At 42.8% G+C, this 1,117,220-nt stretch overlaps 16 protein-coding genes, 1 long non-coding RNA gene, 2 other non-coding genes and 4 pseudogenes across 50 annotated transcripts; 11 read left to right on the top strand and 12 right to left on the bottom strand.

Moving 5' to 3' along the window:
- Positions 1-9,419: 9,419 nt before the first annotated feature.
- GRK1 (G protein-coupled receptor kinase 1) lies at positions 9,420-21,446 on the bottom strand. Its single transcript, XM_090258442.1, has 7 exons — positions 20,748-21,446; positions 18,755-18,882; positions 18,322-18,479; positions 17,402-17,485; positions 13,011-13,135; positions 11,026-11,227; positions 9,420-9,718 (listed from the first exon to the last, which is right to left on the bottom strand). Exons 1-7 carry the CDS (start codon positions 21,444-21,446, stop codon positions 9,420-9,422), a joined length of 1,695 nt encoding a protein of 564 aa, XP_090114568.1.
- Positions 21,447-33,952: 12,506 nt separating this feature from the next.
- ATP4B (ATPase H+/K+ transporting subunit beta) lies at positions 33,953-41,531 on the top strand. 2 transcript variants are annotated; one of them, XM_090258381.1, is made up of 7 exons: positions 33,953-34,064; positions 34,550-34,678; positions 37,393-37,506; positions 37,646-37,845; positions 38,982-39,038; positions 40,260-40,361; positions 40,875-41,531. In XM_090258381.1, the coding sequence occupies exons 1-7, from the start codon at positions 33,953-33,955 to the stop codon at positions 41,034-41,036; spliced, it is 876 nt and encodes a 291-aa protein (XP_090114507.1). In that variant the 3' UTR covers positions 41,037-41,531. The 2 variants fall into 2 exon arrangements, with proteins under 2 accessions (XP_090114507.1, XP_090114506.1); XM_090258380.1 differs by having other exon boundaries at positions 38,982-39,044; positions 40,242-40,361.
- A 2,828-nt stretch (positions 41,532-44,359) lies between these two features.
- On the bottom strand, positions 44,360-86,647 carry TFDP1 (transcription factor Dp-1). Its single transcript, XM_090258006.1, has 12 exons — positions 86,499-86,647; positions 85,552-85,627; positions 69,525-69,591; positions 57,832-57,935; positions 54,116-54,237; positions 52,780-52,945; positions 52,198-52,341; positions 51,678-51,746; positions 49,532-49,683; positions 48,876-49,042; positions 47,704-47,782; positions 44,360-44,556 (listed from the first exon to the last, which is right to left on the bottom strand). The coding sequence occupies exons 2-12, from the start codon at positions 85,561-85,563 to the stop codon at positions 44,418-44,420; spliced, it is 1,221 nt and encodes a 406-aa protein (XP_090114132.1). The 5' UTR covers positions 85,564-85,627; positions 86,499-86,647; the 3' UTR covers positions 44,360-44,417.
- A 14,544-nt stretch (positions 86,648-101,191) lies between these two features.
- Positions 101,192-147,023, bottom strand: SLC9D1 (solute carrier family 9 member D1). 4 transcript variants are annotated; one of them, XM_090258437.1, is made up of 14 exons: positions 146,798-147,023; positions 145,070-145,159; positions 140,268-140,791; positions 139,209-139,388; positions 137,361-137,552; positions 135,792-135,920; positions 132,076-132,168; positions 124,907-125,093; positions 119,665-119,785; positions 111,737-111,932; positions 108,860-109,010; positions 105,259-105,338; positions 104,141-104,290; positions 101,192-102,185 (listed from the first exon to the last, which is right to left on the bottom strand). In XM_090258437.1, the coding sequence occupies exons 3-14, from the start codon at positions 140,709-140,711 to the stop codon at positions 102,072-102,074; spliced, it is 2,037 nt and encodes a 678-aa protein (XP_090114563.1). In that variant the 5' UTR covers positions 140,712-140,791; positions 145,070-145,159; positions 146,798-147,023; the 3' UTR covers positions 101,192-102,071. The 4 variants fall into 4 exon arrangements, with proteins under 4 accessions (XP_090114563.1, XP_090114567.1, XP_090114564.1 ...); XM_090258441.1 differs by having other exon boundaries at positions 119,665-119,782; XM_090258438.1 differs by lacking the exon at positions 146,798-147,023 and adding an exon at positions 146,557-146,606.
- A 221-nt stretch (positions 147,024-147,244) lies between these two features.
- DCUN1D2 (defective in cullin neddylation 1 domain containing 2) lies at positions 147,245-186,456 on the top strand. 5 transcript variants are annotated; one of them, XM_090258489.1, is made up of 8 exons: positions 147,245-147,408; positions 153,326-153,728; positions 156,655-156,823; positions 163,163-163,293; positions 182,509-182,591; positions 183,346-183,442; positions 184,800-184,856; positions 184,974-186,456. In XM_090258489.1, the coding sequence occupies exons 2-8, from the start codon at positions 153,554-153,556 to the stop codon at positions 185,018-185,020; spliced, it is 759 nt and encodes a 252-aa protein (XP_090114615.1). In that variant the 5' UTR covers positions 147,245-147,408; positions 153,326-153,553; the 3' UTR covers positions 185,021-186,456. The 5 variants fall into 5 exon arrangements, with proteins under 5 accessions (XP_090114615.1, XP_090114614.1, XP_090114617.1 ...); XM_090258488.1 differs by having other exon boundaries at positions 153,304-153,728; XM_090258487.1 differs by lacking the exon at positions 147,245-147,408 and adding an exon at positions 152,230-152,296 and having other exon boundaries at positions 153,304-153,728.
- Positions 186,457-188,852: 2,396 nt separating this feature from the next.
- ADPRHL1 (ADP-ribosylhydrolase like 1) lies at positions 188,853-229,156 on the top strand. Its single transcript, XM_090258286.1, has 8 exons — positions 188,853-189,241; positions 194,316-194,480; positions 201,327-201,452; positions 201,983-202,123; positions 207,814-207,941; positions 208,809-208,941; positions 210,294-210,447; positions 222,925-229,156. The coding sequence occupies exons 1-8, from the start codon at positions 189,028-189,030 to the stop codon at positions 226,760-226,762; spliced, it is 4,899 nt and encodes a 1,632-aa protein (XP_090114412.1). The 5' UTR covers positions 188,853-189,027; the 3' UTR covers positions 226,763-229,156.
- An 11,991-nt stretch (positions 229,157-241,147) lies between these two features.
- GRTP1 (growth hormone regulated TBC protein 1) lies at positions 241,148-285,487 on the top strand. Of its 7 annotated transcripts, none has more exons than XR_016507409.1 (9): positions 255,771-255,932; positions 256,327-256,478; positions 265,647-265,805; positions 270,125-270,249; positions 272,901-272,997; positions 281,407-281,579; positions 281,661-281,846; positions 282,424-282,513; positions 285,330-285,394. XR_016507409.1 is itself a non-coding variant. In XM_090258157.1 (8 exons), the coding sequence occupies exons 1-8, from the start codon at positions 255,886-255,888 to the stop codon at positions 285,417-285,419; spliced, it is 1,029 nt and encodes a 342-aa protein (XP_090114283.1). In that variant the 5' UTR covers positions 255,772-255,885; the 3' UTR covers positions 285,420-285,487. The 7 variants fall into 7 exon arrangements, 5 of the variants coding, with proteins under 5 accessions (XP_090114285.1, XP_090114284.1, XP_090114283.1 ...); XR_016507410.1 differs by having other exon boundaries at positions 282,421-282,513; XM_090258157.1 differs by lacking the exon at positions 282,424-282,513 and having other exon boundaries at positions 255,772-255,932; positions 285,330-285,487.
- A 1,836-nt stretch (positions 285,488-287,323) lies between these two features.
- On the bottom strand, positions 287,324-305,752 carry LAMP1 (lysosome associated membrane protein 1). The gene is made up of 9 exons (XM_090258250.1): positions 305,418-305,752; positions 300,438-300,559; positions 298,369-298,585; positions 298,095-298,253; positions 290,831-291,048; positions 290,001-290,126; positions 289,061-289,127; positions 288,822-288,992; positions 287,324-288,307 (listed from the first exon to the last, which is right to left on the bottom strand). Exons 1-9 carry the CDS (start codon positions 305,467-305,469, stop codon positions 288,168-288,170), a joined length of 1,272 nt encoding a protein of 423 aa, XP_090114376.1. The 5' UTR covers positions 305,470-305,752; the 3' UTR covers positions 287,324-288,167.
- Positions 305,753-324,309: 18,557 nt separating this feature from the next.
- On the bottom strand, positions 324,310-395,559 carry CUL4A (cullin 4A). The gene is made up of 20 exons (XM_090258096.1): positions 394,898-395,559; positions 393,731-393,846; positions 378,908-379,011; positions 373,058-373,127; positions 371,272-371,345; positions 367,791-367,953; positions 367,138-367,227; positions 365,290-365,372; positions 356,557-356,624; positions 354,311-354,429; positions 351,220-351,412; positions 344,872-344,976; positions 344,198-344,308; positions 344,006-344,091; positions 343,471-343,578; positions 336,411-336,524; positions 329,985-330,090; positions 329,629-329,801; positions 327,581-327,733; positions 324,310-325,926 (listed from the first exon to the last, which is right to left on the bottom strand). The coding sequence occupies exons 1-20, from the start codon at positions 395,049-395,051 to the stop codon at positions 325,831-325,833; spliced, it is 2,286 nt and encodes a 761-aa protein (XP_090114222.1). The 5' UTR covers positions 395,052-395,559; the 3' UTR covers positions 324,310-325,830.
- On the top strand, positions 357,460-359,866 carry LOC149996355 (chromobox protein homolog 1 pseudogene; annotated as a pseudogene).
- LOC149996354 (U6 spliceosomal RNA) lies at positions 363,374-363,480 on the top strand. The gene has a single exon (XR_016507575.1). It is a non-coding gene; the product is annotated as a U6 spliceosomal RNA (small nuclear RNA).
- A 47-nt stretch (positions 395,560-395,606) lies between the features above and the next one.
- PCID2 (PCI domain containing 2) lies at positions 395,607-418,215 on the top strand. Of its 2 annotated transcripts, XM_090258095.1 has the most exons (14): positions 395,607-395,690; positions 401,201-401,290; positions 402,372-402,445; positions 403,645-403,710; positions 404,655-404,696; positions 405,678-405,732; positions 408,772-408,875; positions 412,436-412,511; positions 413,226-413,367; positions 415,030-415,130; positions 416,104-416,177; positions 416,328-416,453; positions 417,272-417,395; positions 417,749-418,215. In XM_090258095.1, the coding sequence occupies exons 1-14, from the start codon at positions 395,622-395,624 to the stop codon at positions 417,836-417,838; spliced, it is 1,233 nt and encodes a 410-aa protein (XP_090114221.1). In that variant the 5' UTR covers positions 395,607-395,621; the 3' UTR covers positions 417,839-418,215. The 2 variants fall into 2 exon arrangements, with proteins under 2 accessions (XP_090114221.1, XP_090114220.1); XM_090258094.1 differs by lacking the exons at positions 395,607-395,690; positions 401,201-401,290; positions 402,372-402,445; positions 403,645-403,710; positions 404,655-404,696 and adding an exon at positions 405,055-405,536.
- Positions 397,924-398,304, bottom strand: LOC149996352 (protein LLP homolog pseudogene; annotated as a pseudogene).
- Positions 418,216-419,715: 1,500 nt separating the features above from the next.
- On the bottom strand, positions 419,716-429,819 carry PROZ (protein Z, vitamin K dependent plasma glycoprotein). Of its 3 annotated transcripts, none has more exons than XM_090258090.1 (8): positions 429,622-429,819; positions 429,081-429,244; positions 426,969-427,119; positions 426,362-426,475; positions 425,211-425,342; positions 424,755-424,840; positions 421,571-421,688; positions 419,716-420,755 (listed from the first exon to the last, which is right to left on the bottom strand). In XM_090258090.1, exons 1-8 carry the CDS (start codon positions 429,680-429,682, stop codon positions 420,241-420,243), a joined length of 1,341 nt encoding a protein of 446 aa, XP_090114216.1. In that variant the 5' UTR covers positions 429,683-429,819; the 3' UTR covers positions 419,716-420,240. The 3 variants fall into 3 exon arrangements, with proteins under 3 accessions (XP_090114216.1, XP_090114217.1, XP_090114218.1); XM_090258091.1 differs by having other exon boundaries at positions 427,095-427,119; positions 429,622-429,817; XM_090258092.1 differs by lacking the exon at positions 426,362-426,475 and having other exon boundaries at positions 427,095-427,119; positions 429,622-429,817.
- Positions 426,191-429,910, top strand: LOC149996349 (uncharacterized). Of its 2 annotated transcripts, XR_016507402.1 has the most exons (3): positions 426,191-426,582; positions 428,107-428,175; positions 429,009-429,910. It is a non-coding gene; the product is annotated as an uncharacterized LOC149996349 (long non-coding RNA). The 2 variants fall into 2 exon arrangements; XR_016507401.1 differs by lacking the exon at positions 426,191-426,582 and having other exon boundaries at positions 427,851-428,175.
- Positions 429,911-432,251: 2,341 nt separating this feature from the next.
- F10 (coagulation factor X) lies at positions 432,252-452,555 on the bottom strand. Its single transcript, XM_090258409.1, has 8 exons — positions 452,417-452,555; positions 447,568-447,728; positions 442,887-442,911; positions 441,844-441,957; positions 440,859-440,990; positions 438,609-438,859; positions 435,501-435,618; positions 432,252-434,346 (listed from the first exon to the last, which is right to left on the bottom strand). The coding sequence occupies exons 1-8, from the start codon at positions 452,484-452,486 to the stop codon at positions 433,751-433,753; spliced, it is 1,467 nt and encodes a 488-aa protein (XP_090114535.1). The 5' UTR covers positions 452,487-452,555; the 3' UTR covers positions 432,252-433,750.
- On the bottom strand, positions 444,942-446,281 carry LOC149996348 (lysine--tRNA ligase-like; annotated as a pseudogene).
- Positions 452,556-455,990: 3,435 nt separating the features above from the next.
- F7 (coagulation factor VII) lies at positions 455,991-470,962 on the bottom strand. Its single transcript, XM_090258588.1, has 8 exons — positions 470,851-470,962; positions 464,766-464,926; positions 463,385-463,409; positions 463,193-463,306; positions 461,460-461,600; positions 460,446-460,555; positions 457,864-457,987; positions 455,991-457,238 (listed from the first exon to the last, which is right to left on the bottom strand). The coding sequence occupies exons 1-8, from the start codon at positions 470,930-470,932 to the stop codon at positions 456,658-456,660; spliced, it is 1,338 nt and encodes a 445-aa protein (XP_090114714.1). The 5' UTR covers positions 470,933-470,962; the 3' UTR covers positions 455,991-456,657.
- Positions 470,963-472,666: 1,704 nt separating this feature from the next.
- MCF2L (MCF.2 cell line derived transforming sequence like) lies at positions 472,667-656,619 on the bottom strand. Of its 12 annotated transcripts, none has more exons than XM_090258627.1 (33): positions 656,232-656,619; positions 649,939-650,105; positions 533,817-533,900; positions 530,441-530,555; positions 513,014-513,104; positions 503,805-503,924; positions 501,796-501,912; positions 501,137-501,286; positions 500,066-500,190; positions 498,614-498,728; positions 495,409-495,528; positions 494,925-495,116; positions 494,241-494,432; positions 493,440-493,599; positions 492,489-492,562; positions 492,125-492,201; positions 490,528-490,594; positions 489,564-489,679; positions 488,003-488,072; positions 486,929-487,021; positions 486,735-486,827; positions 485,634-485,759; positions 484,416-484,637; positions 484,112-484,204; positions 482,853-482,931; positions 482,608-482,674; positions 481,643-481,761; positions 481,239-481,331; positions 480,138-480,212; positions 476,522-476,643; positions 474,867-474,979; positions 474,682-474,785; positions 472,667-474,549 (listed from the first exon to the last, which is right to left on the bottom strand). In XM_090258627.1, exons 2-33 carry the CDS (start codon positions 650,099-650,101, stop codon positions 474,464-474,466), a joined length of 3,633 nt encoding a protein of 1,210 aa, XP_090114753.1. In that variant the 5' UTR covers positions 650,102-650,105; positions 656,232-656,619; the 3' UTR covers positions 472,667-474,463. The 12 variants fall into 12 exon arrangements, with proteins under 12 accessions (XP_090114753.1, XP_090114755.1, XP_090114758.1 ...); XM_090258629.1 differs by having other exon boundaries at positions 472,667-474,391; XM_090258632.1 differs by lacking the exon at positions 481,239-481,331.
- An 8,784-nt stretch (positions 656,620-665,403) lies between these two features.
- Positions 665,404-821,752, bottom strand: ATP11A (ATPase phospholipid transporting 11A). Of its 3 annotated transcripts, none has more exons than XM_090258541.1 (30): positions 821,643-821,752; positions 741,771-741,893; positions 732,543-732,632; positions 731,668-731,748; positions 729,406-729,513; positions 721,631-721,759; positions 719,028-719,131; positions 718,464-718,514; positions 715,476-715,540; positions 714,737-714,818; positions 713,330-713,480; positions 712,017-712,214; positions 709,000-709,173; positions 707,590-707,753; positions 705,787-705,858; positions 703,533-703,606; positions 698,503-698,606; positions 695,963-696,144; positions 693,382-693,633; positions 691,448-691,622; positions 689,123-689,225; positions 688,721-688,866; positions 688,127-688,186; positions 687,236-687,363; positions 686,285-686,420; positions 678,744-678,809; positions 677,569-677,672; positions 675,161-675,326; positions 673,580-673,666; positions 669,788-669,849 (listed from the first exon to the last, which is right to left on the bottom strand). In XM_090258541.1, the coding sequence occupies exons 1-29, from the start codon at positions 821,679-821,681 to the stop codon at positions 673,589-673,591; spliced, it is 3,405 nt and encodes a 1,134-aa protein (XP_090114667.1). In that variant the 5' UTR covers positions 821,682-821,752; the 3' UTR covers positions 669,788-669,849; positions 673,580-673,588. The 3 variants fall into 3 exon arrangements, with proteins under 3 accessions (XP_090114665.1, XP_090114667.1, XP_090114666.1); XM_090258540.1 differs by lacking the exon at positions 673,580-673,666 and adding an exon at positions 670,953-671,056 and having other exon boundaries at positions 669,789-669,849; XM_090258539.1 differs by lacking the exon at positions 673,580-673,666 and having other exon boundaries at positions 665,404-669,849.
- LOC149996344 (cell division control protein 42 homolog pseudogene) lies at positions 726,949-727,702 on the top strand (annotated as a pseudogene).
- Positions 821,753-920,225: 98,473 nt separating the features above from the next.
- On the top strand, positions 920,226-1,038,975 carry TUBGCP3 (tubulin gamma complex component 3). The gene is made up of 22 exons (XM_090258319.1): positions 920,226-920,499; positions 941,085-941,192; positions 944,735-944,802; positions 951,385-951,462; positions 952,332-952,546; positions 959,339-959,511; positions 961,604-961,722; positions 964,466-964,591; positions 967,895-967,963; positions 968,335-968,467; positions 970,124-970,290; positions 996,637-996,747; positions 997,080-997,188; positions 1,001,209-1,001,398; positions 1,002,934-1,003,069; positions 1,003,940-1,004,008; positions 1,010,618-1,010,753; positions 1,023,152-1,023,240; positions 1,023,373-1,023,504; positions 1,028,182-1,028,322; positions 1,035,279-1,035,395; positions 1,037,814-1,038,975. Exons 1-22 carry the CDS (start codon positions 920,424-920,426, stop codon positions 1,037,970-1,037,972), a joined length of 2,721 nt encoding a protein of 906 aa, XP_090114445.1. The 5' UTR covers positions 920,226-920,423; the 3' UTR covers positions 1,037,973-1,038,975.
- Positions 1,038,976-1,085,278: 46,303 nt separating this feature from the next.
- On the top strand, positions 1,085,279-1,085,385 carry LOC149996341 (U6 spliceosomal RNA). Its single transcript, XR_016507579.1, has one exon. It is a non-coding gene; the product is annotated as a U6 spliceosomal RNA (small nuclear RNA).
- Positions 1,085,386-1,117,220: the final 31,835 nt, after the last annotated feature.

Genomic DNA, 1,117,220 nt, shown 5'->3' with positions numbered 1-1,117,220 from the left:
CAGACATGCTCTTTAAGAACTTCATAGTAAAAAGTGAGAAATAGGGGGAAATATAACGTACTATGGGTTGGCTAAAAAATTCATTTGGTTTTTTCCATAAGATGGCTCCTGTAGCACTTAGTTGTCTTTAACTTCATTCTAAACAATTTTGTTAGATTGTATTGTGACCGCTGTCATATCAGCATGCATTTTTTAAAAACTTATCAAAATTGGTGAATTTGGTGGCTGCCATTTTAATATTGAAGATGGAAGAAAACAAGCAACATTTTCAGCATATTATGCTTTATTATTTCAAGAAAGGTAAAATCACAATTGAAATAAAAAAAAAAAGACTTGTGCACTGTATGGAGAAGGTGCTGTGACTGAAGGAACATGTCAAAAGTGGTCTGCAAAGTTTCGTGCTGGAGAATTCTCAATGGACAGTGTGCCATGGTCGGGTGGGCCAGTTGAAGTTAATAGCAATCAAATTGAGATATTAATTGGCAACAATCAATGTTATACCATGTGGGAGAGAACTGACTTACTCAAAATATCTAAATCAATAAAGTTATTGGTGAAAATGAGAAATGTGTCTTTTATATTAGGAAGCAATAGTCTGGGATCGGGTCATCTTTAAAATGTAATATAATTTAGCTCCTTATAGTATTGGCCAACCCAATAACATAAAGCAGATGGTGATAATAGCATCGATGAGTACAATTACCTTGCAAGAAAGTTACCAGGATCTCCATGGACATGGCCCTGCACGTGCAGAGATCAAGGTCTGTCTGAGGACCAGCACAGTGACTCTCAAACTTGCCTCCCACTGAACCCCCAGTGCTTAGGACACTTCAATCAGAGCCTCTGGACATAGGAGAGCATTTGAGGTTCCCGAGTGGGTCCATGAACATCCAGGACTGGGAACCACTGCTTTCAGGACAAGTAGGGTGCTAAGGGAGAGACGTGGAGGATGAGTGGTTCCAGGAAGAGGTTATGTTTGCATCAGGCCTGGAGGATGGAGCTGGGTGGGGCAGAGTTCCAGAGGCTCGGGAGCAAAGCCAAGTCAGAGGCTTGGGAAATCACTGTTAAGTCTCACCATTCTGGGCAATGGCAACACTTCCTGTCGGTCTCCCTGCATACTGCGCACACCTGGTCACAGACCTTTCCCAGCATGAGGGCCAGCTTGTCCCCCTACTGTCCCTCGATACCCATCCAGCATGGAAGAGTTGACCCAAGAGGCTGGCCCCACCCCCAAATATCAGGAACAGAGACTAATCTTCCCCATTCCTGATCAGCCCATTGTCTTTGCGGGCCCCACACAATCATGTCAGCACACACACACATGCACACACACATGCACACACACACCAGGTTGGCCCCAAGTTTCAGTGTAGATAGTGTTATGTCTCAGCGTCAGATGAGGGTGGGGTGGGAAGGAGGTACATCTGGCCATTAGTCCTTACCAATTGCCCGCTTGTCTGCCACTAAGACCAGGTGACTGTGGCCAGTATGCCTCTGCCTCTTCCCTGCCAGGTGAGATGGTGGGGTCTGAGTGACTGTGGGCCCACCGCCCAGTCCTACTGCACAGCCTGGCCTGGGAAACAGGGCATAGGCTCGCCGCTCTGGAAACTGATCAACCTCTCCCCTCAGCTACCTGGGTGTAGGCTTTGGAGAAGCCAAAGATGGAAAGACTTGCAGGAATTTTTGCCCATCCACTGTGCCACAGGCTTCCCTCCCTGAAGCCATGAACATCACAGGCTTCAGCTTGAAGAAGAGAGAGGAAATACAAGAGAATTTAGAATGTAGTATATTAAATTATTATCAGGATTATTTAAAAATACAGGATCAGGCTGCCCAAGAAGGGGACACACAGAGACCCCCTCTCGTTGCCTCCAGTCATGGCAGAGGCAGAACTGGCCAGAGCAGCTGACAGGGAGATCCCGGCAAGGGCCTTCCCAGGGACTGTGCAAACCAAAAGCTTTGTCTCTTTCAGATAAAAGCAGGTGTGGGGGGGGGGGGTATGATGGTCGCTACACTTATTCAGTTCTATTATGAAAATAAACTCACGGAGGACAAGAACCTCTGCCCTTTTGTCCCTTGCTTAAAATCCTGTCTAGCTCATGGCAGGCACTCAATAAAAACACATTGAAGGAAGACTGAATCAACATAATTCCCAAACACCACTTAGCACCTGCTCCCTGCTGGGTCAGGGCACGTGCTGGGCTCCCCAACCCTCTCCTAACTGCAACCTCACCTTCTTGGCCCCACCAGCTGGAGAACTTGTTGGAAGACCTGTCACTTCAGTCTGACTGATGGGAAAACCAGTTTATATGAGCCGATACAGGTGAATAGGTGCTTACAACAAGGACATGAGCTCTACCAACTTTAAAAAGAGAGGAATTAAAAGAACTACAAAGTCACCTTTGTCAACCATAGGCATAGTTTGGTTCCTCCAGTCTGTTCCAGAACCACAGGCCACTTAGTCCCTGAGCAGGTGAAAATCATCACAGGAACATTGTGTTTACACAGTCTGGCTCTCGGCTCTCAAGGGTTAGTGGAGTGCAGGCAGCAAAACATGACTCCTTCCTGTAACCAAATAACCCTGAAATGACGCTCAGAGAATGAATAATGTAGACAAGCAACCAGGGAAATGACAGGTGGCCCCTGCCTGTCTGTCCACACAGATGAGGTGGATGAGGCAGCAGAGACAAGACAGGAGATCTTCTCAGAGACATGAATTTTTAAAATTAAAACACTCTCAGGGTTTTGCTAGAAGGCCTTGTAACCATGATCTCCCAGATCCAGATCGCTCTAATGAACCCAAGCAGAAAGGTTTGACTGTCCTAGACGTCTCACGTTTCAAGGTTCTTTTGCTCCCATATCTCCCATGATTCCTCAGAGCAAGAGTGCCTTCCTGGCCTTGGATTTGCAACCACGGACTTGTCCAATGTCTCCTGTTTTAGCTAAACAACCTGCAATGTGCATGTCTCAGCAGCTTGCTGGTTGCCCTATTGAAAGGAGAGAACCATGCCCCTTGAAGACCTGTCCCCCTTGCCTACAGTGCATATTAAATATTGACATGCCAGGGAAAGGCAGCAGCCTCCAAGCTTCCCTAGAAGCAAAGGAACAAGACAAGGAACCAGGACAATGAGCATTCACCCGGACCCTGGGTGGGTTGAAAGCCAGGTTGTAGTGCTCCACATGCATTTCCATAAAACCCACACAATGCATTAGCCCTTAATAACCTTGATCCCTCAGACCATTTATCTTACAGGTAAGAAAGTTGAACTTGGAAGAACATTTTTCTACTGTAACTAGCAAACTGAGGTTTGATTTTTATTTTAAAAATGATTTTGAATTTAAAATCTTCATTTTAAATTGCTTGGGTATTACCTAAGTGTCTATCTTATTCATTTTATAATTTGATGTTTTCAAACTGAGGTATATCTTTCAAAACTGTTCTCCTATCAGCTGACATAATGCCTGTTTTGTTTTCATTTGAGGCCCACTGTGTGTCTGAGCCCTCCCCGGAGGGGATGGACCCCGTTATGAAATAAAAGGAGGTGTGCTCAGTCTTTCTAAGGCTCATTCTGGCTGAGCTCATGTGAGGTAATTATATAGTTAGCAAATCTACAAAGACTATAGACAAGAAGAAAAGTCAACTGGCTATGAGAATATAATAAATAACCCAGATCCAGATCCAATAAAGGAATAAATGAGAAGTTTTGAGCATGTAACCCATATTCGGGTGATAAGACTGGACCCCAAGTGCCCAATGAGCAGTCTCTCCGGTCACCCTGGTTGGACCCTGGGGAGCACAAGTTTGGGCCTTACGTGGGGTTTCCCCACAGCGTCCCTGAGGACCAACCAGGAAGGGGACAGTGCAGACTTTGGGGGAGAGCTGAACATGTCTCCTACATTTCTTGCCAGGACACTCAGACAGCCATGGACTAGCCCCTCCCACTCAAACCCTGCTTGTACTCACATGGCGCTGCCTCTTTTCTGAGATTCTTCATTTTTATTTCCTTCAGACTTTTTGTAATTCCTCGTTGGAACATTTTTTAGTATATTCTATTGATTATATTATTACAGTTGTCCCACTTTTTCCCCGTTTGCTCCCTTCCGCCCAGTACCCACCTACCTTCGAGCAATCCCCTTCCCATAGTCCATGTCCATGGATCATGCATATAAGTTCTTTGGCTTCTCCATTTCCTGTTATTCTTAACATCGCTGTGCCTATTTTGTTCCTAGCAATTATGCTTTTTAATCCCTGCACCATTTCCCCCTCTTCCCTCTCCCAGCTGATAACGCTCCAAATGACCTCCATATCCATGATTCTGTTCCTGTTTGGGTTGTTTGCTTAGTTTGTTTGTTTTGTCTTGTTTAGATTCAGTTGTTGATGATTGTGAATGTGTTGCCTTTCTACTGTTCATAGTTTTAATCTTCTTTTTCTTAAGTAAGTCCTTTTAACATTTCATATAATAATGGCTCTGTGGTGATGAACTCCTTTTAGCTTTACCTTGTCTGGGAAGCACTTGATCTGCCCTTCCATTCTAAATAATAGCTTTGCTGGATAGAGGAATCTTGGTTGTAAGTCCTTGCTTTTCATCACTTTGAATACTTCTTGCCAGTCCCTTGTTGCCTGCAAAGTTTATTTTGATAAATCAGCTGATAGTCTTATGGGAACTCCTTTGTAGGTAACTCTCTTCTTTTCTCTTGCTACTTTTAAGATTCTCTCTTTATCTTTAACCTCTGGCATTTTAATTATGTGTCTTGGTGTGGTCCTCTTTGAGTCCAACTTGTTCTGGACTCCGTGCTTCGAGGACTTAATATGTCCATTTCCTTCGCCAAATTAGAGAACTTTTCTTTCATTATTTTTTCAAATAAATTTTCAACTTCTTGCTCTTTATCTTCTCCTTCTGACATCCCTATGATTCAGATGTTGGCATGTTTGGAGATGTCCCAGAGCATTCTTATACTATCTTCATTTTTTTTGAATTCTTGCTTCTTCTTTCTGTTCTGGTTAAATGTTTATTTCTTCCTTATGTTTTAAATGATTGATTTGAATCCCAGCTTCCTTCTCTTCACTGTTGGTTCCCTATAGATTTTTCTTTATTTCACTTTGTATAATCTTCACTTCTTCCTTTATTTTGTAGCTGTACTCAATCATTTCTCTGAGAATCCTGATCACCAGTGTTTTGAACTCTGTATCTCTATTTTACTATCTCCATTTTATTTAGTTATTTTTCTGAGGTTTTGTTCTGTTCTTTCCTTTGGGCTCTATTTCTTTGCCTCCCTAATTTGGCATCCTCCTTGTGTTTGTTTCTATGTATTAGGTAGAGCTGCTTTGACTCCCTGTAAAAGGCACCCATCTGGATGAACATGGCTTCTTTAAATCCTTGGTTGTTGGACTTCCATACAGTTCATTTTCTGAGAGTTCTGTGTGTTATTTGTTTTGAATTTAGTTGTAATTCCTTTTTGTGATTGTAGGAGGAGGCAAAGTGTGTCTACCTATGCCTCCACCTTGACTGGACTTGTTGAAGCATTTTTATAATGGCCTCTTTAAAACCCTGGTCAGAGAATCCCAACATCTGCATCGTTCTGGCACTGTTGGTTGTGTCTTCTCATTCCCATGAAGGTTTTCCTGGCTCTTGGCATGATGAGTGACTGTCCATCATGTCCTGGACACTTGGGGTATTATATTATAGACTCTGGCTCCTGTTGGAGTTGTCTGTGTTAGCAGCCCTCCTCAGGCACAGCGCCACATGGATGGACAGGTGGGTGGGGAAGAACATAAAAGAGACTTAATCTAATTTACAACAAATGCCAAGTCAGTCAAGGTTTTAAAGGAAATATCTGCTCCCTCAATTGGGCAGGCAGTTATTGAGCACCTGGCACAGATGTGGGCACAGCAGGATGTGAGAGAAGCCCAGGACAGGTCTCTCTTCTGGAGGAGCTTACAGTTCAACTGAGGAAGCCAGAAGATAAACAGAAAAACAGTGAGACCCAGCACATCTATGTTTCTTCATTAGCATCTCATGTAATACTTGGCACCTGGAGACTTTCAGTTATTGCACATTAACTACAACCTCCCCTGGGTTTTTGTTAGCCTTTGTGTTGATCAGATATCACCCCATATTGTACTAGATTCATCCTAATAAACCCCCTGGGCCTGCCTCAATGGATGGGGGTGGCCTCTTTCTAAGAGGGCGCTGTCTCTCACAGCCATGACTCTACTCAAATATGCAGAATCTCAAACAAGTGCATGACTCAGGCTTGGGAAAAGGGGATTTATATGTATAAACAGTAGGGACTGACTAGCTCCTGTGAATAGCAGAATAACATAACACAAGACTTGTCATGACAAGGAACAAAGTAAAAGTGTATAAATCTAGATGCACTGGAATTCAAAGTTTGATGAGCAGAGGCTTCGAGAACAATTTAAAAAACCTGGTAGGCATAAAGAGATGAGAATGAAGGCAAAGTGTGTGTGAGCATGCACACACATGTGTATGTATGCGCACATATGTGTGAGTTTGTGTTTGCACATGCATCACACGTGCATTGCGCAAGCATATACATGTGTGTGTGCATGTGTGTGTGAGTGTGTGGGTGTGCATATGAGTATATGTGATTTCAAAGGGAAGAATGCAAGTAGTGTTCATATCACAATCTAGAGTTCATCCCTCTTTTTAAACTTTCATTACCCTTTTCCACTTGAATAGAAATTGCATCTTTTTGGTTTTACAAACAAAAGTCTCTCTGAAACTGTTTTGACTGAAGCATCTCTAGGTTTCTCACCACCCTGACCATCCTTCCAGGGATTAGGTTACTAAGGAAATACCATGGTGACACTTTTAACACAATTATATGGGATGTTTCTTATCAGGTTTTCAGCCAAGACATACAGACAACCAGGATCAGATGCCCAAGCGCTTAAGATCAGCCATCATGTAGGAATTTTGAAACTTGTTTCTAAGGATCCTTGGCCACCTCACAATGTGGCACATAAAATGGGTCAGAGGCAAAGGCTTCTCTGTAGAAAACCCCACCTCAGGCCTTCTGGAGCCCCCGAGATGTGTCTTGTGGAAGGATACAAAGCTCAGACAGGCCAGCAGTACCAGAGCAGAGCAAGGCAAGTTGCTGCTGTGTTGGGGCAACAGGCAGTCCCGTAGCCCAAAAAGGACAGCAGATCTGCTGGGCCCAGGTAAGCAGGGGGAGATAGCTGGAGTGAGGACCATCATGTACTGCTGGACAGCAAGACCCCTTGGAGTGTGCCTGGTCAGTGGGACTATACCTGAGAGATGCCTACAGTGAAGGTCCCCAAAGACACATCAAGAAGCCCCATAATGAAGAGTGGCCGTAAGCACCTGCCTGGCAGTTCAGAACTTCCCTGTCCATCTTCCTCCCTCCTCAGCCTCACTCCCAGAAGCCAGAAGCTGAGGTTGACTAGGGAGGGCAAAGAGCTCAGTGGGGAAAGTGGAAATGTCCTTTCAGGGCAACTGGGAAGGAGTTTGAAGTGACTAGAGTCCAGATAATCACATGGATGGATGAGACCGCTGTTACTTAAAGTGGCTGCAGGTGGATACATGGTCACCTCTGGGTAGGGGAGCAGCAGGGTGGAGACATGGGGCTGGTGGGATGCCAGCAGCATCCTGTTTCTTATACCAGTGTGGTCATTGACTGAGCATCCATGATTCATGTTCTCTGTGTAAAATTTTACGTTTTAAGTTTTTAAAAAATAAAGTGACTACAGGACTCTCAATTGCCTATGTGTGAATACATGGGGTCAACCTGGGTTTGGAGGTGGGGAATAGGAAAAGACTCTGAGAGACAGCTGAAGTCACACATAAATTGTGTTGTGATTCTGTCCCAACAAACCTGCAAATTCAGTGAAATAACTACTTGTTCATAGGTAAAGACACCAGCATGCTATATTTAGGCAAAAAACAATGAACAATGTTTTAGTGTATGTCTTTGGCGATATTTGAGACATATACTAAAAAAATTATTTGTTGTTTATCTGAAGTTCAAGTGAAACCGACTCTCCTGTGTTTTATCTGGCTATCTAACCATAAGATAAAGGCAAGAAGGTCCTAGCTGGTGAATCTGGTGTAACAAAAAAGGGGCCTCTGCCATCGGGCACCAGCTAGGCCCATGGTAATGGTGGCCAGTGGTGGGGGGGTGGGGAGATGGGGCAAGGGCCAGACCTTCACTCACATAGCTGAGGCTGCTTAAATGATCCTTCAAGGCCATGGGGACCTGGTGGAGAGTAAATGGCTATAGAAAAACCAGAAACAGGTCTTTCTTGCACCAGAATGTAGTGAAATGAAATTTATAGCCATTACCCCATCTAGAAGACAAAATCTGACTTAAGGAAGAGTACAGAAATTTGTCCTGCCAATAGTTTGGTGTCCTTCAGCCCCTGGATCCCTCATCTTGGGCCTGCCCAAAGAGATGTACCGGGTGGTGGTTTCTAATCCCAGACCAAAAAGTTCTAGGTGCCTCTCTAAGGCCCTTCCAGAGCACTGTATGGCTTTACAATACCACATACACAGCCAGGAGAGAAGGATCATTTGGGTAGGGTTTATTTCACCAGTCCAAGGGTGCTTTAAGGTAAAGTCTTCATGTGCATAAGGTAACTACAGAACACACTGGAAATATCTCCACAAAACTAGAGAATCTACACCTAACAATCATCTATCTGTACTATACACAATGCTTAGGGGACAGGTCATCTTTCCTATATAAGCTCGAGAGCAAATAGTTTTTGGCCAGCAACCCTCTGAAGCCACTGATTGTCAAGATCCACTTTCTCCTGAGGGTGCAGGGGGAGCTGATGGCATGTCCCCAGGGTCCTGACAGTGACCAGGTGGCAGGAGGAACAGGAACCGGATGTGAAGAGGGACCAGGTCAAGGTCTGCAGTACAGGCCTCGCTCACAGTGCCCAGGAAGAGTGAGGACTGTGGTTTGCTAACCCCTGGACCAACCAAGAGAAGGCCTCCACCTAGGACAGGGCTCTTGGAAGTTGCAGTTAAGGTGCCAGGAAACGCAAACTGAGTGTCCTCTCATCAGAGCAGCCATCTGCCCTGGCTGCCCAACACCATTGCCAACTTGCATGTTCGCATGAGAGCCTGGACAGCTATGCGCTGTTGGTGCATTCTGTCCGGGAACCACTGTTGTGTCTTTTTTTTTTTTTTTTTTAGTGAAATGGGGCAGAAGAAGTAGACTATTTACAAGCTGGAGCTCCTGACCCCCAGGGTTGGGAAGCCTATTGGCTCTGGGCCCTCTTTCTCCTGACTGCGCTGTGAGCAGCTCAGTCATGCCAGCAGCCTGGCCCGGGGAGCTGCCTGTCACTGCTGGGCAGGGGGCGCTCCCCTGACTCACAAAGGCCTCTTCATTCCTGCCAGCTGCAGAGGCAGGTCTCTTTGCCTGCATACCTAGGAAACCAGACACATTCCTGACTTGGAGGAGGGAGCAGCCTCCTCCACGGTGATCCCCTTCATGTCATCAGGCATCTGTCCATCTGCACGCCACACGTTCAGCTCTCCAAAGACGCCTGTCTCAATCATCTCCTCCTGCCAGGGGATGGAGCAGTTGCCAGTGGCAAATTCCTGGAAGAACTCCGTATCCACTTTTTCAAAGACCACACCTTTGACAGTGGAAAAGGCCCCTACATCCTGAATGTTCTTTGCATAGACAGTTCTGGAGTCTGGGATGAAGGGGGGTATCAGCATCCCTGTCAGAGGACAGAAAACATAGATGTGAAATGACACTCAACGGAAGAAAAAGGCCACCTGCCAAGGAATCTTCCCCACTCAGTGAGCAGGGCCCCGGCCTTGCACTGCCCACCCTGGAGGGCTGCTAACAAAGAAATCAGCACACCTGAGAGGGTCTCCGGCCTCTCCCACAGGGCCCTGACATGAAGGATGGTGTGCGCTTGTCCCACATCGTCTCCTGGCCTCACACTGCCACATCCACCTTCAGTGCAGACCCTAGACACACACTTTCAGGCCAGCCTCTGCCAGGGAAGCGCCATCTGCCTATCAGACACCTGAAACCCAACATGCTCGGAGCTGAACTCATCTTCTTTCCAAAGCCAACTTTTCTCTCTGTCCTGCTCAGAGGTCATGATTCTCCAGTTGCCAGATACAGAGCTTCGGTTACCCAGGACCCCCACCTAGATTGATCCTTCCTCCCTCTCACCCCTCACCCCTATCCCTCCTCTCAGCTCATGGTCCCTGGCTGACCAGACCATTGCAGTGACTCAGGACTAACTTCCTGGCTCCAGCTTCTCCTGGTTCTGATCTCTCAGAGCTGTGTGACCTCACCCCATCCTGGGCTGGTCTTGACAACTCTCCTGGTGGATGGAGCCTATCGTCAGATCATCCTGGAGCTGCCTCTGCTCTGACCCTTCCCTGCAAAAGTAACTTCTCTTACTGAGGCACCTGCTACTCACTGTTGTTCTGGGGTTCCTACCATCTAATCACATGTTTATATATCCTGGCTCGAAGTTCTGGGCATGTGGCTATGTCCTACCCTTCTTTCACAGACACACGCACACAAGCAAGTGCGCGCATGCACATACACACACACACGATCTTGCACACGATACTTGACAATAAATGCTGGTGGAATGAATGAATTTCTCCCAAGGAGACAGCTTGATCAATCCTGCCATAACATGGATCATGGACTCCATGAAAGAAGAAGGTGTGGAAACGCAAAACAGCAGATTTGGATCAAAAGTAAGCCAGCATATTCCCTACCTATTATATCCAACCTTTTCTGGCCTCTGGCAGGTTTCCCAAAGAGCCTAACTCATTAACATGCAGTCTTGGGCTGCGTGGGGAATAAACAGAGTACTGGAGGGTGGTGACTTTACCAGGGGGCAAGAGGATAGCTATCAGAAGAGTATCAACCAGGTGTTCCTACTCTGCTGACATTGAGCTAAGCCTAGACAATGCTAGCAGATCATGTAGGGCAAGAGTCACCTAACAGACCCACGCCCTGCGCCCCCCAGATCCAAAGGGATGTCGACAGTACCAGCCTCGAGCTGTCTCCAGTTAATGTCTTTAAAGAGGGGGTTGACACGGAGCCCATCACAAGTCCCATCCCTAAACCCCAGGCGCTTTTCCGGGTCCTTCTCCAGTAGCGCCTCACAGAAGTCCTTGCTGGCCTGGCTGAACTTGTCTGTATACTTGACCGCCTCCGAGAGGATCCTCTGCTTGAGCTCTTTGTTCTCCACCTGCACAGTGAGACACACATCATGTTAAACCCTTGCCAAACCCACCACCATCACCAGAGCTGGCACCTCTGGCTCTAGGAGATGGAACAGCCCATGTTGGTCCTAGGCTGGATAGAACCCCCCTCAGAAAGAAGCCGGGCCCTCATTCACACTAAGGCAGAGGGGACGGAAATCTGAGTGTGCTCCCCTTCCCAGCATAGCATCAATTAAAGGACTGAACAGCTCAAGTGAGAGGAGTGAAACCCTAAATGTATTGGACAAAGTTGGGGTGCAGTATAGCTTAGGGGACTCTGGTTGACAACATGGCACATTATATATAACCATTCCTTAGCTACTGGAGTAAAAAAGAATAACAAGAAATAAAAAGTCAACTTTATAGACCTGAGCTGGTAGAGAGAGACCTCTGCCAGACCTAACTGGATGGAAGAAATCTGGGTACATCTATTTCACCTTGTTTTGAATCAGCTTTATGGAATATAATTGACATGCCACAACCTCCATCTTCAGTGACCCGAGTGAAGGGTTTTGATCAATCTCCAGAGGTCCCCCCCAACATTACCCTAAAGTCCCCTGTGCCCTGTTGCAGCCCAGCTCCACCTCCACCTCAGGCCAACACTGACCTGTTTCCTCTCACAATAGATTTGGTATGCCTTTCCTAAAATTTCCTAGAAATGAAATCATCCAGAGTTGCCCTTCCATGTCTGGCTTCTTTTATGTAATATAACAAGTTTGAGGCCTGTTCATGTCGTGCGCATGTTGTTGTTCCCTCCTCCCTGTCATTATGGAGTCAGGTTCCATACCGATGGACCATGGTTGGTTCACCTTGGGCATCTCATAGAAGCATATGTACATCTTGTCATGCTTATATACACGCAGAAAATAGGCATTCTGGTTGGGGCTGTGGGGTCAGCGAGAGCACTGAGGTGGGAGCTGGGAGCTGGGAGCTCCTATCGTGGCCCTCACCAATTTGTCTCATTTTGCTCTTCTGAGCTGTTGGAAGTCAGGAGGGAGAATTGGCTACTAGAGTTCAAGGTGGAGTTGCAAAGACACAGAGTGACTTGGGGTGTTAGTCATGTTAGGACTCTCCTCTTAGAAGACTGAGGACTTAGTTTGTTCCCACAACTGTTGTAGGGGGACACGACTGGGGACTGAGGTGGACACACTAGGACATCCAGGCAGAAGGAAGTGATGGGCATGACATCCATACAGACGGAGGTTGGGGGGCGGGGGGTGCCGTGTCTAAAGACTGCAGTTCTGTCCCTGGAGGTACCTCCTTTCTCACCTAGCGTCCTCATTCCCAGTGTCTGGAGGCGCCCAGGGCAGATAGCACAGGAAAAGAATGAGGACTGTGGGCGGCCAGGGGTCAGGGCACAGCACGGGATGCTAACTTTCCTCCAGGGCATTCGAAAAAGCTGCTGTGCCAAAAGTGGGGCCTGTGGCATCTTAGCATCATGGGAGAAGGTTCTTAGTATTTGTCTGCTGTCAAGAGCGCGAAGGCCATCAAAAGAACCAGGGTGGCTCAATGTGGCAGCGGGAGGAGTGCTGAGCGCTGCTTATGGGGGTGCGTTTGAGAAGGCTCAGGCATCTCTTGTCCTGAAATGCTCCTCAGTGTCAGGAGCTACATGAGATGAAGTCACTGTGTCCCCTTTCTTCTGCCCATGAAGGACCTACCATGAGAAGCCTAGTGCTCAAGATTTAAGCTGCAGCAACACCTGCTCCTACGATACCCCACCCAACAAGAAGAGTCAACCACAGGACAGCTGCAGGAGGCCACTCCTCCTACCTTCTCTCCCCGGGCTCGGAAGGGTCCTCTGGCCTCGATCATCTCATACAGTGTGACCCCCAAGGCAAAGTAATCCACAGAAAAGTTGTACTCCTCACCCCGCAAGAGCTCAGGGGCCATGAAACCTGCCAGGCAAGAGCACAGTGAGGACTCAGAGATGCAGCGGCATCATGGTGAGCACAGAACTGATGCTTCCATGTGCACATGGTGCAGGGTCCTCACACTATGACATTTGGGGCAGAAAATCCTATGTGATGGGGCTGCAGCATCCCTGGCATCCACCCACTAATTAGTATCCACATCACCCCCCACCTCAGTTGTGACAACCAAAAATGTTTCTAGACATCTTCAAATATCTCCTAGGAGTAAATTGCCTCTGGCTGAGAACCACTTCTCTGTACATATGGTGTGAAGCCTCATTTACCCTTAGGTACACCATGACAGACAGAACGCTGGTTCTTGCTTGCTTCTCAGGTGTGAGTGCGACCTGTGTGCTCATGGAGGTTGCAGAGACAGGCACTACAAGATGCTTATTGAAAGGGCATGAAAGGACATATTTAAGCCAAGACATTTCAAAGAGGGAGCGGGGAGAGGTGTCCCAGGAACCACACTTGAGGGTGAAGGTGAAGGGTGCTCACCAAGGCTAAGCTCTCAGCCCTCAAGGAGGCCTTGTTCTCAACTGATATGAATCCGTACATCAGCATCCTTTAGTAGCACTTATTCTAGCTGACCCCCATTCCGTTCTTACTGTGTGGCAGGTGAAAGTGCAAAGTGATCTCATTTAATCCTCTTAACACCAAAAAGTGCCATTTCTTTTCCCTTTTATTAGGAAACTAACTTGTTCATAATAACATAGATAGTAGGTAACAGAGAATGATCCAACCCAGGCATCTGAGTTTTGAACCACTACGTTATCCTTTGGTATGGCAGTTAAACACACTATTACTCCACCTAATGGTTTTTCTATAACTTAGTTTTCTTTTGTATCATAATTATTAAGGCACATAAAGAATTAGCTAGTTCTACAGGACCTGTCTCCTCCTCTACCTCATCCTCATCTCAGAATCCCTTTAGCTGGTTATTTTGGAATCAATATCCATACCTCTAAGTAACATGCTTATATTGTTGGTTTTGCAGTTCCCATGAGGGCCGCTTCAGTTGACTCCTCATTCTGGAAGTTGAGGGTCTGTTTCTCTTTTCTCCACCACCATGAACACACTTGTCCCTTTTCCCTCTTCTGATACAGCATCTGGTTGGTTGGCACTCAACTTCTACTATTTCCCACTGAACCAAAAACTAAACCCCAGTTAGATTTCCTTTCTGACATGTTTTTATAGATTTTCCCAGATTACCTTATCTTTTCTTTCATTTGCTTTGTTCTCTGTGTTCATATTCTCAATTTGACCCTAAATTCTCTGACTACTCTGTAATACTTTCTTGTTCTGATTATTGAATATTTTATCAATTTCATCCTCATCAGATGGTCTTCTGGAACCTTCTAACATGCTCTAATATGGATTCTAGTGTGCAGCAAACAGCCTAGAAGCTTCCTGCCATCCTGAAACCTTTGTCTCTCTTCGTTACCTTCTTCCTAGATATTCTACTTTTTGGTTGAGTCCCTTATTTTGACCAAATAGCTTTCTGAGGAAGGGTGGTGAAGTAAGTCTTTGAGAACTTTTGTATCTGAAAATGCCTTTATTGTGCCTTAACACTTAACTGATAGTTTGGCTGGATATAAAATTCTAGGTGGGAAATCATTTTCTCTCTTATTTTTAAGACATTTTTTCCATTGTCTTCTCACTTACAATATTACCCATGGGGGATAATTATAACTCTTTTATGGGTGAGAAAGTGTGCAAAACTTCTCCAGGGTCACAGAAAAAGATGGTCTTGGAGTCTGGAGTCCACCTATGAGCCCAGTGTTGGTTTTGTATGCCTAAATACCATGCTGTCTGACTCTTACATGTTCCTAATCACACACTTTATGCTGCTGTCTTAGATAGAGGATGTCATGCTCAGCAAAGCAAATAAGAACTTGTCAGCTGTCTGGGTCTGTCTGATTTCAACTTCTAGAAGCAAGTCAGATGCCCACCATTACCTCATCTGTTTCCATGCCAGGTCTGTGCCATATTTAAGGTACAGTATTCCCTGACTTATCATGGGTATTAAGTTCTAGACCCAATAAGTGAAAGTCCATGAAGTAGGAACCTTACATTTATTTTAGTATTTACATATATTTTAAGACTTTATAAACCCTTCCCACACACTTATAAATCATTCCCAGTCTCTTATTAACCTTTCCCACTCCCTTATTAACCTTTTCCACACTTTTATAAACACTACTTATATTCTTAAACATATTCTAGACTCTTAAATGTATGTAACTTTCACAACATATGTATACAGTACTGCAAAATCCCGCAATATAGCAAAAAATCTGCGATAACTAAATATAATATTTTTTTAAATCCCGCGATACAGCAAGGCCGCAATAAGTGAACCGCAATATAGAGAGGGACTACTGTATTGGGGCCATGTGCTGAGCTCCACATGTTGAAGGTCAGCAAAATTTAGGCCTCCGTTTCCTAACTGCCCTTGTGTAGAGGCCAGACCAGCATGTGGGAAGGGTAGACAGGCCAGTTTCTGGGACCACTCCCTGGGACCAGAAGCAGGTGTTACGAGCTGGAATGGGCTTCTGTGTTTGGATGACTTTAGACATTCTGAGGTAAGCAAAGCTAATTCTGTCCATTTATTTCTGATTCATCTTGGTCCTTTACTATACCTGTTCTCACAGTAAGTTTCCAAGAGGAAGGAGATGTGTTTGAAAACACTGGTCAAATTGATGTGACTGCAAATCATCCCCCCCACCACCCCAAAGAGGTTACAGGAGTCAAATTCCAAAGAACCTCCTGGTCCTGAATGTACCATTGTAAGTTCTGCTTTTCAGGGAATTACATTATTGCCCAGACTGTTCCGACTCCTTGAAAAAGATATGTTTAACTAACCACAACTTCTAGATTAAAATGGGGCCCAAGAAACAGGCCAATCAGACCACAAGGATGCAATCATCTCCTGTGACAAATAACTCAGTGGCACCTCTAGTCTGTCCCACCCAAATGATGCATCTTTTTGTATCCTTGGGGTCTTACGTGGCCCCTGGGGCAAAGCAAGAACAAACAACAAATATTTGTTGCTTGAATAAATAAATGAATGAATCAATAAGTACTATCTCAATTTAGTTACTAATTCTTCCACATATTGACTCATTGCCCCTCCTGGCTGGAAACTCACTGGGGCAGAGAGCGTGCCTATGTCTCTTATGCATGTCCCACTGGGCTGGCACAGCACTAGCCAAGGTGAGTCCCCTGTTTATGACCAATTGCAGAGGCTCATAGGCTCCTGCTCTAGGTGGGACCTAGGGCTGGTATGGTGTAGAGGGGCTGAATAAGGATCCAGAAGGCAGCCCCCTGTAGCTCTGCTGGATGCCCCAGCCTTCAAAGTTACTCTAACTTCAGCATCTGCTGCAGCTGTTTGAGAGTCACACAATGCACCTGAGCCCAAATGCTTAGAGCCACACCTGCATGCACCCATCAGGAGAACCACCCACCTGGAAAGCTTTGTTCAAAGTAAAGCTGTGCCTCCGCTCAATGGCCACGGGAAAGCCTATGGGGCCCTCTGGTGGCTGGCGGGGCCCTCTGTTGGCTTGCAGGGCCCTCGCACTCAGCGTGAACAATGTCAGGTTATATCTTGAAGTCAAACTACTTCAAATCCTGGCTTTGGAGTTTTCTGGGGTTTTCTGCTAATGATCTGAATCACCCTGAAATACGTGAGTGGTGTTTTCCCTCACATACTCATGCCAGGAGTGCAACTTCTTAGATTTTGGCTGAGGATCTAGAAAATTCAAGATTGGACCTTTCCCTAAATAAAGCCACAGGCGAGGACAGACAGTGTGGTGACAGGTACAAATCCCCCCAAATGCCAAAGCCAAAGGATCGAGAGGAGTCCATGACACTAAACAAGAAAACCATTAAAAGAGTTCGTAAGAGAAGGTGCAGCATGTTAACACATTGCATATGGGTGGTGAGAATTCTCGTCATTTCTAAAAGGCATTTAAATTCCCCGGTACGCAATGTGTTAAAACCAACAGTGATCTTTCAGGTGGGGTTGGGCCATACCTGCAGCGGGCAGGCTCCTGCTGCAGCTGTGCAAGCCTACTAGCCAGTCCTTCCTGTTTTCTTATTTGCTCTAGGGATGAGGGAGCCGCTTCCCTATGAACCCCCAACCCTCATCATGCCACCCTCCCCAGGTCATGGGGATCCCTCAGAACCTCTGAGGCCTCACTCCTGCCCCTAAGAAAGACTACTCCCATCCTTGTTCTCAGGAACCCCTACCTGGGGTCCCTGCGTAGCCCTTGGTCTTGGTCTGCCCTTCTTTCAGCTCCACGGCCAGCCCAAGGTCAGAAATTCGGATATTGCCTGAAAAGCAAACATGAGCTGAGGTCATATGTGGCTCCACAGAACAGAGGCGCCTGGTGTTTATGGATCCCACAGGAGCCAAGATCCAGCCTCTGCACACATGCACACACAGGTGTATGCACAAAAGCACAGGAACATGTGCACACATGCACGCACACAAATGCCTGTGCACATGCACACACACACATGCTCATGAACACTCACATGCACACTCTTGGAGGGGGTGAGGCCTCAGCCCCCAGGTGCCTCTTCTTCCCAGACCACAAAGGGACTGAGGGGTCCCATCAGCACCTGCAACCTGCATTTGGAGCATAATCCACCCAAGCTCAGTTTTTTCCTCTGCTTTCTCTTCCCCACGTTCTGCAGCAACAGCCTTTGATAATGCCTATTCATTTATGTCACTTGGTGACAGAAAGGGAGGAAAATCTAAAGGGATATAAAGGAAGCCAAAATCTCTTGTTTATTTCCTGGTAAGAATCCCAATTTGACTTCACATAGTGGGCAGGAAGAAAAGAGTGACAGAGTGAGAATTTGGCCCAATAGTTACAGACACTATAGACATCCTGGATTAACTCCTTATATCTCTAGGTACCTCATTATGTACCAAATATCATCAAAGTCCAGCCAAAAATCTCCATTTGGAGATAATACCATTTTGTTGTGAAATGGTTAAGGGAACAATAAACAAACTTAAGAATTGTTCTGGCACCACTTAAAGCTTTGACAAGCATTTGTCAAAACTAGCCCATCCCCCTTCAGATGACCCAAGGGGCCACAAAGTCCAGCTGGGCAAGGGGAGGCCAGGAGGGGAACCTAGAGAGGCAAGGCCACCTCACCTTCATCATCCAGGAGCACGTTCTCAGGCTTGAGGTCCCGGTAGACGATGTCCCTCTGGTGCAGGTGCTCCAGGCCACTGATGATCTGGGCGGTGTAGAAGATGGCACGTGGCTCCTGGAAGCCAGGGTTCTCCTCATCCACATTGTAGATGTGGTACCTGAAGGCAGACTATGCAGAGGCCTGTGCTTTTCTGACACAATTACAAGAGCATGACTGTGGCTTGGATGGAAGCACAATCCCGGGAAAACATGAAGGGCCTAAGAATCCCGTGTTCTGTCAGTCAAGTGTCTAGTCATTTGGGCACCTCATTGTTTAGCATGAAGAGCCTGCAGCCATGTCAAGACCCATCTGGCCCCAGAGATCCCCTTCCTAAATGACTTGAGCCCTCCTGGTCCCAGATCCCATGTAGAAGAGGAGAGGAACCCTGTTTACCTTAAGTCACCTCCATTCATGATGGTCATCACCAGACAGAGGTCAGTTTTGGTTTCAAATGCATAGGCCAGAGAGACTATAAATCTGCTGTGTACTTTTGTTAGAATCTTCTTCTCTACCATAGCACCCTGAAAAGCAAGATGTCAAAAAAGGTTTAGGCAGAGACGTGACATTTTCATAGAAGACCAAGTTCCACAAACCAGAAAACATTCTGATAAACTAGAAATAGATTTGCAAACACATTTTAAAAGTGGTTTGCACCATGACTGGTGTGGCTCAGTTGACTAGGCGTCATCCGGCAAAGCAAAGGTCACCAGTTCGATTCCTAGTCAGGGCACAGGCTTGGGCTGTGGGTTCGGTCCCCTGATGGGGCACCTACAAGAGGCAGCTGATCAATGTTTCTCTCTCATATTGATGTATCTCTCCCTCTCTTTCTCCCTCCCGTCCCCTCTCTCTAAAAATAAACAAATAAAATATTTTTTAAAGTGGTTTGCACAAAGCAATTGCAAATAACTTAAACAAAATCAGACATGCAAATTAGTCATGTACAGGGGACTTCAGGTTTCCTGGAGCCTCCGGCAAGGGGACTCCAGCCAACCAGCCTTCAAAATGTCAGGTGAGGGCCCCAGCACAGTCAGCCCCTAGCTGCCGGTTCAGTGCTGGCTTTCCTTCTATCCTTCCTTACACCTCATCAATCATCCTGCCAAAATCTCAGCCCCTGTCCTCCTGGCCAGGCCTCTCAACAGAGGACAGTTGAGATCCCAAACCACCCTGCATCTCTGTTCATTTTCTATCTTTATTTTAAAACCTCATGATATTCATTTAATTTGTTTGTAAAAGTGTGTTTGGGTAAGAAAAGTAGAATTCCTTTCTGAAGGAGGAATTCTTGATGTTGGAAGAGGCCTCTTTCTATCCACACTGCAAGGAAAGATTTGGGGTTGATTTTACTTTGTATTAAGTTCAAGGAGGGTCCTGAACGCAGGAGAGAAGAGACGGTAGTACTCTAACTGTTGGGTTAAAATTACAGGCAGACAGCTGAGAGGGAGGGATAACTACCTCCCCACAAAACCCCATAGAGACAGCACCATCCAGGAGCCCTGGGAGGGGTGCTCGGTGGTGGCTGATGTGTGCCCCAAAAAGCTGTGTTTGCCCCCAGCATAATCTGCAGTGTGCAGCAGGAAAGGGACAAAGAAGCATGCAGGACAGAACGTGTGCCTGGGAGACACTCCTAAGACACTAAGCAGCTTCCGCTGATCCTGCCTAAATGGGGTCTAACTTCAGTTAAAGAGCAGACCCCACTCTGAGCGACCTGTCTGTGCCTCCATTCACTCCCTGACCCTGGAAAAACGGGTGTGCTCAGTGAACAGCCTACACCCAGCACCAAGGACAGGCTTGGCCTCACACAAGAGACCAGCACCAGCCCTGGCTAGATTCCCTGTGCACTCTCCATCACAGCAAAAAACAGGGCTTGGAAAGTTCCAGAAACTCAGAGAACAATCCCCTGATAGCCTCCCCCAACGCTGCTACTATGTTTTGTGGTGCTGGTGAAAACCAAGGGTGACAGAATGTGGAGTGTCATCCACACCAACAAATACAAAGGCTGCTTTCCAAGGAAGGACTTCAGCACACCCGTTTGTGTGCAGAGCGTGAGACCGAGAGTTAAGAGCAGCCGGACAAACTGCACGACAGGCTGGGAGGACCGCGGGGGCCACGCACTGCCTCCTTTACCACTCTGCTCCGGGCCAGGCACACAGCTGCTGTGCACATATGGGACTAGCTCATGTCAATGAGACGCACACAGACTAGAAACCAGCCTACGGCTGCATGGCAGGAGGGGCTCTGTGTCCAAATGGTAAGGCGAGCCAGCCAGCCAGCTGAGGGGTGCTGTGCGGGGCTGCAAGGAGCACCTGAGAACCATCCCAGCCCGCTGATCCCACCGCCCATCTGCCAGATCTAAGAGCATGCCCTCCACTGTGCACAGCACACTGCCCACCTGGTACCCCTTCCTTTTCTTCAGCCTCTTCTTGTTCAGCTTTTTACATGCGTACATCTTGCCAGTGGCCTTCATCTGGCAGGCCGACACCTCCCCAAAGCCACCTTTCCCCAGCACCCTGAAGTCCAGGAACCAGTCCTCCCCTGTGGGCTGGGCCTCCAGCCACTTCCACTGCAAGAACCTCTGGAAGTGCAGGCTGCCCAGATACTCTTGGAATGGGGCCTGGCTCAGGTGGGCCAGGGTGGCCTGCAGGAGGGGCTGGAAGAGCCCGTCCCCACTTGCCATGGGCCCCTCTTGGACCTTCACCGCAGTCCCTTCGTCCAGGAAGCTGCAGAAAAGCTTGGCCTGAGGGTCCAGGTACTCAGCCAGAATGGCCCGGGCCTTCTGTGGCCGGAGGTCATTGTCGGCTGTGTTATAATCCTCAATGTCCTTCCAGAGCTCCAGGGCCGGCACGTGCCTATCGTCAGCTTTCAAGAACTGCTGGAAAAGCCGCTTGCCAATGGGCTGCTCCAAGCACACACTCTGGAACTCCAGGTCCAGGCTGCTGCAGAGGGCCTCACACTTGGAAAGTGGGGGCAGCTTGAGCTTGGCCCGGTACTTCTTGTCCCGGGAGGACGGGGCACTGCTCCCATCAAAGCTGCCCCGGGCGGCAATGAAGGCAGAGTTGGCCACCACAGTCTCCAAGGACCCAAAATCCATCTCGTCACCCCCTCCCACTGCTCAGGCTCTATGGGCCATGGGCTAGCTCTCGAAGCCGATGTCCAGAGTGGGCCTGACCCACTGCCCTTGGCCTGTGCCTGTTCCTAGCGCTAGGGACAGGAAGCGTCCGGGCCAGTACAAGGATGACTGGGGGCCACACTGGGAGCCCCCGGGGAGCCCAGCTGACACAGCTCAGGCTAAATCCCAGCCCAAGGTTATGGAGGGATACACTAGGAGTGGGCGTGGCAAACAGGTGCCAGAAAAAGACAATCCCCTAAGCTGCTCCCAGAAGGATTAGATGGCTTGTCGGCTGGGCTCTTCCTCTGAAACCATCTCTGTCTTGACAAACCCCAGGACCACCCCCCGCCAGGGGCCCTCTCTGGAACCCCAGAGATTTAGAGTCTTTCTGAGCTGCGCTGTCCAGCCCTCAGGCCTCAGCAGCTGGGCAGACCACCAAGTTATTTCCTTGAAGGCACATGAGGCCGAATGGAAGGGAGAGGGGGGCTCCAGGAGAAATGTTAATTTATGAGGATGCCTGGTTTCTTTCCCCAGTATATTTCATTTTTATCGTGAAGAAAACAGCAAGTGCAAAGAAAACCTGCTGTACTAGGGACTTAGAGAGAAATGCAATGAACAGATCCCTGGGGAGTCTGCCAATGAGACCGTTGGCTCTGAGGGACCAGTCAGTGGGTGAGGACTGACACTGGGGCAGACCTGACACTGGCAGAAGCTGTGCTCCCGCACTGTGCTGCTGGCTCTGAGGACCTAAGCTAACCCGCACCTGCTGAGAGGTCAGCTCTGTATCAGTGCCTTCCCCTCACCTGGGGTTTGCTGGCAAATCCAAAATGCCAAGTGAAGCATTCAGGTGAGATTGGGACAGGGGAGCAGGAGACGCCCCCCCCCCCAAGCTACACCCAGTGCTGAGGCCCCACACAGGAGTGAAAGGGGGATGAAGAGACCAGGGACACACCAGGGGCACACCTAAGACACACTAGGAGCACAGCTGGAACACACCTGAGGGACACCTAGGACACACCCAGGACTCACCTGGGGCACATCTGGAGTATACCTGGGGCTACCTGTGGCACAAGTGAGAGACACGTGAGGCACATCAGGAACATACCTGTAACATACCTGGAACACATCTAGGGTACACATAGGGATGCCAGGACCAACAGAAATGTCAGCTTCATAACATCATAGCCTTGTCTATTCACTCTAGCACACACTAGGCACTTAGCAAATGTCTGGGAAAGAATGCCAAGGAAGTAAGTAGGAGGTTGGTTATGGTTTAAGAGGGGAGTAAATGAAGGATTTCAGAAACAAAAAAATGCCTGAGCCAGAAGAGGCCAGGGGACCTCCCAACCCATCCGTCTGCTCCGTGGTGAGAAAAGGAGTGTCTAGGAAGGCGGTGGGATTCTGCCAGTGGGCACAGGACAGGTGGGATCTTCTGTGGCAACTGGGCAGATGCAAATGAGAACCTGCTGGCAATGCAGCCACTGTCCCCCTGCCTCACAGGCAAGGGGGTTGGTGGGTTCAGCCAGCCATTTAATAGCAGGTAGCTTGGGTCAATGGCTTTAACCTCATTCTGACTACCCAACCAAGTTTCAAATGGGACAGCGGTGTCTGAGGAGTGCTGTAGAACAGAGCACCCCCGGCTAGCACTTTCCACAGTGTGTCCTGGGTCAGAGCTTTCCCATGGTACCAGGCAGACAGATTGCCTGGATGCCTTGCTGACATAAATATTCTGCTTCAGTGGCCTGTGGCAGGTCTTCTACACGCTCCCAGCTCATGTTCACATTGTAAGATGCCCGCTCTGAGGAAGACAACTCCCACTGCGTTAACACCCAGCTGCATTCTGGGAAGGATGAGTATTTGGTAAGCAAAGCTAAAGATGTTTCCTATCACAGGACTTATTTAGAAATTTTAGAGTGAACTTGGCTTTCTAGGAGGAGTAAAATATGCACTTTTCCCCAAACTCATAGCATTATTTCAACTTAAAAATAACCACATCAAAAGTTTATTTAAATTAAACTTTTTACTTGGGAATAATTGTAGATTCACATGCAGTTGTAAGAAATGATCCAGAGAGGTCCCATGTACGCTTCACTCAGTTCCTCCTAATGACATCTTCCCAATATCCCACCCAGGATATTGACCCTGCCCCAGTCCACACACGGGACATTCCATTAACATAATGATCTTATCTGAAGACACACCCACTTCCTTCCCACCCCCACCACTAATCTGTTCTCCATTTTTATAATTTTTTCTTTTTAATATTCTATAAATGGAATCATATAGTTGGGATTGGGTGTTTATACTCAGCGTAATTCTCTGGAGATTCATCCAGGTTGTTGTGTGTACCAATAGTTTTATGGCTAAGTAGCAGTTTATGGTGTGGGCAGGTCACGGTTGGTTTAACCATTCATTTGTTGAAGGACATCTGTATTGTTTCCAGTTTGGGGCTATCATGAACAAAGCAACTTAACATTCATATACAGATTTTCATGTAAATATAAAATTTTATTTCTCTGAGATTAATGCCCACAAGAATAACTGCTAACATGTAACTAACTGCATGTTTAGTTTAAGAAACTGACAAACTGTTTTCCAGAATGGCTGTGCCATGTCACATTCCTATGAACAACAGATTCCCAGCATCCTCCCCAGCATTTGGTGGTGTCACTATTTTTTAACTGATAGGTGTGCAGCGGTGTCCCACTGTGGTTTTAACTTGCATTCCCCTGATGGCTAGTGGTGTTGAACATCTCTCCCTGTGTTTCTTTGCCATCTGAAATGTCTCTTCATGGCTCCTGATGATGTTCTAACTGGATTGTTTGCCTTTTTTGCTGTTGAGTTTTGAGTGTTATTTATCTATCTTAGATACTAATCCTTTGTTGCATTTGTGGTTTTCAAATACTTCCACCTGTAGCTTGTCTTTTCATCCACTCAACATGGGCTTTCGCAGAGCAAAAACATTTTCGTTTGGTCAAAGTCCAATTTATCAACTTTTCCTTTTATGAATTGTGCTGTTGGTGTAAGTCTAAAGCTCTTTGCTTAGCCCCAGACATTGTTTTTGTGTTTACAACATGTGAGCCTTAGGTCAAGGTTCATTTCATTTTCTAATAGATGTTAAATTGCTCCAGCAAAGCTACCTTTGCTTCATTAAATTGTTTTTGTACCTTTATCAAAAATCCGTTGGGCATATTAGTGTGGGCCTGTTTCTGGGTTTTCTATTCTGTTTCATTGGTCACTGTATCTGTCTCTCCACCAATACCACACTGTCTTGATTGCTGTAGCTATTTTTGTCTATATTTGTGAGGAATATTGGTCTATAGTTTTCTTTTTTTGTATTGTCTTATCTGATTTTGGCATGAGGGTAATACTGGTTTTATAAACTCATCTGGGAAATGTTTCTTCTTGTCTATTTTCTAGAAGGTATAGTATATAATTTGTAATTCTTCATTAAATGTTTGAAGGAACTCTCCAGTGACACCACCCAGGCCTGGAGGTTTCTTTGTTGAGAGATTTTTAATTGTGAAATAAATTTCCTTAATAGTTACAGAGCTACTCAAATTATCTATTTCAAATTGGATGAGTTGAGTTTTTGAGGAAGTGGTCTATTTCATCTAACTTTCAAGTTTATATAGAGTTGTGTGTGTATAGTACTCCCTTATTATCTTTTTGATGTCTGCAGGGTCTATAGCGATAACTCATTTCATTTCTGATATTGGTTATTTGTGTCTTTTCTCTTGCAATAAGTTTGCCAATTTTATTGGTCTTTCCAAATAACCCGTTCTTTCTTGTTTTACTGACTTTTCCTTTTGTTTTAATTTCACTGGTTTCTGCTCTTCTCTTTTATTTCTTCCTTCTGTTTGCTTTCTCCTCTTCTTTTTCTAGGTTTTTGATGTGAAAACTCAGATTATTGATGAGACTTCTCCTTTTTTCAAATATATTAATTTAGTGTTATAAATTTTTCTGTTAACACTGTTTTAGCTATGTCCCACAATTTTTTATATTCAGTTCCATTTATTTTAAAATTTTTTCCTTGAGATTTCCTTTTTGACTCTTACATTATTTAGGAAGTGTATTGTTTAACTTTCACAGGTTTGGAAACTTTACTGTTATCTTTCTAGTTTTTTTACATTGTGGCTGTAGAACACTTTCTGTATGACTTCAATTTCTTTTTTCAAATTGGTTGAGCTTTACTCTATGGCTCAGGACATGGTCTATTTTAATGAATGTTCCATGAACACTTGAAAAGAAAGTGAATTCTGCCATGGTTGGGTGGACTATTCTGCCAATGTCAGTGACATTCTGTTGGTTGATGATGTTGAGTTCTATACCTGTATTGATTTTCTACTGAGCTGTTCTATCAATTGTTGAGAGAGGAATATTGAATTCTCTAACTAATATTGTAGATTTGTCTATTTTGCCCTTTAGTTCTATCAGCTTGCTTTACATATTTTTTTTTTTAGTTCTCTTGCTTGGTGCATATACATTTAGGATGGCTCTCTCTTCTTGGTGGATTTACCATTTATTATTATACAGCATCTATCTCTGGAAATTTGCTCTGTCTCCATTATATGATATTAATATAGCCACTCTTATTTTACATGATTATTTTTTGAATTATATATCCTTTTTCATCTTTCCCATTCAACTTGACTATATCATTCTATTTGAAGTGAGTTTTTTGTAGATAGCATATAATTGAATCATTTTTTAATCCACTCTGTCTTTTAATTGGTGTACTTAGACTATTTACACTTAATGTAATTATTGCTTTGTTAGGGCTCAAGTCTGCCATTTTTTCTGTATATTTCTGTCCTTCTGTTTTCCAATTGTTTTTGTTTTTGTTTTTGTTTTTCTGTGGGTTATTTGAACATGTTTTAGAATTTAATTTTGATTTATCTATAGTATTGTTTAGTATATATCTTTTTTCCTTTTTTCTTTTTAATATGCTTTACTGATTATGCTGTTACAGTTGTCCCAATTTCTTTTCCCTTTGTTCCCCTCCACCCAGTGGCCCACCTACCTCCAGTTCTTCCCCCACCCCTTAGTCCCTGCCCATTGGTTGTGTATATAGTTCTTCTCAACATATTCCTATCTACTTCACTTTCTCCTACTATGCTTCTTAATTCCAATACCATCTCCTTCCCTTTGCCCCCTTCCCTCTCCCCGCTGACCTCCCCCTAAAATGTTTCCCATACCTATAATTCTTTTCCCACTCTCATTGCCTACTTAGTTTGCCGTTTTTTTGATTCCCTAGCTTCTGTTGTTGGTTGTTGTGATACAGTTTTCATTTTAATGGTCATGGTTTTGATCCTCTTTCTCCTAAACAAGTCCCTTTAACATTTTATATAACAGTGGTTTGGATCTGATGAACTCCTTCAGTTTTACTTTGTCCTGGAAGCACTTTCTCTGCCTTTCTATTCTGAATGACAGCTTCGCTGGACAGAGTAATAGTGGTTGTAGGTTTTTGCTTTTCATACTTTGAATATTTCTTGCCAGTCCCTTCTTGCCTGCAGAGTTCCTTTTGAGAAATCAGCTGATAGTCTTATTGGGACCCCTTTGTATGTAATTCTCTTCCTCTCTCTTGCTACTTTAAAGATTCTCTCTTTATCCTTAATTTTTGACATTTTGATTATAATGTGTCTTGGTGTGGTTCTCCCTGGGTCTACTTTTTTTTTTTGGAATTCTGTGTGTTTTCTGGACCTGTACATCTATTTCCTTCCCCAAGTTAGGGAAATTCTGCTTCATTTTCACATAATTTTTAATTTTCTAGTTCTTCTTCACCTTCTGGCAACCCTATGATTTAGATGTTGACCCGCTTATAGCTCTCCTATAGGCTCTTGAGCCTCTCCTCATTTTCCTCATTTTTCGTTTCTTCTTTCTGCACTGGTTGACTATTTGTGCCTTCCCTATGTTACGATTTGTTGATTTGATCCCTGGTTTTCTTTCCCTCACCACTAGTTTCATATGTGTTTTTGTTCATTTCAGCAGGACTAGACTTCATTCCTTCTCTGTCTTGATTAAGATCTGCTGCTAGGTCTGTAGGCATTCTTATAACCAAAACTCTAAACTGTGCCTCAGAAAGATTTCCTATCTGCTGAGCTGTTAGATTAGATATTTGCTAGCTGGTCAGCTGCATCACCGGGATCTCTATCATGATCTGTACCATCTGTACCATCCTGACAGTTTTGTGTTTACCTTTGCTTCCTGGGCGGGGCTGTCACACCTCCTACGCTATTGGGGGTGGAGCCCCATGCACTCGTCACTACTGGGCGACCCTTCTCACCACGCTGTGGTGCTTTGTTTGGGGGGCAGAGGTCCAAGATGGATTCCTGCCGTTCACTGTCTGCTGAGAGACTGGTAGCCTCCTCCTCCGTCCCCACCCCTTCTGGCCCTCACAGTCCGAGGCAATGGGAGTCTGCCTTTCCTGGCATTGGAATTGTAAGCTGACGGGTTTAGTCTGCAGCTGGGGGGTGCTTCCCAGGCACTTCTTGCCTACCCTTAAATACAGGTGTCTGTGCTCACCGCTGTCCCGCTGCCATCACCACAGCTGCGCCACCAGTGCAGCTTGACCTCTCTGTCCCGGCTTTGCCCCCCCTACCCGTCTGGATGAGTACCACTTCTTTATAACTTCATACGTGGACTTACATGTAGCTTTTTCTGGAACTTCTGGTTATTTCTGGCTTTGCAGTAGTTGTATCCCTTCTTAGTTGTGGAGGAAGATGGAGCGTGTCAGTCTAGGCCTACATCTTGGCTGGAAGTCCCTAGTATATCTCTTTATATAGTTTTTATTGGTTACCATAGGCATTACATCGTATATACATAATTTTTCACAATTTATTGTTGTCATTTTATCAGCTTGAGTAAAGAACTCACTTATTTTATCCTCCTGTGTTTATAATTGCCTTGGTTATTTCATCTATGTACATTTAAAATAATATTAAGCAATACTATAACTTTTGCTTCAACCACAAAACATATTAGGACTTCCAGCAAAGATGGAGGCCTAGATAGACATGCTACATCTCCCTCCACAACTAAGAAGGAATACAACTACCTCAAAACTAGAGACAACCAGAAGTTCCAGAAAATCGAGTTACATGCAAATCGAACAAACAAAGATATAAAGAAGAAATACTCATCCAAACAGGTAGGAGGTGCAGAGCTGGGGCAGAGAGGACATGGTGTGGTAGTGGCAGCAGCAGTGACAGTGGTAGGCCGGCAAAAAGCACAAACATTTTTAAAAGTCAAGAGGGACACCTGGGGAGCTCTCCCAGCACAAGATAAGACCTCACAGCTCACGATTCCAGCACCGGGGAAAATAAAGCCTTATTGCTTCTCACTGTGCAAACCAGTGGGGATTGGGATGGAGGCAGAAACTGCCGATCTCTCAGCAGAGCCCATTTGCTTAAAGGGTCCCATGATCCTAGAACGTCTGCAAACCCAACCACTCTGGGAACAACAGCCATGGCAGCAGCTAGAGAGGCGCCAGTCCCATATGGAAGTGGGAGAAGGGCCTGGAAAAGGGGCAAGTGCTGAGTAAGAGGCATTGTTCCCTCTCAGACCCCTCCCCCACATACAGTGCCACAACGTGGTAAAATGGGTCACCCTGTACTGATGAATACCTAAGGCTCTGCCCCTTATAATGTAACAGGTGCAAGAGCTCTACTTGAGACAGAGAGGCAAACAAACACAGGAACTTGTCAAGATGAGGAGATAGAGAAGTGTGGCCCAAAAGAGGGAATGGATCAAAATTCCAGTGGGAGAACTAAGCAACGAGGAGATAGCCAACTTCACAGATAAGGAGATAGCCAACTTAACAGATGTAGAGTTCAAAACACTGCTGGCAAAGATGCTCACAGACTTGACAGATATGCTTAAGTATGGCAAACGCATAAGGGAAGAAGTGAAGGCTATGCTAAATGAAATGGAGGAAAATCCACACAAAACCAATGGTGAAGGGAAGGAAGCCAGGGTTCAAATAAATGGTTTGGAACATAAAGAAGAAAAAAACAGTCAACCAGTACAGAATGAGGAAACAAGAATTGAAAAAGATGAGGAGAGGCTTAGAAACTTCTGGGACAACTTTAAACATGCTAACATCAGAATCATAGGGGTGCCAGAAGGAGAAGAGAAAGAGCAAGAAGTCAAAAGCTTATGTGAAAAAAATGAAGAAAAATTTCCCAAATTTGGTGAAGAAAATAGACATACAAGTCTAGGAAGCACAGAGAGTCCCAAACAAGCTAGACCCAAAGAGGACCACACCAAGACACATCATAATTAATATGCCAAAGGTTAAAGATAGAGAGAATCTTAAAAGCAGCAAGAGAAAAGTGGTTAGTTATCTACAAAGGGGTGCCTGTAAGACTATCAGCTGATTTCTCAAAAGAAACTTTGCAAGCAAGAAGAGACTGGCAAGAAGTATTCAAAGTGGTGAAAAGCAAGGACATATAACTAAGATTACTCTATCCAGCAAAGCTAGCATTTAGAATGGAAGGGCAGATAAAGTGCTCCCCAGACAAGGTAAAGCTAAAGGAGTTCATCATCATCAAGACATTATTATGTAAAATGTTAAAGGGACTTATTTAAGAAAACGAAGATCAGAAGTATGAACATTAAAATGACAACAAACTCACAACTGTCAACAACTGAATCTAAAAAATAAAAACAAAATCTAACTAAGCAAACCAGAATAGGAACAGAAACATAGGTATGGAGATCATTTGGAGGGTTATCAGCTGGGAGGGGGAAGAAGGAGAAATGGGGAAATGGTGCATGGATTAAGAAGCATAATTTGTTTGTACAAAATAGACAGGGGCAAGTTAAGAATAATATCGGAAATGGTGAAGCCAAAGAACTTATATGCATGACCCATGGACATGAACTAAAGAGGTTGGGATTGCTGGAGGGAAGGGGGGTATTGGGAAGAGGGGAGCAAAGGGAAAAGAAATTGGGACAACTGTAACAACATAATTAATAAAACATACTTAAAAAAAATAATTAGGAAAACTGAAGAATAAAAGTAAAGCCTAGCCCTGACTGACATAGCTCAGTTGGTTGAGCATCATCCTGCAAATAGAAAGGTCACTGGTTCAATTCCCAGTCAGGACACATGCCTGAGTTGCGGGTTGGTCCCTGGTTCTGGTGTGTACAAGATGTTTCTTTCACACGTCAACATTTCTCTCCTTCTCTCCCTCCCTTCCTTTCTCTCTAAAAATAAATAAAATCCTAAAAAAAGAAAAGAAAAAGAATAGGAAAGAAATGTTTATAGTATTTATTCAGATTTAGCTTACTATTATTTTTTTCCTTTCTGATGTTCCAAAATTTCTTTAACATGTCTTTCTGTTTTGAGAGTTCCCGTTAGCTATTCTTCAGGGTAAGTTTGCTGGTGAAAAATCATCTTCTTTTTTATTTGAGAATGCCTTGATTCTGTCTTCATTCTTGAAGTATATTTTTACTAGACTTGTGATTCTAGGCTGACAGTCCTTTTCTTTCAGCATTTAAAAAATATTGCATAACTTCCTTCTGGCCTCTGGTTTCTGATGAGAAATCAGCTGTCATTCAAATGATTTTTCTCTGGCTGCTGCCTAGATTTTGTGTGTGTCTTTAATTCTGAAAAGTTTAATTATAATGCATCTTGGTGTGGATTGGGGGGGCATGGTTATCCTGTTCGGGGTTCACTCTGTTTATTCCTTGAGTAGTTCTTAGCCTTGGCCTCTCACTTCTCTCCTTCCAGGACTCTGATGACACAAATGTTAGATTTTTTATTCCAGTCACTGGGATTCCTGAGGCTCTGTAAATTTTTTTTTCCAAGTTTACTTTCTCTCTATTGTTCAGATTAGGTTGTTTCTATTGTTTTTTTCTTCTACATCAGTGGTTCTTTCCCCTGTCCCCTCCCTTCTGCTGTTGAACCCATTCTTTGAGCTTTTCATTCTGGTTTTTGTAGTTTTTAATCTAAAATTTCCATTTGATTCTTCTTTATATCTTCTATTTCTTTCCTTAAATGTTCTATTTCTTTGCTGAGGCTTTCTAGTTTTTCATTTGTTTCAAGCATGTTCATAATTGCTCATTGAAGCAATTTTATTAGGGCTGCTTAAAAAACCTGTCAGGTAACTCCAACATTTCTATCACCTTGACATTGGCATTCGTTGACTTTCTTGTTTTAATTCATTTTGAAATCTTCCTGGTTCTTGGTATAATGAGTAATTATCAACTGAAATGTAACATTTTCCTGTTATTTAATCCTTCAGTTTTAGCTGGCTATTTCTGACTCCACTCAAACAGGGGAAAGGATTTGGACTCTACTTCATTACTGCCAGGTTGGGATAGAAGTCTAAGCTTCCCAGCTGGGACCTGCCATTGTGCGCCTCACTTTGTTTGGAGCTCACTCTTTATGGGGCATTTGTCCTATGTGTTCAGCGCATGACATGGGGAAGCTGCCCTCTACCAGCATCCCCCCGCCTGCCTCTCCTGCCTATAGGCACATGTCCAGAAAAGGTCATTTTGATAATGTATGTGCAGTTCAGTACATGCTTTCATGCTTTGGGGAATTCAGAGACTATGAGGAAGATTCAGTTCAAAAACTTCCAAGAAAGAGTTCATTATTTTTCTCATTTCAAGAGCATCTTACCCTGGCTGGTGTGACTCCGTGGACTGAGTGCTGGCCTGTAAACCAAAAGGTCACCAGTTCGATTCCCAGTCAAGGCACATGCCTGGGTTGTGGGCAAGGTCTCCAGTTGGGAGTGTGTGAGAGGCAGCAGATTGATGTTTCTCTCCCTCTCTTTCTCCTTCCCTTCCCCTCTCTCTAAAAGTAAATAAATAAATAAATAATCTTAAAAACAAAAGAGCATCTCTATGCTCTTCACAGACAAAGGCAGCATTTATTCTGTGGTCAGCAGTTGCTACACTGATCTTAAGGCCCCAGCAGTGAGAGTCCCAGACCCCACAGGTGTGGGCAAGTAGACTGAAACCTGACACCACACTCCGCTTCTATTGCCCTAAAGTTCCAAAGTTGTGAATGGGAACAGTGTTAAGGAAAATACATAGAATTGGTCCAGTAGAAAAGTAGGTGTCCTACTAAAATAGTTCAATTCCATCTGAATTTTAGGGTGCTCATTCTGCTGAAAAAACTCTGCATAATCTTAAAGAAAATAGGCAGAATAATAGCTAAAGGGTTTTGTTATTCTTCTTATTTGGCTACATGGGTCCCTTAGAGGGAAAACCTAGATGTGAAAATAAATAAAATTCCAGATTTTTGTGTATAATACCCATTATTTTAATTGGATTTTGATGAAAATGTTTGTGGAGAGGACTCTGTGGCACATTATATTTGCCTGGCATTGCCCTTTCAACTGCAGAGATCATTCCCCAGCTATGTCTCTAACCACCAAGGCCTCAGGGCCAGTGACTCTGATCATACATCAAGATTAATTGGGGGGTGGGCGTGGCTTGTAGCTCTCTGGAAGCTCAGATCACCTGGCTACTTGGCTCACCCACTAATTCGGGGGTGAGACAAGCGTCAAGAGTTTTTGAGGTACTCCAGGTGACTCCAATGGTCCTCCAGGCCAAGTGTCCCCACCTGGACATTGCTGCAGTTCTGAAGCCACAAGTATGGCCAATTGGGTCCCCCTAAGTCAGAATCTACATTTCAGTTAGATGCCTGGGGTGTGGTGTGCATTCAATTTTGAGAATAACTCTAGACTGTATAGCTGTGAATTCCCCCATAAATGTAAAAATGTCCTAAAAGGCCCCAGCCCCCCCAACAACAGATCTCAGGGCACATTATTCTCATTGCTGAAACAGCATCAGGAGCAACTGGAGGTGAAGGGACCTGGGAACCCTCTGAACCCTCTCCTCTGTAACAAAACTTCTAGCCCCTTTAAGAGTCCAGCCCTGTTTCCACGATGTGAGATGTATTCTCTCCAGTGAGTTATAAATACTAGGAATGACAGCATCTGGAGCCGCTCGTAGAGCCCCAGCAATAGCAATATCATGATGTCGGTCACCTGTTCCCCACCATCTCAGACCAGGAAATGTCTGAGCAGCCGGTGAGCGTCTGGGTCCAGGCTTGTCCTCTTGCTGACCTTGTCTTTGCTCCTGGAGGAAGTGAGAGAAAGGGGCAGAGCTGAACAGGTGGCTGTTTATGCAAAAAAGTATTTCTCCTTAGTCATTATCTTAACAAAGTTACAGGCCAAGGGCATTCCCAAAGGAGGACGTGTTAAAAAGAGGTGACCAGCCCTGATTTGCCCAGGGGAGGAGGCGGAGGGCACCTGATAGCAGAAGGACCAGCAGAGCTCAAGGAGCCCCCGCACCGGTGTTTGGATAGCCAGGGTCTGATAACAACGCTGTGGGGCTTTCCCTGGAACTCTCCCCACGGTGCCTTTGACCTCTGAAGGAGACTATAAAACCCAGAGGAGAAATTCTCTCTTCTCAGTCTGGATGTGGGGAGCACTCCTGTTCTGCAGGAGGGGCCCCCAGAAGCAGGGACGATGGCAGCGTTGCAGGAGAAGAAGTCATGCGGCCAGCGGATGGAGGAGTTCCAGCGCTACTGCTGGAACCCAGACACCGGGCAGTTGTTGGGCCGAACCCTGTCCCGGTGGGGTACGTCCTGGCAAGGAAGGGAAGGAAGGGCAGTTCTGAGAGGGGAGGCAGAGGACCACCTACCAGCAGGCTCCCAGGACCCAGGTCCTTCCCAGGCTTCTGGCCAGGGCTTACTTCCCTCACCAGGTGACCCCAAAGGCCCATTTCAGCTCTAATACCCCCTGGCACCAGGCACTCACAAGGTGAGAACATCTGAGGATTGGCCCCAAAGTTCCAGGCTTAGATTTGAGAATAGCAGTTTATTGCTATGTTCCTAAAATCTTTAATTTTTTTAAAAAGACTTTAAGCCAGGGGGTATGAAGTTTCTTTGGAGTGATGAGAATGTTCTGGAACTAGAGAGGTCATGATTGCATAACGTTGTATGTGCATATATTAAACACCACTGAGTTTTCCCTTTAAGATGGTTGAAATGGTGGGTTTTCCATTGTGTATCCTACTGCAATGAAGAAGGGTGTCAGTTGCATCTGACCGGCCTCTCCCTGCAGTGTGGATCAGCCTCTACTACGTGGCCTTCTATGTGGTGGTGACCGGACTCTTTGCTCTGAGCATCTATTCACTGATGTGTACGCTCGACCCATATACGCCTGACTACCAAGACCGGCTCAAGTCACCAGGTAACGGGGGAGACACTTCAGCCCCAGCCTCTATGTGGGTGGGGGCAATACTCAGTCCCTGAGCTGTTCAATCAGATCATAAACCCTCCAGGAGCAAAGCCCCGGGGGCACCCAGCAGGCCTAGAGGGGCCTCTGTCACCACCACCAGCGGCCGCAGAGCTTTGGGGGATACACCCAGGTGTGGATGGCCCCTTGGCTTCTTTTATAGGGAAGATGACTCCAGATTATAAAATCTGACTTTGGCTTTAGCTGCAATTATTGAAACAGTTTTTTTGTAATGGAGTCTTTTTATCACTGTCTTTGTATGCGTATATACGCACAAAAGACACTTCTGGGTATATATAAAAACTGTTCCTACTGAGATTAGGAATGAAGGGTTGGGAGGTGGGAAAGAGCTTCTGTTTTCCCCTCATGTCCACCAGCACTGAGGCGTTACTTCCATAACAGCAAATTCAATTCAGAGCACCCAGACTCCTATTCTCGGTGCAGTTACTCTGCTGTTCTGAGGGATCGAGGTGGCTCGGATGGTGGGCTGAGCCTCGGCTCTCTGCTCCTGAGTTGGCACCTCGTGAGTCATTCCTGACAAGACTCTGGGGCCTGACATAGTGAGGCCTTGCCTCCACAGTCCTGGCGAAGGTGATTGGAACTAAGACTTCCACACCCAGCTCATTAAGCAAAGGTGCCTACAAACAAACAAACGAACAGCAACAATAACAACAACAACAACAAAAATAGGAGGAAGGGTAGAGAAAGGAATGAAGAAACAGAGGAAGAAAAGGCATTTTCCTGAACAGTTATACAGAACGTTCATCACCCATGCATCATTAATATTTTCCAAGGAAAATAATAGCCCCAGAAACATCCAACAGCAACATAAAGGAAAAGAAAATTCAAATGTTTTTAAGAGAAGCCGCCTCAGACGTTCTCTAGCAGGTGAGCTTAGAGAGGGTCCAGCCATTCTGCTGGGATCTTCAGTGAATCCATTTATAAATAATAACACCAAAATGCTTTATTTATTGGGTGTCAGCTTTTAGAATCAACCAACAGGTAAAACATGGAGGATTTCATTCTCATTTCAGAACAGAATGTAATATATTACAAACTTGGAAACATAACCATAATACAACCTGCTCAAACCCCGAGGGTGGAAGGCGGGGCGAGGCGTGTTCCCTTGGTCACGGGAGGAGGCAGCGGAACAGGCGACAGTTGCTACCTAAAGCTGATGAGCAAGTTGTATGGGAACCCGAGGTCATCCTGAGAGTGAATCGTTGAGAGGAAGGAGTGAAAAGCTTTCTTTTTCTTTCTTTTTTTTTCATTTAGACCTTTCTGAAGGTTTTATTTTAAACCAGGTACAGCTGTTACTTTCACAACATCCATAAAACAGCCCTATCTTACTTACTTAAAAAGTAACCTGCATCTCTGGCTGGTTTGGCTCAGTGGATTGAGCGTCGGCCTGCGAGCTAAGTATCGCTGGTTCGATCTTCCAGTCAGGGCACATCAGAGAAGGAAAACTCTGACTCCAAAAAACCTCCGCTGCCTTGCGGCATACCTCTTCAGGGGAAAGGCTAAGGGAGTAAACCCCGACAGAAAATCCGGAGCCGGAGTCCCTAAGGCGGTTTGACGTTGTAGTCAACACCGGCAACTCCTGCGGCGCACCTGAAGCCAAGCTGTATTGACTCCGTCTTTCCCTTGGACCCTTCAGCTGCGAAGAGAGGGGGGGTCTGCTGCATGGGCAACAGCAGACCCTCCATATCACCCCGCCCAGGCTCTGTAGCTTCAGCTTCACTGGAGAGGACACTCCAGCGTCATCGCAAGATGTCGATTCAACACGGGAGGAGACAGATACCGTGTCACTCCCGAGTCGGACTGCACAGCCATTCTCGGCGGTGCAGATAGACTCTTAAGAAGCTACACCATCATCTCTCAAGACGGACGGCTGCCGACGAACCTGCATCAATCAGGGAACTGGCTAAATAAGTCATAAAACATTCACACAACAAAACACGATGTGGTATTCATGGAAAGAAAGAGGTGAGTTGATATGAAATGCCAGGGCAAGTTGATTACAACGGGCACATGGAGTATGGAAAGTGTGCTCCCACTTACATGAAGAAGCATGTGATATCCACACACCTGTCTACGTCTTCGTGTTCATAGAAACAAGTTTCCTAAGGATGCGCAGTAGACTTGAGATCAGGAAAACTGAGGCTGTCACTTCTACTTCCTGTACTTGTACACTTTCTTTTAACAATTAATAGGCTGTTAGCATCCATTTGTACTTAATCAAAACCAGTGAAGATTTTTCAAATATGCATTCATATACAAATTTACTTGGAAACCCAGCTGGCCCTGGATGAGCTGTCACCTGCAACAAGTGTGGCCACCCGCGTAGCATTGGTTCAGGCCTCGAGCGCAGGAAGAGCCCTCCTTACCTTCAGTCAAGCACCGTACCCTGAGCCCAGAGAGGCTTCGTTCTGACCACACAGCTCCCAGGCCGGAGGGCAGGGCCCTCACTGAGCTGCTGGGACGGAGCACGTCTGGCCACAGGCTCCTCACCTGGCAGCCCTTGAAGACCTGGGCCCAGCTGGTACCGCAGCAGCCCACTTGGCCTCCACCAGCCAGGACAGCTCTGATGCAACTAACCAACTCTACAGCAAACAGATTGGACATGAAGAACATCTGAGGAAAACTAGTAAGTGTCATGCTCTTTCCAGGGGTGACCTTGAGGCCAGATGTATATGGGGAGGAAGGTCTGGACATTTCCTACAATGTCTCTGATAACAGGACCTGGACGGACCTAGTGCACACCCTCCACGACTTCCTGGCAGGTAAGGTGTAAAACTCTTCCACACGCTTTATTTTCCCTTTTCTAAGAAAACTTTCCGAGGGCATGGGCTTTGCGGCCCTCTAAGAGCTCTGGGGCGGTGCAGTTGGAAGAAGGGGCCCATAGGTGTGTCTGTGCCACAGGCTACTCGCCAGTGGCCCAGGAGGACAACATCAACTGCACCTCCGAGAAGGTCTTCATCCAGGAAAGCTTCAGTGCCCCTAACCACACCAAGTTCTCCTGCAAGTTCACCACAGACATGCTGCAGAACTGCTCGGGCCTGGTGGACCCCAACTTTGGCTTTGAGGAAGGAAAGCCGTGTTTTATTATTAAAATGAACAGGGTGAGTATAAAGGGATTGGAGGTCAGAGATCCAGCTTGAGGTTCCTTTGGAGATGCCGGTGGGATGGAGGGTCAGGGTGTTTAGACCTCCTGTGACCACTCACACCCTCCTGTCCAGGGTTCCAGAGGTGGCAGGTCAGACTCCCACCTTGCTCTGCACCCATTAGATTGGCTCATAAAGCTGATTACTTCACTCAAATACAAATGAAAACCACCCATTCAGACATGGTATCTACTTGATGCTCTGCAGGACCTGGACATTGAGCAGCAGAGCACAGGGCTATTCAGTGCCTAGGACAGCTGTGTGTGCACAACACCTAGAAAGAAGCCATGTACGAGTGCTGGGAGGACACCTGGGAACCGCCCAGAGCAGAGGTTCCCAACCTGAGTCAGGGATCCACTGATGGGCCCAGGGCCAGGCACAGAGGGAGGCAGACCATGAGTACAGAGTCAATGCAAACAAACCACAGGAGGGCCAGTCCATCTAGACTGGGCGTGTGCAGAGACCTGAGGAGGGGTGGGATCTGGATGGGTGAGGGGGTGAGGGGACACAGCTCCCTGATCGCCAGCAGGTGAGGTCTGAGGCTGGGGATTCTAATAAGCCTAGAGGGAGCCACCCATTTGTGCGCTGTGCACATCCCTGCTGGGGCCTCGTCAGAGTTGCCTGGCAGGTGTGATGGCAGCTCACACTGATCCAGCATAGGAGGGCTGTGCACACAGGGGCAGGTGTAGGGAGGGGGAGGCAGGTGCTATACCAGGCCCTGGGCACAAGTGGGCACACACAAGTGCCAGGGCTTCGTGGGGCTGAGAAAGGCATGGACTGGGAGCAGCCCAGGTGGGCTGTGTGGGGAGCTGCTGCACAGGAGGCAGACGCTGTGCCCTAGTTCAGTGCACTGTGGAGGGCCTGGAAGTGGCAGCCACAGCTTAGACCCTCCTGTCCGGGTCTGCCACCTGCCTGCGGCCAAGACCACAGCCCTGCGGCAAGGCTCCTGGCTTTGAAGGAGTTGGTAATACCCACTTATTAGAATAAGAAGCATTCCCCCTGCCCCATCCCCAGACCCTCTCAGTGCCCAGCTCAGACAGGACCCTCCATGCTCAGACGAGCAGGAGAGGCCACATGGATACCTTCCCTTCCAGATCGTCAGGTTTCTTCCCAGCAACAAAACGGCCCCCAGGGTGGACTGTGCCTTCATGGTGAGTGTGACCATTGGCAGCCATCTTGTTATTGCTAGAAAGCCAACGGGAATAACTTCACTGGTTTCCCCTAAGAACATCTCAACGGTCAGCCTAACAAACCAGATACACAAATCGCATGAACCACTGCTGAAAATAGTTTTATTACAGGTGATAAACACCTAGTAAAAAAAAAAATTATTTTGCTTCAAAAAGCATCTGGGACAGTGTATTAATTACTAACACACTTCAAAGTATTTGCTGGCAATTGGAAGAAACCAAGACACTCCTACTGTTGTTTTCTTTTTTATTCATTTATTTACAAAAACATACCAGGTTACCAATAGCTATAGTTGTTTAATAAAGTGTATGTATATAGCTGCAAACAGTTGGCATTCATTTATGCCAGTTTTCCTCAAAACTAGTTTTTAAGTACAACATGGGAAAAACTATGTAAATTTGTCTTCACTATTTTCCAAAGCTTGTTTTCACCATTGTGCCTTTAGCCAAAGGCTCTGTTATTAGCAATAGGCAACCTACTTCAGTATTCCACAGAAACACCACACTCAAAGCCTGTTACCCCTCTCCATGGGGCGTGGGGTTGTCTTGTTTTGTTTTTCCTTTTTTAGCTATTTCAACCACATCTGTGTAGCTGACTTGAGATTTTAACAGACACCAAAGCAGCCATCATCTGCTCTTTGAGAAGCTCAAGCTATCCATCAGGCAATCCGCTGGCCCCGAAAGCAGATCCTGATCCCAGAAAGCCATTCCAACATCGCGTTGGCTCTGGCAAACCAGCCCATACAGCCTTATCGGCTTGGCCTTCATTCCCATGTGCAACTAAACAAGCATTCTTGGTTCTATTCATCTTTATTATCCTACAAGGACTTAAAATGGTGAAAAATACAAGTTTGATAAGTCACCAGTGGTTGTACAACTAACAAATTATACCCCTAACAGGACCTCAGTACGGATTATAAAGATTAGACCTAGCTTATGCTAATCACACAAAGCATTTGTGTGTCACTTACACAGTGCATACACGTGCACGCACACAACACACACAATGCACACATGCAGATACACACATGCACACAGATTTAGGAACATGCATTGACAGCGATGCACACACACGGTGCATGCATGCACACATACAAAAAGGCACTCAGACATGCAGACACACACACAGCAACCATACCCCCAGATGCTGCCTTACTCAGACAGTGGCCTCTCCTCCCCCAGGACCAACACCACAAGGACATGCAGCCTCTGCAGGTGGAATACTACCCACCCAACGGCACCTTCAGTCTGCACTATTTCCCTTACTATGGGAAGAAAGCACAGGTAGGTGTTCCGCTTTTCTCCTGACAACAGCTACTGAATCATCCCAAATTGAACAATGATTAAAAAGGAAAACCATAAATATATTTCACCTATAAAAATGAAACAAAGCATTACTTAACCTATCCTGACCATTTTAATGCCCTGGCTGTTTCCCAACCCCCTGTTATCCTAACTACCGGAAAGCATATTGTTCTCACACAAAATATAAATATTAAATCTAATTGTTTTAGTTTTCAACAGCCTCCCAAATCCTGTTAGATAACTATGTCCATTTTAAAGCATTTCCTCTAAATCTCTTGCTTTTCCTGTTTTAGTTTTAATTTTCATCAAATATAATTTGATACTGAATTTGTATTGTCTGTCCCCTCCAGACCAGTTCTTAAGTGGGTAGACAGTTACCCAGTGAATCCCAGGGCAGAGCCCACGTGAGCTGGTGCACAGATCACTGCGGGTCTTACGAACAGAGAGCACAAGCTTTCTGACACATCTCCTCTTTCTGCACTTCTGTTTCAGCCCCACTACAGCAACCCTTTAGTGGCCGCAAAGCTCCTCAACATCCCCAGGAACACGGAAGTTGACATCGTGTGCAAGATCCTGGCAGAACACGTGACCTTTGACAATCCCCATGATCCCTTTGAAGGGAAAGTGGAATTCAAGCTTAAAATTCAGAAGTAAAGGACCAAGAAGGCTGGCCTTAACCTGCACGGTAACTTATAAACCTCCACCCTCCAAAGGAGCTATCTGCCGGCTCTGTACCACACCAGCTCTCAAACATTCTGAAAAGCCACCACTAAGTCAGTAACTCCAGACAAGCTCTTGTGCATCAAGCACTTAGTGTTAGAATCAGCTATTTCTTATTGAGCCTTTATTATGTTTTAGATAGAATCTATAGCTATGATAAAAATGTCGAGTTAACATGGTAACCCTAAGGCAGAAGCCATCCAACTAACAAGACCCTAAAATGGCCCCGGTGGTGTGGTTCAGTGGATTGAGCACCGGCCTGCAAACCAAAGGGTTGCTGGTTCGATTCCCAGTCAGGGCACATGCCTGGGTTGTGGGCCAGGTCTCCAGTTGGAGGCGCATGAGAGGCAACCTTACCTTGATGTTTCTCTCCCTCTCCCTCCCTTCCCCTCTTTCTAAAATAAAATATTTTAAAAATTCTGTTTAAAACAAAAGACCCTAAAATGATTAATCTCTTTCTATACAGACATCACTTTTAACTTATTTTCTATACGTCACTGAACCACTACCCATGTTAATATAAATACTATTAATGCACTGGTATGGCACATGACTTATGATAATGTACACTTTGAATGCTTCCTTTAAAAAATGCAATTCCTAAATTGTAAAAATAAACACATTAAAGCCACTCTTATTCTACATCAAACAGTCATGCCTTTCCTGAAAGGTGGGGGTGGGGGCGGTGGCAGGAGGAAATCAACAAAAAAACCCCAAACAGCTCTTTAAAAATCTCCTTTTTAAAGTTTCCAGAGCAAGTCTGGGAAATTACAAACAATGTTGGAGTGGGGCTGTCACCTAAGAAAGAGCAGGTGCAGTTCCAGGACATAAGCAGGTAAGACACAAGGGTGTCACCAATGTGATAAAATTTATAAACTAGAGGTGATTACAAACAGTTGTTAATCTTCCTTTCACTGAGCACAAGTCCCTCCTCCAACACCCAGGAACTCATGTGGAGTCTGAAACATTCTGTTGAATAAACTCTCACCAAGTATCACCCACTTTTCATCCAAAAACCACAGCTCAAGGCCTGGTGCCCTCCTCCCACTTGAGTACCAGACGCAATGTCCCCACCAGCAGAGCGACCCAGAAAGCCCCACACAGCTGCTGGACAGGAAAACCTGCCCACCTGAAACCCAGTTATAAACACTGTTTGAGGAATGAAAACCCTGCAAAGCCTTGGCCAGGTGGCTCAGTGGGTTGGGCGTCGTCCTGCAAAGAGAAAAGTCACCTGTACAATTCCCGGTCAGGGCGCATGCCTGGGTTATAGGTTGTCCCTGGTCAGGGTGCATGTGAGAGGCAGCCAATTGATGTTTCTCTCTCACAGAAATGTTTCCCTCCCTCTTTCTCCCATCCTTCCCCTCTCTCTAAAAATAAATACTTTAAAAATAAAAAGGTTTCGCATTTCATCCCCAGTCAGGGCACAAGTCCAGGTTGTGGGCTCAATCCCCAGCATGGGTACGGAAGGGAGGCAACCGATCGATGTTTCTCTCACCTCTCACCTCTCTCTCTCTCTCTCTCTCCGCCCCACTCCCTCTTCCTCTCTAAGCATATCCTTGTGTGAGGATTAAAAAAAAAAAAACACCCTGTAAATACTACAAGGCCAATTAAAACCTGTATTTATTATGCACCTCTACTACATAAGACACTAGCAAGTGTTCTTCATTGCTGATACTATCAGTAAAAACTTTTGGAGCCACCTCAAAAATGTCATGTCATATGTCAGAGGTCAGGTCACCTCAGATATGTCATGATAAATAACGTTGGAGGTCAGAGGTCAGGTCTCCTTTCTCACTGTATGATCTTTGTTTTCTGAAAGTTAAAGCCAAAAAATCAGTATCAACTTTGAGGATTCAGGAGAAAGGCAAGAAACAAACTCTCTCCCCACCACTGGCCACAGGAAAGAAGGCATCACTTTGGTCTGTGTCCACTGTGACATCTTCCTTTGGCCCCTGATGTCCCTTGGGAAGCTGCTGGACAAGGTTGGGTCCCAACCCACCACTCCTGGGCCTGGCTACCTACCTCTTCTCACTCCAGCGCAAAGCAAGACTAATAGGATAAAATAACTTCTAGACAGTAATCCCGAAATAGAGAAACACTAGAGCTTGTTTAAAATGCCCATGCACGTTTTATTAATAAAAACTAACAGTGCCAAGTTAAACAAGTCGAACAATTAAAGTTTCTTTCATTATTCCATAAAATATTACAGAAAAGTTTATTTGTGTTTCAATAAAAAGACTATTGTTGTAGAACAGGCAGCTAACAGCAACTGTGCAGTTAATGGTTCTTTGTGAATAAATTTTAAAAGAAGCTACTGCCTGTCCTGAAATTCCTTTTTCTTTTTATAAAAAAAGAACTATTAAAAATGATTGACAAATTTTGAGTTAAAAAACTGTTAAAACATTCTCTATATTTAATTTCAACTTTATAATAGATTACAGGAAGATGCTTACGAAACAAATACAACATTTGTTTCAGTACATTTCTTTAAATGATAGACTTATAAGTATGTAAACAACTATATAATAAAATGTTTCCAAATGCTGCCTGTAAGAAATCAGGCAAATTTTACCATAAGCAATATACCATTCCAAGCCTTCCAGACAGTTTTCATAGCTGCATCAGCATGGCAGTAAACTTACTAAACAAAACAAAAACAAACACAAAAAAAGAACTTTGGAATATGCTGCAACATAGACCAAAAAAAAAAGGAAGAGAGAAAAAGTATGAACTTTATGGAATCACACAGTCAACATAATTTAAGGGAAAATAAATTCATGAGATTTATGGTGCTTAATGTTGAAAAGCAGAGCTTTGCCATTTGCTCGGTTCTGTGGACGCCACATAATTGAACAAATCACACTGGTCCTGGAGCCTCCCATTCCGCCAGCAGGTGGCGCCATTCACAGCACACTGCAAATAAATGGCATTCGGGGTGGTCTCCACAGGATATTTTCGTTGATGTAGATGGAGTACAACTTCTTCAGCAAACTCATCAAAAAGTGTTAAGGGGCAAAAGGAACTTTAAATGTGAAAAAAAAAAACAAATAAAAACACACAATCCTAAAAAGTAAATCAAAGCCCTGCGTCAGCACTCTGGAATCAACACACACCGCAGGCCATCTTCAAAGACCCTACGGAAAACAACCCTTGCTTGCTTATCAGAGGTGCATGTCAAATTCATTAGCTTACCAATATCTTCTTGGGAAGAGAACAAAAAGAAACAGAAAAGCCCACATTAAAAAAGTTTCTCTTCCCTAAATATGTTTTCCTGAAGCTGAACTTGAGGGGGAGCAGTGCCCGTGAATGGAAACATCAGTCTTCGTCATCGTACTCCTCATCTTCATCATCATCCTCCCCAACGTAGGACACGGGAGTCTCCACCCTGGACCCGCTGTACTGTGACCCACTGGAGCTTGTGGCCAGCATCCCGTCCGCACCGTTGGTCAAGTCACTGCAAGGGTAGGAAGTGACACGAGGGGGTCAGTGGTGCAACTCTACAGCCACGCCAGACAGGCCAGCGTTTCAGGGAGCCACGGGTAGCTTCAATGATACAAACAAAATGGAAAGTTTCGCACATCTACGATACAGAGTCCCAACACTGCTATTAGTTTCACCCTTTTCATGTCCTCTTCCAGCTTTGTCCTCTTGAACATGACAAGTAAAACGAGGGAAAAACTATCAAGGCTACAATATTTAGTCTTTCCTCCCATTTATTACTACATCAGAAACAAAGTCCCAAAGTGCACAAACTGGAAAACCATTACATCCTTCTTTCTAGTCCTTTTAACTTATGAATTTCTTGATCTTGAGGAAGGAGGCAGAAATGATTAGGAAAAAGGAGCCCAAGAATTACATGGGACCCTTCAAAGCAATGCTCCCTGGACAGCAGGGTGTGGGAGGGCACACAACAAATTGTGTATGGGTACAGGTGTGTGTATATGTGTGCACATGTGCGTACATGTCCATGTGGTGTGCATGTTATTGTGCTGTATGTACCTGTGCAATGGTGTGTGCATGTATTTATGCATATACAGCATGTGTGCATGAATACATATGTAAATAATGTCCTTAGGTCCTCCCTCAGTTCCTCTGGGGTCTGCAGAGTGCCCAGGAAGCTGAGCTGTGACAGGTGACTCTCTCACAGATGCTCTCTCTGGAACCTATATTTCTAGGAAAGTTCCATGGACCCTACCGCCTTCTACAGTTCCGTGAAACAGCATTTGCTAAAAATCAGTGGGATGACCTTGGGCAGGGCCCACAGGCCCAAAGGAGCAGGGTAGAGCTGCAGGGCTGGGCTGCACAGCACTAAACACCAGTCCTTGGGTGGATGTCTGCATTATGCTCCCAGGAATCCCAACCAGGAACATGTGAAAATCTTTGGTTGTCACAACTAAGGGGGTGGGTACTGGCATCAGAAGCCGAAGGTGCTACCAAATAGCCCACAAGGCAGAGGACAGTGCCCATGACAGAGTTGTCTGGCCCAAAATGCGGATAGTGCCACAGGCAAGACCCTGGCCTAAAACAGTGAGAGGTTTTAAGAGCTGGGATCCTGGTGAGACCCCTGGGTTCAGCCACCACCCAGAATCCCAGCACAAAGTGAATCAGACACAAAGAGTAAATTATCGTCCCAGGGCACCAATAGGTGATGGCCTATGCAACCACATGGAGGAGGGACAAGTGCGCCTTTCCACTGTGAGTTATAACTTGCTCGAGTTATGATCAAATGTAATTTCAATTTCTTAAGATTTGAGTTGAACAGCAAGAAAATGTAGTTTCTTTAAGAAACATCAAGTATGGAAGGGATGCCAACCTAGAATTTAAAATTCGATAGAGAGCATCCAGCTTCTGGACTCTGAGAATACCTCCTGTAACTACATGGAGGCTTGGAGTCATCCCAAGAGAAGTGTCACACAGTAAATCCATTTAAAGGTAACAGAAGTGAGAGGGTCAGAACTACATTGGAGATGTGATCACTGAACACTTGAAAAAGAGGGCGTTTAGGGCGCACAAAATGATTGGGTAACAAGTATTGTTCTACTTTAACAATACGGATCAAGGACCTAAAAAGTTTACAGCAGCACAGAAACCTACCCCAAGCCAGAGCTGCAATATATTCCAACATTAAGAAATATTTTTATGAACATAAAACCATATGCATATTATTTTAATACCTTTTACTGGTATTTATTAACCCTGTTCAATAAAAACTATTAAATATTGTATTCTTTGACAAAGTAATTCCACGTCTGGAGAATCCAGCCTAACGGAACAAGTCAGGATGCTCACTGCAGCTCTCCTTACAACTGGGAATCACCTAAATGTCCAACAACAGAAGGTCGTTCAGTAATTATCATGCCTTCATAAAATACCACCCCGTGCCACCATTAACGTTGGCTTTTCTTCTGAAATGGTAATGGCTTTGCGTCCCTCATTATAAAACCTGACACGAGTCTCTGAAAATGTAATCAATAAGATGAAATGTCACTAAGGTGAAATTTAGAAAATACCCAAATTCCACCTCTTGGAATAACTGATGTTTGGTATTTTATAGACTGACCTCTACAAACACACAGAGCAGGAGGGTTAGAAGTAAAAATTGAGCTGACCTCTGTCAAGACCTGACCTCGTGCCAGACACCCTACAAGGACGTGACTGCTTCACAAAGCCCTGCAGCAGCAGCAGATCAATGACTAACCCATCACCAGGCCTATCTGCCGGGAGCCGCCAGGCTGCAGAGCCTGGGTCCTCCCCCACAGCTGACTCCAGGCTACCACACCTACACTGCCCAAGCACGGCTTCCTCAGGGCCACACTATGGCCTCGTCTGCGTCACACAGAAACCCAGAGCACCCTGTTCAATGGCCACAGAACACTGCATCAGAGGTGTGTGCACAATGTCAGTTATTAGATCGACTCCATTTTGTTGGACCTCCAGGCTGCTAATTCATCATATTTTAAGAAATTAAACATTTATTAATACTTAGGATTAATAAAGTCATAAGTATAACATGATATAAAAAGTTAATAAAACCATTGTTCTGTCAATACTTCATGCTGAAATTATCTTCTATTTATCTTTAAAAACTAAGAGAAGGACTTAGGGATGACGTAATTCTCTGTGGGATCACTAGTCAAAGGTCTAATACCCAATGATCTAAACAATAAAGCTTCAGTAACAGAAAAAATACATACAATGACAAGTAAAGAGAAAAAAGCAGGGAACAAAATTATATATGTAATTTTAACCTCAAGTGTGTTAAAAGAAACAAACAAAAAAAAAGATTGAGAAATACTGTCAGGCTGTCAGCAGTGGGGTTTGGGGGCAGGGTGTTGGCCCCATTTTTCACTGCATGTGACTTTAAAAAATAAAGCCCATTTATTCCTTTCAATTTCTAGGGTGAAGAAACCAATAAGAAAGCTCCTTTCTATACACGCGACAAACTCTGGGTGTGTGAAATGTCCTCAGGTCAGGGAGAGAGGGGGTCCCACTGTCTGAACAGTGGAATCCAAGTCGTTTATATGAAAGCTGGGGGGGCTTCCTGTTGCCACGTGACAAGGTGGCCCCCTGCCCACCCACCCCAGCCCAGAACTGCAGTCACCTGGCAGAAAGCCTTGTGCCATTAGAGGTCGAAACCGATGAGGTGATGAATACACTGCTGAGTGATCCCTGAGCCATTTCTGAAAAGAGAAAGAAGATAAAGCAAATGTCACGGAGCAGAGACCACAAGACACAGAAGCACTCGTGCAGAAGCAAGAGGGCCAGGGGCCTGGACACCTCTGATCTGCACCAGGCCACCTGCCAAAAAGCAGCCTGCTCATCCAGCGCATGGCCACAGGGCCAGTCCTTGGTAGGAAGGCACAGAGTCCTTAATTTACATGTAGTCACCAATGACAACAAAGCTGGGCCACTGAAACTTAATGCCGTCGGAAAGCAGAAAGCAGGAACGGAGAGGGAGGAAAGACCAATGTCTGCTCCGTCCTGGACGCAGCAGTCTGCACCAAGAACAGGGTGAAAGGCGGAGGACTTCAGTGATGCGTCGGCGCGGGTGTCCCGGCAGGCCGGCTGCTGCAGTCTGGAGGGCAGGAAGGAGCCAGTTTCACTGGACGATCTAAGGTCAGACGCCCGCTTGTTCCGGACAGCTCGGCAGCCCTGGGTCCAATCCAACGCTACGGCTAGTGGGGAACAAATCCACACCACAACGTGGGGCAGCGATGGCAGCTTTTTCTCCCCACAGAGCCCCTTTCCATCTGTGGGCAGGATCTTTCCTAGCAAAGAAGTCACCAGAACGAAAGACAGAGAACCTGAGCAAGAGCTCACCAAGCAAATGCTTCCATGCTCTGGCTGTCAGTAACTGGCACAGAACATCAATATTCTTGGTTAACTTTACTGCAGTGACCAATCAACTATCTCAGGGGAAATGTCCACACCTATTAGACCCCTCAAAGAATTTCCATCTCTTCTTTTTGGGGGCTCTACCTGGAAGGTGAAATCATGATTTAACACCCTTATCATCTAAGGTGCATGGGCAAACCCACAAAATGCCACTTATGAGCTCCACTGACCACACATCCCAGTGGGTGAGGGCCCCGCCAGATGGACATCCTGCCTACAGAACCCTGTGGTCCCCAAACCACCTCACTCCCCGCTGGACCTTGCTCTTGGTGCTGCACACTTGAGCCAACCTCAGCAGAAGAGGGCCAGATGCCTGGGGGTAGGGGAACTGTCCTCACTCTAGCCACTCAGCCACCAGAGTCACCAGGGCTGACTGACCTGTCACATAGGGTTCCAGTGCTTTTGGCACCAAACTCCTTGCCATTTTCAGGTCTTCAGCAGAGCAGCTTCCGGATTCCAGCCCGTAGGCCATACCCATGCGCTTGAGCACTTCTATGTCATCATGGATTTCAAACGTGTTGTCAAAATTGAACAGATATTCGAATCTGGAGGAGAAAGTCCCTGTTAGAAAAGTGCTGTCTTCAAGACGGAGACAGTGTGCTTGGTTCAGGAGTCCAGGCCCTTCCTCCGGTGCCCGCTCATCTCTGGTATCTGCAGAATTCATCAACTCAGGAACAATGACCCAAGAGACATGGGCAGCATCGCTAATCAGAGTCTACACTCTGTGGGCACCTCCCTGGCACACAGGCTGGTCCACCTGCCCCACAGGTAGCCTGAACCCCATAAACTAGCTGCACTATGTTGAAACAACTATCCTAACAACAATCCTAACAGTGTAATTTATTTTCCTTTTAAAAGAGAGATGCATAAAATTAGGAAAAGGAGAGGTAAATTTCTAAATTAATTATGCCAAGAGATTGTATTAATAACTACAGATACTTATGTAAGTTAACCAGCCATTAATAGCACTATGGCATTCTTCATTCCTGACTTGAGTCATAGCTGAGGCCAAGGGGCCAATGCCTGCTACCTACTTATCATTAGAAATGCTGCAGTCGATGACGGTCTTCTTGCTGGTGTTCACGATGATGAAAGGCAGGTGGATGACAGAGTTGGGCGGGGGTGGCCGGTTGGCCTGCTCCTCTGCCTGGCGGTTTCTCTGCACCAGATTCTTGAAGGCAATTTGCTAAAAAAGATGAGCAATCAGCACACCATTCATACCAGTTGCCGCCAAACCTAACACCTTCTTCTAACCCCGCAAGACAGCAAGAGGGTGTGGGCCCTCTCTTGGAGAGCAGAGAAAACAGCTGAGGGGCTGAAGGCCCCAGTGAGCCGTCAGCCAAGGGAACACATCCTGAAAAACCTGCAGAGAACTGAGACTGCAGATATGTGGGCACTCAAGCCATTTAGACAGAAACATCCCTGCAGAGAAGAATGAAGGGAAACTCATCGATGCTTAAGGTTACGGGTGAGTGCCCACACCTGTCCCATCCATGCCTCATGGCCTTAGAAGACAGACGTTGAGTTGTGGACCTGTAGCTTCCCGGGAAAGCAGAAATGTTTGATGGCCCTGCTGGTAAACGGTGTCTCCTCTGGGGATATGGGTCCTCAGGCCTAACACCTGAAAGCCAGGGCCTTGGGCCCTGAAATGACATTTACCTTTGAAATGATTTTCTTGCTACTAATGTAAAGGCAGAGGATTCCCTTCCTCACCAGCCAGCCTTCTGCCAAGCTGCCTAGTGCTGGGACCCAGGAGCTCAAGGCTTAGTGGGAGAGTGGCAGCAACTTGTGTTTGTTTGTTTTTTTTAAGTAGTCACCACGTGCTATAAATGCAGAAAAAGGGAACAATTTACTCTAAAGCAGGGAACTGAGCATAAGAACTTGGAAGTCGGGAGGGGCCACAGGCCAAAGCAACCTCCCCTCCCAGCAAGGGACCATTTACTTGCCCTTCCATTTCCCAAGTCCCCTCTGCCCACCTTGGCTCTGTGACCACTTCGCTCCCTGCCAAAGCACCCCCTCAGCTGGTCACCCACGGAGAAGGTCCTAGACGCCTTTTTTAAGGGCAATAGAGTAACCGAACCTAGGGTAAGGCACCCCCATGCTGAGCATACCTGGCTTGGGCAAGACACACAACCTTTGCATTGGTCCCCAAGCTCCAGTGGATGCTGGGGCAGATGTCCCAAGCCCCACAGTGACCCCTCCTGGCTTCTTCCCATGTTTTGAGATCTCCTAACCTCAGCAGCTAGGCCTGTCCTCAGACCCCTACACTTCCTCCCAAGGGTTCCACTTGCTGTCACAGCTTCTAACACCCCCGACAGTCTGGTTTTTGGATACATGTTCCCAGGGCTCCCCAATAGCCTCCAACCTGACCACAGGGCCCATGGCCTTGCTGCCCTTGGGGTCCACAAACATCTCAATAATTTGCTGCTAAGCCAACCTTCCCTTTCCTGACCAACCACCATTTCTGCTGGCAGCTGGCCCCCAAACCCCATGCGGTGACCCCAGCATGGTGCTCCTCTGTCCAGGGACCAGCCAGTCCCCCTCCACCAAGATCCTTACACATGCGTTTGGGTATTTACTTCTTTCCCAGAACATTCAGCCCCAGATCCCTACCGGGGTGAGGCTGATGCCCAGGGATATCTCTGCAGGCCCAGGGGATGGCAACATAGCTCAGTATCCACATGTGTCCGAGAGGACAGGGAATGGGTGCACTGCCACGTGTTCTCTGACTATGCGTGCCGACCTCTGACCAGGCACTGCAAAGACCCAGCTCAGGCTCACTCTGTGTCTCGCACCCGAGTCTGGGGTCTGGTACTCAGCACACTCTTACACACCACAGAGGACTTTCACATGTTCCTGCCTAAAGGGACATCCCTCCTGCCATTTAGACACTGTGATAAGGGATGCACATGCTGACATGGTCACACTCACACAGGCATGCTCATATACTCTCTCTCTATGACCACAAGGCCCATGTCCACGAGAGTTCATGTCAATAACATATGCACAGAATGAGCCCAGTGAATATTTATAATAGTTGCATCCAAAATCTCAAAGTAGAGATTTTGCTGACCATGTAGGAATAGAATGAACTGCAAGATATTGCTATTGAAAAAAAACTCAATAGAGAATTAGAAGATATTAAAACTACCTTGCCTCCAAATATAAGTAATTCATTACCTGTAGAATAAGTTCTTGAAGTTGAGACTGTTTCTGTTTTATTCTTTCAATTCTTCTTTGTCTCTCTACCTTCAAAAAGAAACCATCAATACAAGAAGTCATCACAATTTATTTAATAGAGCAAAGTTTAAAAACCCATATCAATACAATGTCATCTAAGTAGGCTCTTGCAGAAAATGTTTTCCCTGAATCTAATGGTGGGGAAACAGGCCAATCTAGTCCATAGCATGTGCGACAAGACACAGGCCAGTCTTCCTTTGATCCCAAATCTATATATACTTCTCCTGTCTTCTCTCATTTTCTGCATATGGCTATTTAGTTTAAAAATCCCACAAGCTCAGAATCAGGTGGGAAAGGACGGACCTGATCAGAGACTCGGATATAGGACAAACCTGTCCACCTGGTCAGACCAGGCACAGACAGCACAAGACCCCTAGCAGGCACCCATGCTGCAAACAGAAACATCTGTTCCGGGGCAACTCTACATGGACACATGGAACACAGAAGGTTAGCAGTGTACCTCTAAATTCTGACATTCCTGAGCTGAGTTGGTGGGCAGACCGATCCATTTAATTTCCTTCTTCTCCTTGGAGATGATGTTCATGGCCATTAGCACATTTAAGGCATCATAGACTCGCCGTCTTATGTTCTTCTGGTCATAAGCCTGGGGAAGATGAAGCGGGAGATTTCCAAACAATCCAGGATGGCTCTCAGATCAATGTTAAACATTAGATCCTGAACATACTCAAGAAAGTGCACCGTCAACTTGCCTCATGCAGTATAAACCCATGGCAGCAGCTGCTGGCATCACACCTAACACATCCCCAATGAACCGGCCGGTGCTAATCAGGCAGCCGAGCCAGGCCAGAGGGCAGTTCTGTAAGGGAAGTTGCCCAACAGGCAGAGCCAGAGTGCATGCACAAAAATATTTAGGGATGATGGGCATCATATGCACAAAAGGATCAGGGAAGATTCCTCTGTACTGTTCTCGGAACTTGTCTGTATGTTTGATGCTGTTTCAAATAAAAACAGAGTGGGCTGTGCAGTGCTGGTGTGTTCCGCTACTCCTGGTCTCTCCCAGGCCCGTGCCGTACACACTTACGGATTCATTTGGTAAGATGTGATTATCAGCAGCACTGAACTCTGCAACCAGCTCGTCAGCCACCTCGTTATATGACGTGGTTCCCTTCCTCTGCACCTTCTCACAGACCTTCATGGAGAAGTGCCTGAGGCCCTTACCGTTCTTCTCTCCTTTCCTGTTGCGTTTCCTTCAAAAATACAAAGGAAAAGTAACCGCTTTAGCACTCTGAGAGCCAGCCCTGAATTAAGACATACGTTTACCTAGGAGGGCTACCAAACGACACAAGGGCCCCGAGTCCCGCGGGTGCTGGAGCTCATGCAAACAGTCTACAGGGGAACCTGTAGAGTACACTCAGCACCATCCATGGGTGTCCACTGTTCCCTTTCTTTAAAGGCCAGAACTCACATTAGTATCTTCAACTCCCAGAAAAAAACTGGGCATACACCCAAAGGGATAGGACCCAGTACGTATCTGATGGGTATCGATACACTGAACACTGCTTCTTAAACAGATGCTGACCGACGTCAGGAATTATGAAAGTTTTACTACAAACCTAGGACTTTCTTGGGCAAATAAATATGAGTGGCTAACAGACAAAGTGAGGCGAAGACCTTGACAGCAGACTGTGCTTCAGATAGGGGTGAACCCAAATGCCTGAACTTTTCAAGTCACCACATCCAGGAAAGGGTCGTTCTGAGCTTCTAACTGGATGAAATTTGGGGACTGATGATTTTTGCTTGAGAACCAATACAGACATGATTCTACAGCTTTGTTTTCGTTAGTTTTTAAAGAAAGTCACACAGCTGACCTTCAAGTAAAATCATTTTCAAATCGGCTCACTTTAGTGGAAGGAAGGATCAAAGAAACGGTGGTGGGGGCCACCCAATGGGAACACCACCATGAAATGGCGAAGTTACATTTAGGTGCAGTGGGTGAAGCTGCTGTGAGAGCCATCACATTTGTACATTATTTCCTAAAAGCTACTTTCCGGTGCAGACAATGGACCAAGTTGCCACTGTGCTAAAAAGCCAGCTCCCTCCTCTTCTTCCGCCAAGAGCTGACCACATCTTACAGTGCAGCGTATCCATCATCCCAACTACAGGGGGGCAGCTCTCCCGCCCGTCGCAGTATAACCATCACCGCCCAGAACTACAGGGGGCAGCTCTCCTGCCCTTCAGAGTGTAGCCATCACTCCGAAACTACGCCCCCACAGCCTGACCTCCTTTACGAGGAAAAGCATGCCTCCGCGACACCTCTCTTATGGGCACACGTTGGACATTTTCAGTCAACTCGCAGGACGACCAGCCCCGATGACCACAGAGAGCTAGGGGGTTACAATTCTAGGCAATGTGCTCACCCGGCAGACCAAGGTGAGGGGTCTGAAGGCTGGTTCTGTGAGACAAAGTGAGTGTTAGGGGTGTGTGGGCTTCCTACCACGATAGTGTTTGGCGCTGCAGGTCTCTGAGGCGTACCAATTACCTACAGTCAAAAAAGACAATTCAGAACACAATCAGAAATCTCCCACATATGACACTGCCATTTTATCATTTCTCATTATCTACAGCCACTGTTGAATTTTATTAACTGCAAATATCAGAAAAAACAATGACAATGTGAGTAACCCAACAGCTGACCCTTTGAACTATGGACAATATGGCCACACCTATTCTGAACATGTCTTTTATGTCCCTTCATCAACCTCAGGCATCTTCTCCAGTTAAACGAAAGCAGCAGGAAACATCAGACAACACACATGAGCCCAAGAGAACAGCGCGCACGTCCAGGGAGCATGTGAGCCTCGGTGAGTCATGTTTACTTATGGGACATGTAGATCGCATGTCCCAGGTACAGAATTCTGTGAAGGACTCAGCACATTTCTGTTTTTCCTCTTGCCCTTTTTGCTTCCCTTTTAATGATATAGAGGAGGATAAAAATCTGTCCTTCAGTGGTGCTAAAATGAGGCCAGTAAACAAACAGAAAACAGCGCTCAGAACAAACGGAGCACAGGGTGAGACTCCAGTGCCCCCATCAGCTTGTCCATGTGCGGGAAGCCCATCCCAATGGTGGTTTCGTGGGGGGAAACCCAGGCACCCCAAACAGCACAGGGTAGAGGAAAGAGGAGGTTAGCACTGGGAGCAAAGGCAAGGGGACTCACTGCCCACAGGACAGCCCAGGACCAGCACAGCTCTTAGAGTGGCAAGGCTGACATGCCCCTCGTTGGCTATCTGAGCATCTAACATCCGTCTCTTCACCAAAGGAAGGGAAACCATACTTTGTCTCTTGACAACAAGCACTTAGAACTTTGGCCCCATCGATTAATATTCAAATATTAACATCGGGTGTGACACAAAGACACTGCCTTGCACAGCAAATAAAATTCCAACTTCTCTGGCAAATTCTGTATGATCTCGCTTATATGTGAAATCTAAAAGAATAAATAAACAAACAAAATAGAACAAAAAAACACCCAAGCTCAGAGGTAGAGGGTGGGCAAAATGGGTGAAGGGGGTCACAAGGTACAAACTTCCAGCCATAAAATTAGGAAGTCACGGGGATGTAATATACAGCACAGTGACTATAGTTAATAATAATGTATTGCATATTTGAAAGTTGCTAACAGTAAATCTTAAGAGCTCTCATCACAAGAATAAATTTTCTAACCATGTATGGTGACAGATGTTAACTAGACTTATTCTAGTGATCACTTCACAGTGTATACAAATATCGCATCATTATGTTGTACACCTGAAATTAATATAATGTTGTATGTCAATTGTAGCTCTATAAAAAGTAACATAAAATTTCAATTTTCCAAGATCTTGCTGTGTGACTCTCTCTACACTGATTAAACTGACCCAGGAAATTATTCAGAAACACTATTTCTCAGTTACTACACAGCAAAGTGCCTCAGTGACCTCAGGTCATCGAACATGTTAACATCAGGCAACCAAACACTAGGCCGGTCTCACCTGAGGGCACTGGGCAAACTACGGCCTTAGGGACTTGCTGTGGCCTCCACATAGCTATTTTAAGCTGGACACTCCCTCTGGTCCCCTTCTTAGTGGGATAAGTGTGTTACCTGCCACGGCCCTAGGACAGCTGACCTGGCACTTTGTAAATTATCCCTAAGCCCAGGTCACCTGTCAAAGTTAATGATCCACAAACCATGGAAAGAAAAATAGCTCAACTGAATTTCATTCTTTTAATTCATATTTCCAATGATAAGAGCTTCTTCACAGTGTTTTCCAAACTATAGATCACCTTCATTTGAAACCCAGGAAATCAAATCAGCAAATTTTCTGAAATATGAAACAGGATAGAAGAGAGAACAAAACCTCCCAGAAGGGAGGACTGCCTTGTGAAACTTTTGTTTTTGTTAGGTGCATGCGTACGTTTCCCATTTACGGGGCGCTGGGTAACGATGGCGAATGCGCACCTGCTGAGGCTCATGGTCCAGTTTGGGAAACACAGAGACCAGTCACTCACAGCACTCACCCAGCACATTTCCTTGGGCCCGGCCGGTTACCGTCTCAGGACAGCAGATTTAGGACGCCAGCACGCCCCACGGGGTGGGCACCGTGAGACTCACCCCTGTGCTGCAGCTCTGCTCAGCAGAGGGCTCCCTAACTCCGGGGTCAGCGTCCCAATGGATACTCGGTCTGGGCCCTAAGCCAAGTGCCCTCTCTACCATCCTCTCCCTAAGCTGAGCCTCTTCCTTAGTTCAGTGGTTCTGCAATGAGAACAGAAAGCCAGAGAGCCAGGCACACAGCAAGTGCTCAATAACTGTTCACTGTGAGAACAGCCCTCCTAGACGACAGGACAGGTAAGCAAGGAGGGCTCCTTGCATCCACTCGCCATCACCCACACACTCGTGGAAGAGTGGGGGCCACCAACACCTGCGGGCTTGCTCTTTGCTTTTTTATTTTCACTATTTTACACAGAAATTTTGCCCTGTGAGCAATGTCTCCTGCTGCGAGCTGAATACCCAGGCCACAGATTAGGGGAAGTGGGAAGACCTCACAAGCCCCAGGTGAGATTTTCACTCACATAAGAAGCAGCTCCATCTCTCATATCAGAAGCAGCCAATCCTCTAATTTCTAATCCTTTCATATGTAAAGTTTTAAAAGACATTTGCAATGTGTAAGCTTTCATTCACAGTACTAGGATTTTGCAAAGAATGAATTACCATTACTAGCTCCACCCAAAATAGCTTGATTCAAATCAGTGAGTTAACTTTCAGACTGACAAAGTTAAGGTGCACCAACAGAAAAATCTCCCCATAATTTTCCTCCCATCTATTTATGCTTCAAAGAAAAATAGAACTGTTCCTATAATTAATGAAGTAGTCCCAAGCTAAATTCTGCTATAATACACAGTACCTATAAAATATGAAGTATAAATTAAAACATAAAATGAAATATGTAGCTTGTATCAAAAAGATATTTATTGAAAAACTATGATGGAACAAATGTGGTCTGCACACTGTCGCTCTGGAAAAAACCACAACTCAGGAAGAGGTCTGCTAAACATGGGGTGAGGGGAGCCACAAGGTCCGAGAGTGCAGACCCACCTCTGGCCCCATCCTGTAGAACTGGTAAGGTCAAGGACACACCTGTCATGCAGCATCCTGACAGCCTGCAGAACCCTAACCCCACGTGACCGGCCCATGAACACCACCCTCATCTCCCAGCAGGTAATGTGGCCCCAAGCAGCATCAAAGCCAAGGCGTGGCCAGCCCCCATACGACTCCATGCTGCCCCACTGGAGCTCTCCATGACACACGTCAGAAACCTGTCAGGGCAGATTCAGGACAGGGGAAGCTGCCTGGCCTGGGCTGAGTCCCACTGTCCACCTGCACGGAGGGGAAGGTCCAACAAGGGGCAGAACACAGAAGCACTGGGAGACCACCTGCACTCTAACCACAATGCTCCTAGTCTCTGAGGAAGGTGACTGTCCCAACACTGCAAGCATTCAACAGGGCACTGCGGAAGTAAACCTCACACTCAAACTGCAGGCCAGAACCTAAGCATCACTGTCCCCAACCCACAGGCCCACCTCCCCAGGGCCCCTTACCACTTGCTGTGCAATGTTGACATTGGACTGTCCGAATGTTTTTGGCAAGAGCTGCTTCCCAAGTGTGTTTACTGTGGGGTGAACAGCTACTAAGGACACAACGCCTGCAACACAAGAAAACAAGAGGTTAGTTTTCTGCTGAATTAAGGTTCACAGTGGTTTCAGGACAATGATGCTTCTACCTAGAAGGTCTTACTTTCCTCACTTTTACCATTTTAGATCTATGGGTCAATAACACACACCCCTCACAAGCTTAATTCGGAATTTAAGGAGGCTGCATGGACATGACTGCGTGCTCTCCTGTACAATTAGCCCCTGTCTGGGGTCGGGGGCTCAGGTGCCGCCAGGTGTTATCACCAACCTGCCCCAAAGCCCTGTCTATCCATCTACAGAATGTTCTGATGGGACTACAGGCCCTAGAAATAACTGTTAAAGGCTACACAGCGGTGCCTCGGTACTCTTTGTTAATTCGTTCCAGAATTCGTGACAAGTACAGAAACCGATGAGTACCAATCAAATTTTCAAGCAACAAGTGATGAAGCATTTTCTCTTGCGGGGCGGTATCATAACTCATTCAAGTTCTAGCAAATGTGACAAGTGCCAAGCAAGTGCTAAAACATTTTTTTACTGTCAAAATGCGATGAGTACAGGGTTTGAAGAGTTCTGAAGCTGACAAGTACCGAGGTATGACTGTAATTCTGACATTACAGGATAGAATACCTTCAGGTGAGCACTATGTTGACTTCTGGGCGATTACCACATGAGAAAAGGAGAAACCCCTGTCTGGTCATGCCTCTCTAAGCCCTCCTGGTTTCCCTAAAGCAGACCAGCCATGGGCGAGCTGGGAGCCAGGTCTGCCCTCTTGGGGTTTGGAAGTGGTGGTTCCGCGGCCAGGGCCTCAAACAGGGCTAACATCAGGATGCAATTTTCCTTAACTTCCACCCAGTTCAGCATCACGATGACCTGGTCTAAGGTTTCATTTTTGAACCTTTTACAATCCATGCATTTTAAAGAACAGGCTTCTTCAACAACCAATGAATTTTGCTGCTACATACAAACACAATTTCTCTTTAATAACCTAAATTGACCAAGACAAATACTCATCCTTCAAGTGACTAAATATGAGTATTTAACCAATTATTTTCTGTAAAAAAGTTTATTTTCTTTGAACTCTTTATTGTCCTCTAAAAAAAAGAGATCTACAGGGTGCAGCAAAAGTGGTTTTATAGCCCTGGCGGAGTAGCTCAGTTGTTTGGAGCATCAAACCAATATGCCAACGTTGTGGGTTTGATCCCCACACGTACACGCACACGCACACGCGTGTTAAGTATATAGCTTTTTAAGGTCGACAAACCCCCTTACCCCCGTTTGATCCCCAGTCAGGGCACATACAAGAATGAACTAATGGATGCATGACTAAGTGGAAAAACAAATTGATGTTTCCTCCTCTCTCTCTCTCTCAAAAAAAAAAAGTCGGTTTACAGTTGTGAATATGTGAAACAGAGTTTATTCTTTTATTATTATATATTAAGTATTGTATTATTTTCCATATAAACAACTGTAAACCTACTTTTGCTCCACCTGTGTATCTTAACAGAAGCAAATATTCTGAAAATTATTTTAGGTATGTTAAAGATATTTCAAAAGACAAAAATAAAGTTATTCTATTTTACACTGAGATTTAAATTATAGACAATATATTACTTTTCAGATTCAAATATACTTAGTAAATAATAAGTTTCCAGGAATACTGAACTGATTCATAAAAAAGGAACTTATTTTTTAATTTGCAAGTGATTCTCTAATTTTCAATGAATTTGAAGAAAGAAAACGGACCTTCTTTGAGCTCAGAGCTTACAGAGCCTGTCAACATTAGCAGTTCAGGCAGTTCTTATGACATATTGTAAAGCTTATTTTGTACATCAAATCTGGGGAAGTCAACATATCCACAGACAGGATCAGGTGGTTATCCTCTATGGCTAGACCTGCAGGTCCAACCACAATACCTGCCCGCTACATGGGATAACACAAACCAACCAGAACCACGGCTACTGTCTTTCTATAAAACATGCTCAGAGCCCCAATCTAGGGCTCCCACTTTATACTCCAGTTGGGGAAACAAGCAGCACTCTGGGGACTTGGGGGCAGCAGCAGAGCTTTGAGGCAGAAGTGGACTGGGGCCAGGGGCCCCTTTCTTCCATCTGTTCCCTGACACCACCTGTCATTCCCACTAGGGTTTCTCCCTTGAGTTTTTATTGAGTAAGAAATTCTTCAAATGTAAAGAATTGTTTTTGCAAACAGTCTTACTCCAGTACACCTAGAATTAACTATTATTATCATTTTGTTATATTTGCTAGAGAGACTTGAGCAGTAGAGTTGAGCTTACAGCCCCAGACAGGGCCCCGCCTGCAACTCTTACTGCTTAACGGATGAATTCAGTCCATTTTTCATACTTTCCATGCATGAATCCAAGAACAGTCTAAGTCCTGTCTGTGTGGACCTCTCAAAGTTAGAAAATGATATATGTTGAACAAATTCTGCAACTTTGTTTACACTGGTTTTGAGACTTATCCATAGAGAGATCTACTTGATTTCCTTCAATGCTGTAATGCTATTCCATTATAATATTAATACATGGATATTATACTAAAATACTCTCAGTATGTTACTACTAAAATGCTGCAGTTATGTTGGGGGGGCCTCCTACAACTGAGTATGGGTTCCTCCCACGCGTTTTCTCTCATGCAGATACACCAAAGGGAGCCTGGGTCCCAGATGACCTTCTATTTTATAGGATTCACTACAGTACCTCCCCGGGGCTGTTCTGAATGCACACACACACACACACACACACACCAGAAATACGTACACGCAAATACACACACCACATATATACACCCAAGCTGTTGACTCAGTAAGACCTGTCAATCTCAAGAATAAAGTAGTATTTCATTTTTTTGTTTAATCTACCCATAGAAATTAGAATGCTTAACACATGTTTCTGATAAAGACTGCAACATGCAATCTATTTATTGGGAGGAGGGGGACTAACATTTCAGTTACAAGATGGGTAAAATTATAACACAGCCTGGGAATCTAGTCACTAGAAATATAGTTTCAACTGTAAAATGCACTACACAGCCTTTTTAAAAAGAATTCCATAACAAAATGTTTTCAAATACTATATTATAAAATGGAGAATTCCTGTGTAGATAAGAAAGAGTTAAGAATATGTATGGTCTTCCCTGGCTGGTGTGGCTCAGTGGATTGAGTGTCAGCCTGCAAATCAAAGGGTTACCAGCTCAATTCCAAGTCAAGGCACATGCCTGTATTGTGGTTCATGTCCCCAGTTGGGGGCACACAAGAGGCAACCACACATTCACGTTTCTCTCCCCCTCTTTCTCCCTCCTTTCCCCCTCTTCCTAAAAAAAATAAATAAATATTTAAAAATATATATACATGGTCTGAATTGCTATAAGTATTAAAAAAAATTCTAAAAATATTATAAGCATATTTTTATAATTAGTAATCATATTCTATTAATATATAGGTTTTAAGATATCTTAAATTATAAAAGCATAAGGTTTAGTGTTTCCTTGAAAATAATTTTAACCAAACAATTAAAAGTTTTCAGAACCTACCTTTTTAAGAGTTACTCTTTTGCCCACCATGCTACAAATATTTTCTTTGTTAATATGGCCAAAAAGGTCACTAGAACATAGACCCCTTCCTGGTTCTGGCATGAATGAGAGCAGGTGTTGCCCACAAGGGGCATCAGTGGGCACCGGGACACCCCAAAAGAGCTTTCTGCTCACTTCTCAAGCACCGAGAGAAGCAGCTTCCTTTCTGGACCCTCACAGCAGCCACACCTGACCCACACTCACACACTGCTCATCAGTCAGCCATGTAAACTGGGGAGAAGCGGACTCCGAGGGGAACTCCTCCGTGCTCCAGGCTGAGGTGCGCCATAGCCCAAAGCCTGCCCTTGGGCAGTATGTGCTGGGTAGCGGGTCAGCCCAGCTGACTTCCACACCACTCTCCTCCATATAGCAGACCTTCTGCTCCTTGCTCAGCATTTAATTGAAGAACAGTCATTGCCTTGTGCCCAGGAGCAAGGTTTCTGGGGCAGGATGTCACTACCATGCTGTTAACAATCTTTTGGTTAAAATCCCTGGGAGGACAGCCATCGGAGGGGGCTAACCAAAAGCTCTGCCACTTCCTCCTACAACTGGGCTCCCCTCCTAACCACTGCAGAAAGACCAGTTTGAATTTACTCACAGTGTGTGTGTATGTATGGGTGCATTTGGGAGGCCACAGTTATCACATCTCAACAATGACATAACGCTCAACTTTTGGCCACACATCCCTGCTAAATTTCCACCTTCCCACCTTAGAACTCTACAGCTGAAAGACAATATTGAAGCAGATGGAAAATGACATGCGTCGCAGGAGAATGCCCCCTTACCGGTTAGACAAAGACACGGTGCAGGAAGTAATGTTCTAGGTTAAAGCAAGAGCACGTGGAGATGGGCCCTGCCCCCCAGGAGCTGAAGACAGTGACCTCCACATACCTAGCCCATGGGCCTTGGAGCTCTCCAGGAAAAAGGCAGCTTTATGTCAGTAGTCAATCAACAGGTATTAAAGCTCTCCATCAAAAAGGTGCCAGGTAATAAAAGGTGGTATTGGAAACTGACAGGAATGGCCTGGCTACAAAAAGCTGAAGTTCTACAACTGCATAGAGAGGATTACACGTCTCAAAGTGGTACATGCACGGGCACCGGTGTAGAAAAGTGTTCCACAAAGGGTATGCATACACTCAAACAGATACAGTCGGGGGGTTTTCAGTGAGTATATATTATTTGTGTGATAAATAAGAACTTTTCAATTAGAAAAGACAGGAAGCATGATAAAGTGCAGGCAGAGACATAAGAGTACAGAAAAAAGGGCACCCTTGAGTTGCGGTCCAAGGTCAGGTCTGCGCAGGCAATGGGCTGGGAGCAGGCCATTAAGAAAAGCTGTGTGGCGATCAGACAAGAAAAAGAAATAAAAGGCATCCAAATTGGAAAGGAGGAAGTAAAACTGTCATTATTTGCAGACAACATGAGAGTGTACATAGAAAACCCTATAGTCTCCACCAAAAAACTACTTGACCTAATAAGTGAATTTGGCAAAATGGCAGGGTACAAAGTCAATATTCAGAAATCAAAGACATTTCTGTACACCAACAATGAAATATCAGAGATAAAAACTAGAAAAAATCCCATTTACCATAGCAACTGGAAAAATAAAGTACTTAGGAATAAACTTAACCAAGGAGGTAAATGACTTGTACTTGGAAAACTACAGAGCACTGAAGAAAGAAATCAAGGAAGATACAAATAAATGGAAGCATATACCATGTTCATGGATGGGAAGAATCAACATCATTAAAATGTCCATACTACCCAAAGCAATTTATAAAGTCAACATAATTCCTATTAAAATACCAATGACATATTTCACAGACCTAGAACAAATACTTCAAAAGTTTATATGAAACCAAAAATGACCCCAAATAGCCTCAGCAATCTTAAGAAAAAAGAAAAAGTAGGAGGAATCACAACACCTGATATCAAACTATACTACAAGGCCACTGTAATCAAAACAGTCTGGTACAGACACTTAGATCAATGGATCAGAATAGAGAGCCCAGAAATAAACCCAGGTCTCTATGGTCAACTAATATTTGACAAAGGGAGAAGGAGCATGAAATGGAGTGAAAATAGCCTCTTCAACAAATTATGTTGGGAGAACTGGACAGGGACATGCAAAAAAATGAAACTAGACTACCAACTTACACCATACATCAGAATAAATGCAAGATGGATAAAAGACTTAAATGTAAGATGTGACACCATAAAAGTCCTAGAGGAAAACATAGGCAGGAAAATTTCAGATATCCCATGTAGCAATATTTTTGCCAATATATCTCCTAGGGCAAGAGAAGTAAAAGAAAGAATAAATCAATGGGACTACATCAAACTAAAGAGTTTCTGCTCTGCTAAAGAAAACATCAGCAAGATGAAAAGGGAACCAACCATACGGGAAAACATATTTGCAAATGATACCTCGGACAAGGTTTGATTTCCAAAACATATAAAGAACTTATACAACTCAACACCAAGAAGAGAGACAATCTAATTTCAAAATGGACAAAGGACCTGAACAAACACTTCTCCAAGGAGGACATATAGAGGGGCCATAGGCATATGAAAGAATGCTCAACATCAGTAGCCATCAGAGAGATGCAAAGAAAAACCACAATGAGATACCACCTCACACCAGTCAGAATGGCCATCATCAACAAATCAACAAACAACAAGTGCTGGCGAGGATGTGGAGAAAAGGGAGCACCCATGTAATGTTGGTGGGGATGCAGACTGGTGCAGCCACTATGGAAAACAGTATGGAATTTCCTCAAAAAACTAAAAACAGAACTGTCTTTTGATCTTGCGATTCCACTGCTAGGATTATACCTGAAGAATCCTGAAACACCAATTCAAAAGAACCAATGCACTCCTATGTTCATAGCAGCACTATTTACAATAGCCAACTGCTAGAAACAGCCTAAGTGCCCATCTGTAGATGAGTGGATCAAAAAACTGTGGTACATTTACATAATGGAATACTATGCAGCAGAGAGAAAGAAGGAACCTCTGCCTTTTGTAACAACATGGATGGAACTGGAGAGTATTATGCTTAGTGAAATAAGCAAAAGACAAATACCTTATGATCTCATCTAATACAGGAACCTAATGAACAAAACAAATGAGCACCACAGAACCAGAGGCATGTAAACAAGGATCAGACTGACAGTGACCAGAGGGGAGGAGGGTCAGGGAGAAGGGGGGGAAAGAAGGCGAAGGGTCTAGTCAAGGAATTAATGTAAATGACCCACTGACATGGACAACAGGGTGGGGACTGACTGTGGGAGGGGGGAGGGGGGTGGGGCAGGGGAAAGCAATGAGGGAAAGATGGACAACTGTAATAAAACAACAATAAAAGAATATAAAAACATTAAATTTAATTTTAAAAAAAAAAGAAAAAATGGAAAGAAAAAGAAAAAAACCTGATAGACTCAGACAACAGTGTGGTGATTACCAGAGGCAAACAGGGTTGCAGGGACGTAGAAAAGGGTAAAGAGGGGATAAATGGTGATGGAAGGAGACTTGACTTGGGGTAGAGAACACACAATGCAAAATACAGATGATACATATAAAATTGTATACCTGGATATATACCTATATAATTTAATTAACTCATGTCATCTCAATAAATTCAATAAACATTAAGATAAAAGAAAAAAAAGAGAGAAAGAAGGGCTGTGTGGGCACCTGGTGGTGTGTGGGCTGCCAGAGCCCCATCACCATTTGGCTGGAAGAAAAGACCCAAGTAAGAATCATGAAAAACAAAGGAGGGAAGATTGGCCAGGCCAGGAACTCATCCAAGCTGAGGTGCAGGGGAGGGGAAGGGCCTTCAGTGATGGGCGCAGCACTCTGGACAGACTCCCTCCAGCAGTGTGAGGCCACAGGAGAGAAGGGAGTAAAAGGGAAGACGGATGAGGCCACATGAAGTTGAAAACACTGACGGCACCAAACACTGGTGAGGAAATGGAGTCACTGGATGCAAAACGATGCAGCCGTGCACATCTGCCCTGTGACCTAGTTTCTAATCCTAAGCATCTGCCCAGAGCACCAAAACATGTGTGCATGCGAAGGCTCGTACAGTGTTACAGCCATGAGCAGACAATCGGAAGCAACCCAGATGGCTGTCACAACTCAAATTGCACAGAATTTACTGTCTGAAACTGCATCGGGACTCTTGTTTTTGGGGCCTGCAAATGCAAAGGCTGTGAGTTCAGTGCATTTTTCCAGGGGACATAGAGCTTTTTGAGTCTCAAGGGTATGATGGTCAACTTTATGTGTCAGTTTGTCAAAGCACTTACGAGGTCCAAGTTGTCCAATCTAACACCAGCCCAGGGGCTGCTCTGGAAGCTCTTAGTGAGCATCGGCCATTACAGACATTAATTAAGGAGAACACCTGGGTAAACCATGTAACCAGCTAAGGCCTGGAGAACAAAACCTGAGGTTTCCCTGAGAAGGAATTCTGCCTCAAGACTGCAGCCCCAGCCCCTTCCTGTTTCCAGCCCCTGCAGATTTCAGACCTGCTAGTCCCACATCACACAGGCTGATTCCCTGAAACAAACCTCTTTCATGTACATTACATGCTTCCCACCAGCTCTGCCTCTCTGGAGAACTCTGGTGGATACAGGGGTCTGGAAATACAGCAGCAAGAAAGGAAGTGATGTAAGCAGCCAGGAACACGGCGGTGCAGGGAGGCAGGGCCTGGGAACGCACTGAGGATGAGAACCCCAACCGTACAAGAGTGGCAGGGCCCATAGGAGAAGCGCCGCAGGACCGAGGTGCAAGGAAAGGAGTCAAAGCCAGACTCCAGGTCGAGCAGATGAGGAAGGAGCTAGATGCCGGGTCTGGCCTTTCAGGATGTCACAGGTTCTCAGCTGAGAGCAGCATGGTTCCCAAGCAGTGGCAATACTCAAGTGCTGGCCTGCTGCTCCTGAACTCCCAGTAGGTGTGCCTGGGAGCAATGGTGAACTAGCCCTGCAGGTACAGGTACAGGGTGCAGGGTGCAGGGCAGAAGCAAGGCCAGTCCCTGCCGCTGATGCCCCAGCCTCCATCCTGGCCTGGACCCCAGTCTCCTCTGCAGAACCACCCTATCCTTACTACCCAAACCTCCACAGCGAGAGCCAGCTCCTGCTGGTCCCTCACAGTCACTCCAGAGACTGACTCTCCAGGACATGCTGGGCTCCCGGACGAGCTGTGTGGGAGGGTCTGGGCTTACTCGCTGTGACCCCAAGCCTTTGCCAACTGCCCCTAAGGACGTACCCACAGTGACCACTGAATCACATGACATTTCAGTGTGCTGCTCACGGGGCTCCTCAACCTAATGAAATACTAATACACAACCCAAAGTGAACAGCTTGCGTTAGTACAACACTGCTTAAAACTAGCCTAAAACTCGTGAACCAGAAGCACAAGGAAGCTGCTGCTGAAAATCCGTCTGTCAGTGCACAAGGGCAGGGGCCAGACGGGCCGGTCCTGCTCTCTCCATGGCCAAACCCCCGCTGGCTGGAACAGTGGGAATGGACAAATGGCTCCACTTGTTAAACACTAATCCTCTGAAAGGAGCGGAAGAAACGTGGCGGCACTAGCCTTGTGGGCATGGTGAGAGCTCGCCATGTGGCCGTGAGCTGTCTCACACCCAGGACCCTGCGGCAGGGCCTCAGGAGAAGGAAGGGAGGCCACACAGGTCCCAGAGTGCTGAAGTGGAGGCAGAGGCCCAAAAGCCACGCAGGGGCAGCTCTGGAGTCCTCCCTACATGAGGCCACCAGCAGAAGCCTGGCAGAAGGATGAGCGAGGTCTGGCACACGGTCCGGGGCCTCCCAATATCAAAGCTCTGGGGAGCAGTGCAGCCAAGGCGGGCGGGACGAGGAAGACTAAAAAACGGAGCTGACACACACCGAGTAAGATGAGGGGCTGCAGAGAAGCCAGACCACAGCCAGGAGTATTTTAAACAGTGCAGGGAGCTAACACCAAAATATTTCAGTCAAGTTAAGAAACTATTCTTTTCTGATCCTCCCAATGCAATTCCTTGGCACACAAGCTTCGTAGGAAAGGAGGAGACAGCCAGTGTGTGGTCATAAATAAGCTTACTTGGAGAGAAATTTAAACACCTGAATGAAAGACTTCCATCATTTCCAAGAAAGCAAAGTTTGTGGATTTTTCCATTATTTCTGCTTCATCACTTTAATAGAAAATGTCATACCCTGGCCAGGGGGCTCAGTTGGTTGGAGTGTCGTCCCATTCACCAAAGGGTTGTGGGTACGATCTCTGGTCAGCGCACATATGAGAGGCAACCAACTGATGTTTCTCTCTCTCTCTCTCAAAATCAATAAACATATCAAGTGAGGATTTAAAAAAAAAAAAAAAAAAAAGTCATGCCTCAAATTTCTGAAAATTTTAAATGTCCAATTACTTACACTGAATTTTTCACTGAAGCAATCTGTGAGTGCCAAAAATTAGCATTCACAACAGATCAAGATGTAAAGTGTGTAAACACTGAATCCCTCAGTGGGCTCTCCAGCCTTGGACAGAGGGAAAAGAAGAAGACATCCAAAAAAAAGCAGGGCCACGCCATGACATTCCAGAACCAGTGAAACCAGGAGAGCAGGCATGGGCCTGAGGCCTGGAGCGCGAGGTGGAGGAGATGAGCCAAGCCCTGGATGCAATGCAGGCCAAGGGCACAGGCAGCCAGCACGTGGCCATGTGCGTGAGGCTCTGTAGAGTGAACAGAGCCTCCATGGGCATCTGAAGGGAAGTCCCAAAGCTGCAGAGGGGACGGGGTATGAGCCCACCTGCCCATGACATGCCAGACTCACTCAGTCACATGGGACCTGGCTCCGTTGGGGAGGGGTATGGATGGGGCAGGAGACGCCGGGTTTCTGTCCAGTGCTCACAGTGATAGACGAACAGGTGTGATGGGGCAGCAGAAAGACCAAGTGAAGCCCCCACACCAGTTTCGAATTCCCCCATGGTTATAATAGGCATCAGGAGATCACTTATTAGGGCCTCATTTTTAAAGTAAAAAGCTAATTTCATGTATAACAATTATTAGAAAAACCAGACATAAGTAATCCTTCAACAGAGACTAAGCTCTAACACTACACAAAGCCTCTGGGCCTCCAGCCAGGCTGACACAGATCAAGCGGACGTGACAGCTGGAACCAAGCACGTGGACTTCACCCATCCCTATAAGCAAAATCTCCTTGAGATAAACCAGGCTCGCCCCTGCAGGTCTTCCCTAAGCAGTATTATAACAAGCTGCACCAAGATGGGCTTGCTCAAACTTGCTATCAAAGCTCCACACCAACGCAGCTTTGCAATCAGCCAAGCAGCCCACGTCAACACTTTGAAGGTACATATCTTTTTGATCCAGCAATTCCACCCCTATGACTTTACCAGAGGAAGTAGCCAGCACACTCAGGTACACATTCTCAGATGTTTGTCACGTGTCACTTTGAGGAGCGAAACTGGAAACTGTGGTACCCCTGGGAAGAAGTGGCTTTAACGGATCCCCCTGAATTCCAGATATGCAGAAAAATATTGATCCCCAGAGATCAGAGATACACATGCAGATGTGGAGACTCTCCACGTCTCCCACACTGAGGTGTGCACCGCACCGTGAGCTCTAAGAGTGGAGTCTGTCCCCATCTGTTTTGTTGTGGCTGGCCACAGAGCAAACGCCTGGAGAGCACACACCCCCCCCCAGCCCCCAGCCATGACGTGGATGGGGATACAAGTGACCTGCATTTTCTCCTTTACACTTTTCTACATTTTCTCAAGTTCTGCAGATAAAATGAGACTTATAAATTAAACTCAGCCACTGATGGTTACGTGCAGGTGGTATGTCTGAATGCTACTTCTCCCCAGTCCATCGGGGGGGGGGGGGGGGGCTCCCAGGCAGGAGAGCTCTTAAAGTGCGGTTTCCACAGTTGACAAGGGGCTTTCATATCAGAGAAATTCATAACTACACCAAACTTAACACATTTATCGCATTTCCAAACCAGGCACCCTTACCTTTTCCAGGACTAAGGTTCTGGTCTATGAAGACCTTTAGTTCCCCGTTGGCTTCAATTAGACCAGCCTACAAAAAACAGCAACAGCCATAATAAATACAACAGCTAACAGAGCAAGAAAGCTAGTTGTTACTGCACCATCCTTGTCCGAGGGTGGTATAAAATAACACATTAAAAACACAAAACAGTCACTGTTATGCAAACAACTACAGAAAGCCACGGAGGGAAACGCCCTGGTCCTTGGGTTGGTGCCGCCTTAGCCCATGAATCATTTATTTGTCAGCATCAAAAAGGTCATTTAAAGATTTTAGCCTTCGAAGCTTAGCCTCTGAAATATTAATGAAATACTGTTTTTATTTATTAAATTGACACATGTATGTTAAATGGTAATGCATGAGGCTGGCAAAGGTATACTACAGATGAATATAAAAATTCATTTGACTGTCTTGAAAGCAAACTGGTAATTTGGCCTGGGAATAGAGTAAGGATCTTTGGGTGGGCCAGAGCCCTGCCACCCCCAACCCCCCTCCACACACAAAACACTGCTTCTTTTCATTAACAGAGTAGTCACTGAATGTATTTTTGAAGCAAACCTTAACAGCTGCATGAAGCTTTGGTCAAATTTCTTAATGTACTATGACTGACTGCAAACTGTCAAAGACAAATGATCACGATCAAAATAATTTATTTAGGTTGCCTGATCTTAGACAAATTTTATAAGTCCGTTACAGAAAAAGCAAGAACCTTGAGAATATATGAATTACACTGTCATCTGATCAGCCAGGTAGCAAGTTCGTTTTCAACAACTGAGCAGTTAATGATCTTAAGAGACTGCCACACCGACCAGGGCTAAACCAGTTTTGATACCAGTTCATTCCATTCTTCCATGTTCAGATATACAGCACAACAGACCTTTCCAAATAAAACCAAGCCTCCCCCCTCCCTCCTGGCCATAAATATATTCCTTCGAATTCTGCTCTCTGTAAAAGTGACAGAAATCATCTGTGGGCTTGAAGACCAACCCAGACGAGACACACACTGCCTGCTCCATGTCATGTTCGTGTGGGGAACAGAAGGCATCTTCAGACATTCTTGTCTCCACCCCACCTGAAGGTGCACAACGCCCCCTTGGGACCACTCTGCTCTCGAACAGTGCTGGTGCGGGGGAGACCCCCTGGCAATAATATCACGGGCAAAGCCCCGTCTCAGCCCTTTAAGAACACACTAGAACCACGCATGACAACGTGGAATTAGGAGAAAGCTGGCCTGTCTCAAGCCCACACAAGCTAATTCAGGTGGACATGGAAAGGCTATCAGCATCATCATCCCTAACCCACCCAGAATCACAGCTTCAGCCTTCTCATAATGGTGCTTCATGGAGCATAAGCACCAAAGGACAACTGAAAAATCTAATAAATACCTCACTGGTTGACAATGGTGAGGTGTGGCGAGAATCAATTAAGTGTAACAGGAAATTACTGTCATCTTTCTTGAAAGAAAATCTCACTATTAACTTGATTCGTGCGTGGTCAGCGATAAGACACCCCACCAAGTCCTGACACCTGGCTGGTCACCTGTAGAGAGGACTGCCCACTCCCCACATCTTCTCTGCTTCATTCCCTGGGTAAGTTTAAAGTCCCAGCCTCCATCGCTGCCACCCGTCGACAAGGGACAGCGTCCCCCACCCCACCTCCCTCACAGCCTCTACAGGAGTTGCAGCATGATATCCAAACCTTTAAACATCCACACATGGGTGACCAATCCTGCTGGCTGCCCAGGACTAAGGAAGCTCTGAGGGCTCCTGGGGCGCTGGACTGCCAGTGCTCAAAGCAGGTCGGGCCCAGGCCAGCAGCGACGTGGTCTCTGTGAGTCGTTCAGTAGCTTCTCCGAAGGTCTGTCCACGGATGACAGTGCTGGTGTAAACAAGGTTTATGAGTGGCGCAGACCCAGCACCCGTGCCCCATGTGCCGCGGCAAACCCGTCCTGGCTTCTGAGTCGCCGGTCTCCGTAGCACAGGGCCAGCACACCCGGGCAGCACTCTGACCTGCTCAGCTTCTCCAGAACCTGAGGACCACAGGGCCGTGAAGGCTGTGGGTGGCAAACGAGGCTCCAGCCTCTTTCATCTCCACTAGCTCTTCAGACAGCAGGACCGCCCAAGGCCATGCCGCATATCACACCATCGGGAACACAGTGGTCAGCAGGAGGATGTACTAAAATGAGCCCCACTGCAGCCCTCCTTGGGACTTTCCAACATGAATTCACTCTGACAGGTTTAGGGCACAAGACTTAAATCACACAACCACAATTACTGAATTAAAACAAATATTACAGGGTGTTACACCACGAGTTTCTTCCTTACACCTTGCAGCCCGGAGGCTATAATCTGTGGGCAGTTCCTTGATAACAAGCATCAAAACACAAGGTATCTTTTATTTTTTAAAGGGCATTACTGAAATTGCAATTAATTTTAAGACAACTGTACTGGACTTATTTTTCCTACAAAATCTTTCTACTTAAGATGCAAACCTACCTTCCTATAAGGAAACATCAAACTGCTAAATATATTAACATATAAACCAATAGCAAAGGCATTCATTTCCCATAAGTAACCTTTACTTTTCTTAGAAGAACTATACTTAGTCTTTTATGCTCATATTTAATGAAAATAAAAGTTGTCTTATATTAGCTAAAACTATCCTGTTAATGGTAGTAATAACAGTAAAACATGTTCCCAAAACACATAATGCTGCTAGAAAAAGATGAACCAATGAAAAATGAAAACTAAAAAATTGAATACGATTATTTTACTTAATTTAGAACAAAGCTTCCTCAATAACGGACAGCAGGGCAGAGCTCAGGGTGAGGAGGTGAAGGACGGTGTCTGAGTTGGCTGTTTATACAGGAAGAGCCCCTGTGGGAAGGGGTGGGGGCAGCTGCTGGAGAGACCAGCAGGGCTGACATAACCCAAAACCAAATGCCCCCTCTCAGCAACCCCAGTCTCACCACCCTCCTCCAGGTGTGGCCCCCATGCTTCCTGCCACCTCCTGATTCTAGTTCTCACCAAGCACTTTCTAATTTAGTACCCAAGTGACTAATTCATCTTCTATTGCCTCTGTCTTTCCACTAGACTATAAAACCTGTGAGAGCATGGGAAGAAAACCACTGCAGCAAGGACCCCGAAACCCAGACTGAAGAGGTCCACAGCCCAGGAGAGGCTGGCCTCTTGAAAGACCTTACAGTAAGCATTTTAGGTGGAGTGTCAGCAGGTGACTGAATCTGCAAAGGCCAGGCTAGGTCTCGAGGGACCGAGACTTCTGTCTTGTTGGCTTCTCTCTCTCCCTGTCGATCTCTCTCTGTGTGTCCCATCTCTCCACATCTCTCTCTGTCTCTCCCTCTCCCTGGTTCACTCGCTCTGATAACGTGAATGGCCCCATGGAGGGGCCATGTGCCTGGAAACAGAGGGTGACCTCCAAACAACCCTCAGGGGATGGAATCATAGCTCAGACGCAGTTCCTCCCCCAGGACCTCAGGGTACAACACCTTCGGGTGTGGAGCTGGAAGCCCAGGGTACCTCAGCCAGACTCCTGACCCACGGAAATCACCCACGGTAACAGTGCTGTAGTTCCAGGCCACTATATTTTGAGTAACCGTTACAGAACTGACATGGGAGTGTGGTCAAGATGCTAGAGACCACACAGCTATCGCTCTCGAACTCTGTTCACACACCAGCCTATTTTCTATGTTAGCCACGTGCCGTGGGTTTGTCTTTGCCATGGAAAGAGCACCACAGTGGCATTACAAAACAATGAGATATGGAGTACTATGCAAAAAATTTTGAATTAGAGCTAAGGTTCATTATATAAAATATAGATTCCAAGTGGATAAAAGAATAAAGTGGAAAACAATAAAGCTAGGAATGCTGTATCTGGCAGCAACCAAACAGGAGCTTCAGATCAAGGCTCCTGCTGAAAGCAATACAAAATAAATTAACATAAATATCTGTATTTAAAGCTGTGTGACAAGATCAGAGCACTTCTAAGACAGGTAAGAGAGGCGCAGGCAACCAAAAATCAATACCTGAGTCAGCAACATGACCCAGAAGATGCCACTGTGAGAGCCCACGCTGCATGCATATTTAGCCCAGTTCTGCTCACCACAAAGGCAAGCTCCTGGACACAACCTAAATGCCCATCAGCAGGATCAAATACATGAGCGCACATCCAAACGAATACCATGTTAGATCTTGATGCAAACGCAGCTTACAAATTTTGAGACAAATGAGGAAATCAAAACAGTAGCTGTCTGGCAATACTAATGAATTGCTGTTTTTTGTCCTGGGGATGCGTTAGGAGTTCTTATCTTTGAGATACATATTGGAATATTTAATGAAGTGGCACCATGTCTGTAATTGGCTTCACAGTCACCCAGCACTGGAAGAGGCATGGACGAACAAGATGGCCGTGAACTGAGCTGGTGACAGGGATGTGGGGTCACCAGCACACTCTCTCTACTCCTGTGTATGTTTGAAATGTCCGATACAAGTTTTTTAAAAATTATCTATGTTTATATTTACCAACATGAAAAAGTCCATGGTAAATTGTGGAGTAAAATAGCAGGGAATAGAATATATGTGTTCATTCATGTAAAGCCGTATAACACACATGCACATTTACACACACACATCCAGGGAGTTAGCCCCCAAAATAATCACCAAAATGCAATAATAGTCACTCTGGACTATGATTTTCTGTTACCATTTGACTTTTTAAATAAGCCCTATATAGCAGGCCCTTGAATAATGACGTTTCATTCAATGTTGTTTTGTTGCAACATTGGTGAGGTGCCACAGGAACCTAACTCTTGTGCATATCAATCCACCTTTGGTAAAAATGGTTTCATTCTATGTCATTTCACTTAAAGCTGCAGAACTTACTGACAACATTAAGTGAGGGCTTAGTGTATTTTTGTAATTAAATAAAGCATAAGACTATTGTCATTTTCTAACAAAGGATAAAGAGTCACAAGGACAAGATCTAAGAACGAGGAGGGAGAGATGAAGATGGAGGCTGAAAGCCATCGATCAGAGGTCAGGACCCCTTGGGGCATCCATGGCAAAGAAACCAAGACAGCAGAAGAGCCAGTGGAGGAGAGGCCCGCAAACAGAGAGGACAGAGTGGAACCGAAGCTCCAGAGCCAAAAAGAAACCAAGATGACAGCAAGAGCTCATGGAGCACGGGTCCACGGTCGCAGAAAGTGGACAGAGAAGGACAGAAGGTCACAGCTGGCCCTGAGGCACATGCAGGGCAGAATCGGCTGGGGGGCAGAAAAGCAACAGGGTGGAGAAGAAACAACCAGGCCAATGCCAATCCCTTCCCCACAAGAAATCCACATCCTCAGGAGAAAATCTCAAGTCCATCTGTGAAGGGAAGTGGAAGAGGTAGCAGTTACATTTACAAATCCCAGCAGACTCAGAGGAAAGGAAGAGGAACAGGTGTGGCAGACTGGGGGGTGGAGTTGTGGGGGTGGTATTTGCTTTTGGTGCCAACACAGGGATGAAACTACCAGGATTTCTGAAATTCAGGTGAGACCAAGTTCTCTGACAGGGGGCTGACATCAGCAATTAACACAAGTTATAGCTGTTCTTCTTCTTCTCCATGATGAGCAACAATGGGGCTCAAATGAACAGCCTAGGTTAACTTTTTTTCTTTAGTTGGATTTGGAGATCTCGAGTCTCCCCCAGCTCTGAAATGCCAACTCTTCATTTCCTCTGCAGTAGCACCTCCTTTGGCCTCCTGCCTCCACCATCAGAACCCACCTCTTCCAAGTGAAGTATCAGTGAGCTTTTCCATCCACCTCCTGCCCGCCAAACTGGACCTGAAGGTCAGTCAAATGCTGAATCACTTAAACTTTCATCCTCCACCCCTCTCCAAAGGGCACAGTGCAGGCACTGCCTCCTGCTCGTGCCAGAACGTGAGGCTCTGCGTTTCTCGCTGAATTCAGTCCCTCTCACCCACAATTACAATCCTTCCTAGAAAGAAGCGGACTGAGCCACAGCATCTGCTCTTCTAATCCATAATCTGTCCCTCAGCCATCATCTTCACTCTCACTTTTCTGCCAGAAAAGAGATTAAATTTATTCCAGAACAGGCACAAATGCAAAACTGCGTTGGGAGAAAAACACAGCATGGTTCCAAAACCATTTTTAACTATTTGCATATGCCCCACTTTCTGGCGTTCTTGTGGCAGGTCTGCAGTAGGTTAGCTCTGCACAGTACGTACTGCATTCTCTCACCTGCTGTGCAGTGGAGACTGTTCTCCGGGACCTGAAGGGGACACATAACAGCAGGCTAGCACCTGACTTCTCAGGAAGTCGCTCCTCAATGGAACGTTACTTCTTGTTCTTTATGACAAAGGCTGAACCCATAAGACGGCTGCACGGAGTGCTTCTCTCTGAACAAAGCCCCCCATAGTGTTTACTGGCCCCACATGCCCGCGCCACAGCCCGAGAGGAAGCCGTGGGGGAGAGGTGCCATCCACCCGAGCCCATCCCAGCAGGCCCTGCTCTGGGGCAAGCCCCAGTGGCACATCACCCACGGGGTTTCCCTGAATTCTAACCAGGGCAAGCTGGAGGTGAAATGGGCAGAGGCCTCTCTACAGATAAGACTGTAACAGAAGCAAGCCGCAGGGCTGAAACAGGCCACATGGTCCCGACTACTCAATGGTGAAGCAGCTTCTTCTTCATGGCCTGTGGCTCCCTGAACCCAATCTTTGGTGGCCAGCCTACATCACTCGAGTTCAGGCCCTAACAAGGAGCCAATCCCCTCGATCATATGAGGACTGGGGTCTACGCCCAGAGCTCGGATCAGACCAACTACTCACAGCCAAGAAGCGTATCTCAGAGGCCCACACCTGTGATGACCTCCAAATTGTTTTTACTCTTTAGAACCTATCCAAGAGTTGCCAGGGCCTGGCCAAGCGTGTGATGCATTTGGTCCTTTAATCTTTGCTTCCCTGAGACACAAGTACGCTTGTTACCTTTTTATAGATGAGTTGCCAAGCCCTGCGAAGATTCTGCCTGAGGTCACACCACCAGGAAGTGGCAGGGCTGGGACTCAGAGCCAGGCAGTACAGGTCCACTCGGAATCACTGCCTTTGTCCTGAAGTAGAAAGCGTCCAGAACACCCATGGTGCGGTGGCTCCGCAGGCACAAGGACACACCCCACCGCTCCACAGAGGGTGGAGGAGTCCAGGCCTGTGGTTTCTCCTGAGAGTAACACAAGAGGTGGAGACATTTTTTGCTCATCTAGTATATTTATTTTATTGGCTAATTTTAAAAATAACAATATACTAACCTGATTTCTGTCCTGGAAAAGCTATTGCAGTAGAATTTTTTACCTTTTACAAAGAAATCTAACTCTCTTTTTAACAAAAACTAAGTCATCCAAGGCCAGGAGCTTAAACAAGGACCATGGCTCCTCCACAACCCTCAGGGAAGGCTCCTAAAGCCCACGGGGCCCAGAATCTGAAGGCTGCAGGAGTGTATGTGGGCACATGGCAGGGGACAGACCGCTGTGACAAGAATATCATCACATCCTGCCACCATTGGCCTTTTCCCTTCCCAGGGGAAGGAGTGCTCAAAAATATAGATTAGCCCTCCCTGGTATGGCTCAATGGATTGAGCACTGGCCTACGGACCAAAAGGTCACTGGTTCAGTTCCCAGTTGGGATACATGCCTGGGTTGCAGGCCAGGTCCCCGGTCAGGGCATGTGCGAGGCCACTGATAGATGTTCCTCTCCCTCTCTTTCTCTCTCCTATACCCTCTCTAAAAATAAATGAAATAAAAAGAAATGACATAAAATAAAATAAAATTACAGATTAGACAGGATAGACAGGATTTCTAAGACCATAGTCCACACCTGTCAATACCTCACTCCAACAAAGGCAGACGCAGCCACCATCATTGCGTGAGAGGTTGAGGCCTACAATCATCAAAGGAACCCACCCCGACACCAACCAACTCCTTATCCTTTCCATCCCCAAAGCAAGATCTGGTTGTGCAGCTCCCACAGAGCCACTTTACAGTTTGTTAAGAGAAGAAGGGGTTACATCTGGGGGAGAAAGGCGTCTCTGGTAGTCTCCACTTCCGGCCTGGAAGTGCTCTGCAACACCTAAGTCTGCAGACTGGATTTCAAAGCTCTCCGGAGTTACAAAACCCCACGAGATTGTTTAATTTTGTGACTTCCCTCCTACCCAAGCTGCATGTGTGTGTGTTGGGGGAGGGGCACATCACAGAGGATGAAACACCTAAGTATTCCACAGCCATCTTAACTCAAGCGGTACTTCTCTGGACGATATTTAGGCATATATCTTTTATGTTGTACATCATTCCAAACAAGGTACCTGAATTTTAAAAAATGACAGACTTTCAAAATAACTGCTAAAGTTATAATATCCTTCAAGAATAAATAACTTTTTTATCTGGATTAATATAAAAGTACACCAGATCAAAGATAAGTGTGGCTTTATAACTTATCTCCAAATTCAGCCATGAGACAAAGTCAGAAGTTGAACTCTACATAAGTATATCCCTTTTCATCTCTCTTCCTTGCAAAATAAGATTTAGCTTCTATCAATACAGGCGGCATAAAATATTTTCGCTCAAACTCTGATTTTTTCTGGAAAGCAAATTAAACAACAGAAAAGACAGATCCTTACTAGGTACTCCAAGTCATTAATACTTTTAAACAACGGAAGTAAGATATTATGCAATAGGTAAAAAGATCTGATGGGTTATACTTACGCTGTGCTGTAATCATTTACCCATGAAGCTACAAGAATACAGACCACTAAAGTGAACTTGGGCCTCAAAAAGTCTGATGATCACAGTGAATAAAGATGAACAAATAAATATGTACTATCACTCAAGTGAAGGAAAAAGTTAAACTATTATACTTAAATACTATATGTATTTAATGTTAAACTCCAAGGTGTGTTCTCTGCAGGTTTATACTGAAGTGATTGTATATTTACAACTCTTGCTGTATGACAAAAGCAAACTAATGTTAACATTTTGCTGTGAAATAATGAACAAAGGTTTAATATCCTTAATTTATAAAGAATGGATGCAAATCAACATCACAGGAGGGTATGTTCAACCATTCATAGTGAAACACTGTTTTAAAAGGAAAGTATTCAACTTCTAAATCGAAAAATGCAAACTAGCCCTGGCCGGTGTGGCTCAGTGGTTCAGATGGTTGGACATCGTCCTGTAAACTGAAAGGTCACAGTTTGATTCCCAGTCAGGGCACACGACTAGGTTGCAAGTTCGATCCCTGGTTGGGGAACGTAGGAGAGTCAGTCAATCAATGATTCTCTCACATCAATGTTTCACTCCCTCTCTTTCTCCCTCTCTTCCCCTCTCTCTAAAAAAAAAAAGCAAACTAAAACAAAATGTGATTTAAAACTTCACCTATCAAATGAAACAAGTCTGTGGGTTTTTAAATGATTCTCATCAAACTCAATGTTGAAAAGGGAATGTACAATCAGATGGAAATAAGTAAAATCTGGCACAATCATTTTGGAAAGTAATCTAATAATCTCTCAAAGCTATAGTACATCTATGTGCTACAATCACACATGTGCTCGCACACCCATATATATCCAGGCACACTCATGTATATCCGGGCACAGCCACACACATACAAGGCAGATCCATGCATAGCCACTCAGAATTACACTTTCAAAAATTTGTCCTATGATATCATCATGGATTTGTACAAATTCAAGAAAACTGAACTGAAAACCACGCGCATCCCCAATGCTGGGGACTGGGGACTTAAGGTACATCCAGCATGGAATAAGGGTTTGTTAAATTAATTCTCCACTGTCTTATAAGATGCTGATGGCTTTCAGGACTCTCTCAGATAACCTGCAAAGCTGTGTGCCAGGAAGTGCAGCAGCATGCTATCCAACACTCAGCTGTGTTCATCTCTAAAAATCTACTTACGCCAGTTGTATTCGTAATTAAAAGCCTGGGAAAAGTTGCAAACAATCTAGAAGGTTGCATCAGTGTCTTTAAATGTCTTTTATGTTCTCCATCTATTTCACAGAAGTCAAAACTGGATACCATGGGTCCTGTTTATGCAAGAGACTCAAATAAGTGGACCTGTTCACCAAGAAAGGGTTTTCACTCTATAGCCACAGGATTGGGGACTGAATATACATCTGTATGAATTTAAAATGATGTGTTAAGGTATCTATCATTGTTATTATTTCCCATTTTAACTCACTTTTTCCATAACTGACCATCTACAATTTCCCAAGATGTCAAACAAACATACAGCTACTAAAAATGTGGTTAAAAAAAAGAGACGGATTTAGGGAAATACTGACAATACATTAAAGAGAAAAGGAAGATTAAAAATGGAACATACAGTACATTTACATCTTTGTAAAACACACCTTTATTATATACAGCTAAATAAAAATTGAACAGGAATACACTACAAAATCCCAACAATTCATCTCAGATACCGGCTGATATTTTTTTTCTTCTTTTTACTTTCCTGGAATTCTAACTTTTGTACAATCAATATAACTTATAAACAGAAGAAATATTACTTGAACTTTTTCAGTACTTCAAACTTTTTACTCGTGGAAATTCTGCTAAATGGATAATCCAATGACTGTGACAGAAAAGCTTGTTGATTTGACAGGACTGTCATTTGTTAGACAAAACTCACAGTTTATGTTGAGAATAGACTGCAGTCACAAAGAACAAGCTGGGAATGATGAATCCTCTGCAGGATGAGCCATGAAGGAGGCCTGCGCACCTGTCACATGTTACCTGGGCAGGGGAGGCACAGGGCAGAGCTGAGCTAGGGGGGCTGTGGAGACATCGGGCTCTGAAACTGTCTGGTTTTCTGACTTACAGGCGTAATTACCTTCTCGGTTATTGCCTAGCGGAGATGGTCACTGTCTCCTTGTGTGAAGCCCTCAGTGATGTGATGTTATATAAGGGGACAACAGGGTGCATAGTTCAAGCACGCATTAAGAGGTGCTGCATTTTAGAACCTGAGGATGCAGAGCGATTTCATTCCATCAAACAAGCATTCCCTTTCCAACTGGACCATGTAAGAACAGGACCGTGATGAGCAGGGTCCTAAGTTCAAACAACAGACTGAGAGGAAGAGGGAAACACAGCTCTTCATTCTGGAGTCTCCAGATCAGCTGCAGTAGATGTGAACAGCATCCGTGAGCTGTGTAACAACCACCTGCCTGAAAATGCAAGTCCTTACGCAGAGTTGGGTCTGCGGGAGGCGCAGCCAGTTGGCAAACAGACACTGATGGCCACCTCCTTTCCAGGCCCGATGACACGCAGACACAGCATCCGTACTATTTACGGCCAATAACCTAATAATGATAATCATTTGAATCAGAAGGTGCCTGGGGGTGAGTCCCGCCTCTAGTGCAGCCAATGCCGGCACCCCACATCCCAGAGAGCAGACATCCCAAAGGTCTCCTGCCCTTGGCAAGGACCCACAGTGTTGTGACAGGTGCAGACCACGTGCCGTCTCTTACCCATCCTTGCTTGCTCTTCCCTAGAAATCCAGCTCCCCTAAAATAGTATGGAGCTTGCAGGAAAGAGAAGCCAGATACCAATTACAAATGAGAATTTTCTAGTTGGTCTACACTGAAAAATAATGTAATTTATTAAACATGAAGAAAGAAGAGCTCTCTGAAAAGTTAATCATCTGAGGAAAATGTCATCTAGAAGTCACAATGCAGATCAGGCTGAGCATCAGCACCACAGGCAAATTTCCTAACTGTTTCACAACCAACTCAGAAGATCATTTTTTTACACAGCTAAAGAGTTGATAATAGGAGAGGAGAGATCCTTTTTCTCTTTTGAATTTTATACCAAGTGCTTGTAGAATACTTCTTTTCAGGCAAGATGTTTCAGGGCAACACTTTTAATCAAGCTGTAACTTTCTGCTTTCTAATGCCATCTCCAAGTTCTCCATTCTCATTCCACGTAGAAAAAAATTAATTCTGAAACATGAAAAGCCTGGTGCACAAACAAGTATACCATTTCTCCTCTATTTAAACCTGAGTGATGTGGGCTAAATTTACTACCCTCTTAATCTCAAATGTGAAGTTTCTCTATGAGGGAAGACAAAAGAAAAGGCTGTACTAAATGTATAAATTAGTGTCTGTTCCCAGAACTCACTTCATCAGAGACTGGAGGAAACAGCAGGTTATTGCTCTACCAGGTTTATTTCTTCAGCCCTGTGTTTCATCATTGAGGTCTAGGTCTGTAAAATGATACTCAGGACATGTATTTTTAGATAAGCTCATTAGTCTCCTATTGGTATTAAACCAGGCCTCATTATAACATCCCTCAAAAGCTTAGATAGGATGCACTTTTCTTTGGTCTCCAGCTCTCAATAATACATTTTAGGAATTTTCCCAGAACACAGGTGGGCTCACAGAGCAGCTTTCAAAACTGAGGCCCAGGAACTCCCAATAAAAACTTACACGGCCAACCTCTCTGCTGGGAGCGGTCGCAGCGCTGCCCCCCACCCCCACCCCAAGATAATGCTGGGATTTAAAGTATCTTCCTCGCCCAGGACATGCTCTGGCCAAGCGCATGGGACTAGTGGCCCTGGGTCTGGGTCAGGACTCACTGGCTGCACCAGGCTGTCCCTCTGCTCTTACACCTGAAGTGCAGAGGGGCCCAGCCCAGGAATACCCACCACAGTCTCAACCGCCACTCCACACCTCTGGCAAGAGCACCCCTGTCACTTTAAAAATCAACTATCTAGCCCACTGTTCTTTATAAACCTTTACGATATGGGACAAGGACAAGAACACGATCTTCCCAGTGGGGATGGAGGCAATGTTGTGCCCCACCATCTCCTTCCCTGGGCCATGAGGAACTTCTGAGACTGACCAGAGGAAAACCAGACAAGCAGGAGGACAGACAGGGACTCACCCTGAGGACGCCTCAGGCAGCCTACTCATTCCTGCCATTTTAAATGCACGTCCTAGCACAACTCCTGCTGAAGAGACAAGCTTTTGAAATGAAATGTTAACTACTAATCACCAAGGAATCAGGCTTATTTTCATATATTGCTTGAAAATGTGGGTTCTTTTTTATAAACAAAGATATTAAGTGTTTTGACTAGATATCTTTTTAAAAAATACACACATATTTAATTTGCGTTCTAAAAACAGAAGACATAAGGTTTACAGTTGGTGCCAGAGCACACACATGGGAGCTCCAGTTCCATGCTCTTCCCCGATCCCCACACACCACCTTGGCTCTCTTCTTCATCCTGATTTCAGTGAAACTGGCAGTGCTTCCTGGAGGGGCCCCCGAGCTCTGGCCCCGCTACTCGTCAGCTGTATCCCATGAACTGCAAGCTTCACGAGAAGCGGACAGTTGGACACAGACACCCCACAACTAGCAACAACGGATGCGTGAACAAAGGAGTGCGGGTTATCATGATTTCAGGCGCTTCCGCCTCTATCCCAGCCCCACGAACCGAGGCAGATGAAATTCTCACCAGGAACCAGCGGGCCTGGCTCATGCGGAATTCTAATGAGATGTTTCTACAACAGGACAGGAGGAAAGCTCCAAGTCTTTCCAGAAGACTAGATGACATGGGCCCCTTAGACCAAAGACACTGTCCAGCGGGTGAGCCTGCAACAGTCGTCTGTGCCTGGTGGCCTTGGTGTAGTCCAGCTCGCCTGTCAGGAGGACAGTCATCGCTGCCCCTGACCTGCTGCCCCACCCCAGCCCACCTCCTTTCCCCCTCAAGGGTGGCTCCTGCCCTTTAAAACCGACCCATATCCACTGCCCTTTCACCCCCAGTCAACGGGCTCTGCCCAGCCATTTCCCTGGCTCCACCCCTGAAACCTGCCGGTCACCCTGGACCTCCACTAGAGGTAGAAGCCTCCACACCATTTTCCCTCACCCTCCTCACCAAAATCGGCCAGGCTGACACCTCATTGGTCCCCTAAGTTTGGCCTCCACTGTGACCCCCAAGACCTAACTCCAGCCCCCTCCAGTCTCTGAACCCCAGCAGCCTCCCAGGAGGCCCCCAGAGCTCTGCAAAGTTGGGCTCCCAGCCCATCGCCTCCCCTCCAACCAAAGTGGCTCGGCTCCCACCCGCACTTACAAGCTTTGATCTAACACCTAAGTAAAACTGATGCGCCACTGCTTAAGTTAACTACTTCTATGCCCCACCCCCAACACTGGCTGCCAGGGTCATCTTTTCAGACTCAAATGTTACTCCCCTACCTTAAAAAAATAAGGTCACTAGAGAAAAGGCCAATGTCAAGTCAATGCCCTTCCTTGGCCACACGTCCATTTCCAGCCTGGTCCACCAGCCCAGGGGGAACCTGGTTCCAGTCACTCCTGACAGCGCCCAGCCCTCGGGACAGGGGGGCCACCTCACCTCTGCTTCTCCTCACACGGTGTCTCAGCCTGAACCACCTACCTCATTATCCTCCCAGCGCCCATGAACAAACATCAGCTCCTGGGGAACCACCCCACCACCTAGCCACTGGGCAGCCCTCAGCTGCCCTGCACTTTGCAGGGGCTGCTTCTCCAAACATGAACATCCTGGAACCAGACGGCAGGGACCATGACTATCTCTTTACAGCCCCCGGAGGCCAACAAGGAATCAGAGAGCCTCTTAAACAAGGAGTCTCCCCCTCTCATTGGTTAATAATAATTTTTAAAAAGGGCAAATAAACTCAGCTCTCTGAGACACACCACCCAGAACTGTACCCTGACAGAGGCACTGGGCCCGGCAGTGCCCTCTTAAAGATACAATACCCCATTAATCTGTTACTGACCACATACTAACTTGCATCTCCTCTTTGGGGACTATATTGACAAATGTGATTAGAGGTGATAAAAATCAACCCAAAGTGATACACGGATTATGACTTTTAACTTAAAACACACCACACAGGATGCCACTGTGGGTTCATACACACCCTCTACACCAAATCAAACCCAGTGCTAGAAGACAGGAGCCGAAAGTGAGTGTGTGCCCAAGAGCAGGCGAGAACAGGGGGCTCTCTCAGTCTGACTTTTTAGGCTATTAAAACTTCGAAATGATGAAAATGCCTAATGATTAAAATTCAGAATGCCTATCATTTGGTTCCCTAGATATGGATGCATTTTTACTTCCTCTAGTTCTGTTTCAGGTAGATGCCATTTATCTGAGCTGTATCTCCAACTGTGTATAATAAATAAGTAAATAAACAGCCTCTTCTCATGAATGTTTAAAGAACAATGCATTCTGAGAAACACTTAAGGGTAGAACTAGGGTTTCACTGACTTTAACTGACATTACAAATGCAGTAAGAACTACCTAAGTAATAAAATAAGACTATTTTAGGCCTAAATACCATTTCTTTGAACAAGTTAAAAAAAATTATTCAGTATATGCTATTGTTTCATGATAAATACCAAAAAAGCTAGAGGACTTTTTTACGACATTTCATTAATCACCAAGTTTCATTTTTCTAAGGAAAAAAAGTGGCCAAAACAAGTGCTGAGCACTTGGTTGATCCAGGCTGAATTAACTTCCTACATTCTCCAACAAACAGGTGCTCGGAGTCTTTCTGCACATGACCAGTCGCCACCCCTGGTCCCAGCCCCCCATCTTGCTGAGTTCAGGGTGGCTTTCCGCAAAGGTATTCAGAATTTTAAGTTAATACAATCTGAAAAGATGAAGAAAAAGTCAGTGGCATCATTTTAGCTTCATGTAACATCTGTCATTGGTGTTCAACACTGCAAAATCCAGGTGTACGAGCAAATCACACACATCTCTCTAAAAGGTATTAGATTTCTTTCACTTTTTTCACCTTTATACTGTGCCATTTGCTTTAAAAGTCTAGGAATACACAGTACTATGGTTTGCGTTGTCATTCTGAAATAAAGTGGGAGAACTACAAAGAATGTAGTGCTGGGCAAACATCTGTCCGTAAAACCAAGCAAATATACTTACATCTTTTGCCATGTTACCAGATCCGTGAAATCAATGCTATAAATGTTCACCCTCCAGAGAAGAAAAATGATTTTTTCTGGTAAAAGAGAAGAAAAACAAGAAATAAGTAAGAATGAAAAAAGAAGTTAATAAAATATCAACATTTCCCCCATTCTGACTGCCCCTCCAGGTAGCAGGGACTTTCCTTTCTAAACCCACATTCTATCCTCAAAGCGCAGCTGGCAAAAAACCACACACCAGGGATTTTAAAAGTCATGTCAGAGAATGGAAATGCATCCAACACTAGGATGCCCACTCTGCTCTCTGCAGACCCCCATCCTCCCCGATGCCCACACAAAGACTCAGCACCTGGTCGGGCCTGGCACCCAGCCTGCGCCCGCGCACCCAGGGCGCAGATGGGGACCCCTGGCTACCGCCTGGATGAAGCCCCGCTGTCTCTGCGCAAAAGCGCACCGCAAAGAGTGTCCGGGTCCCGCTGGCTCGCTCCGCTCGCCCACTCGGCCAGCCAGTAACTCTGACAGGTGGGCTTCCGGGGTCCGGCCTCCGGCCTGTCACTAGGCCGCGGCCGCCTAGCCAAGCGCGCCTCCCGCGCGCCGGAACCGGCAGTCAGGCAGGCCAAGTCGAGGTCAGCACCGCCCCCACGCACCGCAGACCCCCGGACCTCACGCGCTCGGGCCGACCCTGATCGCCGCCGGGTGCAGACGACGGCGCTGCTGCTCCGCCGTAAGGCCACCTGCAGGCCCCGCCAGGGACCCGGGACCCCCGACTCCACGGCTGGGTCACCTGGGAACCTCCGACGGCGGCGCCCAGGACCGAAGGTGGGAGGCCAGAGAGCCTGGAGAAGAGCGCACACGCCGCGGAGAAGGGGGACGGGGTATCGGTGGACGCCCCGCGTGTCCGCGCCCCACCCGGGACCCCGGCCCTCGCCAGCCCCCTGCCCGCCGCACCTGGCTGGCAGTCGGCGCGCGGACACGCGGGGACGGACACGAGGGCGCGGACACGGACACGCGGGCTCGGACACGAGGGCGCGGAGACGCGGGCGGTCCGGGCGCGCACTCCGGCCCGGGGTCCTGCCCTGCAAGGCGCCGGGCGCGGGGCTCACCCTGCCGAGCGGGCGTCGGGCGGCGTGACGTGCACGGCGCGGTGACGTGAGCGGCGACCCGGCTCCCGCAGCGCGCCTGCGCGCGTTTTCGCGCCTTCGGCTCCCTCCTCCTCCTCCCGCCGGGCTGCCCGCGCTTGGCTCCGAGGGGGATGGGCTACGCGTGCGCGCGCACCCGGCATGGATGTAGAACCAAGGACTGGCGTCGGGATGCGGAGTTGCGCTCGCTGGGGAGAGAAGCCAATAGGGGTGTGCACATGCGCGCACATGGAGTACAGAGGCTCTGGGTATGTGTGCACGTGTGCTTACAAAAAAAGAGGGGCCTGGTGTGTGCACCTGTGAGTATGCACACACGGATTAGAGTGGGAGGCTGTGTGTGCACATGTGTATGTGCACAGAGGAAAGAGAGCCCGCTGTGTGCATGTTCACATGGGTGTATTTGCAGGAATGTGCGCACACAGATGTTAGAAGGGCTGATTTTGTAGGCACGGGTGTTTATGTGTACACACAGAGCAAGAGAACTGGTGTGTGCACCTGCTGGTGTGCACACATGGCGGAGCAAAGGAGGCTGGGTGTGTGAACGTGTGGAGGAGAGGAGGTCAGATGTGTGCATGCCGGAGTGTATCTGTACTCCAGGAGAAGGGCAGGCTGGGATGTGCACATGGGCATGTTTGGTTTGGTTCCCGTGTATGTGCGGAAGAAGGAGAGGAGGACGCACATGAGTGTGCAGGTGCACAGGGGAGACTGGTTGGTGCGCATGCTACGTGGAAGGCCCTGTCCATCTGTTGCTCTTTTCTCCCTGACTGACCCTCAACCTCCACACCTACCTACGAGTTCTGTGGAGGTTCCAAGTGTCCTCTATGCATAAAGTTGCTCTGGAGGGAAACCAGGCAGCCAGTTTGCTCCTTATGTGTGAAACTGATGGGCAGTAAGCCCAGCGACTTGTGCCCCCTGCAATCCATTACCCATCCTACAACCCATCCGCAGGAAGGCTGGAGACACAGCAGAGAGCGGGCTGGGCCTGGGAGTCCAAAGTTCAAGGATGCGTCAGGTGTGTGTGCAGTGATCTCAGGTATAATTCAAGTCTCAGAGGACTTAAGCACAGAGCAAAGGCCTTTCTGCACTATATGGGCAACATATTACTGCATTACAGCTCATGTAGCAGGGTTTCACAATTTAACCACTTTTATGCTCATCACACCCACTCCTGCTTCTCTGCTAATGCACCACTTAAGTTTTTAACACCTTAATTAGCATTGGTTTCTTCTTGAAGACAGCGAAAATCTTCACATTCTGCTGATTAGCGCACAATGGACACTTAGAAAAACATGGGTGGTAGAGTGACATAGGGGTGAATAAAGGCTTACAGAGGGAGAAGCCTGCACATCTTGCAGGCAGACACCTTATTTCTCTGCTGGTGAAATGTATGCAGCTCTTCACCCATTAGGAGGGCTCCATGAGAGCTGAACCTACATTCCTCCATTTTGTTCCTCAAGTGGTCGTATAGTCCTAGTTCCATTTTTCTTTTTCTTTTCTTTTTTACTGTATTTGAATATTCACCCCCAGATATCAGCCAGAAGCCCCCCTTCCAGCCCTTGGACCCAAATGTACAGGGCAGCAAGCTGGGGGCTCAGAGTTAGGGAGAAATGGAAGATCAGACAGGGACCGAAACCACAACCCAGGCATGTTCCCTGACCAGGAACTGAACCAGGCGACCTTTGGCTTTTCAGGGCAACGCCCAACCAACTGAGCCACACCAGTCAGGGCTCTCTAAAATATTTAATTGAAGATCCACGTATTTTTAGTCACTGCCTTGCCTTGAAATCTCTATAATGGATTGCAGTGATGCAACTTTCTTGAATAATAGTCCCCAAACTCCCTGTATTCATTTAATCCTTGCATTTCCAATCTATATTTGGGGACAGGTTATTCAGGAAGCATAACAGTGATGCTTTCATCTGGGTGTTGATTGAGCCACTTCCCAGTAAGTGGCATCCAGCCCTGTATCATTGTCCAGGATACCACGTGTTCTACTAGAAGAACGTAATCATTGGGTCCTTCCCAGGAAAGGTCCTCGTCTCCCAAGAGCTTCCTCTTCCTTTGTGTGTCTGCTCTGCCGAGTCTCAGAGCTGATCCAAATCCCTACCCCCTAACCCCATTAAACTGTCCTTTAAAGAGAGAAAGAAAATTTTCTAATTCCTTGAAAATTTTTACTCTAAATCTATTTGTTAACTACCCAATTTGTCTTTGGTTCCCTCCTCAGTAACATTGGTCTCTTCTCCAGCCATTTCCTGTTTTCCACCTTCTTGGGTCACCAGGGCCATGATGACATTAAGAGATAGGAAGAAATGTAGGGGGCACAAGTACACGTGGAACTTACAGAAGGGGAGGGGTGTTCCTGGATATGGACAGGTGACATTTACTCCTTCTTTGGTAAAATATAAATAAAAGTATCTTTATAAAACTTTGTGTGTATCATAAATTATAAGCAAATCTGTACTTGCTGACCCTTAAGATAAATCCCCTGGTCCTGTCCCCTCAAAAGCTCACCACTTCTGCCCTGGCCAGTGTGGTTCAGTTGCTTGGAGCATCCTCCTGTAGCCAAGAGGCTGCGGGTTTGATTCCCGGTCAGGGCACGTACCCAGGTTTGGGGCCGGATACCCGGTCTCACATATACGATCCCCAGTCTGGGAGCAAGGGATCGATGTTTCTCTCCTTTCCTCTCTCTCTAAAAGTAATGAAAAAAATAAAAAAAACACCTCAGGTGAGGATTAAAACAAAATATCACTGCTTCAAAGCCCCATCTACAGACAAAGTCTGCAGCCCCCCACATCACCACCTAGACCCGGGAAGACATCATTATTTCTCTCTTACTCTTCCTTACATCATGAGTCCTTTTGAAAATTTCTGGTCAAATCCAAAGCCCTCCTCTTGGAAGAATGGCCAGTCCCTGACCCTCTTGCATTATTATGCTCTTAATATAATGTATTAAAGACTTACACAATCATTTATAGTCTGAAGCCACAGTTCTTCAAGCAGTACCCCTTGGATCCAACAAATTATATATCATAGCATCCAATTTTACTCAAAATTTATTTTACAAGTCTTGTTTACTACTTAGACACTTCAGGTTTGCTTTTCATCTGAAATGTTCTCTGGCTTTTGCAAGGAAAGAAATTCCTTTCATTCCTTTTCCATTTAACTCCACAATTCTTCTAAAGTGTTCCTTCTGTGTGATTTCACATTGTTCTAGCTAAAATGATACCAAGATTATTTTCTGTGGAATCCTATAATGTAAGGTTGAAAAATCCCTATTTTCCTTATATCATTTCCTTCCTCAATCGAATTCATTAATCATCAGCCAGGAGTGAAAAGCAATACCAGAGAGCCTACAGCACAGTGTTAAGAAACTTGACTTTATGTACAACTGACTGCCATTGGTCATTTCTCTGCTACCAGTCCACTTATTTTATAGATTCAGAGAAGGACCTTAAAGCTCACCTGAAGCTGAGATGAAGGAAAGCCAAATGACTTTGGATAAGTAATCTCAGCCTCTCTGATGCTCAAATTCCCTTAGGGTTTTGTTTGTGAAATAACTAGATAAAAAATAGTTCTTCGATAAGATAAACCACAATTTCAAAAATTTTATCTTTCCTGCATTCCTTACCGGGGAGACATTTTTGAGCTCCAAATGCATGCCAGATAGTAGGGAGACAAGACTGTTCATTACTGGGAAAGGGAATTATGGAAGCACATAAACAGGAACAATTATTTTCCCCTGCAGACAGAGAAACTTACTTCTCACAGTTCTAGAAACTGGAAGTGCAAGAACAGGGTCAGGTTCCAGTAAGGACCCTCTTCCAGACTTGCAGATGGCCACCTTCTCAATTTACCCTCACATGGCAGGGAGAACAAGCTAGTTCTCTGGCCTCTTTTTTAAATTTATTGATTGATTTTTCTTTATTTGATTTTAGAGAGAGAGGAAGGGACAGAAAGAGAAACATCGATTTATTGTTCCACTTGTTTATACATTGGTTGATTCTTGTATGTGCCCTGATCAGGATTCAAACCTGCAACCTTGGCATATCAGGACAGTGCCCTAACCAACTGAGCTCCCATCCAGGGCTCTCAGACCTCTTATACAGGCACTAATTCCATTCACAGGGCTCCACCTTCATGGCCTGATTTCCTCCAAATACCACCTGTAGGAGAGGAAAAATAATTTTCACTCTATTCTAAGTTCTTAGCTGGGGTCCCTGTAACAAAAGACAGATTAACCAGAGACAAACAGAAGTTTAACATGTGCACCTCATGTATACATGGGCGAAAACGAGTAATTCTCAGAGGTGGCTTAGAATCAGGCTTAAATATCATCTTCAGCTAACAAGGAAAAAAAATGTGGGGGAGGCCAATTATGGAGAGGTGACCACGAAAAGTAGATAAACAAGAGTAAGGTTTGTTACACAGATTTGAGTGCCTGCCTTACCACTGATAAAGGTTTCTTGGTTTAATCATCTATCTCTGTCTGGTACAGAGAGGGAGACACCCTGACAAATGGAGATTTCCTTTATAAACATAAATTTTCTTAACAAAAGGGAGTAGCTTCAACTCTTTTCAGAACTTCTCCTGCCTCTTAAAATAATTGTGTGCCGAAGAGGCATGTTCTGGGGTGGCATGTTCTGCCATCCTTCACACCACAATGCGGATTAGATTTCAATATATGAATTTTGAGGGGTCGCAAACATTCAGACCATAAGGGTCCCATTGGCCTAACCAGGAGCCACACCTGGCTGTAAGGGATGCTAGAAAGGCAGTCATTATCTGGGGCCTTATAGCTAACTAAGTATTTGAAGGTCTATAAAAGAAAGGGGTGGAGAGCAGATAGTGGGGAACAATTAGCAGTTTGTTCCAAATGATAAAGGTTTGTGTTTGAGAGAAATAAGCCTCATGGAGGTAGGGAGAAGAGATTGGAGAAAGACATGATCTGAGACAGGACATCAGTTAGCAGGTGAGGAGTCAGGAGACCTGGTGCAAACTACAGGGATGGGCCCTGGCCAACACAAACTGAGAAGGGGCCATGGGACCAGAGCTGATTGAGGTCTGGGCTCAGAAACAATGCCAACAGGTGCTGAGGAAGCCAGGCTACCCAACCGCAAGCTGGCCGGGGCCGCAGCACTAAAGCACAGATGGAGGCTGGTAAGGTTCTAAATGGGGCCTGACTGGAGTTACTGTTCCTGAGTCCAAGTTGTGCCAGGGAAGCTCAGAATGGGTGGGTTTCCTCCTATTCTTTAGCTTCTGGTGGTGGTATCTTTTGGTCTTCCGGGGTGGGAGGTGGCACATGCCTCCTATCAATATTTAATGAGGGCAAATTTCCTAAATATAGAGAGTTGCTTCAGATACCAACAGTGTCCAAAATGCAAGTTTTTACTACAGAGAACTTTGCTAGGAGTTCAGAGGGTCTGTAAGGTATTGTGATAGGGAAGCACAGGGTCATACCTAAGATCCCAAACCCACAGGAGTTGGAATGGATGGTCCTAGATCAGGAGTTGAAATGGATGGTCCTGAGCTAGGACAAAGAAGAGTCGGGTGTGGGCAGGCTGAGCAGCTAGGGCAGAGAGGACAGACAGGACAGGGGTAGCTTGGGGAAAGCATTGCTGACAGTTGAGTTCACGGTTAGGGAGGAATATGAAAGTGAGACACCAGACTGTTCAAAGTGCAAGACTGATGCTCAGGCAAGCTCGGGGTTAAAGGTGCACCTGTGGCATTGGCAGTGGGAGTCATAGGAGAGAGCGCAGAGAGGAAAGTGTTGAAGACTGAAGACAGCTCCACAGCTCAGCACTCTGTTCTAAGAGGAAGACAGAGAATGTGTTCCCAAGAAAGAACACTGTAATAGTATTCTGGTTTCTGCCCATCCCATGCACTGTCTGTATGGCTCTGCCCTTACCTGCACCCTGTCCCCGACCTCCAGGGACTGCATCCCTCTCCCATGCTGTCCACTTGGGTTTAGCCAATCAGAGTTATCAGAAGGAGAGAGAGGCAGGAGGAGGGAGAGGCTGGGGGTATATTACCCTCTTCCTGCCTGGCCGCAACTGAGCGATGGTTGCATCCCTCTCTGTCCACAGCTCCTGTCAGCCTCCCCCCACTGCCTTCCACAACTCTAACTCTCCTTAGGCCTCTAGGCTGTGCTTCCTGCCTATGCCCCTGCCGGCTTGGGGTGAGTAAAGGCTTCCTGGAGCTACAGCTCACCCTCCTACCGGAGTCATTAACCCCAGCCACACCTCTACACTGGTGTCCCCACCACTCCCTATCCACAAAGCCTTTGACCGCCATCTAGTCCTGCCAGGACCGTGGCTGTTTCAAACTCTAAACATAAAAAGTGGTCGCTAATGAGATGGATCAGTTGATTTACAGAACCAAGAAAGAATATGTTTCAAATAAGAGGGAGCGATCAATAGCGTCAAATGTGTTATGCGAATCAAGATGAATGAAAGGGGAAGACAGGTCATTCAATTTGGCAATGAGATCATTGCTGATGTTTAGAAGAGCAGTTTCAGTAGCACAGAGGGGCGAAGAGCAGGAAGCACCTGCTGAAGGAGGCACGGGGGTCTGAGGACAGGGAAGGTGAGGTAGTGAGCAGGTCTGGCAGGAAAGGCGTGGGGTTTGGGCTTCAGGAAGAAGCAGTGAGCAGGTGAAGGGTTTGGGGAAGATGAAGAGCCTGGGAGTTTTGTAAGCTGAGAAGAAGGCACTCAGGAGAAAGAAATGGAAGAAGAAGCAGAAAGAAGATATGACTGATGGGACTAGGATGCAGGGGAGACAGACAGGATGTAGAGGCTAAATTGAAAAAGTGAAAAAGAGACAAGTACTCTGACATCAGTGGGAATGATAAGGGCAAGTATAATATAATTGTTTTCTTTCCTATAACCTATGAAAGTTCCCTAAAGTTGCCATATACACCATTGTACACGACCTTCTCATTCCTTCTTTTCTCTCTACACTCTCCAAAGCCTCCAACACTAAAGATACTTTATTTTTCTCCAAAGCTAGGTGTGCCATTCTATGACTAGAACACAAATTCCTTTGGGGAATACCATTTAAAATCTTGGTTTCATGGACACCCTCCTATGCCACCGGTGGCAGTATGAATTAGTACAATTCAGTAAAGCAATTGGGCAATGTAATTAATCCTTGAACTTTCATTTGATACAACTGATCATGAGCTCATGACTCCTCTGCCAAACCAACTGCTCTCCCTGGTATCCTCTAACTCAGGAAATGAACTATGTTCACCCAGCTATTCATACTAGAAATTATATAAAAGTCAAAAACCTCACTTGTCCTCACTAACTAAAATCAATCAAATATCTTGAGTTCCTCCATTTTTCCCCCATCTCCTCTGCCATCACCCTGGCCAAGCTATCATCCTCTTCATTGAGGGTTATAAAAATAATTCCTCTCTTTCCTCTCTTCCTCCAATCTTGTCCCACTCTAATATCTCATGTACTCAGCAGCCAGCATGATGTTTTAAAAAAGGAAATTAGATCATTCTACCTCCTGCTTAAAATTCTTCAATGGACTGACCTGCTTCTGGGTTGATGAGAAACTAGGGGGTACTGAAATAGACTCCAAGACGTATTCTTTAATGCATTGCTATCTCAGAGTGTAGGCAATGTTTCCAAGGACCTAATTCTGGAGAATGTTCCATGGTGCACTTGAGAAAACTGTGTATTCTGCTGATGGGTGTGGGGGGTGGGGTGGGATGTTCTGTATATATCAGTTAGGTTCAATTTGTCTATAATGTGCAAGTCCTCTGTATTCTTTACTTAAAGTGGGATATTGAAATCTCTTACATTATCGTAGAGCTGCTTATTTCTTCCATCAATTCTGTCAATGTTTGCTTCATTTATTTAGAAGCTCTGATGTTTAATTTAGTGTATACAGTTGACCCTTGAACAATGGGGGGGTTCGGGGTGCTGACCACATTCAGTAAAAAATCTGCATATAACTTAAGTCAAACCTGTACAGTATATGAAGATTCCCAACGATAGAGTCGAGCCTTGAACAACATGAGTTTGAAGTGTGGAGGTCAACTGAACTGCACAGTAAAGCAAATAAATAAATAAATAAATAAATAATCCACAAATAAGTGGATTATCATTCTATAATGTCCTTGTTTGCCTCTTGTAACAGATTTTTCTTTTTTAACTTAAAGTCTGTTTTGTCTGATATTAGTATAGCCACCTTCCTCTCTTTTAGTTAGTAATTGCATGTAAAATCTTTTTTCATTCTTTTACTTTCAACTTCTGTGTGTACTCAAATTAAAAGTGAGTCTTTTGTAGATAGCATATAGTTGGATCCTGCTTTTTATCCATTCTGCCAATCTATGTTTTTTGACAGGGAGTTTAATACATTTGCTTACACATTATTTGCTCAATAACATTTGTCTTTCAAGTCATGTAGGAAATAAAAAGTGGAGTTATGAACCAAACACACAATGACTGTGTTTACATTGACACATCACTATTGCCCAAAGCCCATAGTTTACTTTAGGGTTCACTCTTGGTGTTGCACATTCTCTGGTTTTGACAAATATATAATGACATACATTCACCATCAAACAGAACAGTTTTACCACCCTAAAAATCCCGTGTACTCCATCCCTTCCTCCTCCCTTCCCATGAATTTCTAACAGCTGCTGATCTTTTTATGGTCTTTATGGTTTTTGCCTTTTCCAGAATGTCATAGACTTGGAATCATATAGCAAGTAGTTTTTTCAGATTGGCTTCTCTCACACAGTAATATGCATTTAAGGTTCTCCCACATCTTTTCATGGCTTGATAGCTCATTTCTTTTTTTGCAGTGAGTAACATTCAATTGTCTTGAGGTACAACAGTTCATTTTCATTTATCCATTCATCTACTGAAGGACATCTTAGTTGCTTCCAAGTTTTGACAATTACAAACAAAACTGCTATAAACATCCATGTTCAGGTCTTTGTGTGGACATAAGTTTTCAACTCATCTGTGTAAAATATCAAAGAGCATGATCACTGGGTCATATGGTAAGAGTATGCTTAGCTTTATCAGCTACTGCCAGTTTCCCAAAGTGGCTGTAGCATTATTCATTCCCACCAACAATGGATGAGAGTTCCTCCTATTGATCCACATCTTCACCAGCATTTTGGATTTCCACCATTCTAATAGGAGTGTAGTAGTATCTCATTGTTTTAATTTCAATTCCCTAATGGCATATAGTGTGGAGCATCTTTTCATGTGCTTATTTATTATCTGCATATCTTCTTTAGTGAAGTTGGTGAAGTATCTATACAGTTCTTTTGCCCATTTTTAAATTGCATTATTGTCTATTATCTTGTTAAGCTTTAAGAATTCTTTGCATATTTTAGATAATAGTCCTTCACCAGATATGTCTTTTGCAAATATTTTCTCCCAGCATTTATTTGCCTTGTTTTCTGATTCTCTCAACAATGTCTTTCACAGAGCAGTTTTGAATTTAATGAAGTCCAGATTACCAATTATTTCTTTCATGGATTGTGCCTTTGGTGGTGTATCTAAACACAAGGTCATCTAGATTTTACTGTGATCTTCTAGGAGTTTTATAGTTTTGCACTTTACTTTTAAGTCTATAATCATTTGAGTTAATTTTTGTGAAAAGTGTAAGGGCTACATCTAGATTCATCTTTTTGCATGTGGATATCCAATTGTTCCAACACCATTTCTTGAAAACACTATCTTTTCTCCATTGTACTGCCTTTGCTCCTTTGTCAAAGGTTAGCTTCATTGATAAGTTCTCTATTCTGTTCCATTGACCTATTTGCCTGTTCTCTTTCCAATACCATATGGTCTTGATTACTGTAGATCTTGAAATTGAATAATATCAGTCCCCTGACTCTGTTCTTCTTTAATATTGTATTGGCTATTCTGTGTCTTTTGTCTCTTTATATAAACCCTAGAATTAACTTGTTAATATCTGCACAATATTTTGCTGGAATTTTGACTGGGATTGCACTAATCTACAGATCAAATTGAAAAGAACTGTCATCTTGACATGATGCATGAGGCTTCCTATTCACAAATATGGACTATCTCTTCATTTATTTTTTCTTTGATACCTTTCATCACAGCTTTGTAGTTTTCCTCATGTAGATCTTGAACATATTTTGTTGGGTTTCTATTTAAGTATATCATGTTAGGGGTACTAATGTAAATGGTATTATGTTTTTAATTTCAAATTGTAGTTGTTAATTCTGATATAGAGGTAAGCGACTGACTAAAAAAAATTTTTCCCTCACCCAAGGGTAGGTTTTTTTTTTTTTTTTTCATTGCTTTTAAAGAAAGAGAAGAAGGGAGAGAGAAACATCAATTAATTGCCTCCTATAGGCACCCAGACCAGGGATCAAACAGGCAACCTGAGCCACACCGGCCAGAGCAACTGACTTTGGTATATTAACCTTGTTACTGTATCCTGAAACCTTGCTATAATCATCAGTTCCAGGGTTTTGTTTTGGGCAATTCTTTTGGATTTTCTACATGGGCAATAATTTCATCTGCAAACAAACAATGATAATTTTATTCCCTTCTTTCCAATTTTGTACCTTTAACTTCCTTTTTTTGTCTTATTGCATTAGCTATGACTTCCAGTATAATTTTTAAAAGGAGTGGTGAGAGAGGACGTTCTTCCCTTGTTCCTGATCTTAACAAGAAAGCCCTGAGTTTTTCACCATTAAGTATGATGGTAGCTGTATGTTTCTGTAGTTGTTCATTATTAAGTCGAGGAAATTCTCTCCTATTGCTAGATTGCTGAGTTTTTTTTAAATCATGAATGTTGAATTCTGTAAAATGTTTTTTCTGTGTCTATTGATATGGTAATGTGATTTTTCTTCTTTAGCCTGTTGTAGCTTTTATTATTTAAAGTTCAGTAGAATTCACCAGTGAATCCATATGAACTTTGTGCTTTCCATTTTGCAAGGTTATTTATTATTGATTCAACTTCTTTAATACATAAAGGCCTATTCAGATCTATTTCTTCTTGTATGAGTTTTGACAGATTGTGTATATGTCACCCTCAGCCTATGATAGTGAAGCTCTCAGTTAGGAATGCCTGAGGCACTTTTCTAAGCCCATGTTACTCATAATAAGCCCCCACAAACATTTCTCCCACCAGGACCAATGTTGTGGCTGGAGTGGCCCTTATGGTCTTATTATGGTCACAGAATGCAGTTCAACAAAAAGTTATTTTATTTCTTAAAATTCCTGGAGTGTGCCTGGCATTCCCAAAGGCCACACAGCAAGGTCACACAGGTAGAGAGAGTGTGGAACGGGGCTCTGCCTTTACTAGGTTCCAAAGGTGGGGTATCAACCCAAGCATCAGAGGCGACAACCATGTTGTTTGGCAGGGCAACGGGGTATGCTGTATGAACATTTCAGAAGCATTTTGACATTTGTGCTGCCAGCCAAGGGCTGAACATCAAAGTGATATCCAAGGAGCTCCAGGGAGCAGGATGTCCAAAGTCCAAGATACCAGAGCAGTCACCCGTCCTGCGGAACCTGTTCCCTTTGCCTCGCCCCTTCGTCAACTTCACCTGCATGCTTCCAAAATACCTGCCGCTGCTTGTCTTCTTGAAGAACCATCTGCATGTGCCCTGGGGGGTCTCAGCCTCACCTGAGGCTACACCCCCAATGAGCTCACACCTGGCTCCTGGCACCAAGGCCTCCCACACTCATCCCTGTAGGTGGGCCTGAGTCTGTGCCTCACCTCTGTCTTTTCAGTGCAGGAAATGTGTCCAAAGCAGATGTAGTTGTCATCACCATGCTCAGTCTCTGAAGAATCCTCACCCGCTTGTCCTCCTTGACTAGGATTGGCCTATACTATCCATCCCACCATGCATTAGCGCCCTGGGGAAGACTCGACTCCAGTGGCTCCCGAGGGCCCTCTACTCTGTTCATTCCTGTTACCTGTCACCCTGACACAGCTGAGCCGCACCCCTGCAGGGCCATGGTTTTTCTCAGGTGGGCAGGGGGGTGGTGGTGGGGGTTGTCAGGAATGCCCTTCCTGCACACTTCTACAGTGACCTCTAACCACCTGCAAGTCCAGCCCATATGCCTCTCCCAGGAGGCCTTCCAGACCACAGTCAGCATTTAACTCCTGCCTGCTCCCTGGCTCTCCTCACCTACCCTGTTCTGCCTTCTGAGTCCCTTCTGCGCCATTCATGTGTTTATCTGCTACACCAGACTGTGGGTTCCTAGAGGCAGGCAGTAACCATCTTCTTCACTTCTACACACACCTCACCCCTGCTTTGCATATCATTGATGATGAATTAATGTTTGATTTTATATCTGTTACTTAAACTGAGGCAAGTTTCTCTTCTAACTGACCTCCCATGAAAGATTTGCTGCAATAGCTATTACTCACATCTTAGTTTTCTGTGTAATTATGTAGCTATCTAGTATTTGACAGTCTCCTTTTGGATTCCTTTAGGCTTGAATGAAATTCCCTAACACATTTATCGTTATGCTTCAAGCTGTGTGAGCGGAGGGAGCTGGTTTACTGCCAGCCTGCTCTCTGCACCCTCAGCAAAGTTTTCAGACACCAAGGAAGAGGACGGCCCTGCCTGTCAGAAATTTAGGAGATAGGATTCACAGACCCATGAAACAAGGACCACATGTGGGTGCCAGCAGGTTGAAGCACATGTGGCACATGTGGGGCGGGGTATGTGGTAGTTGTGGAAGTTTCAGGTTAGAGCTCCAGGTGTGACACCTGACCACCCGGGTGAAGTGCTGGGGGGACACTTGACATAAGGCACTCACAGTCAGCCAGTATTGTTCAGGTTTTTGTTGTTGCTGAGAGGTTCAACACATCCTTCACCCAATCTATCCTTAGAATTCCCAGGATTGGAAGCTCAATTCTCCAAGCAGGTCCAACTTGTAGGAATGGGCTCAAACCTTTAGACACCAATTTTTAACCCTCTGAGTGCCAACATCACTATGAGCGATGCTGACAAATTTTCCCAAAAGTGCCAGCATCGCTCCCACTCTTTTTTCCGATGGCTATAAATGTAACTAACAACGGAATAATTCATATTTTATGTTTTGTTCTCTTTTTTTGTACCTCAAGTTATATATTGATATAATTTTTTTCTCATTTATCCAAATTTTGAATTATGCATGGCACTCAAAGGGTTAAATTCAAGACGATAGTGTCACTACTGGGCTGGTCAGCAAGCACGTTTTTCCTCTGGCAGACATATCTATAATAGGATTCGCCCTGCACATTCTAGCCACACACTCATACAACACACGGCAAGGAGGAAATGCTGACAGGAGGCACACCTGTGGGGGGTGGGGGAGACAGTTTGAACAGATTCAACGCTGGTACCTGGGAAGCAGGTGGTCTGCAGCAGGCAGATGCAGGGGTTTGCAGGGATAGAGATGGCTGCTGTGAGCCTCCTGCAAGTCTGGACAAGGCGGGGAGAAGGGGAACAGGGCTGAAAGGACTTTGTGACTTCAGTATGCGGCAGACTGGAGCAAGTTTACAGATGCGTAAGACAGAGAGGTGCAGATGAAGACACAAGTGAGTGACAGGTGACGAGGCGGAGTCCTGGGGCTGGAGGAGGGTGGGCCTAGGTGGGTGAATAAGGGAGGGTGGCCTCAGGTAGCAATTGAGGAGGGAGGGTGGGACCTGGTGGGAATGAAGGGGGAAGGGTGGGCACAGGGGGGAGAAAGTGGAGCTATCCATTGCTTCAAGGTGTCCTGATAATCTTGGACTCTCCAAGGAGCAGTCTCCATAGGTGGAGGCCTTCTAAGGGTATTTCCTCTTGTCATTAAGTGCATCGCTTCAGTTACTAGATTCTCAGAGTGATACGAACTCCATGTTTTGTTGAAAACTTCATGTCAGCGCATGAAATAGATTTTATTCAGTTCAGCAATATGGAATGAGCTTCTGGCTCTTTTGTGGGTGCTGGAGACACAAAACAAAATAAAATGTATCCCAGAGGCCATCAGTGTATTGTTATAGGTGGGACAGCATCCTCAGAGGAGGGGGCCAAGTCCAGGATGCCTAGCACTCTGCTGTGTGTCTACACCCAATGATTTGAAGGGAATGGCACCAGACCATCTGTATAATTTAGAAATAAATAAAACCAATATTATTTTCTAAAAATAAACACATATCGTTTTTCCATCGACTTACTTCAGACTAGATGTAATTTACTTCATTTTAAAGTGTTTTCATTTATATTACTGCAATCCATAATTTATATCTGCAACACATAATTACATCTAACATGTCAGTCCAAGTGTTTTAATCAAATTTTTAGGCTCTTAAAGCCAATATTTATAGGAAAACTCTGACTTAAAGTACCTCTTAGGGAAATCTTTATAAGGAACAGACCTTCATCTGTGTGGTTTTCTAAAATGGAACACATAATCACAAAAATACAATTTTAAAACTAAAAAGTTAAAACGTAGGCTTTGCAAATGGTACTGCATTAATTTGGTCTCTTGGAGGACAGTAAGTTAGTAAAAATTAGTAAAACAAAAATCTATTTAAAATATTTTTTGCCTTGGCCAGGTGGCTCAGTTAGTTGGAGCGTTGTCCCATACACCAAAGGCTGCGGGTTTGAGCCCCAGTCGGGGTGTGTATGGGAAGTAACTGATCAATGTTTCTCTCTCACATAGATCTTTCTTTTTTTCTCTCTCTCTTTCTCCTCTCTCTCTAAAACATATCCACAGGTGAGGATTAAAAAACATAATTTTTTTCAATAAGTTTCAGTTATATTCTTATCATAAAGAATCTTTATTAAAAAATATGAAAACCAAATATTTTAAGAGAATTATTTACCTAATAAAATTGACATGGAAGTATTTTATTTAAAATTGTTATAATAAAAAACAAATAGACATTTAGAAGATATTTATCTCATTTTAGAAAACATAGGCTTTAAGGATTAAAATTAATTTTCCAAACTCATTGCAAGAATTAAAATTTCATATCACAGAAAAATGTTTAATAACAAATATCGACCAACAGATTACAACACTAAAGTTGTACAATAAATAAAAAAGCTTTATAATTATTTTTGCTAAAGAATCATGAATTGATGAAATAACCATAGAAAGTTAATATTAATTTCAGAAAAAAAGGCACATCCAGGCAAAATAGTCAAGGCGATTTGTAAAATGCAGCGTTATGTTTATACTTTGCATGATTAACTGAATACAATAAACTATTCTGGAAGATTCTAAAATATGGCAATAATAGTCTGTAAAGATGGAGAATTAAGACGTGACACCGCCCCCCTGCTTAACAGTGTATTTTGTTCCCCAAAGTGCAGTTACAGAACTGTCTGAAATGTCTGCTTTCCTACACATAGGTTTTGCTTTGCAAAGTAGTTATCCCCTTGGTGCCTTTAGAGACTTGACCGTCTGTCTGGTCGTGGCACACACTTCGTAATTGCAGCTCTCCACAGCACTGGGGCCAGTAAAAGACTGAGTGTCGTCACACTCAGGATTAGGAGGTACACCTGCAACAGGTAAAACTAAGTGTCATCTCAGGATTGGGAGGTGCACCTGCAACAAGTAAGACTGGGATTACTATGTCCACTTCAAACCAGAGGTACACTCTTCAGTATACCCCATACAGACACAGGTACCTCGACATTTGTATGTAAGGTAGACTGAGATTTGACCATTATTGGAAACTGTCATCAGGCTGCATCACTGGTTCAAACAGTGGAGTCTGTGCAATCCAGGGTCACCCCTTGGGCTCACTAGGCAGTCAGACTGACCCCTTGGGGGTCACTCACAGCAAGGGTACAGTCTCAAGGCAGTCCTGGAGTTCTGCAAGAATTCCACTCTTCAGCAGTTGTTTTAGGTACTCTTTAATATTAAGACTTACCTTCCTCACACTTATGGATACAAGGAGACAACCATTTAATTTTGAATGCTTACCGGCACTTCACATGTACCAATAACTTTTATATTCATTCAATCCACATTTACTGGGGAGTAGGTGTGCAGAACCTAATATTGGAAGGGTGGACTTTATTGACAACATCACAACTTAGGGAGGGATGCTTTAAGGTGAGACAGTCAGGAGGCCCTCCCACTGTGGTCCCTGGCATGTGGAAGGGAATCAGAACAGGGGCAACCACTGCTCCGGCTTCAGGGATCAGGCCCAGAAGCTCAACTGTGCTTACACAGACATTAAAAGGGGCAAGAAGCAAAACATAGATAGCAGAAGAGGGCTACAGGGTCAAAAATAATTTTAAATAGAAGTTACTATTCAGGAACTCGTGCGTCTACAAATCCATGATTTAAAAACTTCCTGAAGTTAATTGTTTCTACGCTAGGAAATACACAAACAGCTGATTTCCACAGCTTAGTCTACAAAGAACACACAGTTTTCTAACCCTGGCACATACACTATTTCTCAATGAACCAAAAGTTCAAAAGCAGGGAGTTCAGATTTCTATACTATTACCCAACATTTTATACACCTAACAAAAAAGCTGCCTTTAATCCTGTTTTCACTGAAACAGTAATGCTCTAATTTTAGTTATCAAATGCTTTTCTTAGTTACAGCATCAATTCGCCTTTAGATCATTCAGAGCTAATACTCAACTCAGTTATCTGGTCCTGGAAGAATATTCAGGTTTTAAATATTGAACTTTTAACACTGGGGAGCGACACACTGTGGCATATTTACCCTTGGGGTTGGGAGTCCTTTTTTTTCCACTTTAAACCCACACCCCACATCCCACAGCCAAGCACAAAACCCCCTCCCTTATCAAATTTATTGGCAGTCATGTATCATCAAATGATACTCATTAAGTTCTAGTTCACAGCCAGTTTAAAAAGGGAAAACTTTTTAAAAGAAGTAGAAATGGGCAAAACTACAGAAGAAAGCTATAAGTGCAAAATGGAAGGTGGACACACATTCAACTGTGCACCCTCCACTGCACAACCTCCACTGTACACACACAAATGTACACCCTCCACTGCACATCCTCCACTGCACACACACAACTGTACACCCTCTACTGCACACCCTCCACTGCACATCCTCCACTGCACACACACAACTGTACACCCTCTACTGCACACCCTCCACTGCACACACACAACTGTACACCCTCCACGGCACACACACAACTGTACACCCTCTACTGTACACCTTCCACTGCACACACACAACTGTACACCCTCCACTGCACACCCTCCACTGCACACATACAAATGTACACCCTCCACTGCACACCCTCCACTGCACACCTTCCACTGCACATCCTCCACTGCACACACACAAATGTACACCCTCCACTGCACTCACACAACTGTACACCCTCCACTGCACACCCTCCACTGCACACACACAACTGCACATGATGCTCAACCATCAGCAAGAGGAGTATGAAGCAGGACAGTGATAAAGCACCTGCCTGATGGGAACACTCCCAGGAAGTGGGTAGAGACTCACCTCTCGAGAAATAATGCCTGCTCTGCGTGCTCTGCTCCCCAGGACAAAAGAGAACTCGCTGACCTGGGCCAGCCCTGCGGCCACGATCCACTTGATGTACTGGCTGGTTTTCGGCAAGAGGAGTGACAAGACCAGTGCTGCCAGAACAAACTGCAAGAGGGACCCATGTTACTGCTTAACCAGAGCCCCAGCAGTCAAGCATACAGTGAACAGAGAGGACAAACAAATGCTGGGACAGCCCTCAAGTAACACACAGAGGGAACATACAGAGAGGCACTTCTATGCAGAAGTCACCAAATAAACACAAAATGCCTGAAACAAAACCACACAGAACACCAAGGCAAAATCAAGGGCTTAAGTTTACCTGCAGAAAACAGGGCTTTCCCCCTCAAACTAAATTAACAGCATTAAATGTTATATAGCGTTCAAATGAAAATTTTATCTTTAATAATAAATTTTATCATATAAACGGTGTCCAGAGGGATCAGCAGTCTGGAGCTGGTGAGGCAGCTAAACAATCATCAGGGATTCTGGCTCCTTCGCATGGACATATTTTAGGTCAATTTTTATAATCCACAAAGCCAGATAGCTATAGAACAGGTTAAGACATTAAAAGTTAACACAGGCACCTCCATAATTTGCAGTCATAGAAAACAGGTAACTGGAGAATGGCAAAATAATTCTCAGTGACCATGAACATGTATATCTGCAGGCATCACAAGAATGAGGTTCTATGGTTCTTTAGACTAATTGAGGATTAAAGTCAAATTATAGTGAAAGGACGTCACTGGAGGATCCAGAAAGCTGTTTCTCCCATTCTACCTTTTTAACTCCCAGTTTTAAACATACTCGACTCTGAGACAAGCAAAGGAAAACAAACCCAAACCACCCCTATCCTAACCCAGACCTGTCCCCAGACAGTGCCGGGGGCCAGGGGAGCAGGGCACCATGTCACAGACTGGTGTTCCAAGTAAATGGCATTGCTTGGGGCTCACAGACTCAGTAGAGCTCTGGGTGGGAAGTGCAGCCCAGAAGGGAGTAATGTGCACTGTGTGGCATGTAAAACCAAAAATTACATGAATTTTACCAGTCACGAATCACTGAAAAAGGACCGATACCTTCATGATCACCACCGACAAAGTGAGGACCATCAGCACGGTGAGCTCGTACACCACAAAGGTGGGAAACACGTGAAGGCCTGTCAGGAAGAGGACAGAATGGTCATTCTCTCAGGATCACACAGTTTGTCTCCCAACAAGTCATGCCTGTTTCTCACAGAAAAGTCTATTCACTCGCAAGCTCCTCACACTTGTTTCAACAGAAGGATGAAGTTCTTATAAGCAAGATCCTGCTGTGCCATTCACTTAAGTGCTTGTCCAAGCGTTTGCTGTGGGGGGCTCCTGAGCCAGCTGCTCCAGGGAAAGCTGCCCAGGCTCTGGGCTACGGGCTCCTGGCTCCCCGGGCCTGGGTGCCCAGCATGATCCGCCTGCAGGCTTCACCCCCAGGACACAGCAAAGCATGACAGCAACCAGCTGTTAAATCTGATGTTCCTTTATGGATATATTCTGACCGAGATGCAAATGACTCATGGACTCTGAAGACAAGAAGTGTGACCACAGGAGAGGAAGGCTGTCCACACCTCAAGGCTGAGAAGCCCAGGAGCCCGTTGACTCCAGTCTAGCCGGGTCTCTCCAACAGGCTCTCGTGTCCTGTATGAACAGCACCATTGAGTGGACGTGATCACTCAGTCCCTCATCGCCACAGCCAGTGCCTGGCCCAGGACTACTGGTGGGATACTCAGCACACAGGCCAGATGACAGAGGCTTTCTGCTCTGAGGGTGGAGAATGTTCACTCACATGCCTTCTGGCACTGAGTCGGGCACTGTGCGGACAGCAATGATGACACCAAACTGACTGGAACCAGTACTTAGTGACATCAACAAAACGGAGATAAATCCATGATACAATCAATGTCTCTGCCATATACAACTTTGACAGGAGGGCAAACCATCTATGTTATTATATTTCTTCTACTTCAAGCCATTCATTCTTGCAAGAAATACCAAATGTGTATTTGGGATAGCACAATAGTAAATAGGATAGGTTCTGGGCTAAAACCCGGGCTACCACTAACTGAGTGTGGATGCTGGCATGCCTCTTAACCTCTCCCTGCCTCAGTTTCCCCATCTGTAGTTGTGGGTTTGGGCGGTGAGTGAACACAACATAACACGCTAAGCAGGGACCTGGCCCAGGCAGCACCTGTGTTAACAGACGCTTGCTCTCATGGTCACTGTGCGCACTCACTGGCCACAGGTATAAAGTTGAGCGAGGATGCAGGGCAGCAAGGTTCTAGGTAACACCGTCAGCATGGAAAGTCCTCCTTCACCCTGGGCCTGAAAATTACCCTTTGCTGTGATGTTCAAAGGTAGCCTCTCCTCAAGAGCACAGCCTGAATCCCTCGGCGCCCCCACTTGTTGGTGGCGGTGACCCCAGGACCCATTCTTCTCACCCAGAACCAACTGTGACTAATGGACCCTGGATGCAGCAGCTGGTCCAGGTCAGCTTTGTGGTTCTGACAGGGTCTAGCACAGAGCAGAAGGTCAATGAATTTTTTTGAAAACAGGGACCCCACCACTTATTTACACATCACTGAAGTCTAAATACACAGAAAAGGAAAGATGTTTTCTTAAACAGATGCCATTAACCTGTTGCTTAGAAATCTGGGACAAAAAAGCTGTACCATCCCTGACCAGTTAAGAGATAAAAACCTAATTGTATACACGTTCTCAGTTGGCAGGGAAATTAACTTGAATTCCCTTTGAAATGCTGACTGTAAATAACCAAAGCAAAAACATGTACAAGTGTTGTTAGAAAGCATGGTTCTTAATAAATCAAGAATCCTAATTTGAGAAATATTAAAGCAATTATGTCTGTTTTAAATAAGGCATTTATGGAATTTTAGTTTTTTAAGAAGTAAACATTCCATGAAGCCCTAGCAGGCAGTATGCGGAGTGACACACACACCAGTCAGGGTGACCTGGGGGTCTCAGGAATGGAACTCAGGACTGGAATGTGGTAAGAATAGGGTTACAATTTAATCAATTTTATTAGAACTTATCTGGAAAAGAACTGACAGAAAAGACGTGAATCATCAACCAAGAATGAAAGTTCAAGAAATCAGAATTGGCAGAGCTTATTTAGCATTTTGAGGAGGGGTTACCAGTAGTGAAGGTGGAGATGGAGGGGAAGGAGGGGCAGAAGAGGGGGTCTGGGAGAGAGGGTGAGGGGAGGAGTGGGGACAGAGACACACACACACACAGGTGTGGGGAAAGACAGTATGAGGGGAGAAGGGACCAAGAGGAAGAGGCGAGTATCTGTCAACAGGGGCTCTGTCACGGACACAAGACATCGAATTACTAAAGCTGCATGTGAATGATCTTATTTTACTTCAAGTATGACCTTCCCATTTTGTGGTTCTTTTTGAGAACTGCCTTGGCTACCCAGGGCCTTTCACGTTTCCATTTAAATTTTAGAATCTGCTTTTCCATGTCCTCAAAGTCTTGCAGGGCTCACACAGAACCTGCTGGCCAGTGCAGAGTGCATGGGCTTTCCAGGCAGTGAGGAAGGCATGAACAAGGAGGTGCCAAGGGGACGTGCTGTAATAGACGGGGCCTGTGATTCTGCTGAACTGGCCACGCAAGATACCCTGACAAAGAGAAATCACCAGAGCAGCATGCAATGTAGTCAGTTTACCTTTTTTGTATCAAAATCAGTATTTCCTTCCAAACTTCCCATTTTGATGTACTGATGTTAAACTGCTAACCTTTTGAGCACCAGAGCCTTTCCCTCTGGAGTCTAAGTGAGAGTCGTCCTCCCCTGAGGGTGTCTGAGCCTTTTTAATGCCCACCTATGTGTGCATCTTAGCAGTGACAGAGCATGACAACAATTGACAAATTCATGTCCCTTAGTTCAAACTTTCCCTTTTTATTTTTTATATACTTATGTATTCTTTAATCCTTACCCGAGGACATACTTATTAATTTTAGGGAGAGGGGGCAAGGAGTGAGGGGGAAGGAAAGAGAAAGAGTAAGAGAGAGTGAGAGAGTGAGAGGAAGAGAAGTGAGAGAGAGAAACATCAATGTGAGAGAGAAACATGTAGATCGGTTGCCTCCCATATCTGCCCCAATCAGGAGATCAAACCCACAACCTAGATGTGTGCCCTGGCCAAGGATCAAACCCGCAACCTTTTGGTGTATGGGACGATGCTCCAACCAACTGACCCACCCATCCATGTCAAAAATTTCCCTATTTTAGCCCTGGCTGCTGTGGCTCGGTGGATTGAGAGTTGGCCTGCAAACCAAGTGTTGCTGGTTCAATTCCCAGTCAGGGCACATGACTAGGTAGCACATCAGGTCCCCAGTTAGGGATGCATGAGAGGCAACCGCACAGTGATGTTTCTCTCCCTCTCTTTCTTCTTTCTCCTCTCTCTAAAAACAGATAAATAAAATAAAAAATAAAATAAAGTAACCTTATTAAAAAGAAAAGAATTAAAATTTCCCTATTTTTAAATAAGATTTCTCCTCAGATTCTAATTTTTATGAGAACTGTTTTCACTGTAAAGTCTATAAATAAAAATATGTATATAAAGAGATTATAGGAATAATCTGCAAGTGCTTAACAAACACAGTTCAAACATTATGATATAAAGAAGAAAGTTACCTATGGATGCGAAGAAAATGATAGCCAGGAAATCACGAATAGGCTCGATGTAAGACACAATCTCCTCGGTGACCATGTGGCCTTGGGAAGAGATGAGCGCTCCGGCCAGGAAGCAGCCCAACTCCATGGAGACGTCTAACAGCTCTGTGACCTGGGGAAGGGAAAGGAGCACACGTTGCACACACACAGTGCCATTGGTTACCCACGGCTTCTGCCTAAGTAGGATTCACACCAAAGACCGCCTGTTAGATCTGGCAGAACCATCATGATAAAACTGTGAAAATCAAACCTCACTGTACATTTGTGATGCCTCTGGGCGGGGGTGGGGGGGTGGGGGGGAGCTCTGTGGGGATGTCCTGAGAGACAGCACGTGGAAGCTAAGATTAGGTGAACTAACCATATCGGGGAAAAAATTAATTTAAAATATTTGAAACAATAATTCATGCAGACTGCTATGCAATTTCCGAATGACAGTATTTTCCAAATTTTATTTTAAATATTTGTGATACATTTTCTTTATCTTCAAACAACAGCCTGTAGCTTAAAAAATATATTACTTAAAAAAATTACAGTATTCCCATTGCTAACTGAAATCACTCAGAGAAAGCAGACACAGCTGATGAGCAATTACCTGGAGATGGCAGGAAGCCAGAGGGAAGGACCAACAAATCTGGAAGTGACTAGATTCAATAATGCCAGATTCAGATAGAGTAGTTATGGTTTATTAGGTTTCTAGCTATACACTTCTGTTAAATGCAAAGCTTCAGACTTCTTGATGCAACATTACTGACACAAAATAACTGGAAAGATTTTTTAAATTTGAGACAGTAAAACTAGAGACAAAAGCAGCAACAGACAAATAGAAAAAAATGAACTTTTGAAGAAATACCATTTGTAATAGCATCAAAACTCATTGAACACCTAGGAATAAGTAACAAAAGAAGCGCAGGACCTTTGCACCAAACACTACAAAATACTGCTGAGAAGCATGAATGAGGACCTCAGAGCGGAGGGTGCAGACGCCGCCCAGGGAGGGAGGCCTGGAGTCATGAAGACACCAGCTTCCCTTCAACTGGCCTACAGATTCACTGGAATTGCAACAAAACTGTCTTGTGTGTGAAAATTGACAAGTTGAACCTAAAAACTTAACATGGACACTGGGAAGACCACAAATATAGCCAAGACGACCAGCCCTGACCGAGAAGGAAGCTGGGCACTGCACTGCCAGATGTAAGGGCAGTGAGCTGGCCAAGGGAACAGAGTGGCGGGTCAGAGTCACAGGCCCTCACAGAAGCACTAACGTGGCCTCTTGGTTCCTGACAAGGTGACCCTGAACAACAGTGGGAGACGGGTCTCTCAGCACATGGTGCAGGGAAAAGCATGTGAAAAAACGAATTCTGTCCACTCCCTTACATCATGTGCTCTACACACATCCAGATGGACTGTAGATCTAAGCAAGGAAAGTAAAACAGTAACATTTCTAGAGGACCTCTGGGAGCATCTCCATGATCCAGGGGTAAGCAGAGGTCTTTTACGCAGAATATAAGAAGTGCTAACCATAAAAAATTAATAACTTCACTACATTAAAGTTAAGAACTGCTGTTCATTAAAAATGCCATTGAGCAAGTGAAAACTCAAGTCACAAACTGGAAGATATTAGTAAAAATATATCTGACACAGAATATTATTCAGCCATAAAATGGAACAAAGTACTAAAACCTACTACAGCATGGATGAACCTCTGAAACACGCAGAGTAAAAGAAGCCAGACACAAAAGGCCACATATTATATGATCAGTTTTATGTAAGATGTCCAGAGGAGGCAAATCTGTAGGAACAGAAAGTAGACTACTGGCTACCAGGGGATGAGGGACTGACAGAACTGGGAGATAAGGGGGTTCTTTTGGGGTGAGAGAAATTGTTTCTGAAAGCGGACAGTGGTGATGGCTATACAGCAGTGTGAACATGCTGAAAACCACTGACTTGTACCCTTTAATTTAGTAAAAAAAAAAAAAAAGAAAAACTGACAAAAACATTTGCCAGAACATATAAAAGGAGTCCTGCAAATGAGTAGGAAAACAACCAGCCCAATAGAAAAACAACCTCAAATCTTCAACAAGCATGTCCCTACAGAGGATGTGCACCTGGCTAAGAAGCACACAGCAGGCACTCACACTATCAATCATCAAGGAAATAAAATCAAAACACTGATGAGAAACTACTACCACCCAGGAGAATGGCTAAAATTACAAAGACTGACAATACAAGTGTTGATGGGGACACAAGAAACTGAACCCTTACAAAACACTGGTAAGGGTCTAAACCAGTACAACTACTTGGGGAAAATCAGCGTGGAAAATTACTGAAGTTAAACACATGCACACCCTATGGCCCGGCGAACTCACTCCTGGGTATATACTCATCAAAAATGAAATCACATATCCATCAAAGAACACATATGAGAACGTGTTTAGCAGCTTTATTTATAACAGCCCTAGATGGAAGTAAACCCTAATGGCTAACAATAGAAAGGATCAATTGTGAAATGTACAATGGAATGTCACACAGTTGTTTGAAAGTTTAAGACATTAACGTGGCTTGACACTAGTAGCATTTCATTTTCACATTAGATTTGTTTTTTAATGCAGCACAAGTACCATTTTAGCAAAGTACTTTAGAGTATGAGTTAAAAAGTTAAACAGGTTTAACACATATTAATATTGATGGGTAGCATAATTGTGCATAAGATAAAAAATACTAATAAGTGTTTAAATACTTTAGCTATTATTAAAATAAAAAGAAAAGGAACTGATGACAAGCTTTCAGTTAACAGATTAAAAATCAGGTTATATAAATAAAAGATATTTTGAGAATTACCGTTAACATTAAAAAGATGAAAGCAGAGATTCCTAAGATAAGGATTTCTTTGTTCCCTTTGCTTTCCAAATGCAGTTTTCGATAATATGGTCCTATGAGATAAGTCTTTATAACAAGACATAACAGAAAAACAGCAGCTAGCGAAAAAAGAATCTGGCCAATCAAAGCCAGTATTCGTAGTATTTCCATGAAAATGCTAGGGAAGAAAAAAGAAAGACATGTTATTTCACCTCCAAACATAATTCTCTAAAACCCAATAAAATGATCTTCCACTATTTTTTTTGTTTAACATGTTGCAAAATAAATGACCCAATTCACATATATTTTATTTACAAATATTAACATAAAGCCTATCGATCATATTAATCTCAGAAATTTTTTACTTGAATCAAATATAGAAGCTAGATTACTTTGCAATCAATACTTTGGAGTAAATACATTTTATAGGAAGTAATGACTCTTGACTGACAACTTGTATATTTTAGTCAATAACATAATAAAAGTCCTTCTCAGAAATTAACCCCCATTTGAAATATTACACTGTAGGCTCATCACCAGAAATATGACTAAAGAATTCCAGCGACTTTCAGCAAAATATTTCCTTATCCCAAGCCAGAACTCTGAATTTTATGTCTATTATTTAGTCATAAAGAAAAGGATTCTGTACTAAGCTCTTTTTACAATATGCTATTCCAGCAATTTTCAACCTTTTTCATCTCATGGCACAGATAAACTAATTACTAAAATTCTGCATCACACCAAAAGTAATATATATATTTGCCAATCTGACAAAAAAAGTGGATATAATTTTGATTAATTCATATTGGATGGCTGTTGTCGTATTTTTATTTGACCTTCTAAGGGAAAAGAGGTCAGTGCCTCTCACTAAAGTCAGTATTGCATGTTTCAAAAATTCTTGCAACATACCAGTTGAAATTCATTGTGCTATTCAGATCTCGAATATATTATTAAGATTTCAGACTAAAGACTTTCACAAGAAAGGCACTATTACATATTTGTAGTATTTACAATAATACCCATATTTTCTTAAACTTAGCACTTACAATAATACACATATTTTCTTAAACTTAGCACTCCACTACATTTAACAAACCATTCAGTACAAAATTCTGATTTAAAAGTTCTCAATAAAATAACACAAATCTGATTTTGGACTCCGCTCCAATCTGTGGTTTCATTTTACCTGTTTTGGTTACCCATGGTCAACGATGGACCAAAAATATTACATGGAAAATTCCAAGAAAAACCAATTCATATGTTTTAAACTGCACACTGTTCTGAGTAGAATGATGAAATCTCGCACTGTCCTGCTCTGTCCCACACGGTACGTGAATCACCCCTTTGTCCAGTGTATCCGCACTGTGTATGATGCCTGTCTGTTAATCACTTAGTAGCTACCCTGGTTATCAGCTTCACTGTGTCAGTATTACAGCGCTTGTTTCAAATAACCCCTATTTTACTTAATCATGGTCCCAAAGCACAAGAGTAGTGATGCTGGCAATTCAGATATGCTAAAGAGAAGCCATAAAGTGCTTCCATTAAGTAAAAAAATATATATGTATAGGAAAATATATAGGATACATAGGGTTAGGTACTATCTGTGTTCTCTGACATCCACTAAGGGTCTTGGAATGCATCCCCAACAGATAAGGGGGACTACTGTATTAAGAGATAATTCATCACTGCAGTCAAACTTAAAATAGTAGCACAGGACACAAATCTCAAGTTGCGCGTGATTACTTAGGGGAATTAGAACAGAGCTGGGCTTGCAGTAAAGAAGCAAAGTCACTGTGAATGACTCCACATAGGTTAATGAGGTTGGGTTTCCAGTGTGACAAATCAGGGTCTGCAGCTCTGGCAGGAATAGAAATGTGCTCATTGCAACAAAATAAAGTAGGTTGGGTCTATCTCAAATTCCAGACCAGCCTTCCACAGCCCGGTAGCAGACCACTGAACTAACTGCTCACCCCACACATCAACGCATCACAAGAAAGTGCCATACCAGCCAGCCTGTGACATTCAGATGAGCCCAATCTTCTTCACTCAACTGCACCTTCCACTCTCCCTCACCTGCAAAGCGGCCTGCACCAGCCTTTGCACCCTGACAGGCCATACTCTCTCCTGCTATAAGGCCAGTGCACGCCACCCCCACCGCTGAGTGCTCAGCTGTGTCCTTCACAGTTCAGCCTCAAAGCCAAGTACTCAGAGGCCTTGCAAATCTTAAGTGGTCGTCTGTTGTTCACTGCCTCATCACACCATTATAATTTTCTAAATAGCACTTACCTATACTAGGCATTTTCTTGTTGTTCATTCCCTTATTCATCATCCATTCATTATCTTTCCCATACACCATGGCAACTCCATGAGAGTGGGGCATCTTCCCCTGTGTACAGCATGTTACGAGTGTTCTAGTCTCAGTCCACTTTGATTTGGCTGATAAAGAGATTGCAGCCACTTAAGACTTGCATTTCTCATGACAGAGCAGCCCTACCAGACAACTGCTGTCACCATCCCCATCTTAAGGACAAGAAAGTGGAGGCAAAGGCCAAGCCATCATTCCAGAACACATGCTAGGCATGTGGCTCTAGGGCCTGGGCGCCTAGTTGCTGCACATGCTCTGTAATCACCATGCCCAGAGCTTGCATTTAGGTCCACCTTCCAATTGTCTATTAAATGCACTGTGGTGAGGATAAAATAGTCAAAGAGCTCAGAAAGGTATAATTCTGCCTCTTTATTTCCCTATTTACCATATTTTGGCAGTTTCCACGTCAACACAAGCCTCAGTCATTTCAACAGATGAGTAAGCATTCCATCATGTGTCTGTGCCATCATTTTCTCTGCCAGACACTTGGACCATCCTAGGTGCTTGATGTGCTGGATGACGAGCTTCTGTGAGCACACTCGTGTGCAGCAGTCTGCCCTTGACACACTGCCAAAGGGGTGCCGGGAGGGTGCTCCAATTCCCACCCCCAACCAAGATCCCAGAGTGACATTCTCCAACCCTGGCTATCACCCTACTTTTAAAGGTCTGTAATCAGACAGGAAAAGCCATTGCTTTTCCATTGTGAGAGGGGGAACATCTTCCATTTACTCATTTCTACATTAGCTGCTTATATTGCTCATCTACGTTTTAGTTGGATTATTCAAATATTAATCTGTAGGAAATTTTGATAAAATAAGAAATCTCTCTTTCTTTAATATGTGTACAAACATCTTTTTCCCTTTGTCTTTGGCCTGCTCACCAAATGAGTACAGACACATATTTCTGTATATATGTATGTGTACATGTATGTGTGTTATTTATTTACTTATCTTTAAAAGTAGAATTCTTCATTTTCTTTATTTTTTAATACAGATTTTATTTATTTTTTAGAGAGAGGGGAAGGGAGGGAAAAAGAGAGAGAGAAGCATCAATGTGCAAGAGAAACATTGATCAGTTGCCTCTCACATGCACCCAACCAGGGGCCTGGCCCACAACCCAGGCATGTGCTCTGACCAGAAATTGAACTGGCAACAAAGCCCAACCCAGTGATCCACACCAGTCAGGGCTGTATATGCTTGTATTTAAACATTCAAAGTATGAAACTTTAATGCAGTAATACTTATCACTTTTCTTGTCCTTTATGACTTCTAGAATTTGTTTTACTTGAAGTAGAAAGGCCCTCCCATATTCAATATTTTAAATTCATTCATATTTTCTTCTAGAAATTTCATGGTTTTGCAAGATTTTAATTCTATTAATTCAAATCACTTTATTTAAAAAAAAAGTATTCTTTATCATAGTCTCTGTGTTCTGCTCATTACCTGTGAAATATTTGGGGGGAAGAAATTAATTCTTTCCTTTAGGAAAGATCAAGATTAATTCTGAAAAAAGCTTACCAAAGAGGCTAAGTTTATATTAACATTACAACTAATTTGACTTAACTTTTTTACTATAAATTTTTTCTAGTTAACAAAATTGGAAAAGAGGCTTTCCCAAATTATACAAAAATGTATAGTAGACAATAAAAGTACCGTAATCTATTACCCTACTCATAGATATCATTAATATCTTGTAATACACCTGTTATACATATATACAGAAGTAGGCAAAAGTAGGTTTACAGTTGTGCTTATTTTTGGATTATCTATTAGTAATAATCATAACCTACATGTCTTTTTCAATACAAACAAATGTTAATTGACTTTTTTCCACCCCTGTATACATATATTTCCAGTGTCTTCATTCTCTTTCTTCTTCATGTAGTTGAAACAATATTGTATATGATTTTAATAGCTTTGAGATATAATTCCCATTTCATACACTTCAGCCATTTAAAGTATACAATTCAGTGGTTTTCTAGTATATTCGCAAAGTTGTGCAACCACCACCACAATCAATTTTAGAACATATTTACCACCTCAAAAAAGAAACTATCCATTAGCACTCACTGCCCATTCCCCTCTCTCCCAGTGCTGGGCAACCATTGATGTCCTTTCTGTCCCTATGGATTTGCCTATTCTGGACATTCATATAAATGGAATCACACAATATGTAGCCTTAGGTGACAGGCTTCTTTCACTTAGCATAACGTCTTCAAGATTTATCCATGTTGTTGCATGTGGAAGTACTTCATTTCTTTTTAGGACTGAATAATATGCAATTGTGTGATTACAGCACATTTTATTTATCTATTCATTCAGCTAATGGACATTTGAGTTGCTTCCACTTTTTAGCTATTATGACTAATGCTGCCATGAACAGTCATACACAAGTTTTTATTGCAGTAAAATACTCAAAACATAAAATTTACCACTTAAAGTATATAACTCATGGCATTAAAGACATGCTACCATCACTCCCTACACAGGTTTTTATGTTGAATAGCTGAGCCATATGGTAACTCTGTTTAACATTTTGAGAAATAGTGTGTATGATTTTGACTCTTTTTTACTGCTTAACAAAATATAGAGCATTCTTCCATGTCATTAAAACACTTAATAAACATGACATTTCATGACTAAATTGGAACAATATCAATGGGACTAACAACTATACCAAACAAATGTTTTTAATACGAGATATTTTTTTAAAGCTTCTGAAGTTTTATGATTGAGATAATGTCATATAGCAACAGTTTTCTCTATCTGTAACTGACAGGAAGTTTGGTAACAGGAATGTCATGTTTGTGCATTGTAAGTGTTCTGGGACTCTTTGTCCAGGTTCTACTTCCTGTTTGTTAAGAAGACTTTGAACTTTACAGGTAATAATTTATTGCATACTTCTTGAATGAAACTCAAATTATTTTCAGCTAAAGTTACGAATCTTCCCTTTGCTGTCCAAAGTTTTGTTCAATTACTTATCTTGAAAATCTGTAGTGCCCTGAATGGCATGGCTCAATGGGTTAAGCATCATCCCACAAACCAATAGGCCACCAGTTTGACTCCCAGTCAGGGAACATGCCTGGGCTGTGCGCCAGGTCCCTGGTTGGGAGTATGTGAGAGGCAACCAACATGATGTTTCTCTCCCTTTCCTCCCCTCTCTCTAAAAATGAATATATAAAATCTTTTTTAAAAAAAGAAAATCTGTAGCCAAATGAATAAGAACTGACTCTGATTAAGGTTATGACTAATAGACTTGCTGTTCTGATAGTTAAATAATTTGGATCAAGGGAAAATGACCTTGATAAATTACCTTTAACAGTTATACATACCAGGAACTGGCCTAACTGCTATATGTGATCCTCTTCTGCAATCCTCACACCGTGCATAAGGTAGGCCCTATTTCCATATTGTCCCCATTTTATAGGTAAGAAAACTAAAGGCCAGAGAGGCTCAGTAAGTTTGCCAGAGCTGGCAAATGGCTGAGCTGGAGTTCCAGGGAGGCCTTGCTCCAGGACCTGAGCCTTAATCTCTGAAAATCTGTTAAGAAGGCATTCATTTTTAACATAGCTGAGTTATCTGAGAGCAGAGATCTTAATCATTCTGGAATTGCTGAAACTTAATATAACATCTGGCAAAAGTAGATACTAAAAAAATTCAAAATATCTCCACCCCACCCATCTGCAATGAGGTAGGTTTGTCAGTGTTCCACTTGGGTGGGGCCTTAGCAGGGTGATGAACACACACACACACACACGCAGTCACACACATCTTAACGAAGGGGCTGCTTGTTTTAAAAAAATATGATTAATAGAATGTAGACACTCGTAATATATGAAGTGTCTAGGACACAAGTGAAAGTCACTTATCATACCAACAATCAAGGAAAAACCACAACTTGAATGAGAAAAGACAATAAACAGACTCCAACATCAAGACAAAGAGTTTAAAGTAGCCATCATAGAGATGATTCACAGCAATTAAAAATTCTCTTCAAACAAATGAAAAAAAACAAAAATCTCAGAAAAGAAATAGAAATTATAAAAAGAAAAGCTAAATGGAAATTATACAACTAAACAATAGAAGAACCCAAATAAAAATCTTGCTGGATAAGCTAAATAGTAGAGTGAAGATGACAAAGGATGGAATCAGTGGACTTGAGGACAGGTCAAAAAAATTTATACCCTGAACGCATGGTTCAGTTGGTTGGGCATCATCCTGCAAAACAAAAGGTTGCTGGTTGGATTCCTGGTCAGGGCACATGCCTGAGTTGTGGGGTGAGTCCCTGGTCGGAGAGTGTACAAGAGGCAACCAACTGATGTTTCTATCTTGCATCAAGGTTTCTCTCCCTCTCTTTCCTCCTCCCTCCCGTTCTCTCTAAAAATAAATAAAATCTTTTAAAAAATTCATTCAGTTGAAACAGAGAAAAAATAGACTGAAAAGTAAAAGGAAAGAAAAGTCTCAGAGACCTGTGGGACAATAACAAAGGATATTTGTATCACTGGCATCCCAGAAGGAGGGAGCAAACGGGACTGAAAAATTATGAGGAAATAATGGCTGGAATTCCTAGATTAAGCAAGACACATAAATCTACAAATTCAAGCAGTTTAGCAAACACCAAATATGACAAACGCAAAGAGTATTACAGACTGAATGTTTGTGTCCCTCCAAATTCATATGCTGAACCCCAATGTGACAGTATTTGGAGGGGGGCCTTTGGGAGGAAGTGATACAAATTAGAACAGAAAAAATAACTAAATGAGACAGATCTTAGCATTTCAAAATGGTTCCAAAAGAAATTTTAAAGTCTACTCATTTTTTACCAATAATATCATTAGTATAAGAGAGAGGAAAAATGTATCTTTTGGAAATATTTAAAGCACAATATTTATATGCATATATCTGCTTTAAACAAATTCAAGTTCATAATCCTTACCCATGTGAGATATACCTTTAAATTTTATAGGGCACCCTATATTTTGGCAAGTGTACTTATTTTCTGGTGGGTATTCTTGTAACATATTGTATATGCAATCCAACCTACAACTTCTGGTAAATTTATTTTACCCATTTGGCTTTTCTTACCATATGAACCTAAGCAAGTGCAATTTAAGTTCTGGCATTATTTTGTTAGGAGAATGGAAAAAAGAATCATGGAAAATGGTAAGGATGATGACATTGACCATGATAATCACCAATAATAGTGTATGCATATACATACACACACACACAAGCACTATGTTATAGGCATTTTATCTTAACTCATTTAATCCTAACTACTCTATTAGATAAGTACTGATATTACGCCCTCTGTATAGATGACAAAACTGAGGAAGAGTGAGGTTAAGTAACTTGTCCAGAAAAGATCCACAAAGGTAGAGTTTGAGCCTAGATGATGTTACTCCAGAGCCTGTCTGTGTTCTTAAGCCTGTGCTATATGAGTTCTGAATGTATCTTTGGAAAAAGGTATCAAATAGTATTTTTATAAACAAATGATATGAAACTAGAAAAACAAACAGTGAAATAAAGTAAAATAAAACATTTACCTTGTGTATGTACTAGGTCCTGCTTGGATAAGAGTTGGCATGACAGCTATGAACAGCCCCAGCTGTACGTCCTGCATCACTAGCATTCCAAGCAACACAGCACTATAGTCAAGGTCGCCTGCTTACGAAAAAAAAATTATTGAAAAGAAATATTTACAGTATTTTAAAGTGTCCCAAGTCAAAATAAAGTCATCATGTATATTTCTAAAATAATTCAAATAATTTCGTTACTCTAAATGAGAATACAGACTTAACCCTTTGAGTGCCATGCGTAATTTGAAATTTGGATCAACATGAGAAAAAGTTATATCAATATAAAACCTGAGGTACAAAAAAAGAGAACAAAACATAAAATACAAATTATTCCATTGTTATTTACATTTATAGCCATCGAAAAAAGAGTCACTGGAGCGATGCTGGCACTTTTGGGAAAATCTGTCAGTGTCACTCACAGCGATGTTGGCACTCAAAGGGTTAAAATTTCTTTGAGAGCAAACATTGTAACATTTTAAAGGTTAAAAACTTTTTGCAAAGAAAGTCTCCCAAAAATGTCCACTAGTTACTTGTTACTTACAGAAAAATAACATGATGACAAGATGGCACTGCTAACAATATGACGGCCTGGATACATCAATCTCACTGTGTCCCAGAAACACATGAAGCAGCACTCTCCACCACCAATCTTGATTTCTCCCCTAAGAGAGACCTGCCACACCTGGCCACATCTGCTGGGCAGAGCCTGGCTGCACGGGCCACTTTCCCTCAAACCCGCCACCACCACCACACTGAAGATCATTTCCCTTAGAGACAAAAGTAGATTTGATATAGAAATACTGACTCATAAGGACAGAATAGAAAAGCAGTGGCCAGCACTGCTTGAAGGGACTACACAACTTCTCCAGAAAGAAGAAAATGAGACATTTTTTGTGAACTCAGTACTTCACATAGGTCTCCAAATGTCTCCATTTTCAACCAACAGCTCTTGGCTTTAGAACTTCTAAATGTGCTTCTAAACACTAAGTTGTCAGGTCTTCTCCTCCTACTCCCAGCCCTATTTCCCTAATAATCTTTTGTTTCTTAAAAAAAAAAAAATGCTGTTATTGACAGTAACATATATTTAAAGACCAATCTGATAATCTTATTTATGTAAAAGCAGAATAACAAAGCCAAACAAAATCAAAATCCCTCATCATCAGCAAAAATCACACTTTGATTAGAAGTTCAGGTAATCCTTTTAGAAGTCTTGTTTTACTGTACAGAGTTAAATTTTTGGTGAATGAAATATCTTGGGCTGGTGTATCTCTCCATACCATGCCCCTCTCCTTTCTTGGAGAGTAAATAAAAACTTCATTCTCTACAAAAAACAAAAAATCTTGGCTTAGAATTTTAAAACATTTTAAACGCATATCACATCAGGTTGTTGTTAGAGCTTTGTATCTTTGAGGGTTTACAATTTAATAGGGAGTGAAAAATAACTTTCTCATAAGAAATACTGAATATTTTAGACACTACAAAAATCTACTATTTTCAACATACACCCCTATGGGCTCATGATAACTGCCTCTTTCGATCTTGGGAAATTTGCTAAGTAGTAAGCTCACAATTACACCATGGCCATCCTTCCCCACGCCTTACACCAAATTAATATATTTCAGACTACCATTACTGTGGCTCTTATTGATATAGAGGAAATATAAAATCTCTAATTGCATCTTGCTTTTTAGAAATAGCATTTGATATACTGACAGCATTTTGTAAATGCTTTAAAATTTTTGTTCTAATCTTTTGTACCTAATTGTAGTCAACTGTTTTAATTCAGTAGGTATTCAATTATCCACCACCAGACCGCAGACACCACGGAGCAGAGCCCAGGTGTCCTAACTGCAGGCCCAGGTGCAGGACCCACACCATTCTCACGAAGCATCAGCTTGTGAGCAAAGTCGCTGCCGCTGGAGGAGAAAGGCAAACACTTAATAGTTGTGATAAGCATAAAATATAAACAGTGCAGTCAAGACAAAGGTGAAAATAATTATTTATATTAAATTATTAAAATTAGAGATACTACTTTTAATATTTTTCACCTGTGTGCATTTCATACTATTTAATTTTTGTGCTTATCACTACTATAAGCATTTTATTTTTTCTGTTTTTCATTTCTTTTATTAAGTACTTTAAATGCATAGAAAATAAAGAATATAACAAACACCCACACGTCCACTACTGACTTTTGCTAAATCTTAAACTTTTGATACACTGGCTTCAGATTTCTGGGAAGAAGATACTGCAGGTACTATTACTGATCCCTCAACCATCTGCTGCTGCACCCACTCTCTCCTGCCACACCCCCAATCACTGCCTGATTTTTAACATTTATTATCCCTTTGAATGTTCTTCTACTCTAACATAATATCTATGTGTTTGGGAACAACACTGAGCTTATTACTTTGTAATTTTCAATTTTATATATAATCAATATTTCTGCAACTTGCTCATTCTGCTCACCATTATGTCTGAATTATCCATGTTGATACACAAAGCTATGATTCATTTTTTAACTTGCTGGAGAATACACCACAATTACCCATTCCCCAGCGGATGGTACTTGGGCCTTCAAATTTTCCACTATCACAAACATACTGTAATGAACATTCCAGAACATTAACTAGAAACAAGCCCTTCCCTTGAGTGTGTTTTCGTAAGGTTTCCCCCAACTACTCCTGGCCTTATGACCTACCCTGCCTACACAACTCCCACAGAGATCAGGGTGCTCCATCTGGGCTTGGATAGTAGCCCCTTGCGCTGTAAGGGGAGTAAGCAGTGATCCAGTTGAGGTTATGGGGTGAGGTCTCCTGCAGGCCTGAGTTTCCCAGGGCAAGCCCCCAGGGGAGGTCTCCAGGGGCCCATGCTGCATGGAGCTCATGGCAAGTCTCATTCCGGGCTTAGGTATCAGAAGCTCATGGTTGCCATATCTTCCCCAGCTTCTATCACAATCAAGCTGCTACTAGTGATCTCCAGCTGCTTGACCACTTTGTTATCATCCTATGGGTTCTGAGCACAGGCATGGAAGAATGGAGTTAGCTGTTGGCCAGCTTTGTGGGTTTGGACCACAATATCTGAGATACTGGCTGGAGACATTGAAAAATAGAAAAGGAACAGAATATGGACAATAATAACAACTAACAGAAACCAAAACATGAAGAATTATAAAGACATTATTCTTTGGCATCACTTCATGCTTCAGTGTACAAGTTTATGGGTATATAGCTTTGCATGATGTCAAACTTTATGAAGATATGTCAGATCAGATGTCTTCTGTATCTTGTACTTTCCCCTCCATACTGCAAGATTAATTCATTTTTACTTCCATAGTATTTCGGTATATGAATACACCATAATTTCATTATCGGTTGTATTACTGAATACTCAGATTAGTTATAATTTTTTGCTATTAAAATAATTGTTTTGAATATTCTTTCACATTCGCAAATTTTCTAGGCTATGGCTCTAGAAATGGAAATTTCTGTTTGCAAGATTGTTCTCTAATGTAGCTAAACCAATTCACATTCCCACTGACAATGCCTAAGAGTTCGTGGCCTCTATTCTTACCAATACATGGCATATCCGTTTAAAAATCTCTGCCAGTTCACTAATGTGACATGACATCTTAGTGGTCTTCACCTGCTTTCCCCTAATTAGAAGTGAGGTTTGGCAACTTTTCACATTTATTGGTCATTCAGGTTTCCTCTTTTTTAAGTTTCCATTAGGATGTATTGCCTATTTTTCAATTAAGTTTCCTTTTGTTTTGACTTATTGAGGTTCTCAATGTGTTCTAAATATTACTCTCTTGCAATTGCATATATATATATATTGCAAATGTGTTCTCCCAGTCTGTGACTTATAAAAATACCTTTTAATAAAAGTTACAAAGCTTGTGTTCAAATTTATCAATATTTTCTCTTGGATTTTGTTTTATGTCTTAAGAAATTCTCTTTATACTAAGATCAGAAGGCTATTTTCCCATATTTTCCTCTAACAGCTCTAAAGTTTTGCTCTTCACAGTTAGGTGTTTAATCCATAGAGAACTTATTTTTGTGTATTGTTCAAGGTAGGGCTCTCAACTTTTCTCCATATGAGTAACACACTGCTGTGGTGTTCTCTCCATGTTTCCCTTTCACTATCATGTTGGTGCAGGGTGAAAACCAGTGTGAAGGTACGATGACATTTTAACCCTGTTTTTTACTGACTTGTACAAAGTAAGAGCAGAACAGTGAAAATTACCATAATGAATAAACATGGTATAAAAAATGGCAATGCTGCCAAAGTTTAACTGTACAAAAGACAGTGCCACCAAGCAACATCTAAGAATGTTCACTCCTAAGCGTCTGATCAAGTCTGATTTCACTACACACAATAATGATTTAGAGATGCCAGTGTTTCACACACATGGATTAAACTAATATCAAAGTCTAAGAGGTGAAAATACCTTTAATCACCAAAGTATCTCATATATTTTATAGAAGGTATCAAAAGTATGCCAATTTCCAATACTTGTGAGAATCAAAACAGTGTGCACTAACTTTTTTTTTTTTTAGGTTGTATATAACACCACCAGTTGACAGCAGTGTAAGCAATAAACATTTAATTATCTTCCATAACTAGAATTCTGGACTGGGAAGTTTCAGGTTTGGTGCAGCACAATAATCTCTTAAACCCACCAATTCCATTGTACATTTTTCTTTTTTTATAATCCTCACCAAAGAACATTTTTTCTTTGCTTCTAGAGAGAGGGGAAGGGAGAAAGAGAAACATTGACGTGAGAGAGAAGCACTAATTGGTTTGCCTCTCATATGCACCCAGACCAGAGATCGTATGTGTCTGGATCAGGAATCGAACCTGCATCCTAGGTTTGTCCTCTGATCAGGAATCAAATGCGCAACGTTTCGGTTACAGGATAATGCTCCAACCAACTGAGCCACACTGGCCAGGGCTCCATAGTATACTTTTCGATGTAGACTCATTTCTTTTAAACATGATCCTCAAACTATTTTAAATTTATAAGCATATAAAAAGGTATCTTTCTCTATCAAGTGGAGGTTTGGAGAAGCTGAACTTACAGAGACATCAGTTCCTAAGGGAATAGCAACACTTGTTAGAAGCCCCAAGGAGGAAGTAGAGTTGCAATTTTTCTAGTCATTTAAATAGGTAATATTTCAACAGGTATTTAGAAGATGTCATCACCTACCTTCTTTTTCACCTCGGGCACTGCCCACAAGGAATCTGGACACTAAGGGTGTGCTTGATAAGGACAAGCAAGTAGAAATAAAAACACTCTGAGTGGGTCTGATCTGTAAAAGGTGTCCCCATAATAAGCCAAATGCAATCATTAGTAGTGTCATATAACACGGTCCCTGTAAGGATATCTTCCACACCTTAAAGAGAACACATTTATTTACATACATCTTAGTGACAATAGACCATCTCTTGACTAGCATTATCCAGAGCACATACATATACATTGTCCAGTAATGGGTCAGGCCTAAATCTTTTAGGAACATACACAACACATTGTGTATATTCAGGAAGAACTTCCGCATCAACACAACATCCAGAGTTGTAATCTTAACACAATAGAAGCAGTAAACACTAACATAAGGCTTACCGAGTTGTAGTGCTGCTGTAGGGACTAAACACATATGTCTCTGTGTATACACATATCTGTGTGCTTATAATTTAATCCTCAGAACATATCTTGGAGGTAGATACTACTGTCTCCCCCATTTCTAGATGAAAACATTAAAGACCACAGAGGTTGGGTGACTTGACCAGGGTCCCATGAAAGTCAATGTCAGGACATAAACCCAGGCAGCATGGCTTGATAATCAAGCAAATATTGATTAGACACCTTGGTATGCACTTAACAATGAACTAAACATGATGAAAAATGTGAAAGAAATCAGGTTTGATCCTAACCTTCTGGGGTTTTCTTTCTTTTTTTTAATTTAATTTTATTGTTTTTGTATTACAGTTGTCTCATTTTTTCCCCCACCCAGCCCACCCCTTCTCCCACAGTCATTCCCCACCCCATTGTCCATGTCCATGGGTTATTTATACTAGTTCCTTTACTAGACCCTTCCCCTATTAACCCCTTCTCTTCCCCACCCCCTTAGAACTCTTTTTCTGTCCCTTGTTCAGTTTTGTTCATTTGTTTGTGTTGTTCCTTAGTCTCCCATATTGGGTGATATCATTGTCTGGCTTATTTTGCTCAGCATAATTCTCTCTAGTTCCATCCATGTTGTCACAAATGGTAGGAGTTCCTTCTTTCTTTCTGCTGCATAGTATTCCATTGTGTAAATGTACCAGTTTTTTAATCCACTCATCTACAGATGGGCACCTAGGCTGTTTCCAGCACTTGGCAGCTGTTTCCAGCACTTGGCTGGGGTTTTCAATCTAGTTGAATAGTCAACATAATAAACACTGTTTGATATTTACACAAATATGAGTATCACGTATTAACAAAAGAAATTAATCTCAAACTCATCCTAGTCTATGTTAAAGCACTTGTTCTTTTTCTTCTCCTCACTGCACCCTCCCAATCAAAACTGATACCCTAATCCAGGGCCTCTAATAAAAGAGCTCGTGGGGGCCCAGAAGAAGGGGGAAGGAGATGGAGAAGTCAGTACAACTCAGGAACAGTGAAGTCAAAGGCAAACGTTCAGAGGCCCCACAAGCTGGCCAGCCTTGTCTGTGTCTCAACACACTTACTCACCTTTGGGTGCCCTAGAGGGTGAGAGCTTTTCCCTCTCCTGCTCTGATTCTGTGAAAAGCAATACTTATTGAAAAACCAATGACATTTTCTTTGGGAATCAGGACAGCTGGGAGGTTCTTCCTAAATCTCGTACTGATTTCCCACAGTGGCAAAAGCAGAGGCATGCCCTGACCCTCCCTACAGCCATGACCGGCTGCCAGCCTGCTGGTCTACCACAGAATTTTCTAACTTCAGGAAATGAATTACAGGAGCCGCCAATGCCATAAAGTTCCAATTGGTGGGAGACTAAAAGGGGTAACTGAACTGAGTACTTAAGCCTCAGTTCAGAGCCAAATCTATCTTCTGCCATGTGATTCCAGCCAACCCAAGCCCCACACTCTGCTTCCAGAAGGACAGATGTTAGTCCCCAATGGCTGCTCCTCAAAAGTTCAGATTTCATGTTCTCATCTTCATATACTTGGCAGTGATATTATCAGGAAGCAAATCTCTTCCTAATCATTCTTCCTCTTCCTGTATATATGAGCTAACAAGTGATGAAGGACCAGAGCAGACCCACACAGCCAGTTGCAACTAAGGAGGCCGAGCATGTCAGATTTTAGGGTTCTCAGGTATTAGGTAGTCCCTTCTATAAGTAGTGTTAGCTCTCAAATACAGTATTCCTACCTACAATGGACACCTGGAATTTAGGTTTAAACTACCTGGCTGTGCACCTTGGGTGGGTACCAATCTCTCTTTAGTTTCTACATCTGTAGAGAAAGGTGAGACTAAAAGGACTTTTGAGGTCATTACAAGAGTGAACCTTTGACTTGATTATCTGGTGTTTTGCTAAACCTTGGTCTGTAGGACTGGAATCCATTGAACCTGAGAAGCAAGGTGTGGAGAGGATGACAGAAAAGACCCCAGGGAGCATCCTTTAGAAACTTCCTATTCACTGGGGGACCCTGGACCAGAGCATCTGCACCACCTGCCCTCATAGAAATGCAGGCCCCCAGGTTGCCCACATCAGTAGCTCCAGTTCAGTAGGAGCCCCAGGCCATTCCTCAGTTATCAGAGTCTAGGAAGCACTACTGGAGAATCCCCTCAGCCAAGGCCCTGTCCCCCTGTGCATTTCAACTGTATACTCAGATGCACACACATGCACATGCACACCCTCTTGAGCTTTATTCTCCTCTTTCTTTTCCTAGGACTTCCATTCACAACTCCCACACATCCTTCTAAAATCCCAAAATATAAGCCCCAAAAGGACAGGGACCATGTTGACTGCATACATTGCCTTATACTCAGAAGCTACCAAGCGTGTCTGGAACATCATACTCAACAAGTGTTTGTTGAGAGAGCAAATAAAGAATAAAAGAGAAGAAAATACAACTCTCCACTTTATAATCTATTTAGAGACAAAAACTGATGAACTACTATGATATAAAACTAAAAGAACAGTTTGAGTGAAGCTAGAAGAATGAAGTCAGACAGTAGATGATGACTTACAACTAAATGACTTAGACTATCAATGGTACCAGTGGGCAGAACAGAAAGACCACAACTTTCCTCAGTGTCAAGGAAGAAGTTGTTTTTAGACTTCAGTATTTTTTAATAGTTTCTAGTCAGACATTTAGGATATTTCAGAGAAGACCTAAGAGAGGCCTTCCAGCAATTATTAATATTTTAAAAGCCCCCTTCAATAATTTTCTACTATGACAGGAACACATGGGTAATCAACCTATAGAGCAGGAGAACAATTACACTAGTCACTTCAGGTGCTCTATAGTTTTGCCAGTTACTTACATCTGAGAAAATTTTTTAAATGTGTTAGTTGATTAGGAAGATATAAATCTTCTGCAATCGGAGCCCATGGGCCTAGAAGAGGATAGGATGCATTCTTGGCCCATGCCAAGTTTCAGGGCTGCCACATGGGGGCAGCAGCCACGGCTCCCTGGCCCTTTCAGAGCTGAACGGACATTACAGACCCCAGGTTACCCTACACAAGACATAAAGAACACTGTCCAAAGTTACTGAGTATGTGCCCTTTCCACTTATCAGACAGCATTACACTCACTAGGCTTACTCACACAATAGAAACCTTCCTTCTTCAGTCCTCCTGGAGGCTATACAAAGCAAGTGCAAACTGATAAAGGTATACAGATTTTATGCTGAAAATTATGTTAATGTTACATTGTATATCATTATTTTCCTGTTTAACGTTGAATACTATAGGGGAGAAAATATAAATTACAAAAATCTAGAGCTGGAAGAAATTTTAGTTTCTAAATCCCTCACTGGTGTCCAAGATGTGAGGCACCTTGCTGAGACAGTGATACTAGTTGATGGAGAACCAGAACTCTGCCCCTCTTTGCTCCAAACCACAAATCCAGATGAGCCTATGCTGTGCTACCACACAGAGGCCCTATACTTTCACAGAGCCATACCAAGATGATTTTCCTGCTTGGGCTCTCCGGTCCTTTGGAGACTTTGGAGGTCCTCATAATCCAAACTGGTTTTCTTCTGCCCCATCCATCATACACCTCAATAGAATTAATATGAAGAATGTGGCCACTTTTCTTCAGGATCCAGGAAAGTGGCCAATTTTCTTTAGACTTTGGACTCAGAAATTAGTATATGAGGTTATCATGCCAGGACCATTTTCAAAAGATACAAAAGTACCAAGAAAAAATGCTAAAGTAATTCAGGATGCTTTATGAAAAGGTATGGCTAGAGAAACCGACCTGGAACTTCTGGCCAAGATGGAGGTCTAGACAGACATGCTGTACCTCCCTCCACAACTAAGAAGAAATACAGCTACCTAAAAACTAGAGAAAACAAGAAGTTCCAGAATATCGAGCTGCATGGAAGTCCAACAAACAAAGATATAAAGAAGAAATACTCATCCAGACAAGTGTGACAACTCTACCTAAGACACAGAGGCAAACAAACACAGGAGCCTGTCAAGATGAGGAGACAGAGAAGTATGACCCAAAAGAGTGAATGGATCAAGGTTCTAGTGGGAGAACTAAGCGATGAGAAGATAGCTAACCTAACAGATGCAGAGTTCAAAACACTGGTGATAAAGATGCTCACAGGCCTGACAGATATACTTAAGTATGGCAAACACGTAAGGGAAGAATTGAAGGCTATGCTAAATGAAACAAAGGAAAATCCACACAAAACCAATGGTGAAGGGAAGGAAGTCAGGGTTCAAACCAATGATTTGGAACATAAGGAAGGAAAAAAGTCAATCGGTACAGAATGAAGAAACAATAACTGAAAAAGATGAGGAGAGGCTTAGGAACAGCTGAGACAGCTTTAAATGTGCCAACATCTGAATCATAGGGGTGCCAGAAGGAGAAGAGGAAGAGCAAAAAATTGAAAGCTTATGTGAAAAAATAATGAAGGAAAACTCCCTAAATTTGTTGAAGGAAATAGACATACAAGTCCAGGAAGCAGAGAGACCCAAACAAGCTAGACCCAAAGAGGACCACACCAAGACATATCATCATTAAAATGCCAAAGGTTAAAGATAAAGAGAGAATCTTAAAAGCAGCAAGAGAGTTACCTACAAAGGGGTGCCTATTAAGACTATCAGCTGATTTCTCAAAAGAAACTTTGTAGGCAAGAAGAGACTGGCAAGAAGTATTCAAAGTGATAAAAAGCAAGGACCTACAACCAAGATTACTTTGTCCAGCAAAGCTATCATTAAGAATGGAAAGGCAGATGAAGTGCTTCCCAGACAAGGTAAAGCTAAAGGAGTTCATCATCAACAAGCCATTATTATATGAAATGTTAAAGGGACTTATTTAAGAAAAAGAAGATCAAAACTATGAACATTAAAATGACAACAGACTCACAACTATCAACAACTGAATTTAAAAAACAAAAACAAAATCCAACTAAGCAAACCAGAATAGGAATAGAATCATAGGTATGGGGATCATTTGGAGGGTTATCAGCTGGGAGGGAGGAGGGGGAGAAATGGGGAAATGGTGCAGGGATTAAGAAGCATAATTGGTTGGTACAAAATAGACAGGGGGACGTTAAGAATAATATAGGAAAGGGTGAAGCCAAAGAACTTATATGCACAACCCATGGACGTGAACTAAGGGGGGTGGGATTGCTGGAGGGAAGGGGGGTACTGGAAAGAGGGAGCAAAGAGAAAAGAAATTGGGACAACTGTAACAACATAATCAATAAAATATACTTTTAAAAAAAGGCATGACTGAAGAAGTATTTAAAGGAAGTTAGAGTACACAGTAGATGGACAAATGGAGCTTTCAACAGAAAAAAATGAGGCCAAAGAAAACAAGGTCAATGAATAACAGGATGAACTAAGGAGACAACTGGGAAAGAGGTCAGCAAAATTATAGCAGTTACTCCTTAAAAGCAAATACAAGACTTTAAGTGAAAAGCTTATTTTTCCTTATTATAAAAGTATATATTGATTATCATAGAAAATTTGCAAAATGTGGAAAAGGAATGAGGATGCCATCACGGTTGTCTGGTACACTATTTCCTGTTGCTTTTTCCTACGCATGTGGGCTCCTTTGGGATTGCCATGGTCATGGTATATGCTCATTTTTTTCTTTTTAAGTTAAGTATTTTAACATATTTTTCTTTGTGACTACATATTCTTATATTTTTAATGGCTACATAATATTCCATCAAGTAGTTACATCATAGTTTAACTATGAGGTACTCAGGTTGCTTCTAGTCTTTTATAAAAATGCTACAATGAGGAGTTGAAAACCTTTTGTTAGTGAATTAAAAAACAAAAAAACCTATATTTGATTCTTTCCTTTGGATAGAATCAAACAAATTAAGGCTCTTAAGTCAAATGGCTAGACTGCTCTCCAAAAAGCATGTTCCAGTTGTAACTTTCATTAGTTTGGTTCAAGAATGTGTATTTTATTACCTCTCATAGTAATTGAAAAACCCTTTGCTCACTCGATATTAGCATTCTAGCAAATACTGATAGGCAACTAGTACTTGGTTTTAATTGACATTTTTTTGTAACCAGTAGTGGTCCTTTTATTTCCCTCTCCTTCCCACCAGCTTATTAATCAGCTATTTCGCTCTTCTGTGATGTGTTTTTTCCAACTCAACTCAATTTCCATTCTGGAATACTTCAGCATTCAAAGTAATGATTCTAAAAGCATACAAAATTAGAAGGTAACTGTTGCTGCCATTATTTTAACATCTAATTCATACATATGGTCCTATTATTAATCTTTCAAATATTCTCATTTAACAATGACAGACAATAAAATAAAAATTTGCCACTTATTTAGAAATTAGGATTAGTAAACTTTTTTTTTTAGAGTAACACACTGAATATTCAATCCCCATATTTCAGCCTCTAAAAATTTTGAACCTTCTTGGAGGGACCCATATACTAAAGTATAAGCATATTACTTCTCAGATCTTTTCTGGAATTAGCCATGAGAAAGCTAATTTCATTTATTCAATGAATTTTCACTTTTTCTAATATTTTTAATCTTTTAAAATTTACGTTCCAAAAGTAATATCAAACTAAAACATCATATTCTATTCTAAAAATATTTACTGTGATAGCCAAGTCATGAACAAGTGTTAAAAGTAAATAAACCAAAATCATATTATGTTAACTCAGGGGCAGTAACACAGATTGATGTCCTTACCTTTCTCAGCTTTTCTGGGGAAAATTCTAAGCCAACAAGAAAAAGAGTAAAGAACACACCAAATTCTCCTAATGTCTCCACTTGTACAATAGACTGAAAAACAAGAAAATTATAAAACCATATGCTTAACATATTAAGTGTACTTAACAGAACAATCTTGGACTAACATACTCAGTGGGACTATCCCCCAAAAAGCACAGTATATTTTTAAAACAACCAATTCTTCGAATTTCCTCTTTATCTGAGATAATCTGGACTTCCTGCTTATAGTGTTTTTTTCCCCCCCTTTTTTCTTTTTATTAGCTGGAGATATAGTTTTATTTTATTTCCTAAGAACTAGCTCATGAATTCACCTGTTTTCAAGTTCACTAATCTTCATTAGTTCCTTTTATAGCTTTCTTTGGGAAATGGGGAGGCATTAAACCTGGGTTTAATGATGAACTAATTTAGTGGGGGTCATTCTCACTTGGGTTTCAGTATGACTAAGTGTATGAACTTTCTCCTGAGTACTACATTTGGTCATATTCCACAGATTTTGATACACAAGGTTCTTGTGTTCTGTATTTGCTTTGGTCCTCCACTTGCTATTTCTTTATTTTTTGTTTGTTAGTTTATTTTGTTCATTAGATTCCATATATAAGTGAATTCATATGGTGTTTGTCTTTCTCTAACTGGCTCATTTCACTTAGCATACATAATACTCTCTGCAGGTCCATCCACACCTTCACAGCTTTTTTATCCACTCATCTACTCAGCAATTGGGCTGCTTCCAAATCTTTACTACTGTAAATAATGCTATGAACAAAGGGGTGCATATACTCTTTTGAATTAGTGTTTCGGGTTTCTTCAGATAAATTCCCAGAGGTGGAATGACTGGATCATAAGACGGTTCCATTTTTAGTTTTTTGAGGTGTCTCCATACTGCTTTCCACAGTGCTGCACCAGTCTGCATTCCCACAGTGCATAAGGGTCCCCTTTTCTCCACATCCTCGCCAGCACTTGTTGTTTGTTGATTGATTGATTTTTATTATCCGATTTTTTAATATGCTTTACTGATTATGCTTGTTTGTTGATTTATTGACGATGGCCATTCTGATAGGAGTGAAGTGATATCTCAATATGGCATTTGCTATTTATTTTTAATGTTACTACACTATAGTAGAGAATTTTGTTAATACTATTGTATTTGGTATCATGTTGTTTACACTTGAGGTTTTGATTTTGGCCACTAACTGTTCTTTTTTTTTTTTAATATTCCCTGAACATTTGAAAATGAAATACAAGCTCTTGGGTATCTGTGTGCTGTTCTGACCCCAGCACATGTACTCAGTTTGTCAGCTATTAACAATGAACCCTGCCCTCTTTTTATTGGCATTCTTTCTCCTTTCACTTTCAACCTTTCTTAGTTGCTTTATTTTTACTTAACCGTTATGACACCCTTCCCCATACCATCTGCAAACCTGTATCAGTTAACAGAAAAGTTTATTACACTCACATTTATTGTTATAAGAGATACTTGTTCTTCTTTTATTTTATGTCTTCTAGTATTTATGCTTCCTTACTGCTACTTTTATTTTTCTTCCATTTTAAAAATCAGGCTGTAGTCTATGACTTCAAAGTAACACACTTAAATCTATGCTTCTCAACCTAACAAATGAAAGCCTATCAACTTTCTCCTAGGAAAAGGTAAATATTTTGGTACAATTATACTTCCTCCATTACCCCTTCCCATTTTTGGCTAGTGTGCTCTTGCATTTTTATCTTGATCTACTGTAATTACATTACTTTTCCATGGTATAGCTGATTTATTGAGAATTATAATCTTTAGCCTAGGCCAGTGTGGCTCAGTTGGATAGAGCATCGTCCTGTGAACCAAAAGGTTGTGGGTTCAATCCCCAGTCAGGGTACATACCTGGGTTGTGGGTTCAGCACATGCAAGAAGCAACCAATCAATGTTTCTCTCCCTCTCTTTCTCCCTCCCTTCCCCTCTCTCTAAAACCAACAGGCGCCTGGCTGGTGTGGCTCAGTGGATTGAGCATCAGCCTGTGAACCAATGTGTCACAGACTTCATTCCCAGTCACGGCACATGCCTGGGTTGTGGGCCATGTCCTCAGTTGGGGGCATGTGAGAGGCAACCACACATTGATGTTTCTCTCTCTCTTTTTCTCCCTCCGTTCCCCTCTCTCTAAAAATAAATAAAATACTTAAAAAACAAATAAATAAAATCAACAGGCATGTCCTTGGGTGAGGACTTAAAAAAAAGAATTATAATATTTATAGTATCCCACTGCACTACTATCTAGCTATTTAGCCTAATTATTTGCTTGTGAACTATTTTTGCTGTTAAGAGAAAAGAAAAATGAGAAAACATCTGTATTTGTTATTGCTTGCAAATACTCTGGAAAGGGAGGGATGGGACATGAATAGGAAGAGATTTTGAACTTACAGCTTTTTATTGTTTTTTATCATGTGAACATTACCTGTTCAAAAATTAAATAAACACCATTCTTCCCACAGGCCTCCCTGCTAAGCTGAGCCCCATCCATGAAGGCACTCCCACACTGGTTAGCTCTTCTACCACTCACTAAGGCTCCAGGCTTTTAGCCTGAGGCAGCTGAGCACAACTTCTCACCTGGCTAATCTTTACCTACCTGCTGTTTTCCAGTGTGGGGAAATCTTGGAGGCTCTCCTGAACTGGTACAGGTGTGTTAATCAGCAGTAAGAAAACGAGGCTGCAAGTGGTGCGTTCCACAACTCTCCCGTTTGCCTTCTCTCATTCTATCCAAGTGCAAACCATCAGTGAGGTTTGCAAATTCTGTTGCTTATTTTCCATCATCCTATACTGTTCCTCCTGTGTGGGCTCATGATGGTTATTCTTGGTATTCTTTTTCTATTTGGTCCAAATTGTGTATATTTAAATGAGAAATTCTGAAGCCCAAAAAATGTTGGGAACCCTTCCTTTCCTTACGGACAAAAAGTCTGTCAATGTAAAATGAAGCTCACTTCAATTTGTTCAGGAAACAGCCTTCAGACAAAGCACCTATTGTCTTCCGGGGTTCTCATAATACCCTACATTTAGGCTTGATAATCCCTCACTACTTTATCAGTTTTTCAATGTATTAAGAATTTTTTTCAAATTTTTCAAAAAGATTTTATTTATTCATTTTCAGAGAGAGGGGAAGAGAAGGAGGATGGGAGGGAGAAAAACATCAATGTGTGAGAGAAACATCATATCGGTTGCCTCTCACGTGCCCCCAATTGGGGGACCTGGCCCACAACCCAGGCTTGTGCCCTGACCAGGAATTGGACCAGTGACCTTTTGGTTTGCAGGCTGGTGCTCAATCCACTGAGCCACACCAGCAGGGCTGTATTAAGAACTAAAAAAAAAGAAGACATCTAATTCAGTGTTTTTAGTGGCTTTCAGTCTCTGAATAATCTAGTCCATCATATTACTGGAACTAAGCTCTTTAAAACTAATATAATTTAAAGACAATGATCAGGGTTATTTTATCTAGTCAAGTTACTTATTCATTAATGAATAAACTGACTTTCTTATAATTTAGAGATTTCTTACGAAACTCTAAAGGGCATCTTCTTTAATATGGTTTATAAGAAATTGTTATCTTCATTAATTCAAGTTAAAATTTTTTTGTCTTCATGAATATTTCTTTTGTATTCTGGTAACAGATAATAAAACAGTTACATTTTGTTCTCACCTTAATACTGTTTAGTCCTGAAGGTCCCAGAAGTACACCACAAATAATATAACCAAACATTGTAGGCAGTCCTATAGTTGTGCAGAGCCAGCCACAAGGTAAAGACAACATTCCTATGGTGACAATGTCCTAATGTAAAAAAAAACAAGAAACAAAAAATTTAAGATAATAGTTGGCAAGAAAGGGCTGGTTGATGGAAAAAGCAGGATAGGATAGTATCCTGATTTCACTAAATGGGAATAAAGAACAAACAATGAAACTAAGGGAGAGAATTTTTACTACTACTGTGTACCATGAGAAGCTAGAAACATTCAGAATGTATCCTGGAGTAGATGAAGTTAGCTCCTAATGGTCTAACAATTTTAGCAAAATTTGTATCTTTTGCATACGCCCCGTAACAGTAGTCTAAGAATTCTGTGCACTGGGACTCCATTTAACCTTTTAATCTGGGAAATCTTTAGAGGGGTTGTCCTAGTTTAACCTCTAACCTTCTACATTGGTTTTCCCACCACACAAAGTCTACATAACCATCACAGTCATAACTGATTCAGGCAAGAATCATCAATATATTTCCCCATGAATTATGTATTAATTAAAGGTAAAAAAAAAAAAAAAAGTAACTTACAGTGGAGACCCCACCCATTTAGAGGGCACTAATGGGTCCATTTTGCGATCTCAGCCCCTCCCAATTGCAATTCCAGCCATAACTAAGGAAGGCAATTCATCTGCTGAGTTTTGTCTATTGATTCAAGAATATTGATATGGGGATCAGCCCCCTTACAGTAGCCCTTGGGGATCATTTATCTTCCTCTCAGCCTGTCTGTGGTGGCACCATCTCTAAGAGTAGGCTATTTGCCTGAGTTTCTTTTTCTGTACAAATTCCAGTGTCGGGGAGCTCTGTTAGAGACCTGACAATTTATCTAGAATACGCCAGCCTTCCCTGAGCAGGCTGAACCCTGTCACTCATAATCTATTCCTCATTTCCGTCCAAATCCAAACAGTGACCTTGAACCATAATACCATCAACTTCAAGTCTTTAAATAATTTTATATCCTCTAACTAGAATGGTTTCCTTTGAGTTCACAGATCTGTATCCAACTCAGTCTGGAACACCAGTCACCAGTGCGGGGGGAGAGTTCTAGCACTGTACGCTGCCCATGTCAAAATAAAGCTGTATGGGACACCTCAGCCAAAACTTCTCTACCTCATAAGAATGTTTTATTTTAGTGAAAATAGTTTTTAGATAGCTGAAGCTTTAATCCTATCATATAACTCAAAAAGTCTTCCAAATTCTGAAAAGCAAAATTCATTTTCATTTTAAACAGTAAAATGCTTTATTTTTATAGAGAAAAGAGTAAAAATTAAGAGAAAATGTTTTAAGTCACAGAAAGCATAGGAAATTCTAGTAGAATCTTTCTGTTGGGAGGAAGGTTGTATACCCTAATACAACGTTCAAAAAATAAAGCTCGATCTTACTTGACATGTACACCAGAAGATGGGAAGGGGAGTTAGTGGGAATTAAGCCCAGCACACGATTTTGACAGGAGAGCAAGCGGACAGACAGACTACCTTTATGAAGTGGTGATCTGCCCGTGGGATTGTTGCGTCTCTGGGCTTGGTCAAAATATACTGGTTGTTCTGAGAGTCAATCAGCATGCTGAGACCTAAGTCGTCCTCCACTTCTCGTTTTGTGAGATTTTGCTTGGAATTGGCCTCTTCTTCCTCCACCCTCAGAACTGCCTCAAAATTGACTCCTTTGACCTGTAACAATAACCAACATTATGTAATTAAGACCAATCAAATGTTCTCAAGTTCAATTTTTAGGGAGTAAATTCTATACAGAAGAAAGATGAAAATGTTTTTAGTATTCTGGCAAGTGTGAGGAAAGATCAATAAATGTCTGTTAGCATGAACTTGAAAAAATTTTCAATTAAAAAAGTGATTTTAAGGAAGAAATTGTTTAAAATTTCTATTACTTCTAAATACCTACTTTACCTAATTCAGGTGTGAGAGTCCTGTATAATAATAAACATATATTTGATCTTCACCCCCATTTCTGGCTCACACTCCCAAAACCCATGTAATTTCCTAAGTGATAATGGGCAATGGGAACATCTTTTGTTATATTTGGTCTTTTGTCCTTGGTTCCTGAAATAGCTCTGGAGTGAAAGAGGTAAAAGAAGTATCTTGTTATTAATAACAAGCCCTTAGTAACAGCACCTGAGTTTACGTTTGTGAGGTGATTTTTGGAAAACCCTTAGATAACCGCAGAACTGGACTGGCCATCAGAGGAACCAAGTATGTTATGAGAGGGCTGACCGTTCAGCCCTCCGCAGGCCTCTAGGAGAGGAAAGGGGATGCAGACTGAGTTAATCACAAGCCTACATAATGAAGCTTCCACGGAAGTCCTTCAAGTATGGGGTTCATAGAGGGCATGCGAGCTCACACCTTGCCCCATGCACCTCTTCCACCTGGCTCTTCCTGAGCTGTATTCTTTAACTGGTCATCTAGAACATAAACTGCTTTCCTGAGTTCTGTGAACTGCTCTAGCAAATTATGGAGCCCAAGGAGTGGGGTGGTGGCATCCTCCAAGCCTGGGACTTGGGATTGGTGCCTTACATGGAGGGGATGGTCTTGGACAGAGCCCTTACCTGTGGGGTCTGTGCTAACCCCAGGTAGATTCAGAACCGCACTGAACCGCAGGATACCCTGCTAGTGGCACAGAGCACTAAAGACTGAAACCCTGATGCCCTAGGAGTGCTCAGGGAGCAATGAATAAAGGGCACGACTGTCTTATTTTCAAGGGCATATTCTTCCAAAAATTCATAGCCCTTAAAATACTTATGAGCCCTCTTCCATCCCATAATTAGAAAGTTTTAAAAACACCCCATTCTTTTCAATTTTCATTCTCCCTCCTTTCTTATCTGATCTCGCTCTAATTTGTTTTTATTACCTAACCCATTTCCGAGTCCATTCCAAGACTCACAATAGTCAGCACGAATCTCATTTCTCCCCCAAAGACTCCTAATCATGGAACAGTGAGCAGTCTGAAATCCTGCGTCAGATATGAAGATTGTTTCCTATAAGGAGTTTATTGCTCCCCTGGCCGATCAGCATTGAAACCCAACTGTCCAGGTCAAGCCTTCTTGAAACCAGAGTCCCAATCCTCCTGAGGGCAGGACTGGGAATGAAGGTTGAGCCACTAATGGGGGACAACAAAACATGAGGGGAAAATAAAGGATAACTAGTATACTTCTGCAAGACCAAACCAAATTGTTTTTATGACACAGAAGTGTTTTAGTTTTATCTTTGTTTTCAAACTACTCTAAAAACATACATGCAATCAATTTCAACACCACATTCTTTCAATAAGTGGCTCAGCAGGTGAAGAGGGTCTTGTTCTGGAAGGCTACTTACTGACTTATTATCATCAAATGCGTGCTCTTCTATTTCCTCCTCTAAACGATCAGCTGCCTTTCTTACATCTTCGAGAATTTCATCAAGCATGGATAAACTTTTGTTTTGATGTTGCATATTTTTAAGGGCTTCAACTTGATGTTTTTCTGCTGCCAGAAGTTCCACATATTCTGTCTCTTCCTATTCATTTGTAAGAAATAAAGAGTGGGGTTTATTAAAAAATAAACCAAACTATCACTTCCATTCAGGTACCTGGCCCAACCACACCAACAAACACACTCTATCAAATACTCCTGCTCATAAATGTATAATTCTAGCTCCAGTCAATTAGGAAAAGTCAAAGACCATCATTATATATTCAGTCCATCACTGGCTAGAATGTTTTGTGTGGCGTATGACTATTTCTACCCCAAATGCCATACTTTGGTAAAGAAAGTTTTAAAAGTTTGTATCTTCTCTACTTTTTAAGCTATGTAATACTACCATTGCCCTTCTATGAAAATGAAGTTACATTTTATATATTTAAAGTGCCTGGCTAAAATGATAGCTTAAAAATTATATCAATAGTATCACATCTAATACAGTAATAGTTTCTTCTCATTTTAAAAGTATACTTCATCAAAACCCTTAACTCAAACGCAAACATACACTTGTCTAAAACCCATTTAATATTTTTGTTTTCAGTATATGGAAACATTCACAGAGAAAAGAACTCTTGTTACAAACTCAAAATGTTCACAGAAGTTACAAATATATTTATTTCTACATCAGTTTATTGGGATAGCTTTGGTAATTATTTTAATAACCCAGGTACTTCACAATACAGAAAAGCATTAGAAAATGACTTCTAGAAGCGATCAAATGTAACTACGCTAAGGTATTATGCAAAGGAAAGGATTTTCCTATGCATTAGAGATTATGTGTTTGACTATTATGAATAGATGCCCGAATGGACCACACCTGCTGAAGCATCAGCATCACCTGCATTTTCCCTTTTCATCTACTTTCTAGCTCAGAGTGTGGATGGCTTTTCTGGTAAATGAGTGTGAGATGACTAACCTTTATGGCAGCTTCCCTCAAGGCCTCCAGGCGCTGCCTGCTGCTCTCTTTCATGTTCACCACGTCTTTGTAATCTCCCTGTAGGGCTCTTTGGAGTCCATAGATAGCCTGGAAGACTGAATTTTCACTTTCATTCAGCTCTTTTTGGAAAATTTCGAACGTGTGCACCTGGAACAGCTTCTCTTCATCTGACAGGCCAACATCTTTTTCCACTGCTCTGATTGCATTTTTCAATTTGTTAAGAACCACAGTCTTTTGGCGAAGAAGGCCAGAGAGCTTTCTGCAGCTATCTAGGACCCACTGTTTCTTCTGCGTGATAGCTGCCCCTTTGCCTCGGTGTAACTTGATGGCATGTTTCGCTACCTCTTCATGTTCTGCAGCATTCACTATCAAATGAAGCAATGGAAGCAACATCCAGAAGTAATTCTTTTCCAATACCTTCATGATCCAATTTTAGAGGACAGGGCAAGCCAGTCCGAAGATTTCTGGTAAGGTGAGCTTGCATTTTAGATAAACATTTTCAGCTGGAAAAAAGGTTTATTGTCACATGAATGATGATTTATTACTACTGAAATCAGAGTTAAAGTATTAAAGTTACATCCAGAAAACTATCACTGTTCTGAAGAAAATTAACATCTGAACCATTTATTACACTTACGTTAAAATCAAATACTGAATGTTAAAGTATGTGCCTGGTAAGACTTGAGACTAAAGGTTATGTCTGAATTTAAGGGAAATATTTTTAAAGAAAAACTCAGCCTCATGCATCTACTAAATCTATCAAGTACAAAAGACAAAATCAATTCTATTTAACAGGTTCCATGTATCAAAGGCCAGAAAATTAACAGCTCAGTGAACCACCTGCTCCAAATCATTCCAGAAATGATTTCTTTTGAGGTACTATTAGCTTGTTTGCCATATCATTTGCTTTCCAAAATCATCTGGAATTTTGCTAAATTTCCAAAGTCAGTCTACAGTTCAGTGCCAATGAGATAGCAAGGATAGAAAAAAATCTCCAAAGATAATCACATCTGGATCTCTAGGGCTTTAAAACCATTCAAACATTTTCAATCATCCAAAGCAAGGCTCCATCTCTTTCTCTCGTTGGGAAGGCCTCAAGCAATATGTATGAACTTGTCCTGGCCACTGAAGCACAGACACAACCCTGGACAAGACAGGCTGGAGGTCTCAGTCCAGGCAGCAGTGGGAGCTGCAGCTGTGGCATCCAGATTATTACAAGCAGGGGGCAGGGCTGCGTCCCTCAGGGGAAGCATTATCAAGGAGCAGGAGGCAGCTGTGGAAGCAACATCACTAGGAAAGAAGGACACGAGAGGCAGTAAAATAGACTACAGAAGGAAGCAGTAATAAATGCAAGAGAGGTCAGTAAGATGCACCCTAAAACATATGCACAGAACCTGGCAGCTAGGAGCTCACTGGGCACAAGCAGTTAGGCCAAAAAAGAAAACACAATTTTCCACAGGACTTACAGTTTAGAGGAAACAAAACATTCATATACACCACCTAATCATTCTTAATAGCAGAATGCAATGGATTATCATGTCAAGGATTCTTACTCAACTGTCAAATATACCAATATTTCCCCAACCTGGGGATCTGTTTACTAAAATATTTATCTATACTTTAATTTCACTGATAATCCCAATTCAAATCAATTTAATCTGGTATCCTAAATCTGGTATCCTAAACAAAGCAGATCAGATACAGCAAAAATAAAAAGTATAGCATTTCTAGAGATAGAATTCTGACCAAACCAAGAAAGGGCAGCCAATAGACAATGGAGACAAAACTGAGCTTATGAAAAAGAAATACAACAAGTCACCAAAGACTAGTAACCTTGGTTCACCGGGGAGGGTTGAACTGTTCCATGCACTTCAGATCCTAAAAACACTACTTTGGAGGCCAGATGAGCCACCAATGTTGAGAATGACAATCAAAGGACACCAAGAAAAGACCACATTCTGGTTAAAAAGTCAGGAAACTGTTCAATTTCAATACATTTGAAATTTATAGGTACTTTGACTTCTAATGTTACAAGAATTTATTTACCTAGAATAGTTCAATTCTTAATAAGGTAGGAGATATGAAAACTTGTTGTTTGTTAGAGTTTTAATACAACTTTAAGTAAATGTTCCCACCTCAAAAATAAATAAACGATGAACCAATCACAGTAATACCTAGCAATGTAGTTTTGTTATTTTAATGACTCATTTAATTGCTAAGCTACTATTGATCCAAGACAGAAAGAATTGAATTTGTACTTCAGAAGTGCAGACTTTTAGTACATTTCAGAACCAGGTCAGAAATTTCAGATGGTTCATTAATGCCTCCCTTTCCCCCCAACACACACATACAAAGTGATTCTTTTATGAATTTCAAACTTCAGAAAAATAACCTACTGCACAGTTTGTGTGTGCATAATGACTCTTTGTTCATTTCTGGTTCCTTCCTCCAACAAGTCCCTGAAATTAAGTAGCTATCTCTCTCAACCATAATACCCAAGGAAGCTATTAATATTTATGAGAAATCTTTGAGAATTGTAGTTGTAGTCAAACTAATATTTCCATTGAAATAAGCTTATATCAACATAAGCTGAAATTATCTATAGACTCTTAAAATATGAACCACTCTTTTTTCATAAACTCATTTCATTTTACCTTCATACTTGGCTACCAAATCCTGTAGTTCTTTTGTTATTGTTATAAATCATTATAAAGAAACACTTTGGATTGTTGTGTTTTTATAATGAATATATCTTGAATTACTGATACATACAGCCTGAAGTAGATCTCAAGGCTGAGTGAGGAGAGCCTATCACCCACACTGTGTGATTCCATTTCCACAGCGTTCTTGAAATGACACACTGTAGAGTTGGAGAGCAGATCGCAGGTCAGGGAAGGACGAGGAGGTGGCTTTGACTAAAACAAGGTAGCAGAAGGGACCCTGTGGGACAGAAATGTTCTGTGTCTTGACTGTGTGGCCACACAAATCTACACGTGCAATAGAATGATATAGATTGTCACACATGTGCACACACACACACACACACAAACACGAATGCAGGTAATACTGGTGCAGTCTGAATAAGGGGGGTGGATTCTATCAATGTAATTTCCTGCTTATACTATAGTTTCATAAGAACTACCACTGGGGAAAACTGGACAAAGTGTCTATAGGATTCTCTGCATTATTTCTTACAACTGTATGTGAATCTATAATCATCTCAAAATAAAGTTTTAAAAATTATATATACATGTTTGTTGTTTCCCACTAAATCCTTATTACATGTAATGACCACCATTTACATTGAAGAGCGGTGACATTTTTTATATTAAAAACAAAACAAAGCAAAACTAGAGCATCCTCCCAATATGCCAAGGTTGCGGGTTAGATCCCCGGACACATTCAAGAAGCAACCAATGAATGCATAAATAAGTGGAAGAACAAATAGATGTTTCTCTTTCTCATTTGTGAGGGCTCTCTCTCTAAAATCAATAAATTTTTTAAAAATTAAAAAAAAATGCCCTAAATCAGAGCCAAAGGTTTTCAGGCTGGCCCAGCTACAGTAAAACCCAAGGTTACTTTTCACTTAGAGCAATAGCAAAATCAATACTTTGAGCACAACCTCTCCCCCAAAGTTTCTACTTGAAAAAGTTTCTATTCCAACATTAATTAAAACATATCTCCCCAACTTATCAAATTTCAAATGGGTTTTTATAAATGCAGAACAGGAATCTCAAAACTTATTTTAAAATTGATGAGAGCATTTGATTAAGAAGAAAAATATTTGTAATATATGTCTTAAATGATTTATAATAAAAGGGCAAATGGGTCCACCATTAAGCCTATTCAAAGAAACTTCTGATACTTTAAATATATATATATACTTTTTTTTTAGAGAGAGAGAGAAGAGAGAAGAAGGGAGAAAGAGAGGGAGAGAAACATCAATGTGTCGTTGCCTCTCCCGCGCCCCCAACTGGGGACCTGGCCTGTAACCTAGGCATGTGCCCTGACCGTGAATTGAACCAGCAACCCTCTGGCTCTCAGGCCAGCACTCAATCCACTGAGCCACACCAGTCAAAAAATCACATTACTCTTACTCTATAGAGAATTTTTAGCCATTCACAAACATCACATATCATTTATTGGACAAAAAGCTCAAAAGCAAGGCATAATAATGTAGTCTCGGATCATACTTTTTCAGAACAAAGTCACTGAAGTTAAAGATGTCTTCCATACACCTCTAACTGGGAGCTCAGTCACGACTACAGGGCACGTGAGGAAAAACTATCTCCTTACACACCTGCTGTTTTGACCCACCGAGTCCAGAGCCCTAGGGTTATAGAGTCTCTTCAGGGAAAGGAAAGGTCGATGGAGGAGAACTGAAGCAGCTGCTCTGTTTTCAGGCAGCCACAGGACCCGCCTTCATCTCTCTTCCTCAGGACCCTCCAGACCCACTGTGTCATATTTACCAGATCAAACTGCTGAGGAAGAATCCACAATAGTTTATTCACTGCACTAGTGCAGCAGCCACTGTCCGCATGGCAGGGGCCACCTGGGCTGGGCTCTGAGTTTATTGGTAAGCAGTTAAACACCTGGCTGGGTTTTCAGACCTTCAGCCAGGCTGCATTCTAACTTAGGTGTCAAGGTCTTGTTGCTGTAGCCAATCTAATGAACAGGGTCCTACAGAAGACTGAACGCCTTCTGCCGCCAGGCAGCCCGAGCCAGGGTGCTAGCCCCATTCACCCAGCTGAACCTGGGCCCCAGGTGTGGGGGGTACTGACCTGGTGCCTGGGCCTGTGCAGGAAACTCCGGAGGAAGCAGTGTGGGTGTGGCAAGAACAGGGGAGGCCACTACCAGTTATTTAGCGTCCTCTGAAAAATGAAAATATAAGGATTATTTCTATTTAATGGTTTAAAATTAGAATTTCTTTGCAATACCAACACTTCCAGGTTCAGCAAAAAAACAATAATTTAACAGGCAACAAAAGAGGAGCTTGTGGAATTGTGTAGTGAGGAAACTCCCCAACACAAATAATCTTCCTCACTCTAACTTGTGGAGGATTTAACTTAACAAGCATATTTTAAATTTTAACAAATTGAATGATGTAAAGTATATTTATTAAAAAATAGGCCCTGGCTGTTCTGGCTCAGTGGGTTGAGCGTCGGCCTGCAAGCCAAGTGTCGCTGGTTTGATTCCCAGTCAGGGCACATTACTAGGTTGCACGTCAGGTCCCCAGTTGGGTGCATGAGTGAGAGGCAACCACACAGTGATGTTTCTCTCCCTCTCTTTCTCCTTTCCCCTCTCTCTAAAAATTAAAAAATAAACAAATAAATAAATAAATTATTTATTAATAAATAAATAAAGCACTACCTTGTAAATACAATTTACTCTATTCATATCTAATTAGTAAAAGAATTGGAGAAAGAGTTAAGAAAAAGAGAGGGGAAGGAAAGAAAGAAAAGTCTTATGGACGTTAAAAATATTTAAGGCATATAATTGTTAATTAAATTCTACAAAAAAATTCCATTGAATAATCTAATCATTGAGACACTACCTCTTCAAAAGTCAGTATTACAAGAGAAATCTATAACCAGTAAGATGTTCTGATCCAAAGAACCATCAGGAAAATGTATAAATATGAAAAGGCTGAGCTACCTTATACCCAGATCATTATGCGCTCTAAGGATATGTGAACGTCAGAGTTTGTGTTCCAAAGGGGTGTTTGAAACAGCCATTACATTTACTCAGGTGCTATCAGGTGAGATCCAAAAAGAATTGAGACACGGGGCCTACCAAGGTTGGAGGTCAGCAACCTGCATTTGTTCTTTCTTTAAAGCAGGAAAATGTACGTGGGGGAGGAAGGGAACTGCAAAGAGTCCTTTTGGGGAAGAAGTAAGGGATCCACACTGGCACCTCTGGGTTTACGGTGCCTGTGAAGATTAGCTGGGACTCTCTGGTCGTTCCTGGGAGATGGCCCAGAACAGACAGTCGGCAGAAGGCGTCAGGTCTTCTGTGGGATCCTGTTTATTTGATTGGCTACAGCAACAAGACCCTGACACCTAAGTTAGAATGCATCCTGGCTGAAGGTCTGTTAAGACCACCCCGCTGGTTAACCGCTGACTCGGACGGCTTCCCTAGCTTTACCAATAAAGACTGCACTTCTCAACCCTGCCCCATCACACCTCCTGAACACAATCCCGGGGTCCACTGCCAGGTTCATCAGTCTACGAGAGGCTGTGAGGAAGGCTGAAGCATCATCCTCACATACCTCAGGGCCAGAGGCGAAGGAGGAGGGATGAAGAGCGGAGCTCTGGGAGCCCAAGGGCCCGGCTCTGAGAGACCCTCGGAGAGAAGGGAGACCCCGGAAGGGGGAGACCCCCACCCAGAAGAAAGCCCTGAGAAGGTAAGACTCCAGGGAGGAGAGACCCAGGGAGGGAACCCCGAAGGTCCGAACTTTGGGCAGAACCGGAGGCTCCGCTCAGCTAGCCTGATCCCCGAACAGCGCTCACCGGGATGTTCCAGACACCGCACGTCCTGGGTCCGGCTGTCCGGCGCCCGGAGGCCAAGGGAGAACAGGTAAGCGGCTTTCACGCATCCCTTCGCAGGCGGCGGGACCGCCCTTGGGGCAGGGACAGGGACCAGGTCGGTACGGAGATGCCCGAGCCGCCCGACCCCTTCTCCCGATCGCCGTCTCGGCAGACGGGGCCAAGGGGGAGTAGCTGCCCCTTTAAAAGGGTGGGCATGGGATCATTGGTTCTCGGGTGGCGCGGTGCTCATTGGGATTTGTAGGAAAAACTGAGACCTGGGTACACTGGGCGTTGGGTGGCACAGTGTACGTCAGTAGGAGGCTGGGGCGGGGCTGGAAAGACGCGCGGGTCCCGCCAGCCCCACAGCGCGCTGGGGCATCGAAGCCGAGGAGGGGCGGGGCCTGGGCCTGGTACGCTCCCAGGAGGATCGGGCACGCCGGGAGTTGGAGTTCTGTCGACAGAACCTGTCCCCGCCTCCTCTGCGCCCCTCCCCGGGCTGGTGTCCCGGGAGCCAAGTAAGAGGAGCGGGAGGTAGCTGGGGCTCCTGCGCAGACTGCCGGGCTGGTGAGAAGCGAGGAGCGCCGGGGAGAATGGTAGGTGGCCCGCGGTTTTGCCTTTCACCCGGCCCCTCCTGCGCACCCGGAGCTGGGGGAGCTCCGCGGTCGGGGGGCCGGGGCCGGAGCCGGGGAGCGCCGGGCGCGAAGGTCACCAGAGCGGCAGGATCGCGGCCCGTCCTACTTCGCCGCGGGTGCCGCTGGAGGTGGGAGGCACGCAGGTGGGAACCTGCACGGCCCAGAGCGAGACCTACGCGGTGACCTAAGTGCAGCGCTACGGTTTGATGGGATGGAGGCACAGCACACGTGAGCCTGGGGACTCCGACCGGTGCTTCGCCGAAGCAGCAGCTGGCGGGTGAACTAGAAGGGAGGGACGTTTTGGGCAGACGCAGCATCCTGGCAGAGGTGAAATGGACAAGATAGTGCCTTTTAGCATTGCCAGTACTTCAGTGTAGCTGGAACGTTGGAGTTCAGGGTCCACAATGGCAGGACTACACAAGCAGGGCCTTGAATTAGATGCTGAATGTGGAGTTTATCTAGGAGATAACGGGAGCCATAGAAGGTTTTTAAAAAGTGGGGTTGAGTGTGAGTTAATCACGTTTGTATTTTATTAAAAAGCTTTTTGCAGAGGGAATAGGAATTGAATCGGAAGGGGTCGGGATTGCAGGGAGATCAGCTAGGAAACTGTTGTAATACTTTAGGGAAGAAGAGGTGAGGACTTGAGCCAAAGATTGTCTGCTAGGAATAAGGGGGATGAGAGGAGGGAGGGGTGAGGACTTTCACAGAACTATTCAGAAAGGGAGACTAAAAGAAAGAACTCAGCAGTTTCTGGCTTGGACATCTGAGCAGACGGTGATGTTATTGACCAAAATGGGGACTATAGAGGGAAGAGCAGCTTTGTACGGGAAGACAAAGTAATGAGGGGGAAATACAGGGGTCATATAGTTGGTAGGAGATGTAGATCTGGAGCTCAGAAAAGACGTTTCAGGAAATGTACAATTACTTTGAAATGTAATGGAAACCAATGGGTTTCATCATTCAGTAAATTCAGGTGTTTCTCTGTGAAAGGAAGGTAGTGTACAAGATGCTGGGGGTTTGATGGTGAGCAAGACAGGCGTGGATTTGGTATTCATGGAGCTGATGTCCTAGCAGGACAGACAAGATCTAAACACACAACTATTTTATTACAGTTAGGATAAGTGCTAGGGAGTGGCGCAGGTTCCAAGAACCCAGGTCGAGGGGTGGGTGAGTGGTGTCAGATGCCGAGGCAGTGAAGGCTTAGCCAAAGTAATACGCGTGAGCTGAACTCTTGAGAATGAGTGGGGTGGGGGTGCAGCCAGGTGAGCGCAGTATGCCGGGTGGAAAGAACAGAATAGGTGGTAGGAGATGGCATGTCCCAGGAATCAGAAAATCTGTCTTTCTGCAAGACAGAGAGCCAGGGAAAAGTGACACAGTAGGAAGCTTGTAAGGGGACTGGAACCAGATTGTGCAGTCTTCTAGGGCACAGGAAGAAAATGTTAGTCTTTCTCCTAATGGTACTGCGAGGCCAGAGAGAGGGTCCAGCAGGAGTGGGTAGGGGATAGAGTAGAGGCCTGAGGACAGAACGTCATGGTGGGAAGATGTGCCAAGAAGGAGATGAAGCAGGGCATGTCTGAGAAACAGGAATATTAGAGTGGTGGTGGAAACCAGCAGTGCAGCCAGAAGCACTTGATGACTTAGTGGAGCAGCTGCACTGCCCAGGCAGGATGTGCCCACCTCAGCAGGCAGAGGCCACTCTCTCCAGCTCTTATGGGGAAGGCGCTGGGTGGGCAGGAGCTTAACTTGCAGAAGAGGATGGTGAAACCACTGCAGAGGATGAAGATCCAAGAGTGTGAAAGGAAACACTTGAATTTAACACCAACCTCCCCCGCCCCCCGAAATTGAGTCAAAGTGACCAAGTTTATGTAATTAATTTGGTAATTATAGTTGCCCTGGCAGCCACTAGTAAGTTGCTCCTAAGAGAAGGTTTATTGTATTAAGTGGAAGAGCATTGTAAGAATAACTTTTTTTTTTTTTCATTTTATGCATGGTCAGCCTTGGTGCTCAGATTATGTAAGCAATTGTCACAAGGTCACCGTTAAAATATTTGACTTTTTCTATAGGTTAGAGATTTTATTTTATCTTTCTCCTGGATTGTCCAGGTTTTTATTTCAATAACTTTGTACCTTAGAATAAAACAATGAAACATAGAAAATGCCCCCCCCTTAAAAGCTACCATTAATAATTTAATTATATTGACATGGTAAGTCTCAGTGAAGTCCATCAGAGCTTGAGGGGTAGGCCCTGGTCCTGCCAACTTATGGACCTTTATTAGTTTTACATGGATTTAGTCCTATCTAAACAGACTGGAGCTTTCTTCTTTCCTCTATAATATTTTCATTTATTAGGCTTTTTCTTCTAGACAGCTTTATGCCCCATTCCCTTTCTTATAAATTGCAACTTGCAGTTCGCAAATATAACATAGTCTTTAGACTTAGCTTAATGATGATTGTTTTAGTTGCTATTATCTTATGGAGAAACTTGTAATTGGTAACATCAAATAGTTGCAACTTTAATAATAGTTTCCTTCCTTTTCATTCTAGCCAGAGACTTGTTATGGGCTAACTAACCTTAGACCCATAGCTACTCTTGCTCATTCAGAACCAGCACTTATAGGTTCAAGGTTGTAGGAACTGTCTTATGACCTATCAGGCACTTGGAATAGATAAAAGAGGGATCTATTTATTTCTCTGTCCTCAGATCTACCCATTTTGTAGCTTAACATAGTAACAATTCAGATCACTTTGTGTGGCCTGCATGGATATACTCCTGCACCTCCTCTTCTAGAGTTTTCACAAAGCATTGCCCTTCACATTGTTGATAGAACTTTTTGTCACATATTAGGAAAGGCTTGAAGAGGTTATTATCAAGAAAGTTGCCTTGAGATCAGGCATCATCATATCTCCCAGCTATCTATCAATGTTTACTTGTTGTGGATCTATTAACTGTATAAAGCTGGTTGAATAATTAAGTTACCTGACAGTTTGTTACTCTGTTGGTTAATTTTGGAGGTTCCAAGGGTGCTACATTGGATTCCTTTTGAGGTGGAATCTATATAACATAAAATTAGCTATTAAAAAGTGTGCCGTTCAGTTGCATTTAGTACTGTTTAGTACTTTCACAACATTGTGCTACCACCACCTCTACCCAAACATTTTCATCATCCCCAAGAAAGCCTCACACCCATTAGCACTCACTCCCCATTCCTCCCTCCCCCCAGCCCCTGCCAACCACCAGTCTGCTTCAGTCTCTATGGATTTGCCTTTTCTGGATATTTCATAAAAATGGGATTATACAATATATGACCTTTTAAGACTGACTTCTTTCACTTATCATGTTTGTAGCATCAGTACTTTATTCCTTTTTACTGAATGACTGGATTTCATGGAATGTAAATACCAAATATTGTTTTACAACCATGACAAAATTTTAAAATCTAGCGTTGATGGTGATTTCCATAATAAATATACCATGGCTATTTTTAATAATGTACCATTTTGAGGTTGAACATCTGTTTCTATCTTAAGCTTTCTGAGGTAACCCTTGACTTTGCCCACCCTCCCTTGGGGAGGCTATCAACTTCATAAAAATATAGCTTTATTTTTGTCGGCTTACCATCAAAACTTATGGGATCTGCCCTAATTTAGCTAAATTTGATCTTACCAGAGAATATTCCTTGAACTCTTTCTCTAGTTCTTTTCAAAGACTCAATTTCAGGGAATAATGTATAGAATATATACGAGTATTCCATGCATTCCCCTAGAATGTAGATCAGGATTGTAAACTACAGACCACAGGCTAGCTGCCTATGTTTGTAAATAAAGTTTTATTGATGCACAACATGCCCACTCACTTGCATGTTGTCTTTGGCTGCTTTCACTGCAGTGGCAGCATTTGGTCGCCACAACAGAGACCAGTGGCCCCAGGTCTAGCTCATCAGTTCTTAACCGTAGTTCCACCTTCCACTCTCCTCTGAGGAACTAATACATGGGCTTAAACACTCTGTGAAAAGCCTGAAATTTTATGCAGAACCACGTGTACATCTGTATACCATATGTTTTCCTGGAGAGAGGATCTGTGACATTTATCCGATTACAAAAGGGACCCAAGACCCCAAATGACCAACTTTGTTCTGAGTAGCCAAAATGTTAATTTTCTGTGTTATTCTAGATCAGCAGTTCTCACATTTCTTTAGTCCCAATTCCCATATACACTCTAAAAAAATTACTAGGGCCCCAAAGGGCTTTTGTTTATGTGGATAGTAGCCATTGGTATGTACCACATTAGAAATTAAAACAGAAAGTTTAAAATTTTTTATATACTTAAATAATAATAAATCCATAACATGTTTACATTAATTATACATTACATTTTTGCAAATATCTTTAATGTCTAGCTTAATAAAAGATAGGTTCTCAAATGTTCTGCGTTCAGTCTGTTGTGATAGCACAAGTTCTGTAGCCTCTGGAAGCCTCTACTGTACGTGCGTGAGAATGAGAAAGGCAGAGAGTGGCTTGGAATCATTACGAAGATAGTTTTGTCATCATAGACCCCCTGAAAGGTCTCAGGCCCCTGGAGTGCGCAGACCATACTTGGAGAGCAGTGTATTTGGACTGCATTATCTGTGCTCCTGCTGAAATATACTATGCTATTTTGGTATCAGCATGCATGGAGGGATGCCTTGAGAAAAAGCTCCGGGAGCCTTCCTCTCCTGCTTGTTGTTGGCATTTGGGAGAGCAGTTGGTCTGGTACGAGGGGACATTGCACATTGCCCTTTCATGAGCAGCCGGAGGAGACGCTTCCTTCGGGTTTGAGTGCCAGGAGGAGCTGGGCCACTTCTGGGCCACTGGTAGGTTTTAAAATTTTATAAAAACAAACTTTCCAAACTAGTCCTATTTTCCTCCCTGCTTTGGCAACTGGGAAGCTCGGAGCCTAATTTTCAGCTAACTTTCAGCTCTCGTATATGGTATGCATAACTGTATCTTATCCCTGGCTGGCTTATTTTCCTTTCTCCCTCCTCTCAATTTTTTCATCTATATCTTGTTTTCCATTCTCATATTTTTTTTTGTAAATTATGTTTTATTTTGGGTTTTTGGAAATTGTCTCATTTTTTAACAAGATTAAGTATAAATTCTTTTAAGTAAAACTCCCCTTTTATTATGTGTGAAGCCTTAGCACCTAGTAGATTGAGTCCACTTTGATTTACAGAAATTAGTGAATCACTTTTATTTCTGGTGTCATTTTCATCAAGTTACCTTAGACAAATGGAAACTTTACAACCCTGTGTCTGGAAGCTAAGATGTATTTTGTTTCATTATATACTATATATAGTGCAGTTACTTGGTGGTGTTGTTATTTACTGCCTCCCCACAGCCTCTGCCCTATTTTTTAATTTTATTTCTGTCTCATGTACACAGATACTCTTGCTATTAGTGTCATATTCATTTAGTCAGAAGAGGCTTTTTGTGCTGGCTTTTGGAACTTTTGTAAATTATTTTTAACAGTATGTTTAATTATGTGTGTATGTTTTCCTCAGTGTGGTTCCGCTGATTTAAAATTGGGAAAAACTTTAAAAGATGTTCTCAAACTGGGAAGCCTTCCTCCTGTTCATTAGAGCCCAAAATTAATTGAATCCAAAAGACCCCTACAGATGGGCAGTGGTGATATGGTCAGACCTTGGGTCACATACCCGGCCTTATTTCATCAGGGGGCATATTTAGAGGGATTTTACTGAGTCTTAGGAAAAAATAGGCGTCATGCAAATTGAACTGGGTAGAGATCAAAATGTATTTTGTGTAAAATATTGATTTTAATAAATTTTTGAAGATTAGCCTTTGCATATTTGTTGCTATATAGATGCTGTCGTTTCGATTTTCAGAAGACTGTGCAGTCTTTTTAACTGATGAAGAACAAGCCTTTGTCTTCCTGTAATTCTGCAGTGAAGTTGAGTCACCCAACAAGAAAAACACTAAGTCCAGTTAAAATATAGGCATTAGTAATAGAATGCTGAAACAAACCTCTGGATTGGCTTCATTGGCTTTCCTGCTTCTTTTGCATCCCAAAGCATAAGCTTAAATCATCTCAGAAGGACAAGGTCCGCCAGTTTATGGCATTTACTCAGGCTGGCGAAAGAACTGCCATCTACTGCTTAACACAGAATGAGTGGAAACTAGACGTGGCCACTGACAACTTCTTCCAAAACCCAGATTCGTTCCACAAGGAATCCATGAGAAACACAGTGGACAAGAAGAAGCTGGAGCAGCTGTATAACAGGTACAAAGGTAAGGGTGACAGTGACAAGGGCAGGCACTAGAAAACTCGCTTCCATCTCTGTGGAACAAAATGAATGTTATGTTTCTTGAATTTCTGATGCCATGGTCAAAAGACCTCTCTTCCCACTCTTCCTGATATTCGGCCACAAAATCCTATCAGTTTAAATGGAACCATGACTATTAATTGGTATATATTAGGGGTGGGATGAGAAGAGAGGAGTCTAAAGATTGACTGGCAGTCAGCTCTCCTCACTGGGACCACCAGTGGCAGGGGAGCCATCAGTGGTATAGTGTCGTGGCCACGTGGCTGCACCTGTGAATACAGTGTTTTTTTCCTAAGCAGTTCCATTGAGGCTGTGATACTGGTAGTGAGAAAGTTGTTTAAAAATAGTACCAAATCATAGAAATTAATTCTGACATGTCAGTAAAAGTCATCCTTCTCTTATGACAGCATCATAGCATTGTAACACTGAAACAACTTGAGTTATTGCATGAGCTTTGGGAAAAGCTCTCACTAAAGAAAACATTCTGTCAGAGATTGGGAATAGTTGTTATTTTTATCGAAATCACCTAGAATGGAGCTTTCTATATTAAAATATGGTCCACATTGCAAAAATAAATCTGTATGATGAAGGTGTACAGATTCAAATCCCTCAGCAAGCTTACACATTTCATATCAAATGTCAAATCTGTACTGTAATGAGAGAGGCAGGAAGATTTAAGAGTTGATTAATTTTTTTCTAAAATTTTCTAAGGCTAATCTTTATATTTTCAAAACTTAAAAAAATACTGATTTAAACAACTATTAACTCAAACATAATAACTCCCTTGGCTTTAAATTCTTGTTTATTGTTTTGCATGCACATTGTGGTATTTTTTTTTTGTATGTTTTATTGATTATGTTGTTACAGTAGTTCCAAATTTTCCCTGTTTGCTCCCTTCCGCCAAGTACCCCTCTTCCCCCAGCAATCCCACCCCACTTAGTTCATGTCCATGGGTTGTGCATACAAGTTCTTTGGCTTCACCCTTTTCTCTGTTCTTCTTTTTTTAGAAATTAATTTTTTATAACAATAAAAAATAACAATTCCCCCCTCTCAGACTTAAGACCCTTTTTAATCTTATAAAGGGCAATGGTTGAAGGTCTTGTGCTCTAGCTGCTTCAAGCTGGACATGGTCGTTGTCCTACCTACTCTTGGGTCCAGAAATCCCTAATAAGAGTAGGGGTGTGGAGAGGAGGGTGGCCTTCCCACATGGGGAAGGATCTTGCAGACTCCAGATCAGTTGGCTGTCCCTGGACCATGGCATGCTTGTTTATTATTTTCATGTTTTACTTTTTTAATCTGCCTTTTTAGATCTGAAAATAAATTGAAAATTGCATTCTTTTTTTTTTTTTAATCTTGGTTTAGAAATATATTCTATGGTTAGAAAAAGATTGGTACTTTTAGTTCTTGAAAAAGTGAGCATTATTTTTAATTAAGCTTACGGTGCTTTAAATTTTTTTTGCTAAGTCAATTTTTGAGCTAATTTTGTAAGTCAGATGCTATGCAGATTTTTAAAATTATTCAAATATGTGCAGCTGCCTTTGAAAAAATACTTTTATGTAAGTGAAAATTGTCTTTTTTGTTGTTGTTTAAACTTTATCCCTTTGTTATTTAATATTATCTGTGAAATTCTAGTTACTTAAAGTAGATATATTGTACAATCATTTTGGGTTCTAACAATAAATATATAGTTCAAAGACTATTCGCAAATATAATGTTGGTTATTACATTAATGTATACAAATGAATGCTTCCAAAATTACTTTAAAATAATTAATATTATTATATATGAAATGTATCAAGATCTTTTGTTAGGCGAGAGCATTTAGACCAATTTTTTAATTTTTCTAAAAGTCTGTGATGTTAGGGGCATAGAATTGAATAGAAAGGCAAGTGAGTGTTTTACAGAACCCCTGTCCTGTTTGCCCATGACTGCAGTTATCTCACTGATACTTTGGAAATAGTATTAGTAGAATAGAGTGGAAGGATAATTATGGTTTCATTAATTTAATCATCAATCTTTCTTTGATTTATATATACTATATATGTTTATACAGTATATAATACATATTTTGAGTTATATATATAAGTGTATATGAAGTTACATGCATATAGCTTAAAAGACCAAAATTAAAATTTGTATGACAGAAGAAAAGTTTATCACTTTTAATCTTTATTTAAGCAAAGGAGCTACCAGTTTTCTGTTTGCACCTCTAAACTAACAGAATTAAAACATATGTTATGATAATATATTATGATGCACACAATCTGTCTGAAATTACTAGACCTAGTCTGGTGAGGTCTTGCTGGGATTCTTCTTTTAATAGATTTTACTATTTGATTTTCTGATGGGGAAATGCCAAGTTTCTTAATTTTATTTATAAACCGGAAATTTCTAAGCTGTTAAACATGGATGCATAAACTGAAATGATTTTGAAAGTTAATGTTGTACAGTAGCATTAGAACTATAGTAAATGAAATCTCTTTTAAAAGAGAATCATCAATCTTTTAGTGGGGGTGTGATAAAAACTTAAAATACTTTACCAATGCAGTATTTTTGTAACAATTTGCCTTTGGGCAAACTAAAATTTCGTAAACTTAAATTTTATTTTACTTTAGGAACATCAAATTTTTCTTGATGAAGTCTTCACAAAGAAGTTTCAATTATTTTTATCCACTAAAGTCTAGAAACATATACTTTAAAAATAGGAGTACTTTCTGGATAAATTATTATTGTACCTGTCTTTCACATGTAGTAGAAAATTCCAGTGTGTTGACCGATGTATTTGAAACACTCTTGCTAGAACTATGTAATAGATGTATGATTCTAACAACACATTTTAGTAATACTTTTAAAAATAGTATAACTTCTCTTTTCCTTCATTTTAACTATAGACCCACAAGATGAAAATAAAATTGGAATTGATGGGATTCAACAGTTTTGTGATGATTTAAGCCTAGATCCTGCCAGTATCAGCGTTTTGGTTATAGCATGGAAGTTCAGGGCTGCAACTCAATGTGAATTTAGCAAAAAGGAATTTGTAGATGGCATGACAGAGCTGGGGTAAGTAAATTGCTCTCAGTTTAAATTTTTTTCAAAAAGAAAGATACTTTCAACATTAATTCTTTTTTAGCCTGTAAATACTAATTTTGTATCAATTTATTTTCTTTGTGTATCTTGTAAGCTTTTTATGCATCTACACTATAGTAAGCCTTTGATTTCCCTTTAAATTCCTATTTAAGTTTTATTTAATAGTTTTTATTCAGATTATCCCTTACGTAACTTATTTTCTACTCAAAAAATTTTTAAGTATATTTTATTGATTATGTTGTTACAGTTGTCCCAATTTCTTTTCTCTTTGCTCCCTCTGCCCATATCCCATCCCTCCAGCAATCCCCCACCTTAGTTCATGTCCATGGGTCATGCATATAAGTTCTATGCCTTCTCCATTTCCTTTACTAGTCTTAACTTCCCCCTGTCTATTTTGTACCTACGAATTATGTTTCTTAATCCCTGTATCTTTTCCACTATTCTCCCCCTTTGCCCTCCCCACTGATAACCCTTCATATGGTCTCCATATCTATGATTCTGTTCCTGTTCTGGTTGTTTGCTTAGTATGTTTGTGTTTTTGTTTTTTAGATTCAGTTGTTGATAGTTGTGAGTTTGTTGTCATTTTACTGTTCTTAGTTTTGATCTTTTAAATAAGTTCCTTTAACATTTCATATAATAAAGCCTCTGACGATGAACTTCTTTAGCTTTACCTTGTCTGGGAAGCACTTTATCTGCCCTTCCGTTCTAAATGATAGCCCTGCTGGATAAACTAATCTTGGTTGTAGCTCCTTGCTTTTCATCACTTTGAATACTTCTTGTCAACCCCTTCTTGCTTGCAAATTTTATTTTGAGAAATTAGCTGATAATCTTTTGGGAACTTCTTTGTAGGTAATTCTCTGCTTTTCTCTTGCTGCTTTTAAGATTCTGTCTTTATCTTTAACCTTTGGCATTCTAATTATGATGTTTCTTGGTGTGGGCCTCTTTGGGTCCAACTTGTTTGGGACTCTCTGTGCTTCCTGGACTTACATGCCTATTTCCTTTAAATTAGGGAAGTTTTCTTTCATTATTTTTTCACATAAGTTTTCAATTTTTTGCTTTTCCCCTTCTTCTGGCACCCCTATGAATTGGATGTTGGCACTTTTGGAGATGTCCCAGAGTCATCTTCTGTCCTTGTTTTTTTGAATTCTTATCTCTTCTGTTCTGGTTGAATGTTTATTTCTTCCCTATGTTCCAAATTGTTAATTTGACCCCAGCTTCCTTCCCTTCACTATTAGTTTCCTGTGGATTTTTCTTTATTTCACTTAGTGTAGCTTCATTTCTTCCCTTATACATTTGTCATGCTCAGTGAGTTCTCTGAGCATCCTTATCACCAGTGTTTTAAACTCTGCATCTGATAGGTTGGCTGTTTCCATTTCACTTAGTTCTTTTTCTGGAGTTTTGATCTGTTCTTTTGTTTGGGCCTATTTCTTTGCCTCCTCAATTTGGCATCCTCCCTTTGTTTATTTCTGTGTATTAGGTAGAGCTGCTTTGACTCCCTATCTGGGTGCACCTGTTACATTGTAAGGGGCAGAGCCTTAGGTTTGTCAGTTGGGGCAACCAGTTTCACTGCTTTGTGGCACCGTATGTAGGGGGAGGGGTTGGAGAGGGAAAAGTGCCGCTTGCTCAGCACTTGTCCCGTTTCCAGTCACTTCACCCACTTCCCTACGCAACTGGTACCCCACTAGCTGTTCCCCTGGTGGTGGTTCCCAGAGTGGGTGGGTTTGCGTGTGCTCTAGGACTGTGAGGGCCTCTGTAAACAGACTCTCCTGAGAGATGGCAGTTCCTTCCGCTGCCCCAACCATCACTGGTTTTCACAGCCAGAAGCTATGAGACTTTATTTTTTTGGTTCTGGAACCCTGGACTGCGCAGTCTATCCTGAGGCTGGGTTGCTTCCCAGGCATCCCTCCCGGCTTTTATCCACCAGTTGTGAATGTGAGCCTGCCTGTTTCGCTGGCTGCTGCCGCTGCCTTGCTGCCACCACCAACACATCATGTTCTCTCCACTCCGGTTCCTCCTCTTCTTTAAATCTTTGTCAGACTTTCATGCAGTTTGATTTTCTGGCAGTTCTGGTTGCTTTTTGTTTTATGATTAGTTTTGATCCTTCTCAAGATTGTGCAAGGAGGTGAAGCATATCTGTCTATGCTTCCATCTTGGCTGGAAGCCCCCTTAATTATTTTTTTCATTTTAAATTGACAGTAAACATCAGGCTGTTTTTGTTTGTTTTCAGCTATTTAGCTTATTTTATAAACCGTATACTAAATATGTCATTTAGCATGTTGTATATTAAACATTAATAAAATGTCATTTTCATTTTTGCTTGTAATATTTCTCTGTTCTACTTATAGGATTGGGATAAAAGCTCCATTAATAACTTAAGATGTTTCACACTTGTCAGATACATCAAAGAAGTAAATGAAAGCATATAACATATATGACTTTTAATCATTAAGCTTATTGAACTATTTCATGAGGTTGTGTAAAAGCCAACTTCGTGACTTACTGATATTCTGATAGTTCAGTATTGACAACTTAAACTAGATTTTTTTAGTGCTTAAGGAGCTTGAAAGCCTAAGGTAAACATGTTCTTAAGGCATGTGCTTATAGTATTCCAGGAGGGAAAAATAGAGCATTTGTTGTTTCCATATTTATATAAATATATCAGCCTTGTCTGTTTAGAGGATAAACTCTACAAGACTTTCATTTCTAGTGTTATCTTACCATATCCCTTGTGGTTTTATAAAACCAACCAAACAAAAGAGAACATTATGACAATGGTGTGATAGCATATTTCTTCATGTTCTTTGTACTAGGAAAGCCTAGATGAGTTACCAGTAGTTTTAGAATGAAAAACAACCTATTAAAAGAAGTATTACTTGCACATGATACTATATATTCTTCCATCTGTTAAAATCTCCCCAAAATGAGATTAAAAAACACACTTTAAAGATTTTGAGTGTGAATCTCTGCGAAATGTGTTAGATAATTCCATGCCCTTTCTTATGGAGTATACAGAATGTAATTTAAAATTAAGTTAATTGTTGTTAGTGGTACTGCTCTCCACATCTCATAGGGCAATTAAAGGTTAAAGCCTTTTGTAAATATTGACCTGCTCTATACTAAGAGAAAGTATTATTCATGTGTTATAAAGTATATTGTAAAGACACTCTCAGTGCTTTTAGGGATGCAAAAAACTGTTGGCTTCTAGCATAAATAGCACTAAGCTTTAAAATATACTTTGGCTCTTGTGTCTGTTCTATTATTTTTTTACACTTTTTTTACTGGCTGTTAATTGTTGACTTTGGCTAGAGTACTTGCCTTTAATAGTTTACCTTACATCCTTTCATGGGGGCTTGAGGATTTTTAAGTAGACTGAGTAAACTTTATGAAATACTTTGACATCTTGGTAAAAACAAAAAGTTGATTGTATGCGTTGCTCTGTTTTTGGGTTCTCTGTTGTATTCTATAGGTCTGTTTATCTGTCCTCACACTTTTAGTTTAACTAGACTGCAGGACACAAGGTCAGCAAACAAAAATTGATGTTATTTCAAAACATGGAATGCAACAGTGCAACAAAACAAAGTGAATTTTAAATATACGTCATTTCCAGTAGCATCAAAAATACAGCCTTGGCTGGTGTGGCTCAGTGGATTGGCCCTGGCCTATGAACCAAAGGGTCACTGGCTCATTTCCCAGTCAGGGTACATGCTGGGGTGCAGGCCAGGTCCCCATTTGGGGGTGCATGAGAGGCAACCACACACTGATGTTTCTCTCCGTCTCTTTTTCCTTCCCTTCCCCTCTCTCTAAGAATAAATAAATAAAATATTTTTTTAAAAAATACAAAACATCTAGGATAAATCTAATTAAGTATGTGTGCTACCTCCATAGAGAAAACAACTCACTGAAAGACAGGAAACCTGGATAAATGGAGAAATATAACTCCTTTTTAGGTAGGAATACTTTGTGTTTGATCCCCAATTTTTCTATATGTTTGATCTTATCTCAACCAAAACCCTAGTAAGAAGTAGGTAGTAGGAATGTGTAATTTAACAAGCTGATTTTAAATATATACAATGAAGAATAGCCAACAGTTCTTAAAGAAAAGGAGAATGAGGTGAGAAGATTTGCTTTACTAGATAATCAGGACTTTTCAAACTGTAGTAACTAAGACTATATTGAGCATCAGAATAGGTAAATAGAGCAGTGGAACAGAACGGAGCGTCCAGAAACAAACCCTTGTATGCAGGTGCACTTGATCTATGGCCCAGGCAGCACTTTAGGAAAGTGGAGGAAGGACATATTTTTGGTAAATGATCCTGGAAGAATTGTCACATGGAAAAAAATTCATCTTGACCCCTACCTTACACCATACAGAAAAAATCAGTTCCAAGTGGATTATAGATCTCCATGTGAAAAGCTAAAGGCAGAAGCCTCTAGAAAATAATGTAGGAAAATACTGTTATGATCGTGCAATAGGAAAAGGTTTGAAACATTACCAAGGAAACACTATAAAGAATATCGATAGAGTATACTGTGCTAAAAATAAGAGATCATCAAGAAACACCATCAAGGAAGTGAAAAGGCAACTCATATTCTGAAGTACTTTAAAAATACTTAACTGACGAAGGCATGTATCCCTAAGATATTAAAAATTCTTATAAAACAATAAGGAAAAGATAACCTAGTTGAAAATGGGCAAGAGACTTGAACAGGCACTTCACAAAAGAGAATTTCTAAATGGCGAAAATATAAGAATGTGCTTAATCTCATTTATTGGGGAAGTACAAATTAAAACGATAATGAAATAGAACCTCACCACCCACTCTCTAGAATGGGTAAATAAGACATGGTCACAAATGTTAGTGAGATGTGAAGCAACAGGAACTCCCGTGTACTGCTGGTGGGAGTGTGAAGTGGGTCAATCACATTGGAAGACCATTTAACGTTACTTAGTAAACTGAAGGTGCTCAGACCCTGTGACCCAGCTGTTCTACTCTTGGGTATGCCTAACATAACACAGGCATGTGTGTGCCAGGATACATGTGCAGAAACATTTTTAACAACATTCTTTATAACCAGAAAACTAGAAACAGCCAAAATACTTATCATTAATAGAATACATAAGTTATAAAAAATGGATATAATGGAATGCTATATGGCAGTGAAAATGAACCAACCACACACGTCAACATAAAAGAACCTCACAGACATAACGTTGGTACAGAAAGTCTACATACCATGAATTCCCATTTAAAAAGTTCAGGAGCAGGAGTAACTAACTCATACTGTCAAATAGTGTTCCTTAGAGTGAGGGAAGTATAAAGAAGAGCAAGGAAGTGACCATCTGGAAGAAAGAGGTTGTGATGGGCCAGGGCACACGGCCACTCCCCAGGTGCTTCTACCAGCCGGTTCTTGATGTGGGTGGGCTGCACTCAGGAGCACCAATGATGGTCCTTGAAGCTGAGCATTTGTGCTTCTGAGAGTGTTTGTGGACCTGCTGGTCTGTGGATGGTTCTGGCCACTCCAGGACTTTCTCCATTGTCTGTCCTCAGCCCGGCTTTTCTTGGGTGCCTGGATAAATGAAGTGGTGTTTTTGTTCTCTTCCTTGCTGTGCAGTCAAAATAAAAATGACAAATTTTATATTTTGCTCTTCTAGATTCTGCTTTAAAGGCATTTTAATATTCTTAAAAGTTATTGACTTTGGAGAGCAATTCAATTTTTAAAACAATCGTTTTTTTATTATACTTGGATGTTTTAAATCTAATCCACTATATGAAAAAACCCTTAGATACAGTAGCTTAAGGCTACAGGATTATTTTGCTGTTGCAGGACAGTACAAGGGTAGCAGTGGTATGGCTGGTAGAGTACTTCAGTTCTACGAGGTCACTGAGGCAACGGGGTCTTGTCACTCTGTCATCTCAGGTCGTTGGCCTCTGTGCCGTTGAGCTGCAGAGTTAAACCATGTTCATATTCCAATTCACAGAGGAGAACAAAGTTTCGGGTTTTTTTTAACTTTTTCTTTTAATGGCAGCTTTATTAAGATATAATGCACATGCCATGCAATTCACCCATTCACAGTGTAAAAGTTAGTGGTTTCACTGTATTCACAGAGCTATGCAGCCATCACCACAATCAGTTTTAGAGCATTTTGAGGCTATTTAGCTAGAGAAAGCGGCCCATGAGAATTCATCCTACCCACCCCGCTTCACCCAAGCCTCAGGGTGCACCAAGTCGTAGTGATGCTAAGGACTGCTCAGATTTGGGGAGGCCTGTCTGCAACTCATAACAAAGCACTGTCTCTGTCTCTTGTCACAGGTGTGACAGCACAGAAAAGCTGAAAGCTCTTCTGCCAAGACTGGAGCAAGAGCTCAAGGACACAATGAAGTTTAAGGATTTCTATCAGTTTACTTTTACCTTTGCTAAGAACCCTGGGCAAAAAGGTTTAGGTGAGTATAAAACACAAACTTGCAAGAAGCCACATCTTATCACCCTGTAAGTGGGCATCATCAACAAGATTTCAGTCCTGCCTACCATTATTATCCCTCTTTGCGCTGCTTTTTCTTTCCACTGATGTGCTCCTCATGCAGGAGACCAGTTTGTAGTACCGTATACTTGAACACCTCAACCAATGTCACTCTCAAGTTCTGGATTTAAATATGTAAGTGAATTTGCAAATACTCTGTGTGCTCTCATATTGATATTTAATTGACTATTGAGTTAGAGAGGTCAGCAATTAATGTTGACAGTCGGCATACTTTTACTGGCTAGGTGTGTGATCCCGCTGATGGTGTTACTAAGATTGCCAGGTGACTTAGTCTTGTGCCGAGCTGGAGGTTTAAAGTTAAATTACTTGAAACCAATTCTGATGTGCGTTGGATTACTTTAGTACAGGCATACCTCGTTTTATTGTGCTTCTCAGATACTGTGTTTTCAGCAACATTGAGGCAAGACCCTCTACCAGCAAAAAGATTACAACTTGCTGAAGGCTCAGGTGATAGTTAGCATTTTTTAGTAATAAAGTATTTTTAAATTAAAAGTATGTACTTTTTTTTTAGACATAATGATATTGCGCACTTAATAGACTATAGCATAGTGTGAACATAAATTGTATATGCACTGGAAAACCAAAAATTTGTGTGACTCATTTCATTGTGATATGTGCTTTATTGTGGTGGTCTGGAACCGAGCCCACAGTATGTCTGAGGTGTGCCTGAACGTCTTTCAGAGTTGTATGATTTTGTTAAACATAACTTGTGTTTTACTGTGTATGATACATTTGGAAAATTTTTAACTTAAACTTTTAGTTTGAATTTTTGGTTTATATGAGGGTTTTATTCTGCTTTATTTCATTCGTTTTGCCCCTAAGTACTATATAGTTTATTTTTGTCCTATCTCTTTGTAAAAATAAATCAGTTTTTGACCTACATTTTGTTGCCCAGTATAACAGACTTATTTATGTTTAGTTCATTAACATCTCTTACAAGTTTGGAGGAATGAGTTACACGGTCTTTTTTATAGAGATTAAACAGGTATATTAGAAAGTACATTTTGAAGAAGGGTTCTTTTAAATAAAAGCAATATTATAAGATGACCAAAATTAGATAGGAAACCCAAAAAGGGCTTGAAAATTCATAGATAGAAAAACGCACTGCAAGTATTTGGTTTCAGATCCTGATTTCACTCGTGTGTGTTTGCAGGTGTGTGTGTGTAGTAGACATTCTCCTGCCTCTGACTTCCTTTCTTTCCTTCTCCTAGCAACAGATCAAATGCAGGTACAGATTGAGGCAGCAGGCACTTCTGTCCTTACATCAGGGAGGTGAGGAGTAGGCACTTCTGCCTCAGGTCAGGAAAGTGGCAGCAGACTCTTCTGTCTCAGATCAGGAAGACAGGCAACTGTCTATTCCTAAGCGCTGTTACCTAGTTCCCATGGCAGAGATTGTTTCCCTCTTTTTATTTGTTTTCCTCCAGTGTTGTGGGTTGTTCATTTTTACTCTTGGTGCATATCACTGTGATGAGTCTCTCGTCACATTCCCTCTCTCCATGCTGGCCCACCGTGTGAATGGGTTTCTCGCCCTGCATGCCACCTCACAGATCATGCACTTGCCACCTTAGGAACTGAAAAAGGCCTCTACCACAAGGCACCTGTTCAGGAACTAACTTGAATGTATCTGCTTAAAACTTCAGAAGGTGGAGATGGGAGAGTCACTGGGAAAATAGGAATGTAGTTTTCCCTATTCAAGGAAGTGGATGAGCAAATGGAGGCTGTCAGTCGTACAAAGGTGCAGCAGCAACGTGTTGCAGACGTCACCGGGCTTTGCACATTCCTCACTTTGTCATTAGAGAGCCAATGTCAGGGAAAGTATTTGTGGGACCCCTGGGAGGAGATGGTCCTGACACATTGGTTTATGAAGAAAAAGATCGACCTCCTATTTTGCCTGATATCAGTGAAGGATCTGTTTTTGGAACCAAGTGCACAGAGTGAAAGGAAAGAATAGTCCACGGCAGCACCAGGGTGATGGCCAAGCATGAGCAGTGAGAAGCAGCAGAAGCTGGGTTTTGTCTGTTCTCACTCTATCATGGAGACTGACACCTGGTCAACCACTGCCTGAGATAAGGGGGCCTAGGAATCACTGCAGATAGGAGCCCTGATTTGCCCCTGGGCTCTCTGTGACTCAGCTGGGTATCACCTGAAGAAGAGCTTGCCAGACACTTTCAGAATCGCAAGGAGGCAAGACTCTGAGGCATTGGTAGCAGGGACCTGGTTAGATTAGAATTCCACATAATTCCAGTTATATTACTGCAGAGTGGAGAGTTGGACTCATGGTCTTATGCTCTTGGGAAAATTAAAATACTTGGCATACTTTACAAAGAAATAAGTCATACAGTGAGGGTAAAATTGGAGTGGAATGATAGCACGTCACCCCAGCGGTGCTGCCTCAGCCCTGGACACACTGGTCTCCCTCTGTGTCTTCTCTGCCACCCAGATGTCCAAATCCAAGACTCACAGTCAATGTGGTTTTTGTTTGTAGGTGGCAGCTTTTACCTTTTATCTTGTCACTGGAAAGAAAGGTGGGATTAGCATTTATGAAGCACATATGATGTGGCAGCCAGGTGCCTTCATTCGATTCACATGTGGCCTTGTCCCCATTTTATAAACAGGGACACTGAGACTAAGGCATGGAAGGACCTGTTGGAGGAACGAGCATGGGCTGTGACAGCAGGGCTTGGAGCCCACGCTCACCAGTCTTGTGTGTTCACGCCTCCCCGATGGGCTGCCTGACGTGGGCCGAGAGCAGGAGCCAGGGCCTGGGTGCGTGGGAGTCTGCAGGTGCAGGGAGGCAGCGGCACAGCCCTGGTCACACAGCCCCACTCTCGGGCCTTGTAGGGAAGGGTTGGATGATCAAAGCAGGATCAGGTCTGTCGTGGACCATCCATCCCCTTCTTGTCAGTCTGCCTGCCTCAGCACTGCCTTCCCGCTCGGGCTTCCTCCTCCAAGCTGGTCTGGCCCTTTGTCCGACCAGGCCCCTCACGTTCTCATATCACTCCAGTCTCTGTGCTGAGGTAGTTCCCATTCTACCTACATCTTCCACTTTATATTATTTGGTTTGAATTTACTTGTTTTATACTATGCATATAATATAAGCAAAATATATTACAAATTTTTTAAAGTATATTTTATTGATTATATTGTTACAATAGTTCCAATTTTTTCCCCTTTGCTCCCCTCTGCCCAGCACCATCCCTCCCCCAGCAATCTCCTCCCGCCCCCCAGTCCATGCCCATGGGTTGTACATATAAGTTCTCTGGCTTCACCCTTTCCTATATTATTCTTTTTTAAAAAAATTTAATTAATTAATTATTTATTTTTAACAATAAAAAATAACAATCCCTCCCTCTCAGACTTAAGACCCTTTATAATCTTATAAAGGACAATGGGCAAAGGTCTTGAACTCCTCTAGCTGCTTCAAGCTGGACATGGTTGTCATCCTACCTACCCTTGGGTCCAGAAATCCCTAATAAGAGTGAGGGTGTGGAGGGGAGGGTGGCCTTCCCACATGGGGAAGGATTGTGCAGACTCCAGGTCAGTTGGCTGTCCCTGGGCAACGGCGTGCTTGGTTTAACAGGCTGGCATCCTTGTTGTATTCTGGAGGCAACAGATTTGGCAACAGGGTTAAAGAACATCATTCAATCCATAACCACTAGATGACAAAGGGCAGAGATTAATTTTTCAATGTCCCACATTAGGGAAAAAAAAGGGCTTCTTTGGAGGAACGTGTGCCAGGCACATCTCACCTGTCCAAAACCCTTTTGCCCACTATACTTAGTTTGGATGAGGGAAATAGTTTAGGTTTCCCCTTCTCATACTCTGGGCCCTTTCTGTCCAAGCCATTAGGATAGAAAAGAGAAACCAGTTTTAAAGTGAAGCCCACAGACCACCCCATTCTTCACCAACACAGCCATTTAGTTCAGCCAAACCATTGAGTCTCAGGAGGCAGCGATGGAGAAAGGATTAAGTGAGGCCTTTATGTACAGACAATCACTCAGGTAATGAGATCATAGGCTTATGCCCTTTGAAAACAGAAAACAGATGTTAATTTATGCAACATTACCCACAAACAAGTCTCTAAATGTGTAAGACTGTCTTATCGGAAAGACATCCAGTTGCAAGGCATTTGACATTCTTCTTGCCTGTAAATTAAACATCTTTGATGATGCCACAGACATGGTTTAACTTTCAAATGAAAACAAACTTTAAATGGAAAGAAACTTTAAAGACAGTTAACTGCACTACTTTATAGTCTACCACTGAGCATTGTGATTTTCCTTGAATCACAATTTTTCTCCTTAAGATTACCCTCCTTGTCATTAAAGGGACTGCATTAAGTCCAGTTTTAATTTATCCTGTTCATTTGCATAAACACAACAAGAGCAGCAAATGATCACTTATGACCTTTAGTTCTGCTTTGCTGGAATTTACACAAGGAACCTTTAGGGTGACCTTCAGTCTGCCTTTCAGGGCACAGAAGCTGAGTCACATACCTGCCATTCAGCCTTGCCTGTAAACACATGTCTTTTCCAAGTCCTTCAGGTTTTCCATTGTGCCTTAAGGTCCCTTCTAGCCGTCTTTCAGGAAAACAACCTTCATTCCTTTTCTGGAGTTCCTTGTAGTTTCCCTGGAGTTCTTTGTAGTTTTCCTTGAGCTTGCTGAGCTCATTGAGCTTCCCCATAACCCATCTTTTTAATTTGCTTCCCTCTATTTCATTTAGCACTCTTTCTGGGGATTCTTCCTTTCCTTTCAATGGGGAGTTGTTTCTCTGTCTCCCCATTTTTGTGACTCTTATTGTTTGTTGCTGCTTCTTAGATTGATCGGCACTTCCTGGATCTGCCCCTGGTGGCGTCAGATTGTGTACCAGTCTGGGCGTAGGCAGCCTGTTGGAGACTTCCAGGGATCTACTGCCTTTGTCTCCTTTAGTTGTTAATCTATTCAATCTGTTATTAGCCCTCAGGCTTAAGGACCCAGGATGTGGCAGCTTAATTCCCTAGGCAGGGCTTTTGCTTCCCCTCAGGCTGACGCCACTCAGAGGGGAATGGTCTGCCGGTCATGTTTTGATGTAGCGGCCATTTCGGTCTCTCCGTGATTATAAGACTTCTCTCCAGCTGTGTTCAATTGGTTATTCCAGATGATTTCTCCACAATAAAGGTGTAAATCCAGACTGGTCCTGGGAGGAGGTTAGTGTAGCTTCCATTTACTCCTCCGCCATCTTGGATTTCCTAATATATTACAATTTTAAAACTCCTAATTGTTCACAGTTCTGTTTTAGTACAAATGACTTCACCTCAGTTTTTAGAGCAACAAACGTTGTCAGAAAAGCATAGTGATCTCCTGTAGTGTTGCTTCATCTGGTTATGTCAAAGTTGGAGCCCTTTAGAAGTGATGTACTTCATCATTCACTCCTGTGTGTGGACAGAAAGAGCTTTCATACTCTCTCAGAAAGCTACTGCAGTGTGTCCTGTCTGAGTACACATCACCTGGCGTGTGAGCCGCAACATGTCCTGACTGAGGACATGTCACCTGGTGGGTGAGCCACAGCATGTCCTGGCTGAGAACATATCATCTGGTGTGTGAACCACAGCGTGTCATGACTGAGGACACATCACCTGGCATGTGAGCTCCAGAATGTCCTGACTGAGGACATGTCACCTGGTGGGTGAGCCACAGCGTGTCCTGACTAGCACACATTACCTCGTGGTCAGACCCAGTGGTAAGCCAGATTACAAGGCTTAAGTGTCAGTCTAGTTAGGAGGTAGAGTGTGTGACTTTGATCAAGGTAGCTAGAGCAGTCCATTGTTAAGAGCCTCGTCTTGCCTTGTGTGTAGTTCTGTTATGAAGGTATCAGCCTATGAACTATGTTCTCATGGGGACAAAATAGATAATCAGACCAGGTGCCAAGTTCAACTCCTGACTTCCCTGCTTTGCCCCCACCTGAAAATAACTCCCTTTACACTCTGAGGCCCAGATACCTGATGACATTTTTTTTTAAGTATATTTTATTGATTATGTTGTTACAGTAGTTCCAATTTTATTTTTCCCCTTTGCTCCCCTCTGCCCAGTACCCACCTTCCCTCCAGCAATCCCACCCCCCTTAGTTCATGTCCATGGGTCGTGCATATAGGTTCTTTGGCTTCACCCTTTCCTATATTATTCTTAACTTCCCCCTGTCTATTTTGTACCAACCAATTATGCTTCTTAGTCCCTGCACCATATCCCCATTTCTCCTCCTCCCCCCTCCCAGCTGACAACCCTCCAAATGATCCTCATACCTATGATTCTGTTCCTATTCTTAGTTTGTTTTCATTTTTATTTTCTAGATTCTGTTGTTGATAGTTGTGAGTTTGTTGTCATTTTAGTGTTCATAGTTTTGATCTTCTTTTTCTTTAGTAATTTCCTTTGACATTTCATATAATAATGGCTTGTTGATGATGAACTCCATTAGTTTCACCTTGTCTGGGAAGCACTTCACCTGCCCTTCCATTCTAAGTGATAGCTTTGGTGGATAGAGAAATTCTGGTTGCCTTTCATCACATTGAATACTGCTTGCCAGTTCCTTCCTGCCTGCAAAGTGTCCTCTGAGAAATCAGCTGATAGTCCTATAGGCACTCCCCTCTAGGCAACTCTCTGCCTCTCTCTTGCTTCCCCCAGGACCCTCTCTTTATCTTTTACTTTTGACATCTCAATCATGATGCGTCCTGGTGTGGTCCCCTCTGGGTCCAGCTCGCCCGGGACCCTCCAAGCTTCCCGGACCTGTATGTCTATCTCCTTCACAAAATTTGGGAAGTTTTCCTCCATTATTTCTTCACACAAGTTTTCAATTTCTTGCTCTTCCTCTTCTCCTTCTGTGCCCCCCCGCCCCAGCCCCGTGACTCAGATGTTGGCATGTTTAAACTTGTCCCAGAGGTTCCCAAGCCCCTCCTTATTTTTTTCAATTCTTGTTTCCTCATTCTGTACTGGTTTACTTTTTTTCTTCCTTATGTTCCAAATCATTGATTTGAAACCCGGTTTCCTTCCCTTCACCATTGGTTTTGTGTGGATTTTCCTTCGTTTCACTTAGCATAGCCCTCACTTCTTCTCTTATGCGTTTGCCATACTCAAGCATATCTGTCAAGCCTGTGAGCATCTTTACCACCAGTGTTTTGAATTCTGCATCTGTTAGGTTGGCTATCTCCTTGTTGCTTAGTTCTCCCACTGGAACCTTGATCCATTCCCCCTTTTGGGCCATACTTCTCTCTCTCCTCATCCTAACAGGCTCCAGTGTTTGTTTTTTGCCTCTGAGTCCCAGGAAGAGCTGTCACTCCTGTTACGTTGTAAGGGGCGGAGCCTTGGGGATTCGTCAGTACAGGGTGACCTGTTTCACCACGTTGTGGCACTGTATGTGGGGAGGGGTGTGAGAGGGAACAATGCCGCCTTCCCAGCACTCGCCCCTTTTCTAGGCACCTCTCCCACTTCCGCACCAGACTGGCACCCCTCTAGCTGCTGTCCTGGCCATCGTTCCCAGAGTGGGTGGGTCTGCAGACGTTCTAGGACCGTGGGGGCCCTTTAAACATGCGGACTCTGTTGAGATACTGGCAGTTTCTGCCTCCACCCCAACCCCCACTAGTCTGAACAGTCAGAAGCAATGAGGCTTGATTTTCCCCGGTGCTGGGACCATGAACTGTGAGGTCCGGTGAGGAGCTGAGAACGCTTCCCAGGTGTCCCTCCTGACTTTTTAAAATGTGTGACTGTGCTTTCTGCCGGCCTGCCACTGCTGCCGCCACCACACTAGTTCCTCTCTGCTCTGGCTCCGCCCCTCCTACCTGTCTTGGTGAGTATTTATTCTTTATAACTTTGTTTGCTAGACTTCCATGCAGTTTGATTTTCTGGAACTTCTGGTTGTTTCTAGTTTTGAGATAGTTGTATTCCTTCTTAGTTGTGGAGGAAGACACAGTGTGTCTGTCTATGCCTCCACCTTGGCCGGAAGTCCTGATGACACTTTCAATCTCAGCTTTTTAAAAAAATTTTGATTTATTGTAACTCAGTTTTTTTCAACTGCAAAGATTATTTTCTCTTCAGGAATCTTAGAAATGCCTGGAGGAACCGTACCTTAAATGTCATTTCCCTACAGCAAGGATTTAGTAGCTGCCATTGAAGCAGATTGGCATTCAAGGTGTGCAGTGAACCTCTGGGGAGGAGGGGGGGACTCCCTGAAAGAGGATAAGGACACATGGGAAGCATAGGGAGTGGCAGAAACTTAGCCTTGCCCTAGGCTGCGCTGTGGTACCTTCTGTCTTGAGTTAGTAGCTCTTAGGTTGCCAGTCCCTGGTTTAGTTTGCAGTGTAAGAAGTGTTTTCTATTTTAATTATGTAGGGATGACAAAGAACAATGTATAAAATGTCATTAGCTCTGTGCTGATGGACAGAGTGGTTGAAGGACTGTTCACGTGGAGGGGAAGAGCCACGCATCGTGCTATGTTACTTGGGGGTGACAGTTGGCGTTGAGTCCCAGGAGCTGAGTCCAGCCAGTCGGTTGCTTTCTTTCAAACCCTTTTCATCTCCACTTTGTTTTCTATTAAAAACTGTCCTCTTTTTTTCACCCCTCTTTCTCCTAAGCCATTGTCTGTTGAGCTTATTTGCTCTTGCATTTCTTTTAGTTTAGGTATTTCTGAGATGATTTTTTTCATTTTTCATTCTTGAGTTTTGTGCCCTCCTTTCTGAGTTTTTCTAATTCTGATATATGTTCTTTCATGTTTTGTGTCATTTCTTTATGTCTCTTAGCTTGTTTTGAAACGGGACGTCACAATTTTGATGTGGATTGGCATGTTTCCTGGCGTGCATTCATTTTCTAGAGACAATATTCTGTTTATATTATCTTTTTTGTTCAGATAGTGTAAGGGATTTGAGCTCAGTGCTTTTCTCTTGCTCACATCCATGTGAAATAGATTTCCTGGACTTTTAGAAAGAGGATTGTTCAGGGCATCATTCTAATTTCATAGAGCTACCTCCTCTGGGGCGTGTGTGTGCGTGTGCACAAGTGTGCGTGAAATGCTGCATGTGTGCGTGTCCACATGCATATGTGCCTGTGTTTATGCATGTGTTTGTGTCTGTGTGCATGTATGCATGTGTGTATGCATGTGCGTGTCATGTACAATAATGTAAAGTTTGCTTTCTAAGATTTTCTGGCTCTATCCCTCTCACCCGCTTTTATCTCTTTTCTTGTCTCTGCTGTTCTTTCCTATTTAACTTGAGCACTCCCAGCCACCTTGCCACAGTGACACCCTGTCTAGAAGATGCCATGGGTAGGTCAGCTCTGAGGTTCATGGGAACCAGGTTGCCTCAGCCCCTGCAGCCCTTGTGGCAGGTCCCTGTACCCACCTCCCATTGGTCCCAGCAAGGTCCCAATGCAGTTTCTGGCCTCACCTCATCCTGGCCAGACTTTGCAGTGAACGCCTGCTGGCCACTTGGAGGTGCCCTGTGGTCATACCCATCAGAGACCCTGTGCCACCTGGCTCGCCCTCCTTCACATTACGTAGGCCTTGTGACTTCCAGTGGTCCATCCTCTCCTACCCATATTTTTGGTTCATGATGATGCTTTCTCACCTTACTTTATTGTTACTCTTGCCTTTGAGTTTTGGACTTGCTATCTAGTTGCTTTATTCGTTTTTATGTGAAGATTCAGAGAAATTTAAAAGTTAAGCTGCTGCTTCTACCACCTTTCTAGAACCCTTCCATGTGCATTTGAGTGTTAAGTAACTTTTTCATCAATTGCTTGTCAAAGGATAGGAAGGACGGGCTGAGGCATGTAACTGCTTGTTCTTAAAACATCAAGTTAGGGGTCCTTGGGGTTTCTTTTCCCCAAGACTGTTCATAAGTTCTTTTTTTTTTCTTTTTACCATTTTAACTGTTTTTAAGTGTACATTGCTGTCCAACCATCACCATCATCATTCTCTAGAACTTTTTCATCTTGCCAGACTAAAACTTTGCCCCCATTAAATAATGACTCCCTGTTTTCCCTCCCACCAGCCCTTGGCAACCAGCATTCTACTACTGTCTCACTGAATTTGACTGCTCTAGTTAACTCATATCAGTGAAATCATACAGCATTTGTGCTTTTGTTACTCATTATTTCATTTAGCATAATGTCCTCAAGCTTCATTCATGCTGTAGCATGTGTCAGAATTTTCTTCCTTTTTAAGGCTGAATAATATTCTGCTGTATATATTTCCACACTTTGCTTATCCATCCATCAATGGACAGTTGGGTTGTTTCCACCTTTTGTCTATGGTGAATAATGCTGCTATGAACATGGGTGTACAGATATCTGCTTGAGTCCCAGCTTTTTGGTTCTTTTCAGTAAGTACCCAGAAATGGAATTACTGGATCGTATGGTAATTCTGTGTTTAATTTTTCTTTTTTTTGAGAAACCACCATATTATTTTCTACAGCAGTGATGTCATTTTACATTTCCACCAGCAGGGAATGTAAATTACACAGAGTTCCAATTTCTCCACAATCTCACCAACACTTGTTTTTTCTGTTTGTTTTTTTAAATAATAGCCATCCTAATAAGTATGCTGAAAAATGTTCTTTTATCAGCTGATTTTTAACTTTTGGAACAAAAACTTTTGCCTCTTCTCTCTTCCATTCTATCCCTTTCTAAGAGGCTGAATTAAAATAGTCATTAAAAATTAAAGCCTACTTCAGTTTGGACCTTGATTACCCAGTAACAATCACCAGTGTTCTAGGAACTAACAAACAAATACAACAGAATAACAGTACTGAAGGAGATTTGGGTTGGGCTCATTCAGCATTCTTGGGGTATCTGTAATAAGACTTGCCCATTTGGCAAGGACGAGTGCCGTGTTCCCAACAGGTGGTCCTTTCTGCCCTGGATATTATTTCTTACGGTTCCTCAAAAAAAATTTTTTTCCTCTCCATTTCCTGATTTTTCCTAAGTAATACTCACCTGAACAAGAAGTATTACGTTCTATACTTTTCTAAAATTTGGCTAATTCGTGTCTGAGTGTAATTATTATTATACTACAAAAGGAAAATTTAGGTAATACTTTACTTTTGAGCAGTTTAATTCTTAGAGCCTTATTTAGCTTCATTTTTCAAAGGGATAATTAGCCAGATGCAAATTTTAAAATAACAGCAGTTATTCTTTATTGTTATTAAATGGTTACCAGGAAAGGGAATCCAGAAATGTCAGTAAATGAGAACATAATATTCTTTCTGACTGTTTATTCTGTAACTTTAATATCTTCAGTATAATATAGGAGATTAAACTTCTGTTAGAAATAATTTTTTATACTTATTAATATATTTTGCAAACTATGGGATTCCTTCCCTTTAATGTTGAAATAAAAATGTTCAAAAAGGATTAGCATTGTATTTAACTTTGATGTCTAAATATTGTTTTTAAGAATTTTTATCTTATAATGCTAAGTTAACTTGCCAGAACTGGAAAAGTGTTAAAGAGCTTTTATTTTAAGCTATGGTTTACCATAGGTCCTTGCAAAGCGAGGTCTGCAGACCAGCACACCTGCATCACCTGGGAATTTGCCTGAATTGCAGATTCTCAGGTTGCACCCCAGACCCACTGTTTTGGTTACTAGTTGCTGCATAACAAAGTCACTAAAAACTTAGTGGCTTCAAACAACAATCATTGTGTTATAGCTCATGATCTTTTGGGTCAGGAATTCAGGCAGGGCTCAATAGGGTAGCTCTTCTGTTCCACATAGTGTCAACTCAAACACTCAGTAGTTTTTCAGCTGTCAGCTGGATGAGGTTGAAATGCCCAGCAAGGGATTCATGAGAGAGTCTGATGCCTCAGTGCCCCTCCACATGGCTCCCTTAGGCTTCCTTACAGCATGGTCGCCTCAGTCTGGAAGGGCTGCTGATGTGGAGGCTGCATATTTCATGGGTAGGATAGGTAGGAGCTGCATATCTCCTAAAGCCCAGCCCTGGAAATCCTACAGTATCAGTTCCATTTGAAGTTGCCACATTTGACATACATTAAGAATTCCTTAGTAATTTATAAGAAGTTATAAATTAGAGTCTAACTTAATTACCTTATTTAAAATTTAAAAATGTATTTTCTTTCTCCATGAATATTTCAGAGAAATTCAGTAAGGCAGTAAAGAGTATTTTGAAACATTTTTACAATACAGAGCCTAATATGTTTAGCCTTTATTTAAGTAGATTTTCCTTAGGATTGAGTAGCAAAAAAAATGTGAAATTTATCCTGTAATTTCTTTATCTTTGTATTTATTTTATGTCTCTGGCACTTAAATGAAATTTACCATAATCACCCACTAGAGAATTAGAACAGTTACTGATTTTGTTTCTTTGGTTTAAGAGAGTAATTAAGAGAATTTCATATTGTATTTCATGTTGAATATGAAATTGTATTAAAGAAAATAATAACCTCTTCAGGAAGTGATTAGATTATTCAAACACTTCAAATACATTACATTCTCTATTTTAGAAGGTTTTTTTTTTTTTTAAGAAATCAAGGCAAAAAATTATACGACTACACATCTAAAATAGAACAATGATTTACAAAGTATATTACATACTCTGTGTTCTGAAAGATTAAGTATAAATTAAGGAGATTGATTCAAGTCTTCCTATAGTTTCTAGAAAAAGTATGGACATCATTAGCCCAGGCTCAGTGGACTAAGCACCTGCCCACAAAAAGCAGGGACATCAGTGGAAAAGAGTTTATTCTTCATTTCCTCCATGTTCATGTGTCTGCTTATGTGTGTGTGTTAAGATTATGTGTACTGTATTGTTTTATGTATATGATTATTCTTTAGCCTTTACTCAACTGATGATCAACCTAATAAAGAAGATAATTAAAACTAGTTGACTCTTTGTATTAATGTAAGAACCTTAGCATAATTTCATACTGGCTAGATTATGGAATTGGTTGCTTTGAGAAATATTTATTTTTGAAGAAATAGTCTCATGATTAGCTAATTTTTATATCTACTCAAAGATCTTTTTTGAGAGAAGGGATATTTTCATTATCTAATTCTAAATGAGCATCACAAACATAGATTTTAAATAGTAATACCTTCTTCTAAACATTTTCTTACTCAGGAGATAAGACTTTGTAGAGGTTATTGGAAAGAAAATAGCTGCTTTAAAGATTCCTTTTATAGCCACTAGAATAGTTATTGTTCTTGATTTCAGCTCTCAGGTTTTGCCATTTTGAGTTTTGTTGTTATTTTACAAATGGCTAGGTCCATTAGGATAGTATTAAACATTTTTACAAATATTGAAATAGCATACATTTACTTTTGGTCATGTGGTTTACAAACATACAAAGCAGAAGATCCAAGATGGTGGTGGAATAGATGGAAACTACACTAATCTCCTTGCAGACCAAACTGGAATTACAACTAATTAATAGAAAAGTCATCCTGAATAACAAACAGAACATTAACTGGAAAGGAGCCTTACAACCAAGGACTTATAGAAGAAACCACATCACCACAATGAGACTGGCCCAGAAGAGGGAGCCACAAGCTGTGGATCACTGATAGTTCCAAACAGGTTGCACAAGGCCAGTCACAGGCAGCAGCTGACATAGGTCTACACCAGAGTCTTTGCAAATCTATGTAATACATAGAAACAAACACAAAGAGGCAGCCAAAATGAGAAGACAAACCGGCTCCAAATGAAAGAACAAGAGAATTCTCCAGAAAGGACCTAAATGAAATGGAAGAAAGCAATTTATCAGATACAGAGATTAAAGTTATGACTATAGGGATGTGCAACAGCATGAAAAAAGGCATAGAAACAATAAAAAAGAACCATCAGAATAAAGAGTACAATATCTGAAATAAATAGTACCCTGGAAGGAATAAAGAGTAGGTTAGATGAAGCAGAGGATCAAATCAGCGATTTGGAGGACAAAGTAGGAAAAAACACCCAAGCAGAGCAGCAAAAAGGAGAAAGGATTTTTTTAAATGAGAGTTTAAGGGACCTTTAAGACAACATGAAACATAACAACAACCGCATCATGAGAATATCAGAAGGTGAAGAGAGTGAGCAAAGGATTGAAAACCTATTTGAAGAAATAATGATTGAAAACTTCCTTAACCTAGTGAAAAAAAAAAAGACACACAAGTTCAGGAAGTACAGAGAATCCCAAACGAAATGTACCCAAAGAGGCCTACACCAAGACATATCATAATTAAAATGGAAAAGCTTAAAGCCAAGGAGAAAATCTTAAAATCTTCAAGAGAAAAATAGTTAGTTACCTACAAGGGAGTTCCAATAAGACTATCACCTGATTTCTCAACAGAAACATTTCAGGCCAGAAGGAATTTGCATGAAATAGTCAAGGTGATGAAAAGCAAGGACCTACAACCAAGGCTACTTTACACAGCAAGGCTATCATTTAAAATTGAAGGAGAAATAAAGCTTTCTAGATAAGAAAAAATTAAAGGAATTTATTACCACCAAACCAGAATTACAACAAATGTTAAAGGGCTTGCTTTAAGAAGGAGAAGAAGAAAAAGAGGAAAACAATTTAAAAATAAAATGACAATAAATACATATCTATCAATAATCACTTTAAATTTAAATAGCTTAAATGCTCGAATCAAAAGACTTAGGGTATATGAATGGATAGGAAAACAAGACACCTATATATATGCTGCCTCCAAGAGACCCGCCTGGGAACAGAAGATACACACAGACTAAAAGTAAAGGGATGGAAAAAGATATTTCATGCAAATGGAAAGGAAACAAAGTTGGGATAGCAATACTTATATCCAACAAAATAGACTTTAAACCAAGGCTATAGTAAGAGACAAAGAAGGATGCTACATAATGATAAACAATTCAACAAGAGGATATAGCCCTAGTAAACATTTACTCACCCAACATAGGAGCACCTAAATATGTAAAGCAAATCTTAATGGACATAAAAGGAGAGGTTGACAGAAATACAGTCATAGTAGGGGATTTTAACACCTCATTGACTTCAATGGATAGATCTTCCAGACAGAAAATCAACAAGGAAACAGCAGCTTTAAATGACATACTAGATCAAGTGGACTTAATTAATATCATCAGAGCATTTCACCTGAAAGCAGCAGAATATATCTTCTTTACAAGTGCACGTGGAATGTTTTCTAGGATAGACCACATGTTAGGACACAAACAAATCTCAATAAATTTCAAAAGGTTGAAATCATATCAAGCATCTTCTCTGGCCACAATGCTATGAAACTAGAAATCAATCACAAGAAGAAAACTGAAAAATACACAAAGGTGTGGAAGCTAAGTAACATGCAATTAAACAATGAATGGGTCAACAACGAGATCAAGGAAGAAATCAAAAGATACCTTGAAACAAATGAAAATTAGAACACAAATACCCCAGATTTGTGGGATATAGTAAAAGCAGTCCTAAGAGGGAAATTCATAGAATTACAGGCCTCCCTCAAGAAACAAGAAAAAGCTCAAATAAGCAATTTGAATTTACACTTAAAGGAACTCTAAAAAGAACAACAAACAAAACCCAAAGTGAATAGAAGGAAGGATATAATAAAGATCAGAGCAGAGATAAATGGAATATAGTTAAAAAAAATACAAAAGATCGACAAATTCAAGAGCTGGTTCTCTGGTAAGATAAACAAGATTGACAGACCTTTCACCAGACTCATTAAGAAAAAGAGAGAGGACCCAAATAAAATCAGAAATGAAAGAAGGAAAAGAACAGCTGTATGCCAACAAATTGGACAACCTGGATGAAATGGATAAATTTTGAGAAAATAAATAAAGAAGAACCAGAGAATCTTAATAGACACATTACACCTAGTGAAATTGAAGCAGTAATTTAAAAACTCCCAACAAACAAAATCCCTGGGCCAGGTGGCTTCACAGGTGAATTTTACCAAACATTAGAGAAGAACTAACACCTCTCCTCAAACAATTCCAAAAAATGCAAGAGGAGGGAAGACTCTCAAGCTCATTTATGAGGCCAGCATTATCTTGATCCCAAAACCAGTTAAAGACACTACAAAAAAAGAAAATTTTAGGCCAGTATGCCTGATGAACATAGATTTTAAAATCTTCAACAAAGTATTAGCAAACCAAACAGCAATACATCAAAAAGGTCATACTCCATGATCAAGTGGAATTTATTCTGGCAATGCAAGTTCAGTACAACATTTGGAAATCAATAAATGTGATTCACCACATAAACAAAATAAAGGATAAAAACAACACAATCATATTAATAGATGCAGAACAAGCATTTGATAAAATTCAGCACCCATTTATTATAAAAATTCTCAGCAAAGTGGGAACATACCTCAACATAATAAAGGCCATATGTGACAAACCCATTGCCAGAACATACTCAATGGGAAAAAGCTACTAGTGTTCCCCTTACGATAGGGAACTAGACAGGGATGTCCATTTGTACCTCTTATTCAACATAATATTGGAAATTTTAGCCACAGCAATCAGACAAGAAGAAAAAACAAATGGCATCCAAATTGAGAGGGAAGAAGTAAAAGTGTCATTATTTGCTGATGTCCATGATACTGTACATAGAGAACCCTAAAGATTCCACCCAGAAACCACTAGAAATAATAAATAAATTCAGTAAAGTAGCAGGATACAAAATTAATATCCAGAAATTAGTTGCATTTGTATATGCCAATAATGAACTATCAGAAAGGGAAATTAAGAAAACAATTCCATCTGCAATTGCTTCAAAAAGAATAAAATGCCACTCAGAAAATTATAAAACACTCAAGAAAGAAATTGAAGAAGATAAAAGTAAGTGTAAGCACCTACAGTACTCATGGATAGAAAGAATTAACATTTTTTAAATGTCCATACTACCCAAAGCAATCTATAGGGGAACACTTTTGTACTGTTGGTGGGAATGCAGATTGATACAACCACTATGGAAGGCAGTATGGAGATACTTCAAAAAATTAAAAATGGAACTGCCTTATGACCCAACAATTTTACTTCTGGGAATTTATCTGAAGGAACCCAAAACACGAATTCGAAGCAGCCCAAGTGTCCATCAGTAGATGAGTGCTTAAAACAACTATGGGACATTTACACAATAGAATACTACTCAGCTGTAAAACAAAAGGGAATTTTACCCTTTGCAACAGCGTTGATGGACCTGGAGAACATTATGCTAAGTGAAATAAGCTAATCAGAGAAAGATACCATATGATTTTACTCATAAGTGGAATCTAATGAACAAACTGAACTAACTGGCAAAATAGAAACAGAATCAGAGAGAGCAGGCTGACAGTTCTGGGGGCAGGAGGCTTTGGCAGGGGTAGAGGGATCAAGCAAAAAAGAAAAAGGACTCATGGACAACGGTGTGGTGATTGTGGGGGAGAGGGGGTGGGTGGAGGTAGCAGAAGGTATAAGAGGGATAAATGGTAATTGAAAAATTACAATTTAAAAAAGCATACGAATCCGGAACTTTATAGGAGTTTTCTAGGACCAAACTAATCCAAAAGTAACTAGATTAAATATCTGCCATAAAACTATTTTTCTTTCCTTCCCAGGTTTACCTCCATTTCTCAGTGTGAGACTTTTCATCATTAAGATGAGTTGAGTATAGATTTCAATTAACGTTCTTCCTAAGTGATAAGGATGTAGACTTAGCAGGACAAGACTAATCATCTTAGCATTATACTGCGGGTCCCATAGGTAAGGTTCAGCAAGCCTTTCCATATTATTGGTTCCTTGAAACTTTCTGACCGTTTATTTCTTCTGATTAAGACTCCAGGATATTTAAGGCTGAGAAAGTTTATAATGGACTTTAAACACATAGGGAACATAGACATTTTATTTAAAGTTGGCTGCTATTCATACATCTCTTTTGATTACGCACTTTTAATAATGATCGACCCTGGAAATCTCAAGTTAGAACTATAACTTTAATAATTTTTGTCCAAGTGGGACCAAACAAGATTTAGATGAAAATCTTTTAATATTTTGCATTGAAAATAATCTGTTAGCTTAATTTACTATCTAAAAGTGGTAAGCACTATTCACCATTAAAGGTTGTCCATCTTAAAAAGTAAACTTCTCGGCCTCTTTATATACCTTATATGTCAAGCACATAAAAAGAAATATGTATTAAACTTCTGGTGAGCAGAGAACGAATCTCAGTATTCCAAAAATTATCAGTTGGGGATAATATTCTAACACAGCCCTATAACTCCGCATTTATATTACATTAAGACACCATCTTAAGACTGAACCCGACAGTATAGGTTTGTCAAGGAGTAGTGAAATAATCACTACCTTCCAGTCAGGGGGAAAAAGAGGACATTGACTTAGATTAATAACCATCTATATTTTTAACTATCTTTACAGCAATGCGTATGCCTTGAGAAATTCGAAGTCCTTACAAAGCTTGTATTATTTACTCTGGAATCAGATTTTGTTTTAGTTTTTACAACACAAGGCAAGTCTATTTGGAGGAGACTATGTCACTCCCTTTCTAAACAAGTTGTTTAACTTGTAGTTCATCACTTAGAAAGGACATTGGCCTACTTTTCAAAAAATAAATTATGTGCATTAAGAATACCCAGGTTGGTTCAGGTTTAAAGAAAGCCCAATACATATATAAATGAGTCTTCAAAAATTATTAATTAAAGGATAATTATTTACATATTTGAAAAACATAATACACAAACCCTTATTTTGAGGACATTTGCCCAAAGTTATAAAATTAGATTATACATAGCCCTGGCTGGTGTGGGTCAGTAGATTGACTGCCGGCCTGCAAACCTAAAGGTCCCTGGTTCGATTCCCAGTCAGGGTACATGCCTGGGTTGTGGGCCAGGTCCCCAGTTGGGCGCATGCGAGAGGCAACCACTCGATCTTTCTCTCCCTCTCTTACTCTCTCCCTTCCCCTCTCTAAAAGTAAACAGATAAGAAAATCTTTTTAAAAATTAGGTTACACATAATTTTACAAACATTTCTGTAAGGTTTAAGCCTCATAATACTCTTAGGTGAAAGTGTTGAATTTTATTAATTGAATACCAGGGTGCTAAGAAGTGATCTTTTCTTGTACAGAAATTGGGGTTTATTAACTGCACTTTCTCTCTTTTCACCAGATTTAGAAATGGCCGTTGCATATTGGAATTTAGTATTATCTGGAAGGTTTAAGTTTTTAGATCTTTGGAATACCTTTTTATTGGTAAGTATCCTCCTGCTTATTGTCATGTGTGCCAGGGTGAAGGGGGTCAGCAGGTTATGTGACTACATTTTGCCTAACCAAAGCATTTCTCGTGGGCATTGTGGTAAATGGAAGTCCTGTGCAGAGATTACCAGGTAGCCGACAAGCTGCCACCCAGTTTTGCCACCTAGAGCACAGCAGCCTCCAGGTTTCAGGCAGGGCTGCTCCAAGGCTGACTTCCAAAGTGGCTCCTTCTAGGCTGAGGTTTCAGATGATGGGCCGTATCGTGGTCCAGGAGAGCCCTGCCACTGCATATAGGTTCATATTCTGATACCATTTTAAAGTGTATTTTATGATGTTTTGTTTTAAATAGATTTACTTTCTATATTTGTACATTGGCATTAGGCAGCAAAAACTACCTAGTATATAGAAAAATTAATATATCAAAATACAACTTGCCTATTGCCCTGCATTGTTTCCTGCCTGGTTTGGGGTTAAGTAGAGATTAAAAATGCTGCCCTTGTATTTGACTGAAACAGGAGTTTATAATTTTTGTATTTTACATGTTTTGTTTTTAAATAGATTTACTTTCTGTATTTGTACATAGGCATTATGTAGCTTTCAACATTACCCAAGGCACTGTTTTTAACTTTTAACAATTTTCTTATGATATTTATTCCTCATCAAATTAGGTACTGAGATAACTAGATCTCTAGAACACCTGCGAGTTACGTCTCTTATCTTAAATCTGGTGGTTTTTTCTCTTACGCATTAGGAACATCACAAAAGATCAATCCCGAGGGACACGTGGAACCTTCTGCTAGATTTTGGAAATATGATTGCAGATGACATGTCTAACTATGATGAAGAAGGTACGAGAAGTTGAAATTGTAGTACTTCAGATGAGCAACAGAAATGCTGATACGGATGCTAACTTTTCCTGCCCCTGGAGCCCAGGACAGTGATAATGACACAGACACTAGGTCAAATGGGCCTAGAACGCAGGACAGTGATGATGACACAGAGACTGGAGTCAGATGGGACCCAGCTGACTCCTGGCTTTACCCCATTGGTGAAACGGAAGTGATGACGATAATAATAGTATCCACCTCATTATGTCTTATGAATCACACAAAAGAAAAATAGTGCTTCATATTTATTTAACTCAAGAAGACAATTGTCTAAACAAAAGGATTTTTAAAATGGATGTGCAGAAAACCTCATAGCAGAACCATAGAACTAGACAGGAGTTTGGGAAAGGCCGCTGCAGGGGCCTGATCCCCTTTGACGGCTCAGGTCACTGGGCTGTTTAAGCTTATTTGATGATTCCAACTTGCATTTACGTACATGAACATGATTGCACGTTTAGTGGCCTCTACAGTCAAATATTTCAGGATGCTCATTCAGAGGACACTTGAACGCCTGCTGTGCAATGGGTGCTTTGCTACGTTTGGAAAGGAACACTCACTCTCCAGACCCGCACCCACTGTCTGCCTCCTCGGTGCCCCGCCAGGAGGTGACTTCTTCTGGGGCATCCTCCTCATCACTCCTCTTTGTTCTAGAAAGTGAAAGGTCTTCAGCACCAGCACTCACCACCCTGGTGGTAATGGGCAGTGTGTGTGTCTCCGTCTCTGTTCTCAACACTCCACACCCTCCCCGGCACAGAGTTGGCAGCTGGTTGGTGTGCTGAATGAGTGGGTGAAGAGCTGACCTCAGACAGAGCCCAGTGTTGCTTAAGTTCAGGAGCTTTAGCTACGCTGGGTGAGACAAGGCACGATTACATAATGAGGAGCTAAAGTGTAAAGGAGTCAGTATATGGCTGGCCGCTGGGGGCTGTCTGAGTATCATGGGCACTTAGGGGGCCATGTGGTTTGGGTGAGAGTGGACCAGCTTGGGGAAGGGATGCTGTTCAGGGAGAAAACAGCACCCCTAGTGGAGGTGAGTGGCTGCATCTCTCCCCTGAGGGCAAAGGGTCCTCTCCCTGGGTCCTGACTGCCTGGGGCAGCGCTGAGGGCCATGCCCACACACACACCAATATCTGCTGGCCCTTGTCCGGCTCAAGCAGAAGAAATGGGTAACTTCAGCAGCTAAGTGAAGCACAGGCTGTAGAAACTAAAAATCATTTGAATTTTTGAACTCTTTAAGTGTTGGATTATGAAAAAAAGTGCTTCGATTCAAAAAAATATTGCTCTAAAACATAATTTTTTTAATGTTTTTTTTTTCCTTTAGGAGCATGGCCTGTTCTTATAGATGATTTCGTGGAATATGCCCGCCCAGTAGTCACAGGTAGTAAACACAGCCCTTTCTAGGCAGAAAATGGAAATAGATTAGGATTATGAAGTGAACTGTAACCTGCAAGGAGACATTTTGGTCAATTTCTGTGCACACATGTCATGATTTCAGAAGTCATCCTTGACCAGTCATCTCTGCGTAAAGAAAATGGTGGCTGAATTTGGACACCGTAAGGAGCTCCTCGGAAGATAGCTGCTTCGGGATGTCTGGAGATGGGTCACATGCCTGTTGCTTTAGGAGATTTCTGCATGATTTTTACATTTCTGAAAAAGTACTAGAGCCTGTTTGCAGGACTGCAGAGCATGCTGTTCATTCATGATTGCAGGTGAACACCAGCAGTTACCACACTCCACTAAATTATATTGTAATTACACTTTTAAAAAAAGTATTTGTGTCCTTGGTAGGATGTTATATTTTTATAAAAATCAAAGCTGTTTAAAATGTGCCCAAAAGAAAATGATCTTGTTGTGGATTCTAACATTTTTTTAAACTTGGTGACAGGAATTCAAGATTTATATTTTTTGAATTATCGAATATCTAGATTTACCAGATCTATTTTTGTTTTAATTTTCTCTAGATGTTCATCTGAAAATCATTCTATAGTTTTTAATAGCCATTACAGTTTCCACAGCGATGGCACATGTAGTATGTGATAATTCCAGGAAAGTTTTATTTTAAACTGTTTACAAGTCAGCAGGTCTATTTTACTTCTAATAATGTCATTTGAACTTCCTAAGAAGTTTCGTAAAGTATGTTTTTTTAAAAAATGTATTTTATTACACTTAAAAAGACATTTTCCATAAAAAATATTTCTTTTATGAATGATGAATTATAGAGTTAAAAATTAAATGAGTTGATTCCTTTTAACTATCTGTAATATTCACAGTGTCCACTATCCAGCCCTTTGTATAGTTGTACGCATTTGGAAGCTAAAACTAAAATACACATCATTGTCCAAAACAAAATGCCAAATCAGAAACCTTCATCTCATTAGCAAGCTGAAGTCTGTCTTTGCATCATGTTTCCATCTGATTTTTCTGGTGTTTGCCTTGTCAAAGAGGACCGTCTAGGGCGGCACAGGGAGAGGTGGACTGCGTGTCCAGAGGAGATGCACCTGCTCTACTTTTTGGAAAAGCTCTGTGTGGAGTTTTGAAAAAATCACTGTGTGGACCCTACCTCATATTGAAAAGATCTTCCCGTCACAAGTGTGCCTGCTGTCCTGCCTGTAACCTGGTTTATGAGACAAATAAATTGGGTTATTTTGGGACAGAGGAAATTCACTTCCGATTTCCTATAAACAGAAAGTGTGCCTAAAATGTGTCGTTTTGATTTGACTTCCAAAAATGTGATTCACTCAGTGTTTTAGGAAGCACCCATGCACAACGTGAAGTTTGCGTATACTTGCTATATGTGAATTATTTATACTTTGAATAGAAATCTTGCAAAGAGGGCAGCAGGCCGTGGAGGATTGGAAAGGGGGCTGAGGCCTGGAGACCACAGGCTAGGCTGGGTCATCGGGCCCAGGAAAGTCACGTAACCTATCCCAGTCCTCCACTTCCATGTCTACACACACACCAAAAAAAAAAAAAGAAAATCAAGGCCATCTCTGTAAGTCTGTGATTCTAAGACATTTATTTTATATAATAAAAGCTAGCTTTAATTTTTTAAAAAACAACAACAAATTTAAAGCATCCTTCAAGGCTTCATGTGTTCTTGACATGTAAATGTTTTGCTCAGAGAAGGTTATAGAACTTGGATAATCCTATATAAATTATAAAGGTCTGCAACACTTATTCTTAAGATTTAAAGTTATATGAGGAAAAAAATGTCCTATGGACTTGTTTATCAATAGATATCAAAACATTAGTAATTGGACAAAGGCTCTTCAAAAATTGTGCGTTTCTTTTTCTTCTATTATATACATTTAAGTCCTGCATGCTATGAAAGTGCTAAGAACTTTGGAAACATTAAAATAAATTATTTTCTCTGGTGTTGTGGTATACTTTTAATTCTATGCTTGGTTGCTCCAATACTCACCACTAGATGTCAGTGTTTTGATCTCGTCGTGGGGCTGACAGGAAAGCCACCCCTACAGCACAGTGACACATGGGACATTCCCACCTGTACCCAGCGTGCCGCCCTAGTTTAATGATCATGTCCCAAAACTGACAGCTTCAGTCATTTATTTTTCTTTTTAAGTGTCCCATAGTGTGCTAAATGTTTTTGTATGAAAAATTATGGATCTCGTAATACACAGCCCTTGAATTGATAGGAATTATATTACCAAAATACACTAAAATGCAAGCTATAAATATACTGAAAATACACAAATAAACCAGACATAATAGGTTTAATAAATATATATTGTGCCTTCGTAGAGTACCTGCCAAGAATTTCTGGAATAGATATTGTTTATCACTTTTTAACTGGTGATGTAATACATTTCATTGTGTTACTTTACCTCAGTAAAGTTGAACCATAATATTATATATATATCTCAGACTTCAGGCTCCATGGAAGGAGGGTAGTTTTTTTTTTTTCTGTGAATTGCTCTATCACAATTGGTAGCACACAAACGGGGCTCAGTAAGTGCTGAACAAACAAATTAGTGAACACATCTCATTTCTTCCTATTTGCTGACATAGGGCAGATAGAATGGAATTGCTTCTAGCATCTTCAATAAAGATTTCTACTGCCTCAGTATTAGCAAATGAAACTAGCCCTGGACTGTACCTCGGCCCTCAATAATAAATATTTTTGCCAAATGGCCTACCTGCAGTGGGAATTGTCTAAATATAGGGCTGCTGCTGTTGTCTGTCTTGTCCTGTTGGATAAGAAACCCACATATCCAGCAACCCAGAACTGTCTGTACTGGTCTTGAAGTACTATTTGCTTCAGAATCTCTCAGGACCGTGCTAACTAGAATAACATTCCAGAACCTCATTTTTAACAAGGGCCGTTATAATACTCGGTGTTCATTTAAATGCATCTTAGCATCTTGTTATTATGGAAAGAAATTCTATTTTAAATCCAGGTGTGACACCCTCCCACTTCTGGTATGATGCGTGACCAGATCCTGGGGGACAAGGGGGAAGCATGGTCCCATGGGGACCCTGTCACTCTCCAGGGCATGGGGGACAGTGAGAGGGACTGCTTTCCTAACTCCTTGTTTCAATCAAAATTCCTGGTGTACATATTCCACCTCCCCCCAGCCTCTTCATGTCTTTGAAGTTCCCATCTCATTGTGAATCAATGGGAGGCTTTGCGCTCTGCTCACACTTTGCGATCTAAAGTCTGGTAGTTTGGTTGGACAGCCTTTGGTTGAACACTGGACTGTGAGAACACGTCATAGTCTTACACTGGAGCTAGATGTGCTCTGTTCCTTTACACTCTTATTTTCTCAGTTTTCTCTCATAAACACATTTTTATAATCTAAAAAAAAGTTTTCCAAAAAATAAAACCATGATGGGTGAATCTCCACGTTATGCTAAATAAAAGAAGCCAGACACAAAAGGCCACATAATGCATTATTCCATTTATTTAAAATTCTAGAAAATGCAGTATAGGGACAGAAAGCAGATGAGTGGTTTGCCTGGGGTTGCAGTGGGGGGAACAGGGAGCAGATGGGCAAAGGGGACTTGAGGTGACCAGAGTGTTCTGAAACAGGTCTATGGTGAAAGTTGCACAGCAGCCTACCTTCACACAAGATCACCAGATTATGCACTGAGCCTGGGTGAACTTCGGGGTGTGTAAAGTACACCTGAAAGCTTTCGAAATGCGTGCATTTCTTTAAGAATACTGTGAAAAGATTCACTACTTAAAAGTTGCTGCTTTGTGAGAGCGTATCTGGGGTTGTTCTGGGTGCTGCCCAGATGTTCGGATAAGCTGGCAGGCTCCTCTGTTGAACAGCTCGTGTCTGTGCAGACGCTTAAGGAAGCTGACACTTCCACGTGGTTCTTCAGAATGCTCTGTGAGCTGCGGAGTCCAGAAAGGTTTTCTCATTGGTGCCACCTGCAGACAGAAAAGTAGTGCCTGGCCATTTGAGGAGGCTCTTGACAGCGACACAATGACCAGAACAGAGGTCAGCACGGTGGACTGAAGGCAGCCACTGCCACAAAGGCTGGGCGTGCTCATCGGCTGTGAGGGCTGAGGAGCTGCCTTCACGATGGAAAAATTTCAGGCTGCGATGTTGCTAGGGAGCTTGGGAGATGCTCTAGGTTACAGAAATGCCCGCAAGGAGAACTGTGCTTCAGGCACACAGATCCAGGAGGAGCTACAAAAACTCGGGGGGCTGGACCACCTCGTACTTTCATCAGAGAAATGGCCTGTGAGTGACAACACCATTATGCACATGACGACGGCCGGGGCTCTCACCACAGGTAAGGCTCGGCCACTGTGCCCCAGTGTGTCAGGTGAACCGGAGTTCTTGCCATCGGCACTGGAGTTTTGAAGGCAATGTGCCCTTTCAGCCATGGTGTCACCCAATGCCAATGCTAAAAGTGACAATTTAATATACCCCAGTGACCCTCAGCAAATCGGACATGCCACAGTTCATGTTTCTCATGTAGTCTTTCTGGATGGCAATATTATTTTCCTCTGCTTATCTGCAGAGTCAGTTTCTTAAACAGTGACTTTTCATTTGTCAGTAAAATGTTCACTAAGCTGAGCCCTCTGTCTCTGTATTTAAATTCAATTAAATCTCTCACTTTGGGGCTGTTTTGGGTGACGGCTCAAGTTTTCTCTGCAGGTAGTAAGCCTTTGTCTGAATTTATTTCAAAAGAACATAAAGTAATATGCCAATTTTGAAATGTGGACAAATTAAGATAATACTGTTTGGGAATTACTTCTAAATTCCAATGAATTAGAGTTAAAATGCCAGCTACCAAAATATGATTTAGCTTGGAGAATTGCTTATACATAAATATGGCCTAAGAAAATGGTATAAAATTGGTTGAATTTGGGAATGGGGAAACAAAGTTTCTTGAAATATTCTTTAAATAGCAAGTTGGTTTTAGGATCAACAACTTTTTACATGGATTTCAAAGAAACAGATGTATAAATATGTAGCACAATTTTCCTATAAGTTACTTGCTTTTTAAAAATCTGTGCTAATAGTATGTTGCTGCAAAATTAAAATCTGAGAGCAGCTCTCAAGTCAATGAAATCTCACTTATGAGCTTACCTTGCCATTCCAAGTGTCTGCTATGCACGCACTCAGTTTGGTTCTGTGGTCATTGTACAAGAATGTCATCTACTTCGTGACCGGTTCCTAAATAGGGACAGAGCTAAAGCACCATAGATAAGATAAATTGTCACGGCGTGTTGAAAATGTTGAAGCGTCTTCCTGAGTCTACACAGCTATGACATCCAAATATTTCCTGCCTGATGTTTCCAGGAAGATTCTCATGGGTTTTGTGTTCGGCAGTACTAAGTAGCCTCCCAGCAGCCCAAAGCAGTAATGCCTACACCCAAGAACCTGCTGGAGAGAGAGTGTGGCTTCCAAAACAAAACCATGGCTTGTTTTAGCTGCGCACAGCTGGTCCTGACTCTTAAAACTTTGCTTCCTTTATGTGTTTGATTGATGTCATGTGCACACAGTCACCACAGTCCGCACGTCCTCTCTGTGTTTGCCCTCACCTCCATGAGCATATTAGTAAGTTTTTGTGAATGGCAGAATCCACGATGTGTCTCTGTCCTCTGTGATTACCCCTCAGTACCTGGCACAGGTTGGGGCTCTCCTGACCATAACAGGCTCTCTGAGGTTAGATGGAGTCAAGTCCTCTTAGCAGAAATAGGACCTAATCTACCCTCAACGTGAACTGTATGCATTTAAGAGAATTGTGAGTGTTTGGGGCGTTGTTTTTAAGGAGGAAGGTGAGTTCCCTCTACATGACCACAGCCATTAGCTGTGCCAAGTATGTAATTGCTATACATGGCAGCACCCTCTGGCTTGTGAGTCCTGAGAGGGAACTCTAGAAGACTACTGCCTTGCCCTGGCTGGGGAGCTCAGTTAGTTAAAGCATCACTTTGATATGCCAAGGTTGCGGCTTTGATCTCCGGTCAGGGCACATACAAGAATCAACCAGTGAATGCATAAATAAGTGAAGCAACAAAAAGGTAATAGGTATTTCTCTCTGTCTGTCCTCTCTCTTCCGCTCTCTCTCTCAAATCAGAAAATTTTAAAATTAAAATAAAGAAGAATGCTGCTGCCTTGAATCATACTCCTCCAAAAACTCAAGCAAGCTTTCCTTTTTTCAATTCATAAAAATCTAAGTTGAAATTTAATTTGGGTTTAGTTTTTCAAATAGTCTGTTTTTTTCTTTAAGTAACAAATTCTAGCCTATAGACGGGGCCTCTGAGCTACCTCTGATGTGGCACCAATTACGTGCCAGGCATTGTTCTAACTTCACATCACCGTCACCTATTCTTCATATCACCCCAAATGCCGACCTCAGTATTATAGTCTTCCAGATAAGGGAACCGATACACAGGCAAGTGAAATAACTTGCACAACACTACACAGCCTGTGAGTGTCAGAATAGGGACAGGAACCCAAACAAACTAGCCCCGATGCCCATGTTCTTAAGTCCCGTCCCGACCACCTGAGGTCACTGGACATGCAAATATTTCAAGGATCCCAATGAATAGTGATTTTCCACATATTTACCAGAGAGGCAAATTTTCACAAAGTGGAACTACATCTTGGCATACTTAAGCAAGTTTCACTAATAAGGGCCTTAAGCTGATAAACCATGTAGCTGTGTGGTCTGGTTGAACTACTGTTCTGCTATAGAGTGAGTGTCATGAGCAAGGTCAGGTTCTGCCTGTGTGACGTCCTACTTTTGGATGTGTCCCTGAAAAGGGCAGAGTTAAATGAAAGCAGATATTGATTGGATATAGGAAGTGGCTAATACCCCACATATAGGTGGGTAATCCAGTGTACACAGCTTATGAGCAAAGAGCTCACTCGACATGCATTTACCAAAGGCTCCCTTGTGTGTGTGGTCCTGTGCCTGCCACCCAAAGATGGGGGGCTTCCCTTTAGGGACTCTAGAGCATGACACTCCTAGTTCTCCACCACTTCTCACCAGAAAACCACTTTCCCTCTCTGAGCCTTACTTCAGGGTGATAATTCCTCATCATAGGGTTATGTGAAGATTAAATGGGACCGCATAAGTTATTATGAGAAGGTGGCTCATGGCAATACAGTTAATGTCGGTCTCTTTACAATGTCTTATGCATCTGAGAGTCTGTAGCTCCAACTGTTGTGGCCAAGCAAAGTAGCCCTACTGCTGTTGCTGTGGGAGAGGAATGAGGGAGAGGGAGTATTAGGTCACGGGAGACAGCAGCAAATGCCACTCGTGTGTCCATGACCTGCAAGGGAACATGGGGCCTGATCCAAGTATGAGCAGACAAGTCCTGTCGAGACTCAGCTCTTTATTTCTCTTTCTCTGTTAATGTCTCCCTAATAGCACCATTTTGAAAAGATATTTTTCTTACAAAGTAACTTGATATTGGTATTGTGACACTTCTTTATGATGAGATTAGTTGGGAGACTTACAGGTGATTTTACAAGCTGATTTGTCTTTTCAAGACTGGGTAGGTAAGATAGAAAAGAAATGAGTTAAGTAACTGTTATACAATGTAGAGAAATTCAGGCAAGAGGGTCCAAGGCTCTGCAGCTTTGAAAAATCTGTTTCTACTTTAAATTCGAACCTGAAACCAATACAAGGTTTGGAGTTGCCATAAGGAGTATTTTTTCCTTATAAAAGGATGTGATTCCAGAATAAAAGGAATTATTTTCAGAGGCTCTGGAAGGGTCAGGCTTATTAAACCTGGATTGGGTCACGAAAGGCTGTAACTGATAGTGCTGGTGACAGAGCCTGGACAGATCCCAGTGGCTCACACCTCCCCGCTAGAGGTTAATCATATTCCAGCAGGGTTACCCATGGAACATCCCTCCATGTGACCAGCAAAACTCATTCCTCTCCTACCAAGGTCTTGCACATCCTCTCTGTCCCCCTCAGAACTGGGGCAATGCAGAGTACATACAGTACAAGAGCAGTAGGCTGGGCCTTATGGGATTCCCCTTGCTGTTATGAGGTCAAAGAACGGGACAAAAGGACTTAGAGCCACTCTTTCACCAGGTCCTGTCTCCAAAGGGCCACAACCCTAGGATATGAGGGTGCCACCTGTTAGAACCACTGCCAGGACTGAGGCTTTCACCCTGAAGCAGGGAGGGGTTTGCCCAGGGTACTGCTGATCCTTCTCACTCCTCTGTGTTGGGACTCTGGCTCTGAGGTAGCCTAATGACGGCTGTGGTCAGGCCATAGGAAGGTTGGTGGGTTTTGATGCCAACAGTGCTCCACTGCCTTCTCTGAGCCCAGGGTGGCCAACAGTGGTCTCTCAGCCCTCTCCTACACTCCCCACCCCCACCCCCACCCAAAGATGGGGAATCCACTACCAAAGAGAGGAGAGGCAGTAGCTGGCTCCTGGTGTGAGCCCAAATGCCTGAAATGCAGTATTTAGCACAGATGAGCTGTTGGGGGCTGTAAGCTATACCGACACAGGTACCCCGTGCCTGCCTGCCTCACCTGGCACGGCAGCCCCTCCACTGTTCCAGTCCTGCTCGCCCATGTGGCCCAGCACCTCAAATGCCAATTTTGGACGGTGTGTGGCCTGTACCCACCATGCTGTGGATTAACTTAGTGGCAGAAATTCTCAGGCTCTGCAATCAAAACCCATCTACAAGCTCTGGCCTTGGGCAAGTCATATAACCTCACTGCACTTTATCTGGAAAAATAACAGTATGACAACTAAGACCCTCACAATGTCGTGAGAAGATTTCATGAGATCATCCAAGGTGTCACGCCGAGCAGTAGGCAGGTTGCCTGTGCACATTGCCCCTTCTGTCCTCTGTACCCTGGGATCTTCAAGGGACTTGACACCACACATGTGCCCAGAACACCCTCACACAGTGGGGAATGCAGCTTGTTTTGGGACAATGCCCAGGAAGCATTGGCTGCTTCAATGATGTGAGAAGAAGGGAATAGCAGATGGAAGAGACTTGTCTTCCTGTGCCTTATACGTGGGTCCTTAAAAGCCCAAGGAACAGGCAGATTGCAGTTCAGTTTGTCCTCACACAGACGAAACTGCTGGCAACTTATGAGCATTGTGGGTTTTCTTTCTAGATTATTGTATGTAACGAGAGTAGGAAGCACAACAATGAACTATGTCTGAAATGTAGGTGCAATCTAAGCAAATTATTTGTCTGCAAGTTCAATTTCTCTAGGTAGCCGGGCTGTGGGAGGTGGGTCACCAAAATCCTCGTCATCTCTCACCGACTGGGAAACGTAATGCTTGCTGTCACTTTTGTTGTCACTTCTGTGTTTGGGTTTAGGAGGCAGACACCCCTTCTGTTCCCTCTGACCCTGCTTCCCCTTCCTTCCCCAGACTACTGGTGCCTGGATGACCTGTACCGGGAGATGGTGAAGCGCTATGTGGAAGTCCTTGAGAAGCTTGCAGAACATCGAGCAGACCCAGCTACCATTGAAGGCTGTTTGCAGCTGAAACCAGATAACTACCTCCTTGCCTGGCACACGCCTTTCAACGAGAAGGGTGAGAGAAGGCTTGCTTTTCTCTCTAAAATCGCATGCTAGGGAACTGCCACAGGGCACTAACCAACGTGTCTCCCCACTGACGGGCCACCTTGCAGATTTGTGTGAGTTGAGAGGGTTTTGCCAGGATTTGTAGGGTACTGTGCTTCTTGGGGAGCCACCTCACATCATGGGAGTCTATTTAGAGGACGCCAGCTTCCCTGGCAGTTTTGTCACTGATCCCTGGTTTATTTTAGGAAATATTTTCCACTGCTTTCCCTTTAAGTTTGTAGAAATTTTTTTTTTCCGAAACATCAAGGAAAACATACACCACCTGCATAAATGTCAGTCTTCATGATAATTTCATGGGTTTATAGGTGATGTATTTAGATAGCAAGAGTTTCTGCCTCCAGGGTCTCAGCTCCTGGGGTTCCGGACCTGCCCCTCTGGGTTTATACTGAAGGTAGAACCTGCCCGCTCTGGGTTTATACTGAAGGTGGCATTCAATCAAATAAAGTCAATAATAAAAGGAAAAGTAAATAAATCAAAGTTGATTAAACATAACAGTCATTAGAATGACCAGACAAGGATATAAAATAGTATATATTCTAAATTTCAAAGAGTTAGGTAGAGCCCTGGCTGGTGTGGCTCAATGGACTGGGCACTGGCCTGCAAACAAAAGTGTTACTGGTTTGACTCCCAGTCGGGGCACATGCCTAGGTTGCGAGCCAGGTCCCTAGGTTGCATGTGAGAGGCAACCACACATGGATATTTCTCTCTCTCTCTCTCTTCCTCCTTTCCCCTCTCTCAAAAAATAAATAAAACCTTTTAAATAAATAAATAAATAAAATAAAAAATACTTTGGAAAAAAGTTAGGTAGAGACATGGAGGTATACAAAAGACCTAAATTACATTTTTAGAGAGAAACACTACAATGTCTGAGTTTAAAAACACACTGGCTGAGATTTGAATAGTTTAGACATTTCAGAAGAAAAGATTAGTGAGTTTGAAAGGACAGCAAAAAAAAACTATCCAAAATGGGACACACAGAGAAAAAATAATCCAAAAATATGAAAAGAACACTAGTGAGCCATGGGACAACTTAAAATAACCTAATATACCTGTAATTGGAATCCTTAACAGAGACACAGGAAACAAAGAAAAAAAAATGATTTCAAGAAATAGGAGCCAAATATTTTCAAATTTGATGAAAACTGTAAAGTGACAGGCCCAAGAAACTCAATAATAGTCCAAACCAACAAGAAAAAAAATGCAAAGAAAACTATACCAAGGCATATAGCAGTCAAATTACTCAAAACTAATGCTCACGTCCTATACAGACAGTCAAGGTAAGAAAAATAGCAGATATCTTGTCAGAAGCAACATAAAGAAGACACAGCAAGCAACGTTATTCCAGTGTGGAAAGGAGTAACATCAACCTAGATTCCTACACCCAGAAAAAAATATCTTTCAGAGACAAGACCTAGTGGTAGCCTTTTTCAGGTGAACAATAACTGAAGAATTCATCACCAGCAGTCACGTCACCAGAAATGCTAATGGAAGTCACTTGGGCAGAAGGGGGAAAGGCAGCAAATGGAAATAGGAACCTACACAAGGAAGGGCACGGGCACTAATGGAAGTGGTAACTACATAAGATTATTTAACTCATTATTGAAATACCTTTAAAAGAAAATGGACTTTAATAAATAACTGTGTATGGCAAGGTTTATAGCTTACATCTAAGCAAATGTGTGACACAATAGGACAAAGGCTGGGAGGGCTGAGACAGAGGTGTACAATCGTAAGGTTCTTAAATGAGGTGTGAAGTGGTACAAAATCACATGAAGACAGACTGTACTAGGTTAATGATCTGTGCTAGAAGCCCAAAGCAACTGCTAAAATAACAAAATAGTTATAACTAGTAAGCAAACAAAAGATTTGAAATGGGATCATTTTAACAATATTTGCTGGGGAAGCAGCCATCATGAGAACTGTGCCCCTCAGCCTACCCAATCAGTGCTCCTGAACTGGAGCATTTCCCTCTGCGGAGACCAGGTGTAGAGCTAGCACTCGACCCCAGATTTTTCTCCTGAATAAGAGAAGTCATCCCCTGTTCTGGGTTCTCTGTGAACTTCCCATACTGCTTAAGCGTGAGCATCCTATGGCCCTATGGCACGCAACCAGCCCCACTATTGCATCTGCTCTGTGGGGATAGAACCTGCAGCATGAGGAAACACGCTGTCCACCACCCTACCCTGGCTTCAGGAGGCACCCTCCAGCCCTGGAAGGCCAGAGCATACTACCAACTTGGATATTGCTGTGTGTCTTCTCCTTTCTGTGAGGGAAGACTTGTTCCAACCCAAGCCCCTGTGTTCAGAGTCATCCTTGAAGACTGAACCTGTAGAAGGTGCAGTGGGAGGAGATTGGTAAGACCCTCCTTCTGGTGGTGGCATTGTTATGATCTTTGCCATCATCCACACAGTGGAAATCTTTACCTGGGATTGATAGCTGAATCTTCTTGCTTGATAATATTCAATACAAAAAAAAAATGCAGAAAAGATAAAAAGGGCTACAAATAACAGATGGAACAAAGAGAAAAATAAAAAGCAAGATGATAGACTTAAAGTCAACCAAATTACTAATCACATCAAATGTAAATAGTCTAAAGATCCCAAATAAAAGGCAGAGATTCAGAGGGGATAAAGAAGCATGTCACAACTATATGATGCTTATAAGAAATGCACTTTAAATATAAAGACACAAGTAGGTTACATGGAAAAAGATTTACCATGTAACATTAACCAAAGGAAACCTGGACAGACTCTATTAATAAATTTTGGAGGGAAAAAGAAGGCGATTTCATCATATAAATGCATCCACTCATCAGAAAGACATAACAAACCTAAATGTTTATATATCTAATAATAAATCTTCAAAATATATAGAGAGTTGCATGGAGAAACAGACAAACCCACAATTATAGGCAGAGATTTTAATATTGAGGTATCAAACGAATGACTTACATTTTCACCTTAAGAAACTAGGAAAAGAAGAGCAAAATAAATCCAAAGAAAACAGAAGGAAGGAAATAATTAAGATCAGGGTAAAAATCAATAATATTAAAATAAAAATAAAAAAACAATAGAGAGTATGTCCTGGACTTCCAGCCAGGATAGAGGCATAGGTAGACACGATGTGTCTCCCTCCACAACTAAGAAGGAATACAACTACCTCAAAACCAGAGAAAACCAGAAGTTCCAGAAAATTGAGCTGCATGAAAACCCAACAGACAGAGATATAAAGAAGAAGTACTCATCCAGACAAGTAGGAGGGGCAGAGCTGGGGTGAAGAGGAAGTGGTATGGTGCCAGCAGTGGTGTGGCAGCAGCAGTGGCAGGCCAGTGGAAAGCACAGTCACACAGTAAAATACATAAGGAGGGACAGCTGGGGAGTGCTCCCAGAACCAGACCAGACCACACAGCTCATGGTTCCAGCGCTTCTGACTGTGAACACCAGTGGGGGTTAGGGCAGAGGAAGAAACCGCCAGTCTCTCAGCAGAGTGTGCTCATTTAGAGGCCCCCACAGCTCTAGAGCATCTGCAAACCCACCCACTCTGGGAACCACAACCAGGGCAATGGCTGGAGGGGTGCCAGTCCCATATGAAAAGTGAGAGAAGTGCCTGGAAAAGGAGCAAGTGCTGAGCAAATGATTTTGTTTCCTCACAGACTCCTCCCCACATACACCACCACAATGTGGTGAAATGAGTACCCCATACTGACAAATACCCAAAGCTCCACGCCTTATAACGTAAAGGTGCAACAGCTCTACCTGAGACACAGAGGTGAACATGGGAGGTGGTCAAGTTGAGAAAACAGAGAAGTATGGCCCAAATGAGGGAGCAGATCAAGGTACCAGTGGGAGAACTAAGTGACGAGGAGATAGCCAACCTAACAGACAAGAAGATATCCCACCTAACAGACACAGCGTTCAAAACACTGGTGCTTACAGACTTGACATATATGCTTGAGTATGGCAAATGCATAAGGGAAAAAGTGAAGGCTAAGCTAAGTGAAACGAAGGAAAATCCACATGAGACCAATGGTGAAGGGAAGGAAGCTGGGGTTCAAATTAATGATTTGGAAGATAAGGAAGAAATAAATAGTCAACCAGTACAGAATGAGGAAACAATAATTGAAAAAATGAGAAGAGGCTTAGGAACTTCTGGGACAACTTTAAATGTGCTAACATCCAAATTATAGGGGTGCCAGAAGGAGAAGAGAAAGAGTAAGAAATTGAAAACTTATGCAAAAAAATAATGATGGAAAACTTCCCAAATTTGGAGAAGGAAATAGACATACAAGTCCAAGAAGCACAGAGAGTCCCAAACAAGTTGGACCCAAAGAAGACTACACCAAGAAACAAACATAATAAAAATGCCAAAGGTAAAAGATAAAGAGAGAATCTTAAAAGCAGCAAGAGAAAAGAAGAGAGTTATCTACAGAGGGGTTCCTATAAGACTATCAGCCGATTTCTCAAAAGAAACTTTGTAAGTAAGAAGAGACTGGCAAGAAGTATTCAACGTGATGAAAAACAAGGACTTACAACCAAGACTACTCTATCCAGCAAAACTATCATTTAGAATGGAGGGCAGATAAAGTGCTTACGGGACAAGCTAAAGCTAAAGGAGTTCATCATCACCAAGCCATTATTATATGAAATATTAAAGGGACTTATTAAATAAAAAGGTCAAAAGTATGAACATTAAAATGACAATAAACTCACAACTATCAACAACAGAATCTAAAAAATAAAAACAAAAACAAATGAAGAAAACAACCAGAATAAGAACAGAATCATAAGTATGGGGATCATTTGGAGAGTTATCAGCTGGGAAGGCAAATGGGGAAGAAATGGGGAAATGGTGCAGGTATTGAGAAGCATAACTGGTAGGTACAAAATAGACAGGGGAAAGTTAAGAATAATATAGCAAAGGGTGTAGACAAAGAACTTATATGCATGACCCATGGACATGAACTAAGAGGAGTGGGATTGCTGGAGGGAGGGGGATACTGGGTGAAGGGGAGCAAAAGGAAAAGAAATTGGGACAACTGTAACAGCATAATTAATAAAATATACTTAAAAAAAGAAAAACAATAGAGAAACTCAACAAAACCAAAAGTTGGCTCTTTAAGATAAAAAAATAAAAAAACAAACAAACAAAAAAAAGTATAGTTCTCCAGCTAGATAATCAGGAAGAAAGAGGACAACACAAATTACCAGTATCAATAATGAAAGAAGTGGCATCACTGCAGATTTTACATAAATTAAAGGAAAATTTTTATGCTAATAGATTTAACAACCTAGATGAAATGGACAAATTCCTTGAAAAATGCAAACTACCAAAGGGCACCCAAGAGTAAATGGATCACCTAAATAGCATTCTACCTATAAAAGAAATTACAAAGAAAGCTCCAGATCCAGATGGCCTCACTGAGGAATTTTACCAAACAGCTAAAAAAGAAATACCATTGTACACAATTCTTCCAGAAAATTGAAGAAGACAAATACTTCCCAAATTCATTCTTCTGCTCTCCAGAATACTCTGTTAAAAGAATGAAAAGGCAAGCCACATATTAGGAGAAAAAATTTGCAAAACAGATATCTGAAAAAGGATTTGAATCTAGAGTGTACGAAGAACCCTTAAAACTTAATAAGAAGAAAAGAAGCAACCCAATACAAAAAATGGAGAATTATTTAAATCAACACTTCACCAGAGAAGGTGTATGAATGGAAAATAAGTGGTTGAAAACATGCTCAATATCATCAGTCATTACAAAAGTGCAAATTAAAACTGCAATGAGATAACACTACACACCAAAGACAATGGCTGAAATTAAAAAGATTGACCATAGCAAATGTGGTCAAGGATGTGGAGGAGCTGCTGCTGGGATGTAGAATGGTACATTCACTTTGGAAACCCATTTGTCAGTTCTTAAAAAGTTAAACATTCCTCCACTCTGAGGTAATCACACAAGAGGAAAGAAAGCATACGCCCACACAAAGATTTGGTTATGAATATTCATAGCATCTCATTGTGATTGCTCCAAACTGGAAACAAGCCAAATGTTCATCAGCAGGAAAATGGATAATCAGTTGTGGTACATTCATACCAGAGATCTATTCAGAAAAAAAGAAAAAAAAAAAGGAGTCAGCTATTGATATACAACTACGGCATATCTCACAATACTTACGCTGAGTGAAAGAAGTCAGGAAAAAGAGTACATTCTGTGTGATTCCATTTATATAAATGTATAGAAAATGCGAACTAATTTGTTGTGCCAGATCAGTGGTTAGTGGACACTGCAGTAGAGGCCTGGGAAAACTTTTGGGAGTGATGGATATGTTCACTATTTTTAGGTACTCGTTTCATGGGTATATCATGTGTCAGAACTTATCAACTTGCATACTTCAAATATGGGCAGGCTGATTATGTTCATAACTCAACGAAGCTGTTTTAAAAAGAGAAAATATATATGATTGAAAGCATATTGTGTGTACAATTGTGTCTTCTACATTTTTCACGGTAGAAGCGTATTATGAGCACTTACTCATGTTATCAAAAATTCTTTTTTTAATGACTACATACCATTCCAACATATGGATCCTTTACAATGTAATGTATTTAATCTCTTTCCTTTGTCAGGCATATGGACAGTTTGCCTATTTTCCATTCACTTAAATGACACTATAATAAACATGTTATTTACACAATTTTTAATACATTTTTGGATTATTCATGAAAACCAGGTTCCCAGAATTGGAATTATTGGAGCAAAAGACTAAAATCAGGTATTTCATGTTTCACATAGGTTCAGGATTTGGAGCTGCCACCAAAGCGATGTGCATCGGCATGCGGTACTGGAAGCCCGAGCGGCTGGAGACCCTTATTGAAGTCAGCATCGAGTGCGGCAGGATGACACACAACCACCCCACAGGTAACACTGGCATCAGCACAGTACCTGTTGTGTGGGTCTCTGCCCAACAGACTAGACTGGAATCTTATGTGATCACATTCCCTGTTTGGTTTGCTACTTGTTGGCAGACTTGGGTTTTTAAATCTTCAGTTCTGCTTAAATTCTGTTTTCAAGTTAAAAATGGGACTGGTTGAAAACTAGTCACTTATCCCCTGCCTTTGAAATGATCCATAACTGAGACTTCAAGGAGTAGCCAAAAAGCCACCAAGAGTGTCTCAGCGAGATGACAGCGCCTTTTCTCCGGTGAGCACAGTCTCTGCATGGCCATTACTGGGAGCCAGCCTGGAAAGCACTCATCTGTGGTTAGAATCATTGTCCCCACAACAGCCCTTGCAACATGGGTATAGTACTTCCTTTTGCAGAGAGGGAAGAAGGTCAAAATGCATGAAGCAACTGCCCAGAGTCCTACATCTGTAACATTCATCCAGCAACCCAGAGCAGGGGTGTGGCACGGGTGCCATTGTTGTCCCTCTCTCCCCACCACCCTCCAGGCTTCCTCGGGTCCCTATGCACAGCCCTGTTTGCATCTTACGCCATACAAGGAAAGCCACTGGAACAGTGGGGGAGAGACATGATGAAGACGGTCCCACTGGCTGAAGAATATTGTAAGAAGACCATTCGACACCTGGCAGGTGAGCCTGGACGCCTTTCCTGTCACACTCACACTGGCACCTAGAAAGAGTTTGGTCTCAATTCACCTCAGAGAAAATCTAGACAGACCCCACTCCTGAAGAGGTCAAGGTCATTTGCCTCACGGTGAAACCAAGAACATCCCCATAGGGTCTGTGTGAGCAGGAGGACCCTACAAGGAAGGCCTGAAGCATTGCCTGGCCAGAGTATAACACCTGCTCAGGGGGGCCCTGGGTGTGCATAGGGATCGACAGTGGTGCTAGAAAGAGAGAGTGCATACGACAGATTCTTCAGTTCTGTGTTTCATTCAATGTCATTTCGCTGATGAGATGCTGTTAGGAACTTAACTCATTTATATCAATTAGCCTGTGGTAGAATTGGTTTCCTTATACATCATTTTGCTTAAAGTCACAGAACCTTTTGAAGATGTTAATTGGGGACTTACTCTACTTAGATTTAATTTTCCAAATTGTCCTTAAGTAACCCCTTTTTCAGAGAGCAATGAGGGATGGTGACACTGCTCTGGGGACCTAATGGACAGCTGTACCTAACCCAGGAGACTTAAGTCTCCCACACAAAGGCCAGACAGAGAGGTCCGTGCTCACTGATGATATTAACTCCCAGGAAGCTCTGTCTGTCCCATTTGGCCCAAAACCCATTATCAAATGATTCACTCTTCTTGGCCGAGAGTGAGGCCAACCCAGCCAAAAGCAGCCAATCCAGCAAAGGCTGTAGGGAATCACTTGGCTGACCAGTGGAGAGGCCACTGAACTCCTCTCAGCCTGCACTTCTTTCCCCATGGGATCCCTGAGCGAGAGCAAGTGCAGGACTGGGAAATCCATGGCTTTGTCCTCAGGCAGCTGACCCAGAGAGGGACCCGGCTACATGAGGAATGCAGACATCTTCATGCGGCCTTTGATAGTCTTAAATTGTGAAGGAGAATTTATAGAATAAATTATCCAATTTGTCCTGGAGGGGAGGGAGTTGAAGGCCTTGAATATAGGAGCAGGGTTGTTGATTTCTCAGAAAGCCTGAGGTTGAAGTCTTGAAACACAAAAGCAACAAATCTCTTTACTGTTACCCTCCAAGCTGCAGATACTATATTCTAAGATGCCTTTCACAAAGCTTCTAGACTAACTTTTAAAAGATATTATTTATTTTTAGAGAGGGGAAGGGAGGAAGAAAGAGAGGGAAAGAAACAGCATGTGTGGTTGCCTCTCATACGCCCCTAAGTGGGGATTTGGGCCCCAACCCAGATGTGTGCCCTGACTGGGAATCAAATCAGGCATTCAATTCACTGACCCACACCAGCCAGGGCTAAATTATGTTTTTAAGGAGACTTTTGCATTTATATCTGCCTGGACCTAGTGCTGAAAAACACTTCTTCACAAGGTCTCTGTTCCAATGAGAAATGAGACACCTTCATGTTCACAGCAAACTTAAGGCGTCCCTAAGTAGTTATTCCTCTATAAAGTTAATTATAGAGCTTGAGTGACAGCACCACACTACTCTCATTGGTTTAAGTCATTGTTATCCAAGTTGTCTCCAGCCAACTGGAGGTTGGCTGTGGTCACTAGGTGAGTCATCTCCCTCACCCAGTAGGCTCACCTTAATCTGAAAGAGACAGGTAAATATCATTAGTGTATGAAACTGCACAGTTACTGCTTGTTCACATTATGTTAATAAATATTTCCCCAGAACTACAGTATCAAAATGGTTTTCCCATTTCATTTTCTAAGAAAAAATAGTCAAAATGTTTCATGAACAAAGAACAGGGAGGAGAGTCATTGGTCAGATAATTTTGAGACTTTGTTCTTTCTCTTTAATTTTACATTTTTTTAACCCAGAGTTTTTTTAAACCTCTGTGGCAGAACCTTTTTTTAATTTTATTTTTTACTATTTTTAAGTTCTGGTTTTGTAAATATATTTTATTGATTATGCTATTACAGTTGTCCCAATTTTCCCCCTTTGCCCCTTCTGCTTGATATTCCCATTCCCTCCAGCAATACCCCCTTATTTCACATCCATGGGTCATGTGTATAAGTTCCTTGGCTTCTCCATTTCCTATACTATTCTTAATAGCTCCCTGTCTATTTTGTACTTACCAATTTGTATTTCTTAATCCCTGCACCTTTTCCATCATTCTCTCCCTTTGCTTTCCCTGCTGATAACCCTCCAAATGATCTCCATATCTATGATTCTGTTCTTCTGTTTGCTTGCTTAGTTTGTTTTTAGATTTAGTTGGTAATAGTTGTGAATTTGTTGCCATTTTAACGTTCATACTTTTGATTTTCTTTTTCTTATATAGTTCCCTTTAACATTTCATGTAATAATGGCTTGGTGCTGATAAACTCCTTTAGTCTTGTCTGGGAAGCACTTCATCTGCCCTTCCATTCTCAATGATAGCTTTGCTGAATAGAGGGATCTTGGTTGTAGGCCCTTGCTTTTCATCACTTTGAATACTTCTTGCCAGTCTCTTCTTGCCTGCAAAGTTTCTTTTGAGAAATCAGCTGACAGTCTTATGGGAATTCCTTTGTAGGTAACTCTCTGCTTTTCTCTTGCTGCTTTTAAGATTCTCTCTTTATCATTAACCTTTGGCATTCTAATTATGATGCTTCTTGGTGTGGTCCTCTTTGGGTCTTGCTTGTTTGGGACTCTCTGTGCTTCTTGGACTTATATGTCTGTTTTCTTCACCAAATTAGGACAGTTTTCTTTCATTATTTTTTCAAATAAGTTTCCAATTTCTTGCTCTTCCTCTTATTTTGGCATGCCTATGATTTGGATGTTGGTATGTTTGGAGATGTCCCAGAGGCTCCTTATTCTATTCTCGTCTTTTAAATTCTTTTTTCTTCTTGCTGTTCTGATTGAACGCTTTTTTCTTCCTTGTTGGTTTCCTATAGATTGTTCTTTATTTCACTGAATGCATCCTTCATTTCTGCCTGGGTCTTTTTTATGCTGTTGCAAAACCCAATGATTTCCTTGAGCATTCTTATAACCAGTGTTTTGAACTCTTCATATGATAGGTTGCTCACCTCAATTTCATTTAGTTCTTTTCCTGGAGTTTTGTTTTGTTCTTTCATTCGGGCCATATTTCTTTGTATCCTCAATTTGACAGCCTCCTTATGTTTGTTTCTGTGTATTAGGTGGACTACTTTGACTCCATGTCTTAGTAGCATGGCCTATTGTAGAAGAGGCACCTGTAAAATGTGTGGGGTGGGCTTTAGGTGATTGCCAGGGTGGGGCAACCCATTTCACCGCTCTGTGGCTCTGTGTTAAAAAGGGGACATTACTGCTTTCTGGCCTCTGGAGTTTGCTGGGGAGGAAGCTGTGTCTCAGCACTTGCCCTGTTGCCAGTTACCTCACTTTCTTCCCTTATCCCTGTCTGCCACTTGTGCCCTTCCAGCTGTTGCCTTGGTGCTTAATCCCAGAGGGTGTGGGTTTGCATGAGTCCTGAGTCCATTGTATGCCATTTAAGAGAATTGTCTTGAGAATCCTGCAGTTTCTTCTGCTGCCCCAAACCCCACTGGTTTTTGCAGCCAGAAGCTATGGGGACTTATCTACCTGGCACTGGAACTCTGGGCTGGATAGTCTGGTCTGGTGCTGGGATCACTTGCTCCCAAGGTATCCCTCCCAGTTTTACCCACCCTACATGAATGTGGAACCACCCATTTCACTGCTTCTCTGCCCCTCTCTGCCTCTCTCTGTGTCTCCACTCCTAGTACCTGTCTGGATGATGTGGCTTCTTTAAATCCTTGGTTGTCAGACTTTGACACAGCTCAATTTTCTAGCAAATCTGGTTGATATTTGTTTTGTAGTCTATTTGTAATTCTTGCTGTAGTTGTGCATGGAGGCAAAGTGTGTTTACCTACACCTTCATATTGACTGGAAGTTAATTTTTTATTTTTAATTACAGTTGACATTCAATATTATTTGATATTAGTTTCAGGTATACAGCATAGTGGTTAGATATCTATATAATTTAAGAAGAGGTCCCCCAAGAGGTCTAGTCCACACCTGGTACCATACATAGTTATTACAATATTACTGACTATATTTCCTATACTGTACTTTACATCTCTGTGTTTGTTCTATAACTACCCATTCATACTTCTTCCTTTTCCCCATTTGTACTTCTTAATCCCTTTTTAACAAATACCTAAAGTCATCCAGAAAAATAATGTTCTGTAGAACACCCCCAGGAAATAGTCTTCTGAGGCCTTCTGATTAGTCTATGACAACATTGGCAGTCAGGACAACTGGCAAATTAGTTTCACGTTTTTGTGTTTGAACATCTACTTCCAAAGTTGACTGGTCATTTGCCTGGGAAAGAGGCTATGTCCTGGTTTGCACTCACACCCAGCATGAGCTCTCTGTTAGAACTGCAGGTCTCTGCAGGACTAATAGGATCTGTGACTTCTAGTCCCTGCCCTGTCGCCTCTTTTACTTTTAATCTTATTGCACTAAAACAGACCTTAAATGGACCTACTCTTTGGTTTTGTAAAACAGAGTCACTACCCTGATTGATGTGGCTCAGTAGGTTGGGTGTCATCCACAAACCAAAAGGTCACCAGTTCAATTTCTGGTCAGGGCCCATGCCTAGGTTGTGAGCCAGGCCCCCTATTGAGGGCATGCAAGAGGCAACCAACTGATGTTTTTCTCACACACTGATGTTTCTCTCCCTCTCTTTCTCCCTCCCTTCCCTTATTTCAAAAAATAAATAAATAAAATCTTAAGAAAAAAAAAAGAAAAACAGAGTCATGTCACTATTTCTGAGGGCCTGTGATTCTCTCAGCAACCTGGAATGTCATCCCAGGCACTTGCTGCTGTCCCTATGATTAAAAGGGCTTCCCTCTGCAACCAGTGACCACCCACCCCTCTCGGGTCCCTGCTCCATTCCCTAGCTCTCCAACCACAAAGGGATACCTCAAAATCTGTGGTTCCTCTTGAGTAAGTTGGTTCCTCTTGAGTTTGTTGGTTCCTCTTGAGTTAATTGATTCCCACTGGCCACTTAACTATTCTACTCAGTTGGCATCCTGGGCGACAAATGGAACTGGGGTCTTGTTGCTATCAAGGAGGACAAGGTCAAGGACCCCACCAGGGTGAGGAACAATGAAGCCCTTGTGACCTCTTGGGTGCTCTAAGACTCAGAGCACCATCTCCTATCCTCTGCCAGCAAGTGTAGCTTCTGCTCCAGACTCATCTCTGAGTCAACATCCTCTTCACTAAATGATGGCAGAAAATTTGTTTCAGTACCTCTTGTCTCTTGATGTCCAGCTGGTAAATAAGAATAGTAAGATGTCTTCTCTCCCTGCCTTGAAGACAGTGTTGAATTAATAAAAATATACAGGTTCAGAATTTCCTAAAAATGCACTTAAAAATATTGTAATTGCTACCTTAGTTCAGAATATAGTTAAGCAATTCTTTGAATTGCTTCCTCCACCCATCTCCATCTTCCTTGCAATTGTTTCAAAGTAGCTACACATACAAGCATTTTTGAATTTCTAGAGCAATCACTAAGGTCAGGTGCCAGGATCTCCTCCCGTCCCCATGTTGGATAAAAGGTGGTGCCCTCTATGTTCTGTTCCCTCCTGTTCACTGCCCACAATGTTCTTGAGCCCGGCCCCACTTCCCCCAGCCCCCACATGCCAGCTGATGGCCATCACATCCTGCCCACCCTGTTCTCTACATTTAGAGTATCAGGAGCACTGGTTTTACTTTGAAGCAAAATGGCAGTTTTACTTGGAGGAGAGAAAAATTAGTGAAGACACTGAAAGTAAAGCCTTCTTTCCTGACCATTATGATGCAGAGGAGAGGGACAAGGTAAGCTTTATTGTGGCAGCAAGAGACCAGGAGTTTTCAGGGTCCCACTACCAATGGGGGTCCACGTCCAGAAGCCACCCTGCCCCTGGATGGTGTTATTGCCTTCCAAGCCCTGTGCCTAGTAGAGTTGGGCTGAGGGAGCAGCTGCATGTGGGAGGGACCATGGAAGACCTCACTGTCCCTTTGTCATACTCAGACCAAATGTCACCTGGATGTGGTATCATAACAGCCCTGTCACAGGACTCACAATCCCTTTGCATGCTCTATATCTTCTCATAGACCTGATGGGTATTGACATGCTGTCATCTGCTTGTTTGTCTAAGGCAGCGGTTCTCAAGCTGTGGGTCGTGACCCCTTTGGGGGTCGAACGACCCTTTCACAGGGGTCGCCTAAGACCATTGGAAAACACATATATAATTACATATTGTTTTTGTGATTAATCACTATGCTTTAATTAAGTTCAATTTGTAACAATGAAAATACATCCTGCATATCAGATATTTACATTACGATTCATAACAGTGGCAAAATTACAGTTATGAAGTAGCAACAAAAATAATTTTATGGTTGGGGGTCACCACAACATGAGGAACTATATTAAAGGGTCACGGCATTAGGAAGGTTGAGAACCACTGGTCTAAGGAATGTCTGTCTCTGAATGGCTGGAGCGTAAGAGCCACGAGAAGTGAGCTTTCCTGCTCATGTCCATCCCAGCCCTGGGGCAGAGCCTGCACACAGGTGGTCTTCCATAAGTGCACAGCGAGTAAATGAACAATCCCCTGATGGGCCCGGGGAGCTCAGGCTCTAACACAAACTGACACGGTCCTACTTTTGGCCCATGCCTCTGACCCATGGCTCTTTCTTCAGACCTACAGGAAATGGAGCTCAGAAGGTCGAGGGGGACGACGGGGCCATGATGCCCCCATGATTGCCTACGATGCTCTCTTAGGAGCCAGGAATAACTGGACAGAGCTCTGCCACCGGGCCATGTTTCACAGAGGTGAGATTTCCTTCTGTAATGGCTTTGGGCTTCCAGGAGGCCAACACCCCCTTCTTATCCCAAAGCACTCTGTCAGGATGTCCAAGGCTTCAGGCATGAGGGTTCCCAGAATGTAGGTCCTTCTGTAGGTGGGACACAGGCCCCAGTGTACTCATGCATGGATATTCCAGGCTGCAGGCAGGTCACGGTGCTGCTTTAGGTGGCGCTGTGACTCTGAGCTCGGAGACAATGTGGTGTTTGGGGTCACTGGGGTGGGGGGGTCTCCTCGCCCCCATGGCTGCTGGTTGATAAGTCTGCAGATTCCACTGGTGCTGGCCATGCGGAGTTCTGATCTCTGCAATCATCATCACCTTGTCCGTCACCTCTGCAGACCCTGCAGTCACAGAGAGGTTGCACTTTAGAATCAGGAGGTCCTGGGTTCAAATCCAGTTCCAGGCCTGTCTCTCTGTGAAAGAAGAGGGTAAGACCCAACTCACAGGGCTGTTGAGGCAGTCCAGTCCGTGGTGCCAGGACTTTCCCCTGTGCTGTTGAATAGCAGCACACTTTGCTACAGGGCTGGGGAAGCATGCCTCCCTCCTGGTGCCCGTTCTCTCCCGCGAGTATAAAGAAGATGTCATGTGTATGTTACCTCCCAGTGGGCATAGAGTTCACCAATATTAGAGTGACTATGGTCAGAGCAGAGTGCTATTCCTGGTGCTGGGATGGTTGAGATGTTAGTGCTTCCTGGGGGCCTACAGGGAGGCTTCTTCGAGAGTGTGGAGAACCCACTGGGGGAAGAGAAGCCCCGGAGAGAGCAATGGGGAGCCAAGGGCAGCAGGGTGGCCATATGCATGGGGGAGGGGGGCTTCAGCAGGGCACAGTGATGCACACAGCCCAGCACCCTTAGCTGAGAGCAGGAGGGAGGGCATGAGGAGATCTTCGTGAGGTGCTATGAGGGACCCTGGCATGAGTCTGGCCACTCTGGAGAGCCTGGAGGGGAGGACTTTCAGGAATGCTGTTTCAACGGGAGGTGGTTTCCCTGAGCACCCAGTCCCTGGGATGACAAAGGCATCTGCACATTGTGTGCTGTCAGAGTGTTTGGGGAAGAAGGAAGGGAAAGCACCTGTCTTCTTAACTGGGGACTGCAAAAGCCACCCAAGGCCCATGTGGCACTGCCCAGAGCACTGGATGTGGCGTGACGGAGGGACAGGAGGCTGAGAGAGCACCAGCACTGCCTGCTTCAGAGCAATCAGCCCAGTAGAGTCTCTAAGACAGGCCCTTGGCAAGGAGTCCTGATTAGTGCCAAGTTCATGGTGATGCACCCCTTTCCACTCTGCTCCTGGGATCCCTGAGGACCTGAATTTCCATTTCAGGTGAGAGTGGGGCCACAGGGACCATCGCAGGCTGCTTGTTTGGATTGCTCTATGGCCTGGATGCTGTCCCCAAAGGCCTGTACCAGGAGCTGGAGCACAAGGAGGAGCTGGTGCACCTGGGCGAAGCTCTTCACCGCCTTTCCACAGAGGAGAAGTAAAGCCATTTCCCTTTCCAGGGAGCCCATTCCAGCTCTGGGTGCCCCAGGGCAGTCCACACGCAGCTCACTAGACTCTTAGTTCGCTGAGAATCCATGCCTAATTGACCAAGCTTATAAAATACATTGTTTGTCCTATAAGAATATTTTTCCTATCCTGACCCAAATTTAGTGCATTATTGAGGTCACACTGGGTTTGCTACTCTCAAACCTCCACGTACAGTGGTTGCAAATAGTCTCTTGGACAATTGGTGTATTTTATTGTTGCATAACTAATACTATTTGCTCATTCACTTCAACTAACCACAGGGCTCTGCTCAGAAGGGCCTCCTCCATCTGTAGAAACTTTCGTCACCCTCTGTTTCTAGCTCTTAGACACGCATTTATTTCAGCTACTGCCACCATCCCCTCGGCCATGCCCGCCCCTCCTGGGCGCACGCTTTCTCACTGCCGTGTGTCCCATCAGAAGAACAGTCAGTATTGGTGCCTTCAGGATGCAGCCAAAAGCACTGCGTTTAACCTGCCAGCCTACGTTTTTAATCACACTAGATCTTTAAAATCAACCTTTGGAACACCTCAATGAGGAAAACAGGCAACAAAGGGCTCTCATGCCAGCACCACATCTTTCTTCCCTGTGGTCTCCAGCTGTCACACTCATGTGGGTCAGAAGCACATTGCAGCAAGGGCCTGGGGCCCACTCCTCTCGGGGGTCGCTGATATGGAAACAGAGCTGTTCCCTGTGGCCAATGTTTCTCTCTCTGAGACTCTTGAAAAAGAGAACACTTGCTCTTGTTAAAAATAACCTTGGACACTATCTTTTCGAAGTAGCATCTGGTGTGAATAAAACAGCAGTTGGTGACTGATGTTTAACATGGCATTTTGGCAGCTTAGCTCGGCTTATTTTGTTGATGGTAGCATTCTTTTCATTGAAAGCTTGCTCTGAGCACAGCCAGGCATGGTCCCCAGAGCCCTCGGGACGCCAGTACTCTGGGAAGTTTGCTCCTGCTCGCAAACACTCAGGTGTTGAGGCTTCCTGGTATCACCTGGTCCCCCCAAAGCACCCTCATTCTTCTTCCCGGTCACCGCTGGTGTTATGCGCTGTGGGAGCATGACAAGATATGTTTTCAATAGAATACATCATGTTCCATTTCTTAGGAAAGTGTAAAGGCTTCCACCTTTGTTGATGAAAGAACCTGGGCCATTGCATACTAAGCATATTGCACCAAAGTGTTTTTCATACCAGGTTTCTGAATAACTGAACTAACATTCGCTGCTACTGATGCTTTTCAATCAGAAGAGGCAGAAAGAGAGACAGAGTGGATGAAGGGTTCTCACATCACTCACCTCCACCACCCAGGGTCCAAACCAGGGCTAGTGGGTATAGAGAAATTAACTGAGCATTATCTTCCAGGAAAAGAAACCCAGTTAAGGTAAGTTGACACTTTTCCTAGATGTACAAAACACAATGGCTTACTGTTTTGAAGTGATAATCCTGTTTCACCAGCTTACCCTAAAAGTAGCCCTTCCAACTCTGCCCTGCAAAAGAGAAGTGGGTCTCACGTGAGCAAAGAGCAAATGGATTAGAAGCTATCTTATTGACAGTTTAGGACAATTTAATACATCCTTAAGAATCAGGGAGTGGGCCTATTTACAGATTGATTATAAATTAAAACATAAAGAAAAATTTATAAACATCATAAAAAATGAGTGAAACTGTTTCCCCATTTCATTTTCCTATTATAGGGAGGTACAAAAGTTGAAAAGAAAAACAAAATCATAAAAAGTAATGAAGCAAATACTACACCTACTTGAATTTGTAGAAGTTTAATGCTTGCTGATTTCATTTTTATTAGAAAAGTAACACATGCACGCAGCTTCACAAAGTCAAATGCCATACATGGTGCATGTGGAAAGCAAGATTCTTCCAATCTCTCAACCAGATTCACATTACCAGGCCCCAGAGACAGCCATAGGTCATGATGCCTTATGCCTCCTTCCAGAAGTTTCCTCTACACAGTCAGGAGTTTGTGTATGTTGCATACTTGCATTTGTGTGTTGTATGCATACACACAATTTCTCTCCACAAATAAGAATTATAATATTCACAACGGTATCCTTTTGACATTTTTCACTTAACTGAGTTTTTAAATATTTTTAATATCAATGCATATATATATATATCTGTCTTTTTAACTGTTGCTTTATATTCTATTTACACATGTGCCATAATACGTATAATCACACCTCTACTGATGTCATTCTTAAGTTTCCATGACTAGCAAAGTATTGATTCATCTTACAATCAATGCCACATTAGATGCAAGAATGCTAATATTAAACACCATGTAAAACAGAGCCCCTGAAAAACATCAGGCATGGGGTATTATTACCTCTTACTCCCAGGTGACCAGTAAGGGATGATTCAGCGTCAGGCCTAGGTCCTGGGATGTGACCCTGTTTCCCTCCCACATCTATAGCCCATAACCCTTTATTCACAGTCCCATTGCTGGCTCAGGAAGTGGGAATGTGAGGCCTGAATCTGGGACTCTGGATGGGTTGTGACCACGGCTAGGAGATATCATGGCCGTAAGGAAGGGTTTGCACTCTGGCGGCCACCTGTGTCCCCAGGTGCAAGCACACGTCTCCCACAGCTCCTACAGCTCCACTGTTAGAACAGATTCACTGCGTGGCTCAGAAGTTTTCAGACTTCAGGCTGATTTCAGTTTTGCATTTAGACTTCAAATAATTTCTTCCAACACTTTCGTATCTGGAAGCCACACATGAGGTGGTGGGTTTAGCAGATATTGTCACTTCTCTCCAACAGCTGGAGAAACCCATGTAGGGCTCAATCACTTGACAAGAAAGGAAGAGCCCACTCAGAAAGTCCAATGACCATAGTGCAATGCAGAGTTTCCTCAGCACCCAGTTCTCTGATGTCACCCACCATTACTAGGTGTGTATCCCCTAAATCTGCATCTTCCTTGTAGGAGGTACAGAGGTGGATACTATTACTACCCCTGTTCTGTAGAGATTCAGGGGGTTGGAGCCATTAGTGAAAAATGTGGGAATTTAAACCCAGCCTGTCTGACAACCCAGTTTCTACCTCTTAACCTCCAGTCGGCCTAATTCAGTGAGACTGGACCACAGCCCTGAGTCTCCCAGGGACATCCCCCACTGAATTATGAAACCCAGCACCCCAAGCAGACAGGACTGGAAAATAGATCAAATGTCAACTGGTGAAACTGGAAATGCCCAAATTAATATTCCCTCCAAACACCTAGTCTTTAAAAACTCCATCATTGAAATTCATCCCAAAGCTCCTCTAAATGAGAATAACTTTTAAGTAACAGTGCAGGCACTGTAATACTTGGGTCAAAATACTCACGCATTGACTTCTTTCTTGTTATCAAGTAGAAATAAGGTGTAAGCACCTTCCAAACATTATAGGGAAAAATCAACATGGGAAGGAAAATGGGCCTCCTGGTGAGTTCCTTGTGCTCCAGTCACCAAACAGAGACAGTGAGCCAGCAAGTGGGAGCTTAAATGTGTACAACAGAAAGAGCAGCAGCTCTGGCACAAGTGGTTGGCCATGACTTCATCTAGGTGGGCACAGCAGGCACCATGACAGTGCCCAATTTATAAAAAAAGGATCATGCTGGCCTCACAGCCCATCACATGACCCATAGGCAGCATCTCTGCCTCATCAACCACCCCAACCACTACCCCTTAACCATGGGGACATCACACAAAGAAGGAGACCCAAGGAACACAGGGCCTTCTCTAAGCCCAAAGATCACCTGCTGTAGACAGCTTCATGCTGTCCCGCACACCTGAGAAGACCCAGAGTACCCATGTCCTCCGCCTGGCGCCAGTTAGCACACTGCCGGGTCCCAAATGCCACCGCCGACTGAGGGCTTATCTGTGTTTTCAGGGTCCTCGAATGCACTTGTCACCCCATTGTTTTTCTTCCTTCCTGTTCCATCCTAATTGTTTGTTTTCAAGTACATCAACATGAAAAAGTTTGCAAAAATAGCTCAAAGAATTCCCATATTCACTTCGCACAGCTTCACCAACTGTTAACACTGGGCTATGGTTGCTTTATCATTTTCTCTCCCTCTCACTACACACACACAGATACACACATGCAGATACATGCAGAGAGGTACACACTTACACACAGACACAAAACAGAGAGTTGTGCACACACTGATACACACAGAGGTGTACACATATAAATACATACACAGACACACAGAGGTCCACACATACACACAGACACATGCACACAGAGGTATATACAGCAATGCACACATACACACACCACATAACACACACACAGACACAACAGTACTTGGAATTAGGTGTGAGAGAAGTGTTTCAAGAATGCTCTGCTTACTTATTAAATCTCAGGGTCTGGAATACTCAGGGGGCCTCAGTCAGCTTGGCTTGGACAGATGCCGCTTTATCCACCGTAGCCAGGGCCATGTCTGGGAGCTATAGGTGCATGACCATGGGTTACCCCAGCCCAGACGTCCACCACCAGTTTTTAACCAGATTTGTTTCCAAGAAAATTTAGAGTTTCAGGTTCTCTGATTGATTCATTAGCACAGTTTAAACTGTTAGCTACTTAGTCACCAACAAAAAATATGGGATAGGTAACAAACATTTGTTACTGTGCTTTACTGGAAAAATAGTTACTGTTAAAGTGATGTTTACAAATTATGATTTATAGTCGATGTTAGAATTGACCTTGTGAGCTCAGTGTTGTAATAGCCATAAGGGCTGGCTCACAGCCTCCCTCCCCAGGCTGCTGTCTGGTCCCTGATGAGTGACATAAGTGCCCCAAAAAGGGACCACAGAGCCTGTGGGAGAATTTGCCTCCCACATACACATGCTCTGATTCACTGATGTTGGGGATTCTGAGGTCCATATTTTTACCCCCATAGGGGCTACTGAAAGGCCTGCCTGGGACCAGCGGTGAGGGGCTGGCACAGCTGGGCCACTGGAACAGTCTCCACTGAGCAAGGGCATCTGAACTAGAATATGAAGGATGAATAGGAAGGGGCTCGTCAGGAGAGCGGCTATTCCAGACCAGAGGGCTCAGCACGGGCGAAGCGTGAAACTGGGAAAGAGCCCACATGGCCACAAAACAAAAGTTCAGGAGGCCGGAGCTCCAGGGAAATGGAGTAAGGCGGGGGTGAGAGCCTGGAGGAAGGTACCAGGGAGTGGGGTGGGGGCGAGGGGGTGGGGGACCAGCAGTACCTGCATGCAGCAGGGAGAGGCGCTGCTCCAAGCTTCAGGCACACAGACCTGCAACCCCTCACCCCAGACATGACTGCAGGGTGAACTGAGGACTCTAAACAAGGCCCTTCCATAGGCATTTGCTGAGTGCCCACTCTAGCCAGACCTTACTGACAGCCCTGGGGGAAAGTGGAGAACAAAATGAGTTTGCTGCCCATGTGGAGCCTACATTCTAGTGGGGGAGTTAGACAAACACATACATGATGTGTTTGAAACTGCACTTGAATCTCAGAGAGTTATAAATGCTCCAGTGACAGTTATCCCAGGTGCTGTGCTGAGAGCACTGTGGGTTGTGTGCTCAGGGGGTGACCTCAGGAGGAGACATGGGAAGCACTAAGCAGAGGAAATAGTTAAAGCAAAGGCCCTGGGGCAGGAATGAACTGGGAACATTCAATGGCCAGTGCAGCTGGAGCATACTACAAGGTGGGGTCAGAAGACTAGACAGGCCAAGCTCATGGGCCTGAAGAGCAGGAGAGGGTGTCCCAGCAGGAAAAGCAGGGGCCCGGCTCAGTAGTGACAGTGGACATGGCTGAGGGTTATTGTGACATGGCCGTTGTGAACATACACTGCTCAACTGTGCTGCAAACAATTCAATGTCTAACTTTGGGCAGAAGTGGCCCAAGGGGATTAGCAGGAGAGCAGACGCAGTCATAGGAGCAAAGCAGGCTGACTTCGAGGAGGAGTGTTCAGTTCATGAGTGTTGTTAAACACAAATGACTTATTGAAAGAGGTCATACCATGTTCCTTCTCTTATCACAGTCCCAGGATATCGTCCTGCATCTCATACACTTCAAACTGCCACCAGCTCATGGACAAGGCCACCTTGGCAAGGCAGGGCTCACCTCAAAAAAGAACTTTATGGTCCGCTTAATCTCCTTTTCCTCAGCCTATGAATCTTAGAAAAGCATCCTGACCTTCTCTGGGAATGCAAACATTTCTTAGGTGATTAGGAAAGCATTTTGGAATGTTTTGAAACTCTACCCATGGCCTGGTAGATAAAAGCCTGTTGTAATATATACTTGGGGCTCTCCTAGGCAGCTTGGAGCATCTCTGTGACATTGAGTTTTCAGTGGCTGCTAGCTTAGTTAATGCAGTCAACTTCATAACTGGCTCACAAACTTACATGTGGTATGGAAGCACTGATCTGGCTGTAACAGCTAACCTGATGTAGGATAAGTCTTGTCTCCAATATGTACCATAAGAAGGACACATGGCCCCTTTTGTATCACTGTTATCATGATGGTGCACCACTGCATTTTCCAGAACAGACAGATGTTCAGCATCAAAATCATGACTTGGAGTATGTGGAAAGTGGCGTCTGGTTACTGAGATGTACCATGGATGGATCGTAGAATAATGGATAAAATCAACACTGAACTTCATGTACTCTCTCCAACTCTTCCAAATTCACCTCCTCTCCACACAGGAGGCTTACAGGAATTTGATGTTAGCTCCATTCTTCACCTTTCTATTTAGACTGTGGAACTCAGAACCTGTTGGCAAAGTACATGAAGTGGCGGATGAGCTCATACATGACTGATCCTCATGGCCTTTATTCAGACATCTTAATGTCCCCAAAGCACATTATTAGTATAACTATTCCAGTCATCTGAATGACTCAACCTGCGAAGTCATAAAGATGATTGAAATGACCAAGTGAGCAAATGACTCCAAGCTGGGTGTCTGTCCGGCAATGTGACCAGGCAGGTCTGGAAGCTTTTTCTTGCCTGAAACCAAGCAAGGCTGCTCCCAGGCCCCTCTTGGAAACTGAGGTCCTAGACCCCAAAGGCTCTCAGGTTACAAGAAGACAGCAGACTGTACTCTGATGCTGAATTCACCGTCTCTGCTGCTGTAGCCCATTTATTTAGCTGTGCTCTCTGCACATAACAATCATGTGAGAGGCTTGTTGATAAAAGTACATGATGATGCAGGAGGCTCTGAGAACATCGCTTAGTCACAGGTGTGTAATTCAGTCCCCAAATGCTTTCTGAGGACCTGTTGTGTGCCAGCCACTGAGCTATGTGTTCTCATCCTGCGTGAAAAGGCTCACAAAATATAGCAGAGATAGATATGAAGTAATTAGGTCAAGAATTCAGTATGACTGTGATCAGTGTTGCAAAAGAAATGTTCTGAGGACAACAGGGCTTACTCCAGGAAGGGACCAGGAAGAATCACCTTGAGCAGTGGCATTTATGCCAAGACCTAAGCAAGGAGGATGAAGGAAAGTGGGGGTAGAGTTACAGAAAGAAAAAAGAGCACTTGGGAGAAAGGAAGAATTAACGTTATTAAAATGTCCACACTACCCGAAGCAATCTATAGATTCAATGGGTTTCCCATCAAGATACCAATGACATATTTTACAGAACTAGAACAATATTTCAAAAATTTATATGGAACCACAAAAGGCCCCAAATAGCAACAGCAATCTTGACAAAGAAGAACAAAGTTAGAAGAATCACACTACCTGATATTAAACTATATTGTAAGGCCATAATAATCCATATAGCATGGTACTGGCATAAAAACAGACACATAGATCAATGGAACAGAATAGGTAGTCCAGAAATAAACCCACACCTTTATAGCCAATTAATACATGACATGCGAAACAAGCACATACAATGGGCTCATGGTAGTTTATTCAATAAATGGTGTTGGGAAAATTGAACAGACACATGGAAAAAATGAAACTAGATCACCTTCTTATGCCACACACAAGAATAAATTCAAAATAGATCAAAGACTTAAATGTTAGACCCCAAACCATAAAAATCCTAGAAGAAAACATGGCCAGTAAAATCTTGGACATAGCTCATAGCAATATTTTATCAGATATATATCCCCAGGCAAGGAAACAAAAGAAAAAAAAAATGGGACCACATCAAACTAAAAAGTTTTTGCACAACAAAGAAAACCATCAACAAAACAAAAACATAATGCACAGAATTAGAGAATGTATTCACCAATACATCTGTTAAGAGGTTAATATCCAAAATTTATAAAGAACTTATAAAACTCAACACTAAAAACAAAAACAAACAATCCAATTAAAAAATGGGCAAAGGGCCTGAGTACACACTTCTCCAAAGAGGACATACAGATGGCCAATAGACATATGAAAAGCTACTCAATGTCACTAATCATCAGAGAAATGCAAATTAAAACCACAATGACATATCACCTTACACCTGTCAGAATGGATATCATCAGTAGTTCAACAAACAACAAGTACATGCGAGGATGTGGAGCTAAGGAAACCCTTTTGCACTGTTGGTGGGAATGCAGACTGGTGCAACCACTGTGGAAAGCAGTATGGAGATATGTGAAAAAATTAAAAATGAATCTGCCTTATTACCCAGTGATTTCACTTCTGGGAATTTATCCAAAGCAACCCAAAACACGAATTCAAAAGAACATAAATACCCCTATGTTTATCACAGTGCTATTTACAATCACCAAGATATGGAAGCAGCCCAAGTGTCCATCAGTAGATGAGTGGATAAAACAACTACAAGACATTTATGCAATGGAATACTACCCAGCTACAAAATAGAAGAAAATTTTACCCTTTGCGACAGTATGGATGGACCTGGAGCACATTATGCTGAGTGAAATAAGCCAGCCAGAGAAACACAAGTACCATACTATTGTGGAATCTAATGAACAAGCTGAACTAACAAGCAAAATAGAGACAGACTCATAGATGGATAGCAGGATGACAGCTGTGGGGGTGGGGGGCAGGGTTAGGGGGTGAAGGTACCGAGCAAAAAAGAAAAAGGAATCATGGGCGTGGACAAAAATGTGGTCATTTAAGGGTGGGGAGAGGTTATCAGGGGGATAAATGGTAATGGAAAAATACAAGAAAAAAGAAAAAGAAGAAGAGCACTTGGGAGAGGGCAGGATGGAGCAGCTCAGACACAGTAAATGAGAAGTTGGCACAAAGTGAGGCTTGGGTCCTGCAGGTCTCACTGGCAGAAGTTCACGCTCAATTCTAAAACCAGTGGAAGCTACTGAGTGAACACAACCTTCACTGGTGTGATGCAGAGTAAGTAGCAGCCAAGAGCAAAGTGGAAGCAAGTAGAGGAGGTTTCTGTGTCATTGGTGAGGGTGGCAGAAACGGATTCCTCTCATCCTCAGGCCATAGGATGGCAGGTGCCTTTTGCCAAGACAGGGAAACAGGAGGAGGGATTTAGGGAGTGGGGAGGTAAGTCCAGCCATGTGTGATGTGCCTGTGAGACCCCAGATGTCTGGTCAGTAACAGACCTGGGCAGTACCCAGGGGCGAGCCCCACAATGTTCCATGAAGCTGGACACTGACATATCCTGGTTCTGCACTTAGCCCTGTGATCTCCAGCCAGTCACTAAGTGTCTCCATGGTTAGATATCTCAGGTGTGGAAGGCGTAACAACCATACCCAAGAGATAACCAGATACGATGAGATAAGCCAGGGTGAGAGCAGGAGAGCTCACCAGCAGGCACTAGACAAGCGCCCAGAGAAGTTAATGCTGGAGTATTGTGATGAATTCCATTGAGGCCACCCAGAGATGCCCACTCTCTGCCTCTGGGAAATAAAAGATGTCACCAGCCAGTCAAGCTACCCACAAGGCCATAATGTCACCGATCACAACACTCATCTTATTTCAGAGATGAGACACATGAGAACTCTCAGATCATGGAGCACCTGCGCTGAACAGTGCTTCCTCCTGACATCCCCGCATTTGGCCACAGGGACCAGCCCCCACTTCCTCACCATCCCTATGGGGTCTGGGGCCAGGTCTTTCAGGCTGCTTTTGAAAGTTTGGGAGAAGTACATTGAGGCCCCTGGAAGAAGCCCCATGAAAGACTTTGACCAGGACTACTGAGTCCCCAGTGTTGGCTGCCGACAACCTGCCTTCTCTGGTAACCTGATGCAGCCTTGCTTAGGGACCTAATCCTAAGAGAGAGAGGCCATCCCTGTACACTACATGGGGGTTCAGGGAAAACAGGCAGTTTGGCAATGATGCAGGTACCACAGATGGGTGAGGTGTGATGCCAACCTTCTCAAACAGAGCACAGGGCACCAAAGGCTGGTACAACATGGAAATCCACCTGCCCATCCATCTCCCCTAATCCCCGATACTGGTCCAGAACCTGTATATGTCCTGGGTGAGCTTACCAGTTTCAAGGACACAGGCTGGCACCTTCCCAGGTGGGCTTGCCCCTCCTGCCAGTTCTCAGTGAACAGCTAGCCTCTCAGCCTTGTTGGTGCTGGAGGGGCACCTATGCCCTCCGGGAGTTCTTGGCAGTTTTTTATTCCAGGTCATGCTGGCTCATACCATGTCATGGCTTAGGAGTGGGTTCAGATATTGGTTTTGTGGTGGGAGGCTAATCCATCTCTCGGTTCTCCAAATCCACAGTTGTCTGATGCTGGGCAGCAGCATTGGCCACTCGGGGAACTTATTTGAAATACAAGTTCTTGGCCCCTCAAAGACACACTGTGTCAGAAACTGGGTTTCAACCAGTCCTCTCTGTGTTCTCATGTCCTCTGGTGTCCGAGAAAAGCAAAGCAGTCCCTTTCTGTGGGAATTCACTGCATGGAGGTGAATTTCAAGTTCTCATGGAGCCAAAGAAGGCAGAACTCCAAGGTTACTTTCGCTGCCCTTTCAAAATTCTCTGTTCTGAGACCCGTTCCCAGGCACTGAGTGACTGTGCAGACTCACCCAGTGGGCAGGATCTGATCGCCATGGGAGAAATTATCTGTCCTGTGGGTGGGCCATCAAGGGGCGCTGCTGGCGCATCCCCATCACACTAGCATACAAGTGACCTTAACAGCTTCTTAAAAGGGTATTTGTATGTGACTTTTAAAAGAACTCTTTTTTGGAAAAATACATAGAAGTACAAAAAGAAAATTATGTTTTTATATTTCCTTCCAGTCTGTTTTCAGTCTGTGTGTGTCTGTCTGCACAATTTCTTAAAACGCAGCTGGGCCAAAGTCCACATACATCTCTGCAGCTTCTTGCACTTCTAACTTTATGTCACGAACACTTTCTTGTACCAGATTATTTTCCCATAAATACGGATGTGTTGTTATTTAAGCAGGTTTTAGACATTTAGGGTATTTCCAAAGTTTTAATATCGTAAACAGCACTGTGAGGACTTTCTATGCAGTGTATAGTCTTTGCTCCACATCCTGATCATCTCCTTGGAAAGAATAACTAGAATGTGTAATGCCTAGGCTATAATTCTGGGTGCAACTTTACAAAACTACCACCTGGAGAGGTGGGAGATGGTTCTGCCCCACCGGGAGGGACACTCTGGCTTTGACAGTGTAGTTGACAGACTCAGTGCCAGGCCACTCAATAGAGGGCCTCTCAGCCTGGATGCTAAGCTGAGAAACTTCACCATATATCAGAGACCCCACCCCCAGAGAGCTGCGAGGCCATGACCTGTGGGCAGCTGGACTGGGGTAAAGGAATAAGGGTCTCAACGAGATAGAGTGGCTTCAGCTGCTGGCTCAGGCCTTCCTCAGCCTTCAGGGTGTTTCTGGGAGGGTTTTCAAAGGGATTCAAGAAGGCAGGTCCCAGCGGTGTCCCAGTTCTCTTCCCATCCACTCAGTAGCAAAACCCACTTCTTCCTGCTCTGGGGTTCACCACCCACTTACTGCCCAGGTGTTCTACCCCAGAGAGCCCCACCCCAAAGCTGAGTGCCCTCCTACCCACCCAGGGCCAGCGGTCTTACTGATTCTTCTCAGAGGCTTCATTTGGGATTGAGTCAGGATATAACTGCAACATCCACTTCACTTCTCGTACTTAAACTGAGAGATATGCACAGATCCATGCAGAGAATGTAAATTCTTTATGCTTGCTTTTGTCCCTCCTTGTATACAAGTATAATATCATCCATTATAAAAACATTAAATACCTTTCACATGCAAAGTAGTTTTCCAAACTGCTTTCAGAAAACTATTTAATGTCAACTATCCAAAGCCCTTAGGGATATATTCAGTCAGAAATTATTGCTATTTAAGAGACAAAGGAACAGTGACCCAGAGAGGCAATGGGAGTCCCTGACATCTCCGAGTTATCGTGGAGATGCATCAATCTTATTTAAAATGAGATTGTTTCATAAGAAATGTCCTGGAGCCACCTTAGAAAAAATGAAAACAATATCTGTGACAATTGTTTCTTTTTTCTACAGCCCCAGGAGTGTCCAGGTTTGCAGCAATAAGACACCTGTTGATGCCCAAGCTCTGAAAAAGAAGGTCAGCAAGGCGACCTGTGACCCGGCTGTCCGTGCCATCCTCAGCAGCCTGTTGCTCTATATCATCAACCATAAAGACAGTCCCCAGGGGCCACTTCCCACTAAAAGGGGAGAGGGTGTGGACAGCCAGGTGAGCCAAAAGCCTGAGCCCCAAGACGCCAACCCGCGGCGGCCCACACGTTTCCAGCTCCTGCAGGCCAAGTTCATGGGCGCTGGCCGGGATCCCTGCCTCAAGAAGACCCGGGAGGTGGGAAGGCTGATCATCAAGGACAAGCAAGGTCCAGGCAGGAGCCTGGTGACTGCCACCATCAACAAGCTCCTGGAGAAGACCAGGGAAGGGGCTGGCAGTATGGCACGGGGCCAGGAGCCCCTCTGTGGTGATAAGCCTCGGTGGAGCCTCCCCACTGGGAAAAACACTGTGAAAAACATTCTGAAGAAGTTCTTGGCTGCAGAGGAGAAGGGGGCTGAGGAGAAGAGGCTTCGTGAGAGGCCTCCTGCTGAGCGGCCCAAAGCCGCTAAGGGCCTTTTGCCCAAGATCATGGGCAAGAAGAGCTCGGTCCTATCCAAACTGCGGGAGAAGTTTGAACAGAGTGGCTGTCTTTGCTCAGAGGCCAGCGTGCTGCTGATCCACACAGAAGAGCGGAAGAAAAAGAACCTGCAAAGGAAGAAGATGCACCGGCTTGAGGCCCGTGTGCTCTGCACGGCCACCATGGCCAGCACCTGCATCAGGATGCCACCAGCCCACTTTCTGGCCTGCTCAGCGGAGCCAATGCCAGCCTTCAGCATCGCCACCGTTGTCTGCAGTCCCCAGAGCTGGCTGTCCCTCTGTGCCAAAATCAGACACTCGGACCTGGGCCGCTTGCCCCCAAAAGAAACAGGCAGGCCCCCCGATGTGGTGGAGATGGTGCCTGGTGGGAATAAAACACCAGGGAAGGAGCTGCTTAATAGGGGTCCCGCACAGCCCTTGATACTGCAGGCTATGCCTCCCAGCCTGAAAGCAGTGTCCCCAAGAGCCGGGCCTGAGTGCGTTCCCGAGCCAGCCATCCCTCCTGCCTCCCAAAGGGGTGAAACCCTTCCTGACCCAGAACCCAAGTTACCCTCACTTGGACCAGCCAGCCCAGGGCACCTTGGGGTATCAGGAGGTGACAGGATGAGGGACCCCCAGGCAGGGAGCACCATAGATGGTACCCAGGGGGCAAAGGAGGTGAGAGCAGACCCCCATCCTGAGCCCACAGGTGAGGGAGCAGAGGAAGCCCCTCAAGTAGACCTGATGGTGTGCAGTTCGGAGGATGAAATAGAAAGAGTGATTTCAGACTCAGAGCAAGAGCCTCACTTTGCTGTCCAGAAGAGTCTCCCAGAACAGAAAGTTCCAGGACACATCCCACCACTCAACCTGCCCACAGCCCAGGCTGCCCAGCGCACGCAGTTGGCCTTCGAGCCTCCACAGGTAACTGTCAGACTTCCAGTTGTCCATGAAATGCCACTCCTTCCTGTCATGCTGCAAAAGACCTCAGGTAGTGAAGGCCAACGGTCTCACGCGCCAGGAGGAGAAAGCAGGGTTGAAAATGCACAAGCGCTACTTCCCACTGAGACAGAGAGTAAAAGCACCAACGTACCCATGATGGGAGTGAGCAAGTCTGCGGAGACGCCCGGGGCACTCAACACCCCTTCTCTGCCTGACGCCTGGGCAGACGTCAGCCTTACACCTCCAAGGGGTGCTGCCAGCATTGACTGTGACATTCCAGTGGCAGCCCCAGTGCTGAAACCACAGAGAAGTCCCACAGGAGGAAAGGAAGACCAAGGCACCTTTGAGGATTCAAACAAACTCAAGACTCGTGAGAACATTTCAGGAGAGGATGTTCCTGAGCTCAGTTATGAGAAGAACCATCTGCCAGAACCAGAGGAAATGCCCATCCATGACGAAGGAACCCCATCCCCGTATTCCATGGCTTCGGAAAACCATCTGAGAGGAAACAACTGTTCTGCCCGTGGCCGTCAGCAAGTGCCATCTTCCACTGAGGGAAACTCAGCAGGTGTGCTAACACTGTTGGCAGCACCGGCCGAGGAATGGACAAGGTCTGAGCATGTGGCCACAGTGGCTAAGAACATCCTGCGTGAGCAAGAAGAACACAGGGGGCTACCACTCCCTGAGTCCGCCCAGCCCCTCCTGGTGGCTGAAGGGAGTGCCAGCCATGGTCTTGGTGAGGACAGACCAACCTCCTCAAATGAAGCCCCCAAACCAAGAATGAAAGCCCCTGAATGGGGGATGGCAACAGAGGTCACCAAGAGTCACACAACACCAGCACCGGGTTATGCCGTGGACCCCGAAAACAGTACTCCTGAGAAGTGGGACACTTTGCACAAGGGAGAATTCAGCTCCTCACCAACAGGTCACAGTCTTGTAGCAGAGGATCTTAGTCATGAACCCACTGGCTACCTCCTCTTGTCACCAGATGGACTCTTGAAGCATCCCAGCAGCAAAGCGGCAGAGGACCCTGTCTGCAAAAACATGGGGCGGCACCTGCCTGTGACCTTAGAATCATTGACCACTCTCCCACAAGAAGCCGCTGGGCCCCCACTCATGCCTGACGAACCCAGCTCAGGGCTTTCAAATAAGCTGGCAGCAAACAAAGGGAATGCCACCATCGGAAGCAGAAATACTGCGGCGCCACAAGCAGGTCCCTGGGGGAATAACACGAAGCTCCCAGTTCCAACCTCAAATCACCCCACACCACAAGGAAGCAGTGTAGAGGGACCTCCATGCCACAATTCGGAGAAGCCGCCATCATCTTCTGAGAAGCAACAGGCCAAAGATGAGAAGCATGTTGTGTCTGAAAAGCCACTTCCTCTTGGTGCTGGGGTTTCCCATCAGTTTCCCTCAGTGCAATTGAGGGTAGCAGAAGAGCAGCAGGTTGTCAGAGCATCCCCAAAGTGTCCTGGCCTCCAGGCTCCCCTGCTGCCTACATCCTGCACACAGGCAGGTGTCCTGGAAGAAGTAGAGGTCGGGGAGAGGTCATGGCCACAGGCAGGCCTGGGAGGTGGTGAGGAGAGGATCTCAGGCACTGTGGGGCGAAAGGGTCCTGGACAGAAGGAAGCACCTTCTTCAAGCCAGAAGACCTTGTTGTGTGGCTCTGAAGAGGCTCAGACACAGTCCCAGGATGACATGGTTGCCGGTGACATGGTGATCACTGCTGTGGAGACTCCCTGCCGACATGCTGAGAAAGGTCCAGAGCATCCCCCAAAGCAGTGGGTGTGGGCTGCAGAGGACCCTTCAAAGCAACACGGTGTCCACGCTGAAGAGAGCCAAGCACCCTCCTGCCCAGAGAGGTTGGAGTGCCCGTCCCAGGCCCAGTCTGGAAGGATGGCACCCCATAACTTGGGGCAGCCCACGGGCAACTCAGCAGCAGTGGCAAGTGGGAAGTCCCAAAGGCCAGACCCCAGGGGTGGCCAGCAGGCACCTACTGTGCCACAGAAGGAGGGAGAACACCATTGTGAGGTGGCCAGGAGCCAGATGTCCTCCCACCCTGACCCAGCACAAGGTTCTGCAGTGCCCACACCCGAGCCTGGGGGCTGCCAGATGCCCAGTGCCCCAGCCCAGGTAGAGCCCACAGACATATCTGGGTCAGGAAGAGGCGCACTGGGTCTCGAACATCAGAGAAGGTCAGCACATTTTGCAAAGTACAAAGCCCAAAGCTTCAAAGACCAGAGGTCCTTTGATTTGTCCTTTAGAACAAAAATTATCAGGAGCAATGACACATTCAAACTTCCAAAGTGAAGCTCCCCAGCTTCTGAACCACTGGCATGTCTAAAGCCTCAGTTTCTGCTCCTCTTGTTTCCTGACCTCCCAAGGAGCACAGCTTTGAACAGGCCCCTTGCTTAGTCCTTTCCTTTCACTCCTCCAGTGCCTGGCCCTGGAGGACCAAGTCCCATAACTAAGGGCACTGCTGTTTACACGTTGTGGAGCTCTGTGGTGCTCTCTCGGTGCACATGGGGCTTCTCCTTGGGAGATCTGAACAGTGAGGATGAGGAGTGTACCAGGCATACCAGGCCTCTGTCGCCCATGAATCTGTTCTTCATTTTATTGGAGGCATCAATACTTGGAGTTCGTTCAAGCACACACTTCTACCTTTTTGCAGAGCAGTGGTGCTTTTAGCACTCAAGGTTTGGTGCTGAACTTTGCATGTGCCTGTCCTGTCTCCTCTTGGGGGACTCAGCCAGCTTCAGTCTTGGTGAGTACTTCTCTCCTTGTGGGTCATCGGCAGGCATGGATGTGGCCGGCCTCGGACTGTGGGCCCTGCCTCACTCAGACACAGCCAGAGAGGCCCCCTCGACATGACTTGGGCAGGTGAGTTACCCACAGAGTGCCTCGAGTCAGGGCCCATGACACAAATGTAGACATCTGACCCCAGTAGCCCTGACATATTCTGGGATGAGGGCTAAGAGCTTCAGTTTGCTGGATCGACTCCCAAGGGGATGGCCTGAGCCCATGAGCTCTACCTGGCCATGACGATGGTCAAGAAGGCGGAGTTAGGACATTGGGATCTGGGCTCTGGCATATCCTGTTCCTGCTTAGGAAGGCCTGCACCTGGGGCCAACTGGGTCAGAGCAGAACAGACCATGGGAAACTCCTGGATCAATTACAGAGAAAGGAGAGGACGCAGAGTGATCAAAAGGACTTTACACCCCGTGTTTCCAGGTGCGCAAGTCCAAGGAAACTTTTGTTTAGAAATTGGTGTGGTGAGGAAAATACCTGCACAGGGTCTCCAAGTCCTGCCAAGATGCTGGATGGCATTGTAGGTTAATGACCTGACCACGATGCTTTCTGTACTGCTACTACTCTCCTGAAAAGCACATGAGTGTTTTCTACCATTGCCTAGGACATTATATTATTTAAATTTATTTGTAGTCACTAAGATAATGCCTTTTCAGTCTAGAATACTTGAATATTGTATAGTAGTATAGGGAAGGAAATAAAAATCACCAATAATCACATTACCTCAGGATAATTTTTGTTACTACCTGGGACTGTTTTGTCTCCAAACTTTCCCATCAGCTATTTTTTCTACAGCACAGACACACTTGGTGTCACGTCTTGTGTGCAGTTTTACAATCTTAATGTTACAGCACATGCATTTTCAGAGGTCAGGAAGTGATCGTGGAAAACCTAACGTGTGTGTGTCTCAATCACTCTGCGAACACACCTGGGCTTCGGGGTTTCAGAAGAAGCTGATGTTGTGACTCCCTGCTGCCCAGCACACTCTGCTTTCAATGATATCCTCTTACAGAAGATGCATTTGTGTTTTTTGAAGGCTTTTTGATGTTTGCTACCTTTTCAGCTGAGCAATTTTCTAGAAAATCTCTATTCGTCTTGGAATAACTTCCTTAATGTGTGTTGTCATCTCCTTTATTTTCTGATTTGAATGTTCATTTCAAGGAGGGGTTGTTTTCTTAAATTCAAGCTTTGATTGGGTGCTTAGTAAGACCGTTTGTCAGTTTTCACCCTACGCAGGGTGAGGTCCAGGCTTCTGTGCTGTCTCCTCTGAGGACAGTCGGCCACATGTGACAAACATGCATAGTGACCAATGCAGCACTGAGCTTCAAGAGCGAGACAACGCAGACAGCGCGAGGCCCCTGCTGTGCTGTGCCCAGGGCAGGGTTCATTACCTGCCATCCTCCTCTATCCAATCAGGCAATTAATTTATCATCTGAGAGGCTGGAAACTTCTCAACTGCAATGTCAGGTGAGTCTGAGAGCCCCATGGGAGCCCAGAGTGTGCTGATCCTGGATGGAGGCGCTGGGTCTCCCTAGTCACCTCTCAGAGAGCACCTTGGGGTGCTCCTGTGTAGAGTAGGGGCAGTTCTCCTCTGAGGGTATCTGCCTGGCTTGCTAGTTGTTAGCAGGGGCCAGTGTGAGGGGCAGTTGCCCACATGGACAGCGCTGCTCCATGTCTAGTATTCAGGCACCTGGATGAGGATCCTGACTTCTGGGTGGGGGAGCACTGGGGACCTGCCTCACTCACTGCCTTTTGCTCTTACTTGGAGTGGAGGGCTGGCCATGGATAGGACCGAGGCCACTGGATCTGGCGCCATTCCACCTCCGCTGGGAGGTTGCGGGCCCAGGGTGTCCCTATTCCAGGGGGAAGGTCGCATCTAGACTTAGGATTGGCTTCTCAGAGACAAATACTCAGGGTCTCAGCAAAGGCCCACTGACAGCAGGGCTGTTTTGGTTCCATTGCTAACACCTGCTCACACCCAGGACTGTCTTTGCTGGGGCTGGGAAGGTGACTGCCCGCTACGGCACCTGGTGAGGCGCCATCTTTCTTATTTATTTGTTTGTTTGTTTGATTGTTTGTTTTTATGCTTTGTTCACAAAGGCTTTGAAGCACTGTTTGGCAAAGAACTTGATGGCCAACAGAGGAGATGAAATATAATATTTACTGGGTGTTCCCTTTTTAAAATAAGAAGCAGTTATTGCTATTTTTAAACACACCAGAAAGTCCATTGGAGAATTCACTGAGCGTATTACTTTAAGTGGTGGAAAAAATGATCAGAATCTTCTTCAGATTGCGGCTTCAGAGAAGGCGTACACAAAGTTCCTGTCGACATCTGGCAGGGGCAGGGCAGGTCGGCTGCCCCGCCAGCAGGCCACCTGCTCCACTGGAGGGGCCTTGCTCTGGTTTCATTAAATACAGTTGCAGGTTACACTGCCCTCCCAGCCAATGCTGGAGCAACTCCAAAGAAAGAATTGAGTGTGATTTTTCGTGAGGACTCAACAGTGGTCCTTGTGCATTCACAATACACTTGAAGTAAGAATTTACACTGCAGACATAATGGACATTTCTATTAAAGAAAGACCCATGAGGCTTCTTGGGTTGAAATTATTATTGCAGAAGGGTTTTGGGCATTTAAAAATAAAACGCACAGTAAACATTTGTCATCTTATAGTTGACATACTTGATTTTGCACATCTGAGTAGCTTATTGACTTACACCTCACTTCAGGTTTTTACAGCCCCTTCTACTGTTTACAGACTCTGAGAGCCGAGCATTTGGCATGTATGCTGCAGGGGAAAGGGTGGCTCACGGAGGAAATGCCTACGATAAAGAATCGGGAGCGAGCGCACTTTTATTTCAGATGTTCCATCAGGAATGTCACTGTTCAGAACTTTACAAATTCAGGACCATTTCCTTATTTTTTTTTTAAACCGAGGGCATCCTTGCTGTTTAAATTATGATTTTTTTTCTTTAAAGATTTTACTTATTTATTTTTAGAGAGATAGGAAGGGAGGGAGAAAGAGAGGGGGAGAAACATCAATGTGTGGTTGCCTCTCGCGCGCCCCTAACTGGGGACCTGGCCTGCAGCTCAGGCATGTGCCCTGATTGGGAATTGAACCAGCGACCTTTGGTTCGCAGGCTGGCACTCAATGCATTGAGCCACACCAGGCAGGGCAAGTTATTATTTTTTTAAATAATTGAATTATGTATTGACCAACAAGGTCAATGTTCCTTGTTTTAGTCTCCTTTGTATACAAACTCTAAAATGATTCATTAGAAGAAAATTTACTACTTTATTGTATTTTTCTTAATTTTTACTAACTTTATTCAGCTAGAAATAATTTCAATAAAAGAAAATAAAATGGATTGCCCATTCCAAATCTCTTCCTTGCTTCCTTGAGGAGGGGCTGCATGAAGGAGGTAGAAATTCCATGTTGCAAAGTAGCTATGGGGCCAGGAACAAGCACGGTGAGTGGCTGAGACCCAGGCCACGGTGTGGGGAGGTTCAGTCAGCAAAGGAGAGGAGGGGCGCTCCTCCAGCCTCCAATCTGGGAGGCCCTGGGCATGGGAAGGAAAATAACAGGGCTTCCCAGGAAACTACCTAGGCCTCGGGAGAGGATGAGTAAGCCTATTCCCCAGGCCACACCAGGTGGAGGCAGAGCATGGGCCAGCAAAGACACCCCTGGGAGATGCCCAGGACAGACTGTACGGGAGAGGAGCATGGAAGGCCAAGGTCAGGATACAGGAGTTTGATGTCCACTTCCCTTCAGCACATTCAGAAAAGCTGCTGTGCCCTGAGCAAGGCCTGTAAGCTTTTAGCACCATGGGAGAGAGAGAACTGCTTTGTCTGCAGTGAAGGGCACAAAGGTTGTCAAAGGGGATGAGTCTGTGCTCCTGCCCTCTCCAGGAGGCTTGGGCCAAGGGGTGCTGAGCGCTGCTCCTGGAAGAGAGCATGGTGCGGTCCAGGCACCTCTCATCCTCCTGCCTAGGGGGCATTTCTGATAAGGATCTGCATAACTATCCAAAAGTCCACAGCTAACTCATTTCTCTGATGATGAAGAACTAGCTTGGCTGGGGTCCATAGCCCCTGGGTGGCGCTGCAGCATGTACTTCAAGGTTAGGAAGCTACTGGAAACTCAATTTGTGGATCTGTAACAGAACCCACAGGATGTTCAATTATGAGGGGCCTGACTGCCCGCCACCAGAAACATAACTCTCAATACCAGAGTTTAGTGAATAGAAAAAGAATTGTTTATTTAAAGGTTATACAGATTTAGATTATTTGCAGATTTCTGCCATTCAGTCTTATTTTCTTTAAAACACCCACAAACACGGTTTTGCCTCCCCCTATCAAACCAAGCTAGTTTTAGAAGAGTCAGAGATACAGTTTTCCTACTTTCCAGACACAGTTTAGCTTTACCAGCAGCTCCCAATCATTCGAGCCTGATTGGGGAGGTTTTGCCTGTGTTGTGGTGCCCTCCCACTTTTAATGCAGAACCGCGTGGAGTTCCCAGCCTCCTTGTAAAGGGCATGGAGTTCTCCCTTTTCTTTCCAAAACTGCAAAGGTGTTCCCCCTTTCCTTTCAAAGCCACATGGTATTCTCCCCCTAAAGTGTCTGCCCCTTATTTTTAAATCCCTGACTGCGTCCTTTGATGCAGTGGGCATGGTAACCAGTTCTGGCCATTCGCAGAAGCTTACACAGGCTGTGTGCTCTTTCCGTACCATTCTATGGCCCAAAATCCCTCCCATCTTCTTGGGGCCTTGGAAGAACCAAAGCTATTTGCGCAACAAAGACACCAGACGCTAGTCACAGGGATGCGAAGGCATCTTAAAAGCTGTTTCCTTTCCCCATCCCCCAATCCACAGGCTCTGGGGATTTTTGGAGACCCCCATTCTGTAACAGATCTGTTACAGCGCAAATGGGGGTTCTTTCACATGGTGCCTTGGTGTAAAACCCAACAACTAGTGTTGAGGAAAACAGGTCTTTATTTACAATATTCCAGCTTGGGGAGGGCAGTGAGCACTTCAGCTCAGAACCCTGTTCTCCCACGGGACCCAGCACTTCCCTTGCTCCCCAGAAAGCTAGAAGCCAAAATCGTGCCCAGAAGTTCCCCATCCTTTATCTGTTAGCCATCTCCTTCAGGCTCTGGGGTACAATGTCATCAGCCTCTGTTTAACAGTCCAGGAAAACATGTGCCATGTTATACTGGATCATGCATGGTTCTCTTTTCCCTTTCAAAGCCGCATGGTATTCTCCCTTTCAAAGCAGCATGGAGTTCTCTTCCTAAATGTCTGCCACCTATTTTTAAATCCCTGACTGCGTCCTCTGATGCAGTGGATGTGGTAACCAGTTCTGACCATTCACAGAGCCTTGTGCAGGCTCTGTATGCTCTTTCCATACCATTCCATGGTCAAAACCCCTCCCATCTTCTTGGGCCCTTGGAAGAACCAAAGCTATTTGCATAACTGAGACACTAGCTACTAGCCATAGTCATGCAAAGGCACCTTAAAAGCTGTTCCTTTCTCCCCATCACCCAACCCACAGGCTCTGGGGATTTGGGGGGACCCCACTCTGTAACAGATCTACCCTAAACCTGTGAAAGTGTGGGGGTATTTTCCCTACAAGAACAAAGGGGCCTAGAAGAAAGCTGTTTTTGATACTCAAGACATTTCTGACACCAAATGTTTGGGTTTTCCCACACTATCCAATTCTCCAGTTCTCTGTGGCACCAGCTGGGTGTCCTATTCAATTCATATTCAATTCAATCTGACACCATCTACAGGGGGTCAGTGCACACCCCACAGGCGAAGGGCTCAGCCCCACAGAACTGCTTCCACTTGGGAAGCCAATTGCAGTATCGGGACCCCAGGTTTCCACACTTCTCTCCAACTTGGCTACAGATCAGGGGTTCCCATGAGCCACTCCTCAGGTTTGATAACTTGCTATAAAACAGCTCACAGAACTCAGAGAAACACGGTTTGTTATGAAGGTTACAATAAAGTTACAAATAAACACACAGATGAAGAGGTCCGTAGGACCAGCTAGGTATGAGTCCTGAGTGCAGGAGCTTCTGTCTCCATGGAGTTGGGGGGCACCACCTTCCACCTGTGAATGTGTTCACTACAGAAGCTCTCCAGTCCCTGTAGTTTAGGGTTTTTATGGGAAGTCCCACTACACAGGCATGACTGATTAAATCACTGACCATTGGCAATGAACTCAATCTCCAGCACCCCGCCCCCCTCCCTTTGACCAGATCTGATAAGGGGCTGTAAATTCCAGTCCTCTAATTATAGGGTCGGTCCCCGGGGCAACCAGCCCCACCCCCTCAGGATAACCTGGTTAGCATAAAATCAGGTACGGTTATGGATAACAAAAGATGCTCCCCTTGAAACCAGAAAAGCCGGCCTCCGTGCTGCCTGCCATCTACCAGACCCAATAAGCAGAGACAGGGATTGAATCTTTATGGGCGCTTTATTCAGATGGTCAGCGATCTGAGAAGACAGTGGATTTGTACCCTAACAAACTGTCTTAAGTTCCATTATAAACAGGCCCTTTTTATAAGGGAAGAAAACTGTAGGTAAGGGGTTTGGAATTCGAGGAAAATGTTAATCAGATAAAAGCTTCAGCGTTCTTTCATCTGTGTCCTGGGCGGTGTGTCGCTGTGCCCTGGGCCATGTGTCCCTGTGCCCTGGGTGGTGGTCTTTGCATCCTGGGTGGTGGTCATCTAACCCTGGAGCACAATGGCTCAGATACCGTCTTGATTGCTTGCAGTCCTCCAGAGGCACAAAGGTGGAACTGCTTATGGTCCCCTGGAGTCAAGGTGGGTCACACCTCCAGTTCCTGAAACAATAGCTTTTTACATACATTGATTTCTAAACTTCTTAGCTGTTACCTGAAACTAAAATTTTTCAACATTTGAGTCCCTCATCACTCTCACTATCACTCAGGAAATTCCCAGTGTTTTAAAAACTCTGTGCCAGGAATTGGGGACAAAAACAAATGCGTATATCTCATTAATCTTGTGGGGGAGGAAAAATTATCCTCCAACTTTAAAGGTTCTTCTGGTTGGACAAATAATCAAATTAACATGGGACAGATGAGCAGAAAAACACACATACCTCCTGTATTTATGGGAGAGGCACCCAGGAAAACAATAACTTGCCAACATTGGCATCAGCAATCACCTTAAATACCACCTGCAACTAAAGACAAAAGATATTGAGGGTGCAGGGTCAGTAATCATAGGTAACCAGGAAAAGGGCAGTAAACAGGGTAAGGTTGTTATGCAAATTGAAAAGTCCAAGCCTTCTCCTTTGACAGTGAAGGTAGGCCTAGTACAGATGGAGATTCCTGTATACGTGTAAAAGTCCTTTACAAAGGGGACCTGCTACTTGGTTTCTGTTAGGTTTGTGCCCGGAAGAAGGGAGGAGTTGGATGGACCAGTTCAAAGCCTTTACTGAACCATGTTCAAGCAGGTGGGTTGAGTCCAAGCAGACAACAACAGCAAGGGAAGGGTTAGAAGATGCAGAGCAGACCTCCAGGGCAATGAGTCACCCTGCTGGTCAGCTCCAGAGTCCAGTATGTAGGTGAAATAACTATGCCCTCTGGTTAGGGATGGTTGCTGTGGGAACAGAAAGTCCAGGAGACTTATGGTCCTTGCTTCTGGGAAATGCTCAAGGGGAGAGAAACCAGGTCTCAGCAGGATGCTGGCAGCTATGCCTCAGTTGCCTCTGACAATAGGGAACTTCGTGATCAGGCACATGGCCGGTGATGGATACCCTCACAGGTGTTGGTTCAGGTGTTGTGAGACTGAAGGCCATGGTTCCCAAGAACACAGTGACCACTAACCATGTTACAGAGTGGGGGTGTCCAAAAATCCCCAGAGCCTGCGGGTTGGGGGATGGGGAAAAAGGAACAGCTTTTAAGATGCCTTTGCATGACTATGGCTATAAGCTTAGTGTCTCAGTAATGCAAATGGCTTTGGTTCTTCCAAGGGCCCAAGAAGATGGGAGGGGTTTTGGACCAAGGAATGGAAAGAGCACACAGGGCCTGCATAAGGTTCTGTGAATAGTCAGAACTGGTTACCACACCCACTGCGTCAGAGGATGCAGTCGGGGGTTTAAATATAGGCAGCAGACATTTTAACTAGGTTCTACATGCGGTTTTGAGAAGGGAGAATACCATACAGTTTTAAAAAGGGCAAAGGGGGAACCATGTGTGATCCAGTGCAACATGTCACGTGTTTTCCTGGACTGTTATATGGAGGCTGATGACATCATACCCCAGAGCCTGAGGGAGACAGTTAACAGATAAGGGATGGGGAACTTCTGGGCATGTCTTCAGCTTCTAGTTTTTGGGGGAGCAAGGGAAATGCTGGGTCCTGTTGGAGAACAGGGCTTTTGAGCAGAAGCGCTCATTGTCCTCCCCAGGTTGGAATATTGTAAGTAAAGACCTGTTTTCCTCAACACTAGTTGTTGGGTTTTACACCAAGGCACCACATGAAAAAAACCCCTTTCTCTCTGTAACAGTTTTGGCCACCCAAATGGGACTAACAGAACCTGTAGACAGGTTCGCTCTGTAACAACCATAGCCTGATTTGCAAGTCCTGACACAGGGGGCAATTTTCAGGTTGGGCAACATGGGGTCTCTGGTTTCCAGAGCGTCTCCCTCATCTGCTTGTTCTTAAAATTAACCAGCCTAAAATAATCAATATCCCAAAGAGGCATATTTGGTGGTGGTAAATTCTGCTACCCTTCAATCACAGTATCACAGGGCCACAGGTAATGTTGTACTGATGTATAGAGAGAGAACTACCTTATTGTTTTCCTACATTTCCCAGTGTTAGGGATAAAGAAGCAAGCCCAGTGACTCTCAAACCAGTAGGAGATTAATGACAGATGAATCATGGAAAAGGGGCAAGGAAATGACATTCTGCAGCTGTTACAGAACCCCTGGGCTGCTCCAACTGAAAACAAACCCACAGGCTCTTTAGTTAGGGGTCCCATTGCCCGCCACCAGAATTACAACTCTTAATACTTTAGTTGAGTGAAAAGAAAATTGTTTATTTAACAGTTACACATATTCTTGCCTCCCCCCTACCAAACCTAGCCAGTTTTAGGAAGGTCAGAGACACCGTTTCCCTACTTCCCAAATGCAGTTCAGCTTTACCAGCAGCTGTCAATCATTCAATCTGATTGGGGAGGTCCTTTCTGTGTTGTGGTGCCCTTCAGCTCTCAATACAAAATCCCCAGGATTCTCAGCCTCCTTGCAAACTGTCTTCTTTCTGTAAGCCGCGTGGACCTCCTCTCCTTCGCCAGAGCACCCCTGCGAACACCCGCCAGTGAGGGAGACAGCCCCAGAGCGCACCGTCCCCCTAAAGTGTTCGCAGCTGCCTATATATCCCTGACTGCGTCCTCTGACGCAGTGTGTGTTGCCAACAGTACTGACCATTCACAGAACCCCATGTAGGCTCTGTGTTCTTTCCATACCGTTCCCTGGTTCAAGACTCCTCCCATCCACCTGAGGCCTTGGAAGCATCCAAGCAATTTTGCATAATGAAAGACACCAGCCACCAGCCTCAGGCCTGTGGAGGCATTCTGAAAGCTGCTTCCTTCTCCCCATCCCCCAGCCGCAAACTCCGGGGATTTTTGGACTCCCTTGTTTCTGTAACACAGCTCCTCACACATATCTCTGGGATCAAAAGGAGGAAGGTTGTCATCACCAAACACAGAAATGGGAAGATAACTAGATAACTTTGCAAATAAGTTGGAGATAGACCTATAACTAGATTACCCTTACTTAATCCCACCCTGAGTTATGTAGTTAATCATGTTAGATTGTGAACACGGATTAACCAGTAATGGAGAAATGGAGAAGGAGAGGGGAGAGGGAGCTAATCGTGTTAGGGAGGGGGAGCTGATCTCATTAGTATAAAACCAGTTTACTTTGTCTACTTCACACACACATGCTCCTGGCTGGATGTGCACCTGACTCTGCAGACTCGTGAATAAATGCCTCGCTTTGCTGCTGAAGTCCTGTGTCCCCATGTTTTACTGTGAGCATTTCTCACACCAGTTCCCCACAGGCAAATCCTGGCTCCTTTGCACAGAAGCTGGAACTCATGAACCCCCCACCCCTGGTGGGTCACAGGCATCCTTTTACTCCCACCAACAAGCCTTTAGGCTACTGGACACCACTTGCTACACCCCTCTATGCTGACATTTGCTGGGGCAGATTCACTCCCATAGCCAAGAACCAGGCACAGTGCCGCAGCAACACCCAACAGAACACAGGTGCAGACAGTGCCTAAATCAGGATTAACTGATCTGTCTGAGTATGCAAGAGTGTAGCAGACACAGGGCTATCACACCGGCAAAGCTCCCTCTCTATCCCTGCCAATTTATTTTAAGGAAACATTAACACTCATTACTTTTGAGACTGTGCTGAAACGGGCATTTCTTTTTTTTTTTTCCCTGCCCCCACTGAAACGGGCATTTCTAATGGGCCCAAAATTGGTGCCTCCCTTTGTAAAACAAGTGGTAATTGAAAGGATAAAGCCAGCGCCATTTGCTATAGTGGTGCCATTTTCTGAGCAGGCCTATGACCTTGTTAAACATGACTGTCATTTTACTCATCTTGTTACAGGTGGGGGGGGGTCTCCAAAAATCCCCAGAGCCTGCGGTTGGGGGATGGGGAAAGGGAATAGCTTTTAAGGTGCCTTTGCATGACTATGGCTAGTAGCTAGTGTCTTAGTTATGCAAATGGTTTGGTTCTTCTAAGGCCCCAAGGAGATGGGAGGGAATTTGACTATGAACTAGTGAGGAAAGAGCATACAGAGCCTGGCAAGTTTCTGTGAATGGTCTGAACCAGATACCACGCCCACTGTGTCACAGGATGTAGTGAGGTATTTAAAAATAGGTGGCAGATATTTTAGAGGGAAGAAGAGAGGAGAACCACGCAGTTTGCAAGGAGGGCAGAGGAGAACTCCATGCGACTTTGAAAGGGAGAATACCATGTGGTTTTGAAAGGGCAAAGCACATGTTTTCCCAGACTGTTATACAGAGGCTGATGATATGGTACCCCAGAACCACGTGAAAGAACCGTGTGAAAGAACCCCCTTTCTCTCTGGAACAGTTTTGGCGACCCCAGATGGGACCCCTGGAACCTGTAGCCAGGTTAACTCTGTAACATTCTGAACTATGTCCCCAGGACTGGAAAACAGAGAAAATTAATAAGTGACTAACAGCTCCCACCCCCAACAGCCGCAGGCAAAAGATAACACTGGTGCAAACTGCGGATTATGCAAAACCACCCAAAAGAAACCTGTGTTACAACACCCCTAACAGCCCGGGGGCCACATAACAGCAATCCCCCACCCTTTTACAATCCAATAAAAGCCCAAAGCCCCCGACCCTTCAACGCTAGTGATCTCTCCACACCTTGCCCCTCTTCTCTCTTAGTGAATAAAAATCTTTACTCTGCACCCTGGTTGGTGTGGCTCAGTGGATTGAGTGCCAACCTGTAAACCAAAGGGTCATTGGTCTGATTCCCAGTCAGGGCACAAGCCTGGGTTGCAGGCCAGGTTCCTAGTTGGGGACGCGCAAGAGGCAACCACACATTGATGTTTCTCTCCTTCTCTTTCTCCCTCCCTTTTGTAAGAAACAAGGAAATAATGACTCCAACCCAGTAGAAAATCATTATTAACAAAGGGCAAATGTAACTAGAGGGTCTCTGAGAAGGAAGTTGACAGTATTAGCATATTTACAAATCACAAAAGGGGCATTTAGATAATTGTGTCAGATTATAACTCCGGAGTAACCAGTAATGGAGAAACGGGAAGAAGGTGAGGAGAGGGGGAGCTAATCGCATTACTATAAAACCAGTTTTCTTTGTTTACTTGGTGCGCACATTCTCCTGGCTGAGGGTGCACCCAACTCTGCAGACTCATAAATAAACGCCTCGCTTTGCTGCTCAAGTCCTGTGTACCAGTTTTTATTGTGAGCATTTCTCACACTTACCCTCTTAAAAACTGCTCTGCACTTTCTTTTCTTTGTGAATTCTTTCACAGCCTGCATCACTGACCACCGTAACAGTAATTAGTACCAAGAACCTTTAGAAAGTGTGGGTCCTTGGTCCAGTAACTTTACTTTTGGGTGGATCACATTAAGGACATATTCCTTTTTCTCATAAAAATGTAAAAAACAATCTGTTGAATGATATTACTCAAGACTGACATACATGACATAAATGTCTGTCCCCCTCCCCAATAGAGATAGATTAAATAAATTATTATGTGAAAGGAAAGGGGCCACACACAAAAGAAAAGAAAAGAAAGAATAAGGGCCACATATTAGCCTGACAAGCTCAGGGGAGGCCTGTGTACTGGCCTTACACACTAAGAGACCTGAAGTAATTATGTAGGATGGTCTGAAATAAAAATTTATTAACTAAAAGTGCTTCATGGTGTGAGAAACGCTCACAATAAAACACCAGGACACAGGACTTGAGCAGCAAAGCGAGGCATTTATTAACAAGTCTGCAGAGTTGGGCACACAGCCAGCCAGCGATGTGCACGCCCAAAGTAGACAAAGAAAACCGATTCTATACTAACGCGATTAGCTCCCTCTCCTCTCTCCTTCTCCCCTGTTTCTCCATTACTGGTTAATCCAGGTTCACAATCTAATGTTATTAACTACTTAACTCAGGGTGTGATTAAGTAAGGGTAATCTAGTTATAGGTCTCGTCGGCAGCCGTCCGTCTCCAGAGACGATGGTGTAGCTTCTTAAGAGTCTATCTGCACCGCCGAGAATGGCTGTGCAGTCCGACTCGGGAGTGACACGGTATCTGTCTCCTCCCATGTTGAATCGACATCTTGCGATGACGCTGGAGTGTCCTCTCCAGTGAAGCTGAAGCTACAGAGCCTGGGCGGGGTGATATGGAGGGTCTGCTGTTGCCCATGCAGCAGACCCCCCCTCTCTTCGCAGCTGAAGGGCCCAAGGGAAAGACGGAGTCAATACAGCTTGGCTTCAGGTGCGCCGCACGAGTTGCCGGTGTTGACTACAACGTCAAACCGCCTTAGGGACTGTGGCTCCGGATTTTCTGTCGGGGTTTACTCCCTTAGCCTTTCCCCTGAAGAGGTATGCCGCAAGGCAGCGGAGGTTTTTTGGAGTCAGAGTTTTCCTTCTCTGATGTACCCTGACTGGAAGATCGAACCAGCGACACTTAGCTCGCAGGCCGACGCTCAATCCACTGAGCCAAACCAGCCAGGGACAGTTATAGGTCTATCTCCAACTTATTTGCAAAGTTATCTAGCCATTTCTCTGTGTTTGGTGACAACAATCTTCCTCCTTTTGATCCCAGAGATATGTGTGAGGAGCTGCGGAGTGGCATTTCCTCGCCCCTTTTCCATGATTCATTTGTTAATTATCTCCTACAAGTTTGAGAGTCACTGGCTTCTTTACCTCTTACACTATCTCTTAGTTGGGACGTAACCAGTCAGGTTTGGTCACTGAACCCAGGGCTTGTGAGGTGTCTGTGATGGAGTCAGGGTAGCAAGAGGGCACTTTCCTGAAGGCACCTTAGACAGAAGGCGAATCCAGCTTGACGTTCCCGCCCTATCCTGGCCGACTCTACTGAGGAGTGTCCTGTGCCCTCACGCATCCTCTGTGCTCACTCTTCTAGGCGCGGCATGGGGGCCGCTGAGGGACAGGACTTGTATGGATATCATCGTCCACAGGCCCCTCAGCCAGGGCCTCCCCAGAAATCTTAGTTCTGGAAGTGAGAGAGCCACACCGTCACTATGCCACCAGAGGGCGCTGTGAGCTCAGGATGAGCCTGGCCCTGAGATCTGTACCCCCCGGGGTTTGCCAGACCCAGAATAGAAATGAGTGAGTGCACGGGCGTCAGAGCCCTGAAGGCCTACGCCACTTTGGTGATCACTGCTTTCACCTGTGCAGCCCGGAGAGGGCTCTGTCCTGTGGCTCGGCCCGAGCACACAGGTTCCTCCAAGCCTTCCTGGAGCTGACCCTGCACTACCAGCGGCCGAGCTTCAGGGGGTTCTTCTCTCCCTTCAGGGTTCCAGGGAGCTGCTGCGGCCTTGGGACCAGGTAGGAACCCTGTAGTCCCGCCTTGCCACAAACCAGCGGACTACACGGCGTCGGGAAAGTTTCTTGTGTGTACATATGTGCGTACGTGTGTGGGGGATGTCTGGGAGTGGAGGTGGAGAGCCTCGTGTGCAAGTGTGCAGGCGTGCTCCTCAGCGCCCCCTACCGGAGATGAGAATCATAGCACCTCTCTTGTGGGGCTGTGTGAACACCAAGTTCGTCAGGGAGCATTCAGCAGCACTCAGCACTACCTGGCCCTGCAGGCTGTATTATTATCCTCACAGCGGAGTGTGGGGCCTCCCACTTTCTGGCCAGTAGTTGTCATGTGGCAGGTGCCAGTCCAGTCTCAGCACTTCCTCTCTGTGGGGAATGGAAACTTCTGGCACTGGCCTGACACACCTGAGCTGACTGATTGGACCCTCTGTGGTCCCTCCTGTCCCTGGCAGGTGTCAGTTACAGGGAGTTGGCTGTGCCAGACAGGATGTAAACCCACCTCCTTTGTCCTGTGCTCTTACCTGTGAGCCCATCATAGGCACCACATTATTCAGTTAGCATCCCTGAGCCTCACATAACCAAGGTCATGTGATAGGAGACATAGCCGAGGTCAGGGGCACATAGACAGGCCACACAGTGGCTTTCCACCAGGAGCACAATTGCCATCGATGCTCTTTGCTGGGGACGAACTCATAAATCCTACCCCTTGTGTTTACCAGCTGTGAAGGCAGCTCTTCACATGTCCCATTCATTCTCATGGAAACCTTAGCACCGTGGAGCTGCTACTCTTCCTGAATTCTATTAGCTCTAACTTTTGACCAAATTAATATTTTTTCTCCATAGCTTTTCTGAGAAAAATAGGCCCTGTGAGAGAGTAACCCACTGTAAGTCTCAGGTTTGTTCCCAGGGAAAATTCAACAGGTTTTATGCTGATACATTGTTTTCAATGGCTTTGGCAAAAGGAGGTTAAAAGGATTCATTTTGGGATACTCTAATGGAGCCCTTTGCTTTCTGACTCCCACCAAGATTGGAGAGGGCCCTCTTAGAGTTCTATGACCCTCACTATTTCCTTCTCCATGCAGAGATTTCTTCTCACTATACACTGACCCACCCAGTCAGAAACATGTCCATCATGCTCAAAGAGGAATACAGAGTCAACTGAAATTATGTATTGAGTACCTCCCAGCAACAGAAAGCTTATGTGGGCTACAAAACCCTTTGAAACCTCCCTGCATTGCATCGTAGATGGACCTTTGAGGAGGTTATGTTCACAGAAGCAAGCCAGACACAAAAGGATAAATACTGTGTGATTCCACTCATATGAGTTCCCTGAAGTAGTCAAACCTGTAGAAGCAGAAAGTAGAATGGTGGCTGTCATGGGCTGGGGGCGGGGGGAAATGGGAAATAGCACTCACGGGTGTAGAGTGCCAGCTTGGGAAGAGGAGAGTTTGGAAATGTATAGTCGTGGTGGCACAACAGTGTGAATATGCTTAATGACACTAAACAGTACACTTAAACACAGCTATAGCAGTAAATGTTATGTGATGGGACCTGGCACTGATGGACAGGCGGGGATGAGTCCAGGTTGGAAGGCTGAAGGGGTAGCACCTGGCAGGGGGAGAGGAGAGGAGGCCACCAGCAGGCCCCTTTTCTGTGCTTGCTCTTGGGAACAGCCAGGAGCCCGCAGCCCCCATGTGTAAGATGAGGGATTGCAGCTGCCCAGCCTGGAGGTGGTTGTTGGGAAATGTCAGCAAGTCTCTAAAAATAAACACCCTCCTGAAGTTCCGCCACTCTAGACTGCTATTTCAACTATTTTCTCTCCAAGCAGTGCCTCCAAACAAATTCTGGGAGAATAAGCATAGTTATTATTTATTGATTTGATTTTGGGGGGATCATTGTGAACAATTCGCTTGACTCTTTACTTGAAGAAACGGAAAGTGGACAAAATTAGTTTTATACTTATTTGTTCCTGAGGCCTTTTGTCACAGTTTCAACCTATGCAAAACCCTCCAAGAGATCTGAGAAAATCTTTAGGATGTTTTGTAGAAAGCTTTAAAAACAAACAAACAAACACACACACAAAGCAAGTTTCTCATCTTGTGTGGTTGAACTTTTTATGACCCCTTTATTCCAAGGATTATGCAGATAATTTTCTTTCATTTTCTAAGAAAAAGCTCAATGGGTGAAAAATAAATGCACTATTGATATTGAAGCTGAAGTTCACAAAGACCAAACATCAGATGCAGAATATCTTGTAAATCCTAAACTAAAAATATCCCAACTCTGAGTGATTCCACTTCCCATGAGACATACATTTTTGGCTACGGGAAACCATGCAATTGGCAGAGGTGGAGCCTTTAGAAAGAAATTGCCACCAAATACTCTTGATGTAAACACCATAGTGGAAGATGGAAACTATAGTAATGACACATATGGCACCAATAGAGTCAAGCCCTGTACTGACCCTGTTTCTAACATGGATCACTTGGCGCTGACATTATAAGGCACGTTCAAGGATACTCACATGGAGGCAAAACATCATAAAATAAGACAAGTTCTCTCTTATGTAGTGGAGCAGGTAAATCCTTCCAGGACAGCAGTAAGGCCCTCACTCCTGGCTGCAGGCTTCCTCGGGGCCTGGCTGTGGTCTGAGCTGTTTTGAATGCTGTGGGGGAGATGGTGACTCTGCACCCAGGATTACCACTCGTCCCACAGTGTGACATTGTTGCTGGAAGCAGCTGCTCAGCAAGGGCCATCTCATTAGTCCCCTTTGCTTCCAGGCCCTGTAACACCTGCTCCCAAGTAAGACATGAGCAGAAGTCATACATGACACAGTAGGATGACATGGTTAGGAAGCAGGTGTGCACTTTCCTCATGCACCACCCAAAAGCTTCAGGGAACAGGAGAGCCACAGAGGGAAGACTGTCCACCAGACACTCACACTGGATTATTATGTGAGCAAGACAGAGCCATTTGCTATGTGAAATTACATAGAAGATCCTTTATTATGGAAGCTGGATTTTAATTGATATAAGTGGTTTTCTGATCATAAATATTTGTTGATGATCCATTCACGGCAACCAAAGAAATAGATGCACTGTCCTGATAGATGATGAAGTTTTCCCTTCTTCAAAAAGAAGCTCACGCTGGCTGGTGTGGCTCAGTGGATTGAGTGCCAGCCTGCAAACAGAAAGGTCACCAGTTTGATTCCCAGTCAGGGCATATGCCTGGGTTGCAGGCCAGGTCATTGGTTGGGGGCGAGCAGGAGGCAGCTCATTAATGTGTCTCTCGTGCATCGATGTTTCTCTCCTCTGTCTCTGCCTCCCTTCCTCTAAATAAATAAATAAACAAACAAATAAATAAATATTTTTTTAAAAGAAGAATAAGCTCTTGTCCTGAGGCTCCAGAGAAAGCTACCATGCTCCAAAATACACATAACTGTGCAACCAACTTGATCAAGAGAAATCAACTGGCCGGCTCGGTGCTGAACACTCAGAAAACAGTTTCTTTCTCTCTCTCATAACCAGTTGTCCCAGCACTTTCTTTCCCCACCAATCTTCACTTTCTGTCATCAATAAAGTTTTCATATATTCTTGGGTCTGTTCCTGGGATCTCTCTTTGGCTCCGTGGGTGTACTGAATTGAATAGAGTCCCAGTAATTTATGTCCACCTGGAACCTCATACTGTGACATTATTTGGAAATAAGATCTTTGCAGATCTAATGAGTTAAGATGAAGTCATACTGGATTAGAGTAGGCCCAAATACCCAAGGACTGGTGTCCTTATAAGAAGAGACATCCAAAAGGAAGAAGTCTGTGTGGCTACAGAGGAAGAGATTGTAGTGATGGGTCCACAAGCCAAGGAATTCCAAGGACTGCCAACGGTCACCAGAGGCAGGCAGAGGCAGGGCAAGCCTTCCCCTATGGGTTTCAGAAGGAGCACAGCGCTGCTAGCACCTTGATTTTAGACTTCAAGCTTCCAGAACTGTGAGAAAATGGATTTCTGTTGTTTAAGCCACCAAGTCTGTGGTGCTTGGTTAGAGCAGCCACAGGAAACAAATCCAATTGGTCAGTCTGTCTATCCTAATGGAAATACCACACTGCCTGAATTTTTATAACTAATTATTACAAGTCTTCATATCTGACTGGGATACTGTCTTTTATTTGGCTCTTCTTCAATATTATGCTAGCTCTGCTTGGCCCCCTTTTTTTTAATTTTTAGATTTTTATTAATTTATTCTTAGAGAGAGGGGAAGGGAGGAAGAAAGAGAGGGAGAGAAACATTAATGAGTGAGAGATACATCAACTTGTTGCCTCTTGCACACCCCCAACTGGGGACCTGGCTTGCAGCCCAGGCATGTGTCCTGGTCGGGAATTGAACTGGCAACTTTTCGGTTCATGAGTTGGCACTCAATCCAATGAGCCACACCAGCCAGGGCTTGACCTCTTATTCTTCTACATAGATTCAGGTCTACTGATAAAGCACTGCAGTTTATATTTTCACATTTAAAAAACCTGAAGTAAAATTTATGTGCAGTGAAATGCATAGATTTCAAGTGTACAATTTAATGAGTTTTGACACACATAACACATTGAGCTCAGCACATTTCCCTTGCACCAGGAAGTTTCCCCTGTTCCTTTTCACATCAGTCTCTAACCTCTTGGCAGCTGCTGCTCCTATTTCAATCACTAGGAATTTGGATTCCTTATTCTTAATTGTCATACAAATGAACTATACCCTATGTACTTTTCTGAGTTGGGCTCTATAACTTAGCACAATATAATCAGTTTTAACTTTTAATCTGGGTACATTGAATAGAATTCATCCAACATTTATTCTTGGTCGTAGAGGTGGTAGAGAGGATAGGACTTGGTTACTGAGTGAATATGGGTTGAGGATTCAAGAATGGTTCCAATGTTATGTAGAATGAGAGCCCATTAAAAAGAGTACATGTTTGTGTACATGTGCATGTGTCTGCATGCACATGTGTGTCTGCCTTTATGCATATGTGTACATGCGTGTGCTGTTCTATTCCCTGCAAAGATAGAAAGTCTGGAAGAAAACATACACAAAGAGACCCCTGGAAAATGGGACTAAAAGAGAGTGATGAGGATTGCCTTTTCTTTTTGCCTCAATTCTGCATGATTTCAATGCCTTTCAGCAAGCATTTATACCTTCCTAACAATGTATTTTTGAGGAGTGACTACCAGGATTCTGGCTTGGGCAGATAGTCACTGTTGGTCCCAAAAAGTCAGTTAGGAGCCAAAAGAGGAGCACAATGTTTGTGGGGAGATGAGCTCATTTATCTGTTGAGTTGGAGGCACCCTCTTAGCATCTTAGTGGATGTCTCCATTCGGTTGTTGAAAACACAGGACTAGAGCTCAGAAAAGGGGTAGAAGCTGGAGGTAAAGGTCTGCGAATCAGCACTTTCTTCAGAAAAGAAGTGGACTCAGCACTTTCAGAAGATCTCAGCAGAAGCCTTGCTCCCCCCAGGGATGGTGTGAGTCGGTGCTTCCCAGCGTGGCTGTCCGCAGGGGTAACTTCAGAGAAGTTTACAAAATCCCAAGCCTGTACCTCAGCCTAATAACAAAAGTAACAACCAGACCTCCTGGTCCAGGAAACCTCTCCACAGAGGTGGAAGAGAAAGAAACAGTTGAATGATGAAACGAGCACAAAGGCAGAACGCAATGCTCATCACAGACAGACAGCGCGCTGAGAGGGCAAGGACAGAAAGAATCCCCACCCTTTTGTGCAGTCCGGCAGATGTCGCCCACAACATCCATGGCAGTTGACTTCATTCAAAAGAGAAATGAAACGCCTGTCTTTTCAACAAGAGGAAGTTCATTGTGTATACAAGCTCCTGGGTTAAGGTCCCCCAGACAGGGACTCTCTTCCATGTTCACATTTCAAAGACAGATCTGCATGCCCAGGAAAACATCCTGAGATGCACACCTGACTGACTACAGGCTGCTTCAGCTTTTAGAAAGTTTTACATGCATCTCAAAAAGGGAGAGAGCATGGACGGTGTTGAATTTTCTCTAGAAACTGTTGATGAGGAGGTGGGAATTATTGCTTCCTCTTGGCACTAGGAAACTTTTTAAATTAGTATTTATTGTTTAGATTTGCATTTACCCTGACGGTAATCACAGTGGCCTTGATTCAATGTGTCTGACCGACTGATTGAACACAGAAATCCCTTAGAAGTTTGTGCTCTTGTTTAAATACAATTCTGGCATGACCCTAATTGCAGCTTCAAATATTTATTTAAAAATTAACGTTCTAAGCCCTGGCTGGTGTGGCTCAGTAGACTGAGTGCTGGTCTGTGAACCAAAGGATTTCTGGTTCAATCCCCAAGCAGGGCGCATACCTGAGCTGCAGGCCAGGACCCCAGTTGGGGACAAGTGAGAGGCAACCACACACTGAGGTTTCTTTCCCTCTATTTCTCCCTCTTTTCCCCTCTACTAAAAGTAAATAAATAAAATCTTTATTTAAAAAATTAAATTAAATTAATATTCTAAAGATTATGTTCCTAGTCTAGATTGTTGATATTACCTTTGTGTATTCAAAACATTCCCAAACTGGCCTCAAAGAGCCCTGTCCCTCACTGCTTCCTAACCTAATAAGTCCCAATCCCTCTTTACCTGAAATCCAGGTTTAAGCCACAGAGTGAGACCTCCTTTGCCTCCAAGGAGAAAGGTGCTGTCAACTTTTCCAGGGTGACAGAGAGATAGGCCAGTGCTCAGATTGTTAGAAAATGTCAAAAGAAAAAAGCCGAGAAACAGAGGATATTATCGTGTTTCCTGACAAAGGGTCTCTTAAAGAAAAATCCTCTAAGAAAAAATATCTCCTTATTCTTATTTAAAGAAACCTAGGTCGGCATGTTTTGTATGTCTTTAGGAAAGAAATACCAGATAAAATAGAGAATGCCAGTCTAATCTGAAGTGCAGATGCACACGACTACTTTGCTAGTACAAGTATGTCCCAGGCTGGCTGCCCTGTATGTGTAATTTTATTTGCTAAATCTGTCAGCCCTATTTTAGGTATAAGTGAAGTGGGTTTCTGTGGGTGTGTAACTTCCATGTCATGAATCTGAGACATTTTTTTAAAGGTTTTATTTTTATTCTTTTAGAGAGAGGGGAATGGAGGGAGAAAGAGAGAGAGAGAGAGATCAATGTGTGAGAGAAATAGTGACTGGTTGCCTCTCGCACGTCCCCAACTGGGGACCTGGCCTGCAACTGAGGCATGTGCCCTGACTGGGAATCAAACCAGTGATCTTCCGGTTTTCAGGCTGACACTGGGCCACATCAGCTAGGGCTGAGACATTTTTTTCTTTATATTTAAGTTCCAAAGTTAAGAGCATTGTTATTTTTCAACAGTAGAAATATTTTTTAATGTGACTGCATTTGGTGATAGGGTCTTTCAAGGGGTGATTAAGTTAAAATGAGGTCATTAGGTAGGTCCTAATCCCATATGACTGGTGCCCTTATAAGAAAAGGAGATTAGGACAGAGACATGCACAGAAAAAAGACCACGTGAGGACACAGGGAGAAGCTGGTTGTCTTGTAAGCCGAGGACAGAGGCCTCAGGAGAAATCAACCCTGTCAACACCTTGATTTTGGACTTCTAGTCCCTAGGACTGTGAGAAAATAAGTGCCTGTTGTCCAAGCCACCCAGGCTGTGGCACCTTGTTATAGTAGCCTGAGCTGAATAATACAACGCCAAAACCTGGGGCTTCTATTATGAAAGGAAGAAGAGGAGAAAGGGTGGTGGGGACCACCCCAGTGTCTGCAGAGTGCGATATCTGTCCTTGCCTGGTGTCCCTCTGCCTTTGACAAGGACTAGTCTGACAGGGGCGCAGTGGAGATAGAAGCCTACTTCCCAGGTCTCTGCAGTGGATACTCTCATGGTCCATCAAGACTTGACGTACAACACTTCCTGGGTGGGGCTTCCTTCACCTGCCCTGAGAGAAGTACCTGTAGTACCGGATCCCTCTTTGGAATCGTAGCATCTCGTACAAAACTTTAATAAGGTTGTTACATAATATCATGCATCACAATATTTTTCTTTAAAATGTTCATTTTATTGTACTGACCAGTGTAGCTCAATTGGTTGGGCATCATCCCACAAAGTGCGAAGTCACAAGTTTGATTCCTGGTCAGGACACATGCCCCAGTTGCAGGTTTGGTCCCAGGTCAGGGCACATGTGAGAGGCAGCCGATCAATATCTCTCTCTCACATCAGTGTTTTTCTCCCTCTCTTTTTCCCTCCCTACCCCTCTCTCTAAAAATAAATAAATAAAATATTTTAAATGCTCATTTTATCTTATTATCATATAAAAATAAACCTTGCTTCTGAGTGGTACTCTTATAAATTGTCTCAGGAATCAAATTATAAGCTTCCTGTAATGCTCAGAGCCTACAAAATACCTTACATTGAAAGAACAAGGATCAAGGAACTAGTATAAATGACCCATGGACATGGACAACGGGGTAATGTGATGGGGATGGACTGTGGGAGAAGGGGTGGGTGGAGGGGGGTAGCAATGGGGGAAAAAGTGGGACAACTGTAATAGAAAAAAATAAATAAATAAAAAATTTAAATATATGTATATTTTGTCGATCTGACAGAAAGAAAGAAAGAAAGAAAGAAAGAAAGAAAGAAAGAAAGAAAGAAAGAAAGAAAGAAAGAAAGAAAGAAAGAAAGAAAGGAAGAAAGAGAAAGAAAGAAAGACCAAGGGAGGCAAAACAAACGGTAAGAGTCTGGTTTATAAACTATACTCAAAATCCATCCCCTTGCTTTATAATCATGCCTCTTGTTTGCACGAGGTAAATTACCTAGGCAGAGCAGACAGCAGGAAGACTTTGGACCTGCCATCTCCCTAAACCTGTTTTTCTTCTTTAAAGATCTTCATGGAAGACTCGAAGGTGATTTCCTGCTGACCACATGGAGTATGGGGGCCTTCTGAGCCAGGAATCTTCTCTCAGATAAAAATATACATGAAGCACCTGAGTTTGGAGGATCCAGAACAGGAACAACAAAATACCAAGCACTCATTGAGCACGTTGCACACACCAGATCCTGCTGAATCCTGTACATGCACAAGGTGCCATGACTCAACCAGGGTCACACGCCCAGAAGCAATGAGCTGAGACTTGAACCTACACCATCTCCAGGACCCAAATTTTTACTCTCTGCAGCCTTGAAGAGGCCCATGTAGGGTGATCTTGTGGCCTGGTGTTCCTTGGACAGTTCTGGTTGTTGCCTGGGGTCCTAGCACAATTATTTCACTCAGTTGTTCTGGCCTGGACCTCACCTATAGGGTAGAGAAAAGGGCAGGAGGGACAGAAGGGACATTTGCCCTTAGAACAAAGCCTCCTGCTCAAGGCAAGTGTCCAGCTCCCACCTGAAGATGTGGACATTTTGTGGGGTCATTGGAAACCTCATAATCTCCCCACATTGGTCATTTTTATGTCCCCCACCCCAGTTCCTTTGGCTGGGGGTCAAAGTCAAGGCTCGGACTCAAAACAAGAGGGTCAACTCCAAGAACCTCTAGTTGCCTGCTGCCTCCTTTTGCCCCCAGGAGAAGGCGTCCCTCCTTTACTGGTTAAATAAATTATGGAATTTTCAAATACACACAAAGATCCCTTCATGTACTCAATATCCATCTTCAATGATTTTACCTTTTTTTCCCCATCTACCCTCTTCTTTTCTTCCCCTTGCTGGAGTATATTTAAATCCACCTCTAGACCTCATATCATTTCACCCATAAATACTCTTATTTGTCAAAGAAAAATAAATTTGGATGTAGTACCTTAGTCAGAAGGGATGACTGCAAGTGTGTGGGGCACTATTGCCATAGTGAGGACACTGACCATTAGGTCTGGAATCTTCTAAGAGCTGTACTAAGAAGGTGTCTTTTTAATTATTATTTTTTAAATAGAAAGGCGTAAACCAGGTGAGAAAGAGGAGTGTGGAGCCTGAGCTGAGACAGCAGACGGAGCAGATTCCCAGGAGCTGTTCTTGGGAGGAGCCTCCACTGGCTCAGGTGAAGGTGGCAGGGGAGGAGGGAAGCTGTCCCAGCTGCTCAGTGGGGATGACAGTCTAGCTCAGCACCAGTGGGGCAAAGGAGGGAGTGCAGAGTGGTCGTGTTTGGCTAGATGAACAGAGAACACCCAAAGTCTCATCTAAGTCACATGGGACAGGGGGTTCTCAGCAGCGAGCCATTTTCCAGAACACAAAGTGGGGGGCTGTTTTTTAACTTTTAATGTTTTCCAAGGTCATGAGGTTTGAAAAATTCAACAGTCAAGTTTCCATTTAAAAATCATACACACACAAACATTACCCGTATATCAAATCAGGGCTTGAGAACATCATCTTAATATCATTAACACACTCCATATCATTAATATATAGTTCCTGAATCTCACTTACTATCCAGCCCATATTAAATTCACTCACAGTGGCCAGCAAGACCTTCACTCTTGGTTTCTTAGCCACACGTTGCATCTTGTCACCCCTCTGAAACCTCTTTTCATCCGTAACAGTCTCCCCATCCAGCTCTCTGTTGAACATCAGGTTACATTGTTGTATAGACCGTGGCTCATGGACCAGCACTGGGAGCTCGTGAGAAATGCAGTCTCAGACTACTCTCTGCCCCCCGCCCCCAGCCCTGCCACATCGGGACTCACATCTCACTGAGCTCCCCGGTGAGCTGCATCCCTCAGTCAGTGTCTGAGCAGCGCTGCTGTAATTTGGGTAAGACATCCTTCTCTGCTACCTATGACTCCTGGAACCCAGCAACATGTGCAGAAGCTCTATTGGCCTCAGGGCTAATGACATCACAAGGAGACCCATGGCAGCGTTGGGTACCCTTTGCTACACATTGGGAAGCACTCAGTTCTGGTGGGCCACTGGAGTGACCTGCAATGGATCAGCAAGGGTTAGATGTCACCTTTGTCCCTCCATCACCTGCAGGTCTTATGACTGTCACTTAGATGTTCTGTTAGTCTTAGGGGGATAGGCACTCCTAGCAGCTCTTAAAATCAAGCAATGAGAACAGGAATTTCTGCAGGAAGAGGGACATCCATTGTGTGGTGACTCCAGAGAGGGCTGCAAGTGGCCCTTGAGCCCCCCAGGCCCGCTCAGTGCAGCCTTCCCAGAGAAACTGGTCTCACACTGTAAACTGACCAGCCCCCTGGTGCCTAGAGGATTTAGTGCAGCAAAGTGGGTTCACCACATAGCTTTACCAGGACCACCAGGAAGGGGTGCGCTGGGGAGACCAGGAGCTGGCTGCCCTTTGCACAGGGTGCACCCTCACTTCGGGGGTGTGGGTACAGTTTGGTTTCCTTACTACAGCGTGATCTGTCCATCGTGGATCATCACAGCTGCCAGCTTTGAGGAAAGGAAGCCTGGCCAGAAAGGTGCCCAGGACACTCAAAGCACAGGGCACAGGAAGGCAGTAGAGGTGCACTAAGGACACAGGAGTCTCTACTCCTACATGGGGAGCTGGGACAGAAGCTGGGAAGATGAGGGCACGTTGTTAGGGTTCCAGAAGCCCTTAGACCTCCGGGAGGCCTTTCTAGCTTCACTGCCCTTTGGCTGCTGACCATCCTTGCTGGCTCTTGCCACCGGTCCTCTCTCTCTCTGTATCTTTCCTTCCACTCTTCCTGGAGGGCAGCCCTGCACTTATCTAATTTACTCCTGACATAGAACGCTCACACTCTAGTTTTATCTGGCTCCAAAATACACGAGGTCTCGGGTACTGCCATCACTCAAACTTAAGGCACGTATCCCGTGGTCTGTGTTTCCTGTTGGGGCACGGGACATTGAAGCAACAGGACCAAGGCGGCTGTGAATGAGTGGGTAGGAGGGGAGTGAGGCTTCAGGAGAAGGGGATAATTATGGAAAAGAGGGGCCTTGAGGGAGCAAGAAGTGTGCACCAGGAACTCCAGGTGGGATGGAAGTAGTAGAGCTGTGCCAGCAGGGCTGGAAGCTGGGCAGTTTGGAGGCATAAGATGCTGAGTACAAGAGAAGAGTTAGACATGCTGGCAGAAACAGCGACAAGAAGCAGGAAATGGGGTTCAGGCCCCATAGAGAGGTCAGTGAGAGAGGGGCGTTCAGAGAGTCATTCCAAGGAAGGGATCAGGATGGGGGCCGGGGGAGGTCGCTATGTACTTGTTCTGTTTTGTAAGATCCAGCAGAGGTAAAGTAGTGTGTAAGAATGTGTTACCCTCTCTGTGGATTTGGTTGGGCCTGCAGAAAAAAGGACCCTTGTGGGGAATGTGTTAAGGAGGTCAGAGCATGGATTCGGGGTCCTTGAAAGAAGCAATGTTGTCTTTCAAAAGCAAAATGTCGTGAACTGAGCTGAAAGCTTAAAGAATTTTCCAGAACAGCACACTAGGAAGGCTGGCAGAACTGGCATTTGGGGTTCTGCTTGCTGAAGCACTAAATTTCCTATAGTCTTTCAGGGTTTGGAGAGACACAAAAATGGACAGACCGATGTCCCCAGTTGAGGGGGCAGGTGTGGTCCACAAATTCCTTTCCAGGTTCCTTGTGTAGCCCCCTGATGGACCATTCCTGAAAAACCAATGTTAAGTGCCCAGCCTAGTTCACAAAAGCCCTGGCACACTTACAGTGGGATGCGGGGAACATTTCTACCACACAGCAGTGGCTTATGGGTACTTTTCTGGAGAAAGAGCATTTGGAGCCCCAGAAGGACTTTTCCTCAAAGGCGGGCTGAAGTGGGTTCCTGGGCACAGAAGGTGGTCACGTGACATTTGCAGAGTTGTCTTTCTGATTTGCGGGATTGTTTACTGTTCTGAGACCATTCTTTTCACTAGGGATGTGAAGGGCTAAGGTCACAAAAGTACCTCTTTTATCTCACCACAGTTCCGATGCAAAATTCAGAACACACAATTTAGGGAAATTTTCAATGGCCTCTCAAATGCAAAAAGCACTTTCGGCACAGCTTGCATGCAATAATAGTGAAATCTCTGTGATATGAGCAGGGACCAAAGGAGATACAATTCAAAAGCAGGGCACCCCTGGAGTATCAAGGGAGGAATGGCTGCCACGCTGCTTTTGTTCGGTGGTGCTTTCCCTCAGAAGTACAAGGCAGATGAAGCTGTGCGATCATATTGCTGTTCATTTGCAGGCAGTACTGGGAGTTGACTCATGCTCCCAAGATTCTGGGCACAAGCCTTAGGGAAGCCGCAGCCAGAGGAGGTAGCCCTCACTTCTGCCGTTGGGGGACTGGTGCAGATGCCTGAGCTGTTAACCCCAAGTCACCCCGGGTGGCAATCCTACAGGGCGCAGCACAGCCATCCTCTGCTGCGGTGTGACAGCCGCAGCCAGCCGGGTCTTCTGACGCCGTGGCTCTTGGCGGTGGCAGTTTTTCTAGGCCCAGGTCCCTGCAGTTCGGGTTAGAAGGAGAGGCAAGGCAGGAGGGTCTGGAACCTCCTCCTCCTCCTCCATGAGTCCAGTTTGGGGAGGCGGGAAGAGACAGGCTAGGGTCTCAGGTCTAGAACTGTAGGCTGAAGGATAGCAAATAAAAAATAAGACCTGTTTTTTCTGCATAAAGCAAATATAAAAGAAGTCACAAGTCAGAACTCTGGCCTTTGGACCTTCTGAGCACTGAGGTTTGAAGGAATCTCAGAAGAATCCAAACTGGATCTACCTCCTCCAACCTTTACTTGAGGCCTAAGAGGCCTGGCAGTTGAGAGGACACGCTGCAGTCGGTCCAGCCGGCTCTTCTGGGCCCTGGGCCCCCGGTATCCCCGCCCCCCCATATACCTCATCCCGGACCCCAGAGGCGTCCGCCCTCTCCCCGCCGCGCCCATCATCCCGCCCCTGAGTTCCCCATCCTGCCCCGCGCCCCACCCCGCCATCACGTACCCCAGGTCTCCCCCATCCCCTCAGCCTGTTCCTTGGATACCCCATTCCGCCCCCGCGCCTCAATCTTGTCCCCCGTGGTCCCCAACCGCCCCCCCCCCGTTTCCACACCACATCCTCCCACCCAGCACCAGGTCCCCCCATTCCCTAGCTCCCACCGCCTCCTTGCTTCAGGCCTGGGGAAGGACTGGAGGGCAGGGCTACCACCGCTCCCAGTCTCCCGGCTCCAGCAGCCTCCGACTACGCCCTCGCCCTCGGTAGGCGCCCCGGGAGCAGGTGCAGGCCCCAACCGCCCCTCCCTCCCCCCGCCCCAGCGCCTGAGGATTCCGACACCGCTCACCACCACCCCCACCCACTTCCATAGCTCTGCCTCCCTCCCCTTCTCCGTTTCCAGCACCGCCCTCCCCCACTCCCCGCGCCCTCCCCGCGCCCTCCCCGCCGCCTCTTTCTGCCCCGGCCCGCCCCTCCCCCCACTCCAGCCCCTCCCTCCTTCCTCCCCCCACCCCATCCCAGCACCGCCTCCTGGAGCCCGAGGCAGTGGAAGAACTAGCTGCCCCGAGTCCCGGGAGGCGGACTTGGCACCGCCACTGCGCCGAGCTCTGGGCAGCTCTGGGCGGTCACCCACCCCCCTTCTCCGCATGGAGCCCGCGGAGCGCGGGCAGGCGGCGCGGGACCGAGTCCCCAGGTGGGCGCGCAGGGGCCGGGACGCCCCTCGCCCAGCCTGGGCGTGCGGGGTGGTGGTGTGGAATTCGGAGATGCAGGAATGGGACGGTGAGAGATTTGGGGGTGCGAGAAGTAGGACGGTGTGGTGGTGGGGGTGCAGACGCTTGCGCGTCCCTGGGCAGGTGTGCGCCCCCACTGCACTCGGCCCGCAGTCCCCTCCTGCGCCCTGGGAGGGTCCAGGGCTCGCGCTCCGCTGGTCGGTCACGTTTCCCGACCGGCCCCGGCCCCTCCAGGCGGGTACCCATAGGACCCCGAGGACGGGACCCTAGGCAGGGCCTGGCCACTCTGTGCCACAGGTCGCACCTGCGTGTGGAACTGTATTCTGGGGCTATAGGGTTTTTCTTTTTGTATCGTAGGGTTGATCCATATGGGTTTGAAAGGCCTGAAGATTTTGATTATGCAGCTTATGAAGAATTTTTTTCCACCTATCTGGTGATACTCACTAGAAGAGCAATAAAATGGTCTAAACTTCTAAAGGGAAGTAATAGTGTCCAGAAAAGTATGACAGGTGAGTTTGGAGCTTGGTCCATCCAGCACTCAACAAACAGGTGACTGGCTAACAAATGCTTCTGAAAGGAGGGTTCAGGATTCCTTAGACCCCTAACCCACGGAGGCTGCCTTGAACTGGAACCCTTACTAGGGATCCAGAGATGGGGAAGTTGCAAGGCAGGTGCGTGTCCTAAGTAGGCTCAAAGCTGAGGCTCAGAGCATTGAATTCAGCTATAACTTGCATTTTTAAGGTACAGGGATGTCCTTTCTTTTCTTTGAGGTGGGCTTGCTTGCTTTCCAGAAGAAAATTGATTTCCTGCTTCTCAAAATGAGATTGCCCAGGGCTCTCCATGTCTCAAGCCTGTGACAAAGTTCTCCCTTCTTCCGTTACTGGACCTCCCCTCACCTGTTCTCCTGCCGCAGCCCCTTCCCTCCCGCACTCTAGGCCTGGCGCTTCCTCCCTCAGCCTTCCCTCTGTTCCTCCAGCACACGCCTGTCTTGCACCTCACCTGCCTCTCGTTCAGGTTCTTCCCCTGCCCCTCCAACCTCCCTACCTGTGCCTCATCTTTTTCAGGTGTTAACTGGAATGCGACTCCCATGAGGCCTTCCTGAGCTCCTGTCTGGAATGGCACTCCCCAGCCACACTATTTGTCCACAAACTTTTTAACCCCTTCCCTACTTATTTTCTCCTTTCTGACTAACATGGTGCAGATTTTTTTTTTTTTTTTTTTTTTTTTTTTTTATCATTTGTTTCCCCTCCTGGAATCAAAGATCCCTCTCTGCTGCAGGGACTGGCCAGGATAATTGCTTCAGTATTTGTTATATGAGTGAATGAAATGTTTAGTCTGTACCTGCTGGGCGGTGGAAGGGTGTAGGTAGGAGTGTGCCCCTTGGTGGGAGTTAAGGGAATGCAGATAAATGGCACAGAGGGGTTTCCTGAAATGAGACATTAATGACAATTGAGGGGTGAGGACGGGGTCAGCTGCAAGGAACAGAGCTGTGTGACCAGAGTATTAGAGATGTGCTTAGAAGGGGCCAGAGATGGAACCAGGGGACCCTGCATGGGAGCCAGGAGACCCTGCATGGGACCACGTGAAGACACATATCACATGGAAAAGGATTTATGAGCAAGGGGGTGAAGAGATCAATTTTCGCTTATAAAGCTGTTAGCGAGTAGCGCCCAAAGTGGTCCCAGCACACAGTAGGTTCTTGAGAAATATTTATGGGGTTGACTGAGAGGGCTGGGTGTGTAGGCAGGTGGATCTGGAAACTTGCTGTCTGGTAGGGCAGGGGTCAGGAGGCTGTCCCAAGACACTGAACAGCCCTCCCTTCTCAAGGCACTACTGATGGGGCTTCCTAGTGAAAATCTTGGTAAATTAGCATTTCATAAAACCAACTGGAAAGGACCTTAAAGGTTGGTCCCTTATCGCTTTATAGACCCTTGAGGCTAATATCCTGTGTGCCATCCTACATAAATCGTATACTGAGGTCTGTCCCTGCGTAGCCTGTGTGTTAACGTGTTTCCAGCAGCACATCAGCCTTTAATTTTTCCTTTTGATTTATTCTTAAAAGTTGACCGGTCTTTTTGTTTTAAAACATTACATATAGGAATATAAAAATAAACAATTTATGTACATGGTAAAATGTCTTAATTGTACTAAAGGATGTCAAGTGATATTAAGTTTCTCTCCTACCCCAGGCCCCAGTCTCCTATAGAGGTGACCGCTGGTGATTGTCCTTACATCTCCCCATAGGAACAGGGTACACACACATGATCATGTGCATGCACACAAGTGTACAAATGCAGCAACTACACCCACGGGACTTCAGTTAGCTGTCCAACGTGGGCAACTCTGGATTACTGATCCAGAGGTCAGTTAAAGCAGAGGATCACTATAAGATGCACTTAGGTGAATAAACTTTTTGTTTTAATATAAAGCACAAACTCATGTTCATTCTGCTATCTTTTTTTTTTTTTTTTTTTTTTTTAAGAGAGATGGGAAGTGAAAGGGAAAGAGAGGGAAAGAAACATTAATGTGTGGTTGCCCCAACTGGGGAACCTGGCCTGCAACCCAGGCATGTGCCCTGACTGGGAATTGAACTGGCGACTTTTTGGTTCACAGGCCAGCACTCAATCCACTGAGCCACAGCAGCCAGGGCTCATTCTGCCATCTTTGATTTTGTCATTTGATTCTATCTTGTTATCTCCTGTCCTTTGAATAGGTGGGTCCACTGATTTAAATTTTGTATCTTTCCTACAGAAACCACACTGTCAATTCATTGTCTTTATTTTCCAGTATTGGGTTTTTTCCAAGTAGAGAGCAGGAATAAAAGCATTCTGAATACAGACTCTTGCCAAGTGTTTATTCTTTCCTCCATCTTGCAGTTATCCTACACCTGATGCAGAGATTCTGTTTTGGTTTTGGTTTTGCTTTCAACTCTTTCAAAAATGACAGCTTGGTTTTTATTTAAATAACAATTCTTTCTTTTTTGCTTTAACATTTCTTTGATTTATGTAACGTTAGTTAAACTGTGTGATTATGGCAACAAATATCATTGGATAACAAGTTTAGGAGCAAATATATTTGGTTCCTGGTTAGCCTTTAGCCTGGGAGATGGATTCAGTGTCGAGGTGGACTGGAGAGCCTAATGGCCTGATGTTGTTTCAGGAAATGAGGACACAGCTCAGCGAGGGCGTGTGGTGTGCCTTCACATGGTTCTGTGACCCAGGGTGTCACCACCGGAGCTTGGTGTAGTTTGTTTCTGGGTGTGACGATCCGGGAACCAGTTAGAGAGCCGCCTATCAGGCATAAACATGACTGGACAAGTTATTCCAGATATGGGGATCCAGTTTTTTTCTGTCATGTATTCTAGGCTGACGGTAGTGTGTCAGGTATGTGACATCCTGGGGAAGAAATGACATAGTAAAGGATTTTGGTCCTGCAGTGTGGACACTTATAGCCAAAGGAACTCAGTCTCGGAACCCCATCCTTGGATATCAGCAAACACATCTTGAAATCCCCTTTTGATCCTGTTTTTTCACCTTATCTTGCCTTTTTTATGGCCCTACTGTGTTTTTTTCTCTTTTGGGAGGATTTTCATCTGTATTGCCTATCTTAATGAATCCAGAAACACAAGTGTCTACAAATCTTGACATTCAGCATATGTTCAGATAACTTATGTTGCTTGATTATGCTATTTGTGGATATGATGAGTATTTTCATTTTTCTTTGTCTATAGCCAATATCCAACAGAAGCCCTTCAGACAGCTTGCTCTTCCCCCATCAACCTTGAAGACCAAGTTCAACAAATTGTCCTACCTTGGCCTACCTGCTATTCTTATCCATGTTCATTTCCTATCTTGGGGTGAAGGGAATCCACAGGGGAAAAGCCTCATAGCCATTTGCTTCTCCTAGATCTCCTTCCTAGTGACTTAGAAAATCAGAACCATCTAAATTAGAAATGAATTACCAAAACATATTTTTAAAGACAAATACCAAAAATACCGAAGATTTGCTTTTGGGGGCAGATGTTTGGAGGTTAATTCTCTTGGGCCCAACTTCTTTTTTAAAAACTTTCCCCACTGGTATTTAAAAAATATTTTATTCTTGTGCAAATGTCAGCAATGACCTGTGGCTGAGCCCTACCCTTGGGAGTGTCAGTCTCGGAGGCCAAGAAAACCATTTCCATTCTTTTTTCTTAAGAAACATTGTCAATTCAGGTAACAAACATCAAAAAGTAGCAAACGCATTTGTTCTTCAACTTCTGGGTATTGTTACCACCATTAAGATTCATTGAGCTCTGACTGTATTTCAGGTACTAGGCTGAGTGCTATATTTCTATTTTATAGATGAGAAAACTGAGAACTGTTCAGGGTTTGGGGCTAGGAAGTCACAGTTGAGCCAATGTCTGATTCCATAGTGAGGGATTTAACCATTTTGCACTTTCCCTCCTTTTACCTTCTTTTAAACAAATTTTTTTTTGGAATTTATAGTGAAATTCACTCTTATTGTTATATAGTTCTATGAGTTTAGACAAATGTATAGAGTCACCTAATCTCACCACAAGGAAGATTCAAAGCAGTCCATTACCTACAGAATTCACTTCTGCTGCCCCTCGGTGGGCAGTCCCTGCCCCCATGCCATGCCACCACTGATCTCTTCATTCCTGTAATTCAGCCATCAGAAGATGTCTATAGCCCTGGCTGGTGTGGCTCAGTGGGTTGAGTGCTGGCCTGTGAACCCAAAGGTCTCTGGTTCGATTTCCAGTTGGGGCACATGCCTGGGTTGCAGCCCCCATTGGAGGTGTGCAAGAAGCAACCCATCAATGTATCTCTCGCACACCAAAGTTTCTCTCCCTCTCTTTCTCCCTCCCTTCCCCTCTTCCTAAAAATAAATAGATAAAATCTTTAAAAAAAAAAGATGTCCTATAAATAGGGTCATACACTTTATAGCCTTTTGAGTCTAGCTTCTTTCTCTTTTCCTTTAAAATTTTTTTTCTTAAAGTATGTTTTATTGGTTATGCTGTTACAGTAGTCCCAATTTGCTCCTCTCCCCCAGTACCCACCTTTCCTCCAGTAGTCCCACCCCCCTTAGTTCATGTCAATGGGTCATATATATAAGTTCTTTGGCTTCACCCTTTCCTGTATTATTCTTAACTTCCCCTGTCTATTTTGTACCTACCAATTATACTTCTTAATGCCTGCACCATTTCTCCTCCTTCCCCCTCCCAGCTGATAACCCTCCAAATGATCCCTATACCTATGATTCTGTTCCTGTTCTGGTTGTTTGCTTAGTTTGTTTTTTAGATTCTGTTGTTGATAGTTGAGTTTGTTGTCATTCTAATGTTCATAGTTTTGATCTCTTTCTTAGATAAGCCTTTTAACATTTCATATAATAATGGCTTGGTGGTGATGAACTCCTTTAGCTTTAGCTTGTCTGGAAAGCACTTTTATCTGCCCTTCTATTCTAAATGATAGCTTTGCTGGATAAAATAATCTTGGTTGTACGACTTTGTTTTTCGTCACTTTGAATACTTCATGCCAGTCCCTTCTTGCCTGCAAAGTTTCTTTTGAGAAATCAGCTGACAGTCTTATGGGAATTCCTTTGTAGGTAACTCTCTTCTTTTCTCTTGCTCCTTTTAAGAGTCTCTTTTTATCTTTTAACCTTTGGCATTTTAACTATGATGTGTCTTGGCTTGGTCCTCTTTGGGTCCAACTTGTTTGGAACTCTCTGTGCTTCCTGGACTGGTATGTCTATTTCCTTTGCCAAATTTGGGGAGTTTTCTTTCATTAGTTTTCAAGTAAGTTTTTAATTTCTTGCTCTTCTTATTCTCTCCTTGTTTTTGTTTTTTTAATTCTTGTTTCCTCATTTTGTACTGGTTGACTATTTATTTCTTCCTTATGTTCCAATTCTTTGATTTGAACCCTGGCTTTCTTTCGTTCACTATTGGTTCCCTGTGGATTTTTCCTTACTTCACTTAGTGTAGCCTTCATTTCTTCCCTTATGTGTTTGCCATACTCAGTGAGTTCTCTGAGCATCCTGATCACCAGTGTTTTGTACTTTACATCTGAGAGGTTGGCTATCTCCACTTTGTTTAGTTCTTTTTCTGGAGTTTTGACCTGTTCTTTCATTTGAGCCATATTTCTTTGTCTTCTTAATTTGGCAGCTTCCTTGTGTTTGCTTCTGGGTATTAGGTAGAGATGTTGTACCTGTTATGTTGTAAGGGGCAGAGCCTTAGGTATTATTCATCAGCGCAGGAGTGAATGGTTTCACCTTTTGTGGTACTGTATGTGGGGAAGGTGTTCAAGAGGGAACAATGCCACTTGCTCGGTACTCATCCCTTCCCGTATGTGACTGACGCCCCTCTAGCTGTTGCCCTAGTGGTGGCTCCCAGACTGGGTGGGTTTGCATAAGTCCTAGGCCCTCTAAATGGACTCTCCTGAGAGACAGGCAGTTTCTTCCGCTGCCCTAACCACCATTGGTTTTCACAGCCAGAAGCTATGAGGCTCTATTTTCCTGGCACTGGAACCCTGGGCTGTGCGGTCGGCCCTGCAGCTAGGATTGCTCCACAGGTGTCCCTCCTGGATTTTATTTACCACTTGTGAATGTGGGACCACCTGTTCTGCTGGCCATGGCCATGGCCACTGCCTTGAAGCTGCTGCCTCACCACCACCACACTGCGTCCTTTCCGCCCCAGCTCCCTGTCTCTGCCCCTCCTATGCATCTGGTTGAATACTTCTTAAATCCTTGGTTGTCGGATTTCCATACAGTTTGATTTTCTGGCAGTTCTGGTCATTTTTTGTTTTGAGGTTATTATGGTCCTTCTTATGGTTGTGCGAGGAGGCAAAGCATATCTACCTACGTTTCCATCTTGGTCATAAGTGTGGTCACATTCTTGACAGCACTTAATATTGTTGGTATTTTTTATTTTGACCATTCTTTGTTAGAAAGACTGTTCTGTCTGCATTGAAGTTTCTTTGCAACTTTGTCAAAAAGCAATTGATTCTATTTGTTTGGGTCTATTTCTGAATTTTTTAATATTCCATTAATCAATGTGTACATCCTTTCACCAATACCACAGTCTTGATTATTAAGTCCTTAGTAAGCCTTAAAATCAGATAGTGGGACTCCTTCAATTTCACTTCAAAATTGTTTTGTTCTTTTTGGTTCCTTTGCCTTTTCACATACATTTTAGAGAGGGGGTAAGGAAGGGAGAAAGAAAGGGAGAGAAACACTGATCAGTTCCCTCTTGCACCCACCTAACCAGGGAGCTAGACCACAACACAGGCATGTGCCCTGACCAGGAATTGAACCAGCAACCTTTCACTTTGTGGGATGGTGCTCAACCAACTTAGCCATGCCAGCCAGGGCTCCACATACATTTTAGAATCAACTTGTCATTATCAACTAAATATTCCTCTTGGAACATTAATAAGCATTGTATTGATTTATAGATCAATTCAGGAAGAATTGACATCTTAACAATATTGAGTCTTCCAATCCATGAACATGGTATATATGGTATATCTCTCCACTTATTTATATCTTCTCTGACTTCTTTTGCAGCATTTAGCATCCAGATCCTACAGGTATTTTGTTAGATTTATACCTAAGTATTTCTCTCTCTCTCTCTCTCTCTCTCTCTTTTTTTTTTTGTTAGAACAGCCCCCACCCGCTTTGGGACTGACCCTTCCCCTTGCTGGTCAACAGAAAATGATTCACAACTCTTTCAGGGTATTTCTGGTCATGATGCCCCCCAAGGGGTCATGAGACCTATTGCCAGCCTTCAGTATAAGTTATACTAAGTTGGAGGGAAAGTCAGACTGAATTATTAGTGTTTTTGATAGACTTAAAAATAAAACAAAGCTTACACTTTTCATGTTTCCATAATAGTACAAAGAGACTAAGTATGGAGGTGTTCTGCCAAGACATGATCCTCCAATGTGCATTTAAATTGGCAAAGAGGGTTTCTTAAATTTCTTTTCTTTAGGTGGGTTATTTTAGGGGATATTTTTTTTCCTCTTCTAGATATTTCCTCATCATCCTGCATCATTCCGCAAATGTTTAGTGTGCATTGACTGCCCCACATGCCCTCCTGGGCAGGTGCAGGGGTTTGGCCTCCTGGAGTTTCCATTTTAAGGTGCTCGTGAACAGATGATCGTAACTTGTGGGCCACCCTGGAGTTTGAGTTAATAACTTTTTACCAACAGTGCTTTTCCTGACTGTAGCCTAGAATGTTATTCTCATAATTTTATTTTGCTGTTAAATGCAGTTGGTGCCTCAGATTTTTTTTCTTTTTATGGCAGCTTGTGGAATTTCACTAATTGCAATAGCTTTTATTTTTTCCTAAAATGTGGCTTCTTTTAAAATAGTGATATTTATAAAAGTATATCAAAGGAAAACAAAACTGTGAATATTTGCTTTGAAAATGAACTGTTTTGGGGGTTAAATTAAGGTTATTAAAAGCATAATATAGCATCCCTGGGCTTACTGTAATTAATTTGAATGTTAATCTTACAAATTTTTTCCATTTGCCTGGGAAATCATGAACATTGATTGATTGAGGCCACTCATGGTTTTTGGCTTATTTTTCTGTATGTTTTTATGGTCATTAGGAAATTACTGATTACCTTTTCACATATTTATTTTCAATAAAGATATTCCTTCAAGATGCAGTAGTTCTCAATGTATAGAGATTAGTTGCAAAACAAGACAGGGACATCTGCAACTAAAGCTCATTGCTCCCAGCCAGGTGCTTCACACAAACTCACAGCTCAGATACTTGCTGTCTTCTATTTTCAGTTTGTCCTTGCACTGGTCTCTGCCCCACAGAGGGCTTCCCAGAACACTCATGTGACCTCAGTCCCCGCTGTTTCACGGTCACCTCCAGGGAAGGACCATGCATCTGGGCCTGACGCACTAGGGCCTCTGGGTCTGTCCCTGCCCTCAGATGTCCCTCCAGCCCCGTGGCTCTGCTTATAGCTCCCAGGACCTGCTGTGGGTCTCTTCCTGCTTCATGTCCTTTCACTTGATGAGGCTCCAGTCCCTCCTGCTTTCCTGGCATTTCCAGCTGCGTGCAGTGCCTGGGTCACAGTGACTTCCAGTCCAAGTAGCCCCTGCACAGCAGCTTGAGGCCAGGCCTGTGGCTAACCTGTCTTCACATTCGCAGCATCTGGCACAGTTTGTGTGGTGGGTGGCAAGGGAGGGCCAGAGGATGGGCCTCGAAGCCCCTGGTATTGGGTTATTGTAGTTTCCTGCCTCACTGTGCTCAGTTTGGGAGGAAGAGCAGGATTCTATAATGAGTATATGTACCAGTTTTGGTGGAGCTGTATGAAGTTTTGCATCTTTTTAAAAAATCCTCACCCGAGGATATGTTTATTGATTTTAGAGTAAGAGGAAGGGAGTGAGAGAGAGGAGAGAGAGAGACACACACACACACACACACATAGATGTGAGAGAGGTGAGAGAAATATCAATCACTTGCTTCCTTTGCATGTCCAGGCCGGGGATTGAACCAGAAACCTTTTGGTGTATGGGAAGATACTTCAACCAACTGAGCCACCTGGCCAGGGCAAGTTTTGCATCTTGTTAATGTTTGATTTAAGGAGAGCACTGGTGAGCTAAAGGCATTGAAATCAGTGCCATTTGCTCTATCCTCCTGAAGCTGCCCCTTCTCTCCATTTCAGTGAAGCGCTACATCCGGAAAGGCATTCCACTCGAGCACAGGGCCCGCGTCTGGATGGGGGTGAGCGGAGCCCAGGCCCAGATGGAGAGGAACCCTGGCTACTACCACCGACTTCTCCAGGGAGAGAGGAACGACAGCCTGGAGGAGGCCATCAGGACAGGTGACACACGGTATCCATCCCTGGGTGCTGGGTGGCCAAGGCAGGAGGGGGAGAGTGGGAGCAGGAATTATCTTCCAAATAGGGTTTGCATCCAGGCTTTGAAGTCACGAAGTTGATGAAGAAAAGAACATTGTTAAAGATGCACCAACTGATTTCAATTGGAAATTATATTTTTCTTCAAGGATAATCAAAACTTAAGCATTCATGAGGGGAGAACAATGTCTTTAATTTACTCAGAAAATTTTTGAGCACCTAGCTAGCTAGTAAGGAAAATGCTAACAGAAAGACCAAGTTTCTTTCAAGAAGAAGCCCTTGAGGGAAGTGAGAAGGCCGCTGAGCAAGCAATCCTAACACAGTAGGGTATTTGCTGTATGGACGTGTGCTAATGGGAACATGCGGGACTTACAGCTACACATGCATCACAGAGCCACACACCAGAGTTCTGTCCTGTGGAACAAAAGGTCTCTGGTTCAATTTCCGGTCAGGACATGTGCCTGGATTGTGGGCCAGGTCCTCAGTTGCGAGCGTGCAAGAGGCAATGGATCAGTGTTTCTTTTCCTCTTTTTCTCCCTCCCTTCCTCTCACTCTAAAAAATAACATCTTTAGAAAATTTTTTAAAAATCAATTACTTTAAAGGGCTGAGAGGTTGGACTGACTAGTGGTGGTAGAGAGTGGTGTGTCCCCAACATAAGAAATGAGGGTCCTTCAGTCTTTGGGGTCTCCTATACCCAGGGTTGGAACCAGTGGGGAGAACTGGGGATGCTGAACCCTTCATATGCATCCTGATTGCATAGCAAACCTAGGTCAAAGGTCTCAGAACAGATGCTGTGTTGGCTTTGCCCCACAGCCCGGCGCCGTCACTCAGCAGGGCTAGAAATGCTTATTCAGGTTGGGTCCACGGGAGGCTAAGCATATTAAATATAATAGAATGTTGCTATTTGTTTGAAAAATAAATTTAGAGGCTCTGTTTAGTGCCAACATTTTTGGATAAATATTTTTTATTGTGGTATAATATACATAATACAAAATTTATCATTTTGTCTCCCCAAAGTGAAACTCTGTCCCCATTAAACATTAACTTCTGGTCCCCAATCCCTGGAACCCACCATTCTACTTTCTGTCTATAGGAATTTGATGACTCTAAGTACCTCACATAAGGGGAATCATACAGTATTTTCTTTTTGTAACTGGTTTAATTCACTGAGCATAATATCCTCAGAGTTTATCCACGTTGTAGCTTGGGTCAGAATTTCCTTTTTAAGGCTGAATGATATTTCTTTGTATATATACACTGCTTTGTTTAACTTTTCATTCATTGATGGACACTAGGGTTGCTTCCACCTTTTGGCGATTGTGAATGATGTTGCTATGAGCATGGGTGGACAAATATCTCTTCGAGACCCTGCTTTCAGTTTTATTGGGTATATTCCAAGAAGTGGAATTGCTGGATCACCTGGTAATTCTGTGTCTATTTTCTGGACAAACCCTGGCTGGTTTGGCTCAGTGGATTGAGCGTCGGCCTGCGAGCTAAGTGTCGCTGGTTCGATCTTCCAGTCAGGGCACATCAGAGAAGGAAAACACTGACTCCAAAAAACCTCCACTGCCTTGCAGCATACCTCTTCAGGGGAAAGGCTAAGGGAGTAAACCCCGACAGAAAATCCGGAGCCGCAGTCCCTAAGGCGGTTTGACGTTGTAGTCAACACCGGCAACTCGTGCGGCGCACCTGAAGCCAAGCTGTATTGACTCCGTCTTTCCCTTGGGCCCTTCAGCTGCGAAGAGAGGGGGGGTCTGCTGCATGGGCAACAGCAGACCCTCCATATCACCCTGCCCAGGCTCTGTAGCTTCAGCTTCACTGGAGAGGACACTCCAGCGTCATCGCAAGATGTCGATTCAACATGGGAGGAGACAGATACCGTGTCACTCCCGAGTCGGACTGCACAGCCATTCTCGGCGGTGCAGATAGACTCTTAAGAAGCTACACCATCGTCTCTCGAGACGGACGGCTGCCGACGACGATTTTCTGGACAAATCATTTTACCGGATTGGTAGAGTTGGATGTTTCATGTCATGCAAGCATAGTCTGAATATCTTTGTTCACATCTACTTCCACAGTGAAACGTAACATTTCTCATAGAAAGATTTTAAAACATATTGAAAAACTTTTCATAATAAAAAAAGATTACATAGAAATGAGTACAGTTGGTTAGTGTAGTCTGAATTGGTAAAAAAAAAAACCATTTTCTCCTGATCAGCTGCAGTTTTGGGAATGCTTAGAATTCCAGAAAAAATATTTTTGTGGGAATATTTTAAAAATATAAATGAGTTATGTACTTACATTAATAACAGTTTTCTATTCATTAGTTCATTAATTGTAACAAATGTACGATACTCATAAAAAATAAATTAAATAAAATATATTGAAATACAATTAAAAAGAAAAAAGAAATGTGACCATGGTCGATGCAACAGAGGCCCTGTGTCTCCCACTTCTCGCACCTTCTTGGGAATGAGACGACTCAGTCAGGAGTGACTGCAAAGATCCTCACTGTTTCCTGTGATACTGTCGGTCCTCCAGGCTATCAAAACTCTGAAAGGCACCAGCTAAAGGAAAAAGGGATAGAGAATGAGACAGGTTTTGGGAGGCAATTAAAAAAATTTTTTTTGTAGAAAACACAATAAAAAACAACGTGCTTTGGGACACTAAGCTTGAATTCTGCTCAGATCTAGTTTGTTGTTGTTTTTAAAATATTTTATTTATTTACTTTTAGAGAGTGGGGAAAGGAGGGAGAGAAACGCCCATGTGGGAGAAAGATGGGTTGCCTCTTGCACACCCCCAGCTGGGGACCTGGCCTGGCCCACAACCCAGGCATGTGCGCTGACTGGGAATCAAACCGGCAACCTTTCAGTTCTCAGGCCAGCGCTCACTCCACTGAGCCACACCAGCCAGGGCTCAGATCTTATTTTTTATAAGCAAAGACAAGGCCTGGGGGCCAAGTTGGGAACAGAATGATTGCCACAGCATTTCACAGCAGATTTATGGACATCATGCTAAAAAAGAGGTTGGATTTCCATAGGCATATTGGGGAGCTACCGTGCATGCTTATCTTACACTGTGACAGAGAAAGGTAATGGTCATGCAGGTCCTGTGTTGAGATCTGCTGGCTGTATGTGTAACAGTTTGTTTTTGTTATCATATATAGCACAGTAGCAAACACGCCACTAATCTAACTAAGTGGGGGTCAGTGGAGTTAGAAAAGATGTAATGGTTTATGTTGACATATATCTTGTATGTTCTTGCACCTATCTACAGAGTTAATATATAAAACTCAGCTCTAAAGTCAGGCATTGGCCCTGGCTTGTGTGTCTCAGTTGGTGACAGTGTCAACCCGTAGACTGAAAGGTTGCAGGTTTGATTCATGGTCAGTGTTGCAGGTTTGGTCCCCGGTTGGGGAGTGTACAAGAGGCAACTAATGCATGTTTCTCTCTCACATCAATGTTTCTCTCTCTCCCTCCTTTCCCCTCTAAGATCAATAAACATGTCTTCAGGTGAGGATTAAAAAAAAGAAAGTCAGGTGTTGTCTTGGTGACCTTGACCAGTACGCGTGCCCCTGCCCTGGGCCCTGGTGTGAACCGCAGGCTGGCTGGGAGGGCCGGGCTGAGGAAGTGGGTGTCTGATGAACAGGAAGAGGCTGGCTTGGGAAACCCTCCTGTGGACAAAGGCTGACAGTGCAGAATTTATTTAGTCCTTAGTTTCCAGTTTTGTTTATCTCTGGAAGGGAATCTCTATGTGTTCTACCTCTTTATGTTTTCAATCTTCAGAATTGGGAAAATTTCCAGAGTTTTGTGTAAAATGGTCATCTGTCATCTGTTGTCCTAGAGTTAAGCCTCCTCCTAGCTAAAAGAGGGCAGCGTGAGGGCAGGTTTGTGGGGTGGAGAGAAGTGAGGAAAAAATTGGGGCCCCACAATGGTCTGGGCCTCAGCTGGAGAAGCTCACTCTGCTGTCACTGATTTTGAGAGAATTGCTCCTGGGGCCCACTGGTGTCCCCTTTGGTGTGGCTGGAGCAGGACAGGGGTCCTTGGAGTACCCTCTTCTTCCTTCCTGACTCCAGTCACCCAGGACCTTGACTGGGGGCTGCAGGTGCTCACTGCCCATGAAGGGCAGCCGGTTCTTCTGGGGTGATGCAAATGTGTGCCCAGGGTTGAAACCGTTCCTTAGACTGAGATGGAGCCCAGTGCGTCACCAGGTGGAGTTTGGTACATCACAGGACGTCTTCTATTCCCACTTTTTGAATAATTCTGTGTCATTAATTTCTCTGCAGACATGAACAGGACCTTCCCGGACAATGTAAAATTCCGCAAGAACGCAGATCCCTGTTTACAGAAGACCCTGTACAATGTGCTCTTGGCCTATGGGCACCACAACCAAGGTGTGGGATACTGCCAGGTAAGCTCCCAGGAAGGGGAAACCACTGACACCCACAGACTTACAACAGGGACACTCTCCAGGTGCACATTAACTGTTCTTTATCAGTGTAAGTCGTGACACCTGCGCAGACTGTGACTTTAACTGTTTCCCAGTTACAAACGTAATAAAACCTCTATTGAATGATTTCTTTTGGTATCAGGCTACAGTGAGAGGGGGTGAAGGTGGAGAGTTGGGAAGCAGGTGGGAATAACTGCAGTGAACACAGGGCTGTCTTTTGTAGGACACGAAGTAAACTAAGAGCACCTTATTGCCCTGGGGCAGATTGTGTGTGGGTGTGTGTGTTGGAGGGTGGGGATGGCGGTGTTCCTTTGAGGTTGTTTTTGGAAGTCGGCTCTTCCCTGTAATTAAAGGTAATAGTTGCCTCATCACCTGCCAATTGGTCGCCTTGTTTTGGACTTGCTGTATGAAGCACACGTGAGGTGAGGAAGAATCATTTCTTGTTTCCCTGTGAAATGGGCCCAGCCTGCAGTATATCAGAGGGACACTCATATTCATAACAGGGAAAGCAAGAAGAGCCTGAGTTAGGAGCAGCTGCAGCCATGCCCTCTGGGTGCTGCATGTGATTTGGCCGCACTGCCTTTGAGATGTGCTGGTTCAGTCTCTGAGCTCGCAGGCCCGTGAGCCCCAAGCCACTGGGTGTGCCAGGCAGGGTGTTGGCAGAAGCTGCCCACTTCCTGTTCCTGGGAATGCTGCTAGTTGTCATAGCTACAAGCAGGAGCCCACAGATGTCATGGGAGGAGAGTGGCTTTCCCTGTCCCTGAGGTGGCATGTTCCATGCTGCTGGAGCCTGAGGCTTGTCTAAAGGTTTCCTGAGAGGAGGGCGAGTAAGCCCCACTGTGGTGGGAAATGTACATCTAACAGTCACGGGCTCCAGAAGCTCGTCATAAAGGCCAGGGAGCCGTGAGCATTTGGGTCCTTAAGAAGGTTTGAACACACAATGTGCAGTGGGAGTTGCTTTGGGAATTTGCACTCCTGCGTGGTCAGCATGTGGCATGGCTCTGGGCTCCAGAGAGGAACAGGGGAGAAATGGGAGAAGGAGTGAGGCAGATCCTTTTTCAAAAGACCAGCGGCAAAGAAACATCATAGTTAGTACTCCTATTCACCTGAATAATTCATCAAGTTGTGTTTTTACATTGCTCTGTCACTGAGAGGCAGTGCCTTCAAAAAGATCAAGCTGGCATGGGCCTGTTTTTCCCATACAGAATTCCTGTCATTCTCTGATTTTATGACTGTCATTAACTTGTCCTGAAACGAGGACTCTGCCTTCTGGAGATGGGGAAGCAGGGTGGCTGAGAGATTGTCCTAAGATTATTCTAGTTACTGTTCTTATGGATTTAAAAAATAGCTTTAAAAAAAAAAAACCACACCATTTTAAATATTACCATGATGTCAAAACTACTGGCTTTAGGGGCCTTGGCTGGGGCTCAGTTGGTTAGAGCATCATCCCGATACACCAAGGTTGCATGTTCAGTCTCCTGTCAGGGCACAGATAAGAATCAGCCAATGAATGCATAAATAAGTGGAACAACAAATCGATGTTTAACTCTCTCTTAAAAACAAAAAACAAAAAACTATCGGCTTTGGAATGTATGTTGGCTTTTGGAATACGTATGTATACACATACACACACATGTTGCATTAGCTTCCCGGGGCTGCCGTGACAAAGTACAATGAACTGAGAGGCGTGAACAACAGAAACTGTCTCTCAGTTCTGGAGTTCAGAAGTCTGAGATCAAGGTGTGGGTGGGGCTGGTTCCTTCTCAGGCTGTGAGGAGAATCTTTTCCAGGCCATTCCCCCAGCCTCTGGTGGTGCCTGGCAATTCTTGGCGTTCCTTGACTTTTAGATGCATCACCCAGTGTCTGTTTTCCTCTTCACATGGTGTGGTGTTTCTGTGTCCATATTTATCTTGTTGGTTGAAAAGAGTTGGATTTTTCCCTTATTATTAGAGAAAATACATACTTATTTTAGAAAATACAGGCAGACCAAAAAGAAGATAGAAATTGTTTGAAACCTAGTCACGCAGAGATGACACTAACTCACTGTTGTTAAGTGCCCACCCACCATGCTCTTCCCTGAGTCTAGCTGATTCTTTCAGATGAGAGAGGCACATACTTCAAGTATATTGGCAACATCTGCCCTTTGGCAATTGTGCACCATGAATTTCTCAAAAAACTCTTGGTTAGAGAATCTCTTTCAACATCCCCATATGTCGGACCGTGTTCCTTTATGGATTTTATGAAATATGGCTACTGGTATAGTTTCCCCTGTGATATAGAGTTTCATGTTATTAATCTTTTTAAACCATTTGGAAGTTGTATTTTATCATAAGGTTACCATTAGTTGAAGAGTCTTTGATTTTAGTATTCTAAGGCAGTATTCAGAAGTTTCTTTTAATCATTTTCTTTTTCTTCCTTTTCTTATAGGCTTGACTAAATGCATTTCTAGATGTCAGATCATTAGATCTCCAAAGTTGTACTAAAAGGTCATTCTAGAATTATGCAAGTTTTAGGGAAATGAAAAGTTAGTAGTTAGCAGCCCAATGATTACAGAATCTTATGGTGTTTTAAAACTCAAAATGAATTGCTGTTTCTCATTTTTCTAATTTCAGGGAATGAATTTTATAGCGGGGTATCTTATTCTTATTACAAAGAATGAAGAAGAATCGTTTTGGCTATTAGACGCTCTTGTTGGAAGAATACTACCTGGTATGTTGAAAATTCATGTTATATGCCCTTCCCTGTCTTGTTTCTGGTGTTATCGAAATGATTCAGTTGACAAGTCAAGAGTTGGTGAAAATATAACTAAATTGTTTGGGAGTTGAGGTTAAAAAATCCTTTTGCAATGAAGTTAAACAGAAGAAAAATGTTTAAGATGATTGGCTCCAGCTAGAGAGCTGGTTATTTTTGTGTCTTAGAGCTTGAATTTGAGGCCGTGTGCTTGGCTCATCTGTTCTTCAGTCTGTACTGTTTGTGTTGAGACTTGTTGGGCCTTAGTATGTCTTATGATCATGAAATCTGTGAGAGCTTCCTTTGGTTACATGCATATATTTGTTTTTGAGTTAGTGAATGGTACTATTACTGTTACTAAGATGAGAATCATTCTTTTCATACATTGCTACCTTTCTATTTGTTGACTATTGTTTTAACTAATAAATAATTTATTTGTGAATAAACATCCACTGATTTTGGTAATGCACAATGTAGACTATGAGCTAAAGAGTTGGATCACTTCAGGAAGAGAAGTGACCAAAGCCATCTCAGTGGGAGAGGACTTGATGGTAATGATTGTTCTGAAAGACAGGCACAGTTATGAAGTCCTCATGACTGGTGGGTGGGGAGATAACAGGCTTCCCATGGTAGTGAGCCCTGGGTTGGTCTTGTTATTTGTGTCTGCCCCTGGGCGTCCTTTGTGCCTCTCTCCTCTGTCACACATGCCTCCCTGAGTTAGGCCAGACCCACCCCAGGACAGCGCCCAGGGACTTCTCTGAAGAGCTAGTTCCTGTCTCTAGAAACTCCGTGCCGAAGTCATGAGCATGGTGTGCACATAGCACATTTCAGTTTCCATGCTAACCTGAGCCTACATTCTCACTTAATCCTCAGAACTACTACTATACCACATAGACCCAGCCATTAAGCCCATTTTACAGAGGAGGACACTTAAGCTTGAATCCCACAGCCATCTGCGGCAGAGTCTGAGTTCAAATCCATGGCTGTGTGACTCCAAGACCTCGGCAGGGTAGAGTGAACCTGAGTGGCGCTGTTAAAGAATGGGAGAATCTGGGAAGGTCCAGGCAAATGGGGGCACTCCTCATGCTCTGGTGCTCCCATTAATAAGGGCTCAGGAGTGGACATGCCGGAGGCCAGGCTAGACGGAGTTGCCCATGAGGAAGGGAAAGGGGAGAGGTCCTGAGTGTGAGAAAAGAGCCTGAAGGGGGAAAGGACCCTACCAGTCCCAGCTTCAATGTGAAGGTCTGAACTTCAGTCATGGGGAATTATGAGGAAGAGGGAGTCAAGACCTTCCAATGAAATATTGACAGAACTTTGTAACGTGTTCACTGTTTGCTTCAGTTATGTCCTCAGACTGAATTATAATGACAATTTATATCCACGATCAATTCAGTTCTGGGGTGTCGGAAACATCAGTGAACAAAACATTAAAGGTCCTGCCCTAGTGAAATTCCCACTGTAGTAAGAGGTCCAGCAATAAGTGGCAGGAACCAAAACACAACCCATAATAAGTAGTTAAAATATATAGTGTTAATGTTCATATACACAGACCCAGGAAAAAGCCCTGAGATTGAAAATTTACCTCCATAAGTGGAGGGCAAGGAAAGACCTAACAAGGAGGCTGGCAATTGATATAGTTTATTAAGGAAAACTTACATTTGAGACATGTCTTTGGCAGCTCCAAGACAAAATGGATCCATGTGCCACTTGGCAGGTGCCAAAGAATTCTATAAGGTAAAAGGGGGGATAGTCATGGGTGCTAGTGTGTGAATGCTACCAGGTACAGGAAATTACTTTACATGCTTGACCAGGTCAGGACAACAACCTGTTCCAGGGACCAGCACTTAGTAGGAGACAAGGGATGAGTGCTGATTTATATCAGAATGAATGTCAGTTATGATCAGATGGCCTCTAAAGGGGGTTTGCATAAAGCAACCTGCATTCTGGTCTGGGTCCAGCTCAACAGACAGACAGCGGTCATGTCATAGAACAGTTTCTCCTCCACAGTTAATGAACAAAATTTAACTGAGTAAATTTGAAGATCTAATTGGCTTTTTAAAATGATTCATTAATCAAGCAGCAACTCATTAATAAGTAGAGAGATACTATATGCGGGCTTATACAAGATGGAAGGCTTTTATAGAAAGGCAGGCAGGACAAAGAAATCATCAAGAGAAAATGAAAGTTCATTAAAGGAAAGTAAATGTTCAGGTGATGATGACTTCTCATTGGCTGAGCTGTGACGTTTCCATTGGCTGGCCTTGTTGCTGGGCAGAAGGAAAATCTTCCTCTTGCTGGGTATTAAAATAGTCAAGTGTTGAGGTCTGCAACTGAGGTCCTCCTGTTTGGGGTAGTTGACCTCAAGTGGTAGGGTGTGATAGCTCCCTCTATAGGCCTTCCAAACTCCAATTTTGGTTGAGGTTTCCTTTAATATTCACAACAGATTATTAGCAGGTGATAAAAAAAACAAAACGCAAGACTAGACTGCTCCTGAAATGTCATTTTCTATCATTATTAGGTTCAGTCAGAGTAAACTGCAGTGCCATCAGGTCTTGATTCAAAAACAAAAGAATATATCAAAATAAAAGTGTTAGGACTGTGTGGGGAAAAAAGGGATTACCCTTGTCATTGGAGAGCTCTCCAAATGCAAAGAGGCGGCTGTATGCCATGTAATTATATGGAAGACTCAGAGCAAAGTCAAGCCAAGAAGGCTTGAAGGAAGAATACTGGAGATTTATTACAATGCTATAATAATTAAAATTGTGTGGTATTAGTTTATTGATATATAAATAGAAAAGAGGCCAGACATCCATTGGTCTACTGACCTATTAATCTGTTAGAATATTTGAAATATCACTTGGTGACAATTGACTGTTTATATGAAAGAAGACAAAATTAGATCCTTATTTCTATTCCAGATGGAGGCAGACTTTTGTGAAAAAGCAAATAGGCATTTTACAATGTAGGAAACCTGAATGGCCAATACAGTTACAAAGAGATGATCAAGTTCTGCTGTGAACCAGGAAATGCAGATTTAAACAACAATGAAGTAGGATGTCAAAGCCAGCATAGCCCCCTGATGGCCTTGATTCTAGGCAAGTGACACCCTAGTTTCAGAGCAGTTGAAATGGGATAAAAGTCAGGGTTAGAACTGAAGACAACATTGTTATAGACCTCTCACAAAGGTGCTCTCAGAGTCAGAGAGTCACTTGTACCAAGTCACGGAACTCGTGGTCTTGTGCATGCCTTGCCAGCCTCCTGTCTTGCTGACTGAGCCCTCCTCAGGCACTGCCACCTCTAGGAATGTTACTGTGTTATACAAAAGTTAATAGTCACACAGATAAGGTTTACTCAAAGGATTTCACTTTTACACTTAAATGCCTCTTATGGTCCCAAGTCAACAAAATGCTAGCAAACAATGTCCATGCAGGCTAAACTGAGCCTCCACATATCCACACCCAGAATTCTGTCTCACGCAGATCTCCTGTGACATCAAGGAGCCTCTCAGGAACCAGTGATGGCTCTCCTGATTAGTCACCACTCAAACCAAGGCATTCAGTGAAAGGGTGCAAAAGAAAAAACAGATTCACTTCATGGATAGAAGAGAATTCCTGAGCCCTGCAGAGATGCAGGTGCTTGTGGTGCCCATTTGACTTCAAGAAATGGAGGGGGAGCACCATCTTGGGTAACTACATCAAGTAATGAGTCAGTGCAATAATGAACTAATAATATATTGGCATCCTGAAAAGCTGGTCGGACCTGTTTTCCTTTGAAACACAGGGAAACAGGGTGCTAATTGCTCCTCACAGAAATAGCCTAGCTCAAGCTAGAAGGTGTGGCTGAGATGAGTATTGATAAGACACATTCTGTGGGGTGAGGTTCACAGCCTCTGAGGGCTAGAGCTGGGACAGGGTGAGGACCACTGGGCTCCATTCACCTCAGCTGCACCTGAGTATGTGTTTCAAGTGTTCTCCTGATTAACTTGCCTATAGCGTCTCCCCCATAGGGTCCATAGCCTGTGGGACGAGCGTTTACTTTTTCACAGGCAGACACTTCATCCATGGGCTGAAGAGCATCAGGTTTGGAATTCGGCTACACAGGTTTGAATCCCCGCTGTACTGCTTACTACTCATGTAGCAGTAATCATGGGTACGTTTTAAACCTGTGTGCCCCACCCCTGCAGCAGCTCCCACCCCTGAGACAGCATCTGTGCACCTGCCACCAGCCATTAATTAGGTTGTCTGCAAAGGTGAATGTCCCCAGGAGAGGCATAACGAGGGGGCCCGAGGGAGGCGGGACCCACTGAGGGGCTACTGAGGATTTCCCTGTGCCTGTGCACAGCTGAGTGCTGCAGACGGGGCCTACAAGGAATGTCGATGTTTCGCCTTCAACATTCAAGGGCAGAATGCAGCGAGGAGAGAAAGTAGTTATGGAGGGTTTCATGATCTTCCTTTGGTGACTGCTCAGGCCTGTGGCTGTCTGTGGTGTGACTTTGACATCTATTTTTGGAAGCTGCCATAAGCCCTCTCCATAACAAGGACAAGGTTGTGCTGTGCTCTCAGCTTAAATGTCCTTCTTGGCAAATCCTCTTATCACTCCTGCGCTTAAACCTGGTTCCTCTGAGATGTCACACGCATAACTGGGTTGGCACTCAGGACAGTCTTGAAAGAACAGAAAGTCTTTGCTTCTTTCTCCCCACGTGGACCAGAATATTGCTGAATTAAAAAGGAAAAGAGAGCAAATGGCTGTGTTTCAAGAGGTAGATGCAAAATAAATATGTGAAAGGAAAATTTTTTTTTCAGTCGCTGATATTTTATAACTCAGTTGGCTTCTAGTAAATTATTTTCAATGTACTTTAGTATTAAACATAGTTTATTGTAGCTTACTCTTTGAAAGTTAGTAACAGGACTGTGATATTGTGCCAATATTCATAACAATTATTTAATTGACAAGACCATCTATTCCTTTGCCATGGTGAATGACCATGTTGCAATGAGGTGCAAAGCATGGGTCCTCTGAACATAGGGGAACAACCCCCTGCAATCCTGCAGGATTGAAGGCAGGGAGAGGGAATGGTACAGCATTTATGATACATTGCGTGACAACAGGGAAGTTAAGAGCCGAGCCTTCCTGAAGGGAAGAGGGCTGCCTGCCAGGGCGAATTGTGTACATGACTCTGAGAGCAGACAGTGACTCATGGGAGGGGAGCTCACACAGTACCTGCTCAAGAGGTTAGGGGTAGAGGCCACCCAGATGCCCCTGTGTCACTGGGAACTCCTTCCCTGACTAAAAATGGCAGCCAAAAAAGGGCAAAAGACACCGAGGAACAGACAGAAATGGCGAACACTAATGCACCGTAGGAAAGGCCGGATATAAGATACATAGAAAGTTGTGGGCCATCATTTAAATTAGGGCAGCTGAAGGTTAGAAGGAGAGCGCCAGGAGGTCTGCCGTGAGAGAGGAGGTCTGCCTGGATAAAACGGTGGCAGAGTGGACGGAGCTGCAGGGACCTGGCTGGCCACCCAGACTTGTGAAAAATGCTTGGAGCTGAACTGTGACCAGGAATGCTGAGTGGCAGACTTCTGCTTCTCTGAAAGACATATAGAAAAGTCACTTTCTTGGAACGTGTGCCTCTCTGGACTCCACCATGATCCAGTGTAACACGGCACATGCTTCCCTAAGCCACTACATGGACGCTAAGAACAGCGCACCCCAAATCCTAAAGAAAAAGCTGCTGTGAAAAAATGGCAGATCTGAAACCCACAAGTATACATTCCAAAAAGAATGAAGCTCTGTTTGCATGACTGGCCGATGAACAAATAAGAATATGGGAAACTTCTGGGCATGGTTTTGGCTTGTAGCCTTTTGGGAAGCAACAGAAGTTCTGGATCTCGTGAAAGAGGAGGGCTCTGAGCAGCAGTACTCTCAGCACACCCAAGGTTGGAACCCCGTTGATAAAAGCCTCCTTCCTTCAACACTGATCGTTGGGTCATAGGTAAAGCCCCGATTTGCTCCGTAACAAAACTGCATATGGGTAGCAGGATGAGGTGCCATGTTGGACAGTATGCACAATGTGTGCCTTTTCCTATTTTATTACATGGATTACTTAACTCAATTTTCATACCAGAAGTTAAGCATTAAAATTTATCATAACCCATTGCACTAACAAGCTATGAAGTGTTTCAGCAGCGCAGATGTCCGTTCAGAAGTGGGCCACGCTGTTGGAAGTGCTGGTCTGCCTGCTTGTTGAGCGAGCGTGTGGCCACAGAGCTGTGGGGACTGTTGGCTGCCTTTGCAACCAGGCCCTCTGAGGGGAGAAGCAGAGTGGCCATGAGGTTGCCTGGGTGGGTGGTGCTTTCTGTGTTTCCACAGCCTGGGGCCTCCAAGTCACTCAACTAGAGTAGAAGATATTTCTCCAAATTAAGTTGTCAGCCCTCTTTGGAAAAATTTTAGCCTTAACACTGCCTCTGCCTTTCTGTATTCAGAGAGGTGGGGGTGTTTGGCTCCTTCTAGAATTTCTGGTAAATACAACGAAGTGTCCTCTGCCCTCAAGTTGGAGAAAGTGTGTAGGATTCCTTGAGACCTCCACAAAGAGAGGCTTCACCTAGCAGATCTGTGAGCACACGTGTGGTGGACAACATCTGAATGCCTATCAGCCAGGAGCCAGCAAAGTGGGTTATGGCCTGTCCCTGCAAAGGTGCCTCACCAAAGAGGGCAGGCCATGCACATGAGGATGTGCGAAGTTGTTGGGGAAGTTTGCAGAGGGATGTCTGACAGGGTCCTATTTGCAAGATATGTCAATGTGCTACATGGTATTACAAGTACAGAGGAGGCCCAACAAACTGCTTAGTGATGATTGGTTACCTAGGGGACAACTTTGACTTTTCACCTGATACTTTCCTGTAAAGTTCAAATTTATCATATGCATCTGTCATCTTCATCACAAAAAAATAAAAGAGAGAAATATATAAGAAACACAGCACCAGTAAAGAAGGGAGAGCATGTCCTGTGCTCAGAGGCACCCAAGATACTCAGGGGGCACTGGCACGGTGCTGGAGAAGACAACATGGCCGAGGCAGCCATTGTCCTCAACTCCAAGTCCATCCCATCAAGGGCACACATTTCACCACCGAGCTGTGGGATTAGAAATCTGTGATTTAAGCCAGATGTTTAAAAAATTATGTTTTATCATACTAATTTATGTGCCTGCACCATCCGCTCTGGGGAGGCAGCGGGTGCAGGGGGACGATGTAGAGGGACCACTTTCCTTACTCTGTGTATGTGGGGGGTGGCACGATGGCATCTCATGGGCATCAGGTCCAGGTTTGCATGCACCTGCTCCCTCATCCTCCATGGCCGGGCCATAGGCCACCTGCACCCTGCAGCTTCCCTTGCTCCCAGGAAGGAGCTCGCTCTCAGGCACTACTCCCTGCAGCTCAGGTGGCCCTGTGCCTGCTCTCCTGCCCCCAAAGCCTCCCTTAGCCCGGTGTGGGCAGAGCTACTGAGACAGGGCAGCATGTCTGTGCCTGTTAGGCTTTCCCTCAGTTTGGATGACAGGGAAAGGCAGCTGTCACCTACAGATTTTTTAACTGTTACTTTTTATTGTGATAAAGTATACATAACATCAGGTTTATAATCTTGATTTTTAAGTGTACAGTTCAGTGGCATCAAGCACATTCACATTGTTGTGTAACCATCCCGTCTATCTCCAGAATTTTCTCATCTTCCCAAACTGAAACTCTGTCCCTGTTAAATAACAATTCCCCATTCCCTTCCTCCAATTCCCCATTCCCTTCCTCCAGCCCCTGGCACCCACCATTCTACTTTCTGCTTCTGACAGGCACTTCATACAGTATTTGTTCCTTTGTGGCTGACTTTTTTCACTTAGCATTATGTCCTCAAGGTTCATCCATGTTGTAGCACATGTCAGCTTCCCTTCTTTTTAAGGCTGAATAATATTCCGTTCTGTGTATACATATTGCATTTTGTTTATCCATCTAATCACCCATAAGTGGACACTGGGTTATGTCCATCTTTTGGCTGTTGTGACTAATACTGCTATGAATATGGGTGGGCAAATATCCCTTCTTTCTGCCAGGAAATTTTAACCAATGCCCAGCAGGGCTTCACTATCCAGAGCCCCCAGGGGCCTCGCGGGGCCTTGCTTTGGGAATCACTCCTGGGAATTCCTTCATCCACACAGAGTGGCATCTCGCCCTGGGTCCTCCCTCTAACCTTGCTGTCCTCGCTTTTGGAAAGGGTCCTATATGGACAGCCCTGTTTTCTTCCTCTGGTTCAGGGGAGAATGAGGGAAGAGGCTGTCTGGAGCTGTGGTTTGTGAAATAAGTGATGCATGTTTTGGGGTTTTTCTCCTTGTCCTCGTGGCAGATTACTATAGCCCCGAGATGCTGGGCCTGAAGACAGACCAGGAGGTCCTGGGGGAGCTGGTGAGGACCAAGCTGCCAGCAGTGGCGGCCCTCATGGATGGGCATGGCGTTCTGTGGACTCTGGTCGTGTCACGCTGGTTCATCTGCCTGTTTGTGGACATCCTGCCCGTGGAGGTGAGCGTGTTGTGCGCCTCGTTGGGACCAGGACTGGCTCAGGTCACCGTGTAGTGACGTGCCATTTCTGTTTCTCTGCAGACAGTACTTCGAATCTGGGATTGTTTGTTCAATGAAGGCTCAAAGATCATCTTCCGGGTAGCTTTGACCCTGATTAAACAACATCAGGCTTTTATTTTGGAAGCCACCAATTTTGCAGACATTTGTGAAAAGTTCAAGAAGATCACCAAAGGGAATTTTGTGACTGAATGTCACAGCTTTATGCAGGTGAGTGTCTGGATGTACTAAGCCTGTGTTTTGCTCTGCTGTTCCATTTGCCTGGCCTATGAAGTGGGCATCCTGGCTTTGCACATCTGTCTGTCTGGCAAAGCATCTGTCCCTGTTTCCTTTAGACCTCTGCCTCAGCTGGGCCCCCTTCACCCCACCCATCTCAAGCGACCCTGAAGAGGGACTCCAGCCCCTCCCAGGCCCATCTTCTCTTAGAGCCTGGGGCCTGCAGGCAGATGCGTGGGGGCCACCTACCTGGAGTCCAGTGGCTACTGCCACTCCTCCTGTGCCACCAGCCACGGAGTACATTACCCCAAGGTGGGCAGGGTCCAATGCCGATGGGACCCCCATAGGGCTAGTCCAAGTTCACCAGGATGGAGGTGAGGTATCAAGGGTATGAGTACACAACTTGTCCAATCCGAACTTTAGTTTCTCTGGGCCTGGGAGCCTGGGAGGTGACAGAGTTCTGCTAGGACTGAAGCCCCTCCCATGCCTACTGCCTTGTGTACCTGATTTCGGGAGGCTTTCCTGATGACCCCGTCTACAGCAGGTCTCCTGTTCCTCCTGGTCCTAGTAGGGTGGCAGCACATGAAGATGACAGATCTGCTGAAGGAATGAAGTGGGAGCTACATTCGGCAGGCCTCCAAGCTGGGACAGACTTAGGCTGGTAAGGCAGGTTTTAGATGGGCTAGTGGGAAGAGGGTAAGAGCCAGGATCAAAGCCCAAAGCTTGAATGGCCCTTGTGGGAAGTGTTGAGGGTTAGCAACCACACAGCCTTGATCTAGAGGGCCTGGCCCACCTCACTTTTCACCTTTCCATTTGATATGATTACAAATTCAAAGGTGGCCGCAGAGGGCATGATGGCTCCCTCCATGGGGCATATTATTTAGATGCCTGGAGAGCCAGGCGCTTCTCTGAATCTCCCTGATGGGTAGCAAGCACCTTGCTGGGCTGCTATGCCTGGGAGTGATTAAGGGGCAACCTTCTAGTGGCTGGGACTGTCTTAGAAAATATCTAGGGCTCTGAACCAGAGAATGCATGCCTTGAACTTTCTCCACGCCACTGTGAAGGTGAAGTGTGAATGCTGGACAGCTCCTGGGAGGGAGAGAAAACTGGGGCCTCCGTCCTGGGGCCACTGCTGGAAGGGGTTTCTGCTTCCATGTGGCCTCAGAAGACAACCTCCTCTTAGCTGCTGTGGTGGGGACTGGGGTCGCGAGGGCCATATGCATCCTCTAAACGGCAGGCGTATGGGTGGCGTGAGCCCTGCTCACCTGCCAGCAGCCTATAAATAAAGAGAAGGTGCTGATGGATAAGAAATACCATGTCTGTAACTGATTCCTTTAGAGGCTTGTCAGGTAGCGCTGGAGCCTGTTGCCCATGACAGAATGCCTCCTCCAGAGGGGCAACTTCTCCATCCTGGGAAGTTTTCACACTGGCTGGTGGCCTCCTGGTTAGAATGTTATAGGGGAATTCAAGCGGAGGATGGCAGGATCGTGCTTCTTCCAGGCTTCATACATGAGAGTCTGATTATATGTTGTTTCTAGGAGCCAGACTCTGAATTTGGAGAGAATCATAGCTTGCCCTTATGTGTATGACTGCCAGCAGGTTTTCGGATTCCTTTTAGACTCAGATCCCTCATTTATAAAAGGGAGATGACAATAGGTCCTGCATTCTAGGGTTGTTTAGGGTAATTTGTTTTAATGATATACTTCCCAGACTATAAAAGTCATCCTTTTAAAAAAAGATTTTATTTAGTTTCAGAGAGAGGGGAAGGGAGGGGGAAAGATAAATATCAATGTAAGAGAGAAACATCCACAATTCTCTTGCACGCCCCCCAACCAGGGACCTGGCCTACAACCTAGACATGTGCCCAGACTGGGAATCTAACTGGTGACCTTTCAGTTGACGCCCAATCCACTGAGCCATATCAGCCAGGGCAAAATCCACCCTTTTAACAAGTACAGTTCAGGGATCTAGTTCCGTTATCTAGTTCCAGAACACTTCTATCCTCAAAAGGGAACCCCGTACCCGCCCCCCTCCTATACCCGGGCAAACACCACTGTACTTTCTGAGGAGTTACCTCTTCTGGACATCTCATACAAGTGGAATCAACAATGTGTGTGTGCCTTAGTTCTGACTTGTTTCACTCAGTGTAATGCTTTCAAGGTTGTTTAGCTCTAACAGGTATTATGTCTGTGTTTAGCAAAGTACCTTGCACACAGGAAGTGCTAGTATTTACACACTGAGAGAGGCAGCGAGGCGACTGCTCTTCCCATGGGCCCGTAGCAGGAGGGCAGGCTGTCCACGGTGGGACCTGGCCTGTGTTATGGCCCAAAGGCACTCTGGGCTCTGTGAGCTTGGTGGGCTTGGGAGAAGCAGAGGATCATGATACTGGGTGTTTTGCCAGTTTACTGACATCCAAATAAAAATACTATGTGCCATCGCACAGGATAGATGTAGCCACTGAAGGAAGTTGGCAGGGGAACAGCCCCCATACAGCAAGTCTTATTTTCTCAGTGACCTCTACAAAATGTGTATGTATTTTTGTGGTCAGAGCACATCACAGCAGTTGCACTCCCTACATCAAACCTCTGAAATCCTATACAAGAACCTCTAGAATTTCCTAGAGAATAAAAACAGTGATCTCATGTTGGAGCTGAGGCAACATTAATAGGGAGAGGACAGTTGAGCTCTAACACCCTGGCACACTGCAGTGGGTTTATCTACCTTCCACTTTCCAGGAACGTGGACAATTATCATATAAACACTCTCCCCTCACCTTAGGTGCTGTGTATGATGCAACTATAGAAGAATTTCTGAAATCCAATTTCTTAAAATTTTTTTTAATGACTAGCCTTTACACTTGGCCTAATTTATAACCATTAATTTCTCAGCAGTAACTACACAAATGATCATTAACTTATGCATGAGAGGCAGTGTCACATCTGCCAGCCTGAAAAGTCTGTTTTCATGTCATGACCCCCACAGCTGTGGCCACCTGCCTGCTGGCTCTCTGCTCTCCTTCCCTCCCCAAGACACCACCTTTTCTCTTCACTGGGAATTAGTTTTCTCTCATATCAGAAATGAGTCTGACTGAGTCTTCCTGCTTCCACTTCTCAAATCTGATTTCTTATGCTTTACTTAAGTCTGCTCATGAATGGCCTAACTTCAGTTGCCACAGGAAAGGGTCTAAACCAAAAGCACAGGCAACAGAAATACACAAACGGGCTTACATCAAGTTTAAAAACTGCATAGCTAAGGAATGAACAGAATGACCAGAAAATATATTTGCAAACCATGTCTCTGATAAGGGTTAATACCCAAAATTTATTAAGAACTCCTTGGGACTGAGGGCAATCTTCCCTTGGTGTGCAACAGGCCTGTGGTCTTCCATGTGTCCACCTGCCACAACCTAACCTTTAACAGGGGGCAGCTATGGGAAAGTTATTTTCTGGTTTTTAAACAATTCCGTTTCTCTTCCAGAAAATATTCTCAGAGCCTGGCAGCTTGTCCATGACCACCATCACCAGGCTTCGAGAGAGCTGCAGGGCCAAGCTGCTGGCGCAGGGCTGACTTGGACATTCTCCCTCTGCACTGACCACAAGGCTTCATTCCCAGAGTTGACCAATTTTTACTACTTTCCTTTTTAGTGCTGTAAATACTTGATGTCTCTATACCTTAGTCGTGAATTTTTTAAGAGATTTAAAATCATGTTTTCTGCAATTGATAAGCTATGAAGTCAAATTTTAGATATTTTTACCTGAGACAATATATAAAATGTGAGATGTGTGCTTGTATTTAATAAACTATGTCAACGTGAGTTTGTGATTATTAGCTTGCCAACCAATCAGAAATTAAAACCAAAACAGTCAACTGTCTTTAGTGTTACTAATGAATGCTCATTAAATATTAGTCTATTCCTTCCTGTGGAAAAGCATTTACCTCCATGTGAGGTTTTTATTGATTTCTCTTTTAAAAGGTTATTTTTAAAAATTATTTTTAAAATTGTCATGTTAGATGGAGTCTGATTTGGACCCATAAGTGTTTGATGCAGCCACCTCTTCCGGGGCCCCAGGAGGGAGAAGACGTACCCAGTGAGGACCTCACACCTTTGCCCCTCCAGACACACGCCATCCTACATTGGTTATTTTTAATGCTAAGTCCTGCAACATCTGCAATGACCTGACCCCCAGCCAACTGCTAGTTTCTCTCAGCTCTGGATCAGGCATCAAGTGTCTACTGTCCAGATTGGGTAAAACTAGAATCCAAGAACCTCTGGATGCACTAACGCTTGTGGTCATGCTGCAGCCTGAAAGGGCCTTGCACTTCACCCCTAGGCAGCTTTCAAACTGCCAGGAACTTCAGTCCTGCCCCAACCTTGTATTTGTCACATGGCCCCACTCTGCTATGCTTGGTTTGCAATGGACTGCTAGAGTTAAGAATCACACAGGGCTACAAGCTCTACAAAAGTAAATCTCGTACCCACGCTGACACAGATTCTAGGGTACAGGCCTGTGGGTGGTGGTCAGGGGTACTCCAGTCCCAGTGCCACCCCGCAGGCAGGCTGCCCTCAGCCTTAGCCATCAAGGCCCATAGATTTTCACAGGGTACAGGCCTTTGCTTAAAAAGTTAAAATGAGCCCTGGCTGGTGTGGCTCAGTGGACTGAGAACCAGCCTGCGAACTGAGGAGTCACTGGTTCAATTCCTAGTCAGGGCACATGCCTGGGTTGCAGGCCATGTCCCCAGTTAGGGGAGTGCTAGAGGTAACTGTGATGTCATCACATGGTCAATTCTAGCTGCACCTGTTGGGGAGATTGTGGATCTAGCAAAGGAAAGTAGGGTACACCCACATGTGCTGGTCACATGGCCACGGGGCGGTGCTGGGAGACACAGCACTTGTTCCAGGACAGGCTCAGGTGACCCCACTAATGACGGCCAAGTATCTGCCACATGCCTCCGTTCCATTCAGGGGCTATCTGCACAGAAGAACAATTTTCTGTGTAATAAAAAGAAAAATCTGTGTCAAAAAGAAGCGAAAACAAGTAAGTTTCTCTCCCTCTTAAAAATAAAGTTACAATTACATAAACTCCTGCTCTGAAAGCTCCAAGCACAGCCAGCAGGTCCTCCTGCTGCCACTGTCCTGGAGAACCAGATAAGGGTCCATCTTCAAAGGGGCTATCATGTCTCCAGAGCCACAGGATTCCCAACAGTGCTGTGAGGGAGTCCATGCACTGCCCTGCTACTCCTCATTCTCATGGTGTAGGTAAGACAACACTATGGCTGTACTGTCACAACTGAAGACCAACCTTAAGATACGACTCATTCTCAAACTGCCACCCAGCAGACGGGTTACATATCGGCTCTCCTAGAAGCAGGGGGTCTTGGGCTGATTCCCCACTTGCAGTGTTACTGGCACCCACTCCACCCTAGCTTACACACTGTTCATCCTGAGAGCTGCAAAAGCACAAGGTCCAGGCGAAGAAAGAAAGAGACATTTTATTAGCATTGTTACGGCAATGCATTACATGAAGGGGTCCTCAGTGCACAGCCCACCTGAGCTGCAAGCAGATAATCAGAGAGTGAAACCGATTATTGTACAAGTGCAGACACAGGATCATCCTGAACCTCAAACAAGAGTGAAAATCACTTTACAAAAAAAAAAAAAAAAAAAAAGTAAATAAAAATAACACCCATTTTTCTATTTAAAAAAGTGCCAGCTCCTGAGTGGCAGAGCATGGAAAGACCAATCGCTTTAATGCTTGCTCAAGTGCTGAGCTGCACAGCCCGTGGGGGCCAGGCCTGTCTCTTGCTTCTAAAGCTTAATTTAACCATTCCAGAGTTTAGTCTTTTGAAGTACTTCTGTTTTAAAATGTTCTTTCTCTATTAATTTATTAACTCCGTCAGTCTAATAGTTAGCCAGCCTTCATCAGTTATTAAGTGTTAAGACCAGAGAACCTCCCTTTGTAAGGCTTATACCTTGAGTCAAGAATAAAGAGACCAAACACCAGAACCCTAAAAAGCCAAATGATAGTAGAGCCAGTGCCCATTTAGAAAAGCACTTACCCTCCCACCCCCCTCCAAGTTCTACTTTGGTAAATATTAACATTTAACCAGTTAGCAAAATATTTAACCCCGTTAGCAAAATTAACACCGTCATTGCAATAGTTACTCTTTTGTGCATAGTAAATGTTGCAAGATGAACTTCACATTGGGTAAAGCAGATCTGAAAATCAGTTTGCAATAAAGTGTGCCTCCCTCAACATCAATCTAAGCTCAGGGGAAGGAACATGGCCCTGCAGCTTCCGCTGGTCTGTGGCTGGGCTAAATCGTCTGGTAGCCGGCATGGCTCCTCTTCCTGCCGATGAGGTAGGCGATGAGGACGATGAGGACCAGTCCCGCCAGGGCACCACCCACAGCGATGGGGATCAGCATGTTATTCTCATCCAGCTGACATTCTTCCACTGAGGAGACAAACGGGGATGCACCATGCTCCAGTGGGCATGTGGACCTTACCAAGAGGCCTCTCCTTCCTCTCTACCTCTGCCCACTGCCCAGCTAGGGAAGATCATACCAGGGAGTGGGGCTCCAATTCCAATCAACTATCACTTGGAGGGGCTTCTACAGGGTGGGACATTCTGCAGGGCTGGGAAATTATGGTCAGTGTGCAGTCCATGGCATCTGGGCCCTGCTGGACACTAAACTTACCAGACAGCATTTTTATATCCAAATTTCACAAGGGGAAAAGCCACACTATTCCTTAAAACAACTTCCTTTGCTGAAATGGTGATGGGCATTTTGAAAGCAAGGTAACACAGGAAGGAAAATTTACTCTAAAATCTCTTAAGACTGGGAAGGAGAATCCTCACCCCTGACCCCTCCCTGCCAACACAGAGTAACACTGTTAAATATCTAAACAGAATCAAAGTCTGTTGAAGTCTGCTCACAATCTGAAACACTGCCTTCAAGGGTACTCACCAGACCCAAACTTGTTGCCTTCTACCTGGAAAGCCTGGACCCACACTTTAAAAATGTTGACAGAAAAGGCCTCTGTGACCCAAATGTGTTCCTCGGCATTACACCTGTAGGAATTCCCCACTGTGGCCTGAAGTTCTCTCAGTGAGTTGTTGGTGGCCTTGAAGGTGGGCTCTGGAAAGGGATGTGAGAATTAGTGCTCTGAGACATCTGGACAGGCAGGTGAATTGTGGGGATCTTACCTTTGGCACCGGGAAGCATCATGTTCAACTGGATTCCTTGCAGAAAAAACCGGTTAGAACTTGCATTCTAAAAAAGAAGATAATCCTTAACCAGTCAACAGATTCACATGCTTACTGTAAACTTGGGTAATAAATTCAATCTCCCATATTTCTAGCTTCAGAGTGAAACTGAAGGGCACCATGTCTATAAAAGGCATCATATAAATCTCAAGAACACAAATTTTGATTAGTTCCTTCCAGGTCTTTTTACAGAATCAGATTCCCTGCTAAAAGGTTTGAAGGAGCGTTATTCCAGAAGTAAACTTTCCCCAAATGTTGACCGACCTTTTAAAAAAGTTAAACTTTAGGAAAGTTAGTTTATTATGAGAAACACAACTGTTGGAACAGTTTACCAGCATAGTATATTATAAATATTCATGAGTTTCATTTCTATTTTTCCCACATTATTTTAACTTTATGTATGATTCTTCTCATGCAGGTATAAAGAAAAGAAGGTGCAGAACACAGAGATGCTGCTTCTCAGTAAAGGGGTGAGAGAGGCTGAACTGAGCAACCTCAAGTTGCCCCTTCCCTCTCTATAGCCAAAGAGACTGCGTCTGGTGTTAATGGTGGATATTGGGCACACAGCAGGCACTCCCTAATGTCTGCTGAATAAATAAATGAAGGCCCATTTGTAAACAAAAAAGAGGAAGGGAGAGCTGAGGGTCCAAAAAAGCTGACAAAGAAGGGAAGGCAGAGAAAAGACTCCCCCTGTCTAAGGCAAAGCTCAGGGTTTCCTTCTGGCTTGTATGTGGTGTGCTCAGCTTAGGCACTGTAGCCAAGAGGCACCAAGTGTATGAGAAAACAGAGTATAAAGAAAACCACAGTAAACTGCAGGCTAAGATGCCTGGCAGGTCTGACAACAAAGCCCCCCAAGTGACAAAGGAACGTGGACCCTTACCATTCCAAACTGGAAGACCAGGAGACTAATGCTCTCACTCTGCAGCTCCAGGGTCACCTGCTGGGTGGTGCAGTTCCCACTGACACGGGTCTTATTTGGGTTGATATTGAATACTCCTATCACAGTCTAAAGAAGAACAACCAGTTACCATTCCATCGCATGCCCTGTTCCTGAAAAACCCCAAGCAATCCTCACAACAGTAACCTCAAGGCTACCTTCATTTTAACCAAAACCAGAAGAAAAACACTAGAAGTTTGCACTAGTGCAGATTTCTAGATTCAAAAACAATTTTTAGTGCTCTTTGTGATTGCCCTCAAAAATGGCACGAACCCAAAGGGAAGGTGGAGTAGATCCGAGCGCCCTTCTCTCTCACCCTGTCTCCCAAAAGTTGCACACTTTACCTTCATCATGAGTTACTTGTCACAGCCCCGCAGACTTTGTCATCATTAGGAAGAAATATCATTTCAAAGGAAAAGTACAAAAACATTTAAATGCTTTGAGTAGTAAGAGTTGAACCAAAAGTTAACATTCTCTCAGGAGTCAACAAACTTGTTCTGTAGAAAGCCAAGCACCACACGTTTTAGGCGTTTGTGGACCACACAGCAGTCTCTGCCACAAGGACTCGATTTTGCTGTTTCGGAGGAAAGCAGCTAGTGTGTGTGAAGGTGTGTATGGCTGTGTGCCAATAAGCTGACCACAGATACAGGCACACTGACTTGTTCTCTCTGACTTATATTCTAAAAGGGAGTGCAAATACACCGAATTCCAATACTCTTGGCACCAACACTCCAATGCAGAAGAGAAAAAGGGCTCCTCAGAGCTGAGCCTACCGTATTGTCCTTCTTGTAGGTGATGTTGAGTTGCAGCCCCATGTTGGCCAGCAGACAGGTTCCGTTGGTACCACTCACGTTGTACTTGTGTACAGAGGGGCTCTCAGGCATGGGGGATGGTGTAGGGTGAGGAGGTGATGGGTGGGGAGGGGACGGTGAGGGGTGTGGAGGTATCGGCGGCACTGTTGGGGAAGGTTCGTCTTGCTTACAGCGTGTCTCTGGAAGGACAAGGAAGAGTTAATCAAAGTGTTCACAGGAAGAAAGGCCAAGTTCTGATTCTGTAGAACCAATAAAAGCTGCAGCAACCCTGCACTCCAGCTCCGCCTTTCTGAGCTTACTGTAGACCCCAGCAGACTTTCTCAAATAACCCCACCTCACAGAACAGGAGTAAATTGTTATAGGCAGGCAGGTAGGCACTATTGTCTCAAGAGCTGGCTGAGGGGGATGGTAGTGTCCAGTTCACTTGTCTTTTCTCCTGGTGTCGCATGACTGTTCTTAACTGGACACACTTCCATTTCACCTCAGGACAGCCCCATGTTCACAGATCTACCCTCTTCTGCATGACAAACATTCCTTTTCTACTGTGAGGTCAAGAAGAAAACCGTAACTGTCTCATGCTATTGGGACAGTCAGCCACAACACTTGAAATGGCAACAATTCACATAAATGCTCTCTGAGCTACTGCATGGTGCTGGAAACGGTCACAGAACAATAGCAGAGGAGGCTGGAGCTCACAGGCTCAGGAAGGACAGGCACTAGACACACACACCATCACAAACCTAGTGCAATCAGCAAAGGGTCCATGGGACAGCAGTAGAGGAGGCCCTTGGAAGGATGGGTGTTAGGTAGCCCCTGCAGGCCGGGATCTAAGATCAGAGCTAAGACCCAGGGGCACAGGGTTAGTCAGCTGCTGTAGGTTTTTATTTGGGGCAGAGTGGTAAGGACACCAGCGGGCACTTACATGTAGGCAGAAGGCCCAGTAAGTGAGAGAGAGCAAAAACCCCAAAACCGCAAACAACAATCCAGGACCTGAGGGAGGCTAGAGCGCAAACAGGCCACCGCAGGAGGACTCAGGGTTGAGCAGCAGAGGTCAGGTTTTTGGGGGTGTTGTCTGTGGGGAGAAGCCACATTTGTTCCCCCAGAGGACATGCTAGGGAGTTTGAATGTGACTCCGTTCCTCAGAATCTGACCGACCATGATTGTTTATAACAAAAATTTCTAATTAAAATTTAAGGCAGATGGAACCTAAAGTAGAATAACTAAAAATTTTCTACAGGAGTAGGCAGAATAGACTGGTGCCTTCTATGAAGATTACAGATTACTTAACATTTTAAAACACCAAGATATGCAGCACTTTTAGGATACCACCAACCCCCAAATTAGATTCTGTCTTTTACCACCTTGTTTCTGTGAATTATCAAGAAATTTAAAATAATATTCATACAATTTCCATCCAATTCCAACCCTTTCCACAATTCTGCTGGGCTGAGCCAAGGGAAGCTGGCTCAGATACTTGGTGTGAGGAGTCCGGCAGGAGTCTGCATAACTTTACCACCACCTGCTTCTACTTACTCTGGGCTAAAATGAAACTTCCAGGTCACACTTTCTCAGTTGCCATTCCACCTCCACATCCCATTTACTTGGGGGAGAAGAGATGGGAAACCACCCCACAAAACACAGGGGAAAATTTAACACACTCTTGGGAAGTTCAATTCCCCCAGGATGCCTTCTCAGAATGTAATCTTATAGAGTGAAATGCCTCTCTAGATGGAGGACGGGGTGGGGTGGGGTGGGGAATACCCTCAGAAACGGATTTAACCTTGGCCTAATGGTGGCAGGGCAAATACTGCTGGAGATGCTCCAGCTTCGGGTGTGCTGGCCAACACTGTCAGCCTCTTACCCTGAGCTAAGCTACAGGTCGACATTTTTGGTTGCACTTCAAAAAATAGCTTCATCATTACTTTAAAAACTGTTACAGAACACAACATAATTAAAATCACATCAAAACGAGAGAGCAGGCCAAATTCTGGAGGAGATGGCCATACAACACACATGGGGGGAAATAACCTACACTGATTCGACAATCATCCACTGTTTCCATAAAGTGGGCTACAAAATACCCACTTGGAAACATGAATAACACCATTAGGTCTATTCCTAATCAAGAAAAATTCAGTACTTTAGAAATCTGTTTGGATAAAATGCCCTCTTCCTTCTATTTGGTTTTATAAAAGCAAAGTCCACTTTCTAATCAAATACCAAAGTCCTTCCTGCAGAGAGCTCACAATCCACAAGGAGATAATCACAAATAAAATGCACTGAAGTATATTCAGTGCCACTTGTGGGAAGGCCTGTGCAAAGTCTAGGGGATCCCAAGGTTGCTCCTGGGTCACTCTCAGTTTTCCCCACAAAGGAAACAACGGAGAGGAGGTTGTTGGGCTATGCACCCTTCCAGATGCTCTTCTCACCATTTTCTAAAGCTTACATGCCCTAAAGGCCCCTAATGACTTCCAGGCAGTAGCAGATATTCAAATAAACCTGAATGTTGTGATTAAGGAGTCTCGAACAGAAAGAGATGATTTGGCATCAAATCCTTCCATTTAAACTAGACTAGGAGTGAGACCCTGGTTCCTAAGGAAGGAAGAAGAAATACTGCCAAATTGGGTAGGAAGTGAAATTAATGAACTCTATTTAAGTTGTTTCTATTTTGAACTTCTAATGGTCATAGACGAATCGACAAGTACCCATGTATCAAATCTTAAAGATAAAAAGATTAATAAATCCAAATCTTCTCCTGAGCTATTAAAACCAGATGCCTACAGGGGCTTCACCCCAAACCTACTAACCCAGTATGGGTCTGGGTCTGGAAATCCAGTTCTGATGAACAGTGACTCACTCACCTGGTTTTCTCCAGGCAGAGCTACACTCAAGACCATTCCAGAATGATAATCATCTACCCTACTTTAACAGACCTTCGGGAAAGAAGATACCTGTTTTCTTCAGAACTTATCCTCATAACAAAATTGACAGGAAAGTCAGTGCAGCCTTGGCTATTTATTTCCTTTTAAAATAAAATCTCTTAAGTACCCGAGTTTTCTTGGATAAGACAATAAATATGTAAAGACAAAATGAATAAAGGCTATCTGGTTGAAGCAACTACTACACTACTGTTAAGTAAGACCACAGAAGCCTACTTTAATATCCTGAACCTATAGTTCATCAAATAAAAACTCTCAACAGGCTTTTATGACCAAAAATTTACTCATTTATTGCAAATGTGTCAATTCAACAATTTATTAAGGATCCATGAGTAGAACAGAGTAGAGGGATATAAAAATAAACCTAACATATTTGATAAATGATCTTTTCCCTGAAACAGATTTCAATTTAGTTGACAAGAAAAATATTTTAAAGGTACCTAAGAATCTAAGAAGTAAACTGCCACAGAAGGAGATTAAAAACTAAAAAAAGAAATGGGTCAATTTTAATAGAAATAAAAGTATTTTAAGTAATTTATGCTGCCATGGTAGTATATGAGGTCAAATCTCCCACTTCTAGGAAAAATCCTAGTCTCTTTAATTGCAAAGTAACATTAATACCAACCACTGTCAAAAGAACAACCAATAAGACACCGAGGACAGACAAAAAGTGGTGTGATGACATGCCGACTGGCTAGGCTCCCCAAGGATCAGACTCTGAGTCAGGTTCATGACAAGTAACTGTGGAACATGCTAGCAGATGAGCTTTAAAAACAATTCAGATCGACTTCATAAGGTATATAAAATGTCTAATTACTATGTTGTACACCTGAAACTAATATAATATTGTACGTCAACTATAACTGGAAAATTTAAAAAAGGACTCAGATCATGTTATCAATTACTATATTGTTATACAGTGCAAACCCTTCCTCCTTATGGAGTGCCAGCTCATATTTGAGATTCAGAGACCTCAACTACTCCCCTGCACTTCCACCCTGAGCAGCTGCTTGCCAGTCCTAGGACCCAGGCCACTGGAGGACCAAATTCCATAAAACAGTGTGTCAAGCAAGAAATCATAGTTGTCTGAGAGGTGGGGTAGGAGCAGCTCTCAAGAGAAGAGGCATAAGTACGTATAAGAGTCTTAAAAGGGCCCCTGTCAGATAGGAGTGCTTTGCTTTGCTTTTTTTTTTTTTTTTTTTGCTGACTTCCTGTTTCTTAGCACTACACTGATGTGACCTGATAGTGAAATGACTGCCACAAGCCCCATAAGGATACCATCTTTTTCAGTGAAGGGTACACAGATGCGTCTGTGACTTCACCCAGCATTCCCAACTACGGTGAGAAGGAAACTTCAACTTCTTCAGGCTATTCTGTGTAACTTTAGGATGCCTCTTAACCCTCCTCTTCCTAGAATTTACTAAGGAAGTGCTGCAGTGTCTGTGAAAAAGAATCAAGATATCCTTTCTAAAGAACATACATTTCGGCACAGGTAGATTTAACAAAACTGAATCAAGCCTAGACAAGGGGGGACAACCATGAAACATGGGGAGGTGGGTAGAGTGTCTTAGAGCCGTCCCACAGGTGAGGGTGAGCTCAGCGACCAAACTTCTGACCAATAACTTGATGGAACATAGCGGCTGGCGCCCATGAGCTCCAAACAACCAAGGACTTCCAGCTGGAAGGCCAAAGCCCCAGGTAAACCTATATAGGACATGAGCATGTCTCTAGGGAAGGGGCTATTGGCTGGGGTTCAGGTCTCAGGACAGCCTCACACCTGTACCTTGATTCCACTTGGAATCAAGGGCATACGTCCTCCATTAGAAAAGTAATTAAAATGCAGGATGTTCACAGTGGGGAGAATGTACATGTGTGGGGACGGGGGATAGGCAGAAAATCTCTATTTTCCATCCAATTTTGCTTTGAACCCAAAACTGCTCTAAAAATAAAGTCTATTGGAAAAACAAAGTGATTAATTAACCAAAAACCAAAATTAGTCTCTCTACTGTCACATCTGTTTTTAGACTAAAAATGCTAGCCCCATTACAGGGCTCCAGTGCCTTCATGAACCTGGTGACATGGCATCTCACTTTCAATGCACCACACTGGGAAGCCCAGACAGGGGATGCCTGGTCTTCTCTAATTGTGTTCAGAAGGCTTCAAAGCAATAAGACAACAAGTTGTAAAGGTGAGGAGCTGTATCTATGAATGGTCACATTGAGGCCCAGAGATGCTATCATTTCCTATGACCTTTTGACAGTTTTGCTTTATCCTTTTGCTCTTGAGACCTGAGCCAGAAGACTGATGCAATCAAGATGTATTCTGCTAGTTGGGAGATTTATTGTTGTGAACACAAACAACTTCAAGTGTTTAGCTCGTTGATCTAACCCCACTGGGTTAGCCACTGTCTGACAAACGGCACCTTTTCTATGCCAGAGGAGGGCCTGCTGCTCTCAAACACTGCCCACGCCAGCACGAGAAGACAAGCCCTCACACTCCATCAGCCCTTCCTGTGGAAGAGGCACACTCACCCAGGCCCGGTGTGAGAAGAGGCTGCATAGTGGAAAGGTAGAGCCCTTTTGCTTCAAAATCCCCTGCTGCTCCAGCTCATGCTGACCTCCACCTTTAAGCCCTGCACACTTGCTACTAGTTGTATTCTCCCACTTACTCTTGGTTTCTTTTAGTCCTAGCTCTGCTAGAAACTAAACATTTTAATCTTTGTGGCTGTTGGGTGTCTGTCCCAACTCAGATATGCCACCATGAACATGAAAGCAGCCACAGAAATAGGTGAGTGAATGACCATGGATGGCTGTGTTCCAGTAACACTTTAGTTATGGGCACTGAAATTTGAATTCCAAAGAATTTCCACATGTCATGAAATACTCTTGATTTTTTTTTTTAATCTTACATTTACAGGGATAAAAACCATTCTTAGCTTACTGGCTATACATAAACCAGAGGCAGGCTGGACCAGGCCTGCAGGCCAGTTTGCCAGCCCTGCTAGGAGCACCCACATGTCTGAGGACTGTAATGAGCTGCACAAAGGGCTGACAGGTTCATCTTGCCAATTAGTTCTAGTGAAGGCACAAATTAGGGAGTCTCTAACAGTCACTCTGGGTCTTCAATAAGACCACTGGGGAACAATACTCATCAAAGGCCTATCGGTAGCAGCTGGTGTAAAGACTGAAAGGAGGTTGCGGGGCTGGGGTAAAAAAGGTGAAGGGATTAAGCAAAAGCAAAACAAAACAAACCTCATAGACAGACAACAGTATGGTTATTACCAGAGGGAAAGGAGTGGGTGAGGGGGAGGCAGAAGAGGAGAAGGGGGAACAAATGGTGATGGGAAGGAGGCTTGACTTGGTGGTGAACACACAATGCAATATACAGGTGATGTGCTACAGGATTGTACGCCTGAAACCTATGTAACTAGTGTCACCCTGATAAATTCAATAAAAAGACTAGAAGGAGGTGCTGTCCTTAACACATCTTCTCTAGCAGGCAGACACAACTTCCCCAAGGCTATCAACTCCTTACCCTCAGGAAAATGACAGAAAATGTTGGGTTGACTGATGGAATTTGGGGAAGAGAATTTCCTGAAGTCACAGTAACTGATAACCCTGTTTATTACTTACTCTGTGCCAGGCATTGAAATAATCACTTGGCATAAATTTCCTTTTTAATCCTAATGACCTCCAGAGACAGGTTATTATCCTTATTTTACAAGTGAAGGAAATGAGAGGTTGAATACCTTAGCCAAGACCACTGAGCTGGGTATGGGGCTGAAGCCCTGTGTTTGACCTCAGAGCCCACCAGGGGAGCTGGGTTAGCAAGTGCATATGAGGGGTGGAGGTTGGGGGGGGCAGTGGTGTCATGTTCCCCAGAAAGGCACTCCTGGTCCTTCTACCACTGGCCCCTGAGCCTATCTGAGCTGGACTGAGGTAAGACTAGGCCTCCTTGTAAAGACAGCTGTCTTGAATTAGAAGAGATTCTGTGACCCTGGACCCCATTAGCTCTAACAAGGGAAGACCCAGAGACAGTTTCAATTGCTTTGCCCTTTCACCCTTTTTTGATCAATATTTGTCCATTCTAATCTAAAGAGGTCATCTCTACAGAGAAAAGAAAAGGTTTGGTGGACAGCTCTCCTAAGACAGAAGCTTGGCCTGCTCTGTCCCCAGCTATACAGATACTCATTCATACACAATTCCCTCAGGCACCAGGGGACAAAGCTGCTTCTGCATTCAGTGGAGTCAGACTAACGGGCATTAGGGCAAAGGGCAGTGTCTTACCTTCCTTGCTGAAGGTATTGTTTGAAAGGTATGCCTGGATAATGGCATCACTGAACGTGACAGTAACATTATTCATGTGGATCTGGTGGTTGCTCACACATCTGTATTTTTTATTTATGTCTGCCACGATGTCAGTTATGGATTGCACAGTCTTGATTTCTATATTTAAAAAGAATTCAATTTTAAATATCCGAAGTACTTAGTTAAAAGTAACTCTAGATACAACCCTAACCCAATTTTCTTCACTTCATAATTAGTTAACTTTTGTTCTTACCCTCAGAGCTTGCATTGGGGAAAATTTCTGGATCTGACAAGTTATAAGCAAAACTTATCATCTGGACACTGTAACGTGTTGCATTTCTTGTGAAAGTGAGGGTCAGTTTATGTCCTTTTCCAAAAGCAATCATGAGACTGGGGTTAGAAGCATTCTCGTTACCACAGGAGCTGCTATTTAATACTTCTGCATTAGATGGCAGGTAGAAGGTCACATTCTAGGACAAACACAATGACAACAGAACCCAATTAGAATGTAGGTTATTAAAGGGATTCAGCAACACTAAATAAAGATCTTTTGTAAGTCTGACATAAACTTAGTTCCTCAGTTCCATTTCAGATGTCACTGTTAAGGTACTTTTAATATAAACAAAAACTAAAGAAAGTCAGCATTACATGTCAGTAATAGAAAAGTAATTCAAGTGTAAAACAAAGTTGACTTAATTTTTCATATAATTACAATTTCTTCATTAGTATTTTAATTTGCAACAGAACAGAATTAAAACTAAAGTTACCTTGGTAAACTCAAATAAGTAATATTGGGCTTAGGATAAGGTGTATATTTTGATTGGAAAAAGGCTATTACTACTTGTTTGCTACAGAACTGTTTAAAGAATATGTCTCTTTAAACAAAGAAAATGTCTTTACATAAAATTGTTTAAATTTACTATTTGTCACAACAACTAGAAAACAACCTAATGTCCATCAAAATGAACTGGACTGACTAAAGCTATGGTTAAACTATACTAATGCCGTCCTAAGAAAATGACAAAACTACATGAGGTGAGAAAGATGTGCTTTGTGAAATAGTAAAGACACAAAACAGCAGCATACGGATGATCCCATTTGTGTATCAATTAAGATATAACAAATCAGCATTTTAAAAATCCAAGCATAAAAAAAAAGTGAATAGAAATTAAAATCAAAAGTGCTTGGACAAGTCTTTACAATATGAGACATTTCTATAGAACAAAACCTTCCCAATTTTCTTCTATGTTGACAGAGACCGCATTTGTATCTAGTCCCGTACAAATGAATTAATGAGGCTGAGCAGCTGGCACAAAGTCCAGAGTGCTCTAAAGAGACTGCTGATATTTCCAGCAATCCTGGCCCCACTGCTGCCCTCTGAGTGGCAGTAAAAAGATATGGTGCTATTGAAACTGAGGTAAACAGTGGTTTCAATAAAGAATTGAAAATAAAATTTGAATTAGGGATATATTTTAAAGAGTACATGTTAAATAGAACAACAGATAACTGATGAAGAACAATAGGTAAAAGGTAATGATCAAGAAAGAAATACAAACAAATGCTGCTTATTTATTAGAAATATAGGAAATGTGCCCTGGCTGGTGTGGCTCAGTGGACAGAGTTCCAGCATGCAAAGCAAAAGGTTGCCAGTTCAATTCAGTCAGGTCAGTGGTTGAGGGCATGCAAGAGGCAACCCGATCGATGCTTCTCTCATATCAATGTCTCTCCCTGTCTCTTTTTCCCTTTCTTGCTCTATAAAAATAAATAAAATCTTCTATAAATCTATCGATCAATCAATCTAGAAACTGCAAAAGCCTTACTCATCCTGTAGAAGTACAGTTGTTTTAATGAAACTAAGAGACACTTTAATCAAATTAGTACAGTTACAGCATTGCACATCAATCATTTACATACACTTCTTGGAGCATAATAGTTTATATAAAGCAAATTTAACAGATCAACAAAGCTATAATTACAAAGCTATATACTAGGTATGAAAAAAAGAATGTAAAAATATTTAACTACCAATAGAGGGATGGTTTAACAAATTAGGTTAATATAATGAAGTATTATTACAAAGAAAACTAAAAAAAGCTCATAGTAAAAGAGCAAAGGGAGAACACAAAATGGTTTGTATGACTGCAACTTCTGTATATAAAATAGTACACGCTGCTAATGAGCCAAGAAGGAACTCATATAAAGAGAACTGCGTTAAAGTGGGATAATTTTTCAAACATTTACTTGAAAAATTTAAATAATCTCCTCTCTTATGCCCACGAACACACACATATGCATGCATATACTCAATGTGGTGTTTCCTACCTTGGAACCACTCTTGGTATCATAGTTGGTCATGAATGCAGCAGAGAAGTTGGCCATTATACAAGCTGTCCCGTTGCCATCTTTCACCACAAACTCTGCTGATGCACGACCCAGGAGGCCTGCTAACTCCAGAAAAGACAACAATTACCAAACACATTTTTAGAAATACTTAGGGTATTTCTGTTGTCTTCAACTGTAACAATAATGGATTTTACTTCAGAATACTTAACAGAAAGTCACACGTTATTTCTGGGTCACCCTAGGGCACAGGCACACCACACCCATTCCTCAGGAGCTTCCATGGGGTCCTAGAAGCACAACTCAACCTCAATATTGACCTTCTACAGAAATCCATGGTTTATTTCACTGTGGACCTAAACTGCTACTTAAAGTTAGATTTGTTTTTACCTCTCATGGACTGGTGGTGTGGCAAGAAGTCATGAATTCAAAGATCTAAGATCTTTGTCCAACTTCAGAAAAGTCTTCAAAAAATAGTAATTCAATTGAACCTAGACTTGGCTGTGTGATCTTAGGACATCACTCTGTCTAGACAGGGCCTCCATATGCTCAGGGCATGGGACAGAGTAAAGTTCTCACAGGTCATTCTAGCTTGAGAGTTATCATGGCTAAATATTTGCTTTTTAAGTTTTAAGGGCCAGTGCCATCTCTGGCTCCTTCCTATCGCACGACCCTGATATCAAGAAGTTTAGAAGCAAATGTAATCTGATCACTATGGTAGAGAAGTGTACAGTGTATGTTCATAAATGATGTGCCCTCCCCTCCCCCGGCTTCTCTGCTGCTACAAGCTCCTGCATGCCCTTTACGAAGCAACCATTTCCACATCTGGCTCTGATCACTCTAAGTGTAAATATGATTCAGGCACACTCTGAACACAGCATACTCAGAGGACACTCAATTAACTTTTTATTCTAAGACCCTTGTCCCTAGCAAAGTAAATGTTTCCAATGAAACCAATTCATTTTATTCTTGGGGCTTTCACAAAATAATTCAAGCCTAAAGCAAAGAGTGTAGCCAGAAACCTCACATATCTTCCCATAAACCTCTGGTAAAGGTAATACCTAAATTTATGTGCATAATAAAAGTTGCTACACCAAAATGAAGCCAACTATGGCAAACAAGAAAACCTGTGCAATTTTTTTGTTTTGATTTGCATAGTTTTAACCCACAAGATTACACTAAAAGCATTTCCAATAAATTGAATATTTCATTAAAAACACCTAGAGAAAATTATTCTGTATCTTGTTTTTGACACACTAAAGGTTTTTAAAACTCATGCTTCCTGAGAAGATGGGTAAGTGTACCAGAGAGAAAAGCAGGGTCAGCAGATACAAGGCAAAAGCATGTGTTAAATAAAGCACAGGCCCTGAAGCCAGAGACACTGGAAACTGACCCAACTGATGGTATACGTGGGCCACAGCCTGCCTTGTGCACAGGCTTCCTCAGGCCTGAGATGCCCTCACCTGGCCCTGGCACTTCAGCTGGAGGGTCGGTCACATGAGATCTCGTGTGCCATGGGTACAGCAGGTCACTGCCTCCCATGGGAGCACACACAGGTCAGTTCTCACCAAGATTCCCTTTGATAAAACAGTTCTCTTGAGTCATTAAAAAACTTTCTACTGACTGAAAGCACCTCATTAGGAAACATTTTACATTAACTAACTTTCAGTCATATCATTTTTTCATTTAGTAAAATATGTTGAGGGTCTGAGTTTTTAAAGAAAAACGAAGTATTACTAAAACAAAATAAGCTTTAGCAGCACTAGATGCCCACATTTATTCTGGAGAGGCTAAGAAATGTTCAATTATTAAAACAAGAAACATACCCCAGAAACCAACTTTGGTCAAGAGAAAAATGTTTATTGGAGCATTAGAACATAAAATTCTGAGATTATGTTAATGATCAGAAGTTTATTTATTTTTTAAATCTATAATAGGGGTAGTAGGTAAAAAAAAAAAAGAGAGAAAAAGAAAAAAGGACCCATTTCAAGTTACTTAAAATATTTGCAGTTATTTGACAGATATCCCTCTCAAAGTTAGCTCCCTGGCCTATGGGTAATTACTAATCTCTAGAAGTCCTTAATTAATATGCAAACTCTATTTCTCCAAGAATCATATAAAGGAGTAACTTTGTCTTATTCCTTTAAAATACTCCTACTTGTAGGAAGTCCATTCTCTAAAACAAGTGCAGCTATGGGAAACCTGCCTGCTTCAGAGTAAGAGATCTCGGTTCTGTGACAGACTCCCCTACTCCTTACTGGGTAGATGACCCTGGGCCAGTAGCAACTACTAAACCCCCGTGGTTTAGGCACCTGTGAAATGGAAGTAAGAGCGCTGACACTTCAGGGTCATTAGAGCAACAAGTGAGCCAACTGCATGCAGAGCATTCAGTACAGGGCATTAGCATTGATTATGTTAGCTATTATTATTTAGCCAGTGCCATACAGACTTCGTCTATCAAGTTCATCATTGAATCCTCAGTATCTCACACAAAATGTCAAATAAGTATTTTATTTAACAAGCACTTGTCATGCACTTGCTATGTGCCAGGTACAGCTCGAAGCACTCTGCAGTCAAATTATCCTGACAATCTTAATTGGTAGACACTATGATGATTCTCCTTTGCAGATAGAGACAGACTAAGGCAGAGAAACATTAACTAACTTACACGAGGTCACACAGTTAGTGAGTGGTACAGAGCCAGGTCTGCTGACTCAGATCATGTCCCTCCCATGCTAGTCTGGGCTGGCTGCAGGGTAAGTGGCATGGCTGAACCCTGCCTCCTCTTCAACAGGTAGTGAGCAAGCAAATATGCTCCAGATTATGAAACACTCACTACTTTTGAAATGAACCACAACCTCCAGGGGCAGGGCATGAGTATATACAGTATATTTCTAAAAAGCTGACTTATGCACATTTGGTTAGGGACCACTATTGTGTGAGGCACAAGGTAGGATGTAAGATGGGGAAGGGAAATACACATGTAAAAATAACTTCAACTCAGCTGAATCGATGCTCTAGTAAAAGTGCATGCTGTAGCATGTAATCAAGTTCTATGGACTCCAACAGAGAGAGAAATAATGCCTCAGATAAAACTAACAATTTAAATTCAAATTATGGACCCAAAATATTGACCTCAAATCTACAGAAGAATTTTGTAGCAAACCTGGGGTAACTGACAAATTCCCACAAGCAAGGGTATGATTAATTAGCATAAAACTTTTCAAACTTCCTAAGTGACAGCTCTGCATTTGGAAAAGAAAAGGAAGTCATCCAATTGACTTCAATGGTTTAAAGAGTCACACTTAATTATGTAATCACAATTGATCTAGTATAGCAAGATCAAAAAGTTTCAATCATGCTTATCTATGCTTTCTACCAAGTACTGAAACACAAAAGAAGGTGTAAGCAGGTTCTAAAAATTAATGCAGGAGAAATTAGTAATTCAGAAGTTATATTTTTTAAAAAGATGCTTTTTGGTGAAATTGTGAATTAAAATAAACATTATTTAAACAGCCCCAAATTCAAGGTAAAGACCTTTCTAAAAGTTGAGTTTTAATTGATTATACAACTTAAAAGATATGATGCAATGAGCACTAAAGATAATTACATGCACAATACTACAAGCTATTATAATGTAGAGAAGTGATAAGCTTTTTATTTTTAAGGTTTTTGAAACATGAAACAACATATTCAAGTCCTAAGGCTTTTGAGCTCTTCTAATAAAGAACAATGCAGCTGCCCTGACATGACAAAACTTGTTCCACCAACTCCTCTTGTAACTAATTACACCAGCCAGTAAAGGGCAAGGCTTCAGGTTCACTGCTGGAATAAGGTCGTCCCTCACGCAACTCAAAAGGACTAATTTACACAACAGGCAAAATGAACACATGAAATCAAAATCCATTCGGTCACACAGAATTTTAGAGCAGAATGAGACTTACAGAGGCCCTCTAAACAGACTTAAAATCAAACCGTGTAGTGATTCCCATTTAAGTAACAGCACATATTCCTTTTTCCAATTAGGACATACAAATGAAAACAAAATCCCTAAATCAATAAAATACTGAGCACCCAGTGACAGCCTCTGTGAATGCTAGACGCTTCCCAACGTGTTAATGGAGTCCCTCATGTTGACTCCCAGGAACCCGCAGAAACATAACAGTGGCAGCAGCTCTTTACAAGGGTTCACTAGAAATGCACACTGCCGTGGAGAAGCTGAGGCCTGGTTCTCCCTCTCAGTTTGTCGACTGCGGGCCCTCCTAAACTCTTAGATAACTTGAAGTCATTCCAACACAAATTTAGGTTCACAGTAACACACACAAACACTGCAGGTCACACTGAAGAACAGGCGAAGGTTAAAGTACCAAGGACGAACTCTAAAAGGCTAGGATCTTCACGCCGCCTTAGGCCCTTCCAGTTAAGATCCGTGTAAGAAGCGCCAGGTGGGTTATCCACTGCGAGCACCAAAGGACCGCGCAGGTCCTGGCGTCTCGGGCCGCACAGCTCCTCACCTGGACCTCCGTGGCTAAACTTGTCCATAAGTTAAAGAAACAAAGCACACCTTCCAGAAACCACCAAGTCACTCAAGTCATTTCCAACTTACCATCCCAGTAAACGAGTTGACTGACCCATTTAGAGACCCGAGGGCAGAACCCGGCCCTTGGCTGAGAACATCGACCCTCCCTTGTCCATCTCTGGGCAACTGGATTCGATGCCCTTATCAGTGATAAGCGGGCTCCAGTCGGTGCCCCGCGCGGACCTCGGCGTGTGCGGTGATGAGTCGCGGGCCCGCCGTCCCCCGGGCCGAGCCCGCAGCTTCCGTACCCCGAGTAGTCCTCCCCATTCCCCGAAACACTCTCCCCGCAGATCTCCCAAACTCCCGAGCCCCACCGCGCAGCCCCCAGACCGCTTGGAGCCCCTCCCCTCCCTGCAGACCCGTATTCTGGGCCTGACCCTCACCGAGTAATAGTAGGAGCAGCGGCTGCCGCCAGGCGCTACCGGGAGCCGCCATGGGCACCAGGGCCACCTGACCGGGAACGGGGCGGGGTCGGGTGGCTGGGCTGCCGGAGGGAGTGCGCTGGGGGACGGGCTAGGTGCCGCCGTGAGACTGGCAGATCCCGCGGTGAAGAGGCCCAGTCACTGTGGCTCCCGCGGAAGCAAAGAGACCACCGCGGCCGGCTGAGCCTGTCACGTGAAGGCGCGCCGCACCCACGCCGTCACGTGATCTCACAGATCTCGCGAGAGTGCGCGGGTGCGGGCGGCCTTCTTTAAAGTGCGGTGTCCTTCCCGCGCCCAGCGCTCGCTTCACACTTGACCTGGAATTGGGCGCGTGATCTTGCCAGGCACGTGACCATGGTGCCACGTGACTTGGGCCCGGCTCCAAGATCCCCACCGCAACCAGAAGCGTAAAGTGGGCGGTGGCTCGGGGTAAAGGAGGCGGTACCCGGGAATCCTACGGGTGAGGAATCTGGAGGCGGGGCCGGGCAGCGGCCGTTGGTCTGGCGGAGCGGGGTTTATTTATCCTTACGGGTACGTGAGAAGTGGGGTCTCTTTAGTAGCCATTCGGGCTGCCGCCAAAGTTTAAGGGGAGTTTGAACCCGAAGAAATATAGTTTCCCGTCGGAAGAACGCGGAATGAGGTGGCCGGCGCGGTGGAGAACCTCACTCCTAGTAATACAGTGAATGTTATGGGGCATCCTTAACGATGGGGAGATGAATATTCCCACCCGAGAGGAGTATTTCCACATGAGCCTTTTTTGTGGGATTAGGTAATACTTGAAATCCTGGCATTGGGGGCGCCTCTAGTCCACTATCTCAAGGAGGACGGAAGTGAAGTTTAGGAAGGAGGTGAGATGTTTGAACACGCTTATTGAATATTAGAATTCATGTTTCAAAACATCTTTTATAAACAAGCACAAAGTACAGGATTTAAAGCTAGACAGATCTTAGTTGGAGGAGATTCAGAGGTTACAGTGATCCAGCTGTCACACACTCCTGAAGGATGCACAAGTTCAGAAACATTCATTCCACATAATCCATAGATTTCACAGAAAAAGAAATGGCTGTTTCTAGAACCTTCCTAAAGTATTTCACTCACTCCCTATTGCCTGAGAGTGAGGTCCCTTTCCTTGGTTTGTCTTGAGGCTCTCTGGTATTTCTCTTTTCCCCTACTGCTGTCTGGCGCTCTGGCCATAGTCAGTCACCCTTTACCTTGTGTGCCCATCCTTTAGAGAGGTGCCCTCCACCCCCCTTCCTGATCCTGCCCTGCTGCTTTTCTGCTTCCTTGAGACTTCAAATCCCTCTTCCTCGGGAAAAGTGTCTTGAGCCACTTCGTTCTGGCTTGTTGATTACTACCTGTCACTGCTGAATATTGCCGCTTTTTTTCTTAGTTTTTATATTTATTTGCCTCTTGTAGATTTCGTCTTCTTCCTATTGTGATTTCTTCCTATCCAGTTTCCTGTCCTTTCCCCTCCAGCTTCTAACATATAATCAGCTGGAAAAGGTCATGAAGCTAAATATGTAGTACTACAAATAAAATGGGAGCAGGTGGGCTCTGAGAGAGAGTCAAGACTTGTTAGGTTTTGTTCTGTTGTTTGGGGCAGAAATCTGCTCCTACGGAAGAGTAGATTTGGTGATCTGGTTTAAGTTTTCAAGGATCTTTTTGGATTTTTTTTGTTTATTGTTCCAGATGGGGCGAGAATTTATAAACAGCAGAATTCTGCTTAGGAGACGTGTTATCCAATTGAGGAACACTGTAGAAAAGAGAAAATATTGAATCTAGGGTCTTTCTATACTCACTGTTAAGTAGTTTATGGAAAATAATTTGTTAGCGTATGGTATGGGTCCAATATGTGAAAATGTTATTTGAGCCTGGGTAGTTCCTATGAAGTGGAGTGTAAAGTTCAGATATAATTGGAGAAATTCTAAAATATTTTCATTTTCTCCTGAACATTCTTATGACAAACTACCAAATAGTCTTGCATATAGAAACAAAAAGATCTCTCATTTTTTCTCCCTAAAGCTTTTTCCTATGCCGAGAGAATTCCTCCCTTTGTGAATATGGGTGGTAGACTGAGCCCCTCGTAGAAACTGACAAAACAAGATGGTCACCTTCCCAGCCTTCCTCGCAGCTAAGATCTGAACTTGGCCAGAATTCAGCCTGTTAGAATCAAAAGTTAGGATTGCAAAGAAACTACACCCCTGAGAATCTGGTGTTTGGTGGTGACAGCAGCTGCAGCCTTAGCAAAATGGGATTTCTGGAGGCAGCGGTGAAGTGCTGGAACTCCCAGCAGTTTGGGTTTGTAGTGTGTTTTTACCTGTGGTCCTCACTGCACCCTTGTACCTGCTGTTTCCCAGGCATTGTTCTGCATCCTTTTTGGAAATTCTATGAGCTACTCAAAAGTCTTTTCAGCACCTTATTCTGCTTAGATCAGTCAGTGCCCATGTCTACTGTGTACAACTTAAGACTCCTTGCCCAGTGCATGCTTTGTTTGTAATCATCTCCTTTTAATATTATAACCTCATTAAAGAGCAAAAGTAGTTTGTGTCAGCAATAGAACAGGGTATAAAAATGGAAAATGAAAGACTGAAAATGAAAGCATCCTATGATGTAACACTTCTATAGAGTATGTAAAGTAATATGATGGGTTTTTATTGTTTGTGGTTTTTTGTTGTCCAATATGGGCCAAGTCTGATCTATTTCTGATTGAACAGAAGATGTGGAAAACCAAACACAATGAATGACTCCATATCTTCTGAAATCTTTTGGGGTGGGGAGACTTTTTTTTTTTTTTTTAAGTATATTTTATTGATTATATTGTTACAATAGTTCCAATTTTTTTTTCCCCTTTGCTCCCCTCCGCCCAGCACCCCCCTTCCCCAACAATCCCCTCTCCAAGTCCATGCCCATGGGTCGTACATACAAGCTCTCCCGCCTCACCCTTTCATATATTCTTCTTCTTCTTTTTTAAAATTAATTAATTAATTAGTTAAATATTTTAACAATAAAAAATAACAATTCCTCCCTCTCAGACTTAAGACCCTTTACAATCTTATAAAGGACAATGGATGAAGGTCTCGAGCTCCTCTAGCTGCTTCAAGCTGGACATGGTCGTCGTCCTACCTACCCGTGGGTCAAGAAATCCCTAATAAGAGTGGGGATGTGGAGGGGAGGGTGGCCTTCCCACAAGGGGAAGGATCGTGCAGACTCCAGGTTGGTTGGCTGTCTCTGGACAACGGCATGCTTGGTTTGACAGGCTGGCATCCTTGTTGTATTCTGGGGGCAACAGGGTTAAAGGACATCATTTAATCCGTAACCACTAGATGACAAAAGACAGGTATTAATTTTTCAATGTCCCACATTAGGGAAAAGAAGGGCTTCTTTGGAGGAAGGTGTGCCAGGTACATCTCACCTGTCCAAAACCCTTTTGCCCATTATACTTATTTTGGACTGAGGGAAATATTTTAGGTTTCCCCCATCTCAGGCCTCTGGGCTTTTTCTGTCCAAGCCATTAGGATAGAAAAGAGAAACCAGTTTTAAAGTGAAGCCCACAGACCACCCCGTTCTTCACCAACCCAGCCACTTAGTTCAGCCAAACCATTGAGTCTCAGGAGGCAGCAATGCAGACAGGATTAAGTGAGGCCTATGCATACAGATAATCACTCAGGTAATGAGATTGTAGGCTTATGCCCTTTGAAAACAGAAAACACATGTTAATTTATGTAACATAACCCACATACAAGTCTCTAAATCTGTAGGACTGTCTTATCGGAAGGAAAATCCTTGTCCTTCTAATATTCACTGAACTTGCATTTCTATTCTTTATATTTTTATTCCCCCCCCCACTAAAAAATTTTCTGTTTGTTTGAGACTTTTTTTTTTTAAATTAAGCAATGAGGGCAGTAAGCAATAGAGAGATTTGTTTCAGTTACACGAGAGTTGAGGAGCAAAACTTAGACATTACTTTGGTAATAATAAACAGTAACAGGTTTACAATTTAAAGGCAAGGGCCTTTTTGTCTCTGAAGTAACTGTTAAGCTCCAAAGCTGAAGGCTTGTGCTGCTATGAGGGTGTGGTACCATATATAAGCTCAGTATCTGAATTAGATAAAGTAATGGTTGATAGGCGGTAATATTGAGATGAGTAGGCTAGTAAGCAGTCTGTGCCATTTTTTTCTTCATTTTTGCTGAGTAACAATTTTCCTTGAAAATTGGTGAGCAAAAATAATAGTTTTGAATAGAGTTGTAATTTTTGTTTTATAAAAAACATTCTTAAAGAAAATTGCAAATAAAGTAGAATAAAAAAATTAATCGTGTTAAGTTCTTCCTAGTCCTAGGTTATAAAAAGTACATTATTTTTTCTGCCAGTACCTTAATAATTTCATTCTTTACATGTATAGTCCTGGCTGGTTTGGCTCAGTGGATTGAGTGTCGGCCTGCGAGCTAAGTGTCGCTGGTTCGATCTTCCAGTCAGGGCACATCAGAGAAGGAAAACTCTGACTCCAAAAAACCTCCGCTGCCTTGCGGCATACCTCTTCAGGGGAAAGGCTAAGGGAGTAAACCCCGACAGAAAATCCGGAGCCGGAGTCCCTAAGGCAGTTTGACGTTGTAGTCAACACCGGCAACTCCTGCGGCGCACCTGAAGCCAAGCTGTATTGACTCCGTCTTTCCCTTGGACCCTTCAGCTGCGAAGAGAGGGGGGGTCTGCTGCATGGGCAACAGCAGACCCTCCATATCACCCTGCCCAGGCTCTGTAGCTTCAGCTTCACTGGAGAGGACACTCCAGCGTCATCGCAAGATGTCGATTCAACACGGGAGGAGACAGATACCGTGTCACTCCCGAGTCGGACTGCACAGCCATTCTCGGCGGTGCAGATAGACTCTTAAGAAGCTACACCATCGTCTCTCGAGACGGACGGCTGCCGACGACGACTTGCTAAGAAGCTCATCTTTTCCCCACTGGTCTGAGATTCCACCCTTATCCTGTACTAAATGTGAGACATATTTGACCTTATTTTCTGACTTTTTATTGAGTTCCAGCGCCACACTTTTAAAGTAGGGCCAGCTCCCTCCCTTTTCTTGTTGTGTTTTTCTAACTACTCTTACTTATTTTTTCAAATGATCTTTGTAATCAACTTGCTTTAAAAATAAAATTAATATTCAACCAAGAGAAATGAAAAACTTATGTTCACATAAAAACCTGTATATAATGTTTATAGTGGCTTTCTTAATAATCACCCTGTTAAAGAAACAGGGGAGTCCAAAAATCATGGGAGTTTGCTGCTGGGGGATGGGGAGAAGGAAGCAGCTTTCAGAATGCCTCCACACGCCTGAGGCTGGTGGCTAGTGTCTTTCATTATGCAAAATTGCTTGGATGCTTCCAAGGCCTCAGGTGGATGGGAGGAGTCTTGAACCAGGGGACAGTATGGAAAACACAGAGCCTACTTGGGGTTCTATGAATGGTCAGAACTATTGGCAACACCCACTGCGTCAGAGGACGCAGTCAGGGATATATAGGCAGCTGCGAACACTTTAGGGGGGGGCACACTCTGGGGCTGTCTCCCTCGCTGGTGGGTGTTCGCAGGGGTGCTCTGGCGAAGGAGAGGAGGTCCACGCGGCTTACAGAAAGAAGACAGTTTGCAAGGAGGCTGAGAATCCCGGCTGTTTTGTATTGAGAGCTGAAGGGCACCACAGCACAGAAAGGACCTCCCCAATCAGATTGAATGATTGGCAGCCGCTGGTAAAGCTGAACTGTGTTTGGGAAGTAGGGAAACGGTGTTTCTGACCTTCCTAAAACTGGCTAGGTTTGGTAGGGGGGAGGCAAGAATATGTGTAACTGTTAAATAAACAATTTTCTTTTCACTTAACTAAAGTATTAAGAGTTGTAATTCTGGTGGCAGGCAATCGGACCCCTAACTAAAGAGCCCATGGGTTTGTTTTCAATTGGAGCAGCCCAGGGGTTCTATAACAACCCCAAACTGAAAACAACTCACATGAACTCTGGTGAATGGCTAAATAAACTGTGGTACATCCAAAAAACAAAATATGCTCAACAATAAAAGAGAATGCACTACTGATTTATGCAACACAGATGAATCCTAAATACATTTTGCGAAATAATGAAAACCATCTCCCAAAAGGTGATTTCATTCATATGGCATTCTGAAAAAAGGCAAAACTATAGGGATAGCTGGGGTTAGGGGGTGTGGGGAGGAGTTGACTACAAGGGTCAGCAAGAGAGTTTTTGGGGTGAATGATGTTCTGTAAGGAATCGTGGTGGATATGGCATCCTGAATATTTGTCAAACCCACAGAAATGTATACTACAAAGACTGAATTTTGTTGTAAATTCTTAAAAAACATTTCAACCAGGTTATAGGGGTCAGAGGTGGAACTAAAATACAATGATACATGCTGTTGAATTGGCTCTGACTCCTGGTGACTGCGAATGAGTGATGTCCATCCATGATGTCCTGTCCTCCCCTACTGCCCTGCTCAGCTGCTGGAAATTCATGCTGCTTTAGTGGAGTCAGTCCATCTCCTATTTGGTCTTACTCTCTTCCAGCTGTTTTCCCCGGCATTACTGTCTTGTCGTTTTTTAAAAAAAATTTTAAGTATATTTTATTGATAATGTTGTTACAGTTGTCCCGATTTCTTTTCCCTTTGCTCCCCTCTGCCTAGTACCCCATTAGAATATGAAGGGACTGTTTTGTGACATGCTTCTTTCATTTATTAATAATTTTATGCATTACTCCTCTTATTTATCACTTTTAATAACAGCACTGCGATATTTTTACTCATTAATCTGAGAAAAGGTCTTATTAATATGAATTCCCAGAACTAGAACTACTGCAGCAAAGCATGTGATTTGAGAAGTTTTGAGATACGCACTGTCAAACTGCCCTTCATAAAGCTCGTGTTCTCTCAGTAGTGAGCAAGAGTTGCTCTTTTAGTTTTAGTCTTTATCAATTTCATAGTCAAAAAGTGGCATTTTACTGTATTTTAAGTCGCAACGCTTTGATTAGCAGAGTAGAGGGACACATTTCCATGGATACTGATTTTTTTTAAGTATATTTTATTATGTTACAGTAGTTTCAATTTTTTTCCACTTTGCTCCCCTCTACCCAGTACCCTTTCCTTCCAGCAATCCCACCCCCCCTTAGTTCATGTCCATGGGTCGTGCATATAAGTTCTTTGGCTTCACCCTTTCCTATATTATTCTTAACTCCCCCCTATTTTGTACCAATTATGCTTCTTAATCCCTGCACCAGTTCCCCATTTCTTCGCCTCCCCCCTCCCAGCTGATAACCCTCCAAATGATCCCATGCCTATGGTTCTGTTCCTATTCTGGTTTCCTTAGGTGGATTTTATTTTTTAGATTGTGTTGTTGATGTTTGTGAGTTTGTTGTCACTTTAATGTCCATAGTTTTGATCTTTTTCTTAAGTCCTTTTAACATTTCATATAATAATGGCTTGGTGATGATGAACTCCTTTAGCTTTACCTTTTCTGGGAAGCACTTTATCTGCCCTTCCATTCTAAATGATAGCTTTGCTGGATAGAGGAATCTTGGTTGTAGGTCCTTGCTTTTCATTACTTTAAATACTTCTTGCCAGTCCCTTCTTGCCTGCAAAGTTTCTTTTGAGAAATCAGCTGATAGTCTTATAGGCACTCCTTTGTAGGTAACTCTCTGCTTTTCTCTTGCTGCTTTTAAGATTCTCTCTTTAACCTTTGGTATTTGAATTATAATATGTCTTGGTGTGGTCCTCTTTGGGACTCCCAGTGCTTCCTGGACTTGTTATGTCCATTTCCTTCGCCAAATTTGGGAAGTTTTCCTTCATTATTTTTTCACATAAGCTTTCAATTTCTTGCTTTTCCTCTTCTCCTTCTGGCATCCCTATGATCTGGATGTTGCCATGTTTAAAGTTGTCCCAGGGGTTCCTAAGCCTCTCCTCATTTATTTTCAGTTCTTGTTTCCTCACTCTGTACTGGTTGACTGTTCATTTCTTCCTTATATTCCAAGTCATTGATTTGAACCCTGGTTTCCTCCCCTTCACCATTGGTTTTGTGTGGATTTTCCTTTGTTTCATTTAGCATAGAATTCACTTCTTCCCTTATGCGTATGCTGTACTCAAGCATATCTGTCAAGTCTGTGAGCATCTTTATCACCAGAGTGTTGGACTCTACATCTGTTAGGTTGGCTATCTCCTCGTTTGTTAGGTGGGCTATCTCCTTGTCACTTAGTTCTCCCACTGGAATCTTGGTCCGTTATCCCTTTTGGGCCATACTTCTCTGTCTCATTTGACAGGCTCCTGCTTTTGCCTCTGTGTCTTAGAGTTGTTGCACCTGTTACATTTAAAGGGCGGAGCCTTAGGTATTTGTCAGTACAGGGCAACCCATTTCACCACATTGTGGTGCCCTTTTCAGGCACTTCTCCCACTTCCTATATGGGACTGGCGCCCCTGTAGCTGTTGCCCTGGCTGTCATTCCCAGAGTGGGTGGGTCTGTGGACATTCTAGGACCATGGGGGCCCTTTAAACAAGCAGACTCTGCTGAGAGACCAGCAGTTCCTTCCTCTGCCTCAACCCCCACTTGTTTGCACAGTCAGAAGCAATGAGGCATCATTTTCCCTTACACTGGAACCTTAGCTGTGTGGTCTGGTCTGGTGCTGGGAGTGCTCCCCAGGTGTCCCTCCTATTTTTAAAAATGTGTGACTGTGCTTTCTGCCGACCTGCCACTGCTGCCGCCACCACACCATGTCCTCTCTGCCCCGACTCCACACCTCCTGCCTATCTGGATGAGTATTTCTTCTTTATATCTTTGTTGGACTTCCATGCAGCTCAATTTTCTGGAACTTCTGCTTGTCTCTAGTTTTGAGATAGCTATATTCCTTCTTAGTTGTGGAAGGAGTCTATCTAGGCCTCCATCTTGGCTGGAAGTCCTTTTTAAAAATTTTATTTAGAGAGGGGAAAGGAGGAAGGAGAGGGAGAGAAACGTTTATCAGTTGCCTCTTGTGTGCCCCCAACTGGAGACCCGACCTGCAACCCAGGCATGTGCACTGACCAGGAATTGAACCAGTCCACAGGCCAACACTCAAATCTACTGAGCTACACCAGCCAGGGCTATCGCCTTTTCTAAAGAACCCTACTTCCTCATGATGTGCCCAAAATAGGACAGCTTCAGTTTTGTCATTTTTGCTTACAGTGATGTTTCAGGCTTAGTTTACTCTAGGACCCACTTGTTCACTTTTCTGGCAGTCCAGGGTATCCCTAGAGCCCTCCTCCAACACCCGATAGAGTGCAGTTTGTGACAAGGTTAAGGAATATGACCATATTGAAAGATATGGGAGAGAAGGGAGTTGCCCTTTGTAACTTTGTGTTTTAACTGGGTATTCTGAGGCCAAATGCAGAAAGCTGTACGGACACTGTCCTCTAGTTAGTAAATTTGTTCTCATGGAGGTGTGGATTAGCAGTTCTGAAACTGACTACCAGTGTTCTACCAAGTAGTAGATATTTTGCAGATTTCTCACTACAGAATAAAGAAGTTATAAGTAAAGGGGAAGGTGTGAATGAATCCTGTGATACTGGAACTCATGTGTGTGTTTAAAATATAGATACACAGATAGATAGATGCAGATATAAATAGAGCTGTGTGTGTGTGTACACCTGAGTTAGACACACACTGCCTCCTAACTGTCCACTGAGAAAGTCAAGAAGCACCAATCATCCAGGTCATGGATTCTAAATGCTGCTCTCCCATAAGAGGAACCAGGCTCTTTGGATTACCTGATTCCAAGGCTGGGCAGGGAAAGTACAAGATAGCCTGGAGCATCTTGTGGAGCCAGAAAGTAAGGGCAGGCTTAGAAAACAAGGATGGGCTTGTCACAGGGACAGTGGAGCTAACCTGATAACATTCCCAATGGTCAAATGGATCCATTAATGATACAAAAGACAAGTAAATCATTGCTGATAAGTGTAAAAATAGTATTAATGAATAACATGTCAGAACAATAGAAAACAGTAAGCTTTCAAGTGAAATATATGTTAACAAGTGGAAAAAAGAAGCAAGACTCCCAACATACAATTAAGAAGTACAAATTGCCAGTTACAAAATAATCATGGGGATGTAAAATACAGCATAGGGAACATAGTCAATAATATTGAAATAACTACGCGTGATGTCAGATGGGTACTAGACTTTATCAGGGTGGTCATATCATATCTAAATGTCTTAATTACTATGCTGTACACCTGAAACTAATATTGTATGCCAACTGGAATTGAAAAATGAAGTAAAAAAATAAGACTCCCATCATACAATATGTATATTTTTTAAAATCAGCCCTCTCCTTTAGGATATTTAGATTGATAATACTTTTGCTATTTAATGCCATTGAGAACATAATTTATACACGCCTTATGCCCATCTCTGATAATTCTTTGAAATACTTAAACCATGGTCTCTTCCTTTTAGAAGGTTATGGAAAAGGGTCCTTCTCAAAAAGGAACCAAAACTTTTACTTTCTTAGCAAATTAAATAAATAGTTCCAAGTCTTTTAGAGCATGAAAAATTTTGTAATTTCAATTATGCTCACGTTTCCAAGGAACAGACTCAGTTGGTTGCTGTCTGTCAAGCCTGGGGTCTGAGATGGTGTTAACTAGGGCCTCTTGTTTAAAAATACCAAGTGGTTAACCAGAGCCTTAGTGGGAGAAGACACCAAGTAGGAAATGAAATCAACACGAAGCCACTTCATCTGTAACTCATGATGAGAACGCAGAGGGGATGGGGTGGATTTCACAATGGTTCTATGCTGCCAGTGCTGTCTCAGAGTTAGCAGTAGGCGGTGTATCAAAACAGTCGTTCAAGTTATGGCTGAGAAGATTGTAATAAAAAGTTAGGGTAGGGCAAAACATCTTAAGACAGGAGCTTAAATCCAGACATAGAAGGTATGAATATTTGTTATGATGGTTACATGGTAGCATTAACATCCTTTACTCTGGCTGTCTGTTATTAATAAAAAAAGGAAAGTTTAGGACCAAGAAAGAAAGGTTAAGATCACAATCACCATGATTCCAACTTAAACATAAAAAGCCTCCTTCAAGGAGCCAGTGTTATTGTTACAGAACCCCTGGGCTGCTCCAATTGAAAACAAACCCATGGGCTCTTTAGTCAGGGGCCCGATTGCCCGCCGCCAAAATTATAACACTCAATACCAGAGTTTAGTGAAAAGAAAAAGAATTGTTTATTTAACAGTTATATAGATTTAGTTATTTACGGATTTCTGTTGTTAAGTCTTATGTTCTTTAAAACACCCATAAACACATATCCTTGCTTCCCCCCTACCAAACCAGGCTAGTTTTAGAAAAGTTAGAGAAACCGTTTCCCTACTTCCTAGACACAGTTCAGCTTTACCGGTAGCTGCCAATCATTCAATTCTGATTGGGGAGGTCTTTCTGTGCTGTGGTGCCCTCCAGCTCTCAATGCAGAACCGCCTGGATTCTCAGCCTCCTTGCAAACTGCCTTCTTCCTGCAAACCACATGGATCTCCTCTCCTCAAAACCACATGGCAAGAGCCTCTTAAAGCAGCCTGGAGACCCCTTCTCCAAGCCACATGGAGGGAGCACACGAGAGCGAGAGCCTCTTAAAGCAGCCTGGAGACCCCTTCTCCATGCCACATGGAGAACTTTGCTTCTTTATTCCGCATGGAGAAGGCCCCTCCTTCACCAAGCCGCATGGAGGGGGCGAGAGAGCTAAAATGTCCGCAGCTGCTTATATATCCCTGACTGCGTCCTCTGACGCAGTGGGCGTTGCAAACAGTTCTGACCATTCACAGAACCCCACGTAGGCTCTGTGTGCTTTTTCCATACCGTCCCCTGGTTCAAGACTCCTCCCATCTACCTGAGGCTTTGGATGCATTAAAGCCATTTTCCATAAGAAAGACACTAGCCACCAGCCTCAGGCATGTGGAGGCATTCTGAAAAGATGCTTCTCCCCACCCCCCAGCAGCAAACTCTGGGGATTTTTGGACTCCCCTGTTTCTGTAACATTATCTTGCCTTTAGTTTCTTCAGGTGGAGCCAGGTAAAAGTGCCCTGTTAATTTTTTTCTTGTAACTTTTACCTTGTCAAATCAATTTTATCAAGGTTAGTTTATATAAAGTAAACATAACATATTGGATGTACAGTATGATGAGTTTTGACAAATATGTGCACACATGAAACCACCATTCCAATCAAGATAGAAAGCATTTTCTTCATTCCGTAAGGTTCCCTTGAGTCTCTGTAGTTAACCCCATCCCTAAACCCAGGTAGGCACTGATCTGCTTTCTGTCACTACAGCTTTGATTTCATTGATTTCCGTATTTGTCCATTTTCTAATTTCTACTTTTCATTATTTTCTTAATTTATTTACTTTGGATTTTAAATGCTCTTATTTTTCTAGCTTTTTAAGGTGGATACTTAGGTCATTGTATGATACTTAAACCTTCATCTTTTTAAATGTAAGCATCTGAAACTATAATTTTCTTCTAAGCACTTCTTTAGCATTATCTCATACATTTTTGGTATGTTGCATTTTCCTTTTCATTGAATCAAAATATTTTTTAATCTTCTTTGTGATTTTCCTTTCCTTTGACTCATGGGTTATTTAAAAGTGTGTTACTTATATTACCTATATTAGAATTATTGGATTATTTATTTAGGAGTGAATTGCTTACTTTTCAAACATTTAGTTATTTACCAGTTAACAGGAAGATTTCTGTTGGATTTCTAACTTAATTTCATTGTGGTCAGAATACTTTTATCATTTCATTCCTTTTAAAAATATTGAGACTTGTTTTATGCCACCATCTGCCTACATTGGTCAGTGTTCCCATGCACTGGGAAAGAATGTTTTGCTGTTGTTGGGTTTAGTATTCATTCTTTAATTATCAACAAGGTCAAGTTGGTTGATAATGTTCATGTCCTTCTCAATTTCATGTTTATAAAATACTAAGAGTGTTGAAATCTCCAAAACAATTACGGATTTGTCTGCTTCTCCTATTGCTCTTTTCGGCTGTCATTTTTAGGTTCATGTTTTTCAAGCTCTGTAACTAGGCTCTACATTTAGGGTTAAATTGATGAATAATTCTTTCATCTTTATGAAGGATCCTCTTTCTCTGGAAATACTCCTTGTCCTGAAATCTACTTGATATTAATGTAGCCACTCCAACTTTCTTATGATTAGTTTTCATGGGAGATCTTTTTTCATCTTTTACTTTAACTCAGCTGCATTTTTATATTTAAATGCCTTTATTATAGATGATATATACCCTGGTCTTAATTTTTTTTATCCAGTCTGAAAATCTTTGCCTTTTAGAGTTTTAGATCATTTTCCTTCTTTTTTTAATTCTCCTTTCCCATACTTTTCCTGCCATCCTTTGGGCAGATTTCAGATTTACACCAAAATTGTTTTTCCTAACCAAGAATTGCACTATACATTGGTAATATGCATTAATAGCATTCACCTTTAGTGGCATGTAGCACATGTTAAAAGTACCTTAGTATGTATTAATTCAGAACCCCACGAGCTAACTAGCATTATTGTCTCCTTTTAAAAGGTAATAAAACCAAGTTTAGAGAATTTAAGTTATTTTCTTTAAAGATTTTATTTATTTTTAGAGAGAAGGGAAGGGAGGAAGAAAGGGAGAGAAATATCAATGTGTGTTGCCTCTAACACACCCTTATCTGGGGACCTGGTCTGCAACCCAGGCATGTGCCCTGACTAGGAATTGAACCAGTGACCCTTTGGTTTGCAGGCTGGTGCTCAATCCACTGAGCCACACCAGCCAGGGTTAAGTTTATTTTCTTAAGGGCACCAAGATAGTGACAGAGCCAGGCTTTGATCCCCGAGTCATCTGACTTCAGAGCTCCAGCCCATAATCTTTTCTCTTTGCTGACTCAGTGCCTCGAAACTGTTGCTAGTTTTGTCACTGAGAAGCCAAATGAGAACAGTGTGTCCATTTACTTAGCAGTTGACCTTGATTCCCAAGTCACTGATAATGGAAACTTAAAAATATCCTCAGCTTTTTATCCTGTTACTTCACATTTATCTACATCTGTACCTACCTTTACATAATGACCTCTTGTCTTAGCAAGAACACATGTGCACACACACAAATGTACATATAAAATATGCACACACAAATATGTATATAAACACAAAAATATACACATGCACACACACATACACAAGTACACATATACAAGTGCATGCACACACACACCCCTGGGCTTTGAATCCACTCTATCCTGTCTTTGTAGAAACTTGACCCATCTGTTATTCCTTTTTCCTATATTCAAATTCTTCCTTTCCCTTTCTCTCTTTTTTAGCACTTCCCCTCAGTCTGTAAACTTGCTCAAGTTTCATCATCCAAAAGAACCTCTGCCATTCTCTGCCTCTAATTCGAGCTACCAGAAATTGTACCCCATTGAACCTGTTTCTACCCCACACTTAAACTGTAATGCCCCTAGTTGCCACAAAGACTGAACATTTTTCAATTCTCTTTACACTTTACTATTTCTTCCTTAAAACTTCCTTCTTCCTTTGTTTCACCCATAAATAAGAATATGTAACAGTGACGATATGTAGCCTACAAGCCTTTACAGAAAGTTTACCACATCTACCCTTGACATGGAAGAACAAAGAACTTTAAAATTTTGAATCAGTGCACTCAAGAGTTCCAAGATGTTGTAGCCATTAAAAACTCTGCTCTTAAAATTGAGTAATCAGAAAACAAATGATACTCTGATACAGAGGGCACTGCCAGAAGAACTAAGCAGAAACAAAAATGGAACAGTGCATGTGGGCGGGGACTGTTGGGTTTCATCATAAGATCATCTGGCTTATTTGCTTAACAAAAATTCCTCTTAAAGAAAGTGAGAGCAAACCGGTTGGAGGGGAAGATGCTAGGTAGGAAGTGAGGAACACTTCCCAGAACAGAAGGAAATCACGTCTTTTAAGGAAGAAGGTCCGCTGAGTCCTGGCAGGAAAAATAAAAATGGGCTCACATCTAGATAGGTTATTGTGAAACAGAAAAACATGGGACTAGATTTCCAAAGCTTTATGAGAATAAAAAAAAAAAAAAAAAAAAAAAAAGGTTACAAAATGGCATCGAATGTTAGAGCTGTAAATTAGAATATGAAGCTATACCTTCCAAGTTCTGAGTAAAATGATTTTGAACTTACAATTTTAGAAATAGCCAAACCATTAAGCATAAATGCAAAGTAAATCAGACAAGCAAGGAATCAGAAAGTTTGTCTCTCAGCATTCTCTCTGAGAAAAACAAGTCAGAAAAATAAGTAAAAGGGTGACTGGAGTTCGGAGGAGTGGACCTAAACAGGGATGGAAACAAAGGAAATTCCAGACCACAGCTATGCAAATGGTCCAAATTGAAAACAGTATCAGAGTTCTGAAAAAAATGTCTAAGAAATTGGATTTGTGCAAATCATGTAATAAAGTTTATCTAAGTGATAAACAATGAGTTGCACTGGTATGGCATTACATTTCAGTCTCTTTGGGCTAGGTGCACTCCTTGCTTCTGGGGTGGAGTATCGTATCATAATGCAATTTATGAGTTTTCAACTTTTAGCCTAATCATGCAGTTTAATTATTAAATATATAAATGCAAAAGTAACCTAACGCACCATCACAGTGGGGAGAAAGAAGGGGAAAATCATGAGGAAAATAGTGGCCCTCATTTCCTCATTTTCATAATAGATATTCTTGAAAAACAGTAAATTCATAGATCAAGGAATTAGAAGTTTCAATATATTATTTACAATAAAGGTAAATATAAAAGAACCGAAAATGATACAAGGGGAGGGGAAAATGTGGTTCCTTTGGGTTGTCTTATTCCTCGTATTTTATGGTAAGATAGGATGCTGTACAATATGGTAGATGGAGCTATTTTGTTTTTCTTAACAATTTGTGATTGATTAATCTTACAACATTGTTTTGACCCAAATTCAAAAAGTACAGTAGGGTCTGCAATAAAGTTTCCTTCTTACCCATTCCTAACCTTCCAGAACTCATTTTACAGGGGCAGCTATTACTGTATTATTCTATTCTTCCCTGTCACTATTCATATGTAATGTGTATATATATACATTTGTGTATACATACACTGTAGCACTTATACTCTTCTATACTGTTAAACAGTCTCAGTGAATTTTAAAGATTGCTTTATTCAATGATTCATGAATCGGGCAGCATCCCATCTATCAGATAGAAAGGAGCTCTGAGGAGCTGTACAAAAGGAAAGACTTAAAGGTATAAGGCGGTGGGCGAACGAAGTTAAACTAGCAAAAAGCACATTGTTTGTGGCAAGATCACCGGGGTCTGTCAAGCAGATTACCTCACTAGTACTAACTAGGTCATTCCTGATGACTAGCTTAAGATTCCATTCCTGAGAGAGGCTGAAACTAATTAAATTAGGTATTGTCTCATTTTGATGTGGGGCTCAGCATAAGTGATTCCATTTTGTGCCTGTTTTAACAGTACTTTTCTCATATCACATTATGTCTAGACATCTATCAGTGTCTAGATCACATGAGTGGAAGTATATCATAGGATAATTACCTAGTAATAGAATTTGTTGGGTCAAAGGGATGGGCATTTTCTGATTTAAAACATAAGTTTACTTGAGAGACCATCAACCTACATACAGCACACCTGAGAGTCTGCTTCGCAAGAGTGCCTGGTTGGCCCGACCCACATGCACACTGCTGACCCTCCCAAGGAGTCCCCTCTCTCCATGTCCTCCCCCAGTGATTACCATCTTCCACCTCTCCCAACCCAGCTCTTCCTACTGACCTCTCTGAAATCACCATTGCTCATCAATAAAACCCCTATCTCCTTAACGTTTGCCCTGAAGAGTTCTAAAATTGTGGAGGAGAGCCCAGGCTTCCTACTTCAGGGCCAGGGCCTCAATTCTCACAGGGGGAAGAGCCTGTGCATGAAGCAGTTGGGGTGGAGCTTGTCTCTCATTTCAAACTAACCTGTTCTTTCTTTCCTGGAGGCAGTGAATGGAAAAGGGCAGAGACCAGGATGTTGGCCTGCAGAGTTCCTGCCACAGGACTGAGTGCAGCAACATTCCTGTCCTAACAGCTCCTAGAAGTCTGTCCTGAGGACCCTGCTTTCCTTGCAGCCCAGCACATGGTACCTGACTCATCTCTGTCCCATCTACCCTGGGCCTGGAGGTAGGGTAAGGGGCTTGTCTTCTGCTCATTGCTGCCTGCAGGCCCTTGTTTCCCCATTACTTGACCCCTCCTCCCAGCTTCTCTGAAGCACATACCAAGGGGCCAGGATGTTCCCTCCACATTAGTCACCTCCAGGTACTTGGTCCCTGCCCATCACTCACTGGCAGTTCTCTATGGTGCTTGTCATCACTCTTCATCCATATGGTCCCTGTCCTCCCAGCTTTGATCTCACTGCGGGCCCCTCCCTAGTTCCCCAGATCCTGTAATTGCTGATATGAGCTCCCTCCAAACCCAGTTCTTCAGCCCTTCAGTGAGCACAGACCTGTTTACCACCCAGTTACCCTGACAGGGTCTGATTCCAGGGCTCACTGTCATAACCCTCAGCCCCCACACCCCAGGACAGACCTGGCTTTGACCTTCACCTGCTCCCACTCCTGCCTTTCCCCCTGCTACATCCAAATGCCAGACCTGGGGGTGGGGTGGGGTGACTCTCCTGTCTCCTCTCATGTGCCCTGACCAGGAAATGGAACCAGTGACCTTCTGATTTTCTGGCTGGCACTCAGTCCATTGGGCCACACCAGCCAGGGCTCATTTTTAAAAAATACTTAAATCTTTGATCACTTGGAACTTATGTTAGTATTAAAAAATGAGTGTACTCTAACTTTGTTTTTTTCAAGGTGGTAACCCAGATTTTCCCAGCATTATTTGTTGAAGTCTCCCTTTCCCTGACAACATGCCCCTTTATGCTACACACATTCCTTTGTATTTGGTTTATTTATGGATTCTGTTTGGTTCCAGAGATCCACTTATGTGTCAGCAGCATAGTGTTTCAGTTACATCGTGTTAGATATTTTAAAATGATATTTGACTGTTCTTGCCTATTTGCTTTTCTGTTTTAACTTTAGGATCATCTAGTCTATTTGTGTTTTAAAGTAAGGGACATTTGACATCTGTCCCCCTACCTCACACCTCCAGGCCTAGGGTAGATGGGACAGAAGGTGAGGTAGGTACCATGTGCTGGGCTGCAGAGATAAGTGTATGCAAAAGCATTTTGAAATGACGTAGGAATATTCCTAAAAATATGCTTTTCATATAGTATATTTTGTTACTAGGTATTTTATCATTTTTTTGTTGCTATTGAAAAAATGGCCTTCCATTGTATTTTGACTTTTCTGTTAATTTTATGTTTAATTAAAAACTTAGTGAATTCTTTTTTTAGTCATAGCCTTTCAGTTGCTTTTCTGTTAAAATTTCCTGGGAATCATTTATCTGTAAACAATTTCACCTCCTTTCCAAATTCACAGCTTTTTTCTCTTCTAAGTGCCTTTTCCTTTTTAATCATTTCCTCTGCACTATTTTTTTTTCCACATTAACGTTTAACTATAATAAAACTTTAAATGATACTGACAACAGAATTTGGATGGAAACAAACACAACAGGAGATGGAGTATGTTGCTCTTCATCACCGTGAAGTCAGACCAGTCTGCTGCTGTTCCACTAAGTAGTGGTTTGTGAAAAAGGACAGGGAAGGATCCTTACCTGAGGGTCATAGGTGTTTGCCCCATTTCTGGTTCTGTCTGTTGTACTAGTAATGAATTTTAAGTTGCTAAAGAGAGAAATGTCATTTGCATACCAGTTTTATTAATGTAATTTTAAGGCCAATTAAACTAATTTTATTCAGAGTAAGTCTACATTAAATTACAATATTAATCTGTAGAGACAATGAACTTAAAATATAAGAAGTAAAAATCTACTTGGTCTTTTATAGACCACGTATTATAGAACTCAGAGAAAAATTTACAAATATAGAAATGATACTTAAAAGAGGATTTTCTTATGGAAATCCCTAAGATGTCATATTTTAAACACGCATGTTTCAAAAAGGCAGAATCTTTGAATAATTTAGCACAAAATCAAATTATATAAATTTGGTATATTCCAGAAAATATTGCTTTAAACACTTATACCATGATCAAAATTCCTTTGGTAGTTTTTAATCAAAATGAAACATGCTGTTATGTAAAATATAAAGTACTTTTAAATGTTATCAGAAAAGTATCTTTGTTATAGTAGTTACCATACTAACATCATCTGCTGTTCATCTCACCTATACATACACAACATGAAACCAGGTGCCAATGAAATCCTTTTAATCTTTTGACAAAATAACCTCTGCTTCACAATAAGGACTTTTAAGTCTCCTATAAAACTTTTTACAGTGGTTATAGCACAGAGAGCAACACCGTCCCTGCAAATGACTGTAAAAACAAAAACAAACTTTATTATAGCAATCATACAAATACTGCAATTAAAAAAAAAAAATCAAATAGCAGTTACCCCAATGAAAAAAAAGAGGGACTGCTAGACTCAGTCTCAGAATGGTAAACACAAACTATCCCCCCCAAACTCTTAAACAGAAAATTCACAAATAATTCATTGGAAATAAAGATGCTGATGGGTTCACTGTATCAAACACATCAGGCCCGATGTCCTCTTGGCACACCAGAGATCTCACTGAGAAACCTCATTATAGAAAAATCAGTCATCAAAGTTTAAAACTTTTTGAAAATAAATGAAACAAACATATCCAAGTATTTAGGTTGCATAATCAATAAGCCAGTTTTTAACACTGACTTTCTTCCTAATGTTCACCAATTAAGGGTTCTTGTTTTTAATCTAAGTTTTCATCAACTAAGACAGCTTATCTTTAGGAATACCTAAGTAATCTCTGTAGCTAAAGAATGCAGCATAGAGGGTCTTTTAAATTGTGCATTCATGATTATACACACAAAAACAAACCAAACTTTCAGGGTTTTTTGGCCACAAGAACAATATCTTACAAAGGAACCTCATTTAATTAATATCTTCTTTTCCATTCCCAATGTCATTCTGCACAGAGCAATGGAAACAAGTTAAATGCCTAAAAGAACAAGGGAAAGAACTGGAGGGTGAAAAGATACATATGCTATTTGCAAATTCTTAAGCCTTGTGAAGGGTTATCCAAGAACCATCTCCTTTCCTTCTAATCCAAAGGATCCATGCTGGCTTAATCCCAGAAAGCCCTGAAAACAGCACGTAAGTGTTTCACTGCTCTGAAGATACATTCCAGTGTCTCACTGAAGGAAAACAGCTGGTCGACACATCAGGCCACATAGTGGTACTGATTTGGATTGTCTTTGTCTCTTTCCATATAGTCTCTGTCTATAAGAGATTCAATTCTCTTTTTCAAATCTCCAGGCTAAAAAAGAAAAACAAAACCCACAATTACAGTGGCATTATATTTATGAACACAGGGGAATATAACATCATGTACAAAGTATGGGGTTATAATTATGCACATTAACCATATAATTCTGTAAATATACACATTTATTTGTAATGATAAACTAATTATAAAATGAGTAGACTAAAACTCTCTACTTCACAGACAATGTTAACATTATTGCTTGATAAAAGTGCTTCCATGTGAATTATGTTAGATCGGGGTTCCTGTGGGAAATGTGAAACTTGTGAAATGTAAATACATTATTTATGATCACTAATAAGTACATATGCATGGCAGATCCTACTAGGTAACATTTTTGTTGTTTGAAAGGGAAATGTGATAATGTCTCGGCATTCTCATCTGTTGTTAAGGACATTTCTCCCTAAGTACTATGTTTTATTTACTATAGATGTTATATTTATACAGTGTAATCACAGATTCTGAGTGTTCCTTTGGTAAAAGGAGAACGGAAATGACATGTCTACACCATGACATGCCTGCCCAGGAAGGGCGCCCTCTGGCTGTGCTGTGTTAGGAAGCACGACTATGATGACCATTAATGAGCAAGCTTTTTCCTGTATGTTCTGTCTTCCAAACAGCATAACTTTCTATTCAGTGATAGATCATACATTCTACAGTATGTGGCTGAAACCCAATTAATTACTTGTCAAAGCAGAACTAGGGGCTATGGCTGTATGCACACCTTCCTTGCTATTTAGTCTTTTAATTGCTGGGTCTCTCATCTGCTAAGAGGAAAATCAACACTCTGGCTCATAGTAGGGACGAATGGTGTATGAAGCAGTGTCCCATCACTGCAGAACACTGCAGAGCACAAGCTACCACTAGAGAGTACAGGAACCCAATGTTTGCTGAGGTAGGATGGCACTCCCATCCATCATTTCAGTGTTGAGACCCATGGTTCACCTCAATTTGACTCCCCTGGTGAGAAGGGAGGGTCAGCTGCTCTTTTATCAAACCGAATAACACACAATTAGGGTACTTTCACCTCAAAAGCACGCGAGGCAGGTTTAGACACTAAGGCCAGGTGTCACGAGAGTACATTACTTTCTAGGTGGGTATATACATTTTAAAGAGCTCTTCATAATGTTCCCCCTATCCTGTACTCCACATATAGCCAGGACAGATCTGTTCTGGAAATATGCACAGACTGAAAGGTTTTAGGGTGGACTTTTTACTCAAAAGCAACAGGACATATTACTGAGGTAGAGAAGGCTTTGTAGTTTATAAAATGCTGAGTAACTAGTTGTTAGTATGATCTCCTTAAAGTCCTATGATATAACCTGAACTATGACAGCTACTGAGAAGAAAATGTGTATTTCTATCTAGTACCCTGTTCCCTTTTTGAAAATATAAGTACTTCCCTGCAAGTAGGAATTTTAGGTATCTATTATTCCTACAATGGTGGTGAAGAACATTTGAGATAGTTTCTACTATTATCACTTGCCAGGTTTTCTACACTTATTATTACACAAAGATAGATTTTTGAAGCAAATGATCACTTAAAATGTAGAACAAATGGTATCATTCTGAAGGCAGTGAGACTGGAACATGCTTTGTCAATGGTTAGCACAATACTACAGGTTTAATTAAGCCAATATACATTTACCTTTACTGGAAATTTCAGCTGATTATACAATTCAGAAACTAGAAGATTATGACCAAGAGTCTTTCTCATCTTCATTATTCTGACAATAGCAGCATCAATTTGATACTGTCTGTCCTGAAACACTCTCTCAGTGGTGCTGACTTGTTCTTCAACCTGCACAAAAAAGACAAAAAGTGAAGTATAAAGATATATTTTAGTATTATTTCATACTGTTGAGTTTGACTAGGAACTTTTGATGCAAAGAAAGGCCAAACTTTGGATGACTCTGCTATGCATTTTTATGTTCTAATGAAGCCTAGCTTCCCAAGAACAGTGCAGCTTCAGTACCAAATCTTGAAAAATAATTTAAAAAGTTATAAAGAGGCTGTAAATCCGATATAATCCTGGGTTAAATCCAGTAGTATAGTAACAAAAACAAAGCATGCTAGCCATCAAAATTTATTCCAGAAATGTAAACTTTGCTCAACATTGGGATCCTACTGATGTAACTGAGATCATCACAATAATTTCAAGGTTAAGATTATAATCATCTTGATAAAGCATGATAAAATTGAAAATCTATTCTTGATTTAAAACAAACTTGAGCATAGAAGGAGTAATTAAAAAACAAACAAAAAACCTGAACAGATAAAGAGTTGTTATCAGAAGCAAAGAGCAAACACTGATAACAACTTCAAGTTAAATAGCCACCAAATGGGGGTCTACAGAGCAAAGTGGGCTGGGGGAGAGGCAAGCCTGTGTATGTATGTAAGGTGTGTTTTCAGGAAGGGAGAATCCAAGCTTTCAACATATTTTCAAAGGGATCATAACCTCAAAAAAGTTATTGCTCCCCGCACTAGAGATAGAAAAACAAAACAAAAACAAATAAACTGCATGAGTTTAAACAAAAGTGGTTTTATCTGGGGGCAAGAGATGACAGACAGTCCCACTTTGGAATTATAACTTCCAAAGTTTACATCCTTTAATCACACTATTATAAATTCCTATTAGTAAAAAGCATGGATCAAAGGACACGCCCACTTAAATCTTTAACAGATATGTCAAATTACCCACAAAAAAAGTGTACCAATCCAAACATCTTAAAAAACAAATAAAAATGCCTGTTTTCCCATATATCACCAACCCTGAATATGACAAACTTTTAAACATTTCCCAAATTGATAGATGAAAAATGGAATGTTACTTTAATTTGAATTGTGTAAGAATTACTGACCAGAGTGAACATCTTTTCTATATTTATTGGTTTTTTTGTATTTCTTTTTGTGTAATTTGAATGTATATTCTGACTGGGCTACTTTGAACACCTCTATGTAAGTGAAGCAATCACTGTCTACTGCTGGAGGTGGAGAAGGCAGTTGTGATTAGAGCAATTAAAGCTGTCCTTGTGTTGTTTGAACGGACCTCCTTCAAATGGCCTCTCCTCATTCATTTACATGTACAAGGGGGCCAGCTGGACACCCTATTATGTAAGTGGGTGCCAGGGGTGTGTCTGCCCACCTGGCCTGTATATTTGTCAACAGCCCAGCTGTGCAAGGAAGGGCCTGAGGGCAGTAGGCCAGAACCTGCCCTGGACACAAACCTTGAGAATCTGATAAAAGCTACAGACGCTCCACCTGTACACAGATCACAGATACAATGTCAGTTGGGTCCATGACACCCACAACTCTTACCACTTCCACCCCAGGACCCTGGCTGAGGCCGAGGCTGAGAGAATGGCTGAAATGTGCTGTGCAAAAATAAAAAGACAAGTCACTGGGTTTTGGAAATGACATGCTTTCTCTACTAACAGAATTTGATATAGGAATCTGATTTATCACACCATTTTTGTGAATAAGAATAACTCTCAAATTAATTTCTGATTTTCATTCCTATTGTGAATATAAAGTTAATGAAAGCTACATTAGAATGAGTATGCTGATAAACATTGTATTCAAATTAGATACTTCCAAAATATGCTTCAGAACTCTTAACAGTCAAGACATTATAAAAACGAACGATTCCTTGATGAACACCCTTCTTTTAAGTAAAAAGATGAAGTTTATACATACGGTTTCCTTCATCTGAATTTGATTGATCTTTATTCGAAACAACTTGTGCTTGAATTCTCCGTTAAAAATGAATTTATCTCTATCTTCTACCTCCTTTCCTTTGGGGCTTTTAATCAGAACTCGTGCTTTGCCACAGGCCAGGGACTGTAATGTTCTTCGCAATTCATTGTCCTCTGATTGGGGAGAAAATGCAGGCACAGATTAGCATTAAAATGAATAGATACTCAACAAAAATGAAAGAAACCACACTTTCAAGTACAACAAGCAGAGACAGAGTCTACATCTTCTCTTAAATGAATAAATGTTTTAAAAGCAAGGACACTCATACTACACCTTCTTAAAGAGGGTTTTCATACCTATCCCAGTGGCCATTTTTATTTCTTCAAAGCTGAAATCGTCCCCTTCGTTAAACATGAGAAGCACCAGAGTCTGGAAGAGGGACACCTGGAACTCTTTCTTTCCCTTAAAGAAAAGACATATCATGTGTGAAGCTATGTTTGCAAAATCTTAACAAATTTTAAGAGGCTTATTTTTGCTCTCAAACATTGGGGGAGAGGGTGTAAGAAATGACTTATTAGCCACCAAATAAGAAAAAGTCATGTTATTGACTGTATTAGAATAAAATGACTTGGTTATTGTAGTTAAGAATTCTTGAAGTATTTTTTAAAGTAGTAAAAAAGTTCTTTAGTAAATTGTGTTGAACAAGAAGGGGACAATGATTACTTGAAGTTAGATGCTGCTGACGCACATTTAATAGCACACTTGTGTCCCATGTTTAGCCTGCTGAGGCCTTTAATGGTGGTGGGAATGCCACTGAAGTGAGTGGACAGAACATGAGAAGGCCCAGTGACAAAACCTGTATGGACCGAGAAGCTAGCCAAAGATCCAGCCAACACTGTTGTTAAAGGAACGGGGAACGAATAAGCACATAAATGATCATAAACTGTTGGCCCAACTTCCCTTCATATGTGCCTGTGACACAGCTTTTCACTTCACATAATTTTCCACCTCTACTCAGGAAGTCCCCACTTCAGAGACTTTCAACATGCAATTAGTTTTGTGTGGATGACAGAGCATCCTGTGTGAGTGCTTCATCCTCGGGCCTAGCATTGGAAGGCGAGAACTGCAGTCACGTGATCACACTACAGAGGCGCAGATCCGAAGCTGCCAGTAAGGGGAACATATCTTAACTCTATATTCAAGACTAGTAGGTGTGGTCTTATGTATGTAACCCTGCACAGTAACAAACAATGTAACATGTATGCATAATTTATATTAACTACACATATATGTATATAGAATTGACCCTTGATCAACACAGGTTTGAACTATGTGTGTCCACCTATACTTTATTTTTATTGAATTTATTGGGGTGACACTGAATAATAAAATTATATAGATTTCAGGTGTATGGTTCTACATCACATCATCTGTATATTGTATTGAATGTTCACCACTCCAAGTCAAATCTCCTTCCATCACCATTTATCCCCCTATTTACCCTCTTCTACCTCTCCCCACAGCTCCCCTTTCCCTCTGGTAATCACCATACTGTTGTCTATGAGTTTTCTGCTTGTTTGGCTAACCCCTTCACCTTTTCCACTGAGCCCCCCAAACCCCTTCCCCTGACAGCTGTTCTCTGTATCTATGAGAATTCATGTACAAGTGAAATCATATGGTACATGTCTTTCTCCGACTGGCTTATTTCACTCAGCATAATACTCTCCAGGTCCATCCATGCTGTCACAAAGTACGATTTCCTTCTAAAAAGAAGTATTCCATTGTATAAATGAACCACAGCTTTTTTAATCTATTCATCTACTGATGGGTACTTGGGTGGCTTCCAAATCTTGACTATTGTAAATAACACTGGAATGTACACAGCATAGGGGTGCATACATTCTAATTAGTGTTTTGGGTTTCTTTGGATATAGTCCCCAGAAGTGGAATCACTGGCTCATAAGTCAGTCAGTTCATTTTTAATTTTTTGAGGAAATTCCATTCTGCTTTCCACAGTGGCTGCACCAGTTTGCATCCCACCAACAGTGCTTGAGAGTTCCCCTTTCTCCACATCCTCGTCTGCACTTGCTGTTTGTTGATTTGTTAATAATAGCCATTCTGACAGGTGGAAAGTGATTATCTCATTGTGGTTTTATCAATAATTTGCATTTCTCTGATGGTAACTGACACTGAGCATCTTTTCATCTGTCTGCTGGCCATCAGTATGTCCTCTTTGGAGAAGTGGACACTTTTTAATTGGATTGCTTTTTGGTGCAAGGTTTTATAAGTTCTTCATACATTTTAGATATTAAGCCCTTATCAGATGTATCATTGGCTAATATGTTCCCCCATTTAGTGGGTTGTCTTTTCCTTTTGATGGTTTCCTTTGCTGTGCAAAATCTTTTTAGTTTGATGTGGTCCCATTTGCTTATTTTTCTTTTGTTTCTCTTGTCTGAGGAGATATATCGGAAAAAATATTGCTATGAGAAATGTCTACGATTTTACTGCCTATTTTTTCTTCTAGGATGTTTATGGTTTCGAGTCTTACATTTAAGTGTTCAATGCATTTTGAGTTTATTCTTGTGTATGGTGTAAGAAAATGGTCTAGTTTCATTTTTTTGTTGTTGCACATATCTGTTTAATTTTCCTACTATCATCTGTTGAATAGACTATCTTTACACCATTGTATGTTCTTGCCTCCTTTGTCAAGTATTGACCATAAAGCCATGGGTTTATTCTTGGGCTCTCTATTCTGTCCTACTGATTTATGTGTCTGTTTTTATGCCAGCACCATGCTGTTTTGATTACTATGGCCTTGTAGTATAGTTTTATATGAGGTAGCATGATTTCTCTAACTTTTCTTTCTAAAGATTTGTGGCTATTCTGGGTCTTCTGTGGTTCCATATACATTTTTGGAATATCTGTTCTAGTCCTGTGAAATATGCCATTGTTATCTCGATAGAAATTGCATAGAATCTATGGACATTTTAATTGTGTTAATTCTTTCTATCCATGAACATAGTGTATGCTTCCACTTATTTGTATCTTCTTCAATTCATTTCTTCAGTGTCTTATAATTTTCTGAGTACAAGTCTTCTACTCCTTGGTTAAATTTATTCCTAGGTATTTTATTTATCTTCTTGATGCACTTTTAAATGGGATTGTTTTCTTAGTTTCCTTTTCTGATATTTCATTATTGCTGTATATAAGTGCAAATTATTTCTGGATATTTTGTATCTTGCTACTTTACTGAATTCATTATCAGTTCTCATTAGTTTTTTTCAGTGGAATCTTCAGGAATCTCTATATATATCATGTCACCTGCCACTTTTACTCTTTATAAAAAATTTTATTTATTTATTTTTTAGAGAGAGAGTGGAAAGGAGGGAGAAAGAGAGGGAGAAACATAGATGTGCCAGAGAAACATCAACTGTTGCCTTTCACATGCCCCTAACTGGGGACCTGGCTTGCAATCCAGGCATGTGCCCTGACCAGGAATCAAACCGGCAACTTTTCACTTTGTGGGACAACACCCACCCACTGAGCCACAGTCAGGGCAATACTTTTTTTATCTTTTTAAATTTATTTTTAGACAGAGGAGAAGGAAGGGAGAAAGAGAAGAAGAGAAATATTGATCGATTGCCTCTTGCATGCCCCCAACCAGGGACCTGGCCCGCAAACCAGGCATGCGCCCTGACTGGGAATCAAACTGGCTATCTTTCAGTTCACAGGCTAGTGCTCAATCCATTGAGCCACACTAGTCAGGGCAAGGAAATACATTTTAAAAAACAAAATCCACATATAAGTGGACTCACACAGTTCAAACCTGAGTTGTTCAAGGGTCAACTGTATAACTTACAGTGTATAGAGAATGTATTATAAGCGCTACCAAAATAGAAATTTTGTAATATTTATGCTTAGTGTTCATAGTTTTATTTATAAAATTAAAGTTAAATTAGAATATGAAGGGACTGTTTTGTGACATGCTTCTTTCATTTATTAATAATTTTATGCATTACTCCTCTTATCATTTTTAATAACAGCACTGCAATATTTTTACTCATTAATCTGAGAAAAGATCTTATTAACTGAATTCCCAGAACTAGAACTACTGCAGCAAAGCATGTGATTTGAGAAGTTTTGAGATACGCACTGTCAAACTGCCCTTCATAAAGCTCGTGTTCTCTCTTCAGTAGTGAGCAAGAGTTGCTCTTTTAGTTTTAGTCTTTATCAATTTCATAGTCAAAAAGTGGCATTTTACTGTATTTTAAGTCGCAATGCTTTGATTAGCAGAGGAGTGGGACACATTTTCATGGATACTGAATTTTTTTAAGTATATTTTATTATGTTATAGTAGTTTCTTTTTTCCATTTGCTCCCCTCTGCCCAGTACTCCCTTTCCTTCCAGCAATCCCACCCCCCTTAGTTCATGTCCATGGGTCATGCATATAAGTTCTTGGCTTCACTCTTTCCTATATTAACTTCCCCATCTATTTTGTATTTCCCAATTATGCTTCTTAATCCCTTTACCATTTCCCCATTTCTCCCTCTTCCCCCTTCCAGCTGATAACCCTCCAAATGACCCCCATATCTATGATTCTGTTCCTATTCTGTTTTGTTTAGTTGGATTTTGTTCTTATTTTTAGACTCAGTTGTTGACAGCTGAGTTTGTTGTCATTTTAATGTTCATAATTTTGATCTTTTTCTTAAGCCCCTTTGACATTTCATATAATAGCTTGGTAATGATGAGCTCCTTTAGCTTTACCTTGTCTGGGAAGCACTTCATCTGCCCTTCCATTTGCTCGATAAGAGTAATCTTGGCTGTAAGTCCTTGCTTTTCATCACCTTGAATACTTTTTGCCAGTCCCTTCCAGCCTGCAAAATTTCTTTTGAGAAATCAGATGACAGTCGTACAGGCACCCCTTTGTAGGTAACTCTCTGCTTTTCTCTTACTACCTTTAAGATTCTCTCTTTATCTTTCACCTTTGGCATTTTAATTATAATATGTCTTGGTGTGATCCTCTTTGGGTCTAGCTTGTTTGGAGCTCTCTGTGCTTCTTGCACTTGTATGTCTATTTCCTTCACCAAATATGGGGAGTTTTCCCTCATTATTTTCTCACATAAGTTTTAAATTTCTTGCTCTTCCTCTTCTCCTTCTGGGACTCCCATGATTCGGATGTTGGCATGTTTAAAGTTGTTCCAGAGGTTCCCAAGCTTTTCTCATTTTTTTCAATTTTTGTTTCCTCATTCTGTACTGGTTGACTGTTGTTTTCTTCCTTATGTTCCAAATCATTGATGTGAACTCCTGTTTTCTTCCCTTCACCATTGGTTTTGTGTGAATTTTCCTTTGTTTCACTTAGCATAGCCTTCACTTCTTCCCTTATGCATTTGCCATACTTAAGCATATCTGTTAAGTCTGTCAGCATCTTTATCACCAGTGTTTTGAACTCTGCATCTGTTAGCTTGGCTATCTCCTCATTTGTTAGGTTGGCTATCTCCTCGTTGCTTAGTTCTCCTACTAGAACCTTAGTCTGTTCCCCTTTTTGGGCCATACTTCTGTCTTCTCATCTTGACAGGTTCCTGTGTTTGTTTGCTTCTGTGTCTTATGTAGAGTTGTTGCTCTTTTTGCGTTGTAAGGGATGGAGCCTTAGGTTTTCTCGTCAGTAGAGAGTGACCTGTTTCACCACGTTGTGGCACTGTATGTGGGGAAGGGGTCTGAAAGGGAACAATGTCACTTGCTAAGCACTTATCCCTTTTCCAGGCATTTCTCCCACTTTATATGGGACTGGCGCCTCTCTAGTTGTTGCCCTGGCTGTCATTCCCAGAGTGGGTGAGTCTGTGGATGTTCTAGGACCATGGGGGCCCTTTAAACAAGCGGACTCTGCTGAGAGACTGGCTTTTTCTTCCTTTGCCTCAACCCCTACTGGTTTGCACAGTCAGAGCAATGAGGCTTTACTTTCCCTGGTGCTGGGACCGTGAGCTGCGTGGTCTGGTCTGGTGCTGAGAGTGCTCCCCAGGTGTCCCTCCTCTTTAAAATGTGTGACTGCGCTTTCCGGTAGCCTGCCGCCACCACACCGCGTCCTCTCCACCCTGGCTCCACCCCTCCTACCTGTCTGGATGAGTATTTCTTCTTTATATCTTTGTTCGACTTCCATGCAGCTCAATTTTCTGGGACTTCTGGTTGTCTCTAGTTTTGAGGTAGTTGTATCCTTCTTAGTTGTGGAGGGAGATGCAGTGTGTCTTTTTAGGTCTCCATCTTGGCCGGAAGCCAGACATATACTTTGATATTGATTTTTTAATCTTGCTTTTACAAGCTGCCTCTCCACATCCTTTGCTCTTATTTTTAGTTGTGTAAATGCTTTTCTAGTCTTGTTGATTTCTTTTTTTTAATCTTTTTAAAAAATATTTTACTTGTTTATTTATTTTTAGAGAGAGGGGAAAGGAGAAAGAGAGGGAGAGATACATCACTGTGTGGTTGCATCTCACGCACCCCCAACTGGGGACCAGACGTGCAACCTAGTCATGTGCCCTGACTGGGAATCGAACCAGTGACACTTGGCTCACAGGGCGACACTCAATCCACTGAGCCACAGCAGCCAGGGCTTTTGTTGATTTCTTATTGAGATATTAACCATTCAACTCATTTAATTTTATTGACCATAAAAGCCAGTGTTGAGTTATACTGAAAAATCTTTTCCTTTCTTTGCTATCAAGTTCAATCACAATTTAAAAAATTCTATTAACAACAAAAATAAAAATATATTTAATAGACAATGCACTTACTTCCTTAAACTCTGCTTTTAAAACAGCATGTCCCAATGTCGTTTGCCATTGAAGTTTCCGACCACTGTGTTTTCCGAGATAAAATGTTTTAAATACTTCCTGAAGTTTAATCATCTGTAAAACACAGGACAATTTAATTATGCTAATCACCATTCATCATTCAATTTATAATGTTTTTACAATTTTTCACAACTGAATAAAAGGTCAGTTCTGTTTTGACACTTATTTTTCTGGATCCTATTACGTGAAAATGTCCACCACTCTATCCCCTCACAAAATGGAACATTTTTTAATGTACAAATAGGTTGTACCCTGCAGTATTCACACCCCACACCCAAGCTTCCCTGGCCAGTGGCATATGCAATGAAGACCACAGCAGCCACCCTCAGGTAAGAGATGATGTCTGAAGGCACAGGTGTACCCTGCCAGGTCTTAGCTCAGGATCTCACTGACTCCTGTCATGCATAGGAAGCATGACATAAGCTAGCCATTATTTCTATTGTTACTTTCTTAGATGATTTCCTACACCTTCCAAACTTTCTGCCATTAAAAAAAAAGATTTTATTTATTTAGAGAGAGGGGAAGGGAGTGAGAAAAAGAGGATGAGAAACTTTAATTGGTTGCTCCTTGCACATCCCCAACTGGGGACTGAACCTGCAACATAGGCATGTGCCCTGACTGGGAATCAACTAGCAACCTTTGGGTTTGTGGCATGATGCCCAACCCACTGAGCCACACCAGTCAGGGCTTTGCCAGTTAGTTTATTGATGTCATCTCACTTTTACGTTCCTGAGCTCTTCCCCCTTCTCCAAGTGTCCCCCTCCTTTCCTACTCCTGCGTGTGTTCTTGTTTATGGATGAAGTGTCTTACTTCTCTTTCTGTATATGTGTTAATATGCACTACATCTGTTCCTCTTACTTCCTTTGCTTGTTATTTTCTTTAGCTCCTTTCACATCTGCTTCTCTCTGTACCCAGGATCATTGTGGTCTGTGCTGCCAAATCAAATGGCTCTCCTTAGACTTCATCTTATGAGATGATGGCTCCCTCTCAACAGCTGGCCAGACAGCAGCCTCCTCCTGCCTTCCTCACTTGAACTTCCTGTCTCTATGTTTAGAGTCCATGCCTTCTGAATCTTCTTTGGTTTGTCTTCCTACCCCTCCACACATGCCAGCATCTCCAGGATCCTGTAGTCCTCTCATTTTACACTCTGGTCATTCCTTTGTCAATGTCGTTGGCCACTTGCAATTTCTTCCTAACAGTGAAATTCTTCCATGGCTTTCCTTTGAAACTATGACTGCAGTGGCCTGCCCTATGCCTCCTTTCCCCCTTCCTTGACTCTCTGTAGTTCCTTTCTACATTTCAGTGAGCACAACTGTCTCATCCTCCTTCAGGCTTTCACACGTTTCCCTACCAGATCTGGGATCTCAATTCATTAAAAATACTCAATTTTCAACCACTCTTAGATCTAATAGCATTTTTAAAATATATTTTTTAAGTATACTAATTAAGCTGTTACAGTTGTCCCAATGTTTCCTCCTTTGCCCACTCTGCCCGGTACCCTCTTCCCTCCAGCAATCACACCCTTAGTTCATGTCCATGGGTTGTGCATATAAGTTCTTTGGCTTCTCCACTTCCTATATTATACTTAACTTCTTATCAGTCTCTTCTTGCCTGAAAAGTTTCTTTTGAGAAATCAGCTGACAGTCTTATGGGAACTCTTTTGTAGGTAACTCTCTGCTTTTCTCTTGCTGCTTTTAAGATTCTCTATCTTTAAGTGTTAGCATTTTAATTATGATGTGTCTTGTGTGGTCCTCTTTGGGTCTAATTTGTGTGAGGCTCTGTGCTTCCTGGACTTTTATGTCTATTTCCTTCGCCAAATTAGGGAAGTTTTCTTAAATTACTTTTTCAAGTAAGTTTTCAATTTCCTGCTCTTCCTGTTCTCCTTCTGGCACCTCTATGATTTGGATGTTGATATGTTTAAAGTTGTCCCAGAGGTTCCTAAGCCTTTGTTTCTTTTTTTGAATTCTTATTTCTTCTTCCTGTTCTGATTGTTTATTTTACTTTTGTTACAAATCTTTGATCTGAATTCTGGCTTCCTTCCCTTCACTATTGGATCCCTGTGTATTTTTCTTTATTTCACTTAGTGTATCCTTCATTTCTTCATTTTGTTGCCATACACAATGAGTTCTCTGAGCATCCTGATCACCAGTGTTTTGAATACTGCTTTGGATAGGTTAGCTACCTCAGTTTCATTTAATTCTTTTTCTGGGGTTTTGTTCCATTCTTTCATTTGGGCCATAATTCTTTGCCTCCTCAATTTGGCGGCCTCCCTGTATTTGTTTCTATGTGTTAGGTAGAGCTACTTTTACTCCCTATCTTAGTATCATGGCCGATGTAGAAAGAGCAGCTATAAATTGTATGGGACAGTGCCTTAGGTAGTTGCCAGGGTGGGGCAACCTGCTTCACCACTGTGTGTGTGTGCTGGGGGGCTCAGAGAGGGGACAATGCTACCGCCTGGCTTCTGGAGGCCTACTCAGCACACGCCTCGCTTCTAGTCACCTCACCCACCTCCCTATGCAACTTGGACCCTTCCAGCTGCTGCTGTAGGGTTTGTGTACATTCTAAGCTTGTGCAGGCTCTTTAAGCAGCAAAAATCTGACAGTAACCCCCATCCCCCACAGGTTTTTACAGCCACAGGTAATGGTGGTTTATCCTCCCAGTGCTGGAACCCTGGGATGTGCAGTCTGGCCTGGGGCTGGGATTGCTTGCTCTCAAGGTATCCCTCCTGATTGTTATCCACTACATGTGAGTGTGGGACCTTCCATTCAGCCACTGCCGCCTCCTCTCTGCACCGCACCACCTTTCTGTGTCACCTGTGTGATCCCACCCTTTACCCATCTGGATGAACATGGCTTCTTTAAATCCTTGGTTATTGGACTGCCAAACATCGCACTTTTTTGACAGTTTGGGTGTTATTTTTGTGACCTGGTAGTAATTCTTTTTATGATTCCTCAAGGAGGCAAAGTGTATCTACTTATGCTTCCATCTTGACTGGAAGTCTCTGATAGCATTTATAGCAATTTGTGAATATCTTCTCTGGTCAGAGAACTGAAAGAGGGCAAGACGAGGTCTGGGATTTTCATTTCTATACATTCTGCACAGTACTAGCAGGTGCCAAATGAATAAATAATTCCTGCTGTTTCTGGGCCTGATGTGCACTTTCAGTGAATGCTGTGCCTCTGTGCTTCTGTCCAAGTGGTGCCCTCTGTCAGAAATGCCGGACAGCTTCAAATCTACTCAGGAAACTCCTCTTCATGTTTCAAAACTCAGCTCAATGGTCATAATTACCCATATACCATTATCCAGCTTCAACAATGTCAAATCCCAGGCATGGTACCATTTAATTTCTAAGTATTTTAGTGTATATTCATTTCTAAGTATTTTAGTATATATCTAAAAGATAAGAACTCTTTTTAGAAGTCATATCTACTATACCATATCTTAACTAAAAATTGGAAGTCAATAATGTGATAAAACTTTTAATGCATACATTCCCTAAAAATTATTTCCTTGACATTAATTCCTAATGTGGTAATAATTACAAGGTAGCAACAACTAACAGTGGGTGCTTAGTATATGCTAGTTATCATTCCAGGTTCAAAATGGATCAAATACCTAAATGTTAGAGCTAGAACTATAAAACTCTGAGAAGAAAACATAGGTGTAAATTTTCATGACCCTGGATTTGGCAATAGTTTTTAAAAATATGACACCAAAAGTATAATTAACAACAGAATAGATTAGTTGGACTCTATCAAAGTTAAAAACTTTTGTGCAAAGGGCACTATCTAGAAAATAACAAGACAACTCATGGACTGGGAGAAGATTATTTGTAAATCACATAACTGATAAGGATCTAGTATACAGAATATATAAAGAACTTTTACAGTTCAACAACAGAAACAACATAATTAACAAATGGGCAAAAGACTTAAATAGACTTCTTTAAAGATCTACAAAGGGCCAATAATCACATGAAAAGGTGCTAACATCATTAGTTACTAGGGAAAAGGATATCAAGTCAAAATGGGTTCACACTCACTAAGATGGCTGTAGTCAATGATTGGTGAAGATGTAGAGAAAATGGAACCCTTGTGTGTTGCTGATGGTAATGTAAAATAGTACAGCTACTGTGGAAAAACTGTTGTAGTTGCTCTATTAAGTTAAACAGAATTATCACACAGCTCAGAAATTCCACTTCTATACCCAGAGAACTGACAACAGCTATTCAAACAAAAATGAACACTGCATTATTCACAATAGCCAGAAGTGGAAACAACCTAAGTGTTCACTAATAGATGAATAAACAAAATGGGGTCTATCCAAACAATGGAAGAGTATTCATCCTTCAAGAGGAATGAAGCACTGACACATACTAGAATGTGGATGAACCTTGAAAACACACGGAGTTAAATAAGTCAGATGTAAAAGGCTACAAATTATGAGATATCATTTATATAAAATGTCTAGTATAGGCAAATCCACAGAGAGAGCAGATTAATGGTTGCCAGGGGCTGTGGCAATGTGTGTGTGGTGGGGTGGAATGGGAATGATTGCTTAATAAGAATAGGGTTTCTGTTTGGGATGATGAAAATATTCTGAACTAGGTGATGGATGTACAACTCAATGTCATTGAATTATACACCTTGCAATGACATTTTTCTTGCCAGAAGATAAACTATTCAAATATGCAGGGAGTGTGTTGAAAGGACAAGGAGCCAGCTGAAAAGTGCTCCCACCAGACAAATATGGGACAATTTGAGCAGCAAATAAGTAACTATGATACCATGAGTTCATATTCATAAAGACAGAAAAATAAATAAATTAATGAGGTAGAAGGGAAGGCTCTTAGAGCAGAATGCCAATTTTCTAAATACAGAAAAATGATGAAGCTAGGGAAAAAAAAAAATCCAGAGTTCATCATCAAGGTAAAAATGGACCCAGGATGAATCAAGCAGGTGAGACTCTGATTGGGGAAACAAGAGGTTTACATAGTCTTAAAATATCTCCCCACAAATTCCTTAATAATTACAAAAGAAAAAATACCAATAGAGTGGAGAAACCAGGTAACATCACCAATGGGGGCAAATGGATAATGTGTGTCTCTGGATATGATACTGAGAGGAAATGACACCTCCCACGTGGGATTCTGGCTAGACACGCATGACCTGAATCTAATCAAACAAATCCAAGTTGAGAGACAATCTATGAAAACTGGTATGTGTTTAAAAAACATGTCAGGGGAGAGCAATGGGGGAAAAATGGGACAACGGTAATAAAACAACAATAAAAACAAACAAAAACATGTCAGTGTCATGAAAGAAAATGTTGTATAGCTGTTACAGATGAAAGGACATGACTAAATAAAATGTGGGGTCCTGGACTGGATCTGGTACCAAGAAAAAAAATGCTAAAAGACATGGTTTAGACAATTGACTAAAACAGAATATGGCTGCATATTGGATGAAAGTATTACATCAATGTTAACTGTCTGAATTTGACAACATGCTCTGGTTATGTTTTTGGAAAATGCCCACTAAAGTTATTAGGGGGGAAATGTAATCTACTCTCAAATGGATCAGGAGAAAAATGGTACATATAGGGAGAGAAACAGAATACTGAAGCATATATGGCAATGCTAAAAGTTTATATATATATAAAGTACACTGGAAATTCTTTGAATTCTTCTTGCTAATTTCCCATAAGTCAGAACTATTTTAAAATAAAATAGGAAGTGAATAGACCTGCAATGCCACGAGAGGCATACCCAGGGCGGAGTCTGCACCCAGCAGAGGTGGAGTGGGGTGAGGAGGTGAGGGAGGGTTTTCTGGTGAAGGTGACTGGGGAGATAAGTCTTAACAAGCTTCAAGTGCTGGGGAGGGATAGGGTGTGAGGTTTTCTGGAAGAGGTTCCATTTAGATGGTTATACATGGAGGCCTGAGAAGATGAGTTTGGGGCCTACAACTAGTTTAGAGGAGAGGGAGCATGACATTCTTGTGGGTGAGCTCGGCCATTAAGAGAGACTTCACACCTGAAAGAAAAACTGGTTAATGTGCTACCACCATTCCCACAGGATGGAGAGATTCAGGGAGGGTGGGAGGGAGATGAGTGATGAGAAAAATCTTGGATGTTGAGCCTGAGACATCTGTGTACATGCAAGTGGATACACAGGTTGGAGGCTGAGAGCCAGTGTGGACCAAGTTCACAGAGAGGGTGTGGAATGAGAAGAGAGCTGAGGGGTGATTCTGGAAAATATTAGCATTTAGGATATAGGTAGAGGGAAAAGAAAAAAAAAAAAAAAGAGAAGAAAACAAAAAGGCAACTGATCAGCGGGTTCAGAAACAAACAATGAATCGGGAAAAGATCCTGCCTTGGAAAAGGGGAAAAATAGCTTCAAAAGGGACTATTTCTGACACAGGCTCCCAGCCCTTTCTGGAAGATCCCTCAGCTGGAAGGTCCTCATCCCCACTCATCTTTAATTTCCAGACCCCACATTGGAAGCAGCCCTGCTCCATGTCACCTGGTATTGTAATTAATGGTGCTTGTGCTGTTTCCCCCACTGGATTTTAAATTCCTAAACCCTGAATTCTCCCTTATATCTGCAAATCTCCAGAGTACCCAACGTCATGGTTGACATATAATAAGCCCTCAGGAATACCATTCACACGACTGTGGCATTGTCTATAATGGAAGGAAATATTAACCAGACAAGCAGCACCCACAACTTGACAAGCAATATCTGTTAAAACAAGTGCCTGTGTCGATGCCTTCTTAATGGTCAGTCAGTGGACTCGGGTGAGCCAGGAGCAGTGGATAGACAAAAGCGATCACTTCGATTTTTGATTTAGTGGGTGATTTCAAAAAAAACCCCTCATTAAGTAATTTTTGAAAGATGACATGTATGACATAGTATGGGTAGAACAAAGGAAGAAGTCTTTTTAATATTTTGACAGCACTAATATATTAAAAATAAAGGACAAATAGTCTTTAAAACACTTACTTCTGGAGTTAAATGTACTTCCATGGGTGTGTATGTTGGCCAGTATCCCATTGTAAGTATATTAACTGTTAGATCTATAGAGCCTGGATCACTTTGATTCTGCATATACTAAAAGCAAAGAAAATCAAGATAAAATAATTTTAGGATATCATACAAATAATTATAAAAAGGTAAATGGTGTAATTTTCCAAATACAGCTTAACATTGTTTGCATTTATTTTAGTCCCTAGAACATATTCCACTGAAGCCACATAATGTGCTCCAGAGCCACTGGCAATATTTTTTCTTCTTTGGTTATGTCACCAATATAAGATACCATTAAACTCACTTAAGTCAAACTTTTCCTATACATTTTTAGAGATTATTTTTCATTCTGAATTTAGGTTATTTGCATATGTGAGACATCAACAGTGTAACACTTAAGGGTGAGGATTCTATGTAATTTATATATTTATATACTTTAATCATTTCACATTAATTTAAAGTGGGATACTTTTTAAGAAGCTGTTTTACTTGAAAAAAAAACAGAGCTTGCCTGCTTGAAATGAACCATGATGTCCTTGGAGAGCTCCATGTCCTTGAACATGCCTTCCAGTTTGCTGGTGAAAGCAGCACCACACTCTGTGATACAAGTGAAGGGTCAGTGAAAAAACACCAGGAGCAACATGTTGGTGCAATAAATTCCCAGCACAGAGGCAGGACAGAACCTCAAGTTTCACATGCTTACCATGCTTCAGTTTTGACAACATAGATTTTTCAGCATCAACTGAGGCACTTTTTCCAACAAGGAGTCTTTTTGCCAAATCTTTTTTATAAAAGGCTTCAAAGACATCTTTACCTGTTTATAATCAAATGGAAATAACAAGACATTAGTTAATACACAAATGTTCACTTTAACTGCTGGAAAAACCCTAAGAAATGTTCATTCTGATCCAAGACAGCTCTATTTTCACTGAATCCTTGCGTTAAATTTCCACAAAGAAATATTTCAATTTAATCAGGGAGTGGCCATCCCTTTAGTTCCTGTATTAATATTAAAGTGGAAATGTCACCCTGGCTGGTGTGGCTCTGTGGATTGAGTGCCGACCTGCGAACTGAAAGGTCACTGGTTTGATTCCCAGTCAGGGCACATGCCTGAATTACAGGCCAGGTCCCTGGTTGGGGGTGTGTGACAGGCAAACAATCGATGTATCCCTTGCAAATCGATGTTTCTCTCCCTCTCTTTCTCCCTGTCTTCCCCCCTCTCTAAAAATATAAAAATAAAAATAAAATAAATTTAAAAAGTGGAAATGTCTCAGTCAGTTTTTCTCAAGAAAAGAGAGGGCCCAAATACATCTATATTTTGATTATGTAGCATTTCTTTCTGCCCAATGTTAATAAAAATAAAAGAGTATTTCTCACCATGAATAAACCTGAATATTATCATGATTTTGTCAAGGATCCTCTCCAGTTCTTCATCTGTTGCTTCTTTATTACCTGCTCTCAATTTTGAATCAACATGCTTCGCTGTGAAATCAAGAATTTAAATTATTTGAAAAATAAGCATTTGTTAATAATATAATTTCTAAATAGAAAAAAGAACATGTTTAATTTCTACAAGCAAAAATTGGACAATAGCACTCTGGAGCCTTCCCAAAATGACATTATTATATGACAAAAAAGCAAAACTCTTATTGTCTAAGATATGCCCTTTCAAGTCATGTGAGAATAAATACTTTAATTACATGCTTTGGTTTCATGACACATTATTGCCTCAGGAACTGGAATGTCCCATCTTCAAGATGTGGTATAAAAAGTCTGGATAAGACTCAAAGAATTTTTCTCAGGGCTTCATGTGATTATATTCATGGTGACAACGTCTTATCCCTGAATGCAGGGATTAGAGCGATTCTACTCTGACTTACTGTTTAATACAAATCAGTCATAACCAGGCTTAAGGAAGGGAGAACCCAAGACTTCTAAGAAGGCCAAACTCCCAAGAGTTAAATATTCATGTCCAGAAAAACAACAATCCATAAAGTGGTACAAGGCCAACTTAAATTGCCATGTGTATTTCCTCTATTGTTGCTTTTGCTAGTATTTTCTCTTCATAATTTTTATTATAAAATATTCTGAACATATACAAAAGTAGACAATTGTATGATGAACTCCTTGTTCCCATCATACACCTTCAACAATAATCAACACAAGCCCAATTTTGTATCACTATATATACACCTTTCTTTGCTCTTGCCACCTGTATTTTTAAAAAAGCAACCTTTACTGACTAGTGAAATTCTATGAATCCTGAAATATATATACATATTTTATTTTCTGAAATATATTTTGATGTTATCATGAAATAATTCTATAACATGGTTAATTTAAAAACTGCTTCATCTTAGGAATATAAAATCTAAATAGACCTTTTACTACTAAGGAGACTGAATCGGTAATCAAAAACCTCCCCCAAAATAAAAGTCCAGGACCAGATGGCTTCACTGGTGAATTCTTCCAAACATTAAAACAAAACAAAACAAAACAAAACAAATCCTGTCTTTCTCAAACTCTTCCAAAATACTGAAGAGGAAAGAATGATTCCAATCATATTTTACAAGACCAGCATTACCTTGACACCAAAACCAGATAAGGACGCTACAAACAAAGACAGTAAAAGCCCAATATCCTTGATGAACGTATGTAAAAATCCTCAACAAAATATTAACAAACCGAATTCAACAATACATAAAAAGGATCATAGACCATGACCAAGTGTGATTTATTCCGGTATGAAAGAAAAGATGGTTCTGCACATCAATCAATGTGATACAGCATATTAACATAATGAGGACAAAAATTATATGATTGTTTCAGTAGATGCAGAAAAAACATCTGGTAAAAATTACATCTGTTTATGATAAAAATTCTCAACAAAGTGGACACAGAGGGGCCTACCTCAACATAAACCCATCTAACACTATGCTCAATAATGAAAAGCTATAAACTTTTCCTCAAAGATCAGGAACAACATAAGGATGTCCACTCTAGCCACTTTTATACAACATAGTATTGGAGTCTTGGTCTTAGCAATTAGGCAAGAAAAAGAAATAAAAGGCACTCAAATGATGCACAGTGTTTCATCACTATTTGCAGATATGATATCCTATAAAAACCCTAAACATTTCACTGAAAATTTGTTAGAATAAACAGAATCCAGTAAAGTCACAGTATACAAAATTAATACATAGAAATCTGTGGCTATACACTAGTAACGAACTATCAGAAAGAGATGTTAAGAAAACAACCCCTTTTACAATTATATTAAAAAGAATACATGCTCCAACTGGCATGGCTAGTTGGTTGAGCACTGTCCTGCAAAGTGAAAGGTCACTGGTTCAATTCCAGATCAAGGCACATGCCTGGGTTTGGGCCTGGCATCCAGTTGAGGCACATGCAATAGGCAACCAATCGATGCTTCTCTCCCTCTCTTTCTAAAAATAAATAAATAAAATCTTCAAAAAAATAAAAGAATACAAAATGTAGGAATACATTTAACAAGGCAGTGAAAGATCTGTACACTGAAAACTACCAGATGCTGATGAAAGAAACCGAGGAAGACACAAATAATGGAAAGATATTTCGTGCTTATTGATTGGAAGAATTAATACTTTTAAAATGTCAATACTATCCAAAGCAATCTATAGGTTCAGTGCAATCCCTATCAAAATTCCAATAGAATATTCACAGAATTAGAATAATCCTAAAATTTGTATGGAACCATAAAAGACCCCAAATAGCCAAAGCAATCTGGAAAAAGAACAACAAAGCTGGAGGTATCATGGTCCCTGATTTCAAACTATACTATAAAGTTATAGTAATCAAAACAATATGGTACTGGAAAAAACATACATAGGACAATCAGTGGAACAGAACTGAGAGCCCAGAAATAAACCCAAACATATACAGACAAGTTAAGACAAAGGAGCTGTAAATATACAATATTGGAGAAAGAACAGAATTTTCAATAAATGGTGCTGGGAAAACTGGACAGCCACATATGGAGGAATGAAATTAGATGACTATCTTACACCATACACAGATTAACTAAAACTGGATTAAAGACTTAAATATAAGGTCCCAAACCATAAAATTCTTAGCATAAAACACAGAAGAAAAGCTTAGTTTTTTTTTTTTCTTTTGGATCTGATTCCAAAGGCGAGGAAAACAAAAGCAAAAATAAATAAATAGACCCCTGGCTGCTGTGGCTCAGTGGATTGAGTGTCGGCCTGCGAACCAAGTGTCACTGGTTCGATTCCCAGTCAGGGCACATGACTAGGTTGCACATCAGGTCCCCAAAGGTCCCCAGTCGGGGGCGTGAGAGAGAGGCAACCACACAGTGATATTTCTCCCTCTCTTTCTCCTTTCCCCTCTAAAAATAAATAAATAAATAATTAAATACATAAAATAAATAAGACTTTTAAAATTTTTTCAAAAAAAATAAAATAAGTAAATAAATAGGACAACATCAAACAAAAAAGCTTCTGCACAGTGAAGGAAACTCATCAAAATGAAAAGGCAACCTACTGAAGGGGAGAAAATATTTAAAAATCATTCAGCTGAAAAGGTGTTAATATCTAAAATAGATAAAGAACTCATATAACTGAACAACAAAAACATTGGGCAGAGGATCTGAATAGATATTTTTCAAAAGAAGACACAAAAATGGCCAACACATAAAAAGATGTTTAACATCATTAATTATAATAATTTCCCTAATATATTAGGCAAATGCAAATCAAAACCACAATCAGATATCACCTCACATCTGTTAGTATAGCTATTATCAAAAAGACAAGAAATAATAAGTGTAGGAGAATATACGGAGAAAAGGGAATGCACATACATTGTTGGTGGGACTATTCACTGGTACAACACTATGGAAAAGAGTATGGAGATTCCTCAAAAAATTAAGAATAGAACTACTATATGATCCAGCTATTCTACTTCTGGGTATTTACCCAAAAAACACAAAAACACTAATTTGAAAAGACACATGCACCCCTATGTTAACTATAGTATTATTTACTATAATCGAGATATAGAATCAACCTAAGTGTTCAATGATGGATGAGTAGAAAAGTAGAAAAAGAAGATGTGGTAAATATCGGGCTGGCCAAGCAGTCAGTTTAATTTTTTCCATAAAATAAAAGACACGTTTTTCATTTTCACCAGTAACTTTATTGATTTGGATATTTTGAGTATGTTGGCTGTCTTCCGCTATTGGCTTCTAGTTGGTAGAGACCAGGGGTGCTGTTACACATCTTCCAATGCATAAAACTGCCCCACAGCAAAGAATTATTTGGCCAAAAAGTCAACAGTACCAAGAAAACTCACAAATCACTTTTGATACGTTCGATCAGTCACAGCATCTTCTCCATACACTGCACAAATCTTTCTTTGGGTTTCAGTTGTGCCTTAACCTTTCTTGAAATAATAAAGTGTAATATGCCGAAAATGTGTATCTTCTATCGTCTTCAATATTAAAATGGCTGCACAAAAATTAACCAATTTTTGTTATTTTTAAATGCACACTGATATGACAGCTATCACTATACAATCTAACAAAATTGTTTCAAATGAACTTAAAGACAACTAAGTGCTACTACAGCTATCATATGGAAAAAACTAAATGAACTTTTTGGCCAACCCAATATATACAACAGACTACAACTCAGCCATACAAAAGAATGAAACCTTGCCACTTATGGCAACATGGATGGACCTTGAGCATATAATGTTAACCGGTGAAGGGGGTCAATTGCATGGTGATGAAGGTTATTAGACTTTACGGGGTGATCGCTTTGTAGTGCATACAGATGTTGAATTATAATGTTGTACACCTGAAACTTATACAGAAAATTTACTATAAAGTTATAGCAATGAAGACATTCTGGTACTGGCATAAAAATAGATATAGGTCAATAGAACAGAATAGAGTTCAGAAATGAGCCATGCTGATTTTCAAAAGAAGTGTCAAGACAATTCAACTGGGAAAGAATATTTTTCAACAAATGGTGCTGGGTCAACTGGATATCCACATGGCAAAGAATGAAGCTGAACTGCTTGCCACCTCATACTATATTCTAAAATTAACTCAAAATGGATCAAAGACCTAACTGTAAGAACTAAAACTATAAAAGTTAAAGATTTCTTAAATAAAACAGGAAAGAGCACAAAGTATAAAAAAATACATAAAATTGACTAAACTAAAAAATTTACTTTTTAAACACACTTTAGAGGAATCAAAACACAAGCTATAAACTGGGAAAGTGTTTGCCAATCATATGTCTGATAAGGGAGGACTCTATATACAGAGTGTGCATTTATATTAAAAAACAAAAAATATAAAGTTTCACCTTAAAATATGCTCTTTTGAGATCCCATCCGATTTTATCTTAATACTGGTTAGAGAATACAAAGATAGTGACTAAATAGTATTTCATGTTAAATATTATCTGGAGATTGACAAAGTTATTGTCATAACACACAGGCACCATAAACAAGAAACCTTCTCTATTTAATTTCTGAGCAGAAATTACTTACAAGTAAGCAAGAGGATCAAGGTTCATCTTTACATGAAGTATAGCTCTGGGGCTGCCAGAACAGGAAACGCACACTAGACTAAGTCTTTATTGTCCCTTTTTTCTTTTGTGAACTTAAACCTCATTTTTTACAGAAATTAGTACTATATTCTCCCTATGGGAATACTATGTATGTGTCGTCGTCGGCAGCCGTCCGTCTCGAGAGACGATGGTGTAGCTTCTTAAGAGTCTATCTGCACCGCCGAGAATGGCTGTGCAGTCCGACTCGGGAGTGACATGGTAGTATCTGTCTCCTCCCGTGTTGAATCGACATCTTGCAATGACGCTGAAGCTACAGAGCCTGGGCAGGGTAATATGGAGGGTCTGCTGTTGCCCATGCAGCATACCCCCCCTCTCTTCGCAGCTGAAGGATCCAAGGGAAAGACGGAGTCAATACAGCTTGGGTTCAGGTGCGCCGCAGGAGTTGCCGGTGTTGACTACAACGTCAAACCGCCTTAGGGACTCCGGCTCCGGATTTTCTGTCGGGGTTTACTCCCTTAGCCTTTCCCCTGAAGAGGTATGCCGCAAGGCAGCGGAGGTTTTTTGGAGTCAGAGTTTTCCTTCTCTGATGTACCCTGACTGGAAGATCGAACCAGCGACACTTAGCTCGCAGGCCGACGCTCAATCCACTGAGCTAAACCAGCCAGGGCAGTATGTATGTGTACACACACACATATGTATATATAAAATATATATGGGTGGAAGGATTGAACAAAAAAGGAAAAAGACTTATGAACATGGACAACAGTGTGGTGATTGCCAGGGACCAGGAGGAGAGGTGGTGGAAGGTATAGAGGGGATAAATGATGATGGACAGAGACTTGGCTTGGGGTGGTGAACATATTAATACAGTATACTGATGATGTATTATGGCATTTGTACCTCAAACCTGTATAATTTTGCTAACCAGTGCCACCTCAATAAATTCAATAAAAAGGGGGAAAAAAAAAATATATATATATATATGCAGACATGTATATGGTTTTTTGAACATGTGTCCCCTAATAAGGTGTGATACAAATCCTCCCTTCCCTCCAAATGAGAAGCTTGAATATTTTGAGAAAAAACGTGCATCAGTTATGCCTTCCTTTCCCATATTAAAAAAAAGTATAGAAATATGTTTTTCTACCGATAAGTTCTGCGGGCTTATTTGGCCTCTTGTTAATAAACGTTTCAAAGGATTCCTTCATCAAGTTGATGAACTTCTCATTCCTCTGAAAGCATACTTCTATCACATGGTCCACTCTGTCTTTAAAATCCAGCAGGTCCTGCACCATATCTTTATCTTTTTCAGGATTGATAACAATTGTTGTTCCAAAAGTCTACAAAAACAAACACATACCAAGTCATCAATAGGTTTATGATACCACGTATTTTCTCCTGCTATCAAACAATCATGATAATGTAGAAATTTCCTAAATTCAGTCTGTATTCTAAAAATTAAGTGAATGCTGTAGTCCCCCCTTATCCTTGGGGAACGTATTCCAAGATCCCAAGTGGATGCCTGAAACCGTGCAGAGTACTGAACTCTTTATATACATACTATGTTTTTTCCTATAAATACATACAACTTAAGGCTTCTCTTTGGCATTATCTGACTGCCAGCATCACTACTCTCACAGTTTGGCCCATTATTAAGTAAATAAGGGTTATCTAAACATAAGCACTGTGATACCATGACAGGCCACCAAGTGACCAATGGGCAGGTAGTATATAAAGTGTGGATATGCTGGACAAAGGGATGATTCATATCCCAAGTGGGACAGCTTGAAATTTCACCATGCTACCCAGAATGGCTCCCAATTTAAAATTTATGAATTGCTTATTTCTGAAATTTACCATTTAACGTTTTTGGAATGCAGTTGACTGTGGGTAATAAACTGCAGCAAGTAAAACTGCGGATAGGAGGGGGACTTCTGTAAACAATGTTTCTGAAAGAATTTAAAAATTACTGGAAATTTTCTGTTGCTTTTTGAAGAACCTTTACATAAAATTCCTCAAACAGGTATTAATTTCTGTTAACCCAATACACCTATTTGGACTTTTTGACTATAGTTTTCTTTCTCCTTCAGTTCTAACTATAAATAGCATGGTTTTTACCCTCTATTTTTTAAAACTGATTTTAGAGAGAGGAAGGGAGGGAGGCAGGGAAGGAGGGAGGCAGGGAAGGAGGGATAGAGGTGGCTGAGGTGGGGGCAGAGGGGGATAGAGAGGGGGAGGGAGAGGGAAAGGATATATATATATATATATAGAGAGAGAGAGAGAGAGAGAGAGAGAGAGAGAGAGAGAGAGAGAAATATTGATTGGTTGCCTCCTACATGTGCCTGACTGGGGACTGAACCCACAACCTAGGTATATGCCCTGACCAGGAATTGAACCTTCAGCCTTTTGGTGTATGGGACAATGCTCCAAACAATGAAGCCACACTGGCCAGAGAGTTTAGCCTGTACTTCTAATTAAAAAATGCTACATTAAACATTACTCAAGTCTGTGTGTGACAACAATATTAGCTGTTTGAGGGTATAAACTACCAGCTGAAGAGGTGTTAAATACAGTTAATCGATGTAACGTGTTGTTTTTGAAAAACTGGTCTTAAGTATATACGTTTACACATGCACATGGAGGCAGATTATTGGTGAAAAGGTACAAATAAATTAGCATAAATGCCTTCCAGAGAGGGACACTAACTATGATTGCCAGGGGTAGGAGGGATTTACTTTTCACTCTACCCTTTGTACTGACTGCATTTAAAAATAATGTACACACATTGCAATGATCAGCTTTATTTTGATAATGATACACTGTGCTGAATGTAATTTCCCATTTTGTCACAATGTTAACTCCTTACCATTCATTAATGAACACTCAGGAACTACTGTCACATCACTGACTTTTACTACCCAAACCAAAAATTGCAAAGGCGAACTTTCTGTGCTCAGCATCTGTTGCTGTTCCCTCAGGACTACGTATTGGCAAGAACCTAAATTCCACTGGCCTTTCCTTAACAGAAAGCTCTATTGCTGATCCAGCTTGTCAGTCATGACTTTTAGCTCAGTATCGCTGTATAGAATCTTGGGGTGGTGTTGTGTGTGTGTGTATGTACAAGCTTTTAACATGCAGACTGATACACAACTTCAGGCCCAATATTCCAGAAAGCAGCATGAAAGCTTTATCCCTTAAAAAAACATTTTTTTTTTAAAGATTTTATTTATTTTTTAGAGAAAGGGAAAAGGAGGGAGAGAGGGAGAGAAACATTGATATGCGAGAGAAACATCCATCAGTTGCCTCCCGCATGCCCCCAACCCAGAACCTGGCCTGCCACCTGGGACCTGGCTCTCAACGTAGCCATGTGCCCTGACTGCGAATTCACAAGTACCCTTTTGGTTTGCAGGCCAGGGCTCAACCCACTGAGCCACACCAGCCAGGGCAACTTTATCTTTTTTATTTAATTTTTTTTTCTTGTGATAATGAGATTCACATGCTGTAAAAACAGGAAAGAGATTCCTTGTTAACCGCCTGTTTTCTCCTGATGGTAACATTGGCAAACTATAGAGTGGCATCACAACCAAGATATTTGTACTGATACAATCTTCCCAACTTATCCAGTTTAAACTATAAGTTATTTGTCTATGGATTAAGTTCTTTGGACTTTATCACCTGTGCAGGTTTGTGTAACCATTGCCATGGTCAAGACACCACAAAGATCCCTTCTGTTGTCTTTTTTTATAACCATATAGTACACACACATGTGCTACAGAAACATGAAAGTATATGTTTAAGTAATAAATCCTAGACTGTTAGGAAATAAAGTAGCATATACACCAACTTGATATACAAAGTGTGTTTATAGTTCTCACTGTGCAAAGGAGGCATGGATCATGTTTAAAAAGCAGATTCATAAAAAATGACTACTTTTTGAAAACATGACTATAGAATTAAACTTATGTGCTTATGCTGATGACAAAGAGCCAATAGCCTTTTAAATCATGTTTATACCTGGATGGTGTTCATCACTATTGGTGTTATCTTAAAAAAAAGTTTGCGGAGTGATCTGGAAGGAACTGGAAGACTACTATCTACCTGATCATCTGCAACGAAAAAACCAATGTACCTCCAAACAGTCAGTTCACCCTGCCAGGTACTGCAGTATCCTCAAGATGGGCCACCCACCCCTTCCACAAAACACAGTTGGTATCACTGTCAAGACCAACCCCACACACCTTGATGTACTCGCTCCAGTGCTGCAGCAGGATCTGCTGCCCGCCCTTCACTCGGCTAAACAGCTGGTACATCTGAGTGAGGTCAGGCACTCTGTTCTCATCAAGTAAGTGATCGAGTCCTGAGATAACACAGTAAATGTTAGCATATGACATCATTAAGTCAACCTGAGTAACAGCTAAACTAGAATATAGCGTGCACCACAGAAGAGTTAATATATAATATAGAAATTTAGGGACTATTGCTTATATCTAACAGGCAAGTTGGTCTAGTGCAGTATCTGATATAGATCCTATTAGGTGATCTCATCTTTCTGACCATGCTGGGAGATGTATACTTTATTTCTTCACATCACCAAAGCACTTTTAATTCACTAAAGTAGCAATGATCTGAAAAATGCTCACACTAACTCTCTGACCTAGGAAGTTCATGATTCTGAGTGCTTTCTGATTTAGTTCAGTAGTCCAAAAGTATATTTGCCAAAGGATAAGCTATCAAATCTAATCTTTTAGATGATTAATTTTATCCACAGATATAATAAACTGTGAGAGAAAAACATTTATTGTATATTAGATATTTTGCAGTACTTAACACAGCATTTTAAAAGTTTTTCCCATTTTATGTATTTAAAATTTACAAAGATTTTCTAAAACCATACCACCATCAAAATAACTTTCACAGAAGATTTTCTAAATATCCGCTACATGGTAAGAATGGAAAGGCAGCTAAATTAGAGAAGCTGTGAGCTAGTCATGTTACTTCACAAAGTCTCAGATTCTTCTGTAAATGGGCACTTCTACACACTTAAGGTGGTTTAAAGAAGTGCACAATGCACTGTGGGCTGTAATTACAGATCCTTAATAAGGGCTCCAATGTTTGTTATTTCTCTAAATTATATTTTCATCTACTGATACAAATTATTTTATAATTTATCTTACCGAATCTCTAAATAATGTTTTAAGAATTCAAAAATTACAGCTATTTTAAAAATAATTCTAATAAAATTTAGATTAAGCTCCTGCATATATATGTCACCATTTTCTTGACAATTTATACAAAGTTCTATTTACGTGAAGTCCTTTTCTCTTATAAAATGACTCATAAAAAAAACACCTAGTATGAATTCTGAATGCATTTGTTTTAAGTGGACCATAAGTTAAGACCTCATTCATATGCAGATATAGCAGCTTTATAGGTTTCAGTGATTTATAAGTAGAAAGACATCCAGACCTGCCCCCTGGTTCTCAATGGAGAAAATGTGACTTGAGGCACCAATGTCAAGCTGTTGTTAGCCTCAAGTTTTCTTACTTGTAAAATGGGGGTAAGGATTTCAACAGGCTGTTCAAGAACTAGAAATATTTACATGAAATACAGTGGATGCTCAATAATGCACTTTTCTCCCCTGTTGGCATTATTGTGGTTGCACTTCTAAGTTCCACTTTTAACTGTCTGGGGAAGTAGGATCCAAATTGGAATATATTTGGGTGCTATTTAGGGGCGTCCCAAGGTTAAACTTTATAAAGTTTTCAATACCTTGAAACAGATCCTGTAGTTCCAAAATGACTTTCAAATGGTAACATTAAGTACTTAAGAGTTCTAAAAAGTAACATTAGGTACGAGAGTGTTATAAATAGTCTCACTGTTGCTGCAAAGCACCAACATACAAATTACTCTTTAACAAAGCTTTAGGATCACAAGAGGAATGTAAAATTAGCAATATAATGTGTTTTACTTTCTGCCTGTTTTCCCAGGGTAATCAGGGTAGAAAAGTGTACAGTACTCTGGTTTAAGCAGACCACATACCCGGCCGCTCATCTAACATTTAGCTGCTCAAAGGGCACAAGGAGGAAGCAGTGAAGTACTCCTCCATCTGCAGAAGCATTCTGAGTGTCACCCGTATGTCAGTGTACATGAACAATGACATAATGAAGGATGATGAGTATTGTGTAAGGACCCCGCTACAAGCTATCTGTTGTCTAGAGGGTCTCATGGAACGTTTTAACTTGGATAGTACTTAATCTGACTTCACCCTAAACTGTATGTAGTTGTTCTACCACATGCCTTTCACCAGTTTTCTTAACTAATTTTCTCAAAGGCTAATATGTTCATTATTTTTAATGATTTTAGAGATTGTCTTATAACAAATAACAAATATCCTTACACTGTTATTTACAATGTTTCACTTACTTTCTTAATGAATTAAAGACTATCATTCAGTTTAATTGACACAAGAGTTAGGAAAATCTACCTTTCTGTAGAATTGCTGTTAAATGTTCTCCTAATAGCTGTTTCTCCACACAAGCAATTAGTGGTTTCCTATAGAAGGCAAAAAGAGAACATGTCAAAACTAAGATGAAAGGAGAGATTTTGGTTAACTGTAAAAGATGAGGAGTTTACTGTTTACAGAGATGCTCTATGGAGCCAATCAGAAACCAAGGGGTTACAGAACAAGCATCTCCCTCACACATGGACAGTCACCACTGCTGTTAATACAGACCCTGAAGTATTGCTAAAAACAATTTACTGATGGATGCAGGGAAAAAGTGACACCAGCAGACAGGCAAGTGTGCCCTCCCTTACAATAAAAGTGGGCTCCCACATATGCATGGCAATTGGCATTCACACTGTAGTCATTTTTTTAATTTAAGTTTTGCCTTCCATTATGCATATTACTCCTTGGATTGCTACTGCATTTCTGCCCTCTTCTTCCACCCCAATCACTTCTCCAGGTCCCATAAAACTATCTTTCACTGTCACAGCTAAGCCTCTCTATCCTCACTTCTGTCTGCTTTCTATCATTGTCATTTACCAAAATCCATCTTACAGAAGCGCCTTCATGAAGTCCGAGTTGCATGTCACAAACACCAGAACATTTGAAAACTGGGAAATTCAGCAAGTGTGACTGCCATAATCATAGAGACATTACTCACAGTTATTTTTTTTTAAAATCAGAGTATCTGCTTCATGCTGAGGATTATTAATTTTGGCCATCTTCACAAGCCTTCATTCTCTAAGGAACTTTTCAGTGTACAATTGTAATTAAACCTCACAGCAATCCTACAGAAAGGCATAGCAGACAATCTGGTCTCCATCCCAGAGATAAGAAAACAAGAATTTAGAGATGGTGTGACCTGCTCAGGTCATATGGCCAATGAGTGGTAAAGCTGAGTTCAGTTCAATCAGTCATCAGCACCTTTTCCAGTCTGCTTCCAGGACAAGGAACAGTGACCCAGGTGAGGGGAGGTGGAGGGCAGAGAGGAAAATGTCACAGAGGGAGAGCAAAGAAGGGCCAGTCACTGCTGCTGCTTTTCGTCTTAATAGCTTTATAGAGATAAAAATTTTATGCCATAAAATTCACCCATTTCAAGTGTACAATTCAATGGTTTTTAGTATATACAGAGTAGTACAACCATAACCATGATCTAATTTTGGAACACTTTCATCATTCTAAAATAAACTTCATACTCATCAGCACTTCCATTCTCTCCATCTACCCATCCTGCCTCCGAGTCAGAAGCAGACAGTAATTTCTACAGATTTTCCTATTCCGAACCTAGCCTATAAATGACATTGTACAACATGACCACTGCGTCTGGCTTCTTTCACTTAGCATGTGTCAGCACTCCATTTTTATTGCTGAATAATATTCCATTTTATGTTTATCCATTAATCAGCTGACAATGGATTGTCCCTACTTTTTGACTATTACGAATAATGCTGCCATGGACATTTGTGTACAAGCTTTATATGGATGTATGTTTTCATTCCTCTATACATGTAGGAGTAGAACTGGTATAATGGAGAATCATATGGTAACTCTGTTTAACATTTTCAGGAAAACAAAATTGTTTTCCACAGGAGCTGACCTATTTTACATTCCCACTACCAATGCAGGAGGGTTCTAATTTCTCTACATCCTTGCCAATGCTTTTGACTGCTGCTTGCCTTTTTTTAATTATAGCCATCCTGGTGGGTGCTAAGTGGTATTGCATTGTGGCTCTGATTTGCATTTCCAGGATGACTAACAATAGTGAGTACCTTTTCATGTGCTCACAGAATCACCTCTTTTCTTTTTTAAAGATTTTATTTTAGTCTTAGAGAGAGGGGAAGGGAGGGAGAAAGAGAGGGAGAGAAATATTGATGTGCAAGAGGAACATAGATGGGTTGCCCCTCACACAGCCCCAACTGGGAACCTGGCCTGCAATCCAGGCATGTGTCCTGATCGGGAAGTGAGCCACACCAGCCAGGGCAAATCATCTCTTCTTGACAGCTTATGGTCTAGGCTTCAGTTCTACAGGGTAAAAAACATATCATGTTTTTCATTTCAACAGTTCATGGAGTGCCTACCATAGCCTAGATGTTATGACAGGCTGTGAACAGATAACAAATACTTAAGAGGTGAATAGAGCTCAGAAGCAGTTGTGGGAAATTAACTGTCACATCTGAGTTCCTTTTAAAAGCTGAGTTTATAAAGTACAGTGACAGTTCATTGATTTGCAGTAAGAGAATTCCTGCCACAGCATCTATGGATCCTTTCAGAAGACCAATGTTGAAAGGCAAAGGTCCTTAGGGCAGAGCCTGCAGAGTGACCCAGCTGTGTTCTTTAGCATAAGGTTTCCTGTGAATCAGTAAGGGGGTAGGTTACAAAGTACAGCACAGATACACTGCAGCTCTCAAGCACACTTTCCATCAGTACTGCCACCCGTTGTGCTCTGAATGAAGGCAGGTGGGACGTATGAGCTTTGAGCCCGGAAGGGATGCTCAGAGCCCAGTCTCTAAGATCTGTGTGGCCTGTTTCTCCTTGGTCTCCCTCTTCATTCTTTGAAAATTATTTTTGGGTTTGGCAGAGGGGAGCGGCTGCTTTAGTGAGGGGATCAATCGTGGCCACCAGCCTATTGCTTTTCTGGGCAGCAGTCCTCCGGCCCGCCTCCTGGGATGGCCCAGGAGCATGGCACGACTGCTCTCATGCTCTTGGGCACTGCTTTGAGCAGTGTCACCCTTTATACCAGAAAGCTGACAGGCACTATGGGGAAAAAACACAAAACAGGAAGAAAGTGGAGGAGGTGCTAGAAGAGAAGGAGGAGGAGTATGTGGTGGAAGAAGTTTTTGACCACCGAGTGGTAAAGGGCAAGGTGGAGTGCCTACTCAAGTGAAAGGGGTCCTCAGATGAGGACAACACATGGCAACCAGAGAGAGCGTGGACTGCCCCAACCTCACGGCCCAGTTTCTAGTCACAGAAAACAGCATGGGACAGATATATCAGAAGGAAGCAAGTGCAAAGCTGACTCTGATTCTGAAGATATAGGAGAGGGGAGCAAACCAAAGAAAGAAGAGTCAGAAAAGCCATGAGGCTTTGCCCGAGGTTTGGAGGCAGAGCGGATTACTGGGACTACAGACTCCAGTGGAGAATTCATGTTGCTGATGAAATGGAAAAATTCTGATGAGGCTGATCTGGTCCCAGCCAAGGAAGCCAATGTCAAGTTCCCCCAGACTGTCGTATCTCTCTATGATATTCCTTCCCCTTGGAGGATGATGACAAAAAACATGACAAGAATTAACTCTCCTGAGTACCAGTCCCTGTTACATCTGACTGTGGGCTTCAAGTGGGGAAGGGAAGGTGTTCTGTATTTCTTGACACCATAGAGATGGCTTGAGAAGATGTCCTTTGAAAAGCCTATAATATAGTTTTAGTGTCCTACAGCAGCCCAAGTACATTAAAGCCATTCCATGCTGTATAGTTTGCACACCCATCCAAGTGGAGGGGAAGGAGGATAAGTATTTCAACGTAATCCATTCTCCACTTTGCTGAGAAAAGCAAAGGGCCTTCTATGAAGAATAAAACTTGCAGACTGGGTGTGTGGGAGAGCAAAAAGTTACTGTGTATCTTCAAAAGGCATCTCCACAACCCACAGCCTTCTTCCTAATAGTGTTAACTGCATCTTTACAGCATAGCATAGTATAGTTTTTGGCTATTACTGGTATATTATTTGGGGGTGGGAAGGAAGAGAGATGGGTAGGATTGTTTTTGTTAAAATTTGGGGCCTTGTTGGGGAAATGGTGAAACAGTGGATAGAACAAACAATAAATAATTTGGTTCTGTGTCCAGAATATTTTATTTTTTCAAAAATGGCATTGCAAATCAAATTGAGGGCTGTGAGACTGTTTAAAAGCTGTGAACACTTGAAACTTATGAGCCAAGGTGTTCCCTGCCTGAGCTTAATGCTGTTTCCAACAAAGGACTAAGCCAGCTGAAAAGTTACCAAAGCTGCCATTTTGGGAGCAGACACTGCCCAAGAGGGGCAAGTCTTTTATTGGAGCATATACACGGGCAGATCATTCTTAAGAGCTGTTCTTGAAACTGACAAGACCCTTTCTTTTCCAATTATGATGCTACAAATATTAGCTTGTCTTTCCAAGGACTGGCTGAGGTACCGGGGGGCGGGGGGAGAGTTGCATAGGAGGTGTGAGAGTTAAAGAGAAGGGCCCATGCTCATAGGGCAGAAAACTCTTGGAGCCTCTCAATTTTTTTGAACTTTGGACTATAAAACCATTAGTGGCAGGGTTCAGTCTCTGAGAGCACCAGTTCATCAAATCACTTCAAGAGTTGGATTATTTAGGACTTCTGGCCAAGATGGAGGTGTAGGTAGACATGCTTCGCCTCCTTGCAAAATCACAAAAATTACAACTAAATCTCAAAAGAAGTAACACCCAGTATCGTAAGAAAAATGAGCTGTGTAGAAGTCCGACGACCAAGGATTTAAAGAAGCCACAGTCACCCAGACAAGTGCCTTTCTGACAGGCCACAATACTAACACAAGGAGTCAAAGCAGCTCTACCTGATACACAGAAACAAATACAAGGAGGTTGCCAAATTGAGGAGGCAAAGAAATATGGCTCGAATAAAAGAACAGAACAAAACCCTGGAAACAGAACTAAATGAAATGGAGGTAGCCAACTTATCAGATGCAGAGTTCAAACCACTGGTGCTCAGGATGGTCGAAGAACTCACTGAGTATAGGAATAATATAAAGGAAGAAATGAAGGTTACACTAAGTAAAGAAAAATACAGACTTTTAGCCAAGATGGAGGCGTAGACAGACATGCTGTGTCTCCCTCCACAACTAAGAAGGAATACAACTACCTCAAAACTGGAGACAACCGGAAGTTCCAGAAAATCAAGCTGCATGGAAGTCCAGCAAACAAAGATATAAAGAAGAAATATTTATACAGACAGGTATGAGGGGTGGAGCAGGGGCGGAGAGGACGAGGTGTGGTGGTCGCAGCGGCGGTGGCAGGCCGACGGAAAGGGCAGTCACACAATTTAAAAAGTCAGAGGGACACCTGGGGAATGTTCCCAGCTCCTCACCAGATCTTGCAGCTCACAGTCCCAGCACTGGGGAAAATCAAGCCTCATTGCTTCTGACTGTGCAAACCAGTGGGGGTTGGGGTGGAGGCTGAAACTGCCTGTCTCTCAGAAGAGTCCACTTGTTTAAAGGGACCCCACGGACCTAGAATATCCACAGACCCACCCACTCTGGGAACGACGGCAAGGGGAGCAGCTAGAGAGGCGCCAGTTCCATACGGAAATGGGAGAAGTGCCTGGAAAAGGGGCGCGTACTGGGCAAGTGGCATTGTTCCCTCTCAGACCCCTCCCCCACATACAGTGCCACAACGTGGTGAAACAGGTCGCCCTGTACTGATGAATCCCTAAGGCTCCACCCCTTACAACATAACAGGAGTGACAGCTCTACCTAAAACACAAAGGCAAACAAACACAGGAGCCTGTCAAGATGAGACAGAGAAGTATCGCCAAAAAGGGGGGATGGATCAATGTTCCAGTGGGAGAACTAAGCCAACCTAACAAATGAGGAGATAGCCAACCTAACAGACGCAGAATTCCAAACACTCGTGATAAAGATGCTCACAGGCTTGACAGATATGCTTAAGTATGGCAAATGCATAAGGGAAGACGTGAAGACTATGCTAAGTGAAACAAAGGAAAATCCACACAAAACCAATGGTGAAGGGAAGAAAACAGGAGTTCACATCAATGACTTGGAACATAAGGAAGAAAACAACAGTCAACCAGTACAGAATGAGGAAACAAAAATTAAAAAAATGAGGAGAGGCTTGGGAACCTCTGGAACACTTTAAACATGCCAACATCCGAATCACGGGAGTCCCAGAAGGAGAAGAGGAAGAGCAAGAAATTGAAAACTTAAGTGAGAAAATAATGGAGGAAAACTTCCCAAATTTTGTGAAGGAAAAGACGAACAAATCCAGGAAGCATGGAGAGTCCCAGACAAGCTGGACCCAGAGGGGACCACACCAAGACACGTTGTAATTAAGATGCCAAAGGTGAAAGATAAAGAGGGAATCCTAAAAGCAGCAAGAGAGCAGCGGAGAGTTGTCTACAAAGGGGTTTCTATAAGACTATCAGCTGACTTCTCAAAAGACACTTTCAGGCAAGAAGGGACTGGCAAGCAGTATTCAATGTGATGAAAAGCAACCTACGATGAAGATTACTCTATCCAGCAGCAAAGCTATCATTTGGAATGGAAGGGCAGATGAAGTGTTTCCCAGACAAGGTAAAGCTTAAAGAGTTCACCTTCACCAAGCCATTATTATATGAAATGTCAAAGGGCCTTACTTAAGAAAAAGAAGATCAAAACTATGAACACTAAAATGACAACAAACTCACAACTATCAACAACTGAATCTAAAAAATAAAAACAAAATCCAACTAAGCAAACCAGAATAGGAACAGAATCATAGGTATGGGGATCATTTGCAGGGTTATCAGCTGGGAGGGGGAAGGGGGAGAAATGGGGAAATGGGGCAGGGATTAAAAAGTATAACTGGTAGGTTCAAAATAGACCAGGGGATGTTAAGAACAGTGTAGGAAATGGAGAAGCCAAAGAACTTATATGCATGACTCATGGACATGAACTAAGGGTGTGGATTGCTGGAGGGAAGGTGGATTACTGGGTGGAGGGGGGCAAAGGGGAAAAATTGGGACAACCATAATAACATAATAAAATATACTTTAAAAAAACAAAAAAGAGGTGCTCGCTTCAGCAGCACATACACTAAAACTGGAATGATACAGCGAAGATTAGCATGGTCCCTGCTCAAGGATGACATGCAAATTCATGAAGCAGTCCATATTTTTAATAGAAGCCAGGATAAACAATAATTTTGCAGTAAACTGTATATTGTTTACTTTATTGTAAATACTTGTAAACAGTGGTCAATAGTTTTATATTTCTTTAAAACAAACAAAAAAACAAAACAAAATGATTTCAATTCTTTCCACAGCCCTGGTCTCAGGAGAAGATTAAACTTTCATATCGGGGCAGTGGTTCACTTCAAAAACACGAGGAAAAAATTATTTTTTAATCATAAGAATTAAACAGTGCCCAAAATGCTGTTTTGACTCATGAGATCCATCAATTCTTGACATCATCCAGAGCTGCATTTAGAACCTCATTGTAAATATTTTTTAGGCATGTGTTAGGTTTCTGTGAAAACTTTGTTTAAATGTAAACGTCATACCACACTGTCAGTTTTTGTCTTATAACTATATAGATGTTTTTATAAAGAAAAAAGAAAATTATTTTTTATTCTGTGAGTTCTGAATCAGCCAATGCAGTAGAAGTCACCTCAGCCAGAGCTCCTCACAATCCTTCCACCTATCCATACCTGAGCACAGACACAAACCACATTTACCTATGATTCCTTTGCTTAAATAAATATCCATATACTTCTAAGAAATGTATTTTTAATTGTTGGGGGAAGGGATTTAAACCATAGCATATATATTAAAAAGTGTAAAAACATCATATATGAGAATAAAGAAAGGACCGCCAGGTTCAATGTTCTAGCACCTCGCACATACCTGGACTCACCTCCAATTGCCTGTGTTTGCAGTTCCCTTGCTTTCCTACATGATACACACACAAACATGATCAGTACACTATCTAGCTTGGCCTGTTCTTGAACTTCATCCATATAAATAGAATGGTATATGGAAAATATCATTAATAGAAAAAAACGTAGCAAGACACTCAACAAAAATGTTTATTTTTCCTTGACTTGACATACTGGCACAACCTGACACCATTCATCATTTCTTCCTTGGCTTTTCTGACCCTCCTGCTTCCAGCCTCTGGGGTCTCTTCCACTCCTGAGTTAAAGGTAAGCATCCCCTGAGCAACCCAGTCCTGGCTTCAGCTCAATTGTCACTTCTCTGTACATCTACAATTTCCTACCAGCATCTCAAATGCAACATGTCTAAGGGTGACTTCGGCTTTTCTCTCATGACCCTCTTATTTTCTGTATTCTCAAATTGTCATATCCTGTCCCCTTTTTTCATCCTTCCCCATCAGTGAGTCAATTAATTCTGCACATTTTATCCCTTTAGTCTCTTAAAAACATCCAGTTCTTTTCTATCTTATCTAGCTCCCAGTTCTTTTCTATCTCCCATCTATAGAAGTAGATCTGTCCTCACCTGAATAAACAGTGCTGACACAGACATTCACAAAAATTTTTCCTTTTCCTAGCTACCCATCCATCCTCATGTTTAGAGAAACACAAATTAGATGGAAAGAAAATAATGAGACTGAGTACCATAAATAAAAATTACAGCTCTATTAGATGTCTAACAAAAAGGTTAAAATCAAAATTGCCTGATATTTAATTACATCCTATTAACATTAATAGAATACCTTGTCTCAAAACCCAAAGATGCCAAGTAGCTCAGCCTGAAAAACTCCCTTTGGATGATAATTCATGACAAAGCACTTAGTTTATCTTATAAGTGCTGAGTAAATCATAAATAATGTAAGTAAAATGTGCTAAGAGCAAAAGTACTCTCAGTACCGAATGAGTCTACAAAGATACCATTTATTTAAAAAAACAGCCAGAAAAAGGTTTCACCTATGATTGAATTGCAAAAATTAAATAAACGAACAGTACTTACTGTGTGCTGTGGTCTAAATATGTGATTACTCGGTCTCCTTCTTCCTCTAATCGTTTACTTACATGGTTAAGATATTCAGGAACCTTCCAAACAAAATATTTAAACATGTCAGTAACAAAAAGATTCTTGATTCTACCCAAGAAGCTAAAATATTGTTTTCCTTATAAATTTTTTTTTAAAAGCAGAATATATGTTCAAGCCAAATATTAACATGGGTTAGTGGAGGCAGAGGGCTAGTCAAGTGCAAAGGGTATGCAGGGTAGGGTGCGACACAGAGACATGTCCTTAAACTCAATTCTGGAGATTAAAATTAACCTCTAGAACTAGGGCCAAGGTGGCACTGCACTGTTGTGCCCTGTTCACAACAAAGTCCTGGGGATGATGTCACAGGGCCCGCTGTCACTGGGGCCCCATGGACAGGTGGGCAGCAGTACCTGGGGACTGATGTCATGTATACCCCCCAACACTGAGGCGCCATGAACAGGTAAGCAACAGCACCCGAATCCTAATGGTACCCCATGGCCCACACACAAAGGTGTCAGCAAAAACTAATCAACAGACTGGCTTTTCATGTGGGGATGTCAAACAGCGCTGTTGCTTAAGATCTCAAAATGCACTTCATGTTTCCAGGGGCAAAGGGTGTCCCTGCTGTCACTTGATAGCACAGGAAAGGCCCCATAAAACAGGTCTTTGAGGTTCTGATCTAGTGGCAGCAGCAAGGCCTGGTATCTGACATGAAACTCCCTCTTCAAATTTATTGGGTTGGCCAAAAAGTTCGGTTTCTCTTCCATAAGGTGGCTCTAGTAGCACTTAGTTGTCTTTAACTTCATTTGGAACAATTTAAAATAAATTAAAAATTAAATAAATTAATTTTTTAAAAGATTGTGACAGCTGTTTTATCAGTGTGCATTAAAAAATTTATCAGAATTGGTGAATTTTTCTGCATTTTAATATTGAAGATGTAAGAAAATATGTAACGTTTTCAACATATTATGCTTAATTATATGAAGAAAGGTAAAAATGCAACTGAAATGCTAAAAAAGATTTGTGCACTGTATGGAGAAAGTGCTGTGACCGATCAAACATGTCAAAAGTAGTTTGCGAAGTTTTCCGCTACAGATTTCTCGCTGAACACTGCTCCATGGTCAGACAGACCAGCTGACATTGACAGTGATCAAATTAGGACATTGAGAACAATCAATGTAATACCCACAGGAGATAGCTGACATGCTGAAAACATCAAAATCAATAAAGTTATTGGTGAAAAGTCTTATTTTACAGAAAAAACTAAATGGACTTTTTGGCCAACCCAATAGGATGAAGGAAACAATGGTCAGGTTTATTCTGCACAGTAACAAGTAACATTTGGGTAACAATCCCCCGGGCTTCCTCTAGGACTGTGCTGTAACACCTGCAAAATTGGCTGTCCAGTTTTTTGGATTAGTATCACTATGTCTTTCACATGGCTTTTTGGGTAATTTAAAAAATGTGTCACATGCTTAATTTTTCATGTGTTAAGAGTCACCTTTCATATTTAAGATTTACCTCTTGCTTCAACGTACGTTCCTCTATATACCTTCTTTCAGAAGTTATCGTACTGGGTTTTTGTTTTTGGGTTTTTTTGTTTGTTTGTTTTTTTGGAGGGAGGGCAAAAAAAGTTTCTAAGGGAAAGAAATTAAATCCTTTAATAAAAATGAAGCTCATCACTGGAAATTTCTGCTAGATTGTAGCTTTCAAAAGATTCTCAATAAAATGCATGTGTGAAAAGACAAACATTTAGAAATTACACTTAAGATGTACATCTATAAAAATGAAATAAGGCAATTCAGAAACATTTCGTTGTCTCACCTCTCTTTCTTGCATTAACCTTTGGCCTTCTGCAGCATATAAACAATTAGTTTCTTCCAAAAATTTCAGTTCAAATGAATCTTTATATACCTAAGAAATGAGCAGAGTTACTGACCAATTTCAGTAAAGAAAACTACCTTTTGAAGTGCTGGTGTACTCCAAATTTCCAGGGAGCACAGCTACAGTGACCTGCCTGTACCTTCCATTCCTTCCCTGAGGCCTTGCAGGCCAGCTCAGCTGCTTCCTGTGTAGCTGACCCCAGAGGCTTAGCTGACCTTGGGTCAGCTGATTCCTGGCTGGCTGACCTTTACTCAGCTGACTGGGGCAGCCCAGCCCACTTCACTGCTCTCCTCTGAGAGTGCCACCATGTCCTTGTCCTTTTTCTATGGAGCATTGGGCCCATGTTGTAAAGGATCTTTCCTTTTGTGGCTCCAGGTATGGTGTAAATCTAAGAGTCATTCACCTTCGAGGGGTTAAAAAAAACACAACTATATTTTCAACAAATGCTTCTATGATTTCATTTTTTTTGCACTTAAATCTTTGATACATTCATTTACTTTGGTGTTAAGTAGTCAGGCAGGGATCTAATTTTTCTTTTTCTTATACACTACTAAAAGTTATTAATAGTACATTCAGAACAATGAGATATTTACCTGAAGATCAGAGAGCATACTCAGCAGACTTCGCAATAAGCTTCGGTCAACAGCTTCACCATTTCTTTCTTTTTCAATCAATAGCAGAATTCCATCAATAGTTTTACTCTGAACCATTTTATCACTAATAATATGGTTTCTAAATAGTTCTAATCCCATATCCCTGTACAAACAGTAAAAAACCAAACTATATTTTAGTTCACTTTTTAGAAGTTTTAGGTGAAGCTCTAGCTACATTATGAATATATCTGTTCATTTGTTAATTCTCTAAATCCAGGTGTCAGAATTTTTAATTTTCAGTTTTGGCCAGTCTAGTGTGCCTCATATTTCCTTCCTTATCAGGGCTGTTATGTTTTCCTGGAGTGGGTGGGCTATCATTACATGAGGAGTGTTGAGGCATTAGTAGGTCAGGTGTGTCACTGAGAACTCTTAAGAATCTTGCAAACATCTGCTGTCACACCACAAGTCACACCACTTTCCCTGGGGGCATGATCAGAGATGCTCAAGGCTTAGAAACCCACCCTGCTCCACCGCCCTCACCAGCCCCTCTGTGTCCTCCCTTTTTCATCTCTGGTCCCTCTACAGAGCTTGTTATCCAATTGTTCCTCCCTGGCACTTGGTTTTCTCCTCTATTTAGCCGTTTCAATCAGAGAACTGATATTAAAATGTGACTTTAAGAGTTCATCTTACTTCCTCAGCTCATTGCCGGAGGACTTTAGGAGGAAATAAAGCTGTCAGCTACTATTCACAAAAACCATGTGATAACGGACTCTGTGCTTTGCCAAAACAACTCTCCAGCTCCCCTAGCTGCCAAACACTGAGGAGGCCAAAATTCAGACCCCTGGGCCCAGCCAGGTCTCCTGAATGGGCAGCTCAGGGACAGTGGTGCTGGTGAGTACTAGTAATGGTGAGTAGAATTAGTGATGGTGGTGCTGGTGAGTACTAGTAATGGTGAGTAGAATTAGTGATGGTGGTAGTGAGTGGTAGCAAATGGTGGCAGCAGTGGAGGCAACAACAGGAGTACTAACAGTAAGCGGTACTAACAGTAGGTGGTAGTAGCAGCAAGCACTACACACACCGGTGAGCACGGTTCTGGGGAGCTGTACTGTGTTGGAGAACTTTCTTCTACACTATTCCCCACAATCACACGGCCCTTTCCTATGTCCTGGAGGAGCTGTTGATCACAGTCTTTCATGAATTTCAAAGATGGAGCAGTAAAGCCCAGGGGCAGAGTGTAGGTTCAAGCTAGTCATCTGGGCTTGAATCCTGACCCCCCAACTTCCACGCTTGCAGTGACTCCAAGGCAAGGAACTTAAACTCTGTGTGCCTGTCCTTCCACAACATTAAATCACACATATTATTTTACATCTGTAAAACAGTTCACATCAGGCCAGGCAGGTACCCATTGCATAAGAAGTTCTGTTTGTTAGAATCTTTTTCCTAAAATCTAAATCTCTGTTTAAGGCTTTAGAAGCAGCCCACCAACAGCCATCAGGGATATCATCAGCTTCACCTTTCCAATTGTCCCACAGACAGCACATTCTGGGAATACTGCTGTTTTGTTTCCAGAGTGGACTTCCTTTCTCTACTGTCTCTCTCCATCTTAGCTACCTAATCACTCCTGCTCATTCTGCAGAGTGTGGGCCAAGGCTTGCTCCTCCTTCCTCATCCTTCCCTGTGCATTTCTCACACACCTTCACCATGATTCTTATACTGCACTATTATGCTGTTTTTCTGCTAGTTGCAGTGGACTGAGTGTGGTACAGTTTCCTTTATGCTCTAAGCAACGTTTATAGCTTACATCATGGCTATGTAATAAACAATGTTTATAAATTAGGAGTTCAGGCTAGGTACCCCAACAGCCTAGGTACAGGAACTCTGGGCCTCAGTTTCCCCATCTATAAAATGGAGATGGAAACAGTCATCCCTTATAGAGCTGTTCTAAGGATTGAGTAAATTAGCAGGTGTTAAAGCACTGAGAAAAGGGCTTTGCACAGAGTAGAAGCTATGTAATATTCTGCTGTCAGTTTTATCATCCTTATCACTTCTCTGAATAAAGGTTATCATTTCTGTGCACTGCCTGTCTTACTGGAGACACACATGAGTATCTAGCATAAGATGCATAGAAGTCAGAGAGGTATAAGGAAAAAAGAGAGAAAGTAGTATTAAGGAAGGGGAGACTTTCAATAAAGAGAGTGCCAAGAGCTGCAAAAATGTTAGAGATTATATAAAGACAAAAAAAAAAAAAAGTGACTATGGGGTCTGGAAACCAGATCACTGACGCCTAAGGCAAGGGCAGTTTCCATGTGCTAAAAGGAGAAATTGCAGTGCTTAGGGTTAGGGTGAAAAGATGGTGAGCAAGTTGGAAAAGAAAACAACTTTTTAAAGAATTCAGGTTTAGAGCCCTGGCTGGTGTGGCTCAGTGGATTGAGTGCTGGCCTGCAAACCGAAGGGTCTCTGGTTCCATTCCCAGTCAGGGCACATGACTGGGTTGCAGGCTACGTCTCCAGTTGGGGGCAAGCAAGAGGCAACCACACATTCATGTTTCTCTCCCTTTCTCCCTCCCTTCTCCTATTTCTAAAAATAAATAAAATCTTAAAACAGAATTCAGGTTTAAAGGTAATGAGAGAGTACGACATCACTTCTGAATAGGAGAATGAACTTCTATGTCAACAAAGGAAGAATCCAAGGATGAGATTGAACACAGGCTTTTGCTCATGTCAGCTAGGGCTTCTTGGAGGCAGCAGTGGGGACTTAGGGCAGCAGGGCAGAGGTAAAGAGCGTTAGCAAAGGCTGCGGAAGTCAGTGACTAGGGACAATACTGGGCAGGAGTTCCTAACTTATACCGTCCCTAAAAGATGACGTGTGATGAACAGACTGAAATGATAGGCCTCGATATCCTGAAAAAAACCGAGGCCCCTGTGCCCTTGGAGGGTCAGCAGGATGAAGGCACTGGGGGCAGGGCTGGATGGGGAGTTAGGACCTCAGGGGTCATAACCTCACCAGCAATTGCAGCCTTTCTCAAAGTTTCACCAGACCACTGGATTGAACAACTCCAGGTCAAACTCCAGCTGTTGAAGAAAGTAACTGAGTCCCCTGACTTCTCTCAAAGCAGAAGTGAGCAACTGGCCATCACTGACTCCAAATGATTCTGAAGTCCAGAGCCCAATTATGAAAACATGGCTTCACACAGTACTCTGTGCCTGCCTGCCGCCTCCACTGGAACACTCACTGCAAGTAGGATAACAAGCTAGAACTTTCTCCCTCCTAAGTCAGTTTGCCCCAGCTACACCCTGTCACCCTCACTGGTAATGTAGACGCTCCACTGGGGCCCAGATGTGTGCACTAGTGATTTTGGCTGGCATAAAGGACCACAGACAAATGACCACATATGCCATCAAATTAATCAGCAAAAGACACAAGTCAAACATGTGATTTTAGTCACAACAGTAGATGCAGTTCTACTGACTGGGATACTCACCAGATAGAAGGAAGCATGGAATTCTGAAGCACATAAGTGCGATCCAAAAATAGGAAAATACTTCTGATCATGATCTGAAATTTAGGAAAGAATTTATTTACGTATCTTACAAACAAAATAGTCAAGATTAGGCCATTTGAACGATCACAGTGCTGGGTGTCTCAGATCTAACAATAATTGTTTCTCGATGAAAGATGTTTCCCACCAAGACCCTCAGGATCTATTTTTTCCCCCTAAATTTAATTGTTCCCCCTTGATGTTTGTTTTTCATTTCTTTTATCCAGAAATCTGACTGTAGGGATTTTAAAAACACTTAGCCTAAAGGATACCTTTGATATTTGGTCATTTCCTGACAGATATGGTAAATCTCATTACACTGGGGAGATGCTCTAAGCTTTTAAACAATTCTTGTTACATTAGAATGAGGCTCTACTCGGACACTACTTTGCAAGCTGAGGACACAGGTTAATCAGCTGCTCCCTTTGCTGTGCTAACATGGTCACTGTAACCCTGTAATTCTCCTATCATGGAACTTAACAGACTGTTGTAGAGGTTTGCTTACACCTGTAAGCAAAACCTTCCCAACAGACATTTATCTGTTTCTACCATCTACCAGGTAGGTGCCTGGCCCAGAAAAGAGACACATTCATTGTCCCCTACTTACTTCATTTAGAAAACAAAAGAATTCAACCTACTTAGGATAGCTATTGATACTATCTTTCCTCTCACTTACATAATGAACAGCAGTCAGGTCACACTAAAAACCTCATATACCTAAAATCAAATTAGAATCAATACATTTACAAAAGCCTAAGACTTTGTCTAATTATAGTAGAGTTCTGAGTTCTGGAATTTAGGCATGATTATCAGTCATAAACTAGGATTAAGGAAAAACTTAAGAGACCCATTCAGGAATTATGAATACTGTGAGCTATCTATCATCTGTCAGGTTGGTTTAAAGGCCAAGTTAGCAGCCAGCTCACCTTCCCTGATTTTCTCTACTCTGTTGTCTAAATTCGTTGGAGTTGGAGAACAGCATTTGATCCCAATGAGAATCCTCCAAACAGAACTTCCCTATCTCAGCTCACAATCTGGCCCACACCTACATTAGGTGGGGGAGGGGAGATGGAGGAGGCCATGCTTTGATAAAAAAGAAACAAAAAAAAGATAGCTGGATTAAAAGAGGGCACATACTTCCAGCTACTCAAATCTCTAACTAAACGAGAGGCTGAGTAAGACCTAAGAGGAAATGAGATCGGAAATAAAAAAGCAGTACTGATGAAGATTTGAGGGAAGTGTACCATGTATAAAATCAGTATTAATAAAAAAGCCCATCTGTAGATAAGTGGATCAAAAAACTGTGGTACATTTACACAATGGAATACTATGTAGCAGAAAGAAAGAATTCCTGCCATTTGCAACAACATGGATGGAACTAGAGAGAATTATGCTTAGTGAAATAAGCCAGGCAAAGAAAGAAAAATACCATATGATATCACCTAATACAGGAAACTAAAGAACAACACAAACAAACGAACTAAATAGAACAAAGAGCAGAACAGCAGTCAATAGGGGGGAGGGGGGAGGGAGAGAAGGGGGATAAGTAAGGGAAGGGTTTAGTCAAAGAACGTGTATAAATGACTCATGGATACAAACAACGGGGAGGGATATGATTGCGGGAGAGGGGGTGGGCTAGGTGGGGGAGAGAAATGGGAGGAAAATGGGACAACTGTAATTGAAAAACCAAAAATAAAAAAAATAAAAAAATAAAAGCCAATATGCTTACCATTTGTCTGCAATGATCTTGCCAGCATTTGTTAATCTTCTTTAAAAATAAAACACTATCTAGTGAGTCTGTGCAGACCTGCTAAGGAAAACTTAAGAAATGTTGGGCAATGTATTACAATTTTAACTTCTTAATTTTAGCTCTCTTCATCACAGAATACTATGTATTAGTAATTGGACTACTATAAGACCAGAAGTTCAAATACCATAAATGTAGTTTTTCTTATTTCCACATCTCATAACCTTGTTGTAGTTATCCCTGCCTGCACTCCCCTGGTTTTCATCTCTCATCACCCCCTTTCCAGTTTCCCGTCCTTCTAGCAGCACTTTACTGCTGGATTACTTTCAGAACCCTCCCAGCTGAAACTAACAACCAGATCATAGGCTTCATAGACTTGGGTGACTGAACCAAAGGCTGGATCTCACAAAGGGCAGATTCTGACCCAATCCTGTACCTGAGCTCCTAGAGACGCTGTCCCTGGGGTGAGGAAGCAGGTCAATTATTAATAGCACTGAGGAACTGGCAGCCACTGAAAAATGGCTGAGGTTTAATTTTAACTTCTAGTCTCAATGAAAACTACAAGAAGAAGTTTCGTTCACGCACCAAATTAGGAATACCCTTGGCCTGACTCTTGGAATATGTTTTTAAAGAAACACTCAAAAAGCTGTTTATGGGAAAAAACAAACAAAACACCTAAATACAGGCTCTTAGAGCAAACCACGGCTAAGTCCCTTGAGCACTGCTTCACAGGTTTTTGCAAAGTCAAACAAGTCACAAATGTCTACACACTGCTTGATGGTTTACGAAGCACTTTCATACTTGTGCTCATTTAATATTTGTACGGATGAACAAAACAGCCTGTTGAAGTGAAAAGACATGGGTGTCCTAGACTTCAGTCCTGCTCTACCACTTCTAAGCTCTATGACACTGGACAAATGATGAACTTTCCTAGGCCTCAGGCTCTCCAGGTGTAGCAGAACACACTCCTCAGAGCTGTTGTGAGGTTATATATAAAATTTTTAGCATGTAATGAGGAGAAAAAACACACTGGCCAGCGTGTGATGTGTAAAATCAGAGAGTTGCTCCATGTCTTCAGTTGGAGAAAGGTCTGACAGAGGGAGGGATAGCCAGCAGAGGGCAGGACACCAGCCAGGACTTTAGGAAGGGGACAGGACGGAAAATCAGGAGAGCAGTGGACGGACTGATGGGCGTATCTGTATCTGTGTCATACCAGTAAGGGCGGCTGACCACAACCACTGCGATCCTAGTCAAACATCTTATTTTCTCAAGGCTTTGCCAATATATTAAAAATAGTTAGTCATAGCAAAGACCTAATAGTTCAACGGTTAACAAATTATTCTGGAAAAACTGTTATAACAGTTCAAAATTATAATAGCCCACTGTATTAGAACCTTATATGGACAGTCTGAACAAACAAAGAATCAGTCACAAGCACAGTTAGACAGGTGCCACCATGGCAGCAACCCAGCAGCTCTGGCACCAGCTGGTGCTGAACACGAGGCACTTGCCTTGTGGTCGACACCCTGGCCAGCCTCCATTGGCAGTTGCACAGTCTGCACAGGGTTAAACCCACACCAGCCAAACTGACACCACTGGTTGGCTCAGGTGCTGCAACTAAGCAAGGCAGAGCTCTACCCAGTACAGGGTTTCATCAGGATACATAAGTCCAATGTGAAGGGCTCATTAAACAAAAGATACTTTTCTTTAAAGAGCTGGGTAAAACCAATATACATCTTTAATAACTTTTTGTCATTCCCTATGGAACAAAGTGTGAAAAGGTAGGTTAATACCACACAGTGAGGCATCTGTTCAGCTCCAGCCTTCTAAATATCAAAACCAATTCCAGACCCAAAGCTGTAACAGTAGACACAAAGCCACATATGAGCACTCTCAGGATGTAAGACATACAGGCATGCTGAGAGCTTGTCAACAGTTTATTCTTCAGATAGGTTCTCCAACAATTATCCTTTCATCTTTTCAAAGAGCCGGTCCTAAAGAATTTATACAGTCTACTATGGTGATAGGCAAGTCTTTAAATAACAAACAAATATCCAGTGGCAAAATGCTCATAATATACCATGGAAAAAAACTACATGTATCTGTGATTACAGTGACTTAAACAAAACAAAAACAAGATAGTACTTACACCAGACTAGAAAACAGGTCCTATTTTTGCCCACACTTTCTAAACCAGGCTACCCTTGCTTTTCTGATCCCAGCAGTGACACGGAGCTCTCCTTGTAGCAGCGGGCAGAGCAGGAGGTAACAACAATCCCGGATCACACGCTAGTAACGCTTAGTTACCATCTGACACCCCCCATTTAATTAGGCCCCCTTGTTACAATCGCTGAAAACATTATCTTACATAATAATCACCAAAGTTTACAGTTTACAATATTTAATTACTGCCTCCCTCAATCTACAAAGCCCACTGCAGCAGGAACCATGTCATATTCACCTCTGAACCCTAGCACTAACCCAGGGCCACTCTCCAGCTCTGTGGTGTTGGGCCTTCTGGCTAAAGAGAGTACCTGTCACTTGAAGTGCTGTGAGAATGCTGAAAGCTTAGCCTATGGCCAGCAAGTGCTCCATGAGTGCTCACTGCACACCAGTTAGGTAAGTACGGGCAGTCTTTATAAAGACCAAAGCCTGCTGTCATCAGCACAGATAATAAAGACATGCTTAAACAGGGCAGCTTCATGATTTCCCTAAAAGCAAAGACTTTGTCTCCTTTTGCATCCTTCTGTTCTGAGGACTACAGTTTTTGTGTGTTATCTATCACTGATGCCCCATGTTAATTAGCATTTCTGTGACTAAGCAAATCTGCATAGCTGTCAGTTGAATCAGGGGAAGGAAAAAGTGACTTCTGTCCACAGTTATTTACAAGTTTAGATTCTCCTTTGTTTTGGGGAAAGGCATATGACCAACAGCAGGTAAGTGATTCTGAAAGGGGGAGATAAGTGCAGAATTTATCAAACATATGAACAAAGGAATGGATATGGTAACCTACGAAAATAACAGCAGATGACTCAATTCCACAAGAGTCCTGTATGTCTGATCAGTTTAACTTATGAAGGGCTTCCTGAAGTCTCCTTGATGTTTACTTCAACAGCAACATGCAACTAATACAGTAGGTAGCAGTCCTTGAATCTTAGAAAGTAGTTATATGAAATGCTAGAATATCCCAGAGCAAGAGAAATATGAATATGCTTAATTAGAATATTCCTAGCCGGTGAGAATTCAGGCAGCTGCAATAGCACTAACACTTGGCCATTGTAAGACTGGAATAGATTACACACCTTTCAGCAAGAATGAGCTGTGATGGCAGGATTGTGTCTCTCATCAGCCACCTCTATCCCTAGTGCATCACACTACCTCTGCACTGCCAAACTCTTGCCTAGGCAGGCTGGCTCTTCTTTTTTTACATTCTAGGAGCTTTTAAAACTCTTACCACATTGTTTCACAAATGCCTATCTTTATGTTTCTGTTGATCCCATTGGAGTTTAAGCTCTAAGGGGCCAGAATCCCATTTCATTCATGTTTACTTTTTCCAGGACCTAGTACAAGGTAAATACTTAATAAATGTGCATGGTCTCTGGTCTACTTGCTAATCTATCTCATCATTCTGTCAAAATGATGTCTAAAATACATTGGGTTCTTGTTTTAAAAACCTGTAAGGGCTGAGATGCACACAGATTTAAGTCTAAACACTTATGTTGTACATAAGATTCAAATCAAGTTGCAACTTAACATACACCCTCAACTTTCACCAATTCTACCAGGTTATAGCCACATCACAATGCTCCAGGTTTTCATAAAAAATCTTTCACATTCTGCTTTCTGATGCCTCTTTACTCCATAGCTGGCTAGAACCTAGTCATCCTTTAAGATGCAGTTCAAGTGTTACTTCCTCTGGGAAGCTTTGCCCCAAATGCTTCATATATTGTAATTCCTGTCCTTGATTCTAACAATTTAAAATTCTGAACTCCAGATGTCTCATACTAATAAGGTACACATTTAATTTAGTAGACTGTCTTTTCCCCCCCTTTCTTCTTTTATGAAATAAATGGTAATTTTTATAATCATGGCTGCATCACAGGATCAAGGGGATACAGTAATTCCCTTGCATCTATCATAGCATTTGTTACTCCTTGGAGGGTAGAAATCAGATATGGTAATCATTTTTCTATGTTCTAGAAGACAGGAAGTAAGTACTTGTTGAATGAGTGAGTTAATGAATACATTCATGTAACCCACAGGGTAGGATAAATTGGCAGGAGAATAATTTGATCAGATAATCAAAAAGTAGTCTTCAGTAAGCTGGGACAACTGGATTATCACATCAGCTCACTCTTACAAGTTCCTGTCTTGGACAGAAGGCTTGGGAATCTGCTGATAACTTCAGGCAAGCCTGGGAGTCAGGCTACTTTTCAGATTTCCAACATCCTGAGCATGGGTTCCTGGACCTATCCCACGGGATTCCTGAGGCACTGAGTGTGTCTTCAGAGGATGCCTCTGAAACGTGGTACACACTGCCCAGGTTCCAAAAGGCCAAAGGTGTAGTCATCATTAGGACAGAGCTCTGCCAGATAATACTGTGGAGGTGTATTTACAGATGTCAATATAACAGAACCAGAATTGACTTCACTGACCCATGTATGGGGAGAACTACAAATATTCTAAATGTGACATCTTACTCTGGACCTGAACTTCATCGTCATGAATAATTAAGAGCCTCAATACCAGGCAAGAGAGCTGCTGCAACTACCAAGGGAAATTTCAGTGAACTAAACACTTTAGTTTCTCAATGGGAGAGAAAAAAAAATTCCTTCAGCTAGAAGAAAACTTAGAAACACTGCAACTACCTAACTTCACAAATGAAGAAACAGAAGCACAGAAAAGTACAGCCACAAGCAGATTGTCTTCAATTATAAATCCACTTTCTATGAGATATGTAATGTAGGTGGCTATAGTAATAGAAAAGGCCTGGGGAACTAGATGGAGGCCAAATTGTACAGGATTGTCTACAAGATGCTAAGAAGCTCAGTTTCCCTGGCAGTCATCTGGTCACAGATAGCAAAATCAGTGGCAAAATTCTAAGATGCCTCAGCTTATAACTTTCTCCCTTTGACTGTGAGTGGGGCTATGAATACAATGGGTTACCTCATATAAGACTCTGTCTTAACAGACCAGAGAGGCGGATTTTCCTGTTGACCCAGAAGAAGCAAATAACCATGCTGTCAGAGAAGGGACCTCATGGCAAGAAACCAAGGGTAGCCTCAGGGCACTGAGAGTAAGCTCTATAAATGAGGAAGTGAATTCTGCCAACTGCTGAATAAGTCTGAGGACACCCTGATTTCAGCCTGTGAGACCCTGAGCAGAGAACCCACTGAGCTAAGCCACTACTCTTGACCTATACAACTATGGGCCGACAAATGGGTGTTGGTTTTACATAGCAAGTTTGTGGTAATTTGTTACACATAACAGAAAACTAATACAGGTGGATTTTTTAATAAGAATAAAGGATAGCAGAACACAAACTTTTAGACATTTCACAGAACTTTGCCTAAATACTTAACCAGACTCAATGAAAGGACATTGTTTTACTTTAATCAGATTAGCAAAGTGATATAAATTCTACTTAAAAAAGAAATCTATTATATTGCATCATATGAAGCAAATTTAAGGTTTTTGTTCTGTAAATAAAGGGGAATTTTAAAAGCCATTGTTTTAATATTAAGGATACTCATTAGTTCTTTATCCTATTAATGTTCAGTTTCAAAATATTTAGGTAATGAATAGAAACTTCATGAGACAACAAAAGGATATTCTCTAAACTGAAGAATTTGTGCTTGGACATGATCTTCACAGACCTGGCGGAGCTGCTTGTAAAGCGTTGGGGAAACTTTATGAGAACAGAGATTTTCAACAGCCTAAAAACAAAACAAAACAAAACAATGAATTATTCACTATGAATAGCAAATTATTTAAAAAACCCATTTGTACATATAGCTATAACAAAAGCACTTACCTAATTATATGTAGCTATAATCATTTACATGAAGCAGCCCTCCATACTTACGTAATCTACAAATAAGCTATTACAAAAATTTGGGTTTAGTGCAATTACTGTTGAAGCACTGCAATTCAGTAATAATTTGGTAAAAAATGGTACTTCGCAATAGTTAATATCAAACACAGATTCAACAGCATATCTCTGACAGCCCTGTGATACCTAGGATCCCAGCTGATATGCCTGTACTATATCTGAACATCTTACAATACTCCGTTTTTTCCCTACTGCAAGTCTCCATATCTTGCTGCACACCAGTCACTCAGGGACTTTAAAACAAGTTTGATCCCTACAGCCCTGTTCCTAGATGCTTTAATTTATTAGTCTGAGGTGGAGGCCACAGGAATGTGTGTGTTTACTGTGATGATTATAATGTGAAACTAGGGTAGGAAATCAGACCCTCAGTGACCATCTTCCAAACAGGTGGGAAAACAACAGGAATTTCAGTTACTTTCACTTTTACTAGTGAAATGATTGTTTATAGAGTGGAAGGAAAACAAGTTCTAAATGTCTGGGTGATACAAAGCCAGGTTGAATTGTTTCCTATTTACTCTTCTGCAGGGGAGGTATGCCATTTATCTAAGTTTGTCCTAAATTAGCGAGGAAACAAGTTTTTAAGGCAGAAATGTTTTTCTTAAAATAGTTTTATCCACACCAAAGAAATGTTTGTATATTCTTATCAGTTTGAATAAGTTTCCTTTCAACTCTCATGTACAAAACCAGCACCTCATTCAATCGAAATATGAAATACTATTAACAGAAATTAGTTTTTCTGACCAGTTCTGAAGCACTTAAAAAATATGGAGGATGCAACCTTCCAGCCAAGATAAGAGTTGGTAGATACGATGCACCTCCTTCCACAACCATAAGGATTACATCTTCCTCAAAACAAAAAACAACCAGAACTACCAGAAAATTGAACTGCATGAAGTCCAACAAAGATATAAAGAAGTAATACTCATCCAGACGGGTAAGAGGGATGGAGACAGGGAGCTGGCGGAGAGAATGCGGTGTGCTGGTGGTGGGGGCAGTGGCAAGGCAGTGGCTGCAGCCAGAGAGACCCTAGGGAGCGATCCTAGTCCCAGGCCAGACTGTACAGCTCATGGTTTCAGTGCTGGGAAAATAAAGCCTCATTGCTTCTGGCTGTGAAAACCAGTGGGGATTGGGGCAGAAGAAGAAACTGCCAGTCTCTTAGGAGAATCTGTTTAGAGGGCCCCCATGGTCCTTCAACATATGCAAACCCACCCACTCGGAACCATCACCAGAGCAAAAACTGGAGGGGTGCCAGTTGTAGATGGGAAGGGGGTGAAGTGGCTAGAAAAGGGGTGAGTGCCAAGCAAGCGGCACTGTTCTCTCTGACCCCTCCCCCAAATACAGCACCAGGAAGTGGTGAAACAGGTTGCCCCACACTGATGAATACCTAAGGCTCTGCCCCTTACAATGTACAGGGGCAACAGCTCAGAGGCAAACACAGCAGCTTGTCAAGTTGATGAGACAGAGAAATATGGTCCCAAAAAGGGAGCAGATCAAGGCTCCAGTGGGAGAACTAAGCGATGAGGAGATAGCCAACCTAACAGATGCAGAGTTCAAAACACTGGTGACAACGATGCTCACAGACATAACTGAGTACTGCAAACGCATAAGGGAAGAAGTGAAGGCTAAGCTAAGTGAAACGAAGAAAAATTCACATGAAACCAATGGTGAGAGGAAGGAAGCTGGGGTTCAAATCAACAATTTGGACATAAGGAAGAAATAAACAGTCAACCAGTACAGAAGAAACAAGAATTGAAAAAAATGAGGAGAGGCTTAGGAACCTCTGGGACAATTTTAAACATACCAACAGCTGAATCAAAGGAGTCCCAGAAGGAGAAGAGGAAGAGCAAGAAATTGAAAACTTATGTGAAAAAATAATAAGGGAAAATTTCCCAAACCTGGCGAAGGAAATAGACATACAAGTCCAGTAAGTACAGTGTTCCAAACAAGTTGGACCCAAAGAGGACCAAACCAAGACACATCATAATTAATATGCCAAAGGTTCAAGATGACGAGAGAATCTTAAAAGAAGCAAGAGAAGAGTTATCTACAAAGGAGTTCCCATAAGACTGTCAGCTTATTTCTCAAAAGAAACTTTGTAGGCAAGAAGGGACTAGCAAGAAGTATTCAAACTGATGAAAAGCAAGGGCCTACAACCAAGATTACTCTATCCAGCAAAGCTATCACTTAGAACAGAAGGGTAGATAAAATGCTTCCCAGATAAGGTAAAGCTAGAAGAGTTCATCATCACCAAGCCATTATTATGAAATGTTAAAGGGGTTTATTTAAGATCAAAACTATGAACACTAAAATGGCAACAAACTCACAACTATCAACAAATAAATCTAAAAAAACAAAACAAAACAAAAACAAACTAAGCAAACAACTAGAACAGGAACAGAATCATAGATATGGAGAGCATATGGAGAATTACTGGTGCGGAGGGGGAAAGGGGAGAATAGGGTAAAAGGTGCAGGGAACAAAAAGCATAACTGGTAGGTACAAAATAGACAGAGAGAGATGTTAAGAACAGGAAAGTAATTGGAGAAACCAAAGAACTTATATGCATGACCCATGGACATGATCTAAGAGGGGGAGGGTGCTGGAGGGAAGAGAGGTACTGAGCAGAGGGAAACAAAGAGGAAAGAACTTGGGACAATTGTAATAGCATAATAAATAAAATATACTTAAAAACATGGAGGATATAGACTAGAAACACCTTAGAATCTGAATTTAATTCAGTAATATATTCTCAAAGGGGGGAAAGAAAAGGTAACTTAGAATTTTAAAGATAGTCATTATAGCAATACTTACAGTATTAATAACAATACTTAATATTAGAACTGCTACATATTAACCTATATTAAGTAAATACAGTAATTAACACCATATAAAACACATGCATTTTACAAGGGTCAAAAGAGAATGCAAAATAATAACAAAAATTTAAAAACTATGAGCTCTAGCAAGTTTATTTTAAGTATAATAAAAAAACACATCAACACAAGGGTTAAAAAAACAAAACAAAACAAACAAAAAAACACAACGTTTCTCCTGCATTTTCTTACTATAGGAAAATAGGGATTTCTACCTACATTTTGTTTTTACATCCTCCAAATCTTCTCTCAAAGTCTTCACTTCCATCACTTTGTCGTCATGTCTTTATATTTTAGTCAAAGATCTATCATTTTCTCCCTTAAAAACTCCACGGTAATCATCCTCTGGTTAAAGTTGGCTCATGGCATATTGCCACTAGTAAAGCATTCCTGCAGAAGCACCTTGCTGCAAGCCAGCCCAAATTTTTCCATGAATTTCCTTGCCTAATTAGCCTAGATCTAACCTGTTTTAAGAGATGGAGATCCAGAGACATGCTTGTTGTGGGTACAGTGCACCAACTGTAAGCAATGACAATTCATGGACAAGCTAAGTTAGCATTCTAGAGAAAGGCTCCTGACTTTGGGTTCAAGATGGTAGAGTAGGAAGATCCTGAACTCACTTTCTTTAATTGACACCAAAACTACAACTACATGTAGAACAGCCATCTCTGAGAATGACCTGAGGACTAACACAACAGATTTTCCACAACTGCAGATATAAAGAAAAGTCACATTGAGACAGGCAGGAAGGGCAGGACTCAGTCTAGCTAGGACCCACCCTACCCTCCAGTCCCTGTGCAGTGACCCACAACTATAGAGTTCCCACCTAAAGAGTGAGGGATCCAAGCACCAGCCTGGCGGAGCTACACCAGCAAAAGGAGCTCCCATAACATCTGGATTTGAAAACCAGTGGGGCTTATACCTGGCAGAGCCAAAGGGCTGTAGGAAACCAAGGCTCTTTCCCAGTGCCAGTGCAGAGGCAGCAGTTTGAAAAGCACATTGGTCATACATGAAGGTGATATACTGACTAATTTCAGGGCATGTGCTGAAGGGACCTGTTGGAACTTTTTCCAGGGTCAGAAGTGTTGGTGGGTGTCATCCCCCCTGCCCCTCTTTCTTTACTCTCCTTCCACCTAGCTGGTCTGATGGTGGCAGGAGCCATTTCTGATACTCTCCATTTACCTTGCTAACACTGTTCACCCACCCTGGCGATTCCCTGAGGACCCACACAGGCTGGAACCCCTCCAAAGTGGCTCCTGCCCTACCACAACCTGTGGGAAGCCTCAGCTGGCACCAGCACACAGCAGTGTGTCTGTAACAGCTGATGCTGGGGCTTGCAGCCAGCTACACTGAAGGCTGTCCTTCCCAACCACACTCCTCCAACAGGTGTGGCCAGGCCTCACAGCCAGCCATCCCAGGGACCAGCCTCACCTGCTAGTGTCCAGGGCAGCTGTGGCCCACCCACAATAGGATGCCACACTTGTCCTCACAGGGAATGCCTCTAAAGCACCTGGCTCTGGTGAAAAGGGAGGATTCTACCACTGAGCCCCACATAGGACACCTTCTAAATAGGACCCCCTTTTCAAGAGTAGGAGATGCAGCAGATCTATCTGACAGACAGAAACAAACAGGCAAAATGCGGAGACAAAAGAGTATGTTAAAAGCAAACAAACAAACACAAACCTAAGACAAAACCCTAAAAAAAATACTAAACAAAACAAGTAAGCTGTCTACTAGATTAAAGGGTTCAAAGTGATAGTCATAAAGCTGCTCATCTGCAGACAAGTAGGTAAACTTGGTGAGAACTTCAACAAAAAGATGAAAATTGTAAAAAACAAAACAAAACCTGTCAGAACTTAAGAATGTAACAACTGAAACAAAAAATACACTAAAGGAAATAAAAAACATCAGTGGTCAGGAAGACAGGATATGGGAAATCACCAACCCCCAAATGGAAGATCAAAAAGAAAAAAATTTTTTTAAAGAATAAAAAGATCTCTTCACGGATACATCTCCTAAAGCAAGAGAAATAAAGGAAAAAATAAATAAATGGGATTACATCAAACTGAAGAGTTTCTGCTCAGCAAAAGAAAACATCAGCAAGATGAAAAGGAAACCAACCATATGGGAAAACATATTTGCCAATGACATCACAGACAGGGGACTGATTTCCAAAATATATAAAGAGCTGATACGACTAAACATCAAGAAAACAAACAACCCAATTAAAAAATGGGCAAGGGACCTGAACAAACACTTTTCCGAAGAGGACATACAGAAGGTCCATAGACACATGAAAAAATGCTCAACATCATTAGCCATCAGGGAGATGCAAATAAAAACCACAATGAGATACCACCTTACACCTGTCAGAATGGCCATCGTCAACAAATCAACAAACAACAAATGCCGGCGAGGATGTGGAGAAACAGGAACCCTACTGCACTGTTGGTAGGAATGCAGACTGGTGCAGCCACTATGGAGAACAGTATGGAATTACCTCAAAAGATTAAAAATGGAACTGCCTTTTGAACCAGTGATTCCACTACTAGGATTATACCCGAAGAATCTTGAAACACCAATTCAAAAGAACTTATGCACTCCTATGTTCATTGCAGCACTGTTTACAATAGCTAAGTGCTGGAAACAACCTAAGTGCCCATCTGTAGATGAGTGGATCAAAAAACTGTGGTACATTTACACAATGGAATACTATGCAGCAGAAAGAAAGAAGGAACTCCTGCCATTTGCAACAACATGGATGGAACTAGAGAGAATTATGCTTAGTGAAATAAGCCAGGCAAAGAAAGAAAAATACCATATGATATCACCTAATACAGGAAACTAAAGAACAACACAAACAAACGAACTAAATAGAACAAAGAGCAGAATAGCAGTCAATAGGGGGGAGGGGAGAGGGAGAGAAGGGGGATAAGTAAGGGAAGGGATTAGTCAAAGAACCTGCATAAAAGACTCATGGACATGGACAACGGGGAGGGATATGATGGCGGGAGAGGGGGTGGGATGGGTGGGGGAGAGAAATTAGGGGAAAAGGGGACAACTGTAATTGAAAAACCAAAATAAAAAAAAATAAAAAAATAAAGTAAAAAAAAAAAAAAAAGAATAAAAAGAATGAAGATAGCATAAGGGACCCCTGGGACAACATCAAGCATACTAACGTTTGCATCGGAAAGAAAACAGAGAAAGAGACAGAAAACCTATTTGAAGAAATAATGGCTATTAACTTCCCTAAGTTGGCAAAGGAAACAAACATCCAAATCCAGGAAACACACAGAGTTCCAAACAAAACGAACCTAAAGAGACCCACAACAAGACACATCATAATTAAAATGTTAAAAGTTAAAGATAAAGAATCATAAAAGTAGCAAGAGAAAAACAACTAGTTACATACAAGGGACTGCCCATAAGACTAAAAGCTAATTTTTCAACAGAAACTTCTGCATGCCAAAAGAGAGTGACACAATATATACAACATGACAACAGGGAAGAACCTAAAATCAAGAATACTGGCAAGGTTGTCATTCAGTATTGAAGGAGATAGAGTTTCTCAGACAAGCAAAAGCTACAGGAGTTCATCACCACTAAACCAACATTGTAAGAAATGTTAAAGGGAAATCTTTAAGTTGAAAAAGACGAAACTAGAAATAAGAAAAACAAACAAACAAACAAAAACCCCTCACTACTAGAGAAAAACACATAGTAAAGGTAGGAGACCAGCCACTTCAAAGCTAGTATGAAAACAATTAAAATGGCAATAGTACAGATCTATCAATAATTACTTTAAATGTAAATGGACTAAGTGTTTCATTCAAAAGACACAGGGCAGATGAATGAATTAAAAAACAAGACCCTCACTTATGCTGCCTTCATGAGACTCATTTCAGATTGAAAGACAGACACAGACTGAAAGTAAAGGGATGGAAAACAATATTTAATAAAAACGAAAACAGAAGAAAAAACTGAAATAGCAAAACTAAAAAAAACTGTTTTATACCAGACAAAATAGATTTTTAAAACAAAGGCTATAAGAAGAGACAAAGTAGGACCCAGCAATTCCACTTCTGGGCACTTACCGGGAAAAAACAAAATACTAACTAGAAAGGATATTTGCACCCCTATGTTCACTGCAGCATTATTTACAATAGCCAACCTAGGAATCTATTGATAGAAGAATGGATAAAGAAGTGAAATACACAAACTGACACACAACACAGGAATAACACTCAGCCACAAAAAATAATGAAATCTTGCCATTTACGACAACATAGATTTAGAGGATATTAAGCTAAGTGAAATAAGTCAGAGAAAGACAAATATTGTATCATTTCACTTACTGTGGAATCTAAAAATCTAAAAAACTAAACAAATGAAGAAACAAAACAGACTCATAAATACAGAGACCAAATTGATAGTTGCTACAGGGCTGGGCAGTGGGGGATAGCCAAAAAAGTTAAGGGGATTAAGAGGTACAAACTTGTAAGTCACAGGGGTGTAAAGTACAGCACAGGGAATACAGTCAATAATATTGTAATAAGTTTGTATGTTAACAGATGTCAAATCACTATGTTGTATCAATGTCCTTAGAACAATCTTTTCCCAGTTGTGACACATTGTCATTGTCGAATTTGATAATCAGCCCTTTTCCATATGTGTTGTACACCTGAAACTAATATAAGATTGTATGTAAACTATACTTTAATTGAAGAGCTTTATATTCCAGAATGAAAAAATATATACTTTTTTAAATTTTATTTACTCTATTTTTAGAGAAGGGAAGGGAGGGGGAGAGAGGGAGAGAAATATCAATGTATGGTTGCCTCTTGTGCGCCTAATTTTACTCATTAACAATTTTACTTATGAAATAAAAGTGACAGATTTAAGAGATATACTACCTCAATATATATTAACTAATTTCTTCCTTGTTTGGATTTAATCCTCAATAACAAGATGTAACACCAAAAACAAACAAAAAAACCACAGGATAACCTCATGACAAATGCTAGTGCTATAGTAGTTAATCATTAGAGAATTCCACAAACATAATTATTACAAAATAAGTTTTTAATATTATATATGAAGAAAATGCATTTGCTTTGGTAAAAATTAGAGTAAGCGTAGTGGTAATGTCCTTCACAGAACAACATCTTTTTTTCTTTTTTAATAATTTATTAGAACAACATCTTATTAGACCCATTTTCTGAACATTCTAATTCCTAAATCAGAACCAATGTCCTTAGAACAATCTTTTCCCAGTTGTGACACACTGATAACCAGCCCTTTCTCATATGTGTCTTATTTGGCACATACTATTTAACATGAAGCACCTGAGATTTATTTTGTTTTTGAAGCTGCGACTTTGAGGACCTCTTAAAACAACTAGCCAAACCCTGAGGTGACCCAGGTTTGCTGTGGGTGCCGTCATTTCTCCATGTCTTGTGCTGAGTCACTGCTGGAGTCTTCATGTTACAGGCACCTCATTACCTTAGAAGACAGAGGGCGGCCCCACTCTCTACCCGCACTGGCCAGGATCCTGGCAGACTTTTCTGTACTGTTACAGGAGCAGCACAACAGAGAAGTCCCCCTCCCAAAAATAAGTTTTGAAGATTTAGTCAGATTTTAAGATTTAGAAATGCATTCTCTAGGTGTACAGAGTACTGAATCTGACCTGTACTGTGTGTGCTTCATATTAGGGTGTTGTTGTTCACATTTTTAAGAATTACAGCAGAGAACAGGAATCCAACCTAACAACGGAAGTAGGGAAGGAGCAGCACTTGGGTTCTACCTGTAGTGTTAGGATAAAGATGTTTCTCTTGTATAACTTAGCCAAGAGGAAAAACTGTGCTTGTCTGAATTTTCCCAGCACAGTTGCGCGCTCATCAGTAGGTGTGTCGTGCCACCACACCCGAGTTCTTCAGATGGCAAGCACGTCAGCATCAACTGCTTGCCTATCTGTAGTGTCAAACCCTAACCACCAAGTGCACTTATCACTGCTAAAACGAAAGGCTTCCCTCAAGTATGGAACGCCAAAACAAAAGTTAATGCGAACTCTGGGGTAAAAACAAGTATAAAACATTTATAAAATTAGGGTGTAGCAATTCTGGAACACTGTCTGTCTGCAAAGATTTTTAGGGCTATAAAGTTGAGACCAGAGAAAAAGGAGTGGAACATATAGATAAAAAGTGAGAAATCATAAAGAGAAAAAGCAGGCAAGTACTAATGAATTATTTATGTAGAGGAAGGGAAAAAATGAAAAACACTTGTCCCTGGGAAAACAACACATGGTCGACTATCATAAAGAAAGATATACTGGCTGGGGCACAGGGCAAAGCCCACACTTCATCTCACAGTTAAAAGGCCAACACAGCGTTCTTAGAGGCATGAGCAGTTGAGCACTGAATGCTTTCTCTCCGCAGCAGTGGTTCTTGTTAAGCGAACAGTTGTGAAAAAGGCCCCTACTCAAAAGCAGGCCTATTTAGACCGTGACCAGCTCACCACACAAGGTGTGAAAGGGCTCTACCCCGTCAGGTTCCTACATCTAAGAAATGAGTAAACAATATAAAAACTAAATTAGGACTCAAATCTGAGTGAGGAGATAAATTGTGGGAGGGAAGTTCCCGAGGACAAGAGCCTTGAGGAAAACCAGTGACAGTCTATTGGCTGTATTTACCAACACTGACTGCACAATGGATTCTTGGTTCCAAATGTTAAAAGTAAATTACCTAACACAAATGACTAATTTTATTGAGTGAGGGAAGATGCTGAATTATGAAATCCTTTCTTTTAGGCCGGATATATTTGAGTCTATCTTCCTCCCTGTTTTTGAATAACTTATGTACTGGATTCATTCTCAACCTGTTACTTTTTCAATTTGTCAATCAAATAAAGTATCTATTTGTCAAGCATTTTCTAGGCTTTTTCACTTTTTCTAATCAGTTTAGCAATCTTATTAATACATTCAATACCTAACTCTACTTCATTCTCCTTCACTAAATTATCACCAGGTAGGAGAATTTCATAGAAATATCACTGTGACTCAAGATAAATAGCATGGCTTTTCTCAGAACTGCCAGTCCTCTGTGATAGGTTTGTATTTGTGCATCAGAACTAGTTTGAAGCCAGCACTTAGCCTTCCTCTGAAACCCTTCTTAAAAATGCAATCTTCAGTTTTTTGTCTCATTAAGCTGACAAGCAGGACTAAAATATATAGACATAAGACACACTAGTATTGATTACAAACTTAAACTCAGGGCTTTAAAAACAGACAGAAAAGGTCTATGCATTCAAAATATTCTCCTTGCATTATAGGAGGAAAATGACTATGGGTGTTGTATGCGTTGTATGCATTTAAGACTTTTTATTCATTGTCCTGGCCAGGTGGCGCAGTTGGTTGGAGCATCGTCTCACGCACCAGAAGGTTGCAGGTTTGATCCCCAGTCAGGGTTTGGACAGGAGGCAATCAATTGATGTTTCTCTCTCTCTTGCCCTCGCCCCAATTCCTGTCTCTCTAAGATCAATAAACATATCCTTGGGTGGGGATTAAAGTAAATAAATAAATAAAAGACTTTTTAATCAGCATACATTGAATCTCGTTTTTTACCAAACGAGGACAAAATAACACACAACAGGCAAGCTACAGAAGACATATTGTAATTGAGTTCTCTTTCTAGGCAGGCCTTCTAAAGTGTCTGTATGGGGTAGAGGATGCCTTGAAAGGCAGATAAGACACCTTGACAGGGAGATACTACACCTTACTTTGAGGAAACTGATCAATATCAAAATTTAAGAGGTTCTCCATCAACTCATCCCCAAAATTTCCTTTAAAAATTTTCAAACTTTGGTGAGTCTTGACAAAGTAGATACCATACCACCTCAGTAAAAACTTAATTTTATTTTGAAACACTAGGTAAAATATACTGTTTGACTACTTTATCAGAGATGAGGATAATGTGAGCAGTCAATAATCTCACAATATCATCAACTATTTATATCCCATTTGCTTCCATAAGATCTGAGCAGTTCACTCTGTAGAAATGGACTCCAACTCCCTGGTACTTCCCTCTGAATGACCAGGAGCCAGCCTGTGCACATGCTCTTCTATAAGCTGATCATTTGATCCCCACGTCACCCTCCTGAGATCTTCCCTGGAATATGTGAGGCCACTTTGGGGTAAGCATCCCCAGCCCTAGGAATCTCTGGAAACACACATAAACACCCATGGAATCTGGAAGACACTATTTATGATAATATCTATGGTGACCATTATGAAATATATCACTGGGTAAAAGACTAGGAAAGATGATGGGCAAGTGATACCAGATAATCAATCTCCAGGGAAGGAGGAATAATAAGCCCTAGCTCTAAGACATAATATTTTATTAAATTAAAAACCTATGAGAGTTTAGGCACTGGTAGAACTTTTGGTGAAGCTGAAGTAAAAAGCAAACACAAACATACAAACAAAAAAAAAAAACAAACAAAGCTGGATTAACCCTTCTGCATGAAATAACCAAAAACAACAACAAACACCCCACAAAATATGTGAAACAACAGTTTTCAGAGCAGTGCACACTGGGCTATGAAAGAGTAATCTCTGGCAGATGGGAAACAAGCCCCAACTGCTCCAGCTTCCTGCACCCAGAGTTTAGAGGCTATGGAGCAGTTGCCCTGAGCTGAGGCTAGAGTCTGCAAGACAAAGCTCCAAAAAGGAGAGTGCAGACAGAATGGAGCTTGGAGATTCGCAAGGAAACTTCAAGGGTCCCCTAGAGTATTCAGCAGAACACTGACCAAGACAAACATGTAAGAAAACTGTCAAGGCCAGGGAAAGAACCACCAAAAGTTTAGAAACAGTGTCTGGTGTTCACACCGAGTCTCGAATATCAGCTTCCCATGAGCCAGATTAGAAAACCACAGGACACTGGGTATATTCAGGAAGATTTTGCCTCAGTAGTAGGAGCAATAGCCCTTGAAAAACACTGCTCTAGTTTTGCCTAACAAATCTTAAAAGCAAGACTTTAAAAACTCAAACTGTTTCCCAATAACTATGTCTGGAACAAAGTTTAAGAACATTTATAGGAGTACAAAATACTACATAAATCAAAATTCACAATGTTTAATATCCAATCAAAGACTATCAGACATGCAAAGAATGAAAATAAAACCCTTAATGGGGAGAAAAATCAGTCCGTCAAAAGCACCAGAATTGACAAAGATGATAGAACTGGCAGTCAAGGACTATAAAACATCTATTATAACTGTATCAAAATAAAGTTGGAGGGCCAACGCTCCCTGATTTCAAGATTCATTACACCTATACATATATGAACAATGATTTTTTACAAAGGAGCAAAGGCAGTTCAAAGGAGGAAAGGACAGACGCTTGAACAAATGGCACGGGAGCAACTGGATGTCTACAGGGAAGACACTGAACTTAGGTTTATACCTCACAACATATACAAAAAAAAAAGAAATACATCCAAAACAGAGTATAGACCTATATGCAAAACCTAAAACCCTAAAATGTCTAGAAGGAAATACAAGAGTATGTCTTTATGATCTTAGATTAGGCAAAGATTTCTCAGATATTAAAAGCACAACCCATAAAAAAACCAAACCATACAGAGACCTCACCAAAATTTAAAACTTCTGCTCCCTGAAAGAATAATTAAGAAAATCAAAAGACAAGCTGTGGGGGAGGTAGTAAAGGGTAAATGGGGTCAAATATATGGTGTCGAAAGAAGATTTGACTTTACCACTTTGAGTGGTAAAGACACAATGCAATGTACAAATAATGTATTACAGAATTGTACCAAAAATGAGAAAAAAAGACAAGCTGCAGATTGGGAGAAAATACAATTTGCAAGGCAAATATCTACTATAGGACTTGTACCCAGAATACACAATAACTCAAACAGAATACACAACAAACTCATAGAAAATAAACAACTCCATTAAAAAATGAGCAAAAGATTTGAACACACACTTCGTTAATGAAGGTATATGTAATAGGAATGGGCACGTAAAAAGATGCTTAGTATCATTAGGGAAATATAACTTTAAAACCCAATAAAATTCTACTACATACCCACTAAAATAGCTAAAATTGAAAAAACTGACAATACCAAATATTGACAAGGAAGTAGAACAACGTGAACTCTCATATACTGCTGGTAGATGTGCAAAATGGTGTAGCCATTTTGAAAAACAGGAAATGTTTTGTGAAGTTAAATATACACTTTCTATATGACTGTGAAAACCTACTTCTAGATAATTATCCAAAAGGAATAAAAATATATGTCCACACAACAACTTATTTGTTAATGGTCACAGCAGTTTTATTCATAATAGCCAAAAACTGGAAACCCAAATAACCATTAGCTGGTAAAAGGGTAATCAATTGTGGTACCCGTACCGCATAGCAACAGAGAAACAAAAAACTACTACCACACAGTAGGCATAAATCTCACAAGCTCTATTCTTAAGTGAAAGAAGCCAGGTATAAAAGATTGCAAAATTTATGGTTCCATTTAGATGAGATTCTAGAAATGAGAAAATACATTACAGAAAGCAAATCAATGATTGCCAAGAATTGGTAGTCAGGGAAGAGGAATGAATGCTAAGTGGTCTCCAGACACTTTTTACAGTGATGAAAATAGTCTATACCATGATTGGGATGGTGGCTAAACAAATTGTATACATTTGTTAAAACTCATTTAAGTGCACAGTATATAAAATTATACATTAATACCGTTACCTAAAACATACAATGAACTCACACAAACTTAAGACAAAGAAGGGACATATCCAGCAAACTGTAAAGAGTAGTCAGTCTTCTTTGGGTGGTGGGAACATAGGTAGTTTTACTTTCCTTCTTTGTACGTTTTTGTGGCTTCCATAATTTTATAAGGTAATTACTTATGTAAACAAAAAAACTTTAATTCATGTCTCTTAATAGGAATTGTGATATCATTAAATACCTAAAATGCGGGTAATATTAGACTAGTTAACAAATGTTATTCTTTAAAATCAAGACATTAGAAAAAACAGCCTGCTTGTAAATAGACTATCTAAATAGTAAAATGTACTTCTGACCATTTTTTCTGATGTTAGAAATGGAACAGCATTACTTTAAATTAAATGTAACAAAATTTCTTTGCTTGTTTTAAGTGCAACAAGTAATCACAAAGCACAGCAAGGAGAGGGTGGGGGTAGGGAGGGAATCTATTAACTGAAACTGTAATAAGAGTTTTCTATATAATGTAATGGGTTTATAACATTACTGTGTTCCATATTTGGAAGATGTTAAGTCATGTGGCCCTCAAAAACACATCTCTCTCTTAATTAGGTAACTTTGAATATCCTTCTAGGAGCTAAAGCCTGAAAATAAAATAAAAATCCCACAACCACCTCCTACTGTTCTTGTTGGAGGCAAATACTGGACTTCTATTATTTCCTTCATTGTTGACTCGGAAACAATTCACTGAAGTTGGATAACTGTGTTTTTAGACTACTGAAAAAAAACAACCAGGTAAGTGAAAGACAGGATGCTGGCCTAATCATGTCTTACAGTTCTCCTTGTCTATGAAAATTCTGCATTTGTATCTCCATGAGAACTCTAACAAGCTCTACTTTTTGTCATACATGGTGTCTTACCTGGTAGAGCTCTTCCAGGTTGTATCTGATGGAGGTACTGCTTTGTATGGCTTTCACTGCCTCATGAAGCTTCTGCCAGGTGTCCTGAGTGTAGTTATCAGGCAATTTAGGTCTGTCTGTAAACCCAGAGAGTCAGTGGTGAATGAAATCCATGCTAACAGTCATACATATTTCAAAATATGGTCTACAAAAAAGTATTTTAATAGATATAGAGGTAAAAACACAGAAATTAGATTATTTCCATATAAAGTACTGTATTTATAAATTTGTTAATTACAGACTATGCAACCACAATGTATTTGCTAAATACATTTGTATCAATACAGAATAAGTACACAGAAGATACAAGGTGGGCAAAAGTAGGTTTAAAGTTGTGGGTATGCGAAACAGTTCATTCTTGTATTACTACTTACTGTTGCATTATTTATTTGTATCACAACTGTAAACCTACTTTTGACCACCCCTGTATATAAATCTTCCTTTTACTTCAGCTGACTTTATAAATGTGTAATACTTAAAACTCTATACAACATTTAAAATTGACTTAAATTATTCAACGTTGGAAGATGAAGAATAAGCTTATAATTTCTACATCTGCATAAAGATGCTTACTTTGAGATAGTAACAGTGACAGACCGGTGAAAAGTTACGAAGTAATACTAATTACATCACGAAGAGCTTCAGTAGCTGCTACTTATTCTTGCTCGGCCGTGCGATTTACGATACCCGAATTATTTGGCCTAGTTTATTCCAATTGGAAAGTTGCTACCAATAAGCTCAACCCACAGTCCTCACGACAGCTTAAGTCGGCAGTGGGAAAGGCCGGCACCCTAACCCGGGGGACCGGGAGACCCCCACCTCACTCCGAGAGGCCCGGGGACGGGTGCAATGACCGCCAGCTAGGGAGGAAACTTCCAAACAGACGGCGTTCCAGCGGACGACACCCCACCCCCCACCCGCGCCCCAACCACGGCGCCGCCACTGGCGTCTTACGGCCACTCGGCCCAACGCCTCCAGTCCTGTGGGACTCGCAAGCCCCACTCCATCCCGGGCCACCCCCTGACTGCCTTCCCGGCCCCCAAGACTACTCTCTGTGGCCGCCTCCATCCCCTCCCCCCCCCCGGCCCATAAGATTTCTCCCCTCCTTAGGCCGCCCCGGGTACCAACCTCGGAAATTCTTGATCACTAGTTTCTTGGAGCCGCCGCTGCCCCCTGGCTTGGAAGTAACGGCGGCCGCGGCAAGGGACGCGGGCTTGGTAAGGCCGTTGGTGTGCCCGACGAGAGCCGAGAAGTTGCCTTTTCTGGGGGTCTCGTCGGCCATGGCTGCGGCCGGGAAGCAGTGGGCGCTCCGCCCCGTCCGGCCGCCTTCTCCGCCTCCTCCCTGAGCCTCGCGGCGGGGCCTCTCCCCTCCGCTCCCTTCAGTAACTCCCGGCCTTGTTTACGCCCCCCTGGCCCTGGCCAACCGCCGCACGGCCTCCACCAAGCCCCGGCTCCGTTCCGACCCCGGGCCAGCCCCGATCCGGCCCCTGCCCCTGCCCCCGACCCTACGCTCGCGAGGGTGGACAGTCCGTGTCAGCCGTGCTCCGTGTGCAACTTGCAAAAGTCGAGGGGGCGGTGGAGCACAAGCCCCGTCAGCTCAGGGGACTCGGCGCGCCCCGGGCCGGCCGGAGCACCCAGGGGGCGCGGACCAGGCGTCCTAGCCGAGGGGACCTGGGGGGAATCGCAGCACAGAGACCCTCCGCTTTCCTTAGCCCGGGCACGTCGCCATGCCGGTCCTGGGCTCGTGCTCCCAAGAACGCTCCGTCCGGAACGAACGTGCGGGGCAAGTTGGTTCAGGAGAACAGGACCGGAAACGGACCGTGGGCCGGAAGTGGTGCGCGGCCCTTTGCGCATGCTCCCCCCAGTTCTGGCGGTGGGCGCTGTAATGGCGCACATCACTATCAACCAGTACCTGCAGCAGGTAACGTTTGTCCTGCCGCATCGCGCGCAGTCTGCGGGGGCTTCTCCTTTTTGCCTTGGACCGCCCGATTTTGGGATGCGGTGGGCAGCCACCTCGGGTCTGGCTGGGGTCAGATTGGAGACTGCTCTTCCTGCTGAGTCTGTTCGTTGATTGCATTAGGCCCTTGGCCGCCAATCGGGAAGCAGGGATGATTGAAGCAAGCGCACCCCTGCGTTTCTTGGGGACCCAGGGTTGCGCAGATGGTCGCTGCCCAGTTTGGGGACGTACGTGTGTGTGAAGGGGGGCGTCCCTTGTCCTAGCGGATGCTGCAGGACCCGTTAGCCACGCGAAGGAGTTGGGGTTCAACCCTAGTGTACCATTGAAGGCCCGACCTAAGGGCCTGGCTTCGAGTTTTTCTCGGACAGACACAGGTGCAAGTAGGAGATGGAGATAGCAAGTAGTCCCGGCTGCGAGCTTCTAGTCATTGCTGACATTCAGTACATGCTTTGTGTGTTAGCACTTAGCATACTTTATAACCTTTGGGAAATGTCTCTCACAGGGGTTTTGTCTTTAAAGCCAGTAAATGGCAGTAGCATATTTCAAACATAGGTGTTTATGTTTTCAAAGCTTTCATTCTTTCCACTAAATTTTGCTAATTCGCAGAACTAGAATCGTGGTAATAAGGATAAGGGAAAGAGGAAAGTGTATTTTAAAATTATCTGAAGTAAACATTACTAAGGCTCGGTGATAATGTGTGGTTGAGGGATAGGGAGGAGTCAAGAATGCTTCCTGGTTTTCTAGTCCAGTTTAGGCAACAGATGAGCAGAACAGAGTTGGAGAGAAAAAGAAATTTAGTTTTGGATATGTTGAATTGCAGGCTCTTTTGACCTCAGGTGAAGATTTCTAGTTGGATATAGTCAGGTGATTAAGAAGATCATTGGTTGCTTCATTGAGACAGTTGGTTAAAACAGAAATTGTGTAAAAACAGATACAAGCTTTTAATTTAAAACATACAAATATACATTCATTTTCCAGTCTTATGATTGAGGCCTAAGACCTTAAGGATAAGTGTGCTGTGGCCTTATCTTTGCAGAGTTAACATTTTACAATATCAGTTTATTTAAAGTTGGGCAAGGACTTCGACATTGGAGAAACAATATGAATATATAGAATCTCTTTAGAATTTTATGTTTTTCTTAATCTTTTACACGTTTCTTGCCCACACATAGTTCCGTTTCTTTTTTTTCCCCCCCATTCTGGGTGCCTTGAATAGTGTCCGTGGATGCTTGGTATAATTTGTTGACTGGATAAATGGAGGCATAGACTGAATGGTAAAGCTGAATGATTTGCCAGTGCTCAGACCTATTCATTGTAGTGAGGAGTAAGGATTCATGCTGGTCCGACTCTTAAGTTTCAGATTCCTCTGTTTCACCAAAATACCTCTCAGTCTGGTTCTCTGCATTCTCAGAAAGGCACTCTGAATTAATTGTCTATCTCATTTGATGAAACAGTTTAAGGTGATGGTAAGAAGAATGATTAGTGCTTGTTTAATGATTACTAAGAACCAGGCCTATTGTATACCATAAGTTGTTATCAGTGTTTTTTTTAGGAGGTATTGCAAATTTTTACAGAGGAAGTTAACTGGCTTTTCAAGGTCATTGGTAAGTAAGTGGCGCATTAAAACCAGGAGTTCTGGCTCCAGAGTTCATGCTCTTAACACGAAGCTCACTGCCATTGATGGTCGAAGTTTCAGCCAGCTTTTCCTGTCCTTGTCAGAACCTGGCTATTTCTTAGTCTCTGAAGTATATTATTTCTTTCTTTCTTTTTTTTTTTTTAAACAAAATACTTTTTATTATGAATTATACAAAATCAAAACTCAAGTACTGCTTATAAGATCCACTGACATATTTTAAAATAACACTACATAGTTTTCTTTAAATCTGAGTTAGAGTGTCATTTATCTTTACTAATACCAAAAACAACCACAACCACATTAATACTTGATAGAATTTTGATGTCTTATAATCCCTGCATATTAAACAGCATCTAATTAAAATATCAGTATAGCTTTCATTCATCAAAGAAAATATTCAAGTTTCCAAAACAAATTTGAGGAGTTAGGTTGGATTTGAATTGAAGAAAAAGACCGAGTTAAAATATGGAAACAAAGTTTTCATCTGGTGGAAACTGAAATAAGTATATACATTCTAATTACAGGTTTGTCCCATGTGGCATTTTTCAAGTTTGGGAAAGTCTACCAGGCCAAACCCTTAGCTGCCTTCACTGCTTTTGCTTTGCGTTTCCCCTTCCCCTTCTCTCGCTTTGCCTTCAGCCTTTTTCTCTGTCTCTGGTTCATCCATACAGGGTACTGTCCATGCTCGTCTAAAAGACTCTTTTGTTTCTCTTAATATAATTTTCCATTTTCATGTCATCTTTTTCATTTTTCACCACATGGGGTTTTTGCTTCAGAATGTTTGGGGACCACCACAGTTGCTATCTCTTGAATATCTTTCATTAAAACATTAGTATCTACTTTAAGAATACTTTTTAGTCTGCTAAGTTCCTTTGGAGCATTCTTTTTTCTCTTTTCAGCACACATCTTCTTTTTCCACTTATTCCATAGACTTTTAGCCATATTTTACCTAGAAAGGTTCACCACTCTCACTCTGCACACTCACCATGACCGGCTGAAGTATATTGTTTCTTGAGTCTCAGTGACCTTGTCAACTTGGATACATCAACATTCCTTATTTGACGCTTTTCACAACAATCTCAGCCAATAGATACCTGTGGACAAGTAGTATGTCTCATTTGCCATGTTCTCTAATAGCTATTGGGTCTAGGGTTTCATTTTACCCTCCTCATAAGCTAATGAGTTCTCCTGTTAGTTTCATGGATGCTGGTAGAACACATGTGATTCCTGGGTTAGAGACCAAGGACCTTATTACTCAGCAGAGCAAGCACCATGGCATCAGCATGTTGGTATTAGTTCCCTTGGACATCAAGTGATGTGATGGGCCCAGAAGTGTACCTGCAGATGTGTCAAGAGAAGAACATTGCATTTGGAAAATCCACCCATTTTATAGCTAGACAGAAAGCTATGCTGCCTTTGTCCAGGATTGGGGATCGGAGGGAGACATTACTTTATCTTTCAAGGTGACCTGCTGCTTAAACAGCCTTGAGTAGCAGCCCGAGTAAAAGAGCCAGTCCACCCAAGGACAGTTGTCTGTGACTAAGATGTCCCCTCATCTATTGAGGCCCCTTTTTTCAGTGCTGGGAGTTTTCAACAGGCATTCATTCAATTTAGTTTCTGTTTGGAGGGTACAGGTTGAATTAATTTATCTTACATTTTCCCAGATAGTCTACTTTTAAAAATTGTCCTATTTAGAAAAAGATCAGTTTGCACATACTTTTCCCCAGAGGTGGATCTTAACAGTTCTAGTATCTCTTTGAGGTCTGGTGTTATTTTTTTAGTGTCCTTTATTTCTTTTATCCATTTTGCAAACTTATTTCAAATGGCAAGTTACTTTTTAAAAACTGTTTACATTAAAAATTTTTATTTTTTCCTCCAACTTTTTATTCTGAAAATTTTCAAACTTACAGAAAACCTGAAAGAACTACAATGAAGGCACGTATACCCCTCCCCTGGCCAACCATGTTTGCTTTCTCCTTCCTTCTGTGCATCTGTGCTTCTCTATCCAGAGCCATTGAAAGGAAGTTGATGACGCCATGCCCTTCACCGTGCATTCACCTAGGATCGAGGCTAGTTCACTGTGTAACTGCAGTGCCTTTATTTATTACATCCAAGAAATTTAACATCAGAACTAACATCAATATTTTCTAATATAGAATCCATAGTTTAATTTTCCATATCTCCTAAAGTGTTCTTTAGAGCTTCTTTTTTTAAATCCAGGATCCAAACAGATTACATACATATTTTGGTTTGTTTGCTCTTTAGTCCTTTAAAAGAATTCTCTTGCCTTTTTGGGTGGAAGGGGAGTCTTTTATGACATTTTACCTTTTTAAAAATGTCTTGGCCAGTTGACTTGTAGATGTCTCATAATCTGCCTTTGACAGTTTTCTTGATGATTAGATTCAGGTTGAATTTGATAGTGTGGATTTCCCATAGCCTCACCTCAGGAGGCTTACACTGGTGATACAAATGTCTTTTGTTTCTTGTTGTAAAGTAAATCCTTAGAAGTGGAATTGTTGGCTCAAAATGTAAGTGCTTATGTAGTTTTGTTGAATAGTCAAGTAGCAAATTCTGTATTAGATAAGGTGGTAGAAATGTTCCCTGTCAATGCTCTGAGTGGTACAATAGACAAGGATTTGGATCCGCGTGGTGTTCTTCATTTTTTTCTGACTGTAGGTGCCTGGGCATAGGATTACTGGGTAGGACGGTAGGTGTATGCTCCCCTAACTTGCATACCAAACAGTGTCCCAAAGCGGATGCCACTTCACCTTACTCCTGCAATGTGTGAGAGTTTCAGTTCCTTTATATTCTTGAAGTACTTAGTATGGTCAGCCTTTTCAATTTGAACTCTTCTTTGGGCGTGTAGAGGTATCCTATTGTATTTCACTGGTGGGTAGGATGTGAGCACTTTCTCAGGTGGGTGCCATTTGGATATTCTCTTTATGATGTCTCTGGTTGAAGTCTTGTGTGAGCATAAGATTTTTATATTTACTTTTATTGCAGATAAATTATGTAGCGTGTGTAGCTTCATGCTTGGCTTTCTCTTCACTTATTTTTATGTCATTTTTGATTAGTATAATTTAAAAATACCATTTGCTTTTCTAATTACAGATGTCTGCTATAACAGTCTTCCAGTATAGAAATATACAAAATGAAAGTCTGCTCAGCCCTAACCCCACTGTCTAAGGGGTGAGCTGGTGTGGCACAGAGCCCTGCATTTCTTCCTTTGGTTACATATCATACATACCTTTTCTTTTTCTGCCAGATCAAGTTATGCAGTTTTTCTGTGCCTCTTTTTTCTTTTGCTTAACAGTAAGCATATTGCAGACACTTTCCCATGTTATTACATGTAGATTTATTTCGTTTTTTACAGCACACAGGTACCTATTGTATGACTGTTGACCCATTCATTTAGCCGTTGCCATTGCAATTTTTATTTTATGTTTAGGTTGAGTGGAAGCCATTTGAATTTTGGAAATAATGTGGTTTATAAGCTCTTTTTTTCCCCCATAAGTTGTGAAAGTGAATTTTCAGATGTCTGCTTGTATGAATGAGTAAAACTAGAATAATTCGCTTTCACTAATAAATAATAAACTGGCTTTTCTGTTTTTTCACACTAAGTCTCAGTAAGTCACGTGTTTCTTTGCCTTCAGAAGATCTCATTTTGAAAGGTGGTTATTGTTTGCCAGCTAAACAGAATACTGACGTTATATTTTGATTATTCTGACTGTTTTCAAAGTAGGAAAAATGAATTTTAGTGCTATACAGTGTGTTTTTTAGGTTCTGTTAGAATAGTGTTTTATTTCCTACTTAGCTCTTCTCTTCTCAAATGCTTCAGGTTTATGAAGCAATTGACACCAGAGACGGGGAATCCTGTGCAGAGCTGGTGTCTTTCAAGCATCCTCATGTTGCCAACCCACGGCTTCAGGTAGGTGAAAGATTTGTGCACCCCATAACTGGCTTCCTAAGACTGGTTTAGAGTTCGAGCTTATCTGTTGGTGATTATATTTAGCAGCATATAGGCTGCATCTTAGACCATGTAAACCAGTTTCTGGAGTAGAAGCCGATAAAGTTCCCTAGGTTGTTCTAATGCGTAGAACACATTGAACGCCATTGCTATAAATAGAAATCAGTGCCAGAGATTTGATGAGATTCAGGTTCCACTTGCTGAGTAGATAGTCCATAGGTGGTGCTGCGTGCTTCCTATTGCACATCAGGGGCACACACATCTGTTTGTCCATTTGTAATTTAAGGCTGATTTCTTCATTATAAAATTCCCCATTAACCTTCCATCTGATAGTTCCATTCCCTGGTGGCCAGTGTCTGAATCAATTATTTCATTAGGGACTGTAGAACGATGAATTTTCTGATGTCATTTTCCCCTCCCACGTTTACATATATATCATATCAGTATAAAAGTAGACTGGTTCCTCTTTTAAAATTCCGTATGCTATATAACCCATTGTAATGCTCCTGTTATCTAAGATCTGTCCATTGAGAAGAAAGGAAGAATTAGAAATAAATGTGAGCTAATCTAGCCCAGGATAGAGAGAGGGTGGTTCTATCACCAGAAAGCCGAGAAGGAGTGGTTCCTAATGCAGCATCTTCTCTTAATTCATTAGGCTTTATTTATGTGAGGTATTATAGCCCTTATTTATTGTGCCTTGTTTATTAAGCACATCGTGGCTGCTTACTAAATATTTCTTGACTGACAAGAAATATTAAGATATGTGTGAAACATTAAGATATGTACTTAATTGCCTAGACTGTTTCCCAGCCTTTGGTAGACAAAACGTTGTATTCACCTGTGCTCTATGCATGCCCAAGCTTGGTAAGTTTTTGTTGAAGTAGTGAACTTTTTATTTGAAAGTGCTAAAGTGTAAAATGATACTGTTAACTCCAAAGTGTAAATTGTTTTAAAACAGGTTTGTCTAAATCTCTGCACATTGCCTTCTTTCTGTGCCTGTTAATTACATTTTTGACATTTTCCTTATCATTTAATGTATTAGTTGGCCTCTCCAGAAGAGAAGTGTCAACAAGTTTTGGAACCCCCTTATGATGAAATGTTTGCAGCTCATTTAAGGTGAGGAAGTAAGACAAGCAGATCTTGAAATTGTTGAATTGACTAGGGATTTTATTTAACATCATCTAACGCTGAAGCAGTGAATAATTACTTTGAAAAAGTAGAAAAGTGTGTTTGTAATTTCACTTTGAAAATTTTCTGAAGTTTAAAAAACTGTAAAATTTTAATAAACTTTGTTTTCATTTAAAGGATCATGTATGTTTGCAAAAGTTAAAATTATATCACACCGTCTGGAGTGTCATCTAGTACACCAAAAGGTTGTGGGTTCCATCCCCTGTCAGGGCACATAACGAGGTTGGAGGTTCGAACCCCCTTCAGGTTGCATATAGGATGCAGTGGATTGCTGTTTCTATCTCTTTCTCTCCCACCCCCACCCCGCCTTCCTCGCTCTCTACAATCAATAACTATATCCTTAAGACTGTGTGCTGGTCATTCATTGAGTAGACTATAGAGCCCACCATTGACTTGTGTTTTTCAGGGAAATACTCTCATGGGTGATTTTTAATCTCTTGTCTTATTGGGAAAGAAATTGTAGCTGAGTGAAGCAAGTATTATTTACATTTTATTTCTTCTATGTTTATCTCTAAATCATCAATTACAGCAAAGCTTTATGTCCTTGAAACATGTGGTGTTTAATTGTTTTTCTGTCTGCAATGCTTCCAGTGTCTCAGAACAGACAGGGGTTGAGGAGACAAGCTCGGGTAGCCCTGTGAGATCTTTGGAAAAGTTGGGGTGCCACTGTGTTCTTTGTAATGTAAGGTACCCTGCAATTTCCTTGCTCTGTGCAGTATGCCATGGGATTCCAGATATGATGATGAACTGACTAATACTGACTACCCAGCTGGGCATCTAGGTAGAGGGTCATCACTAATTAAGGGCGATACTGTGTTATCAGTGCATGTTACTAATAAAACCTACTGGCAGCTAGGTTCTCTTTCTGGGACGTGAAAGAATAGTCTGAAAACTTAATGTGGGATTTCATTATATACCAACTCATTTCACGTCAAATAATTATTTGTGTATTTCTTCGACTTCTGTAGCCTGCCAAGCAGGAGGTCCATCTTTCACTCCAGGGTCATTTGAGAACGAGGATGTTTGTGGTGAAAGATGTGTGGTCTACTTAATTCACCTCTAGGTTTTTACCCTATAAGTGCACTTTCTGCTGCCTCTGTCCTCATTCTCCAATGTTTCTTTTCCAGGTGCACTTACGCAGTGGGGAACCATGACTTCATAGAGGCATACAAATGCCAGACTGTCATCGTCCAATATCTTTTGTCATTTGTATTAACTGTTCAGTTTATAACAGGTATAGTGGATTATTTGAAGTTTAGGATTCTGAGACCGTGGGCTAATTTTATTTATCCATGTAATTAGGAAGGAATTAAACCTGTTGAAAGAGAAACTCATTTACCTTTCTCTTGGGTACTTAAATTTAGCATAGGTCTTAAACTTTTCATTTAGTTAACTTTATATAGTAAGGACTTGTTATAATTGAGGATTTTATTTAATTATGTTGTAAAGGATAATATTTTGTTGCCTCAAAGGCATTAAGTGTAGTTACAGGGACTGGTTAAGTTCCCTTGGTGGAATATCAAACTCCAACACCCAGGCATAGATGGACAAGAGTGGACTCAACACACATTGTCACTTAATTTTAGTCAGTAAAGATCTTAAGCCAATTTCTGATTTAAAGCATTTAAGTGATATCTGTTAACTAAGGCCCTGGTCAGTGAGTATCCTAGTCTTTATATGTATCTCTAGACTCCATTTGCTTATTTTTTTTAACCATGTTGTCTAAATATACACAGAAAAGAGTTGGTTGCTAACTAGTTAAGTCTCCTTTGAGTTTAGAAATCCTATAATCAATGAATTAAACTTTACACTACAGATTCCACAGCCTATTGCATATAACTTATGACCATCTGGGCTTAGAAAAACCAAATAAAGTGTTTGAAATTGCCAATTAAAGAAATCGTGTAACAATAGTCTTTTTCTTGTATGTAGTAAACATATTTAGTATTCTTGTACCTTATGATACTCAGATATTTGTAAGTAGATTTATTTATTTTTTCCTCAAGAAGTTATTGCTGTGAGTTCACATAATTTTCTAAATGGTGAGCTATCCCTCATAAAATTTAGAATTCTTATTTTTTATTCCCATTATTTGTAAGATTTTTTGACTTATGTTATACCTTCCTTAATATGGAACATCATTCCTGCGGGCATTTCAGGCCCACAAAGAAGAAAATTGGTAAGTATGAACAAAAACAACTCGAAAAATTAGCAATTTTTTCTAGCAGAAGCTTAAAAAAATTTTTTTCCAGATAAAAATGTATTTTATTTTCTGTGTGGACACGCAATATTATGTGTTGATATAATAGTATCAACATGGATAATGGAATTTTAATAGTCAGTGTAAACTTAAATGGTAGATCAGCCACATTATTTGCAATGTGTTTTTATTAACATGAAGTATCATTTTTACTTCAGGCCTTCTGTGCCCCAGATATTTATTAAATACTTTTTTCCCCTTCATTCATCAATTTTGAATTTACTTTTGGTTTTAAACTTGGACAAAAGAAGTGGATCAATTTCAGTTCATTTGGGGTGATATAATACATTAATAGTTGGGTTATTTTAAATTGTTCAAACTAATCCTTAATTTTATGATTTATGATTTATTATTAAACTATAGGTAAATGAAATTTTGTTTACATTGGAAAAGACAGAAGAAATAACCCTTTTTAAGTGAAGGCTTATCTTACCCATGAAATGAAGATCAATACTGCTAGCTAGATTTTTAAAAAATTGTTTTACAACATTTTGTCTATTGCATACTCTGGTTGCTGTTAGGGCATCTTACTAAACCACATCTTGTTTTAATGGAGCTATTTGGATAATTGTGGGGAAGGAGGATGTCCTGGGAACGGTGTGAAGAGGTGCTGCCTCAGACTGAGGACCCCTAGATGGACCAGGATCTAGGCCTCTGAGGCGGGTCCCGGGTAGTAGGTATGGAGCACTTCAGTGTCCGGCCTCTTTGTTGATCAGGAAGCTCAAGGGCTGCAAGCTGTCCTGATGGAAGATGAGGAAGGTAACAGTAGCTATTGAATTCTTGGAGGGGTGCTGACTCCCATTCTGGATAATCGCCCTGTGTGTTGGTGTCATTCCCACCTCTGGTAAAGGGCTCTCTGACCTCATAGCCTCTTCATCACACCTGCTTTTTTGCCCGTAGGGCTCTGCCTGTCATGTATGCAGTAGCACTTGACCTTCGAATATTTGCCAATAATGTAAGTTCATCTTCTTTATCACTGTTGTTTAATAACCTTGACTTGGTATCTGTTACTTATTTTCATGTCATTCTTTAAGAAGTTTTGAGGCATGAGTGGGGGTTGGGATATATCTGCTGTGGAGAGCAAAAGAGCAGAGGAGGTCTTAACTAATTCTTCTTTTGGGGTTGGTGTGAACAGATTTAAACAAACATCAGTTTTTACACTGTAGATATAGAGGGAGTTGTTTCTGTGTATGGTTTATCATTTATGGCATGCAGTATTTTTTTAAAGGGGATGGAGCAACAATAGATGAGCAATTCTGCATTCTCTCCTACGGTTAAGATGTGGCCTTTCCCCGTCTTAAAGAATTCCAACTTAATGTAGATTGAGACAACAGCAAGGGTTTCTCTGGTATGAGGAGGTATAGATCCTGGATTTTATCGAGTTAATTTCTCCTTGGGGGTCTACATAAGCCAGTTTTGTAGCAACATTTCTCAACTTTTTGGTCCTAAGACCCCTTTACGGTTTTAAAAATTACGATGACTTCTGACTCAGGACAAGATGGAGTAGGCACATTTTTCCTATTCCTCCTGCTGGGACTTTTAAAGCCAACATGGCTCTGAGAGGTGGAGAGAAATAGGGACAGGGACTTGCAAAACAGCAAGAGCAGTGAGTTTCCTGCATTTCTTTTTTGCCTCTTATCTATCCTAGCCTGGGTCTCAGAAAAGCCTGAAACTCAGGAACACCAGCAGGCAGAGTAGAAGCCCCAAAGAGAGCAGGAAGGGGCGAGGCAGCCCATCAAGACAGACCTCTGACAGTTTCTGCTGCACTTCACATCAAGTCTGTAGGTCCCCAACCCCTGTCAGCAAGGCCCATGGGGAGCCAGACCTCCATCTTACCCAGTGCCAGAGAGGTGGAGCCCTCGTTTACCCACTAGCATGATATCAGCAGAGGCCTGCTGAAACAAGATAAATGAGGTCCACAATCTTGTAAGTAATAATACCCCAAATGTCCAGGATATAATCGAAAAGTCACTAAACATACCAAGAATAAGGAAAATCTTAGCCTTTTGAGGTGTTAAATGAGGAGAGTCAACCAACAAACACCAACACCGAGAATGACACAATGTTGGAATTCCCTGATAAGGATTTTATACCAGCCATCATAAAAAAGTCTAAAGGAGCAATTATGAACATACTTGAAACCAATGGAAATGTAGACAGTCTCAGAAAAGAAAAAGAAGATATAAAGAAGGACCAAATGGATATATTAGAACTGAAATTATAGCCACTTAAATAAAAATTATTGAGGTCCCCAAAATACTTTAGTTTACATGTGTTGAATTTATTTGTTTTTACTGTTATTAGAAATTTTAACTGGGAAAAATTTTAACATTTATTCACTTAAAGTAATAATAAAGCTTTTATATGATAACTTAAAAATGACTATTTTCAGAATGAACAAAAAGTACTAACAGTGGCATTCTTTTACAATTTAAAGTTTTTAATGTCTGGCTTAACAGAAGCCACCCAGATTGTCATTTCTGCTTCTGCGTTCACTCTGATGCACTATGTTGTTTTGGTTGAATACATGAAGACAATCTGGCCTCACACAGATGTAAACGGAAAAGGGAGGAGTATTCTGGATAATTGCGGATAATTTTTGAGCTATACCCAAACTCCAAATACTGGCTTTTAAAGATTAGTTATAATATGGCCTCTGAAGCTTAGCAGTGAACTTTTTCTACTGTTACATCAAAATCCACTGATGAGTCATGCACACTCTGAATGGATGTTTTTTACCCTTGCATGGATTTGTAACATACATCGAACATTTGGAAACTTCTAGTTCACTAAGTTAGGCAGATGTTCCCAATGTCAATATATTTCATTATGTTAAAAAAAAGAAAGAAAGAAAAATTCTACATTTGTTAATATTTACAATGACTTCATCAGAAAAGAATGGAAGTAATGGAAATCTGCCAAGCTCATGGTGGGCCATACAAGTTTTCCAAAATTCTTGTTTTTTCTTGAAAGTGCAAATATTGCCATTGGCAATAAATACCATCAGTTGTTTGTCTGGAAGTGACAGGCTTCTTTCATTCACTTTCAGGCGTGCCTTAATCGCCTTGCTGGCCTGTCACTTACTTGCTCCATGGTGCAGCTGGCAGCTCCTACAGTGTCCTAGTGCTTCTCGATAACACGGCCATCATACTTCAGTGTGTGACAGACATGCTTTGGGTGTGTTTTCCATTTCGCCACAAAGAATATTAAAAGTTTCTGTATTCAAGGAACAAGACAATAAAATTAATATTTACTGCATCATTAAGGACACTTTAAAGTGAAATTAGCTTTATTAGTTGATTGATGGATAGATGGATTGTAAATGCATTATGTTAAGGCAATGATGACTCGTTCCATTTGGTGCCCCTGGGACGCTGTAGTGGTTTCACCTACCATTGTTATTGCACCCTCAGTACAAGCAGTGCACATGTCAATATGATGAAAATAAATAATGGCTTCGTGTTCGTGTTATCATGAAAATGGTTTTCACCACATGGGCTATCTGCAGGTATCTTGAAGCCTCTCAGGAATTCATAGACTATACTTTGAGAACCTGTGATAGGGAAAACATGAGTGGGAAAAAATTAGTTCTTTATTGTAAACTATCCTAAAAACGAGAAGAGCCAGACTTGGTAATGACTTTCATAGCTATTGAAAGGGTTTTTCAAGGGTTTTGACTAGCTGTGTATAGGAGAAGGGAAGGTCAGTGACTGAGGGAGCAAAAGGCTTTTAGCAGTGCAGGGTTACATGCAGTGCAGGCTTAAAACATTGGTGATGGATTTATTAGCCTGAGTTGGTTGAAGAGAGATTTGATTTGTGGAAGAGTTGGACTGAGCTATAATTTCTCAATTTTTGAAAATATGACTTCACCAGAATCTTTGGGACTTCGACTTTTAGTTATAACCATTTCTTTTCTTCTAGCTGTACTGTGATTTTCTTTTTAAATTAAAGAATCTAGCAGAAAAAGAAAGTAAATGTTTTTATATCCTATTAGGCAGATCAACAATTGGTTAAGAAAGGAAAAGGCAAAGTTGGGGACATGTTGGAAAAAGCAGCTGAGTTGTTGATGAGCTGTTTCCGCGTCTGTGCCAGTGACACGTGAGTAAGGTTTTGGAGACAGAGATACTACCAGTCTCCTGTCATAGCACACTGTCCCTTCCCTGTCCTTTGTTGTTATTTGTTTTACTGCTACATATGTTATAATCACACAATCCTTTTACTTTTTTGCTTTAAACAGTCAGTTGTTTTGGAAGAAAACAAGAAAAAATAACTCCTTTATGCTTACTTACATAGTCACCATTTGAGCTCTTTAATCCTTCCTATAGATCTGAGTTTCTGTCTGTGACCATTCCTCTTTACTCTGAGAACTTGCTTTAGCCTTTTGTTTTTAGTGTAGGTCTGCTGACAATGAATATTTCAAACTTTCATTTTTATGAAACTCTTTATCTTCATTTTTGAAAGATCTTTTTGCTAGGTGAAGTCTAGATTGGACATTTTTTTACTTTTAGCACTTTAAAATGCCATTCCACCAGCTTTCCTATGTTTCTGATGAAAAGTCAGTTGTCATTCTTATTGTTGTTTCTTGGTATGTAATGATTCTTTTACCTCTTCCTGTTTTTTCTTTTCACTTTTGGCTTTCAGTGATTTGACCCCAATATACCCATGTGTTTTTGTATCTCTCCTGTTTATTGTTCATTGGGCTTCTTGGATCTGTAAACTGATGTTTCATATTAGATTTAAAAAAATTTTTTCATATCCTTCAACTACTTTTTGGCCCCATTATTTCCCTTCTCTTTCTGGGACTCCAATTATATGTATGTTAGACTACATGATATTATTCTACAGGGCACTGATGCTCTTTTCACTTATTTTTCGATCTTTTTCCCTGCTTCTCTTATTTTGCATAATTTATGTTGACCTTGTCACAAGGTGACTTTTTATTGGCCACTTGATTTTTTTGATTCTAGACTGTCCATCTGATTCAACTTTAGAGTTTCCATTTTTCTCCTGAAAGTCCAGCTCTTCATCCATTATAAAATCATGTCTATTTGAGAGTTTTAGGATATTGTAAAGCAAAGAAAGAAAAAGTAAAGCTTTCCATGTGTAAATAAACAAAAAAAATCTCATGTTCCCAGAAAAATGTTCCAGCTTCTCATATCTCACCACTCCGTTCCCACCAGCCCCACCTCAAAACACTCCATCCAGGCTGGACTTCAAAACAATACCTCAGGATATGTCCCCACTGAGGCTCTCCACACGTGCCATTTCCTTTGCCTGCCATGCATGTCTCCCCACCTTTTCATCTGGTTGTCTCTGCTCATTTCACAGCTTTCAGCTTCTCTTAACACTTTCCACCACCAAACCTCACAGTTGATAAGATTCTCCTTTCATAAACTTTCATAGCAGATTGTACTTTGTGTTCACGGCACTTACCAAAAGTTATTATTTGGCAGATGCTTGTTCAATTGCAAAGTCCATGAGGGCATGTATGTTGTTTTTACATGGTGTCTTTCACACCACAGTAACATTCAGTAAATATTTATTACATGGATACTTGGAATTCTGTTTGATTATATATTCCTGCACAGCTGTGATCTTCCTGACTTCGGATTTGGCAGTGGTTTTCTTAGCTGTGAAACCAGAAGCACAAGCAACCAAAGGAAAAATAGATAAATTGGACTTCATCAAAATTGGACTTCATCAAAATTAAAAATGTTTGTGCTTCAGAGGACACTATCAAAAAATGAAAAACAACCATAGAATAGGAAAAAATATTTGCAAATAATTTAACTGGTAAAGGCTCAATATCCAGAATACATAAAGACTATTACAACTCAACAATAAAAAGACGAATAATCCAGTTAAAAATGGGCAAAGGATTTGAATAGATATGTCAGCAAAGAAGATGCACAAATGGCCAGTGAGTCCACAGAAGGGTACCAGCAAATCAAAATCAGAGTGAGCTGCCTTTCTCCAGGATGGCTAGAATAATAAAAGACAGACAATGCCAGTGTGGATAAAGATGTGAAGAAATTAGAACCCTTGTACCTAGCAAGTAAGAATGTAAAATGGTGCAGTCACTTTGCAAGATAGCCTGACAGTTCCTCAAATAGTAAAACCCAGAGTGACTGTATGTCCCAGCACTTCCACTCCTAGGTATAGACACAAGAGACAAAAACAAATACCAAGTGACAAACCCTTGGGGTTTGCTTTGTCACATGTCTCCAGAAGAGGTCATTGTCCCTGGTGCCAGATTGATGAGGACAGTACCATTAGTATTTTATGTAAGTTACAAAGTACTTAGATTATCATAACACTTGAGATAGTTAGAACAGTATTATTATTTGTCTCCATTTTACAGATGAGGACAATGAAACCTAGAGGGACAGGGTATCTTGTTTGAGATCATACCACTGGTCGATGACAGGAATCATGTTAAGGAGCTGGCAGTTATCACAAACAGACTTTGATATTTTAATACTGAAATATATTTTTACATTATATAAAGTACTTGTATGTGGGCACACTTTTGTCTTAAGGAGCAATTTCTTTTACCCTGGCTTGTGAACAGACTTGCTTGTTTCCATATTTTGGGCATTTTTATTTGACGTGCTTTGGCTTCATGCTGCAGGATTTACTGTTTCCAGGCAACCTGCTAATGGCGCACTCTCTAGCACTCTGTGAGAGTCTGCAAGCTCTGCTGAAGAAGAACCATTGTGCAGTACAAACACATGGCAGACTCAATTCTGCATAGTTTTTCAACATTTTAGCATGAAAATTTTCAAACGTTCAACAAAGTTGAAAGAATTTTACCGTGAATACCCATGTACCACCACTTCTACCATTAATATTTTACTGTGCTTGTTTTATCATCTATTTGTGTGCCTTTCTCTATCCATCTATCAGTTTATCTTTTTCCTGATGCATTTCAAAGTTAATTGTGTAAATCAGTACAATATCCCCTAAACAATGCAGCATGCATCCGTAAACTTTATCCGAAATATGTTTCTCCTTTGTATTTTGAGACAGAATTTACATTCAACGAACCACGCACATCTTAACTGTATATTTACTGAGTTTTGATAAGTACATACACCTGTATAACCCACACCCCTGTTGTGGTATAACATATTATTACTGCTCCAGAAGTTTCCTTCATATCCCTTTCTCGGGCAATCCCTCACCACATTTCTGAGTTTTTGCCACTGTAGATTATTTCTCCCTATTTGGTAACTTCATATAAATTGACTCACCCAGTATGTGCTCTGTGTCCTAGTCATTTTGAGATTCATCCATGTTGTTGTGTATTTTAGTAGTTTGTTTTGTTGTAATGATAAGAGAAAATAACTTTTCATTTTTAAAAAATGTTTTATAACCATTAGCATTTACATAATATTGCTGCAGACTAAGCACTTTCAGCTGCTGCAGCAGAGGGAGTGCATTGCCCAAATATTTAACTGGGGTTAGAATTCCTGGCTTGGACTCTTTGATTTTACCTTTTAAATAAAACATCTTTGATAATGTTTTTTATTTCATGAATATGACTTACGCTGTGAGGTTTTATCTCAAGATATTAATTTGTTCAGGCAGTTTGTTTTGTGATTTATAAATAAAATTCTTATTTGCTATGTAACTTTATGGAAATTATTTTCCCATAGTCGTGCTGGTATAGAGGATTCAAAGAAGTGGGGGATGCTATTTCTGGTGAATCAGTTATTCAAGATTTACTTTAAGGTATGTTTCTGTTTGAATACTTTATAATATATCTTTCTCCCTACCTTTGCAGATACTATTTCTATTAATTATCAGCTAGCCTCCCTGCCATTGCTTGCGAAATCATTATCACCTAGCCATACTTATCATCCTAAGAGTGAACATTTGTTGAGCTCCTGCTAAGTGTAAGGCACTATTGTAGATAGTGTCATCTTATTTAAACCTCAACCCTATGAGGTAAATGCTGTTAGCTCAGGGGAAACTAAGGTGCAACATGCTAAGCAGCATGCCCAGTGTGTTGAGCTGGGCTTTAAGCAAGGAGTTTCACTCCAGAGCCTTCTGCCTGCTATGGTAATAATTAACTACAGAACAGATGGGTATGTGGATAGGTGAAGAAATCCTTCTTTGCTACATGAAGTTGGCCAAGCGGAGAGCAGCTATGTCACAAAGCAGCAGCTGGGACCTGGCCCCTCTGGGTGGGCCTTCCATTCAGGGGGAACATCTGCCCTCGAAGCAACTCTGTGTGATGTGCTTCTTAGGGCTTTTTCTAAAGTGGCTGTGATCTGTGCTGTACAGATTATGTTTTCGATTTTAGTATTAAATAATCAATTGTGATGATGTGATGGGTTTTGTAATTCCCAGTTGAAGGGCGATATGCTTAGTAAAGTAGAAGTTTTCGTTTGTCCTGCCTATTTTTTTATAATAATATTTTAAGTGGATTGTTATTTGTTGTAGATCAACAAACTCCATTTGTGCAAACCTCTCATCAGAGCCATTGACAGCTCAAACCTGAAAGACGATTATAGCACAGCACAGAGAGTGACATACAGGTACTATGTTGGGCGGAAGGCCATGTTCGATAGTGACTTTAAGCAAGGTATGTTGTCGATCTTTGTCCCCCAGTATTTTAGACATTGCATTCTGAATATCCCTGTGGTATAGTTTCAGAGAACACAATTATTGCATTTTATTATTACTTAGGTGGAATGTAGGTGAAAACCAAGTTCAAGTTATATCTTTTTTGTTTATTTTTGACACTAAAATTGGTTAAAGAAAAGGAAAGTTGTATTTGAAGTTTCTTAATTTATTCCGAGTCTCTGATATACATACAGAATCTCAGTAGTCCTGGACATCTTTTTTTGTGAGGTAATTAAGCAGCAGTATTCTTGGCATTTAATATAAGTAATTGTTTTCTCCCTTTGCCTGTACTGATCATGTTGGTACAGGATATAGAGATTGGGGCAGCCTTTAGCTTGGCTGCCAACCTGCTGCTTAGAAATACCCAAGTGAGCAGTGGAAATGTGTCCTTGGACTGGTGTCATTTTTGATGTTTGTGTCCATGGGTGATGGTATCTTTGCCACATCTGAGTGGCACTTTCATGAAATTACATTATTATGTAGTTTATATCATTAACTCTCAAGAACATGATGCCAGTTTTTTTCTTTTTAAACTTTTTGATCTGCTGGCATGAGATTGTTCTTTTTTTTTTTTTTTTTTTTTTTTTAAGATTATTTCTTTATTTTTAGATAGAGGGGAAGGGAAGGAGAAAGAGAAGGAAATAAACAAAGAAACATCAGTGTGTGGTTGCCTCTTGTGTGCCCGCAACTAGGGACCTGGCCCACAACCCAGGCATGTACCCTGACTAGGAATTGAACCAATGACCCCGACCCATTGGTGTGCAGGTCAGCGCTCAATCCACTGAGCCACACCAACCAAGGCAAGGTTGTTCTATATGACCTCTTTTATTGTACTCAGACCAGACCTTTTTTTGTAAGATTTTATTTATTTTTTAGAGAGAGGGGAAGGGAGGGAGAAAGAGGAGTGAAACATCGATACGTAAGAGAAACATTAATTGGCTTTCTCTCACACATCCTCAGCCAGGGACCTTGCCCGCAACCCAGGTATGTGCCCTAACAGGGAATTGAACCGGCAACCTTTTGGTTTGCCAGATGGCACCCAACCCACTGAGCCACATCAGTCAGTGCAGACCAGACTTTTTAAACTCCTCTTCAACAGCTGTTTTAACAGGAAGCAATACAAGATACAGAAATTACCTTTCTCCTGTCGTATGGTCATGGATTCTCTGATAATAAAAACAATAGCTCTTTCATAGTAATTGCTCTAGTTTTTATAAGCATATACAGACCAACTTCAGATTTTCTTTCAAGAAATTTTTCATAAATCTAGGGCTTTTAAAGATGGGCTTTCCTTGGTTATTCCTCATCACTTTTTTTTTTATCCTTAAAATATGAAGCATAAGAATAGAAGCTTTTAAATTTTGTTCTATTGAGATCTGTAAAGGCATTGATTTGTTTTTCCTCTGAAGGTTCATTTAGTAGTATTTTTGAATATCTAACAGGAAGAAATAATGTATTAGTATTAATGGTAGATATATATAGCTTCTGAAAATTTTAGAGTCTTTGTGTAAGGGTAAATGACAGAATAAGGAGCAGAGAGGAAACTTCAGTACCTTGGTATCGTATAGAGCATACAAAGCCCTGGGAAATGTGAGTCTGACTTTTCATGGTGTCTCTGTAGCCGAGGAGTACCTGTCCTTTGCCTTTGAGCACTGTCACCGTTTAAGTCAGAAGAACAAAAGGATGATTCTGATATATTTACTTCCAGTAAAAATGCTATTGGTGAGTGATTGTTATTTAGTTCCTATAGATCCTGTTGCTTTGAAGAAGTTTATAGACTTTAAAAAAATATAACAGATGGTATATAGTTGAATACAATCTCAGCTGCATATGAACACGCCCCCAAAATAGAGGAAGAATAGTTTTATATGTAGCCTGAACCATGTATCTTTATGATTGACACTTTCAGATCCTTTCAGAAAGGCTTCGTTTGTGTTTCCCTTGTCTTTAAAGTTTCTTCAAAAATTTATCATGTAGGGCAAATAAAATAAGTTCATATTATTTCTATTTCCCCTAAAAATCTACATTAATAGAAATGGATTAGCCAAGAAAGAAAAATGTCATTCCAGCCTTTCTGTAGTTATCTTATTTGGTCACCAAAAGTTATTTTTTATACTTAAAAAATGGTAACAAATAACTAACATGTTAATTGACGTAAAACATTCTCAAAATGATAGCACTTTCTTTCCTTCCATTAAAAAAATTTTTTTAATTATCAAAATACACACATTTGGTAAAAACTTACAGTTCAGGGGAAAAGCAACAATGTTATGCCTGCCCTTCCCTACTTCTAACCCTATTTGACAGAAACATCAGTGTAACGTTTTTAGCTGATCCTTCTAGAAGTTGTTTATATATTTCTAAATCTTAGGAAGAAGTACTAGGATTTCTTCAGTTATCACTTCCCTGCTGTGATATAAAGATTAAGAAACATGAGAAGGTCATGATAAAGGTCATATGTAACTGAACGACAAAACTGTATTATACCCAGGTTTTCTGGTTTCTAGGCCAGTTTTATTTTTTTCCTAGCATACTATGATGTTTTTAATCCTTGTTTTGCTACTTAAGAAGAAATTCTAAGAAACACAGGGTTGCAAGTTTTTAAAACTTAAATCCTTCTTAAAGATTTTATCAAAAACAATTCTGTTAAAAATGAAGGGGCTCTTATTCTGGAAAATGAACTCTTTTGTCTTAGGGTCATATGCCAACCATTGAGCTTTTGAAAAAGTATCACCTCATGCAGTTTGCTGAAGTAACCAAAGCTGTAAGGTAGAGTATCCTTTTCTATTTAGGATCTTTTAAAATACAAAATAACTAACATTTTCACACATGTTGTGGGAGAACTAATTGCTTTTGATGTGATCTTGGCCTGGGATTTTGTTTTGTGACCATGCTTGCCCTTCCTTCCCCACCACCCAGTGAAGGCAACCTCCTTCTCTTGAACGAGGCTCTAACAAAGCACGAGACCTTTTTTATTCGCTGTGGCATCTTCCTTATCCTTGAAAAGCTGAAGATCATCACCTATAGGAATCTTTTTAAGAAAGTGTAAGCAAAATATTTTTTTAATAAGTATGACTCATGCAGTAGAATTGTCAGGTTATGAAAACTGTTACAATAGCAGGTGCTGTGTCTTCTGAGATGGGGGTGTCAGTCTGTGTGGATGAGGTCCCATCACTTTTCCTTTAATTGTGTGGAATAAAATCAAACTTTCCCGGCCCACCCACTGTCCCAGAGGCCTTGGTGCCACAGAGGTGAGTGCTGAGCCAGGCTCACTTGGAGGAAGAATCACTCAGGTTATGTGGGATAAGATAACTTTGTAATAAATATTTTAAAATGCCAACCCAAAGAATAAAATATTTCACATTTTATCAAGGCATGTGGGACTAATTATTCATATCCTTTATTCATAGTCAGCCAAACCTCCCCCTGCCACTCCTATCTGTCAGAAAGTTGAATTCTTCTGCAGTTATGTTTTTCTTCCATGTAACACTGGAAGACCCTAAGGCCTGGTCCCAACAGGATCTCAGTTAATTAAACTTCAAACAAAGACAGACTCTTAATAGCTGTGGGTAGATTTCAGAAATATTAAAATGTGAAAAATACATACTTCTTAGATTAATGAAATATGCAGTAAATATAAATTTACATTTGTATTAGGGGCTCTTTAAAATTGAGAAGTCAAATCTATAATGAATAGCTCTTATTTTTAGAGTGTATTTAACAGGTAGAAGTTTTTTTCATTCGTTTTGAACAGTAGTTTATTAGAAGGTGTGTTTTCTACTGACTCAGTGCACCTTTTCTTAACCTTTAAAGTATTTGCATCCTGTTGGTAAGTAATATGGACCTTTGTTTCCCTCTTGCAGGTACTTGTTACTCAAAACACACCAGTTATCTCTGGATGCTTTTCTAGTTGCCTTGAAATTCATGCAAGTGGAAGATGTGGACATTGATGAAGTCCAGTGTATTCTGGCCAACCTGATATACATGGTATGTGAGCTCCCTGGTTCAGTTTAGGGCTTGTCTAGAACATGGACCTTTGATGTAGTGTCATTCAAGTTGTCATCAGGTTCTTTGCTTTTGGGAAGGTATTTTCTGACAGAACTAATTTTATCCCAGGAAATACCATGATATTCAAAAGGCTTAATAGGGGGTATGGGTGGATGGATATAATATGTATTTCTATATTTTCCACATATATATTTATTCATTGTCCTCCCAATGACCTGAATTGTACTTTGATTGGGTCAGAATGCTTATGCCACAGGACTAAGCAATTAACTTACTCAACATCAGTGATGTGATTCAGAAACATAAGCCAACCCTCTGTTTTTCTCCTACAGGGTCACATTAAAGGCTACATATCACATCAGCATCAGAAGCTAGTTGTTAGCAAGCAAAATCCATTTCCTCCGCTGTCCATGGTGTGCTGAATGTATGAACAGTCTAGAGAAGGAGTGTGTTCCTCTGGTTTTTATCATACTGATGAATTCAGTACTTGGCCATGATGTGATTTTCTACATCAGGGATTTCTTTGGGGCTCTTTTCCCGGGGAAGTTGACCAAGTTTTCCAGCATGCACAGACACCTTGAAATTTCCTCGTCACTCATAACTAACATCGACCTCATGGAGACTTGGAATTCCTTTTTCAGACATTGCAGATGCCTACGTTGGCTCTAGAGAGCTGGTCAAAATTCTGTGAAGGAGTCTCTGTCTCCAAGGCAGCTGTAGTTTACTTCTCATAAGAGTTATTCCTAAAGGCATCTTTGTAACTTTACCTAATTTGTTCTATTAAAAAAGGCATTCTGAATTTCTACAAGTGACAATATTTTTTATTGTATCTTCTGGAAAACCAGATTATGCTAAGACTTTAAAATTCACTCTTGTTCTCCCACTGTCCTTACCATTAGTCTGTGTTTGATTAGCATATTTATCATTTTTTAATTTTTTAATTGTAATTTTCCACTACCATTTAATCCCTTTATATCCCCCTCCCCTCACAGTCACCACACTTTTGTCCATGTTCATTAGTCGTTTTTCCTTTTTTCTCTATTCTTCCACCCCCTAACCTCCCCCCAGCATATTTATTTTTGCCAAAGTCCTTTCAGAGAAATGGGCCAGTGCACCTGCAGATTGGCCAAAAAAAAAAAAAAAAAAAAAGTTTTATTCTGGTATTAAAATATAATACTAGAAATGAAAGAGGTATGTAGTATGTTTAAGACCTATAAGACAAAAATTTGAATTGTGCTTAAATTCCTTGTATTTTAGTCAAAAGACTATGTAAAGCAACTCACACTTTTATTCCCTTAAAAATAATATCCCCTCTACTCTTCAACAACTCTGTGTAACGAGGTCCCAGCAGACCAGTGTTACCCTTGCGTGTGTGACTGGAGTTAGAGCTGCCCTCTGTCCACCCATCTGCTGGTCTACAGTGCGGTTAGCCTGGAAGCTCTTTTTATTTCACTCAAGGAGGCTGGGGGACTGGAAATTATATGCATTTACTTGAGGAGCAGTTTTGCTACTTCATTAAGTAAGAGTTAAGAGATTAATCCAAAAGTGAATATCATTTCTATCTGTTTGCTCTCACTTTTCATTTTGGCACAAACTTGGACCCGCTCCCCCTGCCCCACTCCTGGTGGACTTCTTTCTGGTCTGCAGGGAAGCACAGTTTTGGGCTGGACTCAAGTTCTATCTTTCTGTTTGTGTTGAAGCTGCATTCTTCATGATGACAACAGAAAACCACCGTGATTCAACACTTAATTTTTAACTCACCCCTGTTTGGTAGCTGCTGCTGTTATTCCATTTAGAGCCCAGGAGAGAGGCACGAAGGTGTTAAATAACTGAGAGGCAGCTAGCTGTTTCAGAAGCAGAGCTGAGTGGCTGAGCACCAGCCCTGATCCTGCAGGTCCCTGGAACCTGTCCGGGAGGTTTCCCTCCATGAAAGTGCCTCTGAGCACACAGCCCTGTTTAAAGGCCCCTATCTTCTTTTCACCTCTCTTGTGCTTCCTGATTCTTTCTCTAAAACTATATAACATATTTCTCTCACTGTTATTTTCTTTCCCGTGCTGTCTCTCTCCTAGTTGCTTCTTCCAACACCAAGCAATGCTCTCACTCACACGAGCCATTGATGAATCTGGAGCAACAATGAGGTTATTCTTAGTCTATAACTAGCAATTCTCAGAAGCTTTCATCCCAAAGAGGTACACTTACTAAGCATATGTTTGTTGTTAGACAAAGCTACATTCATTGACTTGATAGTATCAGAGATCATTAGACTTGGAAAAGGAGAGGATTTTAAGAAATTAGGCTGTTAACGACTGACAGGTTTTTATTGTTTAAAGTATCTCCCATTCTCTTAAGGTTTCTGTTTAGATAAAAAGTCCCAAGGAAAGAACTTTTCACAGTCCTCAGTGATGATTTCATAGGCCAGTGATTTTCCACCTTTTTCATTTCATGGCACACATAAACTAATTACTAAAATTCTTCAACACTCCCCAAAATATATTCTTTGCCAATCTGACAAAAAGATAATTTTGGTTCATTCACATCGGGTGGCTATTGTTGTGTTGGCTATTGACTTTTTTTTTTAATTTGACAATCTTAAGGGGAAAGAGGTCAGTGCCCCTGACCAAATACTCAGGTATTACATGTTTTAAAAACCCCTGTGGCATGCTGGTGGAAAATCAGTCATAAGCGGTAACCGATGATTTGTAAACACAGCTGTTCTGAAACAATCACAACCATTTTGCTGTGAAATTTCAGTTTAACTCCATGCTTGCAGTTAAAATGTGTAATGCTACCACATATTTTATTATTTCTGATTAGCTGGGTTTAGTCATTTCATGATTTGTCTAAACCAGAGTGAGTATCTTGAAACCTTGGTGAGAAGAAACTCCTGTCTGTACTCTTCCATGGACGCCGAGCACAGAATCCCTGTCAGGAACCAGGTGCCTTTGTGTTCTCTGGCGACCACACTGCCCTCCACCCACTGGGCCCCTCCAGCCGCTGCTCCTCTCTCGCAGTATGACCTGGTTGTGACTGTCATGTTAAGGGCTTTGCCACACTCCTCGCTGTCCATGTGCATGACTGGCAGCTGTGTCAGAGCATTGCCTACCTCGGAGCCATTGAGTGTCCAGCCAACAAGGAGACCCCATGTCCCCGGGATGAGGATACGCTCTGCGAAGTCGCTCTCAGGCGTACAGATGGGGAGCCCCGTGTCCGGGCACCGGATGGGCAGCTCCAGCTCCAAAAGTGAAATGTCATTGTCCCCAGTCTCTTCTTCATACCTCATGTGCACATGGGTGCTCTTCACCTTTACTGTCAGTGGGTCCTTGCTCGTTCTATGAAAATCTGAAATAATGGACAATCACTGTTTTCTAAAGTCTGAATTTCAGGGTTGCAATAAGATACTAGTTTCTCAGTGAGCCTTGTGACAAGGCAGAGTCTGGGCATGACAAAACTGCCATGGCTAATTGCACTGATCTTTCCTCATCTATAGATTGAAAAGGAACTAATTCCTCATACTCCTCTTAAAAAAATCAAAATGAGTTACTTTGGTGAAATGGTCAAAAAAGTAGGAAGAAATTATGAGGAACTTCTTCAGCTAATTAAAACTTAGCTGTTCAGTAGTTTTTCAGGCTATTTTGTTGACTGAAAAATAGTCAAGGATGAGTAAAATATATTATGGTTCTTCAGAATCATTATAGAGCACTTTCTCAGATTATCATTGAGACTGTGACCTTCCTACAAGACAGAAATTACTGCCTATTTCTCACTGATGAGAAACTAGAGACAGACAAAGGTAGGTGGAGAGCCCTACCTCACAGCCATGGTCTTGGGCAACAGGGGAATCTGAACCCAGATCTTCTGACTTAGTTACCTGTCTTACACCACAGCCATTCCATTTCCATGTCAAGTTAAGTTATATTTTTATTGGCTGTGATTTCCTCAGATGAATATTAGCATTTGTCTGCTTGTTATGCCTAGACATTCCACCAGATAGTTTACATATGCTTTTTCACTTCATAGGTATCTCAGTAGTATTGAAGCTAAATTCAGTTCTGTGGTGCATTAAAAACAAAATTCTAGTTTTTAAATTTTCATTCTACATAGGATAATGTTTATTTCCAATGTGATCTTATAAAAGTGAATGCTAACATACTTACTTGTTTTCACACTAATATTTCTGTGTAACAGTGAACATTTCGCCGTTGTCAGCACAAAGTTTTCCTGTATTATAACACCACCACAGAAGTCTTCTCCTTTGGAATTTGTTAGTTTTACCTTAAAAAACCAAAACAGACAATAAATAGCCAGTGAAGTTTGCAGGGTGAGAGGCAGTGTGTTGTTGACTGGTTAAGAATATGGGCCCCCCGAGGGAGTATGTCAGCTGAAGGCTCACAAGGCTGGAGACGGCCGCCATACCCCAAGGCAGCCACGAAACAACAGTCCTGGCTAGTAAGCCAAGAAAGAAGCTAACATGGAATTGTGAAAAATATATGTTATCCAATAGAAGGCAGGAAAAAAATGGAGAAAGAACAAATGGGAAAAACAGAAAACCAATAGCAAAATTATGAATTTAAACCTAATTAAATATGTGTAAACTGGTCCAAATATCCCAATTAAAAGGCAGGGATTGCCTGGTTGGTGTGGCTCAGTGGATTGAACGTCAGCCTGCGAGCAAGTGTCGCTGGTTTGATTCCCAGTCAGGGCACATAACTAGGTTGCATGTCAGGTCCCCAGTTGGGGGTGCAAGTGAGAGGCAACCACACAGTGATGTTTCTCTCCCTCTCTTTCTCCTTTCCCCTCGCTCTAAAAATAAATAAACAACTAAAGAAATTATTTTTTTTTTTAAAAAGCAAGGATTTGTCAGATTGGATAAAATTGAAAGCCAACTATATACTCCCTATAAAACATACTTTAAATGCAATTTATAAGTAGAAGATGGGGGCAGAATTACATGTTAACACTAATCAACAGTGATATCAGACAAGGGAGATTTTGGAGCAAAGAATATTACTAGGGATATGAAACAAAATGCGAGATTATTTTGAGGATTAAATGAAAACATGTACCCTTACAGCACAGGTGCTGGCTCAAGAAATGTTAATGGTAGTTTTTAGTAGCTTAATAAAATGAAAAATGCTGAGCAAAGTATGAGTTTTTCAAATGTAATGTAGCCTCCTTTCCGGAAATCATAAGTACTTAATAATAGTTGCCATTTCTTGACTTCCTACATTTTCTTCAGGTACATTTTCTTTAATCCTCACTACAACTCTTGCATTATTATCTTTATAAGTGGATAAAACCAAGTTTGAGGGAAGATGGCATATTCAACATTAGTCTGCTAGACTTGTAGTAAAATGCAGTGGAACACAGTGCCAATTTCTTAGAATGTAAGAAATAAGTTGTAAAGATAACTTTCAACTTTAAAACCTAGGCCAACTAATTCAGTTAAATAAGAATTATTTATTACACTAGAGTAAAAATCTAATAGTATTTAACTTGCCTAAATCAACGTGTCTCTAAATGTGTTTGACTTGTATGTAGAGAATGCTCTCCTCACAGGTAATAGCTCCTGCTCTCATGGGAACTAACACTCCTCCCACAGATGAAAATGGCAACGAAGATACCCTTGAAGGGACAGGGGGACTGAAGATGTGCTTTGGCAGAACTATACCACCACTGTCATTCATGAAGTTTGTACTGCACAGTCATTCATCAGCCCCCAACCCTCAAAATGCTGAGGCTTGCCTTAGTGCACTGGGGAGATGATGATAATAATGCAACTATGAATAATGCATCTTAGAAAGCTTAAGGAGTCCTGGCTAGTGTGGCTCAGTGGATCGGGCGCTGGCCTGTGAACTGCAGGGTTGCCAGTTTGATCCCGGTCAGGGCACATGCTTGGGTTGCTGGCCAGGTCCCCAGTTGAGGGCGTACAAGAGGCAACCAGTGTTGTATCTCTCACACATTGCTGTTTTTTCCCTCTCTTTCTCCCTCCCTTCCCCTCTAAAAAAGTAAATAAATAAATACATACATACATAAATAAAAAGTACATAAAAATAAAAAAGGAGAAAAAGCAACAGAAGATAAAAGTCCACCAGCTGATAATTAGACCATTCTGGTTTTGTCCTTTTCCATCATTTTATCTCCACTCAGACGCCTTTCAAATCTGGATTATTACATCAGTCACTGAGCTGCATTCAGCTGTCTGTCCTGGCCTCCACATAGCAGCCAAGTGATTCTGCTGGCTAAACTGGCTTGTAGCATCAGGCTGAAATAAATATTAGATACAACACATAGGAGGCTTTACAGACCCTCTAAAGAACTTAAAGCTAGGCTGTCCATGGTAGACACACGTGGTTACTGAGCATTTGAGATGTGACTGGTCCAAATTAGGATGTTTTCCAAGTGTAAAACATACCCCAGATGTCAAAGACTTAGTAATGGAGAAAAGATGTCAATACCTCAATTTTTTATATTCGTTACATGTTGAAATAATAGTATTTAGACTTATTGGAGTAATTAAGTACTTTATCCAAAACCAGGTCATTTGTTTTACTTTCATTAGTGCGACTAGGAAATTTCAGTTATGTGTGTGGCTTACATTATATTTCTATTGACAGGGTGTATTTCAGGCATTAGAAGCAAAGAAAATGGAAACCATAATAAGTAAATTAAAACCCATATTAGTGGTATAAGCCATAATAATAAAAAAAATACCTATTTCATGGAGTTACTAAAAAAGCAAGAAAAGAATAAAGAACTGGTTAAAATAGCAGATGAGCTTAGAGTGAGGTGCTTGAAATAATTTTGGGAGGGAGTGAAAATACTAACTTTATATAGTATCAAGTTATAAGTGAATGTTTAAATATCAGGAGTGACCATTAAATAGAACTATAATAGAATGTTTAACTTCCAAACCAGTCAAGGGGGGAAACTGAAAAAGGGGCGAGTGGGGCCTGTGTCCTTACCTCCGGCCACCTGCCTTTCCCCATGGTCACTTGCTGGACCCTGTGTCAACTCACCCAGCTAAGTGCCACTTCAGGATGCCTATGTTCTGAGGCAAGTGACACTGGGAACAGTTTTTGAACTCCATAGGAAAGGCCTGGGAGCAGTAAATAAAACTTGTTATTTTGTGTCAAGAATGAAGACAGCTGAAGGTGTAACTTCAGCATTAGAAAATGCTCTCAAGTATGATGTTGAGATTAGTAAACAGTTCACCTAAATCAGGATGCCTCTCTCATTTAGTCATTTATGTTTCTGTTTGGTTGGCAAAGAAGATGGAAATGACAAACAGGATGAAATCTGTAACAAAAAGTTAAAACATGTTTTTAAAATGTTTGTTACCTGCCATGGGAAAAATTGAAGATTCTGCTTGCTTTTCTGCATTGTCATGATGCATTCAGAACCCAGGATTCCACATGCACACTTCTCTTCATTTATGGTGACAACATAAGACAAGTCAGTGCCTTCCAAACCACACATTGGATTTCATCTGCTGGAATGGTGCTAACTACTTGAACCTGATTTCTTAATGCCCATTATTTTGCTCTAACTCATGTGGAAGTGATGAAGTTAAATCACCTGCTCTCGGTCCTGTGGGTTAGTTAAGATACTGCTATGACCCAGGCAAGCTCCAGCATGGAGGCAAGCAGGGCTGGCCGAGGCATAGTGACTCCTCATCTCAGAAGAGGTGGCATTTCAACTTTTATTTTAGGAGGAGGAGCCAGGTATGGATGGGAGCCAACTGGGTAGGAAAGAGAGGTTCCACCTTTTCCCCTTTCTCATTGGTTACGAACTCACCATGTGGGGTGCACGATTTGTGGTCTTGGCCCAGTTTATACCCTTTTGCACAGCTGCACACATAGGAGTTCTGTCCAGGGTGACAAAAGTGTTGACATCCATCAGTCCTCAGTGGGTGACATTCATTTTTAGCTGAGAAGGAAACAAAGGGAAAACCAGGAGCGCTAACATGGAAATAGTCATTTTTAAGTTTCCTTGCACCTTGGGGTTCAGGTTTTTCCAGTGCAGATGTTCTCATTCTTTTCAGACTTTTGGTTCCCCATAGGAGCACTCCTCACACTTCTGTCTTCGGGAATGTACATGGAGAAATTAAAGGTTTGGGGAGTGACAACCCTTGTATTTGCACTCAGAAAAGGTAACTTAGTTGTGGAAGGTTGTGCATATGTATTGCAAGGATTTTCCTAACCATGTGCTCGCTCGTGGTCATCTTTCATGTCCTGCAGCAGTTGAGGTGGGGATGTGGGATGGGAGGGTTCTAGTGCCACCCCACATGGGTGGTTGAGCAGCTGGAATGGGGAAAGAGACCTGTTGTGGGGTGAAGACCAAAACCTTGCTTCAGTATATGTTAAGGTTGGGATGTCTCCAAAACGTTACATGGAGCTCTCTGGGTGGCAGTTAGAATAGAAAGCTGGACTTCTAAGGAGAGATCTGGGCTGGAAATAATATTTTTCCCCAGAAAATTGACTCTGTATTGACCAGAGGTATTGAAAGGGTTAAGTAAATTTATTTCCACGTCTGATTAATTATTGATAGAAAATTGGTTTCTCCCCACCCCACAAATAAATCTTGCATCTAATTTATTTGTATTTAAGGAGCATTAGCTCCCATGCCTGCCTCTGAACCAGTGTGTGTGTTTCCTTTTACAGACTGACCCTCCAGATCCCCTCTCCCCTGCTTCAGATGGGTCAGGTTCCAGTAATTCTCGAGAGTAGATTGTAAATGGTTTAGGTGGGAGTGGGTCTGGAAGGACAAGGAGAAGCCTCTAAGATGTGGAAACTGTAGGGAGGCATGTCTGTAAGGTAGGAGGCCAGTCACAGAATGATTTACAGTGGAGAACTGGGTTGGAGCTGGGTTCCCACGGGCATCCTTTCCTCACTCCTGGGAGCCCTTTACTTTGTGGTTGGGGTGGGTCAAGGCAGGCGGGGGCTCACCAAAGGCGCAGTCCCTGCCTTCGTAGCCTGAGGAGCAAGTGCAGGTGTAGCTGCGGATGTTGTCCTGGCATGACCCGTTGTTGAAGCAGGGCTGGGAGCTGCATGGGGAGCCACCTGCCAAGAGGGTTGTGAGAAACTTGTGCAGGTGGCATCACCTGGGCCCTCCTGACACCCCCTGGCCCTGCTGCCCGGGACCTCAGGAGTCTGGATCAGACTGTCAGGTACGCCTCCTGTGTCCCCAGGGTCCCACCAGTCCATGTGTGCCTATGGTGTTTGTCTAAGTTCCCTCCCTCGGCCTTCCTCTTTCTTTGCTGAGCCACCACCGTGACTGGTGACTGTCGCTGGTGGCTGCAGCTCTTCGCCTAAGTCTCCTCACCCATCCCTTCAGCTCCCAGTCACTAAGGTCTCTGGGACCTCCTCCTGCAGGGCTGCTCAACTTCCCCTCAAATTAACCAGGTTCTGATACTTCAGCAAGAGGCCCCAGGGAGCCTGGGCGGCCACAGGAGTGAGAGGAGCTGCTCAGGATGGGGGATCCTCTGGCCTCTGCCACCCAAGCCCCCAAGGGAGCTTCTCCCTGATCCTGGCAGGACCTTGGGAACTTTCTCACCCTCGTCCTCATCCTTGTCCTCAGGGACTGTCCAGGCACCAAAGGTTTGAAATGTGAAATGCCTTCCTCTTCTCAAGGAAAAAGAAGAGGAAATCATCCTTGTAAGAGTTGAGGAAAACCACTTACCCATATACTTTTTCCAAAAGTCATCCTGCAAAATTAAAGTAAAAAAAGTGTTGTAAATAGGTTTTTAAAAATATTTTCTCCTGTAGATTGGCCTAAAGGTAAGAAAATGTTGATTTTACCCACTTAATAGGAAAATACTGGTTGAAACAGAGAATGCAAAATTCTTTACTTAATATCCTATTTGATATACATGAGACATATCCTATTTCATGTGTATTTACTGTAACCTATTCAAGAAAGGAGAAATAATAACCTATGACATGGTACAAACACTATGGCCATGGCCTCCCAAGGCTGCCTTTCCCTCCTCCCAGGCAGGGAGTGCATGATGCGGATAAAAGATTATCACTTTTTTATAAGCCCATTCAACAACGATTAAAAAATTAGAAGTGTGTATGTGTGAGGGAAGTTAGTCTGAGAGTGGGTATCTGAAATCAGGAGAGTTACTCAGAATTAAAGTCTAGGAAGTAAACGAGTGATTGAACCTCCCTAATCAGACTCAGACTTGTAACAGCCTGAATGGTGTCACAAGTACAAATTAAGCACTGTTTTCCCATTGGACCTAGAGCGTATCATGCTGAGTGATAAGTCAGACAGAAAAAGAAAAACACTGTATGATTTCACGTTTATGTGGAATCTAAAGAACAAAATAAATGAACAAACAAAACAGAAACAGACTCACAGATACAGAGAACAGACTGATGTTTGCCAGATGGGGGGGGGAATGTTGCGGGGGGGGGGGCTGGGCGAAAAAGATGAAGGGATTAAGGAGTACAAACTGGCAGTTACAGGGTAGTCATGGGGATGTAAAGTACAGCACAGGGAACACAGTCAATAAGATAGTAATAACTATGTGTGGTGTTGGATGGGTACTAGATTTATCAGGGGGACCACTTCATAAATAATATAAATGTCTAACTACTGTGCTATACACCCAAAACTAATATAAAATAATATTGTATGTCAACAGTAATTCAAAAATGAAAATCCCTGACAATTTTCCCTTTACCAGAAAGTTTGAATTTCTCCTAGTTTTATTAAAGATGACCTATTTCAGAAGAGTTCTCTCATACATACGCAGGTAAGAAACTATTTTTTAAATATTTTAAAAATATGCCCCGGTGTGGCTCAGTTGGTTGGGGCACCATCCCATGCCCTGAAAGGTTGTGGTTTGAACCCCGACAGGGCACACACCTAGGTTTGGGGTCGGGTCCCCAGTTGTTTCTCTCTCACAGCCATGTTTCTCTCTCCCCACTCCCTCCTCCTTTCCTCTCTCTCTAAGAGCATGGAAAAAATGTCCTTGGGTAAGGATAAAAAATAAAAATATTTTAAAAATATACTAGAGAAACAGGTCGATATTTTGTTCAGAATAACTTTAAATATTGGTACTTTTATATGTAAAACTAGAAAATCTTTATTAAATATTTTACTATTCTGAAATACAAATATTCAGCCTGTCAGATTTGACTTACTTCTCTATCTTCTGATTAGCTTATGAGTAAGTGAGAATGGTTTGCCTATATTATTTAGAATATACACATAGTCACTTTTAATCCAAATTATAGATTATGAGAGATTTTCTTATTATGTAGGTAGGCACTCTAGAGAGGATTTTTATTTCTTAAAAAATTGTTGCTATAGTGAAACAATTAGGCCTCTATTAAAATATCAAATTCTGTCAGGGTCATGACAAGCTGAGTGATGCTTGTGATGAGTAACTTTAATCAATGCGCTAATTTGCTTAATCAGAAGAAGGAGCTTTAGGGGTGTGGAACTGAGTTAGTATCTGAGTCCCCTACTTACTAGATGTGTAAAATCATTTTACTTCTCCATGCTTCCTCATCTGTAAAATTAGGATTAAGTCAAACTCACAAGTAAGTAAACAATTTATACATTTAGCTTTGTCTTTTTTAGAAGTGATGCCCTTTAATGCAGCAAAAATTGGGATCATCAGAAAGTGTGTGAGTTCCTGGTAGGAGTACATACAGTGATCGCATCATTTTCAAATACTTCTCTTGCTTCTTCATAGATGCAAATTTCTTCATAACATTCTTTTTCCAAATTTCCCTCAAAGAGCTCTTCCAAAAGATAGGAGCCGGCACGCTTCCATCTTACCAGAACTTCACTTGCTTTTGAGGGAGAAAGAAATACTGTGGAGCAAGATAAGAATGTAGATGCTGTCAACATGGATGGGCTTCCCTAAGAATTTGCGATACCTGCTTCCTGGGCGTCTGAATACATGGTGCTGTGATACCTGACGTCTGCCTATGGCCTGGCCACCACCTTTCCTATCCCCACCAGACCAAGCTCACCCTCTCTCATGCCTGACTCTCTCTGGGCACCTCTTTTGGGAGGACCCCAGGGACACTATTTTCCAACATATTTTTCATGAATGATAAAGAGACCAGGATGGATCTTTTGGGAGCTATGATAAGGCTTGCTAGACACTCTGGGGCTCCTCTATCCTCTGAAAAGCCCCCTGACCAAACCCACGCTGTCCAGGAGGACCCAGGAAGCAGACACCAACCTGAGGGCTCGGCGCAGTGGAGGAACAGGAGGAACAGGAGCAGCTGGACGCAACCTGCCATTCTGACCACAGCCCGTGGACAGGTCTGCAAACACAGGGGCAAAAGTCCATCCTGGGCCGGCTCACAATACAGCAGGGCTACTTCAAACTACCGCCAGCCTGAACACGTGGGGCCAAGCAGGAGACAGAAACCGAAAGTGAGAAAAGAAGTCTTTCCAGCTAAGAGGACATTTTGCGTGGAATTTTATTGCATACAATCAACGTCCTAAATATAAGCTTCAGTTTTGTATTTTTTGTTTGTTTGTTTGTTTGAGGCAAAGATGGGAAAGGAAAGGCAGTGAAATGAAAAGCCAGAGCAAAGAGGGCCTTGGTGAGTTATTTAGGAGAAGAACAAGATAGACTTCTTGGGGGTGGAGTCAGAAGGTCCTGTCCCAGGACATGGGCTGACAGACCCAGGGAGAGCCTGAGTGACAAGCTTGGGTGGGCTTCTACCCTGAGCAGGTGTCCTCGGCCTGGGGATACAGCAGCAAGCAAGACGTTGGAGGTGTGTGTGGGAGGGCGAGAAATAATGCCACGTTTCACTATCAGGTACAGAGCCATACAGGCACTATTTCAAACAAGCCGGTCACAGAGGCTTCCTTTGAGAGAAAAATCTGAACACAGTGAGCCTCATGAACCTTATGGGATGGGGGCGGTCAGGGTGGGAGTGGCCCAAGGCCCTGAAGTAAGGGGCGCTGCTGCCTGGAGGGCAGCAAGGCGGTCAGTACGGGGAGGGCATCCACAGGAGGGCAGCAGGGAGCCTGAGATCCCAGAGAGAACTGGAACTTAGCTTGGGTGGCCCAGGGGTCAGCCAGCTTCTCTGTAAATGGCTAGAGTCAGTCACAGCACTGGGGCCTCATCTAGTTCTCAGGGAGACAAACCAGCCAGGTTTCCTGGAGCACCATGCGCCACATGGAAGAGTGGAGCCAGGGGATATTTTGTAAGGACCAAATATGTCTTTGAACTGAGAATCACACTCAGCACCATGAGATGATTAAATACTCTGAGGGGCCACCCACTCACACCCCATCTTCTGCCAATTCCTGGTCACACACTCACCAGGTGGATTAGCACAGGGGATGCTTGCTCTGTCTCTGCCTGTATCTCATTCTGTCTGTTTCTTCTCTCTCTCTCTCTCTCTCTTTTTCTCTGCTTTCTTCTCTCCCCTAAACCCCCTTATACAGGGATTCCCTTCCGTTAAGGGGCATCTGATGAGACCCCCCTGTGGCGTCTTCTCTCACTGCATCTTGTTTCCTTCAATCAATTAATGTAGTTTCCTCAGTGTTTGGGGGCTTTTGACACTGACATTTTTGGGGTGTCTGGGCCTTCCTCAGCCGGGTTTGTCCTACTGACCTCTCACAGCCAGACTCGGGGTGAACCCCTATGTCAAGAGAGGCACACCTGATAGCACATCCAGTCACTTGGATAAACGTGCGCTGCAGACCGCACCACTGCCAAGCTACCCTGTCCTGCTTGTGATTAAACAGTCATCTCTGGGGGACGCTCTGAGACTGTGAAATCCTGTTTCCCACAGATTCCTCCCCCAGCATTTCGGTGTTCCCTGATGGCCTGCCACTAGCTCTGAGTGGCTCCTGTGATGGCGGCAGCAGCAGTGGTCCTGCTAAAATGGGACTGTAAACCCTCCAGCGCCCCTTTGGGGCTCCAACCCAAGGGGACGCAGAGCAGCCACTCCCACCACCACGGTCCCATGGCCCACCCTGCTAGAAGGCCTCAGACTTGGCTCCAAGCCTGCAGCAGGGCCTCGAGACCCACAGACCCACCGGGGAGCCAGTAGGCCCTGCTCGTGTGAGGTCACCTGTGTTCTTGCGGACCTGAGGCCACTGCTGGTCTTGAAGCAGCAGCCCTGGGCCCGGTTGCTGGCTTGCGCTTTCATCTTTGTTTCCTAACACATGCTCTGCTGGGCCTCCCTGCCCCTTCAAACCTCGTAGCACAATCCAGAAGCCCCTCCATGTTTCTAGGCAAGTGTGCTACGAGGGTACCCCCTTCCTGCCTCTGCCCTTAGGAACTGAGCAGGCGTGGGGAGGGTGGCAGTGCCTGGTAAGAAGGTGGTTCATTGTGAGGCTGAAGTCGTTCCCACACTCTGAGAAGAAAAACATCAAACCCTTACTTTGTCCCCCTCTTTGGCTCCTCAGCCCTTATGGCCCTTAGATGACTTCCCTGAGGAAGTCTGGTGGTAGCAGGTAAGGGAAGGTCCCTCTGCACACAAGCCTTGGCCGTGTTTAGGGTTAACATGCAGATGAGGTGGCTTCATTAGCTTCATTTTCCATGAAGACAGGGATCCTCAGAGGTGAGGCTGTTCCGGGGCACACAGGATGCGCAGACCTGGGATCACCTCATCTGTGTGTCCCAGGCTGGGGCCCTCCCCACAGCATCCAACGCATTGCTCCCCTTATTTCCTCTCGAACCTCCAGAATTGGATCTGTTTCTGGATGCAGAGGATACACAGACCCATGGAGACGGCGGAGGCTCCCCCTGCTCTTTGCTCTGTTGTGCCTCCGTCTCCCCTCCTCTCTGATACACACAGGAGCTCTATCACCAATCATAGTGGCCAATAGTGAGAGATCAAGTAGTAATAGCAAAGGTAGGTTTTATTTGTGGATCTTCCCTGGAGTTCTCTCTGGACCCCAACAACCTTTGATCTCCAGAAACAGGAACCCAAGTCTGGGGTTTGCCTTGGGGCTTGCATAGAAAACCCTCCACCCAACAAGAGGATGGTCTCCTGCCATCGGGGGCCTTTCTCCAGGAAGGGCCTCAGGGGCCCGCTGGGCAGTGGCTCATTTGAGGAGCACTGGAGGCGGCAGGAGGAGAAGCTTCGCCCTCGGCTTTTCCTGCTCTCCTCAGACTGCTTCTGGGAAACGGCACACTTGTCAATATTGATTTTTCTACCTGCGCAATGTCTTTTGTTTATAAAAGACTCTAACCTTGCAATAGCTCCTGTTTACAGAAAGAAAAAAAGCTACTGACATTTTGGGGAGTTTTTGCAGTGGGACTTTGAAACTTTGCTTAGCAATGTTACGCAAAATGCAAACTATATAGGGACATTTGGAACACACTGGTCTGGTCTGACGTGACCTTTTCTATTTTCTAAAACATTTGGTTTTCATGACCATTTAAGTTGAGGGCCCGGAGCCAACATGAACAGAACTCGAATGGGAAAGTACTGGGTGTTTAGACATGACCCAGTGTAAGAGAAGAGAGCTCTCCCAGAGCCCCCAGCAACACACACCACACATGCCAGGGTCACTGGAGGAGCTGTAGAAACTTAGGGGGCCCGTGCCCACCCCACAGACTCTGTGCTCTGGGCGGTGGCCTGGCTGAAGAACTCCAGAGTCTCCTGGTCTGGGGGCAGTTGGTACTCAGTGGGTAAGTAGGTTGCTCAGGAGACTGTGCCAGGGTGGGCCCAGGCTTGGGCACATTTTAAAAGTGCCTGGGTGATTCTAGTATGAAGCCAGATGTTACAATGCCCCTGTCAATGAGAAGCTCTCTGGGCCGTCCCTTACTAGGGAGCCCGCCATTCCCAGGAGCCCCTGGAGGACACGTTTCCCCTCTTGTCTCCTTACAGAAGGTGAATGTCCCGGTGTGGGGAAGCTATGCTGGCACATGTGGAGCAGCCCCACCATGCCCCCAGGGTCAGGCCGCCCACTCGTGGCCGGGCAGTGACCCTTGCTGTGCCTTCTCCCTGTGCTCCCAGAACCTCGGTCATTTATTCTCCGGTGTTGTGAGTGTGGCCGGCCACGATGGCAGTTTAGGTCAATCAGAAACAGAAAAATGTGCTATGCGTGAAAATGGCTCCTTCATGGTTTTGAGCAGAGGAGTCATCCTGGGGAGTGTAAACCCCTGTCCTATAGAATATAACATTTCCAGGAGGAATCTTCCAACCTGGTAAGGGAAAGGCAAATGAAAGTTTCATTTCCCACTTCAACAGAGCAAGAGCAAAATCAGGATAAGGAGCCAACACAGATCTAATCATCACAGATAGGAAACTTACTCCAGGATTCAGCCTGTTCAGGATGGCAAGTGTTAAGACAAAACAAGACACCAGTGGCTGCCAGCGGGTCTTTGGGTGGAATCATTGTAATAAAGGGGGAGATGTAGGGACCTCCTGCTCATCGTGTGCCCTGGCCTTGAGTTTCATGGACCTGTCGATCCACTTGAGGAAGTTGGTGACTTTGGTGTAGATCCCGTACTTTCCTTTCTGTGCACATCCTTCTCCCCAGCTGACAATGCCAGTGACAAAGTAGGTATTCTTGAACCGGGTGACATGAGGACCCCCGCTGTCCCCCTGACAGGCATCCTCAGGGTTTGAGTCATAGCCAGCACAGAACATGTTTTGGGTGATGGTGAATTTGGTGGACAGCTTGCACGTGTTCCTGTCCACGTAGGGCACCTCCAACATCTTAAGGGTGGTGGACAAGCGGCCCTTCTCGTGGGTGCGCCCGAAGCCGCTCACAATGCCTGATTTCTGCGTCATGAGCGTCGACTCGGCCCAGTCCTTTTCGGGCAGGCACGCAGGGGCCACGTTCATGCGGAACGTGATGGGCGTCTTCAGCTTGAGGACGGCGATGTCACAGTCATAGGTCTCCTTGTCAAACTTGTTGTGCTTTACGATCATCTCCACCTCGTGCACCATCTCGTTGCCATCTTCCTTTTCCGTGTTCCGATCACCTGGAACATGGCGACACAGGACGGTGTCAGCTCAGCCTGGGCCAAGCATTCCCATGTGGGTTACTTTTTAAAGTAGCTATTATTTTTTTCTGATTAAAAAATGGCATATGGTCACTAGAAAATTTGAAAAATATAAGAAACCGTAAAGAGGTGAATAAAAATGGCCTCCAATTTCACTACCTAGGGACATTTTTCTATATCTGTTCAGTATCTCGAAGACTTTCAGTTTGTTCATTAACAGACAGATATTTCCTGAGTATGCATCATGTGCCAGGGACACAGGGAGCTGACGGTGCTGCCTAGAGGGCCACCACCAGCTACAGGGGCAAGTGGGCACTTGAAATGTGGCTGGTTTGAATGGAGATGTGCTGTGAGTGTCAAATTTTAGACTTAGAAAGAAAAAAGTATTCAAAATAGCTCATAAGTACTTTTATAATTGATTACATATTGAAATGATAATGGTTTGGATGTATTGTTCAGTAAGATACGTTACTAAAATTTCCCCTGTAAACTTGAAAAATGTATAACAAAAATTTAGGGTAACTAGAACATTAAAATGACATGTGTGGCTCACATTTTGTGGCTTGCATCGAACAGCTCTGGAGTCCGGTAGAGAAGGACAGACGTGACAAGTCACCCCCAGACAAAAGTATGTGAGCAGGGGGACTCGGTGCTCAGGTTTCTAAGTGAGCTCTGAAAGCTTCCTCGAGGACAGGTCATGGAGAGGGGCCCTCATGCTGGGTGTGGACACCAAGAGCCTCAGGGAGGACCACAGGGGAGGAGAGCTGAGCTTGCTCAGCGAAGCCCACCCTCACCCTTCTTAGAACTCCGAAGCCGCCTCATTTTCCTCCTACCCCCTACTCTTCATCTTACTCTCCACCCTCTTCTCCCTTTTCCTCCTCCCCCTCCTTCTTCTCATCTACTTCTCTCTGCTATTCTTCCTCCTCTCCCTCTCCCTTCTCCTCCCTTCCTCTTATTTCCCTCCTCCCCTCCTACTTCCGCCCCTCCTCTTCCTCTTTGGTGAAACTTTCCCAAGCCTGGATTCCAGTTATTTTATCTAATGTTTCCAACACATTTGATCAGTTCTAATGGTCTCTGATGAGAAGGGAGTGGCCATGGGACCACGGGCAGCTGAGGGTGTTCGCACCACTTACCAATCATCACCTTGAATCTCTTGGCTTGGAGAAGACAGTGAGCAGCAGTGAGGACATAGAACTCATTCAGGATGGTGCCACCACAAAAGCCCACATTCTCCTCGTTGATGAGCAGAGCCTGTGAAGAGAATGCCAGAGCCAAACAGGCCAAGTCTGACGTTCTGAGAAGAGGAAGTTGGAACCTTTAATTCAAGCCTTCCTCTCCATTGCACCGGCCTGGATTAGGGCATCCTCCTGCCCAGCTGGTGTGCCTAGTTGAGCCTCCCCTGCTCCTACTCTCCCCCTCTGCTGCTCCTTCCCAGGTGAAAACTGTGGTGTCTTCAGACTGGAATGCAAGGCCCAAGCCAGAACGCCAACAGTGCCTACCTGACCACTCTGGCTGTGGCCAGTCCTGCGGACCTTTTTGTTTTTTTAAGATTTCATTTATTTAATTTTAGAGAGAGGGGAGGGGAAGGAGAAAGAGAGGGGGAGAAACATCAATGTGTGGTTGCCTCTTGCATGCCCCCAACTGGGGACCTGGCTGGCACTCAGCCCACTGAGCCACACCAGCCAGGGCCTGCAGACCTTCTGACCTCACATCCCTATACCTGCCCCACTGGCCATTCAGTCCAGCACCCTGGCACATTCTCCAAGAGGTCGCTCATGGTTAATCCCATGGCACCTTCCCAGCTCCTCCCAACCCTCTTCCTGATTCCACAGCACAGGTGTGGGCAGCACCTCACCCCTTCTCGTCTTCGTTTCACCCATCAGTCAATAGATTGACTTAATCATTCACTACACAGACATTTGCTGGGGTCCTACTAAGTGGTAAGTGCTAACCACTGAGTAGGGTTCTGTCACGATTTACCTACCTCTTTTTCCACCTGCATTACAAACTCAATGACAAAAATTAGTCTTCTATTTCTTCTGGATCTGTCACAGCACTCTCTAAAGAGTTATGCACAGAAAAACAATTTTCACTGTGGTAAAAACTTTATTGTCTATGTGGCTATGAATTACACACCCCAGACCAGTCTTTGGAGAAAATGCTTGCCTACACTGGCATGACTTCTGGGCTCTGGAACAGGCCCACCATTCAAGCCAATCTCCCGCCGCCTGTGAAGTGCCACCACCAGGGTTAATTTCTGTGGAATCCATATGGCTACTTCTGTAAGGGATTTTCACCCTGATTTGGGATTTGGAAGTGAGGAGTATTCCACCTGAGAATGAACACTGACAGGGCAAGTGAAAGGCACTACAGACAGACAACCCCCTCCCTCACGCCAAAGAACCAGGCTTGCAAATCCAGAGATGGAACATTTGTTTGTTTGTTTGTTTTCTTTCTCTGGGAAGTCCACATCCTCTAAGCAACAGTTATTGGATGAGGATATGCATCAATGAAACAATTAACATCAAGTTCTAAAAGAATTCTTGAAGATGCTCTTGAGTACTTGACTTACAATGGGGTCACATCCCAATAAGCCCACTATAAGCTGAAAACATAGTAAGTTGAAAATGCACTTAATACACAAAACATACTAAATATCATAGCTTAGCCTGGCCAACCTTAAACATGCTCAGAACACAATAGCCAAAAACACTGGCAACACAGTGCACTGTTAAGTATCAGTTGTTTACCCTCCTGATCACGTGGGTGACTGAGAGCTTTGGCTCACTACCCCGCATCTTGGGAGAGTATCCTACAGTATATCGCTAGCCGGGGGAAGATCAACATGTATCACTTTCACACCATTGTAAAGTCAAAAAATTGTAAGTTGAACCATATTAAGTCAGAGACCCACTATAATGGTTTCCTGCCTTTTTTTGTGCATAATTTATCAACTCATAATCCAGCTTGGGTAATGAGTGAGGGAGAGTTCATCTTTTTAAGATTTGGACACCATCTGTTGTTCTTAAAGATGGAGATGAGGCAACTTGCCAAGACTGGAACCAGGAGAGCAAAAATAATAGGTGCCCAGAGACTCACTGAGGGACCCGCTGGTGAGGATCCTTCTGTCCCGGTGCCCTTGCCTGTCCTCTCTGCCTGTGGAGTCCCATCTAAAGCCATTGTCAGAGCTCCAAGTCAGACACCTCCACCCCATGAGGAGCTTGTCCAGTTTATCCTAGTGGAGCTTCATTATACTCCCCCTGGTACCATTTTCGTGGCCTTTATCACATATCAACTTGAATTGTGGTCATTTGGGTGCATCTCCCTTCCCTTTCTAGATCTCGATGGCCACATACATACCAGAGAAGTAACTCTGATGATAGCCTAGTCTACATACACAACCCCCAATTCTGGGCCTGACATACAAGTTGTCCATAAATATGTGTTGGATAAATGATGACTAGATGTAGAAATATCCTCCCTTGGGCTCTTGATAACTCAGACAAATGCACACCTGTCATGGACCTTGGAGGTGAGGGTGTGCTGAGTTAATTTCTAAAAGTTGTTGGTGGCTCTGGGATTTTTGCTGGTAGGAGAAGCCATTCTGGCTTTGGGCACTAGATATGTAAGGTCCAAGTTAAGATTGCCAGATAAATAGAGGACATCTAGTTAAATTTGAATAAAATAAATAGCAAATAATTTTTGGTACAATAAGTCTGTCCCATGTTATACCTGTTATATACTTACATTAAAAGTTATTCATTGTTTATATGAAATTCCAACTTTAGTGGAAGTCCTGTTTTTATTTGCTAAGTCTGGTGACCTTAGTCCAAATGAACACCTTCATTAAAATTTAGGTGTTTGAATAAAACAAGGAGAGTAAATCTTTTTGCCTCCAGTCAAACAGAAGAGCAAGCAGAGGCCTCACCCACCGTCGGGAGCCACCCAAACCTGCGGCCTAGCTGGCACCCCATGTTCCTTCTGTTACAGGAAGAGGTTTTAGGACTCCAATCCTGTGCACACAGATGGGAATGGGCAGAGACGTGGGAGGGTGTGGGCCAGGGTCCAGCTTCTTCTCATCCCAGGTTCCTTCAGCATCTCAGCAGCGGAGCCCAAAGCCCGCTGAGGGTCCACACATATGCTTGGGCAGCACAAGCCTGGGCCTCGATGGCTGTGCCTGCAGTGCCCTGCCAGGCGGGATACTCCAGCCAGTTAACTCACTAAGCGCGCCCAGTAGTTACCTGCCAGGGACACTCGCCCTCTCCGCAGTCCTTCCCACCCACTATGCGGATGAGGTTGTTCACAGCATTCACAGAGCTTGACTCCGTATTGTTGACATTCAGCAGCTCTAAAGGGTTCATGGTGGCATTCAGGTCTCCAGGCTCATCCGGCTCCAGCATGATGGGTTGTAGGGGATCCTCGCTACTGTGGGAGGTCTGGGCCTCTGACCTTTTCCTACGTGCCAGAGTGAACTTCCCACAAGGAAAAGGCTCTTAAAAAAAAAACAAAAAAAGGCCCGGCCTTCAGCAAAGAGAACATCTCTCTGCATGGTTCACTATGCAGCAGGAGGAGTCGGGGAGGCTGGAGAGAGGGCCCAACTCCCACGTCAGTGGGGTGAGACAGCTGGACAATGCAGTTCGGGAAGAGTGAAGAGTGTGCTCAAGAACTAGGAAGGGGTGTGAGGAACTGTTGGGGGTGGTGTGCTCTGTGTCTTGATAGGGTTGTGTTACAAAGCAGAAGCAGTTGTCACAACGCAGGGAATGTGCATTTGACGTCAGTGTACCCCACTGTGTGGCTATGCCCTCTGGAGTTGGCCAGTATGCTGAAGTATTGAAGGGGATGTCTGTGATCTACCTGGAAATGTGTCAAAATAATAAAGCAGCTTGTGAGGGACAGAGGACAAACGGGGCGGGGTGGGGCAGACAGGTGATGAAGCCAGTCAGGTGAGATGTTAATGGAAGAACCCAGGTAGGGCATATGGGTGCTCACAGTCAAATCCTGTCAGCCCCACTGTGTTTGAAACATTTCCTAATTAAAACAAAAAAAATTTTTTTAAGTGTTCTGGGAGAAAGGGACAATGTGTGCAAGCAATCTGAGCATAAAAGGGAGCACTGCACCATGGTTTTGTATGATAATGTCTACAAATGGTAGCTATCTTTAAAGCACCAAGCACAGGGGAGATGCCAGTAAATACGAGAAAGCTTCCTGTCTGTATTGCCACCAACTAGGGAACTGAGGCAGAGAAAGGGGCCAAAGCAGGACAGAGAAAGGGAGAGGTGAGGGGCGATCTGGAAGTGGATGGCTTCCCTCCACTGCCTTGGGTTTGTCTAAAGTGAGATGAGCAACACTTACCTTTTTTTAGTGTTTGCAAGGGCTCCTGCGGGACCTGAGGGAACCCTCTCCACCCCCAGCTGACTCGGGTGAATGTGTTCGCTGGAGATAGAGTTCTCCACCCTGTGGTTTGCTAGTTCTGTGTTAACATTTGTACTCACTGCTCTTTGAAATTCTAAATTAAGAAGTAGTTCACTTGATTTTATTTTAAAACATTGAACTTAATTAAATTAATTTGTAATTATTCCTGGAATTTAAACAACATGTGCATGCATGTCTACCCTCCATTTTTGAACCAGCTTAAAGTGAAAATCTCATTACCAATAGACATGTAAGTGAAATTGTCTCGTACTTGTTGAGAGAGCTGATGTTACACAATTGCAGTCATCCCAGACTGTTCCTGCCTCCTGGGACGGGCCTGGGACTCTGCATTTCCAACCCTCACCCTCTGACTCCAGTTGATGCCAAAGCTATTGGTCAGTCAGGGAACCATGCTTTGCGGAGCAAGCTGGGTCACTCTGAGATTAAGTTAAGAGAAGGAGTGGTCTCTCAGAACCTGTGGCCCAAGGTTGGCCTTGTAGCAGAGGAGTGACTTCCCACAGTGTGTGAGACCTGAACTCTCCCACCCCAGGGGCCTGGCACATCACTGAGCCCCTTAACAGATCATGCCTTTTGTGAGGTTCTAGGTCAGACTCATGGTGTTGGGCTTTTATCAAGGAAAAGAAAAAAATAATTTTGATGAACAACCTAAATTAGTTCTTAAGGTTCTGGCCCCTGCACCCTCTACCCCAGTCACTAGCTCCCAGAGTCAGGCTTGAAGTGCCCCCCACCAGCCTGCACTTCCACATTGGTCATCTGGAACGCCCAGCCTCCCGAGCCTCCTGCCCTACCCGCCTTCCTCATACCCATTAAATAGTTAGGGTTTGCTGTGAGCCAGGCACTGCGCAAAGCACCCTCCATGAATCACTCCCTTACTTTTCACATTCACTAAGCACTTAGGTAATATCATTGGTTCCATTTTTCAGATGCTCACAGAAACAGTGAATCTGTTTCCAACCCTTGTGGCCCACCCAGAATGCCCCAGCTGTCCTGCTCACAAGCACTGGCCTGGCCTCTCTGACTCAGGGAGCCTTGGTGGGGCAGCACCATGCTCTTCCTACCTATGGAGATGCAGGACTTGCCATTGTCATCCAAAATGTACCCCCTGGCACAGGAACACACCACGGAGCTCTGCTGCTCGCTGCAGAACTGGTCACAGTCCCCGTTGTCCAGGCTGCAGAATTTTTGCGTGGCTGTAAGAGAGGCATGTTGGCTCTCAGGACAGGCTGGGGAAACTGAAGCTGCAGCTGGCTGGGAGGAAGGACAGCAACCCCAGGGGGACATACACCCACCCATGAGCCCTACAGCGGGCCACCCAGCTAGAACTAAGGGCCAGAGACATGTGGCCGAAGCACATGAAATGGTTCAAATTGGACAGGCTGCCCAGAGCAGGCTGGAGGGGGGAGAGGACCATCCCTCTGTGTGAGCTCTTCTCACTGCCCCTCTGCCTCCCCGGACTGTATGGGGAAACCATGAGTGTCTGTTAGACCCTGGGCACCAACTTCCAGAAGGCTCTTAAGTAATCTACTCATGCCCAGTGAGGGCCCTGCAGGCTGGAAGGATCTTAAGTTCAGCCCTAAAAATCCACATGGGTCCTGACCAGCATGGATGAGCCACCTGCAGGAGGGTGGGTGCTGGCACCAGGTGCTCAGGAGGAGCCTGTCAGAGTGACCAGAGACCCATCCACTATGACGTCAGAGGACTCCTCATGTCACAGGCCTCGGAGACTGGGGTCCGGGCTCCAGTGAGGTCAGAAGGACAAACAGGCAGGCACATCCTGGAGCCAGGCCAGCCTGGCTTCTAAACTGGCCCTTCTGTCACTTGTTGTATGATTTGGGCAACCCATGGGCCTCAGTTTCCTCACTTGTAAAGCGGTAACCCTCACAGGGCACGTGAATCTCTTGGCACCGTGTCCACGTGGAGCACAGACTCTAAATCAGAAGTGACATAAGATTGTTTCCTTGGACATTTAGCTTTCCTCCTCTTTCCCACCTTTGATTCTTCAGGTAACTCTGACTTGAAGGCATACCAAGAAGAGAAACTCACGTAATTCACAGTTTTTGCCTTCATATCCTTCCGAACAGGTGCACGTGTATTCCCCGAGGCCGTCTTTACACATGCCCTGATTCAGGCAAGGATTGCTTTCACACTGGTCACCATCTGCAAAGAAAGGATCGGGAAACCAAAGCTTGCAGGCAATTTCTGCCATCATGGAAATGACTCTGCTGTGTTGATCTTGGCACACACTTTTCAGTTAACATGAATAAACTTGAAATTCTTCCAGTTTCCCTGTAAACAATTTCTCCTGTCTGAACTTCCTTTTATCCCCACCTTCTGTGGTTAGGTGTACGTGATGCCTTTATCTAACTGGGATGTTAGCTAAACTTTCCAGTTGTTGCTGGCATGTTTGACAGTATTTTTACAACACACTGAGGAGCTCTGGGCTGGTGACCACATGAGACCAGCTGGAAGGACGGAGGATAGGTGAGCGCCTGACATCGTGGGCTGAGCGTTTTAACAAGAGGGATGTTGGGTTCCTCCTTCCAAATGTTCTGGGGGTGAAACAAGAACGCAGCGACAACTGCTCAGCACTAGCATGGGGCTTTGCATTTCTTGGTGCATTTGTACAATCTGACTTAGAGCTATGTCCAATAGTCATTCTGAGACATTCGAATGCTCTTACCAGAATAAAAACATTAGTCATGATTAATACCATTTCTGGTGCTATAAACATTAAATCAAGGTGGTTACCTTATCAGAGGACCCACTCTTTCAGATTCTATTTTTTTTCCAACTAATATAGTTGGACTTAAAAATTTATCACCAAATTTGGTATTCTTAAATGAGAATAAACTGATTTAAATCTATATTTAAGTAACACAACTAGAATTAGCATAAAGTTACTATTAAAAAACTTTTATGATAACTCTTATGAAAATACTCACAGAGGAAAAGTGTTAGTAAGTAAGATTTAAACAGGAGCAGAAAGGCAATTCAGGAAGCATTTTCAAAATTCAGATACAATTTCTCCCAATTTAAATATCCCAATGAACCCCTCTCACTTAAGGTTAAAAGAGAAAACATCTCACCTTTGCGTATATTCCAGAATTCATTCTAAAAGGGAAAAAAGGATTTTAAAGTATATTAGGGAAAACACAGGCATTTTACACCAACCACAACCATAACCTAGTAACTCAACTGGAATAGGATGCTTTCCCAAACAGAAGTCATTTTCTGGAATAAGTTGTTCTAGAACTGTTCACTCTAAAAGGGAAAGTTTTTTAGATCTTCTGCATCTATAAAAGTGTGGCTTCAATTACCACACTTTGAATATTGAAAATTTATTTTCAAATTAATCACCAAGAAATGGATTGTACCAAAAATGGTTTGCTCTGTTTGCCACTCCAATAGATTTTTAGTTGAAGTACTTGGGTCAAAGATTCAATGAAGGATTGAATTATTGGTGAATAATCATGGTAATTTAAAATATGATAATTGGTAATTAACTTAAAACAGAGTATCAAGAGCCTATATTACACTAAAAATGTTCATAGTCTTAATTTTTTTTTGTTGCTATCTATAATAGGTTTAATAGTATCTCCCCACCCCCTAAATTCAGGTGTAACCTCACAATGTGATCTTAATTGGAAATAAGGTCTTTGCAGATGTAATTAAGGTATTGATTGAAATGAGATCGTACTGGTTTAGTGTGGATCCTAAATGAGATTGTCCTTGTAAGAGACAGAAAGGACACACAAAGACACTCAGGGAGAAGGCTGTGTGAAGATGGAGACAGAGGTTGGAGTGATGCATCCATAAGCCAAGGAGCACTGGCAGCCACCAGAAGCCAGGAGAGGGGCATGGAACAGATTCTCCCTCAGATCTTCCAGAAGAAACAAACCCTGGTGACACCTTAATGTCAAACTTGTAGTCTCCAGAACTGATAGAATAAAAATTTTAAGGCACCAAGTTTGTGGTTTTATTTGTTCTTTTTTCTTTTTAGTGTCTTGAGTTGGAAGTTTTGAGTATCAGTTTGAGACCTTTCTTCTTTTCCAATAAAAAGTTAATACTATAAATTCCCCCTAATATGCACTATGTTAGCTGCATCCCACAGATTTTATACGTTGTATATTCACTTCTGTTCAGCTGAAAATATTTTCCAATTTCCTTTGAAATTTTCCCTTTGACCCGCATATTATTTAGAAGTGTGTTGTTTAATTTCCATATACTTGGAATTTTTCCTGTTACTGATTTTTGGTTAATTTCATTATGGTCAGATAACATTTTTCATATGATTTCAGTCTTTTAAATTTATTAAGATGTGTTTTATGACACAGGATCTGGTCTATCTTGTAGAAAGTTCCATAGGTGCTTGGCAAGAAAGTGTATCCTACTATTGTTGGGAATCCTATAAATATCAATTAGATTTAGGTCAAGTGATGTCTGGAGAACTGGAGGGGGAAAATAGCAAACTCATGATGCTATAGTACATTGAATTCTAGTCTTCTTCAATGCATTGCTGCTATTTACTTTTCAGAGTCCTCAAATAGCTGCCCCATGCAGTCTGTCCAGGCTTTGCATTATATTCAGTGGGAGACAGGGTAGAGTGTGCTTTCTTTATATTACTTGGAACCAGATCTTGTTGATAAACTTTGGTCCAGTAATCCTTCTCTGGAACAGCTATTCTTAGAAGATAATCCAGAAGAAATATATGCATGTGTGTTTTCATAATAGCGAAATAAAACTAACTTACATGGCTAAAACATGAGAAAAGTAGATGTGTTGGTACCATAAAATATAATTTAGCTCTTTACAATAGTAAATATGGTAGATACATAGAAGTAAGGAAGAGAACTTGGATTAGCATTACAATTACTTTTATTATTTAAAAAACTATGTATGTGAATTAAAGGAATACTTAAAAGTGAAAATAGGTCTTGAAAGTATGAGTAACTTTTTAAAAGAGACAACTCATTTATTTGGTAATAAGTAAAAATGAATTCTCAATCCTTCTTCTCTCTTATGGTGGCTGATATGAACACTGGTTGTCAACAGGATAGAAACATACAAGAATCCCTTGCAGGCCTTGATCTTTTGCAGAAATACAAAGATGTCTGAGTCACACAACTTACAATTACAATTTTCTAGACAAAAGTGCCAATTGTGCTTTCTGACGTATTAGTGGTTGCTCTGTTCTCTTTCCTATCTTCAGGTTTTATGGTAGGAAAGAAGTACCTCTTAATGTTACTGGAGTCTGTGAGAAACATGGCGATGAAGTTAATGCCCATGCCACAGCCAGCTGTGGGTTTTCCATGGGAGTATAGAAATTTTTATCTATAAACTTGGCATCCTCATCATCAGTGGTTTTGGCCTGTTCCTCCTTTCTTCCTGTCTCCTGCCCTCCCTCCCTTCCTTCAAATTTTTATGAGGTTATCTGAGCCAAAACTAATGATAGTTGCCAGGAAGCAAGATTTCAAATGCTTCTGTCTTGTTCTTTAAAAAGCTGTTTGCTACTGCATTGAACTGTTTAACTCATTGCAAATACTGCATACTTCCTTCTTCACGACAAATAGCTCAGAGTGCTCGTGAGACCCAGACTTGTACATTTGGCCAAAGATCTCATCATCTGTGCATGATCACAGATGGATGTGGGGTTGCTGCACCTCACTTTCAGCAACTCTTACAAAATTATCAGAGTCTGGCTGTGGTCTGAGGTGGAGGACAGTCAATAGCTTTTGCCACACATGTATTATCAAGACTGTTTTAGTTTCTTCAGTTCTGAAGAGGTTAGTTTCTCCCAGGGCTTTCTCAAGTTCTTCTACCATGCTGACTCTCTGGAAGGATGGGGTGAAGTCAACCTCATGGGTTTGCCCTTCTGGGCCATTGGAATGGTGGGTGATCTCACCAACCCTGCTATAATCTCCATGATCCCATGAGATCATAAAAATCTGCAGAGGCCATGTAAAACTCACAGGTGGCAAATTAAAGTCAAATTATCTGGAACTGGCATCCAATTATACAAACCTGGTCAATGCACTGGCCACCAGCATCCTATGGTAGAGTTCTGGAGCAATTCTTATATGTAAGTTCATGTCCAGCTTATTGTGCTTGCTGATGAAAAGCTTGGCCACAGCTCCCTGTGGGGTGACATGCATCCTAGGAATTTCAATGTCTAGGAATTCCAACTTATCTCCTAAACTTCTTATATATGTGATGTTCTTAGTGTAGATAATGAATTTCTTCTTCACAAATTTATTCATGTTCCAGTCCAAGTATCTCCAATGATATTGTCTTTGAGGCCACAATGAGAATGAGGTGACATGTATGAACAAGGGGGCAGTAGTGTGATTTTGTGGAGAATGACCCTCAGCAAACCCTTTTTATTTTTTCCAGGAGTCTCCCAAACTCCAATTATGTCTCCCCAAGGCAGTCAGTTATGGATATGAATAAACTCTTCTGATTTAAAATTCCTTGAATTGGCCATGACTTGCCATTTGACCTGTTCTCTAAGGGCACAGAGGATGAACTTCCCCAGAAGCTCTTCTGGTATGGATCCTATGTGCCTCCTTTAAGGTAATGTTGGTCAGGTGGTCTCCAGGTGCAGCAAGTGAGCGGGTCTACATGGATCCTGTGTGATGCCAGGTCTCCCCGGTGCCCACAGCTGGGGGATGCTTCACTGTGGTTCTGCAGTGTGGATGGGGGTCCACTGTCAGTGGTGTGGCGGTGGCAGCAGTAGCCTCTAGCTGTCTCTTGGGGGGCTCCTGCTTGGTCTCCTTCTCTATGACTTTATTCTCGGATTTCAGGCGTCTACAGTTCATTCTTGCCCAGTTCACTTGCCGCCATCCACTGTCACCTTATCTTTGTATGGTGGCCATCTTTCCCCAGGGCCCTACCCAAGGTGGGTGAAGCTCATTAGCAATTTCCAGAGAAGCAATGAGGTCCCACCAGAGGCGGATTTAATGGCAGGTGCACCGGGCACGCACCCTGGGCCCTGACTTCTGAAGGGCTCCGCAAAACCCCAACTTTATACTTTTTTCTAATGACACCAAGTTTAATTACTACACTGCATAAAATATGGTTAACATGTATTTTTATTTTCCCTGTCTCTTTTTTTTAAGGGGCCCAATATTTTCTTCTGCGCCCAGGGCTTCAACTGACCTTAATCTGCCTCTGGGCCCCACCTATTCCAGGGGTGAGGGGGAGGGTGCTTTGGAGCTGCCACCTTTTCCGCTATGCAGGCACAGTCTCATGGCCCACCATCTACCATACACCTGCATGCCTATCACCCTAAAGGATGCAACTCAGGTGCCCAAAGTTAAATACGGGTTTGGCCATGGATTAGGACAAAAGCCAAATGGGTTCCATGCCTCTCACTCTCTCTCTCTCTGCCTGTGACCTGCTATGTTTTAGAATTGATTTACCAATACCTTCAGAAGTTCTCCTAACTTTTGTGACCAATTTTGGGCCACACCTTCATCTCAGTTTCCCACCCACACAACAAGTTGATGTGCCTCACCTGGTGGGTGAGGAAACAGGAACCAAATGGTATTGCGTTTGGTAGAAGGAGACAGTGTCTCCACTCCCCACATCAGAAAGTGTTGCCTGGGCTGTTCTCTCCTGGCTGAGACCACAGCACATAAGGGCATGTAGTGGGGAGTCAGCATGGGCTAAACTGACAGCCCCCAATAGAGCGATAACCAGGGTCAGAAAGCATCCCCATCTGGGCCCAGTATAGTCCACAAGTGATCTCTCAGTCTCACCGACCCTTACCGTCTTCTCCAAGTCCTCAAAGACTTCTCGAGCCTCTTCGTAAGAACAAGTCTCTTCAAAACACTCTCTTTCAAGATTTCCTTTCTTCAACTCTTCTAAAAACGAATTTGCCCTCCGGACCCTCTCCAGGAAAGTGTTGGCACGTTTCTGGTTAATGAAGACTAGAAAATGGAAGGACACAAAGTACCTTATCAGATTACCTGATCTCCTCTCAGATTGTAGTATCATGTCATCTCTGAGCTGCAAAAGTCTGAAAACACCTTTTCATGCACTAAGGCAGCTGGCAAAGAAATACTCATCTTCCTTATGACTCCTCCTTGAGTTACAAAATAAGACCCCATTAAAGACCTCACATGCCCTTCTCTGGAGAAGTAAGCACATCTCATCCAATCAACTTATCATTCCCCCTGCACTTTCACACCCAGCTTTAGGGTGGTCAACCCAAACCGCCTTTCTTGAACTTTCCATTCTCAGAGTGGTTCCAGTTATTGTCATCCCTACCTCCCCCAAGGCCACTCCATTCTGTGCTTTGACTCAGGCTGCATCCCTCCACTCCCATCCCCACCCTGAACCTCACTCACCCTTCAAGGTCTCAGTTCTGAGTTAACTGGGAAGTTGTGTTACTGTTTTGACTGTAATTTATAATTACAGGTATGATTTATGTCAACTCTCAGGGCTCAAGTACACACAGTTAAAACAGAAGTTTCAAGAAGTAGTACTTACTACTATTTTCTACAAAATAGTATTTATTACAAAATTTTCTACTTGATTCTGTTCAGTTTCATTAAAAAAGACAACACAAGATTTCAGGTCAAGATGGTGGCATAGGTAAACACAGCTCACCACCTCACACAACCACATCAAAAATAAAACTAAACTATACAACAACCAGCATTCAGAACTGTCAGAAATAGAGCTGAATGGAAGTCCTACAACTGTGGAATTAAAGAAGAAATCACATCAAGACTAGTAGGAAGTGTGGAGATGCAGAATGGGCTGGTCCCACACCCACATGTGGCAGATAAAACTTGGGAGGGATATCTTAGGAGTGAGGGGTCCCGGCTCCACACCAGGCCCCCCAGCTCAGGGTTCCAGTGCTAGGATGATAAGTCTTCATAACTTCTGGCTGTAAAAACCAGAAGGGATTAAGACCGTGGAAGGCAGAAACTTCTGAAATCCCAAGCAGTTCCTCTTAAAATGCCTGTGCACAGACTTACTCAGACTCACTCCCTCTGAGCTCTTATTCTGGGGCAGCAGATTGAAAGACATCAGAGACATATAGAGAGGAACCGAATTGTCTGGCACCAGGGTGACAGCTGAGGGGCAATTTTCTCCCAGACAGAAGTGCTGGCAGAGACCATTTTTCCTTTTCTGAGCCCTCCCCCCAACAGAGCCACAGAGCAAGCAGGAAGGCACCATATCTGAGACTCCATTAACTTGGCTCACACTGTTTGCCCCACCCTGGTGATTCCCTGAGTCCCTGCTCCATCCAACTTTTGAGGCCACCCAAGCTATTTTCAATGACTTTTCCATATGAATGGCTTTTCTTGGCCCATTTTTTAGATTTTCCTAAATTCTCTCAAACAAGCAGAATCTGGCTGCAGTGAACCCCATATCTCTCGCTAAGTTGCCCCATGCCCTGCACTAGCAGCAGCTGGTCTTCGTTCACAGCTTGGCCTTTCCTGGGCACCTCCAAGCTCAGAACAAGTAGCAGCCATCTGCAGATCACTTTGTAGCTAATGATGTGTGATCCCAGACAGAACACAGGCAGTGCTGACCTTGGACATGCCAACAGCAATTAAAGCTTAACTACAAGAGGAAGGTATACACGGCCCACACATGGGATGCACCTTAAGTACCCAGTTTGGGTAATAGGGGAGGCTGTGCCACTGGACCATACATGACATTTACTACATTAAGCCACTCAATCAAGCCTGGGAGACAGAGTAGCTCTCCCTAGATAGAAACAAACAAACACAGGGAAGATGCCAAACTTAAAAGACAAAGAAACATGGCCCAAGTGAAAGAACAGAACAAAACTCCAGAAAAGAAGTTAAACAAAATGGAGAAAAAGCAATCTATCAGATGCAGAGTTTAAAACACTTGTTATAATGATGCTTAAGGAACTTTATGAGGACCTCAATAGCATAAGACAGATCCAGTCAAAAATGAAAGATACATTAACTGGAATAAAGAACAATCTACAGGAAATTGAGAGTGGAGTGGATGAAGCTGAGAATCAAAACAGCAACATGGAACATGAGGAAGCAAAAAAAACCCCAACCAAACAAAAAAGAACACAACAACAACAACCAGTCAGAACAGCAAGAAGAAAAAAGAATTTTTAAAAAAGGATCGTGTCAGGAGCTTCTGGGACAACTTCAAGTGTACCGACATTCATATCACTGGGGTGCCAGAAGGAGAAGGGAAAGAGCAAGAAATTAGAAACCTATTAGAAAAAAAAAATGAAATAAAACTTCCCTAGTTTGGGAAAGAAAATAGACATAAAGTCCAGGAAGCACAGAGAACCTCAAACAAGATGATCCAAAGATGCCAACTCCGAGACACATAATAATTAAAATGCCAAAGGTTACATACAAAGCAAGAATCTTAAAAGCAGCAAGAGAAAAGCAGTTAGTTACCTACAAGAGAGCCCCCATAAGACTGTCAGCTGATTTCTCAAAAGAATTTTTGCAGGCTAGAAGGAATTCAAAAGAAATATTCAATGTGATGAAAGGCAAGCTCCTACAACCAAGATTACTCAACCCAGCAAAGCTATCATTTAGAATTGAAGAACTGATAAAGAGCTTCCAAGACAAGAAAAGCTAAAAGAGTTAATCACAACCAAACCAGTTTTATATGTAATGTTAAAGGGTCTTTAAGTAAAAGAAGATCACAAATATGAACAATAAAATGGCAATAAATACATATCTATAAACAATTGAATCTAAAAAGCAAAATAAGTAAATGAAACAGAAACAGAAGCATAAATACAAAGAATGTTTTGGTGGTTGCCAGATGAAAGTGGGGGTGGGGGATGGGTGAAAAAGGTGAAGGGCTTAAGAAGTAAAAATTGGTAGTTACAGAATAGTCATGGGAATGTAAAGTACAGTGTAGAGAACAGGGTAGCCAAAGAACATACATGCAAGACATGGACTTAGACATGGACAACGATGTGGGGGTTACCTGAGGGAGTAGGGGGTGCTGGGTGGAGGGAGACAAAAGGGGGGAAGTTGGGACAACTGTAATAGCATAAACAACAAAATGTAATTTAAAAACCCACTCACTTGATTTCATGACTCACAAATGAGCCATGTCCTGCCAATTAAAATGTCTTGGGTCAGAGAATCTCTGGATCCTCCCTATGGTATCTATCTCTCTGTAGCTGAATTGTCCCCACCTTTCTGCTTAAAGTCTCGTCTCTCACTCACCCACTCCTTTTCTTATTTTCATTGTGATACAGGAGGACATCAGATTCTTTTCTTTTCCCTCTGCACTCTGCTCTCTATCTTTTCCACTGAAGAATTTACTCTCATGTAATAGACTCTCCAAGTTGATATTTCTAGTCCCAACTTCCATCCTAGCTCTATGTTTTCAACTCTCTCTTGATGGATGTCTCCCCTCATCTCAGAACTCCAAACTCCCCATGTCCAAAACTACAAAAAAAAAAAAAGCAAATCAAAAATCAAAAACCAAAACAGTACTGCAGAATCAAGAAGTCTTGAGTTCCGAATACATCTTGGTCACCTACTACTTAATATTGGCAAATGGTAATTACAATACATACTTATTTCTTAGAGTTGTTTTAAAGACTGTACATAACCCCTAGAGTACAGTTTGGTACAAGTTAGGTGCTCAGTAAAGGTTAGCTTCATTCCTACCTCAAATTACTTTCCCTTCCAAATTCCTCATTTCTTTTAGTGACATCAATATTATTCAACAACATCAGGTACAAACTTGGTATTTGTGTGCCCCTCCCCCACCACTTCAAATATCTGCTCCAATACCAAGTGCTTGCTTTGAAATAAAATCCACACATAAGTTTCTCCCCTCCATCGTTCCTCTGCATGGGTTTCTTCCCTGTTCTGTTTTTCTCTTTCACTTTTCACCGCTTTCTCATCTCCCACATACCTGGGTCCCTTCTTTCTACTCTGCGGTGCTCCTGTCCTTGCACTTGACCCAGGATACAGACAAATCCCAGGGGTGATACTAGCGCTGCTTTTTCCTCTGACTTAGCTCTGCTTCTCTCCTTTCTGAGCCTTTTCTCTTTGGACAGTCTTTAGGGTCCTGGAAGGTCCAGAGATCCCCCACGTGTCCAGCCTTGTGTGGGGCAGCCCCTTCCCCCAGTCGAGCCAGCCTGAGGATGGCAACAGCAGCGTCTCCTTCATTCTCTCCCCTACCATGGAAACCCCTCTCTGCCTGTGATCCCCTGTCCTCTTCTCCCCCAGCTGACTTTGGCCGGGGAAGGGGACGTCTCTCTGTCTCTGCCTGCCGTTTCTCTCTTCTCTTCCTCTCTTCCTCCAACTCCCTCCCTCTTTGTTCTCTCTCTCTGTCTTCCTCTATTTCTCTCTTCCAGTCTGTCTGTCTCTCTTCCTCTTCTCTGTCCCTGTGTTTCTATCTGTCTTTATGACCTCTGACCTGCTGTTTGACTGTCCACCCACAGGAGGCACACCTGGCCCTAAGCTGTCTTGACTGAGACCACCAAGTGCAGCTGCCCCATGTCAGCCTTTGACAGGTGACCAGCACACACTCTTTACACTGGGGAGGTTCAAGAGCATCACCCCAATTCCGCACCTCTCTCTTTCTCCCTGAGGCTACCTCTGCAGTCTGCAGGCTGATAAGCACTTACCACTTCCCCCTGGCAACAGGAGGCTGACCAGTGAGGCACTGAGCAGGAGGAGACAGAGCAAGCTGGCCATGGTGTGGCCCAGGACAGCGTCTCTGTCCCCACTGTGACGGGCTTCCAGGGCAAGGTTCACTCACCCTGGCTCAGAGGGTGAATGATTGTCCTTCTGCTTATCACAGCCTTCCTATTGGAGCCTGGGCGGGCTGGGGGTAAGGGACAGGGGCAGGTGACTAGGCTGGGGGCATTGTCACCTGGCCTGTGTGGCCTTGGGGAGGTCCCTTTGGAACCTGTCAGTAAAGGTATCCAGAGGGACCCGCTTTGGGCATAGGAAATTTCTGTTCTAAGAAAGTGAAAATGTGATTTTATGCCTTTGAGACACTTATGTGTGGCTCTCATTTCATCCTTACAATCATGATAAAAGCTAAGTATCACTTCCCTCATCCCTTCTCCAGAACAGAAAATTGAGGCTTAGAGAGATGTGAAGCGTCTTGTGGTACACATGGGATTTGAACACAGGACTTCCCACCTCAGTGTCCTGCTTTTTCCTCCATGAAGTGGTCCTTCTGCTCACAGGCCTCTCTCTCCAGGTGGTATCAGGTGGGGACCCACAAAGTGTCCTCTAGCACAGAGGGTCCTGGTGCCTGCACATCACCGACAGGTCAGGCTTGTGCCCTCATCCCTCAAGTTCAGTAGCTCTGGGAGGCAGAGCTTGTCTTGGGACTCTTCCCTGCCATACGACACCTTGTGCCCAGGCCCCTACACATACCTTTGGGAGGATACCCCCTGCCTGGCGTGCCTGCAGGAGACTGCTCTGCCACAGGACAAGTTGGCTCCAGGTCAAGAGAGACTGTGCCAGGATGAGATACTTGGTACTCCTCTCAGCCCCACAGCTAAGCCATGGAGGTACATGGCTTCTCTTGACAACTTTGCCTGACATACTCTACTAGGGGCCAGGTGGGGGTGGAGAACGAGCCCTGAGTCAGAGACCTCAAAGTGCAGCCCATTTCTCATGTATGTGCAGCTCAGGACAAGTCATCTGGGAGAGAACTCGGAGGGAGGCTGGCATGGTGCTTCAGGACCAGGACTGGAGGCAGCCTCATCACCCAGCCCCTCCCCGTGGCTCCCGCTCCCCTCATGCAGGGCCAGGAAGTATGGAAGGCACTGTCTCCAGGGAATATGGGAGTCTTGTTTCTTGGCTCTCATTTTGGGGAGATTCCAGAATTCAAGATTGTGTCTTTTTGCAACAAGTGACAGGTGTCAGGGAAGGGCTAGTCACCTCAGGTCAGCAGAAGCAGCCTGCTGCCTTGGCAGCCAGGCTGGGGAGGGAGGTGTGTACTACATGCGTACAGAGCACCAGGTCTGACTCCCAGCACGGAAACCTCCCCAGAGCATCAAGCATGGGGACACAGCCAGAGCTCCAGGGCTGACCTGGGTCTCTGGAGCCAGACCCCAGGATCTGGAGGAAAAGGCCCAGGAGTGGCTGGCAAGGCGCGTGCTGTGCTGAGAGAGACAGAAGCAGAGGCAGTAAAAGACTGCACTCTATCCCACAGTGTCTGTGGCTCACAGCACATTCTGCACATGATGAATGATTATCCAAGCCATGGTTACACGAAAGTAAGTCTCATCATCTGGATTATTTGTTGTTCTGCATCTAGCACCTATAGGTATGTCTGGCACACAGGAGATGCTCAATAAACACCAACAGATGGAGTGAATCAGTTCATTCCCGAAGACTGCCTGCTCTGTGCGCTGAGGCCGGCTGGTCTCTCTCTGTGTGGGCACTGTGACATGCAGAGCCTGGTCCACAGGGACAACCTGTAGGTGGTGTGTTGGGCCTGTCTCCCCTGATCAGTTTGTGCTGTGATGTTGTTTCTGGGCAAATTCAGCATGTGTGGGGAGGCTGGATTCTGTGTGAGCCTCCCTGTCCCCAGCACCTGGTGGGCGGGAAATGATCTAAGCGCCACTCACAGAAAGATGGAGATGATCCATACGGTCAGTATATCTGCATGTCAAGTGCTAGCCTTCAGAGGTTGTCCCCATGTAACTTGGTGCCCATGCTTGCAGCAGCTCTGTGAGGCGGAGGCCGTGCCATCCATTGATGACTGGGAACCTGAGGCAGAGCCAGTGACTCACCAGGACTTTGTTTAACCCCATGTGGATCTGGGAGGCTCCTGCCTGGCCACTTCAACCCAATCCCCACCATTTTCTTTCCAGGAACAGGGTCCAGATAGCTTTCATTTCCAGGAAGAAACAAGAGGTTTGCTGGGCTTAGGGCCTCTGGGGATCTCTTACATTTTGGTTGCAGAATTTCCCCTACATGTCTATAGCTTGGACAGTTGACCTGGAGGACATCTGGATGTTTGCAGATCAGCTTTACTGTCCATGAGGACACGATCGGGTTCCCCCAGATGCCTCATTGCACGTGCACTGGTTTCATTCTCATGATAAGCATTGAGGTGGGGTCCCATCTCATCGATGAAGAAATAAGGCACAGAGAGGGTAAGCGGCTTGGCCGGCAGTTACAGGCAGAGCCAGGCTGAGTCTGGGAGGTCTGGCCCTGTGCTGGGTGCTTAAAGTGCATGTCCACCCACTTGGTGAGATCTCTAAAAATTACAGCCTGACCAGGGCAGCAGATCTTTTCTGTAAAGGCCGAGATCAATCAGGGTCAGATGGGCTCTTTGGCCAGAAGGTCTCTGACCCAGCCACTCAATGCTGTGGCTTTAAGCAGCCATGGATGATTTGTAAAGGAATAGTGAGTCCCAATAAAACTTTATTTACAAAATCAGGTGGCTTGGACTAAGCCTCACATGTACCTGTGCACCCTGGTCTGCTCAAAACTAAATGTGACTTCACTGGTCAGCAGAGCAAGTCCCGGCACCCTAACTCACATATGCTAAGTACCATAGGCATTCTAGGTATGGGACAGGCCAGTTGTCCTCCTCCAGGCCTCTCTTGAGGGAAGGTCATGCTCACTGGGTTTGCTCCACCCCCCTTCTCCAAGTTCAAGTGGGGTTTGATTATTTCATTCTTCCCCACCTCAAACCTATGTGATCCTAGGTTTAATGGGCCCATAATCACCTGAGGGACTTGATAAAAACGTAACTCACCAGGCCCTGCCACCCTCGGATCCCATGTATTTGGGCAAGATGTGTGACCATGCGTTTTGTGGAGCGTCCATTGTGTGGAGCATCCCTGGTGGTTCTCAGGTAGGTGTACCCAGGGGCTGTCTTTGAGGACGGTCATTGACTAGGGCGTTGGCAGGAAGAGAACACCCAGGTCTATAGGGTTTGGGGAGCTACAGCCTCCAAAATCCATCAGAGAGCTCTTGGTTTTAAGAACCAGCCTCCATTTTGTAATGTTCCCAACAGCTTGATTGATGATGAACATCAGGGTCTCAGTGAAATGAATAGAGACAATCCATGAGTGTCAGGCTGCCAGAAAAAAAATTCAAGGAGACTCAGCTCTTTGTTGTTTTGGGGGAGAACCGGTGGTGAATGGTATGTAGAGTGTTAAATGTGGCTTATTTTATGATAAAAGATACATACGTAGAACAAATCTGAAAGGATACCCAGCCAAGTGAATGGATGATGCTTTCAATTTATTTGAAACAAAGATGAAATACTTGTATAGAAAGGAAAAAATGAAAGTTAAAAGACAGCCCTCAGAACATAGCCCACTTCCCTGGGGAACACATGCTCACCCACACACCGCAGCCATGCCTGCAGTGAGGTGGAGCAGAAGTGTGCAGGCAGGTGCGGTCACCTCCCCATGTCCACCACTGCAGAGCTCCCTGCCTCCCTCCTCCACTGTCCTGTGTCACTCATCTTTCTGTTCCCTCAGTCTGTCTCTGTGAATCTCTGAGTCTCTTTCTTTCTCCGTCTCCTCAGAGTCTCTCCCCTCACTTTCTCTCTGCCTCTCCACCTCTCTTGCCCCCTCAATCTTTTCCCTCTCCTCTAGGTCTCTCTCTAGGCTTGTCTCCACCTTCCTCTCCATCTCTCAATCTCTCTCCAACCCCCATTCTCTCTACTTTCCTTCTCTTGAGCCCTTTCTCCTTCTCTCCCTCTATCTTTCCTTCTCTGTCTCTCTCAGTCTCTCTGTTTCTCTCCCTCCCTCTTCCTATCCCCACCCCAATAAGGAAAGAAGAATTTACAGGATTTGAAGCCAGGACAGCCCAAGTATCAGCAGCTTTATATCATGGGAGTGGGGCCCATGGAGCCGACGCTGAGGCACTAGGGCAGCGGGGCTCAGAAGAGGCCTTCTGAGTGTGCTTCCAAGCTCATGATCCTTTGGAGCCACTCGATGTACTGGGAGACCCTGGTGTACACCCCGAATTGGCCTTTGGCTGCACAGCCCACACCCCAGCTGACAATGCCTGTTAGGTACCATGTACCCTGGAACTCAGTGGCATGTGGGCCCCCGCTGTCTCCCTGGCAGGCGTCCTTGCTCCCATCTAGGTAGCCAGCGCAAAACATGTTCTCTGTGATCTTTGGGGAGCCTGGCTTCCTCTCCGACTGTTCCAGGCAGTCCTGGGTCATCAGCCTGGGCACGGTGATGGCCATGAGTTCAAGGGCCGTGGCACCCCTGTCAAGGAGCTGCCCCCAGCCGCTGACGGTTGAGAATCGAATGAAGGCCAGGGTCCCCACAGAGAAGGCCTTCTCGGGCAGACACAGGGGCACTGCATAGTTGGTGAAGACCACAGCCCTGCTCAGGCGGAGCAGGGCGATGTCGTGGTCCGTCTTGCCTGAGATGTACTTGTGGTGGACAATGATCTGAGCGACGTGCTGCTCCTGCTCATTGCCGTCCTCCTCACTCAGGTTGTGCTCGCCTGTGGGAGACCAGCACCACTCACACCCCTTGCCCTGCAGCCTCAGGGAATGGCCCTTCCGGAACCTCAGGAGGGACAGAGCTTCCTTTGGGCAGGAGGGGCCCTGTAGCCAACCCCAAGCTAGCCTGGGTGGCCACCATTAGGCTTCATGCAAAGCATGAATTGGGGGTGACTCTGGAGCCTGGGGTGCTTGAGGCATTGAGGAGGGGTGCTGGGCCAGGCAACTGTGGGTAAGTGGGAGGACTGCCCGACTCCCCCAGTGCTTTTTAGACAGGGCCTGTCCCTCCCAGGGTTCCTTGTCATCCCCAAAATCCAGCAAGCAGAGGCCTGCCCATGGTGGCCCATGGAGCCCTGGGTAGCTGCATCTCCCTCGGGGCTCTTGGCCCAGGCAAGACAAATGGGTACAGCATCATGCCCATGTCTTTATTTGGGTGGGAAAGAGGTCAAGGGGATGTGGCCAGTGGCTCCCTGGGCACTGAGGTTTGTCCAGATGCTGCCCACTTCTCTTCTTGGAGGAGTTTATCTGGTTGTGGGAGCTGAAGGTTCAATGCCCTCAATCTTAGCCCCCACTTGTTATCACTCAAGAGCCGGTCTCTTGTCAGAAGGTGGTAAGAACAAAACCTACCCACTACCACTGTCAGGTTCTTCCAGTTCTTGATTCTGTCAAAACAGTGGGCTGCGGAGACCACCCAGGTGCTGTTGATCAGGGTTCCCCCGCATAGCATCTTCCCATTCAGCTTCAGCACAGCCTGACAAGAGCATAACAGACATTGGAAGGTCACATTACACTCCTTGGGGTCCCCTTCCTGGAGAGTCACCTTCCCCCTGCGCCCTCAGGGATGGGCTGCATTTATAGGAGGGTTTCTGAGTCCTGGGGGGCTGCCCAGAGCCCTTCCTGGACAAAGCTGTCTAATTTCTCCCTAGCAGGCCATCTCCCCATCTAGCTGAGGGAAGGGAAAGCTCACGGACACTGGCCTGGCAATGGAAACGTTAATGTGGGATCCCTCTGTGCACCTCCCGGGCTCTCACCCAAGCCTGACGCGACACGCCTGGTATGCAGAGGCCAGCCAAGTGCTGTGCCCCTAGAGCACGGGAGGAGTAAATGAAACAACAGAGTGAAGCCCTGAGCACGTGCTAGGTACATGCAGACCCTCAATCAATGTTTCCTTTCCTCCTTTTCTTCCTAAAAGCACAGAGGACACGAAGCAGGGTCCTTGCATGAATCCTGGATGGAGACATTTTCCTTACGCTGATTCTTCTGGGACGGATGGGAAAGGAGCCAAAGTCTCTGGCCAGGCTGGCCTGTGGACAGCGAGGAACTGCGAGGCCAGGAGCTGTGGCTGAGGGTGAGGCTGAGCCACCAGGGAACAGTCCTGGTCTGGCATTCCACAGTCACCCCATGTTGTGGTCCAACTGGATCAGCCAGGGGAGGGGGGGGCACTGGAAACGGGGTTCACCAGTCTGAAGCTTAATGTCCTGAGTTGTGGGCATCAGGGCAAAGGGGGCTGGGGAGCTCCCTGTCTCCTCCAAACTGGCAACTACAGAGGACAAAACCACAGTGAAATGCACCCATGATGGATGCAAAGAGCCACTTTCGAGCTTGGGGCCTCAGTCCCTGCCGGTTTAAGACCCCTGAAAATCTAACCATGTCCTGGTTGAGGGTAACTTGGCGGCTGCAGCTACAAGTGACTTTCTGGGGTGGTTGTAACAAGTTGGGTCTGGGTCTCCTGGGCCCAGCTCTCAGCTCTGACATGGGCAAGGCTCTGAATTTTACTGGGCTTCAGTTTCCTCACCTATGTGGGGTGAGAGTTGCACCTACCTCTTGGCTGGGATTGTGGGAGTTAAATGCTACTGAGAACTGAGATCTTGGTGGGGCGGGCACAGGGAGTGCAGGGTAGCGGAGAGCAGAGCCTGCTACAGTCACCCCCAGAAAGCCCATCTGAGCGCTCCCCGCTGGAAATGCACAGAAACCCACATCCGCCAGCTCTGCCTCTTCTTTGGAGAGGCTTTGCGGCCCAATGACAGGGGACTCTGGGGAACACATCAGTCCTATTTGGATGTGTCTTATTCAGATTATTGCTCTGAACACCAAAAATGAGGGTTCTGCAAAGCTGAGTAGCGGGCCCTGGACTGCAAAGGCCCCACCGAGGCCCCAACTGCTGTGGGAGGTGGGTCGGAGCAGGGGGAGGCCAGGTGGGTGCACGGCCCCCAGCTCAGCAAAAAATGTTAACTTCTTCTGAGTCTGCTTTGGAAGGGCCAGATTGCTGTGAAAGGAGAGGCTTGGAGTCTCCCCGAACCCAAAGTCAGGCTGAGAACGCCTGGCGATTCTCCGATTCTCTTTATGAGGTTGTCATACATTTACATTTATTTCTAAAACTTCTTGACTGTTTAACGTGGGGTGTCCCAGAATGAAAGGTTAAAGAGGAGTCACTGACTGGGGCACAGACCTGGTTTGCAGGTCTCAGAGTGGCAGCTCCTCTTACACTGGAGTGTGCACACATTCCCAGGCTCTGGTGAAACGCAGAGGCTGACCCAGAGGCCTGGGGGCCTGAGACTCTGCATTTCCACCTGGGACTAGACTCCCAGGCAGCCTTGCAGAGTGATGCCCTGGAGGGGGCATGGCCCACAGACCTGACTGCCTGCCAGGGACACAGCCTCCCAGCCTGCAGAAGGACTCTGTTACAGACCAAAAATCATGATCTCACTTATATGTGCAATCTAAGAAAACAAGACAAATTAACAGACAAAACGAAACAGAAACAAACCCATAGATATAGAAAAGAAGTTGATGATTGCCAAAAAGGAGGGGTTGAGGGAAGATGACTAAAAAAAAAAAAAAAAAATATATATATATATATATATATATATATATATATATATATATAACAATATCTGGCAAACAAAAAGAAAAAAAAAGCTCAGCTTCCAGAGGTAGAGAGTAGGTGGAACTTTGAAGGTGAGAGAGCTGGGTTCAAATGGTATGACCTCAGTTTCCTCATCTGTGAAGGGAGTGAGACCAGCAGCCTGGGATGAAGGAGTGTGGTCAGCTGGCAGAGGTGCTGCTGGGGCCCTGGTGTCTGAGATGAACGGCCTGCAGCATTAGGGCCCTGCTGTGAGCAGCGGTGATGTGGGGCCTGGGTGTGACCCTGAGGCTGACCTGCCCACTTTCCCTTTGAGGGCAGCTGACCCAGGGCCCTACAGCCTTACCTGCCAAGGACACTCCCCTTTGGGGCACACATTGCCACCCACAATTCGGCCTTGGGGTTGCCTGTCTTTTCTTTTTTCCAGAACAGGTATTTTTCCACATGGATATTCAACTGTAAAAAACAAAAGGCAAGCGATACATGGGGGTTTGTGAGGGATGAATGCTAGTGAGACAGGGGCTCTGATCCCTGCAGGCAGTGGGAGCCTCTGGGTGCGGGGAGGCCCTCGTGGGAGCTGCTGGGTGAGCAGAAGGGGCAAAGGCTGCTGTTGCAGGAACAGAAGGCCCCACTTCTTGAAACTGGTTTTTGTTAATTTTTTCTGGGGAAAGAGGAAGTGCCCCTTGAATTTCCTAAAAATGAATGATATTCTATAGAAAGGTGACCCGGCCTCTCAGACAACTATGCTATTTTGACCCCACTGTTAGTTCTCAGTCTGCTCCCATGAAGTCTTTGGTCTAGAAAAGGAAGTATTTGGAGGTGGCAGCTGAATTTTGGGCTGTGTTGACCATGCTGGGTATATTTACCTCTGAAAAGACACAGGGCTTGGGGTGGCCCAGCCTTTGGAATTGCAGGTTGGTTTGGAGAAATTTTCCATTTTTTAAAAAAGTTCTTGCCTTTAGAAAATATTTGGAAACTGGAATTGTGCTGTAGTCGGTGTCACACTTGGGTGTGGCGGTATAGATTCCTGGTAGAGGGAACTGGAAGTGGGGTGGGGAGAGCTTTGCTTTGCTCCTCTGGGCCCTCCTGAGATGGACTGGGGGTCTGTGGCCCACCTAGAGAGTTACTCCCAGGGCTCCATCTTGCCCCCTGTTGCCCTGGCTTGCCCTGCACCCTCAGTCTCCTCCCTGCCCCTGAGCACGTAGTGGTCAGCACACAGTAGATGTTCAGTTAATGGCATGTCACTGCTTCTCATCCTTTAGCCAAGAGGAGAAGTTGGGGCCAGGCAGGAACTGGTGTCTGCTCCTCTGGAAGTGGAAAAGCACACAGCCCCTGAAGCAGATCCCTCAGGGCCTGTTACCTGTGGGTGCACAGGACACCTCGTCGGCCTGGAGCGTGTACCCCTCGTGACACCAGCAGGAGCGCTTGGCCTCCGCGTGGTTGGTGCAGTACTGCTTGCAACCTCCGTTCTCATTCTCACAAATCAGCTGGGCGGCCTTGTCTGGGCACAGAAGGCAACAGCCTGAGAGGAGCCTCTGCTGGTCAGGGAAAGCCAGCCCTGGTGGCCACCCCTCCTTGGGCCAGGGGAAGCACCTGCACTACAGAGACTGAGTCTGCCACTATCCCATTCTGTAGGTGGATCCAGAAAGGTGGAACATGGTGTTTGGGTGTTCACCCATGTCTGAGCAGCCTAACCAGTGTTGGGTAGGGGGGACACGAGGCCAGCATGTGGTAGTCTCCATACTATCACCCCTCCCAGCAGCTGGTGGGGTGCTGAGGAGGGCCAGGGGAAAGGAAAAGTCACCTGGGGACAGTAGAAGAGCCCAGTTCAGAGACCTGCCACTAAAAGGTCAGAGAGATGAGACTGCTCTAGAGCCAGGCCCTGATGCCTGTGACCCCTGGTTCAAACAGACAGAGAAGAGGAATGTTTGACCCGACTCTACAGGACAGCACTTGGGTGTGGGAACAGGGTTGGCTTGCTGTGTGAGGGCAAGGAGCATCAAAGGCCAGGCAGAGACACTGAGGCTTTCCAGCCCCATGGAACTGCCACTTTCCTTAGTCTTTCCTGCCCTCTATCTGGCCTCTGTTCTGCTTAGAGCAGAAGTCAGCTGCGGCCCAAAAGAGCTCATTCAGCAGCAGAACATACACCTGTGTGGGCAAGGATTAACCTTGTCCGAAGAGAGGCCTGGCCTTTGCCCTCAGCTCCTGGAGGGTGATCTCTACATCCTGATTAAGTTGGACACTTTTAATGTAATCTGCCTGAAAGAGTGTTATTTCCTGGTTCCCTTAGATCACACTGTATGGTCTAAGGATGTTATTCATGTGGGACTTTGGGCCACATGTTATCAGCTCCACCTCTGCAGGGGCTGGAGACTGAGGTCAGCTGTGTGGGTGGTCAGCCATGTCTATGTGACTGAGCCCCAGTAAGATCTCTGGGCACTGAGGCGCAGGTGTGCATCCTGGGGTGGTGATGCTTCATATGTCTGTCACACATCAGTCTTGGAGAACAAAAGACTATCCATGTGGCTGCCCTGGGAGAGGACAACTGGAAGTTTACACCTGGTCCCTTTGCTGATTTTAATCTGTATCTTTTTGCTATAATAAACTGTAACTGTGAATATATCCATTTTTAGTGCGTCCTGTGAGTCCTTCCAGCAGATTATTGAACTTGAGAATGGTCTGGGGGAATCCCCGAACTTTGCAATACTTTAATATATAAAAGGTGAAAAAAGTATCTCATACCTTTGTAACAGCAAGTAGGGAAGGTCAAATTTACCCAACCATCCTGGCTGGCAACATATGTGGAATCTGGACGGTGATGTAGGGATTCTTACCTGTGCCCTTCCCAGGAGTATCTGAATTTCCCAGTGCTGGGATCCCAAGGGTTTTATATCTCCCAGAAGGCAACAGGGGGCAATCAACTTTGAGAATTGGCACTTTAGAACCCCAGATCCAAGGCTCTCAGGTTGGCAGAGGCCTTCAAAGTCACCTAGACCAACTTCTCATCAGAGCTGAGGGCCAGCTCTGTGCCTGACCAGGCCATACTCATCAGCCTCCCCAGGCACCCTGTCTGCAGGCTCTGGGATTTCTCACTTGTCTCGCAGTTCCGGCCCTCAAAATCATCAGGGCAGAAGCAGATGTAGGACTGGAGCTGGTCCTTGCAGGTGCCTCCATTCTGGCATGGATTTGAGACACATTGATCCCCATCTGTGGAGTGACTCAGTGTTGTTATGCTGAGGAGAAGGGCTTGAAGGTGGGATGTAAATGGGCCATTTACCTACTCACCTTTGTAAGAAATCCAGAACTGCATCTGAGGGAACAAAGAGGAAGCCGCATGAGATATACGGTCACCAGAAGTAAACATTTCTGGTATTCATAGAATGGGTGGATGAACTGAGGTGGGCTGTGGGCATCTGACCTGGGGCCCTTCACAGCGGGCTCAGGAAGCCAGGCTTTCCTCTGGAGATGAAGTGGGTTCATCTGGGGGAGAGAGGTTTTTCCCAATCCCTTGTACCCCACTGCAGGTCATTAAGGCCACCAGAGGTCACAAATTTCCATCTCCCAGTCAAAGTGCCTGAGTTTCAGCCCCAATTAGCACCAGCTCTACCACTTCCTAGCTGTGAACCTGGGACAAGACACATGTACACTCTGAGCCTCCATTCCCTCTTTCGGGGCTGGGTCATCGCCCGCACACATGCGCCGGCATGAGGGGAAGGTCAGTAGTGGGCAGAAAGGCATTCAAGGAACTGCAAAGGGCTCCATCAGTAACACTGATACCCCGAGAACACTTGGCCAACTGAACTTAAACTCACGGCGTTGTTAGAAGAATAAAACAAGATTAAAAATTGTTAAACTGCTTTGAAACACTAACTGGTACACAGCCACAAAGCATGACCATTTTCAGCTTGCACAGAAGGGGTCACGTTAGCCTCTGCCTCGAACAGCCCTACTTCCTATTGGGTGTGAGGTGTCCTGTGAGCCAGTGTGTGAGGTGTGGCCTTATCTCATCATAACCCGACCCACACTCCTATTGCAGTGTTCATAGGGACATGATACATTTTAAATATGCCTCTTTTAGAAAATGGAAACAGAAATGGAGACTCCTCTCTCCACGTGGCCCGAGGGCAGGTGGAGGAAGCAGTGGTTCTGAGTGTGTCCTCACACAAGTGTCCCTGAAGAGGTACTCCCGGCCAGCGCGGCAGTGAGAGGCTCACGCAGGCCAGTGTCTCACACATCTGCTCTGTCAGCAACACCTCTGTGAAGCAGGGGTCAGCTTTGAGGGGCTGGGAAGGCAAGGAACACATTGTGCTTTTCAAACTGCATTTTCTGATGCAAATATTAGGAGGCATGGCGTGGCCGAGTGGAGGAAGTCCCTGGACACAATGGAGAGGGATAGAGCACTGCTGGGGTTTGGACCAAGGAGGGTAAAGGCATTCTTAGAAGGGATAGTGTCCCAGACATGGAGGGGCTGTGCATGCCGGATCCGCCTGTGTGTTCACTTGTGTGTGTTCACCTGCACATGCAGCGTTCACACCACAGAAGTGGAAAAGACTTGCATTCCAAGACACGGGATGACCCCCACTGTCCCAGAGCCCCCTTCCTGCAGCCTCGGCACACTGGCCTGCCTATCTGTGGTGCAGAGGGCGCCCCCTAGGGGTGAGCTCACCAATCTCTCGTCGTTCCTGAAGATCTCCCGGGCCTCCTCGAAGGAGCACTGCTCCTCCTTGCACTCTCTCTCCAGGGAGCCTGGCCTCAGCTCCTCCAGGAATGAGTTGGCACGCCTTTGCCTGTGCAAGATGCTTTGGGCTTCCTCCTGGGTAATGAAGACTGAGAAATGGGAGTTCCATGAAACATTCACAACCTTCCATACCAAGACAGCATGGAAACCGTTTACACCGGTGTCAGCCTGCTCAGTAACAGGAGTCAAAGGGCTCCTGTCCACAGGCTGGCCAAAGTTGAAACAGGAGAGCTTTCTCATGGCTGGCTAGTGACAGACTATATACAAGGACAAGGCGATATGTTCATTAAATTATAATTTAACGCATTCATACCTTTTGACCTGGTCACTTCACTTCTAGGAATCTATCCTAAGGAAATGCTCAGTGGTATGCACAAAAACCTAGCCACAGGAGAGCCATTGCTAATAATCATCTGAAGCAACCAGATAATGGTGCCCCATGCCTCTAGGAAACAGAAAGCGTAAGATGTGATAGGAAGTGAAAAAAAATCATAAAATAATATCTACTGTATAATTTTTTTGTTAAATAAAAATGTACATATCGGTAAATGTATTTTATTGAAAGAATGTACATAAAAATTGACTTTGGACTTCCGGCCAAGATGGAGGCTTAGACGGACATGCTCGGCCTCCCTCTACAACTAGAGAGGAATACAACTACTTCAAAACAAAAGATAACTAGCAATTCCAGAAAATAAAACTACATGGAAGCCCAACGTATGAAGTTATAAACCAGCAGCGCCCTTTGGGCAGGTAGGAAGAGTGAAAGGGGGCAGAGCTGTTTGCAGTCGCACCAGGGACAGTGGCAGGGAGAACAATCCCGGCTGCAGTCAAACCCCGGTGGCTCACGACCCCAACGCTGGGAGAAGCAGCCACCACATCACCTCGAACAGTGAGGCCCAGGGGGCGGGAGGACGGATCCCGGTCTCCTAGCGGAATAACTGTGTGAATCCATCTTGGACCCCCGCCCCCACACAAACCGCCACAGGGCTGCGAAATAGGTTGCGGATCGCCACTGGTAGCTGGGCAGTGACGACAAAGCGCCGGCGAGAAAGGTTGCGGAATGGCGCCGGTCGCTGGGTCATGACGAGTACACAGGCACTGCCCCCTATAGCCGGCCCAAGAAAACAAAACGCATCTGTCAAAATGAGGCAGACAACTATAGAAATCCCGGGGGCGCAGCTCACCAGGCAACAGATGAAGAACCTGACAGATGAACAAATAAGAAACCTGTAAGAGGCTCAGTTCAGGGCCATTGTTATCAGGTGGCTTACAGAATTAAGAAAGGATCTGGAAAAGGATAAGAAAGAGTCGAAAAACACTCATACTGAAAGGAACAAAACCACATACGAGACAGATGGTGAGGAAATAAAATCCAGAGTTCAAATCAACAAACCAGAACACAAAGAAGGAACAAACAGTCAACCAGTGCAGAGAGAATAAACGGGAAGCAAGGAAAATGATGAGAGGATCAGAAACCTCTGGGACAGCGATAAAAGGCCCAACATAAGAATCATTGGTTTGCCAGAGGGCGAAGAAGAACTAGAAATTGAAAAATTAAGTGAAAATATAATAAAGCAGAACTTCCCAAACTTGGGGAAGGAAATAGACTTACAGGTCCAGGAAGCACAGAGAATTCCAAAAAAACTGGACCCAGGGAGAACCACTCCAAGACACATTATAATCAAAATGTCAAAAGTTAAAGATAAAGAGAGAATCTTAAAAGCAGCAAGAGAGAAGAAAAGAATCATGTACAAAGGGGTCCCAATTAGACTATCAGCTGACTTCTCAAGGGAGACCCTGCAGGCAAGAAGGGACTGGCAAGAAATATTCAAAGTAATGAAAATCCAAAACCTACAGCCATGAATACTCTATCCAGCGAAATTGTCATTCAGAATAGAAGGGCAGAGAAAGTGTTTCCAGGACAAAACAAAACTGAAAGAGTTCATTAGATCCAAACCACTGTTATATGAGATGTTAAAGGGACTGGTTTAGAAAAAGGAGGATCAAAACTATGAACACTAAAATGAAAACTGCATCACAAGAAACAACAACAGAAACTAGGGAACTGAAGCAAAGGCAAACTAAACAGGCAACGAGAGTGGAAAAAGAACTATAAGTATGGGAAGCATATTGGGGGGAGGTCAGCAGGGAGGGGGAAGGGGGAGAGGGAGGGAGATGATATAGGAATTAAGGATCATGGTAGGAGGGAATGGAATAGACAGAGAGAGGTTGAGAAGAACTATATGCACAACTAATGGACATGGTCTAAAAGGGGGGGACAACTGGAGGAGGGGGGCCACCGGGTGGAGGGGAGAAGAGGGAAGGGAAATTGGGACAAATGTAACATTATAATCAATAAAACACATTAAAAAATAAATAAAGAGTACTCACACACACAAAAATTGACTTTGGGGATTAACAGCCATTGTTTTCCAAATCGTGCACAATCGATACGTGTAACTTCCGTAATCAAAATATGCATCTGCTGTGTTCCTGGCACCTAGAGCATTTCATCAAGAGTCGCTGAACGAGTGAGCTGGAGGATGGCACGGGAGAGGGCGGTCCTGCGGGCTCTGCATCTGAGAGGTCAGGCAGCAGGGAGGGGCTTAGCTCCGTAGGGAGATGCAGAGGTTGCTGAGACAACATGAGAGGGGAGGAGGGTGGCCTCACTGAGGGGGCAGGTGGAGGGGCTGGGTGTCCCTTACCTCCATTTAAAGCCCAATAGCCCTGTCTGCTGCACGCCCGGAGCCTGTTCTTTCCTCCCAGCTCTTCTGGAACTGGGTTACATCCCAGTGTGGTTGGTTCTCTCCTTCCAACTAACTCATCTGAACCCTTTCTCTGCTTTGCCACGAACCTCTCTCTCCCTTCAAGATCACACACTTGAAGGAAAATTCCTCACCTTCCACCAAGGATCTTACACTGACTCTTAGACCTGATGTAAGCAAAAGCCGCCATGTTCCCTTGGGTCCCTCATGGACCTTTCTCAGTGGCAGGAGACCTGCTGATCACTGTCTACTTCTCCACACGCCCTGCCCTGGCCACCGAGTCCAGCCTTATCCTGGTCCTCCTCCCATCTGTCTGTCCCCCTCCTCAGCCCCCTTTGCTGCTTGCATTGAGTTTGGCATCCTTCAGGTTTTGGTCTTTCTACTCTGAAGACTTCGTGCCCCCTCACTGCACTTCCAACTTCAGCGCCATTTACCAGAACCCCTACATTTATTTCCACCAAGAAGTGTCTCTGAACCCCAGATCTCTGTGTCCAACTGCACTGAAGACTGAGGAACCCACATTCACAGCCCCTTCCCTCATCTCTGCCCCTCCAGGTCTGCTTTGCTTGTCCAAATCCTGTGCCGGTGAACAGCCCCGCCTGCCTCCCGAGCCATGTTTCTCTGAGGCCTCCGACCCTTTGCAGCCCACTCTGCAGTGGCCGCCTTCCCATATCTGCCCCTCTTCTCTGCACCCCTGCAATGCTACTGGAACTGAAGATCTCTAGCCTCCTCTGGGTCCTTCCCAAGTGCTTGCCTGCTGTCAGCGGGGCAGAGCAGCTTCGTGTCCCCTCCTGGCATCTCACAGCGGCCTCCATAGTTACTTGCAGGTAGCTGGTGTCCCCCATTTTGCTTATGAGAAAAGGAGGTGGGCGAGGCTTAGAACTCACCCAAAGCCACACAGGGTGGGGGTGACAGAACCAGTCTGAACACCTTGAATTCAAGGATTCTTTTGGACAACCAGGCTGACGTGGGGTCTGCACCCCAGATGAGGCCTTGGTGACGGAGGTGAGGATGCTGAGGTTGGTGAGGTTATGTGGGGGTTGAAGTCAATGGTGTGGATGAGGCCAGGGAAGTCCACAGAGCCCCTGGCGCTGTCCCACTGTGTGTGGCCAGCGCTGTGGGGGGCTGTGCAGTGAGTGACCGTAGTGGAAGCAGGGTACACATGGGGTGAGAAGAGGAAAGCAAAAGGAAGCCAGCACTAAGGGTGGAATCCCAGTGCGGAAATGAGTCCCAGAGGAGAGAGGAACTGGAGACCTGCTTTGGAGAGGCCGAGGCTTCCAGACAGAAAGGGCAAGGTGTTTGTGCTGCATCCTTCCGTTCATGTCCATTGAAAGCCTCTGGTGAGCCAGGGGACCTCCAGGACAGGTGGGAAGCTTATAGAGTATTGGGACAGGAGGGAGGAGGGCAAGTGCCAGCTCCCAGGCCATCCAGGCTGGGAGACCACATCATCTTTAAAATCAGAGTTTCATCTGTCTGTGTCCTGGGGAATTGACCTGGTTTGGAAGAATTTGAGGGTAAATCAAAGAATGGAGGCTCCTGGGAAGGGAGGTGGCTGCAGAGCCCACGTGGGAGGGGGAGGGGTGGACATTGGCAAGGAGACCATTAAAGAGCCTGCGGCTAACCAGAGCTTAATCATCTGCTCACGGAGGAGAGCAAATGTGCACCGAGAAGCTCTCAGGGAACCAGAGACAACTCTCATAAAGTAACACACGATCATTGCGGAGAATTTGGAAAAGACGGACTAGAACAAGGAAGATGATGAAAGGCACTTGCACTCTTTTCCGGACCTAAGAAAGGACAACAGGAAGCCCTGACTTTCTCTGGAACAGGACATGCTCTCCTCTGGGCACCTGTGGTCATCAGGGTAGCAGCCACCCCTCAGGTCCCCAGCTAGTTTCTCCCAGCGGGATTTGGTGTGTGGAGGATAGTAAGAAGCTCGGAAAATTCCTTGACAAGTGGAATAAGGGAAACTGAGACAAAATAATTAAACAAGGCCAAAGAATTTGAACAACTTACAGCCAGCTAATGAATTACAAGGTCTTATCTTCCCTAATCAGGACACTTAGGAGCAAATGATTTACACATTCCAGACTGTCCGGGCAGACCACCTTCCATTCCGATCCCTCTTCAGTAATGTTCTTTAAAAATAAAACTAACCAGAAAAATAACCCTGGTCCTTCTATACACATATTTTGATGAATCAACATATTGAAGGACATGTTTGAAAAGCTAATAAATATTCTGTTAAGACCCTCCCTAGAGACCTCCCCTAGGATTTGGCCAACTGCCAAGGAAAGATAAGAAGCCTCAAGACAAACAATTCACAGTGAGCTCTTGCTAGGGCCCACTCATGCTTGTATCTCTGCTAAGTTCTAAGGGTCCCCATGAGACTTGCAGTCAGGGGAGCCATGGGCAGTGGCAGCTCATCCCAGACTTACCCCAGAAGCTGTCCCCAGGGCCCCCCTTTTCTCACTTTCTCTCTCCTGTTGCTTCTTCCCCCCTAAGCCTTTCCTTTGTTACACTGTCCCCAGTTTTCATAGACACACTCTCAGAATCACCTGGACTCATGTGATGTCTTTCTTACACGAAGTCAAGAACCCACACACTACTGGCGGGCCCAAGGCAGGTCTGGTGAGGGAAGGACGACAGGAAGCAGATTTCAGGATAGTGTCTGCACCTTGCTTCCACCTCGGCTGCCCGTCGGTGCTATAAAGTCATGATGAGGGCAGCTGGTAAAGCATATCCCCATGTTTCCCCGCTCAGGCCTCTCAGCACCCTCGAGGGGCTGGGAGGGTGGCGGTGGTCACAGCCGTGGTGGCAGAGCAGTGCAGCCAAGCGTCTCTCCGCCATCTCTGGCACTTGCCAATTGAAAACTTAGGAGAGTGGAGCAGGAGGGAAGTACACCCTACCCCACACCTGGAGCCCCAGATTATGTGCTCTTGTCCAACTGCCTGTGCGGGTCGACACTGGTGAACAGGAAAGCACCTCAGGTTCTCAAAAGTCTTTGAAAAATAATTCTGCCAGAGTTTGAACCACCAACAGCTGTCTTTCTGCCAGCGCCCAGCAAGTACCTGGGCGCTGTTTGCTTTTGGAAGGAAAGCAGATCACACTGGAGCCAGCCAATGTTCCTGGTGAACCGGAACAAACGCGAGGTTTGGGAACCTGGGCTGCCAACAGCTGGGCTGCCTTTCTCACAGGGTTTATAAGGAAACCTCCACCCACCCTCCCCCAGCGCCCCAGCATACCTGCAGCCAGAGACCCCTGCAAGCTCAGCAGAAAGCAGAGGAGGGCCAGCCCACTAGGCTGGGGAAACATGGTGATGTCCATGGTGTCACTCCCTGCCTATTGACATTCCAGTGGCGGGGAGAAGGGGGGCAGTGAGCAAAGTTCTCAAATTACCCAGAGGGATGGGGGAGGGAGACCTAGCCTCCCAAACACTCTAGGCCAAAGATGTGCTGGCAGGGGATCAGAGACAGAAAGACAGCTTGTTTCCAGCTGGGTCGAAGTCCACTCCCCAGATGTAAGAAACAGTCCTTAGAGGAGATCTTTTATTGATCACTTCTGGAGTTTTTAATAATTGCTTAATTATTGAGGAATTTAATTATATAGGAATTTATTTGTGGAGGAGGGAAGATGGAAGGAAAGGGACTTTAGCATTTGACTGCGCCTCCCAGCCACAGCCCCTTCTGGGGACATCTCTGCCCTGGACCTTCCTTGGATTCTACTCCTTAAAGGAATGGCTAAACCCAAAGAGTCATCTGAGTATGTTATCTGGGGAAATTTTTTTTAACTGCAAGTCAACTTCTTTGTTCTTCATCAACCCATGTATTTTATTTTTCACCAATTAATTTTAACAACTTGCTTTCTTAAAAAAATTCCTATTTTGTTTTCAAATCTATTGGCAGAAAGTTGTTCATAATGGTTCTCTCATTTTAAAGACTCTATTGGTTAAAAGGTTTATCAGTTTTTTTCTATAAATTGCCATATTTTATTATTTTTAATGGAATAAGGTTTTGATTTTATTGATTTAATTTTATTATTTTCTTCTCTGAATTATACTTATTCTTCCCTTATACTTTCTTTAGGTTATATTGGTCTTACTTTTAGCTTCTTTAAATGGTAAATTTATTAATTTTGTCATATAAAATATGAAAGGCAGGTGGGCTATCAATGCCCCTTGAAGCCATGCTTTAGCTGCACTCACGGACTCTGAGTTGCATAATTCTGTCTAGTCCTACGTATATCAGAATTTCCAATAATATTTCTTTTATAACCTTTTAAACTGTTTTTTCATTGCTTTGTAGATATTTGTGTATATTCCATGTGTGTTGGAAGGTAAAGCATATGTTTCCTACTTTTAGAGACAAATGTGTATTAATTTTTGTGAGACATAATTACATTTTCACCCATGATTGCTGGTCTTTGCTCTCTATCTTTTGAGCATAATTGTGAGATGCTTGCAAGTTCTAACTTTAATTTAATGTGTTATCAATATTGCTAGTCCAGCTTCCTTTTGGTTAGTTTGTTACATCTTTTTCTTTCTTTTATTTTCAACCCCTGTGTAATTTTGTTTTATGGTCTCTTTTAACAGTTGTTACATTCAATGTGATACTCTTTCCATCGGTCAGTTTAACATAATTAACATCTGTTGTGACTGAGAAATATTTGGACTTTCTTCTTCCATCACCTTCTGCGCTCCTGTTCATCATGATTTCCCCCCCACACACACACCCGACTCTTCTTCTACTGGATCCACAGCCCTTCTTTCTTCTACTCCTTCCTGGTTTAAAAGTTGTCAGTTGTGTTCTTGTTCTGGCATGGCAATTCCTTTCTTTTGCTACCTTTACATTGTTGACACACATAAGCTTGTTGTTATTCTATTTTCACTGCTTTTTGACAAAGTAAAGTGTATGAAAGTATCTAGGCCATGCTCACTGCCTGCCTTACTTCTGTGTAACACGTGCCTGCCATTCTGTGAGCAGATGAGCAAAACAAGACACCGCAGTGCTGTGAGCTCACGACATAAGGAACTCTGTGCCTTTACAGATGAAGGCAGACAGCAAGAGTTGCTGATATTTATTCAAACTTCATCCATACAATAAAGAATTCTGATTTTTAAGTTTTGTTTACATCAGCAGGGGGGAGGGGGAACAGTGACTGAAACATGAGGTTTTAAAGTGCCTTTAGAGGAAGAGATCACAAAAAAAGGTGGACAATCCCAGGCTGAGATGGCAGGAATGGTGTCTGAACAATCAATATATTAATTAAGTTATGAGACACATTATTTTTCAAATAACTTATACACCAGAAAAAAAGCTGCCAAGTCTTGCACGTGTTTTGTTTTATTACCACACTTCAGAGAGGTCTGGCTGGCACGGATGGCCTTGAATGTGGTGGCGGGGAAGGAGCCTGCTGGCCTCGGCTACAGCAGCGCCTGGGGCTCAGGAAGGGCTGTAAAGTGACACGTTGCCAGCAGCATGGAGGCTATAAATACGTCCCTTACATTGGATACATATGTACACACATCAACATATATACACACATATAAAAATATTTGCCCCAACCGCATACAGAATGTTTGCCAAAGAACAGAATTTGTTTCTGAGACACAAAAAAAAGGTAAAACAGAAGTTTTCTTTCCAGTTCTGCTTTGATTGGAATAAAATAAACTCTGCACCTTTAGATTCCTGTAGTTAGGGTGGTTCTATACAGTATGCGCAGGCTGAGTTCACTGCACGGGTAGGTGGGGAAGTGGGGAAGAATGCAGAGGTGAGCTGAGCTCGGGTTTTCACGGAGCTACATATAACATCATTGGTTCAGGTGATACCCTGCAAAAACTGCATCTTCGTGTATTCTTTAAAAACAATAAAAAATCCTAATTCAGTGAAGCTTGTTAAAAAAAATCAAGAGTCCTCACTTTTCTGTAGAAAAGAAGGTTAGTATTTTAAATTATAGTTTGACTTTTCTTTTGAAAATGAACTACACAGGTAAAGGAACTTTCTTGGTTTCTAACTGCTTTCATTTGTAGAAATGCTGTCTGACTTTATCAAAGGAAGTGTTTTCATTCACCTGTCAGCAGGTGGGCTTCGGAGAGTGCTGTCAATTTCCACGAGAGAGTCCCCCAATCATTCAGTGGTATATACAACGTGCTGCAATGTAAACCCCAGTAACAAAAAAATAGTTTTATATCAAATGCGGTATCAAATTGTCATTTCATGTAAACATAGTGATTCTTGGTAAAGATTAGAGGCCAAAGTACCACAAAAAAATGGCCATGGGATTAATCCCTGCTTTAAAAAAAACTTGTAGAAGACAAAATAGTCCCCCCACCCCCTCTCTCTTCAAGCTGTCAAGTCAGTGAATCCGTCACTTCTTTTGGAAGCAGTCCCACAGTGTGCACATTCCTGCAGAAAGCACCAGACCGGAAATGTCAGAAACCAAAGCAGAGCGGTTGGGACCAGCTCCTCCCGGCTGCCTGGCAGAAGCTGGAAGGGACGGCCCCTCTCAGAGCCCTCTGCACAGGTGGTCTGTTGGCCTGCAGCCATTCTCTGTCCATTCAGATTTTCCAAGGAAGCTTGGTGTGCTGGTCTTCCCATGGGAACCGGTTTCTGTGCCCTGGGAGGGAATCATGGCATGGAGGCCGGAGGGCAGACTTCCGGAACCGTTCCTCTGAATGCCCCCATGTCCTGCACCATGAAGTTCGGTGGGCAGCAGGCAGCTTGTTGTTCCGGTCTCGTCAGGGTCTTCCTCTCCCAGGGCGTCTTAGAGCACCGTCCCCTCACCAAACTAGGCAAGCCCAAGCAAAGGAAAACTTAGAGGTGCGCAGGCTGGTCTCCTGCATTTGGGGCCTGGCCGGTGTTACCCCTGCAGGTCAGAGAGGGGGCCGCCGCAGCTCTCGCTGCAGCTGGAGGAGTTGCTCAGCAGAGCGGACCCTGCGCTGGACTCTGTGGGAAAACCAGGTGAGAACGGCTTCGGCTCCATACATGTGCGCTCAAGCCCCTTTCTTGTTACATAGGCTCAAGGCGGTGAAACCCGGGGGGCTCAGGGCACGGTCAGCGTGGAACGGGGGTTCTTACCTGAGCTGCTCAAGCACTGTGCCGAGCTGGACTTGCCGAGGAGCAGGGACAGGCTGCTGGCTGACACCCAGCCCTCCTTGCTGGAGGTCAGGTTCCTGACATACCTGTAGGGGGTGCGGGCTGGTCAGTGGCTCCAGCCCAGGGGCCCAGAGGACTTGAGGGTCAGACACTGTGGGGCATCTTACCAAAGGCCCTCGTCGCCCTCCTGAACCACCTCCACCATGTCTCCGCTTCTCACAGCAAGTGTGTTGGGGCCTCCCTTCTCATCGTCCACCACAATGGTGTACTTCCCCGGAACCTGTGGAGAAAGGCACATAAAACCCTCTGCTTTTGCCCCGAGGCACGGAACGCAGGCCTTGGTGACTATACAGCAACAGGCAAGGTCCCATCTGAATGGGCTTTGAAGTGTCCAGTGATAAGAGGAGGACACAAGTACTTTGTGAGGACCCTGCCATTTGCGGAGCTTCTGGTGTAATGACTGCCTTAAATTGGGAAGGTCTCCTAGTTGTAAAAGATGGTGGGTCCCATATTGTGACCATGCTAAAAACAAACAAACAAACCCTACTGACCTACAAAGTGCCCTCGGCTTGTTCCTGGTGGTTGTCCTTGCTCTGCTGCTCCCTCTGCTCCTGCCACACCGAGCAGGCCTCAAGTACTCCAAACAGAGCCCTTGGTCCCAGGATCTTTGCACCTGCTGTTCCTTCTTCCTGGAATGCTCTTCCCTTCTTGGCTTCCTTTCTAAAATGGCAGCCATCCTCACCTAAATGCTATTTATTTTACTTTATTATTATTATGGTTTTGCCTCCCTATTGAGGAGATTGTTGTCTATTTTGTGCCCTGTTTTGTCTTCAGTACCTAGAACAGTGCCTTGCACAGTAGATGCTCAACACACGTTTGTGGACGATGCTCTGTAGAGGATGTGGGCCCCGGGGACAGGAAGCTGTTCTGATGGAGCATGAGGGGAACTCAAGCCTCAGCTGGCAATAAGACAATACATGACAACACGTGGTTAAACTGCAGGATGGGACTACAGGGCTGCAGGGTTTGGAAGCTGGGAGATTGGGGGTGAGAGTCCTTTATCCTCATTGGAGCTGCCATGCCTTCTCAGGATGACCGGCACTATCCCCTAACTGGCCTGGAGCAGCCAAAATCCTGTACTCCTGCTATACTGAGAACAGCATGCAGACCCCCATCAGAGACCGCCCGGCCTCCAGAGCCCACCTTCTGCCCCACGCTCCCCTGCCAGCCAGCCTCACTTTTCCCCTGCTGGGACCCCCAAATCCCAGGCTCCTCTGTGTCCCCTGTGTACCCATGTGTGGCTCTTCTCACCTTCAGGCCTTCTAGGGCAAGGTCGCCCTGACCATGCCAAGGCTCCCTGTTTCATCAATTCACTGTGTCTGCCCCTCCAGACTTTGGGAGGCTTTGTTTGCTGTGATAACCCAGGTGCTAGGAGCAGGACAGCACTGAGTGTGCAGTAGACAGACACCTGTCGGTGTAATCCTGTCTCTAAGGACTTAATACGTGAATGATTTCTCTTGTTGCTCAAGTTAAAACAGAACCTTGTTTAGAATGTAAAACCTTAAGACAGTATTATTCTCTTAAAAATGAGACAGTTCCATACATAGCTATAAGGAAGCTTATGGGAGCATTCCACTTTTCTGAAGGGCAAATCGGTGTGCATGGTTTCCTCTGAAGGACAGCCTCCTTGTGTGGTGGTCTGATGACGGTGAACTAACAGAGGTGTGGGGACGCAGGGCCACAGGGGCCCTGGCACCTACAAGTCCCTCCCAGTGGCCATGGGAACTGCAGACCCTCACGCCCAGGGGGGAGCCAAGATTACCAGCTTCCCGGGGCCCACTCCGCCTTCTTCCTCTGCATCTGAGGAGTTAATTGGCTCCTCGGCACTCGACCAGCCATCGTTGTCCTCGGGGGCCTCTGATGGGTGAGACGTTTTGTTCCAACCTGAGGGAGAAGCAGGCTCCATGAGGACCGCCCTCAGGAACAAGCCTGTCTGAAAGTGATCTACAAACTACCTGCAACACTCGAATGTGCCACCCATGTGCCTGCCCTCTCTCTTCCCAGGAGCTCATAAAGACTGCAGGGCACCCTGCTGATTTCCGAAATGCCTGCCATATTCGCTTCCACTGTGCAAATAGTCCAGGGCGATGGGTCCAGAGGACCTGCTTCCATTGCTGGACCAATCACGGGAAAGAAATGAGCTGCCAGCTCCACCCTGGATAGCTGTGTACTTCTCCAGCAGGCCCTGTGGCTTCCCAGAGGAGGAGGGCCACTCCCCACCTGGCCTCCAGCCTGCTGATCCCAGTCCCAGAGGAGCACAGAGGCCTTGAAAGACCACTAGCTGGAGACACTGCCACCCGTCTCTGTTGGAGCCAACATGTGGAAGGGAAGGTGTTTTCAGCGAATGCTTGTATCACTCAACACCCATCAGATTGGGCCCAAGAGCTCCTTCCACGAATGGCTGAGGCTCACCAACAGCACTCCTAGCTCGACATGTGAGGTAAGGGGTTTGCGATCCTACTGGGACTGACACTATCATGTGTCTGAGCTTCTGCAGGCTGTGGAGGCAAAGCTGGGATCCCAGCCCGAGCCTTCAGGCTGCAGGGAGAGCCTGCATGAGTGCTAACCATCCCAGAAAACAAGGGGAAGGAAGCTTTCCTTTTACACTTTATAAAATACATATATTTCTTCATTAGCATCTCTACTGCCATGTACCCCCAAAGAGAAGCAACTGCAATTCCCATTGGGGGTGGGGGGATGCAAGTAAGTTGTGAGGAGATAGGAGGTGATGAATTCTTGATTCTGAATAAATGCCAGTAATAAAGCACCAAGCTGAAGCCATTCTCCTCTGGTATTTGATCACAGCCACCATATGGTGTTAAACAGCATTTCAACAGGACACAAGTAAATGTGGGAAATAAGCAGACCGCTTATCAGATCTGGGCTTGGGCACACCCAGTTCCAAGTTACATTGGTGGCGGTTGGAAGCATGCTTTTCCCTAAGAAAGAGAGGGTGCTGGGTGTGAAGGAACCACAGTAAGCCAAGTACAAATGCATGCTCCCCTTTACAAAGTCAGGGCTGCAAAGGGGCAAGCTGTCCAATGGGCCAGTTCCCAAGGCTGAGAATGTTTAAGCTTGGCAATGAAAACCTTTTGTTAAAGAGGCAATGAAAAGCCATCTTTGCCTTCCTAGAAAAGGGAGCTGGGACCCAGAGTTCCCCATCAGCCAGCAGAACAGTGAGCCCCAGGAAGAAAGCATGTGTCTGCCTATATCCTCAGAGCCAAAGAAGGCAGCAGATGCCAGCAGCCCTGGGAGCTCCTCCAAACACCCCAGCAGGCCAGGAGAGCCTCTGAACTTTGCCTACTTGGGGCCAGGCACTGGGGCAAAGGGAGGTGTTGAGCATGGCCCTGCTCATGTCCCTACGAGGCTCATGTCTGCGCATGAATTGGGGACTGTGAGTTTCCAGCTACAAACCACCCACCCTCGCCTGCTTCAGGAACATCTGGACTTGTCATACAGTGTGGAAAGCTGAACAGAGCACTGGACAGGGGACACTAAGAGGGTCACAGTGCCGATATCCTGGCTACAAACATCTCCCCCACTCTCACCCACCACCGATAGATATGGTGGGGTTTCTGACAAAACAGTAGCTGCCTGAGCCCGTGAGGCCAGGAACATGAAGACTGCTATGGGCAGAGAAGGCAGTGCTTCTTGGTCAAGAGACCTTACATAAACCTTCACTCTAGAGATCAGCACGGTCATGTCTATGTGATGAACAACTCTGCCCTCTGGTGCCTGCGGAGAGAGGCAGGTTTTCTAAGCACACAGCAGCATCTAGGCCTGTAGTTACACCCATCTCTGCCCGGGAGCCTCTGGTGAACCTCTTTAATAGGCTCCAATAGCATCTGTGCCTTAAAACGGTGACAAAGGAGTAGGCAGAAAATTCTGAGACCCGAGTGTGCCTGAGGCCCCAAGTGTGGGGCAAGAAAATGGTATCATTGGTCAGTGTAACAACCACAGATCAGGGCAGCATCCCTCTTTGATCTACATAGGGTGTTAGGGATTTTGCAGGAGGACATTGGGCGAAGGTGACTATTAATATGGTCATCTCTACTTCCTGTAAAACAGTCCTTATTATCGATATTGAGTACAATGGCTGATGAAGATTTTCAGGAAGCACTTTTGCAAGAGGGCCAGCCAGGAAGTTCATTGTCACCTTCTGCAGACAGAGATGATCAATGATGATGGGGGTGAGGAGGAGGAGGAGGAGGAGGACTGGCCATGAGCCCCAGGCAGTGCTCAGGACTTCCACACACATCTACTGTGACCACAGAAGGTGGCCTTGTCTTCATTTTAAGGATAAAGAGACGAGCTTGCAGAGAGGACAAAATGTGGCTAAAAAGCAGTAAAAGCAGCTGCACTGGGATGTATGCGCTCAAGGCCCATTCACTACTGCCCCATGCCATCCTCCGGGGCCAGGGAGAGACAACAGGGGAGAGGCCTCAGGTCTTTAGTAGAAAATGTGTAAGGGACAAAAATAGCCCTTCCCAGGAGGGGAATGACTTTTATCCCCAAGCACCTGAGGCAATCTGGGCATCACCCATGTGAAGGCTGTGGGAGAGGATCAGCAAGCCCCTGGCCTCTGAACTGTCATGTCTGGGGAAGGCATGAGGGTTGCAGCCTGGGTCGCCAGGAAGCAGAACATGGTTTGAGGCCAGAGTGGGCCATGGATGTCCTCTGGGTGGTCTCTGGCAGTGTGTAAGGGGGTTCTGGTTCAGTCTACACCCCTCGCAAACCTTCACAATTGTTTGCAAAACTCAGGAAGAGGCACAAAGTGAAATGCTCTTTGGACCAGGAAACTCTCTGGGCTTCCCTGGGTGGCAGGGGTGGGGGACTCTACCCTCCGAATATGAGAGGGCAAGAAAGGAGAAGCCCGATTTCCAAAATAGAGCTTGACCCCATCTGTCTATGTGATTGGTCGTCTCCGCATGGAATGAGAGGTCTGATGGGATCCTGTAGCTGCCATGTTCTGTGCTTCCACCAAAGAGTGTTGGGATAAACTAGTAAAGCAGGGATGGCTGGTGCTGTAGGGGCCTGTGGACAGGGGTGCCTTGCAGTCTATAAAGCCACTGAGTAATAAAGTCCAACCCAACCCAAACACCAGCCAGGTGTCAGCAGCCTCTAACTAGTGGCCAGCGGGTGGTTCTGTAGGTTCTGGGCAGAACTGGTGTGAGGAGTTCAACCGAGAAGCGTGACGTCACCACAGTATCTGTGGCCAAAGCATCATGCTTTCTAACAAAACCATGAGTTTGCTTCTGGCCAGCAGAGACCTATCTCGTTTTACATTCTAGATGACATGTAATGGCAAGACAGACAGTGTCCCTAACTGGACGGGAAAATGGATGGCAGACTATGTCCAGAAGGTTGAGCCACTCTACCTCGTAAACCAAAAGGTGTTGGATCGCTCTTAACTTCATGTCGCTTAGCTTTTTTGTCAGGACTGGTGGGAGAAGCTGCAGAAGGAGGAAGAAGCAAAAATATAACAGGAGAGAAGAGAGAGTGAGGACTTGCATGCAGAGCACTGAGAGGCCATGAGAAACACTGCATCGTGCTGGGATGGGGCATAAACATCGAAAGGCTAATTGTCACTGATTCCAAAAGCAGCTTCCTGGGAACAAAGCTCAGCTGGCCGAGGGGTCCTGCAGGTGAAGGGGGAGCCGAGGAATAGGAAGAGCTGAGACCTGTGTGCAGCGATTCTAGCATTCGGCATCATCATGGGCTGTCTCTAGGTACACTTTCTCAACTCTGCACAAACTTTCCATACTTAGCAAAGTATACAGCCCCAAAATTCATACTTTTTTCTTTTTTCTTTCTTTTTTTTAGTTTGAGGCCAACTTAAAAGTATTTTATAAATTTTGGGGGCAAAAAACCTCTCTAATTTTTTTGGACCAGCGTCTGGACCAACGAAAAGAACCGGGACAACCTTGGCTCTTCATACCCACGGTCCTGTGGGGCCCTCCCATAGAGTTCACTGTCAAGGAGCACGCAAAGGTGGTCAAACTGTTAGAGATCTCCTTCGGAGAGCCTCTTGGTCTGCCCTGTGCACCAGCAAAGGCCCCTGGAGGTAGCTAACACCAGCACTGCAGCTTCTGGCAGTGGAGAGTAATCAAAAGGTCACTGCCCATAGGGACTGACAGGAAAAAGAAAGAAAAGGGGAGGGTATTGTGGGAGGAGCTGGACCAAAAAAGCAAAACACAAGAGGTTTCTGAGCAAGCCTTCCTCAGAAAAGTTCCCTTCCACCTTTTCAAAGAAAAGGCCCCCCAAAGAGAACTTTGGCTACATGTATAACAGACCCAGCCGTGTCAGTAGAAAAAGGGAATCAGTGGAAAAATGCTTCTGAATGGCTGCACTTACGATGAAGCAGGCAGATGCCCTTCCTGAGAACACCCTCACAAATGATCACCACACAAATGGATGACAGACATGCCACCTTGGCAAGGGACATGTCCAGAAAACGATTATAGGTGGGTGCCTTTTACCTTTCTGACCTTTGAGGTTAGCAAAGCCCTGCAGAGTAAAGCGCTTCTTGGAAAGCGCAGAGCTTTCTGAGGTAGAGCTAGTGACTGTATCATCTACAAAGGAAGAGAGAGGGACAGTGCACAGGGTGTCTACATCCCAGGGGGGCTCTGGGGAGGGCACATGCCAGGTCCAGCAGGGGCTCATTTCTGGGGCTGGGTTTGCCAGACTTGGGTGCCTATGTCCGTGAGGAGGAGGGGTCATCTGAGAGGATCCAGTGCTCAGTACAGGGTGGTTTGGGAACCATGAACTCCTTCCAAATGCTTCTTAGGGCCCAAAGGAGGCCACGCATCCCTGATACACCCACTACTGGACACCTGGGATGCAGCCCCCAGTATACCTGGGCTCAGTCACCACAGACACCCACCTCTGCCTTTCTCGGGGGGTTTTGGCAATGTTGTTGAGCTCACGTATCCTTCCAGGCTTAGAGGGTCAGTTTTTCTTTCTTCCAGCTTTTTGACATTTCTTGTATTCCCTTTCGAAGGACTAACAACATCAGACACATTGAAAAAGAAAGAGTATGTTACCTGGTTAGGTTTTGAAAACTCTCTTTGCGGATTTGAGGCATCCAGACTGAATTCCTATCCAGTCTTTAAAGTACATGTCCTACCACTGCAGAGCGGCCAAGCATTTCCAGGGTAAGCCCAAATGGAACAGAATGAGGACAAAACCACCTTCCTAGTCACTGAGCAGGAGGTGGTTTTGTTTGGAGTGGGGAGGGGTGTTGTTCTTTTGAAACCACTGTTCTATGAATTATTCACTTAGATCATATCCTGTTCTGGAAATGCTCAGAGGTAGCTTATATAAGAAACAAGAACAATAATGTAAAAGAAAAAATAAGTGAATGTATAAAATAACAAAAATAAGGGCAGAAAGGGTTTGACAAAAGCCATCGTGAAGGCTGGTGTCTGAAATGTGTCTCGCATCTGTGAGTTGTGGCTCTAAGCCTCTAGTACCCAGTGCTCCCTGTCTGAGGGGCTACTGTCACTAAAATGCTAGCAATGAACTATTACCTGAACAGCCACGTCATATGCCTATTGTCATGGGAAACAACCAACCCACAGACAGAAAGAAAGGAGAGAACTGTGAGGGACTGGCTTCTGACTGGGAGTGGGGCCAGAGACACATGACTTTGAAGCTGGCCCACTGGGACTAACCCACCAGCCTGTGATTGCAGAGGAGAAGCACTCCAGGGGGCGCTGGGCAAATGCAAAGGAATCCCATAACCAAGAGTCAGGTGACAAGGGCCAAGTAAAGTCTGTAGCTTGTGCGAATTCCTACTTGGGACTCTTCCTACATGGTGGTGGTGTTTCAGGTGCCCGTGTTCCTCACCTCGTGTGGGACAACGCGGGCAGGGGCAAGCTCTGGGACTGCTCCAGGACCCTGTGCTGGCTGGCTTCTGCGGGAGAAAACAAACACACTGCTCACACATGGCTCAAGAACTTGAACCCAGTGTAGTTACTGCTAAATGCTACGTTATCTCCGATAGCTAAGAATTGTGAGATTGCCTTTGAACTCACCTAAAACTGCCCCTGGAGCAAAAGCTGGGAGAAAGTGATAGCCGCAGACAGTCTTACCTCGACAAGCCTGCAGCTGGCTGGTCAGCACTTTCCGAATCTCATTCACCCACGCGGCCTTAATCTCAGGGGTTGGTGCCTGTTCCCCCAAAAGAAATGACAGGAGGTAAGGACTCTCATTTCCTAACACACCTGCTATGATATTTTACTCTGGAAGCTTCCAAGGACAATCTTAGAAATAGGTAATAAGAGCACCATATGTGAGGAAGGACAAAGGAGTCAACGGCGGCACATTCCCTTGCTTTGGGATGTTGCCCCACAGGCAAGGGCATGACCCAGCAGGGCCCAGGGCACCGCAACACCAGCCAATGGGCTGACAGCCAGCCAGTCTGTTTGCACAGCCGCCGATGGCTGACTCAGTGGGAAGATCCTGCGGCATAAACTGCTCCTGGTTTCTCTGGGAAGTGGCTCTGGTGCCGTTGTAGGTGAGGAGTGTAGCCAGAGTCTGACAGCTCAAAGGTAGAGCCTAAACTTCCAGGGGGAGGGAGACCATGAAGAGCATGCACCTTGGCCAGGGCTCTGAACCACCCCAGTGCAGTGTGGGCCCTGAGGGGTAGTGCCAGGTGGGCTGCTAGGCTCTGAAGACCCTGGACCTGTGGCAAGCCAGAGCCACATCCTCCCCTTAGGTCTCTGGGGTCCTTGGGTCTGGCTGTGCTGGTGTGGGCATTACGAGTTGTAGACAACCAAGTGCAGTGTGATACAGGATTGCCACATAGCCCTGGGCCCAAAACACCAAATGGGTCAGAATTTTGAAGGCAGGCAGGAGACACCCATCCCTGCGCTGGCTGACCCCTTCACAGGGCACCTGGGGTTCTGTATGGGCTCACAAATGCTCTTACAGCCTCACCCACCTCCCGCCCTCACCAGCAAGGTGAGGACAGGTGAGGATTCAGAGCATGCTGCCCACCAGGAGAACCTGGTCATGTGTGTAACTGTGGCGCAGGCTGGCTGTGCTCCCCTGCACCATCCAGGCACACAGATGCTGGGGCTACAGGAGCCTGAGCTCGTTTTTCTGGAAGGACACTTCTAACACCCCTAACTTGCAGTGTTTCCCTAAACTTTGCCCTGGATACAGCTCAGGTTTAAGATGGCCCAGGGCAGTGCCCCCAAATGAATAGTGGTGTTCCTAGTCCTTGGGTACTAAAACTTTGTGGAAGATTCTAGACACCAGCTCTCACTAGAAGCCTTTCATTGGCAATCCTAAAGAGATGCAGGGAGTCCCTAATACCTGGTCAGAGAGAGAAAGACAGAAGTCCTACCTGTATGATGTAAACTTCCTCCCTGGCATTGTACCAGATCTCAAACTTCTTCGCATCCCCTTTCACGTTCTCTGTTATGCCAACAGCTGTCATCTGAGAGTGCACCAGAGGGAGACAGGTGTTACTTTTGAGATGGGGGTTCAGGATGCCAGAAATTCCGGACGCCCACATCCAAAGATAAGGGGCACATGCCAGAAGGTGGACGTTGTGACCAAGGCTCAGTTACAACATGGAACGGGTCCCTGATCTTCTCTCTAGGGCCAGTGCCAGGAAGGTTTGCAGCTGCTGGGAACAACATACTCACATTTAAGGACTGCTTGTAGCTGTAGGACGGGGCTTTCTCGTACCCTTCCCCATTCTCCTCCCTCTTCTTGCAGAAGAGCACGGCCTTCTCGTGCAGGAACAGATGCCGTTGCATGGGTTTGAACCTGGCCAGGTCCTTCACCTTGGTGTGGCCCTTCTTGTGGTCTGTCCAGACACTGAAGGAGCCCTGCATCAGCAGCTTCCCCAAGTCACTCAGGTTCCCCTAAAATGTGTAGCAACATGTGGAGCACTTAAAACCCAAAATGAACATGGTGGCGGGGGGGGGGGAGCAGAGGGAGGGTGGTCCTCAAATGCATGTTGCTGAGTGAAAAAAGCTCCTCTGGGAAAGCTGCATTCCAGGTTCCAAATACATCACATTCGGAAAAAGGCAAAACTAAGGAGACAGTACACAGATGAGTGGTTTCTAGGGACTGGAGGGGGCACAGAGAGGGCTGAACAGGCAGAGCACAGGGATGTTTATGGCAGTGAAATTCTCTGTAAGGTAACAACCATGGTGGACACATGCCATTAGACATTGCATGCAAACCTACAGAATGTGCAACACCAAGAATGAGTGCTAGTGCAGCTATGGACTCTGGGGGATAATGATGTGTTGATGTTGGTTCATTGATTGTAACAAATGTCCCACTCTGGTGGGAATGTTGATAATGGGGGGACCAGGGGGTATATGGGAAATCTCTGTACCTTCCTCTCAATTTTGCTGTGAACCTAAAACTGCTCTAAAAATATGCTATTAATTAAAAAATAACCAGAATGGGTGCTAAATATATTTATAGAAATGCAAACAAATTGATAAGTTGGCCTGATATTGGCATACAGAGGACAAAGTAGAATTTTGACTTTAACACCCACTGTTACACGTTATCAGCCCACAAGCAACATCAGAGAAAACAGATTCACACCTGTTCCCCAAGACATGCCAACCTCAGGAAAAGACCAGGAATGAAGAGGTTTCCAGAGGTGCACTTCTGAGGGGAGACAACTTCCTGGTTTTCTTTCCACAGTGTTGAGCCCTCTGAGTCAGACTGGGTTTTGACTGGTTCCAGGTGACACCCATGCTCATCAAAGCTCAAGCGCACAGCTCTGCACTAGCTGTGAGCTGGCCTCAGCCTGGGCCTGGCAGATCCGCCCACAAGCGGCTCGGTAGCACCTCCCATAGGACGGGGAGAAAGGCAGGAGCACCCTCAGCAGTCCTTACATCATAGCCTGTGATTGCGATGAGGTGCATGGAGTCATTTACAGCCTTGAGGATGCCCAGGATGGAGCTCAGTGCCTCCTGTAGGTCCTCAGCCCCCTCGCAGTTCTTGCTGTATTTCAACATTTCCTGGGAGAGGGTGTAGGGAAAAGAAGTCATGTTCGCACACTCATCTGGACACTGATTCCTACCACTTCCTTGAAAGCTGCTGGAACTCCAGTGCTCTGTCCCAGAAGTGCAGGCCCTGGGTGGCCCTGAACATGGACCCTCAGGACACACAGTGTGGCTCCCTACTCAGTCATCACAGGTGAGGATAAGACCACGCACGTGTGTGGACACTCATACCCTCCCTGGACATGGGGCGTGTCTAGGGACCACTGGCCTAGGAGCAGTTCAGGGAGCTGCCCTCCCACCTCCCGAAGCCCCTGTACCTCACCCCACAACAGCCCAGACTGATGCTCTACATTGGGTACGCTCCTGAGCCAGTGGACATTCAGCAGAGCTTGGCAAGTGCAAGCCCCTTGCTATCCCTCAGGGCCAGCACCCTGGTGCAGCTCTGACCCCAGCAAGCTTAGGCTGAGACCCCTGCCTCCTGTCTCCCTGCTTCTAAACTGGTTACCCCTTCCCTTCAAATCTGACACCTAAATGAACATCTGCTCGTTATGCGCACACTCTCCACGTCTGTTAGCTTGCTGGCTCTGGCCTGCGGTGCCGCCTTGGGTCGGCTCACAAAGATAACCAACACAGGCCGGGCCGAGCTGGGCAGACCGGCGTGGGAGCACAGCCCGGTGTCGGTGTAGAGACCCTCAGAGTCTGTGCTCCATGGTGCAGGGTTTGTCCATCTGTTCACCTGAGTGTCCCTGCCTTCGCCCTAATGATGGCCAGTGCCTAGTAGGCTCACTGTGCCACTGTGAAGAGCCAAGCCCTTGCAGAGATGGGAGGAAGGTGGCTCAGAGACCGCATTGTTCAGAGAGCCAGGGCAGCCACAGATGGGTGGGTGCGTGGCTGGGAGCGGAACCCGACATGAGGGTGGCTGCAGGGTGTCCATGCCAGGAGTGGGGCTCCAGGGGCTGCCCAGCCAGGCACAGCTGCCCGGTGTCTCACCTTGAGGAGCAGCTGGTATTTGGTGATCCTCTGGACTGGCTTCAGCAGGTAGGAGTCCAGACTCAGCTTGTGGTCCAGTTTCTTCTGGCATTCCTAAAAACACCGAGCCTCCAGTTTGGAAAGTTTTCATTATTCATTATTTGAGAGCCAATTAGCAAAGGAGATAGTACTCTAAAGAGAGTCCTGAAACATACCTGGAAAAACGGACAGTCAGAGCACTGTCTCCATAGGCTCTCGGAGCGGGGCTTGTTCTGGCAATATTTCTCATAGATCTGGAACTCTTCCATCTGGACCCGGGACAGAATCATGTCACAGAGTAGCTCAGAGGGGCCAGTTTGACCTCCTCCACACCCCGGTTCACCCTCCATCTCAGACGCCACGTCCCTCATTGTGGGACAGTCAGGTAACACCTCCACTAGAAGTTCATGTCTCAGGGCTATATGAGTCCTGATACCTCTTTTATACAGATCAGCTCAGTATAGCTGGATTTTGCCATAGGTCTAACAGTGTAAAAATAAACACAGGATGAACACGGATTTTCTAAAGAAAGGATCTCCAGAGCTTAGCCTACACAGTGGTGCTTAAACTTGCATGCACATCAGAATCACCTGCAGACAGACTGCTGCCCTCACTGAGGTTCTGGCTGGGCAGGTCTGAGGTGGGACCTGAGAACGTGCATTCATAAGAAGTTCCCAGGAGACTCTGAGGCTGCTGGCCAGGGGACCCACTTTGAGAGCCACTGGCCTGCAGCATGATTGCCCCGCCCCACTCCTCAAATAGCACCGACAGGCAATGACAACCAGGCTGAGCCAAAACATCGATACTGCTTCTTCTTTTCCTCCCTTCGGCCTCTTCATATCGATTCATGGTAACACTCTCAGCTTCCAGCTTATTTTGTGAAAATGACTCAGTTTTATTGCTGTTGGTGAGCTGCATCATCCACATTGCTACACTAGCAATATACAGAGATCAACATGAGAAATGTTCAGCTCCATCTAACACAAGCGACATTTCGGTGCTGGATAATTTTGGCATATCTCAAAGCTTATGGTTCTTAGTTTTTCTCTTTTTCAAAGGAGTTATTGGGCTTTAGAAAAAAACATATTCTTTCAGCCCTACCAAAGAGTATCACATCAACTCAGACAAACTAGAAACATTGGTACTTTGTGGTTTTAGTTGGGGACTGTAATACAATTTAAAGTTATTTAAGTATTAGTAATTTTAGGAAGTAAGGAGCAAGAAAGTATACATTTAAGAAAAACACATACCCTTTCTAGAAAGCACCTTCCAACCAGCTCTGGGCAGTCTATGTAGTTTTCTAGCTCTCTCAGGAATATTCTAGACAAAGAAAGTTTGCATTAGGTTGTATGATGAACAACCTGAACAATATGGCATCTGTAACAAATTAATAACATTATTTTCCAAACAAGTTTAATCCCCAGCTCTGGGCAGTTCAGGAGCTTTTGTGTGTAAGAATAGAGTCTGACTTCAGGAACACACAGCCCACCCCTATCACTTCCAGAGCTCTGTCTACATCAAGTTCTCAGGTTTAAGCAGACATGGCCCCCATGGATTCTTATGTGTTTTTGGTGTTGGTGTTCACATAGAATATAGGACATGGTTTTTTTTTGTTTGTTTGCTTGTTTGTTTTTCGATCGGCACAGACATGGGATAAAGAGGCTGTGAGAAGACAGAGCATCTGGAGGTTCTGGAAGTGCAGCCTCACAGCTGTGTGCTCTGTAGTTTCTGCAGATGTAAAGGGGGTCTTGGTTCTGTCCCTGAGACCTTCCCCAGTGCAGCTTTGTTCCTGAGCCATGTGCCAAGTTTTCCTACACTTCTGATTTACATCTGTGCATGGGGGTAAATCCTCTAGGGAGGGCAGCTCCTGGGGGATCAGTTCACTACACTAGTCCTGCAGTCAGGGTCCTGGTGCCCAAGCACTGGCCAGAACCCCTGGGGATGCTGAGGGTCCAGGACACCCTCTTAATTCAATTCCCAAAGGAAGGCTCTGAGGCGGAGTTCAGCTGTGACCTGGCACCTCCTTTATCAATGGGCAGGTGAGAGATGCTAGTGACTGAGGGGCAAAAGCAGGTGGTGAGGCAGAAGTCCCAAGTGTCCCCCGAAACCCATCAGAGGGTGAGGCCCGAGTCCCATGCTGGCTGGGCTCCCTGGGTCAGCTCACTGCTGGCCCTTTTTCAGGACACACAGACATTGCCATCATCTTCCTGCCTCCCCACCCACTGACGTCTGCCGCTCATTTACTTTCCCATGAGCTCCTGCAGATTGCAAGTAGGAGCCCAGGATAAGTGGCCCCAGCAGGACTAGCCATACTCTCCCCAAAGCATGACACCACAAATCACTGTCCCACGGGATAACAGGCAGGAAGAGAACTTCTGATGTTACTACCCTTTTCAAGAATGGGCTTGGGAACAAAACCATCTTTGCTAAGTGGTGTGGCCTTTGGTACCACCCCAATCTGCCAACACTTGGGGTGGGGGGCTGGCTTCTGCTGGTCCTGAAGGACAGGGAGAGGCAGGAGGGGCGGGCTGCTCCTACTTATTCATGCTGACAAAGCTCTGAGGCATCTTCCCACTTCGGGTGGAGGCCCATTTGTAACCACCCACCCTGGCTCAGAGAACTAGCCCTGGGCACATCCCATCAAACTGCTCTTGGGTTGTGGCCTATCTGTGAGCTTATCATGTCTTGAAAGAGGGAGGAAGGGATATTCTCCACCAGCAAAGCACAGCCCAGGGCCTGTTTTGGTTTCAGCTCCCTGCAGGCGGCTACTTTGGAGGTTAGACATTACTGTGATCAGAGGAAGCATCCCACCTATTATGAAAGTGGTAAATTTCTTCCATGTTTCCAAATAAAACATCCTTCTTGTTTTGAAGGCCTGTTGAGATGAGATGCATCATTAAAGGATTATCCATCTCAGCAGCATAGCCCTGTGGAAGAGGAGAGAAGTCAGCAGGGAAATCCTGAACCACAGCTCATAGACCTTTAGGACATTTTAACAGCAGCCCAATTGTTCACCACCAAAGTCCTGTCTCCGTGTGACTGCCTAGTTGGGCTAGTGGGGCGGGTGACACTGTGTCAGGTTTTAGAAAGCAAATCCACCTCGTATTTAATCACTGACCATTTCTAAGATGATTGTCTGGACAAGGACCACCAAATATGAATGAATTACAAACAGCACCAATTTGGGGGCTGTGCGGGGGAGGGGAGGTTCTATCCTTCTTCCTTTTAGCCTTTTCAAAATCCAGGTATCATTTCTATGAAGGGGGAAAATCATATATGTACATCTTAATGAATTATTTATATGTCTACACCCCTGTAACCACTGCCTATCATATCAAGAGGTAGAACATTCTAGCACTCAGAAGCCCCTCTGCCCTTCCCAGGCAACAACCACCATCCAGCAGGCTCTGCTCAGCTCTCTGCACCACAGACTGGCTCTGCATGCCCTAAACTTCCTCAGCCCTGAACTTCCTCGACAGGAGTGGCACGCACTCTGGTCTAATCCCTCCCCATACTGTTAGGCTTCTGCGGGTTGTGTTTGGTTCTGTGAGGCGGCAGCTCTTTTTCTTGCTATAAATACTGTCTCTGTGAAAATCCACCTAAACCTCCTTGTCTCTTGTCCTGCTGACAGACATTTGAGTTGTTTCCACTTTGGGGCTTGTATGAGTAAAGCTGCCTGAACCTTCTTGCACATGCTTCGTGGTGGACACAAGACCACACGGGTGGGGAATCCCAGCCCCCAGCACATGCCAGCCACCGCCAAGGGCAGGCTCACCTCCAGGACGCAGAGCAGCTCTTCCACGTAGACCCGCTCCGTGTCAAGCAGTTCATTCATCACATGCCTGTGAACGGCACTAGGACTTATAATCTAGGAGCAGATTCTGTGACCCACCTCCCTGCTGTGGGGCCAGCTGCACAAAATGAGCCCTGACTCCTCAAGCCTCCCCCTCTTTCAGGTATCATCTCTGAGTCTCCCCACCCCTGCAGATTCACCCCCACTTCCTTCACGAGCCGCCCCTCTCTCCTCCTGTGCGTGCACACCAGGCTCCTTGCCTGGGGGCCATCAAGGCATCATGGTAGCCAGTTCAGTTTACATCACCACCTTCTTGCACGTAATGGGATACAGTGACAATGTGTGGAACTACTATGTGCCCATCATGTATGGAGTCCCAAGCAAACCAGCTGCTCAGATGTCTTTTTAGGGATGAGGACCCCCTTCTAACTGCTCAGAACCAAATATCCCATTTTAATATATAGCAACTAGAGCCTGGGGTTGGGACTATAGAGCATGGTCAGTTCTGAAACAACTATCAGCACTTAACAAGGCTTTAGGCTTCAGTTTGAAGAGTCAGTGATCCTAAATGGGTCCTAGGAGGTGAAGGGAAGGGGAAGATAGGGGCCTCAGGCCTCCTTCTCACCACCACAAGCCAAAGGGGAGCACTCCTTCTGGGAGCACAGAGCACAGTGTGGGCACAAATGGGAAGATGTCCCCATGGAGAAGTGACCCTGACACTGAAGTCCAGGCACTGTATTTGGGGAGGGAGGGCAGCATTCTGAGTACTGATCTCAGAGCGCATAGACACAGGAAGGTGGCAGGGTGCAGGCTGCCTCTGTGAAAAGGTTAACAGCCTAGCTAGGCTGGAAGGTAGGGTTCTGTGGGGAATGACTGCCAATCCTGGGAAGGATTTAGGAAGTGCCTTCCCTGTCAAGTCCAGAGTTCAGACCTCATCAAAGCTCTGTGCCTGGGACAGATGCTATCTCAGGGTGGAATGTGCAGGACGCCTACGGCTGGTGCCATGGAAACAGTCTAGGTGCAGAGTAAGAAGAGCTGGGGGTGGGGCACCTGTGAGAAAAGTAGGAGGGGAGAGATGAAGAAAGAGAAATGACACCCAGCACATGGAGCTTGGACGACCCAGAAAGGCTTCTGGGGAGGACCAAGTCCACCAAAGAGACAGAAAGCTGGGTAGGGGGTAGTTATGTGGCTGACCCTGCACGTGTGACCCAAGGGCCTGGGGAGGAGGGCAGAATCAGGCTTGTCTTCTCACCTGGTCTTGAGGGGAGAACACAGTCCATTTCAAATCATCATAGTCCTGCCTGGGGACCCACGGGCAAATGTGGTTTCAGATGCAGACATGCCAAACGGGCACGTGCATTCCATGTCTGTATACTGCACAATGCACACACGTGTGTGGACCCCATGATGCCAGCTGTGCTCCCACATTGTGGCCTTGGGGTAGACGCTGGCATTTTCCGCCAACTTTGGCTGGTTTATACTCAGACTGCCCTGGCCAAAGGCTGAGATCTAGGTGGGTCCTGCTTCTTGTATCTGGACCAGAGCTGCTCAGTGGTGCCTGGAAAGGCAGCCCACCCACCTCCGCAAGATGGCCAGGCTCTCCTCTTCGTCCCCTGTGGAGCTGCTCCGGCCCTGCCGGTTCTCACTCATTTCACTCTGGAGAGAGAAGAGCACGCAGGGCATTGAGATTCCAAAAGCGAGAAGCCACAACCTAATGTCCTGACTCTAAGGCTCTGGAGTGCAAGCTTACTCTCCCTCTGGGAGCAGATGTGAAATCTGAGATCTTGCAGGGCGAGGAGGGGAGGATGGACTTGGCGTGCCGGCCCATGCATGGGAGGCGGCTGGGAGAACCAGGCTGGGTGCCTGCCAAAGGGGGTGAGGTGGCCAGGAAGTGGTGGGGCTTGGGCCAGGGCAGGGTCCATGCCAGGGACGGGGGGCCTCACCTTGGCCCTCCTATAGGGCCCTCTCCGGAGTGCGCTGCCCTCAGAACTGTTGTTCTCAGAACCCCTCCTGACACCTGGTTTGGGAAGAAGAGGAGAAAGGTGGGTGTAACTTCGTATCTTATTGACTGGAGAGGGAAAAGCACACCCAGGAGTGTCTGACATTAATTTTTTTACTTTCACAGGACAAAAGCAAGCAGCCTAGAGAAGGGTAAGGAAAGTACAGCAAAACTGAAGAGAAGGAAAACCGGGTCAGGAGATAAGGTGGAGGTAGGGGGCACAAGGGAACCACCTGGCGTCAGCCCACTGGAGTTGCTTCATTGCCCTAGAGGGGCTCCCAGCCAACAGGGGGAAGAAATTCTTGGCCAGGACACCTCTACACATGGGGGGCCGGGAGCCAGCTCTCCAGGGCTCTCACCAACTTAGGACGTTTGCCACGGCCCTGAGGAAACCAGCAGGAGCTCCCAGCTGCTGGTGAAGAGTGTGTTCGGGGACAGGGAAGGGATGAGAAGGAACCTTCAGGAAATGACACTGCATCCCGCTGGGCCTTAGAGAAGGACTGTGCTGGGGAGAGATGCAATGAGGGGCCATGGCCTGCTGACTGCGGTGCCTGGGGGCGGCTGAGTGGCCGAGGCACGGACACCACACAGGGAGGCTTCGGGGCTGAGGCTGGAGCTGTGTGGGGGAAAACTATTCTGGCAACAGCACCGAGAACAGAACAGATGGGTTGGGGAAAGTCTAGAGTCTTGAGAAACAGGCCCAGGAAAGTCCCGTGACAGTCGATTTTTCAGTTCTTTGCTATAAGCAATCAGCTCTGCTGTGCTGAGCACAGAAGCAGCAGAGATGAGAGTGAACAAATAAGTGGGTCAAGTGCCAATAAAACTTTATTTACAAAATAAGTCATGGAACAGAAGGAGGGCATTCCCTGAAGGAAGGAGGCATGCTTGCACATACCAGGGGAGGGGCAGGGCGACTTCGTGAGCGCCTCTGGCCGGGGGGCCACTGGCTGCACAGGCCTCGTCTGCTTGGCCGCCAGCTTCTTCAGGCTCGCCTGTCTCCGGTGAAACATTTCTTCCATACTCTCTTGCTTCTGGAAGACCTTCTGCACGTGTTCCTGAAGTGACAGGGTATGACAGACTAGTTAGCAAGATGCCTTATAAGTGTTGGTGTCTGCAATTTAAAAACAGAACCATGTGTGGACTTGCCCGCAGCATGACCGCCATTTTAAATGCTCATGACGCAGCACCCACGAGGATGCAGCAATCCTGCACTGGCTCTGCTCGCTGTGGGTGGGGAGGGGCAGCAACCCCACTGCAGAATGAGGGGTGGTAGGCCTAGAGGGAAGTCAGCGGGAGGGGAGGGACACGCAGCTCTCTCCGTGCATCTGCAGGCTGCCTATGGAAGGGGCAGTAAACTCGTGGGTTGCCCCAGGGGGTGGGCTGAGTACCACCGGCCGTGATTGCAGCACAATATGGAGAGGAGCACACAGGGAGCAGGGCCCATGGAAATGGCTACTTCATCAAAAATACACCCCTTGTAGGTGAAGGACCTGCACTTTCTGAGGGAGACATGACAGTGATTTCTGTATAAGGGAAGTTGAGCCAACTGACCCTCCCCTTCCTCTCAACTCTGCATCTCTCTCAATTGCCTACTATCCTCCAAGACTTCATTAAATGATTTTTTAAAACATTATCAGAGTAACTCCCCACCATTCAGGACAGGTGGGCTACAAGTGAAAAGCTCGAGTTGGCATACCATCAGGTCTTGGGTGAGGATGGGTTCGTAGTCCTGGTAAATTTTATTGAGCTCCTGGATCTTATTTTCTGCACCGGTCTCCAAAAACTTCTCAATTTCTTGGAGGGCTGCCTCAGCACCATCCTGAGACTGACACTTGTCCACAGGCTGCGAGGCCAGCAGGTAAATCCCCTCATCACACCATTTCATGGACTGGACATGTGAAGTGTTGCAGGGGGAGAGAATGGCACTGTTAGCAGCTGTGTCTGGGCTCTTTGCTGGGGCCTGTTGGCTGTCTCCCATGCAGTCCACTGACCGCTATATTTTTGGGAATATTTGCAGCACTGCATCATCCTAGTTCTGCTGCTATGTCCAAGGGACTCCCCTGAAGGGAATGCACTGCTCTAAAAAGTTGAGCAAATCACCCAGAATAGGACTCATTTAAACACAGAGAGAGACAAAGTGTAGTGAGTTAGCTAGGTGGTAAGTTGCTGGGCCTTTAGAAGAAATCATTAGTTGTTGCTAGTGAATTCTAGAAAATAGCTGTGTCGGGACGTGACCATCTGGGCCACTAGAAAGGCGTCCAGACAGGAGGGCGTGGGCCAGCTTCTAATCAATGACTGTGGTACATCCCACACAGAAGGAGCTGGCAATGTGGAACCAAGAGTGATTTTGCCATCAGGCCTGTGGGGCTGGGGGGCCTACCGCCTCCAGGAGGCTGTGCAGCTCCAGTGACTTGTTGAGCAGACCCCTCCTCTGCCCGACCTCTGCAGCAAACTGGTCGCAGAGGTGCCGGAGCTCGTGGCACTTGGGGCGGATGGAGTCCACGGCGTAGTGCTTGTTGTCGATTAGCTGCTCCCCCTCCAGGGACAGGGCGCGGGCCCGCTCCACGGCTGCCTGCAGAGAGCCGCCCCAGAAACACAGCCCAGCTTAGGTTAAGTACAAGCAAGCAGAGCACTGTTTCCTTAGAGGGATCTGTAAGGGTGGGGTAGGGTGTGGGAGTGGGGGCCAAGGGTGGGTGGGCCAGGCAGCTGTCCCGCCTCCTGCTGATATGACTTGGGGTTGTGGGCTTCCACTCTGATGGCAGAAAGCCCAATTCCTGTGCCTTTCTAAGCAACTTTTGTGACAACCGTGAGTACCCTTCACCAGGCTGTCTCTGGCCCACACTGGTCCATGTCCTTGTGCTTACACTGGACTTTTCCTCAAAGCTGGTGAGGTCCCTCAGGAGATGCTCCACATGCGCCAAGCTGTTGCCCACATCCGTGAAGGTCGCTATCTTCTGAGCCAACACGTCTAAGGAGGCCTTGACCTGAACCAGGGGAGGGGGCAAAAGACTCAGGCCCACGTCAAAAGAACCACAGATGAAGGAAAAGAACATGGGGACATACTGAAACTGGGAATGAAGGGAGGAGAGGGAAAACTGAGATCTCCCTCCAGAAAAACCGAACTAGAGGGAAACTTCCCCAATTTGATAAAGAATATCTACAAAAACGCTACAGGTAACATTATACACATAATGTCAGTGAAAACAAGGTTTTCTCCCTAAGATTGGAAACAAGGCAAGGTTGCCCACTCTCACAACTGTTATACAAGTGGTGGCAGCTCTAGCCAGTGCAATAAGGCAAAAAAATTAAAAAGTAAAAATAAATACACACACACACACACACAAAAGGCATACAGATGTAAAAGGAAGAAATCAAGCTCTTCCTGTGTGCACATGACCTGATTGTTTATGTAGAAAATCCCAAAGACGACAAAAAAAAACAAAAACAAAACAAAAACAAAACTCCTAGAATAAGGGTGTTCAGCAAGGTTTCAGAGACAAAATATACAAAAATTAATTGCATGTCTATATATAGCAAAAAATACATAGACACCAAAACTAAAAATACAATACCATTTATAATAGCTTAAAAAATAAAATATATATGTGTAAATCAAACAAAACATGTACTGAACGGGTATGTTGAAAGGTACACAGCACTGATAAAAAAAAAAAAATGTCTAACTTTGCTCTGTGAAGAACCCTGTTAAGAGGATAAAAAGACAAATGACAAGCTGGAAGAAAATATTTTCAAACCACATGTCCAAAGTATATAAAGAACTCTCAAAATGCAACAGTAAAAACAAAAATGAAAACAATCCAGTTAGAAAATGGGAAATTAGAAATAGAGACATTTCACCAAACAGCATATACTGATGATAAATAAGCCCAGGGAAAGATGTTCAAGGTCATCAGCCATTAGGAAAATGCAAAATAGAACCACAATGAGACATCACTACACACCTATCAGAATATGTATATAAAATTTAAAATAACACTACACCAAGTGCTGGTGAGGACGTGGAGAAACTGGATTACTCATCCATTGCTGTGGGAATATAAAATGATACAGCCATCTGGAAACAATTTGGCATTTTCTTAAAAAGCTAAATATGCCACTACCATATGACCCAGCAATTGTACTCCTGAGCATGTATCTCATAGACGTGACAACTTATGTTCAAGTAAAAATCTGTGCATGAATGTTTATAACAGCTCTATTTGTAATAGCAAAAACCTGGAAACAGCTCAGGTGCTTTCAATGGGTGAATGGTTCACCTGTGGCATGTCCACCCCATGGGGTACTGACTACTTAGCAATAAAAAGGAACAAACAGTTGGTGCATAGAACTACCTGGATGAATCTCCAAGGAATCATGCTGAGTGAAAAGAGCCAGTTCCAAAAGGTTAAATATTCTATGATTCCATCTACACATCATTTTTGAAATGACAACATTATGGAAATGGAGGTTAATGGTGTCCAGGTGTTCAGGAGGGGGTAGAAGTAGGAGAGAGGTGGGTGCATCTATAAGCAGGATACATGGGGACCCTTGTTGTGATGAAATGCTCTGTGTGTTGAGTGTGTCAGGGGTAGTCAGTAGACTGGCTGTGATCCTGTGCTTTACTTTGGGGAAGATGTCACAATTTAGGAAAACTGGGTGAAGGATATGTGGGATGTCTCCAAATTGTTTCTTACAACACTTGAATCTATGATTACCCACAAATAAAAAGTTTGGTTGTCTGAAGTGCCTTTTCAGTCCCCACAGAAATAAGTAATGAATGACCATCTTGGTCACAGGTGCTGTTCACACTGGCTAATATGACTTCTCTGGTCTGAGTCAGGGAGACTGCTTCACCTCACTGGCCCGAGTTCGAGCATGTGCTCCAGATTGAGTGACAGCCGCTGAACTAGATCCATGTTTTCCAGAAGGTGATATTCATGACTCTTTGAGGAGGACGAGAACTGGAGAGCAGTCCCCTCCTCACCTGGCACTTAGACACTGCCCCACAACAGTTTTATCAAGGAACTTGAAGTGGTTACTTATTTCCTGAGGATTTATGAATCCTCCTTCTTGACCAGAGGTTTCCTGAGGACAGGAAAGACATTGCTCTGGGTCTGTGTTGTTTCGGAGAGCTGTACCATTTTACATTTCTACGCTGTACCCGGACTAAACCACAGGGAAGTATCAGTATATGTATTCTGCATAAATAAATGATTGACAGGTTTACGATGAGCTGGCCATCTCTAATGATATAACACAATGATGGCACATCGCTTCTACTATAGCCCTGTCATACTGAATCCAAGGCAGGACTGTATCTCTTATTTATATACCGAGGGCCCATGCCACAGTAGATACATGTTGGAGAAAGGAGTCGACAAGTGACCATAAAGGGAGAACAAAGGCTGCTTGACTAATTGACAAATATCGAGAAAGTACATGCCAATGAACAGATTTTACATAATCTTTGCATATACAGTAGTCCCTCTCTATACTGTGGTTCACTTCTTGTGGCCTCACTGTATCGCGGGATTTTTAAAAATATTATATTTAATTATTTATCATGGATTTTTCGCTATATCGCGGGATTTTGCGGTACTGTATATGTATGTTGTTAAAATTACGTAGGTTTAAGAGTGTAGAATATGTTTAAGAACATAAGTAGTATTTATAAAAGTGTGGAAAAGATTAATAAGGGAGTGGGAAAGGTTAATAAGAGACTAGGACTGGTTTATAAGTGTGCGGGAAGGGTTCATAAAGCCTTAAAATATATATAAATACTAAAATAAATGTAAGGTTCCTACTTCGCGGATTTTCACCTATCACGGGGGGGGTCTAGGATGTAATACCCATGGTAAGTGAGGGAATACTGCAATGATTTGCTCATCAATATATTTCATAGTTTAGTCCAACTTGATCTTGCATCTCGATGTAGCTAATGGAGACTGTTTTGCATTGACTGGATAACTCAGCTCTGGGCATCCAGGTGATCCAAGCCACCTACTGGCTCCCTGCAGTTGGATGCCAGCTGCCCACCTACAGGTTCTCTCCATGTTCTGGGCCACTCACCTCGCGGAAATCCTGCTCAAAATGCCGGAGCTGCAGACACTGTTCAAGTCTTTGCTGATGCTTTGCCCAAAACTCATCAAAGGCAGCTTCAGTTTCATTCAGCTGGGCCAGGAGCCTAGGAGAGAGGAGAGGCGCCTGTGCTGTGTGTTGCAGTGACCCGCGGGGCCTTGGGAAGAATCGCCCGTTGCAATGTTAAGCAGGAGTGGGAGCTCAGTCTCCAAGCAGCCTTCTTAAGACTCTCGCCTCCTCTTATCCTGGGGACTGAAGCCCAGGACTCGCAGATGGGGGTTTCTTTAAGGCCCATTGGCTTGAGAGGGAGGGCAGCTGGCTGAGTTTGTTAATTTTTACAAGGCTGAGATGGTAAAAGTTTGGGGTCATTATTTAAAACTGATTCAGGGGTAAAGTAAGCAGTAAACTGCCACAACGCACAATGTGTGGGTGAAGACCTGCTGCCACCATTTACTGTCATCGTTCCCAAATCTGAGAGCCCACGTGCTCCAAGCACTATGCTGGACAAGTATGAACCAATTTTGTCCCACCCCCACCCCCTCAGGTGTGCTCAGGCTAGCCCCATTGTACAAGTAAGGAAACTGAGTCTGAGCCTGGAGGGAGCTGACAGTGTGCTCCAACCTCCTCCATTTGTAACATCACATCTACACAGGGCTCTCTTGTGCCCCAAGGCCTACTCTGTGTCCCTGGCACAGAACACCTGCTCGGTGTATTAAAAATCAGACAGAGTCCAGCCTGGGTTTGTCTGTGATGGGCTGGGAGCCTCCAGGCAGACTGTGCAGCTGCTCTGCATCTGTCCCCCATCTGTCCCTGAGCAAGGAGATGGGGCCTCGGCGCCAACCAGGCTTGTGTGGAAGAGCACAGAATGGGAAGGAAGAGTGTGGAGAGCGTCGCAAGGTGTTAGCTAATAGCAGTTAACCGTGCAGACACTTTACCCTGTGTTCTGTCATACAGCCAGAAACCAAGGGAGGAAAGTACAAATAATCCCCTTTCCAGGGAAAGAAAAGACATGTTTCTGAAACGTGGGGCTGGAGCTGAGAAAGGTGTCAGGCTGCTTTCTTACCTGCAAACAAGCAGAGACCAGATGTGAAATGGGACAGGAAAGCATTGAGTGCAGATCTACAAGCCTGACAGCTCCTGTCACCACTGTTCTCCCTGGAACGACCCCTCCACGCTTATGAAAAAGAGTGATTACTCTAAGAAATCTCCCCAGAAAAGCTGCTTTCTTTGGGATTCGGAGTAAAGTGTTTCAGTGGTAAGGACTCTGGGTGTGAGATCCTCTCGCTTCCCTTTGAGGTACGGAAATAAGACTCAGAGAGGTGACAAGACACTTGGGGTGGGACATCCTGCTCCTGTCTGTCTGTCCCTCTGTCCTCAGCCAATAGCCTCTCTTTTCCACAGAGGCTGTGCACCTGAGAGGCCCGCATAATCTGAGGTCCTCACCTCTGCACGGTGGTCTGATTGTCCAGCTGGTCCTGGTTCAGGCTCTGCTCCGGGCTCTTGGCCAGAGGCTCCCTGATGCTCTCCAGGATGCTCTGCCCCTCATCCAGCGCCAGCCTCATGTCCTCCTGCGGGAAGAGCGCAGCACCTTGCACCCCAGGCCCACTCACTCCCCGGGGCTCCGTCCAGGCTGGAGAGAATGGTGGGCTTCGTGGGGCATCCCCGCTGCGAGGGCAGTGGGAAGGTCACAACAAGCCAGGTGGACACAGCACTGGCCACAGTGAAGCCTTCCTGTCCTGTGTGGACCGTTTGCTCACTGGGAGAAGCAGGCAGGTGTTGGGGAGACTCCTCCCGCTGGGACCAGGGCAGAGCTAGGGTTACGGGTCACTCAGGGGCAGCAGGATAAGGTAGGAGAGTAACAGGACACCAGACCTCTAGGTGCCTGCTTCTGCAACCATCCTCGCTGCCAGAAGTGAAAGGAAGCGAGGGGTTCTCTGGGTGTGGGTGAAGGCAGCCCCTGAAGACCATCAGCAGGTCATGGCACCACGGATTCAAAGCCCGCGATGTGCAGGTGGGGCAGGGGGTACAACAAACTTGGGGAGCACGTCTCCTTCAGAACATAGTTATCCAGGGAGTGATGGTAAATACATGGGTATAATGCTCTCCAAGTCAGCCCAGCACACCTTTGCCTGCCGTCTATGGGGCCTTGGAGGCAGAATTCCTGTCTTGGTTTACTAATAAGCAGCAGAAACACCTAAATGAAGGATCCTGCTGTGAGACAGCTCGGGAACTGGTGCAGAGAGAAGCAGCCACTGATAACTTGCTTCAGTCAGATTCCACAAGCTACTCAAGCCAACCACAAAGTGTCTGCATTAATAGCATTTGTTCATGCTGCTTTTAAAAAGGAGTGTGTTTCAGTTCTCCTCACAGAGGTTACTCAGAGCATTAACATCAACAGGCATCTTTAAAACCCCTTCAATTCTGTCTTATCTAATGCCAACATCAGCTCTTTCTACCCTACTATCTCGCACTCAGACATAAGACACCCCTGCCCCCCACAGAAGCCACACATACCTTCGCTCTGTCTTTCTTCTCCGTGTGTGTGCAGAGCACTGAGCTCGTAGACTGAACGTCATTGGGCAGCTCCGTTTCGGCCAGCTCAGTCCCAAAGGACTGCAGCATCTGGGCTGTCTGCTTAACCATGAGGGCAAAACTTTCAATGGCCTTGGGAAGAGGGAAAACACCATCACAAAGCTTTGCACGCACCATACCCTCCTGCTGCCTGAAAAGCATCACCAAGAATCAGACGGGCATTTTCAGAGGGGACAGAGCCACAGCGAGCCTGGTCTGTGTAAATGGCTTCCCACTGGTTTCATAGCCTCATGGCTTCTTCAGAAACATACCAGACACTCCTTACATATGCTTTCACCACCTAGAGTCATTCTAGGCTCGCGATCTCTCTCCTTGTTGAGAGAGGCGCGAGTGCCACAAACTACAACAAGATGGGATTCTGCTTTTTCTTTTCTGTCTCTTAGCCCAGAGAAAGCCACTCCCGAACTTATTACTCATGTTATTTCTTTGGATGACTAAGGTCCACTGAGACCATTATTGTTCAGGAGAAAACTGGGGTTAACATGAACATGTCTTTGGAAAAGGGAGCAAAAGCAATTCTAGGGGATTAACGAGAACCACAAGCCCAAGCCAGCACCCACCGGAGTGCTGGAAAGACTCACTGTGCGGTGACACAACCACCTGGTGTGGCAGTAATCCAGGGTCCCACCCAGGTCCTCTGTCAGCTGGGACTTGTCGATGTAACCGTGTAATTCTGGTACTGAGCTCAGCATTATGACCTAGAAGAGAAAGAAAACCACCCCCATAAACAAAACGCCCAGCACACAGAGTCAGGGAATATTCTCCTGCTGGTTGCTAAGCATGGCAGTGTGGACACAAATCACTGGCTTTGGACCTGGGTTTACATCCCGGCTCTACCACTAACTGGCTGGTTGACTTTAGGCAGGTCTCAGCTTCCTCACTCTGGAATGGGTATATGATGAATGACCTCAGCAGATGATAGCCATCGAAGTATGCACAGCCCTTGACATAGCTGGGCCTGCAATGGACAGCAGGCATCTGATAGGCATTTAGATGCTCCTCTGGCCAGGTGAGCTCAGCATGGTGAGCGGACAGTGCTTGGACTTGAAAGACGACAATTTCGACTTTATTTCTGCTGAACTTCTGTGAGGTCATTGCAGGTGCTAGTCAGAATCAGCACAGCGCCCCTCACCTGCCCGCAGTTGCAGTGACCAAGCCAGCTCTTCCACACAGGACAAGGTTTTACTTTTTTATATTTTTCTTGACCTTTCTGAGTCATTCTTTCCATGAGTTTTGGATAAAAATATAGCTTTTCTTTGTAAGCTGTCATACAGATACTACAAAATAGGTCTTGAGAAGTTTAGCTCAAATGTTATTTGAAACCCCCATGTATTATTAAATACCGTATTAGTTGAGAGCAGGAGTTCTCCCCCAGGGTGAGTCTGTCTCTCAGAGGACATTTGACAATGTCTGGAGATATTTTTGATTGTCACAGTGTTGGGGGGTTGCTAGCATTTGGTGGGTGGAGCGTAGGTGTGCTGTTAAGATCACGCACAGGACTGCCCCACCACAGAGAATAATTCTGCCCAAACTGTCACCAGTGCTGATGTTGAAATCTCCTGACTGAAGCATCATCTTCATTTAAATAAAGGGTAGAATGTCAGTTTAATGTAGAAAACAGTTCTTAGCAGACGTGAGTCCATTCTCTATTTGTTCCTCTCATTGAACTATCTATATGCAGCCAAATAAGCTTGATTCACAACCAGCATGACCAAAGATTGGCTGATTGGGCAATCTAAAAATTTAAGTCACCTTCCTTTATGATTTCTGTATCTCAATGAACATCCTGTCTATGCTTCATATATATTTAAATACAACAGAAAGAGCCCAGGGACCTACCGTTTTTCTTAACATTTTCTACTTAGCACTGAGTTCAGCACACAGCACCGAAACATTGGCATGAACACATTTTTAACAACAGCATTCCAATGATGCCTTCTGTAATACTAAAGAATGATCTAAAATGGGTCAATAAACTGAAGATGCCAGAGATGATTTTTGTGGAAACCGTTTTTGACAACTCACTAATTTGGATGATACCAAGAAGCACCCCTTCCCCAAAGCTGCTCTGTGTGAGCTGGAGTAAGGAGATGAGGTAGGGATCACTCTGTAGGGCCAAGGCCAACTACCCCACAAGCAGCTGGGGATTCCCTCTACAGGCCCTGGGGATGCTCATATCCACTTCCTTGGCCCCTTTCCTGTCCCCAGGCACTGGGAGAGCCTGGCCTTTCCTCACTAGGAGGCAGGCGATGGCACTCAGCACATTGGGCTCTCTTGTTCTTCAGCTTGACTTGCTGTAAGAATGTTCTAGACTCGTGGGTCTGATGAAATGCCTGTACTTTAAAGGCAGTCCATCCAAGGCGATGTTTTGCACAGTCAACCCGGGGGTGGGGAGTGGCAGGTGGGAAAGAAGGATCATACTGCTCCTGGTTGCATTAGATGAAGTACAATACAATTTCTGACAGAGTCATTTGGGGCTTTATGCTCACAGCACTGAGATTAGCACCATGAGAATTTCGATTATCATAGATGGGCCAAGACTGCAATTAAGTTTAGTTCTGCCTATGACATTAAAGCAGTGTATACTTACCGGTACCTTCATCTTAAAGTCATCTCTATTGAATTTGAAAGCAAGGTCAGAGAGAGTCCTTTGGAAAAATCCCGTTGGGCGCAAAACAAGGACGAGCTGGAGGTTTGCTGGGAAGGATGCCTGCAAGAGAACAGAGGGGCTGTGGCATCATCTGTGGACAGCTGTAGCTGAGCCTAGGTTTCCCACACACCTGCAGCTAACTGCACAGTCTGGATGGGGAAGACCCAGCTTACGGGTCCAGGTGTTTTTAAGACATGAATGCCACACCATGATCTGTAGACGCTGGACTCTGTTAGAGGCATCAACATTTCTTAAAAGAAAAGGGGAAAAAGTCACACTGCTTGGTGCAACTATGTTATACTACTTATAAATGAAAAAGTCAAAGCTTATTACAATTGTTGCAGACTGAATTGTGTCCTCTAAAGCTCAGAGGTTGAAGTCCCAACCCATAGTGCCTCAGAATGTGACCCTACTTGGAGATGGAGTCTTTACAGAGGCAATTAGGCTGCAATAAGGTATTGGGGTGGTCCTCTGACCCAGTGATGTGGGCCCTTATAAAAAGGGGAAATTTGGATGTGAATATGCATAGAGAGAATGCCACGTGAAGATGAAGGCAGAGGTGGGCGAGGTATCTACAAGCCAAGGATTGCCAAAGATTTCCAGCTACACCAGGAGCTGGTGAGAATCTAGAATATGTTCACCGTCACAGTCACAAAGGGAATCAGCCCTGTGAACACCTTGATCTTAGACTTCTGGCCTCTAGCCTGTGAGGTAATACATTTCTGTTGTTTAAACCATCTGGTCTGGGAACTTGTTAAAACAGCCCCAGGAAACTAAGACACTTGTCAAATAGAAGCAAAGCCCTATAGACACATATATGTATTATCTAAAGGAAAGATAAAAATAAGCATCACACACAGAACCTTAGATACATTATGTGAATATGTTCAGTTACCAGCTCTGCTTATAAGGTATGTGACCTTGGGCAAGTTACTTAACCTCCCTATGCCTCAGTTTCCCCATCTTTGAAACAGAGATAACACAGTGCCTTTCCTACTGCACACTTGTAGGGTTAAATGACCTAAGACACATGCAGAGTTTAGCACACTGCTCACACGAACTGCTCAAAAATGTGGCGATGACACATATAGTAAAAGGCCATTCTAGATGCCAGATTACTTCCAGATGCTGAAATCCGGGGAGACCCCATTACTAAAACAGGAAATTTTGAAGCAAGTGAGTTTGACTTCCGGATGACTAGGCTAAAATGCAGCTAAAACGTAACACACAGAAAAGAATAGCAAAGCCCTAAGGCCTGAAACGGATACAGCTGCAAGAAATGGAGAAGAGACTTCTGGCCAAGATGGAGGCTTAGACAGACACGCTTGGTCTCCCTCTACAACTAGAAAGGAATACAACTACCTCAAAACAAAAGATAACCAGAAATTCCAGAAAATAAAACTACATGGAAGCCCAACATATGAAGTTACAAACCAGCGGTGCTTGTCCAGACGGGTAGGAGGGGTGAAATCGGAACCGGAACGGAAAGGTTGGGCGGTGCCATTTGTGGTAGCAGCGGGGAGAGAGGCAGGGGGAGCAATCCAGGCTGCAGTCAAGTCCTAGCAGCTCGCGACCCCAACGCTGGGAAAGGCAGCCCCCCATTGCCTCGGACGGAGAGGCCCCGAGGGTGGGGGGACAGAGCCTGGTCTCCCAGCGGAGAATAACGGCAGGACTCCATCTTGGACGCCCGCCCCCACATAAAGCGCCACATCGCAGAGAAAAAAGTTGCGGACCACTGCCAGTCGCCGGGTAGTGACCAGTACACAGGGCTCCGCCCCCTACAGCCTGCCCCAGAAGCAAAGCAAAACACAAATCTGTCAAAATGAAGCAGACAACGATTGAAATCCCGGCGACGCAACTCACCAGGCAGCAGATGAGGAACCTGACAGATGAACAAATAGGAAACCTTTTAGAGGCTCAGTTCAGAGCTATAGTTATAAGGTGGCTTAGAGAATTAATAAAAGATTTGGAACAAGACAGAAAAGGAATGAAAGCCACTCATACTGAAACAAACGAAAACACACACGAGACAAGTGGTGAGGAAATAAAATCCAGAGATCAAATCAACAAACCAGAACATAAGGAAGGAACAAACAGTCAACCAGTGCAGTAAGAGGAAACAAAAAGTAAGGAAAGTGAGGAGAGGATCAGAAACCTCTGGGACAGCTGTAAGAGATCGAACATTCGGATTATAGGATTGCCAGAGGGTGAAGAAGAAGAACTAGAAATTGAAAAATTATGTGAAAAAATAATGAAGCAGAACTTCCTTAACTTGGGGAAGGAAATAGACTTACAGGTCCAGGAAGCACAGAGAGTTCCAAAAAAACTGGACCCAGGGAGAACCACTCCAAGACACATTATAATCAAATTGCCAGAAATTAAAGATAAAGAGAGAATCTTAAAAGCAGCAAGAGAGAAGAAAAGAATTCATGCACAAAGGGGTCCCAATTAGAATATCAGCTGATTTCTCAAGGGAGACCCTGCAGGCAAGAAGGCACTGGTAAGAAATATTCAAAGTAATGAAAATCCAAAACCTATAGACACAAATACTCTAACCAGCGAAATTGTCATTCAGAATAGAAGGGCAGAGAAAGTGCTTCCAGGACAAAATAAAACTGAAGGAGTTCATTAGATCCAAACCACTGTTATATGAGATGTTAAAGGGACTGGTTTAGAAGAAGGAGGGTCAAAACTATGAACATTAAAATGAAAACTGCATCACAAAAACCAACAACAGAAGCTAGGGGATCAAAACAAAGGCAAGCTAAGTAGGCAATGAGAATGGGAAAAGAATTATAGGTATGGGGAACACATTTGGGGGAGATCAGCAGGGAGGGGGAAGGGGGAGAGGGAGAAAGATGGTACAGGATTTAAGAAGCATAGTAGGAGGGAATGGAATAGACAGGAAGAGGTTGAGAAGAACTATATGCACAACCAATAAATGTGGACTAAAAGGGGGGGACAACTTGAGGGAGGGGGGCCACCGGGTGAAGGGGAGCAGGGGGAAAAGAAATTGGGACAACTGTAACAGCAAAATCAATAAAACATATTTTTTAAAAAAGATAATTTTGTCCTGAGTTGCACTGTGATATCCATCCTGCTCTCAGCGGGACTGGCAATAGTGAGCCCTGAAAGGCGTGGAGCCAGGGAGTCCCCTGTCGGAGACCAGTGGGTAGCCCATTGCACAACCAGAATCCACTACATCTGTGGATATTCCTAGGCTATGTGGTTATATCCACGCTTTGTCTGTGACATGGCCACTCCTTGAGCTTCCTTCCACATGAAGGCCCTCAGTACCTCCTGGGCACCTCCATCATCTTTCAGGAACCTTGAGGGCAGTGCTAAGACTTGAGTGATCTGCTGCCTCTGGGTTGGGTGTATGGCACGTACCCCTCCTGCCTGAAGCCCCCTAGGCAAACCCTCCCTACAGGTCTGCCAACATGTCTGTGCACCACTGGCATAGCCCTGGAAGACAAGGACCGTGTTTCTGTCCTTGGTTGCCAGCACCTTAGCAGGTGCTTCTTAAGTGTCTGCAGCTGCGTGGACAGGGAGGTGAGCTGTCACAAGGTGCCATCTGCCCAGCTGTGGTCTGCATAGTCACCCATGTTCACCAGCTGGACCCACAGCAGGGCCTGGGTGGGTTATTTTGAGGAGGATGGGGGTCACTCAGCCCTGCGCCCTGTGTCTCACCATCACGCTCAATGCTTGGACACAAAACTGTGGCGCATGCACAGGGCAATGGGGGAGACCTGATGGCCAGCACCAGCTCAGGAGGGAACTGTTAGCACTCCTGCCACGAGCTCTCCATTGAGCTCGCTCCTGTTGACCTGGGCCAGCGCTCACGAAGTTCGACTCCTTTGAGCAGAAAAACAACAACTCAGAACCACACAGAAAGCCAGAAGCCTGGGTCACTTATCAACAAGAGGACTGTGCAAACCTGTCACCATCATTTGTGAACTGGCCACCGCTATTTAAGGAAAATGTCCTTACAAAAGTCTTTCTACAGGGGACAATGAGTCATGCTTTTCTAAATTTCGATATCATTTTCATCGCCCTAATTTATACCTCATGGCGGATGTGCTCTGCAAGTACAAGTCTGAACTTATAAGCTAAAACTGTGCCCTTATCCTTCAGCGATTTCACTTAGATTAACTCAGCACAGATGGCAAGAAAGCCCACAGGCAGCGGCACTCCCTCACTCCATCCTGAGCAGAGACATTGGACTTGCTAAGCCTGTGGCTGGAGGTGACTATCAACATAAAAAATAGTTCATTCTCCTCCTTTTCTCTGCTTCGCTGTTTCTATTTCTTTAAGTTATTGGATCCTTATAATAAAGAGAATAATTATAAGATCCTAGCCAAGGGAGGCTTGATGACATACACAAACACATATTTTGAATATAAACAACAGTAAATTAAATTTTCTTTGGGTTGGAGCCAACCATATGTACTAAAAGCTGGAAAAAATAACAAAATAAAAACTTTATTTTAAAAATAAAGTAACTAGATAGAGGATTTTGGATGAAGGCTACAAAATAACATTTTTGTAACTTATTCATCGTGTAATCATAAAATAATTATAATAGGTTTCTATGTAATATAAAAGCAATATTGCTTGTTTTCAGGGGCTAACCTTGATTGACTTAGGAACATATATAATGTGATGACTATACAAATGTAATTTGGGGAGAGGAAAAAAGGAGTTAACTGGCTTCTGAATTAATATTCTCAGAGACTTACAAAATGAAGAGGCAACCAAGCTAAAGCCAATAGAGAACATTAGAAACTCTGTGGAACCCCGGTGCTTTAGGGACGCGGTTTGAAATCCTCCCCAAGTTCAAGTAACTGCCTTCACTTCTGTTCAAAGCCACATTTATCCAGCCTGACGTTACATGTTTCATTTCCAATGGAGCAGCTGAGGCCTGACTAATGCCATTTGTCTCATAGGAGCCAAACAACAAACACAAATGTGTGTAATAAATATAAATGTGAATGTTTGGGTCTCACTGTTAAGAGATGAAAAACCTAGAGTCTAAATCAGAGAAGTAGACTATGAGCGGAGAGCCCCAGCTCCCAAGGCTGCGCCCCCGGGTTTGGATGCGAGTATTAACAATAGGGCATCTAAGACCTGCCCTGGGAAACATTGTTGAGGCTATCATAAACATCAATAAGGAAAAGATTTAATGAAAAATAAGTAGGAAGGGCATAATCTTTGAATGAAGGACAATCATTAACCTGAATGCTCTCCACATTAGGAAACCTGCACTGCCCGCCCTTCTGGACACTGTGGGGACCGGCAGCACCACTGCTCACACCCCTGCTGGGCACTCACCACCCTGTGCTTAGGCCTCTTGTAACTGGCACACAGTAGGAATTTAGTAGCATTGTTTAATATAATATTATTTTGCCACATATAGAGTGTTTACTGAATGACCTAAAAATCATGGGTCCCTCGGATGCTTCATTTTGTATCCTTTCTGCACACACAGGCAGCGTTGGCTTCATAGGGAAAAGCCAGAGTTCTCCCCATGCAGATTAAAATTGACCTTAACTGCAATTTTCACCAGCAGCATACTCTAGGATATAGAGTTAGCCTGAATTAGGCTAGCTCTAAACATAAATATGTACACTCTATTACAGAACCCCTAAATGCTAACGCATAGACGCTTGAAAACATACATAATAGAAGTGGGTTAAAATTAGAAATGGGATCATATTTTATAAAAGGTACATCTATCCCAGGACAGAACCAACTGTTAGACAAAGAGTGATGTTTGAATTCTCAGCTTCATGCCTTGTTTCTACCCGTGTCCAGCAGTTGAGATCATGATTTGTGGCAGGTAAGGACACCCATCGCCCTGACACCCCCATCACAGCTGATAAAGGCTCTATTCTTAATGGAGGCACATGTCTGATTTTCAAGAACAATGGACTTTGGCTCTTCCAACATCTTTTTTCCTATTCCAAGCCAAGCCAAAAGCATCCAAAAAAAAAAGAACACCCCAAATTAAGGAAAGCTCAGCTCACGAGACAGCACACATGGTGGCTAAAAATAACCCTGAATTTCATGGCATTGTGTAAGTGTCGGGCCTCAATATGGTGTCCAGACATATTTGAAATAAACAAGAGCCTCTGCCGTGACTTGCTTTTGCAGCACGTGCAACGCGGCCAGGGCGCCCTGGTGGAATCGTACACACCAGAGCACCCGCGCATGTGCCGACTCCTCCCGAGGGCACTGGCCTGGCTAATGCCAGGTGGCTGTTTCCCAAAGCCCCCTCGGGTGATAGCACTAGCCAGCTGATGGCGATGGTCTGGGTTCACAGCCCCAGGTGACAGCCTATGTGTACCAGCTCTGCCCTGCCCAGCTCCCCGCATGCGGACAACTGGGCCAATGTTCTTCTACCTCCTGGTCCACCACAGAGCCATGATGGAGGCCAGACCCACACCCTGGCTCAGAGATGGACACATGCATGAAGAAGGCAGCAGGGCCTGGTTCGTAGTGTCCTGACCACCCCTACGACCTGCGCACTGTCTCAGGACCCTCAAAACATTTGTCTGAATCTCTGGGCATAACTCGTCAGTGTTCTAGTTGGCTGTATACTTCTTGCTCCTATTCACCTTGTGTCCCCAACACCTTGCACCATTCAAGGTACACAGCAGGCTCCTCAGAAATGTGTTGAATACATAAATAGAAATTTTGGCATTAACATCAGTAATTTCTTATAACAAAAGCACTGGAGTTCAAAGAGAATTTTTGATAATTCTGCTGAAAAAATGCTAACTTCTGGAATTTCCAAACAAGTGTTGGGGGACTCTGAGACTTACAGGAAAAAGGATAGAAAAAAAAACCCTATATTTTTATTGTGTCAGAATCAGTGCAAACCTAAAAAGTCAAACCCCAACTTTTTAGCTAAGATCTTCACAAAACAAAGCTCTAAAGATGAGCCCGCTTGCTTCAGAAGTTAATCTGATTATAAACTTGCTGATGACCAAAACTCCGATTATACTTGGCATCTTGAAAGCTTGACTCTGACAGCTTGGGCAGGCTGGCCTTGGACCATACTGCTGAATTGTAAGGTGGTGATTTGAAGAATTACTTCCACTTAAAACAACAACAACAACAATTTATCTTTTTTCTAAAAAGCAACCCTGTATTTGGGAAAGTTCTTGCTTCTAACCAGGAGAACCGATGAACTTGAGAGATATTTATGGTGAACCTGCCTCACATGGAGCCTTGGCTGGGTGCGCGGCCACCTGAAGATGGATGAGGCATGGCCTTGACTTAAGGAAGTCATGATGTGCAAACAAAGAACTGTGTACTTCCATAAAGAAGAAGAAAAGCAGGAGACTCCCAGAGAAGTGCTGCTCTGCTAGGAGGCTGGGCGAGGGGTGTGGAAGAATGAGAAGCAACTTGGGGCTCTAGCGTGAGGGCATTCCGCTGAGAGGCATGTGTGCAAAGGCACAGAGAAGCACTCTCCTGGAAAGATGTGAGACCCGGACCCCACAGGACACGCCCATGACCACATGGGCATGTCAAGAGTACTTTGTAAGTTTCTGAGGATTGTAAAACAAAAAAAGTTTGATTATATAATAGTAATTTTCAACTAGTGTGCTGCAAGAATATTTAAAACATGTAGTAGCTGGTTATTTATTCAGGGGCCCTGACCTCTTTTCCCTTAGATTGTCAAACAAAACAATGACAACAGCCAACACAACAATAACCATCAGTGTGAATGAATTAAAGTTACACCAATTTATTTTGTCAGATCGGCAAAAAAATACGCCTCTTGGTGTGCCATAGAATTTTCAGAATTAGTTTGTGTCATGAGATTTTAAAAAGGTTGAAAACGACTGATACAGCACACTGACTCCTTTTGAAACACTCTGAAGTATTTTGATTTGCTTTAGATAAAGGATGTCATAAGAAGTGTGTGCCAAGTAAGGACAGGGAGTAGGAAACACACCTGGGTGGTGCAGAGAGAAGCTTTATCAGAAAGACAAAAATGGGATCCAGTAGCTCAGGAACAGGGTTGTACCAAAACAATGGAAATTTTAAGAGCAGATACTAAAGATTTATTTATCATTAAGATGAGCCTCAGCACAGCACCCTTCCTGAGGCCAAGAACCAAAGATGGTTGAAGCAAGACACAGAGCAAGAGGTTGGGAGAATTTCACTCTATTGGGGGGTTTGCTTTTTGAAAAACACTTGGGAACAGTGGAGCCATCACAGCCGAGGGAAGACCCAGCCACAGTCACTCTGGGTTTCCCTGTTTGCCAATAATCAGACTTTTTTCAGTCCTTTGGCTGCCGGGAAGCAAGTGAGGATGAAACTCAGCATGGTGAGACGTGCCCCACAGTGGAGATCGTAAGTAGGGGTGGAAGCTACTGATGAAAATAAGGCTCAGCTCTCTGCTGACAACTCTTCCCTCCTAAATTATTACTGCAGGCTAAAAACAGCCACAGCAACAACCACAGACCAGCTGCTCTGCTGCCCTGGAGGGAAGCACACAGCCTGCAAACCAACTCTACGAATGCAAAGATAAATTCCTTGGCAATGAGGGCTACTAAATACAGGAATGAGTTACCAAGGAAGACTAGGAATCTGATTTAGTTGTAAAACTAAAGAATAAACAGTCCATTAGGAAAGGAGAAGGTCACTTAGAAAAAGCTATAGTTTCAAACTTCTAGCCTGAAGATTCTTTGCAACTCACTCAACACCCTGCTATTCAGGACTTGGTCCTCTATTTAAGAACGAATACAGAATAAAATCCTAAGCACTTCACATCCTCAATGGTGAGAAATAAACAAGCTGGTGGAATTGATTTCAAAATAGAACAGGCCTCCTAACAGTTAACCCATTTGGGATCACGCATGCACATACATGTGCAGACATGCATGCACACACACACATTCCCCAGCAACTGGAGAAGCCAAGGAGGTGGGGCTCCCAAGTGCCCCTTGGCCCAGCCTCAGGCCACCCTGTGCTGGTGCTCTGAGCTGGCTGAACACCACAGCTCTGCACGGCACTGTGACAACCCAAACCCAAACTGCCACTCAGGTAGACGGGTTGCTACAAGAGAAACACTGCTGTCACCCAGCCCAGGAGAAGAGTGGGTGGGACCATCTCAGAGATGGGGCACCAACACTTACTGCTATTCGCAGGATGGATGCCTTCACCGAGGTCCATTTGTCCTGCCTTCGGTCTATGACCAGGATGAATCCGATGCCAGCATCTTGTAAGCTGAAACGAGGGGGAGAGATATCGGCAATGAAATGAAAGCCAGGAAGACAGGCTTCCATGGAATCTCTAAGAAAACCTTATGATAAAATGATGCCTCCTATAGTCCGTAAGCCACTTCCGCACTGCGAGGTAAAACGCGTGCCAAGCAGGCATCTGAGCAGACTGCAGCATTTCCATGAACCTCGTCCGGGCAGTTTCCAGGACTTGCTTGCATCTAAAGGTGGACCAATATTTTCTGTGGTTTGCTTACTTCCCAGCCTACCAACAACCACCTCACAAGGCAAAGATCCGGGCAGAACCCATCTTTCCTGGAGCTCAGTCAATTTTTGTTCCAGAGTAAAAGCCGAGTCGTTTTCTTTTCTAGGCTGACTAGCTGGCTAAATCCTCCAAGACAAGTTTTAAGACCCACACGTTACATTAGTCCTAGCATCTGACGTCCCCATGCTCATCCACATTAGAAAATTGCTCTTGATGGCACTGCTACAACTTTGGGAGAAAATCCCTGAGGCGTATGAAGGCTCACAAGCATCTGGTGGAAATGGGAGAGGAGATATGGCTCCTTGCAACAGCAACATCTGTGACAAAGATAACACTGAGTCGCTGTGCAATGATAAGCTCAGTCCTGACTTAGCCTAATGCAGGAAGGAGCCTGAGTCACGGTGTAGAAACAAGGAGGTCCTCCTCCGTTTGCTAATTTTACATCCAAGTCAATGGTGTAATGCCAGCAGCTGCTGCTGCCAGCCAATCCACGCAGGCGTGAGAAGGGCAGCCTGAGGCAATGATGGGAATCACTCATTTCCAAGTCTCTGAGCCTAAGGGAGCCACTTCTGGGTTTAAATGAAAGTCAGAATAATATGGAACAAGCATAAATGATGCAGTCTGTGAAAGCCTGCTGTAAACATTATGTAATAAAGCCAGAGCTGTCAGCTTTAATGACAGTCACAGTGATAACACAAAATGCATACCTGTTTGTGCTCACCTGCATGGGTGTGTGCACACCTGTGTGGGTGTGGGCTGTTGACTGTGTTCTTATCCATACTTGATGATGAAGGACTTTGTGTATAAGAGTCTGGTTCAACAACAGCAAAGGCCTTCTGGGTAAATGTGCAAATCAACATTAACTTTCATTCAAATGGCCTGTCTGCTGTTGCTGTTAGAGCCCACATGTGTGCACACAGTGAGAAGGCAACGATGCTGCTTCACAGCTGTGCAGGGTGCTCCACACAGGCCTGTCTCCTGAGCCAGCTTAGCTCTTATGAAAGTAAGGTTTGTTTTGTTTTGTGTATCTCTTGAGTGTCAGTGCCAGAAACCTAGATTCACAGCAGTCTTACTCCCCACTGCACCCGAGCAACAAGTGCTCGACACAGCCACAGCCAACTTGCCCAATTCAGGCAGCTGGGCAGGGCAGGTAGGAAGCGAAGATGGAACAGAAGCCCTGGTCCCTGGGCCTGGGCACTCCTTCTGGAAGAAGGTTTTTTGTTGTTGTTGTTGTTCTATGGGGTTGCTACTGGCCAGCCACTGCACTAAAAGCTTGATTGATATTCTACCTTTAATCTTTATAACAACCCTATGAGGCAGCTGAGAGATGAGGTACAGAGACATAGAGGGGTTAAGTTACTTGCCCCAAATCACTGCTAGTGAGCACAGACGGAGCAAACCCCATGATCTGGCTGTGAGTCAGAGCTCTCAGCTGTCTGGATGCTGCCTCCCAGGCCAAGCCCACCCTGAGGAATAAAAGAGCCTCCCCCCACCCCTGGGCTGCATGTTAATGCTGGGCCAGTCAGGGGCCTCCTCTTCAGGGGTCCTCCCATCACTGCCAGATGTCAGGGCACATGCTGAGGGGACCCGACTTCAGAAGCGGACAGCAAAGATGCCCACGCCACAGAGCCCAGCTTAGGGTCCAGGAAAACTCTCTTCCATGCCTGCTCATCTTGTCTCTTACCATATTTTGGGAACAGTGACTCACAGGCGCACAGACTTAACAAACATATGGCATGTTACGTAAGGATGTAGAGACCCTTCAAGGCTCCAATGTGCCCGCATGACTGCAGCCCCAGAGCAAGGCTATGTCATTTGTCCCATCCCCTAGGAGCTGAGGCTTAGAAGCCCAATGGGCCCCATCATTCCACCCACTATCAGGCTAAGGAAGGTCTGGATCTGCCCACATAAATGAAGAATGTGGATCAGGAAGCCCTGCTACACCCCCTCTCCACTCCCAAATATGTGACCTCATATGCCCAGGGGGCAGGGAGGCTCATGCTTGCCAGAAGCTGCTGCCCCCCGCCCCCCCATGAAGTCCCTTGTGTGCCAGGCCTTGGGTTGACTGTGCTAAAGATGGTGGCAGCGGAGTAAAGAGGGAACAAATAGTTCAGAAGTTGGCAGCCACACAAAGTGCCCCAGTACCCTGGAAACACATGGCTTGCAACACACAGATGTTGGCCTCCAACCTCGAAATACTTGGATCAGAGGGCCACTCTGGCTAGCTGCCCAGCAGCTGAGTGAGGCCAATGAGCTCACTTTTGACCTAAATAATCAAAAGAAGCAAAGAGCTTTTGCATAAACTGTTTCTGGGATTCACCCACTCAGTAGTGCTTTCTCTAACACCTCAGGGCTCACTGGGTGGCCCCCAGAGGCCTGGGGCACACAGGCCCATCAGCTTGGGCCCGACCTCCCGGAGCTGGGCCAGAGCAGGGAGCAGCATGAGAACAGTCCAGGCACGAGCGCTGGGTGGTTCCCTGCCAGTGAGCGAGGTCTGCCAGCACCTGGCATCCTATTTGTCTAGTTCTTGGCTGAGCTGCATCTTGCTCTCCAGACCGGGTGGGCCTTACTCCCTCCCCTCCTTTGGCTTAGACCCAATTTATCACAGAGCAGGGATGGGTGGAGACAAAGAGAGAAACCAAGATGACTGAAGAGGAAAGGCATTCACAGAGAGAATGGCCCCTGTGGGCAGAGCTGGGGTGGGGTGGGGGTGGGGTGGGGGGTGGGCGCGGTGAAATGGGCCTGCTTCTGCAACTGCAACGTGCATCCAAGACTCCTGTAGTTTGTTAAATGCTGATGCCCATCTTTCCAACAAGCTGCTCATGCTTCTGTTCCAAAGACCCCACCCCGAGTGGCGAATCCCATAGACAAGTCCTGAGAACATTCTGTGTGTGGGAGATGCTGTATCTGTCTGAGTGCTGAGTTTCTACTCACAGGAAGACCCCAAGGGGAAGCTGGGACAATTGCTAGACTGTAGGCCTGGGGCAGGGTCAGGAAAGGAGGATGGGAAGGAGGGGAGTGGTGGCAATGACAAGATGCCCCCACCCCAAACATCACAAGGAGGTGTTCGTTGGAGTGAAGCGGGGCCCACAGGATGCAGCAGGCAGGACAGTGCAGAGGTTTAGGGGGCATCGGCGTCGTGCTGGAGGGCGTGAGTGAGGGGAGGTGAGCAGTCGGGGGGTCGGTGGGAGAGGAGGGGCTGACAGTGGTGACAAGCCAGATGGTGTTTTGGGAAGAGAGGTCATTTGGAAGAAACCGTGAGGGACTAGGAGGTCACTGTCCCTCTCCAGGCCGAGATAACTGGAGAGTGGGAGGGCGCACGCCTTCTCCAGAACAGCAGGGCAGGGCGGGCATCACATACCTTCCTGCTGGGCCTCGGTCCCCACACCTGTTCTCTTCCCCTTCTCAAGAGGCAGGGCTTTCAGGAGACAAAGCAAGGAGGGCAGTTACCTGTGAGCTATTTGCATTCCAAGCTTGGCCATATGTACAATTTAAAACATACTGTGTCCTAGTTATAGGCATAAACAAGCACCAGCGAAGTGCAGAAACAGGTGAAAGCGTGAGGAGAAACCTGTACGTCAGAATTTTTAAATGACCAATGGCGCCCTCTTGCGGTTGGAAGAGAGTATCGCATGTGACTTAGGCAAACGCGGAGTGCAGGGGGGCGGGGTCGAGGGAGTGGCAGTGTGAGGGGCAGGTCAACTTGAACCAGCTGCAGTATGGTACCAGTGACTTCTGGGGAGCCCACCACCCTCTCTGGCCCCTGGACAGTGCTGCAGTGTCTCAGCGACCTGTTGGGATGCGTGTGTGGGAGTCCTGCGGGCCAAGAACAGGCTGAAGGGCTCAGAGCCTGAGGATCTAAGTCTCAATGTGATAATCTACTACTCAAGTGTGCTTTTCTGGTCTTCTAAAAACCAGGATGACAGGATGGTCTTAAGACAGCCCTGCTTTGGGACAAATCCCTTAATGCTGGGGCATTTATCCTCTTGTGAGCCTGAGGCTGATTCCTGCTAGGTCTGGACCTTTAACCAGGAGAGGGACCATCACACAGGAGGGCCGGAGAGGCTGAAGGCACTGCCAAAGACTCACTGGAATCCTGGCTGTGCTCTTAGGAGCGCTCCCCAGCCCAGGCAGTACCCCCATCCCACTGCTGCTGGAAGCTGGAGGTCGGATAGAGAACGGCTGACCCAGTTTTCAATTATTGTAGCTGATGAAGGCTCAGTGGGCTTGGGGGCCCCTGTACTCCTGCTGGGTGGCAGAGAGGCTTCTCCAGAAAAGAGGCCATATTAAACTCCCAGTTACAGAAATCATGAGCTCAATTCTCTTTCTTTTAGAATTAGTAATTAATGATATCACTGCTTGAAAGACCTTTGATGTGATTACCCATCCTCACTGGAGAGGCCAGAGGCGGCTGGGTTCTGTAGCTGGTTTGGGGTATACCAGAAAGGACCCCCATAATGCCAAGCTGCCTCTGTCCTGCCCTTGTGTCGGGGAGAGCTTTTGGTGCCATGGGATCTCAGGTAGCCAGGAGAGCAGTTGTGCTGCTGCAGAAACCCTGACCTTCCCAGGAGCCACCATCACCCCATGGTCTTCTCTGAGAGCGGCACACGCTGACCCTGGCCACAAACCCCATCAGGGCTACACCCTGTTTGCCTCCTGCCATGCCCTGCCTGCATGAATGAATAAACATGGGACTGAGAGGCAGTGCCACCCTTCTCTTCAGCATGGTCCAGAGCAACAGCACCCTGCTAGCTTTGTCTCTGCCCAATCCTGAAAAGAAGCATGTCACCAGGCACTGCTCCCTTCCCAGGTTCCCCCAGCTCCTCGGTAGTGGTATCCCTGTGTTCTGGGTCCAGTGCTGAGAAGCCTGGAGCCTGTGCCTCTTCTGCTGATGTCAGCCAGTCCCTTGCCTGGGTTTATTCCCTCCATCCCACAGCCTGTCCTCAAGCAGCACGCAAAGTCCTCCTGTCAGCCTGCTGCCTTTCCAATCAGCAGCAAAATGCTCTCCTTAATCGTGGTTATAACTGTCTTTTAAAAAAGTTGAACATGTTATTATTGCCACTGAGAGACCGAGTGTATGGATGGACAACGGTCAGGCCAACCTATAAAATTATAACTCTGACCCACACCCTGTAGCCACCAGCAGAGAAAAGCAGCCCACTGTCCCAGCACCCAGCCCAGGCAGCCAGCCTGCCATGCAGAAGTCACACTTATAGGAAGTTGGCCACTATCTGCAGCAACAACCCCAGAAGTCAAGCAACAACCCCATAGCAATCAGCCCCTGAGGGTCTGGACATTTCAATGACTGCAGGTTCCTCAATGTCTGTCCCTGCTTCCAACTCAGGACCAATCAGAGGAAGCCAAACGTGCTCCCCTAACTGTTGCTGCACCCGAGTGTCTGCTGTGGGTGTGGCTGCTGCTAGGTAGGGCAGTACCCCAGCACAGCTAAGTCAGGTCCATTGACCTGGAACAATATTTTCTGGGATATAAGCATCAACAGTCATAGCAAGCCAAGTAGGCTTCACCACAGGCTGATTCTGCGGAGAGGGAGAAGGCTTTCAGATTTAAAGAGGAGCAGAGCCAGACTGGGGGCATTTCTGAGGGCAGCCATGGCTTCCGCTGGGCCTCGCTCCAACCTGTGCCGAGGCTCACACAGCTTGAAGCTGGAGGATGGTGAAGCAGCCCCTTCCCGGTGTGAGAGGACTGTGGTGAGGATTCTCAGAGCCACCTTGAACAAGGCCTGCTCAGCCTGGCACCGGGACCAGAGAAACAAGGCCAGTGATGGAGGCGGCAGCAGGCCAGAGCATGCTCTTGCAGGAGGCAGTCAAGGGCTGGCATCTGTCCTAGACCATCCCTGGCAGGTGGTGGCACAGGAGTCAGGTGGAGCTTGTTCATCTATGGTAGCGCCCCAGGGTCCCATGGAAAAGAAGGTCCAGCTTCCCTGAGGGGTTGGGCAGGATGTCAGGACCCTGGCTAAGCAGCAGGGTCCTGAGAGCTGGGCCAGCCCAGAGGGGCAGGGGATGGGCAGGCCAGGCAGGTGGCTGGATGGGGTGGAGGCATGAGGGACAGCTTGCAGGGGGAGTGTGGCACACTACAGTTGGGGAGAGGGAGGCACATAGCCAGACCTGCAGAACACTTGGGTCCTGGCTTTAGGCAGAGCCCGCTCTTCCCTTCCTGGTTCCCCTGATTCTGTTTCTTTACTTCTCTCTCTCTTTTTCATCTGATATTTCGACACTGGTCTATAGAAGTTAGCAAATGTTAAGAAGGATTTATTTCCTTGTTTTCCTTTTGTAAGGGAAAGGTCGTGGACACATTTCTCTCAACCCACGTGGCAGACCTGCCCAAGTCCAAACACTGTGACCTTGAACTAAATGTGCTCCCTGAGCATTCAGGTCCGAACCTTTCTTCTCCCTTCTTATGATTCAAAAGCTTAGCTTATTACAATATCATTTGTGCAGTGTGTTTATCTTAATACTGGTCAGCTTTTCATCCCAGAAAACAGAACAGCAAGAAAAACAACAAATACTTTTTAAAAACTCTCCCCAACATGGTAAAGTGTCTGTTCTCAAAGTCACACGCAATCCCAGCTAGAGCTGCCGGGAATCAGACGTGCACAATGGGTGGCCCACAGGTGGGCAGGTACCAGCCAAGGAGCCCTCTGCCACAAAGCCATGGCATTGTCTTTCTTCTTCACAACCCAGATGGAACAGTCCATTTTACAAAAAACAAACAACACAGTTATTTCTCTAAAGAGTAAGAAAACTTGCATTTTTATGTTTTTTATATGAGAGTGTTTTTTTAAATATCGATATAGTTTTTTGGACAAAAATTAACAAAAGAAACCCAAACTTTGATGCCCAGGGGAATCACCATAAATGTATTTGGAATTTGTTTGAACTGCGAATGTTGAGCAGGAACAATAATACTAGTTTGTAGATAATGAAGAGGTCAGCATGCCGCCCTGTTTCTGCCCCTCACAAGCCTGCAAAGTACAGAAGGAAACTGGAGTATCTTATCTATTCTTCAAAGACTGATTTCTAATCTAGCTCAAAAACATAGCCATCAACAGAGGAGTGGAAGAAACAAAATGTGGTCTAGCCATACAATGGAATATGATTTGCCTTGACAAGGAAGGAGATTCTGACACATGCTACAGCATGGATGAACCCTGGGGACATTACACTCAGTAAATAAGACAGACACAGAAAGACAAACACGGTATAATTCCACTTCAGTGAGATCCCTAGAGTCCTCAAATTCAGAGACAGAAAGTAGGAGGCTGGGTGCCAGGGGCTGGGGCAGGGGAATGGGGAGTTAGTGTTTAATGGGGACCAGATCAGTTTGGGAAGATGAAAACGCTCTAATCTGTTGCACAACAGTGTGAATATACTTAACACTACTAAACTATATATTTAGAAATGGTTAAGGTGATAAGTTGTATATTATAAATACCTTACCACATTTAAAAAATGCTATAAAAGAAAACTAACCACCACATAAATTCTTTAAATACATTAAAGAAATTAAAAGGCATATACTCTGGCTGGTTCTTTGTAATTATGGAGTGAACTGCTCCTTGGGGGGTGCAAAGGCACCACCTTGGGAAGTCAGACCCAGGCTGACCACCTTCTGGAATCTGCTCATTACCTGCCTCAGGCTTGTGCTTGCAGCCCCAGCCGTCCGCCTCTCCTGCTCCGGGTCTCCGAGCACAGGTCCTGGACTAGGCACTCCCTCCTGTGTCCTGACTCTCCACTGTTCACCTGGCAGTTCAGAGCTTATCTGGTTTCCCCTGGATCTGCTTCAGCATTCTTCTCTCCACCTGGAGCTGAAACTCTAGCTGCACAGGCTCCAGGCGACCTGTGTCTCCCCTTCTATACCACCCAGGCCCCATGGGGTAAATGAGCTGGCGGGTGCAGCCTGGGTGGCAAGGGGAGGGCTTCTCAACCCCCAAGCCCAAGTTTCCTTCACTATCCACCTAGACATGGTTAAGATGGTAAATTATAAGAAGGTAATAATCTCTTGGCCTTTTCTCCATAAAGGAAGGGCCTGGTGGCTGTGGGATCCCATCCCATCCCATCCCATGTGCTGCAACTGATGGAGACGTTCCACCTCTGAGCTGTTCAGCGTGGCAGCCACTGGCCACATGTGAATTGAAATATAGCTGAACCAGGGACTGAACTTTTACATGAATTTAGATTTAATTTTTAAATTTAAGTAGCTACACATGGCCAGTGGCTGTCATACTGGATGGCAGCCATAGAGGAAGATCATTACAACAAAGGAAGATGATTCAAGGAAATGGGTAGCCTCCTGCGCCCCCAGGAGAACACGAGACGGAGAGGCAGGGCCCATCGGTGTGCAGGAGGTCACCGAGCTCCCAGAGCTCCAGACCACGTGGAACCATGGGCTAAGCAAAGTCATGAGTGTCAAAGGGCAAGGCCGGCCCATTACTTGCTAAATACATGGCTGGAGGGGGAAGGATCACAGGGCCAGAGTGTCTGAGAACGAGGACAAATGGGATCATTTTCAAGGCACCAGATCTCATACACAGAACGCCCAAACTTGCTAGACTGGACGCAAGGCGATTTACCACGGCGGGACTCAAGAGGGGAGACAGGAGGGTAAAGGAAATCCCTGCTAACAAGGCAAACTCCATGTGCTTGATCCATCTACAGCAGAGGGTGTGATGCAGCCACAGAAAGAAGGACAGTAAAGCTGTGTGTAGAGGGATGACCAGGATACACTGTTGACTAAGAAGAGGAGGGCTGTAACGGTACACATCTGTGCTGCCCCACTTGGGGAAGCATGTGCACGAGACGGAACAAAGTGGATTTTACCCAAACTCTTAACTCTGGGCAGGAAAGAAGTGGGAGGTGAGGTGAAAGCTCTGACTTTATCATGTACACATTTTCAGTTGTTTAGGATGCATTCCCACACACACGTTTCTATCTTTATATTTAAAAATCAACTGAAAATTCCATTGGAAATCACAGTGGCAGCGAGAAGTGAGGTGTTTTTCCAGCTGAAGTTCCATTGGTCTGAAGCTTTGATGGCCTGATGGGCACACACCTCTGGGAATGAGCAGCTCTAGCAGCCGGCAATGTGGAGAGGGAGTCTGCTTGGTTTTGGAGTTAGTCTTAGAATTCACACATTAGGGTGCTCGGAACTCTTGCCTGGGAGCCTAAGGCCACATCATATCCCTGTTCCATTCCACAGGCACCTGTGTTTCTCTTTTCTGCCGTCCATACAAGCTGCGCACGTGGGTGCATATTTGTGCCTGCATGTGCCCTTGTGTGGTGTGCACGTGTACGTATGTATGGTGCATACATGCCTGCGTGTGGGTATGCCCCTGTGTGCACACCTCTTATCAGGGTGAAGGTAACCCATCACTGATAGCCAGCTGGGAGATGGAATCTCTGTCTCCCAAGCACCTGGGTGATTTGAACCAGGTCTATGGAAAGTCAATGTCATTGTCAGCTTCAATTAACATTATGAGCCTCTGACTTGTGTTTTAATTGGGCTGAGGAGACTGCGGCTGTGGAGGGAGGTGATCCTCTTGATATTATCTTCCAAACCCTGGGTATAGCAGGTGACTGAAGTCCCTGGGGACCAGCACGGGGCCTCCTGCAGGGCCGCTGAGTGGAAATGCAAGTCCAGGGCTGCTATATCTGTATTTCAAAGAAAAGCCAGAGATCTGCTATCTCAGTGTTGGCAACCCTACGCATGTGTGAGTGCACATGCATGTGCATGTCTGGTGTGTATGTGTGCACTGTGTGTACACATGGATGTGTATTCTGTGTGTGCGTGCACACCCGGTGCCTGTGTGAGGAAACCTGGAATGACTCCATTCACGGGCGGGACAAGGTCAGACTGAGTTTGAAACGTGACTTTTACCAAGCGTAGGGTAAAAAGAAAAGGCGGTGGGCTGGGGGAGGGGTGCTTGGAGGTGGAGGAGATCCAGGCTCTAGGACTGCAGGAGTGGAGGGGCCGAGAGGTTCCGGTCCCAGAGCCTCAGACCTGTGCCCCCCGCACAGGCTCTGTAATCCCCATCACAGTTGAACGGTGCACAGAGAACACTGCCAAGTGTGAAAGAAACCAAATGGTTGCCACTCCTTCTGTTTTGTTGTTGCGTAATTTCCACCAGCATAAACACGCTGTTAGTTCTCTCACCTTAAAGGGAAATCCCACTTGCCTCCCCCTCACCAGCGAGCTGATCCATTTCCCTGCTCCGCTGGGGAGCAAAATCCAGGAAGGAGGTGTCTGCACCCCCTGTCTGAGATCCCTTGCCTCTCATTTTTGTTGAATTAACTCTAATAAACATTTTACTCCAAACCCTTCACCAAAACTGTTCCTGGACATACCTCAGCGTACCCCAAGGCCTTCATGCTGCGAGACTCCCACTGGATTCCTCGCTCTCATATCGTTTCACGCATCGGTAAAGGGACCCTAGAATGAACCCTCACAGCTGGGACACTTGACAGGGAAGGGGCCGTAAGCAGCTGCAGGTGTACAGGGCCACCGAGCTAGCACCCTTTCTACTGGGTTGAGCCCCACACAGCCTACAGATCTGGGTCGTGCCCTCCCTACCTGAGACCCCAGCTGGGCCTGACCCTGTTCCCTTCCATTGTGTTTCCTCCTTCTGTGACCTCCCCCAGCTGGAACACCTGGGGGATCCCCTTCTGCCCACCACCCCAGCCCTGGGGCCCAAACGCTCACAACTCCCAAATCCTCACACCAGCTGGGACCTTGCCTCAGAGTCTCAGACTCCCCTCATGGTACCCAGAGGTATCAGCCCCAACCTGAGAAGTCCCCTAGACGTGCAAGTGACATTTCAAACCTAACAATACCCTCCTATGTGCTTCTCCCATTCTTGGGTGACTGCTGCCCCCAAATCATCAGTTAGGCCATCTCTGATTCCTCTCTTCCCTCTTCCTTCCTCCCCACTGGGGGCCTTTGTGAGGACTGTCCCCCATGACTCTTTTAAGTCACTTTTCATGGGGGCGTTGCTTTTCACTGTCCCTCCTGGCATCCCTCACCTCCTTTATTTCTCATTCTCCCATTTTATACTCTAATTCCTATGCACATTTTAGTTAAATTACTGAGGATGTAAGCGGCAGGATCTTAATCAGTTTTATTCACTGTTGGGTCCATGTTGCCTGCACACAACAGACAGAAATGGGGTGAACCAATGGTACACTCCTGTGCCATTCTATCATGTGACTGTCTGTAGGGAGGTCATAGGCCCACTCTCCAGGGTTGCACATGTGGTTCCCTGTCACTTGTCCCTTCAAGTCCCTGAGTTTATCCCCTACCCAGGCCCGGCAGATGAGGGAAAACAGACCCCACTAGGATTTGCAAGAGTTGTAGGCATCTGAGCATGAAACCCAGCCCTCTAGCCAAGGCAAGAGCTCACAGGGACACCCCCACAGTGTGGCTACCACGTTGGCTGGATCCCAGCTGCTACACTACCCCATTAATCATAAAGTCCTCCTATGTTCCCTTTTACTGAGTTGTTTTTCTTTTTTCTTTTCCATTTTTTTAAATCCCCACCCCAAGACATGTTCATTGATCTTAGAGAGAGGGGAAGGGAAAGAGAGAGACATTAATGTGAGAAAGAATAACTGATTGGTTGCCTCTCGCACGTGCACCAACCAGTACCAAACCTGAAACCCAGGAATGGAACCCACCATCTTTCGGTTTATGGGACAATGCCCAACCAACTAAGTCACACCAGCCTGGGGGAGTCTTTTTACCAAGGGACAATAATTTGCCTGTATTCACATATGTCTGCTACAGCTGGACGAAGCCTGCCTGTTTCCTTGTAATATTTCACAATGATCAATAACTATTAATCAAATATAATGGCTAAAATTGGAACTTTTGTCATTTGCATTCATAACAGAAGAGCTAAAATTAGCACATAATGAATAAAATTAATGCTTGGTTAACAACTGCAAGAGTTAATGTTTCTTAAAGCAGCCTTCAGGAGAGATTTATCCACTTAATTTGCATTGACATTTAAAAGCACACACCTGGTTCTAAATTTCACTCTTTCTACTTAGAGGCTGTTCTGGCTCAGCAGCAATTTGGAATAAATCCTATGCCAATGATTTGCCTGTGGGAGGAGTTGGTCCTTCTTTCCAGAAGCACCTGCCCAGCTCCTGACTCCAATTTGTTTAAAATAGACCCTTGAGGTGACAGACTGCAATGTTGGCTATGTCCATCAGGTGGCAGTGTGCCCTTCCTCCAGTAAATGAGGGAGGCTGGGGGTGGGGGGACTATTCTCCCCAAATTTCAACAGGAGAACATGGGGATTGCCCCACACTTGGGTGCTGCTCAAAGGGCAGCACCCTGGGCCACTTCAGATGCTTCTGGATGTGTCTCTCAGTTGTCACTGTCTTCCTCCAGCACCAAGCTGGTCCCTCATCCTGAAGACAAGGATGGAGGGGACCCTTGCTTTACCTATAGACATAGGATGTTTCTCCCTACATTTTTAATGTACACTAAATTCTCTAGGAATGCAACTGCTGTGTGAACTGGTAGAAGACTGCACTTTTCTTTAGCACTTAACCAAAAATTATTCCCTCTGTCAGGGATGGTATCCTGAATTGCATCCCCTTCGAAGTCTATGACTGACAGCACTCTGGAGGCTGATGGACTCAGAGTTGTACACATGGGTGCAGGCACCTGCCTGACCTTCATGACTCCTGAACAGCCTGTTACACACATACCACGTAATTCCTTTTCTCTGTTGGTCCTTCATGTTAGGGCACTGCAGCTCTCTTTTGAAATGACGGATGTGCTGGATTTTATTGTTTAGGGGTTTTATTTCTGGATGAAAAGGGCACATTGGGTCTAACTGGTTCAGATCCATCACTCTAGCATTCCGGCTTTTTATCATCCTCAACAGGAAAAGAGAAACATGAATAAAACAAACACAAATGAAGGCCCAATATACACCAGTTTCCCTGGAAACAGAGCCCGTGGGTCTAGGCTTCAAATATTCACACTGGTGCCTTGGCCACTTTTATAACACTATGTACTATAAAGTAAATGTAATGTGCAATAACTCCTCAGCTTTCAAAGGAAAATTTGTGTTCCCTGCCCACTGATCTTGCGTATGTATTGTGCATACATTCTTGGAGAGCATGGTTTTGAAAAGGCTCCCTTATATTGGGGATAAAAACCCTTAAAAATAAAAGAAGAGAAAAACAAAATCCACTTATTCTAATTGAAGAGGAGATAAGTATGCTGAAGCAAGAAATCACAGAGGACATCCTACGTCACATTAGGCAGACTGACATATGTGAATTTACTTTTTTCACCTGCAGATGAAGTTTCTTTGTCCAGCAAATATTTACCAAGGAGCCATGTACCCACTCCCCAGGACCTACATTCTAGGGCAGACAGAGAGTAATTACTGTAGAGTAATTACCACCATTTCAGATAAGCCCCATGAAGCCAATAAGCCTGAGAGGGGAGGGGTCTGGTGATGAAGGGATGATGGGCATAATAGAGGACTTCCCTGAAGAGGTGGCTTGGAGTATGAGAAGGAGCATCCCCAGAGACCCAGCAGAAGGACAGCAAGTACAAAGGCCCTGAGGCCAAAAAGGCTGAGGACCAGCCAGACCAGCAAGGGTAGTGACCCCCAGGGGAGAAGATGTCACCAGCCTGGAAGGTCCTGAGACAATGTCAGAAACCTCTCTGCTCCCTTCCCAGCCTCCTGTCTGCTTGTGGCCTGGGGAGAAGAGGTACATCTCTATATTAGGTTCAGAATGTTGGATGTTGACATTTCCAGATATAAAATTATTCTTTGACCTTTTAAAATCTGAGTGACCAGTAAACCTGAGTTTCCATTCACAGTCAAAGAAGGATTTACTCCACTGAACCCATCTTAGATAGGGAGTAGGAGACCAAACAGAGCACCCCACAAGTCTCACTCCTGATTGTTCAGCCGGTGCTGAGTGGTTACTGCAGCAAAGCTGCCCTTTCCAGGCACCGAGTCCTGGGCTAGCCACTGCCTTGGCCAGGGCTTGGGAACTGTGCCTAAATCTACAGAGATGGCTTGTGGTATATTTTCATCTACAGGACTTTTAAGTCCCTAAATGAGGGTAGGAGAACAAGACAGAGAGAAAATGAGCTGGGTAGTGAGGAGGCCTTGCAAGGCTCAAGAGCTGGTCTATAAGCAAAGATCATGATGCACGTCCATGTGCTGAGCTCTCTCAGCATCCACAGCCCCTGAATTCCTCAGGTTCTACCCAGTTTCTGTTCAGTATAAGTGAACAACTGCATAAGATGTTCTAAAATGGAAATGATGGAAAGAGGTTTAATAAAAGGGAGGAGATGCCCAGTTTATAGCTCAATGATATAAGGATCAAGAGTAGTTTTGGCATCTGAGAAGTGAGTTCATATACTTAGCATTCAGTGTTCATCAAATCTTATTGGCTCCCGCCACTGACTAGGCTTTAAAGAGAGGCCTGGGGCCGAGGGGCCACTGGCGGAGGGAGGGATGAGAGCTCTGGCCTTTGCTGGCTGTGGAACTACCGTCCACCCCTGGGAGACAATCCCTGTATGGGAGGCTCCAGAAGCTGGCACAGAAGGCTACCCTCCGGAAGACCAACCAGACTGTCAACCACAGCTGTCCCCATTTTTTTTTTTTAAATTTTATTTTTATTGTTTTTCTGTTACAATTGTCCCACTTTTTCCCTCATTGCTACCCCCCACCCAGCCCACCACTTCTCCCACGGTCCATCCCGACCCCATTGTCCATGTTCATGGGTTATTTATACTAGTTCCTTTGCTAAACCCTTCCCCTACTTATCCCCTTCTCTCCCTTCCCACTCCCCTCTGATAACAGTTACTCTGTTTCTTGTTCAGTTTTGTTCATTTGTTTGTGTTGTTCATTAGTTTCCTGTATTAGGTGATACATTATGGTATTTTTCTTTCATTGCCTGGCTTATTTTGCTAAGCATAATTCTCTCTAGTTCTATCCATGTTGTCGCACCCATTTTCTTTTTAAAAGCATTTGAACTTGTCCTTCCCTAAAACCACTGCTGAGATCATCATTTCATGCTCAAATTGCAGCCCCTTTCTGCTTGTTGTTTGTCCCAGCGAGTCCCCACTGCCATTTAGGCATCCTGCCACTGGGCACACAGAGCTCTAGAGCATTGTTCTGGGTACCCACCCAAAGGACACCCCTCTGTGTCACTCCACATGGGGAGTCTGAATCTGGGCACTTTCTAGATATATGATCTTACTTTAGTGACATCATCCCTGAGGTCCAGTGGCCTCGTCTATAGAATGGGCTCACAATTGCCTTCTTGTCTCTGTAGTTTTGAGGGTTAAGGGAGAAAATAAATGGAGACATTGTGTAGTATGGTAGTTGCCACCTTGAAGCACTTCCCTGAGCCCCTTGAGGGGGAACAGCTGGCCAGAGGGGGTTCTTAAGGAAGGCTGCTCAGCTCCCAGGGTGCCAGCCATCCCTCCTGTCTCAGCTCGGCCACCTGGAGCCTGGCACACGGAAGCGTGTATGTACAAAGAAAGGACAAGGTGACTTTAGACCCCCCCACTGCTGAGCCAGGGAGTTCATTGCCATATTTTTCCTGTCAAAGGACATTCACCACCCACATCTGCCCAGAGCCTCCCCCAACTTACCCAGCCTCCCTTCCTCCACCACCAGCCACGTTGCTAGAATAATCTATGCATTCCCCCACCCCACCCCCCAGCACATATTGCTGGTGATCAGCCATTACTGATTGGTGGCTTTTGTATGTCATGTACCAGTTGATCAAACTTGCTGTTTTGGCCTGTTTTTGAGATTAGCTTACTTCATAGAGCTCTAAGTTACCCAAATTCTGAAACTTTCGCATATAGACAGAGAGGAATGAAGGACAGCATTCCCCAGTGCCTGTTACACTGAGCTTCTGTGTGTCGTCGGCGGCGGCAGCCGTCCGTCTCGAGAGACGATGGTGTAGCTTCTTAAGAGTCTATCTGCACCGCCGAGAATGGCTGTGCAGTCCGACTCGGGAGTGACATGGTATCTGTCTCCTCCCATGTTGAATCGACATCTTGCGATGACGCTGGAGTGTCCTCTCCAGTGAAGCTGAAGCTACAGAGCCTGGGCAGGGTGATATGGAGGGTCTGCTGTTGCCCATGCAGCAGACCCCCCCTCTCTTCGCAGCTGAAGGGTCCAAGGGAAAGACGGAGTCAATACAGCTTGGCTTCAGGTGCGCCGCAGGAGTTGCCGGTGTTGACTACAACGTCAAACCGCCTTAGGGACTCCGGCTCCGGATTTTCTGTCGGGGTTTACTCCCTTAGCCTTTCCCCTGAAGAGGTATGCCGCAAGGCAGCGGAGGTTTTTTGGAGTCAGAGTTTTCCTTCTCTGTGTGTACAACTGGTTAAAAGCCTCCCTACACTGCTCTGGCTGATGTGGCTCAGTAGATGGAGTGCTGGCCTGCAAACCAAAGAGTTGCCGGTTCGATTCTCAGTCAGGGCACATGCCTGGGTTACAGGCCAGGTCCCCAGCTGGGCATGCGAGAGGCAACCACACATTGATGTTCCTTCTCTTTCTCCCTCCCTTCCCCTCTCTCTAAAAGTAAATAAAATCTTTTTTAAAAAGTCTCCCTATATGAATGTCTCCTCATATGTTGTGTAACAGACAGAAGCAGAAGCTCTTGTTCCAGAATGTGAGGTGACCTTCTCACCACTTCTGAGGACAAGGCCCCAGCCCTGGAGGGTGTCACGGCCATTGCAGTGTGGCCTCCCTCCAGGGGAAGAAAGACCCTGTCCCAGCATCACCTTGCTTGTCTAATGAAAGACTGGACACTGACTCTGAGGGAGGAAATGTCTCCCAGGCTCAGTCAGACTCCAAGAGGAGCAGCTAAAGCCGGGCACGTCCCACAGGTGAGGGGAAATTGCCAGCTCTGGAACTGGAACAATTGAACAACCGGATTCTGATCCAGCATCTTCCACTGCTCAGCTGCATAACATCAAGCCAGCTCCTGAACTCCCCTCAGCCACAACCTCCTGATCTGAGGAAGGCCCCTTGCAAAGCAGCAGGGGGCTTCAGCGACACGCACCTGGGGATGCTGGTGAGATAGGTCATGACATTCTGAAACTCCTTGTCCGGCACGTCACTGAAGGCTGGGTAGTCCGGGAAGGTGATGACTGGGCTGCCGTCCTGCCCCCGCCCACCTGGGGAGAGAGCAAAGGCAGCACTTAACTGGGGGGTGGGTGGGGGCACCTGAGCTGTGCCATCAGTGGGACATGACTGGTTTTTCATAAGCACTGAACATTTCACTCAAAGTTGACAGTGTGTTCTGCAATGTTATATTTTTATTATGAAATATATGCATGCTTATTGAAGGAAGTATTTAGAATGTACAAAAAAGGGAGATGAATTAAAACAATCACCCATTATTTTGCCACTATGGGCGGCTACCATACACTGGGCACATTTCTTTCTAAACCATTCTTGGTGCGTTTTTCTACATCGTTGAGACTGTGTTGAATATAAAGCTTGCGTCTTGCTTCTTCCCTAACATTGTGAACTACAGTTTTCTGTCTTTATAAATGATATGACCGTTATTTTAAATCCTGCATGACATTCCATCCAGGCTGTGTCCTAATGCCTCTCCTAATGCCCCGTGTGGGGGCATTTGGTAGTTTCTCCGACATTCCACATGTTAGACAATTCCGTTCTGAATGGAGTCCCTCCATGAGGCCCTTTAGCATTTTAAAGTGGAGGAAGGGGAGGGTACAGGTGGAACCAGGAGGAACTTTCCAAGGGGAGAGCTACCTCTGACATTGCACGAGGGAAAACAGAGATGGTGCACAAGGAATCAGGAACAGCGGCCAGGGGTGTGGCTTGGGATCCAGGTAGGTGAGCACAGCTCTGATTCAACATGGCCGTTGGGAAGGGATGACCTTAGAAAGGAAGGCTGTGGATTTGGTCTGGGACAAATTTGGTTTGAATTGTCCCACAAACAATCAGGAGAATTAGCATAGAGGGCACATGAGAAGAGACAGGACTCTCTCAGGTCCAGGCTCTGGTCTGTCTGCTTGCCTGTGTCCTGGGCTGGAGACAGATGCCACTCTTTGCCACTGCTCCCTCCAGGGATGGGGTCCACTTTTCTTCCATTGAACCTGAATCTGGCCAGGAGACCCATTCTGGCCCTCAGATGTGGCAGAAGTGATGTGTGTAACTCCCAAGGCTGGGCCGTAAGACACTGCAGGGTCCAGCTTCCTCACTCAGAGCTCCCTCCTGGAAACCAGTTGCATCCAAGAGCCCTGTATCCATCAGGCAGTAAGGAAGCCCAGGCACTGCCAGAGAATCAGGGGCAGCCTATATGAAGGGGACCACGGTACCACATGTGAGTGAAGCCCCCAAAGTCAGAGCCCCTGAAGTGAGATCTTATCCTGAATTTCCTGATGGATGGGAGGTGGAAGGGAGAGAAGGACTCCTTCCAGGTTTTGCTTGAGAGTTTCCATGAGCTTTGATAAAAATCCAGGATAGTCTACGTTTGTTTTAGACATTGAAGCTGGAAGGGTTTGTTCATTTTCTAACACATTCCCACAGACTTGGCAATGTCACCAACAGCCCACAGTTGTGTAGTTCAGAGTCATGGCCTGCTCAGCAGGTTCTTGCAGGCTGAAGTCCAGGTAACAGCCAGGCCTGTAGTCTCACCTGGGGCCAGGCTCGTATTCTAAGTTCATTCAGGTCTTTGCAGAATTCAGCTCCCTCTGTTGTGGGACTAAGGCCCTCAAGTTCCTGCTGCTGTTGTCTGGGTTGCTCTCAGCCCCCAGAGGCACACACTCCCTGCCAGGCGCTCCCTCCTATCCCCCATCTTCAAGGCCGGTGGAAGATCTGTCACATCAGTCCCTCGTACTTGGAATCCCTCCTGCAGGAGGAGTTTGGTCCCTTTGAGGGCTCAGCTGATTAGGTCAGGTCCACCAAGGACAATCCTACCATCAGCTGACTTAAGACCTTAATTACTTTTGCAAAGCCCTTTCCTGAGCACCTGTACATCATCTGAATACCAGAGAGAAGATGTGTCTGGATGCGGGGCAACCTGGGGGTCTGCCTCCTCCCCAGGTACCAAAGATGCTAAGGGACGGTGGGATTGTAACCTGGAGGAAGGTCAGGGTCATGAGTCTGGGTCACCAGTGCACAGAGCTGTGAGCTGTTTGGGGCTTGAGGATGGTGTGAAAAGTTTGGGGAGATGCGATGGAGCCAGCAAAGAGACTGCAGCTCCTTTCCTAAGTGTTCCATCGCCATCGGCCATGGCCCATCCTATTGGGGGATTTTTATTTCTCCTAAGGATACCCCACTTTCCCAACTTCCTCCATGAGGCCAGCACCCCTAATGGTGATCACTCCATAAAAATCAAGACTGTCTCATTGTCAACAAATCCCAGAGGCTCCATTTTCCTGCTCACAATCTTCAGTGTCAAGAGGCACATAAACCCCAGATCCACACCTCGGGTCTATGTATTGGGGGTCAGGTCGGCTAAAACCATGTGGGGCTGGCCTGAGGAGCAGCTCCCAGCACTGGGGAGGCCAGGGAGGCCCTGGGGAGCAGGCTTGGTTCTTGAGGTTCAAGAGGGAGCCCCAGCCTGCTGGCCAAGGGTAAAGGACTAGCTGCAAGAAGAGGGCCAGGAGGATAGCAGAGGTTGAGTTCCTTCAGTTTCAGGAAGCCCCCTAACTAACAGCACAAGAAAGGTGTGCACGACTCTTTCTGAACTAGCCCAGGGCAGGCAGACTTGCCCGGGTGGAGAAGTGACCCACTCAGCTCTGAGAACGAGCTACAGTCATCATGCCCCTTGCAGCCTTGTGCACCAGCTCTGCCCAGCGGCTGGGGTCCCACACCATGCCAGCTGGGCAGGACAGCAGGATGGCAGGACGTCTCACAGGAGTGGAGGAGGAAGCTGGACCCGAGAGGAGGACGGCACCAAGATGGGCTGGGGATATGCAGCTACCCAGGACAGACCCCAGCAGCAGTGCCAGCCCCTTGCCTCTGTCGGCAACACCACAGGGCCTCCTCCCAGAGGATGGAGCCATGGAAGCCTAAGTTGCTCACTGAGGGGAAGCGCCCAGGCCCTGGATGCTGCGAGAATGGGGCTAACTGCGCCACACCACCCTGTTCCTACTGTACCTGTTACAGAAAAGGTCTGGAGTCCAAGAGACTGCAGCCAGCCCTGCTTGGGGCTGCTTCCCTCCCAGGACCCCAGCTGACCTCTGGCCAGCTCTTCCCATGGCTGCTTGCCAACCAGCAGAGACATCACTACAGCCTCTCCCGGGCCCTTGGTTAAACCAAAAGAGGCTGCGAGTGGATTGTCCCCAGTTCCCACCACATGAAGTAGGACCACTTGGGTCATGGAGAACCAGAACCGAGGGGAGGCCACCCACTCACCATGCAGACACCTGCCCCTACACTCCCCCGCCTCTGACACTCACCGGACAGGTAAGCAAAGCGCTTCTTCAGCTGGTCCTGGATGTCGGCAGCGCAGAGAGGGGTGATGTCCTGGTGCATGATTTCATCTGGAGGGAGAGCAGACGGACACACCTGTCACTCAGCGGAAATACTGCCCCACATGCTGCAAGTCTGGGTCAGCCCCATGCAGCTTCGCACATCAGCGGACAACTAAGGGGCCAGGAGTCCTGTGCTTGGAAAACAATCTGTTTCCAATACGCAGAAACCTTTGTTTCTCAGAGCACAAAAAGCTGAGTGCCGAGTGATTCCTCAATATTTAAAATGTGTGTGTCAGAGGCACAGAGAAAGACAGAGAGAGAGGAGGGAGGCAGGGAGGGGGACAGAAGGGACATGAGGCAGAAGGGGAGACGTGAGGAAAGGCGGCGGGCTGGGAGCTGCAGGACTGACTCCTACAACCAGCAAGCAGTCAATGAGCAGCACCAAAAACAGACGCACCTTGTTCTCAGTCTCCACCCATGTTTTGGAAGTGGTCCAGGCAACTCTTGGGCCCTTACCTGTTGCCTATGCAAAGACTTGCTGCTCAGAGAGGAAACCTGGCCACTGTAGTGGGTCTGCAGCCTACAAACACACACCGTGCGAGGCTTTGCCACCTGCCTGACAACGACACTGAGGAGGCTGCTGGGCCAAGTCCCCGAGCCTGGCGCTGAGAGGAAAAATGGCTTAGCAGGCTGCAGGCTGCAAGTTCTAAATCAGGAGTTTGGGAGTAAACTGGCAGTACTTCAAGCCACACCCTGGTGGCATCGGCCAGAAGTGAGAAGGTTTTGCAAGACTCTAGGGGAAAACCTGGAGACTGACTGAAGATGTGAGATCACTGCACAGTGTGTCATGCTGGGGTGTCGGCAGGTGGACCAAAATGTTGGGTGTACTCAGGTGTCTTTTGCTTTTTCTGAGTCAATGCCAGGCTAGCTGTATAGCAAAATTTGTAGTCTTGAACATTAACACATTTTCTTTAAAGAGACTCATGACTCACATTGATGCCTTGCAAACAGCTTAAAAAGTCAATTCTTCTACACCCAATTCAAGACCCAGGCCATGAACAACCTGGAAATATGGGTCATGAAGATCTTTTACCCTGAAAATTCCAGTGGAGGAAGCAAAGTGCTATCTGCCCAGATCAGCCTTAAATCCTGTTCTTCTGGTCTTGCGAATAAGCAAGTGTAAACAGGTGACACACTTAAACACAGAGGCGGATCCCAAAGATCCTGGCTGTGTCCTTTGTGGAACCACCAGCTGTCAGGACTGGATGGCCCTTCAACTCTGCTCGTGTTGCGGAGAACGTGACAAGGGATAGGGCTACTGGGCCTGCTAGGGCCCAACAGAGCAGCAGCAGCATTTGGAGTCAGGAAAGGAGTAACAGTAAATGCTCATTAAACTCTGACAGTCAGACAGTCAGGAACCTCCCTGGGCCTTCCCTGGACATCTTGGTGGCACGATGCCATTTCCCGGTGTGCACTTAGATGTCTCAGCCATGGTTTTCTTTTGTGGGAGAGAAAGAGGGTTGGAAACAATCACTCCAAGAGAGCTTGAAAAATATATTTTTAATTCCAGGCTGCACCTCATTTGTTTGGAATGAGTGTCAGGTGCGATTCATATGGCAGCCTGGAAGTTTAGATTTTATGTTGCTTTTCTCTTCTCTCAATGGGAAGGAATAACCGCACTATCACAGGTGAAACTTGGGCTACCTCTCCTCCAATTCAGGCTCTGTAACCCTGGGGGAAGCATGCCCCTGAAGCCTGGAGACATCCCAGGGCAGCAGAAAACAGCCCAGACAATGTGCGCTGGAAGATCCTTTAACAAGTGAGGGCCCAACATCAGTGACAAGCAAGATGCTAGGCCAGAGTGGTTCCTAGACCTGGCCATGATTCTGGAAATTTCTGCTCTGGATCTTGAAATCTCCCACAGGACTCAACTTCCAGACTTCACCAACTTGTGAAGAAAGAAAACTGTAAATGTCAAGGCCCCTGATGGTATACATTTCTACAGTATTTCTTAGGCTTGATTCTGAGAGGCAGAGGCTTCAAGGCAGCACCTCCTCTTACAAACAAACTCTCACATCCCTAAGCTCACTTATGGATACCACAGGCTGTTCTCTGTCCAGCTCACCCTGATGGCAGACGGCTTTCCTACGTACTAGAGACAGAGCTGATATGACTGACCATTCCTATACTTTCTGTGACAGAGTGACAGTCTCAGTGGCTGACCTTTGTTAATGCGAATTTGGTTCCATGGAGGGACATCTCTGGGCCCTCCTCACCTACTCTCCTCCCCGGGTGACGGCTGCCCTCACAATCTTAAACTCTCTTAACTGGGCCAAGGCCCCTTTGACCTCAGGGTCTTTGCACAAGCTATTCACTCTCTAATACTTTTCCCATATCTGTTTGCCAGTCTAATCCCACTCAAGTCCTGGCCGAGATGTCACTCTTCGGGGAAGCTCCTAGCCTGGGCTGGGCCTCACAGCATCCTACCAGCACCCATGGAGCATCCACCATGCCCACCACTCACAGCTGTCCTAGCCCCAGGGCCTGCCTCAGTGGTTCCCATGGAAGGAACTCAAAGAACATGTGTTGAACAAATGTGGCAAGAGGAGAACAGCAGAATGACTTCCCAGAGCATCATTTATAATCCACCTAACTGGGCAAAGTTCTTCGTGGCCTGCACATAGGCTGGTTGCAGGCCACGTGGGCGCAAAGCCTACAGACTGCTGATTGCTGCAATGTGCTACCCTGCAGCCAAGCGGGGAAACTAACACTTGTGAACTTCTTGGGGCAGAACTAATTCTCATATTGTACTTTAGACCAAGTGCCCCGTTTTAGGTTTAAAAAATGGGGTTACTCTGTGCACAGAGTCTGTTGGAAACTGTGCAAAGATATGTTCATACAAATGGAGGATCTGAAAACCACTCTCACCTTAAACAGTCACTGCCACGCCTCAGAAAACTGAAAATAATGAACATTTCCCACCTGGGGTTAAGGCACATGCATTTAATTTGTCATACGAGGCTCTGGACGTCTGTAATTTTTCATCCTCCCCGCAGCTTTACTCTCCCTCAAAGACAGGGCAATTTTGCACTTTGTGCTGACAGTTTTTTTCACAGTCCTTGTCTACTGTGTTTAATTGTGTAAAAGAGTTATGCTGCGGCCACTGGTTCCAAAGGAAATGGAGGTGCTTGATGGTGACACAAGTGAGCCTTGGTTCCTGGGTACTGCTCCAGTGTCAGAGGTCTGGGACAGGAAGTGGGGTCGCCCAACCCGCCAGTTCAGTAAAAGGGTCAGGCAGGGCCGCCCTCCCTCACAGACCGTCTCTGTGAGAGCACAATGCCTTACAGACAAACACCCTTTTCAGCATTCCTGTCTCTGCGCGATGTAAAGGGAGACTCCCGGGCAATTAGCCCCTCACAGAGCCGCTGTTGAGAAGAGAGGTTGAGAAGGGACTGGAGTTGCAGGGGTACAGGATGGGAGAGGACAGTGCTTCTCTTACAATCCCCTACAAGGTGGCGAGGACACGGGCTGAGTGGCCTCCCAGCACCAGCACTGGGAGCCCATCTGGGAAGGGTGCCCTCTTTGGCGCCTGTCAGGGACAAACGAACGGCCCACTTAACTCACAAGGTCTTATCTGGCCTGGAACCCAGCTCAGCTGCAGATGAGGACAAAGAGGGGGACACCTCAGCTGCCGAAATATATTCCTACGAAGTTGTTACCCGGATCCTGCCTGGTATAACAGTAATTTTGGAGTCCAGGGTGGCATTATGCTTTTATCTTTAGATCTTTCATCCTAATACAATTAGGCTATGGCTGCAAACTTCCTTCCTCTTGCAAATTGACTCGAGGATTTGCTTTAGGGTAGGACAATTTTGTACTGGAGGAGGGTGGCACCTCACCCCTGCCTGTCCACTTGAAGGGGCGTTCTGTGCCTCTGCTCTGCTCCCCAGAGCCCACCTGAGGGGGCTGCAGCAGATACAGAACTTGTAGGACCCTGAAAATCCACTTACAAGTAGTAAATGTCCCAGGTTAAGTAGGTCTCAGTGCATTAGGAGGAGCCTTGAATTCCATCCAGTTCAAAGGCTGGTCCCTGCTGTTTACTGGTGACCTTGGACCTCACTCAAAGGGAGACAGGAGCCCAAGAAAGGCTCCTCTTACAAAGGGGCCATCAGCTGGTGACAGGCCCTGGGCCTCAAAGTCTATTATGTGCTGCTTCTCTTATTTAAATCTGTCTGAAAGTCCACGCCCAAGGCTTTTGTTTATTTTCCATCAAAATACAACAGTGATGTCTTTTCAAAGTCCAGGGTAGAAAGTCAAGTGGGGTTATTTTACCAACTCACTTGGGTAGGATTCCTATTTCACGAAGCCCACCCCAGGAATCTCCAAACCGAGAGCAAAGTGTGTGTGGAAGGAACAAGAGGAGAGGCCACTGGCTCCAACCAAACCCCATTCGGAGCCCTCCAGGTCAGGGTGGGAGGGATGCCTTTCCCGCCAGCTGTTGAGTCCTTGTGGTCAGGACAGAAGCAAAGTCTCCATTTCTATTTATAATCTATGTGGAGGGTTCTGTGATCTCCCCATTCAAGATGTTTGAGATCTCTACTGATTTGGTCGGCTGACTGCTCATTCACAGCACATCTTGAGTTATTTGTTATTTAATTAGGCGTAAATACTTCATATCATGTGCAAAGCGTCATTAACTCACTCAGTTCACCAAATGTTCTCTCCGATTTCCTAATCTCAGAAAGCAAATCCTTGCAAAGTGTAAAATAAAGGACCCCATATGAAAGGTACTTGACTGAAATTGTCATCAAGGAAATGCACCTCCCACCATAAAAGTGCTGGTTCACATGCACCCAGTTGGAGGAAATCAGGAAGAAGACGAAAACAAGCTGGAGCCACGGGTACTCTCCTCTGTGGGTGCTGGGGCTCAGTCCACCACGCAGAACTGGCTGGATGGGACTGCAGTGGACACTTCTGCAGCTGAAGCTGTGCACACGGGAGGCCCTGTGAACCCCCTCACAGTATAATCTCCAGAACTGCATTTTCCAAGGTTGTATGCCCACTCGCTCAACACATCTGGAACTCCAGGTGCGCAGGAATCACCTGGAAGGCTCACTGAGGCACACCTGCAGATCTGACAGGAAATCTCACCTGAATGAATTGCATGTTTTCTATTCCAGCTGGCTCTCTGGCAGGCCTCAGCATCCTCCTTAACACAGGCTCCGGGCAGCCTGTCCAAGCATACGAAGACGGCACATAGGCCAAGGCCAGTGAGCTACCTTGATCTATATCAGAGTATAAGCAGTGCCCACAACCTGCCTGGCTACCCCAACCAGCATGGAGCATTTTTCCAGGGGCTCCGACTCCCACTGCTGGGGTCTCTGGGGTCAAACTCCTAGAAAATCATTTCTCTGCACGCCCCACAGAGCACTCTTCCACATCAGGGAGAGAGGGGTTCCGTAGTTGAAAAGACTTAGGAAGTATCATACAAACCTTCTGTTGTAGAAGCTCTAAGAAAACCAGCAATGCCACCCCAAGATGTGACTGGTCATGGATTTGGAGGAGTAGGGGAAAGGATGTGCATAACACCTCCTAACTACTGCAGAATTGATGTTGAAAATAAGATTCTTGGGGAAATGATACTCTAGCTAGCTTATTAAAACAAAGAAAAAGTCTTAAATGAAATTCCAACACAGGACTCACTAAGCCAACGACACAGATTCAAGTGAAAATAAAAACAAACCCCAAACTCCACCAAGGTCTTAAGTCAATCAAGAAAGCAAGTATGTCTTGGACATCTACATTGTGACCAGTTGGCATAATGGAAAATATAAGAGAAATATAAGAATTTCTTAAACTTACAGGCTGGCTGGAGCAACTAAGTTGCATTTTAATTGGTTTGCATAGAAAATCTTTCATCGTAGTAGAAATAGCAGTCACAGTAAAACTATACTAAAATACCTTTTATGTATTAATGCACTTAATTGTCACAACAAGCCAAGAGGTGGAAACACTATTATCCCATTTTTTGGATGAGCAAACTAAAGCACAGAGAAGTTGAGTGACTTGCCTGATGCTACACAATGGTGATAGAATGTGCGGGAATTCTAGATGCAGCAGCTCACAGAAGGGATGGAGGGGCAAGGGTGCCAGCCAGTCTGAGGCAGCATCAAGGTGGGTGTCTCTCGTGGGGGGGGGGGGGTTAGCAAATAGAGATGCTACAAGGGGGCATGTCTAATGTGGGGGAGAGGTTTGGCTTTACAGACAGCCATGGAGAAGAGCTCAAAAGAAGAGAAACAGAAGCTGGGCATTTGGTGCCTCCCTCATGTGACTCAGAGTGGTCTTATAGTGATAGCAAGGTCCTCACTGCGATATTTGATTTCGTGAGTGCCTTACCCTTGCATCAATGGTTAAAGAACTCACATTCAGCCACTAGCAGAGGGATTTTAAATCACCTCATTGTCATTTTGTATCAATTCTTTTTTAGAGTCTAAGTAGATTTCTGATTCAAGATCTTAAACAGACTCTCCCTGCTGTGGGCAGAGGAGAATGCTGTCAGTGAATGGGGATTGCCTTTGCCAAGCCCGCAGACTGCGGCTGCCGCAGCTGCGGGCCGAGGCTTCCCAGAAAGCCAGCAGGACATGACAAGTGAGTTAACTGTAAGGGTCTTTAAACCTGAACACTGACTACACATTGTCCCCAAGGATCACAAAGACATGCTGTACGCAGAACTGCTCTCGCCTCTGTGCAATCTTCTGAGTCGCTTTAATGAGGGACTGGGGCCCAGAGCTGCATTTCACTTTGCTGAAATCACCTTTTGTGCACAGCGTTCCTTGGTTTCCTAGGAAGTGGGCCAGCACGCTGAAGGAAGTTGGAGCTGTGCGACCTTGGGCATGCTACTTACCCTCTCTGAGTTGGTCTCTTCCTCTGTGAAATTGGGATAATCATAGCATCTTAGCTCCCAGGGTGGCTTGTACACTTAGTGAACACTGACAGCATGGAGTCTGGCATGTGGTGTGTATTTAGGGTCCCTAACACCCGGGGATGGATAGTCTGTGCTGTGCCCTGGCCAGTGTCATGTCACCACTGTGGTTTGAGTTTGGTTTGGTTTTTAAGAAAAAGCCATGTAAATTGAGTCAAGGCTCCTTCAGGGCTCCACAAAGGAAAACCACTAAAACGTCTGCCTTTCGCCCTCATCCCTACATGCATGTGCAGGGCTTTTCAGCAATCACATACTGTGCGGAACCAACAAGCTGCAGGAAAGCAGTAGTGAACCCAGCCAACTCCCATTTAAAATGTTACTTGTGCTACCATAATGCTTTTATCATTGTTATTTTTAGTTAATATTTTAAGAATTTGTTTTAATTTCAAGTATGGTAAATAACCTAACACATAGTTTTCTGCAATCCTCAGTAAAGAATTCACAGTGGGAAGGGGCTGAGACCAATATGTCCAAGAACCACTGTCTGGAAGCAGCGCGAAGGCTGGGGAGGCTCTCTCGCAGGAGTTTGGGACTAGGGAGGCAGGTCCTTCCAGAGTTTAAAGGCCTTGGCCACCCCTCTCCTCTCATCTCCCTGCCTCTTCTGCAAGGTGAATGCAGAGCTGGCTCCGGGCCCTGCTGCCGCTGGTCACAGCTCCCACAGGGGGCTCTGCTCTGGCCAGACCACCACAGGACTAGGCTGCCCGTGGAAGGATCATCCACAAGGGGACTGTGAGATCTGAACATGCTTAAGGCAGTGGTCTCTGGGCTGCACCTTCTGGGCCACGGGTGCGGGCAGGGTGTTGTGCACAACTGCACAGGGTGTTCACCGCACAAGGGTTGCTGAGCAGGCGCGTGGGAGAGATCCAGCCCAGCCCCCTGCAAGGAGCATTCCCCCACAGTTACAGACCCCGAGGGTCTTTGACATATAAGAGGCTTCCCGGACTCCTGGAGGAGGAGACAGTCCTGGGCAGATGTGCAAGGCTTCCTCTGTCTCCCCACCCCACTTATCTCTCCTCCCCTGGGCACTCTAGCTCTCAGAGACCTAACGCTGCTCTTGCTCTGAGGGCCACTGAGTGGGCTCACATTGGCCTGCTGGATGAGGACCCATCAGTTGCCACATCCCAGCATAGCTGGCTATTTGATGGGCATAGGCCCAGAGACCTGTCCTGAAGGAGGGGCAGGAAGAGACCCAAATGACCACAGATTTCATACAGCCACTTTCTTCTTGGGGCCTTCTTGCCCAGTGTCCAGTGTGACCTGAGGTCACAGAAGGTCTGGGGGCTGAGATGGGGTTGGGTGCCGAGAAGCTCAGGGGTCCCTGCTCCTTCTTCACTGTCCTAGCAGTGGTCAAGGGTCTCCTAAGGCCAGTCTCCCAGCAGGGTGATTCCACCCTCCTGTGTTTAATGTGTTTCAGCTCTGCCTTTCTCTGTTCAGGAGAATTCTAAGGGGGCTGTTCAAGAGCAAAGCTTCTGAGTTTGAAGTTGAGGGAGCTGGCATCTGTGAAGAGTCTGATTTAGGGACATGGTTGTCACACCCTGGGGCAGAACTGGTTGGATTTAGGATGAGTGTGGCCACATTCTCCTTACCCTGGGTTCCTCAGATCTTTGCTCCTGTCTCTCCTCAGCAGCTTCATTTCTGCTTCCTAGGTGGGCAAGGCCCCCTCCCTCTGTTCCCTGGATCAGCCATGAATGAATGTCTCCATGCAGTGGCTAGAAATGGGCAAGTGCTCGCAGAAGAACATGGCAGCACTGCCAGAAGCACTTCTGTGGGCTTGCTCCATCCTCTAAGGACCTTGGAGGACAAGGCCTTTTCAGCTCATTTCAGAAATGAGGAAGGTTGAGGTCAGAGACCCTAAATGGCAGCTCAGGCCATGGAGGTAGGAGTGCCGGGACTAGAACCTTCACCTGTGGGGAAACTGAGGCCTACTCAAGGCCTCTCATGGAGGTGCTGAAGGTCACCCAGCAGCAGCACTATCAGTGTCTGCTGGGGGTCCAAGCGGATGGCTGTCTCCTAGCAGTCAGGACAGGGCAGGCTGGGGAGGAAGGTAGGACACTGTAGGGCAAGGCTTCCCATGGCCCAGGGAGCTGCTTTGTCCAATGGGAGAGATGGCAAGGGAGCTGTGTGGCCCAACTGTTTTGGCTACACCATCCCATTTATGAAACTCTTCCCTGCATGGCCATCGTGAATGTAGTCTTCAGCTGGGCTAGTACTTCCTGAGTTCACAGTTTCTGTTCTGTTTTAAAGGCCCACAAAAGCAATTAGAGAAAAGGGCCCAAATAGGAATGTGAAATGCAGGTCTGTCTTGCACTTGGCATCCAGCGCTGTGCAGATGGTGACAGAGCAGCTGCTGCGTGTGGACACGAGGCCAAGCCCTGCAGCAAGTACGTCTGTGAGTGTGGTCCTGCCACACCCTGGCCACAGCCTCTCAGAGCTGTGTCAGCCAGCCCAGGGTGGCAGCATCTCTTCCCTGAGCCACATAGGAGAGGGAGCTGGTCTGGGGTGCAGAGGGGAGAAGGCAGTCATGGGAGCCAGCTCTCCAAGATGCTACTTCACTTACTCCTCAGTTCTTTGATGCCGTGCTCCTCTGGGTTTGCAGAGCTGGGGTCCTGGGCTGTGTGCTCAGTGGCCAGCTCACCCCTGGGCTCAAGGCATGCACTGGGGCTGGGCTGAGAGAGTTCACTCAGACCAAGGGACCTTGGGCCCTGTAGAGAACTGAGAAGGAACCCTCTTGCCATGGGTGAGGGCTTTTTTTGCATCGATACCTGATGTAGTATTCCTGATGAGGCCGCTATCACACACCCCATCCTTCCAGAAACCCTGATGTGGCCAGTCTACTCAGTATCAAGCCAGCCCTCATGTCTCTGAGATCTCCTTGCTTATCGCAGCCACAGGCGTCTCCTGCACCCTCTGCTCAAACACTGCCCAAGGGAGATGACAATTCAACCAAGGATGGAAGAGAGCAAGGAACTTAATGGAACTTCTCAGTTTGCATTTCCCATGCCAAGGGTCTCAATTCTATTTAATTCAGCAGAAGCCCACATCGCTTCCATGGCCATGGAGCAAAGTATGCATATGTGTGGGTTTGGAAACTGAAGGGATGAGACTGAGAATGTTTCAGAATTTTGTTCTCCAGGTGTCAGGGAGCAGGCCAGGAGAGTGTCTTCACCTGCAGGTGGGAGCAGGGACCTGGAGCTCAATGCTGCCTGCTCCCAAATGCCACAAGCATGGCCAAAGAGAAGCAAGCTGAGGGACTTGGAAACCTGAATGTCCACACTGTTGCCAAAATGAGAAATAAGTGCAAGGAAGCCTCAAAAGAGAGGGCTAAAAAGGGGTCCTTGCTCATGCTATGGGAAAGCACATCTTCAGACATTTTTTTGTAGCAGTGGATCAGAAATCTGATGGTACCATAATTAACACCAAACCTATTTTCATGAGCAAATATTGGGGGACACAAAGGTGATCATAAAACTAAGTGCATTGTTTGCTTTTAGAGTCGTCAAACCATGTTGTGCCACAAAGCATCGCAGAAAAGTCCCAGATGAACCAGAGCTCCGAGGCTGTGCACCTGGGAGCAGCGAGTTAGGTGCTGGACCCTGCCTGTACAACCTGAGGCCCCGTGGGAATAAAGGATGGACTGCCGCAGGGCCTCACTGAGCTTCCCCTGCAGGGGCCTCTCTGGAGAAGCAGCTCATGACAAGACCTGCAGAACGAGGTGAGGGGTGGAATGAGGCTACAGCCTGGAGCCTCCTGGGCACATCAGGGTTTGAATTTATTATATGCTGCTATGTGTGGTCCTTTTTCAGTGCCCAGAACAGGCGGGGATGGGTGAGGGTGGTTCACGGAGGTCTGCCAAGCAACTGCCAAGCCAGCAGGAAGCTGGGTAGACAGGGGGCCAGGTAACATGGACGGAGAACCAGCATGAATGCTGGTGGGCACACACTCAGCTGGTGTTGATTGAGGCCCTCTCCAAGCTCGTGCATGGATCTGAGGATCCCTAGGTGGGAACCTCAGCAGAAGATACCTGTGGACTTTTTACTACCTATAACCTTTCTCTTCATGAACTTCCTGCCCAGTCCCAGGACTGGGCTTCACATTTCACAGAAATCAGCTCACGTGGCCCTGACAAGCCCACAGACCCCACATCATCATGCATTTCTGGCCGAGGTCAGGATGGAACGGGGCAGAGGGCTGGCCCGGCTGACCCCAATTTCAGAGCCAGCATTTCCCATGCCCCCTCCCCGCCTTTCCAGGGAACATCCAGAGCCTGGTGAGCTCCTGAAAAGAGAGCTGGGACACCACCTGTGGGAGAAGGGTACCGAGGCACGAACCAGCCTTGGAATGCCACACAGACAGTGAGGAGTCTCCCTCTCTGCCAGGCCCCAGATGTCACTTGTCACACCATTCTTTCGACAGGCCAAACATTAACAAATGTCCTAAGGAATTAAGTCAGTTTCCAAATGTTCTTTCTCCTCAGGTTCGTGTACCTGAGAGAACTTGGCTAATTCAGTGAAGCTACCACTTAAATACACTTACCCACTGACTCGAGTATTTGAAGAAAAGAGCAGATCTTAGGAGCAGTAGGGCCGACCTCCGTGCAGGGGTTCTCCTCCTCCTGCGAGCACCTCCCCTTGCTGCCCAATTAGGCGGAACATGCCGACTATGCTGTTTGTGTTTAATCCACATGGGTGGAGCCTTCCTGCACACCTCCATGTCTGCAGTCCAGCCAGCAGGGGTGGAAACAAGCTGTCCCCAGGGGTCAGGACAGGGTCAGGATTAGAAAGCCACCAGCAGATTCTAGTCCCCCCAGAGATGACAGGGAACAGGGTTGTGGCCAGTCCAAGGGCTCCTTTGGGCTCACACTGGCCTGATGTCTCCACAAGGAGGAAGCCCTAAGCTGCCAAATGGAAGACAAGTGGCCACCAGGAGGGAACGTGAGCAGACTTCCAGGGGTGGGAGGATGGGAGGGAGATGAAAGCAGTGAGGACACTAGTGCCATTCTCAGTGTGTCTGACAGCCACCAGCACACTTCACAGTTAAGCCAACGTCTCGTTCCCTCTTCAGAAGCTCTTCTGGGTTTCAATGAAAGCCAATAATGTCAGTCCTGAGCAATGTATGTGACAACATGACAGTCCCCTCACTTTGATCCCAGGCTGAGCCTCCTGCCATGCTGGGCCCCCAACAGCATGTTATGCCAGCCGCCTGTTGGGTCCCATCTGGAGCTTAGCCAAAGTCCCCAAACACCTGCCTCCCCAAAGTTCCACAATTTTATGTTCTGAGCTGTCAGCATCTTTGTTTTCTTTGAAGTGCAGATATGGCTTACACATCTCACCCACATGCACACACTACACACAGACACCGCAGACACAGACACAGACACAAACATCATACCCCCTCCCTAGGAGCCCACTGCTGTTTGGAAATAAAGGAGATTTTTCTGATAGCTTTTCCCTTTTCTTACTCATTCTAAAATCATCATGTGACAGTATTTAAAAAACAATAACTCCAAGATCAGGGAAATCAATGCAACCGGTTTCTATACACGTCATTCCTTCCTGGCTCCAAGGGGCAGAAGGCACGCTGGGGCAGGTGCTCATGCTCACGTGTTCTTCCATCTATATCTGCTCTCAGAAAGCTGCTCACAGAACATACCACGTGAGGACAGACAGAGGTTCCCATCACCAACACCAACACCAAGTTCCTTCCAGAAACTCCAGGTCTCCAAAATTCTTCCCTAAAATGTAGGTGTGCATATTTATACCCACTTCCTAAGTACTAGAATTCTATAAATCTAAAAATGAACAAGAAGTTGTCTAAATCTTCTTCAAAAAATCCCTATCAAACAAAAACCATGACACACGGTGTGGAGGAGGTTGGGCCGCTGGAGTGAAGGGGACCACAGAGGGCACACTTGCTCATCCTGAGCCTCACCCAGGTGGCCCCCACAACAGGGCCCCTGCTAGCCAGATGGGTGGACAGAGCACAGCAGGGGCACAGGGGCTTCATGAACACTGCCCCCCTGGGTGCAGGACCTCGGAGCTCCCACCCTGCTCGGGTACACACGGGAGACGGGGGAGACTTGCAGCATTTGTGAGAAAGACAGGGACAGAGATAAAGAGAAAGATGAGCCTGAGAGAGGAGAGGGATGGAGGAGGAGAGTGGTGGAGAGTGAGCTGGCGGGCTGAGGGTTTGGCAGTGGCAGGTCATGCACATCTGTCAACTTCATTGATTTCATGAGTGAAAGGACAGGAACATCTCAGCCTAGAAAGAGGTCATGGTCAAACTTGCCATCTTACTCAGCTTGGGTTCTCAGTGGCCTTGGACAGAATGACTCAGCCTGTGGTCTCCCTCATGTTAGTCTCATCTAATCATTAATGTGTGCTGGACCCAGATCCAGACCAGCCAGGTGCCAGACTTCCCATCTGGCTCCCTCCCCAGCGAGTCTGAGGAGAAGTGACTAAATAAGAGGCACGTGACTTTGTTTATAAACAGCAGGTTCTAATGAAAATCAGTACCCAGTTACACAAACCTATGAAGACCCAAAGAAAAGTGCCTCACCTCTAGAAGCATTCCACAGTCTCACTGAGAGAAAGATTTACTATCACATGTATCAACAACTCTGTTTCTTCATAAATCTAGCAAATGCTTTTCTTTCCCCTTTTAGTAGGAAAACAGTAAATTATTTCTCAAGATTGGGGAGAAAGCCCTACAACCTTTACTTACACAAAACTCCTTGGGACATTTATTCAAATGCATTTATCTTACAAAATAAAGTACAGGTTAGAAAAACACTAAGAATTTTTTAATGGAAAGTTGTCAGAATTACAACTAGGACTTAGCTAGGCAAACGAATGGACACCTAAAATGGTTACGTAGGGCCACAATGAAGGCTTCCCCCACAATAAAGTCCATGTGGGCCTAGGACAGCAAAAAGACATCTGGTAGATTTCATGTCTGTGAAATTTCTAATATTCCAGACAATAGCTATATTCTGAGAAAGCATTGCTTAGGGATCCTTCCAGGATTGTCACTGTGATACTGACTTCAGATACGAAAACCATCATTTCTCATTATACATACAAGTGCTTATGTTCTGGGTTTAAAAACGAGTGGCTGAGCTACCTAAGTAAGCATTCATAATCCTCTGAGTCTTATCTGTTGGGGAAATTCATGTACTTAGCCATTACTCACACAAGCTCAGTCTGTTCATCACAAAATTGGCAACTTTAGATGTTTACTGCGGCCACTGATGGCTAAGGTTGAACGAATTTATTAAAATTTACAGAAAATGCTTACTTTAGGAATTATTCATCAATCCTTGGCAAAAGCACCTGCTGGAAAATGTAATTATGACAAATCACTTCAAAACAAGTACTGTTTTATCCTCAGAAACGCAACAAGGTAACCCGCACTGTCCCCTCTCCTCGGGCCCAGAGACAGACCCCCCCTCAAGGGTCTTTGTTCTCGGTCTCCTCAGGGAGTGAGTCAGAAGTACCTACCCTCCAATGAAGCTGGGAGTAAGGACGACAAATAAAGACCACACAGAACCCCCCAGGACTGGCCCCTCACTGTCCACAGGCTCAGACAGTCCAGTCCTAAGTCCTGCCACCCAGAGAGCCTTTTATCAGTGTGCACTGTGTAGGGCAGCCGTGGGACAGCGCCGTCCCAGAGTCCCTGCCAGGGACCAGTTCTCACACCCACCAGGCTCTGGGGCTCCCTTTCTGTGCCCCGCAAGCACATCTATAGGGAAGCTGGAACAAAGGAGCCCCACCAGAGTTCATTCCAGCTTCCAGGGTGAGCACGGCGATTGTGCACCTTTACTCCAAGAGCAGAGACACCCCAGGCAGGGAGGGAAGCCAGGTGGCCACAGCCCCAAACCAGCTGGTGATGCCAGACATCCCCCACCCCGGAGGCACAGGACTCCCCTTTCTACATCCATCGGCACCACCCCAGCCTGGACCCCTCTTACAAGGCCGGACAGAGCCTGGTTCCTCTCTGTAGCTCGCCTATGTAGGTGACACACTAAGCCATCCCCAGAAGGTCACCCGGCCTCTCTCTCCCCGCACAACACCAATTCACAGACAGCGCCACAGCACCAAAGCGCAGGCTTGACGCACCTGTACTGGTCTTCAGGAGGAGCCAGAGCCGGGAGATATCCTGCGACAGCAAAGAGATGAGGCTTAAGGTCATGCTGTCGCCCGCCAACGCGCCGGCGTCAGGAGGCGGCGACCTGCCTCCTGGAACGCCTGTTCAGGGCGCACAAAGAAAGGCTGCAAGGCTCCATCTTTGGGATGGCCGCCCGCAGCCCGCCTGCCAAGGGGACGCGAACCCCTGGGGCTCTGCAGGGCTGCCTGCCCAGCCTGCTCCCTCAGGGCCTAGGGCTGGCCGTCCCTGAAGCAGGAGCGCTCGGCTGAGGCTCACTTATTCTCCCTGCGGACAGTTAACTGTTGAGATCCCAGCGGCTCCGCGGCTCACGCAGCAGCAGCTCCAGCTCTGCGGATAGCGTCGCCAGTCCAGACCCTCCCTGCAGGAGCCCTGCGCTTAGCCGCTGTCAGTCCATTCAGCCGGTGGGGCTGCCACCAAGGGGTAGGGTCTGGACCTTCTGGCCCTAAGACACCTCAACAGGATGGAGACACTTAGGCAGCTGCATGATGCTGCTCTTCCATGTCCGCCTGTCTGAGCTCCTTTGGAAGCTGTGTGTATGCCCCTATATGCCTGTGTGTAAAAGGGTCCCCAGCAGCTGGCTACAGAGCGCCCTTCAGGGGCCAGAAACATTGAAGAGGTAATAAATGAGATGCTTCATACGTGGGGAATCCCTGGGGAGCTAATTAAAGTGGAGGTTTTGATTCCGGGTGGGGAGGGGGAGGTGTGGCACTGAGATTCTAACAAGCTCCCAGGTGATGGGAAGCCGCTAGTCTGCACAGCAGATTTTGAGCAGGAAGAACTGGAGTGGTGAAGGTGACCAGGCGCTTGAGTCCAGTGCTGGAGCCGACACACCTGGAGAGGACGGTCCTTTAAGCTGGACTAGGAATAGGTTTTGGCTCACGCATCAGGGCCAGCGCTGAGCAGAAGTGTTCCTAGCCTTTGCAGGTCTCGTTCCTACATCTGCCATCGGCATATAAATGTTGCAGACACCCTTTCTCCCCTGCCTGTGACCTGGGCAGAGAGCCCAAGGAGAGGCCGTGGAGTCCTGCAGGCTCACGCTGTTGGGGGCACTTGTCCCTGCAGCAGCAGCAGCAGCAGCAGCAGACACACACCCTGATCCATACCTCCCTGCTTCATTGAGGTCACGTGGCTCTGGTTCTGACCTGGCCTTTGTTGGATAATTCCAATTGTTTTCTTTCTAATGGCTCCTACTCAGCCCAAAGTTGCAGGTATATTCTGTAAGCATGACTCTTACAGTGCTTCCCCAGGGAGTGGGAACCTCGAGACATTCAAGTAGATCAGGGTGAAAGCTCCTAGGGTGGTGGGCAAGGCCTATTACAGCCCAGTTCCTCCTGTGGCCAGACTTTGCTCCCATCACCCAACCCCCATGTCCCCCAGCTCGTAGCATAGGCAGGCCCCTGCCTCACTGAGCACAACCTTCTCCTGAAACATGCTCAGGGATGGCTGGGGCCTGACCTCCTAGGGAGGTCATGACATCCCAAGCCCAGCTCTACCCCCCTACCCCCGACCCCATGGCACTGGACAGGACTCCTGGCACCTCGGCATCTAGGACAGTGGTGGACGCCCTTTAGATGAGTCATGGACAGCCAGAGAATATGACTGTTCTGAGAAAGGTGTTATCACACCTGAAGCTCTTCTACCAGAAGGGACATGGTTTTTAAACACAAGGATGGAAGTACCATGTGACAGAGGGAGGGGCTACGGGAGCACACACCCAATTTATTCCTCCTGTTCCCCACTCTGTCCCACTGTAGTCTCTCTGTGAGCACACAGCAGATGACCACAAAACATCAGCAGCAGGATGTTTTATCAGGAAGGCAACAGCAGTCACATCGCTCACTGTCATTGGACCAGAGGCCGTCTGCACCTATGCAGGGGAGGTCAGCTGATCTGAGTGCCACCATGCCTGCTCCTCTATGGAGGAAAGCCACGTGCACCCTTAGTCCGGGAAGGACTGCTGGAGTCTGCTGCTCTGGTGAACAATCCCAAGAGCGCATCAGCGCTGGGTCAGAGTGGGGAGTCATGTGCTTGGGAAAGCACAGGCTCGGGGCTTCACCCCACCAGTTCCGTCTCTCCCTTCTTTCACCCATTCTAGACCAACTCCCTCAAAACAGGCTAAAGTCTAGTCCTCCCAACAGCTCCTGACTGCTGGTGATCCTTCCAACACAAGGGCTTCATTAGCTGGAAAGAAATGATAGATACTGTACTTTGTAAGGAATAGGACTTGTTTATTTATTTGAGAGAATGCAGCACTACTGGTCAAAATCTGCAATATGTAGCACACACTATAGGCAACATGATACTTTAAAACACACACGCATGTAAAGGATTGCATTAAAACCTGGCCCAGCACAGAAACCCGCAGCCTGAAGTGTATGGGTTCCTCTGGGCCTGGCTGTACCCCGAATTCTTGCCCAGCTGAGCACAACTGTGTACAGGAACGTAGCATTAATCCTTCCTCATACAGAGATGTGAGAAAACCTAACCAAGGCATTGGACAGTCTTTTCATGGGCAAGTGTCCCCTCACACTTTAGGAAACTATTTGTTTAACTTTAAAATGGGCTCTGAACCCTGAATTATGCAGAGCGAAGGACCAAAGTGCTGTGTGCTCTCCAGTTATTTTCTCCTGGATGACAAACTGGGAGGAGCCATCCTTGATTCACAGGGTGTGCCCTTATTTCCTGAGGCCTTTCCTCACCACCTGGTATTGTTTCATTGTCATGGCAACCAGGTGAGGCAGGTGTCACTACTGAACAGTCAGTAGAGAAAGCTGGACACAATAGTCACTTAGTCTTCACCATGCCTGTGGGCCCAGCTGGCCACTGTCATCCTCCCATGTCCTTCTCCTGTGTCTTCACCCTCCTTCTCCTACATCCTGCTCCCCATCCTCCTCCTGTGTCCTTCTCCTGAGTCCTCTTCCTGCGTCCTCTTCCAGCACCCTTCCCCCATGTCCACCTCCCATGTGTCCTCCCCACAGTGTCCTCACTGGCCTTCTTTGGCTGAAACTCATCACAGCTCTAGTTCTTCCTACTCCCTCGCTGCTTCCCTATAGGGGCTCTTCTCCTCCATTCTCATGTCCTGCAGGCCCAAGCCACTCAGCTCTCCTAATCCAAATGAACTGATCCGGCCCTCAGTCAACCCACTATTGCAGGATATAGAGCAGACTTTCTGGGGTGACATGCAGGCCCTCAGGAGCTTACTGCAGTGGCTGTTCTCCTGCCTGCCTTGACCACCCCACCTCTGTCTCCCCACTTCCACAACGAGCTCCAGCCATGTATGTCCTTGGGCCATATGCCACGATGGCATGAGGGACCTGAAGGAAGGGCTTGGAGGGGCAGCTTGTCCCCCCAGAGCACCTCTAAGCACACACAGCACCTCATGTACCTGATTAAGTGGATCTGCAGACTCTATTGTCCAGTTTAAACTAATGCTTCCCCAAGAACCAAGTGGCCTAAGAGAAGACAAGACCAACTAATACAGCAAGCAAATGAACAAAAGATGATGGGTAGTCCAGGAAAATCTGGTAAAACAGTACTCAAAACAGTGAAAACTCTCCAGGCCAGTGTGTTTAATTGTAAATGAAAAGCAACAATATTTTCAACTTAGCCGAGAGCATCTTCCCAAATAGATAATTTTAGGTGTGCTATTTATAAAAAACTCATGCACAAAAGGCAAGTTTCTCAACAAAAATAATCCAATTAAATAGTTAGTGAGTTGTGAACCCGATAAACATAAACCCATTAAAGCATAAAAATTGAATACCTCCTACTTAGTTTGTAAGAACAACAGATTAGCATTAAGGAAGATAGACAGTTCCTTGACATTAAGGAAAAGGGACACTCATCAGCTGAATTTCAATACTATCTGCATAACTGCTGAAGGAAATGAAGGATCAAGATAGAGAACCCAGCCCACTGCATCTGCTCCTATTTCAACCATGATGGCTATGAAAACAATTTCATTAAAACCAAAACACACTGAATGTAAAATCTGGCTTTGATTCATTTTATCCGATGTGGAAAGACTATGAAGCCTATCGAATCATGACTCCTCCTTAAAACATATTTTTGTAATGACAGCAAAAATGGTTTTTCCATACATTAATGAAATTAAAAAGCATCAATATTTAACCTCTCATCATTTAAACATCTTGGATCTTGATGTGTACTGCTGACTCTTGAATGAAAGGTCCCCAACCTTTTTGGCACCAAGGACGGGGTTCATGGAAGACGATTTTCTACAGACTGGGTTGGGGGTATGCTTTGGGGATGATTCAAGCACATTACAGTCAAGCTCACCTCCCGCTGTGCGGCCCGGGTCTTAACAGGCCCAGACCTGTACCAGTCTGAGGCCTGGAGGTTGGGGACCCCTGCCTTGAAAAACATGAGTTTGAATTGTGAGGGTCCACTTATACATGGATATTACTCAGTAAATATATACAGTACTGTAAAAGTATTTTCTCTTACTTATGATCTTCTTAATAACATTTTCTTGTCTCTAGCTTACTTTCTTGTAAGAATAGAGTATATAATACATGTAACATACAAAATGCATATTAATTAATTATGTTATCTATAGGCTTCCGGTCAACAGTAGGCTGTTAGTGGTTAAGTTTTGGGGGAGTCAAAAGTTACATGCAGATTTTTTACTGCCTGTGGGATGGGCACTCCTAACCCAGCATTGCTCAAGGATCAACTGTATTTCATAATTAGCAGAGTAGTACTTGTATGTAATTTGTAAGTCATCACACGTGGATGGGATATACATAGATAAGTTTTCCTGATAGAGAAGCACAGCCCCCAGGTTTAGAGCCCACAACACATGCTCCTGTGCTCTCTTAGCCCTGGCCTCTGTCTCTCTGTGCCCTTTGCCTGGTTAGTGTGAGCCTGCCGCCAGGGGACCGCAGTGGTTCCCCACCCTAAGGCTGGGCTTGGACCCACCCACCTTCCCAAGGGGTCCATCATGCCTTGATTCCTCTTCTTGAAGAGGATTCGAGAATGGAAGCAAGGTCAAACCACCAACGGTACTTGTGGCACTGAGTATGTCTCCTCTGCTTTGCACAGACTTGGTCCCCTGTCCCTCAGAGTCCCCACTAGCCCCCAGGCCCCACCTCCTGGCTTGGGGATCTGGCCTGACCCCTTGGCTCCATGCAGCTCTCTTTTCCGGATTTCTTTATCTGTCTCTTGAGGTTCTCCATTGGTTTTAGTTTGGGTTTGAAGCCTGGACTGCAGTTTTCTGTAAAGGCAGGTAGGGTGGCCTGCCCTCCCAACGGGCTCCCCACATGCTGGTCCTCAGCCTCCATTACTGGGCTCTCAACTGACAGGAGGGCTGGCACACCAAAGGCAACACGACTCTTCCTCATCTTTAAACTCAAGACGGCTTACACCCTCCTGGCCCATGTTCACACGGACATGGCCAGTTGTCATCTCCTTTCCCTCAGCTTTCCCTGTGTTTTCTCTTCTGCCAGAATTCTCAGACCAAGCATGGCCTCATTCTCTTTTAGCACGGGCACCTTAGAGTCACAGGCTCCCTGTGACACTGTGATCACAGACTGCTGCCTAGGGACTTGCACTGGGAAATGGGGCTCCATCGACCTTTGTCTGTGGAGTTCAAGTGGCCAAAGGTGATGGGGAAGGTCTGATTTCTGTCCAGTTTCCACATCACTTACCATTATGGGCAGTCCAAGACAAGGACATTTGAAGTCAGGCATCCCAGTCAAATTGTCCACACAGGAGCAAAGTCATAGCCATCCACCCTCCCTGCACTAGCTGTGGCAGTTTGGAGAGTCTCAGACACAGTGCCAGGGCAGAGCTCACGCTGGGCCACAACCCCTTCCTGAGGACAGGCTGGTTCTCTGCTTTCTCTCAGGCTTCTCTTCTACCTAACTTCAAACCAATTCCGGCAGCCTGACCAGCCTGGTAAAAAAAGTCACCATGCCCCTCCAAGACGGTACAAACCCCAGCTCCTCATCAGGCTCCAATGCATCGTGCTCCAAGGCCCCCATCCCGGTCTTCTCACTCTTACGCCAGCTCTAAGCTGCCCATCCTCTGAACACCACTCAGTTTTGTGTTTTATTGTACTTTTGTGTCTTGTTTCCCAGTGATTTTATGCATTAAGCTGTCCCTTCACGATCACAGTAGTGATACATGCTGCTTTGGGATTTCCTAGGGGAGGGATCAAAGTGGGCTATGGAAACTGTTTCACTTACATTCATTTTCTGTTTAGTCCCTACCTTTATTTTTGCCTGTGATTTATATTGAGCATAATAAATATGCATGGAAGTAATAGTGTGGGTGCACACTAGCATTTTAGGGGGTGTGTGTGTACAAAAACATGAGGACTAAAAGACGGCCAGGGCATCTTGGGTAGGGCCAGTGGAAGCTAGTGAATACCTGACGACTTGGACAGAACTCAACAAATGCAAGGGGCCCAGGACCCTCTCCCACAGGTCCCACAGCAGAAACGTCACCCTCAGGGGCTGTGAGCAGGGCCTGGACAGCGCCCCCTGCCTGGTCTCCATGAGCCAAACATGAAGGCTCTCTTTGTCTAACTGGAAAAACAGACACAGAAGCTTCAGATTCCAGCTCTCAACACTGAGTTTCTCCCTTCCTTTGGGCGGGACCCAGCACCCAATTGTTTATCAGAACGGACCCATCAATCCCCACCTCCCTAGAAGTGGGAACAACTGCTCTATTTTTTCCAAGTGGTGACTTGGATGGAAACGACCTGGGCAGGGAGCAGCCTTCTCCTCCTCCTAGATCAACAACTTCATGTCACAAACCCAACAAATCCAGGTGGGTGCTGTGAGGTAGGTACACATTGCAGAGAGCAAACACAGCTGGAGCCTGAGGTTAAATAAAATGCCACTGTAGCCGGATTTCAGAGGGTGTAGAGAGGTGATGTGCTTTTCTGAGTTGCATCATGGTACTCTTGGTCTCAGGACCCACCAAGGCTCTCGATGGGAATTCTGGATTCTAAACCGGACCACCAAGCTGGGCCTCAGTTTCCTCCATGGAGAGGAGCAGGAAAAGGCAACTTCACATTTCAGGGCTCACGATTACTACTCCATGCATGGAATGGCAGGACTCCTGCCACAGAACACAAGAGGAAGGCAGCCCCTGGCTCTCATCTGGGATGTGTAGCTGGGGGGGGGGGGGGGGGCTAGCTGGAGCTGGGGTGCCAGGTGTGTCTGAAGGCCTAAGCTGGAGTTTTGTGGGGGTGGTGGGAGAGGGGAGGAGCAGCTCAGATTCCAGGCAGGAGGCTCACCCATATGAGCCAAGATGTGGAAACACAAACAGCCCTGTGCCTGCAGGTAGAGGTGCTGCCAGGTGTTAGTACCTGGGAGAGCTAAGGAAGCAGGCACCAGATCTAGGTACCGGGCTCCCCAAGGAGCCTGTACCCAAAGGCCCATTGGATCCACATCTAAAGAAGATGGTCCTGGGATGCCAGGAAAACAGATGGAGGGGACACATGCGGCAACAAGAAAATCCCTTAGGAGGATGTCATGTACTTGTTTAAAGCCATTTTCCAAAATAAGTGTTATATCACGGGAAACATGGGAAAACCGTGGTACAAATGGTGTGTGGCCTGCTCACAGCTCTGCTGTACACACCGAGCTGGCAGGAAGGGACTCAGGATTATCGGGAATGATCCAGGGCTGGTTGCATTGCATATACTTTAGAAAACTTTGTTTCTATTTTTAAAACTCTCTGAAGTAGATGTGTTTTATTTTTAAATTTAACCTTTGCACTACAGAATATATTGGATTGGCCAAAAAGTTCATTTGGTTTTTTCTGTATGATGGTTCTAGTAACACTTAGTTGTCTTTAACTTCATTTGAAACAATTTTGTTAGATTGTATTGTAACAGCTGTCATATCAGTGTGCATTAAAATAAAAAACTTATCAAAATTGGTAAATTTTTGTGTAGCTCTTTTAATATTGAAGGTGGAAGAAAATATGCAACATTTTCAGCATATTATGCTTTATTATTTCAAGAAAGGTATAAATACAACTGAAACACACACACACACAAAAGATTGTGCAGTGTATGAAGAAGGTGCTATGACTGATTGAATGTGTCAAAAGTGGTTTGTGAAGTTTTGTCCCAGAGATTTCTCACTGGACAATGCTCTATGGTCGGGTAGATCAGTTGAAATTAAGAGCGATCAAATTGAGACATTAATTGAGAATAATCAACATTATACCATGTGGGAGATAGCCAACATACTCAAAATATCCAAATCAATAGTTATTGGTGAAAATGAAAACTGTGTCTTTTATTTTACAGAAAAAAGCATATGGACTTTTTGGCCAACCCAATAACTAAAATGTGTTGAGAGGCTCAGGCCAAACCTGGGGATCTACAAGAGACTTCTGATTACACTGGGAAAGGAGGGGGGAGGCATGACCCTGGGGGGGAGTGGGAGATTTTGTGGGAAGAGGACTAGAAGTGGTTAAGATCAACTCAGAGCCCTGCTGGGACAGGATGGAAGCCTGTGCCGTGTGGCCGGGTTTGGGGGTAGCTGGGATCCAAGTACTCAAGAGAATGCCTTGGTATTGCCTTGTTCATGTGGGGTGTGCCCAGGATTGAAGGGGCTGTGTGGGGGCCAGGACCACCTGCTGCCTCAGAATTCACCCGGAATTCATCAGCCCAGCACATTCAAAACTAGCACATGGAGGATTCTCTGTGGCTCCCCATCCATCTCAGGTGACACATAAGGACGTTCTCACCCTCTCTGGGGCCCCCACCTTCCCTCCCTGCAACCCTTGCAGGTAGTGAACGGGAAGCTCCCTTCTGCAGGTGAACAGGGCTAGGAGCTAAGCCCGCACCAGCCAGCTGTGGGGTCGGAATCTGCTTCACCCTCTCTCAACTGCCTCCTGCCAGCTACAGTGACTAAGAGGGAACAAAACTAAAAGGCCTGGAGGGAAGAATCTTATACCAAACAAATGACAGGCTCAGAAGTATGACAACAATAACAATTGCAATGCTAGGGGTTTCTGAGCCCTGGCCACAGAGGGCTCTGTCCTAAACTTTCCATGCCATGTTCTTTCACCCCTTCAAGGACACACTCAACAGGCAGTGGTATGTACCAGCACAGACTGGAGCCAAGAGCTCTAGGCTGTGTGCAGGGGCCATTAGGCCTTGGGCACCTAGTAGAGGTGATCTCAAGGAAAGGATGGGCACCCCAGAGAAGAAAGAACATTCTGCGTTTACGGCATGAGATGATGGGTGTGGCAAGGAGTCTCACTGCAGAACTTGACAAACACGACCATGGGTCACTGAGCGGGGCCTTATCCACGTCCCTGACCAGCAAAATGAGTCCAGCATGATCACTGAAAGTAAATGCAACGTCTTAAAATATTTTTTAAAAGTGTTCCCCCACCCCCAGATGCTTTTACAAGTAGAGCTTACACAGTCACATTGAGAATCCCTCCCTGGGCCTCCAGGGCAAGTCCCAGGGACTCACCCAAGCTGTGTTGTTCTGCTTCTGCCCCCCCAAATCCCTCCAACTCAGACATGCAGTCGGTTCTCATTATCCATACCCAGCACGCTCATGTACTTCCTCATTCATCAGAAAAAAGACAGTGGTGGAGATCTAGGTTTGTTCCTCAGGAACAAGGTGCAGAGTTCTGAGGACATGTCTCAAAGCCCAGTGTGGTGAAGAGTCTTCTCTCCTGCACCCCATTGCAGGCTGCCACGAGCTCCAGAGAGATTCCCTCATTTCAATATGTTCTTTCTCTTCTAGACTCTCTAGAATCCCTGCAGTTGATTCTATTCTGGGTCAGGATTCTTGTTCTTCACTGACTCTCCCAACACCAAGTCTATATTTCCTCTTTCTCTGTCTGCATTGCATTCCTTTGGACAAGCACTGACTCTTATTTTTCTTCATAAACCAGATTCAACCTTTTAAAGACTCATCCTACTGTTCTTTGTCCACACTGTTGCTGTAACCAGACTGGTTTATCTTTCTGGGGAGTCGAGTTTACTTCCTCCATCAGTGGTTAGTGAACACAGTAGGTAACTAAGCAAGTACAAATAGCAAGTACTATTGTGACACTTACGTACACTTACTGGGGGATCTCGTCACACCTGAGATCCAGGAGAACGTACCCACCAGCAGGCCCCTCACACCCCATCGCGGGGGATGGATGATCCCACAGACTGGCTAACAAGTGACTCTACTTCCAGGACTAAAAGGATTTTAAGGAATCATTACATCTAGAACACCCAGGAAAGGTTTCTTCAAGTTGGTTAATCATCTTGGAAAGGTCTTTTATTCCAGAAATTTTCGAAGGCTCAACTTTTGCGGGCAGACAAATTTGAGACACAAACTAGCCAGATGTACAGATGGAGGGGCAGCTCAAGGCAGGGCTGGTCATCGGCCTCCCAGAAGTCAAAGGCTCCCACAGTTCCCTGCAGCAGGTGATCAACAGACTGAAAACAGGCGACAGAGCAGTAGTTTTGGGACCATCAGTCTGTTGTCTCTTTTAAAATCAAGCTTTTACTTAGAGTTAATTGTGGACTCACATGTGGTTGTGGAAAATGATACAGAGAAACCGTGTAAATCGAATTTCCCCAATGGTGACGTCTTACAAAACTACAGTGAAATTACAGTATGGCATCAAGCCACAAACATGTCCTTCTATGGCCACCCCCTTGTCTTTCCAGCCCCCACCACCTCCCTTTTCTTTTAAGCGAAGTAGTGTTTATTTTGTTGTTGCATTTTATGTGTATTTTTATGTCAATGGGAGAATGACTAGTCAAGTAAGCTATTGATCTTTCCAGCATTCTACACTGTCCCTACTTACCTTCAGTTCCAAATAAAATAAATACCACATTCAGCCGAACAAACGCATCTTCTGAATTGAAATTTCCCATGTATTTACAATGTCATCCACAAGGCTGATCTTTTACCCATTCAGACCAACATTCCAGCTGTCACAGACATCACCAGCTCTAAAATGGGCTCCGTCACTTAATCTCCTCCTTGGACATCTATCCCCAACAATGCCACCATCGCCCACCCCCAAATCCCAAGCCAAGTGTCATAGAACTACCCTCGGTGACTTCCCCTCCCTCTCCCTATAAAAGATCACCAGTTCTGTCTGTTCTTCCCCTAAGTCTCTCCGGTAGCTCCACCTCCTGCCCCTTCCTCTGCTACCACTGAGTTCAGAACCTCATTATTTGGGAGCTGGGCTATTCCAGAAGGTTCTAAGTAACTGCTTCCCCAACTCTTGTGTCTCCCCATCTCCACACCATTTCCACATTTCCATATTGAAAGAGAAGTTTCATTTCACATCTCTGCTTAAAGCCCACAAATCTCCTGTTAAAAGTCAAGTTCCTGGACCGAAATCCCCCAGCTGCCTATCTAGCTACTGCCCCTGCCATTCGGAACCACTCTTGTGTCCATGTTAAACATACGTTCCTTGAGCTGGGATGTTCCATCCCACTGTCTCCAGCACACCTTTCCCAGGTAGCACTGTAACCACCAGAGACCACAAGCGTCTCCAGGACCAGGAGCCACCCTGACCCCTCACCTTGGCAGGACCTGAGCTTGAGCATGACGCTCGGCACATGTGGGAGAAGACAGAGCCAAGTGAGCATTTTTTGAAGGGGAGGGATTTGCCTGGGGCCTAAGCCCTGTGCAGACAATGTGAGATAAACTCCAGTTGTTGACAGAAAGCATTTTCTTTCATCTTGTTCAGAGCTCAGATATAATTTAAAAGTCAGAGTTTTTACAATCAGAATGTAAGTGAACTTTTTGGAGTTTTAGATATTATGCTGACTTACAATGAATATAGAAGTTCTAACACAACTTTAAAATAATTAAGAAATGGAGTGGCTGTGGAATATTAAGACAAGGGGTAAATTATGTAAGTGCCATGTGCCCCCACCCCCCCCCCACAAAAAAACCCAATCTAGAACATTCTGTATCAGTCTCATAAAGAAGGAGATCTGGTGAGAAGTTGTCTGGCTCAGCTAACTAGTTCAGCGCTTGCCTTCTTAGGAGTTGTGCTTGTTTCCAAAATCTACCCTCAAGGGACAGAGACTCCACCATTTACGGAGGCCAAGAAAAAGCTGCTGGAGTGTGTCCCGAGCCCTTGGCGGCTCTGTCAGACAGGAACCCGACAGCCTGTGTGTCTGCCGTCCTTGGGACAGACAGCTTAGGGTGTGCTCACGTTTGGCCTGTAGCATACACACTCAGGTTAGGCACACTCCTAAGTTCACGTTGGTTCCTATGAATAAAGAGGTAATACTTGCCTTAAGGAATTATTTTAAATACAATGAGAAGACTACTAAGGAGTAGACAAAATTAAAAAAAGGAACTTTTAACAAGAAAGGCTACTCATGGCCTGAAATCCCACATGCAGGCTGACCACTATTGAGTGGGCATGTGGTCGAGACCAGACAATCCAAATCCTGATTTAAAATAAGTTATTTCTGGTAACGCCAGACATGAGGAGGTCTCCTGACTCTGGAATCCACAGCATCCTTCACAGGCCACAGAGGGCAGCCAGCTGCAACTCCAGGTCTGACCCAGCTGAAATATGGGGCATGAAAAGCAAAAGTCTAATGAGTGGTTTTTTTTTTTTTTCTTTCCCTCTTTTGTTCATTAGTTTATTTTGCTCGTTAGATTCCACATATTAGTGAGATCATGTGGTACACATCTTTCTCTGGCTTATTTCACTTAGCATAATGTTCTCCAGGCCTATCCATGTTTCACAAAGGTAAGAGTTCCTGCTTTTTTATAGCCACCCCTAATCCTAACCCTAACCCTATGCAAATTTCAGCTTGGCTGGGTGGCTCAGTTGGTTGGAGCATTATCCCATATAACAAAATGTTGCAGGTTCAATTCCTAGTCAGGGCACATACCGAGGTTGCAGGTTCAATATCAATGTTCCTCACATTGATGTTTCTTTCTCTCTCCCTTACTCTGTCTCTGAAGTCAATTAAAAAACAAAACAAAACAAACCATAACCTTGGGTGAGGATTTTTTTTAAATGCAAATTTCAATTGTATTCTAAGCTGTCATATTTAGGATGATTTTTTTCACCTAATCCATTTACAAAGTCTGATAGATTTTTGGAATGCTTCTGATAAAATTTCCAATGTTCTAATGAAATCATGCTTTAAAAATATCTGTTTTACTTCACAGAATGAGTCATGCAACTGGAACATGTGTTTGAAAGGTGTTTGTGTCATTCAGGAAAATACCCACCATAATAGGGGGATTAGATTACACACCGTGTGGGACAAAGTTAATTGAAGAGGAAGACAGGCTGGCCAGTTTTCTTAGAGACACTGTTAAGGAAGTTCCAGGCAAACTCCTGGGCTCACCTCTCAGTCTTAGATCAGGCTGTGCTTTTTTCAACTCGGGTCCCTGAACAGAAGCAGCACTTCCCTTGCTGCGGCCAGCCACCAGGTGCAGGTGCAGTGGACCAGGTGCCAGACCTTGTCTTCTGGCAGATGGCTGCCAGGGGTAGCTTCTCAGCAGGAAGAAGCTGGTGCAAGAGCCCTTTCAGGTCAGGCAGCTCATCCCATCGATCTCTCTCTCTTAAGTCGATTAATATCCCAGGCATCTTCTCCCAGCCCAATTGTTATCTATCCCAATTGTTCGCAGAGAACACAGATTGATTATCACAGCTGTCTCTCCATCAACAAGCATGGACTTGGCATACAGTAGACATTCAGTCCCTGCTTCTCAATGAATGAATGAAGAAAAGCACCTCTTGGGTCCTTGAAATCTTTTAATTTATTTGTTCTTAATACAGAAAAGTTTATTTCTCTAAAAATTTGTTTCTGGAATACACATGGAAAGTACTCTGATCACCTCATTCTGGTAATATTAGAAAATAAAAATTTACTCATAAGAGTAGATATATTTCACACATACTTTGAATAAAATCGCAAATGGGCATTGTCAACCCATTGCTTCCCACCTTGTCTAGTCTGGCGGTGTGTTCTTTTATATTTCTCAAGTCTCCATATACATGCTACTTATTTGTGTTTATTTCGTTTAACACATCTTTTACTTTCTGTTCTTGAAAAACTATTCTCTAAAGATGTAGAGAAAGTGGTCTCCCTGACACCAACTTTGCTGATGTTGTAGGATTTAGAATAAAAATTCCACAACAGGTTCTTACACTAGTGTGGCCCACACATTTTATAATCCTAGTGATCTTTCAACATAAGACGGTGACAAAGAAAGGTTTTGTTGTTCATGCTACTTTCAGGATGGATAAGCCTTGCTACAAATCTGCACTATGATAAGATTGATAAATTAAAAGAAAAACATTATTGAACTATGAATCCCTTTGCATCTCACACAGAGCCTATGAGTTAAGAAAGCACCCCAGATGCTGAGCTTTCTCTACTGCTCAACACAGAATTCTCTTTAAGGGTCTCCATGGAGGCAGCTGCCATCAGAGTACACACTGCACCCCCACGCAAAGCCACCCATGCAAGAAGAGCTTACACATACCTGTGAGAGGCTCTAAGGAAAAGGTCCCAACTCCTGCTCTACGACACCAGATGCAAACATGTGGTCTTCACCGCTGCTTTTCTTTCCTATTTATATATTTTTATAATGGTAGAACTACACCCCAGAGGTACTAAATAACTTTCTTTGCCTGCCATATAATATTAGAAAAAAATGTAGTAAAGAATATATAAAAAATATCATGCACCCTGGTCTGAAGCAGCCATACCCATATAGCAAATAATATGTGCTGTCAGATGTTATTCAGATTTTCTCTGAATCATAACACACTAGGCAGTGCCAATAAACAATCATGGAGCGTCCACTTGACCTACAGATGCACTGTGCACACCTCCCTAAAAAGAAGCGCCCACCCCCAATTCACTTCCCTGAAGTTTTCTTCTAGACACAAGCTCTGAATTCAGAGCAATCTGCCTGTGCCCAGATCTGCTTCTCTAAGGAACACAAACACACTGCCAGCAGCCAGATTTCCATTAATTATCAAAAGGACTCACATCTGGGCATGTCCTCTCCCCTTGGTAGCTCTCAGAGACCAGCTATTGGGATGATGATGACAACGCACCCCTACTGGTGACGATCCTGTTAGCACTCCTTACGTCCATGTCAGATGTCACACTTTCACAACACACTTGCCTGTACCTATTATTCTTAACATGACTTCTATGGCATCACATTAAACATCCAGTTCTAACAAGCAATTCTCTCTGAGCAACACTCTGACCACAGGCTCTGAGGCTCTTACCTGCTGTCCACGGAGGACGCTCCCCCAGGCCACCTCGCCTGGTCTCTGGCTCTTCCAGGCACAGCAACTAAGCTTTCTGAGATTCAGGACTTGAATTGCCGGGTTCCAGAAAGTCAAGTTTCACTTCCCCTGTTTTGCCACGCTGACTCAATTTTAATTCACCAACTGAGTATTTTTAACCAAATAGGGGGAAGAGGCACCCAGCTTGTGCTTCTTGGTCTTGTGGTAGCCGTTTGCTGTTGGATTTCACTATCATGTGAACAGCAGGGCTGGGGAAACCAGGAGGGGAATTTGGATATTAAGTGAAAAACAAAAGAGGAAAAAGACTGAGAATCAAGACAGAAACTCTATGCCTGTTAACAACTTCATACTGGGAAGTTTGGGAGGACCTTGGGCCATGTGCTGTGCAGCCCCCACCTGACTCTGTAGGGCTGGAGCTTCTGCCTCTCAGTACAGGTGGCATATATTTATTCAGTTTAAGTAAAAGCATTTCTGAAAAGTGTTGGAAGGGACTGGCGGAGAGAGACCTCCTGCAAAGACTCCATTCAACCCGGATCAGATGCAGACCAGAGACCCTGGGGTCCCGGGCTGTGTGCACCCCTCCAGCAGGCAGCTCCGTGCCATCCCCGCTGTCCTCTGGGGAAGGCTGGGGCTGAGGCCCAAGGCTTGGTCTGATAAGACTGACTCCACCTAAGTGAGTTCATCTGACGTCCAGATTACGCCTGAGTATCTGTGCACCACAACAAACGGCAAGACCACTGATCCTGAGACCGTAAGTATCTAAGAGCACTGTGGCCACGAGTCCCAAGTCACCTGGACCTACCTTGGTTCTCAGATGCGAGGACAGGAGAGCAAGAGAAGGAAGAATCTTTGAAAAGGCCCTTTCTGGAGGCCCCAGGGTGGCCCTGAGGCTTATTTTCTTGGTAAAACCTAAACTGAGACATTGGCCAGAAGGGCTTCCTACCACTCATGGCCTCCCCCAGTGTCCCAGAGAGGACCCGAGAGGGCACAAGTGAGAGAGATGCAGGGCTGAGGCTGCGGTGCGGGCATCTGCTCCAGCCCTGTCTCTGTAACGCAAGGGAAGTTTCTCTGGGACCTGGGTGGAAGCAAGGGTCTGGGGGCCGAAATGACCAAGAACTGAGACCAGCACTGGGCAGGTGGCCCAGCACCCAGACGGCAGAGGAGCCTCCCCTTCAACAGTCCTCCTGTGGGGCTGGGAGGAGCCTGCATCTTGGCTCTGATTTCCCCAAATTCTCAACCCCATTCATGTGGTTCCCTCCAAAAATACTTTATTACCAATGAAGTATCCTGGAGATCACTGAAATGGTACATTTTCACAGCCCCCAAAAGACCTTTCCATCTGGTCTTGTGTTTTCAATGCAGCTTTCAAATTCTGAGACTCTTCCTCTGGGAGGCATGCTTAGCACAGAGTGCTCACTTTGCAGAGACCAGGCGCGGGGCTGGAGAGACCAGTTCCGCTCTAGGACAGAAGGGAGTACAGTAATCCCCTTTAATGGGTTATTGCCATCCAGCGCTGCCAGCCAGTGCTGGATCAAGGTGGGAGAAACTAACACGATTAACTCCTTCAGGGTGGTTCTGTCAAGCGTTTAGGGCTGTTTCATCCAACTGTGGATTCAGCCCAAACCACTGATTTCAGAACTCAACCTCCACAGAAGCTTCAATTTCCCTGAAGGGAAAAGCACGTACACTTTTACAAACAGGAAAACTGAGGCAGCCACGATCTCCTGCGCAGAGCTCAGGTTTTTGCCCCAGCCCCACACCATGAGGCCAAATTCAATTCTGTCTTTGAGGTTTGTCACCCAGGCTGCAGGACCGCAGATTTCTGCAGATTTCCACCTGCCAGCCTTCCTCTCTGCTCCAGCCCAGCCATCCTGACCCTCCTTTTCAGCCATCTCCTGGGGCTCGTAGGGTGGATTCCATGGCCCAGACCACCACCTCCCCTGCGTCCTCCCCAATCACTCGCTGACCGGCTCCCATCCTTGGCATCCCGTGGCTACTGTGACAGTAACAGGAGCACTTGGGAAGCCTGGCCAACCCACGGATCCACGCAGCAAAGCCAAGCTGCCCTCTCAAGTCACCTGTCAGCACCTACACCCGCTTCCCCATCACTGTAGGTCTCTCCTGACAACCCTCCAGGACAAGCCATGCTAAATCTCCTGTCTGTAAAATGGGTGATACAAAGCTTTATTAATAGCAAAGCTCTAAATCTGATGGTGAGAACTCAGAACCACGGCCAAATAAAATGCTGAGGAAACACTTAAGGGCTTCTGTCTTCACTGTGGCTACATCCTCCCCAGCAGGACTAGATCCTGGTCACAGGGACATCAAAGTTCTCACCACAGAGAAGTGTGGATTTAGCCCATTAAGGAGCAACCTACACTATCACATTCTGGGAGGTTTTCTGAATGTCAAGGGTGAATGAAGGCACCCGTTCCCAAACAGGAAACTTGCTCAGCCTGCACTTGGCCCTGGGGCTCTGCCAGGACTGTGCCAGGAAGATCCACTGTAGCTTCCTGAAAAGCTGACAATGGACACAGCTTGGTGTTGAACTGTACTTAACCATGCAAGTAAGTCACCAGGTTTGCGTCGTTCTGTCAAGGAGCTAATCAATACCATGTAGCTAACGGCTCTTGTTTCATTTTACATTTTACAAGTGCACCTTCATGTATCAAGCGCCCTTAAAATGAGGTCTGCTGCAGCTCTGATGGGTTTGCCGCTGGCTGAGCTCTCTCCTCTCAAGTTCAGACCAGTCATGGAGCTTACGCTTGCTAGCCAGAGGGAAATCGTTTGCTCTTGGTAGCTGATGACATGACTCAGAGTTATCTAATGAAAACTTTGGGCGAAAGGCTCATTTACTCATAATCCCTATTCCCTGAGCCATTCCAAGTCCAAGGGGACAGAGATTACACGTCATTCACGAAGACATTCTCCCTCGGCAAGACAAGCAACCTGTAAGAACCATCTCCACATTGCACAACCCAAGTAACGACTGAATTGAAACATGGGCCACCACAGCCGGGAGCTCTGACTGCTCCCAATACAACTCCTGTGGGTGACTCCAGAGAAATGGTGGGTTACAGGACCCAAGGACTCACCCTCAGCAACAGAGAACAGCCAGGAGCACCACTCAGAATAAATGTAGTAGCTTTTCATTTCAGACACGGAGATTCGGACAGCATTTCCATCTCCCATGGCTGCTAAGCACCCAGGGAGACAGGCTCCCCTGTGGTCAGTCCTGCAGCCCTCCTGTGGTTACCCATTAGCCATCTTCCACTGAACTTCGCTCCCTAAAAAGTGCATGAGGGACCAACTGACTTTTTACTTTCGTTTTCAACCATGAACTAAGACGGAGCATTAAAAGGTGATTACTCTCCTGCAGGCTAACATCTGCCACTCCTCCCTGCACATTTACACATGACTCTGGGCCAGCTGGCCAACTACAGGGTGACAAAGAAAAAGGAATGGCTGGGTCTGTCTCAGCCTCAGTTCAAAGCACTAGGGACACCTCTGCTGGCATGACTTCCCTGTATTTTTAAGCAGGCAACAAGGACATCAAATACAGCTAAGTTCCATACTGCTTGGGGAGAGAAGCATATTTGCTGGAAACTTTAAATTAGACAGTACTGTCCAGAATGACTTTGCATCACTACCTTCCTCCATCTGATAAAATCCAGTTCTCTGGATACTAGTGACATTTGCTGGAACAAACAGAGGTGGAGCCTGTATTTGTTTAAAGGAAGGTGAGGAAAGCAGACATATAGGCACCATATTCCACCGTCCTCTCTTCCCTTCTCACCTTTTCATTCAAGATCTGTGCGTCTCTAACAGTTTGGGGTGTAAAGTGTGCGCCCCCACCTGGACACCCAGAAAAAACTTAGCTCTCTCATATCCCATCACAGCTAGCCCTGCCCTGCCCATCACATGGTCTGGGCTCCACAGGGCCAGTGGGAAAGATTTCCCCCTCACTCCACGCTCAGAGAGCAAGGCTGTGAACAGAGTCCATAAAGCCCAACCAGCAGGTGCCAGTGACATGCCCTGTTACACACTGAAGTCCACGCTGCTTAGATAATGGGGTCTGGGGGGCAGGAGAGTTCTGGGGTTTGGGCTCACAGTTCCAGGGCTCCCCAAAGAGCAGAAATCTCAGCTACCCAGGTCTGTGTTCTCCTCGGGCTTAAGCCAAGCAGGCCTGGGAGGTTGGGGTAGGAGGCTAGAAGTAGTGACTTTCACCAAGTTACCTGATATTTTGAAAAATAATACTATTCAATAAAAACAAGATTTCTTCAAACCAAGAAATGTTTCCTTACAGACACGTTAACTAGAACCCCTAGGGAAATATCTCAATGCAAGTATTTCTCTTCCAAATAAGCGCACTTGAAATAAAACAGCACACTCTCTTTTTGTCTTTTCAGGTCTCACCAGCTCATCTGGGAGTTCCAAAAATGTCAAAGAGAATAAGAGAGTGAGGATAAGTGCTTCCCCTCAGCTTCTTATAGCTCCTTCAAAGATGAAAACCAGGTTTGCAAACATAAAGGCCGTTGTGGGTGAGACCCAATGGATTCAATGGCCAAGCGTCATTCCCCAAATGCTTATACTCACTTAAAGCGACTTAAATGAAACCTAGGGCTCCTCCTCAGGCATCCTCACCTCTCACTTCTGGCCTCAGCACAGACAGGGGCCTCTGCCCCACATCTGGCAGGCTGTATGCTATCAGGCCCAACTTAGCACAGACAGCGGCATGTCTTGCTGAGAGAGACACTGTAAGTTGCAATCCAGATCCCCACTGTCACCAGGCAGCTGTTCTGAAACAGGCAGAGGGACCCAAGCAGATGTTAGAACCATACCGTTGTCTTGGCTTACTCCAATATTTCCAGTGTACACAGCTTAGCTATTGGTTTCCTCTAGAATTCCTTCCAGAAGAAGTTTTTGTTTGTTTGTTTGTTTTGCATGTGATACTGTATCCAAACCTTTTCCTTTTTTGCATTAGCTATCAGGAAGCTCGAATTTTGTGCTCACTTGCAGTGAACAACTCACCCAGTTGTTGAAATATATTTATTTGCTTCTTTTAATTAACTCTGATTCTGTTTAAAAATGTCTATGTCAATCTAAAACATGTTTCTAAAACAAGAATTTTTTCAATTCTAAGTGAAACTACCAGTTTTGTTTTTGTTTTGTTTTGTTTTGTTTTGTTTTGGCTTGTAGAAACTAATGTCGTAGGGCAGAAGAGCGTGGCGTGGATGTCATTCCTGTACATTCAAGCACTCGTTGTATGTAGGTAGTGTTCTATTTCTGAAAGTAGGACAGATCAGAGGTGACATTCAAGAGATTATCCTAATTTCTACTTCATTCATTAATATCATATCCATTGCTGGCTAACAAAGGAAACTATAGTCTTGCAACTATACTTTTTCCCCATGCCCTCTACTTGGAGTGGGAAGTCTGACTGTCAGATCATCTTCTAACCTGAAGATCCCTCTTTCAATGCTCAGCACAAGGAAAAGAGCTGCAAGTGCCTGGGGAGGTCTTTCCACGGGACCCACAGGCCAGCCTGACCCAGACACACATGTACCCGTGGGTTTTCGAGGAAAGAATCAGGGCAAACGCGCAGGCAGGAAAGAATACCCAGGCTGGACTGCTTCTCTTGGAGCAGGGAAAATTTAAGCAACAGGTATCTGAGAGCTTGGTTCCCGCTCCTGCAGCTCATGGGAATGAAGCTGGGAAATGCCAGGCTGCACTCCTGCAGAGAGACTAAGGGAAGGATAGTGCAAGGGGTGGGGGACTAGAACAGTGCAGGGACCCAAAAGGGCTGCATGGAGCCACGCTGACCCAGGGCCTCATATGCCACAAAGCACTTAATTGCCCATTGTCTTCATTGGGTCCTGATTACCAATAGGCAGAACCACAGCACTAAAGGCATCTAATGAGTGCTAGTGATGAAAAGAGAAGCCACTCAAGTCAGATGGCACCGTCCCTGCTCCTTCCCTCCACACAGGCCCAGCAAGACCCCAGCACCAAGGGCTGCCAGTTCACAGCTAGGGGATGCCCTGGGGGTCCCCATTTCATGGTAGGGGATATTTAGGAACCCAACTTCATAGGAGGTACCTTGGGGGCTTCATTTCAAAGAGAGGATGCCCTGGGGGCTCCATTTCCCCCAAAGGGACACCCCTGGAACAGCAGAACCACTTGCCCGGGCCTCGAGGGGGGCAGGCTCAGGTCTCGCCTTTTAAGCCTCCAGGCATCAGGATGATAACACAGTCCTTTTACAGTCAGGGTCTCTGGTGCCACCCTAACAGAGCCAAAGCATAGACACCCTGGAGCCAGGGCGGGTCTGGTCAGACAACTTGGGGACTCCCCACTCTGCCCCAGACCCAGCTTGCGTCTGCAGCCCTCCAGTCAGCGGGCTAGACAGGAGGATGGGAGAGGCAGAGACAGAGCTCTCATGCTCTTAGCATGTGCCAGGCAGGGGCAGAGTCTACACAAAGCCCCGCGTAATCATCACACTCACTCTGTGTTAGGGCAGAAATCAGTGGACTCAGTTAGAAGGTTGAGACCTTGTTATGTTAACCCTGAATCATTGTACCAATGCAGCTGAGCTCAGTCACAGCCAAGAAGCAGAGGCAGTCAGTCAGGCATTCAGTGTGTGGGCTCCATTCCCACCCCAAAGGGCAGCTGAGTCTATGCCTGAGCCCTGCCCAGGCCTGAGTCCATCCCAGGGGCCACCAGCCACACGAGGACCACACACTTGGCTCTCGTCGAGGTCCGAACACCTGATGCCAGGGAAGGTTTTGCACAGGTTTCCTGGTGCTGCACCAGGCTTCTATCATCCTCTCCCTGATGCTGTCTGGGAGAGAGCCATGGGGTCCCCCAAACACAGAAAGGCATAGGCCTGGCTCTGACTTGTTATTTCTGATGTCTTGCATGTTATATCAAGGACATCTGTCCAGGGAACAGATGCCACCCTGTCACAGAGTCAGATGCTGCCCTAAGTTCAACAGCAAACCTCCTGTTTTGGGGTTCCTGAAGAAGGGAAGGGGTGCTCCTGGGAGGAAGGAACAGAAACATGTGACAAGGCTCTTTTCTCCAACTCAATCTATTAGAATATCCCCACTCCTTTGGAAGTCAATTTGTAAAAACAGTATTTTGAGACCTGTGAGAATTTCAGTTGTGCCGTCTGGCTGAGCAAATGCTCAAAGCTCCCATGCCCTTCTTCCAGTAAAAACAGTGCTATTCAGAGAGAGACACTCATTCAGAAACAGTCTGTGCTGCTTGGCAGGTGACTGCCTGCACAGGTCTGGCCCGCTGACTCCCTGAGGTCTGGTTGCAGAGGACATGAGCTGGGACACGGGGACAGGACGTGAGAGGGCTCTGCTCCATCCTCCCACCTGCAGGACACCTCGAGGCAGACAGGGCACAGCACATAAGCCTCACGTGCTGAGTGTGCTCTCCTTACAAATGTGTTCTCCTTGTGTCGGCCCCACTGTCATCCCAGCCAAAGCACAGATAGGTGCGTGAATCTGGATTCCTCAGAACCAGAGCACAAAGGAACTCAAATAAAACTAGACTCGAAGTCTGGCTTCAACAAAAATTGTCCAACATATCATTCCTAACCTTTTAAAAAAGTCTTGCAAATGGCACACGTTTTTTAAAGAAATATAAAGGGAAGTCCCCACCCACTAAGGGGACACTTGGAGCCTGTCCCTGTGCACCTTGGATGGTGCCACCCCATCCCGCCTCACCCGATTGTGGATGCCTTGAAGTCCCCCGGCGCCTCCGGGTCAGCAGCCAGAATCGACGCTGGAGGCCCCCTGGAGCTCCCCGTGATGTTCCCTTCTCAGCCATCACTTGGTCCTTCCACCAGGAACACGCAGTAGCAGCAGCAGTGGAGGCTTCTATTCTTCGGATAGGCTCATATGAGGGCCAAATGCGGCCCCTGTGCCAAGGTGACGTGGGCGAGGGCACCCGGGTGCTGCTCTGCACGCCAAGTCGGGCACACAATCTCTAGTTACTGGAGCATCCAGTTAAGCCTATTCCCTGGAGCTCCTAGCCTCGAACTCCAAGCCTCACTCTGTAATGACCGCACCAACAGTCCGCTCTGGGCAGCTCTGGGCACCTGCTGTTGCCCAGGGCCTACCTCCTGCCACCTGTGCAAGGGGGCCAAGGCACAGAGAATAATTCCAGCGCTTGCCTGCCCTCCACACCTTGCAAGACAGGCAGGGGTAGAAAATGCCTGTGGTATCAGAGAAATACTCCTGCAGAGTGGGGGCAGGGCCACACCCTGCTAATCTATTTGCAAGTTCTGGGCGTTTCCTTCCTTAGAAAAGGGGGCTTGTGCTGGCTGGAGCTCCGAATGTCAAGGAGCTGCTCTGACTGCCCAAGCCAAAAACACCTTCCAAGGCCAGGAAGTCTCAAGTTCAAACAAACAGCTATACAACTACAAGGCAGGAGGAAGGGAGGGGAAGCGGCCTCAGGCTTTCTTGAAATAAACTGCAAGTTCCTCTGTCTGTTAACTCCTGTCTGCTGTCCAGCTTGGGAAAAAGGAAATGATAACACTGCTTTGCTTGGCAAGCTGACACTTTCCACAGAGAGATGCTAAATCTGCTCCAAGCCCAACAGCTCCAGAGCCTGGTGCTCATGCCACCTCCCGGAGGGTGAGTGCTCAGGACTGCCTCGTGACAGCAGGGGATGCTCCTCTTGCCACACAGCTGCTGCCTGCTGTGTGCCAGCTCTGCTCTGGGCACACTGGTGTTTCAAATCCTCACCTCGAACTTGACAGGCAGTAAATTTCAGTGCCATTTAAAATATGTTGTGGCTCCAAGGGCTTAAGCATGCTTATTATATGCTAAAGGTTGCATAATAAGGGAGTGACAGAGTCTGTCTGAAAGACCACACTTTACCCTGTGCACCATGGTCACCCTTTTATAAGCTATTATGATTAGTGCAGACATCTCTGGTTTACAGCAAGATAATGTATTTAATTTCAATCTTTCAGGGTGTGCATCTCCTCCCATGGGTGTTCATAGGCTGAGGGGACCCTACTAAACTGGTATGCCCTTTCCCACTGGAGACTGTGAAGCTGAAGGGAGTCTTGGCCCTGGGAATGTGTGCTTCCTCAACCCCTAAGAGGCAGCAGCTTTGGTACCTATTTTCACAGTACAAGAATTCTGCCCAGCACTTTGCTTGGTTACATGGAGACTTGAACTTCTGAGCACTAAAGCTGTCAGGAGAGTGAGAAAGGGCAGGAGGATCAAGTGCTGGCTACTCTGATCTCCCCTCCACCACCCTCCATGCCCACCTGGTACCTGTGGGTGTGGCAAGTTGGCCTCTGGGGCCACCCCGAGAACTCAGGAAGTGAAGCTAGCTTCCTGTGCTGCATCCTTAGGAAGATACAAGAGGAAAATCATGCACAGAGCCTGGAAAGTCACACTCAACATTTCCTTCACCCAGAAGCAAAAGAAAACTGCAACGGAGATTCAAAGCATTAGCAACAGGTGCCGTCAGGCACTTGAGGTTTCATTTCTGCCCCTTCACACTGGCTTCCAAGCGGAGGCAAATCCCCACACACAATCAGGAGGAAACAGATGGCATGTTTGATATGGTACATCCAGGATGCAAGTTCTCTTTTTGTGACCAGGGAACCTTCAGTTAGGTTCAGTCGCTAGGAACCCAGGAAACGACACATGGAAATGTGATCGCTGTGTGCCCACAGAGCAGCCGCCACCAGGTGATTACTAACTGCAACAAGTCTGCCCTGAGTCAGGCATCGTCTCTGAGGTTGGTGCCGAATTCCTCTCTGTGTGTCTTTCCCTTCCCCCACGTGAGTGTTAGGATATGCAGAGAAAATTGTGAAAATTTGGAATGTCAGGACCATTCCCAAGCGGCTAGTAAGTCAGAACACACACGTGGGCACATGCAGGCAGTTTATGATTCAATGTGTTCTTTTCATCAAGTGGATCTGGATTAATCCAACTTCCCCTGAGTATCTAAATATGTTTTAAAGATGTTACTAATTAAAACCTTTTCCAAAAGTCAGTTCTGAATATGAACCTTATTCATAGCCTGTCAGTTTTTTGTTTTATACATTTGTAGCCCTTGGGTTTGGCAAACATCTTGAAAATTCTACTGGATTTTCCTAGCAGTCAGTAGGCATGTCTTCCCTTAAAATTCTCAATAGCTCCCCAGTGAAAAAACACAAAAAACACTTGAGATCACATTCTCCCTCACATGACACTGGCCCTCGCTAAGTGTGCAGAGTGAGTCTTGGGGAAGCTGTAGGAATCAGGTCACTTGAGAAGTGGACTGGCTTTTATTTTATACCCCAAGAGTATATTTTATACAATACGACCTCAAGCTATAGTTAATTTCATATCAATAAAATGGTATGATTTTTGGCAGTAAAAGAGTCTTAAATTAATCATGTCAGGAGAGCAGGGAGTTATTTAATGCAATCTGCAACCAAATGAGATGCTGGGAAATTGGGAATTCAATTCTTCTGGGGCTGATGCAAGCAGGGAAGCAACCACCTGCTGAACTGCTTCACTGAAGCCGCACTTGAGGACTCAGGTACAAAAAAGTGTTTCTCTTTTCAAAAAACCGTGTCCAGAAAACACACATGGTGCTTACATCCAGTGGATTTCACAGAGGCCAGCATGTGCGGGCACTGCACACAGGCACCCGAGGGGCCCCCAGCCTCACCAGGCATGCCTCCCTCCCACGAACAAGTGTTGCTTCGACTTCTCCTCACTGTATTCTTTTTTGGGGGAGGTTTTTGCTGGACATAGTACCTGGCACCCATGCCCAGCTATACAGAGATGCTTCATTCTCCTTTCCCATGTCTGGTAATCCCTGAGGTCCACAGCCAGCCATACACCTGTTTAGTGCCAGTACCAGCCCTATCGCCTGGCACTGCTCTCAGCCACATCCTTGCAGCCCTACCTGATGGCACTTCCTGAGGAAGCCACACCACTAGTCACTACTAAATTGTTCAATGTTTAATAGGGAGCTTCAAGTCAGATGCTTCTTGTCATTTTCAATGATAACAAAGACAGAAAGATCTGGGAGCTGGGCAGTCAACATAACATGTAAGGCACTTTGTAGTTCTAAAATTCTAAGGATTCTGTAGCCCAGGAACAAAACCATCAACAGAGAAACCATAGAGAGTATAGAACTGGTTATTCTTGAAAAGAAACTTTTAAAATGATACGCTGAATTTTTTAAAACAAAGGATATATCACAACTGACCAATCATGACAAACTCTAGAAATAATGCCCATCCAGGTCATATGCATTTAGGACTCTATTAAAGCACAGATAACAAATGATATGGTGTTTGAGGTACTTCCTAAACTGTGTTTGCAATAATCTTTCAAAGATACAGATTGGGACATGGCTGGACTGAATTTTAAATGAAGGTTTTCCCTATGCTGGGAAAGAACACGCAGCAGGCCAGAATCCTCACTTCTACTTTCCACAGGTTCTCTAAAGAACAAGGAAGCTGGTGACTCTCAAACAAGTAGGAAATAATTAACAGCTAAGACCCATTCTATAATTGAATCGTGAATCAGGAGGTCGGTCTGAGTCAACAGTAAAACAAAGGGAGCTAGAGGCAGACCTATGACCTATTACCTATTATGCCTAGACGATCACGCTAGATTGTAACTCCAGAGTATTCAGTTAAATGAAGTAATGAGGAGGGACTACTTTGCTTTAGGGATAAAACCAGTTGGCTCTTGCCGCTTCAGTGTGCAAGCCCTGGCTGGCTGTGCACCCGACTCTGCAGACTCGTGGTAAATAAATGCCTCGCTTTGCTGCTGAAGTCCTGTGTCCCGGTGTTTTATTGTGAGCATTTCTCACAATTTGGGGCCTCGTTCGGGATCCTCCGCCTGTGTGTGGGAGGAGCTCTGAGCCAAGCAGGGCGATGTATCCTACCAGTTTTTGGGTGGCCCGCTTGACCCAAAACCCACCTGCCTCATAGTGTCTGGAAACGGACCCAAGACTTTTTGTTGGGACAGCAGTTGAACTGAGGCAGAGGAGAAAAATCAGATACTATGGTAACCAAGCAACCTTGTGCATGGGCCAAGGTAAGAAAACTGGACTTAAGAACTGCCTTGGTGGTCATCCTCAGAGGTCAAGTGAGTGTGTGTGGCTGAACTGTATCTCAACATACAAAGCAAGTGCGGATTCCCGATCCGCGATTTTGTTCCCCCACGAAGGAAATGGCTGGAGACGGATGAAGTGAATCTTGGACTGTGTGCAAGAAACCTCCAATACAGAAGGCTGAGCACACAGGCTGTGTGTAAGAAACCTCCAATAAGAGGGGGTTGAGCACACAGGCCATGGGCAAGAAACTCCCAGTATGGGGGGTTGAGCTCACAGGGTTTCCGTACACATACTTCCAGCAAGGGGGGTTGAGTATACAGGGTGTGGGCAAGAAACTTCCAATACGAGGGGTTAAGGACACAATAGGGTTTGTGTTCAAGAAATCCTGGTAAAGGAGAATTGAGGACACAACCAACTAAGCCACAGGAATCGACTTGACTGAGGATGGAAAAGAAATTCTAAGCCCAGATAAACTAAAAGAAATGAGGCAAAGAAAGACCCCATAGACATTCTGCCTGATAGTTCATTAGAGAAAATGTTAGAGCACTGGGGAGAGGATCCCCGGACCTAGAATAAGGAAAAACAGAAAATGGTAAAATATTGCTATCTCCTTTGGCCAAAGGAACCCATTAAGGAGCAATTTGTTTTTTGGCCCCAATATGGGTCTGGTGAAATTTGAGTTTGTCAAGCCCTGGTCTTATATGTGACTTACCAGGCATCAGCTTCTAAGGAAGAGAGGGAATATGCTCTCTTCTGGTTACCACCTACCAGCAGATCCACAGGTCTCTTCCCTGTAAAAGAAGATAAAGCCTGGGACTCTCTGTCCTATCGCCTGCCGCTTTATAACCCTGGCCAGCTGGCGGCCAATTGGACAGAGGCACCGCGGACAGACAGTACAGATGGATCAGGCCAAGGACACCTAACAGCTGTCCAACCAGTAGCTGAGCCCATGGCACCCACAGCACCAGCAGAAACTTTACTCTAGATTAAGAAAGGAATTAGAAAAATCTAAGAAAGACCTGGAAAACTCCCCTGTTCCCTCAAAGCAGGCGATGTTTCCCCTTAGGGAGATCCCCATGGGCCCAGAACAAATTGGATATGTCAATGTTTCTTTAACAAGCACTGAAGTCAGAAACTTCAAATGCGATATGAAATGCCTGATAGAGGACCTCTTTGGGTTGGCAGAAGAGTTAAACCAGTTCCTTGGACCCAGCATATACACGTGGACAGCATTAATGTCCATTCTAGCCATCCTCTTCGGTGGGGAAGAGAGGGGAATGATCAGACAGGCTGCTATGAGGATATGGGAAAGGGAACATCCTCCTGGTCAGGGAGTTGTCCCGGCTGAACAAAAGTTTCCTAATATAGATCCTGAATGGGATAATAACAGTCCAGAGGATAGGGCTCAGATGAGAGATCTTAGGAGTCTCATCATTAGGGGAATCAAGGAGTCTGTTCCCAGAGCACAGAATGTCTCCAAGGCATTCGAGATACAGCAAGAAAGAGATGAGACTCCACCAGCATTCCTACAGAGGCTCAGGGACCAGATAAAGTATTCTGGTCTAGGTCCAGAAAACACTGTAGGGCAAGGACTCTTAAAAGTCACCATTGTAACAAGATAGCCAAAAAGCTGGCCAGATATTTGTAAGAAATTGCAGAAGGTAGATGGGTGGAATGATAGAACAATTGAGGAACTCCTCAGGGAAGCTCAGAAAGTGTATGTTAGAAGAGAAGAGGAAAAACAGAAGCAAAGGGCTTAAAATTATGGTTTCTACTGTAGAAGAGGTAATAAAAGAGGTTCAATCATAACCCTTACCATCGAAGCCAAGCTTGCTATCTCACCTGCCTCTTCTGTAGTCAAGATCACTGGATAATAAACAGCCCACTTTTGAGCAACTAAAGGAATGCAGTAATCACCAAGAGTAAATTTTTCTCTTTCTCTAGCCTCAGAATAGGAAGGGGGACACACTACACTCTCAGCTCCCTCCCAGGGAATAGCTGCCACTGTTTAACCCCTTAACTCTCCCCTAGGACTCCAATTAAATATTTTGTCGGAAGCTAGGCAAGTGGTTGGAGATTCCCCACATGCAAATTTGTCTCATGATCCATCTCTTTTTTCTTGGACAAAGGAAACATCTATTTCTGGGTCTACCAATAACATTCTAAGTGATCTCCTTCTAAGTTAAGGACAAGGATTTCCCTACCTATATTTTTCTCCCTACCTGATCCCTCCAGAATTTGGCATTCTGAAGGAGTAAGTTAATGTTTCTATGCATAAAACCAATAAGACCAGTTGCTAATTGTGATTTTGTCAACCAAGACTTTGATTGGAATGTCATGCCTGAAGGAGGCATGCCTAGGCTCTGGTTGTTACCAGAAAGCCCTGAGGAACTGGAACTGACTTTCGAAGCTAATAAAAGCCCATGAGGAAAAAGCCTGATACAGTATTCCCTCACTTATCGTGGGTATTATGTTCTAGACCCTCCCGTGATAGGTGAAAATCCATGAAGTAGGAACCTTATATTTATTTTAGTACTTATATATATTTTAAGGCTTTATAACCCCTTCCCACACACCTATAAACAGCCCCCAGTCCCTTATTAACCTTTCCCACCTCCTTATTAACTTTTTCCACACTTTTATAAACACTACTTATATTCTTAAACATATTATACACTCTTAAACCTATGTAACCTTAACAACATACATATACAGTACTGCAAAATCCTGCGATATAGTGAAAAATCCACGATAAATAATTAAATATAATATTTTTTAAAATTCCACGATACAGTGAGGCCGCGATAAGTGAACCACGATATAGAGAGGAACTACTGTACCTTGGTTGGTTGTGCGGTTCCTGGCAATCTTTCTAGGAAAGGGACGAAAGTTGCTTTCCTGAAAGGTGGCTAAAAGGAATCTTAAGGCACAATAGAAAGTCTAAAGGACTTGGAAAAAGTAGGGATCTTACAGGCAAGGCCAGATGCCAGGTGTGTGGCTCAGCTTTTGTGCCCAGAAAGGCAGACTAAAAGTAAACCTGAAGGTTCCTTGTGTCAATTCCAGCAAAGCAGACTTAAAGACTATATGTAACCAGTTGCCGCTCTTGTTGTTTTTATACAAACAGGCAAAATTAAAACTGGACTTAATGCAGTCCTTTAATGACAATGAGGGTGATCTTAAGGAGAAAAATTGTGATTTGAGGAAAATCACAATGCTCACTAGTGGACATTAGACTAGTGCGGCTGTTTTCAAAGTTTGTTTTAGAAGTTAAAACTAGATTTGTAACATCATCAAAGATGCTCAATTTATAGGCAAGGAGGACCTGTCAAATTGCCACTGTTAAATATCATCCCCAAAAAGGCCCTGCGACTGGATGTCTCCACAGTCTTATAGACTCAGAGACGAGTTTGTGGGTTATTGTGTGAATTAACCATTTTGCACAAGTTTGCTCATTGCAGGTTTGTCTTTCTGCCTAACAAGCGCCTGCACCTGTTCCAGCCAGGAGTCCAAGTCTCACTAAAGACCTGGAAAGAGGATAAGCTCCAGCCAAGCTGGGGAGGTCCTTACCAAGTGTTCCTGACCACCAAGATGGCTTGCAGATGGCAGAAAAGGGGTGGATAGTTAGAGGGATGGTTGGCAAATGGAGAGGAATGTTCACAACAGCTCTGGTCTCCCTCATAGTGATGGCAGGCGTCCTTACCACTTTAGGCTGCTGTATTATTCCCTGAATCAGAGGTTTAGTTCAGAGATTGAGACTGCACTAACTAAACATATGCCAGTAACTTATCAACAACAAAAAATATCCTCCTGGAGGCTGAAGGAAATCATTGCTATGAGGCAGAGTCAGGAATTCCTGGTAAGGTTTGAAGGGACAAATTAGTGGTTTGAGTAGTCAATTTTCCAAAAGACAGGTGAGAATTGTAAGGAACAAGGAAGCTAGCTGGTGACTCTCAAACCAGTAGGAAATAATTAACAGCTAAGACCAATTCTATAATTGAATCGTTAATCAGGGGGTTAGTCTGAGTCAACAGTAAAACAAAGAGAGCTACAGGCAGACCTATTACCCCACACCTATTACCTATTATCCCTAGACAATTGTGCTAGATTGTAACTCCAGAGTATTCAATTAATGAAAAAATGGGGAGGGACTACTTTGCGTTAGGGATAAAACCAGCTGGCTCCTGCCACTTCAGTATGCATGAACCTGGCTGGTTGTCAGCCCAACTCTGCAGACTCATGGTGAATAAACACCTTGCTTTCCTGCTGAAATCCTGTGTCCTGGTGTTTTATTGTGAGCATTTCTTATAGTTCTAAGTGATGGTTTGTGTTTGGAGATTGTTGCCAGTGAAGTTTGCAGATCCAGGCACATTCTACCAGGGTGGACAAATCGGCACATAGCTGACTCTCTCTAAGCATCTGGTGAGTGGATGCATGACTATGTTCTTAAGAAAGAGCAACCCTGCCAATACTAAGGACTGGATTTTAGAAAACAATAAATATTTTAGCCCTTTCAGAATTGATGGAAGCATAAAATTACAAAGCTGATAAATCATGAAGACCTAACATCTATGTGCATTCAATGACTTCATGTATTTTGTTACCGTTTAAATACAAAAATGATAACCTTTCCTATCTTAAGGATTCAGAATTCAAAACACTTAAAATATTTTTTGTCTTTAAAATATTTTTTGTCTTTAAAGACAAAGTATCCTTACAAAAGTGAAGTCATATTTGGGACAGTAGTTCACCATCCCTAAAATTTTGCCAAAAATGTCATCAATGAAACTTAACACTATTTCTTTCCTTTGGTGAATTAAGTTCCAGAGCCATGTGGTATGACTATAAAAATAAGAAACTGGTTTTCACACTTTGGGGGTTGGATGCATTTCTTTAATATTAATAATGAAATAAAGCAAAAAACTAGAACATTTGCTGAAACCCTAATTTAGATACACATAAACCACTTAATAGCTAAAATGCAGAAAGATCATGCTCTTTTGTATAGTCAAACTTACAACTTTACATTTTTTAGTATATTTTATTGATTATGCTGTTAAAGTTGTACAAATTTCTTTTATTTTTGCTCCCCTCCTCCCAGTAGCCCCTTCCCTCCAGCATGTAAGTCCATGGGTCATGCATATAAGTTCTTAGGTTCTACCCTTTCCTATATAATTCTTAATATCCCCTTGTCTATTTGTACCTACCAATTATGCATCTTAATCCCTAACTTCCTCCTTTCTCCCCTTCCCCTTCCCAGTTGATAGCTCTCCAGATGCTTCCCATACCTATGATTCTGTTCCTATTCTGGTTGTTTCCTCTGTTTTTGCTTTTATTTTTTAGAATCTGTTGTTAATTGTGAGTTGTCATTTTAATATTCATACTTTTGACTTTTTCTTAAATAAGTCCCTTTAACATTTCATATAATAATGGTTTGGTGATGATGTGCTCCTTTAGCTTTACCTTGTCTGAAAAGTACTTTATCTGTTCTTTCATTCTAAATGATAGCTTTTCTGGATAGAGTAGTCTTGGTTGTACATCCTTGCTTTTAATCACTTCGAATGCTTCTTGCCAGTTCGTTCTTGCCTGCAAACTTTCTTTTGAGAAATCAGCTGATAGCCTTAAAGGCACCTTTTTGTAGGTAACTTTCTGCTTTTCTCTTGCTGTTTTTAAGATTCTCTTTATCTTTAACACTTAGCATTTTAATTATGATGTGTCTTCATGTGGTCTTCTTTGGATATAGCTTTTTTGGGACTCTCTGTGCTTCCTGGGCTTGTATGTCTATTTCCTTTGCCAAATTAGGGAACTTTTCCTTCATTATTTTTTCACATAAGTTTTCAGTTTCTTTCTCATCATCTTCTCCTTCTGGCACCCCTATGATTCGAATGCTGGCATGTTTAAAGTATCTCAGAAATCCCTAAGCCTCTCCTCATTTTTTTCAGTCCTTGTTTCCTCCTTCTGTACCAATTGACTGTTTTTTTCTTCCTTATGTTCCAAATCATTAATTTGAACCCTGGTTTCCTTCCCTTCACCACTGGTTTTATCTGGGTTTTCCTTCATTTCACTTAGCCTAGCTTTCATTTCTTTCCTTATGCATTTGGCATGCTTAATATTGTCTGTCAAGTCTCTGAGCATTGTTATCACCAGTGTTTTGAACTCTTCATCTGTTAGGTTGGCTATCTCCACATTGCTTAGTTCTCTCACTGGAACCTTGACCTGTTTCCCCTTTTGGGCCATACTTCTCTGTCTTCTCAACTTGACAGGCTCCTGTGTTTGCCTCTGCACCTTAGGTAGAGCTGTCGCACCTTTTACATTTTAAGGGATGGAGCCTTAGTTATTCATCAGTGCAAGGCAACCCATTTCACCATGCTGTGACACTGTATGTGGGGGAAGGGTCTGAAAGTAAACAATGTCACTTGCTTAGCACTAGTCCCTTTTCCAGGCACTGCTCCCACTTCCCATACATGACTGGCACTCCTCTAACTGTTGTTTGGTGATGGTTTCCAGAGTGGGTGGGTTTGCAGACTCTAGGACCATGAGGGCCCTCTAAAGAAGTGGACTCTGCTGAGAGACTGGCAGTTTCTTCCTGAACCCCAACCCCCACTGGTTTTCACAGTCAGAAGCAATGTGGCTCTCTTTTTCCTAGCGCTGGAACCGTGAGCTGCATGGTCTGGTTTGGGGCTGGGATCACTTCCCAGGTTTCCCTCTCTACTTTTAAAATGTATGGCTGTGTTTTCTGCCACCAGCCACTGAGGCACTTCATGCTGACAGATGGCAGAGCTGGAATTTGAACCCAAGGTTATCGCTCCAGTTGATTATTTCAATTTCTAACACTCACACATACTCTCTGCAGTGGTGCTATGATTATCCTCCAAAGTAGAAAACCTCATTCCACATTTTATCCAAACAGTACCACAAAAATGTTGCTATATTTTGACTTTGGCACTTAACTAGAATTAGAATTTAGGCAACTAGATTTTGGTATGTGCATCAGATAACTGCAATAGCTTGTTTTGAAGGCCACAACAAATATTTATTTCTCTAAAACCAGAGCTGTAAAATGAATGTGACCAGATAAATTCTTAGTTGGTCAGAAATACCGAAGTGTGAAAATACTATTTATAATAGTACAAATCCAGCTGCAAGGGTTAATGATACATACTTACACAGAGATGATAATCCTGGCAAAGAAGTGAGTATAGACACATGGAAGAGCTTCCAACTGTGGCTATCCCTGTATGTACCAGGAGAAAAGAGCAGATATACCACAGGCAGCCTCACTGTGTAGAATTAAGCTGCAGAATACCATGTTTGGTTAAATTGTGAACCAATGGACCCTAAGTGACTGTTAAAATTATTCTCTTCTAGAGAAAATGTGTTTATCTATTTATTTCATGAGTAGTGGAGGCTTGGAAAGCTTTTCATTGTAATGTTTATGAGTTGTTAGTAATTATAACAAAAGAGGGGTTTCTCAGGTCATTTTCTTTTATATTTACTAGTTCCTAAAAGTCTGATTTGGGGGAGAATTCTGTCATTAAGCTGGTGCAGATGACCAATAGCAAAGCTTCCCTTGCCAGGAATATTTGCCAAAGGAGCTGCTAAAACACATGAACTGAGTAAAGACTGAAGCAAACGGGCCACCCTGAGTGGTCTTTGCAAGATGAAGCACCACGTGGTCCCAGGGGGAGGCTCACAAGAGTCTGGAAATGGTCGTTGTTCTTTATGGAGTTCCAAATGTAGTAGGGAGGACAACACTGATCTGCCAAGCAATTAACAAATGAGGTAACCAGCACATAATAAACTGCTATAAGGGGGCTACATGGAAATAAAGGGAGAAAGGCCAAGAATTAGTTCTGGGAAGTGGATGGCTGTATATTAACCCTTTGAGTGCCAACATCGCTGTGAGTGATGCTGACAAAGTTTCCCAAAAGTGTCAGTGTTTCTCCCAGCGACTCTTTTTTCAATGGCTATAAATGTAAATAACAATGGAATAATTTGCATTTTATGTTTTGTTCTCTTTTTTTGTACCTCAGGTTATATATTGATATAACTTTTTCTCATGTTGATTCAAATTTCGAATTTTTACGCTTGTTCAAATACTGACATTAATTCTGTTATAATTTTTACTCACATTTTAAATAGTCCTTTTAAAATCATTAATCTTTGCAATAATCATTGAAACTATGCAGTGTGCATGATTAGGAAGCTTTTGTTAATGGACATTTTCATTGCTTCACAGTATAGAGTTAGCATTTTGTTTATAAACTGTTTTTCACTGTTGATATCTATTGATATATGTCTCTAGTGTAAATGTCATTTGTGTTCATTTTTTTGTATGTTATGAAGTTTTCTTTTCTTTTCCAAAAATTTATGTAATATTTGGTATGCTTCTTGCTTGTTATCCATATTGCTATGTGTTTTTTCAAATTATAATCATAGGTTTTATATTATGCCATGTAGTATACTTCAAAATCCATACTGAAAGAAAGAATTTATTTTTTCTAAAATAATTGTTATAATAAAATAATTTTAATGCAATAAATTTTTTGCTAAATTGTGTCAAAAACCACTGCTTACAAAAGAGTGTATTTACTATATGTCATGAAATTTTCAGCAAATTATTATTAACAATAATGTTTTTATAGACATTTTTCATAAATTGCATTTCTCACCTCCTGGCTGGTTAGGCTCAGTGGATGGAGAGTCGGCCTGCGAGCTAAGTGTCGCTGGTTCGATCTTCCAGTCAGGGCACACCAGAGAAGGAAAACTCTGACTCCAAAAAACCTCCGCTGCCTTGCGGCATACCTCTTCAGGGGAAAGGCTAAGGAGAAGGGAAACTCTGACTCCAAACCTCCGCTGCCTTGTGGCATACCTCCTCAGGGGAAAGGCTAAGGGAGTAAACCCCGACAGAAAATCCGGAGCCGGAGTCCCTAAGGCAGTTTGACGTTGTAGTCAACACCGGCAACTCCTGCGGCGCACCTGAAGCCAAGCTGTATTGACTCTGTCTTTCCCCTTGGATCCTTCAGCTGCAAAGAGAGGGGGGGTCTGCTGCATGGGCAATAGCTGGCCCTCCATATCACCCTGCCCAGGCTTTGTAGCTTCACTGGAGAGGACACTCCAGTGTAATCGCAAGATGTCGACTCAACACGGGAGGAGACAGATACCGGTTATAAGCTCATCCGATTGGCGAAGGAAACGAGCGCCAGGGGTCTCCTCTGACGGTGGGAGAGGTCATCGCACCTCACTGGACAGCTACCGCCCGCCTCAAGCTGGGCAGCCCCAGCCAATTAGGTGCCATCTCGCCATGGCTCGCCTGCCCCACTGGGTGCGTGGGGATCAGAGAGGTGTCTCTTGAAAAGTGGGCCACAAAACACTCGCACCAGGCAATTCCAAGCAAACAACAAGAAAGAAGCCTCCAGCTCTTCACCTCGCTAGCTGGAACATCAGGACCATGTGTCCCGGACTTACTGCAGACCTTCCATGGATCAATAGTGCCAGGAAAACCGCCGTCACCGACAGGGAACTGGCACGACTAAACATCGACATTGCGGCTCTACAGGAGACCCAGTTGGCCGACAACGGAACTATCAGAGAAACCAACTACACCTTCTACTGGCAAGGGAAGTCTCCGGACCAACCAAGACAGCACGGTGTTGGGTTCGCTGTGAAGAACACGCTTGTTAACTCCATAGAGCCACCCACAGGAGGCACAGAGAGATTACTTACCCTCCGATTGTCAACAACTTTCGGCCCAGTCAGCATTCTTAGCGCATATGCCCCAACCCTCTGCGCCACCACCGAAGAGAAAGAACAGTTCTACCATGCACTGGACGAAGCGTTATCCAAGATCCCCAGAAGTAACGCTCTTTATCTCCTTGGAGACTTCAACGCAAGAGTAGGAGCCGACCACATGGCCTGGCCCACCTGCCTCGGAAACTTTGGGAGAGGAAAGATCAATGAGAATGGTCAGCGACTGCTTGAGCTTTCGTGTCACCACGGCCTGTGCATGACAAACACATTCTTCAAGTGCAAAGAGATCCACCAGGTGTCATGGAGGCACCCCCACTCCCGCCACTGGCACCAGCTTGACCTCGTCATCACCAGAAGAACGGATATTGGCAGCACCCTCCTCACCCGCAGCTACCACAGTGCAGACTGCGACACGGACCATGCCCTCGTGGTAAGCAAGGTGCGCATAATGCCGAAGAGGTTGCACCACTCCAAGATGAAGGGTCACCCACGCATCAACACCAGTTGTGCCAGCAACCCAGTTAAGACCCAGCAATTCATCAACAGGATGGAAGATGCACTCGGCGAGGGAATGGCGGCAGATGACATTATCGAATCCAATTGGCCACGTCTCCGCAACGCCATATACAACTCCGCCATTATTGCTTATGGGAAGAAAGAGCGGAAGAATGCTGACTGGTACGAGGCTCACTGGGAAGAAATGGAACCCGTGATCGAGGCTAAGAGGAAGGCCCTACTGGCTTACAAGGCCACGCCCACTCCCAGTACACTTCAAGCTCTACGGGCTGCCAGGAACAAAGTCCAGAAGACCGCCCGCCACTGTGCCAACACCTATTGGCTAAACCTGTGCAGAAGCATCCAGGAAGCCGCCAATATAGGCAACGCACGAGGAATGTATGAGGGTATCAAGAAGGCAACAGGCCCAATCCCCTCCAAGATCGCCCCCCTTAAGTCCAAGACAGGTGAGGTCATCACTGACCAGGAACAGCAAATGCGGCGGTGGACCGAGCACTACCTCGAGCTGTATGCGACGAGGAACACCGTAACAGACACTGCTCTTAACGCCATCCCAGAACTACCAGTCATGGAGGAGCTAGACACCCCACCTACTGCGGCAGAGCTCGGCAAAGCCATCGACCGCCTCGCTTGCGGGAAAGCACCAGGAAGCGACGGAATCCCTCCAGAAATCCTAAAGAGTGGGAAACCAGTCCTGCTACAGCCGCTCCACCATCTACTCTGTCTCTGCTGGAAGGAGGGTTACATCCCTCAGGATATGAGAGACGCCAACATTATCACCATGTACAAGAACAAAGGAGACCGCAGCAACTGCAACAACTACCGGGGCATCTCTCTCCTCAGCGTCGTCGGCAAAGTATTCGCCCGGGTCGCTCTTGCCCGCCTGCAGACCCTTGCTTCCCGCGTCTACCCAGAGTCCCAGTGTGGCTTCAGAGCTGGCCGATCAACAGTGGACATGATCTTTTCCCTACGCCAGCTGCAGGAGAAGTGTCACGAGCAGCATAAACCACTCTACCTCGCCTTTATCGACCTCACGAAGGCGTTTGATCTGGTCAGTCGAAGCGGACTCTTCAGCTTGCTACGGAAGATTGGCTGTCCACCACATCTGCTTGCTGTGGTCATGTCCTTTCACGACAACATGCACAGCACGGTGTCCTACAATGGCGCAACCTCTGAGGCCTTCCCAGTCAGCAGCGGAGTAAAGCAGGGCTGCGTCCTCACACCTACGCTGTTCGGAATCTTCTCCATGCTCCTCCAATACGCCTTTAAGGACTGCAGCGAGGGTGTCTTCATTCACACCAGATCCGATGGCAAGCTCTACAACCTGGCCCATCTACGAGCCAAGACCAAAGTCAAAGAGGTGCTCATCCGTGAGATGCTCTTCGCCGACGACGCAGCCTTGACATCACACTCCGAAGAGGGACTCCAGCAGCTAGTCACTTGCCTTTCCCACGCATGCAAGGAGTTCGGACTAGCCATCAGCCTGACGAAGACGAACGTTATGGCTCAAGGCACGGGGACTCCCCCATGCATCACCATCGACGGATACACCCTGGAGGTTGTCAACGACTTCACTTACCTCGGGTCCACCATCTCGAGCTCTCTGTCAGTTGACTTGGAGGTCAACCGGAGAATCGCCAGGGCAGCCACAGTTATGGCCAGACTGAACCGGCGAGTGTGGAACAATTCCAGCCTCACTGAGAAAACCAGACTGCGCATCTACCAAGCCTGCGTACTCAGCACTCTCCTCTATGGCAGCGAGACGTGGACCACCTATGCAAGGCACGAAAGGAAACTCAACAGCTTCCACATGAGGTGCCTGCGACGCGTCCTGCATGTCGCCTGGCAGGATAAGGTCCCCAACACCGAGGTGCTGAAGCGAGCCAACATGAGCAGTTTGCATGCAGTTCTTAGTGAGAGATGCCTCAGGTGGCTTGGCGATGTTAAAAGAATGGATGCAGGCCGTATTCCCAAAGACCTCCTCTACGGCGAGCTAGCAGAAGGCCAGAGGATGATAGGGCGCCCAAAACTGCGGTTCAAAGACATCTGCAAAAAGGATATGACACAATGCTCCATCAATCTCAACACATGGGAAGTTCAAGCAGACGACCGCCTAGCCTGGAGGCTCGCGGTCAGGCAAGGTACGTCACGCGCAGAGACTGCGCGCAACGAGGAGGCGGTCCAGAAAAGATCGAGGCGGAAGCAGCGTCAACAGCAGCAACAACAGCCATCTACCTTCACCTGTAACAAGTGCGGCAGGGATTGTCACTCCCAAGTCGGACTGCACAGCCATTCTCGGAGGTGCAGATAGACTCTCAAGAAGCTACGCCATCGTCTCTCGAGACAGACGGCTGCCGACGACGACGACGATGCATTTCTCAGCAAAATAGCCTGGCATTTCTCACACGAATTTTAGCAATTACACATGGCACTCAAAGGGTTAAGCAAAGATATAGGACGATACTAACCATATGGCCATCATCTGGAGACACTGGACATGGGCAAATCAAAAAGGGCAACCCATGGCAAGAATCATGTTGAATTTATGAATATGGTACCATTAACACAAGACCTAATTAAATCAAAAAAGTTTTACCTTTGTTTCACTTATACAAAGGATAATTAGTAAGCAAAAGCAGAAACATAAATGAGATCGATGTCTACAAACCCAAATTAAGATTTCTCTCTTCAAGATGTTTAAAGCATGGTCTGTTTGGAATTGCCCTCAAAGTCCCCGTTATGCATCAGACTCTGATAAGATCATTTAGCACAACATTGCTTGGTTATAATGATGATGAGATAACGTAGGAAGTTAACTTCTATTTATATTCTTAAAGTCATAGAACCGATTGAGGACATTGGGTGAGGACTTTACTATAAAGTATAGAGTGTCTTTTGAACACTCCTTTTCAGTCACCAAGAGTCTTTATTTTTACAAACAGCTGACACTCGTTCTTTGTAACCATGCCCATTGAACGTGGACAACTTAGAGATGTATGCAAAATCTTTTGAGCAGGACTAGCAATTTTAAAAGCCACTGAATCTGAAAAGCCACTGCAGCTGCCTGGGCCACTACAGATCCCCAGTTTGTCTCAATCTGAGTAAAGGGGACAGCACTTACCAACTCCATTTCAACAACCTAAGAACATGCTCATAAGGCATGTTTTATGGAGTCCTTTGGAAAAACATTTCCTTTAATCAAATCCAATTCCTGTAATTTCTGTTCATTGACTCGTTGCTCTTAACTGTGGCACTTGGAAGCCAAGAGAACACCTCTACTCCTCCCACTGGACAGTAGCCGGTATGCTGGACAGGCACGTACGTGTTTCTGGCAGATCTTCTGTTCTTCAAAAACAGTCAAAGACAACATTTCAATATCTAATTTAAAATTGAGAAGACAATGGAGTCACTCTGAGAACTGCCATTCTCCCATTGAACGGCTAGTTATTCAGCTGAGTATTCAAACCATACTATCTGTATTAGTCAGTGGGTGTCATACTAATGTTGCATGACAAGCTGCCCCCATCTGAGTGCCATATAAATGATAAATATTATTCTCATGTTCCCAACTTTGTGTAGGTGGCTCTGCTCCACATGCCTCATTTTGGATCCATGCTGGAGGGGCCATGGCTGCCTTGGGCATGTTTTCACAGTGGATCACTGGAAAGTGGGAAGGGACAGCCCACTGTGTAAGCACACGTGAGCATCATATCTGCCAAAGCCAGTCACATGGCCAATTGTGACTCAAAGGGGCACAGATGTTCTGCCCCACAGTGTAAGGGGATAGTGAGTGCTTGCTAAAAAAGAATCCAAACAATCTCAATATCCTATAGTCACACTCTCTCCCCTTTGTTCATGGACGATGACATAGAATGTAAAGAAAGCCTTTTCAAAATCCAGACACTAAAATATGAATGAAGTTCCTTTGACTTTCACTCTCACACTCTCAAAAAAAGTTAGCTTATTAAGAATTTAGTGTATCTTTCTTGGTAGCTGGAGATGATAATTTTCCTTTGTATGGATTCACAATTTTTTCATTCATTCATAAAGGTCAAGATAATTAATTTGTAGTTTCTCTAACACATTTTCTTTTTGAAATCGGAAAAGTATTCATAAATATTTCATCTTTAGGTGTTTCACCTACCTGCCACAATTTCTCAATTCACATCAACAAGTGCTTTCTACACCTTGCTAGCTCAACACACATGGAGCACATTTGAGTGCCAGGCCTAGGGACACAAAGTCAAACAGGGCATCATCCAGACTCAGTGAACTGATGGATGTGGCAAAGGAGCCACCAAGCACAGTGTACAGTGGAGACAGCATCACACCCAGGGATATGGGTACAGGAGCACAGGAATACCAGAGCCATCCATGTAGGCAATAGAAGTCCTCACTGGAGCAGCCCCTGAGCTGGTGCCTGAGGGAGGACCCAGTATTAACTGAAGGGTGAGCAGGAGCTCCAGACAGGGGGCGCACAGGCATAAGGTGTCCTATTTCTCATTTGATTCAATTTCTGGAGTCCACTGAAGGATGTGGGGGCCCAGCTTTCATCTTCCCACTGACCTGAGCCTTGGCACCCTCTCAAACCCCTCAGCCTCAAGCTTGGTTATCAGACTCACATGCCTGGGCCAGGCCTGAGAACCGGCATTTCTAAAAAGCTTCCAGGTGATGCCTGGTTCAGGACCATGCCTAGAGAACCCTGTGTTAGATGGAAGAAATAGGTAAAACCTCCAATGGACAATTCTAAAAAAGAATAAATCATTTCATCCTACAAGCTTTTCTTTATGCTTAGAATCTACAAAATTCATTCCTAAACCCCTGCTAAGAGCCATAAAATATTTCCTATGTAAGCTATTTATTTTTAAAACTAGTCCCCATATTTCATAGTCACACGAGCAGGCATGGGTGGGTACTAATGCACCTGATGGAAACCATGCCAGACGGAGTTTATTGCTGCCGGACACTGTGACCCCTGCATTTAGAGCACTTACATTCAGCATCATGAACATTTCTGTGCAGAAATTGCACACCAACATACCATCAGCTGAGTCAGACTCAGAGGAATCCTTTCCTCTGACAGGAGCATTCGGGCAGTGTCAGGTCGCTCTAACTCCAGGGAAGTCCTGGGAACCTTCTTATCCCTGAAAGCCCATTCTTGACAGTCTGGTTTTTCAGCCCCCAGCCTGCTGTCACACTAAGCCAGACACATTCTTCCTAGGACAGGTTTATGGCCAGAGGGCGGTGAGCAGCCTGAGTGGTTCAGGTAATGGCTGATGGGCCTCACGGTCCCCTCCTTTTCTTCTCATTGCCCACGTCCAGCTAGGTCAGCTGACCTTCAAAACATGTCCAGAACCTCACTGTCCACACCACCTGCCACCTGCACACCCATTACCCTGGTCCCAGTGAGTAGCTATTTACCTTCTCTTGGACCTGAACTGGCGGTGGCCTACCTTTCCCATGGCTCCCTCTGTCTCTTCAACAAGCAGCCACCTGAGGCTCTAGAAACCTGGATAAGATGACGACACAATTCTGAGTAAATGTCTCAAAGGCCTCTGGTTTCTTTCAGGGTCTGAGCTGAACTGGAGCTGTGGCCTCACAGTTCATATGCAGTCTGGCTGTCATGGATGAACTGTGTCCCTCCAAACTCCATATGTGTAAGTCCCAATCTCCCAGGCCTCAGGATGTGATTGTTTTTGAAGATAGAGGCTTTAAAGACATAATTTAGGAGGCGATTCCTCTGGACCTGCGTGAGTGACCAGGAATCTCCTCCACTCCTCTTCTTTTCCCCCTACCCTCTTCCCTCTTTCCATTTTCCCCTGCCCCCTTTTCTTCTTCTGCTGGTTCTTGAATTGGTCTGGGAGTTTTCTCTTTTCTCCAATCCCTTCTTCATCTTCCCTTAGTAAAGCTGCTATAAAATCCTAGGCTTTTCTCCAGGTGATTTCTCAGAGCAAGGCTACCTGACAAAAACCATGACAGAAATAAACACAAGATCACAAAGCCAAAAAAAAAAAAAAAAAAAAAAAAAAAGACATAATTTAGGTAAAATAAGGTCATTAAAGAGGGCCCTAATCTAATGTGACTAGTATCCTTATAAGAAGAGGAGATTGGGAGGCAGATATGCAGAGGGGGATGACCCTGTGAGGACACAGGGAAAAGATGGCCATCTACATATCAAGAAGGGAGGCCTCGTGAAAAACCAGCCAACACCTTGACCTCGAACTTCCTGCCTCCAGAACTGTGTGAAACAAAGTTCTGTTATTTAAACCTCCCAGTCTGTGGTGTGTTTGTTACAGCAGCCAGATGTGACTAGTGCACTGGCCTGAACCCTTCTACTCTCACTTGGGGCTTCTCCTGACTGGCCCACTTGGTCTCCTTGCTGTTCCAGCTTCACCCAACAAGGACTTCCAGAATCCATAATGCAAACATGAATAGCCACATTATATGCAGGAGAATCTTCCAAAAGCTTGTACATATTTTACACAAAAAGTTCCTAGGGTGTGTTTTGGAATTCCTGGGCTAACTATTTACATTCATGTATTAACCCAAGCAGACCCCTCATAGGACTGACTGAGGTTGGGGTGAGGGAGGGCAGCAGAATGTCCGGGCTCTTCACAGAACTGTAGGATTTGGGCTGGTGCAGAGCCAGTGAGGAAGGTCAGCCCTGGTGATGCCAACAGCAGGTTGTGGACATCAGTTGAGGGGCCCGGTGAGCATTATCAGGGGCCCTGGAGGTGGACAAGTCACAACAAGCCCTGCTAATGGAGAAGGGAAGGAAGCCAGATACCAGAGCCCTTGTAAGTACAAGGGAAGTTTTCTGGCAGGAGCAGGACACATTCAAATAGGAGACCAGAGATGATGAGAGGGCAGAGCTCTCCATGGGCCAGAAATGGGGGATGACACAGGCAGAGGTGGACATGTTCTCAGCTGGAGCCAGGCTGTCCTAGGTGGTGGGACCCAGGGACCCCCAGGACAGAATCATGCAGTTCTAGTAAGACAGTAACAATCAACAACTGCAGAACTGAATAGTTTCCTTAGGAAAACCCAGAACACAGAAAACTAAGATCCCTTAGATGGGAAGGCTTATGCAGGGTACAGGCTCCACAAATTAAAATCAAGAATGTGGCTGCATCATCTCCCTCACAGAGCACTTTCTACATATTTGGGCTTGTTGTTCTATGTTCTTACCCTTTCTATTCAACAGCATCTATTTATGCTCCAAAGAAACTTCACTGGTCAGGTCTGTCACAAAAGCTACCTCCACTTTCCAACTTCAGGGTTCTCTACAGGTCTCAGCAACAGAACTTGCTATAAAAAGTCTCACTACTCCTCACTGCTGAATGTGGATATGGCATACAGGGAACAGTGCTGTGGGGTGCTTGTTCTTTAAAAGGAACATGTCAGAGGACCGACACTAATTACCCAAATGTTGCTATAATGATAGTATGGGGACAACATCCCCATCCTCCCAAAGTGGCTGAGTTAACAGCTGAGATAACAGTTGAAATTTAGCATCTTGGATTGTGGTATGTGTGGTGCAGAAGATGAGACGTTGGGACAGAACGGGTGGGAAAGAAGATGTTTGGTCCAAAGAGTGTGAATGCTGTGGCTGAACTCCAACCAGAGGAGTGAGGCAGGTTCATCAGCACTCTCCCATGCCATCACTCATGTTCTGATGCAAACCAAGGACCTGTTCCCGCAGTATGTAAAGAGCTAAAAGTTGCTAGTCCTCATTGGAGAAGGAGGGCATGGAAATTCAAAATATGATGTTGCTTCCTTTTTTACTGTCTTGTATGCGTCCTTATCCATCCATCCATCCATCTGTGACAAGAGTTAATATTTTGCAGAAGGTTAATTAATGGAGAAGGTGGCACTAGACTTAAAGACTTCTGCAGTGGTTCTCCAAGTTTGGTTCCTGGACTACCACCATCACCATCACCTGAGAACTTAAAAATGCAAATTCTCAGGCCCTGCTCCAGACTCTAAATCAGAAACTCTGGGAGGTGGGGCCCAGGAATCTGGGATGATTCTTTACAGATGTATGAGATGCTCTATTTTGAGAATGGCTGTTATGGATTAAAAAATGCTTAATTCAACTAAATCCATTAGCATTTCTCCCTCAAATATTTATTATTTTTTCACCAATTACTGCAAATGTAAAGAGAAAACCAAAATAATGACTATGCTGGAAATGAAACTACCATATAGGAGGGGAGCTTTTCACCACTAGAAAGTACTCCTGGACTTGTGGTTAAAGATCAGATTCAAAGCATATATATACAATTTAAATTCCTAAGGTCAAGAGATAAGATTCAGAAACTACATGGGAAGTGTGCTTTGTCCTGCTTTATATGCAGAGTAACCTAAACAATGTATGTCCTTACCTAGTGGGAGCAACATATAAATCTGAAGTTAAAATAAAGCAGCAGCATGTCCAGACCAGTGCACAAAGATAAATAGCCTGTAAGTTCAGGGTAGAGCCATGGAGGGTCCAGCTCTGTGCAGGTGAAATAGCCACAAAGCTCTGTGCCAAGTCAATGAACCCAAGCCCTCAGCTGTGATGCTGTCCTAAGTGGGTCAGGCCCCCTGCCCTGAATATGTATACCAACATGCAGACCAATATCCTGGTACCACCAACCTACACCTGCCACTTATCCCAAATCACCCTGGAGATGGAACCACCCTATGGCCTCCAGGTAAAAGCCATTCTGCTACAGATGGGCAATTCTTTTGAGGATGTACCTTGGATTTAGAGCCACGTCAGTGAGTAGGTTCACATCGACCTGCATCCCTATCTCCATGCTCAGTGGATGGCACTGTGTCCATACAGCATCATGTCTCACAGCCTCTGTTCAGTGTTGCCACACATGGATTTGTGCCAAAGGAAGAGGCAGTGTTAGCAGGATGTAAGCAAGGGTATAGATGCAGGATCCTCTCCCCTAACAAAATAACATTGGTTATTCATAAAGCTGGGGATCTGTTGACCTAGATTTAAAAGAGTCTTGGTGAAATCTGCAGTAACTGGCAGGACCCATGTGTCAAAGGACACACATTTAAGAGTTTCTGCTGAGAATAAGACCATGGTCAAGAAAAGCACCTGGCTCACATGCAATGTACATGCAGTAAGTGGTAACTGTCACTCCTGCTCTTTCGAGATAGCCTTTTAACAACTCAAAATGCACATGCATCTTCAGAGCTCAAGAAAAAACCTCTATCCCTAAAACCTAGGGAATGACATCACTCTTGGAACAGTTCCCACTCTGTAATTGCGACTCCATGCCCAATGCGGAGGGTGTGAAGAGCTGTGACTCCCCCTCCAGGGCCGGGGGGAGCATCCCCGTGAATCTGCAGTCCACTGTGCCCTTTACCTCAGCCACACACCAAATCCTGCACCAAGGAAAATGTGACTTGTGTTTTAGAAAAAGGGAGCTCACTATCTTTCTAAGAATAAGGGGCTAGATGGCATAAAACAATTTCATTTTCTTTGACCCATATACAACAAATCCAGTAGCTTTAATTACAAAAATCATCATTAAAATTGAATGTCTCTGAAAGTCTTGGTTAGACCATCACATGTAATGATGCTTATGCTTAAGTGGGGTCTCCCACTTATTAGGAGCGGAGGAGAAAAGGAGAAAGAAAGAGAAAAGAAAGATTACCAAACCTAAACCACATAACTGACAAAGTCAAATCTCTCAGGAAAGCATTATTTGAATAACGAGGTAATGGTATATAACACAACACATGACAATATCAGGCAAAAATTTGGCAACTTACTTTTTATGATACAGGGTTATTTCCTCTTCATTTCAAGGAAAACTAGTTAATGCTGACCCTTTTTGCCTGCCCAGTGCAGCAGGAAAACTCAGATGTGACCGATTGAAAGCCAATGGCAAGACACTGCCAGCTCAGTTTTTTCTTAAGTCTAAACGAATTCGTTTGACCTGCTTCTAGAGGCTTATTTTAACAATCTTTTCATTAGTATAGAAAATGAATGCCCAATGATGCTATACTTCCACTCTTTACCTATACCATTTTCAAACATTTGTCTTAGGTTAAAGTAAATGTGGTGGAGGAAATAAAACCACCTGACTAATCTGGATTTTTCCTCCTCAAAATGAGCTGGTATTGTCACCATAACCAACACCAGGCTCGAAAAGCCCTTGGCTCAGATTATTTTCAGTCCACAAATGCTTATGCTTCCTCCATCGCTACGGTTGCAAATGCAACTGAAATGAAGGTTGAATGAGCAGATTTCAGACAACCACTCCAGACACATACCAGGGATCTCCTAGAAAGCCTGTACCATCAATCTGCAATTATTTTAACTATCCTAGGCTGAATAAAATCATGCTGTTTGTCCATGGAAACCTATCAGCAGCCAGATAAATGTCTATCATATCTGCTCTTTCTGGTTATTACTACTAGGGGAAAAAAATGAAGGCTGTTATACAAAAATTAGACACATGGCCCTACGATTCGACATATGATGTCAAGCTTAAGAACATAGAATTCAAGCCCAGCAGCTCCTCCTACCAGTGTGCTTGGAAACCGCATTTAATCTCTGCACCATTTCTTCCAAAGCCATCTCTTCATTTCTCAGCCAAAACCTCATCCTCCGGCAGAACAAAACGATCCTCTGCAGCTGCTTTCCTCTGCACCAGAAGGTGCTCCAAGGGTGGGGTAGCACAAGTGGGGAGGGGGCGCGGCTGAGAGGCTGCGGGGGCTAGTCAGCGCCTCCCTTCCCTGGATTGGTCCCCAGCCCCGCCAAGGGGCGCGCCCTGCGCCAGGGTGGGGGCTGCTCAGCGGAAGCGGAAGCGGGCCCGCCCCGCATGTCCCCACGGTCACTAGGGATCTTTGTGTGCACCCCTGCAGTCACCTGGAAGCCTTGAGTGTGCACTGCCGCGGCCACCTGGAAGCCCCACGTGTGCAAGCCCAAGGTCACCTGGGAGCCCCATATGTGCTCCCCCAAGGTCACCAGGGAGCCCTGCGCATGCACCCACTCCAGTAACCTGGAACTCAAGGGTAAGCACCCACCGATTGCCCAACAGTCCGCATGTGCATCCTGCGGGGATCTCAGCCGGCAGCCCTCTCCCGCAGAGGCGAAGCCCAGCCCACCCTTCCCAGACCCGATTCTCTGCGCCCCTCTTCGCTCTCCCCCCTCCTCCAGAAGAAGGGACTGAGGAATGCCACCATCAAGGCAGCCCTGGAACCTGCCGGCCCCCCTTTACCTCCGGTAGTCCCTGGGCAGGTGCAGAGGCTGCAACAACCGAGCGCACTCTGCCCGCGCCGCCGCATGCCTCCTGGGCAGCCCACGTCCTTGGGTCTTCGGTGGGTCCTCGGGTGGCCTGGTGGACTGGCTGCTCCTGCAGCGGCGCTGCCTGCCCAAGGACGCAGGCTGGGAGGGAAGCTCGCGCTGCAGGCCCTCCGCCGACCTCACCATGGTTGGCACGAAGCCACTACGTGCATTCTACACCTCAGTGCCCTGCAGATGCGAGTCATGTGTGTGCAAGGCTACGGCTGTCACTTCCCAAGGACGTGCAAGAACACGTGTGTGCACACTGAGCCCTGGACGGGGTCTCTCCTACCCAGGGGCTTACCACCCTTTTGCAGTTGGCATTATAGGTAGCATGCTTTTCCTTACATGAGTATTTCAGGAAGAAGTGCTTATTTCCATGAATAATTTGGTAAATTCAAGCAAAGAGTGGCAGAGATTCAAACTGCCTCTCATGTCATTACAATGTGTGTGCCAACATCTTGGTGTGACTGTCAGGCACCAAGAGCTGGGCCAAGGGGTAGAAAGATGAAGGCAACACGGCATTTGCCCCCAGAGAGCTCGTTGCAACATGAAATGAAGGTGTAATAACCACACACAGGGAAGTATGGGTAAAACTAAGAAACTGCTTTTTTTTTTTTTTAACATCAAAATCCATTGAATATCAGCAGTTTTTCATGGTTCTAAGTACAGTCCAATAAGGAGAGAGGTCTAGACAAGTATTACCACAGGGCAGATGATGAGCCTTTTCCCTGTGGACAAATGTCCTAGTCTGACCTTCACTGAAGCAAAACCCAGCTTTGCTAAGGCCACATGAGCCAGACAACCACCTACCTCTGACTCAGGAAGGCCAGTCACCTGACAGAGTGTCCTAAAACACAGGCCCTTTCCTCCCCAGAGTGAAGTGGGTGACATCCATCTTCCTGCTTCTCCCGAGGCAATGACACCCACACTTGTCCTTGGCCATAACTGGTCCCCCAAAGGCCACATTCCATTAGGCCTCTGCAGACACACCTGGTCAGGATCTCCCCTCTCCCAGGCAGCTCCATCTCCTCCCTTTGCCTAGTCCCCATCTCTTCCAGCACAAACATGTACTCAAGTGGTGCTCAAACTTGAGGCTCATTGGAATTGCCCCTAAAGGTTTGTTAATCCAGATGACCAGTTTGTGATCCAGTGGGAGAGGGGTCAGGAATGTGCATTTCTAATAGGACCCCAAATGATGGGGATGCTGTTGGTCCACACTTGGAGAACTGCTCACTGTGAGAGTCTATCCCATCTTGAAACCAAAAGCAAAGTAAAGGAAAAGGCAAAACCTTCCGCCCACTCTGTTCTCACTGACTTCCATTCTCCAGTCATACTCTCAGCTTCTTTCCTGGACCCTGAATCACCTCTGGCTGATGCCATGTGCGGGCCCCAGCTGCTAGCTCCAATGCCGCCTCAGGGTTGAGTCTAATGGCATCTGTGATGCTTGCTCTTATGGGTCAACTTGGCCGAGCCTTGGTGCCCAGATGTTTGACCAGACACTACTCTAGTTGTTCCTTTGAGGGTAATTTGTAGATCTGATTAGCATTTAAGTAAGTAGACTGTGAATAAAGCAAATCATCCTTCTTCATGTGGGTGGGCCTTGGGCAATCAGTTGACTGACCTCTCAGAGGAAGAGGGCATTCTGCCCCTAGATTGACTTCAGACTTGAGTTGCAACACTGGCTCCTCCCTGGGTCTCCAGCGCACAGCCTAGACTTAATAGCCCCTACATCTGTGTCAGTCAGTCAGTTAAAATAAATCTCCCTTCCTTTCTCTCTCTTAATTTTTTTCAAGCCTTTACTCTCTCCTTAAATTATAGCACAAATGGTGCTTTCTATAAAAATCATTTATTATTTGCTTAAAGTATAACAATTATAAAATACCACCCAATGTTTATTGATTACTTAATAAGTTCCAGAGACCCTCCCAAACTCACATGGTGTGAAATGACTTAATCTTCACAAGAATCCAGCAGATGGGCACTGATTTTTATCCTGTATTACAAAATAAGGCACAGAGAGAAGTTTAGAAAGTTGTCCGAGGTCACACACCTGGTAAGTAGCAGAGGCAGGATTCAAACTCAGATGTGTAGAAACACAGACCTAGAAAACAACTGTTTGCTTCAGAGAAATGTATCTTAATTGGAACCCTATCCCCAATGTCCCTTACAATTAGATAGGGACAGTTAGGTAAGGTCCCAAACCCCACAGGGCATGAAGAATCTTAGTCCAAGTGTCCCAAGAGCATAGGCCTGCTTTCCATACTGGTTTGCCCTCTCCCAGAAAGAAGCAAACATGACTGTTCATCCCTCTGCCTGAGTCCAGATGGCGCCCAGGTGGGAAGGTAGAATGTAATGTTATACCTGGATACCGAGCACATCCTCTTAGCAACTGTTCCGGAAAGTTAGCCATGAAAGGCAGCTTAGAAACAGGAGAGCTGGACGGGTGTACAGGTCAGGTTCTGAGAAACCAGGAGCCCTGAGGAGCCTGCTCTTGTGAGACAGGTGGGGGATCTCCAGGTGGGGGCGGGGGGCGGAGATGCACCATTGTAAGAGGTAACAGGAGCCAGGAGCAGTCAGGCCTAGGTGCAGCTGGATGCTGGTCATGGAAAGTGAGGATGTATGTACTTCCTGCACTGCCTTATCCCACTTCAAGGGCATGGGAGCAGGCAGCAAGGAGAAGGGGGAGATTTGGAAATGGCCCTCTGAAGAAATTTGCAACTATTAACAGCACAACCTGGCTCCTGAGCTGGCGTGTGCAGTAGGTGTTAACCCTGAAGAGAGCATCCTGAAACGTGGGGAATTTCAGACCACATCTGGACTCCTGAACAACTTCTTCCTGGGAGCTATGAGTCCGGCTCGGTGCTGGTTCTAGGGTGTAGGGCTGAGCAAGGCAGGCAGGCTCCCTGCTCTCACGGATTTCCACTCCAAATGAGGGCCAGCCACTAATAATGACACAACATCCCTGATGGCAGTTGGTGAACAAGCTGGTGAACAGGTGTGTCAATTGGTACAATTCCCTCGGGAACTGGTGTGAAGCTGTATGACAAAGTCGGAGAGATGCATAGCCCTGTTCCAGCAATATGCTCTGGCCCATACACACCAGTGTCTGTCCATGGACACAATGTTTGCAGCAGTGTCACTTACAGTGAAGGTGGAGGGGGAAAGGGAGGAGGGACGGAGAGGGAAAGGGGAAAGAGGGGGAGGGGAAAGCAAAGAAGGCGGGAGAGGAGGGGTAGGGATGGAGGAGGAGGAAAAGGGGGATAGATAGGAGCGGGGAGAAGAGGACTAAAGGTAGCACAAGCCCATCAACAGTGTACAGGATAAATAAGGAGAGTTGTGGTCACGCAGTGGGAAACCACACGGCAGTAGAAACAGTGGTTTATATCAACTTAGCTACAACAGTGAGTTGCAAAGAATATATGACTCCATTTATACCTCATTCAGAAAAAGGTCAATCTAAGCTATGTAGTATTAGGGACATATGACATTTGTTCCCCAAGTCCTCAGGCAGAAGGTGATGGTCTGAGGGGAGGGGCTTGGGGAACTACACAGACAGGGCGAATTTCCTTGAATGGGCATGGGGTACTGGGAAACTAACCATGTTACAACACATTTTTACTTGACAACAGTTTTATGTGATGAAGAGGTAGCTGCAGGGCTCCTTCTGAGAAGGAGCAGGGAGCCAGGGGCCAGGGACTGTCTGTTAGTCCTTGAGGATGGTACTTCACAGATGGGCAGGGTCTGGAGAGAGGTGACGGGCTAGGAAGAGGAAAAGAAAATGGACAGGGCACTTAAGCCCTCAAGGTGCGGGGCTGGGGGGAGATGGGCAGCCCATGAAGAAACAGACACTGGAGATGCCACCGTCTTGCCACTAGACCACTGTTCGCAGCCCAAACCCTGGGCACCTCACCTGGCTCTCTGACAACCTTGTTCTCACAACCCTCCAGGCCGAGTAGCATCCTCACTACCCAGCACGCAGGATGATCCCCCCACCCCAACTCATGATAACCAGCTACCTATTCTCTAGCCCAGGGCCAAAGATGGGGACAGAACATTCAGCAAACAAAAGGCAGGATTCATCCAGGACACTGTGAGAGGGACTGACTATGAGAGTCCACTACATATTGTAAAAAGGGCTGGACTATTCTCAGCACCATTCGTCAGCAGGGAAATGCAAACCAGAACTACAAGGGGATGTCACCTCACACCTGTTAGAATGGCTGTCAAGAAGACAAGAGATAACAAGTGTTGGTGAGTTGGGGGCCGGGGGAGAGGGGGGATTGAAACCCTTGCATACTGCTGGTGGGAATGTAAATTAGTGCAACCAGTATGGAAAACAGTATGGAGGTTCCTCAAAAAAATTAAAAATAGAACCACAATATGATCCAGCAATTCCACCTCTGGGTATATATACAAAGGGAATGAAATCAGTATCTTAAAGAGATACGTGCACCCCCATGTTCACAGCAGCATCATTCATGATAGTCAAGATACGGAAACAACCTAAATGTCTTTCAAGGGATGAATGAATAAAGAAGACATGGTGTATATATACAATGGATGATTATTCAGTCATAAAAGGGAGGAAATCCTGCATCTGTGACATGGGTGAGGCTGGAGGACATGATGTTAAGTAAAAAAGCCAGGCAGAGAAAGAAAATTTCATGGAAACTGAGAAGAATAGAATGGTGGTTGTCAGGGGCAAAGGGGAGAAGGAAATGGGGAAATGTAGGTCAAAGGGTGCAAACTCCCCGTTATAAGATGAATAAGATCTGAGGATCTAATGTACAACATTGTTACTACAGTTAATAATAGGGTATTGTATACATGAAAGTTACTGAGAGTAGATTTTAAAACATGTTCACTGAACACACGCAAGAGTTATGTGAGGTGATAGATGTGTTAATTACCTTGATCTTGGTAATCACTTCACAAAAGGTATCAAATCATCACATTGAACATTTAAAATATATACAAGTATACTTGTCAATTATTCTCTCAATAAAGTTTTTTAGAACCATGAGTGAGGTTGTATGAGGATGAAAATTGTTCTTGATTCAGCATTTTGACCAGGCATTTCCTCTCTGCTTGGACATTATACAAGCCCCAGTCTTGATGCTTATCCTGGACTTTCATTCCCCCCCTCCCAACCCTTTTTTGAGGACTTCACATTATGTAGAGCAACAGCCCCCCAGAAGAGGCATTCACAGTTTGGGTGTGCAGGCCACAGTGCGGTACTGTTTAGATTTGTTGCACAATGGAAACAGAACTGAAGCAAAGGTCGAGATGAAAGGGGGGTAAACCATCCCAAATGCAGTCTTCGGTGTGTGTCCTGCTTCACAAAGCAGGGCAAAGGCATTCTGAATCCTTTCCTGAGGTGTGTGCTCTCGGGGAAACTAGAGACGGAACTCTTGGGTTTCTGTCTTTTTCATGGCTTTTCCGGTAAGGATGTCTGAAATCTACATTAACACAAACTATAAAAGGACAATTGGTAAATAAGCTTACTTAGTTGGAAGATGTCCTTTTGGTGAGAAAAACCTGATAGGATGGCTGGTTTTGACTAAAGTTCTCACATACAAAAGAATCTTATATTTTGATGGTTTAAATAAGTAACATAAGAAAACATGTATTTTTTGTGAGTACAAAAATCATTGTGATCACTTTTGAAAATATGGAAAATAAACTATAGTGTCACATAATCTTTTGTTTATCCTTCTGATGTACTTTTATACAAATTGTAACAATATATATTGTTTGTAATAAATTTTCCACTCAAACCTTTTCATGCTGCTATTCTTCCACATGATTTTGATAGCTGTGTAAATATTCCCTTGTGTGTTTTAAAATTTAATCAGATCTCTTTTAGCAATTCTTAATTGTCATAATGATAAAAAAAAAAACCAAAAACCCACAGGCATAAAGTTTTTTTTCCTCAGGTCTGATTGTTTCTCTGTTGAATTCCTAGAAGTAGAATTACAGAACAAAAGGCACAGGTTTTTTTTTTAAAGCTTCTGAAATATGTCCCTGATTTCTACATGTGCAGACATGTGTTAACATGCATCCTCACCAAGCAAATACACAAAGGGCTTGGATCAGCAGTTCTCCTTGGAGGGGTGGGGTCCTACCACAGGTAGTGTCCTGGTGGGTTCACCTGGTCCCCCTGTCCAAGGCCAGCCCAGCACTGCTAAGACCTTGCACGATAAGGGTTCTCTTCTCCTAAAATTAAACGCAAAATTAGAAACTTACCCCAAAACAAACAAAAAACAACAACAACAAAAAAAAACCCACCCCAAACTAGAAATTTACTAGATAAAGACCCTCCCTGGAGCTCACACCAGTCCTAAGGTGGCACAACCACATTTCAAAGCCCCACACAAACTGGGTAACTGAAACACCTGTGGTCCCAGAGCTACCTCTCCAGAATCTTAGCAGATGGAGAGGAGCAGGTGCATGCCTGGACAGGTTGTGCCTGAGAGCTGTCTGCCCAGGTCCACTTGCCCCTAGTTGGAGCCTCGCCACACTGAGGTTACACCTGTCAAACCATCACCACCTCCTTAAAAAAAAACCACTTGTTCGGGCCAATTCTCACCTCTGCTAAGGAGGCCTGAGTAACCCAACTTCCCTCCATGCTGGTCTTTGTGTAAGCTAAATGCTGGGCACAAAATATCCAGCCCAGGCTATAGGCCAAGCCTCCTGGTGCCCACAGCATCCTTGGGGAAGGAAGGGACAGTGGTGGGAGTCTTGGAGATTGAAGAAGGAGGGTGTGGTAGTGTCCTGGGGCTGCTATAACAATGCATCATGAACTGGACAGCTTAAAATGACAGGAAGTTATTCTCTCCCAGTTCTGGAGGCTCAAAGTCTAAAATCAAGGTAGCAAAAGGACACACTTCCTCTGAATCCTGTAGGAGAAGGTCCTTCCATGCATTTTCCAGCTTCTTGGTGGTGGTGGGCAGTGCTTGACTTGTGGCTGCATCACCCAGTCACATGGCCATCGTGTCCTTGTGCATCTCTCTGTCCTTTTCTTATAAAGACACCAGACATTGGATTGGGGCCTGCCCTACAACAATGTGATCTCACCTTAACTAATTGCATTTACAAGGACCCTATTTCCGAATAAGGTCACATTCTGAGGTATTGGGGGTTAGGGCTTCAACATATCCAAAACAGTGGATAAAGAGCTAAGAAAGGTTACCTAAAAGACAAACACAGAGAGACTGAGACAATTCCTAAGGGACCAGGGGTGAGATGGCGGGCTGTCAACAGTGAGTAGTGATGACTGTTTTCCTCACTGACCACCCTCATGGCCCACCCATCCATTCTGCTGCGCAGGTATTGTAGTCTCCACACAGCTGGCCATTCCTTCCTACTGCCTCAAGTTGAAGAGTTGAGCAAATATGAAATTCTGAGATGACTGATAAGGTTTAAAAAATAATCAAAGAACCCTCACCTCTGGCTCCCCTTGTGCGTATGACACTCTGCCAGACGTCAAACCCCTGGCCTGAAAGGAAAGATGTGCCATATTCTGCAGGAGGAGGATATGGCCTCCACTCCAGAACTTCACCTTCCCCATGGTGTGCCCTGGATGACAGAACTGCATGTAGATGCATGAGAAACCCACACAGTGTTCCGCTGATGAGTGCTGCTGGGAGACGAAGAACACTTTCAAAGCCAAAGCCTGGGTCTGTGGTATCGGCTGGTGCTGGATGTTAAGGGGACGGGGGTGCACCCAGAGATCTGGCACCTGGTTGGTATGTTCCAGAACTCTTGGGTCCCCGGGACTTGTGAAGACCAATTCTTATGCACCTTTGGGATGAGGTGAGTGAGTAGATTTGTAGGATAAACTGAATCTTGGACCCAATGCGCTTGTTCTGTGTAAAGTGACACACCCTCTCTGCAGAAGGGAAAATTAATGTCCTCAGTGCTAAATTACTGTAGGAAAACCTCCAGCCCACCCAGCTAATTAGATTGCTTATTCATTTCCCAGCCTCTTCTCTTCAGGCATGTTTTGACACCTTCCCCTGCTTCCTGCCCTCTTGGGATTGTGGCAGGGAAAGCAAGCTGGGCTGGAGGCATCTGTCCAGCAGGTGTCTCCTTCTCTGCAGCCTCCAGATCCAGCAGAAGGAAGAAGCTTCAGGCGCCCAGCAAAGGGGACACTGCAGGGCTGTGCCTGTGCCTTGCTGAGCCCTGCCCCAACCTGTTCCACGTCAGTCCCTGATTGTGCCAGCTCCTCGAGACACTAATGAGCCCCAGAACCTGTCTCCCTTGCTGAGTTCCTACAAGCACCCCCTCCTGCCGTGGACATACAACTCGCTCCCACATATCCCAGAAGCCGTAGTCCCAGCGCAGGCCATCACAAGTAGATTTCCTCGCCTCCCCTCACCAACAGCTTTTAGCTACTCAGAGCAGGGGAAGCATATCCCCAGAGGTGGGACGGAAAGGCGTGCAGGCCCAGGCATGGGCCAGGTGCTAAAGTAATGCAGTGGCATATGGGATTCTTCCTGTTGTCCCAGAATTTCAGCGAAGGGCAAAAGATGCCTCAAATTCTGTATTCAGAGAACTGAGGTGGGCTGGGAACAGCTGCCTGCTATGGAACTCACTGAAAGATCTGGGTCCGGAGACCAGCTCCCCTCACAAGACCCTCCCCGCAACCCTTCCTGCACCAGCCCTGGAGAGAGGGGGCAGTGCTGGGATAGAAAGATGATTCTTTTCTCCCACCCTCCCAAGGGAGGGGATGGAAGCTTTCCTCCTCAGAGTCTATGTAAGGAGGGCTAACGTACAGCACAGTGACTATAATACTGTATTGTACTCTTACTTGAAAGCTGCTAATAGAGAGGATCTTAAATGTTCTTACCACAAAAAAAGAAATGGTAATTCTATGGCATGATAAAGGTGGTAACTAACTTTATTGTGGTAATCATTTCTTACGACATACCTAGATCAAGTCATCACACCGTATACCTTAAAGTCACACAATGTTATATGTCAATTATATCTCAGTAGTGCTGGGGAATGGGGGTAAAGCACTCATGAGAGATGGCAAAAAAGGGACAGCCATCCAAACAGGGTTAAGAGTTCCTCACTGCTGAGATTTGGGGAAGATGGGTCTGTACAGGTTGTCAAGCATGGAGGCACCAAGGGAAGGCCGCGACCACCAGTATTCGGTCCCATACAGGGCAGTGAAAACAGGACCCAAGGAGATAGCCAGGCAGGACAGTCCACATGCACGTGTGCATGTGTGCACACGTGCATGTGTCTTCCATCCCTGCCCTGATCTAGAAGCCACTGGAGGGAGGGCAGTGACTGATGAGCAGTCTCCATGCCCCAACCCCCATCCCAAGCCTCTGGTGCCCCATTGGGGGCGGGAGGGAATGGCAGAAAAAGAGATCCAGATTGAAGTTTTTAAATAAACAGGACTGAGCCTTAGAAACTAAACTGAAACTATTTTAATGACCAAAATAATAGATAAGTTATAGAATCAGAATAACATATCACCAAGATCCCATCTGCCAGGGTAACAAAGAGGGCTAATCTGGGCATGGCCACATCCGCTAGAACCCAGTGAGAGTTCAGGGAACTTAAATAGACAGGATCCTAATCTCACAGCGGCATTTCCCAGCTGAGCGGTGGGAGGCTCAGGTTCATCAGATAACAGGGGATAAAGGCCCCTCCCCACAGAGGCCCTGCTTCCCCAAGCTTTGCTCTTTTAGGAGCCCAAGACAGGCTCTGAAATGCCTTTCCTGAGTTCAGCAAAGAGCTGAGAAGCAGACATGCCAATGCTCTCATCTTGTAAAAATCCATCGTGAATTCTAAGAGGAGATGCAAAACCAGTGTGTTTCCGCATTAGTCACAGCACCACTTACACAGGAGCAAGGCGGGGACTCAGCTGCTATCATTTACTGGGGATTGTTTACAGAAATTTCACTAAGGTCACCCAGCAGGCCCTAAATGACCTCTAACCGATTGGGACAAGGACTCGTGACACAGGAGTGCCCTTCCAGAAGGACCCTAAGTGAGAAATAAAAAGCCTCTTGAGTCTGATTCTCATGTTCAGGCAGAAAGTGGGCAAATCGAAGGGGGAGCCCTGACTGGGCCCATCCTTCTGCAGCCATGAGAATGAGACTAGGGAGGGCAAGCTCTCAGGATGGGGTGGAGCCAGGCCCGGCCTGGGACCTCACACCATCCCGCTTCCTCTGGCCCTAGATTTATCTAAATATGTCACCAGAATTGGTGGCAGCCCTGCCACCTCCCAGCTGAGCATCTTGAGCAAGTCATTTGGGGGTGTCAGGCCTGTACACCCACTCACAGGGCAGACCAGTCTCCAAATCAGTAAGATTTCACGTGGGAAACATGCTCCTTCAAGCCTAAAGCAGTAAAGAAGCACAAAGTGGAAAGTGACCGCTTCGCACTCTTCTTTGAGTCCCTGTCATACCCTGTTCATGCTGCTATAACAAAATGCCATGACTGGTAGCCTGTAAACAAACAGATTTATTTCTCACAGTTTGGTAGGCTGGAAGTCTGAGATCAAGGTAAAGAGTGGGCAAGTCGAAGGGGGAGCCCCTTCTGCATGGTTGGGTTGTGGAGAGAATCCCCTTTCTAGAGCCTTCTCTCTACATCCTCACATGGCAGGGGGGGGTCTCTTGTCTAAGGACACAAGTCCCATTCATGACACTCCACTTGCAGGACCTAATCACCTCCCCACAGCCCCACCTCCTAACACCATCACATTGGGCACGAGGATTTCAACAGGTAAATTTGGGGGGGACACAAACATTCAGACCACAGCAGTGCCTACATTCATTTTATTTTAATGGCAATGAACAATATAACATAAAATTACTTCATGTTTTTGATGTATGATCTTAAGCCACATTTTACATCCAATGTCTAAGAGACGAGACCTTCAGCAGATCCTTTAGAAGCTTGGCCACTTCTGCTACCTGGGCACACCTGGGAGCAACAGCAGTGTCCAGCATGCTGGAAGGCTCCTTGGGAGGGATGTTAAGAGACCCTGACACTCTGTTAAGGGAAGGGGAAGGGGAAGCAAAGAGAAGTTTAGCATACCTTGACATTTATAACTGTACGCCCAAGCAACACCGGTCACTGTAAGCAAAAGGACAGTGGCCCATCGGGGCTCCCCACCTGAGCTAATGCCACAGCTTGAAACAGGACAGGAATAGCCTGTGGATCCAAGTCTGTAAATGACTGAGAAAGCCACTATGATGGGCTGAATGATGGCTCCCAAAGACATCCACAGCCTAGTCCTCAAACCTGTGGACCATGAAGACGTGATTAGTTGGGGATCTTGCAATGGGAAGATCACCCTGGCAGGAGGGCAGAGGAAGGAAGAGGTGTGCCGATGGAAGCAGGGGTTGGAGTGATTTGAGGCTACAAGCCAAGGAAAGTGGGTATTTCTAGAAGCTGGAAAAGGGCTGGAAATGGACTCTCTGCTGGAGCCTCCAGAAGGAACCAGCTCTATCCACATCTTGGTTTTGGGCATCTGACCTCCTAGACTGTGAGATAATATATGTGTTATTTAAGCTGCTGTTTGTGGTTATTTGTGACAGCATCAGCGGTTAACTGATGTAACCATGCAAACCAAAACCCTGTGCCCTACCTCGCCCTGGGAGAAGAACCTGACCACCCACACCATCCAAAGACCCACGAAGTGACTAAAATGACCAGGAGGCCATGCGGACCCACTGAAGGGCAGACAGGAGGGACAGGGCCACCTCTGGAGAGGGTAAACACAAGCGCCTCTTACAAACCCTCAGGCATCAGGAGGAAGAGCCTGTCTTTGTGACGACATGAAGTCTGCTGGCCTTGGAGACAAGCAGGCTAAACATTTAAATTATTCACCTCGCACCATGTAAATACTTGTGATTATTCAGAAAACCCAGTGAATGCGTGCATCCATTTTAAATCTAATTTTATGGTCTTATCGGGGCATGGAGGGTCAAACCCAGTGTCATATGTCCTCATGAATAACACAGACATTCGGTCCAGGTCACTGCAGCAGTTCAATATCATTGTGTGTGTGTGAGATTGTGTGAGTTATAAGGAATTATTCACTTTTTAGATGTTCACATCCCTCATGCCATTCGATATTCTGCCTCTGCATATGCTTAGGAGAGTGGACTATTAGCTCTCATCGTGAGAAAACAGAACTAAGAAGATAAACAAACTGAAACAGTGGAGAATGCCTTTAACAGCTGGGATTTAGGAAAACAGTGGACAGCTTCCTTTATCGTCTATTGTTCTGCGAACCTGCCTTACCAAGCCCAGCAGCCCTCCCCAGGGTGACTCACCTACCTTGTGGCGAGAGCAAAGAACAATCTGTTCTCAAGAAGAAACAGCCCCTTCCCTGGAGAGAGAGCCCCTCAAATGTGGGAGTCTGCCGGGGGCAGGGCAAGGAGTGTAGTAGGCCCTCCTAGCAGTACACACTGCTCTTAAAAAAGGATGCTCTCATGTCATAGCAGGTCCAAGAAATTCTCCACAAGAGCCCCAGATGGCAGGATACATATATAAAAATAACTGCCACACCAACTGCTCAGAGCCCAGAGGGGAGACATGGCAGATGCCTACATGCCATCAAAGGGAGCGCGAAGGGGGAATGCTGGGAGGTAATTCTAGCACAATTCCTTAAATTCTTTCTAAAAGGGGCTTAGAGGAAAAAGAAGCATCAGATATGTCTCAGACAAATAGAAGAGAGAAGAACAAGGCTTCAGAATTAAACTGGAATTTTATTCCATTCTCTAACATTTAATAATAATGCCACCACTAGGTAGGAATGCAACTGTAATTTATGTGGGATGAGACACTCCTTATTAGTGTAAGAGAAGTTTCTCAGAGATGGCACAGCAGGTCACAGTCCCCTCTAGTTTTCTTGCTGCTATTCCTGGTCCTCAGCTAGATGCCCTCATCTCTGGACAGGGGAGAGTGGTGCTGCTCAACTCTCTTGTCCATTTAAGGGCTTTGGGTACATCAAAACTGCAAATCGGGAGGTTTTCAAGGGGCTCACCATAGACCTCCAGATGCTCTGCTGCCCCAGGGGAGCAGAAACGGAATCCCACCACGTAGGTTGCTTTGGCACAAATCAGTCCATTGCCCAAGCTGTGAAAGCACTAAAGTACAAATGGGGTTTGAGAAAAGGAGACGCTCATGAGGCAGAAGAATAAACGACCTGTATCCCTCATGTGGGGTGCGTGGATGGCAGAAGAAGGAAAGGATGACTAATGTAAGAAAAACAAGGGAGGTGAGTCGAGACGAGACTGGGCCATGAAATAGTCAGTATACATGTCAGATCTTGAGGCCCTTGTCCTGTCACCCAGACCAGCACTTGTCCAGGAGCTACTGCAGACATGTTTTGGAGATGTGGTTAATTAACAATCAGTTGACTTTAAGGAGAGCAGATCACTCTCTATAACATGGTGAGTCATGTGCAATTAGTTGAAGGCCCTAAGAGAAAAAAGATTTCTCTGAGGACGAGGAATTCTGCCTCAGGACTGCAACATAGAAACCCTGCATGAATTTCCAGCCTGCCGCCTACCCTGCAGATTTCAGACTTTCCAGTTTCTACCACCGCATAAGCCAATTCCTTAAAATAAACCACCTAAGGATATACAGTGTATGATTTATGTCTGTATATCTTCTACTGCTTTTGTTTCTCTGAGAACCCTGACTGGCCTGGTCATGAGAGGCCATGAATAGCTGAAAGTCTTCATTCATTGGTTAATGAGGCATCAATGAAAGAGAAATATATTAATAAATTGTTAGCTCAGGAAGATTGGTTGTGATGGCGTGGGGGACATGTGGATGTGTGGGACCTCTTAAAGAGATTCAGGAGAGTTGAAGCCTGGGTGTGAAGAAATTTTAGGAAAGCTTTAAACAAGTTGCTTTGCTTATGTTTTCTATTTGTGTATATATATAATTGATGACAAAAGTCTGCCTTAAGAGAAACAAGATGGCGGAGGAGTAAGTGGAAGCTACACTAACTTCCTCCTAGAACTAGTCTGGATTTACAATGTAATTTTGGAGAAATCATCTGGAATAACGAACCGAACACCAGCTGGAGAGACAGAAAAGGCCGCTACATCACAACGTGACCGGTAGGGAGTGCGGAGACGTGGAAGGGCTGGCTGGGCTCCCACGGGTGGCAGCTGAAGGGGCTGAGAAACAGCTCAGCAGCCGGGGATTCCCCCTGAGAAGGGCAGGGTCTAAACCCCCAGCTGGGCTTCCCAGCCTACAGCGACAGAGTGGAAAGTAAAATAGTATCAGCTGTGAAAAGCGAAAAGCCACAGGCTTTCTTGCTAGCCGGAGAGAAACAGCAGGAGAAAAAGAGCTCTTAAGTGGATCACATACGAAAATATTTTGGCCACCACTTACCCTGGGCTCAAGCAGAGGGAAGGCAGAGAGGACTGGAGACACTTGGGGAGAATTTGGCACGGTGGCTTTGAGGGGAGAACTGGAGGAGCAGCTGACTGGGTCCCAGTGCTGACTCATCCCCAGTACTGCGGGTAGACCATTCCCCTCCAAGTGGCGTCAGCCTGAGGGGAAGCAAAAGCCCTGCCTGCAGGAATTAAGCTGCCACACCCACAGTCCTTAAGCCTGACAGCTAATCACAGATTGAATAGATTAACAATCAAAGAAGACAGACAACAACAGTAGATCCCTGGAAGTCTCCAACAGGCTGCCTAGGGCCAGACTGGTACATGATCTGACGCCACCAGAGGCAGATCCAGGAAGTGCAGATCATTCCAAGAAGCACCAACAAACAATAGGAGTCAAAAAAATGGGGAGACAGAGAAACAACCTCCCATCAAAAGGAAAGGTAGAATCCCCAGAAAGAGTGCTAAATGAAATAGAGGGGAGCGAACTATCAGATATGGAATTCAAAACATGGATTATGGAGAAGCTGAATGAGCTCAGCGGAAACTTCAAAGAACTCCAGAAAAACTACAAGGAACTCACAGAAAATTACGTGAGCATGAAAAAGGACATAGAAGCTATCAATAAGAGCCAGGAGGAAATGAAAAATACGATCTCTGAATTGAAGAACACAGTAGAAGGAATTAAAAGCAGGCTAGAGGAAGCAGAAGATCGGATCAGCGAGCTGGAGGACAACCTACACAAAAACTCCCAGACAATGCAACAAAATGAAAAAAGACTGAACAAGACTGAAGAGGTTCTAAGACAGCTGCAGGACAACATGAAACGTAATAATATCCGTATCATAGGAATTCCAGAAGGAGAAGAAGAAGAGCAAGGGATAGAAAACCTCTTTGAAAAACTAATGACAGAAAACTTTCCTAACATGACGAGAGAAAGAGTCACGCAAGTCCAGGAAGCACAGAGGGTCCCAATGAAGATGAACCCCAACAGGCCCACTTCAAGACACATCATAATTAAAATGCCAACATTCAAAGACAAAGAGAGAATCCTAAAAGCAGCAAGAGAGAAACAACTAATAACATACAAGGGAGCTCCAATAAGGCTATCATCAGATTTCTCAGCAGAAACACTACAAGCCAGAAGGGAATGGCAAAAAATATTCCAAGCAATGAAAAACAAAGGCCTACAACCAAGAATACTCTACCCAGCAAGGCTTTCATTCAAAATGGAAGGTGAAATAAGGAGTTTCCAAGACAAAAGAAGGCTAAAAGAATACATCTCCACCAAACCAGCATTGCAAGAGATGCTAAAGGGTCTGCTTTAAGAAGATGAAGAAACAGAGAGACAGAGAGGAACACGAGTACAAAGGGGGAAAATGACAATGAATAAGTACTGAAAGAAAGAAGGAACTTCTACCATTTGCAACAACATGATTGGAACTAGAGAGAATTATGCTTAGCGAAATAAGCCAGGCAACAAAAGAAAATTACCTTATGCTGTCACCTGTTACAGGAAACTAATGAACAACACAAACAAATGAGCAAAATTGAACCAGAGGTATGTAAACAAGGAATAAACTAACAGTAACAAAGGGGGAGATGGGAGGGAGAGAAGGGGTAAGAAGGGGAAGGGTCTAGTCAAAGAACATGTATGAATGACCCATGGACATGGACAACTGGGTGGGGACTGACTGTGGGGGGGGGCAGGGTGCAGGGAAGCAAGAGGGGGAAAAAAAGTGAGACAACTGTAGTGGAAAAACAAACAAACAGAAAATTTTTTAGTGGGGGGGGAATAAAAATATAAAGAATAGAAATGCAAGTTCAGTGAATATTAGAAGGACAAGGATTTTCCTTCCGATAAGACAGTCCTACAGATTTAGAGACTTGTATGTGGGTTATGTTACATAAATTAACATGTGTTTTCTGTTTTCAAAGGGCATAAGCCTACAATCTCATTACCTGAGTGATTATCTGTATGCATAGGCCTCACTTAATCCTGTCTGCATTGCTGCCTCCTGAGACTCAATGGTTTGGCTGAACTAAGTGGCTGGGTTGGTGAAGAACGGGGTGGTCTGTGGGCTTCACTTTAAAACTGGTTTCTCTTTTCTATCCTAATGGCTTGGACAGAAAAAGCCCAGAGGCCTGAGATGGGGGAAACCTAAAATATTTCCCTCAGTCCAAAATAAGTATAATGGGCAAAAGGGTTTTGGACAGGTGAGATGTACCTGGCACACCTTCCTCCAAAGAAGTCCTTCTTTTCCCTAATGTGGGACATTGAAAAATTAATACCTGTCTTTTGTCATCTAGTGGTTACGGATTAAATGATGTCCTTTAACCCTGTTGCCCCCAGAATACAACAAGGATGCCAGCCTGTCAAACCAAGCATGCCGTTGTCCAGAGACAGCCAACCAACCTGGAGTCTGCACGATCCTTCCCCTTGTGGGAAGGCCACCCTCCCCTCCACATCCCCACTCTTATTAGGGATTTCTTGACCCACGGGTAGGTAGGACGACGACCATGTCCAGCTTGAAGCAGCTAGAGGAGCTCGAGACCTTCATCCATTGTCCTTTATAAGATTGTAAAGGGTCTTAAGTCTGAGAGGGAGGAATTGTTATTTTTTATTGTTAAAATATTTAACTAATTAATTAATTAATTTTAAAAAAAGAAGAAGAAGAATATATGAAAGGGTGAGGCGGGAGAGCTTGTATGTACGACCCATGGGCATGGACTTGGAGAGGGGATTGTTGGGGGGGGGGGTGCTGGGCGGAGGGGAGCAAAGGGGAAAAAAAATTGGAACTATTGTAACAATATAATCAATAAAATATACTTAAAAAAAAAAAAAAAAAAAAAAGTCTGCCTTAAGCCAAATAGGGCTCTTAAAGCATAAAATAAAAACTCTAAGTGATAAGAAAAAACTGAATTCACTATCTTTGAGCTGGCCAAAGCATCATTCTAAATGAAGTATATATTCATTAACTTCATATAAATCATAAGCCACAGCAAACTTCCCACATTAGGATATATGTGATGGGAAAAAGAAGAAAACTACAAGTATTACAAGTTAGGGGAAAGGTAGCCATAAAAACCTATGAAAAAAAAGAGTGTAATAAAAATGTACATACAGAAATGTGCATAATACATAAGCCATATTCTACCTCTTGGATAAAAAACATAAAACAACAACAAAAAAGACAAAGTCTGGAAACAGATGATTTAGCAAGCCTATCCAGTTAGAGAACGTACTGCACAAAACCCAGACTTGAAGCACTGCTGTGCCTGGGACAAGGCTGCATTCCTCTGCACCACTAGGCCTCTGACCCCTATCCCCAGAATAAGCCTCAATTAGATGTTTCAGACCCTGGAGCCATAGTTCTTAATTTTTTAAAAATCCTCACTTGAGGATATTCTTTTCATTGCTTTTAGAGAAAGAGGAAGGGGGAGTGAGGGAGGGAAGGAGGGAAGGTTGAGGGGAGAGGGAGAGACCCACAGACAGACAGACAGAGACAAAGAGAGAGAGACAGGGAGACATCAATTGGTTGCCTTCTGGTACTTGCCCTGACCAGGGATTGAACCGGCAACCTGGACATGAGGCCTGACAGGAAATTGAACCTACTACCTTTCCGTCCACAGGATGACACTCCAACCAATTGAGCCACACTGGCCAGGGTTCTCCATAGTTCTTTAGGCACAACATGGACCTAAAAGTACAAAGCTCTCTACAGTTTGGAGACTTCATAATGGGGCTGCTACTGATTCCTGAATACAAGCATTAATGTCATCTCTGAAAAATCTGCATTCTCTAAGAAAAGCACCAGGGACTCCTGAAAAATGCTTCTGCACTGACCGGCTGTCCTGTGGTGGCACCTGAAATAACACGTCTGCCCATCTTTGAGCAACAGGGAGCCTGTGGAGCAAGAATCATCCATTGGTGCAGTCCAGTAAGACTTTGCCAGGCTCATATTGATCCTTTGTTCTTTGTTTTCCTTCTCTGGGAGGTCAGCCTATAAATAGAGCTTCAAACACAACATCACAAAGCCATCCATCTGTGGAATATGAGAAAAGGAAGAGGCCTCCTTGGCAGGCACCAACGTGAAGAGAAACAGGCATACTTCTAAAATTTGCGCCTAAGACAGACCATGATCAGACCCTCTGACTGTGAGGACAAAGGATTGGTCTACCTGAGGGTTGACAAAACCCTGAGATGTTATATAAATGCATATAAAATTTGATAGTCTCGCAGACACGCCCAATGTTTAAGGAAAACCTCATCCATGGTGGGTCCTGTTTTGATGGATATACACCTGTGGTCAGATAAACAAAAGAGATTTAGGCACAATGTGCCTGGCTTTCCAGGAGACCTGGTTTGAAAGCCAGGCCTGGGACGTACCTGGACCCAGGATTCACCAGGGTCACCTCCTGGTAGATGCAGTAGATGCCAGCCCACAAGTGTACAGACAGTGAGACGTGAAATGCAATGCTTGATCAGGCTATGCCACGAGCAAGTGAAGGATCCCAAAGACGGAGAGGGAGCTGCATGCTGCCCGGAGGACAACTGCCTGTCCAGACCTCAACTCACTGTCGTTACATGGGCCGAGTGCATGTAAACAACGTGATCTGATTTAACAGTGAGTGTCATAAACATATCAGGTGTTCTATTGCATAACAACTGACCTCTTCTAAAAGAGCAGGTCTCGGAATGTCATTACAACTTAATTCTAAAAAACAGCATTTTCATGTGTCTTTTCCAGGTCATATCTCTTGATAGTTGGCTCTAAAAATAGGGTCCATTGTATAAAACAAGCACAGGCTGAAAATACTATCATTTTGAAAAGGCAAAATACTTAAAGCTAACTTATACATGGACTGCTAATATTCTCCTTATATTATCTGAACATGAGTTCAGGCTTTCAATACAGAACTGTGCCTTCTCAGATGACAGCAGTGACTTTCACTGCCTAGTGCCACTCACTCTCAGCTTGTATTTGGCTCTCTGGATTCTTTGGTAATCATGCCTCCTGGGATGTAGGAAAAATAAATCAATACATTGTGGCAACTGGACTTTATTTCTGTGTTTCAAATACTTTCTAAGAAACCAAATAAAACTAGAGAAAAACATACCATTGTCCTTAAAGAATCTGGCATCAATCCATCTGGAGCTCAATGCAACATCTCAATTCAATTTCTGTTAACTGGGTTGATGTTACTCTCCAAAGTATCTGGGAATTTCCTGGAGATACATATGTATATATTTAAAAGGCCCACACAGTCAGGATGTGTGTACATGGCCCCATCCTTCACTGAGCCATTGATCCTGGTCCTTCAGGAACACATTTCACATACAGAATGTCTAATGCTTGAAGGTGTTCTTTGTGGTGATGGAAATGCCTGTTCAGGAAACTTTGCCTTATAATGTGGTCCAAAGTTTGGGTTCCAGAGTCAACTACCCGGGTTCAAATCCAAGCTTGGCCACTTACTCAGTGGGTAATCTTTCTCTGCCCCAGTTGCTCCATCTGTAAAATGTGGTTCACAAAGTACCTACATCATTGGGTTGTTTTGAGGATTAAATATGTACAAATGATTAGAACAGTGCTTGGCACATGGTAAGCATTCAATAAATATTATCCAATGTTATAATAGTCAGAGAGTCAGTCCCTGAAAGCCAGACTGGACCACAGAAAGAGTCCAAACCCAATCAGATCTACAACTATGCTCCCTGCGTTTCAGAGTTTGTTCATGACTTCCCGTGGTACTCTGTGGGGACCCAGTGCTTCCTCCCACTCCTGACCTATGAAACCCAGACTAAGACTTGAGGTTTGCTGTTCTTGCTTTGTGCAGATTTATTTATCCAGCACATACTTGAGCCTCCACCACTGTGGCTCAGATCCCAGCCACATCACTCTTCATTTGCCCCTGACTTCTGAGGTCTGAGGGTGAAAGCCCCGAGCCTGGTACAGACCAGGTCTCCATACAGATTACAGCAGGTGGGTGTGACACAGAGAAGCTCTGAGTGCCCCAGAATTGTTTCTCTCCTTACAGAGCAAGGCAGCAAATATGAAGAGCACTTGCTGTTGGCAAAGTAGTGTGCGCAACCCTGCAAAGAACACATACAACACAGCAGAAGCCCCAGAGCACTGTTCTTCTGATGCCCGCCTCCCCTTTTGAACCAGAGTCTCTGGGGGGCCAGAGCCTCCTGGAGGAGTCATCCTGAGAAGGCAGCCAAGGGAGAGAGACCAAGTCATTCAGGGGAAACCATTTGGCCCCCCTGTGGATGCCTGGCTAAGTTAGTAAGATAACCAGGTACAATAGAGAGAGTAAAAAATAAAAGTGATCCCACTAACATCTTTTTAAAGGTTCATTTCAATGTTTTATTTTTAAAATAGCTTTATTGAGGTATGATTAATATACAAGGAACTGCACGCATTTAATGTGCACAAGTTGATTAATCAGGACCTACAGGAACACCATGAAACCCTCGCCACAATCTTCACAGACATATCCCTCCCCTCCAAAAGTTTCCTCTGCCCCACCTTTTTTGTACTAAGAACATGAGATTCACCCTTCTAAAACATTGTTAAGCGCACAGAACAATGTTGTTAATGAAAGGCAGTACGTTGTCCAACAGACCTCTAGAACTTACTCACCTTGTGTAACCAAAACTTTATACCTAGTGAACATGTCCCCTTTCCCCTCTCCCAGCAGCCTCTGCAGCTACCATCCTGCTCTCTGCTTCTATGCACTTGACTATTAAATATCTCTTACAATTGGAATCAAGCAGTATTTGTCCCTCTTTGTCTGGTTTATTTTACTTAGCATAATGTCCTCAGGGTTGACCTATGTTGTTGCAAATGGCAGGATTTCCTTCTTTTTAAAGGCTGGACATCTTAGTGAGCTGTTGAGATTGCTGACACCAGCTTAAGAATATAGACAGTGGGGAAGTCAAGGTACCTACTACCTCCTTGAGGATTTTAGGAAAGGGCCACCTTCTTTAAAGCAGTGTCCTTAGCCACCTTCCCATCTCTTGGAGGTGTCAGATGGAGCAGGGAAGGGGCATTGAGAACAGTAAGATGACCCAGAGCCCCGTGCCCAGCCCAGAAGGAGCTGGGAGTGAGTGAGGCAGGAAGTGGGGGTTCAGCAACAATACGCAGACAGAGCTGGAGAATTTCATTCTCTTGCTGCCCCTATGTTTGTAGCCTGGGATAACTGGTGTTACAGAAAAATAAAATATGACCTCTGGTTCCAGGGCACTTACAATTTCATCAGGTGACAAGACACATGCAAAAAAAGTTCAACAAGAAAGCAAACTTAAGTAACACTTCACTTATACTTAGAAATGTCAGGTGACTACACCAGATTGTAAAATAAAGCAATGTTCAGAGAGCATCCGGTAACAGGGCTCAAAGCAGACAGAGGCAGCCTCCTCTGTCCTGCCCTGCCTTTGCCTGTTCCTGTCCTAGCCCCCTGGGTCTGGGTATAGCTCCCAGATTTCCAGCTGGAAGGCTGAGAAACAGGGATCATGGCAGTCCCTGGTGGTTGGGGTCTGGGTGGGCCAAAAGGGGACATGAACCAATAGATTGGACCAGCCTCCCGCTGGGGACCACAGTTGGTAAGATCCGCAGGGGATCTTTCCCACACCCATTTTCTGCCATTTAACTTTGTGTCTCTGTAGAAGTAAGCCTCTATAAAACAGAGAGAACCACCTCCTTCTGTGAGTCCCCACTCCACCCTGTAGGGTTGGTGGCTCAGTACATACCTATTAGTGTGATACTGCCCCTCAGGCAGTGAGCCTCACCCTTGTGGCTGCTGACTGCTGACCCTCCATGCCCCCTCCCCACAAAGTGAGCTCCTGGAGTGAGAAGAGGTGGCCGCCTTCATCTGATAGAACCTGGAGGACATGGGCACCAATGGCTAAAACTTACATAGATTTCATTGTCAGATGGCTAGCCCTTCACACATTCCCACAGGAAATCAGAGCTGGAAATGTACCTCCCAATTCATCAAAAACACATTAAATAAACACTGATTCCAAAATAGAGCTCCCAGCAAAGTGTGGCATTATATTTACCTCCTACGGTGAGCACAGGTGATTTTAGCTGTCACTGAGTGGGTTGCACCCAGAGCACCAGCCCACAGGACAGACTCACCTATGAGAAGCAGCCCCTCACCCAGGCAATACCCTTACTCACACTTGCCCCTCCTAAGTATCCAACTACTCTTTGTAAAAATAGAATAGATTCCCCAAACAGGCGTGTAACTGTGTCTGCCTTGTTAATTTTCACACTGAGTGGTCTGTGCCCCATACTTTCTCTGGCTGGTGGATTTAACACTGAAGGGAAAGGAAACTGATAACAATAGAGCCACCGATGGGAATGATAACATGGTCTGTAGCACGGTGTCGTCCCCGTTCTGACGCAGATTGCTGTTTATAGTCCTGCTCCGTGTGAATTCAGTCCAAAACAGTAAACACTAGAGAACATGCCAATTTATAATTAGGAAGTTGGTTTATTACTTTGTTTAGAAAACTGACTAATTTAAATTCAGTTTTCTCATACATTTTCAGATTCTCCCCACCAATATGGCCCACAAACAATCTGCAAAATACCTAAAACATCAGGAGAATGGAGGAACAGTCATGCAGGTTCTGCAGAACTTAGGTTCTCATTGAGCCTGGAGGGGCAGGAGCTGATATGTGGGAGACTTAAGTGTCTTGAAGCAAATGGAGTTTCCTCCCTTTTCTCCTGAAGAGAGATGTGGCTAGCAGGAGAAGATGACTCAGTAAGTACACCATCACTGAGACGTCCAGGAAACAGAAACTAGGGAACCCAGATGTGCGTGTGGAGCACACCCACCGACACCAGCCCAGGCAGTAGGAGGAGCAGGCAGGTTGTTTGTCCATCTTGCCTGTCTTGAGCTTATGTCAAAGCTCCAACTGCAACTCCAACAGCAAGAGGAAGTGATGTTCAGGGCCTGGCACTTATTCAGAAACAGTCTGTTGCCTTCCACCTTTCTTAGCCTGGTGCTAAATATTTAAACACACCTGATATAATTTCAGAAATATCATTTATTCAAGCCTTAACTTAGAGGCAATATTTTCCAAAGCTCAACACCAAGGTCACTGAAATTGAGGTAACCTACCTTGGCATCTATTTAAACTTTTAGATCTGGACCTATGAATCTATAGCCAATACTTATTTTAAGCCAATCAAAGTCATAGTATCTAAAAGGAAAGCTCCTTTTCTCTCTCCTTCCCACACAAATACAATTCTATGAATTGGTGAAACATTTCCAATGTGGCACATATGTGTGGACTTGGCTATAGGGCTATTTGATGATCTATTTCCTATAGAATGAGATGTGGCAGTTTGTGTTTCTGACTCAGTTGTCAAATATGTGTATAAAGTTGTTCAGTCTGTCCCCTTTTTGCCTTTTGATGTCTGCAGAGTTTGCAGTGGTATTTCCTGTTTCACTGCTGATATTGGTATGTGTGTCTTTTTTTTTTTTTTTTTCAGTTTTGCTAGATATTTGTCAATTTTATTGATCTTTTCAAAGAACCAGCTTGCCATTTCATTAATTTTCTTTACTGTTTTTCTGTTTTCAATTTCATCAATTTCCATTCTTGTTCTTTCCTTCCTTCTGCTATTGCTTTGGGTTTATTTTGTTCCTCTTTTTTTAAGTTTTTGAGGTGGGAGCTGAGATTATTGACTTGAGAATTTTTCTGTTCCTAATACATGCATCAATCCTATACATTTCTCTCTCGGTACTGCTTTAGCTATGTTCCATAAATTTTAATGTTCTATTTTCATTTTCATTCAGTTCAATATATTTTTAAAATGTCCCTTGAATCTTCCACTTTGGCCAATGGATTATTGAGAAGCATGTTATTTATCAATTTTTGTATTACCTTTCTGTGCTTCAATTTTAGTTTCATTCAATTGTGATTAGAGAACATACTCTGTATAATTTTAATTCTTTAAATTTGTTGAGGATTGTATTATGGCCTAAGATATGGTCCCTCTTGGTAATGTTCCATAAGCTCTTGAAAAGAACGTGTACGTATTATGCTGTTTTGGGATGTAACATTTTATGGATGTTAATTAGAGCTTGTTGGTTAATGGTATTGAGTTTTTCTACACCCTTGATGATTTTCTGTTTAGTTCTCTCAGTTTGTTAAAGTGGAGTGTTGAAATCTCACTATACTTGTGGATTTGTCTACTTCTGCTTTTAGTTCTATTAGTTTCTGCTTCACGTATTTTACAGCTCTGTTATTTGGTGCATACACATTTCTGTCCTTGGTAAATTTTCTTTGCTTTAATATCACTTTACCTAATATTAATATAGATAGTCCTCCTTTCTTTTTATTAATGTTTACACGACATATCTTTTCATCCTTTTATTTTCAACCTGACTCTGCTTTTATATTTGAAGTGAATTTCTTGAAAAGAGCTGGGTCATGTTTTTTTTAAATCTACTCTGCCCATCCCTGTTTTCTAACTGGGTGCATTTAGACAATTTATATTTAATATAGGTATTGATATATTAGGGCTTAAGTTTGTTTTCATTTATCTGCCTTCCTGTGGTTACTTTAACATATTTGAGAACTCAATTTCAATTTTCTATTATATTTTTGTGTATATTTTTTTGTATAGCTTCTAAAGTATATGTTTTTTAATTTTATTTATCTATTTAAAGTGAGAGGAAGGAAGGGAGAAAGAGAGGAAGAGAAACATCAATGCACAAGAGAAACATTGATCAACTGCCTCTTTCATATGCCCCAACTGGAGATTGGCCTGCAACCTGGGCATGTGCCCTGACTGGGAATTGAACCAGCAACCCTTTGCTTTGCTACGCTTCACAATGCCCAATAAACTGAGCCACACTAGTCAGGGCTCTGCTCATTTCTTTTTTCAATCTATTTTCTTTCTGTTGTTCAGATTGTGCAACAATTGTTTCATCTTTAAGTTTACTGATTCTTTCCTCTGTCCTCTCCCTTCTGTTGTTGAGATCATTAATTGAGGTTTTTTAAAATTTCAGTTATTGTATTTTTCATTTCAGAAATTTCTCTTCTCATCTCTATGTCTTCTACTACTTTTCAGAGACTTTCTATATTTTCCTTTTTTAAAGCATGTTTGTAACTGCTCAATGATGCATTTTGTGGTGGCTGCTTTACCATCTGTGTCAGATGATTCTACCATCTCTGCTATCTCAGTGTTGGCATCTGTTACCTTTTTCTAAATTCAATTTGAGATTTTCTTGGTTCCTGATATGACAATTAATTTTGGTTAGAAACTTGGACATTTTGTATTATGTTATGAGACTTTGAATCTTATTTAAATCTTATGTTTTAGCTAGCTCTTTCTGAGTGCTGCAATAGGGAGGGAGAGTAAGAGTGCCCACCTCTTTAATGCCAGGTAGGGATAGAAGTCCAGGTTTCCTCCAGTGACATGTGGGGCTGGGGCCAGGGGAAGAATTCCTTATTACTGCTGGGTGGGGGTGGGAGGCCAGTTTCCCCATTATGCCTCCACTGATGCCTCCTGGCTGGGAGGGCTCAGGGTACCTGCCTCTATTCCCCATGTGTCTCCACTGTCAATGTTACCCCAGGGGAGTGGTGAAAATCCTGATCCTACTAGGATTCCTCTGCTGTCATCCCAGCAGTGGGGGTGGGGAGACCAGGCTCCCCATGTGGCCTCTACCCACCAAGTGTCAGTGACAGGGAAGGGAACTCATTACTGCCCAGTAGGCATGAATGTCAGGCTCCTGGCTTGCTTTCTCAGCACCACCTTGTGGGGTGTAGTGGGGAGCCTCATGCAGCCTCTCAAGAGTGGAAGTCTAGGCCTTCTACTTGTCTTTGGGATCTGGTTGGGATGGGGCCACATTTCTTCTGTGGTATCTGGCTGGGATACATATTGCCTAGAAGTTTTCTTTCTGGCTACTCAGTCCCCTTCCCTGGTCCTTTGGCAGGGAGAACAGGCTTTAGTTTGGAGTTTTGATTTTCTGTATCTATTGCTGTTCCTAGGTGGCTAGCTTCTCCAGCATCCAGACTGGAGTGTGTGAGGCAGAAGACATCCCAGGGACCCACCACTGTGTCCTTCCTCGGGCTCTTGGTTCCTGGCTGGTTGCTTCCTTTTCTCTGTCTTTCAGAGTCTTCTCATGTTTTTCTCATATACAGACTTCATGGTTTGTTGTTTTACTTAGTAGAAAGATTAGAAAAAAGTATATTTGTTCTCTCTTCCCAGAAGTGGTGTTTCTTGGGTTAATCTTTAATGTTATGTCATGGCACAAGCATCCTCTTAAGCTGCTCTTCTGACTAAATGAGCTCTAAATATACACCTCGCTCTGGCTCTCTGGTTGAATTCATTCAAAAAGAATTCCTGAGACAACAAAGGATGTGCTGTTTCAGTGTCACAGATAAGAGGGAACCTTGACCTTGAGGAAAACTCTAGTCCATTTTCATAGCAAAACCTCAGGAGGGTTGACCAGCTCTAACCTCCTCTGAGCCTTATGGAATAAAAAAGCGACTTGTCATTCTTGTTCTTGTTTTAATTTCAAAATGTTTATTTTGCTGTAGTAGACCATGCACATCAACATAGGTTTCAACAAAATAAAGCAATATGTTGGCTTACAAGGCATATAGGTAATAATTATGCTTATATGGGTGACAGTGACATCTATTTTATTTTAAAATTAAAATTACTGTAGTTTTAATCAGAAAGGGAAGAAAAAATATCTGCAGTGATATCTACTGGAGGGTGTTAGCCAGTTTTAGTTAGAATAATTTGTCTAGGTTACAAAATAATGCTAAAATGAATGTTGACATTTCAGGTTAAAAGCTGATAAAGCAAAAGAGGGATTGAATTTTAGCATGAATCATCAAGAGCGCTACAATTTCAACAAATACAAATGGAAAAAAGTTTTAAAATTTCAATGAGAAATCCCCTCCAAACACTGTACTCTGGAAGAGACAGGGCTCCCCAACTGATGGATGAGCTCAGGTTTTTCATAGTAAATAGCCAACGATTTTCAGCCTGGCTAAGACCACATGGAAGCCATGTCATAAATAACCCTAGTAAATTTGGAGAATAAAATGCACGTAAATATCTGTGTCTCAATGAGCCATGGTCTGTCTCATCAATTCACCCACCTATGCTTATGTTTGTAAGTCTAAGACTGATTTTAGTACCCACCCAACTACTGATTTTAACAACCTTACTTTCTGAGTGTATAACATGTGCCAGACATGCAGTGATGAGAAAACAGCTACCTTGGCATTTTATAGTATGACTACCCAGCTCACACCCAAAGTCTGGACATTTAGATAAAAGCTGAGCTTAGGATTCCCACCTTTTCCTGTGGCACCTTTTAAAATAACTACTCAGGAGGAAGGTATAAGGAGGATAAATGGTAATGGAAAAAATACAATAAAATTTTTAAAAATAAATTTTAAAAATAAAATAACCACTCAGAGTTGAGCTTTCAAAAAGTTAGTGATCTTGGCCCCAACCACCTCGTAAGTAACAGGTGCTTGTCACCCTGGCCTCTGTCTCCTGCTTGCTGGACCTGGGCTGGAGGACTGCCCTTCCCCCAGCTCACTGCATCCCATTCTGAGATCTGTGAGAAATAAATCTTGTGACTGCTTCCTTTGTGTGAGCACAGTGAAACTGAGCTTTCGATTAGAATGCTCCCCAAGTTTTTACTTCCCAAAAGAGGGGGTTCAGATGCTGAGGTACCTACCTGCTGATCCTGCCTGTGTGGCTTTTGCCTCCTCATTCAGCAGGTCATAATCTTCATATTCTTAATTTAATATACCAGCTACCAGCCCCACAACACACATGCTTTATCCCATTGAAACAGGGCCCTCACACTACAAGACACCATCCCCATCTTACAGATGAGGTTTTAACTCCTTATGCACATCAGGAGCTGTTTTCACACTTGCCCCAGGTTCCTCCTGCTCAACAAGGCAGGCAGTGTGCCCAAGGTCAGAAAGGTCATGCAGAGGGTGGCACTGCAGTGCCATTGCTACAAGCCCATCACCACCATTTTAAACAAACCTCATGGGAAAAGATCCCAAAGAGTAAAGTAGAATCATTTCCTTGTATAATAGGCACTTAAAAAACAATAGACTTTAATTTTCGGAGCAGTTTTAGGTTTATAGAAGAAATGGACCAGGAAGTAGAGAGATCCCCTTTATTGCCCACTCTGTGCAGTTTCTCTTATCACCAACTTGCTCTAAGTCAGCTGGTACCTTTGAGCCCTGAGCCTCTGTGCTACCTGCCCTTACTGCTGCTTTATCCTCTTCCCATAGTGGGAGTCTGCCCTGCTGGGGTCCTGCTCCCCCACTCAGCATCACCTGACCCAGCACTCCAGCTGGCCAGGGCACCACACCCTCCAGGGCCTCTGAGCCCCACGCTGCACACACCATTTTCCTCGAATGTGTTTTATAGTCAAGGTTACAAATGGCTGCATGATGTACATAAATGGCATTGCATCGATTTTCTTCAGAGCCACTTCAAGTAGAGTGATTTCTAGGCCCCCTGGAGGAGGCTGTTAATGCCGACCACAGCTGTGTTACGCACAAGGCCTTTGAGAAAACATAGATAATAGCCTAATCCAACAATTCTGCTAATATTTTTGGATAACTCCATCTTTACTTGGATAAATCCTTAACCATTGTGATTCTCTCTCTCTCTCTCTCTCTCTCTCTCTCTCTCTCTCTCTCTCTCTCTCTCTCTCTCTCTCTCTCTCTCAAGATGGTGTCTGGGGGAGGGGAGGAAGGAGGGTTTGTGTGCTGCTGCCCTGCGGCTCCTGAGGGGGCTGCACTGTCTCAGGCAGATCCTGAGGGTCTCTGTGGTTTCGACTCCTCCCAGGCTCTGCTCTGGAATGCTGGTTCCCACTCAGTTCCTGGTGGTCACCATCCTTTAACCCCCTGCATGGGGCTCTCTTTCCTAAGCATCCTACCAGTGCACCCCCTCAGAGGCCTTAGGAAACTTCCAGAAGGTGAACTCAGGCTGTCTCACTGCCTAGCCCTGTGGCCACCCTGGGTTGTTTTGGGGGTCCCTGTGATGTGGTCCTTCCCAGAGGACACAAGCACGGAACCTACCTGACATGCTGGGTGAGGAAACTCGGCCTCCGTCCATCCGCTTGCCCCTCCCTCTCCCCAACAATTCCCTTATCCCACATCCCATGTCTCCCACAAGGGCTTCCTCTCACTCCCAGGGCCCTTCTGCAGACTGTGCCCCAGAGAAGTAGAAGACATGGTCTTTGGGGTGCATGAGTTTGCAGGCACATGCTAACCCTGGGAATACACTCTGTTAGGAAGGCACTGCCCTCCTTTCATGTTCTCCACGAAAAAAATGTCCTCTGGGAAACTCCATGTTTGAGTTCATATGCATACATTTGTATATTTACATAGACCCAGGGACATGCACATACTCATCTCATATATGCAGGAAAAACCCCACACAATCACCATGTGCTCTGCAAATGTCCCTGCGGATTAGTACATTTAGCTAAAGTGGCTTCTCACCCAAAGCAATCCTGACACCTAGGGGACAGTTTTGATTATCACAAACTGGAGAGCTACTGGCCTCTAGTTGGAAGCTGGACACTATGCAACACCCCCATAGTGCATGGATGCCCACAGCAACAAATAATTCACCCAAATGCCCATTGTCCAGAGGCAAGATCTGAGCTAGAAGTGAAGGGGTCCAGAGGGGCCCAGGGACATGTATCCAGAGCACATAGACCACTCTACAACCAACAATAACAAAGCAGAAGCCCCCACTAAAAAATGAACAGGAAATCTGAGTAGACATTGCTTTAAAGAAAATGTAAAATGGCCAGTAAACACATGAAAAGATGCTCGAAGTCATCAGGGAAATGCAAATCAAAACCACAGTAAGTCACCACTCCGAAGGATGGCCTGGATGAAAATGATGGACAACAGCAAGTGCCAGTGAGCATGTGGTGAAATTGGACCCTCATACACTGCTTGTGGGAATGTGAAATGGTGCAGCTGCTGTGGAAAGCAGTGTGGAAGTTCCTCCAATAGTTAAACACAGAATTACCATGTGACCCAACAATTCCACTCCTAGGTATAGATCCAAGGGAAATGAAAACATATTTCCACACATAAACTTGTATACAAATGTTCATAAAAGCATTATTCACAATAGCAAAAAAAATAAAGCAGAAATAACTGATAAATGGATAACATGTGGTCTATCCATGCAATAGAATATGATCTAGACACAGAAAGGGATGATGTAGTGATGTTTGCTATGACATGAATGAGGCTTGGAGACATTATGCTAAGGGAAAAAAACCAGACACAAAATGTTGCATATTAGATGATTCAAATTACATGAAATGTCAAGAACACTAAGACAAAACCACAGAGACAGAACATAGATTAGTGGTTGTCAGAGGTTGGGGATAGGGAGAAATGGGGAGCGATTGCTAATGGGTATGTGGTTTCCTCTTGGGGTGATAAAAATGTTCTAAAATTAGATATTGGTGATGGTTGCCTAACTCTGTGAATAGACTAAAACCCATTGAATTGTACAATTAAAAAAGGGTGACATTTTATGGTATGTGAATTATACCTACATAAGGCCATTATTAGAACTAAAGTGAATGGAAGACTAATCCATACATGCACACACTTACAGACATTCACATTTACTTACACACCCAGACACTCACACACACACATACACACACAAGCCCCTCCTGAAAAATACCAAGCTCTCACAAATCACATTCACTTACTGTCCTTGCCACAATCCAGAAGCTGACTGAGAAACACACACGAACACTGTGCTCACTGAGAAGCGCAGTAATTCCTAAACTGAACATTCTGTGCCTTTACATTTTTATACAAGCCTATATCACAAGGCTCGCTGGAAATCTCTCGGGCCTAGCTGAGTACTTTTCTAGATCTTGATTTCTCTGTCTTCTAGACTGTATTTTATAAAGTTTCCACATCATTTTGACATAGCGTATCCTTTACATACTTCAATCCTAAATATGGAAGGGAAAAATAAAACACCTCTCACCCATGTCCTCCAGATTTTGCCTGCTCAGCAGCACCATCTGCTGGCACATAGGGGTCATGCAGGGGGTGGCCTCCACAGAAAAGGCCCCCCTCCACAGCTGGTGGAACTGAGGGAATTTTAGGTTGTACATAATAGGGATGCAAGACTGAATCAAGAACTATGCACATTCTGCATCCCTCTGGACACTCCTGTAGCTAAAAATTTGTTTACATGTGTCTCAGCCTGGAAACTCACTCCACACATAACTAAACAGCATTTTTGCCAAAGTATTAGTATACACTAAATTTTCTTAAATTATTGTGTAATCAAAGTGAAAGTGTACCTTGGTTCTTAAGACCTTCACCCAGAGCTCTGTCCCATTTCAGAAAACTCCATGGCCAATGCTGTTTGCGAGTTCGATCACCAATACCCACACCTGCCCAGCCTGCACCTATGTTAATTCACAGTGTTTCACATGTGCCTCAAGACTTCAGCATGCCTCCCAGAGCCTGCTAAGCACTTACATACAGAAATACGTTTTCTTGTAAGTTGCTTTCTTTCTTTTCTATTTGTAATACAGATGAAGCATACTATTTCTTTTAGATTGTGTTTAGGTACGTATATTATCTATGAATTCAATTTCAGAAGATGAAAGGAGACATTGCTGTAAGGTCTGTTGTAAAAAGGGGTTCTGGGTTTGATGTGGGGACCACTATGCTAAGCACTTTGTCAGAGAAGCCCCTTATTTTCAGTTTTCCTGGTTTTGAGGACACGCTGGGGTTGTACCTCTCCCATCTTTGGAGATTCCCAGAGGGCCCATTATGTCTTTCAGCTGTACTGCTGCTTCTTTCTTTCTAACCCTTCTCCTGGCAGGGTGACTAGAGGCTTAGGGAAGCACGCAGGAAGCAGGAAGCAGGAAGCAGGAGGCCACAGGAGAAGTAAGCCTGCCTAATGAGAAGCCTGTCCTGCCCTGTTGGGGCTGCTGAAGGACAGTACTTGCCTGCAAGAAACTTGGAGCCACTGTAGCCCACTTTCTACAAGAGATTTATTTCTATAATCTAACAAGGACTCAGTAGGCAGCCCAGAGCTGGCATTGCAGCTCAACCTTGTCTCAGGACCTCAGCTCCTTCTAGCTTCCTTCTCACTCAGCCATGTCAGCCTATTGCTTTGGTCCTTGTAGACACAAGATAGTTGCTGCCCTTCCCACAATCACATCTTATTTCAATCAGGGAAAAAGAAGGAGAAGTCCCAAAGCCTCTCCACATGAGGCTGTCTACATGAAGTTCTGCCTATAGAGCTGTCACATGGCCACCTTCCTGAAAGATGACTGGGAAGACTGAGCAGTGCTAACAGGTGTGTAATCCTCACTAAAAGGAAAAAAATCCAGGTGCTGCTAGAAGGAAAGGGGATTAGTATGAGCAGGAAATTGCAATTCTGTCTCCCCCACTTCCTCCTTCAGTCCCAACACACAGGGATGGGGCGGGCAGCATATTTCATGGGCACATCAAGGTTATGTGCCATTGCAAGGACACAGCTATGGTTCTGCCCTGTTCTTCCTTAGTTAAAAATAAACTTTTATGCCTTTAAGCACCATATTTCAAAAAAACCCCACAAATATATATATGTATATTGCCTAACTGTTAATAATAACGACAGTGAGAGTGCTGGCTCCCACTTTCTGTCATCTACTTTGATGCATGTGGATAGTAGCACCAGAACTGTTGGCCAATAACCCTGTGGGAAACAACTACCAACTAGAACACAGAGCTTGTCTGTGGTTCCCATTGCCTTCGGTCTTACAGACTCCACTCATTTCCAAAGTAACCTCAGTGTCTCAAACATCACTACTGAGTCAGTCTCTTGTCACAGTCTGCATTCCTTCCCAGGATTCTCTGACCACCTAATGCCATATGCATTAAGGTTTACTCTTTGTGCTCTAAAGTTCTGTGGTTTTTGAGAAGTGCACAATGTTATGTATCTATCATTACAACATAAACAGAATAGTTTCACTGCCCTATAATCCTCTGTGCTCATTTCCTTTTAGCACTGAATAGAATCATTTTCTGGCTGTATCACAGTTTGTTTATCCACTCACCTGCTGAAGGACATCTTGGTTGCCTCCAAGTTTTGGTGATTATGAATAAGGCTGCTATAAACATCTGAGTGCAGGTTTCTGCATGGACATAAGTTTTCATCTTCTTTGGGTAAATACCAAGGAGCGTGATTGCTGAACCACGTGGTAAAAGTATGTTCAGTTTTATAAGAAATTGCCAAACCATCTTCTGAAGGGGCTGTACCATTTGTATTTCCATCATTTCCATTCATTCCTAATGAATGAGGTCCTGTTGATCTGTGTCAACAAGTTCCAATGTCCAGTGGGAATAACAAATGCCATAAAACAGGGGTCACCTGAGAAAAGGAAGCATACACACAAAAGGAAGAAAACCAACAAGTCATTAGGTACTAACTAGAGGATGGAGGCAGTGACTGTGCCAGGCCCCTTCTCCACCTCACATCCACACCATGAGGTGGGTTCCCAGTCTCTCTCTGCACAGGTGAGAAACAAGCTGGGAGGTGATCACGTGCCCAGGTGGTGACCACAGCAGGCCTTGGGTCCTTGTCTACTTCTGATTCTGACACCACAGTGTGTCAGCCTTAAGGCAAAGATAAACTGCCTACTTTGTAGACTTAATCAGGGAGCTTGAAGAGTTAACCTACAAATGAGTTTCAAATCAACTCCCCCTTTGTTTGTTTCAGACTTCGTTGATTCATTTAAGAGAAGACGGAAATGGCAGGCTCACATCCCCGATGAAAGATAAATTGCTTTATCCCATTTCCTGGCCTCCAAGTGGCAGGACTCCAACAAGATCAGGCTGCTGACCACATCCTACAGCACGTTTCAAGTTCAGCACCCTGCTGAATAAATAGCTGTGTTGCTGAGGTGATGCAAGGATGGGAGAACAGGTTCTTGTGAAGGAGTACCATGACTCCAGAATAAACACTCCAGCTTACACAGAGACCCAGCTGCCATTTATGTTAACAGCAAAATGAACTGACAGAACTCCTCTGAAGGCAATAAAATGGACATGGAGACTCCACTCAACCCATACTCCTAGTGGGCTGCACCAGGAAAACACATCTCAGAGGAGAGACAGTCTGAAGCCCTACAACCAAAGTCAGCTGAGCCTCTGGTTTGCAATTGCGGTGGAGAAAGCTGGACAAGAGGTCCTTCCTGCCACTAGCATTCTGAATGTCATCCCAGCAAAGGCTAGTGAGTGTGTCTTGGTTCCGTGCTAACCTCAGACAGCTACTTCACTTAGCAGAAAGCCAGGAGGGAGTGAACAGCCTCATCCTTTAGGTGCCCAGAAAAGCCACTTGACACAGAAGACTTCCTGTGGGGAATCTGACACACACATGTCCATTCCCACTATGGGTAAGAGCCATGAAGCTTCTAAGAGACTCTTTTTAAACACATGGCCCTTTCCTAGTGCCAAAGCCATGCCATTTCACTGTGGCTCTGAGTCCTACACACGCCAGTACAACTGGCAAGCTAAATAGTTCCACACTGCCTACTCTAGCAATGAAAAGAAACTAAAAATGCCAACACTCCTATTAAAGAAAATACGAGGAGCAGATAGTCGTCGCAATTTTTTGTAAGGAGGAAAAAAGCACCGTATTTATTAGAAAGGTCTGGAAACAGTTCCTTTACATTCAGGTCACGTCTTTGCAAGCCACATTAATTTCTGGCATAGCTAGCTAGAAATAACCTCCATGACTATGTTCAAGGATGTAATTACGCACATTCACACACAGAATTAATCCTGATGGTGAAGACCAACAGCCGCTGCAGCACTTAGGAAACAGAAGAACAGTGAGTAGGGAGATCTCTACCATTTAAGTTACATTATAGGAAGATTTTCTGTAAATAATGGAAATGTCAAACATATACAAAAACTGTGAGAACAGTGTAATGAATGCACAATCTCATCAGTGCACAGCCAGCTTTGCTTCAAATAAATCCCTGCCAATCACTGCCACCACAATTCACCTACAGCAAAAGCCCGCCATCACCATATCTTTACCTGAAAATCATTCAATACATATTTCGAAAAGGTAGTGACTTTTTATAAAATATGAACACAATACAATCAATAACACCATGGCCACAATACCGTTAATGGTTCTTCAGTATTAAATATCTAGCCAGCATTCTCCTATTGTCTTTTCTCTGTGTTTTCTAAACCCAGTTTGTGTGTTTGCATTGGGACCCACACACAGTGCCGTCCATATGCTGCAGTTGGCTGCTATTTCCCTGAGGTGTCTCTTGATACACAGGTTCCCTTACCAAATCTTTTTTTTTTTTTTTTTACAATTTTTTTTATTGAAGGAACCAGGTTGTTGGTCATGTGAATCTTCTCAGTCTGGAGTTTGCCAATTATGTGCCTTCAGTGGTGTTTATGGTGTTTCTTGTCTACCTCTGTCCCCAGTATATCCTATAAATTGTTAGATCCAGAGGCTTGTCCAGATCCAGTTCAGCCTTTTAGTTACACTTTGTTGCCAGCGTACTCCCCGGGTGGGCATAACTTCAGACTCTTCCTTTGTGTCATCTCTTTCCCCTTCCCTTCTGATCACCCCGCAACATCTGCTTTGAGGTGAGTACCTACCTATCTATAAGGCAACACAGTCTCGTTTCTGCCCTTATTTGGAGTTGTACTTCCTCTGTCTGAGCAGAGAGCCACCACACACTGTACCTACCGTGTCTCTCAGCCTGGAGGGGTCTCTTTTCTCTCCACCTGCTGAATGGTGTCTTCCCTCACAGGCCCGCTGGAGCACTGGCCCATGGCACCCACCCCCATCTGAGGCTTCTGTCCTGCTTAACAGCTGTCTGTACTTATATTGAGATGAGATAGTGGGAAACTAGGAAAACTCCTTGGCAAGTGGAATAGGGAAACTGAGACAGACAGCTGAACACAGTGGCCAAGTAATTTACAGCCAGTTATAGATGGGCACCAGGACAGTGCCTGGCAGGGGGCAAAACTGGGAAAACAAGGACCTTGCCCGAGGGGTAGCCTTTTCTCCCTAGAAATAACATCTAGGCCTCAGTTGTATTTCAGGTCCAGGCCCAGAAAAGCAGCAAAACTAGGTGGGCGATGCCAGAACCGACTACAATGACTAATGACCAATCAGTGGAGGCCAAGACCCTGAAAGCGCACACCTGGAGAAATGATGAATACTCTGCTGAAACCCTTCCCTAAGACTCCTGCCTATAAGAGAGAGATAAAAGCCTCAAGACAAATGACCCAGAGTGGGAGCTCTCCCTAAACTCTAAGGCAATGTGCAGCTGGCAGCTTGTCCTCCACTAATCGCTGGAACCTGTCCCCTAAGCCCCCTTTTCTCTGACTTCCCAGTGAGCTAAGGCAGCCTAGCCTAGGCTCTCCTGTTGCTTCCTCTATGCTACGCCCTTCTTGGTTTTACTGTTCCCAGCTTTAAAAAATACATCATTCATGTTGTGAAATCTTTCCTACACCAAGTCAAGAACCCACACACTACGGGCTGGCCCTAGGCAGACCCACTCAAGACCAGGCCCCTGTCAGTAACAATGTGACATACATTAAATCCCAGCCTATCCTGACATCTCTGTCAGTAGGCACCTGCACCTATTCATCAACCAAGTTGTAAGTTTTAGTCATTTTATTTAATGACACACCTCAGGAATCCAGCTCAGCCCAAGAGACACATAAATGTCCTTAAGTGTAGGCTAGCTGGCCACACACATTACTTTTCATAGCTACTTGACAGGAGAAAGTTTTCTTCTGCAGCTAGGAAGAAAACATTATATTTTCATTAGATAACCACAGAACTGTATTCTAAAGGCTCAGTTCCCTCCTCCTACTTCCCAGTGCACAAATCCACGTGCTCAGCGAGGTACCATGGGGCTTATAAGCAGGCCCATTTTCCTTAAATACCTTAAATTCCATGTATTGTGATTATCTTCATTTGCCTAGCTTCAGGAAATAGAAAAAATCCGAACTGCATAAGGGACAGTTCAGGAAGAGGTGGGAAAAAACTTAGCATAGTAACTTCAGATACTGGAAAACATGACATTTCATGAAGAGGTGTAAAACTAAAACTTAGTGTGTCTCTTTACTAAGAAGAAAAGGAAGGAAAATGATTTACCATGCATAACTCAGCCAAGCCTTGATACTTGAAGGAGAAATTATACAGAGGAATTGTGCTGGTTGTTGGGTTCTTTAAAGCGTGGAGAAATGTAATATTGCATCTCAAATACATTTCATGCTTTACTTAATTTAATAAATAAAAAATTGCATTTCAGAGTCACAGATGGTGCCGATAAAATGAATGAATACATGAATACTATTACCAAGCGTGTAACTGAAAAACTTGTCTACCTCAGTAGTGAGATCAAATTTTCAACTAGCTAAAATAAAACTACCAATATAGACTTATGGGAAAAACAAACACATATATAATAAAACAATCAAAGTTGCATATTTTATATGCCTTCTATTTTTCAAAGCAAACTTGTGGTTCTTAACATTTTTGGTATGAAAATGCCATTTTAATATAAAAATTGCAAGTTCTTACTGGATAGTCACCTTTGAGAATGTATAATTCAGAAAATACCTAAAGACTAAAAGTTACATTGTACAATTTCATTCTTTTTAGATGAATTCGGATGAACACGATTGTCTCTAGCAGACGCACTAAGAGAGAATAACAGAATCCACTGGGAGACACTGATTGCACAGCAGAGGCCAACACGCACATCTGAGAGCCTTTCAGAGCGTGGGAGGGCAGGAAGCAGCCTCAGTCTTCACACCTGGTATGGAGATGCCCCAGAGCCAAAAGGAGCAGGTAAACTGCAGGTGAAAACAAAACCTACAAACTGCAGATCACATGAACGTACTTCTACTCGGCGAGAGGGAAGCTGCAAAGCTGGACCAGCATGACTGTGAGGGGACCCAGAGCAGGTCTTGGGGGACCCATAGCAGGTCTCTGAGGTCCCAGCATTTGCTTCCTCACAGATGAAGAGGGCTGTGCCCGAGAGGGAACTGCCACTGTAGGCCAAAGCAGAGGAGCCAGGAAGAAAGCCACAGAAGGTGACAGAGGGGCTGAGTTGTCAAGGTCCTGGCAGACCACCACAAGGACGTTGGCCTTTGGTTTTTGCCCTGAGTGAGATGGAGCCGTTGGATGGTTTTGAGCAGATCAAGGGCCTGATCTAACATCATAGAAAAAGTCCATCTTCTCGCTCTTTTGAGAGATGGTGGTAGAGGGAGACAAGCATACATGCTTGTGACCTGTAAGAAAACTATTGAGGTGATCTTGGTGACACAGAGGTGGCAGCCTGGGAAGTGCACCAGGGCAGATGGCAAGGAGGGTTGGGATCCTGCATTTATTTTGAAGGTGCAGCTGACAGGATTTCCTGACAAAGGAGAAGTAAGTATGAGAGAAAGTACAGTCAGGGGATAAGGCTTATGGCTTATGGAAGCAGAAGGATTTGCAGTGGCTATGGCTGTGGATGAAGCAGGCGTGCAGCTGTCTATGACTCACACAGGTAGAGGTGTTGAGGAGGCAGTTAGATGTGGTTCCGGGGAGAGGTCTGGGCTGAAGATACAGAGTTGGGGGTCACTGGATGCACCAAAAGCCAAGAGACTGTGAGATCACTAAGGGATTGAGTGCAGCCAAAGATGGAGAGAAGGTTCTAGAATGAGAGAAATAACAGCATCTTTGAACTGATATAAATTCAGTGGAGAATGAAGACTATGACGTAGGGAAGACAAGGGGGAACAGCTGGAGTGAAGCCCTAGAGTAGGAAGAGGGGGTATTGGGGCAGGGGTGTCAGGACCAATGTGAGGAAGGATCGTAGCAATAGGCAGGAAGGCAAGTCTGTGGTGGGGAGCGAAGGGGTGGGTGGGTGGGTAGGCAGAGACACAGATGGTAGGCACTCTCCTGGCAGATTCAATTCTCCCTGTAGAGTAAGAATTAGGGTCTTCCATAGAAGACAGCAAGGATGGAGAAAGGCAGTGGGGCTGAGAAGAGAAAATGGTGAGCTGCCATTTGAGAGCTGGATGGCCTGTGGAGATATAGCAAGTTGGTTGAGACATTGGGGGCCCACTGAGGCCCATGGTCAGGAACTTAAAATCAAAATAGTCAAAATAGTCTGCAGGGTAGAATATTTTATACAGCTTTACTGAGACCTGACTGACACATATGACGTCCATCTGCATTTACCCACGTGGGCTAGGCAGAGAGATGGAGTCACCAGGGTTATGGTTTTGCTGCACTGCTGCAATGAAGCAAGAGGATATTCAAGTTGAAGTGTACACAGGATTGTAAGGCCTGACAATGAATGGAACACTGGGTAAGAAGGGGAGAGAGGACATAACAGGGGGAGGGAGGAAATGTTAAGATCAATAGATTAATTCCATTATTTCCCAAAAGACTAAGTGAAAAACAAATGAATCAATCAGGAGCTCAAAGATTTTTAAAGAAGAAATAGAGTGCAAGAACTAAAGACAAAGCAGAAACAAGTGAATTAGAAATTGGAAGACTACTAGAACTAAAGTTAGAAATTGGTTGCTGGAAACAAAAACAAAAGAAATCCATTAGCTACCCTAATCAAGAAAAAAAGAGAGAGAAAGTAAAAATATTCACATTAAGAAGGTGTCAGGATGGAGCAAAAACAAAAAAAGGAGAGAAAGAACTCATGGACACGGACAACAGTGTGGTAATTGTGGACTGAGAGGGTGGAGGTGGAAGAGGTTATAGGAGGGATAAATGGTAATGGAAAGAACACAAGAAAATGAAAAAGAAATAAAAAAGAAACGAAAGAGGAAAAATAGTCTTGAAAGAAGGAAAAATTAAAATTATATGCAATTACTCTGTATAACTATGTGATTGTTTGAAAACCTAGGTAAAATGGATAATTCTCAGGGATAATATATCTTTATCAAACAGATGCATTTCCATGGGCCTCAGAGTTATTCCTTCCAAAAGCACCAGACCCAGATAATTTCAAAGGGGGATTCTACCAAACCTTCACAGAATGAATCATTCCAACACTATCTGACATTCAAGATATAGAAAGAGGGCACATTTCAAGTTCTTTTTACAAAGGGAACAAAGCATTGATACCAAAATGTGACATACACTGAACAGAAGGAAAACCACAGATAAATCTTACTGATAAGTACTTCAGTAAAAATTCTTATAAAATTGTATCAAATATTCCCACTCCTTACATGTGGGCTGCATATAGCAATGTGGTTCCAAAGAGTACAAGTGGGTGCGGGAGTAGGGTAAAGGAGAGAAACTAAACACGACCTCCACTGGGTGATCAAGATCAATGTCCACCATGATGAGTTATGGTGACAGCGTGCACCCTGATATGATGTGATGAGATGCGCACTCTACCTCTGTGTTCTCCTTCCCTAAAACTTATGACTCCAGTACAGCCATGAGAAAATCGCCAGACAAATCCCAGTAGGGGTCAGTCTACAAAATACCTGACCAATCGTCCTCAAAGCTGTCAAGAGTCACCAAAAATGAGGAAACTCGGAGACTGCTGTTAGAGCCAAGAGGAGCTTAAAGAGATATGATGACTAAACGTCATGTGGGATGCTGGAACAGAAAACTGACATTAGGTAAAAAACTAAGAAAATCTGAATAAAGCATGGACTTTATTAAATAGCAATATCAACATTGGCTCATTAATTGTAACAAATGTACCATAAAAATGTAAGGTGTTAATAACGGGAAATTGGGCACAGGGTATATGAGAACTGCACTAGATCAATGATAGAGAACAGAAATTCCTGAAATTGAATCAAACGCATATGGAAATTTAACATATTTTCATTCCTCCAATCTGTGGAATAGAGATTTTTAAAAATGGCATTAGTAGCACCAGACTAGAAATACAAAGTTGGATCCATACTTGACACTATGCAACAAAATAAATCCAAATGGGTCAAAGGTTTAAGTATAAATAAAACTACTAGGGAAAAAAATGGGTGAATCCTTTATAACCCTGGAATAAGAAGGCCTTTTAAAACTATGACTCAAAATCCAAAGCCACAAAACACTGGGATTCAACTACATTTTTAAAATGGCACAAAGGAAAGTCAGGAAAATGACATCTGAGAAAAATACTTTCAGCTCAAATCTCAAGGACTAATCTCCGTAATTCATAATGTTACAGTTGAATGATTAGCAGAGGGAGACTGTCTCACCCCCTAAATCATATTATGAGCCTGGCCTCATAATATTGCCAGGTGTTTTAATATCACAGGAAACACTATGTTAGCATGAGAAGAGGAAAGTCCTTGGAATTCTATGTGTCCTTTCCACTATTTGGGAAAGAAAGCCTCTGGAACTGAGTTTACATCCCAAGGCCCAAAAGGCAAGAAAGGACTCATAGCGCCTAAAGGAAGAAGCCCTTTAACACCTTTAGGAACCCACGCCTCAGTCCTGGAAAGCTAGCACCACCTTTACCTGTCAATCAACATGCAACTTCTTCACCCCCATCCTGCCAACTATGTATGTCCTCAGAGCAAAGGACTCACTCTCTTGGCTCTCTTGGCTCTCACGGCACTCTTGGTGCTCCTGGCCCTCTGGCCGCAGGGCCTCTGGCCACCCTAGGGCGAGCTTGCCACCCTGGCCTTTGGTCACCCTTGCTTAAGCTCTCCCATTCACTAATAAACTTTGCGTGCGTGCTAATAGGCTAGCTGATCTGTAATTCTTTACTGAATCAGCAAGAAGAACCAGGGTTTCCTCTAACAAAAATAAGGAGCTTCTAGAAACCATTGAAAGATTAGCAACCTAATTTAAAAAATGGGCATACAAGAAATACAAATGAGAAGATGCTCAATCTCACTTGTTAGACAAATGCAGTTTAAGCCCAAGCTCATATAGCTGTTTTCAATTCTCAGACTGACAAACACAAAATGTAGAAACTGGCTCCCATTGGGGAATCTCTACACAGAGCTACTCATGACTGCTTGTGGGCAAAAAAATGCAAACCATGGAACACAATAGTAACTTTGAGCAAGACTGTCAAAAAGCATTTGCCCCAGACTCAGTCTCTGAGAACCTGAAATCCAGCACATGTACAAAGTGAAATATATACATACTACAAGGTTGTTAACTGCAGCATGGTATGCAATAGCAAAAAAAATATTTAAAAAACCCCAAGCATCCACCAGTGACTGGTGATAAACTATGGTATATCCACACAAAGGATTATTATGTGACTAAAGAAAACAGATGTTCTTCTTTATTGGTATGGAATTATCTTCAAGATATATTAAGAGGGGGAAAAAAGTATAGAGTAGCATTTGTAACATGCTACCTCTTGTATAAAACAGGAAAACACCAAGAATATACCAGTGTCTGTTTGTATTTATGCAAAGACCTAGGGAGAAGGTTCATGGGATACTGATGAAGAAACTGGGCTCATGGGATGAAAAATGGGCACACAGTGAGAGGATCAGAGCAAGAATTTTTAAGGTGTACCTTTCATATTATAAATGCTCCTCAATTTACAATGGGGTCATATCTTGATAAACCCATCATAAGTTGAAAATATCATAAGTTGAAAGTACATTTAATACACCTAACCTACCAAATATCATAGCTTAGTCTAGCCTACCTTAAACATGCTTACAAATTAGCTTACATTTGGGCAATTGTCTCGAGTTTCATCTCAAGAGTAATTGCCTTCCTCTTCTTTTCACCAAAAGCAGGAGACAAGATGGGATGCAAAAACACAAAACACAATATCCAGAAAACACTGGCAACATAGCACACTGTAGAGTACCGATTGTTTACCCTTGCGAGCATGGGGCTGACTGAGAACTGAGGCTCACTGCTGCTGTGAAGCATCATGGGAGAATATCATGCATATTGCTAGCCCAGGAAAAATCAAAATTCAAAATTCAAAGCACAGTTTCTACAGAATGTGTATCACTTTCACATCATTGTAACTCAGGGACCATCAGTATTTTGACTTTGAACCATAAAGATGTTTATTATTTATTACAAATCAAAACATGGAAAAAAGGAAAGTGAAGGGAAAGGGGAAAAAGAACAGGGAGAATAGACTGGAACATTGATGGATTCAGTACAATATGAAAACTAAGGTTTGGACTTGGTATAAGTACTAAATGCAGAGTCCTAAAGGTATCTTTCAACAGCTGGAAAATAATATAATCCAATGCTCTATATGTAGAGCAATTTAGAAATAATTTGCAGGGTTCAGAAAAGAGGAGCTCTATTTAAAAAATAAATGTTATAAAATTCCTACACAATGTATGAAATTACAATACACTGCAATGTAGTGTTACTAGAGGCCCATCTTCCCGAATCCAGAGGTCCAAAAGTGCTTTGTGAAACCATTCTCACCTGAATGAACAAAGATCACATTTGTCTCCTGGAACAAAGAAGCCAGCCACATTCCACAAAGGTCAGGATTAAGGTAATCTCAAGCGATCTCTGCAATTGAGACGCTGTAAACCTCTGAGAATCTCTGCAGCTTTTTGCTTTACCAGGTGAGTTAAGCCATAATGCTCTGTTTTGGGTTTTATATACACCCATACACTCACTCACAGACACACAAACACAGATACACCAGATACACACACACACGCACACCATTCTCCCAGGAAGCAAGATCACCAATAATTACAGCATTAAGGGCTCTAGCAGGGAGGACACCCCTTTCCCTGGGACCCACGGCCACCTCTCCCATGGGGACTTCAAGAGCTCAGGTGGGACAGTCTCCTGGATTAGCTTTTCTGGACTCCCCAGAGCCCTAGGAATGGCCTCAACTTCAAGAGGCCAAGTGTACTGCTAACCCAGAAGCACAGGATCCCCAGGGATCCCCCAGGTAAGTGTGCTCACCTCTGACCTAACCTCGCACCAGGATGAGGAGGTAGGGATCTGTGAAGGAGAAAGACACTAGGCTTGCAGACAGACTTCGGGCAGTCATTGCTGGCAGTTGCCTTCAGGTAAGTGGGCCCTTGGGTGACAGTGACTGTGGCCACTGGGCAATTCCACTCCCTGCAGTTAGAGACTCAGAGGCCTGATATCACAGCCACAACCCTGCTAGACAGTGATGTGCAAAATTTACCAGGTTAAAAGAAAGTATGGTGAAGGAAAGCATCTACCATACAAAAAAGGAATATATAAATAAATATACATACTTTAAAAACACACACACACACAATAGGATATGTCAAAAACTAAAAAGGAGTAGATTACATGTGGACCAAGGTTAAAGCAAGAAGGGATGAAACAGGGACAGACTCTAGACATCTCTGAACGTGCCTTACTTGGCTTTGGAAATATTCAATTACCTTATATAATTACAAAACAAAGTGGAAAACCAAAAAATAAAAGAGGAGAGAAAAAAAAAAGTGGAAATTTAAAACAGCAATCACTGAAAAATTACAAATAAAACCAAGGAAGTTATTCATCAGGTTGGTAGACATAGCCACACAGAGAGGATTTCAGAACACAGCAATTTGACTAAATCTCCCTGGTGGAATATACCCCAAGTTTCTTATAGGCAAAATGTCAAATTCCACTTTCCTCAGGAATCATGTTATTTGTGACAGTGGGTACTGCTGTTCTAATATTATTAGATATGCATGTGGGAAACAACCACTGAACAATTATGTTGTTGTCATTGAAAATGCAGGTTTGGGGAATGGAAACAGAAAGAGAGATCCAAGATCTAAGGGTTCTAAAATTGAATTAAACATGTCAGAATTTACTCATATAGGTGTTTCTCTTTTCTAGATCATCTGTGAAGTATACTTGCACCTAAGTATGAAGTTGATGAGTTTTGACAAATGTATATACTTGTGCGCCCACCATCCCTCAAGAAATAGAATATATCCATCACTCAAAAATTTTCCCTCATCACCTCTGCCATCAATCCCCATTCCTGCCTTTGACCCTCAAAGCCTTGACCTGCTTCCTGTCATGATAAAATTAGCTTTCCATTTTTTATAACTTTCTGTTCAGGAAGTCATGCAGCAGGAACTCTTGTGTGTGACCTCTCTTACTCATAATGTTTCCGAGATCTATTTGGGTTTTTGCATGAATGAGAAGCCTGTTAGTTTTTATTGATGAATAGTATTCTATTATATGAACTCATATTTGTATATTTTAAAGTTAAGAAGCACTAGATATTCTAGGCCTGTCCATTAAAAAGGCATAGAAGCAAAGACCAACCCAGTGCAGTGGGTATTTCAGGCGCTCAGCTTGTATACTACTTTTCGTTTGTTTGTTAAAGCATAGTTACCATACTTCTTAGAGTTAGAATATGGTCCAGGTCTCCTGAACCACATTGTGTGGAGTCAAAAGCTCACCATTAAGAGGTACCAAGGCCCCCAAATGGGACAATTTGATTAGTAAAACTAGATGTGATGAATTAAAAAATATAAAATATTAAAATCATTGAGTTCAAAATGATATTTTAAAAAATGCTTACTAATTCCCTTTGGAAGTTGCTAAAGAACAAACACACTATTCTAGAAACAGCTAAGTAAAAAAGAAAGGATCAGGCATTTATACTGACTCTCCCAGAACTGTAACTGAAGGTAAAAGTGAGTTAAGGGAGAACAGTTAAGTTTATTAGGTAAGTTCCAACTAATAAATGAAAAAGGAATGATAGAATGAGAATATCTGCAACTTTGAAGAATTAATAGACCTATGTAATGATCACCAATGGCTGCCAACATCCCCAAAAGACAAACAAGCAAACAGTCACATACTCCTCAAGTGGAAGGATGCCACTATGATGTCATGTCAAAAAAAAAAAGATCCAGAAGCTGTTCAGGTTCTCATAAACTAATAATTTATAAAAAATACAGGGACAAAGACACATGTAAGTGCTGCTTTGAGGTGCAACAGCATAGTCTAGAAACTCCACACAACAAAGGACATAGTCATTTCAACAGCTAAATTACAAGAAGGGGTCACCACCTATGTGGCATGGCCACCTCCATGGCCACATGACTCTTTGTGATGTAGCAGAAATGATTGTTGAAGGGTAGCGGAATGTGCCACCCCAGAATATGCCACTTTGTTGTATGGATTCTTTTAAGCTGAAGGCAACTGAGAACAAGCAGATACAAGAAAATCTCTGCCCTCCTGCCTTTGCCCAGGAGGCCCAGCCCCTCTCCTAGGTTGGCCCTTCTTCCTGTGACTGGGAAGAAGCATTGGGGATGCCTGTCTCCACTTTCCCATAGCTTTATTCACATCTAGCCCTTTCCCCAAAGGCCACCAGTAAAGTTCCAGGATAATTCTCCAGGGACATTTTTCTTTCAGAGTTGCTAGGTGAGCTCCAGCCTTTGGGATAAGCACAGGTGCAGTCTCAGCAAGACACTGAGAATGGGGACGGTTCCTGCAGAAACAGCACCTGTATGACTAGCCTGCAGGGGGACAGGGGGAGACCACATGCTCCCTGTGAACAGAAGTTGGAGCAGGATTGGAGACTGGTCCTCATGCCTACAGGGTACAGTCTCACAGAGATAATAAGTTTTCCCAAGCAGAAAAACAGAGGAAAACAAATAATAAATGTGTAATAATAAATACATACATTTTGGTACATATTTTATGTCTTTTATCAAAATGACACATACTTTGTGTTTACAAAATTGCTATCATTGTACATCATTTTATAATTGGCTGTTTCACTTCTTATAGCATAAGACATGGGAGAATGATCATCCTAACAACTAAATAATTTCACCAAACCCCTCATACTATATTTTGCTTTTCTCCAAATATTCATCATCATAAATAATGGCTGCAATAAACATCTTTGTTCATGAATCTTTGCAACAATTTGAAAAATTAATTCCTTAGTTTAGATTATTACAAGTGGAAAATGCGGGTTGAAAACAAAATATTTGAAGATTTTTATCCATACCATCAACTTGTTTTCCATTACAGCTATAGGAATTGGCATTCTTACCAGCAGTGGGTTTTAACTTTTTGTCTATAAAATGGAGAAAAGAGACTTTGTTAAATTTACATTTCTTATCTGTATTTATTTATAGCACAGTATTTCTTGTCTTTATGGTGGTGTGTCATCTCTGCAAGCCTTATAATAAACTTTTTGCTTTGTTGATTCTACTTTGTAGGAGATTTGCATATCTTTGGTCATACAGCAATTTTTTTCTAGTTCTTCATTGGTGGTTAATCTTCTTCCTGGAGATTTATAATGTACAGTTTTAATGTTCAGGTAGTAAAATCTCTTCCTTTTCTCCACTTCACTCAGATCCTTCAGCAGAATGCATCTTCTTCACTAACAGAATCACTTCCAAACAACCAAGCGCTACCTGCCACTCAGTTTAGTCAATCAGCTGCCCATCCTATGTGCTAGTGCAGTGCCTCCTAAATATTTCCGTGACGTGCACATGGAAGAAGAAAACATTTGCACAGGACACAGGGCTGTCCCAGAGCTCTGCAGAAGGCTGAGGGGATCAATGTATCAGGCTGCCCTAACCCATGCTGGGCACAGCAGCCAAGAAGCCCCCTGATATAGACACAGGGTTGGAAGCAGGGAAGGAGATGCTCCCTGTCTTCACACTGCTCAGTGACTCTAGAGACACAGGAACCCAGATTTCCAGAGGTAAAAACAGTAAGTACTCTCTTGGAGTCTAGGCACATTCCCAGGGCAGAGATTGTGAACAGTGATTACAGGAGGACTGCTTCAGAAACGCGTGATGTTTTTGCCGGTCTTGGACACATGTGCAGGGTTTTCACCAGGAAGTAGGCAAGGCAAGAGGGAGGAAGAATTTCTATAAAGTGGAAATGGTGCAAACAAAGCAAAGGCCATCTCCTCAGAAGACCCACTCAGCATAGCTGGGAAAAGGTGGAGGAACATACAGTTTTGCGTCTTGCTGACTCAGCATGTTCTTCGCTAATGATGTACTGACAAATGCTCTTTCTCTGGAGGGGAGTTTGACCCCTTAATGACCTTAATCATACAGTACATGTTATAAGGTACACAGTTAAACAGAAAGCCCACCAATTTTCTGATAAAGCACCAACAATGCCACTCCTGGACATGCCACAGAAGTGGTGCTGGCTGCCAGAGATGAGGGGATGAGAATATTTGGGGCTCTCGTAGCTGAGCTACTTTCTAAGTATCTTCAGTTCTGTGAAAAACGTTTCTTCACTAGCTCAGAATTGTTATTCCTGGTTCTAAGTAATACATCACATCCATTTTAATCAACAATGAAAAACACCAAGTCGATACCACTTAGGAGAGTCCATCTAGGAGATCTTGGGAGACCAGAGGACTGCCTGGAATTTCCAAAGGTCTTGCAGAGGCAGTTGGGGAACTGATCCACTCCAAGCCCTTCTTACCTATGACCTGGAGAGTCAAGGCCCTATGCCCTCCCTCCAGCGACTACCACCCATGGCCCTGGACCTTTAAGAGCAGCTATGGGAAGAATACTATTTGTGCTTCTAGCATCAACCAGTAATATACCAGCTAGTCAGTCCCCAGTCATTTGTAAATTCATGTTCAGTGAGCATGTATTCTAAAGAACTGGAACTCCTGCTAGCTTCCTGAATAATATAAAAAGTCCAAGTGAAAAAGACTAACATATTAGGAAAGGTTATAAAGGAGAATTTAACCATTTATAGCAACACTGAAAACTCCATTTCCACAATCAATATATTCCTCTTTTGAGAATGTCCCACTTGGGACTCATAAAACCACAAAGACAAGACCGACCAAACGCAGCCCCTTGGTGCTGTTCTCACTGTTCTGCCTTTCCTTTCCTATGCAGTGTGCTCCTGGAACGGCCACTTCCCAGGACAGCTTCGCAACATTAGATGGCACGCAAGGAAAAAGCAATGACTCTCCCAAGAAAATGACATGAGCTTTGGAAGACAAGGAACCAGGAAACTGCGAGTGCCACATCTATCATACTATGCACAACTTGACCCCCCGAAAAGGTCACAGTCACTGTGATTCACTCACTCTTCATTAAGCTGTGATTACCATCCATGCCAGAAACACTGGAGATAATCAAAGAGCCGACTACCTCGCAATCATCCGTTCCTGTGGTCATTTTTGCCTTTCCCAAAATACATTTTCAAAGCCCAAGCTAACTGCTTCTGCAAACTGCTCTGTAAGAATCTCCTACAATGTGGCCACTGTTGCCACAAAGTTTTCAAGTCTCCTTCTTCCTGCAGCTCTTTCCTACCCCCCAGCCTTCTCCAGGTGGACATGCCGACACCTCCTGGTCCCCTCCCAGAATTCTGCACAATTGCACATCACAAATGCATTAAGGCATTTAGTTCATCCACATGAAATTGTCAATATTGAAAAATTTTTGACTTGCACAATGGCAAATTCATGATTCAACCTAATATTTTAAGTGGTCTTTGTTTACTTTAAGTCCAAGTCAAGGACTGCATTTTATTTGTGCATTTTTCCCCCACGTGTGTGTGTGTAGCTCTGTAAGGGTTCTGCAGGTTAGAAGAGAAAGAAGTCGTCTTTGGGCGGTGATATTACTCGGAGCTCAGATGTACTGGGACATAATTCCAACAATCACTGTCCTGAGCACTTCACACTCATGTGATCCTAACAGCAGCTGCGTTGGCATGGTGCCACCATTGCCCACATTGTGAGGAGGTGTCACAACTCACCCGTACTCATGGGGCTGGAGAGTGACAGAGCGACAAACTGGAATTTGAACGCAGGCGCTCTGCTCTCGAGTCATGGTTCTCATGATCACACAGGGATCTCGTACTGCTCAGCTAGGGAGACACAGTTAAAACAGGAAATGATTCAGGCAGTCGGGCTGGTGACAGAGGTTCTCAATTTCCACTACAGGTCAACTCCATCACAGCCCTCAAACCTGATACACAGCAGGTTCGCTGGGGCTTGGGAAAGCTGCTCTTGCTGGGTTCTAAGTGGTTATGGGCAGTTAATGTGCAGCCATGCTGAGCACTAGGAGACTAGATAATCTTCCAGCCATAAACACAAATGATAAGTAGGGATACGCACTCTATTAATCACCCTCTTGCTTAAGTTGGAAGCTTGCCTCCTTTCTTACTCCTTTTCACAAAGCAGAAGCAGCAGGTTTTAGGCAGCATTTTCCCCAAATCCTCTCCTCCCGTCACTCTCCCGAGAGGTGACTATCTCACTACTCACTTCGTTCCCCATATGGATGCATATCAGAGAAGCAGAACTGTGCCTGGGTAGTAAGTAAGAAACCTTCTTGTTGGAAAAAACAGGATGCTCCTGTCATAAGGAGATGAACTTAGAGGTACAGGCTTCAGCCTCTTGCTTGTGAATCACCACTGACAAGGGAAGTGACAAAAATCAAGTTTCTAAACCTGTAAAACTAAACACAGTTGCTGGTGGGCGACCACACTGGAATTCAGCCACCCAGCCTGCCAAGTTCAAATAGCCAACCATGTTCACAAGTGCAAGGGTTCATCAGCAGAGCTGTGGCTCAGAGCTGCTGGTTCTGGGGGCATTTACAAGCTATCCCTCAGGAGCAGACATGCCAATGCCAGACATCCAAAGGTGGCACAGCTATGACCCATGGACACATGTCACAAGATGGAAACCCTGGACACAGCCCTGAGAAAGAAGCCAAGAGACAGTCTCAGAATGATGACATCTCTGCCTAACAAGTCCAAGAGTGCAGGTTAAGTACAGCAAATGTCATCTTAGGAGAAGGTCAAAAAAGCTCCAGATTTAGAGCACAAGGAGTTTCATCCAAGTGCCCAGATGAGCCTCTAGCTATTGGCTTTGGAGGTCTGCCTGGTTCTGGTCTAGCTCCAGGTGGACACTGTGGTACCAGGTCAGCACAATCACCATCAGATTCTCACCTTCCTTTGGGTGGTCCGTGACTGTGTTGCCTTCTCTAATGAAAATGATACTTTTGGAGTCTGTTAGGGGAAAAAGTAGCAACAAATAATTAAATGAAGGCAAAACTACAAGTTGGGAGTTGGCTACTTCTGTCTATTAAGAAATGTGTGAAAGCCTCGGATTAACCAGGAACAAGGAGAAAAGCATCCCCAGGCTGGGATTAAGGGGTCAGACTGAGTTTTGAGAGTGTGGGTCCTCTCACAATGGTGTGTGCTGCTCACTCCATGTTTTGGGCATGGGTCACTGATTCGGTGACTGGTAAAAGCTTCATCGCCACCTCAATATGACAACACACCAAATTTAACAAAAGCTCTTATGTTTTTGAAAACTGAAGCAAAGGTTGGGAATAGTTCCCCTCAGGTACTCTGTGCTTTGTTTAAAATCCAAACACACATTTCTCATGATCTCTCTCAGGAGCCAACCTCATTTTAAAATGCTAACTTGAATAACCACCAGAAAGGCAAATGAGCAAACCTCTTGAGACTCTCTCACCTAGGTGTGCCAGGTAACAGCTGCCTGAACTCAGTCTGCATGCCTCCTGCATACGACCAGTGAAGCCAGCAAACTGTTCTTCCAGATCTAAAGCACATCAGTCCCCTACAAAGACCAGAATAGCTAAGAACAAGATTTGTGAGTCCAATTAGTAGTAAGAGCTTCAAGTTCAAAATAAAGTTTAAAACTGGCCTCTACCTGTCGCTGTCTCCTCTAGTTGATCTTGAACAAGCCTGATGACGTCAGATACATAAATCTGATGATCGCTTTCTTCTGTTTTGGCCTCATTAGATCCTTGTGGGGAAGAACAATGCTTGCTTCCAGTTTTCTTGCACAAGATAAATCTCCAACAGTCAAACATCAGTCTATAGTGTGAAAAACAGATTTTAAAAGGAAAATGAGTTCATGCTGCCAATACACTCAGAGTTATTTCTTTGAACAAAGCCCAGATAACTAGGATACAGCCTTCAGCAACATTTATTCTGAAATGGATACAGTGTATTTAAAATTAAATTCATTCTTCTTCAACAAATCTCTACTGTATCAATGTTCAATTAACCAAGCAGCCTTCTTATATAATATTGAAGTGAAATAAAGAGTTGCATAAGCAAAAAATATTTACTTTTGCTGCTTGAGAGAAAGCAAAACCTAGATTTTTCCCCTTGACATTCAGTCTCTTATTTCAAGGATATAAAGTCTCTGGTTCTCCTGGTTTCAATGTCACAGTCCACTTCACCAAACTGGCAAACTTTCAAAACCATCGCTGATGACTTATTTAGATTACTTAAGAACATTTTAAATCCTCTAAGTAAAGAATGTCCTCAGAGTTCCAGAACAAATATTAAAATCTTATTCCCCCTGTGAAAATTTGGCAAAGAAACTTAAATCAAGTGTTTTATAAGCAATCTTGAATTTAAAGAGACAACTAGTAACTATATCTTAAACAGAAACCACCTGAAATTGGTTGCTGGGCCAAAGATTCATCTTCATTAGGTAACTACCAATACACTTCTTTGTACTTTGTCTTTTAGCATATTTATGGTTCATTATTATTTCCCCTTGTTGGCTTAGTACCTGGCAGGGTCCCTTCTTTAAGAATAAAGGTATAAATAATTTGACTTGAATATATTTGACTCGTGGCTCCACAAGCAACCTCACCTTCCCATTTTACTGCTTATGTTTTCTGCTTTATCCACTTTGGGTTTACCTGAGCCCCTGCCTCAAGTGGCACCACACGGGGAAGCCCTCAGCACCCAGGCAAGGAGAACACTGGAAGATTAGAAACATATCCTCCTTTCATTCCCTTTAGTGGAGGCCCCCACCCTCCCCTGCTGTCTTGGGGCAAGCCCTAGCCACCATTCCTTCAAGGTTTTCCCTGATCCCTTGTCACAGGATGCTACCCTGCGCTCACTGAGGTCTGCAGGTCTGGCCACCTTTCGGACATCTGGGCAACTTCATAAGCTCCCTCAATGCTGGCTGGCCCTAGGGAGTGTTTCCAATATGCCACCTACATGAGAACTGAGGCACTGAGCCTCAGTGATCATTCCAGAGAGAAAGGAGCTACCATAGGACTGGGTACGGGGGTCACACTGTTTAGATCCCACTTTGCGGTGTCACCAAACTCCACACTCATCCGTTACAGGATGTGACATTTCTCACACCCCCTCCTCTTCCTGCTAAAACACACAATTCCCCTGGGCTTCACTGCCATTCCTACAACATAGCCCATTCCTTTGTTTTTACTAGTGATATTGTTGGTCAATAACTTGTTCATCACTCATATGTATCTTCCATGTCACTTTTCCAGGAATGTCCTCCTGATTCTTTTTTTTTTTTTTTTAAGATTTTACTTATTTATTTTTAGAGAGAGGGGAAGGGAGGAAGAAAGGGAGGGAGAGAAACATCAATGTATGGTTGCCTCTCACGTGCCCCCAACTGGGGACCTGGCCTACAACGCAGGCATATGCCCTGACTGGGAATCGAACTGGAGGCCCTTTGGTTGGCAGGCCGGCGCTCAATCCACTGAGCCATACCAGCCAGGGCTTCTTCCTGATTCTTATAACCTTATTCCTTAAACTTCTGTGCACAACACCATTACCAGGAAACTTCACAGTGAAAACAAGAGAAAATGAGCCATATCTCATATCCACTCTCCTCTGGCAGGACCTCGCGCCTCAGCATTTGTCACTGTCCTTGATTCCTGCTTCATCTTTCCAAGAAAATCAGACCATGCCTAGTGTTCCAGGAAGGGCACAGACTGTCAAGCACAGCCAGACCTGGGTATATAGACTTCTGATTGCTTAAACCTAGTTTTGACACTAAAAAAGAGGGAGATTTTCCTGATTAAAAACAAAACAGAAAATCCTGTCTGTCCTCTTTTCTTCCAGATTCCACTGGGAGAATTTCAAACACAAGTGGGCTAATTGTGATCTTAAACCTCCAGAAGGGAGCAAGAAAAGGCCCAGTGTGTGCTTGCACTTCTGTTCCCACAGGCCAAGATCTTCCCCAGGTCCCGGGAGAGCTATCCATTATCTGAGCCCTTCCACCAACCCAAGAAAGGTTCCTGCTGTTTCTGTCCTCTACTCAGCGAAATTTTACAAGTATCAGTATTCACTCAGTCTCAAGATATGATTAAGAAGATCTAAGGTTTGGTTTGAATTTAGTTTGTTCTGAAAAACAGAACAAACGTGCCCTTCACCTGACTTGATGGGGAGGCCATCCCCTGCTTGGACAGGACAAGGTCCAGTGCTGCCTCCCCTCCTTGGCAGGTCAGCCTCAGGCACCTGAGACTGCTGGGTTTTGCTGAGGACAGCTGGTGCCAGGAGCCTGAGGAGAGTGGGGCTTCTGTCTAAGGCTCCCTCCTCCCACTAAGATTTTTATTTTTCAGCTGCTTTGGACAACGGCATCCTAAAAAGTAAAGGGTGTTGTGGTCAAAACAGCCCTGAGACAATGCAGGCAGACACGGGCACAGGAGAAAGGGTAGATTCTCCAACAGTAGATTTTCCACAGCTAAGTAACTCTTGGGGCACGGAGGACAAATCCAGATGTCAGACCCACCTTGGTTGTCATTAATATCTTTTCATTTTAAAAATCTCAAGACTGTAATTCTGGATGCATGACTCAGTTGGTTGGAGCATCATCCTGTAAACCAAAAGGTTGTGGGTTCGATTCCTGGTCAGGGCATATACCTAAGTTGTGGGTTCAATCACCAGTCAGGGCAGGTAACCTATTGATGTTTCTCACATCAGTGTTTCTCTCTCTCTCTCTCTCTCTCTCTCTCTCTCTCTCTCTCTCTCTCTCTCTGTCTCTCAAATCGATCGAAATATCCTCAGAGCAGCAAACCATGTCAATGCCCTTTGGGTGTTCTGTCTCCCACTGAAAAAGTCCTCTTAAGCAGCTAGGATTGAGGTGAAATGACAGTGGGCCCAAGGCTGGTCTTTATCTCTCTCTAGAGCTCTAGGTATCTCGCACACAGCACACATATGAGAACTCGGTCACTAGATAGCTGGGACTTGGCCAAGCACAGTGGAGATCCAATCCAACTAGCTTCATTGGCCCTCCTGTCTGCTAGGCCAAGGTTCCAGCACACCTGTATGGTCCACCTGGGTTCTGAGGGAACAGTCCTCAGGGCAGCCCCCACCCGCAAAGAGCTCAGGATCCTGGGAGAGCCAGTCTGCACATGGACCAGATTTCCATGCAAATAAGCACTCTGACATCCCAGCTCAGGGGCCCTCATGCTCATGGTGCAGTCACAGGGCCCTTGGGAGAGTTTGATGAAAAGAAGTGCGGGGGCAGACCCAGCACTGTGCAGACTCGCACTGAAAGGACAGTAATTGCACGAGTGTGAAAATCTGACTCTCCCAGCTCCAGCTCCTTCTCAATGGAAGCAGGAACACGAGAAAAATGCATTTAAAATAGAAATATCCCAAGTGGCTGTATCATCATCACTCATAACAACTGCATTATCAGTTAAGAATTGCCCATATTAAATACGTAGCCTTACCATTCAAAGAAAAAGGAAGGTGGACCGAGGAAAGGGCGAGCTGAAGGTGAGGGGGAAGGTGCGGTCAGCAGCCAGGTGTGAGGGAACCAGCTGCTTTCCCTGTGTGTTTATCCCCCTGCCTCATCTCCTCCTTCCTCACTGCTTTCTCTTCTCCCCCACCTCTCTGTCCATCTCTATCTTCATCTCCTCATTCAGATCCTACCTCTTACAACCCTTTTGTGTGGACAAGACCAGGGCCTTTCCCTGCAGGGGTCAGTTCTCTTCTGCACTCGTTCTCTACGCCTTAATTCTGAATAAGAAATAGACAAGGGAGAAGGGAGACACTGAGAAGATCTTACGTGCTTGACAGCTGGTACACTCATTGGCATTCACATCATACTGCCTTATTAAATTTGCTCAGAGTTTTGTCTTTGTTTCAGTTTAGTAATTTGAATAATATTCTTCACTTTCTCAAGAGATTAGGGTGAATGACCCCCAACTATGAGTTACAGCCAACAAACACGTCACCTGACAAGTCTCAAAGGTTACCTGCCTGGTGCAGGCTCTTCAAGCTTTCTCCCCATGTTAGGAAAGTTAATTAAGTAACCTAGGGGCAGAGACCTCTCCTTTTGAAGTGACTGTAATTTCACTTGGAGTCACCAAGATGCTGCCTTTCCAAGATAAATGTCCAGATTTTATTTTAAGTCTTCAACCTCAGAAGAGGAACATAGCTAGAAAGTTTATCTTGGACCACCTGGTTATGACATGAATGCAATAAAGACCAGGGGTTGTCTCAAAATCAAAAGATCGGATTTCACACAGAAGTGATCCCCCTGCACCGTGCTCTGCAGATCCAGTCACCTTAATAGGTTAAATTACTGTCTCCCTCCGCACTGTTCTTGCAGATCTCTTGTAAGAAAACCTTGCCTCCTACCACTCTTTGAAACTGGGAATATGTAACACAGATTGTAACTAAGCTTCCAGGTCCCTAAACCCAACCTCTTAGCTGCAAGCCCCTGTGTACAGTACTTCACAGCCTTTCACACAAATCACTTGTTTTCACAATTCTGTGAGGCAGACAGGGTAGGGGTCACCCTCATTTCACATAAAGCAAAACTGAGGTTCACAGAGGCATTGGAGCTCTTGACAATAACTGCACCCAGGAGTGTTAGCTGCAGATGCCCAGGCTCCTGCCAGTCATGAAATCAGGGCTTGGGAGGGTGCTGCAGAGCCCAAGGGGGGAGTGGAAAAGTTAAGGGGTGGGGGTCCTAAAGTAAAGCCGAAAACCCTCTCATTTTACCAACTGGTAAATGGTCCCATTTTACCAGCTGGACACACTTAGGACTGCAGAACAGGAATGTCCCCTTTCCCCCATAGGTGTGAGAAGGCGGTGGTCCCTCACCAGCAGCAGGTGATCTAAGCAAGCTGGGACAGAACTCAGAAAAATTTTGGTCTGAGAACTCAGGTCTCAAAACCAGCTTTGGGCCAGTCAGTCCATCAGATTCACATATTAGAAGACCCTCCAGTGTGAGGGCTCCTTAAAGGGCCCGCACCTCTACACTTACCAGCCAAGGGGGGTCTCCTGCCTGCACCGGAGTGGGCTGCAGACACTCCACCACCAACAGCCCCTGGGGGCGAGCTTCTATTTTTGCGGCTCAGCCCTGCCATTCGGTGGCCACACATCCTGGGGCCTCCCACGGCCAGCCCCTGCACATCCTGCCTGTGAGCTTATGGTCATCTTAACCCCTTCCCTGGCCAGGGTGCCAGGCAGTCACAGGCAGTATGTCGGGGACAATATCAGGCCACCTGCCCCTGGATGGGGACGTTCCCAGTAAAGTCAAGACTGTAGTTCCTAAATAAAATAAAAATTTAAAAAAGTCTCCTTCGGGTTTCTCTCCACCTGCAGCCTCCTCCATTATGGTTCATACTTAAGTGTTTATTTAGCTCTACATACACGGGAGCCAAAGGGATGAAGAGCAACAAAGGTGATTTTAAAAACATGTGGTAGGAATAGCTTTGGACTTGAATGAGAAAACGAAATTGTCTTTTTTAAACTGCAGGAGTCTTCTTGTCCTTATCTTTTTGAAAGGCATAGCCCTTCCCGATGCAGAGCTGGGAGACCTTCCCAGAGGGGCGCTGCCAGGCAACACTCAACCCACACTGCCCTGTCCCCACACCTGTCCCAGAAATGATGCAAAGGCGGGAGACTTTGGGGGTGTGGCTCTGAGAGGTTTTAGGGGACCCCAGGAGGGGAAGACACCTGTCGGGATGTGAGAGGACGCCCTGCCCATAGCCATGAGGCGGGGAATCGGTGCACCTGGAGCAGCGTCTAGGCAGGGATCCCCTGGGATCCAGGAGGTCCGATGCGGGGCGGGGCAGGGTGTGGGGGTGGGGGGAGGCGGATGACGGTCGGAGCCCGCCCAGACCACAGTCCCTCGGCCTCCCGGACGCCTTGTCCGAGCGATCTCCTCCTGCCACCCTCTAGCCATCCCTCCCGCCCTCCACACACCTGGCCCGGCCGTGGGACAGTCCTCCCCGCGGTCTTCGGTTCTTCGTCCTCCACGCTCGCAGGTGCCCACAGGTGCCACCGTGCTGACGCCACCGACTCCTCTCAGTCCCGGGGCAGGGGAGGAGGTGAAGGGGAAAGGGGAGGAGAAAGGGAGGGGGAGGAGAAAAGGGCAGTGGAAGGAGGGGGTAGGGTATAGTGGAGCGGGGCGGGGAGGGCCTGGAGAGGGGCAAGAGAAGGGCAGGAGTGGGAAGGGACCTGGGGAGGAGGAAGAGAGGGAGGGGTCGGGGCAGGAGGAGCAGGACGTCGGGGAGAGGCAGGGGAAAGGTAGACAGCGGGGCCAAGTTAGAGGGAGGAGAGGGCAGGAGGAAAGGGAGAAGTCGGGGGATGGGGAGGGAGCGCGGAGGGACCGGAGTGGACAGCTCAGGGAAGGGGAGGGGGAAGGAGAGAGAGAGAAGGGGGTAAAGGTCTGGGAGAGGGGCGGGGTGGGCAGGGGTAGGCCTGAGAGGGGAGGGAGCGGCAGGGGACAGGGCGGGGCTAAGGGTAGGCGGGGCGGGGTCGCAGGGGAGGGGCGGGGTCTGGAGGAGTGGAGTAGAGTGCAGGGAGCTGGTGTCCAGGAGCCGGCGGGGGCGGGGGCGGGGGCGGGGCCGCCTCCAGCCCCTCCCTCCCCTTCTTCCCAAAGGACAGCCGAGAGCAGCTCAGGGCCCTACGCCTGGGGTCACTCTGGCCCCGAATCCGGACCTCACGACCACTGGGGTACGGGACGGACTTGGGGGTCTGCTCTGGGTTCTCCCCAGCTGCAACCTCACATCCCGGGGCTCACCAGCAAACTAGAGTTCCACCCGCTCCCTCGAGGGACCTGGCCAGAGTCGGCCAGAAGGGAGATTGTACGTCCTCTCTGAAGTCCCAAGTCTCACGCTGGAACTCCCTGCCACCCTAGATCCTCGGAGCTCCGCGACTCCGCTGGACCGACCAGTGCCTGGGCCGGGTCGCCTGGCGGGAAGGTCAAAAAAATGGGAAATCAGGGCTCCACAATCTATTAGGGCTATGGCTGCCCATTTTCAATTCCTAGGGCACTCGAGGTTGCCCACTGCACCTCTCTCTATTTATGCAAACGAGCTTCCAAGAGAGAAGCACACAGGGCCTTGTGAGGAGAACGGCGGCCTGGATACCTAACCTCGCAACACGTTTGTAAGGAAAAGAAAAAAGACTCTGCCTTTTCATTCCTGTGTCTTCCAAGGTTCCGGGGAAACAGAAGTTTGATTAGATCTAAAGAAAGAAAAAGCATAGAAAAACTAAAACATCCCAAATGTTGATCTAGACATAAACTTTAACTGGGGCTTTAAATGTCTGCATTTTGTGGATAAAGGTGGGCAGCCCGTTTGAATAAAACAAAAACAGAGTTCTGCCGAGTGGGAAATAAATATAAACCCAAAGTGCAGGAGGCGCACCACGTTGGGGAGTCACAGTACTGCCTAAGCCCCTCCCAGCGGATTCTTGGACATTTATCTGGAGGGAAGAGTGGCCTGGGCACTGACCTGCATGGGGTCAGACCGGCTGCACAGCACCGCCTGGGGTCTCATGGAAAATCAGGGTGTGCTCCCCAGCGCCCGGCTGTGCACACTGGGGCCACTCTGTGGAGGGGCCCAGGCTCTCCCTGCACGGGATGCTGTGTCCAGGCACCACGCTCTCCTGCAGAGGATTTGGGGCAGGTGGTGGGTGCAGCATGAGAACAGGGGTTCCTGAGTGAACCGAGCCAGAGGGATTCACAGAGGAAGGGGACAGGCTGAGCTGGAGACGATCTGAGGCAATTTGAGGGAGATAGGAAATTAAACAGAAGGGGAACTCTCTCAGTGCAATAGTCTACCTCACCAAATGGGCCCAGGAGACAGGAGGGGCTCATTACTGGAAACACCCAAAAAAAAACCTGCAAGAAAAAGATCAGAGTGGGCCAACATGGTGTTCTTTATTTTTATTTTTATTTTATTTAAGACCAACACCCTGTTTCCGATGAGAGCATTGAAGACCATCTGGTAACAGAGATTCTCTCTGACAGGCTGTATTAAATATTGTTTAACTGAGCAATAAAAGTCCAAAGGGAGGTAGCCCATGGGGCTGGGGAGGAGCTCTCTGCAGGATGTGCGAGCAGAGAACACCGCTGGTGCAGAAAATGAGGGGAAATGGCCAGTGACCCGAGTCACAACCCCATCAGAAGAGTGCGTGCAGGATGCAGGCTCAAATCCCACAGGAGGCCCAACACAGACTCCAAACTGAAATGCATTCTGCCACAACGCAAGGCCTGCCACCCAGCATCCTGAATAATCACCTCAGTCATACACCCCACAAACTGGCACAGAACTGGTAGGCAGCTCCCTGGGAAACAGCAAACCTACAGACCCAGCCTGTCTTTCCTGCTCCATGAATGCTTACTGCTTTGGAACATGGTCACCAACTCAGTGAAAATACAGAGGTCAAAACCCTGAGTTGTGTGCTGTTCAGAAAATCTTAGGGCTAATTCTAAAGTGGAGGTAATTCAAGAGGAAGTGAATTTCCCCAAGAACAAAAGCCCAGCTCAGCTTATCACTGTCCTGGGTAGTGCCCTGTTGATGTCTGCCTTGTTATGGCCAGATGAGTTCTTTGTGACTCTGGCTTTCACAACTACAGAAGCCTCAGTGAGGTACAAGGAAATTACCATCACAAAGGGTGTTTTAGAAGGTGCACCCTGAGGAGCAGAAACCTAAAAGTTAATTCATGCAGGGCTATCATGTGCTTGTGGTGGAGAGCAGGGTTCCTCTGCCTCCAGCCGTCATTCCATGTTAGAACACATGTTTAGTGTCTTGGCACATGCATATCCTGGGCTCTGTTCTGAGAGGTGGGAATTTGCAGTTCCCCTGCTCCAGATTCCACATCAATCATAGAGACTTAGAGCAATCGTGTTGCATTTAGCAACATGAAGGTTGTGAGAATGGGCATCTGTTGTCCCTTGTGGTTGGAGTCCTTTAAAGGCATCCCCATTTGGTCATTGTGCCTGGTAACTAGATGAGAAAGGTTCATCCACCTTCCAGATTTTCCCCAATTTCTTTTAGTGTTTGAAAATATTACTGTATGAGATTAAATACTTTATGTAAAGCATTACTCTCTGTAAAATAAGCAATAACAGCTTAGCTGGAAAACACTTACTGTTATCCATATGAGATAAAGGAAAAAGGTGACAGGACACCCTTCCTCCCTTCAGAAAACCTAGGGCACCCTCAAAGGGCCTCAGAATCTGCCCATCCATGCTGGGTCCAGGGTGGGGAGGGAACAAACTGGGACATACTGGAAGCAAGTTAAGGGTTGGTTGTTGGGAGTGCTGAGACGTTCTGAGGGACCCCTGCCCGATCCCTAGGGCTTCAGAGAAGCAGTCTGGAAAGGGAAGGGGGAAGGAAACACCTTACTTTCTCCTGTTCCCCAAATCAGCAGCAACCATGCCTTCCTTTCTCCTCCTGAACAAAGGAAGGCATGTGGTCGGGATTTAATTGCTGCTATGTTGCTCAGCTCCTGCCCCCATGGCTTCTCCTGGCTGGTGCCTCAGCCCCACAGTGGGAAGGCTTTTACAACTCTACTTCAGAGAGCAAATGGCCAGGCCTGGCCTGACTGGCCACAGTCCCAGCACCGCTCTGTGTCCCAAAATGCTGGCTCAGCAGGGCAGTTGTGTTTGGACCCAGAGTCCCCCAGGCACGGGGTTTGTTCAGGCAGCAACATGGTGCCAGGCCCTAAGCTGGACACTGGACATTCACAGGGGACAAAGCATAGTCTGCAGTTCCATGGAACTTGCCTTTCAGTACCAAGCTGGGCTGTGAACAAGGACAAGGCAGGAAAAATGATGCCCTTAGTGGTAAAGGGTCCCTGGGCCTGCCCCAGTGGAGCGGGAGGCAAAAGCTTGATTTGGGTGGGCTGAGAAGAGAGTGACAGGCAACAAAGACAGCAAATATAGACACTTCCGAAGATTTTTAAAAAGAGGAGACAAGAAATGCTTATGGAAGACTTTAATTTCAGATGGGCTCTCTGGTGCTGATGGGGACAACTCAGCAGGTAGGGAGATACTGATGTCACACTTGAGGAAGGGAGAGATTGCTTACCTGCCACAGATTTCCTCTTCTCTGTTAGGAGAAAGACTGATTTCTGAAGAAACGTGCAGCCATGGACGTTTACACCCTAATTTCTATCCTTCCATTTCACGAGGGCTCTTCTTCATCAACCAGGTTCTGCATGTCAACCAGGAGCCCTCCCAGGCTCAGTGTCCCAAGGAGGACTTGCACTCCAAGGAGGACAAGGTGGAAGTCTTGGTGAGTAAATACTTGTGCAGCTGTGGGTGGGGATGTGAGCTAAGGGGTAGCTGAGCATTGGCCCTAGTTAAGCACCCACCCACTGTCTGTTGCTCACCTCTCCACTCAGACCCTGCAGGCACAGCCTCTGTGCTCATCTGACTGCTCTAAAGCCAGACGAAAGGTCTGTGTTTCCCCAAAACAGTGTTATGGTTTGAATTGTTTCCCCACCAAAGGATATGAGATCCTAACCCCCAGTGCCTCAGAGGCAATTAAGCTAAAATAAGGTCATTATGCCCTAACCCAATATGATTGGTGTCCCCATAAAAATGGGAAACCTAGCCACAGACACGCACAGGGAGAACGCCCTGTGAAGGTGAGAACAGACATGGGTGATGTGTCTATAAGTCAAGGAACACCAAGGATCACCAGCTACACCAGAAGGGAGAACACAGACCAGATTTCTCCCTCCCAGACTCAGAAGGAACCACCCTGCCAATACCTGCTCTGGGACTTCTGCCTCCAGGACTGTGAGACAATCAATTCCTATTGTTTAATGCCACCGAGGTTATGGTGCTTCATTGCAGCGACCCCAGGAAATGAATATAGCAAGGAAGCAGGTACCCTGTTTTATGATATGTTGCTCTTCCATTGCATGCTGTAGAAGACAGATTTATTTCCAAGCAGGGCAGCCATTTCTGTGCTGCCTGATTATTCTTTTATACTGATTGTCTACATAGTAGTTATCTACTCTTAACTGTTACAAGACAACCTACAAATGCTGACAAAAACCACAAGTTCTGGGGTTTAATCTCTTTAATGTCATTGGTCAATATTTTAACCTTAATTTGCCCCTATCGCACATATATTTTTTGCTTAACTAGTTTGTAAAGATTGAGGAACTGTAATCATTAATAAAACAAAATTTTAGTAGTTAAAGCATCATGTTTATTTTGATATTTAACTCATATTTTGAGACTATAGCAAGTACTAAACTCTGAAATTCTGAAGAGGATATGTTTACTATTTTAAAAAAATATTTTATTTATTTTTAGAGAGAGGGAAAGGGAGGGAGAAAGAGAGGGAGAGAAACATTGATGTGAGAGAAACCGACTGATTGCTTCTCCTACACTCCCCAACTGGGTACCAAACCATAACCCAGGCATGTGCCCTGACCGGGAACTGAACTTTTGCTTTGCAGGACCACACCCAACGAGCTGAGCCACACTGGTCAGGATGACATATTTATTCTTAGTTTGCTTAAAACCCTTCCCCTTTCTTTCAATCTTGTGAAAACCAAATGAATAAAAGCACTTGATGAGTATATTTTCTCAAATTATAATTTTGTATAACTATTTAAAAGGATAATATATACTCTTAATAAGTAATACATCCAGGAATCCATATTTTTCATTAAAGTTTTGACAACTACATTAGGACAGTGTCTGTCAATAGGCCCCTATGGTACAAGGCATGGCCTTCTAGGGTATTGCGATTTCACGTATCTTGTGGTGGATCAACAGAGGGAAAACAAATGATGTAAAGATGGAGACAGAGTGCCTTGAATAATCTGCTATGGGCAATGAGTGTAAATTTCTCTGGACATCAAGCAACGAGTGTTAACTCAAGATCTACCTCCTGTAGCCATGAAACCTGTCTACTAATTGTGGAGTTTGATGTCTTCAGTAAGTTCTTTAACTGATTCATAGGTGATGGGTTCCTCATATTTCTGTTGGGCCTCTGTCAGGCCCAATTCAGACCCATAAATGTATGTCAATGATGAGTTAGAAATCTGCTATCTGCTTAGATTTTTCTGAGTGATTCTAATAACTAAGAATAATAAAAATGTATAAAGGTGAGCATTTTCCTTGAGAAAGTTAATATGATTATAAAATTTTAGTGGTATTTCATAGTGCAAGAAAGGAATTGAGAAATTGTGTCCTCCAAGACATTTCCATGAAAGAGAAAGTTTCATGCATGGGTGTTGCCCAGGCTGGTAGTTGAGTTGGTTAGAGCATTGTCCCAATATGCCTAGGTTTTAGATTTGATCCCCGGTCAGGGTACATACAAGAATCAACCAATGAATGCATAAATAAGTTGAACAACAAATCAATATTCCTCTCTCTCTCTAAAATCAATTGATAAATTTAAAAAAAAATCAGTTAAAAAAATAATATATGGGAGACTTCCAGCCAAGATGGAGGCCTAGACAGACACACTGCATCTCCCTCCACAACTAAGAGGAAATACAACTACCTCAAAACTAGAGACAACCAGAAATTCCAGAAAATCGAGCTGCATGGAAGTCCAACAAACAAAGATATAAAGAAATACCCATCCAGATAGGTAGGAGGGGTGGAGCTGGAGTGGAAAGGATGCGGTGTGGTGGTGGCAGCAGTGGAAGCAGCAGCCTGGTGGAAAGCGCAGTCACACGTTTTTAAAAGTCGGGAGGGACACCTGGGGAGCACTCGCAGAGTTCAAAACACTGGTTATAAAGATGCTCACAGACTTGACAGATATGCTTAAGTATGGCAAACGCATAGGGAAGAAGTGAAGGCTATGCTAAATGAAATGAAGGAAAATCCACACAAAACCAATAGTGAAGAGACAGAAACTGGGGTTCAAATCAATGATTTGGAATATAAGGAAGAAAAAAAATCAACCAGTACAGAAGGAGGAAAAAAAGATTGAAAAAAATGAGGAGAGACTTAGGAACCTCTGGGACAACTTTAAACGTGCCAACATCCGAATCATAGGGGTGCCAGAAGGAGAGGAGGAAGAGCAAGAAATTGAAAGCTTATGTGAAGAAATAATGAAGAAAAACTTCCTAAATTTGGCAAAGGAAATAGACATACAAGTCCAGGAAGCAGAGTCCCAAGGAAGTTAGATCCAAAGAGGACCACCTCAAGACACATCATAATTAAAATGCCAAAGATTAAGGATAAAGACAGAATCTTAAAAGCAGCAAGAGAAAAGCAGAGTTACCTACAAAGGGGTGTCTATAAGACTGTCAGCTGATTTCTCAAAAGAAACTTTGCAGGCAAGAAGGGCCTGGCAAGAAGTATTCAATGCGATGAAACACAAGGAGCTACAACCAAGATTATTTTATCCAGCAAAGCTATCATTCAGAATGGAAGGGCAGATAAATTGCTTCCCAGACAAGGTAAAGCTAAAGGAGTTCATCGTCACCAAGCCATCATTATATGAAATGTTAAAGGGACTTATTTAAGAAAAAGAAGATCAACACTATGAACATTAAAATATAACCAACTCACAACTATCAACAACTGAATCTAAAAAATAAAAACAAAACAAACTAAGTAAATAACCAGAACTGGAACAGAATCATGAGTGTAGGGATCATTTGCAGCGTTATCAGCTGTGAGGGGGGAGGGGGAGAAATGGGAAAATGGTGCAGGGATTAAGAAGCATAATTGGTTGGTACAAAATAGACGGGTAAGTTAAGAATAATATAGGAAAGGGTGAAGCCAAAGAACTTATATGCACGACCCATGGACATGAACTAAGGAAGAGTGGGATTGCTGGAGAGAGGGGGGTACTGGGAAGAGGGAAGTAAAGGGAAAAGAAATTGGGACTACTGTAACAGCATAGTCAATAAAATACTTAAAAAATAAAAATGTTAGTGAAAAAAAATGTATGGGTGTTGGTCAAGCTGGGTTAGACCCAGTGAAATAAGCGGTTGTGTGTTCCCGTGCACACTGGTGGATGGCATTGGCTGGCTGCACTTGCTGAGCCTCATGCCAGTGTGCAGTTACTTGGCTCATCCCAGCTGTCAGGGTTAGTGCAGTCATATGTTCAAGTCACCAGAGGCAGGTGTGGAGAATGTACAAAGAACAGCTAGTGGCCTCAGGCTCTGGATTCACCTGTGGCACTTACTGTTGCAGCCCTGGCATTTTGTAGAGCTCTGTGTTGGCTACTGGGGTTTGGTATGGGACAGTGAAGGTCATTCATTTAGCTCCTGTTACCCAGTGCTGGCTGTGTGCTTGCTTGGTGGCATTCCAGAACTGGGGGAAAAGTCCCAGATTTAGAATTGCACACAGCACAGCCCAAGGCCTCTCAGTCCCTCACAGGGATCTGGGCTGGTTCCAGAGGCAGACACCCGAGCTGAGCACAGTTAGCCTTCAGAGGGGCAGTGCCAGCCCTGGCCCAGATAAGTTATTTCCAGGGGTCTTCAAACTGACTCCACCTCTGACACCCCAGCTAGTCAGAATTCCAGGAACTGGGTCCTGGGATCAGGTTTTGTGAAGGGGTGGCACTAGCCAGTGAGGCAGGTGGCCACCTGAGGAAGAGAGGTACAGGGCTACGGGGAGACAGGAGTTGGGGGCTAAGCTGCAGGCCTTCCAGGGCCAAGTGGGGAATTTCTGGGTGTTTAGGAAGTGCCCAGGATCTGACTGGGTGGGTGGGGGCACAGAACTAAGTCTCCATCATAAGAGTTGGATGTGGCCAGCAGAGCCCAGGAGACACATTTAGGGCCTGGAAGTTGGACAAGTGGAAAGGGAGAATCTAGATGGAAAGGGGAAGCTTAGACTTCAGGAATGTGGCTGAAGGCATGGGTCTTGGGCATGACAGTCAGGGAAGGTAAGTAGGGATGGACAAGAGGGTTAAGAAGCCCAATATTGTGTTTTCTGTTCTGTGGGCCCCTCACCCCACAGCTGGGCATTATGGTTTCAGTGTGTGCAGGGCGGCACCGGGCGCCAACAGGGGCAAGAAAGGGGCAGAAACCACCTCACCCCACACATTTTCAGGGAGACTGTTTCCACGATATATTTTCCACTGTATCTGAGAAAGAAACAAACTTTGAGAGTGGTTTTCTCTGTGGCTTCTGTTAGCAGAAATTTAAGTCCGACTTCTCAGATGTTTTTTATTTATAAAGAAACTAAACCAGACATTTCTTTATTGCAAGCAGATTCAAGTCTCCTGCTTTGATTATCTGCAGAAAAGTCCAATATAATTAACTCATACTTTAAAAATAAAAGTTAAAAACACCATACAAAATAAACTCTACAGAAATGTAGGATTTGGTTTAATTTACAATTTAATTTTTCAAAGCAGGTTAATGAATTATTATCAATTAAACAAGACTGTTTGGAGGCTGATTTATTATCTTAAACGCACTTACTATATTCAATAATTAAAAAATAAATTCCAGTATTTATGATGATGACAACTATAGATTCCATTCCTGTTTAATACATTTTTAAAGATTCTCTTTTATTAATTACATAATCAATGGACATTTTAAACAGCAACGCAGACACACATTATAATTTTAATTCAGAGACAATATATGCATATTAAAATTCTGTATATTTTGATAAGGTAAAAAATAAAGCTATATAAACTGATTTTTAGATTTTTTTCTGCAAAAGTAGAATCATACTTTAATAATACTCCCAACACATCTTCATTAAAACTTTGTTTATAGACAGTATCAGAATCATTCTCATTCTAATTCACCTACCCTCTAGCTTAAAAATAAAATGCATGTGCAAACAGAAGTTTTCCCTGTTTTTAAAGTTACAATGGGAAATTTCCAAAAGAAATGTAGAACACATGAAACTGCATACCAAACTGTTATATTGAGTTGTCAAATAAATAACATTAATTTAAAGAGAATGTAGAAGTGGTTCCTTCAGGTTATTAGTCAGTGCAAAACAGGTGAAATTAGTGGTTTTAAAGAAAAAGGCCAGAAAACTTCCTTAAGGTTGCACTGAACATTTTGGTTGATGCCCAGCAATTTACTATAACAGCATGGGTGAGACATTTTTGTAGTTAAGTTTCAAAATCTCACCAGGCCAAACTACAATTCTATAAACCTGTTATTACAGAAGCAGATAATTCTTAACCTCCTTCCCTGGCCCAGGCTTCACCATCACTAGGTGTTACCTGGTCTGCTTCACCCTGTTGAGTCAAATGTACAGGAGTGGGTCGAATTACCAAGAGAAGGAGCCTTTTCTCCCAGCTGCCCTGAGGCAGAGCGCCTGCCCATGCTCCTGGGCACATGTGAAGATGCTACAAGTGGGAGAGTCCAGATGCCACTTTCTGCCACTTGTCCTAAGGGTGAAGCTTTAGGGAGGTGTCAGCGGGACTTCCTGAAATGGAGGAGCTTAGGCCAACGCACTGCTGCTTGGGTTATCCAGCAGCTCCACTTCAAACACGGGGGCTGCCTGGCAAAGCCTCCCGTGTTCTGCTTGGGCACTCGGCATGGAAGCCCAAGGAGCCTTATCTTCTGGAGGGTCCTTGCAGGATCCCCTTAGGAAGGAGGCAGGGCTGCTTGGCCTAGGGAACATCTATGTGTGTGTTGTTGTGTGTGTGCATGAGAACTGGCACATATGCACGTATGTGGCCATGAGTGGACCTGGAGCTGAAAGCAAGAGAATGCCACCTGGTCAGGACCACTCATGCTTTATAGATGACTTGTTGTTGGGATGGAGTGCAGGTTAGGAAGCATATATTCTGACCAACATGGGAAATTACGAGTTAGTAATCTATTAACATATGTAGTTGTGAATAGGATTTTCAAAAAAGAAAAATGCTTAAAATTGACATTACTTGCTTTAAAGTTAAAGGCAAGTAAATACTAACTACTATAAGGTGAAAAATATCACATTAATATCTGAATATCAGAGACATATCTGAAATGTCATTTCAGTGGGGTTCTTCTCTTCCTCCTTTTATTTTTTATCTCATGCCCCTTACCTATTTCAAATGATCAGGCACAGTCCCTTCATTTCCCAAACAATTTTTAAAAAACATTTTGGAGTGTGTAAAGATTTAGTGACTTTTATAATGAGACTTGAATTGTCAGATGTAAATGTTAACTGTCTCAATACAGGTGGAAAGAAGATACTGAACCATCAAGTAAGAAGCTTCTGTTTTAAGGCTGAAGGATAGAAATCAAAAACAAAACAAAAAGCAGATGGAATTGCAATGAACTGTGAAGACTAAGCATAGCAAATTATCATACTCTAAATACACCTTTCAACTAATCGCTGCCACCAGAAACACCAAAAAAACAAACAGGTGTAGAGAATTAAATCAAAGCTGAAAATTCACATTCATCAGATATTGAGACATTCAGTGAAAACTCTCTCCAGAATTTAAAGTGGCCAAAATTTCATCAACTTAAAAAATAAAAGCTTTAAAAACATACTTTAAAAATTAGATATGATATGTTAACAAATAAATGAATAAGAGATATAAACAGCTATGAAAATACTTCAGTGCAAAGGCAATTTTAAGATTTCTAAAAAAATACATTACAAAGAATCTGTTAACTAAACATACAGAGAATCTGTCCCCCCCCACAGGTATTACATTTATACCCATATTAGGTTCTTAAAAACAGCTGTAAAAATGCACACACCATTGTTTGCAGGGTCTAGTGTGGACCAGAATGGCCAAGGGCTGCCACTGCACATAGAACATGGGACGTGACAGGAGGACAGGATGGGGACTGGAGGGTTTGGCGAGAAGGACCCTCAGGATGGAAATGGTGCCCTCCTCATTCTCTGTCTTCCTCTAAGCCAAACTTTCATGACCTAGTCTTTGTAGTCTTTGGTATGGTGTTTATACTTCACCTCAATTTATCCCAACTACTTTGTGTTCACCGTTCTTACTGTTAAGTTATCCCCTATATCAAATAAATATTTTAGGTGAAATGTTATACAGTCAACTTGTGAAACTGAAACTTCCAAAAATATCTAACATCAAGCATCTCTGAAACAAACTCAGTGTTCAATTACCAATGTCCCCGAATTCCACAGCATAAAATCTGGCAATGGACAAGGTCCCTGCTGTTAGTTCGGCTTCCAGTGACGCTTTTCTAAAAAGGCATCCGTTTTAATGTCTGAAGTTTGAATCTCAAACTGAAATGTCTCTTTAAGGATCATTAAGGCTATGTCAACTGGGTTATTTCTAGAAATAGAAACACCAGTATAGGAAAGTGACAGGAAGTTCACAACACAGCATCCTCCTGATGGCTTATCCCTGGACAGCATGCTAAGACAAAGCAGAGATGGAACAGAGAACACTCAGAGCTAGGTATGGTCAGTCACCAAGGAGGTGGCAGTCGAGGATCGCGATATTGCGTTTTAAAACTCATAGGCCATCTGGCTGACAGACCCGTGTTGGCCTGAAATGGATTCTGGAAGATTAACACCGCCCCTAGAAACCGCCTCTCCATGAAGACATTGAAAGGGGTGGACTATCACAGCTGATATCTGTCCAGGGCACCCCACACTACCACCCTTCCCCTAACACCATGAAATAAACATTTCCCAAAAACAATAAACTGATAAGCTTTACCCCTGGGAAAGTGACGACAAATATATCAAAACTTGTACTGGGAAATCTTAAATGGACACCATTATGATTCCTCCCATGCGAATACTCCTTTTTATTCTCCACAGAGGTAGCTGGGGACAGGAAAGGAGGAGACATGGAAACATTCAAAGATACCCCCAAACACACAGAGGTAACATGGCCCTCAGAGAAACAAACCTTGACTCAGACACAATCCTAAAAATCAGCTTCAGTATGTGAAGGGTTCTGAACAAAAGCAACAGCACAGTCTGCGACTCTAATGGGAAATGGATGCACGATTATTTGAGTGTCAGTGCCAAAAGCGGAAGTATCAGAGGGCTCTGGAGAAGGAAGGGCAGAGGCCAGCCCCATCAGTCCCATGGCAAGGGCGAGTCACATCTGTGCTTACATGACGGTTGGTGGGTGTGACTGCCTCCCGCTTGAAGCTAGACTGCCGATCTCCAAGCAGATGTCCTCCTCAGGTGATGCACGCAATGGAGATGATGGAGGGCAGACACCAAGACCCTGTCCCAGGACGGATGCACCAGGCCTTGTGCACGTCCTTCTTTCCAGCAGTCCAACTAAACATGTGAAGCCACTAGGCCTGCAAGAAACGACAACACAGACCGCCAGCCCATGCACTCCAGCCAGGTCTTGTTGCCCCTTCCTCTTCCTTTGGGGGCAGAGGAAAAGCACACGTGTGCAAAACACACATACTCATGGTGAGGTTCTTAAAGGCTTGAACTGGTGATCTGTTCGCCACCCGTCTCCCCACAGGGCCCACGGTAGTAGGGTCTCCAGCTGGGATGGCAACGGTTGTTCGAGACACTGACAATGGGAGGGAGGACTGAGCACTCCTTGCTCTCTGGGCCTGTTAACGTCATTGGTTTGGAGCAGGAGCCTGGCCACGTGGCCGAGGGACTGGGGCTGTGCAGGGAGACAAAACGACTGACTTCTAAGAGGTGGTCCTGACTCTGTGTGCACGTGCTCTGTGGGAGAACAGAAAAGACGGTCAGGACCCTCCACAAGAATCCCATGAAAATCTGATGCAATCACTGCTATCACTGTCGTGGTCAGGGACTCGCATTACAGGACACCAGTCAGATATGAACTGTGACACAGAGGCAGTGTGTGAACCTTGGTCTGGCTATGCAGTCCCCTTGTTAGTCCAGTTGTTGGGTAAAGACAATGTTCATAAATATGCAAAAGTCCCAGAGCCCAAGTTGGATTCCTTTAATGTAAGAGTGCTAAACCGCCCCTCAGAGACCGGGGTCCACACGGCACCAACTGGCTGTCTCGCTGTCTCCAGCCTATGCTTCTATTTGCACAGACAAAAGGGGTCTGTGTGGTTTCTCACTAACAGCCCAAGGGGACTGAAGACACATCCTAGACACTGTTACATTTAACAGGCAGGGAGGGAAGGGGCGCTGTACAGGAAGAGTCTATTTTCGAAGCATGCCTGCTTCTGGATAGAGAAGATGGGTATGTCAAACCTGAGAAGTCTAGCTCAGAAGGCTTTGTGAATATGGTTGCATTTCCTCTCCTTGTTTTTCAGACACAGACATAGCCCCATGTTTTGCTGATGGATGACAACGCATCCATACCAGACATCTGCCTGGGCTAATATTCAATGCAAATCACACAATATACCATTTTTCATCCCCAAACATAGCCTTTCCTGATAAGACCTTTGAGGTGTAGCTGTTTTCACCACCAAGGATGAGGAATGAGATTTTTCCTAGCACACTGAACACTGAGAACACCAGGTGAGGATGTCACATAAGTGCACGTGGAACCATGTTCACCACGGCATGTGTATGTATATGTAGGGGGATGTGCGTGCATCCACACATGTGCATGTGTGTATAATACTCAATCATATGCAGTCCAGCCACTCTCAGGCAGGTCACTTACCTGGTACAGAAATACACCTGGGTGTGTAAAAATTGTTTTTTTGTTTTTTTTGTTTTTTAAATAAATCTTTGTTATAAAAATGGCACAGCACAGCAAAACTTTGGAGGAAAAACGGACAGTTTGAAAGGCTCACAGCACACCCAGGAAGCCTGCCAGGCAGCATGGTGGATGCCGTTACCTATCCTTGGGCTAATCACGCCTCGGCCCCGGCAAGACGTCCTTCAGAAGTGGCCTGTCCGTGCTTGGCGCGGCATCGACCGCTGTTTTGAGTTTCGAGCTCTTCTGCAAGGTGAGGAAAGACACTGAGATGGCTGCCTCATTGGGAACCAAGAGAGCTCTCCGGGTGAAACCCAGCTGTGCAGCTGGACATAGGGGCCAGCACCCACAAGGGCGTGAGAAGTGTACCTCGGGTTCATGTGGGAGTCTGCAAAACCTGGGTTGGTGGGATGGGCATAGAGCTCTCAGTGTGGGCACCTCCCAGGAGCTCCACTCTGGGAAAGAGGCAGTCTTTCTAATGGGCCCTTCACGTGAAAAAGATGGAGGGACGGAGCCAGTGCAGAGAGGACAGGCCAGGTGGGAGAGCAGGGCCTCAGCTAGAAGGGCTGCCTACTGGGCCTGCTCCCAACACAGCAAAGGCCAGCCTCTGTTGAGAGCACAGGAAGTGCTTCCAGATCCCTGAAGCTAAAAATCCTGCCATACTCACCTGAAAGCTCTCCCAGTGCCATTTACTAAACAGCTATCCTCCGCCAAAAAAGAGCAGTGAGGTTCCCTGAGGGGAGGAACTGTGTGCCTGCCCGTCCTTGTCCTTCTGTCTCTATCTTCCTGCTAGGCCACATCCATCCATCCCTCTATCTCTCCCTTTCCTTCTGATCCCTAGCCTTCTTGTTTAGCTCAGTATCTAGTCAAACAGAAGAGTCCTGCCCAGGAATAGAATCCAGGAAGTTCAAGGCATCACAATGCTGCAGGTGAACAGGGCCAAGCATCAGAACACTAAGATGTTCCAGTCAAACCATATTAGTTTCTCAGTAATAGGAAGAAGGGATTTAAAAAGGTGAATAATTTTAAAAGGTCTGAATTGCAGAATGCCTTCTGGGGAAGAGAAGAAGGAGCTAAACAAGAGGTGGAGTTGCTGCCCTTTAAATTATATATAATTCAATTATATATAAAAATGTAGTTAGATATAGAGACATAAATACATATATAAGTTATATATATGTTACGTGTGTGCGTATATATATATGAAACCTAGTGCTTGTGATGTTTCACTTTTTAATAGAACAGATTAAAAGAAAAAAAGACCCATCCATTTGAAGTACTAATATTCCACACAAGGATTAATCAATTGTTTATTCCTCCAAAGTTTTGCAAAAGTCTGGGTGGTTTTACAGCAATACAAGCATTCACCTTGTGTGTGCCAGAAGCATGCTGGCTGCAGCGACTCTCTGAAGGTGTGGGTATGGGGTACCTGTGGGTCACACCTCATGTGGCCTGGACCCCACAAAACACTCAGTGGCGACCTTCTCCAAGCAGCTAGAGTCTGGCTTCTGCACAGGTTCAGAAGCAAGTCAACTCTTAATAAACCCCATCAACAGTTACGAGTATTTATTTTTGGTTTAGAGCTGGCATGATTGAATCAATTTTATAAGTACCTCCTGTGCCTTATTAAAGTGTTCCTAATAATTCCACCCTAAATGTGCTCAAGTATGTAAACAGTGACATGAAGTTATGTAATTAGTCCTAACAAATTCTGATGGCATCAGATAAGAAAAAATTTTGATTACCAGTAATCACTTGAACTGAAAAAAATGTACCATCCTGTTAGTTAAAAAATAGTGTTTAAAATGTATAGAAGATGAGTTGTTGTTTAAAGAAAAAAAAAGCCCTTTTCTTGCTTTTGGTATTTTCCTATTGAACAAGCTACATTGGTAATATAGTAATACCAAATGTCTTTTCAAAGTATCATTAATTCTGAGGCATACATAAGTGTGGTATTTAAATACATCACAACATGTAACTGAACAACAGATAGAAGATATTCTCTAGATAATGCTTTGTCCCTGAAATCTTGGTTCTGATGTAAAGGCTTTGATCCAAGACAACTGCCATCGAGAAACACTGTGTGAATGGTGCTCTATGGCTAAGAAATAGGACACTACAGATATTCAAAGCAAAGGAGAAGGCTTTTTCTAGAATTTGGTAAAACTTTTGACCCAAAACACATCTCTCCTGGCTTTGTCTACAGTCCAGATAGTTTGCCCGAGTCTTGCCCTTTCTGCAGTGCTTTGCAGGGCCCTGAGCATGCTGCCCTGTGGAGGCCTCAGTTTCCCTGTCTGGATTTAGAGGTGAATGTGAGCCAGGAGGTCTACTGCTACCCATCCTGTCTGGGTTGTGGAGAGAAGGACGGCACTGAGGTAACTTGGTTTGCTCAGGGGCTCCTGTGACTTTGGAGCTGTGACACCCACACCTTCGAGGGTAGGAACCATGACTTTAAGGTGGCACAGCCCGCTGCTCTCAGCTGGGCCTGAGTGAAGACACAGCTGCCCCTTGTAGGTAGGATCTGATACTTCAATGGATGCCAAGAGAGAAACACTGGTTAGTGGTATTGATAGAAAACACAGCCCACGTGCCCTCTCCGCATCTCAAGGTACACGTTATCCATTTATTTCCTGGTGTGGTGGTGGTTAGAACAAACACAGAAGTCATCATCACCAGAGCATGTGTTCGATAGCTCTTGATATTAAAAGTCAGCCCTCTGTTGTCCTGTGACTATAATCCCAAACATGCAAAAAGACAGAAAAGCATCACCTTGTTCCATCAGAAACTCAGACTGCTGGAAGTCTGAGAAAGCATAAAGATGGTGGACTGCTCAACAGAAAGGCACTGGTTCTTAGTCTGCCAGTCCCAGAAGGTTCAGGAGGCCACACACATCGTTAGACAGGTAGTAGTGGTTATTTAGGCAAAGAAGTCAGAAGATGGAAGGGAATGAAGAAAGGAAAAAAGAAACAAGAACAGACTGTGAGTCTGATTAAATGCCAACAATGTCCCATGTACATCAGTGCTGCCACGCTAAGCCATCTTGTGGCATGTTGAGACCAGACAATGCGGGCCACATTCTGGATAGTCCTGGCCTCCTGTCCAGGGACTCTCACTTGCTAAAGGGCAGTGTGGACCTCCCATTCCTGCTGTGTTTCTCTTCCTTGTCACCAGAGCCCTGAAAATATCCCTGTCCTATGCTGCTTGTTTAAAGGTGATAACATGTAACAATTCATGGTAAAAATGGACATGTATACTCTCACTAATTCACTAATCTCTTCCCAAGTTTGTGTCTGCACTGACTTCACAAACATGGCAGGTACATAAAGGAGGGAATTGCTACGAACTGGCAGCACTGGCTTCAACATTTTAAATTACACCAGAGTTCGAAGAAAGCTCACCAACCTGGATCCCATGCAACTGCCAAAGTTGGCGGAGGTGGGGCAAAGGCAGTGCCGTACTACTTCCACTCCAACTCCAGTGGAGGGCTACCTGTATTCTGTCCGAAACATGGGCCAATAACACCCCCCCTCACACATTCACCGGCACAACCACCTGTGCTCTAAGAGAAGACATGCAACCTGCAGGAACAGCCCCAGCTATGGCTCCCGACCTCTCACCAGGATCTTTCCTTCTCCTTGTTGAGGCTCTGCATCTCCACGGGCAAATCACAGGGGTGAGGGGATGGGGAATATGCCCTCCTTGAGATACCAGAGGTGAGGGGGTGGGGGATATGCCCTCCCTGACATTGCAGAAGTGAGGGGATGGGGGATGTGCCCTCCCTGAGAGTGCAGGGGTGAGGGAATAGGGGAGGTGCCCTCCTTGAGAACTCTCGGAAGGGCCAGAGTGGTTTTGGGAAGCTCTGAGTAACACCTTCTGGTGTCCTATGTTAATTTGGACATTTTGCATGTCTCACTTCTTACCTGAATCCAGAATTCAGCTTGTTGGACTCAGTTTGGGGGTGTGGAAAATAAGTAGCCCTTCTAATTTATCAGAATATCCCAATATAAATGCTAAAGTTTTGAGCCAAATTCACCATCCCCCAAAATAATACAATTTTATCTTTAAAGTAATAATTAATTTAAAAATATGTTTTTAGATTTACACAAAGTAATTTCTTTTGTATCGGCTTAATAATTTTCTTATCTCAGCTAATTAACTGCTTAGGTTTAAACATTGGTCATCTTGAATTTTACCTAATGTTTAAAATAATCTATCATAAAAGTCATTAGTAATACTTGCCCCAATGATATTTTCAGCCCAAACCTTTCACGCTACCCTTTGTAACGGTATTTCCCACTCTGAACCTGGGAGCTGCAGTGCACCATACCCCTACTGGGCGAGGGTAGGTACCTGGACTCTCTCTGTGGCGCTGGGCCACAGCTGCCTGCATAGGACTTTCTTGAGAACATCAGGAAGGAGGCTGACAGTGATGAGCAGAATGATGGCCAGCCAGGCAGGGCCACTGGATAACATCTGTATGAACACATAGTACATCCTTTGATAACTGAGGAATGGCCTGAAATGTGGAGGGAAAAGAAAAACAACATGGTGGCAGGTCAGAAGTCATCAGGAGAAACACTGAAATCCTGCTGTTTTCTATACTAGCATGAAAAGCCCACTTGTTCTAGCAGTTTTCACTTTGGGCACTCACAGTCACTGGGCAAGCCATTTAGCTTGCCTGCTTCAAATTAATCATATAAATAATGGGATGTAGAATTTCCCCTATAATGTTGGGCTGTTATGATTGGGAAAAGGAGGGAGGAATTCTATGAGGTCATCTCAATGGGAAAATAAGTCCCTGAAGTACAGTTTTAGAGCAACAAAAAAGATTCAAAACCATTAAAATAGGTGATATTTTTGTACTGCAAAAATCACAAAGGCTATTAACATGAAGATATACAAAGGTTCTGATCAGCAGAGCTAGTTAACTACCTAAAGATTATGCCACAAAAATCTTTAAATTTTTCTATAAAAATACAGAGTATGTAATTCAAAGAAAATATCTATATTGTGCTCCATGACAGAAGCTGAAAAGGATGAAGCAATTGATATAATGCTGAACTTCAGTTACACAGTTTCATGATCCCTAAAGCCCAGGAGCTAGTCAGAGAAGTTTTCAGGATGAAATCTTCCTCTTACACAGCCATAGCTTTGGAAAGTTCACTAGAACTTCAGATATTTTTAGCTTGGGGTAGGGTTGTTGGAAACCGACCAAAAGCTTATCTAATTTTTCTGTATGTATTTCCAGGTCTCAAAGAACATGTAATGCATGGCATCAGTCACCAGAGGGCAATAATGTAACAAGAGGTTGGCAGGTATCTGCGATCACCAACACAGGGACAAGGCTGATGACAGAGGCTTTCTCTATGTTTTCAGGGTTTGCCTATGCTTCCCAGGAGCTGTGCTCAGTTTTAAAGATGCAAAGTGGAGAGGATACTGCTTCCGGCCTCACATCCAGGCAAGCCTAGGGCCAGGTCAACATGTCTATTTGAAGGAGGCATTCCCTTCCAGGTCATGGCCCCTGGGGCCTTCTCTCTGGCCTTCCTCTAGTCCCAGCCCTGCTCAGGAAATGCTGCTTGGTCTTGTAGGGAAGGTGGAACTGTAAACAGGAGAATTACAGAACAATATGGTACATGCTGTGACAGGAGAATAAATAAATGCTTGGGGATGAGGTTGGAACCATTTGTCTATAAGGCTGTTCAAGGGAAGCACTGAAGAGGACAATGAACCATTGGGTTTTGAAGAATGAGTAAGAGCTCAACAGGTAGGCTAGCTGGGAAGGATATTTTTGATGGTACAGCATGTACAAAGGTATACTTGTGACAGTACCAGAATAGATGCCAAATTTAGTCACTTCTTGCCCTCGTCAGGACTGACCAAACCAGCACCACATCTTGACTGCTTTGTGGCAATAATATCTAAACCACATTCCTGTTTGCTTTTCACTCACATGTTCATTTTCAGCACAGTGGTCTTTCTAAAATAGCAATCAGACTCTGCCACACCCTCTGTTTAAAATCCTTCATGCTGTCCCACTGTTGTCAGATTGGGGTCAAGGTCCTACCTGGCCTATGTGCCCAGTGGGGCTTGCTCCTGCATAGTTCTCCAGCTGGATCTAGGCCTCTATCCAGTCACAGTGGACTTCCCTCTGCCTGCCAGGGCCCTGACTCAGTGCCTTTGCACGTACATCTCCCTTTCTTGGGAGCAGGGCTCTGTCTGGAGTCAGACTGCCTCAGCCCAGTGGAGCAGCTCTCCTTATCCACCTTATCATTTGTAGTGTGTAGAGACTGTGGTTGTGGGAAGACAGAATGAGACACGCCCTGTCAAATACTAACCCATGCCTCATTCTAGAAAGCATTTAATAAGTGTGACCTATTCTGATAATGATGGTGATTTTCTCCCAGGTTTCAGTTTAAATAATAACTATTTGAGAAGCCTTCTCTGACCTACAGTATGAAATAGGGCCCTTGCCATAGCACCCAGTTTGTTTCTCACTTGTCAAAGGCCTGATTAGTTATTATCCAGCATGTCCCCCCCTGAAACTGAAAATGTGGGGTCAAAGGAGCAGGGATTGCACCTGCCTCAGGCCCTCTGTGGTCCTCCAGGCCTTGGCACAATGCCTCGCACATACCAGGCATTCAACAAATACTTGCACACAGGAATAAGGTTGTACAGAGAATGTGTTTTGAGCCCCCAATTAAAAGATACTGCAGGACTATAAAGGTAATAACGATTACATAATACTTAAAAATTCATACCAGATGATTCCTCCCCAGAGGAGGGAAAAGACGATGTAGAATAGCAGCGACCCCCAGATAACAAAATGGTTTATCCAAGTCCAGTAGTGTGTATCTAATGCCAGCTGAAAGAAAAAGGTGATTAATAGTGATATTATAGAGACACGTCAGTGTGAGCCATGGCAAGGAAAGAAAGCCAGGATATAACGAAGCAAACCAACCAACCAATACCTCAATTTTAGCCAAAATGCCCACATGAAACTGCTTAGGGAAAACAAAACCTTATTCTTCCAGTAAAGATAAGGAATATGTGATGTCATGGTCCTTATAATCACAACATCCCTAGTGACCCTTACCCCGGTCCTGGGGAAACAAACCCTGGAAGTCTCTCTCCAATGTGGGGACGCGGCGATATCTGAAGGTGTTGGCTATATACCTACTAAGGAAATCATGTTTGGATTTTCTTTGTGACACCTTTTAAAATTCAGATTGATAGGTGAGGGGACTTTCATAATGATATCCCATATAAAATTTGACTTTTAAAAGAGATGAATTTTCCATAGTGCATTAATTTCAGTTAAAGTACATTTTTACTATACTGGGGTGTGAACTTGCTAATTAAAATAATTTTAATCTGAATCCTTTTATAAAGAAAAGGCTCATTGAGGGATGGGTGAAAAAGGTGACGAGATTAAGAAGTACAAATTGGCAGTTATAAAAATAGTCTCGGGATGTAAAGTGCAGCACAGGGAACATAGACAATAATATTGCGATAACTGTGTATGGGGCCAGGTGGGTACTAGACTTATTGAGGTGATCACTGAACAAAGTATATGTTGATAAATGTCTAATCACTTTGCTGAACACCTGAAACTAATATAATATTGCACGTCAACTACAATTGAAAGATAGTTTAATAAAAAATAAATTAAGAAAGAAAAGGCTCATTCTTTCACCTATCTTCTGTATAATTCCAGAAATTTGCATATTGGGCCCTAGGGTGAGCAGAATCTGCACCTGACTCATTTGAACGGTGGTAAGAAGACCCCCCCTGACTGGGTCTTGGAGCTCATCCATGCTACACACAAGTGTGGGTTTTTAATTTGGAGCAGATTTGTAATTCAAAGGTGGGGAGACCTACACATGCGGGGGTAAACTGTGGCTAGAAAAAGAAATATCAACATGAGAGGATTTACCTTTAGTGTAACTGTAAATACCATTACAGTGAACACCAGCGTCCCGAAGGTCCAGTTTCCAAATATCTGTGGGGACAAACAGTCCAAGCAGTTTCTTGTTAATTTACATTTTCCCGTTTTTACACTCACGTAAGAGTGTTTAGAGAATACATCTCATTGTTCTCATGTGCCAACACTTCAAACCCCAAAGATACAGGGACTTTGTCTTGTTACTACAAAGCAAAAGGAGATGGCAGTAAACACTGTGGGGGACTCACAACCCCCTGACTTCCCAGCACCATCCCTTAGCACCAGGGTAGTGACTGAGTGGTGGTGACAGAGCCCTTCCTACACTGACAGGCCTGTCACCCTTGATATTGGCCTCCTCTGTGCTGTCAACAAACATCAGTCCTAATGTCACAAACTGGGAAAAATACCCAAGTGCTGGTAATTATTACTATATGCATGATGCTGACTGTTTTGTTCTGTTTTGTGTTTCATAGAGAAGCAACATTTACCTGATTACCTAGTTCTATGCCTTCTGCATGTTCAAGAACAAACCCAGTAGTTTCTGTAAATTTTCTTTTAGACTCAAGTCAAACACCTGCCAGCTTTGGAAGAAAAACAAGTGCTAGAACATTGTGCTAGTGAGCAATGAGAGAAAACCACCACATCATGTATGGGCAACACATGGAGGGGACTTTCCTCAGGAAAATCACAGGAAAGGGAGAAATGAAGGCAGGCAAGATGGCACTGCAAAGGCCCCTGGCAGCCGGTCTGACGGCCAGAGCCACAGACATGTCAACAGTCCCTCGGAAAAGGCCACCGAGAGGAGAGGACACAGAGCAGGGCTTCAGGTACCCCTGAAGACTCAGGCAGGATGCGGGGAAATGGCCACAGGGTGGCAGCACGCAAGAGTCACATCATGAAAACAACACATTTCTCAACTACAGACAAAGACACATGCAAAATAAAACACCTACTACTTGAGACTTCTTTCTCTTAGAGGGAAAGATGCAGTCCATAGGAGATTTTACGAAATGAGAGTAAGTTTCTATACAGGCAGTCTGGGGTGCTGCATACTCGGAACCCATGCCTCTCAGAAAACGTTCCTTGTACTTCTTTAGAAGAAAATGAATCTGTATTTCACAAAGAATTTAAAAACTGCAATACAAATGGCTTTCCTCTATGGTTAATTTTCAACCAAAGAAATATGCCTACATATAACTCGATTCAGGTGATTGTGTAGCCTACCCGTCTTGTGATATATTTCATGAGCTAAGAACTACTGGTAGAGTTCTAGACAAAAAAACTAACTGAAGTGTTAGGACTTTATATTAAACAGACTTCTTAAGGGCCAACCCCCTCCCCAAAATCAACATCTCTTTACACTTCATTCTTCACTTTATCATCGTGATTGAAACTGGGCTTCCATCCCTTAGATCCACATACACCAGGGGATCTCAACGGGGAGTGGGAGAGCGGGTGCCAGGCAATTCTGTCCCCAGTGGACATTTGCAGTGTCTGAAGACATTTTTGGTTGTCACAATGGTGGGAGGGATGCTACTGGCATCTAGTAGGCAGAGGCCAGGGATCTGCTAACTGCACTGGGAAGCCCACAACCTAAGAACTGGCCTCAAATGGCAATGGTGGTCAGGCTGGAAACCCCCCCCCCAAAAAGTGCTTAACTTTTTTTTTATCCTCAGCCAAGGCCATGCTTATTAATTTTAGAGAGAGGGGAAGGGAAAGAGAGAGAGAGAGACAAACATCAAGGTAACAGAAAAACATTGATTGGTCGCCTCTCGTAAGCGCCCCATCCAGGGACCAAACTACAATCTAGGCATGTGCCTGACCTGAAATCAAACCCATGACCTTTCAGTTACTGGATGATACTACAACCAACTGAGCCACATGGGTCAGGGCAATGCTTAACTTCTGAGGCAGGAAAACTTTTACAACTCTGAATTGGGCTGCAGTTTTTCCGAGGCCTACAGAAATGCTTGGCCAGCTGGGTCTTGGAGAACACAGTAGCTGTTTTATTTTCAGTGGAAGCTGGTGTTAGGTGTTAGCCCAAAGTGAAGGGTGAACCTGCAGTAAGGCGAGGGGCAGCTCTGAATCCCATGTGGGTGTTGTCAGTGGGACCTGGCAGTAAGACCATCACCCTGCCCTGCTCTCCTCTTCCTTATACCCCCGGCCTACATGTTTGCCACCCCTGCTCGGCAGAAAACCTGCCAAGAGTTGGATAACAGCAAATTGTGGAAATAGGGTATGCATAGAAGAGAGGGATTGGATAGTACCAACAGTATCACAAGTCAGGGACAAACTTCCAATCACTCAAATGACTTCTTTATTTCTCTCTCTCCCTGAGGGTAGGAGGTGCTTCTCTAGAGCACTGCCTGGTTTTCTCAGGTTTGGTAGATTATGGCAAACCTGGGATCACAAATTAGTCATCCTAATTAATGCCTAGTCCAGTGAAACACATGGACTTTGCACATGGCTCTGTTGGTTGGGCATCATCCCACAAACAGAAAGGATGCCAGTTCGATTCCTGGTCAGGGTACTTGCCTGGGTTGCAGGTTTAGTCCCTGGTCGGGCACATTGGGCACATACAAGAGGCAACTGATTGATGTTTCTCTCTTATATCAATGTTTCTCTCCCTCCCCTTCTCTTCCCCTCTCTCTAAAAATAAATAAATAAAATCTTTAAAAAACCACATGGGCCTCCAGTGTAATTTTTACAGGCAAATAGCAACAAAGCACAACTATCTTGAACCCAGAATTGAGAATTTTGGTTAGAACACTGGGCAATGCTGGGATCCGCTCTACCCTCACCTATGCCCTACAGCTATTTCCAGATCATTGGGATAGGCAATCATGGTAACATCTCCGTAAGTTCCTCTTAATTTCCTTATTTGTTTTAAAGGAGCCCTCAGGCTAATTGCTAACACTCAATTTATTATTAAAATTGCCGTTATTTCTATAAATTTTGGGGGTGGGAGGTGGGATGGCTCAATGGGACACCATTCTTCTTTTTCAAAGGGTTGTCCTGAGGGATGATCTTTTTTTCCAAGCAACATAAGTTCCCCAACCCTTCCCCCAAGAAGTCCTGAGCTTGATTTCTTAGCTGTTACCTCCACTGAGAATTTCACTAACTTTATAATGATAATAAAAATTTAGTAGAATGTCTCTGGAGTTGCCACTCCACCAGATCTAAATTTAACCCTTCTCACACTTCCTTCCTCTTCTGAGGTTTGTATTTTGCAGGAAATATTCCTGCTTTTTAAAGCCCTAAGACCCAGACCAATTTAATTTTTATGTGCAAAAATATTCCACAACAAACATGGCTTGGGTTTTTTCAAGATCACAGTCATAAGAAATATCAACTACATTCGCTTCATGCACAGATCCCATACTTCTATTCAAGTCTGCCGGCGTAATTTGTCCTTGCTACACTGGCGATGGCTCAGATTTCAACTATATTGATGTCAGCTGACTCATATTACACCATGCTTCAAACTTTCAAGTTTTCATCTAGGAATATCCTGCTGTTCCACAATAGTAATTATTGTCTTCTTAGTATTCTCATTTGAGAAGTAATTGTAGCTCATGATATCTGTGCAGAAAATGCTCCAAGTGAATTTCTCTTTCTCAAAAATTACCCATGATTCTAGTGTTCCCTCAGTACCATGTATATTCAATAAATATTCTCATAGAATGATTTAGGTCTTAAAAAAAAAGTGGTCCTCCTCTTCTGACAATGAATAGAACAAGGCAGTCAGATTATACCACCAAGAAGATGCATTCCTATTTATCAGGGAATCCCATCAGGAAAGTGATGAGCATTATAACCTCCACATTGCCCTGCTAACTTAGAACCAAGGGCATCATCATATCATTAGTTACCTGAGACTGCGTCATATTTACTTGCACTTTGCAGGTTCACTTGAATTACTACAGAATTAGCCTATGATACCATTTTTAGTTTTGCAAGTGATCTAACACTCTTATCCCCCTGAAACAGAGAAAATTTTAAGCAACAACAATCCAGAATAAGAAAGGTTCCCTCTGGAACTATGACAGTAGACATTCAGCCTTGACTGTGTATTTGACAAGGAGTGGCCTTGGGTTATCCCAACCACCTAGAGCTCCTGTCCTCTTAGTGATATGGGATAAAAGTGTCCACATTAGGTCCTTCAAATACTTGTCACTCATAATTATGGATACTATGAGTATTATTCGTCTTGCTCTTACAACTCTAAGTCTTTAAATTATTTAACTTCCATAGAATGTTAGTGAATTGAAGCAAATTTCACCTCTCAAAAACTTCACATTAATCACCTTATTTGGGACCAACTGTCTCCCATGTGATGGTTCATAATATTGTTAGGTAGAATATTTAGAAACCAAGGCAGGGAGGAGGAGAGAGACATGTCTCACTCACTAACTCAGCAGTCCTGAGCCTGGTCGGTTAATATTGCCAGGTGTTCCAACATCACAAGAAACACTATGTTAGCACGGGAAGAGGGCAGGCCTTGAAATCCTATGTATTGTTCCACTATCTGCAAAAGAAAGTCTTGAAACTGTGTATTCATCCCAAGGCCTGGAGGATGGGAGGGGGTCCACAGTGCCCAAGGAAGAAGCCCATAAAACAACCTTGGTTAATTGCTTACCTCTGTTTTACAGAGAGTCCCTAACGCTTACAGAAAGAGCCCATAAATGACTTCAGGTAACTGCCCCAACTTTAATCAACTGCCTCCTGTCACGTATCTGGTTTTACAACAAGATGAACAAATGGAGTCTGAAGCAAGATAAGGACTTGGGCTAACAGACCACCACACATACCTAAGTTTGGTAGTCATGTCCTCCTCCACCCCCCAGAAAGCTGGCATCACCTTTACCTGTCAATCAATATGTAACTTCTTCACCCGCATTCTGCCAACTATGTAAGTCCTCAGAGCAAAGGCCCTAGGTCTCTTGCCACCCTTGCCCTTGCCTCTTGCTGCCCTTACTTTGCCATGCCCTTAACCTATGCCTCTCTCCCCCACCTTGGCAAGGCCCATTTTCTTCCATTAGAACTTATCACTAATAAACCCTGCTTGCACGCTAATAGACTTGCTGATCTGTAATTCTTTCCTGTGTCGGCAAGAAGGACTGAGTTTCTCTTGTAACAATATCACCATGCATCTCAGAAGCTTTTCATATTACAAGATGTACATTATGTGTGTTTAATCTTTGTCATGACAGGCCAGTAAGCAGGGGGCTCTCAAAGCTCTTGGCTAATGAATGGTAAGTCACCTACTGGGCATTCTTAGCTGGAGTGGTACAGGCCAACTTGTGTTTTCTTTATGATGGTCTTTCTGTCATTATTTCGAAGTGTAATTAATAGTTTTGTCCAATAACAGCTGAGCAAAGGTATGCAAGTGGTAACTCTGTGGGAGTATAAAGTGTCACAAAGAAGTATCATCCTAGAAGTTAGTATTTAGGTTCCATAGGGGCTCAGGGTACTTTAAAGGAAAAAGGAAATAGGAGAGATATAAGGAATTGGCAGACATCCTTGGATCCCAAAACACCCACTGCACCCACGGATCCACAGCAGTATAATGAGTGGCTTGGATGGAAGGTGGTTGGAGACACATTGGGACTGCAGGAATTCAAGCAGGAAGAGGAGATGCCAGAAAGGCCTCTTCATGATCCATACCCTCAAGTCACACCATGTTGGTCAATTAGCACTCCCATTTACAGGGTATAGGACCTAAGCGTGCCTTTCTTTGGGTATCCTTGTCCCCACTTAAGCCTTTTAATAGAACTTCTTGAGACATAACCTATAATTTTACTATGTAATACTGACATTAAAACAATTAAGAAGCAGCATGGAATAAAACAAATACTATAAATTTGGTACCAAACATCCCAAGTTTGAGTTCTAATTACCGGACTTTAATCGATCTGAACTTTAGTTTCCTCAACCATAACTAAGTCCAAGAGTGATTATAGTTGAGAGAGGATAAGATCTGTGAAAAAGAACTGTGAATAAAGTGCCAGATGAATGGCATCTATTTTGGTGTTGGCATGCTACCATGATCCTGGAGTTTTAGTCCTTAGGACACAAACTCTTAAGTTCTTTTTAAGACACATGCAAGATCCTTACTGAAAATCTAACCCATTAGGAAATTTTATAAAAGAAACATAAGAACAATAAGACAGCTCTCTTTAAGATTTATGACCTGTTAGCATCCAGAAATTATTCAATTAAAATAAACTAAGACAAGAACAAAGTCTAGAAAAATGTAAAGTTTGTAGAAGAATGAAATAAGACTTTAAAAAATTCTCAAGATCAATTGAGTAAAAGTTGGTTTACATTATAATGAAAGATAATAGCACCTTCTAGTAATAAGAAGTAAGAGACAATTAAATAGGTAAACAAATCTCATGCGATCTGTAGCAAGACCTTTGTAGTTTCAATCCAACAGTTTTAAGAGATAAACAATACAGGAAAACAAAATGGGGAAAAGAGAAGGTGTTCTGTCAAACAGGAAATGAAGTAAACTTCTGTTCATAAGTTGCCCTTCTTTTACGTCAACAGCATTACGTTATTACATTATTTTTACGGCTAGGCAAACACTGACATTTAGGTAGGGAACAATTCTGAAGTGTATTTCATGTCTTTCGCAATTCTCCTAGGGAGCTTGGGTTTGCCACATTCAAAACAATGTCTCAATAGGCCTCACCTGCCTGCACATGTTGCCTCTTATTTAAGGTAATGGGAGGTTCAACAGGTCAATTTAAAAAACATCACTGACTCAGTGGCAACCCTGACACAGAAATCCCGAGAAAAACACCAAGTACAAACGATCAAGTGTACACAGACTTCTCTAATACAACCTTCGTCTACAGGAAGAAGGGAGCGGCAGCTAACGGTATTTCTACTGACGAAGCACACAGAAGAAGTCACATTTGAAAATATTTTCGAGAAATATTTTATCTAGAATGCACTCCAAAAACATAGAGGACACACCCACAATTGTCTTACCATATGTGTGTTGGTAGTCATTATCTGAGAGTGGGAAGGAAAGCAAGTCGCAAAAAGAAAAAAAAGCAAAATACAAATAAAACAAACCCTAGAAATTATGCAAACAACCAGAGAGCTGATGTCTATTAGAAACTATCAATCTACTCAATGCAAAGAAAAACAGATACTTAAGTACATGTGGAAAGATGCTAAAATGTGTTAAATACAAAGTTCATTCCCATAGTAAATAAGCCATGCCTGAATGATCTAACTGAACCACTAGATAAATAGCTAATGGTGAAATATAAGTTACAAAAATAAAGTCTGAACACCCTCAGGAACGGTATTTCCTATAGTCAGCAGAGCTATGCAGAGCAATGCAGAGCAGGACAATTGCTGATATACTATGTCCTATATAGCAATTTGGTAGTGAGGTACCCAAGGATCAGGAGGACCCACAGGCTGTGCTGAATAACTGCACTTGAACAATGATAGCACACTATAGGGGGTTATTCTTGAGTAGCCAAGTCAACAAGACCCAGTTCTGTACTAACCTGTCCGTTGCTGGTCACTGTCGTATTTTCAAACATGAAGTAAGCACCAAAGAAAAATACCAGAGCGTCGAATACGCCTAAGAATGTCCAATAAATGAACACTCGCCAGCGGAGTAGAGCATTCTTGGCGATATCTCTGTGTAAGTAAAACAGTGGGAACATAGTGACGGCATTCCATCGACACCAGCCTCACTTAGTGACCAGGCCACCGCCACTGTGCTCTGCAGTGACCACCTTTGTCCAGTAGGGGCCTCTAAGTCACTGGAGATTCCCCCAGTGATAACATGCGACAAAAATCCACAAAACTGTAGGACAGTATCACAATCAGGGTACTGATGTGGATACCATCCACCCATCTTAATCAGGTATCCCAGTTTTACAGGATCTACCCGTATTCTTTCTTACAACTACATGTGAATCTAAAATTTCCTGAAATAAGTTTAATTAAAAAAGACCCCCCAACCTAGTAACATGTTTTATCTGCCAGAGATCCTGGAGTATAGTGTTGAAACAGCAGACAAACATCTTTTCCTTATTATTAAAAAGTACTTTTTAGCAAACACACCAAGATATGATCTGGTAACTTTTTTTCCCTCACGGAATAGAACATATGTGTTTTTTCAAAACTAATTTAGGCCATAAATCCACTGGAGTCACAAGGGGATAGAAACTCTTCTCCCTGGTTCTTTCATATTTATCAAAACAACACGGTAAATACTAACCGGTTTAATATGTACATTTCAAATGCAATATAAATCTTCTCTCTAAATGTAAAGTATGATCAGTTAAACTGATTCTTGCTTAAAGACTGGTAAAAGCAAGTATATCTGCTGACACTGAAAGTTTCTGGTTTTTATATAATTCAAGGAGGCGTTTATTTGTAGGCAATGCTCTATGGCTACCTCGTTATTCTCTGAGTTTCAAAGCAAGTGTGTTTCTGAGGCTCAGTACCTGTAGAGAGAAGGGTCCCTCTTGAGGGTGTCTATGCTGACATGCTGCTCCATCAGGCTGTACAAGAGAATCGGGAGGGAAGTGAAACTGATGTTGTACAGTGTCAGGTAGGCCGTGTCATACAGAGTCTGTAGGAAGGAAAAAAATCATCTGAAAACAATACCCATGCACCTTGATAAACTTTTTTGATGTTTTGTTAAATATACATTTTTTAATTTGCAAAGACCTATTAACATGAGCATTCTGAAATACATACAGAGCCTTCTTTCTACAGATTTAGAAGAACCAGGACCGTTTTCAAAGCTTCATGATGTCAACTAGTCAGGATTAAAATCCTGGCCAAGGGAAGATCCGACTGTGACCCACCCCATTTGGCCACTGCAAACTTGCAACAAAAAGAATTGCATAAATGTTTGCAATTTTGATCACCATCTTCTAACTTCAGTTTTTCCCAGTCCCAGACCCTTCAGATGAAAGCAGTTGGCCCACAATTCATCTGAGCAGAACAGAAAAACAAGTGAGTGACAGAAAGAGGGTGTCCTGAGGGGTCTTGCAGGGTTGCCTGCACTCCCTCACTATGCACTTGCAAGTGTCAGAAGCCAATGATGAGACACCCAGGAGAGGATCTCAGATTTAGATTCAATCCTTTCAGTTAGAGTCAGAAAGCCCAACACAGCTCTCCTGGGGCTGGGGCAGGCAAGTTCTGGGCACATCAATCACTAGGTGCATGGGAGAGCCTGCAGTCACGCCACCCCTTCACCCTACCTGCCAATGGCACTGCTGAGGGCAGCGAGACTGAGGGCACTTGGGCCCCCTCACCGTCCTGGCCACCCACATGTGGGATGGAGATAAGGCTCCAGGGAGCTTCTGACTTGAGATATTAGGACTCACCTGTTGTGAAAACCCACAGAAGAACTGGTATAAAAACTGAGGGAAAATGAAGCAGACATTCTGAAAGACAAATCACATGCCTGTTAGTTCAAGGGCACACTGTAAGAGGCATCTGCCCTCCTAAGAGGTTGTCCATGTGACACCATTTTATTTGGGGAAAGTGACCCAAAAGTGTCCTATGTTCTCAGAAGAGCAGGTGAAGGGCTTTAAATTTTTCTCTTTTTTAATAGCACCTATAATGCATATACAACCATGTTCTGGTCACTCTGAGAACACATAATGTAAAGGGAAATTTGTTAAAGAGAAATGAGGCAATGTTGGTGTCAGCATAAACAGAACAGAATCAAATTGCATAATGAATAAAAAGTTATTTCAAGGAATTATAAAAGAATGCCCCTTCCTCATTCATTTTACAAATGATATCTTCTTATTGTTCCACATTAAATTGTGTGAATAAGAGAAGAGTGCTAGGATCAACCCCTCTCTTGCTGACAGTTACTACTGGTAGCACTGAGGCATCTATCAAATGTGTCATTCCATCATGCACATTATATTTCACTGAAACAGTGATGGGGGCAAGGACATCCTTCCTACCTTATAAAAGAAGTACTGCACAAGCTCAGATATCCTAATGTAATAAAAATGCCCGTGAACGAGTAGCAGCTTCTTTAAATGCTTAAATTTCGGTATTGCATAGTCACTGTTCCTTGCAGCCTGACGACCTTCCTTTCCAATGACGCCTAGAAGAAGGGAATAAGTGTTCTGAATACACTCTCGACACCATGCAAGTGAAAATGGGAATAAGCAAGATAAGGTTAGATTCAACCAATACTGTGACACTTCCTAGTTATGAATGTACTAAACCACACAAGCTGCTCTAAATGTTCCATCTAAAGCCTATGATCTAGTCCTGTGGTTGAATCCCCTTGTTGTCTAGCTGAAGTGATGAACCTCAGTTATCAACATGTGCAGGTAATCAAAAAAGAAGAGGCTTACCTATGCCCACATGTGCCTCCAGGATCATGCTGACGTCATTTGCGCCATCACCGATTGCTAACGTAATAGGGTGCTCTTTCGAAAACTTGATTAACTTAACAATCTGGAAAAGAAATAAATACAGAATTGATCTTCTTTGTTTTATTTTTGCTGAGGTTACTCATTAACTAGGCATAAATAAGAAATATATAAAGTTAGGCAAGAAAAATGAAAAGATTATTTTCTTAGAGTGAATATACCACAATCTGTTTTATCCATATACAATAAAATTTATCCCATGTCAAAGGCAAAACAAAATAAAGCCAAAGTAGCTAAGGTACAATTACAATGAGATAAGTTGGAAAGTGCTGGCAGGTAAACTCTGAAGATAGAGATGTAAAATACAGGAAGTAGTTTTCAGTTATTACTACACTTACATATTTTAAGTAATAGGGGAAAATCTGAACATTGTATTCTATTAGAAAATATTGCTATTCCAAACTGATATCAAACATCTACTTTTTAAAATAAGCTATATGATATCACCTAATACAGGAAACTAAAGAACAACACAAACAAAGGAACTAAATAGAACAAAGAGCAGAATAGCAGTCAATAGGGGGGAAGGGGGAGGGAGAGAAGGGGAATAAGTAAGGGAAGGGATTAGTCAAAGAACCTGCATAAAAGACTCATGGACATGGACAACGGGGAGGGATATGATGGCGGGAGAGGGGGTGAGCTGGGTGGGGAAGAGAAATTAGGGGAAAAGGGGACAACTCTAATTGAAAAACCAAAAATGAAAATAAAAATAAAAATAAAAAAAATAAAAAAACAATAAAAATAAAATAAAATAAGCTATTCTTAATGGTATTTTATTTCCAAATTTGTCATGTGTATAAAATCTAATCTGTCAAGCTAATGAAATTAATAATTTCCAAATGTTTTAGCCTATTTCTTTATAAAATATACATTTTTTCCACTTATGTGTCTAAATGATGGTTTGAGATATAAGACTAAAAAGAAGAAGGAAAAAATGTGTGGATTTCCTTCTTGTTTCAAGATGAGAGACTAAAACACAAATTGATTTGTATAAAAGTTTGCTAAACTCAATTAAGAACTTAAAAAAAAAGTACCATGAGGCACATATAGTTTACATAGAAGCAAACACATAAGAGGGAGGGTAGGGAATAAAACCATTTTTATCTCAGCTAGAACATATATGAATTTTTGAGTCTCAGCTTATCTTCACGAAGAATTACCCAGGGAGACCATGGTGCTATATTTTGATTGCCAATGCCACTTAACAGATTAGTGCAGCACACGTGCAAGAATGCTACAAATAACTTCTTTGCATGTGGTTTTCAGTATCTATCACTAGGATACTGAGAAGTTATGGTTTTCTTTCATGAACAATTCACTTAGAAATTGACCTAGTGTATCTACAATGTGGTTTAATAAATTTGGAACTGTTTTAGGTTTATTGATATCAGAAAGAAATCCATGTTCACATATGTACTCCATAGTGCTTTAAAAAATATTTTTTCCAATAACTTATTTTTAGAGAGAGGGGAAAGGAAGGAGAGAGGGAGAGAAACATTGATATGCGAGACAAACATCGATTGGCTGTCTCTCACATGCCCCAAACTGGGTACCTAGCCTGCAACCCAGGCATGTGCCCTGACTGGGTATCGAACCAGTGATCTTTTGGTCTACAGGCCAGCACTCAATCCACTGAGCTACACCAGCCAGGGCTAAAAAAGGTTTTTAAAAATCATCAGGTGCATGTTTCTGCAAGAATATGTTGCATTGGGTAGAACATACGTTTGGTGTCTGACAAACCAGAAACCAAGTTCTTATCGCCATGTTTCAAATGCATCCTTTCAGAAAGTTACTCTGATTCTCTGCACCTTAGGTACTTCATTTGTAAAATTAGCATATCATCACCCATCTAACAGGGTTATTCTGAAGGTTAAATGGGTTCATAGCTATATCTGTAACTGGCTCAATAATGCTAGTGCCACACCTTTTATCTTTAGTATACATTTTCAATAAATGATTATACCTTTGGGGTATGGTTTTATTTTATAAGAAAAGTCAGAGACATCTCTCCTGGTCTTTGCATGGAAAGGGTCATTCATTTGATTCAGTTAACTGTTACTAATCACAACAAGCAAAATAAGATATGTTTTAAATTTCTATCCTATTTGCTTCCATGTAAAAAAGGTGACACTTTGCTAGATTTCCAAAAAAAAAAAAAAAATCAGAGGTTGTAAGAACTAATTAATGGTCTTCAGTATTTAAATGCCCATCAATCATGAGCTAATTACAAGGGACAGGAGCACGGACCTGAGCCTTCTGCAGAGGAGCCATCCGACAGCAGAGCACAGCACTGCAGTTCCGGCAGATTTCAAGGAACAGTTCTCTATAGTTGCTGGAGCTTCCGTCTTCTCGGGGTTTCATTATTAAAGAGAGTGCAGCTCCATCAATAATTAAACCATAGTCTTGCATATCTGTTGAAAGTCTGTTAGATACACAAATCAGAGAGATGACTAATAACTAAATTTATAGATTTTAGAAGACTATATAATCTTTTCTAATACCTACAGATGCTACAAATCCATGATCAAGAGATTGAGAAACTAGCACAGTTAGTTCTCATTTGATGTTGTCAATAGGTTTTGCGACTTTAAGCAAAGTGATATGTAAGGAAACCAATTTCACCACAGGCTAACAAAAGTTAAGTTTCTATGGCATTTCATCAACATTGTAACGAAACCACATTGAATGAATGAAATGATGTTATTCGAGGACCTGCTATACAGTAATCCCCCCTTATCCTCGGGGAATGTGTTCCAAGAACCCCCAGTGGATGCCTGAAAAAGCAGGTAGCACCATACACACGTCATATATGCTATGTTTTTTCCTATACATACATACCTATGATAAATTTTAATTTATAAACAGGACACAGTAGGAGAGGAACAACAATAATTAATAATAAAATAGAACAATTATAATAACATATTGTAAAAAAGGTTATGCAAATGTGGTCTCTTTCTCTCCTTTGTGACATACTGGCTAAAGGGATGATTCACATTCCGGGTGGGACAGAGCACGATGGCTCAAGATTTCCTCACACGACATGGAATGGCGCACAGTTAAAACCTATGAGTTATTTCTGGAATTTTCTACTTACTATTTTCTGACCATAGTTGATTACAGGTAACTAAAACTGCAGAAAGCAAAACCATGGATAAAGGGGGACTACTGCATTTCTTGTTTTATCAATATGGTCTTTAGAGTATTGAATATAATGCTTTTGACTAAATTTTAATATTATGGTTTACTTAAACATTCACATTTCACTTAGGCAAAGCAAACACAGAGTTCTAACTGTGGACCCACGTGCAGTCCCAGTACTTCTCAACAACAGAAGGAGAATATTTATCTTGTAGTCTAAAGAGGTCGGTCTTTACTCCCAAGCTTCCTGGCCACATTGGCTAAGCCCAGTCTTTATCTTTACAACTAGTATCTCCTTCGTATTCTTCCTGAATGACCTGAGTTGAGAAGAACATGGTCTCATAATACGTCTCTCTGTTGGGTTTCAAAATTATAAGGAACATCTCTAATCCCCAAAAGGAATTCTGCAAATCAGTTGAAGGGAAATATCTTTGTACTATTTATGAACAATTTAAAATTTGCATATGATTAGATACTTTTGATTTACCTACATTAATGACAATTTAAAAGGATTCAAATAAAATCTATTCATAGATCATGCATCTAACACCAGCAAGGACAACACTGATAAAATGTATCAGAATAAATTCTGAATATTGTTGGAAAAAAACAACCCGGGAGCTTGTACTGTTTTGTCTTAGACAAGCAACCATGCATTATTTATATTTCCTTCCTAGGTCTGGCAGGTGCACTGAGGAATCCAAAATATGGCCCTCTGAATGTCTTAGAAACAGATGAGAATGATCCCATTCATAATATTTTGTAATACAATCAAGTCTTTTTCCATCCTTTACCCAGAAGTTTGAAAGTAAACAAACATACACGCCCTCTTGTGTAAAAAGACATGTTACAGCTGCTAAAAAGAAATAGCTCTGGTCACGTTTCAGGTGATCCCTCTAACGCCGCTGATGCTGTTACTGATGGGAGAGGGCAGAACCACATGCCCAGCAATGGTGTTGAAGCTCTATCCTTACACAGGAAGGTCATTTCAGTCCTTTTGAAAACATCTCTCACGGTGGGGAAGGCAGGCTGCCACTTACCCTGAGAAGTTGTCCCTGGTTAGGCTGCTGCTGTAGCGTAGGACAGTTTTACTCAGCTCAAACAGAACATCATGTAAACTCTGCTCCTCGATTTTCTTGGTGGTTAGCTCAAGCAGCTGTGTGTTTCTCCTGAAAAGTTTGCAGGCGTAGCAGGTGGCCGCTGCTGTCTCCATCTTGTCTCCCGTGAGAACCCAGACTTTGATCCCCGCCTTCTGCAGAGCTTCGATGGTGTCGGCCGCTTTCTCCTGGAGCCTAAGATGCAAAAACAAGATATGACAAGCACCAGGCTGACAAAGGCCAATCAAAACAAACAACTTTGGAAACTTGTCCTCCGTTAAAATATTTAGGCCGTTGAAATTAAAAAGCACCATAGCGCTGGCTCATGATTTTATGGTAAAGTGCCAGAATCTGTTTTTCAAGTGTGTTAATTTTTTACAAAAAAAACTATTTCTAATGACAAATAGATAAATACAGATAAAATATGAAGAAGCAAATGTCTGTCTTGCATAATTGCCATATACCAGCCTGGACGGCAGTTTCCTGTCTAGCTGGGACTCGCTACCTGGAGAAGATTTTAGGCAATTATAAAAAGGACCACATACCAACAACAGCAACAACAACAACAAAGTCTAAATCAGGGGAAAATGAGATCCAGAAAAGAGATGGTGAGTAACATTATCTTTTCTTTTGGCATAAACAGTTCAAATTTTGCCACTTATTAAACTGGAGCCCAGGTTCCTCTAAATCATGGGAAACACTGATAATGCTAGTAGTGATTCTATGACTGGCTGTCAAGCATCACAAGCTTTTCGCGTCAGCTGCTGTGCGAAACATTTTTTGTGGGATATTTCACTTTTGCAACCAACTTAAGGGTTGAGGACTTTATCATCACCCCATTTTATATGTGGAAAACCTAAAGCTTGCAGAGGTTACAAAATGTATCTGAGGATAAACAGCTCTCTTAACAAACTGTCTCGCTGTCTGTGGAAGTCTGGTATCAAAACTGTGCTTTTCTCTTTTTGTGGGGCGGAGGGGCTGTCATCTTTTCAAGATTTTAGAGTCTTAGGTTTTGATAGGCATGTGGAGTAATGTAGTGTGTCTCTGCCAAGCACTGAATAAAGGAAATGTATTCAGATTCTAAACGTAATGATTTGGTTAGATTCTGGAATCAACATCCTAGGTGAAAGCCTGGAAATCACACAATCATAGTATTTTAATAAAGAAAAAAATGTCTAATTTCATCATTGTTTTGGACAAAGGAAACAGGCTGAACGTAATCTGCAAAGATGCTGGCTAGAAATCTGAAAGATGTAAACAAATATCATCACCAGTCCCCACATGTCCACTCCTCCTCCACTGGTATATACTACTCTCAATAGTTTGATGTCCCATCTCCCCACTGAGGCAATCTGCTCCCCCAACCCTCTTGAGGGGCCCCCTGCACATTAGCTCTGCATACTTCATTCCTTCCATCTGTAAGAGCCTTCTACTTTCCCACCACTTCCTTCAAGGACCAGGTCCAACCTTTCCCCAGGCAAACACAACCCTACTGAATATATCTCTCTAACACACAACGCTGTCCTATGACTATGACTCCACAGTTTAAACCTGTTCTGTATATGTTATATTTCTTACGTTTATACCTGTGTCTATACCTGTTATATTCCGGACTGAATGAGAAGAGGAACAAAAACAAAACAAAACAAAAAACCAAACAAACCCAAAACTTCCTACATTGTCTAATCTTATGCTATCAAAATTGAGAATGCAGTAAATGCCTGTTAAAGACACTGGAATAATGTAGGTTTTGAGCTAAGGCTTTAAATTTTGAATCAATATATAGATCTTAAAGACTTTCAAGTTTTATGGGAAATAAAGTCTCAGTAAATTTCCTGAAGCTTCTGTTTCATTCTTTTAAATTGGGATATATTTTTCTTTTCCATTCCTTCAAAATAAATTGTAATCAATTTCTTTCATTCTGCCCTTAAGACAACACAGTAGACTGATGACCATATTTCTTCTCATAGACTTTGACAGATTAGAGGCTCTTTCTTTGGAGGCATTTGAAAGTCTGTAATCGGTAATTTTATCAGCTATTATTATTATATTATTTTTATTTGCAATACTCAACTGATTATTTTAAAATTTTTTAATGAGTAGTTACCCATATATTGAGTAAATTAATGCCTAAACTGTTCCACCTGTATTTGGAAAAAACTAGGGACAAATTTAGGAATAGAATTAGTTTTTTATTCCAGTCTAAAGAATAATTTTAAAAAATAACCCTATATCTTGACTATACATAACATCATGTAAAAATGCTGACTATTTCTGGTTTCCTCTGGGAAAGTGTGAATTCAGGCATCTTATATATGGAAAGTAAAACATCATCCTGTCATGAGTTCCATGTGATAGTACGCCAGGGCATGCATGCAGTCAGACAGCCTGTCTCTTTTGACACATAAGCACGTCCCCATTGGATGTAGCTGACACCCTTCCCCCTGAAGCACCCCCGTGTAGCCCATGCTGTCACATCGCATCATGCTTGCCTTCTGGAGACAAGGCATAGTGTTTACTTTACCGATCCTCAACGGCGGTAGCACCAAGCAGAATAAGATCTTTCTCTATCTGCTCATAGGCTTCTGCTAATTTCTTTTCTCGATCTTGAAGTGCCACCTTGGCAGCCTGTAGCAATTTACAAATGCCTTCATATTCTTCTGGGATGAGCTTTTTGTAGGCAACACACAAAGTCCGAAGCCCCTCCTATGGGATACAATGCATTTTACATGAATTCAAAGGTCACTATGCTGAAAGATTATTTTTAATAGTTTCTCAATATTTCTTTTTTCTAATTAGAATGATTAACCAAAGAATTATAAACCAACCAGCCCTAAAAGGGTTTAATCTTTTACAAATGAGTTATTCATATCCACATTAAATATAATCATTATAAATTATGTAAAAATTTAAACTAGTAAGCATGGGAATAAATAATAAAATCAGGGCCATCAAAAGATAAGGCTTTGTTTTTTGACAAATGAAGAGTTAAACTTTTCTTTAGCATAGTAATCTGCAATTTTGTGGTGAATATAAAATGATATGTCTAAGGACACATGTTTTACATAGGAGTTTATAATACAATTTGATCTTATTTAGCACTTACTGAAGGAAATGGCTAAGTTATTTCTCAAACCTATTGGATCCACAGGAGAGTGAAACAAGAAACTAAGTATAACAGATTCTCTGCTGTGACCATAATTCTGGACGTCACCATACACAGAGAATGCACAACCCCACCCAGGAAGGCTCAAGTAAGTTGAACCCTCAGAGCCTGAAGGGGCCATTCCTGGAGCACTCTGATTCCCTCAATGTGTTCATCTTCCTGTCCCTTCCTCACTGGCTAGCAGGATGGATACGGGGAAGTGATCTTTTGTCCCGTTATCAGATTTCCAGGAGTTGAAAGAAGGCTCATGGCATAAACTGAAAAAAATGAGCACCTTTCCCTTATGAATTGCAGGTAGACAGAAAGCCTGAAGCATACTTTAATGTCAGAAAGCAAAGTTATTAAAAGGAACTGAAAGAAGAGTTTAAAAGGGAAAGTTATATAGTTATAGTTATAAGGGAAAGGGATGACATGATTAAGAGACATGTCATGGATTAGAAATCCTGTACCCACTTCTGCGGAAGCTCCTAGGTTAGCAGACATAATACCATAATCATATGCTATATAGAAACACTGAGTTTTAGAGTCTGGGTTTTTCAAAGGCCCAAGCAGCTGGTGTTTAGACAGAACACACTGAATCCCAGTGTTGGTCCCATGAACTTCCTTTGATTCAGATATGACTTTCCTCTGAAGGACGGGGAGTGAAACATAGGAGAACCCGGGGGCAGAGAACATCTTTTCCCTGGTCCTGAGCAGAGATCGCAGGGTTCAACAATGAACATCCTCTGCCCAGAGCCTATCCTTTTGACTTGTGTGTTTATCAGTGTGGCCAGTGTCAAACAACCATCTGGCCCCAGTGTAAAATGACCTCAGTGGCATTTCAGATGTGGTTTTGAAGTGACTTGCAGATGGGGCTACCCCCTCAAGGGTAACATCACACACCCTGTATTAAAACTCATTGCCTATAAACACTTAAGTGCTTAAAAGAAGTCCTTCATCTTCCAGTCCAACAGGCTCCTCACCTCTTTGGGTAGCAGAAATTAGTGACATTGTTATTTTCATGATACCACACACAAAAGATTTAATAATCTTAAACCTGCAGTTTATTTACTGATTCCTGCTGGTTCAATGGCAGCTGCTTTGACTAGTAGGTAATACTAATCTTTAATAAGAACTTAAAGCCAAAAGACTTGCACTTGAAAGGAACGTTGTAGCTGCTGCAGGCATGCATTGGTCTTAGGATAAAAAAGGTGCCTCTTGGACAATAGAAATTTATAATGCTGTAATATCAAGAGTAAAGCTCGGGGAATGTGTCTATGAAGAGCTACATATCACTGGTTTAGGGTCTGATGTGGAGGGGAGAAGGCGGCTCTGTGGCAGAGATGTATGGCTTGTTCCGCACCCACAGCAGACCTTGAAGAGAAGGAACTGGAGCCAGGGGCAGGGCGGGTGGGGAGAGGGTAGGGTCTAAAGTTCAGATCTGCTGACAACCTGAACAGTGCTGCTGAAGTTATAGAACAGACTGAGCTTCATGCTTTGGAATGAGGTGTGGGAAGAACACCCAACAGGTGAAGACACACAGAAAGCATAAGTGCCAATTGATTTTTGAAAGGAATTGCTAGAAATCATTCAGGATAAAGATCTACTCTCTTCAATACAATCACCACAAATGTGTTTATAATTTAATCCCCTCATTAACCAACCAAGCTAGCCCCCACCTGAAAATTAAAAAAACAAAAACAAAAACATGCAACAGTCTCCTGAGTCAATGTGCTGGTGGGCAGCGCCCAGGTCAGGCACACCACACAGGGGAACTGTGCATGTTGTGTACATATAGCCCATTCTGGCTTGAGAGTGTATCTCTCAGGGAACAGCATGTGGCGTTCTCAGTTAGGAGTTCTTCCTTCCTGACGTGGGAGAACCAGCGTGACACTTGCCCACTCAGCCCACCATCTCACCACAGCATTGCGTTCCACTCTGGATCGGATCTGATCAACTTTGCCTTCTATTACTCGGGGAAATATTGAAGAATCTGCTCCTTTGCAAAACAGATAAATTTCTCCTATCAAATGAGAAAAGAAAAGGTGTTTAATCACAATTTAGGGAAAACTAACTTATTTTTCATATTATGCTATTTGGAAACAAAAATAAGGATACCAGTGGTAGACTGCTATAAAGGAGATTACAATAGATCAGTTAACATGTAAACTCAGGAAAAAATTAAATCTACAGATTACCCCGAAGTCTCATTTTATCCCTACTACTCTAGAAATCTCATAGGAAAGCCACAAACCAGGAAAAAACCTAGCTTCTGGGTGTCTTTCCTCCTGTCACTTCTGCCTCCTCTCAGGTTAGGACATGAGAGGGCAATAAAATGTCCTTGGGACCAGGGTGTGGAGTAAGGAAACTAAGGGTGTGGCTGACCCAAAAGTAGTGATAACAATTTGCTGAAACACTAGGAAGTGAACATCAAATCCCATTAAAACACAATGCATTTTGACATAAAACACGACAGCTGAGTCATCTTTTGCATTAACAAGAGTTACAAGAAATGTCTGTTTTATAATTTTTGCCCCATGTGTCAAGTGATGTCCTGATTATTTTGCACATATTTGTGTTGTAGATGCATGCTTTTCCTCTCTCAAGAAAAAAAGGTTTTTTCTTCCAGATAAGTAGGGAACCTCTCTAGTATGTATTCCCTCACTTATCGTGGGTATTACGTTCTAGACGCCCCTGCAATAGATGAAAATCCACGAGGCAGGAACCTTACATTTATTTTAGTATTTATATATATTTTAAGGCTTTATAAACCCTTTCCACACACTTATAACCATTCCCAGTTCCTATTAACCTTCCCCACTCCCTTATTAACCTTTTCCACACTTTTATAAACAGTACTTATGTTCTTAAACAAATTCTACAGTCTTAAACCTAAGTAACTTTAACAACATATGTATACAGTACCGCAAAAATCTCGCAATATAGCGAAAAATCCGCAATAAAGAATTAAATATAATATTTTTAAAAATCCCGCGATACAGTGAGGCTGTGATAAGTGAACCACGATTCAGAGAGGGACTACTGTATATGACGAAAGAAGATTAGAGAAACAGATGGCACCAGCACTGAAACAACAGGCCCCTGGCTTGTGGAGACTCCTCCTCTTTCAGTGAAGAATCTCTGGCCTGCAGAGCCAAGAGGCACTTGGCCAAGTGGGCTTGGTTTGTATTTGGCTCATGGAAGGAAATACTGTGGTGGTCCATCATAGCGACTGACAGGCCTTGAGAAGGGACACTGCCATGGTCATCTGCACTGTATTCTTAATTTCTCTTCAGACATTAAGCTCAAGTGGTCAGCTCCCTGGCCTGAGGGTGATCCCTAGAAAGCCTAAATGAAGACGACCCTCAGAAGTGTACCGGAAAACCAAATCCAGAAGCACCAGGGGAAGAAGACAATTGTCCCACTGAAGCCAACGCCCCAGGTGGGGGGTCAGGAGGAGCTGTGAGATCATACCAGCTGGTGCATATGGGGAACCCCCACAAGGGCCCATGAATTCAGCTATAGCATACACGGCTTATTTCCTTGATCCCAGAAAGAACTAACTCCTGTGATACACACACACACACAGTGAAAACTAAAAACACAGCACAGTTTATGCTCACAAAAGTCTTGAAATTAAACCAAGGGTAATGTCAACCTTTGACCAGAATAGATGGTGTCTGGTGATGTCTCTGTTGCCAGCATGTGAACTGAGCTGTGGCTGAGCAGACTGGGACAGGACTGGGAGCCCAGCCAGTCACACTGAGCAGGAATCTACCAGAACAGGAAGTCAGAGCCCTAGGAGATGCCTATGCAACCAGACAGGTTTGTGGCCTGGGATTCTTGGTCACATACCAACCAGCCTGATGTCAGCATCCATTCCAGACTACCAGATAATTTCTAGCCAATGCTCCTGTGTCATCAGATACAGTTTAGAACAAGAACTGTAGTGCAGACAATATAATAATATAACCTTAAACAATAATACAAACAATAATACATTTTTGACCCTAGGAAAATCATGAATGACTAATGGTAATGGCTTGTTAAGGCTTAAATTCCCCACTGTCTCAACTTGTCAATACCTCTACCCCACTTGAGACATGGGACGAGTTCAGCCTTAAGACTTGGGTGAGGACATAAAAATATTCACAATATAAAGCAAAATTTAATCTGCAAAGGTCAAAAACAGACAGTATTTGGCACTGGCTTTAGACCCTGCTTTTTTCAGTTTTGTAAACAAGCAAGGAGTTACTAACCCAGTGCCCACATAGGTGATGGTAAGAAAGCAGTACATAGGTTATGTGATCTTACCTATAGCAGCACACAGATGACATGATCTTAACCTATAGCAGCACACACAGGTGATGTGATCTTAACGTATAGCAGCACACACAGATGATGTGACCTTAACCTATAGCAGCACACGAGGTGACAGGATCTTAACCTACAGCAGCAGGCACAGGTGACAGGATCTTAACCTACAGCAGCACACATAGGTGACGTGACCTTAACCTACAGCAGCACACATAGGTGATGTGATCCTGACCTTCAGCAGCACACACCAGTGACATGATCCTAACCTGCAGCAGCACACACAGGTGACATGACCTTAACTTACAGCAGCACGCACAGGTGACAGGATCTTAACCTACAGCAGCACACACAGGTTACGTGACCTTAACCTATAGCAACACACACAGGTGATGTGATCTAATGTACAGCAGCACATACAGGTGACCTGATCTAACCTACAGCAGAGCACGCTGTGGGATCAAGGTTCAGCTGGATGGCTGCACCATACTTCTCAGTGAAGAGCCCTCAAAGATAAGTTCAAGTTGTTAACTGGCTGCAGTGGCTTATGGACTCCAGTCTCCCCTAATGGAATCAACCCTCCATTAAGCTGTAAAACTACTGCAATTAGGGTCATCTCCAGGGATGTGTTACTACTTAAGAGAACAACTTGTTGAATTAAATATTCAGACTTCTCTTAAAATTAAGTGATGCAATGGCCGGGTCAGATAGCATGACAGTCTCCCTTGGTATGCCTGCAGTTCCTCAAAGATGCCTTCAGAAATATGCAGTATCTCGTGGAAGGGATATTCTAATGACGCAAATGCCTTGGGCATAAATTCTTAATGTGAGCCAGGTCCTTTCTGTGCTCTTGTGATGCACTTTTTGATAAATGGAGATTGTTTATGAAGAGTCCCTGGCATATCCCCCAGGTACCAGCACTGTGGCCACGTAGTTCAGGAAAATGCATAGGTGGGGCAGAAGATGGTTTGTGAATAACTTACGCATTGCTTCCTGAGATTGCAATCATTCCTGCAGGCTCAGGAACTTTGCTGAAGTATGATTCAGCTCTTAGATTTCACATTTGGAAAGGGGAAAAATCACAAGACAAAAAGTCTTCCACAATGCACTGCCTGCTGATCCCACTGGTAAAATCTGTTTCCATGTGCAAGGGCAATATTTATATCATAAACTACTTTATGTCCCCTGACATTTAGGGTAGGTCTCATTGGTGGAGCCACTCTTATCTACGTTTGATAACCTGGTTCAGAGGTGAGGGTGTGTGGATAAGAGAACCAGCTCTGAGATAGCCAGCACAAATCCCAGGGCAGAGCCACCACCAGTGTCTAGCACATGGAACTCAACTCCTTGAAAAATGACTTACAGGGTACTGCTGAAAGATGTGCCTTTAGCAACCTCCATGGCCTTAGACAAGAAAACAAGGTATTGCTGGTTCTATCAGAAAAAAGTCAGAATGGCTCTGTTTAAGAAAGGACACTTTATTTCCTTCCCTTTGAAATGAAATTCTCTCAATGTGAGTGTGAGAGATGGGCTGACATAAAATTCCCCAGCTTGCCCTCAGATCACTATTTTAGGCTCAGTCTGTTTAGTTCCAGGGTAGTGGCTGCCTCTGGTTGCTCACCAGACAACTGTCCAAGGAGATAAACACAGCCTCGTACTGCCTAGTTTTAAGAAATCAAAAAGAATAAGATTCCCCCATCTCTTGATAAAAATGCCATTTGAAATTGCATTAGTAAGTTGAATTTAGCAGTATTTATTGAACAGTCAGTAGTAGTGCTGTGGTGGGTATATTTCTGAGAAAAGTATAGGTTCTGTATTTAGGATGCTTGCAGTCTAGCCAGGTCACAAGACAAACAGCTCATGTGATGGAGGCAACCCAGACAGGCTTCTTTATCAGATGGCTGTTGAGCTCTTCTTGGAAAAGTACAAAGGAGTAAGAGGGTTTCTAAATAAAAAAGTCCCTACCAGGTAGAGAGCCTCCAGGTGGGAAGCCCATGCAGTCCACGTTCTGGGGTAGCCTGAGAACGAAAGCTAAGGGGACAGTTCAGGATTGTAACAATATAATCAATAAAATATACTTAAAAAAAAAGAAGAAGAAGACAGTTCAGGGACTCAGTGAAAAAACCCTGGGGAGGTGTGGCCGCCTGATACAGAAGAGGAGCCCACCAGGCCCCCGGCCAGGACAGTGAGCATTCGAGGGTCTTCAAAGGGGAGCAGGATGATAGAATGGCCAAGTGCAGATGGAGACCTTCGAAGGCGGGTGCTGTGTGCAAGGACTGAAAGACAGGCATGAAAAGCACTGTGGAGATTTATTCTGCAGGGCTTACAGTCGAGGAGGAAACCAAAGGTGACTGGACCTGTCAGCCTAAGGGGCCTGGGAGAGAGACAGGAACATGAGGACCCGAGTGTCTTCACCTACAGTGAGTGTGAGGAGTTTGTGACCCGCAGGGAGTGTGAGGAGTTGTGTGACCTGTGGTGGGCTGAGGAGTTGTGTGACCTATAGTTGGTTCATCTATATTTTTTAAAAAAGAGAATAAATGGTTAAATCTTTAAAGCTCCTAAAGAATGTAAGCATCAGAATAAAACCACAACCACAACATACAATTTAAGAAATTAACGAAAAATAAATTTCCACCTGTAGCAGACTTCACAATTACACTCATTCTCCTTCTTACTGAGTCAAAACTCAAAATCTCCAGCAATTCAAACCTGGAAAAAAGATTAAAAATTGTTTTTAATTTTTATCTAGCTCTGTGTATCATGACATCTGGGTATTTATCGGCCTTTCCACAGAGGAATGTCTGGCACTACCTCTCCCCACCCTGCCCAGGCCTTTAAAAAGCATCATCTCCATCCACCCCCCACCTCCGCCTCTCCCTGGAGAGCACTGATGTCGCAGCTCTTTCAAGGAGGAATGTGGAGGTAGAGCGGTTCCCTCCACAGACACAGTGGAAATGTCTGGATTCATGTGATGGGGGGTTCTGCTCCTGCTGCTGGCACCAGGGCCCTACAGAGGACAGAGGGAGGCAGAGGCCAGGCTCTCATCTCCCTACCACCGGGACCCTCGCCTGGGTGTCCACCTCCCACCCCAGCCTGGTGCTCATGGAGTTTGTGCATCAAACAAACTATATGTCTTATGTGCTGATTTACTTTCCTAAATTCTGCTGAACACAAACCCACAGGTTGTATCAGAGGTTTTGATCCCTGATAATAAATCAGTGTCCTTTAAATTGATAAAAATCATTTAAAAAGTAAAGAATACTGACATTTAATCAGCTTGTGTAGTCTTATTACCAGAAGACTCGTGATTTCTGTCTGGCGTTTGAAATACTGAAAATCCTCCAGCCCCCCCAACACTACCTCTGCGAGGCAGCAGCTCAGGCGTGAGTGGGGAACTTCTGCGACACCAGTCCCTGCTCACAAGCTGGCAAAGGGGGTTCAGAAGAGGACTCCCCAAGAGGAGTGGCGTGGGGATTATTTTGAGCTGAGGACAATAGAGACCGTGCAGGCTCATGAGAAACTTTTACCTCTCCCTTAAAGAATTTAAATCAGGGGCCTTGCCCATAACAAGAGTTATCACCGGAGATAACTTTTTATGACTTATCTACATGGCAGGGTAAACATCTAATGAACATGTGCTCTTCTCCCTGTCCTGTGGATGACCTTGTCTCTGAAGCCTAGTGCTCAGAAAGTCCAGGATACCTCATTTTCCCTTTCTGTCTCTGAACCTCTAGGGCAGGGGCTGGGAGTGGGGGAATCTCACTCTCTCATGTATGTGGGTTCCGAGACATATACATGTATTTAAATTGGGCTATTTTCTCTGTTAATCTGTCTCATGTCCATTTGGTTATCAGACCGCCTGAAAGAACCTAGAAGCGTAAAGGAAAGTTTCTTCCTCTCTCACACTGGTGAAAAGGTTCCCTGTGAATTCTTAAGTAGCACTGTGCTGAGTATTATAATTTCAGTAGTGACTGCATTTTCAGTTACAAACCAGAAGCCCTACAGCAATGTCACCCTGCCCCCAGTCACCCCAACAGCGATATCACTCTGCCCCCGCCCCAGGGGTGACCGCACAACTCCTAGAAAGCCCCCAATCTGATGGAGGAACCCCAGCTACACCAGTCTAGGACCCAGCAGCCAGTTCTGGAGTCAAGGGGTTCACCACTTCCACTAACCTGGGAGTTTATTTTTCAGAAGAAGGAAAGTTTAAAATCCACCTTTTTGAAACCATCACCACTAAATCTTAGGTTTCTCACCCATCTGCCAGTATCCATTCCTGCATATTTATGATTATTTATATAGGAGAGATGGACTACCTGATCTTCTGAGTCAAAATTCAAGATAGACCATCTGACTCTAAGACCAGTAACTTTACAGAGACGGTTTCTAAAGTGTGTGGGCACTAATGATTTGAAAAGTGAAACCATCCAATGTCCATCTGGTAATTGCAAAGTGCACCTTCTCTGACTGTTTCCTACAGGACACTGTGCTCCACAGCCTGGGAACTGGTGCTCTGTGAACACAGGGTTCCATGGCCACTCCCAGGGAAGGCGCTTACTTTCCCCCCGCCCCCCAACATGGAGAGTTGGAGCGTGGCTGGGGGAGTGTTAGGACACACTGGTAGCTTTGAGAACCCTTGCAGTAAAACCTGATTTTAGGTGACTTAACCCAAAACCTTTTTAATGGCATAACACCATCCAACCAGTTTCTCCTCTAACTCTCCAACTCTTAAATTCTCCAGATGTTTCTGTTACATTCTTGGGGTTGTTACTGAGAAGAAGGGGGGACGAGTTCTGGGAGGAGTACAGAAAATTTGGTCTCTCACTCCCAGTGAAAAAACTTGGTAAAAACAATTCTTATTACCATAAGTTAATGTATAACATCCTTACCTTTCAATGTCATTGTCCCTATTTAATATCTCCATGTAATTATCCTTTAGCCTTAGGTATGTAAAACCAAGTCTGCAAAAGAGAAGATGAACCCAGTGGTTAATATACAACTTTTATATTCCTCTTTCATAGAATCTTTCTGTTTTACATTTTGGTAAAGCCTTTCTTTTTGAAAAAGAAGTATTTCTGGTAAAACAAAGGTAGTAAGCTGAATTATAAACTTAGGAAATTACAACACTGAATTTATTCATCACCTCAAAAAATTCACAGGAACCTAAAGAAGTTTTGGCTTACTCTCTCAAGCGCCCCATGGATGAGGCACATTCTTATTGATGGGTATTGACAGGTTTCAGAAAGACAGTAGGTGCGTGGATTGGTCTCTGTCTGTACGGACCCATTTTTACTCACTGATTAGTGGGGTTGTTTAGTAGAGGTTACAACTCAGAATTAGAAGCACCCTGAGAGACTGCTAATCTCCACACCAACTCTCATTTTACTGATGAGGAAACTGCCCAGAGCAGGCAGCCAGTCAACAAACATCTGCAGAGCCCTTAATCTGTATCACCCTCCTCTACCAGCTGTTTGGACACATGCTGGGAGTGCAAGGAGGAGAAGGGTACGGCTTCTGGACTCCAGGAGCTTACAGATATAGGAGGTGGAAACATATCATTCTAATACAGCATGAAGCCATAATGGTATAAAGGTGCTATGGGACCTGACCCAACCCAGGCAGGAGCTGATAGGGTAGCTGAAGGAAAGGCTCTTTAGAAGGTGCATCTAAAATGACAGGCAGAACAGCATGTCCTAACTACTGATATCTATGACTGAATGTATTTTAATTTCTGAAGACTCATTTTTCAAGAAGAGAAATCTAGCTTTGAGAAGTCTTCCATATGTGTGCGTGGATTTATGGATTTAAGAAGGTCTGATGTGATATAATTTACATACCTGATGCCACCATTTAAATTGCATGAAAAACATACATTAGTTTAGTCAACAATAAAAACATTATTCTAATTAGGTAAGAGGTTTTCAACGCCCATTTATCAATGGTAGCAAAGAGGGAAGATTAGTACCATTAGTATTAAATTCGAATGTAAGCTTTGATAATTGGAAAAACATTTCCCTTGACTTGAAATTATGCCACATATATGGAATATTTAAATTATTTTTCCAAGTGTTTGCTTAAATGCCATATATGTCATGAGGCAGCAAGAACTCCCAATAAAAAGACATTGAAGGCGGGTGCAAGAAGCACATAGACTTAATACGATACGATACAAAGAGAGGGACGCTAACAGTAAGAAAGCCCCAGCTCTCCAGCTTAATCCCTTTCCATGTGGTGTGACTTTGGGAAAGTTGTTTCACATCTCTGGACATCAATTCTTTAGGATGGATGAGGAAAATTTTTCAGAACAGTGTCTAAGATTGTTTACATCTTTAAAAGCCTATCACTATTTGGAATGGCCCCTAACCTTCTTATTAAAAAAGTGAGGAGGAAAAACTACCCATATAAGACAGTGACAAACACTGTGGCAACTGGAACCAAGCTGCTTCTCATGCTGATGGCGGGCTGTATTCAGGAGCGACCCACTTCTACCAACATGGAGGTTGAGAAAACACTGAGCATAAAGGCAGTACCTGCTCAGCTCACTCCCCAGCAAGCATCCCAGGCACAGGGGCCTGACTTGGACACTTTTAGTAAGAGCCCCGTAGTGCACTGTTGGGGGTTGAAAAGAACTCTAAGACCAGATTGGCTCACCCCTCACTTCTGGGACCAAACTTGCGAGCAGCCAGACATACCTCTGGATACCCTCGACTAAGGCCACCTCATCAGGCGAGGACGATATGTACACACAGGATTTCCCCGAGTCTGGTGACTTCCTAGGCCCATCCACGTCATCATCATCTTTCACCTGGATGGTGTGGCACAGACAGAGGGCCCGGAAAAACAGTTCTTCTCGCTCCTAGAAAAATGCAGGCACAAAACCCCACACATCTATGGCATATCAGCTTAAAGGAGTTGGAAAATAAACAGAAGACAATAAACAATAAAGCAGGACATGAAATCTTTAAGGGTTAGAAAGTATTAGTTTGCCTTTGGTGGTCAGGCGATTTAGTGTAACGGTGGCTTTTATTCACGTGAGCACTTCTATGATCAAGACCAATGGACTATGAAGACTGAAAAGAAATGAATATTTAGTGAGATGAGGTGATGGGTTCAAGGTCACAAGAGAAGAACACAGTGGACGGAGCCTCAGACCAGCTGAGGCAGTACTGTAGGGCCTCCTGGAGCCTGGATTCCCTCGGGAGCCCAGGAAGATTTCTGTGGGGTTCTAGGGTGCCATCGTGGCTGAGGGGGGCCAAGAAAGGCTGGACTTGCATCAGACATGCCAGGCGGGGGGAGTTCCAGCAGGTGGCAAGAGGGGATAATGCCTGTGGAGTACCTCACAAAGGCCAAAGACCACCTACCCTTCTCCTCTCACACGGGTGAAACGGCAGTTTCTGTACTGAAATCACCTAAAGCAAAAGTACTGGAGTACGGTTTGCTTTGTCACAAAAGGCTGTCACAACGCAGCTCACTAAGGCAGGCTATCCTTGGTGCCCTAGGGTATACAACACAGGGCCCTGCAGTCACCAAGCCTTCTGGAATGGTCTCCTGGCTGACCACTAATGAGGGTCACAGCTTCCTCCTAGAAATGCTGCAATCTGAAGCCACAGCAGTTGGTGTGTGTATGTGTGTGCACTCCATATGTGCATGCATGTCTATGTGTGTGAGTGCAGAGTGTGTGTCTGTAACTGTGTGGACACATATGAGGATATGTGCATAGAGGCATATCTATACATGCATGCACGGCACTGTGTACATGCATAGCACCTGCGGATGTCAGTGTGGACATGTGTGGGCTCAGATGTATTCATATGTGCTTGAGTGTGTGTACATGTGTATGAGTACAAGTACACATGGTATGCAGGTTACTTTGCTCACAGCCCACCATTTGCCTCGCTTGTCCATATTTTGCAAGCTATTCCTAACACAATGTGACCGATTCACTGGTGAGAGATGGTGGCATCTCACTTACGTTGCTGGAAGATTAATGTCCTTCCTAGATCCCAGAACAAGAGGTGACAACAGGCTATCTTGTGAACTGGGACAGTGTGACAGTGATGGTCCCTAAAGAGAAAACACTTGTTGGGAGAGTGGCCACCTACCCTCCCACTGACGCCTGGGGAAGAGTCGATCATGTCGATGCCGGAAGCGCTGGGAAGAACCTGCCCGTTGCAGATGACATGTGGCACATAGACATGGCCCTCAATGCAGCACTCCTTGAACTCCATGTTGTTCTCCGTGAGGGTGCCGGTCTTGTCCGTGAAGATATACTCCACCTGCAGACACAAGGCTTGGCTGGATAGTACTGACCTGACCCAGGAGGTGGAGGGGAGGACTTCGCTCTCCAGAATAAAGGCAGTTTACTTTTCTCCGGATGTGAAGCTCAAAGAACACATCCTCTTAGTCACTTTACTGTGGGTACTAACATTGGGTGGAGACAGTCTTCCATTTGTTAGAAAGATAGGAGACTGGGGGGCACAGGGCTATAGACCTGAATCTTATCTAACAAAAAACTCAAGGATGTAGATACAATAAACTCATTTTATAAGGTCTGGGAGCTCAAAAATAACCCTATCATTTAAGGTTCAGAAGATACAATTCAAACAAATAAAAGAATAGAACAAATTTCAGATTTCATCATGGAAAGTGTTAAAACTACACCTAGTTATAAATCCTAAATTTTGATAGACTCAGGTTATATACTCCTCATGGATGACTGAAAGAAGGTGGGGATTCTGGAATCCAGGTGACATGGTAGGAGGCATCAGGAGCGTGTGTGCCTGTCTCTGTCGGGGACCTGCTGGTCTGAGGGTCACAGGGGAGGTGTCCAGGGTGCTGAGTCCAGGCTCAGTCCCTCCAATCCACAGGACACAGAGGTAGAATTTAAAATGATAATAAAGTACAGAGTGTGGGAGGCATAAAAGACCTATCATAAAACGAGCCATGTGTTTTATAGCGCACCTTTTCAGTTAGGTCTCTGAGAAAAATGTTCCTTTTGGTCATAAATCCCACAGCAGAAAATGCCTTTTCTATGTGTGCCTGGCTCTAATAAGTAAGTTATAACTACAAAGTAATGCCTTATGAATATTATTTTTAAAAAAACCCTGCCATTAAATGCTTGCCCAAAACTCTGCTGAGCCTTTCCCCATGCTCTAGAAAATTAGCGACCTGAGTAGAGTCCACATTTGAGATCACTCCCCAGCACTGATGGCTGTGCTGTTTGATGTGAACAATACCTGAATTTTTTCAAAGTGAAGATTCACAATAATATGAGTATTTCACAATGTTTCATCCTCTAAAACAAGCCTTTGCACAAATCTCTGGAGCACCTGTGCTATAAAGTCAGTCTCAGACTTTGAGTCAGAATAATTTGCTGCATTGCACACAGCTCTACATTTTTCTTATTACAGAAAAAGAATTCTTTCCTCCATGAATTTCCCAAGAATACACAAGATATGCCATTTATTATTGCAAAGGATATGAAATTCATGGAGGTAAGGATATTCTAGTAATGAGCAACCAAATTATGACTTGTGCATTGCTGACAAAGACAATACTCCACCACCAGGGGTGCCGAATGTCCTAGAGGAATGCACTGAAAGTCAAATTCATGAACAAGCAAAATACTATCTTTTAGTGACAAATATCCCTGACCTGAGGAAATGAAGCCATAGCTATCTATCAGAGACTAAGCATCTATTACAGACTGCTGTTTTGGGACCACAAGGGAGTGGATTGCAGCTACTAGTCTAAAATAGCTCTGTTTGCAAAAATACTACTCAACATTTCTTCCCTGTTAAAAATCATAATAAATTAGTGTTTACTAAATGCCCTTTCTTGCAACATAAAGTCTGGGAAAGGATTAAACTGGGGGCAATGGGAAGGTTCCCACTAAAGGCCAGAGGACCAAAGTGAGGTCAGGGGGACAGGCCTCTCCTTAGTGCTCTTTTTCAAAGGAGAGGCTGAGTTTGGGGTCAGGTAGACTAGAGTGAACATGGGTTCTGCCCCTCATCCAGGTGATCCTGGATGGCAATGTCCGTCCCACCCGCGCCCCCCCCCCAACCCCGTGGTGGTTCCATTGGACACTGTGGTGGGTGCCTCACCTCTGTTTATCTCATTCAATCCTCACTACACTCTGACAAGGCAGGTACCTGTTATTTTGCCCATTTTACAGATTGAGAAGCTCAAGGTGCACAGAGTTTATGCCACCTGTCCCCTGCCATGAAGGTATCAATGTGTAGCAGAATTTCAATGCAGGTATTTTGAACTCTGCAATACAGCAGGCTATTGGAACTCTCCAGAGTCTCACTCTTTTTTTTTTTTTTTTTAATTTTGGTTTTTCAATTACAGTTGTCCCCTTTCCCCCTAATTTCTCTCCCCCACCCAACCCACCCCCTCTCCCACAATCTATCCCTCCCCGTTGTCCATGTCCATGAGTCATTTATACGGGTTCTTTGACTAAACCCTTCCCTTACTTATCCCCCTTCTCTCCCTCTCCCCTCCCCCCTATTGACTGCTATTCTGCTCTTTGTTCTATTTAGTTCCTTTGTTTGTGTTGTTCTTTAGTTTCCTGTATTAGGTGATATCATATGGTATTTTTCTTTCTTTGCCTGGCTTATTTCACTAAGCATAATTCTCTCTAGTTCCATCCATGTTGTTGCAAATGGCAGGAGTTCCTTCTTTCTTTCTTTTAAAATAAGAATAACTGGTTCACTGTCAGAACTGAAGGAAATCAGGGATCAAAGCCAAGTACAATGCCTATGAAGTAGGTACTCAATAAATGTTAGCTCACTTTTACCCCTTCATCTCAATTCACAGCATTACCCAGAATAAGCACCATTTAGGTCATGAATGAGCTTGTATCAACCAGTTAATGTAATCAATTTTGCATAACTTGTAACTATAAAAGCACTACCAAAGAAAAAAAAATTTTGTTGTTGTCTTTCACCAGTTAAATGTTATATCTCTGCATGAATTAAAATAGAAAACTTGTTATTTGACCATCTGGATGATTTCCCTACATGATAGGAATCATTTAGAATCTAGCTACCTGGGAACATAAAATAGAGGGAGACTCAATGGTCAAAAGATTATGAGAGACAATTCAGGAGACACTGACCTGTCCTAACTCTTCGTTTAAATCTGAGGTGTTGACGAGAGGCCCTTCCCCTATTTTCTCATCAAACATTTCTTCATCCCAGGTGATGAAATACGAGCCGAGGAACTTCTGCATCTCCACCGTGACGTACATGGACACAGGGATGATGTAGTTGAACAGAACCATGAAGGCCAGGAAGTCCGTGAATGCCCTGAGAAACTGAGAGAACACTGTGATTTCCCATGTCTGCGTCTCAGGCACAAGTCATATAAGTGCAATTTTTAAATACAAGTATTTCAAATCCAAAGATAAGGTTTACTTGCCTGTCACTTAATTTTAGCACTGCGATGGCCTCAGGCCAGCCAGGCCTGCAGTGGGTAAGCATTAAGTCATCTGTTAGACAGTCACAGTGTCAGGAGACAGGAAGCTTCCCAATTGAGCCAGTGGGAAGCTTTACATTTTGAATATTCCAAGTTTCCTTGGAGACTCTGACAAATGATCAGTTGACTTTGTAATAACCCATAGGTGCCAAAAACATCAGTCTGGTCCAAATGATTTTCTATATAGTTTTGTCTTTATCTCTAAGCCATTTAATTTTATGGGAGGCCCATGAACACAGGGAAGAAGTAGGGACCATAGTCTGGAATTACACAAACTTCATGCTGAACTCAGTGGGCCCTGGTCTGAATTTGTATCAAACTCAGTGGACCCTGGTTAGCATTTGTACCCTGGCTCAGGTCTGCACTGAGTAGACACTGGTCTGGATTTGCACACAGCCCCACTCTGTACTGAGCTGACACCAGTCTGGTCTGGACTCAGTGGGACCAACCAGAAAACTATACTGTTTTAAGTAGAAGAGATTCAATTTAATTATTTTATTATACTGGTTTCAGAAAAATATTTTTGATAAACATGGGCAACTGAACTGGAATCTCCTAAGGAAAAATGAAACCAATTCTTACCCTAATTTCCATATAATTGAGACTCTCCTTTTTTCCATATACTGACCATAAGTAAGAACCATTTACCTGACAATCATTAATGAGCATTCATTGAACATCCTCTAAATATGGGACACCAAAAACATTTAAGGAGCATCCATATGACTTTACTATGAGAACCGATAGCTTTCTAGACTTGTATAGTCAAATTCCAAAAAAAGTCAAGAGCAATCAGTTCTGCAGCTAGAGGCAACGGATACTTTCAATATCAATGAATGCGTCTATTACAAAGATTTAATCCATCACAACTTCATCATGTTCTCGTTAACACATTTTCATAACAATGGCCTACAGGGCATCTTTTATCACTGTAAAGGAAATCACTTTCCATACCAGGTTCCTCTGTCTTTCTGCTTCAGTTTTCTGATTATACCACGGCTCATCTCGGAATGGTTCACTCTGCCATACGTATTTCAGGGCAGTATTTATCAGTGCTTTGCTTATCAGAATGCAGAGGTACACAATGAGGAATACATTCATTGATCTAAAACACAGGACAATGATGTTACTTAGTTATTGTTCCCTGAAGAATTGAGAGCTGTACATCTGTGTGTCAAGATGAACACATTATGACAAAATAGATTAGGAATAGCACAACAGTAAGTTTTAATGACCCCTCCCCCCAATCAACTGACAGAGTGAAAATTAAAATGTAAGCTCATATCTATCTGTCTGTCCAATGTGATCACTGGCATGTGATTCTAAATGCTGCAAGGGAAACAACTAAGTAAAGGGAAAGTTTTGTAAACAGGAGAGAAAACTCCACCACAGCTGACAAGGGTTTCTGCATGGTCTAGGATTCTATCATTTAAAGAACATCTATAAATCAATATCTTCTATCACTAAGCATCAACCAATGAGTTCCAAGTTTAGAAATTACCACCACAAAGGAAGGAGGGAGGAAAGAAAATTAAAAGTAAAGGAAATGCTCTCTGTGTAAGAATAATGCTGACTCCTTAGCCACTATCTTAGCAGACCCTGTGAAGAATGTGTGATTTTCCAATATCTATTTCTGAAACCTATTTGTCAATGTAGATATCTGGAAATAAAGCATTCTTGCTTAAGAACCAAATCTGTATTTTCATACTTGATGTAGCCAGAGTTGGACAAGAAACCAAGATCACATTTCAAGATTGACATTTCAAGTGTGGGTAGAAGATACCCTAAGAGTCTTACCCCCAAATCTGTAAGTAGCACACAGCTCTTTGTTAAATAATATGTAACCACTCAGTGGTCCACTTCAAGTCAAGAATACACTTTTAGCAAGAGGCAAAGATAAAACAATTCTGGGCCACATTATAAATTCAACTCTCTCCCTGACTTATTTTTATAAAGATTTTATATTTTATGATTTACTAAAAGACAGACTCTGTTCTCTCTGCTAATGCTTTCCTCAGTAAAACATGTGGTTTTCAACACCCCAAATTAAAAATGATCCTATTTTGACTTTTTCATGAAATGGTGGGAGGAGCTGTTGAACATCTGCAAATGACTTTGAACTGGAACTTTGGAGTGTCCACCCCAGGGGGTCTGAGGAAGTGGGCTGAAGGTGTGAGGCCATTTACATCCCCACAAAATGAGATAGTCAATCCATATAATCAGCTCTACTGTCTATCTAGACACCATGAAGAAATTGCTAATAAGGCCAAGAGAAAAATGTTTTCTCATCTACGGCAGTTTGGTTTAGTGTTAAGTCACAGATTTTTATGCACTTCAAACAATGGGGGCGCTGAACCTTACTTTTCTACAGCAGATCGTTTCTGGGATTTTGATTGATAATTCAGTGCCATCTTGGTTTCCATGCCCGTGTAAATAGCAACACCTATGAAGTAGAAGAATAAAATGTCAGAACAATAACACACTTATATTTGCCTTTATATAGTCAGTCAGTTACACACAGCTATGAATGAAAATGAAATTTTGGATAAAACAAATTATATTTTAAATTTTACTAGGTAAGCTAACTGTTCATAAAGAGTCATACAACAGGATTCTTTAGACTAAAGAAATACTTTTTCATTTCCTGCATAGAGAACAATTTGTATTTTTTAAAAACTTCAGATTTTAATAAATTGGGTTTTCCCACAATAGGGCACACCTATGTATTTTAAGTTGTCTCATTTTAATAAAAACATAAAAAATAACCCACCAAAAAAATGGGAGATACTAGGAACAAAATGCAGCCACTAGGAGAAATTTGTTACAAAATATACTGTATGAATTCTTTCGTGGATTAACTTCATGTTTCTGAGTCAAAAACTATAGGCACTTAATAGATAAGCAATATCCTCAGAAGCCATTGCTTTATGGATTGTGGTTATAATATCAATACCGGTTCTTAGTGAGGCAGAATTATTGCTGCCCTCAAGTCCACAGTACCTCAAAGCAGAGATGCTTTCATGGTACCACTATTTTAATTACTTAACATACCCTTAATTTTAGAGGCTGTTATTAATAATTCACTAATTCAAACATTTACCAAAGATTTTCTCAGTGTTCTTTAGCGTGGCTCCTCTAAGAAGCAAGTTTTCCGATCCTAATGGCCTGTAAAGACAAGAATGATCAGAAACAGGGCAATGGAAAAGTCGTAGAAAAGGCATGCTACAAAGTAAAAGTCAATTCATTTGCCGAACAGACTTCATTTTAAGAGGAAATTGTCTAAATGTAGATTTGCCTATATTTAGATTAGAAAAGTTAGCCTGGGTCCATGTAAAAATGTGTGATCTTTACCTGTGGGAGGTTAAGACCATGCTCTGCTGGAAGGATTCAGCAGGGTTCTAGCTTTGCGAGCACCTGCTATCCTAGTGTGGCCCTTGTTAGGAAAGCAGGCTCCCAGCCCCACCCCACACCTACTGAGCCAGATCTGAAAGTTTTAACAACATCCTATTAAGTGATTGCTCATGATGGTTGTGGGCCAACAAGTAGGGTCTCTGCACCCATGTCATCAGTAGCACCTCGGACTTGTCAGAAGGATAAACTTAACAGACTGAACCAGAAACCCGCTCCTAATAGGTCTCAGGTTTGAGGACCACTGGACTGGAGCACCCCAAATGTTCTGGAAAAGTGAAAGGGTGGTGCCTGTGACTTATGTGGCATCAAGCTATTTCTATCACATCCTTAGGGAGACTCAGTGTATCTCATGCAATAACAATCACACTTGAAAGAGGAAGCTGGGATACTCTGGGTACATTTATAAACACCTGCAGTCAAGTCCACAAAGACGCTCTGAATACAGGTGGCCTATACATCTGGAATAATTCATGCATTGCTACTTTGGGGGGAAACAGGCAACAACCATGGAATTTAAAAATAATTCATGTTAGAACAAGCCCTGCCCTAAGCATTCAACACTCAAGAGGGAGCAACAGACAAATCTCCGCCTTTTGGAGGTTCATATCCTAGCAGTTCCCTTTGTGGATAGAGTAATAATTTCTTCTCATTTCCCAAGAGTAAAAGACAAATAAGCAGAGTTCAACTTTACACATTTTACTATTGTCAGCATCCTACTGATTTTCTTTGGAAGTTGAAAGCATTTGCTGAAGTTTGCTTTTTTACTTCTTCGGTGTATTTCATTTCCTTTAAGAACGGAATGTTGAGAACCTACTGAATGCCATAAACTTAGAATGTGTTCAGTAAATCTAGCTGATACAGCTCAGGACTGTGCCCAGCTGAAGATGAGACAGAGACGGGACTGCTGCGAGTGGCGAGTTGCCTAGGACACAGTTGGCCTGATGTGCCTGCCCAGGGCTGTCCAAGGGTCTCAACACTCACCCCTCAGCCCGACAGCCATGAGAGACAGAGCTCCCAGGGCTGTACACTTGCTGCTGTCTGGCTGTATTTTAAGTACTGTCAGCCTCTGTGAGCAACACTCTTACAATAATTCATGTTGAACATGCTTATGAAAACAAATGGCCCCTTTAAAATGTGGCTCTGGGAAGTCTAAAAATAGTTTACTTTTAAAAGTACTTTGCTTCTAGTTTGGACAGGAGGATGAAGAAATATTACCCTGAATGGATTAAGAACTTAAGATATATATAATTCATAACAGTCCACACCACAAACTTATAACTATCTTTAAATACTCAAATATTAAAAGTCTGCTGAATAGTATAAATACATTAAAAGCTAAACAGCATTGTTATTAAGATACAAAACATATTAGTAATTATCTTCCCAAGCTGCTCAGCATTGAACTTTGTCTAAATGTAAAGCATGTAAAGCCTGCTCTGTTTACTTTTTTGGATTCATCCCATAAGAAGTATGAATAAATCTAAATCTATAACTTGTTCAAACACTAATTCACACAAGACACAGAAATACAGATTATTTCTCCAAAGTAATACGAATTACCTGTGGACTGATATTTAGGAAAGACCATGGCAATGCCTTCATAAATTCTGAAAAGCATCAACTAACCAGCTAACAACTAATGATGATAAAAACATACTAAGAAGTGCACGAATTATTTCCTTTAAAACAAATTGTTTCAGTGGCTTTACAAGGACATCAGCCCCAATGAATTATATTTCAGTAACATTTATTTTGCAGCAATTTCCTACTGAGCTTATTTTACTTCTGGATACTTTTTTATAAAATATATAAAGTGCTATCAGGATATCAGCAATTTGGAGACTGCTTAAACTGGAAGAAAAATAATTTCTCTAACAAGTGAGGTTTACAAAAAGGATCAACTTCTAAACCTACTTAAAGACAATTTCCTAAACTGTAGGTCTTGAGTACCTCAGCAGCAAAGAACTGCAAGGATCTTGAAACAATGTCCTGATTAAACATCTGCAGGCCTAGGGAGGTAGACATAACACAGACACAGATAGATATGGGCTGGATGATAGGAGATCATACTTGTCCTGACCACAGACAGGTTATCATACCCACCTGTTACCTACACTGGTCACAGCAGATGCCCAGACAACAGGTTCCTAAATCCCCAGGTGGGTGTGAACCTACAACAGGCCCTTGTGAAGCACGTCCCCTTAAGTCTAGATAAAATCCAGAGCCAAAAACATATCCTAGTAATGATTATGAGTAGGTTCGGACATTCTAATACAAGGGCTTCCAATTCAGAAAGCTTTCAGCTTCATAGCTGATGACAACATAGTTGTCTATAAATTATGAAAGGGAATTTCTATTGGGGGAACTGCAACCTCTCCTTTGCCTTAGAACTGTTAGATGGGCTCCTGAACTTTCCCTGCTGTGAGAAAATCCTCAGCAGAATCTTGGGAGAGAACATTTTCCATGAGTGTCATTAGTTTGTTAACACACACAGTGCAGACACAAAAGAAATCAGAAAAAACTAGAACCTGGATTTCTGGGGAAGTTGAATTCTATTTTCAAAATCCAATAGAACAACAACAATAAAAAACTCTTATCAGTAAAAACATTCACTTATAATTTAAAAATATAGAGAAAAATATCTCCAGAAGCATTTATAAGAAGCATATTGCCTTACCTCACCACAGGGTCATTCTGATCATTGTAAACATTTATACGGCCCACAAACCTGGCGACAGAAAAGTGGGGTTACTGACATGGCAGCAAAGGGGTGGGAGAGGCAGACCCAAAGTGCCCGATCCTACACACCTGCCTTCCTGTTTCCAAGAAAGGAGAAAATGTGCGCTCAGGACCTGGGATTCTTGACTCAAAACCATATTCACGTGTGGCTAAACCACTCTACCTTCCTCCTCTTTTCTCAGTTTACTTTTATTCTTATTAACCTATGACTTAAATGATCTTCCTTATAAGCACTTCCTCAAAATATAGAAAAATTTTATTTCTGCAACAAATTTAGTTCCGTTAAGCCACTTCTAATGTTTATATAAGTAACCATAGATTTAAATATTGCTGGACTCTGAAAATATAAAAGTAACCTCTTTTTAACTCCGTCTTAACTTTTTCACAGTGATTTACATTCTCTTTCCAACAACTGCGCTGCTAGACTATTTAAAAGAGTGGAAAGCAAGAACAATGCTTAGGGGATAAAGAGGTACTTATGGGGACCACAGATCTGGCTTACTTGTAGAGGTCGGGCTGGGGCTGCTCGCACTCAATGGTAGCATGTAGGCCATCTATATCTTCTTCAGTATGAAATCCCTTTGTGTCTTGAACTGCATAATGTGTCTACAGATTAACAAGAAATGTGAATTCATAGCAAAATGAGCAACACAGACCTAGCAGCCAATGCCTTCAATCCTAGGGCAGCCCTGACATCTAATATTTTGTGCATATAAACAAGACCAATTACAAGACCTGATTAGCATATGAGAGAAGCAATAAAAAAGAATTTACAAACGTTAAAGTTACAGAATTATAGACTACTACTGTTATTCCTATATCTATTAGGTGCCAGAAAGTTCTCCCATTCTTACCCAGTGTTCTCAAATTAAAACTAATAGCAACACTTGGGATTCTTCCTCAAAATTGGACACCTCGATTTATCTGTCATGGTAGTGACTATCAATTAAGCAACAAATTTAAAGCTAAAATATTCCTTTTTGTTTATATAACACACTATTGTTTATAGAGCTGTAATCGGTATTAGGAACTGCCTCGCCAACACTGTTCGGGGAGTGTAAGCTTTCTGCACAGCTGCTCACCTGGCCTCCACCGAGGGCTCCTCCAACCTGAAGGTTCATTAGAATCCCCATGGAGGGCCTGCAAGGCACTGACTCCTGGACCCCAACTGGGATCATTTGGAAAATGCAATTCTTAGGCCCCATCCCAGAGTTTCTGATGCCATAGGGCAGGAGTGGGCCCAAGGACTGCATTTCTAGCATGATCCTACATGATGCCTATGCTGCTGGTTGGGGACCCTACTGGGAGACCACTGGCCTGGATGGTATTAGTAAGCATGAAAAGGTGGGCTCTCCTTGGGAGGAGAGAGGAGAGAAACACCCATGCATAAGGGCCCGGGGAAGGAGGACACATCTGTAAACCTCCTCTTTTCTTTCTCTCTAATAATCAAGTGTAAGACAAACAGAATGTTCAATAAATCAGATAAACAGGAGATATGATCACAGCAGCAGCAGCAGCAGCAGCATTTATAGCATCTCAGGGGTGTTTATTGTGTGTCAGCACTTCAGGAACTTTTCTAATTATGCCCTCACAAGAGTCCCTGGAACGCAGGTTTGTTCCTATTTTACAGATGTGAAAACTCCAGAGAGATCAAATATCTGCCACAGTCATACAAGCAATACATGTTACCAGTGCAGGAGTCCCACTCCTCACTCTGCGTTTAAGGAAAGGGCTCAGATCTATCCAGTCCCTGTGCCAAACCAAACACCCAGAAATAAGGCCAGAGGGCACACATTTAAGAGGCTTATCACAACACACAAAAAGTCAAAATGAAACATGGATTCTATAATAATAAGATCTGCCAATCTGGACAGCTATAAAATTTTACCCTGAAAAAAATAATACATCTGGAGGCCTGCAGCATCTGCTCACTAGTGATGCTGAGAAGCTCTTGAACAACACCATCCCTCCCACGGGATGGGGTGGAGAGGGCAGCCCACAGCCATCAGTGGAGGTGCATGGCTCTATCTATTTTGTTTATTTATTACACACTTTATTTGTCTAACAGTTGATTATTAGAGAGAAAGATAGGAGGATATTTAGGGATGTTTATTGTCAGGAAGGACAGGAACATAAACTCCCCACACTCCAGAGACCAGTGGCAGGTTACAATAAACACCTGACAACCAAGCCAGGGATTTCTATCCCCAGAATTACTGTTGCTCACAACTGGTTGTGCCAGAAGGTCAACTCTCTTGGGATATGCTACAAAGAAAACATGAAAGAAAATACCGAAAACCCCCCCACAGGGCTTTATACTGTAATACCATGAGTTATCCATAAAAGATGAGCACATCCTTTGGTATTTTTGCAAAGAAAATTTCTCTTTCTCATCCTAGAAATTGCCTCTATATATAGGTATTGCTTAAGGACTGTGTTAGAGCTGTAATTTTGTGAGCTGATGCCTTGGAAATAGTTGAAATATGCTCACTTTTATAAACTCCTTGGGAGCTCTCAGATTTGTAAAGTAATGAAAATCTTAAAGTTAATAGCAATAATGTTCTATTCTTTCATGATTGTTAATTAAAATTTTGTAGCATCAGCTACCAGTACAGAATTCCATACTGAATATAAGAAATTAATTATAACCTCAGATATTATTAAAACATGTTAACAAAAAGACACTCATTAAAGTAATAGTGAGGCATAATATAGACTCATGTGTGACTTTTCACATAATTCCAGGGTAGTAAGGACACTAATTTTGACTGGTAAAATGAAAACTTTCAAAATTTCAGCAATCTATTTATTACATCCTTAATTTGGTACCTCCACTAAATGACACAGCTACATAAATAACATGAAGTTATTTCTGTCAACTCAAGATGGTTTGTTGTTACAGATACTGAGGGTGGAAAGAAAAAGTATAAAATAGAGAGAAAGAAGCAAAAGTCAAAAAACAATTTGGCCAGCACGACTCCCTGGGATTTCAACAAAAACACTGAATTTCCAAACACAATGTATTCAATAGTTTCTAGCCACACAAGCACTGCTGGGGACGGAAGGTAAGGCCCTGGAGAGGGTCTCCATTGAAAGGCATGTTACTTTGTGGCTTGATTCTCCATCTAAGCTGGCGGTTGTTACATGGCAGGTCCCATCTCCACGGCTGCTAGAGAGGAAGATCAGGTCACAGGGGAAGGTCTCATCCTCCTTGACCATGACGATGTCCCCAACCTGCAGGGCAAACAAACAGACAGTGTCATTAAATAAACCCTGCTTCTGTGCAGCAGGTTTTTCTTTTCCTAAAGTGCAAGTCGATACTCACAGATACCATTAGGGGGATAAGTGGATGCTCCTAGGGAAAGGTCATTTCTCAGGCATTCTACCCAAAACTGAGGACAGACAAAGTGAGGTTTCAATGTACCATTTTTAGATCTGTGAATTATCAAGGTGCATTATGATTAAATACTTTGCAATGGGAACATAGACAAACATCCATAACAAGATTATCCTTGATTCAGCCCAACAGGGTGAATTCTAGTGTTTCATAAATGTGTCCAAGTGGGGATTATTCTTGTAGGAAGGTGCTGACTTAAAGGTGTTTTAAAAACCAGGTAAGAGTTGTAAAAGCTGGCTGAACAACAGAACCAAGACACTGTCCAGATCACTGAAGCATGACTAAGAATAAGCAGAAGTGGTAATCTCACCCATTACAAAAGCTAGAGCAAAAATGAGCCCAGAATGTTTGTCATGAAGATTTTTAAATAAGATGAAATCATCCCAGTTTTACTACCATCACCAAGCAAGACATCTGACCTCCCAGAAAGGCCCGTTTTCTCCGATTGTGACTTTAGACTTTGTGTCTAAAAGGTAAATAACCATCAAAACCCAATCAATGACAGTGACTAGCTAGAGGGTTCAAAATCCTTCCAATTGCTTGGAAGTTCCTGCTGCCATGGGAAAAGTGCTGCCAGAAACAGGACATCACCATGCTTCTGTCTCTACTAGAAGTGGAGTTCCCTGTCACACTCATTGTTCCAACTGAATGTCTGGGAACTTAAAACTGGAGGATTACTCCTCAAACAGACCCTTTGGGTTTAATTTCCTTTGGGTGAAATTCCTATCAAAATCTCAGCAAAGATTTTTGTAGATGGGCCTATCCTAAAATTTATGTAAAAAGGTGTAGGCCCTAGAATAGCTACAACAGTCTTGAACAAGAAGAATGAGGTGTGTGTGTGTAGCGGGGAATCACCCTGCTGACAGGAAGGCTTTCTCTGCAGCTGTAGCGACCAGGACTGTGCTGGGACTGACAGGGAACTGGCACAGAGGCCAGTGCAACAGAACAGAGAACACTGAAACTGGCCCACACAAACATACTTACTGACTTTTGACAAAGGTACAAAAACAATTCAATAGAGAAGGGACAGCCTTTCCAAAAAATGATGGTAGAACAATTGGGCAGTCATAGGTTAAAAAAAGGGAACTTTGCCCTGGCTGGTGTGGCTCATTGGATTGAGTGCCAGCCTGCTAACCAAAAGGTTGCCGGTTACATTCCTAGTCAGGGCACACGCCTGGGTTGCGGCCCAGGTCCCCAGTTGGGTGCATGTGAGAGGCAACTGATCGATGTTTCTCTTGCAAAACGATGTTTCTCTCGCACAATGATGTTTCTCTCCCTCTCTGTTTCCCTTCCTTCCCTTTTCTCTAAAAATACATAAATAAATCTTTTAAAAAAGGAACTTTGCCCTAAACCTCACATTTTAGATGCAAATTAATTCCAAACAGATCATGAACTTAATGTAAATCATAAAACTGTAAAACTGTTAGAAAAAAGCAGAGGAGAACATCTTTGGACTCCAGGTTAGGCAAAGAGCTCTTAATCTTGACACTGAAAGCACAATCCATAAAAGAAAAACACAAAATCAATAAATTGGACTTCATAAAAATTTTTTAAATTTGCTTTGTGAAAACCTCATTAAGGGATTTCTGACAAAGGACTGATATTTAGAATATATGAACTTTCAAAATTCATCAGTAAAATCCCTCAAATAATACAACTAAAAAATAAGTAAAAGACAAGAAGAGTCCCCTTCTCCCCCCAACAGAAAAGGATATAATGATGGCAAATAAGCACATGGAAAGATATTCAACAGGACCTGAACAAACACTTCTCCGAAGAGGACATACGGAAGGTCCATAGGCACATGAAAAAATGCTCAACATCACTGGCCATCAGAGAGATGCAAGTAAAAACCACAATGAGATACCACCTTACACCTGTCAGAATGGCCATCATCAACAAATCGACAAACAACAAATGCTGGCGAGGATGTGGAGAAACAGGAACCCTACTGCACTGTTGGTGGGAATGCAGACTGGTGCAGCCACTATGGAAAACAGTATGGAATTACCTCAAAAAACTAAAAATGGAATGCCATTTGAACCAGTGATTCCACTGCTAGGATTATACCTGAAAAATCCTGAAACCCTAATTCAAGAGAACTTATGCACCCCTATGTTCATAGCAGCCCTGTTTACAATAGCTAAGTGCTGGAAACAGCCTAGGTGCCCATCTGTGGATGAGTGGATCAAAAAAACTGTGCTACATCTACACAATGGAATACTATGCAGCAGAAAGAAAGAAGGAACTCCTGCCATTTGCGACAACATGGATGGAACTAGAGAGAATTATGCTTAGTGAAATAAGCCAGGCAAAGAAAGCAAAATACCATATGATATCACCCAATACAGGAAACTAAAGAGCAACACAAACAAACGAACTAAATAGGCAAAGACTAGAATAGTAGTCAGTAGGGGGGAGGGGGGAGGGAGAGAAGGGGGATAAGTAAGGAAAGGGTCTAGTCAAGGAACGTATATGAATGACTCATGGACATGGACAACGGGGAGGGATACAATTGTGGGAGAGGGGATGGGCTGGGAGGGGGCAGCAATGGGGGGAAAATGGGACAACTGTAATTGAATAACAAAAAATAAAATTAAAAAAATAAAATAAAAAAATTAAAAAAAAGGAAAGATATTCAACATAGTTAGCCATTAGGGAAATGCAAATTTAAACCACACTAAGATACCAGAATGACTAAAATAAAAGATAGTGCCAACACCAAATGCTGGTGAGAATGGAGAAACTGGATCTCTCATACATTGCTTATGGGAAAGTAAAATTGTCCTGCACTTTGGGAAATTGTTCAGCAATTCCTTTTAAAACTAAAAATGGATTTACTATATGACCCAACAATTCAACTTGAGCTTTTATGCTACAGAAAGGGAATCTTTATTCACACAAAAATCTGTACACAAATGTTCAGAGCAGCTTATTCATAATACTCCCTAACTGGAAAATACCTAAATGTCCTTCAATCTTTGAATGTAAGAAACTCTGGGCTACCCCAATACCATGGTTTCCAGCAAAAGGAAGGAGCTACTGATGGGCACAACTGGGGTGAAATCAAGAGAATTGGGCTGAATGAAAAAAGCCAGTCCCAAAAGGTTTCAAACTGCATGATTCCATTTAGGTGAAGACATTCCTGAGACTACAAAGTTTTAGGAACGGACAAATTGAAGGTTTCTTTGCTAAAAGCCTCGCACCTCCTCTGAAGGATTGAGCCCGTATGGCCCACGAAGACCATGCCTTGAGTCGCAAGGACAGCCTGATCTTTCCTCCTTGTCTCACATAGTCGACTTAGAATTCTCTGCTTAGAACAGGCTGGATACAGAGCAGACATTCTTCATAGAAGAGCAGTGCATTAAAAATTCAATTTTGTGGTGGTAGATACTGTTCATGCATGTTTATAAAAAAAGAGATGTATATTAAAAATTACAAATTGCCAGTTATAAAAATAGTCACGGGGATATAAAGTATAAGAATATAGTCAACAATACTGTAGTAAGTATGTACGGTGCCAGATAGGTAACTCGACTTATTGGGGTGATCAATTTGTAAGGTATATGAATGTCATACACCTGAAACTAATACTGTATGTCAACTGTGATTTAAAAAATAATTTAATTTAAAAAGTATGGAAGACTTTGCAAAGGAAATTGCATTTAGGGCCTGGGGTCTGAAGGAGCCTATAACACATATATGGGGTCCCCACTGCTGTTCCCATGGCTGTGAGGCCTGTGCTCCCAGCCCCTCACCTCCCTGACCACTAGGAAAATGTCACCAATACAGACTGAGGGGAAGCTCAATCAGAATTACTAAAACACCTGGACAGCAAAATTTATAAAGCAAAGAAAATGTTGCTTAAAAACTTAAAAATACATACAATATCACTTATAATATACATAACATCTAGAAGTAGGTTAACAAAGATGGATCACGTGCTGATGACACGTGAACACACCTCCTGATACGTTCTTGTATTCTGGACCCTGTCCTTTTCCTGAGACAGTCACCAATCCCCAGGCTGACTAGGCTACCCCTCTTCAGGGATGTGCCTGACAGTGAAGGCCCACTTTTCTGTCATGTTGCACGAGGGCTGGCAACACTCTTTTACCACAACTTCCTGATGTCCCCACCACAATTTCTGGTCAGGAAAGCAGCCCAGAGAGACAACGGAGCTGACAGGCAAGGAGGAAAGGTGGGTGAGGAAACGAGGCGCAGGCAGGGTGACAAGGACTGGAGAAGGTGACAGAGGACAGATGGGCTCCACTCCTAGGTTCACAGCTAAACATTACTCTAGGACAAACTAAAAATTACACTTACTGTTTGTACACATACAGATGCTTCTAAATGGCTAGTGCAGGTCTGAGGGTAATCCACTTAATTTTAACATACATACGAAGACATAAAATTACATCAGTTACAGTAATCATTCACTGGGAAAAGTTAAAATGAAATCTTCAGTGAAATTTCGGACCCAATTCCCATAATTTCCAACTATTGAAGTTTGTATTAATATGATTTTGCCTTGTTCTAAAACAGATTTTTTGAAAGTGTTTAGAGCTTTTCTTGTCTTGACTGGTTAGTACAATTCAGTGATTTTCAACTGGTATGCTGCAAAAAATTTTAAAACATGCAATGCCTGACTATTTAGTCAGGGGCACTGACCTCTTTTCCCTTAGATTGTAAAAAAAAAAAAAAAAAAAATATGACAGCAGCCAACACAAGAGCCATCTAGAGTGAATGAATCAAAATTATATCTGTTTTCTTATTGTCAGATCAGCAACAAATATATTTTTGATGTGCCACAGAATTTTAGTAATTAGTTTATGTGCCATGAAATGAAAAACATTGAATATTGCTGGTATAATAATCTCATCAACTTCAGATAACCTTGGTGAAGCCGCTGACAGTGGTGGGACAGGGTGTATATGGGAAATTTCTGTACCTTCTGTTCAATTTTGCTCTGAACCTAAACCTGCTCTAAAAAAACAAGTTTTTTAAAACTTAAAAATAGAACGCCCCGGCGGAGAAGCTGAGGTTGTCATCGGATTTGAAATATTTAAGGTGGATAGAAAACTGTTTCAGCGATGCAGACAATTAAGTGTGTTGTTGTGGGCGATGGTGCTGTTGGTAAAACATGTCTCCTGATATCCTACACAACAAACAAATTTCCATCTGAGTATGTACCGACTGTTTTTGACAACTATGCAGTCACAGTTATGATTGGTGGAGAGCCATATACTCTTGGACTTTTTGATACTGCAGGGCAAGAGGATTATGACAGATTACGACCGCTGAGTTATCCACAAACAGATGTATTTCTAGTCTGTTTTTCAGTGGTCTCTCCATCCTCATTTGAAAATATGAAAGAAAAGTGGGTGCCTGAGATAACTCACCACTGTCCAAAGACTCCTTTCTTGCTTGTTGGGACCCAAATTGATCTCAGAGATGACCCCTCAACTATTGAGAAACTTGCCAAGAACAAACAGAAGCCTATCACTCCAGAGACCGCTGAAAAGCTGGCCCGTGACCTGAAGGCTGTCAAGTATGTGGAGTGTTCTGCACTCACACAGAAAGGCCTAAAGAATGTATTTGACGAAGCAATATTGGCTGCCCTGGAGCCTCCAGAACCGAAGAAGAGCCTCAGGTGTGTGCTGCTATGAACATCTCTCCAGAGCCTTTTCTGCACAGCTGGTGTCGGCGTCATACTAAAAGCAATGTTTAAATCAAACTAAAGATTAAAAATTAAAATTCGTTTTTGCAATAATGACAAATGCCCTGCACCTACCCATATGCACTCGTGTGAAACAAGGCCCATAGGTATGGTCCCTTTCCCCCTCTCATTACTAGTTAATTTTGAGTAATTGTGTATTGTCAGAAAAGTGATCAGTACTAGTTTTTGTTTTGTTGTTTCAAAAAATTTTTTTTTTTTTTTTTTTTTTTTTTGTTTAAAAGCAAGGCATGCTTGTGATGACTCTGTAACAGACTAATTCGGGTTGTTGAAGCTGCTCCCGGGTTCCACTCTGAAGAGTGGTCTGGGATATCTAGTTTTATTTTATTTTATTTTTCTTTCTTTTTTTTTTTTGGTGGGGGAGTGTGTGCGGGGTTTGTTTTTATTTAGTCATTTTTAAAAAATTCATTAACCATTGGACAGCCCTTTATGGGAGGAGGATGGAGTGATTCCACATTCCACTTCCTAGATCTAGTTTAGAAAACATGTTCCCCACCTGGTGCTCTTAGGAAGGAGTATAGTAAATGCCTCATTTAATAACATACTCCTTTTTGAAAGTTGCCTTTTCTCTCCACCCTTTAGTAGGTTCAGTATTTGATGAAACTCATGAAAGTGGGTGGAACCTGTCTTGCCCCTCCTCTTTTCTAAGATGCACTGTATGTGTGACTGACTTTCAAGGAAATCTGTTAGCCATTTGCTGATTTTTTTTTTTGAAGTTAATTTCTAACTTCTTTCACTGATAAATGAAGAAAAGTATTGCACCTTTTGAAATAATACCAAATGGGTTAAGTACATAATTAAAAAAAAAGTTTTTTTTGTCAGTCATTGTCTTATATGCTTAGCATAGACGTGCAGCTTAATAGTGTGTGATATGGTGTTCTAGAACACAGCCGAAGGAAGACCTGGTATATATGAGGGGTGGTGCTAGAAGACAGATGTCTGTGGAATGATTCACATCCTCTTTCAAGTTACAAGGATGGAGACCTGCTTCATTAAGAAGCTAGGGGTGGGGTGGGGTGGGGAGAACATTTAACAACATGGGGACCAGTCAGGGGAATCCCCTTATTTCTGTTTTGCATGAGGAACCCTAGGGCAGCCAGTTGAGGCTCTCTAGTTTAATAAAAATCATGGAGTGAGTCTTATGAAGACTCTTCATAAGCGTTAATAGGGATTTTATCAGCTTATTTTGGTTGCAATTTCCAATTTTTAAAAATGTGTAGGTAATCTTCTCCACTTTCCCCAAATCCTGATTCTTGTAGATTCATTAGTGTTGAACCAGTGCTTTCTCGTGTCTCAATTCTTTGTATATGCATTCTTTTCAGATGTATTAAACAAACAGAAAAACCCTTCGCAAGCCAAAAAAAAAAAAAACTTAAAAATAAATAAATAAGTTTAAAGAAAAAGAAAAGTTAATGTAGGAATTGGCCTGAAATATATGGGGGCAGGGGTTGGGTGTATACTCAATAAAAAAAAGTCCCCCTTTTTAAAAAAATTTAGAGAGAGAGGAAGGAAGGGAGAAAGAGAGGGAGAGAAACATCAGTGTGTGCCACTGGTTGCCCCTCATGTTCCCCAACGGGGGACCTGACCTGCAACCCAGGCATGTGCTCTGACTGGGAATCGAACCAGTGACCTTTTTGTTCAGAGGCCAGCGCTCAATCTACTAAGCCACACCAGCCAGGGCTGTCACATTGTTTTCCTAAATTATGATTGGTTTTAGGCCAGGTAATTGTGTCAGTTATTACTTACTCTCAGCTTTCGGCTCTGCTTCCGAACTAGCTTGCCATGCTGGATGAAATGAACAGGGCACTGGTTCATGGCATTATCTGCTTTATGGCGGAGCCAGTCTTCATAGCCCTAAGAATATAAAAAGAAAGAATCCCATGTGACAAGTGAGAGAACCATGGAGGGTCCCTCAGCTCTGAGCCAGTCCTTCTGCACTTTGCTGTGATGGGCACGACTGTGAGTAAAGTACAGTCAGCCTCAGCCCACCGGACAAGTGAGGTGATCAGAAGCCCGGTGGCCCCACGTTCCCAGCTGTTTCCAAGAAAAGGACTAATGGGGCTGCAGCAAAACCATAAGTTACCTTTTACTCTCCTTTTTCTCACATGTGAAACCCACCTACCAGCAAGTCCGGGCACTTTTCCCTGGAGTGGATCCTAAATCTCCCACTTCTTTGTGTCCCCTGGGCACTGTGCTGGTCAAGGTCCCACCCTTCCTTGGACCTCTGGACAGTGGGCCCTCCTTGAATTGAATGGGGATATAACTAGCCCATCATTACTGGGAACCCCAACTCCACACCATCTAATGGGGTTTTCCCAAACTTTATCCTATCTAGACATGTGCAGAATGGCCATTCTGAGTACTGTGGTGGCTCACTGTCAGGGCTATGGTCTGGGGTCCCTGAGGGGCCAGGGCCTGGTCATGGCCTGAGTTCTGGGGCAGGGGCTTCCCAGTTCCCCTTCCACTGTACTCACCAGGTTCCCAGTCCAAGTGAATGTATCAGAGAGCCCCCCCCCACTAAGTGCCCTATGATGCACATGTGGGTCCATATATAAACATGCATGTGCATGTGCGTGTACATGTTAATGAACACACAGCTTCTTGGTGTCTGCCTCCCTCACTGGAATGTATCTTGTTCAACATTTTCATCTCTAGGGCCTACAAAAAAGCTCAGTCCATGAAAGAAGCTGAATCATTATCTATAGAGTAAGTGAATAAAGGATATGTGTAATAGAGAATATTAGAAAAATAGTCTTTAATGATATGTCTAGACCTTGTTCCACCCAGTCTTTCTGGGTCTTCTGCCTGGTTTTCTCATCTCCACTCTGCAACTCATGTAGGAGAATGCATTTTTGAAGATTATATCAAGACATAAATAAAAGAATCAAAAATAACTTTCCCAAATCAGTTTTAGCCTTTTATATTACAAAAGTATTATGCGGTCTGTAGACAAAAATAAGAAATGCATAAGTCACTCCTCCCCCAAAAGAAACTAATCCTATCACTCTGCAAAATCTATTAATATATAAATTATTAATATATCAGGATAATTATATATAAATATAATTCAAGCCTATGGGGGTGTAGTTTTTCAAAATTAGAAACATACTGCATAGTATTCTACTCTGTACTCTCAATATACCATGTTCATTTTTCCATGGCAATTTGGGTAGTAGTTATAAATATATTTCTGATAAACATCTTTACAATGGTTTTTCTGTGCATATCCATTATCTATTCTTTGTATAGATTCTTAAAAAGAAAATGTCTGAGTCAAAAGATGGATAAGACTTTTAGGCTTTTAATATGAACTGAACAAAAGCCCTAAAGAAACTTGGTATTAATTATATTTACACCAGGTGAATTTAAATATTCTATTTGAAAAGTATAAGTAAGCCTACATATATTTCCTGATTACGTCTTTTATTGAATCTGGCCGCCCAGATTCTTAGCAAACTGAGTAAAATGCCTGATTCACTCTGTGATACCCACAGAAAGTTGGATATAGTTCTCTATACATATATGCATTTTTTAAATTTATTTTTTTATTGTTTTTGTATTATAGTTGTTCCATTTTTTCCACCCTTGCTCTCCCCTGCTCCACCCCCCTGCCCCCTCTCCCACATCCCTCAGTGGATCAGGAGTTAGCATGCTCTATTGTGAAGCATATCCCAGTCGCTCTGCAGGTCGCAGATCCTTGTAGTTAAGATGGTCCAGAACACAGCCAGATTAAGCAACTTGTCTAAAATCAGATACCACCTCTGGTTGATTCAGGTGAAAACCACAGTTTCCTCCTCAAACTCACAGGGCACCAAATTAGAAACTAAGTTATATAATCTCTATTATTTTGACTTAAGTATCAATTTAAAAAAAGGTATAAAATGAATTATTAGAGCATAGTTAAATTTTTCTATAAAATAGCTAAACCAAACCAGATCACTTTGCTTTGGGTAAGAGGTGACATCACACAACAAAGATAACGACCTTTTTCCTCTGTAAAATGCTTACCTGTTTGATAGCTGTGACAGTAATGACAAAGAACAGTGGAAGTCCACTCGTTACTGGACTTGTGGGTGTATCAATAATCAACTGCAATGAAAAGAGAATTGTAGAACCATTTTCAAAAACATGCATTAGTGACTTTAGACAGACTGACTGGTCCCATTACATTAGCACCAAACATTTTCTTTTACTTATTTTAAATTGCTTTACCATTACCCCACTTTATCTCACCATTAGAGATGAATTAAATAAGAAGTAAATCATCCTGTCTTACTGTAAAACTGAGGGCAGTCTTTTAAATTAAGGGAAATGCTTAAGAAAATGATGTTAGCTGTGACAGAGACACAAGTCTGATACCAGTGTACATTTTATTTTATTTTCTACCCTGTTGCTGGTGCCACACTTTAACTACCTTATCTTAATGTTGGGGAAATTTTAAGTCCTTCAGTTGTATTTTGTATGACTGAGAAAAACTGGGTTGCTGTTCTTAAAATATACCTGACTTGTTGCTCCCTGATTCAAACCTCATTGTGGTTTTCACTTTCCTTCCCCACCCTGTCTCTCTGTCTCTTAATTTTTTTTTTTTTTCCTGAGAACCTATGCATACTTAGGAAGGGTAATAATGCTTAGCTGGGCTGGTGAATTTTTCTGAAAGATTAGGAAGCTCCTGATCTCCCCTCCAGTGCTGGGAGCTAGCCAGAACCAGCTCATATACAGAGTGCTCACAGGTATGTTTTAGCATGCAGGTGTCTCTGAACCAACACACTTGTTCTTGATAAAAATAAAGGAAGAAACTGTAGATAAGCTGCACTGAGTCCCTGCTTCTTTGTTATTAGCAAACCATGGTTAATCACTTGAGACTAAAAGGTCACTGCACTTACCTGTACCAGAAATATGATAAGAAAATAAAAGTTGGCGATTCTTCTGAATTGTTCAAATAAATTCTTGGGTATGAAGTTCCAAAATGTGTACTGTAGAAAAGAAAAACAAAAGGGTGTCATTTTGATCACATTTCACTTCAAATGTGTTACTTTATTACATGATAAAATAGTAGCACTGAATCTCAAGGTACAAAATGTTTAGTTTTAGATACAAAACTCATAATTCAAAATGTACAGTGTTTGTAGACATTTTATGAATTTGTTGACCACAAAAACAAACTGCTAATAGAGAATGTGTTCTCCAAGAGTAGGATATGGAACTTACCTCAGTATAGATTAATCAAAATAAGGCAAAGTAGCTTAATACTAGTTTTATTATTAAAATGTCTCATAAATTATAAACCTATGATTGTTAGATCAAAACATACATGTTTAGTATTTTTCCTTGATTGTAATTTCTTCATACGCTCTTTTGTGTGTGTGACTAGACCCTAACAGAGCTAAACTAGAAGTCGACATCCTTAGGCGGTCTTCAGTACCACACACGAGAGCCCTTCCTCTTTATTTAGAGGGAATGGAGAAGTAGGCAGGGAGGATAGTTCTGGTTGCCACTATTGTCCAAATCCTGCATTTTTGCCTTGTGCTAAAAATAGCAATGTCTCAGATGTCATTAATTTGCAGTAAACGCTGAGCTGGGAAATTGTTTTTAAAATTCCATTTGACAAGTTTTTGCCATTGTAAAGATAGTCTACTGAAGAGCGAGACAGGGCTCTGCGCAGTCTGCACAGTGACCCTTGCCCTCTGTCTGTATAATGAATAAAACCTCCATTAGCCCCTGTCAGGGGAGTGGGTGGGCGCACAGACCCAGACCTTAGTTATGGAGCTCTCTTACCAAGAGATCCTTTAATGTCAAAATCTCAAAGACAAGTTCTTGAAACAGAATATAAAAACTAAAGCCTGGCATGGCCCTCAACTACCCAACATATTCTGAATTTGGTTTTGACATCAATCTCACTGTATAGCCACAGTTTAAAGAAAAAACTTCTTTGCCATAAGTTTCTGACTGCTTAGAGTATATAGAGAATTTTCATTTTCTATTCTAATTTACATTCACAAGTTCATAATGAAGCTCATTAATGAACACGAAAATGAAGGAGTAGTCCCCCTATCCCATGATAACTATGGGCATATTTTCAATTCCTTCCTAAAGTTAGCCTCAATAAATTATTCCAAGAGGGTCTCCAGAGGTTTAGAAAAGAAATTAACTTTCTAGGTCCTAAATCCACCAGACATTGCTCACACTTATCTCCCATGTATCATTTCAAACCAGTCCTTTATGGGATATGTGTTTTGGAAATATCTTCTCTTAATGACTTGTCTTTTAATCCTCTGGACAGTCTTTTGAAGAGCAGAAAACTTCAAAATTTTAATAAAGCCCATCTTATCAATTTTAGCTTTCATGATTAGTGTTACTGGTTCTGTGTCAAAAAACTCATTGCCAAATGCAAGGTCACCTAGATTTTCTCCTATGCTATCACTTAGGATCTTTATAGTTGTGCATTTTATACATTTAGGCCTAGGATCAGTCTATTTATAGAGTTAACCTTGTGAAAAGTATAAAATCAGTGTTTAGATCAGAGATTTTCAACTTTTTTCATCTCATGGCACCCATAAACTAATTACTAAAATTCTGCAGCACAACAAAAAATATATTACATTTTTTGCTGATGTGACAAAGAAAATAGGTATAATTTTGATTCATTCACATTCAACAGCTATTGTTGTGTTAGCTGTTGTCATTTTTTAATTTGACAATCTAAGGGAAAAGAGGTCAGTGTCCCTGACTAAATAGTTAGGTATTGCACTTAAAAGCAGCAAGAGAGAAGAGAAGAATCATGTACAAAGGGGTCCCAATTAGACTATCAGCGGATTTCTCAAAGGAGACTTTACAGGCAAGAAGGAACTGGCAAGAAATATTCAAAATAATGAAAATCAAAAACCTACAACCATAATTACGCTATCCAGCAAAGCTCTCGTTCAGGAAAAGAAGGGCAGAGAAAGTGTTTCCAGGACAAAGTAAGACCGAAGGAGTTTGTTAGGTCCAAACCACTGTTATATGAGATGTTAAAGGGACTTGTTTTGAAGAAGGAGGATCAGGACAATGAACATTAAAATGAAAACTGTATCACAACAACCAACAGCAGAAGCTAAGGAACTGTGGCAAGGGCAAACTAAGCAGGCAACGAGAAGGGAAAAAAAATTATAGGTAAGGGGATCATATTGGAGGGAGGTCAGCGGGGAGGGGGAGAGGGAGGAAGATGGTGCAGGAATTGGGAAGCACAGTGGGAGGGAGTGGAGTGGACAGGAAGATGTTGAAAAGAACTATATGCAGGACCAATGGGCATGCACTAAGTGGGGAGACAACTGGAGGGAGGGGGGAGCAGGGGGGAAGGAAATTGGGACAACTGTAACAGCATAATCAATAATAAAAAAAAGAAAAGGAAAAAAATTCTTACAACTGTAATAGAAAAACAAACAAAAATTTTTAGTGGGGGAAAAAATGAAAGCAAAATAAATTAATAAATGAGCAAGCAAATCCCCCCCCCCCCAATACCCTCATATGTAGGAAAGTAAACAAAAGAAAATGTAAAGTATGGAAATGCAATTTTAGTGAATATTAGAAGGACAAGGATTTTCCTTCAAACTGTATATTTTTCTCCCTACCTGATCCCTCCAAAATTTGGCATTCTGAAGAAGTAAGTAATGGCATAAGGTTCTTTGCATAAAACTAATAAGACCAGTTGTTAATAGGGGTTTTGTTCACCAAGACTTTGATTGGAATGTCATGCCTAAAGGAGGCAAGCTTGGGCTCTGGTTGTTAACAAAAAGCCCTGAGGAACTGGGATTGACTTTCGAAGGTAATAAAAGCCCACCAAAAAAAAAGGTCCGGTACCTTGGTTGGTTGTGTGGTCCATGGCAATCTTTCCAAGGAATGAAGGTTGTTTTCCTGAAAGATGACTAGAAGGGACCTTAAGGCACAATGGAAAACCCGATGGACTTGGAAAAGACAGGTGTTTACAGGCAAGGCTGAATGAATGGCAGGTATGTGGCTCAGCTCCTGTGCCCTAACGGACAAACTGAAAGACCCTACAGGTTCCTTGTCTAAGTTCCAACAAAGCAGATGTAAAGATCATATGTGATCATTTGCTGCTCTTGTTGTGTTTATGTAAATTAACAGGATAAATTAAAACTGGATTTAATGCAGTCCCTTTAATGACAAGGAGGGTAATCTTAAGTTGAAAAATTGTGATTCAAGGAAAATCACAATGTTCAGTGGTAGACTATAAAGTAGTGCAGCTAACTATCTTTAAAGTTTATTTTCATTTAAAGTTTGTTTTCATTTGAAAGTTAAACTAGGTCTGTGACATCATCAAAGATGCTTAATTTACAAGCAAGAACAATGTCAAATGCCTTAAATAAGATAGTCTTGCAGATTTAGAGACTGGTTTGTGGGTTATGTTGTGTAAATTAACATGTGTGTTCTGTTAAAAAAAAATTCTTGTGGCACACCTGTTGAAACTGGCTGGTCTAGATTTTTTTTTTTCCATGTGGATGACCATTTGTTCCAGCACCATTTGTGGAAAAGACTTTTATTTCTCCATTGTACTGCTTTTGCTCCTTTGTCAAAAATTGTTGATTATATTTATATGGGTCTATGTCTGGGCTTTCTATGCTGTTCCATTGATCTATTTGTCTGTGCTTTCACTAATACTACACTGTCTTTATTACTGTAGCTTTACAGAAAGTATGAAGTCAGGTATGTTCTTCAATATTTTATTGGCTATTCTGGGTCTTTCATATAAGCATAAGAATCAGTTTGTCGATATCTACAAAATAACTTGATGGGATTTTGGTTAGCATTGTGTTGAATCTATGGATTAAGTTGGGGAAAACTCACATCTTAACAATATTGAGTCTTCCTATTCACGAACATGAGATATCTCTCCATTTACTTAAATCTTCTTTGATTTCTTTCATCAATGTTTTATAGTTTTCCTCATATAGATCTTATACATATTTTGTAAGATTTATACTTAAGTATGTATGTGTTTCTTTTCTTTTTGGCACTAATGTAAATGGTGTTATATTTTTACTTTTGAATTCTGATGTCAGATAACCAGCACAAATTTGGAATTTAAAATCAGTTAAATGGTTTATTTATTCTAATCATACATGGAAGACTCATGCTATAGCTTTGACATTAAGCTTTTAATTTCCACATTTCACAGAATAAATCACTATGAGTTATTACTCTGATTATTAATGTGGTTAAAAGTTATTAATTCCTTATTATGTATAATAAAATTGAAAACCAAATGAGATAATTTAAACATTCATGACTGCACTAATAGTAACATATGGATAAGATAAAATGAACATTTTATTGCAAATGTAAGAACTGGAAAAGTGATAATGCTGGGCCAATTGTACATTTTTCACCTTTGTTAAGTGATCTAAATATTTGCTAGATATGTGGGCCACAATATAATGCAATGCTTTGTGTATTACAACAAATAATAGAATACTCTGACCTATATTCAGCTATTAAGTCCTACTTTCTGTTGTGATACAATCACTAGAATGGTATTTATGAGTGGAAATCCCTGGTATTGAGCCATGAGCATGGAATAAAAAAGGTTTTTCGTGGTATAAGAAAATTGAGAAGTCTGAGTCTACGAGATAATCTCTCTTTTCTAAAAGACATTTTGGGAAATGTTAAATTATGCAAGACAATTAGTATTCCTGGCATTTATTTAACATCAAAAAAAACTATATCTCCAGGGTCTTTGCATTTGTTCTGTGTGTCATCAGCCCTGAGATGCAAATGCCTCATGAGCATCTGAGCTCGATCTGTCCAATCTCTTCTCCTCTTTGCCTGTATCTCCTCTGGTTCAGAGTTACGCACTGAGAGCATGGCTCATGACAAGGAAGAGTCTCACTTGGTCTACCTTTAGTCCTGTGGCTAAGAAAAACGCCCTGTGTGCTATTCTTCTTTGTCAGCTGCCAGTAGGTAAAATGGGAGCACCTAGAAACCACCCTAAAGCCTCAGCTATTATGCACCTGAAAGTGGATCCAGCACCACTGTCCTGCATGGGACAGTCTTAAAGACACGCTGGAGGCCAGGCACGGATCTCCTGGGAAAGGCAATCAACTCACACAGAGTTGAAGTTTCTCTTTTATTTATGATTGGCTGACGGGAATGTAAAAAATAGAAAATCATGCTCAAATTTTGGATTACTAACGTTAGAAAAATGAGTAAGCATCACGGTACGAGAGGCAACACCGGCCCTGCAGAGGAAGTGCTGGGCTCAGGTGCAAGGCTTAAGGATTGGCTCATCCACTTCATTCTGAGGCTTGGTGTCTTCAGGAATAGGGTGGATTTAATAAGTAACAGTGGCCTCAAAGGATTGTTTTAGAGCTTAAATGACATGATAAAGTTGAAAGTCATTAAGAACATTGCTCACATCTAATTGGTAATGGTAATTTTCCCTTGCCAATAATCAACAATTATTTAGCTCTGTTGAAGGTATGAATGACAGTACAGCCTGAGCCTATTGAATTATGTAGCATCTTAGGGCAGAGCTGGGAGCCACATGAATTTTGTGCCTAAAAGTACAGTTTTGTGAAACCGATGAAGCAGTGCTCCATCGTCCTCTTGAGTCCAGGATCTGTCAGCATGGTGAGCTCAGGCTGGCCCTGAGTGGCAGTTCTGCATGTGGTCAGAAGGAAAGACAGAGGGTCATGCTGGGGAGTAATTTCTTGGTTTTCCTTTTCCTATCAGACACCTGTCTAGTGTGTCTCCCTCAAAAAGGAAATGGAACTCAAATCTCACTGACTACCACTGACTGCTTCTATGCTGCAGGTCCAGAAGTTTAACATAATTAGATTGGCCTTTTCATCCCCTAGTATAAACATGCACATGATAAATGGGACTCACTGAGTATACACTTCTGTGTAGTTAAGAAGTCTTAGTTAATAGTCTTTTCCTTTAAGGTAGAAATAAAACTTTTCTTCCCAAGAAAACATAGATAACATTATCACAAACATATTCTCCAAACCTGCTTATAAACTTATGTTTTACAAATTAAATTGCATTCTTCACACATCCTGAGCTGTTTTTAAGTGAAAACAATAACATGCTCTAGATTTCCACTCCAGTTGATCTAAATCAATGCTACTGTCCACCAAGCTACCAATTCAAGATTCTAAATCTTCGTCTTTTGGAGGTCCTCTTCCAAACAGAATTTGATTAGCAACAGAGGTGATTCTGTACATAACTATCCCTTTAAATTATACCCCATCATCTACTAGATATAAAGTCACTAATCCTGCTCTTTGAGGAATTAAGATCATTCTCTAAACACACCTAAATTTGAGAGCACAGTTCCCTCTCTAAGTTGAGATGAAAGTCGATGAATACTTTACCCAACACGTGACTCCTCTTCTGTGGGGACTCAGCTGACCCACTTCCTGAAAGGATGTTGACTTAATTCTATTAGTTCCTACTCTAGAGTCTTCTGGAATGAAGGAGTTTTCCAGAGAAGAAACAGTTTCAAAAAAGACCCCCAGGAACCTGCAAGTCTTAATGAAAGACCATGTCTCACATAGGGTTTCTTTTGTCAAAAACCAAGGAGGCTCTGGAGGCTCCAGTTCATGTAGGGCAGCTGGGGACAGGGAGGTGCCACCGCAGGGAGAGAAAATATATTCCAGACAAAGGAAGAAAAAAGGTGGTGAGTTGTAGAGAGCGAGGTAAGAAAGGCATCTCAAACTTATTGTTGGCTATTGACTGTGGGAATATTTGAAAGAAACATAGGAAAATAAATTGGCTCTAAAACTTGAATCAGATAACAAAGTGGATGGGATTTAGAAATCACTGATTTCAGTTTTCTTCCCCAAAATATTGACAGGGGTTTTTAGAATAAATAAAGCATTCCTCAATGTCCAGCTATATTCTGCCAATTGCATCAAGAAAGTCCTTTGATGTCTCCAGTCAACCAGGTGCTCTGTGTTTCAGAAAGTTCCTCTGAGAAGCCTTGTATAAAACTTTCCACATCTACTGGAAGAAACTAGGGGCTGAAACATTCAAGGTCAATCTTTGTTCCCAGAGGGAAAAAGCAGCTGCGTATGTATTTGTATCAGTGGCTGAAATGCCTTTGACAAACATCCCAGCCAGATTAGATACTAGGTACTGTGCGCAGGTCACATGCCCCATCACCTGTACCCCAGACTCCTGTACTAACAGATTTACACACGGCACATTTTAATGTCTTTCAGTACACTGCCCTGTTTTTGCTGTTTTTTAATTTTTAAAAAAAAATTGATTTTAAGAGAGAGGAAGGGAGAAAGAGAAATGTCAATCTGTTGATCCACCCATCCATGCATTCATTGGTTGATGTCTATACATGCCTCACAGGGATCGACCCTGCCACCTTGGCATATTGGGATGATGCTCCTAACAACTGAGCCAGGGCTCTGACCTATTTCTTGAAGCATTTGTACTGCAAATGAGTAGATTTTTAAGAAATGTTTTTGACAGAAAATAGACAGAGAATAAATTGATGGTGACCAGATGGGAGGGGCTTGGGAGGAGGTGAGTGAAAAAGGGGAAGGGATTAAGAAGTACAAATTGCCAGCTAAAAAAAGTCACAGGGATGTAAAGTACAGCACAGGGAATATAGTCAATAATATTGTAATAACTATGTATGGTGTCAAATGGATACTCTGTTAAGTTATATAAATGCCCAATCACTGTGTTGTATACCTAGAACTAAGATTATATTGTATATCAACTATAATTAACCCTTTGAGTGCCATGTGTAATTTGAAATTTGGATCAACATGAGAAAACATTATATCAATATATAACCTGAGGTAGAAAAAAAAGAGAACAAAACATAAAATATGAATTATTCCATTGTTATTTAAATTTATAGTCATTGAAAAGAGTCACTGGGAGCGACGCTGGCCCTTTTGGGAAAATTTGTCAGCGTTGTTCACAGCGACATTGGCATTCAAAGGGTTAAAAACAATTTTTTTTAAAAATGTTTTTGATATATTTTTTTTCTTCTTTGGCCACACTAGTGGGTTGACACAGTACATATGTACATAGAGATCATCTTAGTGATCTCTACTTGAGATTGTGTCAGATTTATAAATGTCACTACTGGACAGACTTGTTTTTGGATATGGAGTTCCTCTTCATTTTATCTGACCTTTCATTTATCATACCCATTGTTCTATGCTTATTTAGTTGAGATTTTGTTTACAAGCAATTATTTACACACGCTGTGTTTCTGGAGATTAAAGCTGCTATTATGATTATGATTATTTTACATTGCAATTTTAAAATAAAATAATTCCATTAAAAAACTGCTTTGAAAAACAAAGGTTTTCTCTTTGCAAGCATTGTTAACAAACACTCTTTGATAACTCACAGAAAATGAGTATGTCTCCCACCCAGATCTCCACACCTACTGAGGTCAGGGGTGTGTACATGCCTCTAAAGGGAAAGTTCTCCATAACATGGAAAGCCCCCATCTACTTTTTGTCTAAGTCAGCTACAAAATTCTCCACCCTGTCCTCAAGACCCATTTACATGGTTACTCACTCAATATGTAAAATATGATTTGTAATTCTACTCTCCAGTGAACAAAAACAAGGCGCTTCACTGAAATGATGACATTCTAATCACGTTTCTTCCTCTTGGCATTTATTTATTGCACCTAACTGACAGACTCTGACATGTACTCCGTGTTTTTGTTTACAAGGTGGTTGGGCACACACCCTTTCACTGTTGACATCTTGTATCATCTCTATTTTATAGATAACCCTGGGGTGGTTCATGACTGGCATGTAGCCAGACAGCAAATAAATAAGTGGCAGTAGTAGGAACTCCCTAGGCTTCAAATTTGACACTCTATCCATGATATAATCAAAAGAGAAATGAAAACAATGTGCTGTGACATCTTCGCAGGCCTGAACAGTGTTTCAGGTACAACCAGGGAGATAGTGAGTTCACAAGCTCCATGCAAATTATAATCACAGCCCTTAGGTGGGAGTGGATAGCAGCTGTAACAGCAGTTCTAGGAGCAGTGTTGCTAACTGCTGTCAGAAAGTTCCAATGCTCCCCCCCAAAGGAAATTAATAAACACTTGGACAGGAGGTTACCTTGGAGGAGACTATCCTGTTGTCTGGGTACCTCTGTGGAATGTAGGCCTCAGCACCTGGGGGGGGCTCCTTATGTCCCACGTAAATGGTCCGACTGTCGACCCAATTCTCTTCTCCAGCACACTATAGAAAACAGAGTGGTATTAGCACAAGTGCCTCAGCCTCTGGGTGTGAAAGTTCTTCCCTGAAGTGTTGGGTTTTAATACTTGTCCATATTAACAGAAACCAGTTCTGCCCGACTTACAGCATCAGACAGAGCCACCGGGAAGCCCTGGGCCCCACCTGCCATTACTGGAGCTGCCCCTGATCTTACTCAATCCTTATGGGCTAAGTTCTTCAAATCCCTGCCCAATTCCTCTAGAAAACAATCTGAGCAGGTATTCTGCACTCCAGTGAGAGCTGAGGGAGCCCTGAAAAAGCTGATTGTCAGCAGAAATAACACAGGATGGGTTCATGTAAAAAATGCAACAGCAAAATCTTAAGGCTTCCAAAAGAGAAAAGACAATGAGGGTTAGAAATCCGGGGAAAGGTCTTTGATGAAAGAAGAGAGTAAAACCTTGAGTTCAGAATAGAGAATTATTCAACCATTTTAGGTATCTCTATCAAAAAGGCTTTCCTGGAAAGAGAGAAGATTGGGGTCTGACTCATCTTTGTATTACTCAGAGTGCTGTGCGCACAAGGCATTAAGTAAATATCTTATGAAAATAAGGATCTCTTAAAAACACCCAACTAGACCATGTGCTGTCAGCACTTAAGTGCCTAATCAAAACACTATACTTACAGATTAGAAATTAAAATGCAGCCTCTTATAGAAGCCCCACCACAGGGTCCTGGGTCCTCCCACAGACTAGAAGCCCTCAAACGTGGTCTTAGGCCGCCCTCGGACTGGCATCCCAGAATCCGGTACTACGTTCCTCCTTAACTAGCAACTCTAGCATGTGGTCCGAGGTCCCTTTCAGACTAGCATCCCACAGGCATCACACCCCAATTCCTCTAAAAAAGAACTCTGAAGATAGCAGCTTCTCTGGGGTATAACAAACAGTGCTTTAAAGGAGACGGGAACTGTCTTAGTTGAAGAGAAAGTCAGTGTAATAAAATGGGAAGAATGAATGGGCATCGGAGATCTGGCTCAGCTGTTGGTGAGACACTCATGAGCCTGAACTTCAATTTCATCATCCATGAGGGTGGTGATAACATTTCCCTTACAGTTGTTGAGAATGAACTGAGGCAACAAAACAAAACATATGGCAATGCTCCCAACCTGGTACAGGATCCTTCTGCTCTCCATCACTGGGTGCACCCTTTGCAGCTTCAGAGAACCCTCAATTTCTGAAGCCAAATAGACAGGTGTAACAAGAAATCCATCATTTCTACTGTTTAATGTTGTTATAAGTCTTACATTGCCTTTTTTTTTTTCTTTTTTGCTTATGCTATCATCTCATTTGCTCATCTACCAATGTCTTGGGAATAATAAGACTTTTCATGTGTTTCCCCCATTCCCACCTTCTGCCCACCCAGTGCATTATCCACAGTAGCTGCATGCTTGCTCATTCACTTTGTAAATTCCACCTACATTTCCTTTGTTAGGGCCTAGCTTTGTGTGACAGTTCACGTGACTAAAGGATAAAGAGCAAATCAGTCTCTGTAACTCCACCTGTGTTTCAGGGATGCTCAGCAGGGACACAGGAAATGGCACAAGATCCCTGGAACAGAACAGGTACAGGTGCCACCTGCCTCACTCTACATGAGCAGAGTGCTTCCTCCTTGGCACGAACCTGGCATGTGGCTCACTTGCAGGAGCCTGCTGCTCTGTGGTAACTAGGGGATGCTGAAGGTCAGGGCAGTTCCCAGCAAGCCTGAGCCCTCCCTCCTCAGGTCAGCTCAGTGCCCCATGGCCCTGCTCTGTGGTCTTCCTATTTTGGGTGAAGCTACCCATGAAGGATGTTTACTTTAAAAACCTGCCTAAGGGCTTCATAAATAAATCTCTGGATATGAAAGTTAAGAAAACAGAACAAGTCCCTGACTTTCTTTTATTTCTCAGAGCAGGGCCAAACACATGCTTCTTATTCCTGTGGGTTCAGGAAGTTACACTGAAAAAGAATATATAACAAATGAACCAGAAAAGGAAAGGCACAAAAATATATAAATTTTAATACAAAAATAGAAAACCTTTCTTCTAAACTTCAAAGACAGCAGTTGGCTTTCAGCCCTAGGACTAACTCTGGAAGCTCAAATCTTCTTACAGGTCATGCCATGGTGCCCCATCATGGGAGCTGGTGCTTCCCGAGCACTTCTGGCCAGGGACAGAAAGGACCCCTGTCTCTAGGCAGGCAAAGTCAGAATGAATCTTATTAAGGCTCATTCATATTCTCAACACTGTCTACTAGATGCTTATTGTTTTTAATGTAATTATTTAACACCTCAAATATAACTCAACAGTGCAAGTGCTGTTTTAACTAATACAAGTCAGAAGAACACTGTTTCTGCCTGAGGGACAGGATGGGAAAATGAACTGAACACCAACATACAGTAGTGTAACAGAACCCCTGGGCTGCTCCGATTGAAACAGAACCCACGGGCTGTTTAGTTAGGGGTTCGATTGCCCGCCGCCAGAATTATAACTCTGAATGCCAGAGTTTGGTGAAAAGAAAAAGAATTATTTATTTACACATAGTCCTGCCTCCTCCTCCCAGACCTGGCCAGCCTTAGGAAAGTCAGAAACACTGTTTCCCTACTTCCTAGGCACAGTTCAGCTTTACCAGCAGCTTGCCAATCACTCAGTTCTGATTGGGGAAGTCCTTTCTGTGCTGTGGTGCCCTCCAGCTCTCAATGCAGGACCGCCTGGATTCTCAGCCTCCTTGTAAACTGCCTTCTTCCTGCAAACCGCATGGATCTCCTCATCGGTGAAGAGAGGTTTCCACCTGACTTAGCATCACAGACCCCAAGGAGTAACACAGAGGAATTACACTTTCTGAAGTCATGAAGTTACCAGGTGATCTTCCACATGACAGTGACAGGGAACATTTTTGAGTTCAGGTTAAGACCAAGGTGAGCTCCAAATGTTGTTCTCTGCACAAATGCTCAATTCTAAGAAGGCTAAAATTAAATGTTCAAAAGGTGTAGAGATGACAACAAATAGGACACTCCTGGAGAATGCCTGGCATGATCACCATAGTTATAATTGCTCCCACCGGCCATGCATGTCCTGAGGACTGTGTGACTATAGAGGAGTGACTCAACATTTTTAAATTTATTTTTATTTTATTCAACCTTTATTGTATTTTTCCATTATATGTTAGTCCCATTATAGTCCCTCCCCCAGCAATGAACACACTGTTGTTGTTCATGTCCATGTCCATGTGTCCTTCTTTCTTTTTGCTCAATCCCTCCACCCCCTAACCTCCCCCCACAGCAGTCATCCTGCTCTCCATCTATAAATCTGTCCCCATTTTCTTTTTTAGTTCCGTTCATTCATTAGATTCCACAGGAGTGAAATCATATGGCATTTTTCTTTTTCTGACTGGCTTATTTCACTCAGCATAATGTTCTCCAGTCCATCTAATACTGTTACAAAAGGTAAAATGTTTTTTTTTTTTTTTTTTATATAGCCGAGTAGTATTCCATTTTGCTAATGTCCTATAGTTGTTTAATCCACTCATCCACTGATGGACGCTTGGGCTGCTTCCATATCTTGGGGATTGTAATAATGCTACAATGAACATAGGGGTGCTTATACTCTTTCAGATGAGTGTTTTACGTTCCTTTGGGCATATTCCCAGAAATGGGATCGCTGGGCCAAAAGGCAGATCTATTTTAAATTTTTTGAGGTATCTCCATACTGCTTTCCACAATGGCTGCACAAGTCTGCATTCACATTAACAGCATCCTTGCCAGCATTTGTTGTTTGATTCATTGATGACAGTCATTCTGACCAGTGTGAGATGGTATCTCATTGTGGTTTTTTTTTCTTTCTTTTAAAGTATATTTTATGGATTATGCTGTTAGAGTAGTACCAATTTCTTTTCCCTTTGCTCCCCTCTTCCCAGTAACCACCTTCGCTCCAGCAATCCCACCCCCCTTAGTTCATGTCCATGTGTTGTGCATGTAAGTTCTTTGGCTTCACCCTTTCCTATATTATTCTTAACTTATCCCTGTCTATTTTGTACCTACCAATTACGCTTCTTAGACTTTGCATCATTTCCCCATTCCTCCTCTTCCCCCACTCCCAGCTGATAACCCTGCAAATGATCACCACATCTATGATTCTGTTCCTTTTCTGGTTGTTCGCTTAGTTTGTTTTTGTTTTTATTTTTTAGATTCAGTTGTTGATAGCTGTGAGTTTGTTGTCATTTTAATGTTCATAGTGTTGATCTTCTTTTCTTAAATAAGTTCTTTTAACATTTCATATAATGATGGCTTGGTGATGATGAACTCCTTTAGCTTTTCCTTGTCTGGGAAGCACTTTATCTGCCCTACCAGATAGCTTTGCTAGATAGAGTAATCTTGGTTGTAGATCCTTGCTTTTCATCACATTAAATACTTCTTGCCAGTTCCTTCTTGCCTGCAAAGTTTCTTTTGAGAAATCAGCTGGCAGTCTTATAGGCACCCTTTTCTAGGTAACTGCTTTTCTCTTACTGCTTTTAAGATTCTCTCTTTATCTTTCACCTTTGGCATTTTAATTATAATGTGTCTTGGTGTGGTCATCTTTGGGTCTAGCTTCTTTGGGACTCTCTGTGCTTCCTGGACTTGTATGTCTATTTCCTTTCCCAAATTTGGGAAGTTTTCCTTCATTAATTTTTCACATAAGCTTTCGATTTCTTGCTCTTACTCTTCTCCTCCTGGCACCCCTATGATTCGGATGTTGGCATGTTTAAAGTTGTCCAGAGGTTCCTAAGCCTCTCATCTTTTTCAATTCTTATCTCCTCATTTTGTACTGGTTGACTGTTTTTTTCTTCCTTATATTCCAAATCATTGATTTGAACCCCAGTTTCATTCCCTTCACCATTGGTTTTGTGTGGATTTGCCTTTGTTTCATTTAGCATAGAATTCACTTCTTCCCTTATGCGTATGCTGTACTCAAGCATATCTGTCAAGTCTGTGAGCATCTTTATCACCAGTGTTTTGAACTCTACACCTGTTAGGTTGGCAATCTCCTCATCGCTTATTTCTCCCACTGGAACCTTGATCTGTTCCCCCTTTTCGGACATACCTCTCTGTCTCCTCATCTTGACAGGCTCCTGTTTTTGTTTGCCTCTGTGTCTTAGGTAGAGCTGTCATACCTGTTATGTTGTAAGGGGCAGAGCCTTAGGTATTCATCAGTACAGGGCGACCCATTTCACCATGTGCAACCATGTGTGAGGGAGGGGTCTGAGAGGGAACAATGCCACTTGCTCAGCACTCTCCCCTTTCCAGGCACTTCACCCACTTCCGTATGGGCCTGGCACCTCTCTGGTTGTTGCCCTGGCTGTTGCTTCCAGAGTGGGTGGGTCTGTGGACATTCTAGGACCATGGGGGCCCTTTAAACAAGCAGACTTTGCTGAAATATTGGAAGTTCTGCCTCCGCCTCAACCCCCACTGGTTTTGCAGTTGGAAGCAATGAGGCTTAATTGTCCCCAGCGCTGGAACCATGAGCTCTGCAGTCTGGTCTGGTGCTGGGAGTACTCCCCCGGTGTACCTCTTGACTTTTTAAAACATGTGACTGCACTTTCTGCTGGACTGCAGCTGCCACCACCGCTGCTGCCACCACACCACGTCCTTTCTGCCCTGGCTCCACCCCTTCTATCATTCTGGATGAGTATTTCTTCTTTATACCTTTGTTTGTTGGACTTCCATGCTGCTCGATTTTCTGGAACTTCTGGTTGTTTCTAGTTTTGAGGTAGTTGTATTCCTTCTTAGTTGTGGAGGGAGACACAGCATGTCTGTCTAGGCCTCCATCTTGGCCAGAAGTCCTCTCATTGTGGTTTTAATTTGCATTTCTCTGATGACTAGTGACATTGAGCATCTTTTCATATGTCTATTGGCCAGCTGTATGCCCTCTTTGGAGAAGTGTCTATTCAGGTCCTTTGCCCATTTTTTAATTGGGTTGTTTGTTTTTTTGGTATTGAGTTTTGTAAGTACTTTGTAAATTTTGTATATTAACCCCCTATCGGATGTATTGGCGAATATGTCCTCCCATTCTGTGGGTTGTCTTTTTATTTTGTTGATGATTTCCTTTGCTGTGCAAAAACTTTTTAGTTTGATGTAGTCCCATTTGTTTATTTTCTTTTTTCCCCTTGCTTGGGGAGGCATATCTGATAAAAAATTGCTACAAGCAATGTCCTAGATTTTGCTGCTTATGTTTTCTTCTAGAATTTTTATGGTTTCGTGTCTAACGTTTAAGTCTTTGACCCACTTTGAATTTATTTCTGTGTGTGGTGTAAGAAGGTGGTCTACTTTAATTTTTCTGCACGTATCTGTCCAATTTTCCCAACACCATTTATTGAATAAACTATCTTTAGCCCATTGTATGTGCTCATTTCCTCTGTCGAATATTAATATAACTACTAAGGTGTGGGTTTATTTCTGGGCTCTCTATTCTGTTCCACTGATCTATGTTTTTTATGCCAGTACCATGTTGTTTTCACTACTATGGCCTTATAGTATAGCTCACTATTAGGTAGCATGATTCTTCCAACTTTGTTCTTTCTCAGAATTGCTGTTGTTATGCGAGACCTTTTATGTGGTTCCATATAAAGTTTTGAAATATTTGTTCTACTTCTGTGAAATATGTCATTGGAATCTTGATAGGAATTGAGTTGAATCTATAGATTGCTTTGGGGAGTTTTTACTACTTCTTTTCCAATTTGGATGCCTTTTATTTCTTCTTCTTGTCTCATTTCTGTGACTAGGACTTCCAGTACTATGTTGAACAAAAGAGGTGAAACCAGACATCCCTGTCCTGTTCCTGATCTTAAGGGGAATAACTGTAGTTTTTACCCATTGAGTATGATGCTGGCAGTGGGTTTGTCATATGTAGCCTTTATTATGTTCAGGTATGTTTCCTCTGCTCCTACTTTGCTGAGAGTTTTTATCATAAACGGGTTCTGGATTTTATCAAATGTTTTTCCTGCATCTATTGATACAATCGTGTGGTTTTTATCCTCCATTTTGTTTATGTGGTGAATCACATTTATTGATTTGTGAATGCTGTACCAACCTTACATTTCCAGAATAAATCAAACTTGATCATGGTGTATGATCTTTTTGATGCATTGCTGTATTTGGTTTGCTTATACTTTGTTGAGGATTTTAGCATCTATGTTCATCAGGGATATTGGCCTATAATTTTCTTTCTTTGCAGTGTCTTTATCCGGTTTTTGGAATTAGGATAATGCTGGCCTCATAAAATGAGCTTGGAAGCCTTCCTGCCTATTGAATTTTACGAAATAGTTTGAGAAGGAGAGGTGTTAGTTCCGGAATGTTTCGTAAAACTCACCTGTGAGGCCATCCAGTTCAGGGCCTTTGTTTGTTGGGAGTTTTTTGATTACTGTTCTTACTCTTTTTTTCTTTCTTAAGGATTTTATTACTTTTTTTGGAGAGAGAAAGAAGGGAGAAAGAGAGGAAGAAAAACATCAATGTGTAGTTACTTTTCACCCACCCCCAAATGGGAACCTGGCCTGCAACCCAGGCATGTGCTCTGACTGGGAATCAAACTGGTGACCCCTTAGTTCCCAAGCCAGCACTCAATCCACTGAGCCACACCAACCCGGGCTGTTTTCCCTTTGATGAGTCTGGTTAAAGGTTTACTAATCTTGTTTATCTTTTCAAAGAATCAGCTCTTGGATTCATTGATCTTTTGTATCTTTTTTATTTTAGACACTATTTGTTTATTTCTGCCCTGATATTTATTATTTCCTTCCTTCTGCTCACTTTGGGCTTTGTTGTTCTTTTTCAGGTTCCTTTGAGTGTGAAATTATATTGTTTATTTGAGCTTTTCGTTGTTTTTTGGAGATAGGCTTGTATGTAATGCTCTGAATTTCCCTCTTAGGATGGCTTTCAGTGTCCTCATTTTCATTTGTTTCAAGGTTGATTTCCTTGTTGACCCATTCATTGTTTCAACATTTCTTGTTGAATTTTGTCAGCAGTAACATGAAGCGATTAGATTAGATAATATCTAGGTTCTAAGGTTCTGAGTCTCTTTATATTTAAGCAGTGAAAACAAACTTAGCCCCTATTATGCAATTCTTAATCTAGTCAGTCTTGAACCAAATATCAGTCATACTGTTTGCTGTCAAACTGTGGTGTAGATAAAAAAGGAAGTTATGCTACATGGAGCTCTAAGAATGAAGATGTGCGTCATAATGAAATCTCCCAAGGACAGCAGAACGAACACACTAGCTTAGCCTCTCTTTTTAGGTATTCCTCTCAGATAAAATGGGTGATACGTACTGCCTCAAAAGCTTTAGGTGATTTCTACCCACAGAACCCTGGAGGCAGCCAGAGACAGTTCATCAGCAAGGCAAGGCTGAAACCAGGCACTAAGCGGGCTTTCACAGTTAGTAGGTTTCCTAATGATTCACTACAAGCAGGTATCCAGACTGCGTCAAGAAGGCACCTGGCATACACCCTGGAAGGCTCGCATCAAAATTCCAATCAAAAGGACAAATCTAAACTGTGAGAATGGGACTGAACACTCAGTTGTTCCTAAGACGCAAAATTTACCCATCATCACACCCTGAGCTGTTTCCAGAGCGGGGTGGTGGAGGTATCCCCAATGAAAGCTGGGAATGACCAAACCGCCTTTGTCTTGTGAGGTACAACAGCTAAGAGGCCACTACTACCTGAGGAGTTTGCAAACTGCCAGACTAAACAGGGTCAGAGGAGGGAAGACAAGAAGAATCTAATGAGGCTTTTTTCTTTTTCTTTTTACGAAGTTAAATTGGTCACATAAAGACACAAGAAACATACACATACATATACACACAAACTCCAAACAAACCCCAAACCAAAAACACTGGAAAAAAAAAAAGTACCATCAGAGAGACGGGCAGAGAGTGGTGGCTGGGTGACTACCTTGTTCCATAAAAAGTTCCAGGAAAAAGGTGAGCTTGAGAGAAGAACCACAAAGCAGTGAGTGAGACCAGGGATGAGAAGCAGACCCCACACATGTGCTGTGGGGGGCTCTGCTCAATAATCCCTGATGAATAGATAAGAACTTAACAAAGCCGTCACCTGGAAGTGATGAAGCCAATTCACACATGTACACACACATTAAAGGACTCAGTAGCTGTGTCCTGATGAGCTGGAAAAACTGCTTTTGTTCCATAGTGTGGAAAACACTGAACAAGTATCATTTTGCTGACATATGCAATATATTTATAACCAATCAAATAAGATATGTAGGTAGATGGTATAATTATTTTGGCAAATTACATGTTACTAATGAATTCTTAAAATCTTACTCATTGTATAAATGGATTATTTGACACAGAACGGTGTATTAAATTCAGAACACATGTAGATGTGACATTTGTCATAGTCTTTATTAGCAACAAACCCTCTTTCCTCTACTTCTGATCTTGATGAAGCAATCAACCCTGAAATGGTTAAAATTACTGAAGGATCTAATGTCCAGTAAGTTCAGATCACTAAAATGAAAATTCGATAGACTGTCATTTAACAGAGCACATAGATGTTCAGCATCATTAGTGGGTAAAGAAATGCACATCAAAATCACAAGGAAACACAACTTTACACGCATTGAAATGGCTATAATAAAAAATAAGAAAGATGGACAATAACATGTGTTGGGGAAGATATGGATAAACCAGACCCCTCATACATTGCTGTTGGGAATAGAAAATGGTGTCACTGCCTTAGAAAACAGTCTGGCAGTTCTTTGAAAAGTCAAGCACAGAATTACTATATGACCCAGCAATTCTACTCCTAGGTACATGTCCTCCCTACAAATAAAAACATGTACATGAATGTTCATAGCAGTATTATTCATAATAGCCCAAAGGTGGGAACAACCCAAATGTCTATCAACTGAAGAATGGATAGACAAGGTGTGGTATATCCATACAATAGAGTATTATTCACCCATAAAAAGGATCCATGCTACAACATGGATGAACCTTGCAAACATATGTAAGTTTAAGAAGCCAGACACAAAAAGCGACATGCTTCTTCTCCTTATCTTTCTTCTTTTTAAATGGCTGAAGAAATAAGCAAAATACTAATAAGCAAAATAAAGACTGACTCATAGAGAACAGGATGACAGCTATGGGGACCTTGGGGGTAAAGGATCAAGAAAAATAAAAAAGGATTCATGGACATGAACAATAGTACGATGACTGCAGGGGTGAAGGGGTATAAAGAGAATAAATGGTAAAGGGAAAAAAAATTCAAAAAATAAAATTAAAGTAAGTCCACTCACATGAAATATCCAGTACAGTGTTTGCCAAAGGCTAGGCAGGTGACTGCTGATGGTCTCTTTTGGTGTCAATGAACACGTTCTAGATTAGATGGTGGTGATGGTTGCACAACTCTGTAAATATATTCCAACTGAGACCAACAAATCATACAGTATATGAATTATACCTCAATAAAAATATTTTAACTATTTTTGCTTAAATAAAATGTATATATAATTTGCATGAACATAATTATTTCTCATCCTAGAAACATAATGGGTAATATTTACATCAAAAATCATGTAACTCACTTGTATGATTATCATTAGATAATTCCTCTTATTTTCAGGTTGCCTTTGGTTCAGTTATTCTAGTGCTTTTCTTCGGTGTTTTCTAAGAGGGAAAAGTTATTCTTAGGTATCTGAACTGCTTTCCCTTTTTAGTCTTCTGAGTGAATTCTAGAAACTTAGGCATAAAGCTCTTCCTAAAATCTTTTAGGAAGTGAAAAATTTACCAGGGGATATGATCAGATAGAATCTCATACAAAAGGCCTTTTGTCCATAGTGAATTAGTTCTTTTTCTTATCCATTAATCCATGAGCAAATGAAAAATTACCTCAATGAAAAAAAGGAGGACATGTTATTAGCTAAATTAGTGGCTTTTTAGTCTAACTCTGAAAACAGTAGGCTTTGATAGAATCCTATTAACATTGCTCACCTAGTTTAACTAGATGGAAGGATAGTGTTTGCTGCGGCTTTGGAAGCTACTAAGCTGGACCATCTCATTTTGCAGAACTACTAAACTCATAGAACTTTCATTTTGCCAAAGCCTGGCACCATTAACCAGAGGCACAACTAGGCTGATATAAGGTCTAAGGTCTCCTCAAACTTCTGGGTGAAATCCCATCCATTTTCCCACCTACTCACCTGCCCATTAGCAATGTACATTTTTGCCAAAGGTGTGTGTTTGGGATGTAAGATGTTAAATATGACCACTAGTTTCATTTCTGTGATACACACAAACGACAGAGTGACAAAGGTCTGAGGGGACAGAAAAATGGACCACAGTGAGCCTTACTGGCAAAAGGTCTGTGACATGGGCTCCACCTTGCCATCATGCCTTCTTTCTGGGCCTGGGAGAATTCCACATGTGGAGCTGGAAGGGAAAGGCTGGCTGGGTGGGGCTGGAGTGTGGCAATGCACAAGGAGGAGGTGGCTGGACAGCCACGTGAACAGCAGAAAGGCATGGCTCATATCGATCAGAGGGAACATTTACCTGCCATCTCCCACACAGGACGTCCCAGCAGCCACTTTCCCAGAACAAGGGAGTCAGTTCCATAAAACAGGGATACAGAGAAAATGTCACCATAGATCATGCTGACATAGCTATCCGACTATCCTTCATGGCTCTTTCCCTTGATTCTTTTTTTTTCTAAAGACATTATTGACATTTGGGGTTGATCCATTGCTGCCTGAAAAACAGTCCTTCTGACTAGTAGGGCATATGTGTTGGTGACTGAAGAAACATTCTGAGCCCCAGGGAAGCATTATCTGTGGGGGAAATGCTCTCTAAAATATCCCGTGTTCCTCTCTGCTCAAGTGACACTCAGGCTCAAAAGATCTATGGCGTAATGCTCCAGTGTGCACTGAAGTGTTTAGTTAAATATTAATTCCCGCTCTCCTGAACCTCTGAGCCCAGGGCTTAGAAATGCTCACCCCACAAATCACTTGACTGATTTTCCTCTTTAAATAGACTTCACTTAATATAACCTCCCACTTGACAGAGAGTAATACCAAACCAAGAACCACCACCAAGGAGGCCTGGGCCATAACAGAAAAGTGTCATAAACGGTCAATTAGCAAATGGCTTAAACAGGGTTCAATTAGCTGTTTGAAAAATGAGCAACAGTACTAGTCTAGGCCACCATGTGATCTTACCCACAACTAATAATAAAGTACTGAGAGGAATGAAACAGTAATAATTCCAAGAGGACAAGCAAAGCTGAGGGCACTAAGGACTTGGCTGTAATTAGGTGCTTAATCCAGGTGAATAAAAGGAAGGATCTAAACTGTTCTGTACTTTTACATGCATCATCCCTATGCCCAGCACATCTACAGTGTATATGCTCCCCGCCTGGTAGTCACTTAATAGCAGTCTCAGCATCTGACCAACTGTTGTGCTTATCCACAGTCGTTGTGTTCAAGTAACCATTACTCTACTCACTAATGACCCCACAGCACAAGAGCAGTGATGCTGGCAATTTGGATACGCTAACGAGAAGCAGTGAAGTGCTTCCTCTAAGTGAAAAGGATGTATGTATAGGAAAAAACAGTATATATAGGGCTTGGTACTATCCGTGGTTCAGACATCCACTGGGGGGGCCTTGAAACATAATCTCCCAAGGATAAGGAGGGACTACTATATTTGACTGTCTAGCTGGTCCCAAGTTGAAAGTGGGGGCAAAATGTAGGTGTCCTAGGCAGAAATCTCAACAAACTATTAATATTTCTAACCTGTTTGCTTTCACACATACACAGGTAAGAAAAGACCACTGTCAGGGAACAGAGACTGAACTTCAGAGGAAAGTTACTGAAATGTGCTAAGCCAGCACACCTTCACACGCACATGAGTTCAGAGTGAGGAGGGAAATACTTTAAGAGCTACATGGAAGAAGGGGGCATTTCTCCTGCTTTGCCTGAGCATTCCTCTTCAGGGATGGACAGCAAGGAGCTGAATTAGGAAAGAAATGGAGTTATCGGGACAGCCTGGACTGGTCTGGCACAGATTGGGGCCAATGAGCTGAATCAGAGAATCTTCTAAACATCTTGTACCCCTTTACTCAAGTACTGGCCCTGATGCCTCCTCCTTCTCTTCCAGCCCCTCTGCCCCTGGGTCCATGAAATCTTCCTCTTATCCCACCCTGCCCCAGGCAATAAAGGCACTGTACAGTGCTTCCCTAGGGGAGTGGACAGGCAGAGGTGGAGGAGGCTTTAGAACCTGCATATGTCCCTAAAAGGGGGGGCACAGCATGTGTGGCCTACAGAAGTTGACGTAACTGCAAGTACTTAATGTGGGTGCCTGCAACCCAGAGGGCTCTGCAACAAGAAAGGTAAACTGACTCCCATGAAGGGCTGAGCGCAGATTATAATGGAAAAGGACACCTTAACTGAAGTGTTGTCTACCTCTTTCTGTTCCTTCCCTCACATAAAGTTTCCTAGCAGGTCTGTAGGGAGCTAAGTCTACAAAATATTACAGTTTACCAGTAGCTCAAAGGGCTCTATTCTGGAGTGAGAGGGGAGCGGGAGAAAGCCTCCCACCTCATTGGAACCTGAGAGGTGATGAGACACTGTGCCTGGCACCCTCTCAGGGGAGCAGAGAGGTGCTGGGAAATGGCCCTGCAGGCCTCCACCTCCATATTCCTGGGGGAATCACAAGACATTCTGCCAAGACACAGGTGAACTAGGGCTCAATCCTTTGCTTGACTCATATCTAGTGTGGTCCCTAAGGATATGTGAAAGGTCCCTGGGGTTCCATGATGGAGCTAGTCCCCTACAAAAACCCTGGAAAATCATATTTCTAATAAGGGATATTTGTACCTGGGGTACAGAAGAGACTGTCACAACTCAATAATAAAAAGGCAAATAATGAGGATTTAAATAGGCATTTCTCCAAAGATCTACAAATGGCCTACAGCTAATGAAAAAATGTCCATATCAATAGTCACCAGGGAAATGCAAATCAAATGCTGGCCAAGGGAGAGAAGCCAGGCACTGTGTGACTTCATGATACAAAACATCCAAAACAGGCAACTCCATAGACATTGAAAGTAGATTCGCAGTTGCCAGGGGCTGGGGAGGGGAGTGACTGCTCATGAGTACCAGGTTTCTTTTGGGGGTGATGAAAATGTTTTATAATTAAATTATGGTGATGGTCCCATAACCAGGCAAATGTACTAAAACCCACTGAACTGCATCTCTTTAAACAAGGGAATTTTATGAAATACATATTATATCTCAATACAGTGGCTGGTTAGCTCTTTCCCCTCGAATTCTGGGGTTCCAGCACTTCACATCACCTATTTCTGAGTCAGGACAGCCCTCACCTTGGGGCAGCAGAACCTCACTTTGTTGAAGCTGCTTCTCTCACCACAGCAAAGCATGGCCTTTATCTGAATGCAGGATTCTCTGCATTTCAGGGAAAATGAATAACATTTTTAAGGTTTGATTTTTAATATAGAGCATTTCCTAATGGATAAAAATGAGTTGAAAGCATTTCCAAAGGAGAATGCCTAATAGTGGGTAAACTAGAAAATGTTATACCCCAAGTACAATGGGATAAACAGAGCTGAAAGCAAACATTATACCCTCACACTCTGAGTGTAAACCAAGGAAAATTCTCACTCCTAGGGACATGTAGCGGCTGTGTTCCCCCCTGAACTGCAAAGCCGAATTAATCAAGGAAGAGAGAGGGACTTGACAGGAGTCTTTTTAGTGCAGACATTCTTGTCCCCTGCCCTCTGCCACTCCAGTAAGGACAAGATTCTTCTGAATTTAGAATTCAATCAGAAAATGGCTGAATTACCAAAAGTCACTAAATTTTGGCAGTCATAGCTTTACCAACTTTGCCATCAACTATATTATGACTTGGGGTATGGCTGCCTGAGTATTAAAAAGCACACAAGGACAAAAGAGATTTTTTAAAATATGCTGAAAATCAATTTTAGCCAGTGTTAGTCACCTAATGGAAGTTTTGAATTTCAGCTGAAATAAACAAAACCTATTAGCTGAATTACATTGTGGGACCAGGACCGGAACACAAGCATGTAATCTAACCTCGAATTACTAGATCAATTTTTGTAGAGGTGGTTTCTCCCAACAACCATTTTTCACATTTACAGAGATCCAATGACAAAGCAATTCCTTGTTCTGATATCTGTTTATAGCTTTAAAAGGCAACATTCCTTGTTCGATGGGTAAGTAGACAATATAGGCCTTAGGTGTTTCTAAAAATAGACCTTTTCTGTCTCCCTTTTCACAGGCAGCTCCAGCATCCTTGCGATGAAGACAATGGTGACACTGGCCCCTGAGCCCACATTCCACACATGTCTGGGTGGGCAGAAGTGTTTTTCACTCTTGCTGTAGTAAGCCTCACTCGGGTATAAAATATAATACAGCCCTGGCTGGTGTGGCTCAATGGATTGAGTTCCAGCCTGAGAACCAAAAGGTCACTGGTTTGAATCCTGGTCAGGGCATGCGTCTGTATTGTGGGCCAGGTTCCCAGATGGGGGCATGTAAGAGGCAACCAACTGATCAATGTTTATCTCCTTTTCTTTCTCCCTCCCTTCGCCTCTCTCTTAAAATAAATAAAATCTTTTAAAAAATTAAAATAAAATATAATACAAAGAGAAACCTATGTGTCGATAAGATCAGAGTTGTGTGCCATGAATCATCAGACTCTCTGATGGCCAGTAAGTAGGATCTGGACCTCAAGGCTTCATGGCCTCCCATGGTGAGGTGGCAAAAACCCAAGGTGCGTCCTCTCTTCTGTCCACACTAGGCCTAAGCCCCTGACATCTGTTGGCGCCCAGAACAAAAACCTCACTGCACCCTCACAATTCTCACCATAATCAATGGTAACAGTTGGTTTTTTCCTCTCAGGAAATCTGGGGTATTTACAAGGCTCTCAGTGGCACTTTCTGCCATGAACATATTTTTAACACAAAATCATTTGGATCACAAAAGTGTAAGTGATGGTCCACTTCTCTTGGAAACAGTGACCATCTGGAAAACATTAAATGTTTCAGCTGACCTAAACTATAATTTACTGGGTCCAGAACCGAAATAAAAATATAAATTGGACTTAAGAAACTCCAGAGACTAAAGCTGCTTGAATGGGTAGTAAGCACTGAAATCTGACACCCTTGTTCTTGTGAAATGCAATAGGAGCAAAAACAGCATTGATGTCATCCAACTGATCCTATGTTTTTTACAAAAATGAGTTTCCCGACAAGGTTGCATATGAAGAAGCCGCCATCCTGAGTGACTTTAAATCCAACCAAAATGGCAGAAATGTGGTCAAATGGACCATGTTTTCCATCCTGTTTCCCACTGTGGCTCTGAGCGACTTCCTTACAATGCTCTTTATCACTGCGTTTGCAGAAACGGAGACATCACCACCTTTGTCACCAGTTATTGGAAGGGTTCAAAAGCCTCACCACAGGGAAGGCAGCTTCCTGTTAAACTCTGTAAGTAAATTACCTTTTACCAACTATTCTGTGTGTATAACAGAGGCTCAGCTCACCTAAAATATCAGGGAGAAGGGTAGGATCCACCATGTCTCTGGGCCTGGGGTGGGGCATGGGTCAGGAGAAGAATAGCAGAGCAGTGTTCCTGCCTAGAAGGTGCCCCACAGAGCCTAGCTTAGGAGGCAGATGCACCTGTGCAGGGGGCATGTTCCCAAGTCAGAAGTCAGGGAACCAGGATCTGTCCTCAACAAGAATCAACAACTGAAACGTAAGCTGACATTAAAAACTGAGGAGAGGGAGGGGGTGGAGGAGAAGATAAGCCAAAGTGACGAGGTGGTAAAACAAGAGAATTCTACGAGATTCTAAGAGGCCTCCAGGAAGAACTGCACAGTGAGGCATGAGAATTTGTGGCCAGCTCCCCTGCCACAGGGGTCAAAGGGAATTCAGCTGGGTCCTAGCCACAGAGGAAAGCCCAGCACAGAGATCATGGTGTCCAAGTCCAGCCCTGTCATCAAGGATACAGGCCACTTCTGCCCAGCCCTGTTGGCTCTTACCCCAAACAGAAAAGGACAGGGAATCATGAGTCACTGATGAAAGAATTACTATTCTTCTGTGAGGCAGAGGCGGAGGGCTGTCACGGCCTGCAGCTCAGTACTTCGGCACTGTGTCCTCTAGAGCTTCAGAAGGGGAGATGGAGGTGGGAGGTCCAGCAGCCCCTATGCTGGTGGTCAGCAGCAGTGTGCTGGTGCTGGGGAACATGGACACTGGTGCCATTCAGGAAGAGGGGAAAGATTCAAGGACAGAGGCCAGTTCTGAGGAGGAGAGGGGAGAGAAGTGGGGAGATTATTGGTTCCGCATTCAATTCCTACATCTGCTTCCCAACTACCTAAACTGAACCCAAAGCTCTAGATACCCTCCTAATAACATCCCACTCATTATGACAGAAATAAAATAGGGTGTGTCCCCAGCTATTAAAATTGCAATACAAATTCAGTAGCTTTTCAGTAGTAAAGTGTGGGCTCAGATTCCAGAACACTGACAAGCCAAAGAAATTAGACAAAGCACATGGGTCAGCAGAAAACACTGCACTTAGGACAGTGAATTAAAATCAATTAGCAGGACAGATGCTCAAATAATGAAGCATCCAACTTCCCAATTCTTCATAAGGCTCTATAAAAACTGTCACCCAGAGGCTGGTGTGGAAACCATGTGATTTCTACATTTACTTTCCATTACTGAGTCTCTCTTTCTAAAGATGAATTAGCCAGAAAACTAAGCAAATGATGTACCCAATTCACAAACAAGAACATGTTGGTATGTATATATAGGCTTTTAACTGCTGAAATTATATACCTTCAACTGCCTTGTAGGCATATTTTCTAAATATTGAATATATATCTAATGAAGGCAACCGCAGGACTGAGTCAGGAATTACAGCACACTGTTTAGGAAAATACTGACAAATTGGATAACAACATACACAGAACAGCTTCAGCAATTGTGGTTCAGCTGGCCTGGCTACTTTTTGGAAACAGGCTGCCTGAAATCCGGCATGAATCTCAGAAAAAGAAGTGAAGATTCCATTTGGGGAAGATAACTGCACTGTAGCCTGAGGCTGAGGTCAGCTGCTCTAAGGTGAACAGCCAAAGACTCCCAGCAAGTCCTTTGACATGAGGCTGTGCTTGGGTGGTAGAAAGCACAGTTGAGAGCAGACAGAGCTGTGGGTGGGTGGGGTCCCCACAGGGCTGCCTCTGTTGTCTGAGTGTGGCTCCCATCATGGAGTTGTCACGGGCTGTCCAGGACCAAAGGCCAGAGCGAAGGGAAGGACAGCGATGAGGGTGCAGGATAAAGCAGCGAGGGACAGTCCCCAAAAGCAAACCTGGGCTTGGAAACCCTTTAGAAGAAAGGACTGAGACTCAGAACACAGCCCTGAGAGGAGAGGGCTGCCTGAAACCACTGAAGCCACCTATGTCACCCAGAGAGCTGAAAGCCAGCAGGTCATGGCAAAATTATAAGAAAATTCTGGCAGTTAATTGTCATCTTTGCTAATGTAATAAAACAGCCAGTAAAACATTTCCAGGCTACAAAGTCCATGGATTTCTAACAGGTAATATAACAAAATGCTAGCACTGTTCTCAATAACACTCTCTGGTCACTATACTCCCCTCTTATCCCTCCCCTTGATCAGTGTTCTCTGCATCAGGAGACTGGGAGGATCAATGAGAGAAGCTTCCAGAACAGGAAGCTGCAGGCCTGGAGGGATAGTCAGCTACTGTTCCAGCACCTCTGCAGGAGGTGAGAAAGAACACTCCACCTCATAGACAAGTGACAGGTGATCATAACAAAAGTAGACACCTCACAAAGAGAGGAAGCAAAATTAATTCTTCACACTCTTTAGTGAGGAGCTGATCTTTCTGATGATTCTGAGGAGGCAGCTGTCAGGCCTTTTGCAAAAGATAAAGAAGAGGCAAAACTCAGTCAGAATGGCTCCTAGGTCTTAGCTCCAACAGACCCCAGAGGCAAAGACAAAAATGTGATGCTGGCCATGGGCCATCTGGATACAGCAGCTGGGGCCTGCACTGTCTTCCCAAAAGGCCACGGAGGCACACACAGACCCCATGTTCCCGGTCAACAGGAGGAATCATTATTAAAGCCAGGAGATGGTGAAGAAGCAGCCTCACGACTAGCTCCCACAGCAGGAGCATTTGGGGATGAGGATGACGAGGCACAGCCGACAACCTGGAGGTGTTGATGAGCAGGCCTCCCTCCCAGACACTGGTCCTTAGTAAAAGTGTAACAGAACCCCTGGGCTGCTCCGATTGAAACAGAACCCACGGGCTGTTTAGTTAGGGGTCCGATTGCCCACCGCCAGAATCATAACTCTGAATACCAGAGTTTGGTGAAAAGAAAAAGAATTGTTTATTTACACAAAGCCCTGCCTCCCCCTCCCAGACCTGGCCAGCCTTAGGAAAGTCAGAAACACCGTTTCCTTACTTCCGAGGCACAGTTCAGCTTTACCAGTAGCTGCCAATCACTCAGTTCTGATTGGGGAGGTCCTTTCTGTGCTGTGGTGCCCTCCAGCTCTCAATGCAGGAACTCCTGGATTCTCAGCCTCCTTGCAAACTGCCTTCTTCCTGCAAACCGCATGGATCTCCTCTCCTTCTCAAAGCAGCCTGGCGAGAGCCTCTTCTTAAAGCAGCCTGGAGATCCCTTCTCCAAGTCACATGGAGGGAGCCCACAAGAGCCAGAGAGTGAGGGCGTGAGGGCCAGAGAGAGCCTGAGAGAGAAACCCTCCTAGAGCCAGAGCCAGCCCCAAATGTCTCCAGCTCCTTCTCTCTTCCTCCCTGCCTCCTCTCTCCCCCTGCGTCCTCTGACGCAGTGGGTGTTGCAAACAGTTCTGACCATTCACAGAACCCTACGTAGGCTCTGTCTGCTTCCTCCGTACCAGCCCACAGTCCAAGATCCCTCCCATCTTCCTGAGTCTTGGAAGTAAAGCGGATCTTTGCAACAATGTTTCCAGCCACTAGCTCCAGGCATGCAAGGGCATCCTGAAAGCTGCTTCCTGCTCCCTATCTCCCAGCCGCAAACTCTGGGGTTTGTTTTTGGACTCCCCTGTTTCTGTAACAAAAGTGGTACATGAGCAGGGCACATGAGCATCTGCTGCCTTCTCTGTGGGAAGAAGCCACCCCTGGGCCTAGGAGCCACTTGTCCCATGCAGGCCTCTAGCCTCATGATGAAAATGTGTAAAGATATATAAAAATTATGGGAAATGGGTAACCACACAAAGACCCTTCACACCCTTGGCTCTATTCCCTGGAGCTACAGGGGCATGGACCTGTGTGGAGGTGGAAGGAGAAGCTGGGTACTCTGGAGCTGGCCTTCCGTCCAAGGTCAGGGATAGAAAGGCCAGGGACCTGCCACCTCCTGCCTCTCTGTCCCTCCATGGCTAAGTGACTTAACGTTAGAGTAAAATGTGTCTCTCTCTTTATTGAGACTAACTCTGACCCACAGTAGCAGCTCACGAGCTGCACTCCCGCCAAATACCTCAGAGCAAAATGGCTAGCCCTGGGTGGGCTGCTCCTCTAGGGTCAGCAAGTGCCTAAACACAAAAAATAAAAAGCATGGTTAATAGCATGGTGTTCCTAAAACTTTCAAAGTACTAAAAACATCACCGAGTAAAACTTCGTGTTTCCATGTGAAGTGGAGCTAGGTTCTGGGTTCAGATAACTACAAATGTGAGGCAATTTTCATTATCTGAGCTATCCCAAGCACTGCAGAATGTCAAACATCCCTGCCCTGTCTCCTTATTGCAAATAGACCAGTATGACGACCCAAGTGCCCTCCGAATACACAAAACTCCCTAGGCAGGGCGTTTCTGCCTCCACTGAGAACTGCAGTGGTGGGTAGCACCCTGGTTCTCGCTCCCCAAATAATACATGAATAGAATTAAGAAGGAAAGCGCATGTGTCCTCACTGACTGGCTACCAAAGTGGGGACCCCTCAGGGATTGGTCATTGTTACCTCCTTTCTAACTCCCAACTTGCAAGCAGCTCCTACTGGTGGAAATGGAATTGTGCAATCTGTCAGATGTAGATGGGAATTGCACAATTTGTCCCACTCCAATTAAGAACCCACCCTACTTAGTGCCCTGGGATACTATGGCTGGAATGTGAGTCCAGTCAGGATGCAACAGGAATACTGAAGTGGAAAAACACATGGCCAGAACTGAGTAAGAGTTGTGGGAACATGAGCAAACGTACCCATGTAGTTATGACTTTGATGTTACCAATCTCAGAAAGAGAGGAGAAAGGAAGGGAAAGCAAGCTTGAAGGAAAGTAAGAGGCTGGGAACTGTGTGTAGCTGTGGGTAAGTCATGTTTATGTCTGGGACTAATCACCAATCAGCTTCCTTCTAGTTTATTTTATTTTTTTCAATCTTCACCCAAGGATATAGGTACTGATTTAAGAGAGAGACAGAGACTGCAAGAAAAACATAAACTGGTTGCCTCCCATAAACTCCTCTGACCTAGGAGTGCACCCATGCCTAGGTAGGCACCTGACAGGAAATCAAACCCACAACAGAAGTGTATATGCCATGACCAGGAAATGAACCAGCAACTTTTTGGTGTATGGGATGATGCTCCAACCAACTGAACTAACTGGCCAGGGCTCTAGTTTGCAAATTCTGTTATACCATGAACATTTTTCAACAAATACTTTCTGCTTCTGATGTTTTGAGCTGTATGATAGGAATCAAATTATTCCACAGAATGTGCCATTTGAGCATACAGGGGTGTAAAGGTCACTGTGTTACAGTGATCAAAGTTTCCAGACAAGGTCACAGAAATTAAGTCAAACTAACTGCTCCTGGATACTCTGCTTGTGTTACATACCCCAAAAGATCCCACCTGTGGCTTTCTCTTATCTTTAGATAACAAAATTACTGAACAACATGCTGAAAGATTTGATCATTATCCACTATGAACTACTGTTAGAGAGTGAAGAAACAGTCTCTCAATCAATTTTCCTAAACCCAGTGCAGAGCAGTTTTATAGACAATCACGTAGTTTGCTCTGATGAAGACCTGGCAGTTTCTTGCATTCGAACTAACCGATAATGGCACCAAGGCATAATCTCAGAACCAGCCCTTTGGCTTTAGCAGCAGCAAGAGAAAAATCCCAAGATGGAGTGTATAGTGATCACCAGTTCTGGTGGGATTTCATAAATCCAAAAGTAGACAATAACGGGAAGAGTCTTGAGGGTTTTCCATGCATTTAAATTCTATGGTAAATACTTGTTTTTAATGAAGAAAAGGACCTAGGAGCATATGATCATCAACCCTGTCTCTGCTATCCAAAGTTGGCAGATGCTAACATTTTATGTCTTATTTAGTGTTTATTTAAGAACTAACACATCACAGATAAAGTTCCCAATTTTCCCTCTTCAGCTCCTTCTTTCACTCACTGGCTAATTTGCTCAACTCATGAATTATGAGCTTCCTGTTATTTACCCAATTGTTCTGTTGGGCTTTCTTTTTCCCACAGACATATAGAAGTTTGCTACAGGTGATGGACACTGATAATTTAGGTAAAGTATTGCACATATCTCCTTGAGGTCAGCCACGTCTCATTTTTAATTTTCATTGCCTTATCACACATAAGTTTTACACTGTCATGCAAATTTACCAATGTTTCTGAAAACACTTCTTAAATCTTGATATTTTTAAAGGAAGTGTTATCTGACTTCAGCTCTTATGAGATAGGAATTTGATGGCTCATTGTTCCAATGAGGTGACAACCCCCAAAGGAGGGAAGGAACAATAAAGTCCAACAAGACAAGTGACTTGCCCGAAGCATCATGTCTAGGGCAAACCCCAGTGGGTCTGATTCCCTGTCCCAGTCCCCTAGCCTAGAGGATCAGGTGTGCTGTCCCTGCTGGTCAGGACCCAGAGCACTGAAATTAGATTCCAAGTAGTCAAGCTGTGAATAAATAAATGATTAGGAGAGAATGAAAAACTTGCGTGTTAGTTTTCATGATCTTGATTAGATTAAAACTCCCTGATAACAGGAATCATATTTAATGTTGGGTTCTACCTTCTATCAGGGTCAGAAACTCAAACACCTGCAAGGCCAGGTGAGTAACTAAGTGAAGGAAGTGGGTGGGTGTGTCCAAAGGACAATAGCCACTCCTGGGCAGCTGTGGGGATGAGGAATACAGGCTCCTGTCCCCTGCTACAGGGCCACTAGCTGAGGCGAGTAATTTCAAGGTCTTTTTAAAAATACAACTAGGCTGAAGGGAGTCATGACATCTGGCCTGTGGGCCATACCAGGCTGATGAGCCAGCTGACTGCCTAACATGTGAAATGGTATGGTATCATCACCCCAGCACCAGTAACTGCTAAAAAGACCTGCTGAATGAACCAATAAAACATTTATTACATTAAAAAATAAATTACCTCTCATGTTTCCCAGGCCAATTTTAAATCTCATTTTGATTTGATCAAATTCATATCAAAGCAATAAATATATATTGGCAGTGCTATGAATGCTACCATCATAACTCTCTGAAGCAAATATGATACAGTGACCTGGAAGTTTAAGCCTCTGAGTGAGAAGGAGGAACTGTTCCAGCTTTGAATGTATCTTTAACTGCCTGGACAAAAATTAGGCAAGTATGTTTGAGATAAATCTTTGAAAAAAGGAAAATGGAAATGATAACTTAATAACCTGGTTGTAAAACAACATTGGTACCATTTGTGCAGGTTTCTCTCTGAAAAATCTTTTCTACATAAATACCAAAAGCTCCAGCAGGACTGATCCCACTGGGCAGCACATAATTCTGTACTCAATGGTCGGTTCTGCAGTCGGTGTCTGGCCCTGCACTTGGTGCTCAGCACATGGTGGGTCTCTGTCCCCAGTTGTGGGCTAAATGAAAGCACAGAACCTCGCACAGAGCAACCTTCTTTGACATTACCCTCATAAGTTCTAGATAATTTGAGAAGGATAAGTGACTTTATTCCCACCTTTTGGACTGCATACATGGGAGAGATTGAGAAAGGAAAAGGGTTGTGCTCTGATCACAAAACCTTCAATGAATTCTAGCTCGGAGATGATATACTGTGCTTCAACATAGTAAAAGCTTTATATTTCTCTCCCTTTAAAAACCTGAGCTGCATCTGTCACTGAGGCATATCGACAGAAGGTTTACTGTAGTTCTTACTATGCTGATGATGACAGGAATTAGTACAGACCATCGATTGAACAAGGTTTTGTTTTCTGTTGTATATGTTTTTCTAAGTGAAAAGCAACTCACATGAAAAATGCATAACTTGTTCCAAGTAGGTTACTCTAATTCTCTAAGAGAATAACCTTGGCAAGGTGTGTTTTTCAACTGCTATATCATTAATTAAGAATTTGCCATTTCAGAACTGACATCATTCTGTCTGTTTGGCAATATAGGAACAAAAAGTTGCACTGTAAAATAAGTAAAATAAAAGCTTACAAAAAAAAAAGGCTTCAAAACCCTTTCAGATAATCTTGTAAGCATCTTTAACACAGCAAACAAAAGATAAAGAATGCCTACCTCTGACCTTTACATCCAAAAGCAAATAAATTGGCTGGGCCATTTATGATGACAGACATTTTACTGGTGTATAAAAGTTCAATGAACTGTTAGCATAAACTGAGAAGTGGGAATCATGGCTCACTTGAACCTCTGTATTACACAAATCAGGTAACTGCGTCCATACGTTTGCAATGAAGGAGCACAAATGTCTGTGTAAATCTGGTCTAGACATTACACTATCAGAAAGTGGCTGCCTCTAAAAAAAAAGAAAAAGTCCATGAAGACAATAGAAGTAAGTCCTGACAGAACACAGGCCTCTGTTCTTTTTCTAGTAAGTTGCCATTATTCACTTGCCCTTGCTCATTCTGTAGAAACTTCTTTGCCCATATTTCAATGAGCAACATTTGCCTGGAGGCATATCCAATAGACCCAAAATGTAGTCATATTTCTTATATAAAACCCTGTGCCGTCCATACAATTATACCTATTGATAATATTTTTACAAGTAGGTATAATGTACATACATTAAATTCTGAATTTCAACCACTTAAATATATTTTTGCTATCAGTTTGCTGTAGGTCTCTTGAGTCCATCATCAAAAGTAAATATACTTCACAATGAGATACCACTAACATAACTGACTCAGAAAAGATACCATAGGACCCATAAAATATACTCCTAGGTGTGTGCCCAGAAGAACTGAAACATACGTTGACACAAAAAACTGTATATAAATATTCATAGCCACATTACTTATAGTCAAAAAGTAGAAACCTCCCAAATGTCTATCAACTAATGAATGGATAAACTGTGTTCCACACAGCACGGTATTATTCAGCCGTAAAAAGGAATGAAGCACTGGCATATGCTGCAATACGGATGAACCTTGAAGACATGCTGAGTGAATGAAGCCAGACACAAAAGGCCATATATATGATTCCATTGATATAAAATGTCTAGAATAGGCAACTCTGAAGAAACAGAAAGCAGATTAGTAGTTGCCAAGAGCTGAAGGGAAGCAGGGGATGAGGAGTGACTGCTAATGGGTGCAGGCTTTCTTTTGGGGGAGATGAAAATGTTCTAAATTAGACAGTGGTGACTTTTACACAACTGTGAATATACTAAAAAACACTGACTTGTACACTTTAAAAGAGTGAACTGTATGCTATATGAGCTTTATCTCAATAAAGCTGTTATTTAGCCCTGACCAGTGTAGCTCAGTTGGTTGGGCGTCATCCCACAAAGTGCAAGGTTGCCGGTTTGATTCCCAGTCAGGGCACATGCCTGGATTGCAGGTCTGGTCCCCAGTCAGGGCATGCATAAGAGGCAATGGATCGATGTTTCTCTCTCTTTCTCCCTCCCTTCCCTTTTCTTAAATAAATAAATATTTTAAAAATAATTTTAAAAGCTTTTATATATGAAGTCTGTCTGGAAAAAGTCCAGCCATTATTAATATAACGAGTACGGTTTGTGCAACATCAGTGTAACCTGGCAGCCAAGGAGAATGGACTGGAATCGCACGTGTGAACAATGACGATTTCACTGTACTAGTCAGTGGAGGTAGTAGATTAGCAAGAGAAAATGACCAAATGTAATGACATATGGGAACCCCACATACATGAGAGAGTCAGAGACCCTACATATACGAGAGGTTCAGAGACAGAAAAGGATAATGAGGTATATGTGACATTCTGTGTACCGTGTAGCCATCACATTCAAAATGACTGAATGAGTAGAACAATGAATCTGCATCAAATTTTGCATTAAGCTTGAACATTCCTCTGTGGAAACTATTCGTATGACTCAGAAGGCTACCGCTATGGGCAGCTGGCAACTGGCAGCCTCATCACAACAACATGTCTGCTCATGCATCATGTCTCTTGCAGAGTTTTTTGGTGAAACATCAAATCACCCAGATGACTTGGCCCCTCTATAGCCCAGATTTGGTGCCCTGCAACTTCTAGTTTTTCCTCAAACTAAAATCACTTTCGAAAGGGAAGAGATTTCAGATAGTCGATGAGATAAAGAAAGATAAGACAGAGCAGCTGATAGTGACTGGGAGAACTATGTGAGGTCCCAAGGTGCCTACTTGAAAAGGGACTGAGGAATCATTGTCCTGTATACAATGCTTCTTGTACCTTGTATCTTCTTCAATAAATGTCTCTATTTTTCATATTACATAGCTGGATACCTTCTGGACAGACCTCATATATGAAAAAAGACAGTGTACTATAAATTCTGGAATGGAAATAAAAACCCATTCTGTTTTTTGTGCAGCCTATCCAAATTTAAAATGTGTAAACTTCTCACCATATCCTTTTAAATTTTATAGAATCACTGAGCATTTGGCATAAAAGATGCTAATATAGCACTATTAGCTATGTTCCTAGTGGATATGCCTCTCAAAGGAAAGAACAAGAAGTCTTCCCTACTCACCACCTGGGGCCAGCTCCCAGGATACCTGCTCTGAAAGACACCCTCATGTTCATTTTCTGTCTAAATTGAATCTCTCCCTGGGGCAGCTCTTCTCTCCTTGTTACAATATCCATCATCTGCTCCTGCCCCTGTTACTTAACCACCTTTTCATCTTTCCTACAAGACTTTAACTCCTTGAGGAAGAATCTGGTTCAAATTCTTCCTAGAACAAATCCTCAGCTCCATCTCAGGACCTTACACAGGATAAAAAAGAAACAACAGGTGTTCAAGTATAAATGGCATGTTGCCAATTTTACAAGAAAGAGAAGAATCTGATATGTTGTGGGGGAGGAATTTTTCCTATACCATTCAAGGGTCTTTGGCTGGTCTAACTAAAACAACAGGAGACAAATTAACAAGAGGAAATGACAAAATGTAATGATATATGTACACATGGGAACCCCACACACACGAGAGAGTCAGAGACCCTACATATAGGAGAGGTCCAGAGACAGAAAAGGCTAATGAGGTACATAGTGATATTCTGGGCTAAGAATCACCTTAGGGCTTCAGAGAGGAGAAAAGTCATTGCAGGATAATAAGAAAAGCAGATGTTCAGTAATTAGTAGTTTGCCCTGCCATATAGAGAGGTCAAAAAAGTTATTTCTTGTGATTATCTCTTATTATGGGTGAGGCCCATAATTTAAATTTTTCTATGTAATTAAGAAGAGGCAGAAGTTTCTCTTGAGCCTGGGCCCTGGTTCCAGCCTTTAGCTCAAAATAATCTACATACCACAGAAGTACATCTTGGGGTGACTTATTCTGAACACCTACAGTATTTACTCAAGGAAGTAACAAAGCACAAGTACGACTAAATGTTTTTTACTGAGTGAATAAGTTCATTCAATGATTTTGTTTTGCATTTTAGCTGATAAATTCTGATCCCTTCAGCTAAGGGGTTAGCGTCAGTTGAGAATCTGAAGGAAAAAGGACAAGGAGGAAGAGAAGGAAGGGAAAGAAAAAAAGAGAAGCACTCCATCACGAGAACTTTTTGAGTTATAAGTGAAAGAAATGCCTTCCTTGAAATTTTCTCCAGCTTCAACTACCAAACTGAACACTCTTAAAAAGCCCCTTTCTCCACCAGGTGCTGCACCTGAGTAGTTTATTTTTATGAAAAACATGTACCAAACATAATGAGCCATTTGGAGATAACACATTTCAAAATCATAAGGTGCTCTGCAAGTATAGTTATTAGAGTGACTGTGATTTCATGTATGAGGAGCTAGCAAGACAGATTTCAGAAATGTGAAAATGTGTACTGATTAATTCATTTTGTGTCAAATATCTGTAGAAAGCAGAGGGTAAAATTTAAATGAACTCTAAGGAGTGTCTATCCATGTATGTCCAGCTCTGATAAGAATTTTGATGAGTGACGTGGAGCTGGCTCTGAAAACACTCATAGCACTGCTGTGCTGGAAAGGTTTACCAGCCAGTTCTCTGGGAAAACCACTGGTGTCCAGATGGTTTCTAGCTACCCTGACCCAGAGCTCCGAGAGCTGTATGCCAGCCCATCATTATGTCATATTTCTACTGTACACATGCAACAGACACCCCTGGAGCATGGAGAGCAGAAAACATAGTAAAACAACTAGAAAGTAATATGTCTTGAGTGCTTACTACCTGTTTTTAATGTAACTTATTTAAATATGTTTGCATAATTTATTTTGTAAAAATGGCTCCTAAGACTCTTGACACGTAAGTCAGCATAGGCCAGCCCCAGCACACTGTGGGCTCTTTCTACTGTGCGGGACCACAAAATTTAGGGGCTCTCTGAGAAGACTGAACTGCTCTGAACAATGCTTCCATGAGGGGACATAATTCCTAGAACATTGTTATTGACAACTCTCAACTTCTGTGACAATACATAGGCTCGATCACTGGAAGGTATAATATGCAACTTGCATATTTTTAATCCCTGGCACTTAAAAAAGAAGCCATGCAGTACAGATGAATTGAAAAGCAAGGATGTCTGGTACAATGCCTGGCACGTGGTGGAGGCCCAATTATTCTTTTCTGAGTAAATATGCCTACTGCCTCAATACAGACAAATTAACACTTTAACTATCCTGGACAACTACCTCATAGTGAAAATAAAATATTTAAGAGAGTCTGGGGATCTTACAGGAGGTATTAACTCTAGACTGACATGAGGTGTATTCACAAGTAACATTAACATTAAAAATTATTATACCAGACATTTACAAAATGCTTTATTACAGTTTGCAGCTTGTTCATATGCATTATAACATCTGAACCTTATGATAACCCTGAAAGATACTAATCCGCTTGCTGAGAAGGAAGTTGAGAAACAATCAGGAAAGATGAGCCAATGACCTTTGTTACCATAAACTAACAATCAAGTCCCATGGCCTCACATGCTAAGGAATGCTCTGGTGACCCACCAAGACTTGTTAAATAGCTGGGTGGGTGTCTGCTGTAGAATCTATAGCAGCCATATATGTGGACGATACATCCATTTTTAGCCCAGCTTTAAAAACTCAGACCAAAATCTAAAACAGTAACAACAGCTGCCATTTTGAATGCCTAGTAGGCAGTCAGAAACTTTAAATTCCAACCTTTGCAACAATCACGAAGAGCAGGTACTTCTTGTTCTTATTACAAATAAGAACCTGAGGTCAGAGTGGATGTGTAAATATTGCACAGGCCATTTGGAGTTGCTTAAGTTAGATGGTAGGAACATATATGTTTATTATATACTCTGTATTTCAACTTTTTTATAGACATTTTCAAACATATAAAAAAATTTTTTTTAGGGTATGGATGAAACAGGATGGGTCATAAGTTATTTATTGTCAAAGCTGGGCCAGATTGGGTTCATTATGCTATTATTTCTATATTTGAATTTTTCACATTAATATTTTTATCTGTATTCTTTTAATCCTCACCTGAGAATATGGTTTTTTTTAATTGATTTTAGAGAGAGAGAATGGCAGAGAGAGAAATATCGATGTGAGAGAGAAACAGCGATCAATTACCTCTCATATGTGCCCTGACTAGGCATCAATCACAATCAATATCGCAACATTTTGGTGTATGGGACGATGCTCCAACCAACTGAGCAACCCAGCCAGGGCATTTTTATCTGTATTTTAACTGCTGTATGATATCTATTATATTACATAATTTGCATTTTAATTCAAAAGCAGTAAAAAAAGCCAAACACACATCAAAAATGACTTCAAACTCTAAGATATTTTCCTACTAAAAGCATGTCTAATCAGGTACTATCAACCACAGCACTAGAGACATTTTGGCCAGGATGACCCTGTTGTTGGGTCTGCCCTGTGCCTCATGGGATGTTAGCAGTAGCCCTGGCCTTTCTCCACTAAATGCCAGGAGCATCCTCCAACTCTGACAACCCAAATCATCCCCCATTGAAAACTGCAGTGTTAACTATGTTAGTATTATGAAAACTTTTAGATAATGGACCATATAATAATCTACATGTTCACATGGTAATATAATCCTACAACTCCATTTATTTTTCAAAATTTGGTTCAAAAATTTCAGCCACATGAATAAATTAGTCATTTTTCTTAAAGTATTCCTGCCTCCAGACCAACATGTGATTATTGAAAGTTCCACTTGCTGATTACATTTCTCTTTGTTTCTATAATAACAATAATCTAGCTTTCTGATTGCTACACAAGAAAATAAAGACTTTGCTAATAGATAGTCAATACTATTTATTGTACAACTCTGTTATAGTGTAAGTACTATCCTTACTTCTAGGTCAGCTCATTCTCAGCCACAAAAGTCACAGCCTTTCACCCACTCAGGCATTTCCTTTCTCTACACAGGTGTCTACAAAGTTAATTTTGAAGCAGAGAAAATGTTGGTGGTGTTAAATTACCAGTTTTTGTCAAAGTATATTCCCCAGACTATTAATGGCCCGGGAAATATTTTTCATGACTACCATAGGAATTCACCCTAGACCTGATGTTCTTATCTTCCATCTTATCTTCTATCTCTCATCATGAAACTTTAGGTAAGAAATGAAAAGATAGCATCTTAGCTTTTGGCTTCTCTGTGAGCAGGACTTCTAGGTCATCTAGCATACACGTACATAATAGTTTCTCAATTTTCCTGACTAACTCCAGAGGAATTGGCCCCAGGGGAACCCATAGGCAGGCGGCTTCCAGAAACCAGTTAGAAGCCTCCCTCATGTGTCAGATGGTCCCAGAAATTCTTGATGTGACACTGGTGACTACATTTCTCTTTAGCAATTTTAGGATGGTGAGGACATACTGCAGTTATCTGTCATGGAAAAGTAAATTGTTGACATTCTATGGTTATTCCAGACTATTAAACTATATTATGGTATTTTTTGTTTGGTAGAGACATGTGTAATTAAAACCAATAAAAAATTCTCCCATCACCACCCAGTCCCACCTGACTTCCCCTAGCAGAGAAAGGTGGCCTGCCAGAATAGGTACAGACTATCCTGCCAGGATGCAGGAAAGGGCCTTAACTGTCATTCATGCCATGAAGACAATATTCCTATGAAAGGAGCCACTCCTTTCATGACATAATTAGATACAAGGTTCAAAATGAAATGCTCTGGGAAAAGTAACATATCTTAGACATTTTCAAACATATACAGAAAATTTCCTAGGATATGAAAGATTTATGATCTTGGAAAGGGTAACAGTCCCATAAAAGCATGTGACGCCCCAGGGGACATAAAAATATTATCATTTGGCCATATAATTATTTTAAAAATATTAAAATATATATCATGCAGTATTTTATACTGTATCTATAGGCATATACATGCCATTTTATACATATAAGCACATATATACGCATATTCATATATCTATACACACACGTTTAAACACACACACACATACACCCTAATGTCAAAAGAAAAGATAAGCTGGAAAAATATTTGCAACATGCATATTTGTCAAGGGGGTAATTTCCTTAAGACATATAACGAGAGCTCTAACAAGTCAAGAGAAAAAATGAACAGCCCAATAGAAAAAGGATAAGGCAATATTAACAGGCTATTCACATCAGTCTTAGTGATTAAAATCTAGGTTCAGTATTTTCCCTAAAGCATGTTTGTATTTCTTTTTGACTTAAGTACATATCCTTTGCCCATTTTTATCTATGGGGTTCATAATACTGTCTCTGGTACTATTTTCATTAAAAATTTATTAAGCCTTTGACCAACACTGGATATATTTTATGAGAACACTGTTAATTCAAAAAATAGTTATTCAGTGGTGAAAGACTTTTAAAATAAATGTTATTAAAAATTCTACAGAAGGAGAAGTAATTTATATGGTCAGAAGGATACACAGAAGCTGTAAAAGTATTAGTCATAATTTATTAAGCTGGATGTTTGTGTTATTATCTATAAACATATATACATTACTTCTATTCTTTTATATGCATTACATATTTGGCAATGTTTACAATCCCTTCCACCAAAGACACTAAAAAATATTGTAAATGTTCCTTCCTTCCCTCCCTCCATCCCCCTTTCCTTCCTTCCTTCCTTCGAAAAGTGTGGCATCACAAACAAAAGGCTGGGGTTGGGGTGACAGATTCCAACTTGCTCTTAACTTTGGCGCTGCTGGCATGCCACAGGGCTTACAGGGGCTGGGGACACGGGACATCAGCATCTTCGTACCCGGCCTCATCCACTTACCCAGGGCGTTGTACAAATATTAGCACTCTGTATGCATTCTGTGATGTGAAAAAGGTTGGAAAGCACTGCGATGGCGGCAGTAATGGTTGTCCTTAACAAATTTAAGATGTTAAAAAGATACCAGTATGACCTTGAGGCTCTTTTAGCAATCGAGAGCTGACCACACTGAAAGTTTTATGGTATAAACACTGAAGATACTGACCTATGAGCGGCATTTTCTGTCTGATAAATGGTTTCAAAATATTTTTTACATTATCTCTGTAGCTGACAACACAATTGTTTATTCAGATTAACAAAAATCGGGCATAAATTCTCATAATTTTAAAACTGCATTAATACTCAGAATAAATATGTCGACTACATGCTCGTCAAAATTAAAAGGTAATAAAGACCCATCTTGGTTTGAGAGTCCTGTAATAGCTTCTAGCCTCTGCCTATAAATGTTTTATACACTCATCCTGTCCTTTCAATTTTCTTATTCTTTCTTTTTGCACTCAGTTCTACATAAATTTTTTTTATTTGCAAAAGGCTACAAAGGTACTGTAAATGTGCACATAATGCACTCTCTAAGAAAAGCATTCTTTCTTTGAAACAGTGCCAAAAAAACTATTTGCCTTCGCAGTATCTTGGCATAATCAGCCCACAGGCTGAGTGGAGTGAATCCTTGCCAATCAATGGCAGGGCACTCCAGGAGGCTGCATCAGTGTCTGCCAGTCTGTGGGGACAGCCTGCACAGATGCTCCCCTGCCACCATTTCCCAGTGTCTACTATCTGCAGGCCCCTCACTGGGGGCTGGGGATCAAGAGTCCCTTCCCTTGCTCCCTGACCAGTATTCCTCAAGGACCTACTTATTCTCAAGCTTTAAATCTCTCTGGTAAGTGAACCACTCCCAAATCCACACTCTGGCCCTGACTTTGAACTGAGTACTTGTTTGCTAGACATCTCGCTGCCAATATGCACAGCAGCAATGCTACCTCCCATAATTAATCCATGCAGATATACTCTCCTGTCCCACCCCCAACCTTCTGAACACGTCCGTGTGTCTTAGGGCACATAACTATGATCTAAGATCAGATCTATTACTTATGTGCCAGGCAGCACATCACTACCACTTAGGAAGCTTAAAAAAAAAAAAATTATATATATACATGTATATATATATATATATATACATGTATATATATAATAAGCCCTGGCTGGTTTGGCTCAGTGGATTGAGCGTCGGCCTGCGAGCTAAGTGTCACTGGTTCGATCTTCCAGTCAGGGCACATCAGAGAAGGAAAACTCTGACTCCAAAAAACCTCCGCTGCCTTGCGGCATACCTCTTCAGGGGAAAGGCTAAGGGAGTAAACCCCGACAGAAAATCCGGAGCTGGAGTCCCTAAGGCGGTTTGACGTTGTAGTCAACACCGGCAACTCCTGCGGCGCACCTGAAGCCAAGCTGTATTGACTCCGTCTTTCCCTTGGACCCTTCAGCTGCGAAGAGAGGGGGGGTCTGCTGCATGGGCAACAGCAGACCCTCCATATCACCCTGCCCAGGCTCTGTAGCTTCAGCTTCACTGGAGAGGACACTCCAGCGTCATCGCAAGATGTCGATTCAACACGGGAGGAGACAGATACCGTGTCACTCCCGAGTCGGACTGCACAGCCATTTTCGGCGGTGCAGATGGACTCTTAAGAAGCTACACCATCGTCTCTCGAGACGGACGGCTGCCGCCGATATATATAATAAAACTCAACAATAACAAAAATTACCCAATTAAAAAATAGAATAGATATTTCTACAAAGATACACAAATGATCAATAAACATATGAAAAGATTAGAGAAATCCAAGTCAAAACAGCAGAGATATCACCTATTGCCCATTAGGATGGCTACTATAAAACGAAACAGAAAATGACAAGTGTCAGTGGGAGAAGTGTGCACTGTGGGGGAGAATGTAAAATGGTACAACCACCATGAAAAACAGTATGAAGGTTCCTCAAAAAATTCAGCATAGAATTACCATATGATCTGGCAGTCCCAATTCTGGATATATATCCTTAAGAATTGAAAGCAGGATCTCAAAGACATATTTGTACACCCATGTTCATAGAAGCATTATTAACAGTAGACAAGATCTGGAAACCCAAATGCACATCAACAGATGAATGTATAAACAAAATGTAGTGTATCCATACAATGGAATATTACTCACCTTAAAAAGGAAGGAAATTCTGACATGCTACATCATTCATGACCTTGTGGACACTACGCTAAGTGAAATAAGCCAGTCACAAAAAGACAAATATTATATGATTTCACATAAATAAAATCCCTAGAGTAAAGTAGTCAGATTCACAGAGACAGAAAGTAGAAAGATGGGTGCAGGGGACGGGGGAGGGAGAATGGGGAATTATGTTGGGGAGTTAGTGTTTAATAGATATGGAGTTTCAATTTGGCAAGATGAAAAACCTCTGCAGATCTGTTTCACACCAATGTGACTATAGTTAACAATACTGAACTGTACACTTAAAAATAATTGAGATAATCAATTTCATGCTATGTGTTCTTTACTACAATTAAAAAAAATTTTTTAAGTAAAAACAATGCTTGGGCCCTGTCTCTATGAGCCTCTAATTTAACTGAGATACGGCCTGGGTATCTTTTTCTTTTTCTAAAGCTTCTCATAGAACCCTAATGAACAGCCATGACTAAGAAAATCTATAAATTATAAACAAAAATAAAAGTATCTTTAAATAAAGAATATTTATTTACTGTATATCTTTGTATACTTTGCATATGGAGTACACAGTAAGTGCTCAGTATTTATTAAACATTCACATGACTAGCAACTGAATGAAAGGATGAATGATTATCTCAGAAGTGATGACACTGTTCTTGAAACACTGAGCTAAAATCATAAATAGCTAAATTCAGTTGCCAATTTACCTTAAGCCTTGTAAGTCTTTTTTTGGCTACGCAGTGCTGCAGTGCCCAGTTTTCCTGCTAGTAAAATAACAATGCTGATCCGTTACTACATGCCAGGCACTGATTTGTGCACACACAGAGGTATTCTCATTATTTTTAATTTCACAGTTGAGGAAATGCAAGCCAGAGCCTAAGTAACTCATCTGTAGGGGCAGGGATTGGAACTGGAGTTTTGTGACCACATGCTCTAACTTGGGGGGTCACAAAAAAGTCTCAAGAAACAGAAGTTAGCAAAAGCCAGTGTCACATAAAATTTCATTTATGTTTTATGTCCTTTCTTTTTAGTTAAGGAGGAAAAAAAAATTAACCTACAGAAGTACAATACAATGAATGTGCTCTGTAATCACAATCTGTGCATCCAGACCAAGGCAGGCCACACTCCAGAGGGACCCCGCTGACATTGCCACAACCAGGGGATGTGCAGTTCAGATGGAAGGCAGACTGAGATGCCAATGGGTGGATGATGGACAGCTGAGGTGTCACAGAACCTCGCCAGCACCAGGGCTAGAGACAGATGATTCTGTAGTCTCAGGGTCATGACAGTGCCGGGCACTTAAAGCTTGCTGGATGGCAGACATAAAACCCACCTGCTACTTCTCCACTCAAGTCCTGCTGTAGGCTTCCAAGCTTCTGATTGGACAGTCTTATCTCCTTACCTCTCACCTAGTTAGTGTTAACTTCATATCTAAGTAAAAAAATGAAAGAGAATTACATCACCACAGCTTTTTCATATACTTAATCCAAGCACAGTGAACAGGGATGGAAGAAGAACAGGGCAGCGGGGGATGGGGGGTGGGGGTGGGTCAAGGGAAGTGCTTGGGAAATTGTCTGTTGTCCTTTGATCAGCTTAACCACAATCTTTCCTCTGGATTCAACCTGCCTCTTTACTACTTGATAAACTACCAAAATTATAGTTTTAAGTCATGTTCCTTTCACTAGGTTTGAAACACTGCAATTTGGGATGACTTTTTCAGATATAATTTTACTTATTTTAAAGAATTTTACTGTAGACTCCCCCCTAGGTTAAAGCTAATGCTATATATGGAAATTCAACTTAAAGTGATTTAGCAGCAACCAGACGTGCCCCTTAGAAGGTGCATTTAAAGCTCTAAGCATATTTGGAAAAGAACAACATGGGCTTTGAGTTTCCTGTGATCATGGCTTACAGGATTTAAATTCAAAATTGTTCCTGATCTTTCCTTTAACATGTTTCTTACTACAGACGAGTATACCGCAGGGACACACCACACTGCACTTTATTCACCAGAAGGATGACTAAGAGTCGGTCCAGTGAAAAAGTGTGGAGAAATGTGTGTTCCTGGCAAAAGCAAAATAGCTTCACAGGGAAATGAGAGGTGACTGCAGTTCAGTGAACTCTGCAAGTGTGGCACGTCACTGGATGTTATTTTGTTTCATATATTTCATTGATTATACTATTATAGTTGTCCCAATTTTCCCCCATTACCCGACTCCGTTCGGTACCCGCTTCCCTCCAGTAAACCCCCCACTTAGTTCATGTCCATGGGTCATGCATATAAGTTCTTTGGCTTCACCCTTTCCTATATTATTCTTAACTTCCCCCTGTCTATTTTGTACCTACCAATTATGCTTCTTATTCCCTGCACCATTTCCCCCATTCTCCCTCCCAACTGATAACCCTCCAAATGATCCCCATACCTATGATTCTGTTTCTATTCTGGTTTGCTTAGTTGGATATTGTTTTTATTTTTTTAGATTCAGTTGTTGATAGTTGTGAGTTTGTTGTCATTTTAATGTTCATAGTTTTGGTCTTCTTTTTCTTAAATAAGTCCCTTTAACATTTCATATAATGGCTTGGTGATGATTAACTCCTTTAGCTTTACCTTGTCCGGGAAGCACTTTATCTGCTTTTCCATTGTAAATGATAGCTTTGCTGCGTAATCTTGGTTGCAGGTCCTTGCGTCATCACTTTGAATACTTCTTGCCAGGTCCTTCTTGCCTGCAAAGTTTCTTTTGAGATATCAGCCCATAATCTTATAGTAACTCCTTTGTAGGTAACTCTATTTTTCTCTTGCTGCTTTTAAGATTTCTCTCTTTATCTTTAATCTTTGGCATTCTAATTATGTATCTTGGTGTGGTGTCCTTTGGGTCTAACTTATTTGGGACTCTCTGTGCTTCTTGGACTTGAATGTCTATTTCCTTTGTAAAATTAGAGAAGTATTCTTTCATTATTTTTTCAAATAAGTTTTAATTTGTTGTTCTTCCTCTTCTCCTCTGGCACCCCTATGATTTGGATTTTGGTATGTTCAGGTTGTCCTAGAGGTTAATAAGCCTGTCCTCATTTTTTTAAATTCTTTTTTCTTCCTGCTGTTCTGATTGAATTCTTTTTCCTTCCCTGTGTTCCAAATTATTGATTTCATTCTCGGCTTCATTCTCTCCATTGTTGGTTCCCTATAGATTTTTCTTTATTTCACTTACTGTAATCTTCATTTCTTCCTTTATGTTTTTGCTGTACTCAATGAGTTCTTTGAGCATCCTGATCACCAGTATTTTGAACTCCGCATCTGATAGGTTGGTTATCTCTGTTTGTTTAGTTCTTTTTCTGGGGTTTTTTCTGTTCTTTCATTTGGGCCATGTATTTTTGTCTCCTCATTCAGTAGCCTCCCTGTGTTTGTTTCTGTGTATTATGAAGATCTGCTTTGACTCCCTGTCTAATAAAGGCACCTGTAAATTGTGTGGGGCGGAACCTTAGGTAATTGCCAAGACTGGGCAACCTGCTTCACTGCTTTGTGGCTCTGTGTGGGGAGAGGGCTCAGAGGGAACAATGCCACTGCCTGGCTTCTGAAGGTTTACCTAGCACTCGCTCCATTTCCAATCACTTTACTCACTTCCTGTATGCGATTGGTGCCCTTCCAGCTGTTGTCCTGGTGATGAATTCCAGAGTGGGTGGGTTTGTGTATATTCTTAGTCTGAGTGGGCCCTTTAAACACTCTCCTGAAAATCTGGCAGTTTCTTCTGCTGTCTCAACCCCCACTGGTTTTTATAGCTAGAAGTTATGGGGATTCATCTTCCCAGGGCTCAAACCCTGGGCTGTGTGGTCTGGCCTGAGGCTGCGATTGCTCACTCCTACAGTATACCTCCAGATTTTTATCTACCACATGTGAGTGTGGGACTGCCCATTCTGCTGCCACCTTCTCTGCGTCTCTGATCATCTCTGCAACTCCGCCCCTCCTGCACATCTAGATGAATGTGTCTTCTTCAAATCCTTGGGTGTCAGACTTCCATACAGCTTGATTTTATGAGAGTTCTTGTTGATATTTGTTTTGAGATGCAGCTGTAATTCTCTCTGTGGTTGCACGAGGAGGCAAAGCATGTCTACCTAAGCCTCCATCTTGACTGGAAGTCTAGATGTTATTTTAATTCCAAAAATTTCCCTCCTTTGGATTCTCCAAGAAAATAAAGTATTATCTAGCAAAAAGGTCTAAAGTTGATGTAATATGTGTTGTGGGGAAAACTAGCCTTAAAAAGATGGCATCTTTTTCACATCTGGAGAAAGCTTGAAAACCTTGACAGGCATCAATCATGGCCTTCCTCCAGCTGGCCAAACCCTGGAATATCTCCTCAACGTGGTGGAATGGAGTAGACAGCATGCCAGATGGTTCACTTGTCCCAAGGCCTTAGAAGCACAGCTCTAGCCTTGATGGCTGAGATTCAGTACCTGGTCAGGGCCACCCAGCCTGATCCAGGATAACACTAGCACCCATGCATGCCAGTGGGCTGGCTTCAAAACGATTCCTGCCTTTCTCACTCCAGCATCCGTGTTCAGTGCTCCTGGCATACACCCTCCTCCTTCACCTGAAAACAACCCACAGGACAAGGCCAGGCCTGTGCTCAGCTAGCCTTCTTCCTTCATCATCTGTGAAGACTGTCCTGCCAACAACTGCAGGAGATGGGTGATGGCCATCTCTTCTTCCTCTCTACTCTTCACATTCAAATACCTCTTTGTGGAGACACAATGTAAATGCCACACAAGTTTGTTCAATACTCGGAGAACAGAAGACTAAATACCTTTCTGAGTTGCTAACATGAGTTGCTAACAGTTTCAGTAACAATCTGACAATGAAATTACAGCTATTGTATCTGAGGCACACACTTTGGAAAGCTGATCCTGACAATCTGTGAGAGCTATGGAGGGCTCTGAGAGCAGTTTGGTTCCAAGAAGTGGGAACTGGCTGACAGTACCTCTGAAGCTCACACAATAGCTTCAAATGGCCAATCTTAGGCCACTCAGAAAGTTCTGGGAGATTGTACTAGAAGCATTTCCTGGCACTGCAGTGAACTGGTTTTGGAGAACTCACTCAAGAGCACTGCCAAATCACTGAAGAGCCAGTACAATATGAGGAACTGCTGCCACCTGAGCCCTGATGATATGCTCAACACCAACCAGAGTGATCCTTTAAAACTAGATCTTTTACAGGCTGGCTCATTTCACTCCTTTCCTCAAATCTTCCAGGGTTTCCCATTCACTCAGAGTAAGAGTGACACATGTGCTGAATCCCCGTCACCTCCCTGACCTCACTGTCCATTGCTCTCCTGGTCACTCACCACTCCAGCCATCCCACACTTCTCACTGCTCACACCTCCTCCCAGACACGCACAGGGCCCCTTCCTTCCCCTCTCAGGTCTTAATGTTAGTTCATCCAGGCCAACCCTCACCATTCTGTTTAAAACTTCAGCCTACCCTCACCCAAGTCCATCACTGCCTAGTACCAGTCCCCATTGAAGGTTTTTCCATAATACTGATCAGCATATGACCTACTCTACATTTTAATGAACATTTCATTGAAACGTCACTTACATACAAAAAGCACCCATCCCAGGTGTGCAGCCCAGCCTTCAGCAGGGTACCCAGTCCCGGGTTAAGAAACAGAGCATCGCTTTTGCCTCAAGAAGTCCCTCCTGCTATTTCCAGCCACTCCCGCCAGAAGAATTGGCATGGTGACCGCTGTGCCTGGTTTAAACTTCATACAAATGGAATTGTATGATGTGTACTTTTTCTGTCCAGCTTCTGAGGTCTGTGAGTCATGCGTGCTGTTCATGTTATTTCATGTACACTATGCCATTGTATGAACATATCATAAATTATTCTTTCTTTTTCCTACTGTTGACAAATGTTTGGGTTGTTTTCAAGTGCATATAGTTAACTTGAGCAGATATTGCCAAACAGTTGTCTGAAGTAGTTTAGTTTCACTCCCACAAGCTAATGCATATATATAAGTTCTGACAGCTCCACACCTTTGCCAACACTTGGTATTGCCTATTATGTAATTTTAATAATTGATTTGTTTATTGTCAGTCTCTCCCTCTAAATTGGACACTTATTAGTTGTACAGCATTAGGGCACAGATTTTCAAAACATATTTGTCAAGCTACAGTGATAGAAAACCTGCACACTGAAATGTATTATAAACATTATTTTAACATGCTAGAAACTATTCAAATTTTAATTTAATTTGTGGTGCCAGGTTAATACATTTTTCTTGTGAACTCAAAATGGAATTTTTTTATTGTTAGTAGCTTCACATTGATATTTTTTCTTCCCTAATTCCAGTAAGCTACTTCAAATCCTTCCTGAAAGAAAAAAAGACTAGATAGAACTTTTTCTTTTTTAAAGAATTCTTTTTAAAAAGAAATATTTTATTTATTTATTTTTAGAGAGAGGGGAAAGGAGAGAGAAAGAGAAGAGAAACTCAATTGGTTGCCTTTCACACTCCCTTACCCGGGGACCCAGCCCATAACCCAGGCATGCGCCCTGACCAGGATCAAACCTACAACCTCTTTCCAGAGGCCAGCGCTCAATCCACTTAGCCACACCAGCCAGAGCAAGACTAGAACTCTTCATTAGCAGTTCCTTTTCTTTCATCAGCCTGCCACTCCTCGCTGAATGGCACTGGTGACTTCCATTACTTAACACTGTTTTCTAGAAATTGAAGCAAAGTTAAAATAACACTCAAATGCTGGAGTTGCTATCTGAGGAGGAAGCCATGCTATCCTATAAAACATGTTTTCCCATAAAATTACCTACTACTGTATGTCGAGACACTATTTAACTGCTTTACATATATTTTCTCATTTAATCATCTTATGATTCCCATGAAGAAGTTATTATTAAAATCCCCACTGTATAGACAAGATTACTGAGCTAAGAAAAACTAAATAACATGCCAAAGGTCAAACATTTGCTAAGTGATACAGTCAAGTTCAAATCCAGGGTAATTGGATGGGGCTCCAAGTCTCACCCTCCATCCACACTGCTCTCATAACCAGCATCCTAGTACCATGGTCCATATGTAAACAACTCTGCAATGCAAGGTGTGGTGCACCTGCTCTGCTTACACTTACATCAAAGTACAAGGGCAAGCATACAACAAGCGAATGGATGCATGTGGGCAAAAGTCATGTTTCATCTGCACTGTATCCAATTTAGCAACTATTCTAAGATTTGGGTACCCTGTTTGACTTTTAGGTTTAGAAGTGTAGGCAACTGGTAGGTGACTTCAAGCAGCTGTTAGAGAATTAAGCTCAATATACGCCTCTCTCAAGGTTCTAGAACTGTGTGGACTGCAAAGGGAAAGGTCCTAAAACCTGCCACCATTTACAACTACTCATCTATGCCAATAAAAATTTTCTCTATACAATGCAACCAAAAGTGCCCAGAAATAAAGATAGTGACCCCAACTGGTGTCATAACCTCCACTTTCCAATTCTATGTTCATTGAAGTCTCACTCTCTCACTAAGTTTATAGTAAATAAATGTTAAAACCTGTTGCCAAAAACCTGAAAAAATGATTGCTGTGGGTTCTCTAACATGTAGTCTTGTATGAATTTAGACAACCATAAAGCAAAGTCCAATAATCACATAGCAGGTGTCATGCCGTTAACATACTCACAGAAATCAACTGTCATCTAAAGAAGAAAAGCTCAATCTGAACATTTTGGTAACATTAGCAAAATCACAATTTAAAATATTTAGATATCCCACTGTCCTTTTATAATTAATTCTCCCTTGAATGGAAAAGTGTATTTTGTCAAATAAACGTATAAAATGTCTTATCAGACCCAGATGGACATTTCCTTTTTTTTACTTTAACTGCCAGAAAACGAAGAGCTAATGTTAGCAACTATCTGCTAGCATTTATTTTTAATGTTCTGCCTTATGTCGCACTTAATTGCATAAGCTACTTCAAATCTTTCCTGGAAACAGGAAGACTAGAACATCTCATTAGCAGTTCTCTTCATCAGTCTGACCTCCTAGCTACGCAGCATTGGTGGCTCATACTTGTACTATATTCCGGAAATTGAGGTCTACTTAAAATAATGCTCAACAATTGGGGTTACCAGCTCGGGAAAAAGCCTATACTAACCCCAAAACACTCTAATGATGCTCCCACATGCAAACCATGGGGCAGAGTATGCCAAGGACAGAATATAGTAGTTTCTGTTGTCAAGAAAAACAAATTATAACTGACAAATTCATATTGCTATGCACTTTGAAAACTACAATATTATAAAAAGAAAATTAAAGTATTGGGTCACATTTGTTACTAATATTTACCATACTAGTAAATTTACTTTTGGCCCAAGACAGATGGGGTTTGGCTGTTCAAACAGCCTGAGGTTGGATGCACATTGAATGGCTGAGGATTCTGACTCATCAGTTGTAACCTCATCTCTGCCCAGACTCACTTTTTAGTTTGCAGATTAGAAATAAAGACAAGACTTCTTACTTTCATCTTAAACATCTGGTTACTACAAATTCCTTGAAGGCAAACCTATTTCAGTTCAGTCTGGGTATATTTAACATATCTCAGATTTTCTAATGCAGGCAATTGATTAAAACCTCAGATGGCTGGATGAGACGTAGGCTATGAGATCCTGGCTGGGAAACAGATCAGTGTATTAGGTAAATGTGCTATACTGTCATAGCAAGAGTTTGAAACTTAGCTTCTCTGTCTGTGCTCAGATGGCATTTCTCCTTTATTTTGTGATAAAGCTGATTTTTAAATAGTTTACTTTGTTTTATTTAAGAAAGAATGCATAATGAACACAATAATCCTCCCATCAGAAAGTACTGTTTAAAAGCCCACTACCTCCATGCTCTCACAAGAGCAACCAAATTTAGAAAAATCCCGTCATGCCAGCTTGTGCCAGTGAGCTCCAACTCTGACTCTTCATGAGCTCCTGGTCCTATTAATCCTTCACCATTTGACACGTTAGATTTTTTTCCCTAAGAACTCTGCTCTTTGAGTGATGAGTTGAAACCCAATTGTCTCTGGTATCAGATAAAAACCTGAAGTGAGGGGTGATCTGTGAGTAGCTACTTACCCTAATGAAAATCTGTACAAACAAACCAGGAAATATCTATTGACATCTACTGGAAAATTATACGGCAATTCCCCTCCAAATATTTGAAAGCTTCCCCCTCTTATAGAATTATTTACAAATATATGATCTGACCCAAAACCCAGTTTATAAATCACCCAGTGGGAACCTAGCTCCATAATCCTGTCCACCCTAAACCTGCATGGGGGCTTCAGTGTCTTCACTGTGTCTTAACTGTCTGGGAAACGATTATGTGCTCCATCCCCTCTACTTTACCTATCACTACAGACCAGTGTTGTATGAAGAGTAAATTGTGCATCTCTTGAGGAAGAGATAATCAACCACACTTAAATTGTGGGACCAGTATTGAAATTCCAAAACCTGTGGACCTGCAAGATCTTGCTGTGAGAATGAACTATTATATATCAGGAATTTGTCGTCCTCATTTTCCCTTATCAACACCATTCCTTCCACAGGCTTCAGTGGGCATCCCAGACCTATGCAAGTAAAAACAATATAATCCATTAAGGAAATCCTGAGGCCTCATGAAGAAGGCTGCCAAGTCCCTGCTCACGCAGAGATCCAGAAGACAGGACCCTGAGCATTTGCCATCTCACTCGGCCACGCGCTCTGACTCTGGGGTGGCCGGCCTAAGGACATCCACCCTGACATTCCACTGCCTATGTTTACAGCCGCTGAGGTTTCCCACAGGTTATCTTATTTCTCACAAGTGAGCACTCTCCAGTCATCAGGAACACATGCGTATCAGAGAAACAGACGGTGACAAGTGAGATGGGTTCTGTATCCCGCTCGGAGACCCACATCTATAACTAAGAATTAGGCTTTTAATTTTCTTAATAAATGTTGGCCAATGGAGAAGCATGATTACTGTTATATCTGAACTATTTGCTGAATCATACTTAGGAGTCATTTAAGAGTGATCTTTTTTCCCCCCAATTCACGTCAAACAGATTCATTACTGATCAAAATAGCCGTTCACAAGACTTCCCAAAATAGCAGCTTCCCAGGTTTCCTCTGCTGCCTTTTTAAGAGGTGGTGAGCCAGCCTTGCAATTTCCTTATACCTCCTGTGAGGAGGGCAGCCTGCTGGCCTCACAGTGGCCTGACTACGTCAGCTAAAGATAGCAGGGTAACTAAGAATAGCTGGGTGCTGTGACAGTCCCTCTGACGTTACTCACTCGCAGGCACACTGGACTTTCCAAGGCTGGTATCGCAAAAGGCAAACAGACTCATGTGCCACTTTGGTGGACAGAGCCCAGGTAAACCCATGAAGGCTGCAGGGAGGAAAATGTGGACTTAGTAACACTGAGTTATGAAAAATGGTACCTGAACAATAATGGACTGGCATGCCACAGAAAGACATGCTCAATCAGAGACTGGAGGATTTTTCGAATCTCAGACCATCCTGGATGCTACCATACCAAAGGTGTCTTCCACTCTTAAACTTTAATCACTCAGGTTTTTAAGATGGCTGGACTCTATCCTGGACTTAAGAGGGAAGAAAGTCCTTGCTTTAAATCCATTAAATAACAAAGCACTCCAAATGCTGCCAGTGTGAAAACCTGCTTTAGCCAAACCTCTCTGACACTCTATATAAAAAGGTGTACCCAACTCCCCCATCCCTCCTCACCTGGGGAAGGCTCCGGCAGAACCTGGAGCACAGGTGGCCTCCTGGGAGGGAGGCTGGGTGGCTGGAAGACAGGCAAGAGGGAGACTTTCACTGTATGTTCTCCTTCACGTTTGAATTTTGAACCATGTGTATGTACTAGCCATCCAATAAATCCAACCAATCAATAAGGATATCAAGTTAAAGATAGAGAAAACAAACACCAGAGGGAAGCAATAAGTAATGTTTTTAGCTAAAGCTACACTGATACTGATGGTGTGATACAGGTGCCAAGCAAGGGGGAGGGGTTACCAAGTTCATAGGCCAACAGCCACCCTTCAGTCTAGGACAAATGCAATTTTATTGGCACACAGACACTAATTTGTCAACTATTGTCCACAGCCACTTTCCTGCAAGTCAACAGAGTTCACTTGTTGCCACAGAGCATGTAACCCCATAACCCTAAAATATTTACTGTATGTTAAATGCTTAGGCCCAATAAAGCTAAAAGATTTGCCCTTTTCAGAAAAAGTATGCCAATCCCTGGTCTGGGAAAAAGGTGGGGAAAACAGGATGTTTTTCCTTTGCTCATAAGACAAAGGTACTAGCTAGAACCTTAAGCGTAACTATTGCTCATTCGGGAATTATGAGTTAAAGAGATAAATCACTTGTGCAAATAACACGAGAAGGGTGGGCTTGCCTCTAACCAAGGATCCTGTGGTGCTAGTTTCTTATCTAACCCCCTACCATTAGCTGAAGGAACCAAGACTGGCTGCCCTGTGGTGGGTTGAAGTTTCCTTCTAGAAACACAAGCTGGTGTGAGGTGAAGGCCCCCAACCACCGTCAGTGAAATGGGCTGACTAGCTGACTAGGTGACTAGGGATGTCTGCTGCCCAGCTGTGGGGCTGGGAGGGTCTCCACACTATGTACCATCCTTTCCACTTTAGATGACATGACTCATGCTTGTGGAACGTGGAACGAACAGAAGCATGCTCTTTGCAGTCATGTGTCACTTACTGAACTTTCTGAAAAGTGCCCTTTTGCTGGATTCCCTGACAAGATTTTAAATTCCAAAGGGAAGAGACCAGTTTTTATTTTTGTTGTCTGTTTTGTTTTGTTTGTTTGTTTCAGTATTTCCAGCAACTGTAGATACTGGTCCACAGTGGGAAATTAGTAATTACTGGTTGAATAAAGGGAATAAATATAGACTTAAACTTGCTAGAAATAGAGCAGGAAATTATCACTAGAAACAGAGTTCAGACTTACCTACACCTTTAACACCAAATTATTTTAATGAATCCACAGAAGATAGGCAAGAGTTTCAAAGCTGCATATTCAATGAAAAACTTGCAACGTCCCGAAATTTTCCATGAGATTTTCCCATGTCCCACGCTTTAGGATTGTATATCTAAGGAAACACAGTACTATTAGGAATGGCATCTTTATTCCGGTTAGTGCTTTTCTCACGGCACAAACTCATTTAGCTTGAAGTTTACGTGTTAAGACACACAATAATTCTGTAACACTTCACGGATTTCTACTCCTCTGAGCCTTTCAAATTACCAAACTAAGTGGACTTTTCTTCCAGTATGGAAAACTGTGGCCAATTGGTTTCTCTTTTTCCTGCCATCCCAGCCCCAGCACACTACCACCAGCAACGGGTCAGGAGGGCCATGTAAGCAACACAGACAGAGACCCATGCAGAGTGCCAGACTGGGGCCTGGAAAATGCCCACATTGGGGTACTTTATTGGGTGCATCTAGGAATCTACTGAGAAAAACTCTTAGAAGTGCAATTAGTCTCGGGCCTGTGCCCTGCAGCAGCACACACTGTAACCCGCAGAAACTTCATTTCTCTAATATGAGCCTTTCTCCTTTCCTTTCTTTTGATTCAAACTGGCCTCACCCAGCACCCTGACTCACCTGCCTTCTTCTCCCTTGCATGTCCACTGCCTTAAGCATTAAGCCCTGGGGACAATGAGGTTCTGATCTGTATCCAGTAATCTTAGGAACAAAGGCTCGGGTCTGTTGACCCCAGAGACAAGTTTTGGTCAAACTAGAGATAACATCCAGGCCTCAGTTGTATTTCAGCTCCAGGTCCAGAAAAGCAACAGAAATCAGATGAAGAGATGCCACAGCTGACATCAGGACCACATGCAATCAATGACCAGCTACCCCCTGCCCCAGCACCGACCAATCAGTAGAGCCTACAATGCTGACCACCTGTGACTAATTCCCTTAGGCACCTGGATTAATGATTTCCCCCCTATATGACTCAACCCCTGGAAGCCACTGGGGAGCCAGATCTTTGAGCATTAGCTCACCTGTCTCCAGGCATGGGCCACTTCCAAAAAATATGCCCCGCCCCCCTTTCTTTTTGCTGTTCCTGTCTTACTGGGCTCTGTCTGATGTGTGAAGGCAAACTGGCCTCTTGAAACTTCCAGTAACAACACCCCTTTCCTCCCCTCTCTCTGCAGGAGAAGGTGCCCCAGCCTCTCCTGCAGAGGCCTCAAATTTCATCTCCCAGAAACAGATGACTGCTCTCTCCAGAGATACCTTCTTCCCTTCTCCTTTATTTGCAGGGCCACACTGGGACTTTGGCACCAGCCGAGTTTGCAGGAAAGCAGGGAGCTCCCTTGGCGCAATGGAGGGCTTCCCAGCACCCTGACCAGCAACAACTGCAGTGGAGGCTGCCTCATCCACCCAAGTCCTCATTTTCATCACCTGCACAACCACCTGAGACATGGTCCATCCTAGACCTGGAAGACTCTGATAACCAACAGATAGACAAACCTCAGGACGCTGTCCCCACTCCCTCAGCACAGAGGTTCCTTGAATTCTGGAAGATGTTCAGGGATAGGTATTTCATAGCTACAGGCTGCAACTACACACTCCACCTGCCCAGGGGGTGGGCAGCTGCAAGGTTTGCTTTGCTTTGTATGATTCTGTGACTCATAAGAAATATGTAAGTGGGGTGGGGTGGGGCAGGGGAGAACAATGGGGGGAAAATGGGACAACAGTAAAAGAACAATAAAAATGTAAAAAACAAAACAAAAACAACAAATATACATATACATTTGGTCATCTCTTCCTAGCACAGAATTCCTAAAATCCCAAAAATTTCCTAAGAGACAAGGGTTGGGGGGGGGGGGCGGTGTTGCTATGTTAAAGAGGTGACTTTGGGAAACACCCCTGGGATGTGGGCTGGTTGCCAAGGGAACAAACCCCATAATTTGAGGGTAGTAACTTTCAGTCCCACCCCACCCCGACCTTGGGGGAGGGGAAGAGGCTGGTGGTTGAATCAAACTCCAATGGCCTGTGAGATTTGATCAACTGAGACTATGTAACGGAGCCCCAACTCTGGGTTGGTGAACATGTGCAGATCCAGGGAGAGTGGTGCCCTTGGAGAGCGCAGGGAAGCCCCTCACCCCTTGCCCACACCTTCCCCTGTGAATCTCTTCCACCTCTTCCTCCTGGCTGCTTCTGCTGTCTACAGAGTATAAATGAATCAGGAGGCTTTGGTTAGAAATCAGTCAAGATTTATTCAAGGGTCTTAGGGCTTGCAAAATGGAAACACAACTAGGCAATATCCTGAGTGTTTTGAAAAAGAAAGAAAAGCTAAGAGTTCTTACAATAAAAAGTACACTCTTAAGAAGAATCAGTTATGCATTCTTAGTTTCTAGATTGGCCTGAGATGGTAATCTTCCAGATGCCTGGTGATGTGGATAATGGATGTCAGGTGGACTAGGCATGTGGACATTCTTTTCGAAGTCCTTCAGGAGGCAATCAGAAGGGTATCTATCTCTAGGATGTGCATGTAATCTCCAGGCATAACTGGAAAGTTCAAAAGTTTAAGTTTCCAGGCTGGTTAAAGCAAGAGTGGAATCATTTCCTCATGCCTTAGCCTTCTTGATTTTACGAATTTAGCAGCTTGACTACAGTGACTGCATTTTATTTCTTCACTCTTTCCTCACTACATTATTTTTACAATAAACTGGTAATCTAGTAAGTAAACTGCTTCCCTAAGTCCTGTGAGTTTCTCTAGCAAATTCACCAAACCCAAGGTCAGGTCATGAGACCTCTGATTTATAGCTAGTAGGTCAGAAGCCCAGATGACAACCTGGACTTTCAATTGGCATCTGAAGGGAGAGGGATGGGAGGGGACTCAGGGAATGGGGGTGAGCACTACTGTAGGACTGAACCCTTAACCTGTGGAATCTAATGCTTTCTCCTCATATATAGTGTCAGGATTAAATTGAATTCTTGGACACCCTGCTGGTGTTGAAGAATTGGTTGAATGTGCAGGGGAATACCCCTCCCCCCACTGGATTTGGATCCAGAACCTACTTTACTTGGTGTCTATGCTACTACATCACTCATTCTAATTCTATGCAGAGGAGAAAAACAACCTATACTTGGTCTTTAGGGTTATTAAACCCACTGAGCACTAACTACATGCCAATTATTCTGAGGAACCTAGGTAAACTGAGGCAAGTGTCCATGCAGATGGTCCACTCAGGCTGTGGCATGAGGGGGATGCAAAGGGCAGTAAATAAATAAAAATGGAAAGGTAGAGAACAGCAAGCAGATGGAGGCCCTTTGTGCTGAATGCTAGCCTCAGGAGGCTGGTCTGCTTGCAGCAGAGGCTGGGAAGGAGGGGAATAAGAAACAGCCCTCCACATGGATCCCATCTCCTCCTCTGCAAGCCTCCTCTCACCACTCCTCTGCATTCCTAAAGCATTCTGGATTTGCCTTTGTTAGAAACAAGGACATAGTGACTCCCAAACCAGTAGCAAAGTCATTGGTAACAAAGGGCAAATGTAATTAAAGGGTCTTAAGGGCAAATGTAATTAAAGGATCTCTGGGAAGGGAGTGGACAGTATTAGCATATTCACAAATCACAATAGGGGTATTTAGATGAACGCGTTAGATTGTACCTCCTGAGTATCCGGTCATGGAGAAATGGGGAAGAAGGAGAGGGGAGGGGAAACTAGTTGCTTTAGGGCAGGGAAGCTAATCGCTCTCACCTTAGAATGGCAATTTTAGGGTGGAGAAAATAATCACTTTAGGGTGGCAATTTCAGGGTGGGGAAGCTAAGACTATAAAACCAGTTTCCTTTATCTACTTGGCGCGCACATTCTCCTGGCTGTGAGGGTGCGCCCGGCTCTGCAGACTCGTGAATAAAGGCCTCGTTTTACTGCTCAAGTCCTGTGTCCCAGTTTTTATTGTGAGCGTTTCTCACACCTTGACCACAGAAAGCCACATGTATTTGAACCATGGAGGTACCTGTCTGCCCCAGCCTGCAGGTACCTGGCTGCCTTCCCAGCCATCCTTTGCCATCCTCACAGAGTCAGCTCCCTGAGAGGGGTGGGGGTCTGAGTCGCTGGGTTAAGGCACAGGTGGAACTCAAATTATCTTCCAGGAACTCCACAGCCACTGCTTGGTAGAAAGGGGCAGGGCCGAAGCCTATGCTGGAGCCCAGAGCAGAAGAAGCAGGTGCAGGCCTGCAGAAGGGCAGTGTGAAACACAGGAGAGCATGGATGGCTGTAAGAGGTGGCATGAAATAAAAGAAAGTAAATGAAGGAAGCAGCAACACTCAGATTCAGATTCTGGCTCTGGTGGAATATATCTAGTTTTTGACCTAGTTCCTTAAACAGCTTCAAAAGCCCTTGGAATTTCCTACTGGCAGGAGTGTCTTTTGTTATGCATAATGAAACCCTTTTGACCACACCTCCTTAGGTGATTCAGGTAGGTCACCGGATAATTTAAGGGAGGGTCGGGACATCCCATCCCTCTGGGGAGGGCAGAGGGTTAAGTCAGCTCAACCATGTGGCCAGTGAGACCCAATGGGGAGTGTGGGGACCTTCCAGACAGGTGGGTAGACATATTAAGTGCTGGGAGGGTGACAGTCGCGCCCCACCCTCAGAGAAGGTGCAGGAATCTTGCACTCCTCGCAGACACCCCCATACATCTCTTCCATTTGGCTGGTGCTGACTTGTGTCCTTTTTACAAAACCGTATTGTAAAGATTGCACATGCCGTGAGTTCTGGGAATTGTTCTTGTAAATTATCAAAACTGAAAGGGTCGTGAGAACCCAGAATTCACAGCCGGTCAGTCCCAAGTACAGGTGGCCCTGAGACCTTTGGCTGGTGTCTGCAGTGGGGGCAGTCTTGTGGGACTGAGCCCTAACCTGTGTGTTGGGTCTGCCATAACTCCTGGTACCATGTCAGCACTAAAATGAACTGCATGACACCCGCTGGTATAAGGGAATTGGTGTGAGAACAGGCTCCACCAAGTATGACACCAGATGTATGACTTTGGATGTGCAGCCAACTCTCTAAGCCCTATTTTCCTTATTTAAACATTGTGATCATACCACATAGGCCTATGACAAGCTTTTCATTGTATTAAATGATACATCCCCACAAAAATGCTAAGATGGCACACGTAAACATGATTCCCTTGGAATCAAAGTGACCTGGCAGCCTCCAAGTGGTGGGCTGCCAGACACCTGGTTCCTCCACACTCCTGGAAGGCACTGGCTGTGTGGGACAGGGAACTCAGGTGCATGCCTGTGTAAGTTAACCCAGGCATCAGCTAACTGAGTCTTCTCAGTAACCCTAGGACACTTGAGTTAAAATGACTCAAACTATTATCCGATAATTGGCAGGACGGTCAGCCTGGCCACTCATCAGCTCACAGGGTCCGGGGTGGCGGCAGACATCACACCTCTCCCAGCCACCTCCACACTCTTGATCACCCTTGATCCTTGCCTCTAACTGCTGATTCCTTCTTTTGCTCACGTTAATCTAAATCTGGGAAACAGCCTTTTCACCATCACTCATAAGGCAACAAACACAATTTGGAGGGGATCTGGAGATGAGGTAGGGCAAAGGTGGACCTGAAAGTATGTACCCAATGTCCGCATTACAATGACCTTCAGCCATAACTGACCATGGAACGCCTCTTGGCCACTCTGCCCTTCCAGTGCACCCTGCCATCTTGTTAGACCTCAGCCCCAACGCCCTCAGACCCTGAGTCCCTCATTCTCAGGTCACAATCCCCTGTCTTTGACTTAAAGCCCAGAATCATGGATAACTTCTAAACAGTGACAGTCATGGTGGGATGCCAGCCTGGTTTCCAGCCTTGACCTCCACTTAAGCCCATTGCTCTCCATTCACTCCATGTTCAAACGCACACGTGGCAAAGCTGCTGTCCTCAGTCCACAAGTCGTCTCTGTCCAACCTTCCTTTCTGCTTGTTTTCCCTCACAGTGATTTTAATGTATTTTAAGTTGTTCTGGGGAGAACCTCTTTACCAGATTGAGTCAAGCACAAAAAGAATGAAAGCCCATAATCTTGACATCCAGAGATAATCACTGCCTAATATCTTTTGTGTATATTTTTCAGATTTTTTCTATGCATATATTGACATGAATCCATTAAAAGGCATTTATATATAACATGGGATCATGTACTGTTTGTAATATGCTTTTTTTATCCAACTTAGTATAAACTTCTTTCCACGTCAATAAATTTAAATCTATAATGTCTTTTTAAAGGACTTGCTAATACTTCCTTGTATAAATTTTTAGCAATGTATTTAATCAGTCTCTTATTCGTAGAGATTTGAATTGCTTTCTTTGCTACAGTAAACAATACTGCAAGGAACATTTTCATATGATCATCTGTGCATTTGGGCCATAATTTCCTGAGGTTAATTCCTGGAAATGAAATGGAAATATATACTTTGCATCAAGAATACATTTGTTTTATTACTGGCTGCTGTGGCTCAGTGGATTGAGCATCGACCTGCGAGCCAAGTGTCGCTGGTTCGATTCCCAGTCAGGGCACATGACTAGGTTGCACGTCAGGTCCCCAGTTGGGGGTGCAAGTGAGAGGCAACCGCACAGTGATGCTTCTCTCCCTCTCCTTCTCCTTTCCCCTCTCTCTAAAAATAAGACAAAAAACAAACAAATAAATACATTTAAAAGAAAGAAAAGAGTACATTTGTTTTATTAAATAAATGGGATTATTCCCACAGTCAGCATGTTAATTAATCTTAGATTTTAATAATGTTTTTAAAACAAACTAATAAACAGGAAAATTATATAAGAAAACAAAATGTAGTCTATTTATTTCTAATGCCTCTCTGGAAATTTATACACCTAAAACAAATGATCACAATATTCCTTGGCTGTGCATCCAAAGGACAGACTCAGACCCCACACCTGCAGGCCCCTCCCACCAAATGCCAAGACAAGCACACATATAAACACAGATACACATAGACACATTCAAATAGGCTTAGGCTGTCGACACAATGTCTTCCCTTCTGTTAAAACCAAAGTCCAAGTTTTAAGCCTCCTTCATCCCTTAATACTCTATTCTAACAGGCCAACCTTTAATCCACCCTGCTCTTGATTGCTGAGGTCTAACTCAAAACCCAGGGTTCCAGATAACCTCCTGAGAGGGTGGATGGTTATAAGAACCCAAACAGGGGCATCTGGGCCACAATCCGGAAGTGCTGACTTAACTCCCCAAAGCCCACCACACACAATTTGGAGGTAAGACCCAAGCTAAAGTCAGTGTAGGGGCCTCCCCAAAATGTACCACTTTGGCATGTGTATTATCTTGAGCTGAAGGCAATCAAGACTCTCCAGGCTCATGAGAAACTTTTACCTCTCCTTTAAATAATTTAATTAGCGGCCTTGCTCATAGTAAGAGTTATCACAGAAATAACCTTTTATGACCTATCTATATGGCAGGGCAAACTTGTAAATATTAACATCTGTTCTTCTCATCCTGCAATGGCCCACTGAAGCTCCCAAGGCACCTTACCACATCCTTAGCTCATAAGCACATACACACTTCATTTTAACACCTGTCTAAACCTCTTCTGTATGTGGGGTCTCTCACTCTCCCATGTATGCAGGTACCAATTATATGCATGTAAATAAATTTGATCATTTTCCCTTGCTAGTCTATCTCATGTCTATTAGATTATTGAACCAGCTGAAAGAACCTTGAGGGCAGAGGGAAGTTTCTTCCTTCCCCACAGCAGCTCTCATTCCCATGAGATGTGAAGTGACACCTGCAGTTGCCTTCTTGGCTAGGATGTGTGCAGCACATGCACAAGTTATACTCATTAACTGAAAACATTCCTTTTTTGGCTGCCTAATATTAATAAAATTTATGGTCACAAACAGAACATCACTAGCCAAAAATAAATTTGAAATGATTCAAGCTTAAAAAAAATCCAGGTTCTGTTATTATTTACATTGCTTTTATACTTTTTTCCAATGGCAAAAGCAGTAAGTGCTTCTTACAGAAAAGGTGAAAATAAAGGCAAGCAAAGAGAACCTTATGTAGTGAACAAGGCAGGGATAATCCTAGTCACACCTCAAGGGAAGTGTGGCAGCCATTTTTAACACAAATACGTATTTTTAAAACTTTTTTTAAAGCACAGCTTCATACAATATGCACTGTTTTTGTCACCTCCCACCATTGTTTAATGAACTCAACCAGACCTTTGGGAATTAGTTGGGTTTGTCATTACAAGCAGTGCAAAGAAGCTGAAATGAATTAACAAAACCTGAAACCTGTAAACGTAACAGTAGTGTTTAATATACAGTAACGTAAAGGCTGTACAACCAGATGTATGTACTACAATCACAAACATTTACAAAAATATCTGAGGATATTTGTTTTCAACCTTATTATATTTGATTGTTAAAATGTTGCTTTCTAAAACTGAATTTTCTAAAGAATTCCATGTGCCTCCTCGTCAAAAAAGCTAATATCTCCTCTGGTTTCAAAGGTACATTTAGAAATAAAAGTAGCCAAATAGATTGGATGTGATTCAGGAGAAAAGAAAATATATATATAATTTAAGCTCTGAACTGTTCATGTATCTACTTAACCAGCCTTTAATTACATATAAATGAAGCCATAGTTTGCAGTTTTATTTTGTCCTGATCATTCGGTTCTTTATACTTTAAAAAGTTTCTTTCTTCCCAGGTAGAAGAATCTCTGTTCATATTCTCATTCACGTAGAATTTCTAGCAGAGTTCCTTGTTCTCAGAATGTACCTGCATCCTCCCCTCCCAAAAGCCCACCACCACCAGATTGCTTGTGCATGAACCCCGTGAGCCCAGAAATCACAGAAGCACAGGCTGACCCTACTCCCAGACATCCTGTGAACTGCTACTGTTTTTGCTGTTTAACCTTTATGATGCTTGTAGCTTATCAGAAGCAGAAAGAGGGTGGAGAGTGGGGCAGCGAGAAGCATCGGCCTTCCACGGCATCTCCACCAATACCACGGGAGAGCCTCCCTGACGCACTGGGATGGCCATGTGCAGTTCCACTGAGTTCCCAGCAGCAGAACCATGCTGGCTTCCTAGCCCTGCACCCCTTTCCCACTTTCCAGCTGCCCACACATCTCTATGCACCTTTTAATCACATGATGTGAGCAGTGCAGGAATCAGAGCCAATGAGCAGGGGTCAGGCTTCAGTGTGGATGAGAGTGAGCCAGGGAGTTTGCCCTGATCCTGGCGCCAGATCTGCAACCGCCCCCTCCCCCCACCCCTGGAAGCAAAGTCGGTGCCTGTGTGATGATCAGGGAAGGCAGGCAGGCAGAGTGGCTCTGGAGGGGATGTCAACCAGTATAGATTAGCAGCACCAGGTAGCTTCCTCTGAGTGTCCTTGAGCTGTGGCGGAGCAAAAGTGAGGTAACTGCCAGGGTCATGAGTGGCCACCAATAACACCTTCTGTGGGTTCACAGTTCAGCTCCCAGAGCTGAAAAGAAACCCCCAGAAGGGGCATCAGGAGGTAGCCTAAACCCTCTACCTGTAAGAACTGAAAAATCTGGGGCCTGTGGGCACTGCTGTGTGCTGATTCAGGCAGGATTGGCGGGGACAGAGAACAGCCCTTGTTAGCTCTACCAGATAATTTATTGCAGGGATATGAGGCAGAGCACAGCATTTCTGAGAGGATGCAGAACCAGGCTCTGAAAAGAGGTCACAGGGAATTCTGGCTGGAATTTGTCCCCAGTCTCTGCATTGTCTCCCCAATATTCAAAATCCAAAAGAACTGCTTATGGGCCACACTCACCCCCAAGCAAGACTCAAGGCTGCCGGGGAGCAAAGAACCCAAACACTAGGACACATGCGTTCTTCCTCCATGCAAATGATTTCAGTGCCAACAAAGGGGAATATACAGTAAGTATTTCTAAGGAAGGGTTGCTTTCACTTCCTGCAGTTCATTCCTCACAAGCAAACAACTCCCTTCCCAACCCTCTGAGGGAGCAATACCCAGACAGGGGAACCTTGGAGTTTCTGGTCCCTTAGGCACCTACCCAAGTTACTTAGGAATATTCACAAAACAGCAGAGAGGGTGCAAATTAACATATGCAGAGCAGCCACACTTGTGCTGAAAGAGCACAGACTAAGCCTGCATTTGAAGAAACATTAATCTGTAAAGAATTCCCAGGGAAAGGGAGATTTTAATCAAGTGTAGAAAGAACAGATGGGGCAGTGCTGTGCAAGGCGAAGAGCAGCCCCTGTGTGGAGGGAATAGAGCCAGTGCCTTACAAAGCTGAAACGCATGGGCCCAAGTTCACCAGGATCCTGCCTCTTGCACAGATTGACTTGTGCCAATACATTCTTCTTGGGTAGTCTGGGGCAACCTGAAGACACTGGTCCTTTTGTTACAGAAACAGGGGAGTCCAAAAAACCCCAGTTTGCGGCTGGGGGATGGGAAAAGGAAGCAGCTTTCAGGATGCCTCCACATGCCTGAGGCTGGTGGCTAGTGTCTTTCTTATGCAAAATGGCTTTAATGCATCCAAGGCCTCAGGTAGATGGGAGGGGTCTTGGCCCAGGGGATGGGATGGAAAAAGTACGCAGGTGCTGTGAATTGTCAGAACTGAGTGCCATGCCCACTGCATCAGAGGACGTAGTCAGGAATTTAAAAATAAGCGGCAGACATTTTAGCCAGGCTGACCATGTGAATTTAATTGGGGACGGGCTGACCATGTGAATTTAACTGGGAAGAGGATGACCATGTGAATTTAACTGGGAAGAGGCTGACCATGTGAATTTAACTGGGAACAGGCGGACCATGCGGATTTAACGGGGTCTGTCAATGCAGTTTTAAGGAAGGGACGTACCTTGCTGCTTTGAAAAGGAACAGATTGACCATGTGGATTACAAAGGACTAACTATGCAGTTTACAAGGAGGCTAAGAATCCACGAGGTTCTGGATTAAAAGCTGGTGGACACCATAACACAGACGAGGTCTCCCCAATCAGAATTGAATGATTGGCAGCTACTGGTAAAGCTGAACTGTGTTTAGAAAGTAGGGAAACGGTATCTCTAACTTTTCTAAAACTAGCCTGGTTTAGTAGGGGGGAGGCAAGGATATGTGTTTATAGGTGTTTTAAAGAACATACGACTTAACAGCAGAAATCCGCAAATAATCTAAATCTGTACAACTGTTAAATAAACAGTTCTTTTTCTTTTCACTAAACTCTGGTATTGAGAGTTATAATTCTGGTGGTGGGCAATTGGGCCCCTAACTAAAGAGCCCGTGGGTTCTGTTTCAATTGGAGGAGCCCAGGGGTTCTGTTACACTTTCGGGTGGTTTTCGGTCCATAAAAATTGCTGCAGGAAACAACCCAAGTGTCCACTAACTGATGAATGAATAAACAGACTGTATGACATGCATACAAGTATTCAGCTTTAACATGTATGAAACTTGAGGACATTATGCTAAGTGTAAAAACCCAGTCACAAAAGGACAAATACTACATGAATCCACTTGTGAGAAACGCTCACAATAAAAACTGGGACACAGGACTTGAGCAGTAAAACGAGGCCTTTATTCACGAGTCTGCAGAGCTGGGCGCACCCTCACAGCCAGGAGAAGGTGCGAAGTAGACAAAGGAACCTGGTTTTATAGTCTTAGCTTCCCCACCCTGAAATTGCCACCCTAAAGTGATTATCTTCTCCATCCTAAAATTGCCACCCTAAAGTGATTATCTTCCTTGCCCTAAAGTGAGAGTGATTAGCTCCCCCTCCCCTCTCCTTCTTCCCTGTTTCTCTATTACTGGTTACTCCGGAGTTACAATCTAACACGGTTATCTAAATGCCCCTTCTGTGGTTTGTAGATATGCCAGTGCTGCCAGCTCCCTTCTCAGAGATCCTCTAATTTCATTTGCCCTTAAGACCCTTTAATTACATTTGCCCTTTGTTACTAATGACTTTTTACTGGTTTGGGAGTCACTATGTCCTTGTTTCTAACACACTTAAATGAAGTACTTAGATTAGTTAAAATCATGGAGAGAGAAAAAAGAATGAAGGTTACTAGTGGCCACAAGAGGTGAAATGGGGAGTTAGTGTTTAATGGAGACAGAGTTTCAGTTTTTAAGAGATGTAAAGAGTTGTGGAATGGATGGCAGTGATGGTTGACAATATGTAAATATAACTAATGCCACTGATTTTAAGATCATAAAATGGTTAAGATGATAAGTTTAATGTTATGTATTTTACCACAATAAAAAATATTTCTGCATAATTATCTAATTGGTCAGAAACTATGAGACAAACAGCTTTGGGTCTTTGTATCCATACTGTGGTCAAGAGCTATTTCACCTTCATGTTGTTTTGTGTCTGTCAAAGCTTTATCACAAGAATACTTGTTATAGCATAGAAGCATACAAAGTAAGCATAGGATGTGGGGCTAGAAAAGCGATTTGCCCAAATAAGCAGCCAGGCCTACACCATTCCACACTTCTGCTCCATCCTTCCAGTCACCCCTGCCCCTGCAGGCTTAGAGCTGGAGGAGGGGCAGGGGCTGGGGCTCCTGCAAGGGGCTGCCTCAACCACATCCATCGACGCAGGAAAACCACCACATGTTCTCTGGTTGAGAGGAAAATGTTCACAGTCAAGTCTCTGTGGCTCATGAGGGACCTCTGAACTCAGAAGATGCTCACAAATGAATGGGAGGTGAGAGCTGGAAAAGGCAGGGGCAACCAGGCTTATCATGGAGGAAGAAGAGACATCAAGGGGAGAGAAAGCCAGGGAAGAGCCAGAGGGGAACACAGCTGGAAGAACACCATGTAATTAAAACCACACGTCTCCTTTCACTCCCCTCTGCCCTACACCAGCCAGCCTGGCTATCACTTCTTCATCAGCATTCCTGGCTTTCTTTTTCCTCAATTGGGTACACCCAAAACTGCTATCTGGTTTCATCTGATCCTTATCAACAGTTAGCTGACAGCAAAAGATTAAATGGCCAGAATGTGATCTTCCCACAAGCTGAATGGGGAATGAAATTTCCATTCTGACTGAACATCAGGAGCCTTAGAAGTCACACATTAAACAAGAATTAAAAACACACTGAGGTCTTCTAAAAGATAGGCATGAAGACACTTAAAAAAAGACTACAAAATTGTCATTTATGCAGTGCACGATTTCTTTTTATTTGAATATGCTCAATAATATGAATTCTTACATTCTCAGGAACCATGAAATTTAAAAAAATAATTCATTTCAAATATCTGTACAGTTTTGTGAACTCTTATTATACAATACTATGGAGAATACTAAAACAGATAAATATATTGCTATTATAAATGCGCTGAAATTACATTGAACTTGTTTTGAACTGTCAAGCCTCCATTCACATTAACCAAATATGTCTCATTCATGTAATCAATCAGATGCCAATTCTGGGTCTATTCAAAGGCTGAGTTCCAGGGTGGCCATTAGAAAACGCCCCCACTCTGACAGTGTTACAACAGTAAAGGCACAACCCCACATGGGTAGTTGTTTAACCCCTAGCCCCAGACAAGACTCGATAACAAACACCTCTTTGTTATTTTGTCCAACAGACAGAAGAAAAGGCAGAAGTGAGCACCATCTGGCCAGAACTGGTCTTCAGCCTGACTAACTTCACTCCAGCCATAGAGCTGCAGGTTGGGAATAGGTTTTCAGCCTCAATGGTGCAATACTAGGCTGGTCCATGAAAGGGGGTTCCAAGGAAAAAAGAAGCCAGGACTGTGACCACCAGTTAATCAGCAGCAGCATTTCTAGCGATAAAGACAGGGCCTCTGTTCCAGGACTGTCCATGTATATCTCTCTCTTCCTACCCAGTCAGTCTTTATTGGCCAAACTAGAGAACCTGGCTGAGCTTCCTAATGAAGGTTTATGTGGTGGTGATACAGTGAAGGGGAAAGGACTTGCCCAGGGGACAGACCAGCCTCGGCCTCCCTACAGCCCATGTGTGACTTGGGAATGGTGGCCTGCTCATTCTGGGCCTCACTCCTACCCTGTAAGTTGGGGGTCTAAATGATATCACCTAAGCACATGGGCTATAGGAAACCAGCTTCCTGCCCTGATCCCCTGATAAGCTGAAAACCTTAAAGGTAGCATTTGATGTATCTCTGGAGGGTGGGAAGGGACAGGTTTAATTAGGCTGCCTTTTACCTGTGGGGACACTGCATTGTTAACTGCTGGGGAGGTACTGGCTAAATTCTACGGGAATGAGAATGAAAAAGGGGCCACATACCAAACCTGACATGCTCAGGTGAGGTCTGCATGGTGGGCCTTACAAACTGAGAGACTGAAAGTAACCACAGAGGATGATCTGAACAAAAAATTCTTAACTAAAAGTGACTCTTGGAGGGTAAGTCACATCCTAGGTCTGTAGCTTCCTTGGCAAAGGTCAATCTTTACCTTAAATGAGTGTGTCCATTGTCTTTTTGCATCTAAGATAAACATACCCTTGGAATGTCAGAGTAACCCCCTTTTTCTGAACCCCACAGCGTACACCCACCGCACCAGAGCAGAGCACAGAACCCATCGATGTTATCTTATTCCCCCAATACCATCCTACCTGCTGTAAATGTGAATTGCTAACTATCCTATACCCACTAATGTAAAAGAAGTATTTGCCTCCCTGTTTTACTCTTTATCCAATCCCAGAGATTTCCTGCTTTGTTTTCTCCCACCTCCCTAATCTACCACAAATGGATTTCATGTAACTGCCCTTACATCTCCTCCTTTGATTGCGAGTATAAAATAAGCTGCAAAACTGCTCTTCTCTAGAGCATTTTCTCAATCCGTTGAGATTTTGCTTCCTGGCAATTGTCATCAGTTTGGCTCAAATAAACTCATAAATAGTCTCTACAGATTTGGAGATTTCTTACGTTGACAGGAAGCAAAAACCAACGTAGTAATTTTTGAGGAGTATATAGCACTAAATGGGGGAAGAAGAAGGAAGAAAGCATTTGGAAGCAAACAAAGAAGAGGCACTTGATAGCTCTTGTTTTGGTTTTTAAACTGATCAGTAAAGGTCTTGCAATTCACACACTGGGGCCAACGTTACTGGAGTTGGATGTCCGAGGTCTGTCCAGAGCTTTGTCCCCCAGACATGGATGGAATGAGAAGCCTCAGATTCAGAAACTTAATTAAAGCTTCTCCCCTTTACCCTTTCCTCATCTGCAGGCTCCAGAATTGAGTCAGCGAGGGAGGCTCCTTCAGGTTATATTTAGAAAGCAGAGAAAAAGATTGGAGCTGTCCTTTCAGTCTGTTCCGATCAACCCGAAAGTTAAATCTGACTTCACAAGTTGGGCGATCTCCCAGTTCCTGGAGATCCACTCTCTAGTAAATTCAAGTCTGGAATTCCAAAAAGCCCCAACTTCTAACTGCTTCAAAAATGAAAGCAAAACCTGTAATACCTGAAATATCTGACCTTGTAACAAGTTATTTATGAACAAGTTCAGGAAGGAGGTTTCCTTTTCCTTTTCCTTTCCTTCTTTTCTCATGGAGTGGAGTTGAAATTTAATATAAGTTGGCTTCTTTCTCTCTGAGGTTTTATTTTGAACAAATGGCTAACTGAGGACAATTTTCCCCTTGACTACTTCAAATCACTTTTTTAAACCACAAAATGTTACAGTGAATACTAAATTCCAAGTTACAGCAGACTTGGAAAAGAAAATGGCTCTGGACTAGGAAAGACCGTTAAGAACCATGGGTTTGTGGCCTACTGTCAACCTGCCCTCCCCACTCTGGGCATTGGTATCCTTAGAAATGCCCCCCTGATGCAAAGACCAGGTGTGTGTGAAGACTACCTGGAGGGGAGACTGGAGATCTGGTACCTGCTGCAGGTTAGAGAGGTCTGGTGGTCACATATACCTGACCCTAATCCCAGCCTTGGTCACCTGCTATGGGCCTGGCAGGACCATAGCTCAGGCACCTGGAGGGAAAATGACATTGCTGGCAGAGCATCAGCCCAGGGCTGGGCACTGTTATTCCATGTCACCTGCCATCTGCCCTCTCGTGCTGAAGGGGCACACAGGAACTGGTCACCTGTTGGGTCCCTTCTCCTTCCCCCCAAATACAAAAACACACATAGCTCCCTTTCCTATTTCACCAGCTACAAGTGACCTCTAATCCCAGCACTCAGAGAACCAGTCCCTGTTGCAACAATGCAGTTGCCTCAGAGACCCTGGCATGCAGCAGCATGGCAGTGCCCACCCTCTGCCTCTCCGGCTTGTCTCCCGGAAAGTCCTCCAGGCTGCCCTCCACCCAGTCACTGCCCCCTGCAGCCCTGGTCTCCCTTCGCTGAGCTCCACCACTCACCACTGCTAATTACAAATCATCACCAGGATTTGCATCACCGAGCCCTAAAGGTGACAGCTGTGTATTAATGGGTGGCATTCAAGCCTCCATTTTGACCAAAAAGTTAAAAGCAAACGTATAGGAATTACACTTAAAAAGCAAGAAGCTTCACTCTATGAGTCATACACAAATATAGATGCTAATTGTTCATGGTGCTAACTGACATCTATATTTTATATGTTTGGGGGCCATGTCCTTGCCACTAAAGGTCTATTTGAGATTGCCTTTCCAAAAGCACCCGCAAGACTAGCAGACATAACTTAAATGACAGGTCCCTGCAAGTGTGCAATGAAAAAATCTGGAAAATGATCATTGACTACTGATTTAAAGCTGGTCTACCCCATAATACACATGAAAATGTTGGACACTGAGCAAGCAGAACAAACACTGTCCACATCCCTAGCATTTCCAGGTCTCCACACAACCTTGATTCCCAGCTCATGTGACCAGCACAGCATCCAGGGGACCAGAGGGCAGAGGGGAGGTGTGCTACCTGGAGGAGCGGATCAGCAGAGTCTCCAGTGGGCAGCTCCAACCAGGAGGGGCACAGAGGCATCACCATGGGTCCAGGTGGGTCACAGTGACAGCAGCACTTGCCGCAGAGCTATTAGGGGCGACCAGTGACAGTCAACTTCTGCCCAGTTCTGCTCTTTTCTCCTTCCCTTTAGTTATTTGATCCTAGTAAATAATCTGCACTCTGAACTCCCTCTTAGGATCTGTTCTTAAGAGCCTGGCCAGTCCATTAAAAAGTAAAATAAAACAGAATCTGATATATGCGACCCTAAATTCCAGACACAAGCCCCCGTGGATGAGTTCACAACACAGGCAGGAGGTACATCATTCACTGAGAAAATGGCCAAAGGTGTGTGAACTGTCTGTGGCACAGTTGGGATAAAGAATTGAAAAAGAACAATGCTCTGTGCCAGCCCCACAGTTTTCACCTTTTCAGGCCATATCCTGAGTGAGGAACAGAAGGCTTTTCAGGTGTAAGATGTTGTACTTGAGAGATAAAAACATTCTGAATTAGTAAGATTAATAAATTAATAAAAACCAACGTTAATCCATTTTTTTAATGAACTAAAATTGCGAGGATGCTAAAGAAAAGCCACTAATCCTCTTTTTATTTCTAATTTTTATTTTTCTGTCAATTCCAAAGATCATGTGCCAAATATAGCATCTAGCCAACTGACTGTTACAAGTGTGGTTGTACTATATTATTGAATGTACTGCCAACTAACCTAATCTTTATAATATTGTCTCTTATTAAAGAATTGCTCTAAGAAAAATATCAGATTTCTTTCTCTGGAACAATAATCACAACTCTTATTGCTCTCAGACCAGCACATATCAAGCATAATATTACAGAAGGGGGTTGTCCAAAAACCCCCAGAGCTTGCGGCTGGGGATGGGGAGAAAAAAGCAGCTTTCAGGATGCCTTCACATGCCTGAGGCTGGGGGCTAGTGTCTTTGTTATGCAAGTGAATTTAATGCATCCAAGGCCCGGGAAGATGGGAGGGGTCTTGGATCAGGGAATGGTATGGAGAAAGCACACAGAGCCTTCCTGAGGTTCTGTGAATGGTCAGAACTGGGGACCATGCTCTCTGCGTCACAGGATGCAGTCAGGGATTTAAAAATAAGCGGCAGACATTTTAACGGGACTGACCATGCAGTTTTAAGACGGGGTCTGACCATGTGGTTTTGAGAAGTTCTCCATGCAGATTACAAAGAAGGGTACACCCTGCGGTTTTAAAAGGGTACACCATACTACTTTAAGAAGGGAAAATGATGCAGCTTACAAGAAGGCTGGGAATTCACATGGTTCTAGATTTGAGGCTGGTGGGCACCACAACACAGAAAGACCTTCCCAATCAGAATTGAATAATTGGCAGCTACCGGTAAAGCTGAACTGTGTCTAGGAAGTAGGGAAATGTGGTATCTCTAACTTTTCTAAAGCTGGCCTGGTTTGATAGGGGGAGGCGGAAGTATGTGTTTGTGGGTGTTTTAAGGAACAGAAGTCTTAACAGCAGAAATCCGCAAATAATCTAAATCTATATAACTGTTAAATAAACAATTCTTTTTCTTTTCACTAAACTCTGGTATTGAGAGTTATAATTCTGGCGGCGGGCAATCAAGCCCCTAACAGCCCGTGGCCTGTGGGTGCTAGGTTTCAATTGGAGCACATTGAATCCTCACATTCAAGTATTTAACTTTTAAAAAAACTTACTATCACCAATTATTTAAAAGAAAAAAAGCCTCTCCTACCTGGGTACATTTTCCATTAAAACTTAATTAGTGCTTAGGTTTCAATAAGTCTTCTCATGACCCTGTTAAGGACTTTTTCATTGATTTAAAAAAAAAAAATTTCCAAAAAAAGCAAGATATACAATATCAAATGTAGAATAAGCTACTTAAAATTGCCCATAAGTCAGTTTCTGTTTTGGAATGATGGAAAAGTTCTGGAAATAAATAATGGTGATGGTTGCATAACAATATGAATGCACTTAAAGCCAATGAATTATACCCTTACTTAAAACTGGTTATAATGGCAAATTTTGTTATATGTTTTGCCACAATAAAAAAAAAATTGCCCATAAACCAACTTATTGTATATTCATTCAATAAATCAACACATCTAATTTATCTATTATGTAATACTTACACTTGGCCATATAATTTTAAAACAAATTTAAAACATCAAAAGGCAACACATGTTGTAGGGGCACCAAATAGTCCCTGTAAAAAGTTTCAATACGTAAGTACTGAAGGGCTTTAAATGTTCTTTGTAAGAAGTAGCAAGGACTTGCTAAAAGGCCTTGGAAAAAGGAATGTAAGAAGGAGTGTTATAGCAATTAGTGATTTACAAGCTAAAAGCACCTCAGCCTCTATCACCTCCCATTTGCTTGCTTGTGTCTGGTTTATAACATTGTGAAGGTTGTGCTTTGCCAAATGTCTAGCCCTTTGAAAATAAATTGCTTCACAGGGAGTTCGTCCCTGGCTGAAAAGCTATGCTGCCGCTGAAGATAACCTTATAGCCTTGCGAATTTCTGTTCCTGTTACTGCCAAGACATTCCTGCAGTCCTGCCCAGCCCCCTCTTCCTAAGGCTGTTTCCCGCCAAAGAAGAAACAAAGAGACTGCACCAGTATAAAAACCCAGTGTCTAGACTCCACTGTAGGTTGGAGCATGTTAGAGACCTGCTCAGCGTCTGCCCAACTCCTGGCCATTATTAAAAATCCTTTGCTTAACTTTATACACCGCTGCAGAGTGTTCAATCTCGCCTATGTAGCCATAACAATGTAACATTTCATATTTTAAGCAATGAAACTTTGAGGGGCTGCCATGTGCTCCTATTAAATAAGATGTAAATAACCAGCCATTCCTCTGTCCACACCCCCCCAGGCCTACCCTCATTCCCCTCAGCCCTGCATCTTCTCCCATCAGGCTGCTCAGTCGGTCCAGCCTTCAAGTTTCCTGTCTGGAACCATCCCCCACCCTGGTCCCCTTGAGACCTGGCTCCTGTCACCTTTCTGTGGAAACTAGCCCTTACCTTTTCTCTAGCACCCTAACACCTCTCCTGATCCCTCTTCCCAACTCATTTTTGTCTGCCTCACTTCTAACATTCAGCATGCTATGTGCTTATTCATTTTATTTTTCATTATATTTATGGATATATCTTTTATTTTATTGTTTAATTACAGCAGTCCCAAAATTTCCCACATTTCTTATTTTTTGTCATCCACTACCAAAATGCAGTCTCTAGGAGAGCCAGGGTATTTGCGCATCTTGATCCCCACTGAATCCTCAGTGCATACAAAAGTGTTCAATAAATATTTGATGAACATGTTGAGCACCCAGTATGCACTAAATACATCAAATACTTTACAAGAATCTTGCTGGGTTTACCCCTACACATATTCTTTAATGCCCAAAGGTCATGTATTTTATTCCCATTTTACATCAGAGAAATGGTGAAATGGGTTAAGGAACATCAGAAAAGAGGAATAAAAGAAACTTTCGCCACCATGACAATCACTCCATCTCTCTTTATATGCAAATTGCTTTCAGATTTATATCAAAGTTGGTTATTACAGGGAAAAAACGCATGTCTATACTTCATGGTATCTAATGGTTTATCTATATTTATCAAAACAACTACTTTCAAACACTTTTTTTAAAAAGGTAATTTAAATTATTCCATATGCATAGAATTTACCTGTCACTTTCAGATATTTTATCAGGATTTTATCTGAAAGTGACAAATCTAGGTCTGATTTACTCTAAAATGACATATCTTCCACACCAACGATCATTCCTGGATTGTATCACGATACTTGTGTGTTTTAATGGACAATTGCTAATACCTCCTTGAAAAATCACACAAAAATCTAGGTGTAATCCTAACAGCAGAACTCCATTGTCCCTAATCCTTTGCTGAGAACAGGCTGGGGGAAATCCTCTTTTCTCTGAGGCAGGGAGCTTATGTAATGCCCAGGAAGCAGCGGTCTCCTTCCCAGACAGCCATGAGGTCTGTCCAAAGAGAATGGCATGCTGCCTCCGCGCTTGGAGCAGGTGTGAGGCAGGGAGGACACCAATACACCAATCTCAAACTCACATTTCCCAAAATACGAACTTGAGAACTTCAGTAAATGTATCTCTCAACCTTAGGATTTCATTTTGCAGACAGTTCAGAGAGGACCATGCATGAGGTGGAAAAACTCCACTGGGTCCTATGGCTTTAAATAGTGTCACGATCATTTATGGTTTCTATTTAAGGCTAGAAGCACTCAGCCTTGCAGTTATAAGCAAAATGAATGAGAAGTATCCAGAACTCTCCCAACAATCATCAGAGGCCCTATTCCTGATCAAAAGGTGATAATGCTGTAGGATCATTTTGATATATGGTTATATCAGCATAAGCAAATATTTCGTAAAAGATGAGGCTGTGATTACATATATTAAAACACACACACACCAAAAAAACCCCACGAAACTCTGACCTGGAGAGGGAGACAAGTTAGTTTTGGAACTTACAGATTGCCATGAAAACACATGAGGTTACAGAGTTTGGGTAACAGGGTGCTGATATAGCATGTTTTGGTCCCACTTACTACAGATAATTGCAGATATTAACAAGTTCCTATTGTTTAACTAGTACTTCAAATTCAACTTCCAACTATCACTTTCTAATTTTACCAAACGTAAGATGTCATCCTGTATGTACAAAGGCAGATCAACAGAAGTCCCTAAAATGCAATTCCATTTACTATAAGAATTGGATCATCATCCAGCAGCCTCTTCATGTAATAAGCAAATGTGTCCAATTCAGTTATGTGGCGTAAACTGTGACATCTGTCAACAGTCAGACACTGTGGATTTGGATTATAATACAAAATGCCAAACAATATGCTGTATAGCCTTTTAAAATACCAATGCGGGGGAGGGGGGGGCCTGGGGGGGGGCGGGAGGGAAGAGATACATCAAAAAGAAAAGAAAAAGATACAGATACATACAACTTTAGACTGACCTGATCAAATCTTCCCTGGCTGGTTTAGCTCAGTGGATTGAGCGTCGGCCTGCGAGCTAAGTGTCGCTGGTTCGATCTTCCAGTCAGGGTACATCAGAGAAGGAAAACTCTGACTCCAAAAAAACCTCCGCTGCCTTGCGGCATACCTCTTCAGGGAAAGGCTAAGGGAGTAAACCCCGACAGAAAATCCGGAGCCGGAGTCCCTAAGGCGGTTTGACGTTGTAGTCAACACTGGCAACTCCTGCGGCGCACCTGAAGCCAAGCTGTATTGACTCCGTCTTTCCCTTGGACCCTTCAGCTGCGAAGAGAGGGGGGGTCTGCTGCATGGGCAACAGCAGACCCTCCATATTACCCTGCCCAGGCTCTGTAGCTTCAGCGTCATCGCAAGATGTCGATTCAACACGGGAGGAGACAGATACCGTGTCACTCCCGAGTCGGACTGCACAGCCATTCTCGGCGGTGCAGATAGACTCTTAAGAAGCTACACCATCGTCTCTCGAGAGGGACGGCTGCCGACGACGGATCAAATCTTGAAAGCTGTGTCCTATCATATCTAATAATGGTTCAAACACCTAAATCTGTTTCACAATTTAAAAACAACCTATTCCTACTAAACAGTTATGTCATTTTGCTTTTGTCTTTCCAGATTTCATGAAACATTTGTTTCTGTATTTATTTGATAAAACAGTAAGCAAGTAATGTACTTTTCCAAACTGTTCTATTTGATATTCCCACCTGTATAAATATTCACAATCTAAGCAGTGCGTACTTTAATAGTATACTGCTATGGACTGAATTGTGTTCCCTCAAAATTCTTATGTTGAAGTCTTAATCCCCAACGTGACTGAGTTTAGATAGGGATTTTAGGAGGTAATTAAGGTTAAATAACATTATAATGGAGGGCTCCTAATCTGATAGAACTCTCTTTCTCTCTCTGTGCACACATGCACCTCGAAGCAGATGATGGTGATGAACCCTAATGTCTCTGAATTTCACATCTGAAGGCTCCAAAGAATCCTCTTCTTTATTCTTGAGTACACTACTAGTCCATTAATTTTTGCCTCCACATCCCTCTGAAAAAGCTATGGCAACATGCAGGTAGACTACTCCCTTTAGTAGTTTACCTAAATCTGATCTCAAGGGGAAAAGCAGGTTAATGCAGGTACGCCTGGGAGTAAATTCACCAACAAACTAAGAGAGGTAGAGGAACTTTAATAAAGCAATCACCCTAGTGAATTGTGAGTGAAAAAGGACACTCTTAATTAGTATGCTAGGGCAACAGCATAAACTGGGGCTGAACTGGGCAAACTGCACATATGATCACCCTTAGCCACAGATAAACCCTTTACTGGATGCACATCCTAGTGAACAGGACAAGAGTTAGTCAGACAAAAGGTCTGCCTGTATCTGCTACGCAGAGATCGGTTTTCTTGCACAGAATGGACAGAGCACTCCTTCCACAGTGTCGTTGTGAAGATAAAATGAGAGATTATGACTAAAACTCTTGGCAAGGACCCAGCTCATCAGACACCAACGAATGGCAGTTCCCTTTTTCTTCTGAAAAGGCACCAACAAGTCTCAGGCTCCTTTAGGGAGGCACCTGCAGTAAGCATAGTAATCAGGGTCTCTTTCACAGCAGCCCTTTTCTCTATTCCCTGTTTGGGGGGCATGAAGAGAGGGTACAAGTAGAATAAAAATGGGGACAAGTAGAATAAGGATGGAGATGCTGTATTTTCAAAGCTACACACTCTCAGCACCTCTGCTGAACTCTTAATTTACTGGCCTTTGGCTTAAGAGTCTTTTCCACAAGTAACAAACGTCATGATCTTATCTTCATTCTCTTTGAGCCAAAATATATTACCATTGTAACAAGAGATACACAAGAAACTGACAGCTTTTTCCTGAGTTATTTTTACAGCCCTTTGCCACTTACAAAAATCTTCATGTACATGAGTTCATTTGGTCCCCATGACCCAGACAAGCAGAGACAACAAATGCCATTAGCATCATTTTACAGTTGCCTCTGGGGGTTAAGTGAATTGCCAGGAGCAGAGTTGGATTAGAGGCAGGGCTGCCATCCAAAAGGCTGCTGGCACCCCAATCTAGAAGATCATTGCTGGCATGAATCTCAAACAAAGCTCTGGTTAACTTTGGCCTCTATCAATTACATAACCCATGAAACAGGTGTTGCCCACAATACAGCAGACGTAAAATGAATGGAAGTTAAAACACTTCTTGCCAGTGGCAGCCTATTTTTGTTACAATTTTTTACATGCAAAACAAATTGCAAATTTCTCAGTGGGCCACCAAACCTGAGTGTAATCCACTAATGGAAATTTTGATATCAAATAATGCATGGCATACTGCTGTCTCCCAGGAAAAAGTGACTTCTTCTATTGTCTAAATTGTAAACTTTTTTTCTTTTTGGTAAAGATCTTATTTATCTATTTTTAGAGGAGGAAGAGAGGGAGAGACAGAGGGAGAAAAACATCAATGTGTGGTTGCCTCTTGCACACCCCCAACTGGAGATCTGGCCCGCAACCCATGCATGTGCCCTGACAGGGAATCGAACCAGTGACCCTTTAGTTCACAGGCCGGTGCTCAATCCACCAAGCAACAACAGCCAGGGCTCTAAATTGTAAACCTTTTAATATGCCTCCCAAGAAGTGCTCTGATGCTGAAACCCATAAAAAATAAAATTAAAACTACAGAAAAATGGGAAACGTTTTGCCAACAGAAAATCAGGAGGGGTTGGAGGTAGCTCCTTCAACACATTCAGAGCAAGAATTTAAAAATATATCCACCTAAATTAAATTAGTTTTCTCCTTAGAGGACGACTAACTCAACTGTGTTTTATGGGTGTCAAAAATAAATAAATAAATAAAGGAAAGGAAATTGCAAATAAGTATAATATGTTATTAACAAATTCCTTATTGGGAATATACTGCAATTAAAAAAAAAAGTATATCATTTTTATTCATAGAAAATGAGTTTCTTCCCACTCCGCTTAAAAAGGTGAAAAAGCCCTGTCTGAGTAGCTTAGTTGGTTGGAGCATCATCCCGTACACCAGTGGTTCTCAACCTTCCTAATGCCACGACCCTTTAATACAGTTCAGTTCCTCATGTTGTGGTGACCCCCAACCATAAAATTATTTTCGTTGCTACTTCATAACTGTAATTTTGCTACTGTTATGAATCATAATGTAAATATCTGATATGCAGGATGTATTTTCATTGTTACAAATTGAACATAATTAAAGCATAGTGATTAATCACAAAAACAATATGTAATTATATATGTGTTTTCCGATGGTCTTAGGGGACCCCAGTGAAAGGGTCATTCAACCCCCAAAGAGGTCCCACCCACAGGTTGAGAACCACTGTTGTACACCAAAAGGGTGTGGGTTTGATTCCTGGTCAGGGCATGTACTGGAGGCAACTAATCGATGTTTCTCTCTCACATCAATGTTTTTCTCTCCCCCTTCCTCTCTCTCTAAAATCAATAAACATATCCTCGGGTGAGGATTAAAAAAAAAAAAGTGGAAAAAAAAAACCTATTTAAGGATAGGTTTGAAGAGATAGCTACTGATTAACTTGCCCACGGTGCTCACACGTTTGGGTCTGGCCTTCACCCAGGTTACAAAGGTAACAGTTGACAGAGGAAACCTAAAATCCTCTCTTTTGAGTCTCAGCCTAATGTTTTGGTTTTTTCCTGTCCTAGCATGCCACCACAAGCAAGCCAAAATACCCTACTGTGGATACTGCTAAAAAGGGCTTCCTTCTCAGAATATACACCAGAGGACACAGAAACCTCCTCTGCTCTTGTGACCCACAGTCATGTACGTTCTAAAACAAAGAAAGCACACCAAGGGACGGAAGCAGGCAAAACACATTAAGAAACTTGCAAAACACACGAACAGTTTGCATTAGGCTCCTCAAGTGTTCACCCAAATGGGAAGAGCCTGCATGCTTCCTGGAAGGGTTAGGGGGTCACAAGCACCTCAGGCGCAGTGACAAAGGAGGCCAGAGGACAGGGCTGAACTCACTGAATGGCTGCTTGCTCCATTGGTTGTGGTCATGGGGAAGTCATTCAGTGCAGCATTGCCACATCACGCCATTTTTTAAGAAGTGGGGAGATTTATGTTATTCATCCATATTTAAATGTTGACAAGAAATTCAAATAGTTTTGAAGCGCTGAGTAGGCTGACGCCATCACATCAGAAGGCCGGTTTCTTAATGTTCTTGGACACGGGTTCTTAGCTTTAACTAGGGCAGGCACTCCTCTGAGAAGCTAACAAAAATTGGGAGCCCCTGCCCAGAAATCAAGAGATATATGTGCAAAAAGTTCTACACACTGTTTCAGGGAAGCTTGGGTCCCATCAGACCAGAAAAGAGCGCTTGTTCTTGATCGGGCTCCAGAAAAGGGTCACTGTTGCTGGGCTCTCCTTTCCAGGCTCTAGTCCAAGGAATGGGTGCAAGAAAAGAGGAGACAAATCCCAGGACCCCCGCTATGAGCAGATCAGCCCACAATCCAGAGAGGGCACCATGTCAGAACACCAGGACATAATATACGTGGAAGCTACTGAGTCAGGTTGGCTCATTAGAGGTGCACAGACCATGAGCTGTGACCCTGGGAACTTAATTTCCTCCAATTTACTGTTTGTTAACCCTGGCTGGTTTGGCTCAGTGGATTGAGCGTCGGCCTGCGAGCTAAGTGTCGCTGGTTCGATCTTCCAGTCAGGGCACATCAGAGAAGGAAAACTCTGACTCCAAACAACCTCCGCTGCCTTGCGGCATACCTCTTCAGGGGAAAGGCTAAGGGAGTAAACCCCGACAGAAAATCCGGAGCCGGAGTCCCTAAGGCGGTTTGACGTTGTAGTCAACACCGGCAACTCCTGCGGCGCACCTGAAGCCAAGCTGTATTGACTCCGTCTTTCCCTTGGATCCTTCAGCTGCGAAGAGAGGGGGGGTCTGCTGCATGGGCAACAGCAGACCCTCCATATCACCCTGCCCAGGCTCTGTAGCTTCAGCTTCACTGGAGAGGACACTCCAGCGTCATCACAAGATGTCGATTTAACACGGGAGGAGACAGATACCGTGTCACTCCCGAGTCGGACTGCACAGCCATTCTTGGCGGTGCAGATAGACTCTTAAGAAGCTACGCCATCGTCTCTCGAGACGGACGGCTGCCGACGACGACGACTGTTTGTTAAGTGAGGGGGTTGAACCAGAGGCCTTACCAGTTCATTTCCACATGTTTATGATAACTCTATGAAATGTACCAAGGAAAGGGAATCCAAAAGTTTGAAGTGACAGTAAAATGATCTTTAAAAACTGTCAATGATCACTCAAGTTCACAGTTTCCTTCAGAAGCGCCCAAGGGCAACTTCTTCAATGTTCTTATTAGCAATAAAGATAAGAAGTATAACCCCCCCATTCAGCAGATGCTGGCGAAGTGCCAACTGTACCCTGCACCAGGATTGTTCCAGGCAGAGTGGGGAGAAGCTGAGATACAGAATGTAATGTGGGATCCATGAAGAAGGTATCTGGGGTCTCCTCCTAGCAACGGTGTTGACGGAGAAGGGACAGGAGTGACTTGACAAGGGATATCAGCAATCAGGAAAGGCTGCAGGGCTGCTGACACTTCTCCATGGCAGTTCTCTGCCTGGGACACACCTCCCAACACCGCGTGACCAGTCGCTCGCCCTTCAAGTTGCTGCTCAGTAAAGCCTGTAAACCCCAACTTACAGCCCCCCATTCCAATCTAGTGTTTCCAGCACGTATACTTTCAGCACACTTTAGCATTTATTCCTGTTATTTATTTCCTTGCCATGTCTCAATCCGAAAGTAAGTGTCATTGGGACAAGGATTTGGGTGTCTTCTTCCTGTTTGGCTCACAAATTTACCAATAGGCATTCACAAAGTGCATGCTGTATTTAAGTACACTGAGTGTTTCTGAGGTCCAGCACGAGTGCAAAAAGCTGACAGCTGGAGGGGGCCACCTGGGAGGTGATGGAGATGGTGATGAAAGTGCCCCTCTGGAGTGAGATAAAGGTGCGTCAGCCACATTAAAGAAATTTCATTGTTTGGGTCAAATATATGGTAATGGGAGAAAATCTGACTTTGGGTGGTAAACACACAATGCAATATAGAGATGATTTTTATATAGAATTGTATACTTGAAACCTATATAATTTTATTAACCAATGTCACATCAATAAATTTCATTAAAAAATTTTTTTAAAAGAACTACATAAATGGAGTAAATATTTTAACCATCTAAAAAAAGAAAGAAAGAAATTTAGTTGTGAAGGAAACAAGTGGGGGGGTGACATCAGGAAGGGAACATGGGGTCAAGAAAGTTTGTTTTTTAAAAAAGGTTGTTTGGCCCTGGCTGGCGTGGCTCAGTGGATTGCGCACTGGCCTGCAAACCAAAGCACCGCCAGTTCGATTCCTAGTCAAGGCACATGCCTGGGTTGCGGGCCAGGTCCCCAGTTGGGGGCATGTAAGAGGCAATCACACATTGATGTTTCTCTCCCTCTTTCTCCCTACCTTCCCCTCGCTCTAAAAATAAATAAATAAAATCTAAAAATTGTTTAAATTAAATTAAATTTAAAAAGGTGATCGAAGGCAAAAAGAAAAGGTGATTGAAGGCAAAAAAAAAAGGTGATTGAAGGCATGATTACATGTCACAGGGACTAGGTCACACACCCTAAAGAAGGAGACACTGGAGATTAAGGAAGAAGAGGAATGGGGGTGTGGCGGGGCGGGGGCAGTGACCCAGAGCACAAGCTGCAGGGCAGGCCTTTATCAGAATGAGGTCCTTGTCCTACACCAGAAGGGAGGTAGGGCTCGTAGTAGAGGGGGGTGTCCTGTCTGATGACTGCTCTTCTCTCCATGAAGTACAAGGCAAGGTCACTCATCCTCCACATGAGAAATGGGTGTAAGAGGTCTGAAAAAACAGGTGAAAATTGCAGGGTTGCTGAGCAGCGTTAAGTCCACATTTCAAACAAGATGTCCCTTGACTGAGCACCTACCTATGCAAACACTGTGCCCCACTCAATCCTCCAAGCCACCCTTCAGGGAGACCCATTAAGCACCTTCATTTCAAGATGAAACCAAGCATGAAGACATCAGCCAGCCCTCCCAAGCTGGTTTCATAGCGAGGCTGATGCAAGGTCTGAACCAGAGCACTAGGCTCTGATGCTTAACTTTGACCTCCACAATCTGTTTTGTTTTTCTCAGATACCAGCATCCAAATGAAAGCCAAAACAATCCTTATTCAATTTTGTTGAATTTCTAGTGCTGTAAAAATTGCTTTTCATTGATTTTTGTTGCAAATAAATAGCACTTCTGCCTACATTTAACTTAGCTAAAAAAGCACTTATAAGTGTGGGACTTGGGGATCTAACAGTATCTTATTAACCCCATTTCTATTGGAACAGATGATCCAAGCACCGAGGAACTATTTTATTTGTATTTAGGTTTCAGAGCCCAGCACTTCTGTAAACAAAGGATTTGCTGTGTAGTTAAGCAGTTAGGTATGTTCATTGGTGGATTCAATGCAGTTTTAACCAGCTGTAGGCTGGGGACAGTGTTCTCATGCCTAGAAATTTAACCCAAAAATATATATTCCTTTCCTCCTGTTATTAAATTTACCATCTGGCATTAAATAAAAGTATCTCAAGATCACTTGTCTCTAATAAGCAGATATTAAGTAGAGTTCAAAAGAACAATGGAAGAAATGTGACTTAATAGCTACAACATCAAGGTTAAATTACGCAGCTAGGCAGATGATTTAAAACATCCAGTTAAAACACAGGAGACCTGAAAACAGGTACTGGGCTTGGTAAACTCATGTGTAAACACTTGACAAGGCCATCCTGCAGTATTGCTTTACACTGCCAGGGCCAGACCAACTATTAGTTTTAGATAATAAACCTAATGGTATTTTCAAACACCTGAAGGCTTCTGCTTGCTCTCTCCTTGCCAACCTACCCAGGGGCAAAATTATGTTAACAGTTAGTAGTGATAAATTCACTGAGCACTTCAGCAGAGCCAGGCGCCATTCTTAGCTCCTGACCTGTATTAACTCATTTAATCCTCAAATAACCCTATAAAATGGGTACTAGTATTATTCTCAGGTGGGAAAACTGAGGAAGAAGCAACCTGCCCAAGGTTACACTGTAAGTATGCCTATAGAATCTATAGGTAACCCCTGAAGCTGCACTGGTTTCTTTTAGAATTTAAACTACCTGAATCTAAGTTTCCCACGTCACATCTCCAAAAACAAGACAACATTAGCTCTCTATCCACTTGGTTAAAAATTTCTTTAAAAACAGATCAAACTACTTCATGGTACATAAGCACTGTGCCATTTATAAATCAAAAAATCTTTAGAAGTCTTATATCCAACCGAACATTCAAACAACCAGTAATACATGCTTCGCAGTACATATAGCCTATTCCAGAACAGAATTCTCTCATTCATTTGCCTATTCTATCTCTCTGGAATAAAATACCTACAGCAATATTTTCTAAGGCCTTCTTAACATGTGGTAACCCTCATGCTCCAGAAGAAGTTGAAAAGTTTTCTTTATCCTAGAAATTCTAACTATGTGAACACTAGAAGGGTACAGGATTTAAGCCACTTATTCATGTTTATAAAATAAGTCACATTTTTTAAAAAATGCAGGAAATATAAATATTCAATCCCAGATCTTTTCCCCCCTCTGACAGAAGGAAATACAATTTCATCCTATGTACTGAAATAACCAAATTATAAGAAAACAGATCATGACTGTTTCTGGAAAAGGTCAAATTAGTTTAATAGCACAGACATGAGTTCAATAGCATAGAAATGAATGACTTGGTATGTAAATATGGTGAAGTAGCCAAATGGTCAGACTGCAGAAAAAATGTGGAAGCGGAAAAATAGAAATAACAATAGTATCCAGGGACATTACCAAAAATGCATATGCTGGGAAAGTCGGTTAAAAAGTATTTACAAGTTGCATATGAGACAAAAAATTTTCATAAGTCTAATAGCATAGCAAAAGGGAATATTAAAATGTAAATTACACTGAACTTTATATTGATTGATATAACAAAACAGCTGAAGGCCTGGAGGAAGTAAGAGAGTAAAAGACAGCACAAACATTGGACACGTCTGCCCTAGTCCCAGGATGAAGGAGTCATGAATCGGTGGAAAGTTCAGACCCACCAGGCAGTGTACCTCAGCCACATCAGAGGAAAAGGAAAGAAGGCCCATCCACTCTTCACCTCTCATGGAGACAAAACTGCACCTTATTTCTCACAATTCAACCCCTTACCCCTTTTTTTACTGCAAAATGTTAAGAGTGGGAAGAGAATTGAAATTACAGTAACTTAAAAAACTAATAATACTTGGGCACATTTGTAATAAAGGCTAATTCCATTCTCCCTTTTTCCATTTTCCCTTTGAGGAATCCGAGGCAGTTTAGAAATAACTTGCCTAGGGCCCCACACCTCCTGGGTGATAGTCTGAGAAAAGAATGTCCCTGCCCAATAAAGCATTTCTCTATAAATCTGGTACCTACTGTCGCTGTTACTGATTTTTCTAAAACTTGTCACTATAGAAAAACAAAGGTGTCACCTGATGTTTAGCACTCACATTACAGTGTGGACTTTAGGGAATAACATGAGTCTTTCATCTGCTAAGTTTTTCCCCACTCCTTACCAGAATGAGAGAGAGAACCTTCTCTTTCCACTTAAAAAGGTAGCCAAGATTGACCTTCCTAAGGGCAGAACTATGAAAAGGTGCACACAAGTTCCCTAGACTCTTGAGTCTTCTGGATAGTGAATAGATTCAGGAGAAAAGCATTGAATTGCCATTCCCCTAGGATGGAAAAAAACACTTTTGTCTTCTGCCACTGTCTCCTTCTAAAAAGATAGCTCATAAATATGAAAGATTGCCTAAGGTAATTCCTACACCAGGGGGAAAAAAAAACAGTTCCCATCATAACGCCCCCTTCGAGTCTCAAACCTCTGTGTGCTGGACTTCTCAAACCTGTGACTAACCACAGGCCAGGGCCGTCAGCCTCTAGGGAATAATGAGCCTTTTGTTAAAGACAGTGGCAAGGAAACAACACCCTCCGGACAGTTTTCTTTCTCTTCTGCACACACACCCGCTTTTTATACCCAGTGCCAGCACACTGTTTCTGCCACACAGTTTCTGCCGCACACAGTTTCCTCTCGGTCTGATGTAAAACAAAATCAACTTTTCTCCTCCTAGCCTTACACCTAGATCTCACCACCCGGTCACCACCGACGGTGGATTCCAGAAGAACTTCAGAACACCCAGGGCCTCTAATCTGATTAGTTACTTTCAGGGAAAAAAAGATTCCAGACTTCACTTCTGAATCCCCCAGTGGTGTGACAAACAAGCAAAATCACCGCCTCGTCCTGTAGAAGTGTAACACTCCCATTCTCTTAATCCTCGCGCATAAGTGACAGGCGGAGGCCGAACCTGAACATCCCTCCCAGCCCTGGGCCTTGAGCTGAGCCTAAGGAAGGTAACTGCTGGGATAGCTCCGTCCCAGCGCGGACTCCAGGGAGGGACGCAGCTGTGGACCAGGAGCAGGTGGGGGCCCGGGGACGAGTGTGAGCGCGCCAGACCCGTCGGAAGCCCACGGGTGCAAACTCCGCAGGTCCTCCCTGAGTCCTGCTCGTCCCCCGGGAGGCGGCCAGCAACACGAGGCCGCCCAAGTCCTCAGGGACCACGGCGGCATCAGCAGAATCGGGGGCTGGGGGCGGCGGTGCCTGGTCCCCAGGGTCCGTCCCCGCCCGGTTCCCAGTCCTCCCGTGGGCAGCACTCACGTATCTCTGCACGAGCGTCCGCACGAGGCTGCAGTCCATGGCTCCTCCGGCCGCGCCTGCCCGCGCTCAGCGCCCCCGCGCCTGGCTCAGCGCGCCCATGGGCCCGGGCCCGAGTGTGGCCGCGCGCCCCCGCCCGGGTCACGGCCTGGGCGCGCCAGGAGGTGCGGGGGGCGGCCGCGGCCCCGCAGCTCTCATGCCCGGCCCGGCCCGCGGCGGCCGGCGCGGTGGTGGTTGCTCCGCGGTGGTGGTTTCGCGCCCGGGCTGCTGGCGGTGGGGCTGTGGGCTGGGAGCGCGGTGGCCCGGGCAGATCCTGCCGCTGCTGTGCTCTTCAGCTCTGCTTCTCTCCTCTGCTCTCTTCCCCTCTCCTCCTGGGTACTCCGTACGCCGCACCTCTCAGCCCTGCCTCTGGCCGCCTGGTCCCGGCGCGCACGTCACTAGCGCATCTGAGCATGCGCCCCGCGGCCCCCGCCCCAGCACGGTCTCTTTTAACACACTTATGCTTGCGCGTGCTCGGGTCATGCCTCCCTTCCTGCCTTTGCCAGTCCCTGCCCCCAGAGCCGGGGAGAGGAGAGGACCCCGGGGCGGAGGGCGGAGGCCGGCAGGTGGGGACAACTTCCTGTTGCTTCCAACTCCGGGTGCCCTGGCCTGGGGGCTGGAGCGGGGAGGGCTGTGCTCTCTGCACGCGGGCCGGGGTGGCTGGCACTGAGAGCCCTGCGGAAGCCCCGCGTCGGCCAGCGTACTGGGCCTGTCTCGCACTCCGGCCCGAAACTTCAACCTTTCCCCAAAAGGCCCAACGGTGGGAGCGAGATCGCGGGGCGAGGGGCGTAGGGACCCCTTAACCGGGGTCGGAGCCGGGCTCCCGTGGGAGTGTGGTTCCTCCTGCTTTGCAGGTAAGACAGGACAGAGGTGTGCCTCAAGTGGCTGCCCAAGGACGCGCAGCTTTTCTGCGCTGGGGCGAAGGTAAGCACAGGGTCTCCCACCTAGGATCCTTGCTCCTTTCTAAAACACGACCGGATCCCTAACCCTGGCCTCCCGCCATACGTCTCCAGAGCTGTAACAGTCGCAGACACTTGTAATCTGGCGGGAGTGAAGGGTTGGGGTCAGCCTTAGAACCTGTTACACCAGCCGCCAGGCCCAGCGGGCAGCCCTCTCCCGGTCGGGCCGGTTCAGCTCCTGTTTCCACCTCAGGCTCCGCTTGAGCCGGCCACCAGGAGGCGAGGCCCGGCAGGGACAGGGGGAAAAAGTTCCTGGCATGCGGGCCCTCCAAGTCCCGGGGAGGGGGGCGGGGCACACACTTGGTGCTGCGAGCTCCGAACAAGGCCGGAGAACTGTTGCATTGCACAAACACTGCGATTTCAGTCCTAGGGAATGTTTCTGTTTTCCGCACAGCGAAACAAGCTATCTCTTCAACTACAGTCAGCCTTGAATTAATTGATACACTCTGTTTCCAACTCCCCTTCTCCTGGTCACAAGTCATCATCATTTGTGAAACCGGAGAGGCACAACACCACCTTTTAGCAGCCTTTAAGGAGCACGGCCCCTGACACTGGCAGGACTGCTATTGAATGACTGTTCCCCTGACCGGCTGTGGAAGAGAAGCGTATTGGACCCTTTTTGGATTAGACACGGATGACTAGAAATGAGTATGAGTGAATGGTAATAGTCACTGGGCTATCTAGATTCTGAGCTTTTCTTTAGTAAAATGCTCCAATTTTTGGTCAGCTAACTCATTGACTCTCCACTTTCTATCCAAATCAACTCTCTGCCTTCTCTGTCCTGCTCTGCACCCAAAAGGCCTCTGGCCATTACCAGTGGCTCTTCACCTGCCAGCTGCAGGCTGGATGCTCAGGCTACACCCACACCCACACCTGTGCAGAGACTCATCAACACCTGTTCTTCACTCCACCCCTTCACTGCAGAGGAGATGAGGATGGAAACCAGGAATCTCAGATTCATCGAAAAAGATTTTTTTGGAAATAAGGGAGAGGGCCAAAAAGTGGGGCCTTCTCCCAAAGATAGTTCGAAATAATCATTGTTACTGGGCCCTTAAATGACAAACTTAAAGCTAAAATTATGCCCTGGCTGGTTTAGCTCAGTGGATTGAGCGTCGGCCTGCGAGCTAAGTGTCGCTGGTTCGATCTTCCAGTCAGGGTACATCAGAAAAGGAAAACTCTGACTCCAAAAAACCTCCGCTGCCTTGCGGCATACCTCTTCAGGGGAAAGGCTAAGGGAGTAAACCCCGACAGAAAATCCGGAGCCGGAGTCCCTAAGGCGGTTTGACGTTGTAGTCAACACCGGCAACTCCTGCGGCGCACCTGAACCCAAGCTGTATTGACTCCGTCTTTCCCTTGGATCCTTCAGCTGCGAAGAGAGGGGGGGTCTGCTGCATGGGCAACAGCAGACCCTCCATATCACCCTGCCCAGGCTCTGTAGCTTCAGCTTCACTGGAGAGGACACTCCAGCGTCATCGCAAGATGTCGATTCAACACGGGAGGAGACAGATACCGTGTCACTCCCGAGTCGGACTGCACAGCCATTCTCAGCGGTGCAGATAGACTCTTAAGAAGCTACACCATCGTCTCTCGAGACGGACGGCTGCCGATGATGAAAGCTAAAATTGATTGCTGAAAACATAAAATAGGAAAGTGAGTTATTAACATGTTTCATTTTCAGGTAGGAGAAAGAGCAACTACTATACATTAGTGGGGCTTGGCCTAGGTCAGCAGTCTTGCTCCTCCCAGCTGCTGGAACAGTCTGCACACCTTTCTTGGGTCACTGTTAAAACAGGTTCAGAATTATGTAGGTGCCCTCTCCCCATGACTGGTTCTAGAATTCTTCAATGGCAGAAACTCTATTTCCTCTACCTACCACAGGCTACCCTTTCAGCCCCTCATCCCTTTTGTCTGGAATCTTCTACCCCACTCCTTATTTGCCTCACAAAAATCCTACTCATCCTTTGTAGTCACACTTGAATGTCAGTTTTTCCTGTATCTCCCTCAGTTCCCTCTCAGTCATAGTTACTCCTTTCCTTAGCACGCTATTGCACCACTTAGTGTCACTTAGTTATTTTTCCAAAGTAGTATTTCTAAACCCTGATTGTTGATTAAAATGACCAAAGGGGGAAAATAAATAAATCACCCAGAGAAATTTTTTTTAATAGCAATTTTCCTGGACCCCTCCTGCCAGTCTAGACATTTTTTATTCAATTGGTCTAGAGTGGGACCCAAGCATCAGTGTGTTTGAAAAGCTCCCAGATGCAAATTTTGAGACCCACTAATCTAAATGTCTGTCTCCTTCCTTGAGTGTAAACTTGTTGAGGATGACTTCATTTATTGATTCCTTTTTTTCTCCCCAGAGCAGAGCACACAGTCCCTTGCACCCGTAAGAGGTGCTCAATAAATGGTAAAAGGATTAAATGTACCTAAACTGCTATTTTATCCACTAAACACTCGTCGTCGTCGTCGTCGGCAGCCGTCCGTCTCGAGAGACGATGGTGTAGCTTCTTAAGAGTCTATCTGCACCACCGAGAATGGCTGTGCAGTCCAACTCGGGAGTGACACGGTATCTGTCTCCTCCCGTGTTAAATCGACATCTTGTGATGACGCTGGAGTGTCCTCTCCAGTGAAGCTGAAGCTACAGAGCCTGGGCAGGGTGATATGGAGGGTCTGCTGTTGCCCATGCAGCAGACCCCCCCTCTCTTCGCAGCTGAAGGATTCAAGGGAAAGATGGAGTCAATACAGCTTGGCTTCAGGTGCGCCGCAGGAGTTGCCAGTGTTGACTACAACGTCAAACCGCCTTAGGGACTCCGGCTCCGGATTTTCTGTCGGGGTTTACTCCCTTAGCCTTTCCCCTGAAGAGGTATGCCGCAAGGCAGCGGAGGTTTTTTGGAGTCAGAGTTTTCCTTCTCTGATGTGCCCTGACTGGAAGATCGAACCAGCGACACTTAGCTCGCAGGCCGACGCTCAATCCACTGAGCCAAACCAGCCAGGGTAAACACTATTACTAAACACTAAACACTATTATGATAGATTAAAGGGAAGGCATAAAGTTTTCACATGTGCAGAGAGAAAAAGTGTACAGTCAGAGAAGTCAGTCTGGACAGATCCCTGTAACCGTGTAGGAACGCTGTGGAGAGTGAGGTCTTGGGTAAGAAAAGTCACTGAGGTTATCTCACTCTGCCCTGCTCCTGCCGCCCATTTCTGCTGGAATGTGGTCAGGAAACCTTGCCTCCCACACTTGGGAGGAGCTTGTGGAACAGAGCCTCTGAGTTACTGCGGAAAGTCTAGATTAACTTGGTCATTACCAAGGTGTCAAAAAGTGGAGTATGTTAACATGTTATTATCATTCTTAATCCAAAATATGTGCAGCACAAGTGGCAATCACAAACAATTAGCAAGATTCAATCTTTCCAGTGAGGTTGCTGTGAGCTCTACCATGAAAACTGCCACTAACTCCTGTGATTTCAGGTCACGCACAGACTTGATAGGCAGAAGATCTCATATTTGCAATTTTAACATCCATCCTGAGAGACCATGCATTCTTTCATTCTATCTCTTTGAGATTTTTTTCTCCCCTGTCACTCTGAGCCTTTTTCTTCTTAGAGTTACTTCCTTCAGGTATTGAGCTACAGGTCAGGAGCAAGTCCCAGGATGACCACAATCTCCAGGTTCTTTCCTCCATAGGGAGTTGCTGTTCACTGCACTAACACTGAGGGGCCCTATTACCCCCGTCTCACAATGAGTAATCATGCAGAGGGATTGCTCATCCCAAAATGAGCCTAATTAGGATTAATTTTGCTTCTAAATTTCCCATTTTTTCATAGTTATTTTTTCGGCAAGAATACATGAAAGGAAAATATACTAAAAGTTATTTTCTCTCTCCTTATGTGTGTATGTATGTATGTATGTAGTTTAAGATTTTATTTATTTATTTTAGAGAGAGGAGAAGGAAGGAAGAAAGAAAGGGAGAGAAACATCAATGTGCAAGAGACTCATCATTTGGTTGCCTTTCACACGTCCCCACCCGGGGACCTGGCCCTCTACCCAGGCATGTGTCCTGACTGGGGAATTGAACCGACGACCTATAGGTTCACAGGCCGGTGCTCAATCCCCTGAGCCACACCAGCCAGGGCTCCTTATTTATTTTTGCAACCCCTTCCCTGCTTCTTTTTTTTCTAAAGAGGTTAATTATTTTAACTTCAGGTGGGTAGGAGGGACTATGTTCTTAAAAATTACTGATAAAGTCATGAAAGCAATTTGGTGACCTCATTTATTTGAACAGAAATTTTAAAATATTATTTAGCCAAAGTAAAATAAAATCTTAGGACATCTGAAATAGGACTTAAACAATGTTTGGAAATTTAATATCATTCCAGGCAATTTGCACCTTCGCTCCTGCAGGTCACTTTGACATTACATTACATAACATCACTTTATGGCATGTTCTATGTATGGACACTTTTTAGAAAACTAGGAAATTGCTTTCTCTTGTCCCTTTTTGTTTTTATGAATAGGAAGACAAAATGTTTTGCCTTAAAGTATCATTTATCTATCATAATTTTAAGAATTATCACTTAACTGCAAATTATCTAATTCTAATCAGAAACAAAAGTACATTAACAAACTTAATGGTTTTGAAGACATGCTGAATGAAATAAGCTAGACAGGAAAGGACAAATACTGTATGATTCCACTAATAAGAGGTCCCTAGAAGAGTCACATTCATAGCAGCAGGAAAAATAGTATTTTCCTGGGGCTAGGGGTGGGAAGTTAGTGTTTAGTGGGTGCAGAGTTTCATTTGGGAAGATAAAGAGTTCTGGAGAACTCTCCCATTGCCCAGAGAGGCCGGTGGAGTTGAGAAGTATCTGGGATGAGGGCACTTGAGTTCTGGTCCCCTGAAAAAGAGGTTCACCCCAGTACCCCACCCCTTAAACCTCAACTTCCTTACACACCAAATAGTGATGATGGGATAGGGTCAGTGCTTTTGGAGGGTAAAAGACAGAAAAGTATCATTAACGAGAGAAACCTGGTTCTTGCTAATGCAGCAAAGAATTACAGATCAGCAAAACTATTATGCAAGCAAGGTTTATTGGTGATATGTTCTCATGGAAGAGAAGGGACCTAGCTAAGGTGTGGGGGGGGTGGTGAAAGGAATAGGTTCAGGGCAAAGCAGGGTAAGGGGAGCAAAAGATAAGGGTGGCCAAAGGCTGGGTTGACAAGCACACCCCTAGCTAGTCCTTTGTCCTGAGGACTTATATGGTTGGTAGAATAGGAATGAAGGAGTTACATATTGATTGATGGCTAAAGGTGCTGCCAGCTTTCCCAGGGGTGGGGGAGGACATGACTACCCAAAGTTAGGTATGTGTGGGGGTCTGTTTACCTGAATCCTTATCTTGCTCCAGACTCCCATTTGTTCATCTTGTTGTAAAACAGGTGACAGGGGGCAGTTAATTAAAGTTGGGGCAGTTACCCAAAGTTATTTATAGGCTCTTTCTGTAAGCATTAGGGACTCCCTTGCAAAACAGGTAGTGACCAGAAGTAGGCATTTAACCAAGGTTGTTTTATAGGCTTCTTCCTTGGGTACTGTGGACCCTTTTCTGTCTTTCAGGCCTTGGAATGAAAGCCCAGTTTCAAAGGCTTTCTTTTCCAGGTAGTGGAAACAATACCTAGAACTTCAAGTGCTTCCCTCCTCCTTGCCTTGGTTTAACTATTTATATTACCTAAGCCCTAAAAGGCGCTTCCTGGCAGCCAGGACTCTAGACGCTGGTCAACAACAGTAGCGCAGTCTCAGAGTTCTCCCTATACTATCTCCTGCCTCAGTCTGACATATGTTGGTTCCCCCAGCTTAGGGGAGACAATTAGGGGTGCACAGTCAGCATCGAGGATCAGAGAGAACATTGCTAAATGTCATCATTTGTGTAATTTGGCACATACTAGGTGATCAGCAAGTGTTAACTTTCTTCTCTATGTCCCCTCCAGTGAATGTACAGTATTCCCTCGCTTATCACGGGTATTACGTTCTAGACCCCCGCGAAGTAGGAACCTTACATTTATTCTACACTCTTAAACCTACATAACTTTAACAACATACGTATACAGTACCGCAAAATCCCGCGATATAGCGAAAAATCCGCGATAAATAATTAAATATAATATTTTTTTAAATCCCGCGATACAGTGAGGTCGCGATAAGTGAACCACGATACAGAGAGGGACTACTGCAGTCTTATTCCCTTGCTTGCTGAATCCAGGGACCTTAAATAACATATGCTCCCCCTTTGAAGTTCCATTGAATTTTCATATTGCAGCGATAACTCAGAGGCCTGCCCTGCCTCACAGCCCCTTTTACTTCCACTGTCCCACTAGGTCACTCCTCCTGTGACCTTTATACCATCACTTGACCTGGCTAACTAGGTGTGACCTTGTCACAGTGTCCACCACAGTGGACTTTGCTTTGAATCTACGTGAAAGAACCCCAGGCTTGTGTATCTTTGAAAGGCCGATACTCCGGTTAAGGGCCAGTGCCTAGAACAAAACCAGGACACATGTGGCCAGCACAACCTAACAAGGTCCCAGAATGCCCTGATATTCAGGGCTGTCTGGAGAGCATCCTCAAACCTTGGTTCAGCTTTCAAACAGACTCTCTGAGGCTGTTGCATGAAAGTCTTCTGTGGAGATGGTATTTGGGTCAATCTAAAACAACACTCTAATGGGAAATGGAAAAAAAAGGCAAAAAAATGGGTGGTTTTCTTCTGTGTAATCCTGCAAAGATGCATCAAAAATTTACTTTCTGAATTTCAATAAAACTTTATTTATATAAAAATGTATTTTAACTGTAACCAAAGACATGCATTTGCATAGCTTTAAAATCATATAGAATTAGCTGGCTTATAATAACAACCAAACATCCTCCCCTCAACTCCAAGTCCTTTTCTGCAGAGGCAATCATGTATACCTCTTTGCTTTTTTCTCCCTTTATTGCTTCCATATTTCTAAATAATGTGCTTATAATATAATTTTTTTAAATTTAGAAAGCATCAATTGATTTTCTACTAAGATGAAGTAGTCACCTCCTTTCTACTCTGTGCACCCCTACCCTCACCATTACCTATCCACATAATTTTACCATAAGTATTCATTAAGTCAATATTCTGTGTATTAATAATGTCATATCATTATGAGTGAATAAATATTTGTGCACATTCTGTACTACATGCTACCCCTACATTGTTATGTATTTTGACTACATTTCCTTTCTCATACAACATTTTTTCTTGAAGGTAACCAGTGCATCCCTTTTTCATTTTCTTATTTTCTTACTTTTAATCTTTATTGTATTTTTTTCTTCTTAGTTTTCTGTATACTTACCACTAATGCACAATCAGCTCTGACTGTTGTAAAACTCCTCTTGATGTAAGCGATCACATCAGTATTGGCCAGTTCCATCTTTTCCCCTGGAGACATCCTCTGGTTACCCTTGGAAGTTATGCCCTGACCCAGAATGGTAACTTTCTGAGCTTGTTGGCTGCCTTTGTCTCTTGGAATTCCTTCCACCTCTCTCCATGATCTGTTTTTTGTTTTTTTGTTTTTTCCTGGATTTCATGATGTCTCCTTTCTGGATTTATTTCTTTATTTTGGCGGAATGCATTCTTCAGTAGCTTCCTGGAAAAGGGTGCGTAGAAAGGAAATGTTAGAAACATTTTTTTTCTGATGTTATTCTTGATGGATAATTTGCCCGTGGTAGTGTCACAGGCAGAAAATACTTGTCTGAAAAGTGTTGAAGGTGAAAGGTGGTGGTGACAGTTTTTAATCTTCCCAAATTTCAATGTTAGAGCAATTAGATAACCAACCCCCAAATCCATGAACCACATTTACACCAATATTAGGTGACAGGGTATCCCTGGAAATCCAAATACAAGTAGTATATTACTAAGGGAAGTTCATGGTCCATCATAGGTACTGGAATTTTACAAATTAGTTACTAAATAAACAACTTTAAAAAATTAAGCAAATGCATGTGGAAATTTCTTAAAAATGATTTCTTACTTGGAGAATCTCATCTTAACTAAAAGAACTTATTGTTCCAAAGAGTAAGTAGATTTAGTGTAAACCAATAAGTTTTTTCTATAAGTTATTTTCCAATAATTGTCTCCTGTTTTTTAATCTAAGCTATAAGTGGAGGAAGGCTCACCAATGCTGGGGAGAAATGATCACTTTCTGGGCTAACACAACCGGAGTACTAAGACTTCAGTGCTCCTGCTAGTGTGACATCTCTTATGAAAAATGAATGCCTGAAGCTTCTATGTACTGGGAGAGGCTATAGCAATGGATGATTTCTTCCATCTACTTTTGAAAGCCTTAAGAAAATAAGCCATTGTGCAAACATCTTCAGCCAGAACCGAAGCATCCTGAGCAAACCCTACTGCAGTCTGGGAACCTGACATGACTGCAGGCTTTGAAAATAAAAATAAATTATTTTTGCCCCCTGACTGGTAAAATTAGAAACTTAATTAAAATGCCATCCAGTGAAGCCACAAATTCCATGTATCCAATTTGAAATGTTATTAATAATAATAACGTAGCACATGCACTAATTTCTATTTTCAGAACCATTTATAAACATTTTTTTCCCAACTCTTCAGATGGAGCATGTACTAAGTGGCAAAGGTAAAGCCACAAAAAATGAACATGCAGGTTGTCTATTATTACGGTAAGAATATTTCATTACCTGGTGGGTAACACGTGCATTTCTATGGAAACTTTACCGAGATCATATCTTTTACTCTTTTAAGTGCAATAGGAGATTTTGGATCTGCTCTCAAGTCTGTAGGGGCACTAGCAAGTTCTTTGACAACTGTTTGGGTTCTGATTTTACATTGTTTAGAATTCCATGTAAATGAAGAATGGAAAAAAACAAATTTAACTTCTTCTTATTATTTTTTTAATTCTTGAGGATTTGGAAAGTATGTGAGGATGGACAAGAGGGTAGATGAAGCCATGGGAACCATTGGTCTGCAAGGACGGGAACTCAGAACTCTTGACATTTCTTGAACCCCACAGGGCCCAAATGTTTCTGTTTCCTACTTGTGTTTTCTCTCTACACGATACATCCTCCTTTATTTCCTTCCACCCTCTCTTCCCACTCCCTCACCCCAGGACCCACTTGTTGAATGCCTATGCCCAAGGCACACTGGTGAGCTGGGGAAGGCTGGATAAATGGACCTCCTTACAATGTCATCAGATAAGTGGGGACAGGTAGGGAAGAGGAGGTACCCTTTGTTCACCTTGATATCTGCTGTATAAGAATCAATACTACCTATACTTCTTAATGACAGATAAAAGAAATGCTAAGAGCATTGTTACTCTCTGGTCCAACTGAATACTAAGTGGCTACTTAGGGCCTATTTTTAAACCCTATTATTTGTTACAATACAGTTATGGAATAACTTTACTTTTGTAAGTTTTACTATAAAGAATTTGATTCTATTTCTCAATTTATGGTCACTATGTTACAATTAAATATTAATTAGATCTAATTGCTTTTTATTGTATGAAACCTAGACTTCTTCACCCAGTTTTCACAGACTCATAATCTGGATGATCCCTGTCTATTTAGCTAGGTTTTCCTCCGTTAACCTACATTGCTCTTTCATCCCTTTGGAAGATTCCTCTTTTTCCTATGTGCATTAGATCTTTAAGAATCCTCCTCTCCATTAGGTATTTGCTTCTTTCTCTGGTATTGCTGGAGGCAGACTCCCACACCATGCTGTACACTCTATAATTCCTTCCTTTCTGTTGGGAGTTGAACCTGTGACTATGAACTCCTTACTATGCTGGGATATCTCTCCTGTGATTAGCTTACATCATGTTGAGTAGAGATGCACTCCTGTTGGCCTTAAAGGAGGGCCACTTGGTAGAGAATGGCAGGTGGACCCCCACAACTGAGAACAGTCCTCAGCTGGCAGACATCAAGAAATAAGGGACCGTAGTCCCTCAAATGCAAAGAACTGAATTCTGGTTCCAACCAGTGAGCTTGGAAGGCAGTCCTGAGCCTCAGATGAGACCAGAGCCCCAGCTGGCACCTTGATTTCAACCTCATGGAACCCTGAGCAGGGGACTCTGCTTACCATAATCCATCTCTTGACCCATGGAAACTGAAATAATACGTTTGTGTTATTTTTAGCACCTAAGTTTGTGATAATATATTACACAGCAATAGGACACTAATACAGGTATCCCATGGAACTTAGTATGCGTATGGCCTTTTCTCACAGTACTTTTTCTGCTAACTTATAATTATTTGACTATATGAGTAGGCCTCTTCCTCACTGCTTTTGTGAATTCTTCAGTAAAGGTCATTACCATTACTTTGTACCTAGACGATAATTACCAGAGCACATTTGGGGCATGAAGAAGACCTGCTCGAACAGATCCCTCTGATATCTTCCATGCCCTCCCTGCTCATTCTGACTGTAGTGCCTCCCCTCTGCCTGCCAAAACTCAGCTCAGGTTCCTCCTTAGTGAGCATGTTTTGGGCATGTTGCCCAGTTTAGGATTATACAACATTAACAATAAGCACCCCTTTTGACCAGCCCTGGTCTCCCTCTTGAGGCATGGTCTTACATGGAGAATAATCCCTAGCAGTCCTTTGGGTAGGAGGTTGTTCTCTACTTCATTCCCTCTATAGTACCTGGTCAGGGGGTGGGAGTGACTTATAGTAGATGGAACATGTTGTCTCTGGTCAACAGGAGATTGGTGAGAGGGACTTTCCTACTTTTCTCTCTGATATAGTCAGTGGGTGATGTTTGACCATCACTCATGACTTCTATCTTTGAATAAGTGAGCCAAAGGCAAAGGGGGTATTTGCAGATGGAACTCCTCTCAGCAGAAACACCCAGCCCAGGTCAGCCTGTGATATAACCACCCTGTTCCAGACTGCATGGTAATTCTCTGAGCTCATCTTCTAAGCCTGGCCTCGTAGGTTTCTCCAATTTTGTGAGCCCTGTATCCTTCCAGTGAATTCTACTTGTCCTGTAAGATGACATGATTCCTGCCAACAGCCCTGGTGGAGTCACCTTCCCCTGTTCTATTGGCCATCATTGAGCGTTTCTCCATGAAACATCTTTAGCTGTCACAGTGTCAACAGTAATTCTGGAGCCAGACTATTGGGTTCAAATCCTGGGTCTGCCTCTTAACTAACTTCCAGACCTTGGAAGTTTGCACATGCTCTCTGGGTCTTGTCTGTATAATGCAAAATAATAACAATCCCTACTGCATGGATTATTTCTGGACTTGTGGATTGACACATGTAAAGCTCTTGAAACCGAACCATTAAGTGTTTTGCTATTATTTCATCCTATCTGTTTGACTATGGACAACATTATTTATACTTCACTTTATTTTCCTATGTAAATTATAAGGTCCCTAAGGTAAGAGGATATTCTTTATTTCCATTCCCTTCAAGGCACTAAGTATAGAAGGAATATATGGTATGGTGTCATGGGACCCATGACCACAGGTACTTCCCCAACAGATAGATTGCACCTGCCCTTGGATCAAAAGTCTGACCAGGGGTGGTTTCTAGACAGTACTGTTAAAAATGCTTTTTGCATTCCATACTCTCTTTCAGAGAATGCTCTGGATTCTGATGATTATAACCTGCATGTGTATTGTATCCTGTAGGGAACTGATTGAAGCCCAGTTACCACTACCCCACTTCCTGCCTGATTTGGCAGCTTTCAACCACCTCCCCTAACCCCATACACCTGCAAGTCATTTCTCAAAGCCTCAAGTAAGTAGTTTCGGCTCCTTCTCACAACACAGGGTGGCTTGGATCCAGTATGTAGCTTTCCTATTTGACCTTGAAAAAGTAGGACTGAATCTATTCAGACTACATTTAGGGGTAACATTTGCCAAGTAATATAGCTGGAGAGAGTTTGAAAATATTTAACTATGAGAGTGACATCAGCATAGACATCAGCTGTGATTATCACATCAAATGGACCAGGGTGTACTGACAGTATGGGCTTTGAATACAGCATTTGCAGCTAGAACAGAACAAGTAAACAAAATAATTGCAAATGATCAAATTTGGTTTTAATGTAGTAAATTAATAAAATGGTGAAATAGGTACTCTGAAAAACATAAGATTGACTGACATGGCTAAAGAATGGGATGGGATGGGATGGGATGGGAGACAAGGAAATGGAAAGGAATGGAAGGGAATGGAGGGAAAGAAGAGGAGAGGGGAAGGGAAGGCACTAATGGAACCTGATGGGAAAATGAAAGTAATTTTGAGGGGTCATGACGGTGAATAGAAGCAGGGAACATGTAGCTATGGTAAATTGAACTAGATCTTTCTATGAGATAGTTTAGGATTTTATGATAAATCAGGCAGAAAGCATAATATTATATTTTGGTGATTTGGGACCCTTTATGCCCAGCCGGACATTCAAATCATGCTATGGATCAGAGCTTTATGCTGTGATTTGAGGAGATGTAGTCCCATACCAAACTTTCTATATTGTCTGAAGAGTGGGGAGCAGAAGGTGTCTTGGAGAAAGAAGAAAAGAATTAAACTGTGAGGGGTGGAAGGTGGAAAGGCCAGTATTGTAAACCCTGTGATGACAACACTAGGGTCTCTATAGCAAGCAGTTTAGAGGAAAAGATGGATTAACTAGGAAATACATCAGAGGCAGGAGCGAGAGTCGGGGCTCAGGACCCAGACTAGCTAGGTTTTACCACTTCTAGTTTCTAGACCCTGGAGTAGTGGTAGTCTCTTCCTCAAAGTATTGTTGTTAAATTAATTAATCCTCACACCTACATTATTAAAGTGCTTAGAACAGTATCTGGTTGCTAGTAATTGTTACATGATCAAATGTTAGCTGTTATTACTTAACACTGTTTTACAAATTGACATTTGACTTAATTAAAGCCACTAGACTGATAAAAGTTTCTCATGATAGCTATAAAAGGCAGTACACATGACACATAATTTTTGTGAACGTGGCTAGATTTGGTGTGGCGGGTTCCAGGAACCTTCTTAAGAGGGAGCTGGAGAATGACCTTTACCCTCTTCTTTGTCCCTTTCTTCACCCTGCTTCCTGAATCATTAGGGTGCCGATGCCTGGGGATGGAAGAGGGGTAAACTGGAAGGAATCTGGAACCCTAGGACCTCGAGCACTAGGCTGCTTACCTCCGAAATCTGTTTATATGAGAGAGAATTATAAAGTCTTATCTTACAGAAGCCACTAATATATTGAGTTTTGTCATTCTCATCTGAACCTAATCTTAATACTTTAGCCAATGCATTCATTGTCATCCACACCTGACATGCAACACAAACTGCATAAAATGGGTTATGATTCTGGTGTCGTTTCCTGTCATCCAACTTATTTGGAATACTAACAAATATTAATGCATCATTAACAAACTAGCAGGCCACATAAAGCACAGATGGCTAGACATATTACAAACTGCATTCATTAATCATGAAGCATTTTTCATCTTCTTGTACTCCCTCATATAATGACAGTATAAGTTTCTTTTTTCTTTTTTCTGGTAAATCTATTGATATATTGTAAATGAAATGAAACTTCAGTGAGGATTCCTGAAACAGAACTTTCAAATTAAAACCAGTTTAATAAAACAAATATGACAAGTAAAAATAAAATTTAAGGTTCTGTTAAAGGTCTCAATAAGCTTCTTTTTGTAAGGACCAACTTAATAAATATATACATAAATAAATAAAACTGATATGAAAAAGGAACTAATGATAGTTCTAGTTCAATGGGATTCTACTTCGATAAAGACATTAAAATGCCAGAAATATAAAGTATACCAAATAACGATGATGAGCAGGTAGATCATAAACCAGAGAGGGAAGTTTGAATATCTAAATTTGATGTATACATTATGGAGACACTGAGAAGCATTTGAAAATTCTTAACTTTCAATTTTTTATTTGTAATGTCTAAAATAATGATTGACAAGAAGTTGGTAAATAGCAACATTAATAAATTTATTTATCAGTTTATCCATTCTTACATTTTACCCCTTTAACAGCTCTGTCTGTAGCGCCTGTGTGCCAGACACTGTGCTAGGTTGAGGGGTGGTGTCAGATAAGGACAGATACAGACCTGTGCTCATCGAATCTGTAGTTTGGGAGGTGGAGTGAGAGGGAAGATAATAGCAATCACCTCATCTTTAAAACAAATACACAGACCAAAGCTGGGTTAAAGGCTTTGAAGAAATGTGACATATTCCATGTGTCAATCAAGTCTGGAATGGTTCAGGAAACTACCCCTGAAGAGCGTGACAGGTGAGCTAAACTCCTAAAGCATTAATTCACTTTCACAAAGAGGTGGGGGGGGCAGAAAAAAGAAAAGATGGCTTAATATTTTGTGAGACTAGTCATCTGCATTCCTCTTGATTTTAGAGGTCAACTAGTAGTCTCAATCGAAACTATGGTCAAGGTAGCCTATATAACAAAACCAAGATTTACGGACAGGGATGACTCTCTTCCCTGGAATTTTGTCATGTTCAAGTCTATAAATATGTTGAATCAATTTTAAGGAAGCCAAGAAGGGTTAATTTTTTTTTTAAATGTCCCAGTGTCTCTATTTTGTGCAATTTGAATTCTGCTCTCAGCACTCCTTCACCAAAGCAGAGCTTTGCCCTGAGAAGGAACTTCTCATAGGTCACAGGGTTAGACCTGCTCCTTCAGTTTTTGCAATGGTCACACAACTCCAAGTAATTTCCTTTAAGCTACCTGAAGAAAAACCATTAATTGAGGGAAGAAAACAGCCTGACAGCTTATCCCTTTTAACTTTATTCTTTCAACGAGAAGTTAAGAAAAAAATACACAATACAAAACTAAACACACTGGCATTTGCAAATGTTTAGTCTTAAATTGCTTGCTGGCGCTGTAAATTATTTAACATGTGAAATTAAACCTTCACACAGAAGCTTGGGAGCTCTGATCATGCAGACACTGATAAGTCAATAGTGAAGTTTTGTGAGTATTTGAGCCCAGCTAATGCATGTTCCAAGAAGCACTTACTGCTATAAATACCCCTTGAAGGACAATGGAGGTTTGAGGCCTGCCCCTTTCAGGCTAGTGGTATGAATCTTGGCAGACAGGTGGTGACTGGAAGTTGACAGCCCTCCTCCTCACCATCACCTCCCCACCACCCCATCCTCGCCATCAGACGGTTGGTCCAACAGGGCACGTGGAGGAGGTACCTGCAGTTGGCAACATCGTCCTCAAGGCGGTTGAGGTTAGCCCAGCACAACTGTGATATGACTCAAAAAGCACAGGGTTTGGAACGCTGGGCCCTGGGTTGTCCTGGCTTCCTCTGGGAAATCCCTCATTTTATGGCAAGTAGGGACAATGGTCATCCTAGGTCTTGAAGTCATTAGCAGGTAGACCTCCTTGGAAGCATGAGGCCTATCCCTTGCTACTCTTTTATTCCACCATACTGCGGTGTTCCATTAAAAAGAAGCATCTCCCATCAACATCATGTCTCTGCCCTTTGTTGGGAGCTAGTGAGGACCTGGAGTCTCAGTCCCAGGACAGGATTTTGGAAGCAGGGCAGTAGGGTATTATTGGAGATGTGAAGATTGTGGGGGTGTAGGAGAAATGAGGACTAGTGAGGTATGAGGAGTGGAGTCCTCACAGAAACTGAGTACACACTCTTGTCTCTATGAACATGCCTGTGGCCCACAGACCCAGTCACCCCTCTTATTTCCTCTTCTACAATTAAGAGAACTCTATACTTTAAGGCCCAGAGGGTTTCTACAATGGTTAAAGGAAATAATACATAGAAAGTGCTTAAATTAATGCTTGGTGCGTCATAAATACTGTCCAAAGACATCACAGCTTTTTTTTTTTTCTCAGCTGAGCCCAGAAGAGGCTTCAGCATCCTATACCCAAGACTGCACCTCAGTTAGGTTTGGCCTCCAAGTGAAAATGCATTCGCTGCTTCTTACCTTGATAAAAACATTTGCATTTGAAGCAAACTGACTCGGAGATACAGTCCCTTATCTGTGAGAACCAGCATTTTCAGATTTGTGATTAAGCCCTACTTTTAAAAATATATATAACAGGAGGACTGGTCTTTGGCACCAGAAAGCTTTCCTATCTGATACTGGTCAGGAGGTGAGGATGGGGGGAGAGGGGTCAGAGCAAAATTATGGTCAGAATCCTTTTAAAGAATGTTTTCTCTTGGAGGGAATTCCACAGACTCCGGGAAGAATGGAGGAGAGAGTTGCCTCCTGTCCAATGCCTGCTGTGGGCCCTGTGTTTTCTAAAATATTTATTGATCAGGACCAAACAGCAGACCCTCCCGGCAGCTGGTCTTATCTCAAGAACTGAGGTAAAGCTGATATTTGGTAGAAGCAGAAAGTATAACTCTCTGCATAACTTCAGCTTCAAAAACATACAACTTTTCTCAAAATGAATCAACCAATACAATGATTCATAAATACAGTGCTGCTCCCAATGCAGCACTTTGTAGGAAAACAAAAAACATATTTCCCCAGACATTGAGTCTTGGGTCTTTCTAAGAAAAATTTACTATAACTAGTGTAGAAAACCTCTTTGATTTCAGAAAAATGTTTGAAATAAATCATTAATTTTTTTTCCCCTGGAGTTGAAACAGTACCGAATACAATCCTCTATTTTCAAGATCAAATCTTGAGAGCAATAACATGTCTTATGTTAACACAATGCTTACTTCTTTTATGCTTTTTGTTATTAAGTTCTTTTGTATGAATAATCTCAAGCAACCCTGCAAGCGAGGCTGAGTAGGCCCTCTCTGTTGTGTGCTGGGGAGTAGTGAGGCACAGAGAGGTCAGTTGGCACAATGAGGTCCAGCTTGTGCCAGAGCCTGGCAGAGTCTGACTTTCCTCTGCCCTGTTGTGTTTATCGTGCAGTGATGGAGGATGCAGCTTCTGGCAGACTCATGAGAAGGAATCTGAAGGAATCTGAAGGAATCTGCCCTTCTTGTGACAAAGAAGTGGTGGGTCAGATGGTAGATGTTTAAGGGAGGGGCCTGAAAGTTTTGCATTCTCTCCTAAATTGTCAAATTGACTTTGGCTAACCCGCTTACAATCTTGACTTTTGCCATGTCAGCGTAAGAATATTAATGTAATTCATAGGGTTATTGTGAGGAGTGTTCCAGGAGATAGAGTAGAAAATATTTATCTGACATATGTGAAAAATTTAATAATGGTATCTGAGAACAGAGTTGTGTTTTATGCAGAGAGATCAGGTAATAAATCCCTTAAAAACTATTCTAGTCAAGAGCATATTGAGATCATGTCAAGTGTAAGTTGATAGTGATCCACAAATAATGCCACCTTGAAAATGAAAAGGGGATTAATATGGAATCACACATTTCCTATCTACTATCAGAGTCTATTATTACAAATGGACTGCCTGAGTTTTTTTCCTCTTTTCCTAGAGAAATTCAAGTGAAAAACTATTCAGTTGCATTTGATCACTACCTATAAAACACCTGATTTATTTTGGCTATATTCTTAATATTAATGAAAAAGTCCTTTTTTAAAAAAATCTTGAAAAGCTTAAAAGTAAGACTCTTATATAACATGCATTCTTGACCTGGTGTGTTGGATGCATAATCATGGACACATCTGACGGTGGATGGTGCAATGTGCCGGAGCCCTTGGAGGGGACTCAGGTTGATCTTTCTGCTGTAGGAGAGGCAGTTTATCTTTAGACCTTTTGGCGCTTTTCTTTTCCTTCCTCTTATAAAAATAGTGTACACTTCCCTGAGACAGAAAATCATTAAAAAGCAAGGAGAGAGGAAGCAACAAAAGCAATTTATTCTGTCATATGAAAGGAAAGATGACATAAAACATTGTCACTATTTTAAATGTGGGAATGTATAGAGGCTGAAGCTCACTCAGCCTTCTATCCTAAAGGCCCATGAGTGCAGTGGAGAACAGAGTGAAGGACATGCTCCCAGGGTGATATGTCACTACAGGTCTGATAGTACTACCAACTAACTGACCAGCTAATCTGCACACACTGCTAGTGTCTTGCTGGTCCAGAGGGAAGCCTAAGATGCACAAGGGACTGGCAAGCTCATGGCAAGGAGTCCTGGGATATCTTGGCTCCTCTGAGAGACTTCCTTGCAGAGTAATCTTCAACTCCACTCTCACATCATAGGTAAGGTCAGTCCATGGCCATGCCAGATTTGCCAGATTTGCCAGCTATCCCAAGAAACAGCATGAGGAGCACTGTCCTGATTTGCTCCACATGGATTTTCTGAGTGCCTGCCATGTGCCAGGTACTGTTCTTGGAGCTTCCTGAGAACAAGGTAGACTCTGCCCTCATGGGAATCATGCTCATCATCTCTTGATTTGGATCAAGAATAAGACAGGTGATTTGGAAAGAAAACTGGTGGGAACTCCTTCCAGAAAGCCTACCTGAAGAACACCATATTTATAATCAGGTGCTTGCCTATCCCTCATGGGCTCCAAGGCCTAGGTTGTAGAGCATTTAGGGGCTTGAAGAGATCATTTTATATAGGTGTGCCAGGGTCTTGCCCCAGGTAAGGTTTTGGTAGAGGCAAGAAGGGAGTTCAGATCTCCCTTTTCTGCTGAGATGCTCTTTCCATAGAATCCCAGTACTTCCTCTGCATCCAAGTTCTGCATCTACAAGAGATGAAGAGGGAGGGATTCTTTGTCATGAATTTTGAGGAACACAGAGAATAGTATTTTTGAAATCGCATGTATTGAAACTCCATCTTGGGGTAATTAAAGGGTACAGAAGGGAGAAGATTCTTTTCCCCTAAGCAGGAGACCCTTAGATAGATAAATTTTAATGACCTTTGTTTTGAAAGACCTAAATAGATTTGGAATCTTCTCTGAGCAGCCTGGTTCACTCTCTGGCTTCAGTTATCATCTTAAGCCTATGGATAAATCCCAAAGGCAACTGGCTCAGACCATCCTTTTACAGGATAAACCAGGGTAAACAAATGCCTATGGACACCTCTGCTTTGCCAACTCAGTCTCAAATTCAACATTGAAGATTCAATTCTATCTCCCCCCTAATTTACTCTTTTCCCATATCCTCATCTTGATAAATGGGCCTGGAAAGTACATTTTGGTGGGGTCGTTTTCATGGAAGAGATATTGAAAAATATTTATTAACTACTTTTTTATTATAAGACACATTCATATTTTTTAAAGTGAAAATAACATATAGGTGTATAAAGTGAAAATTGAAAGCTCCTCCCTCTATAATTTGCTTCCCACAAACCCCTAATTCTGCTCCTCAGAATTGTGTGTGTGTGTTCCTTTTGTCTCCATAATATTCTGGTACTTGCTTTTTCACTTAATAAAACATCTTAGATGATTTTTATGTTAACATGTGTAGCTCTACATCATTCTTTTCTAAATAGCTATGTAGAGTTTTATTGTATAGCCCTATCATATTTATTTCTCCAATTCCCTAGTGATAGATGTTCATACTGTACTCATTTCTGTTAATGCAAAAAATTCCAAAGTGAACCTTTGTTCATATCTATGACCACTTATCTGGAGGTGACATCTTAAGTGGAATCTTCAAGAGTGCACATGGTAAATTTGATGCATATTTTCAAATTTTTCCCCAGAGGATTGTACCACTTTATATATATTTGTACCAGCAGCATGTGAGAATAATCCAGTTTCTCATCATACCCCTTCAAATACTGGAGGGCTCATTCATACGTATTAAATACTATTGTTTCATTGCTTTACTTTGATACTTCTCTAATTCACTGTGGAGTTAATCAGTGGCGCCATTTTATTTCCTTCTTTCTGAACTGCTTACTCAGGCAGTTTTGCTATTGTGCTTTTTCTTTGTAAAACTTCCTTGCATCAGTAAATTAGCTTTCTGTCACATGTGTTGCAAATATTTTCGGAGTTTGACACTTGTCTTTTTTCTTTATTCATTCTTTTTTCTTACTGCTTAGAAATGCTGTTTCTGTAATCAAATTTATTAATCTTGTTTTCTGTTGTGACTTTTGAGTGTTTTGCCATCCTTGAAAATGCCTTCCCCAGTTCAAAATAATGTACCCCTGTTTTCTTCTAATGGTTCTATTTTAAATTTTCTCTTCACCTTGTATTCAGGTGACCATATGGAATGATGAGGATTACAGTGCCCCCTACTTCACTACCACCTGTCATGTCCCAGGGCCACTTAGTGAACAACCCACATCCATTCTTCATTGATCTGAAATGGTACTTCTGTCATATACTAAAGGCACATATACATCTGGGTTTATTTTTGGATTCCATTTTCTGTCTAATGATCTGTCTGCCCACATCCACACCAACTTCAGATCGTTTAAGTACTGTGGCTTTCTTCTTATTTTGATAACTCCAGTTGATTGCTGAGCTCTCTTCCTAACAGACCGATGTGTAGCCACTGTCACTGGCTCCTGTATGTTAAAAAGGGATTTGTGTCTCTCTGCAGATTTTTATCACACTTGCACTAATAGTTGCTTTGGTAGTGCAGTGGCCTGGGTTGCTAAGGGGATAAATCAGAGACGGGACTGGATATAAAATGTGTCCAGAAAGATAAGATGAGCACATCCAGGTTCTTGGTTTTGCAAACCCCCAGCCATGCAGTCCACAATAACTTCAGAAGACCGCCCCTCAGGAATGTATGGCCAGTGGGATAACAAGCTGAGGAGGAAGACCAGCAGCCCTTTATCTGCCTTCTCCTCATACACAGCCTGCAGCCTATCCATTTGTATAGTCAGCCTCACTGGGGGCTCTGGACTTCCTGGCTCAGGCAACAGGGTTACCACTAAAATTCCATTAGCTGGTTGTGTGGAGCCTTCCATTTCCTAGGTTAATTTCCCTTTCATTTCCAGGTTAATTGTGTTTAAGTACTTGCTTAAATATGTCTTGTAAGTAGCCTGCATAAAAGAAGAAGCAAATCAAATTGCAGTTTTTCTCGACCCAAATCTTTTGGATGAAGAATTATAGGGCTGAGATTGAGGCCTATAATCTTCCCCACAGACTAAGCTGTTCTCACTCTGTACCTCGAAATAGAGAGCCTGAGGGGGACATTTTAATTCAACCCTGTCCAAACAGCTCTGTGAATCTGAAAACACTTTTTTTGGTCAACAAATAATACATGTTACTAAAAAATAATATTAACTCCAACCCTTACAATATGTTTTAAGTTATAATAAAGTTTAATAAAGCAATGTAGAGTCAAAGACAAAATGTCATATTGTGACACTTAATCTACTGTCTTCCAAGTTGTATGTTCTTTATCCTATAAGGCGAATATAATCAGGAAGCCTGTCTACACTATGCTTATCAACATTTATAAGCCAGGCATGCTCTTGATAAATAAATAGCTCAGGATCACCTTCCTAGTGACATAACAAAAATCACCAGCTAGTTGATGTTGTTGAACTTTATTTTCCATGCTTTCCATTATGAAATGGTGTGTGCTTTTCTTCTTCCCTAAATATAAACTTTTGTTTTGGTATCTTTTAGGGAAAAAATTTTTTTTTATTAAGATATAATTCACATAGCATAAAATTCACTCATTTAAAATATACAATTCAATGGTTTTAATATATTCATTGTCATGCAACCGTTATCACAAAGTTTAGAAATTTTCATCACCCATACATGAAACCCGCTATCCATTAGCATTCACTCTCCTCCACCCCATTCCTCCCAGACCTAGGCAACTACTAACCTACTTTCTGTTTCTGTGGATTTAATGATTCTGGGTATTTCATATAAATGGAATTATAAAATATACGATCTTTTGTAACTTCCTCCTTTCTTTCTTTTCCTATGAACATTTAAAAATCTTTTTATTTTGAGATTATTATACATTTTCATTCAGTGTAAGAAATAACACAAAAAGATCTCTATGTTCTCCCAGTTTCTTCAGTGGTAACATCTTGTGTAACTCTAGTATAATGTCATAGCCAGGAAACTGACACGGATATAATTCAGTTACCTTACTCAGATTTCCCCAGTGTTCGTGCACTTATGTGTGTACTGTGTGCATGTGTGTATGTTTACTTCTATGAAACTGTATCATACAGTCAAGATACAGAAAAATTCCATCACAATAATCACTTATGCTATTCTTTAAACATTTTTTTAAAATTACAGTTGACATTGATATTATTTTATATTAATTTCAGCATAGTAGTCAGACAATTATATATTTTACAAAGTGATCCCCCAATAATTCTGGTACATACCTGGCACCATACATAGTTATTACAATAGTGTTGCTTAGATTTCCTATAATTTACATTCTTGTGATTATTTTGTATCTACCAATTTGTACTCCTTAATCCCTTCATCTTTTTCACCCAATCCCCCAACCTCTCCTCCCATCTGGCAACCATTATATTGTCCTCTGTAACTGTGAGTCTGTTTCTGGTTTGTTTATTTATCTTGTTCTCTAGATTGCACATGTAAGTGAAATCATACAGTATTTGTCTTTGTCTGAGTTATTTCACTGAGTATAATACCCTTTAGGTCCATCCATGTTGTCATAAAATGATAGGATTTCATTCTTTCTATGGCTGAGTAATAGTCTATTGTATGTGTGTACAATATCTTCTTTATCTAATTGTCTATTGATGGCCATTTAGGCTGCTTCCATATCTTGGCTATTGTAAATAACACTGCAATGAACATAAGGGTACATATACCTTTTCGAATTAGTGTTTTGAGTTTCTTTGAATAAGTACCCAGAACTGGAATTGCTGGCTTGTGAGGCAGTTCTATTTTTACTTTAGAAAAAACTTCGTACTGTTTTCCATAGTGGCATTCCCACCAACAGTGTACAGGCATTCCCCTTTCTCCACATCCTCACCAACACTTGTTTGTTGGTTTATCGATAATAACCATTCTGACAGGTATGAGATGGTATCTCATTGTGGTTGTAATTTCTATTTCTCTAATGATTGATGATGTTGAGTATCTTTTCGTATGTCTATTGGACATCTGTAGATCCTCTGCCAATTTTAAAAATTGGATTATTTATTGTTTTGTGTGTGTTGAGTTGTTTGAGTTCTTTAGAAATTTTGAATATTAACTCCTTACTAGATATATCATTGGAAAATATGTTCTCCTATTCAGTGGATTATTTTTTTGTTTTTGCTGATGGTTTCTTTTGCAGTGTAAAACTTTTCAGTTTGATATAGTTCCATTTGTTTATTTTTTCTTCTGTTTCCCTTGCCTGAGGTAATATATCAGAAAAAATTATTACTAGAAATAATGTCAGAGTTTGCTGCCTATGTTTTCTTCTAGAAGTTTTATGGTTTCAGATCTTAATTTAAGTCTTTAATGCATTTTAAGTTTATTCTTGTATATAGTATAAGAAGGAAGGTGGTTTAGTTTTATATTTTGCATGTATCTCTCCAAGTTTTCCAATACCATTTATTGAATAGACTGTCTTTACCCCATTATATGTTCTTGCCTCCTTTGCAAAACTTTCTTCTCTCATGTAGCACAATGTTTTCAAGATTCATGCATGTTGTAGCAGGTATCACTACTATACTCCTTTATATGACTGAACTATATTCTATGGTATGAATATATGACATTATATGTATCCATTTGCCAGTAGATGAACATTTGGACTAAAGTTGTTTCCACTTTTTGGTTGTTATCAATAGTGATTTTACAAACACTAATGTTACAAGTTATTCTGTGGACATATGTTTTCATTTCTCTTGTTTATGTATCTAGGAGTGGAATCATATAACTCTATGTTTCACATTTTGAGGAACTTTCAGACTGTTTTCCAAAGAGGCTGAACCAATTTATTTCCCAATAGTAATATAGAAGAGTTCTAAGTTCTCCACATTATTGCCAGTATTTGCCATTGTCTATCTTTTTTATTATATCCTTCCCAGTGGGTGGTATTTCATTGTGGTTTTGATTTCAATTTCCCTAGTGACTACTGATGCTGAGCAACTTTGCATGTGTTTATTGACCGTTTGTATATTTCTTTTGGAGAAACATCTATTCAAGTCTACTTTTTTTTAAAATATGGATTGTCTCTTTATTGTTAAAGTGTAAGGGCTCTTCATGCAATTTCTCATTAGATATAAAATTTGAAAATATTTTCTCCCAGTTTATGGGCTATCATTCTGCTTTCTTCATGGTATCATTTGCAATACAAAGTTGTAAATTTTGATGAAGTTCAACTTATCTTTTTATTGAATGCTTAAGCTTCTGGTGTTATATCTGAGAAATCATTGTCTAATTTTATATTTTAGGTCATGAAAGGTCAGAGAGCAAAGATGATATCTGTCTTATTTGCTATTCCCAAACTTAGCAGTGCCTATCACGTAACAGGCTCTCAAAAAGAAAAGAAAAGATTTGGTAAATAAATACAGTGCATCAGGATCCATGTGCCCCAGGGCTTGTTTCCAGACTTAGAATTTCACCGAGAGCCTCTCATTCATTGCTCTCTGTCTGTTTGAGAGACCTTCCTCCTGGGTGTCTTCCCTGATATTTATGCCACTGAGTTTCTCACGAAGGTGACATTTTTGTAGCAACTATCATTCTCCCATGAGGCTAATAGTAAGGTAAGTCATTAAAGGCTGTGGATCCCCAACCCCAAGGGTGTAGCACACATGGGCCTGAGTCAGAGCTGAGACTCACAAACAATAGATTGGGATGAACGACATGAAATTGCCTCTATTTGACCTATTTTGCCTACAAAAATGGAAGTTGCATATGGTTCAACATAAAAAAATTGAATTAGGTTTAACCTTAGAAAATTAAAATATTTTGTTTGGAACCTATAGCACTCCCTTTCCCTCCCTCCTCTTGTTTTCCATGGCTTTCTCTTCTCTTCAGCCAAGGGAGTGTGTTCTGGTCCCCAGCTCTTTACACCCACTGTGGAGACACACAGGGTCTTGGCATTGGTGCAACATCTTCTTTGTCCCCAGATAGAGCAAGATTACTATTAATGGGCACATGATACTCAGGCACTGCTTGTCACTCCCCTTTTTCTCTATTGTTCATTGTCACCTCCATCTCCCAATTCTCTTCTTTCTCTCTTTCCCAGGTGAGCAGGGACTGAGGTGAGAATAGCTGAGACCTGCTAGTGACCATGATAGCTGCAGGAGCAGTGGCTTCTGTCCATGTTCATGTTTCACATATAAGGCCTGATGCTTTGCAGCGTGGAGATAAGAGTCTTGTTCATATTCCTTTCTCCCAAATTCTCCTTTGTCCTTAGAATATAATAGACCTTCAATTTCTGAGGTATAATTTCTTTGATCTGCAAGACTCTTAAAAGTTCCCTGAAAACAAATACTGCAAAAATGTATATGGAACCAAAAAGACCCTGAATAACCACAGCAATCTTGAGTCAGAAGAACACAGTAGTAGGAATCACAACACCTGATATCAAACTGTACTGCAAAGCCACTGTAAGCAAAACAGTCTGGCACTGGCATAAGAATAGACATATAGATCAGTAGAACAGAATAGAGAGTCCAGAAATAAGCCCAGGCCTATATGGTCAACTAAGATTTGACAAAGGGGGAAGGAACATCAAATGGAGTGAAAAGAGCCTCTTCAACAAATGGTGCTGGGAGAACTGGACAGGAACATGCAAAAAAAATGAAACTAGACCACCAACTTACACTATACACCAGAATCAACTCAAGATCGATATAAGACTTAAATGTAAGCTGTGACACCATAAAAGTCCTAGAGGAAAACATAGGCAGGAAAATTTCAGATATCCCATGTAGTAATATTTTCGCTGATATATCTCCTAAGGCAAGGGAAATAAAGGAAAGAATAAACAAATGGGACTACATTAAACTAAAGAGTTTCTGCTCACAAAAGAAAACATCAGCAAGATGAAAAGGGAACCAGCCATATGGAAAAACACATTTGCCAATGATACCGCAGACAAGGGATTGGTCTCCAAAATATATAAAAAGCTTATATGACTCAACAGCAAGAAGACAGACAACCCAATTAAAAAATGGGCAAAGGACCTGAACAAACACTTCTCCAAAGAGGACATACAGACGGTACTTAGGCATATGAAAGAATGCTCAACACTATTAGCCTTCACAGAGATGCAAATGAAAACCACAATGAGATACCACCTCACACCAGTCAGAATGGCCATCATCAAAAAATCAACAAACAAGTGCTGGTGAGCATGTGGGGAAAAGGGAACCCCAGTGCACTGTTGGTGGTAATGCAGACTGATGCAGCCATTATGTAAAACAGTATGGAATTTTCTCAAAAAACTAAACAAGGAACTGCCTTTTGATCCAGCAATTCCATTGCTAGAATTATACCCGAAGAATCCTGAAACACCAATTCAAAAGAACCTATGCACCCCTGTGTTCATAGTGTTACAGAACCCCTGGGCTGCTCCAATTGAAAAACCCACGGGCTCTTTAGTTAGGGGTCCGATTGCCCGCCACCAAATTACAACTATGAACATTATATTTGAGTGAAAGAAAAATTGTTTATTTAACAGTTACACATATCCTTGCCTTCCCTCTACCAAACCTAGCCAGTTTTAGGGGGGCGGGGGGCTTGGTCAGAAACACCGTTTCCCTACTTCCTAGGCACAGTTCAGCTTTACCAGCAGCTGCCAATCACTCAATCTGATTGGCGAGGTCCTTTCTGTGCTGTGGTGTCCTCCAGCTCTCAATGCAGGACCACCTGAATTCTCAGCCTCCTTGCGAACTGTCTTCTTTCTGTAAACCGCGTGGATCTCCTCTTCTTCTCCAGAGCACCTATGCGAACACTCACCAGCAAGGGAGACAGCCCCAGGGCGTGCCCCCCCTAAAGTGTTCGCAGCTGCCTATATATCCCTGACTGCGTCCTCTAACGCAGTGGGTGTGGCTAATAGTTCTGACCATTGGCAGAACCCCACGTAGGCTCTGTGTGCTTTCCATACCATCACCTGGTTCAAGACTCCTCCCATCCACCTGAGACTTTGGATGCATTAAAGCAATTTACATAATGAAAGACACCGCCATCAGCCTCAGGCATGTGGAGGCATTCTGAAAGCTGCTTCCTTCTCCCCATCCCCCAGCCACAAACTCCAGGGATTTTTGGACTCCCCTGTTTCTGTAACAGCACTATTTACAATAGCCAAGTGCTGGAAACAGCCTAAGTGCCCATTGGTAGCTGAGTGGATCAAAAAACTGTGGTACATTTACACAATGGAATACTATGCAGCAGAAAGAAAGAACTCCTACCTTTTGCAACAACATAGATGGAACTAGAGAGAATTATGCTTAGAGACATAAGCCAGGCAACAAAAGACAAATACAGTAGTCCCTCTCTATATGGTGGTTCACTTATTGTGGCCTCACTGTGTCGTGGGATTTTGTGATACTGTATACGTATGTTGTTAAAGTTACGTAGGTTTAAGAGTGTAGAATATGTTTAAGAACATAAGTACTGTTTATAAATGTGTGGAAAAGGTTAATAAGGGAGTAGGAAAGGTTAATAAAGGACTTGGAACAGTTTATAAGTGTGTAGGAAGGGTTTATAAAGCCTTAAATATATATAAATACTAAAACAAATGTAAGTTTCCTACTTTGCGGGTTTTTACCTATCACGGAGGCGTCTAGAATGTAATAACTGTGATAAGTGAGGGTATACTGTACCGTATGATATCACCTAATATAAGAAACTAATGAACAACAAACAAACGAGCAAAATTGAACCAGAGGCATATAAACAAGGAGCAGACTAACGTGACAAGAGGGGAGGAGGGTGGGAAAGAAGAAGGGTAAAAAGAAGGGTCTAGTCAAGGAACTAGTATAAAGGACCCATGGACATGGACAACGGGGTGGGGATTGACTGTGGGAGAAGGGGTGGGTGGGGTAGCAATGGGGGGGGGGAGTGAGACAACTGTAATAGAAAAACAATTTTAAAAAAAAGTTCCCTGACTATTTCTTACAGAGAGCCTGTGGGGAACCCGGAGCAGTGATGTCAGGCAGGGGTCAAGGACAGGGGACATTTCATACACAGCATATCAATGTTATTAAGTGAAGTTCTATATAAATGATGATGCAGGGTTTTTTTCTGTATACACTAAACAACTAAGAAAAGGAATTTCTTTTGGTCAGTTTATTTTTTTAATGCTTGTAATATTTTGTTGTTACTGTAAATCTCAAGTACTTGAAGGATTTGGAGTTCTTCCTTTCCTTTTTATTTCACTAAATTGACTTCTTCATTTTATAAGTCAAACTTGATAAGCATCTTGGATGGTATGATACATTATTCATAAAGAGCTTGTTGAAATGAGAACATTAAAATTAGTCACTTTCTCTAGAAATTCCACTTTCATTATAAAATATGTGGCCCAAGTGTTGTTGATGTATGTTCATGAATAAGACATGACTATCAAGGAGGATATTCTACACCAGTTTTCATATTCATTTTTGCTATTCTGATTCTCCTTTCATAACAGCCATGTTTTTCTTGTTTATCATGTAAAGTCCAAGATTTCAGTAGGAGAGTGAAGTTTTACAATTGAAGAGGCTGCATGAAAATAACCTTCAAAGGCTATAGCCTTAAAATTTGAGATCATTTAAAGTTTTGAATGACAAAATGCCAATCATTGTCCTTCTAAATGCTCTCAAGGCCTTATCTGCTTGACTAGTGTTAAAATCAGGATTGGCAAAAGTGTTGCCATGGTGGGTTACATTGAGTCCTGGAAAGTTCATAAGCATTTCATGACTTTTAAGTCTCAGGGCCTCACAGGGGTTGGAACACATATTTAAAATAAGATGGGGCTTGTAATCCAACCTGTCACCTCCCAGATTCTATTACTCTATCATTCTCATGCTTATAAGTTCTGTGTGGTCAGTGAGGTACTTCCCAGGCTTGCCAAGGGTACTTTGGGAGTTATTGTTATAATTGTCTTTGAATTCTACCTTGAATTGTTCTTTGAATTTCAAAGCTCTTTGAAGAAGCACCCTCTGATTTATCTGCCAGGCACAAGGCTGACTTTGCCCAGAGATCTGTGTTAGCAAAACAGAACAGCATTCAATCTGCTTAGTCTTCTCTGCTGCTAAGCTCTAAACCAGCCATTTCTTGCCACTTCCACCCCCAAACAAACAAGAAAACCACAGAAATGCAGGGAAATCCATTATCCACTTAGGTAGGAGAAATAATGACAGAGTCAAGAAAAGAGAAAAAGACTGACTCCAGGCAGAGAACAAACAGCTGGCCATGAACTTTCAGAGAATCAGTACACTGAGCAAGAGTGAATCCTGTTTGAAAATCAAGGCTTTGCACAGACACTGAATGGGGACAATGCTCCACCATCTGTTCAGCTGTCTCTACTGGACCTGGCACACCATAGGTGTTCAGTATTTTCCCAGATTTCTTTAACCAGATGACACAGATCATGAGGAACTAATTCAGCTAGTGCAAGTCCTCAGATGGTTCTACAGCACTGTTGGGGAAGACATGGCCTTTGCATGTCTCTCAGTATAAATAATGTTTCCCCCATGTTTGACACTGGCTGCCCAAGATCTACTCAGAACCAAAGGTTACCAGTCCAACTTACAGTAGGAAACTACATATCAATGAAAAGGAAGGGACCCAGACATCTAATTAAGCTGGATTAACTAGGAAGGGGCAGCTTCACAAACATTCCAGGGAAGAGCCACATCCTCCATCATCGGCAGCCGTCCATCTCGAGAGATGATGGTGTAGCTTCTTAAGAGTCTATCTGCACTGCCGAAAATGGCTGTGCAGTCCGACTCGGGAGTGACACGGTATCTGTCTCCTCCCTTGTTGAATCGACATCTTGCGATGACGCTGGAGTGTCCTCTCCAGTGAAGCTGAAGCTACAGAGCCTGGGCAGGGTGATATGGAGGGTCTGCTGTTGCCCATGCATCAGACCCCCCCTCTCTTCGCAGCTGAAGGGTCCAAGGGAAAGACGGAGTCAATACAGCTTGGCTTCAGGTGCGCCGCAGGAGTTGCCGGTGTTGACTACAACGTCAAACCGCCTTAGGGACTCCGGCTCCGGATTTTCTGTCGGGGTTTACTCCCTTAGCCTTTCCCCTGAAGAGGTATGCCGCAAGGCAGCGGAGGTTTTTTTGGAGTCAGAGTTTTCCTTCTCTGATGTGCCCTGACTGGAAGATCGAACCAGCGACTCTTAGCTCGCAGGCCGACGCTCAATCCACTGAGCCAAACCAGCCAGGGCTGATCCTCCATCAACCATAAGGTAAACCCCAAGTAGGCAGGAAAGACCAGCTTCCCAATCTCCCCAGGGAACAACCAGCCCATTCCCCTAGATTAACAAGGGGAGGGATAAACAGTGAGGGGAAAATTCCTCTGCTGAGGCATCCACAGTAAGAACAAAAATGGTGACCATAAACGGGAGGAGAAAAACCTGGGAATAAGATCAGGTAAGATAAGACACAAAACCCCGGGAGATCCAAGAAAGGGATTGGATAAGGAGAGGCACCAGCAAAGCCCTGGAAACTCTGGGAAAGGGATTAGATAGTTTGAAAGAAAGTTTGCTCTCTCTTAAACCCGAGGAAATATAATGAAAGCTTTACCGGGGTTTCACCCTCTCTCTTTGTTACAGAAACAGGGGAGTCCAAAAAACCCCAGAGTTTGCGGCTGGGGGATGGGGAGAAGGAAGCAGCCTTTAGAGTGCCTCCACATGCCTGAGGCTGGTGGCTAGTGTCTTTTTTATGTAAAATGGCTTTAATGCATCCAAAGCCTCAGGTAGATGGGAGGAGTCTTGAACCAGGGGACGGTATGGAAAGCACACAGAACCTACATAAGGTTCTGTGAATGGTCAGAACTGTTTGCAACGCCCACTGAATCAGAGGACGCAGTCAGGGATATATAAGCAGCTGCGGACATTTTATCTCTCTCTCTCTCTCTCTCTCTCTCGCTCTCTCGCTCTCTCGCTCTCGCCCTCTCGCCCTCTCGCCCTCTCACTCTCTCGCCCCCTCCATGCGGCTTGGTGAAGGGGCCTTCTCCATGCGGAATAAAGAAGCTAAGTTCTCCATGTGGCTTGGAGAAGGGGTCTCCAGGCTGCTTTAGGAGGCTCTCGCCATGCGGTTTTGAGGAGAGGAGATCTATGCGGTTTGCAGGAAGAAGGCAGTTTCCAAGGAGGCTGAGAATCCAGGTGGTTCTGCATTGAGAGCTGGAGGGCACCACAGCACAGAAAGGACCTCCCCAATCAGAATTGAATGATTGGCAGCTGCTGGTAAAGCTGAACTGTGTTTGGAAAGTAGGGAAACGGTTTCTCTAACTTTTCTAAAGCTAGCCTGGTTTGGTAGAGGGGAGGCAAGAATATGTGTTTAAGGGTGTTTTAAAGAACATAAGACTTAACAACAGAAATCCGCAAATAACTAAATCTGTATTATCGGCAGCCGTCCGTCTCGAGAGACGATGGCGTAGCTTCTTGAGAGTCTATCTGCACCGCCGAGAATGGCTGTGCAGTCCGACTCGGGAGTGACAATCCCTGCCACACTTGTTACAGGTGAAGGCAGATGGCTGTTGTTGCTGCTGTTGACGCTGCTTCCGCCTCGATCTTTTCTGGACCGCCTCCTCGTTGCGCGCAGCCTCTGCACGTGACGTACCTTCCCTGACCGCTAGCCTCCAGGCTAGGCGGTCGTCTGCTTGAACTTCCCATGTGTTGAGATTGATGGAGCATTGTGTCATATCCTTTTTGCAGATGTCTTTGAACCGCAGTTTTGGGCGCCCTGTCATCCTCTGGCCTTCTGCTAGCTCACCGTAGAGGAGGTCTTTGGGAATACAGCCTGCATCCATTCTTTTGACATGGCCGAGCCACCTGAGGCGTCTCTCACTAAGAACTGCATGCAAACTGCTCATGTTGGCTCGCTTCAGCACCTCGGTGTTGGGAACCTTATCCTGCCAGGCGACATGCAGGACGCGTCGCAGGCACCTCATGTGGAAGCTGTTGAGTTTCCTTTCGTGCCTTGTGTAGGTGGTCCACGTCTCGCTGCCATAGAGGAGAGTGCTGAGTACGCAGGCTTGGTAGACGCGCAGTCTGGTTTTCTCAGTGAAGCTGGAATTAATTGTTCCACACTCGCCGGTTCAGTTTGGCCATAACTGTGGCTGCCCTGGCGATTCTCCGGTTGACCTCCAAGTCAACTGACAGAGAGCTCGAGATGGTGGACCCGAGGTAAGTGAAGTCGTTGACAACCTCCAGGGTGTATCCGTTGATGGTGATGCATGGGGGAGTCCCCGTGCCTTGAGCCATAACGTTCGTCTTCGTCAGGCTGATGGCTAGTCCGAACTCCTTGCATGCGCGGGAAAGGCAAGTGACTAGCTGTTGGAGTCCCTCTTCGGAGTGTGATGTCAAGGCTGCGTCGTCGGTGAAGAGCATCTCACGGATGAGCACCTCTTTGACTTTGGTCTTGGCTCGTAGACGGGCCAGGTTGTAGAGCTTGCCATCGGATCTGGTGTGAATGAAGACACCCTTGCTGCAGTCCTTAAAGGCGTATTAGAGGAGCATGGAGAAGAAGATTCCGAACAGCGTAGGCGCGAGGACGCAGCCCTGCTTTACTCCGCTGCTGACTGGGAAGGCCTCAGAGGTTGCGCCGTTGTAGGACACCGTGCTGTGCATGTTGTCGTGAATAAATCTGTATAACTATTAAATAAACAATTATTTTTCTTTTCACTAAACTCTGGTATTGAGAGTTATAGTTTTGGTGGCGGGCAATCGGGCCCCTAACTAAAGAGCCCGTGGGTTTGTTTTCAATTGGAGCAGCCCAAGGGTTCTGTAACATCTTCAGCAGCCTTATTACAGAAACAGGGGAGTTCAAAAATCCCCAGAGCTTGCTGCTGGGGGATGGGGAGAAGTAAGCAGCTTTTCAAATGCTTCCACATGCCTGAGGCTAGTGGCTACTGTCTTTCTTATGCAAAATGGCTTTAATGCATCCAAAGCCTCAGGCAGATGGGAGGAGTCTTGAACCAGGGGACGGTATGGAAAGCACACAGAGCCTACGTAAGGGTCTGTGAATGGTCAGAACTGTTTGCAACGCCCACTGCGTCAGATGACGCAGTCAGGGATATATAAGCAGCTGCAGACATTTTAGACTCAGACTCTCTCTGGCTCTCGCTCGTTCTCTCACTCTGAGACACTCTGGCTTTCTGACTCGGGTTCTCACTCGCGCTCTGGCTCTGGCGCTCAGACTGGCTCTCGCTCGTGCTCTCACTCTGAGACTCTCGCTCTCTGACTCGGGCTCTCACTTGCGCTCTGGCTCTGGCGCTCTGACTCTCTCTCACTCACGCGCTCGCGCTCACTCTCGCTCTCTTGCTCTCTCGTGTGCTCCCTCCACGTGGCTTGGAGAAGGGGTCTCCAGGCTGCTTTAAGAGGCTCTCGCCATGCAGTTCTGAGAAGGAGAGAAGATCCACGCGGTTTGCAGGAAGAAGGCAGTTTGCAAGGAGGCTGAGAATCCAGGTGGTTCTGCATTGAGAGCTGGAGGGCACCACAGCACAGAAAGGACCTCCCCAATCAGATTGAATGATTGGCAGCTGCTGGTAAAGCTGAACTGTGTTTGGAAAGTAGGGAAACAGTTTCTCTGACTTTCCTAAAACTAGCCTGGTTTGGAAGGGGGAGAGGCAAGGATATGTGTTTGTGGGTATTTTAAAGAGCATAAGACTTAACAACAGAAATCCGCAAATAACTAAATCTATATAACTGTTAAATAAACAATTCTTTTTCTTTTCGCTAAACTCTGGTATTGAGAGTTATAATTTTGGCGGCGGGCAATCCGGCCCCTAACTAAAGAGCCCGTGGGTTTGTTTTCAACTGGAGTAGCCCAGGGGTTCTGTAACAGCCTTGCCTGCTGAAGCGCAGCACCAGTAGCATGCCAAATGGGAACACAGACTGCGCTGGACTACTGGAGCCTCAGATGTCTGGCTAAGGGCATGGCAGCTCTGGGTCCTGGCCCTCCTCCTGGGGTTGATGTAACCAACTGTGGGCATGGGGACCCAGAGGCTGGACTCCTTGCACCTTGAAGATGGAAGTTGGTGTTGAGCCACTTGGTCATGGATGATTCATCACTTAAGCTCTTCCTTTGTTTTCACTCCAATAAATCTTGCCACTATACCTCAAATCCTCCCATGAGTCAGAGAAGGAAAACTCTGACTTAACCCAGTTAAGACCCAGCAATTCATCAACAAGATGGAAGATGCACTCGGCGAGGGAGTGGCGGCAGATGACATTATCGAATCCAATTGGCCACGTCTCCGCGACGCCATATACAACTCCGCCATTATTGCTTACGGGAAGAAAGAGCAGAAGAACGCTGACTGGTACGAGGCTCACTGGGAAGAAATGGAACCCGTGATCGAGGCTAAGAGGAAGGCCCTACTGGCTTACAAGGCCACGCCCACTCCCAGTACACTTCAAGCTCTACGGGCTGCCAGGAACAAAGTCCAGAAGACCGCCCGCCACTGTGCCAACACCTATTGGCTAAACCTGTGCAGAAGCATTCAGGAAGCCGCCGATATAGGCAACGCACGAGGAATGTATGAGGGTATCAAGAAGGCAACAGGCCCAATCCCCTCCAAGATCGCCCCCCTCAAGTCCAAGACAGGTGAGGTCATCACTGACCAGGAACAGCAAATGCGGCGGTGGACCGAGCACTACCTCGAGCTGTACACAACGAAGAACACCGTAACAGACACTGCTCTTAACGCCATCCCAGACCTACCAGTCATGGAGGAGCTAGACACCCCACCTACTGCGGCAGAGCTCAGCAAAGCCATCGACCGCCTCGCTTGCGGGAAAGCACCAGGAAGCGACGGAATCCCTCCAGAAATCCTAAAGAGCGGGAAACCAGTCCTGCTACAGCTCCACCATCTACTCTGTCGCTGCTGGAAGGAGGGTTACATCCCCCAGGATATGAGAGACGCCAACATTATCACCATGTACAAGAACAAAGGAGACCGCAGCGACTGCAACAACTACCGGGGCATCTCTCTCCTCAGCGTCGTCGGCAAAGTATTCGCCCGGGTCGCTCTTGCCCGCCTGCAGACCCTTGCTTCCCGCGTCTACCCAGAGTCCCAGTGTGGCTTCAGAGCTGGCCGTTCAACAGTGGACATGATCTTCTCCCTACGCCAGCTGCAGGAGAAGTGTCACAAGCAGCATAAACCACTCTACCTCACCTTTATCGACCTTACGAAGGCGTTTGATCTGGTCAGTCGAAGCGGTCTCTTCAGCTTGCTACGGAAGATTGGCTGTCCACCACATCTGCTTGCTGTGGTCATGTCCTTTCACGACAACATGCACAGCACGGTGTCCTACAACGGCGTAACCTCTGAGACCTTCCCAGTCAGCAGCGGAGTAAAGCAGGGCTGCGTCCTCGCGCCTACGCTGTTCGGAATCTTCTTCTCCATGCTCCTCCAATACGCCTTTAAGGACTGCAGCGAGGGTGTCTTCATTCACACCAGATCTGATGGCAAGCTCTACAACCTGGCCCGTCTACGAGCCAAGAACAAAGTCAAAGAGGTGCTCATCCGTGAGATGCTCTTCACCGACGACGCAGCTTTGACATCACACTCTGAAGAGGGACTCCAGCAGCTAGTCACTTGCCTTTCCCACGCATGCAAGGAGTTCGGACTAGCCATCAGCCTGACGAAGACGAATGTTATGGCTCAAGGCACGGGGACTCCCCCATGCATCACCATCGACGGATACACCCTGGAGGTTGTCAACGATTTCACTTACCTCGGGTCCACCATCTCGAGCTCTCTGTCAGTCGACTTGGAGGTCAACCGGAGAATCGCCAGGGCAGCCACAGTTATGGCCAGACTGAACCGGCGAGCGTGGAACAATTCCAGCCTCACTGAGAAAACCAGACTGCGCATCTACCAAGCCTGCGTACTCAGCACTCTCCTCTATGGCAGCGAGACGTGGACCACCTACACAAGGCACGAAAGGAAACTCAACAGCTTCCACATGAGGTGCCTGCAACGCGTCCTGCATGTCGCCTGGCAGGATAAGGTCCCCAACACCGAGGTGCTGAAGCGAGCCAATATGAGCAGTTTGCATGCAGTTCTTAGCGAGAGACGCCTCAGGTGGCTCGGCCATGTCAAAAGAATGGATGCAGGCCGTATCCCCAAAGACCTCCTCTACGGCGAGCTAGCAGAAGGCAAGAGGATGACAGGGCGCCCAAAACTGCGGTTCAAAGACATCTGCAAAAAGGACATGACACAATGCTCCATCAATCTCAACACATGGGAAGTTCAAGCAGACGACCGCCTAGCCTGGAGGCTCGCGGTCAGGCAAGGTACGTCACGTGCAGAGGCTGCGCGCAACGAGGAGGCGGTCCAGAAAAGATCGAGGCGGAAGCAGTGTCAACAGCAGCAACAACGGCCATCTGCCTTCACCTGTAACAAGTGTGGCAGGGATTGTCACTCCCGAGTCGGACTGCACAGCCATTCTCGGCGGTGCAGATAGACTCTCAAGAAGCTACGCCATCGTCTCTCGAGAGGGACGGCTGCCGACGACGACGACGACGACGGAGGCTGGCTACTCAGAGGTCACCTTAAGGACCTCTCAAAATAATGCAACAAAATATAGCAAATGTGGATGGAAAAAGGGGTTCTATGGAAAGAAACTTCCCAGGGTGATCTGATCATAAATTCTTAACTAGGCAGGTCATGATGGATAGTCACACCCCAGGTCTATAATTTTTTAGTAGATTTATTTTTGTCTTAAGTAAGCTCTGTCCATTGTTCTTGTGCAACTAGGTTAACACACCTTTGAAATACCAGAACTCATACCCCTCAAAGGGGTATTGGTAACCCTCAAGGGAGCTCACAATCTTGTTGACTATCCTGTAATCCAATCCCTGATTTGCTGTCTCTCACCTCCATGTAATCTTCCTTACTGTCCCTCTTTAATCTCAAATACATAAAAGAAGCTGCAAAAGTGTTATTCTCCAGAGTGTTTGAGCTCTTGCTCCCAGGCATGTATTGTCAGTTTGGCAATTTCTATGAACTCTTATAAAAATCCCCTACAAACTTCCCAGCAGTTAGTAGTGAAGCCAAGTGGAGGATACATCATCCTACTTTACTGGTTGCTTGGGCTGCGACTAGGAAGGGGGAATGCCTGCAACAAATGGGCATTGGGGGTGTTAGAAATGTCCTAAAATCCAGCTGTGGTTATGGTTGTACAACTCTTTAAATTTGCTAAAACTATTGAATTATATGCTTTAAAATGGGTGAATTTCATGGTATGTATGTTAGACCTCAATAAAACTGTTAAAAAAATAATGGCAAAAACAATTCTCAACAGGTTTGGATGTTTCTTATGCCAACACAATTCAGAGGTTTTGTGGCCAAATAAATGTTTCTTTAATTATGGACCAGGCCTTGCTCAGACCATGAAGTACAGTCCCATGTGCCTATACCTTGTGTTATTCTTCAGTTACAAATGGTGGAAATCCCACCACAAAACTAAGAGAATCCACAGCACAAACTAGGCAGTGTCACTGACTTATCACAAAGGCACAGCAATGAGGGCCACTCTAGGTGCCTTGTCAGGCCTGTGCTTCCCTGGGCCCCCAGTGCTTGACGCAATGTTGGCCTCTCAGTTTGTACTTGAGAAGTATTTATGAAATAGATGAGTAAATGAATGGAAGTATAAGATGCTGATTTTCTTGGTGTCCTGGCCTAATGTATACTACATTTGGTATTCCACTTGCATAAACCCTAAAGTCCCAGGTAATGCAGGGAACAAAATTTGAATACCTATGCTACTTCAATCCTGAAACTCATGAAATTAGAGAATCAGATTAAGACCAGTTAGCAGAGTGCCTGGTAGCCTTTTTCCTTATCTGACCTGGCCCCAGGTTACCACCTGCATGCCTGGCCCTTTGTTCTTTTAAGGTCCTAATGGTTATCTCCACTCACTATCACCCCTTAATTTATAAGTCTTCATCCCTGTTACCCTTTCTCATGCCCTTGGATCAGTCTAAGTTATCTGAGATAAACTTGGAGGTCAGTATTGCCAGCTCCACCCAGACCACAGCATCTTTATGGAAGTGCTAAATCCCTATGAGGTCCACAGCACGGTGTCCACTCTTTTCCTCCCCTAAGGCAGGAGCTGGCCATAAGGCCTTCAGTGTTTACTGTGAGACCTGATGACAGAAGCAGAAAAAGGACCCCAATCCTTCTACGGCTCATGTGATGGAATGAGGAAGTACACCATCTCTTTGTAAATGCTGAGGAAACAGAACGAAACACACAAATGCTGAAAGAATAATCCAAAACTCTTCCTGTTGGCAAATCCATTACACAAGATTATTTCCACCAATTTAGCTGTTAAATTTTAACTTGATCAGGCCTGGTAAGAATTAGGTAAGGTACCAAGAAACAGAGCCTCCCTCTGCCACATTCTGAAGCTCAGAGCTAATGACCAATCTGGGATGTGCACAGTGTTACACTTTCCTTGGATTTGATTTCAAATTCTTAGTGTTGTTGTTAGAAACAAGGTCATAGTGACTCCCAAACCAGTAAAAAGTCATTGGTAACAAAGGGCAAATGTAATTAAAGGATCTCTGAGAAGGGAGTTGACAACATTAGCATATTCAGAAATCACAATAGGGGCATTTAGATGAACGAGTTAGATTGTACCTCCACAGTATCTGGTCATGGAGAAACGGGGAAGAAGGAGAGGGGAGGGGAAACTAGTTGCGTTAGGGTGGGGAAGCTAAGACTATAAAACCAGGTTCCTTTGTCTATTTGGCGTGCATTCTCCTGGCTGTGAGGGTGTACCTGGCTCTGCAGACTCGTGAATAAAGGCCTCGCTTTACTGCTCAAGACCTGTGTCCCGGTTTTTTATTGTGAGCGTTTCTCACAATTTGGGGGCTCGTCCGGGATCCTCCGCCTGTGTGCGGGAAGGACTCTGAGCCAAGGCGGGGAGACGCGTCCTACCCGCTTTTGGGTGGCCCGCTTGACCCAGGGCCCACCCGCCTCAGTGTCCGGAAACGACCCAAGACTTCTTGTTGGGACAGCAGTGGATCGACGCAGGGGGAAACAAAAGCAAACACCGCGGCAACCAGGCAACCTCGTGCACGGGCCAAGGTAGGAAAATTGGACTTAAGTACTGCCTTGGTGGTTGGGCATCCTCGGGAAGCTGATTGTGCGTGTGGCTGGTACGAGTGTGGAGTGCCTCTCCGCTGGGTCCGCTGTCCCGTGAGGGAAGCGGCCGGAGACGAACGAAGCACCTCGGTCTGTGTGCAAGCAAGGGAGTGTGGAGTGCTCCTCCGCTGGGTCCGTTAGGTTGAGAACACAACCGGATTCAGCCACGGGAATCAGCTGAGGATGGGAAATAGAAATTCTAGGCCTAGGGATGGGGCCAAGAAAGGCCCCACAAACATTCCACCCAACAGTCCATTAGGGAGAATGTTAGAGCACTGGGGAAAGGATCCCCGGACCAAAAGTAAGGAAAACCAGACAATGGCAAATTATTGCTGTTTCCTTTGGCCAAAGGAACCCATTTAGGGGAAATCTGTCTTCTAGCCCCGATTTGGGTCTGATGAATGTTGGGTTTGTTAAGCCCTGGTCTTATATGTGTGTTCAGCTTTTTTGGATTGTTTGTTTGTTTGTTTTTGGAGAGAGAAGAGAGGGGCATCGCTGTGTGGTTGCCTCTTGCTCGTGCCCCCAGTTGGGGACCTGGCATGTGGCCTGGTCGTGTGCCCTGGCTGGGAGTTGAACCGGCGACACTTGGTTCGTGGGCTGGCACTCGGTCCACTGGGCCACAACAGCCAGAACCAGGCATCAGTCTTTAAGGAAGAGAGGGAATATGCTCTCTGCTGATCACCACATACCAGCAGATCCGCAGGTCTCTTCCTTGTAAAAAAGAAAAAGATAAGACCTGGGACCCTCTGTCCTGTCTCCCACTTCCTTATAGCCCTGGCCAGCCGGCGGCCAACTGGGCAGAGGCACCGCAGAGGGACAGTACAGACAGAAGAGGCCAGGAACACCTAGCAGATACCCCACTAGTATCCGCCCCCATGACACCTAAGGCGCTGGTGGGAACTTATCTAAATTAAGAAAGGAACTGAAACAATGTAAGCACGACCTAAAGAACTTCCCCATTCCCTCAGAGCAGCCAGTTTCCCCTTAGGGAAGTCTCCAGGGGTCCAGGACATATTAGATATGTCAAATGTTCCTTCAACAAGCACTGAAGTTAGAAACTTCAAGCGCAATATGAAGCGCTGGGTAGAGGACCCCCTTGGACTGGTGGAACAACTAGACCAGTTCCCTGGACCCAGCATATACATGTGGACGGAATTAATATTTATACTAGACATCTTCAGTAGGAAAGAGAAGGGAGTAATCAAGATGGGCTGCTATGAGGATATGGGAAAGGCAACATCCTCCTGGTCAGGAAATTGTCCCGGCCTAACAAATTTCCCAGTATAGACCCTGAATGGGATAACAGGCTGGAGGATAGGGCTCAGATGAGAGATCTTAGGAGCCTCATCATCAGGGGAATCAAGGAGTCCATTCCCCAAGCACAGGATGTCTCCAAGGCATTCGAAATATAGCTCCATCAGATTCCTACAGAAGCTCAGGGACCAAATGAGGAAGTATTCTGGTCTAAAGCCAGAGAATGCTGTATGGCAGGGACTCTTGAAACGCACCATTGTAACAAACTGGCCAAATATTTGTAAGAAATTGCAAAAAGTAAATGAATGGGCCAAATAAAGCAATTGAAAAACTCCTCAGGAAGGCTCAGAAAGTGTATGTTCGAAGAGAGGAGGAGAAGCAGGAACTTCAAAAAGCTGCAGGATATCTCTGCAAATCTAGGAACTTTAGCTGCCAGGCACTGAGTTTGAGTACAGTCCTTCACAGTGTGGAAAAGAACAAGGATTGGAAGCACGTTATGGTTAAATCTAAAGCAGTAAAGGGTATTTAGAAAGTTTGTGAATGCTGCAGAAGGTCTAAGAAAAGTTGTAATAATAAAAAGGAAAGTTATGGAAGCTTTAAACCTGGGAAAAGAAAACCTCAGCTGCTTGTGTTCTGTTTATGCTCTGAAAGGAAAAATTGAGGTTTCCCAGGGAAATTTTAAAACTTCACATGAAAGAAAGGGAACCAGGAAAGGTGTAAGGTATGTAAATGAAAAGGTTTGTTAGAAATTTATAAAGGTTTTGAGAAGAAATTGTATGGTTTTAGTATTAGAAGGTATAATGCATGGAAATGCAGTTTTGAAGGACAAGGATTTTCCTTCACGCCTTTATATTTTTCTCCCTACGGGAACCCTCCAGTGTTTGGCATTGTAAAGAAGTAAGAAGTGCCATAAGGTTCCTTTGCATAAAACTAATAAGACCAGTTGCTAATGGTGGTAATGTCAGTCGAGGCTTTGACTGGAATGTCATGCCTAAAGGAGGCATGCCTAGGCTAATGAAAGCCCATAAGGGAAAGGCCTGGCACCTTGGCTGGTTGTGCGATCCATGGCAGTCTTTCTAGAGAAGAAATGAAGGTTGCTTCCCTGATAAATGGCTAGAAAGAAACTTAAGGCACAATGGAAAGCTTGAAGAACTTGTAAAAAGCATGGGTTTTACAGGCAAGCCCAGATGGCAGGTGTGTGGCTCAGCTTGTGCACCCAGAGGGCAGACTGAAGGTTAACCTTAAAGTTCTTTGTGTGAGTTCCAGCAAAGCAGACTTAAAAGATTTATGCTATCAATTTCGCTCTTGTTGTGTTTATGCAAATGAACAGGCTTATTAAAACTGGATTTAATGCAGTCCCTTTAATAACAAGGAGGGTAATCTTAGGGAGAAAAATCGTTATTTGAGGAAAATCACAATGCTCAGTGGTAGAATATAAACTAGTGCAGTAACTGTGTCTATAAAGTGTATGTTAATTGAAAGTTTGTTTTCATTCAAAAGTTAAACCAAGTCTGTGACATCAATAATGCTTAATTTACAGGCAAGAAGAATGTCAAATGCCTTGCAACTGGATGTCTTCCCAATAAGACAGTCTTGCAAATTTAGAGATTGGTTTGTGAATTATGTTGTGTGAATTAACATGTGTGTGTTCTTTCTGTTTTCATAGGGTATAAGCCTATGAAAACAGAAAGCCTATAATCTCATTACCTGAGTGATTGTCTATACATAGAAGCTGCACTTGAGAAGCCCATCTGCATTGCCACCCCCTGAGACTCAACAGTTTGGCTGAACTAAGTGGTTGGGTTGGCGAAGTATGGGTTGGTCAGTGGGCTTCACTTTAAAACTAGTCTCTCTTTTGCCTAAAATAACTTTAAGCAAAGGAGCTCCTCCCCCAAACTGCCAGCCTCTCCAGTGCAACCCTCTTCTTCTGACACTGAACCAGCCACAGACCTTAAGTCAGGAACCTTATGTGGCTGCCAAAGTTTATGGCCTAGAAGCTGATGTATCTGGCATAAATCCAGTAGGGTGGCTAGGTCTTCACTTAGTGACAACTCCTCCTTCCCTAGAAAATCTAACTTCTCTCAGCTAGACCTCAGAAACTCCTCAGAAAAGACCCCAGAATAATCCAGCCAAGGTAAAAGTTTTTGAGGTATTAGATCTCAGACAAACCTTAGAAACAGAGACTGGGTACAGAGACGCAAATGCTTGGGTAGAATGGGTCAAATTTACCATTAAATCCCTGAATAAAAGCAACTGTTACACTTGTACCACAGGGAGACCCCAGACACAGGTCGTACCATTTCCACTAGGCTGGGACTCTGACCCCTTGGGAATGGTCTGTATGCTCACTCTCTATCAGGATGAGAATGCAGGGGGAAATGAGACTTGCAGAAGCTTGTCTCTCCTCTTCCCTCTATAAGGAGTAATGGGACTCAATCCCTCCCTTCATACTCAGTGGGGCCCATGAATTACTCTTCTTGCCTCTCTAGGTGGGAAGCGAATTCGGGTACCCCTGCGGAAGAACTCCTAATATGCACTCATACCAGAAATGCGAGCCACCTTCACAGTGGGGCCGGCAACTATATTCCCCTCCGAATCCCCAGAACAGATGTCTGATGGTATTGTGGGCAGAGGAGTCTCTGGAAAATCCTACCTAACAAGTGGAATGGAACCTGTGCCCTGGTTCAATTGGCTATCCCATTTACCCTAGCATTTCCGAAACTGGTCCAGACTGCCCCTGTTAGGAAAAAGAGGTCAATGGCGCCTGGTGGATCCTTTGATCCTCATATCTATATTGACGCCATTGGGGTCTCCTGAGGCATTCCAGATGAGTTTAAAGCTAGAAATCAGATAGCAGCAGGGTTTGAGTCGGTGCTCTTCTGTTGATTAGATAAACTATATTTATTATAACCAACAGAGGTTTATCAATTATACTAGGAATACTATAGAAGGAATTACTCAACAATTAAATGCCACCAATTGAGTGGCTGGGGAGAACAGGATGGCACTGGATATGATGCTGGCAGAAAAGGGAGGTGTATGTGTAATGCTTGGGGGGGGAGTGTTGCATCTTTATCCCTAATAATACAGCCCCTGATGGATCTATCACTAAGGCTCTGCAGGGACTAACTACCTTAGCAAATAAGCTAGCAGAAAACTCAGGTATTGACAATCCCATAACAGAATGGTTAGAAAATTGGTTTGGCAACTGGAAAGAAATAATCTCATCAGCTCTGGTATCCCTCATAGTGGTAGCAGGTGTCCTAACAGCTTTAGGCTGCTGTATTATTCCATGTGTCAGGTTTGGTTCAAAGGCTAATTGAGACTGCACTGACTAAACAGATGCCAGCAACTTTTCATAATCTCCTCCTCCGAGAAACCAAAGGGAATCCTAACTATGAGAAAGAAAGTCGAGAAATCCTCCTTAGATTTGAAGGGATAAATAGAATGGTTTGAGTAGTCAATTTTCCAAGAGACAGGGGGGAATTGTTAGAAACAAGGTCATAGTGACTCCCAAACCAGTAAAAAGTCATTGGTAACAAAGGGCAAATATAATTAAAGGATCTCTGAGAAGGGAGTTGACAGCATTAGCATATTCAGAAACCACAGAAGGGGCATTTAGATAACCGTGTTAGAGTGTACCTCCAGAGTACCCAGTCATGGAGAAACAGAGAAGAAGGAGAGGGGAGGGGAAACTAGTTGCGTTGGGGGGGGAAGCTAAGACTATAAAACCAGGTTCCTTTGTCTATTTGGCGCGCATTCTCCTGGCTGTGAGGGTGCGCCCAGCTCTGCAGACTCGTGAATAAAGGCCTCGCTTTACTGCTCAAGTCCTGTGTCCCGGTTTTTTATTGTGAGCGTTTCTCACATTGTTAGGCATAAAGAAGCAAGCCAGTGACGCTCAAACCAGTAGGAGATAATTAACAGATGAATCATGGAAAAGGGTCGAGGAAATGCCATTCCGCAGCTCCTCACACATATCTCTGGGATCAAAAGGAGGAAGATTGTTGTCACCAAACACAGAGAAATGGGAAGATGTAGCTAGAAAGCTTTGCAAATAAGTTGGAGATAGACCTATAACTAGATTACCCTTAGTTAATCACATCCTGAGTTAAGTAGTTATTTGCGTTAGATTGTGAACCTGGATTAACCAGTAATGGAGAAACAAGGAAGAAGGAGAGGGGAGGGGGAGTTAATTGCATTATTATAAAACCAGTTTTCTTTGTCTACTTCGCGGACACATGCGCCTGGCTGGTGGTGTGCCTGACTCTCCAGAGTTGTGAATAAACGCCTTGCTTTGCTGCTCAAGTCCTGTGTCCCGGTGTTTTATTGTGAGTGTTTCTTACAGTGTGATGTTCTGGTTGGAAGTGTGACACCGGTTATGTCTCCAAAGAAGAAGAAACACGAGAATGAGAGCAGTATTTCTGGTTTGTAGCGCTCGTGCGGGCCACTGAACAAACTGTGGTGACCTAACATTATAGCAAAAATGGTCTCCAAGGCAAGCCCTCTTCCTTTTGACAATGTCCACGACTAATCAGGTTAAAGCAAAGCCACAAAAATCAACCATAACCAAAAATTTACTAATACCCTATTAAGTAGTCATTTAGTTCTCTAATGAGAACTACACGTGTGCACGTACGCACGCACACACACACAACACACACACATTAAGGGAAGAAAGCCATATGACAGTGGAGACAGAGAGATTGGGGTGATGTGTCTGCAAGGATTGGTGGCAACCAATCTGTAGAGTAATCCTAGGCTATTCATTCACCCTGTTGAGGGGGAAAACAAATTTGGTCCTTTTTTTGCCCTAAGAAGAGATGTAATGAAGAGTTCTTGGTTTGGTTATAGGTGATCAGTTCTCTTCATTTTCCCCCCAACTAGCACTCTGTTTAGAATTTGAAACACCAGCTGAGGACTTTTGAGCTGCAGCTCCTTTCTCAATTGTTTGTGGTGTTGAGGAATAAACAGAAGGACATTTAAAAACCAAGGTGAGTGAATTAATTATTAAACAGCCTAGCACAATCAATACAATATTGCTGGTGTGTTTCTTTGTAGATATTTCTGGAGTTTGCTTCAATATTTAATTTAACCCCAAACTGTGGGTCATTAGAAAATGTATATTTGGGTTACCACAAGATACAGCTTGCATTATGTGGTCACACCACAAAAGGACTAAAATTCTGGATGCAGATTGGGGTCTGGTAGCTATCATTTTAAAGACCTCCCTTTAGCGGAAAGGTTAAAAGACACTTTTCACAGCCTCTTCATTCCTGCTTTTATAAAAACAAAACACAGGTGGGGTTACTTTATTTGCAAATTCTTCTTAAATTAACAGATTGCCAAAGGATCTGGTGTGATAGGGTCTTTGTTAAAGATTGTAAGAAATAAAATGATGGAAATCAAAGTGCTGTGTCTTGCATTTATTGTTATTGATATATAACAATGAAACTGAAGAGGGAGAAAAAAGTTTTGTGTTTTTTGGTGTAACTGATATGAAGGTAGAATTCTGCCCTGGGGCATGTGACTGGACTGCTTTCTTGGGAGGATATTTTTTATTCAACCTAAAAAACCAAAAACGAACAAACAAACAAACCCCACACATTTAACTTTTATCCTTTTGAAAGTTACTGAATTATTTTATTGCATGATTGAATGAGTTTGCCTCTTCCCCAGGCCAAGCCTCTCCTCAGCAGCGAGGGCTGAGAGGAGTGGTGGATGTAATGGATAAGGTGATCAGGGATGTCTGTGGTGAACATTACTTGAAAATAAAACGTTACAATTTCACATTTTGACACGGTCTTTTTTTTTTTTTTTTTTTAAACGCAGTTGCTCAGAAGAGCAGTATTAACATGTATTTATTTGCTTCAAAATATGCCCATCAAAGCAACTTCCCCAAATATTTGTGTTTCACTCTGAGGTGGGACAGGAAGGCTCTCCTTCCACCCATTTTCTCCCTATTGTGTCAGTTTCATGGCTGAGATTTTTCCTTCTAGTCTGAGCCCTTAGTTATTCTGCTTTTAGAAAGTACAACCTTGACCAGTCATCACCACCCACTGTATTAGACTCCTGGGGTTGCTGGGATAATGTACTACAAACAGGGTGGCTTCAACACAGAAGGTTCTTTTCTCACAGTTCTGGGGGCCAGAAGTCCAAAGTCAAGGTGTTAGCAGGGCCATACTCCCTCCAAAAGCTCCAGGGCGAGGGTTCTTCCTTGTCTTTTCCAGCTTTTTGCCAAAAGCTGCCGCCAACCCTTGTAGACACATCACTCCAATCTCTGCCTCCAATGTCACATGGCCTTCTTCCCTCTGTGTGTGTGTGTGTGTCCAAATTTCCCTCTTCTTATGAGTACACCAGTCGTACTGCATTAGGACCCTCTCTAACTTGGTGTGACCCCATCTTAACTTGCAAAGACCCCTCCAAAAGGCCACATTTACAGGTTCTGATTGGACATGACTTTGGAGGGACACTATCCAACCCTGTGCTCCTGCCACAGTCCTTCCAATCTGATAGCCAGAAGACAGTGACAATATTCCTGAGGCAGGACGTGTGGTCAGGGCTGTTGACACTGCTCAGGGAGAAAAAGGATGGCTGAAGTGTTCTCTGGGGTGTGGCCCTGGGGCCTACTGTATGGGAGACAGTGACAGGGCAGTAGGTTCCCAGAAAAGAAGTATCATCTAATTTACTTCTGCTTTGGATGGTGCTTCCTGCCCTTCTCACGAATTCCCCATATCTCGACCCTGTCCACTAAAGCTGACTGAACCAGAGGAGGGTCGGTGAGTAAGTTCCTGTCCAAGTCAGGGTCAGGGAAGTCTGCTGCTGTTCTCTTGGAGCACAGTGGGAAAGAACCACTGTGAATGTTCTTCTCCAAGTCCCATGCTGTTATTCAACTTTGTGCTTTATGTTCATAGCCATGCTGTAACAAAACCTCTGAGCTGCTCCGATTGAAACAGAATCCACAGGCCATTTAGTTAGGGGCCCGATTGCCTGCCGCCAGAATTACAACTCTCAGTACTAGAGTTTAGTGAAAAGAAAAAAAACTGTTTATTTAACAGTTAAATAGATTTAGTTTATTTGCGGATTTCTGCTGTTGAGTCTTATGTTTTTTAAAATACCCACAAACACATAGTTCTACCTCCCCCTACCAAACCAGGCCAGCCTTAGAAAAGTCGGAAACACCGTTTCCCTACTTCCTAGGCACAGTTCAGCTTTACCAGTAGCTGCCAATGACTCAAATCTGATTGAGGAGGTCCTTTCTGTGCCGTGGTGCCTTCTTCCTGCAAACCGCATGGATCTCCTCTCCTTCTCAAAACTGCATGGAGAACTCGGCTTCTTTAATCCGTATGGAGAAGGCCCCTTCACCAAGCTGCATGGAGGGGGCGTGAGAGAGAGAATGAGGGAGAGTGAGTGAGAGAGAGAGAGAGCGAGGGAGAGCACGCGAGAGAGAGCCAGAGAGAGCGTGAGACCCAGCTAAAATGTCCACAGCTGCTTATATATCCCTGACTACGTCCTCTGACACAGTGGGTGTTGCAACCAGTTCTGACCATTCACAGAACCCTACACAGGCTCTGTAGGCTCCTTCCGTACCATCCCACAATTAAAGACTCCTCCCATCTTCTTGGGCCTTAGAAGTATCAAAGCCATTTTGCATAACAAAGACACTAGCAACTACCCCAGGCATGCAAAGGCGTCTTAAAAGTGGCTTCCTTTTCCCCATTGTAAGAAATAAGAACATAGTGACTCCCAAACCAGTAAAAAGTCATTGGTAATGTTACAGAACCCCTGGGCTACTCCAGTTGAAAACAAACCCACGGGCTCTTTAGTTAGGGGCCCGATTGCCCGCCGCCAAAATTATAACTCTCAATACCAGAGTTTAGTGAAAAGAAAAAGAATTGTTTATTTAACAGTTATATAGATTTAGTTATTTGCGGATTTCTGTTGTTAAGTCTTATGTTCTTTAAAACACCCTTAAACACATATCCTTGCCTCCCCCCCTACCAAACCAGGCTAGTTTTAGAAAAGTTAGAGAAACCGCTTCCCTACTTTCCAAACACAGTTCAGCTTTACCAGCAGCTGCCAATCACTCAATTCTGATTGGGGAGGTCCTTTCTGTGCTGTGGTGCCCTCCAGCTCTCAATGCAGGACCGCCTGGATTCTCAGCCTCCTTGCAAACTGCCTTCTTCCTGCAAATCGCATGGATCTCCTCTCCTCAAAACCGCATGGCAAGAGCCTCTTAAAGCAGCCTGGAGACCCCTTCTCCGAGTCACATGGAGAAGGCCTCTTTACCAAGCCACGTGGAGGGAGCACACAAGAGAGCGAGAGAGCGAGAGCCCCAGACCGAGCGCGTGAGCGTGAAAGAGAGCTAAAATGTCCACAGCTGCTTATATATCCCTGACTGCGTCATCTGACGCAGTGGGCGTTGCAAACCGTTCCGACCATTCACAGACCCTTACGTAGGCTCTGTGTGCTTTCCATACCGTCCCCCGGTTCAAGACTCCTCCCATCTACCTGAGGCTTTGGATGCATTAAAGCCATTTTGCATAAAAAAGACACTAGCCACTGGCCTCAGGCATGTGGAGGCATTCTGAAAGCTGCTTCCTTCTCCCCATCCCCCAGCTGCAAACTCTGGGGTTTTTTGGAACACCCCTGTTTCTGTAACAGTTTCCCCCCTCTCAGACTTAGACCCTTTATAATCTTATAAAGGACAATGGGCGAAGGTCTCATGCTCCTCTAACTGCTTCCTGCTGGACGTGGTCGTTGTCCTGCCTACCCTAGGGTCTAGAAATCCCTAATAAGAGTGGGGATGTAGGGGAGGGTGGCCTTCCCACATGGGGAAGGATCTTGCAGAGTCCAGGTCAGTTGGCTGTTCCTGGGTAGCAGCATGCTCAGTTTCCAAGGGCTGGCACTGCTGGACAAGCTGGCATCCTTGTCGTATTCTGAGGGCAACAGATTTGGCAACAGGGTTAAAAAAAAACACAATTCAACCTACAACCACTATATACAAAAGGCAGGAGTTAATTTTTCAATGTCCCACATTAGAAAAAAGAAATGGCTTCTTTGGAGGAAGGTGTGCAGGGCATGTCACACCTGTCCAAAGCCTTTTTGCCCACTTCACTTAGCTTGGGCTGAGGGGTATAAATTTTGGATTTCCCCCCTCTCAGACCTCTGGGCCCTTTCTGTCCAAGCCATTAGGACAGAAAAGAAACCAGTTTTAAAGTGAAGCCCACAGACCACCCCATACTTCACCAACTCAACCACTTAGTTCAGCCAAACCGTTGAGTCTCAGGAGGTGGCGATGCAGATGGGCTTCTTAGGTGAGGCCTATATGTACAGATAATCACTCAGGTAGAGATCATAGGCTTACGCCCTATGAAAACAGAAAGAACATGCATATTAAATCACACAACACAATTGACAAACCAGTTTTCAAACTTGAGAGACTGTCTTATTGTTAAGACATCCACTTGCAAGGCGCCTGACATTCTTCTTGCCTGTAAATTAAGCATCCTTGATAATGTCACAGACTTGGTTTAACTTTCAAATGAAAAACAAACTTTATAGACAGTTAGCTGCACTGAGCATTGTGATTTTCCTTGAGTCACAATTTTTCTCCTTAAGATCACCCTCCTTGTCAGTAAAGGGACTGCATTAAGTCCAGTTTTTAATTTAGCCTGTTCATTTGCATAAACACAACAAGAGCAGTGATTGATCACATATGATCCTTAAGTCTACTTTGCTGGAACTTATACAAGGAAACTTCATGTTGACTTTAGTCTGCCCATCAGGGCACAGAAGCTGAGCCACACACCTGCCATTCAGCCTTGCCTGCAAACACCTGCTTTCCCAAGTCCTTTGGGTTTTCCATTGTGCCTTAAGGTTCTTTCTAGCCATCCTTCAGGAAAGCAACCTTCGTTCCTTCCCTGGAAAGACTGCCATGAACCACACAACCAACCAAGGTGTCAGGCCTTTTTCCTTCTGGGCTTTCCTTAGCTTCAAAAGTCAAGTCCAGTTCCTCAGGGCTTTCTGGTAACAACCAGAGCCTAAGCATGCCTCCTTCAGGCATGTCATTCCAGTCAAAGTCTTGGTTAACAATACCTTTATTAACAACTGGTCTTTTTAGTTTTATGCAAAGAAACCTAATGTAATTACTTACTCCTTTAAATTGCCAAATTCTGGAGGGGTCAGGTAGAGAGAAAAATATACAGTGTGAAGGAAAATCCTTGTCCTTCTAATATTCCCTAAAATTGCATTTCCATGCCTTATACTTTCTTTTGTTCATTTTCCTACATGTGAAGTTTTAACTTTCTCTGGGAAACCTCAATTTTCCTTTCAGATTATATGGCCAGTACCAATACAGAGAATTCCAGACCCTTCCTAGGCCTTAGAGAATTCTAGACCTTACATAGGTCTCCAATGGCTAATGCCAAACCAACACAGGGAATTCCAAATGACCTTTCATAGGTCCCCAAAGGCTAAATGCCAAACCAGAGAATTCCAGACGACCTTTCCTAGGTCACCGATGGCTAAAGCCAATCCCAACACAGGGAATTCCAAATGACCTTTTATAGGTCCCAAGGCTAAATGCCAATTCAGGGAATTCCAAATGACCTTTCATAGGTCCCAAGGCTAAATGCCAACACAGGGGTACAGTAACCATACAATTAGACCACAAGTAGTTGAGGTTTCCCTTTTCCCAGGTTTAAAACTTTCACAACCTTTCTACATATTTTATGACTTTCCACAGACCTTCTGCAACATTCACAAACTTTCCATATATTTACCCATTCAGATTTAACCATAACCCATTTCCAATTCTTTTCCACACTGTAAAGGACTCTACCCAAACTCAGTATTTAGCAGCTAAAATTTCCCTAGATTTGTAGATATTCTGCAGTTTTCTGAAGCTTAGACCTTGCAAATACCTCTCATGCAACAATGACTTGAATGTTTAGACATATACCATTTTGCAAACAAAGCACATTACCTTAAGAGCATACCTAACCCACCATTTTGCCCACTTCAAAGATGGCGGCAGCATTACATGCAGCATCTTTGAAGACAGTGGCACCCATAAGTACCACCCACAAGATGGTGGCAAACCCACGTGACTCATCCACCATGGTGGAGCACTCACGTGGCGTACCCAAAATGGCAGTATACCTATGAGGCTCAGTGTCCAAATCACAACCTTCATGCGGGCTCTGGAGGGAGAGACCCATTTCTCCTCCTGAAGAGGTGGAGTCATTGGCTTTGTAGTCACTTCAGGGGCCATAACCAAAAGGCGTGCTGAGAGGGAAGTCCCTTGAATCTGCAGATGGGTGGGCACTGCAGAAGCCATGCCCACCTGCAGAGAGGGCTGCGCCCCAGGAGCCCTGGATGCTGCCTCGGGAGCTGCCCCTACCTGTGGAAGGGGTGGTGCCATGGGAGGCGCCTTTACCTGGGCGCAGTTTGGCGCCAAAACAGTTCCTTTGTCTCCCGGATTTAGAGAGTTAAAGAGGGCTACTTCTTCATTTTCCTCCTTCTCTGGCGTTTGACTTTCAGGAAAAGGCTTTTTGGCCTCTTCTTCCCTCTGCACCATTATTTGGCCCTCTATTTTTGCTAAGGTCTTATTATGCAACTCTACAAATGCATCTAGATAATAAACATCTTCCCAATTTCCCGATTGCAAACAGTACCTCTTTAATTGATTAATCACATGGTAATTCAGAGAACCATTCACAGGCCACCTTTTCTTACCATCCAGAATGTACTCAGGCCAAACAGTGTTACAATAATAAATTAACATTTTCTTAGTCATAGGATAACGACAGTACATATCCCAATTTTCCAAAATTCTCTTCAGTGGACTGCACTCAGGGGCTTGCCCAGAACTGCATTTATTGACCCAGACATACATGACAATGGCTAAAACCAGAAAAACCCCAAAGACCAGAAAGCATATATACCACTCAGGCATCCATAGTTCTGTTACTTCCAGGAATTCTCCTAATTGGACAAACAAATCTAGTATCCATGATGCCATTATTTCAGAAATGCTCAGAAATAATTTTTAGCAAACAATCTTACTTCTCTAATCTCTTCCCAGTTCTGTTTTCTTTTCACCACACAGGCGTGCTTAGGCGGTCGGCGTCCTCAGAGGGTGTCTCTCAAGGGGGTCGACCTGCCACGGGCAATTATTAACGTCCCATCTGGGTCGCCAAATTGTTACAGAACCCCTGGGCTACTCCAGTTGAAAACAAACCCACGGGCTCTTTAGTTAGGGGCCCGATTGCCCGCCGCCAAAATTATAACTCTCAATACCAGAGTTTAGTGAAAAGAAAAAGAATTGTTTATTTAACAGTTATATAGATTTAGTTATTTGCGGATTTCTGTTGTTAAGTCTTATGTTCTTTAAAACACCCTTAAACACATATCCTTGCCTCCCCCCCTACCAAACCAGGCTAGTTTTAGAAAAGTTAGAGAAACCGCTTCCCTACTTTCCAAACACAGTTCAGCTTTACCAGCAGCTGCCAATCACTCAATTCTGATTGGGGAGGTCCTTTCTGTGCTGTGGTGCCCTCCAGCTCTCAATGCAGGACCGCCTGGATTCTCAGCCTCCTTGCAAACTGCCTTCTTCCTGCAAATCGCATGGATCTCCTCTCCTCAAAACCGCATGGCAAGAGCCTCTTAAAGCAGCCTGGAGACCCCTTCTCCGAGTCACATGGAGAAGGCCTCTTTACCAAGCCACGTGGAGGGAGCACACAAGAGAGCGAGAGAGCGAGAGCCCCAGACCGAGCGCGTGAGCGTGAAAGAGAGCTAAAATGTCCACAGCTGCTTATATATCCCTGACTGCGTCATCTGACGCAGTGGGCGTTGCAAACCGTTCCGACCATTCACAGACCCTTACGTAGGCTCTGTGTGCTTTCCATACCGTCCCCCGGTTCAAGACTCCTCCCATCTACCTGAGGCTTTGGATGCATTAAAGCCATTTTGCATAAAAAAGACACTAGCCACTGGCCTCAGGCATGTGGAGGCATTCTGAAAGCTGCTTCCTTCTCCCCATCCCCCAGCTGCAAACTCTGGGGTTTTTTGGAACACCCCTGTTTCTGTAACAGTAACAAAGGGCAAATGTAATTAAAGGGTCTTAAGGGCAAATGTAATTAAAGGATCTCTGAGAAGGGAGTTGACAGCATTAGCATATTCACAAATCACAATAGGGCCATTTAGATGAATGCATTAGATTGTAACTCCGGAGTATCCAGTCAAGGAGAAATGGGGAAGAAGGAAAGCGGTGGGGGAGCTAATTGCGTTAGGGCGGGGAAGCTAATTGCTCTCACTTTAGGGTGGCAATTTCAGGGTGGGGAAGCCAAGACTATAAAACCAGTTTCCTTTGTCTCCTTGGCGCGCACATTCTCCTGGCTGTGAGGGTGTGCCCGGCTCTGCAGACTCATGAATAAAGGCCTTGCTTTACTGCTCAAGTCCTGTGTCCCAGTTTTTATTGTGAGCATTTCTCACACCATCCCCCAGCTGCAAACTCGGGGGTTTGTTCTTGGACACCCCTGTTTCTGTAACAATGCCTTTAGATTGCACAGCCTGAATAGGATTCCTTTTTTACTAATTTTAAGTAAGATTGCTTATTTTTAAATGAAGAATGTGTTTACATTTTAGCTTTATGAAACAGTTCAATCTGTTAATAAAAGGCAAATTCCAAATATCTATAAAGTACACAGTAACTTTCAAATCATTTACTAAATTTCCTTGTGAATGCAAAAATTTCTGTTTCTAGTTTTGTAACAGGATGCATTAAGGAGGCATTAAGTTACTTTTTATAAAATCAAATTGAATTTCAGGAGTAAATTATTTTTAGCGATTGTGGAGAAACCCTGTGGAAAAGAACTGACTTAGGAAATGATTGACCAGTCACTTAGAGTCTAATGATTTCAGTTCACATGAATTGCTGTTCCTTTTCTACTTGTCCTGAGGGTAGAGAGGTTGTATAAAAGAAACAAACTTTTCTTTACCGTTCTAGGTTCTTTCAGCTGGTCTATAAATTAAATAGACTTGAGACAAGTTAACAAGAGAAAATGACCAAATTTAATTACATAAATAAGTATGGAAACCCCACATACTTAAAGAGTCAGATGCCCCACATATGTGAGAGATTAAAAGACAGAAGGTTAAAGTGGTGTATATATGACATTCTGAGCTAAGTAAGTATCACCTTAGGGCTTCACAAGGGAGGAAGATTATTCACTGGATGATAAAAAGAGCAGATGTTCAGTAATTAGAAGTTCACCCTGCCCTAAAGATAAGAGATAAAAAGTTATTTCTAGTGATAACTCTTATTATGGCCCCTAATTAAAATTCTTCAAGGGAGAGGTAAAAGTACCTGGTGAGCCTACAGAGCCTTGATTGCCTTCAGTTTAAAATAATCCACACGCCAAAGAGGACGTGTTTGGAAGGCCTGTTCTGAACATCTTCAGAGTAAAAAATAATTAGAAAGCAGAATCATCATTATAAAATATAAACAAAAAGAAATCTCTTTTATAAAAGATAGAAATGTTATGGGAGTCTTCTACTTGAAAGTGAAATTGGCATTGAGTTTATTAACATTTTAGTTATTCTTCTGACTTGGCAGCTGGTTCCCAAACAGTGAAGAGTGTCAGTATGCTTCTACATTGCAGTGAAATAAACGTTTAGTGGGATAATTGAGGTCATGCTTGCTTTAGTAATATGTCCTTAAAAAACTGGAGGGATAATTTGAGTTTAATAGATAAATTCATTAATAAACCATATTTCTATTGAGCCACCATTTGTCATTTTTTGATCTTATCTGAATTTACTCATGAAGGAAAAGGAGGAAAATCTTCGAGTGTTGACAGATAAAACATGCTCTTATATCCAACTCTAGGAATGAAATTGGGAGGACTATTCCTAGTTTACAGGAAATACATGATAAAGAGCAAAGCAGAACAGAGGAAACCATTAGACAAATCTATAATGTGGGGTATTCTACACAAAAACTGACCTGCTCTCTCCAAAAAGCCAATGTTATGTAAATAATGAAGGGAGAACGTTTTGGAGACTGTTCTAGATTGAAAGAGATGAGAGACATAACAACAAAATATAATGCATGGATTTTAACTGGGTTCTCTCATAAAAGGCATTGGTCTTGATATTGGATGATATTAAGGAATTAGGTGTGACAAGAGTATTGTGGGCAGGAGAGAACAACCTTACTTTTCAGAGACACATACTGAGGTTGCTCAGGGTGAATTGGCATGCTGTCTGTATGAAATGGATCAATAAAAAAAAGAGAGATAATGCATATAGTTAAGTCAAAGCAATAGTTTTTTTTTTCAAACTAAGTTTGAAACTATTCATGAAGAAAAAAATATGACAAGGAAGGATATTAGCAAATGACTTGAGCATGAGGCAAGGCCTTCTGTTTTCCTGGTTCGGTTGTTTTCACTAACCAATCATGCCTTTATAGTTGTTGTGCCAGCAGGTGTGAGTGGTCAGCTACATGGCAGTCTCGGGATGAGAGTAAGCAGTGATGCCTGAACCATTCAGTGACTGTACTTGGACACATTGGAACACTTTCCTGGGTAAGTTTTCTCCCTAATCTTGCATCCTGTTTATGAAACAGCATCCATACAACTTGTCTTTCTGGGAAAAAGTTGGTTTGGACACCATTGCTTTTGAACAGTGAGTCTGGCAGTGTCTCATTTTTTCTGATAACAATAGTGACTCTTATTTGGTGCCTCCTGTGTGCCTGGAGCTAAGTGCTTTATGTACATTAACTTCCCAAAAATGTTAATTATACTGGTAGGCCCATATACAGTCACATCTTACAGATGAGGAACAGACAAAGAGACATTGACTTACCCAAGATCACACAAGTAAAATATAGCAGAATTACTCTGAAGAACTGTGCTGATGCCTGCAGTTTATTTTAAAATATTTTTAACATGTTTTATTGATTATACTGTTACAGTTGTCCCAATTTTCCTTCCTTCTGCTCCCCTCCACCCAGTGGCCCCCCTCCGTTCAGTTGTCCCCCTCTTTTAGTCCATGTCCATTGGTTGTGCATAAAGTTCTTCTCAACCTCTTCCTGTCTATTCCATTCCCTCCTACTATGCTTCTTAATTCATGTACTATATCCCTCCCTCTCCCTTCTCCCTCCCTGCTGACCTCCCCCAAGTATGTTCCCAATGCCTATAGTTCTTTTTCCACTCTCGTTGCCCATTTAGTTTGCCTTTGTTTTGATTCCCTAGCTTTTGTTGTTGGTTCTTGTGATGCAATTTTCATTTTAATGTTCATAGTTTTGATCCTCCTTTCTCTAAACCAGTCTCTTTAAAATCTAATAGTGGTTTGGATCTAATGAACTCTTTCAGTTTTATTTTGTCCTGGAAGCACTTTCTCTGCTCTTCTATTCTGAATGAAAGTTTCGCTGGATAGAGTATTCGTGGCTGTAGGTTTTGGATTTTCATTACTTTGAATATTTCTTGCCAGTCCCTTCTTGCCTGCAGGGTCTCCCTTGAGAAGTCAGCTGATAGTCTAATTGGGACCCCTTTGTGCATGATTCTTTTCTTCTCTCTTTCTGCTTTTAAGATTTTCTCTTTATCTTTAATTTTTGACAATCTGATTCTAATGTGTCTTGGAGTGGTTCTCCCTGGGTCCAGTTTTTCTGGAACTCTCTGTGCTTCCTGGACCTGTAAGTCTGTTTCCTTCCCCAAGTTCGGGAAGTTCTGCTTCATTATTTTTTCACATAATTTTTCAATTTCTAGTTCTTCTTCCTCATCCTCTAGCGATCCTATAATCTGTATGTTCGATTTCTTATAGCTGTCCCAGAGGATTCTGATCCTCATCTCACTTTCCTTGCTTTCTGTTTTCTTTTTCTGCAGTGGTTGACTGTTTGTTCCTTCCCTATGTTCCGGTTTGTTGATTTGATCTCTGGGTTTTATTTCCTGATGTGAGAAACACTCACAACAAAAACTGGGACACAGGACTTGAGCAGCAAATCGAGGCGTTTATTCACGAGTCTGCAGAGTCGGGCACACCCTCAGCCAGTTGAATGTGTGCGCAAAGTAGACAAAGAAAACTGGTTTTATAGTAAAGTGCCCCACCCTAAAGTGAAAGAGATTAGCTTCCCCACCCTAACACGATTAGCTCCCCCACCCCTCTCCTTCTTTCCCGTTTCTTTATTACTGGTTACTCCGGAGTTACAATCTAACACGATCATCTAAATGCTCCTATTGTGATTTGTAAATATGCTAATGCTGTCAACTCCCTTCTCAGAGAACCTTTAATTACATTTGCCCTTTGTTATTACTGATTTTCTACTGGTTTGGGAGTCACTATTTCCTTGTTTCCTACACTTACCACTTTGTCTTGTATGTGTTTTCGTTCTTTTCAGTGTGAGTGGCTTTCAATCCTTCCCCGTCTTGTTCCAAATCTTTTGTTAATTCTGTAAGCCACCTAATAACTATAGCTCTGAGTTGGGCCTCTGAAAGGTTTCTTATTTGTTCATCTGTCAAATTCTTCATCTGTTGCCTGGTGAGCTGCACCACCGGGATTTCTATAGTTGTTTGCCTCATTTTGACAGATTTGTGTTTTGCTTTGCTTCTTGAGCAGGCTATAGGGGGCAGAGCCCGTGTACTTGTCACAACCTGGTGACCTGTGGCAATCTGCAACCTTTTTTGCCGCGCTATGGCGCTTTGTTGGCACTACTGGGCGACCCGGTGGTGATCCGTAACTTTTTTTCGCAGCGCTGTGGCGCTTTGTGTGAGGGAAGGAGTCCAAGATGGATTCCTGCCTTTATTCTCTGTTGGGAGACTGGGATCCCCCCTCCCGCCCTCTGGGTCTCGCCCTCCGAGGCAATGAGGGTGCTGCCTTTCCCAGCGTTGGGGTCGTGAGCTGCTGGGAGTTGACTGCAGCCTGGATTGTTCTCCCTGCCGCTGTCCCTGGTGCTACCACAAACAGCACCGTCCGATTTCCACTCTTCCTACCTGTCCAATGAGCACTGCTGGTTTATAACTTTGTATGTTGGGCTTCCGTGTAGTTTTGTTTTCTGGAATTTCTAGTTATCTTTTGTTTTTGAGGTAGTTGTATTCCTTTCTAGTTGTAGAGGGAGACTCAGAGTGTCAGTCTAAGCCTCCATCTTGACTGGAAGTCTATTTTAAAATATTTAAATAAGATGGATTGGTGAACAGGAATTGGCCAGATGGACAGATGTGGGTAAAATGCTGGTTACACAGCATCTGTGATGGGTACATAGATGTTTACTAAACAATTCATTCAGTTTTTCTGTGTTTAAAAATTTTCATTACAACATGTTGGGAGAAAATATTTAAAAGTAGCAGAACTGAGATTCAAACTAAGACAGCTTTGCTCCAGAGTTCTTGGGAACCATGTGTCACTGCCTCTCAAGTAGGAAGAGTTAGACCCCAGAAGCTTAATGGATTTGACCAAATTCTTGCTGTAAACTTGTCAAAGGACTTTATGAAATGGAAGAAGTTATCTGGTCAATCACTTTCCTGTTAGATGAGGCTCAGAGAGATGATGATTTGCTCAAAGTCTGGAGAAAGATTAGGACCCTGTCCCTTATTTCCGCTTGCTTATCTCCAATTCCAGGTTGCCATGTCTCCTATTAGAGCATTTAGGTACCATGATGTGTGATCCTGTTTATCATCTACAGTGTATGTTTTAGCCACAAAAAAGGCCTTCTTATTAACAGTTGGTATCTAAGTACGGTGTTGTCTTTCCTTTTGATGTCTCATAGACTGTCACACTTTCCAGCTCCCACAGTAGAACACTGTCCTTCACCTTCCGTTGTGCCATATGCTCCTCTTGGAGTACTCAGTTCATTGAGCTGTACAGTAAATTTTTACCCTTAAGTTTAAACTTCTGGTTTCACTTCTATTTTTAACACCTTGGATTCATAGAGCACTTTCCTTCCATGAGGCCCATTAAGGACATCATGTAATGAATCTTCCCAGACTGGTGGGTGACCAGTATGGTTAACCAGAGGCCACAGATGAAAAACAACAATGTTAAAGAACTCAGATGACTTGTACATGATTTCTGGGAAGACAAAAATAAAAGAGAGCTGGTCATCACACCTGAAATAGAATCTTTATCATCTGATTCCTCTTTTAGGGGCCTAGGAAATGGATACCAGCATTTGGTACAAGGGAGTGATGTCAAAGAACAGAATTGTAGCATTTCAATGCAAGAAGGGACTGAGATTAGCCACTGCAATCTCCTCACTTTACTGATGGTTTAGATTAGAAAAGATGGGAGACTTGCCCAAGATGACAAAGCTTATTAATGGTAAATCCTCCAGCAAGATCCAGGGTTGCACAACTCTTGGAATGCCACTTCTCATTCTATTTTTTTTTGGAATTCCACTTCTCAATAATTAATATTTTATTTCCTATTAAGTAGTATTAAGTCACACACATAATTTCTTGCTCTAGGATTACACAAGCCTTTCTCAGCTCAAGGTAGTTCTGCCTTTCAAGATTAACTTGGAAGATTTAATTTAAGCCTAGAGACCTAGAAAAGTCAGTAACTTTGCATCTCTTTTCCTAGTATGTTAGCACAGACAGCACACACTGGAGTAAGAAATGAACTGTGCTGTAGGACCTTGCCTGAATGATCAGATCTTGAGAATATTATCCACAGACAGAGCACAACCAGGGTCTGACTCAACCTGTGCTTCACTCAGCAGGATGTGACTGGCTGGTTTGGGCCAACAACTTGGAGCAGGTCTGGTGCAGACTTGGAACTGCCAGCAGGGTGCTTTATAATTCAGTCTAGGCTTCTGTGAGCAGGGCACATGTATCCTCAACAGTACTATGCCCAGGGCTCAACAAACACTCCACAGGAATAAGAACCACAGTTCTGTGCTGTTTTTAGGTTTCTCTCAGCCACTTTGAGGAGCCATCCAAAGAAGCCAGTTGGTGTACCTTTTTAGAACTTCTATTAATGCTGCATATGGGTCTACCTGAACACCTAGCGAAGTTCAGGAATACCTAAATGGAGGGCTGGCCTCTGCAGTATAAGATGTTGCTACCACAGATGTTTATATAAAAGAAATTCTGCCATATGGCATTGGCTCTCAATTACTTTATATCAATGTTCCTCATAATACTTTCTCATTTCATCTTCCAGATATCACCTCAGTAAGAAATATTTTTTGGTCAAACTCTTTTCCATTATTTATCCATCCATCTATCCACTTATCTACCCATTTATTAAATTAATTTATTAACTATCCCTATCTAACTATCTATCTAATCATACTCAGCTGTATAAACTGGATTAACCATAATCTTTGGTTTATAGTACACTTTCATCATTGGGCAATAGATGGTAAATGAGTTACTAGTTAGTTATTTTTGATAATGTAATAAGCATCTATAAACTGACAACCCCAAATAAAAGCTAGGACTTTGACAATAGCCTACTTTTAACTATATAATCCTACCTCATCCCATGCCACCTCCCTTCCTTTTCCCATCCTAGGTAACCATCATTCTATATTCTGCATTCATTGTTTCCTTGCTTTCATTTTTATATGGTTTTGTGCCCATATGTATTCCTAAAGGTATGAATGTGAATATAGTTGCTTTTAACTTCATAAAAATGGTATTACATTTTCTGTAGTACTTCTAGACTCACTCTTTCACTGATTAAATTGCTGTTTTACCATATTGCTATGTCTTGCTATATGGTTTTTTTTTTTTTTTTTTTTGACTGCTATGTAATGGGCCATTGTATGAATATAGTGTCATAATGATTGAGATTTTACCCTACTTGCAAGCTAACACATTAGCCAGCCAGTTTCATAGCTGCTAATAGGAGGCAAGAGACTGCTGGGTCAGGGACAAAGGACTTTTATTACTCATGGCACAGCAGGCAGCATGGTCATCAGCAAAATTGTGTTAGTTCCCCTTGTCCTTAAGTCTCACAGTGGGTGAGGTGGGCCCAGGTGGAACCCGCACACACAGTGGGTGCATTTCACAGGGATCCCTGAGCATGGGGACTGTTAGTCTTTTATAATAGCCAATAAGCATGCCTACTCTCTGCTCCAGAGAGAAACACAATTTCTGTCTTTCAAGGCTGTTAGCTGTACCGACATTCTGGGAAAGACAGTCAGTTAGTACCTTGCCTGAAAGACATTTAGAAATGTCAGAGGCCTGTGGGGAATTGCCTCCCAATATACAGCACAGATTATGTAAGCCTTCAAACTTTAAGTTACAATCACTAATGGAATAGAAACATCTCTAAGAAAATAAACATATTATGTCTTATCAACCAATTTATATCTTAAAGAAAATTAATTTATCTGATTTTTACCACCTTGAAAAGTAAATGTGCTAAACTTTAAAATAGGGAATGGGGAGAGGGAGGACTTTGGGTTCCTGAGTTACAGGATATGAAGAATAGAGGTTACTGAAAGGGAGGATGGGCTTAGCTACACTTAATTTTTATCATTGGGTGATTTTATCTTGAGGTGATCATGGCCATGCATCTGATAGGGTAGATGCCACTCGACTATATGTTCATAATATTGAGTAGCAATTAGTTGATCTGATGGCATTTTTAATGCTGTGCTGATTCAGCAACATTGTAGGGACAGATAAAAGGAAACACAACTCTGGGAAAGAGGGTACTTGGGATTGCCAGACTGGCGCACCATCTGTGCTGACATCGAGCTAAGGAGACTTGGCACTTCAGGACTCTCCATTTACTGCCAAAGATTCTCCTTGTTCTTAGTAGTACACTTGACTTCTGGGGTGGCTAAAGAGGTGGATACACCAGGAACACCTCATAGGAAGAGCCAGAATGTTTATATCTTGGATACAGAGATCCTCAACCTTGTCTATAACTGGAATTACCTGGGGAGTGTTAATAAATCTCCATGCCAGGCTCCAGCCAGACCAAATGCAGCAGAACCCCTGAGTGGGACCAAGTATTAGTATTCTTTACAAGTTGTCAACTACATTCCACTCCTTAGTGAAAGCTGAGAACCTCTGCTCTAGGACCTTGCTCAGGGCTTGGTTACAAAATAGGGGTTCCTTGAATCGGTGCTTAATTAAATTGGACAGATGCTTCTACCCCAAACTGCAAGACAAAGATCCAAAAGAGTGCTTTTCAACCTGGCTTCACAGAAGAGTTACCTGTGCAGCCTGTAGAAGATGCCAATTCTAGGGCCAAACCTCAAGCAATGGATTCAGAAGACCTGGTGGTTGAGTTCTGGCCAGTGTTTTTGTTTTGAAAGCTCCCCAGGTGAAACTATGGCCCGAGGGAAAAGAAGTTAATACTCAGACTCTTATTTGCTATCTGTGCAGAGCATCAGCCTCAGCATGGTCACAGGAATTCAGTGAAGGTCAAGGGAGTGGTGACAGAATCATCTAGTCCACCTCGCTCTTCAGTATCTCCTCCAAGACTTGAGCCATGGAGTTAATTCAAAGAACTGCCTCTCTTTCCTACAATCAAATGAAATATTTCCAGGGGTCCTAGAGAACTCTACCTTGCTTCTACAGTAAGATGTTTTTCTATTGCTTAGCTGGCAGCAGAAGCTTCCTCCAGCAGAGGTGGCCAATGAATTGAAAAGTGTGTGATACATTAAAAATTCTAGGATTTAGCTCCAGACTCATCCTTGCGGTCTCGAGGCTTCTTTGCCTGGGATTTCTCTGATTCCAAGGTGGATATCTCTGCTGAGTTTCTCCCTCCTCTTCAGCCTCTTCCCCAGGGCCCTTGCTCTCAGGCCTCCTTCCCTTCCCAGGACACGAGCTTTCCTGCAGACTCCCACTCGGGTCTCTGTGGCTTGGTGATGCATGCAGGCTGGCCGTGGAAGCAGGCACTTATTTGTTATTGTGGTTCTCCTTCTGTCCCATTCCCATTATTTCTGCCATCTTCTTGAGGTGATGCTTTTCACTGGAATAGTGTTGATTGTGGGCAGCACCCTTAGGCTGAGTTTGATGAAAGAATCACATCACTATTCTGACGTGTTGCAACCTGCTCAGAGCTCTGGGTCTCACTCTAGAAGACTAATGGGAAGCCCTGGGCTCAAGGAGGGTGGGCCCATGTGGGGGTGGCAATCCCATCTGGACCCTTGTCATTGACATCCCTAAACCATTTGCCTCTGGCCTCCTGGTGCCTCATGGGAGCAAACTGGGAACCATGAATAAAATCTGATAGAGCTCAGAAGATGGGTAGGTGACTGAAGGTAACATTTATAATGTGCTTGTCCTGGGCCATTGCTCCTATGAACACATGGAATGCGACAGCCACCTAGTGAGGCACAGGCTGTGAGGAGGTGTGGGGTGGTCAAGACTGCTGGGGGGCTCACACCGCACTCTGACCCGTCCCGCAGGTCGAGCAACGAGGACCCTAGAGGGGGAGTGAGGATGAGAAAGGGGCAAGAGGCACAAAGAATGGAGACAAGACAGTGCTCTGATCAAGTCTCGTTTATTCTTCGTCACAACAGCATTTTTGTAGCTCAGGAGAAGAGGAAGTTTTCATTAGGGAGGAGCGCAGCCTAGGGAGGAGCGCAGCCGCACCTGGGGCGTTATCTAACGGATAAGAGTTAAAATGAAGGACAGCAACTCCCAGGAAGAGAAAGAGGGAAGTTGCCCCTAATTAGGAGCAGACAACTATTATGGGATAATGAGGCCACGCCAAGCAGAACTTTAGGATGCCGGTCAGCAAGACTTTAGCCGAGGAACTTTTTAGTTCCCCACAGGTCCCCCTTTTTTATTTTATTTAAGCTGAGAGCCTTGCGGGGACTGCGCCTGTCTTAGGTCGGGAGATCGCCACACGGAGCTAACCTTGCCCTACCCGTCATTGGTTATCTAGGGCAGCTTCATTTTTTGGCCAGATACCTGTCTTAGGTGGCGGCTGGCAATGCGTGTGGTCTCCGGTTGCCCGTCATTGACTGTCCAGTCCAGCTCACCAAGGCATTAGTTACATGTATGAGCATCATAGTCCGATTCACTGCTCTTAGATCTTGTAGTAATCGCCACTTGCCTGATTTCTTTTTGATAACAAAAATAGGGGTGTTCCATGGAGAGTTACTGGGGACAATATGGCCAGCCTCGAGTTGCTCCTGTACCAACTGTTGTGCGGCTAGCAATTTTTTACTAGTAAGAGGCCATTGATCGACCCATACCGGCTCATCGGAGAGCCAAGTAATTTTTTCAGCATGGGCCACAGGAGTGTCAATGGCCCCTAAGAAAAATGGCCTAAACCTGCTCTGTCATTTTTTGGAGGAGTGTTTATAGGTGCCGTTATACCTGTGCTATTCTTTCCTAGTCCCTGACCTGGTATGTATCCTGCTCTTAACATTTGGGCGGTGACCGTGGTGTTGGGACTTCCTATTATTAGCCCTATTTGAGATAGGAGGTCCCTTCCCCAAAGATTTATAGGTAGACTGGCTATAACATATGGTTGGATGGTACCTTGATTTCCCTCCTGATCTTTCCAAGTTAATAATTTAGAGCTTCTCTCAGGATTCTGACTTTGTCCTATTCCCTTTAAATGAGTCATGGTTGTGTCTAAGGGCCAGGCTTCAGGCCAATCTTCTCTTTTTATAATTGTAACATCTGCCCCAGTGTCTATTAGGCCAGAGAACTCCTTGCCGTCTAGCCATAGTAGCATAGTGGGCTTTTGTGCTGAAATAATTTTAGTCCAAAAAACGTCAGAGGACCCAAATCCACGATCACCTCTGTACTGCGAGACGGCAGTATTGGCAGTAGAGAGTAAAGGCAGGAGCAGTAATTGTGCAAATCTTTGGCCTGAAGCAATGGTGTTAATATGTTTAGGGGAGGAAACCATGACCTTGATTTCTCCGGCAAAATCATTATCTATGACTCCTGGGAGGACCTGCAGACCGTTCATGGTCGAACTACTGCGGCCTATTATTAAACCAAAGGTATTATCGGGAAGAGGGCCAAATATTCCCGTGGGAAGAGCCTGAACCCCCATTTCTGGGGTTAATACTGTATGGGTGGAGGAACTGAGGTCCAATCCTGCGCTTCCTGCTGTGGCTCTGAGGAGGCTTGAAACGGATTGCTGGTTGACGGAACAAAGCTTACTGCCCCATAGATTTGTTTGGGTTTGGGGGCCTGGGGCTGGCCCCTTTTCCCGTTTCCCTGTATAGGTGGCAAACTGTTGCCCTGGGCATCCATTTTAGATTTGCATTCATTTGCCCAATGATTTCCCCTTTTGCATCTGGGACATAACCCTGGAGCTGGAGTTTTATTATTAGATTCCTTTTTCCCTTTGCAATTTCTTGCAAAATGACCAGTTTCTCCACAACTAAAGCATTTTTTCTTCCCTTGTTGAGCTAGAAACTGCTTCACAGTAAAACCCTGCATTGCTGCAGCCATGGCAAGGCCTTGTTGGTAGGCCGCTCCGATGTCAGAGCACAAGCGTATATATCCGCTTAAATCAGTTTTCTTTTTGTATGGCCTAATAGCTGCCTGGCAGGCAGCATTCGCATTTTCGAAAGCTAATTGTTTAACAAAGTCTGTGCCAGCGTCAGCGCTACCAAAAATCCTACCAGCTGCAGTAATGAGTCTATGGACAAAATCTGCAAAAGGCTCATCTGGTCCTTGTTTAATGTTAGTGAGAGAGGAGCTCATATCACCCTTAGTGGGGAGCTTCCTCCATGCTCTTGTACCTGCTGCTTGAATTTGAGCAAAAAGTCCTGGATCATATTGCATTTGATTGTCACTAATTCCATAGTTGCCTTCTCCAATTAACATATCAAAATTCCACCCATTATTTGCCTGCATATTGCGTCTAGCAGTATCCTTACAGATTTCTACATATTCTGATTTCCATAGGAGATAGTCCCCTCCAGCTAGAGTCGCTCGAGCCAATGTTTGCCAATCACTTGGAGTGAGCCACTGATCTGTGACCGATTCTAAAATGGCCATAGTGTAAGGAGCCGTGGCTCCGTATTGAGCTACTGCAGTTTTTAATTCCTTTATGACTTTGAAATCAAATCCAGTGTGGTGTCGCCAGGCCTGTCCCTGGGCATCTACTGTTTCCGACACTGGAAATGCCTCTATTTCCTCCAAGCCTGGTATTAGTCCTGACTGAAGGGGAAGTTTGGGGGCCGCTCCTCTGACTGGGGGCCTCTGGCTTTGGGGGCCCTCTACAGAGGGTTCAAGTTCTTTTCTTTGCTTTCCTATTTTTAGCCCCTCTAATTGTCTTATTAATTCCTGATGCTCCTTTTCTAATTGTATTTGTTCTTTTAAATATTCAATTTTATTCCTCAGTTCTTCTCGAGGATTAATAACAGGGTATGCAGAAGGGGGAGCGGAGGGTGAGATATAGGGCGGTGGCCTTGTTTTCAGAGGCGGCCGTTCAGGGTTATGGTATTTGGCTGCCTCTTCTGCCAAGCGATCCCAATTAACCTCTCCCTCGTCAAAATGATTTGCAGTATATTCTGATAGGTCTGGATATAACTTCTTTTTTGATTTCACCGACACTTCTTTAGGTGCCGCAGCTCCCCCTTCTGTAATCTGAAACTCTGACGGCTTACACTTCGGACTGTCCTGTTTTTCTTTCGGTTTAACTACTTCGTCCTCACCGTCATTTTCAAGAGATATTAAATTATCCTCCTCTCGGCTGTCATTTCCTTTATTTTTTCTACTTTCCTCCTTATGATTTGTCTTTAAGATATATTGACCCTTTTTTACTACATTAGCTACTACCAGATCACTATGTCTTTGAGATAAGAGTTCATCTATTAGATTCCAATAAGAGAAGGCGGTTTACAGGAACCTTCTCTGGACCAAACGTATCATAAAAGTCTTTTAAGGCATCCCCTACTCTTTTCCACCGTTGTGGATCAATGTTCCCTTCAGTGGGAAACCAGGGACATAAGTCTTTGATATAATCAAAATATTTCAGCAACTGTTTTACTTTAACCTTTACTCCTCGTGCCTTTAATGCCTGTCCGAGCTGTTCAACAAAAAGCTCATGTTGGCTCATTTCTTGCCCCATGATCGCCGTTCACTTACCGAGGTGAGGTCAGCGCGGCAGGTTCCCGCGTAGCCTTTTCCTCTTCTCTACTTGGCCGGCTCCTCGAACGACGTCCTTCACTGAGTCCCCCGTTCTCGGGCCCCACGTTGGGCGCCACTTGACCCGTCCCGCAGGTCGAGCAACGAGGACCCTAGAGGGGGAGTGAGGATGAGAAAGGGGCAAGAGGCACAAAGAATGGAGACAAGACAGTGCTCTGATCAAGTCTCGTTTATTCTTCGTCACAACAGCATTTTTGTAGCTCAGGAGAAGAGGAAGTTTTCATTAGGGAGGAGCGCAGCCTAGGGAGGAGCGCAGCCGCACCTGGGGCGTTATCTAACGGATAAGAGTTAAAATGAAGGACAGCAACTCCCAGGAAGAGAAAGAGGGAAGTTGCCCCTAATTAGGAGCAGACAACTATTATGGGATAATGAGGCCACGCCAAGCAGAACTTTAGGATGCCGGTCAGCAAGACTTTAGCCGAGGAACTTTTTAGTTCCCCACAGCACTCTACCATTAACTCACTGTATGTTTCTGTGTTTCTGATTTTCTCATCTGTAACAGGAGAATCAGTCATAACTTATACTCTGCAGAATTGTCATAAGATATGGAACATGTCTTGTGCATGGTGAGCACCCAGGAGCATTAGGTGTTCTTCCTCCATTCTTCAGGGAGGAAACAGGGCCCCGAGAATGCCACTTGCTCAGCACCCCAGCCAGAAAGTGGGGGTAGTGAGCCCTGGATTCTAGGACAGACAGAAAGGACTGTGGTGTTTGTGGCCACCAACCCAAACAGCCTTCAACTGATGATGGATTCCCCTCACTTTAGCTGGGGTTCACTTCCTTGCAACTGAAAGCATTCTTACTGATACAGCTGCTTTTTCTTTGCATTTCATCACAATCTTAAAATAAAAAGGGAAGCCCAGTGTTTCTAATTCTGGATTGGCAACTTAGTTAATTTGCATCACTAATTGCAAACGTTGAGCCCTGGCTTGACAGAGACAGCTAGCAGTGCCGAAGAATAGAACCCAGTGCCTGCTGGTGAATGAGACAGAAAAAGAACCAGTTTGAAAGGACGGGTAATTTAAATGTTGAATTAAGGAAAACACAAGATCCTGTCTTTGAAAGCGATGTTGATTTTCTTCATTATAGAAAAGTAAGGGCAGAATGTAATTTGGAATCCATCACAAGTGAGTCATCAGTATCAGCTAGATCAATTCTGATTTGAACATGTCATTTTAAAAACAGTTTTTTAATTAAAAAAGTCACTCATGTTCTATTATGCTTCCAGCACTTTTCATTTTTCCTTCGAAGATGTCTAAATTCTGAAGTAACGGGATTTAGCTAGGGTTCAGATAGCCTGAATAACTGAAATATCACCTAAAAACTGGTTTTGGATGTTTTCACCTTGCACATCCCCCATGGTTCTGTCTTACCAGTTCAGATAAGCTCAGGAGAAGGCTTCTGAATTACATGGACCTTTGTCAGTGACTGCAGGACACAGAGCACACAGGAAGTGGTATGGAGCAGTTCAGCCCCTCTTCTTTCTCTGTGACCCTTGGCTACCAGGACATTGTTGAATGCTGACTTATCTGGGTCTAGGGCAGGGTTTTGGGGTCCCTGAAGTCCTTCTGTCTTCCTGCTCACCTGTTTTTTCAGGGCAGAAAAGGAGGGCAATACAGAGGCAGTCCAGGGCTTGAGGTGTGCTCCTTCTGCCTGCAGGCACTTGTCCAGCTGTTTATGAAACAGAAAGAACTTGTAGAAATTTGTGAAAAGGGACAGATGTGGATGAGGGTTGTTGATGCCCGTTGACTCTACTTTGCTAGAGAAAGTGGGCTAGCCCCTCAGCCGCATGCACCCCACCCCAAACCTCTGCAGCTTTGAGTCTGCAGCTCTCCCCTCTCCACTAGACAATAACACCAACACCTTGAACAATAAATGTCAGAGAAAAGCTGGGGAATGGTCCAGGGTAAAGGAGACTAGGGGATGAGAAAACCAAAAGCAACCTATGACCCTAGAATAGATCCTGTACCAGAGGAAGAAAATAGGATGAAAGAACATCATTGGGTTGGTGATAAAACTGGATAAAAACATTGTGTCAATGTTAAATATAGTAAAATTATGTTAGAGAATATTCTTAATCTAAGAAAACACACACTGAAATATAATACTTAGACAATACCTTGAAGTACTTAGAGGTCATGATGTATGCAGCTTACCATCAAATAGTTCAGGAGGAACTATATATAGTTATTTATAGGAGAAAGAGAGAACACAAATGCCAAAGCAAAGCAAATCTGGGCAAATAACATATGGATATTCTTTGTACTATTCTCACAAATTTTCTGTAAGGTGGGTAGTACAAAGAATATCCATTCTTTGAAGAACTTTTCATTTGGAAAGTTCTCCAAATAAAACATTTAAGATCTCTGAGCAGAATGATAATACCTTTAAGAAAGTTCTGTTTTTTGGTTTGTGACAATTCCCTAGTGTTTTTGTCTCTCATGACCTCAGAGAGCTGGTCACATACTTTGAAGAACAGCCTGGAGATGACACATGGTGGCACCGTAGGCACCAAGGCCTTTAGGATGAATGAGCTGCATCACCACAGCAAGAATTTCTCTTGTCTCCTCAGCTCCAGGTCATAACCCTAGTTCCATATGGAAAGAAGGAACACAACAGCAATTCACCCAGTCAAGCTCATCCTGGCACCATGGAGACCAACTGGTTCTTGTCATACCACAGACCCCACCCTCAACTGACAGCCTTGTTAAGCCTCCAATGACACAAGCTAGTGGAGGAGGCATGCCAGCTTTCTCATGCCAGAGGTAGGACGTGGTCAGAATCAATACACTCTGGTACAAATCTCTCCATTAGCTGCAAAGCACTGAAAAGTATTTTGGAACATAGTCCACACTTTCTATGAGAGGTTCTCATTCCAAGTGAATGAAATGTAGATTAGTTCTTTCACATGCAGTTGTTCCAGATGAGATTTATCTGATTAATCAGTAATAAATACGTGGTTCCTCAGGCAGGGAAACCAAGGTGTACAGGTGTGGTTAATAAAGTCAGGAATGCAGGTGGATAAACATCTTATTTCCCATCTATTGTTTTTCTGTTGTTGTTCTGGGGCTATTATTCTCTAAACAACAGTTATGCATGACCTATGTTGGTTGTTTTTTAATGCCAAAGGCAAGTTTCCTGAAACCCAGTACTTCATGTATAATTATTTCCTGCTTTCTCCATTTTCGTCTGTACTGTTTCTAATCATCTTTTCTCTCCTCCAACCCAAGAAAAATGGTATTGGTTGTCTGCTTTTGAGTTATTATTTCATAATTTTTCATCCAACATTTCATGCTCTGTCTCTTAATAGCCTAATATTTTAGGTAACAATGCCTCCATATATTGTCTTTACAGCTCTAAGAAGATGGGAAAATAACTTGATTTGAATTTCTCATGATAAAGGTTTCCATAAGACATTAAGAAATATTCCTTCAAATGCAAGTTGATAGTAAAAATCTGTTAATCTTGAATTTTTGTCCAAAGATATAATGCCCAGAAACTCATAATATTAAAGCAGTTTTCATACTAATAAGTTGGTTATATAGAGTTAGTTTGCCCTGAGCCACATGGCACAGTTGGTTCGAGCCATCATCACATAGACCAAAGGTTCAAAGGTTTGATCCCAGTCAGGGCGCATACCCAATTGGGGATTGGTTCCTGGTGGTGGCATGTATGAGAAGGCAACCAATCGATGTTTCTCTCTCCTTCTCTCTCTCTCTCTCTCTCTCTCTCCTCCTCTCTTTCTAAAAGCAATGAAAAAATATCCTCGGGTAAGGACTTAAAAAAAGTTAGTTCAAGGGATAATTTAATGTAATCTTTTATCTTTATTAGTGCTATAGTAACATTTCACTGTAATACCTTTTTTTCCATGAAATTATCTTTATCACATAAATCAACAACACTAGCTTGATTGTAGATTTTGTTACTTCTGGAAGACATTTTAAAGCCAGAGGTACTTGCTTTGTGCAGGTAACAAAATGCTTCTGGCTTAGGTAAGAAAGAGACAATGAGAGAAGAGAAATAGCAAGGCCTGAGAGAAATGGGGCTTCCAGGGAAGGAGCAGATGCTCACTGCAGCCAAACCTTCTCCCACCTGTAGTCAAACACTGCCCGCAGGACGAATTGGGTGGCATTAGCCAGCACCTTAGGTGCACAACATTTTCTTCATGGCTCTGAAGAGGTTTGTTTCTTTTTTCTGAACTAGCATATATCAAATAAATGTGGGCAAACAGCAGATTAAAAGTATCATTACTTTTAAAAATTGTCTTTGCTTTTTTCTAGTTAGTTGGGAGAGTTTCTTTGACCACAAAGTAGGTGACACACTTAAATCAACAAATACGAAATTACTATTCTAATTGTATTGAAAGTTTTGATAATATAGCATCTGTAGAACTTATTTATTTTTTGAATTATGATATAAACTTTATTTTTTTTTAATTTTATTGTATTTTTTTTCCATTACCATTTAGTTCCCTTATACCACCCTCCATGATCACCACACTGTTGTCCATGTCCATGAGTCCTTTTTCCTTTTGGATCAAACCCTCCACCCAGGTGGGTCCTTGGCTCTCATCCAGCTCTCTATCTATGAGTCTGTCTCTATTTTGTTTGTTAGTTCAGTTTGTTCATTAGATTCCACATCTGAGTGAAATCATATGGTACCTGTCTTTCTCTGACTCTCTTATTTCACTTAGCATAGTGTTCTCCAGGTCTATTCATACTGTTGCAAAGGGTAAAATTTTCTTTTTTACTGCTGAGTAGTATTCCATTGTGTGAATGTCCCATAGTTGTTTTATCCACTTATCTACTGATGGACACTTGGGCTGCTTCCATATCTTGGTGATTGTAAATAATGCTGCAATGAACATAGGGGTGCTTATGTTTTTTCAGACTAGCGTATTGGGTTCCTTCAGATATATTCCCAGAAGTGGAATTGCTGGATCAAAAGGCAGATCCATTTTTATATTTTTGAGGTATCTCCATATTGCTTTCCACAGTGGCTGCACCAGTCTGCATTCCCACCAACAGTGCACTACTGTTCCCTATTCTCCACATCCTAGCCAGTACTTGTTGTTTGTTGATTTATTGATGGTAGCCATTCTGACAGATGTGAGATAGTATTTCACTGTGGTTTTAATTTGCATTTCTCTGATGATTAGTGACATTGAGTATCTTTTCATATGTCTATTGTCCTCTTTGGAGAAGTGTCTATTTAGGTCCTTGGCTCATTTTTAAATTGGGTTGTTTTTTTTTTTGGTGTTGAGTTTGTAAGTTCTTTGTAAATTTTGGATATTAACCCCTTATCAGATATATTTTAGAAAAGTTTTCTTCATCTTTCTCTCTATTTATAGTAACTAGAGTTCTAAATTCTTCATGAAACTCATAAAACTTATATCCCTATGTAAAAATATTTTCTCCTCTATGCATTCATTTATTTATTCCATAATTATTGGATGTCTACCCCATCCCAGACCCTGTCCTAGGTACATGTCTACCCTTCCTTGTGTGAGGGGTAAAGGGGTAATGAGCCACAAAAACATCTGTTTCAAAAAAGACAGGAAGCCACCTTTTGGAGCACTGGGGAAACTGAGACAAAGACACTGTTTTCCAAGGGTTGAGGGCAGAGATGCAATTTAAGCCCCGAGTTACTTTAATTCTCCATGCTCCACTCTGCTCTCCTTGTAAGTCCATGCACTTGTAGCTATTGTTTCACATAGATCATGGGAAAACAACATTTGGGAATAAACAGAGCAGTCCTTGCCGGAGTCATTCACAGTGTTCTTGGCATCTAAAGTCAGTGTGGGCAGGGGTGGGGGCGGGATCTGTAGTTGGGTATATTAACCTGCCAGCTCTTTCCTGTTGGCTTCACAAGACTTTTGTGTTTGGTGAGTCATTAGGTCTTAGTATTGTAAAGTCCTCAACTTCTTGTATTCAAGAAATATAATACTATTAGTTTATGCTAAGTTAATAACCTACACTCTAACCCAAAACTAGGACAGATTTGTAGACCAGAATCTATGTGCTAATTTCAGGGGAAACTGTGCCTGGGACACACACAGTGCAGGATGTGCTTGGAACCCTCTGGCCCGGAGGGTGGGTGGGCCTAGAAGTTTTCTCTGAGTGTTTTCCAAGTTGTCCTGGTTAACCTAGTTTATTTTCCCTTACCCATATAGGTTTTATTTTTTGCTTTGTTATTTATTTGTCTATCTATCTATCTATTTATCTATCTATCTATCTATCTATCTATCTTCTACCTAGAGAGCCAGGATTGTCATCTAGAATAAGAGAGCCCCTTACTTCAACAATGTTGTATATACATTGGGTAATTTTCTAGCACATTGTATTCCAGATAAAACCCCAAGGCCATCACTTTCCTTTCTCCCAAGCTACTAGAATATGTAATATTGGGCAAGATATAGAAACTCAAAACTAAGCACCTCTTCATGGGAAAGTCAAGGAAGAGTCATATATGGCCTGATTTGTTCTGACTCAAGGATTTGTCTCACTGGACCTCAGACATCAGCACCAAGAGAAAAGAGAGAACAAGACACAAACTAGGAAAAATCATTTTAGTTTCAGGACTGGCCCTAGGGGCCAGGTGGGCTTCAACCTCCAGATGAATTTGCAGGAATTAGGGTTGAGGTTAGAAATGGCCCAGGAGGTATATTGGAAAGAATGCATCCTTGAGGGAAGACAAGGAGACCAAGAGTGTGACTGAGGGGCTTCTTACCTGACTCTCTGCCTCTCCCTCCACCCAGTCTTGCAGCAAGCCCAGAGCCCTCTTTGGCAGCCACAGCCCTGACAGAGATCTGGTGCTGTACTGGTTCTTCTGGAACCTGGCACCAATACTTCAGCATCCATAACAAGACCCCCATTCCTTATGTCCTTTTTTGTAACTGGGCCCCTGTCTTGACCCTCTGCACATTTTCAATATGTCATTGACTAGGAATGGATGCTACCTGCCTTCCTGAAAGAGGCATCCTACATCCCTCACTGGGAAGCAAGGCTGAGGCAGAATATGTAAGGGCTCCCCCCATCTCAGACTGGCAGACATGTGTCTAGTCCTTCAGCTCATCCAGTACTATTATCCCAGTGATACTGAGAAAGAATGTGGATTACTTGACTGAGGACCATAAAGGCAGCTTCAGATCAAGTATTCTTCTGCAATTGGAGATGAGGAAACAACATAGGCTTTTGTAATTGTATTTGTGTTTGACTTGAGCAGCTACAGTTTAAGAAATGTATGTTCTAAAAGTCTGGCCAATTCTATGCCTTTCTATTTTCTTTGTTGCTGTTGTGTTTTGATTTCCTAGGTTTCCTTAGTAAAAGCTTTTCTGAAAATCCCAATTATGTCTCTTGAAATTCAAGAGGACAGGAAAGTTGTCCTGCCCCTGGCCATTGAAGTTGGAACTGCAGCTAGCCTTAGAAATGAGAGGACATAGGCAGTGGAGGATGTGGCTGGAAAATGGGGACCAGTGAATAAACCAGGACAGAGAAGTAACAAGGACACTCAACAGAGGATATAGGTGATGCCAGGGATTGCACAACCTTGCCCATTTAGGCATCTTTCTGATGTATGAAGTTGATTTTATTTACAAAGCTGTGGTTACTGCCCCCAACTCCACCAGACCAATGCTGTCTGCCCACCAACATTCTCGTCACTGGCTGTGTCCAGATAGCCCTGGTGCCATGCTCCCCCTACTCACCAGAACATCCTCCTGCCACTTGCTTCTCTCATTTTCTGTCCTTCCTGTGAAACTCTTCCCCAGTTCCTCTACTGCCTTTTGCGGGGGTAGGGGGCTGATCTACTTTGGAGCTGTCCTCAGAATAGCCTGATCCATTTCTGACTGAGCCATGGTTCTGTCATTCTCAAGGGTCACTGCCAGGACATTGCCATAACTAGTTTCACTTAACAATTTCATTGTCTGGATGAAGGACCACACACAGTGACACCTACCTAGGAGGAGGCAGGCTGATGAAGTATGAATTTCCAAGTCATGTTATCATCATACTGATGGAGTGAACAGGTGTGCTCTATAGCAGACAGGCCCTGGTTCAGACCTCAGCCAGCTACTTAGTAGGTATACCTGCTTGGGCAGGCTGCTTACCAAGCTGAGGTCTAATTTTTTCATGCTCAAATGGGAAATCAAATATCTACTTCACAGATACTGTGAGGATTAGAAGTAACATTAAGCATCCAGCAAAGCCTGCAGAACTCTGCAGACATGTGTTCTGATATGATGAGTGTGATAGAAATGATAGAATAGGATAGTAAATGATAGAGGTGTTGAGCTGCTTATTGTTAAAAATAAGTAGAGGAACAACGTAGAGATAAATTATAGGCAGAGTGTTCACTTTAGCTTTTTGCCAGTAGAATGTTAGGATGTTATTTAAATATTTTTATGTCTGTGAAACTTTTCATGATTTTATGTCTTATGTTCCTAATGAGATTGTACACTCTTTGAATAACAGTAACAGCTAACAGGTATGAAATGCCTACTGTGTGCCAGATATTAAACACTTTTGCATGCAGTATTTCGTTAGGTGTATATCTCACAACAACTTCATTGGGTAAGAGTTTTGCAGGTTAGGTGAGTGGGCAGATTCTTCTGTTTGTGCATATTTTGTCCTTCCTACCTGCTTGCTCTCAACGGTTCCTAATACTTGTCATTACATTCTCAGGCATCACTTTTCTGGGGAGGACTCTTTGAAAAAGCCAAACTAATACCTTCCTCTTAGCATAGCTACCAGAACCCTATACACACGTGGTATACCAGTTATCCTGTTGTTCAGTAAGTGTATGTCATCTTGCCTAACTTGTGACCTCGAGGACAGACACTGTGATTTACTTCACTTTTGAAGTGCCTAACATGTAGATACCGAATAGCCTTTTGAATGAATGGATGAATGAACTGGGAGTCTAGCAATGGAAGTGAAAAGAGAAGAGTGGGTTTGGAAGGAACTCAGAAGGAAGAATGGATAAATCTGGTGACAAGAAGTGGGTAAGGAGGAGGCAAAACACAAGCCCAAGAATTCTGGGTTGTGATAGGAAGGACAAAAGCACAAATGCAGGAAGGCATATGGGAGAGATGATGAGGCTCATTTGCAGACAGGTAGAGTTTGAGGTTAAGAGGAGCATTCAAGTGAAATATTCTAGCCCAGGCAGATGAAATCAAAACCCAATGTACTGCTGTGGTCAACAAAAATGTCAACAAAATATTGTTGTGTATCATCAAGAAGGACATTGGAAACAGACCAGAAAGTATTCTACCAATTTCTGCACTTGGAAACCTGTATGTTTTTGGTTGCCAAATTGAGAAATACGTAATAGCTAGAAAATGCCAGGAGGCTATTAATATTCTCAAGCATACAGAGAGATTTTCATAAAAAGACTGATGGAGGAAAAAATTTTACTTTCCAGTTTGAAAATAAGCAAAAGAAAAGATATATCTCGGAAAAATGTAATGATGACTAGGTTGAGAAAATTCTTGGCTACTTGATTTCAGAAGAGAAAGGGTGGAGAACAAGAATATAGCCTGTAAATAGTTAAGTTGAATATGAATTAATTTAATAAAAAAATGCATACATGTACACTTGCAAAGAACTCACATTATGCCATGACTCTGTGGAGCACCTTCACATCCATCATAAAATTAAGTGCTCACAACCTCCCCGTGCTACCAGCATTATTGTCTCAATATCATCCGTGGGTAGACTGAATCCTAGTGAAATTAAGTTTCATTAATCATCCAATTAGTGGTAGGCAGAACTTTTGAAACAAAATAAATGTTAATTGATGCATTCAACAATGAAAAGAGAAATTTCTGCCCTGGCTGGTGTGGCTCAGTGGATTGAATACTGGCCTGTGAACCAAATGGTCTCCAATTCGATTCACAGAGTGCATGCCTGGGTTACGGACCGGGTCCCCACTAGGGGGCGAAAGAGGCAACCACACATTGATGTTTCTCTCCCTCTTTCTCCCTCGTTTCCCCTCTCTAAAAATAAATAAATAAAATCTTTTTAAAAAATTGAAATTTACTAGCCGAGAGAGAGATTATAGACAACCTTTCTAACATACATACATACGTATGGGGCGAGCAGAAGTAGATTTATAGTTGTTCGTCTGGAAAAAGACATGCAGGTTATGATTATTACAATAGCTTTATTAACTCAGAAGAATGTCACAATGCAACAGTAAAGGTACTTCTGATAATCTCTGTATATGTATAAAACATACATATAATACAATATAACTGTAAATTATTTTGTGCTACTTTCTTTCAAATTTGAGAACTATATGGACCTCACTTGAAAAAAAAATTACAGTTGCTCCACTGTTTCAACAAAGTATTTTAAAATTATGCTAGTACTTGAATATGTACAAGTGCCAAATTATGTATGGACTCATTTATAGAAAAGAAAATAAGACAAAACTATAAAATCAATAAAATCTTAATTAAAAACACATTTTCATAATAAGTGAGTTGTTTTGGTTTATGTAAAATAGCAATAAATTTGCATGTTTTGTGCTTCACTGGCCTGATTAATTCTTCTGTGTGTATAATCCACCATCATCTGAGTCATCATGATTACATATACATTTTTTCCAACAAATTCATTTCACCAAGATTCATTATTTAGATGAGCTAATCACTTAATAATACCATCAAAACACAATTCTGAAAAATAACTGCTTTTATAAATGCTAGTAGGAGAAAAATATCTACACAATATCTACTTACAAAATGAACATGCTGCAGAAAGTAAGATGCAATTTTTAAAACTTTTATTATTTGTGACATAAAATGAGTTGAGTCTCTATCATGTTCCTGTGAAATCATATTTCATATTGTATGCCTTGAAGGTTTTTTTGTCTTTACTGGAATTTCTCATTTATATGTTTAGTTTTATCTCTATTCCTTTTTCATTAGCCTTTGACATTTAAAGAAGCATATTATTTTATCATACTGCAGTGCCTTGACAGCATCAGAGTTTTCAGTGTCAATTCAAAGTTTGTTAAATAAATTAAGATGACAAGTTCTTACTCTGGGTATTTTAATGGCAAAAATAAGTTTTGACTTCCTAACTTGTCAAAGATTTAAACACAAACTGGACAAGAACAGGATCACCATTGTTTTGAATTTAGGACAGTCTAATTTAAGCTGGAAAAACATGCTTAGTCCATATAAGCAGATAACACTGTGTCTCTAGAATGCTATTGGCCATGTTCTGGTCATAAACACAATTAAGAGCACAGATAAGCCAGGGCTATGGCAATACTCATTGCTAAGGTAGACATCCAGATAACTCTAATATATTGAATGTTTTCAGATTAAGATGGAAAAGAAACAACATCTGGTAATAGAACTCTTGGGCCATAAAGGAAAAAGAACATAACCCCTCTCTCTCTCTTTTATTTATTTTTTCTATCTATCCAGAACATTTACATTCAAAAAGGTTTTAGAGACCCTTATTAAGAATTAACCCATAATTGCAAGAAAGATCCATGATTTCTAAGGTGGAGGCACTGAGTACAACAATGGATGCTAGACCCAGCTTGCCCAGGTTTGAGCTCTCTTAACTGTCTAACTTTGGGCCCTCAATTATCTTCTCTGTGCCACAGTTACCTCATCTGTAAAATGGGGATAAAAATAGTTCTTACCTCCCAGGATTGTTGTGAGGAGTAGATAAGTTAATATCTGTAAAGCATTTAGAACTGTGCTTTGTACATGAAGACATGCCTAGCTATTATGACTATTTATGCATCCTCTAAAATATAAGAATCTCTATTCTTTTTCGCAATAAAAAATACAGAATCATTGATGCAAATGTATTTCTTAAAATGACTCTCATTAAAATATGGAATGACAGAGAACCATATTCATTTCATTATCATATAAGTCAATCAATCTCAACTATTTTATAAAGCAACCAGTCTAATAACTAAACCCTGAAGGTTTAGGAAAATCAGGGGCTGACTGCAAGTGTGTCCAGGAGGACAATCCAGCATTCAACTTAAAATGACCATGCCTACAGGGTGCTAACAAGCATCAAAAGGCTACTTTAGAAGGATGATAGTACAAATTATTAGAATTTGTCACAACCCTGTGACATCAAACTTTAGAGTTGAGGGCACTCAGTTCAGGAACATAAGTAACTCACTCAAGATCAGACAACCATAAAATAATGCACTTGGACTTCAAACAACCACAAGTTTGGCTCCAAGCCCCTTGCTCATTCATTACCATGCTATTTCAAGACCAAGGACTGGCAGAGAAAGACTGTGGGCTTGGTTCAGTGGACATGCCCTCTAGTTTCCTGTTGTTGAGGGCAGCTCTAGCCTCTGTGGCAACTTTGGATGAATCATCCAGGCAGGAACACAGGGAAATGAAGGGAGCTCTGAGTAAATCCTCCCATGAAATCAGCACCATGCTGGATTTTTCATGATACATAAGTTAACTCAGGTTGGAAATTCAATAATTAGTTATTGGCTGACTGTTCAGTTCTTGGATTCACATTTGGGTAGGGATGCATGGATAGAGATTTTTCAACAAGCACAGTTTGTCGTGAGTTTGTCATAAGAGTAAAGGCACCATTGTTTTGGGGAATTAACTAGTTGAGTCCAATTTACTGGGGATTCCATACCAACTACCACTGTGCTGTCACAAGATGACCTTTTTGCACTTCTTGTGAGAGAGGGCCTCTTGGTGGAATGTTTCCAGTGTGGAAGTTTAGGCCCTGGGATGATAGTGTCTGGAGAAGACAACATCCAGGAAACTGAGTCGAGTCCTCAGGGTTGTGTCTTCACTTGGGGTGGATGTGGAGTGTCTCCAGACCCAGGGTATGAATTCTCCATTTCCCAGCCCCAAGCTCAGGCATGTGGAGTCCAAGGGTATAATCCTTGTCTATCAGTAGAGGGGTCCTCTAGTGTTAGTTGTCCAGACTGAGTCTTCTGTTCATTGCCTCTCTTCTAATCTGTTTCCTGCTTTAGGAAGGGTCATAGAAGGTCCTGCAATAGGTGAGGTGGCCCAGGTCTCTCCACTTCTGTCTGAATCTTGAGGCCTGAGACAGGAGCACACACTTGAAGATGGAGTGGTGTGCATACATCCAGCCCTGTGTATCTTCCAACAAAGACAGACGAGGTGATGGGAATCCAGCCAATTAACATCAACACCCAGCCACTGGGCTTGATAAAACCACCTCACACAGAGGGTAAGAGAGAGCAGCTCTGCACCTTGACCTAACAAAGGACAAGAAGAGATAAACACATGGATTCAGGTTATAGTTGGGGAAAAGTTTCCTGGCAGAAATGCTTCTTCAAGATAGGCTTGATGCATTCAGGTCACATGAAGATGTTCCAGTAAGAATTGATTGCTGGGTAGGGATGTGGAATCACCTTCTCTGAAGGACTTTAAAGATAGGATTAATTTCTCCCTGTCTGGGGTGGATTAAATAGATCCTTCTGAAGGGAAGAAAATGGATTGGAGTTCTTGTCAAGGTCCTTCCTAGTCCTGCGATTCTGTAGTTTCTCCACCACTTGAAATAAGGAAAGTTAAATTCTGAATGCATTTTAGAAAATTGAAAAGTGTGATGAGCTTTGCCTGGTGTCTTATGTGATCTGTTTGCATATGAGGTAGAAAGTAATTTGGATTATAGAAAATACTCTGTCTCTGGTCTTTTATCAGTAGCAGTTTATGAGTATAGTGAGTACAGCAAATTCTCTTACATGATACAAAAAAGTATAAAAGATAAATGTAATACTTTAGCATTTCTAGGAAAATATTATTGTGTGAAGTCCACTCCAGATGCTAGGGAAAATTTCAGGCACATAGGAAGCAAGAGAAATATTGAGAGATGACCAATTGCAATAGCTAATTCTTAGAATATGTAGACTAGAAAGACTAGAGTTATCAGCCTGGAAGTAGGAAACCTACCACGGCAAGACTGAATTCTGTAAAACCATGAAGATCAGAGGTAGAGTGAATAGGCTGGTTGCTAAACTCAGGATCCCAGAATTGGGAAAGAACATTTTTTTGATTTGGAAGAGGCAAATCTACAACTTTTCAAAGAAGGTATTCATTTTTCACAATAAGTAAATTCATGGAACTCCTTATCCATAACTAGTGATAAGAAGATTTAAACAGTTTAAATGACTTGGTGGTCAAGACACAACTTACCATGAAGAAGAGTGAGAACATTTAACCATCTGATGTCAGCAATGAGAACAATGTATGCTCATACCATTACACTAAGAACACAGAGCCCTGGGCTGGTGAACCTTAGGTCACTGCAACGATGACTTAAGAGACCTCCAGGGGTAGGCTGCCTCCATCTCCAAAGAAGCTGTGTGCAATTAAGGCAGGTTGAAGTCCGTGTCAGTTTGAAATAATAACCATTTTCAAGGTATTGGTTTTATGCAAAACAAGTAAACATCACACATTACTTGTGTTCTTTCACAAGGCCAAAATTAAGGGTAAAAGTATTTTTTCTTAGGCTCTTAAAAGTGCTTAAGTATACCTGGTCATTTCTCTAAATACTTATGATTCACAAATGGCCCTTCCCCTAAGTGCCTTTTTGAATCATATTTAATCAGCATTCATTTATTTATTCATAGCGAACACTTATTGAATGGCAATATATCAATATTGGGATATAGGTATTAATAAAATGTGGCCTCTGCCTCCAGGAGTTAACAGTCAAGTGGATAAATCATGGCATGACTGGTGAGGGTTTGGTCCAGAGGGTGCTCTCAGTGTCTGTCCCTCACCCCAGTGCTGACCATTCTTGGGCACCTGAGGCACCTTCCAGAGGTCGCTGAAAGAAAGAACCACTGAAGGAGGCAAAAGCAATGATCAACTGGTTTTATAGAACCTGGAAAGAATGGTGTTCCTGACACCAAGAAAAGATAATAGTCTAGTGCTGGGGAGAGCTCAAACTGAATGAGTCTTCTGATCTGGGCAACTGGGAGATCATGGGTGAGCTAGACAATGCCAGCAGTGTCTCTCTGTAAGGATGAGAGCAGAATGGAGTTGGGAAAGAATTGCCCACATGCACATCTTCTACCTGCCAGTGAGGTCTATCCATTGGAATTAGTGCTACAACTCAATTATTTCAGCAGCATAGCACTTACAAAACCATTTTACATTTATTGTACCAGGTACTCATCACAGCCCCATGAAGTAGACAGGGTAGATATTTTACCCCCAATATCCATGGACTGGTCCACCATTAAAAGAATGAGTGCCAATAAAAAAAATCACTAGCTGTTGTTTTAGTTGCATTTTGTCTTTGTTTTCCTGGTTGAATATCAATGATCTATCCACACACTTAAGAATTAAATGGTATTTGAGATTTGCAGTTGTCATGGGAACGGCAGTGGGCCTCAAATGGAGGGTGGGCTGGGGAGAGCACACCTTAAGATCAGGGTGGTGCAGGACAGTATCAGTACCACAGGGCTTAGGGGGGTGACCTCTAGGGACACTGCATAGCAGGTGCACATAAACAAGAGGCAAGCAGGCTCTTCTTTAGCAAAACATGAGTCAGAGATCAAAAAGAAGGGTTGAAACCCAGAGGCAGGTAAGAGCAAAGCCTTGTTATGAAGAAAAGCAGTGGGAGCCAGAGAGCCTGAGGTTGGCAGAGGGGATAGTGTGCTTTGAGCTGGGTGTCTTTCCATGCTATCTCAAGGGATGAGGCCTTGGCTGCATCTTAAATTTACTGTTATTTTTTTTTTTATTTTTATTTTAATCTTTACCTAAAGATATGTTCATTGGTGAGAGAAAGAGAGACATGGATGTATTGCCTCCTGTAGGTGCCTCAACTAGGGATTGAACCTACAACCTAGGTATGTGCCCAGACTAGTGATTGAGCTGCAATGTTTTGGTGCACAGGATGATGCTACGACCAACTGAGCCATCTGGCCAGGGCACTTGTGGATTTTTTATTTTTATTTTTTAAGATAGGACTCTTTTTTAAAGATTATTTATTTATTTTTAGAGAGAAGGGAAGTGAGAGAGAGAAACATCAATGTGTGGTTACCTCTCTGGCGCCCCCAACTGAGGACCTGGCCCATAACACAGGCATATGCTCTGACTGGGAATAGAACTAGTGACCCTTTGGTTCACAGGCCAGAGCTCAAACCACTAAGCCACACTAGCGAGGGCCACTTGTGGATATTTTAAAAACAGCCAACCTGGGCCAAACCCCAGAGATCCTGATGGTATTTGAAGAATTTATCTGGCATTTATGCTGCCAGAATTGAGAACCATGAATTAAGATGTCAACTTGTACATTTTCAGGGATCATTTTGAGGATAATTTATGTAAAGTTCCTAGCACTTAGTAGGCACACAGTAAATTTTGGTTTCCTTTCCATTTCTTTTACTTCCTTCTACAGTATTTAAAGGTGTGACAATAGCTTTTCTTTTCAACCACCTTCCGCATATTCTGCAAGCCTTGTAAAAAAGGTGTCCTTGATTTCAATGTTGTGACCTATGAGATCATTGCAAAAGAAAACCATTTTTTGACCATCATTTTATTTATTTTGCTATAATTGCACTTTTTAGTCTATTGTTGGCAGGGACTGCAGCATTATTTTAAAGCACTACCGCATGGTTGACACTGGCATTGTGGATACCTGACATCAAACACTCTTTCTACCCTGCTTTGATATTGATTTAATATCAGAAGGCCATTTTCTCCTCATCTCAACAAGACGCTAAATGGAATAAGAAGGACGTTTTCCTGAGCAATATAATGCTCATCTAACCTAAAGTAAAAAGCAACTTTTTTCTATCATTTGAAATATCTTGTTGCACTTTTATAGATGGACAGGAGCATATGACTATATTATAAGGCAGCAAGATTCTAAATATTAAAAATAAGTCTAAAGGACAAATTTTGGCTATTTATTTGTATTTGTATTTTTTCCAATTTTACTGAGATATAATTGATAAAAACATCGTGAAAGTATAATGTATACAATGTGACGATTTGATATACATGTATATAGTGAAATCATGACTCCTTTAAGGCTAGTTAATACATCCACCACCTCACATGGTTACTATTTTTTGTTGTCTCTGTGGCAAGAATATTTAAGATCTTAGCATTTTTGTTATGATTACTTTAAAACTCTTGTCAGACAATTTTACTACCTTCACTAATTTTACTACCTTACACTAATGCAAATTCATTGTCTTTCCTTATCAGATTGTGTTATTCCTGCTTCTTGTTTTAACAGGTTATTTTCACTTGTGTTCTGTACATTTTGGATATTATATTCAAAGGCTTTTGATCCTTTTCAAAATTTCTATTTCAACAGGAAGTCACTCTTGGTCACATTTAGTGGGTACTGCCTGGCCTACCTTTGTAGACTATACTTACAATGACAATTTAGTGTTCTGGGCCCTCTCCATGCTATTTTGGTCTACTTCATATTTCAACAACATTCAAAATATTACTAAGCATCTATTTACTTCCTAATTAGGAAAATGAAAGCTCAATATGGACATATATTTTATATCCCATGTGAGAGCACGGAAGACCAAATGAACACCAGAGTAATGACTGAAACCACTGCCAGGAAAGGAAGGGGAAAAAAAGTAGTTCTGGGATTAGAGATGGGGAGGCAGCAGTCTGACTCACTCCCAGGTAGCAACAGTTCACTGGTGTGAAGTCTCTTTGTGCCCATGGATTAAGATGTGCCCATCTCAAAGATACCCTCCAGGATCTGAGAAGTGTTTGCTCAGTAGCCAGGCTTAGATTCAAATTTAGGATTTCAGACTCTAAAGCCGAATGCTCTCTTTTAGAAAGTGAGATGTAAGACAGCACAATCTGAGATAATCATCAAATTAGTTGACTTTATTCCTTTAAAACATGGATACAGAAATTTTATCTTATATATGTGATCTCATTTGTAACTTACATATTTCAAGTGGACAGTGATACTCTAGAGACATGGAGGTAAAAGTCTGTGCTTACTGAATCAATAAATCTCTACAGACTAGGCCTTTGATCATTGATCACTACTATTGAAATAATTTTACATATTTAGGCCTTTTACTAATTTTTAATTTCTTTGATTAATTTTTAATATATGAAATAATGAAATACTCACATATGTGGAATGCTGAATTAAATTTCATTTTATTATTTATTTATTTATACTTTTTGTTTCTGAAAGATTTTTTTTCCATTACCATTTCCATTACTCCCTTCCCCCCCACAATCACTACACTCTTGTCCATGTCCATGAGTCCTTTTTCCTTTTTGCTTAATCCCTCCACCCCCTAACCCTTAGCTGTCATCTGCTCTCCATCTATGGGTCTGTCTCGATTTTGCTTGTTAGTTCAACTTGTTCATTAGATTCTACATATGAGCGAAATCATATGGTATTTGTCTTTCTCTGACTGACTTAAGGTTTCATTTTTAAATAGGTTCAGTGTGATAAAAGTCTCTGTTTGTCTTTCTAATGTAATCTTCAAAAATTCAAATATTGAAATCTACTAAAAGACATTTCATAACCTCTTTTACAGCTATGTTTCTCAAATGTTTACCAGGTATTTTTTTAAACATTAACTTGTTGAATCCTCTCAAAATCTTGTAAGGCAAAAATGTCCATTTTATTTTAAGGAGTAGAAAACTGAATTTTGAAGAAATAACCTGCCCAGAGTCATACATCTAGTAGTAATATTTGAATACAAGACTTTCTGCAGAGTTTTGCAACATATGCTTGGCTGCCTCTCACTTTTTCTTAGTGATGGCAGAGTGGAACAGTCTTACAAGCACTCTGAAAATGAGATGGACTGTTCCAACAATAGCTTTTTTTTTCAGTAAAACAAATATTGTGGACCAGTATAGGAGACACTTATTTGTAGAATTATGAGAATTCTATTAATGATATAATGCTTACTAGATTTATTCTCTAAACCAATGATACGATTAAACTAGTTCCCCATGTCCCAGGGCGGCAATTCAGCCCCTCACGCCAGCAGAGGGCAACACGAGGCTGGCTCATGGAGGACAGTCCAGTGCAGTGACCAGCATCTCCCTGGCCTGACTCTCCTAATTTACCTGGTGAAGCTCATCTCAGGCCCCCGAGGGGCACTGGTGGCCTGGGTCTATAAGCCATGAAGGTCCTAGAAGGCAGGAGGGCAGAAGAGGGGTGCCCTTTCTTCTTCTCCAGGCTTCCTCTCTTGTCCTCTGTACCTGTACAGAATGGAGACAAGAGTTGGGACAACTCTAAACCAAATATGCATTTTTTTCAAGTAAGTCATTCCATATAGTGATCCTGTAAGTAACTGAGAGTGTATGGCTTTTGCATCAAATGTATTAACTGTTGTCTTCAAAAATATTTCTGACTGTATGTCCTGCAGCAAAAATTGCAAATGATTTCCTGGAAGCTAGGTGAAATCACAAAAATTTAAAATTTTCATATAACTCTCCAGGAACTTTTGGGAAGAAAACAATGTTAACTGGGAAGGGAAAAAAATGCTGTTTTTGTTTTTTAAAATAGCAGCTTTATGACATGGTAGAAATCAATTGGTAAAGATTTTTAAATGTACAATTTTATATTGAGTTTTTAATCTCCTAATTCTTAATAGTGTTAAAATGAGAAGTACTAATAGATTTTATAGACTATCCTTATTTAAATAAGTATGCAATTTCTTTGAGCCTCAGTCTTCTTGTTACTAAAACAAGGACCATAAAACCTGTATCAGGGAGGTTTGGTGAGGAAAATCACCTCATCCCTGACTCTTTGTTAAGAGGATAAGTATAATCAAAGGTGGATGCTCAGTGTTAGAAATAGAATTTAGTTTGTGAACCACTTTATCAGTAGGCTTATCTTCACAGTGGAGTGCTATCCACTCTGCTCACCAGGAAGCCACAATTTTGAGCATGTTAGTGACTTTGCAATGGTCAATGGCAGAGCCAGGATCTGAAGCTCTAGCTTCTGGCTCTGAATCATGTTCCTGTTCTACCTCATGGTACCGCCTAATCAATTCGTGAAGGGTAATGTGGAGGTACAAAGACTAGAGTTGTTCCCAAGTCATTCTAACTTCTAATGAGATTGGCTAGTAGAAAACTTTACCTTCAAGGAAATATTTCAATAAAGACTTAGAGCAATTATCTCCTCCAAATTCATGGCTTTACAAATAGACTTAGGACAATGGTTTATGTCCAGTGGTTTGGCTTTAATGCTCTTTATATATAGTGAATTTTTTGAAAACAAATTGGATGTCCAAGAACATGAAGAGGGAAATCAATCACATGAATAATGATGAATCCATAGGATGAAATATAGGATGTATCCATAGGATGAAATACAACCATTAGTAGTCCAGCTTTAGCCTATTTAATGACAAAATAAAAGCCCATGACAGATAATATTGAGTGAAATGGGAGGTAACAAAACAGTGTGTGTGGCATAATTTTATGTATCTGTGTACACATGCACACAGGGAAAAGACTGGGTGTATAAATACTAAAACATTAATGGTGGCTATCTCTGTGGGGGCACTTATGCCTGATTTTTATCCCTCCAATATTTTTGTTGTTGTTGTTACCATTGTTTCTCAATTTTTCAATGCCATTTGTTTTGTTGGAAACAAACAAACAAACAAAGATTTGTGTCTATATAATACTGCCACTAAAATAAAAACAATTTTGGAGACAGTTTTCCAAACTAAAAGGTGCCAAAAGAAAATCTTAGGAATCTAAAAGAATGCATGAATTGATAAATAAAAGGCCATCAGACAACAAGTTCTGGCGAGGATGTGGAGAAAGGGGGACACTTTTGCACTGTTGGTGGGAATGTAGACTCGTGCAGCCACTGTGGAAAGCAGTGTGGAGATACCTCCAAAAATAAAAAAAGGATCTGCCTTTTGATCCAGCAATTCCACTTCTGGGAATATATCTGAAGGAACCCAAAACACTAATTTGAAAAAACATAAGCACCCTATGTTCATTGCAGCATTATTTACAATCGCCAAGATATAGAAGCAGCCCAAGTGTCTATCAGTAGATGAGTGGATAAAACAACTATGGGACATTTACACAATGGGATACTACTCAGCCATAAAAAAAGAAGAAAATTTTACCCTTTGCAACAGTATGGATGGACCTGGAGAACATTATGCTAAGTGAAATAAGCTAATCAGAGGAACATGAATACCATATGATTTCACTCATATGTGGAATCTAATGAACAAACTGAACTCACAAGGAAAATAGAGACAGACTCATAGAGAGCAGGATGACAGCTAGTGGGGGTGGGGGAAGGTTAGGAGGTGGGTGGATTGAACATAAAGGAGAAGAGACTCATGGACATGGTCAATAGTGTGGTGATTGCTGAGGGGAGGGGAGAATAAGGGGACTAAATGATAATGGATAAAAAATACATAAAGATTTAAAAAGATAAACAAAAAGCAGTAATGCCAAAACACTAAGGAAAATGGAATGAAACCTAATAAAACCTGGTAAAAATTAGAACAAAGCTCTGAATCTGATGGATGATTTTCTTACAGGAAAACAGCAAATCCTATTAGTTTAATCACTAAAATGATTTTTTGAATTCTGGAAATGGAGCTTATGCAATGACCTTTTTTGCCTGGAAATCTGTTAGATGATCCTAGGGAGAAATACTAATGTGAATAAAGAAGGTGGACGGTTTGACAGTTAAGAGGGTTGGAATGTCCGTTTGGAGTAGAGCAAGCGAGCAAAACAAAATTCCCATCATGCAAGCAAAACCAATATTTCTCTCATTCCCTCCATACTTCTTGGTCTTCTTTCCTTTCTCCGTCTTACCTGCTATACTCTCCTTTCTTTGTGTACATATTACCTTTGACCCCATTCTATAACGCAAAGTTGGAAAACTGTGATGTATTTGTGAATGTTATTAACATTTTGGATCGTTACGTTGAATTCTTAGTGGCTTCTCAGCTTTAAAAACAAAGTAAAATAGCCCTGGCTGGAATGGCTCAGTGGATTGAGCACTGGCTTGCCAACCAAAGGGTCACTGGTTTTATTCCAGTCATGGCACAAGGGGTTTGTGAGAGGCAACCAATCAATGTTTCTTCCCTCCATTTCTCCCTTTGTACCCCTCTCTCTGAAAATAAATAAATAAAATCTTAAAAACAAAGCAAATTTGTAATTAAACGATCAGGAAAGAACAAAGATTAGCTCATTTTAGATGAAGTAAATTCTGAAAGAACCTGCATATAAACACAAAGAGAGCCTTGGAATCTACAAAGTTGTAATGCAGCCATTACCTTGGTGTGCAAATCTGTGACTGCTGATGGGTCCTGAAATGTGACAGTGAGTCCAGGTCCTAGTTTATGGGACACAATACAGGTGGTTCTTTCAACATGAATCTGAAATTAATGAAACTCTACAGTTTTGTTTTTTCACATCAGAATGCAGGCTAGAGGAAATGGAATGATTCGCCTTTGTAAGTAGCAGGACCACCCCGTCCTTGGTTTTAGTGTTCTATCTGTCCTTTAAGTCTGTTGCTTTTAAACTGTAAATTGAGTTTGCATACTATGAGACTTTAGAATGCAGACTTTGTCTTGGGAATATCTACATGGTAATTTTATATTTACCTTATATACCAACTACTGATGTTAATAAGGAATTGTCTAAGAGTGTGATTTATGTAAATTAAAGAGTTAATGTGTAAAACACAAGATAGGGGCATTTCGTCTTGATCCTGTACTTCATATTCTATAGACTCACCTTTTATATTGCAGGTGTATCTTTAAACATACGTTAAACTCATTTTATGGAAAATAAGCAAACAGTGGTGGTTGTGCATGATGGGTCGCTAGTTCACTTGGTCGTTTTGTGAGGCACAGCAAATATAAGAATGTGACAAAGAACAAATGTTTTTCTCTCCTATGCAGAGTCTAACTGAATTCTGCTGCTGCCAAGGTAATTTATAACAGATATTTATAGAAATTAATGAGCCGTCCAGTCATTCATGTGCTTCAAATCAATCACTGGACACAAAGCTCTAGGCATAGGAAAAAGAGTCTCTTTCAAAATGCCTGTGAGGCCTCAGCTCAGGGCGCCTGGAAGAGTTTGTAGCTGACAGTTTTGTGGCCGAAAGGGGCTCTCTGTCTTCATATTATTAACTTGGGTGAAGCATTCGTTCAAGCAAAAGGGGAATAAGCTCTCTAATCATCCGTAACACTAAATAATTGACTTCTTCTTTTTTTCAAATGACTTTTCAAATTTCTCCTTTGCAGCTTTCCTGCAATTCCTCAAGACTAACGGGCAGGAGATATTGGAGGGTGGTTATCAAAAAATATATTAAGCAATCGAAAATATCTTTGAAGAAGAGGTGCCTTTGCAGTACTGAAAAGCTCCAGTCTCAGAGGCTTGCAACATGGATTTGAACCCTGGGTCTCCCCCAGGTTGTGATATTGGATGAGCTGTTTATAACTTCAGATTGCAGTTTTCGCTTCTGTGAAATGGGGTGAACAGTAGCGACCTAGTGACATTGTCGTGAAGATGAGAGATGTGAACCTACTGCGCTTGACACAAAAAGCAGCACGGGCAGCAGGCACAAGGGATGTAAAGTAGCAATGATGCACAAGGTGGCTCTAGTGGCCTCATGACAACATGTGGGACACTGCATTACCTGCCAATGTGGCCCTGAGGGCCTGGGAGTCAGGAATTTGGACAGAGATGGTCTCGGTCCCAGAATTTTAAAAGCCTTATTGGGCACATGGTATATCCTGCCATGGAAGTCGAACAATGTTTTGGGGCAAGTCTAGTCCAGTGAGAGCTTTAACAAAGGTTTATAAGCCTGAAAGGAAAGGACACCTAAATACATTTCATATGCCTAGGAATGATGAGGTTAGGGTGGAGGGAAATGGAGCTAATCTGGAGGGCCAGCCCAACTGTAACCTCAGCCTGACTTGAGGGGGTTTGTCCTGTCCTAAATCATGGAGGTAGGTTTAATCTTCCAAACGGATCAGACCCCGGTACCCCATGTCAACCTCAGACCCCTGCATTCCAGGTACTGTTTAACAGCTGGAAGCAGGCAGCATCCTTCACCATTTGCTTTCACCTCATTTACTCCTCATAACAGCTCTTGTTAGACTTGAGGAAATGCTAAAAAGTTGTTCAGTTTTCTACCAAGATAATTCATCTATCCTCACTCCATCTCCAGACAATAGCATAAGAATGTTCAACCAGTTTATGAGTGATCTGTGAAGATAAAGTTCATGGTAAGTACACTATTAAATGGGGGAAATATGAGAAGAGACAAGATAAGAGAAGGATTAAAGTATTAGTCATAGAATTCTATACCCAAACAAGGATATTTCACCACCATTGATAAAAGCCACTTGTTTTCATTTTTATAGTGTTTTAAAATTAATTAAAATATTTTTGGAATCAAAGAAGCAATGTTCCATTCATCAAAAACTTAATATTCTTCAAAACTATAAATATATAATTCTGAGTAATTAAAGAATACAGGCAAAAGTAATTCTAGAAAAGAGGGGGTTAGTGGCTTTCACTTGCTAATATGAAGAGACAAGCAAAAACAGTTTTTAATCCTAGTGATTTTTAGAGTAAAGCCTAGTCAAATGTTAACCTTTGAAAATCAATTCCAATTTTAAAAAAGTATGAGAAGAAACACTATATACTCACAAAATAAGACAACAGAAAGTACAGTGGTTCAAAAGACTTCTTGACTTCTAAAGTAATTTATCCATCTATTTACAATGGTTAAATGACATTTTCTTGAAACATGGCTTTTCAAAACCTAACTGGAGTTTATTTCTGTTGATCTGATGTCAGAACAATGAATCATTATGATTTCAAAAAGAAAAGTGAATCTCAATTTATAAAATACTTGTAATTTAAAAGACTGTTCACTAGTTTTAGTCAATTGGAAGATCTTTATAATAACTGAGTTGGGTGCTGATATCCTCATTAATCATCAGGCTTCTAATTTAGGCAGCTTCAATGCATTTTTTCCCTACAATAGCAAATGTGACCTGAAAGAGAATATAAAAGAATGTTAAATCTGGTCCATATCAAGGAGAAGGGAAACAGACCTGCCCTACTCTTATGAAGAGCAGCATACTCTCACAGGGATAAAGGAATTAAGAACATCCAGATGTGGGGAGACTACCATGATCTTCCATATAATTTGCCTCAGAGAAGGGGCTCATTTTATAGAAAAGATGAGACAGTGATGTATGACATGATCACAGAATTCATTGTGTTACCACATTACCCCATCACCCAGAAGCACTGGACTAATTTAAGCCACAGATTTTAGTTAATAAAATGTGTCCATATTGGTTCATTAATTGTAACAAATATAGCAAACTAATAGAAGATGTTAATAATGGGGAAACTACATGTCAAGGGTAAATGGGTAGATGGGACTTTTATTGTGCTATTTATGCAATTTTTCTATAAATCTAAAATGGGACTAATAAAAACATAAAGCCTATTAATCATTTTTAAATAACTCAGTGATGAAGGAATGTCAAAGGGAGACAGGAACCAACTGAAAGAAGTTCAAAGGGTCAAGGCTGGAACAATTTGAGGAAGAAAATAAGTAATGTATTATTGGATTATAACCCGAAGTACAAAATAAATGTCCATGAGTACATACATATCAGTAAGTTATTCAATAAACAAGTCTCTCATGTAGAAATATTCCAAATAATTTATGTAGCTATTCCACACTTAAGAAGGTAGAACGTAACTATCCATGACTTAAATGTCGGCTGAATAGTGACATGGTTCTAGAGAGTACAGTGTGGAAAGGAAAGGAAAAAGAGTAACTTTACATTGGAGAAACCTGAAAGACACTATCTGAGGCCAGGTGATCAAGGTCAACACCAGATATGAGAAGTCACATTGATAGAATGCAACTTTGGTACGATGTAATTAGAATTGTACTTTATCTCTGTGGATTTAGTGCATTCATATTTACTGTAACCTGTGAGAAATTTTGGTTTAAATATGTCATCTCAATATGTTTACTCTCATCCCTCCTGTTCTATGTTCATTTTAATTTTTATAGATTAATGAAATTTTTTTTCTATATTCTACTCTCTAATAATCAACATTTTTACTCTCATTTAGTGGTTTTCTTAGAAATTATAATGTATGTCCTTGATTTATTAAAATCTAGGGTAAATTAGTACTTTTGCCTCTTTCCAAGGTATTTTAAAAATATCAGAACACTTAAATTAAATTTACAATTAATATTTATTCACACTTGCCTTGAATTTACGCTATACATCATTATTTCTTCCTGTAGTCCGAACATTTCATCTCATATTATTTTCCTTCTGCCTGAACAATATACTGTAGTAGTTAATTTGCTTTTAATCAGCTAATGATGAATGTTTTCATTTTCATTTTTGTTTTTCTAAAAATGTACCTCTTTCTCTTTCTTTTAAAATATATTTTGGCTGACTAGAACTCTAGATTTGTGGCTATTTTCTTTCAGCCATTTTCATCTAGCTTCTATTTCTTTCTGCTGAAACATTGGCACTCAGGCTAATATTGCTCTTGGAAGGTAAGCACTCGCCTTTTCTCCAGCTAGCAAGATTTTGTCTTTGTCTTTGTTTTTCAGGGACTTTGCTAAAATTTTTCTAGGTATGATTTTCCTGATAGTATTATGGTTGCAGTTGTATTTGTATCATTGGCCTGATGTCTTTGGTCAGTTTTGGAATATTCTTGACCATTATCTTTTCAGTCTCTGCCACATTTTCTCTATCCTCTCCTCTGGATTCAAGTTATATGAATGTTAGACTTTTTAATTCTGTCCCATATGTATTTCATGTCTTTTGTCATATTTAAAATCTTTTTCTCTCAGCATGCTTTCTTTTTTTCATCTTTACTTTATTAATTACCTTTTCAGTTTTATCTAAACTGCTATTAAGTACACTCATTGACTTTTAGTATCAATTATATTTTTCAATACTAAAGCTTCCATTGGTTTCTTTTCATTCTCTAAATTCTTTGGCAAAAATTCTCATCTTTTCTTTGATTTCCCTTGACCATCTTATTCATAGCGCTTTATCTAAAACTTCTGTAAATATGTTTCTATTTTCCATTGTTTCTCTTGGTTTCCCATAATACTGTATTGTCCCCCCAAATAACTGTTTAATTTTTATTGTGTGAATGAGACTCTATGTGAGGGAAAGATATTGAATCTTTCACCACTAAGTATGATGTTAACTTTGGTTCTTCTTGTAGATGACTTTGTGCATTTCCCTTCAATTCCTACTTCAGTTAGAGTTTTGTTTTCTTTTTAAAAATCATAAATGGATGTTGGATTTTTGTTAAAGGGCCTGCATCTATTGGGATAAGCACACAGTTATTCTTCCTTAGTCTTTGATATCTTTAATTACATTAATTGATTTTCAAATATTGAACCAGCCTTGCATTCCTGGGTGTATTAGTCTGCTCATGTTAGTTTTACCACAGGTAGTTAGTTAATTATTAATAAGAAAAAGAAGCAGAGGGACTTGGACATTAAGCTTAATAAACTGCATAGCATAAGCCTGTTTGTTTGGCCAGGAAGCTATAGCATTTACAGACTCATTACACACTCCATGGGACTGCTACCAAGGAGACTTAATCTTAAAAGCACAGGAAATCCCCCCAGGAGCAGTAACTGCCCTCTGACCTCCAGTACCAGTACCATATTGTTAAAAGGCTTAGTGGGAGGTACTTAACCATAGAGGCCTGTCAGTCTAACTAAGGGGTGTGGACCTATCAAAAGTCCACAAAAGCTTGGGAAGTTGATTGGTTCTTTTGAAAAAGCACCGGGACCATCCCAAACCCAAATTAATATAATCCCAGGGAAACAGAAGCCCTCTCTTGCTTTTGGCTTGCATTTCCCCCATGAACTAACACATCCCTCTCTCCATAGCTACGTGGTCTTAGCAGATGCATGGCCAATGGACACATAGACTCCATATGCAGGCTCCAGGCAGGAGCCTGATTACTTCAGCAAAGCAATGGATCACAGCCAGGAATGCAAGCTAAGCTAACTGGAGGATGAGAAAGACTGGACTGAACTAGCCTTGGCATGACACAGGATCTCTGGACATTGACTATTTCTAGCCCTCATTTTCCATGGTGGAACAAAGGAAGATGGGACATTGGAAACTCAGGGGAAAGTTTCTATTTCCACCTGAATAAATTTTGCCACACCACAATCTCCCATGCATGGGTCCTTAGAACGCTCTTCTTGTGATCCCCTGGAAGAGCCTAATTTCCACTGACAACATTACCATTATAAAACACCACCGACTTGGTGGTTTAAATCACATAAATTTATTTTCTCAGTGTTTTGGGGGATGGAACTTCAAGATCAGAGTGCCAGCAAGATTGGTTTCTGGTGAGACTTCTTTTCCTGGCTTGTCAACAATCACCTTCTTGATGTGTCCTCACTAGCCTTTCCTCTGTGTGCACAAAGAGAGAGATCTCTGGTGTCTTTTAAAGAACCTACTGGATTAGGACCTCACCCTTATGATCTCATTTAACCTTAATTACCTCCTGTAAAGAAGTTGCTTACATCTTTACCTGCCATTTCTAGATATGTTTTGAAGCTCTGTCATTAGGCACACACTCATTTGTAGCTATTGCATCTTCCCAATGAGAGGGTTCTTTTCTTATTGTGAAATGTCATCCTTTATCTTTGGCAATACTCCTTGTCCTGAAGTCTGTCCTATCTAATATTGACATAGCAAATCCAGCCTTATTACACCCACTGTTTTCATGGTATATATTTTCTCCAACCACTTACTTTCAATTTATTTATGTCTTTATATTAGAATATGTCTTTCATATAACCTGTATATAGGTCCTGCTTTTTATTATTTTGACAATGTTTGTCTTTCAATTAGAATGTTTCATCAACTAATATTTGTTGTAGTTGTATGATTGGATTTAAGTATGTCATTGAAAAAGTTTGTTTCTGTTGTTCTCTCTGATTTTCTCTGCCTACCCTTTATTCCTTCTTTTGGATTGTTTTAATCCTTTGAAATTCTACTTTATTTTATTTTCTGAGGAGAATAATCTGTCTAATTGCTTCAGGAAATCAAGGAAAGGCCAATTTCTGCATACAGAGAAGGAAAGTTTGTGCTCTGTTCATGAAGGTTCAAGTCACTTTTACCCAAAATATTTTACCCAAATGCCTCTATCCCAAATCTCAGGGTCCCACTTCAATGAATGACCCACCCCTAAAATAAGAGACTTTGGCAGGACTGTGTGTCCAACTTGCATCATTATTTGCAGCTTGAACCATTAGGGTTAGGGTTTGGTCCTCATTTGTGACTACTTTGCCAGTACAAAAATAAAAGATTTATTTTAGGGCTCCTATAGAAGTTCTCTGGTTCTATGGCTCTATCTTGAGATAAAGATGTAAGATATGAGCTTCCTGAAAGTATTCCAGTATGGTCCATCCCACCCAATAGTGTCTATAGTCATTATTACTGTGAAAACATCTTGGACTCACATTTAAGTGTCTATAATTATCTTTAAAGTGATTTTCAGTTTTTTTTTTCTCTTTGGGTCTTCCCCCTCTTTTCATCTGACTGTCTCTAATGACTGTAGGTATCTGGCATTAGGAGAGTAATGTAGGAGGATGGTGAGAAACCATACTGCTCTTATGAATAGCTACATAAAGTAGCTGGATAATGTCAGTACTTAACTAAATATTAAAGTAATACAATCCTGTATTTCTTTAAACAGACTTCTTTCATCAAAAGTATGACTCGAATCGATGACTTAAAAATATATATATATTATAATATATATATATATATTATATATATATATATATATATATATATAAAGGCGCTACTGGGCACCTAGCACTTTCACAGCAACTCAATTCTCATCCTGACGTCGGGGACCTTAGAGGTCTGAGCACTGAGAGGAACAAGTGCAGCCAGCAGCTGGGGCGGTTTGGTGCCGGAATTTTGTGGTGGTGGTGGCGGCGGGGAACGCGCGGTGACCATGGGGGGAACTCTTAGGCCAGAGCACGGGCAGTCCCGAGCGCCCGGAAGAAGTGGGGCATTGTGGGAAGGGCCCAGGGTTTCGGCGGGTTCCGTTAAAATGGCGCCCTTGTTGCCGGGGGTTTCCGCGGGGCTTTAGCGTTTGGGGGACGTAAAAAGCCTGCGGGGCGGGCACAGGCAGCCCCAGCGCAGCGGGACCTCCTGAGTGCGCTGCGCTCGAGGCAGGTGGGCTCGGGCCGGCGGCTCCGCGGAGCCCCCGTGTGCAGTCTGGGGCGAGGATGGCGACCCCCGACCAGAAGTCGCCGAATGTCCTGCTGCAGAACCTGTGCTGCCGGATTCTGGGCAAGAGCGAAGGTAGCGGGGCTGAGCTAGGCGGCTCGGGGTCTGGGGCGCGTCCTGGAGGCCGGTCCCTGCGAGTGCAGCTGGAAGGCTCCAAGGGACTGGCGGGGCCGGGGCAGGGCAGCCCAACCGCTCCGCAGGCCCAAGGTAGCGGAACCTCGAGAGGCGCGGCCGGCTAGTGGGTTGCTGCAGCGCCCGGGGCGGGGGTCGCTGCTGGGGTTCTCCTGGGGAGGGAAGGAGGGTGGACCCTGGGGTGGGCTGAGTCACCACCACTCTAGCGCTCTGATTCTGAGAGTGAAGCCTGGGAAGACGTCATTCGCGAACGCGTCCTCTAAAGTCACAGGACAGGGCAGGACGCTTCCACGTTTATTTGGGTGGAGAGAGCGGTGGACTGGTCCCCAGTCACACGTCTGTGACAGCGCTGAGTGACGCCGCGGAAGGGCATGTCAGGTGGCGAGCCACATCATTTTCCCCTTCTCTATTTGAGTATGATGTGAAGTGGGTGCTTAACGACCTTTACCTGCTATATTTTTCTACTAGAGGGCTGAGGGTTGGATTTGATACAAAGCTTTTTCTGGGGCGTTTACATAGCGCATACTGCTACCCAAACCTCATTCTGTGCAGTATGTTAAAGCATTCATTCTATGGTCGTGGTACTGTAAAAAATGGCACAGGTGTGTCGTTTCTTTATTTGCTTTGGCGGCAGGGAGTAGGGGTGAAGATGCACCATGAAGGAATTTTCTGGGTAATAGTAGCAACTAGGTTACTTATTCCTTAAGCACCATAATATGGAAAAGAAATTGTGCATTTTTTAAAATTACATTTAAAATATTGGGACTGTATTTTGACCTTCATGATTCATGATGATCAGTGTACATAACTTATTTGATGTTCAGTGATAATCTTAGGGGCAAAAGATGAAATCTTTTTGTCAGTCTATTAAATGACACTGACTTCACACAGATGTAGTTACATTATATGAAGTTTCACTGTCAAGAAAACTTTGGGCATCCCTATCCCCAGGCACTGTGCTAGGTGCTGGTGATACAGAGCTCTACAGACAAGTCATTCCTCTTACATTTTAGTTGAGAAGACTTGATAAAGTAGCTAAATGTATAATGTCGATTACTGATAAATGCTCTGATAAAAATAAAGCAGGGCAAATGGACGTTGAAGGAAGAGGTGAGGGAAGGCCTATGAGGAGGTGTTTAAACACAGACCTGACTGGAGTGAGGGAGGGCCCTGTGAACATCTGGGGAGGGTTCTGGGTAGAGGGTACAATGGCCTTGTGATGGGGTGGGTGGGTGGGTGGTAGTTGGGCCAAACCTGTGGTGTGGTCTTTTGTGTTTGTCTCAGACTCTTCTGTTTGTGAATCTCTGGTTACCTATCTGACTTCATGTTCCTAATCATGGGAGAAACCAGAGCTAAGATTGTTGGTTACAACACACTTGCTTTATCATCAGTGTTTTCATTATACCAGTGGGTCTTAAATTTTCCTCTAAGGATAAACCACAGATTCCTATCGTCACAACTGGACTTTGAAGGCCACTCATGAGGTAGCATGATGTTTCTCAATTTAAAAAATAATTTAAATTTGAGACTTCTTTTGGTTGACTGAGTTTCAGCCTTCCAAGGAGGTTGAAATACTCATTTTTAGCAATGTTGTACCATCCTATCTCCATTTAGAATTGTGTTAGAGTTGAGAATAAATAGGCTTTCTATGAGATCCTGAGGGGATCCTCTGAATAAAATAGAAAATCCATTAAAGATGATGCTCTCTCTTCTCTGTTCTGGACAGCAAGGATTGCCAAAGCAATCATTACAGTAGTCCCTCTCTATATCGCGGTTCACTTATTGCAGCCTTACTGTATCGTGGGATTTTAAAAAATATATTTAGTTATTTATCACGGATTTTTTGCTATGTCGCAGGATTTTGCTGTATTGTATACGTATGTTTTTAAAGTTACGTAGGTTTAAGAGTGTAGAATATGTTTAAGAACATAAGTAGTGTTTATAAAAGTGTAGGAAATGTTAATAAGGGACTGGGAACGGTTTATAAGTGTGGGAAGGGTTTATAAAGCCTTAAAATATATATAAATACTAAAATAAATGTAAGAATCCTACTTCGTGGATTTTCACTTATCGTGGGGGGTGGTGGTGTCTAGAACGTAATGCCTGCAGTAAGTGAGGGAATACTGTATATTCATAATTATAAATAATGCTATTAATGAAGAATTTGTAAGTATTTAATAGTTTGCCTTGTTCTATTTTAATTTGTTCTACCTTAGTAAAGGAGCAATATTGATTGCTGCCTTTATAATTTTGGAATTAAAATTTTTTTTTTCTTGCCCTGGCTGGTGTGGATCCGTGAATTGAGCACCGGCCTGTGAACCAAAGGGCACATGTCTGGGTTGTGGGCCAGGTCCTCAGTTGGGGGCAAGCGAGAGGCAACCACACATGATATTCTCTTTCTCCCTCCCTTCCCTTCTCTAAAAATAAATAAAATCTTAATCATTATTTTTCTCTTTATTAGTGGGTATTTTTTCTGAAAACTAAGTAGAACATTTGATTAATTACTTCATTTTCTAATGACATGGTACAGTTGGTGTTTACTTTTGTAATATATTGCTTTTTTAATACTATGAAGTTGAGGCATAATAGACATTTGTTACTTTTAATGTGAATTTCATGTGAGTCAATTTTTCATACAGTGCTTAAAAAATAATTTTTACAGTTGGTTTCAAGGGATCTTCAGAAACAAAGCACCTACCTGTAATGGTGCATGACATTTTTATAATGTGGTATAACCATTATTTCCTATCTTTTCGACCTTATAACAGCTGTGAATTGGCTTGAAACACATTAACTGCCAACCAGTGACAGGGAAAATCTAACTCCACCTTCCTGTCCCTTACCCACAGCACATTTTACTTACTATATCTTTGGATAGTCATTATTGCTCTTTTGGAAACAATGTGCTTGATGTTAGAGTGTTTCAATTCTGTCAGAGTCAACACTCCTTTTTATACTCCAATACTTTGTATCCTCTTTCGAACTATGAGAAAAAGAAGAAATAATGGATTTTTTATTAGATAAGTATTTCAACATAAATGCTTCGGAGTATGGTGCACTACATATTGAAATAAGATGTTTGTGCTAATCTGTAACACCTGTTTGAATGTACCATGAGCCACAGCGCAGAGAGATAAAGTAATGGTATCTTGGTGATTCAAGGACCATAAGTGGTGCTGCTGTTGGTTTCATGATTTTCCAAAGCTGTTGATTCAGTTCCAAATAAAATATGGTCTTCTCTTGATTATATACCTGGGAAAGTCAATGCACTTTAAATATACATTACAACTTATATTAAATGTATATTAAAATGTTCTCTCAATGTCTATTAACATGTATATTGAAATTTAAACCTTTTAGGCTTTCTTTGAAAGTTGTACTTAATGGGTTTATTATTTTTATTTTTAAATGCATTAGTATTTGAAAATGGTCTTGGTTTAATTTCTGATACAGTAAATATTGATAGAGCAGTGATTTTCAACCAGTGTGCTGCAAGAATTTTTAAAACATGCAGTACCTGACTACTAGGGGCACTAATGTCTCTTCCCTTAGATTGTCAAATAAAAAAAAAGACAACAGCCAACACAGCAATAGCTGTCCAGTGTGAATGAACCAACATTATACCTATTTTTTGGTCAGACTGGCAAAAAATATATTTTCTGGTGTGCCACAGAATTTTAGTGATTAGTTTGTATGTGCCATGAGATGAAAAAGGTTGAACATTGCTCTTTTAGAGCATTGCTTTTCAACTAGAGCTGTGCATCAGAATCACCTGTGATTACACAAGAAACTGATAACGTTGCACGTGGCAAGGGGACCTGGAGACTAGATAGTAGCTGAGGGAAGAAGACTTTTTTTTTTTTTTACTGTATCTAATGTTATGCCTTTGGGTTTTGAATTCTCTAAATGTGATACTTCATTCAAAATTAATGTTGTGGATCTCATCTCCAGAGATTCAGATCCTGTAGATCTCTGTTAGAGCTTGACATCTGAAATATTAAACACATAGTCATTCTGTCCTGCATGTGGAGTGGGAAATTGATGGTTTAGGTGCTGGACAGAGCATTTATGGTTTAGCTGGCTTGTCTCTGCAGTTCACTCTCCCTTTGTCCTGTTCTTTAGAAAAACAGTATCATGTACAGACAGGCCAACATATAGAGAAGATGCAGGAGGGCAAAAAGTTAATGTCCTACTTAACAATTCAACCCCCCCCCCCCCCGCATCACTTTCTGAATCCCTAGAAACCATACAACTGTATGGTTTTTGTATTTACTTGAGTTGTGCTTATTTTTGTACATCAAGTTCATTTGTCTTCTTTTACCTGGATGTCTGTATAAATAACCCTTTTGGGATACAAGAGGCAACCATCTAAATGCTCTTGGGCCCACATCTAAATGTTCTTTGGAGCCTTCACATTTGGTACTGAGATCCTGCAGTTCTACTGCCTTGCTTGCCCTGGTTTTGCACCTCTAGTTCCTTTTCTACTCTGCAGCCAGGGTTCTTTCTAGACAACAGATCTGAAGAGATCTGTTGATTTATTCTCTATTTGTAATCCATAGGATGAAGACCAAGTTATTTTCCTTAAAGTTAAAAGTAAAGGGTGCTTTATTGAGTTGTGATTTTCATGGCTGTGGTAGCTTGCGTTTAAACAACATTTTTAGTTTAATAATAATAAAAAATAACATTTATTGAGTATTTACTATATGACAGACACTGTGCTTACACTGTGAGATACTGTAGTGTGTTTAATTCTCAGATGACTCTGGGAGGTTGGAATAATTATTATGAACCTCAATTTATTGATGAGGAAACTGACTTGGAGAGATTAAGTAGTTTGCTCACTGCCATCCAGCTAGTGGATTGCAGGGCCAAGCTAGAACCCAGGTCTCTGATTCCAGAGCCTGTTATCTTGAATTAATTCATTCCTACTCTTCTGTATAGAATCTGACAGCTTATTTCTCTTTGTGCTTAGTTGAAATAGGCAAGACATAGTCCTGCCCATGGATGGCCTCTCTCCACCAGCTTGTTTTTAGAGAGTTTGTGTCAGCAGCACAACATCTGCTCCCGGGTACTTGTCACACAATGTACCCTTGAATTCACTGGTGTTCCGTTCTTAAATATTTTCAGAGGCCTGGCAGAGGAGTATTATTACCTACCTCCCTTTCTAGGCTCCTAATAATCACCCACCCCTCACACATACCCAGAGCATATAGGAGGTAAAAGTATAGCACATTTCTTTGGTACTTTGTGGTCAAAACATTGAATACTTTAATTTTTAGTCTTGGATTAAGCCAGATCATCAAAGAGGTACAGTCTGGACCTCTTCATCTGGAACTGGATGACTTTGGCTTTTATGATTTGGATTTTAGAATCCAATGGCATTGGCCTCCTTTGAGGAATAGTGTACTAAGGAGCACAGTGAATCTTAATTTTGTGTCCTTTTCATCTGTTTCTTTGGCTTTTCACAAGGCAGGCTTCTACCTATCTTAAAGTTCACTTCTTTAGGGAGGTCTTCCTAGCCAACCTATTTCATGAAGTCTTCCCTGTTATTTGCACCCATGGTGTCCTGCTTATTTTCCTAGTAGCTCTTATCACAGTCTAGTTATCTTGTGTATTTACTTGCCCCATTTTTTAAAAGTATTTTATTGATTATATTGTTACAATAGTTTCAATATTTTTCCCCTTTGCTCCCTTCTGCCCAGCACCCCACCTCCCCCAGCAATCCCACCCCGCTTAGTTCATGTCCGTGGGTCATGCATGTAAGTTCCCTGGCTTCACCCTTTCCTATATTAGTCTTTAAAAAAAATTAATTTTTTATAACATTACAAAATAACCATTCCACCCTCTCAGATTTAAGACCCTTTATAATCTTATAAAGGACAATGGGTGAAGATCTCGTGCTCCTCTATCTGCTTCAAGCTGGATATGGTTGTTGTCCTACCTACCCTTGGGTCCAGAAATTCCTAATAAGAGTGGGGGTGTGGAGGGGAGGGTGGCCTTCCCTCATGGGGAAGGATCTTGCAGACTCCAGGTCGGTTGGCTGTCCCAGGACAACGGCATTCTTGGTTTAACAGGCTGGCATCCTTGTTGTATTCTGGGGGCAACAGATTTGGCAACAGGGTTAAAGGCATCATTCAATCCATAACCACTAGATGACAAAAGGCAGGTGTTAATTTTTCAATGTCCCACATTGGGGAAAAAAAAGGGGCTTCTTTGAAGGAAGGTGTGCAAGGCACGTCACACTTGTCCAAAACCCTTTTGCCCACTATACTTAGTTTGGGCTGAGGGGAATATTTTAGGTTACCCCCCCGCCCCCTCCCCCCCCCATCATACCTCTGGGCCTTTCCTATCCAAGCCATTAGGATAGAAAAGAGAAACCAGTTTTAAAGTGAAGCCCACAGACCACCCCATACTTCACCAACCCAGCCACTTAGTTCAGCCAAACCATTGAATCCCAGGAGGCAGCAATGCAGACAGGATTAAGTGAGGCCTATACGTGCAGACAATCACTCAGGTAATGAGATCATAGGCTTATGCCCTCTGAAAACAGAACACACGAACACACATGTTAATTTATGCAACATAACCCACAAACCAGTCTCCAAGTCTGCAAGATGGTCTTATTGGAAAGACATCCAGTTGTAAGGCATTTGACATTCTTCTTGCCTGTAAATTAAGCATCTTTGATGATGTCACAGACCTAGTTTAAATTTCAAATGAAAACATTTTAAATGAAAAGAAACTTTAAAGACGGTTAGCTGCACTACTTTATAGTCTGCCACTGAGCATTGCGATTTTCCTTGAATTGCGATTTTTCTACTTAAGATTACCCTCCTTGTCATTAAAGGGACTGCATTAAGCCCATTTTTAATTTATCCTGTTCATTTGCATAAACACAACAAGAGCAGCAAATGATCACATATGATCTTTACATCTGCTTTGCTGGAACTTATACAAGGAACCTTTAGGGTGACTTTCAGTTTACCCATCAGGGCACAGGAGCTGAGCCACATGCCTGCCATTCAGTCTTGCCTGTAAACACCTGTCTTTTTCATGTCCTTTGGGTTTTCCATTGTGCCTAAAGGTCCCTTCTAGCCATCTTTCAGGAAAGCAACCTTTGTTCCTCCCCTGGAAAAATTGCCATGGACCGCACAACCAACCAAGGTACCAGGCCTTTTTTTTGTGTTTTTTTTTTTTTTAGAAGTTTTATACACTTTTAATTGATATAAATGAGCAATAGAAGAGTATATGTATGTATTCTATTAATAATTAGAGGACTGATGGAGAAGAGGTCGGCAGCCGTCCGTCTCGAGAGACGATGGTGTAGCTTCTTAAGAGTCTATCTGCACCGCCGAGAATGGCTGTGCAGTCCGACTCGGGAGTGACACGGTATCTGTCTCCTCCCGTGTTAAATCGACATTTTGCGATGACGCTGGAGTGTCCTCTCCAGTGAAGCTGAAGCTACAGAGCCTGGGCAGGGTGATATGGAGGGTCTGCTGTTGCCCATGCAGCAGACCCCCCCTCTCTTCGCAGCTGAAGGGTCCAAGGGAAAGACTGAGTCAATACAGCTTGGCTTCAGGTGCGCCGCAGGAGTTGCCGGTGTTGACTACAACGTCAAACCGCCTTAGGGACTCCGGCTCCGGATTTTCTGTCGGGGTTTACTCCCTTAGCCTTTCCCCTGAAGAGGTATGCCGCAAGGCAGCGGAGGTTTTTTGGAGTCAGAGTTTTCCTTCTCTGATGTGCCCTGACTGGAAGATCGAACCAGCGACACTTAGCTCGCAGGCCGACGCTCAATCCACTGAGCCAAACCAGCCAGGACGGAGAAGAGGTAGGAAATAATATATATATATACCAAATTCCTCCTTTTTAAAAAAATATGCTTTATTGTTTATGCTATTACAGTTGTCCCAATTTCTTTTCCCTTTGTTCCCCAGTGACCCCTCTCCCTCAAGTTGTCCTCCCTCTTAGTCCATGTCCATTGGTTGTGCATATAGTTCTTCTCAATATCTTCCTATTTACTCCACTCCCTCCTACTATGCTTAATTCCTGTACCATCTCCTTCCCTTTCTCCCCTTCCTTCTCCCCACTGACCTCCCCCCAAAATGTTCTCCATACCTGTAAATCTTTTTTTTCCCTCTCTCGTTGCCTTAGTCTGCCTTTGTTTCAATTCCCTAGCTTCTGTTATTGGTTGTTGTGATACAGTTTTCATTTTAAAGTTCATAGTTTTGATCCTCTTTTCTCCTAAACAAGTCCCTTTAACAGTTCATATAACACTGGTTTGGATCTGATGAACTCCTTCAGTTTGACTTTGTCCTGGAAGCACATTCTCTGTCCTTCTATTCTGAATGACAACTTCGGTGGATAGAGTAATCATGGTTGTAGGTTTTTGCTTTTCATTACTTTCAATATTTCTTGCCAGTCCCTTCTTGCCTGCATAGTTTCTTTTGAAAAATCAGCTGACAGTCTTATTGGGACCCCTTTGTATGTAATTCTCTTCTTCTCTCTTGCTGCTTTTAAGATTCTCTCTTTATCCTTAATTTTTGACATTTTGATTATAATGTGTCTTGGTGTGGTTCTCCCGGGGTCCAGTTTTTTTGGATCTCTCTGTGCTTCCTGGACCTGTAAGTCTCTTTCCTTCCCCAAGTTAGGGAAGTTCTGCTTCATTATTTTTTCACATAATTTTTCAATTTCCAGCTCTTCTTCTTCACCTTCTGGCAGCCCTATTATTCGGATGTTGGCCCGCTTATAGCTGTCCAATAAGTTTCTGAGCTTCTCCTCATTTTCCTCACTTCTCATTTCCTCTTTCTGCAGTGGTTGACTGTTTGTTCCTTCCCTATGTTCTGATTTGTTGATTTGATCCCTGGTTTTCTTGCCCTCACCACTAGTTTCGTATGTGTTTTTGTTCATTTCAGCAGGACTAGCCTTCATTCCTTCTGCATCTTGTTTAAGATCTGCTGTAAGGTCTGTAAGCATTTTTATAAGCAAGGCTCTGAACTGTGCCTCAGAAAGGTTTCCTATCTGCTGCTTCGTTAGATTAGATATTTGCTATCTGGTCAGCTGCGTCACTGGGATCTCTATCATGATCTGTGCCATCCTGACAGTTTTGTGTTTACCTTTGTTTCCTGGGCAGGGCTGTCACACCTCCTATGCTAAAGGGGGCAGAGCCCCATGCACTTGTCATAGCCGGGCAAACTGTCTCACCATGCTGTGGTGTTTTCTGCGGGGGTGGGGGTCCAAGATGGTTTCCTGCCATTCAGTCTCCGCTGAGAGAGCAGGAGCCTCCTCCTCTGTCCCCACCCGCTCTGGGCCTCACAGTCCAAGGCAATGGAGGTCTGCCTTTCCCGGCTTTGGAATCGCAAGCTAACGGGTCTGGTCTGTAGCCAGGGGTGCTCCTCAGGTTCTTCTTGCCTCCCCCTAAATACAGGTGTCTGTGCTTACTGCTGTCCTGCCTCAGTCACTGCTGCTGCTGCGGACAGCACACTTGAACTCTTCCCCCTGGCTTCGCCCCTCCTATCTGTCTGAAGAGTACCACTTCTTTATAACTTCATACATTGGACTTCCATTTATTTTCTGGAACTTCTGGTTATTTCTGGTTTTGCGGTAGTTGTGGAGGGAAATGGAGCATATCAGTCTTTTGGCTGGAAGTCTCCTGTGTTTGTTTCCGTGTCCCAGGGAGAGGTGTCGCTCCTATACATTGTAAGGGATGGAGCCTTAGGGATTCGTCAGTAACAGGCAACCTGTTTCACCACCTTGTGGTGCTGAATGCAGGGGAGGGGTCTGAGAAGGAATAATGCTGCTTGCCCAACACTTGCCCCTTTTCCAGGCATTTCTCCTACTTCCACACCGGATTGGTGCTCCTCTAGCTGCTGCCCGGCCATCATTCCCAGAGTGGGTGGGTCTGTGGATGTTCTAGGTCCGTGGGGGCCCTTTAAACAAGTGGACTCTGCTGAGAGACCGGCAGTTTCTGCCTCCGTCCCAACCCCCACTGGTTTGCACAGTCAGAAGCAATGAGGCTTGATTTTCTACGGTGCTGGGACAGTGAGCTGCACCGTCTGGTGAGGGGCTGGGAACGCTTCCCAGGTGTCCCTCCTGACTTTTTAAAACGTGTAACTGCGCTTTCTGCCGACCTGCTGGTGTTGCCTCTGCTGCCACCACCACACAGAGTCCTCTCTGCCCCAGCTTCACCCCTCCTACCTGTCTGGATGAGTATTTCTTCTTTATATCTTTGTTTGCTGGACTTCCATGTAGTTTGATTTTCTGGAACTTCTGCTTGTTTCTAGTTTTGAGGTAGTTGTATTCCTTATTAGTTGTGGAGGGAGATGCAGCATGTCTGTCTACACCTCCATCTTGGCCAGAAGTTCATGGATTTTTATGACCTTCGAATGTCAATCCCAGTTCCTCAGGGCTTTTTGGTAACAACCAGAGCCCAAGCATGCCTCCTTTAGGCATGACATTCCAGTCAAAGTCTTGGTCAACAAAACCTCTATTAACAACTGGTCTTATTAGTTTAATGAAAGAACCTTATGTCATTACTTCTTCAGAATGCCAAATTCTGGAGGGATCAGGTAGGGAGAAAAATATGCAGTGTGAAGGAAAATCCTTGTCCTTCTAATATTCACTAAAATTGCATTTCCACACTTTACATTTTCTTTTTTTTTACTTTCCTACATGTGAGGGTTTTTTTTGGGGGGGGGGGTTTGCTGGCCCAGTTATTAATTTAATTTGCTTTCATTTTTTTCCCCCACTAAAAATTTTTGTTTTTCTATTACAGTTGTCCCACTTTTTTCCCTATTGCTTATCCACACCCTGTCCACCCCTTCTCCCACAGTCAGTCCCCATCCAGTTGTCCATGTCCATGGGTCATTTGTACATGTTCTTTGACTAGACCCTTCCCCTTCTTACCCTCTTCCCTCCCTCCCCACTCCCCCCTTGTCATTGTTAGTCTACTCCTTGTTTGCATACCTCTGGTTCAATTTTGCTTGTTTGCTCATTTGTATTCTCTCTAAGGCTGCCTTATTGACCACTCTTTCTGTTCTCTTCTTGTGGCCTATGTTGTTTGACATAGAGTAGGTGCTTATAAATTATTCAATGAATTACTGATTGAGTTTAGTTATACTTAAAAATGGAATGATATATTGGTACTATTAAACTAGAAATTTGTAGTTGACATAGTTTTATATTTCACATTTTAACTTTGATGGTAGGTTCACTAAACAAAGAATAACTACCCCTGCTAATAGTTTTGATTTTGTGTGTCTATCTTTGAAACATAGCATAGGTAGATTTGGTTTAAGAAATAGTGCGTGGATGATAACAGTGGCTTTTCCATATGAAGGTCTGGGCTAGGCACAGGCTTCAGACCATCGTAAATACACTCAAGCAAGCAACAGCTGAGACCAGCCCTTGTACCTCTTGCTGAGTAGTCCCAGGCTCAGACCTAGCAGCAGCCATCTGTGGATCGCTTTAATCTTATGTCAAGGGGTCCCAGACAGAACACAGGTGAAGGCTGACGTTGGCCTGCACCACCTGGGAAACCCCAGAGCCTCTGCACCCAACTGACAGTTACAGACCATGTTGGAGCACCACCCAACCACCTCCACAAGCCATAGAGGGAGGTGATACTGGCCAGGGGTCAAGCCAGTCCTACCAGCTGTCTGGACTGGGTAAATCCTTCCCATTGACCTATTGACAACCATCAAGACTCATCTACAAGAGGAGGGAGTACTTAGCCCACATGGAGGGTACATCTTGAGTACACAGCTTGGGAAATAGGGGAGGCTGTGCCACTGGATTCTACAGGACACCTACTGCATTAGGCCATGCTACCGAGACACGGAATCAAAGCAGCTCTATCTAATACATAGAAACAAACACAGGGAGGCTACAAAAATGAGGAGACAGAGAAATATGGCCCAAATGAAAAACCAGAACGAAACTACAGGAAGAGAACTAAACAAAATGGAGATAAGCTATTTATCAGATACAAAGTTCAAAACACTGGTTATAAGAATGCTCAAGGAACTCAGTACTTCAACAACATAAAGAAGACCCAGGCAGAAATGAAGGATGTACTAAGTGAAATAAAGAACAGTTTACAGGGAATCAATAGCACAATGGATGAAGCAAAGACAACCGATCAGTACAGCAAGAAGAAGAAAGAATCAATAAACTTGAGGATAGTGTAAGGAGCCTCTGGGACAACCTCAAGCATTCCAACATTTGTAACATAGGGGTGCCAGAAGGGAAGAGAACGAGCAAGAGATTGGAAACTGATTTGAAAAAATAATAAAAGAAAATTTCCCTAATTTGGTGAAGGAAATAGACATACAAGTCCAGGAAACACAGAGAGTCCCATACAAGATTGATGTAAAGAAGAGCACACTAAGACACATCATTATTAAAATACTAAAGGTTAAAGATAAGAAAATCTTAAAAGCAGCAAGAGAAGAGCAGATAATTACTTACAAAGGAGTTCCCATAAGACTGTGAGCTGATTTTTCAAAAGAAGCTGCAGGCTAGAAGCGATTGGCAAGAAATATTCAACGTGATGAAAACCAAGGACCAACAACCTAGATTACTCTGTCCAGCAAAGCTTTCATTTAGAATCAAAGGGCAGATTAAGTCCTTCCCAGACAGGGTAAAGCTAAAGGAGTTCATCCTCACCAAACCATTATGTGAAATGTTAAGGGGACTTACTTAAGAAAAAGGTCAAAACTGAACATTCAAATGGCAAGAAATACATAACTATCAACAATTGAATCTAAAAAACAAACTAAGCAAAAAAGCAGAACAGAAACAGTCATAGATGTGGAGAACATTGGGATGGTGGCCAGTGAGAAGAGGAGTCTGGAGGAATGGCGGAAAAGGTGAAGGGATTAAGAAGTACAAATTAGTACTTACAGAATAGGTAGGGGGGTGGTAAGAGCAAGTATAGGAAATGGAGTTGCCAAAGAACTTATATCCATGACACATGGACATGAACAAAGTGGGGGCATTGCCAGAGGGAGTGAGGGCTACTGGGTGGAGGGGGGCAAAGAGGGAAAAACTGGGACAACTATAATAGCATAATCAATTAAAAATTAAATTAAAAAAGCCTAAGAAAGAAATAGCAGTTGGGTTTTCATATATTTTATGATCATTCAAAAAGATAGACTGGAAATTTTGTTGGCAAGCAGATAGGGGAATTGAAGTTCGGCTGAAGAGGTGGACATGAACTAATAAACATATCAAAGATGTAGAGAAAATGTAGAGGCCAAGGACGAGGAGCGTGTTTCTGTTATTGAGAAGTTTTGAGTTTTTGGTAGAAGAAAATTAATAATTAATAAAACTTTTAGAGTGAGGATTTTTTTGTTAAGGGACTTGAGTATGTTGTTAATGAACTATTCTTTGTAAAACTCAGGATCATGGTAATCTAAAAATGATTTTTAACTAGAATAGTTATACAACCAGCCCTTTTTAATGAGTAATTTTCAATGATAGTTTTAATATTTATAAAATTAATATATACTCAGTGTGGCAAAATATAAGGAAGAAAATAAGAACTACGCCTAATCCTGTGACTTCACAAAACCATTTTAGATTATTTCTTTTTGTCCTCCCCGTGTCCGTGTATGCTTTCAGCAAGTATTGAACACATTTCTGTTGATACAGGGATGTTTAAGAAAGACTGTGTGCATATGTGTGCGTTCTTGTATGCAGTTGTGTCTGCTGGAACTAAGAAGGCATTTTGAGGAACTGACATTTAAACAGAGAACCAAATGAAGTGATGGAATGAGTCTTGGGAAGACGTAGGAGAAGAGTGTGTCAGGAGGGTTCTGAGCTGGAAGTGAGCCTGGTGTGCTCAAGGAATGGCAAGATCGCAAAGTGTGGCATGGCTGGGAGAAGCAGGAGATGATATTGGTGAAGCAATGAGGTATCAGCTCATATGTAGGCTATCCTCAGGAGTTTGGATTTTATTATGAGTGTGATGGGTGGGGTTGAGTAGAGCTATGATACTATTTATTATTTATGTCTTAAAAAATTACTCTGCCATGTGAATAATTTATTCTAAGGTGGCAAAAGTAGAAGCAGGGTAATCACTACTTAAGAGAGTTATAGTAGTTATGGAATGATCATATGTGGGATATACTTTTAAAAGTAGAGTCAACAGGATTTTAATAATTGCTTAAGAGCCTGAAATTGTCTTTATTTTCCTTCTCTCCTATCCTCATACTCTTGAATTATCAATCAGATATAGAAATTTTGATTTGAAGTTGTTTTCCTCTGTCCACGCTGAAGGTATTTCTACATTGCTGATGAGAAGTCTGGTGTTAATCTGATTCTTACTTTTTTGAAGTTATATCCCAGCTTTTAAGATTTTCTCTTTCTCATTTCTCTTTATCTTATGAGATTTGGCTATATATGAATTTTGGTTTTATGTTCTGAAATTTTGTCTAAGTTTGAGATTCAGAAGTTTATCTGTATTAGCACTTGGTGATCCATCAATTGAGGACTGTCTAATTATGGGAAAATGTTGCTATATGGATTCCTCCGCATGAATTCTGTTGTCTTTTGTTGTGTTGGATTTCTCAGCTTGCATTTAATTTCCCTTTAGTAGCTCCATTCTGCTCTCAGTCTATTTTTAAAATTTATATTAGCTTAAAAAAAAATTTACAGTTGTTTCCTTTGAGCTGCTAGTTTGCCTTTGACAACCATTATCTATTTGGTCCTGTGAGAAACGCTCACAATAAAAACTGGGACACAGGACTTGAGCAGTAAAGCGAGGCCTTTATTCACGAGTCTGCAGAGCCGGGCGCACCCTCATAGCCAGGAGAATGTGCGCCCCAAATAGACAAAGGAACCTGGTTTTATAGTCTTAGCTTCCCCACCCTGAATTTGCCACCCTAAAGTGATTATTTTCTCCACCCTAAAACTGCCATTCTAAAGTGAGAGCGATTAGCTTCCCCGCCCTAACGCAACTAGTTTCCCCTCCCCTCTCCTTCTTCCCCATTTCTCCATGACCGGATACTCAGGAGGTACAATCTAACAGGTTCATCTAAATGCCCCTATTGTGATTTGTGAATATGCTAATGCTATCCACTCCCTTCTCAGAGATCCTTTAATTACATTTGCCCTTAAGACCCTTTCATTACATTTGCCCTTTGTTACCATTGACTTTGCTACTGGTTTGGGAGTCACTATGACCTTGTTTCTAACAGTCCCTATATTTTGCCTCTTGCAGAGTATCATATAAATGGAATCATACAATATGCAATGTTTTGAGACTGGCTTTTTTCACTTGGCCTATTTGAGATTCATTGATGGTATTGTGTGTATCAATAGTCATTCCTTTCATTGCAGAGTGGTGTTCTATTTTATGAATGTACCACAGTTTGTTTATTCATTCACCCATTGAAGGACATTTGGGTTGTTTCCAAGTTTGGGTATTAGAGATAACACTGCTGTGAAGATATATGCACAGATTTTTATGTAACCATAAGTCTTTTTTTTCTCTAGAATAAATACAAGTGGGATTGTCAGGTCATACAGTAAGTGTATGTTTAACTTTTAAAGACACTGTCAAACTGCTCCATAGTGACTGCTTCAGTTTTATTTCCATGTGAAAGAGCTCCAGGGGCTCTTCATGAATCCTCACCATCACTTGGTGGTGGTAGTATTTTTTATTTATTTATTTATTTAGCCATTCTAATAGGTGAGTGGTGGTATCTCATTTTCTTTTAAATTTGCATTTCCTTAATGACTAATGACATTGAGTATCTTTTCATGTGTTTCTTTGTCATTTATCTTCTTGGTGAATTGTCTGTTCAAAAATTTTGCTTATATCTTATTGGATTTAACCTTCCCCCCGCCCTCACAATGAGTTTTCAGAATTATTTATGAATATCTGGATTCAATCCATTTGTTGGATATGTGTTTCAGCAACATATATTTTCTCAGTATTTTCACCTCTTAACAGTGTCCTTTACATAGCAAAAGTTTTAAATCTTGGATGAAGTCCAATTTATCAATTTTTTTAATAGGTCACAATTTAGGTCTTTTGTGTAAGAACTCTTTGTCTAACCCAGTCTCAAAGATTTCTTCCATTTTTTTCCTCTAAGTGTTGTATGTATAATCTTATGTTTTACAGTTATTATCTTCTATTTGAGTTAATTTTCAGATGGTGTGTGGTACAGAATTGTGAGAAACGCTCACAATTAAAACTGGGACACAGGACTTGAGCAGTAAAGCGAGGCCTTTACTCATGAGTCTGCAGAGCCGGGCGCACCCTCACAGCCAGGAGAATGTGCTTGCCAAGTAGACAAAGGAAATTGGTTTTATAGTCTTAGCTTCCCCACCCTGAAATTGCCACCCTAAAGTGATTATCTTCTCCACCCTAAAATTGCCACCCTAAAGTGATTATCTTCTCCACCCTAAAATTGCCACCCTAAAGTGATTATCTTCTCCACCCTAAAATTGCCACCCTAAAGTGATTATCTTCCTTGCCCTAAAGTGAGAGCGATTAGCTTCCCTGCCCTAACGCAATTAGCTCCCCCTCCCCTCTCCTTCTTCCCCGTTTCTCCATTACTGGTTACTCCAGAGTTACAATCTAACACGGTTATCTAAATGCCCCTTCTGTGGTTTGTAGATATGCCAGTGCTGCCAGCTCCCTTCTCAGAGATCCTCTAATTACATTTGCTCTTTGTTACTAATGACTTTTTACTGGCTTGGGAGTCACTATCTCCTTATTTCTAACAGAATGAGATTCTTTTTTGAGTTTACCAAAGAAAGCTTTTTTTTTAAAACATTATAGTTGCTTTTAATCAGAGCTTTAAAAAAAATATTGATACCTCGGCTCCAAACCAGTAAAATCATGATTTGTGCCCCCCCAATATGTATATATATTTTATATATATGTATATAAAATTTTATTTGTTTTTAGAGTGAGGGGAAGGGAGGGAGAGAGTGAGAGAAACATTGATGTTCAACAGAAACATTGATCAATTGCTTCTTGCACGCCCCCAACCCGGGGACCTGGCCTGTGACCCAGGCATGTGCCCTGACTAGTAATGGAACTGGTGACCTTTTTGGTTTGCAGGCCAGTGTTCAACTTACTGAACCACACCAGCCATGGCTAAAATCAGTACATTAAAAAAACAACAACTTAATTTTAGAATTTTAGATGTACAGAAAAATTGCAACAATATTAAAGATAGTTACTCCACAACCTTTCCCCTAGTATAAGCATCTTACTTTAGTATGGTGTAATTGTTACAATAGTGATACAGTAATATTAACTAAGCTTTGTACTTTATTCAGATTTCCTCATTTATTACCTAATGTTTCTTCACTATCCTAGGGTTCCATCCAAGGTATTATATTACCTTTATCTTTAATGTTGCCTTGGGCTCCTGTGACTCTGATGGTTTTTCAGACTTAAACAGTTACCATTATTTTTTATTTTATTGCCTTGACAGAGGATTAAAAGTCAGGTATTTTGTATAATATCTCAGTTGGGACTGTCTGATGTTTTTCTCATTAATTAGACTGGTGTTATGTATGTTTGGGAGGAAGATCCTAGAGGTAAAGTGCCCTTCTTATCACATTGTATCTAGGGTACACATTATCAGGGTGGCTCATCACCACAGATCTTGACCTTGATCCCTGGCTGAGGTGGTGTTTATCAAGTTACTGCATTGCACAGCACAATTAAGGGGTGGGTATTATGTTTTCCCCACCTCCACGAGGGGGCAGTTAGCCTTTATTTTTTTTCTAAATTTCTGTGGAATCAGTGCTAATGTTCCTCTTTCATTCCTAAGTGTATATATTTTCTTGTTTTTCTTGGTCACAAATGTATGTTTATCAATTCTGTTGATTTTTTTTTAATAACTTTTGGCTTCACTGATTTTTATCATTTTTGTTTTAAATTCCATTGACTTTTGCTCTTATTTGTATTACTTGATAATGTTTATTTTGAATTTAATTTACTTTTTTTAGATTTTATTGTATAAGCTGGTATTGATTTGAGACTTATCTTCTGTTTTAATAAAAGCATTTTGTACTATAAAGTTCCCTCTAAACACTGCTTCAGCTGTATCCCACACATCTTAATGTGTTGTATTTTCATTTTAATTTAGTTCAAGATATTTTCCAGTTTCCTTTGAGATGTTTTCTGGCCAGTGTATTATGTAGTAATGTGTTAATTGACTTCTAAATATTTGAGGATTTTTAGATATCATTCTGTTACTGATTTTTAATTTAATTCTGTTATTGATAGAGAACATACCTTGAATCATTTCAGTTATTTTATGTTTAATAAGGCTTATTTTGTGACCCCCAAATGTAGTCTGTTTTGAGAAGCGTTCCATGTGCATCTGAAAAGAAAGTGTATTCTTTTTTGATAGATGGAATGTTCTGTGACTTAGGGTTAGTTGGGTGGTGGTGGTGTTGAAATTTATATGCTGGCTCATTTTCTCTTCACTTAATTTTTTGATTACCAGAAAGACACTTCGTGTGGTGGAGTCTGTGGGGCTGTCTGGAGTTTTAGTTTTCTTACTGGGTTTTGTTTGGCATAGAATTTTGCAGCACATTGCAGGGCAGTTGTGCTTTAATAGTGGGAAGGTGAGGATGCTGCACTTGGCTAGTAATCCCTTAGTGTAGGAGTTTTCACTCCCAGTGTCTGGGAGGCAGAGCTGGGTCCTTAACATTCTGTTATCAAGCAAAGGGGGGCTCGTTCATGTGGTGCTTTGGTGTGAGACCCAACAATTAGTGTTGAGAAAAACAGATGTTTATTAATAATATTCCACCCTTGGGGAGGCTGGGAGCACTTCAGCTCAGAGCCCTGTTTTCCCACGAGACCCAGCACTTCCCTTGCTCCCCAAAAGGCTATAAGCCAAAACCAAGCACAGTAGTTCCCCATTCCTTATCTGTCAGCTCTCTCCTTCAGGATCTGGGGTATGTTGTCTTTAGCCTCCGTATAACAGTCCAGGAAAACATGTGCTGTGTTACACTGGATCATGGTGAAGTCCAGGAAAGGCACATGTTCTAAGAGTGTCCTCTCCGTATGTCCCAAGTTCCAAGAGTCCAGAGAGAGTGCGGGTCTGCAAGGTGGAGTCCTTGGTGGCTTCGGAGTCAGCTAGAGCTGGCCTGATCAAAGTAGCAGCATTCCTGCTTTCTTACTAGCCCAGGCCACATGGCTGGTCCCTGACTAAACTGTATGGCTGCTGCTTCTCACGTGACTGCTACAACCTGCTGTTCCATCATTCTCTGCTAACATGCTTCTTCCATTGTGCTTCTTCTCATGGCAGACAGCAGCCCTTCTTTCACCCTTTTGAACAGCATGGCCCTCCTTCTTCTCATCAGACTTTGTGGCAGAAGGCTGGGCCCTTCTTCATTCATTCGAACAGCATGGCCCCCTTCCTAATGGCTGGCTCCTTGTGTTTGGCTCCTTTCCTTATGGCTCTCTTCTTCAGGAAAGGCTCAGCTACCTCCTTGTCATTGATATGCAAAGTATCTTAAACAGTATCACCAGTCTTTCTAGCTAGCAGCCTGCTGTAGATATGCAAAGTGCCTTAAAAGATGTATTATTTTCTTCCCCTATTCCCAAAACCATGGGCTGTGGGAACTTTGGGGACCCCTTGCTCTGTTACAAGTCCTTTTGCATCATGTTCTTTGCTGTCCTGGTTTCCCTCCAGACCCTGTTTGGTTTGCTTAGGTAGGGCAGTCAGTAGTTGTCCGCTTGTGTGGGATGGGGTCGAGGAGAAGCTTGTTTTCCATCCAGACTTTTAGCCAGTCCTTGTCCTTCTGCCCTAATTCATCCACATCTTCTGAGGTACTTAGTTCCCTTTCTGGAGCTTTTCTGGGTTTCAGTGTTTCTTCTTGGCCTTCGCATGCTCCATCTCCCCTAAAGCTCGGGACTTTAGGTTTCACTGTCCTTCTGAATCAATTTCCACTGATCCATTTGCTTTCCAGTTTCTCACATTTTGTTGACTTCTCTGTGCATTGTTTCTATCTTGTTTCCTTTGCCCTTGTTGATTTATGCCTTAAAAAACTTTATTCTCAATTTAGTGGGTTTTATGAAGAGAGTGGATGCAGACATCTGGTTTAAGCCATCATTTTTATCTAGAAATGCAAACACAGCTTATAAATTAATTATCCGTTTGATTGCTCCACAGCCCACTTCTGGTTGTTGTTGTTGACTTGAACCTAGGAGCCTCTCAGAGGCTGTCTTTGAGCAGGCTTACTTCTCTTCTGCATCATATTTTTCACTGTGACGTTTCCTGTACTTAAAAAAAAAATGATTATCAGTCCAATTTATTTTCTCTCTCTTAGTATTTTTCAGATTATCTGGCCTATTGTCTTCCTTTTTTATTTTATAGAACTGGTATTTCATTTATTCATTCATTTGGTTTTGACTTAATAGCTTTTTCATCCTCTCAGTTAAAACCTTGGGAAGGTAAAAGGTAGATACATGTGCCCAGTCTACTGTCTTGAACTGGAAGCTCCAGGTGATCAAAACTGGCAATAATTTGCATTCTTTTATTACCTTTCAGCTGATGTAGCCCAACAGTTCCAGTATGCGGTGCGAGTTATTGGCAGCAACTTTGCCCCAACTGTTGAAAGAGATGAATTTCTAGTAGCTGAAAAAATCAAGAAAGAACGTATGTATTTTTCCTAAATGTTATCGTGTGTTGGATTCTTAAACATGTCAAAACTTAAGAATATATGAATATATATATACACACACGTGGAACAGAGTTTATTCTTGTATTAATATTTATTAATTATTGTATTATTTTCCATACAAACAACTGTAAACCTACTTTTGCTCTACCCTCTATGTAGTTCTTAAGGTTCTATTTTTAAAATATGTAATTAGTTAAAAATAAGGACAGTTTAATTCTGTCTTTCGTTAGAACATAGTTCACGAGGATTGTTTTAAATATTATTATAAAGCGCTGGCTGCTGTGGCTCAGTGGATTGAGCGTTGGCCTGTGAGCCAAGTGTCGCTGGTTCGATTCCCAGTCAGGGCACATGACTAGGTTGCACGTCAGGTACCCAGTTGGGGGTGCGTGAGAGGCAACCACACAGTGATGTTTCTTTCCTCTTTCTCCTTTCCCCTCTCTCTAAAAACAAACAAACAAATAAATAAATAAAATTGTTTTTTAAAACTCAGTAAATAATACTATTATAACAACATAATTTGGTTCAAGAGTGTGAGGAAGGTAAAAGGACTTAATATAACTTCCTGCTTATCTTGTGATTTGCAATATTTAATATTATGCACTTTTTGACCAGATAGTATAGAACACTTACTATCTTAGCAGTAAACAACTCTTAGTCAAATAATAGCTTCTATTAATTGTCAACATCCAAACTCATAGTACTTTAGAACTTACTATGTGAACATTTTAATTCTGTATGATACTGAAAGCTTTTTAAAATATTGTTACCTTAGAGAAGAAGGCTTTCCATTGATTAGCATCTGGTTACTAATGCATTCTGTGTAAGGTGGAGCTCTGCCTTCCCTCTGTACTGCAGAGTGTCTAAGGAAGGAAGGCTTTGAGCATAGGGACCAACAAATGAAAACTGCTCTTGTCTGGCTGGAGAGTTGTTTTCTCTGGTGGCCAGTTTCCCCCTTCTCTGTTTTCTGGACTGTATGAGCCCGGCTCCTGCTGCCTGAAAAGCAGCCTCACCTTGAAGGTTGGTGGTCTTCTTGCTGGGGCCTTGTTGTTAAACTGTCTAAATGAAATGGGTTTTGGCCTTATTTCTAAGTGTGTTGGCAAACTGGTAATGACCTTTTAGGAGGTCTATTCTTAGTGGCACAGTTTCCCACCCCAGCTGTTACATTATTAACTATATTCGACCAGTGCTCTGTGTGGATGTCCTTTTTCAGAGCTGTGTAACTGAGCTGAATGGTGAGGTAGCTGGTGCTAGAGTTGAGGCTGTGGCATGTAAGTAACTGGATCTGGCCGTGGCTACATCTACATGTTTAGAGCTTGATGAGCAGAGCAAGTCTGAAGTGATGATTCTGCTGTTATCAGATCTTGGTGTTATTTAGTGTGTATGTCTTATTTAAGGTAGTGGGGCAGAAATGCAGTGTTTATTCCCCTATTATAAGAACTTATTTTCCTTTCTTGTCTATAAAACCAAATGTAAGAATACTGTACTCTGTTCTTGAATTTTGATGATTATTACATTTTAGATTATTAGTGAGAACCCCATCTATATTGGGTACTATATTAACAGACCATTCACTTTACAAATTTACATTTCCAGGCTCGGTGGTCTAAACTCAGTGTTAAATAAATGGCAGCTACATTGTTGCAGTGAATATTGCAAGGAAGTCTTGGAATTTCTTTTTTTTAAGAAGACAACTGTAACCATGTACAGTCTTTTTCCTGTGTATCTTCTGTGTTTTTGAAATAAGACTTGCTGTATATTGATGCATTTTGCTGCTTCTGCCTGTTTCCACCAGGTATCCACAGCTTCTGTTGGGTACCCCTGCCATTAACCCGCAGCGTCCTCAGCTCTGCGTGGCCCAGCTATAGTTTGTAGTATTATTGATGACCCTCTCATGTAATGGTCACTATTGATCTATCATTTTAAAATAATTCTTAGACATAGTTTTTATAGTTTTAACATTTTTGAAACTTGATTAGTTTTTGGTAGATTAGTTGAGTTTGGTAGTTCTATCCTGTGAAATAAAGGAAAAAGTTAAATTGTCTATTTTAGATGGTTTTTATAAAATGCTAATATGTTTTATATTGAAACAAATTGAAAAACTCATCATGTATGATAAAATTTAACACCTTTTAGTTTCTTAATTTTTCACATTGGTGAGTGGGATACATTGTAACTCAGAATTTTTTGCTGTGTTTAACAATCTATTAGATGAAACTTTGGGGGATAAATATTCTGTGTTCATTTTTATTTGTATTATTTACTATTTTGTTGTTCTATGACAACAAATATCTATGGATTAGTGTCAGTCTCATTCTTTAGAAAGAACATCACTTAATTTCATGGTTGTGTTTTTTTGGAGTACTTTTAGCTTTAAAAGGTAGTAAAGTATATTATATTTTAACTGCATTAGTTTTGTTGAAAGCATTTTGTAGGAATACATTTTAAAGATAGTTTTACCTTTCAGCATAGGAAGGCTTGAAAGTGCAGATGTGATTAGGATGATGCAACCTAATGTGGTCATATAATCCGTACATGATAACAGCGCCATTTCCTAGCTAATAAATATGAAAATGTGTTGAATGTCAAACCAGTCATTGTCTTTCTACAAATGAATTTGAACATTTAAAGGTAAGTGAGGTTGGCTGGTGAAATTTTATGGAAGCAGTCCTACGAAATTGGGATAAATAAACACAAAGGTTCCTTGGAGACTACTGAAGCTGTAAGATAGCTTTTAAAAGCGGTGCCTTTTCTCATGAGTATGACAGCTTCTTTTAGAGGCATCTGTGCGCAGATGGTGTGTGCAGTACTGTAGATGTGGGTGAGTGGGGTCTCTTCCCTCAGAGGCCCAAACCCTATGTGTAGTCTTCATGGAATAGAATAGAGCATGGACTTCTCATTTGTATTTGGGGCTTTCAGAAAATTTATAAGTGTAGTAGCAAGCCTACGAAGATGTGTAGTAATAGAATGAATTAGTGGATAAAAATTAGCTAATAAGCTGTTTTGATTATTTCGAAATAGTAGTTGACTCTTAAGTTTGCTCTGTGTGTTAACAGAAATGCTTAGAATGTGTAATTTTAAGTCAAACTATTATAAATGGTATACTATTTTGTTGCCCTTTGAATTTAGGATTCCAAAGATACTTTCACTTCACGTTTCTCTATCCAGATAGCCATTATTAACTAGTTAAACTGATGGTAGTTTTCCTCACTGGATCGTTTATTAATATTTGTAAATAGAATCTAAAAGGTCTCATCATTTCTGTTACTTTAGCTAATTTTTATATAATCTATTTGATTCCAGCCTAAAATAGTCCATATTTTACAAGTATCAGAGAGATTGTATGAATTGACCAAATTCATAGAGCTGAAATGTCACTTATTTTATAGCTCTTTTGATTCTGAAGCTCAGGATTCTTTTCAGACTTCAGTGTTGTCGTTTTCTATAGGTGAAACAGTCTCATAAAAATGAATTTTGGTATATGTGATTAACATGCTTATTTTCTTTTCTAACTTTATAGTTATTAGACAAAGAAGAGAAGCAGATGCTGCATCGTTTTCAGAACTCCACAGAAAACTTCATTCACAGGTATCATACAAGTATTCTGAAAGCCATTGCAGTAATGATGAAGCTATGAGACTGATCTGGGAACATTTGAACGTTTTTCTTTGGTATCATTAAACTTTTCTGTATTGAGTAATGGCTTGTAATGGTAGTTAGAGTTTGCTTTCTAAAAGATTTTCAGTGTTAGAAGTAAGTTTTAGCTGGATTTAATCCTAAATTGCTTATAAAGATGAATGAAGCTACATTGGGAAAATAATCAGGCTTATGTACACAATAACTATGTATTACAGAAGCCTTAATTTTATTACTGGGAGGAAGCACAAGCATAAGCCTATCTTGTTGATATAGTTTATTATTTATCAGGTCCTAATTTGTACTATTACAGTGAATAACTTAAAAATTGATTTTGAACTTATTGTGATTAGATGTTGATACTTGCACACAGTGGTTTTTCTAACCTGTTTTTATAAAAGACTCTGCCAGCTTATACAGATAAATTAATTGAATCTTAGGGTGAGATTTTTGTGATTCTGACTATAAAGGATCTTAGTTCATCTAGCTGTCTCCCCCCTCCTTTTATAGAGAAGAAAGTGAAATCTAGAGAAGTTTAATACTTTGCTCAACAAACATTAGGTTAGTGTTACAATAAAAATCATTGAGTTGTACCTAAGGCTGCTAGTAATTAACTCATTATTTTTCAGGTCTTCCTCTTTATTTATAAAAATAAGCTTAAGTTTATTTGCTGACCATTTTGATTTCTTAATTCAAATTGATTTTGTTGGGTTCACTGTTTTTAGTATGTTTTTTCATCTTTGATAATACTTACCTTGCTGGTTGTTGTCCCTGCCTGTTTCATCACCTCTTGGTTTCCTGTCCCTGTTAAGTTACACACACCTCAGTGCACAGTCCCTCTGTCAGACACTCCAGCAGACTGATCCTGTTTAATACTTGTTCTTCTATGTTTAAAAAGAAGCTGACAACCACCTTTAAATATGTTGTTTGAAGATTCTTTTATGTACAGTTTTGTTTGTTTTTGAAACTTTCTCCACTTTCCACTCCGTATACATCTTTGTTTTTCTGAAACACTTGAGGCTCTAACCCAGGACTCTTATTGCACAGGTAGAACATCTGCCATCTTCCTGATGCCTGCTGGGCATTTTTACACAGACACTCCTTAGGAAACATTCACAGGGCCTTGCAGCTGGGTATCCTGGGAACTGAAACGGGAGCGTACTTTAAAAATTTCCTACCTCTAGGATTCCATTCATATCCACCCACATACAACCTGCGTTTCCTTTGCTGTTCTCTCTTTTGGTAAATGTTAACACCATTCATCTACTGCCAAAGACTGGAAACCAGGATGTCGTCTTGACTCTACCTCTCTACCTGAATTTGGTCTGTCCCCAAGTCTTATTGGTGGTTCCTCTTGCATATGCCTCTCATCTCTCCTTATGGAGTCAGACAGAACTTGGTTCGAATCCTGGCTTATAGCTTTGATTATGTTATTTACTTAAGTTTCACCTCTGTTGCACTCACTCATTTATGGAATGAAGAGAATAAAGCATGTGTCTCAGTGTAGTTGTGATGATTATGGGATATAATGTCCCTCCCTGCTGGGACTTGGTCCAACGGGCCTCCTTTATACTTTTTTTTTTCTTTTTACTTAAATATTTTATGGATTATGCTATTACAGTTGTCCCAATTTTTCCCCCTTTGCCACCTTCCACCCAGCACCCTCCACTCCCTTAGGCAACCCCCACACCACTGTTCATGTCCATGGGTCATGCATATATTTCTCTGGCTACTCCATTTCCTACACTGTACTTTACATCCCCATGGGTATTCTGTAACTATGTATTTGTACTTCTTAATCCCGTCACCTCTTCACCCATTCCCTCACACCTCCCTGTCATCTGGCAATCATCAAAATGCTATCTGTCCCTGGCTCGTGTGGGTCAGTGGATTGAATGCTGGCCTGTAAACCAAAGGGTCACTGGTTGATTCCCAGTGAGGACACATACCTAGGTTGCGTTCCAGGTCCCCAGTTGGGGATGTGTAGGAGGCAACCACACATTGTTGTTTCTCTCCCTCTCTTTATCCCTCTCTTCCTTTCTCTCTAAAAATAAATAATTAAAATCTTTGGGGAAAACAAAACAAAACACGCTCTTCGTATCCATGATTCTATCTCTGTTCTTCTTGTTTGCTTAGTTTGTTTTTTAGATTCAGTTGTTATATATTTTTTGCCATTTATTGTTCATAATTTTGATCTTTTTCTTAAATAAGTCCCTTTAATATTTCATATAATAGTGGTTTGGTGATGAAGAACTCCTTTAGTTTTTTTCTTGTGTAGGAATCTCTCTATCTGCATTTTGATTCCACATGGTAGCTTTACTGGGTAGAGCAATCTTCGCTGTAGGTCCCTGCTTTTCATGACTTTGCATTTCTTGATAATCCCATAGAGCCTGCAAAGTTGCTTTTGTGAAATCAGCTGACAGTGTTATGGGAACTCCCGTGTAGGTAACTAACTGCTTTTCTCTTGATGCTTTTAGGATTCTTTCTTTATCTTTAACATTTGGCATTTTAATTATAATGTGTCTTGGAGTGGGCCTCTTTGCATCCATCTTGTTTCAGACTCTCCTTCCTGGACTTGCATGTCTTATTTCTTTTGCCAAATTAGGGGAGCTTTTCTTTCATTATTTTTCAAATAGATTTCCAATTTCTTGCTCTTTCTCTTCTCCTTCTGGCACCCCTATGATGTGAATGTTGGAACATTTGAAGTTGACCCAGAGGCTGCTTACACTGTCTTCATTTTTTTAGATTCTTTTTTCTTCTTGTTCCGATTGGATGTTTTTTGCTTCCTTATGTTCCAAATCATTGATTTGATTCTCAGCTTCATCCACTCTACTGCTGTTTCCCTACAAATTGTTCTTTATTTAAATTAATGTATCCTTTGTTACTGGATCTTTTTTATGCTGTTGAGGTCTTCACTAAATTCCTTGAGCATCGTTATAACCAGTGTTTTGAACTCTGCATGTGAAGATTTCTTATCTTTATTTTGTTTAGTTCTTTTTCTGGGGTTTTGATATGTTCTTTCATTTGGGCCATGTTTCATTGTCTTTTCATTTTTGCAGTTTCCCTGTGTTTATTTCTATGTATTAAGTAGCGCTGCTATGACTCCCTGTCTTGGTAATGTGACCTAATGTAGTAGGTGTCCTGTAGGGTTTAGTGACACTGTCCCCCTTATCACCCAAGCTGTGCACTCAAGGTACTCCCTCTGTGTGGGCTGAGTCTGCCTTTCTTTTATAGTTGAGCCTTGATTGCTGTTGGCAGGTCAATGGGAAGGATTTATTCAGGCCAGTCAACTATAAGGACCACTGACCATCGGTGGAGAATCAGCTGTTCAGGGGCAGGGTGGTGGTGCTTCAATGTGGTCTGTAGCTGTCCACTGGGTGGGCAGGCTCTGGGGTTTCCCCACGTGGTGCAGGCTACAGTCGACCCCTACCTGTGTTCTGCCTGGGGCCACCCTGCATGAGCTATAAAGCAATCTGAGATAGCTGCTACTTATGCTGGGCCTGGAGATTCCCAGGTGAAGCCAATCTGTGAATCTAGGCTGGCTGCTGCTGGTTCCAGGCCTGGGACCTCTTAGTAAGAGGTATGGGGGGCTGAGGGCTCACTGAGGCTGGCTGTTGTTTGTCTGATAGGATTTAGGAAGTAGTGAAGCAGAACCAAGACTAGTCATATATGTGGGAAAATTACTGTTAACAGCTTGGGTGGGCCTGTTAGTTTGGTGGGACGGAGCCCCAATGGATCTCCAGGGTGAGGCAAACAGTGTTAGCCAGGTCGATGGAGTTTCAGTTATGACCCCCACCTGCCAGCTCTGTGGGGAGATGGTTCAGAAAAGAACAGTGGCCTCTGCCTGCCTTTCTGTTAGGGAGAAAGCTGTCCTCCAGCTCTTGCCTTGATACCAGCCCCTCCGGTTTCTCTCTGTATGCCACTGGTGTCTTTCAAGCTGCTACACTGGAGCTGAAGCTCAGAGAGAGTGAGTCTGAGTAGGTGAGTCTGTGTGTGGGTTCTATAAGAGAAAACTGCTTGAGACTCCAGCAGTTTATTTCTCCAATTCAATCCCTGCTGTTTTTTGCAGCCATAAGTTGTGGGGACTTATATCCCTCCCGAATTTTTATACACCACCCATGGGTGTGGGACCAGCCCATTCTGTGTCTCTGCCTCTCCTACCAGTCAGGATGGATGTGGTTTTTTTAACTCCGTAGTTGTCAGACTTCACTCAACCTGACTTCTGACAGTTCTGAGAGATGGTTGTTCTGTATTTTAGTTGTACCGTAGTCCCTCTCTATATTGTGGTTCACTTATCACAGCCTCACTATATCGCAGGATTCTTAAAAATATTATATTTAATTATAGCGGATTTTTTGCTATATCGGGATTTTGCGGTACTGTATACATATGTTGTTAAAGTTACGTAGGTTTAAGAGTGTAGAATATGTTTAAGAACATAAGTGGTGTTTATAAAGGTGTGGAAAAGGTTAATAAGGGAGTGGAAAAGGTTAATAAGGGAGTGGAAAAGGTTAATAAGGGACTGGGAATGGTTTATAAGTGTGTGGGAAGGGTTTATAAAGCCTTAAAATATATATAAATACTAAAATAAATGTAAAGTTCCTACTTTGTGGATTTTCACCTATTGCCGGGGGGCAGCGGGTTGTCTAGAATGTAATATCTGTGATAAGTGAGGGAATACTGTAATTTTGATGTGGTTGTGCGCGGAGGCAAGCTATGTTTACCTGTGTCGCCATCTTGACCAGAAGTCTCATGGCTCCAGCAGGCCTCCTTTAAATCGTAGTTGCTGATGACTGACTGCCCTCTAATATTTAAGGAAATGGGATTGATAGAGAGCAGCTCTTTGGAGATAAGCAGGCAATATTTGGCTCCTTGGTCCTGTACCCCAACAGAGTCATTTAGCCCTAGAGGCCCAGCTTGGAGTGTTGTTAGGGCTGCCTTAGTAGATACCTGTCACTGAATCCCAGCTCAGCTCTGATCATTTCCTCTCTAGATGACTGTAGTTTCCTATGGAGGGTCTGTGTGTCTTTCTTTACCTCCCCTGTAGTCAATCCTTCATGGAACTGTTAGTGAGCGAGTCCATGTACCTCCCTGCATAGAATCCTTCCCAGGCTGCCTATTGCCTTTAGCTTAAAATCCAAATATCTTGTTATAGCATACAGGGATCTCTTTGATCTGATGCTTCACTCAATTTTCAGTTTCTATTCCCATGTCTAGCTTTAGACAAATTTATCAATTTTAGTTCCTTGGGAAAGCCATACCCATCCCCCTTCTTTGCCTTTGCATCACCCATCTTTCTAGGAGACTCATGTCTCTGGGAGTCCTTTCCTGAGCCCGGAGCACTCAAATGATCTCTGTGTCTGAAATGTAATTTATCATACTGAAATAATTTGCCTGTTTGTCTACTTACCAGTGGACTGAGCACTCTGTCAGGACTGGGCCACTTTCTTATCCGTGCTGCCTCATCTGGGGACTTTGTTGTTTCTGCTAAATTCTGTATAAATCAGTTTTTAAAAAATATTTATCTTTAGAGGGGAAAGAGGGAGAAAGGGAGAGAAACATCGATGTGCCTGATCTTTTGCCTCTCACCAGGGACCTGGACTGCAGCCCATGCATGTGTCCTGACTGGCAATTGAACTGGCGACCTTTTGGTTTGCAGGCTGGTGCTCAGTCCACTGAGCCACACTAGCCACAAATGTAAATCAATTTTTTAAGTGAGAAAATAATTTAAATACTTGGAATGAGCTTATTCTTTAGAGAATCTTTCAAGGAACATTTTATATAATGAAGAACTTGTATAATGCAAGTAGCCATACCATAATTTGTTTTGTAAGTAAAGATACTGATATAGTCTATCCTTTACATCCAAAAGGTAGGGCTATATGAATAGAGTAGAATGCTCTGTAAATTCTGTTTAAGTGTATTGAGGGTGGGCTGTTGTTCATGGTTGTAAATCAGGGCAGAATGATAGGTAATGGAAAATTAATAAATTCTGTAGGATAACTTTGCATAGAAACCTAGGGGTTAGTTATCCTGACAACTAAGACCTTGAGTTTGGGTATGCATGATGTCGAAACTTACATCTTGCACTTCAGAATTTTTTTAAAAGTTTTTTTTATAATACTTTATGTCGTGGCCTAAATGGGACATTGATAAAAGGGGGGGCATCACATATTTTATGGCATTTTTCTTATAATTACTATTGTTTAGGAAGTTGGTTATTATAACAATTACTTCAAAGGGGAAATATTATTATTCAGGAATAGGGTAATTTAAAAAATGTTCTTTTATGCACTTTGGAGTTAGTTTTCAGGGGATTAAAGGTTCTGAGGGTATTAACCTTTTGAGAACATCATCTCTAGCCTTCTGATGGATAGTGCTATTTGCAATGCTTAGAAAATGAACAAATTTAGATTTGATGTTACATGTGAATTTTAAAATACAATTCTATTTTGAAAGTAAGTATAGTTTAAGAGAGAGGAGGGTAAAATTGGGGAGTAGTACATTTTTCTTTTAATGTTTTCTTCTAAACAGGGCGTTCTGAAAAATAAATGGTCAATTCTCTACCTCTTGCTAAGCCTTAGTGAAGATCCACGCAAGCAGCCAAACAAGGTGAGGGGCTCTATTTTAGCAGCTTAGTACCTTTTTAAAGGACACTTTACATCTTTTGTTGGGACAGTTATGCCATATTTTGACATAAATTAGCTTTTATACTTAATTAAATAATGAGTAAAACAAAAAAATTGGTATAGTTTTCTGGGCAGTCATGGAAAGCCAAGAGATTTTTATTTTTTCCTCTTTTTAAAGGGCAGTTTTAGTCACTGTTCTGTGTTTTCTTAAGATGTTTTTTAGAATAATGTTATTCAAATGTAAACCTGTTCAATTAAATAGAGTATAAACTATCAGTTTTCAAAATTTTTACTGTATGCAGTTATTAGCGCAGCTGTGTAATTCTTTTAGGATTTTCTTGTGTTTTCAGATATCATTATAAGCATTAATTGTTGTCACACAGGTTCAATTTTTGACCTGTGCAGTGTTTGAAAAGCAATTTGGCCTCTCCATGTGCCAGAGAGTCTGTTAAGTAAAATACTCTGCTACAGAAATTTGAGTGCTTAAAAATTGAAGAGTGTGGGTGAGTCATATTTATACCTAAAGCCTTATTCTGAGTAATGAGCATTCTTTCATTATATATAAGAATCCCAAAATCTTAAAAACACTTGAGTATTTATTTGAGTTTTAGTTTGCATGGAAATCTGAATAAAGTGTTTAGCTATCATACCATGTGAGAATTTTAGAGTTCAGAAAACTTCCTAAAACAGTGTTAGTTCTGGCATATTTCAGAAGTATAACAACTAATATATTGTTTAATAAGTGCAAAAATTCAATTACAGAACTAGAACTAAAATCTAAACTTTAATTATCTTTGTTGATTTGGGAAAAGTGTTCTTTAATGTTATATCTCCATTTTAATTTATTTTCAGTTTTCTAGCTATGCCACATTATTTGCCCAAGCATTACCAAGAGATGCACACTCAACTCCCTACTACTACGCCAGGCCTCAGACTCTCCCCTTGAACTACCAGGATCGCAGCACCCAGTCAGTGCAGAGTTCTGGCAGTATGGGAAGCAGTGGCATCAGCAGTATAAGCATGTATGCCGTAAATGGCCCGACCCCCACACCACAGTCTCTTCCGGGGTAAGTCAAGCTTTCATGCATAGATTCCTAAAATAGTAGAAATAAGAAAATCCTCAGGCTTTTCATCACGCATTTTGTATTCACTGAAACCACCTTTAGTGGCTTGTACGTGCCAAGAACATTTCTTGGCACTGTGTCTGATATGTTTTGTCTTTGGATTTTACTCTCCTTAAAAACTCCATTTCAAATAAGAATTCTTTCTGCTTCTAATCTTAGTCGACTATAGATTTTTGCCCGACTCTCAACTTATTAATGTAAATGCATTTTACTAAAGACCTAGTTCATAAACATGATGAGGTAACTGATTGACGTTTCTCCTGCTGTTTTCTCATATTTATCTCTCAGTGAATATTGTCCCCTTTATTGATGTATGCTATTCTCTTCAGTGAATTACTTTTAATAAATATAAATTAAAATAAAGGTATCTCATCCTCAAATCCTGAGATCTGCAAACTAAGAATTATGGCATCTTATAGTGCAAGTGAATTAAGATGAGGACCTACGGGAACACACAAGGAAAATGTTATATACTTTGAAGTTTAACCTGCTGTTACATCTGATTACATTTTGAGGAAATACAGAATTTATGGGAGAATACAACAAATGCCAGTGCATTAATGGACTTAGAATTTAGAACTTTGCTTTTTTTTTAAACATATACATTTTTATGTATAGTTCACCTCTGGAAATCACATTAAAGCAGACTGTTATTTAGTGGATATTTTTCCAGAAGAACAGTGACTAAGGATTCACCATCAAATGATGTTTTTCACATGAACATAATATAATTATAAATCATTATGTGATTTAATAAAATTATGTTTAAGTTATAAAATAGAATGTGTGTAACACATGGATTATAAATGGAGTCCAATGTTCTAGAAAGACAGCATAATACATTTACAGATTTAATCTCAAACTCATTCTGGCTAAAAGAGTAAACAGAGTTTCTCATTTTCACCTTAAAATTTGAAATAATTATTGTCAAGATATGAAAAACTTTATATAGAACTTTGAACTGAAATGGTCTTTTAGAATTTTTCTCTTAAATTTAGAACTGTATTCAAAAACATAGTAGTTGTCGATGACATTTTTTTCTCCATTGAAAATAGAAAAAAAGTAAGAGCTGTTTCAGGTTTTTGCTTTCCTTTCTTACTTCATCAGTGGATTATAGGTGGACCCACCAATATTTTACAAGTAATAAATCAGAGCTCCACCACTTGGAAACAGTGGTGTTGAGATTTTTGTTTTTGAATTTTGCAGCCCCAGGTGATAATTTTGTTAGTTTTCAAAGCATATGTCATTGGTAATCAGCTATCGGGTTCTTAGATCTTCAAAGAGCATCCTTGAGATAGCCTCCCAATTTTTTCTTTTTTTTCTGGCCTCCCTTTACTTCTTTTTTTTTTATTTTTATTTATTCTTATATTTTTAAGTATATTTTATTGATTATATTGTTACAATAGTTCCAATTTTTTCCCCTTAGCTCCCCTCCGCCCAGCACCCCCCTTCCCCGACAATCACCTCCCCAAGTCCACGCCCATGGCTCACCCTTTCATATATTCTTCTTTTTTTATAAAAATAATTAATTAATTAGTTAAATATTTTAACAATAAAAAATAACAATCCCTCCCTCTCAGACTTAAGACCCTTTACAATCTCATAAAGGACAATGGACGAAGGTCTCGAGCTCCTCTAGTTGCTTCAAGCTGGACATGGTCGTCGTCCTACCTACCCTTGGGTCAAGAAATCCCTAATAAGAGTGGGGGTGTGGAGGGGAGGGTGGCCTTCCCACAAGGGGAAGGATCGTGCAGACTCCAGGTTGGTTGGCTGTCTCTGGACAATGGCATGCTTGGTTTAACAGGCTGGCATCCTTGTTGTATTCTGGGGGCAACAGGGTTAAAGGACATCATTCAATCCGTAACCACTAGATGACAAAAGACAGGTATTAATTTTTCAATGTCCCACATTAGGGAAAAGAAGGGCTTCTTTAGAGGAAGGTATGCCAGGTACATCTCACCTGTCCAAAACCCTTTTGCCCATTATACTTAGTTTGGACTGAGGGAAATATTTTAGGTTTCCCCCCTCTCAGGCCTCTGGGCTTTTTCTGTCCAAGCCATTAGGATAGAAAAGAGAAACCAGTTTTAAAGTGAAGCCCACAGACCACCCCGTTCTTCACCAACCCAGCCACTTAGTTCAGCCAAACCATTGAGTCTCAGGAGGCAGCAATGCAGACAGGATTAAGTGAGGCCTATACGTACAGACAATCACTCAGGTAATGAGATCGTAGGCTTATGCCTTTTGAAAACAGAAAACACATGTTAATTTATGTAACATAACCCACACACAAGTTTATAGATCTGTAGGACTGTCTTATCGGAAAGACATCCAGTTGCAAGGCATTTGACATTCTTCTTGCCTGTAAGTTAAACATCTTTGATAATGCCACAGACATAGTTTAACTTTCAAATGAAAACAAATTTTAAATGAAAAGAAACTTTAAAGACGGTTAGCTGCACTACTTTATAGTCTACCACTGGGCATTGTGATCTTCCTTGAATCTTGATTTTTCTCCCTAAGATTACCCTCCTTGTCATTAAAGGGACTGCATTAAGTTCATTTTTAATTTATCCTGTTCATTTGCATAAACACAACAAGAGCAGCAAATGATCATTTATGATCTTTAGTTCTGCTTTGCTGGAACTTACACAAGGAACATTTAGGGTGACCTTCAGTCTGCCCTTCAGGGCACAGAAGCTGAGCCACATACCTGGCATTCAGCCTTGCCTGTAAACACCTGTCTTTTCCAGGTCCTCCTGGTTTTCCATTGTGCCTTAAGGTCCCTTCTAGCCATCTTTCAGGAAAACAACCTTCGTTCCTTCCCTGGAAGGATTGCTATGTACCGCTCATCCATCCAAGGTACCAGGCCTTTTATCTCGTGGACTTTTATTACCTTTGAAAGTCAGTCCCAGTTGCTTAGGGCTTTTTGGTAACAACCAAAGCCCAAGCATGTCTCCTTTAGGCATGACATTCCAGTCAAAGTCTTAGTCAAAAAAATCGTTATTAACAACTGGTCTTATTAGTTTTATGCAAAGAAACTTAGGTCATTACTTACTTCTTTAGAATGCCAAATTCTGGAGGGATCAGATAGGGAGAAAATATATACAGTGTGAAGGAAAATCCTTGTCCTTCTAATATTCACTGAACTTGCATTTCTATTCTTTATATTTTTATTTTTTCCCCCCACTAAAAATTTTTCTGTTTGTTTGTTTTTCCATTACAGTTGTCTCACTTTTTCCCCCCTCTTGCTTCTCTGCACCCTGTCCCTCCCTTCTCCCACATTCTGTCCCCACCCAGTTGTCCATGTCCATGGGTCATTTATACATGTTCTTTGACTAGACCCTTCCCCTTCTTACCACTTCTCTCCCTCCCATCTCCCCCTTTGTTACTGTTAGTTTATTACTCGTTTACATACCTCTGGTTCAATTTTGCTCATTTGTTTGTGTTGTTCATTAGTTTCCTGTAACAGGTGACAGCACAAGGTAATTTTCTTTTGTTGCCTGGCTTATTTCGCTAAGCATAATTCTCTCTAGTTCCAATCATGTTGTTGCAAATGGTAGAAGTTCCTTCTTTCTTTCAGTACTTATTCATTGTCATTTTCCCTCTTTGTACTCGTGTTCCTCTCGTGTTCCTCTCTGTCTCTCTCTGTTTCTTCATCTTCTTAAAGCAGACCCTTTAGCATCTCTTGCAATACTGGTTTGGTGGAGATGTATTCTTTTAACCTTCTTTTGTCTTGGAAACTCCTTATTTCACTTCCATTTTGAATGAGAGCCTTGCTGGGTAGAGTATTCTTGGTCGTAGGCCTTTGTTTTTCATTACTTGGAATATATTTTGCCATTCCCTTCTGGCTTGTAGTGTTTCTGCTGAGAAATCTGATGATAGCCTTATTGGAGCTCCCTTGTATGTTATTAGTTGTTTCTCTCTTGCTGCTTTTAGGATTCTCTCTTTGTCTTTGAATGTTGGCATTTTAATTATGATGTGTCTTGAAGTGGGCCTGTTGGGGTTCATCTTCATTGGGACCTTCTGTGCTTCCTGGACTTGCATGATTCTTTCTCTCTTCCTGTTAGGGAAGTTTTCTGTCATTAGTTTTTCAAAGAGGTTTTCTATCCCTTGCTCTTCTTCTTCTCCTTCTGGAATTCCTATGATACGGATATTATTACGTTTCATGTTGTCCTGCAGCTGTCTTAGAGCCTCTTCATTCTTGTTCAGCCTTTTTTCATTTTGTTGCACTGTCTGTGAGTTTTTGTCTACATTGTCCTCCAGCTCGCTGATCCGATTTTCTGCTTCCTCTAGCCTGTTTTTGATTCCTTCTACTGTGTTCTTCAATTCAGAGATCGTATTCTTCATTTCCTCCTGGCTCTTATTGATAGCTTCCATGTCCTTTTTGATGCTGGTATAATTCTCAGTAAGTTCCTTATAGTTCTTCTGGAGTTCACTGTAGTTTTTCTGGAGTTCTTTGTAGTTTCCGCTGAGCTCATTGAGCTTCTCCATAATACATGCTTTCAATTCCATATCTGATAGTTGGCTCCCCTCTATTTCATTTAGCACTCTTTCTGGGGACTCTGCCTTTCCTTTCAATGGGGGGTTGTTTCTCTGTCTCCCCATTTTTGTGACTCCTATTGTTTTTTGGTGCTTCTTAGAATGATCTGCACTTCCTGGATCTGCCCCTGGTGGCGTCAGATCCTGTACCAGTCTGGGCCTAGGCAGCTTGTTGGAGATTTCCAGGGATCTACTGCCTTTGTCTGTCTCCTTTAGTTGATAATCTATTCAATCTGTGATTAGCCGTCAGGCTTAAGGACCGTGGGTGTGGCAGCTTAATTCCTGTAGGCAGGGCCTTTGCTTCCCCTCAGGCTGACGCCACTTGGCTGGGAATGGTCTGCGGGTCACGTTGTGATGTAGTGGCCTTTTTTGTCTCTCCGTGGTTATAGGACTTCTGTCCAGCTGGTGTTCGGTTGGTTATTTCAGATGATTTCTCCAAAATTGCGTTGTAAATCCAGACTAGTTCTGGGAGGAAGTTAGTGTAGCTTCCACTTACTCCTCCGCCATCTTGTTTCTCTAGCCTCCCAATTTTTAAAAGCTAAGTTTAGACCTTGGGTGTGCTCTTGCCTTAGATTTTGCTTATACATTTTTGAAATTAATGACAAATAAGTTTTTTTTTTTCCCATGTTGAGCACTATGAAGGCTGGGAGACAGAGGACAGAGAAAAGGGACAGTATTCCAGGTTTTTTCAGTCCCATGCTCAACAAATGTTGCGTGAATGAATGATGTTAATATTGAAGTTAAAATCAGCAGTGAATTTCAAAGTGGTTTTTTCTTTGTTTTTTTTTTTTTCCACATTTTATTTTTTCATAGATTTTAATAGTTATACACAACTTTTCACATAAAGAGAGTGAAATTGCCAGGATGAGGAGGCTATATTATATATATAGTCTCTTCTATTCATTCTTTAGGATGGAAGGAAATTTTCAGAGGGTACAATGTGTGAGACTTAACACTGGAAAAATACATATTAAACTTGTTTAACTGGCTCCACTTAGGACCAGGAGCAGCACAATAAATACAGAACTGCATCAGTTTAAAAAGATTGTTGCAATTTTAACACATTCTTACTAAAGAAATATGATCAGTGACCAATCTGAAATTCTACAACATATAGGTGAAGGGACACTTAAAATGAACATCTGAGCAAGTTTCTCTAGGACTTTCATATCCATACATCAACATTCTGAAAAAGGAGAACGTACACTGCAAATTCAGAACTACAAAAACAAACAAACTATTCAGACTTTCTTCATCATATCATTCATTACCATCACAATCCTAGTTTGCTGGTAAGTTTAAGGTAGAAATAGAAAGTTTTTGAAATTCTTTTACTATCCACTGGTGTTACGGCCTCTGAGTAGGCCGCATCAGAAGCAAACTGATTAAGCATCATTCAGCCACATCTCTACAAATCATTGCAACATTTTTTTCTAGTGTTCTGGAAAGTTACAAAGAGTATGGAAGAATACCTCTCCTGGAGAGCGGGCCACTGTAAGAACATGCAATTTGCAAGGATTTAAACAAACTCTAGCTGAATTCTCTCTACTGACCATATCGTTCCTTAACAGACCAAAAGAAATAGATTCCCTAAAAATTTAAATAACATATTAAGGCATAAAATAAATACTTTATTTATGGTATTACATTTGAGATTGGTGACGTGTTTGTATGCCCTTTCCTCTTTCCAGAGAGGAAACAACGGTGCCAGCACTTATTGGTCAGAAAGAGATAACAGAAAACAGTTGTTCTCACAGCGGTTCTGTGGTGTGCCTTATGGTACAATACAAGACCAGAAACTATTAGTTTAAAACATAAACTTGAAAGACAGGATGAAATGATTTTTATTCACATGACCCAGATTGTGCTATCAGCAGATACAAGAATTAATTTCATCCCTATTAATCAAAAGTGGTTTTAGATGAGTAGTGTATGTTATGTGTTTGTAAAGAAAAGTCAAATAATTTGATTTTGGTTTTTATGGTAAGAAATATGTGTGGAGGCAGCAGTAATTTCCTGAACGTCAGACTGATCATTGTTGATATATTTGGGTACGGTTAAGTCAGTCACTTGTCTCAGATTTATAAGATTATATAATTCAATGGAGTAACATAAGAAAAATTTCTGGAAGTGTTTTTGTCTCTTCAGTGAATAGCCTGGGTATTTGAAGATATAAAATACTCCTTTCTCTTTTAGACAGTCTCATCAAGCTCCAGGAGTAGGTGACTGTCTTCGACAGCAGTTGGGGTCACGTCTTGCATGGACGTTAAGTGCAAACCAGCCTTCTTTACAAAGCACTACCTCAAAAGGTATCCCCAACACTGTTTCTCGCAATATGACAAGGCCAAGGAGAGATGGGGATGCAGGTGGTGAGTAAAGATATATTTTAATGTGGCTTGTCTTTGAACCTTCCGAATTTAGGCTTCGATTTTAAAATATTGATTGGAAACTCCCACTTAGAACTTTTGAATGGTTTCTTGTTCTCATGATGAGAATCCTAAATATAGTCTGTGTTGCCTTGGGAAGTCTGATGTTGTCACCCCATGTTACCCTGACCTTGTATTCACTGGTTCCATCCACTTTCCAGGTCATTGTCTGAGTGGTTTCCTCCATCCGAATCTCTCTTCTCTTCCTTGTTACATTCCCCTTCTCTTTTGTTTCTGCCTTGCTTTCTGGGAAGGCACCTCCAGGCTGGATCAGGGCTCCTAGCACAGGTTATTGTATTCCACCATGGTATAAGTTCCATGAAGGAGAGGCCATTTCTGTCTTGTTCATTGTGCTAGTAACTAGCATACTGCCTCGAACATGAAGAAACTCCTTGAGGACATATTTGGTGGTTAAACAAATGCCTCACTGAGTTTTAAAACTGTTAGATTCCAAAGAAAGTTTGGGTTTCTTACATGAGGACAATACAAATAGCAATGTTTGGAACATGATTATCCTGAAAAATGGAAGAATGGGCTTTTTTTTTTGTTGGATCATAATCTTATTGATTCTGAAATTCCTCCATTTTCTGTCCCTGTGTGGGATGGGAGGATGAGCTCTGTCTTTTAGACTTGTGAGGACATTCATACACAGCTTGGTCTGCCCCTTGTAGCTGCACTTGGTAGTCTTTAACTGTCCTGTGACACGTGACTGCTGTGCACTCGTGAGCTTAGAAACTAGTTTCTAGATGGAGTCAAAGTGCTGTGCTACACCTCTTTTTGTTTGCTATGACTCCTGATCCCTAATCAGTGCCTTCAAACCTGTATTCTATACAAAACTAAGAGATAAAGGGACTTAAGAATATACTTGATTAATCCAAAAGAGCAGAAGAAGTACAAAGGAAGAAAGAATAATGGGATAAATAAAAAATATACCCGAAAGAGGTAAATTTAAATCCAAACATACTGATAATTACAATAAATTCACGGGGATAGACACTTTGTTTAAAAGATGAAAACAAACGCTATTTAGATAATCATGCATTACTCACAAGATACATTTTAAATATAGGGACACAAATAGGTTAAAAGTAAGTGGATGGAAAGAGTACCTCTTATAAACACTTACCATGAGAAAGATGGGTGGCTATATCAATATTAAAGTTGACAGTGGCAGTAGTGTTACAAAAGGCAGAAGGACGTTTCATAACAATGAAAGGGTCAGTTCTTTGGCAAGAAATGCTCCTAAATACATATGTTTACCTATTGACAGAGCATCAAATGCCAAAGAAAAACTGAAAGAACTGCAAAGAAAACAGACAAATCCATAATTACCGTTGGAAAATTTAACTTCTGTCTCTTAGTAATGGGAAAAAGTAGATAAAAATGATCAATAATGATAGGTAAGGGTTGAACAATCCTACTAGCATATTGATATTTATAGAATATTATCCCCACAGCTGAAAAACAAACCTGTTCTTGCCTCCTGGGTTCTTAGAGTGCTGATCTCCAAATGTATACTCTGATTAACTTTCTCCTCTCACATTTTGGATTTCTGGGCATTGCCTCCTTTTCATTATTTTGTGTAACACCTAAATTCTGACTTAGCTTTTGTTCCAAGGTTTATGCAAATTATAAATAACTTTTATGCTGTATTAACTCCTTTTTTTGGGTGTTGGGAATGGACCAAGGTTTGTACACTTCTGTTTAGTAAGCCAATTTTTCCAAACACTATTTATGAAATAATTATCCATCCTTTTGTGACTGATTTGTATTCCTCTTTGATTATATATTGTTTCCACAGATTGCATTGTCTTTTTAAAAGACGTTTTTGTATAAAGAATCACATGATCTCCATATCCTTTTCAGAAAATTCTGTATCTAATAACTTCATACTCTTCATCTTCAGCTCATTTATTTAGTTTTAAAGTTTTGTCCTGAATCCAAATATATAATCTGGAACTAACTGTGTCATAAGATTTATTTCATCTTAAAATTTGTTCTTCAGTAATTACTCTTATAAAAAACCATTTTACAGGAACTGTGGAAGTTACTGAGGCAGCCCTTGTCAGAGACATTTTGTACGTATTCCAGGGCATAGATGGCAAAATCATCAAGATGAGCAACACTGAGAATTGTTACAAAGCAGAGGGAAAGGTACAGTAACGAAAACCCCATCTAAAAAAAATAAAAAAGGAAAGATAAATGTGATTAAGACCAGATAGGAGCTATTAATTTTTGAAGTGTTACAGGGATAATGAGGGCTGGATTTACAAAATTGTGTGTACCAATCAAGTTGCACTATTAAGTTCTGTTTCCCTGTGCAGTTTATGACTTATGTAGTCTTGTTATGGGGCCCTTTGTCAGCCTTTCTTGTGCATCCTTTACTGTGCGTTTCTTCCTCCTTTTTTTTTTTTAAGTATATTTTATTGATTATGCTGTTACAGTTGTCCCAATTATTTTTCCCTTTCCTCCCCTCCACCCAGTACTCCCCTTTCCTCCAGCAATCCCAGCCCCCTTAGTTCATGTCCATGGGTTGTGCATGTAAGTTCTTTGGCTTCACCCTTTCCTATATTATTGTTAACTTCCCCCTGTCTATTTTGTACCGACCAATTATGCTTCTTAATTCCTGCACCCTTTCCCCATTTCTCCCCTTCCCCACTCCCAGCTGATAACCCTCCAAATGATCCCCATACCTATGATTCTGTTTCTATTATGGTCTGCTTAGTTGGATTCTGTTTTTATTTTTTAGATTCAGTTGTTGATAGTTGTGAGTTCGTTGTCATTTTAATGTTCATAATTATGACCTTCTTTTTCTTAAATAAGTCCTTTTGACATTTCATGTAATAATTGCTTGGTGATGATGAACTTCTTTAGCTTTACCTTGTCTGGGAAGCACTTCATCTGCCCTTCCATTCTCAATGATAGCTTTGCTGGATAGAGTAGTATTGGTTGTAGGTCCTTGCTTTACATCACATTGAATAATGCTTGCCAGTCCCTTCTTGCCTACAAAGTTTCTTTTAAGAAATCAGCTGATAGTTTTATAGACACCCCTTTGTAGGTAACTCTCTGCTTTTCTCTTCCTGCGTTTAAGATGATCTCTTTATCTTGAACCTTTGGCATTTTGATTATGATGTGTCTTGGTGTGGTCCTCCTTGGGTCTAGCTTGTTTGGGATTCTCTGTGCTTCCTGGACTTGTATGTTTATTTCCTTCACCAAATTTGGGAAGTTTTCCTCCATTATTTTTTCGCATAAGCTTTCGATTTCTTACTGTTCTTCTTCTCCTTCTGGCACCCCTGTGATTCAGATGTTGGTATGTTTAAAGTTGTCCCAGAGGTTCCTAAGCTTCTCCTCATTTTTTTTTTCAATTCTTGTTTCCTCATTCTGTACTTGTTGACTGTTTTTTTCTTCCTTAGGTTCCAAATCATTGATTTAAACCCTGGTTTTCTTCCCTTCACCATTAGTTTTGTGTGGATTTTTCTTCATTTCATTTAGCATAGCCTTCACTTCTTCCCTTATGCATTTACCTTACTTAAGCATATCTGTCAAGTCTGTGATCATCTTTATCACCAGTGTTTTGAACTCTGCATCTGTTATGTTGGCTGTCTCCTTATCGCTTAGTTCTCTCACTGGAACCTTGGTCCCTTCCCCTTTTTGGGTCATACCTCTCTGTCTCCTCATCTTGATAGGCTTCTGTGTTTGCCTTTGTGTTTTAGGTAGAATTATTGCACCTGTTATGTTGTAAGGGTCGGAGCCTTAGGTATTCGTCAGTACAGGGCGACCCGTTTCACCATGTTGTGGCGCTGTGTGTTGGGGAGGGGTCTGAGAGGGAACAATGCTGCTTGCTCTGCACTCGCCCCTTTTTCAGACACTTCTCCCACTTCCATATGGGACTGGCATCCCTCTAGCTGTTGCCCTGGCCATTGTTCCCAGAGTGGGTGGGTCTGCGGGCATTCTAGGACCGTGAGGGCTATTTAAACAAGTGGACTCTACTGAGAGGCATTTTCCTTCTCCACATCAACCCTTACTGGTTTTCATAGTCAGAAGCAATGAGGCTTTATTGTCCTCTGCACTGGGACTGTGAGCTGTGTGGTCTGGTTTGGTGCTGGGTGCGTTCCTCAGGTGTTCCTCCCTACTTTTAAAATGTGTGACTGCTTTCCGCCAGCGCTGCTGCCACCACACCGCATCCTTTCTGCTCTGGCTCTGCGCCTCCTACCTGTCTGGATGAGTATTTCTTATTTGTATCTTTGTTTGTTGGACCTCCATTCAGTTCAGTTTTCTGGAACTTCTGGTTGTCTCTAGTTTTGAGGTAGTTGTTTTCCTTCTTAGTTGTGGAAGGAGATGCAGCCTCCATTTAAGCTGGAAGTCCTCTCCCTACTATCTCTTCCTCTCCTTTTTGTCACTGATGTAGCCACCCTGCTTAGCCTGTTTCTGTATCCTGTGGTGGTGATGTCAGAGGTACCTGAGGGACAGGGATGGCTTGGCATCTCTGCTATTGATATTGGCTTCCAGATAAGATGCCTTTGCTTTCTTTTGCTTTTATATTCTAGAATGTGCCTTTCTCACAGCCCCTTCTTTTTGACATTGTGTCCTTCTGCGCCTCTCAGCTGTTTCACAAGGTGACTGACATCACAGATTGTCCCTACTATGCTGGGGACAGTCACTCCCTGGGGTGATGCTACTCGTGCTTAACATTTATTTGTAGGTATTTTCCTTTCCTGCCTGTCCTGATGCTTTTTGTTTTTCAGAATCTCATTGTTTTCACTTTAATGATGGTATATTAGTTATATGTAAGTTAAGTGTGTTGAAGCCTAAGAATTATAATATTAATATACAAATGGTTGAGAAAAATAATAATTAACATTCTAGTGTTAATTTTTAACTTATATTTACTTTTTAGGCAAATCTAAGTAAATCTTTGAGGGATACAACAGCCAGACTTGCTGAATTGGGATGGTTACACAATAAAATCAGAAAATACACAGACCAGAGGAGTTTAGACCGTTCATTTGGACTTGTAGGTCAGGTATGTTCAGTTTTGCCAGAACATTTGAGATACCATTCATTTTGGGAAATGCTTAACCTACTTAAAAGCTTATGAAAATAATTTTTAAGAGGGTTCCTTTTGATTAAAGAAGCTTTGATAATGGCTATTACATAGTCCCTCTCTATATCGTGGTTCACTTATTGGCCTCACTGTATCGCGGGATTTAAAAAAATATTATATTTAATTATTTATCGTGGATTTTTCGCTCTATCATGGGATTTTGCGGTACTGTATACATATGTTGTTAAAGTTACGTAGGTTTAAGAGTGTAGAATAAATTAAAGGTTCCTACTTCGCTGGGGAGTCTAGAACGTAATACCCGCAACAAGTGAGGGAATACTGTATATCCATTCAAGAAAATAGAAACCACAACAGGTATTGATAAAGATGATGAAATATAGCAAATCATTTACATAACTGTTGGAGGACTACAAAAGCAGAAAAATACAAACGCTAATTAAAACAGAGGTAAAACTGGGGAGCAGAGACTAGGTGTTGGGATTGTCGGAATCCAGTAGCTCAGAAGAGGGGCTTCCAGTGGATATGGCCCTCTGAGGAGGGTCCTCTGGAACACAGGCCTTGGATTTGGGAATGCTCCAGAAGCTGGAGATGGAAACCAACTGCAGCTGCTGACCTGAATGGTCACAGCTGGGGCAGTGTCTAATGGTCCGTACCCTCTTGTTGCGTCTGTCACCTGACAGGAGGCAGTCAGCAGAGAAGAAATGAAGTTTACTGAGTCCCAACTCCTTTTAATGGTTAAGCACATAGGATTTTGCCCTCAGGTTGATTCTTGGGCAGTAATTATTTCTAATGAAGTCTTCAAAAAGTTACTGAGAGGGAGAGAAAGTCAGAAGTAAATTGCACTGTAAGCAATGTACAGCACAGCAGTGTGGCTCTGAAGTGACACTGCCCAGGGGTCACATTGGTTTCACCTTTTAACAGTTATGTCATCTTGCACAAGGTACCTCCTCTTGGCCTTAATTTCTGTGCATGTAGAACAGAGGTGATGATAATGTGTAAGACAATACTCTGCAGGGTGTTTAGCTGTAGGAGACAGTGCCTAGGAAGCTACTGTCCCGAGCCTTGCTCTGCTGTTAGTACCACTCACCAGTGTGGAGAATTGGCTAGATGAGTCAGGGATCCTTCCCTCTTTCTGTAACGCAGGTGGGAATTAGTGAGGCCTCAGGGCTCCACCTGGTTTTAATGATACACGGAGTTTGCAAGCCAGGTGAGCCTGTTGGTCATCCCTCCCACAGCATGTTCTAATTTCTAAGTTGTTGCACGCTTTTCAAAAGAGACCATTTTATCATGTCTTTGTATCATTCCTTCGTGAATGCAAATTCCACTGATATATCCTACTCAGTTTATTAGATATGAAGTAAAACAAATACAAAATAAATACAGGAGAAAAAAAAGAACTATTATATAGATATTTCATTAAGTTGATTGATAATCACTATAGTAGTGTCATATAGTATTTTATAGTACTGGGTTTAAAAGCCTGTTCTCTCATATTTCATTCTAATTACAGCCCTCCAAAAGTAGCAGGGCAAATATAATTGCCCCCATTTTGCAGATATAAAAGTTAAACTTCAGAAAGTTGAACTTGTCCTTGTTGTTGTCCTGACTAGTAGAGGCAGATATAGGACCAGAATATGATGTGTAATTTCTACTCTGTAGACTTTTGCATTCCACTCTCATTTTCTGCTTTTTAAAATCATTACTATGTACTGTCTAGTTACTGAAGAAGGAGTGGTTTAGCTTATTAGAAGCATCACTGGTTTGTGCCTGTTGTTCCAGGGTAATTATTATTATTTCCCTTTAACTCAGAATATCCTGGCTCTTGACATACTAAATGAACAAAATTTTATCTATAAAGGAAGATATTGTTTCCTAAGTCTGAATCTTATATTTGCTTTTTAATAAACCAAGGGGGAACAGCCTCAGTTAACTGAAAAACTTTCATGTTGAATACACAGGGTGCTGAAATACTCAGATTGTAATTTTGTTATTTTTGATGGGAGACTACTTATAGGCTGACTTGTATATTCCTCTATATATTTTTGTTCTGAATGCTAGATTATGATTTATTTCTACTGACCAGGAGTTTGGTTTTTAATTTTTATGTCCTTGTGCGTGTGTGTCTGTTTATCATGGGCACTGGGATGAGGTTTTTGTAAAAAGTGATGTTATGCCTGAAAACATGCCATGTTTTTTTCTCTGTGAATATTATTTGACTGACTATTGAAGTAAGTATTCCATTGAGTCTGTAAAATTAGTATACTTTCTCTTCCTTTTTATGGCTTCCAAGGAGTGAAGTGTTTATAATAGAACAAAATCCATAAAACATAAATACAGTAAAAATAAACCTATAGATTACTGATTCTGTATTGCCTTAAATAAGAACCTGATACTAAAGAAAACAGGTTCTATGTTTTGCAAGTTTTGTTCTAGGCTTTCTCGAAAACCAAAACTTCCCATTGAGTATCCTGGGTTTACATCCCAGAGTTTATTCCAGAAGTTCTTGTCATAGGATATGTGAAGGTCCTCTTTACAGATTCTGACTGGACACTTTTTTAGCATTTAAGATTGAAGAGATACAAAAAAAATTCTAGTAGTACGGATGGGAAAGATGAGCAGTACAAACCAAAAAAAACAAAAACAAAGAAAAAAACCCCCACACTAGGGAGAATTGGCATAACTTGTCAATTAAAAATTTTTTCAAAAGAACATTAAATAAAATTACATTTTAACTCTATAAATTTAGATGGGACATAATTTTAAAATGAAAGATCATTGTCTAAAGTGAATATACTTATAGTTTTATGAAAAACATACCTTGTTTCTTTTTCAATTCTTTATTTGTCTTCAATAAAGTTTATGCTAAGGGACAACACTTCCCTAACATTATTAAATACACAGGGGTGGGCAAAAGTAGGTTTACAGTTGTGAGTATGTGAAACAGTTTATTCTTATATTATTTATTTATTATTGTATTATTTATATATATTATTTGTCTTATTATTGTGTATCCTTTATGATTTAACTTTGAGGTAATTATGGCTGGTAATTTAATATACTTTTGCCTACCCCTATATATATTGTTTAACCAATATATATACCCCTATATATATATATTGGTTAAACCTGCTAGAAGACCATTGACAGAATGAGAATTTACGTCATGCAGGACACCTGAACTTTGCCTTAAAGCATTGTACCTGTGCAGTTCAAATGAGTTGATATATATTGACTGTGTTGTGCTTACTCCTTTCTACACAGAGCTTTTGTGCTGCCTTGCACCAAGAACTCAAAGAATACTACCGATTACTCTCTGTTTTACATTCCCAGGTAAATACCTTGTCTTTATTTTAATTTCTTCATGATTTGACGTGTTATGAGATGGCAGCTTCATAGAATTTTAAAGGTTTTTCATACATTATTTTTGTAAAATAAAAATCTGTTTGATAACACTATTTGTAAGGTCTGGATATCTACAAAGTTTCCCTGTGTCCTAGAGGCAGTTAAGTGCTAATTTTCACAGTCCTCTACCATCTAAATAGATCATTTGTAGCTTGAAGGAACTATTGCTCTTTGAGAGGAGACCTTTTGCTTCATTTTTATGAGACTAATCCTTCTCCATATTCACTTTAACTGGATTAAGAAATGATTGATGTATTTAGTGACCTGAACTTACACATTATATTTTTATTGTTTTTTAGCTACAGTTAGAGGACGATCAAGGTGTGAATTTTGGCCTTGAGAGTAGCTTAACACTCCGGCGCCTCCTGGTTTGGACATACGATCCCAAGATAAGACTGAAGACTCTTGCAGCCCTGGTGGACCACTGCCAAGGTTGTTTTGCATCTGATGGACCTGCTTTATTACAAAGCAGGTTTTAGGGAATATCATCTCAGTTAATTTTGTACCTGCTTTATAGCCTTAATAGCCATAAATATGCTGCTGGTTAAATACAAATTAATAGATGTGAGCTTATCAAGGAAAATAGCAAGTTACCAGTGGCCCAATATTTGTAATTGTGGAAGTTCAGGATTTCATTGAAGTGAAGGAACAAAGGAGGAGGTTTTTAAAGATTTCTTTCTCTCTTGTAGGTTTTGGTATTACAACTGTTGATCTATATTCTTCTTTTACCTGTCTCTTAGAAGCAGCAGCCTTTTCTAGAGTTTCAGTCCTCCTGAGGTTATGGTCCATGTCTAGCTATATATTAAAAGTTCCCATGTTTGCATGTCTGGTTGAGGTCTCTCCTGTATTTCTAGTTGCTGTTTGAACCTTTTTTCTCACTGTTTGTACTACCTTGGCCAAAAAGCTCGCTCTTTTTTTTTCTCATCAGTAGCATTGGGGCACTAATAGTCTGTACCTCTTAGGATTGTTAGGACTAAATCAAATGTGAGATGCCAGTCGTCTGCCTATACAACTCAGTGTTTGCTGCCATCCTCCTGTTGAGTGATTCATGAAGACCAGAACTTTAGCATGTTTAAATCCAGGTTCATCATGTCATGTGTACCCTGCCTTCCCAACCACCTGACACTTCCCCTCAAAAAAGAAAGAAGTTGAACACACTGAATAAATATCTTTTTTCTCTAATTACCAGCACTCCCCATGATTAGATTCTTACCAGACTCCTACCTTATGTTTCCCCCAGTTCCCTTTCCCCATCTCTCGTAGTATTTAGTTAGCCACTGAAGTCTTGATACCTTTGACTCCTTCATATGTCTCAAATCACTGCCTCTCCAAATTAGTGCCCTTAAACAGGATACTGTTTGAATCCTGCTCTGTGTCTCCTCTGTGCTATTTAATAACTTTCTCACCACCTCTGTCTTCAGTCTCATCCACCTCCATTTTTGTGCATACATGCCAGAAAATCTTACTAAAATCTTAAAATCCTCTTCTTAAAGTCTTTCAGCAGCCTAGTAAAATCCTGGATCTTAACATAAGAAATTCTTCATGTGCTTATAGTTTTGGACTCAATTTCTGCCACTGCCAATACATCATGCTGAACTATGCTCCCAGGATACAGGAGACTGTTACCTTAATGTAGTTTTTTAAGCTGTAAGTTGCAACTGGTTAATGGGTTATGATATTAGTTTAATGAATTGAGATTAGCATATTATATCAAAATTAAAGGGGAAGAAAAAATATGAAAATATAAGTGTTGTTTTATAAAATTTTTATTTTTTGTATATATTTATTTGTATACTGGATTGTAATATAAATGGGAATCTTAATGTGTTTCTCAGCCAAAAAGTTGAAAAGTCTTGTTTCTGATCATATAGCGAGTCAAGTTTTTACTATTAAACTGTAGGGGCCATGAAGATGAGTGACTCTCTGACACTCGTAAAATCCAGGAGGAGACTCTGCTTCTATGTCCAAAGTGGTATTACGGAAACAAACACACCTTGTTTTCATTACTTGGTCATTTTGGTTAGTGTTAAGTTATTGGTTTCTACTCTGAGTCTTAAGTTTGGGTGTTTTTTATCTATTTCCCCTCAGGAAGGAAAGGAGGTGAGCTGGCCTCAGCTGTCCATGCCTATACGAAAACAGGAGACCCCTACATGAAGTCCCTGGTGCAGCACATTCTCAGCTTAGTGTCGCATCCTGTCCTGAGCTTCCTTTACCGTTGGATATACGACGGAGAGCTCGAGGACACTTACCATGAAGTAAGGAAAGCTACTCATGTGTCAGACTTCGATTTAAGAAGCATGGGCACTCAATTACTCATTTTTACCCCCTTTGATTACTGTTTTCTCTTAGCAGTAATGCCACCAAACTTCATTGGAATGCCATGCATATTTTGTACAGTGCTTTGAAAGCCAGTTATCTCAATCAACAGAGCTGAATTTGGTTAGTGGAAAATTGTTATCCCATTTATAATAATGGGAAACTCAGCAAGGTCAAATCACTTACCTAAATTTACTAGCAATAGCAAGTTTACAACAAAGCTAGGACTAGGTCCTAAGTCTTAGTCCAGTTTTCCTTGCAGAACAACGTTACATGTTCTGTTGCTATGCATGATTACATGAAAGAAATTAAATATGGTGCTAACAATTTTAATGAAACAAGTTTCTTGTGTATGTACCTATAGAAATACACTTAGTTCTACTATAATGCAGCATATGTGTTCCTAAAAATTACTGTGCTAAAATCACAGAGTAAAAAGCACAGCACTTCTGACAGAAAGTAGAATGAAGGGGGCATCATGCTCAAACACCTTATCAAGGATGTTAAACTAAAAAAAAGTCTAGGAATTTAGTAGAGGTTGTACCACAGTTTAAACACATATTAAATTAAGAAATAAGTAAATTCTAGAATAAATACGGCATTTACCTTGAACAAGCACTGATATTGGCTGTGGACAAGGGCCTAAGGAGGCTTGTGTGAAGTGAAACAGAAAGCTGTGGCTGCTGACACATATGTTGCTGGATTAATGTTGCTTGTGGGTTTGACATGTGTCTGTGTGATTTGTGGATTCCCATGTGACTTGAGTTGCTGTTTTCACCTAGTTTCTTGTGGATGAAATTGCACTTAAGCAATCATGAAATTTGTATTAATGCTCAAATTGTCTCCTAATTATCAGTTGTGCCATAACAAGTTGTTTTAAAAACAGGCACAATAGCAGAACCAAGCATATATAGTATTATTTTTTGGGTGCTTTTGAAACACATAATTGCATTCTGTATATGCATATGTATTGTCACTCAATATGTTTTATAGTTCCTTCTATGACAGTTTTATAGTTGTACTTTATTTCTGCATATTATTTCACTGTATAGGCATATATTTAGCAGCTCTGCTATTGATAGAGATCATATTCTTTGTAGTTTTGCACCTTATGAACATTATTAAAATGAACATCCTTATATGTGCCTCTCTGTGCATACTTGTGAGTTTCTCTAACGTAAGTACTGGGAGTTGGGATTGCTCCGTGTGTGGAATGCATACTTTACATTTTGATTCTGCCATTTGAGCTCTGGAGTGGCTCTACCAGTTTTCCCGACAATCATCAGTTTTCTGTTACTGTTCTTTTTCCTCCATCCTCGTCACCATTTCATATTAACCAACTTTAATAAAATTGCTTTTAACCTAATGTATGAGATGTGGCATCTCCAATGATACATATTAGCATTTCACTGGTTACTAGTGAGGTTGACCAGCTTTTCACATTTATCATTTTTATTTCTTCTACTAATTGCTATTCTTATTCTTTGTCCAGTTTTCCTGTGAATTTGTCTTTTTAGAATTGAGTCATGGAATGGTTTTGTACATTTGGATAACTTGTATCTGTAATGGCCCCCTTTTCCTTTAATTATTTTCCTTCTAACTTTATTTTCACATTATTCAGACTTAGAGTTGTCAGAAAAGTACTTACAAAAGCATGGCCTTGTCCAAAACGCCCCAAATGTTAGTTTTACCACATATACACCTGAGTCTTCTGGACTGTTTTTTTTTTTTTCAGATTTAATGTGTTTTATTGATTAAAATATTACATTTGTGCCAATTTCCCTTCCCTCTGCTCCCCTCCACCCGGTGGCCCCCCTCCCTCCAGTTGTCCCCCCCTTTTAGATTATGTCCATTAGTTGTGCATACAGTTCCTCCCAACCTCTCTCCGTCTATTCCATTCCCTCCTACCTTGATCCCCAATTCCTATATCATCTCCCTCCCTTTCCCCATTTCCCCTCCCTGTTGACCTCCCCCCAATATGTTTCCTGTACCCACAGTTCCTTTTCCACTCTCGTTGCCTATTTAGTTTGCCTTTGTTTCATCTCCCTAGCTTCTGTTTTTTTTAAACCAGTCCCTTTAACATCTCATAAAACAGTGGTTTGGACCTAATGAACTCTTTCAGTTTTATTTTGTCCTGGAAACACTTTCTCTGTCCTTCTATTCTGAATGACAATTTCGCTGGATAGAGTATTCGTGGTTGTAGGTTTTGGATTTTCATTACTTTGAATATTTCTTGCCAGTCCCTTCTTGCCTGTAGGGTTTCCCTTGAGAAGTCAGCTGATAGTCTAATTGGGACCCCTTTGTACATAATTCTTTTCTTCTCTCTTGCTGCTTTTAAGATTCTCTCTTTATCTTTAATTTTTGACATTTTGATTATAATGTGTCTTGGAGTGGTTCTCCCTGGGTCCAGTCTCTTGGGAACTCTCCTTGCTTCCTGGACCTGCAAGTCTATTCCCTTCCCCAAGTCTGGGGAGTTCTCCTTTATTATATTTTCACTCAATTTTTCAAGTTCTAGTTCATCTTCCTCATTCTCTGGCAAACCAATGATTCTTATGTTGGGCCTTTTATAGCTGTCCCAGAGGTTTCTGATCCTCTCATTGTTGCTTGCCATTTCCTCTCGCTGCATTGGTTGACTGCTTGTTCCTTCTCCATATTCCAGTTTGTTGAAATGAACTCTGGATTTTATTTCCTTTCTTTCTGTCTCGTATGAGGTTTTGTTCCTTTCGTTATGAAAGTTTTTCGCTTCTTTCATATCTTTTTCCTGCTCTTTTGTGAATTCTGTAAGCCACCTGATAACAATGGCCCAGAACTGAGCCTCTGACAGGTTTCTTATCTGTTCATCTGTCAGGTTCTCTATCTGCTGTCTGGTGAGCTGCGCCACCAGGATTTCTATAGTTGTCTGCCTCATTTTGACAGATGGGTTTTGTTTTCTTGGGCTGGCTGTCGGGGGCAGTGCCTGTGTACGCGTCACAAATCAGCGACCGGCCGGCGCCTGCCTGTCCGTGACCTATTTCGCAGCCCTGTGGTGCTTTCTTTGGGGGCGGGGGTCCAAGATGGATTCACACAGTTATTCAGCCAGGAGACCGGGATCCGTCCTCCCGCCCCCCTGGGCCTCACTGTTCAAGGCGATGCGGTGGCCGCTCTCCGCAGCGCCGGAGTCGCGCACCGGCAGGGGCTTGGTCACAGCTGGGACTCCTCGCCGGGGTCGCGCACCGCCAGGGGCTTGCGCAGCCGGGACTCCTCGCTGGGGTCGCGCACCGCCAGGGGCTTGCGCAGCCGGGACTCCTCCCCGCCCGCCGCTCCGGGTGCTAACGCAAACAGCACTGCCCTCTTTAACTCTTACCTGGCCAAGTGGCACCGCTGGTTTATAACTTCATATGTTGGACTTCCGTGTAGTTTTATTTTCTGGAATTTCTAGTTATCCTTTGTTTTGAAGTAGTTGTATTCCTCTTTAGTTGTAGAGGGAGACCTAGTGTGTCCGTCTAAGCCTCCATCTTAGCCGGAAGTTGGACTGTTTTTTTTTTTTTTAAGTATATTTTATTGGTTATATTGTTACAATAGTTCCAATTTTTTTCCCTTTGCTCCCCTCTGCCCAGTACACCCTCTCACCCAGCAATCTCCCCCCAAAGTCCATGGGTCATACATACAAGCTCTCCTGCTTCGCCCTTTCATATATTCTTCTTTTAAAAAAAAATTAATTAATTATTTTAACAATAAAAAATAACAATCCCTCCTTCTCAGACTTAAGATCCTTTATAATCTTACAAAGGGCGATGGGCGAAGGTCTCGAGCTCCTCTAGCCGCTTCAAGCTGGACATGGTCATCGTCCTACCTACCCTTGGGTCCAGAAATCCCTAATAAGAGTGGGGGTGTGGAGGGGAGGGTGGCCTTCCCTTATGGGGAAGGATCATGGAGACTCCAGGTGGCTGTCCCTGGACAATGGCGTGCTTGATTTAACAGGTTGGCATCCTTGTTGTATTCTGGGGGCAACAGATTTGGCAACAGGGTTAAAAGACATCATTCAATCCATAACCACTAGGTGACAAAAGGCAGGTATTAATTTTTCAATGTCCCACATTAGGGAAAAGAAGGGCTTCTTTGGAGGAAGGTGTGCCAGGCACGTCTCACCTCTCCAAAACCCTTTTGCCCACTATACTTAGTTTGGGTTGAGGGAACTATTTTAGGTTTCCCCCGTATCAGACCTCTGGGCTCTTTCTGTCTAAGCCATTAGGATAGAAAAGAGAAACCTGTTTTAAAGTGAAGCCCACAGACCACTCCATACTTCACCAACCCATCCACTTAGTTCAGCCAAACCCGTTGAGTCTCAAGAGGCAGTGATGCAGACAGGATTAAGTGAGGCCTATACGGTACAGACAATCACTCAGGTAATGAGATCATAGGCTTATGCCCTTTGAAAACAAAAAACACATGTTAATATACATAACATAACCCACAAACAAGTCTCTAAATCTGTATACTGTCTTATTGGAAAGACATCCAGTTGCAAGGCATTTGACATTCTTCTTGCCTGTAAGTTAAACATCTTGGATGATACCACAGAGTTTAACTTTCAAATGAAAACAAATTTTAAATGAAAAGAAACTTTAAAGACGGTTAGCTGCACTACTTTATAGTCTACCACTGAGCATTGTGATTTTCCTTGAATCACGATTTTTCTCCGTAAGATTACCCTCCTTGTCATTAAAGGGACTGCATTAAGTCCATTTTTAATTTATCCTGTTCATTTACATAAACACAACAAGAGCAGCAAATGATCACTTATGATCTTTAGTTCTGCTTTGCTGGAACTTACGCAAGGAACCTGTAGGGTGACCTTCAGTCTGCCCTTTGGTGCACAGAAGCTGAGCCACATACCTGCCATTGAGCCTTGCCTGTAAACACCTGTCTTTTCCAAGTCCTTCTGGTTTTTCATTGTACCTAAAGGTCCCTTCTAGCCATCTTTCAGGAAAACAACCTTCATTCCTTCCGTGGGAAGATTGCTGTGGTCCGCACAACCAACCAAGGTACCAGGCCTTTTATCTTGTGGACTTTTATTACCTTTGAAAGTCAATCCCAGTTGCTCAGGGCTTTTTGGTAACAACCAGAGCCCAAGCATGTTTCCTTTAGGCATAACATTCCAGTCAAAGTCTTAGTCAAAAAAAAAAAACCTCTATTAACAACTGGTCTTATTAGTTTTATGCAAAAAACATGGCATTACTTATTTCTTTAGAATGCCAAACTCTGGAGGGATCAGATAGGGAGAAAAATATACAGTGTAAAGGAAAATCCTTGTCCTTCTAATATTCACTGAACTTGCATTTCCATTTTTTATATTTTAATTTTTTCCTCCACTAAAAATTTTTTTGTTTTCCCATTACAGTTGTCCCACTTTTTCCCCCTCTTGCTTTCCCGCTCCCTGCCCCGCCCCCTTCTCCCACATTCAGTCCCCACCCAGTTGTCCATGTCCGTGTGTCATTTATACATGTTCTTTGACTAAACTCTTCCCCTTACCCCTTTCTCTCCCTCCCCCCTCCCCTCTTGTTACTGTTATTTCTTGTTTACATACCTCTGGTTCAATTTTCCTCATTTGTTTCTGTTGTTCATTAGTTTCCTGTAATAGGTGCTACCTTATGTCTTTTGATTGGTGCATTTAATCCATTTACATTTAAGATTATTACTGATAGGTACTTATTCATTGTCATTTTCCCCCTTTGTACTTGTGTTCCTCTCTGTCTCTCTCTGTTTCTTCATCTTCTTAAAACAGACCCTTTAGCATCTCTTGCAATGCTGGTTTGGTGGAGATGTATTCTTTTAGCCTTCTTTTGTCTTGGAAACTCCTTATTTCACCTTCCATTTTGAATGAGAGCCTTGCTGGGTAGAGTATTCTTGGTTGTAGGCCTTTGTTTTTCATTGCTTGGAATATTTTTTGCCATTCCCTTCTGGCTTGTAGTGTTTCTGCTGAGAAATCTGATGATAGCCTTATTGGAACTCCCTTGTATGTTATTAGTTGTTTTTCTCTTGCTGCTTTTAGGATTCTTTCTTTGTCTTTGAATGTTGCCATTTTAATTATGATGTGTCTTGAAGTTGGCCTGTTGGGATTCCTCTTCATTGGGACCCTCTGTGCTTTCTGGACTTGCGTGACTCTTTCTTTCTTGTTAGGAAAGTTTTCTGTCATTAGTTTTTCAAAGAGGTTTTCTATCTCTTGCTCTTCTTCTCCTTCTGGAATTCCTGTGATACGGACATTATTACGTTTCATGTCCTGTAGCTGTCTTAGAACCTCTTCATTCTTGTTCAGTCTTTTTTCATTTTGTTGCACTGTCTGTGAGTTTTTGTCTACGTTGTCCTCCAGCTTGCTGATACGATCTTCTGCTTTCTCTAGCCTGCTTTTAATTCCTTCTACTGTGTTCTTCAATTCAGAGATTGTATTCTTCATTTCCTCCTGGCTCTTATTGATAGCTTCTATGTCCTTTTTCATGCTGGTGTAATTCTCAGTAAGTTCCTTGTAGTTTTTCTGGAGTTCCTTGTAGTTTCCCTGGAGTTCTTTGTAGTTTCCGCTGAGCTCATTGAGCTTCTCCATAATCCATGTTTTGAATTACCCATCTAATAGTTTGCTCCCCTCTATTTCATTTAGCACTCCTTCTGGGGATTCTACCTTTCCTTTCGATGGGGGGTTGTTTCTCTGTCTCCCCATTTTTGTGAGTCTTGTTTGTTGCTGTTTCTTAGATTGATCTGCACTTCCTGGATCTGCCCCTGGTGGCGTCAGCTTGTGTACCAGTCTGGCCCTAGGCAGCCTGTTGGAGACTTCCAGGGATCTACTGCCTTTGTCTGTCTCCTTTAGTTGTTAATCTATTCAATCTGTCATTAGCAGTCAGGCTTAAGGACCGGAGGGAGGGTCTAGCAGCTTAATTCCTGTAGGCGGGGCTTTTGTTTCCCCTCAGGCTTACACCACCTGGAGGGGGGGGAGTGGTCTGCCTGCAGTGTGGGGATGAGTCAGCACTGGGACCTGGTCGGCTGCTCCCTCAGTTCTCCCCTCAAAGTCACTGCGCCAAACTCTGCCCAAGTGTCTCTAGTCCTCTCTGCCTTCTCTCTGCTTGAGCCCAGGGTAAGTGGGGGCCAAAATATTTTCGTATGTGATCTGCTTATGAGCTCTTTTTTCTCCAGCTGTTTCTCTCCAGCTAGCAAGAAACCCTGTGGCTTTTTGCTTTTCACAGCTGGATACTATTTTACTTTCCACTCTGTTGCTGTAGGCTGGGAAGCCCAGCTGGGGGTTTAGACCCTGCCCTTCTCAGGGGGAACCCCCTACTGCTGAGCTGTTTCTCAGTCCCTCCAGCTGCCACCCGTGGGAGCCCAGTCAGCCCTTCCGCGTCTCCTTACTCCCTACCGGTCACGTTGTGATGTAGCGGCCTTTTCTGTCTCTGTGGTTATAAGACTTCTCTCCAGCTAATGTTCGGTTGGTTATTGGAGATGATTTCTCCAAAATTAAGTTGTAAATTCAGACTGGATCTGGACTTTTTTTTTCCCTCCTGATTTTTACATTTTGTTGGCTATTTGTCAGTATTATTTAAATAATGATAGCTTTATGGTTTCATATTGGGCAGGAGCGGTTTGTTCTTTTCACAGTTTTCCTTCTTGTTTTTGCACATTTCTACTTAAGATATGAATTTAGAATCAGCTTGTTAATTCTGCCAAGTTTTTTATATATAGGTATTGCACATTGAATTTATAGATTAAGAAATGTTTTTATGCTTTCTGTGTTTCTTTTGCTAAATGAGCTATTTAAAAAAATATGAATTAAAAGATTTGAAAGTATGAATTGAAAGATTTGAAAGGTGTTATATATATGTTTTCATTTTCAATGGTTACCTTTAAGTTCAGAGCTAACTTTAAAAAAATTTTTCTTTTTAATGGGGGGGGGGGGGAGACAGACAGACAGACAGAAACATCGACTTGTTCTATTTATTGATGCATTCATTGGTTGCGTCTTGTATGTGCCCTGAGCAGGGATCAAACCCCACAATCTTGGTGCATTGGGACAATGCTCTAACCAACTGAGCTAACTGACCAGAGCAGAACTTTCTTTAACCTATATTTTCTAAATGCTAAAGTTAGGAGTAAACCAGTTTTAAAAAATCTGCTCCTGTTGTTAAGATAAAGAATTTTGTACCTCCCCCAGGTTCTTTTTTGCCATGAAATTAATTTCTATAGCTTTTGATGTGTTATTTTTAATTTTTTATATCCAATTAGTAAAAATTTCCTGCTTTTTAAAGATCTTGTTTTATTTTGCCTTTTTATTTGTATCAATTATTTAGACTTATATCTTTTATGTTGAGTATTATTTCTTACCACCAAGCTCAATTATAATTTCTGTTATTGAGATATACATATGGAAGAGTACATGAATCATAAGAGTAATGCTTGATGCACTACTACCAAATGAGCCACCATCCAGGTCAGTATAGCACCTTATCAGCATCCTCATTGCTACATCCCCTGACAACCACCCCTGTTACTGCCTTCTTCCTTCTTCCTAAAGGTAAACATTTTCCTCACTTCTAACAGTATAGATAGTTCTGTCTTATGTTAAATTTTACATAAGTGGAATTTGATTTTATATTTGCTAAAATACATTTTACATGAAGCATCCTTTGTATTCATCATAGTTAAGTATGAATCTTTAGATTTCTGAAAAGTGCCATGCAACTGTTTATTTCATTAGAATTTTAAATCAGACTCAATTGTTCAAGATTAAATGGAGACTTTAATTCTTGTACAATTCAGTTTTTATCCATCATTTTTGTGATAAGGAATCCTTAAGGTAATGCTTTCACTTTCATAGAGTGAAAGGTCATTTTTGATTCATTTACGTTTTGTTATTCTGTAATTACAGGATGAGGTTAATTTTGGAAGCTGTTTAAAACCTTGTGTAATTGATTATTTACAATGATTATTAAATCTGACCATTACCACAGTGAATAAAATGATCTGTGTTTTAGGAGTTAGTCATTTATGAGCTGAATAGGAAATGAAAAAATAAAACCCTTTTTATATTAAAGTTTGTGTATGATGAGCCATGCTTACTATATAAATTTATGAGAAATAGCTTCAACAACTTACAAATCAGAAGTAAAAAACTGTGTATTATTATTTTCAGTTTTGAGGCTTTTCTGTTTATTACCCATTCAAATTGTACTTACAGAATTAAAAAGATTACCTTTTAAGGCAGCCTTTAAAAATTAGGATTATTAAGATGAAAAATTATACTTTTTATTTAATAAAAAAATCTGTATTCTAATTCCTCCTTTATCCAGTAATTAATATGTTAATTATAATATGAATTAGGGTGATATGAACTTCTTAAATAGCTGCTGATCAGTTGATATGAGGAACCTGGTTTTCTTCAGAGGTTGGGTGTGTGAATATATATATACACACACGTACTACCAATTAAAACAAAAATTGACACAAACTGGCTAATTACTTTTTAAAGTTCAGTGCCTAATTTCTACTTTTGTCTTTTTCTTGAGAATAATATAATTTGTATTTTCTAGCAACCAGATTTTTAAAGTAGTTTTTAATGAGATTACTAATTCATTATAAGCATCTGTGTTTTTAAAAGAGTTTTAAAAGTACCACCAATTTTTTCCTGATTGTCTGCCTTAGGTGTTATTCAGGCTTATTTATTTACTTTGTTGATAATAAGTATGGGAACCAAGAGTTTATGGAAAATCTAGAATTAGGTACAAATTTCCAAAATTGATTATCTTCTGGAGTTTTTCTTTGTTATTTTTGAATGTTAATTCACTGATGTAAAACAAAAGCACACTCTTTAAAACTAGTATAGCTTAAATTTGGTGTATCTTTTTGAAGAACTCTTTGTTTTATAGAATATGTATAAGCTAAACTTTCAGGTTTAATTTATTTAAAGATAAAATACTAAAGTGTCTATGGCTGTTGAATACAGTATTAGCATTAGTAGCTCAAATGATCAGTTAATAAGCTTATCTCAGATCTTGCCTCATTGGTAAAGTTCCTTTTAAATGTTTTTATTTAGTTATGGACTTTTGAAAAAGTTGAAAAAATTATACAAAACATTCCCAGGTACCCTTTCCTCAGATTACCTGAATGCTAACTTTTTATTACATTAAATTTATCTTGTTTTAGAGGTCCTGTATTTACTGTTATTTATATTTAGGGTCTGGATTTAGATGGGGCTTTAGGAAATTCAAGATTCGTAATTTCTTTTTCTAGTATTGCACCCCAGATATTCCTGTTTGCTTCACTAGTTATGCTTGTGGGATTTTTCAAAAGTGCAGTGTGATTGAGAGAGCTAAAATTAATCCTTCTTGAAAGAAGGTCTCATGTTTTTTTTGCAACGGGCCTGTCATGTTCACTACTATGCCAGTGGGCTTTATCACTTAACAGTGCCTTGTTAAAGCTCATCTGCTCTATTTCTGTGGGGTAGAGCTGAAGAGCTCAGGTTCCAGAATGACATGACTTGGGTTTTACTTTCAGCTTCTGTTTCTACTGGATCTGTACTCTGGGTGAGTAATTTAGCTTCCTTTAGCCTTACCTTCCACATCTTTCATATGTGCAGAATAGTAATGCCTTTTCCATGGGATTTTGTGAGTGTGTGAGGATTGAGTCAGGCAAATAGTAAGTATGCAGTGTGTTATCTGCTGTTAATATAAGAAAAACAATGGATAATATTTGAATATTCAGTGGCCCTAAGATGTCTGTGGCCTTTCTCTTATTTGTATTATTGTCTGACTTCTGTTTTCTGTAGAGCCCTAAATTTATAAATATTCATTTCAGTCTGATTAATTTTGGAAAGGATCTCTTAATTTATTCTAAGTCATATATTTACCATAAACATTTGATAATTTAGACAACTGCATTTGTGTTTGATCCTTATGTAATTAAAATTTGGGAATTTTTCTTTCTTCAGTTTTTAACGTAGGTTAGTTTTTTCTTAAATCTGTATAATGAGTTATAACTTGCTTGTAAAATTGTATTTCTTCAAGTGTATGTATGGTTAACTAGGTAGTTCTACATTAGCTTTATAACCAAACATTTAATAGTAGTTTATTAAATACTTGCATAAGGAATTGTTGCTTTCAAGAATCAAAAGAAAGCACAAAGTATGAATAAAACATTAAAATTGTAAGAAGGAACCAAATAGAAATTTTGGAGTTGAAAAGTACAATAACTGAAATGAAAAAATTACTTATGGGGCTCAACAATAGATTCAAACAAGAAGAAGAAAATAAGTGATTTGAAAATAGATCAATTAAGATAATCCAGTCTGAGGAATAGGAAAAAAAAAAGAAATGAAAAGAGCCAATGAGACCTGTGGTACTCAAATTTGATACAAAAATATTTATCTACACATTCAGAGAGCTCAGTAAACTCAAAGTAGGATAAACTCAAAAAGATCTACAATAAGGCACTTTACAATCAAATTAGACAAAGAATATTTTGAAAGCCCCAAGTTGAGGAAAACTTATCATATAGAAAGAATCCTTTATTATGTTAATAGCTGATTTCTCATAGAAACCATGGAAGCCAGAAGGCAGTAGGATGGTACATTCAAGATGCTGAGAGAAAAAGGCTATCAGGAATTTTATATTCTGCAGAAAAGTCTCCCAAAAAGTGAAGGAGATTTGAAGATATTTCCAGGTAAAGAAACCTGAGAGAATGCCTAGAAACAAAATCTCAAAACTGACTAATGAAGAAATAGAAAATCTGAATAGAGCCATAACAAGTAAAGAGATTGAACCAGTAATCTAAAAAACTTTGCAAAAAAAGGACCCTGAACCAGATGGCTTCACTAGTGAACTGTATTAAATATTTAAAGAAGTAATATTAATCCTTCTCAAACTCTTCCAAAAAAATAGAAGAGGAAAGAACAATTCTTAACTCCTTTAATGAGGCTAGTGTTACTCTTAATACCAAAGGCAGACAGACAACACAAGAAAAGGAAACTCCAGACCAATATCCCTTATGTGTATAGATGCAAAAACCATCATAAAATACTAAAAACTGGAATTTAGCGGCATTGTACACCATAACCAAGTGAGATTTAGTCCAAGAATGTAAATAGTTCAGCATAATCAAAATCAATCAATATAATGTACCATATTAATAAAATAAAGGAAGAAAGCACATGATCAACTCAATTGTTGAAGAAAAATCCTGTGATGAAATTCAGTACTTTTTCATGTTAAAAACATTCAAAAGAGGACTAGAAAGGACCTTTCTCACCTATTAAAGGACATCTATGAAACATAAGTATCATCATACTTACTGGTGAAACAATGCATGCTTTCTAAGTTCAGAAACAAGAGAGGTTGTCCATTTTTACTACTTCTCTTCAGCATTATACTGGATGTTCTAGCCAGGGTATTAGGTAAGGCAAACAAGGAAAAAACAAAGACATCCAGATTGGAAAGCAAGTAAAATTATTTTTGTTCACAAATGACATGATCCTACATAGAGAAAAATTAGTATCCACAATATATATCTAAAACTAGTTTGCCAGATTAACTGGTATAAGATTGGTACACAAAAATCAGTTGTATGTTTATGTACTTGCAATAAACAATCTAAAAATGAACTTAAGAAAGCAATTTCATGTACAATTGTATCAAAGCCAATAAAATACTTAGGAATAAATTTAACCAAGGAAGTGTAAGACTTGCACACTAAAACCTAGGAAGCATTGTTGAAAGAAATGAAAGAAGACCTCAATAATGGAAAAAGGCCTTTTTTGGATATTTTGGTAGTCAAAATATTGTTGAAAAAAACAGTTGAAAGACACTTTCTGATTTCTAAACATAATCAAAACAATATGGTACTGGCACAAGTATAGGCTGGTAGATAAGCAGAGTAGAATTGAGAGTCCAGAAATAAATGCATTCATTTTTGTTGAACTGGTTTTTAATTAACGTCCAAGACCACTCAATGGAAAAAGAATTGTCTTTTAAACAAATTGTGCCAACACAACTGGAAATGTACATTAAAAGAATGAATTAAGAAGATGGAGGTGTAGACAGACATGCTGCATCTCCCTCCACAACTAAGAAGGAATACAGCTACCTCAAAACTAGAAACAATCAGAAGTTCCAGAAAATCAAACTGCATGGAAGTCCAGCTAACAAAGATATAAAGAAATATTCATCCAGAGAGGTAGGAGGGGCTGAGCCAGGGTGGAGAGGACACAGTGTGGTGGTGGCAGCAGCAGGCCGGCAAAGAGCGCAGTCACACGTTTTAAAAGGTCAGGAGGGACACCTGGGGAGCACTCCGGGCTCCTCACCAGACCTTACAGCTCACAGTCCCAGCACTGGGGAAAATCAAGCCTCATTGCGTCTGACTGTGCAGACTAGTGGGGGGTCGGGATGGAGGCAGAACTGCAGGTCTCAGCAGAGTCCGCTTGTTTAAAGGGCCCCCATGGTTCTAGAACATCCGAGATATACCCACTCTGGGAACGATGGCCAGGGCAGCAACTAGAGGGACACCAGTCCAGTGCTGAAGTGGGAGAGGTGCCTGGAAAAGGGGCGAGTGCTGAGCAGGCAGCATTGTTTCCTCTCTGACCCGTCTGCAACATGCAGTGCCACAACATGGTGAAACAGGTTGCCTGTTACTAATGAATACCTAAGGCTCTGCCCCTTACAACGTAACAGGAGCAACAGCTCTACCTGGGACGAGGACGCAAACAAACACAGGAGACTGTCAGAATGAGGAGACAGAGAAGTATGGCCCAAAAGGGGAAACAGATCAAGGTTCCAGTGGGAGAACTAAGCGACAAGGAGATAGCCAACCTAACGGATGAGGAAGTAGACAACCTAACAGATGCAGAATTCAAAACACAGATGATAAAGATGCTCACAGGCTTGACAGATATGCTTGAATATGGCAAACGCATAAGAGAAGAGGTGAAGGCTATCCTAAGTGAAATGAAGGAAAATCCACACAAAACCAATGGTAAAGGGAAGGAAACTTGGGTTCAAATCAATGATTTGGAACATAAGGAAGAGAAAAACAGTCAACTAGTGCAGAATGAGGAAGCAAGAATTGAAAAAAATGAGGAAAACTTCCCAAATTTTGCGAAGGAGATGGACGTTCGGGTCCTGGAAGCACGGAGGGTCCTGGGCGAGCTGGATCCAGAAAGGTCCACACCAGGATGCATCATGACTGAGATGCCAAAGGTGAAAGATAAAGAGAGAGTCCTGGGGACAGCAAGAGAGAGGCGGAGAGTTGCACCCACGGAGAGTTGCCTACAGGTAGGTGCCTATAGGACTTTCAGCTGATTTCTCAGAGGACACTTTGCAATCAGGAAGGGACTGGCAAGCAGTATTCAATGTGATGAAAAGCAACCTACAACAAGATTACTCTATCCAGCAAAGCTAGCATTTGGAATGGAAGACCAGATGAAGTGCTTCCCAGACAAGGTGAAGCTAAAGGAGTTCATCATCACCAAGCCACTATATGAAATGTCAAAGGGACTTACTTAAGAAAAAGAAGATCAAAACTATGAACACTAAAATGACAACAAACTCACAAGTATCAATAACTGAATCTAAAAAATAAAAACAAAATTCAACTAAGCAAACCAGAATAGGAACAGAATCATAGGTATGGGGATCATTTGGAGGGTTTTCAGCTGGGAGGGGGGAGGGAGAGAAATAGAGAAATGGGGAAATAGTGCAGGGACTAAGAAGCATAATCAGATGGTACAAAATAGACAGGGGGGAGTTAATAATATAGGAAAGGGTGAAGCCAAAGAACTTATATGCACGACCCATGGATATGAACTAAGGGGGGTGGGATTGCTGGAGGGAAGGGTGGTACTAGGCAGAGGGGAGCAAAGGGCAAAAATAAATTGGAACTACTGTAACAACATAATAAAATATACTTAAAAGAATGAATTAGGACCTCAATTCCATCCAATATATAAATATTAACTCAAAATAGATCATACATTTAAAGGCATAAAACTTTTAGAAATAAACATAGGTATAAATCTTTGTGACCATGGATTAGGCAGTGGTCTTTAGATATGTCACCAGAAGCATGAGCAGCAATAGAAAATAAATTTGACTTTATCATAATTAAAAACTTATGTACATCAAAGTACATGATTAAGAAAGTTAAAAGACAATGCACGGAATAGGAGAAAACAGATCACACAGATGGTAAGGGTCTAGTATCCAGTATATGCAAAGAACTATTATTACTTGGCAGAAAAAGGATATACTACCCAATTTTAAAAAGGTAAAGTACTTGTAGATATTTTTCCAAAAAGTTATACAAATGGCTTGTAAGCACAGGAAAAGATTGTGGTCATCATTAGTCCTTGGGGAAATGTAAATCAAACCACAGTTAGATACCACATCACACTCATTGGGATGGTATGTTAACAAAAAGTTAAATGCTGGTGAGGGTTTGGAGAAATTGGAAGCCTTATATGTTGGTAGTAGGCATATAGAATGGTATAACCATTGGGGAAAACAGTTTGGCAGTTCCTCAAAAATAAACAACAGACCCAGCAGATCTAGGTATATACCCCAGAGAAATGAAAACATGTATTCATATAAAAACTTGTACATAAATATTCTTAGCATCATTATTCATAATCATAATAGTCAAGAAGTAGAAACAGTATCAATGCTCATCAAATGATGAGTGGGTAAGCAAAGTGTATATCCATAACATGAACCATTATTCAGCCTCAAAAAGGAATGAAATTCCGCATGCTGCAACATGGATGAATCCTGAGAACATTAGGCTAAGTGAACTATATGGTAGGTCACATATTGCATAATTTCATATGAAGTGTGTAGAATAGGCAAATTCCACAGAGACAGAAAGTAGCGTTGGCAGGGTTGTAGGGAACAGCAGCTTAATGGGTATGGCGTTTCTTTGTGGATGATTAAAATGTTCTGGAATTAGTGGTGATGTTTGCACAACCATATGGTGAAGAATACTAAAAACTGCTGTATTACACTTTAAAGTAGTTGAAATGGTGACTTTTACATTATATGATGGGATGCCAGCTACATCTGGTTCCTTATGGCAGAGGTGCCTCACACACCCTAGGCTCGGTTGGAAGTTGCTCTGCCCAGCAGAGGCTTTGTGACCACGGCGGAACAAACTTTTACCCAGGACACTGTATTATGTCTGGGGGAAGGAAGGTGACTTCTTTCTCTAGTGGAGAACAGCAGCTAGACCTTCGTCCTTTATGCTTTTTATTGAGAAGGATACCATGGGAGATACAAGATCAACATTCATAAATCATCAATAGCTTTCAGGTACCTAGGTTACGATTAACAATAACTGAATACAAATTCCAGTACAGTGGGTACAATGACTAGTCTGTGCCAGAGTCTATTAAACATCTTGACCCCACACTGGCACTAGGTACATGGTTTCAAATACTTCCTGCTAGAGATTGTTTATACTTAATTATAAGATAAAGGAAAGCAGAGCAAGTTCTAAAGCATATTAATATTCTTTAAATCCAGTCCCCACGGAAACCCTCTGAATGGTTTTTGGGTATGTCTCCCACGCAGCCATTGTTGAGACTTAAAGACAAGCACAGCCAGAGTGCTGGCAGCAGGTCATGCTCACGCCAGGGCTACAATTCCCTAAACCACAAGGAGCGGTTCCCCACAGTTCCTAAGATTAAACTTTCTGGTTCATTTGCTCAGTCTTCTGTCTCATTCATTGCTGGTTTAGAGAGTTCCATGTTATCCACCACTTACTCACTATACCCTAAATAGAGCTCATTGGTTCTGAATGTGCACATCCCTTAGACTGCACTTGGGAACCTTGTAGAGAGTTTTAACATGGACAGTGATGAGGATTTCCAAATCTCCGTGGTGTTTGTTATGTGCAGCAACACTTGAGCTTGTATGCCTACCCTCTGATTCCCTGCAGTACCATCCAGACTTGAGTGGGACATGCGCAGATTTGTCCTGAAGGTTGAGGGTCACAAAAGGGAGAGGAGTCCAGGGTGCCTCCTTATTTCACACCAGCAATCATTGGGTAGAATATTTTCTTGGAGTTTTTCTGTGAGGAAAAAAAAATTTTAATAAGTTAATTAAGAATAGAAAACAGTGCATACTGGATAGCGTAAAGAACTTTTATCTAGTGTTTCCAAATAGTAATATAGTTATAGGTATGTGTGTTTTAAGATTTTATTTATTTTTAGAGAGAGGGGAAAGAAGGGAGAGAGGGAGAGAAACCATGTGCCAGAGAAACAGTAATCAGTTGCCTCTCTCACGCCTCCAACTGGGGATCTGGCCTGCAACTCAGGCATGTGCCCTGACTAGGAAACAAACTGGCAACCTTTCGGTCTACAGGCCAACACTAAACCCACTGAGCCACATCAGCCAGGGCTAAGTGTGTGTTTTTATTAACATTCAATGAGAAGGATTAGTGGCTATTTTAAGGTATGTGCAACAACTTAATTAGGATGTGAAAATGTTTTCTATTGGTGAGAGTCACAGGAACTCTGGTTTGTGATTCAAAGGAAAAGCTAAATTTCAGATAGAGGATAGTGCAAATAAAGGTGTGATTACCTTTCTTCCAAGTTCACAGACTTCTCTACATTTTCTGCCTCTGGACCGCAGGTCAAGAAACCCCACAGAACAAAACAAGAAAAGTCATGGACTGGTCCTGACACTGTGGAATGGAGCTAGTTTTCTGTAGATTTTTTTTTTTTCAGATTTAATGTGTTTTATTGATTAAAATATTACATTTGTGCCAATTTCCCTTCCCTCTGCTCCCCTCCACCCGGTGGCCCCCCTCCCTCCAGTTGTCCCCCCCTTTTAGATTATGTCCATTAGTTGTGCATACAGTTCCTCCCAACCTCTCTCCGTCTATTCCATTCCCTCCTACCATGATCCCCAATTCCTATATCATCTCCCTCCCTTTCCCCATTCCCCCTCCCTGTTGACCTCCCCCCAATATGCTTCCCGTACCCACAGTTCCTTTTCCACTCTCGTTGCCTATTTAGTTTGCCTTTGTTTCATCTCCTTAGCTTCTGTTTTTTAAACCAGTCCCTTTAACATCTCATATAACAGTGGTTTGGATCTAATGAGCTCTTTCAGTTTTATTTTGTCCTGGAAACACTTTCTCTGTCCTTCTATTCTGAATGACAATTTCGCTGGATAGAGTATTCGTGGTTGTAGGTTTTGGATTTTCATTACTTTGAATATTTCTTGCCAGTCCCTTCTTGCCTGTAGGGTTTCCCTTGAGAAGTCTGCTGATAGTCTAATTGGGACCCCTTTGTACATAATTCTTTTCTTCTCTCTTGCTGCTTTTAAGATTCTCTCTTTATCTTTAATTTTTGACATTTTGATTATAATGTGTCTTGGAGTGGTTCTCCCTGGGTCCAGTCTCTTGGGAACTCTCCTTGCTTCCTGGACCTGCAAGTCTATTCCCTTCCCCAAGTCTGGGAAGTTCTCCTTTATTATATTTTCACTCAATTTTTCAAGTTCTAGTTCATCTTCCTTATTCTCTGGCAAACCAATGATTCTTATGTTGGGCCTTTTATAGCTGTCCCAGAGGTTTCTGATCCTCTCATTGTTGCTTCCCATTTCCTCTCGCTGCATTGGTTGACTGCTTGTTCCTTCTCCATATTCCAGTTTGTTGAAATGAACTCTGGATTTTTTTTCCTCACCATCTGTCTCGTATGCGGTTTTGTTCCTTTCGTTATGAAAGTTTTTCGCTTCTTTCTTATCTTTTTCCTGCTCTTTTGTGAATTCTGTAAGCCACCTGATAACAATGGCCCAGAACTGAGCCTCTGACAGGTTTCTTATCTGTTCATCTGCCAGGTTCTCTATCTGCTGCCTGGTGAGCTGTGTCACCGGGATTTCTATAGTTGTCTGCCACATTTTGACAGATGCGTTTTGTTTTCTTGGGCCGGCTGTCGGGGGCAGTGCCTGTGTACTCGTAATGACCCAGCGACCGGCGCCGTTTGGTGTCACAAGTCAGCGACCGGCGCCTGTCTGCGACCTATTTCGCAGCCCTGTGGTGCTTTCTTTCTTTGGGGGCGGGGGTCCAAAATGGATTCACACAGTTATTCAGCTAGGAGACCGGGATCCGTCCTCCCGCCCCCCTGGGCCTCACTGTTCAAGGCGATGCGGTGGCCGCGGTGGCCGCTCTCCCCAGCGCTGGGGTCGCGCACTGCCAGGGGCTTGACTGCCGCCGGGATTTTTCATCGCCCCGCCGCTCCGCAAACAGCTTTGCCCTCTTTAACTCTTACCTGCCCAAATGGCACCGCTGGTTTATAACTTCATATGTTGGGCTTCCGTGTAGTTTTATTTTATGGAATTTCTAGTTATCCTTTGTTTTGAAGTAGTTGTATTCCTCTCTAGTTGTAGAGGGAGACTTAGCGTGTCCGTCTAAGCCTCCATCTTGGCCGGAAGTCCTAGTTTTCTGTAGATTTAACACAAGTATGAAGGTGAACATCCACCTCTAGTTTTCCTGGTGGAATGCCAGTCACATGTGGGGCTACCCTTGTCTGTTTTTGTTGGAATTCTTGGACCCTCTTTCTCTTTGACCCAGCTGTGCTCCTCCTCAGGAATTTTCCTGCATTAGGCTCTATCATGGCTGTTCAGAGTTCACTTTCGGTGTAAGTAGCTATGTTGCTGTTCTTCTAGGAAACTTTTTCAAATGCCCAAGGTTAACATGTTTCCCAGAAAGGCTTTCTCTCCCTCTCTTGCTGCTGAGTGTTACTCAGTGTCCTGCCTTAGCTGCTCCTGGGTTTGACTGATTTGCAACCCAAGGATGAGTTTTTACTCATTTTATCTGAACTAAAAACTTGCAGGTTGCCTCTGAGCTTTGCTATTTTTGTTGTGGGATGGTTAAAATCTGCCTCTGGGTCCACCGGTTGGCATTTTACTTTTAGCTATGAAAAAGATATGATCCCCTAACCTAATGGACTGGTGTCGAACTTTTACTTTGCTTGTATTATAATGAAATACAAAGGCAGGTAAAAAGAGAAGGCTATAAGAATTTACAGGTATCCTGAATGATTAGTGTAGAAAATACTTTCAACATTCAGGGAGAGGTTTTTAATTATTTTTGGCTTTTAAAATGTAGCCCTGTAGAAGAAAAAAACGTTTTCTTTTGTTTTGCTTTTTGGTTAGGCTTTTTATTAGCTCATATGGGTTCTTTCCCTGATAATCTGAGTGAGGTAAACAAATATGCCAGTATGTTCAAGGTAAGAACAAGATAGTCAAGGTTAATTTATTTTACTTTATTTTTTGCCTTTTGGATAAATTTGGCAGTGCTGTAAAGGGTAGGGGCCCCAATTAGGAGCAGGAAAATGAGAGAAAAGTTAAAAGTAAACTCTCTTGCTTCCAAAATTTGAAAATTTTCAAACTTGCTTCAGATGTTTACTTAAATGCTTTAATAATCTCCATCCTTGAATTGGTAGGCAAGTGAACTATAGATAATGCAGGAGTTGATTTTGGGAATACCTGTTTCTGGATTCATTCAGTTCTCATTATTATTTGTTACTTATATACATTTACTGGTAATTATTTAAAATTAAAGTTTTCACATATAAATATATTCTTGTTTTGGTACTTTTATGCCCCACCAACACAATAGTGTAATTCATCAGTTTACCTTGTCAATTCCCTTTTCACCCATTCCTTTTGTTCAGAGCCGTTGTAGGTCCTGTAGGTGTGGATCTCTTGGTATTTGTCTGCTGGATTGACAGGTTGAAGTTGGTCTATATTAACGGATCCGATTCTTAGAAAAGTTGCTTGCCAAGAAAATTACCCTCTTCATTTCTGTTTTTAGTAGGGAGGCCTTGGCATTTTTCCAACAGTTAATGAGAAATCGTGGTACAATTATGTTTTATTTTTTCCCCCAGTCCTTTCTATGTTTGACATAATGCTGAAAATTAAAGAACATTGAATGGGAAATGCATCAGTAAAATAAAAGCATATTGCAATTACATTCTGACCTTGATTTTTCCACTGTAACTATATATTTTTCACAGGATTAATTAAATTCTAAGATGTACCTATTCCTCTCAGTGCTACTAGATGTTTGCTAGTAGAGTAATTGCATGCTACTTTGCCCTCAGATGAAGTTATGCTTTCATAACTTCTAAAGGAGACAATTGTCTGAGGTTTTTATCTTTTAAATTAAAAGTTATTATTGTTCATACTGATAAAAATCCTCCTGCACTCCAACTTTCAGGATAAATTAATGTGTTGTCTGTAGAAACCAGCTCTTCTAAGTGAATAACAGATAAATACAATTTATATGCAATTAACCTAATCTGTTGAATGGCAAGCTACACAGCAGTCATAGCATGGTGATTGAGTAACCTTTTAGATTATACTCCTGGTGGGCTTATAACGTTTTTATTTCTATTAGGGATAATTAAAGTATATGTTAAAGTGATGGTAGTCTCAGTATAGGAATACCATTTACCCTCAAAGCAGTCATTAATTATGTGTTTAAAATTAGAAAAGGAATATAAAATAGAAACTAAAAGTAAAGACCAATAATTACTTCAGTAATTTAAATTAGTACCCAATGATAAGAAATTTGAATTGAAAATAAATGTAACAATCTCATTTTGGTCATAAAAATGTTGGCATTTATTTATTTATTTAAAAGATTTTATGTATTTATTTTTAGAGAGAGGGGAAGGGAGGGAGATAGAGAGGGAGAGAAACATTGATCAGTTGTCTCTCTCACACTCCCAACTGGGAACCTGGCCCTCTACCCAGGCACGTACCCTGCCTGGAAATTGAACTGACTACCTTGTGGGATGATGCCCAACCCACTGAGACATACCAGTCAGAGTATTTATTTAAATACCTACTTATAAATGAGACCGTACATAATTGATACATTCTGGCCCTAACTTACAAGGATCAAATATGAGAACTTGACATCATCAAAACTTCTGTTTCCTTAAATATTTACCCTTGATATTAGATTTGTATGAACAGAAGAAACATCTTTTTTAGTTGGTTGCCCTGGGAAAATGATGTCACTAAAAATATTCTTATTGGTACCATGTGCTTACTCATTTAATTCTTTTGAATAATATTTTTTTCTGATTTTAAAATATTTGTGCAATTAAACTTTTTGAGACTATAAAGAGAATAGAAGATTAAAGTTAATCTGTAATCTCATCATAAACAGATAGCCTGTTAATATTTTTATGTCCCTTTTTTCTACTGTATTCTTGTATATTTCTGTGTGTGTGTCATACCATGATTAGTATTTTGTAAACTTTTTTTACATGAAGTAAATAATGAAACTAATGTTATGCCATTAAACATTATATCAAGTCTTCTTAAAATGTGATCTCTGAAACTCCTTAGTAGTACATAAAATTATATATTTTGTGGATATATGCATCTTTCTTAGGAATAAGATCTGGACTTTTCATCAGATTCTCAGAAGGGTTTGTGATAGTTAAGAACAAACCTTATTTTTAAATGACTACATGATAATGTTTTATAATACAGTATATATTTCCTTGCTTTTAGATATTTAGGTTGTATAATATGCTCTGATGAAAAATATCGTCGGCAGCCGTCCGTCTCGAGAGACGATGGTGTAGCTTCTTAAGAGTCTATCTGCACCGCCGAGAATGGCTGTGCAGTCTGACTCGGGAGTGACGCGGTATCTGTCTCCTCCCGTGTTGAATCGACATCTTGCGATGACGCTGGAGTGTCCTCTCCAGTGAAGCTGAAGCTACAGAGCCTGGGCAGGGTGATATGGAGGGTCTGCTGTTGCCCATGCAGCAGACCCCCCCTCTCTTCGCAGCTGAAGGATCCAAGGGAAAGACGGAGTCAATACAGCTTGGCTTCAGGTGCGCCGCAGGAGTTGCCGGTGTTGACTACAACGTCAAACCGCCTTAGGGACTCTGGCTCCGGATTTTCTGTCGGGGTTTACTCCCTTAGCCTTTCCCCTGAAGAGGTATGCCGCAAGGCAGCAGAGGTTTTTTGGAATCAGAGTTTTCCTTCTCTGGATGAAAAATATATTAACCCTGTAATTCAAGGATAATATTTTATTCAGAATTTCATCTATGTTCACAAATGAAACTGGCGTGTAGTTTCTATTTTGGGTAATTTATCAGGTTTTGGTAGTGTTATCCTGATTCATAAAATAAACCGTAGTATTTTGTATATTTTTCTGTGATTTAGAGTACTTTAAATAACATAAGAATAACTTACAAAAAAAGTAGGCCCTTAATTTGTTTTCTTTATACCTCAGTTTTAAAACGCCTGGGTTTTATAAGCTTTAGTGATAACATCTAAACATATTGTTCTTTTTAGAGTCCCTCTCCCTTTTCTCTTTTCTTGGGTTAATTTTCGTTATTTAAATTTTATTAGAAAGCCATTAATTTTGTATTGCTCGATAAATACTAAAAATATTTTTGAAATTCTTTAAATCCATTTTGTATCTGTGCCTTTCTAGTCAGGGCTGTGTGTTGCTCACCTATTTGTGATTTGGAATTTATGTGCGTATCACCAAGAAGGCATTTTAGGTATGTTATGCTTTAAATGGATTTTACATTTTGCTTAGGGCACAAGCCACCATGCATAACACAGGGCTAAGCCTCAGATCATCCAGCTTCCAACTGAAAATACTGTCAGGTACTGAGGTTGCAGTACAAATGCCATTCCTCCTTAAAAGAAACTAGGGCTCCTTGGAGAATTTACTGATTTTAGGTCTGGGGGAGAAGTAAACAAGATGATCCTAGAGCACTTTTCAAACCAGAAGCAAAGGAGACAACTCAGGTAAAGTCTGAAGGATGCAGGGGCCAGCTTGAAGGTGTTCCCATCATCCCAGAATGGGAATCATGGAACACCAGTAAGGATAATAACTAATGAATTGAAACACCAGATATACTTAAATTCATCTTCATGATAATCAAACAAAAAGCTAATTGGTCACCATTGGAGGATAGTAAAGACACCATGTATCTTCTCTTGATCTCTTGATATAGTCAAATTTCCCCCCTTTTAATCTATTGATATAGTTATAATGATAGTTTCTGACGAGGCATCCCTAATTAGAGGAAAGGATGGTATATTAAATAAAAGGGGCTGACCTGGTCATTATCTGCCCTGGCTGGTGTGGCTCAGTTGGTTGGGCATTGTTCTGCAAACTGAAAGGTCGCCAGTTTGATTCCGGGTTACGAGTTCAGTCCACGGTTGGAGTGCGTGAAGGCAACTGATCGATATTTCTCTCACATCAGTGTTTCCCTCTCTCTTTCCCTTCCTTCCACGTGCCTTTTTTTCTCATAATTGTACCAGCAGTTAGTTTAAAAAATAAAATAATAAGAGAAAATTCTGTCTAGAAGGAAACACAGACCCTGTATATCATACTATATCCAAGATAAATTCTAAAGGGAAGAAAGATCTAAATAAAAATAACAGAATCAGAATGCTAAAAGAAAATAAGGGAGAATATTCTATAAGCTAGGAATGGGAAGATCTTAGAATGATAGGAAATTCAGAAGCCATTAAGGAAGACATTTACCTATAAAACACAAAACTGGAACAAAACATAAACATAGAACATACCACAAACAATGGCAAACTCTTGGAAAAATTAAATTTGTAATACTTAATGATTCAAAAATGGTCGCTGTCCCTAATATACCAAAGAATCTGTTGGTAAGAAAAAGACAGTCAATAGGTCAAGGGTAAGAAAGGCAATTCATAGGAGAAGAAAAGCAAATGACAATCAGCATTGTGAAAACACGCCCAGTTTCCTTTGTTGTCAGTAAAATTGCAGTATAAGCAATCATGATTTTACCTAACTGATTGGCAAAACCTAAATTGAGCAAGGATGCAGAATTTTGAGTATTCTGGTAGGAATATCAATCGATACAGCTATTTGGAAAGGAAATACAGCATTATCTAGACATTAAATATTACTTTAGTATCCTGGCTGGTTTGGCTCAGTGGATTGAGCGTCGGCCTGCGAGCTAAGTGTCGCTGGTTCGATCTTCCAGTCAGGGCACATCAGAGAAGGAAAACTCTGACTCCAAAAAACCTCCGCTGCCTTGCGGCATACCTCTTCAGGGGAAAGGCTAAGGGAGTAAACCCCGACAGAAAATCTGGAGCCGGAGTCCCTAAGGTGGTTTGACGTTGTAGTCAACACCGGCAACTCCTGCGGCGCACCTGAAGCCAAGCTGTATTGACTCCGTCTTTCCCTTGGACCCTTCAGCTGCGAAGAGAGGGGGGGTCTGCTGCATGGGCAACAGCAGACCCTGCATATCACCCTGCCCAGGCTCTGTAGCTTCAGCTTCACTGGAGAGGACACTCCAGCGTCATCGCAAGATGTCGATTCAACACGGGAGGAGACAGATACCGTGTCACTCCCGAGTCGGACTGCACAACCATTCTCGGCGGTGCAGATAGACTCTTAAGAAGCTACACCATCGTCTCTCGAGACAGACGGCTGCCGACTACTAAATATTACTTTAACTCAGTTCTGCCACTAGAAATTGAATTTATAGAAATAAAAGCCCAAGGCTGTTTGGATATGACTGAAAAATGAGAATGGCCTTATTGGAATACCAAACAAATGGGAAACAATAGCAATTTAGTTTTCTCCTTACCATTCCATGTTCTTTCTGATGTCCATGATCAGGCTGATTGGTGGAGAATGCAAAGGTGAGAAGCACGGTGGACAAGGGAGAAGCTTCTGAGCTTGAGTGGTTCTGGGGAGAGCTAACAAGAGAAGGTCACTTGTATTGAGTAGACTGGCACTGGCCGTTCCCCTACATCATGGTCTGCCTGAAACTGACAGTCTGAGCAGAGTACATTAGCTTAAGCACCTCTGGGTTCCAGACTTGGGGACTCTGCAAGTAAACCTGCAGAGGTCTCGGTAGATGGAAGTAACAGAAAAACTATAAAGTTGGTATGAATTGAATATTCAGTCAGGTTTCGAAGTCAGTATGTTTTTACTAAGGACTGAAGCACATTCGGTGGCCCTCACAGCTAGATCTTCAGTGTTACATAACAGAGGCCATAATTGATATTCATAATGAAGATCATAAGTTCAAGAAAGAGCTTAACCTGTTCTCATTGTCTTTGGTTTTAAAGGTCTGGGAAATATGTGATTATGTACAAATGCTTTGTAAAACAAGTTCCAGTATATAAATGATAAGTTTCCCTATATCTGGAGAAATTTGCTTTCTAGAATAACATTCTTTGATGTTTCTGTTAGATGATATTTTATTGTACATGTCACTTTTTAATGTTTCAATGCCTTTTTGCCTTCAGTTTTTTGTAGCATCAGACCCAACCGTTAAAACAGATCGACTGTGGCATGACAAGTATACTTTAAGGAAATCGATGATTCCTTCATTTATCACGATGGATCAATCTAGGAAGGTAGGGTTAGAAGAGATTTTGGGGCTCTTGATGTTTTAATGTTGTGTCTACCTGGATTATGTGAGAAAATATTCAGTTAAACAATATTTTGTTGCCATTTTAGAATTAGCATTCTTGAGGTGAAGTATATATTACTTGAATACATCGACATATTAATATGTGTGTATTAATAACATCTCAGTTTCTAGAATTCACTCCATACCATCTCACCTATTCTTGTTATATAGTTTTTAATCAATAGTTAATTTGTTTCTTATGAATATTATTGTAGTTGGACAGTTGATCATTTTAATTTTATATAAAGGTGACTCTAGGATATTTTCCTTTTTTAGGTCCTTTTGATAGGAAAATCAATAAATTTCCTACACCAGGTTTGTCATGACCAGACGCCCACTACAAAGATGATAGCTGTGACTAAGTCTGCAGAATCACCTCAAGACGGTATGATGGTGATGGTGGTGGTGATGGACGGTGATGGTAGTGATGGTGGTGGTGGTGATGGTGGTAGTAATGGATGGTGATAGTAGTGATGGTGGCAATGATGGTGGTGGTGGATGGTGATGGTAGTGATGGCATTGGTGGTGGTGATGATGGTGTGATGGATGGTGATGGTAGTGATGCCAGTGATGATGGTGGTGGTGATGGATAGTGATGGTAGTGATGGTGGTGGTGGTGACGATGATGGTGGTAAGGATGATATATATTACTTGAAGTATTTTTCGTTCAACAGGACTGACACATTTTCTATATTATTGAAATATACCTTAATACACAGTATGTTTGTATTAAATGTCTATTATTGTGAAAATTTTGAATTCCCCTTTTTATAGAGTTAAACAGTAAATATTGGATAGGCGTAGCTCTTTTATTTGCATTACTTTTTAAATATACTAACAATATGCCAAAATAAGAATATGAAGGAAAAAGTGTTGCTAACTATACTTTGGAACTCAGAAGCTTGTCTAGAAATCAGCAAGGATTTACAAGTGTTTATTGTATTGCAAATGCTGCATATATGTCTGCCTGCATTAAGTGATTTATGGTTGTTCCTCATTCACTGCTGTTTTCTATTTTTTTCCATTTGCTGCCTGCCCTAGCCTCAACAATTACATGATATTTTGTGTGTGGCTGACTTAACATGTATAAGTTTTCAGTCTTGTCTATGTTTGCTGTTTAGAGTGTCATCTTGGTTCATTCACGTTTATTTTGCTTATGACATTGCGGTAACTATAGGGGAGATAATACGAAGTCACCATAGCTGTGTCTTTCATTAGTTTGTAATCTAGGTATGGTGATAAGATGTGCAATAGAATAAAGTACTAAATAAATAATAAAAGGTAGAAAGTGATAAATGAATTGAGATGTACATATAAAGTTCTTTAAGTGTATAATACAGTATTGTTAGCAATAGGTACCATACAGATTACTATATAGATATCCTATATAGATCACCAGAATTTACTTGCATAACCAAAACTTGGTACTCTTTGACCTCTACCTCCCCATTTCCTCATTCCCCCAGCTCTTGTAACCACCAGTCTACTGTCTGCTTCTGGGAGTTTAACTGTTTTAGATTTCACATATAAATGATACCATACAGTATTTTTCTTTCTGTGTCTGGCTTGTTTCACTAGCATAATGTCCTCTAGGTCCAACTACGCTGTCACAAATGGCAGAATGGCCCTTTTTTAAGGCTAATAGTTATTGTATGTATATACCACATTTTCTTTACCATTCATCTATTGATGGACATTTAGATTGTTTCCATATATTGGCTATTGTAAATAAGGTTACAGTAAACAAGGGAGTGTAGGTATCTCTTGGAGATCCTGATTTCAATTTTTTTAGATAAATATCCAAAAATGCAAATGCTAGATCATATGGTAGTTCTGTGTTTAGCTGTTTGAGGAACCTCCATACTATTTTCCATAGTGACTGGATCAATTTACATTTCTACCAATAGTACACAAGGATTCACTTTTCTCCACGTCTTCATCAACATTTGTAATTTCTCATCTTTTTGGTAATAGCCCTTCTCACAGTTGTGGAAGTATCTCATTGTGGTTTGATTTGCATTTTCCTGATAATTAGTCATGTTGAACATCATCAGTTCATGTATCTATTAGCTTAATGTGATTTTCAGTATCTGAGAGGACTCACTAGAGGTCATTTCTAGAATGTATTGGAAATGCTGTACTGAAAATCCATACAAGGTCAGGGCCAACTGTAGAGATTTAGGAAACACCCATAATCACCTTGGTGGTTTAGGAGAGGGTTCCATGGCCCAGCGATAACTTCAGCTGTAAGACACCTCTCTTTCACCCCTCCAGCCTGCTTCCCCGAGGCCATTCATTATTTTTTTATTATTATTTTTTAAATCCTCATCTGAGGATATGTTTTTACTGATTTGCTAGAGAGAGAGGGAGGGAGGGATACATGAGTGTGAGAAAGATTGATCAGTTGCCTCTCGTACATAGCCCTACTGGGAATTGAATGCAACCTTTTGGTGTAAGGGACCACATTCCAACCAATGGAGCCACCTGGCCAGGGCTCCAAGGGCATTTAACACAAACAAATTTGTATATATACATTTCAGGGATCCATAGATACTAGGTTAGTTCCTAGAACAGGGAGAGATGCATTTCTAGTACATATTTTTGAGAAATACGTATGTTTAAGAGGTAGGAAAAGCAAGAAGAGCCAGGTGAAGAGTTCTGTTGATAGATTTTGACTTTCCCTTAGTGGCTAGAGAGATGACTACCTTGAGAGGCCAAATAGTGTGTGTTCGTACTTGCTGTGGAGACCCACAGGCAGGGAATGTGCTGTTGTGGGCAAACAACATTGTAAAGCAACTAATAAGTACCTGGCATGCAGTATCCCCCATAGAGATGGCTGCTGCTATTGAATTACTGCCACTACTGTTTCTCAGTTATAGCAAGTATTGCTATGCTTGTCCTCTCCACTGCTGCAGTGTGCAGAACAGGAACATGGTGTTTTGGGGTTTTTTGCTATTAAGCTTATTGTACAGTTTGGAAGATAAAATATGTAAATCCTGAAGGACTGCTAATAATAAAAAAGCAATGGAAGAAGTCAAATTTATATTATATGTGAAAAATTTTGAAAATTTAAAAGTGCGACTAAAGAATGAGTAAACTTTTACAAACGGGAGCATAAGAGATGCTTAAATCATTAAGGAATATGAGTGTACAAAAGAGCTCTGGATGGTGTGTCTTCTGATAGGCCACTTTGGGCTGAAATTGGTTAATTTAAAATTTTTCTTTAGAATGAAAATCCATAATGACTCAAATAATGATATAGTAAAAACATTTCTGGGAAAAGGTATTTACATTTTTAAAACTACAGAAATTAATAGCAATATGTACCCTCATCCCCTCCACCCCCTGCTTAAAATAGGCACAACTCACTGAGCAGTGTCCTCATGTTATTGCATCATCAGACTTCCCCTTCTACAGAATACAGAGCACCTTTTACTCATTTATGAACACCCTGATTTTCCCATATTAATGTGTAATTGGAATAGTGGCAATGCTTAAAATAGGTTTTTCTTAATGGGCCTATTCTGAAGAACAAACAAAAAACAATCCTGAAGTCTTCTGATATTTTCATATTGGTAACTGAGGTAGTGAGGAAGACTTAAACTGGACTCTAAAGACCTTGTCTCTTCTTGCTTAACCTTGAACACATATTCTACCTTTTTTGACTTTTAGATTGTTTCTTGACATTGCTAGCACAAGTGTTACAGTTTTTAAATAAAATCAGATATTTAGCTATAAATGGTTTTGTGATGTAAATTAGTTTTTAAAAGCTCTATTAAGCTTTACATGTTTTAAGTTTTATGTTACTTATGCTTTTTTGTTGGTGACAGTCTGCTCTTATTACATGTCCCCTGGAAAATCTTCAAATCTTTCCCTAGAGTTTACTCTCTGATGCTCTGATATTGCTGCATGACAATAGTACCTAACCTTCACACCGGGTTTCACAATTCACAAAGCTCATTACATGTACATTTTGGTTAATTCTTGAAGCTAGTTTTGAAAATATCTTGTAGGCATGTGCAGGTAATTCAACACTGACCCGCTCTATTCTTTGTACTTTTCACCAAAGTGTTTTAGCAAGATTTTGAGTTACTTAAATTGTAGAAGGTAATTTGAACTTTAAATCTATGAATTGATGGGTAGTGCACTTAGGGGATCCTCCCATAGGTCACAATGCGGGTGTCTTGCTGTAAACCTAGTCAGACATCAGCATTTTCAGTTTTGTGGGCTTGGGAGTAGTCCGTTGTGCCTTCCTGACCATGCACATAACCTGTTTGGGCTGTCACTAATGCCATTTGCAGGCATTGGCAATGACTTTTGTACAATATGTGTACACCCTCAGTTTTTCCTTGGTTACAATGCAAATTATGTATATTTGTGTACTTTTTTCTTTTGTTCTTTACAGCCGCAGATTTATTCACAGATTTGGAAAATGCCTTTCAGGGGAAAATTGATGCAGCTTATTTTGAGACCAGCAAATATCTATTGGATGTTCTCAATAAAAAGTATAGCTTGCTGGACCACATGCAGGCCATGAGGCGGTACTTGCTTCTCGGTCAAGGAGACTTCATAAGGCACTTAATGGATTTGCTCAAGTATGAAAACTATTTTGATTTTTACAAATATATTTAAACCTGATAAAGAATCTTACAGTTTTTGTTTAAAGAATAAATGGCGTTAGAGGAAAACTTGTTGAATTCTTACACAACATATTGGTAAGATAAAATCAGAAAAGAAAATCGTCACATTGTCATGTTAAAGTCTCTTTATTTTTACTTGTTCTGTGCTTTGCCCTCGGGAGAAGCTGTGCACTTTACGAACATTGTAGTACTAGCAGTCTAGTGCATGAGGAGCACATAGCACAATCACAGTTGGCTTAGTTTTACTTTGAAAGTAGCCATAAAAACAAAATGTATTTTAAAACTGAACTTTTTAGTTTACATTGCTTCCGATTTTAAAAATAATTAAAAAACAAACAAACAAAAAATGATTACTACTCTTTTTGTTTTGTTCCATGACATTAATTAGATATGTATCTTTCCCCTTCATCCATAGAGATGAAGACAGCTGTGCACCAAAGCCGGCCATGCTCTGAGTTCTAGAGTAGACAGTTAGACCCTCTGGATACAACCTAGGACTCCCAGGCAGCACTGGTCAGAGTGAGCATGCTGAGTGTGGACCACAGCATGGGACTAGTGATTTTCACTCAGGCATATAAGAATGGAAGTTATTTTTTTGGTGTTCTCTTTAGGACACTTTAAAACAGTATGTTATCTTTCAATCATATCTGTGCTGATTAAGCAATTGTTTTGGGCCTTTGGTCCTCAGATTTCAGTATGCATCAGAATCCCTTAGAGAGCTTGTTGAAATGGATCACTGGACCCACACATAGAGCCTAGTTCTGCAGACTGGTGTAGAGCCCAAGAATATCTCATATTTGGTATTAAGTGAAAAATTTATTTTTTCTCAAAGGCATGTTTTAAGTGTCCAGTTTTAAGGGGGAATGTCACCAATGTCTCACTTGCCTCAGACTTATCTGAGTGAAGCTTATGTCCCTTTTCACCTGTGTGTGCCTGATGTTTTACTGCCATCGAGGTCTGCAGTTGACAGTGTTTATATGCACACCTGGGGATGATTGACTGTGTTCTTAACTCTGTCAGTTCTTGGTCACAGAAATGTTAGCTTCATATTTAGAAACCCAGATATTAGTACCCCTTCAGAGACATTTACTGATAATGCAGTAGTTCTTAGCCTTAAGAATCATGACATCCACTTTTCTGATTCTTTTGATTTAATAAAGACCTCTGCTCCCATTGGATCTATGTAGGAAATTACTATAGACCTCTCCTAAGTTGAAAAACTTTAACTTTATTTGGCATATGTAAGTATTTTCAGTTTAAGATGAATCAGATTAATTTTTTTTGAGATTTAAGAAGATGCCTTACTTCCCTAAATACTTGGTGAAATATTGTTTATAGTTCATTATGTGAATGTTTTGTTACTATGTCATATTGGTTGCATTTGTCTTTAGTTTTTATAATTTGAGCTCTTTTTATAATTATAAGTTTCTACACAGCTCATAAAGAATTCAAGTAACATTTTCTTATTATTTAAAAAAAAATCTGTTAAGACCAGAACTTGCCCGTCCAGCTACGACTTTGTATCAACACAACTTGACTGGCATTCTTGAAACTGCTGTGCGAGCCACCAATGCCCAGTTTGACAGTCCTGAGATCCTCAGAAGACTGGATGTGAGGCTGCTGGAGGTACTGCAGCTCTGGGTTCTGTGCAATCTACACAAAGCAGCGAGCTCTTGCTGAGACTGGCATACTCCCCCTAATGTTTTCCATGTTGTTTAAGGCACATCTAGTCTAGTGGGTAAGGCTTATTACTGAAAGATTGGACAACCTGAGTTTGAATCCCCACTCTGTCACCTGTTATGGTGTCATCTTAGATAAGTCACTGCACTTCTATACCACAGCAGGTCGCAGTTCTCACCGTATGAAGGGGGCCCCTCACAGGGCTGCCGGGCCAAGAATTTGCAGCACTTGTTACAGTGCTTGGCAGGACATATGGTGCCTACTAAATAATAGGTCCTGTTAATGGTAATGTTGATAGGAGGCACAGAGATGATATATAATAATTATAGTATTTATCAAAAATAGCTGTGTTTAGTGTCAGTTTGACAGAAGATGATGTTGCTTAGGGAAATGAGCGTCATAAACCTCAGACACCATTTGCTTAGTTATGATGAAGGACCATTAACAGAACCTGTTCGTTATTTTTTTTTTAGTGTTGACTTTTAAGGATTTGGAACACATTAAGCAGTGGGTTTTTGTCATAAAGAAATGGTGATGAATATTCACATTTTACAATATTCATTTAAAAATATTTCATTCCAAAATATTGGTAGAGCACCTACTGTGTGCCTGTCATTGTCTCAGTGCTGAGGACCCAGGAGGTGACAAAAAGGTGCAGTTCTGTGCTCTCATGGAGCTAACACTCAAAACTACCGAGCAGGTTTTAAAAACTGGGCTTTATTTTATTGCCTTTTCTTTGAGGATTTGACATGTTCTTCAGCATTAAGCGTAACACTGGTGGTGGAAAGTCCTGCAGTTGTTTGTTTTTGCTCTTAGGTGTCTCCGGGTGACACTGGGTGGGATGTCTTCAGCCTGGATTACCATGTTGATGGACCCATTGCAACTGTAAGATCATTCTGGGTATTTATATAATGGTCACAGCTATTTAGACTGTTAAACATTTTGTTGTTTCAGTATTAGCTTTCTTCTATAAGAACTTCTAATTAAAGTGAGCACTTGACATCTACGATATACCCAGTGAATGAATACTTAAGCCAAAACTGTGTCTTTTAAATAATCATTAATGAGTGCTGAAATGCTGTATTATTGATATTTTAAAAATTCTATCATTTGTTTTGTCACAAGTTTAGCGAGTATTTAATAAATGGATTCTTAATTTTGTTCATTATTCCTAGACTGTAGCAACTAATATAGGATAATTTGAAAGGACCCATCAAGTGCATTTTAGGGGAGTTATGTTTTTACTACATAGATAAAATTTGATATTTAGTATTCATTTCAACTGATGAGAAATGGGTTGTACTGTTGTTCATAGTGCTTTTACCATGCTTAAAGGAAAGTACTCTTTCTTGTAACAGTTACCAGATCATGAAAGACTGACCAGCCGAGTTGTCTTTTTTGCACCTGCAATTAAAATGCCCCTTTTTAAGTGCTCATTTTTTCTTTATTCAGACTTGCATAAATTCTTCTTGTTCGAGATACTTCTTTGAACGTATTTAAGTCATTTCTATATCTGAAATATTGAGAAAGGACATTCTTTTTGTAATTATTAGGAAAGCTATTCTGTTAAGAAGTAATATAATTTGGGTCTAACATTTCTCCTTAGCAGTTCTTGCAGAGTTTTGACTCCATGGCTGTTCCTACCTCTCAAGGTATAAGTCACATCTTCTAGAATACTTTCCTCAAAGCCGTAAACTCCTTCTGTTCACCTTCAGGTTAACAGATTTGCTGTTGACAAATGCCTCTGTCATGTCTACTGTGAAATAGTAGCTACTGGGGTAGTTCTTTTTACAGTTGAGCTATCAATGTTTAAACGTTGCCAGATCAAATCTACCATATTTTACATGTGTTCATAACTGCTCTCAATTTTAATTTTTGGTCAAATTCAAATTTGTTTTTTAACCTTATTTTTGTTTTTGCCTAAAATTTATTTCTTAAGAAAAAAGATACACAATTGTAACTTATTTAAATAGCAACCTCATACAATAATTTTTATAGTTTAGCAAGACAAACATTTTAAAGAGTGCTATCTTTACCTAGTAAATGCAAATTTGGACATTTTGAAAATTTTTTTAATATGCTTTATTGTTTATGCAATTACAGTTGTCCCAATATCTTTTCCCTTTGTTCCCCTCCACCCAGTGACCACCCTCCCTCAAGTTGTTCCCCTCCTTAGTCCATGCCCATTGGTTGTGCATATAGTTCTTCTCAACATGTTCCTATCTACTCCATTCCCTCCTACTATGCTTAATTCCTGTACCATCTCTCTCCCTTTCCCCTCTTCCCCCTTCCCACTGACCTCTCCCCAAAAAATTCCCCATACCTATAATTCTTTTCCCACTCTCGTTGCCTACTTAGTCTGCCTTTGTTTCAATTCCCTAGCTTCTGTTGTTGGTTGTTGTGATACAGTTTTCATTTTAATGTTCGTAGTTTTGATCCTCCTTCTCCTAAACCAGTCCCTTTAACATTTCATAGAACAGTGGTTTGGATCTGATGAACTCCTTCAGTTTTACTTTGTCCTGGAAGCACTTTCTCTGCCCTTCTATTCTGAATGACAGCTTCACTGGGTAGAGTAATCATGGTTGTAGGTTTTTGCTTTTCATTACTTTGAATATTTCTTGCCAATCCCTTCTTGCCTGCAGAGTATCTTTTGAAAAATCAGCTGATAGTCTTATTGGGACCCCTTTGTACATAATTCTTTTCTTCTCTCTTGCTGCTTTTAATATTCTCTCTTTATCCTTAGTTTTTGACATTTTGATTATAATGTGTCTTGGTGTGGTTCTCCCTGGGTCCAGTTTTTCTGGAACTCTCTGTGCTTCCTGGACCTGTAAGTCTCTTTCCTTCCCCAAGGTATGGAAGTTCTGCTTCATTATTTTTTCACATAATTTTTCAATTTCTAGCTCTTCTTCTTCGCCTTCTGGCAGCCCTGTGATTCGGATGTTGACCCGCTTATAGCTGTCCGATAGGTTTCTGAGCTTCTCCTCATTTTCCTCACTTCTCATTTCCTCTTTCTGCAGTGGTTGACTGTTTGTTCCTTCCCTATGTTCCGATTTGTTGATTTGATCCCTGGTTTTCTTGCCCTCACCACTAGTTTCATATGTGTTTTTGTTCATTTCAGCAGAACTAGCCTTCATATTTTCCCTGTTGTTTAAGATCTGCTGTTAGGTCTGTAAGCATTTTTATAAGCAAAGCTCCATACTGAGCCTCAGAAAGATTTCCTATCTGCTGCCTCATTAGATTAGATATTTGCTGTCTGGTCAGCTGTGTCACAGGGATCTCTATCATGATCTGTGCCATCCTGACAGTTTTGTGTTTACCTTTGTTTCCTGGGCAGGGCTGTCACACCTCCTACGCTATAGGGGACAGAGCCCTGTGCACTCATCACAACCGGGTGACCCTTCTCACCACACTGTGGTGTTTCCTGCGGGGGTGGAGGTCCAAGATGGATTCCTGCCGTTCAGTCTCTGCTGAGAGACCAGGAGCCTCCTCCTCCGTCCCCACCTGCTCTGGGCCTCACAATCCAAGGCAATGGAGGTCTGCCTTCCCCGGCTTTGGAATCGCAAGTTGACCGGTCTGGTCTGCAGCTGGGGGTGCTCCCCAGGTGCTTCTCACCTCCCCCTAAATACGGGTGTTTGTGCTTACAGCTGTCCTGCCTCCGTCGCTGCTGCCGCCGTGGATAGCACAGCTTGAACTCTCCTCCCCGGTTTCGCCCCTCCTACCTGTCCAGATGAGCACCACTTCTTTATAACTTCATACATTGGACCTCCATGTATTTTCTGGAACTTCTGGTTATTTCTGGTTTTGTGGTAGTTGTATTCCTTCTTAGTTGTGGAGGGAGGTGGAATGTGTCAGCCTAGGCCTCCATCTTGGCCGGAAGTCTCCTGTGTTTGTTCGCTTCCGTGTCCCAGGGAGAAGTGTCGCTCCTACTATGTTGTAAGGGACGGAGCCTTAGGTATTTGTCAGTAACAGGCGACCTGTTTCACCACGCTGTGGCGCTCTATGCAGGGGAGGGGTCTGAGAAGGAACAATGCCTCTTGCCCAGCACTCGCCTGTTTTCCAGGCATTTCTCCCACTTCCACACTGGACTGGCGCCCCTCTAGCTGCTTCCCTGGCCGTCGTTCTCAGCGTGGGTGGGTCTGCGGACGTTCTAGGTCCATGCGTCCCTTTTCAACAAGTGTACTCTGCTGAGACCAGCAGTTTCTGCCTCCATCCCAGCCGCCACTGGTTTGCACAGTGAAAAGCGATGAGGCTTGATTTCCCCCGGTGCTGGCCTGTGAGCTGCTCGGTCTGGTGAGGAGCTGGGAACGCTCCCCAGGTGTCCCTCCTAACTTTAAAACGTGTGACTGCACTTTCTGCTGGCCTGCTGTTGCTGCCGCTGCTGCTGCCACCACCACACTGCATCCTCTCCGCCCCTTCTACCTGTCTGGATGAGTATTTCTTCTTTATATCTTTGTTTTCTGGACTTCCATGTAGTTTGCTTTTCTGGAACTTCTGGTTGTTTCTAGTTTTGAGGTAGTTGTATTCCTTCTTAGTTGTGGAGAGAGAAGCAGCATGTCTGTCTATGCCTCCATCTTGGCCAGAAGTCTCACATTTTGAAAATTTATCTTCATAGTTTAAGAATTCAAACTTTTTTTATCAGAGTAAACAATTAGCTAAGTTATTAAAATATTTAAAAGATAAATACCTTGACCAAAACTATAAATCAGTAGTTAAACAGGTTTTTGCAACTGCGCATAAATCTCAAACTCCATATTTTAAATGAACTTACTTTTTTAGAGAGATAGCTAAGGATTGGGCAGAGCAAGGACAGGAATAAAATGTTATTTTTTTCACATTTGACTTTATTCTGAACAGTTTTAAATAATTTTAATGTACAGAACAGGATATTTTAACCAAGTATTAAATTAGAAATTTTTATTACCTGATTTGTTGATATCGTATACATTACATTTTTTTCATAGTGTAAAAGATACCATAGTAAAATCAATTGTATATATTACTTCACAAAATGGAAGTGCCTTGAGTGATTGATAAACTGAAAATAGTCTATTAATACAATATTATTTCATAATATTGCAGCTCTTATAAGGAGTATCAAAGTTAATGCATTATATACTTTGCGTATAAATGATCATGCAGTATCATATTTTAAACATTATAAATTTTTGAAAGCTCTAGTAAAAAGAGTCAAAGAAGGTTATATTTATACATTTATTTAAAAGAACAAATTTATGGCCAATAGGTGCCAACTCTAGTGGGTTGATGGGACAACTTGGGTGGGGTGCTGAATTGGGAAGGAGTAAAGGATCTCATAATTGATCAGCAAGATTTTCCAGAGACGTCATATAATGGCGAATGACCTCTTGCATGTCTGTCTGGTCTTTGCCGTTCCAGTCTTAGAGTTAGCTTATGTTGGTATATATTCAGCTAAATGGCTTTACCTATAGCCATATTATTGCACAGTTGGAGGTGTTCAGGCTAATATTAGACATTGAAATAGTTTTTAACCATCAGAGATTAAATATTATGCAATTTTATATAGAAGTTACAAAAAAGATAAAAACAGGACTATTACATTTAAAAATATACTTTTAGAGTCAAATTTCGGGAGAAAATGGATTTTCTACTTTTTCTCTGGTTAATTTACATATTATCTATTCCTTTTCTATCCTCATTAATTGAGATTGTCATTTTTGTACAGAATTTAGTTATAGGTACATATATTAGTTACATAATTACATATTATATAACATGTAATTTTAGCTTTTTATTAACTGCGAAAAAGAATGTGGAAAGGTTATCTTTAATCTTCTCTTTTTGACAGTGGGCAAGATAAAATCCAGTTATTCCTGTCATTGATCCCTGGGGTGTTAGATGAGGTGTCAGAAGCTTATATGTTTAATTTTATCTGAACTTTATTCTATAGTAGGCAATGAACAGAAAGAACATATACAAAGCAAAACTAAAATGTTGGAAGATGTTTTCCTCTACAGAAATGCAGTGGAACATGAGTGTCTTCCTCTTTAACAGTTAATATTTCTAGAGAATTGTTATTAAACTGAATTTTTGTAAATCAGGTCACTTTAACTGTACCCTGGGAGCTTGGTACTTGAAGGAGCCCTATAAGATATCATTGTATAGCAAAGAATCCTTTAATTCATCTGTAAAGTTATTTAATTTAGTCACCCTTCATGTAAATAATTGCTAGAATGTTCGTAGTTGGTATTTGAGTTCCTTCAAAGTAGCTGCTAATCCTGTTTAAACATATAAACGTCAGTATTGAGCACCTACCAAATCTGGCACAAAGAAAGTCATACAGAAGAATAAACAGATATTCCTTCTAACAGGTGAACAGTGCCAAGAATACAGGGCAAGGTAAAACATTCTACAATTAAATGCTAAAATTGTAACGGTCAAGCAGTAAATGTTCTAAGTCTCTGACAGAGAAATTGGTGAGACCAGGGAAAGGTGTGGCCTTTGTCCTTGAGGGACAGGTTGGATTTGGGCAGAAGAGAAAGATGGACTAAGGCATAGGCCGGTAATGTGAGTCAAGGCCTAAGGGCATGACCAAACAAAGCTGTGCTCAAGACTGAGAAGCAGACTCTGCAGGAGCGGAACTAGACCTGCTGCTGAGTGCACAGGCCCTGCTTTGACCGGTTATTTTCAGTAACGTGTATATGGATTCTCGGTAAATGAGGTCACTCTAAATGTGCTTCAGGCATTATAAAGGGATGAAAATGTGTCAGAAGAGTGACTAAAATCTTCAGAAAACCCTGTTACCTTTATGCATGGGACATACTTACACTAGAAAATTATTTATGGATTATTTGACCTTAAATTTAATTGAGTTATCTGTGTTTTTATTTGCTAAATCTGGGCACTGTAGGAGGGAAGTGGGAATAGAAAGCAGACCTTGCCCAGTTCCTCCCTATAGGGCTCATCACCCCTGGTTGTGAAACTGCTATCTATTTGCGGTGAAATGGTCCTCAAAAGCAACAAGTACATGTGTTAAAATAAGTTAGAGGCCTCTTTTGAGAGTAGAGATTCTCCTAGGCCCTCCTTCCCTGAGATTCACTACCCTCACACATTCTTCAGGGTTAGGGTAGAAAACACTGCTTTACATTTGGACTTGTGAAGATTTCACATTTTAGACCAGGATTAGGCTAGGTTTAAAAATCCCAGTACACCATTTACTAGCTGTGTGACCTTACTTAGGCCTCAGTCTCCCTATTGGTAAAATTGGCATTAAAATATCTACCTTCTATTATTATGGATTTACTTGGCATGCTGCTTAGCACATAAAAAATCAGTTGTTACATAATAATACTTTCCTAAAATGGACCATATTAGTTGCTTACATATTACTTAGAATCTACTGGAATTGATTGTGTGTTCTCTGGCTTCTTTGTTAAAAAAAGGAAAAATTACTGAGCTCTATACTGGGAGAATCCGTATGTCACAGAATTCTATTGACCTGTCTTTTGTTCTTTATAGGTGTTTACTCGAGAATGTATGAGCCACTACCTAAGAGTATTTAACTTCCTTTGGAGGGCTAAGCGGATGGAATATATCCTTACTGACATACGAAAGGGACATATGTGCAATGCAAAGCTCCTGAGAAACATGCCAGGTAAACCTCTCAGAAGGTAGTTTCGGTGGCCATGTGTCACAGCTGGTGTGTGCTTACCAGCAGCTTAGCAAAAATGAAACTTCACTTAAAAGTAATTGAACTGAAAAGTGATTCATTATTGTGCTTTTGGATTAAGCTTTTGTGATAAGGTTCATTTGTAATATTGCTTATCTTGGCTTCAGTGCAACTTGGAAAAAAAATGGACTCAAGTTAGAGTTTTTGGACCATTAAGTTTATTTTAGAATTACATTATTTTTCACTGTAGTACTCATATGTGTACTTCAGTTTTTTTTTTTGTTTCTTTTTAATTACTATTAAGGAAATAAAACTTTAAAAAAATCACTGGCTCATTTACCATTTATTTAGTGTTTTAATTAATGTCTGGGAATTGCTTTGATGTCTTGTTTTGGTTCATAAACCACGAGATGGAAATATTTTATATTATTTTTACAATTTTAAAGCTATAGTAAAAATTCTCATGTCAGATAGTCAAAGTTTATTTTAATGTTACAAATATTGAATGATTTCAATTATGAATAATTTTGAAATCTTTATATTGAATTTGAATTTGTTTAAAACCTTTGAGAAAATATTTCAAGAAGTATGTCTCTAAAGAAGAACTAAACTATTATACTCTTAATTATTTAATTGGTGGAAGTATAATAATTGTTTAAAAAGGAGCAGTTGTTTGAAGAAAGGTGTACGTGATCTTTGCTTGCTTCCTAGGTCAAAAATCCCAAAAATCCGGAACAATGGTACCCCAGAAGCCTGGGAGTCTTAGAAGGCACCTGTCTGTGTGTTGACAAACAGAATTGGCAGTTTTTACTTAGTGTCCATGTTTTCTCTGTTCCCAGCAGGTCTTTTCCAGTAGATCATGGTAGTCATGCTTTTGACCTAGCTTCCTCTGGATACATTTTATAGAAAATTAATCATAGGGATCCTCTGAAATAGCTGAGAAGGAAGTGAGGGGGACATCTTCTTTTAAATACTGTAATGGTTGTGAACAGTAAATACTGCCTTCAACATCCCCATTCTAGTCAATGTGGGTTGACTAACATGTGGGTGCCTCTTGGAAGGAGACAGGAGGAGGAGTCAGTTGTGGAGAGAACCTCACGCTGTCCTCCGGCTCTGCTCCTGTTAACTCTTCCCCGTTATCTCATGATCCTCTCTCATGGTGTGTCACAGGATTACTCACTTATTTCACTGGCTGTGCACTTGCAAGTCATTCAGTTTGCCTGCAATTCTCATTCTCTGCATTTTTAATACTGTTGAGTAGAGTAGTTCTTAGCTGTCACTTCTCTGTGCCAGCATCTTTCTTATTGTCTGATTTAGATCAATGTGATGCAAATACTTTGTCATTGTATCACTCTTCTTGTTTCAAAATAAGCATCAGTAATATGTTTAGCCCTGGGATATCTGAGCTCTGTAACAATTTTAAATATTAGTTGGTTGTGATACATTGTTCTGACTTGAATATCAACTTAGCTATGTCTATATGAAGTGGCTTTTCTCTTATATTGAATAATCAGCAATGAGTTTTGTTTTCTACCTGAAGATAACTAATACATTTGTTTGATTAATTTTCTGTCATTAATTTTCTATTTTTATTTTTATTTTATTTTATTTTTTAAAGATTTTATTTATTTATTTTTAGAGAGAGGCTAAGGGAGGGAGAAAGGGAGAGAAACATCAATGTGTGGTTGCCTCTCACATGCCCCAACTGGGGACCTGGCCTGCAACCAAGGCACATGCCCCGACTGGGAATCGAACCAGTGGCCCTTTGGTTTGCAGGCCGGTGCTCAATCCACTGAGCCACAACAGCTAGGGCTAAAGTATTTTTAATAGTGTATTTCCTTGTGTATACGTATTTTTTGTCATTGTTGAACATTTTTTTTTTTACTTCTTTTACACTAATTTAAATACTGCCATAAGTTTTTTGTAAATATATATTTTATAAATCTCTGAATATTTCTTTAGAATAGATAAATTGGAAATGGAATTGCTGGGTTAACAGATATGAATTTTAATTTTCCTTTATATGCTAATATTTAGTGTTTATATTTTAACTGTCAGTACATGCTGTTTACTTTCAGGAAGGCTGCACAGCTCTCACTGCTTGAAAGTTGTCTGCACAGCTATTACATTCAAACAAATTGTCAGTTTGACAGGTGAAAATGGCAGTTCATTTCAGTTTTTTAAATGCTTTTAAAATTATTGATCAGTGTAAACACTTCCTCCTCCTCCTCACCCTTATTCTTCTCCTCCCCCGCCCCTCTTTCTTCAGGAAAATAATGTTTTTTGTCTTTGTTTCTTTTGGGGTGTGATGTTCTTACCTTTAGTAAATAAGAAAGTGTTTTAAAGTTGTTAGTGGCCAGGCAAGTTAATACAGAGAAATCAACCAGGTAGTTAGTCTTGTTAATACAGCAAATTTAGAAATGTCCCACCAACCATCTATCTGAGGAAAAATATAAAAATGATTCTATAGAGTGCTTCTGTAAACAATTTTTGGAGTTTTATACATATGTACAGTGTGTATAGGGGATTTGGTCATATGTACAATATCAATAATTGTCACCGTAGGAATCATTTTAAATAATATTCATAAAAATAAGTGGGTTGGAGTAAATAGTTACCCTTGCAAATGATATGTTTATGGCAGGGGTTTTGATAATGGTCTACCAAGATGTTTATACCCTTTTTTATGTATTTGCCATTCAGTTGAACAAAAAACAATTGTTGATACTAAAATGTTTTAGATTCTTTCCAGTGGTGTGGAATTTTTTTCTGTTAGATTCAGTTTATCTAAAAAGTATCCCTATTATTGGAAACTAAGCTTGTATTTCAAGTAACATTTAACAAAATGAAGTAGACAGATATAGGTGAGTTTGTATTCTTTCTCAACCTTTGTATATTGGGGGAAGGGAGTGAATGGAGTGAATGGAGTACCCCTTCCCCAAAAGAGTGGTATTAAAATAATCTCCTTTTTGGACCTTATTAGAAATAAAATTGAACATGGTGGGGGTGAGAGAGGTGGTCATCTCCCTTGTAAGTGACATGTTGGTATGGGATTGTTACGGCATTTTGCTATTTTAATTGACAGCTATTTTTCATTCTCAGTGATTATTAATGATGCATCTTCTAATTGACAGTGTTCCATACAGAGTAAGATAGCTTAAAGATGAACAGACACTTTTTTCTTTAAAAAGTTTCCTTTTGTCTCTCGCATTTTTGTATGTGTGGACAAGTAGTAAGTAGTTCTGAATAATGATACATTTGTAAGATGCTCTCCCTGCTGGACTCTAAAGCTGAGGCTTAAGTTTGTCTGCACAGATCCTGGGTTGCATTTTCCGTGTTAGTCCCGACTCCACCAGCATCGAGCTGTGACCTCAAGCTGATTTTCTAATCTTCTGCCTCAGTTTCCTCATTTGGGGGATGGGGGTGATGATAGCACTCACCTCCTAGGGTTATTAGAATTAAAGCTGTGTAAAGTAGCTAGAGCAGCGCTGCCTCAGGAGAGCACTATGTGTACAGTCATTGCTACTTGCCTCGTGATACAGTAGACACCAGATGATGTCTGCAGAAGGACCTTCACCATGAGTAGAGACACTGAACACAGGTGATGTGGAAAATCCTGGTTCTCACCAATGTCCTCTGAATCCGTAGCCTGGAGAAATAAATGAGATGGGCAATTTGATGAAGTCAGTTTTATTTTATTTATTTATTTTTTATTAATGTGTTTTATTGATTATAATATTACATTTGTGCCAATTTCCCTTCCCTCTGCTCCCCTCCACCCGGTGGCCCCCCTCCCTCCAGTTGTCCCCCCCTTTTAGATCATGTCCATTAGTTGTGCATACAGTTCTTCTCAACCTCTCTCTGTCTATTCCATTCCCTCCTACCATGATCCTTAATTCCTATATCATCCCCCTCCCTCTCCCCATTCCCCCTCCCTGTTGACCTCCCCCCAATATGTTCCCTGTACCTATAGTTCTTTTTCCACTCTCGTTGCCTGTTTAGTTTGCCTTTGTTTCAATTCCCTAGCTTCTGTTGTTTCTTGTGATGCAGTTTTCATTTTAGATTTCATTGTCTTGATCCTCCTTTTTCTAAACCAGTCCCTTTAACATCTCATATAACAGTGGTTTGGATCTAATGAACTCTTTCAGTTTTATTTTGTCCTGGAAACACTTTCTCTGTCCTTCTATTCTGAAAGACAATTTCGCTGGATAGAGTATTCGTGGTTGTAGGTTTTGGATTTTCATTACTTTGAATATTTCTTGCCAGTCCCTTCTTGCCTTCAGGGTCTCCCTTGAGAAGTCAGCTGATAGTCTAATTGGGACCCCTTTGTACATAATTCTTTTCTTCTCTCTTGCTGCTTTTAAGATTCTCTATCTTTAATTTTTGACATTTTGATTATAATGTGTCTTGGAGTGGTTCTCCCTGGGTCCAGTTTTTTTGGAACTCTCTGTGCTTCCTGGACCTGTAAGTCTATTTCCTTCCCCAAGTCTGGGAAGTTCTCCTTTATTATATTTTCACTCAATTTTTCAAGTTCTAGTTCATCTTCCTCGCTCTCTGGCAAACCAATGATTCTTATGTTGGGCCTTTTATAGCTGTCCCAGAGGTTTCTGATCCTCTCATCGTTGCTTCCCATTTCCTCTCGCTGCATTAGTTGACTGCTTGTTCCTTCTCCATATTCCGGTTTGTTGAAATGAACTCTGGATTTTATTTCCTCACCATCTGTCTCGTATGTGGTTTTGTTCCTTTCGTTATGAGTGTTTTTCGCTTCTTTCTCATCTTTTTCCAGATCTTTTGTGAATTCTGTAAGCCACCTGATAACAATGGCCCAGAACTGAGCATCTGACAGGTTTCTTATCTGTTCATCTGTCAGGTTCTCCATCTGTTGCCTGGTGAGCTGTGCCACCGGGATTTCTATACTTGTCTGCCTCATTTTGACAGATGCGTTTTGTTTTCTTGGGCCGGCTGTCGGGGGCAGTGCCTGTGTACTCGTAATGACCCAGCGACCGGCGCCCTTTGGCAGCCTTTCTTGCTGTGCCGTGGTGCTTTGTCGTCACAAGCCAGCGACTGGTGCCTGTCCGCGACCTATTTCGCAGCCCTGTGGCGCTTTCTTTGGGGGCGGGGGTCCAAGATGGATTCACACAGTTATTCCGCTAGGAGACCAGGATCCGTCCTCCCGCCCCCCTGGGCCTCACTGTTCAAGGCGATGTGGTGGCTGCTTTCCCTAGCGTTGGGGTCGCGAACTGCCGGGGGTTCGACTGCAGCCGGGATTGTTCTCCCTGCCGTTGTCCCAGGTGCGACCGCAAACAGCACCGCCCCCTTTCGCTCGTCCTACCTGCCCAAAGAGCGCCGCTGGTTTATAACTTCATATGTTGGGCTTCCGTGTAGTTTTATTTTCTGGAATTTCTAGTTATCCTTTGTTTTGAAGTAGTTGTATTCCTCTCTAGTTGTAGAGGGAGACCTAGCGCGTCCGTCTAAGCCTCCATCTTGGCCGGAAGTCTCTGATGAAGTCAGTTTTAAACATGGTAACCTCAATTATAAATATAGGTTGAAGGAAGTGATTATGAAATTATGAAGAAAATGTTTGAGGGTATTTTAAAACAAGAAACTTTTATAATTTCTAACCACACTCAATGCTGTTTATGGTACATCTCACATGAGCAGATTCTTCTGATTGAAGATACCTAAACCACATGGTCAAGCCCTGTAGGAGCCATTTGTGTTTTTAAATCAAAGTTGAAGTTCTTTCAACAACCTTTAGAGGGCAGTAAAGAATTACTTATGACTAATACTTAAATAAACTAAAGTGAAGAGCTGGTTGTTTTCGATGTTGTAAATAAAACTGTCTATTGTTAAGTTAGCTTAGTGGGAGATTTACTGTATTTGTGTAATTATAGGACCTCAGTGCAAATGTTGCCTTTGCTTTAGGGATTCTTAAGAGTTATATAGTTATTTGTGGTCAAGTATATAAACACAAGTTCTTATATTTTAACCTTGTTTTAAATATATTTTCAGGATGCTGGGTAAAGAGATTCAGAGGGTGTTTCAGGTATAAGTTGTTAAATTGTATTTTTTAGGAATTAAAGGATCCATTTATACCTTGTAAATTTATTCTGCTTATGAATTGTTTTCATAGTCAGTGAGATATTTCCAAAATACAGTATGTAGTGTTTGACTAATTTCTCATATAGGGAAGAGAAAGAATTGTATTATAGGGATTTCAGACTTTTATTACGTGGATTATTTTATCAGATTTCTTTTCCACAAGCAGTGTCCTCATAGCAGCAGCCTCAGGCTTTATTTTGGGAGAATGCCATAAAGATGCTGTGCTCATTTTAGACACACAAAAAGATGATTTTTCAAGACAGAAAACATATTATTTGGTAGTACTTTAAGGCCATAAAAGAAAACAACACATTTTTACATTGTTAAATTTGCCTTGGTCATGGAAACCTTTTGAAAAGGTTGTGAATTTAAATAGTCAAGACATAGGTGAATGCCAACTATCTGCTTCAATTTTGAGGATCTAAATCACTCATTCAGTAAATAATTATTAAGGGCCTGCTTTGTGCTGCCTCTCTTGGTACCCAGTGACAGATAGGATAAACAGGGTCCCTGTGGTCAAGAAGCGTCTTGCCTATTAGGGCAAATGTACATTTAAACAAGAACTTACAATACACTGTGAAACGTTGTTTGGCTTGGAAAAGATTGAGTGTTATGGGAATACAAAAAGCGGACACCTGACAGATGTGGGTGGCATAAAAAAGACTTTCCCAGAGGTGGTGGCACCCAAGTTGGCATCTAGAAAGGAGAACACATTAGTCAAGGGTGTGGGAGTAGAAGGTAGGTCAGTGATCTGTCAGAACAGCATTTTCAGGAAGAGGGTGAGGTGGGTGGGGCAGGAGTGCTAAGCAGAGACCTCGAAAGCTGTTAGTTTGATTTCAGTGGCAGTGGGAGCCATGGAAGGGTTAGGCCTGACATGCTTGGATTTGTGTTTTCTTAAAACTCCTCTGGCATCACTGAGAAAACTGGATCCGCAGAGCGAGAATGGAGGTCAGCACACCAATCAGTTGTGATAATGTGTGAGGAATGGCATTGGCCTTGGTGAGCACAGCAGCTCTGGGGTTGGGGTGAGTGGATGGACCTGAGAGAGACGTGAGAGGCAGGGCTTGGTGCTTGTGTGCAGAGGTGAGCAGTATGGTGGCAGCCTGGTCTCTAGCTGGAGGAGCCGGTGGGTGGTGGTGTCATTCATCAGTCCGGGGAGTGCTGTAGGAAGAGGATGTTTCAGGGTAATGCTTCCATTTCAGCTACATTAATTTCAGATGTTTTTAAGGACATACACCGTACATTTGCTTAGATTGACCTGAAGCCCAAGACATCCAAACTGGAGATAAAGGCTTTAGATGTAATTAACTTTAGATGATACTTGAAGCCATGGAATTAACGAGCTTACCTAGAAATAGATCAAGAAGAGAAGTCTTGAAGTAGAGAGCAATGGGATAGGCCCTCCTAAGGGAGATGAGGAGAAACCACCAGACAGGTGGCAGAGGAATGGAAGGAATAGTTTCACTGAAACCAAATGGAGAAGGATTTCAAGGAGTAGGAAAGATGAAATATGGCCACAGCTGCAAGAAGTCAACTAAGGCTGAGAACTGTCCTGTTGTTTGAGGGTGACTTTGGCTAGTGCTGACCAGTCATGTCCACTTGGCAGTTAGAGGGTGGCAGGGGTAAGGAAGGGAAGGCAACGGGCAGTAGTCACTCATGTACAAAAAAACTTAACGGCTGCAGAGTTTTGTTTGTTTAAAAGGTGGTTTTAAATGTTGATGGGAAGAAGGAAGTAAAGGTTGATGAATCCTAGAAGGAAAGCAAGAGAAGAAGAGGACACTGCAGCACAGAGGTGGGGCTGGGATTAGCTTTAAAGCTGTGCTGCTGGTGAGTTTGTGGGCTTGGTGGCCAGAGGGTGGGTGAAGAAATTCCCACCTGACAGCTGCTTTTCCTTGTAACCTGTGAGGGAGAGTAGAGAGAGGTGGCGGATCAGAGTCCACGACAGCAAGAGCTGAAACAGCTATTTCAGAGCAAGAGGGAGAAAATGAAGGATTTCTCAGCACCATGGAGGATTAGCTGAGGTTGGGTGCCATGAATTTTAGGTTGACACCAACATTACATGATAGTTCTTTTTTTTTTTTTTTTTGGTAAATATTTTTGTTTGTGGTCATTCATTTGCATTTTCATTTCCAAATGTGGCTGACATTAAAGACTCTAGATGACTAATCAATAGGGGAGAAACTGTACACTCATGTAATTCAGAGATTATAAAACAATTAATGAATTAATCACTACATGTCTATTTATCTATTTGTCTTAATGCCAAAAGAAAAGTTCTGGTTTACAAAGGAGTTCAAAAATGAAATGGAAAAAAATCTTGGTAGAAACTGCTACTGAAAACCAGTGTAATGACTTGATATCTAAGTAGTGCTGGTTTTTATGCTTCTGAAATAAGTATAGGGTTCCCCCAGATATAGTACTGAGAGTTGTCTAGTTAACATTTTCATAAGTCATCTGTCAGGAGTGTATGAATAGATCTACAGTTTTGTCAGTGATGTTAAACTTTCTCTGGTAGAAAAATGTCAAGATGGCTAAGTGTAAACTGCATTGTTGTTCACAAGGCTGAAAAAATAAGTTGACGGCATTCACTGTGAATATGTGCCAAGCAATGCATTTTAGGAATATTCAGAGTGCCCTAGAGGATATATTCAGAGACACTGAATAGCAAAGTGAGACCGGACTGTCATTATGTTTGGTATGTAAAGACATTACTCAGTTTGTTTCCCTATGAAAAATTGTACCAGAATTCTGTGATAAAACTAAGAAAATTTTTTTAAAAAGCCTTCCACAAATGATATCTAGATTCTTTTATGTAACTTTGTCACACTATAAAGAAATCAAATCACACTCTAGAAATATCTTTTTTTAAGTATATTTTATTGATTATGTTGTTACAGTAGTTCCAATTTTTTTCCCCTTTGCTCCCCTCTTAACCAGTAACTCCCTTCCCTCCAGCAATTCCACCCCACTTAGTTCATGTCCATGGGTCGTGCATATAAGTTCTTTGGCTTCACCCTTTCCTATATTATTATTAACTTCCCCCATCTATTTTGTACCAACCGATTATAATTCTTAATCCCTGCCCATATCCCCATTTCTCCCCCTTCCCACTCCCAGCTGATAACCCTCCAAATGATCCCCATACCTATGATTCTGTTCCTATTCTGGTTTGCTTAGTTGGATTTTGTTTTTACTTTTTAGATTTAGTTGTTGATAGTTGTGAGTTTGTTGTCGTTTTAGTGTTCATAGCTTTGATCTTCTTTTTCTTAAGTAAGTCCCTTTGACATTTCATATAATAATGGCTTGGTGAGGGTGAACTCTTTTAGCTTCACATTGTCTGGGAAGCACTTCATCTGCCCTTCCATTCTAAATGATAGCTTTGCTGGATAGAGTAATCTTGGTTGTAGGTTGCTTTTAATCACATTGAATACTTCTTGCCAGTCCCTTCTTGCCTGGAAAGTGTCTTTTGAGAAATCAGCTGATAGTCTTATAGACATCCCTTTGTAGGCAACTCTATGCTTCTCTCTTGCTGCTTTTAAGATTTTCTCTTTATCTTTCACCTTTGGCATTTTAATCATGATGTGTCTTGGTGTGGTCCCCTCTGGGTCCAACTCACCCGGGACTCTCCGTGCTTCCTGGACTTGTATGTCTATTTCCTTCACCAAATTTGGGGAGTTTTTCTCCATTATTTTTTTACATAAGTTTTCAATTTCTTGCTCTTCCTCTTCTTCTTCTGGCACTCCCATGATTCGAAGGTTGGCACGTTTAAAGTTGTTCCAGAGGTTCCCAAGCCTCTCCTCATTTTTTTCAATTCTTGTTTCCTCATTCTGTACTGATTGACTTTTTTCCTTATGTTTCAAATCATTGATTTGAACCCTGGTTTTCTTCCCTTCACCATTGGTTTTGTGTGCATTTTCCTTCGTTTCACTTAGCATAGCTTTCACTTCTTTTCTTATGCGTCTGCCATACTCAAGCATATTTGTCAAGTCTGTGAGCATCTTTATCATCAGTGTTTGAAACTCTGCATCTGTTAAGTTGGCTGTCTCCTCATCTGTTATGTTGGCTATCTCCTCGTCGCTTAGTTCTCCCACTGGAACCTTGATCCATTCCCCCTTTTGGGCCATACTACGCTATCTCCTCAACTTGACAGGCTCCTGTGTTTGTTTGCCTCTGTTTGTTAGGTAGAGCTGTCGCTCCTGTTACATTGGAAGGGGCAGAGCCTTAGGTGTTTGTCAGTACAGAGTGATCCATTTCACCACTGTTGTGGTGCTGTATGTGAGGGAGGGGTCTGAGAGGGAACAATGCCACCCGCTCAGCACTCGCTCCTTTTCCAGGCACTTCTTCCACTTCTGTATGGGACTGGCACCCCTCTAGCTGTTGCCCTGGCCTTCACTCCCAGAGTGTGTGGGTCTTTGGATGTTCTAGGACCATGGGGGCCCTTTAAACAAGTGCACTCTGCTGAGAGACCGGCAGTTTCTGCCCCCACCCCAACCCCCACTAGTTTGCACAGTCAGAAGCAATGAAGCTTTATTTTCCACAGTGCTGGAACTGTGAGCTGTGCAGTCTGGTGCTGGGAGCACTCCCCAGGTGTCCCTCCTGACTTTTTAAAATGTGTGACTGAGCTTTCTGCCAGCCTGCCACTGTCACCACTGCTGCCACCACAATACTGTGTCCTCTCTGCCTTGGCCCCTCCCCTTCTACCTGTCTGGATGAGTATTTCTTCTTTATATCTTTGTTGGACTTCCATGCAGTTTGATTTTCTGGAACATCTGGTTGTCTCTAGTTTTGAGGTAGTTGTTTTCCTTCTTAGTTGTGGAGGGAGACACAGCGTGTCTGTCTACGCCTCCATCTTGGCTGGAAGTCACCCAGAAAGATCTTGAGGACCAGTATGTGTTGTGCACACCTGCATACATGTTGAGTGTTTTAAATATATGCAGACACCACTCCAGAGAGATTGCCTGGCTTTAGGGGGGACGATCTAAATAGAAAAGGTAGTTGCTATAGAAATGGTAGTAAATGGTAGTTACTTCCCTGAGAAGCTTACTTAAACCATGATATGATGACTATCACTTAAAAGAGCATTTCATTATGCTCTTTTACATTGAAAGTAATTTTGGTTAAATAGGCTATGAGTATTAGACTAGAAATATTAGCCCCATTTGATAGTTTCAGTAGAAAAAAGTCCATTTTTCATTCTAGGCTTATGAAGCTTATAGTCTGTATTTTAGAAGAGTATTGACCATATTCATGGATTACATATTTCTGATGGTGTGGAAGACATCAGGTGTATTTGGAGCACATGCTAATATTTTGAGGTGGCCATGCTGTTTCTTTCCTTGTTAAATGGTGTATGTTAAACCAGGCCAGCAAAATCCCCAGTGCCACTTAATTCTTAAATGCAGAAAGGAGTATTTCTTAAAGTGCATATTGTGATTTATTTTTTCATACCTGTTTATATATTTTACTTCCACATCGCTCTCTTAAGAAGGGACAAGAATGGTTTTTCAAATGACTGCGTGCAGTAACAAGATTTATCTAGGTAACTAATTAATTCAAGGCATTTGGAGTGGTAACAAGACTATGTCAGGTCTGACCCATATTAAAATCTCTTTGTAGTCCTTCCATTAATGGAGCCATCTCTGATTGAACCCTCATGTACAATAGTGTCACATCATACTCTGGTAGAGTCTTTGAACAAAAAAATTAAAAATGCGAGCAGAGATCGGCTGCTCCATGGTGACCTTCAAGCCTTTTGATGGTTTTATAATCTCGTAAAGAATAGAAGCAGAGTCTGGGCTCAGGCTCATCTCCCTGCAAGGTTCATGTTTCTCTCAGGTGACAAGGTCACATTTGGGTCCTTAAGGAAATGTCACTTTTGTTTCCAAATAGTTAGGGAATAGTAAGTGTTTCATGCACAGTGGGCAGACTAATTGTAAAGAAGCCATACAATTGAGCTTACGTTTATTCAAGATATTGCGTTATTATAAGATAAAATTTTTCTATTTAATTTTCAAATGCAATTATTTTGTTTTATGCCATTCTTTATTAGGTCCTTAGATTCTGTAAAGTAATATAATGCTACTTGATGAGATAGCTAAATCTTTATTTAGCTTGAACAGCACAGAAATTGATTATGAAAAAGTTGTTTCTTATTTTAAGGGGTCAGAAGTTAAAGCTAGTGATTTTTTTTAAATTGCAGCTATATAGGAGGGAGAGCATTGTGTTGATTTTACGTGTGTTTCCCTGTGGTGTCTAACAGCAGTTCTTTGGCTCTCTTGCAGAGTTCTCTGGGGTGCTGCATCACTGTCACATTCTGGCATCTGAGATGGTTCATTTCATTCATCAAATGCAGTATTACATTACATTTGAGGTATGTTCAAATCATTTGTTGATTTTAGTTTAAATAATTCATGTCTTATGACTTTGTATGGTGTTACGTATAAAAGACACTATAGGAGGAAGAACACAACCTTATCCCTATGTTTTGCATTGTTGTTCCTAGGTTCTGGAATGTTCTTGGGATGAACTTTGGAACAAAGTGCAGCAGGCCCAAGATTTGGACCACATCATTGCGGCACACGAGGTGTTCTTGGATACCATCATCTCCCGGTGTCTCCTGGACACTGATTCCAGGGTAAGGCTGCTGTGTAGTTTAGAGACAAGAAGCAGAAATAATCATATTCTTCTTTTTGTGGGTTCCTATCAAATGGAGAATCTTAGAAATTGCCTGATGCCCAGATTAGTAGTGATTAAGACAATTTTATTAATAGTGTTATGTTCAAGGTGCACTGTTTCTGAACAGAATTGAAATAATAGTGCTGAAACAAGAAAGTGCTCTAAAATGGATGTCAAAATAGTAAAGAATATGATAATGCCCATTCATTTCCTAGGTGTAATACTGTCCTCCTGTGGTTGTTCAAAAGAGAACAAGTAATCATGAGTGATGGCTTTGATTTGTGGAGGGGTGATAATGTGGACAAAATAAACTAACAAAAGCAGTGTAAAAACAAAACGATCCAGAAGAATGGTGTGAGAAAATGCAGGCTCTCCTGGCTCTAAGTTCGTTTTTTTAATCTGGGGATAATGGTCTTCTCTATGTTTTGCCTTCAGTATGTCAGCATCTGGCTGCATGAGTTAGAAAGCAGGCTGTTTTTCTAGATAAAGCTTAAGCATTTCCAGGCCCTACGCTTTTGTGCTAACATTCATTTCCTTTAGACCCCTATTCTAAGAGGTGCGTATTCTATGTGGTTAGTCTGCCAGAAGTTTTGATTTTAAGTGTGGGGAAACAGGGAACACCTTGTTTACACTTGAACAAATATATTGTGAAACAGGAGGCAAAATTTTAAGTGCATTTTAACATTAAATGTGCAACTTCAAAGAAATTTCAGGCTTGCAGAGGGCTGCTTACTACTAAACCTCCACTCTTCAAGGATCCTTCCATGGAAGACGCAGAGCTTGAAAGGGCTTTAATTTTGTGTAAATTTTTAGTATATCTAGTTTAGCCAACTATGGCTGGGAAAACATTTTGATAATTGTTGATGATATGTGTAAAAGAATTGCTCACATCAAAGGTGCGTCTCTATAGAATGTTTTTTATAAATGCATTGAAATACTGGCATAAAAGTAATTTAAAATACTCTGAATGTAATTAGTAATTTAAGAAGTGCACATCTCAGACCGTTTAGCCTCTATTACTGTTGTTAAGCCTTGTCTTTACCAGGCTGAGATCATAGAAGTTATAGTTTCTATGAATTGTGTCAGTTGACATGTTTATTTTTCAGTGGATGTAGATGAGCATCCTCATACAACTCGGATGAGTTGTAGTAACAAATAAGACAGCATTCTTGGACTCAAGGCATTCACTGTCATGTGTGTCCCAAGAGTCCTGGCCAGACAGCACATGGAGGGGCTCTGCAGGCAGTTGGATTAGTTCTCAGTCCCACTTCACAGCTTTTGACCCCAGTGTTCTCATTTAAAAGGGCACAATACTTGTCTCTGCTGCAGAGATTTGTGAAAATTAAAGTATGTAATTCACTTAAACTGTTCATCGTAGTACCTGGCACGTAAGTGTTAGTTGTTACTGTTTTTAAATCATTAAAAGTCATGTTGTATGTGTGTATTTTATAGAGATTCGTGACTATTAGAGTTAATGCTTTTCAGAAAACATGGGAACTACCAAGGGTGATATCCACACTGAAATAACTAACTGTGGTAAATAAGGAGCACTCACGTAACTGATAACATAGGAGTTTTAACCAACTTACGTACATGACTGTTCTGTATGAAACAAGTTAAATAGTCAGACTTCTTGCCTCTAGAACATTTCCACTGATAAGAACAGAATGAAAGGAAGAAAATATTTTTGCCTGTAACATGATTTTCTTGTGATAATGGAATGTTTCCATATGAATTGGTCCTGACAAACTTCATTGAAAGAGTCATTGTGCTAAGTGCTTAATAATTGTTTCTGAAATGTCTCTTGCTGATGATTTTACTTTTAATTTGATGATTTATTTAAAATAATTATTAAAAGGATTTAGTTTTTTAAGGATCCCAATATACAGTGGTGCGCAAAAGTAGGTTTACAGTTGTAATACATATAAATAATGCAACAATTAATAAATAATAGTATGAGAATAAACTTATATACTCACAGCTATAAACCTGATTTTGCTTACCCTTGTATAAAACAAGGGTATTTTTTATTATATCACTTATTAAGAAAAATAAGGCTGTTTCATACATATAATTTTGAAGTTGGAGGTTGTGGTGTGATAGTTGCAGGTGTGTGTGTACATTTTTGTAATTTTTATTTGTGCATTATTGGGAAAAATCCTGAGTAGCACAGTAAATTGCTGCAAACCGATGTCACCTCAGGACACACTGTTGCAACTATCTTGCTGAACAGATTGCTGACAGAACCTGGTATGGCATCCTTAGCTTAAAGTAAACAGCAGTAAATACCTCACAGATTAATTAATTGTTCCAAAAAGAATGAATTTTTATTTCACTACAATAAAGAAAGAAATTAGAGGAAATAAATCATTATTAAAACAGAATATTATACCATCTTCATCTTTTGTTTTGCCTTTTTAAAAAAATAAAATACGATCCTTCCAAAAAACAAACAACTTTTAAAATAATCATAGTGTTTATTTATGAATCTCAGAGTTCCCTGTCTTTCTGTCATTCAAGTCAGGTCTGCATTGTTGTTGTCTCCCACAAGTACATTGTAGTAAATTACCAAGAGTATGAACTGTCCATTTGGCAATATCTGAGTTCTTTTGAATTAAGCTGTTCTGTAATTTCAGTTTTGTTTTACTTAAGCTTCAGACATTAGCTCAACTGTTAGTAAATGAAATTTGAACCCAAATATTACTGTTGCTCCACAAAAGGAAATATTTTAGTAGGGCAGAACCCACATCCATCAGACGATGGTGATGGGCATGGTATTGTACATGTCTTCACTGTCTCTAAAATTGTTTTCAACAACAGAGCTAGTCCAAGTTTTCTTGTATCTTCCCATCCATGAACTTGGAGCCTCTCAAGTTTTCTAGGTTTCTTTTATCCTTCTCAATTAAAAAGTCATACCATTTTTCTCCTATAAACATTTTGCAAATCTTTTGTTAGATTACTACTACATTTGTGGAATTTGGCTTGTCTTTAGGAATGCTATTCTTTACTCTGATCTTTTATCCATTTATTTATTCCGTTATTTTCTAGGTCCTCTTAGATCCTGCTTTATTCAAGGAAAAACAGTTCTGTGTCTTTCCACAGGATGTACCTTCTGTTGCTTTTTCTTGCCTTAGGGTATTCACTTAGGTTGCTAGGAGCACCAGTGGGCCTCCTTATCTTTTTTTTTTTAATATATTTTAATGATTATGCTGTTACAGTTGTCCCAATTTTTTTTCCTTTGCTCCCCTCCATCCAGCACCGCCCCCCTTCCCTCCAGCAATCCCACCCTTCTTAGTTCATGTCCATGGGTTGTGCATATAAGTTCTTTGGCTTCACCCTTTCCTATATTATTATTAACTTATACCAACCCATTATGCTTCTTAGTCCCTGCACCATTTCTTCCTTTCTTCCCCTTCCCCATCCCAGCTGATAACTCTCCAGATGATCCCCATACCTATGATTCTGTTCCTATTCTGGTTGCCGACATTGAAGAGATGTTTCATTGTTTCACCATTGGTGGCGATGTTTGCCAAGACATCTGATAGGATCTTTATCAAATTAAGGTTCTAGTTTGTTTAGATGTTTTATATAAATCATGAGTGGGTGTTAAATTTTTACACACGGGTTTTCTTTCCCTGCACTATTGAAATTATCTTTCTTCCTCCTCAAATTGTTAATGGTTTTTAATAAAAACCCTGAGATGGCAGAGAATAGAATTAATTCTCTTCAGTTGTGTCACATTGTTGTTGTCAGTCCACAAAAAACCTCATGTTTGTTGCTCCTCACTGTTGGCACCCATGTCAATGTGTTTGCTGTATAACCTTGGACATATGTGTGTGTGTATGGTACTTTGCATGGGTGTATTTTTTATTTACATAAATGATTCTGTACTGTAGATCTCATTCTGTTTCCTCCCTCTTCTTGTGCTGCACTAGGAGAAAGAAAAACTAGAATATGGTAGCTGTATACTGAAGAACACTACAAAACTTAAGCAGTGAACTAGAGAAATGTACTGTAGCACTGTTATGTTTTCAAAACATTTAGAGTCTCCCCACAGTGTTAAACCATCTTTTCTTTCCTGTCATAAAATATGACACCTGTTGTTTAAAAACCTTGCTGAATTTAAAAAAAAAAACATTTTATTAAGAATTTCCTTTCTTATAATCTCAGTGTTTGGTTTTGGTATGAATCACCAAACAAAACAAAGAAAAACCTTGAAGTACTTTCCATTCCTTTCCTTTCTAAACTGTGGAATAGTCCAACTCCTAACTTAGCTACTTGTAGCTTTGAAATGTGGGGCAGCACTTCTGAGTTTATAAGGTTTTTGTGAGGTTTAGAGGTAATTTGCATAGAGTACTTGGGGTACGTCAGACTGCTGTTGCTATGGTGATACAGACTTATGGGGTTTTGCCAGGACCTGGTATAGTGCTGCTACATAGTAAATGTTCACTAAGTGTTTGATAATGAATGAAAGAACAATTAATGAGGATTTTTGAGAATGTGAGTTGATACCTTGTTTTATAGTATCTTAGTACTGTGTTATAGTATCTTAATACTGATTATCAACATTTTATTGGAAAAACTTAGCAATAAGTATGTTGGGGCTCTATTCATAAAAAAAATCTTATCTCTTCAGACACTTTTAAATCAACTTAGAGCCGTGTTTGATCAAATCATTGAGCTTCAGAATACTCAGGATGCAATATACAGAGCTGCCCTGGAAGAATTGCAGAGACGATTGCAGTTTGAAGAGAAAAAGAAGCAGCGTGAAACTGAGGTATGGTTTTTATACTAGTGGACTTATCAATTTAAATAATGAACATATTGCCATTATATTCGCCAATATGACAAATATATTTCATGGTGAAATGTTTCTAAAGCTGAGACTATGCCCCCATCTACATTTGGAGTCCTGAGGAAGTGCTGTTTTAAGAGGAGTGGACACCATCACTACCATCATGTTTAAAAAATAAAGAATAATACACATGAGAATCACAAATCTCTTGCCACTTTTCATTAGTAAGTGTCGAAATGCTGCTATTTAAACTCATATATATTGGTACCCCCTCAGAGCGGGACCTCAACTCCGCATTGCTTTATTATTTGAAGCTGGTGGTTACATATATACATATCTGAACCAAATTTCTTCACTATTGCTATTTTCAATGACCTTACTAAAGTAGTTTATGTCCTCCATCACCTTGACTTATGAGGAGTTATTGAGCAAATTTAGCCATTTATGAGATTTCTTGTATTTGATGTAAGTTGTATAATCTTTTACTTTTCTGAGATGCTTACTCTTGGACTGGTGACAGACAATTATTTTAAGTTAATACATTTTGATTAGTTTTATTTTTGAGTATTCCCTTAAAATTAGTGATAGAGGATTGTGTTTAGCTTTAAAAATGCACAATTTGCAGCACAAGTTGTTTCTTCTGGGTATTTTAGAAACAGGAGTACTTGCTCCATTTGTATTGCTAACAGTGGTTGTTTATGATTATGAACTGCCAGAGTTTGCATACACAGAGAGACACACGCCTAGCTACCAGACAGATTGAAGTTCAACCACAACTTGACCTCACTGGCTTTATGCCTTATGGTGACTTGACTCCTCTAAGATGTAGTTTCCTTTTTGTAAAATAGGAGTGAGTTACTTACATGTGGCAATATATATCAGTTATTTAGCATTTAGTATTCAATAATACTAGACACTGCTGTGATTTTTAAAACTGCCACATGCTCCAGAGAATTTGCTCTTCCAGTGAATTACTAAACCATATAAATATACAAAAATCAGTCCTTAGGATTTTCACACTTTGATAATAGCATGGTGGCCAGTTGTGTGGGAACTGATGATTCTTTCTCTAGACTGTTAACCATCAGTGCCTGAGTGGAACAAGATCTACATAATAAGTCAGGTTTATTCAGTGCATTTTATTCAGATATGCTTAGGGATACAGTAGGACATCTAAAAGCTGAAACTACTATCGGAGAAATTATTTTAACTCAATAGGCAAAATAATTTATGAAGCAATTATTTAGACCTAAGGGTCCACTGAAGTTTTAAAGAGACTATGCAAGAAGACTGCTGAAAAGCTCTCAGAATCCTGAGATTGCTGAGTGCAGTAAATCCTGAGTCTGACGGAAGTTGTTCTGCTTGCTTCGCTCTCAGCATTTTGTTGCCGTGGTTTTTCTTCACATGCTGCTGTTGGATAAAGGGTTCCCTAAGTATCTGCGGTTTTTCTCAGAACTCCTACTTTAATAATATTTCTAATTCAAATTTTGGATTAAAGTGCTTTCTTTTTTTATATATCTTATACATTAGAAATCTTGGTTTCTAACATTAGCATTATGAGTTATTTGCTGTCCAACAACACTCACGCAACACACAGAACAAGAATCGGGATACTACTGCTAACAGTATAGCAACAGCATAGTTATCTAACAGTGCGTCCATGAGGTAGTAGCGCAGATTCCATGTTGTAATGCCTCTTGAAATAGTTACTTCCAAAAGGTTCTGTCACCAACTCAATACACATTTAGATTAATTGGTTTCATTTTTTCTTTTAACTTTTAGGATAGCTTTTATTTGTAAAATAAAATTGAATTTAATTGTGTAAAATAGTTACCTGGTTCCAAAGTCAAACCTACACAACAGAGCATTTGGACAAGCCTGGTTTTGTTGCTCTCTGCTCCATACTAGTCTCTGTCAGGAATGTGGGAGTAAGAGCCTGAACAGAATATTACCAAGCTGTGATATATCAAAGGATGGGACATTACAAATAAGTCTTAGTTCATTCCCAAAGTACAAAGTTCTTGTTACCATTCTAATAAATATGTTATAATTCACCACATGTACAAACTAAAGGAGAAAAATTATGATCATTTGAGTAGATGAAGAAAGTCATTAAATACCAAGTAAAATCTGATAAAATGTTTGTCCGAAAAACCTACAGCAAAACAAGCTGATGGTGCAGTATTAGAAGTGTCTCCCTGGCTGTAGGAGTGGGGTGTGGTGCTGACCCCACTTCAGTCAGTGTTGCACTGGTGATCCAACCAGTGTTGTAAACCAAGAAAAAGAAATACAAAGTGGAAGAAAGAAAGCTGTCCTTTTTTTTTTTTGCAAAAGTCATTGTTGTAGATACCGAAAAATCCAAAGTAATCTTTAGATAAATTACTAGAATTCATGTCAATTCATCAAGGTAGCAGGAACAAGGTCAATATGCAAAAATCAATTATATATCTTCCTGTCAACAACAAACAAAATGAAAATTTAAAAGAAATGCCATTAAATGAACATTAAAATGTAATAAAATACATACAAGACCTCTATACAGAAAACTATAAAACAGGGCTTGGCAATCTAAGGCTTGCAGGCCAAATTTGTTCTCCCATCTGTTTTTGTAGATAGTTTTACTGGGACAGTCATGCCCTCTCATTTACATATTGTCTGTGGTTGCTTTTGTGCTGTAGCAATCGAGTTGAGTAAATGAAACAAAGGCCATATGGTCTGCAAATCCTAACATATTTTCTCTGTCCCTTTTCAAAAAAAGTTTGCAGACCACTCCATTACTGAGTGATGTTATAAGGACTCTAAATAGGGACTCTAAATAAGTAGACAAATGTGTCAAGTTCATAGATTGGAAAATTGATGTATGGATTTAATGCAAACCCAGTTCTAATCCAACAGTTTGTTTGTTTATTAGTAGAAAATGACAGGCTAATTCTAAAACTTATGTGGAAATACATAGGGCCTAACATAGTAAAGATAATATTGAACAAAAACAAAATTAGAGGATACACATTTATAATTGAGTATACTTATATACTCAGGACTTAAAATTACAGTAATTAACAACAGTGTCTCAAGGAAGGACAAGTCAGTGGAAGAGAGGAATGTCCAGAAATAGCCCCACAGTATTAGGGATCATGAATTCCTCACAGAGGTGGCACTGAGAACAGTGGTGAGTGTATAAGGAATGAACAGTGTTAGGTAACTAACTGTATCTTGACCATGACACACACACACACACCAGACACACACACACCAGACACACACACACACACACCAGACACACACACACACACACACACACACCAGACACACACACACACCAGACACACACACACACACACACACACACACACACACACACACACACACACACACACACACACACACACACACACACACACACCCCCCGCTATGAGTTGGGTTGTAAATCTGAACATGAAAGGTGAAATGCTAACGCTTTCAGAAGGTAACATAGAGAATAACTATAAAAGAAATGAAAGATTAATCATTATGCTATAATTAGTAATGTCTATCAGAAACCCCTTAAGAATATGAAAAAACAAGCCTATAGAATGTGAGAAGATATTTATATAAGTGTGACAGCTTATTCAGATGTATAAAGAGCTTCTATAAATCAATAAGATAACCTCATTGAAAAAAGGCCTTACATTTATGTCAAGGTACTCACTCTCATTAACATCAGGTAAGTGAAGATTTAGAACCATAGTGATATACATTATACTACCAACAGAATGACTAAAAACTTTAAAGTAGACAATAGCAAATGGTGAGGATATGGGACATGAGAACTGCCATATCCTGCGGAGAGAGGTAAGTTTGTAGAGCCACTTTGGAATTCTTCTGGCAGTTCACTAAAGCCGAATTTAGGAACACTGTCCCAGCACGTTAACTCAACAGGAATCATTCTCGGATGCCCCAAGCATCATTCCTTGTAGCTGCAGGGTAGGGCAAAAGTATGTCTACAGTTGTCTGTATGGAAAACAATACAATTAAAAAATAATACAAGAATAAACTCTGCTTTGCCTGCTCAACAACTGTAAACTGACTTTTGCCCACCCCTGAATATTACCTCCAATGGGAAGGTGGTGGTGATGGAGGGGCTGTGGCAGGGTTTTCTGGGTGGTGGTTGTGCTCTGTTTCTCCATCTGGATGGTGGTGCCTGGGCATATTCACTTATGACAGTTGATCATGCTGTCTACTTAGGATTCTTGTACTTTTTAATATGTATTATACAATATAGTGTATTTTAAAAATGTGTTTGCTCTGGCCAGGGAGCTCACTTGGTTAGAGTGTCATCCTGATACACCAAGGTTGAGGGTTCCATCCCTGGTCAGGGCACATATGAGAATCAACCAGTGAATGCACGAATAAGTGCAGCAACAAATCGATGTCTGTCAGTCTGTCTGTCTCTCTTCTCTCTCAAATCAATAAATTTAAAAAATTGTTTAAAAAAATAAAAGACAAAAGTCGATAGGGGAAGAAGAGATAAGAGGTAATATGTTTTGTAACCATCATTTTTTAAAACCCAGTGTCAAAAGATAATATTTTAAAGCTCATGAAGCAAGTAAAACAGATATAAATATATTAAAAGATATAAACATGAAAACATCTTCTAAAATCAGATGGCTGAAAGAAAAAGGACACTGATTATTATTGTTCAGGGTGTTAATGCCATTTAAAGTAATAGATTAAGCTCTGACTGGTGTGGCTCAGTGGATTGAGTGCCAGCCTGAGAACCAAAGGGTTGCTGGTTCAATTCTCAATCAGGGCACATGCCTGGGTTGCGGACTAGGTCCCAGCTGGGGACACATGAGAGGTAACCAGACATTGTTGTTTCTCTCCCTCTCTTTCTCCCTCCTTTTCCCTCTCTAACATAAATAAATCTTAAAAAAAAAAAAAAGTAATAGATTAGGAAAGTGATAAGTCTTATGAAGATATAGTTAGTAATAAAGGTAACCGTTAGAACAAAAATACAAATCTTGCAGGTTATCAGAAGAAACACAAACCTTATAATAAAAGATTTCCACCCTCAGGTAAACCAGAAATCATATTATAAATATGATGACAGAACTAAGACTAGACATATCAATACAGGTTACTAGGTTAAACCCACCTAATAAAAAGAAAGGCCTCTCACTAATTGACAGTGTTGGGCTGTTCACTCTAAGTGGACTGCATTGCCCGTGCTGAGGGTGCCTTGTTCGACGACTGAAGGGGTCATTGGGCAGACCCACTGGTTGGAAAGTTGTGGTATAGAAGAGATGCTCTGAACAGAGTCACAGAAAGGATGAAGGACAGACAAGGCCTACTAAACAAGTGAAGTTCTTTGAAGGAAAGAAGGTTGCAATTTGGGACAAAAAGCAATAAACAAGAACAAGGATACCTTGTCATGATAAAAGGTGCAAGTCACAATAAAGATTGAAACAATATAGTATTAGTATTCATAAAACAAAAAGTAGGAGATAACAGAAGAAATGGATCAACACACACCAGTATTAGAAGTATAATTCAATTTCTCCTAGACCTCAGAAGCTCAAGTGCACATAAATAAGTAGTACATAATTTTGAAAATCTTCAGTGCTTATTTATATTAATAGAGAATGAGTGACAGTAAATAAACTAAACACCCCACTCAAGACATTAGAAAAGCAGCAGTAACATAAACCTGAAAAAGGCCATAAATATTTAATAATGACAAGACCAAAAATTAGTGAAGTAGAAGGCAGTAAAAAGAAGTGAATAAAATCCAAGAGCTTGTTCTTTCTTGGGGGCCCAGGACTGGTGGGGAAAGAACAAGCTATTCACTAACCTAATAGGCAATGGGAGGAGGAAGCACAAATATATAGAACAAATGGAAAAAAAAAAAATCTACATACCTGAAAGAAATTAATAATTTTCCAGAGGTTTCCAAAATTGACCCCAGGAAAAACAAATTCTAAACAGAACAACTACTAAACAAGAAGTAAAGTTGTTGAGTAGCTCTGCCACCTAAAGAGTACTGGGCTGGGCAGCACTGAGAAATCCTACCAGACCTCTCAGTAGTGATGAACTGTAGTGCTCTAAAAATTATTCTAGTCATAGAAAAGGAAAGCTTCCACATCCTGATTATGAAGCATTATGAAGTTGACACCAAACAGAAAAGGAAGATCAAATCTGGATTATAAATATCAATGGAAAGAATTTTGCATAAAATATTGGTGGAAAATATTTAAAAAGAACAATTCACCAAGACTGGCTTTATTTCAGGAATGCCAGTGTTCAGGAAATCTGTTAATGTAATTCACTGTCAGTTGATGAAAAGACTGATAATTTCTTTCTGTTCTGCCTGAAAAGATATTTAGTCAAATTCACCATTGATTGAGAACAATCTTTTAAAAATTAAGTTGGTTGATGTATCTGCAGTGCAAAAAAAAAAAAGAAGAAGAAGAAAAAAAAATATATCATGCTTAGGGGAAATGTAAAAAGTATTCCCATGAAAATCAATAGTTAATGCAAGGTTTAAAGAGTACCAGCCTTTGATCTGTCTGGTTCCACTATCCTGTATACTGTATGAAAAATATATGCAAAATGATGGAATGATACAGGCTGTTTATTACAGCATTATTAGTAATAGCAAAAGACTTGTGACAAATATCTAAGTTGCATGTTACAAAGTGTAATACTATAGTTATTAAAAACAATGGGGGGGGTCTGTGTTTACTCATGTATTGATATATTTATTTCCCAGGTACATTATTAATTGGGAAAAAAATAAGCTAGAGAACAATTTGACATCAGAAAATTATCACAAAAGTTCTTAGTAGTATAGGGAGATATACAAAGCATACATCTCCCACTCCTGACATTTCTTTTCAGTCCCACTGTAACAGTTTCTTCCATCCGGATTTTAATTTAATTTGGTGCTTCTGACTCTTCAGGGCCAGTGGGGAGTGACAGCAGCAGAGGAAGAGGAGGAGAACAAGAGGATTCAAGAATTTCAAGACTCTATACCAAAAATGTGTTCCCAGTTGCGAATATTGACACATTTCTACCAGGTACATATTAGAGTAACAAAATGCTGTCTAAATCACATTGCTCGTTTCCCATAATTGACAGTAGGCTGTCAAAATGATTTAAAAGGAATCATTTCAATCAATGTAGTTGTGAGTAGCAACCATAGTGGTTCCCAGCCTTGGCTGTGACCCCTCCTGGAGATTTGGGTCTGCGTGCTCTGTGGTGCAGCCAGGTCTGAGGACCCCTGTCTGGGATGGCTCCAGTGTAGTCAGTGGTGAGGGCAGCCCTGGGAGGACCAGTGTGCTTCTCTGCAGCTCAAACTTTGTGAGCCCTGGAAAGATAAGGGCACAGGGAGGTATGTCAAGATCATAAGTGCAAGAAGCCATGTGTGTGTGAAGCTGAGTTGCCAAGGCAGCCAAGGGGTGAAGCTCAGGGAGAACAGGTCTGAAGTAGCTGCTGAGAGAAGCTGATCGACAGAGTCCCTGTGCTCTGCTCTTTATTTCTGTTTTGTGGGTTTGGTTTCTGATTTCATGTTTCTCAATGAAAAGAGAGATGAAAAGATTTTCATGAATTTTTGCATTCAGTTGCTAATAATTAGACAAATCAAGCTTTTAAAAAATTATGTTTTTTTGTGCCATTATAGTCATGTGGTTCAAAATTTAAAATGAAACATCACCACACTGTACCATGGGCCTGTTGTTTGCTTCTTGGGATCTTCATAGTTTTTAAATTTTATATTTTTCTTGAGCATATATAAGGGGTAAGTTTGTACTTTTAGCAAGTAGTCTTACTCTAACATTGCCCTACTATTGCATGTTTATTGAAAACATGTTTCATAAATGGTGGTAATGACTTTTATTAAGTGCAAAAATACCTTTATTGTATCATTTTGATAACACAGTGCCCTCTTGACCCCATGTTGTACACATAATATGTATTTATGTTTCTTAAAAGTGGATACCAAATAATTAATTCCATACTATTACTTAAGATAGTTGTACAACTTCAGAAGAGTAACAAAGAACTTCAAAATATGTCCATGTGCTCATTTTTAAAACAAACAGTGATGGTTTCACATTTTTCTGATAGACTTAATACATTTGTAAAACAGTAATCTTAATCAGCATAATTCTAGTTTTACCTCTTTTACAATCTTAATCTTCTCTGTAAATCATTATAATTCAGGTTTCCTTTTGCTTTGAAATGGTAGGGCATTAACAGCCACTTGTCATTTACTGCTTCTGAATGGACACCCAGAGTCTCAAACCTGTAGAAATAAATATTTCTCGTATTTCCTTGAAGTGAGCTTCATACATAATCCTATTTCATCACTTAACAAGCCGTTGCTGTCTCTATATTTTTAAATTTTTATTTTTCAATTACAGTTGACATACAGTACTATGTTCCTTTCAGATGTACCACACAAGGATTATACATTTATATTTTTAACAATATAATTCCTTAAGGAACTTGTCCTAAGTCTTCTGTCACCTAGAAAGACAAAGTGATATTCACACACATACACACACATGCTTGTTCAAATATAAAATTTCTTCGTATAAGTATGAGTCTCCACACTTCCCAGCTCTCAAGAGCTCCCGAAGGAACAAGGGGAGGGAAGGTGGGAGCTGCTGGGGTTTGGAAAGGATTGAGATGCGTGGTGCTGTTGCAGTAACTTTTTCTCTGCAGACAGGAACTTCTCCAAACCTAAACTATGGAGATGAACAGCACTTACCGTTAAGAGATAAATAAATGCCTGCTAGCTGTGCCACACAGGCTGTGGAACCTTACAGGGACAGAGTTTGTACTTTCTAAGTAACTCCTTTAACCCTGAATAGAAGCAGAGAGTAATTTTGTCCTGTTGAAGTCTGAGTAAACTCTGACATAGATCATTATCTTTACAAAGCCCCCTTGGTAAGGAGGTGATACAGCCACACTCTGCCCCACCCTTTAGAATGGTGACTGCAAAAGGCACTGAGACCCTAAAAACAAGGCTGAGAGCATGTATCCATTTCATATGCTTTCAATTTGTTTTCCCACCAGGGCTTCAGGATTAAATCCTCTTTTGTAACTCACATGAAAGATGAAAAGTGTAACACTGAATTTTTAAGATAAAAATAATAGGATGCTTTAACATCAGTTGCTTTGCTGTTTTGATTACTCTTGTATAATTCAGGGCAAAATGGAAAAATCTATTGGTTAGTTCTTTTAGATAAAGTTTATTGGCTGCCAATTTGTGTTTCTATAAATGGGTGTCTCTTCCTAATGTGGGTTCCATTAAATAGTTAGGTAAACTCTAGGGTACCCAGCATGGTTCTCATCACCCAGGGCCCTGCCATCGTGGGTATTTGTTTGGAAGGAAAAAATAACCCCAAATGGGATTAAAATCGGGGGTTGGGCCACGTTTGTGGATAGTTCCTTTCTGCAATGAATATTTTATTCTTTTTGTTTCTTTTTAGGGGATTGTGCAGCAGTTTTTGGTGTTGCTGACAACCAGTTCTGATGAAAGTCTCCGGTTTCTTAGCTTTAGGTTGGACTTTAATGAGCATTATAAAGCCAGAGAGCCAAGACTCCGTGTGTCCCTGGGCACGAGAGGGCGGCGCAGTTCCCACACGTGAATTGTCTCCACCATCTCAGGGAGCTGCAGATGCTGTTAATTGCATTATTTGACATAACATTCACATTTAAATTCTCGAAGCAACTGGCATGCTGCGGGCATCACCATTCCTGCCCACAACTACTTCAGTGTCGCAATGGCATGGCGTGTGGTAGAAGCAAAGTCATGTTTTGATACATTGGAGTTGAAAATATTTGGAATGGCACTAAATTAAATAGGCTGGATTGCACTATTCACATTTATTTTTAAAGATCTTCATATTTAAAAGATACCATACTTTGTTGAGGCTTCTTAAGCTCTCCATGATATAATTTATATTTGTCACTTTTTTAAAAAGTCAGTTTCTTTTAGAGAAAATTAGGTCAATGGATACTCATCAGTTAAGATGATAATGTCATTGGTATTTTTTTAACATCCTCTTTAGAGGCAATTTTTGTTAATATAATCAAATCTAAACAAAATGTCTCTACTAAGAAAATAAATAGAACATTTTATTTTGTTTCTTAGTGTTGTAAAATATTAACCTCTCTAAGAACCTTTATATCTTAGTGCATTTACACATGTTTGTTCTTTTTTTTCTCTTCAAAGTTTACACTTTTACATTTGGTTTACTCTTTCAGATAACTGCTAAAATAGTTTAGAACAAAATAACATTGATGTGGAACAAAAACATCATTAAACCTAGATTTTTTGAAACCATCAGCTGAAGCAGTGTGTAAATATGGATGACTAGAAAGTTAATGAAGTATTTTATTTTCAAAATTCTGATAAGCATTGGAAAGAAATTGACTTGAATAATGAAGATTTCCTTTTTCCTTGCCTATTTTTTCATTGTAAATATTTATATACTACTGATCAGATGTTGGAGGGCAATGTTTTTGTAAAAATATCATATCAAGTCACATAAATCTGCTTTTATTATGTTGCTTAAGTGAAAACTTAGAAAATTAAAAGCAATTATCTTTCACATGTATTGGTTCTTTCTTGAATCGTCCATGGAGACAAAATCTCCTTGCCAGGTTTGGTGGGGTGTGGATTAACAGAGTTGGATTTATGTAATGTGCTTCAGTATATGAATTATTTCATCAGTGAAACCAAGAAATCAGACCGCATGTAACTTTCACTGTAGAGCCAAAGGGAATCCACCACTCAGTGCTCATGTCATGCAGATGGCCTTTTGTGTCCATGGGTTCTCCATCTGCAGATTGGAGAAACCACAGATCAGAAATATCAAAAATAAAAAAACTTACGTTGTTGCTGACATGTAATTAGGCCTACATGGTTGTGTCTGTACTGAACATGTACAGACTTTCTTTTTTTAGTCTTTATTCCCTAAATAATACAGTATAATCATTTATATAACATTTACATTATATTCGGTATTATAAGTAATCTAGAGATGATTTGAAGTGTATGGGAGGATGTGCATAGGTTATATGCAAATACTATGTCATGTTATACAAGTGACTTGACCATCCTCGGATCTGAGTATGGAAGGGGGGTTCTGGAACCAATCCCCCATGGATACCCAGGGATGACTGTCCTTTTAGTTTTTTGATATCCACATCTGATTCATTTGGAGTTCTGGCTATGCAGAAAGAAATCCATGTTGAAGGTCAAAACTTCTTAGGATATACATTTTGTTTTAGTATAAAAATTTATAAAATCAACGTTGAAGCAGGTTTCTATATGCAAAGCTTCCCAGAAATGATGGTATACTGTGTATCTCCAAGGGAAGTTTCCCAGAGGTTTTTTTTTTTTTTTTTACCTTGGAGCCTACTTTTACTTGGAGATTAATCCTCAGTAGAAACCACTCTGGAAAATTCTGCTCTGGGAACTAAAGCTCCAACTGAACTTAGGAGCCATCAAGTGATTAGGCCAGACTTGTGGGTTATGGAGGAGCTTCTGAGAAGGGGGCCCCTGCATGGATCTGGGAGAGTCCTGGCAGGGCCAGGATGCAGGCCTCACTCAACAGAACTGTGGGTCTGGAAGACAGCTGTGGACCACAGCGGGTCAGGGCAGTCCAGGGTGGTGGTTAAATGAGGCCTTGGAAAAATTCATTTCAGACCCACTGGAGAAGTCAAAGTCACTAAGGGACAGTCAGGCCTGTCACAGGGCAGAGTCCCATAAACCAGGATCAGCCAAGGGTTTGATGAGGGGGGGCCCACACTGGGTGGTTCAGATGGGAGAGCCCACTGCAGGGGGTGAATCGGCTCTGAAGGCAAATACCCCTGGCATGGCCCTGGGAGGGTCACTTCTTCCAGAGCATTGTACACAATCTAACCTTTCAGGGTTGTAAAGATTATAGATAATGTTTGTGTATGTTCTTAATAAATGACGCTCTTATGTTCTGGTAGAGTGAGCTTTCTTGTCCTGGGCAGCTCAGGTTAGCTTTAACCTAGTTCTTCTGTTGTTGAGGATGCCTCTCATGCCCAGGAAGCTCAGTTCCCATGGCTGAAGGCACAGCAGAGATCCTCAGGTTGAAAAAACATGCATCCCTCATGTTCTGTTAGGTTAATAGGCTTGACTGAAAGGGGTATAGGCCTGCCTTTCCTCCATGGATATGTCACCAACAGAATTCACGACATTGTGGTTTCCCTAATTCTATGGGGAATGTGCCCTCCAGACTTTAATGTATAGACAGAAGGGTACATACAGCCGATTTGAAAACACCACTTACTGGGAAAAGAGCACATGGATCAAATAGCCCAGTCCTACTCACGCTGCAGCAGCTTTCCAGCGTGCTTGCCCCAGGCTCCTTTGGTTGTAGTGGCCTCTGGGCAGGAGGGATGGTTTACATAATAGGCACAGCTCCTGATGCTCACCCACAAGGCACATCCTGCAGTTTTACGTTTCCCTGCACAGCCACCCTGGAGAGTGTTTCTGTGCCTGTGTAATTTGGGAAGACCCAGGTTCAGGAGGTGAAGTAGCCTGAGGTCACCCGGCCTGGGGAAAGCAGGTCACTAGGTCCTAAAGCTTGTTTGACCCCACCCCAGCCATTAGAGCTAGCCTCAGCCAGGCTGAGATCCAGCCCAGCTTCTCCTACCACGCTGCCCAGCTGCCTGGAGGAGGCACTGCCACTCCAGCCTCCTCCTGCTTTGCTGGGGAAGGGGGTGAGGGCCTCAGTACCGCGGGCGCTCAGCTGAGCCTCTGCCCTGCTCAGAGTGCATCTCCAAGCTCAGGGAGGGGGATGCATGGTCGCTGCTGGACTGACTCCCAGAGGAGAGGAAGGAGAGAAGCCTCAATTACACACAGATCTCTGCACTCTGAAAATACACCCCAGATTTCCAGAAAATTCAGTCAAATGGTATGGAAATTTGGCTAAGTGATTATGAATATTGTTCTGTGGACGTGTTGCCAGGTGCCTCCTCAAGAAGAGAATTCAATTTATATTGCTCTGCCTTTATTATGGGTTTAAGGTTTTAATAAAAATGCAGCCAGGAACTATTGCATAGCAACTTGCCTTGAGCAGAGATTAATGTTGCTGACAAAGGCTTCAGACTGTCTTGTCTCATGTGAGTTTGCCAGCCTGTTGGCAATCTAACCCTGTCACCCTGAGGGACACCGCAGAGCCGAACAGGCTGCATTTGTCTCCACCAAGGGACATGGGCTCAGCCTCCCCATCAGAACACCCTGCTCATCCTTTTAGTCTGAAGTTCACACCAGAACTTTTCTTATTTTTCAACTGAAAAAAATAAAATGGCAGGCACATTTTATTAATACTTAACATACAGAGGGATGCTGGTGGTATGACACATCTGTATGTTGGAAGGACACAAGTCATACACTGTCATTGGTTGCCTGAGAGAAAATGTATGTGTGTGGGGTGTGTGTGTGTTCCATGACCCTTGGAGGAACAGGGGCCACTCTTTGATGTGCTTTCACTTTTTGAAGAATATTTTTGCTAAATAAGGATATCTAGGCTGACAGTTTCATCACTTCATTTAAAAAAATTTTTTAAGTATATTTTATTTATTATGTTGTTACAGTTGTCCTGATTTCACTTTGCTCACCTCTTCCCAGTACCCCCTTTCCTCCAGCAATCCCATCCCCCCTTAGTTCGTGTCAATGGGTCATGCATATAAGTTCTTTGGCTTCACCCTTTCCTATATTATTAACTTCCCCCTGTCTATTTTGTATCTACCGGTTATGCTTCTTAATCCCTCCACCATTTCCCCATTTAAAACATGTGACTGCTTTTTCCAATGGCCTGCCCCTGCTGCCACCACACGGTGTCCTCTCTGCCTCAGCTCTGCCCCTCCTACCTGTCTGGATGAGTATTTCTTCTTTATATCTTTGTTTGCTGGACTTCCATGCAGTATGGTTTTCTGGAACTTCTGGTTGTTTCTAGTTTTGCAGTAGTTTTATTCCTTCTTAGTTGTGGAGGGAGATGCAGCATGTCTGTCTAAGCCTCCATCTTGGCCAGAAGTCCAGTTTCATCACTTTAAACATCGTGTTTCATTATCTTCTGACTGCCTATATTTTAGATAAGAAATCAGTGATGATTTTTATCTTTGTACTCCTGTATGTACTTTTTTTTTTTTTCTGGCTGTTTTTTAGATTTATTCTTTATCCCTTATTTTTGGCAGTTTTACTAGGATGTGCCTTGGAGGGATTTTTTGTTTTGTTTTTTTTTTTGTATTTTTCCTACTTTGGTTTTACCAGGCTTCTTGGATTTTCATTTTCTTATTTTGTCAATATCCTTGCCCATTATGTCCTCAGACTTTTTATTATGCCCCAGTTTCTTTCTCTCCTCCTGCTGGATTCTAATTACATATATGTTGAGCTGTTACTATTTACCCAGGGGTCTTAGAAGCTCTATTCTGTTTCTTCCCCCACTCTATTTTTCCCTTATATTTCCATTTGAATAATTTCTTTTCAGATGTCTTCAAGTTCACTGTTTGCTATGTTGCTTTTAGTGTGTAAATAAACCCAGAAAGAGGGTTCTTCTCTGATATCATATTTTTTATTTCTAGCATTTCCATTTGGTTCTGTTCATGGATGATATCCACCTATTTTCCTAGGTTTTTGAACATATTTGTCATAAAGTTTCTCTCTGAAATTCCAATGTCTGAGTCATTTCCACATTTGGTTTTATTGAGTCTTTTTTCTTATTGGCAGGGTACATTTTCTGCTTTTTGATGTTCAATTTTTACCAAATTTGCAGATCTCGGGGAGGAGAAATGGCCCCCAGTCTGCTACCACGCAAATATTTTCAACAATATTAGGATACTCAACCCTTTGCATGGTAAAACCTCATTAATAATTTTTTAATTTATTTTTTATTTGCTAGTGATATTTGACAATGAGTGAGGAAGCAGCTACCTTTCCAAAGAAATGTGTCTGAAGAGAAAACAATTTGAAAATGAATGTTTAAAAATGTTATTTTCTTATTATGTGGTTTTGTTGCTAAGCATGATGTGTGTCATTTTTAAAAAAGTTTGACTTAAATAAAAGAAAAACAAACTTGGAAACATAGTTTTATAATTTGTTTCAAAATACTCCAAGCAAAGGGCTTCATTTGGTTGAACCCATTTGTTAAAATTCTTAAAATTCAACACTTTCTAATGAGTCTAGAGCAATAGCTGATTGTCATGGAGCATAGAAATTTGCTGCCCCCATTTAAACAAACAGTCATGCAGAATTAGTCAATGGGATTGAATAATGTGTAGTGCAGATTAGAAGTACAGCCAGTGATACAGTTCCCCATTTGGATCCTTGTGTCCTTATGAAGAATCTTCTTTCAGATATGACAGTCATTAAAAGCTAGTGTCAAAATTAACCGAATTTAAAGATCGTGCCAAATGGTTGTACTGCGAAGTGCTAAACCCAGTGTTCCATAAATAAAGAAGTATATTCAAACAGTGGTTCTGGGCAAGATGGAGGCATAGACAGACACGCTGTGTATCCCTCCACAACTAAGAAGGAATACAACTACCTCAAAACTAGAAACAACCAGAATATCGGGCTGCATGGAAGTCCAACAAAGAAAGATATAAAGAAGAAATACTCATCCAGACAGGTAAAAGGGGCAGAGCCAAGGACACGGTGTGGTGGTGGCAGCAATGACAGCAGTGGCAGGCTGGTGGAAAGTGCAGTCACATGTTTTAAAAAGTTGGGAAGGACACCTGGAGGGTGCTCCCAGCACCAGGCCAGACCGTGCAGCTCATGGTCCTAGCGCCAGGGAAAATAAAGCCTCATTGCTTCTGACTGCAAACCAGGGGTGCTTGGGGTGGAGAAAAAAACTGCCGGTCTGTCAGCAGAGTCCGTTTGTGTAAAGGGCCCCCACAGTCCTAGAATGTCTGTAGACCCACCCACTCTAGGAATGACAGCCAGAGCAACTGCTAGAGAAGCACCAGGAAAAGGGGTGAGTGCTGAACAAGCAACATTGTTCCCTCTCAGAACCCTCCCCCATATACAGCGCCACAACATGGTGAAACGGGTTGCTGGTACTGACGAATACTTAAGGCTCCACCCCTTACAACATAACAGGTGCGACAGCTCTACCTAAGACACAGTGGCAAATAAACACAGGAGCCTGTCAAGATGAGGAGACAGAGAGGTATGGCCCAAAAAAGGGAATTGGTCAAGATTCCAGTGAGAGAACTAAGCAACAGGGAGATAGCCAATCTAACAGATACAGAGTTGAAAACACTGGTGATAAAGATGCTCACAGGCATGCTTGAGTATGGCAAATGCATAAGGGAAGAAGTGACGGCTATGCTAAATGAAATGAAAGAAAAGCCACACAAAACCAATGGCGAAGGGAAGGAAACCAGGGTTCAAATCAGTGATTTGGAACATAAGGAAGAAGAAAACAGTCAACCAGTACAGAATGAGGAAACAAGAATTGAAAAAAATGAGGGGAGGTTGAGGAACCTCTGGGACAACTTTAAACGTGCCAACATCCAAACCATAGGGGTGCCAGAAGGAGAAGAGAAAGAGCAAGAAATCGAAAGCTTATGTGAGAAAATAATGAAGGAAAACTCACCAAATTTGGCGAAGGAAAGACATACAAGTCCAGGAAACACAGAGTCCCAAATGAGCTAGACCTAAAAAGGACCACACCAAGACACATCATAATTAAAATGCCAAAGGTGAAAGATAAAGAGAGAATCTTAAAAGCAGCAAGAGAAAAGCAGAGAGTTACCTACAAAGGGGTGCCTATAAGGCTATCAGCTGATTTCTCAAAAGAAACTTTGCTGGCAAAAAGGGGCTGGTAAGAAGTATTCAAGATGATGAAAAACAAGGACTTACAACCAGGGTTACTCTATCCAGCAAAGCTATCACTTAGAATGGAAGGTCAATAAAGTGCTTCCCAGACAAGGTAAAGCTAAAGGAGTTCATTATCACCAAGCCATTATTATATGAAATGTCAAAGGGACTTATTTAAGAAAAAGAAGATCAAGATTATGAACATTAAAATGACAGCAAACACACCTATCAATAACTGAATCTAAAAAATAAAAACAAAATCTAACTATGCAAACCAGAATAGGAACAGAATCATAGGTATGGGGATCATTTGGAGGGTTATCAGCTGGGAGGGGGAAGGGGGAGAAATGGGGAAATGGTTCAGGGATTAAGAAGTATAATTGTTTGGTACAAAATAGACAGGGGGATGCTAAGAATAGTGCAGGATAGGAGGAAGCCAAATAACTTATATGCACAACCCATGGACATGAACTAAGGGGGTGGGATTGCTGGAGGGAAGGGGGGTACTGAGTGGAGGGAAGCAAAGGCAAAATAATTGGAACTACTGTAACAACATAATCAATAAAATGTACTTAAAAAATAGCACTTACTCAAATCATTATTATTTATACCATACATTAGTTAAAGCAAAGAAGTTGACTGACAAATTCAAAATTACTTTAAAATATTTTGCCCTGGCTGGTGTTTCTCAGTGGACTGGGTGCTGGTCTGCGAATAAAGGGGTCTCTGGTTTGACTCCTGGTCAGGGCACATGCCTGGGTATGGGCCAGGTCCCCAGTTGGAGGCATACCAGAAACAACCACACATTGATGTTTCTCTTCCTCTCTTTCTCCCTCCCTTCTCCATTCTCTAAAAATAAGTAAGTAATACTTAAAGAAAACTGAGCAAAAGATATTTAATTTCATTCTATGTCATTCTTCTAAAAGTTCTGTTTTCTATATCAAATTTTGTTGTATAATATGCTTACTATACTAATACTTCTTGCATACAATTTGTAAATAACTACATGCTGTGAGGATTGGTTAATGCTCAAATATTTAAATCCTAGTTCTTGTTAAGAAGTCAGAGAATACTATCTTAGATCAGTTCTTAATTGCACTTTCAAGAGCACTGGTGTAGTTAGGATTTGGAGAGATGCTGCAGATAATTTATTAACAACAAAGTGCCAAAGGCAGCATGTGATTCATTTTCTTAATTAGAAAAAAAAACTCAAAGTTATCACTGTGGAGGAATTTGTTCGCTTGCATCTTAGAAGTTCCTTGGGTGGAGAGAAAGAGGAGGAGAAGAGGCAGGGAGGACAGCATTCGTCTCATCACTGCTGGAAAAAACAGAAGTTAGAGAAGCATGGCCGTGGACCCATATCCCTGAGGCCATCGTGGATCCGTTACATGTTCTTCTTCGCACAGTCTGCATGCAGCCTTCATTTTCCTGATGCTCCTGGTACAGAGCAGGCTGCTTCATTCTGCATTCTGCAGGTCTAGTGGAGAGGGGCCTTTCTGTTAGTGCAGGGGTTGGAATAGGGTGCAGGAGTGACTAGCTCATAGTACTGACTTCTTTCCCTCCAAGTGCAAGAAGAGATTCGTAGGTCCTTCTCTGTGCCTCTGTCGACTTCTGTATAATTTTTTTTCTGGGATTCAAGACCTGAAGGAGAGGCCATAGGACAGCAGAATGTCTTAATCACCAGTGCACTGTGCTCTGGGGTTGGGCGAGTGTTGCTGCCTGGGCTGGTGTCTGGGTCCTTGTGACAAGAAGTTCACAGCTGAAGGCTCACCTGGCTGGCTCCTGGGGCCCTCAAAATGGCACCCAGAGCTCTATTCACTTTGACAGGACATGGTGATGGTCGTTAGCACAAATTGGGGCCCAGCAGCATAGACGCACCTTTAGACTAATGTTCCATCCCCAGGAGACCATTTTTGTTTGTCTTCGTTTTTTAAAAATTTAGAGATTAGTTAACAGGATAAGGCAAGTTTAGCTCTCAAGTTAAGTTCCCTGTAGCCTGCCACTTTGCTTCACCATTCGAGATGAATGCAGATTTGGTACATGTGCTGACAGTCTCATCGGGGCTCCCCCAACCCCCACAGTCCCTGCTGTCCCTCCCACCCAGGTCCCCATCAACGTCAGGGGCAGCTCCATCTGGATGTGCTGTGTCAACTGGGTTCTCACAAATAACATTTTAAATCACCACTCCAGGAGTTAATATATATTTTTAATAATAGTCTACAAATATTTTTATTAATTTCCTCTGAAGAAGGAAGAGAAAACTTGCCTCAGTTCAAAGGGAGGATATAGCTCCTGGCCTTGCCCAAGCCAATATGTTATCAACCATGTCATTGACTTGCTGCTTTATCTGCATGTCCTTGCTTAATATTTCATGTCACTCTGTGGCCTTTTGTGCCAGGATCCAGGCGGCTGTGAAATATCCATTCATTATGCCCCTGGAAGCTCATTGTTGATGTTACTACTCAGCAGTTTATAGACACTGAAAATCAGAGACTTGTTGGTTAACTGACCTGCTCATAACTAGCCACCTGGTCAAGAGGGAAGGTCAGCACCAAGCTGTGGGGTTGCTGACTCCTACCCTTTCTTGCTTGCTGCTGTGGGCTCTTCATTCGGGCCTCTGTGTTCTTGTCTTCAAGGGCCATGGGCTGGGTTCTCTGAAAAACATTCGGACACAGGTGAGTGAACATTGCACGAAAGGGCGAGGCCCACAGGGGACTGGGCAGGTGTACGCTGGATGAGGAGCAGCCTCCTGACAAGCTCTGGCCAAGCCTGCTCATTGGTGAGTCTGGCATCAGACAGAAATGGCCAGGCCCTGTGCCAAGACTTGCTCAGTCATGACAGACCGATACGAAGGCAATGAGAGCTGGCTGCTGTTCCTGAAGGAGTTTGAGCTGTGCTGTCCTGTGGGCCGTGGGCCATGGCTACTTGGGGTGCGCCACCCCGTACAGTGCAAGGAACACCTGTCTTCCTGAGGGGAGTTGACAGTGGAGGCAGTGGGAGGAAACAGGCCTGTCAGAGCAGGTGGGCCCAGTGCCCCACTGGTCCTTGTCTTTAACCTGTAGCATTCTTTCTAAATCCCCGCTCTCAGCATCATCTTTGCTGGGTTTGGTGACTTACCTGGTGGTGTGACCCAAACCCACATTGCTGAGGGGCTGAGGTCCAGCCAACCACACCCTCTCAGGTTGCTGCATCTTCCATTCCAACTGCCCCGGGGGGCACCCACTGTGGGCTGTTGAATCCTACATGCTCCTCCCACAGCCCAGCCTTCCTTGCCATTCAGGCTGGTTTTTCTGGAGGATGGCAGTGTCTCCCCTTGTCTGCTCCTCCCTGGACACAGAGAGCTCAGAGAGGCAGCTGCCTCCTGTTGTTCAATGTTGCAGGTAGGAATAAGATCAAATTGATGTCACCTGGCAACAATGCTCTAACTGATGGGAATTTGTGTGTCTTTTATGTTGGGGACTGCAGTGGGTTGAATGGTGGCCTCCGTCAAATGTATATCTACATCAACTCCCTGGAACCTGCCAGTGTTACCTAACTTGGAAAAAAGGTCTCTGAAGATGTCCTTAAGCTAAGGTCCTGAGATGAAGAGATCATTCTGGAAAATCAAGGGGGGTCCTGAATCTAATAGTGTGCTCCTAAGAGACGCACAGATGGAGGAGGTAGAGGCCTTGTGAACAGAGAGGCAGAAATTGCGGTGATGCAGCCACAAACCAAAGAATGCCTGGAGCCACCAGACACTGGAAGAGGCAGGGGGGATCCTCTCTGAGAGCCTCCAGAGGGAGCATACCCTGAGAAACCTCTATTTCAATCTCCAGAACAGTGAGAGAATAAATTTCTGTGGTTTTAAACCACCCACTTCATGATAAATTATTACGGTAGCCCAGGACACTGACGTGGAGACACGTAATTCTTATCCATTAAAGGACTGAGCAAATGCTGAGGGACAGAGAGATGGACTCTACTGAATATCTTCTATTTGCCTCTCCAGATACACTGTCCACCTTTGTCTGCCAGCCCTGGCCCAGGAACACTAACCTTCTCAATGAGTCAATCACATTAACTGACTCCTATACCTTCTTTTTCCTGCTAAGTGTCTCCCTGTGGATGGTTGTTCCTCCATCACAGCTGCACCTTCTCACAGGTGGCCCTCACGTGCAATCTGGAACCCTCTGAGTCCTGTCCTGGTGGTTAGGGGTCCCTGCCCCTGCTCACCAAAGGACACCTCTCCACCCCTGTCACTTTCTTAACCAGCCTCGGCAACCTCCATCATTGCACTCCCGGGTACTCACATTTGACTCTACTTCCTGCTCCCTGATGAGGTCCCGACTGGGTCACCCATCTTGACCACTCAAGATTAAATGGCACCTAGACTTTTACATGCACCGAATGTAAAAATTCTAGAATAAGCTGCATCTTCTTTTCTTTCTTTTAAAAATTTTACCCATGATTCCTGGTGACAAATAAAAACTAGTACAACATTCATTGATGATGAACTATGAAGTCTTCTTTTGATTTGTCCTGGTTCTGTGGGAAGGCTGATGTGAAGCTGCAGCTGACCCATTCACTCTGCACTGCTTCTTGTCTCGTCCTGGTCAGGTGGCTCAGTTGGTTGGGGCATCGTCCCATACACCAAAGAGTTTCATGTTCGATCCCCAGTCATGACACATATGGGAGGCAATTGATTGATGTTTCTCTCTCTCTCTCCTTCTCTTTCTAAAAATCAATGAGCATATCCTTGGGTGAAGATTAAAAATATAAAAATAAAAATAAAGTCTCTTCTGCCACTTTCTGGGCTCAAACTCCCCCTGACCCAAAAGAGAGAGTGGCAGGGTCTGCCCATCTTGGGAGCCTTTTACTGGAAAGGACACTTCAGAGACAGCAAAGCCACACCCATGGTGGCACCTAAATCTTGTGTGTCCAAGTCAGAGGTGTTTGTGGGTGGGCAGCAGGCACTCCAGCCCTCATTGCACATGTCTATCTGTCTGTGGACAAACTGGGCACCCTGTGGAGTTGACTCTAGGTTCTGAGGGGTAAGAGGGGAGCTGCCCTTCTGCCTGTACCCAAGAGTGTGTGTGCCCAGGGTGGAGAGCAGAAAGAGCTGCTGTCACAGCACATGGCTTCTGTTGTAAGCTTTCTGTGGCATTTGGTGGCTGCTCTACACCTGAACCCTCACACTGACCAATGAGATTATCCACATGAGGCATTAGCACCTCCATTCTCTTTACAGAGCAGTTTGGCAACTGGGGCCATGAAGGGTGGATAGTGCTATGAGGCCCTACAGGGGCTCAGGGCAGTGGCTGTTGACCTGCCAGTAGAGATGTGTTTATTGTAGATATTGTAACAGACAGTGCAGCCCACCTCCCCTCCCCAAAGACCGCATTTCTCCTGCCCCTCTTGGCTGTACCTTCCTTGTCTTCTCTCCACATCGGAATGTCCCTCTAGTCATTCCACCAGAGGGCCTTCTGTTGCTTCTTTCATTAGCCAGTCTTCCCGAGATGTTCCCATATGGCAGCAGGTCTGGTCTAGCTTATGGTGTCGCCTTTAGCCTGCCCTTCATCTGCCTTCTCTCTGGGGCATCTGTGCCATTTCTAGGGGTAGCATCAAGCAGCTCTGGGGCTCTGTTGGAATAATTCAGCATCCTGTGGTTGCCCTGCCAGTCCAGCTCTTCTGGACTTTTCTGCCTTGTGCAGTGATTCCCCACCTGGTCTCACACATGCAGTTTGGGTTGCAGTATTATGACAGGCCCAGGGCAGGTGTAATCTGATGGCTGCTTCTCTTATTTTTATTTTCACCTCCTCCCCAACTTATGCTTTCATCCAGGGTTTTGAGGGTTTGTTGCAATTTAAGGATGATGTTCTTGCTTGTTGGATGCTACAACTGAAGACACACAGCTGGTTAGTAAATCCAACTCAGTAAATAGATAAACCATTCTCTTTTAGTATTGTCTTTAGATCTTATTTCTCATATCTCTCTTCATTGGAGGCTATTATTGTCATCTCTTCAGCTCAATGAAGACAACAAAATATGCCCTGTTAATTTTGTAATTGAGGTCTATGCAAACATATTGACATGGCCATGAGAAAACATTTACTTTCCTTCAGCTGAACACACAGTACATTTTTATTTGAATAAGATCCAACTGAAAGGCATAAATCAAGGGTTTAAAAACAGAATGAGGATTGCAAAAGCTTAGTATGTCAATATACTAATCAAATGTTAAATGACGACAAAGCAGAGATTAGGTTGCTGGTGTTGCTGGTAAAACTCAGTTTGACCTCCTTCATATGTTACTGTGTTTACAGTTCATTTCTCATAAAAACCTACATAAAGTATTCTGAAGGATGAGGCAGCACTGGGAGGTATAGGAAGTAAGAGAGTAAAATAGTTACCCCTTTCTTAATTCAAAAGCTGAAATCTACTATGATTGGTTTTCTCATGTCTGTGAAAAGAAAAAGAAATACTTACATATGCAGCGAGCCTTCAGGCTTAAGGATGGAGCCTGGTGGATGCATCTGGCCAGGATGACGTTCCTGTCAGTGGAGCTAAGTTGTGTGAGGAGAGAGAGAAAAATTGCTCCCCTAAAGCACTGTGATTATCTTATGTTTACAGAATTACTATGTGTCTGAAGACAGGGTGGAAGTCAGTGAAGAGAGGAGTGGCTAAGCACTTGATTAAAGGCAGAGATAAAAAACAACAAAGAACTCGAAGGCCCTTTGAGGTGGACCACCTTTGCCAAGTAGTAGCCCAGAACTGCATTTGTGGAAACTCACCACCTTAAGTTAACAAATCAACAAGTATCTATTGTTGTAACTACAAATGCTCATTTCCAAAATTTCATTTTGCATACCAAAAAATGAAAGTTTGTAGACAGTTATTAACATACCCAAGGGTCATAGAACTATCCAAAATTCAAATCCAGGTCCCTGTCCTGAGCTTGTGAGGGTACAAGGATGAGTTAGACCTAGTCCCAGCCAGGAGTGACTTCAATCTAATTGCAGAAATGGGAAACATGTGAAATAATTGTAATTAGAAGGAGTAGACAGGTGGTAACAGCCAAGTGATACAAAGTGAAATAGAGATTCAGAGTGTTACAGAGTGGGCTCCCCAACATTCCCCAGAGCCTGTGGTTTGGGGATGGGGTATGGGACTCAGTGGAGTAGAGCCATCTTCCTAAGAAATACCTAGTTTCTTAATATGTAAATAGCTATGGCCATTCCACACACTAAGAAGATGGGAGGGTGTGGGGAACTGCTCCTTCTGGTTTAGGGAATTGTAGCCCCGGCCCAAGCATGACCTGCCACTGGCATTCCAGCTGTGCTTGTCTTTAAGTCTCAACATAATGCTGCATGTGAAACATAACCAAAAACCACTCAGAGGGTTTCCATGAGAATTGGATTTAAAGAATGCTTATTATGGTTTAGAACTTGCTCTGCTTTCCTTATTTTTAATGTAACATAAACAGTCTCTAGCAAGAAATGTATGAAACCTTGCTCCTAATGCCAGTGTGGCGTCAAGATGTTTGATAGACCCTGACACAGACTAGTCACTGTGCCCTCTGTACTGGTACATGTAATCTGTGATTGTCGACTGTAATCCAAATGCCTAAAAGCTATTGATGAGTCATGAATTTTGACCTTGTATCTCCCATGTATATCCTCCTCAATAAAAGGCATGAGGAAAGGAGGTCTAATTGTTATTCTCCCCTAGAGAGAGCAGCCACCTTCCTTCCCCCAGACATAATAAATTGTCCTGGGTAAGTTTGTTCTGCCATGGTCATGAAGCCTCTGCTGAACAGAGTAGTTTCCAATTGAGCCTAGGGTGTTGGAGGCACCTCTGCCTCAGGAGGGGCTTTGACCATAGAATGGAGATGAAGGGCTTACAGAGCCTGTGTAAAATTCTGCAAGTGGCCCCAACTGGCCACCATATACCCACTGAGTCACAGGTTGCAGTCAGGCATTTAAAAATAAGGTGGCAGCCATTAACCGGAGGGAACTCCACGTGGTTTGCAAGGAGGTAGAAGGAGACAGAGCCATGTGGGTTGAAAGAGAGCGGAAGCACCTCACCAGCCCAGCCTTAAGGTTGGGTGTGTGAGAAGGTGCCACGTGGTTCTGGATTAAAAGCTGAAAAACACTGCGGCGCAGGCAAAACCTCCCGAATCAGGCATGAAAGATAGAGAGCTGTAAGTAGAGCTGAACTGTGCCATGGACTTCTATTTTCCTAGAGGGAAACAACACCTCTGACTTTTCTATTCTAAAACTAGCCTGGTTTGGCAGGAGGAGGCAGAGCTATATGTTTATGGGTGCTTTAAAGAAAGACTTAACAGCAGAAATCTGCCAATAATCTAAATATGTATAACCTTTAAATAAGCAATTCCTTTTCTTTTCACCAAACTCTGGTATTAAGAGTTATGCTTTTTGGTGGAGGGCAATCGAGCTCCTCATAACTGAACAGCTCAATCGGTGTAAGGTTTTTGCTAGGTGCTGGGGGTGGGGGGGTTGAGGTTGGATCAGACTGGGTTTGGGAGGATGGGACTGGCGTGGCTGGAGAGATGGGGAGGGCACACGTGGTGATGAAGGAATGTATGGGGTCTTTTCAACAACAAGGATGATGGTGCAAACAGTTTCTAGAGTTTTTGACACTCAGTATTATGACTGTAATATCTTGACTGACAGTATCAGGGTCCAGAATCACGAATGATAGTAGCTCTCATTTGCTGAGCATGTTTTCTGTGCTCCAATCACATGCTAAATGCTTGAATTCATTGTCTCTTTCAATTCTCCCAACAATCCCATTGTTTTCCTACTTCACAGGTGAGCAGCACAAGGCTCAGACAGGGTAACCACCTTGTGTTCACTCATTAGGATCCCAAGGGCAGGGTTTCACATTCTGGTCTGTCTGACTCCAAACCCAGGGGCTTTGTCGCCACATAAAACCGCCAGCCTACCCAGACCCCTCACAGTGAGCTCTGCCTGGTGCCCCCGCCACTCTGGTGCAACCCAGTACCTTAGTCCCTGGGGAGCTGTCTTGTCCAGGGTTGACACATCCATCTATAAAGGGGTCTCCTACTTGGTCTCACCTCTGGGGAGGAGTTCCCAATGGTGGGAGCAATCTCATTTTCCAGTGGAAGTGGAAGGTGCTGGGGGTGAGGGCTTTCAAGGGAGGTGCTTGACCACCACTATCCACACTGTGGCCAAGTCCGAAGCTAGGGGTGACCCCCAACTAACCTAGCCTGGACTTTCCCAAGGGCATGGTGATTGTTATTCTTAGACGAGCCATGGAGAGGCAGTGTAGGACAGTGATTGAGGTTCTGACCCAAGAGCCAAGGCCCTGGCTCTGCCTCTGGCCACCCTTTCAAAGCCTGCACTTCTGCACCTCCAGGCCCCATTTGTTTGCGGGATGAGGCAGCGAACCATGGGGTGGTTGGTTTTAGTGTCATCTTGGTCAGGCATGGACCCACATGTTTGGTCAAATGCTAGTTGGGATGTCACTGTGAAGGTATTTTTTATTTGAGAATAACACTTAGATCAGTAGGATCTGAGTAAAGCAGATCAACCTCCATGACATGTGTGAGCTGCAACATTTCATTGAATCCTTAAGAAAAACACTGAGTGTCCTGCATAAGATTCTGCCTCCAGGTGGACTTTGGAATTGAGTGTTCCATGCTCTTCTCAGTTTCAGCAAACTCACCAGCCCCTCAACTGCGTAAGACTATTTCTTAAAATGAATTTTTCTCTCTTGAACACACACATATCCTGTTGGTTCATTTCCTCTGAAGAATCCTGACTAATACAGTATGACAGTGTGTGTCCCTTGCAAGTCTACATGGGTGATGTCAGTAGGTGATGGCAGGTGGGCAATGGCAGTGGGCGAAGCACTAGGTGGTGACACTGTGTTCCTACAGGTCTGTTGGATGCAATGTGCTAACCTAAATAAAGACTCTTCAGATAGGGTCTCGCACATAGTTAGCTCTTGATGGTGGCGAGGGTGTGTGTGTGTCAATTTTCTAATTAAAGATGGCCATTATTTTCTCAAACTTATTTTTTTCATTTTTCATAAAGGCCTAAATTAATTCTTAGAACCACCCATGACCTGAATGTTATTGTCTCCTGTTTTGAGTTTAAAAATCTGGAATCAACTCTGGGGATGTGGTGTTGCTAAAGACATGGGTGGTCCACACTGAGTTGGGTTCATCCAGCTGTTTGTCCCCCTGGGCCATGGCCTGTTCACTTGCCTACACGCAGTGACAGATCATCCCTGCTGGGTGCTGTCTGCCAGTCCTCTGCTGTGGGGGGCTGTCAGACCGCCTTTACAAAGCTCTATTATCAGTGATTTAGAAACAAGCTGGTAGAGTGCATTCTGAGTTGAAAAATATCATGTAGGATCTTTAGCTGAAAAACATTTTCTAACAGATATTTCTAAAGTCTATTTGGCCATGTAAAAAGTAATGTCTTTTTAAAAAAATGTTTGAGCTTGCCACTTTTTTTTTTAATAAATTTTTTTTTAGAGATTATACTTATTTATTTTTAGAGACAGGAAGGGAGGGAGAGAAACATCAATGTGTGGTTGCCTCTCCTGCACCCCCAACTGAGAACCTGCCTGGAACCCAGGCATGTGCCCTGACTGGGAATTGAACCAGTGACTCTTTGGTTCACAGGCTGGCACTCAATCCACTGAGCCACACCAGCCAGGGCAAAGCTTGCCACTTTTAGTCTCTTAAATGCTCAAATGAATTTAGTTTTTTTCTTTCATATAAAACTACGCCACAATTTAGCCTATCATAGAAAACAAACCTTTTTTTGGTCTTAAAGGAATTGTTCAGGATACAAGGGGTAATGCTGGAAAATGGGCCCCTGAGCACCCACAGAACTGGTTCTAATGGAAGTTGCACAAGAGCTTTGAACTCCCAACAACAGATTTTAGTCACAGGAATTTCAGAGCTTCACTCAGAGCTGGCAAGTGCAACAGGGGGAGCCAGCAGCCACGTTGGTCATTTACATTTAAATAACTTAACATTAAATAAAACTTAAAATTCGGCTCTCAGTCACACTAGCTACATTTCCAGTGCCCGTGGGCCCCAAGTAGCTGGTGGTTCCTGCACTGGGCAGTGCCCACAAAGAGCATGTCCTTCACTGAGAAATGCTCCTGTACAGTGCCGCTCCAAGCAGGCCAGCTCGGCCCGGGGGCCCAATCCAGCTCCCTGCCTGTTTTTGTAAATAAAGTTCTATTGGGTCATGGCCACACCCATTTTATGGATTGTCTCTGGCTACTTTTTCTCTACTGTCTCTGAGTTGCAGCAGACACCATATGATCTGCAAAGCCTAAAATATTTTCTTTCTGGCCCTTTGCAGAAAGTTGACTGCCGCTCCTGCTTTGGACCACAGATTTGAGGTCAAGCTGGGCATGTCTGTGATGGTGGCATGATGGCCTGCCTTACACTGGCTACATGGGACTCATGAGCACTGTCCTCCCCTATGGTACAATTGAGTGGACAGGTCCAAGATGTGTCATGGCAGGGTACCTCAAGCACAAGTCACAGAATGTGCTGGGTGGTAGTTGTAGGGACAGATGGCCTCATGTGCACACACATGTGCTTGCATGCATGTTCACACATATGTGCACAATGTACACATGTGGTATGTGTGCTAGTACATGTACATATGCACACATGAGTGTGTGTTATGCAGTATGCATTCAGTCAGCTTGTGAGCAATGCTTCTATGGGCAATGGCCGTGGTGCCACCTGAGGCTGTTTCCTTTTCCAAGGCAGAGAGAGAGAGAGAGAGGACCACACAGAGCAGAAACTACCCCATTTTTTTAAATAAGGAAAAGGCCAATAGATTATTTTCCAGAGAGACTGTGGGAATAATAGGCCTCCAAGGTGACTGTCCCGTTGGAAAAGAAGCACTTTATTCCTGATCACACCAGGAGACAGATTTCTCTCTGCAGGGCTGTTTCTAGAAAATGCAGTTCACTGTAGCAGTATGACGATCTCTGGAAGGGGAGAAAGCTGACTCTTAGAATCAAAGTGATGACAATGGTGCCCAACACTGACAGCAAAGTCCTCCAGACCAATGGACGCATGCAGTGACATGTTGAGCCTGGGGCCAACGCAGGGCTGTGAAGGGTTTGTTGTTGTCACTTGGAGGCTGGACTGAAGAGAGAAGTGGCCAGACCAGTGAGAGATGAGGCAAGCCACCACATTCTACCCTTCTTCCTGTGGAGAAGACATAGTGTGGGGCACACCAGGGAGATCAACCCTGTCCTGAAAGGGTCTTGTGTGGGAATTACACAAAAGCAACATCTTTTTGAAAGGTGGATGAAATTCCTGGGGTGGGCTTAACTGCAGAGTGTTTACTTTTGTGAATAAATTAAAGGGGCATGCTAATGTACATTCAGTTAAAACACTGAAGAAGACATAGACTCTGGAGTCAACTACATGTAAGCACATTATCAAGATTCTTCAAACAACTCTTTGAACTACTTACTTTTTCAAGTTATTTTTTAATTTTTCTGGAGTCTTAAGTTTATCCTTAAAAAATCACTGCAGGGTGAGAGAATGCTTTGGGTTCCTTGGCCTCTGAAAATGTGATTCTCAGAAGATGGAGGATTGAAATCAGTTCACCGAAGCACAACCATTGACCTGTGATGCTGACTTTTTGATGAAAGTAACTTCCTTTGGAGTTAAAGTGAGAAGTAGGGGAGATGTTGTCCAAAAGTTCAAATGTGTGACTGTCCATCAGCATTTCAGTTAGTTTTATGTTTTAGAAAAATAGCAGCCTGAGGCAGAGGCTCTCAACTTGTGCAGGTGCCAGAATCACCTGTTGCAGGGCAGAGCACTAGTACTTTTGCTTTTAACAAGTTCCTTGGAGTTGTGGATGCTACTCATCCAGGAACCTTATTTTGAGAGCCATCAGTCTGAGAGACAGAGCTACCAGCCACATCCTGACACCTGAAAGGCAGGCAGCTTTTCGCTACAAACAAGAAAAGCCAGAATGTCTCCATTTGGAGCTGGGGAGAATGTAGAGAAGAACAAATGCAAAGGAAAATGTGTTTCTGCAGGAGCCTCAGGAAGAGCAGAGGTGGCTCAAAGGCATCTGCAGCCATTCCAGCACATCAGCAGGCAGTTACACCTTAACATCTCAGCTTCCAGGTCCAAAACTGCAGAGCTCTGGGTAGTGCCAGCTAGGAACTAAAATAGCAGGAGCAGTGATCAGTCATATCCTGTAGTTTAATGACGGAATGTTAATTTGTTGCACATGTGCCAGGAAGAGAACAATAAGACCTGGGTGATTAAAGGAAGTGAGGGAGGGGGCTCAAGAGCAGGACAAGTACCCATATGACCTTGGCAAGGTATTTGCAGAAGGAAACTGCTCAATATATATATGGCGAGTGAGTGTGTGCATGAAAGAATTGCTGGCTAAAAGCTCTACCCGTGAGGAGGAATTGGAACTTAGCACCAGAATCACAAATACTTATACCTGTACATTATTTGGAATTTTTCTTTTGTGTTTATAGGTTAAATAACCTATCAGTAAACTATACATTGTTCATTCTTTTGTCTGGATTTCTCATGCAACTGTTTTGTTGTTCTTATAAAGACCTTATTTAGGATCCATTCCTATACTATTAAAACTAAATACTTAAGTGTAAAATTATGTGACATTGCCTTTTGATCATATGTATCTGGGGGACTACTTATATTTTCACCATAACAGGAGAGGAAAAACTTCTAATCTACTTCCTCATAGTCTTTTCTGTAATTCTTAGGGGATAGTGCTAGATAACAACAGCTTTCTTATATGTCAGATTAAAGTAGATTCTTTATGTCTTTAATTTTTTATTTTTAAAATTTATCTCATTTCAATCTTCCTTCACATCTTTACGTGGCTCACAGTAGCAAAGGCAGCAAACTTTCCTCCTTTCTTTGGGATACATGCTGAGCAGACACTGACACACATTAGGATTACAGTCTAATGATTATACAGCTTTAAGAATCTTAAGGGATGATGCCCAGTCTAGAAAGGGGTTCTTGGATAGACAGGTCTATGGTAAATAGGGGACAGTGGATGACACAGGGAAAGTCTTTCCCCAAAATAAGCCAAATCATTCCCTCATGATACCCAATAGCATCGTTTTTATATTAAAAAATACAGAGAGAGAATATTGTTTTGTGCTATTTGTCCAAATATAAAAATAGTCAGAAGAGGAAAAGAATAATGGTGCATTATAAATCTTACCCATAATATTTTTTTCTTTCATAAACTGTGCTTACTGACCAAGATATATCAATGTTTCTCAGAGTGTCACTTCTGGAAGTGGTGAACTAATTTGTAGCAGACCAATTATCCCACTGAAAATAACTAGAAAACATTGATAAAATACAAATGTGTACATTGGAAAGTTACCATGAACTTAAGGGGTCAAAATTCTAGAAACAAGGAAGATTTCCTTGATATGAGCTTTGTACCTGAAGCCCATTATCCCCCCAAGGCATTTGTTAATTCTAATGCAATCACAGAGTGGGTGAGAAGCATAGCAGAAAGTGAATGCTCAGAGGTTTTCAGTAATTTCCCAGGGCTGGAAAGATAAAATTTTGAGTTTGGGGCTTTTGAACAGCCAGGATGTAAGGTGCCAGAAAGAAGGCATGTGAAGTATAGTGAGTCTAACTAGCTGATCTGCTGGTCCCCTCAAAGCATTTTCTAAGTCTTTAGCTGTGCATGCTGAGATAAGGTAAACAAATAGTGATAGCCAAATGACCTTGGCTGAACAGTGAAAGAGAGCTTCAAGCAGTTTCATAGTGTAAAATAAAAATAAAATTCAAGGGCCCAGGTAAACTTTCTGAGATTTAAATAAGAACCCCATTTAAATTAGAAATAAACTATAAGAGAAACTAGAAATATAGAATTTTGCAAAGACTAAATCCTTGTGTTAAAATAACTGAGGACAATATGCCTTTATTCTAATTGGAAGCCAGACTAAAGGCTCTCTGGAATCTCTGCAGTTTTTTACAATACAATGTCCAGCATTCAGTCCAAAAGCATTAATCATACCAATGGCCAGGTAATAGAAACAGAATTTGATGACATCCAGATATTGGAGTTATTGAATACAGATAAAAAAATATGACTGATATAATTGAATAAAACATATGATAAAATGATGAGTTTTCAGAGAAGTGTAATCCATAAAATAGAATCAAATGGAAATTTTATGATTAAAAAACACAATGCTTGAAATTTAGTACAAAACAGAGGATTAACTACAGCTGAAGAGAGTAAGTTATCTGGGATTAAGTCAGTTGGGAACATCTGTATATATGCCAAAGAAAAGAAAGAATGAAAAAAAAAAAAAAGAATTTTAAGAAACATATAGGGCATAGCAGAAGATCTAAGATTTGTGATTGGAGAAGAGGAAAAACATAATGGTGCAAAACCAATATTTGAAGACATAGCCTAGAATTTTCCCAAACTTACAACCAAACCAAGCCATAGATTCAAATACCACTATACACCCCAGGTGTAATAAGTGCAGTGAAAATACAACCAGGCACATCATTGTAAATCTGCTGAAATCAAAAGGAAAAGAGAAATTCTTAAAAGTGCCAGAGGAAAAAAGGGACACATTACTGTCAAAGGAATAACAGGAACACTGACAGTTACCACATTTCCATTTCTCAATGGAAATGATGGAAGTCGGAAGACAATTGAAACCCATCTTTAAACAAAATAACTGCTAACCTAGAATTCTATATTTAGTAAAAGTATATTTTAAAAGTCAGATAGATATTTTTAGACAAATAAAAACCTGATAATATATCTACCACATGCACATTAAATGCTAAATGAGTTCTTTAGTCATAAGGAATGTATTGTCAGTGGGAAGCATTAAGAATGAATAACAGAATAAAGACCTAAGAAAAGGGGAAATATATGGGTAAATCTAAATGAATATCAATTTTATAAAACTATAACTGTAATGTCTTGTGACCCTTAAAATTAATGTACAATTAAAATTCATGATGAAAATAATATAAAAGATGATTAGTAAGTGGGATTAAGTATTCTCTTGTATTTGCAGGTCCCAAGAAGTAGTGAAAGTACTAATTTATTTTTGATTATAATAAATCTAGTATATATATTGTAATCTCTAATATAAAAATTAAGGTAATATTAAAAATGTATAGTTAACAATCTAACAGAGAGAAAAGTGGAATAAAAATTACTCAATTAATACAAATAAAGTGATAAAGGAGAAAATTTAGGTAAATAAAAAACTAATCATAAGATAGTAGGTATAAACCCAGTTTTATCACTAATTACACTTAATGTAAATGAATTGAGTAATCTAATTAAAAGACAAAAAAATAGAATAAATTAAAAATACATCCTCCCACCTAAGGATATACTGCTTAAAAAAGATATACATAATACAGAGAAATGTTGAAAGTTTAAGGATGTAAAATGATATATCACACAAACATTAACCAAAAGAAAGTTAGTGTGGTTATGTTAATATTGAATAAAGTTGATTTAAGGTAAAAAAAAATACTACAGATAAAGAGAAACATTTTACAACAATAAAGTTTTTGGTCCACCAGAAAGCTATAGTGATTTAGTCTTTATGAACTTAATAAACATAACTTCAAAATACATAAAACAAAATTGACAGTGCTATTAAGGAATAAATCCTTCACCATTATAGTAGGGGACTTTAACACACCACCCTTAGAAACTGATAGCCCAAATACACAAATATCAATCACTAAGGAGAATATTCTGTCACATAATTAACACACACAACAACTGTACAATACACATTCTTCCCAAGTTCCAAATGAAATAGTCACCAAAATTAGCCATATTTGAAAAGCAGGTCTCAATAAATTTCACAAAATTAAAATCATAAAGAGTATGCTATTGTTTATTTACGCATTTTTTATCCCATAATGTGTATTAGGGGGTCACTCTGGCACCCAAGGTGGTAGTGCCCATATGCACCCACTTGTGCTTCTTATCTTGGTAGGGTTAAATTTCTTACATGAAGCACCTGTCCAGTTAGACTCCAAGACCCAGAAAACGGTTCACTTTCAGCTTAGAGGAATGTCTTTACTTCTTACTAACTATGAGCCTATTCATCACTTTAGTTTTCCTAGCTAATACTAATATTTATGTTTTTTGCTAATAACTTTAGTTTCTCAACTATACATTAAGCCCTGAGAGTAATAGCTGTATGTCCCCTATGGCATTCAGTAGTGGGCCTGGACATTACAACTCTCAGTGACATTGAGAGCCAACATGTGTTTCAAGTGTTTTTGATGTTATCACTGAGAGGAGGCATTTTGATGAAGTCAAACTATTAAATCATTAAAGTTTCAGCTTGCAAAAATCACTGTAATCAGCAATCCCAAGGGATTAGGAATAGAGTGAGGGAGAAGGAGAGGCCAAGTCAATAAAGTTTTCATATCCTGTTTTATCAAGGTTAGTCCTGCTTTGTCAAAGTTCCCCTGGAGACCAGCACTGGAAGGTTCTGCCTGGAAATAATGATGCTATTGACTATTAGATCATGTAGCAGGAAGATCCTGGCCTGTAACAGAGCACTGGGTTCACTACAGTGGCAGTGCGACAACAAGAGTCACCTAATATCTGTGAGTGGAGACAAAATAGAGATGACACCTCCCTCCCAGCAAGCACTGTGTGAGAGTTCAGTGGCATTATGTGCATGGACACTATTTACAAAGCACAAAACACTCTAAAAATATTTTGTGAGGTTTAAGCACAAAACAGAAAAATTGCAACTATAGGCACAAAAGAAAACAACGTTGAAATATCTATTTATTGGTAGAGGGGATGCAGAATGGTGTAGTAGAAATAGCATAAGATTGGAAATCTGGGATATTTGCATCATGCCCTGCCACTGATTTACCTGGTGACTAGTAAGTCTTGTGACAACTTCTCTCTGCCTCAGTTTCCCTCCTCTGGGATCACGGGGATGGACTAAAGGTCTCAAGTATCTGATTCCAATTCCCTATTCCTGTTTTACAGTTGACTTGATGACATCAGGGAAAGAGGATAGGTCTCTCTAGAGAATAGTATACAACCAGCAATTACAAATAAAATAGTTTAGTTTAATTCACTTTCAAACTGCCTTTAAAACATGTATTTTAGAGTGACTACTAATCCATTGCTATGACTGTACCTCAGGACAGAAGTTCTCTATCCAGGGTTGTTCTAAGATGTGATTCATGAACATCTCCAGATGTGCCCTTTTGAAAACAATAGGACAACCACATTCTATTACAAGTAACTCTTTCCAACCTAGTCACCTCGTGAGTCAAGCAGAGGAATAACTTGTCCACAGTCAGAATGGGTCTGGATTAAAAAACTTGTGGAGAGATATATGTCTGGTCACCTCTGCCCCTCAACAACCCCAGACAATGCTGTAGGTCAGATACCCAACCTGAAGCACACTTTTACCTCCCACACCACAGAGACCCTGTATTTGCTTTCCAAAGCCTGGTAAGCATTATGATGCAATGCAATTGTGTGTGTTTTGCACACACGCTTGTGCACTTTGCAGGTGCTGCAGCAGCAGGGAGACATGGAAAGGCTGACATTTAGGCCTTCATGGAATAGCATGAATCTCTGGGGTTAAGTCTCCTTAAACCTGATTCTATTAAAAAAGAAGAACCTTTTGATACTCTTCATTCCAGACTCAATAAATAAGTTTTTGTTTCTTGTTTTCTTAAAAACACACACACACACACGAAAAGAAACCCATATACCCCCTAAGTTAATGTTTTAAATAAATGAACTCTACTTGGGAATACATGAGTAAAAGAACTTTCCTTCTACCAGATGGTTAATAATACATACATATGTATATATGTATGTTCTTTATTCCTAAGGATGGGGTGGATGAATGTGTTCTCATTCAGTCAGGATTTTCTGCTTTACGGAGATCCCTCGCTGACTGCCATGCTGACTGCTCTCTGCATTTTGAGCCTTGCTTGTCCTTTTCAATTTACCGGAAATAATTCCTGTTTGGAGAGAGGGTATTTTCTTGAGGTATTCGAAGTGTTCTGCTCATTCCCATGATTGTGCATTTCAGAACCTCTCGTGGAGGTCCCACAGATGCAGAGACTAGAGAAGATTGAAGCCAGTTTCAAGCATCCCTGGTGGACTGGAAACAGATGGTGAGAAGAGACCTGGGTGGTAAATGAGGCCAGTTGGGGGCATTCCATGGATAAGGTGCAGACACCACCCTGGAGGTGCTCAGAGGATGTCAAAGACACAAGACAGAGACATCACAGTGGTCAGGGCCCACATGGGTGTTATTTGCATGGAGGGAAAAGTGGAAGTATGGGTTTAGGTGAGGTTGGCAATGAATGAGGTGGAGGAGGGAGAACTGGCAGCTTCTTGGGAGAGCAAGAGACCCGGGTAGAGGAGGATCAACAGAGATGTAGGAGGAGGGAGAGGAAGATGAAGTGGGGAGAGGAGAATCTGGCAGGTCAGGCTGCAATCTGCTTGCCCCAGCTAGTCTGTTTATTTTAATGCATTCTGCCTCAGAATCCACTGGGAGTCCTTCTATGAGCTGTGTGGCACTGGGCAATCCCCTCCTCCCTTCTGTCCAAGCATTGCTGGGGCCTCAAGCCCTGTATGCCTCCACTGTCATTTGAGGAACTTCCATTGCCTGTCTCCAAACATATAGGTGCTGGGGTAACTTACAGGAGCTTCATCAAATAGAGAGGCCCTGTCTGTAGTCATTTGGGTTACAGGGTAATTTATCGGTTTCATGTCAGAACATTCAGATCCCAGGGAACTAGGAATTTGACAAAATCTATCTTGAAATCTGCACCAAAGCTGCAGAAGTTGGCTGGATGACAGTACAGTTGGTAACTCTGCAGCAGGTCAAGCCACCACTAACATCTCTTTCTACCTCTGGTTGTGTTGAACTGACCCTGCTGTGGTGTGTGTGTGTGTGTGTGTGTGTGTGTGTGTGTGTGTGCGCGCAGATGGTAGGACCTGAGATTTTGTGGCCCCAGGACTGGCTCTGGCCCTGCAAAGTCTGAGGTGGGGAGAGTCCCACTTCAGAGCAGCTCCTGGCCTGTGCCCGATGACAACTGTACAACTGAGAGGTCTTCAGTGATGTGCCTGAGACTCATCCTCATTGGCATTTAAAGGACGAGATGGCAGGCTTGCTGCACTGAGGATGATCAGGGGCTTATAGGAGCCACTGATAGGGAGAGTCAGGACCCAGAAGTTTCTCAAGACTGGAATGATGAGACACATCTCACCCTCCCCTAAAATGTGAGCTCTATGAGGGCTGAGGTCTCTCTCTGTCTATGGTGATGAATCCCAAGAACTTAGAACAGTGCCTGGTGTGTGGTAGGTGCTCAATTATCATTAAAGATTGAATAAAAATGACCAAATTTAAGTGTTTGGTCCTGCACTTGGATCTACAAAAAGCCAACTGCTTGTGGCTTAGCAACAAGCTTGTTTCTTAAATCCTTAGAAATTTTCATTAACATTAGCTTGAAATTAGCGGTGTGATGTTTTCCCAGAACCAATGCAGTCTTAGGGTATGTGGACAGATGTGTGGGATGTAGAATGCTGGAGGTATTGAGAGTTATTGAGCCATGAATGTGACTACAAAGTTTACCTCAGAGAGGCTGGGAGGAGAGGAGGAGGACTGGCCTGGAGAAGAAGCTCAGAAGTGTTCTGGGAAGTTCTAGAGAGAAACATGTAACCATAGGCAGAAACCACAGGGGAAATGCAAGAACCCACTTCAGCAGTTAGGAAGTGATGTTTGAAAAGGCAGAGGGGGAGGGTGAGAGGTAAGGAGCCCCAACTGATATGAGACTCAGCCCTAGGTGTCACGCCTTCTACACTGAGAGGCAGGTGTGACAGGTGGTTTGGGGACTTTCTGGGCCTGGTCACAAGGAGAAGGCAACCACCACAATTGTCACACACACAATATGGGTGTGTGACAACAGCTTCACATGTCCCAGTTATTCCTGGGAAAGAGGAACAACCTCTTTCTCAGTTTGGCTAAGAAGGAGAGGAGACACCCATACATGGCCTATGACTCCTCGAATCTGGTCATGATGGGCCAGGTGTCCCCACATTGACAACCACCAGGAAATTCCAGTGGGGCTCATAGCTGGTCTATCCAGGGACTGAGTTTCCCGCTCTTTTAGGGAGCTGTTCACAAGAAATGGGCATCTATTGAGTTAATGCTTTACTTCTGTTCATACCAGGAAAATAACCCCAAACCAGGAGCCACTTAGTTATTATTTTAGTTTACCTGAATATTTTCTAATATTTTCAAGGATTTTGTCCAGAATTGATATATTTTCATCGTGGTCATTTCTTGAGTTCTTTGTTTCTATGGGAAAAATAAGTACAATGATCAAGCTTTGGTAAATAATTAAGGCTTAATTCCAAATATCTTTTCTCTTCAACTTCAGAAAACCATTAACTCTGAGGAAGCAGTGTCCTCTTCACAGAATATGTGATGGTGGCACAGCCTCAGGGGGGCCCTGCAAATATCTTTTCCTTCCATGAGCCTAGTATCAAGAATGTGTGGCCTGTGCTTGGTACTGGGTGGAGATTTGCACCTTCATACTTTCTCTCTTCACTCTGAGGATATGCTAGCTTGGAGCTTTGTCAGTCAGGTGTAGGAAGGGCCCCTCATTCCTAGTGGTGAGCTCTGGTTCTTCCTGTGGAGCTAGTATTAGCTACTTGTGGATCCTGTCCTCGGACTTGGACACATTTTGCAAGACGCTTCATTCTTCAAAAATGGGTAATGTCCCATTGTTCTCCTGTCAAGCCTTTCTACTAATAATTGTGTGGGACTGGTCCTGCTCCTAGGGAATAAGAGCAGAGTGTGGGGTTGCACAGGGCTGGGAGAGACTCTGTGTGTGGACTGGCCCCAGGGCCAGCTCCAGTCTGGCAGAGTTAGGGTGGAGGTGAACTCACTTCAGAGTCAGCGTCAGAATCACTCCTTCTTCCCTGGGTACGACCTTCACTCAGCCCTCCAATGCTCTCCCATCTTTCTCCTTCCCTACCCTCCTACTCTCAAAGGGTATCCGGAAGACCCACTTCACTTCAGTTTCCCAAAGCTCCATATGAGTACAAATTAGAACATTTAAGAAAAACCTTTAAGTTTAGCATATTTATATTTGTGGAACACATAAATAATACCTAGTTTGGTCTTCCATTGTCCTGTGGGTTCTTGGAATAGAACAACTCCTTGCTTACCTGTCAGCAATGTAGGTGCTCAATAGGTATTGAGTGAGTGAATAAATGAATCTTTTGTTAAAACTAATGTTAATAAGAAATGAATGATTATGGCTTAAAATTATATATTCTTCATGAGACACTTAGATTTTAACAGAGCCCAAAGCCTTAAACTAAAGTTTCAGCACAGTTCAGATATCAGGCATGGTGTTATGGAGGATGAGGAAATCACACAGGGCAAGTTGGCTATTCTGGCAACTATGAAGGGAAGACATCTGCAGATTCATTTTTCCTCAAGCTGCTTCAGACTTATAAAATATTAATCTAACTTATTTTAAGTTATCAAATTTATGTTTTTAAAAAGTATTGTAAGCCCATGGTACAATTTTTAAGTAAAAACAAATCCATGAAAAGTAAAGCTGTTTCCAATAGTTGACCCCTCATTTCCAGTTTTCTCCTTGAGGTCACAATTGTTATCCATTTCTTGTGTGTTCTTTCAGGTATAATCTATACCCTAGTGATTGTTGTCAATATCATACTTGCACTGAATATTTAGAGTCACATTTGTATGTATATATATTTTAGGGGAAATCACTTAGAGATTTTTGGCAGATAATTCAGGCAGGTAAATTGGCAAATAAAGCAAATAATCGATTTATGGAAATATACAATTGATCAGTAAATGTAAAAAATTTACTGTACATCTTAAATTGGCTTATATGTGGAGTATAATCTTTAACCGCTGGGAGTCCCCAGGAAGCACATATCATAGCATTTACATTGTCCTTATCTAACCATGGTTCCATGTGACCATCAATGCACTCAATGAAGCTTATGAGTAATGTTTACTTTCTATCTATATATGAAACCCCAGTGAGGCAAAGAAACTTTTGCCTGAGGTCACTGAGGTGATATTTGGCTCAGCTGGGAGAGAACCTAGGGGTTTAGCTCTCTGGCTACTGTTCCCTTCAGGTCACCCTGAAGTTTCTCCCAGGATTTAAATGCAGTGATTTTATAACTACAAAATCCCAGTGGAACCACATGAGTTAAAGTCTAATATTTGAACTTCTGTGCCTGGACAAAATGAGGTAACAAGGACCAGATTTATCCTCCCAAGTTAATTAAAACACTAGAAAAAATATAGAATATAATGATTTCCTATACATCAGACAATGAGCTGCAAGGTCTTTATGCTGAACTTAAAAACCACTGATGAGATAAATCAAAAAGACCTAAATAAATGGAGTCACTCATAGATCGGAAGACTGAATATTGTTAAGGTGTCAGTTCCTGTCAAATCAATCTATGAATTCACAGAAATCTCACCAAAATCTTTGGTGGAAAGTAACAATTTATTTCTTGAATTTACATCAGAAGGAAAAGGAACCAGAACAGCCAAAACAAATTTGAAAATCAAGAACCACATGGCAGGATTCATATCACCTGATTTCAGATATCATTATCAACACACAATAGCCAACTCAATGATATCTGAAAAAGAATAGATCTTAGAACAATGGGACGGAATAAGAGTCCAGAAGTATACTTATACATAGATGATCAACTGATTGTCAACATATGTGCAAAAGCAAGTCAACAGAGAGAAGTGAGTTGTTTTTTTTTTTTTAACAAATGGTGTTGAAACAACTGAACATCAATATGCAAGAAATCAAACCCAAACATAATAATCCATATCTTTCACCATATACAAAATTTGGCTTCAAATAGATCATAGTCCTAAATTTAGAACTACTTGAAAAAAAATTTAAAAAACCTGTAACTTTTTAAAAAGTATATTTTATTGATTATGTTGTTACAGTAGTTCCATTTTTTTCCCCTTTGCAGCCCTCTACCCCATAACCCCCTCCCCTCCAGCATCCCACACCTCTTAGTTCATGTCCATGGGTCATGCATATAAGTTCTTTGGCTTCACCCTTTCCTATATTATTGTTAACTTCCCCCATCTATTTGTACCAACCAATTATGATTCTTAATCCCTGGACCATATCCTCATTTCTCCTCCTCCCCATTCACAGCTGATAATCCTCCAAATGATCCCATCCCTATGATGCTGTTCCTATTCTGGTTTGCTTAGTTGGATTTTGTTTTTATTTTTTAGATTCAGTTGTTGATAGTTGTGAGTTTGTTGTCATTTTAGTGTTCATAGTTTTGACCATCTTTTTCTTAAGTAAGTCCCTTTGACATTTCATGTAATAATGGCTTGGTGATGATGAACTCCTTTAGCTTTACCCTGTCTTGGAAGCACGTCATCTGCCCTTCTATTCCAAATGATAGCCTTGCTGGATAGCGTAATCCTTGTTGCAGGTTGTCTTTCATTACATTGAATACTGCTTGCCACTCCCTTCCTGCCTGCAGTGTCCTCTGAGAAATCAGCTGATAGTCCTATAGGCAACTCTCCGCCTCTCTCTTGCTGCCCCCAGGACTCTGTCTTTATCTTTCACCTTTGGCATCTCAATCATGATGAGTCCTGGTGTGGTCCCCTCTGGGTCCAGCTCAGCTGGGATCCTCTGTGCTTCCTGGACCTGTATATCCATCTCCTTCGCAAAATTTGGGAAGTTTTCCTCATTTTTTCAATTCTTGTTCCCTCATTCTGCACTAGTTGTTTTTTTCTTCCTGATGTTTCAAATAATTGATTTGAACCCCGGTTTCCTTCCATTCACCATTGGTTTTGTGTGGATTTTCCTTCATTTCACTTAGCATAGCCTTCACTTCTTCTCTTATGCATCTGCCATACTCAAGCATATCTGTCAAGCCTGTGAGCATCTTTATCATCAGTGTTTTGAATCCCACTGGAACCTTGATCCATTTCCCCTTTTGGGCCATACTTCTCTGTATCCTCATTCTGACAGGCTTCTGTGTTTCTTTGCCTCCACATCCCAGGTAGAGCTGTGATTCCTGTTATGTTGTAAGGGCTGAAGCCTTAGGGATTTGTCAGTGCAGGGTGACCTGTTTCATCACGTTGTGGCGCTGCATGTGGGAGTGGGGTCCAAGAGGGAACAATGTCACCTTCCCACCACTCACTCCTTTTCCAGGCACCTCTCCCATTTGTGCATGGGACTGGCACCTATCTATCTGCTCCCCTGGCTGTCAGTCCCAGAGTGGGTGTGTCTGCGGATGTTCTAGGACCATGGGGGCCCTTTAAACAAGCGGACTCTGCTGAGAGACCAGCAGTTTCTGCCTCCGCCCCAACCCCCACTAATCTGCACAGTCGGAAGTAATGACGCTTGATTTTCCCCGGTGCTGGGACTGTGAGCTGCGAGGGCCAGTGAGGAGCTGGGAGTGCTCCCCAGGTGTGCCTCCTAACTTTTAAAAACATGTGACTGTGCTTTCTGCTGGCTGCTACTTCTTCCACTGCTGCCCCACCACACCACGTCCTCTCCACCCCAGCTCTGCCCCTCCTACCTGTCTGGATGAGTATTTCTTCTTTATATCTTTGTTCGCTGGACTTCCATGGAGTTTGATTTTCTAGAACTTCTGGTTGTTTCTAGTTTTGAGGTAGTTGTATTCCTTCTTTGTTGTGGAGGGAGACACAGTGTGTCTGTCTACCCTTCCATCTTGGCTGGAAGTCAACCTATGACTTTGAATTAGGCAAAGGTTTCTTATATTTGACACCAAAAGCATGACCCATAAAATGAAAATTGATAAATTGGACTTGATTAATATTAAGAATTTCTGATCTTGAAAAGACACTGTTATGCAAATGAGGAAGCAATCCATGGACTAGTAGAAAATATTTTCCAATCAGGTATCTGGTTAAAGACTCATATCTAAGATATATTCACTAGAGGTTATTAAATACCTCTAGTAACAAGTGGGCAAAATATTTGAATAGACACTTGACTAAAGAAGATATACACATGAAAAGATGCTCAACATTTCTGGTCATTAGGGAAATGCAAATTAATAAGATATTACTGCAAACCTATTAGAATGGCTTAAACAAACAAATAGAAAAATAAAATATCAGGTTTTTAGGAGGACTCAGGACAACTTGAATGCTGCTAGTGGGAATGCAATAATCTGTTTGACAGTTCCTTAAAAAGTAAAACATAGTTACATACCTCTAGCTATTTACCTAAGTAAAATGAAAATTTACATTCATTCAAAAACTTCCATGCAAATGTTTACAGTGGCTTTATTTATAATTTTCAACCTGGAAACAAGTCAAATGTCATTCAAATGGTGGATGAATAAACTGGTTACAGTGGGATACTACCCAGCAACAAGTGAAAATGAACTACTGACAGACACAAAAACATGAAAAAATCTCAAATGAATTGTGCTACTTGAGGAATGCAGACTCAAAAGTTCACATAGGAGACAATACCATTTATATAGCATTCTGGAAAAAGCAAAATTGTAGGGACAGGAAACAGGTAAATATCTTAGGACTAGGGATGGTGGAAAGAATTGACTAGATAGAGGCATGGAATTTTGGGCACGATGAACCTTTCCACATCTTGTTTGTGGCAATGGTGGCATGAATCTATACATTTGTCCAAACTTGTAGAACTGTCCACTAAAAAGAATGAATTTCACTGTATGAAAACTATACCTTAATGAAAAACCAAAAGTCTAGTAATAATAGCTAATACTTCTTATGAATCAGGCTCTGCCCCAAGTTCTTTATCTCTATCAATTTGTTTCATCCTCACAATGACCTCATATGTTAAGGTACTATTATCCTCAACTTACAGATGATGAAACAGAGGGTTAGAGGGGTGAGGTAAATTAACCAATATCACACAGCTAGCAAGAGGTAGAGCCAGGGTCTACCTTGGACTGTTTCTACCTTGCACTGTTTCCCACATCCCTATGTCTCATGGAAACTTTTCCATTTTCACTCCCCTTCAGCCTAGGAAGATATCAGAAGGATTAGTTGAATTTTTATTGGAATATGACAAATACTTTTAAGAAGCTGAGTTAAGATTAAGTTAAAAATGAGCAGGAATTAGGAAAAGGTGGTATTACATGCTAAGTGTTATCTTGCTGCTTAGAAGTGTAAGAGAACAAGAGGTTCTGCTGTGGTGGCTGGAAATTCTCATTAAAGATGAATACCTTGGCTCCCTACTTTAAAATCTCTTTGCTTCATAAATCTGAGGAAGGACTCATAAGAGCAATGTTATGGAGCCTATACTTTTATATTTGGGGGGAACTCAGTGGTAGGGAACTCAGTGTAGCCTGAACAATGAGTCAAAAAAACTTGGGAATGCCTGCTTGTGGAATAAATGAACACAAACCAACTGTTGTGAGCTGACCAGTGCTGGGCATTTTGGGGAGAATGTTGGAATCCTAAGGAAGATCATTCAGCAAATGGAAGGTCTGCCTGTGGTGACAGGAGCAGGAGGATCTGCCTCTGATCCCAGAAAAGCTGGGGTGTTGTGTGATAGCTGTGGCTGGAGAGAAGTGAGGGGGACACCCTTCCTGCAGGAAGCCTGAGGGGTGTGTAAGCTGCTCTGTGGGGCAGGGACTGTGTTAGACGAATGAAATAGCAGGTATTGGACCCTTTTTGAACTGCACAGACAGTAATTTTTAATGGTTCAACCTAACACGTTGGTCCTGTGTTAGGAGATTGTATAATATACTCATTTCTTTCAATTTTGAGGCTCCCAAGTCCCTGAAACCACTATCGGCCAGAGACAAATAGGATGACTGTCTTCAAAGGTGATAATTTGTCTACAAAAGATATGGGTTTGACTTCTAACCTAGTTTAGGAAAATCACTGCAAACTTTGGGGGTCTTGGATAATGAAGGAATAAAAGTCAATTTTGTACCTAATGCTGTACATTGAGGCAATCTCCTGGAAGGGAAGAGAAAGTCAGGAGACCTGAGTACCCAAGAACACTGTAGCAGAAATGATTTTATCTCTGATGACTCAAAAAGTTCTCAATAAATCTGCTCACAAAGGATGGTGGGAGTGCCTGTTCCAGGGAAGCTGAGCTCTATGGGGGGATGAGGCAGGGGGAAGCAGTACTGGAGGTCCCTTCCTCGTCACAAGTGGGAGGCAAGAAGTGCTGGCTGCAAGCTTCTTAGAAATCATTCCATGCAGACTTCTTTCTAAGATGGAGGCTTAGACTGACATGCTCGGTCTCCCTCTACAACTAGAAAGGAATACAACTACCTCAAAACAAAAGATAACTAGAAATTCCAGAAAATAAAACTACATGGAAGCCCAATGTATGAAGTTATAAACCAGTGGTGCTCGTTGAGCAGGTAGGAAGAGCGAAAGTGGGCAGTGCTGTTTGCGGTAGCACCAGGGACAGTGGCAGGGAGAGCGATCCTGGCTGCAGTCGAGAATCAGCAGCGCGCGACCACAAACGCTGGGAAAAGAAGCCACCGCAATGCCTCAGAGGGTGAGGCCCGGAGGGCAGGAGGACGGATCCCAGTCTTCCAGCGGAGAATAATGGCAGGAATCCATCTTGGACCCCCGCCCCCACACAAAGCACCACGGCGCTGCGAAATAGGTTGAAGATCGCCACTGGTCGCTGGGTAGTGACGACAAAGCGCCATAGCGCTGCGAAAAAGGTTGCTGGATCACCGCCTGTCGCTGGGTTGTGACAAGTACACAGGCTCCGCCCCGTATAGCTGACCCAAGAAGCAAAGCAAAAACGCTAACCTGTCAAAAAGAGGCAGACAACTATAGAAATACCGGTGGCGCAGCTCACCAGGCAACGGATGAAGAATCTGACAGATGAACAAATAAGAAACCTGTCAGAGGCTCAGTTCAGAGCTATTGTTATAAGTGGCTTACAGAATTAGCAAAATATTTGGAAAAAGATGAGAAAGGATTGAAAACCACTCATACTGAAAAAAACAAAAACACATACAAGACAAGTGGTGAGGAAATAAAATCCAGAGTTCAAATCAACAAACCAGAACATAGAGAAGGAACAAACAGTCAACCAATGCGGAAAGAGGAAACAGAAAGCAAGGAAAGTGAGAAGAAGATCAGAAACCTCTGGGCCAGCTATAAGAGATCGAACATACGAATTATAGGATTGCCAGAGGGTGAAGAAGAACTAGAAATTGAAAAGTTAAGTGAAAATATAATAAAGCAGAACTTCCCAAACTTGGGGAAGGAAATAGACTTACAGGTCCTTGAAGCACAGAGAGTTCCAGAAAAACTGGACCCAGGGAGAACCATTCCAAGACACATTATAATAAAATTGTCAAAAGTTAAAGATAAGGAGAAAATCTTAAAAGCAGCAAGAGAGAAGAAGAGAATCATGTACAAAGGGGTCTCAATTAGACTCTCAGCTGACTTCTCAAGGGAGATCCTGCAGGTAAGAAGGGACTGGCAAGAAATATTCAAAGTAATAAAAATTCAAAACCTACAACCACGAATACTCGATCCAGTGAAATTGTCATTCAGAATAGAAGGCCAGAGAAAGTGCTTCCAAGACAAAATAAAACAATAAAACTGAAGGAGTTCATTAGATCCAAACCACTATTATATGAGATGTTAAAGGGACTGGTTTAGAAAAAGGATGGTCAAAACTATGAACATTAAAATGAAAACTGCATCACAAGAACCAACAACAGAAGCTAGGGAATCGAAACAAAGGCAAACTAAATAGGCAACAAGAGTGGAAAAAGAACTATAGGTATGGGGAACACACTGTGGGGAGGTCAGCAGGGAGGGGTAAGGGAGGGATTTAGTACAGGAATTAAGAAGCATAGTAGGAGGGAACGGAGTAGACAAGAAGTTGAGAAGAACTATATGCACAACCAATGGACATGGACTAAAAGTGGGGGGGCAACTGGATGGAGGGGAACCTGGTGGAGAGGAGCAGAGGGAAGGGAAATTGGGATGACTGTAACAGTATAATCAATAAAACATATTTAAAAATAAATAAATAAATAAATAAGAAATCATTTCATGCAGTGAGCACTTGAAAGGTAAAACACCTCCGCATTGTTTTCCAAAGGCAGCATATATAGCAAATTAACAGCACAGGTGGAATCCTCCCAGCGAAGGACAGGAAGGATGGAGGTAAGGGTGCTGGGTGCTAGGATTTAGAAAAGCCAAGTCCTTAGAGTTATTCATTACTGCTCTGGGTGGTCTCCAGGGAACTTCCTGGTGCAGGATTCTCCAGGTGTCTTGAAATGGACATGAGTCACACAGTTTCTCACAGGTTCCTGGGCTCCAGCCCCAGGGCTTACTAGGAGTGAATCACTTAGCACCTCTGCCTCAGATCGTGCATCTGTAAAATAGGCATAAGATTGCTGAGGGGTCCAATGGGATCATTCAAGCACAACGGTGCTGGGCACATACAGAGAGCTTCAGGGCGACAACTTTATCATTATAAATGGCTACTGCTGTTACAAAAGAACATTTATTTATTATTCTTCCTAATAATGCATTATTGATAATTATACATTCATTTTTCATCTGCTCACTCATTTATTTAACAATTTCATTTACAATTTTACCTGTGCCAGATAAAAACTTCTAGGCCCGAGGGGGGAACATTAAATTAATGCTTCCTGATATCTATCCTGGAAGGGCTTACAGTTCAGTGATCAAATTGCAGATATAAAGTGTTGTTATCTGTTTTAGGTTTTCTTCTACTCATGTACATGGAGGAGGAGTAAGGGCAAATATAGAGAGGGAAATGGACAACCTTAAGCAGGAGAATTCTTTGATTGAAAAACGTTTGCAAAAAAACTCAGGCTACCCTAGTTTCTTCCAAAGGAAGAGTAAAAATTACTTGAAGAAACAGCTTTTCAAGTAAAAAGATCATCTTAGACAATAAGCTTTCTTTTCCCCAAATTAAATTGATATCTATAGCTATGTCTATACCTATCTATAGTCTATCATCTATCTATCTACCTACCTATCTCTCATCTATCTATATAGACATATGGAACAGAAGCTCAGCATGTGGATTTCTTAGTATGACTCTGCTGGATCTTTGGAGAGGGTTATATTGCATAGCTCCTTGGGAGAAAGGAGAAAATTTGGCAGATGTCAGTTTTATAATCATTGACTTTCAGCCACTCACTTGAGAAGTCTTTACAGAGTACCTGCTGGATGAAGCTACACTGGGCCCAGCACATCACCTTCCTGAGCAGTGCCTGTCTTGGGTCCTACTTATGGTGCTTCAGGCCTCTGGGGAATGTGGGCTTTGCAGCTTGTCTAGACATCATCATGCTCATTGTAGCCTGACTTTCTGAGTTTCTCATGGAGGAGTCACCCTCTGTGATATGAATGTTTTCTCAGTGACTGTGGTGTGGCTGCAAGATCTATACTTTTCTAGAATGGAGAAGACATTGCTAGTGATTTATGACCATAGTGGTAAAGGCTGCTGACCCAGCCTGTTCCTTAAACAATTTCCTGTTCTGTAAAAGGCATACACAGTGCCTATCTCATGAGTTTTTTTTGAAGATAGCATAAGCTACAGCATGTGACAGCATCAGACCAATCCATAGTCTGTTACTACCATCCTCAGTGCTGTATACAACCACATGTGGCTCAAGGGTAGTCAGAGGAGTCCATGGATTTGTGAAGCTCTTCATACAAGGTACTGAAAGGCACATTGAGGCAGCATTATTATTATTATTATTATTATTATTACTACTACTAATACTTGCAACAATATGATAGTTGAATTTCTATATACATTTTTCTGTCGAGAACAATCAGGTTCAAGGCAAAATAAACAAACGAACAAACCACTTTTAGCACGCAAATAAGAAAACTGAATACTCTTGGTATAAGAGCACAGAAGCTATCTGACAAAATTGAATAGACATCAATCTTGGCTCAGAAATGAGAAGAGTATGAAATGTCACTTTCTCTACCAGACCGCAGTCTCTTCAGAGAAATACTGGAATGATGGATTTGATATTGTACTGGGCTCTGGACACTGATCATTCAAAAAACGACATATTGACTGGCTAGGTGAATTTTTCCTGTGGCAGCAGCAGCTGCCACTGTGGAAACCACGTTTTCAGGTTCCTCAGAAATGTGGGCACCACCCTCTTTGAGCAGGGCTTGGATGTCAGGGGGAACATCTGAACACAGAAGAAATACTACAGGAAAGAAGATAAGGCTGCCCTGATCCTCGCTCTATCTCTTAGTCAAAATAAGATGGCAAAGTAGTCACTTCTATTTATTTATTTGTAACGCAGTCAATATTCAGTGGGGAAGCTCCCAACTATTCCTCAGACCCTGACTAGAAGGTCTTCGTGTGCATGTGGTGTTATAGGTCTCCCTAAAGTTCATGTGTTGAAGTCCTGACCCCAGGTGCCTCAGAATGTGACCAAATTTGAAAATAGGATCATTGCAGATGTGACTAAAATGAGGTCACAGTGGACTTCTGGCCAAGATGGAGGCCTAGACTGACACACTACATTTCCCTCCACAACTAAGAAGGAATACAACTACCACAACACCAGAAATAACCAGAGGTTCCAGAAAATGAATGGAAGTCCAATGTATGAAGTTATAAAGAAGTGGTGCTCATCTGGACAGGTAGGAGGGGTGAAACTGGGATGGAGAGGTTAAGCTGTGCTGACGGCAGTGGTAAGCACAGACACCTGTATTTAAGGGGAGGTGAGAAGCACCTGGGGAGCACCCTCAGCTGCAGACCAGACCCATCAGCTTGCGATTCCATGCTGGGGAAGGCAAACCCCATTGCCTTGGACTGTGAGGCCCGGAGGCGATGGGGACAGAGGAGGAGGCTCCTGGTCTCACAGCGAAGAGTGAACAGCAAGAATCCATCTTAGACCCCAACCCCCACAGAAAACACCATAGCGTGGTGAGAAGGGTTACCTGGTTGTGATGAGTGCATGGGGCTCCATCCCCTGTAGCAAAGGAGGTCTGACAGCCCCACTCAGGAAGTAAAAGTAAGCACAAAACTGTCAGGATGGCACAGATCATAATAGAGATCCCAGTGATACAGCTGACCAGACACCAAATATCTAATCTAATGAGGCAGCAGATAGAAAATATTTCTGAGGCACAGTTCAGCCCTTTGGTTATAAAAATGCTTACAGACCTAACAGCAGATCTTAAACAAGATGTGGAAGGAATGAAGGCTAGTCCTGCTGAAATGAACAAAAACACATACAACACTAGTGGTGAGGGAAAGAAAACCAGGGATCAAATCAACAAAACGGAACATAGGGAAGGAACAAACAGTCAACCAGTGCAGAAAGAGGAAAGGAAAAGTGGGGAAAATGAGGAGAGGCTCAAATACCTATGGGACAGCTATAAGCAGGCCAACATCTGAATCATAGGGTTGCCAGAAGGTGAAGAACTAGAAACTGAAAAATTATGTGAAAAAAAAAAAAATGAAACAAAACTTTCCTCACTTGGGGAAGGAAATAGACTTACAGGTCCAGGAAGCACAGAGAGTTCCAGAAAAACTGGACCCAGGGAGAACCACACCAAGACACGCTATAATCAAAATGTCAAAAATTAAGGATAACGAGAGAATCTTAAAAGCAGCAAGAGAGAAGAGAATTACGTACAAAGGGGTTCCAATAAGACTCTCAGCTGACTTCTCAAAGGAAACTCTGCAGGCAAGAAGGGACTGGCAAGAAATATTCAAAGTAATGAAAAACAAAAACCTACAACCATGATTACTCTATCCAGTGAAGCTGTCATTCAGAATAGGAGAGGGCAGAGAAAGTGCTTCCAGGGCAAAGTAAAACTGAAGGAGTTCATCAGATCCAAACCACTGTTATGTGAAATGTTAAAGGGACTGGTTTAGAAAAAGGAGGATCAAAACTATGAACATTGAAATGAAAACTGTATCACAACAACCAACAACAGAAGCTAGGGAACTGAAACAAAGGCAAATGAAGTAGGCAACAAGAGTGGAAAAGTATTATAGGTATGGGGAACATTTTGGGGGGATGTCAGTGGGGAGGGGGAAGTGGGGAAAGGGAGAGAGATGGTACAGGAATTAAGAAGTATAGTAGGAGGGAGTGGAGTAGATAGGAAGATGTTGAGAAGAACTATATGCACAACCAATGGGCATGGACTAAGGGAGGTGGAGCACTGGGTGGAGGGGAACAAAGGAAAAAGAAATTGGGACAACTGTAACAGCAAAATCAATAAAGCATATTAAAAAATGAGGTCAACACTGGAGTAGGATGGTCATAATCCAATATTCCAGGTGTCCTTATTAAAAGGGAAAATTTAGACACAGAGACAGATATACACAGGGAGAACACCATATAATGACAGGGACAGAGAGCAGATGATACAACTACAAGCCAAGGAATGTCAAAGACTTTGGGAAAGCCTAGGAATCTGAGGGACAGCATGGAACAGATTCTCCCTCACAGCCTTGGAGGAACGAACCTGTGGACACTTGATCTCTGACTTGTGCCTCCAGAACTGACAGTCAATTCCTATCATTTACCTGCCCAGTCTGAGACACTTTGTTATGGTGGCCCCAAGAAACAAACACAGGTGGATAAACTGGTTACTACTGCAGGTGATGGGTCTCATTTTTGCTGAAAGCTGGCAATTCCCTGGGAGCACTGAACAGTGGGTATAGCACTGTGGACTGTACCTTCCAGGAAGTCAAAGTCAACCCCTGCTCCAATGCCAGAGCACTAAGGAGATCCACTATGCACACAGACGAGGTGCAGCAAACTTCTTCTCTCAGATCTCAGAGACTTCCAGAGGAGATGAGTGTGTCACCTGAAGCAGCAGCTTCATATCCTTTAGCTCTTTACCCATGAGAAGGAAGTTGCATCATATTGTGACCAAGTTTCTCTCTCTCTCTCTCAACAAAAGTTTCATCAACACGTGCACTCTATTTTTACTATTCTTCTGTTTTAAATGTTGGTGCCAACCCAATAAACTAATTTCATGATTTACTCACAGGTAACCACCCACAGTGTTGTTTAAAGCCACTGGCTTGCTGGAGCCCCTGCATCTTATGGAAATGTGGCTAACTAACCAGGCGAGGCTGAAGGGAAGCCAGCTAGTGTCCTAACTCCCAGGAAGAGGATGAGCTTCTTCCTAGTGGTACTCATTTCATTGTCTGATCTTTTCTCTGTTTCTGCCAGAGTTTATCTTTGTCAACTGCTTCCGGTGGACATGGAGAATACATGTTCTTGTATTTTCTTCAGCTGTTTTTTCAGTTAGATTTCTCAATAACCACACATCTCTTTCTAGTATAATATTTTCCTGGCAATTTCCCCGACAAGATTCTTAGTACCTCAGGGTGAGTTGTGGACCCCAGATCCCAACCTTTTGTGACATATAACAACACTGTCAAATTGCATTTGAGTTGCTTGTAAAGTTAGGTGAACATTATGGAATTTTGCCTTTTCTCCATGTTAATGAACTTAAGTTTTCTCCACATACATAGCTCTATAGAAACATCTTTACTAGTCTTTTGCTTAAATGGACACCAAGTTTTCATGTTCGCCTTTAGTTGTGAAACTTCATTCATTTATTCAGTTAACAGACTCCTGCTCTGTACAAACTGTTAGATGGCATGTGGGACACAGTATTCCCAGGAGGTCAGACTCTACTTGAGGTGGCAGTGGATGTGCAAAGGGACTTTTGCAACCCATTGTGTTAGGTACCGAAACAAAGCACCAACAGTGCTTTTCCCCTGAAACCAAGTCCCACACCAGCTTCACCCTACATCTTTCCCTTAATTTTCAGGAATGAAGCTAATTTGGGAGCTGTCTTAACACTTCCATTTAGCTTTTCCTAAAAATTAAAAGGTCTGATTTGGGCTGTTGGAGGAAGTAAGAGGAAACAAAGCATTAATTACAGATAAGGCCCAAGGCATGTCCTTTGTCAAGGCTCAGATTCTGGTTCTTTGACCCTTCTCCCTGGAGGGAGGGTTGGGACTACTTGATGCAGTTTTCTTCCCATTTAAAGGGCCAAACATCTAACACAATATCACTAGCTATTCATCAGCTATGTGTGCCACCCTGCCATCCATTTACTTCAGACAACTAACTTGTTCTGGGGGACCATCTAGATTTCTCCTGGATCTGATATTCCATCATCCTTGATGTACTGCAAAATCCAAAATAGACTGTTGCAGAGCAAAAGGAGAGGGAATCAACATCTGACTAAAAAGTAGAAAAGATTCTATCAATGTAATGATATTTTTCATTATAAAATAGTGGCAGTGGATACAAGGGGAGAATTTTTCACCAACTCTTCATCATGCAGACACGCTTAAACTTGCCTGGACTATTTGGTCAGCATGCAGAAACACCTGTTTGATATTATAAGAAAACCAGCACTTGTGGTATGTTGAATAAATTGCAATGGGGTGGAAATTGCTTCACTATTATTGTCTTACTCAGGGAATCTTTGTTTGGATTTATCCCCATAGTTATCAGGATTTTTTTGGTGTACCAAATGCTTCTTACATTTCACTTCTGCATTCTTCCTTTATTAAATCCCTTATGAATTTTTAATAAACTTCTATCAATATGTAACTCATATTTTTCTAACAAATGTCAATCACATCAGTAATGTAAATTGGCTTGACTTATCCATTAATTTTTTTTTCTTTTTTGCAATTCTCCTTAGAGAACAAGATCCAAATATAGGCTGTATACTTAAAGTGATGCTGAATAATTAAAAATAAAGAAATAAGCAAAGGTATGTCAGGTAAATTGAAGTAATAAGAAAGCAGAGAGGAGTAACCCTTTTATGAGAGAAAGTAAATTTCAAACCCTAAAGCATTAAATATCATAAGAAAGCAATCCTTCTAATATTAAAAGCTAGAGTTCACAATGAAAAATAACAGTCATGAAAACCTATGCAGCAAATAACACAAGAATCACACTTATAAAGCAAAAACTACATAAAATGCAAGAATACATATACAGAAACATTTATATTAGGACATTTTTGAATGCCATTTTCAAAAAATATTAAGAGGATAAAATATAAATAAGGAGAGAGGACACCTAAACAACATAATCGATAAGATAGATATTATAAGTATACACTAAGTACTCTTTACATCTTGACAGTAGAGAATATATCTTCTTCTAAAATGATCATGGAGCATTCACATATTTGATTATATATTAGGAGAAAAAATAAGGCAATTTCAAAGTAGAGCTATTAAAAACAATATTCTTTGATCACAGTACAATAAAACTAGAAATTATTAATAGAAACAAAAAGAAAAAGTCCTACTTACCACCCAGAAATTTAGGAAACATTTTATTAGACAACTTTTGCATAAAAAGGATGTATAAATAAAACTATAGAATTTTTGAAAAATAATTTTAATTAAAACCCTATGTATAAAAATCTATGGATTATGTTTAAGGAGCAGAGCACTAAACACCTGATTGGTAAAATAAAAGATAAAATTAAAAAAATTACTCACCTCTAAAAACTAGAGAAAAGATGGACTTCCAGTCAAGATGGAGGTGTAGACAGACACACTGCATCTCCCTCCACAACTAAGAAGGAATACAACTACCTCAGAACTAGAAACAACCAGAAGTTCCAGAAAATCAAACTGCATGGAAATCCAGCAAACGAAGATATAAAGAAGAAATACTCATCCAGACAGGTAAAAGGGGCAGAGCCAGGGTGGAGAGGACACTGGTGATAAAGATGCTCACAGGCTTGACAGATATGTTTGAGTATAGCAGATGCATAAGAGAAGAAGTGAAGGGTATGCTAAGTGAAATGAAGAAAAATCCACACAAAACCAATGGTGAAGGGAAGGAAACCGGGGTTCAAATAAATGATTTGGAACATAAGGAAGAAAAAAACAGTCAACCAGGATAGAATGAGGAAACAAGAACTGAAAAAAATGAGGAGAGGCTTAGGAACCTCTGGGACAACTTTAAACATGCCAACATCCGAACCATAGGGGTGCCAGAAGGAGAAAAGGAAGAGGAAGAAACTGAAAGCTTAATGGAAAAAATAATGAAGGAAAACTTCTCAAATTTTGTGAAGGAAATAGACATACAAGTCCAGGAAGCACAGAGAGTCCCAAACAAGCTAGACTCAAAAAAGACCACAACAAGACACATCATAATTAAAATGCCAAGGTTTAAAGATAAAGAGAGAATTTTTAAAAATATTTTAATCATTTTATTTATTTGTTTTCAGAGAGAGAGAGGAAAGGAGAAAGAGAGGGAGAGAAACATCAATGTGTGGTTGCCTCTCACGTGCCCCCAACTGGGGACCTGGTGTGCAACCTAAGCATGCGCCCTAACTGGGAATCAAACTAGCGACACTTGGTTCACAGGCTGATGCTCAATCCACTGAGCCACAGCAGCCAGGGCTTAAAGAGAGAATCTTAAAGGCTGCAACAGAAAAGCAGAGAGTTACCTACACAGGGGTGCCTATAAGACTATCAGTTGATTTCTCAAAAGGAACTTTGTAGGCAAGAAGGGGCTGGCAAGAAGTATTCAAGATGTTGAAAAGCAAGGACTTACAACCAAGATTACTCTATCTAGCAAAGCTATCATTTAGGATGGAAGGGCAGATAAAGTGCTTCCAGACAAGATAAAGCTGAAGAAATTCATCATCACCAAGCTATCATTATGTGAAACATCAAAGGGTCTTACTTAAGAAAAAGAAGATCAAAATTATGAACATTAAAATGACAACAAACTTACAACTATCAACAACTGATTCTAAAAAAATAAAAACAAAACCCATCTAAGGAAACCAAAATAGGAACAGCATCATAGGTATGGGGATCATGTGGAGGGTTTTCAGCTGGGAGGGGGAAGGGGGAGAAATGGGGAAATGGTGCAGGAAATAAGCTAAGCATAATTGTTTGGTACAAAATAGACAGGGGGAAGTTATGAATAATATAGGAAAAGTTGAAGCCAAAGAACTTATATACACAGCCTATGGACATAAACTAAGGGGGGTGGGATTGATGAAGGGAAGGGGGGGTACTGGACAGAGGGGAGTAAAGGGAAAATAATTGGGATTACAGTAGCAATATAATCAATAAAATATACTTAAAAGAAAAAAAAGAGAGAAAGTTCCAAGGAAGTACCCCAAGGGAAAAACACCGGGATGAGATGGGTTCACAGCGCATTTCTCACAAATCTAAAATACCAGATGGTTCCAACACTATAAAAATTTTCTAAAAGAATCAAATAGAAGGAAAGAAATGAATTCTATATTATAAAGCAGGTATAACATGGAAACTTCAACCTGATGAAGATTGTACAAAAAACTACAGACTAATGTGACTTTTGTATTTGGCTGCAAAAATACTAAATAAAATGTTAACAAGCAGAATTCATACCATTTTAAGAAAAACATCAATATGACCAAGTGGTGAAAGGAAGGTTGCTTCGATATTGGAAAATCCTGATACATCATATTAGTAGATCTAAGAAAAAATAACAATTCTCTCCAAAGATGATAAAAAAGACTTTGACAAAGTGTAAAAGAATTTATGGATATTTTCTTTACATCTGAAAAGACATATATCTCTGTGCCACAGCCAGAATCTTACTTATTGGATAAACACTAGAGGTATTTCTGCTAAAATCACCAGCAAGGCAATGATGCTCTTTAACTCTATTATTAAATATTATCCTAGATGTATTAGCCATTGCAATTAGATTATAAACATTTATGAGGTGTGTAAACATTGGTAAAGAAAAATAAAATTCTACTTACAGATAATAATATAGTACATCTGAAAAACCCTATAGAATCAATGATAAACACAAGTCAAGCAATAAAAGAATTTTATAAGACAGCGGAATAAAATATTAATGTATAGAAATTAGTAGCATTCATATACACAAATAAAAACTAGATAAAATACATAATAATGGAGACAATCTCATTTGTAATAGCAACAAAAAAGATTTAATACTCAGAAATAAATTTGTGCTCACTTCAGCAGCACATATACTGAAACTGGAATAATAGAGAGAAAATTAGCATGACCCCTGCACAAGGATGACACAAAAATGCATGAAGCATTCCATATTTTATTTTTGTTCAGCAGAAGAAAATATCAACAAGATGGAAAGGGAATCAACCATATGGGAAAACATATTTGCCAATGATACCTCAGACAAGGGATTGATCTCCAAAATATATAAAGAATTTACATGTCTCAACACCAAGAAGACAGACAGCCTAATTAAAAAACGGGCAAAGAATCTGAACAAACACTTCTCCAAGGAGGACATACAGAGGGCTCATAGGCATATGAAAGAATGCTCAACATCACTAGCCATCAGAGAGATGCAAATAAAAACCACAATGAGATATCACTTTATACCAGTCAGAATGGCCATCATCAACAAATCAACAAACAATAAGTGCTGGCGAGGATGTGGAGAAATGGAAACCTTACTGCACTGTTGGTGGGAATGCAGACTGGTGCAGCCACTATGGAAGACAGTATTGAATTTCCTCAAAAAACTAAAAGTGAAACTGCCTTTTGAACCAATGATTTTACTGCTAGGATTATATCTGAAGAATCCTGAAACCCCAATTCAGAAGAACTTATGCACCCCTATGTTCATAGCAGCGCTGTTTACAATAGCCAAGTGCTGGAAACAGTCTAAGTGCCCATCTGTAGATGACTGGATTAAGAAACTATGATACATTTACACAATGGAATATTATGCAGCAGAAAGAAGAAAGGAACTCCAACCATTTGCAACAACGTGATGGAACTAGAGAGCATTATGCTTAGCGAAATAAGCCAGGCAATGAAAGAAAAATACCATATGATATCACCTGATACAGGAGACTAATGAATAACACAAAGAAATGAACAAAATTAAACAAGGAAAAGAATAACAGTTATCAAAGGAGGGGAGGAGGGAGAGAAGGGGGGTAAGTAGGGGAAGGGTTTAGTAAAGGAACTAGTATAAATAACCCATGGACACGGACAATAGGGTGGGGAATGACTATGGGAGAAGGAGTGGGCTGGGTGGGGGCAGCAATGGGGGGAAAATGGGACAACTGTAATGAAAAACAATAAAGATAAATTTAAAAAAGAGAAATAAACTTAACATGAAATATACAACAAGGAAAAAGTTTTAATTATCCTCAAAGACGTGATAGTAGAGTTGAACAAATGGAAAGATGTCAACTCTTCTTGGAAAGAACAAGTCAACATCATGAAGACACCCATTCTTCCTAAGTTATTTTAGAAATGTAATGCAATACCAATAAAAATACAAGTTAAAAAACAGAACTTAGACATGCTGACAAAAAAAAAATGCAGGAACAATCAGGAAAACACTGAAAAAGAAAAACAAAAAGTGTTTCTAGTCTCCCTGTTTAAAATACACTTGAAGTAAAACGAAGTGGGGCTGGTACAGTAATAGTCAAACAGGGCAGTTGGGTAAGATGCACACCCCAGAAGAGATATCCATACATATGAACATTTAGTATAAAATAAGTGTGGTATTGCATAATATGGTGGCAAAAATGGACTTTTTAAACAAACAGTACTGGATTTAGTGGATAGCCATGTGTAAAAATATAAAAATTAGAAACACACCTGCCCCATACCCTAAGATAACTCCAAATAGATGAGGGATCTAAGTGTTACAGAACAGATGAAATCATGTAAGCAGTAAGGGAAACAGCAAAATACCCTTAGTGGCAGTCTAGGGAAACTTCGTAGCAATAGAAGGTGGATAGTTTCGACTACACAAAAACTGAACTTTTTTTGCATGAAAAAAATCAGAAACTTAGTCAAAAGACAACTGACAAACTAAAAAAATATTTTTCATATATATATATATATAACTCAGACAAAGGTATAACATACTTAAAATATAAAGAGCTCTTACATTGAGGACAAAAGACCAAAAACCTAGTGGAAAAATGAGATGTTATGAACAGAACATTCCCAAAAAATGATATAGAAAAGAACATTAAAAAATGAACAAAAATGATATAAAAAGCCATTAAACATATGAGATAGTCATACTCTCTCATAATTACAGAATTGCAAATGAAAACAATCCTGCAAGCCCTCTCCTTATACATAAGATTTGTTGAAAGTTTACCAGTATGACAGCATGCTTTGGGGGTGGGGAGGCTGCGGGGAGACAGACTCTCACTCCCTCTATCTCCCCACTTCCTGTGGAGTGGAGGCAGGGATAAATACCAATTCACATTTACAATTATTGAAAATCCTGTCCTCTCTGCTGAGAGAGAAATGTGACTCACCATAATTCTCAGGACCACTGACTTGGTAACTATCTTTAACACTGGATTCTTTGACAAAAAACATGGAAAAAAAGAAAAGGAGACACATATTCTTGATTTCATACTTATGAACATTTTGACCCACACTTTATTTTAAAAGGTTAAGTTTAAACATTAATATTGTTTTTGATTTTTATTGAAAAATGTGTTTTGGAAAATTATGTAAATATAAAGTTAGGTGCCACATAACTGTTAAAATTACATATATATTCACTCATTTTGACCCAGCCATCCTAATTCTAAGAATTTACACTGGAGGTTCATCAATGATAAGAAAATACATATACACCAGGGTCAAACCCATGGGCAGGGTCGCGGGCTGGCTGTCCCTTGGCCCTGACAGAGGCAGGAAGTCTGCCTAGGCTGGTGAAGCACCTGTGCTCTCTAGCCACGCTCTCCAGCCAGGCTCTCCACCCTCCGTCAGGACCTGTCTCCGTCTACATCTGTCTGGCCCGTCTGTCCTCCCCACTAAGCTCTAAACTCAGGCAGGGGAATTATTGGGTTGCATTTACCATTATTGAGAATTTTGTCCTCACTGCCAAGAGAAAATTGTGAATTATCTGACAGTTCATGATAACCCTTAGAACCAACTTGATAATTCTCATCAGTGCCGGCATCTTTGAAGAAGAATGTGGGGGAAAAAAAATGAAGACACGTTTTCTTGATTATGCACATAAACATTTTAGTCCATACTTTATTTTAAAACGTTAGGGTGGAATGCTAATAGACTTTTCAAGTTCCATTGGAGATGTGCACTGGGAAGTTAATATATAAACAGAGTCGGGCATCATCTGACTGCCTTGCACCCAGCAGTTTGGGTCTTGGCAGATGTTGGGTGAGCTATCCAAGGACTTGGAATTTACATCTGGATACAAAATTTAAAAAAAAAAAAATGCTGAACTTCCCTGCCGCATTATGCATTTTCATGCACTGCGTGTAGGTTTTTGGTACCCGGCACTCTTCTTAGCAAATATCAACCAAACACATTCTATCTTGGTTCTCAGTGCGCTACTTTATTTATGCACATTTTGAATAACATGAGGCTGCATTTTGGAAAACACATTCTTTGCTTTTATTCACTACTAGCAGTGTATGTAGCACTGGGAATGTCCCTTTTCAGAACTTAGTTTGATCCTGTCGAATGGGGTCATGGTCTCTGTCCTACTCTCTTAGAGCTTAGATGAGAGTCACATGTGTTGTTTATGGAAAGTTTCTATTTTCCTGTGCCCCATGTTTCTACAGCAGCTGAATCCACTTGCTTGCACATGCACCCCAGAGACCACTCCAAAATGAAGGGAACTTTTCTCTGCCATTCTATGTTTGACCTCTCCAGTCTCGGGCAGATTATAGAAATGGTTTGGGATAATTGCTTTGTTCACATCTCTATGTAATTTTGCCCCAGAAGTAGCTGGCCTTGAGTGCTAAAATGATGGACTTGTGCACTTAATACCATAGACCTCTAGGAATACATGCAATTATAGGGTTAAAACTGTATACTTGCTTTTTTCCTTGAATGTTGTTGATAGTATTGCTGTTGTTCTATGTGTTCCAGACCTGGATGATTTATTTGGATTCAGTATCTCTTGTACTATAATTTCATCTTGGGAAAAGCACATAAGGTTATGTTAAAGCCAGTGTTGAAGGACCCACACACCCTATTGCTCTTCATGGGCCTAACACAGTCCCTGAATGCAGTGACTAGAAACAGGACCTTAGGGACTCCAGGGACATGAAAGTTGGTTATTTAAAGAACTTTGTCTGGGGTGGGGAGACCACTATCTTCCTAAGTAATTTCTGGAAACCTGAGACCATTCAGATTCCTTGGACAATAAACATTGAGCCCCAAAACTATGAGGCTGAAAACCTGGCATCAGGTGTCAGCATAATTCTTTTTGCCCCTGCTGTCATTCTGTCCCCTCTGAGACTTTCCCCAAGTTGTCCCCATGTAGGCACTAACATAGTGCCTGATTTCTACATCATGTGTCATTGTTTTTTCTTCTTCTTTACATCCTCCTGACTTCTCCTAGAAGATCATAAAATAAGAGACCAGGGCTTTGTGTAAACCAGAGCTGAATCACATTCTGGTTCTGCTTTTACCACAATGTGGCCTTAGACATGTTTCTCTCTGATCTTCAGTTTTCTCTTCTGTAAAACGGGGTCTGTCTTTCATTGGGCTTTTTATGAGGTTCAAATGAAGTAGTGAATATAGGAAACATACTCCTGAATTGTGGTGGAGGTTAAATGAGTAAATGGCCGGTGTGATTCCCCCACATTTCAGCAACACAAGAGTCACACTTTTAGTTTTTACCTGTTGAGTATGATGTTAGCAATGGGTTTGTCATATATGGCCTTTATTTTGTTGAGGTATGTTCCCTATATTCCCACTTTGCTGAGAGTATTTATTATAAGTGAATGCTGAATTTTGCCAAATGTTTTTCCTGCAACTATTGATTTGATATCATGATTTTTATCCTTCATTTTATGTGGTATAGAAGTTTAATTGATTTGTGGGTATTTAACTCATCTTGCATCCCCGGAGTAAATCTCACTTGATCTTTTTAATGTATTGCTAAATTTGGTTTGCTAATATTTTGTTGAAAAATTTTGCATCTATGTTCATCAGGGATATTGGCCTATAATTTTCTTTTATTGTAATGTCTTTGTCTGGTTTTGAAATGAGGATAAGAGTGGCCTCATAAAGTGAGAGCTTTCCCTCCTCTTGAATAAGGATAGATGTTCATTGTTCTTTGAATGGTTGGTAGAATTCACCCTTGAAGCTGTCCAGTCAAGGGCTTTTGTTTTTTTTTGGGTGTTTTTTTCATTACTGATTTGATTTTGTTGGTAGTAATCTGTTCAAATTTTCTATTTCTTCTTTTTTAGTCTTGTTTCTAGGAATTTATCCATTTCTTTTAGATTATCCAATTTGTTGGCATAGGATTATTCATAGTAGTTTCTTTTTAGTCCTTTGTATTTTTCTGTGATATCAGTTACAACTTCTTTTCTTTTATTTCTGATTTTATTTATTTGGATACTCTCCCTTTTTTCTGATGAGTCTGGTTGAGGGTTTATCAATTTTGTTTATCTTTTCAAAGAAGCAGCTCTTGGTTTCATTGATCTTGTGTATTGTTTTTTAAGACTCTATTTCATTTATTTCCACTCTGATCTTTATTATTTTCTTACTTCTTCTCACTTTGGGTTTTGTTTGTTGTTCTTTTTTCTAGTTCCTTTAGGTTTAAGGTTGAACTGCTAATTTAAGATTTTTCATGTTTCTTGAGGTAGGTATGTCTTGCTGTGAATTTCCCTCTTAGGACTGCTTTTACTGCATTCCATAGTTTATGGGTCATTGTGTTTTCACTTTCATTTGTCTCAAAGTATCTTTGATTTCTTTCTTGATATCATTGTTAACCCATTCATTGTTTAGTGACATGTTATTAACCCCCCATGTTTTTTTTCAGTTTTTTTCTTGCAATTAATTTCTAGTTTCATACCATTACGATAGAGAAGATGCTCAATCTGATTTCAGTCTTCTTAAATTTGTGTCCTAACATGTAATCTATCCTGGAAAAATTTTCATGTGCACTTGAAAAAAAATGTACATTCTGCTGCTTTGGGTGAAATACTCTAAAAATATCAATTAAATCCTTCTGCTCTAATTATCATTTAAGGCCACTGTTTCCTTGTTAATTTTTTGCCTAGAAAATCTATTCATTGATGTCAGTGGGATGTTAAAATCCCCTATTATGACTGTATTATTGTTGATCTCTCCCTTTATGTCCATCAATATTTGCTTTATATATTTAGGTGTACCTATGTTGTATATATAAATGTTTACAAGAGTTATATCCTTTTGTTTAATTGAGTCCCTTATTATTATGTAATGTCTTTCTTTGTTTATTACTATACCTTTTGTTTTAAAGTCTGTTTTGTCCAATATAAGTATTGCTACATCAGCTTTATTTTCATTTTCATGTGCATGAAATATCTTTTTCCATCCCCTTATTTTCAGTCTATGTGTATCACTTTCTCTGAGTTAGGTCTCTTGTAGACAACATATATATGGGTCTTGTTTTTTTATCCATTCAGTTACCATATTTCTTTTGAGTAGAGTATTTAATCCATTTGTCTTTAAAGTGATTACTTAGAGGTACATAGTTATTGCCATTTTATTATTCATATTTATGTTCCTTTTCCCCTTCTTCTTAAATAAGACCCCTTAACATTTACTGTAATACTGATTTCATGGTGATGAACATCTTTAGCTTTTTATTTTCTGGGAAGCTCTTTATCTATCCTTCAACTTTAAATGACAGCCTTGCTCAATAGAGTAGTCCTGGCTATAGGTCCTTGTTTTTCATCACTTTGGCTATTTCATGCCAATCCCTTCTGTCCTGAAAAGTTTCTGTTGAGAAATAAGCTGACAGTTTTATGGGCGTTCCCTTGCAGGTAACTAACTTATTTTTCTCTTACTGCTTTTAAGATTCTCTCTTTGTTTTTTTTAATTTTATTTTTTGGTTTTTCAATTACAGTTGTCCCATTTTCCCCCCATTGCTCCTCCCTCCCAGCCCATCCCCTCTCCCACAATCATATCCCTCCCCATTGTCCATGTCCATGAGTCACTCATACACGTTCCCTGACCGGACCCTTCCCTTACTTATCCCCCTTCTCTCCCTCCCCCCTCCCCGCTACTGACTACTATTCTAGTCTTTGCCTGTTTAGTTCGTTTGTTTGTGTTGCTCTTTAGTTTCCTGTATTAGGTGATATCATATGGTATTTTGCTTTCTTTGCCTGGCTTATTTCACTAAGCATAATTCTCTCTAGTTCCATCCATGTTGTCGCAAATGGCAGGAGTTCCTTCTTTCTTTCTGCTGCATAGTATTCCATTGTGTAAATGTACCACAGTTTTTTGATCCACTCATCTACAGATGGGCACTTAGGCTGTTTCCAGCACTTAGCTATTGTAAACAAGGCTGCTATGAACATAGGGGTGCATAGGTTTTTTTGAATTAGTGTTTTAGGATTTTTCGGGTATAATCCTAGCAGTGGAATTGCTGTTTCAAAAGGCAGTTCCACTTTTAGTTTTTTGAGGTAATTCCATACTGTTTTCCATAGTGGCTGCACCAGTCTGAATTCCCACCAACAGTGCAGCAGGGTTCCTGTTTCTCCACATCCTCGCCAGCATTTGTTGTTTGTTGATTTGTTGATGATGGCCATTCTGACAGGTGTAAAGTGGTATCTCATTGTGGTTTTATGTGCATCTCCCTGATGGCTAATGATGTTGAGCATTTTTTCATGTGCCTATGGACCTTCTGTATGTCCTATTCGGAGAAGTGTTTGTTCAGGTCCTTTGCCCATTTTTTAATTGGGTTGTTTGTTTTCTTGGTGTTGAGTTGTATAAGCTCTTTATATATTTTGGAGATCAGTCCCCTGTCTGTGATATCATTGGCAAATGTTTTCCCATATGGTTGGTTTCCTTTTCATCTTGCTGATGTTTTCTTTTGCTGAGCAGAAACTTTTTAGTTTGATGTAGTCCCATTTGTTTATTTTTTCCTTTATTTCTCTTGCCTTAGGAGATGTATTCGTGAAGATATTGTTATGTAGGATATCTGAAATTTTCCTGCCTATGTTTTCCTCTAGGACTTTTATGGTGTCACGGCTTACATTTAAGTCTTTAATCCATCTTGAGTTTATTCTTGTGTGTGGTGTAAGTTGGTGGTCTAGTTTCATTTTTTTGCACGTCCCTGTCCAGTTCGCCCAGCATCATTTGTTAAAGAGGCTCTTCTCACTCCATTTTATGTTCCTTCCTCCTTTATCAAAGATTAGTTGACCATAGAGGCCTGGATTTATTTCTGGGCTTTCAATTCTGTTCCACTGATCTATATGTCTGTTCTTAGGCCAGTACCAGACTGTTTTGATCACAGTGGCTTTGTAGTATTGTTTGATGTCTGGTATCATGATTCCTCCCGCTGTGTTCTTCTGTCTCAAGATTGCTTTTGCTATTTGGGGTCTTTTTTGGTTCCATATGAATTTTTGGAGGATTTGTTCTAGTCAGTGAAATATGTGATTGGTATTTTAATAGGGATTGCATTGAATCTGTAAATTGCTTTGGGTAGTATGGCCATTTTGATGATGTTGATTCTTCCCATCCAAGAACATGGTATTTGCTTCCATTTATTTGTATCTTCCTTAATTTCTTTCTTCAATGTTGCATAATTTTCAGTGTACAGGTCTTTTATCTCTTTGGTTAAGTTTATTCCTAGGTACTTTATTTTTCTTGTTGCTATAGTAAATGGTGTTTTCTTTTTTGTTTCTGTCTCTGATATTTTATTGTTGGTGTACAGAAATGCCTTAGATTTCTGTATATTTATTTTGTACCCTGCTATTTTGCCAAATTCACTTATTATATTGAGTAGTCTTTTAGTGGAGTTCATAGGGTTTTCTAGGTATACTATCATGTCATCTGCAAATAGTGATAGTTTTACTTCTTCTTTCCCAATTTGGATGCCTTTTATTTCTTTGTCTTGTCTGATTGCTGTGGCTAGGACTTCCAACCCTATGTTGAATAGAAGTGGGGAGAGTGGACAGCCTTGTCTAGTTCCTGATTTCAGGGGGAATGCTTTCAGTTTTTGTCCATTGAGTATGATGTTGGCTTCAGGCTTCTCATATATAGCCTTAATTATGTTAAGGTATGCTCCCTCTATTCCCATTTTGCTGAGTGTTTTCATCATAAATGGGTGTTGTACTTTATCAAATGCTTTTTCTGCATCTATAGATATGATCATGTGATTTTTGTCTTTCATTTTGGTTAGGTGATGTATTATATTTATTGATTTGCGATTATTAAACCATCCTTGCATCCCTGGGATGAATCCCACTTGATCATGGTGTATGATCTTTTTGATGTATTGTTGGATCCTGTTTGCCAAAATTTTATTGAGGCTTTTAGCATCTATGTTCATCAGCGATATTGGCCTGTAGTTTTTTTTCTTTGCTGTGTCTTGACCTGGTTTTGGGATTAGGGTAATACTGGCTTCATAGAAAGAGTTTGGGATTTTTCCCTCTTCTTGGATTTTTTGGAATATTTTGAGGAGGGTAGGAGTTAGTTCTTCCCTAAATGTTTTGTAAAATTCACCCGTGAAGCCATCCGGTCCAGGGCTTTTGTGTGCAGGGAGATTTTGGATTACTGTTTCAGTTTCCTTCTTTGTTATTGGTCTGTTGAGACTTTCTACTTCTTCTTGATTCAGTTTTGGAAGGTTATATGTTTCTAGAAATCTGTCCATTTCTACTAGGTTGTCAAATTTCTTGCCATATAGTTGTTTGTAGTAATTTCTTATAATTGTTTGTATTTCTGAGGTATCAGTTGTGATTTCTTCTCTTTCATTTCTGATTTTGTTTATTTGGGTCTTCTCTCTTTTTTTCTTGATGAGCCTGGCTAGAGGCTTGTCGATTTTGTTTATTTTTTCAAAGAACCAGCTCCTAGTTTTGTTGATTTTTTTGATTGTTCGTTTAGTTTCTATGTCGTTTAATTCTGCTTTGATCTTGATGATTTCCTTTCTTCTTCTTGCCCTAGGCTTTGTTTGTTGTTGTTGTTCTAGTTCTTGTAGCTTTAGGGTTAGATTTTTTATTTGAGATTCTTCTAGTCTTTTCAGATATGCCTGTATTGCTATGAACTTCCTTCTTAGGACTGCTTTTGCTGTGTCCCATGGGTTTTGGGCTGTTGTGTGTTCATTGTCATTAATTTCTAGAAATTTCTTGATTTCCTCCTTGATATCATTGTTAACCCATTCATTATTTAATAGCGTGTTATTCATTCTCCATGAGTTTGGGTTTCTTTGATTTTTTTCCCTGAGGTTGATTTTTAGTTTCAAGGCATTGTGATCTGAAAAGATGCTTGATATGATTTCAATTTTCTTGAATTTGTTGAGGCTTATTTTGTGTCCTATTATGTGGTCTATCTTTGAAAATGTCCCATGTGCCTTTGAGAAGAATGTATATTTTGCTTCTTTGGGGTGGAAAGTTCTCTATATATCAGTTAGGTCCATGTGGTTTAGTGTGTTGTTCAATGTCTGTATATCCTTGGTGTTTCTTTGCTTTGATGATCTGTATATTGTTGATAATGGAGTGTTGAAGTCCCCTACTATGAGTGTGTTGTTGTTGATATCCTTCTTGTGGTCTTCTAGTATTTGCTTTATGTATTTGGGTGCTCCTATGTTGGGTGCATATATGTTTATCAGTGTTATATCTTCTTGATGGATTGTTCCTTTAAGTATTATGAAATGTCCTTCTTTGTCTCTTTTTATTGCCCTTGCTTTGAAATCCGTTTTGTCTGATATGAGGACTGCTACCCCAGCTTTTTTTTCAGGTCCATTTGCTTGGAATATTTTTTTATATTCCTTTACTTTCAGTCTATGCAAATCTTTTGTTTTGAGGTGTGTTTCTTGTAGACAGCAAATATGCAGGTCCTGTTTTCTTATCCATTCTGTTACCCTATGTCTTTTAATGGGAGCATTTAATCCATTTACATTTAAGGTTATTATTGACATGTATTTATTCATTTCCCTTTTGTATCTCTGTTCCTCTACTCTTTTTTTGTTTTTTCTCTTCCTTTTTCTTAGAATATTCCCGTTAGCATCTCTTGCAATGCTGGTTTTGTGGAGATGTATTCTTTTAGTCTTCCTTTGTCTGAGAAACTCCTTATTTCACCTTCTATTTTGAATGAGAGCCTTGCTGGGTAGAGTATTCTTGGTTGTAGGCCTTTGTTTTTCATTGCTTGAATTATTTTTGACCATTCCCTTCTGGCTTGTAATGTTTCTGTTGAGAAATTGGTTGATAGCCTTATTGGAGCTCCCTTGTAAGTTATTTGCTGTTTTTCTCTTGCTGCTTTTAGGATTCTCTCTTTGTCTTGGAATGTTCCCATTTTAACTATGATGTGCCTTGGAGTGGGTTTTGGGGGGTTCGTCTTCATTGGAACTCTCAGTGCTTTTTGGACTTGCATAACTTTTTTTCTCATCAGGTTCGGAAAATTTTCTTCTCCCTCTCTTATTCCTATGATCCTGATATTATTTTTTTTAATGCTATCCTGTAATTCCCTTACATCTTGTTCATATTTTTTCAATCTTTTTTCATTTTGCTGTATCATTTGAGAATTATTACCTACATTATCCTCTAACTCACTAATCCAATCCTCTGCTTCGTTTAGTCTGCTTTTGACTGATTCTACTGTGTTTTTCAGTTCAGAGATTGCATTCTTCATTTCTTCCTGGTTCTTGTTGATAGTTTCTATGTCTTTTTTTATGCTGGTGTAGTTCTCTGCAAGTTCCCTACAATTTTCTTGGAGCTGTTGGTAACTTCCTTGGAGGTGGTCATAGTTGTTTTTGAGGTTTTCGAGCATATTGAGCTTCTTCACCACCATAGTTTTGAATTCCATGTCTGACATTTGGGCTATGTCTATTCCATCTACCTCTCTTTCTGGGGATTCCTCTTTTCTTTTCATTGAGAGGTTGTTTCTGCGTCTTACCATGTTGGATTCTTCTTGTTTGTTTTTGTTATTTGGATTTGTCTGCTTTGCCTTCCCACCTTCGTGGTATGAGATTCTTTATGGTAGATCTGGGGGTTTCAGTGGTGCAGTCTCTTTGATCTCCTGAGCTTGATGTTCTTGGGGTAGCTTTTATATCGTTTGTTTATGCTGTCTGGTTATATTTCAGATGCTTTTTGTTAGGATTTTCCTTCTGGCTAGTTGATTGAGAGTCACTCTATCCACTTTATCTTGAATTCTTTTGTGGAGATGTCAGTTCAGCCTTTGTGTGTTGTCTTGTTTTTCTGTATCCACAGCTGGTCTGATGAGGTGGGTCAGAGGTTCCTGTTCCTTGCAGCAGTGGGCCCCCGCACTGTGCGTTCCTTCGGTGTCTGTTGGAGCTAGCCAAGATATCTTTGTAGACATGCCTGTGAGCAGGTAAGGTGGCCCGAGAGCCCGCCTCAGGCCTGTCGCGTAGCGCTCCAGGAGTTTCCCAAGGTGGCCAGGGAGTTATCCTCGGGTCTGCTGCACTGTTTTCCAGGAGATGGTCTCTCGCCTGCTAGTGCTGGGCCTCAGACACTCGTGTATAGTGGAAGTGAGCGATTTGTGCCTATTGATGTCAGCGAGGTATTTTTGCACTTGTGTGCCCCTGCTTGCCCAAGGCAGCTGGGGATCTAGCCTCAGCGCAGCGCTCCAAGTGAGTGACTGTGAGTCGCTGCTACCTGCTGTTCTTTGCGTGCCCCTATTTGCCTTGGGCAGCTGGGGATCTAGCCTCAGCGCAGCGCTCCGGGTGAGTATCTGTGAGTCGCTGCTGCCTGCTGTTCCAGCGCCACAGCCGCCCACCATTCCCGCACCCGCCTGGGCGGGTACGCGCCCAGCAGGAGCGAATGCTCTGAGTTCCGGCCTGGCACTCGGGCCTGGCTCCCACTGGAGCTGGCCAGGGGCGACTGCGCACAGTCTTCTGTGTATCCAGAGGTCCCTCCCTGCGCCTGTTTGGGCACTGATCTTATGTCTGTTGGGGTGTGTCCGAGGGACCCCTGGACTCTCGGCCCTGCGCACCTGGGCCAGTGAATGATGGCACTTCCCTATGCGTGCCCACACGAGCCAAGCGGAGGGTTGGGGAGTGAGCACGCGCACCTCTGCGCCTGCGCTCCTCAAGAATGTACTTTCACCCCCAAACTTGCCCCCCCTCTCTGTAGTTCACAAGAGAAAAATATAAAGAAAGAAATTACGATTTCACTTGCTCAGCAGCACACTGTCTCTCATCCTCCAGCGCCTATGCCACCTGGTTGAGTCACGTCTCTGCCAGCAGGCAAAGATCCGCTCTCCTCCTGACTTCTCTCTGGGGAAGCCTGTGGTCGCCAAAGAGCCTTTGTGTCCTTTCAGCTGCAGGTTGGGCAGCCGCCCCAGTCAGGAATCCCGTTTTGTCCCCTTTTCCTCCACTGTCTTTACTAAACAGGTTGTTCCCAGATGGTTTTTCTCTAATCCAGCAGTGCCAAGGCTCGACTCCTGCCAGTGTCCAGCTGCTCACTGAGATGTTCTGTCTGCAATTAGTCCAAACTACAGACGGGTCTCGGGAGCCTGAGAGTGCAGCCTCCCCTCACTCCTCCACCATCTTCCTTTCCACCTCTCTTTGTTTTTCATGTTTGCCATTTTGATTATGATGTGTTTTGGTGGGGACCTCTTTGGGTTTATCTTGTTTGGACTTTCTGTACTTCCAAGACTGTCTTTTTTCTTCTCCAGGTTAGGGAAGTTTTCTGCTCTGTCTCTCCTCCCTCTGGTACCCCTATGATGTTATGCTTGATGTTGTTCTTCTGAGACTTCGAAGCTTCAAGAGCAGTATCACTATCACATTTTCCCTAGGTGACCTGAAATGCTTTCTACTGATCCCATGGACAGGTGGCAGTGAGCATAAATGTCCTGACATAACCTGGGGGTCAGGAATTCATGCTCTGAGTTCCAGCTCTATGCTCAGAGGAGTTCTCTAGGCTCAGTTTCCCAAATATAAAATGGTAGATTGGACAAGAACTGTGGCCACTGTGGCTCTGGTCACACAAACTCACATGAAATGTGGCTGGTCTGACTGAGATGTCCTCTAAGTATGAAGTACACTTGGATATGATAACTCAGTGAGATACAGATTTAAAATATCTCAATAATAATTTTATATTGGTTACTTGTTAACATAATATTAAACATGTTATTAATTTCACTTGCTTCTTTTAAAATATGCTTTATTGATTATGCTGTTACAGTTGTCCCAATTTCTTTTTCCTTTGTTCCCCTCCACCCAGTGCTCCACCTCCCTTAGTCCATGCCCATTGGTTGTGCATATAGTTCTTCTCAACATCTTCCTATCTACTCCACTCCCTCCTACTATACTTCTTAATTCCTGTACCATCTCTCTCCCTTTCCCCACTTCCCCCTCCCCACTGACATCCCCCCAAAATGTTCCCCATACCTATAATACTTTTCCACTCTTGTTGCCTACTTCATTTGCCTTTGTTTCAGTTCCCTAGCTTCTGTTGTTGGTTGTTGTGATACAGTTTTCATTTCAATGTTCATAGTTTTGATCCTCCTTTTTCTAAACCAGTCCCTTTAACATTTCACATAACAGTGGTTTGGATCTGATGAACTCCTTCAGTTTTACTTTGCCCTGGAAGCACTTTCTCTGCCCTCTCCTATTCTGAATGACAGCTTCACTGGATAGAGTAATCATGGTTGTAGGTTTTTGTTTTTCATTACTTTGAATATTTCTTGCCAGTCCCTTCTTGCCTGCAGAGTTTCCTTTGAGAAGTCAGCTGAGAGTCTTATTGGAACCCCTTTGTACGTAATTCTCTTCTCTCTTGCTGCTTTTAAGATTCTCTCGTTATCCTTAATTTTTGACATTTTGATTATAGCGTGTCTTGGTGTGGTTCTCCCTGGGTCCAGTTTTTCTGGAACTCTCTGTGCTTCCTGGACCTGTAAGTCTATTTCCTTCCCCAAGTGAGGAAAGTTTTGTTTCATTTTTTTTTTTTTTCACATAATTTTTCAGTTTCTAGTTCTTCACCTTCTGGCAACCCTATGATTCAGATGTTGGCCTGCTTATAGCTGTCCCATAGGTATTTGAGCCTCTCCTCATTTTCCTCACTTTTCCTTTCCTCTTTCTGCACTGGTTGACTGTTTGTTCCTTCCCTATGTTCTGTTTTGTTGATTTGATCCCTGGTTTTCTTTCCCTCACCACTAGTGTTGTATGTGTTTTTGTTCATTTCAGCAGGACTAGCCTTCATTCCTTCCACATCTTGTTTAAGATCTGCTGTTAGGTCTGTAAGCATTTTTATAACCAAAGGGCTGAACTGTGCCTCAGAAATATTTTCTATCTGCTGCCTCATTAGATTAGATATTTGGTGTCTGGTCAGCTGTATCACTGGGATCTCTATCATGATCTGTGCCATCCTGACAGTTTTGTGCTTACTTTTACTTCCTGAGTGGGGCTGTCAGACCTCCTTTGCTACAGGGGATGGAGCCCCATGCACTCATCACAACCAGGTAACCCTTCTCACCACGCTATGGTGTTTTCTGTGGGGGTTGGGGTCTAAGATGGATTCTTGCTGTTCACTCTTCGCTGTGAGACCAGGAGCCCCCTCCTCTACCCCAACCCCCTCTGGGCCTCACAGTCCAAGGCAAGGAGGTCTGCCTTTCCCAGTATTGGAATCTTGAGCGACGGGTCTGGTCTGAAGCTGGGGGTGCTCCCCAGGCGCTTCTTGCCTCCCCTTAAATACGGGTGTCTGTGCTTACCACCGTCCTGCCACCCATTGCCGCAGGTGCCACTGCCAGCACAGCTTGACCTCTCCACCCTGGCTTCGCTCCTCCTATCCATCCAGACGAGCACCACATCTTTATAACTTCATATGTTGGACTTCCATATAGCTTTATTTTCTGGAACTTCTGGTTATTTCTGATTTTGCGGTAGTTATATTTCTTTTTAGTTGTGGAGGGAAATGGAACATGTCAGTTGAGGCCTCCATCCTGGCCGGAAGTTTCAACTGCTTTTTTCCACTTGCTTCTTTTTTTGAAAACTATGGCCACTAGAAAATTTAAAGTGATACCTGTGGCTTGCATTGTATTTCTTTTTGACAGCCCTAGGTGAGATCCATGCTTTCAGGTAGGGGATTTCCAACAAGTTCCCTAGGTGATGCAGGCACTGCTCATCCATGGACCTCACTTTGAAAAGTGAGGCTCAAAGACCTTTCTTAGATCTAATGACCTGAAATTCTACATCTTTCTTAGTTTCTTAGGAGTTTGACTCTTAGATGTAAGCATTCAAGCAATGGGACATGGGAATATGGTTCTCGCCTCAAACCAAATCACCTCCATCTTGTACATTTTGCACCAGTTTATCTGGGAAACATCCATTGAGAATCACTCAACCCCATCCAGATATAGATCAGATGTTTGGTAAGAGGAGGCTCCTTACCAAATACTCCAGTCATATCCTCCTGAGTTTTTGATCTGAGTGCTATTTCAATAGCTGGACCTAGTTGGGAAATAGAAACCCTAAGAGTTGAACAGTGTTTACTGAATTTGCACTGACTTCTCTCTAAATAGGTTCAGTTTTGCAGAGCCCTGCATGGAGTCCCTAGGTTTGGGTTCTCATCTGGAAAGTGGCAGGCAAGATGGCTGTGAGAATGGAGTGATATGTTTGCCCATGTGCTCTCAGCTGATGCCTGTGCTCCCAGGCAGTGCTCACTGGTGCCATCCGTCTAAGAGAAAAAAAAATAGTCCCAGCTCAAAGGATAACTGCCCATGCAAGTGCTCCAAGGAGAGCAAATGAAGAGGGACACAGCCATCCTTTTGTAAAAAGAACACCTTTTATCTCTTTAATGAATGGTTCCATTATTGAGTGCACTTGAAAGCTTAGGCATATAATGTGGAGAAAGTGTGGAATGCTGTTGTGCTTTGGTGTTCTCTAGCTGGGAGGGTTGGATCCAGAGGGACTGGCCACCCTGCTTTCCCCTCTTTCATAAACAGAGTGACTCTGAGTGGTCCATTTACAGGTAAGAGTAGAGTCTCATGCGAAGCTGACCAGGCCCAGATGCCAGTCCTTTTTAGGACTTCTGGACTCTTGACCTTGAGCCTTCCTGGCATTGCTGACCTGAGCTAACCCTGCTGGAGACCTGGCAGTGTGAGGTGACTCTGGGCACTGGTTTTCCCTCAGCGCCTCCCACCAAAGGATTCCTTCCACTCTTGTTTCTGAGAGCTGGGACGTCTTCCTGGTTCATTCCTTTGACTCAAGGTCAGAGTCAGCCTCTTCCTCCAGTTTCCAGGTAGCAGCAGGCTGACCAGAGAGTTGGCAGCACCCCAAGGACTGCCTAGGCAGGGCCACCTTCCCCTTTCTGCAGCACAGAGCATTCAAATGGCGTCTGCAGACGCTGAAGTTCCAACACTAAACCAATGACAACGCTGATTTTCAAATGGGTTTAATGATGGACAATCTGCATACCAATTGACTCATCTGTGCACGGAGGGCTTAGAACAATACAGGAAAACGATGTAAAAAGGTCTGTGCTGCGATGACAATCGCTTCCCAGTGTGCTGACCTTCAGTAAATGAAGCAAACAAAAGTACAGTTCTCTTTGGAGGAGACATTAATGCGTCATTAAGAATGGGTACAGCTGCATCGCGCAAGCACTTTGTTAAAAATATTCTTTTCATTTTGTGTCTGTCCCATAATTATAATGGAAGTATTGTGCAAGTCAGCCAGTAAGCATATGCAGAAAAATATTTATGTTTTGTAATATTCGCACGGTTTCTAAAGTGTATTGTCAATTGTAGCTGCTGTATCAGATTTTGTCTGTTGTCACCTCTTACTGACAGTCTCAGTTTTAAACTGGCCCAGTGCTCATGTGATCATGATAATTGACTGTTCTTGATCCATATCTGCATGGTGCACATTCTGGCTACCAGGAAGGGCTCACTGTTGAGCTTTGCAGTTGTGCTTCAGCTAATTTGGGGGGAAAAGGCTGTAACTTCCTCCATGGCTTCTGCTCCCCTCTCTTTCCTCATGGCCAGGCCAGCCAGGTGGCCAACTGCCACAGTGCCCACCAATGCAGAAAGACCCCAGAAGCAGAGTAAGGCCACTTAATGTCTTCTGAGAAATGATTTAGAAACTGCACCTAACTAGTCTTTGAAGGTGAGGCAGATCTTGGAGGGAACCTAAGGTTTTCAATGTCTGACAAGGAGACCAGCCCTGGGGAGGGGAGAGGCTGGCTTAGGGCTGCAGCAAGAACATCCATTTAAGACCTGGGCTGGACCTGGGAAAGGCATAAATGGGAATGAGCTGGCAGCATGGAGTGGACCAGGCCCTTTGGCACCTCAGCAACTCAAAGGACACTGTCCTTGGCATGTGCTTCAAAAGTTTCCTTAAGAAAGGAAAGTTGGAATGTTAGCTTATTTCAGGACATTGTCAGGCCCAGGGGACCCCCTGCCTTCTCACTCAGACCAAGGCCAGCTGATTCAAGGAGGAGCATATTTTCTACCTGCACATGCTCCATTGTGATTGTACCTGAAGACATGTTAATTGGTTGCTCAGCTTTGTGACAGCAGTACAGCAGCAGGACAAAGACGGTCATTCCTCTATTCACTGCCATGTTCCCTCCAGCTGAAGGAGGAGGACCTTCTCCTGAAAGCTCCTCAGCTCCCCTCACCTTGGTCTCCAGGATACTGTGGAATGTCCAGCGACTTGTGAAATCATGGCAGGAAGTGATCTGGGTCTTGCCCTGTGTGGGGGAGGGTCATGCCTGGAGTCTGTGACATCATGGCAGGAAGTGAGCTGGGTGTTGCCCCGTGTGTGTGGGAGGGGGGAGGGCTGTACTCAGGGTCTGTCTGTAACTGAGAAGAAGTGGGGAGGTTGGTGGGGCCTTAGGGTAATAGGCACCCCCTTTACTTGTTTCAGTTGCCTAGTTTGGTGTCTTCATTAGTTATGCAGACCCTAAGGTCTGAAGGAGTGGGTTATTAATCTGGACTCGTACGTGCAAGAGGCAGAACCAAACAGAATCTGCTTAAGTGGAAAGAGGTATATTGGAAGGAGGCTGGAGAACCAGTTGAGTTATAAGACAAATATTAAAGCCATCAGTTCCAGAGCCTCCCCATTCTCTCATTAGACTCCTCTTTGTCCCTTTTTTTTTGTATCAGCATCAGTCCAAAACTCCCTGGTCGTAGACTTTCATCACAAGAAATAAACATGACTGCATGTCTCATGATACCATCCAGCACCATCTAGCGTTTTCTCCAAAAGCACTAGTGAGAAAGCCCCAATGGAATCATTATTGTTGGGTCACCTGGATGAGATCTCATTCCAGGACCAATTTCCATGTCTGGAGCTCAGAATGGGGTTCCTGGTCCACACAGGTCAGGGCTCTTCTGTGGGCATGGATGAAGTCCTAGGTAGACAGTCCTCAGTCACAGAGAAGTGCACAAGAACAACAGCATTCCCTAAAACTTTACTGGTAAGGACCTTAAAGACAACTGGCTCACCAGGGATCTCCTGCTTTTTTATTTATTTTTATTTTTTTATTGCTAATATGGGGAACTACTAAAGATTTTTATTTAGTTTTCTTCCTAATAGATGTAGCAGAATTCAATATATCTTAGGGAATGATCATGGAAGACAATGCAAATATTTGCAGTATTCATTAGAAATATTAAGTAAGCTCTCTATTCTGTTCCATTAATCTATGTGTCTATTTTTATGCCAGTACCATGCTGTTTTGATTACTATGGCTTTATAGTATAGTTTGATATAGTGTGATTCCCCCAATTTTGTTCTTCTTTCTCAGGGTTGTTGTTGCTATGTGGGGCCATTTGTGGTTCCATATAAATTTTTGAAATATTTCTTCTAGTTCTGTGAAATATGTTGTTAGAATCGTCATAGGAACTACATTGAATCTATAGATTGTTTTGGGTAGTATGAACATTTTAATAATGTGAATTCTAACTATCCATGAACATGGTATGTACTCCTTATTTGTATCTTCTTCAATTTCTTTCTTCAGTGTCTTTTTTAAAAGTATGTTTTATTGATTATTTTGTTACAGTAGTTCCAATTTTTCCCTATGCTCCCCTCTCCCCAGTACCCCACTTTCCTCCAGCAATCCCACCCCCCTTAGCTCATGTCCATGGGTCATGCACATAAGTTCTTTGGCTTCAACATTTCCTATATTATTCTTAACCTCCCCCTGTCTATTTTGTACCAAACAATTATGCTTCTTAATCCCTGCACCATTTCCCCATATCTCTCCCTTCCCCCTCCCAGCTGATAACCCTCCAAATGATCCCCATACCTATGATGCTGTTCCTATTCTGATTTGCTTAGTTGGATTTTGTTTCTATTTGTTAGATTCAATTGTTGATAGTTGTGAGTTTGTTGTCATTTTAATGTTCATAATTTTGATCTTTTAAGTAAGTCCCTTTGACATTTCATATAATAATAGCTTGGTGATGATGAAGTGGATTGAGCGTTGGCCTGCGAGCTAAGTGTCGCTGGTTCGATCTTCCAGTCAGGGCACATCAGAGAAGGAAAACTGATTCCAAAAAACCTCCGCTGCCTTGCGGCATACCTCTTCAGGGGAAAGGCTAAGGGAGTAAACCCCGACAGAAAATCCGTAGCCAGAGTCCCTAAGGCGGTTTGACGTTGTAGTCAACACCGGCAACTCCTGCAGCGCACCTGAAGCCAAGCTGTATTGACTCCGTCTTTCCCTTGGATCCTTCAGCTGCGAAGAGAGGGGGGGGGTCTGCTGCATGGGCAACAGCAGACCCTCCATATCACCCTGCCCAGGCTCTGTAGCTTCAGCTTCACTGGAGAGGACACTCCAGCGTCATCGCAAGATGTCGATTCAACACGGGAGGAGACAGATACCGTGTCACTCCCGAGTCGGACTGCACAGCCATTCTCGGCGGTGCAGATAGACTCTTAAGAAGCTACACCATGGTCTCTCAAGGCTCTGTAGCTTCAGCTTCACTGGAGAGGACACTCCAGCGTCATTGCAAGATGTCGATTCAACACGGGAGGAGACAGATACCGTGTCACTCCCGAGTTGGACTGCACAACCATTCTCAGCGGTGCAGATAGACTCTTAAGAAGCTACACCATCGTCTCTTGAGACGGACGGCTGCCGGCGGATGATGAAGTCCTTTTCACTTTACCTTGTCTGGGAAGCACTTTATCTGTCCTTCCATTCTAAATAATAGTTTTACTGGATAGAGTAATCTTCATTGTAAGTCCTTGTTTTTCATCCTCTTGAATACTTCTTGCCAGTTCCTTCTTGCCTGCAAAGTTCCTTTTGAGAAATCAGTTGATAGTCTTATAGGCACCCCTTTGTAGGTAACTCTCTGCTTTTCTCTTGCTGCTTTTAAGATTCTCTCTTTATTTTTCACCTTTGACATTTTAATTATGATATGTCTTGGTGTGGTCCCTTTTAGGTCTAGCTTGTTTGGGAATCTCTGTGCTTCCTGGACTTGTATGTCTATTTCCTTTACCAAATTTGGGAAGTTTTTTTCATTATTTTCTTACATAAGTTTTCAGTTTCTAGCTCTTCCTCTTCTTCTTCTGGCACTCCTATGGTTCAGATGTTGGCATGTTTAACGTCATTCCAGAGGTTTCGATGCCTTTCCTCATTTTTTTCAATTCTTGTTTCCTCATTCTGTACTAGTTGACTGTTTTTTTCTTTCTTATGTTCCAAATCATTGATTTGAACCCAAGTTTCTCTCCCTTCACCATTGGTTTTGTGTGGATTTTCCTTTGTTTCACTTAGCATAGCCTTCACTTCTTTTCTTATGCGTTTGCCATACTCAAGCATATCTGTCAAGCCTATGAGCATCTTTATCCCAGTGTTTTGAATTATGCATCTGTTAGGTTGGCTATCTCCTCATCTATTAGGTTGGTTATCTTCTCTTCGCTTAGTTCTCCCACTGGAACCTTGATCCGTTTCCCCTTTTGGGCCATACTTTTCTGCCTCTTCACTCTGACAGGCTCCTGTGTTTGTTTGCCTCCACATCCCAGGTAGAGCTGTAGCTCCTGTTACATTGTAAGGGGTGGAGCCTTAGGGATTCATCAATACAGGGCGACCTGTTTCACCACGCTATATGGCGCTATCCGTGGGGGAGGGGTCCAAGAGGGAGGGAACAATGCTGCCTGCCCAGCACTTGCCGCCTCCCCACCCCCCCCAGGCACCTCTCCCACCTATGCATTGAACCAGTGCCCCTCCAGCCATTGACCCAGCCATCGCCCCCAGAGTGGGCAGGTCCTCGGATGCTCTAGGACCGTAGGGGTCCTTCAAACAAGCGGACTCCGCTGAGACCAGCAGTCTCCACCCCCACCCCAACCCCCACTGGTCTGCACAGTCAGAAGCAATGAGACTTGATTTTCCCTGGTGATGGAACCACGGTACTCGAGGTCCAGCGAGGAGCTGGGAACGCTCCTCAGGTGTCTCTCCTAACCTTTTAAAACGTGTGATTTTGCTTTCTGCTGGCCTGCCACTGCTGCCACTGCCACCTCACTGCATCCTCTCCGCCCTGGCTCCACCCCTCCCACCTGTCTGGATGAGTATTTCTTCTTTATATGTTTGTGTGCTGGACTTCCATGCAGCTTAATTTTCTGGCACCCCTTGTTGTCTCCAGTTTTGAGAGAGTTGCATTCCTTCTTAGCTGTGGAGGGAGACGCAGTATGTCTGTCCATGCCTCCATCTTGGCTGGAAGTCCCTAAATGTAAATATATTATTAGATATTTGACTTGCAAAAAATTTCTCCCAGTCCACAGCTTGTTTTTTAATCTTCTTATAAGGTCTTTTGTAGAAAAACAATTGTTTTAAATTTTGCTTACATCCAATATATTGATTTTTTAAAAATGGATTATGCTTTTGGTGTCATGTCTATAAACTCTTCACCAAGCCATAGGTCTTAAAGACTTTCTCTTATCTACTAAAAATTTTGTAATTTTACATTTAAATCTATGATTGATTTTGATAAGGGGTGTGCTTTAGTTCAAAAATTTCTTCCTTTGCTGTTAGATTTACAGTTACTCTCACACCATTTTCTGAAATGGTTATTCATGTCCCAATGAATTACTTTTGCCTTTTTGTCAAAAATCAGTTGGCTGCAATTGTGTGGGGCTATTTCTGGGTTTCCTATTCTGTTTCATTGATCAATGTGTTATGCCTTCACCAAAATTACACTGTCCTGATTCCTGGAGGTATATAAAAAATTGCTAGGATTTTGATAGGAATTGTGTCAAACCTGTACATCAACTTGGGGAGAACTGTCAAATTTTTTTCTTTTTTTGGTGTGAATTGAAATGAGCATGCGATTCTTTCTTCATTAGCTTGCTAATATAGTCAATTACATTAGGGAATTTATATTGTTTTACCTTTTAAAAACTGATTCTTTTCTGTTTTCTTCATTCTGCTATTGAGTTCATCTTGTGAGTTTTAAAATCTTTCAGATACAGTATTTTTTTAGTTCTAAATATCCATTTGGTTCTTTTTTATATTTTCTATTTATTTGCTGAAACTTTCTGTGTCTTTGTTGAGGTTTTCTATTTTTTTCATTTGTTTCAAGCATGTTTGTTAATGCTTCTTGAAGCATTTTTTATGATTACTGCTTTAAAATTCTTATCATATAATTCTAACATTTGTGTTATTTCAGTGTTGGCATCTGTTGATTATCTTTTCTTATTCCATTTGCAATTTTACTGGCTCTTTACAAATGGTTCTCAATGGAAACCTGTACCCTATGTGTGTTACAAGACTCTGGGTCTCTTTTAGAACTGTCCTTCGGCAGGCTTCAGATGTGTCACACTGGGGCGAGCATCCAGGCTCCACTGCTTATACTCTACTACTACCCAAAATGGGGGTTGGGGAGAATTTTTATAGCACAGTGATGGTACAGTATAAGTCTAGGTTCCCTATTCAATTCCCGTTTGTAGGTTGGGGACATGACTTTATTTTATTTTATTTTATTATTGTTTTTTTTGTGGTGTTTGGCTGGAGTAAAGCTGTTACTGTGCAAACATTGTCTATCTGTTTCTGGTTCTTTGGCTGGTGAGAGCAGGCTTTTTTTTCCTGGGTCTATGGGCGTTGCCAGGTTGCCAGCTTCTTCAGCACCCTGTTGGGATTCATGAAGCAAACCAAGAAGCCAGGGACTCACTTCCATGTCATTCCTTGGCCTGAAGTCCATTGTCCATCTGCCTTCTCTGTACCTTCTGGAGACTTCTCACGTTTCCTTTGTATGTTTTGTCCAGGGCTTTTTGTTGTGCTTAGCCAGAATACGGAAAAGGATGTCTGCTTCAATTTTGCCAAAGAAGTTCATGCACTCTCTCCTAAAGAAAGCATTTTGGGGGCATGTGTCTATCCTGGTTAAGCTTTGGAGAGAGAATGCACACTGTGGTTAAGAGGTAAGCTTGAGGCCTGGCTATGTAACTTGGTTGGAAGGTTGTCTTGTGCACCAAAACTTGTGGGTTTGATTCCCCAGTCAGGGTACATACCTAGGTTGCAGGTTTGATCCCCAGTTGGGGGACGTACAGGAAGCAACTGGTTGATGTTTCTTTCCCACATCGATATTTCCCTCTCTCTCTCAAAAAAAAAAAAAAAAATTAGTGAACATATCCTCGGTGAGAATTTTTTTAAAAAGAGGTCAACTGGAGTCAGATAGGCTGACTTCCTAGTTTAGCCATTTACTAGCTGTTGATTTACCTCTTCGCATCAGCTTCTGCATAATCAGGCTGGCTCTCTAATCCCAGTGGTGTTTTGTCTCTGAGCCTCTGCTGTTTGTGGCTGTACCTCAGCTTCTGATATGTTTAAGTCCAGGGGAAGATTCTGTGCTGGCCAGGTGCTGAGCAGGTGGGGTTAGCAGGACTTGGGGGTTCTAGTATGGAAGATTTATTTGAGGCAATTTTGGCCACAGAATAAACCCATGGAGTCACCAGCTTATCATTCTTCAGTGTGGTGTGACAGGCCGGAAGGGCTGGGATCTGCAGAGAACACAGTGGCCAGGGAGGGAGCTGCAGCAGACACACATTTTTCAGGTTTTCAAGTTCGCAAAATGAATCTGCTTCCAGAAAACTTGAGAGGAAAAAATGGGATGTTTTGACCCACTGGGCAGTTTTGGAATAGTGGGATCAGGTGGCAGTTAAGACAGTACATCTATATGTTACCAGATGTCCCAGTTAAAGGTCATTTTCAAAGCACATTTGTAGTTGTTTTCACTTATGAAAATATCCTGGAGACCCATAATTTGGCAATATACATATAATCAATTGTTTCAAAAACAGAAGTGATGATGGCTATTATAATGTAAGCTGTTTTCTAAATGAAAGAATTAAAGGAACATAATTGGAGAAGTATACAAACAGTGGTTAATATGCTGCTTCTTGCAAAGACATAGTACAACTTATAATCTTCCTTTATGGTGTATGTTGTCAGTGTTTAATCAGGCATGTGAATGTATTCAGGTGTTAAACTGTTCTATTAGCTGGGATGTTGCACTATTATTTTCTGAGCTGTTTATGCTATATTGTTGTTGGCTCTGTGAGCTTCTCTTTCTCCTCTTTCTCTGTTCTCTGGTCTCTGCAATTTGTATAATTGTTTTCTTACTTTTGTCTTTAGAAGCTTTAAATAGACTTACTGAGAACGATTAACTGTCAGAATCACAAAGTTCTGGTGCTTTACAGATTAATTACAGGGACTTGTTATGGTGATGCTTTAGAAAGTGGACTGGGACCTGGGCCTAGCATGGAGGTCACCATGGGGTGGCAGCCAGTGGCCCTTTCTACCCACCATTGGAGACACCAACCTTGACCTCCATGGACCCTAATAACTCTGCATACCCAAGATCCCTCTACTGGGAATTCCAAAGGTTGGTGACAAGTGAAATGCCACTTTTCTGAGGAAGCAACAGGGAAATGTTTGCCTGAGTAAGAAAATTCCTTAAAACATTTCTATAGTCATTCATTCATTCTTCTTTGTCTTCTTATGGATTGAGTTTTCTAGGAGGATCATGTTTCAGCATTGCTGTTACAGGAAATCAGATTGATTGTAAATTTCTACACACAGTAAAATCCAATCTATCTGGTGTGGTTGCTCAGTTTAGATCCCCAACTGTGAGCTTCTCAAGATGTGGTCACTGAGGCAATTCCATATTTTGGGGTTCTGTTTTATATCAGTCTCTTGAATTCAAATGAGGAAACCTGTATTGCTTTAAGAATACTTTGGCAAAGTCAAATATTATATGCAAAATGCATTGTGGTGTGAAGATGGAATCACCTTACAATTAAAGGACAAAAGTTGCTTACATGGGATTAAGTAATAATTGAAAAATTAGGAGAGAAATCAATCAGGGGTTAGGTATAAAATTATGCTAAAAATGTTTATCCAAATCTACTTGTGAAATGTAATGCTATGGTGTAAGGCCTCTGTTAGATGTGCTTAAATGCAGTTTTTTTTTTTTGTTGTTGTTGTTGGTTTGTTTTTTAAAGAACATCATTAACTGGAGTAAGTGAACAGGGAAACAGGGCAAAGAAATCTTAATGCTGCTTACCAGCAAAAACCACACTAATACACGTGCTTAAGTCTAACTGCTGTTTTCCCAGTCATGGCTGAAATCAGACAATGGTTAAATACCTCTGGCATTGTTCATAGAGTGCATTCATAAATTCAGTTGTCAGTGCTACAATTATTGGGACTCAGGGTGACTAAGGATTATAACAGGGAATCTTGACTGTCTAGACCACATGACCATCTTTAAGGTTCTAAAGTCATGACTTGAAATAAAACAACTCTGCTCACACCCATGGCTCTAACAACTATGTATACTGAATGGTGTGAAAAGAATTTTTTTTATGATACTTGACCATTTCAATTACTCATCTGCTGCTACCAACAGACATGGGTAACAGCTTCTTGGTGAACTTTGAAAATTACAGGGGTAGAAATAAAGCTCAGAGGACCCTAAATGAACAGAGCAGAATTGGGGAATGCTTTGGGTACCATCTCACCCAGAGGTTTGCTCCATAAAAAGGGGATAGTGTTGGCTCATCACAAAGAAGAGAAAATTGATGCTACACCCCATAGTTAATGTGACAACATGCAGCTAATGAGCACTTAATGATCCCCAGCCTGCTCATTTTTGTCACCCATTTGAGAATGTCACTTGTTTTATACTTAGCCCTATGGTGTAAGATTGGCTTCATGTTAAAGTGAATTAATCAAGGTTTTTGAAAAATATCTGAACAAAAGTGCTGGAAAATGTGTACAGATATGAAGAGACTGAATGTATATATACCTGTTCGGATAATGTATAATTAACTTAAAAGAATTTTTGGTTGAATGTGTGATCTGGAAGTAAAATTTTACTTTACATTTGGTAAGACCTTCACCTTAACATGGAACATATTTTTTAATCTGAAATCTTTCTTGAAGAATTTTTAGAGGTCCTGGGAAATCAATTACTATTCTTTGGGCACAGAAAGAACATCACTTTTTAAGTGGGATTAAGGAGTTCTATTTCAAAACTTGCAGATGCCATAATCTATTTATTTGTTTTTTACATATATATTATGTATATAATATATATGTAAAAAACCAAAATTTATCTATATAAACTTCTCATTTGCTGAACCCACGGAATCAGGGTGGAATAGTAAGAATGGTGAAGGCCCCTATGTGATGTGTGTGCGTGGGTATATACATACATATACATATATACATACATATATGCATACATATACATATATACATACACACTTTTTAAAAACACCACTTCTCCATTTGTTCCTACTCTGTCATGTTTCCCCATATAAGTTCTCTTTTCTGTTCTTCATTTAGGTAAGTGCATCCTAGAACTCAGAGACTCCAGAAAAGAGGTAGAATTTGTCAATTTTTGAAAAAAATGCAAATATCTCTTTCTGTCATTCTAATGTTCTACAGGTAAGATCAACCTTGCAATAAAGTCCACTCCGATGGCTGTTAAATATTGCAGTGAATGCGTGAAAAATATTTTTCTCATTCTCTGATTTTCCAAGAGGACAGGCACAGCTTTGAAACAATCACAGGGTCTGCTGTTTCCTTTCATACTGAAATTTCACATCTCTAGCACTCACTCACCAAAGTTTATCCTTCATTGTAAGTAATAGTTCATGTTTCTTAAAAACAATGCAGAAAAAAGTATACATACTTAAGAACTACAATAAATGGTGGAAGTAAAATGTTTATCTTTTGACTTATATATGTTCAGAATAGAATAGTAGTTTTGCTAATCATTTATGGGCTCCCCTTGACCACTATTCAACAGAGAATCTGCAGTTCACAGAACCAACCATAGATGGCGACACAGTACGCAGCTCCTCAAAACCATAGAGGCACAAATTGTCTTCTTACTGGCTCAGGTGGTTGAATTTTTACCATTAGACAGTTCTTTCTTTGCTTCAAATGTTATGATATTGAGGGTATCACTTAAAAATTAAATGCTTGTGGAAGAGATAAGGATAATTTACCAGACATTGATATTCAAGAGCTAATAACTTAGAAAACGGCTTCCCAAATGCAATAAAGGGTTCGCAAGTCTGAAACCATGGGATCAGGGTGGACTACTAAAGATGGGTAACGGTCCCTACATATTGTACCCTGCAGGAGGACAATCTAGAGCACTTGGAGAGGTTGTCTTGGAGGGAGGAAGGACTGGCTCCCTAAAGACACCTTCCAGTCAATTCCAAATGTGCGTGTAGGGCATTCTTATAGCTCCCCTTTTCAGCTGAGAAGGCAGTGCATTTAAAATTCATATGCACACGAAATTCTATGGTAATATGAGTCAGAAAGTAAGGAAAGGCAGCCAAGACTATTGCAAATGCCGCATCTCTTTCCATTTGAAACTGAACACTTAGAATTTGGAATTTTCTTATTTTGTTATCTAGGAGCTCTTGGAGGTGAATGGGCCAGACTTATAATTCCATTTTAATAGATCTTGTCATTAATGGTTGCTCATAAAAGTTGCTTCATTGCATTAGTGTACCTGAAACTGGAACACAGAGTTGTTCTGGGGTCTCCAGGTGGCCCAGAGATTCAACACAAAGTTGTTTTGCACAAAGAGATGTGCAAAAGTAATTCTGGTCTTTTAGTTTTGATTTCCTTTCTATTGATTTACACTAGGTACATTTAATTTCAAATCTTGGACATGGATGACATGGTCATTCAATTGAGGCTTTGTAGTGAAGAAACCATTTAGAGAGTGGAGAGGGAAGACCATACAATTTCCACTGGGATGGGGAATCCAGGCTAATTTTATTCTGAGATCAAATTCATGCCAAAAGCTTAGCAGGTCACAGGCCAATGCCATCACTGAAGTATAAAGGACCTGATGTTAAAAGCGTGAGTAGAAAGATGCACCCTCTGAATCTCTATTCATGCAGCAAACACACAACTTAAAAAATGTAATTCTGTAGACAACAAGAAATGAAATTTGGGCAACTGCCACCTAAAATGCTATCCTTATCTACTGCAAGTTGAACAACAATGATTGTTCAATTTGTGTATGTCTTCAAGTTTTTATTTGAAATATTTGAGTGCAATTTTTAAAATTAATTTTGATCTTAATAAAGTTGCTATTTCCTCAGATGGACACAAATCTGACAATCACTTCCCATGAACTCATTACCTTCATATGGAGAAAACATCATAGAGTGAGGAGACCGATCACCTTGGCAATGCTTATAGGCTCTTTCTTTGCAAATGGCCAATTTAAGGACTCTGTGGATAGCTTGCCTCCAAAGGAAAAATAACCTTGACTTAGCATAATAATGTAAATATTTACATCAATAAAAACAGGCTACCTTACAAGATTTTGGGGAGAACTTGAAAGCTTTCAAGTTTATTTCACTTTGAAGGAAGAAAAACCTCATCAAAGATTGGTGTTCTAATGTCTTTGGATGTATTTCTCTGCAGTGCAAATTTCACATTAGGATTCAGTGTCAAGGGTGGGGTTTGCTAAGATGTTCATGTTCCCAGGAGAACCCAGCTGGGCCGTGCATGCCAAAAGGTGCTGGCTTCTGACACCACAGGCTTTGGAGAAGCTTCAAGTGGCCCTGCCTGCTTTGGGAGGGGCAGCCTCTTGTGTACCTGGGACCTGAGGTCAGGCGATCCCACCCTCAGAAGGCCTGCCTCACCTCCAGGCTAGTAAGCACTCCATGTTATGGGGGTGGGCTCCCCTCTCTGACTGTATGTAAGAGACAGAGAAAAGAAGGGAAGGCAAAAAGGAGACCAGAAGGCAAAGGAGCACTGAGTGGCAGGAGACAGAGGAGTTTAGTGATAAAGGTACCTTAGATCAGCAGGCGCTACTGAACTGAGCTGCCATGGTGAAGAGCCCCAGTGGTGGTGGTGATGATGACATTTCCCCTTATTACAATATTAATCTTGACTAACACACTTGATTAGGTGTTTTGAAGTAAAAACACCTGCAGCTTCTTTGAAAGCCTACACATTGGACCCCACAGCCCAGGATGTGGGCTAGTGCATTGCCCCACCTTTACTTTCCGGCATTCCTGCCTCATTCTCCCAATCTGTACCCCCTCAGCTCCCTGCATCCTTTTCAACCACTCACTGCATCTGTGTGTATGGAAGGGGCAGGGGTGCGATGTTTAGGAGCCAGACTGCCTCTGTGACCTCAGGCAAGGACCTGAGCTCCTTGTGCCTCAGTTTCCCTATCTACACAATGGGGCCACTGACACACATATCCCTGGTGGGTGCGTGGAATAGAAGAGAGTTGTCACTGAGTAGCCATGTGATGGGGAAAATGGTGGGGTCAGAGGTCAGATTACTTCCCTGGTGCCATTTTTGACACCTCAATGAGCAAAAGATGGTTGACCAAGGCCCTTCTGAAGCTTGGGACCAGTACTTCCCATCAGCCTCTTAGGTTAGGATCTGTCTTTTCGATCCCCTTCACCTCTTCCCACACAATTCCCTGACTCCAGGTTGACTCTTTGTTTGGCCAGGCTTCAGTAACCCAGTCCAGACCTTGTCCCCGCCTTGATGCCAGGCCCAACTGGACAGGCTCCTTTAGATTACAGGTCAGGTATTGGTGTTGGACCTTCTCCTGGCACAGCTCTCTGGTGCCACCAGAGGCATCACTCTTTCAAAGGACTTTTACAAAATGTTTAGAGCTTTTGGAGAGCTAGATGCCATCTACCCTCCAGAATTTTATCAGTCTCTAGGGAGATGACATGCTCTACTCATATGGCATAGAAATTGTTACCTCCAGAGAGTATTTCAAATGACTTTTTGATATTTTGCAACCTCTCCATTTCTTTTTTCAAATTTAACTGAAAACATCTCTTCTCCTATACCAACTCTTTTCACTCTCCCCCCAACTAATTTTTATTCTCTATTGCCCACTGATTTGACTTCTGAAGGTGTTTTAAAATTTTCTCTTCTGAAAACTACCTAGAATCCACCTCATTGTACTACGAAGTTCAGAGAGCTGAACAAGGTCCACCAGACTCCTTGTGAGCTTCTGAGAGGAAGTCAATGGTATTTTTCGAGGTGAAGTGTCCTCAAAAGGTGAGGCTAATAAGAATTTCTGAAATAATTTTTGTTACTGTTTGGCTGGAAACAAAGAATGTTTGAGGGGTTAAGCAACAAGATTGATTCCTTTTTTCAAAAAGCAAGTAGTCCTTATTAAGCTGTCATCTCCCATGCCTGGTGGATACCACGGTTCCAAGGACAAGAGCCACAGGATTTGGTTCCAGTTTGAGGCCTCTGAAAGCTATTTGTTCTGAAAATGCGGCAGCTTGTATTAAAAATCAAAGTTCTAGCTATTTACTGTCCTTGTTGTTCAGGTCAGAACGCAAAAACTTCGATGGCTTTATTAAGCTAAGAGCTTGTTATTGTAGGTGTTAGCTAACTGTAGATGGCCTTTGTGCTTTATCAAGGGGTTATTTATTTATTTTTCATAGAAAGGATTTGTGTTTTTCACTGAGAGAATAGAGAGCTGCCTTATTGAACACATCATCTATTAGCTAGTAATTTGAACATGTTACAAAACAAGACTGTGCCGACCCCA

Source organism: Furipterus horrens, unplaced genomic scaffold, assembly GCF_987537825.1.
Source record: "Furipterus horrens unplaced genomic scaffold, mFurHor1.1.pri manual_scaffold_12, whole genome shotgun sequence".
NCBI classification, from domain to species: domain Eukaryota; kingdom Metazoa; phylum Chordata; class Mammalia; order Chiroptera; family Furipteridae; genus Furipterus; species Furipterus horrens.
Note: the sequence above shows the minus strand (reverse complement) of the source record. Positions and strands in the feature narration are given on the sequence as shown.

Excerpts from the sequence above, each read along its gene's own strand:
- GRTP1 (XM_090258157.1), top strand. The coding sequence starts at position 255,886 with ATGGAGCCCGCGGAGCGCGGGCAGGCGGCGCGGGACCGAGTCCCCAG. Across the intron at positions 270,250-272,900 it reads AAGGTGTGGGATACTGCCAG|GGAATGAATTTTATAGCGGG; the intron begins GTAAGCTCCCAG and ends TTCTAATTTCAG. Across the intron at positions 281,847-285,329 it reads AATGTCACAGCTTTATGCAG|AAAATATTCTCAGAGCCTGG; the intron begins GTGAGTGTCTGG and ends TTTCTCTTCCAG.
- CUL4A (XM_090258096.1), bottom strand. The coding sequence starts at position 395,051 with ATGGCCGACGAGACCCCCAGAAAAGGCAACTTCTCGGCTCTCGTCGGG. Across the intron at positions 393,847-394,897 it reads AGTGATCAAGAATTTCCGAG|ACAGACCTAAATTGCCTGAT; the intron begins GTTGGTACCCGG and ends CTGGGTTTACAG. Across the intron at positions 344,309-344,871 it reads AATATTCAGGTTTATTCATG|GTAAAGATGTCTTTGAAGCC; the intron begins GTGAGAAATACT and ends GATTATAAACAG.
- PROZ (XM_090258090.1), bottom strand. The coding sequence starts at position 429,682 with ATGGCAGGTTGCGTCCAGCTGCTCCTGTTCCTCCTGTTCCTCCACTGC. Across the intron at positions 427,120-429,080 it reads TTGAAAATGATGCGATCACT|GATGACTTTTGGAAAAAGTA; the intron begins GTATGTACTCCT and ends TTAATTTTGCAG. Across the intron at positions 421,689-424,754 it reads TTCAATTTTTCCCATGGCAG|GTAAAACTAACAAATTCCAA; the intron begins GTAACAAACATT and ends TGGTTTTTTAAG.
- TFDP1 (XM_090258006.1), bottom strand. Across the intron at positions 57,936-69,524 it reads GAACCTTAGTCCTGGAAAAG|GCGTTGTGTCCTTAGTAGCT; the intron begins GTAAGGGTGCCT and ends CTTGTGTTGCAG. Across the intron at positions 44,557-47,703 it reads GGCACAAGGCTTTCTGCCAG|TGACTTGACCAACGGTGCGG; the intron begins GTGACTGCAGTT and ends CTACCCTTGCAG.
- ATP11A (XM_090258539.1), bottom strand. The coding sequence starts at position 821,681 with ATGGACTGCAGCCTCGTGCGGACGCTCGTGCAGAGATAC. Across the intron at positions 741,894-821,642 it reads GGACGCTCGTGCAGAGATAC|TGTGCTGGAGAAGAGAATTG; the intron begins GTGAGTGCTGCC and ends TGTTTTCTATAG. Across the intron at positions 675,327-677,568 it reads CTCTGGGGAGGAATCATCTG|GCCATTCCTCAGTTATCAAA; the intron begins GTATGAATTTTT and ends TCCACATTTCAG.
- TUBGCP3 (XM_090258319.1), top strand. The coding sequence starts at position 920,424 with ATGGCGACCCCCGACCAGAAGTCGCCGAATGTCCTGCTGCAGAACCTG. Across the intron at positions 944,803-951,384 it reads ACAGAAAACTTCATTCACAG|GGCGTTCTGAAAAATAAATG; the intron begins GTATCATACAAG and ends TCTTCTAAACAG. Across the intron at positions 1,003,070-1,003,939 it reads TGGATGTGAGGCTGCTGGAG|GTGTCTCCGGGTGACACTGG; the intron begins GTACTGCAGCTC and ends TTTTGCTCTTAG.
- SLC9D1 (XM_090258437.1), bottom strand. The coding sequence starts at position 140,711 with ATGAAGGTATTGGAAAAGAATTACTTCTGGATGTTGCTTCCATTGCTT. Across the intron at positions 111,933-119,664 it reads GGACCTAGTACATACACAAG|CATTTTCATGGAAATACTAC; the intron begins GTAAATGTTTTA and ends TTTCTTCCCTAG. Across the intron at positions 109,011-111,736 it reads TCATCTTTTTAATGTTAACG|GTCACAGAGCTGTTAGACGT; the intron begins GTAATTCTCAAA and ends TCCCTTCCCCAG.
- PCID2 (XM_090258095.1), top strand. The coding sequence starts at position 395,622 with ATGCTCCCCCCAGTTCTGGCGGTGGGCGCTGTAATGGCGCACATCACT. Across the intron at positions 402,446-403,644 it reads ATGTTTGCAGCTCATTTAAG|GTGCACTTACGCAGTGGGGA; the intron begins GTGAGGAAGTAA and ends TTTCTTTTCCAG. Across the intron at positions 416,178-416,327 it reads GAAGTAACCAAAGCTGTAAG|TGAAGGCAACCTCCTTCTCT; the intron begins GTAGAGTATCCT and ends CCCACCACCCAG.
- DCUN1D2 (XM_090258491.1), top strand. The coding sequence starts at position 152,093 with ATGCTATTTTGGTATCAGCATGCATGGAGGGATGCCTTGAGAAAAAGC. Across the intron at positions 152,297-153,511 it reads GGGCCACTTCTGGGCCACTG|CATAAGCTTAAATCATCTCA; the intron begins GTAGGTTTTAAA and ends TGCATCCCAAAG. Across the intron at positions 183,443-184,799 it reads GTCTAACTATGATGAAGAAG|GAGCATGGCCTGTTCTTATA; the intron begins GTACGAGAAGTT and ends TTTTTCCTTTAG.
- GRK1 (XM_090258442.1), bottom strand. The coding sequence starts at position 21,446 with ATGGATTTTGGGTCCTTGGAGACTGTGGTGGCCAACTCTGCCTTCATT. Across the intron at positions 18,883-20,747 it reads AGAAAAGGAAGGGGTACCAG|GGTGCTATGGTAGAGAAGAA; the intron begins GTGGGCAGTGTG and ends CTTGCTTTTCAG. Across the intron at positions 18,480-18,754 it reads ATGAATGGAGGTGACTTAAG|GTACCACATCTACAATGTGG; the intron begins GTAAACAGGGTT and ends GTCTGCCTTCAG.
- F7 (XM_090258588.1), bottom strand. The coding sequence starts at position 470,932 with ATGGACATCACCATGTTTCCCCAGCCTAGTGGGCTGGCCCTCCTCTGC. Across the intron at positions 463,410-464,765 it reads TCAGGAACGACGAGAGATTG|ATGCAGTTCTGGATTTCTTA; the intron begins GTGAGCTCACCC and ends TTGTTCCCTCAG. Across the intron at positions 463,307-463,384 it reads GTTCTGGATTTCTTACAAAG|ATGGGGATCAATGTGTCTCA; the intron begins GTGAGTAGGTAA and ends GTCACTCCACAG.
- LAMP1 (XM_090258250.1), bottom strand. The coding sequence starts at position 305,469 with ATGGCGGCTCCCGGTAGCGCCTGGCGGCAGCCGCTGCTCCTACTATTA. Across the intron at positions 298,586-300,437 it reads ATACCAAGAGTGGTTCCAAG|AATGTGACCTTCTACCTGCC; the intron begins GTAGGAAACACC and ends TGTTTGTCCTAG. Across the intron at positions 288,993-289,060 it reads GATGCTTCCCGGTGCCAAAG|AGCCCACCTTCAAGGCCACC; the intron begins GTAAGATCCCCA and ends ATCCCTTTCCAG.
- F10 (XM_090258409.1), bottom strand. The coding sequence starts at position 452,486 with ATGGCCAGCTTGCTCTGTCTCCTCCTGCTCAGTGCCTCACTGGTCAGC. Across the intron at positions 442,912-447,567 it reads TTGAGGACTTGGAGAAGACG|AATGAATTCTGGAATATACG; the intron begins GTAAGGGTCGGT and ends TTTCCCTTTTAG. Across the intron at positions 441,958-442,886 it reads ATTCTGGAATATACGCAAAG|ATGGTGACCAGTGTGAAAGC; the intron begins GTGAGATGTTTT and ends CTTTCTTTGCAG.
- ADPRHL1 (XM_090258286.1), top strand. The coding sequence starts at position 189,028 with ATGGAAAAATTTCAGGCTGCGATGTTGCTAGGGAGCTTGGGAGATGCT. Across the intron at positions 194,481-201,326 it reads CACGCCTTTCAACGAGAAGG|GTTCAGGATTTGGAGCTGCC; the intron begins GTGAGAGAAGGC and ends TGTTTCACATAG. Across the intron at positions 201,453-201,982 it reads GACACACAACCACCCCACAG|GCTTCCTCGGGTCCCTATGC; the intron begins GTAACACTGGCA and ends ACCACCCTCCAG.
- ATP4B (XM_090258380.1), top strand. The coding sequence starts at position 33,953 with ATGGCAGCGTTGCAGGAGAAGAAGTCATGCGGCCAGCGGATGGAGGAG. Across the intron at positions 34,679-37,392 it reads AGACCGGCTCAAGTCACCAG|GGGTGACCTTGAGGCCAGAT; the intron begins GTAACGGGGGAG and ends TGCTCTTTCCAG. Across the intron at positions 40,362-40,874 it reads ACTATGGGAAGAAAGCACAG|CCCCACTACAGCAACCCTTT; the intron begins GTAGGTGTTCCG and ends CTTCTGTTTCAG.
- MCF2L (XM_090258627.1), bottom strand. The coding sequence starts at position 650,101 with ATGTTTGACTGTTGGAGATTTATCTTGTGCAAGAAAACTGGAAGCAAG. Across the intron at positions 503,925-513,013 it reads CATCCATCCTGCGAATAGCA|GCATCCTTCCCAGCAAACCT; the intron begins GTAAGTGTTGGT and ends GTTCTCTTGCAG. Across the intron at positions 481,332-481,642 it reads ACCCCCCGAGAAAGGCAGAG|ATGATACAGTCACTAGCTCT; the intron begins GTGGGTGTCTGT and ends CTTCCTTTGTAG.